Source organism: Mastigoproctus giganteus, chromosome 11 (assembly GCF_048544385.1).
Source record: "Mastigoproctus giganteus isolate SK-2022 chromosome 11, ASM4854438v1, whole genome shotgun sequence".
Taxonomy (NCBI): domain Eukaryota; kingdom Metazoa; phylum Arthropoda; class Arachnida; order Uropygi; family Thelyphonidae; genus Mastigoproctus; species Mastigoproctus giganteus.
The window spans coordinates 20,447,574-21,601,006 of NC_143585.1; the positions used below are offsets into that span (position 1 = coordinate 20,447,574).

Sequence of the window (1,153,433 nt, forward strand, 5' to 3'; positions counted from 1 at the left end):
CAATTTATTTGGTAATCTCTTCCCAAAGCGTGGTTAGAGATGCAGTAGCCAAAGCAGTATCTGCGATGGATAGCCAGATCTCTACTGCGAGCTTTTGGTAATTCTTTTCCTAAAGTGCATTTGGACTCTATCACAGGTTTGGAAAAGTCCGGGTTCAAATTCTGACGGAGTTATAATTCAAATTCTTGAAAGGAGTTATAATCTACCGATGCGAGGCGGAGTGAAAAAACAAATTATCAACAATAATAAACTAAACTGAAATCATAATTCTAATAAATAAGTAAATTTTATTCAGCAATAAGCACAGTATGTATAATCAAATAGAATATTCGTACTGTTCCCATTCCCACAAGGTAAGCGTCCAATTCCACTTCGAACTTAACCAGATTCACCGCCTCTGCTACTTGAGGCGGAAACTTATTGCAATGTTCGACAACCCACTGCCCATATGTGAAGTTCATCAGATTCCATCTCTGTTATTCCCAGATATTTTATATACACTGAGTGATCACCGAACTATGACCACTCCTATAAAAACTGAATGCGACCCGTTGACCACGTGAGGTACCAGAGTGCGCAGTTAGCGACCTACTTAGCACAGATAAGGTGTCAGTGTTTCAGTAGGTAGTAAAATTCCGAGCGTGATGGATAAAAGGAAGGATTTATCGGACTTTGATAAAGTACAGATTGTGGGAGTTCAACGAGCTGGTGCCTCGATTTCCCAAAATGACTGAACTCGTGGGGTGTTCGAGAGCCGCCGTTGTTAAAGTGTACCAGGACTGGCGTCAAAATGGTCACACAACGACCCGAAGGCAAAACTGCAAAGATCAACGAAAGGTTGATGTTAGAGGTGAGCGCCGGGTCCGACGACTCGTACAAGCGAACAGGCGCAGCACTGTTGAAGAGTTGACTACCCAATACAACATGGGCCAACCCGGAACAATATCTGGCATGATCATGCGTCGCACGCTCGCACGTATGGGCTATACGAGCAGACGACTCCTACGGCATCCTCTCCTGACCAAGGTTCATCGGCGTAAAAGACTCGCTGGTGCAAAGTTCATGCAAGTTGGACGTTAGAAGACTGGAAGAAGGTGTGCTGGTGAGATGAGTTACGTTATTTACTCCACACTGTGGATGGTCGTGTACGGATTTGGCATCAAAAACACGAGGCTCTTGATCCATCATTCAAGGTATCAAAAGTGCAGGCCGGTGGAGGCGGTTGTATAATGTGGGGTGGGGCATATTTCACTGGCAGGAACCTGGACCCCTGGTGCATGTACAACAACGTAACACTGGTCTCCGCTATCGTCAACTGCTTGCTGACTGTGTACACCCCGTTATGTTACACTTTTTCCCGAATGCCGATGGTGTCTTCCAAGATGATAATGCGCCGAGCCATCGGGCACTTGATTTGCAGGAATGGTTTGAGGAACATAGTTCTGACTTCCAGCATATCGAATTGCCTCCGAACTCTCCCGATATCAGTCCCATAGAGCACTTGTGGGACACTATGGAAAGGTATATCAGGCGTCTAGATACACCAATCACCTCCATACCTGCATTGCTGACCGCATTACACACAGCTTGGTTGGCCATGCCTCCCGAACGCTTCCGACATCTTGTTGAATCAATGCCAAGTCAGATAGCTACTGTACTGAGAACAAAAGGAGGAGCTACGAAGTATTAGGTAGGTGTTCATAATTCAGTGATCACTCAGTGTATGTGTCCCATGGTTCTTGTCTCACCTACGATGAATATTGTTTGTGTTGGTCTTAGGCGCATCAGCAACTTAGACCCTATTGCGCTGTATATATGTTTATAAATTGCGTGTGTTCTGTGGTCCGTTTGCTAGAATAAAAACCCTAGTTTCCAGGAGAAAAACGATTCGACCCTCACCTGAGACCGACTAACTCGCCACTTTGTCAATAAAAACATCAAAATTCCTCATGTCATTGGCGGTATTCGAACTCAGGTCATTCTCACCCGCTGTAGGGTAGGGCGGTGATTATACCAATTGTGCTAATTATGTAGGTCTGCTGGAATCTACTGTGAATACCATGATTGCTGAGATGGTTCTGAATCACATCCATAGACTCTACGATCTTTCCTACCACACTAGCCTATAGTTATCCAACTCCTCTTTACCACCTCCTTTGCGAATTGGGGAGACATTAGCCCTTCTCCAGTCGAACAGAATCCTCTTGGAGCCCAATAATACTCTCATTAGCATGCCCAGCAGTTTGATAATCAAATGCAGCCTTACAAATGAACATGTACCATCGTCCCCCGAAACTTTTCTCTTCTTTCACCTTGGCTTTTCTAACAAAAACTTCTCTGAGATCATTAATATCATTTAATTTAAAGCAATATGGCTCCTGAACTTTTTCAGAGGGGGAAAACACACACAATATATAACAATAATTATTATTATTAGTTTTATATCTTTATTATTTTAAATTCTATGAGAAGTCCCTTATTTCCGCACTGCGGAATTTACAAAGTGAGATATCATCTGTATTTATTTTGTAAAGTGAGTTATCAATGCCATTTTACGAATAATAATTACATAATCAGATTAGAATTCAATCATCAACTGATAATTGTTGCTCCATGGGGTGATGTGTTTGAGATAGAACAACAGATAAAGTACATGCGTTATATAAATTATACCACAAGGGGAAAGTAAATTAATATAAAAAAAAAAAAATAGTTGTCATCATTATAAACTAGGAATAAATACTTACCAGGGTCCCAGAATAATCTTCATCAACTGGTTTATGCACACGATGAATTTTATGATGCATTTGAATATGACAAAGTTCATCGATAAAATTAAGGATAGCTCAACTATTTTTCATCCAGTGTCACTCTCAGCTTATACCATGACGTCACAGCAAACTTTCAAGGTTTATTACGTCACTTTTACGTAATTAATATGTAATTCGAATACAGAGACCAAATTGATGTTTGGTAATACTGAAATTTGCTTTAATGGTAATTTAAACTGAAGTCTTATTTCACTGATAATATAAAATGCCTCTTGTGGTATTTTAAGTCAATAAACTTCGCGAACTTATCAAGTAAGTCATTTGATTTCCCTCAGACAAACATCATTTGACCTACACTTTATCGTACAACCTTATCCACGTGTGAATAAGTCATTCACGTTTTAAGTAAGCTACTGGAATTGCGAAGATAAGTTTGTGTTTCTAGCTTAGGTTGTCTGGTAATGCAGATAAGAAATATCTCGAAGATAAAATGCTATAGAAATGTATCTTCTCTTTTCAGGATTTCGTAGGAGTATTCTGAAGAAATTATTCGAATTTTCTTGAGGCAAAAAATGAACTATTCCAATAGTTGGCAACGTATGGGCAGGTGTTACTATGAGGCAGAATGATTCCTTATCAGTTCTGCTGTCCGTTGCCCTTGATGCTGAGGCGCAGGCGGTTCAAAGTTTCATCTGTTCTTCTTTGGTTTTAGGAGCATCAGCGTGTTCTGAGGTCGGTTTTTTGTTTACTGGATGAAAAACTGAAATTTCCAGCAGAAAAAAAAATCATGCTGCCCTCGCCTGAGACCGATTAACTCGGCCACAAAGTTTCAGCATACCAGCAAAAGATCATGGTGGTTGGAGAAAAAGGTTATCATAACTTTTTCCTGCAGAAATCAAATTTTTTTCGCCATTCTTGGAGATTTTTTCTCTACTTTCATATCCCTTAGCTGTTTTTGAGTAGCAACTTTCACCATGAATAGCCAATATTCTGTTAAGAATTTCTTTTTGATCTTGCCATTCAGCAGTAAAAATAATAAATATCATAAAAACTTTAAAAAAATCTCTTAAACGTATAAAAATCCGGTGTTACAGATAACGAATCAATTGATATTCATCGCTCATTATAAACATTAATTAACTTTTGAAGGAGATTTTAAGCATTGAGAAAACTAACAAAAAGGATCAGGCCCTTTCATGTCTAGAAGGTTTAACATAAACCTTCTAGACATAATCGAACATAATCGGGCTATATTTGTCATAAATTACCTACTAAGTAAGAATATTTAATAAAAACTTTTCTTCGTGAAATATTTGTCTCCAGTTACACAAACACACAGTAAAATCCAATGACACACAAAACCACTCAACGGCTAACTAAAATTAACCAAATAACCCCCAAGAACTAGCTAAGATTGAAGACTTTGGATTTCAATATTGGAATTGGTCTTCCCATTTGGAGCTTCGAGTAAGGACCACCTGATCATATCACTTGATCTAAATCCAACCATCTAAAGAAGGATTTCAATATAGAAATCTGACACCTACTGGTTAAATATTTCAAGGGGTAAAAGTGCCCTTTTATTAAATATTCTCACTATCATTTCGGATTTCTATGTTGAAATCCTTCTTCAGAGTTTTGAATTTTAATAGTGCCACATTAAACACGTTTAGACTTGTTTAATGTGGTACCAGTTATTGAGAAAGTCATGATCACTTTATGCACCCCTAGAGTATAGGTTTTAAAGCTTGGATTCCGCGGAAACCCAGGGTTCGGTGGGATTTTTAATTAGAGAGAGAGAGAGAGAGAGAGATGTGATATTACGAACTCCATGTTTTGTTTTGTTTTTTTTAATGAAAGAGGAGCTGATAATGTAGATAAAAGTCTGGGACGAACGTTGTTGAGAATGCGAGTTTCCTGGAGACAAACCACACAAACCTTTCTCGAGATTTCAAAGTAGAATACGAATATAAATTAAATTGGATTTGAATAAAACCCACGTGTCAAGAAATGTGTCAAGAACTTACATGGCACTCCCAGATATTTTGTTTCCCTTTTGTTCGTAAACCGGATCTCGATAATCACCAATTCTTTCCCTACTACGAATCACTAGTGAAATAATCAAGGCTATTATCCCGGTTTGGAGGGCAGAAGGGCAGGGCATTGTCTGATATTATTATTACAAGAAGTATACACTAATGAACCTTCTAAGAAAAAGATACGTTAGGTTTATTCACCTTCTATTAAAGAGTAAATGAAGGTTACAGACAAAAGAATTCTACAGAAACAACTTCGGGTGTCCATTAATGCTTGATGAATGATTTTTAGAATTCTAAAATGGTACAGTGGAAAATGAGTGCCTTCCTTATAAGCTGACCCCATATTATTTTAATTTTTAAACGAAATTTCGTAAAATTTTTACATCCAGTTTAACCTAATTTCCTAATCTAATAATGGATGATTAATTCAAAATGACAACAGAACACGATTTTAAGATCCGAAATATGAAAATCAGGATGGCTTTAAAAATATTCACTACAACATCACCATTCAGTTGTTATCGAAAGCGAAATGGAACGACTCTGGTTGGGTTTCCTCTTTCTGTAGAATTCAACGTGGATGTTTGGAAGATACGCAACGGTGGATAGCTATTGGAATGATGATTTCAGGGCAGCCACAAAGCTGAGATGACCAAAAGTGGCGTAATGGTATTTAAAGTCTATGCAACAACATCGAAAGACTTGTAATATTTTCAGGCGTGTCATTACACTGAATGGATTTTAACATAAAATAATGCTTCTCCATGTTCTGTTCAATTGGTTGATGAATTCTATCAATGCGAATATATTCTTCAGGTGGAGTGACCTGCTCTATTCGCTTGAACGTGTAATAGTAGTAGTAGAAGCATGCGATGCAAGAAAGCAAGCTTCACAAATACATATATAGTTATAGTTATAGAAAGCAAGCTTATGTAGCATCAGTCAAAAAAAAAAAAAAGCATTTCACACATCCATTTCCTCTAAACGTTTGTCCAGCTCCTCCTTGAATTTATTTAAGCTATCAAATTCCACAACGACAGATGGAAGTTGGTTCCAGCAATAAACTACCCGTTGGCTAAAGGCAAATTTCCGCACATTTATTCTACAACTGTCTTTCCTCAATTTGAATTTATGTCCCCTTAGGTTCGTAATCTAAGAAAGAGGAAGAATCCCATCAGAATTGAGCCTGCTCAAATCATTCAAGGCCTTATACTCCTCAATCAGATCACCTCGGAGATGCCTAGTCTCCAGACGCTGCAATTTGCAGAACTTAAGTCTTTCTTGGTAATACCACCCCCTCGTTTCCCCTCACCAATCTTGTTGCTCTTCTCTGTACTTCCTCAAGCAACTCAACATACTTTCTAAAATGAGGCCTCCAGACCTGTGTACAGTACTAGAACAAGTCTCTCAATGTTTAGATAAGAACACATCAATCAGACACTCCCATTAACAACTCAGATTTTTAAACATCACACCACTCTACTCCAACAAACAGTAAATATTAATCTCTTTTGGCATAAGCACATCATAAATATCATTCCCTCTAACTTTATTCTGTGGGTGATATTACTTCGCTTCTGGATAGCTCTTGGAAGCAATTAAATAAATCGGCCCTTAATGGAATACAAATGGAATTTTTGCATCTTGGAAGATATCTCTTAACCTCTCTAAAATTCCTCAACTCGATCCAAAAAGAGCAGTTCCATTAGTTGATGATCCTGTATTACAGACTCCCTCCACTACTAACGCATAGATATTTAGTTAATCTCTGCCTTTTCTACAGATATACCCGAAGGCACCGTTCATCTGAATCAGCATCTGTAATTCAAACCAATTTCTTCCAAACCATCCCCTCCTCACATCGGGTGGAAAAGACCAGAGTTTGAATCCCGTCAATGACGCCAGGAATTTTCATGGGCCTTTTTCACAACGTGGCTGAGTTAGTCGATCTCAGACGAGAATAGCATAGATTTCCCCGCCCCTGAAACTCGGGTTTTTCATCCAGAAAACAGCAAATCGACCACAGAACACACGCAGTTTACAGACATATACAGCACAGTATGACATAAGTTGCTGCTGTCCCTGAAACCTCGCAACAACTAACCAACCAACGAACTTGTGTATTAGTTGATAATAGTGAATAAGATCCAGAAGTGCAACGAATTGGATTGCCATTTCTTTTTCGAGCAATACTGTGCGTTATCAGAACCATTTCATGTATACACTAGTTTATTAAAAAAAAAAGAAACCACCATCAGTGTGCCTTCGACGTAGGTCATTTTTAACCACCTGTGACGTATCGCCCACTGAATTACCCTAGAAGCAAGACTTGTTCCAACAGCTGCATGATCACAGCGAAGTTTACCTACCACCAGCCACAGGAAGCTGTCTGGAGATCCACGTGTAAGATTACAAACGACAAAACGTGTTTTGAAAACAGATACAGGCAATTGGATGACCTAGAACCAGCGAACAGGGTCAGTCTATTTTGACGGTGAATTATTTGACGGAAGAGACTACGAAGGTCAAGCGTTCGCAGTCTTCAAAAAGAAAATTCATTTCAAATCCGTATTCTGATAGATGGCTGTTATGATTAAGAAAGAAGACATTCTTAAAGCAAACAGTAAATGTAAAAAAAAATATATTGCAATAATTTCGCTTGTCATTATTAGGTTGTTAAGTTAGGTGTGTTAAGCGCCAATGCAACTAAGGCTATGAGGCTCCAGTATTTTGTGTCTGTAATTGCATGTATTTTTCGATCGGTTTGCTTTGTCGAAACTTCTCGAATTTTCTTTTTCTGGACGAAATACTCCAGTTTTCGGGAGAAAAAACCATTCTTCCTTCGCCTGAGACCGACTAACTCAGCCACATGAAAAAAAAAAACAACAAAAATTCCTTCTGTCATCGACAGGACTCGAACTCAGGGCTTTTATTATCAGTTTAAGATCTACATAAATCATGAATGATTACTATTCGCTAATTATATTAATCGCAGCAGAAACGTGTATATTTCAATTGTAATTAAAATCCAGGGGGAAATAAGTAAACTACATTACGAAAACGTTGACAGCATACTAAGATTGTTTATTGAATCACAGAGCATGAATTACGTGTTGCATTTCACGCATTGCTAATTATAAAATATTAAAAAATGTGGAGTGGATATTACGTTGGGAAGTATGAGCAGCCAAGTGAAAATAACTAACTTGTTTCTAATTTTAGGTATTTCAAAGTTATAAAATTTTTAAATTTTGGTTAAATGCGTGCTCTAATGAACGTGCTCTAATTTTATCATCGAGTATAAATAAACACGCCGCATGCTTCAATATATTTTAGTTTAATAAAAAACTGATCAAGTTTAGGCATCATGTGAGGTCATGACCTGTAGAGCATTACAGTCACTGCTGTAATATCCTCCAATCGGAAAATGTATGCAGCAACAAATTTCCTAATAACGATAAATCATGAGGAAACAGCTATTGAGAAACCGTTATTTCACAGCTATTTGAAATAACGGTTCTCAGGAACAGTGATTCCAAGCCGATGTGAAAGATATCTCTATTTATAATTTTAGTTCTTTATTATTATAATATTTTCTGCATTATTATTTTTCAGAATTATTATATACACCACAAATTTTGAAGTACGAGGTCCCAGGATTCTTCTCTCTAAAAGAATTTGGAGAGTAGAATACTTAAGAGAATCTTTAAATAATCTCTTCTTTTTTTGTCTGTAAAAGAATCAAGTTGAAAACTAATGACACCATTGCGTAAAAATTTCATTGATCGTACCACAAAATTAATTCTTCCACAATTCCGCGACTTCTAAAAGCTCAAAATGAGTTGAAAATACCAGAATTGTGGTCAAAAAGAAGACGAATTCTCACGGCTACAGAATTATAATGCAATACGCAACTTGGAGGCACCACAAGACAATAATTGTTATTATAAAATCAAATCACGTTCTTGGTCCAATGTTACGGATCTGAGCATTTACAAATTCAGCTTAAAATGGCTGCCTGATAAGCATCAGTCTACCAACTGAAGAAAAAATATGTCGAAAAAGGTCCTCAGATGTCGGCACAAAAGAAGAGATGACAGCAGTTATCCCCATTATACCATTTGATTTATGACGTGTGCGAAAAGTTTTGATGTGAGTTATAGAAAACAAAGGTCCTCATGATGGAGGATGGCTAATAATAGATCATGTTCGTAAACTGTTTCGAGATTTTGAAATTTGTTGTCCATAAAAAATGAGAAAAGGCAAAATACTCAATCAACAAAAGCGAAAGTAACCGACAGACAGGAAGAATTACAAAATATGTTGTAATTCGTCCTGCTGTCGGCATCCGAAAAGTAGTGCAAGGGAACTAGTAATCCTTTCTTTCACTTTCTCATTATTTTCTTTTTTTTAATGCCTGATACCAGGGGCTATAAAAGGACCCGGTTAACTCTTGACAACACATAACAGCTGACTATGGAGTCCGTTTTATTTTTTGCTCTGTGTATGTTGCTGTCTTTGTCCACAGCAAAAGTGTATGAGAGATGCGAACTGGCCAGAGAACTCTTTCTTGTTCATGGGGTTCGGAGAGATGACATTGCCAATTGTAAGTATTTTATTTATTCGCTCTTCTGCTTATCTGTAAATCGTTGATTTGATACTGTTACATTCGAAATGTAAGTGGTTAATTCTTTGTGCAATGCCCAAAAGGCGTAATGAAAAAGTTCGGGGACTGAACTAATATTTGAGAATTGATGGAGCTTATCATCTATTCGGATGGAAGCTCCTGAAACTTCAAGAACTTTTCTTAGAGCCTTTGGAATTGCTAATAGTTCGCTTTCCTGAATTTCCTCAGTCGTTGCACATCTGTGACCTTTCAAGCTTCTCCCCGCAATGGGTAGCACAGTGAATATTATAATCGTCATTACCAGACCGGTTGGAAAAGGAGATTTCTTTGCTTGTTTTGAAAAGCCTTGGAGAAGATGGTGTTTTCCATTGAGAGGACTGGACCTTTTCTTGGGTCATAGCCGTAAGAGAATCTCTTAAGAATCTCTCTCTTAAGAGATTCTATCTATCTCGAAATATTCTATCTCTCAATACAATAATCAAAAGAGACGATATACATAAAAAAATCTTCTGTTCAACGCACCTTTCTAATTCATTAGCTAGGAGCTTAATTTTGTTTAATAAAATTATTTATTTACTGATAATAAATAAAATGATATTCTTTGTTTTCTGACAGGGATTTGCTTGGTTCAACATGAAAGTTGGTTTAACACTAATGCTTTAGGTAGAGGCAACTGGGATGGCAGTACTGATCATGGACTATTTCAGGTGAATCCTTAAGTATTTTAATAACTCAGCTATTCGTGCTTTCTGGCGTGTAGAATTTCATCCTTGATAACAACGAACCTTTTTGTTTTTATTTCAGATAAATGATAAATACTGGTGCTCTCCAGGTCCTCACAATGTTTGCCATATTTCCTGCGATGGTAAGAATCAGTTACTCGTTATAAGGATAATATTTTTCTGGAATTAAAACCAATTACAGTAGTAAGCGCTGCAAACAGCAAAATAAAAATTAATTAATGTAAGACAAGTGAGTTTTTTAAATTAAAGATTTTTGTCTTAATATTTGATGCTAAAATATATGCAGTTTTTAAATTTAAAAAATTCAAAACAATTTGCGCATGTACTATTAAAGTCTTGACATTCCTCTCGCACGAGACGATTTAATTGAATTTTAGCAGGAATAAATTACACCCATTGGCCAACAAATTATAAACCTTTATTCAATATCTAGCAGAGCAACCTTTGCCCAAATTACAACAAGTACACTTCGTGGCATGCATTCCATTAGGTGTCTGCAGGGTTCCAGCACCAGATTTGACTATTCTTCTATCATGATATTTGTAAGGTGTTATATTCTGCTAGTTCAATAACTGCGAAGTCGAGTTATCCTTTCCAACGTATCTCAGATATTCTCAACTAGTTTCAGATCTGGACAATTAGGCGGCCAGGATAGAAGTTGGAAATTTTGGGAATATTCCTCGAGCCATTCAGATACAATTTTTTGAACGGTGGGTAGCTGCGTTATTATCTTGAAAGAATCGATCACAATCTGGGTAAAAATGGAGAACTGCGGTGTGAAGTTGGCCCGATACGATAGAAAGATATTCATTGCAGATAACAGACAATCTAAAGGTATGAGTGGACCGAGTTCATACCAAGAGAACATATCCCATACCATACACCTCCAGCCGCTTGAAGGTTGGATACAAGACAGCCTGGACCCATTGGATGCTGATCTTTCTTTGCCAAAATTGGATTTTTCAGCCATTTTCTAAGCACTGAATCTTCTGTTCTGACGCACGGTTCTCTTTAAATTTCTGCAGTCTCGTTCATGGCGTTCCGATTTTCTGCACTTTTCAGATGTTTTTTTCGACACACCAGCGACTTCCTTTCTTTTCTCAATTGTGACTCCTGCTAAACGTGCTCCAGCAATAATACCTTTCTGAATATTGGAAAGATCACCTCTCTTCCCCACGACCCGATTGACTAAAAATCTCCAGGAAAATCTACAGTACTTATCATACCAATAATCATACCATTTGACAACTTGTGTTTGCATACAGCGCATTTAATTATCTTGAGGCAAAATGGTTCTAGTTTTTTTAGCCAGTGAAGTGTAGCTATCACTCATCAATTTTCCAACAGTTAAGTTTAAAGAGTGATGCAAATGGTCATCAGTCATTCTTGAGTGACTAATGACTATTTGCATTTTTTGATTTTGATTTTACAAATTTCATTTTTGAGATTGTCTGCTCACACATGTAAGTGATTCCAAAAACATTCAACTTTTTTCTGCAAGCCCTTCTATATTAAGAATTGAATCTGAGAGAAATTTGTAAAATTATTCCAGTGAGTAGAAAAAAATCCATAGTATCCGTCGTGAAAAAAACCTTGTATCCGAGACCGACTAACTCAGCCACAGAGTGAAAAAAGCCCAAAATTGACGAGATTCGAGCCCAAACATTTTTTCATTCGGTGTGGGATAATCTGTAGATATAAGCTGTACCAATAGATATAAAATAGCATGCAACTGTAATTTTTTGAAACACTCCTCTAATTTTGTACTTTTGTTTCTCCATTTAGCTCTGAGAGATGATAATATTTCTGACGACTTAAACTGTGTGAGGAAAATCTTCAGTGTCCATGGGTTTGAAGCATGGTAAGATTTTAAAAATTGAATAATAATCTTATTTATAATTTTATGATTTTAACTAATAAATTTATTTATAATTTTAAGGAATTTTTTTTAGAAATTCCTTAGAAACAGATTTCCAATATCATAAATTTCTGCTTTTCCAGTTCTACTTGAAATTAACCAAAACATTTATAAATTAACCAACGAGGATGGCTCATTAAGTACAATTTTCTATCTTTCACTATACTAAATACGCCAACCGAACGATCTACTTGTGATAATGAAAAGTATCAACATAACTAGGAAACTAATAGTGCATACACAGGAAGAGATGAGAAGTTCTGTTTTCAATTTTTCTTATTTTTTTAGATTAAAAGAAGTGCCGCACCTAAAATCCATTCCTAGTCAATAAGCATTTGTCCTTGCGAAAATGCCACCAAGCTTTTTGAAGGTCCCTATGACATATGTGTTCTGGGCTAAAAATTCTGAAAGATTTCGAAGTACAGTTAAAGCAGAAGAGCTGTTAAAGTTGCCTTATCTTTCCTTACTGTATTCAATAAAAAAATGTTTTCTTGTAGAATCGTAACCATATCGGTTGTTGGCACAACAGTACCTCCTTATCAATTGATATTGAGAAACAATATTTTATTCCCTTTAACCAACTCGAGTGATGTAATTGTTATCTAAGAGAATTCTGCCTAAAAATCTTCGCTGGATATTTCCACTCAGTTCATAATTGTTTTTCTCTCGTAGATCAATAGTCCTTTGGCCTTCGCTATCAACTTTACTAAAGACAAACACATAATAGAAGTGAAGTAAGGTTGTTTTTTCTTTGCCTCTGATAATTTCGTCCTTATTCCATTTCTGACGACCATTAAAACTTTGCTTCATATTTAAATAACGAATTTATCAAAGTCTTGGTCAATTTTATAGCGAAAGGAAGGAATTTTAGATTGTTGTTGTTGGGTTTTCTGGAGCATCGACGACTAAGGCATGTTGCTCCGTGTATACTGTCTCTAAATTGCTTGTGTTCTGAGGTCAATTTTCTGTTTGCTGAACGAAAAACCCAAGTTTCCGGGAGAAAAAACCATGCTACCCTCTCCTGAGACCGATTAACTCTGCCACCTTTTAAAAAAATACCCATAAAAATTCCTCCCATCATGGACGGTATTCAAACGCAGGTCTTTTCCACCGGTGTGGGGAGGATGGAGATCTTACCAACTATGGTACCTATGAGGGAGGAATTTTGGAAATGAACTATGACACCAAAGTTAAGCTATAGAAAATGCATCCTAACATCATCAGGATTATATGAAGAGCATTACCCTGATGATACTCGTAAGCGATATCCCTCAAAACCAGGTTAGGTCATATCAAAATTTATATCGTTACAAATGGTTAAGCTCCCCTAAAGTAGTTCTACCCAAAACCATTCTTTTCTTCTACGATTGGAAATATTTCTGGAACTCTACTGACATCGAGTTTAATTCTATCATCTTATTGGACTTCCCCTAAAGACCTAGAATGTGTCCCTTTCAGCAAAGCCTTGATGCTATGAATAAAAAAAAAAAAAAAAAAGTAATATTAGTGCCGCCCAAGAACGAACTCATCTCCCCATTATTTGAAAAACTACTTCGTGCGTAGCACAATTGGTAGACTCACCGTCCTCCCTAGACCGGGTGGAAAAACAAGATTTCGAGTCCCCTTCGTAACATGAGTAATTTTATGGGCCTTTTTTTTCAAAATGTAGCTGAGTTATTCGGTCTCAGGCGAAGATAGCATGGTTTTTCTTCCAGCAAACAGAAATCGACCTCAGAACATGCGCAATTTACAGACAGTATACACGGAGCAATACGGCTTTAGTTGCTGATGCTCCTAAAAACGCTATTACAACAACAACTTCATGTTTTATATTACGCAGTTTGAGCTATTGGCAAACAGTTCTATCTGATTGTTTTGACCTTGGATGACCTTCGTGTGTCCTTCATCAGATTTAAAGGACAAATGAGGGTCATACAAGGTCATTTTAATTTCTTTTTATAGTCTACTTTTCATTTTATACCATCAAAATAATAATGTATTATCTACCTCAATTTTCTTAATTTCTAAGCCGAAGCAGTGTGTGTGTGTCTTTGGAACATGCTGTTCATTTAAGACTAAGTGATGTTCGAGTTACAAAACAGCTGAACCTGCCACGTAAACATTTCGATCCATTAGCCATACCTATTAAGATAAAAACGAGTAGGTAGAACTCTCTTATTAAAGTCTTCACCAAATATTTCATTGAACACTGTTTCTCTTATTTTTAGGGTGGCGTGGAAGAATCACTGTAAAGGAAGAGACTTAAGCCATTATGTTGCAGGATGCTAATTTCTCATTAGCAAGGACAAGGTTACACCTTCATACAAAAAATGTTTACTAAAAATGTTTTATTTTATACTTTGGTAATACACAAGTATTTTAATATACTAATTGTAAGTGTACAGTTAAATCTGAGCTGCTCTGAAAATCTAAGGTGTGATAATCAATCGAAATATCATTCTAAAAAAAATGTAAAATAAACCGCACTTTTTATAAATATTTTTCCTCACTTTGACGCTGCAACCTATTCTCTCCTCCTTCTTTGGGTGGTGGGGTTCACCACTCTCTTCATTTTGAATATTATAAATTGTTCAAATAATTGATATCTTTAGTTAAGCTTTAAAATTGTATTGAATCCTTTAGAATACATAAACAGGATCAGTCAAACGCTTATGTATATAGATGATAATGCTTTTAAGTAATTATTTAAAACAATTGCTGTTGTATTCAACTAATGTTGCATGCCATAAGCAAGTATATCTCGTACTGAGAGGAATTTTTACCATTATAGGCCTACATTGAGTTTACTAAGTTCCTGTTGTTGAAACAGTTTGGATGGTGCCAAATTCATAGTGTGGAACACAGAAATATTTGTCATTTATGATATTTATATTGTTTACAAACAACTTTAACTTTTTTCAATGTATCAAAAGCATATATACTGCAATAAACACATTTAAATTTTAAAGTTAAATTCATTTTTCTTTTTCAAAAAAGAATCGGACACAACCAACGAAGTATTGCATTTATTTTATTTTGATATATCCCATAAAGTTTGAGTTCAAATTGATAATATGCATACGTATATAGAGCATATCACCCTCCACAACTAAGGGTATAAAGCTTTCTCCATCATTATTATACAAAAGATAATACTAAAAATATTTAAAAATTTATCTGCTTAGTTTGAATGCTCTGTTTCCTTTTCTTATCAGTAACGTCAAAAATACAATATTTTCTGTCTGGTGAAACAGAAAGTTGCACATTTAGTTCTGGTATTAGGTGATTTTTCTTAAGTAACTATTTCCTGCCTTCGGATTATAAAAGTAATCATCTGAGAAAACGCTAAATGGCTTGAGCGTGCATGAATTCCATTAGTGGTCACGCTTGTTAAATGACAGTCATGCTGGAGTCACGTATGAACGGCAATGTGAGTTGCGGTTTCTTGGAAGACATCTCACGATAACAATAATCCTACTCCACCTTTCTCTGAGGTATTCAAATTGCTTTGAACTATTTTGGTTTTACGCCTTTGTGATCTCATAAATTTAAATTTTACCTGAATTAAATATAATATGAAGCAAACAAAAAACTAGAACTACCAGGATAGATAGCAAATGCTGCATGACTATTGCAGGCAAGTTAAAAATCTTAATCACAATGGGACGCAGTTTATCCGAATTAATCAGAGTTGTCTAGGAGAAAAAAAATGAGAACTGACTTCTTACCTTTTCGTATTGTGTATCCGATAGCCAAATTGGTACCATATGATTTTGTTTGGAACAAAGAAGCCATCCCTTAAGAGGACCCAAATTACAAGAAACAAGTTAATTGAAGTAATAAACAGACTACGAAAACAATCAACAGTTACCCCTGATGGATCCTTTTATTCATATTAAGGATTTGTAACCCATGCTTAGCAACAAACACTAACCTACTCAACACCTTGTTTAGAATTCATAATGTCCTTTACAATTAAAAAAACAATACACGTTCTGTTTCTAGATGCGAAGTCTGTCTTCAATAGAATCTCCATTCCGGAAGGATCAACAGCTGTGCTTTGTTTCCTCTTATCATCATATCTCAATTAGAAGAACTCTAGATGTGGGGTTGGGAGAGCAGGATCTAATCAAGACTTTTAAATGTCTGGATGCTAACAAGGAGGTTCTGCCCCTCTTCTTTCCCAAACTGTTTATTTTGTCTCCCTTGAAACTTCCAGTTATGTATTTTGCATGCTTTTGTTATCGGGTCATCCAACTATGTCTTCTCTCCAATCCTACATTAGGAAGCTTCTTGCTTTGGAGCATTGGACATCGCTCTTGAGTACTGGATCCCAGTAGATTCCCAGAACGACTAAGAACACCTTAATCATTTCAAGTCAATCCCTGGCGCGTTTTTAGTGCTACTCATTTTTATATTCAAAATATTACTGAAATCTCGACAGGTGACGATGAGATATAGCCGAAACACCTGCAAAATATAACGCCACCTTAATTAAGGTGAATAATGACTTAAAAATAGTATTTTGCGTAAATTATACGTTAATTAGACCATAGTTACAAATTCATTAAACTCGTATAGCCGCAATGATTTTTAAAACGAATCAATACAAACGTTTCTTGATTTATCCGGTAATTTAAACATTTGTTATTTAAGTGATGGTTCGTGACGTCTGTTTTCATATTTTGTGGGCTACTGAAAGTAATATTATTGATGTTTCGTGGGCTAAGCACTACTTAAGTAGGACGTAAAAATCTTGTTTATAAACGAATGCTGGAGGTTAAATCTACGAACTTTAGACCCAGAAACGAGCACGCTCTCAACTGACGCTACCAGATCAAATAACCCTGAAATCGTGAGAGAGCTGAATAATTTAACAGAAACAAGTTTCCGGATTACGTGGTGTAGTATTAACTCTTTCTAAGAGTACGGAATGTTATATTAAAATTGTTTTCATAACAAGTTATCTGTAAAATGTTCCAAAACTGTATGCCTAAACCAGAACACAAAATGTATGCTAATTATTGCAATATAATCTTTTCAGAGTAGAAATCGATTAACCTTTCACATTTTTACTGAAGGTTTCTGTAGCTCTGGAAAATTTCTGGAAGCGGCCATTAATTCTCTCACAGCTGCTTGGATAATTAGTTTCCTACGAAGTGATGATACAAAAAATTAGTTCTAACTGTTGCCACCATGTAGCGCCACTCGACAAGTTAGGCATTCAATTTTATGTACCTTTTGGTTATCAAACTGGAATTATTAAGTACGTACTCGTATAATACAACTATGTACATCAATTTACTGAATTTTGTAGAATTATTCCACATACCACGAAGCCTCCCGTATTGTGGAATTGAAAAATTTTGTTCCATACTATTGTGTAAAAACAAAATGGAATCAAGACGTTTACTACTTAAAGAGCCCTGGTGGGTAGCATCGCTATCTCCACACCGGGTGGTTAAGACCTGAGTTCGAGTCCCGTCAATGACGTGGGGAATTTTTAAGGGTTATTTTCACAACACTGCTGAGTTAGTCGCTATCAGGCGAGTGTAGAATGGTTTTTTCTCCCGGAAACTCAGATTTTTTGTCCACAGAACACATGCAATTTACAGACAGTATATACGGAGAAATGTGGCCTTAGTCGCAAATGCTCCTAAAACCCTGATACAACAATAACAACAGAGGAGAGATAGCCATCTACTATCTGTTGCAGAGAATAGTTAGAGAGACGATTAGACACCCAGTTGCAAAATCAGTCGTGAATCTGTAAGGTGGAAACTTGTTAAGAAGACCTTTATGGTTCTTCTTAACAAACAGGTTCAAAAGCCTTAAAAATGTCAGGACCAATTGCTTGAGTTTCACCAAACTTTTCTATGCTTCTCCACCAAATTTACTCCTGTTCCATCCGGAACCAAACCAGAAACGATGACATCCATCATTAAAAATAAGATCAGGCAACTCGCAGACTACCTTAACAATTCTGGACTGAGGCTAAATCCAAATAAATTGGCAATGATACAGTTCTTGCTGAAAACAAATGCCAAATTAAGATCCTACCGGCTCTCCGAGATGATCTTGTTCCACTCGTAAGCAGCCACGGTAACTTGGGAGTCATTTTCGACCCCAGGTTTCGCTTCCCACATAGAAGTTTTATAAGTAAAATAAGAAGCCTCAGAGGGCATGCTAAACATCTTCTTTATGTTAATGACTTTCGAACCACAAAGAAGTATATTCGGACCTTTACTACCCCTCTGTGCTGTATGCAGCTGAAATTTGGGAGTCTTCTGTCACGACAATAAGGAAAAAAGTTTAGGCAAAGAGTAAATGCTCCTAAAATAGGTAACATACAAGCATCATCGACCGTCACAGATGGGACCTGCTCAAATAGCCACAGAAAAAGTAAATCTACCAAAGCTGTCAAGAACCATTAAGAGTATGAGTTCACGACTGCAAAGAGGCTATTGACAGATGTAATATCTTCTTCAGACCTCAGGGATATCTGCATACGTGGTTGCACCCATCATGGATTAAGAGCAACCGCCACACGGCATCCGAAGTTACAGACTGAAACTCTGCGACCGATTCGTACCAGTACAAGTCCTCTCGGTATTCCAATTGATGAAAGTTTACTCTAAATATGCATGGAATATTAAGTACAGGTGGAGAAAACTTCACGTCATAACCCACACAAGAGCCATTTTTACCATGATGATAGATGTATCAATCATCATGGTAAAAATTACTGCGTGTCTGAAGTGTGATCCCTGTGAACTATTCAGACTAGCGAAATGATCCCCTCTCATGTATATGCATCTACCAATTAATGAAAAATGCATCAGAATTAAAAGTTAATGTTAATTTTATATCCCATCTCAAGACCCCCTTACTTTACATACTGTGATGGGTCCCAATTGCTTCATTGTATTCTCTATTAAGCAATAAAAATTTCTTATTCATTTAACAGCTCCTCGCAGGTAGAACGGTGGATATAATCACTGCCCCCTCACATCGGGTGGAAAACACTTGAGTTCGAATCCCATCAATAACGCTTTTATATGCCATTTTCACATTTGGATTTGTTAGTTGATAAAGTGTGGGTAACATGATTTTTTCTCCCGAGTTTTTCGTCCAGAAAACAAGCATGTTGACCACAGAACGCACGCAATTTACAGACATAACATATATGGCACAATATGTTCCAAGTCACTGATGCCCCTAAAACCCCACAATAATCACAAATACTAAGAGCAATAAAAATTTGAACTTAAACAAAAACGTCATTGTTCAGTATAAATCTTCACTAAATTACAGAAAGTTTCTGATTAAGTTGAAACTTGTAACACCAGATTTACTTCATGATTACGTTGCAAGTAGCTCAGTGGATATAATAACCGTCCTCTCCAAAAAGGCTCTTGGTTCAAAACCTTTTCCTCTCACCAGGAATTTTTATCAGATCTTTTTACAACGTGGCTGAGTTAGACGATCAGTCTTAGTCTCCCGAAAACTCAGATTTTTTGTCCAACAATGAGGCAAATCAACCACAGAATACACGCAATCTATAGGCACAATACATTGACCCCTCATAGCCCTAGATGCTTTGGCGCTTAACCTCCTAACACCTGTAGCCAGATTTATTTATTATTATTATTATTTTGAAACTATATATTTCTTAACTGTAATACATTCATCATTGTATAATAATAGCAAATTTAAAAAAGCAAAAATTGAGCTTCCCCTTTTAGATTCATTTGGAAATAAATGAGTAACAAGGCGGAAATAAGTTCACTTCCAGGTCTCGAATATCGAATTTCTTGGAATGCATATTGGAATAAGGTTGATGAAATGTACAGTGGCTTCAATGTATAATTTTTAGGTTGAAACTGAAAATATTTGGGTCTCGTGCGAACACTGCTGTAATATCCTGCAGGGGTAAAATTTATGTACCCAATTTCCTCATTATTTACTTCCAAGAACTAAATTATGAGGAAATAACAGATGGATTCTAATGACCTGTGACACAACATTTGAATTTCAGATGGATATTACAATATCTTTCTACTTAGAATTTCTTTTCATTATCATTGTAATATTTTAGCATTACTCTTTTTCTGAATATATACGACATAAATTGTGAAGTATGAAGTGTAAGGATTCTCCTCTCTAAAAGGAAGAAATTTAGATAGAAGAATCCACATAGAATGAACCACGAAGACGGTCGTAAGTTTCACGCGCAAATATTGCAGTTGATGCATCGATAAATATGAAAACAAAAAGGCAAATCATAGAGAAACGTTAAAGAATATTTTTTCTCTTCTATAAAAGATTACCATTGAATCCGGCATTAGTATTAGGATTGGCTATAGAACAATGAAACCATGCCTTATCTTGCACGAGGCAAAACATAAATAGATAAACTGCCCAAATACTTCCATTCTCCCACAGCTACGGATCCAGATGGTTTCTGAAGATCCTCAAAACAGCCTCAAGTAACCATGGAGGCAACTTATTCCAATGATTGACAACTTAATAAGGAAAACTTCCTGCAGTTTATTCTGTAACTGTTCCGCGCTAATCTTGAATTTACGTCTCCTGGTTCTAGCATTTAATACTGTGTGTATAAGGCCTTGAATGGTTTTAGCAAGCTCAATGTTGATGGGATTCTTCCTCTAGCCCAGATTAATCGCCTGAGGGGACAAAAATTCAAATTGAAGAAAGACAGTTGTAGAAACTTTCATCTTCATTCATTTTGTTTCAGAGTCATATAAACCTCAATGGGATTGTCTCTGGTGTTGATGTTGTTATGGGGGTTTTAGGAGCATCGGCAACTGAGGCCATATTGCTCCGTATATACTGTCTTTAAATTCCGTGTGTTCTGTGGTCGATATTCTGTTTGCTATACAAAAAAGCCGAGTTTCCGGGACACTATGAGCTACTCTTGCAGACTTTTCTGAGTAATGCAGACAGTCTGCAAGAGTAGCTCATGGTGTCTTGTCAATGATATATACCAATTTTTCTAGTAGAGATAAGGAGGTGATTATCCCCTTGTATAAGGCAATGGTCAGGCCACAACTTGAGTACTGCGTACAGGTCTGGAAGCCTCATTTTAGGAAGGATGTAGAGCTGCTTGAACGAGTACAGAGAAGGACAACGAGATTGGTGAATGGAACAATGGGTTGCTGTTACAAAGATAGGCTTTTTTTCTGCGAATTGCAGTGTTTGGAGGCTAGGCACCTGCGAGGTGATCTGATTGAGGTGTATAAGGCCTTGAATGATTTGAGCAAGCTCAATGTTGGTGGGATTCTTCCTCTTCCCCAGATTAATCGCCTGAGGGTACAAAAATTCAAATTGAAGAAAGACAGTTACAGAATAGATGTGCCGAAAATTTGCCATCAGCCAGCAGGATCATTGATTGCTGGAACAAACTTACATCTGTCATTGTAAAAGCTGGCAGCTTAAATAAATTCAAGGCAGAACTGGACAAATATTTCGGGTTAATGATGGGTGAAATGGGAAGGTTTTTTTCTTTCCTTTCCATTTTTTTTTTTTTTTTTTTTTTTTTTGGCTGATGCTGTATAAGCTTGCTTTCTTGCATCATATGCTTATACTAATGCTAAAAAACAATGCTGCCCTCACCTGAGACCGATTAACTCAGCCACATTGTTAAAAATGCCAATAAAAATTATTCCCGTCATCAACGGACTCGAACTCACGTCTTTTCCTTCCGGTGTGTGGAGGACGGCGATTCTACTAACTGCACAGCCCACGAGACCCTGTGTGAGCTGCTTGGTTAGGTGTAGTGAAGGATATAAATATTGTGATCAAAAGTAGCAAAGATTTTGAGCAAAAATTTCGTTCGTTCTAATTAGTTTTACTTAACTCCCAAAAAATTTATTCTCTCACAGTTAAGGGTGTCACCCCCCCCCCCACCATTTCGTATAGCATATGAATATCGTCCTATCTGCATCTGCTGGAAAAGACCTGAGTTCGAATCCTGTCAGTGGCGCCAGGAATTTTTAGGAACTTCTTTTCATGCCTGGTTGTTAGTCGCTCTCAGGAATGGGTTCCATAGCTTTCTCCTTCCGGAAACTTGGGTTTTCCATTCGAGAAATAGGAAAATCGACCACAGAACACATGCAGTTTTCAAACATAATAACCTGACAGCTGTCATTTCTATTGTACCATTTTATTCCTGAAATGGGAAGAACAGTTTTGATATGATTTTCGAAAAACAAAGGATTTGATATGATGGAGGTTACATAACAATAAACCGTCTTCCTAAACTGTTTTCGGAATTTAAATGAGATTTGATGAAATGACTAAAGCAATAGATGTAAAGGTAGACAGGACGAATTACAACATAAAGCATCAGAAAATATAGTGCGAGATAACTACGTGGTCCTTTATTTCACATTCACATCCTGTTATTCATTTGTAATGCATGCATAATACGTATACCAAGGCCTATAAAGGCACCCCGTTAATAATTCTTGACAAAAGAGAACATCTGACAATGGAGACCGTTTTAATTTATACTTTCTGTATGTTGTTGTCTTTGTCAACAGCAAAAGTGTATGAGCAATGCGACTTGGCCACAGAACTCGTTAATGATTATGGATTTCGGAAAGATGACATTGCCGATTGTAAGTATTATATTTAAATGCTGCTCTCCTTATCTGACAATCTTTGGTTTGATAGTGTTACAGTCGGTATGCAAGCGGTTAAATTCTGTGCGATGCCACAACTAGAAATATTTGAAATTAATATCTCATTGAGTATCAACATACAGTTCTGAATCTGCTGATAGTTTTAAAACATTCAAAGGAAACTTAAAAAAGATTTCATACAATTAATATGATAGTCGTTTTAAGCTTGTAGTTGTCAACCTCTTATGAATATATATGTACATAGTAGGAGACGTGATCGAAACGTTTTGGGACTGATGTAGCATTTGGGAAATGATAAATTTACTAATTATTCACATCTCCTTTGAATTACTCACCTTGATACAGCCTATCCCAAAGACGACACTTGGGCAACTTCTGGGAGCATTCATGATAAATATTCTTATTCTTTATTGCAGAGAACATAATACAGCTGCAATATATCCTTCAAGGCTTTGGAGTTGCTAAAAGTGCTTGATAGTTTCGCAAGTACCACTTCTCAGAAGCCCAATTTTTCTGGCAGCTTTCTCCAAACAGCGTAATTTCCGAACTCGTATTTCCTGGTGCACTGTTTCCACTCGAGACAAATTCATAATGAATTTTTTAGTGAAAAAATATGACAAGCACGAGCTTCACATTTGATGAAGATTGTCTTGCTTTTTTGATAGGCCCAGGAAATGGAGTTTCCATTTGAGAGGACTGGATCTGTCCTCTCAAATTATTCACAAGAAGATACCCATGATTTGTCCCCAGTAATGATGGAAGAAACAAACCGTCGGCCAACTGCAGCACGTTGACTAACACGGAAGAACTCTCAGCTTTCTGTGATCATCAATGTGGATGCGAGACACGAACTTGACTGAAATACTTCGCATTCCCAAATGGATTCATGTTTTTAATATTAATATTAGCCGCATAGTACAAGAAAACACAGGCTTTTGCTGCAAAGTCAAAAAAAAAAAAAAAAAAAAAGTAGATAAGAAAATACAAATTCTGCAGTTCCCTCCTCAGGTAGGTAACTATCCAGTACACCCTTGAATTTTTTTTTTTCGAACTGTCACCCTGAACTACCTGAGGAAGCAACCTGTTCCAGTAATCAACAACTCGCTGGCTGAAAGAAAATTGCCTACAATTTAGTCTAAACCTCTTCTTCAGTAATTGAATCTATAACCCTTGTTCGAGAATTCTTTATAACAGAAAATTCGTCACTGAAACAGTGAAACAGCCTTGTGAATCTCAATTGACAAATATTTGGAGCGAGTGGATGGGTGATATAAGGGTTTTTTTGTTTTTTTTTTTTTTTTGGCTGATGCTATATAAGCTTGCTTTCTTGCATCATGTGCCTTTGCTAATGCAAATGCTAATTAGAATTTGTCTAAGGTGCCTGGTTACCAAGCTCTGTAGCCCACATAATCAGTCTTCCCTCGTACTGTCGTCCTTTTGCTGATCTCACCATGCTAGATGACCTTCGTTGAACCCTTTCAAGAAACTCAATGTCTTTTTACAAATATAGGTCTCCATACTTGGACACAGTATGCAAATGCAGTCTTGAAATTGTCGTTTAAAGTGGAATTATGACCTCCCTATCTTTACAGGATAATGTTCGATAAATCATCGAACACCATGGGCTTTCCTTGCGTATGTTGACACTGCTCAAAAAACGTCATTTCTGTCCGTATCGTAACCCAAAGATCACTTTCCTTCCCTTGTCTACTGTTTTTAATTCAACCCCCACCAAGTGTATAATTTATTTTGGGGTTGTTATTTCCAAAGTGTCAGGACTTGCATTTTACTGTATTAAAACAAAACTTTTCTGATCATTCTTGAAGCCTGTTAAAATCATTGTGAAGGAGCTAATGATCATTAGCGACGGTCCAAATCTTTATGTCCTCTGCAATTTTTTAAATCACGCCCTTTATCCCTTCGATGATGTTGCTTACTAAAATCAGAAACAACAGTGGTTCAAGAACCGATCCTAGGGGACCCAAAATTCTGACGTTACATCAATTTGAAGAATATCCATTGATCACAACCCTCTGCCTTGTGACCTGCATCCACCTTCCAACCAATCTTAGAATCTTTCCAGTAATCCCACCATGCTCAAGCTTATACAGTAACCTCGCATGAGGGACTGAGTCAAATGCATTGCTAAAATCCATGTTGAAATTGTTCCCTACATCCAGCTCGTGAGTAGCTATCTCAAAATAGCTTACTAGATTAGTCAAACATGGTTTCCCCTTAACAAAACCGTGTTGTGTGTCCTTCAGAATGCCATTTCTTTCTAAATATCCCTGGATAGCACTAGTAATAATTTCTCTGAAACTTTTCGCTGCCTGCCACTGAAATCAGACTACTGGTCTGTGGTTACCAACTTCACTATTAGCACCGCCTTTATGTGTATTGGCAATTTGTTAGCACTTCTCCAATCCAAAGGAATTTCTCCCGAGTCCAAAGATGCCCTCAAAAGTAACCTGAATGGTTTAATACACTCTTTGACCGCCTCCGTCAAAATTATTGGATATATATATGACATCAGCTCCATCAACTACTTGCCTTTAGGGTCGAAAGTTTTTTCAATAAACAGTGATCTGTAATTTCTAAATAACTAATATCTTGTGATTCAACCTCACTCGCATAGCTTCTCTTCAGAATAAAGGATCTTTCTTCAATAAAGACCGAAGTGAAGTATCTGTTCAATTCATTCGCAATACCAGTGGTTTATTTAAGACTTTCCCACACCCACTACACAAGGGTCCGACTTCATTCATTTTATTCTCCCTTGTATTCGTATACATAAAAAATTCTCTCTCTCTCTCTCTCTCTCTCTCTCTCTCTCTCTCTCTCTCTTAGCCAGAGCTTTCTCATACTTAACTTTTCGTGCCAACTCGATATTCAACTATTTTGGCATCCTCCTCGTGCGCTATTTTCTTAATGGTAAGTATGCATTCATGGCTTCTGCGATTTTTGCTTTTAAAGCATACCATAATTCGAATGTATTCGTCCTCTCTTTGCAATCCGCCCAATTAACAGATGCCATATAGCGCCTTAAACGGTCATAGTCCCCTCTTCTGAAATTAAAATCCCTTTGCTTTTACCTTTAAACATTCCAACGTCTCCATCTTTTAAATTTCTTCATCTTCCAACTAACGACTGATCACCACCACCTGCTCACTACCTGCCAATGCACTCGTGGAATAGCAAAGTTGGTAGAATCGCCGTCCTCTCCACACCGAGTGGAAAAGACCTACCTGGGTTCGAGTCCCGTTGATGACGAGAGGAATTTTATGGGCCTTTTCCACAACGTGACTGAGTTAATCGGTCTCAGGCGAGGGTAGCATGGTTTTTCTCCCGGAAACTCGGATTTTTCGTCAGGCAAACAGAAAGTCGACCTCAGAATACAAGCAATTTACAGACAGCATGTAAGGAGCCATATGACTCGCTAATGCTCTTAAAAAAAACAACTACCTGCCAATGGTTCCTGTACTTTAAGCCCTGTGATGTCATCTGGTTGGTGATTAATGATGAGGTCATGAGTATTGTCACCCTCTAGTATTTCTCTAGCATACTGGTTGAAATAATAATCATCTAGTTTACATTTAAAAATTTTGTTCCCATGGTATTTCCCTCCCACTTATTCCAATCAATTAGGGGTAGTTTGAAGTCACCCATTATAAGACATTCACGCTTGCTTGCCCATTCCATCTTCGTGTACAGACTCTCATCATACTCTTCAGAATCTTCTGATCTGTAGATTACTTCCAATCTCATTATTCTTTTGCTTCCAAAAACTAACACCACGCAGATTCTGTGTTGGCAGAAGTAACGTCTGAGTCAGTAAAGGCTCTTTTCGCGCTCAGGCCGCTTTTGATCAGAAGCATGACATTAACACCCCTTATCTCGTCCCTATCTTAAATACGTTATAGATAGCAAGCATGCTGGAACTCGTCATCTCCAATTTCTGGGTGGCACCACGCTTCTATTACCTTTATGTCAACATTAGTTATCCTAACCAGGAGTTCGAATTCAGCCATTTTATTGACAACATTCCTGACATTACTGCAGACACAATTAATACTAAGTATTCTTCTATAGTTTTCTGACATACCACTTGAAGTTATTTAGAGTTATTCCTGTAGCTTTATTGTCCCACGCATTTGAAATGTTGCTGCCCTCAGCGCATCTTGCCAACATCGAAAGTTGCGGCAACAAAAAAAATTCTTGAGGTGAGTGGAAGCATTACTTTGACCGATATCATCAGATACAAGCTTATTAATATTTCCCTTCTCTCCCCCTAACTAGCAGTTCCCCTAAACCCTTAAAGTATCTTCAATGATACTGGCAAGAATCTTTACACCACCTTTGTTCAAATAAATATCTTCTCTACAAAATAGTTTCCTTTTACCTAGAAGTGCGGACCACGCTGATAATAATCCCCCCTTCCCCGCTGGAGTCTTATAGATTCCTTCAAGTCTTGAGTTAATCGATAAAGTTTTCAGCATATAATCCCTACATGTCTGGGCAGAATTGCAGACCCATGCACATTGTGACCTAACTCGCAGAATTTTTTCAGCATGGTCCTGTATGAATTGTTGGTGTCTACATGAATCACACGTCGTATGTTTTATTAATAGCAAATATTTAAAATAGAAAAACCACAAAAAAATTAAATTCCATAGTTTAAAATAAGTTTAAAGGTAGCGCAAATTGTAAATACGTTGTTATAATAGGGTTTTAAAAGCATCAGCAACTAAAGCTATATCGCTCCGTATGTACTGTCTATCCGGGAGAAAAAACCACGCTACCCTCGCTTGAGATCGACTAACTCAGCCACGTTGTGAAAAAGGCTCATATTTCTATTGGAAAAAGTCCAAATCAAGGAAATAAAAAAGGTATTCTGACTGCATAAGTCCAGTGCCATCAGAAAAATCGCAGAGAGCAGGTAGCTGCAGGAGACATCATCACACACGCACGAATTGATGAGGACGTCTTAAACCTTGAATTCATCATCAACCATCCAACCTACTCCAAATAGTGCTGCGAAACACAAAAGTTAATAAAAATGATATTATTTATTGATAGGGAATGAAAATAACGTTACATACTCTGTGTTTTTCTGGTAGGGATCTGCTTGGTCCAGCATGAAAGTTTGTTTAATACTACTGCTGTGGGTAAACAAAGCCCTGATGGCAGCACTGATTATGGACTCTTTCAGGTGAGTCTCCTCCCTAACATTTTTAATACCTAAGTTATTCATTCTTTATATCGTTATGTACTAGTTCATCTTTGATAATAACGAACAGTTTTTTTTTTTTTTTCATTTTTGTTGCAGATTAACAATAAATACTGGTGCTCTCCCGGTCCGAACAATGTTTGCAATATTCCCTGCTCTGGTAAGAACAACTATTTCCTATAGGATGTTTCACAAAAATATTATCACACATTTGCATGCTTCGCTACTAGCAATTTTTGACGTTACAACCATAAATTACTCTATTTGAAAAGCTACAGTACGTTCATCAGTTTAGTTTCGGATTTCCTTCATCTGATGACACCTATCAAGAAATGCAAATGGCAAAAATTAACCATACATGCCAACTACGTGTCAGGAATAATCATAAAGATAACTGCCTTCAAGCTAGAAATAACCAGATGAAGAAATACAGTACATTAGTGAGGAATTGAACTTACCGACTTTTGACGTGGAGTTGCTAAGCATACGAGGTATCGTGCAATTACATACAAATCGGTCTGTTCGTGCCATTGCAACATCCTAACACAATAAGAGCAACGTATAGCCAGCGGGTGGTAGATTGCCAACCAATAGCGGCTGACATACTCAGAAAATGGATACGTCATGGTGCAACTCCGTTTGCTGCAAAAGCATTTGCTGGCTGCCCAAAGATTCGCTCTTCTAAGTTTGACCCGGGTCTGCCAAACGGTATCAACCGAGGAGGTGCAAGTGATAACAAGGAAGTTGCCAGTTGATTTGTTGGTGATACAAGCTAGGTTGAAGTATTGAATGTCAGGTCGTGTCCGGTGGGTGGGGCGGCTCGCAGTCGGCCTCAGTTTATTGGCAAAATAAACAGAATTTGTGACGAAATAAAAATATTGTGGCACATGAGATGGGAAACTTCGGAGAAGGGAAGGCAAACGTATGTTTTCCTGCCTTCTGTTACTATAGATGATGGAAAGGCGAGGTCTTGGTGAGGTTTGGCTTGTGGGCTGGTTTTCTGCTCATGGGACAGGATCTGATGTCCAGGCTTAGTGGGTTCAACTTGGTACAATCGGGTATGTGTCCATGAGGGTTAATGGAGACTGGTTCGCATATCATGTTCCAATGTTATTTGGATTTGAGAACTGCTTTAGAGTTGGCTACTCTGGAGTTTCAGGAAGATACAATTCATGAATTATTTAGAAATAGAAGTTACTTTATCCTGTTTGTGGAGTTCGTTGATAAAGGTTTTAGGAGGCGTGGGCGATTGTTGGCTTATTTGGCTGGATAGTAGAGCCTGTTTCCAGAGTGGAAGGGACGGTAACTGGAGCCACTGGACAGTAAAATTTGCTTTGCAGTGGTGACAGGCTAAGTGACACTAACATCCAATTCATGTTAATAATTTTCTTGATGTTTATTTTGTTTGAAGTTAGTTTGCAAGTTGCTCTTTTTTTCCTCCTACATATTTCTTTTTTGGAAATATATAGGAGGAAATTAGAATAAAATCATCTAAAATAAAAAGAATTCAGGCGCATTTGGTGCATATGGGTTTCGGCCCAGGAGGCGCCTACAAAATTATCAGATTTTATTAACATAAAAGCCTTCGTGGGTGGCACAGTTGATAAAATCGCCGTCCTCCCTACACCAAGTGGAAAGGACCTCCGTTCGAATCCCTTCAATAGCGCGAGGAATTTTTGGTGGCCTTTTTCATAACGTTAGTGGGTTTCATGGGAGGATAGCATGGTGTTTTCTCCAGAAAACTCGGGTATTCGTCCAGCAAACCGACCACAGAATTTACAGACATATTATATACTTCGTAATATAGCCTAAGTTGCTGATACAGTACGTACTCCTAAAACTCTACAACAACCAACCAAGCTAAATATCAGTACAGATATTCACTCACTTCTGCTAGTAAATGATTTTAACAGACTGCATTCTCAATTAAATTTAAATTACCATTATTTTAAACATTTTAATGGCGTGTATAATATTCTTTTATTTTAAATTTTGCTATCTGTAGATATAAGCAACTTACAACTCTTAACTGCTGAAATGAGTCTCTAATATTGTATTTTTATTTCTCCATTTAGACCTGATTGATGACAATATAGCTGATGATGTAGAATGTGTGAGGAAAATCTTCAGCGTCCATGGATTTGAAGCATGGTAAGATTTTAAAAATGATATAATTTATGGCTAATTTATAAATTATTTATAAATTCATTTATAATTTCAAGACATTCCTTAGAACTTCATCAAATGTCCTAGATTCCTGTTTCTCCAGTCTGTCACTGGTTCTGAAACTGTCTTTGATAACTGTCCTATTGCTGATGACGATACATTAAAAGGGAGGGAGTCATTAATTAAGTAGAATTTTGTCTTTGTTAAAATATTCGGTTATGTTTATGTGCAGCATCACTAGATGGTAACACTGATCAAGTTGTGGTTGCGTGCTTGACAGAAGTGTATAAATGGCAATCAACTAAGCTCTTCCTTCGTTCTGAGAATCATCTCCCTATACCAGTGTTTCTCAAAGGGTGTGCCGCGTCACATTAGTGTGCCGCAAAATTTTCCAAGTGTGCCGCGAAATTTAGAAATTTCTTCTTCTATGACTACGTAGGTGTACCGCGAAATTTTTCTTCTTTGGAAAATGTGCCATGAGAGTAAAAAAGATTGAGAAACACTGCCCTATACTACCCCGTCCTACACTAGATGTCTCAACACTTATTATCGCCAACCTGTTTGCCTTAAGAAATGTTCTCTGTACCACTCAGTCTTGCTCATTGTTCCCCCACCATTTATATATACACTGATGAGCTAAAACTTCATGACCACCTACCTAATATGATGTTGGTCCTCCACACGTGGAGCCAAAACGGCTCGCACGCGGCAAACAGCATGGACGCTACAAGATTTCTAAATGTGTATTTTGGTATCTGGTACCAACATAATCCTTTAACTCCTGTAAGGTCCGTGGTTGAGACGACGCAGATCGGAGTTGCTGTTCCAACACAAACCACAGATGCTCAGTGGGATTGATGTCTGGGGAATTTGTAGGACAGGGAAATACCTGGAAGTCTTCGTCATGTTCCGCGAACCAGTCTCGAACAATCCGGGCGGTGTGGCATGGCTCATTATCCTGCTGAAAGACAACACTGCCAGAGGGGAAGACCGTTGCTTGAAAGGGTCAGCAATGATGTTTAGGTAGACATGTATAGTATCTTATGTCGGACGGCACCTGAACGTCAGTTCAACTCCCCCTTTGTATACTGAAATGATTACAGAACACTGTAGAAGGTCAGAAATGTGTGTAATATTATATTATGTTTGTGCAGTGTGTGTGTTGTTTAGTTGTTTCTGGCCTCTTTGTCATCGGGTAGGAATCACCTGGAAAGCCTGCCCAATGTCCATCTCACCACGGAGAGGTGGGCCACAACTACGCATGTACTGTGGCAGACCTCGAGTAGCTCGTATTGAATGCCCAAAACGAGTTTGGGATCATTCAAAAAAGAAAAAAGAAAAGTAATAAAATAAATAATAATAAGTAAATAAACAAAAAAAATAAATAAATAACTAATTAAAATAACAAAATAAAAACATCCGAAGTCCACTGGTTAAGTGCAAGACTAGTAGTGGATGCTAGGGAGCTCAACCCCTGGCACAACAAAATCCCGCCTCGAGTGAATGGCAAGAGATTAGGAAAAAAGAAAATCCTGCACCCACAGACAGTAATGAAGTCCTTGGGTGACAGTAAAAAAAAAAAAAAAAAAAACAGAAAAAGTAAATTAAAATACGTATAGGATAAGAAAAAGAATTAGATAGATAAATTCGTAAAATAAAAAATAATAATAAAGGTGTATATAAGAAAAGGTAAAATAAGATAGATAAAAAATATAAATAAATAAAATAAAATAATAATAAAAGATATATATTTTTTTAAATAATAAAATAATTTAGGTAGGTGGTAGACGTCAGAGTGCTCGGCACATGGATGGCTGGACCCAGGGTATCCCAGCAGAACATCACCAAAAGCATGACCCGGCTTTTTTTTTTTTTGTCCCACGGTGCATCCAGGCGCCATCATTTCCCCAGGTAAACGATGCGCACGTACCCGGCCATCCAGGTACGTGTGCGTCGAGGTACGTGTGAACAGGAAACGTGATTCATCGGCCCAGGCGACCTTCTTCCAAGCACTCAACGTCTAGTTTCGATGCTCGCGTGCCCATTGTAGGCGCTGTCGCCGGTGAAGCGTTGTTAGCATGGGCACTCGGAGTTTGTTTGTTATTTGGTTTTTAGGAGCATTAGCAACTAAGGCCATATTGCTCCGGGGATATGCAGTGGTCATTCCCTGACCTTTTCGCATCCTCCGCATTTGGTGGTCACGGGATCGAACCCCGGTCTAATCAAGAAGCGTCTGCTACGCACTGCTGCTCCTGCCTACCTGGCTACGGAGACGCCGGGCACTCGGAGCGGCCTGCTGCTACGCAGCCCCATTTTCAGCAGGGTTCGATGTACTTTGTCTTGTGACACATTACTCCCGTCACCAGCATTCCAATTACCGGCGAGTTGCGCCACAGTCGCCCTTCTGTTACCACGTATCAATCGGGAGAGCCTTCGCTCACCTCGAGCATCGATGAGCCGTGGTCGTCCAACACTCGCCGGCGGTTCTTGGGTTCACCCTTCTCGGACCACTTTCGGTAAGTACTGACTGCGACTGACCGTGAGCATTCCACCAGCCGTGCCGTTTCGGATATGCTTTGACCAAGTCGTCTGGTCATTGCAATTTGGCCACTGTCAAATTCACTCAAAGTCTGCTGCCTTTCCCTGCCTTCCCATCTGAAGAACAAGAGTAACACTGATTAACGGAGCTCAGTATGAGGTGTTTTTTATACCGTGTCCCGACTGGCTCACGCGCCGTAGTTCACCTTCAGTTGGTTCGATTTGCATAACGACTCGCTGGTCATAATGTTTTGGCTCATCGGTGTATATATATGTATATCGTGGATGATATTTGTCCAATGTGTGTGCATATATATATGTACATATATACACACACACTGAAAAATCGCAGTCTCTCTCAGGCAAGTTTTGGGGGCTTCCGACAGAGCTGATTAATAGTCCGACTGTACGCTCCTGGAATGGATGCCGGAAGACGCGTTCCTGGTGATCGCTGCTTCTAATTATCTAAAGACCATTCATACAATATAATTCACACATACAACACATAACACTGCACACATTGACTGGCTTGCATCATCACAAAGACACCATGCTGAGCTGAAAGTGACTTCCGGCGCCGAGCAGACAATTGTCGTTATCACCCGGTTCTGATGCTCTGGAACTCTTTGTAGACGTTTCTTCCTGTTGTGTGTGTGTGGAAAGAGAGCGGGTGTAATGTGAGATCTTCTTGTAGCTCAGGCAGAAATGCTCGATGCATCGTGTGCATTCAAGCCTGTTTATCATTCGTATTGATTGAACTGGATTCAAATGTATCTGTTTCAGTCAAATTTTGACACTTAGGCTAGAAGTAAATCAGATGGACCACATCAAGAAAAAATAGGGTGGATGATATTTCATCTAAATTATCCGTCTTTACATCGGAAATTGCCTTATTGTGAGGCAGTGTAAGCAGGCGCGTGGTCGATGTGGCAGTTTCTCACGGTAAAACAGATCTTCATATGGAACATTTTCCCTGTCTGCCGGTTGGGTCCATCTGCAAAAATTCATCAAGCGTAAAAACTTTGCCTGACAACAGTATTCTGAATAATTAGAAATTAACTATAAGGGTCTTCACTAATATTGCATTGAAAACTGTGTTTCCTTTATCTTTAGGGTGGCTTGGAGGAATCAATGTCAAGGAAAAGACTTGAGCGGGTATATTGAAGGATGTTTCTAATCCACCAAGACAGGAATAAGCCCCTATAGAGAAAATATGCAAAAAAATATTCTTTGCATATCAAATATTTTCATTTATTTTAGAACCAAATAGATTTTTAGCATGTTGAGATTATTTCATTTGCTTGATTTTTCATTTCTTTGCTACAATTCCTGGTAAATAAAGTTAATTTGGGAAAATCGTTTATTATACCTTAATAAAATATTTCAATATGTATTGTTTGATATGCTAATTTTTGTTCTACAGTTAAAATTTAATTGCTATAAAAATCGATGAAACTGTTAACATACCTTGATAAAAAAAAATTGTAAAGTGAACCAACATTTTTATTTAAAAAATATTTTCATAAACTCTCTAATATTAGTATATACTGTTTATAAAACAATAACCTTTGTATTAACTTGCTGATTAAAACGGGGTAAAAAAAAAAGTTGACCTGTGAATTTAGAAACTTCGCATTGGGATGTTTTTCACCATTGAGTTCCTATAAGTAGTTTTCCTGAAACTTATAACATAGTCTTGCACTTCTTTAATGAGAAATGCTGCTTATTTAGTACAATCGGGGAGCTTATGGCTACTGTATCGCAACTTGGGATCCAATAATTCGCTAGAAAGACTTTGTTTAATGACATTTACATCTTACGCTTGGCAACCCACAATATAAAACAGGGCGTTTATCATACACCAGAAAGACCATTTTCTTAGCAGTTAGCCATCAATGTTCTAGAAATTAGATGAATGTTTATGTCTGCAAGAACTACCATGGCAATTGAAAGTTCTTTAATTTCGCTAACAGTATTACAATATAAATTACAGCGGGACTTCGATTATCCGAATTAATTAGAGTTGGCTAGGATCAGAAATTTGCTCCAGAAAAAATCAGGAGTCGATTTTAAAACTGATTCCTCATTTTTAAATTGCTGAATTTTCGTACTTTGCATTCAATAGCCAAACTGGCACAATGACCAACTTCCCTCAGTTTTTAAAGAACAAAGAGATCGTTCCTTAGCAGGATCCAAATTACTCGTAAGAACAATTTGAAATTCCCTGTTTTTTTCCGTCTGTAGGAGCATGTCCTACAGCCGAAATGTCGAAAAAGTCTTTATTATCAAGATATTAAACCTTAATCATGAATTACAAAACCGAACAAAACTGCAAAACATTTATGCGTTCAAATTCAAATTTATGTCATAAAACTATAACTGTGCAAGACACCAAAAAAAACAGTGATGCTCTACTACATGCCAATTACTCAGTTTTGAATAAAGAGTTTTTTCAAAGTAAGTACAAGCAGGCCCTCGTGGGTAGCACAGTTGATAGAATTGACATCCTCCCACACCTCAGTTCAAGTCCCATCAAAGCGTGAGGAATTTTCATGGACATTTTTTAAACGTGGCTGAGTTAGTCGGGCTCAAGCGAGGATAAATGGCTTTTTCTCCTTGAAACTCTTTTTTTTTTTTTATTGTTCAGCAAACAGCAAATCGACCTCAGAACACACGTAATTTATAGACTGTATACACGAAGCAATATGGCCTTATTCGCTAATGCACCTAAAACCCTACATCAACAACATACTAACAGTGTAACTGTAACTTGAGTTTCTGGTTACACGATGACTACCTTGTTGTTTACAGTACGGTATTTGTTAAAATGATATTATGGGAGACATTACAAAACTATTTACTTTTGCACAGTTAACTGATATGATTTTAATTTTTGGTGAGGTTCATAAGAATTCTGTAGTTGCCGTTAGCCTATTGCTAACTAAAAAGAAATCAATCTTTCTCATACTGTTGTAAATCTCAACTCAACCGTCATCAAGATGAATAAATTAAAAATAGTGGACTGCAAAACTCTAATAATTGAATTACTGCATAAATTATAGATTTCTAATTCATTAAACTACGTTATAGCTACAATGCACTTTTAAAACTATATCTTATTTCTATAACCGGTCATTCAACTTTGTTAATCATCAATAATGGAATAACCAAACAAGCAAGTTCTTTAACTATTAGTTCGTGATGTCTGTTTTCATATTTTGTGGGCTACTGAAAGTAATGTTATTGATGTTTTGTAGGCTAAGCACTACTTAAGTAGGACATAAAGATCTTGTTTATAATGAAATAGATGCTGGAGGTTAAACATACGAACTTTAGACCCAGAAACAAACACGCTCTCAACTGACTCGACCAGATCAAATAATCCTGGGAGCATACCTGAATTCATGGAAGAGCTGAATAATTTAAGAGAAATGAGTTTCCGGATAATGTGGTGTGTATTAATTCTTTATGAGCATTGGGAGATTATATAAAGAATTATTCCACCAATATGCAAATTATTTGTAAAAACTTCCCAACTGGCTGAAAAAAACAAAAAGAACACAAGATATTCACGAATTATCCAAACCTGTTTCCTTTAGAGTTCATCTCTATTGACGTACCTTTCATATTGCTGTTGAAGGTCACTAACGGTGCTCTGGAAAATTTTTGCAAGTCATCATCAGCTTTCTCACAGCTGCTTAAATAGCTTGCTGCCTACGTAATGATCCCCAACCCCATCCATGAACCTGGGAACATAATGAGGTTAATACTTTTCAGAGAAGAATAATGCAAAAAATTAGTTCTAACGGCTGCCACCAGGAAGCACTACATAATTAGTAAGACGTTCGGTTCTTCTAGGAGCCCTCGTGTATAGCACAGGTGGTATAATCACCTTTTTCGCTACACTGGGTAGAAAAGATTCGAACTCGAATCTTTTATGGGTCTTTTTCCACAACGTAGCTCAGTTAGTTAGTAGCTCAGTCTCAGGCAAAAAAAGCATCGTTTTTTCTCCCGAAAACTCAGCTTTCGTCCAGCAAACAGCAAATCGACAACAGAACATACGCAATTTACAGACATATTACATACTGCACAATATGACCTAAGTTGCTGATGTGCTTAAAACCTTACAGTAGAAACAGTTCTAGGTTTCTGTAGGTGCAGAAAATCCTGAAATTATGGAATGAAAGGCTGTGTAGCGTAATATATCAGAGGAAATGTTAAAACGATATTGCTAAATGGTATATATTCCAGTTCTGATGCGGCAATTAGTGTAAGTCTCTCTCTCTCTCTTTAAGAAAAGGTTTAAATGGGTGTGGTGTGAACTGTGTACTATTTTGCATGAATTGAGATTGCAGCGATAAAGACGTGACTTTTTTATAGTTATCTCGTAATGAAGAAGACAAGTTAGTGCGTATGGGAGAATATATTGAATTCTTTTCAAATCTTGTACCCTAAAACACGTTAGGCACCCAAATACAGAAACTATCTTGCACACTTGAGGACATTTACAACTATCCATGTCTCTGCCAGAAATTCCTATGATTGTCTTTGGGATCGCACAGATTTCATTCTTTGAAAATGAGATATCAGGGTCTCTCCATTGGATCTGGTTAGACCCAAATCCATCACAAAATCATCCAATCCTCGCTGATTAGGGAAATGGGGTGTCTTACTTGACAGGCTTCGGAGGTATAATCCCAATTATTCTGTTGACTAGGTTCGTCATCCAATTCTAAAGATAGTTCTCTGGAAGGTCGGTTGGGAATTGAGAGGTCTTCATTGCATGGCACCACCGGAGCAATAGAGGATGGTTTGTTGAGATACACCGCAGCTTATCGATACACTTTTTAAATTTCGATATATCCGCTTTACAAAGTAACAATCGCCATGATTTTCATATGCTTTATGAGTATGTGTGCTCTTTCCATATTCAAGGAACAGCAAAAGTCATACGCTTATAACTAACACGAAACTATTCCTGCAAATAACGTAGTAGAAATGCTTCATATTCACTGATAAACTTAGTGCCACCGATGGTGTTATGCTTCACCTCCTTCGGAGCTGTATAAATGTCCACAAACACATCAGAATTATGTTATTGTAATAGGGTTTTAGGAGCGTCAGCGACTATGGCCACATTGCTCCATGCATACTGTCTGTAAATTGCCTGTGTTCTGAGGTCGACTTTCTGTTTGATGGACAAAAAACCCGGGTTTGGGGGAGAAAAAATCATTCATCCTCGCCTGAGAACGCCTTTTGATAACCATAGCAAACTGTAAACTGAAAAACTCTCATAATATGAATACTACTCTTATATTGAAAACTTTTATTATACAGAGTACTTTTGTATATTATAATATTGATAAATACTTATTGTATGTAATACACATAAGTGTTACATCAGTATTATCAGCAACTGAAGTGTTACTTCAGTTGCTGCCAAAATATTGACACTAGAGAAAAATCAGTGATGCCAATGGATTCAGTACACAAAATGAGAAACTATTAAAACGATTTTTGTTACATTGTGTTATCATTAATGAAATAATTTTAAATTTAGTACTCATTAAAGATCATCTGTTAACGAAGTTGCAGTCCAACGTTTCCGCGGGTTCCCGTAGTAGTAGTAGTAGTCACATGTGATGCAAGAAAGCAAATGTATGAGCTTATGCAGCATCAGCCAAAAAAAAAAAAAAAAAAAAAAATCACACCATCCCCTCGAAATGCCTGTCCAGTTCCTCCTTAAATTTATTCAACCTATCAACTTCCACAACGACAGATGGAAGTTTGTTCCAGCAATTAAACACCCGCTGGCTAAAGGCAAATTTCCGCACATCCAATCTACATCTGTCTTTTCTTAATTTGAATTTATGCCCCCTTAGGCTCGTAATCTGAACGTGGAAGGATCCCATCAGAATTCAGCGTGCTCAACCCATTCAAGGCCTTATACACCTCAATCAGATCACCGCGCAGGTGCCTAGTCTCCAGCCACTGCAATGAACTTAAGCCTCTCTTGATAAGAGGATCCCTTCATTCCCCTCACCAATCTTGTTGCCCTTCTCTGTACACGCTCAAGCAAATCTACATCCTTCCTAAAATGAGGCCTCCAGACCTGTACGCAGTACTCAAGGCGTGGCCTGACCATTGCCTTATACAGAGGGATAATCACCTCCTTTTCCCTGCTAGCAAAATTCCTATATATCATTGACAAAACCCCATGACCTGCCCTGGCAGCCTGTCTACATTGCTCAGAAAACTTCATATCTGCCTGCACAATTACTCCCAGGTCTTTTTCATTTTCTACCACCTTAAGTGTAGTACCACACAGTTGGTACGTTTCTCTGGGGTTACTTCTACCCATATGCAGTACTTTGCATTTGTCAAGGTTAAACTTCAGTTGCCACTTCTTAGCCCATCTGCCCAAATTATCTAGATCCTGTTGCAGTAGCACACTGCCATTACTGTCATTAACAACCCTGCCAACCTTTGTATCATCTGCAAACTTCGACACTAAGCCTGATATACCTTCATCAATATCATTGATAAATATACAAAACAACAGTGGACCCAACACCGAACCCTGTGGGACTCCACTAATAACATTAGTCCAAGAAGAGCAGCACCCATTGATTACTACCCTCTGTCTTCTCTCACTTAACCATCCTTTTATCCATTGTAGCAACTTACCCTTAATACCATTCTGCTCCAATTTGTACAATAGTCTTCCATGCGCAACAGTGTCAAAAGCTTTCCTGAAATCCAAATATATGATATCAAAATTATTTTTTGCATCCAGTTCCTTTGTAACCACATCATAATATCCTATCAAATTTGTCAGACAAGACTTTCCCTTAACAAACCCATGCTGTGTCTGAATTATTGCTGCAGTCTTGTCTAGATGAAACCTGCAATGCATCTTTAACCAGCGACTCCATTATTTTACCCGGAACAGAAGTTAAACTAACTGGTCTGTAATTACCCGTGTCACCCTTCGATCCCCCTTTCTGAATTGGGGATACATTTGCACATCTCCAGTCCGTGGGAACCTCCCCTGAGTCCAAGGATGCTCTCATAATTATGGCTAATGGTTTGCTTAGTTGCTTTGCCGCCTCCTTTAATATAACTGGATAGATCCCATCCACCCCAGGTGCTTTTCTTACGTTTAACTTCAACAATTTCTCTTCCACTTTGCTCTCAGTTATTACAAAATCATTAAGTATCCTGCTACAATTTGATAACCTTCTGCCATTTTCAAACCTTAATAATTCCTCACGTGTGAATGTAGATGCAAAATACTCATTCAGTTTGTTTGCTATCTGAGCAGGATCATCAACAGTCGAACCATCGATGTCAAGTGGACCAATCAGATTCATCCCCTTCCTTTTAGAGTTTATATAAGTAAAGAAATCCTTGCTGTTTTTCTTAGCATCTTTTGCGAAGGATTTTTCGTAATCAGCCTTCGCCTGCCTAACCTCCTTTGTAACTTGGTTACAGATCAACTTGTAGCTATCATAGGCTTCTGTGTCACGTGTTAATTTGTATGCATCCCATGCATTTTTCTTCTCTGTTACGAGTCTCATTAGTTCATTTGACAACCATTTAGGCCTAAATCTTGAACAATATTTCTTAATAGGTATGAAACGTTTAGTAGCATCCACGATTAATTCCTTGAATGCTTCCCACTTAGAATTTACTGTTGGTAACATCATCATCAGTTGATTCCACTGTACAGAATTTAAAAACTGTCGGAGACCACTGTACTCGCCTTTACGGAAGCAAAAACCCTTTCCTTTACCCCTGATGGTAATTAAATCTTTAAGTAAATCCCACGTCAGTACACTGTGATCACTGCCACCTAGTGGTTCTTTTATCTGCAAATTCCTAATACACGAATGATCACTGCTGATAACCAGATATGTGATAACCGTGATATGTTTTGTTTTATAATTGCTTAAGTTCTGAAAATTAATGTTTATTTGTGTGGTATAACATATCGGCATTTTCAATGTTTTATTATCCAGTGTATGGTAGGTTCGGTTTCAATTTCGGTGAGGGGGGAGGCGTTGATTGTTCCTTATTTTGCTCTGTTTAAAAATACAGTTGAAATTACAATATTTTAAGTATCCAGGCAGGGCTCTGCTTGTAACAAATAATAATAAAATAACCACTATTTAGACATACTGATATTACCAATTGATACTTGATTGATATGATTATGAATTTTTTAGAGGATTGTTCCATTTTACAATAGTATTCCTAAAGTAGACGTTAGAACTTTAGGTTTCAGTTATGGCTTTAAATGGTGGCTTTAATCTGGCCTAAGTAGCCTCTGTCGGAAGCAAATAAAACTCTTTACACATGAAAACACAGGACTTTAATTTTTTTCCACAAGACAAAAGTCTAAAAAAAAAAAAAGTCTTCAAAGGGACTCATAGTCCACAGGACTTTGAACCCTTTCATGAAAGAGGATATCATAAAAAATCATTTAAAAGCGAGCGCATTGAGCAAACACATTATGAGTTCAGTCATCTATTATCTTACTAGAGTATTTAGTTCCTATCATCGGCCGAAATGGTACACTATCCGTTCAGGAGGGGAAGGAACCTTTATGGGCTATTTTCATTCCTTCTAAGATAATCGGTCTGTCTTTTTGTTTAGCTTTATAAGCAAACGGCAAACCTACCATAGAATAATATATACGGCATACAGACAAATATATTTTATGAGGTTATCCAACGTGTTCACTTATGTCATGAGTGTAAGATTTACCTTATTCATCAATATATGTGGTGAACACCTTATTCACCAAATATGACAGTATTAATTTGGGAGTACAATTAAATACAGTACGTTTCACCTAGTACTGTAATTAATCTGTTATTGTAGACAAAATTATTTTATACGGTAAAGAACATTTTCAATATAGTCTGCCGTTTTGAATTTTATCCAAGGCAACTAAGGCCATCAAGCATCATGTGTTTGTAACCGTGTGATTTAGTTAGTTTGCCTGTTTTCTAGGTTATGACCACTTCACTAATCGCAAGAGTATAAATCTTACTAACTCGGCTACAGTATAAAAAATCTCATATAAATTTTGTCATTATAGAAAGTATTTTTCAACTTCTGCAGGCGGTAGTATTGAATCCATGCCCTTCCCATACAATGTAAAAGATCAAGACGGGCTATCCACCTCTCTACCCTCGAGAGCATTTCTTAAAGCAGAGGCTTCAGTCACCATGGCTTCATTTCTCAACTGCTTCTACGGGAATGATTTAACTGGTGTCCACACGCACTCGAATTATATTAAAAATGCCATCAGTATGATAGCTGCTAAATAAATAACAAAAGACTTCAATTTGATAAAGTGCGGCTTAGTTAAAAATAACAAACAGCATTTTTCCAACAACTCTATAGAAACGTGGATTTGGTTTTGAGAGTAAGAACAAAAAAACCCCACACATTGAGAATAATTTTGTTTTTCAGTACAAACTTGAGTTGATAGGCCAGGACTAATAGACAATATAGCCCTAACTATTATGAAAGGACAATATTTCCAATCAATATAATTTTTAAGCTGTATATACAACGTTGTATTTGAATCGATTTAAAGTATAATTATTCTGAAATATAAGAATAAATGTCCGAATATCAACCACAGCAATATGTATTGTAACCGTATAATGAGACATACTTACTGATACATATTCGTACGAACGCTCGCTAGACATTTGTGTAACTATCAATAGCAAGTGGACATGAGTATTTTTCCTATTTCATGCTTAAAAAGTAATACTGTCCAAGTGGTACCAAAGGGAAGCCATTGGCTCGACAAAAGATCCCTAAACGTTCATTAAATTGTTAAGACACATTATAGCAAAAGGTTTGATAAGTTTTAGGCTCACCAGCGATTTAAATCACATATATTATTACGCCATATATTATGTCGGTAAATTACGTGTAGTGTATAGCCAATGGCAGAAGCCCCAAAACCAACGATGCTCCCTAATCCCAAGGTACCATTGCACAATACAGCTTGAAAAACAAGATTATTAATTACAAAATTAGAAAAAAAAAATAGTGAAAAGAAATTAGAAAGAATTTAGTCCATAGTATGTAATGCTCTCCACTTTACAAGAAATTCCCTCAGTATCCATTGAAATAGGAAAAGAACTGAAACCTATTGTAGGCTTATAAACAGTGGCGTAACCAGGTTTTGAAGTGAGGTGGAGCAAAATTACCATATGTCATTATTGAAATACCTTCAGATGTTAAGGATAAAAAATGGATTCATTGGGAACTTGGGAAGAAGGGGAGCATTTGCTCCCCCCTCCCTGGCTACGCCACTGTTCATAAACTAAAGATTGTATTAGAACGAAAAGTAGCTATTTCATTTCTGTAGTAGAGCAATTCTCTCGGATGCAGCTTGGAACATTGTAGAATGAGATCAAATGTTTTTTGCTCGTTCGAACTGATTCGCCATAAGAATAGCAAATGATACTAACATGCGAGGTGCACAGCTGCTTTAAGTAATTATTGGAATTCTAGCTAAGGGTAACACTAATTTTCTCAAAGTAAATAACATTGATTTTAATCATAAAAATCACCTATGCGGCAATTTAAATCAAGCCAAATGTCATATAAGTTAATTGTCGATTTGTAGTCAACACGATATTTTAAAGACACTGAATTATTAATTTTTATTATTATTACTATTTTTTTTTTCATTTTACAACACTACCTCCCCTCACACCCCCAATTTCTTTTCAAAGAAACCTAAATGGTTCCTATGTACTTGTCCAAATGTAGCCGAACCTGCCATACATTCGATTAAAACGCCGACTTTATGTCCTATTTTAACCAACTCGATTATACATCTGAAGTCATACTTGGCCAACAAACTTCCTTAAATTTGACCCAGAAGAAGAAGAAGAAGAAGTTTTGTTAAAGATGACCTGCCCTATTTCTGCGTGCTCACTGTGACATAAACTATAGCACCTGGCTGAAACGTTATGCTTCACCGAGTTCTACTTTAGACATGACCGTGAAACCTAGACTTGAGAATAGGTCATTTCCTGAGGCGATCACACGTGACGTCAGGTGGCGCTTCCTCTACAACAAGCACGTTTGTTGTTCACAGTCTCGACCATCAGTGACACGATAGTTTTGGTAGCAGGTAAGTTCCCCATTTGGGAACTTCCTTTGGATACAGCATAAAGTTCTTTCGTTATTATGTATAACGATACAGGAATTCTGTGTTTTCAACATTGTATGAAAGATGCGAAAATCTTTTGCTTCGAATTGCCTACTAGATGCGGACTTTGTTCGGGTGATTTGCAAACCACAGAATTCAGGATACCACCATTCCGAATCCCATCTCCCTTCAGCTGCGCAAAAAAAAAACCTTGCTGTGTTGTGATAAAACCTACTAAAGGAGACTTTCTACAGTAAGTATGAAATATAAACGCCTAGAAATATAATTTGGCTTGTCTTTTATAACTTACGAATGTTTTAACATTTTGTTATACCACAGTACTTGCTGTAAAATTTGACACTACGTTGGTTTGTGGAACTAGCTGAAAACCCACCATAAACCAAACACGTTAACGGAGATTTATCTAGTTCATATTTTATCACATTTATTATTCAAAGTATTTCTCGATAACTTAACGTTTTGTTGAATTTAAGACAATTTACACAGCACGTAATGGGATATTTTAAATTTTTTTAATCTCCACTAACAGTTTGCAACAATATCTTTAATTTCCCCTTTGACACCGTATGCAGGATCGTGTTAACATGGAAGCCTGACAGGGACTGCATCCAGCCGCCTGCTCTTGTGGGTAGCAACATGAATAACAATACTGGGACACTTTTTTTTGGGAGGAGGCAGCATTTTCTTGTTTGCGTCCACACATTTAAAACTTTTGTTGCCTCCCTGACCATGGCAAAAGTAGTCAGTAAACAAAAATTAATCACTTGGCTACTCAGCCCCTCCCCATTATTACATAACTTAATAACCTCAGTTCAAATTAATTATTTATTCATGTAATATTCATGCAGCCTTACCCACACCTACTGGAACATTTTGATCTTTCTCTGTGATCTGAGAATTAAACAAATTAAGACCAATTCATTCACATCCAAGAAAATAGCATTATTATATTTTTCACGGCTTAATGTAAGAGCATATCAGTTATTACTAGGGCTAAGTGACTTCACAAAGAGGTTGTTTTTTTTTCTCCAGGCCTTTACAATGTCGTGAACTACAGAATTCATATGTACTTTGGGGTTCATATGGAACTAGAAAGCCATATGTAAACTTTTTTAAGAGAATGTTAGATACCTAAATGAAATTGATTCCCCCTTTTAATTATGTTGATGAATAAGCTTAGCTTCCTTGAATCAGTTTATCTTTTATTAATACTGGTACAAATACTAATTTAAAGAAATAATATAATACAACTAATGGTAATTTTGCCAACGTTAAAATAGAAACACTGAACAGAATGATTGAATATTTTTAAGTGGTTAGGCTCAAGGATTCATAAGTATATTGGCTTTAGTGACTGGGGTTCAAGTCTATGACTGCTAAATATTGTGTTGTTTCTCATTCTCTATTTTATGAACTCCTCTGACTATGTGGTCATGGAGTATAAGCAGAAAATTTATTTATTTTATTTAAAGAAATTAGTACTGATTCATTTAAAATCCTGCAACAAACATAGAGCAGATATTTTCCTAAATCATAGTTCACTCTTATGTTTTTTTTTTTTTTTTTTTTCATTATGTATTCAATAATACTAATTATTCTAGTCTGATGGAATTAGTTTATTATATATAAGATAAAAATGAACTTAAGTATTATACCAGATGGAAGAATGCTCACAGGTAACAGCGATTATAATCACCCAGTGGGAAGAGGCCTCCATAGCCAAGTGGTCATAAATTCAGTGGGTGCATAAATATACGTGCCTTGAGTGACCAGGATTCAACCCCGTGACTGCTAAATACGGTGCTGTTTCTTATATTCTTTCTATCTTCTGAACTCCTCTGAACATGTAGTCATCCTGCAGTATAAACAGAAAATTTATTTATCAACCCTCTCCCACCTGGCACACCTAAAATGAGCAGCATTTTTAATCTTCTATTGATTTCAACACAAATTGGAAAACATTGATTGTATGGCATCAGTATGACTTGGTTTTTAATAAAATGTAATTTCATACATTTTTTGTTAATTTTAAAATTGTAATTTATTAAACTTAAATACAGGGCAATATTGGGAAAAAGTCACGAGTTAGGATTGAATCTGAAAGTGTCAGCAATTCTGCCCAGGTACGATAGGAGGGAGTGTATGTTGAGAGCCTTTTCAATCAATTGGTCGAGAGCTAGTGCAAGGCTCATAGGGTAGAATTTTTCTCAGCAATGTCTGTGCTTGTTAACAGGAGAGACTGTTTTTTTACAGGGATTGTAGACACTACTAGAAGGGGTGCAAGAATATTTACTGATGCTATCGAGGCAGTCATAAGTAGGTTGGAAAACTGCTAGCTTGGGTCAATATATAGACTAATTGCTTAACTAGAGCTGCAGGCAGAGGCAAAAGTGATTCTTGTACTACTACTATTAGTATATTTACCACCCTGGAAAGCATGGAGCCTGGAACTTAAGGCCCTGCTGTGGGTCAACATGGAAAAAATAAATACATGGGCTTTGTTAGGGTAACAAAGAGTAAGAACATGTGCATGTATACTTGCATGTACACTAATACTAGGAGCATTGAAAATAAATTTGATGAATTTAAAGTACTAATTAAGTCAATGTGGTGCAGACATTATAGTGATAGCGGAGAAATGGTGTTTCTCAGATATGAGTGATGCTAAATTTCAATATGGGGAGTCAACATATACAGGAAGGAGAGACAGGACAGCAGAGTTGGAGGGAGTTATGCTCTTAGGAAAGAAGCATATTAAATCTGAGGCAGTGCATCCAGTTGATGTAGGTGATGAGTGCAATGTTGAGTTAGTTTGGTGTGATATAAGCACTGGGAAAACAACTGAAACTAGGAGAGTATCATAGGCCTAATGACTGCGATGAGTATTCCAATAAAGAAGAAAATCAGAATGTCTCATAATGGCAGATTTTAACTTTCCAGATGATGACTGAATTTGTGGGTTGGTCACTCACACACCAGCAAGACATTGTGGATTTCTTAGATGACTGTTTTCTACAGCAGAATGTTGGACAAGCAACAAGGAGGAAGCAATACTCTTGATCTGGTTATCAACAGTGATTCTTCACGCATTCATAATCCGCAGGTAAAAGACCCACTGGGCAGCAGAAATCACAGTGTACTAATGTGGAATTTAATTAAAGACAACACTACTATCAAGGGTAAGGAGAAAGGTTTTTGCTTTCGTAAGAATGACTACAGTGGTCTTGAATAGTTTTTTTAATTTCTGTGCAGTGGGAGCAACTGACAATGTTACCAACAGCGAATTCTTAATGGGGAGTATTCAGGGAAGTAATCAAAGAAGCTACTAGGCTTTTCATACCAACAAAGAAATACTGTTCAAGGTTTAGACCTAAAGGAATGTCAGATGAACTATTGAGACATTATTATTAGCTGCATTAGTAGAGGCATACGATGCAAGAAAGCAAGCTTAAGCAGCATCAGCCAAAAAGAAAAAAAAAAAATGCTCCCATTTCACCCCTCCGTTCATTCATTCCAAATACCTGTCCAACTCAGCCTTAAATTTAATTAGGCTATCAACTTCCACAACAAAGGATGGAAGTCTGTTCCACCAACCAACTACCCACTGGCTACATGGTGCAATGAAGCCTAAGGCTTATGCTGCACCAGCCAAAAAAAAAAAAATAAATAAATAAAATTCCCCAAGTTATCCTGAGAGAGAGAGAGAAGGGAAGGGAATCACAATCACCAAGAAAGAAAAGAATGATGATATCCAGCTCAGGCCCCTGGCTGTGCCAAGCCCATACTCACCAGATGTGAGCCCCTGGACATGTGGCAGAGAAGAAAAATACATGGGATGCATATATATATTATCAGGTGATACAGAAGCCTATAGTAGATATAAATTAGTGTGTATTTAAGTCATAAATGAGGTTAGGCAAGCTAAGGCACATTATGAGAAGTGTGGCAAAGAATGCCAGAAAAAGCAACAAAGCCTTATTTACTTCTAATAACATTAGAACGAATGGGTTGAATCACATTGGTCGACTTAATGTCACTGATTTAACTTGTGATAATTCTGCTCAGTTGCTGATAGGCTGAATAGGATTTTTCCTCTATATTCACACATGATAATTTCTTTAGAGAGGGGGATGCCAGAAGTTTATCAAATTCTAGCAGGGAGCTAAATGATTTTGTGATAACTGAGAGGAATGTGGAAGGGAATTGTTGAAGGTTCAAAATAAAAATAGCACCTTGATGTGGATGGGATCTATCAAATTACATTAAGGAGGCAACAGAGAGGTAAGCAAACCCTTAGCAAGAATTATGAGAGCATCTTTGGATTCAAAGGAGGTCCCTGTGGACTGGAGATTGTATCTCCAATTCACTAGGGAATTAAAGGATGACATGAGTAATTACAGACTTAGCTTAACTTCTGTTCCAGGCAAAATAATGGAGTCACTGGTTAAAGAGAGATCTTGTCTGATCAATTTGATTGGTTACTATGATGCAGTGATAAAGCAACAGGATGATGGAAAAAAATAATTTTGATATCATATATACTTGGATTTCAGGAAAGATTTTGATACTGTTACATATAAAAGGCTGCTGTAGAAATTGGAGCCACGTGACATTATGGTAAAGTTATTGCTGTTGATAAAGAGATGGTTGATGGGAGAAGACAGAGTGGTTATCAGTGGACTAATGTTGTTAGGGAGTCCCACAATTTCATTGCTGCACCCATTGTTGTTTTCTGTATTTATTAATGACATTGATGAGGGTATACCTGGCTTAATGTTTGCATTTGATACAAAGGTTGGCAGGGTCGTTAATGACAGTAATGAAGTTATGCTTCTATAACAAGATCTAGAAAAAACTAGACAGATGAGGTGAGAAATCAGTTCAAGTTTAACATTGGCAAATGCAAGGTACTACATACTGGGATTGGCAAATGCAAGATACTACATCTGGGATTACTGCTATATATGGGTAGCAGTAATCCCAGAGTAACATATCAACAGTGTGGTGCTAAACTCTGAGTAGTGGAAAATGAAAGAACCTGAGGCTAATTGTGAAGTCAAATATTAAGTTTTCCAAGCTGTACAGATAGGCTTCCAGGACAGCTTGTGGGGTTTTGTCAGAGGTATACAGGAATTTTTAAGGTTGCAGAGCTGCTAGAATGGATACAGAGAAGGGCAGTGATATTAGTGAGAGAAATAAAGAAGTGCTATTACCAAGAAAGGCTTCATTTCAACATCTGGAGACTAGTCACCTGCGAGGTGACCTGATTCGAGGCATTTAAGGCTTTGAATGATTTTAGCAAATTCAATGCTGAAGGACTCTTTTCTTTTGCTTAATCTATTCACAGGAGAGCGCATAAATTCAAATTGATGAAGGTGGTTGCAGAATAGACATGGAGGTTTTTTTTTTTCCTTCAGCGAATGGGTGGTTGATTGCTGGAACAAGGTGCCATCCATTGTTAAAAGTGAATAGTTTGAATAAATTCAAAGAAGTTGACAACCTATTGGATAGGTGAAATGATTTTATTTATTTTATTTTTTTTTCTTGGCTGATGCTGTATAAGCTTGCTTTCTTACATCATTATATGATATTAAAATTAGTTTATGTATCCAGTTCCTTTGTGACCACATTGTAGTAAGTTGGTAACCATTTAAAATTTGTCAAACAATATTTTCCCTTAACTGGACTGAAGTTGTGCGTATGTATCCTCGATTCAAAAAGGGATCAAAGGGTGACAGGAGTAATTACATATCTGTTAGTTTAAGTTCTGCTCTGGAAAAAATAATGGAGTCACTGGTTAGAGAAGTAATGCAGCACCATCTAGACAGGAATGCAGTTATACCACAGTCACAGAATGGATTTTTTAAGAAGCAGTCTTGTCTAACCAATATGATTGGTACTATGATGCAATGACCAAGGAACTGGATGCAAAAAAAATAATTTTAATATCAGCTGCTTGGATTTCAGGAAGGTGTTTGATACTGTTGAATATAAGACTGCTGTAGCGATGTGTCCTGCATCTTTCAGCATTTTATCTGTTTTGTCCTCTAATCAAAGGTTGGATGGTTAGTGTTTGTGAAGATTACTTTCATGTTGAGCTAGTAGTGTAATGGTTAAAAGGATTTTCATTTGTATTTTTATTACTTTTTGTATACATGATCAAAACCAGACAAGCATTTTTTTTTTACCCCTATCAACTGTTCCTTGGTTCTTTTGAAGGTTTCAGTGTTAGTCCCATTGTTATTTTCAATATTTATTAATGATATCGATGAAAGCTTATCTCATCTTAATTTCTAAGATGTGGCAACTGAAGTTTAACACTGACAAATGTAAAGTAATACATATGGGTAGCAGTAACCCCAGAGTAACGTATCAACTGGGTGGTACTACACTCAGGATAGTGGAGAATGAAAATAACCTGGGGGTAATCGTGCAGTGAGATATGAAGTTTTCTCAGCAAACTTCATATCTCAGAGCTCATTGTGTCTTGTCAATAATATACAGGAATTTTGCTAGCAGGGATAAGGGGTGATTGTCCCCTTGTATAAGGCAATGGTCAGGCCACACCTTGAGTACTGTATCACAGGTCTGGAGGCTGTATTGTAGGAAAGATGTAGAGCTGCTGGAATGAGTACAGAGAAGGGCAACTAGATTGGTGAGTGGAACAAAAGGCTGGTGTTACCAAGAAAGCTTAAGTTCTGCAAATTGCAGCTTCTGGTGACTAGACACCTGTGAGGTGATCTAGTTGAGGTGTATAAGGCCTTGAATGGATTGAGCAAGTTCAATGCAAATGAGATTTTTTTTTTCTCTTGCTCAGATTACTCACCTGAGGGAGCATAAATTCAAATTGAGGAAAGACAATTGTAGAATAGATGTGTAGAAATTCACCTTTAGCCAGCAGGTGGTTGATAGTTGGAACAAACTTCCATCTGTTGTAGTGGAGGTCAGCAACTTAAATAAGTTCAAGGCAAAACTAAAACATTTGGAGTGAATGGATGGGTGAAATGGGAAGGGTGTTTTTTTTTTTTTTATATAGCATCATATGCTCTTCTAATGCTAAGCTTGTGGGTGATACAAAGGTTGGGCATGTGGTTAATGACAGTAATCAGTATGAGCTACTGCAACCAGGAAAATTAAGTTTATTGGCTGAAAATAGCTGTTGAAATTTAACATTGACAAATGTAAGGTACTGCATATGGGTAGCGGTAATGCCAGAGTAACAGTTTCAACTGTGGTACTGCACTCAAAGTATTTTAAAATGAAAAAGACCTGGGGAATAATTGTGCAGCGAGATATGAAATTCTCTGAGCAGTGCAGACTGGCTACCAGAACTCCATGGTGTTTTGTCACTGATATACAGAAACTTTACTATCAGGGATAAAGAGTTGATTATTCCTTTGTACAAGGCAATGGTTGGGCCACATCTTGGCTACTTTATACAGGCCTTGAGACCTCACTTTTGCAAGGATGTAGATCTTCTGGAACAGCTGCAGAGAGGGGCATCCAGATTGAAGAGAACAAAAGGGGATTCTTACTAAGAAAGGCTTCATTTCTGCAGATTACAGCATCTGAAGACTAGACACCTGCTGGGCAATATGATTGGGTTTAAGATCCTGAATGGATTGAGTAAGGTAATGATGGCATGTTTCCTCTTTCTGAGGCGACACACGAGGGAGTACAAATTCAAGTTGAGGAAGAATGGTTGCAGGATAGATTGTGTGGAAGTTTGCCTTCAGCTAGCAGTCGGTTGATTGTTGGTGGAGGTGAGTAGTTTGAATAAATTCAGAGAACAACTAGATAAATTCTTGGAAGCTATAGATGGATGAAGTGTGTAATTTTTTTTTTTTTTTTTTATATTCCTGATACTATACAGGTAGTTCTCGACTTTACGAGTTAATTCGTTCCCAGCGTGCGTTCAGAAAGCCAGAATTTATTTCCCATAGACCTAATGTTAAAAATAGGGGTTACATTATGAACAATGAAATTAGTTAGCTAATTAGTTTGTTTAAACAATTATTGATTTATCCAAAGAAATGAAAACATAGCCTGTAAAATCAAGCAAATTATAATAATAGAGAAATTATTTGACTTACAAATGTTAAAGAATGTTTATTCATCATCGACTAAATGCACACTCATTGATCACTCATTATTGGCTCGGAACTAGTCGGTTTGTTGCACAGTGTCGTCTTCAGAAATGCTTCAAGGGGTGTTTATTTCCAAGATAATCTTCTCTTTTCTTTATAAATTTCAATGGCATGCATACGCATTTTGTTTTAAACGTCGCACAAATTGCAACTAACACGATGTGCGCGGAGTAACAAGTTTACGAAGCAAAAAAAAGATGAAGAAGATTCCGAAAATTTGTTTTTTATACGATTGAATATCAGAAAATGGGAAACACATTTCAACATAATAACGTAAAAACCCACACTATTTTCACAAATGCAAGAAGATCTAGTTTACTGCCCGTTTATAATTGCTTGCAGTAACAGAAAAGCCTAATAACCCGGAAAGTGCAAATTGTTTTATGGTTGTGGCCTCCAGAAATGTGCTTTAGAAAAATGTCACAAAGGCGTTCAAAATTGGTTCTTATAACGAAACATATGATAAAGATGAAAGTGTAGTGCGTTTAATGATTTGAATTTGTAACTAATACAATTTACACTATAAAAACGACCTTTTAGGGAATTATATAGCGAAAATTTGAACTTCCGAGGTCGTGGATTGAATTACCAATGTGTTAATTGGTTCACATTACGATATTTTCGCAATACGATGGTAACGAATTAATATCGTAAAGCGGGGTACACTGTATTTTATAGCTATGCGCGTGGTTTGAAATGCGGTATTTATGAATGTTTAACATTCGTTTTTCGCAATTAATTTTCATATTTTCGATTTTGTTGATACTTAAAAAAAACACCTCGTAAAGCGAGAACTGCCTGTATAAGCTTGCTTCCATCATTTGCCAATACTACTACTGCCGTTAATACTATTACTAAAATGTCCCACCAAGAATTGTTGCTGATCTACATTTTGATGTACTTTAAAATAAAGACAAATATATTTGGTATATGTATACTAAAAACAGTCTCATGATGTGTTTAATCTGAATTATTTTTTCTGTTCACTGGAGAGAATTTTTTTCGTACTGAAAGTGAGTGAATGAATGAAATAATTTATATAGATTTTGATATTCTGCAAATTTCTTACCCATTCCATGGTGTTCTGTTAGTTTAAAGGTTGAAACACTGCAAAGGCACATGATGCAAGAAAGCAAGCTTTTATAGCATCAGCCGAAAAAAAAACAAACATCCTTCTCATTTCTCCCATCCTCACTCTAAATGTTTGTCTAGTTCTGCCTTGATATTATCATCATTCTTCTCTTTCTTTGTAATTACCTTCTACTTTTGACTTGTTTTCTCTCTCTCAGGGTAACTCTTTTTTTGGTTGTGCTTCATAAGTCTCAGGCTTTCTTGCACCATATGGCTAATAATAATGTAATGTCTGTTGCAAACAGAATTTGGTCTTCTACCCAGGGGATCACATCTTGTGAGTATGGACTTGGCACACCCAGAATCCTCAGCTGGATATCATCATTCTTCCCTTTCTTGGTAACTCCCTTCTACTTCACTCTCTCTCAGCCGGGGTTCAAGCCCGTCACCACCAAATACGGAGGATGCGGAAAGGTCAGGGAATGATCACCGCATATCCTGGAGCAATATGGCTTTGTTGCTAATGCTCCTAAAAACCAAATAACAAATCTCTGTCTCTCTCTCTCTCTCTCTCTCTCTCTCGCTCTCTCTCAGGGTAATTCAGAAATTTTTTTTGGCTGGTTCAGCATTAGTAGCCAATATGGTGCAAGGAAGTCTCAGGCCTCCTTACACCATATGGCTAATAATAATAATAATCTTTTCCTAGGTCACCCTACTTTTCTTTTATGTTTTGTTACCTGTTTTTATTGGTCTGTTCTTTCTCCTCTCAGCCTTTTATCTGTTTTGGCCTCTAGCCAAAAAAGGTTGGATGCTAGTGTTTGTGCGTATTACTTGCATGTTGAACCAAAAGTGTAATGGTTATAAAGGATTTTCATTTGTATTTTTATTACTTTGGGTACACATGATCAAGTCCAGACATAAGCATTTTTTCCCCTCCAAACTATTCCTTGATTCTTTTGACAGAAAAATCGAGTGAACTGATATAACTGAAAGATATAAATAAAAAAAAAAGCATGTCACCAGGAACGGAATTTACTAATTAATTAAACTAACCATTGAATGTGAAACTTGAACCATAATTTTGACCTTCCACCTTTCAACAAGCATTCAACAATGTTATTTTGTGATTTACTTGGATCACAGAATCTAGCATCCTCTTGAGTAAAAGTAAAATAACTAGTTAGACAATTCTCCAAAAGCGATATGATGGGGTAAGAATAGTGTCTAGTTTGCAAGTGATCAGAGCTCTGGCAAGAGGTGCTGTGATAAACAGCTGAATGAATAAAAATTTGAATTAATTATGGATAATTGATTGAAAATAAAACTTGTTTTCATTGGAGTTTTATTTTCATTCAACAAGCTTCTTTTTCAGTGGATAACATAAACAAAAAAGAAAGCTTGTTGAATGAAAGGCAAGATAAAATAACCATATGAGATTGTAAAGACAAATGAAAAAAAAAAAAAAAAAAAGTTGGCCCTGCTTTATTATATCAAATAATCTCAAAAATAGGATTGCATTTGCATTCACATCCTAAATTTACTCTGCATCTTTTTAAGTCCAGAGTGACTGAAAATAATATGTATTGAGAAATTAGCATATGGAACTTTTCATTTCGAAATGAGCATTCATGTGCAACTTTAAAAATTTTGAAAATTAAAAAAAATTAATCTATATCAGTATAATTTTTTCTAGCTACTAATGTACAGTATTTATAACTGATGGAATATATAATACTCTTCATTGTTGCAGCACTTATCAGAATTCCTCAGATTTGCACATTGGAGTCACAGACTCAAAAGGTAAATTTTCCTTTTCTTTATTAGAAGATAATTAATTTACCTAGCTTCTTTTTAAAATATATTTAAATGATTTTATTTTTATCCCAGTGATAAATGCTACTGCATTTTCCAGTTCTACAGTGTATTGTAAGAAGGATGTGTTATATTTTATGCAGAATTTAAATGGTATAGTAAAAAACACAAGACTGTGTAAATTATCATTTGTGAAATTTATTAGAGATTTAAAGCTGTGCAGAAAGAATAATGGGGAGGATGGAAATGCTTGACATTAGAGTTGTCTTATTGCCTTTTTCTGAGTCTGAAAGAAGTCTAAAAGAATGCCTACCAGCCAGAGTAACATAAAATACACGCAACTTGCTAAATTGAATAGACATAAAGGTTCAACTTTACATAAACTTTGGGAAAATAAAGACATTATTATTCAGAGAGCAGATAAAGGAGATACAGTTGTAATACTCGATAAACCGATTATATAAATAAGTTAGATTCAATTATATCACATACCTCCACTTATCTTGAAGTAGACCCAGTACTATTTACCAGTTTGGTCAATCGGTACAATAAAACATTAACCATGTATCGAAAAAATGAGTACATTACTATGTCTCAGTTAAAGGAATTGAAGGCCAGAACATACAACATTCCTGCACTTTTTGGTCAGGTATATAGTATTATAAAACCCTTTAGACAGGTGATACAATTTGGGATAAAAAACTACAACACATTACTTAATAACCTTAAGGACTGTGGATGCAGAGATAATGATAACTTATTCTTGCTGGATGTTACTTTGTTATATACAAATGTAAACATTGAATACACGTTAGATATTCTTTGGGATATGTTGAATAATAATTCTGTACCGATTAATTATACCAAGCTTCCTATTAAAGAAATTTTTCACTTAATTAAACTCTTAGTTGAAGCCAACTATATCACCTTTCGAGACAAAGTATACAAACAAATTTTTAGTTTGGCAATGGGATTGAGTCTGAGCTGCTTAATATCGGCTGTCTATCTCTCAACGATTGAGCATATCCATTTGATGCCTTTTCTACCCTATATCACATACTATGGGAGGTTTTTAGATGATGTTCTTGTTATTACTGATAGTAGCACTATTCAAGATATTTTACATTGAAAAGGGAAAAATACTGTCGTGTAATTTTCTAAATTTCACGCTTACTTGGGGCACGAATAAAATCCAATTTAACATCTATCGTAAACCAACAAACACCAGTATGCTTATACATTATAACAGCTATTACCCATTCACCTAAAAAAGGTATTTTATCTTTAATCCATTTCCCAATGCCTATAAATATTCAACGATGGAATCTGCTTTAGATTCAGAAATACAGATATTAATCAGCGGATTCTTAAATTCAATAAACTAAACTAGGGTACAAGCTAAGGATAGGATACAAAAAACTGCACCAATCAACAATAGTAACATCAAAAAATACCTTATTTGTGTCCCATATGTTGAACAGTGGCACAAACAGCTTAACAAATTCTTTAAAGATACTGAATTTAAGATTGTGGCCAGTACACGCTATACTGAACAATCACTCAATCCTTTCCTCTTTCGTGAAACAAAAAATGACTTGGTATACAACATTTCTTGCAGTGATTGCAACTTGTCTTACGAAGACTCAATGCGATTCCGTTGAATGTTTGGGTAAAGCAGCATGCATCCTCAGTTCGTGCTTCTCGTTCAGCAGCATCAGAATTAGCATTTCATGCCATTAACAAAAACCTACATTTTTATTTTATTAACAAAGCCAAAATACTTGGTGTCCAATGTAATTATATGAGACTATTAATTGCAGAAAGCATCAAAATTAAATTTCATAAGAATTCTATTAACATTTGCCATCCATAACTAATCTCTTATTTGTGGTCTTTTACCAATTAATTACCACGTAAACGTGCATGCATGAAGACAGTCTCTCTGTTTAAGATTCAAGCTTACATATACTCCGTAATTTCTATTCCTGTGATAACATACGGTCAAAGCTCTGTCAGCTTCAGAAAAGAAAATCGTTTTTCAAAATTTACGTTGAACTTTTTAAATTAATTTTTTTTTTTTTTTTTTTTTTTTTTGTTTTTAATTGATTTTTTACTATAATCATTTTGCCTTAATCTTTTATCCATTTTAATTTCTGGAGAGTATCATACAGAAGTGTTCTATGTATGATATTGAGGTAAATTTCTCTTATTCTTCTACAAAAAGCTAATTGGAATAGCATACATGAGAGGATGCCAAAATGTGCTAAAAAAAAAAAGCAAACTGATGAGAAACAACTGGACGACTGACAAAATCTTAGAAATGATGGAAGAGAGAAGGAAGTTTAAAAAACTTAAAAATAAAAAACTTACAAAAAATACTGATAGATGAGTTCATAAAGAAAATCAAAGAAGCAGAGAAAAATGGCTATAGAAAAAATATGCTAAACTTGAAGAATTATAGCATAAATATGATTTATCCCGCTTGCGTAGAAACAAGAAATCAAGAGTTATCGGAGATTCAAAATACCTTGTGTAATGAAAAAGGTAGATAACAAATGTCTGTTAGATGAAAAAGGTAGAAAAATAAATTAAAAATCATCTTTGATGATCAAAAATAGAAATCACCCAATGGCGAAACAAATTACGGTCTCTTTATTGAAATTTGGAGTGGAATATACCATCAGAACAACAGAAAAAAAGGCAAAGCCATAGTAACCCCAGATGAAATTCCAGTTGAGATATTAATATTACTTGATAATGACAGCATCACTACATTAGCATTAGTAGAGGCGTTTGATGCAAGAAAGCAAGCTTATGCAGCATCAGCCAAAAAAAAAAAATAATAATAATAATAAATAAATAAAAAATAACCACTTCCACTTCACCCCTCTGTTCGTTTGAAATACCTGTCCAGCTGAGCCTTAAACTTATTTAGGCTATCAGCTTCCACGATAAGGGATGGAAGTCTATTCCACCAACCAACCACCCGCTGGCTAAAGGCAAATTTCCTCACGTCTATCCTACATCTGTCTATTCTCAATTTGAATTTATGCCCTCTCAGGTGATTATTCTGAACAAAAGGAAGAATCCCATCAGCATTGAGACATTATTAACTACTCTGTTTAATGAAATATATGAATCATATCTGCAATGTGTTTAATTGTCAAAGATGTTCTTTTTATGGTTACAATGTTATTTATGCTGAAAGTTTGCTCAGCTTCAGCACTGCTAATTGGTTTGAAGGATATTTCTGGCTTTTTTAATTGTAAAGGGAATTTCACTCGATTTTAAAGATAAATTGTTTTTGACAAAATCTCTAAAGTCATTCATTTTTATTTCACATTTCATTATAAAACTTAAATTTCTTATTCATTTTTCATGCCATGGCCCTCATGCCTCTTGCCATGCAGACCAAAGTTCTCCCATATTCCACAATTTTGGGTAGCATGTGTTTAAAATTTCTTTCAGTTCCTCGTCGTCAATGATATCATTTTTTTTTATTTAAAATTATTCTGTTTCATTAATAACCGATCTGTTAAGGATAAAACAATGCAGTTTAATAACTTGTCACATGGTAATTTTTTAAATGTGTTCCTACTTTTGATTTTGATTCTTCAGCATGCTCTCAATTTTAGCTTCATGATTCGAACTATCAATGCTATTGCTAACTTTTCAAGTTAGCAATAGCATTTATAGTTTGAATAATTAATTTAACTGCTTTTACTATAGTGATGCTGTGACTTTGTAAAGCTGCTGAAAGGTAAGAGAGCTCCTGCAGGAAGTCGATCGTTAGTGCTAAATTGGAAAGAAATTCCAGATTTAAAAGTTGGTTTAATAATCCCGAATATTTAACTTCTGATTCAAAATGTTTGCACAGAGTGGGATAATTCCTCCAAACCACAAGCTACATCACAAGCTGTCCATCTTGACCCGAACACACGACCGACCTTTATAATTTCCACTTCAAGTTCTTTAGCAATCATCCTTAAATCACACAGACTTTTTTTGGACATTGGTAATATTAACCCCAGAGGCTCACATCTGGTATGGGCTTGGTACACCCAGGGTCCTGAGCTGGATATTTTTTTTTTGCTGGGGCAGCACAAGCCTCAGGCTTCCTTGCACTACACTTGGTCGTCGACTTACGACCTATGCGACTTACGACCACAAAAAATAGTAATAATAATAAATAAATTAATAAATCAGGAAGTCACTACTGAGGACACCCATAACCCAGGTGATGAGGCACATCGATGACGGGAGGCCTGAGGACAGCACCAGGTACATACACCCAGTCGCTTTCAAGCATCTGTTGCGTGTGGTGCATTAATTAAAATTCTACTGAAATACGCATAAAATGTTTAGTAAAAGGAAAATGCCTTCATCTACATATACGCCAGCTAAGAAGTCAAGGAAAACTATTGATTTAGAGTGTAAAATGAAAATTATCCAGCAGTATGAAGGCGAAAAGAAAGTGAATACGATAGCACGTGACTTGAAGTTATCACATTCCACGGTATCGACAATACTTAAGGACAAAGAAAGAATTCGGGAAGCTGTGAAAGGTTCTACACCTATTAAGTCTACAATTTTAACCAAAAAACGACAGGAACCCATCCATGAAATGGAGAATTGTTGTTTGTGTGGATGGAAGATTTAATACAAAAAAATACACCCATGAGTCTTCACACAGTGCAAGCAAAGGCTAGAAGTTTGTTTCAGAGTTTAAAATCACGCGCCGGAGACGATTACGCAGAAGATTTTCAGGCTAGTACTGGGTGGTTTAAGCGTTTTAAAAAAAGATTTGCTTTGCATAATGTCTCTTATAAATAAACAACTCCTACCTCAACCCAAGAACATGACCCTGACGATGCACAACCCAGCACAAGCAAAGATTAAAAATTTATTATGTAAATTTCATTTGTATTAATTTTTACATTAATTTTAGATTGTATTTTTGTGTTTACAGTACATTATATACAGTATTATTTTTCGCATTATGTACAATATAATTATAGATTGTAGTTTTGTTTTTTTATAAACAGTATGAATAATAAACCAATTAAAATGTAGAGAACATTTGAATTTATCCTCAGAGAGAGAGATAGCCTAGGCGTAGAAACGAAGGTATGTACAGTATCGCTAAGTAAAAGATGAAAACATTACTGTATTAAAAATGAAAAATAAAAGATGATAAAAATTTAAAAGATTATAAAAATAAATTATAAAGATGATAAAAAGATTAGAAAGGTTAAAAAATACTGTTAATAAATATATGGCCGACATACGACCAGATCGACTTACGACCTGTCAGTCAGAACAGAAGTCGGTCGTAAGTCGACGACCAACTGTATATGGATAATAATATAATACATACATTTTTTTTTAATGTATGCCATTATATTTTGGAACAAGGTTGTGTCGAACCATTTTAGTACCTGATTCAAGAATGAAAAATTGCACCCTCCCCTAAAATATATAAAAAAAAATTAAGAAAAATGACTTATTTAAAATATTTCTGGTACACAAAAAGATTGTCTTGCAAAAGCTAGATGATAAATGGATTGGAATAATCAAAACAAAATCGAAAACATTGGCAATTATTTAATCTTTTTTTGGTGCAGCTTTCAGCTTTTAATCTGAGGCACGAGCCTCATTCACCTTGACATCGGCATGGCTCTGTTTTGGAACATTTTCTTCACGGTTAAGGCCCTGACACAGTTTCAAAATCTGCCAATATTTCATCTTTGGACAGTTTATTTAATATCTTAGCCCCCCCCCCCCCATCACTACTGTCACTAGTTCTTTGAGTACTATCCACTATCAGAATCATTCTGATATTCAGCTACTGTGACCATGTGAACTTAGGAAAAATTTACTGAAAGGTGTGAATAACTCACTTGTCCTAAAAACAGATGACTGCATTCCAGAATAAAGTGGAAGGAAAAACACAGGTTGAAGTGAGGCTATTATCAGTGTCAGGAATATTCCTTAATCTTCTGACTGGTTGTGGAAAGCATATTAACTAGCTTCTTGGTAAGTGGGATAGATAGCTGCATAGGTTTTACGGGCATCACTAACATTACAGAATGGTAATCCCTTTAACCCTTAATTCGTGCTTTCTGACTGCTTAAATTGCCTAAAGGCCAGAGGTGAGAACAGTGTGTACAAAGACAAGTCTCTTGTAATCCGTTTGTTATATGGAAATTTTCTTTGTTCTACAGAAACTATTTTAAATGTAATTACCAAGAGGAATTTTAAAAAATTTGCTATAAAGAAGTTTGTTAAACAGAGATCCGACTGTAATTAAATCAAAAATGAAGAAATTTTAAAATGCATAACTGGTCGATTGCGTCATTAAAATGCTGATGATGGGGGCCCTGCTTACCCCCACGTTAGTTCTGGCTATGTACACTTAATAATTGAATTCGGGATTTCATTTGTAAAATAAATCTTTTCAACAATGGGCTCGCAAATTTTCAAAAATAATAATAATGGGCTCTCGTGAGCCCACTATAGCCCACCACTGCTTTTAGCTGTAGTAATAATGTTCCATTAATATTTCATTCATATGGACTGTATCAAAAGCTTCTCTAATGTTTGAGTAAGTGATATCAGAATCACTCTTTACTTTCTGTTCTTTGTGTTAATGTCATAGTATATAACTGTGGCACCTTGTAAAAGAAAGCGGTGGTTGCAATGCAAGTTTTTTTTTTTTTTTTTTAACTATTTAGTATTAACTATGTGGTGCAAGGAAACCCAAGGCTGTATCAGCCAAAAATATAAAAAAATTTAAAGTAATTAAAAGTACTAAAAAGAGGTTTAGCACTGAAAGCCTCAAACTTGTCTCAGTAATTAACAACTCCCTGGCTAAAAGAAAACTGAGCACGATCCAGTATAAACCTCTTCTCCTGTAATTTGAATTATTGCCCCCTAGAAAATAATAATAAATAATAATAAATCAATTTAGTAATTCTGGAATCCTTTAAAACAGTAAAAATTTCACCTTTATTCATTTTACCTCTCCTCCTCCTCAGAGCTTTATAGTACTCAATCAGGTCCCTTCTAAGGACCCTAGTTACCAAGTTCTGTAGCCTACATGGTCAAGGTCTTTGTTCATATGGGCATCCTTTTGCAGATCTTACCAAGCAGGTATATACCATCTTTGGACCTTTTCCAGCTAATTTTTTCAGGCAGTCTCCATCCTTGGACACAGAATTTCAAGTTCTGTTTTACGGTTACCTTTATACAGTGACATTGTGGCCTACTATGGGCAGTTCATGTCTGCCTGTTCCTTAATCCCAAAATCCCTCTCACTTCTACTGCTAATTCAGTCCCACCAAATGTATAAGTTATTTTGAGATTGTTATTCCCCAAGTATGAGGCCTTGCATTTTGTCCCATTAAAACAAAGCTGCCACTTTTTTTTTTACTATCCTTTCAGAATGACTGCTTTGCTGAAGCCATGCTGAAGGAAATTGCTTGGTACTGATTATTAATCACTTTCCCATTCTTAATACCATCTAGTTTCAGAAATCATTACTAATAACTGTTGTTTTAGGTACTTTTTTTTAATCTAAATATCTCTTGAAATTAAATTTTATGAATGGATTTCTCATCAGGATAATATGTGCAGAGGGCTATCAAGGTGTATACATGCCATTACTGAAGCATGTGACAAACTAGACTGGCATTCTGTCATCCACCCTGAGCCTTGAATTTAAACTGTATTCTTAAAAATGCTATAATCATGTAATAATTCTACACTTGTCTTCTGAGTGTGAAGGTACAACAAATTGTGAGTTGCTAACAATGCATTCACTGAACTACTGAGTTGCAAACTTTCTGTAATCCATCTGTATGACTGATATTGTATGCTTGGATTCCTGCATATTTATAGAAATACTATTGAATGTAAGCCTTGCTTAGTTTGCGGGCTGATCTAATAGTGTGATTTTGTGATCTTGCACTGTTGGTAACTGGCTATATGAACAGTGAGATCACAAAATTACATATTGGCATGTTATACATTGTGTAGTAGTAAATAATATTGGTTTATTGCAGATTATAGTGGAGCACTAAGTAATTCGATAATTGTAGATTTCTTAAAATACCATTTATAATTGACTTGATATGATAGCATAGCTTAATTTATTATGGTACTCACCTTTTTTTATAATCTGCAATTGATGTTTGAATAGGGTGGATGATAATTTTAATTTAAATTGGGAGTAAGTAAGTTTGGGTTTAAAACAGAAGTTAAAATGCGCAAGGAAGTAGAAGTGCACGTCTTCGTCCTTGGTTGTCAATATTAAAGTTGAAAATAAATGGTTAATACTGGAGGCCAATAGCCATAACAAGTGGCTTTCGTTATCTACGTCTTCAGTTGGCAATGATGGGTTGAGAGTGAACACGTGTATTTAAAAAGTAAAGTTCCCATGATTCTCCTGGTTACATGTGGAAATCTCAGGTGCATGAGATTCCATGCCGGTGCAATGTTGTAAGGTAATTTGGTATTTAATACTTGGAGATTGGAATGCCAGCGGAACCATTCTATGGGTAGGCCTTCATATTGGAAAATTTTAAAACTGGATTTTAATTTGATAATGGGAATGGCTGAGTAGTAGTAGTAGTAGTGGCATGTGATGCAAGAAAGCAAATGTATGAGCTTATGCAGCATCAGCCAAAAAAAAAAAAAAAAAAAAATCACACCATGCCCTCCAAATGCCTGTCCAGTGCCTCCTTAAATTTATTCAACCTATCAACTTCCACAACGACAGATGGAAGTTTGTTCCAGCAATTAACCACCCGCTGGCTAAAGGCAAATTTCCGCACATCTATTCTACATCTGTCCTTTCTTAATTTGAATTTATGCCCCCTTAGGTTCATAATCTGAACAAGTGGAAGGATCCCATCAGAATTCAGCGTGCTGAACCCATTCAAGGCCTTATACACTTCAATCAGATCACCGCGCAGGTGCCTAGTCTCCAGCCACTGCAATTTGGCAATTTGCAGAACTTAAGCCTCTCTTGATAAGAGGATCCCTTCATTCCCCTCACCAATCTTGTTGCCCTTCTCTGTACACGCTCAAGCAAATCTACATCCTTCCTAAAATGAGGCCTCCAGACCTGTACGCAGTACTCAAGGCGTGGCCTGACCATTGCCTTATACAGAGGGATAATCACCTCCTTTTCCCTGCTAGCAAAATTCCTATATATCATTGACAAAACCCCATGACCTGCCCTGGCAGCCTGTCTGCATTGCTCAGAAAACTTCATATCTGCCTGCACAATTACTCCCAGGTCTTTTTCATTTTCTACCACCTTAAGTGTAGTACCACACAGTTGGTACGTTTCTCTGGGGTTACTTCTACCCATATGCAGTACTTTGCATTTGTCAAGGTTAAACTTCAGTTGCCACTTCTTAGCCCATCTGCCCAAATTATCCAGATCCTGTTGCAGTAGCACACTGCCATTACTGTCATTAAAAACCCTGCCAACCTTTGTATCATCTGCAAACTTCGACATTAAGCCTGATATACCTTCATCAATATCATTGATAAATATACAAAACAACAGTGGACCTAACACCAAACCCTGTGGGACCCCACTAATAACATTAGTCTAAGAAGAGCAGCACCCATTGATTACCACCCTCTGTCTTCTCCCACTTAACCATCCTTTTATCCATTGTAGCAACTTGCCCTTAATACCATTCTGCTCCAATTTGAACAATAGTCTTCCATGCGCAACAGTGTCAAAAGCTTTCCTGAAATCCAAATATATGATATCAAAATTATTTTTTGCATCCAGTTCCTTTGTAACCACATCATAATATCCTATCCAATTTGTCAGACAAGACTTTCCCTTAACACACCCATGCTGTGTCTGAATTATTGCTGCAGTCTTGTCTAGATGATCCTGCAATGCATCTTTAACCAGTGACTCCATTATTTTACCAGGAACAGAAGTTAAACTAACTGGTCTGTAATTACTCGTGTCACCCTTCGATCCCCCTTTGTGAATTGGGGATACATTTGCACATCTCCAGTCAGTGGGAAACTCCCATGAGTCCAAGGACGCTCTCATAATTATGGCTAAGGGTTTGCTTAGTTGCTTTTCCGCCTCCTTTAATATAACTGGATAGATCCCATCCACCCCAGGTGCTTTTCTTATGTTTAACTTCAATTTCTCCTCCACTTTGCTTTCAGCTATTAGCATTAGCATTAATAGAGGCAAATGATGCAAGAAAGCAAGCTTATTCAGCATCAGCCAAAAAAAAAAGCACAACCACTACTCCCATTTCACCCCTCCGTTCGTTCGAAATACCTGTCCAGCTGAGCCTTAAATTTGTTTAGGCTATCAACTTCAACAAATGATGGAAGTCTATTCCACAAACCAACTGCCCGCTGGCTAAAGGCAAATTTTCGCACGTCTGTCCGACATCCGTCCTTCCTCAATTTGAATTTATGCCCTCTCAGGTGATTATTCCAAGCAAGAGGAAGAATCCCATCGGCATTGAGCATGCTCAAGCCATTCAAAGCCTTATACACCTCTATCAGATCACCTTGTAGGTGTCTAGTCTCCAGACACTGTAATTTGCAAAATTTAAGCCTTTCTTTGTAAGAGCAACGCTTTGTTCCATTCACTAATGTTGTTGCCCTTCTTTGTACTTGTTCCAACAGCTCAACATCCTTCTTAAAATGAAGCCTCCAGACCTGTATACAGTACTCAAGGTGTAGCCTGACCATTGCCTTATACAAGGATAATCACCTCCTTATCTCTGCTAGAAAAATTCCTGTGTATCATTGACAAGATACCGAGCTACTCTTGCAGACCATCTGCACTGCTCAGAAAACTTCATATCTGCCTGCACAATTACCCCCAGGTCCTTTTCGTTCTCTACCACTGTCAGTGTAGTACCACAAAGTTGATACATTACTCTGGGGTTACTGCTTCCCATATGTAGTACTTTACATTTGTCAACTTCATTTGCCACCTCTCAGCCCATCTGCTCAACTTTTCTATCTAGATCCTGTTGCAGCAGTGTAGTGTCATTAGTGTCCTTAACAACCCTGCCAACCTTCGTATCATCTGCAAACTTGGACATTAAGCTTGATATACCATCATCAATATCATTTATAAATACAGAAAACAACAATGGACCCAACACTGAACCCTGAGCGACTCCACTAATAACATTAGTCCACAATGAGCAGTGTCCATTGATTACCACTGTCTTCTCCCACTCAACCATCCCTTTATCCATAGCAGCAATTTGCCTCCAGTGCCACACTGCTCCAATTTGTTCGGCAGTCTTCCATGTGCAACAGTATCAAAAGCCTTTCTAAGATCCAAATATATGATATCAAAGTTATTCCCTGCATCCAGTTCCTTTGTGACCACATCATAGTATCTAATCAAATTGGTCGGACAAGACTTTCCCTTAACAAAACCATGCTGTGTCCCAGCTATAACTGAAGTCTTGTCTAGATGATCCTGCAGTGCTTCTTTAACGAGTGCCTTCATTAATTTTCCTGGAACAGAAGTTAAACTCACAGGTCTATAATTACTTGTGTCGGCCGTTGATCCTCATTTCTGAATTGGGGTAACATTTGCACATCTCCAGTCTGTGGGTACCTCCCCTGAGTCCAAGTAAGCGCTCATAATTATGGCTAAGGGTTTGCTTACTTCCTTTGCTGACTCCTTTAATATAGCTGGATAGATCCCATCCACCCTGGGTGTCTTTTTTATGTTTATCTTCAACAATTTTTCCTCCACTTTCCTCCAGTTATTACAAAATCATCTAGCTCACTGCTAGAGTTTAACTCACCTCTGGCATTCCCCTTCCTGAATAACTCCTCATGGGTGAATGTAGATGCAAAATACTCATTTAGTTTGTTACCCAGCTGAGCAGGATCATCAACAGTTGAACCATCAATATCCAGTGGACCAATTTGATTAATCCCTTTCCTTCTACAGTTTACATAGGTAGAGTTTACATAAAAAAACTCTGTTTTTCTTTACATCCTTTGCCAAGGATTTCTCATCTGCCTTTGCCTGCCTAATCACCCTGAGTAATTTCAGTGTAACTTGTATTAAACCTTTATAGCTAATAAACTGATTTGGTGATTAATTTTCAATTTATTTGATTTACATAATGATTCATTTAGGCATGGTTTATGAATTTGTTACTGAGGGTCAGAAGGTCACTCAAGGACAAGAATGGAATGAATGTTTAGTTATTCCAGTGTCATCAAAGGTGGATTTGATGTGGAAAGAGTTCTGGGATTATACTCTGGATATTGTCGTACAGCAAGAGAGGTTTCAGCCAGAAAAGTAAGTTATCACTTGCAATCTTTTATCCATTTATAAATGGATAGATAAAATTTCTTTAGTAATTTATAGCTATTTCTCATTTTGAATTAAACTTTGATTTTACATTTTCATATTAAATTCTGTCAATTTCTTTTCTCCTTCTAGTTGCTATTGTATTGCACTAACAGTTTTCATCTTCCTAGAAAAATCCAACCAGGAAAACCTTGGTTATTCAAACATTGGATAATATGAAGCACTTTGTATTTTGACATTGATCATTAGCTGCTTAGTTAGGTTTTTGTCACTGCAGGTACAACGTTTATAATGCACCATTTCTTATGGTGTGTTCATAGACTGATTTGCATGTTGTGTGGCTGAAAAAGATGGAGTGACTCATGAGAAGGTATCACTTTCCTGTGAGTTACTCCAGCTTTTTCATAATCCCCAGTTGTTGTGGAGAATGAAGTCAGTGGCATTGTCACTGTTAATTCAGTGCCATTGTTAAGGATAGCATGACAGATAATTAGAAAAGGTTAATTGACCTTTGTGAGATACATTGTTCGGTATAATCATAAAGAAGATAACTAGTGCCAAGATAAATAGGATTATTAAATTTGAAAGTGTCTGCAATTCTGCCAAGATATGTCAGGAAAGAATACATGATGTGAGAGTCTTTGGCCTGAAGAAACCGAGACAAGCTCGTGGGGTACAATATTTCTAAGCATATTCTGTGCTTATTAAAAGAGGGGGCTATTTTTACAGGGATGGGATACAATTAAATAGAAGGGTGGGTGCAAGAATATTTGATAATCTATCAAGGCAGTGTTAAATGGGTTAAAAAAGCTGCTAGTTTTGGGGGAGCAGGATGCTCAGACTAATATATTAACAGTACTTGCAATCAGATGTGAAAATGATTCTTGTGCTGCTTCTGTTGGGAATTACAAGGCATTCCAGGGGTTCTCATGGGACAAGCAAATATATAGGTTGTGTTACAGTTACTAAGAGCAGAAGCAGATGTATGTATATGTGCACGTACGTGAGTGATAGGAATATGGTAAGCAAATTTGATGAATTTGAAGTGTTGGTTAGGTAATCAAATGCATGCATTAGGGTTATTGGAGACATGGTGCCATGCAGGCATAAAGGATCCAGAATTTTAATATGGTGAGTACAAGGTGTATAGATAAGGGCAGGAGGGATTGCAGTTATGCTCTTGGTCAAGAAGCACATAGAATGTAAGACACTGTACTGAGTTAAAGAGTAATATTGAATCAATTAGTCATAAGCATTGGGAAAACAAAAATGAGAGTAGGAGTATGTTATAGGCCAAATAACTGATGAGTATAATGAAAAACTATACTGACAAACAGTGGCCTAGAAAATCAAAGCATGTCTTATAATGGAAGATTTTAATTTTACATATACTGATTGGAACTTGTGCATTGGTTACTTACACAGTAGCAAGGGTTTTCCGGATTTATTGGATGACTGTTTTCCACACCAGCATGTTAATGAAGCAGCAAGACAAAGCTATCTTGATCTGATTATCAGCAGTGACTCCCCATACATGAGTATCCTGATAAAGGAACCACTAAGTGTAAGTGATCATAATATATTGATGTGGGATCTACTTAAAGATAACTGTCAAGGAAGAAGGGAATGAATTTTGCTTTCATAATGGTGACTACAGTGGTTATAGACAATTTTTTGAATTCCTTTAGTAGGACTTGACTGATGTTATCAACTACAAATTCTGAGGGATGCATTGAAGGAGGTAATCATTGAAGCTACTAAGGTTTTTATACCTACAAAGAGATTTGTTTGAGATTTAGACCTAAATGGATGTCAGATGAACTGATGAGAGTAGTGACAGAGGAGAATAAGTTAATGTAAGCAATTGATTACATTTCAGATGCATTAACAAATGATAATGTGTGATTTATTAATAAAAAAAAAAAAAAAAGCAATGATTTAAGCACAAACTAAGAGCATTTTATTTCAGTGCATCCACTATATTGCCCATTCATTCCTCCAATCAGTGCATAGCAACAACTGTAATATCCAGTGCTTTGGCTACAATATATGCCATATGGATAGCCTATGGATATCCCCCCTCCTCCAGAGAACCATCCCTGCCTCAGTGACTGGTGCTATGACTACTGTTGTTTCTTAATTACATTAATAAATTAATAAAGGGCATGATGTTCAATCTGTATACAGAAATACTAAGAGAGTTGTTAATGAACAGTGCTCTTTCAGAACAACTTGAATAAGCTTTACAGATGGTCAAAATTATTTATGAGTGTAGAATTATTTTTGGGCAATAATAACCCAAAAATAATTATACACTCATTTAGAGTTTAAATGAAGCCTGAGAGAAGTTATTCCGTGACAGGATGGCTTTGCGATTTGTACAGAGTGAATAGCTGTTTAGGAGGAAAATAATGCCAAGAGTGAAAGAGAAAACCCAGTTTATTAGATGCAGAGGAAGCAATATTTATGATGTGCTTATGCCAGGAGAGATTTGAAGTCAGAGTCATCATTAATATAGATATGTGATCTTGTCTGTCAATCGAACGTTGTCAAACATAAGCAGAAGGATACTTTGCGTGACATTATGCACAAGTACCATCTTTGAAGTGAAAAGAATCATACAGCAAATAATTTGGATAACTGAGATGAGCAGTGGTTGAATCAACCAATAACTGGGATTCTGTCAGAAAAAGTATGTGTGGTATGACAGACTGTAAGTGGAAATGGACAACAATCGAGATATTGGATCTGAGACTGCATATATTTGTGAAACGAACGAGGAAGTGTTTGGACCTTACATATTTTTACAGATAATTTTGCGCTATTAGTTTAACTATGCATGATGTATTCAGTAATAAGAAAAGGTGAGGAGGACATGTTATAAGAAGTAATATAAACTTTGGATATGGCATATACACACAGCAAGAATATACCCTGCTCCTTGACGTAACATGACCTCAATGATACCCCCCCCCTCCCTGTGCATACACACTACTTGGACTCCCTCCAGTCACTATCTGACAGAATGGAGTCAGCAAGATTATACATTAGCTAATCTGGATGCCTTCTAGAGTTACCAATAAGTTCAGTTCAGCTCAGTGGATCATCTAGTGGCCAAATGCCATTTGGAGCTGTTCCCTCAGTGTAACATGACCTCAATGATACCCCCCCCCCTCCCTGTGCATACACACTACTTGGACTCCCTCCAGTCACTATCTGACAGAATGGAGTCAGCAAGATTATACATTAGCTAATCTGGATGCCTCTTAGAGTTACCAATAAGTTCAGTTCAGCTCAGTGGATCATCTAGTGGCCAAATGCCATTTGGAGCTGTTCCCTCAGTGTAAGGAAGATTAGATGTTGCTACAATGCTCCTTGTAACCTCAAAAGACATCAATCATTCCTGCGTGATCTAAGACGAGATTGGGGGTCCATAGCTTTGCTCTGGAGACTAAACATGTTTCGCCACTTCAAGCCTCCAATAAGCAAACTGGTGGTATTTCACTTGTTGATGAGAGTTATCTACCACCTAGTATTGCATGGTAACACAGAGGGGTGGCAGTTCCCAGTGTGGTGTAGATGTGGATTTGATTTTTTCTGAATGACTGAACTTCACCCAAGTTTGGCCCACTTGACTCAAGTTCAAGTGTCACCTGAATAGCAGTTATATCAGCCTTTTAGGCTCCCATGTGGGAAGCTCAGCTTGTCATACCTGAGAAATGTCTGTGACAGCATCAGGGACCAAGGTTTACAAAGTGAGGCATTGTTTCACAGGCAGACACTACTAGCAACAAATGGCTTGTTATCGTTGAGCCAAGCAGTAGGCATTTCCATTGAAGAGCTTTTTATTGCCTTTTTTTTTTTTTTTTTTTTGGAGTCGGAAAATTGGACCAATTTTGTTGTCATTGATATTTTGTCTATTTTTCTTTTATTTAACTTTAGCTTTGAATTTTTTCACATAAAACGTAAAGGTGAAATTTTTAAACACTGTTTTTCAAGGACTAGATATATTATCAAAATGAAGTGCATTAAAGCTCCCCCCCCACAACAGGGAAACCAATCTGAAATTAAAAAGTTTATTTATTATAGAGCTGTGGGGTTATATCGTATTGCAGTAGTTGAAAGCAAATAAAATTTTTAAGCTGTACTGTGTTAAATTTCAATCACAGGGGAAGGATCTTTGTTCCTACTGAAGACTGAGGGCAGAGTTTGACTACCAAAGTTTGGGTTCTTGTGTTCAAATACAGCAGGCCCCCGTTATAACGCGGTTCGCTTTATGCTGATTCGCTATAACGCTGTTCTTACATTATAACCCGTATCTGACTATAACGCTGTCAAAACTCACTGTAACGCTATTTTACTAGCATACAGATTGAATTTTTGGCAAATCCGTCTTCAGTCCAGTCTTGTTTTGAGCCTTTTTTTTTTTTTTTTTTGGCAAAAGGAGAAAATAGCCACCATGAAATTAACTACAGTAATTATTTTTATAATTTCTACTCTATGTACAAAATTGAAACTTTCAATATGCTCTTATTTTCTTGGTGTGGATAGTTTCAAGGGAGAAATTCTTTTTTAGTACACAAGTTGAAAAAATTTACCATCCAGTGTCATATGTTGTTATGAAGTCTGCATTTTCTGTTCTGACCTGTAATAGAAAGATACTAAAAATAGATTTACTCCCTATCTCTTCTTTTGTTTTACTGTGGGAACTATAACTTGCGAAATGTTTTTCACACAATCAATCCCATGAGTGCTAAATGCGGTGCTGTTTCTTGTACAGTATTCTCTGGTCTTCTGAACTCCTCTGACCTTGTGGTCACCCGAAGTACATAAAATTTGTTTGTTTTACTGTTTTGGAAATTCCATAAACATTCTCCATGAGTCACACCATAATTGATTTACAGTACTTTTCCGGCAATAAACAACCATTTGATTTTACTGCACGGTAAAATCGAACTTTTCAGATAAATAAAACATTTGTCACCGTCTTCAGCTCACTTGCCAGAGGAATTCTAGATATCATTCAGTGCATACAGTGCTAGACATACAGTTTACTGTACTCGAACATCGTATCACAATCAGTGCAACGCAGTTACATTTGCAGAGAGTTATGGCGGATAAGAATGAAAAAGCAACAATGTCTGGACACGGTGCAAAGATTGGAAAGGTAAGAAAAACATTGAGTTTGAAAATTAAATTAGACGTTTTGAAGAGAATTGATTCCAGTCAAAGACAAGTGGATGTGTGCAATAATTTAGGACTGGCAGGTTCAACTGTAAGAACAATCATAAAAAATAAAGAATCAATTTTAGCAGCTGGAAAAACAGCTGTTCCCCTGCAGGCAACTAAATTGACCAGGGCTAGGCCGGCTATTATGATTGAAATGGAGAAACTTCTACATAATTTTATTGAAGACAACATTCAATGTAGAATTCCGTTAAGTTCAATTATTATTAAAGAAAAAGCGAAGAGCCTATATGAAGATTTAAAGGGAGCTCACCCCGAAAAAAATGTGGAACCATTTAACGCTAGTAAGGGCTGGTTTGATAGATTTAGAAAGCGCTATAACCTGCACAACGTAGCAATACAGGGAGAAGCTGCAAGTGCAGATCAACAAGGAGCCGAAACTTTCAAAAAAGAATTTGTTAAAATTATTGAAGAGGGATGTTATACTGCTCAACAAGTTTTTAACATAGATGAAACAGGTCTTTTTTGGAAACGAATGCCTAAAAGAAGTTTCATATCGAAAGAAGAAAAAAACATGCCAGGCTTCAAAGCGGCGAAGGATCGGTTAACTTTGTTGTTGGGTGGTAATGCTGCGGGGGATTTTAAATTAAAACCCCTTTTAGTTTACCATTCCGAAAATCCAAGGGCTCTTAAAGGTTTAGCTAAATCAAACCTACCTGTAATCTGGAAGGCTAATAAAAAAGCTTGGGTAACCAGGCCGCTTTTCATTGATTGGTATGCTGAGTTCTTCTGTCCTGCAGTGGAAAAATACTGTGCAAAAAATAACATTGGTTATAAAGCTATTCTAATCATGGACAATGCGCCAGGACACCCAAGCAAAGAGAGCTTAGAAGACTTGAACAATCACATAAAAGTTTTTTACATGCCTCCAAACACTACGTCTCTGATCCAACCAATGGACCAAGGAGTAATTGCAACATTTAAAGCGTACTACATAAGGAACACCTTTTCCCAAGCTATTAAAGCCATCAACACTGAAAATGTACAGAGCTTAAAGGAGTTTTGGAAATCCTATAACATTAAAACCGCCATCTACAACATTTCAAGTGCCTGGGATGAAGTGACTCAGAAAACCATGAATGGAGTGTGGAGGAAAGTTTGGAAAAATTGCATAAAGCATTCCCAGGAACCTGATGATTCCGTTGAAAATGTTAAAACACAAATTGTTGAGCTCGGAAAAGAAGCAGGATTACACGAAATTAACGAAGACATCGTACAAGAGATGATCGACAACGACAGGGATGGCCTCTCTAATGAAGAACTAATGGAAATTACAAAAGAACAAGAGCTTGCTATTGAGGGAGATTATGATGAAGATACTATAGATGAAGAACCTATGAAGTCGCTGACTGCAAAAGGACTTAGTGAAGCTTTTGAACACTTCGAAAAAATGTGTGATTATTTCCGGGAGAACGACCCTGACATGGAACGAAGTGCCAAGGTAATAAGAAATTTGAAGAAAGAAATAAATCCCTACATGATGTTGTACAATGAGAGAAAGAGGGCCAAAGCACAACCCAAAATTGACACATTTTTCAGTCCAAAGATACGAAAACTCGAGAGCACAGGGCCATCAAATTAATAAATTCATGATTTTCGTTAGTTAATTACCTCATAATTATATGTGTGTATAAAGTAGAATATTTTATATGTACAAAATTTTGAATAATAAATATTTTTAATCGACATTGGTGCATATTTTCACTACCATTTATTATTGATTAGAAAATATCCTATGGAATAGACCGCAACTCACAAATACATATGTTACCTTATGGGAATATGGCGCTCGCTTAGCGCGGATTCACTTAGCGCTCTGTTTTCCCAGAACGAACTATCAGCGTTAAGTGGGGGTCACCTGTATACCATAGTTGAAGTCTCTAATATCTTCTTTTACAACATAACATCACCAGGACAGCTGTTCAGAGCCCACTGGCCTATCAGCTGGCAGTTGGTTTCATTGAACCAAATCAGTGTACAGAAGTAAAACTAAAATTCTATTTAAACACATAATAATCAGTATGTATACCTCCAACCTCTAGAAATGATGGTCAAAAACTCATTCCTTGGTCTTTAGTGGGAGAAAAGATCTCTCCATGGTCCCAATGAAAAATGAATGCACCAGCCAAGACATTTGCAGTATCAGTCAAGGCACATCAAAAGCAATATAATAATTATATGAATTATAAATTTTATTTGGTATCTGTTTTAAGAATTTTTATCATAAATGTTTAATTTATAAGAAATTAATATTCAGATTATAACATTACTAAAAAAATTTATGGAATTTTATTTATAGCTTAAATAATTTGTATATGTATTTTGTTTCTGACAGTTACAATGAAGAAGACAATAACTGCTATACCTTTGTTCTCTCATTTTTGAGAACACTTCAACTTTCCCAGTTGAAACCATCTCTTGTGAGCAAAATTCAGTTCTGTAAGGATTTTATTGTGCCTCAGACAAGGAGTGCAGCGAAATACATATCACTGTATCGCCAGTTAAGGAAAGAGGGTGTGAGCATTCAGAGATAAACTGGGGTTTTTTTTTTTTTTTGACATTTTCAGGATTTTAGAATACTTGTTTTTATAAGCATACATGTGGCATTTATTTGTAAAAATTTATTTTGAATTTTAATTTTGTTGTTGTTTTGTTGTACTATATAAAAAAAAAATGGCTTAATTTTAGAAAGGATGCCCTCCTTTAAAAACAAAGTATATATGTCATAAAATGTATGGACATAGTGATGCTTCTTTAAACAAACAACATATGTCACTCTATCTGGAAGTTGAAGAAGTTATGTTAATATATATTTAAATGTTTACAATCCGTGAAAATAGCTTGATGTTATTGCACATTCATTTGCTTAATGAAATATGTTTAGGATCTCAAACTTTTTCAGTCCACAGACCACTTCACCAAAGCAAAAGATCCTATAAACTAATGATGTGAATATTTATGGAACTCTGCAGGCTGGGTAAGGAAGGGGTTGTTCAACACCATACCATTTTTTTTTTTTTTTTTCTCTGTAGGAGCCAATGAAGATGTTTGGTATCTTTCTTGAAAAATAACTGTAGCATTTAAGCTTAATAAGAAAATTATATTTTTTAAATTTATATTTGGTTATGAATATTAATAAATAAAACTTTTTAGAAAGAAATTTCAACGTGGAATGGGGTGGCGACCTGACGAGATACCGTTTCACGTATATCGGCAATTACCTACATGTTTAAGATTATAATAGTAAAAATTTAAGTATAAGACAATAGTGGTAAGTAGAAGATTAATTATAAGATTATTACATATTTATATACATACAACTACTTACGGATACACATCTACTGTGTCCAGGGCCATTACTAGCACAGATTGGAAATGGTGCTCCCGGATAACCCAAGCACTAACTTTATATTCTTCAGTCATACACTGTTCACTTTCCTACAACTAAAATTTGCCATATTCTGGGCTATTGGTGTGTACGAGGGCAGGAGTGTCTATTTCTGTCCTAATTCCTTACCTAATTTTGCGTCCTGTTAGTTAAACTGCTATACAATTGCCTATAATCACAAAAATATAAATATATATATATATATATATATATATATATATATATGTTATACTTACAAGCTCTGTCTTTGCAGCCAGTCACAAGATAGGCCAGTAGATATAAACAAATACAGAAACTTCATTGTGTGTGTGTGTGTGTGTGTGTGTGTGTGTGTGTGTGTGTGTGTGTGTGTGTGTGCATTAAATAGAAAATGAATGTAGAAAAATGTGGAAGTAGTCTAGTGCAGTCCAAGGCAACAAATGCTAAACCTAGGTAGAGCAGGGAGAATAAAGTTATAAGGGGAGAGAAGGAATGAAAGAAGTAAAAAAAAAAAGAATAAAGTGAGAGAGTGAAGATAATAGATAACTAATAAAATGTGCATAATAAAAATACATAATTACATAATTGTTCGAATGAGGATGTTGCTACACAACTTACAAAACCGGCTTCTCATTAGGTACCAATGGCTGGAATTTGTGTGTGCGTGTGTGTGTTACTACAAATGGTTTTTCCTTTTTAGAGCAATCAGTGCATCACTCTTCTAGATGAAATGCAAACAAAAATTACTTATTTTTAGTGACACCATCAAAAACAAGTACAGATAACAACAATTTTTTTTCATACCATTACACAAACTACCTGAAGAGAAGAATGCCAAAAGCAAGCTTGTGACCATACTTTGAAACTTTAAACACAAAGTTAGTAATCACACTGAAGATTTTAAGTTGTAAAGATCATAATTTTTACAATGAATTAATAACTAATGTAGTTAAGCTGCTGTATCATTTGGTGCAAATAAACAGTACTTCTCATATGATAAGAATGATCAGATTTAATTAATGATATAATGCAGTGCTGCTATCAGTTGGTTATTATTTGATAGTTATGTAATTGATGAATGGCTGGACATTCCATTAGTCCTGTACTTCACAATGCAGTGAGTTAAATTTGAAAAAAATAAAGCATAAGCACCTCATTCCTATTTATTAATAAAAAGTAGACCTGTGTCTATAAAACTAACCTTTATTGAGGGTTTTTTTTTTTTGCCAAATTCAATTGCACATATCACTTGTCATTCCTCTTCTTATGAGTTAATCATAATATATTTATATTTTGTTGTTTTCACGAGATCTGAAAGTATATAATGCTTCATTTCATGATAATTTTGAATTAATTTATCAAACTGTACAGAATTTTCATTATCATCTAAATTAAAACACTGTGATAGCAAGTATTTTGCACCATGCTACAATATTAAAAATAAAAGTTGTTCTACATTAAGTAACCAAAACAAAAGGAAACTTTTGGTTACTTAATGATTCCATTTTACAGAAAAGATACTAGCTGAGAAAATTACTTGCTACTTGCATAAACTGTTGGTTATGTGGGCATTATATTGACAGGCAAGAGCATTCAGTAAGTTGCAGTTGATGGTGCTCTAAAAATGATAGCGCAGCTAATAGTATCTAGAAAAAAATGGAAAATTGTGAGATCTGAGATCTCTGTGAAATCTTCCATAACAATAAAATCCCACACATGCACATCACTGAAAAAGTTAGACTGCAACAACATGGAAAGAGACAGACTGCCATCTGTGTTAATTATTATTCTTCATAACAGTGCACATACCTAAACAAAACAATAGACATCCCTTCTACATAGTCTGAATCAAAGGTTCTGCCTTAACCAACGTACAACTTAGTCTAACAGCATACATATAGTCTAATTTACAGATACAAACTTCTGTTATACAGGCATTATAGTATCACTGCACAGGAAAAGACTGAAATATCAATAACTATGTCGAAAGTAATATAACTGTCACTGCGTACTCTGAGAGTTTTATTACAATTAAGAAATTAATTTATAAATGAATATATTGACTGGAGAGTGGCTTTGGTTTATTATATATTGTAATTGTAGTCAGTGTAAATTTTTAAAAGAATCCTTCCCACCAAAATGCTAAACAATTTCAGGTTACAATGATCCCTCCTCCTATATGATAATACACTATTCAACCTTTTTTGATGTGAAAACATCTGTGGTGGCAATTGAGTAAAACCAGTTAGTAACGAAATTTTCTTACGAAAATGATGCAATTTGATTGTTAATGAAATTTTTTATAGAAATGATGCAATTGACGTCACTTCCTATTAGGTGGCTGTTAGATTTTAAATGATGCAAATGATGTCACTTCCTAAATGACACTAACAATGCTAACTCAGTCACTAATGTTGATTTGGTAGAGTAAGCAGAGGGTAGTAATATTATTCTTCTTCTTTAATGCTGCCGAATGGCGTTTGCGACTTTGTTTTGATATTGTTCTCTGTCTAGCGCTGCGTGTAGAATTTGTGCTGTTGTCTGTGAAGCCAGGTGTTGATGTTATCTAGCCATGCCATTTTCGGTTTGCCTGGGCGTTTCTTGCCTTCGATCTTTCCCTCCAGGATGAGTGGTAGTAGGTGATATTTTTGTTGGTTCCTAGCGATGTGACCTAGGTATTTATATTTCCTGCTGATGATGGTTTTGAGCAGGTCCCGTTCCGTGTGCATGTCCTGCAGGACCTGTACGTTGGTTATTTTGGCTGTCCACGGGATTTTCAGCGTTCTTCGGTAGAGCCACATTTCGAAGGCCTGGAGCTTTTTTGTAGTGGCTGATGTTAGAGTCCAGGTTTCTACACCGTAGAGCAGTATTGGCCAGATGTAGCATTTCAATGTGCGTAATTTGAGCATGATATTCAAGCTTCTGTCGGTGAGGAGGGTTTTCCACTTGGTGAATGCCTGCCTGGCTTGTTCAGTTCTGCTTTTGATTTCGGCCTCATGGTTCAGCTGGTCATCAATGAGTACTCCGAGATACTTGAAGCGATGTATTTGCTCTAATTTTTCATTGTTTAGTTTGATCGTGATTTTGCTTGCAGTCCTGCTGACCTTAATCACCTTTGTTTTCTTTTTGTTAATTCGTAGCCCCCATACTTGGCTTTCTATGTCCACTTCGTTCAAGATGGTCTGTAAATCTTGTTCTGAATCCGCTATTAGTGCTGTGTCATCGGCATATCTTAAGTTATTGATGTAGTGTCCGTTAACTTTTATGCCGATGTTCTTGTCAGCCAGTGTTTGGTCGAAGATCATTTCCGAATAGATGTTAAAAAGAATGGGAGATAATGGGCAGCCTTGCTGGACGCCTTTTTTTATTGGAATTGGGTCTGTCAGGTCGTTGTCATAGCGAAGCCGGGCTGTTTGATTCCAGTAGAGAGTTGTAATAAAGTTGATATCGTTGTTTTCAAGCCCAAGTTTTCTCAGTCGGTCAATTAGACGGTCGTGGTCTACTGAATCGAAGGCTTTCTCGTAATCAATAAAACATATATACACGTCTTTTTGATGTTCATAGCACCTTTGTAGCAATATTTGTAAACAGAAAATTGCTTCTCTGGTGCCTAGTCCCCTGCAGAATCCGAACTGTGTGTTTCCTAGTGCACTTTCGCATTTACATCTTATCCTTTGCTGAATCACCTTGAGGAAGACTTTTAGCACCCGGCTCATTAGACTGATCAGCCTGAAGTCTTTGCATTTCCGGCTGGTAGCCTTTTTTGGTAGGGCCACGAAGATGGATTGGAGCCATTCGGATGGCATGTCGTTGTTGTTGTAGATTTGATTGAGCTATTTCGTTAGTTGTTGGATGTTGCTGTAGTCTAGTTGTTTCAGCAGTTCCACATGAATCTGATCAGTTCCACAGGCCTTGCCTGGCTTTGTTATTCGGATGGCATGTTCCACTTCAGGTGTTAATATGTGGAGATTGTCTTCCTGTGTTTGTTGTTGCGTTTCTGCCGGTTTTCTGTTGGTGCCGAACAGATTGTATATATAGCTCTTCCAGGTGTCGAGTTTGGCTTGTTTGCTTAGTATAGGTTGATTGTTGTCCGTATATAAGCTTGGGATAGGAGCCAGTTTGTAGATGTTTCCAGCTTCTTTAAGCTTCTTGTGCAGGTTAAAGTTGTCATTTTTCTTGATTAGGTCTTCGATTTCTGCACACTGATCTTCCATCCATTTTTCCTTCACCTTCTGGATTTCCTGTTTGATCTTTTGTTGTATTTCTTTGTATTTTTCCCGGTTGTTGCTTTTGAATGTTCTCCGTTCATCCGTTAGGTCTAGTATGTGCTGGGTCATCCACCGTTGTTTCTTTTTCGAAGCCTGATGTCCTAGCAGGGTTTCTGCTGTTTCATTGATGCACTGTTTGAGTGAACGCCCGAACGCTTGCACGTCTGTTGTTACTGCTTCGATCAATCTGATTGTAGTGTTGAGATGAAGCTGTACTTGTTGGCGTTGTTCTTCAGTTTCTCCAGGTCGATTCTTTTTGTTGTGCTTGTGCGTTTGACTGCTCGTAATTTGAGACGTAGTGTTGCTATTACTGGGTTATGGTCTGATGATATGTCAGCTCCAGGGTAAGTTTTTGCCTTGAGGACACTTGACTTATATCTGATGTTGATTAAGATGTAGTCAATTTGGTTCCTGACGATATTGTTGTCAGTCTTGTGGTGAGGTCCAGGTGTATAGTCGTCAAGGTGGTAGTTTAAACCAAGTGTTGGCAATGCTAAATTTTTCTTCTTGGCAGAACTGGACGAGTCTGTCGCCTCGTTCATTCCGTGTCCCCAAGCCATGTTCTCCAACTATGTTTTGTAGCTTTCCTTGACCGATTTTGGCATTAAAATCACCGAGGATGACCGTAATGTCGTGCTTCCTCAGTGACTTTAAAGTGTTGCTTAGCTTGTCGTAGAACAGTTCAATTTCTTGATCGTCTTTGTCCACTGTTGGTGCGTAGACCTGGAGCACATTCGGGTTGATCTTGTTGCCTGCTAACTGTAGTTGTGCGATTCGTTCCGATATTGGGGTGAAACTGGTGACTTTGTTGGCCAGTTGTTTGTGGACCACGAAAGTGATGCCGTACGTCTGCTTGGTGTTCTCTTCTCCTCCGGAACAGAAGACGTGGTGGTCATTTGATATAAACTTCTTTGTTCCAGGCCATTTGGTTTCACTTAGCCCAAGTATGTTGATGTTAATGCGTTCCATTTCTTGTAAAGCATTGGCTAGTAATATTATAAAATTATAATTATTTTATAATAATTATAAAAGCTTCAAAGCCACCGAAGAAGCCTCTTGTGTCGAAAAGGAACAAGTTCAAAAACATAGAGAATGAGAAACAGACTTTAATAAAATCTGCTTCAAGATTTTGATCAACATCAACCTAAGTAGTGTAAGTTAGTTTCAATCAAACTGTTCAAAAATTTAAACAGTTTTACTCTAGTGCCACCATTGATGTTTTCACATAAAATAAAACATCTTTTGTGCATACAGGGTACACACGCTGCTTTTTCTTGTTGTGCACCTCTTGCAGTTTTCTGAAAAAAAATTGTACTCCTCCATTGTATATTTTTTTCTCTGAACGTTATGCTCCTCACATTTCTGAGATAATACTGATGACAATTAAAAATTTATAGATGATTTTTCAACATAGTTAATTCCATATGTCAGTATATTCCCACGGGCAGTATGTGTACTGCCAGTGGTATGTGTACTACCACTGCTATAAATAATATGGTGGAAGTAACGAATGATGAATTAATAGTCTACATATATTAGGCATCTCAGGCAGTTTGCATTTGTTTATAAATAAATTGGAACAAACTGTTAACAGTGAAAGAGAACCACACATTGTGGTACACAATTCAGGTTGTGATGTTATACTTCACTACAGGCACTGAAATAATCTGAAACCTATATTCAGAAATTTGAACAATTTAAGTTATGATTTTTTTCTTTTCAAGCAATGTCAACTTGATTTTAAATTCAGTGTGATTTTTCAGTATGGTAATGCACAGTTTGAGTAATAATGTTTATAACAATAATAACATTGGATGTTCTTCAGTGATTTGTATCTGGGTAGTTGTTTTTATCTAAGCAGACAGGATAATGACAAGATGAGTTAATTCTGCTTCAGTTAATGTTGATTTAGACATTGTGAGTATATGAATGGCCATTCCGTTTCCATTTGAGTTTTATGATAAGGTTATTGATTTTAAGAGAGGCATAGTTAACCCATAGAGCAAATGCAATAATTTGGAGGATAAAAGATCTGGAAGAAGTTTCATTGTATGAGATAGCTGAAACTGACAGCTTGTAGGTGACATGACATCGCTAAAAAAAATCAAAGATGATAGATGGAAACATCTGCCTCCAAATATATCAACTGGAGGGGCTTTTGTTTATTATATGTTGCAATTGTAGTCAGTGGAAATTTTTAAAAGAATCCTCACCAAAATGCTAGACTTTGTAAGGAAGCTGGTGGGGAAAGAACTTGTGATATATTTTTATTGCTGTTAGACTGATTTGTGTAATTTATATGCATCAACATTTTTATATATATATAGTCTGGGATCAGATGTAAGTTATATTTTTGCTATTAAATATTTTTATAATGGAAAATGCATGTGTGTGTCACTTTGTAAGTAGTCATTCACTAAAAACTAGTTGCCTAAATTAAATCAGACTATAGGTTTGGTTCTCTTACAAAAATAATTTTTACTAAGATTTTGTTAAATTGAATTATAGTATCCATGATGAATTTCATTTATCATGGATCCTACATTGTAATCTCCTATTTTATGAATATCACCCATTACTTAGAATTGGTTGTCAATCTGGGCTGATTTTCCCAGATTGACAACTTTCACAAAAAAAAAATATGGTCTTTATTACAGTACTGTTGCATTGTAATGCCGTTTATTTACCATGTGTGGTTTAATACAAATACAGTTTTGTAGTTCCATTGAATAAAGCTCAAGCAGTACCTAAGTCTACTGTAACCCCCTCCCCCCAAAAAAAAAGTTAAATCCCTTAACAAAGAAAAGATCCATAGTAAGAATATTTTCATCCAGTTGTTATTATTGTGCATATTATGTAATAAACTTAAATGTATTATACAAATTGACCACAGAAACTAGCATGCTGAATTTTGTGATCAATTGTGTACCAAAATTTTTCACTTTCTTATATATGTTGCATTAAAAGTTAAACTTACTGCCAACTCTCAACATTCACCAGCACACTTTCTAAAATATCTTAATAATAAAATTATTAAATTAGATAGCAAATTAGTATTAACTGATGAGTGAAAATGAACAGTTAATTAAAAAATATAATAATAGCAATACCTTTTTATTATTCAATGATAAAATTAGAGAAAAAAAAATTTTTTTTTCTGTGTGTCCTTTGGTTGTATAGTATAGTTACAGTGAAAGATCACTACCACAGATTAAATAATAATTGCAATAATCAGTTTTGCTAACAAAGATGTGTATATTTATATTTTAAACTTTAATACCTGCATTTTGTTGAGAATTTGATGACGTAGCCGCGTGGTCAGGAGCGCGAGTGTAGCAGCACACATTCTTTGAGTGGACCCGGGTTCAAGCCCATGACTGCTAAATACAATTAATGTTTGTATTGATTTATTTATTATAAACTCCACTAACTTGGTGGTCGTGCTGGAGTATAAACAAGAACACATATAGAACAATATCATTATCAAGAAATACTACCACAATACCTAGTTCTCAAATTCTGCATCTTGAAAAATGATTATTCAGTCTATTGATTAGTAATCTATTTAATTCTAGTTAATGCTATAAACTTGATTGCTCATCGAAACCTTCGAATGATGCATGATTTGTCCTTGTAGAGGCAAATTCAAAAGTGAGAACATGGAAAAATGTACTGAAGGTGGTTTTTATAATGTATAATAGACGTTGCATTAATGAAAACTATGCAACACATCTATAAGGTTTCATTCTGAAACTTGCAAATTTCCAAAATCAGGTAGTAGTCAGTGGCCAAGGTTATCAAATTCAAGAATTTGTATTAGTTTATTTTAAAATTATACCTTATCTAAATTAGTATGGCTCGTAATGGTGATATTCTACATGATAAATATCAGGTTGCGCATTTTCTGTGCTACTTTTAATTTTAATATTTAACTAATTTCATATTAATAATTACAGTAAAATTTAATACATTGATAAATTATAAAATTTCCTTTCAAAATGCTGTTTTGTTTCATTAGGTCTGAAGGTAACAAAAGTTCATAAAATGTAGAGCTAAGGTCCTAAATCAAATTTATGGTGTCAGAATGCATCCACTAAATTTAAAATTTATATCTTTGGAGATTGCACTGTAAGCACAAAATTCATAGGATACCTGTTTCCTTGGAAATGCAATGGACTGTCACTCCTCTCACTAGTGGATGAATCCACAGCTTTGCAGGTATATAGGTTCCCTGCATTCATGTAACAGAAATTCATTGTCAGTATGGATAAACATCAGGAGTTAACTGACTGAAAGAGGGATGATAGTGGGTGCCTGACACATGTGTCACTCTATCGTGGGAGTGGTACAGAAATTGCACCATCCCTGTTCAACAGTATTGAGTGTATCAAGCATGCAGCATTTCTGGAATTGCATCTCATTATGGACAACTCTGTAAGCGGAGAAAGGTGGTGGATGTCGATGTCTCGCATTATTTGAGCCAACCAGAGATCGACAGTGGCACAAATCACTGACTTCAATGAGGGAGGTGCCAGAAATGTCTCCACCAAAGCAATCAGGTGCAAGAGGTTATGGGAACTGCCGCTCACCAGAGTCTGCTAACACCACGAGACAGGACTCTACGTATCCACTAAGCAAACGAACATCGGCTCTGGACCTTGGATGATTGGAGTCCAGAATAGCTGGAGTCCCGTTTCCAGCTATTTTGAGTGACGGGAGGGTGCACATCTGGCGGAAACTGCACGAATCTACGCACCTGTCAGCATTAACAGAGGCATACGATACAAGACAGCAAGCTAATGCAGCATCAGCCAAAAGAAAAGAAAATTCCATTTGTTCCAAATGCCTGTCCAGCTCAGCCTTAAATTTATTTAGGCTATCAACTTCCACAACAAAAGATGGAAGTCTGTTCCACCGATCAATCACCCACTGGCTAAAGGCAAATTTCTGCACATCTATTCTACAACTCTTCTCAATTTGAATCTATGCCCCCTCAGGTTCTTAATCTGAACAAGAGGAAGAATCCCATCAACATTTAGCTTGCTCAACCCATTCAAGGCTTTATACACCTCAATCAGATCACCTCGCAGGTGCCTACTCTCCGTGTCAACAAGGAACTGTTCGGGCAGGTGGACGATCAGTAATGGTCTGAAGCGTGTTCAACTGGCATATGTTGGGACCTCTGGTATGTTAACGCATCTCTGAATGGTCCAGGTTACGTGTCCATCCTTACAGACCTGCATCCCTTCATGGTTATCATGCACCCATAGGGCAATGGACTCTTCCAGCAAGACAATGCATCTTTCCACAGAACCGTGGTGACTAGTGAACATGGTTCAAAGAGTATTCCGCAGATTTTACCATCATGAAATGGCCTCCCGTTTGCTGTACATCAACCCTGTGGAAAGGTTCATTCACGCTTTTGGATCCTCCACCCGGGAATGCAACGCAATTATGGACAATAGTGCAGCAAGCATGATGGAAATACTGTGGAATGCTTTTGTGAACTAGTGGACTCAATGCCTCTCTATGATTTCCCTTATCCAGGAGAAAGGTAGGCTTACCCATTACTAGGTATCCCATGATTTTTGTACTGTATGTGATAGATCCTATTAAAGTTAGTATTAGGATGGTGCAAGGAAGCTTATGCTGCACTAGCCAAAATAAAATAAAAGTAGACAACCTATGAGTTTCTCTCCTCCCATAGGTAATTATTCAGCTGACCTTTGAATTTCCCCAAACTGTCAGCCTCTACCATCCACGTAGGTAACTTATTCCAATAATTTATAAATCGCTGGCTAAAATAAAGTTTCCTGCAATCCAGTCTAAACATCTCCCCCAGTAACTTGAAATTATGGACCCTAGTTATAGAATCATTTATAACCGTGAAAATTTTGACCTCATTAACTTTACTTATCCCTCTCAGAGCCTTGAACACCTCTATCAAGTCACCTCTAAGTTTCCAAGCTCTGCGCCCCGCATATTCGAAGTCTATCCTCGTACGGACGCCCTTTTGACGATTTCACCAGGCGAGTTAACCGTCTTTGAACCCTTTCAAGAAATACGTCTTTCTTTAGGTGTGGTCTCCATACTTGAACACAGTATTCCAAGTGTGGTGTAACAATAGTCATATAATGAGATTATAGCGTCATCTCTACTAGCAATTGATCGATAAATCATAGATAGGACACCATGGGCCTTCCGTGCAATCAGTCTACAATACTCGGAGAACTCCATGTCTGGCCATATAATATCAATGTCCCTTTCCTCCACTACTGGCTTTAGTTCAACTCTGTAGTGTATAAATTATTTTGGGGTTACTGTTCCCCAGGTGCTGGGTGCATAGCTACCATTTTTCTACCATTCAGATGCAAGGCAAGAGGAAGCACTGTTACAGTAGTCGCATGTGGCCCTAATTGAAGGCGACTCAGAAGAGAATTCTCTAAAAAAAAAAAAAAAGGTACAATTGTAACATTTTAAAAATCGCTACTTTAGGTAAGAAGACCAATTTTCATGTATAAAATGTACTTTTACTGTTAAGTCTATTGCTTTTGGTCGTGCTATAATCGGAATGCAAAAACCTAAAATATATTAGCATATTCATGGTGTTTTCACTCATCTCAAGCCTTTGAGTACAAATATATCATTATATTAATTTTGCTCAAAGGGTTAAAATAAGATCAGCTTTTGAAGTAGAATGTTCATTGTCGAGAAATTAATAGGTCTATTCATAAAGTATCCAGATTATGTTCCCCCAAGGTTCTAACAGCAGGGTGCACTATGACAAAGAATGTGTTTAGGCATGTCTCATCCTTACCATGCAGTACTTCTCTTGCTTATTGTGGCCTATTATTATCAGCCAATAATGACGATGTGTTTTCACAGTCATATTTCGAAATGTTAGATTCTACTCAACGTGTGTATGAACTTTTTTAAAATCAAAAAACCATAAGTAAAAATTCTGATCGTAATATAGCATATGAGGAGTACACAATTTTTTGACTGGCACCATTTTAAAAAGGTAAGGAGCCTGTTGAACGTGATCTGCAATCTGGAAAGTCCTCAAAAAATAAATCGTGTTGCAAGCTTAAACTTTAGTACAAAATGATTGAATATTAACTGTTCATGAAATCACTGAATAAATTTGTATCTCTCTCTCTCTCTCACACGCAGATCATATCATTCAATTTTAACAAAGTTTGCACAAAGTTCATGCTGTGATTGTTAACAGGAAAAACATGAATGCTGCCAGCAAGTTTCTTTTGTTTGAATGTGTGACTAACGATGAGACATTTCTGAAACATATCACCTATAAAAGTGTTATAGTATCATTTATACTTGAGTAATTTTTGAAAATGGTAAGGGTCTTGGTATTTATAATCACAATCTTCTCAACACTTAGTGAAGACCTGAGTCTGAGCTTCACCGATTATGAGGAATTTTTACGGCCTTTTTTACCAAATGTATCTGAGTTAGTCTTGGGTGCAGGTTGCTTGGTGTTTACTTCAGTAAACTTGAGAGTTTGTTGCCCAGCAAACCAACCAAAGAATTCACACAGTTTCAGACACAATGTACTGATGACCGATATCCATACTTGCTTTGGCACTTAACACACACACTTAGCATAATAAATCAGTTGATCTCCACAACGCGTTTAAGTTGTAGCAAATTTCTTACACAGATCATTGAATTCTTATGTATATGGGAATATATTTAATCTGGGTATGCAGTGTAATTAGAACTTTAAAATTTTAAAGCAGCTAATACCACTTAACTTTACGTTAAGCTCATTTACCCCATGTAGCCTAAATTCTGGAGGAGAAAAAATAGAGGGACAATTCAAATATGAACAAATTGTTTATTACTGATTTATTAAGAAACATATGTGGAGCTGTGATGTCAAAGAATGGAAGGATGACCATTAGCTATAGAGGGCATAGCACACAGTGACGAACTATGTGGGGAGGATAAGTGTCAGAAAGGGACCTGATGATTTGATTGGTGTGATTGTTGGTAAAAGTTGTTCATTAAGAATAAATATTGTCACAACCGACGAAATGGTGAAATAAAAATATAAAAGGAAATATATGGACACCTATTAAAATATACAGGTAAAGTAAAAAGTATAGAGACAAACGTATAGAGATAAATAATTACAAAGAAGCGACATGGTGTGCCTCATAAACTTATATTAAAAGGCATGACAACATACCAATATATCTGCAAAAGAGCGTACGCAAATCGTGGAGGGCAAAATCAGAGGAAACAAAAGAGAAAAAAAAACATTAACCATTAGACGCCTTGGAGGTAGGGTGACAAAAATAAACCTGCCATTTCTCGTCATGCTGCAAAATAACTGCTTTCATAATAGGGTGTATGCAGCTTCCACGTTGCAATCGTAATTGTACCACTCATTGGTAATACAGACCATGTTAAAAGTTCTGATTTCTTGCAAATTATTAGAGACTAACATTTTAGAGGATGACGTCATGGTTTCCTTTTATGCAGTCTCCCTGTTTACATCCATACCAATACAGCCAGCTATTGCTTTTGCTAGGTTTCTGTTAGACAGGGATGCTATGCTAAGGCATAGGAGCTCTCTCTCTCTGTAAGTGATATTTGTGATGCCTTATACATATGTTGATCTGGGTGTCGTGTTTGGCGATTCTTTATACAGGCAGATTCGGGCCCTGAATTTCAGGACATGACCATGGTATCCAGCTCTAGTAAGACATTTCAGTGGATAGTCTCTAAGGTTAAATCGATTATACCCCTACTGCAACATGTGAATGCGGTTTATCGAATTGCTTGCCCAGACTGTGGTGTTTCCACTTTGTGATCGTGTCTTGGAGAATGAAAGGGATACTCGCCAGCCCAACTACGCCTTCTCTGCCATTGCTGAATATCATTGGTGTGAGCAGTATAGAAATATTAGACCGAGCACACGATTTCCGTCTTCGTTGGAAGCGCTCAATATAGCTGTTGCGTGTTCCATAATTAAAAACAATCGTGGAACCCTCATACATTCTAAATGGAAGTACAGTACTCAATTTTTTTATGAAAGGTAGACCAAGTTTGCTGCAGAAGAGAAAGTACATTGTTATAAAGTTTTTGTCACATGAAATTGGGTGAACGTTTTGTGAAATTGAAATGGATTTTGTGATAACAGCTGATCATCTTTCTAGGTCAAAAGAACCAGCAGCTATTGACAAAGGCTGTTATAGCAGTATTTAATTTTTCAGAAAATAGGCAACGAACCGCGTAGTAGTGCCATTTATTTTAAAGTACTACAATATCAAGGCAACTCGTCAAAATAAAGTTTGTTCTGCTATGAGAAGCAAGACCAGCGAATTTATTGACAATTCAAACTGCTGTTCAGATAAAAAACAAGGTACATTAATTTTTACAGTGGTGAGTTCTAATGCGAATAATTGTTTTGCAATAATCCCAGAATAATACCAATCGTGTTGCACGACAGCCAAGGAGAATGAAAGAGCCTTAGGGGTAATTGTGCAGTCCGATATAAAGTTTCACAGATTAGTGGAGAGAGGTTGCTAGGAGAGATCATGGGTTTCTGTCAATGATATACACTATAAAGTTCCTCTATATCAATGATAACGAATAGAGACAGGTGATTATCCCGTTATATAAAGAAATGGTTAGGCCCCATCTTAAGTATTGCGTACAGGTTTGGAATCGTCCTTTCAGGAAAAACGTGAATCTGTAACAGCTACTGCGAAGAGCAATAAGATTATTCAGGGGAATAAAAGGATTCTCTTACCAAGAAAGACTTCATTTCTGTAAATTGCAGTATCTGGAAACTAGACACCTATGAGGAGACCCGTTTAAGGCTTTAAATGGATTGAATAAACTTAATGGTGATGGCGTCCTTACCCTTTCTTGGATAACACTCAAAAAGGGACATAATGAAATATCCCCACAGAAATTGTTAATTTTGTAATGGTGTATTAAACACTTTTATATCACATATAAGAACTTGCTAGCTAGCTGCAATAAGTTAATTAAAATGATCATTCCAGTTCAATTCATATTTTGATTTATTTTATGTTGGCTAGTTATTTTAATTGGATAACTGATTTGAAAATAATTTAAGGATAATCAAAACGATGAGTGATATCACCAGTTCGCTATTCTAGTACCAGCTGTTTTTCTAAGAACAGCTGCTATTTTTAGTTTATCTGATATGAAAACTTTAGCGAAATATACACTGAGTAATTGCTGAATTATGACCACCTACCAAATACCTTGTTGAGTCACCGTTTAAACGGATAACAGGGGCTATTCGCCAAGACACTGACTTCACCAGTTGTCTGAAGACGTTCGTAGAGATCTGCAGCCATGCTGTCTGGAAAACTTTCCATAGTGTCAGAATAGATAATGGTTGTGTGTCCATAAGCCTCACTTCCCATTCCAAAACATATCATACGTGTTCAATTGGGTGGAAGTCAGCGAATTTGGAGGCCAATCAAGATGAGTGATATCTTCACTGTGTTCCTCGAACCACTTTTGCACAATGTTGGCCCGATGACACGGAGCATTATCTCCTTGGAAGATAATGTTTCTATCTGGGAAAAAATGCAATATGGCAGGATGCATATGGTCTCCTAAGAAATTCTGGTAGACCATGTGGATATGTCTGCCCTGGTAGTACAGTGGTATCGTCACCGTCCTTCCCACACCGGGTGGAAAAGGTCCTGGTTCGAATTCCGTTGATGACACCAGAAATTTATGGGCCTGTTTTACTCCGTGGCTGAGTTAGTCGGTCTCAGGCGTAGCTAGCAAGGTTTTTCTCCAGGAAGCCGAGGTCTTTCGTCCAGAAAAGCAGGAAAATCGACCAGAGAGCACACGCAATGTACACACACACAATACACAGGGGTAGTTGAAGTGACTTTCTAGGTGACCATAATACAAATCACCTAGAAAGTCACTTCAACTACCCCTGTGTATTGTGTGTGTACATTGCGTGTGCTCTCTGGTCGATTTTCCTGCTTTTCTGGACGAAATACCTCGGCTTCCTGGAGAAAAACCTTGCTAGCTAAGCCTGAGACCGACTAACTCAGCCACGGAGTAAAACAGGCCCATAAATTTCTGGTGTCATCAACGGAATTCGAACCAGGACCTTTTCCACCCGGTGTGGGAAGGACGGTGACGATACCACTGTACTACCAGGGCAGACATATCCACATGGTCTACCAGAATTTCTTAGGAGACCATATGCATCCTGCCATATTGCATTTTTTGTATAATAGTTCAGTTTTTTTTTTTTTTTTTTTTTCCGCAGATATGGCAAGAACGGTGGGACAGCAGTGTCAAAAGACTGATGATAAAAAAAGTTTCTTCCATATGTCGCCAAGGCTGGCAGTGGTATATCTGCCTGGTTCAATCCAAATTTGCAGTCCACATTCTTTATTACTGGACATGGCTCGTGTTTGTTTGTTATTTAGTTTTTAGGAGCATTAGCAACTAAGGCCATATTGCTCCAGGGATATGCGGTGGTCATTCTCTGACCTTTCCGCATCCTCCGTATTTGGTGATCACGGGCTCGAACCTCGATGTAATCAAGAAGCGTGCTACGCACTGCTGCTCCTGCCCACCTGGCTACAAAGGCGGCGTCATGGCTCGTGTTTTGCTAAATTAAATGCCTTGGGGGTCAATTAGCGCACAGTATGTGTTTGTGGGACATGTCTTGTTTAATTTCCACGAGTATCAATACCTAAGAGAAGAGTTAGTAGGTAATATGCCTCATCTTCAGTCGTTGGCAACAAGATGTGAGGCATGTCTCGCAAAGAAAGAAACTTTTTAGCGTTCCAACCCTAAAGGTTTTTCGAAGAAGGAAAGTACTCCTACTATTGGAGCAGATCCAAGATGATCGGGCTACAGAAAAATGACTGACGTCAGTCTGATTACGCTAAGAACTACTTTGGAAGTCAATAGCGGAACATGTGCAAGTTGGCGTCTAGTTAGTGGAACGAAAACCATGATTAGGTATTAGGATGTGCGATACCGTTCCGATTAACAGCGGCTTGCTTACCCTTAAATAACATCATTCCTGACGTCTGGAAAAAGGAGGAAAGCTGTTATTGTATAAGCATATCCTTGTGGCGCTTAGTTGTTATCGTCTGGACTGGGCAGCTCCTTGTGCTATTCGTCTCAGCAGCCTCTCCTTGTGGTGCTAGATACGGTTCTTGCCAGGACTGGGCAACTCCTTGTGCTGTTCAGTTCTGGACCGCCAAAATTTGCCGGTGATGGACTGTAGGTCTTATTTTCAACGCCCGGTACAATAAATAAATAAATAAGACCCCACCAGTAAGAGGTTGGCCCATGTCTGGACAGGCACTATGCACGATGAGTCCATGGACTAGTGTTGCTTGCGCCACACACGAAGGCGCCCGTCGGTGTGTTGCACCAGGTATTTGGACTCATCCGACCAGCGCACTCGTTTTCAGTTTTCCAGTTTCCAACCAGCGTGTTGTTGACACCACAGCATTCGACGATGATCAGCCGTTAGGAAAGGGTGTCTCTTGGGTCATCTGATGTTGATCATCTGATGTTGAATCCATACGTCTGAGCGTGTGGCTCATCGTTATTTGGGATATTGTTCTCGCATTCCTCATATTGCATTGCAATGTCAACTGTCGCACAGTGATCTACCATTGAGCCTGTGCAACGCTCTGTACTCTTCACTCACTACAAATATCCACCTTGCGTAATCCTTTACAGTTCTGTCACTGGAGGTAGTTTGACCCATTCGACACCATTGTTTGTACACCTTAATGGTCATAATACAGTGATCACTGAGTGTAATATTCAGAGGGATATGACATCTAAATCAGCATTCAAATTTTTATGTAATTTAAAAAATTAAATCAAATCGACCGAGGTCAAATGGTGACGGTGGTTGTGACGTCACAACTGCATATTTCTTTCACATATTCCTGAACCAGGAATAAGGAAAAAGTTGCAGTCACGCTGAACACTTCATAAAACATCTTTGCAAAATTACGACTACATTACAGTAAAATATTTGAATATTTACTTAGAATCGAAATGAATTTCTAAAAACTAACCGAAATACGATTCGTGTATCAAATAATTTATACGATGGACCGACGCGTGGTGTCTTCTCTGCACCACCTATGTGTTCTGCAGAAAGACTAGTTTTCCAGGGTGAACTCTAAGACTTACAAAGTTAACGCCATCTACCGGATAAAATAATTCTTACCCTTAGTCCATTTAACTACGTCCATCCATGCGAAAGCTTTGTGCTTTGTCTAATAATCAGAAAACTTCATTAAAAATTATGGTTGGTATTTTCAATTCGTTGACAAGTACACTATTTTATCAAAAGTCTGATGACAAATATTTTATTATTTGTCATCAGAGGGTCGTCGGGGGTGTCAGGGTGTCACGAGGGTGTCAGGGGGTCGCCGTAGCCTAGTGGTCATGCGCGCGGGTGCATAAGTACACGTGCCTTGAGTGACCGGGGTTCAAGCCCGTGACTACTGAATACGGTGCTGTTTCTTGTATTCTGTCTATCTCGTGAACTCCTCTGATCATTTGGTCGTCCCGGAGTATAAACAGAAAATTTATTTATTTATTTATTACAAGAAAATTGCACGTGACCACGAAATATGCAAATATTTTGTCCTATAAAGGTTAGCCAGAAATTAATTTCAATCGTATACGGAAAGCGCGGTAGCACAGTGGTATCGTAACCGTCCTCCCCGGGTTGAAAAGGCCACGGTTCGAATCCCATCGATGACGCGAGGAACTTTAATGGACTTTTACGGGTGGCCTTAATATATATATATATATATTTTTTTTTCAGACTTGTGTTAGACAGTCTGAAGTGAAACATCAAAAGACAAAAATATTCGTCCCATTCCGGTAGGAAGTATTCTTCAACTTTCCCTGGCGCCAAAAATCTATCCTTCCTTTTCCACAAAGTGTGAGAGGGAAAACGATACCATTTACTGTTTTACCCTCAGGGGCAATCGTAAAAGCTAGTAGAACAAAATGCAATTTGAGTTAAGGTTCACAAGTATTGTTGTCTACTCCTTATTACGATTGACATTTTGTTAAATTTGTGGTAATTCTTCTTTCCTATCATCCGTAGAACACTTATTTTGTTCCAGATCTTCTGCAGTGATTTCAGCATCACATTACAAAGGTTCTTCAATGTAGCGCCAACAGTCTCTCACAGAAAGCAAATTCATCCCACATTTCTTAGTACCTGCATCATAAAAAACTATTTATTAGGATCACCCCGAATATTAATTCAACTACCCATGTGTATTGTGTCTGTAAATTGCGCGTGTTCTCTGGTCGATTTGCCTGTTTTTCCAGACGAGAAACACCAGTTTCTGCAGAGAAAACCTTGCTTTCTATGCCTAAGACCGACTAACTCAGCCACGAAATGAAAAAAAAAGCCCATTACAGTTCCTCGCGTCATCGACGTGATTCGAACCTGGGCCTTTTCCACCCGGGGTGGGAGGACAGTGACGATACTACTGTGCTACTCACGTAGCTGCATCATATTTTATTTTTCTTTTCCAATTGCAGAATCAGCTTTCCGAAAGCACTTTGGCACAGAAGATATTTTGACACGATACCATTTATTTCTCAGGAAATTCAATAGCCATCTTGGTATGACTCTTAGATTGTGAGTCTTTATCCACATTAATATCTGTCTTTGAAAACAGCACATTTAAAACATATCATTATGCCTCATTTGAAGTAGTGTGAGCAAAAGCATAAATTTCACTGTAGTTAACATAGGGAGTTGTTGCATTGGAGTTTAGAAGCATCAGCGACTAAGGCCATATTGCTCCGTGTATATTGTCTGTAAATTGCGCGTGTTCTACAGTCGATTTTCTGTTTTACTGGACGAAAAACCGGAGTTTCCGAGAGAGAAAACCCTGCTACCCTCGCCTGAGAACGACTAACTCAGCGACGTTGTGAAAAATGCCCAGAAAAATTCCTTACATCATCGACAGGACTCGAACTCAAGCTTTTTCCACCCAGTGTGGGGAGGATGGCAATTCTACTAACTGTGCTACCCACAAGAGCGAACGTAGAGGGCACACTACTCATAAAAACAAGTTCAGTGATGATGTCAGAAGCCTTCTACACTTGTGAAATCCAATTCCTTTCCAATTCATCCCAAAGATGTTCAGGTGGATTGAGGGCAGTGACCTGTACTGGCTATAGTATGTTCCGATGTTATTATCCTCAAAGCGCGCGTTCACAGCCCTTATTTTGTGATATGGGGCGTTGTGTTGGAAGGTGTTAGGGCCAGTTCCATAAAATTATTATATGCCTCATTTTAGGGAAGGTGGAAGCCTCATTTTAGGGAAGGTGGAAGCCTCATTTTAGGGAAGGTGTGGATCTGTTGGAACGAGTGCATAGAAGAGCAACAAGATTGATTTGGGGTCACAGAAGGATACTCTTACCAAGAAAGACTTCAGTGCTGAAAATTTCAGCACCTGAAAGCTAGACATTTGAGAAGAGATCTAACTGTAGTGTTTAAGGTTTTGAATGGATTGAGTAAGCTAAATGTTGATGACATCCTTTCTCAGACAACAAGGGGCATAAATTTAAATAATGGTTTGCAGGATAGATGTGTAGGAATTTGCTTCCAGCCAGAGAGTAATGGATTGCTGGAACAAACTTCTATCTTGTGTAGTGGAAGTGAGTAATTTAAATAAATTTAAGGATTATACACGTTTTTAGAGGGGATGTACAGATGAGGGATGTTTTTTTTTTTTTTGGCTGATGCTGAAAGTGATCATCTCGTCCATACGGTTGAGAATGTGAACAGCGAATTCCTCTCGTTGTAATCTGTCGTGAGGCTTAATTAGGCATAAAGTTTCACTCTCTTTCGAACCATCCTGTGCAATGTTGCTAGCGGTATTTGCATCTGCAGTCGTTCTCGGCAGATAGATTTTGTATGAATTCAGAATTTCCCAGAATTTCAGAAAACTTTATCTGCAGATACACTAAGCTCGCCTGCTCCTTTCTTGTGCAGCACACTACCGGTTTCTTGAAACTGTTTCATGCATCGCCTCACTGATTGTTCCTTTGGTGTCTCTTTCTGGAATTCCCGTTGAAAATGTCTCTTTACAGTCAATGGAGATTTGATATTCCACAGCCACAACATGCACATTGATTTCTTTTGCACTGTCGTCATTTTAATGCTGTACTGCCGCAATGTTTGCTGGGACCAAGATTGCCAACCAGAGAAAAAACTCATCGAGTTGCTTTGAAAATTGTAGCAAGCCATTTTAAGATATCTGTTACAACAAAATTTTAATCAATCTTCATATTCAGGTAAATAATATACATATATTAAAATAATTAAAGTAATTTTCCGTTTCTTGGACCCTGGGTAGCGCAGGTGTTAAATTCCCCACACCGGGTGGAAAAGATCTGAGTTCGAGTCCTGTCGATGACGTGAGGAATTTTTATGGGCTTTTTTACAACTTGGCTGAGTTAGTCGGTCTGAGGAGGGGGTAGCATGTTTCTTTCTCCAAGACACTCGGGTTTTTCGACCATCAAAGAGAAGCCTACCACAGAACGCACTTAATTTACAGACAGTGTACCCGGAGCAACATGGCCTTGGTCGCTAATTCTAGTAAAGCCCTACTACAACAACAAAATACATACCATTCTTGGACATTGGTACTTACCATCACTCATTCACTCTAGAAAGTTATTAATTTAGAGCAATAAATCGCATAGAGCCCCAAAGGGTCACTATGTGTATGAGTGTGGCATTTGCATGAAATGAATTTGAGTGTGGTAAGCATGAAAGCAATTTTAGAGATGGCACAACTCTTTGTTCCATTGACTTACGAAGAGAACAAAATAAATGCAGATCTCGGAGCAATATGGCCTTAGTTGCTAATGCTCCTAAAAACCAAATAACAAACAAACAATGCAGATCAATAATAAACAAAAAATATACATTAGTAACAAATACGAAGGTGTAAAAAATACCTATACAAAGGCATAAATAAAAAATAAATAATAACTTTATACAAAGGTATAAAAAAGGTATACAAGGGTATCAAAGATATTTGTACAAAATAAGAAAAGAAAAACAAACATGCATTTAAGAATGATTATTTAATAAAAACTGTTTATTTGGGTATTTACTTTTTTTTTTTTTTTTTCAGTTTTACTGGGTAGTACCAGCTCAATGGCACTTTATAGCTAACTGCCACTGGATGACAACAGTAGAGAGAAATTTCACCAGAAAAAAATTTAAATTGATATAACGTTGAAGACAAAACCAAGTTCTGCTGATTCCCATTTTCGAGGTTTAAAAATAAGGCAACACAATGTTTAGTTCGTCTCCTGTTTGTGGCGCCATCTAGTAGTCTTAGGTTAAAATTGTAATTTAATGATTCCTTTTGTAATTTATATTTTATTGTATTTTATTATATTGTAATTTATTGTATTGCAATTTATATAATCCTTTTGTTTCTATTGTTTTAACATCGATTCTTCCTGTGTGATCAACCATTGGCAAAATATAAATACATTGCAAATTGTGTCATAACAATTTCGTCTACTTAGCAGGATGAATTCTATGGACAGCATTAAATTATATTTATTTTAATAACAATGTTAATTTGTACCATTTGGCCTATATGAAGTGTCATAGTAATAGTAATGGCAAATGATGCAAGAAAGCAAACTAGCATCTGCCAAAAAAAAAAAAAAAACCCTACACAGTTCCATTCGTACTCTCCAAGAATTTGTCTAGTTCTCCCTTCAATTTATTCAGCCCATCCACTTCCACAACAACAGATGGATTCAACTTCAACTTCAGTCAAACTTCAACCAGCAGGTGGTTGAAGTTTGACTTCAACCACCTGCTGGTTGAAGTCAAACTTCCGCACATCCATCCTGCAACCATCCTTCCTCAACTTGAATATACTGTATGTCCTCTCATGTGTGTAGTCTCAGCAAGCGGAAGAATACTGTTAACATTGAGCTTAACGGTATTCTTCCACTTGCTGAGACTACCGTTAACATTCAGCTTACTCAATCCATTCAAAGCTTTAAACACCTCAATCAGATCTCCCAGCAGGTTCCTGCTCTCGAGACGCTGCAATTTGCAGAACTGAAGCCTTTCTTGGTAAGAACAACCCTTTGTTCCCTTCACCAATCTGGTTGCCGTTCTCTGCGCCCGTTCCAGCAGATCTACATCCTTCCTAAAGTGAAGCCTGAATGCAACTTGAGGTACCGAAGCAGTTATTTATAAGATAAAGAAATTTAACAATACAGTAATCACAAATTTTAATGAGTGTTAATTAGATCAACATTAGTAGGGTCAAGTGAAAACTTAAGTACCTGGATGCAAAACGAAAAGAACGGCCCGGGATCCATTTAAGTACTCTCGGAACCTGTGCCTGAGCACAAATTTGTGGTCAGAGATTGTTTAGAAATATTTTCATTTTAAGATTTATCATGCAATAAGTAAACATAAAGGCAAGGTTTATGAGAGTAGGAAGAGAAAGACGTCCGTTGAATATTGAAATAAAGAAGAGCGAGTATAGGTATCTGGGGAGCCTAATGGTGGCAGAAATAAAGATAACAAGAATAGCAGTGGGTAAAAAAAATTTGCGACATGTAGAAGAATATTATGTGGGAGATTAGGAATTGGTTTAAGGAAAAAATTAATACAATGTCTAATGCGGAGTGTGGTACTTTATGGCGCAGAGACATTGGGATTTGGCAATATTAGATTGGATGGGGAAGGATAGAAAAGATAAGATGGATTGATAAAATAAGAAACGAGGAAGTTTTGTAAAGGGTGGACGAGAAGAGATGTTTGACTGAAATAATCAGAAGGTGGAAGAGAAATTGGACTGGCCACGAGTTGCGAGGTGAGGATAATTGATGAAGGATGAGATGGAGGGAAAAGTTGAGGAGAAGAGGCCCAGAGGAAGATTGAGGAAAACAATAATAGATAAATTGAGAGAAGGAGGATGCAAGGAGGTGGATAAGAGGGCTGAAAATAGGATAAATATGGAAAAGTAGTTAAACATACTGTAATACTGTATAAGGTATTAATATACACTGCACGGCCATTACACACCTGGCTTTACACAAAAAAAAAGAAGCTTTTATTGTATCATTTAATATTTTGTGCTGAAACCTTTAGCTTTTATGACAGCCTTCAATCTTCGCGGCCTACTCTCAACCAGCTTTTTATAGATGTCAGGTGATATGTTCCTCCACTCGGCCTTTAACGCAGCCACCCAGTTCGGTCTTGTTCTTTGGGCCATCTCGACGTGTATGTACTCGACGATCTAATACATTCCAAGAGATGCTCGATAGGGTTCAGATCAGTACTCTGGGTTGGCCAATCCAACTTTTCCACACCTATGTCCTCAAACCCACCCTGTTACAACCACAGCAGTATGGCACGGCGCGTTGTCTTGCTGATACAGGATTGGACCTTCCCCGAAGTATTGCCATAATGTTGGAAGTGCAAAATTGTCCATATTGTCCTGGTATTGCACAGCATTCATGGTTTTGTCGATAACGACTAATGGGCCCAAGCCAAACTATGAAAGGAGCCCCATATCATGGCACTGCCTCCACCAAACTTCATTGTTGGGAGGATACAATCAGGAAGGAACTGTTCCCCTGGCATTCGCCACACCCAGGAACGGCCATCAGAATGGTAGAGTGCGAACCTCGACTCGTCTGGACATAGGACTGTTTTCCACTGCTCTACAGTCCAGGATTCGCGTTCCTTACAACATGTTAATCGGAGTCTATCATTTGTTGGGGTGATCAATTCTCTTAAACGTGTCGTCTTGCATTCCCACTTTTGCAGTTGTCTGTTCGAAGCCCAGTGTGCATATTTATAGCAGGTTCTGTGATGTGCTGCATGCACAAGACCTGTTTCCCCCATCCATGGAGGGTTGTCCGTATATTAATGGTATGGTAGTGTATATACGAGCAGTTTTTATTGTATATTATATTTTTACACTTAAGTTTTTTTTTTTTATTAACTTTATATTATCCCCCCGACCCTGTTCTATTTCAATTAACATAAAACGCCAATGCCTTACACAGAAATACTATTTATAACGTACAGTTTAAGTAATATTCAACAAACGTAAAATCTAAAAAAAAATTTAAATGTTTGTACAACAAAATAAGAAATTTAATAATCTAAAGCGTTATAATTAGGTTAATTTATAAATTTGGTTCATATTTAAAAGTTCATATTTTTTTTTATGTTTGCAAAATTGGTTCTTTAATGTTCATTTTTGGCCGCTTTTTTGTGTTCAATAGGCAGTAGATCGAGATCGTTTAATCTAGTTTGCCTATTGAATTTCTTTTGTAGTATTTTATTATTTTCCATTTATTAAACGACCTTTTAACACTAGCTGCCATTACCTCAAACAAAATAAATAATGTATGGTGACTGTTAACTATCAGATTATTATAATCATTATTTCATATAGTTTTCTTTTTTATAATAATTTTTAAAATGGAATCATTTATAGCAATGAAAATTCCACCCTTATTCACTGTCTGTCTGAGCGTTATACACCTCAATCAAATTTCCTCAAAGGTGCCAAGTTACTAAGGTGTACAACTCATACATTTCGAAGTCTTTCTTCATATGGTCGTCCTTTTGCCAATCGTACCAAACGCGTTACCCGCCTTTATATCCTCTCAAGCAGCGCGATTTCTTTTTTAGGTGGGGTCTTCATATTTGAACAGAGTATTCTTAAATGTGGTGTTATAATTGCGTTATACAGTGGGACTATGACTTTTCTATCTCTAAAAGTAAATGTTCGATAAATCATCGATAAGATATCATGGGGTCTTCCTTGCAGCCTGCCTACACATCTCGGGGAACTTTATGTCCAACCGTATCATAACTTCCAAATTCCTTTCATCCTCTATCGCTGTATGTTAAATCCCATCGACTATCTAAGTTATTTTGGAGGTGCCGTTCTCCAAGTATGAGGTATGTTGAGGGTCTAATGGCTCCTGGGATTTCTCCCATCTCCGCGAATGTTCTATGTATCGGTGACAGTACCATGTCAAAGCCAGAGATTTAGAAGTATATAGGTCATGGGTAGTGTTATATGCTGTGCCCATTGTTTATCCGGCTTATTGGCCACCAGGCCCCTAATCAATTAACACCCGGCTAGCCTCCACGTGGCAACGTTGCCCACACCTCGCCACGTGGAGGCTAGCCGGGTTTTACCAGTGAGTCAATTGTACTCTAGCAGGTCCTGCCACTTACTTTCCTGGAATTTTAGTGGCTAGAACCTAAAATAAAATTGGAACGAGCGCGGTTGATTTTAGTTCAGTTACATTAAAGCGCTGATATGGGGTTTGACGCTGGAGGCCTGTTTCTGAAGTGCCTAAAAGGTCGGGCGAAATTTTTTTTTTTTTTTTTTTTTCATAGCCTTACATGTCCTATTTTAAATTAGGACATGTAGGGCTATGCCCTGTGCAAGAGAAAGTGCTAGGAGGGGAGAGTGAAGGTTGGGGGGTGAAATAGGAAGAGGAAGATCGATAGGGTTGGTGACCCCCTATTATTCAGTGAGGCATGCCCATGCCCCACCAGAGGGAAGGAATGGTGTGGCAGGGGAGAGAGGAGACAGCGAGTCACCTCACCCACTGTCGGGTGTGGGAAAAAAAGGATTGCACGAGCCTTGAGCCAATATGGCTTCGTCCAGGCGGCAACTTGGAGTTTCTATGCAGTATAAAATCTTCGTCGGTCTTCTCTGTTATCAGTAGTCTTTAGTATCCAGATCTGTCCTCCTCAGCTATGAACACTGCTCAGGTCCATTGTCAGTCCGTTATCAATGGCTGTGGTTCTCTTCATTGTGGGAAGGTCCGCATCTGTCTCCATTGGGTTATTCTTCCGTTCGCTAGGTATTAGATATTATTAGTAGTGAGCAGATTTCTGAGGGAGGTTCTCTCTGAGTCCTTTCCACGCGTGTTCTATGTCTCATTTTTTTTTTTTAAATGTTTTCTTCTGTTGATGACTATCAGTGTTTCACGCCTAGCAAATGGTTTTTCTGAATATTCCTTTAGCGCCCTATATTCCTCTAGTGAGTCCAGTAGATGTGATTCCAGGTTCTTGGGGAGGTAGTGTATCACTGTGATCAGTCTGCACCTGAGGTTCTCATAATGTGTGCAATCGCACATAATGTGCTCCCAGCACTCAAGCTCCCCACAGGCGCAACTCAGATCCTCCTCAATTCCCAGCGCTGTCAGCTTGGCTTTAAAGGCCCCGTGTCCAGTCAGTTAATAGGTGGTGTATAAGCAGCCGGGTTGAAACCAAGTTGGAGGACTGGGGTACATCCTGTCGATGTTCGGAAGGAATTTCCTGGTGATATTTCCTTGTTTGAGTTGGCCCAGCGCTCCTGCCAAACTTGCATCAGGTGTTTTTGCAGTCTTATCTTTTCATTTTTGCGTGGTGCATTAATGTCCACAGTATAGCCATGGTACAGGGTATTCCTTTCTCTACGTGGTAGTTTATTCCCCTGCGCGTGATCTCTAAGTCAAGGGGGAAGCCCCAACCAAGACCTGCAGTGCGTGGGTACTGATTGTCCTACAAGCACGTGTAACTGTCAGTAGGATGGTTCTTTGTGTTGCATCAAGGATGCGTCGGTTTACTACAGTTGCTGTTTTTGGAAACCATATCGCTGAGGCATAAATAAATAAATAAATTTTCTGTTTGTACTCCGGCACGACAACCAAGTCAGTAGAGTTTACAATAAATCCTCAATACAAATATTTATCATATTTAGCAGTCACGGGCTTGAACCCGGGTCCACTCAAGGAACGTGTGCTATGCACTCTCGCTCCTGACCACTGGGCTACGTCAGGCCTAAAAGTGATGATCGGTAGAAAGATTGTTTTATTAGTATTAGTATTAGTAACGGCCGTATGGTACAAGAAAGCCTATGGCTTATGCTGCACCAGCCAAAAAAAAAAAAAAAAATCCGAACAAAACAATGATAAAAACAAAAATTAAATAAATAAATAAATAATAATAATTAATAAATAAATAAAAATAATAAAATGAAATAAAAAATAAATAAAAAGGAAATTAATCCTATCATCCTATGCGCTTCCCTTACCCGAAAGTACTATCCAGATGACCTTTGAATTTCCCCAAACTGTCGGCCTCCACCACCCATGAAGGCAACTTATTCCAGTAATTTATAACTCGCTGGCTAAAATAAAACTTCCTGCAGTCCAATCTAAACATTACCCCCCGTAACTTGAATTTATGTCCCCTAGTTCTAGCATCATTTATAATCTTGAAAATTTTGTCCTCATTCATTTTACTGATGCCTCTCAGAGCCTTAAACACCTCAATCAAATCTCCTCTAAGGTGTCTAGTTTCCAAACTCTGCAACCCACATATTCGAAGTCTTTCTTCATAAGGACGCCCTTTTGCCGATCTCACCAAGCGAGTTACCCTTCTTTGCACCCTTTCAAGAAGCTCGATGTCTTTCTTTAGGTGCGGTCTCCATACTTGAACACAGTATTCCAAGTGTGGTCTAACATAAGCCTTATATAATGGGATTATCACGTCCCTATCTCTACTTGCAAAAGTTCGATAGATCATCGATAGGACACCATGGGCCTTTCTTGCAACCTGTTTACAATGCTCAGAGAATTTCATGTCTGACCGTATCGTAACACCCAAGTCCCTTTCCTCCAGTACTGGGTTTAGTTGAACTCCACCAAGTGAATAAGTTATTTTGGGATTACTGTTTCCCAGGTGTAATACCTTACACTTTGTTGGATTAAAGCACAGCTGCCAATTTTCTGACCATTCTTGAAGTCTATCTAGGTCTCTCTGAAGAAGCTCAGCTTGACAGTGATCATTAACTACTCTACCAATTTTAACATCATCTGCAAATTTAGACAAAACGCCCTCTATCCCTTCATCAATGTCGTTTATGAAAATTAAAAACAACAGTGGTCCTAATACTGATCCTTGGGGAACCCCACTTCTTACATCAACCCAATCTGAGGAATAGCCATTTATCACAACCCTCTGCCTCCTGCCCTGAAGCCATCCTTCTATCCATCTAAGGATTTTCCCAGTGATTCCAACCTGTTCCAGCTTATAAAGCAACCGCTCATGTGGGACTGAGTCAAAAGCTTTGCTGAAATCTAAATAAACAATGTCGAAATTATTCCCTAAATCCAGCTCGTGAGTGACCCTTTCGAAATAGCGAACCAGATTTGTTAAACATGATTTTCCCTTTACAAAACCATGCTGAGTATCCTTGAGAATTTCAATTCGATCCAAATGATCCTGAATTCCACCCTTGATCATTGCCTCCATGATTTTCCCTACTACTGAAGTCAGACTGACAGGTCGATAATTTCCCACTTCACTTTTAGAGCCACCCTTATGTATGGGAGATACATTTGCACTTTTCCAATCCAAGGGAATCTCCCCAGAGTCTAGTGATGCTCGCATAATTAGCCTCAGTGGTTCAATGCACTCGCTTTCCGCCTCTCTTAAGATTATAGCGTATATTCCATCAACTCCAGGAGCCTTACTGGTCTGTAGGCTTGAAAGTTTTTTCATTAAATAATCTTGCGAAATTTCAATATCATTAATTACATATTTTTTAACTTCGCTCCCACAATTTCCCATTGCCACAAAAGGCTTTTCATTTGTAAATATCGATGCAAAATAACTGTTGAGTTCATCTGCAACGGCAGCTGGTGTATTTATTACTATCCCCTTTCCCTTACGTAAAGGTCCGATCTGGTTTGTCCTGCTCTTCTTGGCATTTACATATGTGAAGAATTCTTTATCCCCCCTCTTTGCTCTGTTTGCTAGTGATTTCTCATAAACTGCCTTTGCCTGTCGAACCTTTTCTGTGGCTCTATTACACATCACCTTGTAGCTGTTATAGGCTTCAGTACTTTTTATTGCTCTGTAACTTTTCCATGCCACCTTTTTCTGCTCAAGTAATGTGGCAACTTCACTATTCATCCAACTTGGAACCCTCCTCGTGGAGTATTTTTTTAATGGTATATACGCATTCAAGGCATCTGTGATTAATGTTTTAAAAGCGTACCACAGCGTTTTTTAAAAGCGTTTTATAAAACAATGACAGGGTGCGTTGGTTTAATCCTCAGTCCCGCCTGTCGATCCTAGCCACCAATCCAGAGAATCTTTTAATTTTGGCTCTGATTTAAGTTATATAGTGTTTAAAGGAAAGATCCATCCAGTATAACCCTTAAATATTTTAACTGGGTTACTAGTTTTATTGTGGTAGATCCCACCTTTATTTGTGGTGGCCTACGTATATCAAGCTTGCCTTTTAGCAGAATGGAGGACGTCCTTTTTGGTGATATCGTCAGGTTGTAGGTTATGGTCCATTCTCCAAGTGCAAGACATTGCATTTTGTTGAATTAAAACTTAAATGCTTTCTGACCATCATAGAGGTCATCAATCTAAGTCGTCCTTGAAGAAGCGCTAGCGTTGCACTGATCATTAACCTCTACCAATTTTCCATTTACTGTACTATGGTGCGTTTTCTTCAGAATTCCATTTCTATCCAAATGATCATGCACTGCGCTTCACTGGAAGAATGGAAAAGATTTGTTTGTGCTTATCAAATTGGCTGAAAATATTGCACAAATGCCATATGCCGTATAGGCCACTGTATGTCTTACACTGCATTAAAGTCGGATCAGGGGAAGATCTGAGAAATCCTCCCCTAATGCCTCAGTAAACAGGAGCAAATACTAAGGATTTTATCATATTAAGTTTGTTAGGTAACACGAATAAGTAACAGTTCAAATTATACATGTACACATAATGACTGGGTAAATATTAGATCTTAATTTTAAATTACTGCTAACCACGTATATTATCGTTATTCTTAATGAATAAGCAGAATTCGAGTCTGACTGATACAGAACCCCTGATAGGTTGTTCACTCCTGCAACGTATTATACTGTGGCAATAAAGTTTTAAACTTAGCATAAGGAGTATATTGTAGTTCACACTTCCTCCAACAGATGGTGTTACAGAGATTGTCCAATAGTCTGACAGGTCGCAGGTAACAATCAGTTTCGTTAGTAGCATTAACGTTCCGCGTCACGATTTTGCAATGGTGCAACGAATATCAAATTTTGCTTTAAACTGGGAAAATCTGCAATAGAAACATATGAAATGTTAAAAACTATTTATGGATATGAAACGTTAAATCGTACCAGTGTGTTTGAATGGTATAAGCAGTTCAGGGATGAACGTGCGGATGTTCACTATGACTCAAGAAGTGGGCGTCTGTCAACCTCTCGAATCAGGACAAAGTTGCAAAAGTTTGGGAAATTGTGGGAAGAAATCGTCATTTGACCCATGGATTGATGGCTGGAGAGCTGGATATGAATAAGCAGACGATTCGTCAAATTCTGCATGAATATTGATCCCTGGCAGCATGCTGTAATTAATTAATTGATTAATTATTTAGGAAAAAGGAAGTTCTGTGCGAATTTGTGCCACACAGATCAGCAGATGCAACGAAGAGTGTAACCATGCGACGAGTTCATACAGAACTGTAAAGCAATCCTAGTTTCCTCGACTATATTGCCATTGTAGATGAGTGTCGGGCGTTTCAGCATAACCCAGAGACCAAGAGTCAGATCATGCAGTGGACGTGGCCCACGAAGTTTCATTAACAGAAGTTCAGGATCAAGATGATCTGATTGATCAAGATGATGCTGGTTATGCTTTTCGACAAACAGGGCGTGTGTGATTCACAAGGAGTTTGTAACTGAAATGGAGAGAAACAATGCTGCATGTGCTATGTACATGTACTTCAAAGACTATTGAAAGGCATTTCCATGTAAGGCCGCAATTTCGAGAGAAAGGCAGCTGGTTCTTGCTGCACGACAATGTCTGCGCCAATTATTCCGCACTTGTTGTGAAGACAATTCTGACGAAACATGACACTGTTCAGATCTACCATCCACCCTACTCTTCCGATCTAACACCAGCAGACTTCTTCCTCTTTCCCAAGATGAAAACTGCCCTCAAAGTAAGGAGATTTCAGGATGTTGAGGACATAAGAAAATCACAACAGCCGAACTAAACATCATATCTTTGGACGTCTTCGCTAACTTTTCTCAGAAAGTTTTAGCACGGTGTAATAAGTGTATTCAATCAGGTTACTTTAAATAAAAATAAAACCATTTTTGAGCTCCTCCACTTGTGTTATTTTCATTGTACCACTCTAGAAATTTATTTCGACATTTCGTATTGGAATGCTCTGGCAGGTACAGCGATAATTTTCTTTCTTTTTATTATTATTATTTTTTCCAGTTACGAATTAGATGGTCTCTCGCGATAAAAAAATTGTGATATTAGATGAGATTGATTTCATCCGAGAATGATCTAATTTACTCTTGTATATCATGTGCATAAATTTCATGTTTACTGGTCGATTTGTCTATTTTGCTAGACAAAAATCCCAAATTTCTGAGGAGGAAAAACCTTGCTGCTCACATATGAGACCGAAGAACTCAGCCATGGAGTGAAAAAAAAAAAAAAAAAAAGCTCATAGAAGTTTCTCATGTCATTGATGGGAATCGAATCCAGGCCTTTTCCAAACAGTGTGGAGAGGAAGATAATCCATTGTGCTACCATGTCGAGGTACCACAATCCTTATAATCTGTCTGTTCACGTGTCGTTTTGTTTACCGAAAGTACTGCAACATATTTAGTTGCCTTAAGTGTCAATAGTAAAGTTCTAGAAAAAGTTAACAGAAATTAAAATTTCTGTTAACTTTGATTAGCATTAGTGGAAGAAAGAAAGTCTTTTCTGTTAGCAGTAGGGGAAGGAAGGAAGACATTTGAGAGTTACCATACAGCAGGACATGAAGTTCTCAGCTGGATAGATACGTCCTCAAGGAAGTATCTATTCAGCTGACAAATAGGCAAACCAGTTTATTATTATTATTGGCAGATGCATCAAATGCCCAGGGCTTCCTTACATCATGCGGAAAACCTTCTTCTCTGCGTGCCATCTCCTAACGGAGGTCGACGACCACCACCACAAATATCTCACTGTATCTAGTAGCTCTGAATAGCTTCTTGGTGTTTAGTCCTATCCAGTTCTTAATGTTATCAAGCTACAACGAACGTCTTCTCCCAAAAACCAAAACCAAACTATTATTTTTAGGCCACCCGAATAATTAAATTCATCTTCCGTGCATTGTATATTATGTCCGTAAATTGCGTGTGTGTGCTATGGTCGATTTGCCTGTTTTGCTGGAAGAAAAACCCGATTTGCCGGGGGAAAAAATTGCTATCTACGCCTGAGACCGACTAACTCTGGCACGGAGTGAAAAAAGCCCATTAAAGTTCCTCGCGTCATTGACGGGATTTGAACCCGGACCTTTTCCACCCGGTGTGAGGAGGACGGTGACGATACCACTGTGCTACATGCGCAGACACTTCTCCCAGACTTTCTTCATCCTTCCAATCTCCCCTCAATAAATAGTTGTTGCTCGTGAGATGTCCGAGATACGCCGTGTTTTACTTATAAATAAATAAATAAATTTTCTGTTTATACTCCGGGACGACCAAACGGTCAGAGGAGTTCACAAGATAGACAGAATACAAGAAACAGCACCGTATTCAGTAGTCACGGGCTTGAACCCCGGTCACTCAAGGCACGTGTACTTATGCACCCGCGCGCCTGACCACTAGGCTACGGCGGCCTATCTTTATGCCCTTCAGCAATTCCCGGGTTTTTCCAATTCTCTGCAGGACACTCTCATTGGTCACTCTTGCTGTCCATGGTATCTTTAGAATTCTTCTGTGTGTTCCCATTTCAAATGCTTCTAGTTTTTTCGAGGTATTAGTTTTCAGTGTCCATGTCTCGGCACCGCACAACAAAACTGACCAAACGTAACATCTCATCATCCGGATTCTAAGGTGGAGATCCAGATTTCCATTGCACAGTGCAGATTTCATTTTAAGAAAATACTGCCTGGCCATTTCAATCCTTGCTTTTATTTCCATGTCCGGTTCGTTTTTGTCATTGATCCAACAGCCTAGATGCGGCGAATACTGATACTAAAATGTGCAGAATTAAACTGGCGATGTCTAGCTTAAAAAGGAGTAGTTGAGCAAGAAGGAAATTCGAATCCGGTGCGTCCAAAGAAAAAGGTAAGGTAAAATAAAAATGAACTGAAAGAATCGGCATCGCTAAACCGAAACGTTAGTTCGTGACAGTGGTAAACAAAAACGAGACGTTGGTGCAAAACATCAGAATCTCATGGATGTCAGCAAAGTGAATCAGAAAGATGTTCCGACAGTGTTGATCCAGATCAGTGGATTATATTATTGAGTGATTCAAAGCGATGTAGTATAATACGCAAGGGACCTATAAGCAACTCTTCTGTGATTAATAAAAAAGAACGACAAAAACAGGTATTTTAGTACTTTCACTACAGTCGAATTTTGAAAAATGGTGTAAACGAGAATAGGAGGTGGCTGGTATGCTATGAATTGCGTTTATCGTTCAGTACAAGATCTTTGTTGTATCACATGGACGTTGTGACTGAACACAATTGAAAACAACTGACTGGAATTTTCAATTTGTTACCAAATGCCATTCCATATTGAGGAATTGTTTACAAAGAAACCAATTTACAGTAACGTATTTAACGGCAACAAGGAAGGGTTAAGTTACTTAATCAAAGTTGTTCTTGTAGTGTTTTAGAAGAATCGACGACTAAGTTCATACTGTTCCGTGTAAACTGTCCGTAACTTGCGTGTGTTCTGTGGTCGATTCTTTGTTTTTGTGACGAAAAACCTGAGTTTCCGGGAGAAAAAGAACCATGCTCCATTCGCTTGAGACCGACTAACTCAGCCACTTTGTGAAAAATACCCATAAAAATTCCCCACGTCGAGACTCGAACGTAGGTCTTTTCCACCTGGTATGGGGAGGAAGGCGATTCTATCCACTGTGCTACCCTGTATAGCCTATTAAAAGTATCTGATACACACATATGGTATCATAAGAGTGATGCGACTTCATCTCCTATTCTTGTACCCGTTGGTTTTCATGACTTACTGCATAAAGGAGTGCTGTATGTACTTACCGATTTTTCCCACGGTTTACTGTGCAGTAAAGAAAATGCCACTATGTAAACTTTTAAACAAAGATTATACAGTTCGACTTATACAGTACACTGGAGGTGGAGGGGGTGACTAATACGGCGAAATTATGATGAAGCGCGAATGTTTTTGGAAAATTCTTATAGTAGCATCATTTGGTGTTACACTTCTTCAGTAGATTTTGTCAGATTTTGTTATTTTCTCATTATTTATAATGAAAAATAACAAAATCATTATTTATTATTATAAATACCAGACGATACCATCGTCTGGCATTTATAATTGAAATTTTTTAAAACATTAAGGCCTTTATTAAACAAACATACGTAGTTTATTCAAATTGATGCTGATTTTTCCCCATATTTAGTTTGTGTTGGAGATTGTCTTTTTTTCACATTTAATTCCATTGCATTAAATGTGTTCTTCCTATGTATGATATTAGTGTATTGGTGCTCTTATCTATTGTTTACAGGCAGAACTACCACACCCATGACTACCATGAGTGGTAGGGCACCGCATCCGGCCCAGTGCTCGTAATGAAAGCACAAAGTCTAAGTTTTAGGTTAGAACATGAAGCACAGAACAGATAATTCTTCAACACACACACACACACACACACACACACACACACACACACACACACACACACACACACACACACACACACACACACACACACACACACACACACACACACACACCGGAAATAAATTGAATAAAGAATGTTGGTGATTTTTAAGAACAGTTCTTTCCAATCCATCCATGAATTGGAAAGAACCATCAGTTTCAACAGTTGCCTGTAAAAATTGTAACCTGCTTTACATACATTCTTTACGTCTGGTCTCTGTGTTAACCAAGTTTCTTAAGGTTTTCCAAACTTCAGACAAGAGAGGTCTTAACATGGTAACCTAGGTGGAAGGAGAGACAAAATAAACAGACTTCATTCATGTTTGTGAAGAATGATGATAAAGTGAACACAGAGACCGTATAATGTTTAACGAATCCCCCTTGACAGTTAGGGTCTATAAGTGAATGTTAGGTCTGAATGTGTTTTGTATATATTTTAAAAACAGGTTTCCAAAGCTCATTTTCTTAACTGTAAAAGTAGAGTAACGGTAAGAACAACCAGCTGTTATATTTCCTAAAAAAAAAAAAATTCCAAATGTCCAGACTGATGATCGGTTCCAATTACAAGTTCTAGCACATCCATCATAATCGTGGCATATGAATATCAGAAGCGATGAGAATTCAGCCATCTTTTCAGGAACCACCAATTGTTTAAATGCCGATCTCCAGTAATTCTGCAATGGGGCGAAAAAAAGCGCAGTTAATTTGAAATTCTTCTAAAACTCAGTCCTGTCTTATTTCTGACAAAAAAAAAAAAAAAAAAAAAAAAAAAAAAAAACAATGGAGGAAGAAAAGGAATGGAAGTTATGATACGGGCAGATATGAAGTTCTCTGAGCAGAGTAAACAGGCGGCAGGAAAGTCCATGGTGTCCTATCGATGAATTATCAACCAATATCCTGTTGAGGATAAGGTCATAATCCCACTATGCAAAGCAATTGTAAGACCGCATTTGGAATGCTTGGAATACTGTGTCCAAGTATGGATATCTCAACTGAAAAAAGACATTGACCTTGTTGAAAGGGTTCAAAGACAGCAACTCGCATGGTGAGATCGGCAGAAGGGCGACCGTACGAGGGAGACTCCGATTATGTGGGTTATAAAGCTTGGTAATCAGACACCTGAGAGGGGATCTAAGGTTTATAAGCCTCTGAGAAGAGTTAGTAAAATTGATAGGGAATTTTCATTGTTATAAAAATTTTCAGAACTAGGGGTCATAAATTCAAATTGCAGGGGAAGAGGTTTAGAATAGGTTGTAGGAAGTTTTCTTTCAACCAGAGAGTTGAGTTGTTGATTATTGGGACAGACTGCCTCCACAGGTAACTGAGGATAACACTTTGAAAGAAATTCAAGTGAACAGTTAACTACACGAGGAGGGAAGTACATAATTTGTAATTTCTTATCTACTTTTTGTCTTCTTTCATTTTTTTTTTTTATTTTGCCAGTGCATCAAAATCCTGTGGCTTCCTTGCACTATATGTACTGTATATGGCAAATACTTGTACTAAGGCGCCTCCGTAGCCAGGTGGGAAGGAGCAGCAGTGCGTAGCACACGCTTCTTGATTAGACCGGGGTTCGAGCCCGTCACCACCAAATACGGAGGATGCGGAAAGGTCATTCAGGGAATGACCACCGCATATCCCGGAGCAATATGGCCTTAGTTGCTAATGCTCCTAAAAACCAAATAACAAACAAACTTGTACTAATTCACGTTACAAATATTTCTTCCACTGCATGGAAAAAATGTTTTCGCTCTCGGCGATACTTTTTTCCTTAACAATTACTCACTCTATACAAATCCAAAATGCTACCATGGAACCAACAAAAAGCTGCGCGTTCCCTTGACATTGACTAACTGAAACTGAAATGCAGGGCCGGCGCTACCATTAGGCAAACCTATGCAGTCCCCTAGGGCGCAGACCTCAGAGGGGCGCAATACTGACCATTAAGGGTCACAGTTTAATACAAATTATACAATTTTTTGGGGGGGAGGTGCAAGTAGCCGGAGCCGGCACTGCTCAAGTGCAAAGGACTCAGAAATTCCTTCTGCCTGAGACAGAACGCGAGCGGAGATCTTCCAAAGTAGAGCCAATTAACCAAGCCGCTATGCTGACATACAGATGTAGGTTAATGTACACTCTTATGTATACTGATGGCAATTGTCATAACACTGCCAAGTAGACTTGTACTGATAATTTTACTGCGTGAAATTGTGTTCTGTTTAAACTCCACCGACCTCTCTGTTTATGCTTCTCTGACCACTGTCAGAGGAGCTTGCAGCTAATTACAGTACTTGTATTTTGATAATGAGTAGTAGGGCCGTGCAAAAAGTACTTGGGGGCTCGGCTGCAAAAGGTGTTAAGGGGGCCTCTCGTATTTACGTTGAGACTTTGATTGCTCCCTCTATTTGGGCCCCCCGATCGGGGCCCCTGGTACTGCGAATCCAATGCAGCTCCCCCTCCCCCCATTTGCACGGTCTTGAACTGAGTACAACCGTGACTGTACTCATTGTCAAATTGTGATTGTTAGTGATTGTACTCCTTGAATGAGTACTGATTGTTGTACAATGAGTACGAACTGACAATGAGTATTCAGTGTACTCACTGTCAGTGAGTACAATTACTAACCATATTTAGCAGTCACGTAGTTTGGAACCATGATCAGCTGAAAAGCTGTGCTACTGCATTCCCGGGCTATTTCACCTGGTACGTTTGAAATAACAAAATCACCATTTCCAATATTTTTTTATAAACGGTGTATTTTCAGCGGCACTATGAATTGCACTGTTTTCTATGACAACAATTTTATAGAAAACTGAGTAATGGAGAAAAAAAAATTAGTTTGCTGATTTATTCTGTAAGTAGCAACTCGCTTCATTGCTTCTATTAATTTTTTTTTTCCAAATAGACTAAATCACTTAAAATAATACAAATTTCGACGCTGATGTAACGTGTATGCAGCCTATGTATTCACTGCCTAGACTGTTCCTAAAAATTCTCAACTCGCTGGTGTGCACCGATGATGCAGCATCTCTGCAGAGCCAGCCATGTATGCTTTATATGTATATGTGTATAAAGTGGATGGCTACCGTCCCTGTCATAAGGAGGCGGGTCATCTAATCTAATCTGTTCGACGAAAACTGTGTACTGGGTTGCCTCTATCAACCGTATAGTTCTAGGAGGCTAGCCCTTGAAAATGAGAATGAAAATGAGTTGATAGGAGTAGGATGCAAGTCAGGGAATAGGTTACGGGAAGAGACGACAGAAAAAGCAACTCCTTTTTGGGAGAAGTCAATGCAAGGTTGGGGTTCTCCGTCAACCTCAGCGTGTGTCGTTTATCAACTTACGCAATCTCTAGCATAGCTTCTGTTTGGCAGACATGAATAAGGATAAACAGAGTGGAGTGGGATCGCAGCATTTAGTATTGTACACGCTACTCTATGGCGTCAGGGCAAGCTGCCATGATATACGAGTAACAAACACTTAGAGATTATTATCAGTTGTCTGCTTTTTAATTCAATTATTTCTACTCTTTTAAAAGTTTACATTGACATTTTATTACACTGCATAGGTAGTGACTTGGAATCACTCATACTGATACTATATGTGCAGGTAGGAGACTTTGATTGAGTAATCGATTCATTCCTTGTTGCCTGTTAATACTCTACTGCAAATGGTTTCGGCAAAGAATATTTCAATATGGACTCGCATTTGCTATAAGGAACTGTTTAAGCAGATAGAATTTAAAATAACTTTTATTAACAAAATATAGCAGATAATTAATATTTTCTTTCTATACATTAAAATAATTTTCCTCCTAATGATATTTATTCAGCCAATGAGAGAAGAGGGATGCGGGTTATTTGCTAATACGTAACAAATACTAAGAAGCGTAACAGAATCTTGCTTTACTGTTGTAAAACAAGCTTCTGTTTTAGCGACTACCTTCACAACGAATTACCATGTATTGCACTACCTCGAATAAGTAACCGTCACTAATAGAGAATAATAGATTCCACAATATGAGATGCTAAAAAGATTCTGTACACCTTTTGGCATCTCTCATATTGTGGAATCACTTTACAACTCGGTTGGCATGGTTGCCACACCAGGGTATCTGTTCACCTACTGACGATAGGCCAATAAACCTTGAAATGGTGCCGTCTGGGTGGTGATGCCCACTGAGAATAAGTAACAATAGTCTTCTCTATTAGTGAAGGTTACTTATTCGAGGTAGTGCAATACATGGTAACTCGTGAAGGTAGTCACAATATGAGATACAATTAAATCGATGCCTTTACACTACGAATGTAGTTCATTTTTATGAACAAACTATGGTGTATTTACACTGATATTTTATAGTTAATTCAAGCACATATTCTGTTATGCCTCGTGCATTTATATTTTTATTACAGTAGCGTATTTATGTATTCATGGCTGAGGAAGAGACACACACAGTGTCGAAAGCTTCCCAGGGGCTCACATCTGGTGAGTATGGGCTTGGCACACCCAGGGTCCTGAACTGGATATCATCATTCTTCTCTTTCTTAGTGATTTCTCCCTCTCTCTCTCTCAGGGTAGTTTGGAAATTTTTTTTGGCTTGTGCAGCATATTTTTTTTTTTTTTTTTTTGTTATTTGGTTTTTAGGAGCATTAGCAACTAAGGCCATATTTCTCCTAGGATATGCGGTGGTCATTCCCTGACCTTTCCGCATCCTCCGTATTTGGTGATCACGGGGTCGAACCCCGGTCTAATCAAAGAGCGTGTGATACGCACTGCAGCACTTGCCCACCTGGCTACAGAGGTGCCTGTGTTTGTGTGTGTGTGTGTGTGTGCAGCATAAGCCCCAGGTTTCTTTGCACCATATAGTTATAATAATAAGTATTTTATTTTATTTTATTTTATTAAAAGAAGCGAGCGCAGCGAGAAGGGCACGAAGTCCACTAGTATTACATTAAATTAATATACAGTATATGTTAATTTTGTAATATATTTTTTTTGTATTTTTATAAAAGATATTTATATTTATAATGAGATATTTCTAAATATGGATATAAATTTTTTGATTGAATATTTATTACTAAATGCAATGTGGCATTTCAAAATTATGTGGAGCCAAAGTTGTGCCTAGTTGAAAGCAAGCTTCCTTGGAAAATCCCATATTGCCCACCGCATGCATATATATATATATATATTCACTTCATAATATGAATATTCTAATTTTCATTAATTTTTGAAAATGTTTAGACTATTCCTTTAATGGATGTAAATAAAAAATGAAACGAACTTATAAACACATGCTGATGTAAAATTGTGCATGATGTTAGAGTGCATAATGCGCATGACAGTTACAATCTCCAATATTTTTCTGCTGCTTCCGGGTATCCCACGCACTGAGTATGATCCTGCAGATACTCAAACTGTGTGCCCGAACAAATATCAGAAAAGCTTTTTTTTTTGAAGAATTTGGTTATTATTTTGCCATTAAATGTATACTTTATTAACATTGTCTTTCTGAGCAGTGTCATTGTTATTCTTTTAGTAAAATTATTGAATTAAATTTTTTTTTTTTTTTTTTTTTTTTGGCTGCTCTGTATAAGTTTTCTTCCCTGCATTGTTTCCCACTATTAATACTAATACTAATAAAAATCAGTTTCATTTATTTTTAAATTACTAAAAAAATAATTTTTTTGTAATTAGTATCTCATATACTGATATATTATATTAGTATATGGGCAAATTCAGCGTGTGAAGACTAGCGAGGTGATCTGATTAAGGTGTACAAATTTTTATGAGGCCTTGAATGGGTTGAGCAGGCTCAATTCGATGGCATTCTTCCTCTTGCTCAGATTACGAGGGAACATAAATTCCCTGAGGGAACATAAATTCAAATTGAGGAAAGACAGTTGTAGAATATATGTGCGGAAATTTTCCTTTAGTCAGCGGGTAGTTGATTGCTGGAACAAACTTCCATCTGTCGTTGTGGAAGTTGATAAATTTAAGGAGGAAATGGATAAACTTTTAGAGGGAATGGATGGATGTGTGTTATGGTCTTTTTTTTTTTTTTTTTCTTTTTTGGCTGATGCTACATAAGCTTGCTTTCTTGCATTTCATGCCTCTACTACTACTATATAATATACACAGAGTGGAAAAAAAAAAAAAAAAAACGCACTGCTGCAATGGCCGTGGAGTATAAGCAAAAATTTATTTATATATTTAATTATTAGCGTTTCACTTGTTAATATTTTTCAATTCGAGCACTGACAATAATTATTATTAAATGAAATGTCTTAGTGCGATGCGAATCAGAAAATAAGAAGTTTCAGGAATAACATTAATGCATAACAATTTCATTTTTTGAGGAAAAAAAATTAAGTATAAATACAAAACGTTTAATTCAATTTGTTAGTCTTTGATTTTATGCAGTACTCGAACTGGGCTAAATATTCGTGCATAATGTTTTCGAATTTTGGAATGTTAATTAAATATATATATTTCATCGTGTGTTCGTTGCCAGTATTAGCATTTTCCGATGTGAGCACCGATTTTAATTCAGAGCACACTAGTCTTTCTCTTCTCTTCCTTTCTTTTAAAAAGGAAGGAGAAGGGGAGGGAGGAAGAGCCGGAAGACCACATCATTAACGGGGGATTTCCCGGGTAATCTGTATTGTTGGCATGCTTGAAGAAGGTCAAAGGCCGACGTGAACAACTCAGAGTATTTTATCAATAACATTTATGAACAGTATAATATAATATATACAATACTATCAAGTGATCAGGGATCACTATACAAAAGTTGAAGAAACCCCAGGGGTTTACATCTGGTGAGTATGCATAATAATAATAATAATAATACAATACAATACAATTTTATTTATCAAGAGAATTCGTTTACAATAAATGAACTTGTTAAGAAAAGTAAATTTCTTGACAACAAGTTGTAATTCTTCCTTTACAACAGTTTTGTACAAATTTGTTATCTTACAGAAAACACTATGAATAGAATAATAAGAGAATAATAAGAATATTATATTTATATTATATTTATTTTGAACTTGCCTAACTGTTTTACTATTATCATTATTATTAGTCAAATGGTGCAAGGAAGCCTGCGGCTTATGCTGCACCAGCCAAAAAAAAAAAAAAATTCTCGAGTTACACTGAGAGAGAGAGAGAGAGAGAGAGACAGAGAGAGAGAGAGAGAGAGAGAGAGAGAGAGAGAGAGAGAGAAGAAAAATGATATCCAACTCAGGACCCTGGGTGTGCTAAGCCCATACTCACCATAAGCGTGTACCCCAGGAGCTCACATCTGGTTTGGCACACCCAGGGTCCTGAGCTGGATATCATCATTTTTCTCTCTTTTGGTGATTCTCTCTCTCTCTCTCTCTCTCTCTCTCTCTCTCTCTCTCTCAGGGTACTCAAAATTTTTTGGACTGGTGCACCATATGGCTAATAATAATAATAATGGATCTTGAGAAGTTTTATGAATCTTGGGAAGGTCACGGGAAACTGTCCTGTGTCCACAGAGTAACTAAAGCCAAAATTTGATTTTTAACTCCTATAATAACAAATTAAGACTATTTATATGCTATACTGCATATATCTTCGAATAAATAATCGGAAACGAATGCATTAACCGGCAGGAGTAATATTTCAGCATAACAACCAGTGCACTAAAATTAGATACTGTGATTTTGGGGGATGGGGTTGCGGTGGTTTGGATAATTGACGTTTGGATAATCGACGTTCTACTGTGTATATATATTTCTCCTTATCTTCGTTGCCAATATTAGCATTCCGTTTATTAGCATTTTACAATGTCAGCACCGATTTTAATTCAGAGCACGCTAGTCTTTCTCTTCTCTTCCTTTCTATTAAAAAGGAAGGAGGAGGGGGAAGAGCCCGAAGATCACATCATTAACGGGGAATTTCCCGGGTGATCCGTATTGTTGCAAGTTTGAAGAAGGTCAAAGGTCGACGTTAACAAATCAGAGTATTTTATCAATAACATTTATGAACAGCATAATACAGTGCTATCATGGATCACTACAGAAAAGTTGAAGAAATTATAATAGGCCAGTTCGCAACTGTCCAACTTTTCCATAGCGAATTAAAAAAAAAAAGTTTGAAGAACATCATTAATGCGTAACAATTAATGCAAGAAAAAAAATAATAAGTATAATTACAAGACGCTTACATGATGATCATTATCGACACTGATTTTATGCAGTACTCGAACTGGGCCAAAACGCCCTTCTGGTTCTTTAAGTTCCCCAAAAACGTATTCCAGGATGTTAAGATGATCACTGCCAACAACAAGTACGAGCATATTCGTGAATAATGTTTTCGAATTTTGGAATGCCAATTAAATATATATATATATTACATCTTTATCTTTTTTGCCAATTGCATTCTTTATTAGCATTTTCGAATGACAGCACCGATTTTAATTCAGAACACTTTCTCTTCTCTTCTTTTCTTTTAAAAAAGAAGGAGGAGGAGGAGGAGGAGGTGGAGGAGGCGGGAGGGGGGAGACCACATCATTAATGGGGGATTTCCCGGAGAATCCGTATGGTTGGCAAGTTTAACTAAGAAGGTCAAAGGCCGACGTTAACAACTCAATTATTTTATCAATAACATTTATGAACAGTATAATATAGTATATACAATACTATCACGTGATCATGGACCACTACACAAAAGTTGAAGAAATAAAAGGACAGTTCGCAACCGTGCAACTTTTGCACAGCGAAAAGTGGTAGTGGTTTCCTCAAGATGCCGCTAACATCACGATACCGTTAATGGTAAAATGCGCTACCACGCAATAGCGATGGAACGATGGGAGGGGTGGTTCGCGGATAGGTACTGGCTGGCTCTCCGTCGTGCTAAAAGACCGCATCTTATGGCGGAAAAAGTGATGAAGTGATGCTGAGAACCAGTTATGTGGCACTTTATAAGTAGAGCCAGGAAGGCAGTGGTGTGTTTGGAAATCTGTGATTTAAAATAACCATTTCTGTTTCCATGTGGTCACAGCAAGTTTTGTTGATTGGTACAATCTGAAGGATTGGATATTTCGTAGAGGAACCACTGGCTCTCCAAGCGGTGTCTGGTTTATTCCGCCGGTGGAACAATATGGCTTCTATCGCTAGGCCTAATGTGGGCGGTAGGCCTAGCGACAATCCGAGCCCTACTACGGAGACATTACCGGATTTCGAGCATGGACATGGTCATTATTTCACGAAGAAAACATTTCATAAGCCTACTTACTGCCATCATTGTACGGATATGCTTTGGGGACTTATAGGACAGGGATACGTTTGTGAAGGTAGGTAGCTAATGGTGCTTTTGAAGGATTTATAAATCAGTATATATACGATTGTGTCAAATCGGAGGGTCAATCGCGCCTATGTATTCGCTCGTAAATAGGCTTCACTGCAATATTTATCTGCCTTCGACGATTCAAGAATTCTGTGGAGTACTGTGTCTCATCAAAATACTTGTGCAATTATTTCTGCTGTTTCGTTTGTTTAGTATTTGTTTAGCCACTGTGTGAAGTTAAATTTTTATAGGGATAATGGCGTCATGTGCATACATTTTGTATTGTATAAATTTTTTGACGTTGTCAAGTAGGAATGGTTTATTTTGAGACAGCAAATACTAGTAAAATTTTGTTGAAAGTTAAGAGAATAGATACTCAATAGAAACGTGAGAACAAAAATTAAATAAATAACACTAAACATCTGATATGAGATTCATAATAATATGAGGCAAAGAATAAATTGAGGGATATACAGTGAAATTTGATTTAAAAAGTATTACTAAATAAAAAATGAGTTCTTACATTTGCTTTCGGTCGATTTTCTTAATTGAACGAAAAAAAACAAAACAAAAAAAACCTGAAGATGATTATATTGAAGCCACAATTAGGCTGCCAGCGTCTTTAATTTTTACTCTTGCAGAATTAAGACTTCGGCGGAACTTTATGTACCCCACCATTATAATAATTTAATTGCAGCGGTTACTATGGAAACATTTCTAATATCAGCTGTTGTTTAAGCATAAATAGCGATTTTTAAATAACTGGCTGTGAGAACATACGAACCACCCTATAGATTACAAATCTTCAAGTATCAATTAGAAGAAGAATACACATATGAGCATATATGTTAAGGGAATGATGCTCCAGAATAAATAGAAATAATGCATTGCTATTTTGCATGTAATGAGTAACTAAGTTAGAGATAACTAGCTAAAAATGTTTTCTTATGAGTTTTAGTGCTGAACAATACTCATTTTATGATTATTTAAATTTTTGTTTCACAGTTTATTGAAAATTGCTCTGTTAAAATGATGAAGCTAAAATATTAAATACGAATATAATAGACAGTTAAGAAAAAACGAAAAGTTATTTGTTATTGCTTAGTTGTATATGTAGTATTACTAATACTAAATGTATATGTTTCACAGGACTGCACAATGGGATCTGGGGCCTGGGTGCAGGGCTGGTTTTGTCACTTCCTTGCTTTTGTTTAAACTATGTTAGCTCTGCTTTTATCAGAGCCTGGTGCATCACATCTAATGCACTATCCTGCCGCTCCATGTAGTTTTAGTGTTTTATGCTGTCAAATTACCACATTAAAATTTTAATTTATAGTCTGTGATATTGTATATTATGAGGATATATATAAAATATTATTATATTATTTTTAAAAATTTAATAGGAGTCATATGTTTAGGATACAGTCCATTTATTTAGAAAAATATTTAATTGTTAACGTTTGATCAACAGATTATTGTAATAAGAAATAAAGAAGCAGGACATTTTTAAAAGTCTAAATGTAATTATAAGACTTTGGCCTTGTTAACCCCATTATTTTCATCCTAAAAATAAAATTTGTTTCTAGGTTAATAATAAAATATCACTGGGCCAGTTGAAACATGATGTGGTACCATATTTTCACACAGATTGCAAACTACATTAGATAGCAATTAGGAATTGCTGCTCCTTGAACATGTTCTAGGGCAGCATTTCTCAAAAGCTGTGATCCATCCTTTATGAAGTTCTGTTTAGATATACTTATTATTTTGGCTTTTATCAATTTTTCCCATCCAAATTGTAAATATAATTAACAAAATAGTATATCTATTGATTTATATATGTTGTATTTTATTTAATCACTCCATTTTCCATATTAAAATTCTAAATATAATTTTTAAAAAGCATTTATCTGTTATTGCATATTATTTTTATTTAATTTTTAATGAGATCTGCCCAGATTTTTCTGCTGCCCACTGGTGGATTGCAGTTCAGAAACTCACATTACCTGTGTAATTTGCCTAAAGAAGAATAGTGCACAAAATAATTTCTTCTTGTTTTGGGGATAAATAAATTATTTTGGAGCAGCTATTATCATATCAGAAGAAATAAGTGATTTCTAAAACTGGAAGATAATTGACAATGGCAGGTTGGAGTTAATAGTTTTCAGAATCATATTTTCCCTTCTTGCCATATGTGTCATTAGTCTTTTCAGGTTATACATAGTGTTATTAATAATATGGAATGTAGGTTCCGTAAGTTTGGAAACTAAATGAGAATAACTTCAAGTGATGTAATACCTAAAGTTTAAAATATCATTTATATCCAAAACATCAACTGTTAATTTCCTTTTCACTTGAAGTTCTTATTTAGGAAATATGATTCATATGCCTGTTTAGTTGCTGAGTTTCTTTTGCAAAATTAGTTTCAGATCTCGTAGAAGTATAGAAAGCAAAACTTATCGAGTATCGGACAAAGGATAAAAACCAAATTCCCATAAGCATTTCCCTGTTTAGTATAATTATAAATGGCATTCTCAATTCAATAGTTGTATTTCTCAAATGCATTAAAATTACCTAAGCCATTGAGTTCCATGTGATTTAATGGGATTTTTTATCTGATGACAAAATTATTTTTTCAGTAAAAGCAAATTTTCTTATATCTAATTTGCTTATGTCTGACCAGGAATCCTTTCTTATTTTATGTTTTACTAGCAATCACTTGTTCCACTTGAACAGTGTATACATATTTATTCTATGAATCATATGTTTTTTGTTTTTTCCCTCATTTCTGGTATGATATGAATTGTTATTGACAGATAGGGATTATGGCAATAAAGGAAATCTAGCAATTTGACAATGTGCATTTCCTTTGCTTCTGTAATTAGTATTACTACTGGTAAAATGATGCAAGGAAGAAAGTTTTTTTTTTTTTGGCAGATGTATAAACTCTTCCCAATTCATTTGCCTGTTCATTCTAATAATTTATCCATTCCTCTTTTAAATATTTTGGGATGCCAGAGGTTTATCAAGCTCTAACAGAGAGATACATGATTTTGTTATAAATGAGAGGAAAGTGGAAGAGAAATTGCTGAAGTTAAAACATAAGAAAGGCACTTGGGGTGATAGGATCTATCCAGTTATATTAAGGGAGGTAGTGAAGGAACTAAGCAAACCCTTGGCATAATTATGAGAGCATTCTTGAATTCAGGGGAGGTCACCATAGAGGCCGATGTGTGAATGTATCCCCAGTTCACAAAGAGGATCAAAGGGTGACACGAGTAATTAAAGACTTGTTAGTTTAACTTCTGTTCCAGAAAAAATAATAGTTACTGGGAGCTGCTCGAGAATTCCTCAACCCAGACTGAGGTCAGCTCCCACCCTAATATACTACCCCTTAGCGACCATTTCTCCCCAGACAGATGCTCATCACAGTCCAAACAATTGACGTCGACCTCAAAAATTTGCAAAGGACCGGAAATACCAGAGACAGATCCTTGATGGCCTAACCTCAACCAGGCAAACTGCACAGTAATGTGGGCAGTATAATAAAGTCAAAAAGTATGTCTGTATAATATTGTAAATAATGTCAAAAGTAGGTCTGTACAAATATATTGTAAATAATTTCTGAAACTTATTCTGTTATTGGCTATGGGGGGGATGAACCCGAATCTTAATGTGGGCCCTGTTCCCCAAGGCCTTTGTCCCCCAGCCAATGTAAAGCCCCTGGCATTGCTGCTGTGAAGGGTACATTGTGTATATATATACTTTTGTAAAAGAAGTAATGTAGGATCATCTAGAAAAGGCCACAATTATACTTCAACAAAGCATGGGTTTGTTAATGGGAAGTCTTGTTTGACCAATTTGATTGGTTACTACAATGTGGTTACAAAGGAACTGAATTCAAAAAATAATAATTTTGATATCATTTACTTGGATTTCAGGAAATCTTTTGATACTGTTCCACATAAAAGACTGCTGTACAAATTGGAGCAGTGTTGGTATTAAGGGCAACTCTACATCCTTCTTAAAATCAGGCCTCCAGGCATGTAGACAGTACTCTGTGTGGCCTGACCATTGCCTTATATAACAGAATAATCACCTCACTGTCCCTGATAGCAAAATTCCTATATATGACCTGCCCTTCATGACCTGCCCTGGCAGCCCATCTACACTGCTCAGCGAACTTCATATTTGACTGCACATTTACCCCCAGGTCTTTTTCACTTTCCATTTCCCTGAGTGTAGTATCACAGAGTTGGTACGTTTCTACCCATATGCAGTACTTTGCATGTGTCAATGTTAAACTTCAGTTGCCACTTCTCAGCCCGTTTTCCCAACTTATCTAGATCCAGTTGGAGTAGCATACTGTCTTTACTGTCGTTAACAACCCTGCCAACCTTTGTATCATCTGCAAACTTGGACATTAAACCTGATATACCTTCATCAATATCATTGATAAATATGTAAAACAACAATGGGCCCAACACTGAACCTTGGGGAACTCCACTAACAACATTTGTCCACGAAGAGCAGTGTCCATTGATTACCACTTTCTGTCGTCTCCCACTCAACCATCCCTTTATCCATTGTAGCAACTTACACTTAATGCCATACCTCTCCAGTTTGTACAGCAGTCTTCCATGGGCAACAGTATCAAAAGCTGTCGTGAAATCCAAGTATACGATATCAAAATTATTTTTGGCATTCAGTTCCTTTGTGACCACATGATAGTATCCAATCAAATTGGTCAGACAAGACCCCTTTAACAAACCCATGCTGTGTCTTAACTATTAAGGGCCTCCGTAGCCTAGTGGTCAGGCGCATGTGTGCATAAGAACACATGCCTTTAGTGACCGGGGTTCAAGCCCGTGACTGCTGAATACGGTTCTGTTTCTTGTATTCTGTCTATCTTGTTAACTCCTCTGACTGTTTGGTCGTCCTGGAGTATAAACAGATTATTTATTACTGCAGTCTTGTCTAGATGATCCTGCAATGCTTCTTTAGCCAGTGGTTCCATTATTTTCTCCAGAACACAAGTTAAACTAACAGGTCTGTAGTTACTTGTGTCACCTTTTGAACCCCATTTGTGAATTGGTGATACATTTGCAAACCTCCAGTCCATGCAGTAGCGTAACTACCCTTTTTCGGGCCCTTACTTAATTAATGAAAATTGCATAAAGAGAAGACAGCCAAAGATGCTAGGCCCAGAGGCAATTGCCTTGCCTGCATACATGGTAGCTACGCTACTGAGTCCATGGGGACCTCCCCTGAGTCCAAGGAAGCTCCCATAATTATGGTTAAGGGTTTGCTTACTTCCTTTGCTGCCTCCTTTAATATAACTGGATAGATCCCATCCACCCCAGGTACCTTCCTTAGTTTATCTTCAACAATTTCTCCTCCACTTTGCTCTCAGTTATTACAAAATCACTTAGTTCCCTGTTAGCATTTGTTAAACTTCTGACCCTCCCCCTCATTAAATGACTCATGTGTGAATGTAGCTGCAAAATACTCATTCAGTTTATCAGATACCTGAGCATGATCATCAATAGTCAACTCATCTATGTTGAGTGCTCCAATATGATTCATCCCTTTCCTTCTAGAGTTTACATAAGTAAAGAACTCTTTACTGTTTTTCTTTGCATCCTTTGCCAAAGATTTCTTGTAATCTGCCTTCACCTGCCTAACTTCTTTTGTGACTTGATTACAGACTAGTTTATACCTGCCATAGGCTTCTATGTCACCGGACACTTTATATACATCCCATACATTCTTCTTCTCTGCCACGAGCCTCATTAATTTATCTGACATCAATTTAGGCCTAAACCTTGAACAGAATTTCTTAGTTGGAATGAAAAGCCTAGTAGCCTCCAAAATTAAGTCCCTGAAGGCTTCCCATTTAGAATTCAACGTTGGTAACATAATCATTTGATCCCCCTGTACAGAATTTAAAAACTGTTTGAGATCTCTGTAGTCACCTTTAGAAAAGCAAAAGCCCTTCCCTTTAGCCTCGATGGTAGTTACATCTTTAAGTAATTCCCACATCAGCACATTGTGATCACTGTCACCCAGTGGTTCCTTTATCTGCAAATTCTTAATGCATGAATAATTACTGCTGATAATCAGATCAAGAGTATTACTCCCTCTGGTTGCCTCTTGAACATGTTGCTGTAGAAAACAGTTATCCAATAAATCCACAAAAGTCTTGCTAGAGTGTGAGTGACCACCCCACAAGTTCCAGTCAATATGTGGAAAGTTAAAATGCGCCATTATAAGACATTCTGATTTACTGGCCTACTCTATTTCTCTGCACAACTGCTCATTATACTCATCAGATTCATTAGACCTATAACACACACTTATTCTCATTTTTCCTTTCCCAGTTCGTATTTCACACCAAACAGACTCAACGCTGCATTGTCCACCAACATCATTTGGATGCACTTCCTTAGATTTTATGTGTTTCTTAACTAACAGCATAACCACTCCTCCCTTCCTGTCCTTCTACCCTTTTTTGTACACATTGTACCCCCCCCAAATTCCAATTCTGCACTGCTTATATCTGTGTCTGATATCCCAACAATATCTGCCTTTGATGTATGTCACTTCAAACTCATCAAATGTTAATAAATTAAAAAATGTTAATAAATTTGATGTCGCTTCAAGCTCATCAAATTTATTAACTATACTCCTAAAATAGTCAAGCCCATTCCCAAAGTAAAGTAACCAAAAAAACGCCAAATATCCATAGCCATAAGTTGTACCATTTTGAAAATTTTTTAGAAGACCCTTCTCTCAGCACTTGCTCAACACTGCTTTGGGAATCATCCTCTGCACCTACACTCCATCTTATCTGGAAGATCAACTGTCACAAATTTCCTTGAGACCTTTTTTTTGGATGCAGAAAACTCTCAACAATAAGGAACAGCTTGATATTATCTTCCTAGACATATCTGCAGCTTTTGACAATATCTCGATAACGACTCGGGGGGAAAAAAAGTTATCTTTCTACTTCAAAATACAAGGCAATCTCCTGAAGATTTTATGTAACATTCTGAAGAAAAGATGCCTCGTAATCTGTAATGACAATTTTATTGCCCATTGACAAATGTCAAGTACTACATATGGGAAACAGCAACCGCAGAGCAATGTATCAGCTCTGTGGTACTACACTGACAGTGGTAGAGAATGAAGCAGTGCAGACGGGCTGCAAGAGTAGCTCATGGTGTCTTGTCAATGATATACAGGAATTTTTCTAGCAGGGATAAGGAGGTGATTATTCCCTTGTATAAGGCAATGGTCAGGCCACACCTTGAGTACTGTATACTGGACAGGAGGCCACATTTCAAGAAGGATGTAGAGCTGTTGGAACAAGTACAGAGAAGGGCAATGAGATTAGTGAATGGAACAAAGGGTTGCTTTTACGAAGAAAGGCTTAAGTTTTGCGAATTACAGTCTGGAGACTAGCAATGGTGAGGTGATCTGATAGGTGTATAAAGCCTTGAATGGTTTGAGCATGCGCAATGCCGATGGGATTCTTCCTCTTCCTCAGAATAATCACCTGAAAGGGCATAAATTTAGATTGAGGAAAGACAAATGTAGGATAGATGTGCGGAAATTTGCCTTTAGCCAGGGGGTAGTTTGTTGGTGGAACAGACTTCCATCCCTTGTGGAAGTTACAAGCAATAAGCCTTCCCTTTACCTAGGGGTAAAGGGAAGGGTTATTGCTTTCGTAAAGGCGACTACGATGGACTGAGACAGTATTTAAATTCTATACAGTGGGACCAACTGATGATGTTACCAACAGCAAATGCAAAATGGGAAGCATTCAAAGAAAGTATCTTGGAAGCTACTAGGCTTTACATACCAACTAAGAAATATTGTTCAAGGATTAGGCCTAAATGGATGTCAGATGAACTGAGGCATATGGCAGAGAAGAAACATGCATGGGATACATACAAATTAACACATGACACAGAAGCCTATGATAGATACAAGTTGATCTGTAACCAAGTTACAAAGGAGGTTAGGCAGGCGAAGGCAGAGTACGAGAAACCTTTGGCAAGAGATGCAAAGAAAAACAGCACAGAGTTCTTTACTTATGTAAACTCTAGAAGGAAGGGGATGAATCAGATTGGTCCACTTGATATAGATGGGTCAACTGTTGATGATCCTGCTCAGGTAACTAACAAACTAAATGAATATTTTGCATCGACATTCACACATGAGGAGTTATTTAGCGAGGGGAAAGCCAGGGATGTATTCAACTCTAGCAGTAAGCTAGAGAATCTTGTAATAACTGAGAGTAAAGTGGAGGAGAAACTGTTGAAGATAAACACAAGAAAGGCACCTGGGGGTGGATGGGATCTATCCAGTTATATTAAAGGAGGCAGCGGAGGAAGTAAGCAAACCCTTAGCCATAATTATGAGAGCTTCCTTGGACTCAGGGGAGGTACCCGCAGACTGGAGATGTGCAAATGTGACCCCAGTTCACAAAGGAGGATCAAAGGCTGACACAAGCAATTATAGACCTGCGAGTTTAACTTCTGTTCCAGGAAAATTAATGGAGGCACTAGTTAAAGAAGCACTGCAGGATCATTTAGACAAGACTTCAGTTATAGCTCGGACACAGCATGGTTTTGTTAAGGGGAAGTCTTGCCTGACCAATTTGATTGGATACTATGATGCAGTCACAAAGGAACTGGATGCAGGGAATAACTTTGATATTATATACTTGGATCTTAGAAAGGCTTTTGATACTGTTGCACATGGAAGACTGCTGCACAAATTGGAGCAGTATGACATTGGAGGCAAATTGCTGCTGTGGATAAAGGGGTGGCTGAGGGGGAGAAGACAGAGAGTGGTAATCAATGGACACTGCTCATCGTGGACTAATGTTATTAGTGGAGTCCCTCAGGGCTCAGTGTTGGGTCCATTATTGTTTTCTGTATTCATAAATGATATTGATGATGGTATATCAAGTTTAATGTTGAAGTTTGCAGACGATACAAAGGTAGGCAGGGTTGTCAAGGACACTACTGACACTATGCTGCTGCAACAGGATCTGGAAAGGTTGAGCAGATGGGCTGAGAGGTGGCAAATGAAGTTTAACATTGACAAATGTAAAGTACTACACATGGGGAAACAGCAACCCCAGAGCAACGTATCAACTCTGTGGTACTACACTGACAGTGGTAGAGAATGAAAGGGACCAGGGGGTGGTTGTGCAGGCAGATATGAAGTTCTCTGAGCAGTGCAGACGGGCTGCAAGAGTAGCTCATGGTGTATTGTCAATGATATATAGGAATTTTTCTAGCAGGGATAAGGAGGTGATTATTCCCTTGTATAAGGCAATGGTCAGGCCACACGTAGAGTACTGTATACAGGTCTGCAGGCCTCATTTCAAGAAGGATGTAGAGCTGCTGGAACGAGTACAGAGAAGGGCAACAAGATTAGTGAATGGAGCAAAGGGGTGCTGTTACGAAGAAAGGCTTAAGTTTTGTAAGTTACAGTGTCTGGAGACTAGGCACCAGCGAGGTGATCTGATAGAGGTGTATAAAGCATTGAATGGTTTGAGCATGCTCAATGCTGATGGGATTCTTCCTCTCGCTCAGAATAATCACCTGAGAGGGCATAAATTCAAATTGAGGAAAGACAGATGTAGGATAGACGTGCGGAAATTTGCCTTTAGCCAGCGAGTGGTTGGTTGGTGGAACAGACTTCCATCCCTTGTAGTGGAAGTTGATAGCCTAAATAAGTTTAAGGCTCAGCTGGACAGGTATTTTGAACGAACAGAGGGGTGAAGTGGAAGTGGTATTTTTAAATGCCTCTATTAATGCTAATGCTATGTAAACGCTAGAAGAAAGGAGATGAATCAGATTGGTTCACTTGATATCGATGGTTCAACTGTTGATGAACCTGCTAAGGTAGCTAACAAACTAAATGAAAGTTGATAGCCTAAATAAATGTAAGGCTGAGCCGGACAGGTATTTCGAAGAACGGAGGGGTGAAACGGAAGTGGTGTTTTTTTTTTTTTTTTTTTTTTTTCTTGGCTGATGCTGCATAAGCTTGCTTTCTTGCATCATATGCCTCTACTAATGCTAATTACTCCATTTCACAAGGAGTGTCACAGGGAGGCATTCTCTCATCACTTATTTGCTGCAGCTTTGGAACAATTTTTTGCGTCCCACAAAGACAACTTTATTATATGTGCTGATGACCTGAAATTCTTTGTCAAATCTAAAGATCTACAACAAGTTAAGCAAAAAAAAATCAACAAGCCAATAACACAATAAAAGAACTGGAGCGTTATCTCGACTGTATTGGACAACATTTAAACCCAAGCAAATCTGCCCAGATAACAATTACAAAGAAAAATTGCAGGAACAATATCTCTATGTTGTTAAGCGGATGTGAAGTTCTAATGGTTAAATCGCACGTAGGCCTTGGCCTAAAATGGGATGAGGGACTAACATTCTCCGACCACTTTGATTATATCAAAGCAAAAACATATGCAATGCTCTGGGCTGCCAAACAGGGGTTAATTGGCATTAGAAACCCAGATCTTGTCAAAAAGTATATCTTGAAATGTATGCTTCCTTTTCCACTGTATGTTTCACAGATTTGGTCCTCTGCCCACACCGTGCAACCTGAAAGCTTTCCCTAGTATTGAATACTGGCTCTTGAGATGGCTGAACAGGATCTCGAATCACCCATTTATTATCTCTAGAGTCATCCTACTTTCCAATCTCAGTATTCCTTCCTGGAAACAGACAATTAACACAAGACACATTTTCACATTAGTCGAACTGCTAACAAGACGATTAGATGCTCCCAGTATTGATGGCTTGTTTCACTCTCGTCGAGAAGCCACCAGGAATGCCGAAACAAGACATCCTCTTCAAAGCAACTTAAAAATTATGGACAGCCTAAGTTGCTTTTTTCCAGCAAACACAGTAGAACTCTTCAGTCAACTAAGAATTGAACCGGAAAAGCTCTGTAACGAAAAAGCCTACAGATTGAAAGTCTCTGCTCACTCCTATCTTTTTGTGCAACTGTATTGCACAGCCACTTGATATTATCTTCAAGTTAATTGATATTATCTTCATTTAATGTTGATTCCTTTTAACTATATAATCTCAGTATTCTAGATGTCAACCTAAGATTTTAAAATTTTAAACATTCTATGATGTCAAAGATGCCAAAATTTTAAATTATAAAATCATAATTACTTATGTATTTCAAAATTCTATATTCAACCTTTCAGGGTGAATGTCCCATGGACTTTGTAACCTTTTGCTCTTGGGTCTGCTTCACACCTTAGAAGTAACTTGCACCCTTCTAGTCAATGGCTGTCCCAGTGGTGTCTCCTCAACAGAGAAATAAACTGATAATATATTTGGAATGCTTTACAGTCCAGCCCGTCTCCATGGGGCAAGGAAGGAAACCAGTAGATGGTGTATTCTGTTACCTATTGGGCTAAGATGCCTATCATTCAACAGAAACAATACAATCACACTATTATACCATTTTTTTTTTTCTCTCTCTCTCTCTCTCTCTCTCTCTGACACACATTCATCACTACATTGATTGGCTTTGCTGGGTATAGTACAGTACTTTCACATACGTACATAGTGATTAGGGTCAGGCAGCACTAGTAATTTTCCACAATCAGTTCTCTTGTACTCAGTATAGTTCTCTGCAAAGGCCAGCTAGTGTGAATGGTATGTGGTTTATGTTAGTGTAATGTAGGGTATGTTGTTCATCTGGCCTTATAGCTTAGGGCCTGTGGAGCACCACTGACCCCTAGTTACCATCCTGGGCATGGAGAGCTGGGCCATGTAATAGGGATTAGATGCTTTGGTGGGGGAAAATACTGGCATTATCTGAGCTTACCAGTAGGGTAAAAAAAAAAAAAAAAACGAAGTTTTTGTTGTAAAAGAGTGCTGGTGACAGTTTGAGTTGGGATGATAGTTGAAGGTTGGTAGTGGATGATAGGAAGACTTTCAACAAGAATTAGAAGGATAGGGGACAAAAGTGCACCCCTGCATAGGCAGCCCACACTCCACGGTGGAGAGGGGAAGCAATATTTTATGCTGTTCTTGGTAAGAACAGCATCAAATATTTAAGGTGGTTAGTGCCCACCAGATTAAAGTTTGTAGGGGAGTTGGGCACACTGGAAGTATTTGGGGGAGTTAAAGTCAGAGGGGGCCTGACAATCCCACACTGGTCAGACCAGTTGCAATCAGCGTTAGCATCCCACACATGCCACAAAAGAAGAGAAATCAGCATGCAGGCAGTGGTGAGGAGGATGGGATGTTGCCAGGTAGGTTATGCCCCTTATGTGTTATCCTTCAATTGTTATTAAAATCTAAGAGGAAATAAGTGAAGTACATTACATTACAAAAATGTTGGCTTCACATTACCATCTGAGCTCTTTTTTAATTTATTAATTTATTTATTTTATGAAATTACAGAATACTACATTATGAGGTGTGTGCAGTGTATTGAAAACAATTACTTTTATTTATTATTAAGTTAATTAGTAATTCATTGGTAAAAAATTAACTGTTTACTTTTCACTTCTATTAATCACAAAAAAAAATAAAAAATTAATATAAGAAATAAAAATGTAATGCACCGCATGCGTTTTATAACATTTTAGTTTACACAACTCTTTTAAAGGCTTAAACACTTAAGTCACCACATGGATGCCTAGTTTCCAGATGCTGCAATTTACAGTACCTCAGTCTTTATTAGTAAGAGTACCTTTTGTGCTCCCAACTAATCTTATTGCTCTTCTGTGCACCTTTTCCAACAAATGTATGTCCTTCCTAAAATGAGATTTCTAAACTTATATTCAGTATCCAGTTGTCTTTGCTTTATCTCATTGTCATTTTCTTTATACAGCAATGGGATAGTCATCTCTATCTCTTCTGGCAAAGGTCCTGTTTATCATTGATAGAAGTCTGTGAGCTGTTCAAGTTTATCAACCACCCTGAGTTTGATGCTATTCAAATGGAATGTTATTCTAGGACTTCTGCTATTTGAATGCAGTACTTTGTATTTATCACTGTTAAACCTCAATTGCCATTTTTTTTTTTTTTTTTTTTTTTTTTTTTTAAATGCATCTACTTTATTTATTAAATCTTGAAGTAGCATACCCTTGTTAATGTCATTAACCGTCATGCCTGTTTTGTATCATCAGAAAACTTGGACATCAGACTTTAAATAATTTTGTCAGTATCATTAATGTAAGTTATTAATGTATGCAATGCATACATTAACTTGTTAATAATTATTAATACACAGTGCATTACTTCAAGTGCATTTGGTTTTTTCTTAAATAAAATTTTTTTTCATTTTCTGTGATTAATAGAAATGAAAAGTAAATATAGTTATCTCTTTATCAATTAATTAATAAGATAATATCTTTATAGAATACTTAATAAAAATCTATAGGTTTTCATTCTCAAAACTTAGCCATTTAATTCCAACTGTATAATATTTGTTACTTATTTATTTTTTTTAAGTATGTGTATCTCTTCACAAGTGACATGTTCATGAGTCTTGCATAACAGAAGCAAAGAAAAGCATGCATGGACTGGTTTAAATCTAGCAATACTGCATTAAAACTTCATTTAATCGATGAATTTCTATTTTCGATACAAATTGTATGGAGAAAAAAGGAATAATTGCTGGATTTCTATTTGTCTTATTTTAATGAAAATTGGTTTGGCTTGACAAATATTTTTAACAAGCCCAGATACAAAATTTCATGAAAATCTGTTCATTGGGAGTCCCTCTGTTACATGCAAATATCCATGGTGAAGACAGTAGGTGCTTATCATTGTGTGTGTGCGCGCGCGCGCGCACAAATGCACCTAAAAACAGTGAAAGGCTCAACACTGAACATTAGGACCTTACTCATAGCATTAGTCTATGAAGAGCAGCTGCCATTTATAACTAGTCTATCTCTTATCACTAAGCCATTGCTTTATTCATATTAGTAAGTTTTGCCTGATGCCACGCCACACACATGACTCTAATTTATGCAACAATCATTCTAAATAAAGTATATAAGAAAATACAAATTGTGTGCTTCTATCCTCATTTAATAACTATCCAATTGACCTTTGAATTTCTTCAAAGGTCAGCTACCTGTGGAGGTAACTTTTTTTTTTTTCAGTAAAATTTCCTAGAATTCATTCAAAACCTTTCTCTGTAATTTGAATTTATGGTCCCTAGTTCTGGAATTCTTTATAACAGTGAAAATTCTGCCTCATTCATTTTACTAATCCCTCTCAGAGCCTTATAAACCTCAGTGAGGTCCCCTCTAAGGTGCATGGTTGCCAAGCTCTGTAACCCACATAATCAGAGTCCTTTCCTTGTATGGTTGACTTTTTGCTGATCTTACCATCTTGAAAGGGTCCATTTTTGGACCTTTTCAAGAAGCTTGATGTCCTTTTGCTCAAAGAACAAACAGCTGTCTGGTGTTGCAGAGAGTGGGGGGTAGTTTGAATAAATTCAAGGTAGAACTAGATAAACTACTAGAGTATGGAGAGTTAAAATGGGAAGGGTAGGGGTGTTTTTTTTTTTTTTTTTTGATGCTGTATGAGCCTGTTTTCTTGTATTATTTGCCAATTCTACTACTGATATTAAGAGTAATACAGCATTGATACTTTTTTTTTTTTTTTATCTTGTGCTATTAATTGACTACTGTAGCAAGTGTATTTCTACAGGGATTGCTGTTGAGGACTTACTCTGATTTTAATCTTAATCACATTATTGAGGGAATGTAGTGAAAGCTCTCAAAGTGTGCTGATGAATTGGAGGAAAGAATGGTAGTTAATGACCAGAACTCAGCCATGTTGCTTCAAAATTACTTGGATAGGTTGCATATATGCAGCCTATCCAAGTCATTTTGAAGCAACATGGCTGAGTTAGCAGATGTTTCCAGATGATGCAATTATTATCTCCCTTGGTAAATTACTGCTATGGGTAAAGAAGATGGACAGTGGTTATCAACGGGCACTGCTCTTTGTGGACTAATGTTTTTAGTGGAGTTCCCCATTGTTGTTTTTAATATTTATCAATGATATTGATGAAGCTATATAAGGATTAATGTCTAAGTTAGCAGATAATACAAAGATTGGCAGGGTGGTTAAGAACAGTCATCAGGGTGAGCTACTGCAACAAGATCTATGAAAATTGAGTTGATGGGCTGAGAAATGGCAGTTGAAGTTTAACATTGACAAATGCAGAGCACTGTGTATGGCTAGCAGTAACCCCAGAGTAACTTATCAATTTTGTGGTATTACATTCAGGGTAGTGGAGAATGAAAAAGATCTTGGGATAATTATGTAGTCAGATATGAAATTCTCTGAGGAGTGCAAGGCACCTCTGGAGCTAGGTGGGAAGGAGCAGCAGTGTGTAGCACACACTTCTTGATTAGACTGGGGTTCAAGCTCGTCACCACCAAATACAGAGGATGCAGAAAGGTCAGGGAATGACCACCACATATCCCAGAGCAATATGGCCTTAGTTGCTAATGCTCCTAAAAACTAAATAACAAAAAAATGAGGAGTGCAGATATGCTGCCAGGACAGCTCATGGGGGTTTGGTCAATAATATAGAGAAACTTTGCTAGCAGGGATAAGGAAGTGGTTATCTCTTTGTTTAAGGCCATGGTTAGGCCACATCTTGAGTACTGTATATAGGTCTGCAGGCCTCACTTAAGGAAGGATGTAGATCTGCTGGAATGCATGCAGAGAAGGGCAACCAGACTGGTGAAGGGAACAAAAGAGCACTCTTACCCTCTAGAAAGGCTTCAGTTCTACAAATTGAAGTGTCTCAAGACTAGGCACCTGTGGAGACATGATTTGGGGTGTTTAAAGCCTTGAATGGATTGAGTATGCTGAATGTTAATGGCATTCTTCCACTTGCTGAAACTACTTATGTGAGGGGACATAAATTTGAGCTGAGAAAGGATGGTTACAGGATAGATATGTGGAAGCTTGCCTTCAGCAAGTGGGTGGTTGATTGTTGGAACAGTCTTCCATCTGTTGTTCTGGAAGTATATGGGTTAAATAAATTCAAGGGAGAACTAGACAAATTCTTGGAAGTTATGGGTGGGTGAACTGTACAGGTTTTTTTTTTTTTTTTTTTGCTGATGCTATATAAGCTTGCTTTCATGCATCCTTTACTACTACTGTTATAAAGCATCGACCAAAAAAAACCTTCCCACATCACCTTTCTATAATTTTTTTTTAATTCTTTGAATTTGTTAAACATACCTGCTTCCACAACAACAGTTGGAAGTTTTTTCCAATAGTAAATCACCCTCTGACTGAAAGCAAACCTCCACACATTTATCCTGCAACTATTCTTCCTCTATTTGAATTTACGTTCCCTCGTGTAATCTGAGGGAAATTAGATTATAGCATCGTGTAATCAATGCTATCAGCATTAAGCTTGCTCAAGCCATTCAATGCTTGAAATACCTCAATCATATCACCTAATAGGTACCAAGTCTTCAGACACAGCAATTTACATAACTGAAGCCTTTCTTGGTAAGATTACCCTTTTGTTCCCTTCACCAATCTCCTTGCCATTCTCTGCTTATGTTCCAGCAGATTTACATCCTTCCTAAAATGTGGCCTCCAAGCATGCAGTACTGAAGATGTGGCCTAATCATTGCCTTATACAACAGGATAATCACTTCCTTCTCTTTGCTTGCAAAGTTCCCATATAACATAGAAAAACTCCATGAGCTGTCCTGGCAGTCTGTTTGCATTGCTCAGAGAACTTCATATTTGACTGTACAATTATCCCCAGATCTTGTTTTCTGCTACTATGAGTGTAGTACCATACAGTTGGTATGTTAATCTGTGATTACCACTATCCATATGCAGTACCTTGCATTTATTAATGTTAAACTTTCACTATCATTTTGTGACTATCAGCCTAATTTGTTTAGATCTTGTTGCAGCAGTTTACACTCACTGTCATTAACCACCCTGCTAATGTTTGTATCATTTGCAAACTTGGACATTAAGCTTTACATATCTTCATCAGTATCATTAAGAAATACAGAAAACAACAATGGGCCCAACACTGAACCCCGGGGAACTCTGCTTATAACATTAGTCCAGGAAGAGCAGTGTTCATTAATAACTGCTCTCGCTGTCTTCTGACATCCGATTAGTCACGTCCCATACAGTAACTTGCCTTCAAAGCCACACTGCTCCAATTATACAGCTGTGATTTATGTGCAATGCTATCAGAAGCTTTTCCTGAAATTGAAATATATGATATCAAAATTGTTTTCTGCATTCATTCCTTTTGTTACTGCATCATAGTATCCAATCAGATTGGTCAGACAAAATTGCCCCTTAATAAATCCATGCTGTGACTTCAGTACAATTGCATTCCTGTCTGGATGGTCCTGCATTACTTCTTTTAATAGTAACTCCATTATTTTCCCTGGAACAGAAGTTAAGCTAACAAGTCTGTAATTATTCATGTGGCATCTTAATCTCCCTTTGTGAATTGGGGATACATTCACACATCTCCAGTCCATAGGGACCTCCACTGAATCCAAAGATACTCCCATAATTATGGCTAAGTGTTTGCTTACCTCTATTGCCGTCTCCCTTAATATAATTGGATAGATCCCCCTCCACCCCATGTGCCTTTTTTAAGTTGAGCTTCAACAATTACTCTTCCACTTTCTTCTCAGTAATCACAAAATCATTTAGCTCCCTGTTAGAATTTGATAAATTTCTGGCATCTCCTTCCCTAAAGAATTCTTTGTGTGACTATTGATGCAAAATACCTATTTAGTTTATTAGCAATCTGAGAAGGATTTACCAACAGTTAGACCAAGTGTACCAATGGTACACTTGATGTTGATTTCCTTCCTTCTACTGTTAAAAATGCAACAATGTTTTGCTCCTTTTCTTTGTGTTCTTTGCCAGCAACATTTTTTTTTAATCTGCATCAGCTTGCCTAACTTCTTTTGTGACTTGATTGCACACTACTTGATATCTATCATAGATTTCCGTATTATCTTCCACACTTTTCTTCTCTACCACAAATCTCATTAGTTCACCTAACATCAATGTATGTCTAAGCATTGAACAATATTTCTTTCAATAAAATTAGTGCATTGTGGCATAAAATGTGTACAAATTCTAGTGCATATTACTGGGCATAGCTTTAAATTAAGAAAGTATAACTACAGCTAGATCTGAAATATTTGATTTTAGTTAAGGAGTAGTTTTGCAGCTAGAGAACCTCATAATTTTGAAATTCTAAATATAGAGCATGTGAAGAAGAATAAATAAAAGCAGTCTGTCATTTTGTTAATACTAACCTGTTGCTTATGCCATTGATGGCAAAACTTTCTGCCCTGCATCCCAAAAAACACCCCAATTTTTTTCTTTTGTGCCATAGGGATTAAAAAAAAAAAAAAAAAACTACTTAGTAAGCAGTCTTAATTTTTAGTATAAAAAAATTAATATACTTGAAAGCTTCTAATGAGAACTCTGTTGCTATATAATTCTGCACACAATTATGGTTTTCATCTCTGAGTGTGACTGATGAACTGTTAAAAGGTTTGTCTTCAAATGAAAAAAAAAAACTTTTTTATAATATAATTTTTATTTTATGATTTTTTATAATTTTCTTATATATAGACTTCTTGGGTGACTGTGTCCCCATTCCTGTCCTTTCCATCCCTGCCCTATAAAAGTTTCATAGATTTAGAAGTAATTTTTTTCACATATAATTGCAAAACTGATACAGCTTGCTGATGGGGACATATTTAAACTGTTCAAGATTTTGTAAATTTGAAGGGTTGAATTTGAAAGTGTCTGCAATTCTGCCCAGATACAATAGGAGGGAGTATATGATGAGAGCCTTGTTGATCAATTTAACCCTGGAGAGATTGTGCAAGGCTCAAGGGGTAGAATTTTTCTCAGCGTGGTCTGTGCTTGTTAACAGGAGAGACTGCTTCTACAGGGATGGGATATGCTTAAATAGAAAGGGTGCAAAAATATTTGCTGATGCTATTGAGGCAGAGTTAGGTGGGTCAGAAAACTGCTAGCTTGAGGAGATGCATGGACTCTGCAAGAATATTTGCTGATGCTATCGAGGCAGTGTTAGGTGGGTCGGAAAACTGCTAGCTTGGGGGGAGACAAAGACCAATAGATTGACAGTAGCCACTGGCAGAGGTGAAAGAGATTCTTGCACTGCTTCTATTAGAATGAGCAGAAGCCTGAAAAACAAGATGCATGGTATTTCAGAGACTGCTGGGAGCCATTGCGGTACAAGTAAACACATGGGTTGTGTTAGGGTAGCTAAGAATAGAAACAGGTGCAGGTATACTTGCGTGTACACCAATGCTAGGAGTTTAGTAAATAAATTTGATGAATTTGAGGTATTGCTCAAAACATCGAAGGCAGATATTGTTGGGATATCAGAGACTTGGTGTCACACAGATATAAGGGATGCAGAACTGCAATTTGGGGAGTACAACGTCTACAGAAAGGATAGACAGGATAGGAAGGGGGAGGGGTTATGCTATTAGTTAAGAAACACATAAAAACCAAGGAAGTGAAGCCAGTCGACATCGCTGGACAGTGCAGTGTGGAGTCAGTTTGGTGTGACATAAACATTAGGAGATCAAAATTGAGAGTAGGAGTGTGCTATAGGCCTAATGACTCTGATGAGTATAATAAGGAACTGTACAGGGAAATAGAGTGGGCCAGTAAATCAGAGTGTCTTATAATGGGAGATTTTAATTTCCCAGATATTGACTGGAATTTGGGGGCTGGTTACTCACACACTAGCAGGGCTTTTGTGGATTTATTGGATGATTGTTTTCTACATCAGCATGTTTGGGAGGCAACTAGAGGGAGTAATACTCTTGATTTGATTATCAGCAGTGATTCTTCATGCATTAAGAATCTGCAGATAAATGAACCACTAGGTGGCAGTGATCACAGTGTGCTGAAGTGGGATTTACTCAAAGAGGTAACTACTATTAGGGGTAAAGGGAGGGGTTATTGCTTCCGTAAAGGCGACTACGATGGACTGAGACAGTATTTAAATTCTATACAGTGGGAGCAACTGATGATGTTACCAACAGCAAATTCAAAATGGGAAGCATTCAAAGAACTTATCTTGGAAGCTACTAAGCTTTACATACCAACTAAGAAATATTGTTCAAGGTTTAGGCCAAAATGGATGTCAGATGAACTAATGAGGCATTTGGCAGAGAAGAAAAATGCATGGGATACATACAAATTAACACATGACACAGAAGCCTCTGATAGATACAAGTTGATATGGAACCAAGTTACAAAGGAGGTTAGGCAGGCGAAGGCAGATTACGAGAAATCCTTGGCAAGGGATGCAAAGAAAAACAGCAAAGAGTTCTTTACTTATGTAAACTCTAGAAGGAAGGGGATGAATCAGATTGGTCCACTTGATATTGATGGGTCAAGTGTTGATGATCCTGCTCAGGTAGCTAACAAACTAAATGAATATTTTGCATCGACATTCACACATGAGGAGTTATTCAGCGAGGGGAATGCCAGAGGTGTATTCAACTCTAGCAGTAAGCTACAGAATCTTGAAATAACTGGGAGTAAAGTGGAGGAGAAACTGTTGAAGATAAACACAAGAAAGGCACCCGGGGTGGATGGGATCTATCCAGTTATATTAAAGGAGGCAGCAAAAGAAGTAAGCAAACCCTTAGCCATAATTATGAGAGCTTCCTTGGACTCAGGGGAGGTACCCATAGACTGGAAATGTGCAAATGTGACCCCAATTCACAAAGGAGGATCAAAGGCTGACACAAGTAATTATAGACCTGTGAGCTTAACTTCTGTTCCAGGAAAATTAATGGAGGCACTGGTTAAAGAAGCACTGCAGGATCATTTAGACAAGACTTCAGTTATAGCTCAGACACAGCATGGTTTTGTTAAGGGGAAGTCTTGCCTGACCAACTTGATTGGATACTATGATGCAGTCACAAAAGAACTGGATGCAGGGAATAACTTTGATATTATATACTTGGATCTTAGAAAGGCTTTTGATACTGTTGCACATGGAAGACTGCTACACAAATTGGAGCAGTGTGACATTGGAGGCAAATTGCTGCTATAGATAAAGGGGTGGTTGAGGGGGAGAAGACAGAGAGTGGTAATCAATGGACACTGCTCATCGTGGACTGATGTTATTAGTGGAGTCCCTCAGGGCTCAGTGTTGGGTCCATTATTGTTTTCTGTATTTATAAATAATATTGATGATGGTATATCGGGCTTAATGTCCAAGTTTGCAGACGATACAAAGGTAGGCAGGGTTGTCAAGGACACTACTGACACTATGCTGCTGCAACAGGATCTGGAAAAGTTGAGCAGATGGGCTGAGAGGTGGCAAATGAAGTTTAACATTGACAAATGTAAAGTACTACACATGGGAAACAGCAACCCCAGAGCAACGTATCAACACCGTACTACACTGACAGTGGTAGAGAATGAAAGGGACTTGGGGGTGGTTGTGCAGGCAGATATGAAGTTCTCTGAGCAGTGCAGACGGGCTGCAAGAGTAGCTCATGGAGTATTGTCAATGATATACAGGAATTTTTCCAGCAGGGATAAGGAGGTGATTATTCCATTGTATAAGGCGATGGTCAGGCCACACCTAGAGTACTGTATACAGGTCTGGAGGCCTCATTTCAAGAAGGATGTAGAGCTGCTGGAACGAGTACAGAGAAGGGCAACAAGATTAGTGAATGGAACAAAGGGGTGCTCTTACGAAGAAAGGCTTAAGTTTTGCAAATTACAGTGTCTGGAGACTAGGCACCAGCGAGGTGATCTGATAGAGGTGTATAAAGCCTTGAATGGTTTAAGCATGCTCAATGCTGATGGGATTCTTCCTCTATCTCAGAAAAATCACCTGAGAGGGCATAAATTCAAATTGAGGAAAGACAGATGTAGGATAGACGTGCGGAAATTTGCCTTTAGCCAGCGGGTGGTTGGTTGGTGGAACAGACTTCCATCCCTTGTGGTGGAGGTTGATAGCCTAAATAAGTTTAAGGCTCAGCTGGACAGGTATTTTGAACGAACAGAGGGGTGAAGTGGAAGTGGGTTTTTTTTTTGGCTGATGCTGCATAAGCTTGCTTTCTTGCATCAAATGCCTCTACTAATGCTAATATAAAACAACAGTGTACCCAACACCGAACCCTGTGGGAATCCACTAATAACATTAGTCCACGAAGAGCAGCACCCATTGATTACCACCCTTTGTCTTCTCCCACTTAACCATCATTTTATCCATTGTAGCAACTTACCCTTAATACCATTCTGCTCCTTGTACAATAGTCTTTCATGCAGAACAGTGTCAAAAGCTTTCCTGAAATCCAAATAAATGATATCAAAATATTTTTTGCATCCAGTTCCTTTGTAACCACATCATAGCTCGGACTAGGGCTTACAATACTGGGATCCCGGTATTGATACAAAAAATACCGGTTTTTCGGTACTAATTTAAAAAAAAAATAATTGTTAAAAATTTAATCACATTAAGGCTATAAAATCACCTTTATGTGATTATGACGTCGTTATCTCTACCTGCAAACGTTCGATAAATCATCGCTAGGACAGCCGACCGGGCTAGCCGAGTGGGTAAAGTACCTGCCCGGCAACCCAAAGGTCGCGGGTTCGATTCCCGCCTCGGGCTTGGATCAATGTACTGCAAAAACCTTGGGAGGTGCAATATGGCCACAGAAGCCGATGCGCCAACAACTACCAAATCAAAAAAAAAAAAAAAAAATCGCTAGGACACCATGCAACATTGCAACCTGTCCACAATTCTTGGACAACTTCATGTCTGACCGTATCGTAACTCCCAAGTCCTGTTCCTCCATACAGACTTTATTTCAACTCCACCAAGTGTATAAGTTATTTTAGGGTTGCTGTTCTCCAGGTGTAAGACCTTGCATTTTGCTGAATTAAAGAAACTTTTCTGACCATCCTGGAAGTCTATCTAGGTCAGTCTGAAGAAGCTCTGCTTGGTGGTGATCATTAACTATTCTACTAATCTTTACATCATCTGCAAGTTTTGACCTCATGCCCTCCATCCCTTCGTAGATGTCATTTAAGATAATCAGAAACAAGGTATCAGTGTTGGAACCACTCCTTCAGTGGTTCCAATAATGATTCTTGGGGAACCCCGCTTCTTACATTAACCCAATCCGGGAATAACCATTTATCACAACCCTCTGCCTGGTGCCCTCAAGCCATCGTGCTATCCATCTGATTTTCCCTATTATTCCAGCCTGCTCCAACTTATAAAGTAACCACTCATGTGGAACTGAGTCAAATGCTTTGCTGAAATCCAAATAAATAATGTCAAAATTATTCCCAAAGTCCAGCTCTTGAGTGACCCTGTAAAAATAACTAACCCAATTAATTAAACATGATTTTCCCTTTACAAAACCATGCTATGTATCCTACAGAATTACATTTCCATATAAATGAATATAATTCCACACTTGATCATTGCCTCCATTATTTTCCCTACTACTGAAGTTAGACTGGCCAGTCGGTAATTTCCCGAATGGGAAATTACCGAATGATCCAATTTACACCAATCCAATGGAATCTCTCTCCTGAGTCCAGTGGTGCTCTCATTACTAGCCTTAATGGTTCAATGCACTCACTTGCTGCCTCCTTTAAGATTATAGGGTATGTGCCATCAACCACAGGAGCATTACTCACCTGTAGGTGCAAAAGTTCTCATTAAATAATCATTTGAAATTTCAACATCATTAATTACATTTTTTTTCAACTTCACTTCCATAATATCTCATTGACACAAACGTTTTTTTTTTATGTAAATATCGATGCAAAGTAACTGTTGAGTTCATCTGCAACTTCAGCTGTGGTATCTAATACTGTCCTATGTCCATTACATAGGGGTTCAATATGATTTTTCCTTCTCTTTGCATGTATTTTCTTCACATTATATATGTGAAGAATTCCTTAACTGCACTCTTTGCTCTCTTCTTTATTTCTTATCCCCACTGTTTGCTCTCTCTTCCAGACTCAGTAAAGATACTATAAACTAAACTATTATATTTAGGCCACCTGAATAATTAAATTCATCTGCTGTGCTGTCTCTTGTGTACGTTAATTGCGTGTGTTCTATGGTCGATTTGTCTGTTTGCTGGATGAAAAATCCCGGTTTCTGGGGGAAAATTATACTTTGCTTAATAAAATGTCGGCGCCTCCGTAGCCAGTTGGGAAGGAGCAACAGTGCGTAGCACACGCTTCTTGATTAGACTGGGGTTCGAGCCCGTTACCACCAAATACGGAGGATGCGGAAAGGTCAGGGAATGACCACCGCATATTCCCGGAGCAATATGGCCTTAGTTGCTAATGCTCCTAAAAACCAAACAACAACAATAAAATGTCTTTCTCCTTCAGAAAATGATGAACATAATTCAACCATGGAAGACCAACATGGAACAGAACATCACTGTTTCGCAAATTCTTTCCAAAATAAGAAATTACCCGACTCCAATAAGATTTTAAAAGCTGAACTTGAGTCAGAAATTAATGAAATACTTTTAACTATTTTTACTAAAAAAAGTTCAAAGATTAGAAAATATCGACTGAGATCATCTATGATTATCTCAGTACCAGAATAGAATCTGAAAGGGCGTTTTCTGCCGTTAATCAAATACTGTATGTACCAAAATCAAATCCATTTTAAACAATCATACTATTGATTGCTTATGTTTCTTAAGAGCTCACTTTATTCGGACAGGTAGTGTGGATGCTTAAACATAACTAAACTTTGCAGTAACAATATGTATTTTTTTTGTTTTTAGAATAAATGTATTTTAATGATTTTTTTTCAGAATATTTATTATTGCAATGAGTTTATTTAAAACACGAATTCAAGTAATTATAGTACTTGTTTTTTTCCTTACTTTATTGCACCTAATTGCCATCAAAATTTATTGAGAAAAATGTTTGTTTTTGGAATACTGGTATCCTGGTTTCATAAATTAAAAATACCGAAATACTGGTATTAAGATTTTGACTGGTATTGTAAGCCCTAGCTCGGACACAGCATGGATTTGTTAAGGGGAAGTCTTGTCTGACCAATTTGATTGGATGCTATGATGTGGTCACAAAGGAACTGGATGCAAAGAATAATTTTGATATCATATATTTGGGCCTTAGGAAGGCTTTTGATACTGTTGCACATGGAAGACTGCTGCACAAATTGGAGCGCTGTGGCATTGGATGCAAATTGCTGCTATGGATAAAGGGATGACTGAGTGGTAATCAATGGACACTGCTCTTCGTAGACTAATGTTATTAGTGGAGTCCCCCAGGATACAGTGTTGGGTCCATTGTTGTTTTCTGTATTTATTAATGATATTGATGATGGTATATCAGGCTTAATGTTCATGTTTGCAGATGTTGTTAATGACAGTATGCTGCTGCAACAGGATATAGAAAAGTTGAGCTGGATGGGCTGAGAGTGGCAACTGAAGTTTAACATTGACAAATGTAAAGTACTGCATATGGGAAGCAGTAATCCCCAGAGTAACGTATCAACTCTGTGGTACTACACTGACAGTGGTAGAGAATGAAATGACCTGGGGGTAATTGTGCAGGCAGATATGAAGTTTTCTGAGGAGTGCAGATGGTCTGAAAGGGTAGCTCAAGGTGTCATGTCAATGATATACAGGAATGTTTTTAGCAGTGATAGGGAGGTGATTATCCTCTTGTATAAGGCAATGGTCACGCCACACCTTGAATACTGTATACAGGTCTGGAAGTCTCATTTTAAGAAAAATGCCGAGCAAAGCCTTGAATGGTTTGAGTATGCTCAATGCCGATGGGGGGGGGGGGAGAGAGAGAGAGAGAGAGAGAGAGAGAGAGATGATATTCAGCTCAAGACCCTGGGTTTCCCCTGGAGTAAATTTAAGGAAGGATAGATGTGTGGAAGTTTGCCTTCAGTCACCAAGTGGTTAATTATTGGAATAGCTTCCACCTGTTGTGGACTTGGATAGTTTGAATAAATTCAAGGAAGAACTGGACAAATTTTTGGTGGATATGGATGGATAAAGTGTGTAGCAGGTGTGTGTGTGTGTGTGTGTGTGTTATTTTGAAGTGAAAGTTCTTTTGGCACGTTCCAGGAAGTTTTCAGAGTAACTTGCATCCATGGATTGAAAAAAAAAAACAAATGCAATGAAAATGCAACTGTTACCATAAGTAAATGCATTACTGGCAATCTGAACAGCAAACTATTGTACTAGGCTTAATTTTCAGGTTTTCATGTGATCACTGAAGTTAAGTTGCATTAGGGTGGGTTAGTAATTGGGAAGGTGGCTGCCTGGGAATACATGGTATAGTTGCCTTACTTTTTTTTTTTTTTTTCTTTTGTTAAGCTGTGGAAAATATTTATTTAATTTTTAAGGTAATAAAGCATAAATCTGTGCTTTGTATCTTTATTTCTATAGCTTGTGGATACTGTTCCTCCTATTTTTGCTTATTAGAATTTAATAGAATTAAAATTCAATTTGTAAACATGATCACAATGACCGGCGCTTACTACATATCATATAGTGAATGGGATTTTGTTATGGAATGTCCATCATAAAGTGATTTTATCGTACCCTGAACCAATCATAAAGCAGGAATCCACTATAGCATTAGCAAAGGCACATGATGCAAGAAAGCAAGCTTATATAGCATCAGCCAAAAAAAAAAAAACCCTCATTTCACCCATCCACTTGCTCCAAATGTTTGTCAAGTTCTGCCTTGAATCTATATCTATACTGTGCATTGTAAGGCATATAGAGCACACCTACACGTGTAATGAGTCTGTGGATTCACAAAAATTGTCAAGACAATACAACATGAAATGATTATCCCCCACCATTGCAGCACTCTGTACCAGGCACGAGTGACGCATGACCCAATCAGCGTCCCTACTGATTGCATCATGCTGTTTCTTTCGTCATTCTCCACTGTATTTAATAAAAAATTTCAATGGAAAAAAGTTTTATAATTTAACATGTCAAAGACTAATAGCGAAAATTGTAAGGTGTATAGATGTGTGCAATGCGACCACCGAAACCACCTCCATCAAGTACAAAGGAGAGATCTAAGTTATTTCGATAGCAGAAGAAATTACAGCATGCAATGGAGTTGAACAAAGAAACTGGAGAAGGTCCATCCACATCTTCAGAGCCTTATATCTCCCCAGAAAAGTTTGAAGTGAATTTGGAAGGATTCAGGGAAGTTGATACTGCAAATGAAAACTATGAAGAGTCCTCAAAGCCCAGTCGTAAACAAAAAGCAAAGAAGCCAAAACAGACTACCAGAAGTACTCCATAAAATCGTTCAACATGTAGTGGGTGTAATACATGGCTGGAGCAGCAACAGGATTTTAAGAAACACTGAAGCATCCACACACATTTTAAATGTACATTCCTGGATAATGATTTCAGTTCAGTGTGTGATCAGAACGATGTGAAGATTGTAGCAGCTCGAGATCATCCTCTTCTTCAAACAGCATTTCCAATAAGGATGCAAGTCAAATGTTGGTCTGTAACAGCTGTTGTGGCTCTCTCGAACAAAATGATTCTGGCTATATCAAAGTCAAATGGTTTTAAATATCATCCAATGCCACAGCACTTTCCAAAACTAGATTTGGTAATGGAATGTCTCATATCTCCAAGCCTCCCATTCATGCAGATTCGTCACCTGCAGCATTTGTACGGTCACTACTGGATTCTCGTTCAAGTGATAATTATTCACCTAAAGAAGTTTCACTTAACTTCTATTTTTTTTTTTTTTTTTTTTTTTTTTTTAACTTTCTTTCTTGCATCATTTGACACCACTGCTACTACTACTCTTTGTTTCCAACCTCATTTTGGAGACAGCTATGTATGATTACTTTTCATATAGTCTTATGCAAGATAGTTTTAATTTGTTAATCATCATTACTATGTATGTAATAAGCATTGTCATGTTAAAAATAATTAGCAGCTTGGACACTTATTTGATGCAGAAAAAAAAAATTACCATTTGATATAACAAAAAAAAAAACAAGAAGTTTATAATTAATTTGTCTTAGTGGTCTATCAGAGCAGCCAAGAGACATCTCATATATGAGAAAATTAGGATGATATATAATCAAATCCACAAGCCCTTGATTAGTGATTATATTGAATAAACTCTAAAATAGACATTGCCTGTCAAGATTTTAATATTTTTATAGCCATCTTGCAAGAATAATATACATTTAACTTTGGTTAATGTGTTAGCCTAAACATTGTTTGTTGCATGTATACTATCTTTCAAAGTGAAAAGCTGCAAGCTGGTAGCCTCCATGAATAGTTGTTACTGAAACTGCAAGCAAGGCAAACTTTTTGAAACAATTTCTAACGTGGTTCAGACAGTTGCATTATCATGACTTACAAAAAAAGTGTTGCACTTTTAGTATTTTTAAAAGTTATTACTATTTTGGGATTGTTATGAAAGTAATGTTTAAATATATTGAATTGCAAGCTCTGGATTTTAGTTCTTTTGTGTTCATCACCTGTAATCATTCTATTCTTCCGTTCGGCACAGGTTGAGTTCCTATTTAGATATCGACCTCCATTGTTGTCAGTCTGTTGAATCTTTTATCATTTGTTGATAGCTCTGAAAGCCTGTGTTTTCTTTAGGCATTGGAGCCATTCTCTTTTGGGTCTTCCTGGTGGTCTTTTATCTCCAATTCTTCCTGTCAGTACATTAGGCAGCCTGTGTTGTTTCATCTGGTTCACATGTCCAAATCACTGAAGTTGTTTTTTGTAGATCTGCTCTATTATGCTGCATTCAAAATTTAGATCTTTTCTTACTTATTTGTTTTTTGTTCTCTCCAATTTGTTTTATTGATTTTCCTTAGACATCTCATTTCAAATGCCATTATTTTTTGCCTTTCTATCTTATTTATTCTCCATGTCTCTGATCCATAAGTTGCTGTGGGTATGATAACATTTTCTTATAGTTTAATTTTTAGACTAGTTTCATTTTTTGTGTTAGGTTTTTAAATGCAAGAATAAGGCACTTTTTAGCATGTGATAAACAGTTTTTTTATTCTCAAGGAATGCAAGACAAATACCAACAATAGTAAGAACTACCAAATTATATGCAAATAATGGCACTCCATAGGCATGAAATGGCCAACTCATATTTTCTGTACAGTATTTTTTGCCACAGCAAAAAAATTATGTAGAAAATGAGCACTTGCATTGTATTACAAAAATGCAGATCTATTGCATGGAACGAAAAGTTCACATAACAGTTACTAAACTACATAGTGAGCTAGTCACAAGCAGTAGATCCATAAGAGTTGCATATCACACGTTGCTTGGAGAAGCTGACATTACACGGACACCTGTTAGATGGTGTGAACCCAGAAGAGAGCTGGAATCAGATGTGCTGTTGAAGGGAGTCAGGTGTCTTTTATTGTTTTGGCTATGCAGTTAATAATCCTCTGAAATCTCAATCACATGAGTTTAACTAGGGAAAGAGGAATGAACTGGGGCGTGAGAATTAGTTGGAAGAACTGATGGTGAGAGTGTGATAGGTTGTCATCTCGTTAGCTTGCATAATCCGAGATTATGTAACTTATTTTCTATTAAAGTGATATAATCTGTTTTATATTGACATGAGAGAGACTCTCTGAATGGCTGACCTGATGTCGAAAGGACTGTTGATTACCATAATTCTTCCTTTTTTTTTTATTAATGATATCATCCATCCATCCCACTTTTCCTAGCTCTTTCTACTTTTATTTTTTATTAATTTCATTTGTAGTATATTCTGTTTTTAATTTGTTGCTCAACCTGTTCTTTGTCTTTCATTAGAACTGCTTTCAAATTTCCTTTAGCATATTTATTTCTAATGTTATCTTCACCATCATGCATCTAACTGAGCATCCTAATTTCTGCTGTAAAATTTTGCTCATTCATCTTTGTTAGTGGCTTGTATTCTGATATCTAAAGCATTTGGGGTTCACATAAAAAAAAAAAAAAAAAAATAATAGATCTTATTGCTATTTTTAAAAGAAATTTTTCAGTTATCCGATAACCAACTTTTTAAATAGGACTCTGCTCAATTCTCTTCTTAAATATCTGCAGTTGATCCTGTTTGTAGCCCACTATTCAAGCTGTTATTATCTCACTAATTAATTGTTTCTAAATATTTTAGGGAATGTTTAGTTCTGACAATAAATATTAGTTTTTATTAATGTATGGCTGTCCATGTTAACACATGTCTTACCTCATAATCCATTCTTACTTTCTTCACTAGAAATACATAAAATATTTAACTCTTCCTCCTGCTGATCCTCCCACTGTTTATGTTTTAAGCCTTTTTTGGAATGCTGCCTTTCAGTTTCTCTTCTTTTCCTAAATAATATTGTAAACATATATATTACAATAATATGATCCCCTGTTTTTTACAAAAAGCAGCAACAAAATTTATTCACCTTTTAAATTTAAATATGGTGCAAAGACAATGTTAACAAATGACAAATTTGCTTAACTATTTCCTTGATCTGTATTTAATTGGAATTGTGTATCAAATTTTGACTTTACTAGTGTACTTGTCTTTTATATAGGCATTTGCTTGGAAGATATCAGTAGAGGACCAGATGGCTTTCAAAGATAAAAAGTATATTTATTCATAGGGTTTTTTGAAGCAACTCTAGATATTCTAATGTGTATTGAAGTCAGGTTTGCTTTTGTTCATCAGGGAAAATTTTTGTGATACCCATTGGGTCTTCTCTTGATATCCTTCACATAAATGTTTGTATAAAAGAAAAGTAACATTGAAAAAAAAAAAAAAAAAAAAACAACCCTATAAAGATTGTGACACAATTCTAAAGATACCAATATTTTCTTAAAATTATAAGAACCACCATCTTAATACCTTTGTTGTCAAAAGGTAAACTGTTTTATGAACTCCTGTGTGTTTGTGTGTGTGTGTGTGGCATGAACTTGTTTTTGTTTCATGCTTATCTCTATGTATGATAAATTAGACTTAAGTGCCAGTTTTAGTTTATTTTAATAGATGATTAATTTCTTAGAAAGATAAATGATAGTAAATCTGGCTCTTCAACCTCATTTCAGTTATGTTAGATTATGAGATAATCCCTATGATACTTGTTGCTTCCTACCTGAGATATATGAAACAGATTTGTAATTTTCATGGATGTGCAAAGTAATTATTTCTTTATGTTACTGTGGAGTACAGAGGATTCTTTTGCTTTTTAAACTCCAGTGTGAAGTTAATTGTAGTTTAGTAAATGACATGTCGATAACCTTCATTTAGCAATAATCTGCAGACTGTTGTCATGGCATGATATTGCCATGTATCTATACTTGTTTTAAAATTCATTTTATTTATCTTACTTTAAAAATGCTAACTCTCAGTTCTTGAGCATTTTTTATACCCTCTGAAGATGTTGCCAGTGAGAATCGCAAAAAAGAAATGAGAAGTGTGAGAGGGTAATGTCTTCAGGTGTGAAGAGAACTTTATCTGAAGTCACCATATTGAGTACCATCATTTAAAAAAGCAAGATGAATTTTAAAAGAAAATGTGTGTAATTTCTTATGAGAGTTCTCTATTAAGAAGAATACTCCAAAGAATTGCTTTATTATTTCATGTGGAGCAAACTTTCATAAATTACAAAAGCATCCTGTTTTACAGCCTCAACCTGGTTGAAACATATCATTGCTGTTTGGGTGAAATGTGGGTCTATCCAACCATATATTTTTCATCAGAACTGGTCCATGTGTTTGTTAATTGAATGTAAGTGAATTAAAAGGTAGTCAACAGTTTCCCCTTCTAGTTTTTATTGATGGTGGTGGATATTTATTATTATGAGCAGGTCATTTCTCACACATTGATAAAATTATCTATGTTATTCTGAATCTGTAAATCATTCATATTTTAACTGATCATATAAATGATTTTCATTTTTGCTGTACTGCTTTCTTTGGATGAAGTTTCTTCCTTTGTTAATCACTTCAGGCCAATGAACTTTTATAGGCAGTGTGATTTAAAACTAGATTCAGTTGGGTTTTTTTCACTAATCATTATATATTTATAATAAATGTGAACAAGATAATGCAGTATTGTTATAGTAATAGCTTTATTTAGATAGTATGAACCAGAGCTGTAATGCTCAATACGTTCTACGTTGATATCAATATTTGTAAAATAATAAGAGAAGTTTAGTACGTAGAACAATTCCGTATGATACTCTCCGGAAATTTTTTCGTTTTAATTTTGGGAGAGTATCATATGAAAGTGGTCTACGTACTATATTGAGGTAAACTTCTCTTATTATTTTACAAATAGTAATAGCTTTATAGAATTCTAAGATTAGAAACTTATTGCACAAATTGACAGTATGTCAAAATCTTAAAACAAAAAAAAAATATTCAAATTCCATTCACCTTAAAAGTTGCATGATGATTCAATGAACCAAAACAATTTAATATTACAGGGCTGCATTACTGCAATGGGTATCCGCTCACAGCGAACATTCTGCTGCCTCAAAAGAGCTACACCAAAAATTTGTTACTAAGTCTTGGTCTGGTGTCCAACTTAGAGACAAAGATCATTATCTATGATTCTGCAGTGGTAATCTAAGATGCTAATATCTTTTTAAATTGTATAGCATCACCTGAACAAGTGAATTTACTATGCATTTAAAAATCGGAGATGCCTTCTTTTTTGGCAATTTTGATCTAATAGAAGCCATTCACCAGCTGATGAGGAGCCATAACAGCTGTCCTGGCAATCTCTGAGATTTTTAAATGCACTGTGGGTTCACTGGCTCAGGTGATGCTATTCAATTTAACCTGGCAGCAGCCCCATGGCAAATATTTAATCCTGGTGGCCCACTGATTGGGATTATTAGTTGTTACTTTTTATACCTTCTTATAGGTGCCTTTAGGCTTATATGTGCTGCCATTCACATTCTGTGAACTGTGGGTGCCTGAGAGACTACCTAATTTGGTTGACTGCATCCAGTTGGTCATGTAATGGAACACTTTTTCATCACAATGAGGGCTATATGTTTGTTTCATGTTTGAATTATTATATTAAAATGGTTTTCTTGTTATTATTATTAGTAATTGAATATTATAATACAAATACTGAAATTATTTGTAACTATTATTGTATTGTTATCATTAATCATCACACTTGAAAGTAAGTTATTAGTACGTTAGTGCTATTATTGTGTAAAAAAGAAAAAAAAATGTGTTCTACTCTTATTGCTAATAAGTAGCAGTCCCAGATTTTGAGAAAGGTGGGATGGGGTTCTAATGCAGTTTTCTAGGAAATCAGGATTTTCTGAGTGGGAGGGGGGGAGCTAATGCAGTTCTCCAAGATTGATTAAGTTTTAATCAACCTGCAGTGGAAATAAAATCTACATTATTTTGATCATTGGGGAGGGGGACCTTAGCCACACCTGTGACTGCCACAGTATTGTTATTGATTATCATTAATCATCACACTTGAAAGTAAGTTATTAGTATGTTAGTGCTATTATCATGTAAAAAAAATGTTCTACTCTTATTGCTTATAAGTAGAAGTCCCTGATTTTGATAAAGGTGAGATGGGGGACCTAAAGCAGTTCTCCAAGATTCATTAAGTTTTAATCACCCTGCAGCAGTAATAAAATCAACATTATTTTGATCATTCGGGAGGGGGTGATTTCTGTGTCTGAGTCATTCAGTGAATGCCATGTGCCTCAAAAAAATAGAAATAGTGTTATTATTTCATGTTTACATTATTTGTTACATCTATAGACAGGAATATGAATAATTTATCTTTTCATTAAAAAATGTGAATTTTAAAGTGCTATCTTAAATATTGTATAAATTTGTTGCTCTGGAATGATGCCAAAGTTTTGTGCAGTAAATGTCAGCATAAATTTAAATTTGGCATTTCTTGATAATTCCATGTTTCTAATTTGATACCAACACATTTTTAAAATTTTAATCATAATTTATAAATTTACCAATGACTATTCCTAATGCCTGAAAAATGTAGAATATACAGAATTTTTAAATACTGTTGCAAAATAAACTTAAGTATTACACTCGACTGGTAAAGGATCAATTATCAGTGTACAGGCATTAGATCAGTTTAATACATCAAATCACTTTTTTTTTTTTTTTTTTTTTTTAAATATCAAGATTAAAATTTTGGCTATGTCAGATTATGAAATACCACTTGTGTTATTTGGTTTTGGTTTTTTTTTTTAGAAGCATTAGCGACTAAGGCCATATTGCTCCGGGATATGCGGTGGTCATTCCCTGACCTTTCCGCATCCTCCGTATTTGGTGGTGATGGGCTCGAACCCCGGTCTAATCAAGAAGCGTGTGCTACGCACTGCTGCTCCTTCCCACCTGGCTACGGAGGTGCCATTCTACTTGTGTTATGAAACTGGGCAATACTACTGCTGGGTTAAAAAGATATTAGCAACTTAGGCAGAACTATGGATAATGGTATTTGTATCTAAACTGATATGAAATCAAGCCTTAGGGCTGAGTTCTAGATGTCATTTGTTTGAGGGAGCAGAATGTTCTCTGTAATAGAGTACCCAATGCAGTAATTTCTTATTTATTGAATTTCAACTTTTGCATTAAATCATTCCTCTGCAATCCTATAAATTATATTCATATGATTAACCTTACCCAGCTTTGAGGAGGGGTGGGAAAGCACGTAACGGTTATGTGTTTAAATGGAAGTTTTCTTTCATACGTCACTTTACTGTTCATCTAGTTGGTTGATATTTGGTTTTTTTTTATGGTGCAAAAATGACTACAGTTATGTGCCACATCACACTTTTCATCTAGACAAAATACATTATTCACATATTTCAGTGCATACATTTGCTAGTCGAGGTAACCTGCTGGCCACTGAGAAGGCAGTGAGCATCAAAACAGCTGCCCTTGTGGTTTTTCTGTAGATTTTTCAATGCATCACAGATTTGCCTGTTCAGGTGATACCACAGGGATATTAGCAGCTGAGGAAGAAACTTTTCAGGGATAATGGTATTTGTCACTATACTGGACATAACACTAAGCCTCAGAACCAAGTTCTTGGCATCAGTCTTTTGAAGGAGCAGAATGTTTCCTTTGATCAAATACCTAAACAGTAATGCTTTCCAAATTTATTTGAGCCCAATTAAGCTAGTTAAATTTAAATAGCTGGAAATTTTAATTTAGTGACAATTTGCATCATGAAATTGTTTTCCCATATATTTAAGGTAAGTGGAGCTTTTAATGCTTCCTAAGCTAGGATTATGCTGTTTATTATTTTTTTTTTCAAAAAATAGTGTACATACTCACAATATGTAAATTAATATTAAATTTTAGGCTTCTTGTTTTGCATTCAGTTAATATAGACTGAAAATAGGGAAAGATAATATGCATTCATTTGTTTATCATACTGAAATAAGCTACCTTTAGTTTCCTTTCTGTTTTTTTTATTTTTATTTATTTATTTATTATTATTATTATTCTTTTTTTTTGAGTTGGTGACACTTAGTAATGAGAAGAAATAATAGGATGGTAACACAAGTTGAGTTCAGCATAGAATTCATTGGAGAACAATAGAAGGTCTGTAGATTTTTTTTTTTTCACTCTAAAGACAATATTATTCTGAATCTTTTGAAATAGAATTTTTGCCACTTACATCACACTTCATTATGTTTTCATAATACTGTGTTGCACCTTAGTATTGCTTCATTTTTTTTTTCACGTCATGAGGTAATCTATCAGTTGCTGGGAGGCCACTATATGCAGATAATGTTACTTATACCATTATGTAATGAAATGTATGTATTATTGATAAGCACAAGGAAAAACATAAATATATTATTTTATATGCTTAGTTATAATGATAGCTTTATGGTAATTGTTGAAACAGAAATTATAGACACTTTATCTAGGTTATTGCATGTATATGCATTTTTGCATATTTACCAAACTTTAGTCTCTTGAATTCAGATTTTCACAGTATTAAATAAATACAGGTATTTGTAATGTATATTAATAATTACATATATACCATACTTATAAGCAAGATATGTAATAGGAATGGAAACTAAATTATGATAACGATAATATAGCTTAACATTGTACTTATAGCTGGTTTATTTCATCATCAACCCTTAATTGTGTTGGTGAGGTCTATCAGAATCCAGCAGTTGCTTCTTTGCTTGTAATTTTAACATTCTTAGGAGAAATAAAAAAAAAAAAGTGTGATATTTTTAATTCCAAGTAATTATGGCTAGTAATAAGTCTCTGTCTGATGGTAAAATTTTTCACCTGCTAGAAAGCCCTATCCAGATGATATTGGTGATAAAAGATTATTTTTGAAGAGTTGAAAGTTCTGCTAATGAAGATCACCATGATGTTGACCATTAGTCTCCTTAAGAAGGTGATGCTAACATCAAAGAAGAATCTTCTGTTTCAGCTGTCCAATCCAAATACAAAGATATCCATGAAAGTGGTATGGAAGGTGTGGAACCTCTATTTCACTCAAAATATTTTTTGATATATTGTGGACAATACAAATGTAAAAATAGGAGAAATGATGATACAAGGAGATAAAGCTGATACAAGGTACCATATCCTTCTTTATACAAAAGTAATTGACATAATTGAACTGAAAAGTTTGTTATACCTCTTGTGGATCTGGTAAGGAAGATGTAATTATCCTGTTTTCTTCAAATGGCAGAGGAAGGGATATTTTTGTGCCAATTTGAGTGTTATGAGATTTTATTCGAGGAGTTCATTCTTTGACTCAGATTTGATTGCACTTATAATAGAATTTTTTTTTCTAGCTTTGAGAATTTTTTTTTTTTCTCCACAGGAATTCAAGCCTCATTGTATCAAGTATTTGGTTTAACTCTCTATTTTTAATTTTTTAAAAATTTTTTTCACATTTCAGATAGTGAGAGTAATAAAATCTTTGTTGTGATCCCTTATAAAATTCGTGTGAAAGTTCTTCAAACATTTTTTTTCTGTTGTTTCTGATTTTTTATAAAAATATTTTTGAGAGAATACATGTACACTTGTTATAATACATGTGTACTATGCCCTACTTTTATGTTTATAAAATTAAATTATATGTTTCTTAGATAGTGTACTACCCGGAATGTGATAGATCCCACCAGCATAAGTACTATTTTTTTCCCATCAGCACGGTGAAGGGTTAAATACAATAATAGAATTAAACTTTGGAGTAAATAATTCAACCAAGATATAAAAATTAATAATTTGATTTATTTTAAGATAAATCTATAAAATTAAGCTAATATCTTAATTTTCTCACCAGCTTGTGCTAATAATAAATAATGTCCTTGTTCAGGTGCATGTTCATTTAGATTAATTAAATGGGAAAAAAATAAGAAAAGAACATTTTAATTATTTAAGTATTCCCCTTCAAGTGACTAACTAATGAACTTTATTAGCATTAGCATTAGCATTAGTAGAGGCATTTGATGCAAGAAAGCAAGCTTATGCAGCATCAGCCAAAAAAAAAAAAAAAAAAAAAAAAAGTAACATAAATAAATAAAAATAACCACTTCCACTTCACCCCTCTGTTCGTTCAAAATACCTGTCCAGCTGAGCCTTAAACTTATTTAGGCTATCAACTTCCACGACAAGGGATGGAAGTCTGTTCCACCCACCAACCACCCGCTGGCTAAAGGCAAATTTCCGCACATCTATCCTACATTAGTTAGTTCACACTTTCAAACAACTGATAGAATTAAGAAAACATCCTATTTACAAATTTTATATATATATATATATATATATATATATATATATATATATATAGGTGTATCTGAAACTTTGAGATGCTAACAGCTGACCCCTCCGGTCCGTTCCCTTCCTTTTCTTTAAATCTATTTACATATTAATTCAATGGTCTGATATTTAGTTTAGGCATACATTATCAGTTTAAAGCTGCTTATATGTTTCTACAGTTGAACTCTAGAAAAGCATATACTTGAAAAGTAACAGTAGGTCATCATCCTGTTAAGACCTTTTCTCTGTCATGTATTTGGGATCACTCAAAATATCCAGGAAAAAGAGAAAATGGTAAAATGGAATAACTAAAATTAATTTGCCCTTTTTCTCACTTATCAATAAACAGCTTTGATATGTAGGCTTCTTAGTTCTAATAGCTGAAATACTTCTAGTATTAAATAACAATAAAAAGTGCACTGCTTATAATTTCTGTAATTACAGAATTCTGAACTCAGAATGGGCAGAGTAGACTTTATCGTTAGCTAATATTAGAAAGCAGTTCAAATATTAAACTTTGATAGGTTTTTATATATCAAAGCAGTTTCATGATAATCCTTAACTGTACATTTTCTATACTTATTACCTGGTTCAGTTTCTTGTTTACTGTGATTTCCTTAATCAATACAAACTGATCTGTTAGTTTGATACCCAACTGTCTCTTTCTGTTTACTGGTGCAACAGAATACTCCTTTTTAAATAATTTCAGTCAAACACTATACCTTCTACTTTATAAGATAATTTGAACCAGAGATCATCCTCCTTTTTTTTTTAATCACTATATACATTTGTATTTGTTTCTACATTATACAGGGTGTTTCAGTTAAACATTTCAGAACTTCTAAGAGGGGTAGGGTACATCCTGACAACTCGAAATCATATAGCAATGTGGGGTCGGAAATGCTTTCCTGAAGCGGTGTTGTACACAGAAGCACCATAAGAAAAGAGACCGTAAGTGAGAAATCGTTTTAATAATACATGAAAAGAAGCAAAAGGTACATGGATTAAAGTAAGTGTTCGAAGTTTCTTCCACGGGCTACAATGCACGCCTCACATCTCCGACGCATGGACATCCGAACATTCTGGAATACTCCAGGCGAATTTCGAATTTCTTCGGCAGCTACTGTGATTCTTGCAACCAGCTCCTCAGCATTGTCAACAGGGGTGTCATAAACTAGCGATTTCATATGACCCCAGAAATAAAAATCAAGACATGATAGGTCGGGTGACCGAGCAGGCCAACGCACGGGACCACCACGTCCGATCCACTGTTGACCAAATGTGACATCCAGGTAGTTACGAACATCTCCGCTATAATGGGCAGGGGCTCCATCGTGTTGGAACCACATTGTCTGTTGCGTCGATGCAGAAATCTGTTCGTCTCTCAAAAGTTGTGGCAATACTTGCTGCAGAAAGATCAAGTAGATAGGTCCGGTTAGACGACACGGTAACAGGTAAGGTCCGATGAGGTGATCTCCCATAATACCGGCCCATACATTGACCGAAAATCGAATCTGTGCTGCACGACGTCATATTGCATGCGGGTTCTCGACCGCCCAGATATGGTCGTTATGCGTGTTGAAAATTCCTTCCCTTGTGAAGGATGCCTCATCGGAAAACAACACTTCAGCAGGAAAAAGGGGATTTGTAGCACATTTTCCAAGGTACCACTGTGCGAAAGCAATACGAGGTTGAAGAAACTTCGAACACTTACTTTAATCCATGTACCTTTTGCTTCTTTTCATGTATTATTAAAACGATTTCTCACTTACGGTCTCTTTTCTTTATGGTGCTTCTCTGTACAACACCGCTTCAGGAAAGCATTTCCGACCCCACATTGCTATATGATTTCGAGTTGTCAGGATGTACCCTACCCCTCTTAGAAGTTCTGAAACGTTTAACTGAAACACCCTGTATATATGCTTGTTTCTTGGATATCTGAATCTATATAAAAAAAAAAAAAAAAAAAAAAAAAAGTAAAGTGCAGCCATTATCAACCCACTGCAGGATTGGAAGCCTCCTCAACAATTCATGCTGAGGGAAATGGACCATAATCTGCCACGCTGAATCCAGTGCGGGTTGGCAGATCGACTGTATTCAGCAGTCAGGGGCTTGAACCCCGGTCTACTCAAAGAGCGTGTGCTACTGCACTCCCGCTCCTGCCCACTCGGCTACGGAGGCCTTCGAATCTATATACTAAATATTAAAAAGTTTTGAGATGCATATTGGAAAAAAGGAAATTAAAGTTAAAGGCTATAATAGGTATGAAAAATGTGGAAAAATCGCAGTCTACTGAGATTTTTTATGACAACTCAAAATGTGAAAGGTATCAGAACCTTTAGTACTTAGTACCATGCATAGATTGAAAGCTGAGGAGAGAACGGCACTTAGCATTAGCAGAGGCATACGATTCAAGAAAGCAAGTTTATACAGCATCAGAAATAAAAAAAAATAAAACACCTTCCCATTTCACCCATCCATTCGCTCTAAATGATTGTCCACTTCTTCCTTGAATTTATTTAAGCTATCAACTTTCACATTGACAGATAGAAGTTTTGTTCCAGCAATCAACTACCCACTGGTTAAAAGCAAATTTCTGCACATCTGTTCTACAACTGTCTTTCCTCAATTTGAGTTTATGCCTCCTCAGGTTTGTAACCTGAGCAAGAAATAGAATCTCATCAGCATTGAGCCTGCTCAAATCATTCAAGGCCTTATACACCTCAATCAGATCACCTCACATGTGCCTAGTCTCCACGTGGTGTAATTTGCAGAGCTTAAGCCTATCTTCCTATGAGCACCCTGTCTGTTCCCCTCACCAGTCTTGTTGCCCTTCTCTGTACTCGTTCTAGCAACTCTACACCTTTCCTAAAATGAGGCCTCCTGACCTGTATGCACTGCTCAAGGTATGGCCTGACAATTGCATTATACAAAGGGATAATCACCTCCCTTTTCCTATTAGCAAAATTCCTGTATATCATTGACAGCACCCCATGACCTGTTCTGTCAGCCTATCTGCACTGCTCAGAAAACTTCATATGTGACTGCACAATTACTCCCAGGTCTTTTTCATTTTCTACCACACAGTTGGTATGTTTCTCTGTGGTTACTTTTACCCATATGCAGTACTTTACATTTTTCAGTGTTAAATTTCAGTTGCCAATTCTCAGCCCATCTGCTTAACACTTCTAGCTACTGTTGCCGTAGTATACTGTCATTAACAACTCTGCCAACCATTGTATCATCTGCAAACTTTTACATTAAGCCTGATGTACCTTCATCAGTATCATTGATAAATATACAAAACAACAATGGGCCCAACCTCGAACCACGGGAGACTTCACTAATAACATTAGTCCATGAAGAGCAGTGTCCATTGATTATCACTCTCTGTCTTCTCCCACTCAACCATTCTTTTATCCATTGTAGCAACTTGCCCTTAATACCATACTTCTCCAATTTGTACAGTAGCCTTCCATGTGCAACAGTATCAAAAGCCTTCCCGAAATCCAAGTGTACGACATCAAAATTATTTTTTGCATTCAGTTCCTTTGTAAACACAACATAGTATCCAATCAAATTAGACAAGACTTCCCCTTGAGAAATACATGCTATGTCAGAATTATTACTGCAGTCTTGTCTAGATAGATGATCATGCTATTTTTCCTTAACTAATGACTCCATTAATTTCTCCGAAACAGAAGTTAAACTAACAGGTCTGTAATTACTCATCATCCTTTGAACCCCCTTAGTGAATTGGTGATGCATTTGCACATCTCCAATCTGTGGGGACCTCCCCTGAGTTAGCATTAGTAGAAGCATATGTTGCAAGAAAGCAAGATTATATAGCATCAGCCAAAAAAAAAAAAAAACTTTCCATTTCACCCATCTATTTGCTCCAAATGTTTGTCTAGTTCTGCCTTTAATTTATTTAAGTTGTAAACTTCTACAATGACAGATGGAAGTTTGTTCCAACAATCAACCATCCGCTGGCTAAAGACAAATTTCCCCACATCTATTCTACATTCTACAACGGTCTTTCCTTAATTTGAATTTATGTCCCCTGAGGTGATTGATCTGGGCAAGAGGAAGAATACCATCAGCATTGAGCATGCCCAAATCATTCAAAGCCTTATACACTTCAATCAGATCACCTCACAGGTGCCTAGTCTCCAGACACTCTAATTTGAAAAACTTAAACTAAAAACTTTAGCATTAGTAGAGGTATATGATGCAAGAAAGCAAGTTTATGCAGCATCAGGCAAAAAAAAAAAAAAACTCCCATTTCACCCATCCGTTCATTCGAAATACCTGTCCAGCTGAGCCTTAAATTTATTTAGGCTATCAACTTCCACAACAAGGGACGGAAGTCTGTTCCACAACCAACTACCCGCTGGCTAAAGGCAAATTTCCACACATCTATCCTATATCTATCTTTCCTCAATTTGAATTTATGCTTTCTCAGGTGATTATTCTGAGCAAGAGGAAGAATACCATCAGCATTGAGCATGCTGATGGTATTCTTCTTTAGGGTTGAATTTGAAAGTGTCTGCAATTCTGCCCAGAAACGATAGGAGGGAGTATATGATGAGAGCCCTGTCGATCAATTTGGCCTGGAAAGATTGTGCAAGGCTCAATGGGTAGAATTTTTTTTCAGCCTGGTCTGTACTTGTTAACAGGAGAGACTACTTCTACAGGGATGGGATACACTTAAATAGAAAGGGTGCAAGAATGTTTGCTGATGCTATCGAGGCAGTGTTAGGTGGGTCAGAAAACTGCTAGATTGGGGGTATACCAGGACTAATAGATTAACAGTAGCCACTGGCAGAGGTAAAAGTGATTCTTGCACTGCTTCTATTGGAATGAGCAGCAGCCTGGAAAATAAGATGCAGGATATTTCGGAGACTGCTGGGAGTCATTGGGGTACAAGTAAATACATGGGTTGAGTTAGGGTAGCTAAGAAAAAGAACAGGTGCTTGTATACTTGCGTGTATACCAATGCTAGGAGTTTAGTAAATAAATTTGATGAATTTGAGGTATTGCTCAAAACATCAAAGGCAGATATTGTTGGAATTTCAGAGACGTGGTGTCACACAGATATAAGGAGGGCAGAACTGGAATTTGGGGAGTACAATGTCTATAGACAGGATAGGAAGGGAGGAGGGGTTATGCTATTAGTTAAGAAATACATAAAATCCAAGGAAGTGAAGCCAGTCGACATCGCTGGACAGTGCAGTGTCGAGTCAGTTTGGTGTGACATAAGCATTGGGAGATCAAAATTGAGAGTAGACGTGTGCTATAGGCCTAATGAGTATAATAAGAAACTGTACAGGGAAATAGTGGGCCGGTAAATTAGAGAGTCTTATAATGAGGGATTTTAATTTCCCAGATATTGACTGGAATTTGGGGGCTGGTCACTCACACACTAGCAACGCTTTTGTGGATTTATTGGATGATTGTTTTCTACATCAGCATGTTCGGGAGGCAACTAGAGGGAGTAATACTCTTGATTTGATTATCAGTAGTGATTCTTTATGCATTAAGAATCTGCAGATAAATGAACCACTAGGTGGTAGTGATCACAGTGTGCTGAAGTGGGATTTACTCAGAGAGGTAACTACCATTAGGGGTAAAGGGAAGGGTTATTGCTTTCGTAAAGGCGACTACAATGGACTGAGACTGTATTTAAATTCTATACAGTGGGAACAACTGATGATGTTACCAACAGCAAATTCAAAATGGGAAGCATTCGAAGAGCTTATCTTGGAAGTTACTAGGCTTTACATACCAACTAAGAAATATTGTTCAAGGTTTAGGCCTAAATGGATGTCAGATGAACTAATGAGACATATGGCAGAGAAGAAAAATGCATGGGATACATTCAAATTAACACGTGACACAGAAGCCTATGATAGATACAAGTTGATCTGTAACCATGTTACAAAGGAAGTAAGGCAGGCGAAGACAGATTACGAGAAATCTTTGGCAAGGGATGCAAAGAAAAACAGCAAAGGGTTCTTTACTTATGTAGACTCTAGAAGGAAGGGGATGAATCAGATTGGTCCACTGGATATCGATGGGTCAACTGTTGATGATCCTGCTCAGGTAGCTAACAAACTAAATGAATATTTTTCATCGACATTCACACATGAGGAGTTATTCAGCGAGGGGAATGCCAGAGGTGTATTCAACTCTGGCAGTAAGGTAGAGAATCTTGTAAAACTGGGAGTAAAGTGGAGGAGAAATTGTTGAAGATAAACACAAGAAAGGCACCTGGGGTGGATGGGATCTATCCAGTTATATTAAAGGAGGCAGAAAAGGAAGTAAGCAAACCCTTAGCCATAATTATGAGAGCTTCCTTGGACTCAGGGGAGGTACCCATAGACTGGAAATGTGCAAATGTGACAACAATTCACAAAGGAGGATCAAAGGCCGACACAAGTAATTATAGACTTGTGAGGTTAACTTCTGTTCCTGGAAAATTAATGGAGGCACTGGTTAAAGAAGCACTGGAGGATCATCTAGACAAGACTTCAGTTATAGCTCGGACACAGCATGGTTTTGTTAAGGGGAAGTCTTGCCTGATCAATTTGATTGGATACTATGATGCAGTCACAAAAGAACTGGATGCAGGGAATAACTTTGATATTATATACGTGGATCTTAGAAAGGCTTTTGATACTGTTGCACATGGAAGACTGCTGCACAAATTGGAGCAGTGTAGCCTTGGAGGCAAATTGCTGCTATGGATAAAAGGGTGGTTGAGGGGGAGAAGACAGAGAGTGGTAATCAATGGACACTGCTCATCGTGGATTAAAGTTTTTAATGGAGTCCCTCAGGGTTCAGTATTGGGTCCATTATTGTTTTCTGTATTCAGAAATGATATTGATGATGGTATATCAAGCTTAATTTCCAAGTTTGCAGACAATACGAAGGTTGGCAGGGTTGTCAAGGACACTATTGACACTATGCTGCTGCAACATAGTGTCAGGTAGCAAATGAAGTTTAACATTGACAAATGTAAAGTACTACATATGGGAAACAGCAACCCCAGAGAAATGTATGAAATCTGTGGTACTACACTGACAGTGGTAGAGAATGAAAGGGACATGGGGGTGGTTGTGCAGGCAGATATGAAGTTCTCTGAGCAATGCAGACGGGCTGCAAGAGTAGCTCATGGTGTATTGTCAATGATATATAGGAATGTTTCTAGCAGGGATAAGGAGGTGATTATTCCCTTGTATAAGGCAATGGTCAGGCCACACCTAGAGTACTGTATACAGGTCTGGAGGCCTCATTTCAAGAAGGATGTAGAGCTGCTGGAACGAGTACAGAGAAGGGCAACAAGATTAGTGAATGGAACAAAGGGGTGCTCTTACGAAGAAAGGCTTAAGTTTTGCAAATTACAGTGTCTGTAGACTAGGCACCAGCGAGGTGATCTGATAGAGGTGTATAAAGCCTTGAATGGTTTGAGAATGCTCAATGCCGATGGGATTCTTCCTCTTGCGCAGAATAAACACCTGAGAGGGCATAAATTCAAATTGAGGAAAGACAGATGTGTAGGATAGATGTGCGGAAATTTGCCTTTAGCCAGTGGGTGGTTGGTGGGTGGAACAGACTTCCATCCCTTGTCGTGGAAGTTGATAGCCTTAAATAAATTTAAGGCTCAGATGGACACGTATTTCGAACGAACAGAGGGGCGAAGTGGAAGTGGTTATTTTTTATTTATTTTTTTTTATTTTTTTGGCTGATGCTGCATGGGCTTGCTTTCTTGCATCGAATGCCTCTACTACTGCTAATGCTAATGCATTCCTTGGACTCACGGAAGGTCCGTGCAGACTGGAGAAATGCAAATGTATCCTAAATTCACAGAGGGAGCAGACGGTTACACAAGTAATACAGAACTTTTAGTTTATCTTCTGTTCCGAGGAAAATAATGTAGTCACTGATAAAAGTAGGAATGCAGGATCATCTAGAGAAGGCCGCAATTATACTTCATACATAGCATATGTTTAAGATAATCTTGTCTGACCAATTTGATTGGATACTATGCTGTGGTCCCAAGGGAACTGGATGCAAAAAATAATCCTGATATCATAGTACAGCAGAATGTCATTTATCTGGAATAATTTGAAAGGCTGATCTTTCTTTTTTTTTTTTTTTTTTTTTTTTTTATTCACGGTAATAGAGTAAGCTCTGGTTATAGTGATAATGTTTACAAATTGAAAATTGATTATAAGCGAAAGATAGAGTTTACCCGATCTTTTGCTTATTAGTATTGGTAGGGGCATGCAATGTGGGAGATGGGGCTTATGCGGCGTCAGCCAGAAAAAAAAAAAAAAAAACCCTCATTTCACCCCTCCATTCGTTCCAAATGCCTTATAATCAATGTATACCTGATTATAATAACTGCTTATAACAGACTGAGTAATACCTGCTTATATTTAACCCAGGGGCTCACATCTTGTGAGTATGGCCTTGGCACACCCAGGGTCCTGAACTGGATATCATCATTCTTCTCTTTCTTGGTGATTCCTTTCTGATTCTGACCCTTGTTCTCTCTCTCTTTTTTTTTTTCTGTTTTTTTTTTTTTTGGCTGGTGCAGCATGAGCCTCAGGCTTCCTTGCACCATATGGTTAATAATAATGCTCAAACCATTCAAGGCCTTACACACTTCAATCAGATCACCTCGCTGGTGCCTTGTCTCCAGATAGTGTAATTTGCAAAACTTAAGCCTTTCTTCGTAAGAGCAACCCTTTATTCCATTGACTAATCTTGTTGCCCTTCTCTGTACTCGTTCCAGCAGCTCTACATTCTTCTTAAAATGAGGCAGTATGCAGTACTCAAGGTGTGGACAGCCTTACCATCGCTTTATACAAGGGGATAATCACCTCCTTATCCCTGCTAAAAAAATTCCTGTATATCATTGACAAGACACCATCTGCACTTCTCAGAAAACTTCATATCTGCTTGCACAGTTACCCCTAGGTCCTTTTCATTCTCTTACCACTGTCAGTGTAGTACTACAGAGTTGATAGGTTAGTCTGGGGTTACTGCTTCCCATATGTCGTACTTTACATTTGTCAATGTTAAACTTCATTTGCCACCTCTCAGCCCATCTGCTCAACCTTTCCAGATCCTGTTGCAGCAGCATAGCATCAGTAGTGGCCTTAACAACCCTGCCAACCTTTGTATCGTCTGAAACCTTGGACATTAAGCTTGATATACCATCATCAATAGCATTTATAAATACAGAAAACAGCAATGGCCCCAACACTGAACCCTGAGGGACTCCACTATTAACATTAGTCCACGATGAGCAGTGTCCATTGATTACCACTCTTTCTTCTCCCCCTCAACCATCCCTTTATGCATAGCAGCAATTTGCCTCCAGTGCCACACTGCTCCAATTTGTGTAGCAGTCTTCCATGTGCAACAGTATCAAAAGCCTTTCTAAGATCCAAGTATATAATATCAAAGCTATTCCCTGCATCCAGTTCTTTTGTGACTGCATCATAATATCCAATCAAATTGGTCAGGCAAGACTTCCCCTTAACAAAACCATGCTGTGTCCGAGCTATAACTAAAGTCTTGTCTAAATGATACTGCAGTGCTTCTTTAATCAGTGCCCCCATTAATTTTCCTGGAACAGAAATTAAGCTCACAGGTCTATAATTACTTGTGTCAGCCTTTGATCCTCCTTTGTGAATTGGGGTCACATTTGCACATTTCCAGTCTATGGGTACCTCCCCTGAGTCCAAGGAAGCTCTCATAATTATGGCTAAGGGTTTGCTTACTTCCTTTGCTGCCTCCTTTAATATAACTGGATAGATCTCATCCACACCAGGTGCCCTTTTTATGTTTATCCTCAACGATTTCTTCTCCACTTTCCTCTCAGTTATTACAAGATTCTTTAGCTTACTGCTAGAGTTGAATACACCTCTGGCATTCCCCTTGCTGAATAACTCCTCATGTGTGAATGTCGATGCAAAATACTCGTTCAGTTTGTTAGCCACCTGAGCAGGATCATCAACAGTTGAACCATCAATAACCAGTGGATCAATCTGATTCAACCCTTTCCTTCTAGAGTTTACATAGGTAAAGAACTCTTTTCTGGTTTTCTTTGCATCCTTTGCCAAGGATTTCTCATAATCTACCTTAGCCTGCCTAATCTCCTTTTGACTTGGTTACAGATCTCTTTTATCTGTCATAGGCTTCTCTGTCACATGTTAATTCATATGTATTCCATGCATTTTTCTTCTCTGCCATATGTCTCTTTAGTTCATCTGACATCCATTTAGGCCTCAACCTTGAACAAAATTTCTTAGTTGGTATGTAATGCCTAGTAGCTTCCAAGATAAGTTCTTTGAATGCTTCCCATTTTGAATTTGCTGTTGGTGACATCATCAGTTCGTCCCACTGTATAGAAATTAAATACTGTCTCAGACCATCGTAGTTGCCTTTACGAAAGCAAAACCTTTCCCTTTACCCCTGATGGTAGTTACCTCTGAGTAAATCCCACTTCAGCACACTGTGATCACTGCCACCTAGTGGTTCCTTTATATGCAGATTTTTAATGTATGAAGAATCACTACTGATAATCTGATCAAGAGTATTAATCCCTGTAGTTGCCTCCTGAACTTGCTGATGTAGAAAACAATCATCCAGTGAATCCACAAAAGCCTGTCTAGTGTGTGAGTGACCAACCCACAAATTCCAGTCAATATCTGGGAAATTGAAATCCCCCATTATAAGACTCTCTGATTTACTGGCCCACTCTCTTTCCCTGTACAGTTTCTTATTATACTCATCAGAGTCATTAGACCTATAGCACACTCCTACTCTCAATTTTGATCTCCCAATGCTTATGTCACACCAAACTGACTCGATACTGCACTGTCCAGCGATGTCGACTGGCTTCACTTCCTTGGATTTTATGTGTTTCTTAACTAATAGCATACTCTCCTCCTTTCCTATCCTGTCTATCCTTTCTATACACCAAATACGGAGGATGCGAAAGGTCAGGGAATGATCTCCGCATGTCCCCGGGGCAATATGGCCTTAGTTGCTAATGCTCCTAAAAACCAAATAACAACCAAACCTTTCTATACAAATTGTACTCACCAAATTCCAGTTCTGTATTCCTTATATCTGTGTGACACCACGTCTCTGATATTCCAACAATATCTGCCTTTGATGTGTTTAGCAATACCTCAAATTCATCAAATTTATTTACCAAACTCCTAGCATTGGTGTACATGCAAGTTTACTTGTACTGCAATGACTCCCAGTAGTCTCTGAAATACCCTGAATCTTGTTTTCCAGGCTGCTGCTCATTCCAATAGAAGCAGTGCAAGAATGACTTTCACCTCTGCCAATGGTTACTGTTAATCTGTTAGTCCTTCTTTTCCCCCAAGCTAGCAGTTTTCCAACCCACCTAACACTGCCTCAATAGCATGAGCAAATATTCTTGCACCCTTTCTATTTAAGAGTATTCCATCCCTGTTGAAGCAGTCTCTCCTGTTAACAAATACAGACTAGGCTGAAAAAAATTCTACCCTTTGAGCCTTGCACAATCTTTCCAGGGCCGAATTGATCGACAAGGCTCTCATCATATACTCCCTCCTATCGTGTCCTGCCAGAATTGCAGACACTTTCAAATTCAACCCTAATTCACGGCCTTTTTTTTTTCAACAGTGACCTGTACTTGTTAAGTAATTCTACCGGTCTCCTACTCATAATATCATTAGTGCCAACTTGTACAACTATATCACCTTTTGTGGCCTTAAAAGATGATATCCACTGTACAACGTCATCAACCTTTGCCCCTGGCAGACATACCGTGGTCCTGTTCCTCCTATCCTTTTTATATGCTTTGTTTCCCGTTTCCCTGACAATAGTCACCAACAACAACTTTGTAAGAGCAATTTTTTGTTCCGTTCACTAATCTTGCTGCCCTTCTCTGTACTTGTTCGAGCAACTCTACATTCTCCCTAAAATGAGACCTCCAGACCTGTATAAATTTTAAATTATAAGAGGAAACCTCATACCTTATTTCGTGGGACTGTAATTCTCTCGACACTCAATCGCAGATGAATGTATTATTATAGGAACTCGCAACATGTGCTTAGTCTGAAAGAAATCAAATTAAAAACTCTGCTAATTAAAATCATCATGCATTCAATTCTCATATCACAACAAACGTATCGAGAAGAGTTATGGAAAGTCAACAGCCACCAACTCCCAAAACACCAACCACTGTTGCATGCTACCATGAGAATTGAAAAACAGTTGTCGCAAAAAAAATCTTAAAACCACAACACAAATAAATATATATTTACACAAACAAGTTAAACTTTAACACCATTTAAAACTTCTTTTAAGTGACCAACTTATTTGGTTTGTTACTGTGTTCACAAGAAGTACAAAAGCCATTCGTGAATGATATTCCCCATTTTTATATAAAATTATGAAAACCTGACACGAGATTATTTATGAATTAATGTATGAATTACTGTTCATACATGCGCGTTAGTCCATGGATCTGAAATATTATAAGGTCTGCATATATTAATAGTCTGTATTTAATCTCATTTCAAATGTGTCAAATTAGTACACGTTGGCACTAATGATATCAAGAGTAGGAGACCAGCAGAATTACTTAACAAGTACAGGTCACTGTTGAAAAAAAAGCCATGAATTAGGGTTGAATTTGAAAGTGTCTGCAATTCTGCCCAGACACGATAGGAGGGAGTATATGATGAGAGCCTTGTCGATCAATTCGGCCCTGGAAAGATTGTGCAGGGCTCAAGGGGTAGAATTCTTTTTCAGCCTGGACTGTACTTGTTAACAGGAGAGACTGCTTCTACAGGGATGGGATACCCTTAAATAGAAAGGGTGCAAGAATATTTGCTGATGCTATTGAAGGCAGTGTTAGGTGGGTTGGAAAACTGCTAGGTTTGGGGGGATACAAAGACTAATAGATTAACAGTAGCCACTGGCAGAGGCTACGGCTGATGATGTTACCAACAGCAAATTCAAAATGGGAAGCATTCGAAGAACTTATCTTGGAAGCTACTAGGCTTTACATACCAACTTAGAAATATTCTTCAAGGTTTAGGCCTAAATGGATGTCAGATGAACTATCTGTACTTGATCTGTAACCAAGTTACAAAGGTGGTTAGGCAGGCAAAGGCAGATTACAAAAATCTTTGGCAAGGGATGCAAAGAAAAACAGCAAAGAGTTCTTTACTTATGTAAACTCTAGAAAGAAGGGGATGAATCAGATTGGTCCACTTGATATCGATGGGTCAACTGTTGATGATCCTGCTCAGGTAGCTAACAAACTAAATGAATATTTTGCATCAACATTCACACATGAGGAGTTATTCAGCAAGGGGAATGCCAAAGGTGTATTCAACTCTGGCAGTAAGTTAGAGAATCTTGTAATAACTGAGAGTAAAGTGGAGGAGAAATTGTTGAAGATAAACACAAGAAAGGCACCTGGAGTGGATGGGATCTATCCAGTTATATTAAAGGAGGCAGCAAAGGAAGTAAGCAAACCCTTAGCCATAATTATGAGAGCTTACTTGGACTCAGGGGAGGTACCCACAGACTAGAGATGTGCAAATGTGACCCCAATTCACAAATGAGGATCAACGGCTGACACAAGTAATTATAGACCTGTGAGTTTAACTTCTGTTCCAGGAAAATTAATGGAGGCACTAGTTAAAGAAGCACTGCAGGATCATCAAGTAACAAAGGAGGTTAGGCAGGCAAAGGCAGATTAAGAGAAATCTTTGGCAAAGGATTCTAAGAAAAACTGCATGGATTTCTTTAATTATATAAACTCTAAAAGGAAGGGGATGAATCTGATTGGTCCACTTGATATCGATGGTTTGACTGTTGATGATCCTGCTCAGATAGCAAACAAACTAAATGAGTATTTTGAATCTACATTCACACATGAGGAGTTTTTAAGGTTTCAAAATGCCACAAGGTTATCAAATTGTAACAGGGTGCTTAATGATTTTGTAATAACTGTGAACAAAGTGGAGGAGAAATTGTTGAAGTTAAACATAAGAAAGGCACCTAGGATGGATGGGATCTATACAGTTATATTAAAGAAGGCGGCAAAGGAAGTATACAAACCCTTAGCCATAATTATGAGAGCATCCTTGGACTCGGGGGGAGATCCCCACAGACTGGAGATGTGCAAATGTCTCCCCAATTCACAAAGGGGGATCAAAGGATGACAAGAGTAATTACAGACCAGTTAGTTTAACTTCTGTTCCGGTTAAAATAATGGAGTCACTGGTAAAAGATGCATTGCAGGATCATCTAGACAAGACTGTAGCAATAATTCGGACAGAGCATGGGTTTGTTAAGCGTAAGTCTTGTCTGGCGAATTTGATTGGTTATTATGATATGGTTACAAAGGAACTGGATGCAAAAAATAATTTTGATATCATATACTTCAATTTCAGCAAAGCTTTTGACACTGTTGCACATGGAAGACTACTGTACAAAAATTAGCAGAATGATATTAAGGGTAAGTTGCTACAATGGATAAAAGGATGGTTGAATGGGAGAAGACAGAGGGTGGTAATCAATGGCTACTCTTCGTGGACTAATGTTATTGGTGGAGTCGCACAGCATTCGGTGTTGTGTCCACTGTTGTTTGATATATTGATGAAGGTATTTCAGGCTTACTGTCGAAGTTTGCAGATGATACAAAGGTTGACAGGGTTGTTAATGACAGTAATGGCAGTGTGTTACTGTAACAGGATCTAGAAAATTTGGGCAGATGGGTTGAGAAGTGGCAACTGAAGTTTAACATTGAAAAATGCAAAGTACTGCATATGAGTAGAAGTAACCCCAGAGAAACGTACCAACTGTGTGGTACTACACTTAAGGTGTTAGAAAATGAAAAAGACCTGGGAGTAAATGAGCAGTCAGATATGAAGTTTTCTGAGCAATGCAGACAGGTTGCCAGGGCAGGTCATGAGGTGTTGTCAATGATATACAGGAATTTTGCTAGCTGGGAAAAGGAGGCGATTGTCACTCTGTATAAGGCAATTGTCATTCCATGCCTTTAGTACTGCATGCAGGTCAGCAAGCCTCATTTAAGGAAGGATGTAGATATGCTTAAGTGTGTACAGAAAAGGGCAACAAGATTGGTGAGGGGAATGAAAAGATCCTCTTACCAGGAGAGGCTTAAGTTCTGCAAATTAGCATTAGCAGAGGCATATGATGCAAGAAAGCAAGCTTATGCAGCATCAGCCAGAAAAAAACATTGAAAACCCTTTCACTTCACCCCTCCGTTCATTCGATATACCTGTCCAGCTGAACCTTAAATTTATTTAGGCTATCAACTTCCACAACAAGGGATGGAAGTCTGTTCCACCAACCAACTACCCCCTGGCTAAAGCCAAATTTCTGCACATCTATCCTACATCTCTCTTTCCTCAATTTGAACTTATGCCCTTTCAGGTGATTATTCTGAGCAAGAGGCAGTATCCCATCTGCATTGAGCATGCTCAATCCATTCAAGGCTTTGTACACCTCTATCAGATCACCTCGCCGATGCCTAGTCTCTAGACACTGTAATTTGCAAAACTTGAGCCTTTCTTCGAAAGAGCAACCCTTCTTTCCGTTGACTAACCTTGTTGCCCTTCTCTGTACTCGTTCCAGCAGCTCTACATCCTTTTTGAAATGAGGCCTCCAGACCTGTATACAGTACTCAAGGTGTGGCCTGACCATTGCCAAGGGAATAATCACCTATCTATCCCTGCTAGAAAAATTTCTGTATATCATTGATAAGACACCATGAGCTACTCTTGCAGCCCATCTGCCCTACTCAGAGAACTTCATATCTGCCTGCACAATTACCCCCAGGTCCTTTTCATTCTGTACCACTGTCAGTGTAGTACCAGAGTTGATACCTTGCCCTGAGATTGCTGTTTCCCATATGTAGCACTTTACATTTGTCAATGTTAAACTTTATTTGCCACATCTCAGCCCATCTTCTCAACCTCTCCAGATCCTGTTGCAGCAGCATAGCGTCAGTAGCATCCTTAACAACCCTGCCAACCTTTGTATCGTCTGGAAACTTGGACATTAAGCTTGATACACTATCATCAATATTATTTATAAATACAGAAAACAACAATGGACCCAACACTGAACCCCGAGGGACTCCACTTATAATATTAGTCTACGATGATCAGTGTCCATTAATTACCACTCTGTCTTCTGCCACTCAACCATCCCTTTATCCATAGCAACAATTTGCCACCAATGCAACACTGCTCCAATTTGTGCAGCAGTCTTCCATGTGCAACAGTATCAAAAGCATTTCTAAGATCCAAATATGTAATATCAAAGTTATTCCCTGCATCCAATTCTTTTGTGACTACATCATAGTATCCAATCAAATTGGTCAGGCAAGACATTTCCTTAACAAAACCATGCTGTGTCTGAGCTGTAACTGAATTCATGTCAAGATGAACCTGCAGTGCTTCTTTAACCAGTGCTTCCATTAATTTTCTGGAAAAGAAGTTAAACTCACAGATCTATAATTACTTGTGTCAGCCTTTGATCCTCCTTTGTGAATTGGGGTTACATTTGTACAACTCCAGTCTGTGGATTGCTTACTTCCTTTGCTGCCTCCTTTAATATAACTGGTTAGATCCCATCCACCCCAGGTGCCTTTCTTGTATTTATCTTCAACAATTTCTCCTCCACTTTACTCTCAATTATTACAAGATCATCTAGCTCACTGCCAGTGTTTACTTCATGTATGACATTCCCCTTCCTGAATAACTCCTCATGTGTGAATGTGGATGCAAAATATTCATTTAGTTTGTTAGCTACCTGAGCAGGATCATCAACATTTGAACCATCGATATCAAGTGGACCAATCTGATTCGTCCCCTTCCTTCTAGAGTTTACATAAGTAAAGAGCTCCTTGCTGTTTTTCTTTGTATCCTTTGCCAAAGATTTCTCATAATCTGCCTTTGCCTGCCTAACCTCCTTTGTGACTTGATTACAGACCAGCTTATATCTATTATAGGCTTCTGTGGCACGTGTTAATTTATATGTATCCCATGCATTTTTCTTCTCTGCCATGTGTCTGACATCCATTTATGCCTAAACCTTGAACAATATTTCTTATTTGGTAGGTAAAGCCTTGTAGCTTCCAAGATAAGTTCTTTGAATGCTTCCCATTTTGAGTTTGCTGTTGGTAACATCATCAGTTGGTCTCACTGTATAGAATTTAAATACTGTCTCAGACCATCATAGCCGCCTTTACGAAAGCAATAACCCTTCCCTTTACCCCTAATGGTAGTTACCTCCTTGAGTAAATCCCACTTCAGCACACTGTGATCACTGCCACCTAGTGGTTTCTGTATATGCAGATTCTTAATGCATGAAGAATCACTACTGATAATCAAATCAAGAGTATTGCTCCCTCTAGTTGCCTCCTGAACATGCTGATTTAGAAAGCAATCATCCAATAAATCCACAAAAATCATTCCAATAGAAGCTAGTGTGTGATTGACCAACCCAAAAATTCCAGTCAATATCTGGATAATTAAAATCCTCCAATATAAGACTCTCTGATTTACTGGCCCACTCTATTTCCTTGTACATTTTCTTATTATACTCATCAGAGTCATTAGGCCTATAGCCCACTCCTACTCTCAATTTTGATCTCCCAATGCTTATATCACACCAAACTGACTCGACACTGCACTGTCCAGCAATGTCGACTGGCTTCACTTCCTTGGATTTTATGTATTTCTTAATTAATAGTATAACTTCTCCTCCCTTCCTATCCTGTGTATCCTTTCTGTAGACGTTCTCCCCAAATTCCAGTTCTGCATTACTTATATCTGTGTGACACCACGTCTCTGATATCCCAACAATATCCACCTTTTGATGCTTTGAGCAATACCTCAAATTCATCAAATTTATTTACCAAACTCCTAGCATTGGTGTACATGCAAGTATACATGCACCTGTTCTTTTTCTTAGCTACCCTAACATAACCCATGTGTTTACTTGTACCCCAATGACTCCCAGCAGTCTCGGAAATATCCTGCATCTTATTTTCCAAGTTGCTGCTCATTCCAATAGAAGCAGTGCAAGAATCACTTTCACCTCTGCCAGTGGCTACTGTTAATCTATTAGTCTTTGTATCCCCCCAATCTAGCAGTTTTCCGACCCACCTAACACTGCCTCGATAGCATCAGCAAACATTCTTGCACTCTTTCTATTTAAGTGTATCCCATTCCTGTAGAAGCAGTCTCTTCTGTTAAGAAGTACAGACCAGGTTGAAAAAAATTCTTCGCCTTGAGCTTTGCTCAATCTTTCCAGGGCCGAATTGATTGACAGAGCTCTCATCATATACTCCCTCCTATTGTGTCTAGGCAGAATTGCAGACACTTTCAAATTCAACCCTAATTCAAGGCTTTTTTCAACAGTGATTGAAAAAAATGCTGCAGCTGGAGGCTGGGCACCTGCGAGGTGATCTAATTGAGGTGTATAAGGTCTTGAATGGGTTGAGCACGCTGAATTCTGTTGGGATTCTTCCAATTGTTTAGATTACGAACCTAGGTGGCATAAATTGAAATTGAGGAAGGAGAGATGTAGAAGAGATGTGTGGAAATTTATCTTTAGCCAGTGGGTATTTAATTGCTGAAATAAACTCCCCATCTATTGTTATGGAAGTTGATAGGTTAAATAAATTTAAGAAAGAACTGGACAAACATTTAGAGGGGATTGTTTTGTAATTTTTTTTTTTTTTTTTTTTTTTTTTGGCTGATGCTGCACAGGCTCGTACACTTGCTTTCTTGCATCACATGCCACTACTATTACTACCTCTCAGCCCATCTGCTCAACTTTTCTAGATCCTGAAGCGGTATTGTGCTGTCACTAATGTTATTAGCAACCTTCGTGTTGTCTGCAAACTTGGACATTAAGCCTGTTATTCCATCTTCAATATTATTAATAAATACAGAAAATAACAAGGGACCCAACTTGGAAGACTCCAATGATAACATTAGTCCACGAAGAGCAGTGACCATTGATTATAGATCTCTATGTTCTCCCACTCAACTATCCCTTTATCCTTGGCAGCAACTTGCCTCCAATGCCACACTGCTCTAATTTGTACAGCAGTCTTCCATGTGCAACAGAATCAAAAGCCTTCCTAAGATCCAACTATATGAAATCAGAATTATTCTTTGCATCCAGTTCCTTTGTGTGACCATATCATAATATCTAATCACATTGGTCAGTCAAGACTTCCCCCTAACAAACCCATGCTGTGTCTGAACTATAACCGAAGCCTTGTCTAGGTGATCCTGCAGTGCTTCTTTAACCAGCGGCACTATTAATTTCCCCGAAACAGAAGTTAAACTAAGAGGTCTGTAATTACTTCTCACTCTTTGATCCTCCCTTATGAATTGGAGTCACATTTGCACATCTCCAGTCCATGGGTACTTCTCCAGAGTCCAAGGAAGCTCTCAGAATTATGGCGAAGGGTTTGCTTACTTCCTTTGCTGCCTCCATTAATATAACTAGATAGATCCCATCCACTCAAGGTGCTTTCTTAAGTTCATCTTCAACAGATTCTCTTCCAATTTGCTCTGAGTTATTACAAAATCATTTAGCTCACTGTCAGAGTTTAATACACTTCTGCCATTCCTCTCCCTAATGATACCTCCATAGCCAGTTGGGCAGGAGCAGCAGTTCGTAGCATACGCTTCTTGATTAGATGGGGGTTCGAGTCCGTGCCCACCAAATATGGAGGTAGAAAAAAGGTCAGGGAATGACCACCGCACAAACCCCCTTAGCAATATGGCCTTAGTTGCTATTGCTACTAATAAAAAAAAAAAAAAAAAAAAACCCTCCTTAATCTGCTTTGATGTTCTGTCCAACACTTGAAATTCATCAAATTTATTTATCAAACTCCTAGCATTGATGTTCATGCAAGTATACATACCTCTGTTTTTATTCTTAGGTACCCTAACACAGCCCATGTTCCGTGATGACTTCCATCAGTCTCCGAAATCCCCCGCACCTTGTTTTCGAGCATGCTGCTGATTCTGATAGCAGTGCAAGAATCACTTTCACCTCTGCCAGTGGCTACTGTTAATCTATTAGTCCGTGTATTCCCCCCCCCCCAAGCTAGCAGTTTTCCGACCCACCTAAAACTTGCTCCATAGCATCAGCAAATATTCTTGCACCCTTTCTATTTAAGTGTATCCCATCCTTATAGAAGCAGTCTCTCCTGTTAACAAGCACAGACCAGGCTGAGAAAAAAATGCTACCCCAATGAGCCTTGCACAATCTCCCCAGGGCCGAATTGATTTGACAAGGCTCTCATCATATACTCCCTCCTATCGTGTCTGGGCAGAATTGCAGACACTTTCAAATTTAACCATAACTTGTAACCTTTTTTTCAACATTGACCTGTACTTGTTAAGTAAATTCGCAGATTTCCTACTCTTAATGTCATTAGTGCCAACATGTAACAATTGTGCCCTTAAAAGATGATATCTGCTCTACAACATCATCAACCTTTGCCCTTGGCAGACATACCCTGGTCCTGTTCCACCTATCTTTCTTGCACAGTATATTCCCCGTTTCCCTGACAGTAGAGTCACCGAAGATAATCACTTCCCAAGGGATCAGTGATTCTGCCTTTGGGGATTGCCCTTGTGTTTCCTAATGTTGCAGTGCAAACTCTGCCCTTGATGTGGGCAGCTGACAGCTTTATGGGCCCCTGAAATGAAATTCTTTGAGGGCATATACCATATCCTTCAAGCTCTCATATAGGCCAATAACACTGAGTCGACACCCGATTTCCTTACATCGAGCACACAAGATATTCTGTTTGGCAATATCATGTCCCGTTCCTGAATGCCTCACAAGCATCAAACAAGCAGTACATTTCAACACCCCCCGCGCGCACGCGCTCAGTTTCCCCTGAGCCACAGCACTAACACTATCTTGAACCATGTTCTTTGCTACTCTGGTCTGAGGGATGATTTGATTCAATTAAAATTTCAAATTCAATAAAATTAAAAATATAGCACTATACTTGTATTCCAATGCAGTTATAACACTGTGTGTGTGTGTGTGTGTGTGTGTGTGTGTGTGTGTGTGTGTGTGTGTGTGTGTGTGTGTGTGTGTGTTGAAGATTATAATAATGATATCTGGTAAAGTTTACAGTATTAAGTATTTGTCAGTTGTGCAATGTTAATGCTATTGTACATAGGGCAATTAGACATTATGTGTGTGAAATTATATTGGTCGATTTTATTTAATTAAATGGTATTTATCTGTAGGGAATTAGGTGTATATAGACCAAGCTACCAAGTTAGTAAAAGTAAACTAGCTTTAGCCTGGGTGGCCTATATAACTTTATATTAAAGAAATGGAAATAAAAATAAAATAAATATAAAATGATGCTAAAAAATGAAAATATCAATAAAAATGATAATAAACAATGAAAATTGCAAAAAAGCAAATAACATTCCCTCACTTGGCCATCTGTCTGCTACTTCATCGGGGGCTTTGCACAGATCGATAGTCAGACTAAAGGAATGTCTCATACCTACTCATTTCTGTAATCCCCATACCAGTTTCGCCAGTTATTAATTTTTATGTGATAGTATTAAAATTAATAGAAATTAAATGTGAATAGATATATTTCATTTTTAAAATTTTGCAAACGTAGTGTCAGAAACAGCAAACTGGGATAGGCGACACAGAGCCCAAGGGTATGTATCAGAATAAATGAGAAAGGTTCTTACTTCCTTCTTGTTCTATGGGGGTCAGACTGAAAAGGGGTAAATTCCCGCCTTCTGGTTGTTTTATGTGTTGATTAGATTATACTGTGCAGGCACACCTTTCATAGATTATGGAGTGATGATGAAATTGCATTAGGCAATATATCCTGTGTCAACGCAAGTGTTTTGAAAGCCATGAGAGAGTTTATATTTGTGCTTGTGGGGGGTGGGGGTTTGCTTCTGATGCCGGAAGGAACCTGTATAAATGAAATGATGTGTTAATACCATTGCAATATGTGTTGGTATGATTAAATACAACAAGTATGTTAATAAATGGGGTATGCTATCCCCTGGACAGGGCCAGTATAGCTTTTCTATGGCATAACAACCCATTTTTGTCCGGGGCGGGGGATAGCAATTTTCGCCGACCGGGCTAACCAGGTGGGTAAAGCGCCTGCCCGGCAACCCAAAGGTTGCGGGTTCGAATCCCGCCTCGGACTTGGATCAAAGTACTGCAAAAACCTTGGGAGGTGCATTATGGCCACAGAAGCCGATGCGCCAACAACTACCAAAAAATAAATAAAAATAAAAAATAGCAATTTTCAATAGCAAATTGCAAATAGCAATTAAAATTTTCACATTGAAGGAGGCTGTAAACATGTACATTGCTATCCCCCCGGACAAACACAAGTCGTTATGTTTATTTATTAACCCCATTTATTAACATACTTCTTGTATTTAATCATACCAACACATATTGGAATGGTATTAACATATCATCATTTCATTTATACAAGTTCCTTCCAACATCAGAAGCGAACTCCCCCCCCCCCGCCACACACACGCAAGCACAAATATAAACCCTCTCATGACTTTCAAAACACTTGCATTGACACAAGATATATTGCCTACAGCAATTTCACCATCACACCATAATCTATGAAAGGCGTGCCTGCGCAGTATAATCTAATCAACACATAAAACAACCAGAAGGTGGGAATTTACCTCTTTTCAGTCTGACAACCACAGAACAAGAAGGAAGTAAGAACCTTTCTCATTTATTCTGATACATGCCCACTGGGCTTTGTGTCGCCTATTCCAGTTTGCTGTTTCTGACACTGTTTGCAAAATTTAAATTTAAAAATTTTACGAAAATTAAATTAAACATTATCTATTCACATTTAATTTCTATTAATTTTAATTTTAATACTATCACTTAAAAATTAATAACTGGCAAAACTGGTATGGGACATTCCTTTAGTCTGGCTATCGATCTGCTCAAATCCCCCCGATGAAGTAGCAGACAGATGGCCAAGTGAGGGAATGTTATTTGCTTTTTTGCAATTTTCATTGTTTATTATCATTTTTATTGATATTTTCATTTTTTAGCATCATTTTATATTTATTTTATTTTTATTTCCATTTCTGTAATATAAGGTTATATAGGCCACCTAGGCTAAAGCTAGTTTACTTTTACTAACTTTGGTAGCTTGGTCCATATACACCTAATTCCCTACAGATAAATACCATTCAATTAAATAAAATCGACCTATAGTGTTTATAACCATTTTAACTTTAAGTTGTTACATTACGTTTGTAAAATCTAGTTGTTATATGTATTGAGTTAAAAAATTACATTCGTAAAATCTAAGTAAGTAGTTATAATAGATAATAAATTTAACTATCTATTAACACCCATATGGTTTGAACTCTCAAGCTAGCTATCTATGCCAAATCACCGATTCTAAAATCTCTATGAATATTACTGTCGTATGTTACGATCTACATAACAAATTAAATTACTAAATCATGTAAGTAATGCTATAATTCGTAATCCTTTGCTGATAATGATTACACTTCTACAGGTTTCATTGAACTACCAGTGTCTGCTATGTCAATAATAATGACAGCAGATTTGAATGCTATTGTCGATACAATGCCTGCAGTAATCGACTGTGGTTTCTATTTAATTAAAAGGCTGAGTAAAGAATAAATGAACCATTTAATCAGAAAGTCACAAAAAAATACTATCAGACTAAATTTTAAATCAAAAGTTATATAAAAACAATAATTTCAAATTAATAAATAAACAAAAGTCCGCTTAGCTGCTTTGAACACGTCTGGCTCCCACTAGCCTCATCAGCAGACTCCCATTCAAGGATGCTCTCATAATTATGGATAAGGGTTTGCTTACTTCCTTTGTCGCCTCCTTTAATATAACTGGATAGATCCCATCGGCCCCAGGTGCCTTTGTTTTGTTTAACTTCAACTATTTCTTCTCCACTTTGCTCTCAGTTATTGCAAAATCACTTAGCATTAGCAAGGGCACATGATGCAAGAAAACAAGCTTATACAGCATCAGCCAAAAAAAAAAAAAAAAAACCCCATCCCCTCACTCCAAATGTTTGTCAAGTTCTGCCTTGAATCTATTTAAGCTATCAACTTCTACAACGACAGATGGAAGTTTGTTCCAGCAATCAACCACCTGCTGGCTAAAGACAGATTTCCGCACATCTATCCTACAACCGTCTTTCCTCAATTTGAATTTATGCTCTCTCAGGTGATTATTCTGAGCAAGAGGAAGAATCCCATCAGTATTGAGCATGCTAAAACCATTCAAAGCTTTATACACCTCAATCAGATCACCTCGCAGGTGCCTAGTCCCCAGACACTGTAATTTGCAAAATTTTAAGCCTTTCTTCGTAAGAGCAACCCTTTGTTCTGTTCACTAATCTTGTTGCCCTTCTCTGTACTTGTTCCAACAGCTCTACATCCTTCTTAAAATGAGGCCTCCAGACTGTGTATACAGTACTCAAGGTGTGGCCTCACCATTGTATTGCCTGATACAAGGGGATAATCACCTCCTTATCCCTGCTAGAAAAATTCCTGTATATCATTGACAAGACACTATGAGCTACTCTTGAAGACCGTCTGCACTGCTCAGAAAACTTCATATCTGCCTGCACAATTACCCCCAGGTCCTTTTCATTCTCTACCACTGTCAGTGTGGTACCACAGAGTTGATATGTTACTCTGGGATTACTGCTTCCCATATGTAATACTTTACATTTGTCAATGTTAAACTTCATTTGCCATCTCTCAGCCCATCTGCTCAACTTTTCTAGATCCTGTTGCAGCAGTGTACTGTCATTAGTGTCATTAACAATCCTGCCAACTTTTGTATCATCTGCAAATTTGGACATTTAAGCCTGATATACCATCATCAATATCATTTATAAATACAGAAAACAACAATGGACCCAACACTAAATCCTGAGGGACTCCACTAATAACATAACATTAGTCCACGAAGAGCAGTGTCCATTGATTACCACTTTCTGTCTTCTCCCCCCCAACCATCCCTTTATCCATAGCAGCAATTTGACTCCAATGCCACGCTGCTCCAATTTGTGCAGCAGTCTTCCATGTGCAACAGTATCAAAGGCCTTTCTAAGATCCAAATATATGATATCAAAGTTATTCTTTGCATCCAGTTCCTTTTTGACCACATCATAGTATCCAATAAAATTGGTCAGGCAAGACTTTCCCTTAACTACACCATGCTGTGTCTGAGCTATAACTGAAGTCTTGTCTAGATGATCGTGCAATGCTTCTTTAACCAGTGCCTCCATTAATTTCCCTGGAACAGAAGTTAAACTAACAGGTCTCTAATTACCTGTATCTCCCTTTGATCCTCCTTTGTGGATTGGGGTCACATTTCCAGTCCATGGGTACCTCCTCTAAGTCCAGGGAAGCTGTCATAATTATGGCTAAGGGTTTGCTTACTTCCTTTGCCACCTCCTTTAATATAACTGGATAGATCCCATCCACCCTTATTCTAGTGGTTGCAGTTGAGATGTCAATCCTCCAGGTATTACCTCCAAGTATTCTAGATCTTCTTGAAGATCTGGAACAAGTTAGTTAATGTATGTGGTGCACTACCTTTCAGGAACATCAGCAAATGGCAATAATTCATGATTTATAACAAAATAAGCCAATCGACTGATATGAATTTGTTACAAAATTTCTGAAATATTCTAAGTGTGCATCGAAATTTTGGAATGGATCAGAGCTCCTGTTCCAAATTTATAATAATATTTCTGTTAGGGGTGACTGGATGTAGTGTGGGAGGGGCGTTTAGTTATTTAATTTTTTTACTAATGATAATAATTCTATAACTTTATAAATTTCTTAATATCCTTTATACCACCAGATTTTTTTCTTTTTTATACCCCCAGTTTTTACCCCTCCTACATTAACACCTGGCTCCTTAAATTTTTCAGAAAATTTCAGATTCAAGGGGGTCTAGTACTTCATGTAGGCCTCCTCCGGTTGGACTGGTATTCAGAAAGACGGACACAACTCAGGTGCATCATATATAATATTGTTTATTCACACTATTTACAAGACAAATTAACTGAGTACATCCTTATTAGGTAAAATTTGTTAAATTACTAGCATTAAACGTGTACAATGGTATAAAGACAATATAGTAATACCAACACATCACTATGTTTCTTCATGTCTCTTGACAATAGCTCAATCAGGTCCAAGTTAACATTTCACAAAACATTATTCATTATCCTTACAGTAGTGGACAAGGCATACACTTCTGAATATATATAATGTTCTTTCCAAAATTTTCCTTAATTCCAAAATAAGGTGTTTGGCATTCTTACATTTCAAGATAACACATATCTCTTATGTGTACATAGAACTAAGTTTACAGTCCTTATATCTTATCTATTTAATAAGTCCAATTTGCCTATCAGACTCCCTTTCTTCCCTTTATACTAGTACATGTTCTAACTCTCTGTTAATTTAAGAGTACTTCCTCTAAAGTCCTTTCCTTTCTTAACCTAGTATTGTGTACTTATCTAGTACTTACATGTGCTGCTAAGTGGATCTGTCTGTAGGCTTTTTCTTTGTTTCTGCTCAGGGCGGCCATCATCTTCTATATAGGGCATTGTCAGGATCCTCCTGGAAATTGTCGTCTGGCTAGTGGGGCAGTTATTCTTCTATTGGAATCTGCTTTCCTTCCGAAACTCTCACCTCTCTGTTCTGTAACTGTTAAATCTCGTCAGGGTACTCATTTGCTTCCCCCCCCCGTCTGCTCTGGGATGTCCGAATCATTCCACGACTCTAGGATGCTTGACAGAATCGTCAGGTTTCGCTTCTCTGCTCTATTGGGAAACTGGACCTTTCAAAGTTCTCTTTCTTTTCTTCTCCACTCTTTTTTTTTTTTTTTTTTTTTTTTATATCTCTCACTTATCTTTCAATGCAGAGACCTTCGGTTTCTGCCATACTGCTCAGGTCGGTTCGCTTTTTCATCCTTCTCCTGATTGGGTTATCCTTTTTTTCTTGCAGTCATTATTCTCTTCCAGGACTCGCCTTTCGAACTGCCCCTAAAACAGCGGCCCCAACTCCCACTACCACACTCCGATTCTCTCAACTCTTTCCCCCATTTTTTTCTCTCCGTCTCGAAACAACAATCCTCGTTCTCTTTCCCACATTGCCTTTTTGTTCCTTCCTACCCCCCCTAATTTTTAGCCAGTCATAGCCTGATCCCTATCTACCTCTTCATCCTCATTCGCTCGCCTTTACTACTTCCATGTCGAGGCCCTTATCTTTTCTAAGGGGACTTCCGACTTCTCGAATTTTCTAGAAGCTTCGCTGGAACTTCCGGGTGCTTAGAAGTTTTTAGATTCTTCCATATATCCATCCCGGTCCACTTACTCCTATAGTCATGCTTTGTTTCAAGCTACCACTCCTTGAAATTATTAAAGTGCTCCCAGAGTCGGCCTGTTGCATCTAGTGGCAAGCTATCCCATCTCGGTGTATGTTCAATCGTGGGTCTCCCCTTCCCTCTTAGTCTTAAAAGTCCAAACCTTCTTGGGTTAAAAGTGGTCCCTTTATTCCTTTCTATCAGAGAACTGCCCTCGTTTTGTTTATCGTAAACCAGGACTGCCTTTTACCGGTGCTCCTATTGTACTGTTGTGCTCCGAACGGCTCCCCCCCATTGCTACGTTAACCCTTCCTCTACCTAACCTTACTGGAGATAGCGAGCGCACGCAAATCTGGAAACCGTCTGATTTACTTTACTAAACTATCATTTATTTTATTTTTTTTACTCTATATTTTGTTTTCTCCGGGATATTTCTATTATCGTGGATACTTTTAAGAATAGGGTTCTTACAGTAGAATGCTATGAAATCGGAATTGAACTTAGAGTCATCACATTGGCAAACAGAATATATGCTGAAAATTTGGAAGCAATCTGTATTTTAGTATTAGTAATGGCCACATGGTGCAAGGAAGCCTATGATTTATACTGCACATTTTTCTTGTCAATATATGCGAAAACATAGTTTCATTAATGGCAATTTTGTAGAGGAGGCGTGGGATACGAAAGCCAGGAAATCATAACTAGAACTGAAATTTTCTCAAGGAACAACAGGGCATAGGTTGACAATTAGGCCTCAATCCCACTTTTCATTCTAGAGTAAAACATGAAATATACTTTTGTTTATATGAATAGATCTCTGTGGATGGGGGAAGGAGAGACAGGAGAGTCTCTGATTGATCTTAAAAACTTTCCAGGGACCAACAAAATATACACTAAGAGTGTAATATCGATTGAACTTTATTTTATTAAGTAATGTCCGAACAGCCAATAACAAAGTGAATTACATTTCAGTTATGTTCTAATTTTTATTAAGATTAACTGAATTTTTTCTTTTTCTATTATTAACTGAATTTTTTCTTTTTCTATTATTAACGGAAGTGATTCCCTTATCAAATAATTACTAAGATTATAACTTTATAGACCACTTGATAAAACTATAATTTTACGTTCTTGAAATTTACTCTTCAGTTTAATTATAACTGTATAATATTTATCACTCTTCTCCCATATACTTTTGTCTCTTTTCTCTTGCTCTTTATACACACACACACACACACACACACACACACACACACACACACACACACACACACACACAACTTGAGTGAATGCTAAATTTTGACCACCCCATCTGTAATGGACTATGCCACATAGCACGCAATATAGAAACCGAACAGCTTTGTATGCTAAAGCAGTGATAGTAGTAGTGGCATGTGATGCAAGAAAGCAAGTGTATAAGCTTATGCAGCATAAGCCAAAAAAAAAAAAAAATCACACCATTCCCTCCAAATGCCTGTCCATTTCCTCCTTAAATTTATTTAATCTATCAATTTCCACAACGACAGATGGAAGTTTGTTCCAGCAATTAACCACCTGCTGGCTAAAGGCAAATTTCTGCACATCTATTCTACATCTGTGTTTTCTTAATTTGAATTTATGCCCTCTTAGGTTCGTAATCTGAACAAGTGGAAGGATCCAATCAGAATTCAGCGTGCTCAACCCATAAGGCCTTATACACCTCAGTCAGATCACTGCGCAGGTGCCTAGTCTCTAGCCACTGCAATTTGCAGAACTTAAGCCTCTCTTGGTAAGAGAATCACTTCATTCCCCTCACCAATCTTGTTGCCCTTCTCTGTACATGCTCAAGCAAATCTACATCCTTCCTAAAATGAGGCTTCCAGACCTGTATGCAGTACTCAAGGCGTGGCCTGACCATTGCCTTATACAGAGGGACAATCACCTTCTCCCTGCTAGCAAAATTTCTATATATCATTGACAAAACCCCATGACCTGCCCTGGCAGCCTGTCTGCGTTACTCAGAAAACTTCATATCTGACTGCACAATTACTCCCAGGTCTTTTTCATTTTCTACCACCTTAAGTGTAGTACTACACAGTTGGTACGTTTCTCTGGGGTTACTTCTACCCATATGCAGTACTTTGCATTTGTCAAGGTTAAACTTCAGTTGCCACTTCTTAGCCCATCTGCCCAAATTATCTAGATCCTGTTGCAGTAGCACACTGCCATTACTGTCATTAACAACCCTGCCAAATTTTGTATCATCTGCAAACTTCGACACTAAGCCTGATATACCTTTATCAATATCATTGATAAATATACAAAACAACAGTGAACCCAAAACCGAACCCTGTGGGACTCCACTAATAACATTAGTCCATGAAGAGCAGCACCCATTGATTACCACCCTCTGTCTTCTCCCATTCAACCATCCTTTTATCCATTGTAGCAACTTACCCTTAATACCATTCTGCTCCAATTTGTACAATAGTCTTCCATGTGATAATTTGCATCTGGTTGTGCAAATTAAAGTGATAAAGTAGCAGTCATGGAATGTAGTAAAGATATCACAGAATTTCAAAAGATTATGGGAGCTCATGCGTTGGATGCTTCCATATTGGAATTGATATGTCTGGTCGGTTGTTCACAGGCCACTGTGGTTAAGGTGTACAAAGAATGTTGTTGAATGGGTCAAACCATCTTCCATTGACAGAACTTTATAGGATTACACAAAGGGATTTCATGGTGAGCAAAGAGTGCAGTGTTTTGTACCATTGAGCCTGTACAAAACACTGTACGTACAAAGAGTGCAGTGTTTTGTACAGGCCCAATGGTAGGTCACTCTGCTGTGCAACTGTTGATATCACAAGACAATATGGGGAATGCAAGAATAGTACCTCAAATGATGATGCAGTTCACACTCAGATGTATGGGGTTTCGCAGCAGACCACCCAAGAGACACCCTCTCCTCACTGCTGATCAACAGAAAATGCTGTGGTGTCACCAATGTGCTGGTTGGACACTGGAGGACTGGAAATGAGTGTGCTGGTTGGATGAGTCCAAATACCTGGTGCAACATGCCGATGGAAGCCTTTGTGTGTGGAACAAGCAAAACAAGTCCATGGACCCATCATGCACAGAGCCCACTATCCAGTCAGCTGGTGATTCTTTAATATGGGACATGTTTTGCTGGCAAGAACTTGGATCCCTGGTGCATATGGACAAACATTTCACAGGTGAGGTCTACTGGCAGCTCTTAGGAGACCACGTGCACTCTGCCTTGTTGAATTTTTCTTCGGACAGAAATAAGATCTTCCAACACAATAATGAGCCATGTCATTGGCCCAGCACTGTGCCTGAGTGGTTTGAAGAACACCGTGCAGATATCACCTATCTTGATTGATCTACAAATACACCTGACCTCAATCCAATTGAACACCTGTGGGATGTTTTGGAATGGTAAGTGAAGCATATGGACTTACAACCGTCATCTGTTCTGACACTGGAAAGTCTTGCAGGCAGTGAGACTGCAGACTTTCAACTTTTTTTTGGCGTTTTCAAAAGCTTTTCATCGTGTTTGGCCTAAAGGTCTTCTAATAAGCTTCCATCCAGTGTTTTGAAAATGATTTTTGTAATTGAGTATACGGTTTTCTCTTGACTGCTCACTGTGAGTGATAGTAGATGGCTCTCTCTCTTTTCTAATTTCTTCACCAATGCTGGTGTTTCTCAAGGTTCAGTTCTTTCTCCCACTCTTTTCCCCTTGTATATTAATGACCTTCTTTCATTGACAGGAAATCCTATTCATAGTTTTGCTGATGATAGCACATTATTCGAGAAGCTTCAACTTCTCGAATATTCACTATTAATTCCTTAAATGCTGATGTCCAGATTCTCCAGTGGTACAAAGGTAATTTAGTTGATTTCAATCTTCTAAAACTCAATCCTGTTTTATGTCTTGCAAAAAGGATTCTTCTGTTCCTGTGCAAAAGAATTCTTTGAACAGGCTAAGATTAGATGCTAAGAAAGCTCCAGGTCCTGATGGCATTTCTTCACTTATTTTTAAAACCTGCGCTCCTGAGTTTACCCCTCTTCTGTGTCACCTTTTTTCATTTTCTTATTCTACAGGTGTTTTCCTTTCTGCTTGGAAATTTTTTTTCATATCCAGCCAGCTCCTAAAAAGGGTGATAAATCCCTTCCATCCAGTTATGTCCCATTGCACTTACTTCTACTCTTTCTAAAGTAATGGAGAAATAAATTAACTGCCAACTCTTATTACACTATCTATAAACCTTCCATGTGATTAGTGATTGCTAGGATGAATTCCATTGGTGTTGATCGACTAAGGATAGACTCTCTTACATTACCCATCTATGAACAAATTCAAAGGAAAAGTTTGGTGAAACTCAAGCAGTTGCTCTTGACATTTCAAAGCCTTTTGATCGCGTTTGGTATAAAGGTCTTCTAAATAAGCTTATATCGTATGGCTTGCTAACTGGTTTTTGTAATTGGGTATCCAGTTTTCTCTTTGACTGCTCACTGCGGGTGATGGTAGATGGCTTTCTTGTCTTCTAACTTCTCCACTAATACTGGAGTACCCCAAGGTTCAGTTCTTTCTCCTACTCATTTCCTTTTGTGCAATAATAACCTTCTTCCATTGACCAGAAATCCTATCCATAGTTTTGCTGCTGATGATTTTTACCTTCCAGTTTGAGAAACCTTTCCCTGCACAAACAGCTTCAACTTCTTGAATATCCACTACCAATTCCTTAAATGCTGATCTCCAGATAATTCTTCAGTGGAGCAAAGATAACTTAGTTGATTTTAATCTTTCTAAAACTCAGTCCTGTCTTATATCTCACAAAAAGGATTCGTCTGCTTTTACACTTATCTTCGATGATAGTCTGATTTCTAGACAGGATCACATATCTCTATTGGGGATTACTCTGATTTCTAATCTCTTTGCATACGTTACAAATATTGCTTCCTCTGCATCTAAAAAACTGGGCTTTCTCATTTGCTCTAGATGTTACCTTTTTTTTTTTTTTTTTTTCAAATAGCTACTCACTCTGTACAAATCTCAAATTTGCCCCACTACAGAATAGTTTTACACATCTGGTGTGGTACCCCATAACTTTTCTCAGGCTTATAGATTTTTTTTTTTTTTTTTTTTTTTTTAAGGAGCATTAGCAACTAAGGCCATATTGCTCCGGGGATATGCTGTGGTCATTCCCTGACCTTTCCACATCCTCCGTATTTGGTGGGCATGGGCTCGAACCCCGGTCTAATCAAGAAGCGGGTGCTACACACTACTGCTGCTGCCCACCTGGCTAAGGAGGCACCCAGGCTTATAGATGCCATTCCAAAGAGGGTTAGGTTAATTAATGACCTGTCTGTAACAAAGTTTCTCCACTTTCTCATAAATGTTCTCTTTCTGTTGCATGCCTTTTCTGTAGATACTTTCATGCATTCTGTTCTTCTGAATTGGCTTCTGTAATTCCTGCTCTCTCTTCCAAACCACCTTGAATGTGTAGTACAATCAGTCAGCATCCTTTTACTGTTCAACTTCAAACTCACAGAATCAACTTTTCTTCTTCCTCATTTGTTCCTTCAACTTCTGTTTTTAGGGACGACCTCCCTCCATACATATTTCTTGAAAATTACAATCTACACAAATTCAAGTTGACAAGTCTTCTTTCAGCTCAACCTTCAACCCACGCACAGTACTAAGTACTATAGGTTCTAATACTTTTTGTTCTTAGTGTTTTCATTAAAATAAAAAAAAAAGGATCGCTACAGTTGTCTTCAGACATATTGTGGAGTCAGTGCCTAAGTGTATAAGTGACTGTTATTCATGCAAATGGTGGCCCAACACAGTATTGGGTAGGTGGTTGTGATTCAGTGATCACTGAGTGTATGCATCTCTTCACAAGTGGAACCATGTTCAGAAGTTCTTACATTAATAGTACAAGTGAAGCATGCATTTACTCTCTAAAGCTAACAATACTGCATTAACACTACCTTTAATCTATGAATTTGTTTTCTGTACAAATTTTATGGAAAAATAATAATAATAATTGCCATATTTCTGTTTGTTTGATTGTAATGATATTTGGAATGGCCTGAACATGTCTTTCTGTGTACAGGTAATCCTCAAGTAACAGGGTAGTTAGGTTCCTATAAAATCTTGTGTACTGCCAAACTGTGTTATATTGGACTAAGAACCAGTACAAAAAAGGGGGGTTATGTTCCAAAAGCTAATAAAAATACAACATTTTTTTTTTAAAAATAACTATCAGAAACTTATTTTTTATTAAAAATAGTAATAACTGAACAGCATGTCTTACAAACTGTGATGCATAGATGTCAGATAATGTACATTCTTTTAATTTTCTTCATCTTCATTGCTGCTAAGCACAATCAAACCAGAACGTTTTCTCCGTTACAGAATATCTTCACCTTCTGAACTTTCTTCTGCAGCATCTAGATTTTGTGTATCTTCTCTCTTGAAAAAATCAATAATCTAGGTTTGTTTGCTTTTGCTTGATAGATCTTTCTAAATTTCATGGTATAGAGTTAAGCATTTTTTAAGTTCCCTTTTGAACTTTTTGCTCTTTTCAGTCGAAGGATCTGTATTCAAAAAATAAGATTCTAATTGCTCAGCTAGGTTATGCCTTCCTGTATGCTTTTTAGTGTAACATTTGGAATTTTAGAATGTTCATCTGCACTACCATCCTCTGAATTGATTTGGTTTACCCCAATGCCATTTTCACCAAATCCATTTTGCCAGCCTCTTTTTCTACCAGTAATTCTTGAACTTCTTCAGTAGTCAGATCATTAAACCTTCCCTCCTACCTACTTAGGACTGGAATTTAATTCGTAACAAATAAATTATTCCACTACTGTTCTTAAGAACAAAGTTTAATACTGTACATACCTGGCAAAATATATAAACGATCAAATAAAAACCAAAATAACCTTACAAAAACCTTAAACGATCAAATAAAAACCAAAATAACCTTACAAAAACCTTAAAGGTCATGAACTGCGTGCTTCGAAGTCAATTTTTTATGGTCTCAAACAAGCACAAGTTCAATAGCACAGAACTTAATACAGGGATTTCCTAACCTTTTTTTTTTTTTTTTTTGCATGACGACTAGCAAGTCAACAGTGGGGATTCACAAAAAAATGGAAATGTTGAAAAATTACACCCAACATAATAGCAGGGTTTTCCCTGCACAAAAGTTCAAAAATACCATGTTATGTGAGTTTTGCCCCAATTCTCCTTATATAAGGACAGTGTTGTGCAAGGATTGCCGCAATTTATAATCGTGTTAGTGCAAAACAATGTTGTAGAAGTACTGTGTTATATGGAGGTTGCCCATAAACCAAATATAAAATTTCATGAAAATCCATTCCATAGGAGTTGAGTTGTTACATTGAGGACAGACATGGTGAAGACAATATGTGCTTATGTGTATATGTATGCTAAAACACCTAAAAATTAGGCAGATGGGCTGAAAAGTGGCAGTTGAAGTTTAACATTTAACATGAAGTTGAAGTTTAGCATGTGGGTGGCAGTAATCCCAGATTAATGTGCAACCTGTATGTTACCACACATGGTATGGTGTAAGATTTAACCTTATCCTACTACAGAAATGGAATATTCCTGGCACTTTGCCAGGAAGATGACTAACAAAAGTGGGTCTGCAGTAAATTCTTCTAGTTTCAGCTAATGCTAGAAGGATTGTGGAGAATAAATGGAAATTGAAGTTTTTCAAATAGTTTTCTATCATAAAAGAAGTCTTTGTAGTTATGATTTTTTTCTAATAAATAATATTTAACAAATGATATTTCCCATTGCAAAGTAATCTAAAAAATTTCTGTATCACTTTGTTTCATCCACTTCCCAGTTATGTTCCAATTAGATTTTTTTTCAGTGAAATATAATTGCTCCCCCCCCCCCATGCAGAAAACCAGGACTTTTATTTGTGGTGGTGCTGATTTCCGGTTCTTATGCAATTTGATCTCAAGTGGTGATGGGCATATTTCAGTAATCGAAATACTGGATTGTATCCAAATTGGTAGATACGGAAATCTATAATAACTCATTATGGCAATTTCATATTGAATTATATACAAATTAGTTGATTATGAAATTGACAACAATGTTGACCGAATGGACACTGCATGTCTCTAGGACGCCTCCATAGCCAGGTGGGCAGGAGCAGCAGTGCATAGCACACGCTTCTTGATAAGACCAGGGTTCAAGCCAGTGACCACCAAATATGGAGGATGCAGAAAGGTCAGGGAATGACCACCACATATCCCCGGAGCAATATGGCCTTAGTTGCTAATGCTCCTAAAAACCAAATAACATGTCTCTATAGCTATATGGTTTTTAAAGATTGGTCGGATCTCTCTCTACACACACACACACACACAAATGGTTTGTTATGGTTAGAAACAGCTTAAACACAGTTAAAAAATATTATTTCTTCAACCATTTCTTCAAAAAAAAAAACAACAAAAAAACACAATTATTGAGCACATGGAGCCCAGAATTTTTGGTTTTGTTTTAAGGGCAGTTTTTTTTCTTATTATTTTTTTTATCCCTTTTCTTGTCAATTTCGTTATCACCTAATTTTCATATAAATCAATTATGATTATGCCCAACTTACTTTAAATTGAAAAAAATAAAATGCGTTATTTTAGTTATCTCATTCCTCCAAATGAGACTAGATTAAAGATTCCATTCTACTTCTGACTCTTATTTTTTTTTTTTTTTTTCTCTCTCTCTCTCTCTCTCTCTCTCTCTCTCTCTCTTTCAGGGTAACTTCAAATTTTTTTTTGGGAAGCCTCAAGGAAGCTTCGGCTTCCTTGCACCATTATTATTAGCCATATGGTGCAAGGAAGCCTGAGGCTTATGTTGCACCAGCCAAAAAAAAAATTCCCAGTTACCCTGGGAGGGGGGGGGGGAGAGAAAGAGAGAGGAAGGAAGGAATCACCAAGAAAGAGAATAATGATGATATCTAGCTCAGAACCCTGGGTGTGTATCAAGCCCATACTCACCAGATGTGAGCCCCTGGAGCTAATAATAATAATAAAAACAAAACAGGAAAAACAAACAAAAAAAAAGAAACTCTGGTTAAATCAAAACATTGGTTCTGATTCTCTTACAACTCCAAAAGAAAAAATCTGGGTGCGCGTCTGCGATACTTACACATTGCTCGTATATTTTTCATTAGCCCTTGAGAAGAACGACAAAAACAGTCATTGCAAGATATGAATGTAGATGTAAACGTGTCCTTAATTTGTGTGACAGGTTATGTTTTGTGAAAGAGGTAAAAGTTTGTTGCTGAAACCTGCGAGCACCGATTGTAACCTAGGTTGAAGTACGTGGTTAGTAAGTGAATTCTACTTACCGCTGGGGATTGTCCTGAAGTGAAAAAAACTGTTCGTGCATGTATGTATTTTTTGGGGGGGGGGGGTCCTGATCCTGTCGTCTAGGAGACCTCCAGGAATTGGAATGTGACCAACTATATCTCAGTTTTAATCCCGTTCGAACGTAAACATCAATATTTTGTTGAAGTGTGCATGTTGCTTGATTGCCGATTCGAGTCCGTTGAGCCGTATTATGGAGAAATTTGAGGTATTTTTCGCCGTTTTAATTTAATAATAAAGTGCTAATTCTGAAGCTCATTATAAATTACTAAAAGCTTGCAGTGTTATGTAAAATCTTTTAATAAATGATATTTTAATTTATATGATTAAACGTTTTACAATGTTATAAGCAAACAAATATGCATTTAATTTCGCATGAATTTTTCACTGAAACCAGGAAAGGCCATATATTTGTCGCCGATGTAAAAAATACAGTATAGTTACATTTGGTTTCGATCATTTTCATTCTAGTTATATTTGCACTACCGAATTTACATTTGATTTTCTTTAGCAGCCATCTTCATTGCGTGGAGAGCCGGAATAGGTTTCAGTTTGGAATTCGCAGACAGGTGCGAATATTTTGTCGTATTTTAGGAAATGCGATGGATTAATGATTTCGAAGCATATATCATAACACCAAAGATATAGTATATTGTAATTTTGTATTTAGGTTCCTTGGCCTTTTGGTTGTTTCTGTTGCAGACAACAGGTATCGATTTTCATAAACGAGCTGCTCATGCCGCTGTTGCTTGTGGTTAGTCCGAGGTGCTCTCAGGAAGCTCGCTTCCAGTGCTGCAGTCGTATAAAGAGAATGCTGCGCGTAGGAAAATAATTGTTTCGTGTAGCCTTTACCGAAGCAGTCTCCGGCGTAAACTGCTGTTCATTATATGTCTTAATACAATATAGATGTTTCCTAGTTGTGCCCATTTGTGAGGGGAAACATTATATCAATGGATTAGTCGATTTATTTTTTCTTTTAATTTTTTTATGTCAACCCTTATCAGTTAATGCGTGAACCCTTAAATATCTACTTGTTTCTTCAAGAAACATGAAATTATTATTGCCCTCCTTTCTTTCAGAAAGTATTACAATAAATATGACTGGGAATTATCAGATCTGCAGTTAGTGAAAAGTGTACATTAGAAACACAAAGTAGCCTACATAGTTATGCGAGGATTTCAGAGTTTTATCATACAGCAAACCGAAGAATACACTGATGCTTCATAGCCTTAGTTCCTTTGGTGTTTACTACACACTTGCCTATGTAAGACATATTTTTTTTTTTTTTTTACATATTGAAAAAGAATAGCAGACCTAATGGCATGTTCTGCTATGGACAAAAGGATGGTTGAGTGGGAGAAGATAGACAATAGTTATCTGTGGCAGTGGACTTATTATTATTATTATTATTATTATTAGCCATATGGTTCAAGGAAGCCTAAGGCTTAAGCTGCACCAGCCAAAATATTTTTTCGAGTTACCTTGAGAGAGAGAGAGAGAGAGAGAGAGAGAGAGAGAGAGAGAGCATGAGTCAGAAGTAGAAGGGAATCGTCAAGAAAGAGAAGAATGATGATATCAAGCTCAGGGTGTGTCAAACCCATACCAGATGTGACCCCCTGGGGTTTTGTAGACTAATACTATTAGAAGACTCTTGCACCCGAGGTTTGGTGCTGGGCCCTTTATTGATTTCTATATTTATTAATGATATTGATGAAGTAATCATGTTTATATATCATGTTTAATATCATGTTTAATTTTGCAGATGATGCAAAGGTTGTCAGGGTGGTTATTGAGCATACACTATTGCAACAGGATCTACAAAATTCAAGTGGATGACCTGAGAAATAGCAATTGAAGTTTAACGTTGATAGTTGAAAACGAAAAAGCCCTGGGAGTAATTGTGCAGTCAAACATAAAATTCACTGACAGTGTAGACAGGCTGCCAGAACAGCTCATGGGGAGTTTTTAGATATATACAGGAGTTTTGTTGACAAGCAATAAGAAGTGAGCATTAGCAGTGGCATGTGATGCAAGAAAGCAAGATTATACATGTTTAAAGATGAAAATTATGGTATACTTGCCTGATATTGATAGACTTTTCAAGAAGTTTAGCAGCAAAAGTCACATTAATTAGTACCTAATTGGATGTTTGTTTTTTCGGTATTAATAAATAATATTTAAAAATATATATTATTTTTAATAAAACACCTTCCCACTCTATTCCATTTCTTAAAAAAACTCCCCATCTTTCAAGCTTCAGCTGAGGTGCAGCTCTTTGGATTTTCTCTTTTTTTTTTTTTTTTTTTTTAATTAGATCAAAAATGGCAAAATGGCTTTTCATTCAAAAAAGGTTGCTGACCCCTGTTCTGGAGATTACATAAGTGAAGAAGTCTTTGCTGTTTTTCTTTGCATCCTTGGCAAATTTTTCTTGGAATTTGCCTTTTCTTGGCTAACCTCCTTTGTGACTTAAAATCTGACTAGCTTACATCTACAGTATGCTTCTGTATCACCTGATAATTGATATGGTTTTCTTTGCAGTGGCGGATTAAAGAATGGGCTAACAGGGCAGTCGCCCGGGGCACCATAAGCTGAAGATCAAGGGAAGGATTTTTTTTTTTACAAAACCTTACACAGATTTCTAGGATATGCAAAGGGGTGCCAAAATAATCTTTCTGTCTGGGGTGGGAGAATACTTTAGTCTAGCCTTCTTCTCTTACATGAGTCTCATTAGTTCATCTGATATCCATTTAGGCCTAAACCTTGAACAGTATTTCTTAGTTAGTATGAAAAGCCTTGTAACTTCCAAGATTAATTACTTGAATGCTTTCCATTTAGAATTTGCTATTGGTTACATCATCAGTTGATTCCACTGAATAGAATTTAAAAACTGCCTAAGATGACCATAGTAGCCGGGTGGGTAAAGTGCCTGCCTGGCAACACAAAGGTTGCAGGTTCAAATCCTGCCTCGGGCTTGGATCCGAGTAGAAAAATGCAAAAATCTTGGGAGGTACAATATGGCCACAGAAGCCGATGCGCAAACAACTAACAAAAAAAAAAAAAAAAAATGACCATAGTCACCTTTATGAAAGCAAAAACCCTTCCCTTTTACCCCTGATGGTAGTTACATCCCATATCAGTACACTGATATGGGATCATGGTCACACAGATATAAGCAGTGCAGAATTGGAATTTGAGGAGTACAATGTGCACAGAAAGAACAGACAAGGTAGGAAGGAAGGAGGGCTTATGTTTTTAGTTAAGAAATACATAAAATCTAAAAGAAGTGCTTCCAATTAACATTGGTGGACAATCCAATGTTGAGTCTGTTTGGTGTGACATAAACACTGGGAAAGGGAAAATGAGAGTAAGAATATGTTATAGGCCTAATGACACTGATGAGTACAATGAACAGTTGTGCAGAGAAATAGAAGGGGCAAGTAAATCAGAATGTCTTATAATGGTTAATTTAACTTTCCAGATATTGACTGGAACTTGTGGGTTGGTCACTTGCACACTAGCAAGATTTTGTCGATTTATTGGATGATTGTTTTCTGAAGTAGTATGTTCGAGAGGCAGCCAGAGGGAGTAATACTCTTGATCTGATTATTACTCCCTCTGGTTGCCTCTCGAACATAATAGAGGGAGTAATACCCTTGATCTGATTATCAGTTCATTATTCATGCATTAGGAAATTGTAGATAAAGGAACCACTAGTTGACAGTGATCACAGTCTACTGCTATGGGATTTACTTAAAGATATAACTATCATCAAGGGTAGAAAGTAGGGTTTACCTTTTTGTAAAGGTGACTAGAGAGGCCTCAGACAGTTTTTAAACTCTATAGAGTGGGAACAACTAATGATGTTACCAACAGTGAATTCTAAATGGGAAGTCTTCAGGGACTTAATCTTGGAGGCTACTAGGCTTTTCATACCAACTAAGAAATACTGTTCAAGGTTCAGGCTTAAATGGAGATGAATTAATGAGGCTCGTGGCAGAAAATAAAAATGAATGGGATGCATATAAATTATCAGGCGACACAGAAGCCTATAACAGATATAAGCTAGTCTGTAATCAAGTCACAAAGGAGGTTGGGCAGGGGAAGGCAGATTATGAAAAATCTTTGGCAAAATATGCAAAGAAAAACAGCAAAGAGTTCTTTACTTATGTAAACTCTAGAAGGAAGAGGATGAATCAAATTGGTCCACTGAATATCCATGGTTCGACTGTTGATGATCCTGCTCAAGTAGCTGATAAACTAAATGAGTATTTTGAATCTACATTCACACATGAGGAGTTATTCAAGGAGGGGAATGCCAGAAGTTTATCAAACTATAAAAGGGAGCTAAGTGATTTTGTGATAACTGAGAACAAAGTGGAAGAGAAATTGTTGAAGTTAAACATAAAAAAGGCACTTGGGGCAGATCGATCCAGTTATAATGGAGGCAGCAAGGAAAGTAACCAACCCTTAGTCATAATTATGAGAGCATACTTAGAGTCAGGGGAGGTCTCCATGGACTGGAGATGTGCAAATGTATCCCAAATTCAAAAAAGGGGTTCAAAGGGTGACATAAATAATTATAGACCTGTTAGATTAACTTCTGTTCTGAGGAAAATAATGGAGTCTGATTTAAAGAGGTGATACAGGATCACCTAGAAAAGACAGCCGCAATGGTTCAGACACAGCATGAGTTTAAGGGGGGGGGATTTGTCTGACCAGTTTGATTGGATACTACCATGTGGTCAATAAGGAACTGAATGCAAAAAATAAGTTTGATATCATATACTTGGATTTCAGGTAAGCTTTTGATACTGTTGCGAATGGAAGACTGCTGTACAAATTGGAGCGGTATGGCATTAACGGCAATTTGCAGCAATGGATAAAGGGATTGTTGGGTGGGAGAAGTTAACACATGACACAGAAGCCTATGATAGATACAAGTTGATATGCAACCAAGTTACAAAGGAGGTTAGGCAGGCGAAGGCAGATTACGAGAAATCCTTGGCAAGGGATGCAAAGAAAAACAGCAAAGAGTTCTTTACTTATGTAAACTCTAGAAGGAAGGGGATGAATCAGATTGGTCCACTTGATATTGATGGGTCAACTGTTGATGATCCTGCTCAGGTAGCTAACAAACTAAATGAATATTTTGCATCGACATTCACACATGAGGAGTTATTCAGCAAGGGGAATGCCAGAGGTGTATTCAACTCTAGCAGTAAGCTACAGAATCTTGAAATAACTGCGAGTAAAGTGGAGGAGAAACTGTTGAAGATAAACACAAGAAAGGCACCCGGGGTGGATGGGATCTATTCAGTTATATTAAAGGAGGCAGCAAAGGAAGTAAGCAAACCCTTAGCCATAATTATGAGAGCTTCCTTGGACTCAGGGGAGGTACCCATAGACTGGAAATGTGCAAATGTGACCCCAATTCACAAAGGAGGATCAAAGGCTGACACAAGTAATTATAGACCTGTGAGCTTAACTTCTGTTCCAGGAAAATTAATGGAGGCACTGGTTAAAGAAGCACTGCAGGATCATTTAGACAAGACTTCAGTTATAGCTCAGACACAGCATGGTTTTGTTAAGGGGAAGTCTTGCCTGACCAACTTGATTGGATACTATGATGCAGTCACAAAAGAACTGGATGCAGGGAATAACTTTGATATTATATACTTGGATCTTAGAAAGGCTTTTGATACTGTTGCACATGGAAGACTGCTACACAAATTGGAGCAGTGTGACATTGGAGGCAAATTGCTGCTATGGATAAAGGGGTGGTTGAGGGGGAGAAGACAGAGAGTGGTAATCAATGGACACTGCTCATCGTGGACTAATGTTATTAGTGGAGTCCCTCAGGGCTCAGTGTTGGGTCCATTATTGTTTTCTGTATTTATAAATGATATTGATGATGGTATATCAAGCTTAATGTCCAAGTTTGCAGATGATACAAAGGTTGGCAGGGTTGTCAAGGACACTACTGACACTATGCTGCTGCAACAGGATCTGGAAAGGTTGAGCAGATGGGCTGAGAGGTGGCAAATGAAGTTTAACATTGACAAATGTAAAGTACTACACATGGGAAAAAGCAACCCCAGAGCAACGTATCAACTCTGTGGTACTACACTGACAGTGGTAGAGCATGAAAGGGACTTGGGGGTGATTGTGCAGGCAGATATGAAGTTCTCTGAGCAGTGCAGACGGGCTGCAAGAGTAGCTCATGGAGTATTGTCAATGATATACAGGAATTTTTCCAGCAGGGATAAGGAGGTGATTATTCCATTGTATAAGGCGATGGTCAGGCCACACCTTGAGTACTGTATACAGGTCTGGAGGCCTCATTTCAAGAAGGATGTAGAGCTGCTGGAACGAGTACAGAGAAGGGCAACAAGATTAGTGAATGGAACAAAGGGGTGCTCTTACGAAGAAAGGCTTAAGTTTTGCAAATTACAGTGTCTGGAGACTAGGCACCAGCGAGGTGATCTGATAGAGGTGTATAAAGCCTTGAATGGTTTAAGCATGCTCAATGCTGATGGGATTCTTCCTCTAGCTTAGAAAAATCACCTGAGAGGGCATAAATTCAAATTGAGGAAAGACAGATGTAGGATAGACGTGCGGAAATTTGCCTTTAGCCAGCAGGTGGTTGGTTGGTGGAACAGACTGCCATCCCTTGTGGTGGAGGTTGATAGCCTAAATAAGTTTAAGGCTCAGCTGGACAGGTATTTTGAACGAACAGAGGGGTGAAGTGGAAGTGGGTTTTTTTTTTTTTGGCTGATGCTGCATAAGCTTGCTTTCTTGCATCAAATGCCTCTACTAATGCTAATGCTAAGTCAGAGACTATGTGTACTAATGTTATTAATAGTGTCCCCCAGGGTTTTGTGCTGGGCCCATTGTTGTTTGTGTATTTATCAATGATATTGATGAAGGTATATCAGGCTTAATGTCCAAGTTTGCAGTTGATACAAAGGCTGACAGGGCTGTTAATGATACTAAAGATAGTATGCTACTGCAATAGGATCTAGAAAAGTTAGGCACATGGGCTGAGAGGTGGCAACTGAAGTTTAATATTGACAAATACAAAGTACTGCATATGGTTAGCAATAACCCAAGAGAAACGTACCAACTGTGTGGTACTACACTCAGGGAGGTAGAGAATCAAAAACACCTGGGAATAATTGTGCAGTCAGTTATGAAGTTCTCTGAGTAGTGCAGATGGGCTGCCAGAGCAGGTCATGAAGTTTTGTGAATGATTTATAGGAATTTTGCCAGCCGAGACAATTTGGTGATTATCCATTTATATAAGGCAATGGTTAGGCCACACCTTGAGTACTGCATACAGGTCTGGAGGCCTCATTTTAGGAAAGATGTAGAGTTGCTAGAATGAGTACAGAAAAGTGCTACAAGAATGGTGAGAGGAACAAAGGGACGTGCTTACAAAGAAAGGCTTAAGTTCTGCAAGTTGCAGCATTTGGATACTAGGCACCTGTGAGGTGATCTGATTGTGGTGTATAAGGCCTTGAATGTTTTGAGTAGGCTCAGTGCTGATGAGATACTTCCGCTGAAGGGGCATAGACTCAAATTGAGGAAAGTCAATTGTAGAATAGATGTGCAAAAGTTTGCCTTTAGCCAGAGGGTAGTTGATAGCTTGAACAAACTTCCATCTGAAATTGATAGCTTAAATATATTTAAGGCTGAACTAGACAAATATTTCGAGTGACCGGATGAGCGAAATGGGAAGTTTTTTTTGACTGATGCTGTCTAAGCTTGCTTTCTTGCATGATATACCCCAACTAATGCTAACTGTGTGGTGGTAGAAAATGAGAAAAATCTTGGAGTGATTGTGCAGTCAGATATCAAGTTTTCTGAGCAGTGCAGACAGGCTGCAGAGCAGGTCATGGAGTATTGTCAATGATATACAGCAATGTTGTTAGCAGGGAAAAGGCAGTGATTAACCTTTTGTATGAGGCAATGGTCGGGCCATGTCTTCAGTACTGTGTACAAGCTGGGAGGCATCATTTTAGGAAGGATGTAGACGTGCTCGAACAAGTACAGAGAAGGGCAACAAGGTTAGTGAGGGGAATGAAGGGGTACTTTTACCAAGAATGGCTTAAGCCATTCTTGGTAAAGCTGCTGGAGACTAGGCACTTGTGAGATGATCTGATTGAGGTGTAAGCCTTGAATGGGTTGAGCATGCTATAGTCTGATGGGATTCTTCCACTTGCTGATATTATGAACCTGAGGGGCCATAAATTAAAATTGAGGAAAGATGGTTGCAGAATAGATGTGTGGAAATTTGCCTTTAGCCAGCGGGTGTTTAATTGCTGGAACAAACTTCCATCTGTTATTTTGGAAGTTGATATCTTAAATAAATCCAAGGAGGACAAATGTTTAGAGGGATACATAAGCTCATATGCTTACTTTCTTGCATGACATGCCTCTACTACTACTGCTATGTCACGGAAATCTGATTTAACATTACACTGGCCATCCATTATAACTGGATGCACTGCCATAGATTTATGTGTTTCCTAACTAACAGCATATAACCCCTCCTCCCGGTCCTTTCTGTATAAATTGTTCTACCCAAATTCAAATCCTACATTCTTTATATGTGTGTGACACCAAATATCTGCTATCCCAACAATTTGATGTCTTAAGCAACTCTTGAAATTCTTCAAATTTATTTATTATAGTGCTATAGTCCCATTGGTGTACATGCAAGTATACATGCACCTGTTGTTACTCTTAGTTACCCTAACACAGCCCATGTATTTTCTTGTTCAATAATGATTCCCAGCAGTTCTTGAAATCCCCGGCACCTTGCTTTTCAGGCTGCTGCTCATTCCAGTAGGAGCAGTGTAAAAATCACTTTCACCTTTGCCTGTGGCTATTGTTAATCTATTAGTCTGTGTATTCCCCCAAGCCAGTAGTTTTCCAACCCACCTAATATGCCTCAATGGCATCAGCAAATATTTTTATACAAAATGCATATGTGGAATAGGACCAGAGTATGTCTGCCAGGGGCAAAAGTTGCTCACGATGTAGAGCAGATATTGTCTTATCAGATACCGGGAAACAGCAGATACCACAAGTTTTCTGACCCACCTAACACTGTCTTGGTGTCATCAGCAAATATTTTTGCACTCTTTTATTTAAGTGTATCCTGTAGAAGCAGTCTCTCATGTGAACAAGCACAGTCCACCCTGAGAAAAATTCAATTGATTGACAAGGCTCTCATCATGGCGCCTCCATAGCCAGGTGGGCAGGAGCAGCAGTGCGTAGCACACGCTTCTTAATTAGACCGAGGTTCGAGCCAGTGACCACCAAATACGGAGGATGCAGAAAGGTCAGGGAATGACCACCGCATATCCCCGGAGCAATATGGCCTTAGTTGCTAATGCTCCTAAAAACCAATTAACAAACAAGCTCTCATCATATACTCCCTCCTATCGTGTCTGGGCAGAATTGCAGACACTGTGAAATTTAACCATAACTTTTGACCTTTTTTTCAACATTGACCTGTACTTGTTAAGTGAATTTGCAGATCTCGTACTCTTAATGTCATAAGAGGTATTAGAACCTATAGTGCTTAGTACCATGCTTAGGTTGTAGATTGAGAAGACGAGCAAAGATATTTGTTGACATTAGACTTGAACTTCTCTAGACTGTAATTTTTAGGAAAGACATAAGAAGGAAGGCTGCTCCAGAAAACGGCAGTTGAATGAATAAATGAGGAAGATGAAAAGTTGGTTCTGTGAGTTTGAAGTTGGACGGTAAATGGATGTTGGTGGCATGTGTTTGGACTGTTTTGAAAGAGAGTGGGAATTATAAAAGCCAATTAAGAAGAACAGTGCCCATGGAAGTATCTGTAGAAAAGGTATGCACCAGAAACAGAACGTCTATGAGACAAGTGCTGAGACTCTGTTAGAGATGAGTCATTAATTAACTTAACTGCCCTCTTCTGAATGGAATCTAGAAGCCTAAGAGGTTTTTGGGGGCACCGTCCCAGATATGGGAACAGTATTCCATAGTAGGGGGGATTTGCGATTTGTACAGAGTGAACAGCTGTTTGGAAGAAAAGTAACGTCGAGAGCAAAAGAGAAAACCAAGTTTTTTTTAAATGCAGAGGAAGTAATATTTCTATGTTGCTTGTGCCAAGAGAGATTAGAAGTCAGGGTAATCCCCAAAAGAGATATATCAACTTGCCTTGAAATCGGAGTGTCACCAAAGATAAGCATAGGAGCAGAAGAATCCTTTTTGTGAGATATAAGACAAGACTGAGTTTTAGAAGGATTGAAATCAACTAAGTTGTCTTTGTCCCCTGGAGAATTACCTGGAGATCGGCATTTAAGGTAGTGGGTATTCGAGAAGTTGAAGCTGATTGAGCAGGTCAAGGTTTGTCAAAACGAAATGTCAAATGAAATGCAAGGTGCTATCATTGGCAAAACTGTGGATAGGATTTCCAGTCAATGGAAGATCATTAATATACAAGAGGAAAAGAGTGGAGGAAATAACTGAACCTTGGGGGATACCAGCATTAGTGGAGAAGTTAGAAGACAGAGTCATCTACCATCACCCCCAGTGATTGATATCAGAGAGAAAACTGGATAACCAATTACAAAAAACAGTTGGCAAACTATAAGATGGAAGCTTGTTTAGAAGACCTTTATGCCAAACACGATTGAAAGCCTTTGAGATGTCTAGAGCAACTACTTGTGTTGCACTGAACTTTTTCCATTGAATTTGTCCATAATTGGGCAACATAAGCCAGAATATCAGCAGTGGATCGACACTGATGGAATCCATACTGGCGATCGTTGATCAGACAGAAGGTTTCTAGGTATTTTTAATAGTTGGCGGTTCATTGATTTCTCCATTACTTTAGAAAGAGTAGAAGTGATTGCAATGGGACGATAATTGGATGGGAGGGATTTGTCACCCTTTTTAGGAACTGGCTTGATATGAGCAAATTTCCAAGCAGAAGGAAAAACCCCTTTTGAATAAGAAAGTGAAAAAAGGCTGCAAAAACATGATTAAGTTCAGGAGCACAGGTTTTGAGAACAACTGGGGAAATACCATCAGGACCTGGAGCTTTCCTAGCATCAAGATTCCTCAAAATCTTGATGTGGTTACAAAGGACCTGGATGCAAAAAATAATTTTGATATCATATATTTGGATTTCAGGAAAGCTTTTGACACTGTTGTGCATGGAAGACTATTGTACAAGTTGGAGCAGAATGGTATTAAGGGTAAGTTGCTACAATGGATAAAAGGATGGTTGAGTTGGAGAAGACAGAGGGTGGTAATTAATGGGTGCTGCTCTTCGTGGACTAAAGTTATTAGTAGAGTCCCACAGGGTTCGGTGTTGGGTCCTCTGTTGTTTTGTATATTTATCAATGATATTGATGAAGGTATATCAGGCTTGGTGTCGAAGTTTGCAGATGATACAAAGGTTGGCAGGGTTGTTAATGACAGTAATGGCAGTGTGCTACTGTAACAGGATCTAGATAATTTGTGCAGATGGGCTAAGAAGTGGCAACTGAAGTTTAACCTTGACAAATGCAAAGTACTGCATACGGGTAGAAGTAACCCCAGAGAAACGTACCAAATGTGTGGTACTACACTTAAGGTGGTCGGAAAACTGCTAGCTTGGGGGGAGACAAAGACCAATAGATTGACAGTAGCCATTGTCAAAGGTGAAAGAGATTCTTGCACTGCTTCTATTAGAATGAGCAGAAACCTGAAAAACAAGATGCATGGTATTTCAGAGACTGCTGGAAGCCATTGCGGTACAAGTAAACACATGGGTTGTGTTAGGGTAGCTAAGAATAGAAACAGGTGCAGGTATACTTGCGTGTACACCAATGCTAGGAGTTTAGTAAATAAATTTGATGATGAGGTATTGCTCAAAACATCAAAGGCAGATATTGTTGGGATATCAGAGACGTGGTGTCACACAGATATAAGGGATGCAGAACTGCAATTTGGAGAGTACAACGTCTACAGAAAGGATAGACAGGATAGGAAGGGGTGAGGGGTTATGCTATTAGTTAAGAAACACATAAAAACCAAGGAAGTGAAGCCAGTCGACATCGCTGGACAGTGCAGTGTTGAGTCAGTTTGGTGTGACATAAGCATTGGGAGATCAAAATTGAGAGTAGGAGTGTGCTATAGGCCTAATGACTCTGATGAGTATAATAAGGAACTGTACAGGGAAATAGAGTGGGCCAGTAAATCAGAGAGTCTTATAATGGGAGATTTTAATTTCCCAGATATTGACTGGAATTTGGGGGCTGGTTACTCACACACTAGCAGGGCTTTTGTGGATTTATTGGATGATTGTTTTCTACATCAGCATGTTCGGGAGGCAACTAGAGGGAGTAATACTCTTGATTTGATTATCAGCAGTGATTCTTCATGCATTAAGTATCTGCAGATAAATGAACCACTAGGTGGCAGTGAGCACAGTGTGCTGAAGTGGGATTTACTCAAAGAGGTAACTACCATTAGGGGTAAAGGGAAGGGTTATTGCTTCCGTAAAGGCAACTACGATGGACTGAGACAGTATTTAAATTCTATACAGTGGGACCAACTGATGATGTTACCAACAGCAAATTCAAAATGGGAAGCATTCAAAGAACTTATCTTGGAAGCTACTAGGCTTTACATACCAACTAAGAAATATTGTTCAAGGTTTAGGCCAAAATGGATGTCAGATGAACTAATGAGGCATATGGCAGAGAAGAAAAATGCATGGGATACATACAAATTAACACATGACACAGAAGCCTATGATAGATACAAGTTGATATGCAACCAAGTTACAAAGGAGGTTAGGCAGGCGAAGGCAGATTACGAGAAATCTTTGGCAAGGGATGCAAAGAAAAACAGCAAAGAGTTCTTTACTTATGTAAACTCTAGAAGGAAGGGGATATATCAAATTGGTCCACTTGATATTGATGGGTCAACTGTTGATGATCCTGCTCAGGTAGCTAACAAACTAAATGAATATTTTGCATCGACATTCACACAGGAGGAGTTATTCAGCAAGGGGAATGCCAGAGGTGTATTCAACTCTAGCAGTAAGCTACAGAATCTTGAAATAACTGGGAGTAAAGTGGAGGAGAAACTGTTGAAGATAAACACAAGAAAGGCACCCGGGGTGGATGGGATCTATCCACTTATATTAAAGGAGGCAGCAAAGGAAGTAAGCAAACCCTTAGCTATAATTATGAGAGCTTCCTTGGACTCAAGGGAGGTACCCATAGACTGGAAATGTGCAAATGTGACCCCAATTCACAAAGGAGGATCAAAGGCTGACACAAGTAATTATAGACCTGTGAGCTTAACTTCTGTTCCAGGAAAATTAATGGAGTCACTGGTTAAAGAAGCACTGCAGGATCATTTAGACAAGACTTCAATTATAGCTCAGACATGGCATGGTTTTGTTAATGGGAAGTCTTGCCTGACCAACTTGATTGGATACTATGATGCAGTCACAAAAGAACTGGATGCAGGGAATAACTTTGATATTATATACTTGGATCTTAGAAAGGGTTTTGATACTGTTGCACATGGAAGACTGCTACACAAATTGGAGCAGTGTGACATTGGAGGCAAATTGCTGCTATGGATAAAGGGGTTGTTGAGCGGGAGAAGACAGAGAGTGGTAATCAATGGACACTGCTCATCGTGGACTAATGTTATTAGTGGAGTCCCTCAGGACTCAGTGTTGGGTCCATTATTGTTTTCTGTATTTATAAATGATATTGATGTTGGTATATCAAGCTTAATGTCCAAGTTTGCAGATGATACAAAGGTTGGCAGAGTTGTCAAGGACACTACTGACACTATGCTGCTGCAACAGGATCTGGAAAGGTTGAGCAGATGGGCTGAGAGGTGGCAAATGAAGTTTAACATTGACAAATGTAAAGTACTACACATGGGAAACAGCAACCCCAGAGCAACGTATCAACTCTGTGGTACTACACTGACAGTGGTAGAGAATGAAAGGGACTTGGGGGTGGTTGTGCAGACAGATATGAAGTTCTCTGAGCAGTGCAGACGGGCTGCAAGTGTAGCTCATGGAGTATTGTCAATGATATACAGGAATTTTTCCAGCATGGATAAGGAGGTGATTATTCCATTGTATAAGGCAATGGTCAGGCCACACCTAGAGTACTGTATACAGGTCTGGAGGCCTCATTTCAAGAAGGATGTAGAGCTGCTGGAACGAGTACTGAGAAGGGCAACAAGATTAGTGAATGGAACAAAGGGGTGCTCTTACGAAGAAAGGCTTAAAGTTTGCAAATTACAGTGTCTGGAGACTAGGCACCTGCGAGGTGATCTGATAGAGGTGTATAAAGCCTTGAATGGTTTAAGCATGCTCAATGCTGATGGGATTCTTCCTCTAGCTCAGAAAAATCACCTGAGAGGGCATAAATTCAAATTGAGGAAAGACAGATATAGGATAGATGTGCGGAAATTTGCCTTTAGCCAGCGGATGGTTGGTTGGTGGAACAGACTCCCATCCCTTGTGGTGGAGGTTGATGGCCTAAATAAGTTTAAGGCTCAGCTGGACAGGTATTTTGAACGAACAGAGGGGTGAAGTGGAAGTGGGTGTTTTTTTTTTTTTTTTTGGCTGATGCTGCATAAGCTTGCTTTCTTGCATCAAATGCCTCTACTAATGCTAATGCTAAAATGAAAAAGACCTGGGAGTAATTGTGCAGTCTGATATGAAGTTTTCTGAGCAATGCAGACAGGCTGACAGGGCAGGTAATGGGGTTTTGTTAATGATATATAAGAATTTTGCCAGCAGGGAAAATGAGGTGATTGTCTCTCTGTATAAGGTAATGGTCTGGCCATCCCTTGAGTACTGCATACAGGTCTGGAGGTCTCATTTTAGGAAGGATGTAGATGTGTTTGAGCATGTACAGAGAGGCGCCTCCGTAGCCAGGTGGGAAGGAGCAGCAGTGCGTAGCACACGCTTCTTGATTAGACCGGGGTTCGAGCCCGTCACCACCAAATACGGAGGATGCGGAAAGGTCAGGGAATGACCACTGCATATTCCCGGAGCAATATGGCCATAGTTGCTAATGCTCCTAAAAACCAAAAAAAAAATAAAAAAAAATAAATAGCAGTCTGGAGACTAGGCATCGGCGAGGTGATCTGATAGAGGTGTATAAGGCTTTGAATGGCTTGAGCATGCTCAATGCCGATGGGATTCTTCCTCTTGCTCAGAATAATCACCTGAGAGGGCATAAATTCAAATTGAGGAAGGACGGATGTCGGATAGATGTGCGGAAATTTGCCTTTAGCCAGCGGGCAGTTGGTTTGTGGAATAGACTCCCATCGCTTGTTGTTGAAGTTGATAGCCTAAATAAATTTAAGGCTCAGCTGGACAGGTATTTCGAACGAACGGAGGGGTGAAATGGGAGTAGTGGTTTTTTTTTTTTTTTGGCTGATGCTGAATAAGCTTGGTTTCTTGCATCATATGCCTCTACTAATGCTAATGCTAAATTCTTTGCCACAGATGATCAAGGCCAGTGGTTACACAAACTTATACATCCTAAAAGTGCTTAATGACATATGTCAAATAGACATTATTTACATTGATGTTAGCTCTGCTTTTGATTCAGTTTACCCACCTTCTTTGCTCTCTCTTCTAAAAATTTCTTAATTTCTGGAGATATCCTCAATTTCCTTGCTAATCAATTCAACCTCTCCCTCTGTGAACTTTTTTAGTAGTTGACATTAAACAGCTTTAGAGAAAATTGGCATTCCTCAAGGTGGAATCCTGATAGTACTCTCTCTGCAGTTCTGTTCTGTTCTTTCTTCAGCCTTTTTTGGAAACCTCTAATGTTATTTCATGTGTTGATGATGTACAAATCTTACCTAAATCTAACTCTGTTGACTCCTCCCTTCTTTCAGAAAATTTATTGTTAAAGAATTCACAGATTATCTATCCTTGTTTAATATCTAAATAAGCTCTTTTAAATCTGAACATTTGCAAATTTCTTTCAAAAAGAGACCTTTTGATATTATCTTCTGTTTGAATGCTACCCTACCTTCATTACTAAAGTTAAAACTCACAAAGGCTTTGGAGTTCTCTTTGACTTCAGATTTAATTTTGCTCCTTGTATTGATTGCCTATGGATGAAATTCACAAAATCCATTGGAATCTTAAATTAATATTTTAATCTGATCGTAAACGTAAAACCAACTATTCTTTCTGCTTTTCCAGTTTGTGTTGGAATTGCCAAATTCAGTTTTAAGAGACTCTTCTCTTGAATATTGATTCCTCAAATGCATCATCTTTCAAAACCAACTTGAAGAAATCATCACTAAAATGATTGAGCTGAATGCCCAAGGTACTCTCTGTTTGATGTTGAATTTCCAAAGTCACGTTTATCCCTTCTCACAGTGGTGTTTTCATCCATTCTATATGAAGCTGAGATTTGGGACTCTATCTCCAACTATTGTTAAACCAGTGTGCACAGAGTATTGGCAGCTTCAATCTGTGTATAAACACAAAGGAGGGCGCTGACTCTTTAAAAATTACAGCTGTGAATTACAGGCTCCGAAAAAGCGATAAGTGTTTGCCTTTTTATTTACATAATTGTTATTTTATATTGTACTTTATACGTAGTCTTATAGTTATGCTGGTTATTTTTATTTTAATTTAGATAGAGTTTTTGTGGATTACTACTTAATATACGTAAAACCATTATTTCGTTCGAATCTTGCTGCCATTGTTTTTGTACATAGTGGTAGGGAATTCAAATTTTTAATTGAGGTAACTAGGTAGCTCTAACGTATAATTATATAGCGTAATATGCTTCACTGTTTCTATTAGATAGCGTAGTATTGACATTTAATTAATTTAATTTATTGATCTTATTAATTTAAAAATATCATGCCCCAAACTAGAGCAGCAGAGCAATGGGCACAAAGTGGCAGGAGTGCTGTGACTCGGGAGAACTGAGGGGGGCGATTCTCCAACGCATCACAGCCTAAAAAAATGTGCAACTTGTGAAATGTTTGCCGAACTCTCTGGAATGGAACATGATATTGCCATGGGAGGATGTTTTTGTGTGTGTGCGATGTAAGGAGTGTAGGGAAATCAAGCGACAACTCAGCGTTGTTATGGGCCTATATGAGAGCTTGAAGAACAGGGTGGATGCCCTCGAAGGATCTAAATTGGGGGGCCCATCAAGCTCTCAGCTGCCCACATCAACGCCAGAGCTTGCGTTTGGTCATCACACAACACAGTGGCAACCCCCAAGGCAGAATGCGCTGGTCCCACAGGAACTAGTAGTTGTTGGTGACTCTATTTCAGGGAAACGGGGAACATGCTTTGTAAAAAGGATAGGTGGAACAGGACCAGAGTATGTCTGCCAGGTGCAAAGGTTGATGACGTTGTAGAGCAGATATCATCTTTTAAGGGCACAAAACATGATATAGTTGTACACGTTAGCACTAATGATATTAAGAGTAGAAGACCGGCAGAATTACTTAACAAGTACAGGTAACTGTTGAAAAAAGCTGGGAATTAGGGTTGAATTTGAAAGTGTCTGCAATTCTGCCCAGACACGATAGAAGGGAGTATATGATGAGAGCCTTGTCGATCAATTCAGCCTTGGAAAGATTGTGCAAGGCTCAAGGGATAGAATTTTTTCAGCCTGGTCTGTACTTGTTAACAGGAGAGACTGCTTCTACAGGGATGGGATACCCTTAAATAGAAAGGGTGCAAGAATATTTGTTGATGCTATCGAGGCAGTGTTAGGTGGGTCGGAAAACTACTAGCTTGGGGGGGGGGGTGGAATACAAGGATTAATAGTTTAACAGTAGCCGCAGGCAGAGGTGAAGGTGATTCTTGCACAACTTCTATTAGAATAAGTAGCGACCTGGAGCGAGGGGTGTTGGGGGTTTCAGGGACGGATGGCAGTCATCGTGAAATAGGTGGGTATATGGGATGTGTTAGGGTAACTAGGAATAGGAGCATGTATGCTTGCATGTATACCAATGCTAGAAGTACAGTAAATGAATTTGAAGTGTTTGTCAAGACATCAAAGGCGGATATTGTTGGGTTAGCAGAGACGTGTTGTCACACAGATATAAGGAATGCAGAACTGGAATTTGGGGAGTACAATGTGTACAGAAAGGATAGACAGGATAGAAAGGGAGGAGGTGTTATGCTGTTAATTAAGAAAACATAAAATAAAAAGAAGTGCATAAAGTTGATATAGATGAACAGTGCACTGTTGAGTCAGTTTGGTATGACATAAGCACTGTGAAAGCAAAAGAGTAGGAGTGTGTTATAGGCCTAATGAGTACAATGAACAATTCAACAGAGAAATAGTGGACTAGTAAATCAGAATGTCTTATAATGGGAGATTTTAACTTCCCAGATATTGACTGGAACTTGTGGGTTGGTCACTCACACACTAACAGACTTTTGTGGATTTATTGGATGATTGTTTTCTGCAGAAGCATGTTCGAGAGGCAACCAGAGAGAGTAATACTCTCGATCTGGTTATCAGCAGTGAACATTCGTGTATTAAGAATTTGCAGATAAAGGAACCACTAGGTGGCAGTGATCAGTGTACTGATGTGGGATTTACTTAAAGATTTAATTATCATCAGGGGTAAAGGAAAGGGTTTTTGCTTCCGTAAAGGTGAGTACAGTTGTCTCAGAAAGTTTTTAAATTCTGTACAGTGGGATCAACTGACGACGTTAGCAACAGTAAATTCTAAGTGGGAAGCATTCAAGGAATTAATCGTGGATGCTACTAAAGGTTTCATACATATTAAGAAATTTTGTTCAAGGTTTATGCCTAAATGGTTATCAAATGAATTAATGAGACTCTTAACAGAAGAAAAATGCATGGGATGCATATAAATTATCAAGCGACTCAGAAGCCTATGGCAGATATAAGCTAGTCTGTAATCAGGTCACAAAGGAGGTTAGGCAGGCGAAGGCAGATTACAAGAAATCCTTGGCAAAAGATGCTAAGAAAAACAGCAAGGATTTCTTTTCTTATATAAACTCTAAAAGGAAGGGGATGAATCTGATTGGTCCACTTGACATCGATGGTTCGACTGTTGATGATCCTGCTCAGATAGCAAACAAACTGAATGAGTATTTTGCATCTACATTCACACATGAGGAATTATTAAGGTTTGAAAATGGCAGAAGGTTATCAAATTGTAGCAGGATACTTAATGATTGTAATAACTGAGAGCAAAGTGGAGGAAAAATTGTTGAAGTTAAACATAAGAAAAGCACCTGGGGTGGATGGGATCTATCCAGTTATATTAAAGGAGGCGGCAAAGCAACTAAGCAAACCATTAGCCATAATTATGAGAGCATCCTTGGACTCAGGGAGGTTCCCATGGACCGGAGATGTGCAAATGTATCCCCATTTCACAAAGGGGGAATCGAAGGGTGACACGAGTAATTATAGACCAGTTAGTTTAACTTCTGTTCCGGGTAAAATAATGGAGTCACTGGTTAAAGATGCATTGCAGGATCATCTAGACAAGACTGCAGCAATAATTCAGACACAGCATGGGTTTGTTTAGGCAAAGTCTTGTCTGTCAAATTTTATAAGATATTATGATGTGGTTACAACGGAACTGGATGCAAAAAATAATTTTGATATCATATATTTGGATTTCAGGAAAGCTTTTGACACTGTTGCGCATGGAAGACTATTGTACAAATTGGAGCAAAATGGTATTAAGGGTAAGTTTCTACAAAGGATAAAAGGATGGTTAAGTGGGAGAGGACAGAGGGTGGTAATCAGTGGGTGCTGCTCTTTGTGGACTAATGTTATTAGTGGAGTCCCACAGGGTTCGGTGTTGGGTCCACTGTTGTTTTGTATATTTATCAATGATATTGATGAAGGTTTATCAGGCTTAATGTCGAAGTTTGCAGATGATACAAAGACTGGCAGGGTTGTTAATGACAGCAATGGCAGTGTGCTACTGCAACAGGATTTAGATAATTTGGGCAGATGGGCTAAGAAGTGGCAACTGAAGTTTAACCTTGACAAATGCAAAGTACTGCATATGGGTAGAAGTAACCCCAGAGAAACGTACCAACTGTGGTACTACACTTCAGGTGGTAGAAAATGAAAAAGACCTGGGAGTAATTGTGCAGTCAGATATGAAGTTTTCTGAGCAATGCAGACAGGCTGCCAGGGCATGTCATGGGGTTTTGTCAATGATATATAGGAATTTTGTTAGCAGGGAAAAGGAGGTGATTGTCCCTCTGTATAAGGCAATGGTCAGGCCATGCCTTTAGTACTGCATACAGCTCTGGAGGCCTCATTTTAGGAAGGATGTAGATTTGCTTGAGCGTGTACAGAGAAGGGCAACAAGATTGGTAAGGGGAATGAAGGGATTCTCTTACTAAGAGAGGCTTAAGTTCTGCAAATTGTAGTAGCTGAAGACTAGGCACCTGTGCAGTGATCTGATTGAGGTGTATTAGGCCTTGAATGGGTTGAGCATGCTGAATTCTGATGGGATACTTCCACTTGTTCAGATTACGAACCTAAGGGGGCATAAATTCAAATTAAGAAAGGACAGATGTAGAATAGATGTGCGGAAATTTGCGTTTAGCCAACGGGTGGTTAATTGCTGGAACAACTTCCATCTGTCGTTGTGGAAGTTGATATGTTGAATAAATTTAAGGAGGAACTGGACAGGCATTTGCAGGGACTGGTGTGTGTTTTTTTTTTTTTTTGGCTGATGCTGCATAAGCTGATACACTTGCTTTCTTGCGTCACATGCCAATACTACTACTACAACTTTCTTGCAGCACAGTTGACCTGGCAGTGACCTTCACAGATTTTCATCTAGAATTGGTGAAATTAGGTTCATCACTACCATTAGAATGCTATGTAGCATCAGCTTCCCTTAATATTTTGACTCCTGCAGTTGGAGAGTCTCTGAATGAATGTGTAGATCCTCACCGTCACTCTTCTCAGTTTGTTCCAGACTGCATCTTGTGGACAAATTCATTCCTTATCAACAACTGATTAGCTTTTTTATAGATGCAAATTTTCTGAGGTTTTCGACTGATGATACTGAGAAGGCCTGGAAAAACTGAATCTGCAATATCCGAATGCACATTATTGCAGCATTGCTACAATAATGTGCATTCTGGTAAATATTTGAAGTAATGCAAATTATTATTTCTCATAGTCTATTTTTAATTTATGGCGACAGTTCATATTTTGTACCTTCATGTCCTTATATGTACACAGTGAAGATTTATTTATTAACGATTACTTTGAACTCTTTACTGTTGTATTATTAATGCTTAACTATTATTAACTGTTGCTTTTTTAATTTTAACTATTATTTCATTTTGTTTTCTTTATAATATGTTTGTTATTGATTCAGTAAATTTATATATCTACTATGTGCATCCCTGACCTGCCCGCTGTCATGGATTATTGTATCCTGTTCAGTATTACAATCAAGATTTTCTAAATTCTATAATTCAAAAGTATGTTGGCTTTTTTTATTTGGGAAGTAATTGGGTGGAAAATTCTCCACAGATCTCATAAATCACACCTAAATTAAATTCTCTACTATTGAATTGATATGTGCTTTCAGCCTTTCCTGATTTCAAGTATTAACTTCTTAAACATTGATTCTCTCCATCTTGCTTCTGATTGGAATTATATTAACCTGACACATTAAAGAATTGCAGAAATGTAATGTGTTAACCTAGTATTGATATACAAAATCACTTACACTATCTCCTAAAAGCAATCTCTTTCTTGATATTAACTGTTGAATAGATTACTGTATTAATTTAATCTTATACTTTTTTCCTCTCTATTTGCATTGAATTTATTGTTTGACAGTGGTCATCATTAGTCATTAATGCTTTTTTATATTGTTCTACATAATGTTTTTTGTCATTAATGTGTATTCTTATTATTATTATTTTACTGTTGTCTTTAATGTTGTAAGATGTTCTGCCATCTCAGCTGCTTTAGGGCATGCCTATAGTGCCGGTTGTAGTATTCATTAGTTATACTTGTGATCTGCTCTGAGAACACTTGCCTTGCCATGTTCTTGAACCCATCTCTGCTACTTGTGCAGTTATATGTGTTATTGTGACTGTTCTCAGTGTCATGCCAATAAATTGATATTGATTGATTGTATAAATGCTTTTTTGATAAGTGAGGTGAAAATGGAAGAGAAATTGCTTAACCTAAAAGTAAATAATGCACTTAGGGCTGATGGATCTATCCAGTTATATTAAAAGAAGCAGAAAAAGGTGTAATCAAACCTCTGGCCATAATTATGAAAGCAAATGTGGGGAGTTTCTGTAGATTCAAGGTGCAACTCTCTCTCTCTTGTTCACAGAGGAAGATCAAAGATTATTGTGAGCAGTGATAGACCTGTCAGCTTGACCTATGTTTCGAGAAAAATAATGGAGTGAGTGGTTAAAGAAGTATTGCAGGATTATCTTAACAGGAGTGGAATTATACAGAAATTACAGTGCTGGTTTGTTAAAGGGTAGGAGTGATCTTGTCTGATCAATATGATTAGCTACTATGGCACAATAATGAAGGAACTGGATGAAAACAATTTTGACATTGTAAATTTAGATTTCAGCAAAGCCTTTGACACTGTTCCACATGAAAGACTGCTCTACAAATTGGAGCAGTGTAGCATTAGAGACAAGATACAGCTATGGATAAAGGGCTTGTTCAGTGGCAGAAGACAAGGAGTCATTATAAATGTGAGGGGAAGGTGGTTTAACTTTCCAGATATTGATTGGAAATTGTGGATTGGGCACTCGCACACTAGCAAGATTTTTTTTTTTTTTTTTCGATTATTGGATGAAGTATGCTAGAGGGACAACAAGAGAAACAATAATTTTGATCTGATTATCAGCAATATTTCTTCATGCACTAAGAATCTGCAGATAAAAGAACCACTAGGTGGCAGTGATCAATGTATTGATGTGGAAGTTACTCAGAGATGCAACTACCATCAAGGGTAAAGGGAAGGGCTTTTACTTTTGTAATGGGTGACTACATTGGTTTCAGACAGTTTTTAAATTCTATACAATGGGACCAACTGTTAATGATGATACCAACACCAAATTCTAATGGGATGCATTCAAGGGAAATAATTTTAGAAGTTACTTAGACTTTTCGTACCAACTAAGAAATACTGTTCAAGGCTTAGACCTAAGTTGATGTCAGATGAATGAATATGACTTATGGCAGAGAAGAAAAATAAATGGATGCATATAAATTATCAGGTAGAACCCTATGGTGGATATAAACTAGTCTGCAATAAGGCCACAAAGGAGCTTAGGCAATGAATGTAGATAAAAACAGCAAAGGCTGAAAAACTGAATATGTATTTTGTATCTACATTCACACATGAGGAATTCTTTAGGGAAGGGAATGATGGAAGGTATATGAGGCTTAATGTCTAAGTTTGCAGTTGATACAAAGGTTTACATGGTGGTTAATGACACTAATCAGCGTAAGCAGCTGCAACAAGATCTAGAAAAATTAGGCTGATGGGTCGAGAAATGGCAGTTGAAGTTTAACACTGATAAATGCAAGGTACTGCATATGGATAGCAATAATCCCAGATTAGTGTACAAACACATTGTAGTGAAAAATGGTAGAGTATGAGACCACTGGCCAGTTTAGTTCTGAACTTTGTATTCCATAGTAATAGTATTCACCCTATAGTGCAAAGAAGCTACAGGCTTTTGCTACACAGGCAAAAAAAAAAAAAAAAAAACACAAGTAGATAAAAAAAAAAAAAAAAAATGCAAAATATGTACTTCCCTCCTCACGTAGTAGTAGAGGTTTGCGATGCAAGAAAGCAAGCTTATGTATCATCAGCCAAAAAAAAAAAAAAACATTTCACACATCCATTCCTTCTAAAAGTTTTTCTGTTTCCTCCTTGAATTTTTTTAAACCAACTTCTGCAATGGCAGATGGAAGTTTGTACCAGCAGTCAACTACCTGCTGGCTAAAGGCAAATTTATGCCCCCTCAGGTATGTAATCTGATCAAGGTAGGAAGAATCTCATCAGAATTGAGTCTGTTCAACCCATTCAAGGCCTTATACACCTCAATCACATCATCTCGCAGGTGCCTAGTCTCCAGATGATGCAATTTGCACAACTGAAGCCTTTCTTGGTGAGAGGTCCACTTCAATCCCTTAACCAATTTTGTTGCCCTTCTCTATACTCGTTTTATCAACTCTACATCCTTCCTAAAATGAGGCCTTCAGACCTGCAGGTCTGAGGCCTTCAGACCTGCACAAAGTATTCAAGGCATGGCCTAACAATTTCCTTATACAAAGGGATAACACCAACCTAAGTGTAGTACCTTGAGGTACTACACTTAGATTGGTCCTTGAGGTTGTCACAGACGTTCTCTCAGATATGCCAGACAAGCTGTACTTGCTACCTGGGAGTCTAAAATGCTGATGGAACTGATATTCGGGTGACATTCAAGTCAAGTGGACCCAATTTCGGTGAAGTCCGGATGGTTTGTGACAGCCAAATCCTCTGCTTGCACCTTCACGATGGTGGGACTGTTAGTAATATTGGGTATAACCTCCATGCACAAGCACACTGTGGGTGATCACCCAGGTGTGAACCAACATAAACAGGGGTTGAAGTGTGGCACTCACACCACATGGAGGAATGCCACCCCTCTGTGTTACCAGGCAATACTAGATGGTAGAAAACTCTCATCAACCAGAGCAATACCCCCACTTTGCTTATTGGAGACTTGAAGTGGTGGAACCCATGTTTAGTCTCCAGAGTTAAGTTCCGGTCAACCCTTCACGAACTCTTCCATCATGCAGTATGACAGATGACCTTTGAGGTTATGATGAACATCATGGCGAGATCCAATCTTTCTTACATTTCAGGGGTACAGCTTTAAAACAGTGTTCGCAGGCCGGCTGCTAGTACACTGGACCGAACCTATTGGTAACTCTTTAGGATGCTTCTGGATCAGCTAGTGTATAATCTTGTTATCTCTACTCTGTCAGACAGTAATTGGAGGAAATCTGAGTAGTGTGTATGTGGAGGGGGGCATTGTCGAGGCCACGTTATGTCAAGGATCTGGGCATATTCTTATCATGTGTATGCCATATCCAAAAATTTCATTACTTCATACAGCATGTCACCCCCCACTGTTTCTTACTAATAGACACTTTCTCTTCTTTCAGTGCACTCTCATCACCATTGTCATCATCATCATTCTCATCTGATTTGTTCTTATTAGCATTCATTACTATATCTACAGTTTCGTTATCAGTGAGTTGGAGCATCACCATCAATGTTTATACGCTCTTGTATAGCCCCTTCGTCAAGTAAGTTGGCTACTTCACATGACAAACCTTTTGCAAATTGCAATAAATTCTTCACTATTTCTTCCTCACCAGACATACAAAAACCACAAAGATCAGATTCATTATCACCGTCAAGAAATGTTGATGGCCATAGTTTATGCCAGCCATTTATCAAAGTATTCTTGGGTACATTGTCTCAGGACTTTGCTGCACTCCAAAGTGTGTCTTTAACATTAAATGCTTTCTGAAATTCTTTTATCCCTGTACTTGTGTTGCAAGTGTCTAGCATTCTCTGCAGAAATACATCCCTGTACCTCACTTGAACGCACGAAGAATGCCTTGGTCTAAAGGCTGAATTACAAAGTACAATTTGGATGCAAGTAAACAGTACATACTTTGTCTTTGACTAGAATTTCAGCAGGAGAGTGTGCAGAACAATTATCAAGCACTAAAATAATTTTGCAGTCATTAGGTAGTCCCACAGATTTACAATGAGCCCTAGCATCAAGCACAGAGTTCTTTAGCATTAGTAGAGGCATACAATGCAAGAAAGCAAGCTTATGCAGCATCAGCCAATAAAAAAAAAAAAAAAAAAACTGCTCTGATTTCACCCCTCTGTTTGTTCCAAATACCTGTCCAGCTCAGCCTTAAATTTATTTAGCCTATCAACTTCCACAACAAAAGATGGAAGTCTGTTTCACCAATCAACTACCCGCTGGCTAAAGGCAAACTTCCGCACATCTCTCCTACAACTGTCTTTCCTCAGTTTGAATTTATGCCCTCTCAGGATTATTCTGAGCAAGAGAAAGAATCCCATCAACATTGAGCATGCTGAAACCATTCAAGGCTTTATACACCTCAATCAGATCACCACGCAGGTGCCTAGTCTCCAAACACTGTAATCTGCAAAACTTAAGCCTTTCTTCGTAGAGCAATCTTTTGTTCCAATCACTAATCTTGTTGCCCTTCTCTGTACTCGTTCCAACAGCTCTACATTCTTCTTAAAATGAGGCTTCCAGACCTGTATACAGTACTCAAGGTGTGGACAACCTGACCATCCCTTTATACAAGGGGATAATCACTTCCTTATCCCTGCTAGAAAAATTCCTGTATATCATTGACAAGACACCATCTCTTGCAGACCGTTTGCACTGCTCAGAAAACTTCATATCTGCCTGTACAGTTACCCCTAGGTCCTTTTCATTCTCTTACCACTGTCAGTGTAGTACTACAGAGTTGATACGTTAGTCTGGGGTTACTGCTTCCCATATATAGTACTTTACATTTGTCAATGTTAAACTTTATTTGCCACCTCTCAGCCCATCTTCTCAACTTTTCTAGATCCTGTTGCAGCAGCATAGTGTCATTAACAACCCTGCCAACCTTCGTATCATCTGCAAACTTGGACATTAAATCTGATATACCATCATCAATATCATTTATAAATACAGAAAACAACAATGGACCCGACACTGAACCCCAAGGGTCTCCCTAATAACATTATTCCACGGATAGCATTAGCATTAGCATTAGCATTAGTAGAGGCATTTGATGCAAGAAAGCAAGCTTATGCAGCATCAGCCAAAAAAAAAAAAAAAAAAACCCACTTCCACTTCACCCCTCTGTTCGTTCAAAATACCTGTCCAGCTGAGCCTTAAACTTATTTAGGCTATCAACTTCCACGACAAGGGATGGAAGTCTGTTCCACCCACCAACCACCCGCTGGCTAAAGGCAAATTTCCGCACATCTATCCTACATCTGTCTTTCCTCAATTTGAATTTATGCCCTCTCAGGTGATTTTTCTGAGCTAGAGGAAGAATCCCATCAGCATTGAGCATGCTCAAACCATTCAAGGCTTTGTACACCTCTATCAGATCACCCCGCTGGTACCTAGTTTCCAGACACTGTAATTTGCAAAACTTAAGCCTTTCTTCGTAAGAGAACCCCTTTGTCCCATTCACCAATCTAGTTGCCCTTCTCTGTACTCGTTCCAGCAGCTCTACATCCTTCCTGAAATGAGGCCTCCAGGCCTGTATACAGTACTCTAGGTGTGGCCTGACCATTGCCTTATACAAGGGAATAATCACCTCCTTATCCCTGCTAGAAAAATTCCTATATATCATTGACAATACACCATGAGCTACTCTTGCAGCTCGTCTGCACTGCTCAGAGAACTTCATATCTGCCTGCACCACCACCCCCAGGTCCCTTTCATTCTCTACCACTGTCAGTGTAGTACCACAGAGTTGATACGTTGCTCTGGGGTTGCTGTTTCCCATATGTAGTACTTTACATTTGTCAATGTTAAACTTCATTTGCCACCTCGAAGCCCATCTGCTCAACCTTTCCAAATCCTGTTGCAGCAGCATAGTGTCAGTAGTGTCCTTGACAACCCTGCCAACCTTCGTATCGTCTGCAAACTTGGACATTAAGCCTGATATACCATCATCAATATCATTTATAAATACAGAAAACAATAAAGGCCCCAATACTGAACCCTGAGGGACTCCACTAATAACATTAGTCCACGATGAGCAGTGTCCATTGATTACCACTCTCTGTCTTCTCCCCCTCAACCACCCCTTTATCCATAGCAGCAACTTGCCTCCAATGCCACACTGCTCCAATTTGTGCAGCAGTCTTCCATGTGCAACAGTATCAAAAGCCTTTCTAAGATCCAAGTATATAATATCAAAGTTATTCCCTGCATCCAGTTCTTTTGTGACTGCATCATAGTATACAATCAAATTGGTCAGGCAAGACTTCCCCTTAACAAAACCATGCTGTGTCCTAGCTATAACTGAAGTCTTGTCTAGATGATCCTGCAGTGCTTCTTTCACCAGTGCCTCCATTAATTTTCCGGGAACAGAAGTTAAACTCACAGGTCTATAATTACTTGTGTCAGCCTTTGATCCCCCTTTGTGAATTGGGGTCACATTTGCACATCTCCAGTCAATGGGTACCTCCCCTGAGTCCAAGGAAGCTCTCATAATTATGGCTAAGGGTTTGCTTACCTCCTTTGCTGCCTCCTTTAATATAACTGGATAGATCCCATCCACCCCAGGTGCCTTTCTTGTGTTTATCTTCAACATTTTCTCCTCCACTTTGCTCTCAGTTATTACAAGATTCTCTAGCTTACTGCTAGAGTTGAATACACCTCTGGCATTCCCCTCGCTGAATAACTCCTCATGTGTGAATGTCGATGCAAAATATTCATTTAGTTTGTTAGCTACCCGAGCAGGGTCATCAACAGTTGACCCATCGATCTCAAGTGGACCAATCTGATTCATCCCCTTCCTTCTAGAGTTTACATAAGTAAAGAACTCTTTGCTGTTTTTCTTCGCATCCCTTGCCAAGGATCTCTCGTAATCTGCCTTCGCCTGCCTAACCTCCTTTGTAACTTGGTTACAGATCAACTTGTATCTATCATAGGCTTCCATGTCACCCATTAATTTATATGTATCCCATGCATTTTTCTTCTCTGCCACATGTCTCATTAGTTCATCTGACAACCATTTAGGCCTAAACCTTGAACAATATTTCTTAGTTGGTATGTAAAGCCTAGTAGCTTCCACAATAAGTTCTTTGAATGCTTCCCATTTTGAATTTGCTGTTGGCAATATCATCAGTTGATCCCACTGTATAGAATTTAAATACTGTCTCAGTCCATTGTAGTCGCCTTTACGAAAGCAATACCCCTTCCCTTTACCCCTAATGGTAGTTACCTCTTTGAGTAACTCCCACTTCAGCACACTGTGATCACTGCCACCAAGTGGTTCATTTATCTGCAGATTCTTAATGCATGAAGAATCACTACTGATAATCAAATCAAGAGTATTACTCCCTCTAGTTGCCTCCCGAACATGCTGATGTAGAAAACAATCATCCAATAAATCCACAAAAGCCTTGCTACTGTGTGAGTGACCAGCCCCCAAATTCCAGTCAATATCTGGGAAATTAAAATCCCCCATTATAAGACTCTCTGATTTACTGGCCCACTCTATTTCTCCGAACAGTTTCTTATTATACTCATCAGAGTCATTAGGCCTATAGCACACTCCTACTCTCAATTTTGATCTCCCAATGCTTATGTCACACCAAACTGACTCGACACTGCACTGTCCAGCGATGTCGACTGGCTTCACTTCCTTGGATTTTATGTGTTTTTTAACTAATAGCATAACCCCTCCTCCCTTCCTATCCTGTCTATCCTTTCTGTAGACATTGTACTCCCCAAATTCCAGTTCTGCATTTCTTATATCTGTGTGACACCACGTCTCTGAAATCCCCACAATATCTGCCTTTGATGTTTTGAGCAATACCTCAAATTCATCAAATTTATTTACTAAACTCCTAGCATTGGTGTACACACAAGTATACATGCACCTGTTCTTTTTCTTAGCTACCCTAACACAACCCATGTGTTTACTTGTACCCCAATGATTCCCAGCAGTCTCTGAAATATCCTGCATCTTATTTTCCAGGCTGCGGCTCATTCCAATAGAAGCAGTGCAAGAATCACTTTCACCTCTGCCAGTGGCTACTGTTAATCTATTAGTCCTTGTATCCCCCCAATCTAGCAGTTTTCCGACCCACCTAACATTGCCTCGATAGCATCAGCAAACATTCTTGCACCCTTTCTATTTAAGTGTATCCCATCCCTGTAGAAGCAGTCTCTCCTGTTAACAAGTACAGACCAGGCTGAAAAAAATTCTACCCGTGTCCATTGATTACCACTCTCTGTCTTCTCGCATTCAACCATCCCTTTATCCATATCAGCAATTTTCCTCCAATGCCGCACTGCTCAGATTCAGTCTTCCATGTGCAACAGTATCAGAAGCCTTTCTAAGATCCAAATATATGATATCAAAGTTATTCCCTGCATCCAGGTGCTTTGTGACCACTTCATAGTATCCAATCAAATTGGTCAGACAAGACTTCCCCTTAACAAACCCATCCTGTGTCTGAGCTATAACTGAAGTCTTGTCTAGATAATCCTGCAGTGAAGCTTTCATGATTATGGCTACGAGTTTGCTTACTTCCTTTGCTGCCTCCTTTAATATAACTGGATAGATCCCATCCACCCCAGGTGCCTTTCTTATATTTATCTTCAACAAATTCTCCACTTTCCTCTCGGTTATTACAAAATCATCTAGCTCACTGCCAGAGTTTAGTTCACATCTGGCATTCCTCTCCTAGCCTTAGTTGCTAATGCGCCAATAAAATCTAAACCAACCAACCAACCAAGCATTCCCCTCCCTGAATAACGCCTCATGTGTGAATGTAGATGCAAAATACTCATTTAGTTTGTTAGCCACCTGAGCAGAATCATCAACAGTTGAACCAACGATATCCATTGAACCAATCTGATTCATCCCCTTCCTTCTAGAGTAAAGAACTTTTTTTTTTTTTTTCTTTTTTTCTTTCTTTACGTCCTTTGCCAAAGATTTCTCATCTGTTTTTTTTTGCCTAACCTCCTTTGTGACTTGGTTACAGATCAGCTTATATCTATTATAGGCTTCCATGTGACCCATTAATTTATGTTTCCCATGCATTTTTCTTCTCTGCCACATGTCTCATTAGTTCATCTGACATCCATTTAGGCCTAAGCCTTTGAGAATATTTCTTAGTTGGTATGTAAAGCCTCGTCGCTTCCAAGATTAATTCTTTGAATATGCTGTTGGTAAAGTCATCAGTTGGTCGCACTGTATAGAATTTAAATACTGTCTCAGACCTCCATAGTCGCCTTTATGAAAGCAAAAACCGTTCTCTTTACCCCGATGGTAGTTACCTCTTTGAGTAAATCCCACTTCAGCACACTGTGATTACTGCCACCTAGTGGTTCCTTTATCTGCAGATTCTTAATGCATGAAGAAGTATTACTCCCTCTAGTTGCCTCCCAAACATGCTGATGTTGAAAACAATCATCCAATAAATCTACAAAATCCTTGCTAGTGTGTGAGTGACCAACCCACAAAATCTGTGTTGTAGTCCAAGCTTGCTTATTTGCCTTATAAATCATAAGAAATACCCTGACTCCTTTAAATGCTGTAGGATTCTGACTTTTCTCAACAGTGAGTAATTTGCACTTGTGGGTGCTAGCTGTGTTGGAACATGCAAGAATCGTAAGTTGTTCCCTGGAATCCTTACACCCTGCTGGTGCTGACTCATCTGGTGTTACATACGATTTCCTTATTATGTAACACCAGAATAAAGAAATTATACACCTGTTCAGCTGACAGTCCCTCATCAGAAACCAACTTGGAAAATCAATCTAAATACGCCTCTTCAGCATTGTGGTCTGCAGAGCCTTTTCTTCACAAACTTCGTCTTGTGAATGCCGTGCCTTTGTTTAAATCTGTTGAACCACCCAGATGAATATTCACATGGAGTTGTCAAATTTAATTCCTTGTGAAAAAGTTTAGCTTGGGCCATTATAATGGAATGATGAAGTGGAAACTTTTCACTCCGACACTGCCTAATCCATTCAGGCAACACCCTGTCCATGTCTACAATCTTCAACCGGTGTAAAGTTTTTTCACTTGTCCATTAATTTAGGCACATCACTGTCACCATAGAATTTTTAATTATCTGTTCCTTCTGTTTCTTGATATCATAGATAGTAGATCTACCAACACAACAAGTGCCATACTGAAGCACCTTTATTGAGTCTCATAAGTAACTCAACTTTCTTCAATATATTGAGTGCAAAATGTTTCCTTTTAGACATGGCATTAAATGAAAATTATAATATAGTGGGAAAAATAATCACATAAATGTAGAGGGGCAAGTGTACACAGCAGCTGTCATACTGAAACTGACGTGTGATTGATTGCAATGATTCACGCTTACTATATTCCGCACCGTTGTCAAAATAAAGTCCGCCAGATTCAAAACTTGCCAATTTCAAAAATAGCCGGTAAATCCAGTTTTCTGGAAGCTGGATAAATGGTCCAGTACCTGTATACAGCAAACTCTTTAAAATTTGGCACTCTCATGGATTGAGAAATGGAGCTAGATTTTAAAATTTTCCGAATTTTAGTGAAGTGCACCTAGTGGTTGAGTACTTTTAAAGGAGTACATGTCAGTAAATAGTAAGGGCAAACAACTGAACTTATTTACGCCTGTACAGTTTATAATGACTAGCTTGTCTTTTATGTTTGCTTTTGTAGTGAGAAGGTGTTAAACTGTATGGATATTGTAATAGACTTAATTATCACAGAAGAACAACATCAACTTGCCTTTGTAGTGAGTTGGCCTGGTATTGCATCACATTAAACAGATAGCATTAGCTGCATTACGACTCTGAAAACTGATTTCATACACTGCATTGCCACTCACATGGAACAACTTCCTTACAGCTATTTTGTCAGCATGTTACTAGAAACCAACTGCTATCTGATGAGGGACTAGTTTGTCCTGAACAAGGTTGTCACAGCAGTTAAATCTTTTAAAGAAATAGCCAGTTAATCTTTTGGAGAGGCCATTTGTCTGAAAGTAGTATAATACTAGGGCAACTTGTTGCAAATTTTTTCTGAGAATTAACAGTATTATCTGTGCAGTTTAAATCCTGCTTGCCATAAAAACAGATTAAAGGATAAGATAAGCAAGCATCATATAAAGAAAGAAATTTCACCCCTTTTACATGGATTCTTAAAGACAAGTGTTTTTTTTTTTTTTACACAGATTCTTAACCATGCAATGGTGGCACTATACCTGTGGGGTCCATCATTAAAATAATGAGCCCGCATTATTGGTTGGTGAATAAAATCTGTGATTTTTCTTTATCATCCTAAATATAGAAAAATCTTTATGGGATATGTTTTTTGAATAATAATTTTTTTATTGTTTTCCCAGAGTTATAGTGTAATTGCACCCAGCAGGTACAGCCCACCATATTTGATACTGTTTTTCACTGGTAGTAGCTTATCTCACTAGTTATGCCATGAAATATTTCTTGTGTTTGTTGCTAATCATTTGGTGCCTAGCTTTAGAGAAATGTTTTGAAGAGGTATATCGATGTTTATGTGAAATAAACTTTTTGCAACGTGATTTTCTCTTGAGGTGTTTTTTTACCCTAATTTTTCTATAAAATAACTTTTTTCTTTTTCACAGCACAGTTGGGTGTTTTATCTTGTTTGTTTCTGTTTCATGTTTGCTTCAGTCATTTCTATTCAGATGGCTAAATATTTTTCTAATGTAAGTTAGTTACCATGTTGCTGTCTTTTCTTTTTTTTTTTATTTATTTATTATTATTATTATTTGTGTATTTGACAAAATATGTACAGTTGAAGCTCTTTTTAGCAATACTCTTTTTAACATCCCAACACGTTATAACATACAATAATGTGGTTGGTCCTGGCCAATTCTCCTTAACCTAATGCTATTTTACATTCAGTATAACTACCTTGAAAATAAAACGATTTTTCTATAATGACCATAAATTTCCATCTCTTAATCTAAATTTTTATTTTTTTATTTACAATATTCACATAAAAATGACAGAACCCTTCAAATATATTAAAGTAATTGCAGCCTGACTGCCAGAAATTGTTTGTTAAGATTTCCCATGCTCTTTTCCCAGCAGTGTGGTAATGAATTGAACATTGGCTTGAAGTTTATTACATAGTTTGAGTATATGTTTATTGGTATGGCTCAAAGAAAGCAGATAGCTTCCTTGGAATATTGCAGTGGACAGAAATAGTTTTCCAAGAGTTGATTTTGAAAGATTCATTACTGTTTTATTCATTAGTAGTCAAGATTGCAGCTTGCTGTGCATACAATTTTTTTTCTGCTGTGAATATAAAGAATAGTAAAATAAAATGTCTGTGGTAAAGAACTGATCCAGGTGATCTATAGACATCAGTAGTCTTACAAGAGGTGTTTTTGAAAGTTTCTTTCTTCTTTTTTTTTTTTTTTTTTTTTTGGAAAAACCAAACATGAAACGTATTAGAACCTATAATATTTAGTACTTTGTATGGGTTAAAGGTTGAGAAAATGAAAGAAGATACTTAAAGAAGATACAATTCAAAAAGGAGGATCAAAGGGCGACAAGTAATTATAGACCTGTTAGTTTAACTTCTGTTTCAGGAAAATAAAAGGAGGCACCGGTAAAAGCACTGCAGGATCATCTAGACAAGACTTCAATTATAGCTTGAACACAGCATGGTTTTGTTAAGGGAAAGTTTTGCCTGACCAATTTGATTGGATACTATGATGTGGTCACAAACGAACTGGATGCAGGGAATAACTTTGTTATCATATATTTGGACCTTAGAAAGGCTTTTGATACTGATGCACAGGGAAGACTGCTGAACAAATTGGAGCACTGTGGCATTGGAGGCAAATTGCTGCTATGGATAAAGGGATGATTGAGTGGGAGAAGACAGAGAGTGGTAATCAATGGCCACTGCTCATCATGGACTAATGTTATTAGTGAAATCCTTCAGGGTTCAGTGTAGGATCCAATGTTGTCTTCTGTATTTAAAAATGATATTGATGATGGTATATCAAACTTAATGTCCAAGTTTGTAGACGATACGAAGGTTGGCAGGGTTGTTAAGGACGCTAATGACAGTACGCTGCTGCAACAGGATCTAGAAAAGTTGAGCAGATGGGCTGAGAGGTGGCAAATGAAGTTTAACATTGACAAATGTAAAGTACTACATATGGGAAGCAGTAGCCCCAGAATATTAGCATTAGCAAGGGCACATGATGCAAGAAAGCAAGCTTATATAGCTGCGGTTGCGGACCTCACGGACCACTAAACTCAAAATTTTGAATCCCGCGCACCATTACCATGATTTTTTTCCATAAAAGTAACATTCTAAATATGAAATGGTACTTACACTTGTTTTTGCACTCCAGGTTATTTGCAAAAAATTGGATATTATTAATGTTAATATAATTAATAATATAATGGCCTTATAATGATAAAAAAGTATAATAAATAAATGCAGATATATTCATTATGAAAAATGCAAAAAAAATTAAATTTTATTTTATTAAAAAAAGAATTAATAGAAATAATTAATATTAACAATTATCAGATATTGAATAGGCGCCTCCGTAGCCAGGTGGGAAGGAGCAGCAGTGCATAGCACACGCTTCTTGATTAAACCGGGGTTCGAGCCCGTCACCACCAAATATGGAGGATGCGGAAAGGTCAGGGAATGACCACCGCATATCCCGGAGCAATATGGCCTTAGTTGCTAATGCTCCTAAAAACCAAACAACAAACAAACAAACAGATATTGAATGCACCTCAACATAGAGGTGTATAAAGGATTAATTATAGCAAAATAATCAGTGTGACATTTGTTGCTGCTTGTTTGAAATAAGCTGTTGGATTTTTGGCTCCAATGATGTTACTGCAACATGGAGAGCTGTTTGTATTTCTAGCCGACGGCGGTACTTGTTTTTAATTGCTGTAACTAATGAAAATGTCTTTTCACACATATATGTAGTTGCGAATGGAATTAAAATTTTGATGGCCTTTTCACTCAGCACTCGGTACTCACTTTTTACGGAAAGCCAAAAATGAGATTTGTTAGGGACGAGTGGAATTTACCTTTGAGACTGTCATCGGATGATAGATCGATTAGGCTTTCTTTTTCTTTCATGTTCAAATTACTATCCTCGATTTTCGCCGAAAAGGGATCTATTATCCACGTATTTCTGTGTCTGCGGTCCTCTTCCTTTGGGTAATAATAGAATAGAATAGAATCCTTAATTGCAGCAATGATAGACATACAATTAGTCCCGTCACGGCATGGTGGTGCCAGGGGTTAACAAAACATATTTACAAAAGAGATACACATGAGAAAAAAAGATAAATCAGATTATTAACAAAGTGTAGTTTTACATTTTCAGTTCGACGAGGATACCCTTCCTGTATTTTTTATTATTGACTACTTCTTGGAGGTCCCCGTCGATGGCTTGCAGTGAGGGCAGCATTTGCTTTGGCAGGAATCTGTCGGTTAGTACTAGCCGGTTACGGTTTGCTAGCAGCTCTGCTGAAGACCGGAGATAAGGGGAAGGAATGCGCCAAGAGCAGTGATCCCAGAAGTTCGGCTCTGTAATTTTACCGGTGTCCATCTTGATGGTGAACAGCAGCCTTCTTTCTCCGATGTAGGACCGGAGCCTGCGTAGGTGAAGAGCTTCTGCTAACTGTGTTGATCTGAGAGCTGGGGGAAGGTGGAGTTTGCTGTTGGCCCATTTAGAAGCCAGAATTCGGCAGAGAATATTCTTTTAATGTTGGATTCAGCGGCCGATGCCCATATCTCTGAAGCATACAGTATTGTCGGGTAAAGGATTGATACAATGTATCTTTTTACCAGTTGTGGGTCGGTGGTGTGGAGCAGCTGTTGTTTGGCGACCCAGCGTAGTGAATTCAGCCTCGACTGTATGAGGTTTATGTGATCGTTGAAAGATAGTTTGGAGTCAAAGACGACCCCCAGATCTTTGTGTGTTTGAACACTTGGAACTGAGGAGCCGTTAAGCACAGGCTCCAACGTTGTTGGGCTGTCCTTTAGAGAATAAGTTATTTGTGCTGATTTTAGGGGGTTGATTTGGAGGTTGAAGGTATTGAGGTAGTCAGCCATGTCCTGCAGTTTACTAGTGATTTGCTGAGTGATTTCGGCTGCCGAGTTGGATGGCGATATTCTAGTAAGGAGCTTGACATCGTCAGCATATGTGATCCAATTGCGCTTATTGGTCACAAATGGCACCATGATTGCTGAGAAGAGAATGCCAGACAGGACCCCCCCCCCCTTGAGGTACACCGGCAGTTATGTGACGCGTGAAGGTCTTTGTTCCGATCTTTAGAACAAGGGTCCTCTTCGATAGGAGAGATTCTAGGAACCAGAGAACATCGCTGCGAAAATTGAAGTAGTTTTTTAAGAGACGTAGGAGATGAGGTATATAGATGGCATCAAATTCGGAATGGATGTCAAGATATATAACTGACAATTCCTGTCTTTGTTCAAAGGCATCTAAGATGTGCAGAGTGGTTGTTGCAAGGTTAGTTATAGTTGACCTTCCTGATATCCCATAGTGTATTTGCTGAGGACTGTCACGGAGAATTTGACGGGTGACAGACGGTAGCAATGCTTTCTCCAGAACCTCCAATGCCACACTGCTCCAATTTGTACAGCAGTCTTCCATAATGGAAGACTGCTGCACAAATACTGAAGACTGTATAAAAGGCTTTTCTAAGATCCAAATATATAATATCAATGTTATTCTTTGCATCTAGTTCTTTTGTAACTGCATCTTAGTATCCAATCAAATTAGTCAGACAAGACTTCTCCTTAACAAAACCATGCTGTGTTCGAGCTATAACTGAAGTCTTGTATAGATGATTGTGCAGTGCTTCTTTAACCAGTGACTTCATTAATTTTTCCTGGATGCCATGTTTCATCCCTCTTTATGAATTGGGGATTCATTTGCATATCTCCAGTCCACAGCGATCTCTTCTGAATCCATGGGTGTTCTCATATTCATGACTAAAGTTTTACTTACTAGGATTGTATTCTTTCTTGTACAAAAATTTTTCATGGGCTTCTTTTCTGACTTTTATAAAGTGATTCATGTTTCTTTTAAATGTTATGCCAATGTTTGAAAATCTGAAGACAGTTTTTCTGTCCAGTATTTCTCATATTCATGTACTATATGGTCAGTGCTCTTAGATATGTTGAAGCTTTTTTTGGAAAATTTGTTATACCAATGGTTTTTAAATATTCCACTTGCATTTTGGAAGTTTATTACCATAGCAGACTAAATGAATAGGATGATTCTGATTTAGTTATAGGCATTTTAACTGCCTACTATTTGCACCCATTTCTATTGCTTACACCATAGGTATTTCTACCGTCAGGGTGGTGGAGAATCTAAAACAAGAGAAAAAAGATTTTCTTTAGTCAGGAAGGAACTTTTTGCTGAACGTGACTGTAAGGTGCACACGTTCCCATTGAAAAATCGAGTTTTTATTAATGCTGAGGTAGCACAAATTCATCATTTGATAGTGAATAGTTTTTTATTTTGAAAAATTTTATGAACTTTTTTCTAGTACTTTTTGGTGTAATTAAAGATGGATGGATTAATGGATGTTTTGCAGCATCAGTTCTCTCAGTTTCAGTGTCAGAACCTATAAGATGAGATGAGATGAGATGTCAGGACTTATGCATCCTTAGTACAGGAACTGACAAGTGCATAAGGAAACATGAAATATAATTAATTATCCTAAGTCATTCTTATGATTTTAATAATTCCTCATTGCAATGCTGAATGTCAGAGAAAGTTTAACCAGGTGATAAACACATGCGCACGCATACACAGAAATTAGAACTTCTCCCTTTCTGGTGAAATTTTGGAAATTCTCTTGAAGGCCAAGTCTGAACAGCACTGCCATTGTGATAATCAAAATTTTGACTTAACATTTCTTAACAAGTGCAAAGTTTGTAACAGTATATTTCTCAAAACAGTCATAATAAGTTGATGTCTGAGATACAATCCAAACAGAAATCTGCAGACAGAAAAATATTAGGTAAGCTAATGTTTGCAAGTATACTGTACTAGTAAACAGTCATACTTTTTTTTTTTTTTTTTTGGAATATATGTATTTTTCAGTGAAATTTAATTTCTCATGCTGTGTTGAACTTCACATAAACCTACTTTTTTCAAAAGTTTTTTTTTTTTTTTTTTGCGATGAACTGCTTTTTGTCTGTTTTAGCTCAAAAATCTGTTTTCCTCCTGCTTACAGTTGCCTTGATGTTCAGATTTTTGCAAAACTGAAACTATGAAGTGTGTCAGTTTTGCAAAAATCTGAACATCAGGCAACTAATAACCTGAAATGACTTATTCGCTGGTAGATAGTGCTGAAGTCTGTAAATGAGGAAAGAGACTTGGATGTTTTGATACAGCATATATGATGACTAGTATACTATGTGAGTAAGTCATTAGAAAGGCATATAGTGTGATATGATTTACCATACTTTTGCATCTAGATAGGAGTGTACAGTTCTGTTTTACAAGACACATGCTGAGTCAGCATTTAGAACGTTGTGTTCACGTTTGGAAGTCACATTTAAGGAAAGGAATTTACTTTCTTGAAAGAATCAAATGACAGGTGACTTGTCTAATGCAAATAACAACAGGTCATCCATATGAGAAGAAATTTGCAGATATGATTGATGTTGTAGGTAATAACAAATTGAGAGGGGGGAGTCAGAGCAGATTGAATGACTGGAATAATTTTTGATTTGAATGGGATTCAGAAACCAGCATAAATATAAACTTTTGGAAAAAATTAATGGACTGAATCTCAGGAAATTTACGTTTATTCGGTGTGTTGTTGAACACTAAAATAATCTGCCTTGCTGGGTCTTTGAGGTTGACAGTGTGTGAGTTTTATGTAATTTTGGAACAACTGGGTCATTACTTTCTGGTGGTGGAAAGAATATGATAAGAGGGATATATGCCATGTAACTAAATTTTTTTTTTTTTTTTTTTTTTTTTTTTTGTCCGAGGCAGCAGAAGTCTAGCTTCCTTTCATCTTATAGCCCATATGGATACTGTATCATTGCTAAAATTGTGGACTGGGACCTGTTCAATTGCTAATATATTAAATATACTGTATATTTTCAGCAAAATCTTTACTTTAATATCAAAAAGATCTAACTACCTTGGTAGGTTATTAAATGAAGAAAAACTGATTTTTAAGTAATTTTTTAAAAATTCCAAAAAGTTTTTAACAACCATTTATACACAAAATATGATAAAAAAAAAAACTCGCACAGAATGGCAATTAAAGTTATGGCTTTGTATAAAAAAAAAAAAAAAATACACGATTACCAATATCCAAAAATTGTTTGATGCAATTAATTCGTACACTACTGTAAAGTTATTAACATCTAGGAACATATTTTAGTTTTAATTTTTATTTCAATAATAGTAAAAAAGAAGTTTTCTGCTATTAAAAATGCAATTGAGATTGATGTTATTCATTACAATTCATTTGTTATTATTCATTTATTACTGTTATTTGTTTTATTCTTTATTTTCTTTACTATGTCAGCCAAGAGAGTTGCTTACTTCAGTTATTATCTTTTGTGTATTTGCTAATAATAACTTGATTTCAATAATAATTTTGTTGGCAATGTAATTTAACTAAACTTTCTTTTCTAAATATTATAACATAAATTAATTTTAATGTTATTTTCTTCCTCCTCCTAGTTTGCAACTTTGTAGTCCATGACCGTTGCTTAAAAACGGTAGTGTCACCATGTTCAACTATAGCAACTCATGTAATTAAAGTAAGTAGTTTCAAAACTTTTCTTTTTATAATAGCTATCATAAAAAAGATATGCTTAAAAGCAATGCAAAAATGTTAGGCAAAAGGATTCAAAAGATTTATACAGTATTTGGTTACTGGCTTCAAATCATTTGTATCAGATAAAAGCTTCTCCAGGTGGTGAAGATTTTTTCTCTAACTGTTAGATGCTGAAATATGTTAGTGTGGTGGAAGAATTCAGGCAAAAGCATCTAATTTTTGGGAAAGTGAATAATCAAACAATTGTATCTGAAATTGAAGTCGATGCTTTCTGCTCACCTTATCATCATCATCAGCCATTTTCAATCCACTGCAGGATGAAGGCCTCTCCAGCAACTTTCCAGTTCCTTCTGTTTTGAGCACTGGCCATCCATTTACTACTCAAAAACTCATGAATTTCATCTATCCACCTCCGCCTTTGTCTTCCAGGTTTTCTTCTAGCTCCTCTTGGGTACCATTCTGTTATTTTCTTAGTCCATCTGTCATCATGTCTTCGAGCTATGTGTCCTGCCCAAGACCATTTTAGTTGTTTTAGTTTTGATAAGAATGTCCTTTACTTGAGTTTGCTGCCTAATCCATGTGTTTCTCTTCTTATCTAACAGTCTGATTCCCAATATAATTCGTTCCATTCTTCGCTGTGTAGTTCTTAGCTTCTCTTCCATTCTTTTGGTGAGTGCCCAAGTTTCACTTCCATAAGTCATGGTGGGGAGTATACATTGATTCATTATTTTACGTTTCAGACAAACTGGGATATTGCTCTTCAGTATGTGACTATATTTCCTGAATGCTATCCATCCAAAATTTATTCTTCTCTTGACTTCCAGCCATTTATCATTATTACAGCTAATAACTTGTCCCAGATAAGTATATGACTCCACCTTTTCAATTACTGCTCCTTCAATCATTATTTCCCTTTCCGTGGCATACTTGTTCATCATTACTTTTGTTTTAGCCATATTCATCTTTAGTCCCAAATCCTTACTAACTGTGCATAACTGATTAAGATTTTCCTCTAATTCTTTGGGATCGTGGCTTATGACCACAATGTCATCTGCAAATCGTAAATGGTTTAGGTACTCTCCGTTCACATTGACTCCTTTCTGCGACCAGTCTAATCTTCTGAAAGCTTCCTCAAGGGCAGCAGTAAACAGCTTCGGAGATATTGTGTCTCCTTGTCGAACTCCTTTCTCGATTTTAAATTTGCTATTGTCTTTGTCTAGTCTAATAAAGGAGGTAGCACTCTCATATATTTTCTTCATAATCATAATATATGGAGTATCTATGCCTTGTCTTTCCAGTGCCCGAAACATTGCCTTATGCTGTATGGAGTCAAATGCCTTTTCATAATCCACAAATGCTAGGCATAATGGTGTTTTATATTCATTTGCTTTCTCCATTAGCTGTGATATTACGTGAAGGTGATCCATAGTTGAGAATCCTGTTCTAAAGCCAGCTTGCTCTTTCGGTTGATTCTCATCAAGTATTCTTTCTAATCTGTTAGTAATGACCCTTGTGAACAACTTGTAGATATGGAATAACAAGCTAATTGGTCTATAATTTCCAATTTCTGATTTATCTCCTTTCTTATGCAGCAAAACTATGATTGCATTATTGCACTGCTTAGGCATCACACCTTTTCTAATGCACTTTGTGAAGAGCCTTGCCAGTTTTTGTGTTATGTCTCTTCCTCCCAATTTTAACAACTCTACAGTAACTTCATCTTCCCCCGGGGCTTTCCGATTCTTCATTTTCTTCAATGCATGTTCTACCTCATCAGGAAGAATATCGGGTATGTCGTGTGTGTTGCTACTTTGCAATCCATCTTCCTCACTGCTGGTATCATTCTCTCGCTCCTTGTATAATTCTCTATAGTAGTCTTCTGCTATTTGAATTATGCCTTCTCTGCTGTTTATAAGTACACCATCGCTATTCTTCAGTTTCAGTATCATTTGTCTTTCTGTATTACTGCTCATGGCTGCTGATTTAAATCCTTTGTTTTCCCTTAATGCTTGTTGTACTTTTCTTGTGTTAAATCTTCTTATGTCCTCTCTGAGTCTCTTTCTAATGGCTTTGCATAACTCAGTATACTCAATTTTCTCCCTGGCAGTGTTTTTCTTGCTCTTCATTTGTCGTCTTTGGTTCATCATGACAAGTGTTTCTTGACTAATTTTTTCTTCTTTGGATTTCTGTTTCCCTATAGGTTTCTTGGGCTTTATCACTTCCAGAAAGTTGTAATATTCCTCGTCGAAATCTTGGTCCTGAGCAGTCTGCAGAAGCTCAAACTTGTTCTTAAGTTCCAGTACATACTGCTTTTTCTCCTCCTCTGTTATTTCAAAGACCTTTGTATTATTTACTCGAGTCAGTTTTTTCCTTTCCTTTCCTTTCCTACATCTATATCAAGTGTACATCTTACCATTCTGTGATCACTTCCAACATTTACCTTATTCAGGACGGTAACATCATTCACAATATATCTTCTGTTAGTGAGGATGAAGTCGATTTCATTAGTTGTTAATCCATTTGGACTCTTCCATGTCCACTTTCTGTTCACCCTTTTCTTGAAAAAAGTGTTCATTACTGACATTCCTTGAGATTCTGCAAATTCCACAAGTCTTTCACCTCTTTTATTTCTTTCACCAATTCCAAAATTTCCTATAGTTCCTCTTTCTGCGCTTTTTTGCCTTTTTCCAACCTTAGCATTGAAGTCGCCCATAATAATACTGTAGTGGGTTTTCTGCTCATCTAGAAGGCTCTCAATTTCAGTGTACATTTCTTCAACCTCTTCATCATCATGGCTCGATGTTGGTGCATAAATCATTATAATCTTTAGCTTGTACCTCTTAGAAATCTTGAGTATTAGTCTTGACACCCTTGGTGATGTACTTTTGAATTCCAAAATGTTGTTTTTAAAATCTTTATGGACCAGAAACCCAACTCCACCTTCACTCCTTTCACTGTTTCCATTGGTGTACAGCAGATTTCCACTTGATAAACTTATAAGTGATTCATTTCTTCTTCTTGTTTCAGCCAAACCGATGATATTCCAATTCACATTTTCTAATTCCTTTTCCAGCTCTAATATCCTGTCTTCACCGATGAGTGATCGTACGTTATAACAGGCCAAGTTCAATTTCCGTGCATGGCAGCCTGGTCGTACCCAGAGATTCTCACCTTATAGTTGGGTGTTATTGAAAAACGAAAATATTTGATGTTGGGTTGGATTTAAAATAAAGAATTTGCATTATTAATAGTTACGTATTAGTAGTGGAAAATGGCTTCTCTGACTAATTTTGGACAAGTGTGCAAGCAAGAAAACTTATATATCATCAGTCAAAGAAAAAAAAAAATTCCCATTTCTTCTATAAACTCCAAGTAATTTGTCTAGTTCTTACTTGAATTTATTCAAACTATTTACCTCCACAACAGATTAAAATTTTTTCTAGCCATCAACCACCTGTTGGCTAAAGGCAAATTTCCTCATATCTGTTCTGCAACTATCCTTCTTCAATTTAAATTTATGCCCCCTTAAGTGTATAATCTGAGTAAGAGAAATGATTCAATCAGCACTGAGCTTGCTCAGTTCATACAAAGTCTTATATACCTCGATCAGATCACTTTGCAGGTGCCTAGTTTCCAGACACTGAAATTTGCAGAACTGAAGCCTTTCTTGGTAAGACCACCCTTTTGTTCCACTCAGCAACCTTGTTACCCTTCTCTGCTCCCATTCCAGCATATCTTCATTCTTCCGAAAATGAGGCAGCTAGACCTGTATTCAGTTCTCAAGATGAGGCCCAACTATTGCCTTGTTATAATCAGTTCCCAATGAGCTGTCTTTGTAGCCTGTATGCACTTTTCAGATAATTCATATTTGATTGCACGATTACCACCAGGTCTTTTCCATTTTTCACTATCCTGAGTGTAGTACCACATACTGGGTATGTTAATCTGAGATTACTGCTCCTCATATGAAGCACCTTGCATTTATCAAACATTAATTGCCATTTCTCAGTCCATCTGCCAAATTTTTCTAGATCTTATTGCGGTAGCATAGCATCACTACTGTCATTAACCTGCCAATCTTTGTATCATCTGCAAAATTAAGACATTAAGACTGTTATTCTTTCATCAATATCATTAATAAATACACAATGCAGTTTTCATATGTTCTATTGTATTTTATTGCAAAATAATTTAAAATTAGCATTAGTAGAGGCATATGATGCAAGAAATCAAGCTTATATAGCATCAACAAAAAAAAAAAAAAAAACTTCCCGTTTCACCCATTCATTCACTCCCAAGTTTCTCCAGCAATCAACCACCCACTGGCTAAAGGCAAATTTCTGCACATCTGTTCTACAACTGTCTTTCCTTGATTTGAATTTATGCCCCCTCAAGTGCGTATTCTGAGCAAGAGGAAGAATCCCATCAGTGTTCAGCTTTCTCCGTACTTGTTCCAGCAGATCTACATCTTTCCGAAAATACAGGCTCCAGACCTGTATGCAGTACTCAAGGTGGGGCCTAACCATTGCCTTATACAATGGAACAATCACCTTATCCCCTACTAGCAAAATTCCTGTATATCATTGACGAGGCCCCATGAGCTACGTTTGCAACCTTTTTGCACTTCCCCGGAAACTTCATATCTGACTGCACAATTACCCCCAGGTCTTTTTCATTCTCCACTATCCTGAGTGTAGTATCACACAGTTGGTATGTTACTGTACGGTTACTGCTACCCATATGCTGCACTTTGCATTTGTCAATGTTGAACTTCTGTTGCCACCTCTCAGCCCATCTGCTCAGCGTTTCGAGATCCTATTGCAGTAGAATCACTAACAACCCTACCAACTTTTGCATCTTCTGCAAACGTGTACATTAAGCCTGATATAACTTTATCAATATCATTGATAAATACAGAAAATAGCAATGGCCCAACTCAGACCCCAAGTGGACACTACTAATAACATTGGTCCAAGAAGAGCAGTGTCCATTGATTGCTGTTTTGTCTTCTCCCACTCAAGCATCCCTTTATCCATAGCAGAAAAGTGCCCTTAATGCCATACCTCTTCAACTTGTACAGTAGTCTTCCATGTGCAACAGTATCAAAAGCTTTCCTAAAATCCAAGTATTTGATATCAGAATTTTTTTGCATCCAATTACTTTGTGACCACATTGTAATATCCAATCAGATTGATCAGACAAGACTTCCCCTTAACAAACCCATGCTGTCTGAACTATAACTGCAGTCTTATATAGATGATCCTTCAGTGCTTCTTTAACTAATGACTCCATTATTTTCTCTGCAACAAAAATTAAACTAACAGGCCTGTAATTACTCGTGTTACCTTTCAATCCCCCTCTGTGAATTGGGGATACATTTGCACATCTCCAGTCTTTGGGGGAGTCCCCACGGACTGGAGATGTGCAAATCATAATCATGGCTAAGGGCTTGCTTAACTTCCTTTTCTGCTTCCTTTAATATAACTGGATAGACCGCATCCACCCCAGCTGACTTTATGTTTAACTTCAACAGTTTCTCCTCCATTTTTCTCTCAGTTATTACAAAATCCTTTAGCTCCTTCTTACAGTTTCATTCTGGCATTCTCCTTCCTTAATAGCTCCTCATGTGTGAATGTAGATGCAAAATACTCACTCATTCTGTCAGCTACCTCAGCAGAATCATCAATAATCGAACCAACGATATCAAGCGGACCAGTCTGATTCATCTCTTTCCTTCTAGCGTTTACATAAGTAAAGAAATTTTTACCGTTTTTCTTTGTGTCCTTTGCCAAAGATTTCTCATAATCTACCTTTGCTTGCCTAACCTCCTTTGTGACTTGATTACAGACTATCTTATGTCCAACATAGGCATCTGTGTTTTCTGATAATTTATATGCATCCCATGCATTTTTCTTCTCTGCAACGAGTCTCATTAGTTCGTCTGACATCCATTTAGACCTAAACCACGAACAGTATTTCTTAGTTGATATGAAAAGCTTAGTAGTTTCCAAGATTAAAATTCCTCTGTAGAAGCATTCACTCCTGTTAGCAAGCACAGAACATGCTAAAAAAAAAAATTCTACCCCATGAGCCTTGCCCGGTCACCCCAGGTCCGAATTGGTAGACAAATTTCTCATCATATACTCCCTCCTATCATGTCTGGGCAGAATTGCAGACAATTTCAAATTTAACCCTAACTCGTGACTTTTTTTCAACACTGACCTGTACTTGATAAGTAAATACGTAGATCTCCTACTCTTAGTGTAATTAATGCAAACGTGTACAACAGTATCACCATTTGTGCTCTTAAAAGAAGATATCTGCTCTAAAGTGTCATCAACCTTTTCCCCTGCAGACAAATCTGGTCCTATTCTACCTATCCTTTTTTTGCACAATATATTTCTCGTCTCCCTGACAGATAATTCATTTATTCAAATTAATCAATTGTGAAATGCTTCATTATTAGAATTATTATTATTAGAATTATTAATAGGAAAATAAAGATTCATGTGTAGAATTAACTGTTGCAGATTCTTAAGCCTTTAGTGGTAACACAAACCCTTTGTTCTGCTTACCAATCTCATTGACCTTCTCTGTACTTGTTCCAGCAGCAAGATGTGGCCTAATCATTGCCTTATACAAGGGTCAATTACCTCCTTATCCCTGGTAGCAAAATTTCTGTATATCATTGACAAGACACCATGAGCTACTAATGCAGCCTTTTTGCACTGCTGACAAAACTTCATATCTGCCTGCACAATAACCCAAGGTCCTTTTCATTCTCCATTACCCTAAGTGTAGTATGAACCAGTTGATACTTTAGTCTTGGGTTACTGCTATCCATATGCAGTAATTTACATTTGTCAATGTTAAACTCAGTTGCCACCTCTCAGCCCACCTGCTCAACTTTTCCAGATCCCGTTGCAGTAGCGTACTGTCATTAGCAACCCTGCCAATCTTCATATCGTCTGAAAACTTAGATATTAAGCCTGATACACCTTCATCAATATCATCGATAAATACCAAAAACAATACTGGACCCATCACCGAACGCTGGGAGACTCCACTAATAATATTAGTCCATTAAGAGCAGTGTCCATTAATAACTGCTCCTCCGTTGTAGCAACTTGCTCTTAATGCCACTGCTCCAATTTGTACGGTAGTCTTCCATCTGTCATAGTGTCAAAACTTTCCTAAAATCCAAGCATATGATATCAAAATTATTCTTTGCATCCAATTCCTTTGTGACCACATCATAGTATCCAATCAGATTTTTCAGAAAAGACTTCCCCTTAACAAATCCATGCTGTATCTGAACTATAACTGCAGTCTTGTCTAGATGATCCTGCATTGCTTCCTTAACCAGTGACTCCATTATTTTTCCTGGAATAGAAGTTAGACTAACAGGTCTGTAATTACTCATGGCCCCCTTTGATCCCACTTTGTGAATTGGGGATGCACATCTCCATTCCATGGGGATCTCCCCTGAGTCCAAGGAAACTTTCATAATTATGGGTAAGGGTTTGCTTACTTCCTTTGCCACCTCCTTTAATATAACTGGATAGATCCCATCCACCCCAGCTGCCTTCCTTATGTTTAACTTCAACAATTTCTCCTCCTCTTTGCTCTCAATTATTACAAAATCACTTAGAAGACAGAGGGTGGTAATCAATGGGTGCTGCTCTTCTTGGACTAATGTTATTAGTGGAGTCCCACAGGGTTCGGTGTTAGGTCCACTGTTGTTTTGTATATTTATCAGTGATATTGATGAAGGTATATCAGGCTTAATTTCGAAGTTTGCAGATAATACAAAGGTGGGCAGGGTTGTTAATGACAGTAATGGCAGTGTGCTACTGCAACAGGATCTAGATAATTTGGGCAGATGGGCTAAGAAGTGGCAACTGAAGTTTAACCTTGACAAATGCAAAGTACTGCATATGGGTAGAAGTAACCCCAGAGAAACGTACCAACTGTGTGGTACTACACTTAAGGTGGTAGAAAATGAAAAAGACCTGGGAGTAATTGTGCAGTCAGATATGAAGTTCTCTGAGTAATGTAGACAGGCTGCCAGGGCAGGTCATGGGGTTTTGTCAATGATATATAGGAATTTTGCTAGCAGGGAAAAGGAGGTGATTATCCCTCTGAATAAGGCAATGGTCAGGCCACGCCTTGAGTACTGCGTACAGGTTTGGAGGCCTCATTTTAGGAAGGATGTAGATTTGCTTGCGCGTGTACAGAGAAGGGCAACAAGATTGGTGAGGGTAATGAAGGGATCCTCTTACCAAGAGAGGCTTAAGTTCTGCAAATTGCAGTGGCTGGAGACTAGGCACCTGCGCGGTGATCTGATTGAGGTATATAAGGCCTTGAATGGGTTGAGCACGCTGAATTCTGATGGGATCCTTCCACTTGTTCAGATTACGAACCTAAGGGGGCATAAATTCAAATTAAGAAAAGACAGATGTAGAATAGATGTGCGGAAATTTGCCTTTAGCCAGCGGGTGGTTAATTGCTGGAACAAACTTCCATCTGTCCTTGTGGAAGTTGATAGGTTGAATAAATTTAAGGAGGAACTGGACAGGCATTTGGAGCGAATGGTGTGTGTTTTTTTTTTTTTTTTTTTGGCTGATGTTGCATAAGCTCATACATTTGCTTTCTTGCATCACATGCTACTATTACTACTACTACTATTTCCTTAGTTCTCTGTTAGGGTTTGATAAACTTCTGGCATTCCCCTCCTCAAATAATTCCTCATGTGTGAATGTAGATGCAGAATACTCATTCAGTTTATCAGCTACCTGAGCATGAATATCAATAGTCAGACCCACTATGTTAAGTGGACCAATCTGATTCATTTGTTTCCTTCTACAGTTTACATAAGTAAAATTTTTCTCAGCTGTTTTTCTTTGCAAAAATTTCAAAAATTTTCCAAAGATTGTCTGGATTGTCTGGACAGAATTGTAGAAACTTTCAAATTTTACCCCAACTCAACTTTTTTATCAACGTTGAACTGTACTTGGTAAGTATATCCATAGATTTCCTACTCTTAATGTCATTAGTGCTAACGTGTACAACGGTATCACCCTTTGTGCCCTTAAAAGATGATCTGCTCTGCAACATTATCAACTTTTGCCCCTGGTAGACATGCCCTGGTCCTATTCTACCTATCCTTTTTGCACAATATATTTCTTGTCTCCCTGATAGTAGAGTCACCAACAATAACTAGCACCTATGGGACCAACGCATTCTGCACTAAAGTTGACGCTGTGTTGCCTGATGATCAAGTGCAAGCTCTGGAATTGATGTGGGCAGCTGAGGGCTTGATGGGTCCTCCAGTTTAAAAAGACATCCCCCCCCCCTTGGAAATGTCATGTCCCGTCCCAGAAAGGTCTGCAAACATTTCTAGAGTTGCACATTTCTTTAGGCTGTGATGTGTTGCAGAATTTCTCCCTTTTGTTTTCCCCCAAGCCACAACACTCCGGCCAGTTTGTGCACATTGCTTTGCTGCTCTAGTCTGAGGCATGATTTCCATTTAAATAAGATTTAATTAATTAATTAATTAACAATGAAAATTAATAAGCTTAATAAATTTGATTAATTTACTTTACTATACATGACTATATAATACTGAGCTAATGCAGTAATACATATTTCGCTATATAGTTTTATGTTATACCTTAGCTATCAAATTCGAGATATACGTTATCAAGCAGCTTCTGAGACAAGGTACCCCAGAAGTGATCTAATTGAAGTGTATAAAGCCTTGAATGGATTGAGCAAGCTCAGTTCTAATGGGATTCTTCCTCTTGCTCAGATTACTCACCAGAGGGGGCATAAATTAAATTTGAGAAAAGACAATTGTAGAATAGATGTGCAGAAATTCACCTTTACCCAGTGGGTGGTTGACAGTTGGAACAAATTTCCATCTGTTGTAGTGGAGGTCAGCAATTAAATAAGTTCAGCGCAGAACTTAGACAAATATTTGGAGTGAATGATGGGTGAAATGGGAAGGATGCATGGTTTTTTTTTTTTTTTTTTTTTTTTTTGGTTGATGCTATATAAGCTGGCTTTCTTGCATAATATGCCTCTGCTAATGCTAATTCTATTGCTATATATTTAATTTTAAAAAGTCCCTCTTTTGTTTTTGTCTAGAGTAAATTTGAATAATTGAACAGGATGTATATTACTGATTGAAGTGTGTAAGTCCTTGAATGGTTTGAGCAAGCTCAGTGCTGATGAGATTCTTCCTCTTGCCCAGATTAATCACCTGAGGGGACATAAATTCAAATTGAGACAGTTGTAGAATAGACGTGCAGAAATTTGCCTTTAGTGGTTGATTGCTGGAACAAATTTCCATCTGTCATTGTAAAAGTTGACAGCTTAAATAAATTTAAGGCATAACTAGAGAAACATTTGGAGCGAATGGATGGGTGAAATGGGAAAGATTTTTGTGGTGCGTTTTTTTTTTTTTTTTTTTGACTGATGCTGTTATAAGCTTGCTTTCTTGCATCATATGCTTCTACTAATGCTAATTATGAATAATCCATAGTTGAGTTCATTAAAAATGCATCACCTCAAAATATTGATCTTTATTATCTTCAGAAATTTTAGTTGGGGGTTAGATTTTAATGCAGGTACTGAAATAATTAGCATATACATTTATATGTATGTACCTATCTCTGTATTCAGATCCCTCTTGAAAATACTAGTGGCCATCCATCGATGGAAGCAGACTTCAGGCCATCACAGTATGGGTTGACACCATTATCAATTGTTAACCTGAATTGTCGAAGGCTTTGACCATTGAAAGGCAGCCTCCTCACTGCCAATATCCAAGTGTCTCCCAAATGGAAACTGAATGCAGAGATTTGTACAATTTTCAAACTAAGAGCATTTTAGGGCAAAGGCCTCAAGCTATGTGGGAACTTACTAAAGCCCTAAAATGCTCCTAGTCTAAATTACTGCTCATTATCAAGCAATCTCTCATATTCTGGTTTAATTTTTTACTTATGAGTGGGGAAGTGGGAATAGTTTTTCTTGGAAAAGATGGCGACAGCTCAATTCCTTTATTTTTTTCTTTATGTGAATACTTCTGCAAAGCCTTCTGAGAAGGCCATTGAAAAGAATTCTTGTTTGCCCTCCTGACAAAATCATACAGACCACATCAGTGTAGTTAGGATGATCTTCTTTGATATTCTATTTTTATTGTTCGGACTGTACACTTTGATAGAATACAATGACTACCACTGCAATGAGAATTCTGCAGGTAAAGGAGGTGCCTCCGTAGCCCGGTGGGAAGGAGCAGCAGTGCGTAGCACACACACTTCTTGATTAGACTGGGGTTCGAACCCGTCACCACCAAATACGGAGGATGCGGAAAGGTCAGGGAATGACCACCGCATGTCCCGGAGCAATATGGCCTTAGTTGCTAATGCTCCTAAAAACCAAATAACAAACTAACAAACAAACAAACAAACAAATGCAGGTAAAGGGTTTTAATCAAAGGCTTGTTGGATAATTATGCAGCTGTCTGCCTGAGCAAATAAATAGCTGGATATCCACAACATTGATTTAAAATTATTATTATTTGCAATTGACTTTAAGAAGATTTAGTTCATGTGGAAAATGCCAAAAATATGGTGTCACGCATCTAAATTGCTGGACTGCCATTACATTGATAGTCAGTCTATCAGTAGTAGAAGTAGAAAGTTATATCTACTGAGATATTGTTAGCTAGCTTTGGAGGAAATTATATGTAACAATAATGATAACATGCTACTAGAATTTTGTGCAAAGCTGTGCATGATATTTCAATATATAGTCACAAGTTTAAGTAGAAGAAGTATAATTGACTATATCATTATAGAAAAGGATATTAAACAGTGTTTAAGATATGAGTATATAGAGGATTTGATATTGGAAATGACGTAATGTTGTATTGAGAAAATTTAAAGTAAAAAATGCCAAATATAAGTGTAAAAAAAATTGATAATGGACAAAGATTGAAAATCCCTCAGATTTGCTAAAACCATTAAATATAGAAACCTTTTTTATCAAAAGTTAAATGGCATGAAGAATAGCAAAAATATGAAAAGAATATTTGTGGAAGCTGCAAAATTGATATATATATATATATATATATATATATATTAGAACCTATAGTATTAGATTCTAATATATATAGAAGTATTAGAACCTATAGTACTTAGTACCGTGTTTGGGAAAACGAAAGAAAATATTTGTTGACATTGGACTTGAACTTCTGTAGACTGTAGTTTTCAGGAAATACGTATGAAGGAAGGTTGTTCCAGAAAACGGCAGTTGAATGAATAAACGAGGAAGATGAAAAGTTGATTCTGTGAGTTTGAATTTGGACAGTAAATGGATGTTGTCTGGTGGCAGCACATGTTTGGACTGTTTTGAGAGAGAGAGAGAGAGAGAGAGAGAGAGAGAGAACGGGAATTATAGAAGCCAATTCAGAAGAACAGTGCTGCCCATGGAAATATCTGTAGAAGAGGCATGCAGCAGAAACAGCACGTCTTTGACACAGAGTGGAGAGACTCAGTTAGAGATGAATCATTAATTAACCCAACTGCCCTCTTCTGAATGGAATCATGAAGCCTGAGAGAGGTTTTGGGGTCACCACACCAGTTGTGGGAACAATATTTCATGGTAGGGCGGATTTGCGAGTTGTACAGATTGAGCAGCTGTTTGGAAGAAAAGTAACACCAAGAGGGAAAGAGAAAACCAAGTTTTTTAGATGCAGAGGAAGCAATATTTATAATGTGCTTGTGCCAAGAGAGATTAGAAGTCAGGGTAATCCCCAAAAGAGATATATCATTTTGCCTAGAAATTGGAGTGTCGCCAAAGATAAGCATAGGAGTAGAAGAATCCTCTTTGTGAGATATATGACAAGACTGAGTTTTAGAAGGATTGAAATCAACTAAGTTGTCTTTGCCCCACTGGAGAATTACCTGAAGATTGGTATTAAGGAATTGGTGACAGATTTTCAAGAAGTTGAAGCTGATTGAGCAGGGCTAGGTTTCTCAAAGTTGAAAGTGGAATGCAATGTGCTATCATCAGCAAAACTATGGATAGGATTTCCAGTCAATGGAAGAAGACCATTAATATACAAGAGGAAAAGAGTGGGGGAAAGAACTGAACCTTGCGGGACACCACCGTTAGTGGAGAAGTTAGAAGACAGAGAGCCATCTACCATCACCCTCAGTGAGCGATCAGAAAGAAAACTGGATAACCAATTACAAAAAAACAGTTGGCAAACCATAAGATGAAAGCTTGTTTAGAAGACCTGTATGTCAAACACAATCAAAAGCCTTTGAGATTTCTAGAGCAACTACTTGTGTTTCACTGAACTTTTCCATTGAATTAGTCCATAAATGGATAACTTAAGCCAGAATATCACCAGTGAATCAACACTGCTGGAATCTATACTGGCGATCATTGATCAGACGGAAGGTTTCTAGGTAGTTTAAGAGTTGGCAGTTAATTGATTTCTCCATTACTTTAGAAAGAGCAGATGTAATTGCAATGGGACGATAATTGGATGGGAAGGATTTGTTACCCTTCTTAGGAACTGGCTGCATATGAGCAAATTTCCAAGCAGAAGAAAAAACACCTTTTGGAACAAGAGTAAATTCAGGAGCACAGGTTTTGAGAACAAGAGGAGAAATACCAATGGGACCTGGAGCTTTCTTAGCATCAAGATTCGTCAAAATCTTTCTGACATCCTTTTGACGGAAGACCACAGGAGGCGTTGAATGAGCATGTTGGGAATGGTGGGAGGTGTTTTACCAAGATCATTAATACATGAGTTGGAAGAAAAATGGGATACTAGCAGGTCAGCTTTATCCTTGGCTGAAGTGACAACAGAACCATCTGACTTGGACAGAGGTGGGAGCAGAGATGTGCAAAAGTTGCGGCCAATAGCTTTGGCAAGAGACCAGAATGCTCGGCTACCATTAGGGCAAGAAGCAAGTTTTCTACTCTTAGCCTGTTCAAACTCTAGTTTGGACTGATTAATAACTGCTTTACAATTGTTGCGAGCTTTGGTGTAGGCAGAAAATGAAACTGAACAATTAGAAACAAGCCAAGTACGATATGCAACATTCTCCTCTTGAACAGCCTTAGCACATTTATTGGAAAACCAAGGTTTAGATAAAGGACGAGATTTTAAAGTGGATTGTGAGATAAAGGATTCCATTCCTGCAAGAATAATTTCACTGACACGATCTGAGCAAACGTTGACATCAGAAGCTTTGAAACAGTAATCCGACCAAGGAAAAGAAATCTCGCAGGCCATCCCATTTTGCATTCTTGTAATGCCAAACAATACGAGGTTGGGAATACCTATCAGATAAAGGCTCCATTGTAGAAGAGACAATCACCAAGTTGTGAGCTTGAGGTGCCTAGAGGACCATTCACTTCGACCGTGTACTTAGAAGGGTTATTTGTGAGAAAAAGCTCAAGTGTGTTGGCTACATCGTTAGGATTGTCCAGTATTCTTGTAGGTAAATGAACAATCTGTGTAAGGTTATTAGTAATTGCAAAATCCTCAGCATCTCGACCAGCTGGGTCGGTGTGACTAGAAAACGGAAGCCAGCTGGAGTTGTGAATATTAAAATCATCAAGGAAAATTGTTAGGAAAGTTGGACTGGAGAAAATCAAGTTGCAAAGTGAGGACGTCAAAGAGCTTCAAGTGATTAGTGGGGTTGGGAGAACAGTAGAGACAACAGATGAATTTGACACAATGAGGTACAGAGATTTTAAGCCAGAGGAAATTCCAAATTACCAGGTCTTTGACAGGGAATGCACAAATACCACCTTTGAGGCGAAAGGAATCATACAGCAAATAATTTGTGCAACTGAGATGAGCAGTAGTTGAATCAACCGATAACTGAGATTCTGTCAGTAAAAGTACATGGGGTTTGGCAGACTGCATGTGGAAATGGACATAGTTGAGATTAGAATTGAGACCATGTATATTTGTGAAATGGATTAGGAAGTATTTGGGAGGTTTAGATCTTTTCAAAGATAAGCTTTATCTACTAGTTTGATGATTCATGCTGTATTCAATAGTAATAAAAAGTGGGTGGGACATGCTGTATGAAGTAATGAAATTTTTTTGGATATGTCATACTCATTAGCATTAGTAGAGGCATTTGATGCAAGAAAGCAAGCTTATGCAGCATCAGCCAAAGGGGGGGAAAAAAAAACCCACTTCCACTTCACCCCTCTGTTCGTTCAAAATACCTGTCCAGCTGAGCCTTAAACTTATTTAGGCTGTCAACCTCCACTACAAGGGATGGAAGTCTGTTCCACCCACCAACCACCCGCTGGCGAAAGGCAAATTTCCGCACGTCTATCCTACATCTGTCTTTCCTCAATTTGAATTTATGCCCTCTCAGGTGATTTTTCTGAGCTAGAGGAAGAATCCCATCAGCATTGAGCATGCTCAAACCATTCAAGGCTTTATACACCTCTATCAGATCACCTCGCTGGTGCCTAGTCACCAGACACTGTAATTTGCAAAACTTAAGTCTTTCTTCGTAAGAGCACCCCTTTGTTCCATTCACTAATCTTGTTGCCCTTCTCTGTACTCGTTTCAGCAGCTCTACATCCTTCTTGAAATGAGGCCTCCAGACCTCATTTCAAGACCTCTAGGTGTGGCCTGACCATTGCCTTATACAAGGGAATAATCACTTCCTTATCCCTGCTAGAAAAATTCCTATATATCATTGATAATACACAATGAGCTACTCTTGCAGCCCATCTGCACTGCTCAGAGAACTTCATATCTGCCTGCACAATCACCCCCAAGTCCCTTTCATTCTCTACCACTGTCAGTGTAGTACCACAGAGTTGATACGTTGCTCTGGGGTTGCTGTTTCCCATGTGTAGCACTTTACATTTGTCAATGTTAAACTTCATTTGCCACCTCTCAGCCCATCTGCTCAACCTTTTCCAGATCCTGTTGCAGTAGCATAGTGTCAGTAGTGCCCTTGACAACTCTGCCAACCTTTGTATCGTCTGCAAACTTGGACATTAAGCTTGATATACCATCATCAATATCATTTATAAATACAGAAAACAATAATGGACCCAACATTGAGCCCTGAGGGACTCCACTAATAAAATTAGTCCACGATGAGCAGTGTCCATTGATTACCACTCTCTGTCTTCTCCCCCTCAACCACCCCTTTATCCATAGCAGCTATTTGCCTCCAATGTCACACTGCTCCAATTTGTGTAGCAGTCTTCCATGTGCAACAGTATCAAAAGCCTTTCTAAGATCCAAGTATATAATATCAAAGCTATTCCCTGCATCCAGTTCTTTTGTGACTGCATCATAGTATCCAATCAAATTGGTCAGGCAAGACTTCCCCTTAACAAAACCATGCTGTGTATGAGCTATAACTGAAGTCTTGTCTAGATGATCCTCCAGTGCTTCTTTAACCAGTGCCTACATTAATTTTCCAGGATCAGAAGTTAAACTAACAGGTCTATAATTACTTGTGTCGGCCTTTGATCCTCCTTTGTGAATTGGGGTCACATTTGCACATCTCCAGTCTATGGGTACATCCCCTGAGTCCAAGGAAGCTCTCATAATTATGGCTAAGGGTTTGCTTACTTCCTTTGCTGCCTCCTTTAATATAACTGGATAGATCCCATCCATCCCAGGTGCCTTTCTTGTGTTTATCTTCAACAGTTTCTCCTCCACTTTACTCCCAGTTATTACAAGATTCTCTACCTTACTGCCAGAGTTGAATACACCTCTGGCATTCCCCTCGCTGAATAACTCCTCATGTGTGAATGTCGATGCAAAATATTCATTTAGTTTGTTCGCTACCTGAGCAGGATCATCAACAGTTGACCCATCGATATCCAGTGGACCAATCTGATTCATCCCCTTCCTTCTAGAGTCTACATAAGTAAAGAACCCTTTGCTATTTTTCTTTGCATCCCTTGCCAAAGATTTCTTGTAATCTGTCTTCGCCTGCCTTACTTCCTTTGTAACATGGTTACAGATCAACTTGTATCTATCATAGGCTTCTGTGTCATGTGTTAATTTGTATGTATCCCATGCATTTTTCTTCTCTGCCATATGCCTCATTAGTTCATCTGACATCCATTTTGGCCTAAACCTTGAACAATATTTCTTAGTTGGTATGTAAAGCCTAGTAGCTTCCAAGATTAATTCTTTGAATGCTTCCCATTTTGAATTTGCTGTTGGTAACATCATCAGTTTGTCCCACTGTATAGAACTTAAATACTGTCTCAGTCCATCGTAGTCGCCTTTACGGAAGCAATAACCCTTCCCTTTACCCCTAATGGTAGTTACCTCTTTGAGTAAATCCCACTTCAGCACACTGTGATAACTGCCACCTAGTGGTTCATTTATCTGCAGATTCTTAATGCATGAAGAATCACTGCTGATAATCAAATCAAGAGTATTACTCCCTCTAGATGCCTCCCGAACATGCTGATGTAGAAAACAATCATCCAATAAATCCACAAAAGCCTTGCTAGTGTGCGAGTGACCAACCCACAAATTCCAGTCAATATCTGGGAAATTAAAATCCCCCATTATAAGGCTCTCTGATTTACTGGCCCACTCTATTTCCCTGTACAGTTTCGTATTATACTCATTAGAGTCATTAGGCCTATAGCACACTCCTACTCTCAATTTTGATCTCCCAATGCTTATGTCACACCAAACTGACTCAACACTGCACTGTCCAGCGATGTCGACTGGCTTCACTTCCGTGGTTTTTATGTGTTTCTTAACTAATAGCATAACCCCTCCCCCCTTCCTATCCTGTCTATCCTTTCTGTAGACGTTGTACTCCCCAAATTGCAGTTCTGCATCCCTTATATCTGTGTGACACCACGTCTCTGATATCCCAACAATATCTGCCTTTGATGTTTTGAGCAATACCTCAAATTCATCAAATTTATTTACTAAACTCCTAGCATTGGTGTACACGCAAGTATACCTGCACCTGTTTCTATTCTTAGCTACCCTAACACAACCCATGTGTTTACTTGTACCGCAATGGCTCCCAGCAGTCTCTGAAATATCATGCATCTTGTTTTTCAGGCTTCTGCCCATTCTAATAGAAGCAGTGCAAGAATCTCTTTCACCTCTGCCAGTGGCTACTGTCAATCTATTGGTCTTTGTCTCCCCCCAAGCTAGCAGTTTTCCGACCCACCTAACACTGCCTCGATAGCATCAGCAAATATTCTTGCACCCTTTCTATTTAAGTGTATCCCATCCCTGTAGAAGCAATCTCTCCTGTTAACAAGTACAGTCCAGGCTGAAAAAAATTCTACCCCTTGAGCCTTGCACAGTCTTTCCAGGGCCGAATTGATCAACGAGGCTCTCATCATATACTCCCTCCTGTCGTGTCTGGGCAGAATTGCAGACACTTTCAAATTCAACCCTAATTCTCGGCTTTTGTTCAACAGTGACCAGTACTTGTTAAGTAATTCTGCCGGTCTCCTACACTTAATATTATTAGTGCCAACGTGTACAACTATATCACCTTTTGTGCCCTTAAAAGATGATATTCGCTCTACAACGTCATCAACCTTTGCCCCTGGCAGACATACCCTGGTCCTGTTCCACCTATCTCATGGTAAGAATATACCCAGATCCTTGATGTAACGTGGCCTCGACAATGCCCCCCCCATACACACTACTCAGACTCCCTCCAGTCACTATCTGGCAGAGTAGAGGTAGCAAGATTATACACTAGCTGATCCGGAAGCCTCCTAGAGAGATACCAATAGGTTCAGTCCAGTGTACTAACTAGCGACTGGCCTGAGAACACCGTTTTAGAGCTGTACCCTCGAAATGTAAGAAATATTGGCTGTCGCCACAATGTTCATCTTAACCTCAAAAGTCATCAATCGTACTGCATAATGGAAGTGATTGGGTAGGATTGACCAGAACTTAGCTCTGGAGACTAAACATGGATTCCACCACTTCAAGCCTCCAATAAGCAAAGTGGTGGTATTTCACTGGTTGATGAGAGTCATCTTCCACCAGGTACTGCCTGGTAACACAGAGGGGTGGCATTCCTCCATGTGGTGTGGTCGCCACACCTCGCCTCCTGCTTATGTTGGTTCACACCTGGGTGGTCACCCACCATGTACTTGTGCTTGGAGGTAGCAAGATTATACACTAGCTGATTCAGTAGGTGTAGATGAAATTATACCCAGTATTACTAACAGTCCCACCATCGTGAAGGTGCAAGCAGAGGATTTGTCTGTCACAGGCCATCCGGACTTCACCGAAATTGGGTCCACTTAGATTTGAGTGTCACCCAAATATCAGTTCCATTAGCATTTTAGACTTCCAGGTAGCAAGTACAGCTTGTCTGGCATATCTGAGAGAATGTCTGTGACAACCTGAAGGACCAAATATGTTGGGAAAAGATTTTTAAAGATAGAAAATTCAGAACACTGTGGTGGAAATAAGAAGTTAGAGAAGAAAAACAAAAAATATATTTTTGTCAAATAAAACTAAGCTTTATTGGTGTTGTTTTTTTTTTTTTTTTTTAATTTAATTTTTTTTTTATGTGTGTGAAAGAGCAAAAGAAAATTCTTTGAAAGATTTTGGTAAAAATATGGAAAACAAGCTGGGAAGATAAAAAAATGCTTTGACATTTAGTTTAAAAATTTCAGAAGTGGAAGAAATAACTATAACTAAAATAATCAAAAATGATAAAGTTGAAATTAAAATAGGAAAGAAGGATATTTTAAAAGAATGAATAAATATTTGCTAAATGAAGGGGTGAAGACATCACAGAAGAAGAGAAAAAGATTTAAAAAAAAAAAAAAAAATTGGAATCAAGGACATGTATACTGTTTTTGTTATTGAGCTAAAGCGATGAAAAATATCAAATACGGAAATTCAGTAGGTGTAGATGAAATTAGACCCAAAATGTCACAAGCTGCAGAAGAAAAAAATTTCGGCAGTTATTTGAAATGGTGATTGCATCATATTAGCTAGAAGATTGGAACTAGTCATTAATTGTACCAATATATAAAAGAGGAAATAAAGTTGAATGGGAAAATCACAGAGGAATTTCTTTCTTTTTGTAGCAGTTAAAATCATAGTGAAGAAGGTTAGCAGTATTGATGAATATAATCTTGGGAAAGAATAGTAAGATGTTAGACCAAGCAGAGGATAGCAGGATCAAATAATTTCACTAAGACAAATTATAGAAAAGTCATGGAAATATAACTTAAACCTTTATTTAGGATTTAATGATCTTGAAAAACCATATAGATGTAGTAGTAGTGGGAAATGATGCAAGAAGACAAGTTTAAACATCAGCAAAAAAAAAAAAAAAAAAACACTCTCCTTTAAACCTGTCCATCTGCTCTAAACTCATCTGGTTCTTCCTTGAATTTATTCCAACTGCCCACTTCTACAACACCAGAATTCAACCACCCTCTTGATGAAGACAAATTTCTGCACATCCAACCTGCAACTCATCATTATCAGCTATTTTCAATCCACTGCAGGATGAAGGCCTCTCCAGCAACTTTCCAGTTCCTTCTGTTTTGAGCACTGGCCATCCATTTACTACCCACAAACTCATGAATTTCATCTATCCATCTCCACCTTTGTCTTCCATGTTTTCTTCTAGCCCCTCTTGGATACCATTCTGTAATTTTCTTTGTCCATCTGTCATCATGTCTTCGAGCTATGTGTCCTGCCCAAGACCATTTTAGTTCTTTAGTTTTGATAAGAATGTCCTTTACTTGAGTTTGCTGCCTAATCCATGTGTTTCTCTTCTTATCTAACAGTCTGATTCCCAATATAATTCGTTCCATTCTTCGCTGTGTAGTTCTCAGCTTCTCTTCCATTCTTTTGGTGAGTGCCCAAGTTTCACTTCCATAAGTCATGGTGGGGAGTATACATTGGTTCATTATTTTACGTTTCAGACAAACTAGGATATTGCTCTTCAGTATATGACTATATTTCCTGAATGCTATCCATCCAAAATTTATTCTTCTCTTGACTTCCAGCCATTTATCATTATTACAGCTAATAACTTGTCCCAGATAAGTATATGACTCCACCTTTTCAATTACTGCTCCTCCAATCATTATTTCCCCTTCTGTGGCATACTTGTTCATCATTACTTTTGTTTTAGCCATATTCATCTTTAGTCCAAAATCCTTACTAACTGTGCATAACTGATTAAGGTTTTCCTCTAATTCTTTGGGATCGTGGCTTATGACCACAACGTCGTCTGCAAATCGTAAATGGTTTAGGTACTCTCCATTCACATAGACTGGTCGCAGAAAGGAGTCAAATCTTCTGAAAGCTTCCTCAAGGGCAGCAGTAAACAGCTTCGGAGATATTGTGTCTCCTTGTCGAACTCCTTTCTCGATTTTAAATTTCCTACTGTCTTTGTCTAGTCTAATAAAGGAGGTAGCACTCTCATATATTTTCTTCATAATCATAATATGTGGGGTATCTATACCTTGTCTTTCCAGTGCCCGAAACATTGCCTTGTGCCGTATGGAGTCAAATGCCTTTTCATAATCCACAAATGCGAGGCATAATGGTGTTTTATATTCATTTGCTTTCTCCATTAGCTGTGATATTACATGAAGGTGATCCATAGTTGAGAATCCTGTCCTAAAGCTAGCTTGCTCTTTCAGTTGATTCTCATCAAGTATTCTTTCTAATTTGTTAGTAATGACCCTTGTGAACAACTGGTAGATGTGGGATAACAAGCTAATTGGTCTATAATTTACAGTTTCTGATTTATCTCCTTTCTTATGCAGCAAAACTATGATTGCATTATTGCACTGCTTAGGCATCACACCTTTTCTAAAGCACTTTGTGAAGAGACTTGCCAGTTTTTGTGTTATGTCTCTTCCTCCCAATTTTAACAACTCTACAGTAACTTCATCTTCCCCCGGGGCTTTCTGATTCTTCATTTTCTTGAATGCATGTTCTACCTCATCAGGAAGAATATCTGGTATGTCATATGTGTTGCTAATTTGCAATCCAACTTCCCCACTGCTGGCATCATTCCCTCGCTCCTTGTATAATTCCCTATAGTAATCTTCTGCTATTTGAATTATGCCTTCTCTGCTGTTTATAAGTACACCATCGCTATTCTTCAGTTTCAGTATCATTTGTCTTTCTGTATTACTGCTCGTGGCTGCTGATTTAAATCCTTTGTTTTCCCTTAATGCTTGTTCTACCTTTCTTGTGTTAAATCTTCTTATGTCCTCTCTGAGTCTTTTTCTAATGGCTTTGCATAACTCAGTATACTCAATTTTTTCCTTGTCAGTGTTTATCTTGCTCTTCATTTTTCGTCTTCGGTTCATCATAACAAGTGTTTCTTGACTAATTTTTTCTTCTTTGGATTTCTTTTTCCCTATAGGTTTCTTGGGCTTTATCACTTTCAGAATGTTGTAATATTCCTCGTCGATATCTTGGTCCTGAGCAGTCTGCAGAAGCTCCAACTTGTTCTTAAGTTCCAGTACATACTGCTTTTTCTCCTCCTCTGTTATCTCAAAGACCTTTGTATTATTTACTCAAGTCAGTTTTTTCCTTTCCTTTCCTACATCTATATCAAGTGTACATCTTACCATTCTGTGATCACTTCCAACATTTACTTTATTCAGGACAGTAACATCATTCACAATATATCTTCTGTTAGTGAGGATGAAGTCGATTTCATAGTTGTTAATCCATTTGGACTCTTCCATGTCCACTTTCTGTTCACCCTTTCTTGAAAAAAAATGTTCATTACTGACAATTCTTGAGATTCTGAAAATTCCACAAGTCTTTCGCTTTCATTTCTTTCACCAATTCCAAAATTTCCTATAGTTCCTCTTTCTGCACTGTTTTGTCTTTTTCCAACCTTAGCATTGAAGTCCCCCATAATAATAGTGTAGTGGGTTTTCTGCCCATCTAGAAGACTCAATTTCAGTGTACATTTCTTCAACCTCTTCATCATCATGGCTCGATGTTGGTGCATAAATCATTATAACCTTTAGCTTGTACCTCATAGAAATCTTGAGTATTAGTCTTTGACACCCTTGGTGATGTACTTTTGAATTCCAAAATGTTGGTTTTTAAATCTTTATGGACCTGAAACCCAACTCCGCCTTCACTCCTTTCACTGTTTCCATTGGTGTATAGTAGATTTCCTCTTGATAAACTTATAAGTGATTCATTTCTTCTTGTTTCAGCCAAACAGATGATATTGCAATTCACATTTTCTAATTCCTTTTCCAGCTCTAATATCCTGTCTTCACCGATGAGTGATCTTATGTTATAACATGCCAAGTTCAGTTTCTGTGCATGGCAGCCTGATCGTACCCAGAGATTCTTAGCACCCTCTGCTTCTACTCTGATCCTCTCTCTGCTGTAAGAGGGGGACTGAGGGCCATTTGTTTCGTCGTGCTGTCATATGCTGGAGGGTTTGGTCTTTTCCTCTTCACGCTGACCAGGCATCTTGAAGAGAACCACTCTATACGTTCGTTGCCACCTAAGTGACGTAACAGGGCTTACCATTGAGAAGGTGTGCATTAGTGGATTTTAGGGAAGCAGGCTAACTGGACTTCTCCTAAATCTTCTGTAATAGAGAGATATTGGATCCATCAGTGTTTTAGGCTGAGTGTCTGATAACACACAGGATACCTGTTCCCCTCTAAGCCCCTTGCAACCTGCAACTATCCTTCCTCAATTTGAATTTATGCCCCCTCATGTGTAGTCTAAGAAGGAGTCCATCAGCATTGAGCTTACTGAACCCGTTCAAAGCTTTAAACACTTCAGATTTCCTTGCAAGGTACCTAGTCTCCAGACACTGTAATTTGCATAACTGAATCCTTTGCTGGTAAAGCACCCTTGTTTCTCCCCTCACTATCTTGTTGCTGTTCTCTGTACCAGTTCCAACAGATCCACATCATTCCTAAAATAAGGCTTCCAGACCTGTATACAGTTCTAAAGAAATGGCATAACCATTGCCTTATACAATAGGATAATTTCCTCCCTATCCCTGCTGCAAAATTCCTCTATGCCATTGATAAAATCCCATGAACTGGCCTCGTAGCCTGCATTGCTCAGAGAATTTGATATCTGACTACATATCCCCAGATATGTTTCATTTCCCACTGCCCTGAGTGTGGTACCACACACACACACGCACACACAGTTAGTGAATCACCCTGTATATATGAATATATGTAAACTGTGTGTATTAATAAATGGGGAAAAAAATGGAAAATGCTTATATCACACCAAATGCATTTGCATTTGGCCACCCATGCCCACTGGATTTCATATGCTTCTTAACTAAGAGCATAACCCCTCATCTCCTGTCTGTTCCTTCTGTCAATATTCCCCAGGCACTGTTGAGGCTCATTTAAAAGCCTGAAAAACCTCCTTTGGAACCCAAGTCTTATAGGCCTGTCGCCCTCCTTGCAAATTTAGACAAAATTCTAGAACAGTTAATAGCATTAAGAACTTCAATACATTTTCTTGTTAAAAATCTTATTTCTCCTATAAAATATGAGTTCAGTCCTGAACAGTCTTGTGAGGATGCCCTCTTTTATTTAATTCTTCATTTAGATAATTCTGCAGCAAAATACAAACTAGCTGTTTTTGTGGATTTCGAGGGTGCTGCCAACTTTCTCTGCTGGAATAGCACCCTGGAATGTCTTTGCTCCCCTGGGTGTCCCCATCAACTGTAACATTTTCTGATTATTTTATCACAGTCACATCTAAGCACCTGTATATTAACAGATAAATTTTTTGAGGTTGTCTGCAGGTCTCAGTTATTCGGCCTCTTGTCTGAAATGCAGTTCTACAAGACTGGGTTGTCCATTCATTTGAGAACTCTAAGGTTATTGCTTTTGCTGATGACCTAAATTTAATTTTTTCAGATAATTTTCAAGCCATTAAATTAAGGCCCTGCTTTTTGGCATTCTGCTTCTCTGTGTTTTGCTAATATGGCGGTTTTCAATTATATCCATGTTCATTATGTTCAGCACTTGTTCCGCTTTTTCGCCGTTTTTTGGCATGACGTGCTCATCAGCTGAGTCCGAGAAGGGCGTCCGGCATCATTTTATTGTTGGCGATTGAGTTTGTTTACAGTGTATGATAGTGTAAACATGTTATTAGGCTTTTATATGCATTCACAACTGGAAAAAAAAAAAAGAAAAAGGCTATCTTCCACTTTTCACTTTTCAGTGGGGGTCTAGAACCTAACCTGCCGTATGAGTGGGTCCCGCTGTATTGAAAGCAACACTACCGGCTGTTGTTGGATGTGTGTCTTTATCTCAAGTTAATAAATTTAAATTTAGGCCATCCAAGGTTAAGATGATGCTTTCAAATCTAAACTTCAACAATTATCACAAACCAAAATTTATGGACAACATTTACCCATTGTGACAGAAATTAAATATTTAGGTGTCATTATTAATCACAAACACACCTTCTTCCCTCATTTTCTTCATCTAAGTTACAAAATTGAAATGTTTTCAGGTTCTAACATTTGAATTTTTAGGTGTAAATGGGATCTATCAAGTAAACTGCATCTTTATTACCAGGCTGTCTTCCTCCCTGTGGTAACTAATGCTGTTGGGGCATGGTAGTACAGAATTCCAATTAAATTTAATTCCATTCAGCAGTCTATGTTATTATATATTGCTCTTTTATGCAGAATATTTCTGTTGTTACTGGCTGTGTCCCATTTGATCTTTTCTTTATCTATCAGGGTTTACATTTTCACATTACAAAGGTGATTCTTACACCTTGCAGAAATTAATCTGCAAGCTGATCCAAAGAACAAGCAAAGAAAATGCTTCAATAAATTGATAAATATCTGGAAGACTAGGTGGAACATTTCTCCTTTAGGGTCTGTTACACGAAACTTTCTTCCTGATTTTCTGTTCTTACTAAACAGAAATCAAGAGCTTGATTTTCTTTTAGTCTGAGGGCATCCTTCTAGATCACTGAGCATGATCGCTGAATAAGAAATGGTTTCTTCTTCCTCTGCATAACACTGATATCTATTTCTGCAGCAGCGAAGAAAACTTGAGTCATATTCTACGTGAACCACTAGGTAGCAGTGATCACAGTGTACTGATGTGAGATTTACTCACAGATGTTACTACCATCAGGGATAAAGAGAAGGGTTTTTCTTTTGTAAAGATAACTACAGTGGTCACGGACATTTTTTAAAACTCTATACAGTGCGACCAACTGTTGACGTTACCAAGACTATATGAGGCAACTGTAGAGCAAATTCCAAATGAGAGCATTCAAGAAATAAATCTTAGAAACTGTTAGGCGTTTCATACCAACTAAGAAATACTGTCCAAGGTTTAGGCCTAAATGGATGTCAGATGAAGTAATGAGACTTGTAGCAGAGGAGTAAAATGCATGGGATGCATATAAATTATCAGGAGACACAGATGCCTATTGAAGATATAAAATAGGCTGTAATCAAGTGACAAAGGTGGTTAGGCAAGCAGAGGCAGATTATGAGAAATCTTTGGCAAACGATGCTAAGAAAAATAGTAAAGACTTTTTTACTTATGAAAACTCTAGAAGGAAAGAGATGAATCAAATTGGTCCACTTGATATCGATGGTTCAATTGTTGATTCTCCTCAGGTAGCTGACAAACTGAATAAGTATTTTGCATCTACACTCACACATGAGGCATTATTCAGGGAGGGGAATGCCATAAGTTTATCAAACTCTGTCAGGGAGCTGAAGGATTTTGTAATAACTGAGTGCAAAGTGGAGGAGAAATTGCTGAAGTTAAACATAAGGAAAGCATCTGGGGTGAATGGAATCATTCCAGTTACATTAAAGAAGCCCTTAGCCATGATTATGAGGGCATGCGTGACTCAGGGAAGGTCTCCATGGACTGGAGATGTACAAATGTTTCCCCAATAATTCACAAAGGGGATTGATAGGTGACGCAAGTAATTGCAGACCTATTAGTTTAACTTCTATTCCGGGGAAAATAATTGAGTCACTAGTTAATAAAGCAGTGCAGGATCATCTAGACAAGACTGCAGTTATAGTTCAGACACAGCATCGGTTTGTTAACAGGCAGTCTTGTCTGACTAATTTGGATTGGATGCTATGATGTAGTTGCAAAGGAACTGGGTGCAAAAAATAATTTTGATATCATCTACTTGGATTTTAGAAAGCTTTCAATACTGTTGCACATGGAAGAGTACTGTACAAATTGGAGCAGTATGACATTAAGGGAAAGTTGCTACAATGGACAAAAGGATGGTTGAGTGGGGAAGACAGAGTAGTAATCAATGGACACTGCTCTTCATGGACTAATGTTATTAGTGGAGTCCCCAGGGTTCGGTGTTGGGCCCATTGTTGTTTTTTGTATTTATCAATGATATTGATGAAGGTATATCAGACCTCAGCATGAATTGTTGAGGAGGCTTCCATCCTGCAGTGGGTTGATAATGGCTGCACTTTTTTTTTTTTATATATATATTTTTTTATATCAGACCTAATGTTGAAGTTTGCAGATGATACAAAGGGTGACAGGGTTGTTAATGACAGTAATGATAGTACGCTACTGCAACTGGATCTGAAAAAGTTGGGCATATGTGCTGACAGGTGGCAACTGTAGTTCAACATTGACAAATGCAAAGTACTGCATATGGGTAACAGTACCCCCAGAGTAACATACCATAAGCCATATGCTTCCTTGCACCATGTGGCCATTCCTAATACTAACGCGCACCACCTGCTTACTAAAGGTAAATTTCCAAACATCTATTCTACAACTGTCTTTCCTTAATTTGAATTTTGCAACTTCAGGTGTGGAATCTGAGCAAGAGGAAGAATCCTATCAGCATTGAACTTACTCAAACCATTAGCATTAGCATTAGCATTAGTAGAGGCATATGATGCAAGAAAGCAAGCTTATTCAGCATCAGCCAAAAAAAAAAAAAAAAAAACCCTCTCCCATTTCACCCCTCCGTTCGTTCGAAATACCTGTCCAGTTGAGCTTTAAATTTGTTTAGGCTATCAACTTCAACAACAAGTGATGGAAGTCGGTTCCACCAACCAACCACCCACTGGCCAAAGGCAAATTTCCGCACATCTATCCGACATCCGTCCTTCCTCAATTTGAATTTATGCCCTCTGAGGTGATTATTCTGAGAAAGATGAAGAATCCCATTGGCATTGAGCATGCTCAAACCATTCAAAGCCTTATACACCTCTATCAGATCACCTCGCCGGTGCCTAGTCTCCAGACTCTGTAATTTGCAAAACTTAAGCCTTTCTTCGTAAGAGCAACCCTTTGTTCCATTTACTAATCTTGTTGCCCTTCTCTGTACCCGTTCCAGCAGCTCTACATCCTTCTTGAAATGAGGCCTCCAGACCTGTATACAGTACTCAAGATGTGGCCTAACCATTGCCTTATACAAGGGAATAATCACCTCCTTATCCCTGCTAGAAAAATTCCTGTATATCATTGACAAGACACCATGAGCTACTCTTGCAGCTCGTCTGCACTGCTCAGAGAACTTCATATCTGCCTGCACAATTACCCCCAGGTCCTTTTCATTCTCCACCACTGTCAGTGTAGTACCGCAGAGTTGATTACGCTGCTCTGGGGTTACTGTTTCCCATATGTAGTACTTTACATTTGTCAATGTTAAACTTCATTTGCCACCTCTCAGCCCATCTGTTCAACCTTTCCAGATCCTGTTGCAGCAGCATAGCGTCAGTAGTGGCCTTAACGACCCTGCCAACCTTTGTATCATCTGCAAACTTAGACATTAAACTTGATATCCCATTATCAATATCATTCATAAACACCGAAAACAACAATGGACCCAACACTGAACCTTGAGGAACTCCACTAATAACATTAGTCCACCTTGAGCAGTGTCCATTGATTACCACTCTGTCTTCTGCCACTCAACCATCCCCTTATCCATAGCAGCAATTTGCCTCCAATGCCACACTGCTCCAATTTGTGCAGCAGTCTTCCATGTGCAACAGTATCAAAAGCCTTTCTAAGATCCAAATATATAATATCAAAGTTATTCCCTGCATCCAGTTCTTTTGTGACTACATCATAGTATCCAATCAAATTGGTCAGGCAAGACCTGCCCTTAACAAAACCATGCTGCGTCTGAGCTATAACTGAATTCTTGTCTAGATGATCCTGCAGTGCTTCTTTAACCAGTGCCTCCATTAATTTACCTGGAACAGAAGTTAAACTAACAGGTCTATAATTACTTGTGTCAGCCTTTGATCCTCCTTTGTGAATTGGGGTTACATTTGCACATCTCCAGTCTATGGGTACCTCCCCTGAGTCCAAAGAAGCTCTCATAATTATGGCTAGGGGTTTGCATACTTCCTTTGCTGCCTCCTTTAATATAACTGGATAGATCCCATCCACCCCAGGTGCCTTTTTTATGTTTATCCTCACCAATCTCTCCTGAACTTTCCTCTCAGTTATTACAAAATCATCCAGCTCACTGCCAATGTTTACTTTACCTACATCATTCTCCTTCCTGAATAACTCCTCATGCGTGAATGTAGATGCAAAATACTCGTTTAGATTGTTAGCCACCTGAGCAGGATCCTCAACTGTTGAACCATCAATATCCAGTGGACCAATCTGATTCATCCCTTTCCTTCTCGAGTTCAAGTATGTAAAGAACTCCTTTCTGTTTTTCTTTGCATCCTTTGCCAAGGATTTTTCGTAGTCTGCCTTTGCCTGCCTAATCTCCTTTGTGACTTGGTTACAGACCAACTTATATCTATCATAGGCTTCCATGTCACCCATTAATTTGTATGTATCCCATGCATTTTTCTTCTCTGCCACATGTCTCATTAGTCCATCTGACAACCATTTAGGCCTAAACCTTGAACAATATTTCTTAGTTGGTATGTAAAGCCTGGTAGCCACCAAGATTAGTTCCTTGAATGCTTCCCATTTTGAGTTTGCTGTTGGTAACATCATCAGCTGGTCACACTGTATAGAATTTAAATACTGTCTCAGACCATCATAGTCGCCTTTACGAAAACAAAAACCTTTCCCTTTACCTCTGATGGTAGTTACCTCCTTGAGTAAATCCCACTTCAACACACTGTGATCACTGCCACCTAGTGGTTCATTTATCTGCAGGTTCTTAATGCATGAAGAATCACTACTGATAATCAGATCAAGAGTATTGCTCCCTCTTGTTGCCTCACGAACATGCTGATGTAGAAAACAATCATCCAATAAATCCACAAAAGCCTTGCTAGTGTGCGAGTGACCAACCCACAAATTCCAGTCAATATCTGGGAAATTAAAATCCCCCATTATAAGACTCTCTGATTTACTGGCCCACTCTATTTCCCTGTACAATATATTATTATACTCATCAGAGTCATTAGGCCTATAGCACACTCCTACTCTCAATTTTGATTTCCCTATGCTTATGTCACACCAAACTGACTCGACACTGCCTTGTCCATCGATTCAACTGGCTTCACTTCCTTTGACTTTGTGTTTCTTAATTAATAGCATAACCCCTCCTCCCCTCCTGTCCTGTCTATCCTTTCTATATACATTGTATTCCCCAAATTCCAGTTCCGCATTTCTTATATCTGTGTGACACCACGTCTCTGATATCCCAACAATATCTGCCTTTGATGTTTTGAGCAATACCTCAAATTCATCAAATTTATTTACCAAACTCCTAGCATTGGTGTACACGCAGGTATACATGCACCTGTTTCTATTCTTAGCTACCCTAACACAACCCATGTGTTTATTGTAACGCAATGACTACCAGCAGTCTCTGAAATATCCTGCATCTTGTTTTTCAGACTTCTGCTCATTTGAATAGAAGCAGTGCAAGAATCACTTCCACCTCTGCCAGTGGCTACTGTTAATCTATTAGTCCTTGTATCCCCCCCAACTAGCAGTTTTCCGACCCACCTAACACTGCCTCGACAGCATCAGCAAAAATTCTTGCACCCTTTCTATTTAAGTGTATCCCATCCCTGTAGAAGCAATCTCTCCTGTTAACAAGGTCTTACCACTGGGGATACTGATACCCATATGCAGTACTTTGCATTTGCCAATGTTAAACTTCATTCAAGGCCTTATACACCTCAAACAGAACACCTTGCAAATGCCTAGTCTCCAGATGCTGCAATTTAGTAGTAGTAGTAGTAGTAGTAGTGGCACTTGATGCAAGAAAGCAAGTGTAGGAGCTTATGCAGCATCAGCCAAAAAAAAAAAAAAAAAATCACACCATACCCTCCAAATGCCTGTCCAGTTCCTCCTTAAATTTATTTAACCTATCAACTTCCACAACGACAGATGGAAGTTTGTTCCAGCAATTAACCACCCGCTGGCTAAAGGCAAATTTCCGCACATCTATTCTACATCTGTCCTTTCTTAATTTGAACTTATGTCCCCGTAGGTTCGTATTCTGAACAAGTGGGAGGATCCCATCAGAATTCAGCGTGCTCAACCCATTCAAGGCCTTATAGACCTCAATCAGATCACCGCGCAGGTGCCTAGTCTCCAGCCACTGCAATTTGCAGAACTTAAGCCTCTCTTGGTAAGAGGATCCCTTCATTCCCCTCACCAATCGTGTTGCTCTTCTCTGTACACGCTCAAGCAAATCTACATCCTTCCTAAAATGAGGCCTCCAGACCTGTACGCAGTATTCAAGGCGTGGCCTGACCATTACCTTATACAGAGGGACAATCACCTCCTTTTCCCTGCTAGCAAAATTCCTATATATCATTGACAAAACCCCATGACCTGCCCTAGCAGCCTGTCTACATTGCTCAGAAAACTTCATATCTGACTGCACAATTACTCCCAGGTCTTTTTCATTTTCTACCACCTTAAGTGTAGTACCACACAGTTGGTACGTTTCTCTGGGGTTACTTCTACCCATATGCAGTACTTTGCATTTGTCAAGGTTAAACTTCAGTTGCCACTTCTTAGCCCATCTGCCCAAATTATCTAGATCCTGTTGCAGTAGCACACTGCCATTACTGTCTTTAACAACCCTGCCAACCTTTGTATCATCTGCAAACTTCGACATTAGGCCTGATATACCTTCATCAATATCATTGATAAATATACAAAACAACAGTGGACCCAACACCGAACCCTGTGGGACTCCACTAATAACATTAGTCCACGAAGAGCAGCACCCATTGATTACCACCCTCTGTCTTCTCCCACTTAACCATCCTTTTATCCATTGTAGCAACTTACCCTTAATACCATTCTGCTCCAATTTGTACAGTAGTCTTCCATGCGCAACAGTGTCAAAAGCTTTCCTGAAATCCAAGTATATGATATCAAAATTATTTTTTGCATCCAATTCCTTTGTGACCACATCATAATAACCAATCAAATTTGTCAGACAAGACTTTCCCTTAACAAACCCATGCTGTGTCTGAATTATTGCTGCAGTCTTGTCTAGATGATTTGCAGAACTTAAGCCTATCTTGGTAGCAACAGCCCTGTGTTCCACTCACTACTCTCGTTGTCCTTTCTAGGAACTCAACATCTTTCCTAAAATGAGGCCTCCAGTCCTGTATGTTGTATTCAAGGTGTGGCCTGATCACTGCCTTCCCAAGGGGATAATCACCTCCGTATCCCTGCTAATAAAATTCCTATATATCATTGACAAGATCCCATGGCTACTATTGCAGCCTGTCTGCACTGCTTGGTAAAACTAATATCTTACTGCACAATTACCGTAAGCTCTTTTTCATTCTCCACTACCCTACCACTGGGGATACTGATACCCATATGCAGTACTTTGCATTTGCCAATGTTAAACTTCAGTTGCCACCTCTCAACCCATCTGCTCAACTTTTCTAGTTCCTGTTGCAGCAGCGTACCATCCTTAGTGTTATTAACAAGCCTACCAACCTTTGTATCATCTGCATACTTGACATTAAGCCTGATAAACCTAATCAATATCATTTATAAACACAGAAAACAATAATGGGCAAAACACGGATCCCTGAGAAACCTCACTAATAACATTAGTCCATGAAGAGCAGTGTCCATTGATTACCACTCTGTCTTCTTCCACTCAACCATCCTTTTATCCATTGTAGCAACTTGCACTTAACCCCATATTGCTCCAATTTGTACAGTAGTCTTCCATGTGGAACACTTATCAAATGCTTTCCTAAAATCCAACTATATGATATCAAAATTATTTTTTTGCATCCAATTGCCCTGACTACATCATAGCATCCAATAAAATTGGTCAGATAGGATTTCCCCTTAACAAATCCATGCTGTTTCTGAACTATAACTGCAGTGCTGTTATAACTACACTATAAATACAGTGCTTCTTTAACCAGTTCTTTAGCTGAACTATAACTACAGTGCTTCTTTAACCAGTTCTTTAACTGAACTATAACTACAGTGCTTCTTTAACCAGTGACTCCATTATTTTCCCCGCAGCAGAAGTTCAACTAATAGGTCTGTAATTATCTGTGTCACCTTTTGATCCTCCTTCATGAATTGGGGATATATTTGTACATCTCCAGTCTGTGGGGACCTCTCCTCTCCTGAGTCCAAGGTTTCCCTCATAATCATGGCTAAGGGCCTGCTTGCATCCTTTAATATAACTGGATAAATCTTATCCACCCCAGGTGCCTTCCTTATGTTTAACTTTAGCAATTTGTCCTCCACTTTGCTCTCAATTATTACAAAATCAGTTAACTTCCTTTTAGTTTGATAAGCTTCTGGTATCCACTTCTCTACAGAATTTCTCATGTGTGAATGTAGATGCAAAATACTCATTCAGTTTGGCAGCTATCTGTGCTGAATCAACAGCAGTCGAAACGTCAATATCAAGTGGACCAACCTGATTCTTCAACCCTTTCCTTCTAGAGCTTACATAAGTAAAGATGTCTTTATTGTTTTTTTTTTTTTCATCTGCCAAAATTTTTCTTGCCTAATGTCCTTTGTCACTTGATTATAGACTATCTTATATCTACCATAGGCATCTGTCTCTCCTGATAATTTACATGCATCCCATGCATTTTTCTTCTCTGCCATGAGTCTCATTAGTTCATCTGTTTCATTTCAGCCTAAACCTTGCACAATATTTCTTAGTTGGTATGAAAAGCATAGTAGCTTCCAAGATTAATTCTTTGAATGCTTCCCATTTAGAATTTGCTATTGGTAACATCATCAATTGGTCCCACTGTGTAGAATTAAAAAATCTCTGAGACCACTGTAGTCACCTTTGTGAAAGCAAAAACCCTTCCCTTTACCCCTAATTCTAGTTATGTCTTTCAGTAAATCCCACATCAGTACACTGTGATCACTGCCACCTAGTGGTTTCTTTAGCTGAAGATTCTTAATGCATGAATAATCACTGCTGATAATCAGATCAAGAGTATTTCTACCTCTGGTTTCCTCTTGAACATGCTGCTTTAAAAAACAATCATCCGATAAATCCACAAAGGCTTGCTAGTCTGTAAGTAATAATAGTAACAGAGGCATGTGATGCAAGAAAGCAAGTGTATGAGCTCATGTAGCATCAGCCAAAAAAAAAAATAAATAAAAATTCACACAACCATTCCCTCTTAACGTTTGTCCAGTTCCTTCTTGAATTTATTTAAGCTATCAATTTCCACGACAGATGGATTTTTGTTCCAGCAATTATCCACTCGCTGGCTAAATGCTAATTTCTGCACATCTATTCTGCAACTGTCTTTCTTCAATTTGAATTTATGCCCCCATAGGTTCGTAATCTGAGCAAGTGGAAGAATCCCATCAGAAATCAGCATGCTGAACCCATTCGAGGCTATATACACCTCAATCAGATCATCTTGCAGGCGCCTAGTCTCCAGCCGCTGCAATTGTCAGAACTTAAGCCTCTCATGGTAAGAGGATCCCTTTATTCCACTCACGAATCGGGTTGCCCTTTTCTGTACATTCTCAGGCTCTCCTAAAATGAGGCCTCCAGACCTGTACACAGTTCTCAAGGCGTGGCCTGACCATTGCCTTATACAAAGGAATAATCACCTCCTTTTCCCTGCTAGCAAAATTCCTATATATCATTGACAAAAACCCATAACCTGCTCTAGCCGCCTGTCTGCATTGCTCAGAAAACTTCATATCTGACTACACAATTACTCCCAGGTCTTTTTCATTTTCTACCACCCCAAGTGTAGTACCACCCAGTTGGTACATTCCTCTGGGGTTACTTCTACCCATATGCAGTACTGAGACCTGACGTAGCCGAGTTGTCAGGAGCGAGAGTGCATAGCACGCATTCTTTGAGTACACCGGGGTTCAAGCTGGTGACTACTAAATACGATAAATATTTGTATTGACAATTTATTGTAAACTCTACTCACTTGGTTGTCGTGCCGGAGTATAAACAGAAAATTTATTTACTTTGCATTTGTCAATGTTAAACTTCAGTTGCCAATTCTCAGCCCATCCGCCCAAATTTTCTATATCCTGTTGCAGTAGCACACTGCCATTACTGTCATTAACAACCCTGCCAACGTTTGTATCATCTGCAAACTTTGACACTAAGCCTGATATACCTTCATCGATATCATTGATAAATAGACAAAACAATTGTGGGCCCAATACTGAGACCTGTGGGACTCCACTAATAACATTAGTCCATGCAGACCAGTGTCCATTGATTACCACTCTGTTTTCTCCCACTCAACCACTGTAGCAACTTATTCATAATGCCATACTGCTCCAATTTGTACAGTAGTCTTCCATGTTGAACAGTATGAAAAGCTTTCCTGAAATCTAAGTATGTGATATCAAAATTATTTTTTGCATCCACTTCCTTTGTAACCACATCATAGTATCCAATCAAATTTGTCAGACAAGACTTTCCCTTAATAAACCCATGCTGTGTCTGAATTATTGCTGCAGTCTTGTCTGGATGATCCTGCAATGCATCTTTAACCAGTGACTCCATTATTTTACCTGGAACAGAAGTTAAACTAACTGGTCTGTAATTACTCGTGTCACCCTTCAGTTTCCCTTTGTGAACTGTGGATACATTTGCACAGGTGACCAACCCAAAAGTTCCAGTCTGTATCTCAGAAATTTAAATCCCCCATTATAAGACAATCTGATTTACTGGCCCACTCTATTTTTCTGTACAGTTGTTCATTGTACTCATGAGTGTCATTAGGCATATAACACACTCCTACTTTCAACTTTGTTTTCCCAGTGCTTATGTAACACCAAACTGACTTAATACTGCACTGTCCACTCATGTCAACTGGATGCACTTTCCTAGATTTTGTGTTAACTATCAGCATCATCCCTCCTCCCCTTCTATCCTGTCTATCCTCTCTGTCCACATTGAAACAGTACTAACCAGACATGATGGGCAAGATTTTGCAGCTCTGGCTAATGCTAATTTTTTATTTATATTTAGTCACTTATTGATTTAATTGTTATATTAAATTATTTTCTATAAGTAGCTTTATAGTCCTAGTCGAGCTCATTTGGTTTATTTTGAATGTAGAAAGCGATTTTGAAAGTTAATACTTAAGTGTTCATAGATTTTATCATTTGTAACTTGCTGCCATTGTTATATGATATGGAATAGCGTAATGTGTATCCCAAACTTGATAGTGTAAGGTTTAACTTAAAACTAATGGCGAAATATAGCACTGTTAAGAAATCTTTTAGTATTTCTTCTTTTGTAGTTTAGTATTATTAATTAATCTGTTAAATTATTAATCTTATTAAATTTCATTGTTAATTAAATTGTACTTGAACAGAATCATGACCCAGACTAGAGCAGCAAAGCAATGAGAACAAAGTAGCTGTATCACTATGGCTTGGGGGGACAACCAAAGGGGATGATTCTCCAACTCATCACAATCTAAAAAAATGTGCGAAATGTGAAATGTGTGCACACACACCTGTCTAGAACAGAACATGATCTAGCCAAAGAAGATTACTTTGTGTGTGCTAGGTGCAGAGACTGTGAACAAATTGGGTATCTCTTCGAGAATTTGATGTGTACGGTAGATGTCCTCGAAGAAATTAATGAGAGCCCATCAAGATCTCAGCTGTGCAACTCAATGCCACAGCTCACTCCTGTGCATCAGGCAACACAGTGGTAATCTCCAGGACAGAATGTGCTGGTCCCACAGGAGCTAGTTATTATCAGTGACTGTATTGTCAGGAAGACGGTGATATATTATGCAAAAAGGATATGTGGAACAGGACCAGGGTATGTCTGCCAGGGGCAAAGTTGATTATGTTGTAGAGCCTATATCATCTGTTAAGGGCACAAAAGGTGATATTGTTGTACACATTGGCACTAATGACCTTAACAGTAAAAGATCTGCAGATTTACTTAACAAATACAGATCAATGTTGAAAAAACATTGCAAGTTAGGGTTAAATTTGAGTGTCTGCAATTCTGCCCAGACATGATAGGAGGGAGTATATGATGAGAGCCTTGTTGATCGTTTCGGCCCTGGAGAGATTGTGCAAGGCTCATGGGATAGAATTTTTTTCAGTGTGGTCTGTGCATGTAAACAGGAGAGACGGAGAGACTGCTTCTACAGGGATGGGATACACTTAAATAGAAAGGGTGCAAGTATATTTGCTGATGCTATCAGACCAGTGTTAGATGGGTCAGAGAACTGCTAGCTTGGGGGGGATTCACAGACTAAAAGATTAACATTAGCCACAAGCAGAGGCGAAAGTGATTCTTGCGTTGCTTCTGTTGTAATGAGCAGGTTGCAGGGGATTTCAAGAGCTGCTGGGAGTCATCATAGAACAAGTAAATACGTGGGCCGTGTTAGATAAACTAAGAGTAATAATAGGTACGTATATACTTGCATTTACACCAATGCTAAAGTATATTAAATAAATTGGATGAATTGGAAGTGTTGATCAAGACATCAATGTAAGATATTTTTGGGATATCAGAGACAAGTGTCACACAGATATAAGCAGTGCAGAATTGTAATTTGTGCAAAGTGTACAGAAATGGTAGGAAGGGAGGAGGGGTTATGCTGTTAGTTAAGATACATAAAATCTTAGTTAGTGCATCCAGTTGATATGGGTGGACAGTGCAATGTTGAGTCAGTTTGGTGTGACATAAGCACTGGTAAAGGGAAAATGAGAGTAGGAGAGTATTATAAGCCTAGTGACTCTGATTAGTACAATGAACAGTTGTACAGAGAAATAGTGGGCCAGGAAATCAGAATGTCTGGTAATGCAGGATTTTAACTTTCCAGATATTGATTGGAACTTGCGGGTTTGTCACTTTTACGCTAGCCAGAATTTTATGGATTTATTGGAGGATTGTTTTCTATAGCAACATGTTCAAAGGGCAACTAGAGGGAGTAAAGCTCTTGATCTGATTATCATCAATGATGATATATGCATTAAGAATTTGCAGATAAAGGAACCATTAGGTGACAGATATCACAGTGTACTGATGTGGGAGTTACTTTCTTTTTTGGGTTTTCATAAAAAAAAAAAGAGGCATTACAACCTATACTACTTAGTCCCGTGTATTAGTTGGAGGTTGAGAACACGAAAGAAGATATTTGTTGACATTAGACTTGAACTTCTTTAGACTAATTTTCAGGAAATATGTATGAAGGAAGGTTGTTCCAGGAAACAGCAGTTGAATGAATAAATGATGAAGATGAAAAGTTATTCTGTGAGTTTGAAATTGGACAGTAAATGAATGTTGGCTGGTGGCAGCATATATTCGAACTGTTTTGAAAGAGAGTGTGGGAATTATAGAAGCCACTTCAGAAGAACAGTGCCCATAGAAGTATCTGTAGAAAAGACATGCTGCAGACACGGTAAGTCTATGAGATAGAGAGTGGAGAGACTCTGTTAGAGACGAGTCATTAATTAACCTAACTGCCCTCTTCTTAATGGAATGTAGAAGCCTGAGAGTGGCTTTGGGTTACCGCCCCAGATGTGGGAAAAATATTCCATGGTAAGGCGGATTTGCAATTTATACAAAGTGACCAGCTGTTTGGAAGAAAAGTAAAAGAAAAGTTTCACCAAACTTTTCCATTGAATTGATCCATAAATGGGTAACATAAGCCAGAATATCGACACTGACTGAATCCATACTGGCAATCGTTGATCAGACAGAAGGTTTCTAGATAGTTTTGAGTTGTTGGTTAATTGATTTCTCCATTAATTTAGAAAGAGTAGAAGTAATGGCAATGGGATGATAATTGGTTGGGAGGGATTTTTCCCACTCAGGAACTTGCTGGATATGAGCAAATTTCCATGCAGAAGGAAAAACACCTTTGGTATAAGAAAGTGAAAAAAGGTGGCAAAGAACAGGAGTAAGTTCAGGCGCACAGGTTTTGAGAACAAGTGGAGAAATACCATCAGGACCTGGAGCTTTCTTAGCATCAAGATATATAAAAATTCTTCTGACCTCCTTTTGACAGAAGACCACAGGAGGCATTGAATGGAGTGTGTTGGGAATGGTGGGAGGTGTTTTACCAAGATCATTAATACATGAGTTGGAAGAAAAATGGGATGCTAGCAGGTCAGCTTTATACTTGGCTGAAGTGACAATAGAACCATCTGGTTTTGACAGAGGGGGGAAGTAGAGGTTGAGCAAAAGTTGCGACAATAGCTTTGGCAAGAGCCCAGAATACTTGGCTATGATTAGAGCAAGATGCAAGTTTTCTACTCTTAGCTTGTTCAAAATCTAGTATAGACTGATTAATAACTGCTTTACAATTGTTGCGAGCTTTGGTGTAGGCAGAAAATGAAACTGAAGAGTTGTAAACAAGCCATTTATGATACTTAAAGATGGAACTACCAGCAAGGGTAAAGGGAAGGGATTTTGTTTTCATAAAGGTGACTACAGTGGTCTTAGACAGTTTTTAAATTCTATACAGTGGAATGAACTGATGATGTTTAAAACAGTGAAATCTAAATGCGAAGCCTTCAAGGAATTAATCTAGGAAGCTACTAAGTATTTCTTACCAACTCAGAAACATGTTCAAGATTTAGACCTAAATGGACATCAGATGAAGTAATGAGGCTCATGGCAGAGAAGAAAAATGTGTGGTTCGCATATAAATGATCAGGTGACACAGAAGCCTATGGCAGATATAAGCTAGTCTAATCGAATCACAAAGGAGGTTAGTCAAGCAAAAGCTGATTACGAGAAATGCTTGGCAAAGAATGCATAGAAAAACAACAGAGATTTCTTTACTTATGTAAATTCTAGAAAGAAGGGGATGAACCAGATAGGTCCCCTTGATGTTGATGGTTCGACTGTTGATGATCCTGCTCAAATAGCTAACAAACTGAATGAGTATTTTACGTATAGATTCTCACACGTGAGGAATTCTGTAAGGAAGGGGAGGACAGATGTTTACTAAACTCTAACAGAGAGATAAATGATTTTGTAATAACGGAGAGCAAGGTGGAGGAGAAATTGTTGAAGTTAAACATAAAAAAGGCACCTGGGGTGAAGGGAATCTATCAAATTATAATTGAAGGAGGCAGCGAGGGAAGTAAGCAAACCCTTCTCCATAATTATGAGAGCATCCACAGGAGGTCCCCATGTACTGGAGATGTGCAAATGTATCCTCAATTCACAAAGGGGGTTGAATGGGTCACACAAATAATTATAGACTTGTTAGTTTAATTTCTGTTCCTGGGAAAATAATGAAGTCACTGGTTAAAGAAGTGATTCAGGATCACATAGACAAGATTTCAGTAATAGTTCAGACACAGCATGGATTCTATGATGTGGTCACAAAGGAACTGGATGCAAAAAATAATTTTGATATATATTTGGATTTCAGGATAGCTTTTGGTACTGTTGCACGTGGAAGACTACTTTATAAATTGGAGCAGTACCATTAAGGACAAGTTGCTACAATGGATAAAGGGATGGTTGAGTGGGAGATGGCACAGAGTTGTAATAAATGGACACTGCTGTATGTGGACTTAAATAATAAATAAATTTTCTGTTTATACTCCGGGACAACCACACGGTCAGAGGAGTTTACAAGATACACGAAACAGCACCGCATTCAGCAGTGACGGGCTAGAACCCCGGTCACTCAAGGTACGCGTACTTATGCACCCGTGCGCCTGACCACTAGGCTACGGCGGCCTTTCAATGTTATTACTGGAGTTCCCCAGGATTCAGTTCCGGACCCATTGTAGTTTTGTGTATTTATCAATGATATCGATGAAGGTATATCGGGCTTAATGTCCAAGTGTGCAGATGATAAAGGTTAGCAGGGTTGTAAGTGACACTAAAGACAGTATACTACTGCAACAGGATCTAGAAAAGTTAGGCAGATGTGCTGAGAAGTGGCAAATAAAGTTTTATATTGACAAATGCAGAGTACTGCATATGGGTAGCAGTAGCCCAAGAGAAACTGACCAACAGTGTGGTACTACAGTCAGTGAGGTGCAGAATTTTTCGAAAAAGACCTGGGAGTAATTATGAAGTTCTATGGGCCGTGCAGATGTTGTGCCAGAGCAGGTCATGAAATTTTGTCAATGATATATAGGAATTTTACTAGCAGAGAACTAGAAATTCCTTTTACTAGGAATTTTTTATCACAGACAAGATGTGATTATCCCCTGGTCACACCACAACTTGAGTACTATGTAGGGGTCTGGAGGCCTAATTTTAGGAATTATGTAGAGTTGCTAGAATGAGTACAGAGAAGGGCAACAGGATAGGTGAGAGGAACAAATAGGATAGGATAGGTGAGAGGAAAAAAAACCAGCACCTCAAATTCATCAAATTTATTTATTCTCCTAGCATTGCTGTAAATGCAAGTATACATGCACCTGTTCTTACTCTTAGTTACCTTAACATCACCCATACATTTACTTTTCCATGATGACTCGCAGCAGTCCTTGAAATCCCCTGTACCTTGCTTTTCAGGCTGCTGCTCATTCCAGTAGAAGCAGTGCAAGAATCACTTTCACTTCTGCCTGTGGCTATTGTTGATCTATTAGTCTGTGAATCCCCCCCCCAAGCTAGCAGCTTTCTGACCCACTTAGCACTGCCTTGATAGCATCAGCAAATATTTTTGCACCCTGTCTATTTAAGTGTATCCCATCTTCTTATCTTGTCTGGGCAGAATTGCAAACACTCAAATTTAACCCTAACTCGCAACTTTTTTTCAACACTGACCTGTACTTGTAAGTCTGTAGATCCCCTACTCTTAATGTCATTAGTGCCAACGTGTACAACAATATCACCCTTTTTGCCCTTAAAAGATGATATCTGCTCTACAATGTCATCAACTTTTGTTCATGGCAGACATACCGTGGTCCTATTCCACCTATCCTTTTTGCACAATATATTTCCTTGCCCCCCCTGACAATAGTCACCGACAATAACCAGCTCCTGTGAGACCAGCACATTCTGCCCTGATGGTTGCCACATTAGCATTAGTAGAGGCATACAATGCAAGAATGCAAACTTATGCAGCATCACCCAAAAAAAAAAAAAAAAAAAACCCTCCCATTTCATCCTTCCATTCGTTACAAATGCCTGTCCAGCTCAGCCTTAAATTTATTTAGGCAATCAACTTCCACAACAAAAGATGGAAGTCTGTTCCACCAATCAACTACCCACTGGCTAAAGGCAAATTTCTGCACATCTATTCTACAACTGTCTTTTCTCAATTTGAAACTTTGCTCCCCCTCAGGTTCTTAATCTAAGCAATAGGAAGAATCCCATTAGCATTCAGCTAACTCAACCCATTCAACTTCCACAACAAAAGATGGAAGTCTGTTCCACCAGTCAACTACCCACTGGCTAAAGGCAAATTTCCACACATCTATTCTACAACTGTCTTTTCTCAATTTGAAACTCTGCCCCCTCAGGTTCTTAATCCGCACAATAGGAAGGATCCCATTAGCATTCAGCTAACTTAACCCATTCAAGGTCTTATACATCTCAATCAGATCACCTTACAGGTGCCTACTCTCCAGATGCTGCATTTTGCAGAACTTAAGCCTTTCTTGGTATGAGCACCCCTTTGTTCCCTTTACCAATCTTGTTGCCCTTCTTTGTACTCGTTTTAGAACTCTAGAGCTTTCCTAAAATATGGCCTCTTGACATGTACACAGTACTCTAGGGCCGCCTCCGTAGCCAGGTGGGAAGGAGCAGCAGTGCGTAGCACACGCTTCTTGATTAGACCGGAGTTCGAGCCCGTCACCACCAAATACGAAGGATGCGGAAAGGTCAGGGAATGACCACCGCATATCAGGGAGCAATATGGCCTTAGTTGCTCATGCTCCTAAAAACCAAATAACAAATAACAGTACTCTAGGTGTGGCCTGACCATTGTCTTGTATAACGGTGCCTCCATAGCCAGATGGCCAGGAGCAGTAGTGCGTAGCACACGCTTCTTGATTAGACCGGGGTTCAAGCCCGTGACCACCAAATGCAGAAAGGCCAGGGAATGACCACCGCATATCCCCGGAGCAATATGGTCTTAGTTGCTAATGCTCCTAAAAACCCAACAACAACAACAGCCTTGTATAATGGGATAATCATCTCCCTGTCCCTACTAGCAAAATTCCTATATATCATTGCCAAGACTCGATGACCTGCCCTAGCAGACCGTCTGCACTGCTCAGCAAACTTCATATTTGACTGCACAATTACCCCCAGGTCTTTTTCACTTTCCACTTCCCTGAGTGTAGTACCACACAGTTGGTGTTTCTCTTCGGTTATTGCTAACCATATGCAGTACTGTGCATTTGTCAGTGTTGTCTGATGCAGAAGAGTGAGCTCTGTGTTTAAGTTGAGCAGCTGAGAGTTTGATGGGCTCCATTTAAATTCTTTCGAGGCCATCCACCCTACTCTTCAGACTCTCTTAAATGGCCATCAGAACACTGAATTTGTGTCTAATTTCTTGACACTCTGTGCATCTAGTATACACAAAGACATCCTTGTTTGATAGATTGTGTCCTGTTCCAGAAAGGTTGGCAAACATTTCACACATTTTTTTTTAGATTGTAATGTGTTGGAGAATTGCACCCTTGTTTCTTTCCTGAGTCACAGCACTCCTGCTATTTTTTGCATGTTGCTTGGGCGCCTCCATAGCCAGGTGGGAAGGAGCAGCAGTGCATAGCACACGCTTCTTGATTAAACCGGGGTTCGAGCCCGTCACCACCAAATATGGAGGATGCGGAAAGGTCAGGGAATGACCACCGCATATCCCCGAGCAATATGGCCTTAGTTGCTAATGCTCCTAAAAACCAAACAACAACAAAAGCATGTTGCTTAGATGGTCTATTCTGGGGCATGATTTCCATTTAAATGTGATGTAATTTATTAACAATTAAAATTAATAAAGTTAATAATTTAATTGATTTATTTACTATACCATACTATACTTGCCTATACAAACTATACTAAGCTAATTCAGTAATACGTATTTTATTATATAGTTTTACGTTATACCTTAGATACGAAGTTCGAGATATATGCTATCAAGTTACGATATACCGTTACGATCACAATGTTACAGTATAACATAGTTGGACTTTAAACCAAACAGAGAAAACAGGATTAAATATTTTCTCTAAGACAAATTATTGACAGATCATGGGAATATAAGGAGATCCTGTACTTAAGATTTCTTGACCTTGAAAAAGCATGTGACAAAGTGCACAAAAATTTGCTTTCTCAAATTTTAAAAAATATGAGCATTGTCAATATAGATAATCTTTTAAGGAAAATAAAAAGTTTATATAAAAGTGGGTAGTTTACAGTGAGGATTGAAGGAACCATTTTCTAATGGTTCCTTGATGTCAGTAGGGTTGCATGTTATCGCCACTTCTTTTTATAATTTTCATGAATCAGTTAATAAAAGAAAAAAAAAAAGTTCTTTTTATACTCTGTCATGATCACACTGTCAGGGAGTGTACAACCAATCAATTTGTTAAAAATACAATAATTTCCGTATTTAGCAATCATGTGGACTTGAACTACAGTCAACTCAAACACATGCTTTGCTTGTACCACTAGCCTATGTTAGACCTTCAAATTACTGGGAAAGTTTGGATTGTAATGTGTAAAAATTAGATCTTTTTATGCATGGGTAATGGCATGCTGTTAAATAGTAGCTAACGACTGTCTTCAACAATCTGAATAAATTAGATAAAGGTTGTAGATAATTTGGCATGAAAATTGGTTACTCAGAATTTTGTAGGCTAAATGACCAAAACTTAAAACAGGTTGGTAATTTTATCTATCTAGAAACAGCCTTAGTAATAGTAATCGTGGCATGTGATGCAAGAAAGCAAGCGCATGAGCTTATGTAGCATCAGCCAAAAAAAAAATTCACACAACCATTCCCTCTATATGTTTGTCCAGTTCCTCCTTAAATTTATTTTAGGAGGAACTGGACCTCGCTGGCTAAAGGCAAATTTCTGCACATCTATTCTACAGCTGTCTTTCCTCAATTTGAATTTATGCCCCCTTAGGTTCGTAATCTGAACAAGTGGAAGAATCCCATTAGAATTCAGCTTGCTCAACCCATTGAAGGCCTTATACACCTCAATCAGATCTCCTTGCAGGAGCATAATCTCCAGCCGCTTCACTTTGCAGAACTTAAGCCTCTCTTGGTAAGAGGATCCCTTCATTCCCCTCACCAATTTTGTTTCCCTTCTCTGTATACGTTCAAGCAAATCTACATCCTTCCTAAAATGAGGCCTCCAGACCTATATGCAGTATTTAAGGCTTGGCTTGACCATTGCCTTATACAGAGGAACAATCACCTCCTTTTCCCTGCTAGCAAAATTCCTGTGTATCATTGACAAAACTCCATGACCTGCTCTGACAGCCTGTCTGCATTGCTCAGAAAACTTCATATCTGACTGCACAATTACTCCCAGGTCTTTTTTCATTTTCTACCACCCTAAGTGTAGTACCACACAGTTGGTATGTTCCTCTGGGGTTACTTCTATCCATATGCAGTACTTTGCATTTGTCAATGTTAAACTTCAGTTGCCACTTCTCAGTCCATCTTCCCAAATTTTCTAGATCCTGTTGCAGTAGCACACTGTCATTACTGTCATTAACAACCCTGCCAACCTTTGTATCATCTGCAAACTTTGACACTTAGCCTGATATACCTTCATCAATATCATTGATAAATATACAAAACAACAGTGGACTCAACACCAAACCGTATGGGACTCCACTAATAACATTAGTCCACGAAGAGCAGTGCCCATTGATTACCGCCCTCTGTCTTCTCCCACTCAACCATCCTTTTATCCATTGTAGCAACTTACCCTTAATACCATTCTGCCCCAATTTGTACAGTAGTCTTCCATGTGCAACAGTGTCAGAAGCTTTCCTGAAATCCAAGTATATGATATCAAAATTATTTTTTGCATCGAGTTCCTTTGTAATCACATCATAATATCCAATCAAATTTGTCAGACAAGACTTTCCCTTAACGAACCCATGCTGTATCTGAATTATTGCTACAGTCTTGTCTAGATGATCCTGCAATTCATCTTTAACCAGTGACTCCATTATTTTACCCAGAACAGAAGTTAATCCAACTGGTCTGTGATTACTCGTGTCACCCTTCAATCCCCCTTTGTGAATTGGGGATACATTTGCACATCTCCAGTCGGTGGGAACCTCCCCTGAGTCCAAGGATGCTCTCATTATTATGGCTAAGGGTTTGCTTAGTTGCTTTGCCTCCTCCTTTAATATAACTGGATAGATCCCATTCACCCCAGGTGCTTTTCTTATGTTTAACTTCAACAATTTCTCCTCCACTTTGCTCTCAGTTATTACAAAATCATTAAGTATCCTGCTGCAATTTGATAACCTTCTGGCATTTTCAAACCTTAATAACTCCTCATGTGTGAATGTAGATGCAAAATACTCATTTAGTTTGTTTGCTATCTGAGCAGGATAATCAACAGTCGAACCATCGATATCAAGTAGACCAGTCTGATTCATCCCCTTCCTTTTAGGGTTTATAAGTAAAGAAATCCTTGCTGTTTTTCTTAGCATCCTTTGCCAAAGATTTCTCATAATCTGCCTTCGCCTGCCTAACATCCTTTAATGAAGATCGAAGATTAGACATAGAAATAAAAAATAGATTAAATAAAGCAGGAAATGTAGGAAGCCAGTTAACACATTTGCATTCTGGAATGCAGGCTTGCATCAAAACGAACTACAAATTTTGTGCCTTAATGCAAATATGTATCTCTTCAATTACAGTGAATAAATGAGCACTGTAAAAGAAAAGGCACATGAAATTAAAAAATTGAGCAATAGCTGCACACTGATTGAACAATGGGATATTGCATTATAGCAGGATTTTTCTTAGTGTCAATCATACTATCTAGTGAGTGCTATAAAAGATGTATACTTGGTTCATAGTTTCATATATTTTTTTGCATATGTTAAAGTTATTATCTAATTTAGTATTTCCCAAAAGAAGAAAAGGTAAAATTTTTTGAAGATTATGTTTGATGAATTTTAATTCTTGAGTTTGTGAGAAACAAAACACCATCCTTAGTGTGTGTCTACTGATAAAATTTTGCGTAAAAAATGTTTTCTTATAAAATTTTACCCTAAAGGGTTGTTATAATGAATCCACAGCCTGGGACATCAGGACTGAAAAGGAACAGGGATGGACAGTATGTTTGAAGCTGGATGACATTGAATGAGCTCTTTATAATATGTCATCTGATACTGAAATATAATTCTATTCAGTTGTTCAAATTCCAAATTCTCATTCAAATGCATATGTTGATGTTAGAATACGACAAACAACAGATTCCAGCATTACTTGGAGTAATGATTCTTCACAGATGAAATTCATTTACTGAAAAGCAGTGCCTACTTGTTCCATTTCCTAAAGGCACACATAAAGCAACCTCAGAAATATAAGCAGCAGCAAATTTGTTGAACAAATTAATTTGCAACAAAAGAGAAATTTGCCAAAAGACAAAATTAGCTGTTTATATATATTTGGTTTGGTTGTTTTTTTTTTTTTTTTTTTTTTTAGGAGCATTAGCAACTAAGGCCATATTGCTCCTGGGATATGCGGTGAGCATTAGCATTACTAAAGGTATTTGATGCAAGAAAGCAAGCTTATGCAGCATCAGCAACAAAAAAAAAAAAAAAAACCACTTCCACTTCACCCCTTTGTTCATTCGAAATACTTGTCCGGCTGAGTCTTAAACTTATTTAGGCTATCAACTTCCACGAAAAGGAATGGAAGTCTGTTCCACCAACCAACCAACCACCTGATGGCTAAAGGCAAATTTCCGCACGTCTATCCTACATCTGTCTTTCCTCAATTTGAATTTATGCCCTCTAAGGTGATTATTCTGAGCAAGAGGAAGGGTCCCATCAGCATTGAGCATGCTGAAACCATTCAAAGCTTTATACACCTCTATCAGATCACCTCGCTGGTGCCTAGTCTCCAGACACTGCAATTTGCAAAACGTAAGCCTTTCTTCGTAAGAGCTCCCCCTTGTTCCATTCACTAATCTTGTTGCCCTTCTCTGTACTTGTTCCAGCAGCTCTACGTCCTTCTTGAAATGAGGCCTCCAGGCCTGTATACAGTACTCTAGGTGTGGCCTGCCCATTGCGTTATACAAGGGAATAATCACCTCCTTATATTTCTGCTAGAAAAATTCCTATATATCATTGACAATACACAATGAGCTACTCTTGCAGCCCATCTGCACTGCTCAGAGAACTTCATATCTGCCTGCACAATCACCTCCAGGTCCCTTTCATTCTCTACCACTGTCAGTGTAGAACCACAGAGTTGATACGTTGCTCTGGGGTTGCTGTTTCCCATATGTAGTACTTTACATTTGTCAATGTTAAACTTCATTTGCCACCTCTCAGCCCATCTGCTCAACCTTTCCAGATCCTGTTGCAGCAGCATAGTGTCAGTAGTGTCCTTGACAGCCCTGCCAACCTTCGTATCGTCTGCAAACTTGGACATTAAGCTTGATATACCATCATCAATATCATTTATAAATACAGAATACAATAAAGGACCAAATACTGAACCCTGAGGGACTCCACTAATAACATTAGTCCACGATGAGCAGTGTCCATTGATTACCACTGTCTGTCTTCTCCCCCTCAACCACCCCTTTATCCATAGCAGCAATTTGCCTCCAATGCCACACTGCTCCAATTTGTGCAGCAGTCTTCCATGTGCAACAGTATCAAAAGCCTTTCTAAGATCCAAGTATATAATATCAAAGTTATTCCCTGCATTCAGTTCTTTTGTGACTGCATCATAGTATCCAATCAAATTGGTCAGGCAAGACTTCCCCTTAACAAAACCATGCTGTGTCCGGAGCTATAACTGAAATCTTGTCTAGATGATCCTGCAGTGCTGCTTTAACCAGTGCCTCCATTAATTTTCCTGGAACAGAAGTTAAACTCACAGGTGCATAATTACTTGTGTCAGAATTTGATCCTCCCTTGTGAATTGGGGTCACATTTGCACATCTTCAGTCCATAGGTATCTCCCCTGAGTCCAAGGAAGCTCTCATAATTATGGCTAAGGGTTTGCTTACTTCCTTTGCTGCCTCCTTTAATATAACTGGATAGATCCCATCCACCCCCCAGGTGCCTTTCTTGTGTTTATCTTCAACAATTTCTCCTCCACTTTACTCTCAGTTATTACAAGATTCTCTAGCTTACTGCTAGAGTTGAATACACCTCTGTCATTCCCCTCGCTGAATAACTCCTCATGTGTGAATGTCGATGCAGAATATTCATTTAGTTTGTTAGCAACCTGAGCAGGGTCATCAACAGTTGACCCATTGATATCAAGTGGACCAATCTGATTCATCCCCTTCCTTCTAGAGTTTACACAAATAAAGAACTCTTTGTTGTTTTTCTTCGCATCCCTTGCCAAGGATCTCTCGTAATCTGCCTTCGCCTGCCTAACCTCCTTTGTAACTTGGTTACAGATCAACTTGTATCTATCATAGGCTTCTGTGTCACGTGTTAATTTGTATGTATCCCATGCATTTTTCTTCTCTGCCATATGCCTCATTAGTTCATCTGACATCCATTTAGGCCTAAACCTTGAAAAATATTTCTTAGTTGGTATGTAAAGCCTAGTAGCTTCCAAGATAGGTTCTTTGAATGCTTCCCATTTTGAATTTGCTGTTGGTAACATCATTAGTTGATCCCACTGTATGAATTTAAATACTGTCTCAGTCCATCGTAGTCGCCTTTACGAAAGCAATACCCCTTCCCTTTACCCCTAATGGTAGTTACCTCTTTGAGTAAATCCCACTTCTGAACACTATGATCACTGGCACCTAGTGGTTCATTTATCTGCAGATTCTTAATGAATGAAGAATCACTGCTGATAATCAAATCAAGAGTATTACTCCCTCTAGTTGCCTCCCGAATGTGCTGATGTAGAAAACAATCATCCAATAAATCCACAAAAGCCTTGCTAGTGTGTGAGTGACCAGCCCCCAAATTCCAGTCAATATCTGGGAAATTAAAATCCCCCATTATAAGACTCTCTGATTTACTGGCCCACTCTATTTCTCTGTACAGTTTCTTATTATACTCATCAGAGTCATTAGGCCTATAGCACACTCCTACTCTCAATTTTGATCTCCCACTGCTTATGTCACACCAAACTGACTCGACACTGCGCTGTTCAGCGATGTCGACTGGCTTCACTTCCGTGGATTTTATGTGTTTCTTAACTAATAGCCTAACCCCTCCTCCCTTCCTATCCTGTTTATCCTTTCTATAGACATTGTACTCCCCAAATTCCAGTTCTGCATTCCTTATATCTGTGTGAAACCACGTCTCTGAAATCCCAACAATATCTGCCTTTGATGTTTTGAGCAATACTTCAAATTCATCAAATTTATTTACTAAACTCCTAGCATTGGTGTACACTCAAGTATACATGCACCTGCTCTTCCTCTTAGCCACCCTAACACAACCCATGTGTTCACTTGTACCCCCATGATTCCCAGCAGTCTCTGAAATATCCTGCATCTTATTTTCCAGGCTGCTGCTCATTCCAATAGAAGCAATGCAAGAATCACTTTCTCCTCTGCCAGTGGCTACTCTTAATCTATTAGTCCTTGTATCCCCCTAATCTAGCAGTTTTCCGATCCACCTAACACTGCCTCGATAGCATCAACAAACATTCTTGTACCCTTTCTATTTAAGTGTATCCCATCCCTGTAGAAGCAATCTCTCCTGTTAACAAGTACAGTCCAGGCTGAAAAAAATTCTACCCCTTGAGCCCTGCACAATCTTTCCAGGGCCGAATTGATCAACAGGACTCTCATCATATACTCCCACCTATCGTGTCTGGGCAGAATTGCAGACACTTTCAAATTCAACCCTAATTCACTGCTTTTTTTCATCAGTGACCTGTACTTGTTAAGTAATTCCGCCGGTCTCCTACTCTTAATATCATTAGTGATATTAAGAGTAGCATAAGCCTCAGGCTTCCTTGCACTATATGGCTAGTAATAATAATAATTAAGTGGAGTAAATATAAGATGGTATGAGTGTATAAAAAGGATGAAAGAAGGGAGTTTATATAAACATATATATTTGTAGCAAAAGTAAATGTTAATAGGTTCATAAGTAGATGAATTAATTTAGAAATAAGAACTTATTACTATGGCTAAAAGTCTTTCAGGAAATAATATAGCATGGAGGTGAATGGAAGGCTCATAATTCTAAAACAGAATGACCAGTTCGTGCTGTCATACTACTGGCCTTGTACACCCACTGGATATAAGAGATTTGGTTGGTGAAATTTCAGTTTCCAAATCCTTGAACTGAAAAATAATGATGTTTGAAGTGTCACAAGAAGGTACATTACTCTTTATACTTTATGTATAAAATTTCAGTGGCTTCTCTATCACTGTAGATGCCATTGAAATCTGTCTTTAATTGATATAGTATTATGACCAGTGTATTTGCCATCACATCTTTGCTTGACAGCTGTAAGGTAAAAATATTGAATTTGGGCATATTGTAGAAATGTTTAATTGGTTTATATTTTTAATGATGCCACTAATTTTATTACTGTAGGTGAATGACAATTTTATATTTCTCTTTGTAAATGTATGTCAACACTTTTTTTTTTTTTTAGCTTGTTGGGTAATTATTAGAATATGGTGCAAGGAAGCCTAAAGCTTATGCTGCAGCAGCTAAAAAAAATTTCTGAATTACCCAGAGAGAGAGAGAGAGAGAGAGAGAGAGAGAGAGAGAGAGAGAGAGAGAGAGAGAGAGAGAGAGAATGAGAACAAGAATCAGAATGGAATCACCAAGAAAGAGAAGAATGATGATATCCAATGCTAAGGGTCCTGAGCTGGATATCATCTTTCTTGGTGATTCCCTTCTGATTCTTGTTCTCTCTCTCTCAGGGTAATCCAGAAAATTTTTTTTAGCTGGTGCAGCATAAGCCTTGTCTTTCTTGCACCATATGCCAATAACAATAATAATAATGGTTGACAGATATAGTGGAGTACATTATTCTAATTTTACACTATGTGATACTATATTGTTTTTTACATTGACAAATGCAATTTAAAACTGAGACAATTTCCGAATTGCCTCTAAAAGATGAAATTATATATGCATTTTACACTGAGTTGTAAAGACAGATATATATATATATTTTTTTTCCACAGTAATGGATTATAACTAAGTTAAATGATAAATAAAAGTGTTCATGGTAAAAAAAAAAAAAATAGAAAAATGTTGAAAAACTCAGTTTTGTATGTATATAGAAACTGGATCTGATGAGATGATCATAATAGAGCTATGACTACTTTTAATATTTTTAACTATGGTTTAATCCTTGGTGGTGTTTGTGATTAGCTATAGGCTTTGGTGCAATGTATGTTTGAATCTGCATGACACCACAGAAATAATCAGCCTGTTATTAACTGAGGAGTGCATGTGGTTATCATATAGGAAAGATATTAACACTCCTCTTGATATGTGGCTGTATTGGCCTAAGGTGGTTGTATATAATATGCATATAGTGAGAGTTTATATACTGTAGAGCGTCAAATCTGATTGTCAATAATTTGATATGTCAATAATCTGAGCCAGTCAGCTTTTATTTTTTTTTTAATGCTGGTGCCTTGAAATAATGATCAAATTTGTGAATTGAAATTTGATTCTATTAAATGCCAATTCTAATTAAACAAAAATTGGAGGAATGTTATCCACAGACTATAAAAATGAAGATATAAAAGCACCAATTTAATTTATACTTTTATTACCTCACCAATTAACAAAATTAAATTTACACTTGTGTACATAGTTTAATTAATATAACAGTACTAATTAAACATAACACTTTCTGAACTGTTATTCAACACACTTTGTAATCTGATATTTCTGTTCACTGACGTTTTTTTTATGGGTTGTAAAATCTAAAACAGTAAAAAAAAAAAAACTGCACTCCTCCAACCAGTGGATCAGGGAATCATTGAAAAGTTGAAGAGACTCTACAAAAAACAAGTTTTGGATCATTTACTTTTAACGGAAAGCAAGAAGAAAGCATCATAGCTTTTTCGAAAAAGCTCAGTCTCAAGGACAGTTGCTACATGTTAGCTAACTTGTAGTAATCACTCACCGTGCAGAATTTAAAAAAATGCTTGGAAAAAACTGTAGGAGATGAACAGAATCGAACCAAAGATGAGCGACAAATACTGAATGAGATGATCAGCTTGTTTTAGTCAATCTCAGGGTTTGAAGATTGTGATGAAGGTGATGCAAGAGCTTGGCTAGAAAATGATATTGATGCTACAGGGTTTCCTGTTTTAAATGAAAATGTGAATGTAAAAGAAACTGGAGTTCCTGAAAATGATACAGACAAAGACAATGATGAAGATAATGATGTCAACACTGGGCCTACACATGCTGAGGCATGGTGTACTAGAGACTGTGATGGCTTGGTACGAGCAACTGAATGCCATCCAACTCACCTACTCTTATTGAAAAGAGTGAGAGATCTGGCAACAAAGAAACGAAGTTTGAAAATGGAGTACCAAAAAATAAGTAATTAATCTTGTTAAAGGCCTATACATATTAGCATTATGTTGCATTAGTTGAGGCATATGATGCAAGAAAGCAAACTTGTACAGCATCAGCCAAAAAAAAAAAAAAAAAAACCTTCCCATTTGGCAGCTATGCTTTAATGCAGCAAAGTGTAAGGTATTGCACCTGGGGAACAGTAACCCCAAAATAACTTGTACAGCAGAGTTGAACTAAAGCCGGTAGTGGAGGAAAGGGACTTGGGTATTATGATATGGTCAGATATGAAGTTCTTCAAGCATTGTGAACTGGTTGCAAGGAGGGCCCACGGTGTCCTATCGATGATTTATCAAACAATCACTAGTAGAGATAAGGATGTCATAATCCCATTATATAAGGCTATTGTTAGACCACACTTGGAATACTGTGTTAAAGTATGGAGACTGCACCTAAAGAAAGACATTGTTCTTCTTGAAAGGGTTCAAATACAGGTAACTCGCTTGGTGAGATTGGTAAAAGGATGTTCATATGAGGAAAGACTTCGAATATGTGGTTTGCAGAGCTTGGAAACTAGGTACCTTAGAGGAGACTTGTTTAAGACTCTGAGAGGCATAAGCAAACTGAATAAGGACGAAATTTTCAGGGTTATAAATGATTCTAGAACTATGGGCCATAATTTCAAGTTATGGGGGAAGTTGTTTAAACTGGATTGCAGGAAGTTTTATTTTAGCCAGCAAGTTATAAATTACTGGAATAAGTTACCTACATGGATGGTAGAGGCTGAGGAAATTAAAAACTCAGCTGGATAATTAACCTAAGGGAGGAGGGAAATGCATAGGTTGTCCATTTCCTTTTCTCTTATTAATTTTTATTATTATTATTTATTTTTTTTAAATTTTCTTCTTATGTTTACTGTAATTTGTTTTTATTCTTATTATTTTATTTTATATATTTTATTTTATTTTTATTTTATTTATTATTATTATTTTTTTTTTTTTTTGGCTGGTGCAGCATAAGCCATAGGCTTCCTTGCACCATGTGGCCATTACTAATACTAATTTCACCCTTACGGTCACTCCAAAGGTTTGTGTAGTTCAGCTTTAAATTTATTTAAACTATCAACTTCCACAACAACAGACGGAAGTCTGTTCCAGCAATCAACTACATACTGGCTAAAAGGAAACTTCCGGAAAGCTATTCTACAACTGTCTTTCCTCAGTTTAAATCTATGCCCCCTCAGGTTCTTAATCTGAGCAAGCAGAAGTATCTCATCAGCATTGAGCCTGTTCAAATCATTCAAGGCCTTACACACCTCAATAAGATCTCCTTGCAGGTGCCTAGTCTCCAGATGCTGCAACTTGCAGAACTAAAGCCTTTCTTTGTAAGCGCACTCGTTTGTTCCTGTCACCATTGTTGTTGCTCTTCTCTGTACTTGTTTTAGCAACTCTACATCCTTCCTGAAATGAGGCCTCCAGACTTGTACACAATACACAAGGTGTGGCTTAACCATTGTCTTATACAAAGGGATAATCACCTTGTCTCTGCTAGCAAAATTCCTATATTTAATTGACAAAACTCCATGACCTGCTCTGTCAGCCTGTCTGCACTGCTCAGAGAACTTCATATCTAACTACACAATTACTCCCAGGTCTTTTTCATTCTCCACCTCCCTGAGTGTAGTACCACACAGTTGGCATGTTTCTCTTGGGTTACTGTTACCCCTATGCAGTACTTTGCATTTGTCAATGTTAAACTTCAGTTGCCATTTCTCAGCCCATCTGCCCAACTTATCTAGATCCATTTGGGGTAGCATACTGTCTTTACTATCATTAACAATCCTGCTAACCTTTGTATCATCTGCAAACTTGGACATTAAGCCTGATATGCCTTCATCGATACCATTGATAAATACACAAAACAACAATGGGCCCAGCACCAAACCCTTGGGGACTCTGCTAACAAAATTAGTCCATGTAGAACAATGCCCATTTATTACCACTCTCTGCCATCTCCCACTCAACCATCTCTCTATCCATTGCAGCAACTTGCTCTTAATGCCATACCACTCCAATGTGTACAATAGTCTTTCGTGTGCAACAGTATCAAGTATCAAAAGCTTTTCTGAAATCCAAGTATATGATATCAAAATTATTTTTTGCATCCAGTTCCTTTGTGACCACATCATAGTATCCAATCAAATTGGTCAGACAAGACTTCCCCTTAAAAAACTCATGCTATGTCTGAACTATTACTGAAATCTTGTATAGGTGATCCAGTGACTCCATTATTTTCTCCGGAACAGAAGTTAAACTAACAGGTCTATAGTTATTTGTATCACCCTTTGAACCCCCTTTGTGAATTGGGGATACATTTGCACATCTCCAGTCCATGGAGACCTCCACTGAATATAAGGATGCTCTCATAATTACGGCTAAAGGTTTGCTAACTTTCCCGGCTGCTTTACCTTCAATATAACTGGATAGATTCCATCCGCCCCAAGTGCCTTTTTATTGTTTAACTTCAACAATTTCTCCTCCACTTTGCTCTCAGTTATTACAAATTTACTTATCTCTCTGTTAGAGTTTAATAAACATCTGGCATTCTTCTCCTTGAATAACTCCTCATGTGTGAATGTAGATGTAAAATACTCATTCAGTTTATCAGCAACTTGAGCAGGATCATCAGTAGTCGAACCATCTATGTTAAGTGTACCAATCTGATTCATCCCTTTCCTTCTAGAGTTTACATAAGGAAAAAGCCCTTTGCTGTTTTTCTTTGCGTCATTTGCCAAAGATTTCTCATAATCTGCCTTTTTTCTGCTTAACCTCATTTGTGACTTGATTACAGACTAGCTTATATCTGCCATAGGCTTCTGTATCAACTGATAATATTTAATGCATCTCGTGCATTTTTCTTCTCTGCCACGAGCCTCATTAATTCATGTGACATCCATTTAGGCCTGAACCTTGATCAGTATTTCTTAGTTGGTAAGAAAAGCCTAGTAGCCTCCAAGATGAATTCCCTGAAGACTTCCCATTTAGAATTCACCATTGGTAACATCAGTTGAACTCATTGTATAGAATTTAAAAACTGTCTGAGACCACTGTAGTCACCTTTACGAAAGCAAAAACCCTTCCCTTTACCCTTGATGGGAGTTACATCTTTAGGTTAATCCCATATCAGTACACTGTGATTGCTGTCACCTAGTGGTTCCTTTATCTGCGAATTCTTAATGCATGAATAATCTCTACTGGTAATCTGATCAAGAGTATTACTCCTTCTGGTTGCCCCTTGAACATGTTGCTGCAGAAAATAATCCTTCAATAAATTCCCAAAGTCTTGCTAGTGTGCAAGTGGCCAATCCACAATTTCCAGTCAATATCTGGAAAGTTAAAATCCCTCATTACAAGACATTGTGAGGTACTGGCCCATCCTATTTCTCTGCGAAACTGTTCATTGTACTCATCAGAGTCATTAGGCCTATAACACACTCCTACTCTCATTTTCCCTTTCCCACTGTTTATGTCACATCAAAAAGACTCAACATTGCACTGTCTGCCCATGTTAGCTTGATGAGCTTCTTTAGATTTTGTGTTTCTTAGCTAACAGCATAACCCCTCCTTCCTTCCTACCCTGTTTATCCTTTCTGTACACATTGTACTCCTCAAATTCCAATTCTGCATTACTTATATCTGTGTGACACCATGTTTCTGATATCCAAACAGTATCTGCCTTTGACACCTTGATCAGCACTTCAAATTCATCAAATTTATTTACTATACTTCTTGCATTGGTGTACATGCACCTGTTTCTACTCTTAGTTACCCTAACACAGCCCATGTATTTACTTGTTCAATGATGACTCCCAGCATATCTTGAAATACCCAGCAACTTGCTCTCTAGGCTGCTGCTCATTACAATAGAAGCAGTGCAAGAATCACTTTTGCCTCTGCCTGTGGCCACTGTTTTAGTCTGTGATTCTCCGAAGCTAGCAGTTTTACGGCACACCTAAGACTGCCTCGATGTGTTATTGTGGCTGATATTGATATGTGTTAATGTGGCTGAAAGTTCCAATTGTTTTGTTACCAAGGAATAAAAATATGGAAGTACCACTTAGTGTTTTTATTTCTAAACTTGCTAAACCTTTTTTTTTTTTTTTTTTTTTTTTAGTCTTCAGATCAGTATTTTTGATAAGTTTGAACATCATAACAACTCGGACATTGTGGTCATAAGCCACGATCCCAAAGAATTAGAGGAAAATCTTAATCAGTTAGTAAGGATTTTGGACTAAAGATGAATATGGCTAAAACAAAAGTAATGATGAACAAGTATGCCACGGAAAGGGAAATAATGATTGAAGGAGCAGTAATTGAAAAGGTGGAGTCATATACTTATCTGGGACAAGTTATTAGCTGTAATAATGATAAATGGCTGGAAGTCAAGAGAAGAATAAATTTTGGATGGATAGCATTCAGGAAATATAGTCACATACTGAAGAGCAATATCCCAGTTTGTCTGAAACGTAAAATAATGAACCAATGTATACTCCCCACCATGACTTATGGAAGTGAAACTTGGGCACTCACCAAAAGAATGGAAGAGAAGCTAAGAACTACACAGCGAAGAATGGAACGAATTATATTGGGAATCAGACTGTTAGATAAGAAGAGAAACACATGGATTAGGCAGCAAACTCAAGTAAAGGACATTCTTATCAAAACTAAAGAACTAAAATGGTCTTGGGCAGGACACATAGCTCGAAGACATGATGACAGATGGACTAAGAAAATAACAGAATGGTACCCAAGAGAAGCTAGAAGAAAACCTGGAAGACAAAGGCAGAGATGGATAGATGAAATTCATGAGTTTTTGAGTAGTAAATGGATGGCCGGTGCTCAAAACAGAAGGAACTGGAAAGTTGCTGGAGAGGCCTTCATCCTGCAGTGGATTGAAAATGGCTGATGATGATGATGAACAACTCGGAAGTCTGAACTACCCCACTCCCAGTTAGTTCAGATTATCGACACTCTACTGTATATAAATTATTGATGATAAAATTACTTAAATAATTTAATTATTAAAACAATTGCAGAAATATAATTATTTCTGCATATGATCAGTTTCAAAGCTTGTCACAAAAGCTTGGATATATTTCTTGTCTCCTGTGCAGTTAATTCTTTTAAAAGTTGTTGGATTTATAAATTTAAAAAAATATATAAAAGAATAAAAATATAATGAAGAATTTTATCTGCTAGAACTTTTTCTTATTAGGAATCACAAGACATGTATGGGAAGGGATGGAGGCAAAGATTAAGGGAAATAACATTTGAGTAACCCCTAAACCTGCCGTAAGGCTTTGTTGAAAGGCATGATTATGTGAAGAACTTAACAAGTTAAGAAAAGAACCAAACTAAGCTGAAAGAACTTTGCTAATAAATATCATTCTCCACCCCTTCCTTATCCCTTTAGCCTGTTCATGGGGAAATTAATCCACAGTTGGAGCAAACATTTTCATTGATAGGACAATTTATGCAGGGAAAGGGGTAATCAAACAGATAATGCTCAGACTTCTAAGTCTTTAAAACTTAAAACATTAAATCTGTTAGCTGGCTGGAGAATTGGAGCATAAAATAATTCTTTTAAATTTTTTTTTTTTTTTTTTTTTATGAAACCCCCAAACACAAAAGGTATCAAAACCTATAGTACTTAGTACCGTGCATGGGTTGAAGGAGAAGTATGGGGGGAGGGGGGATGCCGGGAACTTTGCTCTAGAGACTAAACATGGGTTTCACCACTTCAAGCCTCCAATAAGCAAAGTGGTGGTAAAATAAATTAAGAAATATTAAGAAGAATGATGAGCTATAAGAATGATGAAGAAAAATGAACTATGAAAATAAGATAAATAAGATAAAACAAGATAAACTTGTAATAAACTGCTTTTATTTAAATTGTTCTAGAATCCAGTTCCACACTGTTGGACAGAACCTGGTCACCTGAAAAGGAAGTTTTGCAGTGTTTGTAGGAAAAGGATTGAAGAAAGCTGTGCAGTAAGATGTGAAGGTATGTTTGACAATTTTTAAATTACAAATCAATAATAATCTCAGTGGTCATTATTTTCCTTTTTAATATATTTCTGCCCTTATGTTTGATTTAGTATTAGTGGTGGCAAATGATACACGGAAGCTAAAAGAAGCATTACCCAAAAACAAATAATAATAATAATAATAAACTTTGTATTATTTAAAGGATATCTCTCCAATTGTTTTTCTAGTTCTTCCTTGAATGCATTCAAACTACGTACTTCTACAACAAATGAAAATTTGTTCCATTTTCCTTCCAATTAACCAACTGGTTGAAGGCAAATTTCTGCACATCTGTCTTGTACCTATCTTTCCTCAGTTTGAATTATGCCCCCTCTTATGCATAATTTTAATAAGAGAAAGGATTGAATCACCATTGTGCTTGCTCAATACATTCAAAGCCTTAAACATCTCGAACAAATTATCTTGAGGTGCCTGTTCTCCAGACACTGCAGTTTTCAGAACTGAAGACTTTAGTAGCATTAGTAGAGGCATTTGATGCAAGAAAGCAAGCTTATGCAGCATCAACCAAAAAAAAAAAAAAAAAAACACACTCCCATTTCATCCACCCCCCATGATGGTGCATTGCCTTTACAGGGGTCCACGTTCTACACTGCTAGACAAAATTAACAGAACAAAATGTTTTTCACAAATATTTTATTTTGAACAGTGTTTCTGAAGGCAAATATCTGATATAATAGGCATCCTGGCATGCATATTCTGATATCCAATAGAAGTCGATCTACCACCTTACACTGCCGCACATTATGCAAATTATCCATGCTTATATAAACACAGGTTCAGACCACATCAGTACATTCCCATTTTTTGAATTGCTCAGTGAGATAGCCAGGATGGCGAGCCATCATAGTTTAGATGATTCATTGAGATGGTGGGCCACTGGACGACTTGAAGCCAGGCAGGTGGAGGTGACACATTGGCTTAATGTGTCCCTCAGTGTTGTTTCTGCACTATGAAAGCAGTTTCAGGAGACAGGAACCATTACAGGAAGAGCTGGACAAGGTTGCCCAAGGGCTACATCAACCAGAACAGACTGCTATCTGGTTCTAACAGCAAGATGGAATCTGAGACTCTCTCCTGTGGTTGTTGCGGCCAGAGGTGAAAACATTTCCAACTGGTCTGTGTTAAGCAGGCTCAATTCAAGTGGACTCTAAGCAAGGAAGCTAGTGGTTTGTATTCTATTAAGTCCAAACCACCACAGGGCTTGTTGAAACTGGTAACATGAACATGTGACTTGGAGTCCTGACATATGGTTGTTCTCTGAGTCTCATTTTAGCCTATGGATTCTAGGTGTTATTTCATCTAGATGAAACGATGGTACCATGATGAATGTCTAGGGCTTACAATACCGGGATCCTGGGATCTCGAATACTGGGATCCCAGTCATTTTTTTCCGATATTGAAATACCGGTATTGATACAAAAAGTACCGGTTCTTCAGTACTAATTTTAAAAAAATAATTGTTTATAATTTAATCACATAAAGGTTTCTAAAATCGCCTTTATGTGATTATGATGTTGTTATCTGTACTAGCAAAGGACACCATGCAACATTGCAACCTGTCCACAATTCTTGGACAACTTCATGTCTGACCGTATCATAACTCCCAAGTCCCGTTCCTCCACTATTGACTTTAGTTCAACTCCACCAAGTTTATAAGTTATTTTGGAGTTGCTGTTCTCCAGATGTTAAGACCTTGCATTTTGCTGAATTAAAGCATAGCTGCCACTTTTCTGACCATCCTGGAAGTCTATCTAGGTCACTCTGAAGAAGCTCTGCTTGGCAGCGATCATTAACTACTCCACTGATCTTTACATCATCTGCAAGTTTAGACCTCATGCCCTCCATCCCTTCATAGATGTCATTTAAGATAAAAAAAACAACAGTGGTTCCAATATTGATCCTTGGGGAACCCCACTTCTTACATTAACCCAATCTGAGGAATAACCATTTATCACAACCCTCTGCCTCCTGCTTTGAAGCCATCCAGCTATTCATCTAAGGATTTTCCTTGTGATTTCAACCTGTTCCACCTTATAAAGCAACCACTCATGTGGGACTGAGTCAAATGTTTTGCTGAAATCCAAATAAACGATGTCGAAATTATCCCCTACATCCACCTCTTGAGTGACCCTGTCAAAACAGCTAACCAGATTAGTTAAATATGATTTTCCCTTTACAAAACAATGCTGTGTATCCTACAGAATTCCATTTCCATCTAAATGATCCTGAATTTCACCCTTGATCATTGCCTCCATGATTTTCCCTACTACTGAAGTTAGACTGGTCAATTGGTAATTTCCCGTTACACTCCTAGAATGTTCCAATTTACACCAGTCCAACGGAATCTCTCCTTAGACTAGTGATGCTCTCATAACTAGCCTTAATGGTTCAATGCATTCACTTGCCACCTCCTTTAAGATTATAGGCTATATTCTATCAACTACAGGAGCCTTACTCACCTGTAGGCGCGAAAGTTCTCATTAAATAATCATTTGAATTTCGACATCATTAATTACATTTTTTTTCAACTTCACTTCCATAATATCTCATTGACACAAAGGGTTTTTTATGTAAATATTGATGCAAAGTAACTGTTGAGTTCATCTGTGATATCTAATACTGTCCCACATCCATTACATAAGGGTCCAATCTGCTTTGCATTTATATATGTGAAGAATTCCTTAACTGCACTCTTTGCTCTCTTCTTTATTCCTTATCCCCACCACTCTTTGCTCTCTCCCAGACTCAGTAAAGATACTATAGTGAAAATTATACTTTGCTGAATAAAACTTCTTTCTCCTTCAGAAAATGATTAACACAATTCAATCATGGAAGACCAACATGGAACAGAACATCAGTGTTCCTCAAATTCTTTCCAAAATAAGAAATGTCCTGACTCCAATGAGATTTTAAAAGATGAATTTGAATTGGAAATTAATGAAATACTTTTAACTGTTTTTGCTAAAAAATTTCAAAGCCTAGAAAATATGGACTGAGATCGTCTTCCATTATCTCAGTACAATAGTACCAGAATAGAATCCGAGAAGGCATTTTCTGCTGCTAATCAAATATGTACCAAGATTTGTTCCATTTTAAACGATCATACTATTGATTGCTTATGTTTCTTAAGAGTTCACTTAATTTGGACAGGTAGTCTGGATGCTGAAACATAACTAAACTTTGCAGTAACAATATGTATTTTTTGTTTTTAGAATAACTGTATTTTAATGATTTTTTTTCAGAATATTTATTATTGCAATAAAAGGTTTATTTAAAACATGAATTCAAGTAATTACACTACTTGTTTTTTTCCCTACTTTATTGCACCTAATTGTCATCAAAATCTATTGAGAAAAATGTTTGTTTTTGGAATGCCGGTATCCCGGTTTCATAAATTAAAAATACCGACATACTGGTATTAAAATTTTGACCGATATTGTAAGCCCTATGAATGTGGTACCATCCATCACACATCAGAGAAAGGGTTCTTGTGTGGGGTGGAATAATGATCAGTGGCCACACCCCTTTTCATGTTTTTGATAGGGGTACCATAACTGCACAGTAAAACCGAGAATAGATCTTTGAACCCTATGTGTGACTTTTAGGGGATACAATTGGTTCAGCATTTTCTCAAATGGTGGAGGAATATCTTGAAACTAAAGCTACCCAATGACCGCCAGCACACCACATGACTTAAATCCGATCAAACATGTGTGGGACACCCTTGGGCATTATATTGCATGCTGACAGCCAACTTTCTCAGTCCCTTGGTGAGCTAAGGTCTGTGCTGGTGGAAGAATGGGATTTGTTGCCATGGGATCTTATAGACATGCTTATATCAAGCATGGTTTATTGCTGTCAGGCCTGTTTAACTGTTATACAACCCCTTATGAATGTCCCTTATACCTGTCTGAAGTTTCTCACTGTCTCCTCATTTCATCATTATTTTATGGTACACCATAACAAATTTTGCCCAGCTTCATCACAAGCTGTGTGAGTTACACCACATTTTTCTGTGTGCCTATTAATTTTGTTGAGCAGTGTATTTCCGGTGGAAAGCCTTCCTAACATCCACTCCCTTTCTCTTCACCTTTCAGCCCAAATTCAAACTGTAATCCCCATCCTCATTTCAAATAAAAACTTTTTTTTTTTGGGCCTACCCTGGCAAACCCTCAGCGATGCTAGGGTTCCCTTGTTAGGGAATCATGAGGAGATGAATTATTCATGTAATCCATCTCCTCATGGTACTGGATGGGCAATGTTGGGGTCCATGGTTTCTCAGAGCCCAGTGGCTAAGCTTCCAGGTGAAAAACAGACCAGCATAACCCACCACCACACTATGCAAACTAAAAATTAACTTGCACAACCTGGCCTTTACAGAGTTGTATTGCATCACAAAAGCTATGAACGTGGAGTTGAGGTACACTCCCCAGTGCCACTTGACCTTCAACACTATATAGTATGTCTTTTCTGTACACATCGTACTGCCCATATTCAAATTCTGCATCCCTTATATCTGAGTGACAGCATATCTCTGAAATCCCAACAATTATTATTATTAGCCATATGGTGCAGAAAGCCTGAGGCTTATGCTGCGCCAGCCAAAAAAAAAAAAATTTTTCTGAATTACCGAGAGAGAGAGAGAGAGAGAGAGAGAGAGAGAGAGAGAGAGAGAGAGAGAGAGAGAGAGAGAGAGAGAGAGAGAGAGAGGGGAAGAGTAGAAGGGGATCACCAAGAAAAAGAAGAATGATGATGTCAGCATTTGTTGGGATTTCAGAGATTTCAGCGCCTCAATGTCAGCATTTCAAATTTATCAAATTTATTTACTGTGCTCCTAGCATTGGTGTATATGCAAGTGTTGCACCTGTTTTTATTCTTAGTTATCCTAATACTGCCCATGTATTTCTTTGTTCCATGATGACCCACGGCAGTCCCTGAAACGCCCATTACCTTGCATTCCAGATTGCTGTATGTTCCAATAGAAGCAGTGAAAGAACCACTTTCAACTCTGCCTCCAGCTATTGTTAATCTGTTAGATTGTGTATCTCCTCAAGATAGCAGTTTGCTACCCCCCCCCCCCATTTATTTATTTCGTATGGTGTGATCAATACATGAAGGAACCAGTTTTTTCTTGCTTCCCTTGTGTATTGTGTCCGGAATATCCAACTAACCAGTTAGTTCGGCATTTCGGCACCATCGTGATATCCAGCCCAAGGCAGGAATCAAAACCGCGACCTTTGGGCTGCTAGGCAGGCACTTTACCTACCCAACTAGCCCGGTCCCCCCCCCCCCATCATTTCCTTGGTAGCATTGGTAAATGCTTTGCTTGCCACCTATTTAAGTGTATCCCATTCCTGTAAAACCAGCATCTCCTGTTAGCAAGCACAGACCACATTGAGAAAAATTATTATTAGCCATATGGTGTGACTGAGGCTTTTGCTGCACCAGGCAAAAAAAAAAAAAAAAAAAATTCTGAGTTACCGAGAGAGAGAGAGAGAGAGAGAGAGAGAGAGAGAGAGAGAGAGAGAGAGAGAGAGAGAGAGAAATGATGATATCCAGCTCAGGACCCTGGGTGTGTCAATCCCATACTCACCAGATGTAAGCCCCTGGGGTGCTACAACATCGCCTTACACAATCTCTCCAGGACCGAAATGATTGACAAGACTCTCATCATATACTCCCTCCTGTCGTATCTGGACAGAATTGCAGTCATTTTCAAATTTAACCCTTGACTTTTTCTCAGCATTGCCCTGTACTTGTTCAGTAAATCTAGAAATCTTCAACTCTTAAGGTCATTGGTGCCAACATGTACAATAATATCACCTTTTGTGCCCTTAAAAGATTATATCTACTCTACAATGTCATGAACCCCCCCCCCTCCTCCCAGGCGGTGCCTCCGTAGCCAGGTGGGCAGGAGCAGCAGTGCGTAGCACATGCTTCTTTATTAGACCGGGGTTCGAGCCCGTGATCACCAAATACGGAGGATGCAGAAAGGTCAGGGAATGACCACCGCATATCCCCGGAGCAGTATGGCCTTAGTTGCTAATGCTCCTAAAAAACCAAATAACAACAACCCCCCCAGGCAGATACAACCTGGTCCTATTCCACCTATCCTTTTTGCACAACATGTTTCCCTGACAATGGAGTCACCATCAACAACTAGCTCCTGTGGGACCAACACAATGCAAGCTCTGGCATTGAGGTGGACTACTGAGAGCTTGATGTGCCCCAATTTAAATCCTTCAAGGGAGTCCACCTTGTTGTTCCAGCTCTTATAAAGGCTCATAGCAACACTGAGTTGGCACCTAATATCTTCACATTGTTTACATCAAACACAGACATACATCCCCCTTTGGAATATCTTGTCCCATTCCTGAAAATTCCACAAGTATCAAAAAAAAAGTAGCACATTTTGTTAAGCCATGATTTGTAAAACAGCCAGTCCCCTCATTTTTCCCCAAGCCACAGTATTTCTGCTACTTTGAGCCCTTTGCTTTTCTGCTCTAGTGTGAAGCATGATTTCCATTTAAATTCAGTTTAATTCATAATACTTGAATACTGAGTATTTCTCTATTTGTAATAAAAATATAAATTATTACACTTAACGCATGGTATTTTAAATTACTTTTAAATATTTTTTAATATTGCATTCTAAATTTTATTTCTTATGAAACAACTGAATTTTTTCTTCTTCAGTGTGTGAATATTGTGTACATGCCGAATGTCAAGATTTTAGTGTATCGGATTGCAAAGAATGTGCCACCTATGCTCCCAGTAGAGACCATGTAAGTTGAGGATTTTCTTAATAATACAAATGCTAATGCTTCACAGGTTTCTGAAATGTTGCAGTTATTCTCATGTTCTTTATTTTCTTTAATGCAACATTATTAATTTATTTTAAGTCAATATAATAATTTTTAATGTGTACATGCCGAATGTCAAGATTTTAGTGTATCGGATTGCAAAGAATGTTAGCATTAGCATTAGTAGAGGCATTTGATGCAAGAAAGCAAGCTTATGCAGCATCAGCCAAAAAAAAAAAAAAAAAAAACCACTTCCACTTCACCCCTCTGTTCGTTCAAAATACCTGTCCAGCTGAGCCTTAAACTTATTTAGGCTATCAACCTCCACCACAAGGGATGGAAGTCTGTTCCACCAACCAACCACCCGCTGGCTAAAGGCAAATTTCCGCACATCTATCCTACATCTGTCTTTCCTCAATTTGAATTTATGCCCTCTCAGGTGATTTTTCTGAGCTAGAGGAAGAATCCCATCAGCATTGAGCATGCTTAAACCATTCAAGGCTTTATACATCTCTATCAGATCACCTCGCTGGTGCCTAGTCTCCAGACACTGTAATTTGCAAAACTTAAGCCTTTCTTCGTAAGAGCACCCCTTTGTTCCATTCACTAATCTTGTTGCCCTTCTCTGTACTCGTTCCAGCAGCTCTACATCCTTCTTGAAATGAGGCCTCCAGACCTGTATACAGTACTCTAGGTGTGGCCTGACCATTGCCTTGTACAATGGAATAATCACCTCCTTATCCCTGCTGGAAAAATTCCTGTATATCATTGACAATACTCCATGAGCTACTCTTGCAGCCCGTCTGCACTGCTCAGAGAACTTCATATCTGCCTGCACAATCACCCCCAAGTCCCTTTCATTCTCTACCACTGTCAGTGTAGTACCACAGAGTTGATACGTTGCTCTGGGGTTGCTGTTTCCCATATGTAGTACTTTACATTTGTCAATGTTAAACTTCATTTGCCACCTCTCAGCCCATCTGCTCAACCTTTCCAGATCCTGTTGCAGCAGTGTAGTGTCAGTAGTGTCCTTGACAACCCTGCCAACCTTTGTATCATCTGCAAACTTGGACATTAAGCTTGATATACCATCATCAATATCATTTATAAATACAGAAAACAATAATGGACCCAACACTGAGCCCTGAGGGACTCCACTAATAACATTAGTCCACGATGAGCAGTGTCCATTGATTACCACTCTCTGTCTTCTCCCACTCAACCACCCCTTTATCCATAGCAGCAATTTGCCTCCAATGTCACACTGCTCCAATTTGTGTAGCAGTCTTCCATGTGCAACAGTATCAAAAGCCTTTCTAAGATCCAAGTATATAATATCAAAGTTATTACCTGCATCCAGTTCTTTTGTGACTGCATCATAGTATCCAATCAAGTTGGTCAGGCAAGACTTCCCCTTAACAAAACCATGCTGTGTCTGAGCTATAACTGAAGTCTTGTCTAAATGATCCTGCAGTGCTTCTTTAACCAGTGCCTCCATTAATTTTCCTGGAACAGAAGTTAAGCTCACAGGTCTATAGTTACTTGTGTCAGCCTTTGATCCTCCTTTGTGAATTGGGGTCACATTTGCACATTTCCAGTCTATGGGTACCTCCCCTGAGTCCAAGGAAGCTCTCATAATTATGGCTAAGGGTTTGCTTACTTCCCTTGCTGCCTCCTTTAATATAACTGGATAGATCCCATCCACCCCGGGTGCCTTTCTTGTGTTTATCTTCAACAGTTTCTCCTCCACTTTACTCCCAGTTATTTCAAGATTCTGTAGCTTACTGCTAGAGTTGAATACACCTCTGGCATTCCCCTTGCTGAATAACTCCTCATGTGTGAATGTCGATGCAAAATATTCATTTAGTTTGTTAGCTACCTGAGCAGGATCATCAACAGTTGACCCATCAATATCAAGTGGACCAATCTGATTCATCCCCTTCCTTCTAGGAAGGGGATGAATGTGCCACCTATGCTCCCAGTAGAGACCATGTAAGTTGAGGATTTTCTTAATAATACAAATGCTAATGCTTCACAGGTTTCTGAAATGTTGCAGTTATTCTCATGTTCTTTATTTTCTTTAATGCAACATTATTAATTTATTTTAAGTCAATATAATAATTTTTAATGCTAATACATGGTGATAATTCTATTTTCCATTAGTTATATGGTTTAACTAGATTAAAGAATTCTTGATGCATTTTCATACAGTGACACAGAGTGCCAACTGATCTGGTGACTTAAGAATGTATAATGAGATCTATGTAGAAATTTAATTCAATTTTTATTTGTTATTTTTTTTTTTTTTTTATCCCAAACACAAAAGGGATTAGAACCTGTGGTACTTAGTATCAGGCATTGAAGGCTGAAAAGACAAAAGAAACTTGTTCACATTACCTTTGAATTCCTATAGATTGTAACTTTTGAAAGATTAGCATTAGCAAATGATGCAAGAAACCAAGCTTATACAGAATCAACCAAAAAAAAAAAAAAAAAGGAAATAGTAGTAGTATTGGCAAATTATGTAAGAAAGCAAGCTTATATAGCATCAGCCAAAACACACACACACACACACACACACACGCACACCTTACCTTCCAAGAATTTATCTAGTTCTTCCTTGAATTTATTCAAACCATTCACTTCCACAACAACAGAGGGCAGCCTATTCCTATAATCAACCACTCATTGGCTGAAGGCAGATTTCTTCATATCTATCCTGCAGCCATTCTTCCTCAACTTAAATTTATGCCCCCTTATGTGTGTAGTCTTAGCAAGAGGAAGAATGCCATTAACATTCAGCTTTCTCAATCCATTCAAGGCCTTAAACACCTCAATCAAATCATGGCACAGGTGCCTAGTCTCCAGATGCTGAAATTTGCAGAACTCAAGCCTTTCTAGGTAAGAGGACCCTTTTGTTCCCTTCACCAATCTGTTTGCCCTTCTGCACTCATTACAGCAGATATACATCCTTCCTCAAGTGAGGCCTCCAAACCTGTATACAGTACTCTAGATTGGCTTAACCATGGCTTTTACAAAAGAGTAATCACCTCCTTATCTCTACTAGCAAAGTTTCTGCATATCATTGACAAAATCCCATGAGCTGTCTTGGCAGCACATCTGCACTGCTCAGAAAATTTCACATATGACTGCACAATTACCCCCAGGTATTTTTCATTTTCTACTAAGTGTAGTTCCAGAAAGTTGATAAGTTATTCTGAGATTACTGCTACCCATATGCCGGGCCTAACATGAGGATATGTGGACCCTAGGCAAAAGGTTTTTTGGGGCCCCTATAAAAATGTTTATTATGAAACCCTATTTTAATAGCAGGCACGCACTTGCTTCTTGATTTGAGTTCGAATCCGTGCCTACCAAATATGTAGGATGCGGAAAGGTCAGGGAATGACCACCACATATCCCCGGAGCAATATGGCCTTAGTTGCTAATGCTCCTAAAAACCAAATATAACAATAACTTTAATAATAAAAAAAAAAAAAAAAAAAGGCACAGATGGCCCTCGGAAAATTAGGATTACACAATCAATATAAAAATGTAACGCAAATAAATCTGCATATATCTCTAAAAGAAGATATCTGATCATATCGGCAGTATGCACATTTTGACTAGAAGCTACATTACAATTTGAAAGTATATTTTATTTGCAAATTTTATAAGAAACACAAGCACTTATACTTATCATTACACTACCGAATATCACTAATTTTGGCTGTGTCCATTGTCATTTACGGACCCCTCGGAGTACAGTCCCTAGGCACATGCCTAGTTTGCCTATGTCTAACTAGGCCCTGCCCATATGTATTACCTTGAATTTGTCAATGTTAAACTTCAATTGCCATTTCTTAGCACATCAATCTAATTTTTCTAAATTTTTTTTAGAAAAATTAGATTGATGTGCTAAGTAATGATTACTGTCATTAGTAATATAGAAAATGGGGATTCTAAGACACTTTTACAAACACAAAAAAAAAACGATCTAAAAACAACTCTTATTTTTCCCAAAAATGACATTTTACATATCACCTATGAATCATCTCTTCTTGTACGTAGACACAAGCTCTTACTTAATTATGCTGTAAAATTCATAGCTTCATCAGGTATCTAGAATGGGAATATCTTCATGTACCAAAATGGGAAACTTTATATATATCACAAACCAGCATTCAATAAACTAGCAGGTATATGTTTGCAAAACTTGCTTATGAAGTGACTGATTAATCTTGACAGTGCTACACAAGGTCATGCCATTCCCTTCCCCCGGATCTCTGGCCTCCATAGTGCAAGGACTGCTTACAGCCGTGGGAGGGAAAACCATTTCAAATCAGAACTACCAATAGTTACATGCTGCTTATGTAGCGAACTCTTCACATTATCAACACATCTATACAGATAGATCCAAGTCAGGTTCACTTGTTGGCACAGCAACAATTTGTTTGCATACCATTATTTCCCAAGAGCTTCCAGTTGAATTTAATATGTGTATTGCAGAGCTGGCTGCAATTCAAATATCATCAGAATATATTGTACAGTGCTCCTAGGCACCTGCCTCCGTAGCCAGGTGGAAAGGAGCAGCAGTGTGTAGCACACGCTTCTTGATTAGACCGGGGTTCGAGCCCGTCACCACCAAATACGGAGGATGCGGAAAGCTCAGGGAATGACCACTGCATATCCCGGAGCAATATGGCCTTAGTTGCTAATGCTCCTGAAAACCAAATAACAACAACAACAGTGCTTCTTCATGAAAAGGATTTATCTTTTCAGATTCCCTAAGTGAAATTATCCAATCCAGCACTCAGATACTATTAACTACTATTAACCATCTGCAGTTAAGTCAAATCGATACCTGGTTAGCATATCTCAGGGGAACAAAACTGACAGTAGAACTATATTGGATTCATGAACATGTAAGGATTTTAAACAATGAATGAGCAGGCTGAGTAGCAAAAAATCCAACATCAAGGTCACCACAACATCAGGTCCCATACCCCCAGGGGGGGCTCACATCTGATGAGTATGGGCTTGGCACACCCAGCGTCCTAAGCTGGATATTATCATTCTTCTCTTTCTTGGCGATTCTCTTCTACTTCTCTCTCTCTCTCTGAGGGCAATTCAAAATTTTTTTGCCTGGTGCACCATAAGCCTCAGGCTTTCTTGCACCATGTGGCTAATAATAATAATATCACATATTCCCCTTATTCAAAAAGCCAGTAAAGAAAAGTGAGCACATATCAAGTGGTTTATAAATTAATAATTTATTAACCATTTGATATGTTATTTGATAATCATATTTGCAGTAATTTATTAATAAGACAAGTAAGACAAGAACCACAGCCTTGGAAATCAAACTTCTAGAAAGACAGGTACAAAGAAGTCATTCCTATAAGATTGCTGGTCCTTGAGGTTGTCACAGACATTCTCTCAGATATGCCAGACAAGCTGTACTTGCTACCTGGGGGTCTAAAACGCTGATGGAACTGATATTTTGGTGACACTCAAGTCAAGTGGACCCAATTTCGGCAGAGTCCGGACGGTCTGTGGCAGCCAAATCCTCTGCTTGCACCTTCACGATGGTGGAACTATTAGTAATCCTGGGTATAACCGCAATGCACAAGTACATCGTGGGTGACCACACAGGTGTGAACCAACATAAGCAGGGGTCGGGGTGTGGTGCCCACACCACATGGAGGAACACTGCCCCTCTATGTTACCAGGCAGTACTAGGTGGTAGATGACTCTCATCAACTGGTGAAATACCACCACTTTGCTTATTGGAGGCTTGAAGTGGTGGAACCCATGTTTAGTCTCTAGAGCTAAGTTCCGGTCAACCCTTCCCTATCGCTTCCATCATGCAGTATGTTTGACTTTTGAGGTTATGATGAACGTCGTGGCGAGATCCAATATTCCTTACATTTCAAGGGTACAGCTCTAAAATGGTGTTCGCAGGCCGGCTGCTAGTTAGTACACTGGACCGAACGTATTGGTAACTCTTTAGGGGGCTTCCGGATCAGCTAGTGTATAATCTTACTACCTCTACTCTGCCAGATAGTGACTGGAGGGAGTCCGAGTAGTGTGTATGCGGGGAGCATTGTCGAGGCCACGTTATGTCAAGGATCTGGGTATATTCTTACCACGTGTACACCATATCCAAAAATTTCATTACTTCATACAGCATGTCCCACCCACTTTTTGTTACTATTGAATAGTATGAATCAGAGCTGTACTACTCAATATGTTCTACATTGATAATAATATTAGTAAAATAATAAGAGGAGTTTACCTCAATATAGTACGTAGAACACTTCCGTATGATACACTCCAGAAATTAAAAAGGAAAAAACGAAAAATTCAACAACTTACCGGTACATTAGAGTGAAATATAAATAATTAAATAATTAATTTAAAACAATTAAAAATCAATTTAACGCAATAAAAAGAATCTAACGAAAATATTCAAAACAATATTTCGATATTTGAGGAAAGAAATATCGTTTTGAATATTTTCGTTAGATTCTTTTAATTCCATTAATTTGATTTTTAATTGTTTTAAATTGATTATTTAATTATTTATATTTTACTCTAATGTACCGGTAAGTTGTCGAATTTTTGGTTTTTTCCATTTTAATTTCTGGAGGGTATCATATGGAAGTGTTCTACGTACTATATTGAGGTAAACTCCTCTTATTATTTTACTAATATTACTATTGAATACACCATGAATTGTCAAACTAATAGAGCAAGCTTATCTGCGAAAAGATCTAAACCTCCCAAGCACTTCCTAATTAATTTCACAAATATACGTGGTCTCAATTCTAATCTCAATGATGTCCATTTCCACTTGCAGTCTGCCAAACCCCATGTACATTTTCGGACAGAATCTCAGTTATCGGTTGATTCAACCACTGCTCATCTTAGATGCCCAAAATATTCGCTGTATGATTCCTTTCACCTCAAAGGTGGTACTTGTGCATATGTCTGTTCTGATATTCCCTGTCAGAGACTTGGCAATTTGGAATCTACTCTGATCTTCTCTGGCTTAAAATCTCTCTACCTCATTGTGTCAGATTCATCTGTTGTCTCTACCGTTCTCCCAACTCCACTAATCACTTGCAGCTCTTTGACTTCCTCTCTTTGCAACTTGCCTTTCTCCAGTCCAACTTTCCTAACAGTGAGGTAATTTTCCTTGGTGATTTTAATGTTCACAACTCCAGCTGGCTTCCATTTTCTAGTCACACCGACCCAGCAGGTCGAGATGCTGAGGCTTTTGCAACTACTAATGACCTTGCACAGATTGTTCATTTACCTACAAGAATACCAGACAATCCTAATCATACAGCCAATACGCTTGATCTTTTTCTCACAAACAACCCTTCTAAGTACACGGTCGAAGTGAGAGGTCCTTTAGGCACTTCAGATCACAACTTTGTGATTGTCTCTTCTCCAATGGAACCTTTATCTCATGGCTATTCCCAACCTCGTGTTTTTTGGCATTACAAGAATGCAAAATAGGATGACCTGCGAGACTTCTTTTCTTCTTTTCCTTGGTCGGATTACTGTTTCAAAAGTTCTCATGTCAACGTTTGCTCAGATCGTGTCAGTGAAATTATTCTTGCAGGAATGGAATCCTTTATCCCACACTCCACTTTAAAATCTCGTCCTTTATCTAAACCTTGGTTTTCCAATAAATGTGCTACAGCTGTTCAAGAGAAGAATGTTGCATATCGTAATTGGCTTGTTTCTAATTCTTCAGTTTCATTTTCTGCCTACACCAAAGCTCGCAACAATTGTAAAGCAGTTATTAATCAATCCAAACTAGAGTTTGAACAGGCTAAGAGTCGAAAACGTGCTTCTTGCCCTAATGGTAGCCGAGCATTCTGGTCTCTTGCCAAAGCTATTGGCCGCAACTTTTACCCATCTCTGCTCTCACCTCTGTCCAAACCAGAAGGTTGTATTGTCACTTCAACCAAGGATAAAGCTGACCTGCTAGCATCCAATTTTTCTTCCAACTCATGTATTGATGATCTTGGGAAAACAACTCCCACTATTCCCAACACGCTCCATTCAATGCCTCCTGTGGTCATCCGTCAAAAGGATATCAGAAGGATTTTGATGAATCTTGATGCTAAGAAAGCTCCAGGTCCTGATGGTATTTCTCCACTTTTTCTCAAAACGTGTGCTCCTGAACTTACTCCTATTCTTTGTCGCCTTTTTTCACTCTCTTATTCCAAAGGTGTTTTTCCTTCTGCTTGGAAATTTTCTCATATCCAGCAAGTTCCCAAAAAGGGTGACAAATCCCTCCCATCCAATTATCGTCCCATTGCAATTACCTCTACTCTTTCGGCACTTGACTATTTTGTTATGGAGCCTGAATAGGATGTTCTTCACCTGAAAGATGAAGCTCATTTGATTCGCTTGAGTACCTTATGAGTCCCCAGTTTTATTATTCTCTGAGTTAATTAGCCTTTTCTTCAGCGATTCAAATTCACCCAGTAATGCACCAAGTTTTAATTTGAGATCAGTATACTCCTTACATCGGCAGCAAAGAAAAGAATCGCCAGTTGAGCTAGGTCTAACTACTAGGCTGACTTTTGAATACATGATACAGGAGGCACGTCCGTAGCCAGGTGGGCAGGAGCGGCAGCGCGTAGCACACGCTTCTTGATTAGACCGGGGTTCGAGCCTGTGAGTACCGGATGCGGAAAGTTCAGGGAATGACCACCGCATATCCCCGGAGCAATATGGCTTTAGTTGCTAATGCTCCTAAAAACCAAACAACAACAACAACCTCTACTCTTTCTAAAGTAATGGAGAAATCCATTAATCGCCAACTCTTAAACTACCTAGAAACCTTCCATCTGATCAACGATTGCCAGTATGGATTCCGTCAGTGTCGATCCACTGGTGATATGGCGTCTCCGTAGCCAGGTGGGAAGGAGCAGCAGTGCGTAGCACACGCTTCTTGATTAGACGGGGGTTGGAGCCCGTCACCACCAAATACGGAGGATGCGGAAAGGTCAAGGGAATGACCACCGCATATTCCCGGAGCAATATGGCCTTAGTTGCTATTGCTCCTAAAAACCAAATAACAATAACAATCCACTGGTGATATTCTGGCTTATATTTCCCATTTATGGACTAATTCAATGGAAAGGTTCGGTGAAACAGAAGTAGTTGTTCTTGACATCTCAAAGGCTTTTGATCGTGTTTGGCATAAAGGTCTTCTAAACAAGCTTCCATCTTATGGTTTGCCAACTGTTTTTAGTAATTGGTTATCCGGTTTTCTCTCTGATCGTTCACTGAGGGTGATGGTAGATGGCTCTCTGTGTTGTAACTTCTCCACTAATGCCGGTGTCCCCCAAGGTTCAGTTCTATCCCCCACTCTTTTCCTGTTGTATATTAATGACCTTCTTCGATTGACTGGAAATCCTATCCATAGTTTTGCTGATGATAGCACATTGCATTCCACTTTCCATTTTGAGAAATTTTGTCCTGCTCAATCAGCTTCAACTTCTCGAAAATCTGCTACCAATTCCTTAAATGGCAATCTTCAGGTAATTCTCCAGTGGGGCAAAGACAACTTAGTTGATTTCAACCCTTCTAAAACTCAGTCTTGTCTTATATCTTGCAAAAAAGTACCCATAGACTGGAGATGTGCAAATGTAACCCCAATTCACAAAGGAGGATCAAAGGCTGACACAAGTAATTATAGACCTGTTAGTTTAACTTCTGTTCCAGGTAAATTAATGGAGGCACTGGTTAAAGAAGCACTGCAGGATCATCTAGACAAGAATTCAGTTATAGCTCAGACGCAGCATGGTTTTGTTAAGGGCAGGCCTTGCCTGACCAATTTGATTGGATACTATGATGTAGTCACAAAAGAACTGGATGCAGGGAATAACTTTGATATTATATATTTGGATCTTAGAAAGGCTTTTGATACTGTTGCACATGGAAGACTGCTGCACAAATTGGAGCAGTGTGGCATTGGAGGCAAATTGCTGCTATGGATAAGGGGATGGTTGAGTGGCAGAAGACAGAGAGTGGTAATCAATGGACACTGCTCAACGTGGACTAATGTTATTAGTGGAGTTCCTCAGGGTTCAGTGTTGGGTCCGTTGTTGTTTTCGGTGTTTATGAATGATATTGATGATGGGATATCAAGTTTAATGTCCAAGTTTGCAGATGATACAAAGGTTGTCAGGGTTGTTAAGGACACCACTGACGCTGTACTGCTGCAACAGGATCTGGAAAGGTTGAACTGATGGGCTGAGAGGTGGCAAATGAAGTTTAACATTGACAAATGTAAAGTACAGGAAACCCTTGATTAGTGCGGTTAATGAATCCTTGAAATATACCGCACATATTAAAACCGCACTAATCAAACTTAAGAAACAATGGGAATAATTATAATGAATCCTTGAAAATTATGAAATTGTGAAAATATATTTTTTCTTACTCAATACGTACCTATAATGCACTGCATAGTTCTTAAATTATTAAGGAATAAATTTAAAAAAAGATAGTATGATTTAATTTTTGCAAAAAAAGCTTATCTAACTTCAATTGAACAGTGGTAGCTTTCTTCCTTTCCTCCATGATTTTGCGATAACAATCAATTTGCTTATCTAACCCTCAACGAACGTTCATGCTTCTCTCTGCATCTGGATCAATCTCTAGTATGAGTTCTTTTGCTTTTTAAAGTGTATTAAATAGTTAAAGTTTTTTGAATGAAATTTCTTTGGGAGCAAATTGCTTTTCTTCTGCTTCATTTTCGTCTTCTTCCTCGTATGCATGTTGATACTCAATTTCAAGAAGATCGTCGTTACTTAAGTCTTTTGAATGCGATTCCAATAATTCTCTAACGTTTTCTGAATCTACTTCCTCAAAGCCGAGGTCTTTTCCAATTGTAGTAATTTCATCAATAACTTTGTTGACAGGATTAATGAAACCGCAAAAATCATTTGCGCATTCAGGCAAAAGATTCTGCCAGACAGCTCTCATGCAGCTGTTCGTCATTTCTTCGCACGATTTGTGTATGTTCTCAACTGCTTTTTTAATATCATAATATTAAAGAAGTTTAATATTAATAATAAAAGAATAAAAGAATATGAGTTACCAGAGCAAATTTCAATTTCAGAGTGGTATGGGGTGCTGCTGTCGAGCATTTTGGAGTCGATTCCCATTCATTTAAGTTAGAAGACCCTGGTGAGTGCGTATCACGTATTTGCCGCTTTAGGCGCTGTTGTGAGTTGCCAAGCACCGCAAGAAAAAAACAGCGCACTAATCAAATTTGATAATGCATATATTAAGGGGATAGTATCAAAAGAATTTTGCGCACTGATTAAAACCGCATTGTTCAAAACCGCATTAATCAAGGGTTTCCTGTACTACATATGGGAAACAGTAACCCCAGAGCAGCGTAATCAACTCTGCGGTACTACACTGACAGTGGTGGAGAATGAAAAGGACCTGGGGGTAATTGTGCAGGCAGATATGAAGTTCTCTGAGCAGTGCAGACGAGCTGCAAGAGTAGCTCATGGTGTCTTGTCAATGATATACAGGAATTTTTCTAGCAGGGATAAGGAGGTGATTATTCCCTTGTATAAGGCAATGGTTAGGCCACATCTTGAGTACTGTATACAGGTCTGGAGGCCTCATTTCAAGAAGGATGTAGAGCTGCTGGAACGGGTACAGAGAAGGGCAACAAGATTAGTGAATGGAACAAAGGGTTGCTCTTACGAAGAAAGGCTTAAGTTTTGCAAATTAGAAAGTCTGAAGACTAGGCACCGCCGAGGTGATATGATAGAGGTGTATAAGGCCTTGAATGGTTTGAGCATGCTCAATGCCAATGGGATTCTTCATCTTGCTCAGAATAATCAGCTCAGAGGGCATAAATTCAAATTGAGGAAGGACGGATGTCGGATAGATGTGCGGAAATTTGCCTTTGGCCAGCGGGTGGTTGGTTGGTGGAACCGACTTCCATCACTTGTTGTTGAAGTTGATAGCCAAAACAAATTTAAGGCTCAACTGGACAGGTATTTCGAGCGAACGGAGGGGTGAAATGGGAGTGGTGTGTTTTTTTTTTTTTTGGCTGATGCTGAATAAGCTTGCTTTCTTGCATCATATGCCTCTACTAATGCTAATGTGCAACAGTATCAAAAGTCTTTCTAAGATCCAAATATATAATATCAAAGTTATTCCTTGCATCCAGTTCTATTGTGACTGCATGATAGTATCCAATCAAATTGGTCAGGCAAGACTTTCCCTTAACAAAACCATGCTGTGTCTGAGTTATAACTGAAGTCTTGTCAAGATGATCCTTCAGTGCTGCTTTAACCAGTGCCTCCATTAATTTTCCTGGAACAGAAGTTAAACTCACAGGTCTATAATTACTTGTCTGCCTTTGATTCTCCTTTGTGAATTGGGGTCACATTTTCACATCTCCAGTCTATGGATACCTCCCCTGAGTCCAAAGAAGCTCTCATAATTATGGCTAGGGGTTTGCTTACTTCCTTTGCTGCCTCCTTCAATATAACTGTATAGATCTCATCCACCCCAGGTGCCTTTTTTATGTTTATCCTCAGCAATTTCTCCTCCACTTTCCTCTCAGTTATTACAAAATCATCCAGCTCACTGCCAAAGTTTAACTCACCTCTGGCATTCCCCTTCCTGAATAACTCCTCATGTGTGAATGTAGATGCAAAATACTCATTTAGTTTGTTAGCCACTGAGCAGGATCATCAGCAGTTGAACCATCAATATCCAATGGACCAATCTGATTCATCCCTTTCCTTCTATAGTTTACGTAGGTAAAGAACTCTTTTCTGTTTTTCTTTGCATCCTTTGCCAAGGATTTCTCAAAATCTGCCTTTGCCTGCCTAATATCCTTTGTGACTTGGTTACAGACCAGCTTATATGTCATAGGCTTCCATGTCACCCACTATTTTATATGTATTCCATGCATTTTTCTTCTCTGCCATAAGTCTCATTAGTTCATCTGACATCCATTTAACCCTAAACCTTGAGTTTTTTCTTTCAAATAGCTGCTCACTCTGTATAAATTGCTAATCTGCCCTGCCATGGAATATTGTTCCCACATCTGGGGTGGTGCCCCGAAAACCTCTCTCAGGCTTCTTGATTCCATTCAGAAGACGGCAGTTAGGTTAATTAATAGATGCAACTGTTTCCACTGCATGCCTCCTCTACAGATACTTCCATGGGCACTGTTCTTCTGAATTGGCTTCTATAATTCCCGACCTCTCTTTCAAAACAGTCCAAACACGTGCCGCCACCAGCCAACATCCATTTACTGTCCAACTTCAAACTCACAGAACCAACTTTTCATCTTCCTCCTTTATTCATTCAACTGCCATTTTCTGGAACCAACTTCCTTTATACGTATTTCTTGAAAATTACAGTCTACAGAAGTTCAAGTCCAATGTCAACAAATATCTTCTTTCGTCTTCTCAATCTCCAACCCAAGCATGGTACTAAGTACTATAAGTTCTAGTACCTCTTGTGTTTGGGGTTCGCATAAAAAAAAAAAAAAAAAAAAAATCAGTCAAGAGTGTTACTCCCTCTTGTTGCCTCTCTAACATGCTGCTGTAGAAAACAATTGTCCATTAAAAAGCACTTACTAATGTGCGAGTGACCAATCCACAAGTTCCAGTCAATATCTGGGAAGTTAAAATCCCCCATTATAAGACACTTTGATTTATTGGCTCACTCTATTTCTCTGTATAATTGTTCATTGTACTCATAAGAATCATTAGGCCTATGACAAACTCCGGCCCCGAGTGCCAAGCGTATTTCGAGGCCAAGCTATATTCTTGCGATTTATAAAGTTCTCTTGATAAGCGATTGAAATTATATTTTACGTTCACATTTCTTTAAACAGTTTTACTTTAAAAACAGTTCTATACTTGAAAAGTAACAAGTAGAACACAGGAAGGAAATACACCTTTCTTTACATTTTCCTCTATTTATATTTTTACTAATTAACTAACACTTCAACTGCTTGGCCTCCGAGCGGCACTGCTCCTGCCTCCCTGTGGCAGGGCCGGTAACCTGGGGGAAAAGTTATCCTCCAGGGCGAAAAGGAGTAACGATGGATATAAATGACTATCCACCACTAGAGCCTTCAAATTCAAGGCCAGACAAACCAAATGATGATGACCTAAACCAACCAAAGAGGCTCCGAAGAGAAGTGCAGAGCAATGAGATGCCAAACTTCCTTGTAATACATTCGCTCTCCAACCAGCCTGTCGGCAAATTATCACCATTTGTCATCCAAAGATTTTTGGAATCCATTGCTGGTACACCGAAAATGGTTAAACGACTGCAATCCGGAGACCTCCTAATCGAAACAGCCTCCTCAAAACATTCAGAATGGCTGCTTAAAACAACAACCTTTGCTGGGCTACCCGTATCTATCACTCCCCACAATACGTTAAACTCGTCAAAAGGTGTAATCACAGAGTGGGACCTGATTACAGTATCTGAAGAGGAATTAGTACAGGAACTGGGCAACCAAAAAGTAATTAGTACAAAATATATAAAGACCTAAAAAGATGGAAATCTTGTTCCAACCCTATCCGTAATTTTAACATTCAGCACCCCAGATTTGCCATCCTCAGTAAAAGCTGGCTATTTAAACTGCCGAATACGGCCTTACATACCTAATCCCCTACGTTGCTTTAAATGCCAAAAATATGGACACTCGCTTTGGTTTAGTTTTAGTTTTTACTGGCGCATCAGCAACTAAGGCTATAATGCACCGGACACTCGCAACAAGCATGTAGAGGTGATGCCATTTGTCCAATTTGTGGTTCCAAGGAGCATACACAAACAGACTGTTCAGCCTCAAGTCCCATTTGTTTCCCAACTGCAAAGAAAGTCACCCAGCCTTTTCCAAATCTTGTGAAATGTGGAAAACGGGGAAGAAAATCCAAAAATATAAAATAGAGCACAAAGTTGCGTACCCCGAGGCATGCAGACAGATTATGTCAACCATGCCCAGTCGTTCATACGCATCTCACACTCGAAGCTTTAATTCAACAGCAGCTCAAACAGATGTATCAATACCTCCCTGCACATCTCTAGCTAGCTGGGTTAAAAACACAGTATCAAACCCTGTAAAAGACACACATCAAATTAAAATCGGTGAATCGACCAACACTCCAATCAGTATCCCAGTTGAGACTCGGACAGTCCCGCATGACAAAGAAAAACTAAAAACTACTAAACGCAACAATAAATCTGAATCATCCACTGGTAGTATGGAAGTAGATGTAAACCCAGATCATGAAGAACCATTACCAGAACTACACGCAAACAATACTATGGATACCGGTCGCCCTACCTTCCCGAAAAGAGACCGAAAAAAATCCTCCTCAAACAAAAAACAGTCAGATGAATCATCCTCAACTAAACCAAAATGAACCACAACATCTTACAATGGAATTGCAGAGGCTTTCGTTCCAACACAGACGATATTCAATACCTAATTAATCAATATTCTCCGGTTGCCTTTTGTTTACAGGAAACTTACCTAACCACACAAATTTCTCCTTCTATAAAGAACTATTGGATTTATCGAAGAGATCGAAATACCGCTAGCGCTGCCCATGGTGGTGTGGCAATCCTAGTAAATTCAAAGATCCCAACTAAACATATCCCACTCCAAACTAAAATAGAAGTTGCTGTTCGTATAATTCTCCATAGTGCAATAACACTAGTCTCATAGTGTACTAGTGTACTCATAGTACACTAGGCAATATACCTACCGCCAAACTGTACTAACTCTTTAAAAGATCTTGAAGACCTCTTTATACAGATACCTCCACCTCTCTGTATATTAGGAGACTTTAACAGGCACCACCCATTATGGGGCTCTCCTAAATTGGATAGACGAGGCTGACTGATTGAAAGTTTTTTGGATGCACTAAATCTCACTATACTCAATACAGGTGCACCGACACACGTACAGCTTCCAACAGGACACACCTCAGCAATAGATCTCTCAATTTGTTCACCAGTACTAGTCCCAGCCATAGAGTGGTATGTAATAAACGATCCCATGGGCAGTGACCACTTCCCAATAGTATGCAACTTTCTGAAAGCAAAGACTCCTTCAATTCAACCCTGCAGAAAGTGGAAATTTGTCCGAGCAGACTGGGCAAAATTTCAATTATTAATTGACCTTGATGAGGAAAAAATCCGCCTCCAGCACATTGATGATGTGACAGATTACATCACGTCGCATCTTCTAAATGTGGCTAAAGACACAATACCACTATCAAATCCGCCGGGCCGAAAGCATTATAATTTCTGGTGGAATAACAAATGCACCACAGCAAAGAGAGAAAAAAATAAAGCCTCGAATTTGTTTCGGAAATGTCCGAGCACAGTCAATCTCATTAATTATAAGAAATTAAGGGCAAAAGCATGCTTCATACAAAAGCAAGCAAAGAAACAATCCTGGACCCGTTTTGCATCCAGTTTTCACAGAAATACCGATCCCAAAATAATATGGAAAAAAATTAGACAGCTGTCTAGTAAGTTTCCTACCATACCTTCTCCAATCCTCTCCTGGAATGGGAAAGATCTCTCTAATCCTGTAGATATAGCTAATGCTTTAGGCAATACTTTTGCAGAAATCTCAACAACGTCAGCCTATACTACCGCATTCCAAAGAATTAAAAACACTAAAGAAAAGCATGCTATTCATTTTCAAACTACCCGTCTTCTCCCATATAACAAACCTCTGCAATATTCTGAACTTTTACATGTCATTAGAACAGCTCGCAATGGTGCTGCTGGGCCAGATGGGATTTATTATGTCATGCTACAACATCTTGATGACAAAGCTTTGCACTTGCTGCTGATTTTTTACAATCGCATATTTTTAGAAAATGTTTTTCCAGCATCTTGGCATCACTCTACAATTTTGGCATTCCTGAAGCCTGGAAAAGATCCATCCAACCCAAATAGCTATAGACCCATATCTCTCTCAAGCTGCCTCAGTAAAATCCTTGATAAAATTATCCACAGAAGACTCGTCTGGATCATTGAGTCGGAACATCTAATGAGCCATAGTCAATATGGCTTTCGTCAAAACAGATCATGCTTAGATCTTATGGTCAAGGCCGAATTTGCCATCCGTAATGCTTTTGTCAAACATGAACATCTAGTAATGGTTTCAATAGACATAGAGAAGGCTTTTGATACCGCCTGGCAGTATGGTATACTTAGTGATCTTTACCTTCTCGGACTACAAGGCAATCTTCCTATATTCGTTCAGAACTTTCTACATACTAGATCATTTCAAGTTCGATATCAACATGCCCTTTCCCCAACTTTCATCCAGGAAGAAGGTGTTCCACAGGGATCAGTACTGAGTTTCACTCTTTTTGCTCTGAGAATAGATTCTATCACTAAGCAGCTTCCAAATACAATTGAGATTACCTTTATGCAGATGACCTTTCCATCTCCTGTCATTCTCAAAACATGAGGTCTATTGAAAGACAGCTTCAGATATCACTTAATAAAATTCAACAATGGGCGAGCCTCAACGGCTATCGGCTCTCGCAGCAGAAAACAGTTGCCATCCATTTCTGTAGACAATGCAAACTTCATCTAGATCCTGAACTTCAAATTTCTAACGTCTTTGTCCCGGTCACCAGCAACATCTGATTTCTAGGATTAACCCTTGACAATAAGTTAAATTTCCTAGATCATATTAAAAATGTACGGACTTCATGTCTAAAAAAGTTAAACATACTCAGAGCTTTATCTGCCCAAACATGGGGTGCAGATCGTACCTCCCTTCCTCGGTTATACAGGGCATTAATCAGATCCCGTCTCGATTATGATGCTCCAATCTGTGATTCTGCCAGAAAGAGTGCATTACGCTGGCTTGATCCCATTCAGCACAGTGCTTTGAGAATTGCAATTGGTGCATTCAGAACGTCGCCAGTACATAGTCTCTACATTGATGCTCATGAGCCCCCACTAACTTTACGCAGGAAAACACTGTTACTGAAATATGCTGTCAAGATACAAAGTTGTGCCTCTCATCCCGTTTGATCATACCTTTTTAACCCACCGTTAGAAATCCTATACAGAAACAAGCCTAGCATAGTAAAACCAGCTGGTCTTTGCCTTCTTGAACTGGTGCAAGTTTGGAATATTTCTATCCATTCCGTAAAGCAGGTAGCAACTTATACTCAACCTCCATGGACTCCTCCTCCTCTTCCAATCTGTGACACTTACCTCTGTCAATGGAGAAAGAATTCTTTGCAAGCATCAAATATCAACCAAATTCATGCAGTTCACATTCAAAGATATTCTGATTTCTCCCCAATTTATACAGATGGCTCTAAATCTAATTCAAATGTTGGAGCAGCAGCAGCGTTTCCAAATACAATTGTATCAGCTTCCCTTCCGTCAGAATTTAGTATATTTTCTGTTGAATTATACGCAATAAAACTAGCTTTAGAAAATCTCCATTCTAACTGTTCCTTAAAATCTGTTATTTACACTGATTCCCTCAGCTCAATCATGTCGTTATGTAATTCCTCAGATAAAGTTCACCCTGTTCTAGATGAAATCAGAAGCTTATTACTGCAAATTAAAAAACCCAATCAACAGGTCACTTTTTGCTGGATTCCAGCACATTCCGGTATTTTAGGCAATGAACTGGCCGATAAAGCTGCAAAAAATCCAACTACCTTAGATTTAACCAACATCCCTGTTCCAGCATCAGATTATGCACTAACCATTCATGCTGCTTGCCTATCACAATGGACAGCACCGTGGCACTCTCAGACTAATAATAAACTCTTTCAGTTTAAACAAGACCCGAAAATTTGGAGCTCCAGTGTCCGTACATCGAGACGAGAAGAAGTAGTCCTCTCAAGGGCAAGAATAGGACATACTCATCTGACCCAGATGAGTATGTCAGTAAATGAAGACATACCCAGATGAGTATGTCTTCATTTACTGACAGGAGATGATCCACCACAATGTACACATTGTTCTAACAATTTGACTGTAAAACATATTCTTATTGTCTGCTCCTATTATAAACAAGCCAGAACTTCATCCTTGATCTCACTGGTTAATCTATATAAACCAATAACTCTTGAAAACCTGATTGGTGATAAGGCAAATATTTCTGAATTTTTTAAATTTCTCAGGCAAACTGGGCTTTTTAATTATTTCTGATTTCAGATTTTCTTCTGATTTATGGAAAACTCATGTTTTAATATAATAAGTGAATAGGCACATTATAGCCTTAGTAGCTTATGTGCCATTAAGCCTCCATAACAACAACAACATAACAAACTCCTACCTTCATTTTTTCTTGCCCAATGCTTATGTCACACCAAACTGACTCAACATTGCACTGTCCATCTATGTCAACTGGATGCACTTCCTTAGATTTTATGTGTTTCTTAATTAACATCATAACCCCTCCTCCCTTCCTAACCTGTGTATCCTTTCTGTACACATTGTACTACCCAAATTCCAATTCTGCATCCCTTATATCTGAGTGGCACCAAGTCTCTGATATTCCAACAGTATCCACCTTGGTTGTTTTAACCAGCACTTAAAATTCATCAGATTTATTTACTATACACCTAGCATTCTGTACATGCAAGTATACATGCACCTATTCTTACTTTTAGTTACTCTAACACAACTCATGTATTTACTTGTTTCATGAACCCCAGCATTACATGAAATCCCCAGCAACTGGCTTTCTGGGTTGCTGCTCATTCCAATAGAAGCAGTGGAAGAAAAATTTCCACCTCTGCCTGCATCTACAGTTAATCTATTAGTCTGGGAATCCCCCCCCATGCTTTCAGTTTTCCCAACCACCTAACATTGCCTCAATAGCATCAGAAAATATTCTTGCACCCCTTCTGTTTAAGTGTATCCCATCCATGTAGACACAATCTCTCTTGTTAACAAGCACAGATCATGCTGTGAAAAATTCTATCTCATGATCCCTGCACAATCTCTCCAAGCTCAAATTGATTGGCAAGGCTCTCATCATACACTCCCTCCTATTGTATCTGTGCAGGATTGCAGACACTTTCAAATTTAATCCTAAATTGTGACTTTTTTTCAGCATTGACTTATACTTGCTTTGTAAATCTGCAGATTTACAGCTAATGTCATTAGTGCCATGTTCGACAATATCACCTTTTGTGCCCTTAAAAGATGATAGTGCTCTACAACATCATCAACTTTTGTCCCTGGCAGACATACCCTGGTCCTATTCCACCTAATCTTTTTGCACAATATATTTCTCAGTTCCCTGACAATTGAGTCACCAACAATAACTAGCTCCTTGTGGGACCAGTGCATTCTGACCTGAAGGTTGCTGCTGTGTTGCCTGGTGCACAAGTGTATGCTCTGGCATTGAGTTGAGCACCCGAGAACTTGATGCTTGATGGGCCCATCATTAATTTCTTCATGGGCATCTACCCTACACCTCAAACCTTCATAGAGTGCCATCAGAACACTTTGTTGGCGCCTAATTTTTTCACATTCTCTGCAGCTAGCACACACAAAGACATCCTCCATGGCTAGATCATGTCCTATTCGCAAACATGTTGCATTTTGCACATTTTTTTTAGATTCTGATGAGTTGGAGAATCGTCCACTGCGGTTCTCCTGCGAACCACAGCGCTTTCACCATTTTTGCGCAAGTTGCAAGTTTTTTTTTGCTACTTTGCTATTTTTTGGCTAATGCTGTAAGCTTGCTTTCTTACATCATATGCCTCTGCTAATGCTAAAGCCTAGTAGCTTCTAAAATTAAATCATTGTATTCTACCCATTTAGAATTTGCTTTTCGTAACATTGTCAGTTGGTCCCACTGTGTAAGATTTAAAAATTGCCTGAGACCACTGTAGTAACCTTTTACGAAAGTAAAAACCCTTCCCTTTATCCCTTACGGTTGTTATGTCTTTAAGTAAATCCCACATCAGTACACTGTGATCACGGCCACTTAGTGTTTCCTTTATCTGAAAATTCTTAATGCATGAATAATCACTGCTGAATGGATATTAGCGTTAGTTGGATATTAGCAAGCTTTTATATCATTAGGATATTAGCAAGCTTTTATATCATCAACCAGTAAAAAAAAAATAAACCGACCCTTCCCATTTTACCCATCCTTTCTCTCCAAATGCTTGTCTAGTTCTGGCTTGAAGTTATTTAATTTGCTGACCTCCACTACAACAGATGGAAGTTTGTTCCAACTGTCAACTGCTCACTGTCTGAAGGTGAATTTCCCCACATCTATTCTTCAAATTGTCTTTCCTTAATTCGAATTTAAGCCCCCTCAGGTGAGTACTCTGAGCAAGAAGAAGAATCCCATTAGCATTAAGCTTGCTCAATCCATTCAAGGCCTTATGCACCTCAATTAGATCACCTCACAGGTGCCTAGTTTCCAAAAGCTGCAATTTGCAGAACTTAAGCCTTTCTTTTTTTTTATGAAAACCCCAAGCATGAAAGGTATTAGAACCTATAGTACTTAGTACCGTGCTTGGGTTAACACTAGCCCTTTGTTTCCCTCACCAATCTCATTGCCCTTCTCTCTGTACCCATTCCAGCAGCTCTACATCATTTCCTAAAATTAGGCCTCCAGACCTTGTATACAGTTCCCAAGGTGTGGCCTGACCATTGCTTTATACAAGGAGACAATCACCCTCTTATCCCTGCTAGCAAAATTCCTGTATGTTATTGACAAGACTGTGACAAGAAGTTTAGATTGTGCAAGGCTCAAGGGGTAGAATTTTTTTCAGCCTGGACTGTACTTGTTAACAGGAGAGATTGCTTCTACAGGGATGGGATACACTTAAATAGAAAGGGTGCAAGAATATTTGCTGATGCTATCGAGGCAGTGTTAGGTGGGTCGGAAAACTGCTAGCTTGGGGGGAGACAAAGACCAATAGATTGACAGTAGCCACTGGCAGAGGTGAAAGAGATTTTTGCACTGCTTCTATTAGAATGAGCAGAAGCCTGAAAAACAAGATGCATGATATTTCAGAGACTGCTGGGAGCCATTGCGGTACAAGTAAACACATGGGTTGTGTTAGGGTAGCTAAGAATAGAAACAGGTGCAGGTATACTTGCATGTACACCAATGCTAGGAGTTTAGTAAATAAATTTGATGAATTTGAGGTATTGCTCAAAACATCAAAGGCAGATATTGTTGGGATATCAGAGACGTGGTGTCACACAGATATAAGGGATGCAGAACTGCAATTTGGGGAGTACAACGTCTACAGAAAGGATAGACAGGATAGGAAGGGGGGAGGGGTTATGCTATTAGTTAAGAAACACATAAAAACCAAGGAAGTGAAGCCAGTCGACATCGCTGGACAGTGCAGTGTTGAGTCAGTTTGGTGTGACATAAGCATTGGGAGATCAAAATTGAGAGTAGGAGTGTGCTATAGGCCTAATGACTCTGATGAGTATAATAAGAAACTGTACAGGGAAATAGTGGGCCAGTAAATCAGAGAGTCTTATAATGGGAGATTTTAATTTCCCAGATATTGACTGGAATTTGGGGGCTGGTCACTCACACACTAGCAGGGCTTTTGTGGATTTATTGGATGATTGTTTTCTACATCAGCATGTTCGGGAGGCAACAAGAGGGAGTAATACTCTTGATTTGATTATCAGCAGTGATTCTTCATGCAGTAAGAATCTGCAGATAAATGAACCACTAGGTGGCAGTGATCACAGTGTGCTAAAGTGGGATTTACTCAAAGAGGTAACTACCATTAGGGGTAAAGGGAAGGGTTATTGCTTCCGTAAAGGCGACTACGATGGACTGAGACAGTATTTAAATTCTATACAGTGGGACCAACTGATGATGTTACCAACAGCAAATTCAAAATGGGAAGCATTCAAAGAACTTATCTTGGAAGCTACTAGGCTTTACATACCAACTAAGAAATATTGTTCAAGGTTTAGGCCAAAATGGATGTCAGATGAATTAATGAGGCATATGGCAGAGAAGAAAAATGCATGGGATATTTACAAATTAACACATGACACAGAAGCCTATGATAGATACAAGTTGATATGCAACCAAGTTACAAAGTTGGTTAGGCAGGCGAAGGCAGATTACGAGAAATCCTTGGCAAGGGATGCAAAGATAAACAGCAAAGAGTTCTTTAATTATGTAAACTCTAGAAGGAAGGGGATGAATCAGATTGGTCCACTTGATATTGATGTGTCAACTGTTGATGATCCTGCTCAGGGAGCTAACAAACTAAATGAATATTTTGCATCGACATTCACACATGAGGAGTTATTCAGCGAGGGGAATGCCAGAGGTGTATTCAACTCTAGCAGTAAGCTACAGAATCTTGAAATAACTGGGAGTAAAGTGGAGGAGAAATTGTTGAAGATAAACACAAGAAAGGCACCCGGGGTGGATGGAATCTATCCAGTTATATTAAAGGAGGCAGCAAAGGAAGTAAGCAAACCCTTAGCCATAATTATGAGAGCTTCCTTGGACTCAGGGGAGAGGTACCCATAGACTGGAAATGTTCAAATGTGACCCCAATTCACAAAGGAGGATCAAAGGCTGACACAAGTAATTATAGACCTGTGAGCTTAACTTCGGTTCCAGGAAAATTAATGGAGGTACTGGTTAAAGAAGCACTGCAGGATCATTTAGACAAGACTTTAGTTATAGCTCGGACACAGCATGGTTTTGTTAAGGGGAAGTCTTGCCTAACCAATTTGATTGGATACTATGATGCAGTCACAACAGAACTGGATGCAGGGAATAGCTTTGATATTATATACTTGGATCTTAGAAAGGCTTTTGATACTGTTGCACATGGAAGACTGCTACACAAATTGTAGCAGTGTGACATTGGAATCAAATTGCTGCTATGGATAAAGGGGTGGTTGAGGGGGAGAAGACAGAGAGTGGTAATCAATGGACACTGCTCATCGTGGACTAATGTTATTAGTGGAGTCCCTCAGGGCTCAGTGTTGGGTCCATTATTGTTTTCTGTATTTATAAATGATATTGATGATGGTATATCAAGCTTAATGTCCAAGTTTGCAGACGATGCAAAGGTTGGCAGGGTTGTCAAGGACACTACTGACACTATGCTGCTGCAACAGGATCTGGAAAGGTTGAGCAGATGGGCTGAGAGGTGGCAAATGAAGTTTAACATTGACAAATGTAAAGTACTACACATGGGAAACAGCAACCCCAGAGCAACGTATCAACTCTGTGGTACTACACTGACAGTGGTAGAGAATGAAAGGGCCTTGGGGGTTGTTGTGCAGGCAGATATGAAGTTCTCCGAGCAGTGCAGACGGGCTGCAAGAGTAGCTCATGGAGTATTGTCAATGATATACAGGAATTTTTCTAGCAGGGATAAGGAGGTGATTATTCCCTTGTATAAAGCAATGGTCAGGCCACACCTAGAGTACTGTATACAGGTCTGGAGGCCTCATTTCAAGAAGGATGTAGAGCTGCTGGAATGAGTACAGAGAAGGGCAACAAGATTAGTGAATGGAACAAAGGGGTGATCTTACGAAGAAAGGCTTGAGGTTTGCAAATTACAGTGTCTGCAGACTAGGCACCAGCGAGGTGATCTGATAGAGGTGTATAAAGCCTTGAATGGTTTGAGCATGCTCAATGCTGATGGGATTCTTTCTCTAGCTCAGAATAACCACCTGAGAGGGCATAAATTCAATTTGAGGAAAGACAGATGTAGGATAGACGTGCGGAAATTTGCCTTTAGCCAGCGGGTGGTTGGTTGGTGGAACAGACCTCCATCCCTTGTCGTGGAGGTTGATAGCCTAAATAAGTTTAAGGCTCAGCTGGACAGGTATTTTGAACGAACAGAGGGGTGAAGTGAGGGTTTTTTTTTTTTTTTTTTTTTTTTTTGGCTGATGCTGCATAAGCTTGCTTTCTTGCATCAAATGCCTCTACTAATGCTAATGCTAAGACACCATGAACTACTCTTTCAGTCTTTTTTCACTGATCAGAAAAGTTCATATCTGACTGCACAATTACACCCAGGTATTTTTCATTCTCTACCACCCTGAGTGTAGTATCACCTAGTTGATACGTACTCTGGGGTTACTGCTACCGATATGCAGTACTTTACATTTGTCAACTTCGGTTTCCACCTCTCAGCCCATCTGCTCAACTTTTCCAATATAATAGAGTAATAATATAATAGAATTCCAGTGAAATAATAACAAATCTTAAAGTCATATTACTGGTTTTTTTCATATAAATCAGTTTCAAGATCTTTTCTTTATTTAATTTTATCTCCTGAGGGTAAATACTTTTAGGAGTATTTCTTAGGTCATAAATGACATTTGTTTGCTTTGTTCATAAAGATCTTTATAATAATGTAGAAAAAAAAGTTTGCAGAAAATTATGAAATTTTAGTCCCAATTAGAATACCAATATTTTGCTTGTACACATTGAGACCATCAGAAATGTGGTTGTTGAAAACACAAAATTCAATACTTGGTCCAAGTAGGTCAATTTATTTTATTAATGTTGTCACTAAACCTGTTATACAAGCTGTTGAATGCAGTTTTAAGAAAGTCAAGAGGAATGGAATTAAAGAAATTACCAAAGTCGTATGTTTCTGTGCTGTGGAATCTGAAGTGGTTTTTTAAATCTGCTAATCACTTTTTGGTTATTATTATCCACGTTGATGAATGGTATGATCATAAAAACTATAAATAAATTGGTCCTTGGGCCATAGCAGCCAGTGTTTTTACTACTGGCAAAAACTAAAATCCATCTGGTTGCTTATGGAGTTTAGTTATAAACTAGAAATATGGCAATGTGCTATAAGGATCTTTTATCGCTCAACTTTTTATAAAGTGAAATTGGTTCTTTTAATGGAATCATTTAAGCCAATTTTGTTTATGCTATAGGTAGTGTTATTTTCTATATTTGTTTTAAGTGTTGTAATAAACTTCTTTTACAAAATTACGCAGACTAAAAGGCGTAGCTTAATTTAATTTATTATGATACTCACCTTTTTATAATCTGCATTGATGTTGGAATAAATTGGATGAAAATTTTAAATTTAAGTTAGCATGAATAAGTTAGGATTTAAAAACAGAATTACAATGTGCACAAGGAAGTAGAAGTGCAAGTCTTTGTCCTTGGTTGTCAATGTTGAAATTTGAAACGATTTTAGTTATATGGTTGGAGACAGAAGGCCAATAGCCATAACAAGTGGCTTTCGTTTTACACGTCTTCAGTTGGCAATGGTAGAATGAGAGTAAACGCGTGTATTTAAGAAGACTAGGTTCCCGTGATGCTCCTGAATACACGTGGGAATCTCAGATGCATGAGATTCCAGACCGTTGCTATGTTATAGGGTAGTTTGGAATTTAATACTTGAAGAGTGGAATGGCGGCAAAACCATTCTATTACTAGGGCTTCATATTGGAAAATTTTAAAACTGGATTTTAATTTGATAATAGGAATGGCTGAATCTACTAAGGGGGTGTGGTTGTGGGATTGAACATGTGTTGCTAATTCGGTATTGGACTGTTCCATCCTAAAGCTATTGTAGTGGTAGTACGCATGTGTGTTTGATGTTTTGATAGAACCATATTTTGTGGTGGTGCTACCAATGTAGCAATCGTTACAGTTATCTTGAAATTTTATTAAGTAGATGACATTATTCATGTCACTAATGTGGTAATTTTGTGTATCTTTATATGAGTTGAATAATGACCCTAGTTTATTGTAAGATGAGAATGTAAGGGTGATATCAGTACTTTTGAATAAACTGTGGAATTGGTTGGCAAAATTACTATGGTAAGGGAGGATAATACATGGATTATTATTGGACACGAGTTTGGGTGGGTTGTTGATATTATTTTGGACTATGATAATAGCTTGTTTGATTAATTGAATAGGATATTTTTTAGACATGAATTTACTTGAAAGATATCGTAGTTCATAATTAAGGTTATAATGTGTGGAACTGTATTTTATAGCATTGTAAATTTGATTATAAAGGACTGCTTTTTTTTGTGTTGAGGGGGTGATGTGATTCAAAGTGTAAGTATTTGCCCGTGTGAGTATTTTTTCTGAAAATTCTTGTTCCTAGTTTGTGTATTCCAACATCAATGCAGATTATAAAAAGGTGAGTATCATAATAAATTAAATTAAGCTATGCTATTATATTGTGTCAGTTATAAATAGTACTTTAAGAGATCTACAATTTTCGAACAGACTAAAAGGTTAACAGTGGCCTCAGGCAGTTGCAAAAGCAATTTTTGCACTGCTTCTATTAGAATGAGCAGCAGCCTGGAAAGCAAGGTAATGGAGATTTCAAGGACTGCTGGGAGTCATAGAGGAACAAGTAAATACATGGGCTGTGTTAGGGTAAATAAGAGTAGGAACAAGTGCATGTATACTTGCATGTACATTGATTCTAGGAGTTAATAAATTTGATGAACTTGAAGTGCTAGTCAAGACATCAAAGGCAGATATTGTTGGGATATCAGAGACGTGGTGTCACACAGATATAAGCAGTGCAAAATTGGAATTTGGGGAGTACAATGTGTACAGGACAGGAAGAGAGGAGGGGTTATGCTGTTAGTTAAGAAACACATAAAATCTAAGGAAGTACATCCAGTTGATGTTAGTGGACAATTCAGTGTTGAGTCTATTTTGTGTGAAATAAGCACTGAGAAAGAAAAAACGAGAGTAGGTGTGTGTGTGTGTTATAGGCCTAATGAATTTGATGAGTATAGTGAGCAACTGTGCAGAGAAATAGTGGGCCAGTAAATCAGAATGACTTATAATGGGGGATTTTAACTTTCCAGATATTGACTGGAACTTGAGGTTCGTTATTCTCACACTAGCGAGGCTTTTGTGGGTTGATTGGATGACAGTTTTGTGCGGCAAGATGTTCGAGAGGCAACCAGAGGGAGTAATCCTCTTGATTTGATTATCAGCAGTGATTATTCATGCATTAAGAATTTGCATATAAAGGAACCACTGGGTGACAGTGATCACAATGTACTGATGTGGGAATTACTTAAAGATGGGAAGCCTTCAAGGACTTAATTTTGGAGGCTACTAGGCTTTTCATTCCAACTAAGAAATACTGTTCAAGGTTTACGCCTAAACGGATGTCAGATGAATTAATGAGGCTAGTGGCAGAGAAGAAGAATGTATGGGTGCATATAAATTATCAGGCGATATAGAAGCTTATGGCAGGTATAAACTAGTCTGTAATCAAGTCACAAAGGAGGTTATGCAGGTGAAGGCAGATTATGAGAAATCTTTGACAAAGGATGCAAAGAAAAACAGCAAGGAGTTCTTTCCTTATGTAAACTCTAGAAGGTAATGGATGAATCAGATGGGACCACTTAACATAGATGGGTTAACTATTGATGAATGTGCTCAAGTAGTTGATAAACTGAATGAGTATTTTGCATCTACATTCACACATGAGGAGTTATTCAATGAAGGGAGTGCCAGACATTTATCAAACTCAAACAGGGAGCTAAGTGATTTTGTAATAACTGAGAGCAAAGTGGAGGAGAAATTGTTGAAGTTAAACATAAGGAAGAAACCTGGGGTGGACGGGATCTATCCAATTATATTAAAGGAGGCAGCAAAGGAAGTAAGCAAACCCTTAGCCATAATTATGAGAGCTTCCTTGGACTCAGGGAAAGTCCCCATGGACTGGAGGTGTGCAATTGTATCACCAATTCACAAGGCAGGCTCAAAAGGTGACAAGTAACTACAGACCTATTAGTTTAACTTGTGTTCCGGGTAAAATAATGGAATCACTGGTTAAAGAAGCATTGCAGGATCATCTAGACAAGACTGCAGTAATAGTTAAGACACAGCATGGGTTTATCAAAGGGGAGGTCTTGTCTGATCAATTTGATTGCTTACTATGGTGTGGTCACAAGGGAACCAAATGCCAAAAATAATTTTGATATCATATACATGGATTTCAGGAAAGCTTTTGATACTGTTGCACATGGAAGACTGCTGCACAAATTGGAGAGGTATGGCATCAAGGGTAAGCTGCTACAATGGATAAAGGGATGGTTGAGTGGGAGACAACAGAGAGTGGTAATCAATGGACACTGCTCTTCGTGGACAAATGCTATTAGTGTAGTTCCCCAGGTTTCGGTGTTGGGCCCATTGTTGTTTTGTATATTTATCAGTGATATTGATGAAGGTATATCAGGTTTAATGTCCAGGTTTGCCAATGATACAAAGGTTGGCAGGGTTGTTAATGACAATAATGACAGTATGCTACTCCAACTGGATCTAGATAAGTTGGGAAAGTGGGCAGAGAAGTTGCAACTGGAGTTTAACATTGACAAATGCAAAGTATTGCATATGGGTTGCAATAACCGAAGCGAAACGTACCAACTGGGTTGTACTACTCGGGGAAGTGGAAAGTGAAAAAGACCTGGGGGTAATTGTTTAGTCAAATATAAAGTTTGCTGAGCAGTGAGATGGACTGCCAGGGCCAGGTCATCTAGTCTTATCAATGATATATAGGAATTTTGCTAGCAGGGACAGGGAGGTGATTATCCCATCATACAAGGCAATGATCAGGCCACATCTAGAGTACAGTGTACAGTTCTGGAGGCCTCATTTTAGGAAGGATGTAAAGTTTCTAGAATGAGTACAAAGAAGGGCAACAAGATTGGTGAGGGGAACAAAGGGGTGCTCTTATCAAGAAAGGCTTAAGTTCTGCAAATTGTAGTGCCTGGTGAGTGGGCACCTGTGAGGTGATCTGATTGAGGTGTATAAGGCCTTTAATGGGTTGAGCAAGCTGAATGCTGACCGGATTCGTCCTCTTGCTCAGATTAAGAATCTGAAGGGGTATAGATTCAAATTTAGGAAAGACAGTTGTAGAATAGATGTGCGGAATTATGCCTTTAGCCAGCGGGTGGTTGATTGGTGGAACAGACTTCCATCTTTTGTTGTGGAAGTTGATAGCCTAAATAAATTTAAGGCTGAGCTGGACAGGCATTTGGAATGAATGGAGGGGTGAAATGGGTGGGTTATTATTATTTTTTATTTTTTTGGCTGATGCTGCATAAGCTTGCTTTCTTGCATCATATGCCTATGCTAATGCTAAAAGACCCAGTATCCGTGTATTAATAAGTAAATTGAATAGGGCAGGCTATACAAAGAACAAGGCGACTGGAAATAGCTGCAGAAGATGGAGATGTTACATTTATGCATAGAAAGTATCTGCTAAAACTGGTGCAAGGCAAAATAATGTAAATGGTAGAGATGACATTCGTATGATTAACTGCGTGAATGGATTTACCTGCATGTAGAAATAGCACATAAACCTTTGAGGACCATTCTTTATGCTTAAGAAGAATGAAAATTAAACTTTAATTGTAAGTTACAATTTAAAGTATATCCAAGGATGGCATACTTACACATGCATTAAATTCTAATTTACAATTATAGTTTAAAGCACCAAGTATAGAATGTAATACAATGTAAATCCTCTTATACTTCTTATTTCATGCTTTTATTTCTTTCATTCCTTTTATTTATATCCTCCTTAGTTGGTATTTTCGAAATGGAAAAAGTGCATTTGTGGCTTCATTTCTGAAAGTCTTGAAAGGTGTCCATAATTCAACTGTGATTTCCCTCTTGTATATTTATTCAAATGTAACCCCAATTCACAAAGGAGGATCAAAGGCTGACACAAGTAATTATAGACCTGTTAGTTTAACTTCTGTTCCAGGTAAATTAATGGAGGCACTGGTTAAAGAAGCACTGCAGGATCATCTAGACAAGAATTCAGTTATAGCTCAGACGCAGCATGGTTTTGTTAAGGGCAGGTCTTGCCTGACCAATTTGATTGGATACTATGATGTAGTCACAAAAGAACTGGATGCAGGGAATAACTTTGATATTATATATTTGGATCTTAGAAAGGCTTTTGATACTGTTGCACATGGAAGACTGCTGCACAAATTGGAGCAGTGTGGCATTGGAGGCAAATTGCTGCTATGGATAAGGGGATGGTTGAGTGGCAGAAGACAGAGAGTGGTAATCAATGGACACTGCTCAACGTGGACTAATGTTATTAGTGGAGTTCCTCAAGGTTCAGTGTTGGGTCCATTGTTGTTTTCGGTGTTTATGAATGATATTGATGATGGGATATCAAGTTTAATGTCTAAGTTTGCAGATGATACAAAGGTTGGCAGGGTCGTTAGGGACACTACTGACGCTATGCTGCTGCAACAGGATCTGGAAAGGTTGAACAGATGGGCTGAGAGGTGGCAAATGAAGTTTAACATTGACAAATGTAAAGTACTACATATGGGTAACAGTAACCCCAGAGCAATGTATCAACTCTGCGGTACTACACTGACAGTGGTGGAGAATGAAAAGGACCTGGGGGTAATTGTGCAGGCAGATATGAAGTTCTCTGAGCAGTGCAGACGAGCTGCAAGAGTAGCTCATGGTGTCTTGTCAATGATATACAGGAATTTTTCTAGCAGGGATAAGGAGGTGATTATTCCCTTGTATAAGGCAATGGTTAGGCCACATCTTGAGTACTGTATACAGGTCTGGAGACCTCATTTCAAGAAGGATGTAGAGCTGCTGGAACGGGTACAGAGAAGGGCAACAAGATTAGTAAATGGAACAAAGGGTTGCTCTTACGAAGAAAGGCTTAAGTTTTGCAAATTACAGAGTCTGGAGACTAGGCACCGGCGAGGTGATCTGATAGAGGTGTATAAGGCTTTGAATGGTTTGAGCATGCTCAATGCCAATGGGATTCTTCTTCTTTCTCAGAATAATCACCTCAGAGGGCATAAATTCAAATTGAGGAAGGACGGATGTCGGATAGATGTGCGGAAATTTGCCTTTGGCCAGCGGGTGGTTGGTTGGTGGAACCGACTTCCATCACTTGTTATTGAAGTTGATAGCCTAAACAAATTTAAAGCTCAACTGGACAGGTATTTCGAACGAATGGAGGGGTGAAATGGGAGAGGGTTTTTTTTTTTTTTTTTTTTTTTTGGCTGATGCTGAATAAGCTTGCTTTCTTGCATCATATGCCTCTACTAATGCTAATGCTAAAGTGACAGCATCCAAATGTTCTTTGGTACATAATAATTCCATCTTGAAATTAAAATCCTTGATTACTGAAATCTCATTCATCATTATCCATTTTTAGACTCTACGGTCACTTACCACTAATGATTTCTGAATTCTCGTATTTGTGATATTAATTGGATTACTGAAGCAGTCATAATCAGTTGACCTATAAAAGACAATCCAAACAGAAATCTAGAAACATAGAAATGTTAATTTCTAGTGCAGTGTGGATTAAAAAAAAAAAACCCTCTTTTCCTTCTACCTGTAATATCTAATTCTAGTTTTTTGAAAGTCAAAAGTTGGTAGCTATGATACTGCCTCATGATATTCAAGGTTGCACACATCAGTCCTTGTCGTTGAGGAAGCATTACATGCATTAAGCATCAAAATTCCCCAACTTCCCTGTTGTTCAAATCACGCATCCCCCATGACTTTTACTATTTACAAGTTAAGATACTTATAAGAGCTTATTCAGAAATAAGCTCTTATAAGCTTAAGGGAGAAATAAAAGGTTGCCATTTTCCATTGGATGCTGAGATAATAAATGTAAATCATGGTATCTTAACTTGTCTTGCAAACAATAGCTTCTCTGAAATATTTAATGGCTAGAAAATGGGTGGAAAGATGGGATAAGTTTATTGAATTAGGTGGCATTTATTTAAAAAAAAAAAACAAACAAACATCAAAAATTTTATTTTGTAAGTTCCGTGAAGATTATATTTCAAAAAGCAAACTTTGTGTAACTCTTAGTGATTACATAAAACACAATATATCAGTATTGTAACCAAATTTTATTGCTGAGAATTCTATCACTATAAAGTTATTGATCATTTTAAATTACTTACCATAAACTATAGGTTATGACTAGAAACCACTTGAATAGTTTTCTGCTTAACAAATACTTAATTTTTTTAATAAAACTTATCTCTCTGCATTTATTGATTAATATATGCTTCAATTTTGTTTACAGCCCACAGTAACCCAGTACCATCATTGGAGGGAAGGCAATTTACCCGGTAATTCAAAGTGCCATCATTGTAAGAAGACTTGCTGGTCAGCAGAATGTTTGGCTGGCATGCGGTGTGAATGGTGTGGCATGACGGTAAATGCTTTACACAGTAATTTAAACATGAATTTATTCTTTTAGGTTTATACGAGTAAAATGTTATTTCTGTTCTTCATAACATCATTGGTATGGCTTATAGCAAAGAAGGCCAAAGAGTCATGAAAAAAAGCAGAAGCAGAAGCAAATGAAGTTTTTAACAATGTGGTAAAAAAAAATAGGAAGTTTGATAAATTTTCTGTTCTTTCCACCACATCATTATTTTCACTTTCAATGAACTTGGAAATGAATTGAATATTTCCTTTTAGAGAAAACGTCCTACAAAGAAAGATGCTCCTACTCCTAATGGTGAGCAAACACTTCACTGCTTAGTTAGTTTCTGGATGCATTTAATGGCTAACTATATACTTTATTTCAGCTATACATAGTACTTAGTACCGTGCATGGGTTGGAGGTTGAGAAGATAAAAGAAGATATTTATTGACATTAGAATTCAGCTTCTGGAGATTGTAATTTTCAGGAAATACATATCAAGGAAGGTTGTTCCAGAAAATGGAAGGTGAATGAATAAATGAGGAAGAAGAAAACTTGGTTCTGTGAGTTTGAAGTTGGACAGTAAAAGGATTTTGATTGCGGCATTTATTCAGACTGATTTGAAAGAGAGAGCAGGAATTATAAAAGCCAATTCAGAAGAACAGTGGCAACAGAACATCTGAGATAGAGGCTGGAGACACTCTATTAGAGATGGGTCATTAATTAACCTAACTACCCTCTTTTGAATGGAATCTAGAAGCCTGAGAGAGGTTTTGGGGGCACCACCCAGATGCGGGAACAATATTCCATGGTAGGGCTGATTTGCAATTTGTACAGAGTGAACAGCTGTTTGGAAGAAAAGTAATGCCGAGAGCTAAAGAGAAAACCCAGTTTTTTTAGATGCAGAGCAAGCAGTATTTGTAATGTGCTTATGCCAAGAGAAAGAGAGAGAAATTAGAAGTTAGGGTAATCCCCAATAAAGATGTATGATCTTGCCTAGAAATCTCCAGGTCATTGAAGATAAGCATAGGAGCAGAAGAATCCTTTTTGTGAGATATAAGACAGGTCTGAGTTTTAGAAGGATTGAAATCAACTCAGTTATCTTTGCCCCACTGGAGAATTACCTGGGGATCATAATTTAAAAAATTGGTAGTGGATATTCGAGTAATTGAAGCTGTTTGAGTAGGGCACGGTTTCTCAAACTAGGAGGTGGAATATAATGTGCTGTCATCGGAAAACTATAAATAGGATTTCCAGTCAGTGGAAGAAGGTCATTAATGTGCAAGGCAAAAAGAGTGGGAGAAAGAACTGAATCTTGGGGATCGCTGGCATTAGTGGAGAAGTTAAAACACAGAAAGCCATCTTTTATCACCTACAGTGAATGGTCAGTGGTCAGAGAGAGAACTAGATACGCAATTACAAAAACACTTGGCAAACCATGGAAGCTTATTTAGAATACCTTTATGTCAAACACGATCAAAAGCCTTTGAAATGTCAAGAGTTACTGCTTGAGTTTCACCAAGCTTTTCCATTGAATTTGTCCATAAATGCATAACATAAGCCAGAATATCACCAGTGGATTGACACTGACGCAGTCCATACTGACGATCGTTGATCAGACGGAAGGTTTCTAGGTAGTTTAAGAGTTGGCGGTTAATTGATTTCTCCATTACTTTAGAAAGAGCAGACGTAATTGCAATGGGATGATAATTGGATGGGAGGGATTTGTCACCCTTTTTAGGAACTGGCTGGATATGAGCAAATTTCCAAGCAGAAGAAAAAACACCTTTGGAATAAGAAAGTGAAATAAGGCAGCAAAGAACAGGATTTAGTTCAGTGGCACAGGTTTTCAGAACAAGTGTAGAGATACCATCAGGACTTGGAGCTTTCTTAGTGTCAAGATTCGTCAAAATCTTTCAGACATCCTTATGATGGAAGACTACAGGCGGCATTGAATGAAGAGTACTGGGAATGGTGGGAGGTCATTTACTAATATCATTAATACACAACTTGGAAGAAAAATAGGATGCTAGCAGGTGTTTTATCCTTGGCTGAAATGGTAATAGAACCATCTGATTTTGACAGAGGCGAGAACAGAGATGGAAAGAAGTTGTGGCCCATAGCTTTGGCAGAAGACCAGGATGCTCAGCTAACAATTGGACAAGAAACCAGTTTTCTACTCTTAGCCTGTTCAAAATCTAGTTTGGACTGATTAATAACTGCTTCACAATTGTTGAGAGCTTTGGTGTAGGCAGAAAATAAAACTGAAGGTTTGGAGACAACCCAGTTACGATATGCAACATTCTTTTCTTGAGCAGCCTTAGCATATTTATTGGAAAACCAACTTTTAGATAAAGGATGAGATTTTAAAGTGGACTGTAGAATAAAGGATTCCATCCCTACAAGAATAATTTCACTGACACAATGTATTGCGAACGTTGCCATCAGAAGTTTCGAAACAGTAATCTAATCAAGGTAAAGAAGAAAAGAAATCTCACGGATCGTTCCATTTTGCATTCCTGTAATGCCAAAAAACACTCAGTTCAAAATGGCCAGGAGAGAAAGGCTCCATTGTAGAAGAGACCATTACAAAGTTGTGATCTCTAGAGGAACACTCACCTCAACTGTGTACGACAGATGGAAGTTTGTTGCAGTAAACTCGCTGACTAAAGGAAAACTTCTGCACATCTATTCTACAACTGTCTTTCTTAAATTTGAGCTTATGCCCCCTCAGGTTTGTAATCTGAGCAAGAGGAAGAATCCCATCAGCATTGAATCTCCTCAAATCATTCGAGGCCTTATACACCTCGATCAGATCACCTCACAGGTGTCTAGTCTCCAGATCCTGCAATTTGCAGATCCTTTCTTCGTAAGAGCACCGCTTTGTTCCCTCACCAATCTTGTTACCCTTCTCTGTACTCAGTCTAGCAATGCTACATCCTTTGTAAACTGAGGCTTCCAGAACTGTACGCAGTACTGAAGGTGTGGCCTGACCATTGCCTTATACAAGGGAATAATCACCTCCATATCCCTGCCCACAAAATTCCTGTATATCATTGACAAGACCCCATGACCTACTCTGGCAGCCTGTCTGCACTGCTCAGAAAACTTCATATCTGACTGCACAATTACTCCCAGGTCTCTTTCATTCTCCACTACCCTGAGTGTAAAACCACCCAGTTGATATGTTACTCTGGGGTTACTGCTACCCATTTCCAGTACTTTGCAATTGTCAATGTTAAACTTCAGTTGCCAATTCTCAGCCCATCTGCCCAACTTTTCCAGATCCTGTTGCACACCATACTGTCATTGCTGTAATTAACAGCCCTGCCAACCTTTGTATCATTGGCAAACTTTGACATTAAGCTTGATATACCTTTATTGATATCATTGATAAATATACAAAACAATAATGGGCCCAACACCGAACCCTGGGGGACACACTAATAACATTAGTCCATGAAGAGCGGTGTCCATTGATTACCACTCTGCCTTCTCCCACTAAGTCATCCTTTTATCCATTGTAGCAACTTGCCCTTAATGCTGACTGCTCAAATTTGTAGTCTTCCATGTGTAACGTAAGACTCTCTTGGTAAGAGGATCCCTTCATTCCCCTCACAAATCTTATTGCCCTTCTCTGTACACGCTCAAGCAAATCTACATCCTTCCTAAAATGAGGCTTCCAGACCTGTATCCAGTACTCAAGGTGTGGCCTGACCATTGCCTTATATAGAGGGATAATCACCTCCTTTTCCCTGCTAGCAAAATTCCTATATATCATTGGCAAAACCACAAGACCTACCCTGGCAGCCTGTCTGCATTGCTCAGAAAACTTCATATCTGCCTGCACAATTAATCCCATGTCTTTTTCATTTTCTACCACCTTAAGTGTAGTACCACACAGTTGGTACGTTTCTCTGGGGTTACTTCTACCCACATACAGTACTTTGCATTTGTCAAGGTTAAACTTCAGTTGCCACTTCTTAGCCTATCTGCCCAAATTATCTAGATCCTGTTGCAATAGCACACTTCCATTACTTTCATTAACAACCCTGCCAACCTTTGTATCATCTGCAAACTTCGACATTAAGCCTGATATACCTTCATTAATATCATAGATAAATATACAAAACAACAGTGAACCCAACACCAAACTCTGTGGGACTCCACTAATAACATTAGTCCACGAACAGCAGCACCCATTGAGTACCACTCTCTGTCTTCTCCCACTTAACCATCCTTTTATCCATTGTAAAAACTTACCCTTAATACTCACTCACACACTAGCAAGGCTTTTGTGGATTTATTGGATGATTGTTTTCTATGTCAGCATGTTTGGGAGGCAACTAGAGGGAGCAGTACTCTTGATTTGATTATCAGTAGTGATTCTTCATGCATTAAGAATCTGCAGATAAAGGAACCACTAGGTGGCAGTGATCACAGTGTGCTGAAGTAGGATTTACTCAAGGAGATGACTACCATCAGAGGTAAATCGAAGGGTTATTGTATCATAAAGGCGACAACGATGGTCTGAGACAGTATTTAAATTCTATACAGTGGGACTAACTGATGATGTTACCAACAGCAAACTCAAAATGGGAAGCATACAAAGAACTTATCTTGGAAGGTACTAGGCTTTACATACCAACTAAGAAATATTGTTCAAGGTTCAGGCCTAAATGGATGTCAGATGAACTAATGAGACATATGGCAGAGAAGAAAAATGCATGGGATACATATAAATTAACACGTGACACAGAAGCCTATGATAGATACAAGTTGATCTGTAACCAAGTTACAAAGGAGGTTAGGCAGGCGAAGGCAGATTACGAGAGATCCTTGGCAAGGGATGCAAAGAAAAACAACAAAGAGTTCTTTATTTGTGTAAACTCTAGAAGGAAGGGGATGAATCAGATTGGTCCACTTGATATCGATGGGTCAACTGTTGATGACCCTGCTCAGGTTGCTAACAAACTAAATGAATATTTTGCATCGACATTCACACATGAGGAGTTATTCAGCGAGGGGAATGACAGAGGTGTATTCAAATCTAGCAGTAAGCTAGAGAATCTTGTAATAACTGAGAGTAAAGTGGAGGAGAAATTGTTGAAGATAAACACAAGAAAGGCACCTGGGGGTGGATGGGATCTATCCATTTATATTAAAGGAGGCAGCAAAGGAAGTAAGCAAACCCTTAGCCATAATTATGAGAGCTTCCTTGGACTCAGTGGAGGTACCCATAGACTTGAAATGTGCAAATGTGACCCCAATTCACAAAGGAGGATCAAAGGCTGACACAAGTAATTATAGACCTGTGAGCTTAACGTCTGTTCCAGGAAAATTAATGGAGGCACTGGTTAAAAAAGCACTGCAGGATCATTTAGACAAGACTTCAGTTATAGCTCGGACACAGCATGGTTTTGTTAAGGGGAAGTCTTGCCTAACCAATTTGATTGGATACTATGATGCAGTCACAAATGAACTGGATGCAGGGAATAGCTTTGATATTATATACTTGGATCTTAGAAAGGCTTTTGATACTGTTGCACATGGAAGACTGCTACACAAATTGGAGCAGTGTGACATTGGAGGCAAATAGCTGCTATGGATAAAGGGATGGTTTAGTGGGAGAAGACAGAGTGGTAATCAATGGACAATGCTCATTGTGTACTAATGTTATTAGTGGAGTCCCTCAGGATTCAGTGTTGGGTTCATTGTTGTTTTCTGTATTTATAAATGATATTGATGATGGTATATCAAGCTTTCCAAGTTTTCAGACAATTCAAAGGTTGGCAGGGTTGTTAAGGACACTACTGACAGTATGCTGTTGCAACAGGATATGGAAAGGTTGAGCAAATGGGCTGAGAGGTGGTAGTAGTAGTGGAATGTGATGCAAGAAAGCAAGTGTATGAGCTTATGCAGCATCAGCCAAAAAAAAAAAAAAAAATCACACCCATTCCCTCCAAATGCCTGTCCAGTTCCTCTTTAAATTTATTTAACCTATCAACTTCCACAACGACAGATGGAAGTTTGTTCCAGCAATTAACCACCCGCTGGCTAAAGTCAAATTTCCACACATCTATTCTACATCTGTCCTTTCTTAATTTGAATTTATGCCCCCTTAGGTTCGTAATCTGAACAAGTGGAAGGATCCCATCAGAATTCAACGTGCTCAATCCATTCAAGGCTTTATACACCTCAATTAGATCACCGCGCAGGTGCCTAGTCTCCAGCCACTGCAATTTGCAGAACTTAAGCCTCTCTTGGTAAGAGGATCCCTTCATTCCCCTCACCAATCTTGTTGCCTTTCTCTGTACTCGCTCAAGCAAATCTATATCCTTCCTAAAATGAGGCCTCCAGACCTGTACCCAGTACTCAAGGCGTGGCCTGACCATTGCCTTATATAGAGGGACAATCACCTCCTTTTCAGTGCTAGCAAAATTCCTATATATTATTGTCAAAACCCCATGGCCTGCCAGAGCAGGTCATGGGGTTTTGTTCAAGGAGTTTTGAACAAAACTTTGTTCAAATGCAGTACTTTGCATTTGTCAAGGTTAAACTCCAGTTGCCACTTCTTAACCCATCTGCCCAAATTGTCTAGATCCTGTTGAAGTAGCAAACTGCCATTATTGTCATTAACAACCTTGCCAACCTTTGTATCATCTGCAAACTTTGACACTAAGCCTGATATACCTTCATCAATATCATTGATAAATATACAAAACAACAGAGGACCCAACACCGGACCCTGTGGGTCTCCACTAATAACATTAGTCCACGAAGAGCAGCACCCATTAATTACCAACCTCTATCTTCTCCCACTGAACCATCCTTTTATCCATTGTAGCAACTTACCCTTAATACCATTCTGCTCCAATTTGTACAATAGTCTTCCATGTGCAACAGTGTCAAAATCTTTCCTGAAATCCAAATATATGATTTCAAAATTATTTTTTGCATCCAGTTCCTTTGTAACCACATCATAATATCCTATCAAATTTGTCAGGCAAGACTTTCCCTTAACAAACCCATGCTGTGTCTGAATTATTGCTGCAGTCTTGTCTAGATGATTCTGCAATGCATCTTTTACCAGTGACTCCATTATTTTACCCGGAACAGAAGTTAAACTAACTGGTCTGTAATTACTCGTGTCACCCTTCGATCCCCTCTTTGTGAATTGGGGATACATTTGCACATCTCCATTTCGTGGGGACCTCCCCTGAGTCCAAGGATGCTCTCATAATTATGGCTAAGGGTTTGCTTAGTTGCTTTGCCGCCGCCTTTAATATAACTGGATAGATCCCATCCACCCCAGGTGCCTTTCTTATGTTTAATTTAAACAATTTCTCCTCCACATTTCTCTCAGTTATTACAAAATCATTAAGCACCTTGCTACAATTTGATAACCTTCTGCCATTTTCAAACCTTAATAACTCCTCATGTCTGAATGTAGATGCAAAATACTCATTCAGTTTGTTTGCTATCTGAGCAGGATCATCAACAGTTGAACCATCGATATCAAGTGGACCAATCAGATTCATCCCCTTCCTTTTAGAGTTTATATAAGTAAAGAAATCCTTGCTGTTTTTCTTAGCATCTTTTGCCAAAGCAAAAACCCTTTCCTTTACCGCTGATGGTAATTATATTAGCATTAGCATTAGTAGAGGCATTTGATGCAAGAAAGCAAGCTTATGTAGCACCAGCCAAAAAAAAAAAAAAAAAAACCCACTTCCACTTCACCCCTCTGTTCGTTCAAAATACCTGTCCAGCTGAGCCTTAAACTTATTTAGGCTATCAACCTCCACCACAAGGGATGGAAGTCTGTTCCACCAACCAACCACCCGCTGGCTAAAGGCAAATTTCCGCACGTCAAAGGTAGCAAATGAAGTTTAACATTGACAAATGTAAAGTACTATATATGGGAAGCAGTAACCCCAGAGTAACGTATCAACTCTGTGGTACTACACTGACAGTGGTAGAGAATGAAAAGGATCTGGGGGTAATTGTGCAGGCAGATATGAAGTTTTCTGGGCAGTGCAGATGGGTTGCAAGAGTAGCTCATGGTCTCTTGTCAATGATATACAGGTATTTTTCTAGCAGAGATAAGGAGATCATTATTCCCTTGTATAAGGCAATGGTCAAGCCACACTTTGAGTACTGTATTCAGGTCTGGTGACCTTATTTCAAGAAGGATGTAGAGCTGCTATAATGAGTACAGAGAAGGGCAACAAGATTAGTGAATGGAACAAAGTGTTGCTCTTAAGAAGAAATGCTTAAGTTTTGAAAATTACAGTGTGTGGAGACTAGGCACCGGTGGGATGATCTGATAGAGGTGTATAAAGTCTTGAATTAGCATTAGCATTAGTAGAAGCATATGATGCAAGAAAGCAAGCTTATGGAGCATCAACCAAAAAAAAATAAAAAAAAAACACTCACTCCCATTTCACCCCTCCGTTCATTCAAAATACCTGTCCAGCTGAGCCTTAAATTTATTTAGGCTATCAACTTCCACAACAAGGGGTGGAAGTCTTCCACCAACCAACTACCCGCTGGCTAAAGGCAGATTTCTGCACATCTATCCTACATCTGTCTTTCCTCAATTTGAATTTATACCCTCTCAGGTGATTATTCTGAGCAAGAAGAAGAATCATATCAGCATTGAGTATGCTCAAACCATTCAAGGCTTTATACACTTCTATAAGATCATCTTGCCGATGATCTGATAGAGGTGTATAAAGGTGTCTAAATTTAAGGCTCAGCTGGACGTATTTCGAACGAATGGAGGGATGAAATTGGAGTTTTTTTTGGCTGATGTTGCATAAGCTTGCTTTCTTGCATCATATGCCTCTGCTAATGCTAAAATGATTTTACTCCTTTTAACAGTCTCCACCTCCTATGGAGGGCAGGGTGCCTTATCTGGAGAGTCCCCTTGGCCCTTTATCTTTCAATTTTCTGGTGGAAGTCTTTTTACCATCCACCAACGTGCCTTCACCTATTACCCAGGACTTAAAATTGTCACCTTGACCTTTTTTTGCAAGAAATGTTTTTTTTTAATTCATTTATTTTTTGATTTATTTGTTATTATTTTTAAGGGTCCTTCCCTGACAAGTTAAGGCGCTGCCAAGGTTACAAGCTGATACAAAAAAATAAAATTATCCCCAACCTTCTTCAACAAAGAAAACCAACAATTGCAGACATCAAAAATTATTATTGTGAAGAAACGAAATTAGCATTAGCAAGGGCACATGAGGCAAGAAAGCAAGCTTATATAGCATCAGCCAAAAAAAAGAAACACACACACACCCCTTCCCATTTCACTCATTCACCCACTCCAAATGTTTGTCTAGTTCTGACTTGAATCTGTTTAAGCTATCAACTACTACAACAGATGGAAGTCTGTTCCACCAACCAACTACCTGCTGGCTAAAGGCAAATTTCTGCACATCTATCGTACCTCTGTCTTTCCTCAATCTGAATTTTTGCCCTCTCAGGTGATTATTCTGAGCAAGAGGAAGGATCCAATCAGCATTGAGCATGCTCAAACCATTCAACGCTTTATACCCCTCAGTGAAATAAACTCGCAGGTGCCTAGTCTCCAGACACTGTAATTTTCAAAAATTAAGCCTTTCTTCGTAAGAGCATCCCTTTTTTCCATTCACTAATCTTGACCACATGACCACTCTTGTCACCGTGCAGCCGCTAGGCTTGTCTAGTGAAAATTCATGCAGTTACATTGTGGAGAGCATACCATATGTGTCTATTTCTTATTTAGTTTACTTAATATTAATAACTGGATGGTACTTGTACGTTAATTTAACACCCTTGGATTTAAAATGAATACTACGAAAAGAGTAAAACGTGTCATTTTCATCAAGAGTGGGAACTAGAATACTTTTTTGTAATGATAAAAGGAAAATGTTGTTATTTGATTTGCAATGCTTCTGTGGCTATACCCAAATAAGGAAATTTATAAAGGCACTTCAATGTACTCCATGGTAAATACCAATCGGATTTTCCACCTAATAGTGACTGCAGAAAAATATCAATTAAAAGAGCTTAAATCCTGATTATTCGCACAACAAAATTTCTTCGTGACAACTAATTTACAATCTAAAGCAGTAACTGTAGCATCATTTAAAGTGAGTAGTTTCTTGAAAAAAAAAAAAAAACTATTTTCTCATGGTCAATTCATCCAAGACACATGTTTAGAAATAACAGATTCTCTTTTTGAAAATTTTAAGAACAAAAATGAACAAAAACAAAATCCCTCGAAGGATTAAAAGTGAGGTGACCATCAAGCTCTCAGCTGCCCACACCAATGACAGCATGCAATTGGTCATCACGCAACACAGCGGCAGCCCCCAAGGCAGAATGCGCTGGTCCCAAAGGAACTAGTAGTTGTTGGTGACTCTATTGTCAGGGAAACGGGAAACATGCTTTGTAAAAAGGATAGATGGAACAGTACCAGGGTATGTCTGCCAGCGGCAAAGGTTGATGACGTTGTAGAGCGGATATCATCTTTTAAGGGCACAAAAGGTGATATAGTTGTACACGTTGGCACTAATGATATTAAAAGGAGGAGACTGGCAGAATTACTTAACAAGTACAGGTCACTGATGAAAATAAGCCGTGAATTAGGGTTGAATTTGAAAGTGTCTGCAATTCTGCCCAGACACGATAGGAGGGAGTATATGATGAGTACCCTGTCGATCAATTTGGCCCAGGAAAGATTGTGCAGGGCTCAAGGAGTAGAATTTTTTTCAGCCTGGTCTGTATTTGTTAACAGGAGAGACTGCTTCTACAGGGATGGGATACACTTAAATAGAAAGGGTGCAAGAATGTTTGCTGATGCTATCGAGGCAGTGTTAGGTGGGTCGGAAAACTGCTAGATTAGGGGGATACAAGGACTAATAGATTAACAGTAGCCACTGGCAGAGGAGAAAGTGATTCTTGCACTCCTTCTATTGGAATGAGCTGCAGACTGGAAAATAAGATGCAGGATATTTCAGAGACTGCTGGGAATCATGGGGATACAAGTGAACACATGGGTTGTGTTAGGGTGGCTAAGAGGAAGAGCAGGTGCATGTATACTTGCATATACACCAATGCTAGGAGTTTAGTAAATAAATTTGATGAATTTGAGGTATGGCTCAAAACATCAAAGGCAGATATTGTTGGGATTTCAGAGACGTGGTGTCACACAGATATAAGAAATGCTGAACTGGAATTTGGGGAGTACAATGTCTACAGAAAGGATAGACAGGATAAGAAGGGAGGAGGGGTTATGCTATTAGTGAAGAAATACATAAAATCCAAGGAAGTGAAGCCAGGCGACATCGCTGGACAGTGCAGTGTCCAGTCAGTTTGGTGTGACATAAGCATTGGGAGATCAAAATTGAGAGTAGGAGTGTGCTATAGGCCTAATGACTCTGATGAGTATAATAAGGAACTGTACAGAGAAATAGAGTGGGCCAGTAAATCAGAGTCTCTTATAATGAGGGATTTTAATTTCCCAGATATTGACTGGAATTTGGGGCCTGGTCACTCACACACTAGCAAGGCTTTTGTGGATTTATTGGATGATTGTTTTCTACATCAGCATGTTCGGGAGGCAACTAGAGGGAGTAATACTCTTGATTTGATTATCAGTAGTGATTCTTCATGCAATAAGAATCTGCAGATAAATGAACCACTAGGTGGCAGTGATCACAGTGTTCTGAAGTGGGAGTTACTCAAAGAGGTAACTACCATTAGGGGTAAAGGGAAGGGGTATTGCTTTCGTAAAAGCGACTACGATGGATTGAGACAGTATTTAAATTCTATACAGTGGGACCAACTGATGATGTTACCAACAGCAAATTCAAAATGGGAAGCATTCAAAGAACTTATCTTGGAAGCTACTAGTCTTTACATACCAACTAAGAAATATTGTTCAAGGTTTAGGCCTAAATGGATGTCAGATGAACTAATGGGGGCATATGGCAGAGAAGAAAAATGCATGGGATACATACAAATTAACATGTGACACAGAAGCCTATGATAGATACAAGTTGATCTGTAACCAAGATACAAAGGAGGTTAGGCAGGCGTAGGAAGATTACGAGAGATCCTTGGCAAGGTATGCGAAGAAAAACAGCAAAGAGTTCTATACTTATGTAAACTCTAGAAGGAAGGGGATGAATCAGATTGGTCAACTGTTGATGACCCTGCTCAGGTAGCTAACAAACTAAATGAATATTTTACATCGACATTCACACATGAGGAGTTATTCAGCGAGGGGAATGCCAGTGGTGTATTCAACTCTAGCAGTAAGCTAAAGAATCTTGTAATAACTGAGAGTAAAGTGGAGGAGAAATTGTTGAAGACAAGAAGGGCACCTGGGGTGGATGGGATCTATCCAGTTATATGAAAGGAGGCAGCAAAGGAAGTAAGCAAACCCTAAGCCATAATTATGAGAGCTTCCTTGGACTCAGGGGAGGTACCCATGGACTGGAGATTGTGCAAATGTGACCCCAATTCACAAGGGAGGATCATAGGCTGACGCAAGTAATTATAGACCTGTGAGTTTAACTTCTGTTCCTGGAAAATTAATGGAGGCACTGGTTAAAGAAGCACTGCAGGATCATCTAGACAAGACTTCAGTTATAGCTCGGACACAGCATGGTTTTGTTAAGGGGAAGTCTTGCCTGATCAATTTGATTGGATACTATGATGCAGTCACAAAAGAACTGGATTCAGGAAATGGATATTATATACTTGGATCTTAGAAAGGCTTTTGATACTGTTGCACATGGAAGACTGCTGCACAAATTGGAGCAGTATGGCATTGGAAGCAAATTGCTGCTATGGATAAAGGGGTGGTTGAGAGGGAGAAGACAGAGAGTGGTAATCAATGGACACTGCTCATCGTGGACTAATGTTATTAGTGGAGTCCCTCAGGATTCAGTATTGGGTCCATTATTGTTTTCTGTATTTATAAATGATATTGATGATGGTATATCAAGCTTAATGTCCAAGTTTGCAGAAGATACAAAGGTTGGCAGGGTTGCACTATGCTGCGGCAACAGGATCTGGAAGGGTTGAGCAGATGGGCTGAGAGGTTGCAAATGAAGTTTTAACATTGACAAATGTAAAGTACTACATATGGGAAACAGCAACCCCAGAGCAATGTATCAATCTGTGGTACTACACCGATAGTGGTAGAGAATGAAAGGGACCTGGGGGCGTTTGTGCAGACAGATACGAAGTTCTCTGAGCAGTGCAGACGGGCTGCAAGAGTAGCACATGGTGTATTGTCAATGATATATAGGAATCTTTCTAGCAGGGATAAGGAGGTGATTATTCCCTTGTAAAATACAAGGCAATGGTCAGGCCACACCTAGAGTTACTGTATGCAGGCCTGGAGACCGCATTTCAAGAAGGATGTAGAGCTGCTGGAACGAGTACAGAGAAGGGCAACAAGATTAGTGAATGGAACAAGGGGGTGCTCTTACGAAGAAAGGCTTACGTTTTACGAATTAGTGTCTGGAGACTAGGCACCTGCGAGGTGATCTGATTGAGGTGTACAAAGCCTTCAATGGTTTGAGCATGCTCAATGCTGATGTGATTCTTCCTCTTGCTCAGAATAATCACCTGAGAGGGCATAAATTCAAATTGAGGAAAGATAGATGTAAGATAGACGTGCGGAAGTTTGCCTTTAGCCAGCGGGTGGTTGGTTGGTGGAACAGACTTCCATCCCTTGTCATGGAAGTTGATAGCCTAAATAAGTTTAAGGCTCAGCTGGACAGTTATTTCGAACGAACAGAGGGGTGAAGTGGAAGTGGTTATTTTTTATTTATTTATTTATTGTTTTTTTTTTTGGCTGATGCTGCATAAGCTTGCTTTCTTGCATCCAATGCCTCTACTAATGCTAATGCTAAAATTAAAAGTGTTCTTTAAGTTCTACAATTCTGCAATTAATATCTCGAAATACTGTGATGCGACACATAGAAAAATGAGTAAAAATTAGCATTATCATTAGTAGAGACATATGATGCAAGAAAGCAAGCTTATGGAGCATCAGCCAAAAAAAACAAAACAAAAAAAAAACCTTCCTCTTCATCCCCCCGTTCGTTCGAAATATCTGTCCAGCTGAGCCTGAAATTTATTTAGGCTATCAACTTCCACGACAAGGAATGGAAGTCTATTCCACCAACCAACTACCCGCAGGCTAAAGGGAAATTTCCACACGTCTACCCTACATCTGTCTTTCCTCAATTTGAATTTATGCCCTGTCAGGTGATTATTCTGAGCAAGAGGCAGTATCCTATCAGCATTGAGCATGCTCAAGCTATTCAAAGCTTTGTACACCTCTATCAGATCACCTCGCCAGTGCCTAGTCTACAGACACTGTAATTTGCAAAACTTAAGCCTTTCTTCGTAAGAGCAATTCTTCGTTCCGTTCACTAACCTTGTTGCCGTTCTCTGTACTCGTTCCAGCAGCTCTACATCCTTCTTGAAATGAGGCCCTCAGACCTGTATACAGTACTCAAGGTGCGGCCTGACCATTGCCTTATACAAGGGAATAATCACCTCCTTATCCCTATTAGAAAAATTCCTATATATCGTTGATAAGACACCATGAGCTACTCTTGCAGCCCATCTGCACTACTCAGAAAACTTCATATCCGCCTGCACAATTACCCCCATGTCCTCTTCATTTTCTACCACTGTCAGTGTAGTACCACAGAGTTGATACGTTGCTCTGGGGTTGCTGTTTCCCATATGTAGTATTTTACACTTATCAATGTTAAACTTCATTTGCCACTTCTCAGCCCATCTGCTCAACCTTTTCAGATCCTGTTACAGCTGCATAGCATCAGTAGTGTCCTTAACAACCCTGCCAACCTTTGTATCTTCTGCAAACTTGGACATTAAGCTTGATATACCATCGTCAATATTATTTATAAATACAGAAAACAACAATGGACCCAACTGAACCCTGAGGGACTCCACTAATAACATTAGTCCACGATGAGCAGTGTCCATTGATCACCACTCTCTGTCTTCTGTCACTCAACCATTCCTTTATCCATAGCAACAATTTGCCACCAATGCCACACTGCTCCAACTTGTGCAGCAGTCTTCCATGTGCAACAGTATCAAAAGCCTTTCTAAGATCCAAATATATAATATCAAAGTTATTCCCTGCATCCAATTCTTTTGTGACTACATCATAGAATCCAATCAAATTGGTCAGGCAAGACCTTCCTTAATAAAACCATGCTGTGTCTGAGCTATAATTGAATTCTTGTCGAGATGATCCTGCAGTGTTTCTTTAACCAGTGCCTCCATTAATTTTCCTGAAAAAGAAGTTAAACTCACAGGTCTATAATTACTTGTGTCAGCCTTTGATCCTCCTTTGGTATACATGCAAGTATACATGCATCTGTTCTTTTTCTTTGCTACCTCAACACAACCCATGTTTTACTTGTACTGCAATGACTTCCAGCAGTCTCTGAAATATCCTGCATCTTGTTTTCCAGGCTTCTGCTCATTCGAATGGAAGCAGTGCAAGAATCACTTCCACCTCTGCCAGTGGCTAGTGTTAATCTATTAGTTCTTGTATCTGCACAACCTAGTAGTTTTCCGACCCATCTAACTCTGCCTCGATAGTATCAGCGAATATTCTTGCACCCTTTCTATTTAAGTGTATCCCATCCTTGTAAAAGCAGTCTCTTCTGTTAACAAGTACAGACAAGGCTGAAAAAAATTCTACCCATTGAGCTTTGCACAATCTTTACAGGTCCGAATTTATCGACAAGGCTCTCATTATATACTCCCTCCTATCGTGTTTGTGCAGACACTTTCAAATTCAACCCTAATTCATAGCTTTTTTTTGAACAGTGAACTGTACTTGTTAAGTAATTCTGCCAGTCTCCTCCTCTTAATATCATTAGTGCCAACGTGTACAACTATATCACCTTTGTGCCCTTAAAAGATGATATGCTCTCTACGTCATCAACCTTTGCCCCTGGCAGAGGGAGATGAAGAACATTTTCGGTGATGATAAATGGCAAAGAACAAGATTATTCTCTACCAGGTGCAAACGTTGACACTATAACAAATAATTTATCAGCTTAAATGGTATTAGTGAGCGCATAGTAGCACATGTGGGGACTAATAATTAAAACTTAAAGTTTGTGAGATAGGACAAAATGTACTTGTCTGCATTTCCATCCAGACATTAGCCAGGTGGGAAGGAGCAGCAGTGCGTAGCACACGCTTCTTGATTAGACCGGGGTTTGAGCCCATCACCATCAAATGCAGAGGATGCGAAAAGGTCAGGGAATGACCACCGCATATCCCGGAGCAATATGGCCTTAGTTGCTAATGCTCCTAAAAAAAAAAAAAAATAGCCAGCCCCTGGCAGACATACTCTGGTCCTGTTCCATCTATCCTTTTTACGAAGCATGTTCCCCTGACAATAGAGTCGCCAACAACTACTAGTTCCTCTGGATCCAGCGCATTCTTCCTTGGGGGTTGCTGTTGTGTTGTGTTGTGTGATAACCATGTGAAAGCTCTGGTATTGATGTGGGCAGCTGAGAGCTTGATGGGCACTCAATTTAGATCCTTCAAGGGCATGCACCCTTTCCTTCAAGCTCTCATATAGGCCCATAACAATGCTGAATTGTAGCCTGATTTCGTTACACTCCTTGCATCACGCACACACAGACATCCCCCATGGCAATATGATGTCTCAAACCCGATTGCTCCACAAACATCATGCAAGCAGTGCATTTTAAAAGGCTGTGATTCAGAGGGCAACTGCCCCCATATATAAACTGACGCTCTCCTGCAATGGACAAAGGCTGGACAAATTCCTGGCAAATTCAATCCTCACAGTCAAAAACCAACCGTTTAACCTGCCAACATTCTGCAATACTTTGTGTGAAGCCACGATTGATATCACCCTTACCCCAAGGAATAACCCCAAGGAATATTGAAGCCCACATGACAGATTGGACAGTGCAAAATGCCTGGACCACAGCGTATCAGACAACATGGAAACAGTTTTGCAATCCAAAAGGCAGACTGGGAACTCTTCAGAGTACAACTGACCAGCAAGGCTCAAAAAAACGCTGGAGGAACTGGCCAGACAGGCACTGGACAGTAAATGAAAAACCCAGATACACTCCAAGAGAAAATCACCATTATCATAACTGAAGAAGCAGAGACAGCAATGAAGAGGAAAACCCCCTCAGTCAGGAACATGCCCTGGTGGACTCCAGAATTCCAAAGATTGAGAAAACAGGTCCAGACAAAGCGGAAGGAATTCCAAAGAGTACGGAGAAAATGGCCACCAACAAAGGTAGCAGTACTATGGGAACAATACAAAGAGGTGCAAAACACCTATAAAATAAATTAAAAAGAATAAGCGAGTATCTTGGGAAAATCTGGTCTGCAAGACAGGGAACGAGAACCCCTGGGGCGTGGTGTAGAAAAATCACCACAAATGAGCTTCCCAGGGTAGAAGTATCCACTGTAATGAGGATGCCCAATGGAAGCCTGACTAAAACGTGGGAGGAATCGATCACAAATATACTTAGTGCTATCATCATCTGTGAACCACCAGATATCCTTAATGACCAACAAAAGTTAATATGCCAGGCAAACCAAAGGTATAGAACCGCCCTTCACAGTCGATGAATTACAGGGTGTGGCTTTGAAAATGCGCAACAGGAAATGTCCCAGCCTGGATCTCAAAGAACCAGAGGTGGTCAAAAAAGCTGTGGAATATATACCGAACCTGATACTTTATCTCCTCAACCGACGCCTAGAAACAGGGAAATTCCTGACAAGTTGGAAGACTGCACACCTAAAACTTAACTTAAAAAACCCAACAAAACCTCCGGACCAACCGGCCTCATATCACCGCATAGCCCTACTCTCTACCCTAAGCAAACTCTATGAAAGGCTGCTCCACAAAAGGATCATGAACCATTACAAAACTGCCAACCTGGAATCACCCAGGCAATATGGATTCAATCCGGCTTCTCGACCATTGAAGCAGTCCAAAACCTCATGACCAAGGCAATCCAAAGTAACAAGAAGAACTTTCTGGTAATAGCAGTGCATTTTGCTGGGGCCTTCGACACTGCGAAGATGCATTGCAGGATCATCTAGACAAGACTGCAGCAATAATTCAGACACAGCACGAGTTTGTTAAGGGAAAGTCTTGTCTGACAAATTTGATAGGATATTATGATGTAGTTACAAAGGAACTGAATGCAAAAAGTAATTATGATATCATATATTTGGATTTCAGGAAAGCTTTTGACACTGTTGCGCATTAGCATTAGCATTAGTAGAGGCATTTGATGCAAGAAAGCAAGCTTATGCAGCATCAGCCAAAAAAAAAAAAAAAAAAAACCTCACTTCCACTTCATCCCTCTGTTCATTCAAAATACCTGTCCAGCTGAGCCTTAAGCTTATTTAGGCTATCAACCTCCACGACAAGGGATGGAAGTCTGTTCCACCAACCAACCACCCGCTGGCTAAAGGCAAATTTCCGCACGTCTATCCTATATCTGTCTTTCCTCAATTTGAATTTATGCCCTCTCAGGTGATTATTCTGAGCTAGAGGAAGAATCCCATCAGCATTGAGCATGCTCAAACCATTCAAGGCTTTATACACCTCTATCAGATCACATCGCTGGTGCCTAGTCTCCAGACACTGTAATTTGCAAAACTTAAGCCTTTCTTCGTAAGAGCACCCCTTTGTTCCATTCACTAATCTTGTTGCCCTTCTCTGTACTCGTTCCAGCAGCTCTACATCCTTCTTGAAATGAGGCCTCCAGACCTGTATACAGTACTCTAGGTGTAGCCTGACCATTGCCTTACACAATGGAATAATCACCTCCTTATCCCTGCTGGAAAAATTCCAGTGTATCATTGACAATACTCCATGAGCTTCTCTTGCAGCCCGTCTGCACTGCTCAGAGAACTTCATATCTGCCTGCACAACCACCCCCAAGTCCCTTTCATTCTCTACCACTGTCAGTGTAGTACCACAGAGTTGAAACGTTGCTCTGGGGTTGCTGTTTCCCATGTGTAGTACTTTACATTTGTCAGTGTTAAACTTCATTTGCCACCTCTCAGCCCATCTGCTCAACCCTACCAGATCCTGTTGCAGCAGCATAGTGTCAGTAGTGTCCTTGCAAACTCTGCCAACCTTTGTATCGTCTGCAAACTTGGACATTAAGCTTGATATACCATCATCAATATCATTTATAAATACAGAAAACAATAATGGACCCAACACTGAACCCTGAGGGACTCCACTAATAACATTAGTCCACGATGAGCAGTGTCCATTGATTACCACTCTCTGTCTTCTCACCCTCAACCACCCCTTTATCCATAGCAGCTATTTGCCTCCAATGTCACACTGCTCCAATTTGTGTAGCAGTCTTCCATGTGCAACAGTATCAAAAGCCTTTCTAAGATCCAAGTATATAATATCAAAGCTATTCCCTGCATCCAGTTCTTTTGTGACTGCATCATAGTATCCAATCAAATTGGTTAGGCAAGACTTCCCCTTAACAAAACCATGCTGTGTCCGAGCTATAGCTGAAGTCTTGTCTAAATGATCCTGCAGTGCTTCTTTAACCAGTGTGTCCATTAATTTTCCTGGAACAGAAGTTAAGCTCACAGGTCTATAATTACTTGTGTCAGCCTTTGATCCTCCTTTGTGAATTGGGGTCACATTTGCACATTTCAAGTCTATGGGTACTTCCACTGAGTCCAAGGAAGCTCTCATAATTATGGCTAAGGGTTTGCTTACTTCCTTTGCTGTCTCCTTTAATATAACTGGATAGATCCCATCCACCCCGGGTGCCTTTCTTGTGTTTATCTTCAACAATTTCTCCTCCACTTTACTCCCAGTTATTTCAAGATTCTGTAGCTTACTGCTAGAGTTGAATACCCCTCTGGCATTCCCCTCGCTGAGTAACTCCTCATGTGTGAATGTCGATGCAAAATATTCATTTAGTTTGTCAGCTACCTGAGTAGGATCATCAACAGTTGACCCATCAATATCAAGTGGACCAATCTGATTCATCCCCTTCCTTCTAGAGTTTACATAAGTAAAGAACTCTTTGCTGTTTTTCTTTGCATCCCTTGCCAAGGATTTCTCGTAATCTGCCTTCGCCTGCTTAACCTCCTTTGTAACTTGGTTGCATATCAACTTGTATCTATCATAGGCTTCTGTGTCATGTGTTAATTTGTAAGTATCCCATGCATTTTTCTTCTCTGCCATATGCCTCATTAGTTCATCTGATATCCATTTTGGCCTAAACCTTGAACAATATTTCTTAGTCGGTATGTAAAGCCTAGTAGCTTCCAAGATAAGTTCTTTGAATGCTTCCCATTTTGAATTTGCTGTTGGTAACATCATCAGTTGGTCCCACTGTATAGAATTTAAATACTGTCTCAGTCCATCGTAGTAGCCTTTACGGAAGCAATAACCCTTCCCTTTACCCCTAATGGTAGTTACCTCTTTGAGTAAATCCCACTTTAGCACACTGTGATCACTGCCACCTAGTGGTTCATTTATCTGCAGATTCTTAATGCATGAAGAATCACTGCTGATAATCAAATCCAAGAGTATTACTCCCTCTAGTTGCCTCCCGAACATGCTGACGTAGAAAACAATCATCCAATAAATCCACAAAAGCCCTGCTAGTGTGTGAGTGACCAGCCCCCAAATTCCAGTCAATATCTGGGAAATTAAAATCTCCCATTATAAGACTCTCTGATTTACTGGCCCACTCTATTTCCCTGTACAGTTTCTTATTATACTCATCAGAGTCATTAGGCCTATAGCACACTCCTACTCTCAGTTTTGATCTCCCAATGCTTATGTCACACCAAACTGACTCGATACTGCACTGTCTAGCGATGTCGACTGGCGTCACTTCCTTGGTTTTTATGTGTTTCTTAACTAATAGCATAACCCCTCCCCCCTTCCTATCCTGTCTATCCTTTCTGTAGACGTTGTACTCCCCAAATTCCAGTTCTGCATCCCTTATATCTGTGTGACACCACGTCTCTGATATCCCAACAATATCTGCCTTTGATGTTTTGAGCAATACCTCAAATTCATCAAATTTGTTTACTAAACTCCTAGCATTGGTGTACACGCAAGTGTACCTGCACCTGTTTCTATTCTTAGCTACCCTAACACAACCCATGTGTTTACTTGTACCGCAATGGCTCCCAGCAGTCTCTGAAATATCATGCATCTTGTTTTTCAGGCTTCTGCTCATTCTAATAGAAGCAGTGCAAGAATCTCTTTCAGTAGCTACTGAATCTCTTTCAGTAGCTACTGGCAGAAGCCACTTTCAGTGGCTTCTGCCAGTGGCTACTGTCAATCTATTGGTCTTTGTCTCCCCCCAAGCTAGCAGTTTTCCGACCCACCTAACACTGCCTCGATAGCATCAGCAAATATTCTTGCAACCTTTCTATTTAAGTGTATCCCAACCCTGTAGAAGCAATCTCTCCTGTTAACAAGTACAGTCCAGGCTGAAAAAAATTCTACCTCTTGAGCCTTGCACAATCTTTCCAGGGCCGAATTGATCGACAAGGCTCTCATCATATACTCCCACAAAGCATGGAAGACTATTGTACAAATTGGAGCAGAATGGTATTAAGGGTAAGTTGCTACAATGGATTAAAGGATGGTTAAGTGGGAGAAGACAGAGGGTGGTAATCAATGGGTGCTGCTCTTCGTGAACTAATGTTATAAGTGGAGTCCCACAGGGTTCGGTGTTGGGTCCACTGTTGTTTTGTGTATTTATCAATGATATTGATGAAGGTATATCAGGCTTAATGTCGAAGTTTGCAGATGACACAAAGGTTGGCAGGGTTGTTAATGACAGTAATGGCAGTGTGCTACTGCAACAGGATCTAGATAATTTGGGCAGATGGGCTAAGAAGTGGCAACTGAAGTTCAACCTTGACAAATGCAAAGTACTGCATATGGGTAGAAGTAACCCCAGAGAAACGTACCAACTGTGTGGTACTACACTTAAGGTGGTAGAAAATTAAAAAGATCTGGGAGTAATTGTGCAGTCAGATATGATTTTTTCTGAGCAATGCAGACTGGCTGCCAGGGCAGGTCATGGGGTTTTGTCAATGATATATAGGAATTTTGCTAGCAGGGAGAAGGAGGTTATTGTCCCTCTGTATAAGGCAATGGTCAGGCCACGGCTTGAGTACTGCGTACAGGTCTGGAGGCCTCATTTTAGGAAGGATGTAGATTTACTTGAGCGTGTACAGAGAAGGGCAACAAGATTGGTGAATGGAATGAAGGGATCCTCTTACCAAGAGAGGCTTAAGTTCTGCAAATTGCAGCAGCTGGAGACTAGGCACCTGTGCGGTGATCTGATTTAGGTGTATAAGGCCTTGAATCGGTTGAGCATGCTGAATTCTGATGGGATCCTTCCACTTGTTCAGATTACAAACCTAAGGGGGCATAAATTCAAATTAACAAAGGACGGATGTAGAATAGATGTGCGGAAATTTGCCTTTAGCCAGCGGGTGGTTAATTGCTGGAACAAACTTCCATCTGTTGTTGTGGAAGTTGATAGATTGAATAAATTTAAGGAGGAACTGGACAGGCATTTGGAGAGAATGGTGTGTTTTTTTTTTTTGGCTGATGCTTCATAAGCTGATACACTTGCTTTCTTGCATCACATGCCACTACTACTGTCTGGTGGCAGAGCATCCTTGGCAGGCTCCGAAAAGCAGCACTACCAGAAAACTTGTATAACATTGTCCGGGTATATCTGTTGGATAGGAAAATTGAGGTTGTCACAACTTTCCGAAGTGTTGTTAAAAACGTCCAAAGGGTCTACCCATAGGGTAGCCCCTTTGGACGGGGCCCACTAATGTGGAACATGGTCTGGGGCCACTAATGTGGAACATGGTCTGGGGCCACTAATGTGGAACATGGTCTTTGATGACTTCTTGGCTCTGGACCTGGGAAATATGGCCAGTCATGCCTTTGCTGATGATCTCATTTTAATGGTGGAAGCAGACTCCAGAACCGAATTTGAAATATAGGCAAACCAAGCACTACAAACCCTACAGAATTGGGCAAAAACACATATGTTAATGATTTCACCAACCAAGACAAACTCAGTATTACTAAAAGGCCCTCCAAATATCAGACGACCACCACAAATAAAGATAGCGGGATCCACCATTAAACTAGCAAAGCAATTAAAGTATCTAGGTATTATCCTGGATGGAAACCTGTCCTTTACACCTCACCTACCTGAGAGAGAAACTAAGGAACTATGCAGCACTTGTAGCAAGAGTATCTCACAGGGACTGGGGACTCAACAGGAAGACTGTGTCCCTATATTATAAAACAATATTCATCCCATCGATCACCTACGGATTGCCAATCTGGTTCAGGAAGGCCGGAACCAAGGTCAACAGAAGACTGCTGGACACTATCCAAAGAAACCTACTTCTAACTATAACTAGGGCCTGCAAAACGGTGAACACCCCCACTCTGCAGGTCCTGGCAGGAGCTCTTTTGCTGGACCTCGAGGTGACTAGATGTGGACTCATGTATTTACTGTCCAAGGATATGCCTGCCTCCGTCTATGACTTTACTTTGGACCCAACCAACAGCCGGATGACATAAGAAACAACGAATAGTGGCTCACACGTTGAAGATTTGGCAGCATAGATGGGAGATGTCACCAGAGGGTCAAGTTACAAGAAGCTTCATACCGATAGTCACAAAAATGTACCCATAAGCCCCCTCATGGTTCTATCCTGGGCTAAATACAACCTTCCTCCTGATTGGCCACGGCCCATTTAAAGCAAAACTGAATGCACTCAGAATAATAGAAGAGTCCACATGCACCTGTGGAGAACCTGAAACCTGGCAGCATATTATGCACGACTGTGAATGCTACGAAGAACACAGAAGTAGACTTATAACTGAGATTCAATACTTGCCGAAAAATGAAGAGTACCACCTATTGGATTCAGAAGATGAATACAAAGCCCTTAGCCGATTTGCACTTGATTTCTTCAATAGACCACAAACAGAAATAGCCATCCACAACGAATAGATGACCACAAATAATAAATAAAGACAAACTGATAAAACATCAACACAGAGGAAAGGATTGCAAAATACTAAGGACAAACGGCGTAATATGCAGCAGAATAAATGAAACAGCATCGACTTAGGAACCAATGGGAGTGGCATCAGCCAGGATGTCGTCACTCCCAGGATAAACCCACACACCTAGAAAAAGACTAATCCCCACCAACTAGTCATCATCGGACTGCACTTGCTGGAGGGCACTGCAAATTGCCACTATGGCGAACTGGATGGGGTTCCCTTGCCCAGCCCACTTCCTCTCCCCATCCCTGGTGTGGTGAGGGGACAGTCTTTCTTCTCCCTCCCCACCCCACCACCCCCTCTTTTCCCTCTGGTGAGGCAAGGTCATGTCCCACTGATATACCTGGGGTCCCCTTCCCTATTGACCCCATATTTCTGTCTTTTCCCTCCAGCCTTCCATCTCTCCCCCCTACTCTACCTATATCGTCAGCGAAAAGCGAATGCCCACACAACGAAAAATTTTAAATGCCAAACTCAACACACTTGCAACCTCTTTCAGCCTAACTAGATTCAAGCATTTATCCCCCCCTGTTTTATTTTTATTTTTTTATTTTTTTTATATATAGGTCCTAGCTACTGAATCCTCAAGAAATTAGGTGGCAGGACCTGCCAGAGTACTTATCTAAAAATACTGATATACCTGGTCTGCCTCCACAGGGCCAAGTGTGGACAACGTTGGGACTCAGTAGGGGTCTAGCGGCTAAACGGCCAGATGAACAACAGAACACTACACATGTACAATATCCATACACTTTTAAATCTCTGGCCTTCCCAGCGAACTGGTACACCCACAATGAAAGCAACGTGAAGATGGGGGAAACCCCTGGTGCCGTTAGACACTAAATACACTTTACACTTTATCTAAATTCAAAATAAACCACAGAGCTTGACTAGGTCTGTAAGCTACTTATAGAAAAGAATTTAATCTAACAAATAAGTCAATAAAGCGGCCAAGTAGAATTAAAAACTTTTCGTTCACGGGAGTTGAAAAACCTGTCCACATGTGGATTTGATACCCTTACCAATACTAAGTAATAACCTACAAAATCTCTATCTAAATTCAATTTAAACTAAAGTATTGTTACTAAGAATATAAAGCAACTCTAAAAAATAAATTAATGTGCCAGTTTAAATCAATAAAAAAGCCTAAACTTCTCTATTTGCTGGAGCCCTAAGAACTTTGCCTGTTCATATGTACTCTCGCACTCACTCTCCAACATACATCTTTAAGTAACCAGAAAATTTTTAGTATTGAGAAATGAAATTCATGTTACCTACTTTTTCAGTCTTGCTACTGACCATTTATATTTTCCTGATTGTTTAAAAGATATAGTTACTAAATCTAATTTAATAATGCAGGTAAATTAACTGAACCTTTGTTCAGTTAATGTAATTGCATTGTTAGATTTCACTGCCTTTCAAGTCAAGTTTAAATTCTATTCAATTTTAACAGAACTTAACTGTTAGACTTGACTAGCAATTAAAATAAAAAGTATATTTATTTCCTAAACTAAATATGTACAATTTCAGGCTCATGCTATCTGCTACAAAAATCTCCCTGCAGAGTGCAACTTTGGTTGTTTAGAAAGCATTATGCTTCCACCTGGTTGTGTCAGCATTCCACGCACAGATGTTCCTTTAGAAACAATTATTGGGGTAGAAATGAGGCGGAGGGAAGTCTTATCAAGAATGTGTTTAGGTAAAGAAATCTTTTCTTGGTTTATTATCTTTAATGTATTACTTTTAAAACACAGTAAAATCCCATTACAATAAATATTTTTAATGAAAATTTTACTAAAATAGTCTTTCCCATTTCCAGACAATTTCACTTATCATTAATAATTTGTAAGTAAGTTGTGATAGTTTTGATAAAAAATATAGGACAGAAAGTTGTCTTCAAAGTCTGTTCATGCATAATATTTATTGGTAAAAAAAGATAGAAAAACTGTGAATATCATGAGTGATTAGTTCAGAACATATAAACACTAGTTTGATTTTTTTCAGTAATGTCAAAATCTCATACCTTGGATGGTTCTTTATAATGATTCTAAAATAATTTCAAGTAGTATTCATTAAAATTAAATTTCTGTACAGTGAAATGATTCATCTTTTGCTAAGAAATATACCATAACAGAATTTTACATTATAGAATAGCATTAATATATTTTGAAAATATTGTTTTACACAACTCCATTTATTTCATCAATTTTGCTTTAGAAAAATACAGTAAAATCTCTGTAAAGTGGACACCAGTGGATCAGAAGAAAGTATGGAGGTGTCTGCTTTGCAGAAGTTAGTATAGCCACTGTCAATAATTTGGAAAAATAAAATTCACTGTAACTGATTTCTTTCTCAGAGTTCTTTATTCATTATCATTGTACTTGTGTTTCATTTAATTAAGTTTTAGTAAACACATTAACTTTTAAGAAAAATGAATATATATATATATAGTAGTAGTAGTAATGGCAAATGATGCAAGAAAGCAAGCTTATATAGCATCAGCCAAAAATTAAAACCTATGCAGTTCCCCACCCATACCCTCCAAGGATTTGTCTAATTTTTTGAATTTATTCAACCCGTCCATCTCCACAACAACAGATGGAAGCCTGTTCAAACAATCAACCACATGCTGGCTGAAGGCAAACTTATGCACATCTATCCTACAACCATCCTTCCTAAACATGAATTTATGCCCTCTCATGTATAGTCTCAGCAAATGGAAGAATGCCAATAAAATTCAGCTTACTCAATCCAATCAAGGTTTAAACATAAATAGTCTTGAGATGCTACAGTATGCAGAACTGAAGCTCTAAGTAAGAGAGTACCCTTTTTTCCCCCCTCGCCAGTCTGGTTGCTCTTCTCTGCACCTGATCCAGCAAATCTACATCCTTCTTAAACTGACGTCTCCAGACCTGTATATGGTACTCAAAATGCAGCCTAACCGTGGCCTTATACAAAGGGATAATTACTTCCTTATCTCTGCTAGCAAAGTTTCTGTATATCATTAATAAAACCCCATGAGCTGTTCTGCCAGCATGTCTGCACTGCTCAGAAAATTTCATGTCTGACTAGAATTACTCCCAGGTCTTTCTCATTCTCCACTGCCCTAAGTGTAGTATCACACAGTTGATAAGTTACTTTGGAGTTACTGCTACCCATATGCATTGTTGTTGTTGTTATTTGGTTTTTAGGAGCATTAGCAACTAAGGCCATATTGCTCCGGGGATATGCGGTGGTCATTCCATGACTTTCCGCATCCTCCGTATTTGTTGGTCACGGGCTCGAACCCTGATCTAATCGTGTGCTAAGCACTGCTGCTCCTGCCCACCTGGCTACGGAGGTGCCCCCATATGCATTACCTTGCATTTGTCAATGTTAAACTTCAACTGCCATTTCTCAGCCCCTCGAACAAAGTTTCCCAGATTTTGTTGAATTGCTCACCCTGTTGACTGTCATTAAACACCCAGCCAAACTTTGTATCATCTGCAGACTTAGAAATTAAGCCTGGTATACCTTTACTTATATCAGTGAAAAATATTGAAAACAACAATGGGCCAAGTACTCAACCTTGGGGAACTTCGTGGACTTAAGTTATAATTTGAGTCCATGAAGAGCAACGCCCATTGATAACGACTCTCTGTCTTCCTCCACTTACCATCCCTTTTTCCATAACAGTAACTTGCCCCTAATGCCACATTGCTCTAGTTTATATAGCACTCTTTTATGTGCAACAGTATCAAAAGACTTCTTGAAATCCAAGTATGTGATGTAAAAATTATTTTTTGCATCCAGTTCCTTGGTCATTGCTTCATAGTAATGTTCTTTTTTATACTCCAGCACGACCGCCAGGTCAGTGGAGTTCACAATAAATCATTGATACATCGTATTTAGCAGTCACGGCTTGACTGATAAATACGATGGATAGGTGGAATAGGACCAGGTTATGATTGCCAGATGCAAAAGTAGATGATGTAGTGCAGATATCATCTTTTAGGGGCACAAAATGCAATATTGTTCTATACATTGGCACTAATGATATTAAGAGTAGGAGATCCGAGGACTTACTTAACGAGTAAAGGGCAATGTTTGTAAAAGTTAATGAGGCAATGGTTATAAGGCAATGGTAAGGCCACATCTTGAGTACTGTATACAGGTCTGGAGGCCTCATCTCAAGAAGGATGTAGAGCTGCTGGAACGGGTACAGAGAAGGGCAACAAGATTAGTAAATGGAACAAAGGGTTGCTCTTACGAAGAAAGGCTTAAGTTTTGCAAATTACAGAGTTTGGAGACTAGGCACCGGCGAGGTGATCTGATAGAGGTGTATAAGGCTTTGAATGGTTTGAGCATGCTCAATGCCAATGGGATTCTTCATCTTTCTCAGAATAATCACCTCAGAGGGCATAAATTCAAATTGAGGAAGGACGGATGTCGGATAGATGTGCGGAAATTTGCCTTTGGCCAGCGGGTGGTTGGTTGGTGGAACCGACTTCCATCACTTGTTGTTGAAGTTTATAGCCTAAACAAATTTAAAGCTCAACTGGACAGGTATTTCGAACGAACGGAGGGGTGAAATGGGAGTGGTGTGTTTTTTTTTTTTTTTTTTTTTTTTTTTTTTTGGCTGATGCTGAATAAGCTTGCTTTCTTGCATCATATGCCTCTGCTAATGCTAATGCTAAGTTGCAAGACAGGATTGAATTTGAAAGCGCCTGCATTTCTGCCCGGACACAATTGGAGAGAATATATGTTGAGAGCCTTTTCAGTCATTTCGGCCCTGGAGAGAATATGCAACATTCATGGGGTAAATTTTTCTCAGCATTGTCTGTGCTTGTTAACAGGAGAGACAGTTTTTACAGGGATAGGATACGCTTGAATAAGGTGGGTGCAAGAATATTTGCTGATACTATCGAGGCAGTGATTGGTGGGTTGGAAAACTGCTAGTTTTGGGGGGTATACAGGAGGTTAATAGCTTAACTAGAACCATATAGAGAAGTGAGAGTGATTCTTGCACTGCTACTATTGTAACATGCAGCAGCTTGGTGGAAAGCAAGGTGTCTGGGACTTCAGGCCCTGCTGTGGGCCATCATGGAATAAATAAATACATAGGGTAACTAAGAGTAAGATATGTGCATGTATACTTGCATGTACACTAATGCTAGGAGCATTGTAAATAAATTTAATGAATTTGAAGTACTGATTAAGTTATATGAAGACACAGTAGGAATGATGGAAACATGGTGTCACTCACACACCATGCTCAGACATTCGTGGTGTTGAATTTGAATATGGAAAGTACAATGTATACAGGAAAGACAGACAGGACAGGAGTGGTGAAGTGGTATGCTCTTAGTTAAGAAGCATATTAAATCGAAGGCAGTGCATCCAGTTGATGTGGGTGACATATGCAATGTTATTATTATTATTAGCTATATGGTGCAAGGAAGCCTGAGGCTTATGCTGCACCAAAAAAAAAATTCCTGAGTTACCCTGAGAGAGAGAGAGAGAGAGAGAGAGAGAGAGAGAGAGAGAGAGAGAGAGAGAGAGAAGAGAAGAGAAGTAAATGAGAATCACCAAGAAAGAGAAGAATGATGATATCCGGCTCAGGACCCTGGTGTTGAGCCAGTTTGGTTCAATATAAGCACTGGGAAAATAAAATTGATGGTAGGAGTGTGTTATAGACATAATGACTGTGATTAGTATACCAAACAGCTATATAGAGAAATAGTGGGCCAACAAATTAGAATGTCTCATATTGGATGTTTTAACTTTCCAGATGTTGACTGGAATTTGTTAGTTAGTCACTCTCACAAGCAAGCCTTTTTAGATTTCTTGGATGACTGTTTTCTACAGCAGTATGTTAGAGAGGTGACAAGAGAAATCAGTACTTTTGATGTGGTTATCAGCCATGAATCTTCATGCATTAAGAAACTGCAAATAAAAGATAATGTGGAATTTAATTAAAAACATAACTACTGTCAAGGGGTAAAGGGAAAGGCTTTTGGTTTTGTCAGGGTAACTGCTGTGGTCTTAGACAGTTTCTAAATTGTGCACAACAGGACCAACTGATGATGTTGCATTAGTAGAGGCATATGATCCAAGAAAGCAAGCTTATGCAGCATGAGCCAAAAAAAAAACCACTCCCGTTTCAACCCTCCGTTCGTTCGAAATACCTGTTCCAGCTGAGCCTTAAATTTATTTAGGTGCTATCAACTTCCACAACAAGGGATGGAAGTCTGTTCCACCAACCAACTGCCCGCTGGCTAAAGGCAAATTTCCGTACAACTATCCTACATCTGTCTTTCCTCAATTTGAATTTATGCCCTCTCAGGTGATTATTCTGAGCAAGAGGAAGAATCCCATCGGCATTGAGCATACTCAAACCATTCAAGGCTTTATACACCTCTATCAGATCACTTTGCAGGTGCCTAGTCTGTACTTGTTAACAGGAGAGACTGCTTCTACAGGGATGGGATACACTTAAATAGAAAGAGTGCAAGAATATTTGCTGATGCTATCGAGGCAGTGTTAGGTGCGTCGGAAAACTGCTAGCTTGGGGGGATACAAGGGCTAATAGTTTAACAGTAGCCGCAGGCAGAGGTGAAGGTGATTCTTGCACAACTTCTATTAGAATAAGTAGCGACCTGGAGCAAGGGGTGTTGGCAGTTTCAGGGACGGATGGCAGTCATCGTGAAATAGGTGGGAATATGGGATGTGTTAGGGTAACTAGGAATAGGAGCATGTACGCTTGCATGTATACCAAAGCAAGAAGTATAGTAAATAAATTTGATGAATTTGAAGTGATGGTCAAGACATCAAAGGCAGATATTGTTGGGATAGCAGAGACGTGGTGTCACACAGATATAAGGAATGCAGAACTGGAATTTGGGGAGAACAATGTGTGCAGAAAGGATAGACAGGATAGAAAGGGAGGAGGTGTTATGTGCTGTTAATTAAGAAAAACATAAAATCAAAAGAAGTGCATCCAGTTGATATAGATGAACAGTGCACTGTTGAGTCAGTTTGGTGTGACCTAAGCACTGTGAAAGCAAAAGAGTAGGCGTGTGTTACAGGCCTAATGAGTACAATGAACAATTGCACAGAGAAATAGTGGGCTAGTAAATCAGAATGTCTTATAATAGGGGATTTTAACTTCCCAGATATTGACTGAAACTTGTGGATTGGTCACTCACACGATAGTCAGATTTTGTGGATTTATTGGATGATTGTTTTCTGCAGAAGCATGTTCGAGAGGCAACCAGAGAGAGTAATACTCTTGATCTGGTTATCAGCAGTGATCATTTGTGTAATAAGAATTTGCAGATAAAGAAACCACTAGGTGGCAGTGATCACAGTGTACTGATGTGGGATTTACTTAAAGATTTAATTACCATCAGGGGTAAAGGAAAGGGTTTTTGCTTCCATAAAGGTGAGTACAGTGGTCTCAGAAAGTTTTTAAATTCTGTACGGTGGGATCAACTGACGACGTTAGCAACAGTAAATTCTAAGTGGGAAGCATTCAAGGAATTAATCGTGGATGCTACTAAAAGTTTCATACCTATTAAGAAATATTGTTCAAGGTTTATGCCTAAATGGTTATCAAATGAACTAATGAGACTCGTAACAGAGAAGAAAAATGCATGGGATGCATATAAATTATCAAGCGACTCAGAAGCCTATGGCAGATATAAGTTAGTCTGTAATCAGGTGACAAAGGAGGTTAGGCAGGCGAAGGCAGATTACGAGAAATCCTTGGCAAAAGATGCTAAGAAAAACAGCAAGGATTTCTTTATTTATATTAACTCGAAAAGGAACGGGATGAATCTGATTGGTCCACTTCACATCGATGGTTCGACTGATGATGATCCTGCTCAGATAGCAAACGAACTGAACGAGTATTTTGCATCTACATTCACACATGAGGAATTATTAAGGTTTGAAAATGGCAGAAGGTTATCAAATTGCAGCAGGATACTTAATGATTTTGTAATAACTGAGAGCAAAGTGGAGGAGAAATTGTTGAAGTTAAACATAAGAAAAGCACCTGGGGTGGATGTGATCTATCCAGTTATATTAAATGAGGCGGCAAAGCAACTAAGCAAACACTTAGCCATAATAATGAGAGCATCCTTGGACTCGGGAGGTTCCCACCGACTGGAGTTGCGCAAATGTATCCCCAATTCACAAAGGGGGATTGAAGGGTGACACTAGTAATTAGAGACCAGTTAGTTTAACTTCTGTTCCGGGTAAAATGATGGAGTCACTGGTTAAAGATGCATTGCAGGATCATCTAGACAAGACTGCAGCAATAATTCAAACACAGCATGGGTTTGTTAAGGGAAAGTCTTGTCTGACAAATTTGATAGGATATTATGATGTGGTTACAAAGAAACTGGATGCAAAATATAATTCTGATATCATATATTTGGATTTCAAAAAAGCTTTTGACACTGTTGCGCATGGAAGACTATTATACAAATTGGAGCAGAATGGTATTATGGGTAAGTTGCTACAATGGATAAAAGGATGGTTAAGTGTGAGAAGACAGGGTGGTAATCAATGGGTGCTGCTCTTCGTGGACTAATGTTATCAGTGGAGTCCCATCAATATTTATCAATGATATTGATGAAGGTATATGCTGAAGGCTTAATGTTGTAGTTTGCAGATGATACAAAGGTTGGCAGGGTTGTTAATGACAGCAATGGCAGTGTGCTACTGCAACAGGATCTAGATAATTTGGGCAGATGGGCTAAGAAGTGGCAACTAAAGTTTAACCTTGACAAATGCAAAGTACTGCATATGGGTAGAAGTAATCCCAGAGAAACGGTACCAACTGTGTGGTACTACACTTAAGGTGGTAGAAAATGAAAAAGACCTGGGAGTAATTGTGCAGTCAGATATGGAGTTTTCTGAGCAATGCAGTGAGGCTCCCAGGTCAGGTCATGGGGTTTTGTCAATGATATATAGGATTTTGCTAGCAGGGAAAAGGAGGGGATTGTTCCTCTATATAAGGCAATGGTCAGGCCACGCCTTGAATACTGCGTACAGGTCTGGAGGCCTCATTTCAGGAAGGATGTAGATTTGCTTGAGCATGTACAGAGAACAGCAACAAGATTGGTGAGGGGAATGAAGGGATCCTCTTACCAAGAGTGGCTTAAGTTCTGCAAATTGCAGTGGCTGGAGACTAGGCACCTGCACAATGATCTGATTGAGGTGTATTAGGCCTTGATGGGTTGAGCACGCTGAATTCTGATGGGATCCTTCCTCTTTTTCAGATTACGAACCTAAGGGGGCATAAATTCAAATTAAGAAAGGACAGATGTAGAATAGATTTGCGGAAATTTGCCTTTAGCCAGTGTGTGGGTGCAAGTTGATAGGATGAATAAATTTAAGGATGAACTGAACAGGCATTTGGAGGGAATGGTGTGTTTTTTTTTTTTTTTGGCTGATGCTGCATAAGCTCATACACTTGCTTTCTTGCATCACATGCCACCACCACTACTACTACTAGTCTCCAGACACTGTAATTTGCAAAACTTAAGCCTTTCTTCGTAAGACCAACCCTTTGCTCCATTCACTAATCTTGTTGCCCTTCTCTGTACTCATTCCAGCAGCTCTACATCCTTCTTGAAATGAGGCCTTCAGACCTGTACTTAAGGTGTGGCCGGACCATTGCCTTATACAAGGGAATAATCACCCCCTTATTCCTGTATATCATTGACAAGACACCATGAGTTACTCTTGCAGCCCATCTGCACTGCTCAGAAAACTTCATATCTGCCTGCACAATTACTGCCAGGTCCTTTTCATTCTCTACCACTGTCAGTGTAGTACCACAGAGTTGATACATTGCTCTGGAATTACTGTTTCCCATATGTAGTACATTGACAAATGTAATGTTAAACTTCATTTGCCACCTCTCAGCCCATTTGCTCAACCTTTCCAGATCCTGTTGCAGCAGTAGCATACTGTCAGTAGTGTCCTTAACAACCCTGCTAACCTTTGTATTGTCTGCAAACTTGGACATAAAACTTGATATACCATCATCAATATCATTTATAAATACAGAAAACAACAATGGACCCAACACTGAACCCTCAGGGACTCCGCTAATAACATTAGTCCATGATGAGCAGTGTCCATTGATTACCACTCTGTCTTCTCCCCCTCAAACATCCCTTTATCCATAGCAGCAATTTGCCTCCAGTGCTGCACTGCTCCAATTTGTGCAGCAGTCTTCCATGTGAAACAGTATCAAAAGTCTTTCTAAGATAAAAATATATAATATCAATGTTATTCCCTGCATACAGTTCTCTTGAGACTTAATCATAGTATCCAATCAAATTGGTCAGGCAAGACTTTCCCTTAACAAAACCATGCTGTATTCGAGCTATAACTGAAGTCTTGTCTAGTTTATCCTGCAGTGCTTCTTTAACCAGTGCCTCCATTAATTTTCCAGGAACAGAAGTTAAACTCACAAGTCTATAATTACTTGTGTCAGCCTTTGATCCTCCTTTGTGAATTGGCCTCAGATTTGCACATCGCCAGTCTAAGGGTACCTCCCCCGAGTCAAAAGAATCTCTCATAATTATGGCTAAAGGTTTGCTTACTTCCTTTGCTGCCTGTTTTAATATAACTGGATAGATCCCATCCACCCCTGGTGCCTTTCTTGTGTTTATCTTCAACAATTTCTCCTCCACCTTACTCTCAGTTATTACAAGATTATCTAGCTTACTGCCAGATTTGAATACACCTCTGGCATTCCCCTTGCTGAATAATTCTTCATGTGCGAATGTAGATGCAAAATACTCATTTAATTTGTTAGCCACCTGAAAAGGATCCTCAACTGTTTAACCATCAATATCCAGTGGACCAATCTGATTCATCCCTTTCCTTCTAGAGTTTACATAAGTAAAGAACTCTTTGCTGTTTTTCTTTGCATCCTTTGCCCAATATTTCTCGTAATCTGCCTTCACCTGCCTAATCTCCTTTGTAACTTGATTGCAGACCAGCTTATATCTATCATAGGCTTCCATGTCACCCATTAATTTGTATGTATCCCATGCATTTTTCTTCTCTGCCATATGTCTCATTAGTTCAACTGACCTCCATTTAGGCCTAAACCTTGAACAGTATTTTTTATTTAGTATTAAAGCCTTGTAGCTTCCAAGAAAAGTTCTTTGAATGCTTCTCATTTTGAATTTGCCGTTGGTAACGTCATCAGTTGGCCCACTGTGTAGAATTGAAATACTGTCTCAGACCATCGTAGTCACCTTTACGAAAGCAATAACCCTTCCCTTTACCCCTGATGGTAGTTACCTCTTTGAATAAATCCCACTTCAGCACACTGTGATCACTGCCACCTAGTGGTTTCTTTATCTGCAGATTCTTAATGCATGAAGAATCACTACTGATAATCAGATCAAGAGTATTACTGCCTCTAGTTGCCTCCTGAACATGATGATGTAGAAAACAATCATCCAATAAATTCACAAAAGTCTGCTAGTGTATGAGTGACCAACCCACAAATTTCAGTCAATATCTGTGAAATTAAAATTCCCCATTATAAGACATTCTGATTGGCCAGTAATACTGGTAAAATTTTACCAGTATTACTGTATTCTATATCCCTGTACAGTTCCTTATTATGCTCATCAGAGTCATCACACCTATAGCACACTCCTACTGTCAATTTTGATCTCCCAATGCTTATGTCACACCAAACTGACTCGACACTGCACTGTCCAGCAATGTCGACTGGCTTCGCTTCCTTCGATTTTATGTGTTTCTTAACTAATAGCATAGCCAGTCCTCCCTTCCTATCCTGTTTATCCTTGCTGTACACATTGTACCCCCCAAATTCCAGTTCTGCATTCCTTTTATCTGTGTGACACCACGTCTCTGATATCCCAACGGTATCTGCCTTTGATGTTTTGAGCAATACCTCAAATTCATCAGATTTATTTACCAAACTCCTAGCATTGGTGTACACACAAGTATACATGCACCTGTTCCAATTCTTAGCTACCCTAACACAACCCGTGTGTTTACTTGTACCGCAATGACTCCCAGCAGGCTCTGAAATATCCTGCATCTTGTTTTCCAGGTTGTTGCTTATTCCAGTAGAAGCAGTGCAAGAATCACTTTCTCCTCTGCCTGTGGCCACTGTTAATCTATTAGTCCTTGTATCCCCCAAACTATCAGTTTTCCAACCCACTAACACTGCTTCGATAGCATCAGCAAATATCCTTGCACCCTTTCTATTTAAGTGTATCCCATCCCTGTAGAAGCAGTCTCTCCTGTTAACAAGTTATCAGTTAACAAATTATATATAAGTTATGAGGTGATACAGAAGCTTATGGTAGATATGAATTTGTATTTAATCAAGTCACAATGGTGGTTAGGAAAGCTGATGCAGATTATGAGAAATCTTCTGGCAAAGAATGCAAAGAAATATAGTGAACGCTTCTATGCTTGTATTAACAGTAGAAGAAGGGTTGAATCACATTAGGCCACTTGATGTCTATGGGTTGTTGATGATTCTGCTCAAGTTGCAGGCAAATAGAATAGGTATTTTGCATCTACATTTACACATGAGCTATTCTTTAGGAAAAGGAATACCAGAAGTTTATCAAACCCTGACAGGGAGCTAAATGACTTTTTCTTAACTGAAAGGAAAGTCTAGGAGAAATTGTTGAAGATGGACATAAAATAGTCCCCTGGGGTGGATGGAATCTATCAATTTATATTAAGGGAAGTAGCAAAGGAATTAAGCAAACCCATAACATACCATAATTATGAGAGCATCCTTAGTTTCAGGGGAGGTCCCTGTGGACTGGAGATGTATGAATGTATCCCCAATTCATAAAGAGGGTGAAATTACAGCATGAGTAATTACAGATCTGTTAGCTTAACATCTGTTGCAGGTAAAATAATGATATCAGTGGTTAAAGAAGTAATGCAGGATCATCTTGACAGGCATGCAATTATACTGCAATCACATCATGAATTTGTTATAGGCTCATCTTGTAGAGCTTTTTTATATTTTATATATAGAGCTTTTCATTTTGGAAATTTTAATTTTCATTATGTATAATTAGATGACTTAGTAGTTTTAGTCTGTATTCATCATTTTTCTCACATAGAATCTTTTAATGTAATTGGATATTAATAAAGCCTCCTTTAATTGATCAAACCCTTCCCTTCAAAAATTTCTCAATACAGCTCTGCTGCAAACAGCAATATACTTCATTTATTAGCGGGTGGTTGGTTGGTGGAACAGACTCCCATCCGTTGTGGTGGAGGTTGATAGCCTAAATAAGTTTAAGGCTCAGCTGGACAGGTATTTTGAACGAACATAGGGGTGAAGTGGAAGTGGATTTTTTTTTTTTTTTTTGGCTGATGCTGCATAAACTTGCTTTCTTGCATCAAATGCCTCTACTAATGCTAATGCTAATTATTAAACTAGCCTGCAAATAATGTAATTCCTCCAAAAATTTTACCAGTATTTGAAAGAAAAAAATCCACATACATGAACAAATGATAGACAGGATAGGAAAGAAGGAGGGATTATGCTATTAGTTAAGAAACACATCAAATCTGAGGCAGTGCATCTGGTTGACATTGGTGGACACTGCAATGTTGAATCAGTTTGCTGTTTGTTTGTTATTTGGTTTTTAGGAGCATTAGCAACTAAGGCCATATTGCTCTGGGGATATGTGATGGTCATTCCGTGATCTTTCTGCATCCTCCGTATTTGGTGGTCATGGGCTCGAACCCCGGTCTAATCAAGAAGCATGTGCTATGCACTGCTGCTCCTGCCCACTTGGCTACGGTGGCACCTCAGTTTGGTGTAACTTGCTGTTACTATATTTATCAATGATATTGATGAGGGTATATCATGCTTAATGTCTAAGTTTGCAGACAATACAAAGGTTGGCAGAGTTTGTAATGACAGTATGCTACTGCAACAGGATCTAAAAAAGTTAGGCAGATGGGCTTGAGAGGTGGCAACTGAAGTTTAAGGGAATGTGATGGTCACCTTGTCTGTGTGTGTGTGGACTGAGCCAGTGAGACCATTCTAAGCTCAGTTAAATTGTTCATGACTGCTCATTTTTGCTTTGGCCCTGCTGTGAGAAGGTGGGGACCACCTAGTGACTTTCTTTACCCTGGTCTTTATTAAAAACAAATTGTCTTTAACAACACTATGAAGTTATAGAACTGTAACTTCATGTTATAGAATTTATGCAGAATAGAAAGGAAATACTTTCTCAATTATTTCACAGTGATGTCCATTTCCACCTACAGTCTGTCAAGCTGTATTTGCTTTTTGTGACATTCTCAATTATCAGTTGCCTCAGCCAGTACCCATCTCAGATATCCTAACTAATGTTGACAAAGTACTGCGTATGGGTAGCAGTAACCCCAGAGTATGGTACCAACTTAGCAGTATTACACTCAGGGTAGTGAAGAATGTAAAAGGCCTGGAGGTAATTGTGCAGTTAGATATGAAGTTTCAGAGCAGCCCATGGGATCTTGTCAGTAATATACAGAAACTTTGCTAGCAGGGATAAGGAGGTGATTATACCTTTGTATAAGGCAATGGTCAAGCCACACTTTGAGTACTGCATACAGGTCTGGAGGCTTCATTTTAGGAAGGATGTGGAGCTGCTGGAAAGAGTAGAGAGAAGGGCAGTGAGATTGGTTAGGGGAACAAATGGGTGCTCTTTCCAAGAAAGGCTTAAATTCTGCAGATTGCAGCATCTGGAAACTAGGCACCTTCTGGGTGATCTGATTGAGGTGTATAAGGCGTTGAATGGTTTGAACAAGCTCGGTGCTGATGTTTTTGGCTTGTGCCATATATGCTTGCTTCCTTGCATCGTATGCATCTAGTAATGCTAATTCTGATTTTTCTGGCCTACTCTGTTTCCCTGTATACTGTTTGACACACTCTTCATAGTCATTACGCTTATAACACACTCCTCTTCCTCTCGATTGGCACCTTCCTAGCCAGGTAGGCAGGAGCAGCAGTGCGTAGCACATGCTTCTTGATTAGACCGGGGTTCAAGCCCGTGACCACCAAATACGGAGGATGCGGAAAGGTCAGGGAATGACCCCTGCATATCCCCAGAGCAATATGAGCTTAGTTGCTAATGCTCCTAAAACCCAAATAACAGCAACAACATCCTCTCAAATTTATTTTCCCAATGCATATTTTACACCAACCTGACTCAACATTGCTCACTTGAGCCAACTGCATGCACTGCCTTAGATTTAATATCCTTCTTAACAAAGAGCATAACCTCTCCACCTCTCCTGTCCTATCTGTCCTTGGATATATTGTACTCCCCACACTCAAATTCAGCCTCACTTATGTCTGAGTGACACCATGTCTCTGCTATTTCTGCAGTGTCTGCATTTTATGGAATTGTTTGGTTCCATCATCAGACAAGAGATGGCCTCAATTAACAACCTTATTCTGGGCAGCGAATAAATGTATCAAATCTAAATGACCGGCCAAGTGGTGTTCGGAAGAAAAAGTTCCAATTGAAATGTAAATTTCATTACGTGATAATAAAACCCCTATTAGTACACAGCATAGTCTCAACACATTTATCAAGTAAAGAAGTAGGGCACTATTTAAATTCAGGAATTGAAATACTTTAAGAAGTAAGCTCACACTGTTCTGTTTTTCTGTCTGTAGTGCTGGTGAACTAATTGACAGTCAGTAATTGAAGCTATCAGTTGTTTGGTGATGGAACTAATTAGTTCCATAACCAGTCACAACTGTGCCTTGTGAGTGTTCTTTTTTTACTTTGGTTAACTTAGTGGAAAGCTCTGTTGTTTTCACAGGAGGAAAAACCATTGTTCCCCCCACAAGCAGTATAGACAGAAAACAGAATGCACTATAGCATTACTTTTCAAACTGTTTTAATTCCTATGTTAAAATAGTACTTTGCTTCTTTATTTGATTAAAAAATCTTTTATATTTCATAAAAAAAAATTCTCTCTATTTAATTTTACAGACACTTAATGTTATCAACTTTCTTGAACCCAATATAATCACATGAAGTGGCACCCACTGTAATTTTGCAGCCACTAAGTTTGCACCTTTATTTTAGGTTGTGAACCAGTGAACCTTTTGGTGAAATAAAGTTGAAAAGGAGCAGCAGTCCTAAAATAAAAAAAAAAGTTTATTTAGAAAGTGAAACAAAACAAACTGGCTTAGTGTTGTGATATAAGTGAAGTGCAGTTTATAATTCTAAACTTACTAGTATCAATTTGCAAAAACAAATTAATCATTTTACTCTATATAGTTTGCTGTTAATTTCCTCTAAGGAAGTTTTGCCATTAACACTGTTTAATGCTTTCAGTTTTTAACAGATTTTATGTTGCAAGTTGCTTTACTGTCCTAATTGGTAAGTTTTCTTCCAAATAGCAAGGAGCATATCTGAAGAGTTTACTACTGCGGGAGAATACAAAAGCAAGGAATTTGACGACTATCCTTCTCCAAAGGAGAAAGACAAAGATGATGGTAAGTACATATATTTTGCTTACTAGTTCAGCCGTTTGAATTTCATTTGCTATCTTTCTTCAAAACTATTAAACCACTTGAACATGTACTCAATGTTGTTTACACTGGCCTCTATAGAACTTAATAGAGAAAGGGAAGAAAGGATGAATAGGAGTTATTCAAAGATTTTTCAGTGTGCACAGTGTGCAGATTTACCTATGAACGCATGCATCATACAAACAAAATGCACATAATCCTACTACTACTGCCAGCGTGGCGCACCATAATTGGTAGACGGAGTTTATTTCACATGGATGGCATACATTTGAACAAAGGTGGCACAGTGGTCCTTGCAGCTGTTATTGATTTTTTTTTTTTTTAGAGAACTTTACTTAAGGTTAAACTTTACTCTCTTTGAGAGGTTCAAGTAAAAGGCTTTCGTACTTCAAGGGTGAACCATGCCCTCAAAGGTCCAGAATTGATATTCACTCACTGTGAATATCAATCCTGTTAATTTTGTGAAAGGATGTGAACAAAACTAATGTACATTGGCTATCAATAGCATGTAACAAACTTCACTAATTACAAGGCATATATTGGGGAATTAGATAACAAACAGATACAAAGTTTTATTTATTATATAATAATATTAAAGGTATTGTCAATAAAATGGATTTGAGGTACTGGTTAAGTATACAGATGCTGTTATAATAAGATTAAATGAGTCTTTGTGACACCCTTTTTTAAAGGGATGGAACTGATATAGGTATGTTCTGTTCTGATATATGTAACATGCACAGGAAGAATAGGCAGGAATGGAGGAGAGAGTGATTATGCTTCTGATCAAAAGCAACTTGATTCAAAACAACCAAAAGAGCTTGGAATCTGTAGGTATGAGGTGGTTAGTATCAAAGGAAAGTGACCACCGGGCCGAATATTCCGACTTCTTGCCTGTCTTCACTGATGGCTTGAAGTCGGAGTTGTCTATTGGATCTGCTGCTATCTTTCCAGGTCTTTCTATATCTGGAAAGATTTCCCAAGAATGCAGCATATATACAGCTGAGTTGTATGCTATAGAGTTAGCCTTGGACCTTATTAAAACCCATAGGTATCAAAGGTGTATGGTGTACACTGACTCTCTAAGTACACTGCAGGCTTTATCGGGTATGAGGTATAATCCTCATCCATTTGTGACCCGGATTCAGCAGATGCTCCACTCTCTGTCTGAGTGTTCTTTCGACATTCGTTTCTGCTGGATTCCAAGCCACATTGGGATCGTGGGAAATGAACTGGCAGATGCTGTGGCCAGGTCAGCAGAACCTCCCAACACTTATTGCCTGTTAGTCCCCTATACAGACTACAGGCAGTTAATACACGATAAATTACTGTCCCATTGGCAACAATCTTGGCATGAGCAAGTCACAAACAAGCTCCATCAGATAAAGCCTGTAATCCGACATTGGCAGTCTAGTCTGCACAGGAATCGCAGAGAGGAAGTTGTTTTAGCTCGCCTCTGCATAGGACACAGTCATCTTACACATGCATTTCTGCCGAGAGCAGATGACTGTCCTATGTGTGAGAACTGTGACACCTATTTAAGTATACATCACATTTTAGCCGAGTGTCCACGTTTTAGACACGAACGTGATTTTTATTTTACCGCTTTTAGTCATCTGACTGAGCCTTATACACTCAGTCAGATTTTATCCGAAAATGACAATGTGTCTGCTGTTTTTAGCTTTTTAAAATCAGTAAACCTTTTTACTCGTATTTAAAATTGAATTGTCATTCCATTGTTGATACATTTTTTTTTACTTTTATACCTTTTATATCTCAACATGGTGGCCTAACTAATTAGGTCACTGAATGTTTTAACTTTTGATATATGACCTGGATTTGGCGCATTATAGCCTTAGTTGCTGATGCGCCAATAAAATCCAAACCAAATCAAAGGAAAGCAAAGAATTAAGGTGTGCTATAAGCTGTACGATAATGATCAATAAGATAAGAATCTTTGTGCAACTTTATTCTGTGAATTTCGGTATCTTATATGCGTGGTTAACCTACAACTCCCTGACTGGAAGTCATGCCCTGATAATTCAACCTGTGGGATAAATTTTTTGAATCAACTTGATGACTGTTAATTGTATCAGGTATGAGGAGGATTCTGAAAATACTGGATCTGGTGATTCTTAGTGATTCAGGTAATACTCATGATGGTGCAGGAACCATTAACAGTGAGTGACCATAGCAACTAAGGTGGACAATGATAATTTAAGAACTTCTGAGGAAAACTAATCAACTGAATCTGATGAAGTTTGTTTAGTTAGCACATTGTCATCTGCTTGAGTAACCTCACTGGTTGGTCAAGGTTGACAGGTTGGTAAAATTTTAGGAGCAGTTAAATGAGTTCATTTACTGATCCAACTGCTGAAATTGATATAAATCGATGTTGAAATAGACAATTCTCTCTCCCTCCCTCCATATTGCATCTTTATTAGCCTGTATTAATTACTGCTACTAATTTTCATTTACTTTTTTCTTGTTAGTTCATTTCAAATAACTAATATTACAACCACCATAAGAACTAGTGCAATTGACCATTAACAGAGAGTATATCAAGTCGACCAGGCTAGCTGGGTGGGTAAGGTGGCTGTCTGGCAACCGAAAGGTCGCGGGTTCGAATCCCACCTCGGGCTTGGATCAGAGTAGTGCAAAAACCTTGGGAGGTGCATTGTGGTCACAGAAGCCGATGTGCCAACAACTAACAAATAAAAAAACAAAGAGTATATCAACATACTCTCTGTTAATGGTCAAAGTGAATACCATCAAGGTCCAAATACTTATTCGAAATTTGAGGCAGTGCTCCCTTCCCTCAAATAATGATCTAGGATTTTATATGCATTTTAGTATAGATAAAATATGTGTGCAATGAAGTTTGAAGTCTGACTTGGAGTTTGACTTATAGACACATTGTCTAGTTCAAAAAGTTTGATGAAAATAACTACAGTCAAACATTTTAACAAAAATTCACTACTGTACAACATACAGTAGTGAAAGAAATATCATCCTGTTGGCAAAATATACATTTGATTATGCATTTGGAAAATTTTACCTTAGTTATATGGAATTAAATATATATACAGCAGACTCTCGATTTTCCGGGATAGATGGTAAAAAACAAATCCCGGATAATTGATTTCCCGGTTAATCCGAAAATACAGAAGTCCCCGACATACGTAAGATATACGTTCCAGGACTTCTTACTTCATTGAATTTTACGTAACTCAGGAATGACTAATAACATATTGCTACTATATTATTATTGACAAATCTGAATTCAGCACGATACTTGTTAAGGTTTGACCATTTTCATACATCCTTATTTATTTTAATTTTCTGATCCAAATCGATCGCTCTCCTTTTGTTGGTAGATTTACTAGTACCACTGTTGCTTATTCTCTTAGTCGGCACCACGATAACGGTCAAAATGAAATTTTCTGTAAAGAACTTCACAGGGTTATGGCAAAAGTTCACTATTATCACCCTGTGCAAGCTCACATTTTACTAAAGAACATTTGTGTAGGTCACTACCATAAAACAATAAAAACAATTTGCACTTTACTGGGTTACCGGGTTACTGAGCTTTTCTGTTCGTGCATCTAATTATAAATGTGTAGTAAACTCGATCCTATTGCATTTGCGATAATACCAATAGCTGGAATTCTGTGGGTTTTTATGTTATTATGGTGAAATGTGTGTCAGCTTCACTGAAATGTTGATTTACATAAAAAAAAAAAAAAAAAAAACAATAAATAAATTGAAGAATCTTCTCTTCTTTCTTATTTTTTTGCTTGTTACTCCATATCTCACTTGTGTAATTTGTGTGCATGATTGTTATTGATTGCTTATTATTTTTTTTTGTCGTTGTTTTAAATTTTACAATCTTAAAAAAAAAAAAAAAAAAAAAAAAATTGAGTGAAAAAAAATTTACGTAAATCGTTAGTTGCATAAGTCTGGGATTTACTGTATCTAAAAATGTTCAGCAACCTAATTAAAAAATATGGCGATAGATAAAAAAAAAACTTGCCACGTACTACTCTTGTGTCCAATACGATGCTTCCCCTTATTTTTTGCGATGTTGATTTTCAATCTAATAGCTTCCCTTTATTTTTTACGTGTTGCATATGGTTTGGTCACCAACATTATAATGGTTCATTAAAAATTTAATGGATGCACCATTTTCAAACTTTTGAATAATTTCAAGTTTTTGTTTAACTGAAAGCGCAACTCTTTTGCAATTACCTCATTTTCATGATTTCTAAACAAAAAAAATATATATTTACTATAAAAAAATTTTTCGACATCCCTGACATAAATAACGAAACAAAATTTGTCTTTTTGTGGTGCAACAGAACACAACAATCAACACGACACACTAAAACATGCTAAAAATTTTTTTTTTTTTTTTCGAGTGACGGGGGTTGCATGATAATTGGTACACTAATCTCCCAATGACGACTTATAATGCCACTTCTTGTTGCTTATTTATGACTTGCAAAACGTCTGTTTATACCTATTCAGTTATTACTTGAATTTTATGATTTTTGGTTGATTTTTATTTTTTTTATTTGGAGTCTTGAAGTCTCCCGGTTAATCCGATCCCTGTAAATCTAGAGTCTGCTGTATATATATATATTTTTTGTCCATGGAAGTTGCTTCAGTTTGCCATTAAGATTAATTACTATTAATTAAGTTTAATGGAAAATTTATTACTATTAATTATTATAAACATTTAACTATTATTAATCAGTAGGTAAGGGATTAAGTCTGTTAGCCAATAGAATGATATAGCCATTCTGTTGGCTGATAGACTTAATCCCTCGCCTATAAATTAACTGTCGGAATCAGCAGGTAAGAATTTAATCTTTTTGTATTTTTGTATTTACTTAATTTAATATCTCTTCTGTTGGTAATTTGACCTATTTCTGTTGGTAACAGTAATTCAACCTAATACTTTAGGCTTAAAATTCACAATTAATAATTATTGTAATATAATTCAAATTTGTAACTCTTTCCATTTTTTATCCCTAACAGCATGGTCTGATGATGGGTATCAGTAAGATGCCTGAAATATTGCCTTAAATATATATAGTTTGGGTGATTAGCTTAATAAACTATATTATTAATTTTACATGGTATATGAGTGATTATTAAATATAATAATTAATCTTAATGGAAAACAGTGACGTAGCATCCTTTCCTAACTATATTGCTTCAGTTTTCCTCTCACTTTCAGTAACTACTCTGCAAGCCAAGTTAAAAAGTGAAAGATATAAAAATTTTATCATATACCACCAATTCTGAATTGGGCAGTTCTAACTTACCAAGCCAGTGTATTTCTTTTTTTTTTTTTTTTTTTTCCCCATTAAGATTTATTTCTGTTAGTTTATAGTTGTGTGTAATCTTCACCTTTCAGGCTGCTTGTGTCTTCTTACACACACACACACACACACACACACACACACACACACACACACGTGCATGAAAAAAAAAAAAAGAAGATTTAATTATGTACAACTATGGTAAAATATAATCAAATGTACATTTTTCCAGTTGTTGTTACCCGCTGTGCTGGAAATACTTGATAACAACAGCCAAAGTAGTGCCAAACGCGGTCAGTGGTACTGTTTTACACATGCACTCTAGGACCGACTTACATAACTGTAATTTGTAAGTGCAATATGTATTAAATTAACATTAGCTTTAAACCCTATGGTGCAAAGAAGCCCTGGGCTTTTTCGGCTTTCATAACAGTGACGACAGTGGCCTCAGACATTCTAAAATTCTATACAGTATGACAGTATAATGATGATGCTATCAGCAAATGCTAAATAAAAATTTAGCATTTGCTGATAGCATCAGTTGAAAAGCCTAATAAAACCTATTAGGCTTTTCATGCCAACTAAGAAACCATTTCAGGCTTAGACCTAAATAGATGTCACATGATCTGATCAGACTTGTGGCTGAGAAGAAAAATGCATGGGATGCATATAAATTATCTGGTGTTACAGAAGCATATCAGTAGATATAAACTAATTTTTAGTTAGGTTAGATTACAAGGCAGATTACAAGAAGTCTCTGGCAAAGAATGACAAGAAATGCAGCAAATACTTCTCTACTTATATTAACAGTAGAGGAAAGGGGTTGAATCACATTGGCCCACTTGATGACGATGATATAACTGTAATGTTGCTGCAAAGGTTACTGTCAAACCGAATGGGTATTTTCTATCTACATTCATCCCTGAGGAGCTCTTTATTGAGAGGAATTCCAGAAGTACATCAGAATATAACAAGGAGCTAAATGATTTTGTGATAACTGAGAGTAAAGTGGCAGAGGAATTGTTGAAGCTTAAGTTAAAAAAAGATGCCTGGGGTGGATGAGATTTATCCAATTTATTAAGGGAGGCAGTGAAGGAGGTAAGAAAACCCTTATCCATAATTATGAGAGCATCTTTGGATTCAGGAGAAGTCCCTATGGACTGGAGATATGCAAATATTATCCCCAAATCTCAAAGAGGGAGAACAAAGGATGACATGGGTAATTATATGTCTGTTAGTTTAACTTCTGTTGCAGGGAAAATAATGCAGTCTCTGGTTAAAGAAGTAATGCAGGCTCATCTAGATGGGAATGAATTTATACTGCAGTCACAGCACGTGTTTGTTAAGGGGAGAGCTTGTTGGATTAATGTGATTGGATTTTATAATGCAGTAACAAAGGAACTGGACAAAAAAAATTTCTTTGATATCATATACTTGTATTTCGGCGAAGCTTTTGATACTGTTTCCCTTTAAAGACTGCTGTAAAAATTGGAGCAGCATGGCATTAAGGGCAAGTTACAGCACTGGATAAAGGGTGATTGAGTGGGAGAAGACAGAGTGGTTATTAATGGATAGTGCTCTTTGTGGACTAATATTATGGAGTCTCCCCGAGTTCAGTGCTGAGCCCATTGTTGTTTTCTGTATTTTTTAATGATATTGATGAAGGCATATCAGGTTTAAGATTGCAGGTGATACAAAAATTGGCATGGTAGTTAATGACACTAATGAGGGTAGGCTGCTGCAACAAGTCTGTGCAACGTTTGGTCCTAGATGTTGTCACAGACATTCTCTCAGATATGCCAGACAAGCTGTACTCGCTACCTGGGAGTCTAAAACGCTGATGGAACTGATATTCAGATGAATTCAAGTGAAGTGGACCCAATTTCTGCAAAGTCCGGACAGTCTTTGACAGCCAAATCCTCTGCTTGCACCTTCACGATGGTGGGACTGTTAGTAATCCTGGGTATAACATCCATGCATATGCACACTGTGGGTCACCACCCAGATGTGAACCAACGTAAGCAGGGGTCGAGGTGCGGAACCCACACTACATGGAGGAATGCCACCTCTCTGTGTTACCAGGCTCCACTAGGTAGTAGATGACACTCATTAACCAGTGAAATACCACTACTTTGCTTATTGGAGACTTGAAGTGGTGGAACCCATGTTTAGTCTCCAGAGCTAAGTTCCGGTCAACCCTTCCCCCTCTCTTTTATCGTGCAGTATAACTGATGACTTTTGAGGTTATGATGAACATCATGGTGAGATCCAGTCTTCCTTACATTTCGAGGATACAGCTCTAAAACAGTATTCACAGGCTGGCCACTAGTTAGTACACCGGAACCCCCGTAGCCTAGTGGTCAGGCGCACGGGTGCATAAGTACATGTGCCTTGAGTGACCGGGGTTCAAGCCCGTGACTGCTGAATACGGTGCTATTTCTTGTATTCTTGTTATCTTGTTAACTCCTCTGACTGTTTGGTCGTCCTGGAGTATAAACAGAAAATTTATTTTTTATTTTATTGGTAACTCTTTAGGAGGCTTCCGGATCAGATAGTGTATAATCTTGCTACCTCTACTCTGCCAGATAGCGACTGGAGAGAGTCTGAGTAGTGTGTATTCAGGGGGGGGGACATTATCGAGGCCACATTATGTCAAGGATCTGGGTATATTCTTACCATGTGTATGCCATAACCAAAAATTTCATTACTTCATACAGCATTCCCCCCCCCACTTTTTCTTACTATTGAATACACTATGAATTGTCAAACTAATAGAGTAAGCTTATCTGCGAAAAGATCTAAACCTTCTAAACACTTCCTAGTTCATTTCACGAATATAAGTGGTCTCAATTCTAATCTCAACTATGTCCATTTTCATTTGCAGTCTGCCAAACCCTATGTACTTTTTCTGACAGAATCTCAGTTATTGGTTGAGTCAACCACTGCTCATCTCAGTTGCCCAAATTATTCTCTGTATGATTCCTTTCGCCTCAAAGGTGGTACTTGTGCATATGTCCGATCCGATATTCCCTGTCAGAGACTTGGTAATTTGGAATCTCCTCTTTTCGATCTTCTCTGGCTTAAAATCTCTCTACCTCATTGTGTCAGATTCATCTGTTGTCTCTACCATTCTCCCAACTCCACTAATCACTTGGACCTCTTTGACTTCCTCTCTTTGCCACTTGACTTTCTCCAGTCCAACTGTCTTAACAGTGAGGTAATTTTCCTTGGTGATTTTAGTGTTCACAACTCCAGCTGGGTTCCGTTTTCTAGTCACACAGACCCAGCTTGTCGAGATGCTGAGGCTTTTGCAATTACTTTGCAGACCTTGCAGAGATTGTTCATTTACTTGCAAGAATACCAGACAATCCTAACCATGCAGCCAACACACTTGGGCTTTTTCTCACAAGAACACAGTCGAAGTAAATGGTCCTTTAGGCACCTCAGATCACAACTTGGTGATTGTCTCTTCTCCAATGGAGCCTTTACCTGATAGTTATAACCAACTTCGTATTGTTTGCCATTACAAGAGTGCAAAATGGGATGACCTGCAAGATTTCTTTTCCTTGGTCGGATTACTGTTTCAAAACTTCTGATGTCAACCATATGCTCAAATCATGTCAGTGAAATTATTCTTGTAGGAACTGAATCCTTTATTTCACACTCCACTTTAAAATCTCGTCCTTTATCTAAACCTTGGTTTTCCAATAAATGTGCTAAGGCTGTTCAAGAGAAGAACGTTGCATATCGTAATTGGCTCATTTCTAAATCTTTAGTTTCATTTTCTGCCTACACCAAAGCTCGCAACAATTGTAAAGCAGTTATTAATCAGTCCAAACTAGATTTTGAACAGGCTAAGAGTAGAAAACTTGCTTCTTGCCCTAATGGTAGCTGAGCATTCTGGTCTCTTACAAAAGCTATTGGCCGCAACTTTTGCACATCTCTGCTCCCACCACTGTCAAAACCATTTGGTTCTGTTGTTACTTCATCCAAGGATAAAGCTGACCAGCTAGCATCCCATTTTTATTCTAACTCTTATATTAATGATCTTGTAAAACACCTCCCACCATTCCCAACACGCTCCATTCAATGCATCCTGTGGTCTTCCGTCAAAAGGATGTCAGAAGGATTTTGACAAATCTTGATTCTAAGAAAGCTCCAGGTCCTGATGGCATTTCTTCACTTGTTCTCAAAACCTGTGCTACTGAACTTACTCCTGTTCTTTGCCACCTTTTTTCACTTTCTTATTCCAAAGTTGTGTTTCCTTCTGCTTGGAAATTTGCTCATATCTAGCTAGTTCTTAAAAAGTTTGACAAATCCCTCCCATCCAATTATCGTCCCATTGCAATTACATCTGCTCTTTCTAAAGTAATGGAGAAATCAATTAACCGCCAACTCTTAAACTACCTAGAAACCTTCCGGCTGATCAACGATTGCCAGTATGGATTCCATCAGTGTCGTTCCACTGGTGATATTCTGGCTTGTGTTACCCATTTATGGAATAATTCAGTGGAAAAGTTTTGGTGAAACACAAGCAGTTGCTCTTGACATCTCAAAGGCTTTCGATTGTGTTTGGCATAAAGGTCTCCTAAACAAGCTTCCATCTTATGGTTTGCCAACTGTTTTTTGTAATTGGTTATCTAGTTTTCTCTCTGATTGCTCATTGAGGGTGATGGTAGATGGCTCTCTGACTTTTCGACTAATGCTGGTGTCCCCCAAGGTTCAGTTTTTTCCCCCACTCTTTTCCTCTTGTATATTAATAACCTTCTTCCATTGACAGGAAATCCTGTCCATAGTTTTTCTAATGATAGCACATTGCATTCCACCTTCCATTTTGAGAAACCTTGCCGTGCTCAATCAGCTTCAACTTCTCGAATATCTGCTAAAAATTCCTTAAATGCTGATCTCCAGGTAATTCTCCAGTGGGGAAAAGGCAACTTAGTTGATTTCAATCCTTCTAAAACTCAGTCTTGTCTTATATCTCACAAAAAGGATTCTTCTGCTCCTATGCTTATCTTTGGTGACACTCTAATTTCTAGGCAAATTGATATATCTCTTTTGGGGATTACCCTGACTTCTAATCTCTCTTGGCACAAGGACATTACAAATATCACTTCCTCTGCATCTAAAAAACTTGGTTTTCTCTTTCGCTGTCGGCGTTACTTTTCTTCCAAACAGCTTTTCATTCTGTAAAAATCGCAAATCTGCCCTACCATGGAATATTGTTCCCGCATCTCGGGCGTTGCCCCCAAAACCTCTCTCAGGCTTCGAGATTCCATTCAGAAGAGGGCAGTTAGGTTTATTAATGACTCATCTCTAACAGTGTCTCTCTCCCCTTCCTGTCTCATAGATGTACTGTTTCTGCTACATGCCTTTTTTACAGGTACTTCCACAGGCACTGTTCTTCTGAATTGGCTTCTATAATTCCCACTCTCTCTTTCAGAACAGTCCGAACATGTGCCTCCACCAGCCAACATCCATTTACTGTCCAACTTCGAACTCACAGAACCAACTTTTCATCTTCCTCGTTTATTCATTGAACTGCCGGTTTCTGGAACAACCTTGAAATGGCAGATGAATTGATAAATACAAGCTACTGCATATTATGGGTAGCAGAAATCCCAGATTAATTTACCAACTGTGTGTTAATTCACTCAGGATGGCAGAAAATGAAAAAGACTTGGGGTAATTGTGTAGTCAGATATGAAATATTCTGACAGTGCAAACAGGCTGCTAGGACAGCTCATGGAGTTTTGTCTATGATATACAGGAACTTTGCTAGCAGGTACAAGGTGATGATTATTTCATTTTATAAGTTAGGCCTCATCTTGAGAGCTGCATAGAGGTTTGGAGGTCTCATTTTAGGAAGGATGTGGAGCTGCTGAAATGGGTGCACAGAAGGGTAGTGAGATTGGTGAAAGGAATAAAAGGGTGGTCTTACCAAGACATGCTTTAGTTCTGCAAATTGCACTGTTTTGAGAATAGGCACCTATAAGGTGATCTGATTGAAATTTTTAAGGCTTTGAATGCACTGAGGAAGTTCATTGTTGATGGAATTCTCTTGATCAGTCTACATACAATTGGGGGGGCATAAATTCAAAATGATGAGCAATGGTTGCAGGATAGATGTGAGGGGTTAGCCTTCAGCCAGCAGGTGATTGACTGTTGCAACAAACTTCCATCTGGTGTTGTGGAAGTAGGCAGTTTGAATAAATTCAAATAAGAACTAGCTAAATTATTGGAGTGTGGCAAGTGATGTGGGAGGTGTTTTTTTTTTTTTTTTTTTTTTTTTGGATGATTATTTATAAGCATACTTCCTTGCATCATATGCCACTAATAATAATAAATAGCATTCTTTTAAATGTGATTTCATATACATCAAGCTGCATAATTGATATTGTTGTAAAAACAAAATTTGGTGATAGAAACTAAAAGATTTTTAACATTTTAAATGAAAGTGTTGATAAACTTCTATACACTATAATAAGAGTATCTGGCTAAACATCTTGATTGATTATGCTGACTTATACTTATCCTGTACCAGTACTTCAGATCTGTTTAAATCAAAGTGAACTTCAAATTAATGAGATTATACTCTTGCTGGATATGTTTCTATTTTCTGTAATGTCCCAGCATCAGAGTTGTAAAAAATGGAAAGCTTTATCTACACCAACAAACATGTTGATTTCAGGAAACCTAAATTGTTTAAAAAAAAAAAAAAAAAAAGTATCATTACTTTTTTATTTATTATTTTTGTTTTTATGCAGTAATATTCTGTGACAGTCTAAAATCCGACTCTTCCAGACTTTGATCCTGCCCATTCTCCTTTACGGATCGGAAACATGGATTTGTCTCAAGCTAGATTTAAACAAACTTGATGTATTCCAAATGAATGCCTGCAGCAGATCCTGGGCATCTCACTTCGTGACCACATCACTAATGATACCATCTGCGCCAGATGCCAACAGCAACCAACCATCGCCGACCAAATCCAGAAGCGAAGGCTTAGATGGTTTGGCCACGTATGTAGAATGGGCGCGAATAGAATACCATCCACGCTCCTTTGGAGACAACGAGCCACCCGAACATTCAACAGACTGCGCTTAGGAAAACGTTGGCCAAGCAAGTGGAAAATGACCTGAAGAGCCGATGTCTTGACCTTAATCAGGCCTGGACTGACGTTGTGGATCGTAAAGCATGGAAGAACATCACAGAGCAAGTCCGAAATGCAGCGGCACCTACAGCAGCGTACTGGTTGCGTGGCCAACTGCCTCCTCCAGCTGCCAGTTAAGGACCAAAGAAGAAGAAGAATATTCTGTACATCTATGTATTAGTTGATTCATTTTTCTGACATTTTGGAACTTTCCAGAGAATTTTTACTTTCATAAATCAGAATTGAACAACAAGTGGCTGATAAGTGTGATTTCCTCCTCCAGTTTCCAACACTGTTTCATGTTGCCATCTATTACAAACTGTATCTATGATAAAAACAAATTCAAATATCAACAAAAATGTTGTTTGAAATAGTCTTCAAAAATGTATATCTGCTTGTATGTTCTCCAAGCAGCCTACACATGAAAATCATATATTTACATATATACTTACAAAGGGGGTAATGAATCTCTTCAAGGTGCTAGTGGTGGTAGTAAGGTCTAAATTGTATGAAGGTGTAAGTTGGTGGTGATGGGAATGTAGAATCATTACCAACCTGAAGGGTCCACGAAGACCCTTCATGTAGTTATACACAGCTACATGGAAGTTGTTTTTCAACTCAAAGGCAAAATACTAATTGTTTATTTTTTAAAAATGAATATTGGAAGTGGTAGCTGCAGAATTTTAGACATTCACTAGAGAAGACAAAACCATCCACAGAACTTGGCAGCAGGAAAATTCCCTTGCAGTGGTGAACTGTAACAGTTAGTTTGTTAGTATTAGTAGAGGCCTACGACGCAAGAAAGCAAGCTTATGCAGCATTAGCCAAAAAAAAAACCCTCCCATTTCACCCCTTCATTTGTTCCAAATGCCTGTCCAGCTCAGCCTCAAATTTATTTCGGCTATCAACTTCTACAACCAACAAAAGATTGATGTCTGTTCCACCAATCGACCACCCACTGGCTAAAGGCAAATTTCGGCACATCTATTCTACAGCTGTCTTTCCTCAATTTGAATCTATGCCTCCTCAGGTTCTTAATCTGAGCAAGAGGAAGAATCCCATCAGCATTCAGCTTGCTCAACCCATTCAAGGCCTTATACACCTCAGTCAGATCACCTCACAGGTGCCTACTCTCCAGGTGCTGCAATTTGCAGAACTTAAGCCTTTCTTGGTAAGAGCATCCCTTTGTTCCTCTCATCCCTTTGTTCCTTTCTTCTTGATCTGGTTATCAGCAGTGATCATTCGTGTATTAAGAATTTGCAGATAAAGGAACCACTAGGTGGCAGTGATCACAGTGTGCTGAAGTGGGATTTACTCAAAGAGGTAACTACCGTCAGGGGTAAAGGAAAGGGTTTTTGCTTCCGTAAAGGGGAGTACAGTGGTCTCAGACAGTTTTTAAATTCTGTACAGTGGGATCAACTGACGATGTTACAAACAGTAAATTCTAAGTGGGAAGCATTCAAGGAATTAATCGTGGAAGCTACTAGACTTTATATACCGATTAAGAAATATCGTTCAAGGTTTAGGCCTAAATGGTTATCAAATGAACTAATGAGACTCGTGACAGAGAAGAAAAATGCATGGGATGCATATAAATTATCAGGTGACGCAGAAGCCTGTGGCAGATATAAGCTAGTCTGTAATCAGGTCACAAAGGAGGTTCGGCAGGCGAAGGCGGATTACGAGAAATCTTTGGCAAAAGATGCTAAGAAAAACAGCAAGGATTTCTTTACTTATATAAACTCTAAAAGGAAGGGGTTGAATATGATTGGTCCACTTGACATCGATGGTTCGACTGTTGATGATCCTGCTCAGATAGCAAACAAACTGAATGAGTATTTTGCATCTACATTCACACGTGAGGAATTATTACAATTTGAAAATGGAAGAAGGTTATCAAATTGTAGCAGTGTGCTTAATGATTTTGTAATAACTGAGAGCAAAGTGGAGGAGAAATTGTTGAAGTTAAACATAAGAAAGGCACCTGGGGTGGATGGGATCTATCCAGTTATTTTAAAGGAGGCGGCAAAGCAACTAAGCAAACCCTTAGCCATAATTATGAGAGCATCCTTGGACTCAGGGGAGGTTCCCACGGACTGGAGATGTGCAAATGTGTCCCCAATTCACAAAGGTGGATCGAAGGGTGACACGAGTAATTACAGACCAGTTAATTTAACTTCTGTTCCGGGTAAAATAATGGAGTCGCTGGTTAAAGATGCATTGCAGGATCATCTAGACAAGACTGCAGCAATAATTCAAACACAGCATGGGTTTGTTAAGGGAAAGTCTTGTCTGACAAATTTGATTGGTTATTATGATGTGGTCACAAAGGAACTGGATGCAAAAAATAATTTTGATATCATATACTTGGATTTCAGGAAAGCTTTTGACACTGTTGCGCATGGAAGACTACTGTACAAATTGGAGCAGAATGGTATTAAGGGTAAGTTGCTACAATGGATAAAAGGATGGTTAAGTGGGAGAAGACAGAGGGTGGTAATCAATGGGTGCTGCTCTTCGTGGACTAATGTTATTAGTGGAGTCCCACAGGGTTCGGTGTTGGGTCCACTGTTGTTTTGTGTATTTATCAATGATATTGATGAAGGTATATCAGGCTTAATGTCGAAGTTTGCAGATGACACAAAGGTTGGCAGGGTTGTTAATGACAGTAATGGCAGTGTGCTACTGCAACAGGATCTAGATAATTTGGGCAGATGGGCTAAGAAGTGGCAACTGAAGTTCAACCTTGACAAATGCAAAGTACTGCATATGGGTAGAAGTAACCCCAGAGAAACGTACCAACTGTGTGGTACTACACTTAAGGTGGTAGAAAATGAAAAAGACCTGGGAGTAATTGTGCAGTCAGATATGAAGTTTTCTGAGCAGTGCAGACAGGCTGCTAGGGCGGGTCATGGGGTTTTGTCAATGATATATAGGAATTTTGCTAGCAGGGAAAAGGAGGTGATTGTCCCTCTGTATAAGGCAATGGTCAGGCCACGCCTTGAGTACTGCGTACAGGTCTGGAGGCCTCATTTTAGGAAGGATGTAGATTTGCTTGAGCGTGTACAGAGAAGAGCAACACGATTGGTGAGGGGAATGAAGGGATTCTCTTACCAAGAGAGGCTTAAGTTCTGCAAATTGCAGTGGCTGGAGACTAGGCACCTGCGCGGTGATCTGATTGAGGTCTATAAGGCCTTGAATGGGTTGAGCACGCTGGATTCTGATGGGATCCTTCCACTTGTTCAGATTACCAACCTACGGGGACATAAATTCAAATTAAGAAAGGACAGATGTAGAATAGATGTGCGGAAATTTGCCTTTAGCCAGCGGGTGGTTAATTGCTGGAACAAACTTCCATCTGTCGTTGTAGAAGTTGATAGGTTAAATAAATTTAAGGAGGAACTGGACAGGCATTTGGAGGGAATGGTGTGATTTTTTTTTTTTTTTGGCTGATGCTGCATAAGCTCCTACACTTGCTTTCTTGCATCATGTGCCACTACTACTACTACTACTACTACTACTACTACCAATTTTGTTGCCCTTCTTTGTACTCATTCTAGAAACTCTACATCCTTCCTAAAATGAGGCTTCCAGACCTGTACACAGTACTCTAGGTGTGGCCTGACCATTGCCTTGTATAATGGGATAATCGCCTTCCTGTCCCTGCTAGCAAAATTCCTATACATCATTGACAAGATTCCATGACCTGCCCTGGCAGCCCGTCTTCACTGCTCAGCAAACTTCATATTTCACTGCACAATTACCCACAGGTTTTTTTCACTTTCTACTTCGCCAACTATGTAGTACCACACAGTTGGTACTTTTCTCTTGGGTTATTGCTTCCCATATGCAGTACTTTGCATTTGTCAATGTTAAACTTCAGTTGCCGCTTCTCAGTCCATTTGCCCAACTTGTCTAGGTCCAGTTGGAGAAGCATACTATCTTTACTGTCGTTAACAACCTTGCCAACCTTTTATCATCTGCAGACTTGGACATTAATCCTGATATAACTTACTAGAATTATATAACTATAATTATAGTAAATTTTATATATAAAACAATAATGGGACCAGCACCGAACCCTGGGGAACTCCACTAATAACATTTGTCCATGAAGAGCAGTGTCCATCGTTTACCGCTCTCTGTCATCTTCTACTCAACCATCCCTTTATCCAATGTAGAAACTTACCCTTAATGACATACCACTCCAATTTGTACAGCAGTCTTCCATGTGCAACAGTATCAAAAGCTTTCCTGAAATCCAAGTTTATATCAAAATTATTTTTGACATTCAGTTCCTTTGTGACCACATCATAGTATCCAATGAAATTGGTTAGAAAAGACCTCCCTTTAACAAACCCATACTGTATCCTAACTATTACTGCAGTCTTCTCTAGATGATGCAATGCTTCTGTTGTTGATGATGAACATCAGTCACTATGCCTTTACTCTCAGGTTTTTATTCATTGCATGAGACCTCCTGTTCGCTGTTAGGCAAGCATGTAAGACAATCACATGAGTATGTTTAGATATACAGAAAAGTAGACAGGAGTATGCAATATAGGTGTGAAAAGGGATTCTATCACGCATAAAATGCACAGGTAACATAATATTGATTTTTCCCCCCCCTTTTTTCAGGGTGATGTTTTTCTGATGTAGGAGTAAATTATTTCATCTCGATATACTACTTTGTCCAGCACTATATTTAATGTTACGATGTTCTTTGACCTTTATTGCAAAAGTTTTCCGATTCTCAGATTTTTCATTTTCCTGAATCATGCAGAGTGGTGTTTTCCTTTCAAAACAGTCAGGCTGGAGTACATTGATTCTGTATAATATGTATCATATAGCATGCATTAGCATTAGTTGAGGCATATGATGCAAGAAACAAGCTTATACAGCATCAGCCAAAAAAAAAAAAAAAAAAAAAAAAAACCTTCTCATTTCACCCATCCAGTAACTCCAAATTTGTTTGTCTAGTTCAGACTTAACTTTATTTAATCTGACAACTTCCACAAAAACAGATGGAAGTCTGTTCCAGCAATAAACTGCCTTCTGGCTAAAGGCAAACTTCTACGCATCAATTCTACAACTATCTTTCCTGAATCTGTCCCCTCAGATTTGTAATCTGAGTAAGTGGAAGAATATCATCAGCATTGAGCTTGCTCAAGCCATTCAAGTCCTTGTTCACCTCAATCAGATCACCTCACGGGGGCCTAGTGTCCAGATGCTGCAACTTGCAGAACATGTCTTACTTGGTTAGAGCACTCCTTTGTTCCTCTCACAAATCTTGTGAGAGGAACAAAGATGTAGAGTTCTGGCAACTCTACATCTTTCCTGAAATGAGGCCTCCAGACATGTATGTAGTACTCAAGGTGTGGCCTGACCATTGCCTTATACAAAGGGATAATCACTTCCTTGTCTCTGTTATCAAAATTCCTATATATCATTGACAAGACACCATGACATGCTCTGGCAGCCCATCTACACTGCTCAGAGAACTTTATATCTGACTGCACAATTACCCCCAGGTCTTTTTTACTTTCCATTTCCCTGAGTGTAGTACCACAGAGTTGGTACATTTCTCTTGGGTTAGTGCAACCCATATGTTACTTTGCGTTTGTCAATGTTAAACTTCAATTGCCACTTCTCATCCTATCTGCCAAACATTTCTTGATTTAATTGCAGTTGCATACTGTCATTAACAACCCTGCCAACCTTTATATCATCTACAAAAACAGACATTAAGCCTCATATACCTTCATCAATATCATTGATATAAAGCAGTGGTCAGGCCACGCCTTGAGTACTGTGTAGAAGTCTGGAGGCCTAATTTTAGAAAGGATGTAGATTTGCTTGAGCATGTACAGAGAAGGACAACAAGATTGGTGAGGAGAATGAAGGGATCCTCTTACCAAGAGAGGCTAAGTTCGGCAAATTGCAGTGGCTGGAGACTAGGCACCTGCGAGGTGATCTGATTGAGGTGTATAAGGCCTTCAATGGGTTGAGCACACTGAATTCTAATCAGATTCTTTCACTTGTTCAGATTATGAACCTAAGGGGGGCATAAATTTAAATTGAGCAAAGACAGCTGTAGAATAGATGTGCGGAAATTTTCCTTTATCCAGCGGGCGGTTAATTGCTAGAAAAAACTTCCATCTGTTGTTGTGAATGTTAACAGACTAAATAAATTTAAGGAGGAACTGAACAAACATTTAGAGAGAATGGTTGTGTGAATTTTTTTTTTTTTTTTCGTCTGATGCTACATAAGCTCATACGCTTGCTCTCTTGCATGACATACCATGATTACTATTACTATTGATAAATACAGAAAACAACGATGGGCCCAGCACTGAAGTGGGGAATTCCACTAATAACATTAGCCCACCTAGAGCAGTGTCCGTTTATTACCAATCTCTGCTGTCTCCCACTCAACCATCCCTTTATCCATTGCAGCAACTTTCCCTTAATGCTATACCATTCCAATCTATATGGCAGTCTTCCATGTCCTGAAATCCAACTATATGATATTAAAGTTTTTTTTATTTTTATTTTTTTTTTTTTGCATCCAGTTCTTTTGTGACCACATCATAGTATCCAATCAAATTTGTCAGACAAGACTTCTCCTTAACAAACCCATGCTGTGTCTGAACTATTACTGCAGACTTGTCTATGTGATCCTGCATCACTTCTTTAACCAGGGACTTCATTATTTTCCTTGGAACAGAAGTTAAACTAACTGGTCTAAAATTATTTGTGTCACCCTTCGAGAAACCCCTTTGTGAATTGGGGATACATTTACATATCTCCAGTCCATGGGGACTTTCCCTGAATCTAAGGATGCTCTCATAGTTATGGGTTTGGATACTTCCCTTGGTTCTTCCTTCAGTATAACCAGATAGATTCCATCTGCCCCAAGTGCCTTTTTTAAGTTTAACTTCAGCAATTTTTCCTCTGCTTTGCTCTCAGTTATTACAAAATCATTTAGCTCCCTGTTAGTTTAGTAAATTCCTGTCCTCCGCTTTCTTACAGAATTCCTCATGTGTGAATGTAGATGCAAAATACTCATTGTTTTTCAGCCATCTGAGAAGAATCATCAACAGTCGAACCATCAACATCAAGTGCACCAATCTGATTCATCCCCTTCCTTCTACAGTTTACATAATAAAGATGTTTTTGTTGTTTTTCTATGCATCCTTTGCCAAGTATTTTTCATAATCAGCCTTTGCTTGTCTAACCTCCTTTGTGACTTGATTACAGACTAGCTTATATCTGCCGTAGGCTTTTGTATCAGCTGATAATTTATATGCATCCCACTCATTTTTCTTCTCTGCCACAAGCCTCTTTAGTTAATCTGACATCTTTTTTTTTTTTTTTTTTTTGTTGGCTGGTGGCGACACGTGTTCAGACTGTTTTGAAAGAGAGCGGGAATTATAGAAGCCAATTCAGAGTAACAATGCCCATGGAAATATTTGTAGAAGAGGCATGCAGCAGAAACAATATGTCTATGAGATAGCGAGTAGAGAGACTCTGTTAGAGATGAATCATTAATTAACCTAACTGCCCTCTGCTGACTGAAATCAAGAAGCCTGAGAGAGGGTTTGGGGGCACTACCCCAGATGTGGGAACAGTATTCTATGGTAGGGAAAATTTGCGATTTGTACAGAGTGAACAGCTGTTTGGAAGAAAAGTAATGCTGTGAGTAAAAGAGAAAACCAAGTTTTTTAGATGCAGAGGCAGCAATATTTGTAATGTGCTTGTGCCAAGAGAGATTAGAAGTCAGGGTAATCCCCAAAAGAGATATATCATTTTGCCTAGAAATCGGAGTGTCACCAAAGATAAGCATAGGAGCAGAAGAATCCTTTTTGTGAGATATAAGACAAGACTGAGTTTTAGAAGGATTGAAATCAATAAGTTATCTTTGCCCCACTGGAGAATTACCTGGAGATCGGCATTTAAGGAATTGGTGGCAAATATTCGAGAAGTTGACACCGATTGAGCAGGGCAAGGTTTCTCAAAATGGAAAGTGGAATGCAATATGCTATCATCAGCAAAACTATGGATAGGATTTCCAGTCAATGGAAGAAGGTCATTAATATACAAGAGAAAAAGAACTGAACCTTGGGGGGACACCAGCATTAGTGGAGAAGTTAGAAGAGAGAGAGTCATCTACCATCACCTTCAGTGAGCGAATAGAGAGAAAACTGGATAACCAATTACAAAAAACAGTTGGGAAACCATAAGATGGAAGCTTGTTTAGAAGACTTATGCCAAACACAATCAGAAGCGTTTTTGAGATGTCAAGAGCAACTGCTTGTGTTTCACCGAACTTTTCCATTGAATTAGTCCATAAATGGGTAACATAAGCCAGAATATCACCAGTGGATCAACACTGACGGAATCTATACTGGTGATCGTTGATCAGACGGAAGGTTTCTAGGTAGTTTAAGAGTTGGGGGTTAATTGATTTCTCCATTACTGTAGCCAGGTGGGAAGGAGTAGCATTGCGTAGCACAGGCTTCTTGATTAGACCGGGGTTCGAGCCCGTCACCACCAAATACGGGGATGCGGAAAGGTCAGGGAATGACCACCGCATATCCCGGAGGGGTGGTTGTTGGCACATAAGCTTCTGTAGCCATAATGCACCTCCCAAGGTTTTTGGGTACTTTGATCCAAGCCCGAGGCGGGAATCGAACCCACGACCTCGCACTTTACACACCCGGCTAGCCCGGTCGGCCATATCCCTTAGGAATATGGCCTTAGTTGCCAATGCTCCTAAAAAACCAAATAACAAACTATAGAAAGAGTAGAAGTAATTGCAATGGGATGATAATTGGATGAGAGGTATTTGTCACCCTTTTTAGGAACTGGCTGGATATGAGCAAATTCCCAAGCAGAAGGAAAAACACCTTTGGAATAAGAAAGTGAAGAAAGGTGGCAAAGAACAAGAGTAACTTCAGGAGCATAGGTTTTGAGAACAATTGGAGAAATACCATCGGGACCTGGAGCTTTATTAGCATCAAGATTCATCAAAATCCTTCTGACATCCTTTTTACGGAAGACTACAGGAGGCACAGAATGGAGTGTGTTGGGAATGGTGGGAGGTGTTTTACCAAGATCATTAATACATGAGTTGGAAGAAAAATGGGATGCAAGTAGGTCAGCTTTATCGTTGGCTGAAGTAACAACAAAACCAACCGGTTTTGACAGTGGTGGAAGCAGAGATGGGCAAAGGTTGTGGCCAATAGCTCTGGCAAGAGACTAGAATGCTCAGCTACCATTAGGGCAAGAAGCAAGTTTTCTACCCTTAGCATGTTCAAACTCTAGTTTGGACTGATTAATAACTGCTTTACGATTTTTGCGAGCTTTGGTGTAGGCAGAAAATGAAACTGAAGAATTAGAAACAAGCCAATTACGCTATGCCATCTTCTTCTCTTGAAAAGTCTTAGAACGTTTATTGGAAAACCAAGGTTTAGATAAAGGATGAGATTGTCAAGTCGAGTGTGGGATAAAGGATTCCATTCCTGCAAGAATAATTTCACTGACACGATCTGAGCACACTCTGACAGAAATTTTGAAACAGTGATCTGACCGAAGAAAAGAAATCTTGCAGATCATCCCATTTTGAATTCCTGTAATGCCAAACAATACGAGGTTGGGAATAGCCATGAGATAAAGGCTCCATAGGAGAAGAGACAATCACCAAGTTGTGATCTGAGGTGCTTAAAGGACCTCTCACTTCGACTGTATTTAGAAGGTTATTTGTGAGAAAAAGATCAAACGTGTTGGCTTTATAGTTAGGATTGTCCGGTATTCTTGTAGGTAAATGAACAATTTGTTCAAGGTCATTAGTAATTTCAAAAGCCTTAGCATCTCAACCAGCTGGGTCGGTGTGACTAGAAAAGAGAAGCCAGCTGGAGTTGGAAACATTAAAATCACCAAGGAATATAACCTCACTGTTAGGAAAGTTGGACTGGAGAAAGTCAAGTGACAAAGAGAGGAAGTCAAAAAGCTCCAAGTGATTAGTGGAATTGAGAGAACGGTAGATACAACAGATGAATTTGACACAATGAGGTAGAGAGATTTTAAGCCAGAGAAGATCGAAAAGAGGAAATTCCAAATTACCAAGTCTCTGACAAGGAATATCGGATCGGGCATATGCACAAGTACCACCTTTGAGGTGAAAGGAATCATACAACAAATAATTTGGGCAACTGAGATGAGCAGTAGTTGAATCAGCCGATAACTGTGATTCTGTCAGAAAAAGTACATGTTGTTTGTTAGAATGCAAGTGGAAATGGATATCATTGAGATTAGAATTGAGACCACGTATATTTGTGAAATGAATTAGGAAGTGTTTGGGAGGTTTAGGTCTTTTCACAGATAAGCTTCTTCTATTAGTTTGACAATTCATGGTGTATTCAATAGTAAGAAAAAGTGGGTGGGACATGCTGTATTAAGTAATGAAATCTTTGGATATGGTGTATACATGGTAAGAATATATCCAGATCCTTGACATAACGTGGCCTCGACAATGCTCCCCGCATACACACTACTTGGACTCCCTCCAGTCACTATCTGGCAGAGTTGAGGTAGCAAGATTATACACTATCTGATCCGGAAGCCTCCTAGAGAGTTATCAATAGGTTCGGTCCGGTGTACTAACTAGCGCCTGGCCTGCAAACCTGCCGCTGGTTAGTACACCGAGCTGTTTTAGAGCTGTACCTTTGAAATGTAACGAAGATTGGATCTCGCCACGATGTTCATCCTAACCTCAAAAGTCATTAATTGTACTGCAAGATGGAAGAGATGGGGAAGGGTTGACCGGAACTTAGCTCTGGAGAATAATCATGGGTTCCACCACTTCAAGCCTCCAATAAGCAAAGTGGGTGGTATTGCACCAGTTGATGAGAGTCATCTACCACCTAGTACTGCCTGGTAACACAGAGGAACGCCACACCTCAACCCTGCTTACGTTGGTTCACACCTGGGTAGTCACCCACCATGTGCATGGGGGTTATACCCAGGATTACTAACAGTGCCACCATCGTGAAGGTGCAAGCAGACGATTTGGCTGTCATAGACCATCCGGACTTCGCCAAAATTGGGTCCATTTGACTTGAGTATCCCCCGAATATCAGTTCCATCAGCATTTTAGACTCCCAGGTAGCAAGTACAGCTTGTCTGGCCTATCTGAGAGAATGTCTGTGACAACCTCAAGGACCATTTAGGTCTAAATCTTGAACGATATTTTTTCGTTGGTATGAAAAGCCTAGTAGCTTTCAAGGTTAATTCCTTGAAGTGTTCCCATTTAGAATTTGCTGTTTTTAACATCATCCTACTGTATAGAATTTAAAAACTGTCTCAGACCACTATAGTCACCGTTTCAAAAACCCTTCCCTTTACCCTTGATGGTAATTACACCTTTAAGTACATCTTATATCAGTACACTTTGATCACCTGATGGTTCCTTTATCTGCAAATTCTTAATGCATGAATAATCACCGCTGATAATTAGATCAAGAGTATTACTCCCTCTGGTTGCCCTTGAACATGTTGCTGTAGAAAACAATCCTCCAATGATTCCACAAAAGTCTTGTTAGCATGTGAGACTTTAGTGGAATTATTTAACTTCTAGAGTTTACATAAGTAAAGAAGTCTTTGTTATTTTTCTTTGCATCCTTTGACAAGGAATTTTCATAATCAGCCTTTGCTTATCTAACCTCCTTTCTGACTTGATTACAGAATACCTTATATCTGCCATATCCAGCCAGTTCCTAAAAAGGGTGACAAATCCCTCCCATCCGATTATCGTCCCATTGCTATTACTTCTACTCTTTCTAAAGTAATGGAGAAATCAATTAACCGCCAACTCTTAAACTACCTAGAAACCTTCCGTCTGATCAACGATCGCCAGTATGGATTCCGTCAGTGTCGATCCACTGGAGATATTCTGGCTTATGTTACCCATTTATGGACTAATTCAATGGAAAGATTCGGTGAAACACAAGTAGTTGCTCTTGACATCTCAAAGGCTTTTGATCATGTTTGGCATAAGTCTTCTAAACAAGCTTTCATCTGTTTGCCAACTGTTTTTAGTAATTGGTTATCCAGTTTTCTCTCTGATCGCTCACTGAGGGTGATGGTAGATGGCTCTCTGTCTTCTAACTTCTCCACTAATGCCGGTGTCCCCCAAGGTTCAGTTCTTTCCCCCACTCTTTTCCTCTTGTATATCAATGACCTTCTTCCATTGACTGGAAATCCTATCCATAGTTTTGCCGATGATAGCACATTGCATTCAACTTTCCATTTTGAGAAACCTTGTCCTGCTCAATCAGCTTCAACTTCTCGAAAATCTGCTGCCAATTCCTTAAATGCCGATCTTCAGGTAATTCTCCAGTGGGGCAAAGACAACTTAGTTGATTTCAACCCTTCTAAAACTCAGTCTTGTCTTATATCTCGCAAAAAGAATTCTTCTACTCCTATGCTTATCTTTTGTGACACTCCGATTTCTAGGCAAAATGATATATCTCTTTTGGGGATTACCCTGTCTTCTAATCTCTCTTGGCACAAGCACATTACAAATATTGCTTCCTCTGCATCTAAAAAACTTGGTTTTCTCTTTCGCTCTCGGTGTTGCTTTTCTTCCAAACAGCTTCTCACTCTGTATAAATCGCAAATTCGCCCTGCCATGGAATATTGTTCCCATATCTGGGGTGGTGCCCCCAAAACCTCTCTCCGGCTTCTTGATTCCATTCAGAAGAGGGCAGTTAGGTTAATTAATGATTAATCTCTAACAGAGTCTCTCCACTCGCTTTCTCATAGACCCACTGTTTCTGCTGCATGCCTCTTCTACAGATACTTCCATGGGCACTGTTCTTCTGAATTGGCTTCTATAATTCCTGCTCTCTCTTTCAAAACAGTCCGAACACGTGTCGCCACCAGCCAACATCCATTTACTGTCCAACTTCAAACCCACAGAACCAACTTTTCATCTTCCTCATTTATTCATTCAACTGCCGTTTTCTGGAACAACCTCCCTTCATTCGTATTTCCTGAAAATTACAATCTACAGAAGTTCAAGTCCAATGTCAATAAATATCTTCTTTCGTCTTCTTAACCTCAAACCCAAGCACGGTACTAAGTTCCGTGCTTGGGTTTGAGGTTAAGTATAGGTTCTAATAACTCTCGTGTTTGGGGTTCTCATAAAAAAAAAAAAAAAAAAAAAAGGCTTCTATGTTGTCTGATAATTTATATGCATCCCATACATTTTCTTCTCTTCCACGAGCCTCATTAGTTCATCTCTCATCCATTTAGTCCAAAATCTTGAACACTGTTTCTTAGTTGGTAAAGCTTGGTAGCTTCCAAGATTAATTTCTTGACAGTTCCCAATTAGAATTCCCTGTTGTTAACATCATCAGTTGATCCCACTGCATAGAATTTAAAAACTGTCTGAGACCATTATAGTCACCTTTACGAAATCAAAAATCCTTCCCTTTAACCATGATGGTAATTACATCTTTAAGTAAATTCCACATCAGTATGCTGTGATCGCTGTCACCTAGAGTTTTCTTTATCTGAAACTTCTTAATGCATGAGTAATCACAGTTGATAATCAGATCAAGAGTATTATCCACTCTGTTTGCTCCTTGAACATGTTGCTTTAGTAAACAATCATCCAGTAAATCCACAAAAGTCTTGTTAGTGTACAAGGGCCAATCCATAAGTTCCAGTCAATATCTGGTAAGATAAAATTCCCCAATACAAGACATTCTGATTTACTGGCCCATTCTATTTCTCTGCACAATTGTTTGTTGAACTCATCAGAGTCAAATAGGTCTCTAACACACTCCTACTCTCATTTGCTTTTTCCCAGTGCTTATGTTACACCAAACTGACTCAACATTGCTGTCCACCAATGGAAACTGGATGCGCTTCCTTAGATTTTATGGGTTTCGTAACTAACGGCTAACCTTCTCTCATTTGGGGAAAACACATTGTATTCCCCAAATTCCAATTCTGCAATGCTTATATCTATGTGACACCAAGTCTCTGATATCCCAACAATATGTACCTTTGATGTTTTGACCAGCACTTTAAATTCATCAAATTTTTTTATTATACTTCTAGCATTAATGTACATGAACCTGTTCATACCCTTAATTACCCTAACACAGCCCACATATTTACTTATTCCATGATGACTCCCAGCACCTTGCTTTCCAGGCTGCTGCTCATTACATTAGAAGCAGTGCAAGAATCGCTTTTGCCTCTGCCTGCGACTATTGTTATTCTTTTAGTCTGTGAATCCCCCCCCCCCAAGCTAGCAGTTTTCCAACCAACCTAACACTGCCTCCATAGCTTCAGCAAATATTCTTGAAACACTTTCTATTTAAGTGTATCCCATCCCTGTAGAAGCAGTCTCTCCTGTTAGCAAACACAGACCATGCTGAAAAAATTCTACACCATGATGCTTTGCCAATGTCTCCAGGGCCTAATTGATTGACAAGGCTCTCATTATACACTCCCTCCTATCCTGTCTGGGCATAATTGCAGACACTTTCAAATTTAACCCTAATTTGCAATTTTTTTTCAACGTTGATGTATAAAGAAAAAAAAAAAAAAGGGTAAAGTGCAGCCATTATCAACCCACTGCAGGATGGAAGCCTCCTCAACAATTTATGCTGAGGGAAATGGACCATAATCTGCCACGCTGGTCCAGTGCAGGTTGGCAGATCGACCGTATTCAGCAGGCAGGGGCTTGAACCCCGGTCTACTCAAAGAGCGTGTACTACTGCACTCCCACTCCTGACCACTTGGCTATGATGTATACTTTTAAGTAAATGTACATTTACTTAAATTTAATTTACTTAAATTGCCACTGTGTTGCCTGATACACAGGAATGAGCTCTGGTATTGAGTTGGGCAGCTGAGACCTTGATGCTGCAGTGTGCAGCACACACTTCTTGATTAGACCGGTGTTCGAGCCCGTGCCCACCAAATACGGAGGATGCAGAAAAAGGCAGGGAATGACCACCCCATATCCTTGGAGCAGTATGGCCTTAGTTGCTAATGCTCCTAAAAACCAAATAACAAACAAACAAACCTTGATGGGCCCTCATTAATTTCTTCAAGGGCATCTACCCTATACCTCAAACTCTCATACACTCCCATCAGAATGCTGAGTTAGTTTCTAATTTCTTGACACTCTCTGCATCTAGCACACACAAAACATCATCCTTGGCTAGATCATGTCCTGTTCCAGAAAGCTCTGCAAACAATTCACATTTCGCACATTTTTTTAGACTGTGATGCATTGGCGAATCTCCCCTTTGGTTCTCCCTTGAGCCACATCACTCCTGCTACTTTGTGCTCATTGGTTTGCTGCTCTAGTCTTAGTCATGATTCTGTTTAATACAATTTAATTAACAATGAAATTTAATAAGATTAATAAATTTTATTGATTAATTGATAATATTATACTAAGCTCACAAATTCCTAATGTAGTGCTACATATTACGCTATCTAGCTTTATGTTATACCTTATGCTATGAAGTTATTATTATTATTATTAATAACCATATGATGCAAGGAAGCCTGAGGCTTATGCTGCACCAGGAAAAAAAAAGTTCCCGAGTTACCCTGAGAGAGAGAGAGAGAGAGAGAGAGAGAGAGAGAGAGAGAGAGAGAGAGAGAGAGAGAGAGAGAGAGAGAGAGTCAAAAGTAGAAGGGAATCACCAAGAAAGAGAAGAATGATGATATCCAGCTCAGGACCCTGGGTGTGCCAAGCCCATACTCACCAGATGTGAGCCCCCGGGGTTGTTTGGGATATATATTATGCTATTCCGCACTGATCTAATATACTGTAACAATGGCAACAAGTTTCGAATGGTACAAGGCTCTATGGATACTAAGTATTAACTTGCAAAATTGCTATCTAAATTGGCGCCTCTGTAGCCAGGTGGGAAGGAGCAGCAGTGCATAGCACACGCTTCTTGATTAGACCGGGGTTTGAGTCCGTCACTACCAAATACGGAGGATGCGGAAAGGTCAGGGAATGACCACCGCATATCCTGGAGCAATATGGCCTTAGTTGCTAATGCTCCTAAAAACCAAATAACAAACAAACAAGCTATCTAAATTCAAAATAAACTAAGGAGCATTGCTAGGACTATAAAGCTACTTCTAGAAAATAAATGAATATGAAAATTAAGTCAATAAAATGGCAAAGGTATAGCTAAGACTTACATGTTTGCTCTAGCTGTAAAATCTTCCCATTGCATATTTATGTCTATAATTTAAGTGATTGGATGTTGGATTTATTTATACAATTGGTAACATGGGTTAATTTAGCTGTGATTGTGTTTTACACATATAATAATTTAACAAGTGGTTATTTTTTTGCCATTCCAACTTCTAGGAGTTAGGGATTTTTTTTTTTTTTTTTTTTTTTTTTTTTAGGAAATTAATATAATTCCAGAGACCAATTTTCATGAGTGAAACATAGTAGTGCATTCATGCTAATCTGATTTTTCCCACGTAATTAATTTTCAATAATAAATGAATATATAATATTGAATTATTATTGAAACTTAATTCTTAGTAAAAATAAATTTGTATCTTACATACCAGTAGGTGGGAATTACGTCATTCTCTGCCCTAATCAGGTTAAATAAAATATGACAGCGTCCTGTAGTCATTGTTCAAATGAAATAATTGTGTGCTACATGTAAATGTTTTTGACTCTTAAGTATTTGAATGGTGTCTGCTTCACATTGAAACGTATATGTAAACATGGTTGTCTATCATAAATAATATATATAAGTTCCTTACTAAATATATGCACATCACATACTTTTATGTTCTTTAGAAATCGTGAAAGTTTATGATGGTAATGCCTCTATGAAGAGGCGAATGTTCAGGACAATCACTATATCGAGAAATGCCACAAGGGAACAGATGGTGGTATGTATATTTTCATATTCTGTTATTATATTACTGTATATAAACCTTAGCTAATTGTGATCTGTCTGCCTTTCTGGCAAACTCCAGTATTTATTTGATTTTAGTGAGTGTTGACTCATTCAGTTGCTCTTTGCCAAAAGATAAAAAAATGATTTTTAAAATTATAGGTTTTTAATGTATAAAATAGGTTTTAAATGTATAGATTATGTAGGGGTGACATCCAGGTAAACAAGAACAGTAGCGCAGGCTAGATTAATAGTCAATAATGCTTACACATTGATTATATCCTGATATCTGTCTCCTAGCTGAGATCTTTATTGTAGATTAAGAGGAAGCAGGACTGGAAAAAAACCCAATTAAGGCTCAAATTCTGGCTCATGGATGGATAGATAGATAGATAGATAGATATTTTTTTTTTTTTTTTTTTTTTATTAAAACGTGAACAGTAGATACATTTTCAACAACAACAACTACTGTATTTACATTCTATGTACAAAGCAAAAAGGAAAGATAAAGAAAAACTTTTTAGAAAGAAATACAAAGGTTTCAATATTTTAATTTCAGGAAATAAGAAAAAAAACAGTTTCTTGGGGTTGGGTCGTTCTCCTGTTAAGTGTCACACGTTGAAGGTGATGGACTGTTCAGTGATGGTGAAGAGGTGACCGCCACTGTTCCATTCGCTGTTAAGATGATCCACAGTTTCTGGTCTTTTGCAGTGGAATTCGAGTAGGAGTCTGCTTTGCAACTTCCTCCGTAGGCTCCACTTCAGATGTTGCGCCGATGTGTCGACAGGTGGCACGTCATCACTGCTTCTTGTGTGCTTCAAGTAGAAGCTGTAAATGACGGCCTTGGCCGCAATGAATAGGAAGTTGCAGGTGGTGTGTGCTGTCTGCTCAGAGTGAAGTAGGTACCAGTAGTCCTCCGGAGTGTGGGCGTGGTTGCAGGCAAGCTTTGCTGCATCCAAAGCGTATTTGACGAGTTCCTTGTTCACAGGGCATGCCAGGTATATGTGTTCCAGGGTACCTGGGGTGGCGCAGAAGAGGCAGTAGTTTGAGGAGCGTAACCCGAAGATTTGTAGCTTGACTGGGGTGGGAAGGATGTTGTGCCACAGTCTCCACTGGATGTCTGCGTCCGATTTGGAACATTTCGTCCTGTACGGAAGGTTCCACTGAAAGTTTGATGGTGGCTTGTGGTGAGTGGAGAGGGGTGCAGGGACAGCTTGGCAGGTGGATGACTGGAAAATCGTGGTTGCATGGCGAGACATGATTAGCTGATAGACTTTTTTGGAGGGTGCAGGAGACAGAGGTACCGTGTCTTCTGGTGATGTGATGACGAAGGTTGGTGTAAGCGAGGATCCAGTGACATTTCCAATCCCTTTAGTTGTAGTGATGTCTGGAAGAGCTTGTGTGATCGCTGATTTTCGATGTATGTGTTGCTGCTTTGCATTAATGGTTTTAATGGGCAAATCTTCTGATCCTTTCCATTCAAGGCTTGGTGTCAGGAGGTCGCCTATGGTTCTTATTCCTGCCCAGTTCCACGTAGGGAAGAAGAGAATATCATCATTTGCAGGGTCTATTATTCTTTTATTGTAGAAGAGCGGTTCTGAAAGTATTCCGGGAAGGGATGTTCTCTCAAGATTATGGTGAAGGTTTAGCTTTTTCCAGCGGTATAGTGCGTCTTTATAAAACGGCGGTAGTTTGAGTGGTACTGGTGCCATGTCCATTCTCAATATTGTTGAAAGGGATAGTCCTCTAGTGGCTGTGGCTAGTAGTTTATCCGTAGTGTTGGATTGTGCGTATTTTGTTTGCAGCGTCTTAAGAAGAAAGGTGATCCAGAATGCTGTGATTTTGTCGTCTAAAGAGACCAACCCTTGACCCCCGTGAGTAAGTGGTTGGCTAAGTTTGGAGCAGGACATCCAGTTGGTTTTGTTCCAAAGGAAGCTTCGGATAGATGCCTGGATTTGGTGGAGGAAGTCAGCAGGTGGAGTGAGAATTTTGAAGGTGTGCCAGAGAACGCTTGCCGCCATATGATTGACCACAAGCACTCTCCCTCTCAGCGAAGATGTGGCGCACACGCTTCTCCATCTTCCGAGTACTTTGTTGAAACGACTCAGCAATTCGGGCCAGTTCTTCTGGGAGAAAAGGAGGGTATTGCCGAGGTACACACCTAGGTATTTCTGTCCCTCGCTGGACCATGTGCCTTGGATGGGGGAGTCGGTTCTAGTTTTCCAGTTGCCAGCCCACAGGCCGCTGGTCTTACAGTGGTTGAGTTTTGCGCCTGATGCTTGAGCATAAAGATCATGAGCCTTTTGAATGACTTCAAATTCACTCTCGTGTCGTATTGCAATTGTGACGTCATCTGCGTATGCTGAGTAGGTTATATTTAGGTGGGGTTCTGGTAGCAGCGTTCGTCGGGATTGTATACTGGTGGCAATTTTATTAAGGAATGGTTCTATGGCAATTGCATAGAGTTGTCCAGAGAGTGGGCAGCCTTGTTTTATCCCTCTGGAATACGGAAAGTGGCAGGTGAGCTGGTTGTTGAGTTTCAGGCAGAATTTGGCTTCCTTATATAGCAGATGGATTGTTCCGATGATGTAAGGTCCATATCCAAAGGCTTTCAAGGTTTGAAATAGGTAGCTGTGTTCAACGCTGTCGAATGCCTTTTCCTGGTCAAGGCTAATTAGTGCTAGGAATTCTCTTTGGCTGTTTGCAGTGGAGAGGAGGTCTCGGATCAGATGTAGATTGTCGTGAATCGATCTTCCAGGTACAGAATATGTTTGTTGGTGATCGATGATATCAGGGAGAGTGGCTTTTAATCTATTGGCGATGGCTTTGGAAATGATTTTACAGTCCGTGTTCATTAAGGAAATCGGGCGCCAGTTTTGTAGATTGGCGCGATTTCCTTTCTTGGGAATCAGTCGAGCGACAGAGGTGGTGACCGAAGCTGGTAGTCCATGGAACTGAGCTTCTTCAAGCATTTCAAAGAGTAGCATTCCGAGTTGATCCCAAAACGTTTGGAAGAATTCAGAAGTCAGTCCGTCCAGACCTGGTGATTTATTTTTGGAAAGGGCTTTGCATGCTGCTGTTAGTTCTTGTAGGGTGATTTGTTTCCTCCATGCTGCAATGGGCCGTATGGGAGATTTTTTTAAGTCCTGAAAGGATTTCCTCCGTTGCCTTTGTAGAGGTTTCTTGAGAACTGTAAATTTCTCTATAAAATCTTGTTACTTCAGAGATTTCCTCTGGGTCTTCAGTGATGTTTCCGTTTTGCAGCTGAATGGCAGTGATGGTGGTTGATTTCTGATGTCTGCTTTCTAATGAGAAAAAGTATTTGGTCGGGGCATCAGATAGATTTATGTGGGTGTATCTTGATCGGAGCAGGGCGCCTTTTGCAGAGTGTTCTAAGTGCGTTTGTATGGCTTGTAGTGTTGACTGGTAGGTCTGACTTTCAGATGGGAGATTTTTCAGCCTTTGCTCAAGTTGATAGAGGTTATTACGCTTTTGTTGACTTTTCTGATGGCTGTAGGTTTGCGAGAATGATTTCAGTTTACTTTTAAATCTAGGCCACCATGTGTTCATGGGCTCCAATCTGTCTTTGGATTGGGCAAGGTTGGATATCAGGTCTTGCAGCTTAGAGATGTATTCCTTGTCTTCAAGAAGGCTATTGTTGAACATCCAATAAGCACCTCTACTTTTGTAGTGATTGGGTGAGAAAGAGAGCTGTAATTTGATAAAGGAGTGATCTGAGATATAAGATGGCAAATGTGTGATGCTTCTGACCAGGGGGATGGTGTGTTTTGGGATGTAGTATCTGTCCAGTCGGGCTTGGTAAGGTAGTCTTGCTGATGCTGTATTTGCTGATCTCCAGGTGTAGGACTTTTCTTCTGGGTGCTGGTGTCTAAATACGTCGACCAATTCATTGTTGTTTATCAAGGCTTGCAGGTTATTGATTAATGTTGTGCGGTGCTCAGTGCATCGTGCTCTGTCCATTTTTGGGTCAAGAGTGCAGTTGAAGTCGCCAGCAAGAATGATATGTTCTTGATCTATGGTAGAGAGGTGGCTTTGTATGAAGTTGGTTATTTGGATAGCGAGTCTGTCCTGCTGTGGCATGTAGATGTTAAAAAGGTGCAGGGTTTCCTTCTGGGGTGTATCCAGGAGGGCGTAAATTGCGTAGCCAGCGATCTCTGCTATCACATTGAGCTTGCAGGCTGACCTTTGATGAAGGCCGATACTCACTCCTGCCCCATGATGTTGTTGTGTTGGAGAATGATGAAATACATATGCCAATCTGCCCATTTCAAGGATGGCCTTGTGTCTGTTTTAATATTTGTTTCTTGTAGGAAGAGTAGGTCGGCATGATGTCGTTGGACCTGGTGAAGGATCAGCTTATTGCGCGATGCAGAGGAGCATCCTCTTGCATTAAGTGATAGCATGCTAAGAGTCAGCATTATCTGCAGGGATAAAGTAAGGGTTTTGCAAGTTTTGGGGCGGTTAACATCCTGATTGATGATATTGCTGTTCAAGCCCGTTAATCAAGTAGTACAGGCGTTTGGATCTATTCACATCTGCTCTGTCTTTCTTTCCTTTTAGTTTGGAACGCAGACCCGTAAGTTGTGAGATCAGCTCGGGTATGTTAGAGGTGAACTTCAGAGCTGTCACCAGCTTCTGTGGCGAGCCGCGTACTTCCCGTAGAAAGGATCGTAGTTTCTCCACAGTTAAAGGACCTTTAGTGTAGGGAAAATCGGTTTCCTCGTCCTCTGAAGCACTTGAATAGTGAGAATCACAGTTGGTCTCTTCTTCAGTGCCCAGAAATTCGGGTTCTTCTTCATTTGGATCGTCAGTAGTTTGTAGCTGTTTATTTATTTCCATACTCGGTGGTATGATGGACTTACTTGAGATCTGGCCGTTTATCTTCTGTGGTGTTCTGTATTTATTTTCATCGCCCCTGTTGTTTTTGTTTGCGGTTTGCTCTTTTCCTGCCGACGTGTGCGTTGTCTTCTTCTGTTTTGTGGCTTTGGACGTGGTCTGCCTTGGGGGTTGCTTTTGAGATAAAACTCTTCTTTCGGTTGGTCGGTCTCCTGAAGAGATTGCGTCCTGGCCTTCTGTGGTTTTTGAATTTTCTTTTTCTAAAGAGTTTGTTGTGGGGAGCATCTCAGACTGTTTGACAGTTTCTTCAGCATCCCCATTTTCTCTAACAGTCAGCTCGCTTTGTGCATCTGGCCTGACCCAGGTTGGTGCCGCCTGAATTTCGGTATTACTTTCAGAAGAGTTAGAGATATGCGGGCAGTTTTTCCTGATGTGACCCTCTTCGTGGCAGAAGAAACATTGTGAGGAAATGGAGGTATAGAAGGTGTAAGTTATTCCGTTTAGATCGGTGTTGACGAGTTTTGGGATGTTTGCTGCGTCATTGTTGGCGAAGTGCATAAGTGCTTGCCTGCGGAAGCTTTTTATATGCGAAAATTCCGGTTTCGTGGTTGCTGCAGAGAGTGTGCGTATTTTCCCTGTAACTGATCCGTATTTGGATAAAATCCCTCTCAGAAATTGATGAGGGATTTCAGGTGGGACTTTTGAAATTGTAACTTTCGTTGGTGCTAAGGCAATTGGGGCCGCTTCTAGGTGATGAAGACCGATGTCTATTCCATTTTGCAGGATAGTTTGCACCCATGAGGGGTGGCTGAAATACACCTGCACAGTTCCCGCCACACGGGATGCGTGGGTAATATTTTTCGGTGGTACTTTCTCCGCGATCGCTGTAAGGTACTGTTCTAAGGGAGTGTTTTCCTTGGTAGCGAAAATTACTATTCCATTTTCCCGGGAAGTAATAGCGGTTGCTTCATTTGTAAGAGCGTTGTTCGACCGCGTATGTACTATTGTTGGTCGCGAGAGAGAGGTTTTTGCTGGCGTCAAGCATAATCCATTAGATACGGTATTAGCATAAGTATTAACAGTTACTGACCTGTTGGACCTTGAAGTATTCACCTGTTGTCGCAGGGTGTGGTTTCCAGTGTCTTGGTCACTGCTGACAGTAGCTGTAGGTTCCGTTGTTGTGGTTGTTTGACCTTCGCTGGCCATAGCTGGAGGCAATAGATGGGGTGGATGGAGATAGATAGATAGATAGATAGATAGATAATTTTTTTGTTTTAACACTGGAATGGTCACATAGGATCAGAGAAGTTTTTTATAAAGTACAGAGAATACAAAAACAGCACCATATTTAGTAGTGACTTGGGTTAGGACCATGGTCAATTCAAACATACACTACTCTACCCTTAAAGTGACCACTTGGCAGTGGCAATCTTCATGTTGATGTTTTCTTGGTAGAAACACATGAGGTAGATCATCTAAATATTTGGTCATCCCCTAAGTAATGTAATTATTTCATATTGCAGAATGTTATTTATACTTATATCTGGACATGCAGCTTAGTTGAAGTATGCTTGGGTCAGCCTCTCAATTTGATAACGACATGGTAATAGTACACTTCAAGCAGATATTGCTCTAACTTTAGCATTAGCATTAATAAAGGCACATGATGAAGAAAGCAAGCTTATATAGCATCAGCCAAAAAAAAAAAAAAAAAAAAAAAACCTTTTCAGAAACTTGCCTACAAGCTGAGTTTGTGGGAAAGTTCCTGAAAAGTTATAGTTTGTTAACCCTCACGTACTTGGGAGAGTATTAAAATTTGGAAAGTGGATTATAATTTAAAACACTTTTTGAATACTCATTATTGATGAGGAGAAATAGGTGTTTATTATCACGATGTTAAATGAATTTTTTATGAATTTTTTTAGAAAAATAGTCTAACCACAGGATTTTAAAAAATAATATTAAAATAAATAAAAGAAATGTTTTCCATTGGCCAATTTTTATATGTGGGTTAGTACCAGAGAATCTACCACTTCCAAAAGGAAAGAAAATAAGAACTCCCAGTAGGTTTTTCTATGTGTCTAGTGGAATATTCAAAGAATGGTTTATTTTGAACTGTTGTAACCCACTAAAACCTAAAACCTGTCAGCAACTGCAAAGTTTGAGTACCCCATTGCAAAAAAAGCATCTTTGATCATATGCAAAAGCATTGCATTTAATCAAAGGCAGTATATAAAAAAAAATCACAGAGCAGAGCTTTGTTAGGAAAAATTCCACATATTTTTAATTTCCTAAACATTTACCCATCAACCCCATGGGCTCACATCTGGTGGGTATGGGTTTGACACACCCAGGGTCCTGAGCTGGATATCATCATTCTTCTCTTTCTTGGTGATTTCTTTCTACTGCTTGCTTGCTTGCTTGCTTGCTCTCTCTCTCTCTCTCTCTCTCCCTCTCTCTCCCTCTCTCTCTCTCTCTCTCTCTCTCTCTCTCTCTCTCTCTCTCTCTTAGGATAACTTGGGAATTTTTTTTTTTTTTTGGCTGGTGCAGCATAAGCCTCAGGCTTCCTTGCACTATACAGCTAATAATAATAATAACTTACTTCTTATTCAGAATTCTACACTGATTTCTCAATGCAAAAGAACTGAAAGTGTTGTCTATCAAAAATGTACCATCTGCATTCTTTCCCTCAGAAGAATAAAAATTTTATAAACATGGCATTGAAATGCTTGTAGGAAGTTGACAGAAAGTTAAAGAGAATGAAGAAACATACATACTTAATGAAAACGTGGCGTGTTTATGCTTTTACCACGAAAAGAAGGGGAAAATGATATTACTTATGAGATGATTGGATGGCTTCCAGATCACACGAATAGTCAATACTCTGCATTGAGTTTAAATTACATCGAGACGTTCTTGCGCCCAAAAATTCCCAGATTTGCCATGCCACTGTTTACAAAAGCTCATAGACATGGGATGAATAATGAATTTCCTTTTAAACCATCTCTACAAAATATAGAATCATAAAAAGCATAGCTCTCAGCATATTTTTGATATTTAAAAGCCCCAACTTTGATCAAGAAATCAGATATCCGAAGAAGTTTTGGCAAGAAGATTCACAGATAAAGCTATAAATTCCAAACAAGGGTTCAGTCCTCCTCTTCCTCCACCCAGCCAGTTCTCTTTGCCAGTTATCAGTTTATATGCACAGAGTTATTGTCTTTGGTAATGAAAACTTATATGATATGATAGGAAAATATCTATATTAGAAATATGGAAGATTTAGAGCCTGTCAATTATTATTGTTCTTTGGCTGATGTATTTATTTTAAATTAAAGCCTAACAAAATTATTTCACAAGGTACCTTTTTAAATTTCCTGAACTAGATATTATCATTCTTCCGGTTATTCCCTTTTACTTCTGGCACTTGTTCTCTCTCTCTGTCTGTCTCTCTCTCTCTCTCTCTCTCTCTCTCTCTCACACACAAACTCAAATTTTTTTTGGCTTGTGCAGCAAAAGCCTCAGGCTTCCTTGCACCATATGGCTAATAATAATAATAATAAGAGGCATTTATATAGCAACTCTGTTAAAGATATTCATTAAGAGAAATAGAATTTAACACTTCTTGGCTCTGTCTCTCTGAAAACAGGATAATGCACGTATGCCATTGATGTCACTCTCAGTCTAACCAGTCTGCTCCATGTTTCTGTCCCTGTCAACTTCAGCTACCATAGACCATCTAGAAAACTCATTTCTTCTCCTTTAAATGGCAATTGATCACTTTCCTACAGCTGCTGTGGATGACTATTTGATATATTTCTTTTAAAGCTTAACAAAAATTCTTTCACAGGATATCTCTTTAAAGAGGCATTTTGTATAGCAGCTCTGTTAAAGGTGTTCAGTAAGAGGAATAGAATTTAACACCTCTTTGTTCTGTCTCTCTGAAAACAGGATAGTGCACAATGCACTCATATCAGTGACATCACCCTCAGTCTAACCAGTTCATTCCATTTTTCTGTCCATGTCGACTTCAGCTACCACAGACCATCTATAGTAGCTAGAAAACTCAATTTCTTCTCCTTTAGACAGCATACGATAACTTGCCCACAGCTACTGTGGATGACTATTTTCTCTTCCCATACAAAGAGGAAACTCTGACCTCCAGCCAGTCTCCTAATGTAGCCATATCAAATAGGTTAAATGATTAACCTCAAAATCTACTTAAAACCCATCTCTGTTGTTGTTTCTGACTTGTTAATTTAAAAGGTGTTGACTTCTCCACTTCAGAAATATGGATTAGGTCCGAGTAAGTTTTAGCGTATGGTTGAGGACAGTGTACTCCAAGGGCACAAAAAGAGGTGTCACTCAGCACAAGTAACAAAATAACCATTTTGTTGTTATTTTATTCATAATATCAGATGGCTCAAAATTGTTGTTCTTTAAGGAGAATCTACAGGAATCCCTCGATTGGCACGAGACTCGAATTAGCACGGTTTGTATTTAGCTAACAATTTTCGATTAGCACAAATAAAAATTTCGATTAGCGTGGTATTTTGGCTTGGCCTAAAGAAACTGAAGCTGGTGATGCTGCAGAAGTCAGTACTAAGCTATGAATATAAATACACTGCTAAAGTATGCATAACATTACAGAACATTATAGAAACACATTGCTTGTTTTTTTAGTGAGTGTGCAGCTCTGTTCACAAAAGAGAGATACTGTTTATTTCGCGTCGCATCATACCTTCTCCATCGAAAAGCGTTATTGAGAAATAAACAAAAATGAATGCAAGATACAGTGTGGGGAGCTGTTTTTCTACCATAACAAAATAAAAAGAAGCGGATTATTTCAAACATGTATTATTAAAACAATTGAAATATTTTCTAACATTATGCTCTCTGAAGGACAACACCGGCCGCACTGCATTTATTACATACATCCAGATGAGTTGCTTTCAGTTGTTCTTGCATTGCGTGTTAACGTGCAGACTCCCATGTATCTCCCACCATTAATTACTGTGCATACTAATTAATTACATTAATTTCTATTAAATTTTTTTATATATTACGTAATTATTAACTATGGATAAAAGGAAAAGTGTATCTGATAGTGCCTCTGGTAAAAAGAAAAGTGATAACGTTCGATGAAAAAATCGAAGTCATAAAAAGATTTGAAGATGGTGATAATAAAATACAAATTTCTCGACATCTTGGAATGCCCGAATCAATGGTTCGGACAATTTTAAGTAAAGCCAGTGCATATAAGGAAAAATGTAAGCTTGCTTCATTGTCAGCGTGCACACAAACCACAAGAAATAGAAGTGTTACGATAATTCAGATGGAATGTGTTTTAACCATTTGGATAGAAGACTGCAATCAAAAAAGAATTCCAATCTGGGTTACAAAAGCTTTATTTGAAGAGTGGTTCGCTAGCTATTTTTGTCCAGAAGTTAAGGCTTACTGTGAAGAAAATAATCTTGTATTCAAAATTTATTAATTTTAGGCAATGCCCCGGGCCACCCACCAGCACTTTCTAATTTGTGTGAAAATGTGAAAGTTATTTTTTTACCTCCAAATACAACAAGTCTTTTACAGCCTATGGATCAAGACATAATCATTACTTTTAAGGCCTATTATTTATGCAAAACATTTGTGCAAGCAATCGAAGCAACAACTGGAGATGGTGCAGTTTCTTTAGTTGAATTTTGGAGAAATTACAACATCAGGAAAGCAATAGACAATATTCATGAGTTTTGGTCTGAAGTAACATCCAACAATATGAGAACAATTTGGAAGCCTATTTTGCCACCTTGCGCAAATGATTTCTGTAGTTTCACTCATGTCAACACTGTTATTGATAAAATAGCAAAAATTGGAAGAGATCTAGGCTTTGATGAAATCGACAACAGTGATGTTCGAATTGCTGGAATCACATTCAGAACAATTAAGTGATTTTGACCTCCTTAATATTGATGAACAACGAACATATGACGAGGTGGAAATTTGCGAGGAAGAAGATGTTCAAGAAAAGAAGTTGATATTAAAAGAACTTGAGGGAATATTTCACGCAGCTGAAAATTTGAAACAATTAATCATGGATGCAGATCCAGATATTGAGTGCAGTATGCAAATTCACAGGAATATTGAAAAAGATGTGTATCCATACAAGCGAATTTATGATAAAAGGAAGAAAGAAAAGTCTGCGCAAACCAGCCTTTTTTAATAAAGTGAGTTATATATGGTAATTTATTTAATTTCAATAAATGTTTGATTACTGTACTGCAAATATTTATAATTATCCTTTGCTTTTATACTGTTGTACATTAAATTGCCATAAAAAAATGCATTTTTAAAAATATTGATTGTTATATTGTAGGTCTTGGAATGAATTAGGCTACTTTGTATTGATTATTAACTTTGATTAGCGCGATTTCACATAGCGTGCCATTTTCGCAGAACCTACTAGCTTGGAGGGATACAAGGACTAATACAGTAACAGTAGCCACTGGCAGAGGTGAAAGTGATTCTTGCACTGCTTCTATTGGAATGAGCAGCAGCCTGGAAAACAAGATGCAGGGTACTTCAGAGACTGCTGGGAATCATCACAGTACAAGTTAAACACGTGGGTTGTGTTAAGGTAGCTAAGAATAGGAACAGGTGCATATATATTTGCGTGTACACCAGTGCTAGGAGTTTGGTAAATAAATTTGAATTTTAGGTATTTTTCAAAACATCAAAGGCAGATATTGTTGGGATATCAGAGACGTGGTGTCACACAGATATAAGGAATGCAGAACTGGAATTTAGGGAGTACAATGTCTACAGAAAGGATAGACAGGATAGGAAGGGAGGAGGGGTTATGCTATTAGTTAAGAAACACAAAATCCAAGGAAGCCAAGCCAGTCTACATCGTTGAACAGTGCAGTGTCGAGTCATTTTGGAGTGACATAAGCATTGGGAAATGAAAATTGAGAGTATAGGCCTAATGACTCTGATGAATATAATGAGAAACTGTACAGGGAAATAGAGTGCACCAGTAAATCAGAGAGTCTTATAATGGGAAATTTTAATTTCCCAGATATTGACTGGAATTTGTGGATTGGTCACTCACACACTAGCAAGGCTTTTGTGGATTTATTGGATGATTGTTTTCTACATGTGGTCTCCAACAGTTTTTAAATTCTGTACAGTGGGATCAACTGACAACGTTACCAACAGTAAATTCTAAGTGGGAAGCATTCAAGGTATTAATCGTGGAAGCTACTAAAAGTTTCATACCTATTAAGAAATATTGTTCAAGGTTTAGGCCTAAATGGTTATCTAATGAACTAATGAGACTCGTAATAGAGAAGAAAAATGCATGGGATGCATATAAATTATCAAGCAACTCAGAAGCCTATGGTAGGTAAAAGCTAGTCTGTAATCAGGTGACAAAGGAGGTTAGGCAGGCGAAGGCAGATTACGAGAAATCCTTGGCAAAAGATGCTAAGAAAAACAGCAACGATTTCTTTACTTATATAAACTCTAAAAGAAAGGGGATAAATCTGATTGGTCCACTTGACATCGATGGTTCGACTGTTGATGATCCTGCTCAGATAGCAAACAAACTGAATGAGTATTTTGCATCTACATTCACACATGAGGAATTATTAAGGTTTGAAAATGGCAGAAGGTTATCAAATTGTAGCAGGATACTTAATGATTTTGGAATAACTGAAAGAAAAGTGGAGGAAAAATTGTTGAAGTTAAACATAAGAAAAGCACCTGGGGTCGATGGGATCTATCCAGTTATATTAAAGGAGGCGGCAAAGCAACTAAGCAAACCCTTAGCCATAATTATGAGAGCATCCTTGGACTCAGGGGAGGTTCCCGCGGACTGGAGATGTGCAAATGTATCCCCAATTCACAAAGGGGGATCAAAGAGTGACACGAGTAATTACAGACCAGTTAGTTTAACTTCTGTTCCGGGTAAAATAATGGAGTCACTGGTTAAAGATGCATTGCAGGATCATCTAGACAAGACTGCAGCAATAATTCAGACACAGCATGGGTTTTTTAAGGGAAAGTCTTGTCTGACAAATGTGATAGGATATTATGATGTGGTTACAAAGGAACTGGATGCAAAAAATAATTTTGATATCATATAAGGGGCTTAGAGGGGAACAGGTATCCTGTGTGTTATCAGACACTCAGCCTAAAACACTGATGGATCCAATATCTCTCTATTACAGAAGATTTAGGAGAAGTCCGGTTGGCCTGCCTCCCTAAAATCCACTCATGCACACCTTCTCGATGGTAAGCCCTGTTACGTCACTTAGGTGGCAACGAACGTGTAGAGTGGTTCTCTTCAAGACGCCTGGTCAGCGTGAAGAGGAAAAGACCAAACCCTCCAGCAATGAGAGCACAACAGTACAAATGGCCCTCAGTCCCCAGCAGCTTTCACCCTCCCTCTTACGGCAGCGAGAGGATCAGAGTGGAAGCAGAGGGTGCTAAGAATCTCTGGGTACGACCAGGCTGCCATGTACGGAAATTGAACTTGGCCTGTTATAACGTACGATCACTCATCGGTGAAGACAGGATATTAGAGCTGGAAAAGGAATTAGAAAATGTGAATTGGAATATCATCGGTTTGGCTGAAACAAGAAGAAGAAATGAATCACTTATAAGTTTATCAAGTGGAAATCTGCTGTACACCAATGGAAACAGTGAAAGGAGTGAAGGTGGAGTTGGGTTTCTGGTCCATAAAGATTTTAAAAACAACATTTTGGAATTCAAAAGTACATCACCAATGGTGTCAAGACTAATATTCAAGATTTCTAAGAGGTACAAGCTAAAGATTATAATGATCTATGCACCAACATCGAGCCATGATGATGAAGAGGTTGAAGAAATGTACACTGAAATTGAGAGTCTTCTAGATGAGCAGAAAACCCACTACACTATTATTATGGGGGACTTCAATGCTAAGGTTGGAAAAAGGCAAAACAGCACAGAAAGAGGAACTAGAGGAAATTTTGGAATTGGTGAAAGAAATAAGAGGTGAAAGACTTGTGGAATTTGCAGAATCTCAAGGACTGTCAGTAATGAACACTTTTTTCAAGAAAAGGTTGAACAGAAAGTGGACATGGAAGAGTCCAAATGGATTAACAACTAATGAAATCGACTTCATCCTCACTAACAGAAGATATATTGTGAATGATGTTACCGTCCTGAATAAGGTAAATGTTGGAAGTGATCACAGAATGGTAAGATGTACACTTGATATAGATGTAGGAAAGGAAAGGAAAAAACTGACTCGAGTAAATAATACAAAGGTCTTTGAAATAACAGAAGAGGAGAAAAAGCAGTATGTACTGGAACTTAAGAACAAGTTTGAGCTTCTGCAGACTGCTCAGGACCAAGATATCGACGAGGAATATTACAACTTTCTGAAAGTGATAAAGCCCAAGAAACCTATAGGGAAACAGAAATCCAAAGAAGAAAAAATTAGTCAAGAAACACTTGTCATGATGAACCGAAGACGACAAATAAAGAGCAAGAAAAACACTGACAGGGAGAAAATTGAGTATACTGAGTTATGCAAAGCCATTAGAAAGAGACTCAGAGAGGACATAAGAAGATATAACACAAGAAAAGTAGAACAAGCATTAAGGGAAAACAAAGGATTTAAATCAGCAGCCATGAGCAGTAATACAGAAAGACAAATGATACTGAAACTGAAGAATAGCGATGGTGTACTTATAAACAGCAGAGAAGGCATAATTCAAATAGCAGAAGACTACTATAGAGAATTATACAAGGAGCGAGGGAATGATACCAGCAGTGGGGAAGATGGATTGCAAAGTAGCAACACATACGACATACCCGATATTCTTCCTGATGAGGTAGAACATGCATTGAAGAAAATGAAGAATCGGAAAGCTCCAGGGGAAGATGAAGTTACTGTAGAGTTGTTAAAATTGGGAGGAAGAGACATAACACTAAAACTGGCAAGGCTCTTCACAAAGTGCATTAGAAAAGGTGTGATGCCTAAGCAGTGGAATAATGCAATCATAATTTTGCTGCATAAGAAAGGAGATAAATCAGAAATTGGAAATTATAGACCAATTAGCTTGTTATTCCATATCTACAAGTTGTTCACAAGGGTCATTACTAACAGATTAGAAAGAATACTTGATGAGAATCAACCGAAAGAGCAAGCTGGCTTTAGGACAGGATTCTCAACTATGGATCACCTTCACGTAATATCACAGCTAATGGAGAAAGAAAATGAATATAAAACACCATTATGCCTGGCGTTTGTGGATTATGAAAAGGCGTTTGACTCCATACAGCATAAGGCAATGTTTCGGGCACTGCAAAGACAGGGCATAGATACTCCATATATTATGATTTTGAAGAAAATATATGAGAGTGCTACATCCTTTATTAGACTAGACAAAGACAGTAGCAAATTTAAAATCGAGAAAGGAGTTCGACAAGGAGACACAATATCTCCGAAGCTGTTTACTGCTGCCCTTGAGGAAGCTTTCAGAAGATTAGACTAGTCGCAGAAAGGAGTCAATGTGAATGGAGAGTACCTAAACCATTTACGATTTGCAGATGACATTGTGGTCATAAGCCACGATCCCAAAGAATTAGAGGAAAATCTTAATCAGTTATGCACAGTTAGTAAGGATTTTGGACTAAAGATGAATATGGTTAAAACAAAAGTAATGATGAACAAGTATGCCACGGAAAGGGAAATAATGATTGAAGGAGCAGTAATTGAAAAGGTGGAGTCATATACTTATTCTGGACAAGTTATTAGCTGTAATAATGATAAATGGCTGGAAGTCAAGAAAAGAATAAATTTTGGATGGATAGCATTCAGGAAATATAGTCACATACTGAAGAGCAATATCCCAGTTTGTCTGAAACGTAAAATAATGAATCAATGTATACTCCCCACCATCACTTATGGAAGTGAAACTTGGGCACTCACCAAAAGAATGGAAGAGAAGCTAAGAACTACACAGCGAAGAATGGAACGAATTATATTGGGAATCAGACTGTTAGATAAGAAGAGAAACACATGGATTAGGCAGCAAACTCAAGTAAAGGACATTGTTATCAAAACTAAAGAATTAAAATGGTCTTGGGCAGGACACATACCTTGAAGACATCATGACAGATGGACTAAGAAAATAACAGAATGGTACCCAAGAGGAGCTAGAAGAAAACCTGGAAGACAAAGGCGGAGATGGATAGATGAAATTCATGAGTTTTTGAGTAGTAAATGGATGGCCAGTGCTCAAAACAGAAGGAACTGGAAAGTTGCTGGAGAGGCCTTCATCCTGCAGTGGATTGAAAATGGCTGATGATGATTTGGATTTCAGGAAAGTTTTTGACACTGTTGTGCATTAGCATTAGCATTAGTATAGGCATATGATGCAAGAAAGCAAGCTTATTCGGCATCAGCCAAAAGAAAAAAAAAAAAACCACTACTCCCATTTCACCCCTCCATTCGTTCGAAATACCTGTCCAGCTGAGCCTTAAATTTGTTTAGGCTATCAACTTCAACAACAAGCGATGGGAGTCTATTCCACAAACCAACTGCCCGCTGGCTAAAGGCAAATTTCCGAACATCTATCCGACATCCGTCCTTCCTCAATTTGAATTTATGCCCTCTCAGGTGATTATTCTGAGCAAGAGGAAGAATCCCATTGGCATTGAGCATGCTCAAGCCATTCAAAGCCTTATACACCTCTATCAGATCACCTCGCCGATGCCTAGTCTCCAGGCTCTGTAATTTGCAAAACTTAAGCCTTTCTTCGTAAGAGCAACCCTTTGTTCCATTCACTAATCTTGTTGCCCTTCTCTGAACTCGTTCCAGCAGCTCTACATCCTTCTTGAAATGAGGCCTCCAGACCTGTATACAGTACTCAAGGTGTGGCCTGACCAATGCCTTATACAAGGGAATAATCACATCCCTGTCCCTGCTAGAAAAATTCCTGTATATCATTGACAAGACACCATGAGCTACTCTTGCAGCTCGTCTGCACTGCTCAGAGAACTTCATATCTGCCTGCACAATTACCCCCAGGTCCTTTTCATTCTCTACCACTGTCAACGTAGTACCACAGAGTTGATACGTTGATCTGGGGTTACTGTTTCCCATATGTAGTACTTTACATTTGTCAATGTTAAACTTCATTTGCCACCTCTCAGCCCATCTGCTCAACCTTTCCAAATGCTGTTGCAGCAGCATAGTATCAGTAGTGTCCTTAACAACCCTGGCAACCTTGGTATCGTCTGCAAACTTGGACATTAAGCCTGATACACCATCATCAATATCATTTATAAATACAGAAAACAACAATGGACCCAACACCGAACCCTGAGGAACTCCACTAATAACATTAGTCCACGTTGAGCAGTGTCCATTGATTACCACTCTCTGTCTTCTGCCACTCAACCATCCCTTTATCCATAGCAGCAATTTGCGTCCAATTCCAATACCACACTTCTCCAATTTGTGCAGCAGTCTTCCATGCGCAACAGTATCAAAAGCCTTTCTAAGATCCAAATATATAATATCAAAGTTATTGCCTGCATCCAGTTCTTTTGTGACTACATCATAGTATCCAATCAAATTGGTCAGACAAGACCTGCCCTTAACAAAACCATGCTGTGTCTGAGCTATAACTGAATTCTTGTCCAGCTGATCCTGCAGTGCTTCTTTAACCAGTGCCTCCATTAATTTTCCTGTAACCGAAGTTAAACTAACAGGTCTATAATTACTTGTGTCAGCCTTTGATCCTCCTTTGTGAATTGGGGTTACATTTGCACATCTCCAGTCCATGGGTACCTCCCCTGAGTCCAAAGAAGCTCTCATAATTATGGCTAGGGGTTTGCTTACTTCCTTTGCTGCCTCCTTTAATATAACTGGATAGATCCCATCCACCCCGGGTGCCTTTTTTATGTTTATCCTCAACAATTTCTCCTCCACTTTCCTCTCAGTTATTAGAAAATCATCTAGCTCACTGCCAATGTTTACTTCACCTACGACATTCCCCTTCCTGAATAACTCCTCATGTGTGAATGTAGATGCAAAATACTCGTTTAGATTGTTAGCCACCTGAGCTGGATCCTCAACTGTTGAACCATCAACATCCAGTGGACCAATCTGATTCATCCCTTTCCTTCTTGAGTTTAAATAGGTAAAGAACTCTTTTCTGTTTTTCTTTGCATCCTTTGCCAAGGATTTCTCATAATCTGCCTTTGCCTGCCTAATCTCCTTTGTGACTTGGTTACAGATCAACTTATATCTATCATAGGCTTCCATGTCACCCATTAATTTGTATGTATCCCATTCATTTTTCTTCTCTGCCATATGTCTCATTAGTTCATCTTACAACCATTTAGGTCTGAACCTTGAACAATATTTCTTGGTTGGTATGTAAAGCCTGGTAGCTTCCAAGATTAGTTCCTTGAATGCTTTCCATTTTGAATTTGCTGTTGGTAACATCATCAGTTGGTCCCACTGTATAGAATTTAAATACTGTCTCAGACCATCATAGTCGCCTTTACGAAAGCAAAAACCCTTCCCTTTACCTCTGATGGTAGTTACCTCCTTGAGTAAATCCCACTTCAGCACACTGTGATCACTGCCACCCAGTGGAAGACTATTGGAAGACTGGAAGACTATTGTACAAATTGGAGCAGAATGGTAATAAGGGTAAGTTGCTACAATGGATAAAAGGATGGCTAAGTGGGAGAAGACTGGGGGTGGTAATCAATGGGTGCTGCTCTTCTTGGACTAATGTTATTAGTGGAGTCCCACAGGGTTCGGTGTTAGGTCCACTGTTGTTTTGTATATTTATCAATGATATTGATGAAGGTTTAATGTCGAAGTTGGCAGGTGATGCAAAGGTTGGCAGGGTTGTTGATGACAGTAATGGCAGTGTGCTACTGCAACAGGATCTAGATAATTTGGGCAGATGGGCTAAGAAGTGCAACTGAAGTTTAACTTTGACAAATGCAAAGTACTGCATATGGGTAGAAGTAACCCCAGAGAAATGTACCAACTGTGTGGTACTACACTTAAGGTGGTAGAAAATGAAAAAGACCTGGGAGTAATTGTGCAGGCAGATATGAAATGTTCTGAGCAATGCAGACAGGCTGCCAGGGCAGGTCATAGGGTTTTGTCAATGATATATAGGAATTTTGCTAGTAGGGAAAAGGAAGTGATTATCCCTCTGTATAAGGCAATGGTCAGGCCACGCCTTGAGTACTGCGTACAGGTCTAGAGGCCTCATTTTAGGAAGGATGTAGATTTACTTGAGCGTGTACAGAGAAGGGCAACAAGATTGGTGAGGGGAATGAAGGGATCTTCTTACCAAGAGAGGCGTAAGTTCTGCAAATAGCAGTGGCTGGAGACTAGGCACCTGTGCTGTGATCTGATTGAGGTATATAAATCCTTGAATGGGTTGAGCACGCTGAATTCTGAAGGGATCCTTCCATTTGTTCAGATTATGAACCTAAGGGGGCATAAACTCAAATGAAGAAAAGACACGTGTAGAATAGATGTGCGGAAATTTGCCTTTAGCCAGCGGGTGGTTAATTGCTGGAACAAACTTCCATCTGTCGTTGTGGAAGTTGATAGGTTGAATAAATTTAAGGAGGAACTGGAGAGGCATTTGGAGGGAAAGGTGTGATATTTTTTTTGTTTTTTTTTTTTTTTTTGGCTGATGCTGCATAAGCTCATACACATGCTTTCTTGCATCACATGCCGCCACTACTACTACTACTACCCCCAGTGCCTTTTTTTTTAAGTTTATCTTCAACAATTTCTCCTCCACTTTCCTCTCAGTTATTACAAAATCAATCAGCTCACTGCCAGAGTTTAACTCACCTCTGGCATTCCCCTCCCTGAATAACTCCTCCTGGGTGAATGTCGATGCAAAATATTCATTTAGCTGCCTGAGCAGGATCATCAAGAGTTGAACCATCGATGTCAAGTGGACCAATCTGATTCATCCACTTCCTTCTAGAGTTTACATAAGTAAATAACTCTTTGTTGTATTTCTTTGCATCCTTTGCCAAGGATATCTCATAATCTGCCTTTGCCTGCCTAATCTCCTTTGTGACTTGGTTACAGACCAGACCATCTTATATATGTCATAGGCTTCCATGTCACCCATTAATTTAGATGTATCCCATGCATTTTTCTTCTCTACCACATGTCTCATTAGTTCAACTGACCTCCAATTAGGCCTAAACCCTGAACAATATTTCTTAGTTGGTATATGTAAAGCCTAGTACCTTCCAAGATAAATTCTTTGAATGCTTCCCATTTTGAATTTGCTGTTGGTAACATTATCAGTTGCTTCCATCGTATAGAATTTAAATACTGTCTCAAACCACCATAGTCACCTTTACGAAAGCAAAAACCCTTCCCTTTACCCCTGATGGTAGTTACCTCTTTGAGTAAATCCCACATCAGCACACTGTGATCACTGCCACCTTGTGGTTCCTTTATCTGCAGATTCTTAATGCATGAAGAATCACTACTGATAATCAGATCAAGAGTATTACTCCCTCTAGTTGCCTCCCAAACATGCTGATGTAGAAAACAATCATCCAATAAATCCCCAAAAAAACCTTGCTAGTATTATAAGACTTTCTGATTTACTGGCCCACTCTATTTCCCTGTATAGTTCCTTATTATACTCATCAGAGTCATTAGGCCTATAACACACTCCTACTCTCAATTTTGATCTCCCAATGTTTATGTTACACCAAACTGACTTGACACTGCACTGTCCATGATGTCGACTGGCTTCACTTCCTTGGATTTTATGTGTTTCTTAACTAATAGTATAACCCTCCTCCCTTCCTATCTTGTCTATCCTTCCTTTACACATTGTACTCCCCAAATTCCAGTTCTTCATTCCTTATATCTGTATAACACCACGTCTCTGATATCTCAACAATATCTGCCTTTGATGTTCTGAGCAATACCTCAAATCCATCAAATTTATTTACCAAACTCCTAGCATTGGTGACATGCAAGTATACATGCACCTGTTCCTATTCTTAGCTACTCTAACATAACCCATGTGTTTACTTGTACCGCAGTGACTCCCAGCAGTCTCTGAAATACCCCACAACCCTGCATCTTGTTTTCCAGGCTGCTGCTCATTCCATTCTTGCACTGCTTCTATTGGGATGAGTAGGCTGCTGCTCATTCCAATAGATGCAGTGCAAGAATCACTTTCACCTCTGCCAGTGTCTTCTGTTAATCTATTAGTCCTCATATCACCCCCAGCTAGCAGTTTTCCGACCCACCTAACTCTGCCTCGATAGCATCAGCATATATTCTTGCACCATTTCTATTTAAGTGTATCCCATCCCTGTGGAAGCAGTGTCTCCTGTTAACAAGTGTATATATATATATATATATATATATATATATACTTTTGCACTTTAAAAAGGATTAAGGATAAACTGGAGCTGAGTAAAGACACTTGATGATAGCTTAAAGTTGGTAGCTTAAATATATTCAAGGCAGAACTTGACAAACATTTGGAGCGAGTGGATGTGTGAAATAAAGGTTTTTTTTGTTTATTTTTGGCTGATGCTATATAAGCTTGCTTTCTTGTATCATGTGCCTATGCTAATGATATAAGGATTGATATTTGATAATTGAATATATATTTTAATCTCTGTATTCAATTTATTTCTAATTCTTTGTTCTGTGTAGATGTAGCTGGAAAATGTGCTTGGATTTGACCTTTCGTTCATTTATTTTGACTATATAATATCGGTGTAAATACACCATACACTAATTATCAAAACCCATAAGGATTATGCCTAGTGCATTTAATTTTTCAAAAAAAATTTATTTTGACATACGTTAGTGGCCATTAGCAGATAAGATTTGCAGGTGCAGGTGCTAAAGGTTTTAGAAAAACTTAAAATTGAGAAAGTATATCCATTTAATTTAATTTTTTCTGAAAATTTCGAAAAGATTGCCATTATATGATTTTAGCAGCAGAACATCTCACTTCTACTTGTGGAATGCTGGTTTTCTTTGTGAGCATACTTTGAAACCACTGGCATAGACGGAGAATATTTAAAATTAAATATTCTTCAGTCTATGCCAGTGGTTTCATTGCACCTGAAATGCTGCCTCAATAAAAAAAAAACAGAAGGGTACATAAAGGATGGCTAGCAATTCAGGAGTAGTTTGAAAAGAAACTGAAACATAAAATCTTGTCATTACCTGAAATTACTAAATTTGTTCATATTAGATTATATGTGAAGTTCTTGGGATCATTGTTAATGTCATTTAATATTTAAATATATATTTATTCCTCTTTTCTAGTGTGCAGCCCTCAGAGCATTCCATATTTCAGATGACCCAAAGCATTATTACCTCACTGATGTTTACGGTAAGTATTTCAGATGATTTTTATTTATTTTTTTCTAATAAATTTAATATATATTGGAAAACTTAGTGTTATGTCATTATCTGAAGGATGAAATTAATCTTATTTTAATGGAGTTCATTACCAGTTCTTTTTTGTTGAATTATTAAAATATACTTTTAATTTAATTATTAAACATCATTTTAATTGAATTATTTAAAATATTGAATTATTTAAAATATTGAATGATTCAAAATTATTTAATTTAGATTTCATTATTTTTTATTTTATATTATTATCATTATTTATTCATTGTGAAACCTATGTCACAGGGCAAGACCTACATTATAATGCATGCAATATAAAAATGCATGCGAGATAACAAAACTGTTTTCAAATATATATTTGTTCACAATCTTGTTCTTGAGTTTAGAGTTATATGTTATACCATATACAAAGGGTACTAGGAAAGTTTTGCAATACAGCTTTGTTTATTTAATTTTTTCAAAGTAATTTCCTCTACATTCAATACACCTCTCCATCCTCCGAAACCAATCTTTAAACCAGTTCTGCCAAGTTTCACTAGGGAGTAAAGCACACTCGTTGTCCCAAGCCCGTAGAAGGTCCTCATCACTGGAAAACCGCCTCCCTTTTAGCTTCATTTTCACATGCGGGAACAGTGCAAAGTCGCAGGGAGCAAGGTCTGGACAGTAGGGAGGGTGCTCGAGAAGTTTCAGTCCTGTCGTGGTCAAATATTCGGTGCAGGCTTTGGCGCGGTAAGCTGGAGCATTATCGTGATGGAGGTACCAGGTGTCCATTCTTGACTTTGGCCGCAGGTTCTTCATAGATCCAATGACTTTAGGCAGGCATTGTTCAGTATACCACTTAGCTGTGACTGTCTTCTGCGTGTCCAAAACGACACGTTCCACAATTCCACTCGATTTGAAAAATACAGCTATCATTTTCTTCTTTACAGATCGGGATTTTCTGACAATTACGGGTGTGTCGTCATCATCAAAGACCCAAACTTTGTTTTCAGCCTTGGTCGGCAGATCGTAATAGTACAGCCAAGTCTCGTCACCTGTCACGATGTTGTTCACATACCGAGATTGTCCCTTATCAAACTTTTTTTAACATCTCCCGGCACCAAGTCACACGTCGTGTCATCTGCTCTTCAGTCAGTTGATGCGGCACCCAGAGAGAACAAAGTTTCTTCACGTGCAAATGATCTTGCAGAATCGAACGAATTGCTGGTGCATTTAGGCCCAAAGTATCCTCTATCTGTTGGTTGGTCACTCGCCTGTTTTCGTCAAGCATTTTCCTCACAGCAGTAACGTTTTCCTCCGTAACTGACGTTCGTGGCCTTCCCGGCCTCTCAGAATCCTCCAGAGTGAAATTTCCCCTTTGGAATTCTCTATACCACCTGAATATCGTTGTACGATGTGGACAATCATCATCTAGTGCAAGAGTCATTTCTTCTAAGCACTGGTCTATGGTTAAACCACGCACAAAATTATACCACAAAACTGTCCTTATCTCATTTCGTGACCACGATGCCATCACAAGCACTTTACACTCTCACTACTAATGAATAACTGAGCCCATCGACTTGGCGCGGCGGCTACTATGCACGTATGAACATGTCTCAACATGCAGCAACAAGTTTCTTCATATTGCAAAACTTTCCTAGTACCCTTTGTATCATTTTAAAGGCCTTGATGAGGAATCATGTTAATCATATTAACTAGAATTAAATAGGGTAATATTTAATTACAAAGTTATGTTCTGGAGGGGGGGGGAGTCCTCATTATCCAAGGATAACAGGGACTAAGAAAAGGCTCCTTAAGGCAGGGATCAAGGTCATATACAAAATTTGTAATGAAAATAAGGTCTAATTGTAATACAAGAAATCACACTAAAATTAATTGTAAATAAAAACTTAAGTGCATACTTAACGAAGTGGACATAGAAAGCCAAGCATGGGGGCTACGAATCAACAAAAAGAAAACAAAGGTGATGAAGGTCAGCAGGACTGCAAGCAAAATCATGATCAAACTAAACAACGAAAAATTAGAGCAAATACACCGCTTCAAGTATCTCGGAGTGCTCATTGATGACCAGCTGAACCATGAGGCCGAAATCAAAAGCAGAATTGAACAAGCCAGGCAGGCATTCACCAAATGGAGAACCCTCCTCACCGACAGAAGCTTGAACATCGTGCTCAAATTACGCACATTGAAATGCTACATCTGGCCAATACTGCTCTACGGTGTAGAAACCTGGACTCTAACATCAGCCACTACAAAAAAGCTCCAGGCCTTCGAAATGTGGCTCTACCGAAGAATGCTGAAAATTCCGTGGACAGCCAAGATAACCAACGCACAGGTCCTGCAGGACATGCACACGGAACGGGACCTGCTCAAAACCATCATCAGCAGGAAATGCAAATACCTAGGTCACATCGCTAGGAACCAACAAAAATATCACCTACTACCACTCATCCTGGAGGGAAAGATCGAAGGCAAGAAACGCCCAGGCAGACCGTAAATGGCATGGCTAGATAACATCAACACCTGGCTTCACATGACAACAGCACAAATTCTACACGCAGCGCTAGACAGAGAACAATATCAAAACGAAGTCGCAAACGCCATTCGGCAGCATTAAAGAAGAAGAAGAAGTGCATACTATTTTTAACAACGTTTAATCATAGGTTAGGTTAGGCTAAAAGTTCCTTACTTTACCTAAAAATATTTAATATGAATGCATATTAAATATGCATTCATATTAAATGCCTTAATATGAATATACTAATGCCTTAAGACCATTAGTATGAACGAGACATTTTATTTTTCATTATGGTTAATGCCTCAACTGTGGTACAAGGGGCTCAGATAATGAGGATCCCTGTAATTGAATGTTTGCTTTTCTTTTTTGTTTTTTTTTTATATACTTATGCAATTTGGCTCCTTATGCTGTAGACATCAGTAGATTCCCATTGTGTGTGCCATTACTTCGAATAAGGGAACTATTTAAAATACTTATCTTACTACAAATTAGAGAAGTGGACATGACACTGATCTGCCATATTATCAGAAAAGAATAATGTTTGCATATGTTCATAGCTGTCAGTAATGTTGAGAGGGTTATATCCTAAAAAAAATAAAATTTATTACGAAAATGTTAAAATACACATCCTTTAGTATCATGTTCATGTGTTGCCCAAGTAGCATTGTTGTTGAGAAAGGAGGCGGATGCCCCCGAAAGCTACAATCATTGTTTTATCGTTTTTAATTTTCCTATTTTATTGTATTTTAACATTTTCGTAATAAATTTTATTTTATTTTATAGTAAATTAGTTTTGTAAATATTATTTTACAGGATCCACTGTGTATCGCTTGGTACATTTTATTATATTTATATTTTTATATTTTTACAGTATTAAAAAAACTATTTTAATCAAAACGGTTGGTGTATTTATTTAAATTTGTGATTTGAGAGGGTTAGTTCAAACTTGTCTGTTTGCCTCCCACTTTCTCTTTCAATAATGGAAAGACAGTTGTAGTGTGAGTATGTGTACAATTTATCTGCTGTCTATTGCTTATTGTTTTTTCTTCTGCATTTTTCTCAATATTGTGTTGTTAAAGTGTTTAACCAGATTCAAAGGAAACTGAATAACCTAGAATTTCTGCTATATGTTTGGAATTGTTTACAACAAAAATTCAGAATAAGAAAATTTGCAGCATTACTCAACATGCATACTCTGTAATTTGGTTGCAAGTTTGGTGAACAAGACAAAACTTGGGCTTCACATGTGCTATGTTATTTGCATCACAAATCTGAAGATGTGTCTAAGTAGAAAAATTAATAAAAGTATGCTCTTTGCTATACAAACAGGAAAGGATATATTTTTATTAATTTTTAATAAAAATTATTTAAAGGCAACTATAAATAGTTCCCTTTAAATAGTTCCCTATACAAATAGTTTTTTTTTCAATGAAAACCCCAAACACGAAAGGTATCAAAACCTATAGTACTTAGTACCGTGCATGGGTTGAAGGAGAAGTATGGGGGGAGGTGGATGCCGGAAACTTTGCTCTAGAAACTAAACATGGGTTTCACTACTTCAAGCCTCCAATAAGCAAAGTGGTGGTATTTCACTGGTTGATGAAAGTCATCTACCACCTATAATATATGGCAAGAACCACTCCACATTAATTGCTATTTCTGCATGACAAAAATATCAGGGATGTCCAGAAAAAGCAAGCATAGCATCATATGTTCTAATATATCATCTGCAGTAAGTCTGTACCACATATACCAGTCCCCAAAAATCATGTGATAAAGGAAGCAGTGATGCATGTGAGGATTCTTGTGTTGCAGAGTTTATTGGACCATCCACTTGAATAGATTTGCACTATCAACCAAAAAATTATAATGTGCCATACTTAGTTAAGCAGGAAGTTTATGATTTAAACTTATCTGAAGAAGAAGCAGAACTCCCTGGGGAGTTAGTTGAAGAAGGAACTAAAATTGCAGTATATCAAAAACATTGCAATGTTTTCAAAATATTTTCTTTGGGAAAATGTTTTTTCCAAATGAGCTGGGCGTTGAACACAATTCTAATGAATGACATATGCTTACTGGCGCTCAAAATTAAGTTGTTTTTTTTTTTTGTTTTGTTTTTTTTTAAATTCTGTAGATTTGCTGTATAATGGAAATGCATTTCCATTAGATCCAATACTTCATTTTGGCTTGAAAGAAACATTTGAAAGTAAGATCTTGAATGCAGTAAAGTATCATGAATTTTCTGGTAACATCTATGATCATTTCAAGATAATCAGATTAATCATCGGTCTACTGGGAGGGTTCACAAAATACTGTTTTTTTTTCTATAATTGTGACATTTGCCAGCAGAAAAACATTATATTGTGCAGCAGTGGGAAAACAGGAAGGAATTTTTACAAGGTGAAGTAATATAAAATGTGTTTGATTGGTTGAACCAAAAAAGGTTCCTCATCTGCCCTTGCATATAAATCTTGGATTAATGAAGAATTTTGTTAAAGTTCTGGATAAAGAAGGAAGAATTCATTAGCATTAGTAGATGCATATGATGCAAAAAAGCAAGGTTATACAGCATCATCCCAAAAAAAAAAACACCTTCCCATTTCACCCATCCATTCACTCCACATGTTTGTCTAGTTCTGCCTTGAATTTATTTAAGCTGTTAACTTCCACAATGACAGATGGAAGTTTGTTCCAATAATCAACCACCCACTGGCTAAAGGCAAATTTCCATACATCTATTCTACAACTGTCTTTCCTCAGTTTGAATTTATGTCCCCTCAGCTGATTAATCTGGGCAAGAGAGAGAATTTCATCAGCATTCAGCTTGCTCAAACCATTATGCACCCCCAATCAGATCAGCTCACAGGTGCCTAGTCTCCAGACACTGTAATTTGCAGAACTTAAGCCTTTCTTCATAAGAGCAACTCTTTATTCCATTCACCAATCTCATTGCCCTTCTCTGTACTCATTCTTGCAGCTCTATTCTGCTAAGGTAACCAACATTATCCTGAGGCCCCCAGACTTGTATACAGTACTCAAGGTGCGGCCTGACCATTGCCTTATACAAGGCAATAATCACCTCCTTATCCCTGCTAGAAAAATTCCTGTATATCATTGCCAAGACACCGTGAGCTACTCTTGAAGACTGTCTGCACGACTCAGGAAACTTCATATCTGACTGCACAATTACCCCCAGGTCTTCTCCACTTCTCTAGGGTTACTGCTACCCATATGCAGTACTTTGCATTTGCCCAGTATAAACTTCAGTTGCCACCTCTCAGCCCATCTGCTCGAATTATCTAGATCCTGTTGCAGTTGTGTACTGTCATTAGTGTCATTAACAACCCTGCTAACTTTTGTATTGTCTGCAAACTTGGATATACATTCATCAGTATCATCAATAAATACAGAAAACAACAACAGGCCCAACACCAAACCTTGGGGTCTCCACTAATAACATTAGTCCATGAAGCGCAGTGTCCATTGATTACCATTCTGTCTTCTCCCACTCAACCATCCCTTTATCCATTGTAGAAATTTGCACTTAATGCCAATCTGCTCAAATTTGTACTGTAGTCTTCCATGTGCAACAGTATCAAAAGCTTTCCTGAAATATAAGTATATGATATCAAAATTATTTTTTACATCCAGTTCCATTGTGACCATATCGTAGTATCCAATCAAATTGGTCAGACAAGACTTCCCCTTAACAAACCCATACTGCATCTGAACTATAACTGCAATCTTGTCTAGATCATCCTGCAGTGCTTCTTTAACCACTGCCTCCATTAATTTCCCTGAACAGAAGTTAAACTAACAAGTCTGTAATTACTCATATCACCCTTTGATCCCCCTTTAAACTTATCTGAAGAGCAAGCAGAACTCCCTGGTACTAGGTTACAACAGTGGGTGTTAGTTGAAGCAGGAACTAAAATTGCAGTATATCAAAAACATTGCAAAATGTTTTCAAAATGTTTTGTTCAATTTGAATTGTGTTCAATGCAAATTGAATTCTGCATCCAAATCTATCTGAATCTGACACAATCTGAATTCTGCTACCTATGAAATGTTTCCCAATTTAACATATGTGAAACTGAAAGAAGAAATTTTCATTTGGCTTCAAATGAAAAAATTCCTCAAAGATGACTTTATTTGAAAAAAGGTACAGGATACTGAACTAGCAGCTTTACAGTCACTTCAAGCCGTTATGTCTAGATTTCTTGGAAAAAAGCAGGAAAGGAATTATGAATCTCTAGTGTTAGCTTTACTGCAGTTTATAGAAATACATGCTAATAAATGCCTTTGAAAATTCATTTCTTCATTTCCATCTCAGTTTTTTTAAATCAAAATTTGAGAAATGTAAGCTATAAAAGTAGTACCAAGGTAGCTGGATTACTAGCATGGTATGGTAGTAATCCTAACTATGGTAGTAGTAATTACTAGCATGGTATGGTAGTAGTCCTAAGCAGAAGGACTAAGAAAAAGCTCCTAAGGAGCCTTTTCTTAGTCCCTGTTATCCTTGGATAATGACTCCCTTCCCTCCAGTACGTAACTTTGATGATTTCTTAAGCGGGAAAGTAAAATGGTTTATAAGAAACCTTTCTCAAGCGGAAACATTCGTAAGGTAATAGAATGTGTGTAGAACATTACAGGTTTGATTAACGTATTTGAAAATGAATAAGACTCATTTTTGTTGTTGTTGTTGTTTGGTTTTTAGGAGCATTAGCAAGTAAGGCCATATTGCTCCGGGGATATGCGGTGGCCATTCTCTGACCTTTCCGCATCCTCCGTATTTGATGGTCATGGACTCGAACCCCAGTCTAATCAAGAAGCGTGTGCTATGCGCTGCTGCTCCTGCCCACCTGGCTACAGAGGTGTCCTCATTTTTGTGATAGCATATGTGTTATTGTATAATATTTGAAATTAGTTGTTGCATTCGCTCAAAGTTTGTCGCGTTCTTTGAATATGTTTAAGCCATCAACTTGAACAATGACAGATGGAAGTTTGTTCCAGCAATCAACCACCTGCTAGCTGATGTATTCTACAACTGTATTTCCTAGATTGCATTTATACTCCCCCCCCCTCAAGTGTGTAATTTGAGCAAGAGGAAGAATCCCATCAACAGTAAGCTTGCATAAATCCTACAAGGCCTTGTACACCTCAATCAGATCATCTCACAGGTGCCTAGTCTCCAGACACAGCAATTTACAGAACTTAAGCCTTTCTTGGTAAGAGCAACCCTTTGTTCCCCTCAGAAATCTCGTTGCCCTTCTCTGTGCTTGTTGATACATTACCCTGGGGTTACTGCTACCCGTATGCAGTACTTTGCATTTGTCAGTGTTAAACTTCAGTTGCCACCTCTCAGCCTATTTGCCCAACATTTCTAGATCCTGTTGCAGTAGTGTACTGTCATTACTCACATTACCAACCCTGCCTAACTTTCTATTATCTGCTAACTTGGCTTGTGATATTAAGCTTGTGATATACATTCATCAATATCATTGATAAATACAGAAAACAACAATAGGCCTAACACCAGTGGACTCCACTAATAACATTACTCCATGAAGAGCAGAGTCCATTGTTTGCCACTCTGTCTTCTCCCACTCAACCATCCCTTTATCCATAGCAGCAGCTTGCCCTTAATGCCATACTGCTTCAATTTTTACAACAGTATTTCATGCGCAACAGTATCAGATGTGAGATTGGGCAATATTCAGTTGTAACCAATTACAAGATTGGATAGGGATGCAATATCCCTTCATGGCCAAAAAAGTCAGCCGTTTACAGATGAGCTGTGTATTGATTATACTGACACTTATTGACAATGTTTGCCAGAAACATTAAAGAATTAAAAAAAAAAAAACCATTAAATGACATCAGACATTAAAGAAGAAAACAAGATGACATTAACTGATATAAGATGACATACAACAACATACAATCTTTACATTGACATTCTGACAAGCTTTCCTGAAATTCCAATTATATGATATGAAAATTATTTTTTGCATCCAGTTCCTCTGTGACCGCATCATAGTATCCAATCACATTAGTCAGAAAAGATTTCCCCTTAACTAGGTGATCCAGTGCCTCCATTATTTTCACAAGAACAGAAGTTAAATTAACAGGTCTATAATTACTCTTGTCACCCTTTGATTTGCCATTGTGAATTGGGGATACGTTAGCTTATTCCAGTCAGTGGTGACCTCCCCTGAATCCAAGGATGCTTTCATAATTATAGCTAAGAATTTCCTAACTTCCTTTAATATTACTGGATGCCTGCCTACTGGGTAAATCCTATCCACCCAAGGTGCCTTTCTTATTGTTTAATTTCAACAATTTCTAATCCACTTTACTGTCAGTTATTATAAAATCATTTAGCTCCCTGTTAGAATTTGATAAGCTTCTGGCCTACACTTCCCTACAGAATTCCTCATGTGTGAATGTAGATGCAAAATACTAATTTAATTTGTCAGCTCTCTGAGCAGAATCATGAACAGTTGAATCATTGATATCAAGTGGACCAATCGTATTCATCATCTTTCTTTTGGAGTTTACATAAGTAAAGAAGTCTTTGCTGTATTTCTTTGCATCCTTTGCCAAAAGATTTCTTGTAATCTGCCTTCACTTGCCTAACCTCCTTTGTGACTTGATTACAGTTTCAATCTACCATAGCTTTCTGTGTCACCTGTTCATTTATATGCATTTCATGCATTTTTATTGTCTGCCATTATTCTCATTAGTTCACCTGACATCCATTTAGGCCTAAACCTAAATGGTTTGTATTATTTTTCTTAGTTGTAACAAAAAGCCTAGTAACTTCCAAGATGAATTACTTGAAGGCTTCCCATTTAGGATTCACTGTTGTTAACATCATCAGTTGATCCCACTGTATAGAATTCAAAATGTTCTGGACAGGCATTTGGAGGGAATGGTGTGATTTTTTTTTTTTTTTTTTTTTTTTTTTCTGGCTGATGCTGCATAAGCTTATACATTTGCTTTCTTGCATCACATGCCACTACTACTACCACTGTAGTCACCTTTACAAAAGAAAAATACTACCCCTCACCCCTGATGGTAGTTACATCTTTAAGTAAATCCCACATCAGTACACTGTGATCACTGTCAACTAGTGGTTCCTTTATCTGCAAATTATTAATGCAGGAATAATCACTGCTGATAATCATATCAAGAGTATTACTCCCTCTGGTTGCCTCTTGAAAATTCTTCTTCTTTAGAAAACAGTCATCCAATAAATCCACAAAAGTTTTGCTAATGTGGGAGTGACCAATTCACAAGTTTCAGTCAATATCTGGGAAGTTAAAATCCATCATTATAAGACATTGTGATTTACTGTCCCACTCTATTTCTCTGTACAGTTGTCGTTGTACTCATCAGAGTCATTAGGCCTATAACATGCTCCTCTCATTTTTGCTTTCCCAGTGATTATTTCACACCAAACTGACTCATCATTCTGGTGGCTACCCATGTCAACTGGATGCACTGCCTTAGATTTTGTGTTTCTTAACTAACAGCATAACCCCTCCTCCCGTCCTTTCTGTACACATTGTACTCCCCAAATTCCAATTCTGCACTGCTTATATCTGTGTGACACCATGTCTCTGATATCCCAACAATACTTGTTAAGTAAGTCTACAGATCTCCTACTCTTAATGTAATTAATGCCAATGTGTACAACAATAACCCCTTTTGTGTTCTTAAAAAATCTATCTGCTCTACAACATCAACTTTTGCCCCTGGAAGACATAACGTCCAGTTCCACTTATCCTTTTTACTCAATATCCTTTGTTTCCCTGAAAACTGATTAACCGACAATAACTAACCCTTGTGGTACCAGTGCATTCTGCCTCTGAAGATTGTTGCTGTGTAGCTTTATCACAAGATTGACATCTGGCATTGAGTTGAGCAGCTTAGAGCCCTCCATGGGCCCTCCATTTTAACTCCTTTGAGGGCATCTACCATCCTCTTCAAATTCTCATAGATGCCTATCAAAATGCTGAGCTGGTGCCTAATTTCTTCACGCTCTCTGCACCTAGCATACATAAAGGACATTCTCCATCTCCTGTTTCAGAAATGTCTGCAAACATTTCCTGAGTTACACATTTTCTTAGGCTGTGATGCGATAGAGAATCTTCCCCTTCTGTTCTCCTCCAAGCCACAGCACATTACTCCCTTGTGCCCATTTAAATTGTATTCCATTTAAATACAGTTTAATTGGCTAACAGTGAAGATTAATAAGTTTAATTGATTAATTTACAATACTTCACTAAGCTAATAGATCCCTAAAGGCAGTGGCACATATTATGCTCTCTAGTTTTACATTATACTTTACTCTGTCAAGTCCAAGATATATGTTACGCCATACCGTAAGATCTCAGTGTTAAATTAATTATATCCTTAGCTAAACACAAAAAAGATATATGCCCAATAAGTGATTAGAATCTTCGAGCTACTTATTTATCACAATTAAAACTGCATTATTCTTCTGCACTACTGGTTACATGCTGTGATTCGTGCCAAATCATTGATACAAAGGGTACTAGGAAAGTTTTGCAATACAGCTTTGTTTATTTAATTTTTTCAAAGTAATTTCCTCTACATTCAATACACCTCTCCATCCTCCGAAACCAATCTTTAAACCAGTTCTGCCAAGTTTCACTAGGGAGTAAAGCACACTCGTTGTCCCAAGCCCGTAGAAGGTCCTCATCACTGGAAAACCGCCTCCCTTTTAGCTTCATTTTCACATGCGGGAACAGTGCAAAGTCACAGGGAGCAAGGTCTGGACTGTAGGGAGGGTGCTCGAGAAGTTTCAGTCCTGTCGTGGTCAAATATTCGGTGCATGCTTTGGCGCGATGAGCTGGAGCATTATCGTGATGGAGGTACCAGGTGTCCATTCTTGACTGTGGTCGCAGGTTCTTCATAGATCCAATGACTTTAGGCAGGCATTGTTCAGTATACCACTTAGCTGTGACTGTCTTCTGCGTGTCCAAAACGACACGTTCCACAATTCCACTCGATTTGAAAAATACAGCTATCATTTTCTTCTTTACAGATCGGGATTTTCTGACAATTACGGGTGTGTCGTCATCATCAAAGACCCAAACTTTGTTTTGAGCCCTGGTCGGCAGATCGTAATAGTACAGCCAAGTCTCGTCACCTGTCACGATGTTGTTCACATACCGAGATTGTCCCTTATCAAACTTTTTTAACATCTCCCGGCACCAAGTCACACATCGTGTCATCTGCTCTTCAGTCAGTTGATGCGGCACCCAGAGAGAACAAACTTTCTTCACGTGCAAATGATCTTGCAGAATCGAACGAATTGCTGGTGCATGTAGGCCCAAAGTATCCTCTATCTGTTGGTAGGTCACTCGCCTGTTTTCGTCAAGCATTTTCCTCGCAGCAGTAACATTTTCCTCCGTAACTGACGTTCGTGGCCTTCCCGGCCTCTCAGAATCCTCCAGAGTGAAATTTCCCCTTTGGAATTCTCTATTCCACCTGAATATTGTTGTACGATGTGGACAATCATCAACTAGTGCAAGAGTCATTTCTTCTAAGCACTGGTCTATGGTTAAACCACGCACGAAATTATACCGCAAAACTGTCCTTATCTCATTTCGTGACCACGATGCCATTGCAAGCACTTTACACTCTCACTACTAATGAATAACTGAGCCCATCGACTTGGCGCGGCGGCTGCTATGCACGTATGAACATGTCTCAACATGCAGAAACAAGCAGCTTCCTGTGATTCATTGTTGCGTCATATTGGAAAACTTTCCTAGTACCCTTTGTACAATAGCATTATGAGTAGTGAGTTGTAACTTACAAAATCACTATTGTATTGGTGATTTGGTGCGAATATCACAGCACATGACCAAAACTATTTAATCTATTTACGAAACACAATTAATATCTTAATTAATCAAGAAAACTGTAAAATCTATATCTTTCTATAGTTCTCTCTCTTTCAACGGATATGTGATACAGGCATAATTTTGGTATATTTGGTATCAGCAGATCAGTGTCCTTTAGAATCTGCAACTGTTGATCTGTAGATATGAGAATTTTTTTTTTTTTTTGACCATTGTAATCAGTCTGTCTGGTAGAGTTGTCAATCTCTTAACCACATGGATTCCAAGTAAAAATCAGATCACAAAACCCATCATAACTCTGAGTAAGAGAAAAATTGCTGTTTTGCTTATATAGTGTGAGTCATAGCTTTTGAGCTTATTAGAGCATTATGGAAAAATCCAGTGTTTACATTTTGAGAGTATAGTATTCGTGGACCAGGCACTAGAAAGTACACTATGTTGCACCTATTGATAATTCTCTAATTGGAATCCAGATCAGCAAGTGTTTAATCTTGCATTCTCCATTCTGCCAGCAACGACTGGAAGAAATCTGAGTAATACCCACCTTGGATAAAGTGTACATATTGGGTATAATATTAGTATTAGTAATGGCCGCATGGTGCAAGAAAGCCTGTGGCTTATGCTGCACCAGCCAAAAAAAAAAAAAAAACTGAATAAAACAATGATAAAAAAAAAGAAAAAACTAATAATTAATAAAAGAAATGGAAATTAAACCTATCACCATATGTGTTTCCCTCACCCGAAGGTGCTATCCAGATGACCTTTGAATTTCCCCAAACTGTCAGCATCTACGACCCATGTAGGCAACTTATTCCAGTAATTTATAACTCACTGGATAAAATAAAACTCCCTGCAGTCCAATCTAAACATCTCCCCCCCGTAACTTGAATTTTTGTCCCCTAGTTCTAGCTTCATTTATAATCTTGAAAATTTCATCCTCAATCAAATCTCCTGTAAGGTGTCTAGTTTCCAAACTCTGCAACCCACATATTCAAAGTCTTTCTTCATAAGGATGCCCTTTTGCCGATTTTGCTAGGCGAGTTACCTGTCTTTGCACCCTTTCAAGAAGCTCGATGTCTTTCTTTAGGTGTGGGCTCTATTCTTGAACACAGTATTCCAAGTGTGGTCTAAAAAAGCCTTATATAATTGGATTATCACGTCCCTATCTCTACTTGCAAAAGTTCGATAGATCATCGATAGGACACCATGGGCCTTCCTTGCAACCTGTTTACAATGCTCAGAGAATTTCATGTCTGACTGTATCGTAATACCTAAGTCCTTTTCCTTCAGTACTGGGTTTAGTCGAACTCCACCAAGTGAATAAGTTATTTTGGGATTACTGTTTCCCAGGTGTAATACCTTACACTTTGTTGGAGGCCCCGAGTGCCAAGCGAGTGATCTAGCGATTTACAAAGTGAATTTGAAAGAGTTTTTTCTAAGGAGAATTTGTTAAAGAGATTTCCAAAAGCTTTACTTTCAAAGTTATTTATTTTCTGGCTCTTTGTAAATAAAGAAGGAAGCCTCCTACAAGAAAGGAAAGACACCTTTCTTTTGTATATATAATTACTTTTCTAACACACTAACCACTAACCTTTATCGCTTGGTCACTGGTGGCACCGCTCCTGCCTCTACGTGGCGGGGCCGGTAACCTAGGGGATAAATCAACCCTCGGGGCGAAAAGGAGCAGTAATGGAAACCAATGAATTTCCATGTCTAGAGCCCAAGAGTGCTCAATATGACAATCATGATCCCGACCATGACTTCTCCACCTCGAAGAGGATGAAAAAAGATGCAGGCAGACAGGAATCACCAGCCTTCCTAATTATCCATTCTCTGTCGGCACAGCCTGTTAGCAAGCTCTCCCCTTTCATAATCCAACGATGTCTGGAACATGCAGCAGCATCTCCAAAAATGGTTAAACGTCTCCAATCCGGGGACTTGCTAATAGAGACTTCTCTCCCAAGACATTCTGAACAACTATTGAAACTCACCACTTTAAGCGGAATTCCAATACAAGTCACTCCACATAACACCCTGAATTCGTCCAAGGGAGTGATTACTGAGTGGGATCTACTGAACGTGTCCGAAGAAGAAATAGTACAGGAACTAAAGACACAAAATGTAACTCAAGCAAAAAGAATCATGATACGAAAAGATGGTACCTTAGTCCCAACACGTAACATAATTCTAACTTTCAATTCACCGAATCTACCAGCATCAGTCAAAGCAGGTTACTTAAATTGCTGTGTTCGAGCCTTTATCCCAAATCCCCTAAGATGCTACAAATGCCAGAAATTTGGTCACTCCCAGACAGCATGCCGTGGCGTTTCAACATGTCCAAACTGTGGCTCCACAACTCATACCCAGTCAGAATGCAAAGCACAAGCTCCGCAGTGTCCTAACTGCAGGGGAAGCCATCCAGCATACTCTAAAGAATGTGATCTCTGGAAGATAGGCAAGAAAATACAAAAATATAAAACTGAAAATAAAGTCTCCTATCAAGAAGCTAGGAAACAAATCAAACTGATCATACCAAATTTGGGTCGGAAAACTGCTAGCTTTGGGTCGGAAAACTGCTAGCTTGGGGGGAGACAAAGGCTAATGGATTAACAGTAGCCACTGGCAGAGGTGAAAGAGATTCTTGCACTGCTTCTATTGGAATGAGCAGAAGCCTGAAAAACAAGATGCAGGATATTTCAGAGACTGCTGGAAGTCATTGCGGTACAAGTAAACACATGGGTTGTGTTAGGGTAGCTAAGAATAAACAGGTGCATGTATACTTGCGTGTACACTAATGCTAGGAGTTTAGTAAATAAATTTGATGAATTTGAGGTATTACTCAAAACATCAAAGGCAGATATTGTTGGGATATCAGAGACGTGGTGTCACACAGATATAAGGAATGCAGAACTGGAATTTGGGGAGTACAACGTCTACAGAAAGGATAGACAGGATAGGAAGGGAGGAGGGGTTATGCTATTAGTTAAAAAACACATAAAATCCAAGGAAGTGAAGCCAGTTGACATCGCTGGACAGTGCAGTGTTGAGTCAGTTTGGTGTGACATAAGCATAGGTAAATCAAAATTGAGAGTAGGAGTGTGCTATAGGCCTAATGACTCTGATGAGTATAATAAGACACTGTACAGGGAAATAGAATGGGCCAGTAAATCAGAGAGTCTTATAATGGGGGATTTTAATTTCCCAGATATTGACTGGAATTTGTGGGTTGGTCACTCACACACTAGCAAGGCTTTTGTGGATTTATTGGATGATTGTTTTCTACACCAGCATGTTCGTGAGGCAACAAGAGGGAGCAATACTCTTGATCTGATTATCAGTAGTGATTCTTCATGCATTAGGAATCTGCAGATAAATGAACCACTGGGTGGCAGTGATCACAGTGTGCTGAAGTGGGATTTACTCAAGGAGGTAACTACCATCAGAGGTAAAGGGAAGGGTTTTTGCTTTCGTAAAGGCGACTATGATGGTCTGAGACAGTATTTAAATTCTATACAGTGGGACCAACTGATGATGTTACCAACAGCAAATTCAAAATGGGAAGCATTCAAGGAACTAATCTTGGAAGCTACCAGGCTTTACATACCAACCAAGAAATATTGTTCAAGGTTCAGGCATAAATGGTTGTCAGATGAACTAATGAGACATATGGCAGAGAAGAAAAATGCATGGGATACATACAAATTAATGGGTGACGTGGAAGCCTATGATAGATATAAGTTGGTCTGTAACCAAGTCACAAAGGAGATTAGGCAGGCAAAGGCAGATTATGAGAAATCCTTGGCAAAGGATGCAAAGAAAAACAGAAAAGAGTTCTTTACCTATTTAAACTCAAGAAGGAAAGGGATGAATCAGATTGGTCCACTGGATGTTGATGGTTCAACAGTTGAGGATCCAGCTCAGGTGGCTAACAATCTAAACGAGTATTTTGCATCTACATTCACACATGAGGAGTTATTCAGGAAGGGGAATGTCGTAGGTGAAGTAAACATTGGCAGTGAGCTAGATGATTTTCTAATAACTGAGAGGAAAGTGGAGGAGAAATTGTTGAGGATAAACATAAAAAAGGCACCCGGGGTGGATGGGATCTATCCAGTTATATTAAAGGAGGCAGCAAAGGAAGTAAGCAAACCCCTAGCCATAATTATGAGAGCTTCTTTGGACTCAGGGGAGGTACCCATGGACTGGAGATGTGCAAATGTAACCCCAATTCACAAAGGAGGATCAAAGGCTGACACAAGTAATTATAGACCTGTTAGTTTAACTTCGGTTCCAGGAAAATTAATGGAGGCACTGGTTAAAGAAGCACTGCAGGATCATCTGGACAAGAATTCAGTTATAGCTCAGACACAGCATGGGTTTGTTAAGGGCAGGTCTTGTCTGACCAATTTGATTGGATACTATGATGTAGTCACAAAAGAACTGGATGCAGGGAATAACTTTGATATTATATATTTGGATCGTAGAAAGGCTTTTGATACTGTTGCGCATGGAAGACTGCTGCACAAATTGGAGAAGTGTGGCATTCGAGGCAAATTGCTGCTATGGATAAAGGGATGGTTGAGTGGAAGACAGAGAGTGGTAATCAATGGACACTGCTCAACGTGGACTAATGTTATTAGTGGAGTTCCTCAGGGTTCAGTGTTGGGTCCATTGTTGTTTTCTGTATTTATAAATGATATTGATGATGGTGTATCAGGCTTAATGTCCAAGTTTGCAGACGATACAAAGGTTGGCAGGGTTGTTAAGGACACTACTGATACTATGCTGCTGCAACAGGATCTGGAAAGGTTGAGCAGATGGGCTGAGCAAATGAAGTTTAACATTGACAAATGTAAAGTACTACATATGGGAAACAGTAACCCCAGATCAACGTATCAACTCTGTGGTACTACGCTGACAGTGGTAGAGAATGAAAAGGACCTGGGGGTAATTGTGCAGGCAGATATGAAGTTCTCTGAGCAGTGCAGACGAGCTGCAAGGGTAGCTCATGGTGTCTTGTCAATGATATACAGGAATTTTTCTAGCAGGGACAGGGATGTGATTATTCCCTTGTATAAGGCATTGGTCAGGCCACACCTTGAGTACTGTATACAGGTCTGGAGGCCTCATTTCAAGAAGGATGTAGAGCTGATGGAACGAGTACAGAGAAGGGCAACAAGATTAGTGAATGGAACAAAGGGTTGCTCTTACGAAGAAAGGCTTAAGTTTTGCAAATTACAGAGCCTGGAGACTAGGCATCGCCGAGGTGATCTGATAGAGGTGTACAAGGCTTTGAATGGCTTGAGCATGCTCAATGCCGATGGGATTCTTCCTCTTGCTCAGAATAATCACCTGAGAGGGCATAAATTCAAATTGAGGAAGGACGGATGTCGGATAGATGTGCGGAAATTCGCCTTTAGCCAGCGGGCAGTTGGTTTGTGGAATAGACTTCCATCGCTTGTTGTTGAAGTTGATAGCCTAAACAAATTTAAGGCTCAGCTGGACAGGTATTTCGAACGAATTGAGGAGTGAAATGGGAGTAGTGGTTTTTTTTTTTTTTTTTTTTGGCTGATGCTGAATAAGCTTGCTTTCTTGCATCATATGCCTCTACTAATGCTAAAATAGCTCTTATGCCTCGGTTATCCACTCTCACTAATCAGTAGCATGTCAAACGGAAGTGTCACTCTCTCCAGATAAATCGATTGCAGACTGGGCTCGATCAGTTCTATCGACCCAGCCTACATCAAAACCAAACACAGTAGATCAGAGTATGAATACACCTCTTACGGTTCCAAACCAGATCATAACCCAAGGTAAAGTTACAGAAAAACTGCAAAAATCGGATCCTGTTGAGGTTAATCAACCATCCTCAACAAGGATGGATACCGATGATATGACCACCCAAGACCTTCTTGAATTACATGCAGATGGTGAAATGGAAGATAACAATGATTCAACACGCCCCAACTTTCCCAGAAAAGAAAAACCTAAGCTAGATCGTCACAAACAACCCATTTATAAAAAACAGTCAGATTCATCTTCCTCTTACAAATCCAAGTAATGGAACAGATCATCCAGTGGAACTGTAGAGGCCTTCGCAGTAACATTGATGATGTCCATGAATTAATTCAACACTACAGACCTCTTGCAATGTGCTTGCAGGAAACAAATTTGACACTTCAGATATCAATCAAAATCAAAAATTATACCATGTTCAGACAAGACAGAGGTGGCCCTAACAGTGCTCATGGAGGAGTAGCTATACTCGTGGATTCAAGAATCCCCTCCAGACGCATCAGTTTACAAACCGCTTTAGAAGCTGTTGCCACTCGCGTTGTAAATGGTATTACACTGACACTAGTTTCAATCTATCTTCCGCCAAATCATCAATATACTATTCAGGAAATCGAAGATCTTGTTTTGCAGTTACCATCTCCATTTTGTATACTAGGAGACTTTAATGCTCACCACCCAATATGGGGTTCCCCTATATCAGACAGACGAGGGAAGCTTATAGAAATGTTGATAGACAGGCTGAATTTAACTTTACTAAATACTGGCACTCCCACGTATATTCATCTCCCTACAGGTTCAACATCTGCAATAGACCTTTCCATTTGTTCCCCAATCCTCTTTCCAAGTATAGACTGGATAACTCTAAGTGATCCTTATAGCAGTGACCATTATCCGATAATCTGCAAAATTCAAACATCTTGTTCCTTCCCAACAGAAAATACAATTAAATGGAAATTTTCAAGAGCTGATTGGACAAAATACAGAACGCACATATCATTTGACAACCGCATCATTCAGTCCTCTCCCATCGACAGTGTTACTGAGCACATCACCAATCAAATTCTGACAGCCGCATCCGCTACCATTCCACAATATCAAGTAAGAAATAGACGAAAAGCAAATTACTGGTGGAATGAAGACTGTAATCATTGCGAAAAAAGAGAAAAATAAAGCGTGGAACCTTTTCCGCAAACACCCAACCACCTCCAATCTCATTAGTTATAAACGTCTTAGAGCAAAAGCCTGTTTCATCAGACGTAAAGTGAAAAAAGAAAATTGGATTAAATTTGCTTCATCAGTAAATAAAAATACCGATACCAGATTAATCTGGAGAAAAATAAAATGTTTAAACAGCAAATTCCCTCCTTTATCCACCCCACTACTGAACTGGAATGGACAGGAGCTTACTACTCCTACAAAAATAGCAAATGCACTGGGGATCGTATTTTCTCAGTTGTCCTCTTCTACTGCCTATGATCAAACATTTCAAAAACTTAAAACAGTTGCAGAGAAATCCAGACTAAATTTCACTGGAAATTCTGCCTTATATTATAATAAACCATTTACCATGCTTGAGCTGCAACAATCCCTTAACAACTCAAGAAACAGTGCTGCTGGCCCAGATGGGATATATTATGTAATGCTGCGAAATTTGGATCAGAGCTCACTCTCCTTACTGCTCCTATATTAAAATGAAAATTGTTTTGTTACATTAATTTTATCTTATCTTGTTAGCTCTTTGCAGAAGGTAAGATAAAATTAATGTAACAAAACAATTTTCATTTTAATGAAATTAAAGGAATTTATACTCCTTAACTAAATTCAGGTTATGTAGATTGGCATTTTACTCCTAGTGGTGGTACCTCATTATTATTATTATTATTATTATTATTATGATGCAAGGAGGCCTGAGACTTATGCTGCACCAGCCAAAAAAAAAAAAAAAAAAACATTTCCTGCATTACCCTGAGAGAGAGAGAGAGAGAGAGAGGGGGAGGGAGGGAGTCAGTCAGAAGTAGAAAGGACTCACCAAGAAAGAGAATGATGATGATATCCAGCTCAGGACCCTGGGTGTGCCAAGCCCATACTCACCAGATGTGAGCCCCTGGGGTTATTTTTGATGAACATTAATTGTGGCATGGAAGAAAAAGTACCTTATGCATCACTTTTTATGTGTGAAGTGATGAAGATAGTAGTTATATGATCCTAAAGGATGATTTACATTTCTTAGACAGTTATATTTTAACATCATGAAAATGCTGGCAGAAATTCAAAAATAAAATATAAGTATGCGAATTTAAAACACTTCTTCATGGATTTATAAGTAAATTATGCTATTTCAAGCTGTAGTTTATCAGATAAACATTCACACAATATCACTAGGACTTTAAATGGTAAGTTTTAGCAATATTTAACATTGCAGACAACACTTAGCATCAGTGAGACTTTCATTATGAATTCATTTTGAAACACGTATACCCAGTGAGACAGCACCAATGAGACTTTCAGTTTTAATGGATTAAGGTATAGTATTTACATACCATTTTCTAACACCTTGTACACAATTTTGTTACTTCATGATGCTTAATCCCACTACACAATTTAGATCTTGACATTTTCTCTTTGGCAAAGTTTCAAATAACCTTTATTATGACCCCAGTGATAGTGTTGATTGTGGTGGAAAGCTTTTTAGGTGAATTTGTGATCTTGATTCAAGTCCAAAGCCAAGCATTTATGAAACATCCATCTTATTCCATTTGATTTCCAGTAACTTTTAAAATAATAGAAAATGTTAGGAAATTATATGCCAACCATAATGGTAGTATACGAGAATTTCTACTTTGAAACTTTTTATTGTAATTGTATTGTAATATAATGCTGTGTGCTCACACCAAAGCAATACTTTACCATTAGCATTAGTAAAGGCATATGATGCAAGAAAGCAAGCTTATATAGCATCAGCCAAAAAAAAAAAAAATCCCCATCTCATTTCACCCATTCACTTTCTCCAGATGTTTGTCTAGTTCTGTCTTGAATCTGTTTAAGCTATCAACTTCTACAACAACAGATGGAAGTTTGTTCCAGCAATTAACCACCCGCTGGCTAAAGGCAAACTTCCGCACATCTATCCTGCAACTGTTTTTCCCCAATTTGAATTTATGCCCTCTAAGGCAATTATTCTGAGCAAGAGGAAGAATCCCATCAGCATTGAGCATGCTCAAATCATTTAAGGCTTTATACAACTTAATCAGATCACCTCGCAGTTGCATAGTCTCCAGACACTGTAATTTTCAAAAATTTAGCCTTTCTTCGTAAGAGCAATCCTTTGTTCCATTCACTAATCTTGTTGCTCTTCTCTGTACTTGTTCCAGCAGCTCTACATCCTTTTTTAATTGATGCCTCCACACCTGTATATAGTACTCAAGGTGTTGTCTGACCATTACCTTATACAAGGGGATAATCACCTCCTTATTACTGCTAGAAAAATTCCTGTATATCATTGACAAGACACCATGAGCTACTCTTGCAGACTGTCTGCACTGCTCAGAAAACTTCATATCTGCCTGCACAATTGCCCCCATGTCCTTTTCATTCTCTACCACTGTCAGTGTAGTACCACACAGTTGATAATGTTTCTCTGGCGTTACTGCTTCCCATATGCAGTACTTTACATTTGCCAATGTTAAACTTCATTTGCCACTTCTCAGCACATCTGCTCAACTTATCTAGATTCTGTTACTGCAGCGTACTGTCAGTGTCATTAACAACCCTGCTGACCTTTGTATCATATGCAAACTTGGACATTAAGCATGATATACTGTCATCAATATCATTAATAAATACAGAAAACAATAATGGACCCAACACTGAATCCCATGGGACTCCACTAATAACATTAGTCCACGAAGAGCAGTGTCCATTGATTACTACTCTCTGTCTTCTCCCACTCAACCATCCCTTTATCCATAGCAGCAATGCCCCACTGCTTCAATTTGTTCCCTGGCCACAGTGGTATTCCAGGAAATGAATGTGCAGATGATGCTGCAAAGCATCCTTCCAATATAGCCTCAACAAATGATCTAGTCCCATATCCTGATTATAGACACAAAATACAGAGAACATGCATGGAACAATGGACACTTCTGTGGAAAATGCAAACAAATAACAAGCTATTTCAAATAAAACCCGAACCACAATTATGGACTTCTAGCCTTCGTAAAAATAGAAAAGAAATAACCTTAGCCAGAATCCGAATAGGTCACACTCACCTCACCCATCTATATCTGCTTACAGGGAATGATCCTCCTCAGTGTGCGCACTGCTCGCAACCACTTACAGTAAAACATATACTCCTCGAATGTAGCTTGTTTAACAACGCCCTACGAATGGCTTTTAGTTTCATCTCAGATCTGCAACAACCTATGTCTCTCAATAGCATCATAGGTAAAGAAGCAAATCTCTCTGAATTCTTTCTCTATTTAAAACAAATTCAAATGTATGATTGTTTATAACTGCTATACAAGCAGTTCCTGTATGTAAAGTTAATTGATTTGGGAGGTGCAATATGGCCTAAGTTGCCCTTGCACTGAAAACACCACCACAACAACAACAGCTCCAATTTATGTAGCAGTCTTCTATGTGCAAAAGTATCAAAAGCCTTTCTAAGATCTAAATATATGAAATCAAAATTATTCTTTGCATCCAATTCCTTTGTGACCACATCATAGTCCAATCAAATTGGCCAGAAAAGACTTCCCCTTAACAAATCCATGCTGTGTCCGAGCTATAACTCAAGTCTTGTCTATATGATCCTGCAGTGCTTTTTTAACCTGTGTCTCCATTAATTTCACTGGTACAGAAGTTAAACTAACAGGTCTGTAATTACTTGTAGCCCTTTGATCCTCCTTTGTGAACTGGGGACGCATTTGCACATCTCCAGTCCACGGGTACCTCCCCTGAGGCCAAAGTAGCTCTCATAATTATGGCTAAGGGTTTGCTTACCTTCCATCCTGCCTCCTTTAATATAACTGGATAGATCCTATCCACCCCAGGTGCCTTATGTTTATCTTCAACAATTTCTCCTCCACTTTGCTCTCAGTTATTACCAAATAATCTAGCTTACTGCCAGCGTTTAATTCACCTCTGGCACCCCCTCAAGGAATAACACCTCTTGTAAATGTAGAGGCAAAATACTCATTTAGTTTCTTAGCTACCTGATCAGGATCATCAACAGTTGAACCATCGATATGAAGTGGACCAATCTGATTCATTCCCTTCCTTCTAGAGTTTACATAAGTAAAGAACTTTTTGCTGTTTTTCTTTGCATCCTTTGCCAAAGATTTCTCGTAATCCCTATCCTCCTTTTGACTTTGTTACAGACTAGCTTATATCTGGTCTGTAACCAAGTCACAAAGGCGGTTAGGCAAGCATGCTGAAGGCATGTATTTTATGCAAAAGATTCCATGAAACTTGGCATACATTAAGAAAAATCTCTGTACAGGTCATAACCTCTTATAAGTGGTTATGACCGTCACATATAGGGAAGATGATGGTGGGGGAAAGATACTGAGAAAGACAAGAATAGAAATGTTTTATGGAATCTTTTATGCAAAAGATTCCATGAAGATTAATGTGGTGCATTACATTTTTCTCCCATGCCACCACTTCTAGATTAAGTTTTCTGTTTGTTTTTGCAAATTTAAATTTCCTGACTTGTGAAGAAATATTAATTTCACTATAATTAATTAAAAAAAAACATTTAAAAATTAAAAAAACATCATATGAGTTGCTGCAGTAACCAGCAATTTTACACAAAGCAAATTGCAGTTATGTTTTTTCAGTATTTTCAAAAATCAGAATTCATCTACGGCAACAAGTTGATAGCCTAAACAAATTTAAAGCTCAACTGGACAGGTATTTCGAACGAACGGAGGGGTAAAACGGAAGTGGTTTTTTTTTTTTTTTTTTTTGGCTGATGCTGAATAAGCTTGCTTTCTTGCATCATATGCCTCTACTAATGCTATATTTCAATCGAATTTTTTCCGAACATACCTTCCCAAGTTCCTGGGGTCATTCCTATGTACTAGCAATTGCAAAGCCTGGTAAAGATCATTCTGTTCCGCAAAATTACAGACCGATATCCCTTACCAGCTGTCTAAGCAAAACCCTAGAGAAAATGTTACATCGCCGTCTCACTTGGTTCCTGGAGTCCCAAAACTTGATTAAAAACAACCAATTTGGATTCCGGAAAATCGATCTTCATTGGATCTCATGATCAAAACCGCGACAAACATTAGAAATGCTTTCATCAAGAAGGAACATCTCGTCATGGGCTGTCTTGACGTTGAGAAAGCCTTTGACACTACTTGGCGATTCGGCCTCTTAAAAGATCTGCATTCCCTTGGCCTGAGAGGTAATTTACCATACTTTATTAAAAACTTTCTTCATCGGAGATCCTTTCAAGTTCGTTACCGGGGTACCCTCTCTAAGGTCTTTACCCAAGAAGAAGGAATTCCGCAAGGGTCGGTCCTCAGTGCCACTTTATTTTCAATGAGAATGAACCATATAATTGAACTCATTCCGAAAACTGTAGATTCGTACCTTTTCGCAGATGATCTCTCAATATCCTGCCATTCTCAAAACATGCATTATATTGAACGCCAGCTACAAATATCAATTAATCGCATCCTGACATGGATGACACAAAATGGTTATAGACTGTCCATCCAGAAATCCGCTGCCATACACTTCTGTAACAGACGCAATATGCATCCTGAGCCCGAGCTCCACTTGAATAACCATCCTCTTCCAATAGCTAATTGTGTTCGCCTACTAGGATTATTTTTCGACAGCAAGTTAAACTTCCAAAAACACGTTGAGTATCTCCGGACAAACTGTCAAAAGAAACTGAACATACTCAGAGTTTTATCAGCGACAACATGGGGAGCAGATCGTTACACCCTTCTTCACCTATACAGAACGATAATTAGATCACGCCTGGACTACGGGGCGCCTGTTTTTGATTCTGCTAGGGAGAGTGTTTTATCTCGCCTCAATCCAATTCAACATTCAGCTCTTAGAACAGCATTAGGTGTTTTCAGAACATCTCCAGTGCAAAGTTTATATATTGAAGCCCATGAACCTCCTCTAAATATCAGGAGAAAGATGTTGCTGTTAAACTATGCAATCAAGATCCAAAGCCAGGTTACCCATCCTAATTGGTCAATACTTCATGATCCGCTGTATATGACCCTGTATAGAAACAAACCACAGACAGTTCGGCCTGCTGGTATTAGGCTAAAACATCTAACAGAAGATTGGGATATACACTTCGATAAAATCTTGCGAGATCCTGTAGATCCTGACCCTCCATGGTCCGCCATCATGCCATGTTGTGACAAGTATTTCCATCAGTGGGGTAAACACTCTCTATCAGACCTTACCGTCCGACAGCTTCACATTGAACATACTCAACATTATCCCGACTTCGCAAAAATATATACAGATGGATCGAAGTCTGATAGTGGATCAGGTGCAGCAGTGGTACTCCCTGATATCATCATTTCTCAATCTCTTCCGACAGAGTGTAGCAGCTACACAACTGAACTGTATGCCATCAAGCTTGCATTAGAAAATATCTTCCATAAGTCAATTCAAAAGAGCATAATATACACAGACTCGCAAGGTTCCGTATTAGCATTACAAAACAATTCCCCGCCTACTCACCCGTTATTAAAGCTCATCAAAACACAGTTGATACGTCTTAGAGAGCATGATCAAAAGGTTATCTTCTGCTGGATCCCAGGCCATACCGGAATACCAGGGAATGAAATTGCAGATGACGCTGCCAAAAATCCATCCAGCCCAGCCCCAACAAATTCGCTAGTACCCGTCACAGATTATAAAATGAAAATACAAAGAATATGTAAAGATCAGTGGACTCTTCAGTGGCAAACACAATCCCATAATAAACTACACCAAATAAAACCCTCACCAAAATTATGGGCTTCCAGCTCTACTGAAAACAGACAAGAAGAAGTAATTTTAGCCAGAGCCAGAATCGGCCATACTCATTTAACCCATCTGTTTCTTTTGTCAGGAAATGATCCTCCCCAGTGTAATCATTGTCATACACCACTCACAGTCAAACACATACTTCTGGACTGTACTCTATATAATAATGCTCGACTAATGTCTTTCAATTCTCTGTCAAATTTAAAGGAACCTTTGTCACTTAGCCATATCATAGGCGAAAATTCAAATCTTGCAGAATTCTTCTCCTTCCTAAAACGAATAGGATTGTATAACCGTATTTAACTTCTTCTAAATCAACAAACACAGACAGTATGCACCACTTCCATAAGTGCAATATGGCCTAAGTAGCCATTGCACTTTAAACCCAAACAACAACAACAACTTTGTTGGATTAAAGCGTAGCTGCCATTTTTCTGACCATTCCTGAAGGCTATCTAGGTCTCTCTGAAGAAGCTCAGCTTGACAGTGATCATTAACTACTCTACCAATTTTAACATCATTTGCAAATTTAGGCATCACGTCCTCTATCCCTTCATCAATGTCATTTATGAAAATTAACAGGTTGTGTGACCTGCCAACCAGATAAAAATGCATTTCTCAAAAAGCACATTGTGAATATCATTGATAACAAAAATAAGAATAGGTATGCCTTACTTATAGCAGACCTCTGCTGACCAGAACATAATGATTAATTAGTTAAATATCTTCCCTGATGTCTGACTAAAACTTTATAAGCATATTGTTGTCAAGGACAATGACAGAAGCATGATTTTAAAACAGCACACATTTATCTATTTGTGGTCACACCAATTTCTCATCAGAGTGTAATTGAAATGCTACTTTCACATAAGCACACACAACTTTTAATACGAAAAAAATGAGTAGGAGACAGTTATAGAGTTTTTATTTATTCTTATGTGTAACCTTTCTGTGATTAATGATTTGCAATAATTAATTTGCTAATCTAATTTTGAAATTTGATCAAACTGGAAGGAATGTCAGAGGGAGGCAGTACACTGTGAGGTCCAAGGTACTGGTACACTCAGCATTTTATCAAGTAATGGGTCAACAGAATTGTACCTCCTTACATCACACTAACCCCAGATAAAAGGAAATGCAACCCAAGCTCCACATGATATACAACTGGGGTGGGCAGCCTTTTTAAATGGCAGGCCAAATTAAATATGCCGCTTCCATAGCCAGATGGGCAGGAGCAGCAGTGTAGTACACGCTTCTTTATTAGACCAGGGTTCAAGCCTTTGACCGCCAAATACGGAGGATGCGGAAAGGTCAAGGAATGACCACCGCATATCCCCGGAGCAATATGGCCTTAGTTGCTAATGCTCCTAAAAACCAAATAACAAACAAACAAATTAAATATCTTTGAGGCACATGTGGGCCAAATGTTTTTTTTTTAGATTTCCACGATTTTTAAGATTATTAAAATGGTGTGTAATGGAAAAAATCGTCATAAACAGTTTTATGTTATTTATTGAATTATTTATACATACTCGTACATATAATTAATTTTATTAATAACAAAAATGAAATAAAAAATTACAACAATACAATTATAATAGCAAATTAAAATACAATTCCAGTAACAAAAATTTTAATATTTTATTTTTATATTTAATAAGAGATCTGATACTGTTTATTTTTTATCAGTGAATTGATATTTGCCATAGCAATGCACAGAGTATTTTCAAAATTTATATCAGAAATTCAGGACATGTACTTGGATTTTATAAATTTCATTTTTGAAAAAAATTGCTCACATCTGTATGTGCATCCAATTAATGACAGAATTTTCTTTGTGTTATCTATCACCTGTGGAAATTCTTCTTGGTTCAAATTTTTATAAAATTTGTGTTGAGATAATTCCAAAAATTTAATTTTCTTTGGGTTGGCCGGCTATTATATACAGGGTGTCTCAAAAATATTGGTACAAACCTTTAGGGGAGGTAGGTAACATCTAAAGGAATGTGAATCGCATAGACATTAATTACTTAAAAGGGGTGTAATTCCTTACACCCCTTTCATAGACTGCGCAGTTCATCAGTTCGCGAGAGGGAAAATTTCTGTTTTTTTTTTTTTTTTTTTATGTGAACCCCAAACACGAGAGGTATTAGAACCTATAGTACTTAGTATCGTGCTTGGGTTGGAGGTTGAGAAGACGAAAGAAGATATTTGTTGACATTAGACTTGAACTTCTGTAGATTGTAATTTTCAGGAAATACGTATGAAGGAAGGTTGTTCCAGAAAACGACAGTTGAATGAATAAATGAGGAAGATGAAAAGTTGGTTTTGTGTGTTTTGAAGTTGGACAGTAAATGGATGTTGGCTGTTGGCGGCACGTGTTCGGACTGTTTTGAAAGAGAGAGCAGGAATTATAAAAGACAATTCAGAAGAACAGTGCCCATGGAAGTATTTGTAGAGGCATGCAGCAGAAACAGTGCGTCTATGAGAGAGCGAGTGGAGAGACTCTGTTAGAGATGAATCATTAATTAACCTAACTGCCCTCTTCTGAATGGAATCAAGAAGCCTGAGAGAGGTTTTGGGGGCACCACCCCAGATGTGGGAACAATATTCCATGGCAGGGCGGATTTGCGATTTATACAGAGTGAGCAGCTGTTTGGAAGAAAAGTAACGCCGAGAGCGAAAGAGAAAACCAAGTTTTTTAGATGCAGAGGAAGCAATATTTGTAATGTGCTTGTGCCAAGAGAGATTAGAAGTCAGGGTAATCCCCAAAAGAGATATATCCTTTTGCCTAGAAATCGGAGTGTCACTAAACATAAGCATAGGAGCAGAAGAATCCTTTTTGCGAGATATAAGACAAGACTGAGTTTTAGAAGGGTTGTAATCAACTAAGTTGTCTTTGCCCCACTGGAGAATTACCTGAAGATCGGCATTTAAGGAATTGGTAGCAGATTTTCGAGAAGTTGAAGTGGATTGAGCAGGACAAGGTTTCTCAAAATGGAAAGTTGAATGCAATGTGCTATCATCGGCAAAACTATGGATAGGATTTCCAGTCAATGGAAGAATGTCATTGATATACAAGAGGAAAAGAGTGGGGGAAAGAACTGAACCTCGGAGGGACACAGGCATTAGTGGAGAAGTTAGAAAACAGAGAACCATCTACCATCACCCTCAGTGAGCGATCAGAGAGAAAACTGGATAACCAATTACTAAAAACAGTTGGCAAACAGATGGAAGCTTGTTTAGAAGGCTTTCATGCCAAACACGATCAAAAGCCTTTGAGATGTCAAGAGCAACTACTTGTGTTTCACCGAATCTTTCCATTGAATTAGTCCATAAATGGGTAACATAAGCCACAATATCACCAGTGGATCGACACTGACAGAATCCATACTGGTGATCGTTGATCAGACAGAAGGTTTTTGGTAGTTTAAGAGTTGGCGGTTAATTGATTTCTCCATTACTTTAGAAAGAGTAGAAGTAATTGCAATGGGACGATAATTGGATGGGAGGGATTTGTCACCCTTTTCAGGAACTGGCTGGATATGAGCAAATTTCCAAGCAGAAGGAAAAACACCTTTGGAATAAGAAAGCGAAAAAAGGCAGCAAAGAATAGGAGTAAGTTCAGGAGCACAGGTTTTGAGAACAAGCGGAGAAATACCATCAGGACCTGGTGCTTTCTTAGCATCAAGATTCATCAAAATCCTTCTGATATCCTTTTGACAGAAGACCGCAGGAGGCATTGAATGGAGCGTGCTGGGAATGGTGGGAGGTGTTTTACCAAGATCATTAATACATGAGCTGTAAGAAAAATGGGATGCTAGCAGGTCAGCTTTATCCTTGGCTGAAGTGACAACAGAACCATCTGGTTTGGACAGAGGTGGGAGCAGAGATGGGCAAAAGTTGCGGCCAATAGCTTTGGCAAGGGACCAGAATGCTCGGCTACCATTAGGGCAAGAAGCAAGTTTTCTACTCTTAGCCTGTTCAAACTCTAGTTTGGACTGATTAATAACTGCTTTACAATTGTTGCGAGCTTTGGTGTAAGCAGAAAATGAAACTGAAGAATTAGAAACAAGCCAATTACGATATGCAACATTCTTCTCTTGCATAGCCTTAGCACATTTATTGGAAAACCAAGGTTTAGATAAAGGACGAGATTTTAAAGTGGAATGTTGGATAAAGGATTCCATTCCTGCAAGAATAATTTCACTGACACGATCTGAGTAAACGTTGACATCAGAAGTTTTGAAACAGTAATCTGATCAAGTAAAAGAAGAAAAGAAGTCTCGCGGGTCATTCCATTTTGAATTCTTGTTATGCCAAACAACACGAGTTTGGGAATAGCCATGAGATAATGGTTCCATTGGAGAAGAGACAATAACCAAGTTGTGATCTGAAGTGCCTAAAGGACCTCTCACTTCGACCGTGTACTTAGAAGGATTGTTTGTGAGAAAAAGATCAAGCGTATTGGCTGTATGATTAGGATTGTCTGGTATTCTTGTAGGTAAATGAACAATCTGTGCTTGGTCATTAGTAATTGCAAAAGCCTCAGCATCTCGACCTGCTGGGTCGGTGTGACTAGAAAACGGATGCCAGCTGGAGTTGTGAACATTAAAATCACCAAGGAAAATTACCTCACTGTTAGGAAAGTTGGACAGGTTTCTCCTGTCAAGTTGCAAAGAGAGGAAGTCAAAGAGCTCCAAGTGATTGGCGGAGTTGGGAGAATGGTAGAGACAACAGATGAATTTGACACAATGAGGTAGAGAGATTAAGCTAGAGAAGATCAAAGAGAGGAGATTCCAAAATGCCAAGTCTCTGACGGGGAATATCAGAACGGACGTATGCACAAGTACCACCTTTGAGGCGAAAGGAATCATACAGTGAATAATTTGGGCATCTGAGATGAGCAGCAGTTGAATCAACCGATAACTGAGATTCTGTCAGAAAAAGCACATCTGGTTTGGCAGACTGCAAGTGGAAATGGACATTGTTGAGATTAGAATTGAGACCATGTATATTTGAGAAATGAATTAGGAAGTCCTTGGGAGGTTTAAATCTTTTCGCAGATTAGCTTGCTCTATTAGTTTGACAATTCATGGTGTATTCAATAGTAAGAAAAAGTGGGTGGGACATGCTGTATGAAGTAATGAAATTTTTGGATATGGCGTACATGTGGTAAGAATATACCCAGATCCTTGACATAACGTGGCCTCGACAATGCTCCCCGCATACACACTACTTGGACTCCCTCCAGTCACTATCTGGCAGAGTAGAGGTAGCAAGATTATACACTAGCTGATCCGGAAGCCTTCTAGAGAGTTACCAATAGGTCCGGTCCGGTGTACTAACTAGCGGCCGGCCTGCGAACACCGTTTTAGAGCTGTACCCTCGAAATGTAAGGAATATTGGATCTCGCCACGACGTTCATCATAACCTCAAAAGTCATCAATCATACTGCATGATGGAAGAGATAAGGAAGGGTTGACCGGAACTTAGCTAAAGTTGGGTTCCACATGACTAAACATGGGTTTCACCACTTCAAGCCTCCAATAAGCAAAGTGATGGTATTTCACTGGTTGATGAGAGTCATCTACCACCTAGTACTGCCTGGTAACATAGAGGGGCGGTGTTCCTCCATGTGGTGTGGGCGCCACACCTCGACCCCTGCTTACGTTGATTCACACCTGGGTGGTCACCCACCATGTACTTGTGCATGGAGGTTATACCCAGGATTACTAACAGTCCAACCATCGTGAAGGTGCAAGCAGAGGATTTGGCTGTTACAGACCGTCCGGACTTCGCCGAAATTGGGTCCACTTGACTTGAGTGTCACCCAAATATCAGTTCCATCAGTGTTTTAGACTCCCAGGTAGCAAGTACAGCTTGTCTGGCATATCTGAGAGAATGTCTGTGACAGACTCAAGGACCAAGGTTTACTCATTCAAGCAGTAGTCGCCGCACGAAGAGCATGCATCCATATATGAACTGTGAACTGGCAGACATGCAGCAATGGACGAGCCGCTCAACGAATTTATGAAGAACGCTTCCCAGACAGACATGTACCGGACCACCAATTGTTTGCGCATGTGCATCAAAATTTGTGCGATTATGGTCATTTAGAGGTAACCGGAGTAGTGTGGGCAGACCACATTCGACGCGAACTCCCACCGTGGAAGAAAGTGTGTTGAATGCCATCCAGAATAATCCTACTACCAGCACATGTGCCATTGCCTCTGCCTTAGGAGTGTCTCGTTGCAGTGTACAGTGTGTCTGGCACAACAAATCCTCACACCCCTTTCATCTCCAAAGGGTTCAGTTACGGTTCCCCCAAGATCATCTGCACAAAAGCCACACTGCACGTGTGGCTTTTGTGCAGTGGTTTCTCCAAGGTGTTCAAGACTTGAATTTTCCAGCCTATGTTTTGGTCACGGATGAGGCTTATTTCACTCAGGAAGGCTTATTCAATCAGCACAATGCTCATGTGTGGGCTCACGACAACCCACACAGTGTGTGCCCCCATGCGGCACAACATCGCTTCGCAATAAATGTGTGGGTAGGTGTAGTCGGTGGCTGCTTAGTCAGCCCATACCTGTTACCATCCCGCATGAACTCCGCTAAATATCGGATCTTTCTTGAACAAGTTCTACCAGGTACTTGACGATGATCCAGCAAATTTGAAATGCAACATTTGGTTTCAACATGACAGGGCGCCTGCCCATTATGGAAGATGTGTTCATGACCATTTGAATAGGCATTTTGGGCATTGATGGATTGGCCGTGGTGGACCCGTTGCCTGACCCCTACACTCACCTGATTTATCTAGCCTTGATTTCTTTCTGTGGGGCCCTCAAATCTATCGTGTATGAATCGCCTGTGGAGACGGAAATGGATCTCGTGGCGAGAACGTCTACGCTGCTGCTACTGTCAAAGAAACTCCAGGTGTGTTCGACCGTGTCCACCAATCCATGCTGTGTCAGTGTCACGCATGCATCGCGTCTCATGCTGGAACCTTCAAGCATCTGTTGCAACATCATGAAATGCATCCATCTCGTACTCCATTGTTAATATTATGTAAAATAAATGTTTGCCACTAATTACTGTCTTGTGTCATTTCTGCTTCTTGTGCCTCTGCTACTGCTTTCCCGTGACGTTTCCGGTTATGGGTTCCTATCCGATTCACATTCCTTTAGATGTTACCTACCTCCATAAACATTTGTACCAATATTTTTGAGACACCCTGTATATTTTGAAAATGATTGCAGGCCAGATTATATATGTCCGCAGGCCAGAGTTGGCCCTTGGGCTGGGGATTCCCTATCCCTGATGTACAATACTGGACATAATTGTATTTCATACAAAGTGTATTTGCTGATGCTATCGAGGCAGAGTTAGGTGAGTTGGAAAACTGCTAGCTTGGGGGCATACACGGTCTAATAGATTAACAGTAGCTGCTGGTAGAGGTGAAAGTGATTCTTGCACTGCTTCTATTGAAATGCAATTGATCAGCAGCCTGGAAAGAAAGGCAATGGGGATTTCCAGAACTTCTGGGAGTCATAGTGGAACAGGCCTAAATGGATGTCAGATGAATTAATGAGGCTTGTGCCAGAGAAGAAAAATGTATGGGATGCATATAAAGTATCAGGTGATACAGAAGAATATGACAGATATAAACTAGTGTGTAATCAAGTCACAAAGGAGGTTAGGCAGGCGAAGGCAGATTATGAGAAATCTTTGGCAAAGGATGCAAAGAAAAAGAGCAAAGAGTTCTTTACTTATGTAAACTCTAGAAGGAAAGGGATGAATCAGATTGGACCACTTAATATAGATGGGTTGACTATTCATGATCATGCTCAGGTAGCTGATAAACCGAATGAGTATTTTGCATCTACATTCACACATGAGGAGTTATTCAATGAGAGGAGTGCAAGATGTTTATCAAAATCTAACAGGGAGCTAAGTAATTTTGTAATAACTGAGAGCAAAGAGGAGGAGAAATTATTGAAGTTAAACATAAAAAAGACACCTGGGGTGGATGGGATCTATCCTGTTATATTAAAGGAGGCAACAAAGGAATTAGCAAACCCTTAGCCATAACTTATCCCCGGGGGCTCACATCTGGTGAGTATGGGCTTGGAACACCCAGGGTCCTGAGCTGGATATCATCATTCTTCTCTTTCTTCGTGATTCCCTTCTACTTTTGACTCTCTCTCTCTCTCTCTCTCTCTCTCAGGGTTACTCGGGAACTTTTTTTTTTTTCCTGGTGCAGCATAAGCCTCAGGCTTCCTTGCATCATGTGGATATTAATAATAATAATAATAATTATAAGAGATTCCTTGTACTCCCGATGGACTGGAGGGGTGCAGATGTATCACCAATTCATGAAGGGTGTTCAAAAGGTGATACAGGTAGTAGTAGTAGTGGCATGTGATGCAAGAAAGCAAGTGTATAAGCTTATGCAACATCAGCCAAAAAAAAAAAAAAAATTTACAAAACAATTCCCTCTAAATGTTTGTCCAGTTCCTTCTTAAATTTATTTAACCTATCAACTTCCACAACGACAGATGGAAGTTTGTTCCAGCAGTTAACCAACTGTTGGCTCTTTAGCCAGCAGTTGGTTAATTGATGGGGCAAATCTCCACAAAGGCAAATTTCTGCACATCTATTCTACATCTGTCTTTTCTTAATTTGAATTTATGCCCCCTTAGGTTCGTAATCTGAACAAGTGGAAGAATCTCATCAGAATTCAGCATGCACAACCGATTCAAAGCCTTATACACCTCAATCAGATCACCTCACAGGTGCTTAGTCTACAGCCACTGCAATTTGCAGAATGTAAGCCTCTCTTGGTAAGAGAATCCCTTCATTCCCCTCACCAATTTTGTTGCCCTTCTCTGTACACACACAAGCAAATTTACATCCTTCCTAAAATGAGGCCTCCAGACCTGTATGCAGTACCCAAGGCATGGCCTGACCATTGCCTTATACAGAGGGACAACCACCTTTTCCCTGTTAGCAAAATTCTTGTTTATCATTGACAAAACCCCATGACCTACCCTGGCATCTTGTGTGCATTGCTCAGAAAACTTCATATCTGACTGCACAATTACTCCCAGGTCTTTCTCATTTTCTACCGCCTTAAGTGTAGTACCTCACAGTTAGTATGTTTCTCTGGGGTTACTTCCACTCATATGCAGTACTCTGCATTTGTCAATGTTAAACTTCAGTTGCCACTTCTCAGCCCATTTGCCCAAATTTTCTAGATCCTGTTGCAGTAGCACACTGCCATTATTGTCATTAACAACCCTGCCAACCTGTGTATCATCTGCAAACTTCGACGCTAAGCGTGATAAACCTTCATCAATATCATTGATAAATATACAAAACTACAATGTACCCAACACCGAACCCTGTGGGACTTCACTAATAACATTAGTCCACAAAGAGCAGCACCCATTGATTACCACCATCTGTCTTCTCCCACTCAACCATCCTTTTATCTGTTGTAGGAACCAGGTTCCTCTGTAGCCAGGTGGGAAGGAGCAGCAGTGCGTAACGCACGCTTCTTGATTAGAATGGGGTTCGAGCCCGTCACCACCAAATATACGGAGGATGCAGAAAGGTCAGGGAATGACCACCGCATATCCCGGAGCAATATGGCCTTAGTTGCTAATGCTCCTAAAAACCAAATGACAAAAAAACAAACTTGTAGCAACTTACCCTTAATACCATTCTGCTCCAATTTTTACAGCAGTCTTCCATGCGCAACAGTGTCAAAAGCTTTCCTGAAATCCAAGTATATGATATCAAAATTATTTTTTGCATCCAGTTCCTTTGTAACCACATAATACCCAATTAAATTTGTCAGACAAGACTTTCCTTTAACAAACCCATGCTGTGTCTGAATTATTGCTGCAGTTTTCTCTAGATGATCTTGCAGTGCATCTTTAACTATAGACCTGTTAGTTCAACTTGTTTTCCATGGAAAATAATGGAATCACTGGTTAAAGAAGCATTGCAGGATCATCTAGACAAGACTGCAGTAATAGTTAAGACACAGCATGGGTTTGTTAAAGGGAAGTCTTGTCTGACCAATTTGATTGGATACCATGATGTAGTCACAAATGAACTGAATGCCAAAAAATAGTTTGATATCATATACTTGGACTTCAGGAAAGCTTTTGATACTGTTGCACATGAAAGACTGCTGTACAAATTGGAGAGGTATGGCATTAAGGGTAAGTTGCTACCATGCATAAAGGGATGGTTGAGTGGGACATGACATAGAGTGGTAATCAATGGTCACTGTTCTTTGTGGACAAATGTTATTAGTGGAGTTCCCCATTGTTGTTTTGTATATTTATCAGTGATATTGATGAAGGTATATCAGGTTTAATGTCCAAGTTTGCAGATGATACAAAGGTTGGCAGGGTTGTTAACGACAGTAAAGACAGTATGATACTCCAACTGGATCTAGATAAGTTGGGCAAATGGACTGAGAAGTGGCAATTGAAGTTTAACATTGACAAATGCAAAGTATTGCATATGAGTAGCAATAACCAAAGAGAAACATCCAGATGGCTGCCAGAGCAGGTCATGGAGTCTTGTCAATGATATGTAGGAATTTTGCTAGCAGGGACAGGGTGGTGATTATCCCATTATACAAGGCAATGGTCAGGCCACACTTAGAGTACTGTGTACAGGTGTGGAAGCCTCATTTTAGAAAGGATGTAGAATTGCTAGAATGCATACAAATAAGGGCAACAAGATTTGTGAGGGGAACAATGATATGCTTTTACCAAAAAAGGCTTAAATGCTGCAAATTGCAGCACCTGGAGAGTAGGCACCTGCTAGGTGATCTGATTGAAGTGTATAAGGCCTTGAATGGGTAAGCCTTGAGTACTGCGTACAGGTCTGGAGTCTCATTTAGGAAGGATGTAGATTTGCTTGAGCGTGTACAGAGAAGGGCAACAAGATTGCTGAGGGGAATGAAAGGATCCTCTTACCAAGAGAGGCCTGAGTTCTGCAAATTGCAGTGGCTGGAGACTAGGCACCTGCATTGTGATCTGATTGAGGTGTATAAGGACTTTAATGGGTTGAGCACGCTGAATTCTGATGGGATCCTTCCACTTGTTCAGATTACGAACGTAAGGGGGCATAAATTCAAATTAAGAAAAGGCAGATGTAGAATAGATGTGCGGAAATTTGCGTTTAGCCAGCGGTTGGTTAATTGCTGGAACAAACTTCCATCTGTCATTGTTGGAAGTTGATAGGTTAAATAAATTTAAGGAGGAACTGGACAGGCATTTGGAGGGAATGGTGTGTTTTTTTTTTTTTGGCTGATGCTGCTTAAGCTCATTCATTTGCTTTCTTGCATCACATGTCACTACTACTCTACTACTAATATCAAGCTGAATGCTGATGGGATTCTTCCTGTTGCTCAGATTAAGAACCTGAGGAGGCACAGTTTCAAATTCAGGAAAGACAGTTTTAAATTAAATGTGCAGAACTTCCCGCTGCCTTTAGCCGGTGGGTATTTGATTGTTGGAACAAACTTCCATCTTTTGTTCTGGAAGTTGATAGCCTAAATAAATTTAAGGCTGAGCTGGACAGGCATTAGGAATGAATGTAAGGGTGAAAAGGGAGTATTTTTTTTTTTTTTTTGGCTAATGCCGTATAATCTTGCTTTCTTGCATCGTATGCCTCTACTAATGCTAATGTTTCACAATAATGCTCCCATTTTGCTTCTCAATAAATATCCAAACTGGAAAATATAAAAGGACACATTCAAACAATTATAGTTAAAATAACACATGCATTTGTATGTTACTGCTAACAAAGGAAGAAGAAGAAGAATAGTCTCACTACCATTATTGCTATAATAACTATAAGGGATCTTGCACACCTCATACTTTTAATGTGGTTTTGTTTGATAAAATATGTTTCTTTGAGGTCAATTTGTATCCATATGAAGGTTTTCTCAGTGGAGTGAGGATATTAAACATGCAACCTGTTGTTCTCTCTGACTCTCTGGGAATTATAGGATGATTATGCTTCATTGCCTATTAAATGTGTACAGAAGGAATATCAGTAGGTGGGGAATTGTTTGTCATGTGGGTATTTCCTGTGAGAAGCCTGTTATTTGTATGTGCATTTTCCCAGCACTCTGCTCTTGAAAACGTATACTTTGTTTCCTCTTCATTGTTTGAGATCTCTTTGAAACACAGAAAGCATACCTGTGTGTTCATTTTGTTGTCAATTTTATTTATTAAATATTATTCAACTTTCATAACTTCTTTAAAAGATAATAACAATAATTCTTCTGTTATAGGTGACCCAGCAGATAAAGAAATCGAAGAATTTATGCCTGTCCAAAGTTTAACAAGGAGAGAAGGAAAGAGGCCGGCAATATTGCTCAGGTTTAAACCCCCAAGTCTTGATGTAGGAACTGTCAAAGTCTATCCTGGAAAATTTAGGTATATATAAATAAAATACAGAATTTAGTGTGTTTAATTTGAAGGTATACATTTGGCAAAAAAAAATCTAGACATATTATTTGGAAATTTTTCTGATTAAATTTCTGGATTTCTAGCGGATCTAGAAATTTACAAGAAAATAAAAATAATTTGACAGTGAAAAATCTTTGTTAAGAAACAGGATATTTTTATGTCCTTCCACAGAGCTGCGGTGATAGCAAAACTTCAAGTATTGAAATAGTTTCAGAAAATAATGCTACTCTGTGTTTCTTTCATGTTATTCTGTTATTTCATTTCCGTCATTGCTTTCTAGGGACACTGTTGTCCCTCCAGTGATAAACTTCGGCAATGTTCACTTTAGAAATGGAGTTATCCATGAATCAGCCTAAGGTTATTAATATTGTTTTTAATCAAATAACATCATCAAAAACTATTTGATGATGCAAATCTATTATTCATTAAAAACTCAAAACATATATGCCATTCTTTAGTAAAATGTTGCACTGGGCCTGTGGAACCCAGTAATGGGGGTTATATTATACATAAAATGAAAGTTATGTTTTCAATCTGGAGTTTTTCTTTCACACACTGCTTTGCTGCTCACTTAGATTTGATACATTTATTTATTATTCAACAGAAGGCAGCTGATTCAGGCTACCTCTTGTCTGATGACTGAGCCAAATAATTTCAAAACCAGTCACAACAGCACCTTTTGAGTTTTTAGTAAACGATGGATTCACCTTCTTGGCACCATTAGTCAATGAAAAGCCATATTAGTAATTTAGGTTGACTCGTGGATAACATAGTGAGTGGTATGCCTAGGCTCTGTCACTGGAGGGACAAAATACTGTCCCCAGACAGTAATGACAGAAAAACATAATGCAGAGTAGCATTTTTTACCAAGTTTGAATAAATTAATGAATATTTAATGAATGTAGGTGGGTCTTTGGACACTTGCATTTAGGAACAATTTTGAAATATCATGAATACATATTGGCCATTTGGCTAATATAATATTGGCTTGTTCAGCCTTGCTCTAGCTGGCTGGGTAGTGTAGTGTATAATATTCCTGTTCAGCTTTTGCTACTTTTCCTTTTTTTTTTTTTTTTTTTTTTAAATCAGTTTCTCACCACTTTTTGTCTGTTCCAGTTTGCAATGCTATCAATCATCACTGTAGAGCTTTACCCCAAGGATAACTAGCATACTATTGAATTTCAGTTTGCATCTTAACCCCCCCCCCCCCCCCCCGAATCAAATTGAGAAATGACCACTTTACTGCCTGGTCATTTCTTAATAATTTTTTCAAAATATTGTCTAGCACCCATCCAAAACTAATCATCCATGGGTTATGTACACAGCAGTAAAATAAAACAGCAGTTTTCCTGTTTTTTCAACGTAGATTTGAATTGAAGTTGGATAAAGTGTTTTAATATGTTCCCTTAACTGATGCAACACTTCAGTTTTTTCCCCCTACCAATTCTGTGTGAAAAGTAGAATTATTTTTACATGGGATCACCTTATCTTTTACATGAGTACCACTGTCATCTTGTGCAGGCCTGCATTTCTCGTATAAGTTTATCAGATACTGTATATAAATTCTGTAACCAAAGTTGTCAACACTTTCTGAAAACCAGATAACCAAACTGTAAGTCTTCTTGTTCATTTAATTAGTGTGTATAATGCATCATGTGTTTGTAATGCTAGTCTTCACATGAATGTTTTATGTCCAATTCTGAAAGTGCTCATAGATTTATGCTTTTGTCTGAGTAGATAAAAAAATTAAAAAAAACACGTTTGCCATATTTTGCTGTCTTCCACCTTGTCAGGGAGCCGTGTTCTGTTGCTATTTTGAATTCTCTCTTTGGTGTTTGTATTAGCTTTTGGTGGGCCAAAACTCATATTTGAATGTATATTTTTGCACTCTTTGTGAGAACTCTTAAATATTTATTTGTCTAAGACAGTGGTTCTCAAACTTTAGTGACACAAGGATCCCTTTAATTTTAAAAATTTCTCATGGACCTTCAAGCTTAACAATTGTTTCTATGCTGTGAATTTTCTGAACTTTTAAAAATTTATAAGAAATTTTGTCCATTATTTCTAGAACTCTTTCCCCCCCCCCCCCCCAGGTGTCTTTGCACTAGTTTAAGAAATGTCAGTTGTCTTTGGAACCTCTTAGCATTCATTTTGTTGCAATGAATTATATATACAGTGAAACTCGTTTATGATGAACCTGGTTATAGCAATGTTTCTTAGATATTCTATTATGCAGTTATTTAATATGGTTTTAATGACAATGTTTCCCAGATTCAGTGATAAAAATAAACCGATATTAGACTCTTAGTTTGACTGTGATAATTTCTTTGGATTTGGTTGGTTCTCATAACAGTAAGTACCTAATTAATGCATTAAAAGAGATGAATTAAAACTCCTGTTTTACACTTTGTGTTTCTGCCTGACCAGCACCCGTGTAACATTATTTTTACTGGTCTTTCAAATCATGGAAATATATGTCACAGTACCACTTTTTGACCATTCTTTCCTTAAGTCTAATGGGATCATTACTGAAACTCTGGAAACTCTTTACACCTTATACAGCTGGAAGAAATTCACACAGAAGCTCCAAAATGATTTCACAAATAATAACAGGTTCTCCAGCCATACATGATTTTGCCACTCTGCCTGTAAGGTATAAAATATATAGTAATCTAGTGTAAATTGACTGTGTATGATTTGCATTTATTAAATTCTTTGACACATCACACATAAATTTTTTTCAGTGTCGGATATAACGATTGTTGGATTTTGAAATGGAAAATTGGTGGTCCAGGCGCCATCATAAGTGAGTTTCACTGTAATAGATATAATTTGCCCATATCATTTATATTAATAATGGGGCTGCTGCATGCAGAAGCAAGCATGTGTGTTTAGTGTTAAAACTTTCTTTTGCTGTGATGTTATTTGCTGCATTTAGATGTGCAATAATTTGCTGTTGCTGCTTGTAATTCAAACCTGGAAGAAAAAAAACAAACTAATCTGCACTTCTTAATATGCTACTCAGTCTTGGATGATTAGTTCTGTGTTAACTGGAACCCATCCACCTGAACTCCATTGCCTGTGTTATTAATCTGTTCCTATCCTTACTTCTCATGAGTTGTTATTCATGTCTGAGACAGTCTGGAATTCTTATGAATACTACTTAACACAGCATGTGCAAAACAATTTTTATTTTTCTGATATTTATGTTTCTTGTTTCCACTCACTTCCTAACTTCAAAACAAGAATCAACTCCATTATAAAGGTAAATCTCATGCTAGACTTGTTCCCAAACAAGTCTGTTTTTGAGAGGTGTTCTTTCTAAAGAGCCATCCCCACAAATATAAATTATATACATTTCATTTAAAATGCTTTGAATAAAATATATGAAATAAAATTAATTAAATGGCAAGGAATTTGTTTGTATTTGTTGGAATATTGTAAATTTTTTTAATTGTTCAATTCAAATACTGTATCTTTTTCACAATTACTATATATATAAAATTTAACTAACTTTAATCATATTTTGTATTGATTTGAAAATTACATAATTTTTTTTTTTTTTTTTATACTGCAGTATATACTACATTCAGCAGCTATATTATATCATGTTATACTGAAATTGAAATGTCAGTTTAACAATATAAAAGAACTTTTTAAGTATTAGTATTAAAATAGCAGAATGGTGTGAGTGAGCAAAGCTTATATGACATTTTCTATTAAAAAAAAGAATAATAGTAATAAATAAAATAAAATGCATCCTGAATTTTATATTTCATTCAGTTCTTTCCTCTTTAAATCTTTATAAATCCTTTGCTCTAGAAAGCTAGGTGGTAACTTGTTTCAATAATTGATTCATTTAACTAGAAGCAAATGTGCTTATATAGACAAACATTTGGAGCGAGTGGATGGGTGAAGTGAGAAGGTTTATTTTTTTTTTTTGGCTGATGCTATATAAGCTTGCTTTCTTGCATCATGTGCCTTTACTAATGCTAATATCCAATGTACAGTTATCTTTACTTATTTTTGTCAATGTCACTTTTGAGTTGGATGTAGAAAATAATTTTGACATTTATTTAGATTTTAATAAATCTTTTGACTGAGTCCAATATGAGAGGTTGCTGCATAAGCTGGAACATGTTGGGGTCATCAGTACAATCTTTAGGTGGATTGCAGGATGGCTGCAGAACAGGAGGCAGAGTGTTGTGATTATTGGCTAATTTCAGGTTGCATTAGCAATACAAGTGAAATTCCTTAGGGATAGGTGCTGGGACTATCACTTATAAAATGCATATCAGATAGAGGTTGCATTGCCAATTTACAAATGATGTGAAGACTGGAAGGGTGATGTTTGACCAGAAGACAGGCAGCAAGAGCCTATGCTGCATCAATGATCTATTTGACATAGATATGTTATTGAATATATTGGATATTGTGAAATAAAAGAACAGTGTTCTTTCTCTAGTGTCTCCATTAAAAATCCAGTTAGTTGATTGCTCTTACAACAGCAAACTGGAAATACTGCACTACTTGCAAGCAAAAGATGAATCACTGTTTACTGGGGGTGGGGGTTTGGAGAATTTCTCTACTTTAAATCCATTAAAACACCATTCTGTTGTATGTAATTGGATCTTGATAAATTTTGAAGTGAAGATATTTTGTAATAACCCTATATATATGTCCACTTTTGTGTATTAATTAAACAGTATTTTATTATTGCTATTTTCAGGATGTCTGACTCATACAGAGTTATTCCTGTAACAAACGATACAAGTGTTGAAGAGGTAATGATGGCAACATTAACAAAATTTGGTCTTGATACATCTGATATTAACAAGTATCGGTTAAGTGAAGTTACCCTAGACAAAGGATGTAAGTATTTCATTTATACTATTTTACAGAGAAAACATTAAGGATAATTCCTTAAATATTTATAATAAAGACTGACTCACTAACTTGCTCTAACCTACTTGAGATCTAAATATGTTTTTAAATTGGAATTTATACACAGATGGAAATTTAACATTTTAAGGCACATTTCCTACCATACCACTTCATCAGTGATTGCTGTCATTGCTACTTCATTGTTACAAAGATGAGAACAGTCAAAAGTTTTACATATGTAATCTCGACATCACTTGTGTAAAATCTTTGAGCATTCACTTATTTAAAAAGACAAAACAAAATTTTATAAAAATAGTGTACAAACTGGAGTCTATTCAAATTCTAATCCTTTCATAAAAAAGAAAATGCAAAAATCAGAAGCATAATTTAGTTTATAGTATTTCTTGCATATAATGCAATTCATCGTAAAAACGTTCCACATGATATCCTATAGAGCAAAGATTAAAATATAATGGAACTTCTATTAAATCAAATTATCTGGGAGCATCAGACCTCACATTAGTGTGTTAGTGTATTACAAACCTAATTAATTGATGAGTATAATGAGCAATTGTGCAGAGAAATAGAGTGGGCCAGTAAATCAGAATGTCTTATAATGGGGGATTTTAACATTCCAGATATTGACTGGAATTGTGGGTTGGTCACTCGCACACTAGCAAGACTTTTTTGGAATTATTGGATGACTTGTTTTCTACAGCAACATGTTCAACAGACAACCAGAGGAAGTAATAAAATTGATCTGATTATCAATAGTGATTTTTATGCATTAAGAATCTGCAGATAAAGGAACAACTAGATGGTAGAGATCACAGTGTACTGATGTGGGATTTACTTAAAGATCTAACTACCATCAGGGGAAAGGGGAAGGATTTTTGCTTTCGTCAAGGTGACTACAGAGGTCTCAGACAGTTTTTGAATTCTATGTACAGTGGGATCAACTGATGATGATATCAGTGGTGAATAGTAAATGGGGTAGCCTTCAGGGATATAATCTTGGATGGTACTAGGCTTTACATACCAAATAAGAAATACTGTTCAAGGTTTAGACCTAAATGGATGGACAGATGAATTGATGAGGCTCGTGGCAAAGAAGGGAAATGCATGGGATGCATATAAGTTATCAGGCGACACAGAAGCCTATGGCAGATAAAAACTAGTCTGTAATCAAGTCACAAAGGAGGTTAAGCACGCAAAGTCAGATTATGAGAAATTTTTGACAAAAGATGCAAAGAAAAACAGCAAACAGTTCTTATGTAAACTCTAGAAGGAAAGGGATGAATCAGATTGGTCCACTTAATATAGATGGTTTGATTATTTGATGATCATGCTCAGATAACTGATAAATGAATGAGTATTTTGCATCTACGTTCACACAAGAAGTTATTCAAGGAGGGGAATGCCAAAAGGTTAAAAAACTCTAACAGAGAGCTAAGTGATTTTGTAATAACTGATAGCAAAGTGGAGAAGAAATTGTTGAAGTTAAACGTAAGGAAGGCACCTAGGGTGGATGGGATCTATCCAGTTATAGTAAAGGAGGCAGCAGAGGAAGTAAGCAAACCCTTAGCTGTAGTTATGAAAGCCTCCTTTCATAATTTGTTTTCTACATCAGCATGTTCGGGAGGCAACTAGAGGGAGTAATACTCTTGATTTGATTATCAGTAGTGATTCTTCATGCATTAAGAATTTGCAAATAAAGGAACCACTAGGTGGCAGTGATCGAGTGTGCCAAAGTGGGATTTACACAAAGAGGTAACTACCATCAAGGGTAAAGTGAAGGGTTTTTGCTTTTGTAAAGGTGACTACGATGGTCTGAGACAGTATTCAAATTCTACACAGTGGGACCAACTGATGATGATACCAACAGCAAATTCAAAATGGGAAGCATTCAAAGAACTTATCTTGGAAGCTACTAGGCTTTACATACCAACTAAAAAATGTTGTTCAAGGTTTAAGCCTAAATGGATGTCAGATGAACTAATGAGACATATGGCAGAGAAGAAAAATACATGGGATACATATAAACTAACACATGACACAGAAGCCTATGATAGATATAAGTTGATCTGTAACCAAGACACAAAGGAGGTTCGTCAGGCGAAGGCAGATGACGAGAAATCTTTGGCAAAGGATGCAAAGAAAAACAGCAAAGAGTTCTTCACTTATGTAAACTCTAGAAGGAAGGGGATGAATCAGATTGGTCCACTCGATATAAATGGTTCAACTGTTGATGATCCTGCTCAGGCAGCTAACAAACTAAATGAATATTTTGCATCGACATTCACACATGAGGAGTGATTCAGCGATGGAAATGCCAGAGGTGTATTCAACTCTGGCAGTAAGCTAGATAATCTTGTAATAACTGAGAGTAAAGTGGAGAAGAAATTGTTGAACATAAACACAAGAAAGGCACTTGGGGTGGATGGGATCTATCCAGTTATATTAAAGGAGGCAGCAAAGGATGTAAGCAAACCCTTAGCCAAAATTATGAGAGCTTCCTTGGACTCAGGGGCCGGTACCCATAGAGTGGAGATGTTCAAATGTGACCACAATTCACAAAGGAGGATCAAAGGCGACACAAGTAATTATAGACCTGCAAGTTTAACTTCTGTTCCAGGAAAATTAATTGAGGCACTGGTTAAAGAAGCACTGCAGGATCATCTAGACAAGACTTCAGTTATAGCTTGGACACAGCATGGTTTTGTTAACGGAAAGTCTTGCCTGACCAATTTGATTGGATACTATGATGCAGTCACAAAAGAACTGGATGCAGAGAATAACTTTGATATATATACTTGGATCTTAGAAAGGCTTTTGATACTGTTGCACATGGAAGACTGCTGCACAAATTGGAGCAATGTGGCATTGGAGGCAAATTGCTGCTATGGATAAAGGGTGGTTGAGGGGGAGAAGACAGAGAGTGGTAATCAATGAACAGTGCTCATCGTGGACTAATGTTATTAGTGGAGTCGCTCAGGGTCCAGTGTTGGGTCCATTATTGTTTTCTGTATTTATAAATAATATTGATGATGGTATATCAAGCTTAATGTCCAAGTTTGCAGACGATACAAAGGTTGGCAGGGATGTTAAAGACACTACTGACGCTATGCTGCTGCAACAGGATCTGGAAATGTTGAGCAGATGGGCTGAGAGTTGGCAAATAAAGTTTAACATTGACAAATGTAAAGTACTACATATGGGAAATAGCAACCCCAGAGCAACATATCAACTCTGTGGTACTACACTGACAGTGGTAGAGAATGAAAAACACCTGGGGGTAATTGTGCAGGCAGATACGAAGTTCTCTGAGCAGTGCAGACGGGCTGCAAGAGTAGCTCATGGTGTTTTGTCAATGATTGACAGGAATTTGTCTAGCAGGGATAAGGAGGTGATTATTCCCTTGTATAAGGCAATGGTCAGGCCACACCTTGAGGACTATATACCGGTCTGGAGGCCTCATTTCAACAAGGATGTAGAGCTGCTGGAACGAGTACAGACAAGGGCAACAAGATTAGTGAATGGAACAAAGGATTGCTCTTATGAAGAAAGGCTTAAGTTTTGCAAATTACAGTGTCTGGTGACTAGGCACTGGCGAGGTGATCTGATAGAAGTGTATAAAGCCTTGAATGGTTTGAGCATGCTCAATGCCGATGGGATTCTTGCTCAGAATAATCACCTGAGAGGGCATAAATTCAAATTGAGGAAAGACTGATGTAGGATAGATGTGTGGAAATTTTCCTTTAGCCAGTGGGTGGGTGGTTGGTTGGTGTGAACAGACTTCCATCCTTTGTTGTGGAAGTTGATAGCCTAAATAAATTTAAGGCTCAGCTGGACAGGTATTTAGAACGAACAGAGGGGTGAAGTAAAGTGGTTTTTTTTTTTTTTTATGTAAACCCCAAACACGAGAGGTGTTACAACCTGTAGTACTTAGTACCGTGCTTTGGTTAGTGGGTGAGAAGACCAAAGAAGATATTTGTAGATATTGGACTTGAACTTCTGTAGACTGTAATTTTCAGGAAATATGTACGAAGGAAGGTTGTTCCAGAAAACAGCAGTTGAAACAAGAAAGATGAAAAGTTGGTTCTGTGAGTTTGAAGTTGGACAGTAAATGGATGTTGGCTGGTGGCTGCACGTGTTTGGACTGTTTTGAAAGAGAGAGCGGGAATTATAGAAGCCAATTCAGAAGAACAGTGCCCATGGAAGTATCTGTAGAAGAGGCATGCAGCAGAAACAGTACGTCTATGAGACAGTGAGTGGAGAGACTCTGTTAGAGATGAATCATTAATTAACCTAACTGCCCTCTTCTGAATGGAATCATGAAGCCTGAGAGAGGTTATGGGGGCACCACCCCAGGTCAGGAAACAATATTCCATGGTAGGGCGGTTGTGGGATTTATACAGAATGAGCAGCTGTTTGGAAGAAAAGTAACGCCGACAGCGAAAGAGAAAACCAAGTTTTTTAGATGCAGAGGAAGGAATATTTGTAATGTGCTTGTGCCAAGAGAGATTATAAGTCAGGGTAAACCCAAAACAGATATATCATTTTGCCTAGAAATCAGAGTGTTACCAATGATAAGCATAGGAGCAGAAGAATCCTTTTTGCGAGATATAAGACAAGACTGAGTTTTAGAAGGGTTGAAATCAACTAAGTTGTCTTTGCCCCACTGGAGAATTACCTGAAGATCGGCATTTAAGGAATTGGTAGCAGATTTTCGAGAATTTAAAGCTGATTGAGCAGGACAAGGTTTCTCAAAATGGAAAGTTGAATGCAATGTGCTATCATCGGCAAAACTATGGATAGGATTTCCAATCAATGGAAGAAATTCATTGATATACAAATGGAATAGAGTGGGGGAAAGAACTGAACCTTGGGGGACACCGGCATTAGTGGAGAAGTTAGAAGACAGAGAACCATCTACCATCACCCTCAGTGAGCGATCAGAGAGAAAACTGGATAACCAATTACTAAAAACAATAACCATGAGATGGAAGCTTGTTTAGAAGTCTTTATGCCAAATACAATCAAAAGCCTTTGAGATGTCAAGAGCAACTACTTGAGTTTCACCGAACCTTTCCATTGAATTAGTATATAAATGGGTAACATAAGCCAGATTATCACCAGTGGATCGACACTGATGGAATCCATACTGGCGATCGTTGATCAGACGGAAGGTTTCTAGGTAGTTTAAGAGTTGGAGGTTAATTGATTTCTCCATTACTTTAGAAAGAGTAGAAGTAATTGCAATGGGACGATAATTGGATGGGAGGGATTTGTCACCCTTTTTGGGAACTTGCTGGATATGAAAAAATTTCCAAGCAGAAGGAAAAACACCTTTGGAATAAGAGAGTGAAAAAAGGCGGCAAAAAATAGGAGTAAGTTCAGGAGCACAGGTTTTGAGAACAAGTGGAGAAATACCATTGGGACCTGGAGCTTCTTAGCATCAAGATTCGTTAAAATCCTGACATCCTTTTGACGGAAGACCACAGGAGGCATTGAATGGAGTGGGCTGGGAATGGTGGGAGGTGTTTTACCAAGATCATTAATACATGAGTTGGAAGAAAAATGGGATGCTAGCAGGTCAGGTCAACTTTATCCTTGGCTGAAGTGACAACAGAACCATCTGTGTGGACAGAGGTGGGAGCAGAGATGGGCAAAAGTTGCAGCCAATAGCTTTGGCAAGAGACTAGAATGCTCGGCTACCATTAGGGCAAGATGCAAGTTTTCTACCCTTAGACTGTTCAAACTCTAGTTTAGACTGATTAATAACTTCTTTACAATTGTTGCGAGCTTTGGTGTATGCAGAAAATGAAACTGAAGAATTAGAAACAAGCCAGTTACGATATGCAACATTCTTCTCTTGAACAGCCTTAGCACATTTATTGGAAAACCAAGGTTTAGATAAAGGATGAGATTTTTAAGTGAAGTGTGGGATAAAGGATTCCATTCCTGCAAGAATAATTTTACTGACATGATCTGAGCAAATTCTGAGCTCATCAGAAGTTTTGAAACAGTAATCCCACCAAAAAAAGAAGAAAAGAAATCTTGCAGGTCATCCCATTTTGCATTCTTGTAATGCCAAACAACACGAGGTTGGGAATAGCCATGAGATAAAGGCTCCATTGGAGAAGAGACATTCACCAAGTTGTGATCTGAAGTGCCTAAAGGACCTCTCACTTCGACCGTGTACTTAGAAGGGTTGTTTGTGAGAAAAAGATCAAGCGTTGTTGGCTGTATAATTAGGATTGTCTGGTATTCTTGTAAGTAAATGAACAATCTGTGCTTGGTCATTAGTAATTGCAAAAGCCTCAGCATCTCGACCTGCTGGGTCGGTGTGACTAGAAAACGGAAGCCAGCTGGAGTTGTGAACATTAAAATCTCCAAGGAAAATTACCTCACTGTTAGGAAAGTTGGACTGAAGAAAGTCAAGTTTCAAAGAAAGAAAATCAAAGAGCTCCAAGTGATTAGTGGAGTTGGGAGAACGGTAGAGACAACAGATGAATTTGACACAATGAGGTAGAGAGATTTTAAATCAGTGAAGATCGAAGAGAGGAGATTCCAAATTGCCAAGTCTCTGACAGGTAATATCAGAACGGGCATATGCACATGTACCACCTTTGAGGTGAAAGGAATCATAAAACAAATATTTTTGTCATCTGATATGAACAGGAGTTGAATCAACCAATAACTGAGATTCTGTCAGAAAAAGTACATGGGGTTTGGCAGACTGCAAGTGGAAATGGACATTACTGAGATTTGAATTGAGACCACATATATTTGTGAAATGAATTAGGAAGTGTTTGGGAGGTTTAGATCTTTTCACAGATTAGTTTGCTTTTTAGTTTGACAATTCATGGTGTATTTCATAGGCCACCGTAACCTGGTGGTCAGGCGTGCGGGTGCATAAGTACACATGCCTTGAATGACCAGGGTTCAAGCCCGTGACTGCTGAATACAGTGCTGTTTCTTGTATTCTGTCTGTCTTGTGAACTCCTCTGACCATTTGGTCGTCCTGGAGTATAAACAGAAAATTTATTTATTTATAATAAGAAAAAGTGGGTGGGACATGCTGTATGAAATAATTAAATTTTTGGGTATGGCGTTCACATTGTAAGAATATACCCAGATCCTTGACATAATGTGGCCTCGACAATGCCTCCCACATACACACTACTCGGACTCCCTCCAGTCACTATCTGGCAGAGTAGAGGTAGCAAGATTATACACTAGCTGATCCGGAAGCCTCGGGTACCTCCGTAGCCAGGCGGGAAGGAGCAGCAGTGCGTAGCACACGCTTCTTGATTAGACCGGGGTTCGAGCCCGTCACCACGAAATACAGATGATGCGGAAAGTTCAGGGAATGACCACCGCATATTTCCGGAGCAATATGACCTTAGTTGCTAATGCTCCCAAAAACCAAATAACAACAACAACCAGAAGCCTCCTAAAGAGTTACCAGTAGGTTCGGTCTGGTGTACTAACTTGCGGCTGGCCTGCGAACATTGTTTTAGAACTGTACCCTCGAAATGTAAGGAATATTGGATCTCGCCACGATGTTCATCATAACCTCAAAAGTCATCAATCATACTGCAATATGGAAGAGTTGACCAGAACTTAGCTCTAGAGACTAAACTTGGGTTCCACCACTTCACGCCTCCAATAAGCAAAGTGGTGGTATTGCACCAGTTGATGAGCGTCATCTACCACCTAGTAGTAGATATCAAAGGGTGACATGGGTAATTACAGACTTGTTAGTCTAACTTCTGTTCCAGGGTAAATAATGGAGTCACTGGTTAAGGAAGCGATGCAGGATCTTCTAGACAAGATTGCAGTTATAGTTCAGACACAGCATGGGTTTGTTAAGGAGAAGTCTTGTCTGACAAATTGGATTGGATACTATGTATGATGTCACAAAGAAACTAGATGCAAAGAATAATTTTGATATCATATATTTGGATTTTAGGAAAGCTTTTAATGCAGTGGCACATGGAAGGCTACTGTACAAATTGGAACAGTATGGCATTAAGGGCAAGTTGCTACAATGGATAAAAGGATGGTTGAGTGGGAGAAGACAGAGAGTGGTTATCAATGGACACTGCTCTTCATGGACTAATGTTATTAGTGAAGTTCCCCATGGTTCTGTGTTGGGCCCATTATTGTTTTTGATATTTGTCAATGATTTTGAAGAAGGTATATCTGGGTTAATGTCTACGTTTGCAGACAATATGAAAGTTGGGGTGTTGTTAATGACAGTAATGATTGTATGCTACTGCAACAGGATCTGGAAAAGTTGAGCGGATGGGCTGAGAGGTGGCAACTGAAGTTTCACATTAACAAATGTAAAGTACTGCATATGGGTAGCTGTAACCCCTAGAGTAACGTACCAAATAGATGGTACTACACTCTGGTTATTGGGGAGTGAAAAGGACCTGGAGGAAATTGTGCTGTCAGATATGATGTTCTCTGAGGAGTTCAGACGAGCTGTCAGAGCAGGTCATGGAGTTTTGTCAATGTTATACAGGTATTTGCTAGCACGGAACTAGGGGGGGGGATGTTGTCCCCTTGTATAAGGCAATGGTTAGGCCACACCTTGAGTACTTTATACAGGTCTGGAAGCCTCATTTTGAGAAAGATGTACAGCTTCTGGAACGAATACACAGAAGAGCAACGAGATTGGTGAGTGGAACAAAGCTTGGTGTTACCAAGAAAGGCTTATATTCTGCAGATTGCAGCTTCTGGAGACTAGGCACCTGTGAGGTGATCTAATTGAGGTGTCTAAGGCATTGAATGGATTGAGCAGGTTCAATGCTAATGGGATTCTTCCTCTTGCTCAGATTACTCACCTGAGCAGGCATAAAATTCAAATTGAGGAAAGGTAGTTGTAGAATAGATGTGTGGGAGTTTGCCTATAGCCAGCAAGTGGTTGATAGTTGGAACTAACTTCCATCTGTTGTAGTGAGATCAGCAGCTTAAATGAGTTCAATGCAAAACTAGACAAACATTTGGAGTGAATGGATGGGTGAAGTGGGAAGGGTTTTTTTTTTTTTTTGGGCTAATGAGATATAAGCTTGCTCTCTTTCATCATATGCCTCTACTAATGCTAGTGAATTTTGTTTCTTAAGTATAAACATAATTAGTATCCAATGTAATTTCATGCAGTTACTAATTTCAGAGCTATTACAAATGTGTTTACACCAGTATTCCATAACATTAGGCAATTGTATTTGATTTCCAACTGTTGAGAATTTGAATGCTTGCATGAAAATACTCCTTCACCTAATACAACATAATGCTTAAAATTCTTGTTTGTCACTGAGTGATTGCCAGTCCTTTAAAAATAGCCATGTCAAAAAGTTCCTACTGAACTTCATGATGACAAAATCTTTCTTTTCTCATTAGACTTGCCTTTTGGCAGTCTAATGAGAAAAGAAAAGGCACAAAGCATGAATTGCATGCTTTGTGCCTTTGATTTTTAGTCTGGATGGATTCCCAATCATTTTGTCAGTTTTTTTAAGAAAACTGGAGAATAACTGTTGGTTGAAGTGTTGAATTTTGTTAGAACTCCAAAATTCATGGATTTGTAAGGTATTCTAAAGTCTGAGACCTTTCACAGACATTCTCTCAGCTATATCAAACTAGGAGTTGCTACCTGGAAGTCTAAAACAGCGATAGAACCAGGTCACATGGTGAGTCAAGTGAAATCATTTACATTTCACCTTAAAATTATGTTCCACCTTAAAATCTCATCCTTAATCTACACTTTGGTTTTCCAATAAATGAAGTAAGGCTGTTTAAGATGAGAGTGTTGTATATCACAATTGGCTTTCATCCAAATCTCCATATTCATTTTCTACCTTGCCAAAGCTCTCAAAAATTTTAAAGCAGTTATTAGCATTAGCAGAGGCATATGTTGCAAGAAAGCAAATTTATACAGCACCAGCCAAAAAAAAAAAAAAACCATCATTTCACCGAAATGTTTGTCCACTTCTTCCTTGAATTTATTTAAGTTATCAACTTCCGCAACAACAGATAGAAGTTTGTTCCAGCAATTAACTACCCCCTGGTTAAAGGCAAATTTCCGCACATCTATTTGACAACTGCCTTTCCTCATTTTGAATTTACCTCCCCTCGGGCGATTAATCTGGGAAAGAGAAACAATCCCATCGGCATTGAGCTGCTCAAACTATTTATGACCTTATACACCTCAAACAGATCACCTTGCAGGTGCCTAGTCTCCGGACGCTGCAATTTACAGAAATTCAAGCCTTTCTTAGTAAGAGCACTCCTTTGTTCCCCTCATCAATCTTGTTGTTATTTCTGTTCTCTCTCAAGCAACTCTAGATCCTTCCTAATATGAGGCCTCCAGACCTGTACACAGTACTCAAGGAATGGCATGACATTTGCCTTATTCAAGGGGATAATCAACTTCTTATCCCTGCTAGCAAAATTCATTGACAAGACCCGATGACCTGCTCTTGTAGCCTGTCTGCACTTCTCAGGAAACTTCATATCTGACTGCACAATTACCCTCAGGACTTTTGCATTCTCTACTACCCTGAGTGTCATGGTGACTGTACCAACACACAGTTGGTAAATTTTTCTGGGGTTACTGTTTCCTGTATGCAGTACTTTGCATTTGTCAATGTTAAAACTTCAGTTGCCACTTCTCAACACATCTGCCCAAATTTTCTAGATCCTATTGCAGTAGCATACTGTCATTAACAATGCCAACCTTTGTATCATCTGCAAACTTTGACATTAAGCCTGATATACCTTCATCAGTATCACTGATAGATATGCAAAACAATAATGAGCCCAACACCGCAACCTGGGGAACTCCACTAATAACATTAATCGATGAAGAGTAGTGTCCATTGATTACTAGTCTCTGTCTTCTCCCATCCATTCAACCATCCCTTTATCCATTGGAGGATAAAGGGATACTTTAACCTGGGGGGGGGACTCCACTAATAATGTTAATCCATGAAGAGTAGTGTCCATTGATTACTAGCCTCTTTCTTCTCCCATTCAACAATCCCTTTATCCATTGTAGCCACTTGCCCTTAATGTCATTCTGTGCCACTTTGTATAGTAGTCTTCCATGTGCAACAGCATTAAAAGCTTTCCTGAAATTCAAGTATATGATATCAAAATTATTTTTTGCATCCAGTTCCTTTGTGACCACATCATAATAGTGAATCAGGTTGGTTAGACAAGACTTCCCCTTAACAAACCCATGCTCTATCAGAATTATAAGAACTGCAAGGTCATCTAGTCTTGTCTAGATGATCTTGACCAGTGACTCCATTATTTCCCTGGAGCAGAAGTTAAACTAACAGTTCTGTAATTACTCGTGTCACTCTTTGATCTCCCTTTGTGAATTAGGGGTACAAATGCACAACTCAAGTCTGTGGGGCACTCCCCTGAAACCAAGGATGTTCTCATAATTTTGGCCAATGGTTTGCTTACTTCCTTTGCTGCCTCTTTTAATATAACTGGATAGATTCCATCCAGCCCAGTGTCTTTTCTGTTTAACTTTAACACTTTCTCCTCCACTCTCCTCTCAGTTATTACAAAATCATTTAGCTCCCTGTTAGAGTTTAATAACCTTCCATCCTCCACTTCCCTATGGAATTTCTCATGTGTGAATGTAGATGCAAAAAAATGATCATTTTGATCATGTTTGGCAGAAAAGTCTTCTAAACAAGCTCCTATCTTATGGATTGCCAACTGTTTTTTGAATTTGAGTATCCAGATTTCTCTCTAACTGCTCTCTGCAAGAGATAGGCGATCTCTCTTAGGGATTACCCTGACTTCTGTTCTCTCTTGCCATAAGCATCATCTTTGATGCTTATGGCAAGAGGATAAAGGTGGGAAGTCAGGTGGGAAGGAGCAGCAGTGCATAGCACACGCTTCTTGATTAAACCGGGGTTCGAGCCCGTCACCACCAAATATGGAGGATGTGGAAAGGTCAGGGAATGACCACCGCATATCTCGAAGTGATATGGCCTTAGTTGCTAATGCTCCAAATAACAAACAAACAAACAAAGATTTATTTTATCAAGCCATAAGCATCACAAATATTACTTCCTCTGCATCTTAAAAAGCCGGGTTTTCTATTTTTCTGTCAGAATTAATTTACACTAACCAGCTACTCACTCACTTTGAATCTGAAATCTGCTTTACTGTGGAGCATTGTCCTTGTATCTTTGGTGGCCCTGAACCTCTCTCAGGCTTTCAGATTCCATTCAAAAGAGGGCAATCAGGTTAATTAATAATCCGTATTTTACACAGTCTCTCCACTCTGTATGTTGTAGACATTCTGTTTCTGCTGCATGCATAGATACTTCCATGGTTGCTATTCTTTTGAACTGGCATATATCATCCCCCCCCACTCTCTTTCAAACTATGGACTTGTCCTGAAATTGGTTAGCATTCGTTTATTTAGCATTCCTTTGTCTTTAGCATTAGCATTAGTAGAGGCATTTGATGCAAGAAAGCAAGCTTATGCAGCATCAGCCAAAAAAAAAAAAAAAACCCACTTCCACTTCACCCCTCTGTTCGTTCAAAATACCTGTCCAGCTGAGCCTTAAACTTATTTAGGCTATCAACCTCCACCACAAGGGATGGAAGTCTGTTCCACCAACCAACCACCCGCTGGCTAAAGGCAAATTTCCGCACATCTATCCTACATCTGTCTTTCCTCAAATTGAATTTATGCCCTCTCAGGTGATTTTTCTGAGCTAGAGGAAGAATCCCATCAGCATTGAGCATGCTTAAACCATTCAAGGCTTTATACACCTCTATCAGATCACCTCGCTGGTGCCTAGTCTCCAGACACTGTAATTTGCAAAACTTAAGCCTTTCTTCGTAAGAGCACCCCTTTGTTCCATTCACGAATCTTGTTGCCCTTCTCTGTACTCGTTCCAGCAGCTCTACATCCTTCTTGAAATGAGGCCTCCAGACCTGTATACAGTACTCTAGGTGTGGCCTGACCATCGCCTTATACAATGGAATAATCACCTCCTTATCCCTGCTGGAAAAATTCCTGTATATCATTGACAATACTCCATGAGCTACTCTTGCAGCCCGTCTGCACTGCTCAGAGAACTTCATATCTGCCTGCACAACCACCCCCAAGTCCCTTTCATTCTCTACCACTGTCAGTGTTGTACCACAGAGTTGATACGTTGCTCTGGGGTTGCTGTTTCCCATGTGTAGTACTTTACATTTGTCAATGTTAAACTTCATTTGCCACCTCTCAGCCCATCTGCTCAACCTTTCCAGATCCTGTTGCAGCAGCATAGTGTCAGTAGTGTCCTTGACAACCCTGCCAACCTTTGTATCGTCTGCAAACTTGGACATTAAGCCCGATATACCATCATCAATATCATTTATAAATACAGAAAACAATAATGGACCCAACACTGAGCCCTGAGGGACTCCACTAATAACATCAGTCCACGATGAGCAGTGTCCATTGATTACCACTCTCTGTCTTCTCCCCCTCAACCACCCCTTTATCCATAGCAGCAATTTGCCTCCAATGTCACACTGCTCCAATTTGTGTAGCAGTCTTCCATGTGCAACAGTATCAAAAGCCTTTCTAAGATCCAAGTATATAATATCAAAGTTATTCCCTGCATCCAGTTCTTTTGTGACTGCATCATAGTATCCAATCAGGTTGGTCAGGCAAGACTTCCCCTTAACAAAACCATGCTGTGTCTGAGCTATAACTGAAGTCTTGTCTAAATCTTGTCTTCATTTATCCCTTCAACTTCTGTTTTCTGAAACAACTTTTCTTCACATGTGGTTCCTGAAAATTGCAATCTACAGAAATTCAAGTCTAATATCAACAAGTATCTTTAGTCTTTTTCTCTACTTTTAACCATGCACAATACTAAGTACTGTTGGTTGTAAACCATTCATTTTTTGGGGTTTTCATAAAAAAAGTATGTGTTAGTTTTAATGGTAACATAGTACCTTTAAAAAAAAAACAAGAAAGTTATGCATTCAGCTGGTTTGGATTATACTGAAATTCAAGATACATTAGACTTTTGTTACAGTCCTTTGATTAATAATAATAATGTTGGCTTTTGATATCCCACCCTCCCCAGTTAACTTTTTTTATCACACCACATAAACTCAACTTTCACCTGTACCAGGAACCTTTGTTGTTTTTCTAAAGACACCCCCCCCAACAATTAGCAGTTTTCATGAACAGTTAAGGCCTCTGTAGCAATTCAGCAAATACTTTTAACCTTCTCTGTTCAGATGAATTCCTTCCTGAAGTGAACAAATTTCTCATACTTACTAAGGCATTCTGAGAAAAATTTATCCTCTGTTAATATTGCAAATTTCATCACTTAAGCTCTCATCATTAAATCTCTTCTGTTACATTTGGACAGAACTGAAAACACAATAGTATTTTGACATTTATCTTGCAGCATTTTTCCAGCATGATTTTATCTTTTGCAACCATATCCTCATTTTTTTTTTTTTGCTTTGTGTTGTTAGTCCCTGCATGGATAACACATGAATTAATTTAAACATAGGCTCTTCAGTTCCCTGTAGAACGGATAACTGGTTATTAACAACATTTTTTTTTTTTTTTTTTTTTTTTTTGTAAAAAAAGTAGGTGTTAGTTTTAATAGTAACATAGCATCTCTTAAAAACAAATAAAGTTATGCATTCGGATGGTTTGGATTATACTGAAATTCAAGGTACATTATATTCACGATACATGGGAAACATATTCTGGTTAGAGTCCATCTCTTATTATTAACAAAATGTTCTTAAATTTCCTGACAGTTTTTTACACTGAGATTACCTCACTTGAAATTAAAGGAGTTACTGCTTGATGATTCATCCCTTGAGGTGTCTTTTCTGAGAGCATCATTGGGTATGTTGCTGGACACTTGAATAACTGGTTAGCTTCCAGGTTTATACTTGTCAGGACATCTCTCTTTTCAAATACTCGGTCTTGTTCAGCAGTATATTAGGTTTCAATTTATGGTTGATGCCTTCCTTACTTTGCACAAACCCAAACACATCACCATTAGGTTGAACTCTGCATACTCTGTTCAATCAGTACAAGTAGTAAGACTGACTCATAGGTAAATCACCAGTTGCATTTCCTCCCTTGTATTTTGAATCTTAATTTCAGCATCTGTACATCACAGCATCTGTACGATGCTTGAGCTACAGAATGTTAAAATAAGAAATAATGGTTTAATACTTTTTCTTTCTTTTTTTTATTTTCTGGTTGTGATGAGCCATATGAACAGGATCAGTGGATCATGTGTTCCCCATCCTTGCTAACAGATATATAATGCATCAAGTTGAGTGTGCTAAAACCTTGAATATGTTACCAGAATTGTTGTTGATAATAATTTAAAGCCAGTTTTTAATAATAATAATAGTGGATAGTTCTACTCTCTTCTGATATATTCTGTTTAAAAATGAAATCTAATAAATTTTACAATTATGTTCTGCAGCATGAGTTAATTGCCCTAAATTTATTTGGTTGGCACAAAATTTAAAAAAAAGAAAGGAGTCAAGTTATTTTTTTTCTCAGAGCAAAATTTCACTAAAATGCTCTGTACACTATACATTTCACTGAATGTAATTACTTTTATCAGCTGACTAGTTTACTTATTTTTAAAAAGTAACTTAACCTGTGTCTGATCATTAGTATATGAACATGTGAAAAGCTGTTTTTTTTGTTTTATTTGTAATCCCATATCCAATGTGTTAGGCTTATAGGGTAGGGTGAAGGGTTTTTCTTAGCAGGGTTTCTCTTTCCTTGAAAGCATTTGATGTTAGATTAGTTATAGCATTTTCTGTACAACTTTTTGGAAGTCCTCTTTATTGTGGTCCCATAGTCTTGTAGACAGTTTGAACTTTGAGATTTGCAATGCTAAAAGCACCCCAATAGTCTATATACTTTTCATAATACTTTGCAAATTCTGCATTCTCCGACATATTGGTGTGAAATAGGGCAGGAATTGAATCTGCACATGCTTTTAGCCACAATAAAATTTCTGTTCTCTGTTTCCCCACACCTTCTGTTAACAAGTGAAAGCTTTGCTGAGAAAAATTTCGATCCTATCTCATTCTGTAGGCTGCTCCCTGTCATTTCCAGGTAATATTCCAGACACTTTCAACTTGGCCAGACAGCCAGTCACCTTGTCTTCAAGTTCCTTGTGGTTCCTTCAAGTTCCAAGGTGATCTGCATAAGCAAGAATGTCCATGCCATCCACATCATGACTTGTTAGATATTCATCTAGAAGAAAACACCCCTCGATGTGGGCACCTGTACGTGGTGAGGGGGACCTCCCAGTGACGCTGCTGGACTTCCAGACTAGCATCACTGGGATCCAACGCCCACAGCCCAGGTTCCAGGCTTACATCAATGGAATCCGGCATGTTTGCCGTGCGCTGCGACCCGTGGAAATTCGGAAAGGGGGATCCTGGTGGTTGAGGGGCCCAGCTTCAATACACCACTTTGGCCCCTGCTTCGACAAGACGGGTGGTCCTGGAAGGCCCGGCTAGGATCAATCGGCTAGTAGGCTCGCCTGCGAGGGTCAACCGTGTCAATGCCACGCCCCTACCCTCATGGTCCGAGGGACAGGATTCAGGCTGGCGGCGGTGCGGGTATAGTGTCTGGGTAGCCCTGGCGTTCCACTCCCGAGCGCATTTATTGCATGCCGGGTAGTGGGCGTCCCTTTGGGCTCCGTGGTGGGTGGGGAGCCCGGGCACTGAACAATATAAAAATCTCTATGAATCCTGATAAATATATTCCTTCAGGGGCCCCAACCTGGTCCCTATCTGAAAACAGAGACGGAGAGACAGATAGCATTATTGCTACAAAGGAGCAGCGAACCGAATTACCATCAGGGCCAGTCCCAAGGTTCTTAATCATGCATTCTACCAATGAGACACCGATTGGTAAAATGTCGCCTTTCTTTATTCAAAAAGGGCTAGATGGGTTAGCAGGTTCACCCAAATCATTTAAAAGGCTTCGTTCTGGAGACCTTTTAACTGAAACTAAAAAGGACAGGCAATCAGAACATCTACTCCGAACAACATCAATCGGAGGAATCCCTATAACTGTGACACCACACAGAACACTCAATTCATCGAGAGGTGTCATTTTGGAGTGGGACCTTCTCGACGTAACCGAGGAGGAAATCTGCTCCGAATTAAAACCACAGGGAGTCATTGCCGTCAAGAGAATCACTGCGCGAAGGGGTGGAAAAATTGTTAACACCAGGAGCGTTATCCTGACTTTTAACTCTCCTAAACCTCCTGATGAGATTAAAGCTGGATACATCAACTGTTCAGTGCGTCCATACATTCCGAACCCTTTACGGTGTTTTAAATGCCAGAAGTATGGACATTCTCAAATGGCCTGCCGTGGAGTCCTAGCATGTGCTCGATGCGGTGCAAAGGACCACGAAACAACAGCATGTTCAGCCGTAAAACCCACCTGTATTAACTGTGAAGGCGAACACCCGGCCTATTCACGAGCATGCCAGAGGTGGAAAGAAGAAAAAGAAATTCAACGGCTGAAGGCAGAGCTAAATATATCATACCAGGAGGCAAGGAAATCGGTCAAACCCCTGAATATCAACATGACCATTCCTCCAAAGGAGTCTTTCACTCCCATCGCGCGTTATCTCTTAAGTTCACAAAAACCTGCACAGAAGGACCAATCAGCTGCCACTCCTATATCGGTGCCTCCTAATGTTCCACAAGCAACAAAGATAATTATGAAAGATAAGAATAAACAAGGGGAAGTACCCCCTAGTACCCAAGAAAAGATGGATGTCGAGCAGAAGGAGGTACCCGAAGATTCAGTCTTGGAACTCTTTGTGGAGGAAGAAATGGACACGGGACAGCGTCCATTCTTCCCCAAAAAAGATAAATCCAAGACTGATAAAAGTAATCCCTCAGCACCTCGGAAGCCGCCTGATGGACCCACCAAGCCAAAATAATGGCTAAATTCCTACAGTGGAATTGTCGTGGATTCCGGCGAAATATTGATGACATCAAGGCCCTCCTGCAAAAGCATGAGCCAGTTTGCTTTTGCTTGCAGGAGACATACCTAAAGGCAAATGACGATCCCACGATGCATAACACCACAATTTTTCTTAAGGATAGAATTGCGGATGGCTCTGTACATGGGGGAGTGGTTATCCTTGTGTGTAACCAGACCCCAGTGCAGCCCTTACTAATTACAACTAGCATAGAGGCTGTTGCAATTCGCCTTACGGTGGGATTTTTATTATCTGTGTGCTCTATCTATTTGCCACCTGGGACTGACATCCCCCAGGCAGACCTTGATGATCTTCTAACGCAGTTGCCTCCCCCTTTCTTACTTCTCGGGGATATGAATGGACATAACACCCTGTGGGGTAGTGCTAACATCAACGGAAGGGGACGAGTCATAGAGCGTATGCTCAATGACAATGACCTTTCCCTTCTAAATACTGGAACAAACACCTTCTTCCACATGCCTACCCGTACTTTTTCTGCCATTGATCTCTCTATCTGCTCCCCTTCTGTACTCCCTTCACTCACTTGGGAGGTGGGGGAGAATCCATACGGAAGCGATCACTTCCCCTTGATAACCTTGTTGCACAGTGGGAGACCATGTCTTCCTTTTAGGTTACCACGGTGGAAGATTGATCAGGCTGACTGGACTGCCTTCCAACATCAGGCAAATTTTGATCTTAGCACAGTCAGTCAAGAGTCTATCAATGATGCAGTTAAGTACATCACAGAAAATATTGTCCAAGCAGCTGCGAATGCTGTTCCAAAAACATCTGCCCGGTTTCCACCATTTCCTAAACCTTGGTGGAATTCACAATGCACAGCAGCAAAAAAGGCTCAAAACAAAGCGTGGGGGATATTCCGCCAATATCCTACCACGACCAACCTTATAGCCTTTAAACGTGCACGAGCCAATGCACGATATATCCGCCGTCAGAGTCAAAAGGAATCGTGGATCCGTTTTACATCATCTATTAACCAGTCTACCAACTCTAAGGTAGTCTGGGATAAAATCCGGAAAATGAAGGGAAAATATACATCCCACCCTCCTTCAATCCTAGATTATAATGGATGCGCTATTGCAGATCCAACTGCAATAGCCAATGCTCTTGGGGAAACATTTTCTAACATCTCCGCAACATCCTCGTACTCCCCAGAGTTCCTGGTCCTGAAATATAAAATCGAAAAACAGGCACTTAACTTTAAATTTTGCAAGAATATTTGCTGATGCTATCGAGGCAGTGTTAGGTGGGTCGGAAAACTGCTAGCTTGGGGGGAGACAAAGACCAATAGATTGACAGTAGCCACTGGCAGAGGTCAAAGAGATTCTTGCACTGCTTCTATTAGAATGAGCAGAAGCCTGAAAAACAAGATGCATGGTATTTCAGAGACTGCTGGGAGCCATTGCGGCACAAGTAAACACATGGGTTGTGTTAGGGTAGCTAAGAATAGAAACAGGTGCAGGTATACTTGCGTGTACACCAATGCTAGGAGTTTAGTAAATAAATTTGATGAATTTGAGGTATTGCTCAGAACATCGAAGGCAGATATTGTTGGGATATCAGAGACGTGGTGTCACACAGATATAAGGGATGCGGAACTGCAATTTGGGGAGTACAATGTCTACAGAAAGGATAGACAGGATAGGAAGGGGGGAGGTGTTATGCTATTAGTTAAGAAACACATAAAAACCAAGGAAGTGAAGCCAGTCGACATCGCTGGACAGTGCAGTGTGGAGTCAGTTTGGTGTGACATAAACATTGGGAGATCAAAATTGAGAGTAGGAGTGTGCTATAGGCCTAATGACTCTGATGAGTATAATAAGGAACTGTACAGGGAAATAGAGTGGGCCAGTAAATCAGAGTGTCTTATAATGGGAGATTTTAATTTCCCAGATATTGACTGGATTTTGGGGGCTGGTTACTCACACACTAGCAGGGCTTTTGTGGATTTATTGGATGATTGTTTTCTACATCAGCATGTTCGGGAGGCAACTAGAGGGAGTAATACTCTTGATTTGATTATCAGCAGTGATTCTTCATGCATTAAGAATCTGCAGATAAATGAACCACTAGGTGGCAGTGATCACAGTGTGCTGAAGTGGGATTTACTCAAAGAGGTAACTACCATTAGGGGTAAAGGGAAGGGTTATTGCTTCCTTAAAGGCGACTACGATGGACTGAGACAGTATTTAAATTCTATACAGTGGGACCAACTGATGATGTTACCAACAGCAAATTCAAAATGGGAAGCATTCAAAGAACTTATCTTGGAAGCTACTAGGCTTTACATACCAACTAAGAAATATTGTTCAAGGTTTAGGCCAAAATGGATGTCAGATGAACTAATGAGGCATATGGCAGAGAAGAAAAATGCATGGGATACATACAAATTAACACATGACACAGAAGCCTATGATAGATACAAGTTGATATGCAACCAAGTTACAAAGGAGGTTAGGCAGGCGAAGGCAGATTACGAGAAATCCTTGGCAAGGGATGCAAAGAAAAACAGCAAAGAGTTCTTTACTTATGTAAACTCTAGAAGGAAGGGGATGAATCAGATTGGTCCACTTGATATTGATGGGTCAAGTGTTGATGATCCTGCTCAGGTAGCTAACAAACTAAATGAATATTTTGCATCGACATTCACACATGAGGAGTTATTCAGCGAGGGGAATGCCAGAGGTGTATTCAACTCTAGCAGTAAGCTACAGAATCTTGAAATAACTGGGAGTAAAGTGGAGGAGAAACTGTTGAAGATAAACACAAGAAAGGCACCCGGGGTGGATGGGATCTATCCAGTTATATTAAAGGAGGCAGCAAAGGAAGTAAGCAAACCCTTAGCCATAATTATGAGAGCTTCCTTGGACTCAGGGGAGGTACCCATAGACTGGAAATGTGCAAATGTGACCCCAATTCACAAAGGAGGATCAAAGGCTGACACAAGTAATTATAGACCTGTGAGCTTAACTTCTGTTCCAGGAAAATTAATGGAGGCACTGGTTAAAGAAGCACTGCAGGATCATTTAGACAAGACTTCAGTTATAGCTCAGACACAGCATGGTTTTGTTAAGGGGAAGTCTTGCCTGACCAACTTGATTGGATACTATGATGCAGTCACAAAAGAACTGGATGCAGGGAATAACTTTGATATTATATACTTGGATCTTAGAAAGGCTTTTGATACTGTTGCACATGGAAGACTGCTACACAAATTGGAGCAGTGTGACATTGGAGGCAAATTGCTGCTATGGATAAAGGGGTGGTTGAGGGGGAGAAGACAGAGAGTGGTAATCAATGGACACTGCTCATCGTGGACTGATGTTATTAGTGGAGTCCCTCAGGGCTCAGTGTTGGGTCCATTATTGTTTTCTGTATTTATAAATGATATTGATGATGGTATATCGGGCTTAATGTCCAAGTTTGCAGACGATACAAAGGTTGGCAGGGTTGTCAAGGACACTACTGACACTATGCTGCTGCAACAGGATCTGGAAAGGTTGAGCAGATGGGCTGAGAGGTGGCAAATGAAGTTTAACATTGACAAATGTAAAGTACTACACATGGGAAACAGCAACCCCAGAGCAACGTATCAACTCTGTGGTACAACAATGACAGTGGTAGAGAATGAAAGGGACTTGGGGGTGGTTGTGCAGGCAGATATGAAGTTCTCTGAGCAGTGCAGACGGGCTGCAAGAGTAGCTCATGGAGTATTGTCAATGATATACAGGAATTTTTCCAGCAGGGATAAGGAGGTGATTATTCCATTGTATAAGGCGATGGTCAGGCCACACCTAGAGTACTGTATACAGGTCTGGAGGCCTCATTTCAAGAAGGATGTAGAGCTGCTGGAACGAGTACAGAGAAGGGCAACAAGATTAGTGAATGGAACAAAGGGGTGCTCTTACGAAGAAAGGCTTAAGTTTTGCAAATTACAGTGTCTGGAGACCAGGCACCAGCGAGGTGATCTGATAGAGGTGTATAAAGCCTTGAATGGTTTAAGCATGCTCAATGCTGATGGGATTCTTCCTCTAGCTCAGAAAAATCACCTGAGAGGGCATAAATTCAAATTGAGGAAAGACAGATGTAGGATAGATGTGCGGAAATTTGCCTTTAGCCAGCGGGTGGTTGGTTGGTGGAACAGACTTCCATCCCTTGTGGTGGAGGTTGATATCCTAAATAAGTTTAAGGCTCAGCTGGACAGGTATTTTGAACGAACAGAGGGGTGAAGTGGAAGTGGTTTTTTTTTTTGGCTGATGCTGCATAAGCTTGCTTTCTTGCATCAAATGCCTCTGCTAATGCTAATGCTAACATACACTTGAAATCTAAGAGCATTTATCCCTACAACGGGGATTTCACTATTCAAGAACTGGAAAGAGCCCTCGCTCTTTCCAAAGCAAGTGCCGTTGGACCAGATGGCATCCATTATGAAATGATTAAAAATCTTTCACCAAAATCTATGGATTGTCTGCTCCTTCTGTATAACAGAATCTTTACTGAAGGGCAGTTTCCAGACTCCTGGCGAAAGGCAATCGTTCTTGCCTTCCCTAAGCCAGGAAAGGATCCAAAAGTCACCACCAACTATCGTCCTATTGCTCTGACTAGCTGTCTGCGCAAAATCCTGGAGAGAATGGTCAATTCTCGTTTAATATGGTATTTAGAATCAAATGACCTTCTCTCCAACATCCAGTGCGGCTTCCGAAGAAACCGGTCCACTTTGGACCATCTTATTAGATTGGAAGCATCCATCCGGGATGCTTTCCTAAAACGGGAACACTTGGTGTCGGTGTTCTTTGACATGGAGAAAGCATACGACACAACTTGGAGATTTGGCATTTTAAAAGATTTACATAGCCTAGGCCTTAGAGGGCATCTCCCTTTTTTTATTCAAAACTTTTTACCCAAACGATCGTTCGAAGTTCGTGTGGGATCCTCACTCTCTCGCTCCTTTAGCAAAGAGGAGGGAGTACCACAAGGATCAGTATTAAGTGTCACGCTTTTTGCCATAAAAATAAATTCCATCACAGAACAACTTCCTCCAACTGTAAATAGTGCCCTCTATGTTGATGACTTTAGCATTTTTTGTCAGTCGTGCAACATGAGGGTTATTGAAAGACAACTGCAGAAAGCCATTGATAGTCTGAATTCCTGGGCACTTGCTAATGGCTTCAGGTTCTTGCCGGAGAAGACCGTTTGCATACACTTTTTGTCGCAAGTGTAATCTTCATCCTGAACCTGAATTAAGGCTCGGACAAAATGCTATTCCAGTAGCAGCGAACATAAAATTCTTGGGACTCATATTCGATAAAAAATTGACCTTCTTGGATTATATTCGTCAACTCCGCACAAAGTGCACAATAGCCCTTAATATGCTCCGCTCGCTTTCCTCCTTATCTTGGGGTGCAGACCGATGCACCCTTCTATGGCTTTACCGTGCACTTGTGCGATCCAAATTAGATTATGGGTCCCAAGTATATTCTTTAGCCAGAGACAGTGCCCTTCGATGGCTGGACCCTGTCCATCATCAGGCTCTACGTATCGCTACTGGAGCATTTCGAACATCTCCTGTCCAGAGTTTATACGTCGAAGCAAACGAACCACCGTTATCGCTTCGACGTAAGCAGTTGTCTTTAAAGTACGCTTTAAAACTGAAATCCCTGCCAGACCATCCTGTGTGGCCATTCGTTTTTGAGCCACGATGGGAAAATTTATACAATACCCGTAAGACTGCCAATCGTCCTTTTGGTATTCGTCTCCAAGGGCTACTCAATGAACTTAATATCAAGGTAGACAAGGTTGCCCAAACATCAAAGCAACCCTTTCCACCCTGGCATGCGACTTGCCGCTTAGAAACTGGGGAAAGTCGGACACTCCATCATGTGTCTACCTGCAGCTTTATTCAGCACACCGAATTGAATATTCCGACTTCGCGCCAGTCTACACAGACGGTTCGAAGTCAGAATCATATGTGGGATCTGCTGCTGTCTTTACAGACAGCACTATATCAGAGCAGATTCCCTCTGAATGCAGCATATTTACTGCAGAGCTGCACGCTGTAGAGTTAGCCTTGGATCATATTAGCAAATGCCAATACCAACGGTTCATTTTATATTCCGACTCTCTTAGCATGTTACAGGCTTTAATATCTGTGAGATATAATCCTCATCCAGTTCTGTCTAGCATTCAGCAGAAGATTCACGTTCTCCATGAACGCGAATATGACATCCGCTTCTGCTGGATTCCCAGCCACATTGGGATTAGGGGAAATGATTTGGCTGACGCCGCAGCCAAATCAGCAATTCTCAATAATAACCGTTGCCTGTTAGTCCCCTATACAGACTACAGGCAAATAATACATCAAAAGATACATTCCCAATGGCAGGATTCGTGGAATAGACAGACTGCGAATAAATTATATCGTATAAAGCCTGTAATTGAACCGTGCCAGTCCAGTCTGCGCAGGAATCGTAAGGAGGAAGTTGTTCTAGCTCACCTCCGAATAGGACACAGTCATCTTACACATTCTTTTCTGCTGAGGGCAGATGACTGTCCTATGTGCGAGAACTGTGGCACCATTTTATCTATTCATCACATTTTAATTGAATGTCCAGATTTTAGCAATTTCCGTTTTACCGCTTTTAACCATCTGACTGAGCCATATACACTCAGTCAGATTTTATCTGACAATGACAATGTGTCTGTTGTTTTTAACTTTTTAAAATCAATAAATATTTTTACTCGGATATAAAATTTTTACATTTTTCTTTTATATATTTGCTATACCTTTTGACATAGTGGACAGTGGAAAATTACGATGGTAAATAATCATAACGCCTGCCCCTCTTCTTCCTGTATGATTATTAGTAGCTGCGTGATAAGATGAGTTTCGGAACAGCGTGTCGAGCTGTTTATTGGATGACATCCAGGTCTCTGTAAGGCAAATAATCCCAAATTCCTCAAGGGACAAGAGTGATTGTAGGAAGTGGAGTAGTAGGATTGTAGGATTTTTTACAAATGACCTGGTCTTGGCACATTATAGCCTTAGTAGCTAATGTGCCAATAAAACCAAAACCCAAACCCTAGAAGAAAACAGTCCCCAGGACTGATCCCTGAGAGCAGCCACTTTCTAACTTATGCCATTCTTCAGCATATGGGGGTCCTTACAATAACCTGCTTATCCTGGAAATAACTATTGACAAAATGGTACAGATTGCCTGGATAAAGGGATGCTCTAACACTGCAAAAGTTAGCATGTCTCATTGTAGTGTTTGTTCTTGTTTGGAGAGGATTAGGAATTGGCATATCATCAGAATGAGCTATGGGCAGCATTTTGAAAAGCAGATTGGGGTGTGTATCTGTCAGTGGTACCAGTGGTTCCCCACAAAACCAAAAGAAGATTAGGGCATTGGTGGTTTCCGTCAACTTCACAATCAGTTCTCTTATGTCGAATACAGAACCCTGTGAAGGCCGGATAGTGTGAATGATATGAGGTTTGTGTAGTGTATGGTTATGTTGTTTATCTGTCCTCTTAGCCTAGGGACACATGGAACACCACTGACTCCTAGTTACCATACCAATCGTGGGGAACCGGGCCAAGTAGTAGGGATCAAGTTCTCTTGCTGGGTGAACCCTGGCATTGCCTGAGCTTGCCAGGGAGGGGGGCCCTAAAAACACAGGTGTTTTTGTTGGAAAGAAGCACGTGAGTGTAGTGTAAGTGATGGCGAAGCATAGGTGAAGGTAAAAGAGGTGGATGATAGAAAGGCTTCTACCAGGAATTCAGAAGTTAAGGGGATAGAGGGGGTCACCCCTGTAGAGGCAACCCACCCTCCACATGGGGGAGACTGTTAAGAACAGTGAAAGTATTAGGGTGATAGGGCCCACCAAGCAAAAAGTTTGGGATAAGAGATCGGAAGAAGGTTGGGCAAACCCTGATACTGGTGGGGAGGGGAAGTACAGGCATAGGGTCAAAGCACCCTATTTGGGGAGTAATTGCTATGAGGTTATTTGTGTATCAAAAATCCCACACTGGCCAAACCAGCTAAAACTGTTCATTATCAGCAATCCCACACCATGCTGCCAAAAGGGGAACAGCAAGGCAGGAGGGAAGCTTCCTCTGGGTAGGTTACCCCTCTACAGTCAAGTTGCATGGGGGTGGGGGACCTGTCAGTGAACAAAGCGCATCACCTTGTACTTAGTGAGTCACATACATGTACATGCACACAAATATGCTTTTTTTTTTTTTTACATATATATTGGGGGGGGGGGGGGAAAGCAACAAACAAGAAAACAAGTTACATATTTTTCATACATTTTCCCTGTTTCATCTTGCACACAGACCAGATCACAAGAATTCGTTTGATCAATACACAGTTTACACACATGATCAACCATTCATTCCACTATTTGGTGATTCCCTTCTACTTTTGACTCTCTCTCTCTCTCTCCTCAGGAACCTTTTTTTTTTCCTGGTGCAGCATAAGCCTCAGGCTTCCTTGCATCATATGGATAATAATAATAATAATTTCACATCTTAACCTGTAGGTACAACATTTAAATTTAATGGGTTTTTTTTTTTTTTTGAGACGTATCCAGAGTGTACATATATTCTGACACTTAACATACATTGACATTCTCAGTCACACACATTCACATTTACTTGACACAGCAGCCTGAATATAGACTATGCACACACATTTTATTTTATTTATTATTATTTTTTTGTATAGGTTAAGTTTACTCACACAAACTCGTAACTACCATTGATTCTTTGTCATAATGGGACACATTTACTCACACTTATACATTCCTATATCATGCACTCTTGTACAATTTAGCATACATACAGACGGCGCCTCCGTAGCCAGGTGGGAAGGAGCAGCAGTGCGTAGCACACGCTTCTTGATTAGACCGGGGTTTGAGCCCGTCACCACCAAATACGCAGGATGCGGAAAGGTCAGGGAATGACCACCGCATATCCCGGAGCAATATGGCCTTAGTTGCAAATGCTCCTAAAAATCAGAATAACAAATAACAAGCATACATACAGACAACTCATGTGGGGCAAAAGCTAACAAGCATGCACATACACTCGCCACATGATCCACTTTCATACAAAACAAACATATGCATTTACTCACACATTTATACATCCCTAACATGCACATTTATACAGTTTAACATGCATAATGACAGCTTACATGTGGGGACAACAGACAAACAAGCACATGCACACATCACATTTCCAACTTACATCCACTCACTCAGTAATACTAACCATTTGCACAAAAGCAGGACAGGGAACCCAAACTTATAGGTTCTCATTTCAATTTCTGCAGTTATTTAATTCACATTTGAGTATTGAATCATCTTCCTTTTAGATGAAAAGCGAAATGGGCTTGATTATAGAAAAGTGGCATCCCTCAAAATAGTATTTTTTTGTTTCTGCAATATTACTGGTATGGAAACAGGCATTTAATTTTTCCATTCATTCATCCTCAAACTGTTACTCCACATTGTGCACAACAGATATGTGTAGTCCAAGGTTTATCTTCATCTCCTGTTTTGCAGCCAAAATAGATCATATGCTTTTTTGATCATAGCATTAGTAGAAGCATATGATGCAAGAAAGAAAGTTTATGCAGCATCAGTCAAAAAAAAAAAAAAAAACCTCCACTTCACCCCTCTGTTTGTTCGAAATACCTGTCCAGTTGAGTCTTAAATTTATTTAGGCTATCAACTTAAACAATAAGGGATGGAAGTCTGTTCAACCAACCAACTACCCGATGGCTAAAGGCAAATTTCCACACATCTATCCTACATCTGTCTTTCCTCAATCTAAATTTATGCCCTTTCAGGTGATTATTCTGAGCAAGAGGAAGAATCCCATCAGCATTGATCATGCTCAAACCATTCAAGGCTCTTTATACACCTCTATCAGATCACCTCGCCGGTGCCTAGTCTCCAGACACTGTAATTTGTAAAATTTAAGCCTTTCTACATAAGAGCAACCCTTTGTTCCATTCACTAATCTTGTTTCCCTTCTCTGTACTCGTTCCAGCAGCTCTACATCCTTCTTGAAATGATGCCTCCAGACCTGTATACAGTACTCAAGCTGTGGCCTGACCATTGCCTTATACAAGGGAATAATCACCTCCTTATCCCTGCTAGAAAAATTCCTCTATATCATTGACAAGACACCATGAGCTACTTTTGTAGACTGTCTGCACTGCTCAGAGAACTTCATATCTGCCTGCACGATTACCCCCAGGTCCTTTTCATTCTCTACCACTGCCAGTGTAGTACCACAGGGTTGATATGTTGCTCTGGGGTTGCTGTTTCCCATATGTAGTACTTTACATTTGTGAATGTTAAACTTCATTTGCCACCTCTCAGTCCATCTGCTCAACCTTTCTAGATCCTCTTGCAGCAGCATGTGTCAGTAGTGTCTTTAACAACCCTGCCAACCTTTGTATCATCTGCAAGCTTGGACATTAAGCTTGATATACCATCATCAGTATTATTTATAAATACAGAAAACAGTAATGGACCCAACAGTGAACCCTGAGAGACTCCACTAATAACATTAGTCTATGATGAGAAGTGTCCATTGATTACCACTCTTTGTCTTCTCCCCCTCGACCACCCCTTTATCTATAGCAGCAATTTGCCTCCAATGCCACACTGCTCCAATTTGTGCATCAGTCTTCCATGTCCAGCAATATCAAAAGCCTTTCTAAGATCCAAGTATATAATATCAAAGTTATTCCCTGCATCCAGTTCTTTTGTGACTGCATCATGGTATCCAATCAAATTGGTCAGGCAAGACTTTCCCTAAAAAAAAACCATGCTGTGTCCGAGCTGTAATTGAAGTTTTGTCTAGATGATCCTGCAGTGCTTCTTTAACCAGTGCCTCCATTAATTTTCCAGGAACAGAAATTAAACTAACAGGTCTATAATTATTTGTGTTGCCCTTTGATCCTCCTTTGTGAATTGGGGTCATATTTGCACATCTCCAGTCTATGGGTACTTCCCCTGAGTCCAAGGAAGCTCTCATAATTATGGCTAAGGGTTTGCTTACTTCCTTTGCTGCCTCCTTTAATATAACTGGATAGATCCCATCCACCCCAGGTGCCTTTCTTGTGTTTATCTTCAACAATTTCTCCTCCACTTTACTCTCAGTTATTACAAGATTATCTAGCTTATTGCCAGAGTTGAATACACCTCTGGCATTCCCCTCGCTGAATAACTCCTCATGTGTGAATGTCGATGCAAAATATTCATTCAGTTTGTTAGCTACCTGAGCAGGACCATCAACAGTTGACCCATCGATATCAAGTGGACCAATCTGATTCATCCCCTTCCTTCTAGAGTTTACATAACTAAAGAACTCATTGCTGTTTTTCTTTGCATCCCTTGCCAAAGATTTCTCGTAATCTGCCTTCGCCTGCTTAACCTCCTTTTTAACTTGGTTACAGATCAACTTGTATCTATCATAGGCTTCTGTGTCACATGTTAATTTATATGTATCCCATGCATTTTTATTCTCTGTCATATGTCTCATTAGTTCATCTGATATCCATTTAGACCTAAACCTTGAACAATATTTCTTAGTTGGTATGTAGGCGCGCCTCCGTAGCCAGGTGGGAAGGAGCAGCAGTGCATAGCACACGCTTCTTGATTAGATCGGAGTTCGAGCCCGTCACCACCAAATACGGAGGATGCGGAAAGGTCAGGGAATGACCAACACATATTCCCGGAGCAATATGGCCTTAGTTGCTAATGCTCCTAAAAAAAAAAACTAATAACAAACAAATTGGTATGTAAAGCCTAGTAGCATTCCAAGATAAGTTCTTTGAATGCTTTCCATTTTGAAGAAATTCTTTTGTGCTATTCTGCTACGTACTCACCACAAACAATGGAAACTCAAATTTATTAAGATATTGAGGTGTCATTTCAGTTCCACACAGTGAATATTTCATTTTACACTGTGGGTATTAAAACATGCAAAAATAATTGACCTGAAGTTGCATGTTAAATACAAATCATTAATTTTGCAAGTGGAATCTGGCATGGTATTGTGCCATGGTGTGACTTATCACTGTTTATATTGGTATCTAACCCAGTCATGACATATCATGACCTGTTACACAGTAACAATTATCACCCAAGCCATTAATAATTCTTAGTGTTTTAAAACCAACAGGTGTTGCCAGTCTTCAGAAAAACAAAATTTTCAAATGAGATCACAATTAATTTCCTGCTGTCACATACACTGTGCTGCCACTTTATTAGGTAAACCCCTGCTGTACACACAAATGGTTCGTCCCACAATGTTGCAAGTCACATGACCACAGTTGTGGATATAAATGCAGCAGAACAACCTTTCTAGTATCAGTTAAGCGTACAAACTAAAGCAAGAATGGGGAAAGGGAGTGTTCTAATGGACTTCGAACGTGGCATGGTAGTAGGTGCAAGACTTGCTGGACAAAGCATCTCTGAAACCGCAGTTCTCCTGAACTTTTCATGCACCACAGTTTCAAGGGTGTATCGAGAATGGTGCAACGAACAGAAAACATCCTCTCAACAGCCCTCCAGTGGAAGAAAATCACTTGTTGATGAGAGAGGTTAGAGGAGGATGGCTAGAATTGTGCAAGCAAACAAATAGGCCACAGTGTCACACATCACATCAGAATACAACCGTGGTGTGCAAAACAAAATGTAGCAACGGACCACTAGTTGCATTTTGTCACGAATGGGCTACAATAGCCGGCGGCCACATTGCGTACCTTTGTTATCAATGAAGAACAAGAGAGCACACCTCCTGTGGGCACACCAATGCCAGCACTGGACTATCGAGGATTGGAAAACAGTTGCTTGGTCTGACGAGTCAAAGTTCCTGGTGCATCATTTGATTGAAGGCTCAGAATTTGGCGAAAACAACATGAATCCATGGACCCATCATGTTTGACAACTACTATGCAAGGTAGTGGGGGCAGTGTTATGGTGTGGGGAATGTTTTCTTGGCACACGTTGGGTCCATTGATACCCATAGATTCATGTCTGAATGCCACATTGTTGCTTACCAAGTGCATCCATTCATGTTTAACAGTTTCTCCTCAGTCAGATGGTTACTTCCAGCAGGATAATGTGCCAGTGCACAAAGCCCGAATGACTATGGAATGGTTCCAGGAATATGACAATGACTTTTCTTAATGCCTGCTCAGTCCATGGATCTTAATCCTATTGAACATCTTTGGGATGAGCTGGAAAGGGCTGTTCGCTGCAAGCCTACACCTCCATCGAATCTCAAGGAACTGTGTAACACACTCATGTCTGCATGGTACTCCATTCCTGCACAACGTTTTCAGCATCTTGTTCAATCCATGCCTAGACAAATTCAGGCTGTTTTGAAGGCTAAAGGAGGCTCAACCCACTACTAAGTAGGTGTACCTAATAAAGTGGCTGCACAGTGTAAGTACTACTGTTAATATAAGATAATGAAAATTTTCAAATATCTGACATAATAGGAATATTTTGAAGTCATTCTCGTGGGCAGTGAGAAAAGATGCATTAAAAAAGACTACCTTAAAAAAATATATATTTAGCAGTATAATTAGAGGTAACAAGGTCAACTTGTTACAACATTGCACATGACATATTAATATATAGGTAAAAAGTATTTTTAAATATTACTAAAAAAACAACTGAAATAAACTGTAAAACTCTTATTGAAAAATGTATTATCTTCTAGCTGTCCATGAAAGGGCAATGGACAATCAAGAAGGTCCATGGGAGTTATTAAAAAATGTAGCAAGGGTAAGAAAGATGATTGTTTATATAATGAATTTGTAAAATCAGAGAGAAAAATGAATTTTTGGACTTAATCTGAACATGTGAATTTGAATGAAGTACTGTATGGTAATATATGTTATTATGTTATGTACAGGGTTGTTAAAATTAAAGTTTCCCAATGTAGAGGGTTCTGGAGCGAGTTTTAAGTCTTGTACTGAAGAGAAATTTGGACAACAGGTACGGTTAAGAATGCGCTCGCCATTTATTGGGATAAAAAAATGAGTTACAAATTTATGTCATTTTATTGTGCTGTGTCGCTTTATGGCACGTAACTATCTTAGTTACGATTATTAATAACTTATGATTATGCAAATAACTTAAGTTATTTGCATAATCATGTTATCGTCACAGCGCCACCACTCAGCTCTACTGTACTGTATAAAAGCAAAGCAGTCTCTTAAAAATTATACAGCAGATGTTTGCTTGCATTACAGCAGCAGTTAGCAATTAGTAGAGGCACATGATGTAAGAAAGCAAGCTTATGCAGCATCAGCCAAAAAAAAAAAAAAAAAAAACTCCCATTTCATCCCTCCATTCATTACAAATACCTGTCCAGCCCAGCCTTAATGCCAATTTAAGCAATGCCAACAATGTTGCAGGAAAAGGCGCTATTAGTGAAGCTGTACTATCAGAACAGCAACAATGCAGCTGCAGCTATCAGAGAATTCCGGTGTCAAAAGTGCATAAGGCGTGGACCTATGACTGTTTGTGCTGTCTGCAAAATGATTGTGAACTTTTAAGCGACAGGACCTCTTGGTGTTCGACCAGGCAGAGGTCGAAAACGACTGGACTCTCGTGTTAAAGATGTGGCTATGGCTGTCGTGGATTTATCAAGTCAATCTCCATGTGATAGCGCAAGTGTGCCAGCTGTTTCTCGTGAAGTGCACATGCCGTATTCCACTGTAAGGCTAGTAATGCATCAGGTATTGCGGTACTATCCTTACAAGATGCATATGCTACAGCAGCTAAAGCATTGTGATGTAGATTTTCGTTTCACATACGCACTTCAGTTTCTGGCACAAATGATTGGATATCACTTGGCCATGGAACATCCTTTGGATTGATGAAGCCCACCCCACTTCTGTTTAAATGGACAAGTGAATACGCACAACTGTTGCATTTGGGCAACAGAAAACCCTCCAGTTATCCAAGAGGTCCATTTGCATTCTCCAAAAGTGACCATGTGGTGTGGATTTACTGCCACATTCATGATTGGGCCATATTTTTTTGAACAGGTAACACCGACTGGACCCCGCACCTGTTCCTTCACCGGACAGCAACATTATGAAATGTTGGCAAATTTTGCAATACCAGAGCTGCAACAGCGTTGGTGCCTTCAGGATGCCATATTCATGCAAGATGGTGCGCCACCCCACATCCACCTTTGTATCCAAAGATTGTTAAGGCAACACTTTACAGACAAATGGGTCAGTCATCAGCCATTGTTTTCAAACATCTTGGTCACACCAATCACCGGACTTCCAATCAGATCGGAAAGAGAGCATTAGACGTCATGTGCTCGCTATTCCAGTTGACATGTTACTTTCTGCTGTAGAAAATGCTGTTCTTCGAATGGAAACTGTTGTTGACCAAAATGGAGGATACATTGAACAATTGTAGTGCTGTTCAAGTGATTTGTATTGCCACAGCACCATATAGTGACAAATTTTGTAACTATTTTTTTTTTCCGATAAATGGCGACCGCATTCTTTATTGTACCTGTTGTCCAAATTTCTCTTCAGTACAAGCCTTAGAACTTGTTCCAGAGTTCTCTACATAGGAATACTTTAATTTTAACAACCCTATATGTAGAAATAAAATATCATATTAATGTGATTTTTGGCTTGAACAATTTTCAAAAAATTTTCATTGTTTGGCAAAATATTCATTGTGAATATTTTTATGTTAAGTTATTTTAAAATTATTTTGGAAATGATGTCTGTCAGCATCAGTTTTGGAAAATGATTGCTCTCATTTATAGATACTTCCAGGTAGGGATATTTTAGAAATGGCTGATGGAATTACATGGAGGATTTGATCCTCTCCCAAATTCCGCAAAAGTCTGTTAGACTACACAAATCACAGAAAATTCAAATTTTATTGTGGAATAAGAAATAAAGGCTTAGCTCCAAATTTATTGCAGGTCACCACAGACTGCATGAATAGAGTCATTGAGCCAGGTCCAATTTCTGTGCCTTATATTATACATTCCTGATTTGTTTGTAAGAAATTTGCAAAATATGTGCCATGCTTAAATGGCATTAACAAATGCTGTTTTCCTGTGCCCTTTGTTATAGAACTTAAGAAATTATTGGTTTACAAAACCCTTAGTTTTGATACTAATATATGGTATACACAGCTTAGCACAATTAACAGAACACAGAGAAGACGTGGTGTAACTCGTGCACCATATGATGAAGCTGGACAAAATTTGGTATGGTGGTGTACCATAAAATAACAATGAAATGAAGAGACAGTGAGAAACTTCAGACAGGTATAAGAAACATTTATGGGTGTTATAAATAAAAGAATTATGAGAAAAGTCACATTACAGAAGTTGATATAAGATGCTCAAAAATGTGGTCACATGACATCAGTACAGCGTATGATCCTTTCCAGTGGCTAAAGAGGCCTGACAGTGGTTAACCATGCTCAACATAAGGGTGTCTATAAGATTTTTTGGCAACAAATTCCAAAATTCTAATCTTCCACCAGCACAAACCTCAGCTCATCAAGTGACTGAGGAGTTGCCTGTCAGCATGCAATGCAATGCCCAAGGGCATCCCACACATGTTCAGTCAGATTTAAGTCTGGTGATCGGGTTGCCCACAGCACTCATTGCATATCTTTAGTTTCAAGATATAATCCTCCACCACTTGAGATCTGTGTGTAGTGGCATTGTCATGCATGAAAAGAAAATCTGGGCCAACCGCACCCCTAAAAAGTTGCGACTAGGGTTTGAGGATTGGTTCTCAGTACCTGCACACAGTTATGGTACCCCTATCAAAAACATGGAGGGTTGTGGCCATTGATCATTATTCTGCCCCACACAAGAATATCGACTCTATTGTTAGCATCCCTTTTTCTGATATTGGAGGGGTGGTATCTAATTCCTTGTTGTCTCCAGATGAAATAATGACTAGAATCTGTGTGTATGCTAAAGCGGACTCATCAGAGAACAAAACTGTGCCACATTTGTCAGGGCTCCAAGTCACATGTTCATGGCACCAATTTCAATGAGCTCTGTGGTAGTTAATGTAATCTAAACCACTGACTTTCTTGCATAACGTCCACTTGAATTAAACCTTCTTAACACAGTTTCGATTGAAATTGTTTTCACCTGTGGCCACAGCAACCTCATGAGACAGTTGATGACAAGACATTGTAGGAGTCCATCTTGCTGTTAGAGCCAGATAGTGGTCTGTTCTGGTTGACATAATCCTCGGGTGACCTTGGCCAGCTCTTCATGTAACAGTTACTGTCTTCTGCTTCCATAGTGCCGAGATGACACTGAGTGATTCATTATGCCAAAGTGCCACCACTGCCTGTGACATTGTGTGTGCAGTGGCATTGTCATTCCCTAGAGTGACCTTGGCCAGATCTTTGCATAATGGTACTGTCTCCTGAACCTGCTTCCTTCCGTAGTGTGGAGTGGCAAAGGAAGTGATACATCATACCAAAGTGCCACCACTGCTTGCAACAAGTGTGCGTGTGCAGTGGCATTGTCATACATAACAATGCCACTGCAAGTTTGTTAAAGGGAAGTCTTACCTGGTTTCATCTTCCAATGGCCTGCCATCTCAAAGAATCATCTAAACTACTATACCTTGCCATCCTGAATACTCGAGATGTGACTATCCCACTTAGCAAGCCAAAATAAGGAAAATAAAGTGATGTGGTCGCATATAAATTATAAGATGACACAGAAGCCTATGGTAGATATAAACTAGTCTGTAATCAAGTCACAAAGGAGTTTAGGCAAGCAAAGGCAGATTACAAAAAATCTTTGGCAAAGGATGCAAAGAAAACCAGCAAAGACTTTACTTATATAAACTGTAGAAGGAAGGGGATTAATCAGATTAGACCACTTGATATTGATGGTTCAACTGTTGATGATCCTGCTCAGATAGCTGACAAACTGAATGAGTATTTTGCAACTACATTCACACATGGGGAATTCTACAGAAAAGTGGAGGACAGAAACTTATTAAACTCTAACAGGCAGCTAAATGATTTTGTAATTACTAAGAGCAAAGTGGTTGAGAAATTGTCGAAGTTCAAACATAAGAAAGGCACCAGGGATGGATGGGATCTATCCAGTTATATTAAACTGAAGTTTAACATTGACAAATGCAAATTACTGCATATGGGCAGCAGTAACCCCAAAGAAATGTACCACCTGTGTGGTACTACACTTAGGGTAGTGGAGAATGAAAAAGATCTGGGTGGAATTGTGCAGTCAGATATGAAGTTTTCTGATCAGTGCAGATAGGCTGCCAGGAGGTGGCAAAGGAAGTAAGCAAACCATTAGCCATAATTATAAGAGCATTCTGTGGGAGGTCACCACGGGCTGGAGATATGCAAATGTATAACCAATTCACAAAAGGGGATCAAAGGATGACACAAGTAATTACAGACCTGTTAGTTTAATTTATGTTCCTGGGCAAATAATGGAGTCACTGATTAAAGAAGCATTGCAGGATCATCAAGACAAGACTGAAGTAATAATTCAGACACAGCATGGATTTGTTAAGGAAATGTCTTGTCTGCTGATTTGATTGGATAGTATGATGTGGTCACAAAGGAACTGGATGCAAAAATATATTTTCAATATCATATACCTGGATTTCGGTAAAGCTTTTGATACTTTTGCACATGGAAGACTACAGTAAAAATTGGAGCATTATGGCATTAAGGGCAAGTTTTGTAAAAAGGATAGGTGGAATAGGACCAGGGTATGTCTGCCAGGGGCAAAAGTTGATGACGTTGTAGAGCGGATATCATCTTTTAAGGGCACAAAAGGTGATATAGTTGTACACGTTGGCACTAATGACATTAAGAGTAGGAGACCGGCGGAATTACTTGACAAGTACAGGTCACTGATGAAAAAAAGCCGTGAATTAGGGTTGAAATTGAAAGTGTCTGCAATTCTGCCCAGACACGATAGGAGGGAGTATATGATGAGAGCCCTGTCAATCAATTCGGCCCTGGAAAGATTGTGCAGGGCTCAAGGGGTAGAATTTTTTTCAGCCTGGTCTGTACTTGTTAACAGGAGAGACTGCTTCTACAGGGATGGGATACACTTAAATAGAAAGGGTGCAAGAATGTTTGCTGATGCTATCGAGGCAATGTTAGGTGGGTCGGAAAACTGCTAGATTGGGGGGATACAAGGACTAATAGATTAACAGTAGCCACTGGCAGAGGTGAAAGTGATTCTTGCACTGCTTCTATTGGAATGAGCCGCAGCCTGGAAAATAAGATGCAGGATATTTCAGAGACTGCTGGGAATCATTGGGGTACAAGTAAACACATGGGTTGTGTTAGGGTAGCTAAGAAAAAGAACAGGTGCATGTATACTTGTGTGTACACCAATGCTAGGAGTTTAGTAAATAAATTTGATGAATTTGAGGTATTGCTCAAAACATCAAAGGCAGATATTGTGGGGATTTCAGAGACGTGGTGTCACACAGATATAAGAAATGCAGAACTGGAATTTGGGGAGTACAATGTGTACAGAAAGGATAGACAGGATAGGAAGGGAGGAGGGGTTATGCTATTAATTAAGAAACACATAAAATCCAAGGAAGTGAAGCCAGTCGACATCGCTGGACAGTGCAGTGTCGAGTCAGTTTGGTGTGACATAAGCATTGGGAGATCAAAATTGAGAGTAGGAGTGTGCTATAGGCCTAATGACTCTGATGAGTATAATAAGAAACTGTTCGGAGAAATAGAGTGGGCCAGTAAATCAGAGAGTCTTATAATGGGGGATTTTAATTTCCCAGATATTGACTGGAATTTGGGGGCTGGTCACTCACACAGTAGCAAGGCTTTTGTGGATTTATTGGATGATTGTTTTCTACATCAGCATGTTCGGGAGGCAACTAGAGGGAGTAATACTCTTGATTTGATTATCAGTAGTGATTCTTCATGCATTAAGAATCTGCAGATAAATGAACCACTTGGTGGCAGTGATCACAGTGTGCTGAAGTGGGAGTTACTCAAAGAGGTAACTACCATTAGGGGTAAAGGGAAGGGGTATTGCTTTCGTAAAGGCGACTACAATGGACTGAGACAGTATTTAAATTCTATACAGTGGGATCAACTGATGATATTGCCAACAGCAAATTCAAAATGGGAAGCATTCAAAGAACTTATCGTGGAAGCTACTAGGCTTTACATACCAACTAAGAAATATTGTTCAAGGTTTAGGCCTAAATGGTTGTCAGATGAACTAATGAGGCATATGGCAGAGAAGAAAAATGCATGGGATACATACAAATTAACACGTGACACGGATGCCTATGATAGATACAAGTTGATCTGTAACCAAGTTACAAAGGAGGTTAGGCAGGCGAAGGCAGATTACGAGAGATCCTTGGCAAGGGATGCGAAGAAAAACAGCAAAGAGTTCTTTACTTATGTAAACTCTAGAAGGAAGGGGATGAATCAGATTGGTCCACTTGAGATCGATGGGTCAACTGTTGATGACCCTGCTCGGGTAGCTAACAAACTAAATGAATATTTTGCATCGACATTCACACACGAGGAGTTATTCAGCGAGGGGAATGCCAGAGGTGTATTCAACTCTAGCAGTAAGCTAGAGAATCTTGTAATAACTGAGAGCAAAGTGGAGGAGAAATTGTTGAAGATAAACACAAGAAAGGCACCTGGGGTGGATGGGATCTATCCAGTTATATTAAAGGAGGCAGCAAAGGAGGTAAGCAAACCCTTAGCCATAATTATGAGAGCTTCCTTGGACTCAGGGGAGGTACCCATTGACTGGAGATGTGCAAATGTGACCCCAATTCACAAAGGGGGATCAAAGGCTGACACAAGTAATTATAGACCTGTGAGTTTAACTTCTGTTCCCGGAAAATTAATGGAGGCACTGGTGAAAGAAGCACTGCAGGATCATCTAGACAAGACTTCAGTTATAGCTAGGACACAGCATGGTTTTGTTAAGGGGAAGTCTTGCCTGACCAATTTGATTGGATACTATGATGCAGTCACACAAGAACTGGATGCAGGGAATAACTTTGATATTATATACTTGGATCTTAGAAAGGCTTTTGATACTGTTGCACATGGAAGACTGCTGCACAAATTGGAGCAGTGTGGCATTGGAGGCAAGTTGCTGCTATGGATAAAGGGGTGGTTGAGGGGGAGAAGACAGAGAGTGGTAATCAATGGACACTGCTCATCGTGGACTAATGTTATTAGTGGAGTCCCTCAGGGTTCAGTATTGGGGCCTTTATTGTTTTCTGTATTTATAAATGATATTGATGATGGTATATCAGGCTTAATGTCCAAGTTTGCAGACGATACGAAGGTTGGCAGGGTTGTCAAGGACACTACTGACACTATGCTGCTGCAACAGGATTTGGAAAGGTTGAGCAGATGGGCTTCGAGGTGGCAAATGAAGTTTAACATTGACAAATGTAAAGTACTACATATGGGAAACAGCAACCCCAGAGCAACGTATCAACTCTGTGGTACTACACTGACAGTGGTAGAGAATGAAAGGGACCTGGGGGTGGTGGTGCAGGCAGATATGAAGTTCTCTGAGCAGTGCAGACGAGCTGCGAGAGTAGCTCATGGTGTATTGTCAATGATATATAGGAATTTTTCTAGCAGGGATAAGGAGGTGATTATTCCCTTGTATAAGGCAATGGTCAGGCCACACCTAGAGTACTGTATACAGGCCTGGAGGCCTCATTTCAGGAAGGATGTAGAGCTGCTGGAACGAGTACAGAGAAGGGCAACTAGATTGGTGAATGGGACAAAGGGGTTCTCTTACGAAGAAAGGCTTAAGTTTTGCAAATTACAGTGTCTGGAAACTAGGCACCAGCGGGGTGATCTGATAGAGGTGTACAAAGCCTTGAATGGTTTGAGCATGCTCAATGCTGATGGGATTCTTCCTCTAGCTCAGAAAAATCACCTGAGAGGGCATAAATTCAAATTGAGGAAAGACAGATGTAGGATAGATGTGCGGAAATTTGCCTTTAGCCAGCGGGTGGTTGGTGGGTGGAACAGACTTCCATCCCCTGTCGTGGAAGTTGATAGCTTAAATAAGTTTAAGGCTCAGCTGGACAGGTATTTCGAACGAACAGAGGGGTGAAGTGGAAGTGGTTATTTTTATTTATTTATGTTACTTTTTTTTTTTTTTTTTTTTTTTTTGGCTGATGCTGCATAAGCTTGCTTTCTTGCATCAAATGCCTCTACTAATGCTAATGCTAATGCTAAAGTTGCCACAATGGATAAAATATGGTTGAGTGGGAGAAGAGAGAAAGCGGTCATCAATGGACAATGCTCTTCATGGAGTAAACTTATTAGTGGGGTCCCCCGGCCGACCGGGCTAGCCGGGTGGGTAAAGTGCCTGCCTGCTAACCCAAAGGTATAAGGTATAAGGTATGTTAGTGTCTAACGGCTCCTGGGATTTCTCCCATCTCCGCGGGTGTACATTGTATCGGGGCCAGAGATTTGAAGTGTGTGGGGGTCATGTGCTGTGTATTGTGTTGTGCCCTTTGTTCCTCCGGTCTATTAGCCGCCGAGCCCCTAGTGGGACCCGACGTTACCACACCATGCCACGGGGAGGCTGACCGGGTGTACCACTGTAGCTAGAGTACTCTGGCGGGTCCTGCCACCTACTTTCCTGGGATTTCAGTGGCTAGGACCAGATTTAAGAATGAGATGATCGCTGTTTCTTAACCCAAAGGTTGCGGGTTCGAATCCCGCTTCGGGCTTGGATCAAAGTACTGCAAAAAAACCTTGGGAGGTGCATTATGGCCACAGAAGCCGATGCGCCAACAACTACCAAAAAAAAAAAAAGTGGGGTCCCCCACAGTTGGGTGCTCGATAATTGTTGTTTTCTATATTTATCAATGATATCGATGAAGGTATATCTGGCTTAATGTCCACGTTTGCAGGTGATACACAGGTTGGCAGGGTTGTTAATGACAGTATGCTACTGCAACATGATCTAGAAAAGTTGGGCAGATGGGCTGAGAGATAGGAACTGAAGTTTAACATTGACAAATGCAAATTACTGCATATGGGTAGCTGTAACCCCAGAGAAATGTACCAACTGTGTGGGACTACACTTATGGTAGTGGAGAATGAAAAAGATCTGGGTGTAATTTTGCAGTCAGATATGAAGTTTTCTGATCAGTGCAGACAGGCTGCCAGAGAAGATCGTGGGATTTTATCAATGATATACAGGAATTTTGCTATTAGGGAGAAGGATGGTATTATTCCTTTGTATAAGGCAATGGTCAGGTCACACCTTAAGTACTGCATACAGGTATAGCGTCCTCATTTTAGGAAGGATGTAGAGTTGCTAGAACGAGTACAGAGAGTGGCAACAAGATCGATGGGAACAAAAGGGTACTCTTACCAAGAAAGGCTTATGTTCTGCAAATTGCAGCATCTGAAGACTAGCACCTGCCAGGTGATCTGGTTGTGAGGTGTATAAGGTCTTGAATGGTTTGAGCAGGCTCAATGTGGTTGGGATTCTTCCTGTTGCTCAGTTTATGAACCGGAGGAGAGCATAAACTCAAATCGAGGAAAGACAGTTGTAGAATAGATGTGTGGAAATTTGCCTTTAGCCAGCAGGTAGGTGATTGCTGGAAAAAAACTTCCATCTGATGTTGTAGAAGTTGATAGGTTAAATAAATTCAAGGAAGAATGGGACAAACGTTTAGAGCAAATGGGTAGGTGAAAGGGGCAGGTTTTTTGTTTTTTTTTTCATTTGGCTGATGTTGCATAAGCTTGCTTTCTTTACATCATATGCCTCTTTTAATTCTAATGCTGATTTGCCATTAAGATGAATTCTGTAGCCACTCTCAACTTCCAACTAATAGCTAACTGTGCTGAAGCCATCATGATATGATACAGAAAACCTCCAACACAGATTGAACATGACGGAGTTGTGCCCTGCAAAGAATCATCCACTTAAAACACAGTTTGACATTACTGCTCATGCTCGTGCGCTCACTCACTCACTCACTCATTCACTCACTCACGATATGCCAGCACCAGTACAGTGTACAGGATGTTGCATGATTTGTGTTATCATAATCATCCACAAGCCACTAATCACCCTGACTAATGACAGACACCATCTAGCCTGGTGTAAGGCCTACCATTCTTGAACCGTAGACTAATGGAAAGTTGTTATTTAGAGTGATCGGACATGGTCTACCAGGCTGGCAGCCGTGCCTGTGTGTGATGGAGCCCAGAAAAACTACCTGCTGGACTGTATCATCCTGAGAATAAAGTTTGGCAGAAGTGTGTGATGCTCTGGGGCTGTTTATCATGGTTTGACCTGGCATCATTGGTTGTTTTGAACAACACCATGAATGGCATGATCTACCTACATGCCATGGACAATAATGTGTTAATGTACATTTTAGCAGAAAATTTCAGGAAAGGCCCGTACCTGCATCAGCAGGACAATACTCCAAATCATACTGCTGTTTTTGTGTTGGACTAGTTTGGGGACATGGGCATCAAAACGTTGTACTGGCCATCCAAAGACTCTGACCTGAATCTTTTAAAGCATTGGTTCTCAACCTTTTAGGACTTGTGGTACACTTTATCAAATATAATTATGTGGTCGTTATAACTAAAAAAATTACTATATATTCAATCAAGGAAGAGCCAATATCCTGTGTTAGGGCTTATTTTAGATAAGCTTGCTCTCATGTCATCACATAAATTTTTCCGTTTTATTGGATTTAATGTCTGTTAATGTCGAGAATCCCAACTCACAACAATTAGTAGTAGAAAACTGCAATGAAATTTTCAAGACTGGACTTGAAATTTCAGGATACTCATCTTTGATTGAAATCCAGAATGCATCTGGGGGGGGGGGGAGAAGGACTTCAGTATGTTTAATTTTAATAAACTTCAGTCATATAAAATTGATGCTAATTGTTCTTCTTCAATCAATGTGAATCCTAAGCCAGATAACACTGATATAAAGGGTTTCATACCCAATCAAAACACTCTCTATATTTAGAGTTTTGATTGGTATGAAAAAGTAAAGCATGAAAAAGTAATGACATTGTTTTCCAGTGCCTCAAAGTGATTAGTTAGGAGAACAGCAATATTTTTTTTATTAGTTTCGGGTATTAATGGAAACATATCAAATATGGAGTTTTCTGAGTAGTGCAGACAGGCTGCCAGATCACATTTCTTGTCAATGATATACAGGAATTTTGCAAACAGGGATAAGGAGGTGATTATCCGCTTGTATAAGGCAGTGGTCAGGCCACAACTTGAGTATATGTTACCCATTTATGGACTAATTCAATGGAAAAGTTCAGGGAAACACAAGCAGTTGCCCTTGACATCTCAAAGGCTTTCAATCGTGTTTGGCATAAAGGTCTTCTAAACAAGCTTCCATCTTATGGTTCCCCAACTGTTTTTAGTAATTGGTTATCCAGTTTTCTCTCTGATCGCTCACTGAGGGTGATGGTAGATGGCTCTCTGTGTTGTAACTTCTCCACTAATGCCGGTGTCCCCCAAGGTTCAGTTCTTTCCCCCACTCTTTTCCTGTTGTATATTAATGACCTTCCTCCATTGACTGGAAATCCTATCCATAGTTTTGCCAATGATAGCACATTGCATTCAACTTTCATTTTGAGAAACCTTGTCCTGCTCAATCAGCTTCAACATCTCGAATATCCGCTGCCAATTCCTTAAATGCCGATCTTCAGGTAATTCTCAAGTGGAGCAAAGACATCTTAGTTGACTTCTAAAACTCAGTCTTGTCTTATATCTCACAAAAAGGATTCTTCTGCTCCTATGCTTATCTTTGGTGGCACTCCAATTTCTAGGCAAGTTGATATATCTCTTTTGGGGATTACCCTAACTTCTAATCTCTTTGGCACAAGCACATTACAAATATTGTTTGCTCTGCATCTAAAAAACTTGATTTTCTCTTTCGCTCTCGGCGTTACTTTTCTTCCAAACAGCTTTTCACTCTGTACAAATCGCAAATCTGCCCTACTATAGAATATTGCTCTCACATCTGGGCGGTGCCCCCAAAACCTCTTTCAGGCTTCTAGATTCCATTCAGAAGAGGGCAGTTAGGTTAATTAATGACTCATCTCTAACAGAGTCTCTCCACTCGCTGTCTCATAGACGTACTGTTTCTGCTGCATGCCTTTTCTACAGATACTTCCATGGGTACTGTTCTTCAGAATTGGCTTCTATAATTCCCGCTCTCTCTTTCGAAACAGTCCAAACACAGTTCTGCCAACGACCAGCCAACATCGATTTACTGTCCAACTTCAAACTCAGAGAATCAACTTTTCATCTTTCTCATTTATTCATTCAACTGCCATTTTCTGGAACAACCTTCTTTCATATGTCTTTCCTGAAATTTACAGTCTACAGAAGTTCAAGTCTAATGTCAACAAATATTTTCTCTCGTCTTCTCAACCTCCAAACAAAGCAGGGTACTAAGCACTATAGGTTCTAATACCTCTAATGTTTGGGGTTTTCATAAAAAAAAAAAAAAAAAAAAAAAAAACACAATACAGGTCTGGAAGCCTCATTTTAGGAAGGATCGTAGAGTTGCTAGAACAAGTACAGAGAAGGGCAACAAGAATGGTGAAGGGAACAAAGGGGTGCTCTTATGAAGAAAGGCTTAAGTTCTGCAAATTGCAGCTTCTGGAGAGTAGGCACCTGCAAGATGATCTTATTGAGGTGTATAAGGCCTTGAATGGATTGAGCAGTCTCAGTGCTGATGGGATTCTTCCTCTTGCTCACATTACAAACCTGAGGGGCATAGATTCAAAGTAAGGAAAGACAGTTGTAGAACAGATATGTGGAAGTTTGCCTTTAGCCAGTGGGTAGTTGATTGCTAGAACAAACTTCCATCTGTTGTGGAAGTTGATAGCTTAAATGAATTCAAGGCAGAACTAGACAAACATTTGGAGCAAGTGGATTGGGAGAAATAAGGGTGTTTTTTGTGTTTTTTTTTTTTTTTTTTGGCTGATGCAATATAAGCTTGCTTTCTTGCATCATGTGCCTTTGCTAATGCTAAGTCTTTGAAGGGTATATTTAATGATTATCAAGTGCATGAATATTGAATAGTTTCAGCTTAATATTCACCATTGGATTCAACAGGTTAGGAGATACTGAATGAAAGTATTTTTCTTCTAATATAAAGGGATCTTATAGTATAAGCAGAAATAATCAGAATGTCTTGTAATGGGGGATTCTTACTTTCCAGATATTGACTGAAATTTGTGATTTGGTCACTAGCATGCTAGCAAGAATTTTGTGAATTTATTGGAGGATTGTTTTCTACAGCAACATGTTTGAGGGACAAACAGAGAGAGTAATACCCTTGATCTGATTTTCTGCAGTGATTATTCATGCATTAAGAATTTGCAGATAAAGGAACCACTAGGTGAACGTGATCACAGTGTACTGATGTGGGATTTACTTAAAGATGTAACTACCATCAAGGGTAAAGGGAAGGGATTTTGTTTTCGTAAAGGTGACTACAGTGGTCTCAAACAGTTTTTAAATTCTATACAGTGGGATCAACTGATGATGTTACGAACTGTGAATTCTAAATTGGAAGCCTTCAGGGATGTAATCTTGGAGGCTACTAAGCTTTTCATACCAACTAAGAAATACTGTTCAAGGTTCAGGCCTAAATGGATGTCAGATGAATTAATGAGGTTCGTGGAAGAGAAGAAAAATGCACGGGATGCATATAAATTATCAGGCGACACAGAAGCCTATGGCACATATAAGCTAGTCTGTAATCCAGTCACGAAGGAGGTTAGGCAGGTAAAGACAGATTATGAGAAATCTTTGGCAAATGATGCAAAGGAAAAAAGCAAAGAGTTTTTTACTTATGTAAACTCTAGAAGGAAGGGGATGAATCAGATTGGTCCACTTAACATAGATGGTTTGACTATTGATGATCATGCTAAGGTAGCTGATAAACTGAATGATTATTTTGCATCTACATTCACACATAAGGAGTTATTAAAGGAGCAGAATGCCAGAAGTTTATTAAACTGTAACATGGAGCTAAGTGATTTTGTAATAACAGAGAGCAAAGTGGATGAGAAATTGTTAAAGTTAAACATAAAAATGGGGCCTGGGGCAAATGGAATCTATCCAGTTATAATGAAGGAGGCAGCAAGGGAAGTAAGCAAACCCTTAGCCATAATTATGAGAGCATCAAGGAAGCATCAGAGCATCATTAGAGTCAGGGAAGGTCTCCATGGACTGGAGATGTGCAAATGTATCCCCAATTCACAAAGGGGATTCAAAGGGTGACACAAATAATTATAGACCTGTTAGTTTAACTTTTGTTCCAGGGAAAATAATGGAGTCACTAGTTAAAGAGGTAAGACAGGATCACCTAGTCAAGACAGTAGTAATAGTTCAGACAGAGCATGGGTGTGTTAAGGGGAAGTCTTGTCTGACTAATTTGATTGGATACTACGATGTGGTCACAAAGGAACTGGATGCAGAAAATAATTTTGATATCATATACTTGGATTTCAAGAAAGCTTTTGATGCTGTTGCACATGGAAGACTGCTGTACAGATTGGAACGTTATGGCATTAAGGACAAGTTACTGCAATGGATAAAGGTATGGTTGAGTGCAAGACATCAGAAAATGGTAATGTGTGGACACTGCTCTACTTGGACTAATGTTATTAGCAGAGTCCCCAGGTTCAGTGCTGGGGCCATTGTTGTTTTATGTATTTATTAATGATATTGATGAATGTATATTAGGCTTAATGCCCAAGTTTGCAGATGATACAAAGGTTGGCAGGGTTGTTAATGACAGTAAAGACAGTATGCTACTGCTACAGGATCTGGAAAAGTTAGGCAGATGGGCTGAGAAGTGGCAACTGAAGTTTAACATTGACAAATGCAAAGTACTCCATATGGGTAGCAGTAACCCAAGAGAAATGTGCCAACTGTGGGGTACTGCACTCAGGGAGATGGAGAATGAAAAAGATTGAGGGTAATTGTGCAGTCAGATATGAAGTTCTCTGAGCAGTGCAGACGGGCTGCCAGAGCAGGTCATGGAGTTTTGTCAATGAAATATAGGAATTTTGCTAGCAGTGATAAGGAAGTGATTATCCCCTTGTATAAGGCAATGGTGAGGCCAAACGTTGGGTATTGTGTACAGGTTTGGAGGCCTCATTTTAGGAAGGATGTAGAGTTGCTAAAACAAGTATAGAGAAGGGCAACAGGATTGGTGATAGGAACAAAGGGGTGCGCTTACAAATAAAGGCTTAAGTTCTGCAAATTGCAGCAGCTGGAGACTAGGCACATGCGATGTGATCTGATTGAGGTGTATAAGGCCTTGAATAGTTTGTGCAGGCTCAATGCTGATGGGATACTTACGCTTGCTCAGATTAAGAACCTGAGGGGTCATAGATTCAAATTGAGGAAAGACAGTTGTAGAATAGATGTGTGGAAGTTTGCCTTTAGCCAGCGGGTAGGTGATTGCTGGAACAGATTTCCATCTGTTGTTGTGGACGTTGATAAATTTAAAAAAATTAAGACTAAAGTAGACAAACATTTGGAGTGACCGCATGGGTGAAATGGGAAGGGTTTTTTTTTTTGCTGATGCTGTATAAGCTTGCATGATATGCATCAACTAATGCTATTTATAAATTTTTGCTACCTTTGGTACATTCTTTAAACTCTTAGCAACATAAGTATTGAGTTATAATTTCAGGTCCATGAATAAAATGAACAAAGGTTAGCTGTGCTTTACCACTAATATCAGTAGCCTCGTCTACTTGTAACACAATCTTATTTTTTTAGCCTTGTAGATACTTGTTCCTCGATGTTAGAAGGCATTTTGATTCTTCTTTGAATAGTGTCATCTGATAGGGGTATTTTAGTAATTTCTTTTTCAGCTTCAGCACCAAATGATATTCTGAAAATCAAATGACAAGTTGGCAAAATAAACAACTTGGATGTGATGTGTGGTTTATTTTGCAATGCTGTGATTTCTGCTACTTAATAAGAAGCAATCTGAGCTTTGTCAGAAATTTGTATTCTCTTCTCAAATTAGTTTGCTTGTTTTTTTTTTTTTTTTTTGTTGTTGTTATTGAACTAATCTTTTGAAAAAGCCCAAATCATTATTCACAAGATTTGCATAGTTAGTGATTAAATGTCTCTTCAATTTGCTAGGAACCGTGGCATCATTGGAAAGTTTTTCACCACAAAGAAAACCCAGAGATAGAGGGCAGTCCTTCACTTCACACGAAGAAAATCCAAAACTTAAATAACTGTCCATATACTTTCAGATAACTTTTCATCTCTTCAGTTGTGCATTATGAAAAAGTAGTGATTAAATTAAATGACAAAAATAGTGCTAAAATGCCTTGTGATTATATGAATATACTCACAACACTGAATATATCTGCAAATCACTAAGCAAAACTGCCTGAAAATTTTTTATTTCTCTATGAATTGGCCAATGGGCATAAGTTAGGATAGGAGGGAGTATATGATGAGAGCCTCGTCGATCAATTCGGCCCTGGAAAGACTGTGCAAGGCTCAAGGGGTAGAATTTTTTTCAGCCTGGACTGTACTTGTTAACAGGAGAGATTGCTTCTACAGGGATGGGATACACTTAAATAGAAAGGGTGCAAGAATATTTGCTGATGCTATCGAGGCAGTGTTAGGTGGGTCGGAAAACTGCTAGCTTGGGGAGAGACAAAGACCAATAGATTGACAGTAGCCACTGGCAGAGGTGAAAGAGATTCTTGCACTGCTTCTATTAGAATGAGCAGAAGCCTGGAAAACAAGATGCATGGTATTTCAGAGACTGCTGGGAGCCATTGCGGTACAAGTAAACACATGGGTTGTGTTAGGGTAGCTAAGAATAGAAACAGGTGCAGGTATACTTGCGTGTACACCAGTGCTAGGAGTTTAGTAAATAAATTTTATGAATTTGAGGTATTGCTCAAAACATCAAAGGCAGATATTGTTGGGATATCAGAGACGTGGTGTCACACAGATATAAGGGATGCAGAACTGAAATTTGGGGAGTACAACGTCTACAGAAAGTATAGACAGGATAGGAAGGGGGGAGGGGTTATGCTATTAGTTAAGAAACACATAAAAACCAAGGAAGTGAAGCCAGTCGACATCGCCGGGCAGTGCAGTGTTGAGTCAGATTGGTGTGACATAAGCATTGGGGAGATCAAAATTGAGAGTAGGAGTGTGCTATAGGCCTAATGACTCTGATGAGTATAATAAGGAACTGTACAGGGAAATAGAGTGGGCCAGTAAATCAGAGAGTCTTATAATGGGAGATTTTAATTTCCCAGATATTGACTGGAATTTGGGGGCTGGTTACTCACACACTAGCAGAGCTTTTTTGGATTTATTGGATGATTGTTTTCTACATCAGCATGTTCGGGAGGCAACTAGAGGGAGTAATACTCTTGATTTGATTATCAGCAGTGATTCTTCATGCATTAAGAATCTGCAGATAAATGAACCACTAGGTGGCAGTGATCACAGTGTGCTGAAGTGGGATTTACTCAAAGAGGTAACTACCATTAGGGGTAAAGGGAAGGGTTATTGCTTCCGTAAAGGCGACTACGATGGACTGAGACAGTATTTAAATTCTATACAGTGGGACCAACTGATGATGTTACCAACAGCAAATTCAAAATGGGAAGCATTCAAAGAACTTATCTTGGAAGCTACTAGGCTTTACATACCAACTAAGAAATATTGTTCAAGGTTTAGGCCAAAATGGATGTCAGATGAACTAATGAGGCATATGGCAGAGAAGAAAAATGCATGGGATACTTACAAATTAACACATGACACAGAAGCCTATGATAGATACAAGTTGATATGCAACCAAGTTACAAAGGAGGCAAAGACAGATTACGCAGGCAAAGGCAGACAAAGGCAGATTACGAGAAATCCGTGGCAAGGGATGCAAAGAAAAACAGCAAAGAGTTCTTTACTTATGTTAACTCTAGAAGGAAGGGGATGAATCAGATTGGTCCACTTGATATTGATGGGTCAACTGTTGATGATCCTGCTCAGGTAGCTAACAAACTAAATGAATATTATGCATTGACATTCACACATGAGGAGTTATTCAGCAAGGGGAATGCCAGAGGTGTATTCAACTCTAGCAGTAAGCTACAGAATCTTGAAATAACTGGGAGTAAAGTGGAGGAGAAACTGTTGAAGATAAACACAAGAAAGGCACCCGGGGTGGATGGGATCTATCCAGTTATATTAAAGGAGGCAGCAAAGGAAGTAAGCAAACCCTTAGCCATAATTATGAGAGCTTCCTTGGACTCAGGGGAGGTACCCATAGACTGGAAATGTGCAAATGTGACCCCAATTCACAAAGGAGGATCAAAGGCTGACACAAGTAATTATAGACCTGTGAGCTTAACTTCTGTTCCAGGAAAATTAATGGAGGCACTGGTTAAAGAAGCACTGCAGGATCATTTAGACAAGACTTCAGTTATAGCTCAGACACAGCATGGTTTTGTTAAGGGGAAGTCTTGCCTGACCAACTTGATTGGATATTATGATGCAGTCACAAAAGAACTGGATGCAGGGAATAACTTTGATATTATATACTTGGATCTTAGAAAGGCTTTTGATACTGTTGCACATGGAAGACTGCTACACAAATTGGAGCAGTGTGACATTGGAGGCAAATTGCTGCTATGGATAAAGGGGTGGTTGAGGGGGAGAAGACAGAGAGTGGTAATCAATGGACACTGCTCATCGTGGACTAATGTTATTAGTGGAGTCCCTCAGGGTTCAGTGTTGGGTCCATTGTTGTTTTCTGTATTTATAAATGATATTGATGATGGTATATCAAGCTTAATGTCCAAGTTTGCAGATGATACAAAGGTTGGCAGGGTTGTCAAGGACACTACTGACACTATACTGCTGCAACAGGACCTGGAAAGGTTGAGCAGATGGGCTGAGAGGTGGCAAAGTTTAACATTGACAAATGTAAAGTACTACACATGGGAAACAGCAACCCCAGAGCAACGTATAAACTCTGTGGTACTACACTGACAGTGGTAGAGAATGAAAGGGACTTGGGGGTGGTTGTGCAGGCAGATATGAAGTTCTCTGAGCAGTGCAGACGGGCTGCACGAGTAGCTCATGGTGTATTGTCAATGATATACAGGAATTTTTCCAGCAGGGATAAGGAGGTGATTATTCCATTGTATAAGGCAATGGTCAGGCCACACCTAGAGTACTGTATACAGGTCTGGAGGCCTCATTTCAAGAAGGATGTAGAGCTGCTGGAACGAGTACAGAGAAGGGCAACAAGATTAGTGAATGGAACAAAGGGGTGCTCTTACGAAGAAAGGCTTAAGTTTTGCAAATTACAATGTCTGGAGACTAGGAACCAGCGAGGTGATCTCATAGAGGTGTATAAAGCCTTGAATGGTTTGAGCATGCTCAATGCTGATGGGATTCTTCCTCTAGCTCAGAAAAATCACCTGAGAGGGCATAAATTCAAATTGAGGAAAGACAGATGTAGGATAGACGTGAGGAAATTTGCCTTTAGCCAGTGGGTGGTTGGTTGGTGGAACAGACTTCCATCCCTTGTGGTGGAGGTTGATAGCCTAAATAAGTTTAAGGCTCAGCTGGACAGGTATTTGGAACGAACAGAGGGGTGAAGTGGAAGTGTTTTTTTTTTTTTTTTTGGCTGATGCTGCATAAGCTTGCTTTCTTGCATCAAATGCCTCTACTAATGCTAATGCTAAAAGTTGCTAGATAGCACTTGCTCTCAGACAGCTGGCACCATAGAGAAAGTATTACAATGTAATGCCCATTGTAATAATTATATACAGGCACCATTGGGCTGTGTAGACTTAGTTTAGGTGTTTCCTAATGGATGTCACACTGTCTACAGAATTCCTGCCTTAATCACTATTTCTTTCCAGTGCTGATCTCTTGAGGTTAGAAATGCTGAAGCATTATGGCACAGTAAATTGAAAGCAAGGTAACAGCTAGAAAGAGGTTATAAACAAATCATAACCAATGCTACCAAAGGAGAATTCCAGTGGAAAATTCCCCAGACTCATGTTGGGACCATACATACAAGCCATCCATCTCCATGTTATAACTTCTCTATTATACCTGGCTGGCAGTAATTTCTGACAAACAGGTTATAGTGCATTGGAGTACATTTTTGCTATTTTTCTTTGTGAGTTTCTTTTTGTGGCACAGTAAGAACAGTTTTGTAGCACACTGGTTGAGAACCTTTGGGAATTAATCATATCATTTGGTGCATCTATGTAGAGACTGCCCAAAAAAACAGAGCTAAACTAGGCATTGTTTTGAAGACCAAGTGGCAGAAAATATTTGAGGACATTTACAAAAAACTGGTAGAGAGTGTTCCACAGAGACTAGGGGCTGTCCTAAAGATTTCAGCATATACTATTAGTTTCCTGTAAATAAAGCTTATTTGTAAATAAGCAGATGTGTGCACGTCAATGGTAGGACATTGAGTGTATTTATATTTATAGGGATTTCTTTCTCCTGATGGGGAGAGAGAAAGAGGGGGAAAAAGTCTCAAAACCCAAACAAATGTTCAGTTGCTAATATTACATAATTGGACAAATTAAAATTAAAATACTTATTAATTTCTATTAATTTCCAACTGAAAGATATGTATTAATCTTTTCTCGTGTGTGTGTGCGTGTGCGCACAGTGATATACAAAAAACTTCATGTGTGATTTTGCAAATAATGTGATTTGTGCTGCATTGTGGGTTGCAGAAATGTTTGAAATACATTGGTTAGATGGGATATATATCTCTGTGAATGAAATCCAATAAAAAGACTCCACCTGATATACCTAATTACCATAAATATCTTCCCAGAGGGTAAATTGCGTAATTAATGAAAATATGAGAAATCATGCAAATGGCAATCATGGCAACCAAACATTCATTTTATTGCATTTATGTGTACAAACTGAAATGGCAATATAATATGTACTGTAAATCAGCAAAATAAGGGTGTGGTATCAATTTCGTGGTACCACATCCTTACAATGCTCTCCTGCAGCTGAATCTTACTTGTTGGCTCCTTCTGAGCAATTTTAGATGACATTATGTACCAACAACTTTCACTAGAGTTCAAATCTGTACTGTTGCAGGGCCAGTCCAACACTGTAATGTTTCATTTCAGTGTTGGACTGGCCCAACACTGTAATACCAACATTTCTGAGGTATGACTCAACTTAAGGGAGAAAAACGTGTCGAAACATTAGTGTAAACATGTTTTAAGCCTTGTGAGACAACAAGACACTCATCATTAAATCTAAATAGAATCAAACTTACCAATTTTGCTGTGTGGCAAGTGTTGAGTCCTATTGAAAAATGTCGTTTTGGACATCTGTGTGGTGATCCCTAATAACAGGTTTCGGGCACTCCTCCAAAATAGCAGTGTGGGTTTCTGCATTCACCGTTCTGTTAATAAACTTACTTTGCCCCACCACTTTACTTGTTATGCATCCCCAGATCATCTCACTGGCAGGGAACTTTACAGTCGGTATTATGCAGTCAGGATGGCATGCCACCGATTTTCGTCTTCTGACATATCATTTCCCATCCAAGCCATGCAGGTTGACTTTCGATTTGTCAGAAAAGATGATGGTGTCCCATTGCTCTTTTATCCATGAAACATGCATTTTAGCCCAAGCAAGTCGTTTCTCCTCATTTCTTGGGGCCAATATGAATGCAGACCACATTTCAAAAGCCATCTTTGGATAGTTCATGCACTTGTTTCTATACCAGAGGCCATCTCAATGTCCAGTTTTAGATTAGAAGCACTAGCATGGCAATTAGAAAGGCATGGCAATTTCAAATATCGATCTTGGGTCACTCTCTTATGGCCTGATCCAAGTTTTCTCTTCACATCACTGGTATCACTATTAGTACTTCTATTAGTTAAGAAATACATAAAATCCAAGGAAGTGAAGCCAGTCGACGTTGCTGGACAGTGCAGTGTTGAGTCAGTTTGGTGTGACATAAGCATTGGGAGATCAAAATTGAGAGTAGGAGTGTGCTATAGGCCTAATGACTCTGATGAGTATAATAAGAAACTGTACGGGGAAATAGAGTGGGCCAGTAAATCAGAGAGTCTTATAATGGGAGATTTTAATTTCCCAGATATTGACTGGAATTTGGGGGCTGGTCACTCACACACTAGCAAGGCTTTTGTGGATTTATTGGACGATTGTTTTCTACATCAGCATGCTCGGGAGGCAACTAGAGGAAGTAATACTCTTGATTTGATTATCAGTAGTGATTCTTCATGCATTAAGAATCTGCAGGTAAATGAACCACTATGTGGCAGTGATCACAGTGTGCTGAAGTGGGATTTACTCAAAGAGGTAACTACCATTAGGGGTAAAGGGAAGGGTTATTGCTTTCGTAAAGGCGACTATGATGGACTGAGACAGTATTTAAATTCTATACAGTGGGACCAACTGATGATGTTACCAACAGCAAATTCAAAATGGGAAGCATTCAAAGAACTTATCTTGGAAGCTACTAGGCTTTACATACCAACTAAGAAATATTGTTCAAGGTTTAGGCCTAAGTGGATGTCAGATGAACTAATGAGACATATGGCAGAGAAGAAAAATGCATGGGATACATACAAATTAACACGTGACACAGAAGCCTATGATAGATACAAGTTGATCTGTAACCAAGTTACAAAGGAGGTTAGGCAGGCGAAGACAGATTACGAGAAATCTTTGGCAAGGGATGCAAAGAAAAACAGCAAAGAGTTCTTTACTTATGTAAACTTTAGAAGGAAGGGGATGAATCAGATTGGTCCACTTGATATCGATGGGTCAACTGTTGATGGTCCTGCTCAGGTAGCTAACAAACTGAATGAATATTTTGCATCGACATTCACACATTGGAGTTTTTCAGCGAGGGGAATGCCAGAGGTGTATTCAACTCTGGCAGTAAGCTAGAGAATCTTGTAATAACTGAGAGTAAAGTGGAGGAGAAACTGTTGAAGATAAATACAAGAAAAGCACCTGGGGTGGATGGGATCTATCCAGTTATATTAAAGGAGGCAGCAAAGGAAGTAAGCAAACCCTTAGCCATAATTATGAGAGCTTCCTTGGACTCAGGCGAAATACCCATGGACTGGAGATGTGCAAATATGACCCCAATTCACAAAGCAGGATCAAAGGGTGACACAAATAATTATAGACCTGTTAGTTTAACTTCTGTTCCTGTAAAATTAATGGAGGCACTGGTTAAAGAAGCACTGCAGGATCATCTAGACAAGACAGAGAGTGGTAATCAATGGACACTGCTCATCGTGGACTAATGTTATTAGTGGAGTCCCTCAGGGTTCAGTATTGGGTCCTTTATTGTTTTCTGTATTTATAAATGATATTGATGATGGTATATCAAGCTTAATGGCCAAGTTTGCAGACGATACGAAGGTTGGCAGGGTTGTCAAGGACACTACTGACACTATGCTACTGCAACAGGATCTGGAAAGGTTGAGCAGATGGGCTGAGAGGTGGCAAATGAAGTTTAACATTGACAAATGTAAAGTACTACATATGGGAAACAGCAACCCCAGAGCAACGTATCAACTCTGTGGTACTACACTGACAGTGGTAGAGAATGAAAGGGACCTGGGGTTGCTTGTGCAGGCAGATATGAAGTTTTCTGAGCAGTGCAGACGGGCTGCAAGAGTAGCTCATGGTGTATTGTCGATGATATATAGGAATTTTTCTAGCAGGGTTAAGGAGGTGATTATTTCCTTGTATAAGGCAATGGTCAGATCACACCTAGAGTACTGTATACAGGTCTGGAGGCCTCATTTCAAGAAGGATGTATAGATGATGGAACGTGTACAGAGAAGGGCAACAAGATTAGTGAATGGAACAAAGGGGTGCTCTTATGAAGAAAGGCTTAAGTTTTGCAAATTACAATGTCTGGACACTAGGCAGCGGCGAGGTGATCTGATAGAGGTGTATAAAGCCTTGAATGGTTTGAGCATGCTCAATGCTGATGGGATTCTTCCTCTTGCTCAGAATAATCACCTGAGAGGGCATAAATTCAAATTGAGGAAAGACAGATGTAGGATAGATGTGAGGAAATTTGCCTATAGCCAGCGGGTGGTTGGTTGGTGGAATAGACTTCCATCCCTTGTCGTGGAAGTTGATAGCCTAAATAAGTTTAAGGCTCAGCTAGACAGGTATTTCGAATGAACAGAGAGGTGAAGTGGAAGTGGTTATTTTTTATTTATTTTTTATTTATTTTTATTTATTTATTTTTTTTTGGCTGATGTTGCATAAGCTTGCTTTCTTGCATCAAATGCCTCTACTAATGCTACTGCAAATCACACTTTAATTTCAGAACCCTGGGATACTGTGGACTGGTGGAAACCTATTTTATCAGCAATAGCACATGTAGAAAGCCCTTCCTGACACAGAGCAACAGCTACACTTTTTTTTTCTTGGTGTCAACTGAACATATGGAGCCAAGCTTACCTCTGCAAAACAGGATACTAATGAGTGTCTATACCCTTCAAACACTGTATTTATAGAAACGGCTGAAGCAGTACCTTGCAATTACTGTCTCATGCAATAGCAGCATTCATCATCATCAGCCATTTTCAATCCACTGCAGGATGAAGGCCTCTCCAGCAACTTTCCAGTTCCTTCTGTTTTGAGCACTGGCCATCCATTTACTACTCAGAAACTCATGAATTTCATCTATCCATCTCCACCTTTGTCTTCCAGGTTTTCTTCTAGCTCCTCTTGGGTACCATTCTGTTATTTTCTTAGTCCATCTGTCATCATGTCTTCGAGCTATGTGTCCTGCCCAAGACCATTTTAGTTCTTTAGTTTTGATAAGAATGTCCTTTACTTGAGTTTGCTGCCTAATCCATGTGTTTCTCTTCTTATCTAACAGTCTGATTCCCAATATAATTCGTTCCATTCTTCGCTGTGTAGTTCTTAGCTTCTCTTCCATTCTTTTGGTGAGTGCCCAAGTTTCACTTCCATAAGTCATGGTGGGGAGTATACATTGGTTCATTATTTTACTTTTCAGACAAACTGGGATATTACTCTTCAGTATGTGACTATATTTCCTGAATGCTATCCATCCAAAATTTATTCTTCTCTTGACTACCAGCCATTTATCATTATTACAGCTAATAACTTGTCCCAGATAAGTATATGACTGCACCTTTTCAATTACTGCTCCTTCAATCATTATTTCCCTTTCTGTGGCATACTTGTTCATCATTACTTTTGTTTTAGCCATATTCATCTTTAGTCCAAAATCCTTACTAACTGTGCATAACTGATTAAGATTTTCCTCCAATTCTTTGGGATCGTGGCTTATGACCACAATGTCATCTGCAAATCGTAAATGGTTTAGGTACTCTCCATTCACATTGACTCCTTTCTGCGACCAGTCTAATCTTCTGAAAGCTTCCTCAAGGGCAGCAGTAAACAGCTTCGGAGATATTGTGTCTCCTTGTCGAACTCCTTTCTCGATTTTAAATTTGCCACTGTCTTTGTCTAGTCTAATAAAGGATGTAGCACTCTCATATATTTTCTTCAAAATCATAATATATGGAGTATCTATGCCTTGTCTTTCCAGTGCCCGAAACATTGCCTTATGCTGTATGGAGTCAAATGCCTTTTCATAATCCACAAATGCCAGGCATAATAGTGTTTTATATTCATTTGCTTTCTCCATTAGCTGTGATATTATGTGAAGGTGATCCATAGTTGAGAATTCTGACCTAAAGCCAGCTTGCTCTTTCGGTTGATTCTCATCAAGTATTCTTTCTAATCTGTTAGTAATGACCCTTGTGAACAACTTGTAGATATGGGATAACAAGCTAATTGGTCTATAATTTCCAATTTCTGATTTATCTCCTTTCTTATGCAGCAAAACTATGATTGCATTATTCCACTGCTTAGGCATCACACCTTTTCTAATGCACTTTGTGAAGAGCCTTGCCAGTTTTTGTGTTATGTCTCTTCCTCCCAATTTTAACAACTCTACAGTAACTTCATCTTCCCCTGGGGCTTTCCGATTCTTCATTTTCTTCAATGCATGTTCTACCTCATCAGGAAGAATATCGGGTATGTTGTATGTGTTGCTACTTTGCAATCCATGTTCCCCACTGCTGGTATCATTCCCTCCCTCGCTCCTTGTATAATTCTCTATAGTAGTCTTCTGCTATTTGAATTATGCCTTCTCTGCTGTTTATAAGTACACCATCGCTATTCTTCAGTTTCAGTATCATTTGTCTTTCTGTATTACTGCTCATGGCTGCTGATTTAAATCCTTTGTTTTCCCTTAATGCTTGTTCTACTTTTCTTGTGTTATATCTTCTTATGTCCTCTCTGAGTCTCTTTCTAATGGCTTTGCATAACTCAGTATACTCAATTTTCTCCCTGTCAGTGTTTTTCTTGCTCTTCATTTGTCGTCTTCGGTTCATCATGACAAGTGTTTCTTGACTAATTTTTTCTTCTTTGGATTTCTGTTTCCCTATAGGTTTCTTGGGCTTTATCACTTTCAGAAAGTTGTAATATTCCTCGTCGATATCTTGGTCCTGAGCAGTCTGCAGAAGCTCAAACTTGTTCTTAAGTTCCAGTACATACTGCTTTTTCTCCTCTTCTGTTATTTCAAAGACCTTTGTATTATTTACTCGAGTCAGTTTTTTCCTTTCCTTTCCTACATCTATATCAAGTGTACATCTTACCATTCTGTGATCACTTCCAACATTTACCTTATTCAGGACGGTAACATCATTCACAATATATCTTCTGTTAGTGAGGATGAAGTCGATTTCATTAGTTGTTAATCCATTTGGACTCTTCCATGTCCACTTTCTGTTCACCCTTTTCTTGAAAAAAGTGTTCATTACTGACAGTCCTTGAGATTCTGCAAATTCCACAAGTCTTTCACCTCTTATTTCTTTCACCAATTCCAAAATTTCCTATAGTTCCTCTTTCTGTGCTGTTTTGCCTTTTTCCAACCTTAGCATTGAAGTCCCCCATAATAATAGTGTAGTGGGTTTTCTGCTCATTAGAAGACTCTCAATTTCAGTGTACATTTCTTCAACCTCTTCATCATCATGGCTCGATGTTGGTGCATAGATCATTATAATCTTTAGCTTGTACCTCTTAGAAATCTTGAATATTAGTCTTGACACCATTGGTGATGTACTTTTGAATTCCAAAATGTTGTTTTTAAAATCTTTATGGACCAGAAACACAACTCCACCTTCACTCCTTTCACTGTTTCCATTGGTGTACAGCAGATTTCCACTTGATAAACTTATAAGTGATTCATTTCTTCTTCTTGTTTCAGCCAAACCGATGATATTCCAATTCACATTTTCTAATTCCTTTTCCAGCTCTAATATCCTGTCTTCACCGATGAGTGATCGTACGTTATAACAGGCCAAGTTCAATTTCCGTACATGGCAGCCTGGTCGTACCCAGAGATTCTTAGCACCCTCTGCTTCCACTCTGATCCTCTCGCTGCCGTAAGAGGGAGGGTGAAAGCTGCTGGGGACTGAGGGCCATTTGTATTGTTGTGCTCTCATTGCTGGAGGGTTTGGTCTTTTCCTCTTCACGCTGACCAGGCGTCTTGAAGAGAACCACTCTACACGTTCGTTGCCACCTAAGTGACGTAACAGGGCTTACCATCGAGAAGGTGTGCATGAGTGGATTTTAGGGAGGCAGGCCAACCGGACTTCTCCTAAATCTTCTGTAATAGAGAGATATTGGATCCATCAGTGTTTTAGGCTGAGTGTCTGATAACACACAGGATACCTGTTCCCCTCTAAGCAGCATTATCTAATGCAATAACTTTACTTTGTGACAAACAAAAAAGCTGTAATCAAACAATATCTTATATGTTTCATTACAAATGTTACTTTTTTTTAAGGTGATGCTGTTTTTTTTTTGTCTGCCACTGTATATATATATATATATATATATAGATAATGAACATAGACGGGGAGTATGGGGTATAATCTAGTCTGAGGAAGCAGCTTTCAAAACCATAGAAAAAAATGGAAATAAGTACCTGTAAAGAAAATATTATGAATTATGTTATGTGAATAGTACTTAGTGCTACAATTACAAAGATTTTGGCATTTTTTTTCAGGAGTCAGTCGCCAAAACCAAGGGAAATGCAGCAACAAAGCAAGGCCTCTGTTTCGAACACAAGATATACTCAGTACACGGTAAATTACAAAGTTTAAGAATTTAACAAATAATTCTTCGAAATACAGAGTATAATAGCTAACACATATCCTGTGGCTGACCCTACAGAGGCAGAGATAAAAAGTATCAACAAGCGTAAAAAGGGAATGTATAAGGAAATAAATTTCGAAGCAAGAATGAAATGAAATTAAATTTAATTAATTTCGAAGAAAGAATGAAATTAAATTAATTTCGAAGAAAGAATGAAATGAATTTAAATAAATCAGTGGACGAATTAACAATTTAATGATACGTGAAAATCGGAAGAATATTTTCGACGAGTTAGCAAAATAAAAATAAATTTACACTAATATACATAGCTAAATATGTACTGCAATATACATACTAACTAGTTAATATTATACATACTAACTAGTTGATATTTCTGTTCATTAACATTTTTGGGAGGGGATGGGTTGTAAAATTTAAAATAGTGTAAAATATAAACAATCAATAACAAAGAACATGGCATGCACAAATTGCAACCAACACGATATGAACTAGTGAGATATGGAGTAACAAGTTTACGAAACTTAAAAAATAGGAATGAAGAGAAGATTCTGAAAATTTATTTATGTTTTTTGTATGATTGAAGATTTCGTGGAAGGGGAAACACATTTCACCATAATAACGTAAAACCCCACAGAATTCCAGCTACTTGTATTATCAAATGCAATAAGATTGAATACTACCCGTTTATAATAGATTGCACTAACAGAAAAGCCCAATAAATCGGAAAGTGAAAATTGTTTTTATTGGTTTATGATACTGACCTTAAAATTGTTTTTATTGGTTTATGATTGGTTTATGATATCACAAATGTGTTCAAAATTGATTCTTATAACAGAACATATGATAACAATGAAAGTGTTGTGGATTTTAATGATTTGAATTGTTTTTTGAAATTAAAGCAGCTGATTCCACTAACCAGTGATCATGTTAACTGGCGCCTAGTTATTTCACTTTACGTGAGATGGGCTTGTGATTGTCTCCGACTGAACCACGTTGTCCTTCCTCTCGGCCAATTGCAGCATTTGTAAACATGTTGGCCACGTTTTTTGTTTTTGCATCCTTTAATTGAAGTTATTTTTTGTGTTGTGCTTTAATCAATATATTAGTTTTAATACATATGTACAATTTCCATTATAAAAATCACCTTTTAGAGAGAACTTAGTTATATAGCGAAAATTTTAACTTCTGAGGTCTTGGAAGGAATTAGCAAATATTGATGTGTTATTGGGTTCACATTACAATATTTTCACAATACAGTGGCATCTCTGGAACAGATTAATATCGTAAAGCCAGGATCCACTGTATTTGTTTTTGTTGTGTGGACCTGAGGAGTATATATAAATTGACATGAATTGTTCCAGTAAGTGCTGCCATCTCTTATTTGTATTCCTAAGTAATTGTAGATACAGTTTATAGTAAATGGTATTGTGAAAATAGCTTTTAAAATTGGGGGGTTCACTCCTGTCAGTTATTGTTTGAGATGGGCTTACAGGGATGAAATTCTCTGAAATCATATCAAGTGATCTAAAAGAGATTATTGCACAAAAAACTATGAGCTGGGTTTTTTTTTTTACATATTTTATATACAGTGAAACTTCTCCTAACGGACATCTCTCTCTACAACGGACATTTTCAAATTCCCCAACTCACCTCTATTGGTTTTAACGTGTTTGCAGATTCTGTCTAGCGGACATTCTCTGTAACGGACACGGACAGGCAATCTGCACTGTTTCGTTTAGATTAGCACTTAATTTGATCCCTCCATAACGGACAGCGGGCGAGCCTACGGCCCTTTTTCTAGGAACGTTTCTTCCACGTATTGCCTCAATCGTGTGTTTATTTTCTATTTCCGATTCTCTGAATTTTATCAAGGTTTACGTCACGGTTCTAAATCCTTTTTCAAGAATTTTAAGGTATGTGTAAAACTTCTGATGAATTCGGTGTGTGCAGGGAGGGGGGAATATGGTCGGCCTTTCGTCGTTTCAGTTTTCAGTTTTATTCAGTGTCATGTGAAGTGCACAATGTCTTCTCGTAAACGTTTAACTTTAAAAGATAAAGTCGAACTCATTAATGCGTATGATCGGCAAAAAAATAGTGTTCGCAATCTCGCTGCAAAATTCAAAATCAGGAAGACGCAGGTAAGCGACATCCTAAAGAAAAAAAAATGAACTGCTCAAACAATTTTGGCAACACGGAAATGATCAGGTTCAAAAATCATTCCCGAAAACTGTTGGACTTCAAATTGACAATGTTACGTATGAGTGGTTTTGTCGTGAACGTGCTAAAAAAATTCCCATTAATGGGCCTATTATTAGGGAAAAGGCTTTGGAGGTTGCGAAATCTATGGGAGTAAATGAGTTCAAAGCTTCTGTGGGATGGCTAGACAAAAAAGTTCAAAACTCGGCATAAAATTTCTTGGAAAATCGGAAGTGGTGAAGGTGGATCTGTTGATACTGGGGTTGTAACAGAGTGGACTGTCCAATTGGAAGATTTATGTCGTGATTTTGAAGCTAAAGATATTTACAACTGTGACGAGACAGGGTTGTTTTTTAAAGCTCTTCCTGAAAAAACAATGAGTCTAAAAAACGAAAAGTGCCAGGGCGGAAAAATTTCTAAGGAACGCTTGACTGTACTATTGTGTACAAATATGCTGGGAGACTTTGAACAACCTCTTGTTATAGGAAAACCACAAAATCCTCGTTGTTTCAAGGGCATAAAGTTGAATCTTTTGAATGTTGACTGGAAGTCTAATAAAAAAGCGTGGATGACACGAGATATCATGAGCGAATGGATAAGTCACTTTAACCAAAACATGATTCGTCAAAACAGAAAAATTATTCTTTTCATGGATAATGCTGCATCTCACCCGCACATTGAATTGTCTAACATTCAAATCGTTTTTCTGCCACCAAACAAATCTGCACAGTGTCAGCCCTTGGATCAAGGGATAATAAAAAATTTTAAACTTCACTACAGAAAACGCGTTTTAAGACATCTCATTGGAAACATGAACGATGTAACATGTGCGAGTGACCTTGCAAAGAAAATCAGCATCCTAGATGCAATTCAATGGATTTCCTCTTCAGTAAACACAATTAGAAAACAAACTGTCGTGAACTGTTTTGTAAAGTCTGGCTTCTCAAACGCAAAAATTGAAGTTGTGAACAGCAATGTGGAGTACCAAGAAGAACAAGAACTTCAACATCTATTGATGATGTACGATACTTCCGCTACAAGTGACCCTGGCTACAAAGATATAGACTCGAACCTCACTACAGAAGATGGTGCTCTAGATATAAACGACATTATCATTGATATATTTCAAGAAGTTCCTCATGAGGATGAAGAAATGGAAGGAGGTCATTCTGTCGAAGAACATATTAACGACAAACCACCGATGAAAACAGAAGAAGCGCTCATACAAATCAATCGTTTAAAAATGTTTTTCGCCGCTGGAGAAGATACTGAAGGACTTTCGATGGTTTCTTCACTCCAAACAAATGTTGAAAACAAAATTATCAGCCGGAAGAAGATGCAGAAGAAAATAAGTGATTACTGTATGTATTTTTCTTAAGATAAAGTCATAATATGCATAGCACAATTGTATGTATATTATTTACAAAAATATTGTGCAAAATCTGTATATAATTTAATTTAATTTTACATTAAATGTTTAACGATTTTTCTTTATCTCTTGTGTATGTAATTGTATATTATTTACAAAAATATTGTTCAAAATCTGTATATATTTTAATTTAATTTTACATTAAACGTTTAACGATTTTTCTTTCTTTTTTTTTCCTCCCTCAGACTTCTTGTTAGCGGACACTTCTCTCTAACGGACACATTTTCGTTCCCCATGGCTGTCCGTTAAAGGGAAGTTTCACTGTATATATTTTTTCAAATTTTGAATGAACTTTTTAAAGATTTTTAAAATTTTTACTTTATTTCTGACAATTTCACTCCAATTTTGGGCAGCCAAATCAAATTTATATTTAAAAGCATGTATGTACAAAGTTTTCATTTTTACAAAATTTCAAAACACCATGTAGAAACTCAATCTATATAGGGCTGCTATCAGAAAACTCATGGTCCGTGTGTGTTCCTTGAACTCACTTAAATAATTAAGAAAGCTTTCTGGATTCTGGCTACTGAAAGTTGGTAGTTATGGGATTGTTCTGTGAGAGATCATTCTGTATTGTCTAATTCACTTATTATATTTCATGTCTCACTCTTCTTGATGATATGCTTGTCAGGGCATTGAATTATTAACAATCTTTAATTATGTTATAAATGCCAATTTATTTAATTAAATACAGAATGTTATTAGCATACTTCATGTTTCTGTCTAAGTTTATTTAATGTAGTTTTATGGAACTAAATCAAGACAACCTTTGGCAGTTACTAAATACAGTAAGGTAGTAAACATCGATATTTTCAAATCTAATATAAACTCTCAGCACCAGTTTCTTCTTCTTCTTGTACTTAGTGGATTTTAGGCTTATGAAGCCTGTACCATTAAATCTCTTCAAAGAACAGTTTGATCCATCTTTTTGTGGGATGCCCTCTTTTTTTTTTTTCCAATAGGTTTGTATGTCATTGCCAACTTTTCCAGTTTCTTTAATTTCTTTAACCAGTTCCTTTAATCTGCATATTAATGTTTGTTATTATGTCACATGTTCTTTTAAATTTGAAATAAAAATAAAGTAACATAAAATGAAATTTAAAATAAATTGCAAGCAGTTTGTCAAGAATATTGTTGAATTGCTGTATTCATTGTTATATAATGTCTAGAAATGAGCTTAGTGTTTATTATATTTTTAATGAAAAGGTTACCAGAGGTAAAAGATGCAAATCACTTGGCTTTTTTTTTATATTTTTTATTATTTTAGGAATCCATTAGGCAAAAGGAAATGACCAGGTTCTATTTACAGAAAAAGGAAAATGTATCTAGTTCTAATGTTGCTCTTTTTGTGGGCAACCTTCCTCCAAATCTCTCTCAGCGCCAGTATGAAAAAATTCTAATAGATTTATTAGGGAAACGTGAGTTATAAATTCAGTTCTAAGTTCTTTATCTGTTTTACGTATAAGTTCATAAATTTGTAGCACTATCTTGTGAAAAGGAAGAACTGGATTATATTACATTTCTTTATAAATTTTGCCATTGTTTTCTTAATCCAGATGATGGCAGCTGTGGACATCTCTGGAGTACAAATTTATGATGCTCTTAAAGTATTTAATGCAGAAAGTATTAATAGTGGCAAATGAGGCAAGAAAGCAAGCTTTTACATCAGCACAGGCAGTGCCCCTTGTCCCATAATCCATACCATTTTTTTAATTATCATTCTTTTTAAGCTGTTTCTATTCACTATAACTACTTGTTATGAATACATTCATTGCAAGTAGTTTGAATGGAATTGCAGGACAAGTAGAAAAAGAATCCCAGATCAGATTAATGCCATCAGATTATTGACTAAACATTACATCAATCTTTAAAATAATTAAAATCGTGTGTAAGATAAGGATTTAAGATAAAGGATTTGAACAATGTATCATTCTTGCATCATTTGCCATTACTACTACTACTCCTACTAATTTGAACGAAAATCATGCCTCAAACTGGAGCAGCAAAGCAAAGGTCTCAAGCTTGCAGGAGGGCCGTGATTTTGGAAAGAATTGAGGGGGGCAGTTTTCCTCTGAGTTCCAACCTTTTGAATGTATGGCTTGTTTGATGATGTGAATCTATCTGGAACAAGACATGATATTGCCAAGAGGGATGTCTTTGTGTGTGTGCTCGATGTAAATAGTGTGAGGATATTAGGCACCAATTTGGCATTGTTATGGGCCTTTATGAGAGCTTGAAGAACAGGGTGGATGCCTTTGAAGAATTTCATATGGGGAGGTATCAAGATCTCAGCTGCCACAGCTTGCATTTTATCATCAGGCAACATGGTGGCAACCCCCAAGGCAGAATGCACTGGTCTCACAGGAGCTAGTTGTTGTTGGGGCAAACAGGAAGTATATTGTGCTAAAAGGATAGGTGGAATGGCACCAAGAATATTTTCTGATACTATTGAGGCAGTGTTAGGTGGATTGGAAAAATTTCTATGATTTTGGACATTCTATGATTTTGGACATAGCAGACTAGGAATAAGGGTTTATTCTAACTTAGTCATTGGCATTTCTACCGCCAAGGCCATGTAGAGGCTAAAACAAGAGAAGATTCTGTTCATTTGCTCAGTGAGAAAGTACTTTATGGCTTCTCATGACTACATGGTGCACATGCAGCCATGTAGTTACAAAATGATGTTCTTATAAGTGCTGAGTCATCACAAATTTGATCAATTGCCAATGCATCATTTCTAATTTGAAATTTTTTGTGGGCAGATTTTCAGTACTTTTTGGTGTTGCTTAAGAGATGGATGAAGTAGTAATGTTTTGCTACATAATTTCTGCCATTTTTCAATGTGAGAACCCAGATGCTATAAAAGAAGAACAAATTGACATATTGTTCCTTGATTGGAAAATTGACAAGTGCACAGGGAAGCTTGAAATATAACAGACTATCCCAAGTCAGAATTTTAACATTTATTATTTATTATTATTATTATTATTAGCCATATGGTGCAAGGAAGCCTGAGGTTTATGCTACACCAGCCAAAAAAAAAAAAATTTCTCGAGTTACCCTGAGAGAGAGAGAGTAGAAAGGAATCACCAAGAAAGAGAAGTTTGATGATATCTAGCTCAGGACCCTGGGTGTGCCAAGCCCATACTCACCAGATATGAGCTCCGTGGTTAAATTCCTTATAGCAGTGCTGAGTGTGAGAGAATGTTCTGTCAGGTTAGAAAAGCAAAAACTCTGTTCAGATTTTCTCTTTCTGGTGAAGCTTTGGAAATGCTCCTGACAACCAATTATAGACAGTGGGGGCCATTGTTATGGACAAAACTTTTACTCAACATTTGTGAAGAGGACAAAGTCTGCAACAATATCTTTGTTGAAGCAGTTAAAATCAGTTCATGTCTAATAATATAACTAAGAAAAAATCCATCAACAGAAAATGTTAGGTAAGCTGAATGTTTAAAAGTATATTGTACTGCTAAACAGTCTTATTGCTATTTTAATATAAAATATATATTATGCCAATGAAAAAGAGTGGTTGGGAGTGCAGTAGCACCCGCTCTTTGAGTAGACTGGGGTTTAAGCCCTCGACTGCTAAATATGGTCGATCTGCCAACCGCACTGGACCAGCATGGCAGATTGAGGAAGCTTCCATCCTGCAGTGGGTTGATAATGGCTGCAGTTGATTTATTATTTTTTTTTACAGTGTGGACTCCAAAAAGCTCCTGTGATTTCAAAAAAAACCCTCCTGTCTTCCTCCTTTTTTTTTTTTTTTTTTTTTTTAAGAGAAGCACCCCTGCTGTTTTCTATAAAATGTCCCTTTTTTGCCTGTTTTGGTCCAAGAGCTTCCTATTTCCCTCCTGCTTACAAATGCCTGATCTCCAGCTTTCTGAAAGTTGTCAGTTTGTTCATATAAGAACCACATGACTGAAAAACTATTCAGTTCCCTATTGCTATTTATCAGTGAGTCACTAATTTTGCCCACAAGTAGCAACAGACAATCCTATTACCTAACAAACTTCTCCCGTGTTCTAAATTAATTATAGAGTACAAAGATACATTCTTTAATTCTAAAACTACTGGATATATATTGCATGTTGCTATGTTTACTTCAGGAACTAATTCCCCTCGACGTGGTCACCTGTACGCGATGAGGGGACCTCCCAGTGATGCTGCTGGGCATCCAGATTAGCATCACTGGGATCTAACGCCCATACCTTGGTTCCAGGGTTGCATCTTTGGAATCCAGCATGTGCAGCCGTGCGCCGTGACCCATGGAATTCAGAAAGGAGGATCCTGGTGGTTGAGGGGCCCAGCCTTAATACACCACTTTGGCCCCTGCTTCGACAAGATGGGTGGTCCCGGACCGGCCCAACTGGGATCAATCGGCAGGTGGTTCTTACTGCTAGGGTCAACTGCGTTCCAATAAGTCTCCCTCCCTTTGGTCCTGGGATGGGATCAAGGCTTATTGGAAACGTAGGTATGGTGTCTCTAAGCTAACTTGGTGTCCCATTCGTGTACGCAGTATCTGCTAGTTCACGAGTGGGCATCCCCTCGTAGGGCTCCGTGGTGGGTGAGGTACTTAGGGCATCTGAAATTTTCATCTTACTCCTATGAGTAATTTAAATCCTTCTTCTTCTGGGGCCCCAACAAGGCCCCTACCTAATCAAGACGATGACATAGAAAACACCTCTGCAAAAAGAGCCAGGACTGAGGATACACCACCACCATCAGTGACACCGCTTTTCCTCATTCTCCATTCCACCGGGGCGCATTATAGCCTTAGTCACTAATGCGCCAATAAAACCCAACAACAAACAAACCATTCCACCGGAGAACAGTCAATTGGAAAGATGTCACTCTTCTTTATCCAGAAAGGATTAGAAGGGTTGGCAGGTTCACCAAAATCCGTTAAACGACTGCATTCTGGCGACCTTTTGGTTGAAGCTTCCAGCACAAAACAAGCTGAAAAAATCTTGAACTCTACATCCATAGGGGGAATACCTATCACCGTAACCCCCCACAAAACTCTGAATTCTTCACGAGGTGTTATATCAGAGTGGGACCTTCTTCGTGTTTCTGAAGAAGAGATCTGCTCTGAATTAAAAGACCAAGGAGTGACAGCTGTCAAGAGAATATCGATACGGAAGGATGGGAATCTCATCCCTACCCGAGTTCTTATCCTCACGTTTAACACCCCACGGCCTCCAAGTTCCATCAAGGCAGGCTATCTAAACTGCCCAGTGAGGATTTATATCCCAAACCCACTGCGGTGTTTTAGATGCCAAAAATATGGCCACTCACAAACATCTTGTCGTGGTAACCCTGCCTGTGCTCGATGTGGTGTTAAAGACTACGGGAGCAAGGAATGTTCAGCTCCAAAACCAACCTGCGTCAACTGCCAAGGAGAGCACCCCGTCTACTCTAGAGCATGCCAGCGGTGGAAGGATGAAAAAGAAATCCAAAAACTGAAAACAGAGCTGAATATCTCCTAACCAGAGGCCAGAAAACGTATCCAACCAATAAATAGCGGGAAACCTTCATATGCCCAGAAGGTTTCTGCTAAGTGCACTATCGGGACACAAACTGAGATGGCTGTACCACCAAGAGAGTCATTCACTCTGATTGCATGCTATTTATTGAGTTCACAAAAGCCCACCAAAAAAACAAAATCGGCTGCCACTCCTATATCCGTACCTCTTAGTGCTCCACCACTACCAAAACCAAGTGGTAAAGAAAAGCCAAAAAGTTCAGAAGAGTCACCTGTGATACCAGAAACAATGGATGTAGAGAATAAGGAGGTACCGGATGAATCAGTCTTGGAACTTTTGCGGAGGAAGGAAGAAATGGACACGGGACAGCTTCCATTCTTCCCCAAAAAAGATAAATCCAAGACTGACAAAAGTAAGCCCTCAGCACCTCGGAAGCTGCCTGATGGACCCACCAAGCCAAAATAATGGCTAAATTCCTAAAATGGAATTGCCGTGGATTCTGGCGAAATACTGATGACATCAAGGCCCTCCTGCAAAAGCATGAGCCAGTTTGCTTTTGCTTACAGGAGACTTATCTAAAGGCAAATGATGATCACACCATGCATAACATTACAATTTTTCGTAAGGATAGAATTGCAGATGGTCCTGCTCATGGAGGAGTAGCTATCCTTGTGGGCAACCAGACCCCAGTTCAGCCCTTGCTAGTTACAACCAGCGTAGAGGCTGTTGCAATTTGCCTTACAGTGGGATTTTTATTAACTGTGTGCTCTATTTATTTGCCACCTGGGACTCTGACATCTCCCAGGAAGACCTTGATGATCTTGTAACGCAGTTGCCTCCCCCTTTCTTACTTCTCGGGGATTTTAATGGACGTACTACCCTGTGAGGTGGTGCTAACATCAGTGGAAGGGGACGAGTCATAGAGCATATGCTAAATGACAATGACCTTTCCCTTCTAAATACTGGAACAAACACCTTCTTCCACATGCCTACCTGTACTTTTTCTGCCGTTGATCTCTCTATCTACTCCCCTTCTCTACTCCCTTCACTCACTTGGGAAGTGGAGGAGAACCCATATGGAAGTGATCACTTCCCTGTGATAACCTCGTTACACAGTGGGAGATCATGTCTTCCTTTCAGGTTACCACGGTGGAAGATTGATCAGGCTGACTGGACTGCCTTCCAACATCAGGCAAATTTTGACCTCAGTACCGTCAGTCAGAAGCCTATCAATGATGTAGTAACGTACATCACAGACATTATTGTCCAAGCAGCTGCAAATGCTGTTCCAAAAACATCTTCCCTGTTTCCACCATTTCCCAAACCTTGGTGGAATTCACAATGCACAGCAGCAAAAAAGGCTCAAAACAAAGCGTGGGGGATATTCCGCCGATATCCTACCACTGTCAATCTAATAGCCTTCAAGCGTTCATGAGCCAAAGCACGCTACATTCGCCGTCAGAGTCAAAAGGAATCATGGATCTGTTTTACATCATCTATTAAGCAGTCTACCAACTCTGAGGTAGTCTGGGATAAAATCCGAAAAATGAAGAGAAAATATACATCTCACCCTTCATCGATCCTAGACTATAATGGATGCACTATTGCAGAGCTCACTGCAATAGCCAAAGCTCTTGGGGAAACTTTTTCAAGCATCTCTGGGATATCATCCTATTCCCCAGAGTTCTTGGTCCTGAAACATAAAAGAGAAAAAGAGGCACTAAATTTAACATCGAAAGGCCTTTTTCCCTACAACGTGCCTTTCACTCTGCAGGAACTAAAAAGAGCTCTCTACCATTCCAAGGCAAGTGCTGTTGGACCAGATGGCATCCATTATGAAATGCTTAAACATCTGTCACCTACATCTATGGATCGCCTGCTTGTTCTGTATAACAGAATCTATATAAAAGAGCAATTTCCGGATTCCTGGCGCATGGCACTTGTGCTTGCCTTTGCAAAACCAGGAAAGGATCCTAAACTACCTACTAGTTACCGTCCTATAGCTCTGACTAGCTGTCTGTGCAAAATCCTGGAGAGAATGGTTAATTTTCGGTTAATGTGGTATTTATAATCGAATGATCTTCTCTCCAGCATCCAGTGCGGCTTCCGAAAAAACGGATCAACTCTTGATCACTTAATTAGATTGGAAACATCAATCTGGGATGCTTTCCTAAAATGTGAACATTTGGTGTCTGTGTTCTTTGACATGGAGAAAGCGTATGACACAACTTGGAGATTTGGCATCTTAAAAGATTTGCATAGTCTTGGTCTTAGTGGGCATCTCCCCATTTTTATTAAAAACTTTTTAACCAATCGATCTTTCCAAGTTCGTGTGGGATCCTCTCTCTCGTTCCTTTAGCCAAGAGGAGGGAGTACCGCAAGGATCAGTTTTAAGTGTCACACTTTTCGCCATCAAAGTAAATTCCATCACAGAACAACTTTCTCCAACTGTAAACAGTGCCCTCTATGTTGATGACTTTAGCATATTTTGTCAGTCATACAACATGAGGGTTATTGAAAGACAACTGCAACAAGCCATCAATCGCCTTAATTCCTGGGCACTTGCTAATGGCTTCAGGTTCTCGCCGGAGAAGACTGTTTGCGTACACTTTTGTCGTAAGTGTAATCTTCATCCTGAGCCTGAATTAAGGCTCGGACAAAATGCTATTCCAGTAATGTCAGACACAAAATTCTTGGGACTTGTGTTTGATAAAAAGTTGACCTTTCTGGAACACATTCATCAACTTTGTACAAAGTGCGTGAGGGGACTAAATATTCTTTGCTCTCTCTCCTCTACGTGTTGGGGAGCAGACAGGTGCACCCTACTATGTATTTATTGTGCACTTGTATGATCTAAATTAGACTACGGGGGCCCAGGTATACTCCTCAGCCAGAGACACTGTCCTTTGATGGCTGGACCCTGTCCACCATCCGGCTATCCGTATCGCTACTGGAGCATATCCATCAGACTGCGAACCGACCTTTTTGGTATTCGTGTCCAAGAGCTACTCAGAGAGTTTAGCATCAGGGTAGACAAGGTTGCACAAACACCAAAAGAAACTCTTCCACCCTGGCATGCTCATACCCCATCGTGCAACTTTTTCCTTAAGAAATGGGTAAAGTCTGAGACTCCATCATCTGTCTACCAGCAGCTCTATTCTGCACACCGAGCTGAGCACTCCAACTTCCTGCCCATTTACACAGACGGCTCAAAGTCTGAATTGTGCGTAGGATCTGCCGTTGTCTTTCCGGACACAATAATATCCCAGCAGATTCTTCCTGAATCCAGCATATACACTGCAGAGCTGCATGCTATAGAGTAAGCCTTGGATCACTTTCGAACTTGTCAATGCCAAAGGTCAATAATATATTCTGACTCTTTGACTGTATTACAGGCTTTATTATCTTTGAGACACAACTCTCTTCTCTGTCGGGTTCAGCAGAAGATACATTCTCTTCATGAATACAAGTTTGATATCCACTTCTGCTGGATTCTTAGCCACATTGGGATAAGGGGAAATGATTTGGCTGACATTGCAGTGAAATCAGCAGCTCCCACTAATAATCGTTGCCTGTTAGTCCCCTATACAGACTACAGGCAAATAATACGCAACAAGATATATTCCCAATGGCAAAAACTATGGCATTGCAATTCTGCCCAGACACAATAGGAGGGAGTATATGATGAGAGCCTTGTCGATCAATTCGGCCCTGGAAAGATTGTGCAAAGCTCAAGGAGTAGAATTTTTTTCAGCCTGGACTGTACTTGTTAACAGGAGAGATTGCTTCTACAGGGATGGGATACACTTAAATAGAAAGGGTGCAAGAATATTTGCTGATGCTATCAAGGCAGTGTTAGGTGGGTCGGAAAACTGCTAGCTTGGGGGTAGACAAAGACCAGTAGATTGACAGTAGCCACTGGCAGAGGTGAAAGAGATTCTTGCACTGCTTCTATTAGAATGAGCAGAAGCCTGAAAAACAAGATGCATGATATTTCAGAGACTGCTGGGAGCCATTGCGGTACAAGTAAACACATGGGTTGTGTTAGGGTAGCTAAGAATAGAAACAGGTGCAGGTATATTTGCGTGTACACCAATGCTAGGAGTTTAGTAAACAAATTTGATGAATTTGAGGTATTGCTCAAAACATCAAAGGCAGATATTGTTGGGATATCAGAGACGTGGTGTTACACAGATATAAGGGATGCAGAACTGGAATTTGGGGAGTACAACGTCTACAGAAAGGATAAACAGGATAGGAAGGGGGGAGGGGTTATGCTATTAGTTAGGAAACACATAAAAACCAAGGAAGTGAAGCCAGTCGACATCGCTGGACAGTGCAGTGTTGAGTCAGTTTGGTGTGACATAAGCATTAGGAGATCAAAATTGAGAGTAGGAGTGTGCTATAGGCCTAATGACTCTGATGAGTATAATAAGAAACTGTACAGGGAAATAGAGTGGGCCAGTAAATCAGAGAGTCTTATAATGGCAGATTTTAATTTCCCAGATATTGACTGGAATTTGGGTGCTGGTCACTCACACACTAGCAGGGCTTTTGTGGATTTATTGGATGATTGTTTTCTACATCAGCATGTTCGGGAGGCAACTAGAGGGAGTAATACTCTTGATTTGATTATCAGCAGTGATTCTTCATGCATTAAGAATCTGCAGATAAATGAACCACTAGGTGGCAGTGATCACAGTGTGCTGAAGTGGGATTTACTCAAAGAGGTAACTACCATTAGGGATAAAGGGAAGGGTTATTGCTTCCGTAAAGGCGACTACGGTGGACTGAGACAGTATTTAAATTCTATACAGTGGGACCAACTGATGATGTTACCAACAGCAAATTCAAAATGGGAAGCATTCAAAGAACTTATCTTGGAAGCTACTAGGCTTTACATACCAACTAAGAAATATTGTTCAAGGTTTAGGCCAAAATGGATGTCAGATGAACTAATGAGGCATATGGCAGAGAAGAAAAATGCATGGGATACTTACAAATTAACACATGACACAGAAGCCTATGATAGATACAAGTTGATATGCAACCAAGTTACAAAGGAGATTAGGCAGGCGAAGGCAGATTACGAGAAATCCTTGGCAAGGGATGCAAAGAAAAACAGCAAAAAGTTCTTTACTTATATAAACTCTAGACGGAAGGGGATGAATCAGATTGGTCCACTTGATATTGATGGGTCAACTGTTGATGATCCTGCTCAGGTAGCTAACAAACTAAATGAATATTTTGCATCGACATTCACACATGAGGAGTTATTCAGCGAGGGGAATGCCAGAGGTGTATTCAACTCTAGCAGTAAGCTACAGAATCTTGAAATAACTGGGAGTAAAGTGGAGGAGAAATTGTTGAAGATAAACACAAGAAAGGCAGCCGGGGTGGATGGGATCTATCCAGTTATATTAAAGGAGGCAGAAAAGGAAGTAACCAAACCCTTAGCCATAATTATGAGAGCTTCCTTGGACTCAGGGGAGGTACCCATAGACTGGAAATGTGCAAATGTGACCCCAATTCACAAAGGAGGATCAAAGGCTGACACAAGTAATTATAGACCTGTGAGCTTAACTTCTGTTCCAGGAAAATTAATGGAGGCACTGGTTAAAGAAGCACTGCAGGATCATTTAGACAAGACTTCAGTTATAGCTCAGACACAGCATGGTTTTGTTAAGGGGAAGTCTTGCCTGACCAATTTGATTGGATATTATGATGCAGTCACAAAAGAACTGGATGCAGGGAATAGCTTTGATATTATATACTTGGATCTTAGAAAGGCTTTTGATACTGTTGCACATGGAAGACTGCTACACAAATTCTAGCAGTGTGACATTGGAGGCAAATTGCTGCTATGGATAAAGGGGTGGTTGAGGGTGAGAAGACAGAGTGGTAATCAATGGACACTGCTCATCGTGGACTAATGTTATTAGTGGAGTCCCTCAGGGCTCAGTGTTGGGTCCAATATTGTTTTCTGTATTTATAAATGATATTGATGATCGTATATCAAGCTTAATGTCCAAGTTTGCAGACGATACAAAGGTTGGCAGGGTTGTCAAGGACACTACTGACACTATGCTGCTGCAACAGGATCTGGAAAGGTTGAGCAGATGGGCTGATAGGTGGCAAATGAAGTTTAACATTGACAAATGTAACGTACTACACATGGGAAACAGCAACCCCAGAGCAACGTATCAACTCTGTGGTACTACACTGACAGTGTAGAGAATGAAAGGGACTTGGGGGTGGTTGTGCAGGCAGATATGAAGTTCTCTGAGCAGTGCAGACGGTCTGCAAGAGTAGCTCATGGAGCATTGTCAATGATATACAGGAATTTTTCCAGCAGGGATAAGGAGGTGATTATTCCCTTGTATAAGGCAATGGTCAGGCCACACCTAGAGTACTGTATACAGGTCTGGAGGTCTCATTTCAAGAAGGATGTAGAGCTGCTGGAACGAGTACAGAGAAGGGCAACAAGATTAGTGAATGGAACAAAGGGGTGCTCTTACGAAGAAAGGCTTAAGTTTTGCAAATTACAGTGTCTGGAGACTAGGCACCAGCGAGGTGATCTGATAGAGGTGTATAAAGCCTTGAATGGTTTGAGAATGCTCACTGCTGATGGGATTCTTCCTCTAGCTCAGAATAATCACATGAGAGCTCATAAATTCAAATTGAGGAAAGACAGATGTAGGATAGACTTGCGGAAATTTGCCTTTAGCCAGCGGGTGGTTGGTTGGTGGAACAGACTTCCATCCCTTGTCGTGGAGGTTGGTAGCCTAAATAAGTTTAAGGCTCAGCTGGACAGGTATTTTGAACGAACAGAGGGGGTGAAGTGGATTTTTTTTTTTTTTTTTTGGCTGATGCTGCATAAGCTTGCTTTCTTGCATCAAATGCCTCTGCTAATGCATAGAGAGAGAACAAATAAATTATACCAGATAAAGCCAGTAATAGAAACATGGCAGTCCAGTCTGCGCAGGAATCGGAGCGAGGAAGTTGTTTTTGCTCAACTTCGCGTAGGACACAGGTCATCTGACACATTCGTTTCTGCTGCGGGCGGATGACCCTCCTATGTGCGAGTCTTGCGACACCATTTTATCATTAAAGCATATTTTAATAGATTGCGTTAACTTTACCCATGTTCGCAATATGTATTTTACCGCTTTTAGTCATCTGACTGAGCCTTATACACTCAGTCAGATTTTATCAGACAATGACCACGTGTTAGCAGCTAAGTTTTTACAAGCTATTAATATATATACACATATATAAATTGGATAATTTACTTTTAAACTTATACTGCCTGATATATATATATCAGGCATTATTTATATATATATATTTAATTAATGGCTTAAAGTTTAACATAAAATAATCGGAGGAGTAATGGGTGGTTGGGTTCTTCGATCTTTTCGCCTTTGCGACGATTTGTATGACGATTGAAATGCAGCGATTCCATGACCATTATTGGCCTCTTGGTCCTCTGTCGATATGGGGCATAATGGTCAGTCTATTATTTTGATATTTTGTTTTGCTTTTAGTAGTTCTTTTAACCCTTTTTTGGTGATATTTCAAGTTTTTTGAACTGGTACCTTCGAGTGGGGTACCGCTAAATCATATTATAATTGGCATTATTTTAAATTTGACATCGGTTTTATTAATTGGATTTAAAGTGCTAAATTATATAGGGTACAATCGGCTACTGTTTGTCTTATTACCTTTACTTTCCCTTTCCTGTTTGGTTTATTTTATTTTACGTTATTTTTATGTTAATTTTTTGCTCTACATTTTTGCCATACTACTGGCTTATGTTTTTATTTTGTTTTATTTTGAATTATCGGATATATATATATATAAATAACAATTTGACGAGGTATTTATCTCGTCAACAAAGAATTTATCTTTGTTGATATTTTAATCTTTTCTTGGTGCAGTATAACCGCAGTCATTTTGCCGCCAATAAAATCAAAATCAGTCAGGAACTAATTAATTATAAATTATGTATAATAAGAAGGTTTATGCCATGTGATGTGAAATCTTAATCCTGCACATCATCATTCTAGATAAAAAAAAAATAAATAAATAAAAATAAGTCACAATGAAATGTGTGCTGACTAGTCTGCTCAGATGTTGGATTGTTGCATTTTATTTTATTATATTTGGATTTTCAACACTCCATTCTTCTTTTTGAGACCCAATAAAATGAACCATTATTATTATTTTAGAGTGCTATAATATATTTTTGCATAGTAATATTTGTTTAATATTAACAGTGCCCTACATTTAGGTGAACTTGAATAATTTAGTGCATCTATATTATGTTAGTATCATTCATTAATTGCTTTTTTTTTTTTTTTTTTTCAGCATACAAGTTTAGGCAAATAGGCCCAATATATTATGAATATGGTTCTCTTATTATTACCTATGACAACGCAGACATTGCCGTTAAAGCTTTTTACATGTTGAGGGAAACAAGCTATGAAGATAAGAATTTATTAGTTTTATTGTTACCGAATCTCATTCCAGAAATGATTCCTGAGGGTATAAGGGTAAGTAAACATGAATATATACATAAGAAAAATGTACGTACCACTTTTGTTTGTGTGCTAAAAATTTGTTTTACATTCTCAAATTATATTTTATTTAAAAATACAAAAAGAAAAATGTTTTGCCTTTTCCATTTTTCCTGGCTAAAAAACAAGTTCAGTACAAGTTAATGACTAAAAATTTAAGTGAACTTGAATAATAATGGGATTCCTGTTATAAGAATGAATTAATATACACTGTAATTGTAGAGTTAATGCTAATTTATGGAAGTCTGTGTATGTTACAATAACAGTTTAAATGTAAATACTAGGTGGTAGACGACTCTCATCAACCATCGCAATACCACCACTTTGCTTATTAGAGGCTAAAATTTAGTGGTGAAACCTATGTTTCGTCTCCAGAACAAAGCTTCAGCAACCCCCGAATCTCTTCCATCATGCAGTATGATTGATGTCTTTTGAGATCATGATGAGCATCATAGCAAGGTCCAATCTTCCTTAAATTTCAAAGATGCAGCTCTAAAATGGTGTTCACAGGCTGGTTGCTAGATAGTCCACTAGACCCAAACATATTGGGATTGGTAACTCTTTTGTAAATAGGATAAGCTTCAAGATTTCTATTCTTCTTTTCTTTGGTTGGATTACTGTTTTCAATCTTCTGATGTCAATAATTACTCAAATCGTATCATTGATATATTCTTGTAGGGATGAAATCCTTTATTCCACAGTCCACCTTAAAATCTCCTCCTTTATCTAAGCTTTGATTTTCCAATATATGTGCTAAGACTGTTCAAGATAAGAATGTTGCATATCACAATTGGCTTGCATCTAAATTCTCCAGATTCATTTTTTGCCAACACCAATGCTCACAACAGTTGTAAGAGCAGTTATTAATCAGACCAAACTAGATTTTTAAACACGCTAAGAGTATAAAACTTGCTTCTTGTCCAAACAGTAAGTGTGCATTCTGGTCCCTTGCCAAAGCTACTGGATGCAACTCTTGCCCATCTCTACTCCCACCTCCATTAAAATCTGATAGTTTTATTGCCCTATTAGCTAAAGATAAAGTTGACTTGCTTGCATCCTACTTTTCTTCTATTTCTTCTATCTCTTGGACTGATGATGCTGGTAAACCACTACCATTCCCGGTATACTCCATTCAATACCTCCAGTGATCTCTTCCATTAAAAGGATGTTACAAAAACTTTGAACAGTCTTGATGCTAAGTAAGCTCCAAAAGCTCTGGGTCATGAAAGTATTTCAGCACTTGTTCACAAAATTTGTAGTAATAGTGGCAAATAATGCAAGACAGCAAGCTTATATAGCATCAGCCAAAAAAAAAAAAAAAAAAAACTTGCAAACATCACCCATCCATATCCTCCAAGAAATTGTCTGGTTCTTCCAGGAATTTATTGAAACCATCCACTTCCATAATAACAAATTTAAGCCTGTTCCCACAATCAACCATCCACTGGCTGAAGGCAAACTTCCACACATCTGTTCTACAACCATCCTCAATTTAAATTTATGCCCTCCCCTCGTGTGTAGTCTTAGCAAGAGAAAATGCCATTCACATTCAGCTTGCTCAATTGATTCAAGGTCTTTCAATACCTCAATCAGATCACCCTGATGTGCCTAGCCTACAGATGCTGCAAATTGCAGAGCTGAAGCCTTTGTAGGAAAGAGCACTTTTTTGTTCTGTTCGCCAATCTGATTGCCCTTCTCTGCACCCATTCCAGCAGATCTACATCACTTTCTAAAGTGAGGTCTCCAGACATGTATACAATACTCAAGATGCTGCCTAACTATGGCCTTGTACAAAAGGATAATCACCTCCTTATTGCTGCTTGAAAAGTACTCTATGAGATGTCCTGGTAGCATGTCTGCACTGTCCAGAGAATTTCATATCTTACTGTACAAATACCTCTCATGTCTTTTTCATTTTCCACTACTGTCAGTATAGTACCACACAGTTGATGAGTTACTCTGGGATTGCCACTACTACCCATATGCAGTATCCTGCATTTGTCAGTGTTACATTTCAACTGCCATTCCTCAGCCCATCGACCCAGTTTTCCTAGATCTTGTTGCAGTAGCTCACTCTGATTATTGTCATTTACCACCCTGCCGACTTTTGTATCATCTGCAAACTTAGACATTAAGCCTGATATACCTTCATCAATATCATTAATGAATATTGAAAACGAGGCCAGCACTGAACCCTGGGTGACGCCATTGATAGCCAGTCTCTATCTTCTTCCACTTAACCATCCCTTTATCCCCAGCAGTAACAGTATAATGCCATATTGCTCCAGTTTGTACATCAGTATTTTATGTATAACAGCATCAAAAGCTTTCCTGAAATCCAATTATATTGTATTAAAATTATTTTTTTATTCAGTTCCTTTGTTACTGCATTATAATATCTAGTTAGGTTGGTTACAGAAGACTGTGCATTAAAATATCCATGATGTTGACTGCAGTATAATTGCATTCCTGTCCAGATGGTCCTGTATTATTTCTTTAACCAGTGACTCCATTATTTTCCCAAGAACATATGCTAAGCTAACAAGTTCATAATTGCTCATGTCATCCTTTGATCCCCCCTATGAATTAGTGATACATTTGCACATCTTCTGTCCATATAGACCTCAACAATTTCTCTTTCCTTTCAGTTATCACAGTCATTTAGTGCCTTGTTAGAGTTTGATAAACTTCTGGCATAAACTCTCCTAAAGAATTCCTCGTATGTGAATGTAGATGCAAAACACCTATTCAATTTGTCAGCCACCTGAGCAGAGTCAACAGTTAACCCGAGGACATAAAGTGATTCAACCCTTTCCATCTGCAGTTAATAGGCATAGAAGTCTTTGCTACTTTTTTTTGCATTCTTTGTCAGAGACTTCTCATAATCTGCCTTAGCTTGCCTAACCTCCTTTGTGACTTGATTATGGACTAATATATCAAAGGCTTCTATATCACCTGATAATTTTTAAGCATCCCATGTACTTTTCTTCTCTGCCATGTGTCTCAATAGTTCACATGACATCCATTCACATTTAAGCCTTGAACAGTATTTCTTTGTTGGTATGAAAAACTAGTGGCATCTATGATTATTTCCCTGAATGCGTCTCATTTTGAATTTATACTTGGTAACATCATCAGTTAGTCCCACTGCATAGAATATAAAAACTGTCTGAGACCACTGTAGTCACCCTTATGAAATCAAAAGCCTTTCCCTTTACTCTTGACAGTAGTATCTATTTAATTGAATTCCACATTAGTACACTGTGATCACTGCCACCCAAGTTGGTCCATACCTACAGATTCTTAATGCATGAAGAATCAGTGCTTATAACCAGATCAAGAGTATTGCTTCCTCTTGTTTCCTCTCGAACATGCTGCTGTAGGAAACAGTCATCCAATAAATCTACATAACTCTTGCTACTATGGGAGTGACCAACCCAGAAAATCCACTCAGTTTCTCCCTATAAGTTTTTTGTTACACTCATCACAGTCATTAGGCCTATAATAACTTGGGGCCTGGTAGCAGAGTGTTTGGCTGTACTGATTGTGAGTGTTGGGTTCGACTCCAACTGCTGTCAGTTTGGCATTACACGTGAGTTATTCTGCTCAGTATCCTGAGTTAGTCAATCTCGGCCTGTAGTTATGAGGTTTTTCTTCCCCTCACAAACCAAAAACTGACCATAGAACACCCTCGGGGCACAGATGCCTACACACTTTTTCAAAATCTGTCACACGGTTTTTTTTTCCAGCCAACACAGAAGGCTATGGTAAATATAAGCTACTCTGTAATCAAATCACAAAGGAGGTTAGGCAAGCTAATGCAGATTATGATAAATCTTTGGCAAAGTATGCAAAGAAAAACAGCGAAGTCTTCTTTTGTTATGTAACCTCAGAGGAAAGGTGATGAATCAGATTGGTCCGATTGATATTGATCATTCAACTGTTGATTATTCTGATCAGGTAGCCGACAAACTGAGTATATTGCATCTACATGCATACATAAGGAATTCTGTAGGGAAGTGGAGACCAGAAGTTTATTAAACTCTAACAGGAGTGAAATGAGTTTGTAATAACTGAGAACAAAGTGGAGGAGAAATTGTTGAAGTTAAACATAAGAAAGGAACCTGGGGTGGATGGGTTCTATCCAGTTATATTAAAGGAGGCAGCAAAGGGAGAAAGCAAACCCTTAGCTATAATTATGAAAGCATCCTTAGATTCAGGGGGAAGTCTCTTCAAACTGGAGATGTGCAAATGTATCTCCAATTCACAAAGGGGAATCAAAGGGTGACACAAGTAATTACAGACCTATTAGTTTAACTTCTGTTCCAGGGAAATAATGGAGTCATTGGTTTAAGAAGCATTGCAGGATCATATAAACAAGACAGCAGTTATAGTTCAGGCAGCATGGATTTGTTAAGGGAAAGTCCTGTTTGGCCAATTTGATTGGATACTGCAATGCAGCCACAAAGGCACTGGATGCAAAAAATAATTTTGTTATACAGCCACTCCCCAATTTACGTAAGAGTTGCGTTCAGCAGAAGTCTATGTAAGTCAAATTTTGCGTGTCTAAATTTTCCTAAATGCTTATGCAGCACGCTCGCTGAATTTGATGGAAGCAAAAAAGAAATGTTCGTTGAACATGTAAATAGAATTATTTATTCAATTTTTTTATCTCATGCACAGGAAAAATTACAAAAGTGTGCAATTGCAAAAATTTCAAAATTATAAAATTACAAAAAAAAAGGGGGGGGGCATGCATAATGTCAGCAAGTTTAACCCCTCGAGTATCGTTGCCAGAATCAACATCTTCAACTTGATAAGTATGCCACTGAGGAGGTTGAAGGCTGTGGAGATTTAGAAGGGGTCGGCCACTCAACCTTATGAAAGAATGCATTAATGGATGACTGGCTGGATGGTGGCTTTTTTATTTTCTTCATAGGTTTCTTTGTTGCAAGCAAGCATATAAGTCCATCAGGTTTTGGTGTTGGGTCCATTGTTGTTTTGTATAATTATCAATGATATTGATGAAGATATATCAAGCTTAATGTCAAAGTTTGCAGATGATACAAAGGTCGGCAGGGTTGTTAATAACAGTAATGACAGTATGCTGCTGCAACAGGATCTGGAAAAGTTGGGCAGATGGGCTGAGAAGTGACAACTGAAGTTTTATATTTACAAATGCAAAGTACTGCATGCGGATAGTAACTCCAGAGAAATGTACCAATTGGGTGATGTTACACTCAGGTAGTGGAAAATGAAAGAGACCTGGGGGTAATTGTGCAGTCAGATATGAAGTTCTCTCGGACGTGTAGACAGGCTGCCAGAGTAGATCATGGAGTCTTGTCAATGATATACAGGAATTTTGCTATCAGGGATAAGGAGGTGATTATCTCCTTGTATAAGGCAATGGTCAGGCCACACCTTGAGTACTGCGACAGGTCTGGAAGCATCATTTTAGGAAGGATGTAGAGTTGCTAGAACAAGTAAAGAGAAGGGCAACAAGACTAGTGAGGGAAACAAAGGGGTGCTCTTATGAAGAAAGGCTTAAGTTCTGCAAATTGCAGCTTCTGGAAACTAGGCACCTGTGAGACTATCTGATTGAGGTGTATAAGGCGATTGAATGGATTGAGCAGTCTCAATGGTGATGGGATTCTTCCTGTTGCTCAGATTACAAACCTGAGGTGGCATAGATTCAAAGTGAGGAAAGACAGTTGTAGAATAGATGTGTGGAAGTTTTCCTTTAGCCAGTGGGTAGTTGATTGCTGGAACAAACTTCCATCTGTTGTTGTGGAAGTTGATAGCTTGAATAAATTCAAGGCAGAACTAGACAAATATTTGGAACGAATAGATAGCGAAGTGGTTTTTTTTTTTTTTTCTTTTTTGCTATTTCTGTATAACCTTGCTTTCTTGCATCATATGTCTCTGCTAATGCTAATATCATTTACCCCTCTTTTAACTTTTAAGAATCATTCGCTGTCAGGATCCATCTTCTCAAACCTCGCCATTGCTGTCTTTCTGGTGATGAAGCATCTCAGCTCCTCATTTGGTTCATCTTGAGTCTTGTCAGCATTTTCTTCTTTCACTATCACTGCTTGTATGTCAATAAGTTCTTTGTTAGATAACTCCTTTTCTTCTTCCTCTATTAACTCCTCAATGTCTTTGGCATCAACCTCCAACTGAAGTAGCTCTGCAAACGTTACAATCTTATCTGTAAGCTTTTCGTATGATTTGTCTTTTTCAAATCCTTCAAAGCCTTTTACGTGCCATGGGCATATTTTCTTCCATATGCCATTTAAACAAATTTTAGTAATTTCCGTCCAGGCCTTTTTAATGTTTAAGATAGCATGGGAAATATTGTAAGATTTCCAAAAGTGTCTTAACATCAAATTTTTCTCGCCATCTACTGCAGACAGTGCCTGAGCAAATGTTTTGCATAACTAGTTTGCACATGCCGCACAGTGTTATCGCTACCGTCCTCCCCACAGCAGGTGGAAAAGGCCTGGGTTCAAATCCCATCAATGACATGAGCACCTTTAATAGACTTTTTCACTCCATGGCTGAGTTAGTTGGTCTCAGATGTAGATAGCAAGGTTTTTTTCAGAAACTGGGGGTTTTTTCATCTAGCAAAACAGGCATTTTTTTTTTTTTGCTTGTATTCTTTTTTTGCATCTTTTTTGCTTGTATTCAGCTATGAACCTGGTCTGCTGGCGAGGCTAGTAGGAGCCAGACGTGTTCAAAGCCGCTAAGTGGATTTTTCTTATTTATTGATTTGAAATTATTATTTTTCTAAAATGTTTGATTTAAATTTAGTAGTATAGCATTAGTTTGTGATTTTCTGATTAATCTGGTGTATTTATTCTTTACTCGTAATTGCATAAAAGTATCGGTAAGGGTATCAAATTCACGTGTTACAAGTTGCAACTCCGCTGAACGAGAAGTTTTTTAGCCATATTTAGCTGCTTTATTGAATATTTTTTACATCAAATTATTTTTTGTAAGTAGCTTATAGATCTACTAAGAATCGTTAGTTTATTCTGAATTGAGACAGCGAGATTTGAAAGTTAATTAATACTTAAGCGTCCGTAGATTTCCCGTTCGTAACTTGTCGCCATTGTCATAGCTAGTGCTAGTATAGTATAGGTTATAATATTGTCAGTTGATCAGTAGAATCTATTAAACTTGTTGAACTTCGTTGTCAATTAAATTGTATTTTTAACTAAATACATATAACGACTTAGATTACAAACGTAACATAATTAATTAATAAATAAATAAATAAATTTTCTGTTTATACTCAGGGACGACTAAACGGTCAGAGGAGTTCACAAGATAGACAGATTATAAGAAACAGCACCGTATTCAGTAGTCACGGGCTTGAACCACGGTCACTCAAGGCACGTGTACTTATGCACCCGCGCGCCTGACCACTAGGCTACGGCGGCCTAATATATAACTGATACGGAAGTTATATAAAGGAAACTCGTAGATAATTAATACTTGACACTGAAAAATATATAAACCATTATAACTGTGTTGGGATACAAGTTTAGAGTTATAATTTTGAACTGAAATTGAAATTTTATTGAAATTAATAGAAATCATGACTCAGACCAGAGCAGCAAAGCAAAAGGCTCAAGCTAATGGAAGTACTGTGGCTCAGAGGAGAACTGAGGGGGGCAGTTGCCTTCTGAATCACAGCCTTTTAAAATGCACTGCTTGCACGATGTTTGTGGAGCATTCAGGTACGGGACATGATATTGCAATGGGGGATGTCTTTGTGTGTGCGCGATGCAAGGAGTGTATCGAACTCAGGCAACAACTCAGCATTGTTATGGGCCTATATGAGAGCTTGAAGGACAGCGTGGATGCCCTCGAAGGAACTAAATTGAGGACCCATCAAGCACTCAGCTGCCCACATCAATGCCAATGCTTGCACTTAGTCATCATGCAACACAGCGGCAACCCCCAAGGCAGAATGCACTGGTCCCACAGGAACTAGCAGTTGTTGGTGACACTATTGTCAGGGACACGGGGAACACTCTTTGTAAAAAGGATAGGTGGAACAGGACCAGAGTATGTCTGCCAGGGGCAAAGGTTGATGATGTAGAGCGGATATCATCTTTTAAGGGCACAAAAGGTGATATAGTTGTACACGTTGGCACTAATGATATCAAGAGTAGGAGAACGGCAGAATTACTTAACAAGTACAGGTCACTGTTGAAAAAAAGCCGTGAATTAGAGTCGAATTTGAAAGTGTCTGCAATTCTGCCCAGACACGATAGGAGGGAGTATATGATGAGAGCCTTGTCAATCAATTCGGCCCTGGAAAGATTGTGCAAGGCTCAAGGGGTAGAATTTTTTTCAGCCTCGACTGTACTTGTTAACAGGAGAGACTGCTTCTACAGGGATGGGATACACTTAAATAGAAAGGGTGCAAGAATATTTGCTGATACTATCGAGGCAGAGTTAGGTGGGTTGAAAAATTGCTAGCTTGGGGGGAGACAAAAACTAATAGATTAACAGTAGCCACTGGCAGAGGTGAAAGAGATTCTTGCACTGCTTCTATTGGAATGAGCAGAAGCCTGAAAAACAAGGTGCAGGATATTTCAGAGACTGCTGGGAGTCATTGCGGTACAAGTAAACACATGGGTTGTGTTAGGGTAGCTAAGAATAGAAACAGGTGCATGTATACCAATGCTAGGAGTTTAGTAAATAAATTTGATGAATTCGAGATATTGCTCAAAACATCAAAGGCAGATATTGTTGGGATTTCAGAGATGTGGTGTCACACAGATATAAGGAATGCAGAACTGGAATTTGGGGAGTACGTCTACAGAAAGGATAAACAGGGTAGGAAGGGAGGAGGGGTTATACTATTAGTTAAGAAACACATAAAATCCAAGGAAGTGAAGCCAGTCGACATCGCTGGACTGTGCAGTGTCGAGTCAGTTTGGTGTGACATAAGCATTGGGAGATCAAAAAATTGAGAGTAGGAGTGTACTATAGGCCTAATGACTCTGATGAGTATAATAAGAAACTGTACAGGGAAATAGAGTGGGCCAGTAAATCAGAGAGCCTTCTAATAGGGAAATTTTAATTTCCCAGATATTGACTGGAATTTTGGGGCTGGTCACTCACACACTAGCAAGGCTTTTGTGGATTTATTGGATGATTGTTTTCTACATCAGCATGTTCGAGAGGCAACTAGAGGGAGTAATACTCTTGATTTGATTATCAGTAGTGATTCTTCATGCATTAAGAATCTGCAGATAAATGAACCACTAAGTGGCAGTGATCACAGCGTGCAGAAGTGGGATTTACTCAGAGGTAACTACCATTAGGGATAAAGGGAAGGGTTATTGCTTTCGTAAAGGCGACTACGATGGACTGAGACAGTATTTAAATTCTATACAGTGGGACCAACTGATGATGTTACCAACATTAAATTCAAAATGGGAAGCATTCAAAGAACTTACCTTGGAAGCTACTAGGCTTTACATACCAACTAAGAAATATTGTTCAAGGTTTAGGCCTAAATGGAGCTCAGATGAACTAATGAGACATATGGCAGAGAAGAAAAATGCATGGGACACATATAAATTAACACGTAACACAGAGGCCTATGATGGATATAAGTTGATCCGTAACCAAGTTACAAAGGAGGTTAGGCAAGCGAAGGCAGATTACGAGAAATCCTTGGCAAGGGATGCAAAGAAAAATAGCAAAGAGTTCTTTACTTATGTAAACTCTAGAAGGAAGGGGATGAATCAGATTGGTCCACTTGATATCGATGGGTCAGCTGTTGATGATCCTGCTCAGGTAGCTAACAAACTAAATGAATATTTTGCATCGACATTCACACATGAAGAGTTATTCAGCGAGGGGAATGCCAGAGGTGTATTCAACTCTGGCAGTAAGCTAGAGAAACTTGTAATAACTGAGAGTAAAGTGAAGGAGAAATTGTTGAAGATAAACACAAGAAAGGCACCGGGGGTGGATGGGATCTATCCAGTTATATTAAAGGAGGCAGCAGAGGAAGTAAGCAAACCCTTGGCCATTATTATGAGAGCTTTCTTGGACTCATTGGAGGTACCCACAGACTGGTGATGTGCAAATGTGACCCCAATTCACGAAGGAGGATCAAAGGCTGACACAAATAATTATAGACCTGTGAGTTTAACTTCTGTTCCAGGAAAATTAATGGAGGCACTGGTTAAAGAAGCACTGCAGGATCATCTAGACAAGACTTCAATTATAGCTCGGACACAGCATGGTTTTGTTAAGGGGAAGTCTTGCCCGACCAATTTGATTGGATACTATGATGCAGTCACAAAAGAACTGGATGCAGGGAATAACTTTGATATTATATACTTGGATCTTAGAAAGGCTTTTGATACTGTTGCACATGGAAGACTGCTGCACAAATTGGAGCAGGGTGGCATTGGAGGCAAGTAGCTGCTATGGATAAAGGTATGGTTGAGGGGGAGAAGACAGAGAGTGGTAATCAATGGACACTGCTCATTAGCATTAGTAAAGGCATATGATGCAAGAAAGCAAGCTTATTCAGCATCAGCCAAAAAAAAAAACAAAGAAAAACACAACCACTACTCCCATTTAACCCTTTCGTTCGTTTGAAATACCTGTCCAGCTGAGCCTTAAATTTGTTTAGGCTATCAACTTCAACAACAAGTGATGGAAGTCTATTCCACAAACCAACTGCCCGCTGGCTAAAGGCAAATTTCCGTACATTTATCCGACATTCGTCCTTTCTCAATTTGAATTTATGCCCTCTCAGGTGATTATTCTGAGCAAGAGGAAGAATCCCATCGGCATTGAGCATGCCCAAGCCATTCAAAGCCTTATACACCACTATCAGATCACCTCGCCGATGCCTAGTCTTCAGACTCTGTAATTTGGACTAATGTTATTAGTGGAGTCCCTCAGGGTTCAGTGTTGGATCCATTATTGTTTTCTGTATTTATAAATGATATTGATGATGGTATATCAAGCTTAATGTCCAAGTTTGCAGACGATACGAAGGTTGGCAGGGTTGTCAAGGACCCTACTGACACTGTGCTGCTGCAACAGGATCTGGAAAGGTTGAGCTGATGGGCTGAGAGGTGGCAAATGAAGTTTAACATTGATAAATGTAAAGTACTACATATGGGAAACAGCAACCCCACAGCAACGTATCAACTCTGTGGTACTACACTGACAGTGGTAGAGAATGAAAGGGACTTGGGGGTGGTTGTGCAGGCAGATATGAAGTTCTCTGAGCAGTGCAGATGGGCTGCAAGAGTAGCTCATGGTGTATTGTCAATGATATATAGGAATTTTTCTAGCAGGGATAAGGAGGTGATTGTTCCCTTGTATATGGAAATGGTCAGGCCACACCTAGAGTACTGAATACAGGTCTGAAGGCCTCATTTCAAGAAGGATGTAGAGCTGCTGGAACGAGTACAGAGAAGGGCAACAAGATTGGTGAATGGAACAAAGGGGTGCTCTTACGAAGAAAGGCTTAAGTTTTGCAAATTACAGTGTCTGGAGACTAGGCACCAGCAAGGTGATCTGATAGAGGTGTATAAAGCCTTGAATGGTTTGAGCATGCTCAATGCTGATGGGATTCTTCCTCTAGCTCAGAATAATCACCTGAGAGGGCATAAATTCAAATTGAGGAAAGACAGATGTAGGATAGACGTGCGGAAATTTGCCTTTAGCCGGTGGGTGGTTGGTTGGTCGAACAGACTTCCATCCCTTGTCGTGGAGGTTGATAGCCTAAATAAGTTTAAGGCTCAGCTGGACAGTTATTTCGAACGAACAGAGGGGTGAAGTGGAAGTGGGTTTTTTTTTTTTTTTTTTTTTTTTTTTTTTTGGCTAATGCTGCATAAGCTTGCTTAATTGCATCAAATGCCTCTACTAATTCTAATGCTAATATAGAATTATGGATGATTCTAATAAAATAATTTGAATTTTTGCTTAAATAGTATGCTTTGAAATTCAAAATTATGCCCTGATTCATAGGTTGAATGAGTGAAGTTGTGTTTGGTGGTAGAAATATAACTCTCACATTCAAATTGAAATTATATAGGTGCATAGGATGTTCAGGAACATTATCTATTAGAAGCAAGATCTTGAAAGGAATGCCTTTGTCTTTACAATATTTTTAAACCTCGGGAATGAAGCAGCATTTAAACCAATCCTCAAAGAGAGAGAGAGAGATTGTTATCCATGCTCTCTGGTTCGATCCGAACTGTACGAGTAGGGTGGCTTTATTGTTGCCCTTAAATGCATGAGGGTTTCCAGAATGGTACGCAAGCAGTGGTTTCAATTTATAACCTCCCGCTGCATTAGCCCCAAGTAATAGCGTTGCCCTATCTTTTGAAGCCTTGAAACCTGGCATTGTCTTACCCTCTTTGGCAATGCATGTGCGATCCGGCATTTTTTTCCAATAGAGACCAGTCTTGTCAATGTTAAAAATTTGCTGTGTTGAATAGTCACCTTCATCAATAATTCTTTTTAACACATCACAAAATTTCTCTGCAGCTGTAGAATCAGCACCGGCAACTGCACCGCATACTTTAACACTGTGGAAACCAGCGCGATGCTTGAATCTATTAAATCACCCTGTTTCTTCCACGAACTTGGCTTGGGGTTTGCCGTACTTATCCTTAATATCTTCATAAATGCTTCTCGCTTTTGCTTGAATGGTAGTTAGACTGAGGGACACTCTTTTCTGAATCTGATTTTCCATCTATATTATTGATAGCTTTTCCATTTTCGATATAGCACCTGAACACTGTTTTGTGATCACTGTTGATCCTTTAACTTGTTCTTTTATACACTCACTGTCCTTTGAAATAGTATTAACAGTTGAAGCAGCAAGACTTAATTCCTGTGCAATCGATGACAAACTGTCCTGCTTCATACTTCTTAATCATTTTCATCTTCATTTCTAAATCAATTTTGTTTTGTTTCCTAGCACTGCCACTCTTGCACTTTCTGTTGGTCTCTTTCCCTTCATCATTGTAACAAGTAAATAGGAATGAAGAGAAGATTCTGAAAATGTATTTATGTTTTTTATATGATTAAAAATTTCAGTGAAGGGGAAACACATTTCACAATAATAACAAAAACCCACACAATTCCAGCTATCAGTAATATCACAAATGCAATAAGAACGAGTTTACTACCTGTTTATAATAGATTGCACTAATAGAAAAGCCCAGTAAACAGGAAAATGCAAATTGTTTTTATGGTCATGGCCTCCAGAAATGGGCTCACATTACGATATTTTCACAATACCTCCATTTATTCCCATGGGATGCAAAATACATTTCCATATTTGTTTTTCAGTTTGCACCGACTGGCAAAAACTTACATAGTAGTAAACAGCTCCAGGAGTTCTAAGTGTGTAAAAAGCATTTATCTTCAGCAAAATCCTATTTATTATTTTGTAACACAGGTCATACTGTATTATGACAACTACAGGGGTGTGGGGGGGGATTCTATTTATTCCCTTCTTGAATATGTAAAGTCAAATTTACGTAGTCGAGTATTACGTAAGTCAGGGAGTACTGTATACTTGCAATTCAAGAAAGCTTTTGATACTGCTGTACAAATTGGAGCAGCATGGCATTAAGGACAAGTTGTTGCTATGGATAAAGGAAAGGTTGAGTGGGAGAGGACAGAGTGGTAATCAATAGACACTACTCTTCATTTATTAATGTTATTAGTGGAGTTCTCCACCATTGGGTGCTGGACAATTGTTGTTTTCTATATTTATCAATGATATTGATGAAGGTTGGCAGGGTTGTTAATGATAGTAACGACAGTACACTACTGCAACAGGATCTAGAAAAATTGGGCAGATGGGCTGAGAAGTGGCAACTGAAGTTTTACATTGACAAATGCAAAGTACTGCATATGGGTAGCGGTAACCCCAGAGTAATGTACCAACTGTGCGGTACTATACTCAGAATAGTGGAGAATGAAAAAGATCTGGGAGTAATTGTGCAGTGCAAAAGTTCTGTCAGAGCTGCTCATGAGGTCTTGTCAATGATGTACATGAATTTTGCTAGCAGGGATAAGGAGGTGATTATTGCTTTATATTAGACAGTGGTTAGGCCACACCTTGTGTACTGATACAGGTCTGGAGGTCTCATTTTAGAAAGGATATAGAGCTGCTGGAATGAGTACAGAGAACGGCAACAAGATTATTAAAAGGAACAAAGAGTTGCTCTTTAAAAGGCTTCAGTTCTGCGAATTGCAGCATCTGGAGACTAGCCACCAGTGAAGTGATCTGATTGAGTGAACAGATTACACACTTTAGGGGCATAAATTCAATTGAGGAAAGACAGTTAGATGTGCGGAAACTTACCTTTAGCCAGTAGGTGGCTGATTGTTTGCTGGAACAAACTTCCATCTGTTGTTGTGGAAGTTGATAGCTTAAATAAATTTAAGGTAGAACTGGACAAACTTTTGGAGAGAATGGATGGATGGATGAAATGGGAAGTGTTGGTTTTTTTTTTTGGGCTGATGCTCTTTGTATAAACTTGTTTTCTTGCATCATATGCCTGTAATAATGCTAATGCTGTATCCCAATAGGAGGAGTACAAGAATCAGTTTCACCTCTGCCTATGGCTGCTGTAAAATTATTAGGAAGAAGAAAAAGAATCTTTATTGCAATGCTTAGAATGATAATTTACATAATATTAGTTGCAACAGCTCGTCACCGAACAGTGGCCAGTGGCTAACATTGTGCTACATGACATTATTGCCTCAAGAACCAAAATACATAAATAAATAATAGAAATGACAAATAAGTGCAAAAAAAGTACAGGAAAATGGAGAGATGACTTTAGTATACCAAAATATAGAAAATACATACTATAGTGGTCCTTGAGGTTGTCACAGACATTCTCTCAGATTTGCCAGACAAGCTGCACTTGCTACCTGGGAGTCTAAATCGCTGATGGAACTGATATTCGGGTGACACTCAAGTCAAGTGGACCCAATTTCGGCGAAGTCCGGATGGTCTGTGACAGCCAAATCCTCTGCTTGCACCTTCACGATGGTGGGACTGTTAGTAATCCTGGGTATAACCTCCTTGCACAAGTAAATGGTGGGTGACCACCCAGGTGTGAACCAATGTAAGCAGGGATCGAGGTGTGGCACCCACACCACATGGAGGAATGCCGCCCCTCTGTTACCAGGCAGTACTAGTTGGTAGATGACTCTCATCAACCAGTGCAATACCATCATTTTGCTTATTGCAGGCTTGAAGTGGTGGAACCCATGTTTAGTCTCTAGAGCTAAGGTCCGGTCAACCATTCCCTATCTCTTCCATCATGCAGTATGATTGATGACTTTTGAGGTTATGATGAACGTCGTGGCGAGATCCAATATTCCTTACATTTTGAGGGTACAGCTCTAAAACGGTGTTCGCAGGCCGGCCGCTAGTTAGTACACCGGACCGGACCTATTGGTAACTCTCTAGGAGGCTACCGGATCAGCTAGTGTATAATCTTGTTACCTCTACTCTGCCAGATAGTGACTGGAGGGAGTCCAAGTAGTGTATATGCGGGGAGCATTGTCGAGGCAACGTTATGTCAAGGATCTGGGTATATTCTTACCTTATGTACGCCATATCCAAAAATTTCATTACTTCATACAGCATGTCCCACCCACTTTTTCTTACTATTGAATACACCATGAATTTTCAAACTAATAGAGCAAACTTATCTGTGAAAATATGTGGTAGATGATTTTCATCAACCGGTGAAATACCACCACTTTGCTTATTGGAGGCTTGAAGTGGTGAAACCCATGTTTAGTCTCTAGAGCAAAGTTTCCGGCAACCCCCTCCCCCCATACTTCTCCTTCAACCCATGCATGGTACTAAGTACTATAGGTTTTGATACCTTTCATGTTTGGGGTTTTCATAAAAAAAAAAAAAAAAAAAAAACTTATCTGTGAAAAGATCTGAACCTCCCAAGCACTTCCTAACTCATTTCACAAATATATGTGGCCTCAATTCTAATCTCAACGATGTCCATTTCCACTTGCAGTCTGCCAAACCCCATGTACTTTTTCTGACAGAATTTCAGTTATCGGTTGATTCAACTACTGCTCATCTCAGATGCCCAAATTATTCGCTGTATGATTCCTTTTGCCTCAAAGGTGGTACTCGTGCATATGTCTATTCTGATATTCCCTGTCACAGACTTGGCAATTTGGAATCTCCTCTCTTCGATCTTCTCTGGCTTAAAATCTCTCTACCTCATTGTGTCAAATTCATCTGTTGTATATACCGTTCTCCCAATTCCACTAATCACTTGGATCTCTTTGCAACTTGACTTTCTCCAGTCCAACTTTCCTAACAGTGAGATAAATTTCCTTGGTGATTTTAATGTTCACAACTCCAGCTGGCTTCTGTTTTCTAGTCACACCGACCCAGCTGGTCTAGATGCTGAGGCTTTTGCAATTACTAATGACCTTGCACAGATTGTTCATTTACCTACAAGAATACCGGATAATCCTAATCATACAGCCAATACGCTTGATCTTTTTCTCACAAACAACCCTTCTAAGTACACGGTCGAAGTGAGAGGTCCTTTAGGCACTTCAGATCACAACTTGGTGATTGTCTCTTCTCCAATGGAACCTTTATCTCATGGCTATTCCCAACCTCGTGTTGTTTGGCATTACAAGAGTGCAAAATGGGATGACCTGCGAGACTTCTTTTCTTCTTTTCCTTGGTCAGATTACTGTTTCAAAACTTCTGATGTCAACGTTTGCTCAGATCGTGTCAGTGAAATTATTCTTATAGGAATGGAATCCTTTATTCCACACTCCACTTTAAATTCTCGTCCTTTATCTAAACCTTGGTTTTCCAATAAATGCGCTAGGGCTGTTCAAGAGAAGAATGTTGCATATCATAATTGGTTTGTTTCTAATTCTCCGGTTTCATTTTCTGCCTACACCAAAGCTCGCAACAATTGTAAAGCAGTTATTAATCAATCCAAACTAGAGTTTGAACAGGCTAAGAGTAGAAACCTTGCTTCTTGCCCTAATGGTAGCCGAGCATTCTGGTCTCTTGCCAAAGCTATTGGCCGCAACTTTTGCCCATCTCCGCTCCCACCTCTGTCCAAACCAGATGGTTCTGTTGCCACTTCAGCCAAGGATAAAGTTGACCTGCTAGCATCCCATTTTACTTCCAACTCATGTATTAATGATCTTGGTAAAACACCTCCCACCATTCCCAACATGCTCCATTCAATGCCTCCTGTGGTCTTCCGTCAAAAGGATGTCAGAAGGATTTTGACGAATCTTGATGCTAAGAAAGCTCCAGGTCCCGATGGTATTTCTCCACTTTTTCTCAAACCTGTGCTCCTGAACTTACTCCTATTCTTTGCTGCCTTTTTTCACTTTTTTATTCCAACGGTGTTTTTCCTTCTTGGAAATTTGCTCATATCCAGCCAGTTCCTGAAAAGGGTGACAAATCCCTCCCATCCAATTATCGTCCCATTGCAATTACTTCTACTCTTTCTAAAGTAATGGAGAAATCAATTAACCGCCAACTCTTAAACTACCTAGAAACCTTCCATCTGATCAATTATCGCCAGTATGGATTCCGTCAGTGTCGATCCACTGGTGATATTCTTGCTTTTGTTACCCATTTATGGACTAATTCAATGGAAAGGTTCGGTGAAACACAAGTATTTGCTCTTGACATCTCAAAAGCTTTCGATCGTGTTTGGCATAAAGGTCTTCTAAACAAACTTCCATCTTATGGTCTACCAACTGTTTTTAGTAATTGGTTATCCAGTTTTCTCTCTGATCGCTCACTGAGGGTGGTGGTAGATGGTTCTCTGTCTTCTAACTTCTCCACTAATGCCGGTATCCCCTAAGGTTCAGTTCTTTCCCCCACTCTTTTCCTCTTGTATATTGTTGAGATGTATCTCACCATGGTGGATTTGTCTGTTACATGGTTCAGATGTTGCTTACATATCCATATCAGTCTGGTGGCTTTTGTGAGCAGTATGTCTACACTCTGGCCGAAAAGAAGCTTCGGATCGAAACTTATTCGTAGGTGAATGTGATGTTGGACAAGAGGGATGGAGGCCATTGAGGGTTGGATAGATTTTTGTTGGCTGTTTCTTTAACGAGAAGACTATGATTTCTGACTTCTCAGGATTGATACGCAGACCAAATTGTTTGAGGTAGATACATATTGAGGGGAGTGGAGGTTAGCTCTTCTGAGACTTAGTGAGGGTTTTAGCTTGCCTTTATTGGTGTGATTACCTTTAGATCATCAGCATATACCAGGATATTTAGCTTTTGGATTTCCAGTGGAGCAATAAGGGCGGTGAAGAGGAGGCCAGATAGCACTGCCCCTTGTGGGACTCCAACTGAGATTACTTTGTGGTATCCTGAGTTATCTACATATAATTTGACTATTCGGTTATTTAGCAGAGATGTGAAGAAAGCTAAGATGTCACCTCCTATCTGACAGTGCTTTTCTAGTAGTTTTAGGAGAGAGATGGGATGTGCAAGGCATCAAATTCAGATTCAATGTCTATGTAGGTGGCTGCCAGCTCGTCTCTGTTCTCAAAGGCTGTGAGGATTCTGTTAGTTGTTGCTAGAAGGTTGGTTACAGTTGATCTGTGTGGGAGTGTATAGTGATTTATGGAGAATTCTCTAGCAGGATTTGCTTATTGACGATCGGTTGCAGTATTTTTTTCTAGCAGTTTCAATAGACAGGATAAATTTGAAATCGGTCTGTAGTGTTTCACAAGTGATGGAACTCGAATTTTTGGCCTTGGTTTGACTAGGTATTCCTTCCATTGATGTGGGAAACAGTGCTTTGAGAGCACTGAGTTAAAGATATGTAACAGAGGTTGAGGATGTAAGGACTCAGGCTGTTAAGCATAAATTTCGGAATCCCGTCAGGTCCAGTAGTAGAAGTTGATGGCATTAATTAATTCTTGTCTCGATATTATTATGGTTGTCAATGGGTCAAAGCTGGTGTCAGATATTGGTAGTGAGGGCTGGTCTTCTGGGTTGACAGTGGTGGTAAACCTGGTGATGTAGTCAAGCCAGCTTTGGGGATCAAGTTGAGGGGGAAAACTTTAATGGGGTAACCTTATATGGAACTTTCCCTATGTGTATAGTCCTGTCAAGGTACGATTTGATCACTGTGGATTTCTGGCGGTTAAACTCAGCTCAAGCTCTACAGTAGGTAATTCTGTCCGTAATGTTGTGACTGATTCCACAATTTATGTAGATGTTGCTTAAAGTCGAATCTCTTCTTCAGGTCGTGGGACCACTATGCTTTTGAGTAAAGGGAAATTGTGATCTTTCTGGTGGCCGCATAGCTTGTTACAGATATAGTCCAATTGATAAGAAGGGTGACAGCTAAATGGACATCACATGACTCTAGGGTTGACCAAGGTATTAACGACGCTGCCTCGATGCATCTCGGTATGTTCAGGAATGTAAGGCTGACATGTGACATGGTTTTGTTCTGCCGATTTGGAAGATGGTGATTAGTTGGTAATTGAAATAGCATTAAAGGTGCGTCATGGTCAGAGTTGAGTACCGTCTCTAGGGTTTTATCGATGATGCATGGTATGGAGGCTAGTATTAGATCAAGTTGGTTAGGCCCACGAGTTGGGAGTTCGCTCACAAGGCAGAGATCTGCGGTAAGAAGGTGAGAGAGGAACAGTTGCTTTAGGTTATTAAGTTGAGGGGGTAAATTGAAGTCTACCAAGGATAAGGTCTTGAGATGGTGATGGGGGCACGGTAGATTGGTACTTGAGTTTGACAGAGGTGATTTTCAAAATCTTGTGATTCACTTGAAATGGTAGAGACCAGTGTGAAGAGGCTTTGTCTATAAAAGATAATGGTACCCCCTCCCCTCCTGTTATCTCTCGATGTAAAGGCAGACCCGTATCCAGCTGAGACAGTGATCGCAATACATTCTTGACGGGGTTCTAGCCACGTTTCTATGATGCAGAGAAGATCCAAGTGTGCAGCTAGGAGTAACTGCCCTAAGGCGTCGATTTTATTTCTGATGCTACGCACGTTTAATAAAGTAGCTGTCAGGAATTCTTACCAAGGTTGCTGGCCTATAATATTTATTTATCAGTGGCTTATGGTAGGAGCGATTTGTGATCCTGGTTGAGATAGTCATGTCCATTTGAGGTAGCATGCATGCAGGAGATGAAGAAGATTGGTGTTTTCTAGGGGATACTAGATATGTGCGACCAAATGCACTATGATCATATTCTCTGCCTGGCAATTAAATAACAGGGTCCTGTAGGAGTCAGCTAGTTGGCATCTAGTGGTTCTTTGCTAAGGCTGAGGGGGTCTATTTCGGTGAGGGGTCTCATAGAATGGTCGGATTATCATTCCAATTGGCCACATAGATGGGTGGGAGATTTTATTGAAATCTCTTGGGTTGCATTCCAGTTTAAAAGCTGCATAGTTATTACTTCTGACTGGCAACTGCTTTACAGAAACACGTATTCGGATTTCTTCTTCAACTACAGCTGCAACTTGGGTGCGGGTTCTATGAGGATCTAGTTTTGAGACGAAGATACTTGTTCTTGCTTTTGTAGGCTGTTCTATTGCACAGAGCCTTGATGTGGCTGAGGTACCCATGACAAATAGGTCCTCTTGTACTGGTGGGCATCGTTGAGTGGATTCCGAGCAGGTAGCTGGAGGAGTCTTTTTGTGTGCAATGCGAGATCCACCTGCGACTTTTCCCCAGGTTGAAGAATTATCGTAATGGGTATGCTTCTCCTGTGGCTTGTTGGTATGGGAAGTAGTATTGGAAGAGCTGCAGACCTCCTTACCAAGGGAGTGCATAATGTCTACAGGTTTTGGGCAAGCATATGCCAATATGGAGTTGCCAGGGAAAGGTTGACTTCTTGTGTGATGCAATGATGTAGTAGGTGGTTGGGAGAATAATGAGTGATGCTGGAGCTGTCGAGACATCATATGATCAGGGTATTCACTTTGTTTGCTTAGCTGTATGTTGTGCAGACTTATATGGTCATTGAGTGCTGGCTGGTTACTTCCTCTGAGGATTGAGTTGGTCTGACTAATTTGCAGTGTGCTTTCATGGGATTCCATATTGTCACGCACCTCCGTAGCCAGGTGGGAAGGAGCAGCAGTGCGTAGCACACACTTCTTGATTAGACGGGGGTCCGAGCCTGTCACCACCAAATACGGAGGATGCGGAAAGGTCAGGGATTGATCACCGCATATTCCTGGAGCAATATGGCTTTAGTTGCTAATGCTCCTAAAAACCAAACAACAACAACATATTGTCACGGTCCTCCGTTGTGTGGGTGTATCTGGGGCATGCAATTCGTTTACTGTAAGGTTCATAATGCCATCTGTCTCGCCAGACACTCTTGACATTGAGAGTTTGGTGTCGGGTTGAATTGCAATATAGGTGAGCTCGTCTGATGGCTGGTCAGGTGGTTGAAGCATGAGGACTGGGTTTAGCTGAACTGCTGTCTCCTTTTTTCCTTTTTATTGCATCTAGCAGCGCTTGTTATGATTTTATGCTTTGTAACTAATGATGCAATAGCAACCCTTGATTAGTAAGTATGAGCTCTAGTTTGTTCTGCAAAGATGACAGTTGTTTTTGAAGATCCATCGTGTTGTCTCTCATCTCATTTTTTATTGTAATCTGTTCTGCATAAACTGGGTTTATTTTTTGGAAAATAGCATCATAGCTATCATTGTCCGTTTGATATACTATTTGTAGGTCCGATGTGGTTTTGTCAGATTTATCAGGTACGCACACGGATGTGGAGGTTTCATCAACGGTGTTTGCTACTATGCAACCCACTGGGTTCTCAGAACTCCTATTCATTTCAGCAGGGTCGGATGTGAGGCAGGGAGTGCATTGTCATGCATTTTGCGTCATCTTCTTGAAAGATTTATATGAAATTCCGGCACATCAGGGTATTCATATTAAGCAGTAATACGAATTGCAGGTAATACATTTGATATTATTTTAATCACTCTAGGGCACTGACTGCAGGCCGCCGAATTCTTCATTTTCGCAGAGGCTGACATAAGATTTTATTAAGTTATAGTAAATTATGCATGTGAGGGAAGCTGGTTCAATTAGTTGCTGTTTCACTCTTGTGAGCGTACTTCCTAGGCAGAAACATTCTGATTAAGGGTTGACTGTAAATGGTTTTAGATGGATTGCTCCATGCACACGTAAGCTTAGTAGTGGGGGTAGAGAGGCTTCAGACAGATATGTATCAGTTTTGTTCTTATTTAGCATAAAGGGTTGGAAGAAGATCCGTTGACTATATCTGGGTCATCACAGCTATATGAACACCTGCTCAGGGCTCGTAGCGTGTTACCCTTTAATGAGTGAGAGGGAGAAGAGCCCCTAGGGATTTAGGTCAATGGGCTTAACAGGAGTTGCATGCCACCTATCTAGTCACACAAACTACAGGAATAATAGAGCCACCAAATTAGGTGCCCTTGGACTTATACGTTCTGTCTAGAAGTATATCGTATACATTACTGTTGTTATTTTGGTGCTGATTATTTAAAATGCTAATAAATAGTTACCTGGTGACATTCAGTGGCTCCTGGTTTTATCTTCTTGTTGCTCTCCTCAAGAGGAGAGCAACAAGAAGATAAAACCATTGATAGTAAACAGTAGGTGTACTTTAAGTGGTACTAATATTTTTCTTGATTAAAGCGGGAGCTGTATCACTTAGTGACCATACCAACAAAAGCGAGGAGAGAAGTATGGGTGTCCCCTACCCAAACTAGTAGTTTTCTGACTCATCTAACACTGCTTTGATAACATCAACAGATATTTTTGCACCCTTTCTATTTAGGTGTATCCCATCCCTGTAAAAACAGTCTTTCCTCTTAATAGGCACAGACCTTGCACAATTTCTCCAGGACCAAATCGATTGACAAGGCTCTCGTCATGTACTCCCACCTATCTGAGTAGGATTGCAGACACTTTCAGTTTCATTCCTAACTCCCAACTATTTCTCAGCGTTGCTCTGCATTTGTTACTTAAATCCTGAGATCTCCTATCATTAGTAATATTAATGCCAACATGTACAACAGTATCACCTTTTGTGACTTAAAAGACAATAACTGTTCTACACAATCATCTTCTTTAGTCCCTGGCAGACATACCCTGATCCTATTCTACCTGTCCTTTTTGCACAATGTGTTTCTCGTTTCGCTAACAATCAAGTCACCAAATATAGCTACCTTGCATTTGTTAATATTAAACTTCAGTTGTCACTTCTCAGCCCATCTACCTAATTTTTCTAGATCTTGTTGTGCTATCATATCCTGATATCATATACTGTCATTAACCACCCTACTGTCCTCCCTTCTGCAAACTTAGGAAATTAAGCCTAATGTGCTTTCATTTATATCATTAATAAATATATAAAACAGCAGGGACCCAGCACAAAACCCTGCAGAACTCTGTTAATCACATAAGTTGAAGAAGAGCAGTGCTCATTGATAACCACTCTCTATCTTCTCCCACTCAATCATCCATTTATCCACAGCAGTAGCTTGTGCTTAATCCAACAGTATCAGAAACTTTTCCAAAATCCAAGTATATGATATCAAAATTATTTTTTGCATACAGTTTCTTTGTTACTACTTCACAGTATCCAATCAGATTGGTCAGGCAAGATCTACCATGGGGTCTTGTTCATTATTTACTACCCTTAGTTTTTATTGCTATTCAAATTATTGAACCCAGAAGAATACCAGAAGAGAATTGAACCCAGAAGCATTGAAATTACAAGCATTGCAGCCAAATTTCTTGTCTTTGGTAGGGACTGGGCTTCTAAAGGTCTTTGACTGAATTCACATTTTGGTTCTATGTATTATAAGTGAATCTGGCTTTGATAAAATGTAAATTGTTAAATCATTACACAGTTCTCTACTGATAGACAAAAATTTGAGTCACAGCATAAAGATAACTAATTAAAAAATAGAATAATTCACTTATGTGAATGATTTAAATACGTACTATACAGGAGTGATACAAATATCCAAACCTAGTAAGTGAAAGACAAACTAAATTGATAATAGGATAAATGATAACCTTGAAGATGCCATTCTTTATCTTTGACCTCATGATAGAACCTGTATGGTTTCAGAATCACTGCCTTTTATTTTGTTTGGTTTTTACTGTAGGTTTGAATCTTTGTATCCGCCCTTTTAGCATGTAATTTTTAATGTGAGTTGTTGTTTTGTTCTTTATAATCAATTAACACTCCATATCATAATGTCTCTCAGTGAATATGTATGAGGAAATATGTAGTGATGAAGTTCACTGCCAGATTTCACATTAAAGATTTTTTAAATAAAATGCAAACATCAAAATATTCTGTAAGAATATTTTTATGTTTAGACACATTTCATTTTTATATTTTGAAATTGTTAATAGATAAATTGCATGTTTTTTGTACCTTGAATTTTTGTTTGAAGTTGTGGAGTGGTCTAAAAAGGTTGAAGAGGCCTTTACCAGTCCTTAAACAGTTCCTCAGTTTCATATTTTAATGTAGAATTTCAAATGCCTTTACTAAAGATAAAAGAACATGTCTTAAGTCTTGATATCTGCATTTGAATTTACATCTGTAATGATTTATTATTATTCATTTCAGATTTCTCAGTTAATCATTTTTAAAAGAATGAAATTCTTTTATTAATAACCATATCTGTGAACAAATTGTCATACTATCATTTTAATTTATTCATCCTCTCTAGCCTCTTTTGGTGTTTGTTAATGTGAAAAGTGGTGGATGCCAAGGTTTAGAACTCGTAACCTCCTTCAGGAAATTACTGAATCCTTATCAAGTATATGACTTAGATAATGGTGGACCTTTGCCAGGGTATGATATTACTATTACCTCTTCCCCATCATCCTCCTCCTGTTATCACTTATTCAGCATTTCATAATTAAAGCAGTTAGAAATAATTTGCACATAGTTAAAAAAAAATGAAAATACAGGGAGCCTTGCTTAATATCTCTTCCATCCCAGTATAGTGATTTTTCTACTTTTCACTCATTTGGAGAGGTCTGGGTCTACAAGAGGACTAACCAAAAGAGAACTAAGAGAACTTTAGAAATTCCCTTAGGAATTTCTCAAGTTCTCTTAAATCAAGATATAAATAGGTGATCTCGGGCAAAAGGAGTAAAGTTCCCTATGAGTTATTCCAGATTTTTCAGAATGCAGATAAGGGTGTACCCAAACTAGTAAACAGATTTGTTTTAAAGATTCTGAAAGAACATGATGTAATACAAGACAAATTACTATGTTTGTTGAAAGTAAACACTTTGGAGATTTATGTATGAAATATTACATTAGGCAGATGCCTGTCTCTTTAATCTCTGTGTGCCATTGTACTTGGGTCAGTACACTCACCATCACTTTCTCAGGAAGTTCAACTGCCAATTCCTGAATTATGTTCTGAATGATTTCCTGGAGAGCCATAATGGTTCTAGGTTTGTTAAAGTATATTTTGTCCTTGAGAAAGCCCCAGAGGTAATAATCTGGGATTGGGAGAGCTTGAAGGCTAAACAAAATCTCCAAATCATGAGTTCAAATGATATAGAAACATTTTTCAAAGCAATGCCATTAAGATTTTTATATGAAAATTGGAGAATGGCTGTATAAATTGGAAAAGAGGACTTTCAGCCAGTTCTTGTCAGCAACTGGTTGCTGACAAGAACAAGCTGTTTCTACTTCTAGAATTTATTTTTAATGAATTAATTAAAAATAAATTAATTTATTTATTTAAATAAATAAATAAAATTAAATAATAATAAAATAAATTTTCTAAATCTCACTATATATAAAATCAGTACAATTTTAGGCACCAAAATATACAGGAAGAACACACATACAGGGAAGTTCTTACATTACTACTCACACCACCATCTTCTATACATCAAAAAAGCAGTTCTTTATAAGCAGATATATAATGCTATTAAATGTAGTCACACACAAGCAGATCTATCCACAGAATTGCAATACCTCACTAAAAAATTTATCAATAGGAAATATCCATTACAACTAATAAAAGAAACCATTACTGAAGACCATAATAGTATTAATAGCCCTGACAACATTAATAACCATTTGAATAAGAAACACAGACCCCCTTATCATCCTTCCATACCATCAACAATATGCTTAGACGGCTTTGACAGATTTTTAAGAATACAGATATTAAGTTAATATTTACATCTTATAATAAATTAGATTCTAAATTTAATTCATACTGGACAACATATGAGTATATGACACAGGATTATAATAACATTATATATATTTGATTAGATGTCAATCAGATTGTCGAGCATGTTACATTGGTAATACAACAGCTAAATTTGAGACTTCAAAAATTTCTAACACACATGCCTACTACCACTTTAATAGCTTCAAATCTAATTTATCGAGTACACAATTAACACAACATGTTTAATCTTGTGATCATAACCCACGCATCGATTCAGCTATTACAGTAGTTAAACTGAATTCTAGTTATAAAATTCTTCAAAATGATGCTCTCGTCATTGAGTGGTTTAAGTGCCACACATCGTTCAACATATTAAACATGAATTTTCCAATCAACTTCTCCCCTATTTGGAATAATAGGGGAGAATAATAAGAGAGTCTTATAATGGGAGATTTTAATTTCCCAGATATTGACTGGAATTTGGGGGCTGGTTACTCACACACTAGCAGGGCTTTTGTGGATTTATTGGATGATTGTTTTCAACATCAGCATGTTCGGGAGGCAACTAGAGGGAGTAATACTCTTGATTTGATTATCAGCAGTGATTCTTCATGCATTAAAAATCTGCAGATAAATGAACCACTAGGTGGCAGTGATCACAGTGTGCTGAAGTGGGATTTACCCAAAGAGGTAACTACCATTAGGGGTAAAGGGAAGGGTTATTGCTTCTGTAAAGGTGACTACGATGGACTGAGACAGTATTTAAATTCTATACAGTGGGACCAACTGATGATGTTACCAACAGCAAATTCAAAATGGGAAGCATTCAAAGAACTTATCTTGGAAGCTACTAGGCTTTACATACCAACTAAGAAATATTGTTCAAGGTTTAGGCCAAAATGGATGTCAGATGAACTAATGAGGCATATGGCAGAGAAGAAAAATGCATGGGATACTTACAAATTAACACATGACACAGAAGCCTATGATAGATACAAGTTGATATGCAACCAAGTTACAAAGGGGGTTAGGCAGGCGAAGGCAGATTACGAGAAATCCTTGGCAAGGGATGCAAAGAAAAACAGCAAAGAGTCCTTTACTTATGTAAACTCTAGAAGGAAGGGGATGAATCAGATTGGTCCACTTGATATTGATGGGTCAACTGTTGATGATCCTGCTCAGGTAGCTAACAAACTAAATGAATATTTTGCATCGACATTCACACATGCGGAGTTATTCAGCAAGGGGAATGCCAGAGGTGTATTCAACTCTAGCAGTAAGCTACAGAATCTTGAAATAACTGGGAGTAAAGTGGAGGAGAAACTGTTGAAGATAAACACAAGAAAGGCACCCGGGGTGGATGGGATCTATCCAGTTATATTAAAGGAGGCAGCAAAGGAAGTAAGCAAACCCTTAGCCATAATTATGAGAGCTTCCTTGGACTCAGGGTAGGTACCCATAGACTGGAAATTAATGGAATGAAAATTAATGGAGGCACTGGTTAAAGAAGCACTGCAGGAACATTTAGACAAGACTTCAGTTATAGCTCAGACACAGCATGGTTTTGTTAAGGGGAAGTCTTGCCTGACCAACTTGATTGGATACTATGATGTAGTCACAAAAGAACTGGATGCAGGGAATAACTTTGATATTATATACTTGGATCTTAGAAAGGCTTTTGATACTGTTGCGCATGGAAGACTGCTACACAAATTGGAGCAGTGTGACATTGGAGGCAAATTGCTGCTATGGATAAAGGGATGGTTGAGGGGGAGAAGACAGAGAGTGGTAATCAATGGACACTGCTCATCGTGGACTAATGTTATTAGTGGAGTCCCTCAGGGCTCAGTGTTGGGTCCATTATTGTTTTCTGTATTTATAAATGATATTGATGATGGTATATCAAGCTTAATGTCCAAGTTTGCAGACGATACAAAGGTTGGCAGGGTTGTCAAGGACACTACTGACACTATGCTGCTGCAACAGGATCTAGAAAGGTTGAGCAGATGGGCTGAGAGGTGGCAAATGAAGTTTAACATTGACAAATGTAAAGTACTACACATGGGAAACAGCAACCCCAGAGCAACGTATCAACTCTGTGGTACTACACTGACAGTGGTAGCGAATGAAAGGGACTTGGGGGTGGTTGTGCAGGCAGATATGAAGTTCTCTGAGCAGTGCAGACGGGCTGCAAGAGTAGCTCATGGAGTATTGTCAATGATATACAGGAATTTTTCCAGCAGGGATAAGGAGGTGATTATTCCATTGTATAAGGCAATGGTCAGGCCACACCTAGAGTACTGTATACAGGTCTGAGGCCTCATTTCAAGAAGGATGTAGAGCTGCTGGAACGAGTACAGAGAAGGGCAACAAGATTAGTGAATGGAACAAAGGGGTACGCTTACGAAGAAAGGCTTAAGTTTTGCAAATTACAGTGTCTGGAGACTAGGCACCAGCAAGGTGATCTGATAGAGGTGTATAAAGCCTTGAATGGTTTAAGCATGCTCAATGCTGATGGGATTCTTCCTCTAGCTCAGAAAAATCACCTGAGAGGGCATAAATTCAAATTGAGGAAAGACAGATGTAGGATAGACGTGCGGAAATTTGCCTTTAGCCAGCGGGTGGTTGGTTGGTGGAACAGACTTCCATCCCTTGTGGTGGAGGTTGATAGCCTAAATAAGTTTAAGGCTCAGCTGGACAGGTATTTTGAACGAACAGAGGGGTGAAGTGGAAGTGGGTTTTTTTTTTTTTTTTGGCTGATGCTGCATAAGCTTGCTTTCTTGCATCAAATGCCTCTACTAATGCTAATGCTAATAATGATGATATCCAGCTCAGGACCCTCGGTGTGCCAAGCCCATACTCACCAGATGTGAGCCCCTGAAGTTCGGGAACTTAACCAGTATATAACATACTTTGCATGTTCTTCTCTTTCCACTAAAGCTAACTGAGGTTTCGAAAATTGCTCATGCATGGCTATTAGCCATGCATGAGCAACTTTTTAATTTTTAATACATGAATTTAATAAGACAGCTATAGAATGGAATGTGCACTTTCCTTTCTTAGGCAAATTTTAAAACGCTTTAAAGCTCATAATTTTTAATTTTTAAAATTCATAATTACACTAAGTTATGAATAGCTATTAATCAGAATTTAAAAGTTGCATAACTACTCCGTCCCTGTTATAAGTTTCATCAAACCAAGCAGATTACTATGAGGTGAGTGCTGAAAATTAAGCTACGCTATACTTATGATCTAGTTGCTACATCACAGTACATAAGGAATCCTTAATATATCATCAGTCAAAGGGTATAAGAATATTTGCTGATGCTATCGAGGCAGTGTTAGGTAGGTAGGAAAGCTGCTAGCTTGGTGGGATTCACAGACTAAAAGATTAACAGTAGCTGCAGGAAGAGGTGAAAGTGATTCTTGCACTGCTTCTATTGTAATGAGCAGCAGCCTAGAGAGCAAGTTTCTGGGGATTTCAAATAGCTGCTGGGTGTCATCATGAAACAAGTAAATAACCCCAGGGACTCGCATCTGGTGAGTATACGCTTGGCACACCCAGGGTCCTGAGTTGGATATCATCATTCTTCTCTTTCTTGGTGATTCCCTTCTACTTCTGACTCTCTCTCTCTTTTCTCTCTGGGTAATTCAAATTTTTTTTTTCCCCCTCTGGATGTGTGACTCATTGGGAATGTCTCTGGAACCATATTTTCCTCCCTGTTTTCATCTTCCATCAGTGGCTGCAGAAAAGTTATTAATGTTAGGCAATATCATTTATCACTTGGACCTTTCAAAAAAGAAAGGTCCAAGTGCTCGATGAGTCTTAACACCACACCATATAGTCACCTGCACATCAAGAAGTGGCCTTGGTTTAACTTCTTTTGGTTGTTCTTGTCCCCAAAAAAAATTTTTTTTTTTTTTTTTTTTTTTATGTAAACCCCAAACACGAGAGGTATTAGAACCTATAGTACTTAGTACAAAGTACAATGCTTGGGTTGGAGGCTGAGAAGACGAAAGAAGATATTTGTTGACATTGGACTTGAACTTCTGTAGACTGTAATTTTCAGGAAATATGTATGAAGGAAGGTTGTTCCAGAAAATGGCAGTTCAATGAATAAACGAGGAAGATGAAAAGATGGTTCTGTGAATTTGAAGTTGGACAGTAAATGGATGTTGACTGGTGGCGGCATGTGTTCAGACTGTTTTAAAAGAGGAGTGGGAATTATAGAAGCTACAGAAAAACAGTGCCCATGGAAGTATCTGTAGAAGAGGCCTGCTGCAGAAACAGTATGTCTATGAGACAGCGAGTGGAGAGACTCTGTTAGAGATGAATCATTAATTAACCTAACTGCCCTCTTCTGAACAGAATCAAGAAGCCTGAGAAATGTTTTGGGAACACCACCCAAATGTGGGAACAATATTCCATGATAGGTCGGATTTGCGATTTGTACAGAGTGAACAGCTGTTTGGAAGAAAAGTAACGCTGAGAGCAAAAGAGAAAACAAGTTTTTTAGATGCAGAGGAAGCAATATTTGTAGTGTGCTCGTGCCAAGAGAGATTAGAAGTCAGGTAATCCCCAAAAGAAATATATCATTTTGCCTAGAAATCAGAGTGTCACCAAAGATAAGCATAGGAGCAGAAGAATCCTTTTTGCGAGATATAAGACAAGACTGAGTTTTAGAAGGATTGAAATCAACTAAGTTGTCTTTGCCCCTGGAGAATTACCTGGAGATCAGCATTTAAGGAATTGGTAGCAGATTTTTGAGAAGGAATTGGTAGCAGATTTTTGAGAAGTTGAAGCTGATTGAGCAGGGCAAGGTTTCTCAAAATGGAAAGTGGAATGCAATGTGCTATCATCGGCAAAACTATGGATAGGATTTCCAGTCAATGGAAGAAGGTCATTAATATACAAGAGGAAAAGGGTGGGGGAAAGAACTGAACCTTGGGAGACGCCAGCATTAGTGGAGAAGTTAGAAGACAGAGAGCCATCTACCATCACCCTCAGTGAGCGATCAGAGAGAAAACTGGATAACCAATTACAAAAAGCAGTTAGTAAACCATAAGATGGAAGCTTGTTTAGAAGACCTTTATGCCAAACACGATCAAAAGTCTTTGAGATGTCAAGAGCAACTGCTTGTGTTTCACCGAACTTTTATATTGAATTAGTTCATAAATGGGTAACATAAGCCAGACCATCACCCAAAAATGGCAGTTTTGTTTGTTTACAAAAACCCACTTAAGTGGAAGTATGCCTCCTCAGCCCTCAAAAGATTTTTGAAAAACTGTGGTCCTTTTGCTAGGGCCAGGAACTCATTTGCAAACTGTAACCTTTTTGTATGGTCAGTAGGCAATAATTGCTGGACTAATTGAACCTTGTAAGGATATGAGTGTATGTCCTTTGTTAACATTCTTTGCATAGATAGTAATAGTAATCGTGGCATGTGATGCAAGAAAGCAAGCATATGAACTTATGTAGCATCATCCAAAAAAAAAATAAATAATAATAATTCACACAACCATTCCCTCTAAATGTTTGTCCAGTTCCTACTTAAATTCATTTTAGCCTATCAACTTCCACAATGACAGATGAAAGTTTGTTCCTGCAATTAACCACCCGCTGGCTAAAGGCAAATTTCTACACATTTGTCCTACAGCTGTCTTTCCTCGATTTGAATTTATGCCCCCTTAGGCTCGTAATCTGAACAAGTGGAAGAATCCCATCAGAATTCACCATGCTCAACCCATTCAAGTCCTTATACACCTCAATCAGATCACCTTGCAGGTGCCTAGTCTCCAGGTGCTGCAATTTGCAGAACTTAAGCCTCTCTTGGTAAGAGGATCCCTTAGTTGCCCTTCTCTGTACATGCTCAAGCAAATCTACATCCTTCCTAAAATGAGGCCTCCAAACCTGTATGCAGTACTCAAGGCATGGCCTGACCATTGCCTTATACAGAGGGACAATTACCTCCTTTTCCCTGCTAGCAAAATTCCTGTATATCATTGTTCTTGCAGCCTGTCTGCATTGTACCACCCTAAGTGTAGTACCACACGGTTGGTACGTTCCAGATGATCTGGGTATGGCAATTTCTTGAGAACAACATCATATTGATTTCTGTGGACTTTTTAACATTGAACTACAGGCTTCTTCGATTTTTCTTTCATGATATGAGGATCATGGATATCCAGAGTGTGGTTTGTTGCCTACATTTCAACAAGCATGAAACTGGTCAACACATTGTTTTTCATGTTTTGAGGGAACTTTGCGTACATTAAATTTTTGCCTGTATGCATGCACCTTTCACATTGCTAAGCCCATTGATGAAATACAATTCAACAATGGCAGCACATTTTTTGTTATTCCATCTATTCATATTAAAACTCCAATTTCACACCAACAACATGAAACAAAAATAAAAGATTTATCACTATAATTTAAAGAAATATCTCAATCAAAAATGAGTTCACTACTTTTGGGACACCATGTACAAACACAGTACTCATACTGGCACAATATGGACTAAGTTGCTGATGCACCTAAAACTTTACAACAACCTACACATCATTGACTGAAAATTATCTAATTGTGTCGGTGGCATTCCTAGGGTGTGTGGCGCTTGGGTGCCAATTGCAATTTGGCACCCCCTTTAAAATTTTCTTCATGTGTGTATGTAAGTTTCAGGTGCCCCTTAAACATTGACACTCAGGGTGGCCCATCCCTGAATTATGTTTTCATCAGATATTTTTTTTGGAATCCAAATATAAAACAAATGGGAAATGTTTATGTCAGCTGAAGTATTACTATGCATACCATTATTAAATCAATGATTGTTTATGTGAAAAACGCCTCCTTTTAGTAAAGAAGTGGGGCACTATTTCGGTTCAGGTAAAGAAGTGGGGAACTATTTTTCTCTACTGACTGTCTGGGGACACTTTTTTTTTTTTTTTTTTCCTCCTCCCATGATTGGATAAATCTGGTTCTTTCCAAAGAGCTGTAGCTCTGTAACTGTCATGGAAGGGAAACCAAAAATATCTCCTAGGCAGTTACAACAGAAAAATGTAACACAGTGTTGCATTATTTTCTCAAGCTATTTCAGTACTTGCATTGAAATAGCATCACACTTCTTTACTGAAATGTTGCACTGGACCAGTGCAGCCTAGTAATAAGAGTTATGTTAAATCCATTTCATTCGGTTTTTCTTCTACACACCGATTAACACTCATTTAGAATCAATACATTTATTCACTGCTCAACACAAGTTTGCTAATTGAGGCTATTTGTTTGTCTGATGAGTATCCCAAATAGGTTTGAATTCTTAATGAAGAGCAGATTCACCTAATGGGTTATCTTATTCAATTAAAACCAATATTAGTTACTTTAGATCGATTTGTTTGTAAATATAGTTCTTTCTAATGAGTCCAAGCTCTATCACTGTCACGGGAAGGACAGAAATGTTCCCAGATAGTCATAACAGAAAAATATAATACATTGTTGTGTTATTTTCTCAAACACCTCCTTTCTACATATAAACATGAGAAACTTTAGCAAGAAGTTGTAGGTAGGAAACAGCCCTTGTGGTAATACTAAAATGAAGATGTGCCTATTGTGTCAATGGCACTGATCCCCAAATACTTTATAACAGTAGCTACCATACCTATTAAAGCTAATGAAGTTTTGTTATTTCTCAGTGATAATAATAGTTATTGGCCTAGATGTATATAAGGTGGATAGTGGCAGCCTGCAAGAAAACTAAGTTAGTAACTTGCTCTTAACTTAGGATAGGCCTACCTGATGACTAGCCATGGTTTTCTTGATCAAACAGCTTATAAGAATAAACAATGTTTATTCTTAAAAGTTAGCTCTTTGGTATAATAAAGTGATGTAATAAAGTGCTTTGAAATATTATTTAGTGTTTCTTTGCAATGGGGCATTAGTTAAATGTAAGAAAAGATAGTTAGTCTCAGATGGCATACCAAGGATCAAGGAATGTATTCCCTTTTTCCCATAAGTTTAACTCCAGTTAACATTGTTTTCAGGAATGAAATCACAGCATTTAGCAAGGACCTCTTGTATTTTCATCCAGGGCTGTAGTGGAGGATATATGGTGTATACCCTCTGGATTTTTTTTTAGGTGAATAGGGTATACCTTCTTGTTTTTGAAAGACTTGAAAAAACAATATTATTAAAATATTTACTGAAAGTTAAAAAATAAATTTATTAGAATTTGATTCTTGGGCAATACTTACAGTTTTATTATTTTTAATATATATATATATATATATATATATATATATTAGTAAAATAATAAGAGGAGTTTACCTCAATATAGTACGTAGAACACTTCCATATGATACCCTCCAGAAATTAAAACGAAAAAAACCGACAACTTACCGGTACATTAAAGTAAAATATAAATAATTGAATAATCAATTTAACACAATTCAAATCAATTTAAAACAATTAAAAATCAAATTAACGCAATTAAAAGAATCTAACGAAAATATTCAAAACGATTTTCCGTCCTCGGAAGTATATATATATATATAGGGTGTCTCAAAAACATTGGTACAAACGTTTAGGGGAGGTAGGTAACTTCTAAAGGAATGTCAATCGCATAGGAGCCCATAAACGGAAACGTCACGGGAAAGTAGTAGCAGAGGCACAAGAAGCAAAAATGACACAACACTAATTAGTGGCAAACATTTATTTGACATAATATTAACAATGGAGTACAAGATGGATGCATTTCATGATGTTACAATAGATTCTGGAAGGTTCCACCATGAGACGCGACGGATGCGTGACACCGACGCAGCATGGATTGGCGGACACAGTTGAACACACCCGGAGTTTATTTGACAGTAGCAGCAGCGCAGACGAGTCTCGCCACGAGATCCATTTCCGTCTCCACAGGCGATCCATACACAATAGGTTTGAGGCCCCCCCACAGAAAGAAATCAAGGCGCGATAAATCAGGTGAGCGTGGGGTCAGGCAACGGGTCCACCACGGCCAATCCATCGACGTCCAAAACGCCTGTTCAAATGGTCACGAACACACCTTCCATAATGGGCAGGTACCCTGTCATGTTGAAACCGAATGTTGCATCTCACATTTGCTGGAACTTCATCAAGTAACCCTGGTAGAACTTGTTCAAGAAAGATCCGATATTTAGCAGAGTTCATTCGGCATGGTAACAGGTATGGACCGACTAATTAGTCACCGACCATACCTGCCCACACATTTATTGCGAAGCGATGTTGTGTCGCTTGGAGGCACACACCTTGTGGGCCCTCTGCCAACCCATACACTAGGTGCATGTCTGCCAACTCACAGTTGGTATATGGATGCAAGCTCTTCGTGTGGCGACTACTGCTTGAATGAGTAAACTAGAAATTTTCCCTCTTGCGAACTGATGAACAGCGCCGTGTACCGACTTACGGTGATGTTTCCGGTTATGGGTTCCTATGTGATTCACATTCCTTGATGTTACCTACCTCCCCTAAACATTTGTACCAGTATTTTTGAGACACCCTGTATATAGGCAAATAGGTGAACCAGCTGCTGCTAGCACACCAAATTCCAAAGTAGCACCGTTAGGCCCCAATGCCTTCCATCCAAAATATAAATTGCACAACAAACACAAATCCAAAAATAAATAGGATCATGCCGTAGTTCAACCAATGTGTATATAATGTTTAATTAATAAGTACTACAATAGCATTAATGACACATATCCACAACACCAATCTAATAATTGACAGTTTATTTCTTTGTAATATATAAAACATAAAAATAACATTTAAGTATAAACAGAAACGAGTAAGTAAAAAATGCATTACATCGAGTGGGCCGTCAATCCACTCAAAGCCCCCGATGAAGTAGGGGATTGACGTCCACGTGATGTAATACAAAAATTTATAAAATTGTATAAATAATATCATATAGTTATAAAATAGTATTGATAATTACATTGCTATTGTTACAGATATATAAAAAAAATTTTCATCAATAATTATGAAAATTTCTTTAGCAATACGCAATAAGCTTCTAAATCCTAAATGTATAGGCCATGGGAAATTAAGATAACTGAGATAAGGCTAGCTTAAAGACCAGTATTGTATTAACAATAATACCTATATGTAAAAAACACCAGTATTTAAGAAAATCGAACTATTGGAAATGAGTATATAAATAGGTATATATGTATATATTGAGGTAAACTCCTCTTATTATTTTATTAATAGTATATGCCATATGCTCTCTGCTTTTCATAACGTTCATAGAGTATACCTTCTGCTAATTTTATGACTACAGCACTGTTTTCATCATTATTTATTTATCGTTGTTGTTTTTGTTGTAAAATGGAGAAAGTGGCATGAAAGAAATTGAAGATAATCCAAGTAAATACAGTTTTAAATTTTAGAACTAGAATCTTGTGGAATTTCTGAAGTAAGAAATTAACCTTTTTCTTTTGATACATTTTCTCAAGTTTCTCATTGTTCTATAGAAAAATCCTTTGTGATTGGGAAAACCATGATGAATAACTTAGATGTGTCACCATTCTGAAATTATAGAAAAACTATAATGCTTTCAGAGAAATTTATATCCTCCTTCAGATTTGCTGAAGAAAGAAAGAATAGCAGAAATTTTGTGAAAGCTTCATGATTATAGTTTTCTGTAATTTCCAGCATGCTAAATCTAGGTTGTTCATTATCACTCAAAATGATTCCCAAGAGGGTGTCTATGGAATATCTACAAATCTATATTTCTATAGAATACACAGAGCATGGCTACAGTATCACATGCCTTATGAATTTGCCGACGGATAATAACATGCTACCTTTTAGCCACAGATGTTGCCATTGTGTTCTGATATTGGTTTGTATTCGGGCAGAGCTTTGTTCAAAAATAGTCACCCTGGAAATTTGGCATGTGTAAGTTCTAAGTTAATATTTAATATGTTGAAGACTAAATGCACAAGGCATAATATGTTATGAATAGAAATTAGCTATATAATATTGGTGTAAAACACCATAGTTTACCCATAAGTTTAACTACATACGTAGTGTAATGGCATCGTTTAAATTTTATCTCATATTGTGGCTACCTTCACAACAAGATACCAGGTATTGCACTACTTAAAATAAATTATGCTTTTCTTACACCAATATTATATAGTTAATTTCTACCCATAACACTTTATTCCTTGTGCATTTAGTCTTCAACGTATTATTATTATCTTCACCATTTGACATCTCTCATATTGTGGAGTTAACTTCGCAACCGTGATGGCATGTCTGCATTATCAGGGTACCCGCCTGCCCACTGAGAATAAATAACAGTTGTCTCCTCTACTAGAGAAGCGTTATTTATTTGAAGTAGTACAATACCTAGTATCTCATTGTGAAGGTAGCCACAATGTGAGATAAAATCTAAATGATGCCTTTACACTACGTATGTAATTTGCACTAATATTATTAGTTAATATTTAATAAAAGGACTATGATGTCCAATGTACCTTGAAATTGATAACTTTACATATAAGAAGGAACTTCTCTTCATTATTTTTTTTTTTTTTCAAAGTACTGCTTGGGTGCAACACACATATGATAGAATTAGTTATAATGTTGAACTTTAGCTCTTAAAAAAACAAGTTACATTCCACTTCCTCAATCTAAACAATGAATGAGCACCCAATTGCTGCAAACCTCAGAATATTTAAATGTAGTTAGTATTAGTAATGGCCATATGGTGCAAGGAAGCCTAAGGCTTTTATTATTATTATTATTATTAGCTATATGGTGCAAGGAAGCCTGAGGCTTATGCTGCACTAACCAAAAAAAAAAAACATTTCCCGAGTTACCCTGAGAGAGATAAAAGTAGAAGGGAATCACCAAGAAAGAGAAGAAAGATGATATCCAGCTCAGGATCCTAGGTGTGTCAAGCCAATACTCACCAGATGTGAGCCCCCGGAGTTAATACTGCACCAGCCAAAAAAAAAAAAAAAAAACACAAGTAAAATAGTATATAAAATTAATAAAAGAAAAGGAAACAGACAACCTATGCGTTTCCCTCCTCCTGAAAGTTGCTATACAGCTGACCTTGAATTTTCCCAAACTGTCATCCTCAATCACCCATATAGGTAACTTATTCCAGTAATTTATAATGTGATGGCTAAAATAAAACTTCCTACAGTCCAGTCTGAACTTCTCCCATAACTTGAATTTGTGGCCCCTAGTTCTAGAATAATTTATAACCATGAAAATTTTGTCCTCGTTAATTTTACTTTTGCTGCTCAGGGCCTTAAACACCTCAATCAAGTCTCCTCTAAGGTGCCTAGTTTCCAAGCTGTGCAACCCACATATTCGAAGTTTTTCCTCATGCGGACACCCTTTTGCTGATCTCACTAGGCGAGTTACCTGTCATTGGACCCTTTCAAGAAGCTTGATGTCTTTTTTTTAGGTGCAGTCTCCATACACAGTATTTCAAGTGTGGTCTAACAATAGACTTATATAATGGGATTATGACATCTTTATCTCTACTAGCAAATGTTTGGTAACTCATGCAAGAAAGCAAACTTATACGGCATCAGAAAGAAAAAAAACCTCTTACTTCACTATCCATTCCCTCCGGTAGTTTGTCTAATTCTTCTTCGAATTTATTTAAGCTATCAACTTCCACAACAACAGATGGAAGTTTGTTCCAGCAATCAACCACTCACTAGCTAAAGGCAAACTTCCGCACATCTATTCTGCAACTATCCATTCTCAGCTTTAATTTATGGCTACCTCATGTAATGTGAGCAAGAGAAAGAATCCCACTAGCATTGAGTTTGCCCAAACCATTCAATGCCTTAAATACCTCACAGGTGCCTATCTCCAGAGTAGGAAAATAGGAAAGATGCTGCAATTTGCAGAACTGAAGCTCTTCTTGGTAAGAGCACCTCTTTATTCCCTTCACCAAGCTTGTTGTCCTTCCTTGCTACATCCTTCCTAAAATGAGACCTCCAGACCTCTTTGCAGTACTGAAGATGTGGCTTGACTATTGCTTTATGCAATAGTATAATCATCTTCTTATCCCTGCTAGCAAAATTCCTCTATATCATTGACAAAATCCCACGAGCTGTCCTGGCAGCCTGTCTGCACTGCTCGGAAAACTTCATATCTGACTGCACAATTACCCCATGTCTTTTTCATTTTCCACTATCCTGAGTGTAGTACTACATAGTTGGTAGGTTAATCTGGGGTTACTGCTACCCATACAGTTTTTAATTTTATGAACAAAGACATAATAGGACAGTTCAATTTGTTCGTAGAAAGGACCTTTTGAAATTTATTGCTTCAGTAAATAAAATAAAGCTGATTTGTATTACTGTTGTCGATTATAATTTCTTTAGAAAGGAAATTATGATCAGTATAAAATTGGCTCCGCATTGTTTTATTAACTTTGTTTCTTTTCTATAGGCTGTATGTGTTCAGATATGTTCGAGATTATAAAATCATGGTGTGTGGAGGAGATGGCACCGTTGGTTGGGTGCTACAGTGTTTAGACAATGTAGGACAAGATTCAGAATGTCAGTCCCCTGCTTGTGCTATAGTTCCTTTGGGAACAGGAAATGATTTGGCTAGGGTGCTACGCTGGGGACCAGGCTATACTGGGGGAGAAGATCCCTTAACCCTGCTCAAAGATGTCATTGATGCAGAGGAGATAAGACTAGATAGGTAAGAAACTATACAAAGATGAATTTATGAATAGAAATTATATTAAATACAGAAGTTTTATTATTTTATATCATTTCTGTATATAACTAAATCAAAGCAAACCAAAATTTGAATTGAAGAAAGACATTCTTACAGTAACTCATTGTGAAATTCATGAATTGCCTGGTCTTTTGCTTCTAATAAGCAACACTTCCTCCTTCCACCTTTTATGAAATCCCTAAACACAAAAGGTTTTAGAATCTATAGTACTTTTATTTTAATCCCTTCTAGAAGGAATAAATAAGGAAGAGAAAAAGTTGGTTCTTTGGTGCTAAAATTCAACAAACTGTTGAATTTTAGCTCTTAAAAAATTCTTGAAAGAAACCTTTTTGAATCTTCATCACACATTTGTAAATTTTCCTAACAAATTTTATCTCTGTACTACTTCTGAAATTGTGTGAGCATTCTTGGCACCCAGCAAGAACCAACATTTGACATGGCAAAGTGTTTGTGGAGGATGTTCAGTACCGACCCCTTAGAAATATTCCATTCTGTGGCAGTCGTAGACACTTTAATATGTCTCTCCTGTATAACCAGGCCTTCAAACTTAAAAACAAGAGATTCATTTTTATGGTACATTTCTGGAATTTTCGCCTTTAGAAATGTACCATAAAATAGGGCATCATTACATTATATAACTTTTGTGTATTTTTGAATAACTTCTATTTCCTTCTTTCAAAAATTTGATGATGGCCCGATGCTTCGATTTCTTGCCATTCATGTTATCCTTTTGGGTAGCTACTTTAAATTTGTTCTGTTCTTTGTACTTAATTGTATTCAGCTGGATCAGTGTAAATAAAATTACAAACATTTGTGTGATTGTGATAAAACTAGTTTTATATATATATATATATATATAAAACTAGAAATCATTAGTCACTTCAGTGACTTATACAAAGGGTACTAGGAAAGTTTTGCAATACATCTTTGTTTATTTAATTTTTTCAAAGTAATTTCCTCTACATTCAATACACCTCTCCATCCTCCGAAACCAATCTTTAAACCAATTCTGCCAAGTTTCACTAGGGAGTAAAGCACACTCGTTGTCCCAAGCCCATAGAAGGTCCTCATCACTGGAAAACCGCCTCCCTTTTAGCTTCATTTTCACATGCGGGAACAGTGCAAAGTCGCAGGGAGCAAGGTCTGGACTGTAGGGAGGGTGCTCGAGAAGTTTCAGTCCTGCCGTGGTCAAATATTCGGTGCAGGCTTTGGTGCGGTATGCTGGAGCATTATCGTGATGGAGGTACCAGGTGACCATTCTTGACTTTGGCCGCAGGTTTTCCATAGATCCAATGACTTTAGGCAGGCATTGTTCAGTATACCATTTAGCTGTGACTGTCTTCTGCGTGTCCAAAACGACACGTTCCACAATTTCACTCGATTTGAAAAATACAGCTATCATTTTCTTCTTTACAGATCAGGATTTTCTGACAATTACGGGTGTGTCGTCATCATCAAAGACCCAAACTTTGTTTTGAGCCTTGGTCGGCAGATCGTAATAGTACAGCCAAGTCTCATCACCTGTCACGATGTTGTTCACATACCAAAATTGTCCCTTATCAAACTTTTTTAACATCTCCCGGCACCAAGTCACACGTCGTGTCATCTGCTCTTCAGTCAGTTGATGCGGCACCCAGAGAGAACAAAGTTTCTTCACGTGCAAATGATCCTGCAGATTCGAACGAATTGCTGGTGCATTTAGGCCCAAAGTATCCTCTATCTGTTGGTAGGTCACTCGCCTGTTTTCGTCAAGCATTTTCCTCACAGCAGTAACGTTTTCCTCCGTAACTGACGTTCGTGGCCTTCCCGGCCTCTCAGAATCCTCCAGAGTGAAATTTCCTCTTTGGAATTCTCTATACCACCTGAATATCGTTGTACGATGTGGACAATCATCATCTAGTGCAAGAGTCATTTCTTCTAAGCACTGGTCTATGGTTAAACCACGCACAAAATTATACCGCAAAACTGTCCTTATCTCATTTCGTGACCACGATGCCATCGCAAGCACTTTACACTCTCACTACTAATGAATAACTGAGCCCATCGACTTGGCGCGGCGGCTGCTATGCACATATGAACATGTCTCAACATGCAGCAACAAGCAGCTTCCTGTGATTCATTGTTGCGTCATATTGCAAAACTTTCCTAGTACCCTTTGTACATATGTCTGCTCTGATATTCCCCCTCAGAAACTTAGTAATTTTGAATCTCCTCTTTTCAATCTTCTCTGGCATAAAATCTCTCTACCCCATTCTTTCAGGTTCCTCTGTTGCCTCTATCATTCAACCATTTTCACTAATCACTTGGAACTCTGACTTCCTTTTTCGAAACTTCACTTTCTCCAGTCCAACTTTCCTAACAGTAAAGTAATTTTCCTTGGCGATTTTAATGTCCACAGCTCCAGCTGGCTTCCATTTTCTAGTCACATGGACCCAGCTGTTTGAAATTCTGAGGCTTTTGCAGTTACTGTTCAGACTTTGCACAGGCTGTCATTTACCTGCCAGATACCTGACAATACCACACAACTGACATTATTGATCTTTTTCACAAAACAATCCTTCTAAGTATATGGTCGAGGTGAGCAGTCCTCTGAGCACCTCAGATCAAAATTTAGTGATGGACTCTTCTCCAGTGGCACCTTTCACTCATGGCCATTATCAGCCTCCTGTTGTTTGGCATTACAAGAATGCAAAATGGGACCAGCAAGATTTCTCTTCTTTTCCTTGGTTGGATTGCTGTTTTAAATCTTTTGATGTCAATGTTTCCTCAGATTGTGTCAGTGAAATTATTCTTATAGTAATGAAATCCTTTATTCTGCACTCCACCTTAAAATCTCATCCTTTATCTAAACATTGGTTTTCAATAAATGTGCTAAGGTATTCAAGCTAAGAATGTTGCATATGGAAGTTGGCATGTATACAAATCTTCAGGTTCATTTTCTGCCTACACTAAAGCTTGCAACAATTGTAAAATGGTTACTAATCAATCCAAACTAGAATTTGAACAGGCTAAGAATAGAAAACCTGCTTGTTCATTTGGCAGTTGAGCATCCTGGTCTCATGACAACGCTATTGGCCACAGCTTTTGCCCATCTGTACTTCCATCTCTGTTAAAATCTGATGGTTCTATTGCCACCTCAGCTAAAGATTAAGATGACCTGCTTGCATCCTATTTTCTTCTAACTCTTCCATTAACAATTTGGTAAATCATCTACTACAATTCACATTACACTCGACTCAGTACCACCTGTGATCTTCCCTCAAAAGGACGTCAGAAGAATTTTGAACAATCTTGATGCCAAGAAAGTTCCAGTCCAGATGGTATTTCTCCAGTTCTCAAAATCTGTACTCCTAAGCTTCTGTGTCACCATTTTGCACTTTGTTTTCCACTGTTTTTTCTTCTGCTTGGACATTGGCTCATGTCCAACCAGTTCCTAAAAATGGTGACAAATCCATCCCATCCGATTATCATCCCAATTGCACTTACTGCTATTGTTGATAAAATAATGGAAAAACACATTAACCATCTTCTAAACTAACTTGAAACTTTCTATATGATCAGTGATGTCCAAAATGGATTCCATCAGAACAATGAATGCCATTCACATTCAGCGTACTCAATCCATTCAAGGCCTTAAACACCTCAATCAGATCACCCTGCAGGTGCCTAGTCTCCAGGAGCTGCAGATTGCATAACTTTCTAGGTTATGAGCAGCCTTTTGTTCCCTTCACAAATCTGGTTGCCTTTCTCTGCACCCGTTCCAGCAGATCAACATATATTGACTTATGTTAATTATCTATGAACAAATTCAATGTCTAGCGAAAATTCAAAGTGTGATGAAACTCAAGCAGTTGCTCTTGACATTTCAAAGGCATTTGATTATGTTTGGCATAAAGGTCTTTTAGATTAGCTTCCATCTTATGGATTGCCAGCTGCTTATTGTAATTGGATATTCAGTTTTCTCTGTGAGTGATGATAGATGTGAGTGATGATAGGTGGTTCGATGTCTTCTAACTTTTCCACTAATGCTGGTGTTCCCCCATAGTTCATTCATTTTGCCCACTCTTTTCCTCTTCTATATTAATGACCTTCCATTGACAGGAAATCCTATCCATCTATAGTTTTTTTTTTTTTTTTAAATATCCACTACTGATTCCTTAAATGCTGATCTCCAGGTTCTCCACTGAGGCAAAGATAACATAGCTAATTTCAAACCTTCTAAAACGTAGTCCTGTCTTATGTCTTACAAAAAGGATTCTTTGCTTCTTTGCTTATCTTTGATGGCACTCAGATCTCTAGACAAGATCACATATCTCTATTAGGAATTACACTGGCTTCTAATCTCTGTATTGCTTTCTCTGTATATAAAATATTGTTTTCTCTTTTTCTCTTGGTATTACTTTTCTTCTGAACAGCTGCTCACTCTGTACAAATCCAAAATCTGCCCTACCATGGAATATTGTTCCTACATCTGTCAGAATGCCCCCATAACCTCACTCAAACTTTTAGACTTCATTCAGAAGAGAGCAGTTAGGTTAATTAATGCCCTGTCTCTCCAAAGTATCTCTCTCTCTCTCATAACCATTCTGTTTCTGCTGCATGCCTTTTCTATAGCTACTTCCTTGGGCACTGTTCTTCTGAATTGGCTTCTGTAATTCTCCCCCCCCCTTCAGACCTGTCTGAACACGTGCCACAACCCATCAGCATCCTTTTATTTTCCAACTTCAAACTCACAGAACCAACTAGAACAACCTCCCTTCACACTGTTTTCATAAAAATTACTATATTTTTTTTTTTAATCATGAAAACATACTCTTCCCAAAACAGATTATTTTAAAAACGACTCTTTCGTTACACAGAATACTCCTCACAAATGATAAAATTTCTCTCACGAAAATTGTTGGTAATGTATAAATGAGTATTTGTGAATGAATAAGGATTTGTTTCTTCTCTTACAAATCTATAGAAATTCAAGTCTAATGTCAACAAGTATCTTCTTTTTATCCCAACAAAACATCAGCCAAGGAGTTTAAGACATTAAAGGCAGTTGAGGTCTGGGAGAGCAGCATTGCATAATCCAAACTCAACTTCAATCAGCTATCTCATTTTGCATGCTGCAACAACCATTGTAATTGCTCCATAAAGCAATGGAAATCAGTTCTGTGGAGAGATGAATATCTCTACTTCCTCTTCTGATCAAATTGACAAGTGTGGAGGATACATGAAGAACATTTGCTGCCAGTCATTGTGGCAACAGTGAAATTCAGAGGAGTAGGGTTATGGTAAGGAGCTGTTTCTCATTGTGTGGGGGAAACAAACCAGGGCTGTCAATACTTTCCATTTTGGAAAATCCTTTGCTCCCTGTGATGTAATAGTTTTGGTGCAGACCCATGTTTGTTTCAACAGAATAATGTCCCCTGCCATATTGCTGGTGCTGTTATCTTTGCACAATGGATATAGTCACCATCCTCCCCACACTGGGTGGAAAAGGTCTGGGTTCAAATCCCATCAATGATGAGAGGAAATTTTATGGGTTTTTTTCACAATATGGCTAAGTTAGTTGGCATCAGGCAAGAGTTGCATAGTTTTGCTTCTTCAAAACTGATTTTTTTTTTTTATCCAGCAAACAGGCAAATTGACCACAGAATGCACAATGTGCAATATACTAACGTCTCATAGCCTTAGATGAAGAAAAGTTGCTTCAACTAAGTTAGTTGGCATCAGGCAAGAGTTGCATAGTTTTGCTTCTTCAAAACTGATTTTTTTTTTTTATCCAGCAAACAGGCAAATTGACCACAGAATGCACAATGTGCAATATACTAACGTCTCATAGCCTTAGATGAAGAAAAGTTGCTTCAACACTTAACTTAAAAACAAACAAACAGCTGGCATTGTTCAAAAATGGTAAATGTACAAAAAGAATGGACAGTTCAGAGTTTTGACTTGGCCCTTCTGGAACACCTATGGGATGAACTGGAAATAATGAAGGCAGGCCAAAATATTACTTATTGATAGCTCAAATTGACACTGGTCACTAGTCTACAATAAGGAATGGAGGCCCACCCAAGAGGGTGGCCTGTGTTATAGTGGCCAAAGGGTGAGTGGCAGTGGTGTCAATGTGAAACTGGTGTGCATCTAGCTACTTTCTGGAGGGAAGTGTATTGAGCTGTATATTAAATATCAGTATTTAATTTTAAATTTACCTTTACTTGCTTTTTTCTTGCAAAATGTTTTGCCTATTATACAGTATTCTGTGGTTCTTTTGTGCAACAGGTGGACTGTTGTGTTCCATTCAGATGACAAACCTGATGATAAAACTCCAGGAACTATTCCAAATAGTTCAGGTTCAACATCAGAAGACAGCACTGCTATCTTTGTTATGAATAACTACTTTGGAATTGGTATTGATGCAGATCTTTGTTTAGATTTTCATAATGCAAGGGAAGAAAATCCAAACAAGTTCAACAGTAGGTAAGTCTGTCAAAGAGAGTTATTCTGTATGGACAGTTTATTGCTTATCATTTATTGATTGTTAACCATTGGAATCCTCTTTAAAAACAAGAATCAAATCTTTTTAAAATACTGTGCAACTTATACTATGTACATTTACAGTATATAAGTTGTGGTGCGGGCTTAGAAAATTCCAGCTCATGTTTAGAGAGAAAGACCTGTGATAAAAGTGAGTTAGAAGAATATAATGGGTGGATGATATAAAGGAAAAGGCTTAGACTAGACTCAAAAATATAATAAAATAGAAAAAGGCAATATCTTCTAACTAAACCACTGTAATACAAAAAGAACTTGATTGGAATATACAGGGTATCTCAAAAATATTGGTACAAATGTTTAGGGGAGGTAGGTAACATCTAAAGGAATGTGAATCACATAGGAACCCATAACAGGAAAGTAGTAGCAGAGGCACAAGAAACAGAAATGTCACAAGACAGTAATTAGTGGCAAACATTTATTTGACATAATATTAACAACAGAGTACGAGATGGATGCATTTCATGATGTTACAACAGATGCTCGAAGGTTCCACTGTGAGACGCGATGCATGCGTGACACCGATGCAGCATGAATTGGTGGACACGGTCGAACACACCTGGAGTTTCTTTGACGGTAGCAGCAGCGCAAACGAGTCTCGCCACGAGATCCATTTCCGTCTCCACAGGCGATTCATACACGATAGATTTGAGGCCCCCCCACAGAAAGAAATCAAGGCTCTATAAATCAGGTGAGCGTGGGGGCCAGGCAACGGGTTCACCACGACCAATCATCAATGCCCAAAACGCCTGTTCAAATGGTCACAAACACACCTTCCATAATGGGCAGACGCCCCGTCATGTTGAAACCAAATGTTGCGTCTCACATTTGCTGGAACATCGTCAAGTAACCCTGGTAGAACTTGTTCAAGAAAGATCCGATATTTAGTAGAGTTCATGCAGGATGGTAACAGGTATGAGCCGACTAAGCAGTCACCGACCATACCAGCCGACACATTTATGTGTCGGCTGGTATGGTCGGTGACGGTATGAAGTGATGTTGTGCTGCATGGGGGCACACACCGTGTGGGTTGTCGTGAGCCCACAGATGAGCATTGTGCTGATTGAATAAGCCTTCCCGAGTGGAATAAGGCTCATCCATGAACAAAACATAAGCTGGAAAATTTACGGCTTGAACACTTTCTTGGAGAAACCACTGTGCAAAAGCTACACGTGCAGAATGATCTTGGGGGAGCAGTAACTGAACCCTTTGGAGATGAAAGGATGTACAAGGAATCATCGTGCCAGACACACTGTACACTGCAACGAGACACTCCTAAGGCAGAGGCATTGGCACGTGTGCTGGTAGTAGGATTATTCTGGACGGCATTCAACACACTTTCTTCCATGGTGGGAGTTCGCATCAAACGTGGTCTGTCCGCACTACTCCTGTTACCTCTAAATGACCTATAATCGCACAAATTTTGATGCACACATGCAAACAAATGGTGGTCCGGTACATGTCTGTCTGGGAAGCGTTCTCCATAAATTCGTTGAGCGGCTCGTCCATTGTCCTCTGCTAATCCATACACTAGGTGCATGTTTGCCAGCTCACAGTTCATATATCGATGCATGCTCTTCGTGCGGAAACTACTGCTTCAATTAATAAACCAGAAATGTTCCCTCTCATGAACTGATTAACAGTGCCGTCTATCGACTTACGGTGATGTTTCCAGTTATGGGTTCCTATGCAATTCACATTCCTTTAGATGTTACCTACCTCCCCTAAACGTTTGTATCAATATTTTTTAGACACCCTGTATATCCAGAGACTTTTTTTATTAATAGATTGTAATACTTATTAAGTGTAAATTTTTTAATGAAAAAAATTGAAAAGTTGTTTTTAACACATGGTATTTCCAAGGATGTTATTATTTCCTTTTGCAATGAGCAGGATTTTTTTTTATTATAGCTTTGTTTTGCTGCAAGCATTAAAACCAAAGCAGATTAAATCCTGCTGGCTACAAAAACATGAAAGGACAAACTAGTTCCACAAACTACTTATAAGAATGGATGCATTTAATAACTTTTACATCATTTTACTTAGATTGTTAACAGGCTTTTGATATAGTCCACATCTTGTGCAGAATTTGAAAACAAAATTGGTTGGTAGTTTGCTACAGTAGATAAGGGGATAGTTAACTGAAAGAATATAAAGAAGAGTTATAAATTGGCAGAGCTCAAGTTGGACTAATGGCTTGGGTACGGTTTTAATTTTCATTAATGATATTCATGATAGTATTAAAAGTGTTAAAATTGCTGATGTTATTAAGATGGGCAGTTTTATTAGCAGCAGAAAACCAAGATACATTGCTACATTAAGACTGATAAATCATTCATGGGATTAAAAAGTGACTATTAAACTTTAATGAATAAATACCAGATTCTGTATTAGAAAAACAGTAATCCCAGGTTGAATTATAGCTATGGGTATATACGCAGCATGGTTTTTGGTGGGAGAGGTTGTAGGAGTAATTTTGTAAAACAACATAATATGGGGACTAGTTTATGATTATGAGTATTGTTTTTAACCACGTGAGAAAATGTAGTTTATTGAACAAGTGACATTTCTGGATTCATCTCTGAAATGCTATCACCAGGCTAAAAAATAAGAGAGACATTACAATTGTCCGAAAATAGCAATTATTAATTTAATTAATTAATTAATCATAAAGCTCTCAGATTTACAAACAACCACTAAAAATTGAAACTTTCTTGCTCAAAAGTTAAATAGCGTTCCTGATGCTAATATGACTTCAAATGAAAAATGGCAAAAATTTAAGAACTTTAGTGGAAGCAACAAAGGAGACACATTGGAGAATATGTATGTAAAGATAGAAAATTCAGAATACCTTGGTTGGATTCAAGAAGTTAAGGATGCAGTTATTATTATTATTAGCCATATTGTGCAAGGAAGCCTGAGGCTTATACTGCACCAGCCAAAAAAAAAAAAAATTTGCATTAGTTACCCTGAGAGAGAGAGAGAGAGAGAGAGAGAGAGAGAGAGAGAGAGAGAGAGAGAGAGAGAGAGAGAGAGAGACAGAAGTAGAAGGGAATAAGCAAGAAAGAGAAGAATGATGATATCCAGCTCAAGACCCTGGCTTTAACAAGCCCATACTCAACAGATGTTAGCCCCTGGGGTTATTTAGTGAAAAGAAAAAATGTACGAAATATGTGGGCAATAAATCTAATAAATACTTATTGGAATATGAATAATATATAAAACAGAGCTACAAGTCTCAATAGATCCTGTGTTATATTGATATTTTAAAAATATAACACATTACCTCATTCATAGCATATCTTCAGTACAACACCCTCCAAATATAACCGACTAAAAATGATTAAATAATTTTAATGCATTCCTCCAATCATTGCTAATGAATAATTCAACACCCCAGGATCATCAATGAAGACCCAACCCAACACCAAACATATCAAACCCCCACGAAACTAAGTGAAAGAAGACATTGTGTCAAATTCATAAAAGCATAAGACTTGATCACGACAATGATATAACTTTAAAATCACAACAGTGAAATAAAACTATTTTACGAATAATTTCCTTCTCTTAAGTGGACCGGGCTTTTCAACTAACATCTTGTTCACAGGTTGGAAAATGACGTGTGGCATTAGTGTTAGTAGAGGGATATGATGCAAGAAAGCAAGCTTATGCAGCATCAGCAAAAAAAAAAAAAAAAAACCCCTCCCATTTCACCCCTCCATTCATTCCAAATGCCTGACCAGCTCGGCCTTAAATTTATTTAGGCTATTAACTTCCATAACAAAAGATGGAAGTCTGTTCCACCAATCAACTACCCGCTGGCAAAAGGCAAATTTCCGCACATCTATTCTACAACTGTCTTTCCTCAATTTGAATCTGTGCCCCCTGAGGTTCTTAATCTGAGCAAGAGGAAGAATCCCATCAGCATTTAGCTTGCTTAAGCAACTTGTCCTTAATGGCATACCATTCAAGGCCTTATACACCTCAATCAGATCACCTCGCAGGTGCCCACTCTCCAGGTGCTGCAGTTTGCGGAACTTAAGCCTTTCTTGGTAAGGGCACCCCTTTGTTCCCCTCACCAATCTTTTTGCCCTTCTTTGTACTCATTCTAGAAACTCTACATTATTCCTAAAATGAGGCCTCCAGACCTGTACACAGTACTCTAGGTGTGGCCTGACCATTGCCTTGTATAACGGGATAATCACCCCCCCCCCCGTCCCTGCTATCAAAATTCCTATATATCATTGACAAGATTCCATGACCTGCAGAAGCAGCCCGTCTGCACTGCTCAGCAAATTTCATATTTGACTGCACAATTACTCCCAAGTCTTTTTCACTTTCCACTTCCCTGAGTGTAGTACCACACAGTCGGTATGTTTCTCTTTTATATATCACTGACAAGACTCCATGACCTGTACTGGCAGCTCATCTGCACAGCTCAGCAAACTTCATATTTGACTGCACAATTACCCCCAGTTTTTTCAGTTTCTACTTCTTTGAGTGTAGTACCACACAGTCGGTATGTTCATCTTTGGTTATTGATACCCACATGCAGTACTTTGCATTTCTCAATGTTAAACTTCAGTTGCCTCTTCTCAGTCCATTTGCCCAACTTATCTAGACCCAGTTGGAGTGTTAATGGTCTTTACTGTCGTTAACAACCCTGCCAACCTTTGTATCATCTGGAACCTTGGACATTAAACCTGATATATACCTTCATCAATATCATTGATAAATTAGCATTAGCATTAGTAGAGGCATTTGATACAAGAAAGCAAGCTTATGCAGCATCAGCCAAAAAAAAAAAAACCCACTTCCACTTCACCCCTCTGTTTGTTCAAAATACCTGTCCAGCTGAGCCTTAAACTTATTTAGGTTATCAACCTCCACCACAAGGGATGGAAGTCTGTTCCACCAACCAACCACCCGCTGGCTAAAGGCAAATTTCCGCACGTCTATCCTACATCTGTCTTTCCTCAATTTGAATTTATGCCCTCTCAGGTGATTATTCTGAGCTAGAGGAAGAATCCCATCAGCATTGAGCATGCTTAAACCATTCAAGGCTTTATAAACCTCTATCAGATCACCTCGCTGGTGCCTAGTCTACAGACACTGTAATTTGCAAAACTTAAGCCTTTCTTCGTAAGAGCATCCCTTTGTTCCATTCACTAATCTTGTTGCCCTTCTGTGTACTCGTTCCAGCAGCTCTACATCCTTCTTGAAATGAGGCCTCCAGACCTGTATACAGTACTCTAGGTGTGGCCTGACCATTGCCTTATACAATGGAATAATCACCTCCTTATCCCTGCTGGAAAAATTCCTGTATATCATTGACAATACTCCATGAGCTACTCTTGCAGCCTGTCTGCACTGCTCAGAGAACTTCATATCTGCCTGCACAACGACCCCCAAGTTCCTTTCATTCTCTACCACTGTCAGTGTAGTACCACAGAGTTGATACGTTGCTCTGGGGTTGCTGTTTCCCATGTGTAGTACTTTACATTTGTCAATGTTAAACTTCATTTGCCACCTCTCAGCCCATCTGCTCAACCTTTCCAGATCCTGTTGCAGCAGCATAGTGTCAGTAGTGTCCTTTACAACCCTGCCAACCTTTGTATCATCTGCAAACTTGGACATTAAGCTTGATATACCATCATCAATATCATTTTTAAATACAGAAAACAATAATGGACCCAACACTGAGCCCTGAGGGACTCCACTAATAACATTAGTCCACGATGAGCAGTGTCCATTGATTACCACTCTCTGTCTTCTCCCCCTCAACCACCCCTTTATCCATAGCAGCAATTTGCCTCCAATGTCACACTGCTCCAATTTGTGTAGCAGTCTTCCATGTGCAACAGTATCAAAAGCCTTTCTAAGATCCAAGTATATAATATCAAAGTTATTCCCTGCATCCAGTTCTTTTGTGACTGCATCATAGTATCCAATCAAGTTGGTCAGGCAAGACTTCCCCTTAACAAAACCATGCTGTGTCTGAGCTATAACTGAAGTCTTGTCTAAATGATCCTGCAGTGCTTCTTTAACCAGTGCCTCCATTAATTTTCCTGGAACAGAAGTTAAGCTCACAGGTCTATAATTACTTGTTTCAGCCTTTGATCCTCCTTTGTGAATTGGGGTCACATTTGCACATTTCCAGTCTATGGGTACCTCCCCTGAGTCCAAGGAAGCTCTCATAATTATGGCTAAGGGTTTGCTTACTTCCTTTGCTGCCTCCTTTAATATAACTGGATAGATCCCATCCACCCCGGGTGCCTTTCTTGTGTTTTTCTTCAACAGTTTCTCCTCCACTTTACTCCCAGTTATTTCAAGATTCTGTAGCTTACTGCTAGAGTTGAATACACGTCTGGCATTCCCCTTGCTGAATAACTCCTCATGTGTGAATGTCGATGCAAAATATTCATTTAGTTTGTTAGCTACCTGAGCAGGATCATCAACAGTTGACCCATCAATATCAAGTGGACCAATCTGATTCATCCCCTTCCTTCTAGAGTTTACATAAGTAAAGAACTCTTTGCTGTTTTTCTTTGCATCCCTTGCCAAGGATTTCTCGTAATCTGCCTTCACCTGCCTAACCTCCTTTGTAACTTGGTTGCATATCAACTTGTATCTATCATAGGCTTCTGTGTCATGTGTTAATTTGTAAGTATCCCATGCATTTTTCTTCTCTGCCATATGCCTCATTAGTTCATCTGACATCCATTTTGGCCTAAACCTTGAACAATATTTCTTAGTTGGTATGTAAAGCCTAGTAGCTTCCAAGATTAATTCTTTGAATGCTTCCCATTTTGAATTTGCTGTTGGTAACATCATCAGTTGGTCCCACTGTATAGAATTTAAATACTGTCTCAGTCCATCGTAGTCGCCTTTACGGAAGCAATAACCCTTCCCTTTACCCCTAATGGTAGTTACCTCTTTGAGTAAATCCCACTTCAGCACACTGTGATCACTGCCACCTAGTGGTTCATTTATCTGCAGATTCTTAATGCATGAAGAATCACTGCTGATAATCAAATCAAGAGTATTACTCCCTCTAGTTGCCTCCCGAACATGCTGATGTAGAAAACAATCATCCAATAAATCCACAAAAGCCCTGCTAGTGTGTGAGTGACCAGCACCCAAATTCCAGTCAATATCTGGGAAATTAAAATCTCCCATTATAAGACTCTCTGATTTACTGGCCCACTCTATTTCTCTGGACAGTTTCTTATTATACTCATCAGAGTCATTAGGCCTATAGCACACTCCTACTCTCAATTTTGATCTCCCAATGCTTATGTCACACCAAACTGACTCAACACTGCACTGTCCAGCGATGTCGACTGGCTTCACTTCCTTGGTTTTTATGTGTTTCTTAACTAATATCATAACCCCTCCCCCCTTCCTATCGTGTCTATCCTTTCTGTAGACGTTGTACTCCCCAAATTGCAGTTCTGCATCCCTTATATCTGTGTGACACCACGTCTCTGATATCCCAACAATATCTGCCTTTGATGTTTTGAGCAATACCTCAAATTCATCAAATTTATTTACTAAACTCCTAGCATTGGTGTACACGCAAGTATACCTGCACCTGTTTCTATTCTTAGCTACCCTAACGCAACCCATGTGTTTACTTGTACCGCAATGGCTCCCAGCAGTCTCTGAAATATCATGTATCTTGTTTTTCAGGCTTCTGTTCATTCTAATAGAAGCAGTGCAAGAATCTCTTTCACCTCTGCCAGTGGCTACTGTCAATCTATTGGTCTTTGTCTCCCCCCAAGCTAGCAGTTTTCCGACCCACCTAACACTGCCTCGATAGCATCAGCAAATATTCTTGCACCCTTTCTATTTAAGTGTATCCCATCCCTGTAGAAGCAATCTCTCCTGTTAACAAGTACAGTCCAGGCTGAAAAAAATTCTACCCCTTGAGCCTTGCACAATCTTTCCAGGGCCGAATTGATAGACAAGGCTCTCATCATATCCTCCCTCCTATCGTGTCTGGGCAGAATTGCAGACACTTTCAAATTCAACCCTAATTCTCGGCTTTTGTTCAACAGTGACCTGTACTTGTTAAGTAATTCTGCCGGTCTCCTACTCTTAATATCATTAGTGCCAACTTGTACAACTATATCACCTTTTGTGCCCTTAAAAGATGATATTCGCTCTACAACGTCATCAACCTTTGCCCCTGGCAGACATACCCTGGTCCTGTTCCAATCACGATCATCAATAGTCAATGCATCTATGTTAAGTGGTATAATCTGATTCATCCCTTTCCTTCTAGAGTTTACATAAGTAAAGAAGTCTTTGCTGTTTGTCTTTGCATCCTTTGCCAAAGATTTCTCGTAATCTGCCTTCGCCTGCCTAACCTCCTTATTTAATTACAGACTAGTTTATATCTGCCATAGGCTTCTGTGTCACCTGATACTTTGTATGCATCCCATACATTTTTCTTCTCTGCCACGAGCCTCATTAGTTCATCTGACATCCATTTAGGCCTAAACCTTGAACAGTATTTCTTAGTTGGAATGAAAAGCCTAGTAGCCTCCAGAATTAAATCCCTGAAGGCTTCCCATTTAGATTTCAACATTGGTAACATCATCAGTTGATCCCACTGTACAGAATTTAAAACTGTCTGAGACCCCTGTAGTCACCTTTACGAAAGTAAGAGCCCTTCCCTCTAGCCTTGATGGTAGTTACATCTTTAAGTACTTCCCACATCAGTACATTTTGATCACTGTCATCCAGTGGTTTCTTTATCTGCAAATTCTTAATGCATGAATAATCATTGCTGATAATCAGATCAAGACTATTACTTCTTCTGGTTGCCTCTCGAACATGTTTCTATAGAAAACAGTCAGCCAATAAAACCGCAAAAATCTTGCTAGTATGCGAGTGACCAACCCACAAGTTCCAGTCAATATCTGGAAAGTTAAAATCCACCATTATAAGACATTCTGATTTAGCCCACTCTCTCAAACCAAACAGACTGAACATTGCATTGTCCACCAACATCAATTGGATGCACTTCCTTAGATTTTCTGTTTCTTAACTAACAGCATAACCCCTCCTCCCTTCCTGTCCTGTCTATCCTTTCTGTATACATTGTACTCTCCAAATTTCAGTTCTTCACTGCTTATGTCTGTGTGACACCACATCTCTGATATCCCAACAGTATCTGCCTTTGATGTCTTGACTAGCACTTCAAAGTCATCAAATTTATTAACTATAATCCTAGCATTGGTGTACATGCAAGTATATATGCACCTGTTTCTACTCTTAGTTACCCTAACACAGCCCATGTATTTATTTGTTCCACTATGACTCCCAGTAGTCCTGGAAATTTCCATTGCCTTGCTTTTCAGGCTGCTGCTCATTCTAATAGCAGCAGTGCAAGAATCACTTTTGCCTCTGCCTGTGGCCACTGTTAACCTTTTAGTCTGTGTACCTCCCTCCCCCAAGCTAGCAGTTTTCCTACCCATTTAACACTGCCTTGATAGCATCAGAAAATATTCTCATACCCTTTCTATTTAAGTGTACCTGATCCCTGTTGAAGCAGTCTCTCCTGTCAACAAGCACAGACCAGGCTGAAAAAAATTCTACCCCTTGAGCCTTGCCCAATCCCTCCAGGGCTGAATTGATCAACAAGGCTCTCATCATATACTCCTTCCTATTGTGTCTGGCCAGAATTGCAGACACTTTCACATTCAACCTTAACTTGCGACTTTTTTTCAACATTGAACTGTACTTGTTGAGTAAATCTGCCGATCTCTTACTCATGTGAGTGTTCAGTTATTAATAGGAGATTATTTGTCCTAGTGCATGCGTGTGAACGACCATTAATTGGAAATGAGGAAGGGACATCGAACTTTGATAGAATTACTGTGCAACTTCATTCCAAGGTTTCAGCGATTAATAATTTAGTAAAGTTGCACTGGATGTTTAGAAAATCTCAGGTCTAGAGAACAACTGGTCGAGCCTTGGTAAGTGGAGTCACATTTGGCACATGAAATGTTATATACAAGGTCATTTATTTGTACTGAATTGGAGGAAAGGATAGTCCAATTTCTTAGAAAGGAGTGTAATTTTTGCATAGGTTTTCTTATAATTTTAAATACCGTGGCCCTAAAGAGTCTACTAATTTGCTTATGCCATTGTTCTATGTATGGTATGGAAATAAAGTATTTTTTATTAATTTTATTGCTTAGCATGGTATTTTCTGACCTGTCCTTTGCCTGTAATTTTTGTCGATTAATAGTAGTGAGAGAATTAACCAACAGGTTTTTGAACAGAGGTTACCTTCTCACTACTATTAATCAAATAAAATTGCAGGCAAAGGACAGGTCAGAAAATACCACGCCAATAAAATTAATAAAAAATACTCTATTTCCATGCCGTACATAGAACAATGGCATAAGCAACTTAGTAGACTCTTTAGGAACACGGAATTTAAAATTGTAGTCCTCCACTTCTCTACAATTCTGTACAAGAGTGGAGGACAGAAGTTTATTAAACTCTAACAGGGAGCGTAATGATTTTGTAATAACTGAGAGCAAAGTGAAGGAGAAATTGTTGAAATTAAATGTAAGAAAGGCACCTGGGATTAATGGGATCTATCCAGTTATGTTAAAGGAGACTGCAAAGGAAGTAAGCAAACCCTTCGACATAATAATGAGAGCATCCTTGGACTCAGGGGAAGTCCTCATGGACTGGTGATGTGCAAATGTATCCTCAATTCACAAAGGGGATCAAATGATGACATGAGTAATTACAGACCTGCTAGCTTAACTTCTGTTCCAGGGAAAATAATGGAGTCACTGGTTAAAGAAGCATTGCAGGATCATCTAGACAAGACTGCAGTAATAATTTAGACACTGCATTATTATTATTATTGCTCTTTATATTATTTCTCCCCTGATTAGGGGTTCCACCTCATGATGGGTATTGCTACCAAGTCCACAGGGTGGTTGTTGTTATGTCTGGTATTGCTGTTGGTCGAGCAACTCTCTGCCTATCCTACAGGTGTTCAGGATTGCGACTTTCTGGAGTTCCTTGTAGGTGTTCGCTGGGAGACCTATTGCTGTTAGGCAGTTATGTAGAGTCTTTGGCACCATACCTGTGGTTGACACAATGATCGGGGTGTTCGTTATTTCTTGTATATGCCACATCTCTTTGATCTCTTGTCTTAGATTCGGGTACTTCCAGATTTTTTTCCCCATGGGTTTTCGGCAGCTTGCCAGTGTTGGGTACCGCTATGTCAATCAGATGGGTAGCCTTTTCTTTCTTGTCCACAAGGGTTATGTCCAGTCTGTTGTGTGGGATTGTCCTGTCTGTTTTTATTATTATTATTATTATTATTATTATTATGATTATTATTAGCCATATAGTGCAAGGAAGCCTGAAGCTTATGATGCTCCAGCCAAAAAAAATTTTCCCTGTGTGTGAGAGAGACAGAGAGAGAGACAGAAGTAGAAGGGAATCGCCAAGAAAGAGAAGAATGATGATATCCAGCTTGGCATGGGTTTGTTAAGGGGAACCCTTGTCTAACCAATTTGATTGGATGCTATGATGTGGTCACAAAGGAACTGGATGCAAAAAATAATTTTTATATCATATACTTGGATTTCAGGAAAGCTTTTGATACTGTTGCGCATGGAAGACTAATGTACAAATCGGAGCAGTATGGTATTAAGGGCAGTTTGCTACAATGGATAAAAGAGCAGTTGAGTGCGAGAAGATAGAGTGGTAATCAATGGACACTGCTCTTCGTGGACTAATGTTATTAGTGGAGTCTCCCAGGGTTCAGTGTCGAGTCTACTGTTTTGTATATTTATCAGTGATATTGATGAAGGTATATCAGGCTTAATATCCAAGTTTGCAGATGATACTAAGGTTGGTAGGGTTGTTAACAACAGTAATGGCAGTGTTCTACTGCAACGGATCTAGAAAATTTGGGGAGATGGGCTGAGAAGTGACAACTGAAGTTTAACATTGACAAATGCAAAGTACTGCATATGGGTAGAAGTAACCTCAGAGAAACATACCAACTGTGTGGTATTACACTTATGAAAATGAAAAAAAGCTGGGAGTAGGGCTTACAATACTTGTGAAAATCATACCTGTATTTCGGTAATTTTAATTTATAAAACTGGGATACCGGTATTCCGAAAACAAAAATTTTTCTCAATAAATTTTGATGAAAGTTAGGTGCAATAAAGTAAGGAAAAAACAAGTAATTACATGAATCCGTGTTTTAAATCAAAGTTTTATTAGAATAATAAATATTCTGACAAAAAATTATTAAAAATACAGTTATTCTTAAACAAAAATATATACCTATTGATACTGCAAATTTTAGTTAAGTTTAAGCATCTACACTACCTGTCCGAATAAAGTGAGCTCTTAAGAAACATAAGCAATCAATAGTATTAGCATTTAAACTGGATTTAATTTTGGTACATAATTTGATTAATTGCAGAAAACACCCTTTCGGATTCTATGCTGGATGATGCTATTGTACTGAGATAGTAGATGAGTCGCAAGTTTACCCCCTTTATTCCCTCATCTTCAGAAAATCTTGTTTCCTTTTTGACTATATTTTCTAGATTGAACTTTTTCAGCAGAAACAGTTAAAAGACTTTCATTAATTGCCAATTTAAGTTTATTTTTTAATGACTATCTCATTAGAGTCGGGCAGTTTCTAATTTTGGAAAGAATTTGCATGAAAGAGAACACTGATGTTCTGTCCATGTTGGTCTTCTAAGGTTGAATTCTGTTCATCATTTTCTGAAGTGGAAAGACATTTTATTAAGCAAAGTATAATTTTCACTATAGTATCTTTACTGAGTCTGAGAAATAATTCACTATCATCTTGTGTTCAGCTTTGCAAATACTGAAGAGCCTGTGATAAATTTGTACGCTTCTGTGAAATACGGAGTTTGAATGCCGTACAGTGTATGAAATTCTCTAACTAGTTCAGAATTTTGATTGCCAAGAGTTTGCATCATAAATTTTTGCTAGCATCTGCAGTTAAAAGATTGCTTCTTTGCGGCATAGCGCATCTACCATTAACTTTATAGGCATTAGTATAGATATAGCATCAGATATTAAATTAATAATAATCTAAATCAATTAAAGCTTTCTGCACACAATGTCATCTCAAAAAATTTTTCAAGCATGGACTGTTCCAACGAGTCTTGAAACCTAATTGCAGTACAATTTCTTTGCAAAATTCTGCTGCAATATACTTTTGTAAATATTTATCATTTTTGGTTGGTGAGCTTCTAAAACTTCTAACTACTTTTCTTATTTTTGTTTGTGATAAGTATGTCATGACTCACCATCACACACTGTTGTTATAAAACTATCTTGCTAACAGAAAAATATTTTTAGATTTTTAACTTTATAATCTTTGAAATTATTCCTGCAATATTTACTTTTTCTTTTGTGTGCAAAAAAGGTGTCTTGTAAACCAGATCAGTTTCATGATATTTTCAGGTTTCCATTACATTTGTATTGTGTATAATAATCGCCCAATTGCAAATTCAGTAATATCAATGATTTATTGTTGTCAATTTTATAACCTTTATGTGAATAAATCATAAACAATTATTTTTTGAATTAGTACCGAAAAACCGGTATTTTTGTATCAGTGCTGGTATTTGAATACCAGAAAAAATTATCGAAATCCCTGGATATCGGTATTGTAAGCCCTAGCTGGGAGTAATTGAACAGTCAAATATGAAGTTTTCTGAACAGTGCAGACAGGCTGCCAGAGCAGGGCATGGGGTGTTTTCAATGATATGAGGAATTTTGCTAGTAGGGAAAAGGAGGTGATTATCCCTTTGTGTAAGGCAATGGTCAGGCCACACCTTGAGTACTGTGTACAGGTCTGGAGGCCTCATTTTAGGAAGGATATAGAGTTGTTTGAGCGAGTACAGAGAAGGGCTACAAGATTGATGAGGGGAACAAAGGGTTCTCTTACCATTGTTGTTTTGTATATTTATCAGTGATATTGATGAAGGTATATCAGGCTTAATGTCGAAGTTTGCAGATGATACAAAGGTTAGCAGGGTTGTTAATGACAGTAATGGCAGTGTGCTACTGCAACAGGATCTAGATAATTTGAGCAGATGGGCTAAGAAGTGTCAACTGAAGTTTAACCTTGACAAATGCAAAGTACTGCATATGGGTAGAAGTAACCCCAGAGAAACGTACCAACTGTGTGGTACTACACTTAAGGTGGTAGAAAATGAAAAAGACCTGGGAGTAATTGTGCAGTCAGATATGAAGTTCTCTGAGCAATGCAGACAGGCTGCCAGGACAGGTCATGGGGTTTTGTCAATGATATATAGGAATTTTGCTAGCAGGGAAAAGGAGGTGATTATCCCTCTGTATAAGGCAATGGTCAGGCCATGCCTTGAGTACTGCGTACAGGTCTGGAGGCCTCATTTTAGGAAGGATGTAGATTTACTTGAGCGTGTACAGAGAAGGGCAACAAGATTGGTGAGGGGAATGAAGGGATCCTCTTACCAAGAGAGGCTTACATTCTGCAAATTGCAGTGGCTGGAGACTAGGCACCTGCGCAGTGATCTGATTGAGGTATATTAGGCCTTGAATGGGTTGAGCACCCTGAATTCTGATGGGATCCTTCCACTTGTTCAGATTACGAACCTAAGGGGGCATAAATTCAAATTAAGAAAAGACAGATGTAGAATAGATGTGCAGAAATTTGCCTTTAGCCAGCGGGTGGTTAATTGCTGGAACAAACTTCCATCTGTCGTTGTGGAAGTTGATAGGTTGAATAAATTTAAGGAGGAACTGGACAGGCATTTGGAGGGAATGGTGTGGTTTTTTTTTTTTTTTTTGGCTGATGCTGCATAAGCTCATACATTTGCTTTCTTGCATCACAGGCCACTACTACTACTACTACCAAGAAAGGCTCTGCAAATTGCAGCATTGGGAGACTAGACACCTGTGAGGAAATCTGATTGAGGTGTATAAGGTCTTGAATGGGTTGAACAGGCTCAATGCTGAGGGGGCATAAATTCAAATTGAGGAAAGACAATTGTAGAATAGATGTGGAATAGTTGTAGAATAGATGGAAATTTGCCTTTAGCTAGCAGGTAGTTGATTGCTGGAACAAACTTCTATCTGTTATTGTGGAAGTTAATAGCTTAAATAAATTCAAGGAGGAACTGGACAAACGTTTAGAGGGAATGGATGTGTGAAATTTTTTTTTTTTTTTTTTTTTTTTCTGATGCTACATAAGCTTGCTTTCTTGCATCACATGCCTCTACTACTACCTGTGCAGAAATTACACTCGATACTAAGAAATCATACTGTCCTTTCCTCCTTTTCGTTACATATAAATGACTTTGTATGTAACATTTTCGTGTGGTGAATGTGACTCCACTTGCCAAGGCTCGACCAGATGTACACTAGACCTGAGATTGAAGCAGCATGCTGTGTCGGTTCATGCTTCAAGCACTACAACATCAGAATTGGCTTTTCATGCAGTAAATGAAAATCATATATTCCTATTTAATGAAGCAAAATTTCTAAACATCCAGCACAACTAAATTATTAATCGCTGAAACCTTGGAAATGAACTTGCATGGTAATTCTATCACAATTCGATGTCCCTTCCTCATTTCCAATTCATGGTTGTTCACGCACATGCACCCGAACAATTATCTCTTATTAATAGCTGAACACACACATACCATGCATCTTTTTTCAATCTATGAAAAAAAACATTAGTCGAAAAGCCTGATCCACTTAAGGGAAGGAAATCATTCATAAAATAGTTTTATTTCACTGTTGTGATTTTAAAATTATATCATTGTCGCGATCAATTCTTATGCTTTTATGAATTTGACAGTCTTCTATCACTGAGTTTCGTGGGGGGTTTGATATGTTTTGAGTCGTGTTAGGGCCTTCATCTACGATCCTGGGGTGTTGAATCATTCATGAGCAATGAGTGGAAGAATGCATTAAAATTATTTAAGTTGTTTTTAGTCGGTTATATTTGGAGAGTGTCATATTGAAGATCCTTCAGAGCTGAATGAGGTAATCTCTTATATTTTGAAATATGAATAAAAATGCAGAGGACTGAAGATTTGTGAAAGAAGCTAAAAGAAGAATTTTGGGAAGACTTTAGGAAAAATATGGAAAGCAAATATCAGAAAGAAAAATATTTTTCCATTTAGTTCAGAATCGGAGTTGTAGTCACGGTTTTGAGGAATAAGAAACCAAATTAACTAAACAAAACAAGATTATTAAGATAAAAATGTATGAAAAAAATAAAATATATAATATGCATATATACTCACACATTGTCCAGTCAAAACATTCTGACCACCTACCTATTAGTGGGTATGTCCTCTTCTTGCTCCCAGTGCCTCCACCATCTGAACATTACAGAAAGAGTAGTAGTAGTGGCACATGATGCAAGAAAGCAAGTGTAGGAGCTTATGCAGCATCAGCCAAAAAAAAAAAAAAAAAAATCACACCATTCCCTCCAAATGCCTGTCCAGTTCCTCCTTAAATTTATTTAACCTATCAACTTCTACAACGACAGATGGAAGTTTGTTCCAGCAATTAACCACCCGCTGGCTAAAGGCAAATTTCCGCACATCTATTCTACATCTGTCCTTTCTTAATTTGAACTTATGTCCCCGTAGGTTGGTAATCTGAACAAGTGGAAGGATCCCATCAGAATTCAGCGTGCTCAACCCATTCAAGGCCTTATAGACCTCAATCAGATCACCGCGCAGGTGCCGCCTAGTCTCCAGCCACTGCAATTTGCAGAACTTAAGCCTCTCTTGGTAAGAGAATCCCTTCATTCCCCTCACCAATCGTGTTGCTCTTCTCTGTACACGCTCAAGCAAATCTACATCCTTCCTAAAATGAGGCCTCCAGACCTGTACGCAGTACTCAAGGCGTGGCCTGACCATTGCCTTATACAGAGGGACAATCACCTCCTTTTCCCTGCTAGCAAAATTCCTATATATCATTGACAAAACCCCATGACAAAACATGAGTGTTGTACCATGTTTTCAGAATTGCATCCCATAGACCTGCAGTAATTCACAGTGGAAGATCCAAACTGCAGATCTGTTGATCAATGTAATCCCAGAGATGTTCTGTGGTATTTTGATCAGGCAAATTTGATGGCTGAGGTAGCATCTGGGAGTCTCATGTTCAGCAAACCACTCTTGAACAATACCAGCAAAAAAGCAGGACACATTACCCTGCTGGAACATACCTCTGGCATCTGGGAAGACAGTTACCACGAAGGGATGTTCCTGATCAGCCACAATAGATAAGTAGTTTTTAGCTTTCAGGGTGCAGTCTAAGGGTATCAGGGCGCCAAGAGATTCCCAGGAAAACATCCACCATATCAAAACACTGCCACCAATTTCCAATTGGTCCAGGTCATCGGAGTGATTCCTCTCCACAGTTTATCGCTATTCCTTCCATCTACTTAGCATAGCAGGAAACATGTTGGAAAAGGCAACTTGTTTTCCAGTCTTGGTCCAATGGTGCCTTTCAGATGAAAACATTAGGCATCGTTGTTGATGGGTGGCTGCAATCATTGGTACCTTGACCAGCCACATACTCTGAAGGCCCATATGAAGGAGAGTTTGTTGGATCGTGGGCTTGGAAACACTGCTGGTTGTCCCCTGGTTAAAGTCCGTGGTCAGCCTTTCCACCATTTTCCATCAACTTGCACAAGCTGGGATAGCCTACATTTATCATGACCATCGATGAGATGGTCATGATAAATGTTCACAACTGTTTGTGAACAGTTGAATGCTAAAACATGGAGTTGCCATAATGTTTTGACTGGACAGTGTATGTTAAGACACTTCATACAACATAGATTGGAAAAACAAAAATAGGTGTTTATTGATACTTTTGTCATTTACAAATACAATATCAACACTAAATTGTTATTTGATGACATATGTCAGATATTCAATTCACCTTGGTGTGTGTGTGTGTGTGTGTGTGTGTGTGTGTGTGTGTGTGTGTGTGTGTGTGTGTGTGTGTGTGTTGGTATATATGGTTTAAATAAAGAAATTGTCTTGTGTAAAGTAAGAATTTGTTTAGACCTCACTAATCAGTTGTCCTCTTTGCGACTTTAAACTGTCCCAGATTTAACCCCTTCCCAGAACATTTTTTTTCCGGAAAATGTGCCGTAATGGATTGACTTTTTTTATTTTACAGATTAAAAGTATGCATCTTTCGAATACTCATTGTATAGTTTTTTGTTAATTTTTTCGTAGAAAATACATGGGAATAATTAACCCATTTGGCCTATCCCGAGTTATCTCGTGTATGCTAAAAAGTGTGCAAATTATACAGATTTTTTTAATAAATTAGTGCTTGAGCTAAAAGAAAGGCACAGAAAAAGTCTTCATTACTCATTATATAAATAAATTTAAAAAATCAAGTGGAACGCACAAGCAGTAATCACGAACTAACTACATTCTGACACACAGCTGCCACAAGTGGAGGGGTGAGGTAAGCGTCGCTTATGGGTGGCAGTTCAAGAGCGTGGCGAAATATTTTTCGATATTGTTTTTGTGAATTATTTTCGTGGGTTCGGTATTCTGCATTTAGGATGGCAAATTATATTTTTCTTACTGGTGGCACAGGAACGCGTGCTACTGTTGTGACATTGCTGTACAATATAAGTAAAACGAAAGCCAGTTGTTTGCTGCCAGGCTTAAGAAAATCCTGAGAAAACTTGGGATTTACCTGCCTAATGCAAAATTAGCCAGATAAATATGTTCCAAAATTTGAAGGTATTATTGTTTGCTTCGGGTATTATTGTATCCCGAGATATTTCGTGTAGTTCCAAATAACTTTTAAAACTAAAAACAGGATATCTCGGGATAATCCATGTAGGGGTTAAGTATTAAACTTAAATCTGAGACAGTGTAATGGTGTGGTCATTTCTAAGTTTAAACTATTAAGATTATTACTATAATTAGTACCACTCGTATACCATGTGAAATTAATAATAGACTTTATCAAGCTAATGGCCTAAATCACTATACAATTTAAGGTGATGTTTCAGGCATTTACCGATACCCATCATCAGGCCATGCTGCTGTCAGACTCCTTTTGCGAATGCTCCCAGAAACTGAAGCACATACCCTATTATAATAGTTTAATATTTAATAAACTATTAAACTTAGAAATGAGATGTAGAGCCAATAAAAGTTAAATATCTATGGGTCTTCTATGAAGCTACATGTATAAGATTGGAAGCTTGCCAATTTTTTCTCTTTCTGTTTTGAAGTTGATAGCTCAATGGAAGCAGGTAAAATTATTGAAAATCTGTAGAGGCCTTCAATTTTGCCACTCCAGATGATGATGACAGTGTCATCAACATATTTCCAAAATTTGGAATTTGAGATGATGATGATAATGACATGAAATTAGCAAACTTCAATATATAATAGGATTTTTCTGTGCATACATGTATTAAAGCAATTATAAAAAATATAATTGAAGCATATTTAGGCAAAAACAATGCAGTTTTCAGTGTAAAACTGAAGTTAATCGCTTATATTACAAATAATAAAATATTTTCTTTGTAGGCTTCATAATAAAGGAGTTTATGTGAAGATGGGCTTGCGAAAAATGGTGAGTAGAAAGACATGGAAAGATCTTCATAAAGAAATTCGACTAGAAGTTGATGGAAAAGTAATAGACTTGCCACAAGTTGAAGGAATAATTATTCTTAACATTCTCAGGTTAGTTGTAGAATATTTTCATTTTCGTTCCTAAAATTTTATAGTTCCTTTCTCTGTCTTTGGAATATAATATCAAATAGCTGGATTCGTTACTTATATAACTTGCTGATTTTCTTTTATAGCTGGGGCTCAGGTGCCAATCCTTGGGGACCAGAAAGGGAAGACCAGTTTGCAAAACCAACGCATTATGATGGAATGCTAGAAATAGTGGGTGTTACTGGTGTTGTTCACATGGGACAAATACAAAGCGGTCTAAGGAGTGCAATTCGAATTGCGCAAGGTGGACATGTAAGTATGCACTTAAGGAAGTTATATATAATATTTCTTAATAAAAAATTTTTGGAATACAGTAAAATCTGTAAAAAGTTTTTAATGCATCCAGATGATGAAAGTTCCTTAGAACTTCTCCACTTCCTCGAGAATCATTTTGACCCCCTACTTGTTTTTATAAAGCCCTGCAATCTGATACCACTTCATCCATTCAGAGATGCTCACAATACCTTTCAAGTAAAGTTTACTTTCCCCAGTTTTTTTTTATTCTGACACTCTCTTTTTCTTTCTCTCAGGGTAACTCAGAAAATTTTTTTGGCTGGTGCAGCATAAGCCTCAGGCTTCCTTGCAACATAGTAATAATAATTAAAATTTCTAGAAACACTTGTTTAATAGAATCAAAATAAACCACATTCATTAGTGAATTTTTGTGAATGCCAAAGGGTTAACTGAGAAAATCAAATTTATTTTCACTATAAATTTGAAAGTGAGTGATACTCTTTAGATAATTTTCCATGTAAATAATTTTTTGTGAAAATTTAAAAAATAATACGGAGACATTGTTGAGACCGTGTTATGTCAAGGAGCTAGGTATATTCTTGCTATGTGTACACCACATCCAAAAATTACATTAATTCATCAACATGTTCAATCCCTCTCCTCTTTTACCATATCTGCAAAAGATCTAAACCTCCTCAAAAACTTCCTCATTCGTTTTGCAAATATATGTTCTCAGTTCCAATCTCAGTGATGTCTATTTCCACCAATAATCTGCCACGCCTCACTTTATCTGACAGCACTTCAGTTATCTCTTGCCTCACCCACTACCCATCTCAATTGCCCTGACTATTTACTCTGTGATTCTCTTCACTTCAAAGGTAGTGTTTGTGCACATGCCTGCCATGATATTCCTAATTTTGAACCTTCTCCTTTTGGTCCTCTCTGGCTTAAAAATCTCTCTGCCCCATTCTCTCAAATTCATCTGTTGCCTTTTTGACTTCCTTTCTTTGAAACTCAACTTTCTGCAATCTTAACTTTGCTAATAGTGAGATAATTTTCCTTGGTGATTTTAAAGGTATATCAGGCTTAATGTCGAAGTTTGCAGATGATACAAAGGTTAGCAGGGTTGTTAATGACAGTAATGGCAGTGTGCTACTGCAACAGGATCTAGATAATTTGGGCAGATGGGCTAAGAAGTGGCAACTGAAGTTTAACCTTGACAAATGCAAAGTACTGCATATGGATAGAAGTAACCCAAGAGTAACATACCAACTGAGTGGTACTACACTTAGGGTGGTGGAAAATGAACAAGACCTGGGAGTAATTGTGCAGTCAGATATGAAGTTTTCTGAGCAGTGCCAGAACAGATTATGGGGTATTGTCAATGATATACAGGAATTTTGCGAGCAGGAATAAGGAGGTGATTATCCCCTTGTATAAGGCAATGGTCAGGCCACACCTTGAGTACTGCATAGAGGTCTGGAAGCATCATTTTAGATAGGATGTAGAGTTTCTAGAATGAGTACAGAGAAGGGCAACAAGATTGGTGAGGGGAACAAAGGATTTCTCTTACCAAGAAAGGCTTAAGTTCTGCAAATTGCAGCATCTGGAGACTAGATACCTGCGAGGTGATCTGATTGAGGTGTATAAGGCCTTGAATGGATTGAGCAGGCTCTATTCTAATGGGATTCTTCCTCTCGCTCTCAGATTGCTCTCACTTTCCTCAATTTGAATTTATGTCCCCCCCCCCCCCCGAAGGAGTATAAATTCAAATTGAGGAAAGGCAGTTATAGAATAGATGTATGGAAATTTGCCTTTAGCCAGCGGGTTGTTGATTGTTGGAGCAAACTTCTATCTGTCATTGTGGAAGTTGATAGCTTAAATAAATTCAAGGAGGAATTAAACAAAAATTTAGAGGGAATGGATACGTGAAATGGGAAGTTTTTTTTTTTTTGGCTGATGCTACATAACCTTGCATTCTTGCATCATATGCCAATGTTAATATTCACAACTCCACCTGGATTTAGTTTTCTAGTTACATCAAACATTAAAAACATCGTTGAAATACCGAGGCTTTTGCAATTAAAATAATCTCACACAGCTTGTTCATTTACCTGCCAGACAACCAACACTGTTAATCTTTTTTTCCATCAGCAACCTGTCAGAGTACATAATAAATGTTAGTGGTCCTCTAAATGCCTCAGATGGCAGCTTGATGATGGTCACTTCTCCAATGCATCTCTCTCTCATAGATATTTTCAGTCTTGTATTGTGTAGCATTTACAGAATTTAGAAATGGTTGAGGTTTATAAGGCCTTGAATGGATTGAGCAAGCTCATTGCTGATGGGATTCTTCCTCTTGCTCAGATTAAGAACCTGAGTGGGCATAGATTCAAACTGAGGAAAGACAGTTGTAGAATAGATATGCGGAAATTTGTCTTTAGCCAGCGGGTGGTTGATTGCTGGAATAGACTTCCATCTCTTGTTATAGAGGCTCATTACCACGTTGCTCTTGTGCCGTAAAGCCCACAAACAAATAAACAAAACAAAACTCTTGTTGTGGAAGTTTATAGTGCAAATAAATTTAAGGCTGAGCTGGATAAGCATTTGGAGTGAAATGGGAGGATTTTTTTTTTTTTTTTGGTTGATGCTGCATAAGCTTGCTTTCTTGCATCATATGCTAAATGTGAAATGGGATGATCTGCATGATTTTTATTCTTTGTTTCATTGGGTATATCACTGTCTTTTTAATCTTCTGACCCCAGTATTTGTTCAAATCATGTCAGTGAAATTATTCTTGTAGTGATGACATCCTCCTTTATTCCACTAAAATCTTGTCCCTTATACCTTGGTTTTCAAATATAATGTGCTAAGGCTGTTCAAGATAAGAATGTAGCATATCACAATGGCTTGTAACAAAATCTTCAGCTTCACTTTCTACTTACATTAAACTCTTCTTAATAACTCCAAACTTAATTTTGAACAGGCTAAGAGTAGAAAACTTTCTTGTCCAAATGGTAGTAGAGCATTCTGGTCTCCTCCCAAAACTATTGACCACAACTTTTGTCAATATGTGCTTATATCTTTGCTAAAACCTTATGGTTCTATTACATACCATAGAAAACGAAGCTGACTTATTACCATTGTACTTTTATTCTGTCTCTTGTATCAACAAGCTTAATAAACAACCTCTTATCATACACTCCACTCAGTGCCTCTTGTGGTCTTACAACAGACAGATTTTAGAAAAATTCTGAACAACGATACCAAGAAAGCTTCAGGTCTTGATGGCATTATTCCACTTGTTCTCAAAATATGTGATTCTGATCTTCCTCCTGTTTATGTTGCCTTTTTATACTTTCTGATTCCACTGGTGCTTTCTTCTGCTTGTAAATTTGGTTGTATCCAACCAGTACTATAAGTGGTGACATGTCTCTCTCTCTCTCTCTCTCTCTCTCTCTCTCTCTCTCTCTCCTGTTGCTCTTACCTATACTTACTAACTTATCTGTTGTCATTCCAGCTTCTTACCGGGTCGATAAAGAACTTAGCCCTCTCCATTTCACTCTATCTTCCCACCATTTCTCTCCAGTTCCTCCCAACAAATTCTTCTTCTTGCCATGTGCTTCTCAGCCTTCCTCTTGGTCTTTTGCCCTACATTTTCATTTATAATTTCCTCTTTGGCAGTGTTTTATTCTCCATTCTCTTTACATGTCCAAACCATCTTGGTCTTTTCCTCTCAATCACTTCTTGCAATCATTCTTCTCCCACTTTCTCCTGAATGGCCACATTTTTTATTCTATTTCTTCTGGTCTTTCCACGTACACCTCTCAGAAATTTCATTACTATCACTTGCATTCTGCTAATATTCTTGTCCCACATTACCCATGACTCTGATTCATCGGTTATTATTGGCACATAATAAGCTCTGCTCTTACCTCTACCCTATCCAAAATAATGGAAAAATTCATCAACTGCTTTCTGTTAAACTAACTTCAACTTTCCATTTAATCAGATGTCATCAATATGGATTCCATTGTTGTCAATTCAGTGGTGATATATTGACTTACCGTGTGATATATTTTGGTCCCACCGTATAGAATTTATCTACTGTGTCAGACCACCATAGTCACCTTTATGAAAGCAAAAACCCTTCCCTTTGCCCCTGATGGTAATTACCTCTTCATAGTAATAGTGGGAGTAAATCCCACTTCAGCACACTGTGATCACTGCCACCTAGTGGTTCCTTTATCTGCAGATTCTTAATGCATGAAGAATCACTATTGATAATCAGATAAAGAGAATTACTCTCTCTAGTTGCCTCCCAAACATGCTGCTGTAGAAAACAATCATCCCATATATCCACAAAAGCCTTGCTAGTGTGTGAGTCACCAACCCACAAATTCCAATCAATATCTGGGAAATTAAAATCCCCTATTATAAGACATTCTGATTTACTGACCCACTGTATTTCTCTGTACAGCTGTTTATTATACTTACCAGAGTCAATAACACATTCCTACTCTCAATTTTGCTTTCCCTTGTGCTTATGTCACACCAAACTGACTCGACACTGCACTGTCCAGCCCCGTCGACTGGCTGTACTTCCTTGGATTTTATGGCGCCTCCGTAGCCAGGTGGGAAGGAGCAACAGTGCGTAGCACACACTTCTTGATTAGACCAGGGTTCGAGCCCGTCACCACCAAATACGGAGGATGCGGAAAGGTCAGGGAATGACCAGCGCATATCCCCGAGCAATATGGCCTTAGTTGCTAATGCTCCTAAAAACCAAATAACTAACTAACTCACTCCTTGGATTTTATGTGTTTCTTAACTAATAGCATAACCCCTCCTTCCTTCCTATCCTGTCTATCCTTCCTACACACATTGTACTACCCAAATTCCATTTCTGCATTCCTTATATCTGTGTGACACTACATCTCTGATATCTCGACAGTATCTACCTTTGATGTTTTGACCAACACCTCCAATTCATCAAATTTATTTACCCAACTCTTAGCATTGGCACACACGCAAGTATATATGCACCTGTTCCTATTTTTAGGTAACCTTACACATCCCATGTGTTTACTTGTTCCGCACTGACTCCCAGCAGTTTCTCAAACCCCCTGCACCTTGTTTTCCCGGCTGCTGCTCATTCCAATAGACCAGTGCAAGAATCATTTTCGCCTCGGCCAGTGGCTACTGTTAATCTATTAGTATCCGCCCCCAAGCTAGCAGTTTTCTGACCCACCTAACACTGCCTTGATAGCATCATCATATATTCTGCACCCTTTCTATTTAAATGTATCCCATCCCTGTAGAACCAGTCTCCCCGTTATATAGTAATAGTAGTAGCAGTGGCATGTGATTGCAAGAAAGCAAGTGAATGAGCTTATGCAGCATTAGCCAAAAAAAAAAAAAAAAAAAATCACACCATTCCCTACAAATGCCTGTCCAGTTCCTCCTTAAATTTATTTAACCTATCAACTTCCACAACAACAGATGGAAGTTTGTTCCAACAATTAACCACCCACTGTCTAAAGGCAAATTTCCACACATCTATTCTACATCTGTCTTTCCTTAATTTGAATTTATGCCCCCTTAGGTTCGTAATCTGAACAAGTGGAAGGATCCCATCAGAATTCAGCGTGCTCAACCCATTCAAGGCCTTATATACCTTATTCAGATCACCGCGTGCCTTAGTCTCCAGCCATTGCAATTTGCAGAACTTGAGCCTCTCTTGATAAGAGGATCACTTCATTCCCCTCACCAATCTTGTTGCCCTTCTCTGTACATGCTCAAGCAAATCTACATCCTTCCTAAAATGAGACCTTCAGACCTGTACGCAGTACTCAAGGCGTGGCCTGACCATTGCCTTATACAGAGGGACAATCACCTCCTTTTCCCTACTAGCAAAATTCCTATATATCATTGACAAAACTCCATGACCTGCCCTGGCATCCTGTCTACATTGCTCAGAAAGCTTTATATCTGACTGCACAATTACTCCCAGGTCTTATTCATTTTTTTCCACCTTAAGTGTAGTACCACACAGTTGGTACGTTTCTCCGGTGTTACTTCTATCCATATGCAGTACTTTGCATTGTTAAACTTCAGTTGCCACTTCTTAGCCCATCTGCCCAAATTACCTAGATCCTGTTGCAGTAGCACTCTGCGATTACTGTCATTAACAACCCTGCCAACCTTTGTATCATCTGCAAACTTCGACACTAAGCCTTCCACAATATCAGTGATAAATATATAAAACAACAGAAGACTGAACACCGAACTCTGTGGGATTCCACTAATAACATTAGTCCACAAAGAGCAGCACCCATTAATTACCACCCTCTGTCTTCTCCCACTCACCCATCCTTTTATCCATTCTAGCAACTTACCCTTAATACCATTCTACTCCAATTTGTACAATAGCCTTCATTCGCAACAGTGTCGAAAGCTTTCCTGAAATCCAAATTTATGATATCAAAATTATTTTTTACATCCAGTTCCTTCGTAACCACATCATAATATCCTATCAAATTTGTCAGACAAGACTTTCCCTTAACAAACCCATGCTGTGTCTGAATTATTGCTGCAGTCTTGTCTAGATGATCCTGCAATGCATCTTTAACCAGTGACTCCATTATTTTACCCGGAACAGAAGTTAAACTAACTGGTCTGTAATTACTCATGTCACCGTTCGATCCCCCTTTGTGAAATGGGGATACATTTGCACATCTCCAGTCCGTGGGGACCTCCTCTGAGCCCAAAGATGCTCTCATAATTATGGCTAATGGTTTGCTTAGTTGCTTTGCCGCCTCCTTTAATATAACTGGATAGATCCCATCTACCCCAGGTGCTTTTCTTATGTTTAACTTCAACAATTTCTCCTCCACTTTGCTCTCAGTTATTACAAAATCATTAAGCACCCTGCTACAATTGGATAACCTTCTGCCATTTTCAAACCTTAATAACTCCTCATGTGTGAATGTAGATGCAAAATACTCATTCAGTTTGTTTGCTATCTGAGCAGGATCGTCAGCAGTGGAACAATCGATATCAAGTGGACCAATCAGATTCATCTCCTCCCTTTTAGAGTTTATATAAGTAAAGAAATCCTTGCTGTTTTGCTTAGCATGTTTTGCCAAAGATGTCTCGTAATCTGCCTTCGCCTGCCTAACCTCCTTTGTGACCTCATTACAGACTAGCTTATATCTGCCATAGACTTCTGAGTCATTTAATAATTTATATGCATCCCATGCATTTTTCTTCTCTGTCACAAGTCTCATTAGTTCATTTGATAACCATTTAGGCCTAAATCTTGAAAAAAAAATATTTCTTAATAGGTATGAAACTTTTAGTAGCATTCACGATTAATTCCTTGAATGCTTCCCACTTAGAATTTACTGTTGGTAACATTGTCAGTTGATTCCTCTGTACAGAATTTAAAAACTGTCTGAGACCACTGTACTCACCTTTACTGAAGCAAAAACCCTTTCCTTTACCCCTGATGGTAAATATATCTTTAAGTAAATCCTTTCCTTTACCCCTGATGGTAAATATATCTTTAAGTAAATCCCACATCAGTACACTGTGATCACTGCCACCTAGTGGTTCCTTTATCTGCAAATTTTTAATACAAGAATGATCACTGCTGATATATATATCAATAGTATTACCCTCTCTGGTTGCTTCTCAAACATGCTGCTGCAGAAAACAATCATCCAATAAATCCACACAAGTCTTACTAGTGTGTGAGTGACTAACCCACAAGTTCCAGTCAATATCTGGGAAGTTAAAATCCCCTATTATAAGACATTCTGATTTACTAGCCTACTCTATTTCTCTGTACAATTGTTCATTGTACTCATTCAAGTCATTAGGCCTCTAACACACTCTTACTCTTATTTTTGCTTTCACAGTGCTTATGTCACACCAAACTGACTCCACAGTGCACTGTTCATCTATATCAACTGGATGCACTTCTTTTGATTTTATGTTTTTCTTAATTAACAGCATAACACCTCCTCCCTTTTTATCCTGTCTGTCCTTTCTGTACACATTGTACTCCCTAAATTCCAGTTCTGCATTCCTTATATTTGTGTGACGCCACATCTCTACTATCCCAACAATAGTAGTCTACCAAAACCTAAAAAACAAATCAGAACTCCAAGAATTCATTATTTGCCTGTAATTCCATGAAATTTCTCCTGAGTACACACTAAAATTGATTCTGTGAATACCTATTATTATTATTATTATTATTATTATTATTATTATTATTATTAGCCATGTGGGGCAAGGAAGCCTGAGGCTAATGCTGCACCAGCCAAAAAAAAAATCTCAAGTTACCCTGAGAGAGAGAGAGAGAGAGAGAGAGAGAGAGAGAGAGAGAGAGAGAGAGGACTCACCAAGAAAGAGAAGAATGATGATATCCAGCTCAGGACCCTGGGTTTGCCAAGCCCATATTCACAAGATGTGAGCACTTCCTAAACAAAATCTGTCCTAATCAAGGGCTACATGTGGTCAATCAGATGAAGAAAGTTTCTGAAAGAGTATTTTATATATTCAAGGTCTGATCAAAAAGTTTTAAGACTATTTATTACAAAACAAGTGGTAGAGTTAGGTGGCTAAGGTGATGTGCCCATCAAGACATATGCACGAAGTTTTGTGTAATAAAGACAGATGTATGAGAAATCTTTGGCAAAGGATGCAAAGAAAAACAGCAAAGAGTTCTTTACTTATGTAAACTCTGGAAAGCAGGTGATGAATCAGATTGGTCCACTTGATATCGATGGTTCAACTGTTGATGATCCTGCTCAGGTAGCTAACAAACTAAATGAATATTTTGCATCGACATTCACACATGAGGAGTTATTCAGTGAGGGGAATGCCAGAGGTGTATTCAACTCTGGCAGTAAGCTAGATAATCTTTTAATAACTGAGAGTAAAGTGGAAGAGAAATTGTTGAAGATAAACACAAGAGAGGCACCTGGGGTGGATGGGATCTATCCAGTTATATTAAAGGAGGCAGCAAACCCTTAGCCATAATTATGAGAACTTCCTTGGACTCAGGGTAGATACCCATAGACTGAAGATGTGCAAATGTGACCCCAATTCACAAAGGAGGATCAAAGGCTGACACAAGTAATTATAGACCTGTGAGTTTAACTTCTGTTCCAAGAAAATTAATGGAGGCACTGGTTAAAGAAGCATTGCAGGATCATCTAGACAAGACTTCAGTTATAGCTTGGACACAGCATGGTTTTGTTAAGAGGAAGTCTTGCCTGACTAATTTGATTGGATGCTATGATGCAGTCACAAAAGAGCTGGATGGATGGAATAACTTTGATGTTATATACTTGGATTTTAGAAAGGCTTTTGATACTGTTGCACATGGAAGACTGCTGTACAAATTAGAGCAGTGTGGCATTGGAGGCAAATTGCTGCTATGGTTAAAGGGATGGTTGAGGGGGAGAAGACAAGTGGTAATCAATGGACACTGCTCATCGTGGACTAATTAGCATTAGCATTAGTAGAGGCATTTGATGCAAGAAAGCAAGCTTATGCAGCATCAGCCAAAAATAAAAAAAAAAAAAAAAAGTAACATAAATAAATAAAAATAACCACTTCCACTTCACCCCTCTGTTCGTTCGAAATACCTGTCCAGCTGAGCCTTAAACTTATTTAGGCTATCAACTTCCACGACAAGGGATGGAAGTCTGTTCCACCCACCAACCACCCGCTGGCTAAAGGCAAATTTCCGCACATCTATCCTACATCTGTCTTTCCTCAATTTGAATTTATGCCCTCTCAGGTGATTTTTCTGAGCTAGAGGAAGAATCCCATCAGCATTGAGCATGCTCAAACCATTCAAGGCTTTGTACACCTCTATCAGATCACCCCGCTGGTGCCTAGTTTCCAGACACTGTAATTTGCAAAACTTAAGCCTTTCTTCGTAAGAGAACCCCTTTGTCCCATTCACCAATCTAGTTGCCCTTCTCTGTACTCGTTCCAGCAGCTCTACATCCTTCCTGAAATGAGGCCTCCAGGCCTGTATACAGTACTCTAGGTGTGGCCTGACCATTGCCTTATACAAGGGAATAATCACCTCCTTATCCCTGCTAGAAAAATTCCTATATATCATTGACAATACACCATGAGCTACTCTTGCAGCTCGTCTGCACTGCTCAGAGAACTTCATATCTGCCTGCACCACCACCCCCAGGTCCCTTTCATTCTCTACCACTGTCAGTGTAGTACCACAGAGTTGATACGTTGCTCTGGGGTTGCTGTTTCCCATATGTAGTACTTTACATTTGTCAATGTTAAACTTCATTTGCCACCTCGAAGCCCATCTGCTCAACCTTTCCAAATCCTGTTGCAGCAGCACAGTGTCAGTAGTGTCCTTGACAACCCTGCCAACCTTCGTATCGTCTGCAAACTTGGACATTAAGCCTGATATACCATCATCAATATCATTTATAAATACAGAAAACAATAAAGGCCCCAATACTGAACCCTGAGGGACTCCACTAATAACATTAGTCCACGATGAGCAGTGTCCATTGATTACCACTCTCTGTCTTCTCCCCCTCAACCACCCCTTTATCCATAGCAGCAACTTGCCTCCAATGCCACACTGCTCCAATTTGTGCAGCAGTCTTCCATGTGCAACAGTATCAAAAGCCTTTCTAAGATCCAAGTATATAATATCAAAGTTATTCCCTGCATCCAGTTCTTTTGTGACTGCATCATAGTATCCAATCAAATTGGTCAGGCAAGACTTCCCCTTAACAAAACCATGCTGTGTCCTAGCTATAACTGAAGTCTTGTCTAGATGATCCTGCAGTGCTTCTTTCACCAGTGCCTCCATTAATTTTCCGGGAACAGAAGTTAAACTCACAGGTCTATAATTACTTGTGTCAGCCTTTGATCCCCCTTTGTGAATTGGGGTCACATTTGCACATCTCCAGTCAATGGGTACCTCCCCTGAGTCCAAGGAAGCTCTCATAATTATGGCTAAGGGTTTGCTTACCTCCTTTGCTGCCTCCTTTAATATAACTGGATAGATCCCATCCACCCCAGGTGCCTTTCTTGTGTTTATCTTCAACAATTTCTCCTCCACTTTGCTCTCAGTTATTACAAGATTCTCTAGCTTACTGCTAGAGTTGAATACACCTCTGGCATTCCCCTCGCTGAATAACTCCTCATGTGTGAATGTCGATGCAAAATATTCATTTAGTTTGTTAGCTACCCGAGCAGGGTCATCAACAGTTGACCCATCGATCTCAAGTGGACCAATCTGATTCAATGTTCCCTCAGGGTTCGGTGTTGGGTCCGTTATTGTTTTCTGTATTTATAAATAATATTGATGATGGTATATCAAGCTTAATGTCCGAGTTTGCAGATGATACAAAGGTTGGCAGGGTTGTTAAGGACACTACTGACACTATGCTGCTGCAGCAGGATCTGGAAAGGTTGAGCAGATGGGCTGAGAGGTGGCAAATAAAGTTTAACACTAACAAATTTAAAGTACTACATATGGGAATCAGCAACCCCACAGCAACATATCAACTCTATGGTACTACACTGACAGAGTGGTAGAGAATGAAAAGGACCTGGGGGTAATTGTGCAGGCAGATATGAAGTTCTCTGAGCAGTGCAGATGGGCTGCAAGAGTAGCTCATGGTGTCTTGTCAATGATATACAGGAATTTTTCTAGTAGGGACAAGGAGATGATTATTTCCTTGTGTAAGGCAATGGTCAGGCCACACCGTGTGTACAGGTCTGGAGGCCTCATTTCAAGAAGGATGTAGAGCTGCTGGAACGAGTACAGAGAAGAGCAACAAGATTAGTGAATGGAACAAAGGATTGCCCTTATGAAGAAAGGCTTAAGTTTTGCAAATTACAGTGTCTGGAGACTAGGCACTGGCGAGGTGATCTGATAGAAGTGTATAAAGCCTTGAATGGTTTGAGCATGCTCAATACTGATGGGATTCTTCCTCTTGCTCAGAATAATCACCTGAGAGGGCATAAATTCAAATTTAGGAAAGACAGATATAGGATAGATGTGCGGAAATTTGCCTTTAGCCAGCGGGTAGTTGGTTGTCGGAACAGACTTTCATCCCTTGTTGCGGAAGCTGATAGCCTAAATAAATTTAAGGCTCAGCTGGACAGGTATTTCGAATGAATGGATGGGTGAAGTGGAAGTGTTTTTTTTTTTTTTTTTTTTGGCTGATGCTACATAAGCTTGCTTTCTTGCATTTTAACATTTAGAGGATTTCTATTCCCTTTTTCCTGTTATTAGCATTCTAATAACAGCATTCTAATGCTAATAACAGGAAAAAGGGAATAGAAATCCTCTAAATGTTAAAAACTGCATTTGCAAAACTTGTTTAAGCAAGACTTTCATTTTAATGTTTGATTAGACCTTTAGCTTCAAGCAGTGATGAACAGCTACTAAAATGTATGAAAAAATTCCCTCTGATCAGGGATTAACCATCCAAGAAATTGCTGAACTGAGAATCTGCTTTGGATCAGGCGAGGCAATTTTGACTGAAAACCTTGATATATATGTCATCAAAATGTGTTCCAAGGTTGTTAAATGATGAACAAGATGACTTGCTGTCAATAACTGATTCACTGAAAAGAAGAGTGGAAATAGATCCTAATTTCACCAGTTGCATTGTTATTGATAATGAAATGTGGGTATATAGCTGTGACCTTGAATCGAAATTAGCTTGACTTATCTGATGTCACCAAACTCACTCAACTTTCCAAATTTTAACACAACAGATTCAGTCAAATGTGAAAGAAGAGTTGCCCCCCCCCCCCAAATTTTCAAGGTCAGAATGGTCAGACAGTAAACTAGGCCTATTATAAAGAGATTCTGATTTCGTCGAGGGACTAGGTTGGGACAGAACATAACTAAATGTTTGAAGATAGTTAATGGTTTTTCCATCATGACTTGGCCCCTGCACACTTATTCTCCATCAGCTTAATTTGGAATTTTGTCCAAATTCAAAATAAAGCTGAAGGATGAAGATATGATTACATTCCAAGCATTTAGCAGAATGGATAAAAGGAACTCAAGTCCTTTACATGGTTTGTGCAAATGCTTTTAACACAGGTATTTCTACAGATGGTTTTATTGTGACATGTAAGTATAGCTAATTTCAGTCTTACCTCTGAAGAAAGATTCAGAATAGGATCCATAGTGTGTGGTTTTGTAAATTTAAATGTGAATTCCGGTTAACCTAAATTTTAATAAATTTCTCATATTCACATGCATGAATGCTCTGATTGAGGTGTATAAGGCCTTGAATGGTTTGAGCAAGTTCAACATTGATGGAATTCTTCCTTTTGCTCATATTATGCACCTGAGGGGGCATAAATGAGGAAAGGCAGTTGTAGAATAGATGTGCAGAAATTTGCCTTTAGCCAAGGAGTGGTTGATAGCTTAAATAAATTCAAGGAAGCACGGGATCGGCTTTTGGAGAGAATGGATGGTTGAAATGGGAAGGTGGGTTTTTTTTTTTTTTTTGCCTGATGCTATATAAGTTTTTTTTTCTTGCTTCATGTGCCTCTATTAATACTAAGTATTATTTTTTCCATATCCCCAAGCCAGTGTGTAAATTTTAAAAAATTTAGGAGGCTTTATCACAATTCCTTCATTTATTGAGAGACCAATAGAAAAAAAATTGTCTTTGTCACCAGAAAATAATTAGATAAGAACTGAATGTTAAACTGATTCTTTACAAACATGAAAGAGCTACTTATTTATTTCTCCCCTTACAGCTACGAATACGTCTCAATACTGAAATGCCTGTACAGGTAGATGGGGAACCTTGGATTCAGAGTCCTTGTGAAGTAGTTGTACTCAGGTCGGCATTGAAGGTAATCATTCTTTTTACATTATTTGTACTTGATCATTCTGTGTTAGACAGAATAGATATCTGATAACTAAAAAATTTTCAAAAAAAAAAGTAATTAATCTTGTTTCTGATACAGTAAACAAAAGCAACTTATATTTTTTTTAATTAACAGAAACATGTTCAAAGTTTTTATAACAAAAGTTTAAAGGACTAAAAATGTTCTAAGTAACTGGAACACTTATGCACATCTTTTACTTGGCAGAAGTTGGTTAACTGGGTGGACATTTAATTTTCTTGAGGAGAAGATGGGAACTCAGGAACCTGTATTTGACAGTGTCTAAATTCATAAAAATTCCGAGCACAAGCAGAATACATCAGTCCAGTTTTTAATTGGAAAGCAAGAAAAATAAGAATATAAAAAAAAAAAAAAAAGAAATCAGATTCTGGCTATATGCCTAGTTTATAAGCAGCAAAAAAATTAATATAACATCACATAGTAAAAAGCCATTTTAGAAAAAAAAATTGTACTTCTGTTATAAGTTATAACAGAAGTACAATTTTCTGTACTTTTTACTTCTGTTATAGATGTATTTATACTTTTTTCTTACATGTACAAAACATTTCTGCCTATATCAATATTTAAAAAAGTGAACATAATTCTTCACGTGGCATCTGAATGGATTTATAGTTGAACAGGACTTTTGATGAATTTGCTGAGAATTTGCCTAGTCCTTGAAACACATTATTACTCCATTAACAATCAGAACAATGATTTAGTACCAGAGAATCAAACAGGTAGATAGGAAACTAATGAGCATGCTTGAAGCAAAAGAGAATTCTTCTTTTAGGACTACTTGTTTTAGGTTTACTTAATAAACCTTCACTTACTTTAGATTTACTTTAAAAAAAAGTGCAAGAATTTCCAGACTTGATAATATTGAAAATGCAAATTTTTCTTCCATTTGCTACTTTAAGGAATTATTTTCCTTCATTCTGTTTGTGAAGGATGGCAAAACATCAGAATATATCAGAAATATGGCTAAAGTTCTGAAGCAGTTTACATTTCAAATGAATAATACTTTAGTCATTCCTGTATTAGAAATTGTTTTGATGCAAAATAGTCTAGGATAACCAGTGTTTATAGAGTAGATTAAATTTTGAAGTATAATAGAATATCTAAAATTTGTTCTCCCTGATTGTTCTTTATAGTGATGCAGAATGCAAGTGTGTTTTCAGTCTTGTCAAAGTAGCAAAACAAAAGTTCTGATTATCCCTGTTAAATAAAATGTGAAGAGCAACTTAATTTTAAAATGCAGAAATTGGGTATTTGTCATGAACATACTTTTAGTTCAGACTGCTTGAATAAAAGAAAAAAGTGAAGAAACACATTTATTCCATCAATGAGTTGGGTGTAGCCATCAATGAGTTGATTGTAGGACTAATGTGTGCAGACACTGTTACACAATATTACAAAATTGAGCCTATAAAAATTGGCTATACACAAAAAGTGCATAACCTATTGTTAGTTCTTAATCAGTTGCAATAAAAATAAAGTTGCAAACTCTTCTTGCTTTGACCATCAAAATTATAATCAGATATTTTACAGTCTTTATTTTATTTATTTATTTATTTATTTATTATTATTATCTTTTTTGTATTAACTAATTAATTATTAAATTATTTAATTTTCTATTAACTCTAGATTTAAAAGATACTGCATGGCTCATGGGCTGGTGGGGGAGGGAAACCCCAGGAATAGATAACATCCACAACTACTCGTACAAGAAGTTTACTTGACACAACCTGAGTCTCTGACTTGAGGAATCTGATCTGGTATGATAATAATGTGTGATATCTTGATTAGCTGCATAACCAAGAAGATATTAGCCCACTTAGAGAGCCAGAACATCATGGCCAAACAGCAGAAGAGATGTAAACAGATGAGCAAAGGATGCAAGGAGCAATTGACCATTGACACAGCAGTCATGGAGCAAGCCTAAAGAAGCACTGCAACCTCTACACAGCCTATGTTGGCCTTTGATCCCATGCCACATAATTGGCTGATAGAGACACCAATGATCTACAAAGTCAACCCAACACTGAAACACTTATTGGAAGCAATTATGGCAAAATGGAGGACCATCATCAATGTCAAGAACATCACAACCAGATCAATTGACACCAGAAGGGTAATCTTCCAAGGAGACGTGCCCCACTGTAGTTCTGTCCGGCAATCCACCACTGTCCCCCATGCTAAACAACAGAGCATGTTGGATAGTGGGTTGAGCCACAACAGCAAGTATGGATATACCCTAAAAGAAGGGAGGAAGAACCTGTATGTCCTCTCTCTCACCTGATGTACATGGATGACATCAAATTCTATGCAGAATCAACTCCAACAACTACCCTGGATTACTGAAGACTTCAACACAGACATCAGGATACAATTTGGCCTAGAGAAATGCAAGACTCATGGACTGTATTGGGAAAATCCAGTTGGCAAAACTACCACCTGAAGACCAGTGAAGAGATTGAAGCCACGACCAAGGGAGAGACCTATAAAATTTTGTAGGTGGTAGATGACTTTCATCAACCGGTGAAATACCACCACTTTGCTTATTGGAGGCTTGAAGTGGTGAAACCTATGTTTAGTCTCTAGAGCAAAGTTTCCGGCATCCCTCTTCCCCCATACTTCTCCTTCAACCCATGCATGGTACTAAGTACTATAGGTTTTGATACCTTTTGTGTTTGGGGTTTTCATAAAAAAAAAAAAATTAAAAAAAGTCTGTTGATGATGCAGGCTCAATAGCTAGAACACAAGGAGATTAAGGCCTACCTCACTGAGAAATCTCATCAGAGACTGAGATGCCTTCTAAAATTGAAGTTGAATGGTGAGAACCTGGTCAACACCATGAATACCTATGCAGTCCCAGTACTAACCATATTCCTTTGGGATCATAGATGGACCACCACTAAGCTAGATGAGATTATGAGATTGACCCGAATAATAATGACCAAGACCTGCCAACATCACCAAATGCTGGCAATCAGTAGACTGACCATAGCCTGGAAAGGAGGAAGAAGGGGTTTGACAGACCTGATGAACAACAGAAGGCAATTAAGAACCTGAGGAAAACACAGCACCACTCTATCAATCCATAAGGAAGGTAAGCAGCACACTCTGCTCAACCTCAACAAAAGGGGGACTCCACTAGATAGATTAGATGCCTTCAAATGCATGGCTCACAAGTGGGAGGCTCTCTCCTGAGACCAAAGGATTCATGCTGGCTATCCAAGACTAGGTAATCAACACCAGGGACTACAGGAAGTACATCACCAAGGACCCCAGAGTGACAGATGCCACATGTCAACAATGTGACCTGTCCCCCATAAACAATCCAGCACATCATCACTGTATGTAGGATTATTACCCATTATTACAGAATACACTCATAGACATGACCAGGTCACCAGGATAAGCTTCGGCAAAAATACTAGTTTACGAAAGAAAGTGTACCATATTACAAGTACAAATTCCAGATCATACTAGAGAGAGAGAGAGAGAGAGAGACACCTACTCACAAAACTCTACTGGGACCATGCCATAATAATGGACAAGATGATCACACACAACAGACACCAGATATAACCTTTGTCTACAGGAAGGAAATGGCTACCTACTTGATCAACATAGCAGTGCCCAACACCAGCAACCTCCAGAAATTCTATGAGGAAAAAATCAGAAAGTACACAGACCTATGGCAAGAAGTCAAAAAAATGGCATATGGAACAATAATAACCGCAATTACAGTGTTGACCACCAGCATAGTGCCAAAGAGCCTTCATAAAAACTTAGCAGCACTAGGCCTCCTAGAGAACTCCAGAAATCCATGATCCTGAACACCTGTAGGATAGTCAGAGAGATCCTTAACCAGTAATAGTAACTGGACATAACAACCACACCATGCATTTGGTACCAGTACCCATCACAGGATGGTAAAAACCCATTAGGAGAATAAAAAATAAATAATAATAATCCTTTATTACAAAAATAATAATTACACAAAAAATTAACTTAAATATAAATGGGCATACTCTATTTAAGATGGGTGTTCTTCATTGATGACCTTTAAGATTAGCTAAAGTCAAAGAAAGTAGCTCTGCCAGAATATTAATATAACTTAGGCCAAATTTTCTTGGAAATGCCCCATTCATCCATAGTCAATTTTACTAACTATATTAATTCTAGTGCTGTTTGTTTGTTCTTGGCTTGGGATATCTGTAGATAAAACATGTAGTATTACCTGGCCACAGAAAAGACCATTCGGGAGCTAGCTAAAATTCTGTTATTTTATATATATATTAGATGTTTAAATAAGACTAAATGCAACTAGACATAATATTTTTAAGAGTTACAATTATCTATATAATATCAGTGTAAAAACACCATAGACAACTCTTAAAGGGAAAAAACTATGATAGTAGTGTAAAGGGCATCATTTCAACTGTATTTCATATTGTGCTCATCTTTCACAATGAGTTAGCATGTTTCGCACTACCTCAAATAAGTAACGCTTCACTAATAGAGAAGACTTGTTACTTATTCTCGGTGGGCACCACCACCCAGACGGCACTGTTTCAAGGCTTGTTGGCCTTTCATTAGTGGGTGGGCAGGCACCCTGGTATTGAAAACATGACAACCCAGTTGTGAAGATAATCCCACAATATAAGAGATGTCAAAAGGTGTAGATGATAATATTTAAGTAAGACTAAATGCAACTAGGCACAATAGTCTTCTCTGTTAGTGAAGCATTACTTATTTGAGGTAGTGCAAAACATGGTAACTCGTGAAGGATGAGCACAATATGAGATACAGTTGAAATGATGCCCTTTACACTGTTATTGTAATTTTTTCCTTTAAGAGTTGTCTATGGTGTTTTTACACCAATAATATATAGTATTAGATGTGCACAAATAAGCAGTAAGATAAGTGCAAGCATTAAACTTATTTCTTACTTGGCAGTTCTTCATTTATATACAGTGGCTATTCATGCGAAAATAAAGGGTTAACTTTATTACTCTTAATCTAATCTCTTTAATTATGAAAAGTAGGGCTTTCCTATTCATTCTTGGGTTTTTGTGGCTAGAAGGATTTAAGCTGCCTAACTTAACATTCACACAAGAATAAACTTTGTTAATGTGAGTTGCCTTGCTGTTGCATTACTTTTAAACAAGTTACATTGCCAGAAGAATACTCTGCCATTTTTAAGAGGCGAAACTGCTGTGACAACTTGTTTTGGAATTTACTGGACCCTTATCAGGTAACATGTGATCTTCATTGAAAACTCCTTAGCATAAACAGTGGCAATTGTGTGATGTGAAGTACTATTTGGCATCTCAAATTAGAACTCTGAAATTATAAAATAGCTAATGCCATTTGGCTTTGAAATTAAGAAAGGTAATAAGATTTTCTCATTCTTTCAGGTATTTTTGTGGTAATTAGGGTTTAGCCTGATTAGTGAGCTCATGCCCGGGCACCACATTAACGGTTGTATAATGAAACCATTGCATTCAGTAAATTAAAGGATATAAAATTTCAAAATTTACCTTCAGATAAGTTAAAATAAAATTTAACATGAGTATATTTATTTATTTTTTAGAAATTATAATTTTTCTTATGTATCAAATATGAAATTGTGGCTTTTTCTTTGTTTAGGCTACTATGCTGAAAAAAAGTAAAAGTAAGATCAAGCGGCGGAACACTGAACCTAGTATGGTGGTATCAAGTATGGAAGCAAGTACTCAAGCAGCAGCAGCCTCAGGCAGCTCCAGCCACACATCAGGTCCCTTTTAGGTTTTCATGCAGTTTTTACTTGTTAGCAACCTGACTTGCCCCATGTAGAAAGTAGGCTAGGCCTGTGACCCTTTGCTATTGTTAATGTCACAAACACTTAAATACACACACAAAATTTTTCTGAAAAGTCATTGGCTCTTTTTATCATCTTATCAAGCAATACTTAGTAAATCCTTTTGTTCTGGTCCTTCCCTCCTTGACATTCATCTACAAACCACATCTCTTCCTGTCCTGGTTAACTTCTACAAATAATGCTAGAAGTCTCTCCCTACTCTTGATTGCTGTCAAAGCAACATGTGTGCCAACTGTATGTAATTCTTTTAGAAAGGACATTGTTGTTATTGTTGCAAAGCTGGTAACAAAGCTTTGAAGCCCAACGAATGCAAACTGTGTCAGCTTTGTTGCACTTTTCACTGCCTGTAGTATTGACCTAACAATGTTTCTTTCCCTACTTTTTAATGCCAGTATCATGTGATATTCTATTTACAAGTATGGGCAGATGTAAATATTGGCAAGTCATCTAAAAGTAGAACAAATTTATGTGTTTAATGCACTAGCAGTGAGCATTAACTACTATGGTTCTTTTGATTTATTTTATTTTGTAAGTTATATCCTGTTGAAGTAATTTTGAAGTAAAGTTAAAAAAAGAAAGAAAGAAAAGAAAAGAAACGGGAAAAAATGTTGCTGCATTTTGTCATTTACACTGATGTACAGCACAGGATATTTTGTATCTTTTTATATAATTCCACAAAATATTATATTAACCTAAATCATAATTTTTTGTACATTTTTTATTATTGCCATATTTTTTATCTTAGATTATGTAGTATTATTTATTGAGATGAACTAATATACTGAAATTGCATCAGATTAATATTTGTTAAAAGTTCTTATTTTTATTATTGTATTCTGTTGATAAAAAGGAAACTGGTACAACTGGTTTTTTTTTTTTTTTTTAATATATATATATATATATATATATAACAAACAAACCAAAGATTTGTATAAATACAAGAAATAGTAATTATCATATATAGGCAAAATTTTGCCTTTTATTTAATCAAGATCTTTGTTATACTTTGTAATTGGGCCTCCTCCTCAAGTACAAATGTTGTTACTTTATTGTGTTTTGCAGATGTCATAGCAAATGTTCATTTAAGTAAAGATTAATTTATTTGTGCCATATTTATATGTGTTTGTATTGGATAAAACATGGTTAATTGATGAATCCCATGGGAAAGAATTTTTTTTGAACAGCAACATTTGGGAAATAGATAGTTGGTTAAGTGAGAGGACTAAATAATATGCTGTTCTAGAACTTAATATGATTAATAGGTTATTATATCAATATTTCTTGTATATAATAACAATTTGGGTATAATAGAATCCCCCCTCAATTTTTTTTTTAATTGCATCCAAAGCCGTTATACTTCGATAAAAGTGTGAATATCAGTATATACATTTCTGATTAATTTTTTTATTCCTGCAGTGAGTTTTTTTTCTGTATGATTTTCATTTGTCCATTCAGCTACAAGTATGTTGCTGAAAGGTGTAATGGTCTAGGTTCTCATTAACTTTCACAGCCATTTAAATATTCAGATTTTTACACTTGTAATAGTAATTTTTTTTTATTATTATTATTATTTTACTCTGTCTTTCTTTTTATTATTTTTCTTTATTTTATTATGCTTTACCAGTGGATTTCAATATATGATAATGTTTTTTTTTTTTTTTTTTCTTCTTCTTAGATTTTGTAATACATATGCAGTGCTGGGTAGGAAAAAAACACATGTAATGATTTCTTCATGTTATATATACATTCCTTTCAGCATCTGTAGACAGTTTTTCATATTTAAAATGAAAAATTTAGTTTATGCATTTTCTGTAAGATGAAGTTATTAGAAATGAATGTTCTCCACACTGTTTTTACTAGTAGTTGAATTTCAGAATGCTCCGGGTTTATGCATAAATATTATAAAATATTTTTAAAGTAAAATAAAAAAAAATGCATGTCACTGAAATTTTAATACTCCCACAGTCAGCATCATTAATTAAAAAAAAAGTGTCCATCAAAATTTATTTTAACTTTATGGTTTATCTTTACCCATGGGAGAACTTCAAGGATTCATAAAAATACTTATTATTAATTGTAAGTGTTAATTATACATAACTTAAACTTGCAGATATTTTAATAACCCTCATTCTAAATGTAGTAAAATATAGCACCTGTTAGATATCTTTATTTACATTTCTAGTCAATTATATAGATTTGCTAATTCTTAGATCTCATTTTAGGTATATTATGATTACTTTTGTTGTACATGTATCTAATTATTTAATTGAGGAATGAATGTTACTTACTAAAATTTTTAAATTGAATTACCTCAGAAAAGAGCATAAACAGTATTCAGATTATTTTTGGGTGAATTCCAAAAATAGAATTACTGAAGTTTTCATCTCCCTCATATTATAGCTGCTTAAGTTTATTTTTAGAAAAAATGCATAAGTTATTTCATATGAATTGCTCTAATTTATTTTTATGGTAAAATGTTATTACTATACTGTATATAATCAGTCCAAATTATATTGTTTACTTATATTTAATTGGGTGGTCTTTGTTCCATTTTATTATAAATGCCAAACATTGTCTAGTCAGCTACTCCCAAAGAATTGACTTTTTTGAAATATATAAAATCCTAATAATTATCTTGTTTCTTTCTCTGAAATTTTGTTTAACATAGTTTTCTTAACTATAGTTATAAAAGATCTGAATAATAACTTCACAATGTTTCAGTTCTGTTGTGACAGCTTTTTCTTGCTTCTGTAATGAAATCAGTTATTGATCTATTTGGATAAAGTTTATCCCGAATGTAACTAAGGTTACAAATTATTGGATTTGGAATTACAAATTAATTTTAATCATATCAGAAAAAGAAAATTATGATTGCGAATAAAAGTGACTGATATGTCTTTCAACCAAATTTTAAAATTAAATTTAATTCATTAACTTCCTTTCTGAATTGTTGAAATTGATCTCTGACTGTTTCTCTGGTTGAGCCTGTCAGTTCAAAAGTTAATTTTAATTTAAAAAAGTTATTTAGAAATTTAGTATATCATAATATTATAAAAAATTCATATATGACTTCATTATAGAATTTAATTCAAATGATTGGCTGCCATATTCTAGGGAGTTTTGATAAGCTTTAAGAGATCATCCCTTCATCCATAATTTAGGTAATTTCTGTAGCTTAGAATAGATTCCAAAATTCACTGTATAGAGATAGATTTTTATGAAATTAACATGTAGATTTGTATTAACAAAAATTTGCCATTTTTCCTACTGCAAAATGGCATATTTTTGAAACCACTTAATATATTAAATATTGTACAAACTTTGAAATAATTCTTCACTTTGATATTGGAGCCCTGCTTCTGAGCAAGCATGTGCTGATATTTCAATTTGTTTGTGTAACGTTTTCTCTTTAGTACATTAACTTGTCATCCATCTTTGAATATATATATATAATGTGGATATAGTTTCGAGTTATCAGATTTTCTTCTGAATTTGATAGCTAGTTAATATCCTCTTAAAGATCATTTTTGAAATTGAATGCAACATTTCTATACCAGTGAAGAAAATATAACTTAGTTGATTAAATACACAAGTTTTTTGCATAAGAAATTTTTATTTGTTATCAAAAATCCACCTAGTTGGATTAGCATGATAAAATAGGTCTTATACAATAGTGATATCTGAATTCAGTACACATTGGTATGTCAGTAAATTGAAACAATATTGTTTTTCTTGTGTGGTGAGAGATTTCAAAAAATTCCTTTATGCACACAGAAAGGTAGAATATAATATAGACTTTTAGTTTTCAAATGGTGCCACATTTACACAGTGACTTGGTTTTGTCAGAAATTTTCAACATGTAAAATTGTTCGTGTACTTCTTTACAAGATGTGCTGTGAGAAAGAAATGCTAAATACAATAACAAAATAAAACTTAACACATTAAAGAAGACAGTTTTATTTAAACCACATGTATCACCCCATCCCTTGGTGACTTTCCAGTGGATATTAACCACAGGACTAATAATGCAGTTAAATTACATCACAGAGTAAAAATTTTTTACAAAAGACAACAAAAAAAGAGATGGCTGAATTTACTGAATTTACTGAAGCCTTTTTTGTAAAAGGCTTAGTCTTATTGGAAGTCTGTGAGGCATAAGATATCTACTAGTCACAATAACTATCTGCAGGTCTTTGAAAATACTTGATCTGGATCTGTAAATGTCAAGCATTATCTTCCCCCCCCCCCAGTACAATTATTTTTATATTTTTACTTTCCATTTAATTAATACAGTTAGTGCCAAATTAGTTTATTTTAAAATAATTTAGTACATATCCACAGACCCACCCAAGATACACACACATATATATATATATATATATATATATAGCATTATATATCATTATTTTATATATTTCCTATTTCTTCTTAATGTTTTTTGCTTTGTGCATTTAAAATTGTAAAACAATTTTTACTAAGATGGGATATAATTTTTTATAAAATATCAATAAAGCAGTGAAATAAGTAAAGTGATTAATCATGAGGACAGGAACTGTGTGTGTGTGTGTGTGTGTGTGTGTGTGTGTGTGTGTGTGTGTGTGTGTGTGTGTGTGTGTGTGTGTCATTGCCTTTACTGTGTATTCTTAGTTTGATGTTTAACCACCTTGGCAACCATTATTAGTGTTGAAAAAGCACTTCTTAAATTTTCCCTTGTGATTTAGATGGGAATACTATAACTGCATTTTATATTAATGATTTTAAAAAAATTAATTTCTGCCACAAGAAAAAAAAAAAAATCATCTGTAAATATAATTTATTGTCAACTAACCCGCGCAGAAAATTTCTGTAAGCACTTTATAAAATATGGGGTTTTAATTTTGTTATGCAGTACAAAAAGTTTTCAGTTTACATATACATACTTTTCATTATATAATCATTGCTAATATTGTATTTCAGAATACCAACATAAAGGCTGACCACAAGTGTTCGTTAGTATTCAAAATTAGATTTCTGAACTGTCATACAGAATTAAGATAATTCAGATTTTTGAATTCCAATTGCAAATTAACAGAGAAAAAATAGTTTAATGGTCTGAGTGACTGTCAGTGTTGTTAATCATACTTCAATGAAACTGAATGCAATCTGTTTATGTGCAAGGTAAGAAGGCAGAATTTTTTACTTTGTTTAGGCTACACCTGATCTGAGAGAACAGTATATAATAAGGTATTTTTATTTTGTGACTATTTTGTTTTTTCACTTTTAAAGTGGTTCTAGTTTTATTGTAGCTGTTATTTTAAACTTTCTGTTTAATTCATGGGATGTGTTAGTGATAAAAACATTCAAAAAAGGGGAAATTTTTAATGGATATTCTGCACCCACTTGTTTCTGTTCTTAATTGGGCAGATGGGTTTTTATTTTGTGATTATTTTATTTATAAATCTCCAATTTCCTAATTTTCTCTTATCTTGCAATTGAACTTCCAGCACCAAATGATAAACTATTTTAATTACATATTCAGTACTGATTTAAATTCTTTGTATAAGAGAAAGCATTGTATACTAATATTGGTTTTCAGTTTTGTCACTAATGAATGATTTGGTTTTTGCATATTTGCATATTGTTCACTATATACATCTTGATTAATTTGCCTTCGAGTAAATTAAATTACATCACTGTTATGGTGCCTCCCTAGTTAGGTGGGCAGGAGCAGCAGTACGTAGCACACGCTTCTTGATTATACTGTTGTTCGAGCCCGTTCCCACCAAATACGGAGGATGCGGAAAGGTCAGGGAATGACCACCGCATATCCCTGGAGCAATATGACCTTAGTTGCTAATGCTCCTAAAAACCAAATAACAAACAAACAAACAACATCACTGTTATATTTTAAATTAAAAATTCAGGGCAGGGCTGTGTGCAACCTATGGCACTACTACCAATGGTGGCTTCTGAGACTACCCTGATTGGCACCACAAGACAAGATCATTTAATCATCCCAAAAAAAGCTATTAACACAGAAGTCAGCACTAAAACCCCAGTTAGGCCACAATAATTATACCATTTAATTTCAAAGTTAACCACCCTAATGTGTCTGAAAACTTTCCATTCACTCTGTGTGCATGCTCTCACAACTAGCATGATGACAATGATAGCTAACTTTTCACACTGTACAGAAGGCCTGTATTCAAGTTTCATGTAGGACAAGCTTTTATTTATTTTTATTTTTTGTTTTAATCCCAATTAGTTTTTCATCCATCGAACCAATGATAGAACACATGTAATTTACAGGAAAATATGCACTGATACCCCACGACCTTAGTTTCCGTGGTACACAATCAAAAACAGCAACATCACCCTAAGTGTAATCATTTTTGCAAAAGAATATCATGTGGTTTCCAGATATGCAGCCTCTCATTTTGAAAATTAATCACTGTCACCAGACTCCACATCAGCATGAATCCAGCACTCAAGTTCTTATTCCAAAGTGAGCATGCCACACTACTACTGAAAGGTTGTCATTTCCCCGACTTGGAAAAAGATCCCCCCCCCCACTTTCTCCAATTCTGAGAGCATTGTGGATTTATATATATATATTTTTTTTTTTTTCATCTCCTGTCGATTTCCTTCCATAACAATACATTTGAATTTTAATTAATCAAGTTTGTGAGTAGTAAATGAAGGTAAACAAAGATATTGAGGAGGACACATTTTAGCTATTAAGTGAAGAATTTCAAAAATTTAAAAATATTGGCATAGCAGTATAGTTTCTCTTTGTGAGATGTAGGATAATAATCTTTATTTTTGTAACTCAATTACATTCACCTTTTTTTTTTTTTTTTTTTTTCCATATATGCCATAGGCGCCTCCGTAGCCAGGTGGGCAGGAGCAGCAGTGCGTAGCACACACTTCTTGATTAGACTGGGGTTCGAGCCCGTGACCACCAAATACGGAGGATGCGGAAAGGTTAGGGAATGACCACCACATATCCCCGGAGCAATATGGTCTTAGTTGCTAATGCACCTAAAAACCAAATAACCAAATATATATGCCATTGTCTATTGTTAATTATATAATTCCATATGATTTTTTTTATGTAAACCCCAAACACGAGAGGTATTAGAACCTATAGTACTTAGTACCGTGCTTGGGTTGGAGGTTGAGAAGACAAAAGAAGATATTTGTTGATATTAGACTTGAACTTATGTAGACTGTAATTTTCAGGAAATATGTATGAAGGAAGGTTGTTCCAGAAAACAGCAGTTGGATGAATAAACGAGGAAGATGAAAAGTTGGTTCTGTGAGTTTGAAGTTTGACAGTAAATGGATGTTGGCTGGTGACTGCACATGTTTGGACTGTTTTGAAGGAGAGAGAGTGGGAATTATAAAAGCCAATTCAGAAGAACAGTGCCCATGAAAATATCTGTATAAGAGGCATGCAGCAGAAACAGTACGTCTATGAGACAGCAAGTGGAGAGACTCTGTTAGAAATTAATCATTAATTAACCTAACTGCCCTCTTCTGAATGGAATCGAGAAGCCTGAGAGATGTTTTGGGGGCACCACCCCAAATGTGGGAACAATATTCCATGGTAGGTTGGATTTGTGATTTATACAGAGTGAGCAGCTGTTTGGAAGAAACGTAATGCTGAGAGCGAAGAAAACCAAGTTTTTTAGATGCAGAGGAAGCAATATTTCTAATGTGCTTGTGCTAAGAGAGATTAGAAGTCAGGGTAATCCCCAAAAGAGATATATCATTTTGCCTAGAAATCGGAGTGTCATCAAAGATAAGCATAGGAGCAGAAGAATCCTTTTGCGAGATATAAGACAAGACTGAGTTTTAGAAGGATTGAAATCAACTAAATTGTCTTTGCCCCACTGGAGAATTACCTGAAGATCGGCATTTAAGGAATTGGTAGCAGATTTTCGAGAAGTTGCAGCTGATTGAGCAGGTCAAGGTTTCTCAAAATGGAAAGTGGAATGCAATGTGCTATCATCGGCAAAACTATGGATGGGATTTCCAGTCAATGGAAGAAGGTCATTAATATACAAGAGGAAAAGAACTGCACCTTGAGGGACACCAGCATTAGTAGAGAAGTGAGAAGACCATCTACCATCACTCTCAGTGAGCGATCAGAGAGAAAACTGGATAACCAATTACAAAAAACAGTTGGCAGATCATAAGATGGAAGTTTGTTTAGAAGACCTTTATGCCAAACACGATCGAAAGCCTTTGAGATGTCAAGAGCAACTACTTGTGTTTCACCGAACCTTTCCATTGAATTAGTCCATAAATGGGTAACATAAGCCAGAATATCACCAGTGGATCGACACTGACGGAATCCATACTGGTGATCATTGATCAGATGGAAGGTTTCTAGGTAGTTTAAGAGTTAGTGGTTAATTGATTTCTCCATTACTTTAGAAAGAGTAGAAGTAATTGCAATGGGACGATAATTGTATGGGAGGGATTTGTCACCCTTTTTAGGAACTGGCTGGATACGAGCAAATTTCCAAACAGAAGGAAAAACACCTTTGGAATAAAAAAGTAAAAAAAGGCAGCAAAGAATAGGAGTAAGTTCAGGAGCACAGGTTTTGAGAACAAGCGGAGAAATATCATCAGGACCTGGAGCTTTCTTGGCATCAAGATTCGTCAAATCCTTCTAACATCCTTTTGACGGACGACCACAGATGGTATTGAATGGAGTGTGTTGGGAATGGTGGGATGTGTTTTACCAAGATCATCAATACATGAGTTGGAAGAAAAATGGGATGCTAGCAGGTCAGCTTTATCCTTGGCTGAAGTGACAACAGAACCATCTGGTTTGGACAGAGGTGGGAGCAGAGATGCGCAAAAGTTGCAGCCAATAGCTCTGCTACCATTAGGGCAAGAAGCAAATTTTCTACTCTTAGCCTGTTCAAACTCCAATTTGGACTGATTAATAACTGCTTTACAATTGTTGCGAGCTTTGGTGTAGGCAGAAAATGAAACTGAAGAATTAGAAACAAGCCAATTATGATATGCAACGTTCTTCTCTTGAACAGCCTATTTATTGGAACATTTATTGGAAACCAAGATTTAGATAAAGGACGAGATTTTAAAGTGCAGTGTGGGCTGTATGATTAGGATTGTCCAGTATTCTTGTAGGTAAATGAACAGTCTGTGCGAGGTCATTAGTAATTGCCAAAAGCCTCAGCATCTGGAATAAAGGATTCCATTCCTGCAAGAATAAGTTCACTGACACGATCTGAGCAAACGTTGACATCAGAAGTTTTGAAACAGTAATCTGACCAAGGAAAAGAAATCTCGCAGGTCATCCCATTTTGCAATCTTGTAATGACAAACAATAAGAGGTTGGGAATGGCCATGAGATAAAGGCTCCATTGGAGAAGAGACAATCACCAAGTAGTGATCTGAAGTGCCTAAAGGACCTCCCACTTCGACCGTGTACTTAGAACGGTTGTTTGTGAGAAAAAGATCAAGCGTGTTGGCTGTATGATTAGGATTGTCCAATATTCTTGTAGGTAAATGAACAATCTGTGCAAGGTCATTAGTAATTGCAAAAACCTCTGCATCTCAACCAGCTGGGTCCGTGTGACTAGAAAACTGAAGCCAGCTGGAGTTGTGAACATTAAAATCACCAAGGAAAATTATCTCACTGTTAGGAAAGTTGGACTGGAGAAAGTAAAGTTGCAAAGAGAGAAAGTCAAAGAGCTCCAAGTGATTAGTGGAGTCGGGAGAATGGTAGAGACCACAGATGAATTTGACACAATGAGGTAGAGAGATTTTAAGCCAGAGAACATTGAAGAGAGGAGATTACAAATTACCAAGTCTCTAACAGGGAATATCAGAATGGACATATGCACAAGTACCACCTTTGAGGCGAAAGGAATAATACAGTGAATAATTTGGGCATCTCAGATGGGCAGTAGTTGAATCAACCGATAACTGAGATTCTGTCAGAAAAAGTACATGGGGTTTGGCAGACTGCAAGTGGAAATGGACATAATGTGGAAATGGATATAATGCAGTCTCCTCATCTAGAAGTTTTGATGATATGGAACAGCCAATTAATGATTTTTAATGACTACTTTAAATAGAGGAGTAAAACTTGATATCATCTATTTTACTAGGGGAAAAAAGCATTGTCACTTAACAATAGAATAGAGCATTACATTCTATTTTAATACTATTTTTTGCTATCGAACAAAAACATTGATGAAATTTAGCAGCTGAAAAAAATAATAATAATTTCTATTAAAGTGACGACTGCATGAATTTTATTATTCTTTCATTGTCATTTTGATTGTTTATTCTAAAAATCTTTCTCATTATCGGTGTACTGCATGCACCAGTGCACCCCACCCCTTTGCAAAACTTTCTCAACACAAACAACTTTAAAATTTTTATTAAAAATTGAAAACTTAAATGGTAAGGTTTACCATTAAAATATGTAATGCACTGTAGCAGTTTAAAAATAAAAATTATACATTAATAAAATTTTAATGATTGTATTCTTTATATTTTTAAAATAATGGATTGCATTTTAAATTACAGAACTTTATACCTAAATTACAGAACTTTTAGCTCTTTTTCAAAAAAATTGAATGTTGAAATTTTTACTCCAGTGCCCTTCTTTTATAACCTTTTTTTTTTTTTTTTTCTTCTATGCTTGCTATTAGATAAATGCTTCTCTGAATTATATTTTCTATTTTCCTGTTGCTTTATTCCCTTCAGTGACAAGTTTGGGTTATGCTCACTTTTAGAAATTACATTGTTATATAGAAATAAACCTAAAATTACTAATATCAGTTTTAATTGAATAATATCTAATGGTGACATAACTAGTTTTTCTCCTACACATCACTTGGCTGCTTCTTTAGATTCATTATTAACCATTTGGCACAAAGTTGCTAATTGAAGATTAGCAACTTTGTGTAATGTCATGTCAGGTTGACCAGAAGTGCTCACGTACTGTTTAATTGAATAAAAAAATTAGCAAATCTGTTATTGCTGAAGGCTGTTTGAAGGCTGTCTTCTCAGCCTTCAAACCAGGCACAGTACTAAGTACTATAGGTTCTAATGCCTTTTATGTTTGGCATTTTCATTAAAAAAAAAAACCCAGAGTTGAATCTATTAGTCATTGAAAACTCTGTGGCATGTTGTGATCAGTTTCAGAGATTATTAGCTCTCATCAGACAGCAGGTAGCCTCAGTTAGCATTCTTGTGTTAAACAGTGAATAATGTATCAAGCTTAAACAAACATCTGAGCAGTGCATGAAAGGAAAACTTTTAGTTAAACATGCACCAAAAAAGTTACATGTATATATAATTCAAGTACTTTTCTGTACTTATCTACTGCAAACTAGTAAGGGTGCAGGGTTTTTATTTCAATGTAAGCATTAAAATGGTTAGATAATAAATGCTTCTTTGAATTATATTTTTCTGTCTTGGGAATGCCTTGTTTCCTCCAGTAACACTGGTAGACTTGGATTTATGCTCACTTTAGAAATGACATTGTTCTACACGTTCACATAAAATCATTTTTAATTAAATAACCATATTTTATTAAACCAAAAACATAACTAGTTTTTCTCCCACACATCACTTGACTGCTTCTTTATATTCATTATTAATCATTTGGCACAAAGTTGCTAATTGAAGCCACCTACTGTTTAATTTAATAAAAAAGAAGCAAATCTGTTATTGCACTGCACTGCTCTAACCAATTTTAGAGCTTACTGGCTTCTCAAGTACAGTGCCCTCTAGTTTATAATAAATAACAGATTCACCTCTTCTTGGTGAGCTTATTCAATTAAAATGATATTAGTAACTGTAGGCCAAGTTGCAGATAATAATGTCATTTTTAAAGTTAGCATAAGCCTGAGCCTGTCCCTGAAGACAAAACAGTAGCAAGATGGAAAAATATAATGCGAAGAAGCATCTATTATATAAATATTTAAATGCTTGCCCTGAAATAAAAACTTCTCTCCTTTTATTAATATCATTTAAGATAATATGTAGAAAAAAAATGCACAGTTGAATCTGAATCTGGCAAGTTAGTTATACACCAAATTACATTTCTTTTAACCTTTTCATTATATTTAAACTAATCTAAAGTAAAACTACCTTTATAAATTTAATCTTATTGTCATTATGTGAAAATTATGTTTACTCTTTTACGGTACTACTAACTGAAAAAGTAACAAAATCCATGTTACATTGAATACACGTAATTTTATATAGGTAAAGGGCCTGTGTGCTCTGGATTCATTATGGTAAGTTATTATATAGCACAGAGTGAAATGGAAGTTAAATAAAATAAATGACAAGTTTAATGTTAAATTGTAAAACACTATGTTAAATACATACAGTACAAAAAGCTTTCGGTTATTATGGTAACCTTCATCAGTCAAACTGACAGTTTAGGAACATAGAACATATGGGCCTGTAGTGCCAGTCATGCACAGTAAACTCTGTGATGTAATAGTTAACTGTTTGATGTTGAAGCCTGTGGTTGTGATGTATGCGAACATTACCAACACTTGTCAGTCATGAGGATGGTTGCTTCGATAGTAGGGTGGACATGACATCCACTGGTTCTATTGACTGAAGTATTAGAGCACGTGATGTGCAACGACTCCAACCAGGCACGGCGTCGGCAGTGGCAGGACCAATCGATAACCATAACATCACGATGTGGGTCAATGTTGTTGGGTTGACCAGAAGTGCTCAGCAATGGCCGAGTGTTCTATGTCTGCTAAGCAGATGGCTCTGTCATGTTCTGAGGTACGTTTACCGAGCCTCCTCCCAGTTTCTCCGATGTAGCAGTCATGGCAAGAAATGCGGTAGATTAGTCCACTTTGTAGTAAAGTGGGAACCAGTGTTTTCACTCTACAGATGAGGGATCACAATTTCCTGCCTGGGAGCTGTATGCACTTTATCCCATGAGATTTCAGGACCCTAGAAACCTGCTGTGATAAGGTTTGGGTAGTATGGGATAAAGGCGCTCGCGGTGGAGTCATTACCTTGAATGTTCATGTTGGTCGTTACGTGGCCATGTGCCTGCAGGTCACACCTGTCTAGGGTACTGGTGGGATAACCACACCTCACAAGATCTGTCTTGATCCTAGCAATCTTGGTGTGCCTCTCATCTGTAGAACTAGCGTGGGTAAAGGCACGAGTTAACAAGGTCCGTGCAGTGCCAAGAAGATGGCTGTGCATGTGTGCTGACTGATAGTTGGAAAATTGGCCAGCACACAATGGCTTGCAGTAGACTTGTTGTCTTGAAGACAAACTTTGCCAACTCATAACTTGGTGAGCCACAACAGGAGACAGTGGGTCTTAATGGTATACCTTCTTTGTGGACTTTCAGTAGCCCATAGAATTGTGGAATGTGGTAGACAGAGGCAACTGTGTGGATTCTGTTATTTTCTCCTTGTCATCCTTCCAGCAGATAAAGGGTGTCGAACAGTCATATCGAATCGTACAGATTATGAGACGAAAACCCTGTTGCTCCTACAGGACACTTCTGTCTTCTACCAACCTTTAACTGTTCCTCCCATCAAAGCCTTGGAATGATGGGAGTCGAAAGTAAACATCCTCATCAACAATTAGTTTAAACAGCAGAAAATAACAGAATCCATACATAATCAGCTCTGTGCCTCTGGCTGCCAGATTTTGCAATTCTGCGGGCTACCGAAAGTCCACAAAGAAGGTATATCGTTAAGACCTATTGTCTCCTGTTGTAGCGCACAGAGTTATGAGTTGGCGAAGTTTGTCTCAGGGCTCCTTTCTCTCCTAGTAGGCAAGACCATCAACACCATTTCCAACAGTGGTGAATTTATAGAACGGATCTGAACCCTATCCATCTGAGATCAAATCATGCATCATTTGATGTAGTGTCCCTTTTTACCTCCATCCCAGTCGAGCTTGCCATCACATGTGCCAAGGATAGTGACCAGACCCTTGGCAGCAGGACCAAACTAACATTAGATGATATTTCCACCACCTTAGACTGTGCTTAACTGGTGGTGCAATTATGTTCAATGACTCCATTTACCAACAGGTGCACGGCACAGCCATGGGTTTCCCTGTTAGTTCAGTCATGGCAAACATCGTGATGGAAGAATTGGAGGGTGGTGCATTTACGAGTGTACCAGATCCCATTGCCTTTTGGTGTTGCTACATGTATGGTGTGTTTGTAGTTATCCCCAGAGATTCAGGCGACTGACTCTTAGACCACCTCGACTCTGTCGCCTTTCATAAAATTCGCCATCGAACTAGAGTTAGACAATATCCTACCATATTTAGACACCCTTGTCCGACGTGAGGGCATGCGCTTGAAGACAACAGTCTACCACAAGCTAATGTGTGCTGGCCAATTTACCAACTATCTGTCAGCATACACATGCAGCCATCTTCTTGGCACTGCGCGGACCTTGTTAACTCATGCCTGGACCCACTCTAGTTCTATAGATGAGAGGCGCACTGAGATTGCTAGGGTCAAGACAGATCTTGTGGCTGTGTGGCTATCCCACCAGTACCCTAGACAGATGTGACCTGCAGGCACATGACCAAGTAATGACCAACATGACCATTCAAGGTAATCACTTGAGGTTGTCATAGTGTTGAGCCCTAATTGCTCGATTAAGTCCTACAGTGGAATTTTGTGGTTAATGAAATGAAAGGCTGCGTGCTTTGAATTTTTTAATTCACTGATGATCTGATTCCTGGCAAGATGGAATCTCCATTAAAATTTGTTATTTATACAATTAGTCTCCAATTTATGTTGGAGATAGGTTCTTATGAATGCTAACGTATGTACAGGTTAAATCAGTCATTTTTTACATATGTATATTTTACAATAAAATCTGTTCTCACATTCATCAATATTTTTGGATTTACCAAGTTAGTTTAAACTTAATTATTCATTTAAAATATATACTGTATTATTCATACCAAATTATTCCATTTTAAGAAGCCAAGGGTAAACATCTGAGCAGAATTTTGCTGTTTCTTATTCTCTTGATACAGTTCATTATAGCATCACAAAAGATTTGACTTAACTTTGCTTTGCACTCTTCCGTGTTTAGGTCTTCAGTGCTTGGTTTTGGAAAAAAACTGAGGGCTTGTGACATTCTTTTCTTGAAAACTGTTTTACTTGTGTTTTTTGGCTGCATTTCCTCTTCTTCCTACACCCTTTTCTTTGATTGTTTATGGCTGCATTTTCCCTTCTTCCTACACGCTTATCCTTTATTGTTCCAATTAATTAGATCCCTTTTGGTAAATTAGCATCTTACAAATACAGTATGTATATTTTTCAAGGCCTTTTGAAATAAAGTTTCAAAGTACATTGCTTCCAGTAAGTGCTGCCTTCTCTTATCTCTGTTTCTAAGTAATTGTTGACACAGTTTATGATCATTGTTAGCACAAAAATTGATTCTAAAATAATATGAGGAGATTGCACTTTTGTGTCCAATTTTAATGTACAAAAGCTGAAATTCTCTAATTCAGATTTAGACTTGATGAAACAGAATCAAGTGATAGATAAATAGATATTGAAGATAGAGTTACAACAAAAAATAAATAAATAAAAATAAAAAGTGTTTTACAGTTTAAATTTAATTCTGATTTGATTTTTGTAATAATTTCACTGATATTGAGCAACCAAGCCAAAAAAAAATATATATATCAATATTTAAAAGGATTTATGTACAGTTTTAATTTTTATGATTTTTCAAAATTTCGAAAAAAATTATTCCTCGGGGCCCACACAGCAGTGCTTATAAACCCACTCCTGAAAAGATTAAAATGATGCCAACCAGGCTAGCCAGGTGGGTCAAGTGCCTGCCTGGCAACCCAAGGTCACGGATTCGAATCCCGCCTCAGGCTTGGATCAGAGTAAAATGCAAAAACCTTGGGAGGTACGTTATGGCCACAGAAGCCTATGCGCCAACAACTAACAAAAAATAAATAAATAAATAAAATAAAATGACTTGCATATTGTCATACAAGTCTTCATATTAACAGGATGGTCAGGTGTGTTATCAGAAACAAACAAGACTCTGTTATTAAGATTTTGCTTAAAAGCAAAAGTTGTAAATTTAAAATTTTAAAATTAAATACAACCTTTCGTTGAAATAATATATATTTGGGATAATGTAAATTAGGGACTGCCTGTATAATTTCTGTACTGTTTTATTTGATGTTTTAGTATTTTATTTTTATAAGATACCAAATAATTTGCACCTATTGAAAGTGCTAGCTGCAGAAGAGAAAGTCTCAGCGAGCAATGTGTGCTCATAAGCAGAAAATGTTAAATGAATGAATTTTAAATATTCACAGAATTTGATTCAGTCATTTTCTTCAATATAATTATCTGAATCACTTAAATTATTTTGGACAATAATTTGATGATTATTTTATTTTATAACTTAATTAACTTTTATTATTTAATCTTTTATTAAATAACAATTTAATGAAAATTTATGAAAAGCAGCAGTACAATTTTGATATTTGGCCATAGATGCCTCTTAGTTGTGCTTATCTAGCAAAGAGAAAGTCTCAACAAGCATTCTGCAACTTTCAATGGTGCATTTTTTTTTTTTTTTTTTTTTAATTTCTAATCAACCATAAGGAATATGGTGCACAAGGGCAGATAAACCCTTCATGTTTTGAATGGCAGAGGGTAACAACATAGAAAAATGGATATCTAGACTTTGGATGAGGGGTGGGGATAAAAGCTTATAAAAATTGTTCAGTTTGCAGATAATTCAGAAGCATAAAATGCAAGAACATTCATTTTGGAATAAACTTTGTGGGGGAAGGTTAACTCTAGTTACTGCTTAGCAGTGTAAGTGTAAACACAGAGAGCATAGGTGATTTTTTTTTTTTTTTTTTTTTTCCCCTCTCAAATGAGAATGAAATTATGAAAATATAATATAAATTTTAGCATGTCTTCTTATTGAGCAACCACCTTTTATTTATTTTGTATATGTGTTGCACCTCTAATGTACAGAGTTTGGTGGTTACTGATACTTATACTAAACTCTTTTGTTTCTGAAATTGTTAATTGTATGCCAGCAGCTTCTCAGATTTGTAAATTAAACATATTTTCTTTTCTTTTTCATTTTTGTTGGTGCTTTTATTTATACTGTGCCATTTTTCATTTTGAATTTTTATAGTTTCATTTACCTTAAGCAGAGTGAAATTTTTAAGAGAAATCCTGAAATCTTTCAAAACTGTTTATAATTCAACTTATATTGTATAGCACACTTAATTATATTTGCCAATTTAAAATTTTTGTATTATATTTAGTAAAATTTATGTAAGACTCATCCAAATTGAAATTTTTAAGAGCACAAAAATGAAAAATCAAGCATTGTATACAGTAAATGTTAATTAAAAGCCTTTTAACGAAGCACTTACCCTTGTGATGTTGATTGTGTGACTTGAAGTGATACTTATTGTCTTATGCAATCTGTGTAAAGTCATAAGAAGTTGATTTATTTGGTCTTGTTGGAAGCGTTAAATTTTTATAACATGTATAATTAAAAGGTTTAATTTGATATTGTTGTAATCATTAAAATTATAACTATAAACAGAATATATATTTTCTGGCAAGACCAGTTCTTATCACTTATCTTCATGTACAGTGTATGTTGTTATGTGTGATGTGTTCTGTAAAAATTCTCAAATCCGGGTGCAATGATCAATATTTCAAACTGTAGAACAGTTTGCATTTTTATTATGTTGTTGGAGAGAATTTTTGATAGTACAGAATCTTGTATGTGCAATATGTTATCACGATTGCCATTATGTAAAAAAAAAAAAAAAAAAAGAAAAAAAAACATGAAAATAAGAGGAAAGAAAAATAAGCAGTTTATATAGTTGGCAACACAATGTGTGCTGTTGTTAGTATGTATTCACACCTGCATATCTCACAATTACTGTACTTCGTTTGCAGGAATTGTTCAAAACTTGACATTCCTGTACCATTCTTTGTGCATAGAAAGGAGCAGTTTGCACAAAGAAGTTTTATTTTTGTTCCTGTCTGTGTAAATTTTTTGCTATATATCAGGGTCAGTTGTAGTAGATTAAATGTTTAATTCCATTATAACTCTTTCCAAAGCACATTTGTTAATTTTTTTTAAGCACTAAAGATTGCCTAGATTTACCCCTGTCCAGTTCATATGGCATTTCTAGATGTGTGGCCACTTTGGAGACAGGTCGGAAGCCCAAGTGTAGTGTTAAAACTTGTCAAAAGGTTGGTTATTAATATCATAAGGACTACAAAACAACCGTGATAGGTGCAAGATGAATACTAATAGTGTATCTTCAGGCAAGAACAAGCATCTTGGTGTATAGACTTAGTAGAATTTCATAATATTGTAAGGGGAACATTGCCTCTCCACGTGCTCCTAAAGGTGCTTAACTGTGTAATGTGTTACTCTGTTCCTGTTGTTGACCAGTCTCAGCAACTGGTAAGGTAAAGATTCATGATTTTCACGTAGGGTATATTTCTACCCAGGACTGAACTCTGTAATTCTACTGTACATTGGAAACTACTTGTTGATTCTTTTTCATCACTAGATGTGCGTGTATGTTCTCTGTAATGTGATGAAGCCACCACCATGTATCACTACCTGCAGCATGAACTAGTGTACGTATCTAAATGAAAGGCATCCTTCCAACGCCATTTCTCAGTATTAGCCATACAACATATGTAACTATATATATATATATATATACACACACATATATATATATATATATATATATATATACACACACGCGCACACACACACACACACACACACACATATATATATATATTCACATACATACACACACACACATACATTATATATATATATGAGGTAAACCTAGTCATGGTGGCTTATAATTCAAGTTAATATTTAGAAGAATAAAGTCCATTCTTCATGTGATGTGTTGCTGTTTTGATTGTAAATTATAAATATCAGGACAAAGTTTATACTTGAACATATAACTGTTAATAAATAAGGGGAAAAAATAATAAAATAGCTTGCAGTACATTTATAGTCATTACTGTCTACAAAAAACAAATTAATCAGTGATAATCCATAAAATAACTGATATTTCAATCCCGTACTCTAAAGGTAAATTTACATTTAAAATATTAACCCTCCATTGAAATCAGGACAGTTTAACTAATCATCTAAAATTCTAATACAACTGATAATGATACATTAAAGAATATATTTTGGTTATGAAATTTCTCCAGATATTGATCATAAGACATTCTTAACCACATGACGTATTTATTTGCTAATTTAACCAGTATAAATTTTAGTATTGCTAATTTAATATTATTATTAATTACTATTTCATAATCCAGAGAGTGTTTTTATAGTTAGAGGCCATGCCCTTTTTGCAGAGCAGTCATTTATATGGAACCGTCTCTAGATGTGTGTATTTTATGATTAGTTTGCTTTTTTGTGGAATAGAAAAGCTATGCATTTGTACTTGAGACTAATTCATCCTTACTTGAAATGACATTTAAACTAGTAGACTATATATACAAATAGCGAAGAGCTGAGAAATTCGAAAGTAGATCATTTCCATCGTTTGAAACATTACTTGTTTAAAAAAAGGATATTTTGTAATTGTCACAATCCCAATCATTACATGGTCACTTTTTTTTTTTTTATAGTTCCAATCTTTTAATATTCATGAATACAGAAATTGTTCAAGTCTAATAATAAAAAGGATTATTGTGGGATGTTGTTCAGCAACATGCATTTAATGATGATTTTAATGCTATGTTCTTTCCCTCTGAAGGCATGGTTTTGCCTTTCCACTTATTTCTAGAATAATTGAATATATTAAGTAATAACCATAATATTGGCTAACAATTGGTAAATCTTTCTGCTGCCTAATAATCAGATGAAGGGAGCACATAGATAAACAGTAATGTTTTATTGCAAATTTTATAACTGATTGTTCTCAAAACAAGCAAAGCAGTTATAACTGCTGTCCTTCCATGCCTTATAACAGGGGCTTGGAATATACCAGAGCCAAATTAGCTTGTCTCAGATGGTGAGTGTATTGTGCACTCAGAAATTTGTACATTTCATCTTTAAAAACACCCTTGCATGTAGTATAGTGCCTTGTGCTACCCTGTAGTTCTGTTTTTAAAGATGGCTGTATAATGGCCATCTGTCCACTCCATGTAGAAAAGCCTGGATTTGAATCTCATCTTGGCAAAAACTTTTATAGGCTTTTTTTTTTTTTTTCCATTACTGCCAAGTTAATTAGTTATGGTTGAGGATATGTGGTACCTTTTTGCATTAAATCAAGTTTTTTGTTCCATAATACTGCGAACTAACCATATAATGCTACAGTTTACAGGCAAAATTCAAAAAAAAAAAAAAAGGAAAAAAAAAACGAATATCTTGCGAAACTGGATAGACTGGCCATAGAATATATATAATATACCAATGTCTATGCCCCTGGTTGCCTCAGAACAAATCCACCAGCATAACCAATAGAATATTGGTTATGCTGCTGGATTTGTTCTGAGGCAACCAAAATTGAGAGTAGGAGTGTGCTATAGGCCTAATGACTCTGATGAGTATAATAAGATATTGTACAGGGAAATAGAGTGGGCCAGTAAATCAGAGAGTCTTATAATGGGGGATTTTAATTTCCCAGATATTGACTGGAATTTGTGGGTTGGTCACTCACACACTAGCAGGGCTTTTGTGGATTTATTGGATGATTGTTTTCTACATCAGCATGTTCGTGAGGCAACAAAAGGGAGCAATACTCTTGATCTAATTATCAGTAGTGATTCTTCAAGCATTAAGAATCTGCAGATAAATGAACCACTAGGTGGCAGTGATCACAGTGTGTTGAAGTGGGATTTACTCAAGGAAGTAACTACCATCAGAGGTAAAGGGAAGGGTTTTTGTTTTCGCAAAGGCGACTGATGGTCTGAGACAGTATTTAAATTCTGTACAGTGGGACCAACTGATGATGTTACCAACAGCAAACTCAAAATGGGAAGCATTCAAGGAACTAATCTTGGAGGCTACCAGGCTTTACATACCAACTAAGAAATATTGTTCAGGGTTTAGGCCTAAATGGTTGTCAGATGAACTAATGAGGCATGTGGCAGAGAAGAAAAATGCATGGGATACATACAAATTAATGGGTGACATGGAAGCCTATGATAGATATAAGTTGGTCTGTAACCAAGTCACAAAGGAGATTGGGCGCCTCCGTAGCCAGGTGGGAAGGAGCAGCAGTGCGTAGCACATGCTTCTTGATTAGACCGGGGTTCGAGCCCGTCACCACCAAATACGGAGTATGCGGAAAGGTCAAGGAATGACCACCGCATATCCCGGAGCAATATGGCCTTAGTTGCTAATGCTCCTAAAAAAAAACCAAAAAAAAAAAAAAAAAAAAAAAACACAAAGGAGATTAGGCAGGCAAAGGCAGACTACGAAAAATCCTTGGCAAAGGATGCAAAGAAAAACAGAAAGGAGTTCTTTACCTATTTAAACTCAAGAAGGAAAGGGATGAATCAGATTGGTCCACTGGATATTGATGGTTCAACAGTTGAGGATCCTGCTCAGGTGGCTAACAATCTAAACGAGTATTTTGCATCTACATTCACGCATGAGGAGTTATTCAGGAAGGAGAATGATGTAGGTAAAGTAAACATTGGCAGTGAGCTGGATGATTTTGTAATAACTGAGAGGAAAGTGGAGGAGAGATTGTTGAGGATAAACATAAAAAAGGCACTGGGGTGGATGGGATCTATCCAGTTATATTAAAGGAGGCAGCAAAGGAAGTAAGCGAACCCCTAGCCATAATTATGAGAGCTTCTTTGGACTCAGGGGAGGTACCCATAGACTGGAGATGTGCAAATGTAACCCCAATTCACAAAGGGGGATCAAAGGCTGACACAAGTAATTATAGACCTGTTAGTTTAACTTCTATTCCAGGTAAATTAATGGAGGCACTGGTTAAAGAAGCACTGCAGGATCATCTAGACAAGAATTCAGTTATAGCTCAGACGCAGCATGGTTTTGTTAAGGGCAGGTCTTGCCTGACCAGTTTGATTGGATACTTTGATGTAGTCACAAAAGAACTGGATGCAGGGAATAACTTTGATATTATATATTTGGATCTTAGAAAGGCTTTTGATACTGTTGCACATGGAAGACTGCTGCACAAATTGGAGCAGTGTGGCATTGGAGGCAAATTGCTGCTATGGATAAGGGGATGGTTGAGTGGCAGAAGACAGAGAGTGGTAATCAATGGACACTGCTCAACGTGGACTAATGTTATTAGTGGAGTTCCTCAGGGTTCAATGTTGGGTCTGTTGGTGTTTTCGGTGTTTATGAATGATATTGATGATGGGATATCAAGTTTAATGTCCAAGTTTGCAGATGATACAAAGGTTGGCAGGGTTGTTAAGGACACCACTGACACTATGCTGCTGCAACAGGATCTGGAAAGGTTGAACAGATGGGCTGAGAGGTGGCAAATGAAGTTTAACATTGACAAATGTAAAGTACTACATATGGGAAACAGTAACCCCAGAGCAATGTATCAACTCTGCGGTACTACACTGACAGTGGTGGTGAATGAAAAGGACCTGGGGGTAATTGTGCAGGCAGATATGAAGTTCTCTGAGCAGTGCAGATGAGCTGCAAGAGTAGCTCATGGTGTCATGTCAATGATATACAGGAATTTTTCTAGCAGAGATAAGGAGGTGATTATTCCCTTGTATAAGGCAATGGTTAGGCCACATCTTGAGTACTGTATACAGGTCTGGAGGCCTCATTTCAAGAAGGATGTAGAGCTGCTGGAACGGGTACAGAGAAGGGCAACAAGATTAGTGAATGGAACAAAGGGTTGCTCTTACGAAGAAAGGCTTAAGTTTTGCAAATTACAGAGTCTGGAGACTAGGCACCGGCGAGGTGATCTAATAGAGGTGTATAAGGCTTTGAATGGTTTGAGCATGCTCAATGCCAATGGGATTCTTCATCTTGCTCAGAATAATCAGCTCAGAGGGCATAAATTCAAATTGAGGAAGGATGGATGTCGGATAGATGTGCGGAAATTTGCCTTTGGCCAGCGGGTGGTTGGTTGGTGGAACCGACTTCCATCACTTGTTGTTGAAGTTGATAGCCTAAACAAATTTAAGGCTCAACTGGACAGGTATTTCGAGCGAACGGAGGGGTGAAATGGGAGTGGTGTGTTTTTTTTTTTTTTTTTTGGCTGATGCTGAATAAGCTTGCTTTCTTGCATCATATGCCTCTACTAATGCTAATGCTAATATTTGTTGCAGTGAATTTTTATATTCTTCACTTCTAAGTGGCTTTAGAGCAAATATTTCCATTTGTAAGATAAGTTCTTGTTAAATTTCATGTCATATCACATAATATCAGAGATAATGGAGAAAGCAAATGAATATAAAGTGCCATTATGCCTGTCATTTGTGGATTATATAAAGGCATTTGACTCCATATAGCATAAGGCAATGTTTCGAGCACTGGAAAGACAAGACAGATATCTCATACATTATGATTTTAAAGAAATTATATGAGAATGCTACCTCCTTTATTAGATTGGACAAAGACAATAGCAAATATAAAATTGAGAAAGGAGTTATTGTTAGCCATATGGTGCAAGGAAGCCTGAGGCTTATGCTGCACCAGCCAAAAAAAAAATTTAAGAATTACCCTGAGAGAGAGAGAGAGAGAGAGAGTAGAAGGAAATCACCAACAAAGAGAAGAATGATAACATCCAGCTCAAGACTCTGGATGTGCCAAGCCCATACTCACCAGATGTGAGCCCGTGGGGTGAGACAATATCTCCACAGTTGTTTACTGCTGCCCTTGAAAAAGCTTTCAGAAGATTGGACTAGTCACAGAAAGGATTCACTTTGACTCCTTTTACGATTTGCAGCGAATGGAGAGTACCTAACTCATTTACGATTTGCAGAAGACATTGTGATAATAAGCTGTGATCTTGAAGAATTAGAGGAAAATCTTAATCAGTTATGTAGAGTTTGTAAGAATTTCGGACTAAAGATGAATATGGTTAAAACAAAAGTAATGATGAACAAGTATGCCACAGGAAGGGAATCATTGAAGAAGCATATTTAAGATGACTAAAATATGATTAGACAAGATAAAATGTCTAAAACCTCTGACATTTTCTTTATTTTATTATTATAATTGTTTTTATGATAAATTTAACCATACTTTCTCTTTTATAAACATTTCTTTTTCATTTTTAGAGCACATATTACCTAAACGTGAAGTTTTCATTATCCCCCTTCCCGAAATTCTTAGTGGAACTAAAAGTTCTGATAATAATAAAAAAAAAAAGAGGGCGCTGTCTAAACGGTGCAGCTGAAATCTCATTACCAACAATTCATTGTTTTTGGTATAGTAACATAGTTCAGTTCTGCAGAAAAATATTCTCTAAAGGTTACTGTCTGCCCTCAGGTCTGGAGTTCGCTAGTCACAGGTAAATGTTTAGTCGTTTCTTATAAAAACTTGGTTTTTCCTTCAATGTGCCAACTGACCTAGAATACATAAAAATTAGAGATGAAGCAATATGTTATACTGCATCTGTATATCATATTAACCTAGCACTTAAAACCAATCAGTGATCACAGCAAAGTGGTGGTGCATTAAGAATCATTAGGTGGCAGTAATTATAGCATATTGATATGGGATTTGTTTAAAGATATAACATGTCAAATGTAACTGGAAGAGATTTTTCTTTTGCAAAGGGGACTACAATAGTCATAGATAGTTTTTAAATTCTTTTCAGTACAAACACCTGATGTTAACAACTACGAATTCTAAATGGGAAGTATGCAGGGAAGTAACTTTAGAAGCAACTAAGAATTTTATACCAATTAAGATATTCTTCAAAAGTTTAGATTTTGAACAATCTCAGATATCAGCTGAGAATAGCAGCGGACAAGAAAAATGCGTAGAATGATTATAAATTATCAGGGGACATAAAAGTCTACAGTAAATATAAACTGGTCTATGATCAAGTTGACTGAGATAGGTGATGTTGGACAGGTGATTCCAAATACCTGTCCAACCCCTTTAATAATTTGCCTAGTTCTCAAACATTTCAAGGAAGCTACTAGGCTTCTCATACCAACTAAGAAACACTTCAAGATATAGGCCTAAATGAATATCAGATGAACTAATGAGACTCGTGGCAGAGAAGAAAAATGCATGGGATGTATATAAATTATCAGGCGACACAGAAGGTATAATGGTAGATATAAGCTAGTCTGTAATCAAGTCCCAAAGAAGATCAGGCAAGCAAAGGCAGATTAAGAGAAATCTTTAGCAAAGGATGCAAAGACTTCTTTACTTATGTAAACTCTAGAAGGAAGGGGATGAATTATTTTGGTCCACTTGATACCAATGGTTCGATTGTTGATGATCCTGCTCTGGTAGCTGACAAACTGAATGAGTATCTTGCATGTACATTCACACACAAGGAATGCTGTGGTGAAGTGGAGGCCAGACGTTTATCAAAGTCTAACGGAACTAAATAATTTCGTAATAACAGTGTAAAGTAGAGGAGAAATTTTTTAAGTTAAACACAAGAAAGGCACCAGAGGTGGATGAGATATATTAAGGGAGGTAGCAAAGGAAGAAAACAAACCCTTAGCCATAATTATGAGAGCCTCTTTCAATTCAGGGGAGGTCCACACGGACTGGAGATGTGCAAATGTATCCCCAATTCACAAAGGGTGACAACTGTAATAACAAACCCCAGGGGTTCACATGTGGTGAGTATGGGCTTGGCACACCCAGGTTCCTGAGCTGGATATCATCATTCTTCTCTTGGTGATTTCTTTCTACTATTCTCTCTCTCTCAGGGTAACTCAGAAATTTTTTTTGACCGGTGCAGCATAAGCCTCAGGCTTCCTTGCACCATACGACATAAGCATTGGAAGATCAAAATTGAGAGTAGGAGTGTGCTATAGGCCTAATGACTCTGATGAGTGTAATTAAGAAACTGTACAGGGAAATAGAGAGGCAGTAAATCAGAGAGCCTTATAATGGGGGATTTTAATTTCCCAGATTTTAACTGGAATTTGTGAGTTGGTCACTCACACACTAGCAAGGCTTTTGTGGATTTATTGGATGATTGTTTTCTAAATCAGCATGTTCGGGAGGCAACTAGAGGGAGCAATACTCTTGACTTGATTATCAGTAGTGATTCTTCATGCATTAAGAATCTGCAGATACAGGAACCACTAGGTGGCAGTGATCACAGTGCGCTGAAGTGGGATTTACTCAAGGAGGTAACTACCATTAGGGGTAAAGGGAAGGGTTATTGCTTTCATATAGGTGACTATGATAGTCTGAGACAGTATTTAAATTCTATACAGTGGGACCAACTAATGATGTTACCAACAGCAAACTCAAAATGGGAAGCATTCAAAGAACTTAACTTGGAAGCTATTAGGCTTTACATACTAACTAAGAAATATTGTTCAAGGTTCAGGCCTAAATGGATGTCAGATGAACTAATGAGACATATGGCAGAGAAGAAAAATGCATGGGATACATATAAATTAACATGTGACACAGATGCCTATGATAGATATAAGTTGATCTGTAACCAAGTTACAAAGGGGGTTAGGCAGGTGAAGGCAGATTACGAGAAATCTTTGGCAAGGGATGCAAAGAAAAACAGCAAAGAGTTCTTTACTTATGTAAACTCTAGAAGGAAGGGGATGAATCTGATTGGTCCATTTGATATCGATGGTTCAACTGTTCATGATCCTGCTCAGGTAGCTAACAAACTAAATCAATATTTTGCATCTACATTCACACATGAGGAGTTAATTCAGCAAAGGGAATGCCACTGATGAAGTAAACACTGGCAGTGAGCTAGATGATCTTGTAATAATTGAGAGTAAGGTAGAGGTGAAATTGTTGAAGATAAATACAAGAAAGGCACCTGGGGTGGATGGAATCTATCTTGGAGGCAGCAAAGAAAGTAAGCAAACCGTTAGCCATAATTATGAGAGCTTCCTTGGACTCAGGGGAGGTACCCACAGACTAGATATGTGCAAATGTAACCCCAGTTCACAAAGGAGGATCAAAGGCTGACACAAGTAATTACAGACCTGTGAGTTTAACTTCTGTTCCAGGAAAATTAATGGAAGCACTGGTTAAAGAAGCACTGCAGGATCATTTTGATAAGAATTCAGTTATAGCTCAGACACAGCATGGTTTTGTTAAGGGAAGATCTTGCCTGACCAATTTGATTGGATACTATGATGTAGTCACAAAAGAATTGGATGCAGGGAATAACTTTGATATTATATATTTGGATCTTAGAAAGGCTTTTGATACTGTTGCACATGGAAGACTGCTGCACAAATTGGAGCAGTGTGGCAGTGGTGGCAAATTGTTGCTAGGGATAAAGGGATGGTTGAGTGGCAGAAGACAGAGAGTGGTAATTAATGGACACTGCTCATCGTGGACTAATGTTATTAGTGGAGTCCCTCAGGGTTCAGAGTTGGGTCCATTGTTGTTTTCTGTATTTATAAATAATATTGATGATGGTATATCAAGCTTAATGTCCAAGTTTGCAGACGATACAAAGGTTGGCAAGGTTGTTAAGGACACTACTGATGCATGCTGCTGCAACAGGATCTGGAAAGGTTGAGCAGATGGGCTGAGGGGTGGCAAATGAAGTTTAACATTGACAAATGTAAAGTACTACATGTGGGAAACAGCAACCCCAGTGCAACGTATCAACTCTGTGGTACTGCACTGACAGTGGTAGAGAATGAAAAGGACCTGGGGTAATTGTGCAGGCAACTGTGAAGTTCTCTGACAGTGCAGACAGGCTGCAAGAGTAGCTCATGGTGTCTTTTCAATGATATACAGGAATTTTTCTAGCAGGGATAAGGAGGTGATTATTCCCTTTTATAAGGCAATGGTTAGGCCACATCTTGAGTACTGTATACAGGTCTAGAGGCCTCATTTTAAGAAGGATGTAGAGCTGCTGGAATGAGTACAGAGAAGGGCAACAAGGTTAGTGAACGGAACGAAGGGTTGCTCTTACAAAGAATAATCACCTGAATGGGCATAAATTCAAATTGAGGAAAGACAGATGTAGGATAGATGTGCGGAAATTTGCCTTTAGCCAGTGGGTAGTTGGTTTGTGGAACAGACTTCCATCCCTTGTTGTGGAAGTTGATAGCCTAAATAAATTTAAGGCTGAGCTGGACAGGTATTTCGAATGAACGGAGGGGTGAAGTGGAAGGGTTTTTTTTTTTTTTTTTTTGGCTGATGCTGTATAAGCTTGCTTTCTTGCATCATATGCCTCTACTAATGCTAATATGGCTAATAATGATAATAATAATACGTGATAATAGGCCTGTAGTTATAGTTCAGACACAGCATGGGTTTGTTAAGAGGAAGTCTTGTCTGACCAATTTGATTGGATACTACAATATGGTCATAAACGAACTGGATGCAAAAAATAGTTTTGATATCATATACTTGGATTTCGGGAAAGATTTTGATACTGTAGCACATGGAAGACTGCTGTACAAATTGAAGCGGTATGTCATTAAGGGCAAATTGCTGCTATATATAAAGGGATGGTTGAGTGGGAGAAGACAGTGGTAATCACTGAACACTGCTCTTCGTGGACTAATGTTATTAGTGGAGTCCCCTAGGGTTCAGTGTTGGGTTTATTGTTGTTTACAATATTTATCAGTGATATTGAAGGTATATCAGGCTTAATGTCCAAGTTTGCAGATGATACGAAGGTTGGAAGGGTTGTTAATTACAGTATACTATTACAACAGGTTCTAGAAAAGTTGAGTAGATGGGCTGAGAGGTGGCAACTGCAGTTTAATATTGACAAATGCAAAATGGGTTGCAGTAACCCCAGAGTAATGTAGCAACTGGGTGATACTACACTCAGAATAGTGGAATGAAAAAGACCTATGGGTAATATTCAGTCAGATATGAAGTTTTCTGAGCAATGCAAACAAGCTGCCAGAGCAGCTCATGGGAAAGACAGTTGTAGAATAGGTGTGTGGAAGTTTGCCTTTAGCCAGTGGGTGGTTGATTGCTGGAACAAACTTCCATCTGTCGTAGAAGTTTATAGCTTAAATAGATTCAAGGCAGAACTTGACAAACATTTGGAGCGAGGGGATGCGAGAATGCAATTTTTTTGGCTGATGCATGATAAGCTTGCTTTCTTGCATCATGTGCCCTTGCTAATGATATACATTAATTTTGCTATCAGGGATAAGGAGGTGATTATCCCCTTGTATAAGGCAATGGTCAGACCACATCTTGAGTACTACGTACAGGTCTGGAGGCCTCGTTTTAGGAGAGATGTAGAGTTTCTGGGTCAAGTACAGGAAGGGCAATCAGATTAGTGAGGGAAACAAAGGATTTCTCTTACCAAGAAAAGCTTAAGTTCTGCAAATTGCAGTGTCTGAAGACTAAGCAACTGTGAGGTGATCTGATTGAGGTGTATAAGGCCTTGGATGGTTTGAACAAGCTCAATGCTGATGTAATCCTTCCTCTTGCTCATATTACGCACCTGAGGCGACATAAATTCAAATTGAGGAAAGACAGTTGTAGAATAGATGTGCATAAATTTGCCTTTAGCCAGAAGGTGGTTGATTGCTGAAACAAGCTTCCATCAGTTGTATAAATTCATGGAAGAACTAGACAAACTTTTGGAGCGAATCGATGGGGGAAATGGGAAAGTGTTTGTTTTTTTTTTCTGGATGATGCTGTGTAAGTTTTCTTTCTTACATCCTATGTCTCTACTAATGCTAATTTATTCCAACTACCTGCTAGCTGAAAGTAGATTTCTGCAAATCTATCCTACAACTATCCTTCATCAATTTAATTTATACCCTCTCATGTGTTACCTGAATAAGAAGAAGAAGAAAGCAATCAGCTTATCCAAAACCTTAAACACCCTCAGTCAGGTATCCTTGCAGGTGCCTAGTTTCCAGATGCTGCAAATTGATCATGCTTTTCTTGATACCAATACCCTCTTTTTCCTCACTACAATCCAATGGACACACAATCCAAGAAAAGCAGTAGTTCCCATTATCTAGCAATGAATGCAAAGAATTCTTTGTTTATGTCTGCAGATAAAGGAACCACTAGGTGGCAGTGATCACAGTGTGCTCAAGTGGGATTTACTCAAAGTGGTAACTACCATCAGGGGTAAAGGGAAGGGTGTTTGCTTTCATAAAGGCGACTACGATGGTCAGAGACAGTATTTAAATTCTATACAGTGGGACCAACTGATGATGTTACCAACAGCAAATTCAAAATGGGAAGCATTCAAAGAACTTATCTTGGAAGCTACTAGACTTTACATACCAACTAAGAAATATTGTTCAAGGTTTAGGCCTAAATGGATGTCAGATGAACTAATGAGACATATGGCAGAGAAGAAAAGTGCATGGGATACATATAAATTAACATGTGACACAAAAGCCCATGATAGATATAAGCTGATCTGTAACCAAGTTACAAAGTAGGCTATGCAGGCAAAGGCAGATTACGAGAAATCTTTGGCAAAGGATGCAAAGAAACACAGCAAAGAGTCTTTACTTATGTAAACTCTAGAAGGTTGTTATTTGGTTTTTAGGTGAATTAGCAACTAAGGGCATATTGCTCCCGGGATATGTGGTGGTCATTCCCTGACCTTTCCGCATCCTCCGTATTTGGTGGTCACAGGCTCGAACCCCGGTCTAATCAAGAAGCGTGTGCTACGCACTGCTGCTCCTGCCCACCTGGCTATGGACGCGCCACTCTAGAAGGAAGGGGATGAATCAGATTGGTCCACTTGATATCGATGGTTCAACTGTTGATGATCCTACTCAGGTAGCTAACAAACTAAATGAATATTTTGCATCGACATTCACACGTGAGGAGTTCTTCAGCGAGGGGAATGCCAGAGGCATATTCAACTGTGGCAGTAAGCTAGATAATCTTGTAATAACTGAGAGTAAAGTGGTGGAGAAATTGTTCAAGATAAACACAAGAAAGGCACCTGGGGTGGATGGGATCTATCCAGTTATATTAAAGGAGGCAGCAAAGGAAGTAAGCATACCCTTAGCCATAATTATGAGAGCTTCCTTGGACTCAGGGGAGGTATCCATAGACTGGAGATGTGCAAATATGACGCCAATTCACAAAGGAGGATCAAAGGCTGATACAGGTAATTATAGCCCTGCGAGTTTAACTTCCGTTCCAGGAAAATTAATGGAGGCACTGGTTGAAGAAGCACTGCAGGATCATCTAGACAAGACTTCAATTATAGCTCGGACACAGCATGGTTTTGTTAAGGGAAAATCTTGCCTGACCAATTTGATTGGATACTATGATGCAATCACAAAAGAACTGGATGCAGGGAATAACTTTGATATTATATATTTGGATCTTAGAAAGGCTTTTGATACTGTTGGACATGGAAGACTGCTGCACAAATTGGAGCAGTGTGGCATTGGAGGCAAATTGCTGCTATGGATAAAGGGATGGTTGAGGGGGAGAAGACAGAGAGTGGTAATCAATGGACACTGCTCATCTTGAACTAATGTTATTAGTGGAGTCCCTCAGGGTTCAGTGTTGGGTCCGTTATTGTTTTCTGTATTTATAAATGATATTGATGATAGTATATCAGGCTTAATGTCCAAGTTTGCAGATGACACAAAGGTTGGCAGGGTTGTTAAGGACACTACTGATGCTATGCTGCTGCTACAGGATCTAGAAAGGTTGAGCTGTTATTTTTTTTTAGGAGCATTAGCAACTAAGGCCATATTGCTCCGGAGACATGCGGTGGTCATTTCCTGACCTTTCCGTATCCTCCGTATTTGTTGGTCACGGGCTTGAGCCCCGGTCTGATCAAGAAGCGTGTGCTACATACTGCTGCTCCTGCCCACCTGGCTACAGAGGTGCCCGGGAAAGGTTGAGCAGATGGGTTGAGAGGTAGCAAATGAAGTTTAACATTGACAAATGTGAAGTACTATATATGGGAAACAGCAACCCCAGAGCAACGTATCAACTCTGTGGTACTGCACTGACAGTGGTAGAGAATGAAAAGGACCTGGGGTAATTGTGCAGGCAACTGTGAAGTTCTCTGACAGTGCAGACAGGCTGCAAGAGTAGCTCATGGTGTCTTGTCAATGATATACAGAAATTTTTCTAGCAGGGATAAGGAGGTGATTATTCCCTTATATAAGGCAATGGTCAGGCCACACCTTGAGCAAGAAGGATGTAGAGCTGCTGGAATGACTACAGAGAAGGGCAACAAGATTAGAATGGAACAAAGGTTGCTCTTACGAAGAAAGGCCTTAAGTTTTGCAAATTACAGTGTCTGGAGACTAGGCACCGGCGAGGTGATCTGATAGAGGTGTATAATGGTGTATAAGAATCCCATCGGCATTGAGCGTGCTCAAACCTTGAATGGTTTGAGCATGCTCAATGCCGATGGGATTCATCCTCTTGCTCAGAATAATCACTTGAGAGGGCATAAATTCAGATTGAGGAAAGACAGATGTAGGATAGATGTGCAGAAATTTGCCTTTAGCCAGCGGATAGTTGGTTAGTGGAACAGACTTCCATCCCTTGTTGTGGAAGTTGATAGCCTAAATAAATTTAAGGCTGAGCTGGACAGGTATTTCGAAGAACGGAGGAGTGAAATGGAAGTGTTTTTTTTTTTTTTTTTTTGCTGATGCTGCATAAGCTTGCTTTCTTGCATCATATGCCTCTACTAATGCTAATACTATATGAAATGGGCAAACCCACAATGGTCCACTAGATATGGGTGACATCTGTCGATAATCCTATTTAGATTGCTGATGATAAATATTTTGTGTGACAGAATGGGGATACCAGATATATACCTAATTCTGACTGAGAGAAAAATGATTTTGTGATAACTGAGCAGAAAGTAGAATGGACCAAACATTAATGAAGCTAAAAGTATATATTCCACATAATATAATCTGGTAGACAAGAATCTACCAGATTATATTAAGAGAATCAGCAAAAGAGGTAAGAAATGCTTGGCCATAATGAGAGCATCCTTGTATTCAGAGAAGGTTCCTACAAATTTGGAGATGTGCAAATATCTCTTCTATTCACAAAGGGGGAGGGAACAAATGGGAAAGTGATAATTACTTGTAAGCTTGATTTCCGTTCCCGGAAATTAATGGAGTCAGTTTTTAAAGAGATAACAGGAGCATCTTGACAAGAATACAGTTATAATGCAATCACAATATGGATTTGTTAATAGAGAGATATTGTCTGACAATCTGAACAGGATGTAAAGGAACTTAAGGCATAAAAACATTTATCATATAGATTTCAGTAAAATGTTTGATAATATTCCACAGGAAAGACTGCTGTCATTAGGGTTGGTTTACTGCTATGGATAAAAAGATGTTGAATAGCAGAAGATATTGTTAATCAATCAGCACTGGTCCTCTTTGACCTAATGTTATTAGTAGAGTTGCTCAAGGCTTAATGCTGGGTGTTTTCAGTATTAAGAATATCATTGAAGCTTAATGTCTAAGTTTTCAGATGATACAATAGTTGACAGAGTAGTTATTAACAGAATCATGCAGACAGGCTATAAGTACAGTTCATGGTATTCTATCACTGACACATTTATTTTGCCACAAGAACAAGAAACTGATTGTCCCATTAGGTATAGCAATAGTTAGGTCATCACATCTTAAGGGCATTCTTACAAAGCAAGATGGTCTATAAATTTGAGTATCTAGACTAGGCACTACTGAGGGAATTCAGTAGTGCCCGTTACAGTCCGCAGCTCCATACGCGAGGTGCATGTCGGCCAGTTCAACGTTTGAATACTCGTCCATCGTACTGCCTCGGGAACCAGTTCGCAAATGCTGACTTCCAGCGGGATCGCTGTTCACGTGACCTCCCGTTCAACGTCCTCTACCGCATGACGAAGGCATTTTGGACCAAGTTTGCCGCACTGGTAGTGAATTACCCTGTATATATTCACACAGGTAACCTCCATATAACACGGTACTTCTACAACACGGTTTTGCTCTAACACAATTGATAAATTGTGGCAATCCTCGCACAACACGGTACTTGCACAACAAGGTTTCACTCTAACACAGTTTGAGAATTGCTGGAAATCTCGCATTTTTTGAGCTTTTGTGCTGGAAAAATCCTGCTATTATGTTAAGATGTAAATTTCAACATTTCCATTCCTTTTTGTGAATCCCTGCTGTTGACTCGCTAGTTGTTATTGCCTTCTTAATATTTTTCTAAAGCACATTTCTGGAGGTCACTACCATAAAACAATTTGCAGTTTCCTGTTTATTGGACTTCTCTGTTAGTGTAATCATTTATAAATAGATAGTAAACCTGATCTTGCATTTGCTATAGTACCAATAGATGGAATTCTGTGGGTTTTCATGTTATTATGGTGAAATGTGTTTCCCCTTCCATGAAAAATTCAATCATATAAAAAACATAAATTTTCAGAAACTCATTACAATACTCCGTATCTCACTTGTGCATATCTTGTTTGTTGCAACTTGTGTGTACCATGTTCTTTGTTATTAATTGCTTATCATTTTTGCTGTTTTAAATTTTATAACCAAAAAAAAAAAAAGTCAGTGAACAGAAATATCAATTAGTATGTACATACCACAGTACATATTAATTAAGCTATGTATGTAAGCGTAAATTTATTTTTCTTTTGCTAATTGGAAAATATTCTTCAGACTTTCATGTATCATTTAAAGCGGGGTCCACTGTATTTTGTTGGGAGATCCCTCGGTTCTGTGCTATCGAACTTGTGCTTGTTTGAGACCCAGGAGTTAGGTTCTGCGCTATTGAACTTGTACTTGTTTGAGACCATAAAAAATAATTGTGACTTTTAAAGAGCACAAGGTACACGAAATCTAGGTGCTGCAGAAGAGATTGTGCTTAGCAGCGATGAAAAGAAAGAAAATTAAATGAACATACATTATCTCACATATAAGTATTATATCACAGTTTGTAAGGTAAGACATTTGTTCAGTTATTACTATTTAAGTTACTGTTATAAAAATAAAGTTAAAATATTAAGTTATTACTACTATAAAAATTTAGTTTCCGATAGTTATTTTTTAAAAAAAATGGCGTATTTTTGTTAGCTTTTGGAACGTAACCCCCCTTTATGTACTGGTTATTAGTCCCGTATAACTCGGTCTTGCATTACATGAGATTTTGTAGGAACCAAACTACCGTGTTATACGAGGGTTACCTGTACATATATACAGTGTTTCAAAAATGATGGTCAATAATTTAATGGTGAAAAGTACAAACTAAAATAAGCAAAAAAAAAAAAAAGTCCCAGTGAACATCGGGCCGCAAATGAACCGTTTTCGAGATAATGCACATTTTCTGTTAAGATCTGCACAGACTATGGGAGTACTAGTTGAGCAAAAAGCTGTGAATCCTTTGCTAAGGGTGGCCTTATTTTTATTATTATTATTATTATTATTATTATTAGCCATATGGTACAAGGAAGCCTGAGGCTTATGCTGCACCAGCCAAAAAAAAAAAAAAAAAAATTCCCGAGTTAGCCCCCCTGTGTGTGTGTGTGTGTGTGAGAGAGAGTGAGAAAAAGGTATCACCAAGAAAGAGAAGAATGATGATATCCAGCTCAGGTCCCTGGGTTTGCCAAGCCCATACTCACCAGATGTGAGCCCCCGGGGTTTATTAAGCATAAGATAATACATTTTTAATTTTTGGTTTCAGCACCACAGAAGATCTTAAAGATGTTACAAGACCTGTGTGTGAATCCTGCCGATGACGTGAGGAATTTTTATGGGTATTTTTCATAACATGGCCAAGTTAGTTGCTCTCTGGGGATAGCCTGAGAGCAACTACCTGGATTAAGTGTCTGTGGTTGAATTTTCTCGGCCGAAAATTCCTAGAAAATATCTACTTTATTAGGATGGTGCCACCCATTATTTCTTAATGGTAAGAAGTTTTCTGGATGAAAAATTCCTGAACATATAGATCGTAAGACGTGGCCCAATTGAGTGACTTGCACGACCTTCAGATTTAATGCCCATGGATTACTTTTTGTGAGGACATTTAAAGATAGAAAGATAGGGTCTGTGTCCGGAAACTTAACTCGACAAAAATGATGAAAACAATAATTGCACAAGAATTTGGGGCAACTGATGGACAATTATGTTTGAAAGTATGTCAAAAAAAAAAAAAAATTGCTCCTTGTTCCGAGACACACGGACAGATGTAAAATAAAATAGTTTAAAAAACTTGAGTCTTTTATTAATATGTTTACATTATTGTTTTTCTAGCATATTTAAAACCATAGACTGCTTTTTTTAAAAAACAAAATGGCAAACTGACTTTTGACTCAACCTTTATATACATACACTGCTGCCACTTTAATAGGTACACCCCTGCTGTGCACGCACACAAATGGTTTGTCACACAACGTTGCAAGTCACATGACCACAGTTGTGGATATAAATGCAGCAGAACAACCTTTCTAGTATCAATTAAGCATACAAACCATAGCAAGAATGGGGAAAAGGAGTGATCTAACAGACTTCGAACGTGGCATGGCAGTAGGTGCAAGACGTGCTGGACAAAGCATCTCTGAAATGACAGTTCTGAACTTTTAACGCACCGGTTTCAAGGGTGTATCGAGAATAGTGCAACAAACAGAAAACATCCTCTCAATGGCACTCCTGTGGAAGAAAATCGCTTGCTGATGAGAGAGGTCAGAGGAGGATGGCTAGAATTATGCAAGCAAACAGATGGACTACAATGTCGCACATCACATCAGAACAAAATATCGCAACGGACCACGTCGCACTTTGTCGCGAATGGGCTACAACAGCGACGGCCACATCGCGTACCTTTGTTATCAATGAAGAACAAGAGAGAACGCCTCATGTGGGCACAGCAACACTAGCACTGGACTATCGAGGATTGCAAAACAGGTGGTTGGTCTGACGAGTCGAAGTTCCTGGTACATCATGCTGACGGAAGGCTCAGAATTTTACAAAAAGAACAACAGGAATCCATGAACCCGTCAGGTCTGACGACTACTGTGCAAGGTGGTGGCAGTGTTATCTGTGGGGAATGTTTCTTGGCACACGTTGGATCCATTGATACCCATACATTCACATCTGAATGCCACATTGTTGCTGACCAAGTGCATCCGTTCATGTTGACAGTTTATCCTTAGTCAGATGGTTACTTCCAGCAGGATTGCGCCGGTGCACAAAGCCCGAATTACTATGGAATGGTTCCAGGAACATGACAATGACTTTTCTTTGTTGCAGTGGCCCACTCAGTCCGCAGATCTCAATCCCATTGAACATCTTTGAGATGAGCTAGAAAGGGCTGTTCGCTGCATGTCTGCATGGCGCTCCATTCCTGCACAAGGTTTTCAGCATCTTGTTCAATCCATGCCTAGACGAATTCAGGCTGTTTTGAAGGCTATAGGAGGCTCAACATGCTACTAGGTAGGTGTACCTAATAAAGTGGCAGCACAGTGTATATTTCCCAGCCAAATACAACAAAACTTTTCTGATAGTGTCAGGTATTTATTTTTTTATGATTCGGCCTCCTTTCCTTATAAAGCATTGATGCCCGCGGAATACAAAACATTTTACCTCGTGTTGCATGAAAAATTCAATAGCACACATTGCACAAGCTAGGGGAGAAACCATAATAATAACAAGGAGTAGTGCAAGAATATTAAACCCTACTGGCCAACCTTTAATAATATTTCCACCATTTATAATTGATCCCCGAAAATTATCATTATGTGATATGAATAAAACTTCAGTATTTACAATCTAGATTAGAAAACAAGAAATGTACATAGGAATTTTACTTTCCGTTCTTTCAGTTTAGGTATAAAAACAAGTTTCTTTGCGTTAGAACTTTGTCCTAGTTCGTGTTCTGTTAAGAAGGTAGCTGTCCAACAAGTTTTCCTTGCTCTACTCAGAAACGAATATATTTTATTTCGTAAAGAGTTCATTTATTTTGTTTTATCCCCCCCCCCCTTTGTTTCTTGCTTTTCTTTCTAGGATGTCGCCTAGTCAGGCACAGTTACAGTTATTCGAACAGTACAGGTTTTGCCTTACATTTCTAGGGTCCAGTTCTCTATACTCATTCAAAACCAGCCTGTAACGTTTTGGTAAACATTTTGTTAATGTGCTCCTTGTCAGAGTTTTTTAACCCACAGAATGTGCAGTTTTAAAATTTTAATTTTATTTGAGCGTATTCAGTATATCCTGTGTAGTTCCAAAAATTCTTAACGTTTGGACTAACTCTCCCTGATATAAACCTTCTTTTGTCAAGGGCTAGCCTACACTCTCACCTAGGCAAGAACTTTACGAAACATCTGACTGATGGACGAGTCAGATATTTCACTGACCAGAACAGTCCCAAAGGGCTTGTCTTCCAAAACTCTATTTTAGTGGAATGCAGCATAAAGAGAGTGGATGACCTGATTCATCAAGGCAAAGATGGGAACTGATTAAGCTGTATAAGGCCTTGAATAGTTTGAGCAGGCTCAATGCTAATGGGATACTTCGGTTTGCTAATGGGATACTTCAGCAAACCGAAGTGTCCCATTAGCATTGGGATACTTAGCAAACCGAAGTATCCCAATGCTAATGGGATACTTCGGTTTGCTGAGATTAAGCACCTGAGGGGGCATTGATTCAAATTGAGGAAAGACAGTTACATCGGTGTATTCTACATACACCGATGTAACTGTCAAGCTGTTACATCATGAGCCAAAACATCATGACCGGCGAGTTGTTATGCAAATCGATGCAACTACAGGTGAACTACGGCGTGTGCGCGGGTTGGGACATGGTGTAAAAACCACCTGATCTGAGCACCGTTAATCTGTCTCACTTTTGTTCTTCAGATGGGAAAGGCAGCGAACTTAAGTGAGTCTGACAAAGGATAAATTGTAATAGCCAGACGACTGGGTTAGAGCATATCCAAAAGAGCACGGCTGGTGGGATGCTCACGGTCAGCTGCGGTTAGTACCTACCGAAAGTGGTCCGAGGAGAGAAAACCCACGAACTGCCAGCGTGGTGGGGGGGGGGGGGGCCCGGGTGCCAAGCGTTATAGTGATCAAGCAATTTCCTGAGTGATTATTAGAGCGTTTTCTCAAAGATATAGTTCTGTTTCAGTTATAAAAGTTTTCTTACTTTCCTATTATTAGGCAACTTAGTCTTACAAATCGTAAGCTAGTTTAAGAAAGGAAAAACACCTTTCTTTTTTTCTTTAAATTAACGTACTAACTTTTATACCGCTTGGTCACTCTAACGGCACTGCTCCTGCCTCCCCGTGGCGGGGCCGGTAACCTGGGAGGAGAAATTCACTCTCCCAGGGCTGAAAGGAGCAAAGATGGATAAAAATATATATCCACCTATAGAGCCATTGAGCTCAAGACGAGACAATATAAATGACAATGATAATGACTTCTCTCAACCCAAGAGGCTGAGAACAACCCCTCAAGAGGAGATACCATCATTCCTCATTCTACACTCTCTCTCAGAGCAGCCTCTGAGTAAGTTATCGCCATTCCTTATCCAAAAATGTATTGAGTCTGTTGCAGGTTCACCGAAAATGGTAAGGCGACTTCAGTCCGGGGATATTCTTGTAGAGACCAGTAAAGCGCAACACTCTGCAAAGTTATTAAAGCAGACTACCTTTGGTGGACAACCAATAAAAGTCACTCCCCATGCCACCCTAAACTCCTCGAAGGGTGTAATTGCAGAATGGGACTTAGTAAATGTATCAGAAGAGGAAATAGTCCAAGAGCTTCAAGAACAAAAAGTAATCCAAGCAAGGAGAATCCTGACTCGGAAAGATGGTATTCTTGTTCCTACAAGGAGTATAATACTCACTTTTAGTTCTCCTATCCTACCAACATCTGTCAAAGCTGGCTATCTTCATTGCCGTGTGCGTCCTTACATCCCGAATCCAATCAGGTGCTATAAGTGCCAAAAATATGGACACTCCCAAACTGCATGTAGAGGTGAGGCAATATGTCCAAATTGTGGATCAAAGGAACATAATCAATCTGAATGCACTGCTACTCCTCATTGCCCAAACTGTAAAGGTAATCACCCAGCTTTTTCCAAAATATGCGAACTATGGAAACAAGGGAAAAAAATCCAAAAATATAAAGTCGAGAATAAAGTCACATACTCAGAGGCAAGAAGACAAATACTCATAACAGAACCAAAGCGTACATATGCCACTGCTGCTAAACAATGTCAGTCAGTAGGTATTCAAACAGATGTTACAGTTCCTCCAAATATATCCATCGCCGATTGGGCACGTTCCTTGCTCTCTGCTTCCAAACAGTGTCCTTCACAGCAAAAAGCTGAACAAGCCAGTAACACCCCAATTACCATTCCAACCGACGTGCCTCAAACAGCAAAACCAAAAGTGGCAGAAACTAAAGTTCTGAACCCACCAGTAGCTACGGGCATGGATGTTGACCAACGCAATGAATCAGATGATGGTATATTAGAACTGCATGCGACTGATGAGATGGATGTCACACGTCCCTACTTTCCAAAAAAAGAGAAAGGGAAATTGGATCGATCTAAGCAAGTTTCAACTAAAAAGCAGTCAGAAACAAAAATAAACAATAAAACCACTTAATGGAAAGATTCCTCCAATGGAATTGTAGAGGCTTTCGCAATACAAAAGACGATTTATATGATCTCATCGACCGGTATGATCTAGCAGGCATAGCCCTACAGGAAACCTACTTAAATGCACGAGTGTGTCCCACCATTAAAAATTACACCATCTTCAGACGAGATAGGAGAATAGACTCGCCAGCCTGTGGAGGAGTGGCAATTCTTGTTAGAAACAACGTTCCATCGAAACATATTGCTCTTCAGACCCCTTTTGAAGCAGTGGCAGTGCGTATTGAAATTGGCATCACTCTTACAATAGCGTCAATATATATCCATCCTAATTTCTTATTCACTTCAGACGACCTAGAAAATCTAATAGACCAGCTACCATCTCCGTTCTGCTTGCTCGGAGATTTCAATGCACATCATTCGCTGTGGGGATCTCCAACAATTGACAAGAGAGGTAAGCTAATAGAATCCTTTCTTGATGCTTATCAACTCACCATTTTAAATACTGGCGAGCCAACCTACATTCATTTTTCGACTGGATCCATGAGTTCAATAGACCTCTTGATCTGTTCTCCCTCCTTATATACTATTAGTCACATGATGTAGTAGTAGTAGTAGTAGTAGTGGCATGTGATGCAAGAAAGCAAGTATATGAGCTTATGCAGCATCAGCCAAAAAAAATTAAAAATAAAACCTCTTCCCATTTCACCAATCCATTTGCTCCAAATGTTTGTCTAGTTCTGCCTTGAATTTATTTAAGCTGTCAACTTTTACTATGACAGATGGAAGTTTGTTCCAGCAATCAACCACATGCTGGCTAAAGGCAAATTTCTGTACATCTATTCAACAACTGTCTTTTCTCAATATGAATTTATGTCCCCTCAGCCAATTAATCTGGGCAAAGGAAGAATCCCATCAGCATTGAGCTTGCTCAAACCATTCGAGGTTTTATACACTTCAATCAGATCACCTCACAGGTGCCTAATCACCAGATACTGTAATTTGCAAATCTTAAGCCTTTCTTTATAAGAGCAACCCCTTATTTCATTCGCTAATCTTGTTGCCCTTCTCTGTTACAGCAGCTCTACGTCCTTCCTAAAATGAGGCCTCCAGACCTGTATACAGTACTCAAGGTGTGACCTGACCATTGCCTTATACAAGAGGATAATCACCTCCTTATCCCTTCTGGAAAAATTCCTGTATATCATTGACAAGACACCATTGCAGACTGCAAAAGTAGCTCATGGTGAAAATGTTGTATCTGACTGCATAATAATCCCCAGGTCCTTTTCATTCTCTACTACCTTGAATGTAGTACCACACAGTTAGCATTAGCATTAGCATTAGTAGAGGCATTTGATGCAAGAAAGCAAGCTTATGCAGCATCAGCCAAAAAAAAAAAAAAAAAAAAGAAAAAAAAAAAAATAAATAAATAAAAATAACCACTTCCACTTCACCCCTCTGTTCGTTCGAAATACCTGTCCAGCTGAGCCTTAAACTTATTTAGGCTATCAACTTCCACGACAAGGGATGGAAGTCTGTTCCACCCACCAACCACCCGCTGGCTAAAGGCAAATTTCCGCACATCTATCCTACATCTGTCTTTCCTCAATTTGAATTTATGCCCTCTCAGGTGATTTTTCTGAGCTAGAGGAAGAATCCCATCAGCATTGAGCATGCTCAAACCATTCAAGGCTTTGTACACCTCTATCAGATCACCCCGCTGGTGCCTAGTTTCCAGACACTGTAATTTGCAAAACTTAAGCCTTTCTTCGTAAGAGAACCCCTTTGTCCCATTCACCAATCTAGTTGCCCTTCTCTGTACTCGTTCCAGCAGCTCTACATCCTTCCTGAAATGAGGCCTCCAGGCCTGTATACAGTACTCTAGGTGTGGCCTGACCATTGCCTTATACAAGGGAATAATCACCTCCTTATCCCTGCTAGAAAAATTCCTATATATCATTGACAATACACCATGAGCTACTCTTGCAGCTCGTCTGCACTGCTCAGAGAACTTCATATCTGCCTGCACCACCACCCCCAGGTCCCTTTCATTCTCTACCACTGTCAGTGTAGTACCACAGAGTTGATACGTTGCTCTGGGGTTGCTGTTTCCCATATGTAGTACTTTACATTTGTCAATGTTAAACTTCATTTGCCACCTCGAAGCCCATCTGCTCAACCTTTCCAAATCCTGTTGCAGCAGCATAGTGTCAGTAGTGTCCTTGACAACCCTGCCAACCTTCGTATCGTCTGCAAACTTGGACATTAAGCCTGATATACCATCATCAATATCATTTATAAATACAGAAAACAATAAAGGCCCCAATACTGAACCCTGAGGGACTCCACTAATAACATTAGTCCACGATGAGCAGTGTCCATTGATTACCACTCTCTGTCTTCTCCCCCTCAACCACCCCTTTATCCATAGCAGCAACTTGCCTCCAATGCCACACTGCTCCAATTTGTGCAGCAGTCTTCCATGTGCAACAGTATCAAAAGCCTTTCTAAGATCCAAGTATATAATATCAAAGTTATTCCCTGCATCCAGTTCTTTTGTGACTGCATCATAGTATCCAATCAAATTGGTCAGGCAAGACTTCCCCTTAACAAAACCATGCTGTGTCCTAGCTATAACTGAAGTCTTGTCTAGATGATCCTGCAGTGCTTCTTTCACCATTTATTATGGAGTGGTCTGTTCTTAACAATCCAATGAACAGTGATCACCTGCCAATCCTCTGCAAACTCCAAACACGAGCAAACTCCCCTTCCCCACGTCGCTCCATTTGGATATTCCGTAGGGCACACTGGAGTGAATATGCCTCTCATGTTCAATTAGATGATAAAATTATACAATCTCAGACCATAGAAAATGTCACGGAACACATTACTACTCAAATGTTACTAGCTGCCACCATTGCAATACCAAAATCTTTACCAGGGAAACGGAAACACAGTAACTACTGGTGGAACCAAGATTGTACGCATGCGAAACGGGAAAAAAACAGATCTTGGAATTTATTTCGTAAATTCCCCACAACTAGTAACCTAATTAACTTCAAAAGACTAAGAGCCAAGTTCCGCAAAATAAGAAGAAATGCAAAGAAAGAAGCCTGGATCAGCTTCTCCTCAAGTATAAATAAGGACACAGATAGTAGAATCATTTGGAGGAAAATTCAAACGCTCAATGGCAAATATGTCCAGTCCCCAGCTACAATACTAAATTGGGAAGGGAAGGAGTTGTCATCACCAGCAGATATAGCAAATGCCTTAGCTGAATCATTTGCCAGCATATCAGCAATATCCACCTTTAACCCAACCTTTCAAAGAATTAAAGAATCTGCAGAAAAGCGTAAGATTAATTTTTCTACGGCAGTTTCACATCCATACAACCATCCATTCACATTCGCAGAATTAGTAGGGGCACTCAATAAAACACCAAATAGTGCTGCTGGTCCAGATGGGGTCTATTATATAATGTTAAAGCAACTTGACAACAGAGCAAAAACAACATTGTTAAAATATTACAACCGTATTTTCTTAGAAAATACCTACCCACTCTCCTGGCGTCACTCAATTGTTCTAGCCTTCCCGAAGCCAGGAAAGGATCGTACCTTTCCGCATAACTACAGGCCAATATCACTGACTAGTTGTCTAGGAAAAGTCCTTGAAAAAATGGTTCACAGGCGGCTAACGTGGTTCCTGGAAGCAAACAACTGACTAAACAGCAGCCAGTATGGATTTCGAAAGAACCGGTCCACGCTAGATGTGATGATAAAAGCTGAGGCAAACATCCGAAATGCCTTTATAAGGAGAGAACATCTAGTCATGATCAATCTCGATATTGAGAAAGCCTTCGATACCACCTGGCGATATGGTGTACTAAAAGATCTCCATTCTTTCGGCTTGAGAGGTCAGTTACCTCAATTCATACAAAATTTTCTATGCAACAGAACGTTTCAGGTAAGGTATATGAACAATTTATCCAAATCATTTGAACAAGAGGAGGGTGTACCGCAGGGTTCTATTCTAAGTCCAACATTATTTGCAGTAAGAATTACAAACATGACACGGGAAGTACCAAATACAGTAGAATCCTATATGTTTGCCGATGACCTCATTATCTCCTGTCAATCCCAAACTATGAACATCATTGAAAGACAACTTCAAATTTCCATAGCTAAAATAGAATCATGGGCACTGCGGAATGGTTATTCTTTAGCCGAAAAAAAATCCACTGCAATTCACTTTTGTAAAAAACGAAAACTCCACCCGGATCCAGAAATATTTTTAAAAAACAGCCTGATACCTGTCACTAACAATTTTCGTCTGTTGGGGCTACATTTAGATAATAAACTTAATTTTGCCTCCCATATATCTTACCTTCGAACCACGTGTCTTAAAAAAACTGAACATCCTAAGAGCCGTTTCCGCCATGTCCTGGGGTGCTGACAGAAGCTCTCTTCTCCATCTCTATAGAGCTTTAATAAGATCACGCTTAGATTATGGATCACCTGTCTATGACTCCGCTAGGAACAGTTCCCTATTACGACTGAACACCATACAGCATAGTGCCCTTAGGATAGCTGTGGGAGCCTTTAGAACATCTCCGATCCACAGCCTGTATATTGAGGCAAATGAACCTCCACTGCACCTAAGGAGAAAATCCTTATTATGTAACTATGCACTAAAGATTAAGAGTATTCCATCACATCCTAGCTGGCAGCACTTGTTCGACCCTAAATACACCATGCTATATCAAAATAAACCTAATGAGAATCGCCCAGCAGGGCTTCGACTGCAAGAGCTCATGATCAGTTGGAACATTAATTTTCATAATGTCTTCCAAGACCTTGGTACTCCCGAACCTCCCTGGACTGAATTCGTACCTCTCTGTGACAATTTCTTTTTAAGATGGGTGAAGACATCCCTGGCTAATACAAATTTTCAACAGCTCCATAAATCGCATTCCTTGGAAAACTCAGCAAAAGTACATATCTATACTGATGGCTCCAAAACGGATACAGCCGTAGGTGCTGCAGCAGTCTCCTCCAACTTCTCAGTAGCTGTTTCTCTTCCCACTGAATGCAGTATTTATACTGCAGAATTATTCGCAATAAAACTGGCTCTAGATAATATAAACAAGTACCATATCAAGGAATCCTTGATATATTCAGACTCCTTAAGCGCTATCACTGCCATTCAATCTACTTTTTGTCCCTCTCACCCCATTCTTAAAGAGATCCGATCTAAGTTATTTCACTATCAAACAGTCAATCAGAAGGTTACCTTCTGCTGGATCCCTGGTCATGTTGGCATCTCAGGCAATGAACATGCGGATGCTGCTGCAAAGCATCCCGACGCTGGATCTTCCAGACAAATAAAAGTTCCCTACACCGATCACAAATCTGTCATTAAAACAACATGCAGGAAACAATGGTCTCTCCTTTGGAAAACTCAAACCAATAATAAATTACTGCAGATAAAAAAAGAGCCACAACTGTGGACATCTAGTTGCAGGAGAAGCAGGCGACAAGAAGTGATTCTAGCAAGGCTCCGCATCGGCCATTCGCACCCAACTCACCTGTTTTTGCTTATGGGAGAGAATCCTCCTCAGTGTTTCTTCTGTCAGTCGCAGCTCACAATAAAACACATCCTCATAGAATGTCCCCAACTTTCAACAGTCAGAAAATCAAGCTTTAGCTCCCTGTCCAACTTAAAGGAACCATTAACGTTATTTGATATTCTTGGCAATGAAGCAAATTTCGAGGAACTGTTTAATTATTTGAAGCACATAAATCTGTATGATAGACTGTGATCAAAGTGACAAACAAATCCTGAATAGGCACAATATGGCCCAAGAGGCCCTTGTGCCAAAAAACCCCAATACAACAACAACAACAACAAGCCAGCGTGGTGTTGGACAACCATGGCTCATCAATGCTCGAGGTGAGCGAAGGTTCTCCCGGATGGTACATGGCAACAGAAGGGCGACTGTGGCGCAACGCGCCGGTAATTGGAAGACTAGTGATGGGAGTAATGTGTCACATCATACAGTACATCGAACCCTGCTGAAAATGGGGCTGCATAGCAGCAGGCCGTTCTGAGTGCCCATGCTAGCCACGGTTCAACAGCGACAGCGCCTACAACGGGCACGCGAGCATCGAAACTGGACCGTAAGTGATTGAAAGAAGGTCGTCTGATCCGATGAATCACGTTTCCTGTTGCACTGTGTGGACGGCCGGGTACGTGTGCATCGTTTACCTGGGGAAGTGATGGTGCCTGGATGCACCATAGGACGAACTCAAGCCGGTGGCGGCGGTGTCATGCTTTGGGCGATGTTCGGCTGGGAAGCCCTAGGTTCAGTCATCCATGTGCCGGGCACTCTGACATCTACATACCATAAGAACCTCAGAATTTTGACCAACTCAACAAATTGGGACATTGGCATCTGAAAAATTTCTTTTGGAACAGGACAGACTTTACCTTGGGTATCAAGCCCATAAGTACCGTCGGTTCACAATAGTGAACAAATGCTTTTGGTCTTTCATCCCACAATTGAACTGTAATCAAAACGTATTGTCGCATGGTCATTGTGCCATGGGAGGACATTTGTATATGCAGAATATCCTCGAAAACAGGACAAACCAAAAGGCATCAACTGAAAGAGGCGTCATAAGGATTACGATCACTCTGTAAAGGACACTTCATGTCCAGAATACATTAGAGCACTCGAACAGGCTAAAACAAGAACCACTAGTAAGTAACATCGAACAGACATCTGCCCTTAATGCAACTTTCCCTAACCATGGAGATATTACCATACTGCAACTGAATGCTCATTGCTCCAGGAATGTCACAGATGAAGTCCGAGCTGCCATCACTGAGAATTCCTATGACTTGCTCTGCTTACAAGAACCCTATTTTTCCAGAAGTCTCCATGGGCACAACTAAAAATTAATGGGTTTCCCAATTTGAAGTCTGAGGACGAGTGTAGCCTGTGCGGACGACCATTTTTGCCGCTCCTGGAACAGAGAAGTTTTTTCTAATTTATTTTTTGTTTTATTAGCTTAAATTGCCATATTAACTTATTTTCTAGAGTAGTTTTATATTCTTATTTACGATACTTATATTAAAGTAACTTAGATAGAGATTTTGTAGGTATTACTTAGTATTGGAAAGGGTATCAAATCCACGTGTTTACCGTTCGTAAATAGCCGCCATTGTTACGCGATACAAAATATAGTGTCTGGAGTTATAGTGTCTAGACACGCGATACAGCGTCTGGAGACTAGGCACCAGCGAGGTGATCTGATAGAGGTATATAAAGCCTTGAATGGTTTAAGCATGCTCAATGCTGATGGGATTCTTCCTCTAGCTCGAAAAATCACCTGAGAGGGCATAAATTCAAATTGAGGAAAGACAGATGTAGGATAGACGTGAAGAAATTTGCCTTTAGCCAGCGGGTGGTTGGTTGGTGGAACAGACTTCCATCCCTTGTGGTGGAGGTTGATAGCCTAAATAAGTTTAAGGCTCAGCTGGACAGGTATTTTGAACGAACAGAGGGGTGAAGTGGCAGTGGGTTTTTTTTTTTTTTGGCTGATGCTGCATAAGCTTGCTTTCTTGCATCAAATGCCTCTACTAATGCTAATGCTAATGCTAATATCTCAAAATAGATAGCATAAGCTGAATATAATATAGTATAGTACATAATATTGTCAATTAATCAGATAATTAATCTTGTTGAACTTCATTGTCAATTAAATTGTACTTTTAACTATACCTATAACGACTTGGGTTACGTAACATAAATAATTAGTTAAAAAATAAATAATTAATATTTAACTTGATACGGAAGTTATATAAAGGGATTTTGTAGATAACACTCGATACTGAAACATAAATATAGCATTATAACTGTGTTGGGATATAAGTTTAGGGTCTTAATTTTGTACTGAAATTGAAATTTTATTGAAATTAAATCGAAATCATGACTCAGACCAGAGCAGCAAAGCAGAAGGCTCAAGCTAATGGGAGTGCTGTGGCTCAGGGGAGAACTGAAGAGGGGCAGTTGTCCTCTGAATCACAGCCTTTGAAAATGCACTACTTGCTTGATGTTTGTGGAGCAGTCGGGTACGGGACATGATACTGCTTTGGGGGATGTCTTTGTGTGTGCGCGATGCAAGGAGTGTGAGGAAATCAGGCGACAACTCAGCGTTGTTATGGGCCTGTATGAGAGCTTGAAGGACAGGGTGGATGCCCTCGAAGGATTAAAGTAAGGGGCCCATCAAGCTCTCAGCTGCCCACACCAATGCCAGAGCTTGCACTTGGTCATCACGCAACACGGCGGCAGCCCCCAGGGCAGAATGCGCTGGTCCCCAAGGAACAAGTAGTTGTTGGTGACTATTGTCAGGGAAACGAGAAACATACTTTGTAAAAAGGATAGGTGGAACAGGACCAGGGTATGTCTGCCAGGGGCAAAGGTTGATGACGTTGTAGAGGAGATATCATCTTTTAAGGGCACAAAAGGTGATATAGTTGTACACGTTGGCACTAATGATATTAAGAGTAAGAAACCGGCGGAATTACAAAGTACAGGGCACTGTTGAAAAAAAGCCGTGAATTAGGGTTGAATTTGAAATTGTCTGCAATTCTGCTCAGACAAGATAGCAGGGAGTATATGATGAGAGCCCTGTCGATCAATTCGGCCCTGGAAAGATTGTGCAAGGCTCAAGGGGTAGAATTTTTTTCAGCCTGGTCTGTACTTGTTAACAGGAGAGACTGCTTCTACACGGATGGGATACACTTAAATAGAAAGGGTTCAAGAATGTTTGCTGATGCTATCGAGGCAGTGTTAGTGGGTCGGAAAACTGATAGATTGGGGGGATACAAGGACTAATAGATTAACAGTAGCCACTGCCAGAGGTGAAAGTGATTCTTGCACTGCTTCTATTGGAATGAGCAGAAGCCCTGAAAATACGATGCAGGATATTTCAGAGACTGCTGGGAATCATTGGGGTACAAGTAAACACATGGGTTGTGATAGGGTAGCTAAGAAAAAGAACAGGTGCATGTATACTTGCGTGTACACTAATGCTAGGAGTTTAGTAAATAAATTTGATGAATTTGAGGTATTGCTCAAAACAACAAAGGCAGATATTGTGGGGATTTCAGAGACGTGGTATCACACAGAAATAAGGAATGCAGAACTGGAATTTGGGGAGTACAATGTCTACAGAAGGGATAGACAGGATAGGAAGGGAGGAGGGGTTATGCAATTAATTAAGAAATACATAAAATCCAAGGAAGTGAAGCCAGTCGACATTGCTGGACAGTGCAGTGTCGAGTCAGCTTGGTGTGACATAAGCATTGGGAGATAAAAATTGAGAGTAGATGTGTGCTATGCTATTGGCCTAATGACTTTGATGAGTATAATAAGAAACTGTACAGGGAAATAGAGTGTGCCAGTAAATCAGAGAGCCTTATAATGGGGGATTTTAATTTCCCAGATATTGACTGGAATTTGGGGGACTGGTCACTCACACACTAGCAAGGCTTTTATGGATTTATTGGAAGATTGTTTTCGATATCAGCATGTTCGGGAGGCAACTAGAGGGAGTAATACACTTTATTTGATTATCAGTAGTGATTCTTCATGCATTAAGAATCTGCAGATAAATGAACCACTAGGTGGCAGTGATTACAGTGTGCTGAAGTGGGATTTACTCAAAGAGGTAACTACCATTAGGGGTAAAGGGAAGGGTTATTGCTTTCGTAAAGGCGACTACGATGGACTGAGACAGACAGAGGTGTATTCAAGTACTGTATACTTGGATTCTATACAGTGGGACCAACTGATGATGTTACCAACAGGAAATGCAAAATGGGAAGCAATCAAAGAACTTATCTTGGAAGCTACTAGACTTTACATACCAACTAAGAAATATTGTTCAAGGTTTAGGCGTAAATGGATGTCAGATGAACTAATGAGACATATGGCAGAGAAGAAAAATGCATGGGATACATATAAATTAACACGTGACACAGAAGCCTATGATAGATACAAGTTGTTCTGTAACCAAGTTACAAAGTCAGGCGAAGGCAGATTACGAGAAATCTTTGGCAACGGATGCAAAGAAAAACAGCGAAGAGTTCTTTACTTATGTAAACTCTAGAAGGAAGGGGATGAATCATATTGGTCCACTTGATATCGCTGGGTCAACTGTTGATGATCCTGCTCAGGTAGCTAACAAACTAATTGAATATTTTGCATCGACATTCACACATGAGGAGTTATTCAGCGAAGGGAATGTCAGAGGTGTATTCAACTCTGGCAATAAGCTAGAGAATCTTGCAATAACTGAGAGTAAAGTGGAGGAGAAATTGTTGAAGATAAATACAAGAAAGGCACCTGGGGTGGATGGGATCTATCCAGTTATATTAAAGGAGGCAGCAAAGGAAGTAAGGAAACCCTTAGCTATAATTATGAGAGATTCCTTGGACTCAGGGGAAGTACCCATGGACTGGAGATGTGCAAATGTGACCCCAATTCACAAAGGAGGATCAAAGGGCGACACAAGTAATTATAGACCTGTGAGTTTTGAGTTTAACTTCTGTTCCCGGAAAAAGAATGGAGGCACTGGTTAAAGAAGCACTGCAGGATCATCTAGACAAGACTTCAGTTATACCTCAGAAACAGCATTGTTTTGTTAAGGGGAAGTCTTGCCTGACCAATTTGATTGGATACTATGATGCAGTCATAAAAGAACTGAATGCAGGGAATAACTTTGATATTATATACTTGGATCTTAGAAAGGCTTTTGATACTGTTGCACATGGAAGACTGCTGCACAAATTGGAGCAGTGTGGCATTGGAGGCAAATTGCTGCTATGGATAATTGGGTGGTTGAGTGGGAAAAGACAGAGAGTGGTAATCAATGGACACTGCTCATCGTGGACTAATGTTATTAGTGGAGTCCCTCAGGGTTCAGTATTGGGTCCATTATTGTTTTCTGTATTTATAAATGATATTGATGATGGTATATCAAGCTTAATGTCCAAGTTTGCAGACGATACAAAGGTTGGCAGGGTTGTTAAGGACACTACTGACGCATGCTGCTGCAACAGGATCTGGAAAGGTTGAGCAGATGGGCTGAGGGGTGGCAAATGAAGTTTAACATTGATAAATGTAAAGTACTACATATGGGGAACAGCAACCCCAGAGCAACGTATCCACTCTGTGGTACTACACTGACAGTGGTAGAGACTGAAAGGGACCTCGGGGTGGTTGTGCAGGCAGATATGAAATTTTCTCAGCAGTGCAGACGAGCTGCAAGAGTAGCTCATGGTGTATTGTCGATGATATATAGGAATATTTCTAGCAGGGATTAGGAGGTGATTATTCCCTTGTATAAGGCAATGGTCAGGCCACACCTAGAGTACTGTATACAGGTCGGAGGCCTCATTTTCCAACAAAGACAAATTTTCCCCTATTTAAGGACCTTTGAACTCATAGTTATAATGACTCCCAAGACTGAGCACACTGGTAGTGCAACTATTCTTGCCTATCTCTTTGGATTAAAAGCAAATATGCTAGATGCTTTTATAGAGAGTTCTACTGTGACACCTCTTATGGTTATTGAGATGACCAAAAATTGGAACAATATGGAAAGATTAGTGATCGATCTAATTATAGAAAATGAAAAGTTGAGAAGAAAATTAAATGAACTCAATGTTGAGAGGAAGCAACAAAATGTCTTGCCCACCGTTTCGGTTGCCACCTATACGGGTGTGGCTGCCTTTGGCGCTGACAAACAATCTCAGAGTGATGTTAACTTACCGGATGTTCAAACAAAGTACTCATTATTATTATTATTATTATTATTCATACGGTGCAAGGAAGCCTGACGCCTATGCTGTCTCAGGCTTCTTTGAAGTAGAAGGGAATCACCCAGAAAGAGGAGAATGATGATATCCAGCTCAAGACTCTGGGTGTGTGCCAAGCCCATACTCACCAGATGTGAGCCCCTGGGGTTGATAGTTAAAGCAAATGCAGATAATAATTGTAAAATTAGTGAGGAAGTTAAAGTTGAAATTTCTAAACACCTTAAACTTGAATTTAAAAAAAATTAAGGATTAAATCAATGCGAAAAATAAGAGATAAGGGAATTTTAATTGAAATTGATAACGGTAAGGATCTTAATAAACTTAAATCATGCCCCAAGTTCAAGGAGCTAAAATTTTCTGTGAATTCCCCTAAAAAATTAAACCCAACAGTCATAATTTATGACAAATATAAAAATATCGATGACCCTGATTTTCTGGAGGATTTCTTCAATAAAAACCTTGTGGATAATGAGATTTCCTAGGAAGATTTCGAGTCTGTTAAGGTTCCTTTTAAAATCAGATCCCGGAACAAAATCTATCAACATTGGATCTTTGAGATTCCAAACAAAATTAGGAAAGTGTTTTTAGCATTAAATTACAGAGTTTTTATCGAATGGTCCGTCCATGGTATGAAGGATTTTTACACAGCATCACGCTGTTTCAAATGTCTTAGCTATGGACACTCGGCTAAAAACTGCCACCAGTCCAAGTTTACCTGCGGACATTGCGGTGACCCAGGTCACCGCAATGTCCGCAAGTTGTCCTAAAATGGAGGAACCTGTTGTTTTCCCAAACTGTCGGTATAAGAAGAGGAATACGTACTATTTCTTCAAGGATGTTAAGTGTCCTGGATTTGTCAAAGCCTAAGAGCTAATAAAAATTCGGACCGACTTTACTTAACTCTGAAGTGCCTTGTGTTTATACTTTACAGTTAAACTGTCAACGATCTTTGTCGGTTCTAAACGACCTTTCTAAGTTTATGGTCGAACACAAACTTCAACTTTTAGGGTTACAAGAATTATATTCCTATAAAGGTGTGTTCAAGGGCCTCCCTCTCAGCTGTTGCATTATTTCCTCAAACCCTGTTACGGTCGGTGATTGGGGAAACGCGACTACCAGGGCCTGGGCTGCCCTGGATTGCTGACCCCCTCATTACTGTAAAAAAAATTTCGAGTCTTTGTTCCACTCATACTACATGTGCATGCTTGGAAGGCTGTTTCTAAAAAATTTATGTGATCTCATTGTATGGTCAATGCAGTCAGGGCAGACAGGCCATTAAGCCGTTTCCAAATTATATCGAAGACGTTCTGATCCGTCTGTCTGGTTTTCCCGTCATTTTTATGATGGATGTTAATTCCCCCTCTCGGCTTTGGAATAAAAAAAAACTATTATATTAGGGCCACCCATTATTTTAATATATGCCCATATATGTAATTTGTCTGTAAATTGCGTGTGTTTTCTGGTCGATTTGCCCGTTTTGCTGGACGAAAAAACCCCAGTTTCTGGGGGGGGAAAACCTTGCTATCTACGCCTGAGACCGACTAACCGGTCACGTAGTGAAAACAGCCCATTAAAGTTTCTTGCATCATTGACGGGATTAGAACCCGGGCCTTTTCCACCCAGTGTGTGGAGGACGGTGACTATACCACTGTGCTACCCACGCAGACTTCGGCTTTGGAATAGCCCTACTACATATTCTAAGGGGAAGCTCTTCGAAGAGCTTATCCAGTCCAATAATCTCACTCTATGGAACACCCAAGGACATCCGCCAACTTTCGTTTGGTCTCTTGGTCAATCCTATAATGACATTACCCTTTCAAACTCTGCTCTTGGTAATAGCATTTCCAGTTGGCTTAGCCATACATCGTGGTGCTCGAGTGACCACAATGTCATCACCTTTAACATCAATCACAGCAACAATTCTAGGGCTATTAGGTGCTGCTTTGACTTCCCGCAGTTTAAATTTGGAAGGACAATAATAATTGTCCTACCAAATTTAAAGTATAGGTGTAAATTGGTAAGTGACAAATTCCCTTCACGCCAGGAAGTCTGTGCGCGTAGCACGGTGGTATCGTCACCGTCCTCCCCACACCGACTGGAAAAGGCTCAGGTTCGAATCCTAATGTCCGTTCCTGCTAATGTCAAATTTCATTAAAATCGAACAACTAGAAATCCATAAGAATAAGGAGATAATTATATTTAATTTTCGCTCTTAATCACAGAAGAAGAACAAAAATTCAATTAATTTAAGAAAAAAATTGAACGCGCCTGAAATATTGCACTGCATACATGAATTAATTTGTTTTTTTTTTTTTTATGAAAAAGAAAACATTAACTGTTTCTAACGTCCACTGCTATATATATTTTGTGCTATTCTTCTTCAAGAACTAGTAGTGTAACAGTATAATCCGGTTTAAGGACAGATACCTATCTTTCTCCATGTGACAGAAACTCTCGGAAGCCATTTGACATTCTAAGAAACTGGCCAAACAACATATCCTGTGAAACAAGAAATAAATTAAGACACCCTGCATATGAGACTTTATGACCTTGACGAAAGTCTTACCTTGGGTGAGAGAAGGTAGTAGATTTTTTCCGTTAGTGGGCAGTACAAGGAAGTGCAAGTGGTTTTGTAGGTTGCACTCTGCCTACCTTTTTATCTCTTTAAATCTGTAGGTTGTGTCAAGTGTAATAGAGCAATGATATCGAAAAACAGCTACTTGTTTGCGACCCTTTTAATCATGGGTAAGATTAAAATACTACCTTACAAGTGGACTTTTTTAAAAACCCAGTGAACTTTTAACTAGAGTACTTATATTCAACATTTATTATTACATATTCTCAAATATCATACAATAAATTCAAAAATTCAAACTGTTTTATTATCAAAATTAAATTAAATATATAAGTAATATGAATCTATGAAAAATTACATTGAAGTTTAGAGTTTTTTTTTATGAAAACTCAAAACAATGACAGGCATTAGAACCTATAGTACGAAGCATGGGTTGAAGTCTGAAGATACTTGTGGACATTAGACTTGAATTTCTATCAATCATAATTTCAGGAAATTCATACGGAAAACAATGTTTCAGAAAACAGAATTAGAAGGGATAAATGAGGAACATGGAAAAGTTGGTTGTTCAACTTTTGGTTCAAGCAACTTTTGGAGTTGGTAAGTTTGGAGTTGCTACAGCGGAAGAATGCTGGTTGCTTGCGGCACGGATTCGGACTGGTTTGGAAGAAAACGGGGTGTTAAACTGGGAGAACTGATGATGCCAGTTCAAGAGAATGATGCCTTGGATGTATCTAGAAAAGGCAAGCAGTAGACATTGAACGTATCTGAGACGTAATGTTGGAAGTGCATAATTGTCCAGGGTGTCATGGTATTGCACAGCATTCATGATTTTGTCGATAACGACTAATGGGCACAAGCCAAACCACGAAAGCAGCCCTGTACTATAACACTGCTTCCACCAAACTTCATTGTTGGGAGGATACAATCAGAAAGGAACTGTTCCCCTGGCATTAGCCATACCTAGGAACGACCATCAGACTGGTAGAGTGCGAACCTCAACTCGTCTGTTCATGGACTTTTCTACACTGCTCTGCAATCCAGGATTTGGGCTCCTTACACCATGTTAATCGGCGTCTAGCATTTGTTGAGGTTATCAATTCTGTTGAACGTGTCATCTTGCTGTCCACTTTTGCAATTGTCTGTTCAAAGCCCAGTGGGCATATTTATAGCAGGTTCTGTGATGTGTTGCATCCATACGCGTGGTACGTATAATGTATTTAGGTAATACATTATACATATCATACGTATATAGAAATATCTCCAATGTGGTGGCACCATGTTTCTGTTGGCCCTATTATATCATGATTAGTTTTTCTAACCAAGAGTTTAAATTCAGCCATTTTATTGGCAAAGCTCCTGACACTACTGCAGACGCAATAGGACTATGTATTCTTCTACAGATAGTATGAATCAGAGCTGTAATAGTATTACAGCTCTGATTCATACTAGTATTCTTCTACAGTAAAATAATAAATTGGACAAATTATTTGAAGGGAAGACTAAACGAAGTGGGTATTTTTTTATGGGTGGTGTTTTATAAGCTTAAAATGCGTATTATTTTCGTGTCCTTCCGAATATAACGAGACTCTCAGTGAATGAACCAAGCTGAATTTCATTAAAACCAGAGAAACAGAAATCTGGCAATTATTTTCTTCATACATATCACATAGGTTATTGCTGCATGGCAAGAAATATATTCCTCGCCATGCCCCAATTCCAGAAACAAAATGTTTTATTTGTGCAGGAAAGTCACTTATTTTTGTTATCAGTTTACTAAATATATATACCCATGAATTATTACTATTTGTTTATTATATTAACCGTAGCAGAAATGAAAAATAGTGTTATATTTCAATTATTAAAATCCAGGAAGAAATAAGTAAAGTGCATTACAAAAAAGGTGAGTGAATATGACAATGCGTCTGCAATGAGGCAAAAATAATTACTTTTATATAATAGTTAATTACTTATTCCCTTTTCACTTCTAATAATCAGAGAAAATAAATTCAATCGAAAAAATTCAAAAATGGCTGAAATGGACTGGGAACATTGCCTAACTTTATTTTTTCTTAGAAATTTGGGAATGAAGTTATTGCTTTTCACTACTCTAAGCAATGACCACACTTATTATTGGGTGTTATAATTCATCTTGTGACTGTATAGATGTTAATTAACGTTCTTACATTACTGTTAATTCCAGTGGCGGCTCATGACTCTGATGTTTAGGGGTGCTACATCTTAAAGTAAAATTAAATTGCCTTGGTTATAAGCCATGTAGACATACACAGTAATAATTAATGGGCGACATGGAAGCCTATGATAGATATAAGTTGGTCTGGTAAGTCACAAAGGAGATTAGGCAGGCAAAGGCAGATTATGAGAAGTCTTTGGCAAAGGATGCAAAGAAAAACAGCAAAGAGTTCTTTACCTATGAAAACCCTAGAAGGAAAGGGATGAATCAGATTGGTCCACTGGATATTGATAGTTCATCTGTTAATGATACTGCTCAGGTGGCCAACAAACTAAATGAGTATTTTGCATCTACATTCACACATGAGGAGTTATTCAGGGAGAGGGGGGGAATGCCAAAGGTGAATTAAACTCTGGCAGTGAGCTAGATTATTTTGTAATAACTGAGAGGAAAGTGGAGAAGAAATTGTTGAGGATAAACATAAAAAAGGCACCCGGGGTGGATGGGATTTATCCAATTATATTAAAGGAGGCAGCAAAGGAAGTAAGCAAACTCTTAGCCATAATTATGAGTGCTTCCTTGGACTCAGGGGAGGTACCAATGGACTGGGGATGTGCAAATGTGATCTCAATTCACAAAGGAGGATCGAAGGACAACACAAATAATTATAGACCTGTTAGTTTAACTTCTGTTCCAGGGAAATTAATGGAGGCACTAGTTAAAGAAGCATGGCAAGGTCATCTAGACCAGACATCAGTTATAGCTCGGACACAGCATGGTTTTGTTAAGGGAAAGTCTTGACTGACCAATTTGATTGGATACTATGATGCAGTCACAAAGGAACTGGATACAGGGAATAACTTTGATATCATATATTTGGATCATAAAAAGGCTTTTGATACTGTTGCACATGGAAGACTGCTGCACAAATTGGAGCAGTGTGGCATTAGAGGCAAATTGCTGCTATGGATAAAGGGATGGTTTTTCACGAATGAAAAACTCTGCTGCAACAGGATCTAGAAAAGTTGAGCAGATGGGCTGAGAGGTGGCAAATGAGTGAGAGAAGACAAAGAGTGGTCATCAATGGACACTGCTCATCGTGGACTAATGTTGGTCCATTGTTGTTTTCTGTATTTATAAATGATATTGATGATGGTATATCAAGCTTAATGTTCAAGTTTGCAGACGATACGAAGGTTTGCAGGGTTGTTAAGGACACTAATGAAAAATTAGTGTCCTTAACACTAATATCTTAAAATTAGTGTTGTTAAGGACACTAATGAAAAATTAGTGTCCTTAATAAAATTAAGAGCACTAATGAAAACCTCTGCTGCAACAGGATCTAGAAAAGTTGAGCAGATGCGCTGAGAGGTAGCAAATGAAGTTTAACGTTGACAAATGTAAAGTATTACATATGGGAAGCAGTAATCACAGAGTGACATATTAACTCTGTGGTACTACACTGACAGTGGTAGAGAATGAAAAGGACCTGGGGATAATTGTGCAGGCAAATATGAAGTTCTCTGAGCAGTGCAGACGGGCTGCAAGAGTAGCTCATGGTGTCTTGTCAATGATATACAGGAATTTTTCTAGCAGGGATAAGGAGGTGATTATTCCCTTATATAAGGCAATGGTCAGGCCACATCTTGAGTACTGTATACAGGTCTGGAGGCCTCATTTTAATAAGGATGTAGAGCTGTTGGAACGAGTACAGAGAAGGGCAACAAGATTAGTGAATGGAACAAAGGGTTGCTCTTACGAAGAAAGGCTTACGTTTTGCAGATTACAGTGTCAGGAGACTAGGCACCTGCAAGGTGATCTGATTGAGGTGTTAGTAGTAGTAGTGGCATGTGATGCAAGAAATCAAGTGTTTGAGCTTATGCAGCATCAGCCAACAAAAAAAAAAAAAAAAAAAAATCACACCATTCCCTCCAAATGCCTGTCCAGTTCCTCCTTAAATTTATTCAACCTATCAACTTCCACAACGACAGATGGAAGTCTGTTCCAGAAATTAACCAGCCTCTGGCTAAAGGCAAATTTCCGCACATCTATTCTACATCTGTCTTTTCTTAATTTGAATTTATGCCCCCTTAGGTTCGTAATCTGAACAAGTGGAAGGATCCCATCAGAATTCAGCGTGCTCAACCAATTCAAGGCCTTATGCACCTCAATCAGATTACCGCGCAGGTGCTCAGTCTCCAACCATTGCAATTTGCATAACTTAAGCCTCTCTTGGTAAGAGGATCCCTTCATTCCCCTCACCAATCTTGTTGCCCTTCTCTGTACATGCTCAAGTAAATCTACATCCTTCCTAAAATGAAACCTCCAGACCTGCACACAGTACTCAAGGTGCGGCCTCACCATTGCCTTATACAGAGGGACAATCAACTCCTTCTCCCTGCTAGCAAAATTCCTATATATCATTGACAAAACCCTCATGACCTGCCTCGAATGGTTTGAGCATGCTCAATGCTGATTGAATTCTTCCTCTTGCTCAGAATAATCACCTGAGAGGACATAAATTCAAGTTGAGGACAGTTGTAGGATAGATGTGAGGAAGTTTGCCTTTAGCCAGCAGGTAGTTGATTGGTGGAACAGACTTCCATCTTTTGTTGTGGAAGTTGATAGCCTAAATAAATTTAAGGCTAAGCTGGACAGGTATTTGGAACGAACGGAGGGGTGAAATGGGGGTGGTTTTTTTTTTTTTTGGGCTGGGCTGATGCATGCTGCATAAGCCTTTTTTCTTGCATCATATGCCTCTACTAATGCTAATGTTTGTAAAGACACATTTGTTCACGTTGTCACCTCCGAACAGTAAAACTGGAAAACCAAAAAAAAAAAAAAAAATGCATTTTTAACTTCACAACCACAAAGTCAACTTTTCCTTTGGTACCATTCAGTTTTAAAACTGCGAATATATTTCTTATTACTTACTCCCTGCTGAGAAATTTGAATCTTTGGTGTGGGGTGGGCTTCTTTTTTAACCACATTCTTTTCTTGGAGAGATAATTGTGAAAAACTAAGTTTTTGAAGTTTATTCGTCACGCAATTTACTTCATGGGGGCCATGATTGAATCAAATTTCACAAAATTGTGTCGTAGAAATAATGTGTTTCTTACACACCACCTCATAATATAACTTAAACTTACCAAGTTCAAGCTCAATTTGCAATTAAGCTGTAATCACATATACTGTTGAATGTTGAGTATTGACTTAACACTGATATTATTTAGTTACGTAATGGGAATTCAGGCGAATAACAAAAAGAAACCGACATTGTGGCTACATACCCATCATGGTCAACGATGAAACATGCACTGCGCACTTTACAGTAACTTTGATTCGTTTCACCTATAAAAAATGTATATTGGCAAGTTGCCAATATGCTGGTTGCAATGGCAACCAACTACCAGACCATCCAGCTACAAATGCCAAATGCAAAACTCATTGTAGGGACTGATGTTAACTGCAGGTCCCCAGTCTGGCGCAGCCCAACTCAAAATCACAGAAGAAATAGAAATGGCCAACCTCTTGAGGACTATCTGTCTAACAGCAACCTGGTCATTTTAAACAAACCTAACTGCCTGACAACTTTCTCCAGTATCCTGTGGGAAGCTACCTTAGATGTGACCTTAGCCTCAAGCTCCGTTGCCCAGCACCTTGCTGCCTGGACAGTCCGCGAGGACTGGACCACCTCTGACCACAGGGCACTAACCTTCCAACTACACCGTTCACTAGTCACTCAGCCAACCAACCGAACTCAACAAAGAAGATATGCCTTGAATAAGGCTGACTGGAACTTTTGTAAGGAGGAATTGACAGCGCAGCCAGCCGCTTCAATCCTAGCGGCCTCAGCCCAGACCAGCATTAATGCGCAATTACACAGCTCGTCACCAATGACGAGCTGTGTAATTGCAAACAAGGCTATCAAAAAGAAAAGATTCACACCTGTCTCCTGGTGGTCTCCAGAACACCACCAGGCCCTTAGACGCGAAATCATTTACTGACGAAAACGCTATTAACGTGCAAGAAGAACATGGCCTCCAGAAAAAACAGAGGCTTTACTGCAGCAATATCGTGTGACCAAGAACCAGTACACCACAACAATAAAACAGCGCAAAAGGCGCTCATGGGAAGCCTTGGCAAGCACTGAAGGGAATGCTGACCCTTGGGGGATTGTGTACAAAGTGACCACTAACAAGCTGCCCAGAGGTGAGGTCGTATCAACCACAAAATTACCGAACGGTCTTTACACCAGATCGTGGTAAGACACTGTCAATAATATTCTAGACGCTGCATTCCAGCAGCCTGTTGACCCACACACAACGGAACAGCTACAGCTCTGCACGGAGAATGAAACATATTGCACAACTGCAATTGAAGAACTCTTCACTCCAAACGAGCTCAACTTAGCTGCATCTAGAATCAGAAACAAGAAGGCTCCGGGCAGAGACATGCTCGATCCAGAAATCGTCCAGAAAGCCACTGAACTTATTCCCACCACCATACTCAACCTGTTAAACCACTGTCTCCACCAAGGATTCTTCCCCACACAGTGGAGGACTGCAACCGTTAGACTTATATTGAAGAATGCAACCAAGCCACATGATCTGCCACAATCTTACTGGCCCATTGCACTGCTGACACTTTTCAGCAAACTTCTTGAACGGATGATCTCCCATAGAATAGAAGCCCACTACAATGATACTGGTCTTTCCTCGCCTAACAAGTACGGTTTCCGGAAAGGATGCTCCATGGTAGATGCACTGGAAACAATCATTGAAGCTGCTACCAAATGCAACTCCAAATACTTTCTACTAATCTCCTTCGACTTTGCTGGTGCCTTCGATTCCCTGTGGTGGCCGTGTTCTGGGCAGGCTCAGGAGGGTGCAAGTCCCAGAAAACTTATATAAATGCATCAAGACCTATCTCCAGGACCAGCGAGTTGTCGTGTCGGCTCCTCACTGCAGTGTCTCCAGATCAGTCTTCAGGGGATGCCCTCAGGGATCTGTCCTGGGGCCTCTCCTCTGGAATCTGATGCTGGATGATTTCTTGAACACAAACTCAACAATGTACAGACCGAGGCCTATGCAGATGACCTGGTCATGCTATTTTCTGCCAATAAAAGAGCCAAACTGGAAGCGACTGCCAACTAAGCCATCTCTACCCTTCAAGCTTGGGCAGATCACAACAATCTAAAGATCTCCTGGAGAAAACCAATTCGATCCTACTAAAAGGTACCCTTGATCTGAGAAGACCACCCCAAATCAAGGTCAATGGTGTTACGGTCAAACTAAAAACAGAGCTTAAATATCAAGGTTTGATCTTAGACAAAAACCTTTCCTTCACCCCTCATCTAGACCAACTCAGGATTAAGATCAGGAAGTATGCTGCCCAAGTCTCAAAAGTTGCCCGGAAGGACTGGAGCTTGAAGAAGAGAACGCTCTCCCTCTTCTATAAGGCAGTCTTCATCCTGGTTATCGCTTATGCCTCTGGAGTCTGGTACAAGAAGGCCAGTACAGTTGTAAACAGATTGCACCTAGGAACTATCCAGCACTCTTCTCCTTCTGTCCTTGCATGCCTGTCATACTGTTAGCATCTATGTGATCCAGGTCCTCACTGGACCTGGAGATTGTTAGTCATGGACTGCTCTAACCAATTAGCCAAAGGAAAAACAGTTACCTGTGCCAGTTTTACCACTGACCTAGAAAATAATAGAAACACTGAAAAGAAGAGACTTAATGAACATCTAACAGACACCTGACAAGAAAGATGGCAGACCTCAACTAAAGATGCTGTCACCAAGATTTCTCCCGGACATCAGGGCCTCCTACCCCCTCACCTGGCTGGTTTTCACTGGGACTCTATGATACCTACCTCCTCACTGGACATGGCTCCTTCCAGAAAAAACTACATGCCATTGGAATTTCAGACTCACCCTGCTGCCACTGTGGAGAGGATCAGATGTGGGAGCAACTTGGCCACAGCTGTGAAATCTATGAGGACTTCAGGAGGAACCTAATAACGAAACTATGCTTCAACTACCAAAACCAAGAACACCCCACCTTACAGAATGAAGAAACTTACCGAGCCCTGACTTTTTGCAATGAACCTATTAACCAGGCAGAAAGCGCTACCACCACCATAGTATTCGAATCAATAGGTCAAAACAACCATGGCTGCCAATTGTTGCTGTGCATCACTGAGCCATGGATGCTAATGCCTTGGATCAACTTACACAAGACTCGATCAACAAACCATCCAGAGTACAGAACCCAACTTGCTCCCTCACATCTCGAGTAGTCAACTTCTCCCCACTTGTTTGTGACAATACTAGCGGTGCAATCAAAGACAGGGTCCTCCCATACCTTGATAAATTCATCGACTCCTGGACCAACTTCTCCCCACCGGATGTGACAAATCTCATCAAGAAGAGACCTAACATCGGTCCCTGGACTTGACCATCCTATCTTGGACTCCTGGTTTTGACCTACCCACTATTTGCTATCATGGAACACTGCACCAGCCTTCAGTCTGGATGTGACACAGACTCACCAACTGGATTCTCAATGACGACAACTGGACTAGACCTTCTGAAACACAATCCATCCACCATAGCAGCACTCATGCTGCTGGATTTCCACCAAGTTGTCGGCCTCTTTTGGGGGAGGGTTAAACTCCCCCACCAAACCACTCTTCCCTCTGGTGAGGCATTGGGGATGCCACACTGTCAGCAGGGGCCATTTTCCCTATCGGCCTTTTGTTTCCTACCATCCGGCCTTTTGTTTCCTACCATCCGGCCTTTTACCACCCTCCCCTTTATTTTTCTTACACAATTTTTTTTTTCTTTTGTGTGTGGGGGATGGTTTTTCATCCGCCTCACAGGTCTCAATCTAAATACATCAGAATTATTGCCCAACCTATTTGTCCCTAGAACAAGTTATCAGTGAACAACCATTGCTCAAGAAATAGCGATCATCTCATTCCCAAATCTTGTCCTAGCCACTGAAATCCCAGGAAAGGTGGCAGGAGCTGCCAGAGTACTGTAATATCAGTGGTACACCCCGTCAGCCTCCCCGTGGCACAGTGTGGTAGTGTCGGGTCCCACTAGGGGCTTGGCAGCTAATAGACCAGAGGAACAAAGGGCACAACACAATATACAGCACATGACCCCCACACCTTAAAATCTCTGGCCCGATACAATGTAAACCCACGAAGATGGGAGAAATCCCAGGAGTCGTTAGACACAAACATACGTTACCAGATATTCACTGGAATGCAAAATGTGTCACTACCTGGCAGATAGTGAAGCCTATATTTAATTAAACTTCAAAGTTGCAAACGGTTTCGTGTTTTTATTGAAATGATTACTGGAAATAGAGGATGCGCAGAGCGCGTCCTGTTAATAAAAATATTCATTCCATTGCATTGTTCTTCACAAAATTTCATATAACTCCGTTCACTGTATATCTAATTTAAATAGCTATGGACGAGCCCCCCCCCCCCCCCATGGTTAATTCCATTAACAATAATGGAAGGTTGATTACCATGGTGGTAACTTACATGTTTTTTTAAGTTATTACTTACTGATATGTTTGTTTGGCCTACTGAACGGTGGAGCAACATGTGTACGGAACAATTGGAAGCCATAACAATATAGAGTACTTTGGCTTGGCACAGCTAACCTCTTCATCCTCCCCATTCAAAATTCCTGGCAAAACTTTGATTTAGACAAAGCTGGGCGCTTAAAAAACGGCAGTTATAAACTTTAAAACTTTTGACATTTCCTACTTCATCACTTAACTCACTATTGCAGTTTGCATGATGATTAATAAGAATGTCATTAGTGTTCTGCAATAATTATAAGATTTAATGTAAAAAAAAATCTATAAATATGAATGCCTTTCATTAACATTAAATTGTATTTCAAAAAATTGTGCAATTAGTGGCAACGAAGTGTTCATGCAGCTTGCACCCACATAGTACATGATCTTAGCATTTTATGTTTCGGCCCCCTAGCCAAAAAAATGCTGACACCCCTAGTATATCACAGTGGTCTTTTAGGGTCATCTCATTAGGATCCCTTCCTTCTGCTAACACCCGGATGGCCATACCTATGACTGTTACAAGACATTATACTGCTTGCAAATGAAGAGTATAACGAATTGAAAGAAAGGCTTTTTGTTTTTGTTCGAAACTCATTTTGACTTGTGTAAATGTAATCACAAAGAAAACTGTAAGGAAATAAATCAAATTATACTTGATTTTATAATACTTGGAAAATTTATTAATTTCTTTATTAATTTCACTCAACCAACTTTTCATCTTGTAAAATTTCTCAAATTTTAAAATCACATCTTATTATTACACTATTTTATGAAAAACATTTAAGGCATTTAAGTGCTACAAAATTGAACTGGCTTTGTGAACTGTAATAATTTGAAAAATAACACTTTTGATTTACTAGCCAGATTTTATTTTTAAAATATTTTCTCATTACAAGAAATGCCAACTCCCAAATAACCAGCTTAGGATGTATATTAATGAATACTATAATACAAACATTTCAAATTTTTATAAAATTATATGGATGTGCATCTTATATAAATAAAATTTTGAAGTATTAGACACCGCATAACACCAAAACAGTTAAAATTCTTCTTCCAAACTTTCGTCTACAAGAAAGAGTCAAATTTCCCTGAATTACATCCTTTTCAGCGTGGATGTAAAGATGGTAGATATGATGTAAAAATAATGGACGTAAAAATTATTGAAGAATTTGATTAAAAAAGCTTATTATGGATATAAAAAATAACTTCTTCCAGAGGCATACAAGTTTGGATATCTGTAGAGTAGCTACAAAAGTTTTCTATTGCTTAAATTTTTGGTAACATTTTAACATATTTTTCAATAAACTTCTCACTGAATAATATTAAATAAACAAAAAAAAAATTAATTAAAAAATGCAAACCACTATGTATCATTAAAATTTCACATGATTTTTTTTGAAATTAACAGCTGCTTCTGTACATAGGAATATTTAAAAATTTTTTATTTTATATACAAATATGGCTGTTTTCCAAAGGTCAAAGAAATTTTTAATCCATCTCTCCACTTGCTTTGTTTGATTACACACGGATTATCACTGGCAAAACTACCATATCGCCAAGTCGGTCCACCACCACCATGGGGTGGGTAAGGAGTCAGGTGGTCTGATGGCTCGTTTGATATGGTCATTTAAGATTATGCAGAAGCCATTCAGTTAACAAGGGTGGTGGGGGGATAATTTATTATCCCCCCACCTCGCCACTATTATCCTCGCCACTCTGGCGAATATTCACTACACATATGATTGTCGCAGCATGGTTGAGAGCTCACTTGAAATTTTCCATTGACTCTCAAAGAATTTTATATCAAAAATTAGGAAAATTCCAAAGAGGACTAAAATTTTTTTTATTATTAATTTTTAATTTTGTACACACGAAATCCAGTATTAGATGTATATCTTTTTGAACCAATTATAGAGACACATGCTTCCTGTTTGGCAGTTACCTATCGCTCATATATCAGAAAAATACCAAGGTAGAATACATGGCAGTTGGCATTAGAATTCCATGATTAAAAAACAACAACAGCAAAAAACTATACTGACAAGATAATTCAAACTCTTTGCAAAATTAGTAAAATGTTAAAAGGAAAAGAAACAAAAAAAAAAAAAAAAAAACAAAAACAGAACTCCTCAAATTTTCAATCAATTGTTATTATCGTTTAGTTTTATCTATTCAAAACTTATCATATAAATTTAAAACAGAAAAACAAACAAAGAATAAACAGATTATTCAAAACTGTTGATAAAAGGTTTCTACTTAGTAGAAATTTGTTATCACAACCGAGCAGAACAAGAATAGATGTAATCTATGATTTGTATAAGACAAAAATAATCCTTTAGACACTCATTTTCACTATCAGTCAGGCCATTACTTATGCTTTGATAAGCTACTCTAGCACACAAGAACAAAACTGTTAAACATTAAATACTAGTCAACTTTAAAAGAAAGCTTTCTAACTACTCAACAACAGAAACCACCAAATTAACTATAAAATATAAAACATTAATTACAGAAATATATTAATCACACTTTTGAAGAACTATTACATCTGAACATAACATTAAAATTTTTTTTCATTAATTAGAAAGTCCAACTAAATTTTGTGCTTCATAGGAGCAATATAAACACAAATCCAGATCTAGTTCAGAAACTAAATATACATCTATATACACATTTTTCACAGATGACATAATTACTACACACGAACATCGGTATTATTTGCTTTTCTGCCTAAAAGAAGTGAATATTTTTGTGGATTCTTTAAAATAACACTTGGGGCAAGGAAAGGATCCATTGGGGATATTTCTTTACTGATGCTTATGGAATGATCGAGCCAAATGCCCTGTATCATATGCATATCAATGATTATTGTCTTGTTTTTTGCAAATTCCTTCCGAATTATCACATCCATATTATTTAATAACCATGGATGGAGTTTTATGACTTCTTTTATTTTATCTCTTGTTAAACACCATCTGCAGTACCAGCCTGCTGGATGCATTTCAGTTCCTGCTGTCCACTGCCCTACTTTCCAGAAGTTAGTTTCAAACTTTTTCTGGGCTTCACTTGGAAGACAAAAACTGGTTTGTAATTCAAGAATATCATATTTGCAGAAGGTGCTGAAATATTGAAAAGTACACAGCAGCCTCTGAACTGGTTTGGATTTGTTTTCTGAATCATCCGTTAGCTGAACAAAATTATATAACAGTGGTCGAAGATTTAAAAGAACAGGCTCTGGAAAACCCGCATATAACTTTAAGAATAATAATAAGTCTTTTGACGGAATTGCTGCCACTTCTGACATTAGCAGAATATCCTCTGGACGAAAATCTGAAACTCTCTGCCACATCTCTTTCCATAGACCTTTATACATCCAGTAGAGCCACAACATCTCGCTAGTGATTTTATCTCTGTTGGAGAGTTGAACAGGAATGTGTATTATCTTATGTTGAAATTCTGAGAGAAAAGCTGATTGTAACTCTGATAACAATGGCAATGATTGAAGAGTATCATTTTTAACAGGATAGAATTCTTCGGCAATCACAAACACGTCAATGATGTTAAACAACTCATGTATCCACACTTCTAGCAACTCGAATTCGTTATTAAATATAAGTGTACTAATTATTCGTCTTGGATAAATATGCCTCTGTAGTTGCACTCCTTCTGCTTTTCCAGCTTTCAGAAATGGTGAATTCCACACTGATGATGGAATACCACAGTCAAGACCATACCAGTCCTTTTTACAATTGCACTTTTGATTTTCCTTAGATAGTTGGACATTAATTCCATCTTGAAAGCACCAGGTATCAGATTTCACCTCTAGGTAAAAAGGAAACATATCTTTGGGCTCAGTCAATGGGAGATGATAAATATTATTTCCATTAATGGCATTAGTATATTTGGAAAAAGATGAAGATGAATCCCATAGATATGATAGCACATTGCTACTCTTTTCAAAAACAAACCACAGAACAATGATCTGGATGGTAACAAGAACCAGCAGGACTCTCCTTCTGAAACCTTTGCAACATGAGGACAAACAGTCAGAAAAAGCTTTTTCTGTACCCTGTGAAATAAACAGAAGAAAGGTCAAAAGTGATTTTAGCAATGAAATAAAAAATAACTTTTATAACAATTAATACAATGAGATAACATTTATCTCACATCAAACTATCTCAATATACAGTTTAGAAATACAATTGTTAACATGATTTTGGAGTTTAATCTCAACCCTTTGTTTTATAGTCTGGTAGCTACCTATATTTAAAAATGAGAATATTAACCTCCCTGCATGGGTTGAAAGTAAGAGTTAAAAACTCCTCTAAGAAGTCAACTCCACCAAGACGTGCTGTCTCATAAATAAAAAAAAAAATGGAATAATTTCTATTCTTTATTTATAACAATAAATAAACATAACAAATAAATATTTGAAGAACATTCATTTCCGAATTTATGAACATTCATGATTAGGGTTATGGAGCTAAATTCATGACAGTCATAAACTGAGTGTTCATAACTTGGGAGTGAACCAATAATTTAATATCTCTTGTGGTTTTTGGATTTGTGTTGCTTCATTATACTGGCAAAAAAATTTAACATACAGATAAAAGTTATCCATGTAAATAAATTTAAAAGCTTTTAATTTTCTCAGAATTTAATTATCAACAGACCCTCATAAGTTTGATGCCATCATTATATAAATTTAAAAATAAGGTAAGTACAAGTATTTTCACCTTAACAAAGACACGAGAATATGAGTTTCTGTGTGATGGCTGTTCCAGAGGGCTACTACTGTTTAACCTCTCCATCACCTAGCAACACAGGGGGCCCAAACCTTGAAAAAATTTAAGTTCTAGATATTATATTACATTATGCTCACTTGTGATCGGCATTTTAAATTCCAAATGCACTTGTTATTCTACTTATTATATTTGTCTACAGTTTTGTTGCTATGATATTTTATAGCAATCACTTTTAGTTTTAACTAAATTAATAAATGGTACAACAATGGTAAATGGTAAAACAATTTAGGTTGAAGATAATTTTTAATATATGTCTGAAATCAGATGAACACTCTGCACCTCTTCACTGCGGACATATCGACCAGAACATCTGTCTCTCACAGATGCCATTTCTTTTGGCTTGTTATAATTTTGCAGTTCTTGGAGACAAATCTTGCATTTTATCTTCCATCTATATTGAAAAAAAAAAAAAAAAAAAAAAAGTTATTTAGCTATCTATATATATTATAATTTAATATTCTACATATAATTAATTATTAATAAACATACATTTAAAAATAATATAAATAAGCAACTGAATAATATTTAATATAATTAGTAATTTAATTTAAAAGTAATTGGTATAATACATAATATGATTATGATATGTCTTTAAAAACTTAGATTTATGGCTGTCCTTCCAACTATTTGGCTAGGGAGGAGGGAATTTACACAATGACGCATCAAAAATATGCCAGCAATAATTTAACATACAGATAAAAGATATTCAAGTACACAAATTTAAAAGCTTTTATTTTTACAGAATTTAATTATCAACAAACCATCATGGATTTCACTAGTGCTGACATACTATGCAATACTCAGTGGTATATATAACACAGTGCAGAGTGGTATACTTGTGAGTAGATTTTTAGTTTCAATCACTAAAAATTTAAATACTGTACTAATAAACAATTTTTAGGCTCTACTTTACACAAAAGTCAAGCCATATATCAAAAAGAATATGGTTGTAAGAATGCATTAATCAAGACATTGATATATGTTAGTTCAAAATTATGCATCAATTTTTTCTCTCTCTCTCTCTCAAAGCCATTTTCAGATATCAATCCATGGCACAGACCAATATGTCCCAATATGTCCTCTGCTCAGCTACATTTAATGTTCTGTTAGGCAAATGGTGTGCCACACTGCTGAAATTCTCTATGCACATCAAAGTAATCCCAAAAATTCAAACACTTAAAATCAAAATTAGAATAAAACATATTCTAATTTTAGTCCATTTATATCAAATGAGGCCTGTGTATGTTTTATTCTTCCTCTCTCTTTTCTCAACTGATGAAACTATAAAGATAGTGGTACAGACATTAACATACAAGAGTAGTTATATTAAAGTGCAACAATTTGGGCACCTGCTGTGGTCAAAATGTTGAGGGCAGGGTGGGGGAAGATTTCAGTTTCTCCAGGGACCCAGATCATGGTCCCAGACCCAAGGAGGTTAGACAAGCAAAGGCTGATTACGAGAAATCCTTAGCAAAAGATGCAAAGAAAAACAACAAAGGCTTCTTTACTTATGTAAACACTAGAAGGAAGGGGATGAATCAAATTGGTTCACTTCATGACGGTGGTTCAACTGTTAATGAACCTGCTCAGATATCTGACAAACTGAATGAGTATTTTGCATCTACATTCACACATGAGGAATTATTCAGGGAGAGGAATGCCAGAGGTGAACTAACTCTGGCAGTGAGCTAGATGATTTTGTAATAAGGGAGAGCAAAGTGGAGGAGAAATTGTTGAAGTTAAACATAAAAAAGGCATCTGGGGCAGATGGAATCTATCCAGTTATATTGAAGGAGGCAGCGAGGGAAGTAAGCAAACCCTTAGCCATAATTATGAGAGCATCCTTAGAACGAGGGGAGGTCCCCATGGACTGGGATGTGCAAATGTTTCCCCATTCATAAAGGGTGATGCAAATAATTATAGACCTGTTAGTTTAACTTCTATTCGGGGGAAAATAATGGAGTCACTGGTTAAAGAAGTGATGCAAAATCACCTAGACAAGACTGCAGTAATAGTTCAGACACAGCATGAGTTTGTTAAGGGGAAGTCTTGTCTGACCAATTTGATTGGATACTATGATGTGGTCACAAAGAAACTGGATGCAAAAAATAATTTTGATATCATATACTTCGATTCCAAGAAAGCTTTTGATACTGTTGCACATGGATGACTACTATACAAGTTGGAATGGTATGGCATTATGGGCAAGTTGCTGCAATGGATAAAGGATGGTTGAGTGGGAGACAGCAGAGTGGTAATAAATGGACATCACTCTACATGGACTAATGTTATTAGTGGAGTCCCTCAGAGTTCGGTACTGGGCCCAATGTTGTTTTGTGTATTTATCAATGATATCGATGAAGGTATATCAGGCTTAATGTCCAAGTTTGCAGATGATACAAAGGTTGGCAGAGTTGTTACTGATAATAAAGACATTCTACTGCAACAGGATCTAGAAAAGTTAGGCAGATGGGCTGAGAAGTGGCAACTGAAGTTTAATATTGACAAATGCAAAGTACTGCATATGGGTAACAGTAACTCAAGAGAAACGTACCAATTTTGTGGTACACTCAGGAAGGTGGAGAATGTAAAAGACCTGGGGGTAATTGTGCAGTTGGATATGAAGTTCTCTGTGCAGTTCAGATGGGCTGCCAGATCAGGTCATATGGAGTTTTGTCAATGATATATAGGAATTTTGCTAGCAGAGACAAGAAGGTGATTACATCTTTGTATAAGGCGATAGTCAGGCCACACCTTGAATACTGTGTACAGGTCTGGAGGCCTCATTTTAGAAGGAATGTAGAGTTGCTAGAACAAGTACAGAGAAGGGTAACAAGATTCATGAGAGGAACAAAGGGATTCTCTTACCAAGAGTGGTTTAAATTCTGAAAGTTGCAGCATCTGGAGACTAGGCATGGGCAAGGTTATCTGATTGAGGTGTATAAGGTTTGAGCAGGCTCAATGCTGATGGGATATTTCCGCTTGCTCAGATTAAGAACCTGAGGGGGCATAGATTCAAATTGAGGAAAGACAGTTCTAGATGTGTGGAAGTTTGCCTTTAGCAAGTGGGTAGTTGATTGTTGAAACAGACTTCCATTTGTTGTTGTGGAAATTGATTGCTTAAATAAATTTAAGGCTGAACTAGACAAAAATTTGGAAAGACTGAATGGGTGGGAATGGGAAGTTTTTTTTTTTTTTTTTGGCTGATGCTTTATAAGCTTGCTTTCTTGCATCATATTCCTCAACTAATGCTAATGTTAATGTCACACTCATGCAGTACAGCCAAAGCAATGACATACTTGTGAGTAGGCTCATTTTCCTGGTGGAACAAGACTGCTTTCTAAGTTTTTCTAAGCATTTGCCTTTAATTTTCAAAAAGCAAACATCTCACAAGGTCTGTGTAATATTTTTTTTTTTGGCTGATGCTGCATAAGCTTGCTTTATTGCATCATATGCCTCTACTAATGCTAATATGCCTCTGTGGCTGTACGGCCTTTCTGATGTTAATCCACTAGCAACACTCCATCAGCACCCCAATAAAACTTATTTGACTTCAGGACTTGTAATTAAAATATGATATTATTGAAACTGCACAAAACTTTGTGGATTACTATTTGAAGTGTACACTGAGTACAGAAATTTTTAACACTTTACCACTACCCTTTCCTGCACAGGCCACGAACTTTCCAAAACGCCCCTTGTACCAGCAGAAATGTTCTGTGACATTTATATCTGGGGAATTTGGCAACCAAGGTAGCACTTGGAAATCACTTATGCGTTCAGTGAATCACTCTTGAACAATACCAGCAACGTGGCAGGCCTCTTTTGATAACTTCTAGGTTGAGTGGCAGTGCCCCTGCCAAGACCTGCAAAGCAGGTGTACTGACAGTGCAGCATGCCCTTGTAATGGTAAGTGGTATAATTCTATAATTTGCTGTATGGACTCTATTTTCTTTTTATTTCTGTCTGGAGTAGCTCTGTAATACTACATGCCTATGCCATAGGTGATAACTGGGGGGAAGATTAAAACTATTTTCTTGGAACATAAAAAAATCAGCACTGGAAAATTCAATGTGGAAAATCTTACCATAAAATGTATTTATACATTATTTGAAGGATCACATACAAGAATTAGAATATTACATGTGTGTTTGTAAGATATGTTATGTTATTATTTGGTTTTTAGGAGCATTAGCAACTAAGGCCATATTGCTCCAGGAATATGCGGTGGTCATTCCCTGACCTTTCCGCATCCTCTGTATTTGGTGGTGACGGGCTCGAACCCCGGTCTAATCAAGAAGCATGTGCTACGCACTGTTGCTCCTTCCCACCTGGCTACGGAGGCGCCAATTTGTAAGATAAGTCATGACTTATCCATGGATAAGTCGTGAAGTCCCAATGAACAATCATAGACTCAATTCAGGCAGCCAAAAGTGGTTTTTTTTTTTTTTTTTTCATGTATTCATTTTAATAAATTTACACAGATGTCAACATAGTATATATCATAATCAAATATTAAATAAAATGCAACCACTTATGTGTACAAACAAATCACCCAATCTTACTGAGAAAAATCAGAAATCTTACTTGAAGACATTCCTAGGAACTCATTTTGTTCTTGGCTTAATTAAGTTTGTTTTCCTTGGAAAAAAAAAAAAAAAAAAAAGCATTAATTCTGCATTGTAATTGCTAGTAATACAGTGTTTCAATTATTGGTAATTGATATCAGCTCTTCTGTGAATGAGAATAGCAGGAAACTACTTATTTTTAGAATCTCAGTAATTTAAAAAAAGAATTATTTTAAAATGCCAGTTAGCTATAGTAACTTTGAGGTGTTTCTTTAATATACAATATCAAGAAACTGCAAACTTACTTATATAAAGGTGAGTCAATTAGACGGCACTAGCATCTATTTGATTTATTTTAGGTTTAGTTGCAATGACCATTTTTGTTATACCTGGTGTGAAATTTTTGAATTTGGTGTTAAAATTAGATTAAATATTGTTGTAAGGCAGGGGTGCCAAAGTGGCAGCTCTTGGGGCACGTGCAGCCTGCGGAGTTTTTTTTTTTTTTTGCAGCCCACGCCGCCTCCATGGATAATAATAACGTTTTTAAAATGCGTTTCTACTGCTTTCTGTGATCACGCAATTTCCAGAATTTTTCATTGCCTATTTATCAAGGCTAACTGATGCCAATCTTTTTTCCACAACGAAGGTTGTGTTTTTCTCAATCTTTTACTTCAAAACTCGCAAGGCTGGTTGCAAGCACACGGAGTCAAGTGTCTGGCAAAAAGGACTAGATTACCTAATTTCGTGTCTATTCCCTCATTGAAATATTGTATTATCTGGAATAAACTTGCTTTTCATTATTCATTCTGTTGTTTATTCAGACTTTTTATTTCATTTCAATTAGTTATTAGTGCATTCTGAGCTGCAAGTATCAATCAGTAACAAGCAATAAGGCTTAGCAATGGCAAGGTTTGTAGGTCGTGTACGGCCTGTGTGAGGTACACTAATACGGGAAATGGCCAGAGGCCCAAATGAGTTTGACACCCCTGCTGTAAGGTTTTATTATTTGTAAATTAAAATTTTAAAATTTGTCTGATTGATGCTCTTTTCTCAATAGTAAAGTTATTCCCCGTCCTCATTTTAGTTTAAAAATGTCAGGTGTACTTAGAAGAAATTAATGTAAATCAAATTTATTTGAAGGGGGTAGGAACCACAGTGATTTTAGCATGAACTGTAATATGCCCATAGACACATGTGTCTATGGGCATATTATACAGGGTGTTTCAGTTAAACGTTTCAGAACTTCTAAGAGGGGTAGGGTACATCCTGACAACTCGAAATCATATAGCAATGTGGGGTCGGAAATGCTTTCCTGAAGCGGTGTTGTACACAGAAGCACCATAAAGAAAAGAGACCGTAAGTGAGAAATCGTTTTAATAATACATGAAAAGAAGCAAAAGGTACATGGATTAAAGTAAGTGTTCGAAGTTTCTTCCACGGGCTATAATGCACGCCTCACATCTCCGACGCATGGACATCCGAACATTCTGGAATACTCCAGGCGAATTTCGAATTTCTTCGGCAGCTACTGCGATTCTTGCAACCAGCTCCTCAGTATTGTCAACAGGGGTGTCATAAACTAGCGATTTCATATGACCCCAGAAATAAAAATCAAGACATGATAGGTCGGGTGACCGAGCAGGCCAACGCATGGGACCACCACGTCCGATCCACTGTTGACCAAATGTGACATCCAGGTAGTTACGAACATCTCCGCTATAATGGGCAGGGGCTCCATTTCTGTTGCGTCGATGCAGAAATCTGTTCATCTCTCAAAAGTTGTGGCAATACTTGCTGCAGAAAGATCAAGTAGATAGGTCCGGTTAGACGACACGGTAACAGGTAAGGTCCGATGAGGTGATCTCCCATAATACCGGCCCATACATTGACCGAAAATCGAATCTGTGCTGCACGACGTCGCACGACAAGTTCTGTGTACAATACCGCTTCAGGAAAGCATTTCCGACCCCACATTGCTATATGATTTCGAGTTGTCAGGATGTACCCTACCCCTCTTAGAAGTTCTGAAACGTTTAACTGAAACACCCTGTATAGTTATAGAGGTTATGCAAAAAGCATAACCATCTTGTACAGCAGCTAAACAGCTAACTGTATGTACCAAAGAGTGAACATTTTATATAACTCATGTCCCCCCCCCCCCGCCAAATTAAATAAAATTGGTTTATGTTTGTTTCAGAAGTATACAAATGTGATTACCTAAAGATGGGAAACAACTTTTCCACTGAGAAACAAAAAACAGTTTGCACAAAATTTAAACGTAAAAATCATACAACTTAAACAATAATACTTTGTTTAATTTTAACATCAAATTCAAAATTTCAGCCCAAATATGACAAAAAAGGTGCAGATGACAAATAGCCCAAACCTAAAAATAAGTAAAATAGACATCTTGATGTCTTTTAATTAAAATGACCTGTATATTGTTTTGGAACTCTTTTACCATACTTGCTTTGCTGTCACAGGCTGCTTACTGAACCGAACACTAAAATGTTGGCAGAGTGCAAGTCCCAAATCATGTGTAAAGTTATAAAAAATGCAAAACAAGTTCATAAAATTGAGTAAAGGCTCTGTGAATTAGAATTACAAACTAGCAATATTGACATGTTACAGTATTGAGATTGAGAAGTTCCTTCCATGCCGAAGGAATAGTCTATGTTATGACTACCCTCAGTGACAGTATAGTGGTTTGCCACTTGACACTCATTTAGAGAGGTCTATGTCTAAAGGTTTCCTATGTTTTCATTTGAAGGAGGGAGTAGAGTTTCCTATGAGTTATGATAAGTTTTTCAGCCTATGAACACACACACACACACACGTCTATGGGCATATTACACAATGGCACAATATGAACTAAGCTGTTGATATATCTAAAATCTGACAACAAAAATAAAATGATCAACAATGAGCATTGACGGTTGTCATTTGTCATGTGGTAATTATTGTGTAGCATTAAAACAGAGTTTGGTTGCTTTGGAAGTTCTTAGACACATCAATTACTTTGGTCATAGTGCACCAGTTCATATTGTATGCTTCAAATCATTTTCAGTGTGTATTATGTCTGTGCAAGCGTGTTGCATGATGATTTAGTAGGTTTAAAAGTAGTTCAGTCCAAATAACTTAAAAAATAAAACACTACTCTTTCTTTCTGAGATCAGTTAATTACAGCTTCCACAGAAGAATTCCACCATTCTCTGAGGGGATTTGAAATCAGCAGCATCAATAATTCACAATTGAAAAGTTTCCTCCACACATTCTTAGACAACGTGTGGAAGGGACCTTTCAATCTCACTACTATAGTTTTCTGAAATATTATTCTGTTCAGTTCAGTTCAGATATGCTATATACTGGAAAACAGAATTTATGTCATGAAATTAGTATCAAAAGCACAGAAAATCAAGAAAAAGTTAAGCTCATATTTTATGGGCTTACTTGATAAAAGTGAAAATAGCTACCAGATTTTTGCAATCTAAAGTAATATGTGCATATGAGGTAAATACCTGCTTGTCATACAAGTATTGAGGGGAAAACACTTTCACTATGTAAGAAATAAAAGGAAAATACTACATATACTGAATTTTGAACTAACTCCTTGGAATGAGAATTAAACTTTTCTTGAGCTTCAAGGCATATAAGAGATGGCATTATTTTTGTTTTATTTTATTCTTAAAAATGAGTTTGAACTGTATACTCATGCACCTTTCCTCACAATTTTTGTTAAAATAATATGTAGCAGTTTTAGTCACTATGGATTACAAGAGTTTCACTCTTCCATGTCAAATAATACTAATGTTAATACTATCTTGTATGCCATCACTCACATGGCTTATGGCATGTGAGTGATGGCACCTTTCTTTATGGAATTAGAGTGGAAAAACATTCCTCAGCCACAGGACAAACATTCATCCATCCACCCATCCTACAAGGTACATGCATGGACGAGAATAACAGCAGTACCTCTGTACACCTGGAAACCCCAGGGGCTCACATCTGGTGAGGCTTGGTGCACCCAGGGTCTTGAGCTGGCTATTATCATTTTTCTCTTTCTTGGTGATTCCCTTCTTCTGACTCTCACTCTCACTCTCTCTCTCTCTCTCTCTCTCTCTCTCTCTCTCTCAGGGTAATTGGAAATTTTTTTTGGCTGGTGCAAAATAATCCTCAGGCTTCCTTGCACTATATGGCTAGTAATAATAATAATTCTATAAACTAGCTCACTGTATCCACTATATATATTTTTCTACAAACTGCATTCTGTTATGTGCACTTGCCAGAAGAAAAACTGGAAAAAAAAAAAAAATCGAAAAAAGAGGAATATACAAGAAAATGAATGAAAACTGCACACAACAAAAGGAATTTCCAGCAATTAAAAAATGGGATTATGTAAATCATAATTAATAAACTAAAAATTTATTTTTATAATAAAAACAGATGTCATGCAGGCACCTGTGTTACATTTATGGACACAACTTACCTAGGGCTAAAATTCCAGATATATGTTCTAGAAACAGGTCCAAAGAAATATAAAATACAACACATCTTGTGCCAGGTAATGCATAACTTAAAGATAGTAGCACCTACTCTAATAATTGATTTTGTTATTTGTTATTTTGATTTTTTAGGAGGAGCATTAGCAACTAAGGCCATATTGCTCCAGGAATATGCGGTGGTCATTCCCTGACCTTTTCCACATCCTCTGTATTTGGTGGTGACGGGCTCGAACCCCGGTCTAATCAAGAAGCATGTGCTACGCACTGCTGCTCCTTCCCACCTGGCTACGGAGGTGCCTCTAATAATTGAGACCTGTCAGTATAGGACTTGTTTTATTAGAGCACATATTCAACCTGTTTAAGTTCTATTTTTTCCAAGGACACTAATAAAGAATTAAGCGATGGGTTTAAATAGTGTAAAGTATATAGCGTACCCCACTCTCCCTTATGAAAGTGCATAGAAAAGTTCCACTATTTTCTCTAATATGAATTCATATCTTTATCATAACGTGAATTTATATCTTTCAACAGCATCATCCTCTTATTTTATATTTTTGTAAGAATAAACAAACCACATTCCTAATTTCTACATGTATAAAAGAAACAAATTTCCTTTACTTTGATAAAAAAAATAATAATAAAAAAAAAATAAAAATGCATATATCATGATGAGCAAGTCATATGCTAAAATACTTAATACGTAAAGTAAATATGGCATATTCACTTTGATATGAAATGATATGTAAATATGAAGCATCTTTTTTATTTAATCATTACTATTATTTTCTTTACTTTTCAGTTTTCTCATATGGTATTAGTAGTAGCAGATGATGCAAGGAAGTAAACTTATATAGCATCAGGCAAATGAGGGGAAAAATAAGAAAAAAAAAAAAAAAAAAAAACTTACGTCACTGCCCATCCTCTAATAATTTTACTAATCCTTTCTTAAATTTATTTCAGGTAACCATTTACACAACCCCCGATGGAAGTTAGTTACAACAATCAATATTCGCTGACTGAAAGCAAATTTCTGCACATTATCTTGTAACCATTTTTTTCAATTTAAATCAGGTCTCCTCAAAAGGTCTAGTTTCCAGAAAATTTTCTGTGTTGCTTTACAGATCAACATGAACCTCATTAATGGAATCATAATACAATTTAATAGTAATGAATTCAAAGATTTAAAAACTTGCAAGGTAGACTTTATTAGGGGAATGTAGGACATCTTCCATGACAACATTCTAATTTCACTGTTTATTTATAAAGGTTCAAATCCCTTGAAAAATGTAGGAATTTTTTAAAACCTTTTTGTTTGAAGGTAAAGTAGTCAATTTAATGTAGTGGGTTTTTGTCCATTAGGAATTCCAGGTTTTTCATCCCAAACTATGTTCAAAACTAGCCCATGGACAAATTATACAAATATGATATTACACCCTTATTTATTCTAATTGTGGAGTAGATATAATTCATTTCCTAATTCATCTCACAAATATACGTGGTCTCAATTCTAATCTCAACGATGTCCATTTCCACTTGCAGTCAGCCAAACCCCATGTACTTTTTCTGACAGAATCTCAGTTATCGGTTGATTCAACTACTGCTCATCTGATGCCCAAATTATTCGCTGTACAATTCCTTTCGCCTCAAAGGTGGTACTTGTGCATATGTCTGTTCTGATATTCCCTGTCAGAGACTTGGCCATTTGGAATCTCCTCTGGCTTAAAATCTCTCTACCTTATTGTGTTAAATTCATCTGTTGTCTCTACAATTCTCCCTACTCCACTAATCACTTGGAGCTCTTTGACTTCCTCTCTTTGCAATTTGACATTCGCCAGTGCAAATTTCCTAACAGTGAGGTAATTTTCTTTGGTGACTTTAATGTTCACAACTCCAGCTAGCTTCTGTTTTCTAATCATACCGACCCAGCTGGTTGAGATGCTGAGGCTTTTGCAATTACTAATGACCTTGCACAGATTGTTCATTTACCTACAACAATACCGGACAATCCTAATCATACAGCCAACACGCTTGATCTTTTTTTCACAAACAACCCTTCTAAGTACACGGTCAAAGTGGGAGGTCCTTTAGGCACTTCAGATCACAACTTGGTGATTATTGTCTCTTCTCCGATGGAGCCTTTATCTCAAGGCTATTCCCAACCTCGTGTTGTTTGGCATTACAAGAATGCAAAAAGGATGACCTGCGAATTTTTCTTTTCTTCTTTTCCTTGGTCAGATTACTGTTTCAAAGCTTCTGATGTCAACGTTTGCTCAGATCGTGTCAGTGAAGTTATTCGTGCAGGAATGGAATCCTTTATCCCGCACTCCACTTTAAAGTCTCATCCTTTATCTAAGCCTCGGTTTTCCAATAAATGTGTTAAGGCTGTTCAAGAGAAGAATATCGCATATTGGCTTGTTTTTAATTCTTCAGTTTCATTTTCTGCCTACACCAAAGCTCGCAACAATTGTAAAGCAGTTATTAATCAGTCCAAACTAGAGTTTGAACGGGCTAAGAGTAGAAAACTTGCTTCTTGCCCTAGTGGTAGCCGAGCATTCTGGTCTTTTGCCAAAGCTATTCGCCGCAACTTTTGCCCATCTCTGCTCCCAACTCTGTCCAAACCAGATGGTTCTGTTGTCACTTCAGCCAAGGATAAAGCTGACCTGCTAGCATACCATTCTTCTTCCAAATCATGTATTGATGATCTCGGTAAAATACCTCCCACCATTCCCAACACGCTCCATTCAATGCCTCCTGTGGCCTTCCGTCAAAAGGATGTCAGAAGGATTTTGAAGAATCATGATGCTAAGAAGGCTCCAGGTCCCGATGGTATTTCTCCACTTGTTCTCAAAGCCTGTGCTCCTGAACTTACTCCTATTCTTTGCTGCCTTTTTTCACTTTCTTATTCCAAAGGTGTTTTTCCTTTTGCTTGGAAATTTGTTCATATCCAGCCAGTTCCTAAAAAGAGTGAAAAATCCCACCCATCCAATTATCATCCCATTGCAATTACTTCTACTCTTTCTAAAGTAATGGAGAAATCAATTAACCGCCAACTCTTAAACTACTTCGAAACCTTCCGTCTGATCAACAATCGCCAGTATGGATTCAGTCAGTGTCAATCCACTGATGATATTCTGGCTTATGTTACCCATTTATGGACTGATTCAATGGAAAGGTTCAGTGAAACAAAAGTAGTTGCTCTTAACATCGCAAAGGCTTTCGATCGTGTTTGGCATAAAGGTCTTCTAAACAAGCTTCCATCTTATGGTTGGCCAACTGTTTTTTGTAATTGGTTATCCAGTTTTCTCTCTGATTGCTCACTGAGGGTGATGGTAGATGGTCTTCTAACTTCTCTACTGCTGGTGTCCCCCCAACGTTCAGTTCTTTCCCCCACTCTTTTCTTCTTGTATATTAATGACCTTCTTCCATTGACTGGAAATCCTATCCATAGTTTTGCTGATGATAGCACATTGCATTCCAATTTCCATTTTGAGAAACCTTGCCCTGCTCAATCAGCTTCAACTTCTCAAAAATCTGCTACCAATTCCTTAAATTCTGATCTTCATGTAATTCTCCAGTGGGGGCAAAGACAACTTAGTTGATTTCAACCCTTCTAAAACTCATTCTTGTCTTATATCCCGCAAAAAGGATTCTTCTGCTCCTATGCTTATCTTTGGTGACACTCCGATTTCTAGGCAAAATGATATCTCTTTTGGGGATTACCCTGACTTCTAATCTCTCTTGGCACAAGCACATTACAAATATTGCTTCCTCTGCATCTAAAAAACTTGGTTTTCTCTTTCGCTCTCGACATTACTTTTCTTCCAAACAGCTGCTCACTCTGTATAAATCTCAGATCCGCCCTACCATGGAATATTGTTCCCACACCTGGGGTGGTACCCCCAAAACCTCTCTCAGGCTTCTTGATTCCATTCAGAAGAGGGCAGTTAGGTTAATTAATGATTCATCTCTAACAGAGTCTCTCCACTTGCTGTCTCATAGACGTACTGTTTCTGCTGCATGCCTCTTCTATAGATATTCCATGGGCACTGTTCTTCTGAATTGTCTTCTATAATTCCCGCTCTCTCTTTCAAAACAGTCCGAACATGTGCAGCCACCAGCCAACATCCATTTACTGTCCAAGTTCAAACTCACAGAACCAACTTTTCATCTTCCTCGTTTGTTCATTCAACTGCAGTTTTCTGGAACAACCTTCCATCATACGCATTTCCTGAAAATTACAGTCTACAGAAGTTCAAGTCCAATGTCAAAAAATATCTTCTTTCGTCTTCTCAACCTCCAATCCAAGCACAGTACTAAGTACTATAGGTTCTAATACCTCTTGTGTTTGGGGTTAACATAAAAAAAAAAAAAAAAAAAGAATAAATTCTTAAATTCATGGGCCAATCTGTATGTTGTGGCTAGAAAATTCATGGTGGAAGGAGGAGGGTGGATTAGCTACAAATTCTACAGCCTCAATTTAAGAGACATTTAAGAATTTCTCCAAACTATGACCTCTCTGACTTCATCTGCAAAGGCCAGGCTTTCCACGGGACCCAGATCCAAGGCCAGAAATTCGTCCAGAACAATGTTCCAAAAGAAAGGGCCAAGGATTGAACCCTGTGTGCAGCCTTTATTCACAGGGAGTGTCAATTCCTGGAACCCTTTGCGTACTGAGACACTTCTGTCTGTAAGGTAGCTGTTTATTACCTTATAGAGGTTTTGTGGGGCATTTGCCTGGCGAAGTCTCCTAAGGACACTAGGCCACCAGAGTGAGTCAAATGCCCCAGCAAAGTCAATGGAGATTGCCAGCATACATTTCTCCTCTGTGTTTTTAACTGTTGTCAGTAGGTGGTGCATGGCATCCTCCGTAGAATTGCCCTGCTTAAAACCGTACTGATTGTTGGAATGCAAACCTGCTTCTGTATAATATTGAGCTAATCTGCTATTTTTAGTCTTTCATATATTTTTCCTAGTACAGGGAGTAGGGCTATTGGTCTATATGATTTGGGATCAGTAGGGAGTTTTTCAGGTTTTTTGAGGATTAATCTTAACACAGCTTGTTTCCATATTTTTGGGAATATACCTTCTGTCATACAGTTATTATATAGTGCTATTAATTTATGTGGTGCTATTTCCACTAATTTTTTGATAATCTCAACCTCTAAGAGGACAAAACCTGGGTATTTATTGTTTTTGGTTTTAGATAGTGCTATTTCTAAGTCTTGTAGTACACACTGTACTACACTGACAGTGGTAGAGAATGAAAAGGCCCCGGGGGTAATTGTGCAGGCAGATATGAAGTTTTCTGAGTAGTGCAGACGGGCTGCAACAGTAGCCCATGGTGTATTGTCAATGATATATAGGAATTTTTCTAGCAGGGATAAGGAGGTGATTATTCCCTTGTATAAGGCAATGGTCAGGCCACACCTTGAGTACTGTATACAGGTCTGGAGGCCTCATTTCAAGAAGGATGTAGAGCTGCTGGAACGAGTACAGAGAAGGGCAACAAGATTAGTGAATGGAACAAAGGGGGTGCTCTTACGAAGAAAGGTTTAAGTTTCCAAATTACAGTGTCTGTAGACTAGGTGATCTGATAGAGGTGTATGAAGCCTTGAATGGTTTGAGCTGATGGGATTCTTCCTCTTGCTCAGAATAATCACCTGAGAGGGCATAAATTCAAATTTAGGAAAGACAGTTGTAGGATTGACGTGTGGAAATTTGCCTTTAGCCAGTGGGTGGTTGGTTGGTTGGTGGAACAGACTTTCATCCCTTGTCGTGGAAGTTGATAGCCTAAATAAGTTTAAGGCTCAGCTGGACAGGTATTTCGAATGAACAGAACAGAGGGGTGAAGTGGAAGTGGGTTTTTTTTTTTTTTTTTTTGGCTGATGCTGCATAAGCTTGCTTTCTTGCATCAAATGCCTCTACTAATGCTAAAATGCTAATGCTCTCCATATGGTTAATCCTCAATACTGTTATGGAAGAAATGGACCAATTATATATAGAGCACTATATTTCCATATAATAAGTCAATGGGTCCTGTACCTACTATAAGCAGTGCATATAAGGTAAGGACCCATTTAAACACTCTAGGGACCCAAGACACAATACTGTGAATCTAGATTATTTCAAGTTATTTTAATTCTGAGATCCAGCATGCTGTAGGTAAATCTAATACTGTATTTCATAATTAATATACAAGGTGTGGCAATAAAAAGAACACAACATGAAGGAATTCAAAAATGTTTTATTTTTATTCAAAGTAATCACCACCTGATTGAATGCACTTATTACACAGTTCTAAAAGTTTCTGAAAAGAATCAGTCAAGGCATCCAAGAAGATGATGTTCAGTTCAGAAGTTACTTTTCTCTTTATGTTCTCAATGTCCTGAAATCTCTTTCTTTGAGAGTAGTTTTCACTTTGGGAAAGAGGAAGTAGTCCACTGGTGCTAGATCAGGTGAGTAGAGTGGATGGCTGATCTGTACATCATGTACATATTTCATCAAAAATGTCTTCATAACAAGTGCAGAATGGGTAGGAGCATTGTTGTACATGAGAACCAGCTTCCTTTCTCTCGAAATTACAGCCTCACTCAGGAAATGAGCTTCAATAGTCCTTGAAGCACCTGTATGTAAAATTCTGCTTTGACTCTGTCCTCTCCAGGTATAAATTCCTTATGAATCACACTGTTTGTCGAAAAACATGATCAGCATCATCTTGACTTCTGTAAATGAAGCATTTTGGGCCTTGGTGATGATTTTTAAGTCCACTGCATGTTCTGACACTGTCTCTGAGTTGTACTGAAACACCTAAAGTCAAGGAAAGGACTGTCTTAACAAGTCTGGATGAAGTCTTTGCATGATGACACTTTCACTGCTTCTGTTCATCTGTAAAGCTGGGCAGCACAAAATTTGCACACATTTCCCTAAATTGTCATCCTGAATTTGAAGAATCATCTCCTTATTCATATCCAATTAATCATTCTGAGGGTCAAATGACAATTTTATGCCACAATTTCTCAAACCCTTGCAACTCTGTCCTCATTTCGAGAGGTTGACAGATGCCTATTTCTTGGGTCATCGTGAACATTGTCACATTCATCTTTGAACCACTTATATCACTGAAACAACACTATTATTACTTAACTTTTCATTACCATAAACAATTTTAACATTTCATACAATTTCTGTTGCAGATTTTCCCAGTTGAAAGCAAAATTTTATATTTGTTCATTACTCCATTGCAAAATAATGACGTGCACGTTAATGCTACTAATAAAACTGGTTGTTACTGCAACCTATCACAGCCCTCTATACCATCATCTGATGGAGAAAGTTTGAACTGCAACATACCACTTTGAACAGCAACAGCACCAGTCCAGCACTTTATTTTCACACCTCACATATGATCAGGTTTCACTGTATATTAATCATTTTGATTCAGGTTTTTAATTTTTAAGATTTATGAAAAACCATGTAAAAAACACAACAGATTCCTAGTGCAGTTAAAGCTGAACTTGGCAAGATCCAATTCAGCTCCAAAGCCAACTAATATTCAAAATTTTATTTTGAATATTACCCTGCCAGTGCGAGCACTACACCTGTGAGGTACATCTCAAAAATAATGAGTCAAAGTTAATTGTTAGTTGGCGATAAAAATCTATGATTTTCTGTGGCTTCCGAATTTTTAGTGAGTATGACTTTTGAATTTTTTTTTTTTTTCTTCAAATAGGCCTCTGGGGTTGGGTATACTCATACTATGATTTTTAGTGTTTCTCACCAACCATGGAATAAAACGAAAGACGAAAAACCCAAATTTTTAAAATATTTAATATTTACAATAAATTTATTTACAAACAAAATACCATATTACTGATAGTAATTTTAAAATAAGACAACTGTGATATACAGGATAACAAAATACCGAATTTAAAATGCAATAAAATATACTAGGTTAAAAGCGCTAAAATACTAACTGAAGCTTTCAAAGGCAGAAGCCTTTGAAAGCTTCAGTTAGTATTTTAGCTGAAAGGCAGAAGCCTTTGAAAGCTTCAGTTAGTATTTTAGCGCTTTTAACCTAGTATATTTTATTGCATTTTAAATTCGGTATTTTGTTATCCTGTATATCACAGTTGTCTTATTTTAAAATTACTATCAGTAATATGGTATTTTGTTTGTAAATAAATTTATTGTAAATATTAAATATTTTAAAAATTTGGGTTTTTCGTCTTTCGTTTTATTCCATGGTTGGTGAGAAACACTAAAAATCATAGTATGACTTTTGAATGTTTTCTTTATTTTTTTTTATTTTCCCAGTTATAGATTTTTTACACTCAGTAGGTACAGTGCCACCATTCTTGTTACAGTTGTTCACTGGGCAATAGTGTACCTCATTAGTTCTGCTACGAAAAGTTTTTGTTTATTGCTGGCTATTTGTGTTATTTTCTGTCTAGCTTCAGAACTGTCACACTGATATAATGTTGTTTATACAAAATAATCATTTCTCAACAAGTGATGTACTTTTGAGGCATTTTTTTTTAAAAGAACAACTTTCTATTTCACACAGTGTTGGATGTTTTATCTTGTTACTTTCAGTTTCATATTTGCCTCAGTCATCCAATTGAGATGGCTAGATGCTTTTATAATGTAAGCTAGAGCCTATGCTTTCTTTTCTCCTTCATGATTATTTTTATTTATGTATTTGAAAAAAATATATGTACTACTTTTGGATGATCACTGGGCAATAGTGTACCTTATTAGTTCTGCTACGAAAATTTTGACAGAAAAAGAATCTGGTTATCCAAGTAATAATCACAAATCCAATACAGTTCCTTTACAAAGTAAAGTAGATCCTTTGTAATTTATGACTGTTTTCCAGAAATTAATAATTTCTGGAAATTATTAATTTCTATCCATATAGCCAGGCCATTTGGTTCAAAGTAGTTCAATACTAGTACAATTCATTGTGCAGGCACAGTTTTCTGCAATGAGCATAAAGTCTTAGTACAATAAACTGTCTATGGTAAAGAACTGTCCCAAGTATTCCATAGGCAACAATATATATTACCTAGGGTTCTGAGCTGGATATCATTATTCTTCTCTTTCTTGATGATTCCCTTCTCTGACTCTTGTTTTCTCTCACTCTCTCTGGGTAATTCAGATTTTTTTTTTTTTTTTTGGCTCGTGCAGCATAAGCTTCAGGCTTCCTTGAACCATATGGATAATAATAATAATTGTATTATGACTACCATCACCATAATCACATCCTCCTCCTCTGGGAATCGTGCTACATATGCTCCAAAAACAATTAATGGAATTGGCAGTTTAAATTCCCTTAATTTTCGTTCTTAACAAATAGTATATATTATAGTTCAAACTGATAATCAAGAAGGGCAAATTAAACAGCAGTATTGCAAGCAAAATTTATTATAATGCTCATATTTGTTTTGTACTGATATCAATTTATCTTTAAAAGAGAAACTGATATTCTCTATATGCAGCATTTGACAGATACCCAAATTTAGCCACAAAACATGAATTATTAATTAGGATACTACTACTAAGAGCCGGAAATAAGCGAATAACATACCAGCTAAGTTAGACACTGTTTAATCAAAAGTATATTATTGAATCTATCTAGATATTTGAGAATGACTGACGATGATAAAAGCTTTCATCACCCTAACAACTCCCATCCCTTTCCGTTTCACATAAATTTAAAGGCAACTTACCAAATGGGAGTACAATGACATTCTTTTCGCTTACGCTTGGACATGATCCAATCTATATTATAAAACATACTTTCTTGTTGCTTTGCTAGATATTATTTTAACTTATTAATTACATTTAAGGTGCAAATAAGCTACACTACATAATAAGCTAAACTTCATTTTACCCAAGCTGACATTTAACCGATCGCATGCTTAGCAATTGAAGATTTCGATTTCAAATCATTGATAGAAAAATTAAACGACAGATGGCAGCACGATGGTTGTTGTGATTAATTACTATAAACAAACAAAATATCAGTAAAATATGGCTTATCAGTACGTATCATTTACGAATTGCCTTTAATTGGGTGGTAAATATTTTAAAAAAAGTAAATAATAAATAAACATTTATTAGTAAAATGAGTTAACTTGGTTATACTTTTGATAATGCACGTTCTTTCTGCTGGTAGCAAAGCGGTCTATTGCAGTAAAAAAAAAAAAAAAAAACAGGTAATCCACTGCATGATGGAAGACTCCTCAGTGATTCATGCTGTTGAGCGAAATGGACCATAATCTTCCACGCTGGTCCAGTGTGGTTGGCAGATCGACTGTCTTTAGCGTCAGGAGGCTCGAATCCAGGTGTGCTCAAAGAGCGTGTGCTACTGCACTCCCTCTCCTGGCCACTCGGCGTTCACTCAGTGGCTGAGTTAGTCGGTCTCAGGGGGTAGACAGCAAAGTTTTTCCCCCCAGACACTACGGTTTTCTTCCAGCAAAACAGACAAATGGACCACATAACACACGCAATTAACAGACATAAGACACACAGCACGGCAGATGAATTTAATTATTCGGGTGGCCTAATAATAATTTTTTTTTTTTTTTTTTTGTTACCACTCGGCTAGGGAGACCTCCTTATTGCAGTAGTAACACTTTAATTACCTCTTAATATTGTCAGGGTGGGAGGAAGACTACGTTTCCCAACTTTCTTGAACTTCATTTCTTTAAACTTCACCCAGCGAATAAGCGAATAGTTAATTTACAAAGTCGATTTAATATTTCCTCACACAGATTTCTGTGTGAAGGCATAGAGGAAGGGTTAGCAGTTTATCTGTTTAAATAATATATGTCCCCTCTCCACAAACTTAGATATGGACTTTCTTATGGAAACGAGGCTTGCCCCTACACAGCTTGAAAGCAAAGAGGGCTTAATACAAGTTATAGTGCAGGTAAATAGTATTGCGATTTACAATTCAGGTAAAAAGTATTTATACGACCTTGGTAACATATTTTCACAACTTAATCTATCACTATCCTTAGAATAACATGTAAACTTATTTACAATTACAAATTCAACTAGGAATTACATACAGTTTTACAAAATGTTTATATGGCATTTTCACTAACACTTCTGAAAGCGCAATGGAAGCTCCATCATGCGATTAACATTGGTAGTCTGCCTGAAGTATTCGAAGCTTTTTATGAAAACCTGGCCCTCACAATTAAGTGGAACCTGTCCGAAATTATAGATAGATGCCGTGCCATATATCAGTGAACTGGCAAGTATTGCTGATTGCGTGATTCCTGTAGCTTGTGAAAGTTGTGGTTTTGTCATCATAAAATTTGAAGGATTTATGTCGAGAGCATTAGAGAGACCTATTGTGTAAGATGAGGACATATTCTTGAGATACACTAAATTGTTGGCGGAAGGCCGCACTGAAAATCCCACGCGATTGCGTGCCGTTTCTCCAAGTTTTAGTAGCTGATGAGGTTTGAAATCGATGGGGCGTCTACCTTTCCTGCGTAAGTTTTGCTAGCAGCTGGATATTTGTGTTTGCGACCTGTATTTTCCACGGGGTTAGGCAGAGGTTGTTATGGAGGTCTGATCATGAGATCGTGAACGGTCATCCGGCTAGCCTTGAACCATCTCAGGATTCAACACTCTGTCCTATAGAGTCTGCTGATCTGTGCTTGACTAGCTGAGGACCAAATAATAGAGCGGTATCGGAAAGAGTTTTGATGTACTGTGTCATTAGGGCAAAGTCCCTTACACCCATTATTTCCAGTCTAATCGCCCACATAACTGATATATCTCGGTCTGATAGTGTTAAAGTGCCGCCATTCATTCCTCCTGATGAGAATGCCACGTGGATATTCGCATATCAATTTGTGTTTGCGACCTGTATTTTCCATGGAGTTAGGCAGAGGGTGTTATGGAGGTCTGATCATGAGAAAGTGAACGGTCATCCAGCTGATTTGATCGCGTTAACCTCAAAACCAATTGACATTAAGAAATTTTGAAACATCTGTATTTTACAGGGTGATTTCCCCTTTCTGTAAGTATGGAATTTGCTCAGCAGCTTTTGAGGTTATGAAGAATTTCATATCGTCTACATAGGAAGCGAAGTTTGGAGATATCGCCAAGAAAGGTTCTAACGCAGTGGCAAATAGTACCCCTCTCTGGGATACGCCTATAGTAACTGCATATGATACTCAAAGATTTTTGTGGGTGACTAAGAGGTGCCTACTCCCAATAACTGCCTTAACGACGTCCAGTAGCTTCCCATCTATGTGAAATTATCTCTGAATATTTAATACAACAGAAGGTATTGCCAAATTACCATAAGCAGCTTTCATATCCAGGTGTGATTTACTGTTGAGTACACGTTGAATTCGCAGTAAAGTAACCAGCAAGTTGGTGGATCTGCCTCCAACAACTGTGTGCAAGTAGGGAGGTCTGTTCTGGAAACAGTGTTGAGCTTGACAGGATTGTATCGCTTTCTCAAATATTTTTAGGAGGATGCAGCATATGGATATGGGCCTGAAGTCTTTAGATGCCTTTGGATTCTTCAATTTGGACACTGGTCTCACATAGTAGCGATTTAATATCTTTGGTATGGTTGCCACTTCCATGATCTAGTTAAAGAGATGCATGAGGGTCAAGGATAAGTGCTGCATAACTTTATCAGAAATTGTGACTCTATCAGGTCTCACCGTGGCCTTATTTATTGATGATTTTTCTCAGAGAGCCACGAGTAATGCGTATAATTTGTAAGAGGATTTTTCCGACTTACCAACGTTCGGAAGATCAGGTTCATTTAGAGGAAGACTACACTGTTCAAAAGTCTCCCTAGCCCATTTCTGGAAAGTTTGTTCATTCATTTGGAAGTTGTAATGCTGCTTCTTGTAAATTCTCTTCCCATGACGCAATTTCTCATAAACCTTCATTGCCTTCCTTTTGCTCCTTAGGAATTGTGCCACTTATTTTTGTACGATATATGGTCTATGGTTTTCCAGTCTAGAGATGCGCTTCCATCTTCGGTATACCTTTTGCTTTTTGAGAAAGTCTCCTTTCACACTAGAATCGAACCACGCGGGATTAAGGGGAGACACTCAGCCAAGCTTGGCTGCTCCATCAATAGTCACCTGCCTTAGTTTTTCTGCAAGGCAGTGGGAGGCTTCCTCTACCGATTTCGTTTTTAGCCCTTCCCAATCATAGCTCATTAGGTGTCTAAGAATTGTGGCCGGTTTTATGAATTTAAGGGAAAAGATTAGGCTTGTTCCCTTTATTCCATTTCACGAAGTGCCATCTGTTTTAACGTTGGTCACCGAGTGGAATACACATGCAAACAGCGAATGATCAGATTGAAACTTATTAACAGTGGGCCTTAATATTATCTCCTGAAGGTTGGGAAAGATTAGGTCAAGTGACTGGCAACCACTGGAAGGAGGAGTTCTGAGCTGATGCAAGCCATATGCGAGAATGGTTTCAGCTAGCGCCTTATAAGGCCCTAGTCAAGGGTAAATTGAAATCACTTAAAGTCTGAGACCTAAGTGCATAAAGCAGTTAGGTCTCAGACTGTTCCCCATCCACGTAAGTAATCCTATTCTGCCCTCTTCACTGTGGTCGGGTGGTACGAGTACTAAACAAATTTGAACGAGAACGGTGATCCTTTTGAAACACAGCACATATCGCTTCGTACTTTTCAGATTTGCTGTGGCATGTCGCAATAAGTTTCATGCCATTCAGATAGAAAATTTCTACTCCTTCCCCTTTCCTGTCTGCTCTGCATCTGCTTACGAACTTGTAGTAGATCGGCAGTTGGAAAAGATCAAGCTGCCTGTCCTTCGAGAGCCACGTTTCAGTCAGGCATATAAATCATGATCCATCGCTAAGAGCATAGTTTGTAAGGGATAGAGTTTATTAACCACATTGCGGACATTTTGGTAGAAAAAGGTGAAGAGTGATTCTTGCCAGTCTAGACCTTTTGATAGCTATCCTCGGTGGAACCTTTTAGGTGGCTCATTTGTCATAGACTATGTAACGTTTGGCCGTTGAATACTTTGTCTTTTCTCGCAGCAATCCACTTCGAAACCCTTGCGGATCTCGAAGTGGAAAGTATGGGAAAAGAGCTTTGCTCTTTTCCCATACTTTGGAAAGGAGCAAAAGAAATGGCCTTGGTTTGGCTCCCGTCGCCATCCGAAGTTTATACATATTGTCGGGACGGTAAAGCCTGTATGGACTAATTTGACTCTGTGGTCGAATTAGTCTGGTTATAGGTTGACTAATTCGGCCAAAAGTTAGGCATAGAACCAAGCGTGTTAGGCATCAAGGCAACTAAGACTACAAGGAATCAGTATACTGTGTCTGTAACAGTGTGTACTCTTCGGTTAGTGCAGTGGTTTTCAACTTTTTTTTAATAGCGGCACCCTTACTCAATATTCTGCCTGTTAGATCCGATTCTCTCTATCTCTGTGTGTGTGTATATGGACAGCGCAATGTGATACAAGTATGAATAACAAAAGAAACAATAACTGCCGGATTTGCATTTGTCCGATTTTAATGAAATTTGGGACCGCTCGAAAAGTATTTTTAAAGGAGATAAATATAAAATTTCATGAAATTCGCTCAATTGGGTGTTGAGATGTAACATGTGGACGGACAGACATAGTGGAAACAATAGGAGTTTTATGCATATGCAAACACGCCTAAATTGCATATATTATTACTGTTACAATGTGACGTTATTTTTCTGCCTTAAATAACTTTTTCGTTTTATTAACTAGTTCTGCAGCTTCTCAACAACAGGTTCTACCAATCTAAACAAACCGGCTTAACAACAAATGTGGTAAATTACCATAAAGAATATTTTCAGTTGCTGCCAGATCTCCATTTTTGTAAAAATATACTGTTTCATGATAACATTTCCGATAAAGAACATCAGTTTCATTAATTCTTTTCTCTGAATGTAACTCCTCCAAAATATAATAAAAACACTAATATATAAGGAATAAAACCCTCAAAAGATAAGAAATAATTGCCTCCTTACCAGTTAATTAATAATTAAATAATAATATATAAACGTAATTTTTTTCACTTCTCTGAACATACCTCACGTAATATTCACTCAATGTTTTTTTTTTAATTTATAATTATAGCGCGTGAAATGCAACAATGTATTTCATGCTCTGTGATTGAAATTAAGAAATATCAACACGCTAATATCGTAGTATGCTATCAACACTTTCGTAATGCACTTTACTTATTTATTTCTCAATTTTATTAAAAATTGAAATATATCACATATTTCAGGTTTATACTGTGATAAGTATAAAAATACAATATGTCAACTGTAATATATAAGTAAAATATATAAGTAATAATCATGACTTATATATTTTGTAAACTGTAAACAAGAAAACGAGATTCTCAAACAGCAACGGCTTTTGTGCGCTACCTTTTCAGTGCATTTTGCATCCAAGCATCCGCCATGTTGCCCATTCAATCCACCAATTAGCGGACAGCAACTAACGTTGATTTATATTTTTATTGATCAAAATACAATTATTTATTAGTGCATAAAAATTTAGGACATTTATTTCTTCACTAGCTCTGGGAACGTCCGTTATGTTTGAAAACTAATAAGTAAGGTATCTTGTTGACATGTTTTTGGCCCAAAACAAAAGAAGTCAGTACTGTTGCATTTACCCTCAACTTAAAGATAAGAAACAAGAGGGGTTTGTTGTCAAATAATTACAAAATTCTTGGTGGGGGGGGGGTTGATTATCAGATTTCTATTTGTCCCATTTCAATGAAATTTATAAGGGCTATACAAATCTTTCTAACAGACTCAATTATAAAATTTCATGGAAATTTGTCCACCGAGAGTCAAGTTATTACATGTGAATGAACGTGGAGAAGATCACCTTTTTATGCAATGAAAAGGGTAAGTATACCTAATGACATGGTATGTGACGCTACTATAAATGTTCCTTCAATAGTAGCATCATGTATTTGCACTGTGAGATATGAATCAGGTGGACAGATAAGTATGGACGATGTATGTGTGCAACTCAAAGAGTGATGGGAAAGGCGAAAGATTTTAAGTGACTGAAAATGGCATTGTAGTCTGCGCCAGATTCGCCGGGCATCAAACTGCAACTCCGTTGGAGCTTTCATGAATGACGTGTGGTGTATTGAGATTGATCCAGTAATCAAAAAACATCCATTTGATGCAAGAGGCTGATGGAAGCTAAAAGACTTTTGCGGAGTAACAAACAAAAAGGCTACTACAATCAGTAAAATAACAACTCAGCACATTGTGGTAATCAAAGACGCATTTCAGCACCTAACTGGTTTCCGCTACTATCAGCATAGTATTAGTAGCAGGAAAATGATGCAAGAAAGCAAGATAATTAAATGCCCATCCATATCCTCTAAGAATTATTTGTCTAATTCTACCTTGAATTTGATAAATTCTTAGAGAGTACGGATGGGTGAAGTGTGTATTTTTTGTTCCTACTTCAATAAGGAAAGAATAATTAAAAGAACACCAACGTTGGACAGTGCAGGATTGGAAAAACTTGCCTATTCAGAAGAATCACGGTTCCAGCTATTTCAAGATGATGGGAGGACCAGGATATGTTGAATATAGGGTGGTCAATAGATCCATACTGGCAGGTGTTAAAAATGGCGGTTGGTGGCGGTGTGAATGACTTCTTCGGGGTAAAGTTCTGCAACTGCCCAATTTTTAGCAACTGTAGGGAACAATTGAGTCAACATGTACAGTACAGCATCCAGACATCCCTGTAGAACGCTTTCGATACATCGTTGACTCAACGATACCACGAATCCAGGCTGTCTGGTGGCTAACGGGGATCTTATTCGCTATTAGGTAGCTGTACTTAATAAAGTGCCTTCGTGGATAGCATAGCTGGTAGGATCAATAATAGAAATAATTCAGGCGAAAAAGATCTGAGTTCGAGTCCTGTCGATAATGTGAGGGATTTTTATGGGCCTTTTTCAAAACGTTGGCGAATTAGTCGGTCTCAGGAGAAGACAGCATGGTTCTTTCTTCGGTAAACTCGTGTTTTTCGTCCAGCAAACAGAAAATCGACCTCAGGACATACGCCAATATACACGGAGCAATATGGTCTTAGTCACTGGTGTTCCTAAAACCCTACAGCAACAATCTAATAAAGTGGCTACTCAGTTTATAATTAGAAGGTACCACGCATACGTTAGACAAGATTTAAAGGTAAGTGTATTTTCTTAAAATAATTTCTTAAAGCAATACTGTAACTATGACTTTTTCCAAGTACTTATGACCACAAAGTACTAACGCTGTACACAAAGTACTAATGCTCATCATGCTTTCTTGCTCTCTCCGTTTGTAAACAAATAGGTCACGTTTTTGGATATAAGGTTTAAAATATCTGAAAAATTAAAAATTTGTAAACAAATAGGCCATCATGTTTCGGGATACAACGTTTAAAATATTTGAAAATCAAAAATTTGTAAACAAACAGGTCATCGCTTTAGGGAAAACAAGGTTTAAAATATCTGACGTACTCCCATATGCTGTTTTTATTTCCCAGTTAAGTGGAGCACAAACTCTGAAAAATAATTTGTTTGGCTTAAGAGCTTTGTAACGACTTACTTTTAAATGTGTTTCTAAAAATATATTATTTTCTAAAGTTCACACTTTCTTGTTTACAAATATGTAATTTTAATTTATTACAGTTGTAAAAGGATACAAGTCTTAATAATATTTTCAATCAAAGCATTAGTGAAATAATTCAAATATTAATAGCTGAAATATGTCCTGACTTTGGATTTATACGGTATCAAAATAACTCATTTTAGTAATATAAAAAATGAACCTCCTTAATAAACAGGTTAAAATATTTTCAATTTCAAACCAAATCTGTGCTTACCTTCATAATGAAGCATCCACCACTAAAAATAATTCTTCGAGTACCCAACAGAAATCATGAATAAAAAATATGCCATAGTATCAAAGTTTACAGAATTCCTTTGGCAGTTTATTAAAACGTGTACTTTCTAATTGGTCTTTAGACTTTGCATATCAAATTTAATATGGACTTCACTGTGGTGTAATATTGCAATATGAAAAGTAACATTTGTTTGAAATTATTTATGTAATGTTTAGATCCAAAGTCACCTGGTGGACGTGTTATCAACATTGCAGATCTCGATCATTTTTTTTTCTTCAAAATCTTAAATGATTATTCTATAGGCTATTTATTTAATGAACCATTAAGACAAAATTTAATTACTTTACCGTCATTTGAACCAATTAGGAAAAGAAAAAGTTCTATTTCGTTTGGCAAGAGCAATATTTGATTGTATCTGGTGTCACCTGGTGGACGTGTTATAGACATCGCATAATTCGATAATTTTTTTCCATAATTTTAAATGTTTATTCAATTGGCCGCTTTCTTTAATAAACCACGAAAAGAAAAAAAAATCTAATACTGTACCTTTCTTTGAATCGATTATGAAAATAATTTTTTCTATTCATATAGTAATACTGGATTACTTCTGGATGAATATATTTTACAGTAAAAATAAGTCGACTTTCTTGGCAAGAACAATATTTGTTTGCAACGATTTATGTAGCATTTAGATCCAAAGCCACCTGGTGGCCTTCTTATAAACATCGCAAAACTCGATTTTTTCTCCCATGATCTGAAATGATTAAAAAAAAAAAAAAAAAACTAATTACTTTACCTTCCTTTGAATCGATTAGAAAAGCAATTTTTCTATTCATAAACCGGATTCTTCTTTCTGGATGAATATATTTTACAGCAAAAGTAAGCCGACTCTTTCAGTACTTTCTATAATGCTTAGAAACTTGGAGTAAGTCACGTGCGAACGTCCCGGCTGTTTCGTGTCTTAGCCAATTCCCCAAAGCACCGATAATCGTTATTTCAAGAACTGCGCCGTCCTCACATTCCAGGAAATCATGAAGTTGTAACCGAAAACTCGAACACGCATGCCCTTCAACATAAATCAATTTCTCCTGCGTACTAAGGAACTACCTTGACAATATGCATGAAGGATACTTATCACGAGACATGGTCAATGAACTCGTACAATGGCTATGAAACTACCTGTCTTTCAGCTGTCATTTATAATTATACATAGAGGTTGTTTAGTATTTTATTTCATATGTACTAAATGCTAGTATAGTATAAGAAGGAAAGCTTCTAATAATTTATCTTAGAAATATGATACAGCAATGAAATGCATATTTTTCAATAAGTTTGTATCTTACAGGCAAGAGGACAAAAAGAAAAAAAAAAAAAAATTCATATCCCATTTCGCTACTCCGAAATCAGTATAGTCAATATTGTATTTAATTATACAACAGCTGTTCAACTAACACACATTCTGCGCACGACACGGTCGGGCTGGTGGAAACTTGTATGTTTAAACGAGGGGTGGGCAACCGTTATTAAACTGCAACGGTCCGATGCCCTAGTTATACACTACCTAACCAAAAATATTGTATGTAGGCCACTGTTAATCCCAATAACTGCATCGATCTATTATGCAGCACTTTCGACCCTATATCAGACAGTAGGAATCTGTGCCCCTTTCTCCTTCAGTGCATTTGCCAGTTCAGGTGTAGAAGAGAGTTGTATTGACTTCGCTCTGATCCAGCACTGCAGATTACACAAAAAGTTTTCGATAGAATTCAGTGTGCATTCTGAGCTGGTTTGATTTCCTCAAACTAAGTTTTCACATTACTTGCTATATAGTATGGCGCGTTGCCATGCTGGAATAAGGTGGGGCCCATTTCCATAGAGTTGACAGAGCTTGGCAGTTCTATGGAAATATCATAAAAGTTTCAGCGTACTACTCAGCATTAATGATTTATGACAGTACAAGTGACAATGAGTTACGATGTCAACCGGACCATGAGATGTTGCCCTTTACAACGAATCCGCTTCCTGTGAACTTCACCGTGGGTAATTAAACTGTAGCGGAAACATTCCTTACGTTACTGTTCCAGTTTCGTCTTGTGTCACGATTTTGCAATGGAGCAAATAATATCAAAATTTGCTGTAAACTGAGAAAATGTGCAACAGAAACATATGAAATGTTAAAAACGTTTATGGCAATGAATTAAATCGTACCAATGTATCTGAATGGTATGAGTGGTTCAAAAACGGACGTGAGGATGTTGGCGATGACCCAAGAAGTGGGCGTCTGTCAACTTCTCGAAATGAGGATAGAATTGCAAAGGTTCCTGAAATTGTGGCAAGAGATCTGCGTTTGACACTCAGAATGATGGCTGTGAGTTGGATACGAATAACGAAACTCGTCAAATTCTACATGAAGATTTAGGGGAGAGGAGGGACTAAGAAAAATTTGTGCCGCATAGCCTCACAGATAACCAGAAGCAACGAAGAGTCACGAGCTTGTTAAGACAACCTAATTTCCTCGACTGTATTTTCATTCGAGATGAGTGTTGGATGTTTCACTACGACCCAGAGACGAAGCGGCCGAAATGTGGTGGACTTCAAAATTATCACTAAGACCCAAAAAGTTTCGTTAAAGAAGTCCGGGATCAAGACGATGCTGATCATCTTTTTCGAGAAACAGGACGTAATTCACAAAGAATTCGTATTTAAAGAGTAGAGTGTCAATGCTGCGTTCTCCTTACAGGTGCTTAAAAGATTATTGAAGCGCACATTTCGGGTGAGGCCTTACTTTCGAGAGAAAGGCAGCTGTTTCTTGTTGCACGACAATGTCCCCTCCCCCCGCACATTCTGGACTTGTTGTGAAGTCATTTTTCAGGAAACAAATCACTGTACAGATCAACCTTGGACTTGGCGCATCATGGCCTTAGTCGCCAATGCGCCATAAGAACCAAAATCAACCAGTCAATCAAACAGATCGACCTTACTTTCGCGATCTGGCACCAGCGGGCTTCTTTCTCTTTCCCAAGGTGAAAACTGCCCTCCAAGAAAAGAGATTTTAGGATGTTGAGGGCATAAAGAAAAGCATAACCGGACGGCTACAAGGCCAATAATGGTCAGGGAATCACTGTATTTTGAACATGACAAACCCATGCATCACTGAACCGATACATCGATCGACTTGGAAATGCAATGGATATGAATAATGGTGGCCTTTATGCAGTGAAAAATTATAATAGAACAGAAAATTATTTTAGGAGCGTTCCTTCTGCAATGCCCTTTATCTTGATTCTCCCCCCCCTCCTTTTTATTTTATTATGTATATAATATATATATATATTAGTTTAGTTTTGTTTTTTCGCTCTACTGGTTTGCCATGTTACTGGCATCTGTTTCATTTACTTTTATTTTTACCTAAACTTAATAAATATGTATATATACATTACCCTTCATTCGTTTTTATTAGCACAGTTCTCCTTCTCTCTTTCTCTTATACTGTTAACCTATAGTTCTGATCACGGTTCTAATAACGCTATCCACCAATTTGTCTATTTTTGACGTTTCTAAAACTACACTTTATAGAATGGGATTTATGTACATTTTCACTTTCGTTCCACTGACCTGCATGTTTCGTTTTACTGTGGGTGGAGACGGCATTTTGAGGTAGCATGTGATGGTCCCGTTTGCTGGTAACATATTCCTTCTGGAGACCACTTTTGTCACGTAAAACGCACATTTTCTCCACTGTTATTAATAAAACGGAAATAGAGAGCTCGCACAGATACAAATCAGGTGAGGCTTTAAACAGCAGGCTGAGATCGTAAAGCAGCTTCCTCCCTCCCGATTTCCGTACCCGTTTACGTTCGGCAAGAGCTTCGTAAATCTTGGAAAATCACCACGAACCAATCAAAATGTCAAACTTAAAATCTATCAATTCGAATTACCCATGAACTTTTACTAGCATGCATATACGAAGTTTACCAGATATTCGGATGGATCACCTTCAGAGTAGCCTCCTTCATATTTCATAAACCGATTCCTAGGAAACTCTTGGAAGCATCCCGATAGGTTTCTTTTGGAATTGCTAATAATTCCTGTGTCATGTTATAAATAATTTACTCGGTCATTACAAAATTGTGTCGTTGCAAAACTTGCTCTGCAATTTTGCCATTTCTTTTTGAACAGCATCGTTCGATCGCTGAAGAACTCTTCTGTAGTATTCGTGGTTTATTGATTGACCATACCAGGCCTTAAAGAAGGCGGAGTCTTCCATTGAAAGGGTTCGAAATTAAATTTAGTAGAAGCATATAATGCAAAAAAGAAAGCTTATACAGCATCAGCAAAAAAAAAAATATATATATATATAAATTTTTTAAAAATATATTTAAGCTGTCCACTTCTACAACGACGGATATAAGTTTATTGCTGTTGTTTGTTATTTTGGAGCATTAGCAACTAAGGCCATATTGCTCCGGGGATATGCGGTGGTCATTCCCTGACCTTTCCGTATTTGGTAGTCACGGGCTCGAACCCCAGTCTAATCAAGAAGCGTGTGCTGCTCCTGCCCACCTGGCTACAGAGGCGCCATAAGTTTGTTGCAGAAATCAACCACCGGCTGGCTAAAGGCAAATTTTAGCACATCTATTTTACAACTGTCTTTCCACAATTTGAATTTATGCAGCATCAATTTGCAGCATCCTTATACACCCCACCTTATACGTTGAGGTGTATAAGGATGCTTCAATTTGCAGAAATTAAGCCTTTTTTGGTAAGAAGGGAGCAACCCATTGTTCCCCTCACCAATCTCGTTTCTCTTCTCTGTACTCGTTCCAGCAGTTCTACATTCTTATCTAAAATGAGGCCTCCAGAACTGTATTCAGTACTCAAGGTATGGCCTGACCACTGCCTTATACAAAGGGATAATCACCTCCTTATCCCTACTATAAAAATTCCTGTATATCATTGACAAGACCCCAGGAGCTGCTCTGCCGTCCTGTCTGCACTGCTCAAAAAAAAAAAAAAAAATTGATTACCACTCTCTGTCTTTTCCCACTCACCCATCCATTTATCCATTGCAGCAAGTTGCCTGTAATGCGATACTGCTTCAATTTGTACAGCATTCTTCAAGTTCAACAATATCGACAGTTTTCCTGAAATCCAAGTATATGATATCAAAGTTATTTTTTGCTTCCAGTTCCTTTGTGACCACATCATAATATACAGTCAAATTGGTCAGACAAGACTTCTCTTTAACAAACCCATGCTATGTCTGAACTATAACTGCAGTCTTGTCTAGATGATCCTACAGTGCTTCTTTAATCAGCAACTCCATTATTTTCCATGGAACAGAAGTTAAACTAAACATATTTGTAATTAACTACTCGTGACACCTTTGATCGCCCTTTGTGAATTGGGGGAAATTTGCACATCTTCAGTTCATGGGGACCTCTCTCTCGAGTCCAAGGAACCTTTCATAATTATGGCTAAGGGTTTGCTTACTTGCTTTGCTGCCTCCTTTAATATAACTGGATAGAGCCCATTCATACCAGTTGCCTTTCTTATGTTCAACTGCCACAATTTCTTCTCCATCTTGTTCTTTTTTTTTTTTTTTTTTTTTTTTTGATTTGGTAGTTGTTGGCGCATCGGCTTCTGTGGCCATATTGCACTTCCCAAGGTTTTTGCAGTACTTTGATCCAAGCCCGAGGCGGGAATCGAACCCGCGACCTTTGGGTTGCCAGGCAGGTACTTTACCCACTCGGCTAGCCCGGTCGGCCCATCTTGTTCTAAGTTATTATAAAATCATTTAGTCTCTGCTAGACTTTGATAAGCTTATGGTCTCCACTTTCCTCTAGACTTCCTCATGTGTGAATGTAGATACAAAATACTCATTCCGTTTGTCAGCTACCTCAGCAGGATCATCAACAATTGAACCATCGGTATCAAGTGGACAAGAATGATTCATCCCCTTCTTTCTACAATTTGCGTAAGTAAAGCAGTCTTTGCATCCTTTGACAAAGATTTCTCATAATTTGCCTTCGCTTGCCTAACTTCCATTTTGACTTTATTGCAGCCTAGCTTATATCTATCATAGTCTTCGGTGTCACGTGATAATTTATATGTATCCCATGCATTTTTGTTCTCTGTTACAAGTCTCATTAGTTTATGTGCCATCTATTTAAGTCTAAGCCTGAACAGTATTTCTAAGTTGGGAAAAAAAACCTACTAGTTTCCAAGATTACTTCTTTGAATGTTTCCCGTTTAGAATTTACTGTTGGTAACATCATCAGTTAGTCCCGTTGTATAAAATTTAAATACTGTCTGACACCACTGTAGTCACCTTCAAGAAAGCCAAAAACCCTTCCCTTTACCTCTGATGGTAGTTATATCTTTAAGTAAATCCCACATCAGCACATTGTGATCACTGCTGCCCAGTGCTTGGACCCAGTGCATAGATTGTACAATAGTAGTTCCTTTATCTGCAGATTTTTAATGCATAAAGAATCACTGCTGATAATCAGATCACAAGTATTATTCCCTCTAGTTGCCTCTCGAACATTCTGGTGTAGAAAACAATCATCAAATAAATTCACAAAAGTCTTGCCAGTGTGCGAGTTACCAACCCAGAAGGTGGAAATTCTGGTTTACTGGTTCACTGTATTTCTCTGTTCAGTTGTTTATTATACTCATTAGAATCATTAGATCTATAACGCACTCCTTCTCCCAATTTTGCTCTCCCAGATACTTCTGTGATCCAAGGAAACAGCATTTAAATTGCAAGAGAGGGGACCACAGTGGATTGGACTCTATTAAGTGGAGAGATAACTATATTTTGTTTTATACGAATTGGTTATGGGAAGTATTTAAGAGATTTAGTCTGGAAGCTAAAATTGAATTTGTTCCAGTTGAGAATTCGCGAAAGAACATGCCCAAGCGGATAACAAAAGAGGTTAACTGTTTGATACAGAAAAAGTAAAAAATCATTGGAGAGTTTCCGACTGTCACGAGATACTGATTTATGAGGTGTGGCAATCACATTCTCAGACTGGTGCTGTTGCGGTTATGTTCAACGAGTTTGAAAATAAACGGAAGTAGTATGTTTTAATTCAAACTTCCTGCAAAAGATGGTGGTACAGAGATTGTACAGAAAGCTGACAGGTTGCAAGTAACAACCAACTTCATCAGTAGCGTTAAAATTCCGTGTCACGATTCGATTTTGTAATGCAGCAACGAACGAATATCAAATTTTCTTTAAACTAGAAAAATCTGCAATTGAAATGTAAGAAATGTTAAAAACTGCTTATAGTGATGAAACGCTAAGTGGTACTAGTGTGTTTGAATGGTATAAGCAGTTCAAAAACGAACGTGAGAATGTTTGCAATGCTGAAGTGGGCGTCCGTAAGCATCTTGAAATGAGGACGGATTTGCAAAGGTTCGGGAAATTGTGGCAAGAGATCGTCGTTTGACCCTCAGAATGGTGGCTGATGAGTTGGATACGAATAAGGAAACGATTCTTCAAAGTCTGGTTGAAGATTTCAGAAAAACGAATCGAATGCATTAAGGAACATTAAGGAACATAAATTTAGGAATCGACTGCTATAAATTAAGTAATATAACTATCTCAGAAAAAAGGCATTGGGAAAAATTACTGAAACTGACCAATGGTTAGGCTCCAGGAATGATTACATTTATCTTACGAGGGTAATTCAAAAAATAAGTTACACTTGACCATTGTAGCCCAAGACACATTTATTGAAGCATGTAACATTATGCAATAGAAAGCACATACCATACCTTGCACTACTTTTCCGCATACAGTGGTGTGCAAAACTTAAGGACCAACACTATTTATTAAGGTTACAACCACCAAATCTTTAGTTAAGGTACTCTTTACTGACGAGAATAGATTCAGTCTCAGCAGCAATTCTGGACGTCAGCTAATCTGGCGAGAGATTGGGACACAGTATCACCCCGCAAATATCACTGAATATGGCAGTCGAGATGCTCTCGTCTGGGGACGCGTTATCTATGACGGACGTACACAACTCTAGATACTGGAAGGCGGTACTGTAACCGGTGCACGCTACTGTACTGAGGTAATCCTTCCCCATGTGCGTCTGTTCCGAGGTGCCATTGGCCCCGAGTTCGTGTTTATGGATGATAAACCCACACCACATCGCACTGCAGCTGTTGATATGCTTTTGGAAAGTGAGGATATTGTTCGTATGGATTGTCCTACCTGTTCCGTCTATCTAAATCCCATCAAACAATATGGGATGCTCTGGAGAGACGCCTAGCGGCACGTCTCCTCCCACCAGAAAATGTTCACCATCTGAAAATGGCGCCGACAGAGGAATGGACGATGTTACCGCAAGAACTTATCAACAACATTGTTCTAAATATGGACAGGCGGTGCAAAGCTTTCCCCCACATTACGGATGGCCATATATCCTACTGAGGACCACCTCTTCCCTTTGTTCCATCTTTGGCAGTGATGCATCTGTATCATGGCAGCCAGTGCTATGTTGCCATTTTTGAATAAAGTCCATCAGTACCATTTGTGTCGGTGTTGTTTCCTTCATCATTTCTGTACCTCACGAGGTTCTTTGGCATGCTTTTCCCATATCCAGGCCACTCCTATAAGAAGCTACAAGTGAAAACCTGACTGGTCCTTAAATTTTGCACACCAATGTAGTCACTGAGTTGGTGTAAACACTTCTCGGAACGTGTGACTAAACATTCGATTCCCTGATGATAGAAATCCACTCCTTGGTCATTCAGCCATCGTCGAACTGCTGTTTGCACCTGCTCGTTGTTTGCAAATCGTTGTTCCCCTAGATGTTCTTTCATCTTGTCGAAGATGTGATAGTCACAAGGCGAAAGATCGGGACTGTAAGGCGGATGTTGCTATATCTCCCACCCAAAAATTTGGAGCAAGTGTCGTGCTGTGCTTGCATTGTGTGGCGTGGGGTTCTTCTATATGATAACTACACCTTTGCTTAACTTTCCAGGCCTCTTGTTTTTCATGGCTCTTCGCAAAGACCGTAATGTTTGGCAGTATGAGGCAGCATTAATTGTTGTGCCTTTCGCCATAAATTCCGTGTAAACAACTCCTTCACAGTCGAAAAACACAGTGGCTGATCTTTCCTGCTGGTGGTGCAATTTTCAATTTCTTCTGCACAGGCGATGTTGTGTGTCTCCATTCCATAGACGTTCTCTTCAGATGAAATGGTGCACTCACGTTTCATTGCCAGTGATGATGCGAAGTAAGAAGTCATGGCCTTCCACAGAATAGCGTTGAAGGAAAGCTAGAGAAGACAAAAAACTTTGACCTTTGTGTTCGTCCGTCAGTGAACGAGGAACCCGTTGTGCACACAATTTGCGATAGTCAAGATATTCATGGACGATGGAATGAACACTGTCTATCGAAATATTCTACTCCTTTGCCATTTCTGCGACTGCCAGTCTTCGATTATTGCAAATCATTGCATCACTTTGTCTGCAGTGGTCGACGTTGATGGCGTTTCTTTTCGATCAGCATCCGTCAATTCTGTGTGACCACTTTCAAACTGCTGGCACCATTTCACTATGGCTAGATGCGACATTGCATTTTCCCCATACACCACCGTTATTTCACGATGAATCTCGGAACAATTCAAACGTTTCGCCCACAAAAATCGTACTGTTCCGCTTACCTCGAACTTGGAGTAACATTCTAGCTGATGTGCCCTTATGAACGTTTGCTCCTACACAACTGTTACGGCTACGTCAACAAAACTCACCTACCAGGGGGCACACGATATGAACTCCATTCCGCGCAGGCGCCACATTTGTTGGACAATTATACCAAGAGATGGTGGCAGGTGTAACTTATTTTTTGAATTCCCCTCGTATTATATTAAAAGAAGATGAATATCAGTGCATCGTCATGTTGTGGGGTGTTAAGAAGATTATCATTAGATTCCGAGACACTTTGAACTAAAGATGAACTCTAATATTTCTCCAATAAACACCGGAAATGCGAAAGGCTTGATGGACAACTATAGACCAGTGATATTAATTTCAGTGCCTGTGGTTATAGGAATAGTATTCTTAGCAGATTACAGACCATGAAGGGAGTTTGTCTGATCGTTCTAATTAATTATTATGATGAAGTCATAAAGCAGTTGAATTATTTACCTTTTGACACCGTTTCCTATGAAAGCCTATTATATAAACCGCAGAAAATTGGGGTTACTGGTAAGGTCCTTCATTGAATCAAAGGATAGGAGATAGAGACTAGTCATAAATGAACGCTTTTCAAGGTGGACTAAAAATGATCAATGAAGAAAGCAAGGCTCTCAAGGTGAATCAATGTAGAACACGGAGGTACTCTTGCATCAGCTTTGGGGCCGCTGCCAGGGGAATCAAGGTTCTTGTGGACCCAGTGCTGGCGTTCTTAGTGGACCTTTTAAGGTATTAGTATAATGTGCATGACACAATCAGTTAAATCAATGTGGTCGCTTTCTGAATAATATAACCAGTTAGTTAAGAAGAACTATCAGCCCTCGTGTGTATCAGCCCACGGTTGGTAGGCTCGCCATTCTCCCCACACCTAAGTTCGATTCCCGTTAATCACATGAACAATTTGTATGGGCTTTTTTTACAACGTGGCCGACTTGGTCGGTCTCAGATGAGGGTGCCATGGTGTTTCCTCCAGAAATTCTGGATTTTCTTTGCTCCTATAACCCTATTACAACAACAACTAATAATAATCCATTAGTTACTGTTAGTAAAGAAAATAATGGCGGTGTTGATATATAATGTTTTAGGATCATATTTTAGAACGTTGCTCAAACCTTTTTAGACTATAAAAAGTGGGCGCTTAGTTCCAAGGGTCGTATCAGAGAAAGTGCAGTATCCACTACGGCTAACATTATCCTCGCGATTTTTAGAGGATTTTGGTTGACGAGCTGTTGTGTCTCTCATCATCATCATCAGCCATTTTCAATCCACTGCAGGATGAAGGCCTCTATGTTGTGTCCCTATGTACCATGAATAATAAATAAAAAACCTTTTACAATTTAATAATAGAACTGTAACGCAGAAAAAAAATAGGTATTTTGGGTGCGCCCCTGGACTCGAGAGGACCATAGGCTCAAGTCCTATTAGCTGTGCCTGGATCAGCCCCTGTTCACTCCTCTTTCTTAATGACAATCATGAGAAAGCGCAGGATAGCTTCTCAAATTTTGCTGATGATTTAAAAGTAGGAAAGGTGGTTAATGTCTAGAACCAGGCCATTTTAACTTAGAGAGAACAGATATCTAGTACTTATTTATAAGTTAAGGGGATTGGAATGAAAAGTGGTTCAGGATGAAAGTTTTGGGATTATTTTCCACGGAATATAAACCCGGTTGGAACGCAGCACATAATAAATTTAAATAATTAAGTTAATATAAATAATAACATATAAATAAATTGTTAATTTTATTTATTTGTTGTTTTACTTTTAATTTGCGCATTAACATTCTTGATAGTAAACAATTGTTTTTAATTTAGTTCAATCCCACTCCTTCCATCATCTCAAAGTTAGCTAGCCATCATGGAAAAACTAATAATTATCTCGCTTTTTTGTCTGTAGATGGCGCCATTATACAAAATACTTGACACTGCACCTGTCAGAGGATTGATCGACATGAAGCCCCAAGAGATGGTAGTATATCTTCTTGGAATGTCTTTGGTGCCAAGATAAATCCACAGAAATTGGAATGTATGATCTTCTCTCAAGCAATGCTCTCCAAAGTCCTTTCCCAAACTTCGCTTTCATCATCTTGAAATATTGTTCACTCGGGCTAACTGCCTCAGATGGCTTTTAAAGCAACATTAGGGCCACTCGAGAATTACCTCATCTGTTCCTGTTATTGGGTGTAAAGTGTAAAGTATATTGACGAAGGGCACAGGGGGAAACAGCAGAGCCGTCCCCCACGGCCAGGAGAAGGGAAGATAGACCATGCAAGGGAGCGCGGGTTGAGAATTGCCATATGGCACCAGCAGCATAGGTGCATGAAGTCATAATAAGTAAAAGTGTCCAAGCCGATAGTTGTCATTCTTGAGACAGTCCAGTCCCATCTAGTTGACATGTCCTGGCAGCATATCTGCATGTAGTACCAGTAGATGGAGTATCCAGGCTGTGAAATTTTGTCATTCTTGGGGCTGTCCAGTCCCGTCCAGATTGTTGGCATATCCTTTTGCGTCAGTCGTATTTCCTTGTCTCCATCGTGTAGGTTGTGGAGTCTAGGTGTTCGTCAGGTCTCAGTTCACTAATTGTTGTTAACAGGTAACCTGTTAACAACAATTTGTGTTCTGCGCCGGGTGAACAACTCCTGCGCAAATTTTGTTAATGCCTTATATTCCTCACATGAGTCTAGCAGGTGTGATTCTAGATGTCTTTGGAAGTACATGATTTTTGTCATAAGCCTGCGGCGTAAGTCTTCATAATTGGTGCATTCGTACATTACGTGTGTCCAGGTTTCTGGCTTTCCATAGGAGCAGCGTGGGTCCTCTAAGATTCTGCAGGAGGCTAATTTAGCGTTGAATGTTCCGTGGCCTGTCAGCAAATAGGTCGTGAAGAGGCTAGGTTGGAACCAGTTTGGAGACTTTGGGTACACCCTGTCAATGGTATTTCCTTGGTAATTTTCTTAGTAATTTCATCTTCGGAATTACTAAGTAGGAATGGCAAGACCGATGGACAGCTTCAACCTGATAACAGGTTGAAGCTGTCCATCGGTCTTGCCATACCTGCTATAGGTGTCTCTGTAATCTGTTTTTTTCTTCTTAGTGATTCGCTGCTACGTTAACTGTAAAGCCGAGGAAAATGCAGGGTTGTCCTTTTGCAATGTTGTAAGTGATACGACAGCGGATTGCCTCTAAGCCCAGGGGGAGGGCCCCTGTCAGTACTTGTAGAGCGGAAGTACTGGTGGTACAGCAGGCGTGAGTGATGGTCAACAATATTGTCCGTTGGGTGGCATCCAGTGTCCGTCGATTTACAGCTGTTATGGCTTTTGGGAACCAGGCTGGAGAAGTGTAGGTTATTGCGAGTAGGAAGGTTGTTTTATAATACAAGGTTGTTTTTTGAGTCCCCAATCCCGTCTTGTGATTCTGGCAACTTAATCTTCGCCCTAACATACATCAGATGGTGTTTAAATGATAGGTTGGAGTCAAGTATAAGGCCAAGGTACTTTTGTTGGCTCATTAGCTTAATGGTCTTGTTTTCAACTTTTATTTGAGGTGGCCTGCGTAGGTCTAGTGTTCCTTTGAGAAAATCGAGGACGTCTTAGTTGGTGAAATCTTCAGCATGTGAGTCTGGGTCCACTGCTGAAGCGTTCTGAGAGCCTGGTTTGCCTTATTCTCGAGCTGGGCCCTGCTGTCTGCAGCGACCGTCAAGATTAGGTCATCCGCGAAGGCCTGAGCGTGGCTTCGCCCAAATCCATGGCTAGAAACTCATCAAGGACCATGTTCCACAGGAGCGGCCGAGTACAGAGCCCTGGGGGCAGCTCCTGTGGACCGGTCGATTTAGTTTTCCATAAAATGCGATTACGCTGATTGTCCTCTGTGAGAGATATGATTTGATCGTCTGGTAGAGGTTATTTGGCGTATGGGCCTGTCGTAGTCTCGCCAGGACGCTCGGCCACCAAATGATGTCGAACGCCCTGGCAAAGTCAATTGATATGGTAAGAAAGTATTTCCACCCGGTGTGGAAAGGATATCGATTATAATCACTGTGCTATCCCCGAAGAGGCCTACGATGGATTGTTCGTCAATACCTTCAGTATGTCAACGCCCGATAAAATAATGAATAATAATATACATCCATACAGATGTTACTCTCTCGAGATATGTTTCTCAAGGTGTTTCTTGAGAAACAGTAAACGAACCCAAAAGCGTACCTTGGTACGCTTTTGTTTATTGTTTACATTGATGATCTGTTAATGTTGCGTGGCAACTCCATGAGTATGATATTAAACTTTATAGAGTTGTCCGTTCTTCAACTGACAGCGATGAACTCATTGTGTTCTCTACAGTTACTTTGAACATTTCCGATGGAATGTTCACTACCTCTCAACGGGTTGCGTACTTCAAATCCGAAGGAGTTGTTGCACCTAATCAATCGCTTTTTTGAATCACTTCTTGTGATGCTGACTGACTACCACTTTAGAGTTAGGCAGCTTTCTTCTAAACGCCTTATAACACCTTTCTTCTTAAACAATGAGTCCTTGAGACATTTTTCTGTCTTTGAGATTCGCTGAGGTCTACAATAACATTATCACCGTTTTTGTAATAAACTTTAATCAAAAGTGCTTTGTCTTTAAGCAACATTTTAAAATGAACTTCAGTGGACTTGGTTACTTAAGCTGGAGTTATTACAGCTTCAAGAATAAGACCACAACAAGAAAACACTCGAATTCTCCGATCCCAGAGTTATTCCTTTTTATAAAAAAAGAAAAATTCAATTTGTTTATTGAAGTGAATAAATATTATCTGTTGTTTTCAATTTTGTATTAATCGATGTCTATACAGCTTGACTTCTTAGGGGGAGAGGATCTGAGAGAAAGGTATATATAAGACTTTGAAGGATATCTTTAAAACGAAAGATGGTATATTTATCTGGCAGAAGAGAGAAGAACCACGGCGCGCGCAAATATAAAATTTTGGTGATAAACAGAAGCCTGATCGCATGAAGTTTACTTTTGGGAAGAATGTTGCAGGTCATTGGATAATTTGCCTTCCATGGTGGTTGAGGCGGAGAGTTTGGAAAAGTTCAAAGCGGAATTGGTCAGGCACTTTTGGCAACAGGGTAGACATGAATAATGCAATTTTTTCCCTTATAATAGAATGCAAAATTTCAATAAAATCTAGTAACCATATAAATGCAAGTTAGAAGATCAATAAACTGACACATTTAATAAATGTCTATCATCAATAAGACACTAGGGTGCGCTGTATACATATTAATGCCTTCTACATTCTGAATTTTAAACACCTGAGAGCGAAATCTTCTTTCTAAACCTTACTGGCTAGAAAGAAAGCATCTGATGGTTTCCTTTTGAAATTTCAACTGGCATATGGTTATAAAAATGTTGTTTTTATTATCTACACTGACACACCAAAGTATTAGAAACACCATGCCACTGTAAAACATAAACAATTACGAAATAGCAAAAAAAATGTATATTTGATATTATATAAATAGTCCAAACATTTCAGTCTTCGAGGGATATTTGCTTAGGAAATGAAACCCCGGTCATGCATACGCACATGCGTCCAACGAACACTTCACTGTCAGTCAGCGCAGCTGGCAACAGGAGCTTACTTCCTTCTCTAACCCAAAGAGATGGATGTTCTTTGAAATTTCTATCGCGCAATAGAGGGCGCTTGTGGCTGTTTCCCCTAAAACGATCAACAGACGCTGGCTGCTTTAGCCGTAACGGTGAATACGATGTCGCGGGAAACGGACGCAACGGATATGGCTGGAAGGTGTCGTTAATGAAAACGAATTAAGAAGACATCGGTGGTTCCTCTTGAAAAACATTGGAAAGGTTTTGGTTGAACGTATGCGAAGACAACACGCAGATACTCTTTAAGACTGAGTCACGCAGGTAAGCCTAACAGATGAAGGGGAAGCAGAAGACTCGCGCCGTATCTACCTTTGATGCCGATGATGGAAGAGGCTCATGAAGAGAGTCGGAGGATGTCTCTGTCGTCAGAGGACACTTCCGATGTACATCTGTGCTTCAGACCAGCTTTTCGTGACCGGATAAACTCATTACAATGACTGGAGATGAAAGAACTGTCCTACCTGCCCTCCGTGCAATCGCGCGGCCCCGATGTCCACCTGCTGTGGTCATCACTCACGACACGGATAGCTTCTCCGTGTCTGATGGCATTAATCCGTCAGTGACGGACACCCTCGCTTCTCTCATACCAAAGAACAGCAATCTGTCTTTAGCCACCACAACCAGTACGGTTTCTTTAGCTGCAATCGCTGATGGAAGAAATACTGCGGCTACCAGTAGTCCCCGACCCAATTCTCCAAGGCACAGCAAGGTTCATCCCAGCGACGGTCATTTACCTAGGTCATGTTCAACTGTCACCATGGTTTCGTCGGAAAGTCATCAAGCCCAACAGTCAAGTAGGTAGATCTCTATATTGTCTCAAATGAATCTTCTTATGAACCCATCTAACAACTGAAAAGTAAATCATTATTCAAGATTTCCCAATCTTTAACACCCGGACCCATTAAACAAAAAGTTATAAATAAATCAACATTATTCACCACTTAGAAATATGAATTATTATATTCGATTACGCACGCGCTTTTCCGTGACCCTTTTTTTTTTATTTTTGTTTTTTCTGTTACTGCTCTTCCATTTTGTTTCAGGAACATTTCCCTTTCTGGGGATGTTTGACAGTCACGCTAGAAGGAGGTGTTAGACCATTGCGTTTTGCATTAATTTGAATTCACGATGTATATTTGGAGTAATTGAAAAAGGAGCCAATAAAGCGCTCTGCAATGATTTAAATTTTATTACTCATTCTTCTACGAAAAGAACGAAGGTAGAATATTTTTATAAATATAAAAATTTCCTATTGTATGATTTTTTTTTTGTCTTCGAGCTGGTTAAAAATATTCAGGTCCTGGAGTTTCAACTTTACGATCATCTTTGTTTGTCCCAGAAAAAGGAATTTTTGAATTAAGAATTTTTAGGTCTTGCACTTTTATAACTGGCAGAAGGGTCCTCAAGTACACTTCACCTAATCTTGTTACTAAATATAGCTCGCAAGAGACGTGAGATACAAGAAAGAGAGTTGAAGCATATTGCATACACCTGTGCAGATCGTTGAATATTTAACATTTTCCATCGATAGAATTTCTGCTTCTTTTCGGATTTCGTGTATTATGAATGGGTTGAAGTCGTGTTTTCTTTGCGGATGTAATCTAAATTTATGAGTGGTGATATAATATGGTTGCCAACCGTTCTTGGAGGTTATTCCACACGAAAAAGCAGCGTATTGTTAAAGCAGAAATTGTGCAATAGTATTGAAAAATAGGGGAATATTTTAAACGTTATCAATTCCAACGAGCCATCCACCTTCACCAAGATATATCTTTGGTTCTGACATAAGTTGCAATGGAAGCAAAGCCTCGCTGTATCTTTAAGATAAATTTCGCTTCCAGATCTCTGTCGACCCAGACCAATAGAGTGTGTACCATTGAACTCAACAAATATTTTTCCTTCTTTTGGTAAATAAATTTTTAGTCAGATTCAACCAAAAGAAGGAGCAAACTGTTTTGAGAATCTCAATTTCTTGTAAGATTTATTTTTTATTTGGTCAAAATGGATGACGAAGGAGTGGTTATATGTGAAGGTTCTTCCTGGGATCTCTAAACGATAATACCTTACATCTCTTGGTATTTATCAAAATAGTTGCCCACGCCCGAATGTTAGACATCCTAAAAGATTTCTGTGGGCTTATGAAGTGGAGTTGTATAGTGCAAGACAAAATTAATTAGCGTATTATTATTAGTAGTGGAAACTGATCTGCCAAAAGAGGGCAAAACACGACTTCCCACATCACTTATCGAACTCCTCTAATAAGTTGTCATGGTCTTCCTTAAATTTATTTAAACTAGTTCCTTCTACAACACCAGATGGAAGTTTGTCCGTACCAGCTATCCGCTGGCTGAAAACACTTAAGCCACTTAAGCTTACTTAAGATATTCAAAGCCTTAAACACCTCAATCAGATCTCCTCGCAGGTGCCTAATCTCGAGACGCTGCAATTTGCAAACCTGGTAAGAACACCCTTTTGTTCCCCTCACTAATCTCGTTGCTCTTTTCATTTTGTGATGTTGATTTGTTGGAATGGGTGCACCCGTTCCAGATCAACATCCTAAAATGAAAGTTCCAGACTTGCATGAGATACTCAAGATGTAGCCTAACCTTTGTCTTGTACAATGGGATAATCATCTCCTTATCCCTACTGGCAAAATTCCTATATAAAACTCGTTGAGCTCTCTCCTGGCAGGTTGGGATTACTGCTACGTATATGCAGTACCTTACATTTGTCAATGTTAAATTTAAGTTGCCACTTCTCAACCCATGCGTATCCTGATCTATCTTTAACCACCCTGCCAACCTCCGTATCATCTGAAATTTTATATCTTTTGTATAGAATAACTTTCTGGCAAATTAATAAGAGCCAGATCATTAACGCAGGTATTAAATAGTGATGGTCCCAAAGGAGATCCCTGTATCATTCCCAATGGAGTAATAATCTGTCCATGTATTTCCCAAACAAGTTACCTGATATGGCCTGTGCGTGAGGTACAGTTAGTAATCCAGTCTAATAGGGGAAGTTCATCTATTATTAGTATTGAGTAGACCAGTATAAACGGCATCCACCCATCAGAAGAAAAGAAATGCCACAGGAAGATCAGGTTCGTCAGTACTGAGTCCCCAGGGTGACATCTGTAGGAAAACCGTGATAAGTTTTTGCTGAACAGTTGTATCTATAACCATCATCAAACTGTTAATGGAGAGAAATTTCATTGGACTCTCTGGAGAGAGAGAGAGAGAGAGAGAGAGAGAGAGAGAGAGAGAGAGAGAGAGAGAGAGAGAGAGAGAGAGAGAGAGAGAGAGAGAGAGAGAATTAGTCAGTGTTCATAGTTTGGATTATAATTTGTTGCTATGATAAACTATCACTTAATGGAGTGGCTTATTTTATTTTATTTTTTCTCGACAAAGGGATAATAGCTGCTTTACAATTATGAAATATTAAAAATCCAATCCAGGATCGATCAACCATCTCCTTTGTCTCTAAGATTGTTCAAAAAGAAGGCACATTTCTGTCCTTATAAGATGCCAGCAGGACTATCTTGTCCTTTGATTTGTTTTTTCGGCCAGCAGTATTGAAAGTAATGAGGTGGTCTTTATTCTCACAGAAAAACAAACTTGCCTTTCCAATGAGTTGCCATAGTTTTACACTATTTTCAAACAATTGGCCAATTAACCTTATGGAGAGGCCAAATGGCCTCGCCGTGGGCCACTTCGGGTGCGGCTCTAATGCAAAATTTAATATTCGTAATAATAATTCCTAATATTGCACAACCAATATTTCTAATAGTTACAGCCACTGCAGCCATTGCTGGTCATTCAACCATGGTGGATTCATATGCTTCATGACTTGAGATATGTCGCTATCCATGAGTTGTGAGCCAGTCGAGTGGGATTGAGAAAGAACTTGGTATGCATATTCCAAAAGGGTCGAACTTGATGTCTGGTAGATATCGCAGACATGCTAATAAGTTGTCTAGAGAGGCATTCGTCCTGGATGAGTGTGAAGACCACAGTCATGAAACGAGATTTAAGAAAAAGCCAAAACGGAAACTTCAGCGCAAGTGTAAAGGATGACAACTACGTTAGGACCATTGTGCAAGTGACTGAGACATCCCATGAGCCAGTTGCTGACATCTAGAAAGGATTGGAAGGATCCTGCGCTTGGTGTTGCATTAGAAGACAGTCCGCTATCCATATATGATAACGTTCAGGAGGATGAACTATTCTGCATTAATGTTAACTAGGAATGATCAAAAAGGTACAGACTGTGACAATGTTACTGAGACTCCAGACTCACTGGTGGTCAAATCATCCAGGGACGTGCATCTTAGAGATATGCGAAACACGCGAAGGAAACTCTGTAAATCGCAGGAAGAGCAAGTAGCTCTTGACAGCGTTATCAGAAATATTAGACGGATCTTTCTCTTATGGAGGATGGTCGACATGGTAAAAATGACAGATATGGATGATTTAAGTAGAGCTCAATGCTCTGATTCTGTGCGGGAGATTTGTCCCGCTGTTAAAGAAGTGAATGTGAAGTTACAGCCCAACTTCGAACCGGGTGAGATGGTTAGAGAATCTGAGGATGATCACAGTGTTACCAGTGGTAGTGATAGTCGTGGCAGGCCATACCTGTGCACGATAATTAAGATGATTAACATGTTACGGTCAAATATACATGACTTTCTTTTCGATAAAGAAAATGGTACCAGTAGACTTTCAAAAAGAAAAATCCTGTCGCGGTGGGGGATTCTAGAAAGTGCTGCAATTGAGTTAGCAGTCCAAAATTTTGTGTCTCAATAGAATGATTAAAACGTACCAAACGCAAATAAGAGACTTACCGAATATGACCTTCAATACTAGGAAGGGAGACGCTGTACAGTGATGTTGTCAGGAATTCAGATTCTGCAGGAGTAGTGACTGATGAGAAAAAGACAGGACCAGTGCAGACTAACAGGCTACTGGTGAAAATCATTGCATTATTATCAAAGTTATAGATAATTTGGCCTTGAAGACCAGTAAAGATGTTCGAGATGAAGTGGAGTAGGTGAAAGGAATGTTAAAAAAGGTAAGACAGATAGCGGAAAGAGGAAAGAGTATTGGAAATGGAGAGCGAGAACATGATGTGGAACAGGTAAAGATTAATGAAGGAATCCTACTCTAAACTTAATCAAGAAATCCTACGCTTAGGCGTGACTTTCTCGAAACCGAAGGGCCCTGGACCCAAAGATATTATTTATGATGTGGATACTGAGGTAGACAAGGAAGAATTCTTTAGAGAACTTTATGATAGGAACTTAATCATATGGGCATAAGCAGATTGGAGATGGACAGTGAGGTGGTATTATGGTTTGAAAGCACGAACAAGGCGAAGATGGTCAGAAAGTAGATATTAGAAGTTTTTGGGCGCATCTACAAATATCTATTGAATCAGGGCCGGGCGTTCTTAGGCTTGGTGTCTTACAGGCTGCATGGGTTTCATATAGTCACAATTTGTTATCATTTTTAAATTGCGTATAGTGAAAATAAATGGACAACGTTCTCGGGTGGTGACTGATGAATTTGAATGTAGATGTTGCTTGTATTTAGGAGCCATATGAGTTGGAGTGACAAGTGATGGAGTTCTCGTTGGTAACCAGAATAATATTATGCAACCAGCGTCATCTACAGACTTTGTTGGTTATATTTAATGACAACTTAACTGTGACAGTATTGGATTCTTTCTTCACTGTTTGCAGTGTCTGTGTGGAGTTTAAAAATCAAAAATTGTTTGGCGTCTGTGTATTGTAGGCACAATGAAGACATTGCACCACGTCTTGATTACATTGAGAGTTTATTGGAACATCTGGGAGGAGAACGGGTCATTCTGTATATGGATAGCAACTGAAAAAACAAGCTTTGGTACAACCACTTTATTGATGACAGAGGACGTGCACTGGAGGAGGTGATAATTCACTGGGAACTGGGGCTTCACAATAGACCATGAAAACATACCACCTTCTGGACAGTCAATGGAGAGTCAAATATATATTGGCATCACCCTCAGTACATCGCAGAGGTCAAATTGGCTTCAGAAATGGTCTGTATAACCTGACTGGATGTCGAATGACCACAGAATAATCAAGTTTTGTGTTAAGAAATCTAGTAACAATGAGGGAGGTTTTGTACCAGACTAGTTGCGAAGTTTTTACATGTATTCAACTGACTGGCATAAATTTGGTGATGACCTTCGTCGACCTAGTTCTTAGTTTAGTCACCATGCAGTCATCCAATATTTGGTTAAAAAAATGGACTAACTCCAAAAGCAATTCATGAGGATATGGTTACAACACGGGGTAAGATACGCCTTTCCTGTTCCATGGTTAAGAAGTAAGAAGCAGAATTTAAAGGAGGGAGGAAGAGCCTGGAAGATAACCCACGCTGTGGAGGACCTGCAACGTCGGTCACTCCACAAGTTGTTTAGTTTGCATGACCTGTTGATTAGAGATCGATTAGTCACAGTTCGATACTTTGCCAGCATCTTTGGGCATCTCATCTGAACTTATGTACCACATAATAATAGACGTTCTTACTATGAAAAAGGTGTCAGCGCGATGAGGCCCATAGTTTTTGACAGCAGATCAAAAACTCACAAGAGTTGTGAAGTCAAGGAAATATTTGCATCGTTTTCAAGCAGATCCAGGAAAGTTCCTTGCAAGGTTTGTGTACACATGTCCTCGTAAATAGCACAGTTGGTATAAATCACTGTCCACCCCACGTCGGGTGGAAAAGACTTCAGTTCCAATTCGGTCAATGCGGTGAGGAATTTTTATGAGCCTTTTGGTAACATATCTGATTAGTCGGTCTCAGGCAAAGGTAGCTTGGCTTTTTCTCCCGAAAATTGAAACAGCGCAGACCACAGAACACACTAAATTTACACATTACATGCGGCACAATATGGCTTAAGTTGATGATGCTCCAAAAACCCTGCAACAACCAGCCAACCTTGTGACGATAGATGAGATGTGGGTCCATCACTTTCAGCCACAGACAAAGGAGCTGTTCTCTCCTCCAGAGAAAGCCAAGTTGATTCCTTCTGCTGACAAGGTGATGGCATCGGTTTTTTAGCTGCTGATGGAGTGTTGCTAATGGATTATCTTCAGGAAGGCCAGACAATCAGATGGGTATTCTTTGAAAACATCTAAAACAAACGCCGAGGAAAACTCACCAAAGGAGTGTTAATCTACAAGGACTACGAGTCTGCTCACAAGTCTGTCACTGGCAAACAACACGTCACCCAAATTTTTTTCAAAAAATTTGGGAGACATGTTGTTTGTGATAGTACAGTGCCGAGACAACTCGTTATGAAGATTGTTTGGAAGTCTTTAATTATAAATTGATAGATAAAGTCACAGAATTATCATTCTAGAGTCACGGGAATCACATAATTATCTGTGATCACGTCATTGTTTTCGTTGATTTCTCATTAGGCATGCAGGCTTCAAGCTTCAAATCAGATGCGAACCAGATCTCTGGAACCTTCTTAGTTCAGAATAGTGAAGATTACTGTATGCAGTTTGCAGTGCAATGTCATTGGATTAGGCGATTTAGCCTTAGTTGATTCCTGCACCACAAAATATAGTGATTTGTGTAAACACTGACGTCACCCAGAAACTAACTATATGCCCATTTAGAAGGGAACTAAATCCACTCGTACATTGATTTAAGAAAGGCCATCAACGGGTTCAGGCCAATCCAGTTCGCTCGCTCGATTCTCTTTACTGCTTTCTCAAGAAATAGTTCGTTACGGAGTCTTATGTTTTTTCCTCTACAGTTGTTTATCTCTTCTCTCTTTCTATCGTACGTTTTTGTAGCGTGTGCAACTATGGCACGTAACAGCGATCGGTATTAAACGAATTCTTGTCTTTGAGTGCTTTCCATCGTAAAAACGAATATTTTTCATTCACGCGCGGTTTCTGTGGTAACAGAAAACGGAGGTCACATTAGCGAAGTAGCGAATCGGATGGTTGGACCCCCTGCCAGAAGCAAAACGCATAACTGAATGCGCTAATGCGTTTCAATAATAAAACTGCGCTCGGCCTTGCTCCTCTGAACGCAGAAATGGGCGCGCATTTGGCACCACTTATCCCGTCATTATGAAGTCGGCCTTGCCCGCTGAAACGCCACTCAGATCGATTCTTATCGAGCCTCGCTGATATTCTGATCAGCTCAATTGCCTTCTCTGTGCACTCTTCCTCTCCACGTACCTATGTCTCTCTCTCTCTCTTCTGTTATTTATTCTTCTTTAAGCTCATTAATCCTCTCTTTTTTCCTCTTTTTTTTCTCTCTCTCTCTCTATTAGTCATTCTTCTCATTCGTTATCTCTTCCTTTCTCTCTCTCTGCTTTCTCTCCTCCATTTTTCTCTCTCTTTATTTCGTTCTTTTTCTTTTTATCTCCCTCACTCTATTAGTCATTCTTCTTTGTTATTATCGGTTCTTTTTTCTCTTTCTCTTTCTCCCTGTTTTCGCTCCTTCATTTTTCTCTCTCTTTATCTCCTTCAGTTTTCTGTCTTTTTATCTCGTTATTTTTCTCCTTCTCTCTGTTTTCACTCCTTCATTTTTCTCTCTCTTTATCTCGTAATTTTTTTCCTTCTCTCTTTATCTCATTCTCTATCTCTCTTTTTCTCTTTCTCTCTGTTTTCTCTCCTTCAGTTTTCTCTCTTTTTATCTCGGTATTTTTCTCCTTCTCTCTGTTTTCTCTCCTTCAGTTTTCTGCACATCATTCTCTATTCTCTCTTTATCTCGTTATTTTTCTCCTTCTCTCTGTTTTCTCTCCTTCAGTTTTCTCTCTTTATCCCGTTCTTTTTCTCTTTCTCTCTCTCTCTTCGTTTTGTTCTTTTTTTCTTTCTCTCTCTTCGTTTTCCTCTTTTCCCTCATCTTCTTTTCCTTTTCCTCTTCCTGTTCTTTTTCTCTTTCTCTCTCTTCGTTTTCCTCTTTTCCCTCATCTTCTTTTCCTTTTCCCCTTCCTGTCCTTTTCCTCTTTTCCCTCATCTTCCTCTATATTCTTTGTTCTCTTTATTTATTTTCTCTCTCTCTCTTTCTGTCTACTTAACTCCTCCTTTTCCCCTTTCTCTCTCCATTCTCTCGAGTTATTTCTTTGTTTCCTTTCTTTCTGTCTATTTATCACTTTCTTTCCTTTCTCTCTATTTATCTCTTCCTTTCCTTTTCTCTCTTTCTCTTTAGTTATCTCTTCCTTTTTTCCTTTCTTTCTCTATCTCTTTTTCTCTATTCTATTGCTCCCCCTCCGTTTATCTACTTCTCTTTCGCTTCCTTTTTTAAATTTTTCTCGCGCTCTCTCTCTCTCTCTCTTTCTCTCTTTCCGCCTTTCTTCCTCTCTTTCTCTTCGTGGAATGGTCAAACGCAAAGGTGCACAAGTACGCGCGTTTCAGCTGACAGTGGGTCACGCTCACGTGACTGCTAATATTGTTCTTCTTGCATTCTCTTTGTTTTTAAACTTTCTTTTCCCCTGCATTATTCTTTCTGTTTTTTCTCCCCTCTTTCTCTCCCTCCCTGTCTAATTTTCGTTCTAATTTTCTCTGCATTTTCATATCCTCTCTTCCTCTCTCTCTCTCTTTCTTTCTTTCTTTCTCTCTCTTTATTTATCCTTTTTCCATTTTTATTTTGCTTTTTTCTTCCTTGTCTTTTGTTTTGTGTTTCTTTCTCTCTCTCTCTCTTTTTTTTTTTTTTTTTTTTTCGCCGTAGCCGAGTGGTCAGGCAAGAGGGCGCATAAGTACACGTGCCTTGAGTGACCGGGGTTCAAACCTGTGACTGCTAAATACGCTACTATTTCTTGTATTCTCTCTTTCTATCTTGTAAACTCCTCTGACCATGTGGTCGTCCCGGAGTATAAACAGAAAATTGATTTATTCTTTTAGTTTATTGTTTTATCTCTCTCTCTCTCTCTCTCTCTCTCTCTCTCTCTCTTGTAAATGCTTTCTGTGGCATCTTCAAAGACCTCAGATTCAACAAGCATTTAATTTGAGCACTGTAACAAATAATATTTCTTCAACAGATTCCTTCACGTGATATCTGAGTGACCCAATCGCGGTATCAAATTCCACACACGCATCAACACCAGCCAGGTGTTCATTGACGCAACCTTCAAATTACTTTGCACATGAAACAAAGACTATCGATTTGTTACTCCAAAAATATGAAAGTGCACATCACTCTGGTTGCCGCTAAGGTATATTTTCCCGTCATACACCGATCCTTACAGAACGCGGGGCACAAATAGACAGAAAGGGTGGAAAAGGTACGGCCAATCGATTGACTAACAGAACGCGGGTTAAGCTAAAAGCAGACTTACTGGTACATAGATCTGGAGAATTTGGACATTGCAGAATCTCTCTCTATTTTACGAGTATGACCAAGAATTAAACCAATTATCCAAGAAGACAAGCAAGATTACAATTCATTTGCAATAACCAAAGTATTTTAAAGAGAGGAAATTTGCGACGAGTTAATTACCATCATGAATCTGCAATTGCATTATTTGATGAAGTGTGCGATTATTAAGATGGTAATGAAGGGACATTAGCATCTCGGTTAGTCATCATTTTCTGTAATATTCGGAGAAGCTGGAATGCCTAATGGATTTTCGCTTGTATGATAGAGGCACAGCCATATTCCGGTGATGTGTTTACTGCCAAAGATTCTCGGTAACAAACGATCTCTGGAGTTGTCATGACAACGGAAAGAAAAGATTTTCATCTTTGTGCGCGCTGTTGTGTCCAATTAGGGTTTATGCAAAGTTCTTCTCATTAACTAAGCAAGAAAAAGAATTTAAAAGAATTGGTAATTACTCAAGAAGAATAAGACGATTGTGAGATGTTAAAGATAATTATTTATTTAAAGAAAAAAATTTGAAAAGAGAGTGTTTTCTGCCATGGACTTCTTTTTAAGAATCAACAACAAATCGCAGATGGTAAAAGCACTGATAAAAATCGGCCCTAAATCAGTCCCGTTTTTAATTTGCAGAATCTGCTTGTGTGTTGTCGATTCCTTGAACTCCATTAACATTAGCATTAGCATTAGTAGAGGCATTTGATGCAAGAAAGCAAGCTTATGCAGCATCAGCCAAAAAAAAAAAATAAAATAAAATAAACAAAGTAAAATAAAATAAATAAATAAAAAATAACCACTTCCACTTCACCCCTCTGTTCGTTCGAAATACCTGTCCAGCTGAGCCTTAAATTTATTTAGACTATCAACTTCCACGACAAGGGACGGAAGTCTGTTCCACCAACCAACCACCCGCTGGCTAAAGGCAAATTTCCGTACGTCTATCCTACATCTGTCTTTCCTCAATTTGAACTTATGCCCTCTCAGGTGATTATTCTGAACAAGAGGAAGAATCCCATCAGCATTGAGCATGCTTAAACCATTCAAGGCTTTGTACACCTCTATCAGATCACCTCGCTGGTGCCTAGTCTCCAGACACTGTAATTCGCAAAACTTAAGCCTTTCTTCGTAAGAGCACCCCTTTGTTCCATTCACTAATCTTGTTACCCCTCTCTGTACTCGTTCCAGCAGCTCTACATCCTTCTTGAAATGAGGCCTCCAGGCCTGTATACAGTACTCTAGGTGTGGCCTGACCATTGCCTTATACAAGGGAATAATCACCTCCTTATCCCTGCTAGAAAAATTCCTATATATCATTGACAATACACCATGAGCTACTCTTGCAGCCCGTCTGCACTGCTCAGAGAACTTCATATCTGCCTGCACAACCACCCCCAGGTCCCTTTCATTCTCTACCACTGTCAGTGTAGTACCACAGAGTTGATACGTTGCTCTGGGGTTGCTGTTTCCCATGTGTAGTACTTTACATTTGTCAATGTTAAACTTCATTTGCCACCTGTCAGCCCATCTGCTCAACCTTTCCAGATCCTATTGCAGTAGCATAGTGTCCTTGACAACCCTGCCAACCTTCGTATCGTCTGCAGACTTGGACATCAAGCTTGATATACCATCATCAATATCATTTATAAATACAGAAAACAATAATGGACCCAATACTGAACCCTGAGGGACTCCACTAATAACATTAGTCCACGATGAGCAGTGTCCATTAATTACCACTCTCTGTCTTCTCCCCCTCAACCACCCCTTTATCCATAGCAGCAATTTGCCTCCAATGTCACACTGCTCCAATTTGTGTAGCAGTCTTCCATGTGCAACAGTATCAAAAGCCTTTCTAAGATCCAAGTATATAATATCAAATTTATTCCCTGCATCCAGTTCTTTTGTGACTGCATCATAGTATCCAATCAAATTGGTCAGGCAAGACTTCCCCTTAATAAAACCATGCTGTGTCCGAGCTATGACTGAAGTCTTGTCTAGATGATCCTGCAGTGCTTCTTTAACCAGTGCCTCCATTAATTTTCCATGAACAGAAGTTAAACTCACAGGTCTATAATTACTTGTGTCAGCCTTTGATCCTCCTTTGTGAATTGGGGTCACATTTACACATTTCCAGTCCATGGGTACCTCCCTGTGTCCAAGGAAACTCTCATAATTATGGCTAAGGGTTTGCTTACTTCCTTTGCTGCCTCCTTTAATATAACTGGATAGATCCCATCCACCCCAGGTGCCTTTCTTGTGTTTATCTTCAACAGTTTCTCCTCCACTTTACTCCCAGTTATTTCAAGATTCTGTAGCTTACTGCTAGAGTTGAATACACCTCTGGCATTCCCCTCGCTGAATAACTCCTCATGTGTGAATGTCGATGCAAAATATTCATTTAGTTTGTTAGCTACCTGAGCAGGTCATCAACAGTTGACCCATCGATATCAAGTGGACCAATCTGATTCATCCCCTTCCTTCTAGAGTTTACATAAGTAAAGAACTCTTTTCTGTTTTTCTTTGCATCCCTTGCCAAAGATTTCTCGTAATCTGCCTTCGCCTGCCTAACCTCCTTTGTAACTTGGTTACAGATCAACTTGTATCTATCATAGGCTTCTGTGTCACGTGTTAAATTGTATGTATCCCATGCATTTTTCTTCTCTGCCATATACCTCATTAGTTCGTCTGACATCCATTTAGGCCTAAACCTTGAACAATATTTCTTAGTTGGTATGTAAAGCCTAGTAGCTTCCAAGATAAGTTCTTTGAATGCTTCCCATTTTGAATTTGCTGTTGGTAACATCATCAGTTGGTCCCACTGTATAGAATTTAAATACTGTCTCAGTCCATCGTAGTCGCCTTTACGAAAGCAATACCCCTTCCCTTTACCCCTAATGGTAGTTACCTCTTTGAGTAAATCCCACTTCAACACGCTGATCACTGCCACCTAGTGGTTCATTTATCTGCAGATTCTTAATGCATGAAGAATCACTGCTGATAATCAAATCAAGAGTATTACTCCCTCTAGTTGCCTCCCGAACATGCTGATGTAGAAAACAATCATCCAATAAATCCACAAAAGCCCTGCTAGTGTGTGAGTAACCAGCCCCCAAATTCCAGTCAATATCTGGGAAATTAAAATCTCCCATTATAAGACTCTCTGATTTACTGGCCCACTCTATTTCCCTGTACAGTTTCTTATTATACTCATCAGAGTCATTAGGCCTATAGCACACTCCTACTCTCAATTTTGATCTCCCAATGTTTATGTCACACCAAACTGACTCGACACTGCACTGTCCAGCGATGTCGACTGGCTTCACTTCCTTGGATTTTATGTGTTTCTTAACTAATAGCATAACCCCTCCTCCCTTCCTATACTGTCTATCCTTTCTGTAGACATTGTACTCCCCGAATTCCAGTTCTGCATTCCTTATTTCTGTGTGACACCACGTCTCTGAAATCCCCACAATATCTGCCTTTGATGTTTTGAGCAATACCTCAAATTCATCAAATTTATTTACTAAACTCCTAGGATTGGTGTACACGCAAGTATACATGCACCTGCTCTTCCTCTTAGCCACGCTAACACAACCCGTGTGTTCACTTGTACCCCCATGATTCACAGCAGTCTCTGAAATATCCTGCATCTTATTTTCCAGGCTGCTGCTCATTCCAATAGAAGCAGTGCAAGAATCACTTTCACCTCTGCCAGTGGCTACTGTTAATCTATTAGTCCTTGTATCCTTCCAATCTACCAGTTTTCCGACCCACCTAACACTGCCTAGATAGCATCAGCAAACATTCTTGCACCCTTTCTATTTAAGTGTATCCCATCCCTGTAGAAGGCGCCTCCGTAGCCAGGTGGCAAGAGCAGCAGGGCGTAGCACACGCTTCTTGATTAGACCGGGGTTCGAGCCCGTGACCACCAAATACGGAGGATGCGGAAAGGTCAGGGAATGACCACCGCATATCCTCGGAGCAATATGGCCTTAGTTGCTAATGCTCCTAAAAAAAAAACCAAACAACAACATCCCTGTAGAAGCAGTCTCTCCTGTTAACAAGTACAGACCAGGCTGAAAAATATTCTACCCCTTGAGCCTTGCACAATCTTTCCAGGGCCGAATTGATCGACAAGGCTCTCTTCATATACTCCTTCCTATCGTGTCTGGGCAGAATTGCAGACACTTTCAAATTCAACCCTAATTCATGGCTTTTTTTCATCAGTGACCTGTACTTGTTAAGTAATTCCGCCGGTCTCCTACTCTTAATATCATTAGTGCCAACTTGTACAACTATATCACCTTTTGTGCCCTTAAAAGATGATATCTGCTCTACAACGTCATCAACCTTTGGCCCTGGCGGACATACCCTGGTCCTGTTCCACCTATCCTTTTTACAAAGCATGTTACCCGTTTCCCTGACAATAGAGTCACCAACAACTACTAGTTCCTTTGGGACCAGCGCATTCTGCCTTGAGGGCTGCCGCTGTGTTGCGCGATGACCAAGTGCAAGCTCTGGCATTGGTGTGGGCAGCTGAGAGCTTGATGGGCCCCTCACTGGTAATCCTTCGAGGGCATCCACCCTGTCCTTCAAGCTCTCATATAGGCCCATAACAACGCTGAGTTGTCGCCTGATTTCCTTACACTCCTTGCATCGCGCACATACAAAGACATCCCCCATGGCAGTATCATGTCCCATACCTGATGCTCCGCAAACATCAAGCAAATAGTGCATCTTAAAAGGCTGTGATTCAGAGGGCAACTTCCCCCCCTCAGTTCTCCCCTGAGCCACAGCATTCCCATTAGCTTGAGCCTTTTGCTTTGCTGCTCTGGTTTGAATCATGATTTCGATTTACTTTCAATAAAATTTCAATTGCAGTACAAAATTAAATCCTAAACTTGTATCCCAACACAGTTATAACGCTATATTTATGTTTCAGTAACGAGTGTTATCTACGAAATCCCTTTATATAACTTCCGTATCGTTATGTATAAATTATTTATTGTTACTAATTATTTATGTTACGTAACCTAAGTGGTTATATGTATAGTTAAAATTATAATTTAATTGCCAATGAAGTTCGATTAATAGATTTTACTGATTAATTTTCCCGTAACAATGGCGGCTACTTACGAACGGTAAACACGTGGATTTGATACCCTTTCCGATACTAAGTAATACCTACAAAATCTCTATCTAAGTTACTTTAAACTTAAGTACCGTAAATAGGAATATAAAGCTACTCTAGAAAATAAGTTAATATGTCAATTTAAACTAATAAAGCAGAAAATAAATCAGAAAAAACTTCTCTGTTCCAAGAGCAGCAGAAAGGCACGTCCGCACCGTCAACCCTCCATTAGAAGCCCTTGCAACCAAACTTTGCTTGCACTCTTCTTTTACCCAGAAGAAGATAGAAATTCATTTAGATCTAAAATTTTCAACAGCTGGAGGCAAAAGTTTGAAGATCCAAGTATAAGGCTGGGATTTATGAACTGGATCCTTATACTTCCATCTGAATATAAGGTTCCAATACATAATTCTTGGTGGTATTTCTGTAGAGTCTTTTTTAACGTTCTCTAGAAAATGTAGCTCACTTTGTGCATGAAGGTTGCTTTTTTGCTTGTTTTTCGAATTATAAAGCATGATAACAAGCATGATATAAAGCATGATAACAGTTAACATATTACTTAACATGATATAAAGCATGATAACAGTTAATCTCCAGAATTCAACGCCTTACACAGACGTTGAATTCTGGAGATTTTATAATAGTGTCTTGACTAATATTATTCCAAGCGATCTGCAAGGTTTCCCATAAATTTTGTGAAGATTGGCAGACTTGATGATTCCATAAAAGCTCTATTGGTTTTGCGTCAGGCGATTGGGAGTGGCCACACTATAATATCAATATCCTTCCTGTTGTTTAGTTGCTAGAATGTCCCTGAGCAGCTTAGAGCTGTGCTTCGGGTCATCTTGTTCTAATATGAAATTTCTTCCACAAAGTCGAAGTCCAGAGGATACTGTATTATAAATATTAGAATTAGTATTGGAAAATGATGCAAGAAGGCAAGCTTATATAACATCAGTCAAAAAAAAAAAAAAAAAAGAGCCAACAATACCCATTTCACCTGTTCATTCCTTCTAAGAGTTTGTATAGTGCTCCCTTGAATTTATCCAATCTGCCCACTTCAAATACACCAGATGACAATTTCTTCCAACAACTGAGCACTTATTGGCTGGAAGCAAATTTTCTCACATATACCCTGAAACCATCCTTTTGCAGATTGAATTTATGTCCCCTCATATGTGTGCGCTGAGTAAGGGAAAACAAAAAACAACAAAATTGAGCTTACTCAATCCATTCAAAGCTTTAAACACCTCAATCAGGTCTCCAGACACTGCAATTTACAGAACTGAAGACTTTCCTGGTAAGAATATCCCTTTGTTTCTCTCGATAATCTCACTGCTCATCTCTGCACCCATTCCAACAGACCCATGTCCTTCCTAAAATTAGGCCTCCAGTATTGAAAATGTAGGCAAAATTCCTGCATATCATTGACGAAACTACATGAGCTATTCTGTTGACAAAATTCCCGTATATCATTGATAGAACTTCATGAGTTGTCTTCACAGCTTGTCTGCAGTCATTAGAGCACTTCACATCCAACTGCACAATTACCACACCACTGCTCTTTTTTATTCTTCACTGTCCTGAGTGTGAGCCACACAGTTTGGTACATTGGCATGGGATTACTGCTCCCCATATCAAGTACCTTACATTTGTCATGTGATCAATTACCCTACCAACATTAGTATCATCTTCAAAATTAAGACGTATTAAGTCTGATATGCCTTCATCAGTACCTAGAAAATAGTGGAAATAATCAAGAAAGTTAGCTTATACAAGGTATGTAAATAAGCTTGACGTATCCGAGTGGTCAGAGGCGAGAGTGCAATAGCACGCGCTCTTTAAGTGAACCGCGGTTCAAGCCCGTGACTGCTGAATACGATTAATGTTTATATTGATGATTCATTGTAAACTGCAGTGACTTGGTGGTCCTGCTGGAGTATAAACAAGAAATAAAGTTCCCGGACTGGTGCAATAAAAAGTACACAAAGTGAAGGAGCCCAAAATTTGGTATTATTTTTATTCAAAGTAATCACCGCCTGACTGAATGCGCGTGTTAAACTGTACTAAACGTTTCTGAAAAGAGCCAACAAAGGTGTCCAAAGAGATGCTGTTCTATTCAGCGGTTATGTTTTCCGTTGTATCCTTAGCATCCTGAAATCTCTTTCCTTTAATTGCAGTTCTCATTCTTGGGAAAGAGGAAGAAGTCTGCTGGTGCTAGATTGCGAGGGTAGGATGGATGGTTGATCTGTACAATGCCATACTTCTTTAGAAATATCTTCGTAACGAATGCAGAATGGGTGGGGGTGTTTTTTAGCACGAGTACCAGTTACCTTTCTCTCGAAATTGCAGCCTCACCAGGGAAATGAGCTTCAATAGTCTTTAAAGCACCTGTATGTAGAACTCAACGTTGATATTATCCCCTTTAAGGAGAAATTCCTTATGAATTCCCTGTTTGTCGAAAAACTGCATCGTCTTGATCCTGGACTTATGTAAGCGAAACCTTTTGGGATTAGATGGTGACTTTGAAGTCCACTGCATGCTCCGACACTTCGCCTCTTGGTCGTACTTCAATTCTGATGATGTTACCTACTCCATAAAATCAGAAGCAACCCGAGATAATGATGGAACCACCACCGTGCTTGACTGCAGGTACTAAACAATGTAGCAAAATTTTTTCTTCAGTTGATCACTTCACGTAAACTCCACGCTTGGTCCAAAATTTTCAAATTTGGATTCATCCGACCACAGTACGTACGTTTTTTCACTCTTCAATTATCCAATGTTGATGGCTCTTAGGTCAAGCCAACGGTTTCTTTCGATGTTACACTTTTAATAAGTTTTTTTGGATCGTTACACGACCATGAAGTCCTTGTTTAAGACAAAGTTTTACAATGGATGTAGACACGGAAGTTTCTCTGTTCCTATTGAACTCTAATTGGATTTCAGGTGCAGTAATTCGTCGATTGCGTTTAGAAATCAGAGTTAAGGTCTTATCTAATGCTTTGTTACTCACGGTCGTCCTGATTGTGGTTTGCCCCTTAACCTGAAAAGTTAGTCTTCTTGAATCATCCAATGGTAGTTTGTATTTCTTTAAATGAACCCATAGTATTTTGTCAATAATTCTCATGAAATAACTTTCTTTATACATAATTATAATAGCGCTGCTTCTTTCAACGCTCAGTTCCTTATTTCTTGCCATGTTTATCACGAAACACACAAAGCTTACACCAAACAAACACTCTCTTTAAATGATGGGTATTCAATTTTATAAGTTACAGCTCTTATTCCTCAATTTTTATTATTGCAAAACACTCTAGAATCATCTACAATCTTCTATAACATTAAAACAATACTCCCACTTCGTAAATATTCTAGAATCTTCTACAATATTCTGCCATACACAGGAGTCATTTACACCTTACTGGAATATTTTCGAATATTCTAGAAATTTCTTAAAAATGTCTTAAATATTATTTCAGTATTTTTTTATTTTTATGAACTGTAACAAAAACGAAACATGATTCCAGTCTTTTAGGAAGGATATTTCTATTTCTGAATTACTGTAATGTATTTAAATCTAAACTCTGTTCATTGAGTTGAAAATCGCCAGATGGGTAGAAAAAAAAATAATCTACATTCTTTGGCATTCTGCCATCTCTAAATCAAAATTATTTTTAACACCTCAACTAGGAAAAAAATAGATTTTTTTTCCACTAAAGGATGTAGTCATCTATAGCTAACTCCTGGTGAACAATAATGACATAAATATACTAAATCTTAAAAAAATACATGCAAATTTATTCTGGTTATCTCAGCGAGGTGGAGAATTCGCGAGCAGTGGCAAATTCGCGCGTCCTCTAGCGGTAATTAGCGTAAACTTTCTTTATAGTTTTAATGCATCTCGATGTTTATCGGCCTTAGGGTTACAACGATAAGATCAGCGAAAAGCCAGTTACTGCAGATCACATTGCAGGAATGGTTGAGTCTTATCTTCTGTCCTGTCTGGGCTCATCTCACCCAAGGCCTGGCTACCATCACTTACATGACAGAGGAGCTCTTTATCTCAGCGAAAACTGACAGCCGATCAATAAGAAATGTGGTACCTCCGTTTTCTTTATTCCCTTGTTTTCCAGAGTCTTAGAAGCTTTCTTTCGATAACAAGGATGGTGGGAGTTTTCTTATCTATCCCGATTGGCTGACACAGTCTGTAGAAGGATGCAGTTTGGTCGAAATGTGGGCAACGTCGCATATTTAATCGGTTGTTCAGAGAAGAAGAGGATACTCGAATTGTTTTTCATCCCATGAAATTAATACAAAAATTATTGAAAGAATTACTTTCATTGAACCAAAAATAATATTTTCAAGGGTAATGGCATTCTATCATTGTTAAATGCTTTATGGAATTTATCGGTATATGACATATTTGGTATAATTGTTTGCCAAATAATATTTATTTCTAGCGCCTTTTATTTCTTGAGTAAATCTCCAGATATTTATTATTATTTGTAGGAAAATCTCATTTATTTTGGTCCTGGTTAACGGATTTCTTTGTTGTTTACATTAATGCTCTGTCCACTTTAGTTGTGTCTTGATTTCCTCTCACTCTAACTCAATAACTTGTTTATAAATCCATTAAAATGTAAATTATGTCGTTTTTGCTTGAATCTTGGATTTAGACCTTCCATCTTTACTGATTATTATATTGGAAACTCTCTAATTGCCAGTACTGATACATTCAAGGATTTAGGTGTCCTATTTCGATCTGACCATCTTCCCTCTTCCCACGTTGTTCACGTAATATCTGAGACTTCAAAACTTCTTAGATTAATCAAGCGTTCTTCCTCTGTTTTCAAGAGTCACAAAGTTATAATTCTTCTCTACAAGCCCCTTATACTTTCCATTTTTGATTATTGTGATATTATCTGGTCCCCACAACAGGAATATCTTTCTCACAGACTTGAGAGAATTCAAATTAAATTCCTATGCTATCGAAATCACATTGCCTTTCACCGTCGAAATTATGGAGCTCTTTGTGGTCGCTTCAGAATCATTCCTCTTCACTCTAAACGACATCTCCATGGGTCTCTTTTTGTCTGCAATATCCTAAACTCTGTTATCAATTCTCCATCTCTTGTTGAACAAATAACTTTCACTGTACCCTGATTGAATTCTCATTATAAAATTTATTTCTCACAGCTGTCCTTTGTACAGTTACGAGTATCTGGAATTGGTCTATGATTGACATCACTAAACATCCCTCAGCGAAGATTGGCGTTGCGATGTGCAAATAGAAGCGTAATGGTGCTGAAATCGTCATGAAAATACCAAGAAAACCTCAGAAGCGGAAGCAACATGACTGCAGAGAATCTTGCGCTCAGAAGGGAGATCGACGTGGTTCTTCAGTGAAACGATTAGGACACATCTCAGCACCAGCGCAGCGTGCAGTACGCTGCATGATATAAGTTACCATGATCGTGCAGCTGTCCAAAAGCCACTAACCACCACAACTAACGCCAGACGCCGTCTAGTCTTTCTACCATTCTCACGGTCGTGTCTGTGAGTGGCGTATTCCTGGAGAAAGCTTCCTACCAGACTGTATCGTCCCAACAATGAGGTTTAGCGGAAGCAGTTTAATGGTTTAGGGCTGTTTTTCATAGTTTGGTCTCGGGTCATTAGTTGTTTTGGACAAAACCATGAATGCTGACATCTAGACTCTAGACGTTCTGGACAATAACCGCGCTACTTAACTTGTGGCAGCACGTCAGGAAAGGCCCATACCTATATCGGCAAGGACAACGTTCATGTCATATTGCTTGCGTTGTGGCAAGACTGATTTGAGGACATGAGCTTGAAAAGCTGGTCTGACCAGTCTTAAGTTCTGACTTCAAACTTATAATGAGCCTCTGGGATGGATTGAATCGTCAAGCGTGTGAGAGGAGAGAATGGCCAACAAACAAAGTTGAACTGGTCGCCGCTTTGAAGTCCTTATGGAGAAAAATATCGGTGGATATTTAAAAAAAATTGGTGGACAATGTATAAAGGCTAAATGATTCAGCACACGTTATTAATTTTACTCTAAATAAAGGTTATTTGTAGATATGCAGGTGCCCGGTATTAATGATAGGGCAGTGTACATTAGTTTAATGTAAAGTCTGCATACTGAATTTACACACTTCTAGCAGAATGGTTGTCAATGTGTCAATGTGGAAATAAGCAACGAGACAATACTGTTTTCCCAGTGGGAAAGGATGGTTCCGTTGTATTGAAGCTGGGATTGCACACGCCTCATAGAGTATCGATTTGCTCCACTTTAAGCAACAGCTTGCAATATCCCAAGAAGAGAAATACGAGGTGTCTCCAGTAAAGTTCGGACACTGACTTTGTATTTTGAAATTTGGGTGTCGTAACAAGCTGCATCAAATTTTGCTCCAAATTAGGGAAAAGTACAATAGAAGCCTTAGAAATATTATAAAATAGATTTTGGAGAAGATACTGAGTGTAAGCCACTTTACATTTCGAAGAATTTTCAATATCTCCAACTTCAAAAAGCGATAAGTCAATCGTTCGTGTTGTTTGTGACCTGATCAGAAACAATTAACGTTTAACTATCTGCGAGTGATATTCGTATTTCCCTCGCAAAATATCAATCAATTTTAATATTGATATGTCCTGCATCCTGACTGATGATCACAAAAAAGCAGTCAGTTCTCCACGTTGGGATCTTCGTCAACGTGATGCCGCTGCTCAACCACACTTTTTGGTGACGAATGGTGGCTCTATGGCTATGGTCTGGAAACAAAGGCCCAGTCCTCTCAATAGACGATTCCAATGTCCAAAACAGCAAGACAATCTCGATCAAATGTGTCAAAATCATACGTATCGTATTTTTGATTCACAGGGTTGCTGATAAAGAATTTTTCCTTCATGATCAGCGTTCCAAATATTAGTTTAGTACCAAATTTACTGATCACACCTTGTATGTATGCGTCACTGTCATGGCCGTTCCGGTGCGTGAGCTGAAATCAGCCTTGGGTCTTTATGAAATAATTTTTCTGTAAGATAGTCGCCGATAGTGTGTGCCGTGTGTAATTGGCAGCAATCAGAAAAGGCTAATTCTTGGTTCTCGAGGTAAAAAAAAAGCAACCTAACCACCAGGAAACTAAATTCCAACCCTGTCCAACGAGGACTAGTACGGCAAGATCCCGTACTCAGAGCGAGACACATACTGAAATCATTGCATTAGTAGCACCCCCTTGTGTAGGAATGGACTAGTCTATGTTGCTAGTGAAGGTGCAAAGTCGGGAACGGCTGATATAAGATACCTTTCAATCGTCACCGACCAAGTACACCCTCATCGTGATGACAGTGTCTCCAGACAACTCGGACGTTTATCAACAAGACAACGTGCCATGTTGCACGGTCAAGCAGGTTACTTACTAGTTTCAGGAAAGTGACTGAGCACGTTTGGAACCTACAGGAAAAGAACAGTCGATGCCACGACCATCTACATGTGCTCGAATTACTAGACACATTATGCAATGCATGGGTAAAACTACTACAGGACACCCTGCAAAACCTTGTGGAGTCCACGACAAGACCTGTACTGGCTGTATTATCAGACAGGTGTTGCTAATGCAATGCCAACTGAGTGTATGCAATGCAAGTAATAAACTGTAAGACGGTTCACCATCCTGGTTGAATGGTAAGAGGGTGTATAGGGTGAATACAATATTTAGTGGCTCAATAAACTGATCTTAATAATAACAATACTAAAAATGAAACGAAATATATAAAACACTTTCTGTCCAACGCACGATAATTCAGACTAACGGTTTATTCATGCAGTACTCTATCTAGATGAGTTGCTGAACATGTTGCGACAAGTCTCAACGCTCTACGATGCCATAGTTTAAAGTTAGTACGTAAGTCTCGGAACTTTTTCATCACACCTCATATATACGTAGTAATAGATAGAAACATTTGAATATACTTCTGTTTGCCTCTATTTTACACCTTTCTCTTTCGCAATATTCTTAAGATTATTATATTCAAATATATTTTTAAAAGTTATCTTAAACGACAGTTTTGTTATGCAAATTTTGTTTTCACAAAAGGTTTCAATAGACAAAGAAGAGAAATGAAAAACTACCTTAATTCATCGGCATCCAGTTCACACTAACAATCTTTACAAAGGTAAAGTTCGAAGTCTGTAATTCGATACCTCTACAGTACCTCTCTGCGTACAATATTCTCTCCACATTTCACCCAAACTATAAACGAATTCTGCTGTTAGCCAAAATTTGCCCATGATTAGACAAAGTAGTACCGTGTAAGTAGCTATTTGGATAGTTGACAGGTTTAAAAATCCATTTTTCTATTTCCTTCAGTCAAAGAATTCAGAATGTATTCCTCCAGAGCCCATTGGGATTGAAATTTACTTCTCATCACCTAATTCCATTTTCCTTTCGAGGCTGTGGAAGATTTCCAAGGATGCCGTTTTTGTATCCACGCCAGTTTTCGAGTACCTGTGCGATTTTTCTGTGGTTATTGATTTTTGTAAACTCTTTTGTAGCTGCTTCTTTCTTTACTGGATAAATCTCTCATTTATTTCGTCTTCTTTTTTTTTTTTTTTTGCTTCTTTTAACCAGGAACAGTTTTATTTCTCCACTCTGCAAGCTACGATATAAAGATTATGGCTAAAGGCAGTCACTAGTGACTAATACTGTTTTATCCAGTTTGTGTCCATCCATGACAAAATATTTCTCCAAAATCCAATAAAACACCAAATAACAATTTTTATTTTTTTGAAATTTCCGTTTTAATCTGATCTATTCTGTAGCAGAAGAATCGACACTGACCCCTTTAAAACCCGGGTTACTTTGAGGAAAAGTATAAATGGATAGAACGGAAGCAATTTATTTTACAAGAGAATCTTTGGAAGTAACGCAAGATTATATAAAGTGTTTGCGATGAATGCTTAAAAGATTCATCATCAAGAGATCAATTTTCGCTTCCTCATGGAAGGAAGCTTTTCGAACGAAAAATAGAGCCATTAGAAATTATTTTAATTTTAATAAGATTAAAAGATTAAGGTTTACAAGCAGCATTGGATTGTTGGAGTATCTCTGCCTTGTCAAGAGAACCTTCCAACTTTCCTTTGAAAATGAGACTATAGCCGACAGATAGTTCGCACACCACAACGAAAAATCCTTTCTGGTATCCTTTTCACAGCCATTATAAACCAGTAGTAAGCAATACGAACTTGAATAATAATAATAATAAATATCTTATAATTTGTGGGACTGCCGTAGACTGGAAGCACTACTCCATCACATTCCCTTGAGGGTAGCAGAATGCATATAAACACCACCCTCTGTACACAGGGTGGGAAGACCTCAGCTTCGAATTCCATTAATGAAGTGAGGAATTTTATCGGCTCTTTTCGCAATGTGGCCAAGTTAGTCGGTGCCAAGCAAGGCCATGGTTTTCTTCCTGGAACTGCAGTTTTTTATCCAGCAAACAAATCGACTGCAGGCATATTACCTACACCGCAATATGATCTAAGTCTCTGATGCGCTTAAAATTCCTACAACAACAACCACAACTAACAACATATGCCATGGATTCACTAAGTTGAAAAGTTACACAAAGAATATAAGGTCATTCGTATTACTAGACTGTCCTCAATCCCTGGAGTCACCATGGGTAGAACACTGTACTAACGAATGCGTCTCTCTGCTTCATTCCATAAGGTTAAGCGATATTGAGATCCCAAGATTATTCTGGCCAGAACAGATGCGTAGGGTCGTCTTTCAGTTTCTCAAACCATTCTTCAGACATTTAGCGAGATGGATTATTGAACTGTCATTGGTAAACTACTCTTGTCCATAGGAGTAACATGCAACGTTGCGGATTGCACCTTTGGGCTCTTCGCAGTGGAGGACCTAGCAATATGGTAACTTGGTCCCTGAGCATGGTGAGTCTGCGAATTACAAAGTGCTATGAAGGGTCTTTGTATAGTCTATCTACCATCTATGGTAGAATAGAGGATTAGAAAATCCTCCTATTTTGAACAATATATATATAGTTATTTTTAAATAATTCTTTGATTAAATGTATTTCCCAAATGTTCTGGAAGAGACAGTCATCTGAAAACTTCTTTAAATACATTATCTCAAATCTTAGAGAAGTTTATTTTTTGATTGAATAGAAACAAACTAAAACAAATGTTCCCTAGGAGAAATGATGTTTTAAAAGATATGTAGAAGATGATATTCGATTTCTTGTAATGGACTTTCATTTCTTTGAAAATGAAGTGTCTTAAGTGCTTGTACTTTCATTTGCAAAACGTCTTCATGATAAATGATCTGCCCATTATTTGGGGAATTCATCTGCTTATGTCCTTCGCAAACTATCAGAAAAGCGGATTTTAAATGTAAAAGACTTCGAATATCATAAAAATGCAAATTTTCATGATTTATCTTTATAGTTTGCAGGTTTAAACTCTCTTTTGCTAAGAGGATTAGTTAAAGTATTACAGTACCTTCTTTATCTATTAAATACTTTCGTACTTCAAGAGAAACATATTTTAAATCGGGTTGGAAAATATTATTATAATCACACAAAAATACTATCACAATAAAATCCATTTTGTAAGCTTCTAAAGATTCAAAACAAAAAAAACAAACTCCCAGAAACTCAACTCGAACACGAAGAATCCCTGAAGACTTAGCGCCAAAGTGTAAAGAAAAAATAAATATAAAATTTATTTGCCACATCTTCAGCGAAGAAATTATACGCTTACTCAGTTTGTTCCAGGCATGTTCGTGTTGCGTGATAAGAAGCTATCTAAGTAACGCAAGAGAAACCGAATGTCTCGCAAGAAGAGCATTAATAAACCGATACTTTTTTTCTTTTTAAGCAAGGAGCCCATTATCATTCTGTAGGCAGAAGCAGCACACTCTATCTGCTTGTACGATAGGTGACAGATTCGTGTTTCTAAAAGTCGTAATCAGAAGATTTCTGCTGAAAGGGTGGCCGAGACTAGTTCTTGAGTTAATCTCTAGTGAGCTTCGTAAAATTTATATTTTTATCGATTGCTTTGTTCTTTGTCGCCAGAAGAGATTTGTAAAGAGGCAAGAAAGAAAGGGACTTTGAAAAGATCGAGCCCGAAGGTTAATATTAAGAAGGTAGCGACAGCAGTAAGTGGATGCAGAGAAGGAGACAATAGATAGATGGGAGGAGGGATATAGAATAGACAGAGAGAAAGAAAAAGGGAGTAAGGCACAAGGAATGATACAAGTAATGAAAATTATAAAATGAAGGTCTTTCGAGGTCTTTTAAACGAGATTCCATCTTTGGGTCTACTATAAACAATACAACTATAAACAATTTAAAACATGATAAGAGTAGCCAAGGGACAAAATGCTCTCTCAGGCTATATACCAAGATTCTGGTCGACTCCAAAGTTAGCAATGCACTAGCATCCATAGTTCAGCAATGCCTTAACATATACAAATTCCATTTCAATACACAACACTTAATTATGTTCATTAGAAAAATCACTTTGTGCGTTCTATAAGAACAAGTTTCTTCTTGAAAATCAGTTCCCAGAATCTCTGTAGAGCCATAAAATTATTGGAGTCTTCAAGAAGCGCACTAACACTCCTTGAACAGAGATGAACAATTCCATTCTTTCTTCCCTGTCTCCACAAAAACACAGGGGGGAGAGGTTTAAAGGCCTAGTTTGTAGAATTTGTCTTTTACAGATCCATGACCAGTTAAGATGAAAAAAGTGGTCATGGAAGGGTAGAACCCGGCTTTATTCTTCTTGTTATGTGCGAAGAGTACATCTCCAATGAAGTGTCTGGTTGTCTCTCCCGTTTCACTACTGAACCACCTTTCTTGCCAAATGGACGTAAATTGTGTCCAAAAGTTTTGTTTTTCTTGCTTAAGGTCTATAATTGGGTTACTCGCAATATTTATTAATCTAGTAGACAGACCTTTTTTAAGATTATATACCATACTCATGTATGCGATGTATAAGTTCCGGGGAAGCAAACCTGGGATGAACTAAAGTGCATTTGTTGACGTGGTTCTACAACATCTATACGTGGTTGTAGATCCAAAAAATAATAGGTCAAAAAATTGGGTTTCAGACCCCCCCTTCTGCTCTAGTCAGTCGTATAACATTAGTTGTGAAATGTTTGATTGATTCATTAAGTTTTTTCACATGAGGGAGGAAGTTGGGTTGAATTTATCATCAATTACAACCCCTAAATATTTATTCTGAAGCATGTAGGGGATTTGAACTCCATTTATTTTTAAAATAGGCGGTCGGTAATTTGTGGTTAAAAATCATGAGTTTTTATTATTATTATTAATTATTATTGTTTTAGTGTCAGAAATCCTTAACTTATTAATAATGGACCATTTTTGCAAATTTGCCCTTATGTTCCAAAGCTCTGCATACGTAAATTTGAAACAATCTAGAGTATCCTTAATCAGCCACTGGTCGAGGACAGAGTTCTAGAAGAGAGGCCCCAGCACAGAACTCTGCGGACATCATCTGGAAACAAATTTTAAATATTCTAAATGCTGAGATATTTATTTGTCTGTGTTTGAAATATGACCTAAGGACCTGATATATATATATCTGTTGCAATTTGCAAGATGAAGGGACCTGAAGGCGCTCTCCAACCATAGTGAGTCAAAAACGCCCTCAAAGTCAATGAAAATAGCCATTTCATATTTGACTATTGTAGCCTGACAGTAGTTAATAAAAGCTTTAATTGTATCCTCTCCTTGAACAGAGATGAAACCAGGGAAAATCAAGGATTCTGTGACCTAATTATTGGGATTATCCAGTAGAATTTTAACGTTGTGCAGAGTGAGGCCAGAACATCTCTTAACAGTTTTATTCTGTGCTGGACATTGTAACTTGGATATATGTTCTGTTACAATGGTCATTGTAACAGAACATACATCCAAGACTCCTCTTCACCGCAAGTGCAGAAGGATTCAGGTTCAAGTCCACGCTCGTAAAGTTTCGCTCTCAAGGAGCCACGTCCGTCAAAAAAAATGTGATAAACTTTGATGGAACAAACCACTGATTGGCTCGCTTGATTGCTGCAAAGTTAGCTCGTTGAATGTATTTTTTTTTGTTATTTGTCCGAATTCACTTTGAGTCGAACGATTTTACCAAACAATATATTGTTCCCATAGTCTAGTTTTTTCACGTTTCAAGTCATTTAAAGGATCGTTAATTATACCAAAAAGATCAGTTTGAAGTCCTTTTTCCAATCTGTGTATAAGTTACATAAAGGTCCAGAGGAACAGTGTCAGCTAGTAATTGTAGTGATCATTCGAAAACGTGCGAGGAACTCTAAGGAGCCTATGGTAGATACAAGCTAGTTGGTAGATACAAGCTAATCTAAGCCTATGGTAGAAACAAGCTAGTCTGTAATCAAGTCACAAAGGAGGTTAGGCAGGCGAAGGTAGATTACGAGAAATCCTTGGCAAAGGATGCAAAAACTTCTTTACTTATGTAAACACTTGAAGGAATGGTTGAATTGAATCACATCGGTCCACTTGATATCGATGGTTTAACTATTGATGAATCTGCTCGGGTTGCTGACAGGCTGAATCGGTATTTTGCATCTACATTCACAAATGAGGAATTCTTTGGGGAAGGGAATGCCAGAAGTTTATCAAACTCTAACAGTGAACTGAATTATTTTGTGATAAGTGAGAGGAAAGTGGAAGAGAAATTGTTGAAGTTAAACATAAGAATGACACCTAGGGTGGATGGGATCTATCTAATTATATTAAGAGAAGCAGCAAAGGAAGTAAGCAAACCTTTAGGCATAATTATGAGAGCATCCTTGGATTCAGGAGAGGAAGGTCCCCACGGAATGGAGAAGTGCGAATGTATCTCCAATTCACAAGGGGAGGATCTTAGAGTAACATAAGTAATTACATACCAGTTAGCTTGAGTTCTGTAATAGAGAAAGTAATGGAGTCACTGGTTAATGAGGTAATGCAGAATCGCCTAGACAGGAGTGCAGTTATACTTCAGTCGCAGCATACGTTCGTTAAGGGGAGAGCTAGTCTGACCAATTTGATTGGATTCTATTATGCAGTAACAAAGGTATTGGATGCAAAAATAATTTTGATATCATATACTTGGATTTTAGGGAAGCCCTTGATACTGTTGCACATAAAAAGCAGTCTTTTATACGTAAGAAATGAATGCTGATACTGATTGCAAGCTTATTCAAACTAAAAAAAACCGTCCACTTCAACTGTCCATCCCCTCTAATACATTGTCGAGTTCTTCTTTTAATTTATTCAAGCTACCCACTTTCAATACAGCAGATGTAAGTTTGTTCCAACAATCAAACAACCACACATCATCCTATAATATCAGCATTGAGCTTGCTCAATTCATTCAACGCCTTAAAGATCTTAATCCGATCACCTCGCAGAGTGGCTATTCTCAACACACTGCAATTTGCAGAATGGAAGCCTATCTAGGTAAGACCACTCCGTTCCCTTCACCAATCTCATTATCCTTCTCTGCACTCGTTCCAGAAGATCTACATTCTTGGAAAAATAAGGTTTCCGGGCCTGTATGCATACTCAAGATGCTCTGCCTTTCTTTTCTAGTAATATAAACCAAGCGTGATGCGATCTGCATACATAGTTCATTCCTGTTTGGTATTTGAAAGTTTTCCCAGTTTTCACTACAAATGGTTTCATCAGGTATCACATCCCTTCCCCAAATCGGTCTGTAACAACCAAATCCTCTGCTTGCACTTTCACGATGATGAACCGTTAGTAACCCTGGGTATAACCCGCATTAGAAGTCCTGAAATACGGCACCTAGTATACCGGAGGTGACCATCCAGGTGCGAACCAATGTAAGCAGGGGTCGAGGTGTGGCGCACACAGCACACGAAGGTATGTGACCCCTTTGTGTTACCAGGCAATACTAGATAGTAGATGACTCTCATCGATTGGTGCAATACCATCTTAGTGGAGGCTTAAATGGTGGAACCCATGTTTAGTCTTCAGAGCAAAGCTCCAGCATCTCTTCCAACGTGCAGTATGATTGATGTCTTTTGAGGCTATGATGGACATTCTGGCGATATCCAATCTTTCCTATATTTGGAGGGTACAGCTTTAAAATGGTGTTCGCAGGTTGGAAGCTAGTTAGTACACCAGACGGAACCTATTGGTAACTCTCTAGGAGGCTTCCGGTTCAGCTAGCGCATATGTCGCTGCCTGTACTCTGCCAGATAGTGACTGGAGGGAGCCCGAGTAGTGTGTATGCGGAGAGCATTGTCGAGGTTACGTTATGTCAAGGATCTGGGTATATTGTTGCTATGTATACGCCATATCCAAAAATTTCATTACTTCATACAGTATGTCCCCCCCACCTTTCCTTACTACTGAAAACACCATGAACTGAACTGAATACACCAAGAATACATCAATACCTTGAGTACTGTATATAGGTCTGAAGGCCTCATTTTAGGAAGGATCGGAGAGTTGCTGGAACGAGTACAGAGAAGGGCAACGAGATTGGTGAATGGAACAAAAGGTTGCTCCTACCAAAAATGGCTTAAGTTCTGCAAATTGCAGCGTCTGGAGACTAGGCACCTGCAGGGTGATCTGATTGAGGTGTATAAGGCCTTCAATGGTTTCAGCAAGCTCAATGCTGATGGGATTCTTTCTTTTGCTCAGATTACTCACCTGAGGGGACATACATTCAAATTTAAGAAAGACAATTGTAGAATAGATGTGCGGAAATTTGCCTTTAGCCAGCGGGTAGTTGATTGCTGGAACAGACGTCCATCTGTTGCAGTGGAGGTCAGCAACTTAAATAAGTTCAAGGCAGAACTTGACAAACACTTGTAGTGAATGGATGGGTGAAATGGAAAGGGTTTTTGTTTTTTTGGTTTTTTGGCTGACATATAAGCTTGCTTTCTTGCATCTTATGCCTCTACTAATACTAATGCCATTGCTAAAATGCTAATTGTCAAACTAATAGAAAAAACTTATCTGCAAAAGGATCTAAACTTTTCAAACACTTCCTCATTCATATGTGGTCTCCGTTCTAATCTCAACGATTTTCATTTCCACTTACACTCTGCCAAACCGCATGTACGTTTTCTGACAGAATCCTTATCAGTTGATTGAACCACTGCTCATCTCAGTTGTCTAAATTATTCGCTGTATGATTCCTTTCGCTTCAAAGATGGTACTTGTGCATATGTCCGTTCTAATATTCCCTGTGAGAGACTTAGTAATTTGGAATCTTCTCTTCAATCTTCTCTAGCTTAAAATCTCTCTACCACATTCATCTTACGTTTTCTGGAACATCGTCCCTTAATACGTATTTCCTGAAAATTACAATGTACAGAATTTCCAGTCTAATGTCAACAAGTGTTTTCATCTTCTCAATCCTCAGCCCATGAAAGGTACTAAGTACTATTGGTTCTAATATCTGTCGTGTTTGGGTTTTTAATAAAAAAATATAGAAAATCTATATTCTATGATTATTTGGTTTCCACTTTAGGGAACAACATAATACACTGTTGTGCAAAATTTAAGGACCAGTCAGGTTTTCACCTGTAGGTTCTCATAGGAGTGGCCTGGATATGGGAAAAGCATACCAAAGGAACCTCGTGAGGTACAGAAATGATGAAGGAAACAACACCGACACAAACGGTACAGAGGGACTTTATTCAAAAATGGCAACATAGCACTGGCTGCAATGATACAGATGCATCACTGCCAACGATGGAACAAAGGGAAGAGGTGGTCCTCGGTAGGCAATATGGCCACCCCTAATGTCGATGCAGACTTTGCACCGCTTGTCCATACTTAGAACAATGTTGTTGATAAGTTCTTGCGGTAACATCGTCCATTCCTCTCTCAACGCCATCTTCAGCTGGTGAATATTTTGTGGTGGGTGTGGACGTGCCGCTAGGCGTCTCCCCAGAGCGTACCATATGTGTTCGATGGGATTTAGATCGATGGAACGGGCAGACTAAACCACGCGAACAATGTCCTCACTTTCCAAAAGCATATCAACAGCTGCAGTGCGATGGGGTGTGGCGTTATCATTCATAAACACAAACTTGGGGCCAATGGCACCTCGGAACAGACGCACATGGGGAAGGATTACCTCAAAACAGTAGCGTGCACCAGTTACAGTACCGCCTTCCGGTATCTGGAGTTGTGTACGTCCATCCAAGATAACGCCTCCCCAGACGAGAACACCTCAACCGCTATATCGATCCCTTTCAGTAATGATTGCGGGGTGATACCGTGTGCCAACCTCTCGCCAGATTAGCTGAGTCCCGAATCGCTGCTGAGACTGAATCTACTCTGATCAGTAAAGAGTACTTTTAGTAAAGATTTTGTGATTGTAACCTTTAGAAATAGTACTGGTTGTTAAGTTTTGCACACCAGTGTAGTTCTATATTTAGACAATGGAACTCTCTTCCACTGCAGTCGTATCTTTGAGACAAATTGCTCAACCCAACTGATTGCTTGATACAGTGATTTTTATACTGTTCTACTTTTCTTCTTCTTCTTTCACCGCTTTCTTCTTCCCCTCTGTCCCTATCCTGTGTTTTGTGCTGTCACCGGGGATTGTAAGTAGCACAATACGCCCGCAGGATTGATGTGGTCGTTGCCATGACTACGATCGCTATCGGAAACTTGAGGGCCTATTGATAGCGTTACACTTATCCGCTGAATCTTCAAATGTGTGTATCCTAAGTGTGATTACGGGTTCTTGCGCTTTCTACAGAAACCTAAAATACCCCAAAGGGAGAAGAATTGGAGAACTAAAGTTGGAAACACGTGCAGCAAATAAAAAAAAAAAACAACTTATACAAAAAAATGAATAAAAAAATAGAGCAGACTTATAAAAAACCTTCTCCTGGACATTTTCTTAGGATCTCAGAGGAAAACTTTTCTCGTAAAGGCACATAGAGAGAAAATTCATCTCCCCAAGTACACACCAGAGGACGTTGCACCTTGTAAATAACAGTGTTGCTTTGGTGGATACCTGTTCTAAGTTACACCCAAGGCAGTCATGTTTTGTTATGTTCATTAAATGGTACCGGGGATGGAAAGACCTTGATTTTATTTTGAATAACCTTCACTGTTTGAGAGCAGCATTGTCTGTCAGATGTACAGAGTATTATTATTTGGAGCTGCGAATCCTGCCACGAGTTTTCGTTTAAAATAAACAAGCAAATCCAATTAGACCCAGTCCAAGAGTTGTTCTTCACCCGCTTGCAAGGTGCCATGCATTAGTGATATTATTCTAAAAGTATAGTTTTTAGCGACGTCTTTATTATGAGGAAGGTTTAACTTCATAATTGTTGTCTCTTTTTAAGAGTAGGACCAGCTGATTGAGTATGAAATGTGTTGCTCACCATGGATATTGAAATCCTGTCCTCTCGCTAAAATATTCACAAAAAAATTAGCCTCCTGAAGTAACTGTTAATTGTTTAAGGAGCCTTCAGCTTCAGGAGAATTCCAAATGGACTAGTCTAACTGGGTCAACTCTCAACAGAAAATAACGTGGAAGTCTAAATCAACAAGGTCTAACCATTCTTCTATAACCAAATCCTCTACCTGCACCTTTGGTTGAAGGAACTGTTAGTAATCTTGCTTAATTCCCTCATATATGATTTAAAAATACTATGAATGCATATTATACTGAAGGTTGTAAGCAAGAGTCGAGGTGTGACATCCACATCAAGAGAAATGGCCAACCATGTAACTAAGCAGTCATAAGTGGAAGATACCCACATCATTAGCAGCAATGCCATCACTTTGCTTATTGGAGGCTTGAAGTAGTGAGAACCGTATTTAGACTCCAGAGCAAGCTCCGGAAATCCTCTTTTACCATACAATATGGATCATGTCTTTTGAGGTTATAACAAGTATCATAGTGAGATCCCACATTCCTCACACAATTCGAGAGTACTCCTTTAAAAAGGTTTTCAGCTAGGTAGCTCACTGGACTGAACATTCTAGTAATGGTCTGGGTAGTAATCTCTTACTGCCCCTACCTTGCCAGCTGTGATTGGATCGACTCCGAGTAGTACGTTGCAAGAGGCACCGAAGAAGGCAAATGTGTTAAGGAATTAGTATAGATTGCCATTATACTTATGGCATATCTAAAAACTTCATAATTTGATACATGTTCACCCCCCCTCCCAACACTACATCAACATATCATGAATAGTTAAACTAATGAAACAATTGAAAAAGTATTCAACGTAACAGAAAACTTCCTCATTCATTTCACAAATCCACGTGGCCTTAGTTCCAAACTCAACGATTTCCATTTCAATCTTCAATATACCCAGTAAATTTGATGGTGGAAGCCAGAGAGTGTATTGGATCATTGAGGTTAATTATGAGGGTATCATTGGACTCAGGAAAGGTTCCTTTGGATTGCAGAAGTGCCAACCTGTTGCTAATACATAAAGGCAGTTGTAAAAGTGAAGTCGGTAACGTAACTACAGACTGGTTACTCTGACTTCAGTGGTAGGAAAAATCTTGCCCGCAATGGTTGAGTGCAATCCAGGGACATTTAGATATAAATGATATTCTGAAGGACACATAACATGATTTTGTTAAGGAAAAATCAAATACCCAAGAACTAGATTTAGGTAAAAATCGAAATAGTTTATTTGGATTTTATCAAGGCCTTTGACTCAGTCTTTCATGAGACGTTATTGTATATTCTGAAACACGTTGAGATTACTGGAAAGATTATAAGATGGATTGCAGAGTGACTGCTGAGCAGAAGGCACAGGGTTGTGATTAATGAATATTCTTCAGATTGATGTAACATCAGGAGTGGGGTCCTCAAGGATCAATTCTTGGACCAATGGACATTTTCATAAACGATATCTACGAAGGGGAGAGGGCGTGATGTCAACATTTGAAGATCATCTAAAGATGGTAAGAGTCGTTAATGATCAGTCCCAAGCAGTGCATCTTCAGGATGACTTGAAAAGGCTTCAAAAATGGTCAGAAAAATTACAGCTATGTTTTTATGCCGGAAAATGCAAGCTCTTGCACTTGGAGAATAGCTAACCCATAATAACTTGTACACTTTGTGGGGTTGAATTAAACACAGCAGAGGCAGAAAGGGATCTGGGGATTACGATACGAGCAGATATTAAATTTTCTGAGCAGTGTAAACAGGCGACTAGGAAAGCCCATGGTGTCCTATCGATGATTTATCAAACAATATCCTGTGGAGACAGGGAGGTAATAATCGTATTGTACAAGGCAATTATAAAACCATATTTGGAATACTGTGTTCATATATGGAGACCTCATCTGGAAAAAAGACATTGACCTGCAAAGACGGGCAACCCGAATGGTGAGATCGGTAAAAAGAGCGACAGTATGAGGAAAGACTTCGATTATGGGCACCTTAGAAGGATTCTGATTGTGGTTTAGGGCTCTGAGAGGCGTTAGTAAAATGAATGAAGGTGGAATTTTCACTGTTATAAAGAATTCCAGAACTAGTGGTGATAAATTCAAATTGCAGTGGAAGAGGTTTAGACTAGATTGTCAGAAGTTTTCTTTTAGCCAGGGAGTCGTTGATTAATGGAACAAGTTATCTTCGCAAGTGTTTGGAGGCTGACACTTAGAAGGAATGCAAAGGTTAACTGGACAGTTACCTTATCTTCTTTTGCATTTTTTTGGCCAGTGCAGCAAAAGCCTGTGCTTTCCTTGCACTCAATGGCCAATACTAATAATATCTATCAAGTTCCACTTACTTTTTCTTTGAGAATCTCGGTTATCGTTCACCTCAACCACTGTCCATCTCAGTTCTCTAATTATTTGCTCTACGATTTTTTTCCGCTTCAAAGTTGGTACTTGCACATATGTCCCCTCCGATATTCCTTGCCACACACTTCCTGATTTAGAAATTTAACTTTTTGTTGATTTTCTCTGGCTTAAAACCTCTCGACACCATTCTGTCAAATTTGTCTGTCGCTTCTATCCTTCTCCCAACTTTACGAAGCACTCAGAACTTTTGGACTTTCTCTTTTTGAAACACTTGCTTCCTCCAATTGAAATTTCCAGTAATTCTCCTTGGCGATTTTGAAGTTTACAACTCCAGTTGGCTTCATTTGTTCCGATTATATGGACTCAGATATTCGACATGCTGAGCCTGTTGCTATTACGAGTAACAACGGGCACTCATTTATTTATTTACCAGAGTACCAATCATTCATTTACTTACCAGAGTACCAGACAATATTAACCACATATACACACCAAACATTTTTGATCTTTTTGTACAGGTTCAATGTTAGTGGGACATGGTCATCTGGGTACCTCAGATCACAATCTGGTGATGGTCTCTTCTCCAATGGAGCCTCTCTCTCTCTCTCTCTCTCTCTCTCTCTCTCTCTCTCTCTCTCTCTCTCTCTCTCTCTCTCTCTCTCTCATGGCCATTCTAATCATCGTGCTGTTTGGCATTATAAATATGCGAAATGGGATGATCTGCATGAATTCAATTCCTCCTTTCCTTTGGGCTACTCTTTTGAATCTTTTGATTCTGATATTGGTGGGATCCTACAAGTGTGAATTCGTGAAACGCAAATATGCAACATAAACAAAAAACGAGTGGAGTCCTCCAAGATTATAATGTCAGAAGAGTTGAAAGTTTAGAATTAATACTGTCCTCTAACGGTAGAACAGGGAAACAAAGATGGGAGTTGGAAAATCGCAACCAAGCCTGCCATTTTGAGAGTCTAGGGCAATTTTCAAAATCAATCCAATTGTAGGACAGATCCAGACAAATTAGAGAAGCACAGGTTAAGTTTTTAAAAAGTTAAAGAACTTCAATTACAAATTGAATGAAGTAGTTCTTAGCAGGTAACAAATATCTTACTTTAAATTAATTCTTGATAAGTGGCAATTATGTGTAGGAGAAATCATCTGGTTTAAAACGAAGAAAGCACAAGAAACAGATGGTATTTATGTGGTTATATCGAAAGAAGCGAATATCGCAAACTTTCAATGAGGACGGACATCCTCAAATTCAGGTGAACTCCAGAAGATTGAAAATGTTCGCATATAATCCCTATATACAAATGGGGACTTAAAGTCTGCAATTGCCCAGATCATTCCACGAGTCAATGTTGTGGATTTCCTCGAGATGACGATCTAGGGCCCCTTGTTTTTCTAATTTTCGTTAATAATATTGACGACAGTATTATATCACGTGAAAACTTACTGGTGGTTTCAGGTGGTCTCTGGAGGGGGAAGAGTAGTGCCCTAGAAAGAACTACTGCTCTAATATGCACTCCTCTGTGCGCAACCTTATAAAGATGAGATTATCGGACCAATCCTTCTAGGTGATATTGATTGCTCAGTAAAGACTGAGCAATCAATATCACCTACAGTATTTGCACTTCTCTGTTCCACCCTGTGTTCTCTGGTCGATATAATACAGTTGTCGTGGCAAATCACCGACAAGAGTGTTGCACGAGATGAAACTTTGGCAACTACTACTTGATGGTCAGCTAACTAATATAAAAGTATTAATAGTTATTATTTATTTACTTAATTAATTTTTTGTGGATCATATAATTTCAGAAAATTAGAAACCTTTATTCAGTATCTAGTAGAGTCACCTTTTGCCCGAATTACAGTACATACACGTCTTGGCAGGCTGAATTCATGATCGCATGAGATTCACACCACAATTTCACCATAACACTGTTCCACAGTCCAGTCTTTTGCGTTGGTGATACCACTCCAGTTGAATCTTTCTATATTTTTACTGAAAGAAGTAGCTTTCGTGTAGGCACACAACTACTAAATCCCAGATGCTTCAACTGCTTTCGGTTGGAAATCTTTCTTTGCTTAAATGGAATTTTTCAGTCAATTGCTGCACATTGGACCTTTGACGCACTTAAATTGCTGTTGTCCCGTTCTTCTTGTAATACGAATCCCGTTCTTGGATTCGTGTTACAAGAAGTGATAAAATAAAAGCTGTATTTTTTTAAATGATATTCATTAGAATTCATTTAAAATCTACCAGAAGAAGAAATCTAAGGGAGGTATGGCAGGTGAACGAGGGGGCTATGATATCGGTCCACCACGTCCACTCCAACCGTCTGGGACTGTGTCATTCAGAGCAGTGGGCATCTGCAAGTTCCAATGAAGCGGTGCTCCACCTTGTTGAAAAAATATGTTGGGCTGTAGGCTTGCAATCTGAGAAAATGCGTATTGTTCCAGCATGTCCATGTATGTGCCTGTAACGGTATCCTCCAAGAAGTAGAATGGTTCGATAATCACATCCTTCATAAGATTATACCACGCATTCACTTTTTGAGCTGTCTCGAATGTTCTCTTGGATGCAGTGCGGGTTTTCAGACCCTCGCATTCAAAGTTGCAATTTATAGGCGCACAACTCAGCCTCTTGTGTACGTTCCTGTGCAGAGTTGCACGGGGCATGTTCAATTCCCTTGATGCACGCCTAATTGATTTTCGTGGGCTACGAACAAAGGCAGCAGGTACCTTTTTAACTCAGTCTTCTGAAACCCGTTGACAACCTCCTCCATGTTGCTTCTGCACGCTACCTGTTTTCGAAAATGTCCTGTACCATCTCCGTATAGACCTTGGGTCAGGCGCATCTTTGCCTGTGCTTTCTCTTGCACTGACGCCATTTTTACCAAACAACAGCAGCGCCGCACCTTGGTCCCAAACGCGTTTAAAAACACCAACAAGGAAACTTGACCATATATCCCTCTACTGGCTCCCACTACGTTTCCATATGAACAACACATGAATTTTAACCACCTTTTAAAATCTGGTACGTTCAAAAGGGACACCTGTACTTTATTTCTATAGCAGGTCCACAATTAAAGTTGGTTGAATTTTTTTTACTGATATTTAAACAGATTTTAATAATAATAATAAAAAAAAAAACGAAAAGTTGGAGGACTGTCTTGTCCTCTTTGACGTTTTTATAATCGACAAGATTAGTTAGTTCAATGAATTTCATGTTCACAACAAAAAAAAAATTGTGCCTTGGTGGATGAATGATACGGTTGCCAAACAGCAACTTCTAAAAATTCTAAAGTTAGATGAATTGGAGATGAAATAATCTAAAATCGTATTGGTTACTATTAAACGGTCTTCGGATTATCGAGACTCTAAATTAATTCAAATACGATTTCTTCCCTTTCAAATTCAAGTCGAGTTTTGGTCTACCAAAGCGGATTCTTCTGCGAATACCATTCTGAATTACACTTAAGTCCATTTTCATAAGGATGAGAGAAAGTTTTCATTCGAGAGCCTCCATCCATCACCTTTTGTCATCAATGTCACATTGGTAATAAATCTTACCTTTTATCATTGGTCGTCCAAAAATTAAACTCGAAATGGTCGCGATCCTCCTATAATTTAAATAGCTTTTAATTTTGTGCTTGTTCCAGACAACATTGTCTGGCCTCTGCATTAATTATTAAATCCCGTTACCATAGTGACCGCAGTAAAATTCGTTTCATCGCTTATTCCGATATAGATGTAAGCATCATTAGTTGGCAGCCGAGGTGGAAGAAGCACTTTCTCTCCATTATGGAACTGCTGGATCCAAATGAATGTCGCAAAAATCAATGAGAAATTCTCCATTTTTTGGCAGATTGATTTTTCTCTCAATGCTTCCAAGAACTTCCAGTGTGACACTTTTTACTTTCGCTGACGCAATTGTCAAACTGAGTGCGATTGTTCACCACAGAATGCATTGAAGTGTCAGGAAACGAGTCTTTGCACTTCCTTTTCAAAAAAAGAAAGAAAAGCGTATTAAATGTAAAAGGTTTCCTCGTCTTTCTTACATTTGACACTCTTTGTCAGCTGGACTTTTAAGGGTAGTGGCAGGAGTTTGTGTCATCCCTAAAAGATCGAGCGTGAAGTGTAACCGAAAGTTAAAGCTTTGGTGGCGTTTGCCATACAGCAAAGCATACATGTCGTTAGTTAAGATAGCCTCTATAACTACATAAAGAATTAATACGATTTAAGAGAAAACATTTAATATTTAACTTTGTAATGTAATACATCCGGAGTCTGGTGTTTGTTTACTGTTGATCCAGCAGACGCCATAACTGGCGCGTCTGCGTGGACAAATAAACGCAGCCTGGCTTGATGAACGCCGAATTGTTCAGAGGTTTTCGTCTGCTCACTTCTCTCAGCGTGCGTACAGCTGTACTCACGATGAATGCTTTTAAATTTATGACCGGAAGTTGCCAGATTTTTTCTTCTAAGTATGCGCGTTGAGTTTTAAAGACAGACCACATCCTTTTGTCGATATTTAGGTGGAAGGGACACAGAACGACTGATGACATCTGGAAAATTCTAATTCAACCTTCGTATTGTTTAGGTTGTGGTATTTTTAGCATATTTGAGTGTAAATTTAAAGTGAACGGTACCTATGATGAAAATGAAAATACAGTGGCGGCCAAAAAAAAGTGCATCACTTGTGAATTTTGCAAATAATGTTTTTCGTTGCATTGTGGGTTGCAGAAATGTTCGAAATGCATTTGTTAGATAGGATATAACTCTGAATGGTAGCATTTGCCTTGTGTTGACGTGTTTTCAGAGTCTCCTGGATTTTATTTTTAAAAATGTGTTTTCAGGCCACCCCCCAAGTTAAAAGTATGTCCTCTGTTAGAAGAAGTTGTGGTGAGTTTGTTGACACCTTCAGTTTGTCTGTCAGCACAGGGGTAGCGCTCTGCTAACTGTCCTTGTATTTCTTAAAATTAGCGTTACTGGAACAGGTTTTAACATGGTAAAATGGCTGCTAATTAACATTGTCTCCTCTGCTGTCAGATTACTTTTCTTGCGTTTGGCCTTTGACCCTCTGTGGTAGGGGTGTTAAGGGTTTTTGCGCAATTTTGGAACTTTAGGGTGGCTGATGGTGACACTGGGGATATGGTGATAACTTTTTTATGTGTCAATAGCCAGCCATAAAAGAGAACTGTATTTACTTGGCTTTGCCCTCAGATTTTTAGTTTTGGTTTCGACTTGACGCCATTGCTTCTTCTTCGTTCGGTCAGCCAATGACCGATCACTACCGGTTATTTTGGAGGGAACTTTTATTATGCAGGCTGACATCTTGTTTAGTTTAATGGCTGCCTACAGTGGAGGTTGCCATTTTAAAGTGTGAATATAGATTTCTATGGTATCCGCCATTTTGAGTGTTTATGGTTATGGTTTTGGTAAGGCCTAACGGTATCTTTGCGAAAAATATTAGTAGCACCATTTCTCGATGCAGCATGGGTACTTTCTTAGAGTAGATACTGCCTTGCACTAAGTTTTCTATATACACTGGGGTGCAAGAAATCATAGTGACTTGTCTAATTGCATTTATAACTATACTAAGGTGCATATTATTAGAAACCCACTTTGCTTTTCTAATTTTAAGATGTTTTTATTTTTTATGTATACTGAGGTGAAAAAAGTTTAGGTGAGACTTGAGTTAACTTTACCTCAGAAACAGGTAAGAAGTGTTCCAACATTCGTGTGACTTATATATTGATGACATAGCTCAACCCTCATCTGCTTAGGCCTAAGTATTGACTTTGGGCTATTTTGGGCTGTTTATCAAAACTGGATATTTCTCAGCTCCTATGGACCCTACCATCCTGGTTTTTCTTTCAATGACAAATTTAGACTGTCCTCTTTCTTCTGGAGTGATCGCCAGCGCCCTCTGGTGGCCAGCTCACGAGATCTAAAATATCTCCTCAACTAGTGACTATTCCTCTGGAAACTGCATATATGTAATGAAGACAGACATTTCTTACTACCCACGAAGTTTCATCTCTATAGACTAATAATTACCGGAGATATTACCAGTTCACCAAAACCCTATTTTCATCCCGGGAAATTGTCATTTTTATGTGAAATCGTTTAGGAGGCATATCTCAGCCCCTATTTAACCGATTTAAGTGAAATTTAGTATACAGCCTTTTCCCAGCCTGTTATTCGGTTTGACACCGCCACCTGGTGGCCAGTTCTGGGAACTAAAGGATTACTTTCATTTTAGTGCGATTTCTTCTCCTGATTTTTTACTGAGATCAAACAAAATTTTCCTGCTGCATTTTTCTAAATAAAGCTCATTCTTTGGGAGAATACTTAAAATTCAATTACTTAATTTCTGGAATTTTTACAGCGCCCTCTAGTGGTAACGTTTAGAGTTGTCCATAATACCTGTTCTATTGGGCGTTTCTGACTGATTTTGGTGTGAGGACTGTTCCCTACCATATCTTTCAGTGTGCCAGCTTTGGTTATTATAGTGTTGTTCGTCATTGAGTTATTAAAATGGACTCTTCAAGTGCACAAGAATTTGACTCTACCTATACTTTGTCCTCTCCTCCTAACCTGTCTATTGGCCCTGTGGAATTGAGAGCTGATATGAATCCCATACTTATGGTTAGTGACATTGGTAAAGATTTCCCTGATATGTTTTGTAATGAGAGGGGTTCTACTTCTTCTACTCCCTCTCACCCTACTGTGAAGGCTTCTGTGGACACGGTTTTTGGTTTGCGGGACCTGCTGACTCGCGTCTTGGAGTCAGATCCTAATATTTCTGCAACCACTGTGATTGAAGTTACTAAGATCTTTAACGTTTTGGAACACAAGTACCTGGATGTTTGTGCCTTAAGGTCAGCTCCTTCTGTCAGTGCACCTTTGGCTTCTCTCCCATTGCCTTCCAATACCTATGCCAGCATGGCATCTACGGCACCGGCCCAATCTTCTCAGCATCCAATTCAGCCGCAACACATAATCATCGTTCGAGCTTCTGAATCTTCGGATTTAAAAACTAGTGAGGAAGTAAAGAAAGAAATTACTACTCAATTCAGGGACGAATTTAGAAAGATTAAAATTAAGGCGGTCCGCAAGGTCCGGGACCGTGGTATTGTGATCGAAACAGCTTCTAAAGCCGACCTTGTTTCCCTGCAATCGTGTCAGAAGTTCAAAGACTTAAAATTTTCTCTTGACACTCCAAAGAAATTAAATCCTACGGTAGTTATCTACGACATTGGTAAAGACACTTCTGAAGATGATTTCATCCAGGATCTTCATGATAAGAACTTCATTGGCACTGATTATTCCCTTGAGGATCTTAAGAAATTAGTTAAATTTCGATTTAAGATGAATTCCAAGCAAAAGGACTGCCAGCACTGGGTGATTGAGGTCCCTGGCCCTATCAGGCATATTTTGTTACAAAATAATAATAGAATTTATATTGGGTGGTCAGTCCACGGTATTAAGGATTTCATAATATCTTCTAGATGTTTCAAATGCCTGGGCTATGGCCACTCATCTAAAAATTGTAGGTCACCTGAACACACCTGTGGGCACTGCGGTTGTCAGGGCCATCAAATTTCTGATTGCCCCAGTAAATCTTCCCCCATAGTTTGTCCCAACTGTAAAATTAGGAAACGCAAAGCTGACCATTCTTACAAGGACATTTCCTGTCCCGAATATCTCAGGGCCCAAGACCAGGTGAGGTTCAGGACATCTTATGAATAGTACCCATACTACAGTTGTAAATATGAGTGTAAAATTCCTTCAATTAAATTGTCAGCGAAGTTTATCTGTTATTAATGATGTATCTAGTTTAATTTCTTTACATAAATTTTCTGTTTTGGCTCTCCAGGAGCCATACTCCTATAAAGGTGTGATTAAGGGCTTGCCCTGTCAATCTCAGTTAGTTCAATCTATCCCTGATACGTCTGGGGTTGGAGGCAACGCGGTGACTAGGGTTTGGGCTGCTCTGGTTATCGTGGACCCTCTGATCACGGTTACTAAGATCAATAGTCTCTGCTCCAAGTTTGCTGCTTGTGCCTGTCTTGAGGGTTCCTTCGGTAGGATTTATGCCGTCTCTTTGTACATGCGATGTTCGCAGTATGCACAGCCTATTGAGCCGTTCTTAAATTACCTGGAACTGTTGTTAACCAGACTTTCTGGTCTTCCGTTAATCATTATGACGGATTCTAATGCTTCTTCTCCCCTTTGGGGAAGCCCTACTTCTAACCCCAAGGGTGATCTCCTTGAGGATTTCATCGTTGCAAAAAACTTAATTGTCCATAATGTCCAGGGTCATCCCCCAACTTTTTCCAGTTCGCAGGGTCAATCTTACATTGACATCACACTTTCAAATCGTGCTTTTTCTTTCGGTATAAATAATTGGTCGGTTCGTACTTCTTGGTCGAGCAGTGACCATCACCCTATCACTTTTGACCTGGTCACCACTGTTAGGCCTTCTTCCTCTCGAGTTAATCATGATTTCCCTCGCTATAAAACTAAGGGTTCTGACTGGAGCATTTTCGACTCTAATCTTTTGAGTTTGGTTAATGAGGATTTCATCTCTAATCTTTCTGAATTGGATCCAAATTCCCTGGAAGAAAAGATAACTGGAATTATTACTGAGGTCTCTGACCTTAGTTTTCTTAAAAAATCTCGTCGAATCAATTCTGTTCCCTGGTGGTCTGATGGTCTTTCCTCTCTTAGAAGAGATCTTAGGACTACCAGGCGAAACCTTAATAGAGCTAGAAGGAATAACAGGCCACCAATTGAAGTAAATAGGCTTGCTGACTTGTATAAGGCAGCTCGCAACAGATATTTTAACAGTATTAGAGAGGAGAAGGCCCAGGCTTGGGCTCGTCTCGTGGAAAGAACTATTAAATCAGATCCTTGGGGTTTACCCTATAAAGTCATTGCCTCTAAACTCCACCCACATATTCCTCAGACCTCGATCCATGTTCCAAATTCCACTGAAACTTTAACTTGGTCGGCATCTGTTGATGCCATCTTGGATGAATTGCTTCTCAGGGACATCTCTGTTCCTGAGAGCAATGAACAAACTCTTTTTAGATTACAGCATCTTGTGTTTGAAGGCTCTTCTTCTGAGGATCCCTTCACTAATATAGAAATTGATTCTGCCATTAATACCCTTACTATTGGCAAAAGTCCAGGTCTGGACCTCATGGAGGTTTCTGTGATTAAAAGAATCTGGAAAATCAAACCTATCCTTATTTCTATCCTAATGAATTCTTGCCTTCGGTTTGGTGTTTTCCCTGATCGCTGGAAAATTGCCAACTTAAAAATCCTTCCCAAGAGTCCTGGCAATCCAGTTGCCTCTCCTTCTTCTTATCGTCCAATTTCCCTTCTTCCTTTTCTTGGCAAGTTGTTGGAAAAACTTCTGGTTTTACGTTTCAAGGGTTACTATAACTCAAAAAATCTTTGTTCTTCTTCCCAGTTTGGTTTCACGCAAGGTAAATCAACTACAGATGCAATTAATCTTCTCCTGAGCACTGTTCGAGCATCTCCTTCTAAATACGTTCTCGGTCTCTTTGTAGACTTCAAAGGGGCCTTTGACACCTTATGGTGGCAGAGTGTCCTGGCGAGGTTTCGGGAGGCCGAGGTCTCCTGTCCTATCTACAAACTAATTTCTAGTTATTTCGATAATAGAAGCCTTGTGGTCTCCTCCGGTTTTTGCTCGGTTACGAGGCCGGTTTCTAGGGGTTGTCCTCAGGGATCCGTTCTTGGCCCTGTTTGCTGGAACGTGGTCCTTGATGGATGGCTAAATGCCCCTCATGATGATATTGTCAACATTGCCTACGCCGACGATCTTGCCTTGCTTGTACCTGGGAATTCTCGTCTTGAATTGGAAATTAAAGCAAACCACATCTTGGATGATCTTCACATGTGGTGTTCCCTCCATAAACTCTCCATTTCAGTCCCTAAAACTAAACAGGTTCTTCTGAAAGGCCTACTGAATCGTAATCGTCCCCCTGTGGTTAAAATTCTTGACCAGGCTGTTAAATTGGTAAGTGAATATAAATACCTTGGGGTGGTGATTGATGATCGTTTATCTTTCATTCCCCATTGTAAGTACCTTCGGCAGAAAATCCGTTCTCTTACCGGCTGGCTGTTGCGTCTTGCCCGTTCCCTCTGGAATCTTAAGTCGTCTTCTCTTGGTCTTTACTACAAGTGTATCTTCATCCCCATCGTCTGCTATGGTGCTGGCGCTTGGGGCTTCAGAATTCTTAATTCACTGGTCCAAAAATACCTTCTGCAGGCGCAGCGGTCCTTCCTTCTCTATACTTGCAGGGCATGTAGAACTGTTTCTACTGATGCCCTGCTTGTTATTAATGGTCGTCTCCCTATCTACCTGGAAATTATATTGCATTTCTTGTCTTACCATAGGAAATCTCTCTCTCCTGCCTCTGTGGGAGATTTTGCTAATAATTATGAGAACTCTACAAATGTTGATCTGGCCAGACTTTCCAATCTTGCTTTGGAAGAGTGGCAACACTCTTGGGATGATTCCTCTCTCGGCAGAATCACATACGCTTTCTTTCCTCGTGTTTTTATTAAAGATAAAAATTTTAACTGGCTTCAACTTGGGTTATTTCCCACTTTCTTAATCACGGGACATGGAATTAATTCTCGTTTGTATAGATTTGGACTCGTCCCCTCTCCTCTCTGCTCTTGTGGCTCTGAGGAGACGGTTGAACATATTGTCCTACATTGTAATTTATATGTGGATTTAAGACAACAATTGTCTATCTGTACAAATGTATATAATTTAGATGATTTTTGGCGCCTGGTTGGGTCGGCGGACTCTCTTTCTGCCTTCTCTTCTTTTGCTAATAGTGTCTTCCGGAGAAGAGCGGCTTTATCAAGGAATAACCCTTGATTTCGTTATTTGTTCTTAATATTTATATATATTACTGTACTGATTTTTTTTTTTTTTTTTTTTTTTTGAGAGGAGTTTCTTCCTTGCCTAAATTGTCTTGTGTTTTGGACGCAGAGTTTTTGCGTCTTTTTCTGGAGACTTGTTTCAGGTTTTTGCCTGGCCGAGTGGGAGAGATGGACCTCCCCTCTCCCACTTCGAACTCTGTCTGGGTTGCCTGAAATGATTTTCTGTGTTAAATTGTATGTATTTTGTAAATACTGTAATTATCTTGTTAATATCATGCTGCTTTTGTTTGATTTGTTGTTTGCTCTCAGAATTGAGAGTAACTGATTTTATTGTGTTTTAAATCAGCAGTTAATCTTAAATGTTTATATTGTACATTACTTGTGTAGTTAGCTCATTATTATGTTGAAGAGACAGTTTTCTCTTCTTGCGTTGTCTGTTTGGCTCTGAGGAGTGGGATGGACCTCTCCCTGCTCCCTCAGATCCAACCTTCAGTTGGCTATTCTGGTTGAGTGAGATGATTTTCCTCTCTAGCCTGTCTTACTGCTGGCTGCTTCTCTTGCTGCTTGTGTTTTGATTTAATTTTGTTTTCCTGCGGGGCTGATTATTTGTTGTATTTTTCTTTCCTGCCTGATTGCAGCTGCAATCAGTTGGGTTTTTGCTAGTACCATATAGTTCTTAGTCTAGCATTTTTTTTTTTTTTTTTTTTTTAGTTGTAAATGGGTTTTGGTTCTGAGGGGTGGGATGGACCTCTCCCCGCCCTCTCAGATCCAATTGCTTTGTTGGCAATTGCCATCCATTTTTTTTTTTTTTTTTTTTTTTTTTTTTTGTTTAATGCTTACCTATGCATTATTGTTAATTCTACGTGTCTTGTTATTTGAAACAAGTTTTGTTTTTCGCAGCTTGTGGTAGCAGCTTTGCACTTGCTGGTTATGTACATATGTTTATAGATTAGATTACTTGTGCAGAGACATTTTCTCTGCATATTAATTAATTATTGTTTAATACTTAACTTATTATTTTGATCTGTTATACTTAGATTTAAATTTAGAATTGCTTTGATTCGGTTAACTAATTTATTTGTACAGTATTTATTGGTTTTGCCTTTGGCATATCTTTGCCTTGGGTGAGTTCTGTTTGTCTCTTTGTGTTTTGTATATAAGTTTCTGCATTTCTTCTGGTTGACTATTTCTGTTAATTTCTTGGTTGACTAATTTTTCAGCCAAGATTTTAATTACTTATTTTGTAAATATTGTATATTTTACTCTCTGCTTATGCAGTGTAATTTGTTAATATGTTTACTGCTATGTTTCATATCGGTGACATAAGTATTTATTTTTTATCTTAATTTATTCTTTTAAGTGGCTATCTAATAGCCACTTGTACATTACCTATGTTCTTTCCTTGAGACTTTTCTTTTTCCCCTTGTCGGTGCAAGTTGGGCTTCCTTCCCGGCTAGGGGAATCTTTCTTTCAAATGTACAAGCCTTCAGGCTTCAAAATTTTACCTCTTCAAGCTCTCTCGCTTGTTAGATTTTCCAACTAGTGTTTTCCTCTTTCCTGTTTCTTCTTTTTCCTGAGAGAGTGTTTTGCTCCCATTTCTTCTTCTACTTTCTTTTCTCCTACTTTATCCTCCCTATTCATTATTTACTATAACCGGGATTCCACTTGTTGGAATCCCACTAAGTGTAATTTAGATAGTTCCTGGAGCGCCTCCACGTGGCTAGGGACGGGAGTCGGGACGCAGGTAGCTTGCTCCCTGCCTCCCGGCTGCTAAGACTCCAGGGCCGGCAAACAACAACCATCACAACACACATATATACTTACACACACACACACTTACACACACTTGCCGGCTATAAATAACCTACAGATGCTACAGCGGTATATAGGGGTAACCCTGGAGGCCGCAATCAATACAAGAATACCTTGTACCTTGTCCCTTGTTAGATAGGATATATATCTCTGTGAATGAAATCCAATAAAAAGACTCCACCGGATATACTTAATTGCCATTAATATCATCCCAAAAGGTAAAATGCGTAATTAATGAAATATGAGCAATCATGACAACCAAACATACATTTTATTGCATTTACGTGTACAAACTGAAATGACAAATTAACCTAATAGTATTATGTACTGTAAATTAGCAAAATAAGTCCTCAATATTTTGTTGTTCCTCCTTGAGCTGCAATTACAGCCTTGCAACGATCTGGCATAGTGTTAATCAACATCTGGATATACGGTTGCCCAATTTCGTAGTACCACACCCGTACAATGCTCTCCTGCAGCAGAATCTTACTTGTTGGCTTCTTCTCAGCAATTTTAGACGACATTATGTACCAGAAATTTTGGCCTCTTCAAATCAGGGCTAGTCCAATACTGTAATGCAAGCATTAGTGTTGGACTGATCCTGATTGGGAAAACATTGGTGGAAGTATGTTCTAAGCATTGTGAGATAAGAAGACAAACTCATCATTAAATCTAAATAGCATAAAACTTATCAGTTTTGCTGTATGGTAATGTGCTGAGTCCTGTTGAAAGATGCAATTTTTGACGTCTGTGTGGTGATCCCTAGTAATGGGTTTCAGGCACTCCTCCAAGATTGAAGTGTAAGTTTCTGCGTTAACCATTTCGTTAAAAACTTAATTCGCCCACCCCTTTGCTTGTTATGCATCCTCAGACCATCTGACCGGTGGGGAACTTTACAGTCGGTGTTATGCAGTCAGGATGGTATGCCTCCAATTTTCGTCTTCTGGCATATCGCTTACCATCCGAGCCATGCAGGTTGAATTTCGATTCGTCAGAAAAGATGACGGTGCCCCATTGCTCTTTTGTCCATGAAACATGCGTTTTAGCCCAAGCAAGTCGCTTCTTTCTCATTTGTTGGGTCAATAAAGGCTTCTTCTTGGGCCGATAGGCATGCAGACCACATTCGGAAAGCCGTCTTTGGATAGTTCGTGCACTTGTTTCAACACCAGAGGCCATCTCAAAGTCCAGTTTTAGATCAGGAGCACGATTACGAAGGCATAGCCTTCGATTACGGATTTGCAATTACGAAGGCATAGCCGTTTCAAATATCGATCTTGGGAAGGCGTAGTCACTCTCTTACGGCCTGATCCAGGTATTCTCTTTGCATCATGCTTTAATTTCAGCACCCGGGATAATGTTGACTGGTGGCAGCCTATTTTATCAGCGATAGCACTCGTAGAAAGCCCTTCCTGGGACAGAGCAACATCTACACTTTTTTTTCTTGTTGTCAACTGAACATATGGAGCCACGCTTACACCTCCACAAAACAGGATACTAATGAGTGTGTATACACTTCTAACGCCATATTTATAGAAACGGCTGGTGCAATACCATGCAATTCTGTCTGATGCAATAGAAGCGTTATCTGACGCAATACCTTTGCTTCGCGACAAACAAAATGACTATAATCAAACAATATCTTATACGTTTCACTACAAATATTACTTTTTTTTTAAGGTGATGCAGTTTTTTTGTTCGCCACTGTATCTTATTGAGATTTGAGTTTTAAGAGAGTAAAGGAGTGTGATAGGCAAATTAATTTCTCTAATTGGTTCTAACTAATTCGAATAAGCCAATTTCGGGACCCGAATCTAAGTTTCATGGCCGATAAGTTAATTAAATTCCTTAAGTTTCATGACTGAAGGAACTTAAAATTCTTAAAGCATGGTTAGTGTCCTCCCGAGATTAGCTAACTAGTGTCAGGAGGAGGTGCATGGCTTTTTTTATTCACGCAAACGGATTAAATCTGCCTTGGAACCCAAGCAGTTTTCAGACACCACGAACGCAATAGACTTTTTCTTTTGGGACCCCCAAAATACGAAAGGCTAATGGAACCTACAGTGTTCTAGTACTTTATGTGAGTTGGAGGTAGAGAAGGTAGAAGATATTTGGTGATATTGGACTTTGAATTTTTGCAGATTGCAATATTCGGAAACACATGTGAAGGAAGGTTATTCCAAATAACAGAAATAGAATGGGTAAAGGAGGAATAGGAAAAGTTGGTTTGAGCTTGGAGTTGGACAGTGAATAAATGTTAACTGGATTCAGGTACGTGTTCGGACTGGTTTCACTTTTATAATGATTTTTATGATGAAACTATAACATTTATGGTTTCATCCTCAGAGGGAAACGATTATAACGTATTGCATACTATTCAACTGGCATGTCATACTACTCAACTGTGATGCATTACATCACAGTACTTTATACTGTGGCATGACGTAGGCATACGTCATACCACACTGTTTTTAAATATAAAAAACCCTTGCATTATAAGTTAGTTATAAAAAAAAAGATTTGTATTTTTAAATATTTTTTGATTATTAGTTAAAAATCTAAAATTATTAAAACACCTTTTGATTATTTAAAGAACTAATTTATAAGAAAGAAGGAGAGGCCCTTCTCGGTTGTTTAAATGTGGTATGAGTTTCATTGGAAATTCATTATATAGGCGCATCTGCTGTTCCAAGGGTTTGAAATACACTGCCCTACCATAGTATCAGACGTACCAAAAAATAAAGGTGTGCTGCCAGGGGGCCCAAAATATCGGAGGACATTTATAAAAATCTGGTTCCATGGTGACGAGAGGTTGTCATGAAGATTTCAGCACAGGTCTGAAAATTAAGACTATTTGTAGATATGCTGCTGTCCAGATATTAATAGTAGGGTAATATTTAGCTTGTATAGCCTCCTTAACTCTCTTGGGCATTGTTTCTATCAACTTCAAGTAGGTGTCAGCTAGAAGGGGATTTATCTTGAGTCGCCATTTTAAAATGAACTTGATTGGGATTTGGTTACTTAAGTTAGGATTACAGCATCTGCCATCGAAGAATAACACCACGACGAGCAAATACACGAATTTCTCCAATCTGACTCGTTCCTTTTTATAAAGAATGAAAAAAGCTAATTTGTTTATAGGTGAATGAATCGCTTAGCCCCTGTTGGCGAAACTTTGAACTTTTTACGACGCCAGACAGTCAATATCATGGACCCAGGTTCGAAACCCACTGCTCAGATAAAGTAATAATAAAATGCAAAAGTCGCTTCATCGGACCTGCCTACCGAAGGTCTAAGTGACGGCTGAAGCAGAGAGTGGCACCATCTGCTGTCGCTTCCATAACTACCACTCACCACTGGATGCCAAAGCTAAAACCATCTCCAGAGCTGGATGAGGATCACAAGTAGAAATATTGGACATTCTGCATCGAGTGTAGCGCAGGTTAAAGTCACTCACGTTCAGGCCTTAGGCAGAGGGATCGATTCAAAAAGTTGGAGACAGTCTTCCGTGGACGACAGTGGAGCGAGTGGCGCTGTCTCCCGTATGGTTATCTCAACTGAAGGGCAAGACCATCCAGCCCAACCATCTGAAAGTGCTTCCTGTGCAACTGTGCTTGTGACCACCCAGGAAGGAAGAAGCCAACGCATGAAGTGGAGCATCGAAATGAATACATTCATAATACGAAGTAACGAAGCTAGAGACAGACATGACAATGTACAGAAAGAAGCTACACACCAAGAGGCGGGAACGGTTCCCAACTGTTCTATTCAACGGAACAGCCAATAGCAGACTAGAGACGGACCATCGTCACGAAGAACCTGATAGCACCTGCAACCTTGGAAAAAATCCAGCAGGATGTGAGAGACCAATTACAAACAACAACGAATACGGACACAACGGAACCAGAACTGGAGGAGGAACAGCAAGTGCAAGAACTACAATGCGGAGTAGACGAAATGGTAACAGACAAGATCGTGATATCCAGAATAGAAGAAGAGTGGAAGAAAGCCCTAGCAGAATTCGAAGAAAAGGACCCCCACAAAGACCCACATCATACCGAAGTAGAGACCCAACAGAATCCTGTGGCAAGTCAGAGACCACCTCAATAGGCGAATAATACCGGATTATCTCAACAACAACTAGACACCATCTGGACAGCCATTTACTATGCCCCTGCAGCAGCCACCAGGACGAAGGGAAGGAAAACCAGAAAACGACATAACACAAAATGCAAAGGCAAGAAACCACCAGCCTGGGAAAGATTGATTGATTTATGAGTTCTTGGCGCAAGAGCTACTGAGGCTAAAATTCTCCACCTGGGAAAGAAGGTTACAGCAGAAGATAGAAAAGATAAGAGTGAAGATATACCAACTGACCCAGTACCAATGGGGTAACACAAGTAAAAAGCTGATAAGAAAAGTGAAGGCCATCCTCAAGAAAGACAATATCCACAGCAAACACAAGACCTGTAATCACAGGATTGAAGAATACCTTTACACCCTGAAGAAGAAACTCCTGGCATTCAGCGAGAGGATTCACAGTTATAGGGAGAGTGTTCAGAGGAAAACAGAGAACAGGATGAAAACCAGAGAGCCTTCTACAGGAAAATCGGACAAGAGGAGAAGGAAGGCGACAGACCCACCAACCAGAGGGCACTCAAGGAATTCTCAGGGCAACCTGTAGAGCACCGAAGTTAGTCATAACGGCAATGTTCCCTGGATAGATCTAGAAAGGAAGAAAACCAAGAACCTACAAGAGATAACAGTAATGGGAGATTCGGGCAGAAGTACAACAGTCAATCAGGAAGTCCCACAACTGGCGAACCCCAAGATGCAGATAACATCCACAACTTCTGGCACAAGAAATTCAACTGCCCATACAGGCATGTAGCAGAACAGTACACCCAGATGATAATGAACCCTGACACAAAAGTCTCTGACTCAAGGAACTACCTACCTGAAAGCTAAGGACAAAGACACCACAACCCTGAAAAGTACAAACCAATCACCAATTAAGTAATGTCTAAACATCGGATAACATATTTCAATTACAAATTAGGTGAGGTACTCACGGCGTTACGTTTCAAGCGCATTTTTATTTTTCTAACTATTAATTGATTTTTTTTCTTTTTCTTTGCAGCGAAGTGAAAAGTAAATTTAGCTGTTACATTTAATTACAGCTGTATAATATTTATTACTCTTCTCCCATAGACTTTTAAGTTTCTTTTCTCTCTATATATGTATCTCTTCACAATCAACATCATGTTCACGAGCTTACATAGCAATAAACGCATGGACTGGCTAAAGTTAACAATAATGCATTAAAACTACGTTTAACCTCTGAAAAAGAAAATAAAAGAAATAATACTTTCCAGGTTTATATTTGTCCAATTTTCATGAAATTTGGAAAGGCTCGACAAATCTTTCTATGTGAACTAAATATAAAATTTCATGAAAATTCGACCACTGGGAGTTATATGGGGATAGATGGACAGACAGACGGACATGGTGAAGACAATAGTTGCTTTTGTAATAGGATTTTAGGAACATCAGCGACTAAGGCCATATTGTTCCGTGTGTACTGTTTGTAAATAGTGTTCTATGGCCGATTTTCTTTTGCTGGACGAAAAACCGGAGTTTCCGGGAGAAAATGCTACTCTCGCTTGAGACCGACTAACTCAGCCACGGTGTGAAAAAGGCCCATAAATTTTACTCCCGCAATCGATGGGACTCGAACTCAGATCTTTTCAAGGGCAGCAACCTAGGGTCAAGAGATGAATGGATTTATCGTGCAGACCATATGATGGAACCATAGTTTCGAAATTTGTTACAGCAGTGCCTTGAGTCTTCAGTAGATGACGAATTCCCCTAATGGTGACGTAATGTGAAATCTAAAGAGCCTAAGCCCAAGTGCTGTTACTGGAGGACAACAGCGCCCCCAAACGGTGCAAACGGTCTATGTTAAGTTTTGAAGAGACGACTGAAAAGTAAATTTTTTCTTTCAATGTCATTCATAATTGAGGAATTTATTGTAGCTTAAACACAGAGCGTACAGATAAAGCAGAAATATATGAGCTTTCGGCTATATGGTAGCCTTCATCAGAATTAAAATACATGAATGGCAGTTGGAATGAAGATGTGCACTGCCAGGTGCGTGAGACGCGAGGTTTAATTGTTTGTTGACGTCTGTGGCTGTGACGCATGATGACGTGGCCAGCGCTTGTCCAATGACAGAACTACTGACTCTGTGATCGGGTTGACTTGGCAACCACTGTTCCTGTTTAAGGATTTATCCGAAGATTTTATATTTAACGATTCCAACCAGGTACGCTTTAGGTAATGGTGGGATCTGTCTACCACCACGACATCGCGGTGTGGGTCGATGTCGTGGTGGGTTGTCCAGACATGTTCGGCGATAGCTGAGTGTTCTATATCCGCTAAACGGATCGCTCTTTTGTGCTCCTAGAGACGTTTCTCGAGTCGACGTCCAGTCTCTCCGAAGTAGCAGCTGGTGCAGTCACGGCAAGAGATGCGGTAGACTAAACCGCTCTGCAGAAGGGTGGGGACAGGTGTTTTCACGTTGGAAATGAAAGAACGCAGTTTCCTGCCTGGGAGCTGGATGCACTTTATTCCGTGCGTTCTCAGGATTCTGCCGATCTGTTGTGACAGGTTGGGGTAGTATGGGATGAATGCCCTTGTGGATGGCTCGTCACTGTTGGTGTTGTAGCTGGTCGTCACGATGTCACGTGTCTGTAGATCACACCTGTCGAGGACGTCAATGGGGTAGCCACACCTCGTAAGGTCTACTTTGACCCTAGTGACCTCTTTGCGTCTTTCATCAGCGGAGCTGGAGTGTGTCCAGGCGCGAGTAAGCAAGGTTCGGGCCGTGGAGAGGAGGTGGCCTCGCGCGTGTGCTGACCGGAAGTTGGTAAACTGGCCAGCACACATGGGCTTACGATAAACTGTAGTCCTCAGGTATGTGCCTTCACGTCGGACAAGTGTGTCTAAGTATGGTAAAGAGTTGTTCGACTCCAGCTCAATCGTGAATTTTATGAAGGGCGATAGTGAGTTGAGGTATGATAGAAGTCGCTGACCTGAGTCTCTAGGGATGACCACGAACACATCGTCAACATAGCGACACCAAAAGGCGATGTGATCAGGTGCGTGTGCAAACGCACGTCCCTCTAACTCCTCCATCACGATGTTTGCTGTGACTGAGCTGACCGGGGAACCCATGGCCGTGCCATGTATCTGCTGGTAGACTGAGTCATTAAATATGATCGCACCCCCTGTTAAGCACAGTCTGAGGGCGGTGGAAATGTCATCGGGTGTGAGACCAGTTCTTTCGTTGAGGGTTCTATCATTGTCCAAGAGTTGTTTTGCACAAGAAATGGCAAGTTCCACAGGGATGGAGGTAAAGAGCGATATGACGTCGAACGATGCCATAACTTGATTCTGCGAGATGGATACAGTGCGAATCCTCTTTATGAATTCAACACTGTTGGAAACGGTGTGGGTGGTCTTGCCAACCAGAGGAGAAAGAAGTCTCGAGACAAATTTAGACAGCTCGTAAGTCGGTGATCCACAGCAGGATACAATTGGTCTCAGTGGTGTGTCTCCTTTGTGCACTTTCGGTAGGCCGTAAAACCGTGGGATCTGACATCCGGAAGCACGGAGGTGATTACGGGTTGACTGTGTGATCTTCCCTTGTTTCAGCCAACTGTTGACGAGGATATTCACCTCTGATTGAGCTGGAGTCGAACAACTCTTTACCATACTTAGACACACTTGTCCGACGTGAAGGCACATACCTGAGGACTACAGTTTATCGTAAGCCCATGTGTGCTGGCCAGTTTACCAACTTCCGGTCAGCACACGCGCGAGGCCACCTCCTCTCCACGGCCCGAACCTTGCTTACTCGCGCCTGGACACACTCCAGCTCCGCTGATGAAAGACGCAAAGAGGTCACTAGGGTCAAAGTAGACCTTACGAGGTGTGGCTACCCCATTGACGTTCTCGACAGGTGTGATCTACAGACACGTGACATCGTGACGACCAGCTACAACACCAACAGTGACGAGCCATCCACAAGGGCATTCATCCCATACTACCCCAACCTGTCACAACAGATCGGCAGAATCCTGAGAACGCACGGAATAAAGTGCATCCAGCTCCCAGGCAGGAAACTGCGTTCTTTCATTTCCAACGTGAAAACACCTGTCCCCACCCTTCTGCAGAGCGGTTTAGTCTACCGCATCTCTTGCCGTGACTGCACTAGCTGCTACTTCGGAGAGACTGGACGTCGACTCGAGAAACGTCTCTCGGAGCACAAAAGAGCGATCCGTTTAGCGGATATAGAACACTCAGCTATCGCCGAACATGTCTGGACAACCCACCACGACATCGACCCACACCGCGATGTCGTGGTGGTAGACAGATCCCACCATTACCTAAAGCGTACCTGGTTGGAATCGTTAAATATAAAATCTTCGGATAAATCCTTAAACAGGAACAGTGGTTGCCAAGTCAACCCGATCACAGAGTCAGTAGTTCTGTCATTGGACAAGCGCTGGCCACGTCATCATGCGTCACAGCCACAGACGTCAACAAACAATTAAACCTCGCGTCTCACGCACCTGGCAGTGCACATCTTCATTCCAACTGCCATTCATGTATTTTTAATTCTGACGAAGGCTACCATATAGCCGAAAGCTCATATATTTCTGCTTTATCTGTACGCTCTGTGTTTAAGCTACAATAAATTCCTCAATGAATCCAGAGCGCGTAGGCCTGTTTCGTTATGTCATTCATAATTATTTCTAATGCTAAATAAATCTTGGTGTTTTAGTAATCTTTTAAGATATTAACATAATTCAAGCATTAATCTTTAAGATGCCAACTATTTAATGTTAAATTAAACTTTTCCAAAAGTTCTTTACAAATTAAGTAGTCAATACATTTTGAAGAATAGTATAATCGCACAAAACCTTTTCCAATTTATCATTTCATCACTGCTGCCATTTTTTTCGTCAAAAAGACAACCAAATGGGCCAATTAATGTGATCAGTGTTGTTCGCAGCAAGTGAGCAGTAATCGATAGGCCGAGTCCGAGTTTAGAAGCAATTTTATCAAACTGACACAGCCTAAAACTCCCACGCGATATGTCCCCTCAAGCAAATTAGCTCATCCTTACTTTACACCACAAACTATCGATTTTTCTCCTGAAAAAAAAAAAAAAAAACAAACAAACAACGTTCCGATAACTTATTATCATACATCGCTGACTCCATTTTAAACAGCCCTCGGTGTTTTCGAATGCCCACCTTGGTTTTTGATGGAGACTGCATTTACCAGCTGAACACAACCCTTCCTCTCAATCGATCGTCACAAGTTTATTCCAGCTTTTAGAGTCGATCGCCGGCGGTAGATGCCAAAACACGAGCTCGCCCGCTGTGTAGATTACACTTTACGAAAGAAGGCGTGAAACGTATTGCTCGGGCGATGACGTCAGAGTGCGATGTCTCTGGGGGAAAACAAAATTGTGATCGTGCTGCGATGTTTAATTGCTCTCAAATTAAGGTAACATCGAATTCTAAACGCAGGTGGGAGGGTATTTTTGGCATCCCTCACTTTAATTTTGCATCGCTAGGTTAGGCGTAAAGTTAATTAACTTCGGCTTTGTTTAAAAGATTTTTTTTTTTTTTTTTTGGCTTACGTTCGAAAAATGAAAACGAGGCTCATGCCTCTGTTGCAGGTGGACATGGCCCACAGTTGGTAGAATCGCTGTCCTCCCCAGGAGAAAAAACTTGAGTTCGATGACGGGAGGAACTCTTATGGGCCCTTTTCAAAATGCGGCTCAGTTATTCAGTCTCAGGCGAGGATAGAACGGTTTGTGCTCTCGGAAGCCGGGGTTTTTCATCCAGCAAATAGAAAATCGACCTCAGAATCGACCTTAGTCGCCGATGCTAGTAAAACAACAACAACAAGTTTCTTGGTATCAGATAGTTAATTATTATTGATGAAGTAGACGGTGATCACAGTCTTCTGATGTGTGGAATTTACTTAAAGATGTAACCACCATCAAGGGTAAAGGGAAGGGCTTCTGCTTTTGTAAAGGTGACTACAGTGGTCTCAGTTTTTAAATTCTATACAATGAGATCAACCGATGGTGTTACCAACGGTGGATTCTAAATGGGAAGCCTTCAGGGACTTAATCTTGGAGGCTACTAGGCTTTTCATGTCAACTAAGTCTCAAGGTTTAGACCTAAATGGATGTCGGATGAATCAATGAGGCTTGTGGCAGAGAAGAAAAATGCACGGGATGCATATAAATTATCAGGCGACACAAAAGTCTATGGAAGGTATAAACTAGTCCGTAATCAAATCACAAAGGAGGTTAGGCAGGTGAAGGCAGATTATGAGAAATCTTTGGCAAAGGATGCTAAGGAAAACAGCAAGGATTTCATTACTTATATAAACTGTAAAAGGAAGAGGATGAATCAGATTGGTCTACTTAACATAGATCGTTCGACTATTGATGATTCAGTTCAAGTAGCTGATAAACTGAATGAGCATTTTGCATCTACATTCACCCATGAGGAGTTATTCAATGGGGGGAGTGCCAGAAGTTTATTAAAGGTTAACAGGGAGCTAAGTGATTTTGTGATAACTGAGAGCAAAGTGGAGGAGAAATTGTTGAAGATAAATACAAGAAAGGCACCTGGGGTGGACGGGATCTATCCAGTTATATTAAAGGAGGCAGCAAAGGAAATAAGCAAACCCTTAGCCATAATTATGAGAGCTTCCTTGGACTCGGGGGAGGTCCCCATGGGTTGGAGGTGTGCAAACGTATCACCAATTCACAAAGGGGGGGTTCAAAATGTTGATGCTACAAGCACTTTAAGATTTCCTGGGGTTTCTGAGTCGATCCAGTTCTTTTCGATTCTCAGAAAGGTGTCATTGTTGGAGCACGTTTAGCAGGAGCCACAACTGAGAAAACAAAGGTTATCACTGGTGTGGGGAAAGCAACCATCTTAAAAATATACAACGAGTGGAAGACGAAAGGAGAATGCAATTTAAGAAAAAAAAAAAAAAAAAAACAATCACATTAGGGTCACCCTGTAAGTTAATGTACATACCCAAAAATGTATTGTGTCTGTAAATTGCGCGTGTTCTCTGATCGATTTTCCTGTATTGCTGGACGAAAATAACCCCGAGGAAAAAACCTTGCTATCTACACTTGAGACTGGCTAATTCAGCCACGGGGTGAAAAAAAAGCCCATTAAAGTTCCTCGTGTCATCGACGGGATTCGAACCAGGACCTTTTCCATCCGGTCATAATCTGACTCTTGCCTCTCAAGCGGCTGGAGATAGCATATTGGTATGGGGAGTGTTTCTGTTGGTACGGACTGGGTTTGCTCATACCGTTAGAAGGGCGTTACTTCCAATGAATATCTTTCTATAATAATATGACCAATATCAATCCTGTAATGATTCATTTTCACCCGGATTGTAATGGGCTCTTTCAAGACGTCAACGCAACTATCTGTAGAGTAATTGTAATAATTGTATCTAAAAGGCTCAAGGAACATTTCCATGATTTCCAACATCTTCCCTGACCGCCAAATTCTTCAGATTTGAATCCAATTTGGAATGTCTGTGGTATATTGGAAAGGGCAATTTGGCTTCCCAGTTCTCTACCAACCACAATACAGCAGCTAACAACAGCTGACAAATATTCTGATAGAAGAACAGTCAAATCTGGAGCTAAAGCCTCTATGACACTCAAAAGAATCCATGCCAGCTTAGACGCGGAAATCCAACTACCTTCCAGGATCACACCACAGACCCAACTGCAAATCGGACAGTGGAGAAGAAAAGGCTCCATATCTATTTGCGATCAATATGGCAGCAGCGCTGGACGACCTCCACAAAAGGGGAAGTCACGCCAAGGGTGCCTCCCCGATCTACAACAAATATACCCACAGTATCCGGTATGGCTTTGCCCTGGATTGTACAGCACGTATCTCCTAACAGGACATGGAGCGATCCGCCACAAATTACACCTTCTCGGACTCGAAAACAACCCAATGTGTGCATGTGGCTCTGTGGAGACCTGGGGACACCAGATGTATGACTGCGAATTTTATGAAGATCTTCGTGTTGAATTAATCATCCAAGTGCGCCTTAATCCCAAAAACCGGGAACACTACTTACTGGAAGATGAAGCCTCATATATAGCATTCACCAAGTTTGCCCAGAACCTGTATGCTAGACGCTTGACCATTCCTCTGCCTGCAAACTTCGAATAGATGTGTCAAACAAAGCTTCTCAGAGACCCCCAACCAGATGTCAGGTTTCACTGCTTGATCCTTCATGCAAGACAAAACTGGAACTCTTATGAGAAGTGACAAAACTCCACTACCCAGAACATTGACTACCGTACGGGACAACAGTCCCATGAATGACTCCCAACTGTGACATTTTGCACAACCTGTTCAGCCAAACCAACATTGGATCGCCTCTGCTGGGCCTCAAGTTTTTCTGGATGGTGTGGACCTGACCCTACGGTATGGTTTGCTCCCACCCATGCACACAGGCCACATTGGCAACCTGAGCCAGCTCCCTTGTTTGGCTCACTGTCTTACCTGTTCCTGGCAGAGCGGGGAGGGGACAGTTTGCTGTCCCCTTCCCCCCTGCCACCCTATTTCTTCCCTCTGGTGGGGCATGGGCATGCCCCACTGTAAACTGGAGTTGCCTTCCTTTCGGCTCCATATTTCTGTCTATCTGCCCCCCAGTCTTCAGCCTTCACCCCACTCTATCTGACAGCAACGTGAACATGCCCCAAACAATCTAAAATCACCAATCTAAATTAATTTTGCCCAACATTTTGGACTTCTAGCGCTCCCCGCTCCGCGTACGCGATATTTTTTTTTTTTTTTTTTTTTTTAGGTCCTAGCCACTGAAATCTCAGGAAATTAGGTGGCAGGACCTGCCAGAGTGAACTATATACTAGTGAGTACCTGGTCTGCCTCCACGGGGCGAAAGTGGGGCAACGTCGGGCCTCAGTAGAGGTCTGGCGGCTAAATGACCAGATGAACAACGGTACAAGGCATCACACATATACAAAGTCCATACACTTTTGAATCTCTGGCTTTTCCAGTCAACTGGTTCACCCACAATGTAAACTACGCGGAGATGGGGGAAACCCCTGGTGCCGCTTGACCCTAAACACACTTTACACTTTACGTGAACTGGCTGTAATTGCTGCACGTGGCTCTACTAGATGTTGAATAATGGTTACTAATTTTTTAGCAAATGAATGTACACTGCCCTACCATTAATATCCGGACACTTAACTTTAGATAAAAAAAAAGTTTTTATTGAGTCATTTAATATTTTGTGCTGAAACCTTTTGCTTTTATGACGGCCTTCAATCTTCGCGGCATACCTCTCAACCAGCTTTTTATAAATGTCAGGTGATATGTTTCGCAATTCGGTCTTTAACGCAGCCACCATTTCGGCCTTATTTTTCGGGCGATCTCGAAATGCACATACTCGACGATCCAATGCATCCCAAAGATGCTCGATAGGGTTAGATCAGTACTCTGCGCTGGCCAATCCAACTTTTCCACACCCATATCCTAACACCACTCTGTTACGACCCGAGCAGTATGGCATGGCGCATTGTCTTGATAATACAGGTATGGGCTTTCCCCGAAGTATTGCCATTATGTTGGAAGTGCATAGCTGTACAGGACGCCCTGGTATTGCACAGCATTCATGGTTTTGTCGATAACGACTAATGGGCCAAACCAAACCATGAAAGGAACTCCATACCATGACACTCCTATTGGGAGGATACAATCAGGAAGGAACTGTTCCCCTGGCATTCGCCACACCCACGAACGGCCATCAGAGTGATATAATGCGAACCGCGACTCGTCCGTCCGTAGGAAGGTTTTCTACTGCTCTACAGTCCAGGATTCGCGCTCCTTACACCATGTTAATCGGCGTCTTGCATTTGTTGAGGTGATCAATGGCTTGTGACCAGCTGCCCGACCATTGTAACCGATATCAAAGAGTGTCTTTCGTATTGGACTAGTGCTGATATTAGTCCTAATACTCTCACAGAAGGTTTTTGTGACTTGAGACAATGGCAAATTACGATTTGGCGCACAGTTCTTCGCAGAATTCTCTTGTCCCGTTCTGTTAGTTTTCGGGGTTTACCAGGCCGTTTTTGGAAGATTCAGTCCCATTCCTCTGCCCTTTGCATATGACGTCACTAGCCGTTGACCTAGGGATCCCCGGAGTAACTGCGATGTCAATTCGGTTTCCTGGTCTATTAATTCTGATGAACGTGTCATCTTGCATGTCCACTCCGTTCGAAGCCCAGTGTGCATATTTATAGCAGGTTCTGTGACGTGTTTGCATGCATGCATAGTACCTGTTTCCCAATCCATGGAGGGGTGTCCAGATATTAATGGTGGGGCAGTGCATATCAAATTACGTATATTATATGTTAAGAAAATCCACATTTTTTAGGATGAAAAATCCAATCCTTTGGGGAGGGAGGAACAATAACATAAATGTGCATTTCGTCGACACAGAGTACAATTTCATCTTTTTTACTATGGGAACTTTTTACTATGCTCTTATAACCATGGAAGAATAGCTCTTATGACTATGGTGACCTTGAGGGCGGTCAGCAAACAAGCATCCTGACAATAGAATACACATGATTCGCCCTGGTTGAAAAATAGTCTCCTCCATTAGTTGTTGTTATGTTTTTATTTATTTATTTTAAATGCACGTGTGTTCGCGTATGGATAAAATATCCAATTCTCGTCACCATGTACGTCCATCTGTCCATCCGCGTAGCAATTCTTATTCTTTACGAATTTTATATTTGAATCTGTTGGAAAAGTTTATTAAGCTATCTGAAATTTCATTCGAATAAGAGAAATAAAAATAAGATAATTATTTTATTTAATTAAATTTAGAAATAATATTTTTATTTATTTTCCAAAATATTGCATTAGCTCTATGCTGTATTAGTATCAGTAGTGGAGAAATTGATGCAGGAAAGCAAGATTATAAAGCATCACCCAAAAAAAAAAAAAACCTTTCCCACTTCACTTATCCATCCCCTCCAATAATGTGCCCCGTTCGTCCTCGAATTTATATTTCCCACTTCTACAACAACAGATAAAAGCTTGTTTCTACAATCAACCAGCTTTTTATAAATTTGAGGTGATATGTTCCTCCACTGGACTTTAACGCAGCCACCAGTTCGGCCTTGTTCTTTGGGCGATCTCGATCTGCACGTACCAACGATCCAATACATCTCACAGATGCTCGATAGGGTTCTGATCACGACTTTGGGCTGGCCATCCAACTTTTCCACACCCATGTCCTCAAACCACTCTGTTACGACCCGAGCAGTATGGCATGGCGCGTTCTCTTGCTGATACAGGTATGGGCCTTCACCGAAGTATTATCATAATGTTGGAAGTGCATAACTGTCCAGGATGCCCTGGTATTGCACAGCATTCATGGTTTTGTCGATAACGACTAATGGGCCCAAGTCAAACCATGAAAGGAGCCCCATATCATAACACTGCAACTTCATTGTTGGGGAGATACAATCAGGAAGGAACTGTTCCTCCCCCTAACATTCGCCACACCCAGGAACGGCGATCAGACTGGTAGATTGCGAACTTCGACTTGTTTGTCCAAAGGACTGCTTTCCACTGCTCTACAGTCTAGGGTTCGCGCTCCTTTCGCCATGTTAATCGGCGTCTAGCATTTGTTGAGGTCATCAATTCTGTTTAACTGTTCAAGTAATTCTCTTAATTCTGTTGAACATGTCATCTTGCATGCCCAATTTTTCGATTGTCTGTTCGTAGCCTAGTGTGCATATTTATAGCAGGTTCTGTGACGTGTTGCATGCATAGGACCTGTTTCCCCATCCATGGAGGGGTGTCCGGATATTAATGGTAGGGCAGTGTACATCCTTCCTAAAATAAGACCTCCAGACAGTACTCAAAATGCAGCCTAACCGCGGCTTTGTGCATGGGATTAATCACTTCCTTATCCCTGCTAGCAAAATTTCATGAGCTCTCCTGACAGCCTGTCTCCACTGCTCAATTTCTCAATGTCAAACTTCATCTGCCATTTTTAAGCCCATCTGCTAACGTTTCTAGATCCTGGTGCAGTAACATACTGTTATTACTGTCATTAGCCACCCTACCAACCTTTGTATCATCTGCAAACTTAGACAATAAGCCTGATATACCTTCATCAACATCATAAATAAATATGGAAAATAACAATGGGCCCAGCACTGAACTCTGTAGGAATCCACCAATAACATTAGTCCAAGAAGAGCAGTGTCCATTAATAACCACTCTGTCTTCTCCAACTGAATCATCATTTTATTCAAAGCAGCAACTTGCCTTAATGCACACTGCTCCAATTTGTGCAGTAGTCTTTTATGAAACAGTATTAAAGGCTTTCCTAAAATCAAAGTATATGGTATGAAAATTATTTGTTGCATCGACTTGCTTCGCTACTACATCAAAGTATCGAATGAGATTGGTCAGACGAAATAGCCCCTTAACTGTATTCCTGTCTAGATGGTCCTGCATTTCTTCTTTAACCTGTGACTCCATTTTATTTTTCTCTGGAACATAAGTTAAGCAAACAGAAGTTAAAGTCTGTAATTACTCATGTCAGTTTTTCATCCCTCCTTTGAAGTGGATATACATTAACGCATCTCGAGTCCTTAGGGACCTCCTCCCAATCCCAAGATACTTTCATAATTACGGCCAAGGCTTTTCTTGCCTCCTTTGCTGCTTTCCTCAAGAGAATTGAATACATTCCATCCATCCCAGGTGCCTTTTTTATGTTTAGCTTAAATAATTTCTCTTCCACTTTCTTCTCAGTTATTACAAAATCATTTAGCTCCCTGTTAGACTTTGATAAACTTCAGCCATCCCTTCCAATATATAAGATATACTACTTTCCAAAAAAATAATTGGACACCCCTCTTTTCATACTCCATTGGGTATTTGCGAATAAAGAGCTGACTCAGAGAAATATATAAAGAAGGGTAGGAACTTGTGTGGCCACATAAGTTCCTACTGATTTTGAGAAGTGTGTTATTGCCAGACGTTACACTGCTGGCTTGTCGATTCGTGAAATTGGTAACAGCCTGCACCACACAAAATCAATTGGCAGTGATTGATCACCAAGTCGAAGTGTGATGGTACTAGCATCGTCCAGAACAGAGCAGTCCTAAGCAATTTGGAAGCTCTCTGGGCTAATAACGTAACGTTCCTTCTTTATAGTTATTGGAATACAATAACTATACTTCATTGACCAGCCCACAGCACTAACCTTAACCCCAAAGAAAACCTTTGTGACGAATCGGACCAACGTGCTCTCAATCAGTGGCTGAATTGACGCTGTGTTAAAGGAGGACCAAAATACTGCCTTCTTGTTATCCAAAATTAGTTCGGTCTTTATCGACGATGACACATAGGCCAAAGGTGAGCTGGCAGGTCATTAAATATCGCATCAATAGGTTTGTCGAAACATACGATATGGTTATTTTTGGAAATGCAAATTTGTTTTCATATGATTGGATATAAAGTCACACTAATCCTTTTTCCAGGAGGTTTTAGGATCAGTTGTTTATATTACCATGCTTCTGTTGTGTGGTTTTAATGAGGTTAGCTTTATCTTTGGTTGGCCTTATTTCAGTCATATCATTAGCAGTTTTATAATCTTGACTCTGCCAGCCATGCCATGCATGACTTCTCTACAAATTACGTTTACTTTAATCAGCAACTATGATGGTTAAGCCTCACAAAAATTTTCATTAGCGTTTACAGTGGAATTGCAAACGCATCGCGTGTCCTCAAATGATGAAGTTTGTTGTTGGAACCCACCTGAGGGCAAGCAACCATTACGAATAACTTTACACTATTCAATATTGACACCTCACACGTGAGAACATGGTTAGCGTTCCCGCGAGCCAGCTGAACTGGTTCACATCCCAAAAGGTAACCCCGAACGATAAATTACCTTTAATTCCGAGTTACAAATATCGAATAAATGACAAGCAAATACCAACCATGAATAAGCGTGCAACAGCTAACCATATTGGATTTTTATTCAACTGCTAGACGCCTCAATCAATGTCAAAACTCTCCCAGAAAGAATCTGTTCTAAAAGCATTGAATGCCTTTATGATTCCCCCCACCCCTCGCTGCGGATCTTCCTCCTTAATGGTTGTTCCCATTGTTGCTGGTCGTCAATCAATACGACTGTTTCGACAAACACCGTGATAGTTGAAATTTAATACCCGGTTACGTCATCGCTTACGTCAGCACTGTCATTAAAATTCCGAGCTACCGCTCGAATTCTCATGGCGCTGTTTGACAGAATGGAAAGTGAAATACGTTGCGTGCTTTTGAAACAATAGTTAGGAAAATATGGGGGACATATCTAGGCCATCTTATGAATCCAATAATTTTATTTAAGACAAGAATTTAAATCTCCAGAGAAAAGAGTTTTGATTGGTGCGAGTGGAATTCCTACCACGATAATTAAGATGGTTATTTCATTAGTGGAAAGAGGGGAGAAAGTATCTGCAAATGGTGCATTTGAACAATGGAATTTGGTCGCGTGAACTTTGCCATAATTAGACATGCGGAGAGTTTCTGTTTAAATATGGGAAGCGCCTTTCTGATACAAGGTTCAGCTTACTATAATCGATTTTTCTGCTGGTTTGTATCTTCTCGGTATTCAATAACCTTTATTGAGTTACTAAGTGTCATTGTCTTTGAATATCCATAGGACTAATTTTTATTATTGTTTTTAATTGCAGCAGACAACAATCCCGACAACCAAGATCCACAGCCACGTCCTCCCAAAAAGAAGTGTTGCACGAGTCGTGCCAAACACACCGTAGTCGGATTCTTTTTGACGATCACCGTCGCTTCCACATGGGTTGCAGCCGCCCATCTGCTCAAGTCCACGTACGTAACAAACATTCGACCTCTCTCTGAAGGGCTTCCCAACTCAACGTTTCAGTCATCAGGGGTCACCACGCTACGTCCGCCAAGCGTCAGTTCTGTAACGTACAACGCGCCATTTTTCACCACTTGGTTTTGCACAACTTGGAACAGTTTTTTCTTTCCCATCTACCTTTGCGGTCGGCTGTGCAAAAGATTCAGGAAGACCAACGCCAGGAGGGTGTTTCTGTGAGTACAGAAATCTTATTTCTTTTTTAATAATTATTTAAAAATGACATACTCTTTAATTATGAATATGGTATTCAGTTTGGTAAACCATCACTACACATCTAAAAATTTCATACACCAAAGTACTTTTCGGAAAGAGTTGGGGTTCGAAAAATTGATGATACTGAATTCACTATCCAGTAATTATGTCATATAATTAAATGAAATGAAATTATATGTATTTCAAAAATGCACATACACTGAGTTCGCTTCGCATTAGCAAGATCTACCTAATACCTCGTGGGGCCATCTTTTGCCCTTAATACAGCCGTAAACGTCTTGGCATGGACTCCACAAGTTGTTGCATGGTGTCCAGTGTTAACTCTATATTATCACGTGAATGGTCATAGCATCGAATATCCTTTTCTAATTGGTTCCAAAAATGCTTAACTGGGTTGAGATCGGATGAGTTGCCAGCCTTGGATGCCACAGAATTCATTGTTATTTCCTGAAACCAGTAACCTGCTGGGCCTTGTGGTATGGCGCATTGTCTTGCTAATATACACCGGAGTTGCTTGGATACACTGTCAACATTAACCTATATGAGCTTCAGGCACATAGTCCATGGTGAAAACGTGAAGTGGTGCCACCTTCTCTTCCAGTGTGATTTATACAGTGACTTCAAATCTAGTCTTCTGTTCAAATCTTTTCCCGGGTCAGGAGCCGCTTCTTCTCCAGGACCAACATAAATTCTCTGTTCTACAAACTTTTGCTGTTGAGTTTTTAAATGCAGGAAAGTACAATAATGTGCCATGATATAAATATTAATGTGAATGCCAATACTGTCCTCAATGATGGTGCAAAAAATAATGTTACCACTATTAATAATTAATTTTCATTTGCTATCTTTAAACCTATCTTGCTGTCTTTAAGCTCTATTGATGAGTTTTAAGTTTTGTAAATAGTGCTTCTTAGATGTATGAGAAAAGGATGTGAAGTTCTGTTGACGGGGCCCTTTAGAAGATAAGTTTTTTTTTGTTTGTTTGTTTGTTTTATATAATACACCATGGATTTCCCCCCTCTCTGTATGGGTCCCCTAGAGAATATTTCTTCGCCTGGTATAGCACTATTTTTCTATGGGTAGGGTTTGTCTCAAAAATTAGACCCAGAGAGTTCAGCCCACCTTCTCGTAGTATGGACGAATACTCAGAAGCTTCCAGGTGGTAACTGAGTTCATCAATCTTTCTTGAGACGTATTCTAACTTTATAGGAACTAATTATAATTCTGCTATGCGGGAAAAGAGACAGGACTATCAGCAGCAGCAGTTTAAGGGTAGGTGAATGGGAAAGTTGGATCGCTGGACAGAGAAGAATAAGTGCGTGCTGTAGGCGTTCTGAACTATGTTTATGGAACAGGATTAGCGCTCTTAGATAAATATGGAGTGTTAAATAAGTTATGACGTCATATGGTTAAAAATGAGATTTTTATTTATACAGTGTTGCATTAGATTTTGAAAAATTCTCCAAATTTTATTGCTGGATATTCTGTCTTATATCTTAGCTTTATCTTATATGTTTCAGGAGATTAAATTGTTTTAAAGTCGTCTTAAGTCGGGCTTAAAATCGTTCGTGTACTATAGCAAGTTTGTAAATAGGAACGAATGATCACGAAAAGGGTAACAGATAGAACACCTCCAAGTGGTATATTTCTTGGTATGATGGTCGTGAGAAACGAGTGTACAAATTCTGCTTGAGGATTGACAGTATACACTGTCCTATCATTAATACCCAGACATCGGAATTTTTATGGGCCGTTTTCACAACGTGGCCGAGTTAGTCGGTCTCAGGCGAGGACAGCGTGGATTTTTCTCTTGGAAACTCGGGTTTTTCGTCCAGACAAACGTGTAAAAAGAAAGATAACTTGAGGTGGAAATGTAATACTAATGTGATTTCAATTACTTATGGACTTCAACTAGCAAAATGTCCATCTACTCTCCAAAGACGGTCTTAGATGCACACTCGGATGCGCTCCTGCATCCGAAAGTGCCTTTTTGAGGGGGGCATCAAAACACAAAAATCTTCGTCTGACACGTGCTTGGGTGGGACATGACCATCAATGGAGGGGTGTCTGGATATTAATGGTAGGGCAGTTTACTTCTTGCAATCCTTGTGTGATTTGTAATGACGGCTAGTAAAGTCAAGATTTCTGCTATTTTCTCTCTTTATTGAATTTCTCTGTCTCTATTTGTTCTCCTGTTCCCCCTCCCCCTTCAGTTTGTGTTTGTTGCTACCAGAGAAACTTCCATTATTTCTTTTCTCTGTGAGAGAAGAATGCACACGCTCTTTTCTGATATATGAAATTTGCTGTTTGCAAACTTGATTTCCCGTTCCTTGTATTCTGCGAGTGGACAGTGAGTTGAGCATAAATCCTATTAGTCTGCAGTTCCTCTACTGGTCTATTCTATTTGCGTGAGAGCGCCCTCTTCTATTAACTCAAGAGCGTTCGTCGCATAGTTTCTTCAGCGCTCTTCCAAGCCTTTCTTCTGGAATTTGTCTACTTTATCACTGTCAAATTCAGCTGTGCAGTTGACACCTACTGCGTTTGGTCTGGATGTTTCTGCTAATCCTCCTTTTTAAAGTAACTCAATAAGCTCTGTGTTTGCTGTTAAGAATATGAGCTCCTGGATACGTAGGAGAATTTTCATTTCTACACGGATATTGTATAATTACCATATAATATGCTATATTTATAAAAAGAATGTACAGAATGGTTATAAAGTCCTCCCCCACTTTTAAAAATTAATAATTTGAAAATAATATCGAAAAATGGTCTTTTGCATTGTAATCAGCACATGAGGGAGTTGTTTAAACTATAAAAAAAAATCATCGGGGGGGGGGACGAACGATTTGCCCATTGCAATAAACAAATCAAACTTTGCGTTCGTTAAGAATGAGGGGTCGTAGAATTGTAGTGTTTGATGGCCATGATCTTATTCTTCATCATTAACATACACTGCTTGACAAAATTAACAGAACGTGTAGAAAACGTGGTGTAACAATTGCAGCTTGCGATGAAGCCGGACAAAATTTGGTATGGTGGTGTAGCGTAGAATAACGATGAAATGAGGAGACAGCGAGAAACTTCAGACAGGTATAAGGGACATTTATAGAGGTTGTATACAAATTACCAAAAGGTCACATTACAGAAGTCGATACAAGATGCTCGAAAATATGGTCACATGCTGCCTATAAGGCGTTCCAGAGTGTCGAAACAGATCACGGTTGTTGAGTGTTCATACGCCTCACTTTCCGTTCCAAAACATCCCTCAATACAATCAATTTTATTGGATTAAAGTCAGGCGAATTTGGAGGCCAATCAAGATAGCATACCTGTGTTCCTCCAATCACTCGGTCACAGTGCAGGCGCGATGACATGGCTCATTATCGCACTAGAAGATCCCGTTTCTCTAGGAGAAAAAATGCAACATGGAGGGTGCACATGGTCTCCTAAGAGCAGCCAGTAGACTCACCAGTGAAACGTTCGTCCATACGCACCAGGGGTTCTAGTTCTTACCGGTTCCCCTCCATTTGCCTGGACAGCGGGCATCATGCACGATGGGTAAATGGGCTCGTGTTGCTTGCGTCACACACGCAGGCGTCCTTCGGCGTGTTGCACCACATATTTGGACTCGTCTGACCAGCATACTTGTTTCCAATCCTCCAGTGTCTAACCAGCGTGTTGTTGATACCACAGCATTCGCCAACGACGATGATCAGCAGGTATCTCTTGGGTCGTTTGCTGTGGAACTCCATACGTCTGAGTGTGTGGGGGTGCATCGTCATCATTGTTCTTACATTCCCAATATTGTATTGCGATGTCATCTGTCGAAGAGCGATCAGTCGTTGAGCCAGTACAACGCGCTACACCCTTCGCTTACCACGAACTACCTTGCGTAATCCTTTACAGTTCTATCGGTAAAGGTGGTTTGACCCGTTCGTCACCATCCTTAACCATAGTGGACCCTGAGCAACCGACGAGATTTTGGGCGTTAGCAGAAAGAGGCAAGGGGCAGAAAGAGTTGGAAGGTCGAAATCTGAATGTTATTTGGATACATTCTAGGTAAATTCTTGAAGAAGATAGACGGGTGAGCTGGGTAGTTTTTTTTTTTTTGGTTGATGTTCTATAAGCTTGCTTTCTTGCATTTATTCTTCCAACCAGCGCATGGCTATGAACCGAACATCATAACGAATGCTTCATCTACAGTATATTGAATATTGATAGTCTATGTGATATGGTTTAAAAAATAAATAAATAAAATAATAACTGCCGGATTTCTATCAGTCCGATTTTAATAAAATTTCGAAAGGCTCAGCTTCCAGTCTACTGGAAGTCCAGTTATTACATGCGGACAGACGAACAGACAATGAAATAATAATTATCGGATTATATTGGTCCAATTTTAATGGCACTTGGGATGGCTCTACAAATCTTTGTGAAAGGCAAAAATACAAAATTTAATAACTTAAATAATTTTATTTAAAATAAAAAGTATTAAAATCATTAAAATACAAAATTACAGGCATACCTCGAATAACGAATAGGATGCGTTCCACGAAATTACTTCGTTAAGCGAAACTTCGTTTTCAGAGGTAAAAATACTATGGCCAGAATAGGGATACGTTCCTACGTAAAGAAAATGAAAAGCTTTTTTTTCGAACAAAGAAAAGTTTTATTAAATAAACATTCAACTTACATACAAAGTGAAATCACATTTTAAAATATGAGTCTAAAGTTGATTGCTTATGCTTTTTTTCTCTTTGATTTAACAATTGCCTATACGGAGTTATTGCATTTAACACTGATCGCTTAACAATAAAACTTCTTCCTAAATCAGGATCATTTTCACTAAAAAAATTTAAACGTTTTCAATGTCATTTAAGCAGCTTTTTAAATCTTTGTTTGTTAACACTTTTTCGGCAGGAACTTCTTTAACTTCGTCTTCATTATCTTTGTCTACGTTGCTAACAAGGTTTTCTAAATCTTCCACTGAAAAACCATCATCTTCTGCATTCAATAAATTTCTAACATCCTCTTCATCGACATTTTCGAAACCTATTGATTGAGCCATCTGGATAACTTCATTTCTAATTTCTTGGATGCTATTTTCTTCTTCTAGTACAACTTCTGGCCATATTTTGCGCCAAACTCCATTTAAGCATTTCTTAGTGACTTCTTTCCAAGAACTATCAATGTTTTCAATTGCCTTTTTAATGGTGTAGTTTTTCCAAAAAGTTTTAACTGTCATTTCCTCTTTATCCTCTAGTTCAGTTAAACTGCTTAATGTTCGACGCAGATAATAAGCTTTAAATGATGCTATCACACCCTGATCCAATGGTTGAATCAGAGAAGTTGTGTTTGCTGGAAGAAACACAACTTTGACAGGAATGCATGTGTCCAACGTGTTAAGATCAGTAGGATGTCCCGGAGCATTGTCTAACAACAAAAGAGCTTTTTCTTCAAAGTTGTTTTTTTTGACAATACCGTTTTACTCCAGGACAAAAGTGGTTAACAAACCAATCAGTAAATAACTCCTTGGTAACCCACGCTTTTCTATTTGCTTTCCATATTACAGGTAAATTCATTTTTATGTTACCTTTTAACGCCCTCGGATTTTCTGAATGGTAAACTAATAACAATTTTAATTTATAATCGCCAGAGGTATTTGATCGAAAGAGTAACATCAAACGGTCTTTGGCTGCTTTGAACCCAGCAGCTGGTTTTTCTTCAATAGAAATGAAACTTTTTGTTGGTAGCCGTTTCCAGAACATACCGCTTTCGTCAACACTGAACACCAAATTTGGTGGAAAATTTTCACGTTCAATTATTTCCTTTAGTTTTTCTGAAAACTTATTTGCGGCTTCTCCTGTTAATTTTACACTATGAACCCTGGCCCGTTTTTTAAATTTCTCGAACCAACCACGAGAAGCCCAAAAGGTTTCCGTAATTTCGTCAGTTTGTTTAGATTTCAGGTGATTAAACTGGAATATTTTTTTTATGTTAAATGGGGCTTGAAATTGCGGACTTCGTTATATCGAAGCTTCGTTATCAGAGGTAACGTTAACCGAGGTATGCCTGTATTAATAAAAAGTTATTATATAAGGGAGAAAAAAAAAGAAGAAGAAAATAAAAGAAATAATAAATTTAGGCTTTCTATTAGTTCGATTTTAATGAAATTTGTACTGGCTTTAAAATTCCTTTTAAAAGGCCCAAATATAAAATTTCATGAAAATCCTAATAATCCCTCCGCCTAAATCCTAAGATATGTATGCTGTTCACTCTATAATAAATAGATGATGTAATATTGACAATATAAAACGCCCTCTATCGGTCATTTATCAGAATTATTATTGTAATAATTACTTTGTACTTATGCTCGATTGGGGCCCAACTAGAATATAAGCACAACCACGTACAGTATCTTTAAAGATACTCTAATAACATTATTTGGTTGTAGTTATGCTGGTGGTAGTGCACGAACGTTTAGAGAATTCAAAACCAGTTAATTATTGCACGATTTAATATTTATGTTTATTTATTAATGCAACACAGAATAACTCTAAATTAGACAGCACAAATACAGATAGCTACTTGCAAAACTGCAGTAATTCTATCACCTTACATTGTAAAATAGTATTTTGAAAATCTTACCTCACTGAACTGTTAAATGGTATTCTCTAGGAGGAGTCTTAAACTAACTCTGTTATATTTAAAAATATTATAAAACTTACTCGTAAAAACGTTTCTATTTAAGTATAATTCAACAAAAATACAATAATTAATTTGAAATCGAAAAAACTGGATGATCAATGCGAAATACTGTGTCAGCATCAACTGCTGTTGGACTACAGACTGATCTTGTTGACAAAGTTGACACCGACAGTTATATGACCAGCTGAGTGCGATTAAATCTGTACAATTAAATTTAGACTATGCATAAATATGCGTAACATAATCCCCTTTCACCTTTTATTTTCGCAAATAACGGACACCTACTGCTGGCGCAGTAATGCAGGTGTTCTGATTGCGAGGCCACCGATGCTGCAATGCGATGATTCCATCTGCGAAGAAAGTTTTCACCTGGGCCTCCAGGAAAGCATCCACTACGGAAATGACGTCACTGTTCTTGGGAAAAATGAACTCCAGCCAGGTATTTTTTTCAAATTAGGAAATAGATGAAATGTCCGATGATGAAATGTCAAATGGGGAATAGTTCCAATATTTCAAAGCTTTGTTCATGCAGTGCAGCTGTGGCAATGGCACACTTGTGAGCAGGTACAGTGTCCTGGTGGAACAATACACCTTTGTTGAGTTTTCCTCCGCGTTTGTCTTTGACATTTTCGAGCCAATGCCCTACAAGATCTATCGTAATATGTCCCTGTAATTGTTTGGCCTTTTTGAAGGTAATTCGCTAATAATACTCCATCAACATCTCAAAAAACCGCGATGCTATCATCTTGCTAGAAGAAGGAATCGACAATTGCTTTGGAGAAGAAGAGCTGCGTTTCCACAATAAAATTTGGTAGATGTGCTTGAAAACTATACAAATGTTCACTTGACTTGACAACTCTTGTGCGTTTTTGATCTACTGTCAGAAACTTTGGGACCCATCCTGCTGACATCTTTTTCGTAGCGAGAACCTCTGTTATTATGTGGTGCGTACATTCAGATGAGATGCCCAAGATGCTCGCGATATACCGAATTATCTCTCATCCATCACCAGATAATGCACTGTGTCAACAACTGTTAACACCGTGTCAACAATTGTTAACAGGAGAGACTGCTTCTAGAGGGATGGGATACACTTAAATAGAAAGGGTGCAAGAATATTTGCTGATGCTATCGAGGCAGTGTTAGGTGGGTCGGAAAACTGATAGCTTGGGGGAATACAAGGACTAATAGTTTAACAGTAGCCGTAGGCAGAGGTGAAGGTGATTCTTGCATAACTTCTATTAGAATAAGTAGCGACCTGGAGCGAGGGGTGTTGGGGGTTTCAGGGACGGATGGCAGTCATGCTGAAATAGGTGGGTATATGGGATGTGTTAGGGTAACTAGGAATAGGAATAGGAGCATGTATGCTTGCATGTATACCAATGCTAGAAGTATAGTAAATAAATTTGATGAATTTGAAGTGTTGGTCAAGACATCAAAGGCGGATATTGTTGGGATAGCAGAGATGTGACACAGATATAAGGAATGCAGAACTGGAATTTGGGGAGTACAGTGTGTACAGAAAGGATAGACAGGATAGAAAGGCAGGAGGTGTTATGCTATTAATTAAGAAAAACATAAAATCAAAAGAAGTGCATCCAGTTGATATAGATGAACAGTGCACTGTTGAGTCAGTTTGGTGTGGCATAAGCACTGCGAAAGCAAAAATAAGAGTAGGAGTGTGTTATAGGCCTAATGACTCAAATGAGTACAATGAACAATTATACAGAGAAATAGAGTGGGCCAGTAAATCAGAATGTCTTACAATGGGGGATTTTAACTTCCCAGATATTGACTGGAATTTGTGGGTTGGTCACTCACACACTAGTCAGACTTTTGTGGATTTATTGGATGATTGTTTTCTGCAGCAGCATGTTCGAGAGGCAACCAGAGAAAGTAATACTCTTGATCTGGTTATCAGCAGTGATCATTCGTGTATTAAGAATTTGCAGATAAAGGAACCACTAGGTGGCAGTGATCACAGTGTGCTGAAGTGGGATTTACTCAAAGAGGTAACTACCGTCAGGGGTAAAGAAAAGGGTTTTTGCTTCCGTAAAGGGGAGTACAGTGGTCTCCGACAGTTTTTAAATTCTGTACAGTGGGATCAATTGACGATGTTACCAAGAGTAAATTCTAAGTGGGAAGCATTCAAGGAATTAATCGTGGATGCTACTAAAAGTTTCATACCTATTAAGAAATATTATTCAAGATTTAGAAGATTTAGAGACTCGTAATAGAGAAGAAAAATGCATGGGATGCATATAAATTATCAGGTGACGCAGAAGCCTGTGGCAGATATAAGCTAGTCTGTAATCAGGTCACAAAAGAGGTTAGGCAGGCGAAGGCAGATTACGAGAACTCCTTGGCAAAAGATGCTAAGAAAAACAGCAAGGATTTCTTTACTTATATAAACTCTAAAAGGAAGGGGATAAATCTGATTGGTCCACTTGACATCGATGGTTCGACTGTTGATGATCCTGCTCAGATAGCAAACAAACTGAATGAGTATTTTGCATCTACATTCACACAAGAGGAGTTATTAAGGTATGAAAATGGCAGAAGGTTACCAAATTGTAGCAGGATACTTAATGATTTTGTAATAACTGAGAGCAAAGTGGAGGAGAAATTGTTGAAGTTAAACATAAGAAAAGCACCTGGGGTGGATGGGATCTATCCAGTTATATTAAAGGAGGCGGCAAAGCAACTAAGCAAACCCTTAGCCATAATTATGAGAGCATCCTTGGACTCGGGAGGTTCCCACGGACTGGAGATGTGCAAATGTATCCCCAATTCCCAAAAGGGGATCGAAGGGTGACACGAGTAATTACAGACCAGTTAGTTTAACTTCTGTTCCAGGTAAAATAATGGAGTCACTGGTTAAAGATGCATTGCAGGATCATTTAGACAAGACTGCAGCAATAATTGAGACACAGCATGGGTTTGATAAGGGAAAGTCTTGTCTGACAAATTTGATAGGATATTATGATGTGGTTACAAAGGATGCAAAAAATAAATTTTAATATCATATATTTGGATTTCAGGAAAGCTTTTGACACTGTTGCGCATGAAAGACTATTGTACAAATTGGAGCAGAATGGTATTAAGGGTAAGTTGCTACAATGGATAAAAGGATTGTTAAATGGGAGAAGACAGAGGGTGGTAATCATGCTCTTCGTGGACTAATGTTATTAGTGGAGTCCCACAGGGTTCGGTGTTAGGTCCACTGTTGTTTTGTATATTTATCAATGATATTGATGAAGGTATATCAGGCTTAATGTCGAAGTTTGCAGATGATACAAAGGTTGGCAGGGTTGTTAATGACAGTAATGGCAGTGTGCTACTGCAACAGGATCTAGATAATTTGGGCTAAGAAATGGCAACTGAAGTTTAACCTTGACAAATGCAAAGTACTGCATATGGGTAGAAGTAACCCCAGAGAAACGTACCAACTGTGTGGTACTACACTTAAGGCGGTAGAAAATGAAAAAGATCTGGGAGTAATTGTGGAGGCAGATATGAAGTTTTCTGAGCAATGCAGACAGGCTGCCAGGGCAGGTAATGGGGTTTTGTCAATGATATATAGGAATTTTGCTAGCAGGGAGAAGGAGGTGATTGTCCCTCTGTATAAGGCAATGGTCACGCCTTGAGTACTGCCTTGAGTACTGTGTACAGGTCTGGAGGCCTCATTTTAGGAAGGATGTCGATTTACTTGAGCTTGTACAGAGAAGGGCAACAAGGTTGGTGAGGGGAATGAAGGGATCCTCTTACCAAGAGAGGCTTAAGTTCTGCAAATTGCAGTGGCTGGAGACTAGGCACCTGCGCGGTGATCTGATTGAGGTGTATAAGGCCTTGAATGGGTTGAGCACGCTGAATTCTGATGGGATCCTTCCACTTGTTCAGATTACGAACCTAAGGGGGCATAAATTCAAATTAAGGAAAGACAGATGTAGAATAGATGTGCGGAAATTTGCCTTTAGCCAGCGGGTGGTTAATTGCTGGAACAAACTTCCATCTGTCGTTGTGGAAGTTGATAGGTTGAATAAATTTAAGGAGGAACTGGACAGGCATTTGGAGGGAATGGTGTGATTTTTTTTTTTTTTTTTTTTGGCTGATGCTGCATAAGCTCATACACATGCTTTCTTGCATCACATGCCACTACTACTACTACTACTACTTCTGGGGTGATGGATATTGCAGGTTTTTCACAGTATGGGCATCATCCAGGCCCTCCCTTTCTCGTTTAAATTCTGCTGCCCGCTTCTTAACCATGGAATAGAAAGGGATATCCTCCTTTAGGATATCCTCCCCCAGTGAAGGGTTATCTTCCCCAATCATATCCCCATGATTTGTCTTTGGCGTTAGTTCTTTTTTTCCTGAATATTGGAAGAGGGCCATGTTCCTTCAATGGCATAACTTTGTTGAATTCAGGATTTGTAAAAAGATGTTATTGAAACTTGATGGGTTGCCTTTTGAAGTGTTATACATTTAAGTACAGAAATTTTTTACACTGTACCGCTATCCTTTCATACTCAGGCCACGAACATTTCAAATGTACCCATTTAAGCATATATATTAGAACTCAATACATTGTTTCAGTTATAATTAATAAATGATACTTTTATTTGTTGTTTTTTACATGAACAAATAAATTTATTATTTAATATTTCGTTTTGTAATTAGAATAATTAGCCCCAATAAAAAAATTTAAAAAAAAATTGATTCAAACTTCAGATTTTAATGTTGGATGGTCGGTTTAGATGGTTAATTTTTATTCCTACCATAGAAGAGAATATTTTCTTCAAACAGATCGGATGATGTGAGTAAAAAGAGACTGCCCATAACCTTATTTCCAATATCTGTCTATCCAACATAAATCTCTCAAGTTCAAATACTGTAGAATCTTCAGTTGTTCTCTGTAGCATCTAGAGAGATTCTACAGTTGGTAGAATCTCTGTCCTCCCTGCACCGGGTAGAAAAGACCTGGGTTCGAGTCCCTTCGATGAGGTGAGGAATTTTCATGAATCTTTTTCACAACCTAGTTGAGTTAGTCAGTCTTAGGCGATGGTAGCATGTTTTTTCTCCCGGAAACTTGGGTTTTTCGTCAGCAAACAGAAAATCGATCACAGAACCCATGCTCCTAAAACCCCACTACAACGACAACTATGAAATATTCCGATGAGGGAACTCTGAAACTGTTGGTCAACTTTCTAATGCACTACCTGAATTCAATAGTAATGCATCCTAATGGCAGTCCAATGTTTAAATAATATAAAATAGTGCAGTAATTTTAATCTGAATGACACCTATAAAATATTATTAACTCTTCGTATTAATTTCTTATTTTGCAGGGACAGTGTTCAGAGGTTCCAAGAAAAGGGATTTTCGCCCCTTCAGTTCTTTTCAAGATGTGTGTTCTTCAGTTTTTTGTGGGTTGTTTCCAATTATATGCTTGTCCATTCCCTCAGAATCTTGGACACAACAGATGTCGTTGCTCTACACTCTTCTAGCGTATCATTTGTTTATCTCCTTTCGTGGGTGGTGCTGCACGACCAGTTTGTTGGAATTAGGGTTAGTATGAACCCTTTTTTGCCTTCCTCTTCTAAATACTCTAAATGATATTTCTCTGTCAAACAGTGATTTTAAAAACCGGTGTTGAAAAATATTTATTTAATGAAATGATCCAATGGTCTCCATGGAACACAGAGACTATAGACTATTATTTTATTTACAATAGTGCACCGAGGCAACTCGTTGTGAATTGCCTCAATAATATGATATCGCTGCATTAACTATCTTTAACTGTGTTTCCTTTTATAGATTGTTGCTGTCATTCTCTGCAATACTGGGATTGCGCTGTTGGCTTATATGGATGGTGTGTCACGCACTTCGACACTAGGTGGCGTTGTTCTGGCTGCTTCCGCCGCAGCTGGTTCTGCTGTACACAAGGTGTGCCCTTTTTCAGTAAACAATCATTTCATCACTAAAATAGGACACAAAAACAATATTATTCACCATAAATAAATACTGGCACATTACTCAAACTTTTTATGTGGAAATTTGGATGATAAAACATTATAATTTAACTATTTTGCAGGTACTGTTCAAAAAGTTCATCGGAGATGTCACGTTTGGACAACTGTCTCTTTTCTTCACCTTGGTAGGACTCATGAATGTGCTGCTCCTCTGGCCAATTGGTATCACTTTATACTTCACCAGCGCCGAAACCATTATTTGGAGAAAGTTGCCATGGTTACCATTAGGTGGAGCTGCCATGCTTCTTCTAGGTGAGCTAAATGGACGTGCTGAATCAAATGCCTAGTGATTTTTATAAGGTTTAGTTAAAGAACTCGATATATTAAGGTGCATTCGAACAATCAGGATATTGTGTATACATGCACACACGTTCATGGGTACCAATAAACGCGAAGGTACACTACGCACCAAAATAAAGTTCCCTGAAACATAGGTTGTTATGCAATCAACATTGTTCAGTCGCGTTACTATTTTGTCTTTGTTATTGTTTAGGGGTTTCTTCTCGCATCAACTATCTTCGAGAGAACTTAAAATGCCACTGGAACATTATGAGCAACGAATGGAGTATATGTACTGCCCAGCCAAATCATTATGACCACCTTCTAATAGTGGGTATGTCCTCCCATTTCCGTCAGCACCACCACCATGTACCCTATAAGGCCTCAACGTTGCATGAAGTGTGTTGTACCATGCCGATAGGATTGCGTCCCATAAATCTACAATAGTCGGTGAGGAGGATCCAATGACGGATTGCAATCCCATACTGGGATTGCGATCTGTCAGTCCACGTAATCCTAGAGATTTCCTATGGGATTCATAGCTGGAGAATTCGGTCGTCTAGGTAGCACTTAGAAGTCACTTTCATGCTCGGTGAACCACTCTCGAACAATAACGGCAACGTGGCAGGCCTCAATATCCTGCTGGAGACACCTGTGCCATATGGGAAGACTGCCATGAATGGGTGTACTTGAATAGCCACAATGGACAGGTAGTTTTAAGCATTCAGAGTGCGGTCAAGGTGCAAGATTCCCAGCAAAACATCCCCCATACCAAAACACTGCCGCCACCTGCCTGATTCTGTTGGACCAAGACATCGGAGTTTGTCTTCTCAGTTTGTCGCCATACCCTCCATCTATCGACTATGTGGCATAGCAGGAAAAGCGATTCATCGAAAAGGCAATTTTTTTTTTCCAGTCGTCAAATCCAATGACTCCGTTCAGATACAAACTATAGGCGTCATTGGTTATGTGTATCAGTAAGCATGGATATCTTGATTGAGCATCTACTCTGGCGACCCATACGGAGGATGGCTCTTTGGATCGTGGTCTTGGAAATACAGCTGGTTGTCTCCTATACTTCATATGGACTACATATGGAATACTTCATATGGACTACATGCCATGAACCTGTAGTATTCACATTAATCAGTTCTCACCACGACACATGTGCCAGCAGGAGGAGAGGTAGCAGCCGATTGCTAAAACAACACGGAGGGTGGTTATAATGATTTGACTGGAATAATTGATTGGAATTTAACTGGAAGTCTAATTCAACATTAACAGGTTCTTTCTGTTTCAAAAATAAATATAAAATTTTCTGTTTATACTTAGGGACGACCACTTGTATTCTCTCTATCCTGTGTACTCCTCTGACCGGACAACGGGTCAGAGGAATACACAGGATAGAGAGAATACAAGAAATAGCACCATATTTAGCAGACACTGGCTTGAACTCCTGTTACTCAAGAACACGTGTACTCATACATGCTCGAGCCAGACCATTCGGCTATGGCGAATGGTCTGGCTCGAGTCATTGAATTTTTTATAAACTTTAAAAGAGGGTCTCAAACAAACATAAATTCAAAAAAGAATGCAAAAAGTACCAAATGGAATATCACTGATAAAAGCAAACTTAGATGCTAAATAACTTTAATTTAATAATAATTTAGTACGCATAAATAATTATTTAATTCTCTATTACCAGAAATCTTACTACAATCATCAAGAAGTAATCCATCTGGACTGTTCCATTTGGAAAATCCAACAGAAATCAGTAAGAAGTTCTGTTAAGCGTATAGCTAGTTTATTAATGTACAGGATGAAAAGGGCCTGCCAATGGCAAAGAAGGCTGAACACTAGATAGCGATAAATAGGAGAAATAAATCATTGAGTTCCATTCACAATGTACATGACACGTCAATCAAATTGCACAATGAATGGCCATCAGCGTCAATAACATGCTGTGAGAAAAAACTAGGTTTATTGCATAAATTTATAACATCCTATTCAAAATTCCATTTCGTCCTCATTGTCATTAAATGGCATTTACGTTAAGGGAGTTAAAAAAAAATATTTGTACACCCAGGATAGAAGGTTGAAACAAACACCATGTATTAAACTTTTTCAACATTGTGGGCAGACAAAATTATATCCTTTTGCCATCTCTCAATACACTTCCCAATGTCGGTTTTGTAGAAATCCTCTGACCGTCCTTCAAACCACTACTCGGCAGCAGAAATTACCTCATCATCATCATCAGCAGCAGCTGCAGTGTTTCCCACGAAGAAAGGAATTCAGGCAGGAAAGAGGAAGAAATCTGAAGGTCTGTCGAGGGAAATCTGTCGAGGGAATAAGTAGGATGCGCAATATTCTAATCTTTTAGAATTACACAATGCCAAAAAAACTGACAGCATCGCCTTGCAGCACTTGGTTGCACCTTTGCCTTCTTTTGGGGTGGGGTGGGGGTGATTCTGGATGCTTTCTTTGTTTTGATATCAGTTTAGTTTTGGGATTATAACGATGGATCCACGTTTCATCCATGGTTGTTAGCCGTAAAAGAAACTCCTCTTGCTTTTCCTGGCACATCGACAACGTTATATGTGCACATTGTGTCCCTTTCCTTCTTCTGGTAAGTAGTCAGAAGTCTGGTAACCCATCTAGTGGACATTTTATTCATAAGCAACTGTTGATGGATCATATCCTTCCACATTTGAATCGTTCATACAACACTGTAACCTGGCCAGTTTTCTCCATAAACAGCGACCATTTTTTCGTGGATTGTTTTGGGTGTTCTCTCTTGCAGAGTCAGAATCATTGATCTGTATTCCACTTTAATCATTGTGACACTTCACTTCATTAAATGCTGCAAAGAAAAAATGAATTGTCAGATTGAAACCAAAAATTTGTGCGGTAGCCATTGATTTCACGGTATCAAACAAAAAAAAATTATCTTTCTATCACAACTACTTCTGGTCTTTGTTCCTCGTACCGCAGGAACAAAGTTTCTGGTTTTTGAAACAAACGTTGAAGGACAAAGTATCTGTACTGATTACTGAACATCTACAGGAACATATAAAAATAAACAGCCAATGATTGGCCCTCAGTCAATTTGTCAAGACTGTAAAACGTTGAGATATCTGAGTTTTAGTTGTTGCGAGTCTCTGATAAAATTATGGTGTCTCTGTTCTTCTACAACCTGTCTATTCAGTGATACAGTGGTTATAATCACCATCCACAGAGACACCGGGTGGAAGAAGCAGCGGTTCAAATTCCCATCAATAACGCGAGCACTTTTATGGGCTGTTTTCACTGGGTGGCTGTCGGTCTCAAGCGTGGGGCAAGGTTTTCTGTCTGAAAACTTGGGTTTTTCATCCAGAAAAAACACACACTCAATTTACAAACATAATACAAATTGGCATATAAGTTACTTCTTGGATACCCTAATGATGTTCCAACAATGATATTTACACTAGAAAAGGTAGTTAATATTGGAAAGAAACTACTTCGAAGGTAGCCTGTGGTAAAACTTTCCACCAAAGCAATAACATGATCCTCTAGGACATTTAATAAGCTTTAATGTAGAATTTTTAAGTCTCATCACAATGCAATGTTGCACCGGTACAAATTCTGTAACTTTTTGATTCTACTGCGTGCAGTGTTTATTAAATATATCGGACGCTATTGTCGACAATGTACATATGAAATTATTTTGGAGTATTTAAGGCTATTCATTTAAAAAAATCTTTTCAAGTTTCATTTCAGTATCGCCACTAGAAAGAAAGATGCCCTCTTCAGCAGCGCAGAAAACCTTCCTCTCACACCGCCTGCAAGAGGTGCGGGTTCGAGTCCCAACTTTCACTGAAGTTTAAACGTGTTCCTTGTTAGTAATAATGCCCTCGCGGTAGCGGTTATAATCACTGTCTTCCCAAACCAAACGAAAAGCGCCTGAGTCCGAATCCTGTCATTGACGCCAGGAATATTTTTATACACGTTTTTCACAACGTAGCTGAGTTTGTCGGTCTTAACAAGAGTTGTACGTTTCCTTTATCTGGGAAACTCGGGTTTTTCGCACAGCAAACTGCAAAATGAGCTAAGAATACATTCAAGTATAGATAGATACAATAAACTAACGCCCATAGCTCTTAGTTACTTTGGTTCTTAGCACCTAACTGCAGTCGGGGCGAAATGGTCTTTAGTCAGTTTCGGGAGAGGGGTGAACTGTTTCTATTTCAGAAATTGTGATTTTTCATCCATGAACCAGCCAAGGTCAGGAAGAAAGAAGTAACGTTCAGAAAGTTACGTCAGGGTGTAAGATCACTTCTAAAACAAATTCAAAGACGTCGTGCACATCCAGCCAAGTGGGGAACGCCTAACAAGAGATTGCAAATCATGTTAAGAATTTGTCGGAACCAGACGGTGGTTTAGATGAATCCTCTTCTTAAAAACAGTGACGCAAAATTCATTGAAGAATCTAAAATTTTTCTTTTGTTGAAATGAGGTCTTCGATACAAGATTCATTCTTTCAGTTTAGTGGAATGGACAAAAATTAAGTATATACCTCGATCTTCTACCTCCCCACAATGACAACGGTCAGTTGAAAAAGCACTCCTATCCATGAGTTTCTAATTTAAAGACCCATGTCTGTAAGAAAAAAAAGTGGATTGAAGATCTAGATGAAATCACTTTACAGCATTCTTAGAAACAAAAGTCAAAACCGGCAAGATATGTCTGTTATAAAACCTTTGCGCTGGCGATCCACTTATTTTCCCAAATCTCGGTTAAGAATGTACTGATTCTCTTTTTTCTGACTTTCGGGGGATAAAACACACGAGTTTCCGGGAGAAAATCTTGCTGTCCTCGCTTGAGTCCGACTAACTCAGCCACAGAGTGAAAAAAGAGCCTATACGTTCGTGACATCATTGATGGAATTAGAACCGAGGACTTTTACAACCGGTGAGGGGGGAGAGTAGTGATTATAGTCACTGTGATTCCAGAGAAAACAAAGTCTCAGAATTGTCGTCTATATCGTAAATCCCCATGCAGCACATAAAACTCCCTTACACTTTGTGAAGAGTGGAGTGTGCTATGCACAAAGCGCCGCAGGATTGTTGAGCCCATCTATTTCACAGAAAAGCGTGGTTTCAGAAAGCAGCGAAACAAATCATCTGTGGCACAGTCATCCCTCTTCTTTTGTGATTGCATAATGTCAAAAGGAATGTTACCAGATAGCTGCCATTAGACTTCTTTTTGATGGCTGTTCAAAGAAATGCCCAATAAGCTACACAAGCTAGAAGAAATGAAGAGTAACGTATCCAACATCACTCCCAGAATGCCGTGGATAGCGTTTATGAACATGCTTCATGTCCGTTATGATTGGAACCATTTTCAACATTTCTTTCGAAAATTAAGTAACGTCATAGAATAAAGAATTTTAGTTGTAAATTTTTTGTCTCTAGCACTGTTTTACTCGAAGTCATTCATATTTTCATGGGGTCTCTTTTAAAGTGATAACCCTGTACTACCGAATGCTGTACGCATTGGACACTGTCTGTTATAGTGAATTCACAACATCAGAAGACAGTGTGTATACACTGGTAAAAGGAATGAGTGTACAATTTTGTGGGCTCCCATCTGCAAATCATTATTGTATTTATTAACGATGTTGATGAATGCATATCAAGCTTAATGCCTAAATTTGCAGATGATATGGAGGTTGGTAGGGTGGTTAATGACAGTAATCATGGTACGCTACTGCAACAAGATCTAGAAAAATTAAGCAGATGGGCTGAGAAGTGACAACTGAGATTTAATACTGACAAATGCAAGATACTGCATATGGGCAGCAGTAATCCCAGAAATCAATTGGGTGGTACCCACTCAGAGTAGTGAAGAACGAAAAAGACCTGGAGTAATTGTGTAGTCAGATACGAAGTTCTCTGAGCACAGCTGACGCCTCTGCTAGGACAGCTCATGGGGTTTTGCCAATGATATACAGGGATTTTGCCAGCAGGGATAAGGAGGAGCGGTGATTATCCCGTATAAGGCAACAGTTAGGCAACATCTTGAGTACTGCATACAGACCTGGAAGCCTCATATTAAGAAGGACATGGATCTTTTTGAGCGATGCAGAGAAGAAAGGTTTCAGCCCTGCAAATTGCAGCGTCTGGAGACTTGTTGTCTAGGAGGAGACCTGTTTGAAGTGTTTAAGACTTTAAATCGATTGAGTAAACTTAATTATGATGATATTATTACGCTTTCTCGGACAATGCACACAAGAGAACATAAATTAAAAGAGGGTGGCTGCAGGATATGTGTGTGAAAGTTTATCTTCAGCGAGCAGATAGTTGATTGTTGGAACAGACTTCCATCTGGTATTGTAGAGGTGGGTAATTTGAATAAATTTAAGGAAAGATTAGAGGATGGATTGACAAATTATTAGAGAGGATGGACTTGCCATTACCAATACTAATAATCTAAATATTTTAGTTATAGTGGCGTTTTAGTTTTATCTTAAAAAATTCATTTTAATGGATTTAATTTTATTGGAAGACCTTGCTTTGGTTGTAATCAATATCATTTGTTTATTCCTTCCAGTGGTCAATTTTCTACGTAATATTAATAATGTGCCATCATACGAACTTTTTCTCACTGTGGGTTTAGTGTGTGCTGTTCCCCTATCCGCAGGTAAGAAATTTTCCTTTATATTCTCATGGCAACAAAAGATATTTAATTGCTGTTGGGAATAATAAAAATAAGAAACTTTAATGAGGTTCTGTTTGTACTACGGTAGGACCACTAGGTTAGAGGAGCTTACAACTAATCATTTTGTCAATGAACACAATCGCTAATCGTATTTAGAAGTCACACAGCCTGGAACTATGGTCAACTCGAATGGGTGTCTTACTGTACTTGCGTTAAGATACAAATTTCCTTAGGAATTTCTACCTTAACAGTACAAGTTAGTACCTTAAGGTACAAACGTCTTTTCAAATTGCATAATGCAAGAAGGGATTCATGTTAAATGCGTTATGAATGGAGCGAGGAGGTTGTATGAATGTTACGTAACAGGATTTTCACAAAAAATAAAAAAATATAAAGTAATTACTTATTTTTTAAACAAAAGTCTTAAGAAGTCGTGTTATATAATTGCTCCTTATGACGATGTATTTTGAGTTTTAACTAAATATCTTCTTGGAAACTATTTCTTAATGCTTTGGTTCTTTTGTTATTCATTTTATTAATGTATTTTCTGCTTCTTTACCAGTTATAGATGTCCACCGTTATAAGGTTATTTTTGAAGGCATGAAGTTGGCTGGCATCTTGCTAATAGTCATTGGATTTCTTCTGGTTCTTTTGCCAGATAATTGGCCTGATTATATAACTCGTTTATTGAGATGGAGGTGGCGAAGAGGAAAGGCAAATATCAAGAGAAAAAAGCAAGAACCGCCAACAGGTGGCACCCACTGTTCTAGACTGAGGACACCTAGCGGTCACGTGAAGTAATTGGGAAGTCCACAGCACAACGAATAGAACTTCCGAGTAAAAAATCCGGGCGTTAACCAACATATCAGCCACTTTCAGAACGTTTTTAGAGATTTGATTACTAGTAAAGTTTTTACTTCTATAGAAAACAAGATATTAGAAATAAGAGTTATTTACTTTCTGCGAAAATGGTCAAAGTAGATTTGTTTATATAGAAAAGCCAATTTGTTGGCAGTTTCTTGTGTGATCCTTCTTATAAAATTTTGGAATTTACAAGGAATAATATCTGCATTATTTAATGCAGAATTCCTTTTTCTTTCTTTTTGGTTAGGGGAACACAAAAAACATACAGAATTTTTGTGTCTAGTCTTAAGAAATAACAAACAAAACCAAAAAGCAAGGGACTTTTACAAAACTCCTTGCTATATTTTCGTAAACATTGCAAAGAACTTACTAAAGTATGCCAAATCGTAGTTGGAGATTAATTCATAAGGAAGCATCTATGATCGTTAAAAACTCCCTCTCTCTCTCTTTCTCTCTCTCTTTCAGTCTTTAGATTACTGAGTGCCTTTTGCAAGCTCTTAAGAGAAATTATAGAGAACCATATGAAAATTATTACAAACTGACGATTTGTATTAAAGCTTGTTCACTGTAGACGTAACCAACAAGTGAAAAGAATGTGTGCCAGAATTTTATTCATAACGAGCTTAAAACTACATCCCTGAATACGAAATATTCTCTAATATCTGCTATTTAAAATACACTTAAAAGTGGGAACGTCTTCCAACATTGGATTTTCTGTATTTTACTATTTCAGATGTAATTAAATAGAAAATTTGGTGTTTAAGGCAAATCATCTTAAAAAATGGTGGAAAAGAAAATCGACGCGAAGTCGAAACAGAGAGAGATTGGGATGAGTAATACTGTAATTTAAGGACAAATAATTTCCCTCTTTCTAATAAAATACTCTAAAAGAGATGGATTCTTTCGAGAAAAAAATGCTATTTGTGATCATCTTGGTGTGCCAAATATGTAAAGATTGAAATATGTTATGTTCTTGTGTTTATTGTCCACCAGATGGTTTATAATCGGTGGTTTATTGTCCACCAGATGGTTTATACATTTCCTGTATAACTGGGCCAAAACATAGTTTGAAAGTTTATATTATTTAGGTTGAACATCAGACTTCGTATAAGTGTTTATGTGAGTATAAAAGAATAGAGTTTGTGTACCATCTGTGGACATTTCTTTTCTCTGTATATAGTTTAAATTTTTTGAAATGTGTATGAATTTCTATCTGTGATGTTGTAATAAGTTTACTGTGGAATGCGAATAGGTTTTTCTAATTAACTGTATTGCATTTAAAAAAATATTGCAGACTGCCTTTCATTTTAAATTAATTCGAAAACTGTCCTTAATTTATTTTGCACGTCTGTGATTTATTAACGATTTTGTTCAAAAGAGGGCGCATAAATCACAGTTTTAATATTTCACACTACGAATTTTTTTTGTCAAAAGAGGGCGCATAAATCACATATAAATCATACGAGTTTTTTTTACAAAATGTAACATTTAAGTTATTGGCAATGAACCGTGCTGAGGAAAGGCTAAATGAATGCTAAAATTAAAACCGACACGCAAATGAAGAGTCAATTTATGACTTTAATATAAATGGAGGTTCTTTATTTTATTTTTATTATGCATTAACGCTAAAAGCACTAAAGCGTAATAATTCTATCCATCTGCTGTTAAGGACAACAAAATTAAGAAAGGCATTCGGCAAAGTGTATAACATGTTATTTTTCATGTCTTTGTCATTCTAGCTTAAGTTGTGGCAAAAAAGAGAACATAGCAAAAGATGTATAAATTTAAATAAAGATTCTATTAATCAAATAAAGTGTACCAGACATTTTTGGAAATTATTATTATTGATTTTTTGTCAGCGACGAGTGCTTTTAAGTTATTCTTATGCTAATTAAAAAGGATCCTGCTTTTTTTTTTTTTTCAAATAATTAACTACAACAGTTTATTGCAGGTATAGTTTGTCTGTAGAAATGAAATATTTTCAAAGATTCATTCACCCATCGTCAAGATTAAATCAAAAAAAATCATGAACATTCTTTCTCTCTCTACAAAGCGCCAACAATTTTTTTATACTAGATGTCCACTTTAGCCATAATGGCCGGGTCTGTGGTTGAGATGGGTCTTCCTTCTATTGGGTGATCGTGCACACTACTTCGCCCACACCTGAACTGTCCTTTCCAATTTTTTAATCTCATATAAAGGCCAATCCTCCCCATGTACAATTCTCATCTCCTCATGGATTTGTTTTGCTTCTATGCCTTGCAAATGAATAAATTTTATAATGGATCGGACCTCAACATTCTCCAACATATCATCTCTCGTAGCAATCATAGCTCGAGTGCAGTGCAGTAACCGATGGAGCTAGAAAAACATATAAATATACTTTAACTTATATACGATAAAATCAAATCTCTAGCTCAAATATTTATATAGTTCTCCCTTCGTAGGTATTCTTGCACCCGGGGCAATATAAATATTTTGCACCCCATAGCCCCTTTTGGTTTTGATGCTTAAGGAAAATGCCACGCCGAACCAAGTTATCTTCAAATTTTTAAGTGAATTTCCACTCAAAAATGTAGAAGGAAATGAGGGGATATTTCATGAAGTTATGTTTGGCTTGACACTTCGGTGCTTTTTACAGATTAGCCTCATGTTTAGATATACAAAAATTAATGATCAAAATTCACACCTCCAGAACTGAAATAACAATAGCCATTCAATTTAGGTTAAATTGTGGCAATCATATAAATATAAAGAAACCGAAAAGAATCAAGAAGACATTACGTGTCAGACATGGAAACAAGTGGCATAAAATAGATAAATGACCAAATATTATCAGATATATAAGAGTATGAAGAGTGTCTATAAAAGCTAGAAGCTGTGTCCTGTTGACATAAAGGCTATTACATTATATATAGTACGCCGTTATTCACAAAAAAAGGAAGTGAATGGTATTCCCCAGTGTACTGTATCGAAATAAAACAGGAAACAACCAATGGTTTATTATTATTATTCTTATTGCTATCATTTACTACCAACTATACAAAGACAGAAAAACATAAAGATACAAATAAATATTAACGAATATACCGGAGAATAGAATAAAGACATTGAGTACATATGTTCAGTTTTTGATCCATTATGGCTCGTTTTGGAATATAGTTTATTATCAAACAGAAATTTATTTTACCGATTTCTTTACAAATTTGAAAACATGATGGCTCATACCTATATAAAGATTTTATTACGTATTATTTCATACGAAATTTTACTTTCTATCAGCCCTTAATTTAATCGAACTTGAGGTCACCTGTGCTGTTACAATCTCTTATATATTGGGCAATATTTACATTTCTTTCACAATATTTAGACCATACTGACCTGGAAAAGTAAAACGAGAACATTATAATCATGTACGGTTGAATAAAAATTCAATACAGTTAGCTTTAAAAAGAGATTTAAAACAAACAAATATCCTCAATGTTTATCGTGATAAAAACAAAATTATTTCAATATTTTTTTCGAAATATTTCTATATTGATACATTTTTACTTTCTCTTTGGCTGATGAACTTTGATAAATTTATATTTTAATAATTCTTTGATAAATAACAATTCATTGATAAATTCTACCAAAAGAGGGCGTTTCACTCATTACTGATATCATAAGCAAAAGTATTCTGGTAGGTTGAGAAAAGAAAAATAGCATAATACAGAATTTTATTTCTTTTAATTATCTTTAAAAAATAATAATAATTCACTTACCAACCATTGTAACCCTGAAAATTATAAATACGTTTTACACATTCAACGTCATCAGTGATGTCATCATCACGTAAATCTAAAAATAAATTAAAACTGTGATCGGTATAATTTCGCTAGTTGGATCACAACAAAATCATCACAATAATTAATTTTAAAAAATTACCAAGTAAACTTATAATTTGCTTGAAGCAATTAACCTTTACAAGAAATATTGCAGGATTTTCCAGGATCAGAAACAGAGCACCACCATTTATCGTTGATCTGAAAGAAAATCAATAAATACTTTCAAGAAGCTAAAAGTTCATGAATATTTAAAAATTAGATAGTTATGTACAAAAACGGCAATAGATGGCAGTCATGTCATTGAAAATATTTTCAAAACAAAATATGCAGATTGATAATAAGATAATAATACGATTAAGAAGTTATTAAAACCGATAATCAGTTTTAATAATTCTTTAGTTGTAATATAAAATAAATAAAATAAAAGTCAAAAGTTGTTGCGGCTTAATTTAATAATAATGTAATTTAATAACATAAAAATAACCATTATTTTAATTATGGACTGTCATAGCCCCAGGGGTTCACATCTGGCGAGTATGGGCTTGACATACCCAGGGTCCTGAGCTGGATATCATTATTCTTCTTTTTCTTGGTGATTCCTTTCTACCTCTCTCTCTCTCTCTCTCTCTCTCTCTCTCTCTCGCTCACATGGTAACTCAGAAATTTTTTTTGCCCAGTGCAACATAAGCCTCCGGCTTCCTTGCACCATATGGCTAATACTACTACTACTAATAATAATGTGAATAATAAAGATAATGGTTTCTGTAATCCATTAAGACAACTACTGTACTTCAATGACGTCATAAAGAAGTTAAGCTACTTGAAATAATACCATGCAGCTAATACGCACATACACTAAACGTGTTGGGTTTTCCCAGCTGCTGGAACTAATCGTTACAATGTAAAGGATCATAAACTTCAAAGGTGTCAACTTTTTATCTTTCTCTGTCAATCTTATATTCACAGAAAACTAGAGAACGTTCGATTTTTTACTAAAGAAACAAAATGATCGTTTTAAAATTGTTTAAAAATAAGACAAAAAAGATTTTTCTACGCAAAACAAACTAACTGTAAGAGAAATAAAAATTTCGATTATTATTTACGTGCGCCCTTGTGGGTGACATAGTTAGTAGAATCACCGTCCTCCCCACACCGGGTGGAAAAGACTCGAGTTCGAGTTCCGTCTTTGATGTGAGGTTTTTATGGGCCTTTATCACAACCTGGCTAAGTTAGTCGATCTCAGGCGAGGGTATCATGGTTTTTTCTCCCGGAAACTCGGGTTTTTCGTCCAGAAAATTAAACAGAAAATCGACGAAAGAGCAATACTGCCTCAGTCCATGATGCTCCTAAAAACCCTACTACAACGACAATTTAGGATGTAACCTAAAAAAAAACTATTATATTAGGGTCTCCTAGAAATTTACTTTAAACTGTCCATGTGTATTGTGTCTATAAATTGTGTGTGTTCTCTGGTCGATTTGCCTGCTTTTCTAGACGAAAAACCCCAGTTTTTCCGGGGAGAAAACCTGAAACCGACAAACTCAGCCATAGCTAGCAAGGTTTTTTACCCGGAAAAGCTGGGTTTTTTTCGTCCAGCAAAATAGACAACTCGACCAGAGGACACACGCAATTTACAGACACAATACAGATGGGTAGTTGAAAGTAAATTTTCAGGTATGCAACCAAAATCTATAAAATATATATACAGTATTACAACTCACCTGGAAAAGTCCATGATCATAACTTCCATCTTTGTTAGGTCCTCCCAATGCTGCAGTGTTAAACTGACTTTCATGAAGCACGATACAGATCCCTGAAATCCATTGGGATTAAATTACTAACACAACGCCATTTTAAATTCAAATATAAGATTAATTTTTAATTTGAAACGCAACGTACGCACCTATATCGATTTTTGTCTCTGTTTACCACCTAACAAACGTAGCAGCTTACAAATAAAGCTAAAGAATTAATTTTCAAGGACATTCGTTTATTATGTAATTCTTCAGTGACACGGAACTCCTTATTTCGATCTACATTAATTATGGAAGTAATGATGGTAATTTAATAACTGGAAAATTACTCACATGTGGGAATCGTGTAAGGTCGGAATTGATAATCGACTACCAGCTCGGCTGCCAATTTGCATCTGTCAATTTTTTTCCCTTCGGGTGTCTTCAGAAGAAATAGATAACAGAACAGCTGACACGGTTGCCATGGAGAATCTATAAACAGAGAAACTGCTAGAACGGGAATGAAACCCTGGATTTCGAGCATTCATTCAAAAATTAAAAATGGAATCGCGTAGAGAGATAATTCACATTATATTTATTACAGAGATTACACTAGAAACCAGTTTTATCTCTTTTCTCTTCTATAAATAGCTTTTTAAATCCCGTCCTAATTCATTTACCAAATGTATCATTGGTTTCGATCAATGGAGTCCAATTAAACACGCAACCTAATTATTGCCTAACTTTTACCTGAAACCTTCATATTCAGAAACACCTTTCGGAAGTCTTTGGGCAGCTTTGCCGACACTACTTATCAGACATACTCACGCAACGTACGAATCCTCGGGAGGCGGGTGTGACGTCATAATGAAAGGGTGTGTTGGCCAATAATGCACTATCAATCTTCTCGCGAAAACGTTGCAAAAGTTCAAGGTTCAGGACGAGGACAGCACCAAAGAACCTTTAAGACAAACGGGGCGGCACTTTGTCTGAACACCTTTTGTTAGGTACTACTTGGAAAGAGTCCTGCGTAATAAATTATTTAAAATTAAATTGAGATATGTGAGATCATTACGGTAAGCATGCAGACAAACAAGTATACATGTGAGCAGGAGCGTACTCAGATAGGGGGATCAGGAAGATACTCTTCTCCATCCCTCACTTTGAGGGACAGAAATGTCAAAAGAATAACAGCATTTCTCTTAATTAAAATTAAATACCTTTTTCAGAAGCTTGTAAAAGATATTTTTATTGACAGCGTTCTCGGTTCATTTACAGTACGCGGCCCTTGATCAAGGTTGGTGTGCTGTGAATGAACTGTGTTTATATCAAGAATTTTCTTTGTTTACGGATGTAAGCATTTCCACTTAGATCAGTTTTACCACCTAAGTCAAAAGGGTCATGATCTGGACGTGCTGTTGGCAGGGGCTCGTTTCCACCCTAATAGGATTTTGCAGGGCCGTCTTTTTTTCAATTGGCACTTTATGCACTGTGCCTAGGAAGTATGAAAAAACAGGAACCTAAAAATATACATTTAGATTAAGTTAGTGTTCAAATAAATGTGAAAATACTTCAAATTTACAGAAAGGCTTTCGAAACAAAAAAGTAGATTTAATGCAAGGGCATCTTAATGTTTGTTTAAACGTAGTGAGGCTTCGAAATGGCGTCTAGGGAATACAAACACCAAAAATATTAGCGGGTTTTTGTTAGGGGAAAAAAATTATAACATTGAGAAAGGATTTAGTTCTGAAAAAGTAAAAATTATTTTATTTATATTGTTTATTATGAAATGTAATTTCAGGATCGATTCGAGACCTGAAAAGAATAAAAAAGTTTATATCCATAAGTCCAAACTGCTATGTCCACCTACCTGTCAGTGTTTTGCGGGAGGTGCCCTCAGTTATTCTGGACCAGCTGGACAGAAGAAACAAGTGGAGATTGGTAATGGGGCAAGGCACTGGCGTGGGCTGACGAATGCTTCGTTCCAACGCATCTCCCAAATGTTCGAGGGGATTGATGTTTGGGGAATTTGGCTGCCAAAGGAGCACAGGAAATGCTTCGACATCAGCCTCGAACCATTCCTGCACAGTGTGAGCATAGTGACAAGGGGCGTTTTTTGTTGAAAGAATTCAGTGTCATCTGGATATGCGGTCGATAGGTAGGAAAAAACTTGATCTGAAACAAAGCCGAGGTAGGATCTGGCGGTGAAGGTGTGTTCAATGGGGATGAAGGGACTCAGTGATATCCGATGTCCATAAAAATTCCCAAATTATGATGCTACCGCTGCCATCCTGTTTTCGTCCGACCGTGCAGTTTGGTCGTAAATCACTCGATCACCATCGCATTTGCACTCTTCGATAGATTGATTGGTCAGTTGTTGTAGGTAGTCATATCAGCAACTTAGGTCATATTGCGCCGTATGTAATTTTTAAATTACTTGTGCTCTGTGGTTGATTTTCTGGACGAAAAACCAGAGTTTCTGGGAAGAATTTTTATGGTTCTTTTTCACAACATGGCTAAGATGGTGATTATAGCAACTGTATTATCCACGAGGGCCCATCGATCGGAATGATGGAGCTGATTCATCAGACCATGCGACTCTTTTCCAGTCGTCCAATATCCAGGAACGGTGCTCCCGTGCCCACTGCAGGGGAAGTATCGATGACAGTTGGTCAATATGGACACATGAATAGGTCACATCCATAGTAGGCGACCTATTCATATGGACACATGAATAGGTCGCCTACTATGGATGTGGCTAGGGCCTATGTAAAAAAAAGGGGGAGGGGGCGCTAGAATTGGAAAGCCAAATATCGTTGATCTCAATTCAGTTTTGCGTGATTAAATTTAGACATGTGGGACGTACGCTGGTGTACAGATAGAGTAGGGGGGAGACTGAAGGCTGGGGGGGAAAGACAGAAGTATGGGGATGACAGAGAAGATGCTCTCAGGTGGTCAGTGAGGCATGCCCATGCCTCACCATGAGAAAAGAGGAGCAGCAGGGAGGGGGAGACAGAGAGTTGTCTCTTCCCCCTGCCAGGGAGTGTGAATTAAAGCGAGCCAGGCTAGGGCCCGGTTCGGATTGCCTATTGGCGCGTTGTCAACAAGGTTCATTGTCCTATGTTGGTAGTTGGTCTGAATCTTGTGGTTGTCACTTCAGGTCGAATTTCATACTTCACGCAATGGTCTCGTTTTTGTGCTTGGTCTCTTCCGAGTTGTTGGTCACATTCAGGAGTTGTCATATCCACTATTGTTATCGGTCCACCTAGTTGGGATACGGCATTGGGTTTTCTTTTCATTGTTGTCTATTTCTTGTTACTGCTACGGCTCTTCTTCTCGTGAAGAGGTCTTGCGCATACTTTGTGAAGATCTTGTACTCCTCACAGGAGTCCAGGCGGTGGTTTCCGCGGTCCTGGGATATGTAAGCAAGCTGCGTGATGAAGTTCCTCCGCAGGTCCTCATAAATTGGGCATTGGTTCATCAGGTGATACCATATCTCTCTTTCTCCACATGAGCATTGGGGTCCTCAAGCGGTCCGAGTGCTACAAGTTGGTCGTTGAAGAGTCCTTAGCCCGTTAGAAAACATGTTGAGTATAGTCCTTGTTGGAACCAGGGTGGTGATCTCGGATAGAATTTGTCCACATTGGGTAGGAACTTTCACGTTATCTCTCCTTTGGTTGAGGTTGTCTAACAGTTTTGCCATTCCTGTTTCAGATGACTCGCCAGTCGATTCTTTTCTGCTGTCTTCCCGCTTGCCGGTACCATGATGAAACCCATGAATGTCATTGAAACTCCTTTTGACAAGTGATAGAGCAGGCTGCATCTTACAATTTCCAAGGCCGTTGGATAATGGACCCGGAAACGTTTCTTTGTGTTCTTCCGTTAATTGAGGGATCGTGAGCTATCTGTTGTCTCGAACACCAGGTGCCAACCGCTATTCACCACTGGTTGACAGTCGAACGGTTATGCATGTTGTGTGGTTGTGTGTTCCTCTTCGGACCATTCTCGCCACACCTTCATTACGGCAGCCTTGGAACAGCCGACAACGTCTGCGGTTGTTGAGCTGCCAGCCCCATCTTCCTAGTGCCGCAATTCAATGCCCGTCCAAATCCCGTCATGTCCTTCCCTTTCTCCATTCTACTGCTTGGTACTGACAAACTGACAGGCACCATCCGTGTCATTATTATATATGCTGTGTCATTCGGTTACTTCGCTCCTAGGTGCTGTGAGACGCGTTCACTCTTAGAGATAGGGGTCGGCATAATGTTTTGGCTCTTGAGTGTAAACTTGTGCCCAATTGTTGAGTTACGGAGATATGGCTGGGTTCCTACCCAGCCATTTAAAAAAATGCGTATGGAGTTTTTTAATAATAAAAATAATAAAATAATATCAATGTAAATTATTTATAGAAAAGCTTAAAGTACTGATTATTTTCATTATTAATTATATTTCAGCAGGAGCTTATGTTTTTTACTGTACTCGCCTCTCACACCTTGCTAAAATTTAATGAATGATAAAATAATATCATAATGAGCAGATAGCAAGTAAGATAGTAAGAAATTTATCTAGTAAGCTAGCAAGATAATTTTTATTCGTTACTGGTCCTGAATCAATCCTGAAAGTATGACCCACTTGTTATGAAACATGTGGGTCATACTGCGTTATAATATTGTGCCCTCGTGGGTAGCACACAACCTCCCCAAAACCGTGTAAAAGACCTGATTTCGAGTCCCATCGAAGACGAGAGGAATTTTTATGGGTCTTTTTCACAATGTGGCTGAGTTAGTGGGTAGGTCAGCATGAGTTTTTCTCCCGGAAACCAGGGTTTTTCATCCAATAAACTGAAAAAAAGACCTCAGAACACACACAATGTACACGGAGCAATATGACCTTACTGATGCTCCTACAACTCTACAACAACAACAACATCATAATATTGCATTTTATTCTTGCATACGTATGCTGCAGTACATTCTTGTACTTCAGAAAGTAGTCGAAAAAGACCGAACGACACTGTATACCCTTTAAGGTTATCTAACCGGATGATACTGCATAATTTATGTGGATTGCTTAATCAGCAAAAACTGAGGGCGACTGTATTCGCCCATATATCCTCTCAATTTCAAACTCTAAATACTTTATTTTTCTCAGTTACACTGAGTAGACAGAAATAATGGGATACATACTTAGTAACGGGTAGCCCGCCTATCGCCCGGATAAGGGCAGTCACTCGACGAGACATTGAGTCCACTAGTTCACGAACGCGTTCCACAGGTATTTCCATCCACGTTTGTTGCACCTTGAATAATTAGAGACGGCTCTCCTGGTCCGATGAGTCCCGTTTCCAGTTATCTCGAGCGGACGGGAGGGTGCGTATCTGACAGAAACCGCACGACGCTGTGAACCTGTCATGTCAACAAGAACTGTTCAGGCAGGTGGACAGACGGTAATGGTCTGGGACGTGTTCAACTGGCACACGTTGGGACCTCCGGTACGTCTAGATGCATCTCTAAACTGTCCAAGTTACGTGTCCATCCTTGCAGGCCATCTGCATCCCTTCATGGTCGTCGTATACTCACAAGGCAATGGACTCTTTCAGCATGACAATAAGCCTACCCAAAGAGCCGTGATGACTAGAACATGGCTCGAAGAGCATTTTGCAGATTTTACCACCAGGGAATGGCTTCCCCGTTCACTGGACATGAACTTTGTGGAGCATCTTTGGGATGCTGTGGAAAGGTCCATTTGAGCTTTGGATCCTCCACCCAGGAATGAGACGGAATTATGGACAGCGGTGTAACAAACGTGGCACGTTTGTTACACCGCTGTCCATAATTCCGTCTGCTCGAGATAACTGGAAACGGAACTCATCGGACCAGGAGACCCGTCTCTAATTATTCAAGGTCCAGTGCCAATGTGCTTTCTCGCAGTTGAGGTGTAGAATCCTGTGTCACTGTGTTATCAATGGGACTCTGGTGGGTCGGCGGCTCCCATAACCTATTACGGCTAATGATTGCCTGATGGTCTTTGTGGAGACATTTCTGGTACCTCCCTCGTTTAAGTCGGTGGTGATTTGTGTCACTGTCACTCTCCGGTTGGCTGAAACAATACGAGTCAGACGTCGACGGCTACGTTCATCCATCACCTTTCTCCGGCCACAGCGCTGTCCATGGCGAGATGTTATTCCGGAAATGGCGTATTCCCGATACACTCTTGATATTGTCGAACAGGGATAGTGCAATTTCTGTACCACCTCCGTAATAGAGTGACCCATGCGTTGGGTACCCACTATCATCCCACTTTCAAAGTCGGTTAACTCACGACGTTTATCTGTACTGACATCGAATTACCATCTAATGAATGCAGTGATGCAGTGTACCTATATACCTGCCAAGCGGTGGATTCGTCCACTAGCGAGAGTAGTGAGAGCGTCGCGTTGCCCAGGAACCAGGTATCCCATGGATTCTGTGTATATACTCCATTATTTTTTCTAAATTAGATATTCCCTTATTTTTTTCTTAATTAATTAATCTATTATTATCTTCATATACTTCACTTACACTTTCTTTATATGCTTGGATTAGGCACATTTAAGTGAGAGTTGGCCATGCGTCATAAAAATTCAAATCTAATCTTTATACCTTTAGCAAATTCTGTTTTTTTAGTCCAGCAAACAACAAACACACACAATAACCTAACCAAACACATGAAAGAAAGAGTGAAATAAGTAAATAACTGCCAATAGTAAGAGGGAAAGATAATCAATAAATTTATTTTTTGGCCTTCAACCATTAGGGACATGAGACAAGACAAGACTCTAGAATTGACCAGTGTAGCAAGCAGGGGTTCTTAGAAATCGGTGCTTGAGCACCTCTTATTTCTAATTTCCCTTAATGACAAGTGCAGAGGAAGTTACAAAGTTTGTTGATTATTATATATATATATATATTATATATTAATATTATTATTAGCTATATGGTGCAAGAAAGCCTGATGCTAATGCTGCACCGGCCAAAAAAAAATTCCTAAGTTATCCTGTGAGAGAGAGGGGGAGGGGAGAGAGAGAGACAGAGAGAGAGAGAGAGAGAGAGAGAGAGAGAGAGAGAGAGAGAGAGAAGAAAGGAATCACCAAGAAAGAGAAGAATGATGGTATCCAGCTCAAGCCCATACTCACCAGATGTAAGCCCCTGTAATTATTTGAAACTTCTGTGAATGTTTAACAAAAAAAGAGTGACTATGGCAAAAATAAGTTTAAAAAATTCCCAAAGAATATAAGTAATGTTACAGTTCGATAATGACTTCTTCCATTGATTTAGAGAGATGCTGATATATATTGACCCAACTACTTCTTACAGTTGTTGCAAGTTGGATAGTTGTGAGTCGTCACTCCAAAAAGCTCGTTCTGACTCATTATACAAGTGCTCAATTGGATTGAGATCATGTGATTGAGAAGGCTACCGCAGTAGCCTAAACTCACTCCCATGCTCTGCTCCTGGAATAAGTTCTATACAGTTCTAGTCTTGTGTATGGTGCATTATCCAGTTGGAAGAACCATTCTCAGATGGATATATTGCAGCCATAAATGGACGTGTCTGGCTGGGCACAGTTTACAGCTAACGTGGGACATCCAGACGTTGCTCCACTGGCATCAAGGAGACACAATTTCCACCAAAAAACGCTTCCACACCGACACCACCAGCCTGTATTGTTGACATCTGGCAGGATGGTTTCATGAACTCCTGCTTTTTCAACATATTCTGGTCTGCCCAACAGTGCGAAACCTCAGGAACCCGGATTCTTCAGATCTGACAATTATTTTTCCAATCCTCTGCTGTCAAGTGTTGGTATTTTTGATTACAGTGTAAACATACTTTCTTGTTTTTTTTTTTTTTTTTTTTGGTAACAGGAGTGAATCCGGTTTAGGTTTAGCTGAGATACCCAATACGTGAGATGGTACGACGTGTTATGTCTAAAATTCCTCTTTCGTTACCACTATTTTAATGGGTTATAATTCGACTGTAGCCTTTCTGTAACCCAATTCATATCAGCTTCCATTTGCTTCTCCCATTAACGAACTGATACTGTCGTGTCGTATTTGCTCATTCTTCGAAATTGCACAATTACAACATTCCTACGTATCTGACCAAGCTTTATATCGCGTAGTACAAACACGATGCTATACTAAAAGGGCGTTCAATTTCACGCAAAGAACGTTTTATTTTATTAGGAGTGTGCATCTAATAAAGTGGCCACTCAGAATATTCTGCTCATGCTTTACAAGTTGTTGTAGTAGGGTTTTAGAAGCATCAGCGACTAAGGCCATAATTGTTTCCTGTATACTGTCTGCAAATTGCGTGTGTTCTAAGATCTATTTGCTGGAAGAAAAACCCGGGTTTCCGGGAGAAAAACCATATTACCCTCGGCTGAGACCGATTACTTCAGCCATGTCGTGAGAACATGACCCATAAAAATTCCTCTCGCGATTGGCGGGACTCGAACTCGGGTCTTTTCAACCCGGTGTGTGGAGGACGGCGGGTTCTACCAACTGTGCTACCCACGAAGGCTGCTTTACAGGAATTTCCTGTATCCAATGGCGTATTGAAAGATAAGCGTTAAACCTCTGTCTGTGTCTCTGTTAAACCTCTGTGGAGAATGAAAAAGACGTGGGGGTAATTGTGCAGTCAGATATAAAGTTCTCTGAGCAGTGCAGACGGGCTGCCAGAGCAAGTCATGGAGTTTTGTCAATGATGTATAGGAATTTTGCTAGCAGAGACAACGAGGTGATTATCCCTTTGTATAAGGCAATGGTCAGGCCACACCTTGAGTTCTGCGTGCAGGTCTGGAGGCTTCAGTTTAGGAAGGATGTAGAGTTGCTAGAATGAGTACAGAGAGGGACAAAGGGAAGAAAGGCTTAGTTCTGCAAGTTGCAGCATCTGGAGACTAGGCACCTGCGAGGTGATCTGATTGAGGTGTATAAGGCATTATTGAATGGCTTGAGTAGGCTCAATGCTGGCGGGATATAATTTGAATCTATGCCTCATCAGGTTCTTAATCTCAGCAAGCTTCCGCTTGCTGAGATTAAGAACCTGATGAGGCATAGATTCAAATTGAGGAAAGACAGTTGTAAAATAGATGTGCGGAAATTTGCCTTTGGCCAGCGGGTAGTTGCTGGAACAGACTTTCATTTCACACATCCGGAGTGACCGGATGTGCGAAATGGGAAGGTTTTTTTTTTTTTTTTTTTTTTTTGGCTGGTGCTGTATAAGCTTGCTTTCTTGCATCATATGCCTCAACTAATGCTAATGTTAATGTTAATGCTAAAATGCGCCTTTCGATTTTCGAAATGCTAGTTAAAGCTATTAATATATTATTTAAAATTGTATGCAATAACGGAATAAAACGAATGTGTCCACAGACATCCAAATTTTTGCTATCCGGTCATTAATCTGAACATCTTTTCAAGATCTACTCATGGCTCGACCCTTTTTCTGATTTTTAAATTATCTGATAAGACAGTTTCAGATAATTTAAAGTTACTAGATATCACGTGACGATGAAAGCTTTGTTTTCTTGTATGTAAAGAAATTGTAATAGAAAATTGTCCAAAATGTAGTTGTAGAATAATTTGCTCGCGTACATTATTATTTTAAAACAAAAACGCAAATTATTCATATATTTATTATTATTATTTTGAAATGAGAAAAAATAAGTCTATAATTGAACCATTATAGACGGTCACTACTTCCGCTACCTATTTAAAGTAATATTTCAAAGGTATTTTCAATTCAGTTAGAATTGTTTTAGTATTTAGCTATTCTTTTCTTTCCTTATTTTATTTTGTTTTTCTTCAAGAATTAAAATTCAGTTATAGAAATATGAGAGCCTAAAATATAGTGTTGATGTGAGAAATCAATTTGTATTCCTGCTGCCATCTCCTGAGTAATTCTTCTACTATAATTTATTTTTTAAAATCAAAACGAAGGTTGCTTAACTGAAATATTTAATTAATTATTTATTATTATTATTTTAAAATTCCCATAGTTTTATTATTATTTTAAAATTCCCATAGTTTTAGATCGTATTAGTAAAATTTTAAAATCTCTCACTCAGTTTTAAAGTAATAAATTCATAATTTGACACATGCAGACTTGGAAACATATTTGACATAATACTGTATTAGGAAACTTAATCAAAATCCCTAGGGCAGGGCCCGATTTAAACTTGTTGTGGCCCTAAGCTATAACATGTATGAGGCCCTTCTCTCTTACATTTCACCTGTGACAATATTAAAAAAAAGGATTAAGATGGAGTGAGGCCTCTTGTAATGTGAGGTCCTAAGCTATAACGTGTTTAGCTTATATGCAAATAAGGCCCTGCCCAAGGGTCTTCAATACATATCAGATATCACTAGACGAAAGAGCAAGAATCATCGGACTACCAAGTTGTGATTTCTTAGAGGTTTTGTGGCCTGTATTTGTGCAGCAAATTCACGATCGACCCCAAGAACTCGGCATTAAGGTTGTTGGTCGTATATACTTAGAGACAAAAGTTGGACCTAAGACCAAGCTGAACACCACACCCAGATGTTAGCGTAATACAGTTCCTTTCAACGATATACCCCCAAGAACTCGGAGTTAAGCCTGGTTTTTGGTCCAGTTTTTGTCTCTAAATACATATGACCAGGTTCGACATAAGACTCGATGTTAACCTAATGCAGTAATGGACTTTAGAATCTGTTTGAATTTTAATTTCTACTTTAATATCCTTCCAATCCTGTGTTATTTTGATGATAATATTCATTTATTCATCAAACATTAATATATCTCACAGATGAAAAAAAAAAATGACATCAGTAAAAGCAAAACAGGAGGTCTGAACGATACTGTTTGGTCAGACAGTAAACAGGAACAAGAGTGAATAGAAAATCAGACAGTAAACAGGCAGGAGATCTGATAGTACTCCTCTCAAGAAGCTGTCAGACCTCCTGTTCACTGCTGTAATACACTCCAGTTGTTGTTAGCAGAGAGGATACCTTCAATTATTCAGATGATAGATGATATACATCTGTCACTTAAGTTCTATTTCAGTTCTCAGTATGGATATAGACCGATCCATCTGCCATTGTCTACAGAACTACAGTCGGAAGTTCTGCAGCTCCATTTACTTTACACACCAACACTAATGATTATTGTATTATTCACTAGCTGCCATTCAAATACAAACGCAAGAGAGGATTATACACCTCTGACATGATTTCATATTTTTAACAACTGCAAAACTTAAACAAAGAAAGTAACCATGAAATTTTTGATAGTCACCAAAAAGATCGATGGGTAATAGACTTCGTCAAACGCCTGTAATAAATAACATTGGAGATCACTCTAAGAGAGCACCACCCTACACCACCGTGTATATATGTATATACACTGGTGTTCAAAGAAAGTGCTTTACCTAGGAATTTCACATTTCTAACCCTTTTTCGCGATGGTATGTTATATTAATGACTAGCATAACAAATAGAATATAAACAAACGATATTTATTAATAGTTAAGGCAAAGCTAAATGACTGTGTACACCCCGCTATGTTACACTTTTTCCCGAATGACGATGGTGTCTTTCAAGATGACAATGCGCCGATCCATCGGGCACTTGTTGTGCAGGAATGGTTTGAGGAACACAATTCTGACTTCCAGCATATTGATTGGCCTTCGAACTCCGCCGATATCAATCGCATAGAGCACTTGTGGGACACTATGGAAAGGTATATCAGGCGTCTGGATACACTAATCACCTCCATACCTGCATCGCTGACCGCATTACACACAGCTTGGTTGGCCATACCTCCCGAAAGCTTCCGACACCTTGTTGAATCAATGCCATGTCGGATAGCTGCTGTGATGAGGGAAAAAGGAGGACCTACGAAGTATTGGGTAGATGGTCATAATTCAATGATCACTCAGTGTATATATAGAAAAAAAAAATTTGCTCAACACCAGACTCTGGGGATTTCCGCTAATAACATTAGTCAATGAAGAGCAATGTCCATTGATTACTGCTCTTTGCCCTCTTCCACTCAATCATCCCCTTATCCATAGCAGCAACTTGCCCATAATACCACGATGTTCCAATTTGTACAGCAGTATTTTATGTGCAACTGTATCAAAATGCAGTGTATAATGAACACTGAATTCATTAGAAGTGTATAAGAAGATTCATTATCAGTGTATAATGAAGACTGGATTTATATCATCAGTGTCATTTTTTTTTCACATAGGATATGTGATATTTTCATTTTCTCCATCTTTATAATACTGCCGATACAGCTGATGATTTGAAATATTTATTTTACTTTTAAATAATTAATTGGCTTAAATTAAATTAAATTATCATATTAGGTCACCCGAATATTTTTATTAATCTGCCGTGCATTGTGTATTATGTCTCTAAATTGCATGTGTTCTATGGTCGATTTGCCAGTTTTGCTGGACGAACCCGAGTTGAGGGTGGGGAGAACCTTGCCATCTATGCCTGAGACCAACTAACTCAGCCATAAAAATTCTTCAAGTCAGTTCCAGATATTTTCTAAAGCAGACAACAGAACCATTACTTGAGATCGAGATCCGCTACTCTCAAAAGAATTTCTGCAGCAGCAATAGTATTAGTTTTAGCATTAGTAGTGGCAAATGACGCATGGAAAAAAGCTTATACATCAACCAAAAAAACCTTCCTTCCTCAATTTAAATGTGTCATCTCACGTGTGTTGCCTGAGCTAGGAGAAGAATCTAGCATACTGAATCTATTCAAAGCCTTGACACTTCAATCAGATCTCCTAATTTTCAGAACTCGTCTTTCTCGATAAGTGAAAGATCTCAGTTATTTATTTTATATATGCTACATTTTATATTCAATATATTTATTGAATTCCATGCTATACTTTATATTTCAACAAACGCACAAATTTTAGTAATATAAAAATAAAAGAAACAATATTTTATATCAAGATAGAGGCGCCAAAAGAAAGAGTAAATAATTGCCATTGCCATCATTAACAGTAGGGCACAATTTTTTATTCTTGCCTCAGGTACTAAAATGGTTCAGCACGGCCCTGATGGGAAGGTCACATATCGAGAACTGACGAAAGACGGCCCAAATGAATTTTAGAATGGATACTGCTTGACTCTAAATGCCCAACAAAAAGATCAAAGACTAAGTAGACTGATGAAATTTGCTAGTATACAATCGTATCAGAAAGCACAAGACTGCAGTTGCTGGAAACATGTTGAGAACTTCATCCTGCAATGTATCGACAATGGTTGATATATGTATATGAATATACTAGTGTTCAAAGAAAGTGCATCACCCAGGAATTTCACATTTCTAAACCTTTTCGCGATGGTCTGTTACATTAATGACTAGCATCACAAATAGAAATATAAACAAAAGATATTTATTAATAGTTAAGGCAAAGCTAAGTAATATTTGACAGGTGCTCTCAAAATACAGTATTCCAAAATGAGCATTTGCAACCTTTATACAAGTTTTCGTAAACACGATAATTATAGTTGAAACAGTGGCGTAGCTACCATGAAGGCAGGTAAGGCAATTGCCTGGGTGCCCGGGCCCTTTAGGAGTCCGGCATCTTTGGCTGTCTCCTGTTTTTGCAATTTTCATTAATTAAGTAGGGGCCCGAACATATTCTTTTCCTCCGGACCCGAAAAAGGGTAGCTACGCTACTGGGCTGAAATGTTATCAGAAGCCCTCTATTTGCTTGTTTATCATTTTAAATGGAAAACAAAATGAAAAGTTCACAAGGTGCAAACTAATATTTAGTTGAACGGCCTCTAGTCCTGATGACAGCAGCACAGCATCGAGGCATTCACAAAATCAATTTCTGAAGATAATCAACTGATAGTTTGTGGTTCCAAACACCAATTATGGCTTCCTGAAATTCACAAAGGGTCTTTGGTTTCTTTCTGGCAACTGCAGATTCCACACGATGCCAACAGTTCTCTATAGGATTCAGGTCCGGCCGGGCTGTTTCCTGGCCAACTAACAGTTGTAATGGACCGTTCTTCCAACCATTTTTCACCTGTAACAAATGTAAACACATTACTGTCAACTCTAATGCAGAAATGAAGCTAAAGTAACTACAGAAGTGCCTACTTACACTTTTCGTCCGATGACAAGGAGAAGAGTCGTCCTGAAAGATGCAGTTACTTGGCAGGTTGAAATGGTCTGTAATGGTTGGCAGCAATTTGCCTTCCAATATATCCAGATATCCATTGGCATTTACAGAACCTTTTATAAACTGCAGGTGACCTACTCCGTGATACGAAATGCACCCCCATATCATTTGGCTGGTAGGGAATTTCACTGTACACACCATACAGTCTGGATGGTATTCTTCACTTCTACAGTGAATCGTTTATCTCCCATCAGAGCCATGCAGGTTGAATTTTTTTTCATCCGAGAAAATAACTGACTTCCACTGCTCGGGGGTCCATTTGACATGCTTCTCACACCAAATTAATCGAGCCCTTTTCATTTTTTGTGAGGAGCTTCTTCTTGGGACTACGGGCTACAATACATTTATGAAGAGGCATCTTCTGACTGTTACTGCACTTTCTACCACTTCTGTATGTTCTTCCCATTCTCTTTTCAGCTCAGAAGCTTTAAGGTTTTTAAGGCATAAGCACTTCAAAACGCGGTCCTGTTTTGGCATAGAGACTCGTTTGCATCTGGTTCCTTTTTTCCTATCAGCAGAACCAGTTTCTTAAGTTTGGAAAGATATCTACTCACTGTCGACTGATTACAAGACACGCTATAAGCAATTACCCCGGGACTCACATCTGGTATGGGCTTGGCACACCCAGGGTCCTGAGCTGGACATCATCATTCTTCTCTTTCTTGGTGATTCTCTTCTACTTTTCTCTCTCTGGGTAATTCAGAATTTTTTTTTTGCCTGGTGCAGCATAAGCCTCAGGCTTCCTTGCACGATATGGCTATTAATAATATGACAGGAAGAATAACCTTCCTCATGTAAAGCAAAAATAGCAGTTTGTTTGTGAGGTCAACCTCACGCAAGTTGCCATCCTGAAACAAGCAAGGAATGACTACAACTCTTGCAGAATGTGCTCATATAGCTGAAAGTAACAGCTGATGCTATATTATGTCATCACCTATGCTTGTCAATCTTATCTAATGCAATCTGTAAGAAATATTGCCATATACTCATGTTATTTGGACAACAATTACAATTTTAAGGGGTAATGCACTATCTTTGAACGTCAGTGTATATACTTATTGTCCTTTCCATGTCTGTTTGTCTGCATTTGTGCCCTCATGCATAGCAGTTGTTAGGATTGCCATCCTCCCCATACAGGATGAAAAGATTCGATTTCGAATCCCGTCGATAACAGAAGAAATTTTTATGGAGTCTTTTCCACAATGTGGCTGAATAAGTCAGTCTCTGGCGAGGGTAGCATGGTGTTTTCTCTGAAAAACTCAGATTTTTTTGTCCAGCAAACAGAAAATTGCCCACAGAACACTCATGGCCTTAGTTGCTGATGCTGCTTAAAAAACCCAACAACTGTCTGCATGTAACAGAAGGGAACAACAAAGTGATGATTATAATTACATTTCATTTCTGTTAATCACAGGAAAAAAAATGAAAAAATTCAACTAAGAAAAAATATCAAACACTCGTGAAATAGTAGCCATACAGTATCAGCTAAAAAACAAGGTCATTCATGTGTACTCACCAAGAATGTCTAGTTCTGCCTTAAATTTATTCAACCCATCCACTTCCAAAACAACAGCTGCAAGTCTGTTCCAACAATCAAGCACGCTGGCTGAAAGCAAACTTCCACACATCTATCTTGCAACCATCCTTCATCAACTTGAATTTATGATCCCTCGTGTGTGTAGTCTGAGCCAGCGAAAGAATACCCAAAACATTTGGATTCTCAATCTACTCAAGGCTTTAGACCTGCTCACAAGTCCCTGATCTCAAGGTGCTGCAGTTTGCAGAACTGGACTTTCTCGGTAAGAGTACCCTTTTGTTCCCTTCACAAATGTTATTTGCCTTCTCTGCATCCATTCTAGCAAATCTACATCCTTCCTGAAGTGAGGTCTCCAAACCTGTATACAGTACTCAAAATGCAACTTAACCATGGCCTTATACAAAGGGATAACCACCTCCTTATCCCTGCTATCAAAGTTTCTGTATGTTATTGACAAATCCCATGAGCTCTCCTGGCAGCATGTGTGCTGATCAGAGCATTTCATGTCTGACTGCACAATTATTCCATTTTTTTTTCATTCTCCAATACTCTGAGTGTAATATCACGCAGTTGATGTTACTGTTACCCATGTGTAGCACATCGCATTGTCAATGTTAAACTTAACTGCCATTTCCCAGCCGATCTGCTCAACTATCCTAGTTCCTGTTGCAGTAGCATATTGTTATCAATCATCCTGCAAACCTTTGTATCATCTGCAAACTTAGATATTAAGCCTGATATACCTTCATCATTATCACTGATAAATATTTAAAAAAATATGTAAAAAAAAAAAAAGGTAAAGTGCAGCCATTATCAACCCACTGTAGGATGGAAGCCTCCTCAACAAATCATGCTGAGGGAAATGGACCATAATCTGCCACATGGTCCAGTGCAGGTTGGCAGATCAACCATATTCAGCAGTCAGGGTCTTGAACCCCGGTCTACTCAAAGAGTGTGTGCTACTGCACTCCCGCTCATGACCACTCGGCTATGGAGGCCCCATCACCAAACCCTGGGGAACTCCACTAATAATATTAGCCCACAAAGGGCAGTGCCCATTGATAACCACTGTCTTTTTCCACTTAACCATCCCTTTATCCATAGAAATAACTTGCCTTTTATGCCACTTTGTACAGTTGTTTATGAGCAACAGTAAATCCAATTATGTCAAAACCATTTTTTGCCTATCAGATTAGTTAGACAGCCCCTTAACAAATCCATGCTGTGATTGCAATATAATTGCATGGCTTTCCAAATGGTCCTGCATTACTTTAACCAGTGATTCCATTATTTTCCCTGGAACAGATGTTAAGCTAACAAGTCTAATTATTCATGTCACCTTTTGATCCTCCTTTATGAATTGGGGTTATATTTGCATTTCTCCAGTCCATAGGGATCTCCCTTGAATCCAATGATGCCCTCATAATTATGGCTAAGGTTTTGCTGCCTCCCTGAATATAACCGGATATTCTATCTACCTCTTTATGTCCATCCTCAATTTCTCCTCCACTTTCCTTTCAGTTATTAGTCATTTTACCTCCTTGTTACAGTTTGATAAACTTCTGGCATCCTCTTCCCTAAAGAATTTATCCTGTGTGAATGTAGAGGCAAAATATCTTTTCAATTTGACTACAACCTGAGCAGTATCATCAACAGTTAACCCATAGACATCATGCACCCCAACATGATTCAACCCCTTCCCTCTACTGTTAATATAAGAATAGAAGTCTTTGCTGTTTTTCTTTGCCAGACTTCTCATAGTCTCATAACGGAGGTTAGGCAAGCTAAGGCATCTGCCTTAGCTTGCCTAACCTCCTTTGTGACTTAGACTGATTTATATCTACTTGGCATTCATTTAGGTCTAAGCTTTGAACAGTATTTCTTTGATATGAAATGCCTAGTTGCTTCTTTGATTACTTCCCATTTGCTGTTGGTAATATCATCAGTTCCCACTGAACACAGTTTAAAGCCTGTCTGAGACCTCTGTACATACCCTTACAAAAGCAAAGCCTTTCCCTTTACAGCAGTTATACCTTTAATTAAATTCCACATTAATACATTGTGATCGCTGCCGCCCAGTGGGTCTCTTTCCTGCAGATTCTTAATGCATGAATAATCACTGCTGATAAACAGATCAAGAGCACTGTTTCCTCTTGTTGCCCCTCTAATATGCTGCTATAGAAAACAGTCATCCCAAGAAATCAACAAAAGTCTTGTTAGTGTGCAAGTGACCAACTGACAAACTCCATCTGGAAGGTTTAAAATCCCACATTATAAAGCATTCCGATTTGCTGGCTCTCTCCATTTCCCTGTATAGATGTTCTGGTATACTCATCATGGTCTAATGACCTATAAGACATTCCTAATCTCAGTTTTGTTTTCCCAATGCTTATATCACACCAAACTGAATGAACACTACACTCATCACCCTGTCAACTGGATGCACTAGCTTAGATTTAATATTCTTGTTAACTTAGAGCATAATCCCTCCACCTCTCCTGTCCTTCCTGTATACATTGTACTCCCTATATTCAAATTCAGCATCACTTGTCTAAGTGACACCACATTTCTGCAATCTCTGCATTCAATGACTTAATCTTTACTTCAAATTTATTTACAATGCTCCTAGCATTAGTGTACATGCATGTGTTCTTACTCTTAGTTACCCTATCACATCCCATACTATTACTAATTACCAAATACCATTATTATTTCTAAATACATAGGACTAAATATGGTCAGAATGTGCTAAATTTTTTAACTTAATTTTTGTTTCTCTCAATTTCTGTTATTCAAATTAATTTTAATATATTACGTTCTTAGCGTTTTTTCACCAACCTTTCATGGAGTAAAATAAAATAAAACAAATCTTGATAACTATATTTACAATAACCTGTATTTACAAAATTAATATACGTATTACAATATTAAAAGTATTAAAACACAAGATTAAAATCATTATATACTAAGTTAAAAGCGATAAAATCCCGTAGCTTTCAAAGGCTCCAGCCTTCTTCTTCAGCAGTACTCTCTATTATTCAGTACACCTTTAAATATCAGCAGGGTAATGGTAGGCATCACATGTTTCCATTCTCACGTGTTCCGCTCTCTTGCATTGTGGAACCGGAAGTGGCTCGAACGGAAGTCGTACGGAACCGTTCATCCTTTTTTAGGATAATAGTCTCTAAAAGGGGGTGAATCCGTACACCCCTATCCCTATTAATGTTGGTTGTAGAGCTGATCCGCAAACTCTCGAGCCACTTACGGTCCCAGAACCTATGCGCCCGATCGGTGATAGTGGTGATTTTGGGAGAAGCAGCACCAGATCTCCCCAGACGATGCCACTATCACCGATCGGGCGCATAGGTTCTGGGACCGTAAGTGGCTCGAGAGTTTGCGGATCAGCTCTACAACCAACATTAATAGGGATAGGGGTGTACGGATTCACCCCCTTTTAGAGACTTATCCTAAAAAAGGATGAACGGTTCCGTACGACTTCCGTTCGAGCCACTTCCGGTTCCACAATGCAAGAGAGCGGAACACGTGAGAATGGAAACATGTGATGCCTACCATTACCCTGCTGATATTTAAAGGTGTACTGAATAATAGAGAGTACTGCTGAAGAAGAAGGCTGGAGCCTTTGAAAGCTACGGGATTTTATCGCTTTTAACTTAGTATATTTTAATGCATTTTAATCTTGTGTTTTAATACTTTTAATATTGTAATACGTATATTAATTTTGTAAATACAGGTTATTGTAAATATAGTTATCAAGATTTGTTTTGTTTTATTTTTCTCCATGAAAGGTTGGTGAAAAAACGCTAAGAACGTAATATGAATATACCCAACCTCAGAGGCCTATTTGAGGAGTAATTTTAATAGTGAACTCAGTCTGATCCTCCTGCCATGAAGGGTGTATTGCAACATCAGTCTGTATATGTTTTTGTTTGTAATGAAATTCACCATGTCTTTCTCTCTAATGCTATTGACAGCGGTGGTCCCAGGAGTTTCTATAGAAGTGGGCTAAAGCAGTATTCTGGTGAACCTTTAAGAGCTTTAATTATCATGCAGCAGTAAAAAATCCAGATTATTTTAATCATGGGAGATTGCTATAGTCCTAACATGGGACCACCACTGCTGGTGATTAAACTAGCTGTGTCACTAAAACATCAGTCTGCATGTGGCTTGTCCAGATTTTCTCCTGGTTCTGAATAAGCTGTCTGAAAAATCAGATATCTGGATATATTGGTGGGTCTATAAAACTGAGGGCTCTATATATTCATGACAGCACACTATTTTGAATTAGATAACTATTTTATACTTATACAATATACTTTTTAAAGTTAGTGTTATTAAAAAAAAAAAAAAAATGCTTAATAAGTAACATGAGTCGAAACCCTTCTTTTCTTACTTCACTTAGCATTTCCAGTTATAGTTCAAGGTCATGTTATTCCCACAGTTCCTGTGAGGATAAATACACTTTCTTGGGACATGGAGAGCATGCAGTTCATTTATAATTCATCTCTGGAATGGTCAACAAGTGAAGTATGATCCAGCTGTTCTCTGTAATATTCAATATCCTGATAGGCAGGTTAAGATAGTAATATGTAAATAATACAAGCATATAAAAATCTTATGTAATCTTAAATGCTCATAAGTAATAACATTAGTTAACATTAATTGGGACATAAATACACCGGAGAGATTTATGACACAGAAAGTAAGGGTGTAAAAAGTAAGGGTGTAAAAAGTATGGATGGAAGCTTTCTTTGTATTTACTTGTAAATATCCTTTTAAATTAATAAAGTAAGGTTTGCAAAAACAAAAAACTTCTTTCTTTGATTCTGAAGTCTCAAATTTCACCAGTGAATCTACTACCTTGATTTACGAAATTTTATTTTTATGGTTCATACTGTAACCTCGAATTTAAGTAGATGTTTCATTCTTCAATTTAGGGTTGTATTTATTATCTAACACATCACATCCTTTATTTGAACAATCTCCTGACAATGTTTTATTCTGAAATATTATTTTATTTTAGTATTTTATCCACCAACTTTACCCACATTAACAATAGTATACTAAAACAAGGTAAAATGTATATGAAGACTACAAAGTACATAGATGCAATGAATGTGTAAAAAATCTAAAATAAAAAATAAAACTACTAAAAATGGAATTTTTTTTTATTCAATAAAGGGGTAGAGAGAATGGTGAAATCAATAAATGATAATGTTCCATTTAATGGCATAATCTATGAGTGAACATTTCTTCAGTTTGAATTAAAATCAAGGAAGAACCATTTTTAAATGTTTTAAAACAAACAATACAGGAAAATGTTAAAACATTAAGGAATGAGAAAAAGAAAGTGTTCACATTTACTGTACACACACATATATATATATATTTATTTATATTTTTATTTTGCTTTTATTTATATTCTTGCATAAATATCAACAACTTTGTTCAGAGAAAATAAATGATACAAATATGGCTTGAAACATTTCAGTAATGGACTGATTGTTAGTCAAGTACTTATGGCTTTTACTTATAAATAATGTACAGGTCATCTTCCACATCTTCTTGTACACAGAAGTCAGAAATTAATGAAAGTGAAGAACAGAAAGAAGTGCATAATAGCACTAAATTGCCAATATTTCATAATTTTTTAAGAGTAGATAATAAAACAGTCCTAAGGATTGAGCAAGAAGCTCACAACAATCTAGTACTATACTGGCTTGGTTTAGTAATTTTTTTGCCAACACTAAATTGTATTACTAATTAGGTTAATTACAACTGGATTTAATTTTAATTATGAAATTATATTATTAAATTACTAACAATGATTTTTTTTAAATATTTGCAATAATTCAAGATAAATATATGATGCAACCCCTTAAAAACATTTTAAACCTACCATAAATTTTAAATAACTACAGTTAATTTCATTTTGGGTGATGTGGTCACTTGATCGCTGCAAACACCTGACATGTGAATAAGTAATGAAATTGTATATTCATAATGAGTTGTTTATTCTCAACTATATTTAGAATGAATTCCTTCTTCTCCAGATCAACTAAAATTCAACATTTATAAAGGTTTCTTACAAATCACCAAAAATAAACATTTTGCCACTCTAAATAGTAACATGAAATACATTGAGCTGTAAAGTAACAACTGGATGCTGCTTTCTCTTGCAAAAATCTTGTACCGCATGATCACATGGTCCAAATATTGCTCCAGCATATTTGCACTTAACTTACTCAACTAGCAACTAACTCAGCAAGCTCAATGTCACTATTTTATACTACATCCATCTTCAAAACAACTTTTGTAAGTCAAAGAACCAAGTGTATTAAAGTAAAAGATACAAAGAATTAGTATGAATTATATATTGCTTACAAGGCCATTAATTTAGGGACAGCCAATCATTTTTAGCTGGAAACAAAAGAGATAAAATGGTGAAGGTTATGGACTGCACAGGTTCTTGCAGTTAGCAAGAACAGTGTTACCACTAATAAGGCATTTTTCAAAATCAAATTTTTATTTAAAAATTTAGAAACTAAAAACCAGACACTTGCATGCAGATCTGACTGAGATGTTTAAGGTCTTAAAAGAATTAAGCACACTTAATGTCAGCTCGCTCTGGGCATGGTCACAGATTTAAGTACAGGAAAGACAATGGTAGACTAGATGTAAGAAAATTTGTTTTTAGTCAAAGAGCAATCAGCTGTTGGGAAAAGTTACTCTGAATCAAGAGAACTTATATACAGGACTTGTCACTTTTATTTTGAAATGCTTATTCCCCCCCCCCCCCAAAGGCAGATGTTATATAAACTTTTGCATTCTGCCAGTTATATACTAATACTATATATATATATATTTTTTTAATTCTGGGATGAATATCCACCTCAAGCAGAGTGTGGCAACTTAATAAATACAAACAACATGTTCAAAACACAGGCATACAGAAAACTGACAGACTAAGACAGATTCTGAAGTCCAATGAGCGAAAAATTATCAAAACAAGCATAATTCTACTAGATGTACCAACAAAAATGACACAAATTATGGAGGGGATGTGCCATAGGGATCATGCAACATATCTTGGAACCAGAACATGAAATTCTCTTGAGAAACACCGATCTTTTAACGTATAATTTTATAAATATTAGTTCATAAAAAGAATATATCATAAGAGGCTCACTGAAAGGTGCAACCCTCAAATGGAAACAAATGTCAGTCATAAGATTAAGGATAAATGCAGGCCTTTTTCAGTGGCATTCTATTTGCAATGGTAAATACTAATCACATCAGGGTTAAACAGTTGGTTCATAATTGACCAAAAATTTTCTGAAGTAATGTCACATCTTACAAAAGCTCAAAAAACATACTTGCAAGTAAAAAACAGTATAGAATTATAGTACTTTAAAGTTTAGCATATGTATTTCATATCAATGTTCACATGTTTGATATATTGCATATTGCCTTTATAGATGAGTTTTTGTTAATCCAAAGGAACATTTCTACACACTGTAGTTTTGGAATAATATAATGTGCTCATTATATCAGCATGTATAATGTCATTATTTATTTACATATGAGGTTTTGAATATCTATTTCTAAAGTGCAGGTTATACAATTCTTAAGGATGCCTAGTAAAGTCTTCCACTACTCAGCATAAAAAAATAAAACATCTAACTACAAAAAATGGCTACACATTAAGTACATATTTACTAATAAATAATACACAAAGAAAGCAATGCAATTAATAGAGTTATGTAAACATTTACTACTGGTCCACAGACTTAAAAAAAAACATTACTAACTTAAAGAGAAAGAAAAATTAACTATATTTAATAAAATTATAAATAATGTAGACAAATCATATATCTACATAAATTTAAATAAGTAGAAAAATTTATAAAAGAAAACATCATTAACAGTGATTATGATAACATGATAACTGAGTTCTCAAAAGATTTCTATTGTCCTATAGAGATTTTCATGCCATCTCTCTAATCACATTTCTGCAGATAAATTAAAACATTGACTACATAGATGTCTATATGACAGACAATTTGAAGAGCAGTAAGAAATTCTGAGTAATAACTTTTTTTAGGTTCTAAAACCAATTGCACACTGACATATCTGAAGAATAATCACAGTTTATATATCAAAATAGAACTTTTATCCTCAAGCATGTGTTATAAATTAAACCACTATGTCACCAATGGCAGGCACTAGATTTAAAATTATCTTGTGTGTCACTTAAAATTTTCATTGGTGCACATACAAAGAAGTTTTAGTTTCTAAACTAAGTTACATTTTCTTAAATTATAATCTGAACTTTTCTACGGACAAAACACATTCTCATGTCTGTTGTGTGCCCATTAGAACCCTTACCATCTCTCTAATTTTGAACAGCTATTGCTCTAAGATATGTAAATTATATAAATAGAATACAGGCACTATTAAAGATTTCAAAACTGGACAAAGATAAATCAGCCACTAAAGTTTATGAAGAAAGTATTATGGGAATTTATCTACAATAAAGGAGGTTGGCAGTTTAGTTATTTTCTGGAGGGCTAGCTGGCCATCAGGTGAGCAACATATGTATGTACACTCAATCTCTGGGCTAAATATTCGGAGCAATTTGATGCACTAAATCCACAGTAATGACATTTATATGATGCACGAAAATCGAAGGAGGAAATGGAATAAGGAGATTTGCTATAGGTCATTAAACAGCATGAAGAATAAGGCAAATGCAACATTGCCTACAGGGTACTGAAATGGCTTTATAAATTATTCATTCAATGAAACTATGTACTATGTTGTAGTAGCACTGGTACATAGAATCTTGAGGGAATCAATGATAAAGATATATTCCAAGGATATTCCAGATGGAAAATTTGAAGTTTTTTAAACCATTTATAGTTACTTCTATTATGTGCTCAAGTAAAATTATGGCTAACATTAAAAGTGGCACCACAATTCATAGAAACCAAAATCCATTTCATAAACAAGTTGCACATTAATACAGATCTCCCCTGGGTTCTGTTGAATTTGCCACCAGCACATTAAGGAAGTTTTAAAAATGCACAAGCTATCTGATTTTTTTTTTTTTTTTTTTTTTTTTTTGTAGCCATTAGGCCTGCATAAAATAATCTGCATAAACATAAAATAATGATCACATCACACATATGCTAATACAATATTATTCCATGTAACATTAGGACAGTTTGCTTCTGCTATGTTCATGCATCACAGATATTTTTATTTCTTCATTTAATTATTAATTTCCATTGAGAACTTTATATTAAATATGAGTTTTAATCATTGTAAAAGTTCTAAATATTCAAATAATTTTTGTTGAAAATACAACTATTATTTTGATGCAATCAGTAAGAACTGATTGTGTCAAAATATTGATACATACATATATACCAGGTATCAGCAATAATAACTGATTGGTATGACATTCCCATCTTATGCATTAATTTCCAGGAATACATTAAACAGATAACTCAAAGGATGCCTGTATGCAAAAAGTGTGAAGAGCTAACAGTTCTCCAAGTTATTTTTGTCAGCAAGATCAAATTTAATGTTTCGACGAATATGTCCCAGGATTGAGCCTAGGACAGTTGTACAGGATCATATTGCATACAAATTTCTCACAGTATTCACTAATCATGCACATTTCTTTCTCCATTTAAATATATTGTGAAACTTGAGATAAACTTGAGAATAGCTAAAGTAGTATCTTTTCTCATAAAAGCAAAAAAAATCCATAAAATAAAAATGGCTTGCCCTGTGAATTATCATAATATTTAGATGATGGAGGAGGGGGGGAAACCATGTTCCCGACAGCAATTCTCCAAGTGGGAAAACAGCACAGCTGCAAGGGCAATGGAATCTCCTTATGAAGAAAATATTAAGAAACTTTAAGAGCAAAATATACAAAGGACAAGATGAGAAGTTATTTTCAGAATTTGTCCTGAATTATCAGTGAATGAGTAGGAGTATAGTACTGATAAAATACATATTTTTTTATTTAACAGAATAATAATAAAAAAAGCTTTTGACTTTCATCTAGAAATAAAAAAGGTGCACAAAGTTTAATGGAAAAATAGTTTACAAGGTTCCTATAGCAGGAATTTCATCTCTATGGTTGCAATACAATGCAACTGCCAGTTGTCCAGCTGTTGCACTTTAAAAAAAAAATCACTTTTTTTTCAGAGAAATGTAACTGCCATTTACGGGTAATGCACTGCCACTTCTCTAGAGGTAGCATTTATTATCTGGATAAAGGTGGTAGGGGACTCCGGTTGCATTCTATTGTTTTGAGAGATAAAATGTCTATCTAGATACTTGTAGAGAAAATGTTATTTATAATTAGCAAAGTAAATTGACACAGCAACTCACTAACTTACAAATGGTTCAAATCCTGCTATTGAACACATACATAATTTGATATAAAATTGTCAAACCTTTTTGGTGCATTCAAATGTTTCTTTAGTGGCTGCTTTTGAAATCTAGCCCTCATCTATTAACTCTTAATTGGAACAAAGTAATGTAGTATATAAATACATGGAGGAAAATGATACATACATATTTTTGAAAGTGAGAAATTTTGCAGAAATTATTATATTAAATCAAAAATTAAGACCCAAAAAATGTTAAAATCAATCACTAAACAGGAAGAATGTAATTATGAAATTATCCTTAAATATAATAACTACACTACACTACCCACACTTTAATTATTAGTAAGGTACAATATTCAGATATTTACACCACCTTTATTTTATGTATAAATACCTATAAAAGGTTCTGCTTTAGAACCTATATACCTGATTAAGATGTTATTCAGTTAGCATAAGGTACTGCAATTGCCTGTACTGGGAAAAGGGAGTGGTAAAAAAAAACAAAAAACACTGTACGTTAGTAGTAATTAAAGTGTTTTGTTAACATACCATAAGAATTTTATGAGTGATCACCCATGTAGCACATCATCGATGAAGAAGTTATCACCCTATCATCCTGGCCAATTAACTTGCTTTTTCTTTCTGTTAGATATTGTTAAAATAAAAAAAAAAAAAAAAAAAGGAATAATAATAAATAAAATATTATACTTCTACATCAATAGATGATGCAACTACTCAATTTTAAATGCAAAGCGATTGTCACAAATGCAAAATAAGATAAATACTTTGTTTTGAATTTCTGCCCAGCTTTAGGCATCTTATATTATAAAATAGCTGCAGACAGAGGGCCATATGATCTTGCACAAAAAAAAAAAAAAAAAAAAAAAAAATATATATATATAGTTACAAAAAAAAAAAAAGTTAAAATCTTTTAGCTCATAAAATTATATATTAATAAACTAATTTTGTTTTTGCAAGTCTGAGAACGATTTAATATACTGTGATTTTTTGTTATTGGTTTACTTTCGTATCTTAGGAAGTGCAAGTGGTTAAAATGATTGAGTTTGATGGCTAACTAATTTATCATTTCATTACGTTCTACTAATTCCAACATGAAGAATTTTATAATTTCTTCAAGCAATGCTTAACTAGTTTACAACATGGAATAAATATTATTCGATCAGATGGCATTAACCTAATCTTTAATTGTAATTACTATAATTAAATAATCACAATCCTAGTTTAGTGAGAAATAGTAAATGTCTGAATTTGTAGGGGTTAGAGCTCATTCAGAAAATGAAATGACTGCAATTTAGCAATGTTTTATTTGTTAATTGTACTGCTAATCAATTAAGAAAACAGGTATAGAAAAAAATAACAATATGACCAGAGAAATAGATGCATCTTGGAAACTAACTTTTAGTAAAGTATCATTCCAACAAACATCAATTGTTTTTTTTTTTTTTTTTAAACTTAAGATAAAATAATGTCCATTATGGAATGTAGAGATAGCTCTATTCTACAAACTGTAGAAAGTATTTTTGCATGGAAGTTTTAAACTAAATCTTGGTACAATAATACTAATCTATTTATTGTGTTTTCTACTGTTCACATAGGAGACCCGACACTTTCAAGCCACAAAAGTGGTGGAAGCATAATTCAAACAACTATGAAGCATTTTTTTGGGCAGCAATTAGATGGTTTTTTTGAACTTTATATTCCTTTTGGAATAGAGGTGAAAAGAAACTTTTTTTTTTTTTTTTTTTAATCACAGTTTGTTTTTGTGGAAGGACATAAAAAAATATATATCTAAAAAATCCTGTTTCTGGAATGTTGTTTTGGTCATATTATTATTTTTTCTGTAATTATTTTGTTAAATTAATGTATTAAAAGTTTTTTTTTTCTTTTAATTGCCTACTAAATATGCACAAAGGTATGTGCATTTTTTTTATATTATGACTTGGAAAGGCTGGATTAAAAGAAAGAGATTCTTGGAGGTTAGACCTATACTGACTATAAGGACTTTTAGAACTACAATGATTGTTAATGTTTGAATTCAAGCTGACAAGGAAAAAAAATCTACATGCCTAAAGAAATTTCTAGTAATTCCAGGAAAAAAAAAATTCCCCATGTAATCTTTTCCACAGCTTAAAGCAGCCATCCTGATAGTATTTATCCAATAATATTGGATACACAGAGTCCCTGCATTGCTTTTAACCAGGCGTCAATTGGGTAAAGTCATGCCAACAGATATAAAATGGGTGATCATGTAATAATGAGACCTTTCTTCCTTAACAGATTCTGTTGAGGAAAAAAAAAAAAAAAAAAAGAGGGGGGGGGGTCTCGCAAAATTTTTAAATGAACACATGCTGAGAAATTCTGGAAAAATAACTGAATTTTTTTTATAAATTCATAATTATTTCTGCAAAATTTCAATAAATGCACCCAGAAGAACATAGGCCTCATACTGCCAAATAAAAATGAACCACTGAAAAGTGGGGATTTTTCAAAGCCATCTAACAAAAAAATAACTATGAATTTTTTTAATATTATCACAAACTGAAGTAAATGCATAGAATAATTCCTAAAAACCTATCAGAGCGAGATTGTGACTGTTGCTTTATCTGAGAAATATAGAATGCAGACACACTGGTACATCAAAGATCAGAAAAAAAAGTATATAAATTCTTCTTAGGAAGATTAAAAAAATTCAAGGTTAGCATCATCTCCAATGATGTGCTGCAGTGTCAAGTTCCTGTAAATTTGAGAGAAAGATAAGAAAGTTGAATCTTGCCGATAATGTTTGCAGTCAATGAGTATATGCTTAACTGTAAGAGCCAAAGTACAGTGTAGGCACTGAGGTGGAGCATTTATCACTTAGTAAGTATAGATATATACCTGATATATATTTATATTCACTTAATAGATATATTGCAGTTCTGGCAATAGCATTCAATGTATGCTATTGCCAGAACTGCATCTTCCTACCAGTTTGAGCAGGAGCTAGAGGTCCAAAATCATGGATCACATGTGACCTGTATCACTATTATTTGTATGAATGTGTAATAATTTGCTCTTGGAAAATTTTAGTGCACTGGCAGCTAACCTACTGTGGTATCAAATATTTTAGAGAAGCAGTAGCATCCTTTCATTTTCAGGAAATCTGCAATGAAGTCTGTTTATAGCAAAGGCTTAATTTTTTTCATTTCAAACCTGAAATGGGTTCTAATTTTGTACATGAGATGGATGAAGAATATCTGAATTCCATTCTTGATAATATTTCTTGCTTTTTTTTTTAACCTGGCACTGTTTGTATTAAAAGTTACTTGACCGAGAACACAGTGAAAAATAAATACCACTATCTTTACATATGATATGGAAGGTTTTTTTTTTTTTTTTAATTTTTATTAGTAAGCCACAAAATTTTATGCCTAATTGCTAGAATTTTTTAATTCTAGCAATTAGGCATATGTCATCCAGTCTATATGAAAAAGAGAACAGTCACAGAATTATTTTCTGGGAGTTTTTCCCAATCTTAAAAAAAAAAAAAAAAAATCTTTTTTAAAGAAAAAAAAAACAATTAGAAAAATGCTAGATAAGAATAAAAGGACACAAATGAAGCAGAAAAAAAAAAAATTTTACTATGCCCTAACAGACAAAACAAAACCAAATTATGGTGTGCAATCAACATGTGATCTTAGTACCAGACTGACATACATTGTTCTCCACACAAAATATAAACAAATTGAATAGTCTACAGAAATAAATTTGGTAGGTCCATCTTTGAAAATTTTAATGTTTAGTATTAGTAATTGCTATATGGTGCAAGGAAGCCTAAGGCTTATGCTGCACAAACTAAAAAAAAAAAAATAAATAAAAATACAAAAAAAATTATAAAATTAATCAAAATAAATAATGATAAGAGAAAAGGAAATAGACAACCTATGCATTTCCCTCTTCCAGTGGGTAACTGGAAGAGGGAAAGTAACTATCCAGCTGACCTTTGAATTTCCCCAAACTGTCAGCCTCTACTATCCATGCAGGTAACTTATTCCAGTAATTTATAACCTGCTGACTAAAATAAAAAAACTTCCTGTAATCCAGTCTAAACATCTCTCTAACTAGAATTTATGGCCCCTAGTTCTATAATCATTTATAACCTTGAAAATTTCATCATCATTCATTTTACTATTGCCTATCAGAGCCTTAAACACCTCAATCAAGTTGCTTCTAACGTGTCTAGTTTCAAAGTTGTGCAACTCACATATTTGAAATCGTTCACATAAGGCACTCTTTTGGCAAACTCACCAGGCGAGTTACCCATCTTTGGATCCTTTCAAGAAGCTTGATGTATTTTTTTTTTTAGGTGTGGTCCCCACACTTGAACACAGTATTCCAAGTGTGGTCTAACAATAGCCTTATATAATGGGATTATGACATCCTTATCTCTACTAGCAAATGTTTGATAAATCATTGATAGGACACCATGGGCCTTCCTTGCAACCTGTCTACAATGCTGGGAGAACTTCATGTCTGACCATATTGTAACTCCTAAGTCCCTTTCTTCCAGTACTGACTTTGGTTCAACTCCACCAAATGTATAAGTTATTTTCAGGTTACTTGCTATTTTAGAAGTCAGTTGAAAAATATTATAGAAACTTAACCAAAATCTGAATGAAAAAAAGTACATTTTTTATAAAAACTATAAAAGATGTAAAATTTCCAGATATAACCCACATACATACACAACAAAAAAGCTAGCATGCATCTGGAGTTGCGATGGCAGGTAGGGGTAAGTCACTAATAATTTATCACTTATTTTTTTAAGTATGCTTGCCTCCTGACAAATATTTACATTGAGAATAGCAAATTCCCATTCAAACTTAGACTTAATATAGCCTGTGGATAATTTTTATTTTATATTAGATAACAATAAAGGACTGGTGCTAGGTGATAAAATTATAGTAGCTATTCAGATTGGTAAGACAAGATTTCCATTTAACAAATCCACTGGATTCAAAAAATAATTCACATATTTAGATTTCAGTAAAGCTTTTGATACTATTCATCATGAAAGACTAGTGTACAAATTCAAGCAGTGTAGCATTAGGAGCAAGTTATTGTCATGGGATGGTTGAATGGCAGGAGGCAGCATGGTCATTAATGGTCAACTTCTCTTCATGGATTGATGTTACTGGGGTTCCCCAGGGTTCTGTGCTGGTCTTCTTATTGTTTTTAATGTTTATTAATGATATTAAAAACTGATATTATTAAATATTAAGGGCATATCAGGCTTAATGTCTTAAGTTTTCAGATGATACAAGTTGGTAGGGTGGTTAATGACAGTAATCAGGATATGCTACTGCATTAAAATCTAGAAAAATTAGGCAGATGGACTGAAAAGTGGCAACTGAAGTTTAACATTGACAAATGCAAGATACTGCACATGAGTAGCAGTAATCCCAGAATAATGTACCAACTGTGTGGTACCACACTGAAGGTAGGGGAGGACAAAAAAGAACTGGGCAGTAACTGTGCAGCCAGACACTATGTTCTCTGAACAGTGCAGATAGACTGCTAGGGCAGTTCATGGGATACTTTCAATGATATACAGCAACTTTTCCAGCAGGGGCAAGGAGGCAAAAATTATTGTTGTAAAAGGGAATGGATAGGCTGCACCTTGAACACTACATGCAGATTTGGAATCCTTGTTTTAGGAAGGATATGGAGCTTGGAATGGGTTCGAAGAGAAACAAGATTAGTCAGGGCCACAAAAGGGTACTCTTACTAAATTCTTCTTTCTGTATATTACAGCACCTGGAAACCAGACAACTGTGAGGAGATGGAGACTTGACTGAAGTTTTTAAGGCTTTAAATGGATTGAGTAAACTAAATGCTGATGATATCCTTACTCTTTCTCAGACAACAAACACAAGGAGAAAAATTTAAACTGGAAAAGGTAGTTTCAGAATAAATGTGCAAACATTTGCTTTCAGCCAAAGAGTGACTGGCAGAACAAACTTCTGCCTGGTGTTGTGGAAGTGGATTGCCTGAATAAATTTGAAGGATGATCAGACAAATTATTAAAAGCAGTGGACAAATGATCTAGATAGTTTTTATTTTTTTACTGATGTGTAAGCTTGCTTACATAATTTGATATTACTAATAAGTAATACCAATTTCTGAGTTCAAAATCTGTGCAGTATCAAAGAAACATTTGCCACCAATTTTATATTAACAGTTGAATAAAGTATACTGTATTATAGTCAAAGTGATTTGAATACTGCATTTAACCTCTGCCAGTTTAGAAAAAGAACTTCAGTCCTTATTTTTAATAACCCAGTTTATCAACTGGGATGGTAAGTTACTTTCAACTTTCTTGTGCTAGTTTGATAAGAGAAGTCAGAAAATCACAAGAAACAAAACAGAAATTCTGTCCACTGCATGAATAACCTGTGTGTTAAAAGTTCATAGAAACATGTTTTGAGATAAGGGAGCTCAAAAAAGTTAAAGCACCACTGGTTTTAGCATCCAGAAATATCTGAATTGCTACTCTCCTACGAATAAAAGGGCAGTGTGAGTGCTGTGGTAAAGATAAATGGTGCTCTGAAAAGGTTTTCAATGGCAATTTCTTAAAAGTTTTCTGTACAAAAAGAATGTGTACAGAACTCGGTTTTTTTTTTCAAAAACTTGGGTATACTAAGATTATAAAATATTTTGGCAAACATTTCTTTTATAAAAAATCACCATATTCTGAAAGACACACATATGCAAGTCCTCAATAAGTTGACTGCAGGAGATTTTGTTTTAAGAAAGTATTTTTCCACTCTAGCAGGGAGCTAATGCCGTCTCTTGTTTGATTTTTGTACTAAAAGGAACTATCAATGCAAGAGACTGCTTTGAATCATACAGACTGGTACTGATATATCCATCATACCCATTCAACTAGTTAAATGCACAAAGTCTCTCTCTCTCTCTCATACACTAGATTGACTGGAATGCATCCAATACAAAGTTATTCTAAAATCTCTCACTAAAATTAAACTTTTCTCAGTACATGATGGGTATATCATATATAGGAAAAGTTTTTCCTGAAGAGTTAACTGGTGTAGGAAGAGCACCAGTCAGTGAACTGTTCTAAGTCTGCAAAGCCAGCTGGCAGTGAATAATCAAAAACCATTTGCATAAATTATATAAATTACCATATAAGAAAGAACAAAGCTAATAAATGTTTTTCTAGGAACCAAAATTTTACAGTTTTGATAAAACTGAAGAGTAAGGATGACCAAGACAAAAACAACTCTTTTTAAACAAAAATATCTAAAAATATTTCTTGGCAGATGCCACCACCCAGACAGCACCATTTCGAAGCTTGTTGGCTTACTAATCAGTGGGTGGGTAGGTACCCTGTTGCAATAGTGACAACCCAGTTATGAAGTATAACTCCACAATATGAGAGATGCCTGATGGTGTGCATGGTTTAATCTAAAAATATTTCTTGGCTAAATGCCCATGAGTATGAAGGAGTTGGTCTGTGCATGGCTATTGCACATACATTATTTCTACTACCAAGGTAGTATTGAATGCATCATTTAATTAGCATTAGTAGAGGCATTTGATGTAAGAAAGCAAGCTTATGCATATAATTATATCTCATATTGTAAATACCTTCTCATATCGTGGAGTTCACAGGGTACCTGCCTACCCACCGATTAGTAAGCCAACACGCTTTGAAACGGTGCCGTCTGGGTGGTGGTATCCACTGAGAATAAGTAACATTAGTCTTCTCCACTGGTGAAGTATTACTTATTCAAATCAGTGCAATACCTCGGCCACTCATTGTGAAAGTATTCACAATATGAGATATAATTAAACGATGCATTCATACTACCCTGGCAGTAAAAATGATGTATGTGCAGTAACCATGCCTAAACCAACTCCACTGTAAAAATATGATTTAGAAAACAGCAAGAGCATAGAGCTCTTATGAAATGGGTGAAAAAAACAACTTTACAATAGAGTTTTCTTCTTAAACTGCAATTACAGAATAATTATTTAAAAGATATGAAGAAATATGAGGTGATAAAAATTACCAGTTATAAAAAAAAACCTATGACAAAAGTGAAAAATTATTAAAATGCGAAAGTGTTGTATACCATTTTACCAATGAAATGTTTTCTTTTCTTTAAACCAGAGGTCTATGCTTTTCAGAAATAGAACTGCTAAGAGAATTTATCTTACTAGAATAGAGGTATCAAAAGTCTAAGTATAAAATTAATTAAAGTGACACACAATGTTTCAATTTTTTCCCTTCAATAGCTTGTTACTTCTAGCAAGAAGATGGGAAAGCTGTTGCTGTACAAATTATCTTAAACCACAATCAAACACAGCAGTTTTAGTAACATATTACTAGAAAGTCTTAAAGCTACAATAAAAATTATGGACATGTATCACATCTGGCTGTTTTAAAATGCAAAAAACCTAGCCTATATTGTTTCTGTGGGGGGGGGGCATCAATTTGGAAATAGGTGATGAGGTCTAATTCTTGTTTTTCCTTATTTTTTATAGTTTCATTATGTTTTAGCTTGATAGGCATCACTGTGTACTGTGATGCAGTCTTGGACAATTGAAATTTTATAAATGACGACTACAAAAATTAAAAAAAAAAAAATTTTCTTAATAAAAACATCAATTTAAATATTACAGATTCACTTAATGTTGCACAAATCATTTACAACCATTTCTTTCTCACAGAGGTAGTAAAATAAACATTCTGCTTCAGGATGTCAAGTGGGCCTGGATTACGACGAGGATGATCTCTTCTCTAATAAGTTGTGGCAAGTTATAAATGGTTTAACTAGCTTTGTCTCCTAGTGTCTTTATAGCATCTGGATTACTTTTTGTTCTCCTTCTACTATGAGCATGACCATCAGAAGGTTGCTTACTAAACAAAGTAAAAATAAAAAAATAATAAAAAAGGAAACAGAACATAATCCCCTCAGGATTAACCTCAACACTAGGATCACATATATCTAAAATAATTACTAAAACCTTACATAAAACGAGTATTTAAAGCATGATCTCAATGTTGAACAGAAGTATAAAAAAAAAAAAAAAACTAGCAAATTGCAGTATAAACTAGAAAAGTTTATCAATTCAGAGATATTTAGTGACTACATACCGAATTAAAAATGTTAATTCTTAAAAAAATTTAAATGCCCAAATTATATTACAAATACATTTCTATCAGAGCAAAGATCCAGCCAATGACTAAGTACCCATTGTGTAAGTATCTATGTTTGTTAGGACAGTCAATGTTTAACCTGCTTTACTAAATACCAGATGTACTTACTCACTAAATAGAAATCCCAAAATAAAACTACTTGCAATTTACAGTGAAGTATATATTACCTTTAACCTCATATACAGCTCTAAATAACCTCCTAGAAATATGTATACTTACAATTAAAATACAGTTTAAAATGTATGGCAGGACTTCTAAATTTCTGGACTTGCTGATACAAAAGAAGTTGACAAGAATTGTTCCGTCAATATGATTTCATCTCTAAGTTGGGAAGGATCCATTTATTTTAAGTTATTTTAAGCATATAAAGTTTATACATGTGTAAACAGTTCTTTTTTCAATTACTTAAAAATAATGGAATAGTGATAATTAATATGGAAGTCTATAAAGTAAACATTAATGGTTTCCAAAATGGAGGTGGGGATCTCAAAATGGGATAATTTGAAATGGGAGAACAGAAAATCTCATTAATCCAGAATTCTGAATTTTTCAGAAGCCAAAATTAAACCATCACTAGCTATTAAACTAACATTCCAATTTTATGGAAATGGTATTTACATTATCCCCTTCAATTTTAAAAAAATAAAATTCTGCTAATCAAGAAGTTCAGAAGTCCAACTGTACAAAGCTATATAAACAAGTTATATATTTTCATCCTAAAAAGACTAAATCTCAGAACCTGCTGAGATTTCTTTGTTCTTGATCGACATCTTCATCTGTTCCTCGTTCCAGTGGTTGTGTGTCTTCAGTAGTGCGATCTTTTTCATCTGAAAAACCTATTGCTGAGAGACGATCCAGAGAGATAATGGAAGACATTATTTCCCTTACACCAACTGCAGGGTCTTTATTCTCTTTTCTCCTTTTATGACATATCAATAACCAGTCCAGAAAAAACAGCAACCCTGATGCTACCTTTAGACCTGAGCACACAGCAATATACCTGTAAAAGAAAACTCTTCATTATTTATATTATTGGAAATTTAGAAAGCATTTATATTTCTAAAAATTGCAGTAAATATGGGAGACTGTAAAGGATTCTTAGCACACATTCTGATTTCTCTATATTACACAATTCTCGAAGTCTGAATAGAAGTTGAAGTTTCTCTAATAACTTACTCAAGATTTTTTTTTTTTTTTTTTAAAGGAAAACAAAATGATCTTTATTGTAAGGTGTAAAGGTATATGCAGACACCCAGACTTTTCAAAACCCTTCACAGCACTAAGCCAGGGGTTAAATGTCTCATGAATGCACCAAACTCTATAGTCTACTGATTATGGAAATTCATAATGTGCAAGCTTCAAGAGCAATAAGACACTGCAACTACAGTAGTTGAAAGATATGGAATATTGTCAATTAAAGAAAAAAGTAATTATGATTTTTTTTTTCATATACCAAATAGAACGACAAAATGTTCTTATTATTCGAGATCATCAGGGGGAGGAGGAAAGGATATCACATGGGACTACCTGATAGCCTCAGGATTTTAAACAGAGTACAGTGAACCATATCATACAAGTTTCTAGTGACGACCGACTAACTGGTTAAAATAAATTAATGATATATATATATATAAAACAAAACAGAGATAAAATAAGATAAAATCATTAAAATTCTCGGTTTTTAGCTAATAAGATTAGCAAGAACATTCGCTGGAAGCTTCATGCGACAGGTTGACTCCCGCAGAGACAGAACCTCGCTCTCTTGTACCTCTCTCAATCAGTGTTTAACGGGGGGGGGGGGGGGGGGAGCACAATCATGTTCAATGACTCTATAGTCTACTGATTATGGAAATTCATAATGTGCAAGCTTCAAGAGCAATAAGACACTGCAACTACAGTAGTTGAAAGATATGGAATATTGTCAAAGGGGGCAGTTATGGGTTACCCTGTTAGTCCTATTGTGGCCAACATCACCATGAAGGAATTTGAGTCAGATTTTCTTGAACTTGCTTGTTTCTATCACTCTCTGGTGTCATTACGTTGACGATATATTTGCCATTGTCCCTCGGGGATCGGAATCTTGACTGCTGCAATATCTCAATTCCCTGTCGCTTGTCATTCAGTTTACAATACTTTTCCTTTTTTTGGATGTGTTAGTCTAATGTGTGGATTCGCGTTTAGTAACTTCTGTTTTTAGGAAACCAATGTGTGCAGACAAATTTACCAATTATGGGTTTGCGCAGGGCCCTGGTCATTTGCGTAGCACTGCTTGCACTTTATTCTCCCATGCTTGGATGCACTCTAGTTCGACTGGTGTCAGGCAATTGGAGATTTCCAAAATTAGGGTAGAGCTTTCAAATTGCGGTTATCCACCTCAGGTTCTAGATACATGTGCACTTCAGGCTCATGAATTTGTTACACAATCTAACCCTCCTTGCGTCAATGAATTTATCTCTACCACCTACGTCCTCTATTATCTGGGTGTATCGGAACATCTTGTTCGGATTTTGTGTCTCTATCATATACAATGTGTGTAACTTCCGGTGAGAAAATTACAGTCTATTTCTAAGGTGAAAACACCTGTTCCTCCTTTCCTATGGAGTGGTTCCATGTACCGCATTACGTGTCCACATTGTGGGGGGTATTATGTAGGTGAGTCTGGCAGAAGATTGAAAGACTAGGTTTCTGAATATGAGGTGGCTTTGTGAACTGCTAATTTTGAACGCTCTGCAATAGCCGAGCAGCACAATCTTGATCCCTGACGGGATATTGAAATCGTCAACTATTCACGTGATTACCACCAGCACTCATGGCTTGAAGCACTGCACATAACTACCAATAATAGTACTGTGAATCATATAAGGGGAGTGCACTTGCACCCTATTATGGAATGTACTGTATTGCAGTGCAATGAGTGCTGGCAACATGTAATTCTGTTCTACCGACACCAGACTCATGATACATGATCATGCTCAGCTGACTTTTACTGTTGTAACCAACAATACACACTGCAGTACACCATTCACTGACTGGCTCATGAAGAGGCACTTCGTCTCGAAAGCTTCTGTATATTTTAGCGCTTTTATCTTATTGTATTTTAATGCTTTTATCTTATTTTATATCCGTTTTATTTTATGTATATATAATTTATTTTAACCAGTTAGTCGGTCATCGCTAGAAACTTGTACGATATGTAACCTGAAGTGCAGGGCCTGTTTTCCCACAGTACAGTGGATGTTTAATATTCCTTGCTAACTTTTTTTTTTTTTTACTTCTGGTTGATAAACTTTGACCATGTATAAAAATACCATTTTCATATTCACAGTGGTTATTTTAAAAAAAATATAAATATCAGGTCTAAAAGGTACTTTTTGGAATGATAAGAAGCATCTCTACAAAAGATTCCTTCTCTCCTAAACATCTTGGAGAGTCCAAGTTTTCATTTAATCCACATGGTTTTCAGCATATAATCTTTCCTATATAACCTAACTCACAGTACTTTTTCAGCATGCCCCTATACTTATCCAACAGGTTATCAGTTCATCTACAGTTAATATCATTAGTCTCCACATATATAATAATGCTCTTTATCCTCCCCTCATTCCTTGAAATTGACAGCCTGTTGGTAACGTTATTAATTTTAGCTCTCAGCAGACATACCCTGATTCTAGAACACCTACCTTTATTACAAAAACTATTACCCATTTCCTTATAAATAAATTGTATCACAGGCAATATCATACAGATACAAATTTAGAGTATTATACAGAGACCTCAAGAAAGATTTATAGTTGCCAACACTTGGCAACTACAAATATTTCACCACTATGATGTAAGTATACATGGAAAAATCCTGGAGATTCTTGTAGATATCAAGTTAGACTGCATTCTGGTGAAAAAAAAGATACCCCAATCAGGTAAAAAATGTCATGTCTTTTCAGGAGCAGATGTGGACAGTGACCATTCAATGGTGAAAATGATAACAGAACTGAAGCTAAAGAAAATTAACGGAAAAAAAAATAATAAATGGGACCTAGAAAAACTAAAGAATAAGAAAACTGTTCCAGAATACTACAAATAACTATAATGAGGTAAATAAGGAAAGTATGATTGACCAAATGTGGAATAACATTAAAGGCAGCTCATAAATTTCTGGGAAATGGAAACAAGGCAAAAAGAAAACCCATAGATAACAAAAAACATCCTTCAAATGACAGATCAAAGAATCTTCAAAAATATGAAAACAAAAGATGGAAAAAATAATTATCATGCTTTCAAAAATGAAATTAATAGAGAATGCAGAAAAGCAAAAGATAAATGGTGGACAGAACAATGCCAAGAAATTGAAACTTTAATGTAGTATGGATGAACAGATAGTGCCTACAAGAAAATTAAAGAAATAACAAAATGTAATGGAATTCGCTCCAGAGCAATCAGAAATTAAAAAGGCAATGCCATTCTAGATGCAAAAGAACAACAAGAGACAGAGAAAGTACATAGATCTATACAAGGAACCATATAGCTACACTTGGAAATATGATAAGGAGAACAACAAAACTTAAAAGATCAAATATTAAAAGAAGAATTTGATTTAGCTTTAAAGTTACTTCTTAAAGCTCCTGGTATAGATAATATTACAGCAGAATTAATAAAGAACAGTGGAGACAAAGTCAAGCAATCACTATTTGGATTGATTTCGAAAGCATATAGTGAAGGAAAATGGCCAGAAGAACATTGTACAACTGTCATAGTACCAATATCAAAAAAATCTGCACTAATCAAATGCAAAGACTACAGAACAATCAGCCTCATATCATGTGCATCAAAAATTCTGTTAAAAATCATAAAAATATGAATAGAATCTTACATCAACCACTTTTTAGAGGATACATAATGTGGGTTCAGAAAGAACTTATCGACAAGAGAAGCAATAGGAACTTTAAGATTCTTAGGTGAAAGAATGATAAACAATGGCAGGAATCTGTATGTGTACTTTACTGACTATGCAAAAGCATTTGACAAGGTAATTTGGAACAAATTTTTTCCTCTACTAGAAAACACAGGATGTCCACAAAGATTAATTAGGTTAATATTTGACTTGTATAAAAGACAAAAGGCCATCATCAAGTTAAATGGAGAATTGACAGAAAAAGCAAAAATAGGGAGAGGAGTGAGACAAGGATGCCTGCTTTCCCCAGGTTTATTTAATATATTTGCAATCAAATTTGCAGATGATCAGGTAATGCTTGCAGGTAGCCCAAGAATGTTATCCAATATGCGAAAACAGTTAACCAAGAAAGTGAAGAAATATGGAATGAAGATTAACACTAATAAAACAAAGAGTATGATAAGTAAAAAGCCAAAACAATTTCACATTGAAACTGATGCCGAAAAATAGAACACTCAACAAAATTCAAATTCAAATATCTAGGACAGATTATAACACAAGATGCATCTTGCCACAGTGAAATCAGTTCAAGAATTGCCATGGCAAAACAAGTATTCAGAGGTAAAATCTCTTTATTAAGCCAAAGAAATGTAACTAGATCTAAGAAAAATAATTATGAAAACATACATTTGGTTAATTGCACTGTATTCAGCAGAAACATGGGCATTAAACAAAACCAACTTGAAAAAAACTACAAGGGTTTGAAATGTGGTACTGGTGGAGAATGGAAAAGATTAGATGGACAGAAAAAAATGAGTAATAACATGGTTTTACAATAGGTAGGAGAAGAAAGGGAATTGCTAAGAAGAATCAGAAGACAGTGGCTACAATGGATCAGACATACAAGGCACAGAGGGATGTTACTGGACATGCTGGAAGGCAAACCAGGAAAAAGAAAACAAGATCAAGGAAACACCATCATAAATACAATTCTGAAGGAAACTGGGCTTCGGAGCTATGTAGAAGTGAAACACCTAGCACAAGACCACAAGAAATGGAGCCAGCTCATCAAAAGGGTAAACCAGTTGAAAGACTGATACACTGAAGAAGAAGATACAGAGAACGAGGCATACAACAATAATATACTGAGCAAGTCCATTTCGAAGCCTGGAGGCCCCCGGCAGTCAAATTACTCCCTCTTAAACAACAGTGTCCACAGTGGGGTTTGGCCAAACCTTCAGGTTCCAATGATTCAACAGACATACTTCCTGAAGGTAATATCACCCTGGTTGTTCAAGAGCTATTCTGCCTTCATTCCTGTCATTCCAGCTGACTCTCAGTTCTTATCTTCGATAGATTGAGCAGTCCATATTATTAGAATTTAGCATTAGTGGCAAATGATTAAAAAAAAAAGCAGCATCAGCCAAAAAAAATAAAAATAAAATAATACACATCCTATTTCATCTACTTATTCCCTCCAATAGTTTGTCTAGTTCTTCCGTGAATTTATTTAAGCTATCAACTTCCACAAAAACAGATGGAAGTTTGTTCCAGCAATCACCCACTTGCTGGCTAACAAACTCCCACACATCTATTTTGCAACTATCCTTCCTCAAACTGAATTTGTGTTCCCTCCTTCCTGTGTAGTCTGAGCAAGAAGAACCTTGTCAACGTTCAGCTTGCTCAATCCATTCAAAGCCTTAAACACCTCAATCAGATCACCTCGCAGGAACCTAGTCTCCAGATACTGCAATTTGCAGAACTGAAACCTTTTAAGGTAAGAGCATCCCTTTCTGCTCCTCACCAATCTCATTCTCTGTACTTGTTCCAGCAGCTCTGCATACTTCCTAAAATGAGACCTCCAGACCTGTATGGAGTACTCAAGATGTTGCCTGACCATTGCCTTATACAATGGGATAATCGTCTTCTTATTCCTGCTAGCCAAATTCCTGTATATCATTGACAAAACCCCATGAGCTGCTTTGGCAGACTGTTTGCAATGCTCAGAGAACTTCATATATGACTACACAATTGTCCCTAGTTCTTTTTCATTTTCCACCACCCTGAGCATAGTACCACACAGTTGGTACTGTTACTCTGAGGTTATTGCTATTTTGCATTTGTCAGTATTTAAACTTCAATTGTTATTTCTCAGCCCAACTGCCCAACTTTTCTAGATCCTCTTGCAGTAGCATACTGTCATATCAAGCAATACACTTTACAATTAATCTTTAGCCAGTTCAAGAAGTTGCTTTACATTAAATACCTAGAAGTAGACATACTCTGAGTCTAGTTCACCTATCTTATTACAAAAATCTCTTAATCATTTCCTTATATATAAGCTAAATCCTTCTAAACCAGAATAGTCTGCACTTCACTTGCTCCCAAGGCCTATACTGGGAGCACATCAACTGTAATAAAGACTCCAAGCTCAACTTGTTTACCATCTCATTTGTGCCCTATTCTGCTGCACTTGACCAGCAGAATCTGCTTGGATTAGGATTGATACTGATTCTCATGTTTTCAGGACTGCAAGGATTCCTATATGAGAGAATAGTGTTTTTGAGTGGAAGGCAATATCAGGGTATTGCTTTGTAATGGGGTCTGAATTTTACCAATGTGGTGGGGTGGGTGGTTGTAAAGTTGGGATGGCAGATAGTTTATGGAAGATATGGCATGGATGGATGGTATGTATGGTGCAAAGTATATGGACAGATGGTGGAAATTTTATATCAAGTCATTTGATGGAAGCACAGACTGTCACATAATTAGTCTGTGTTCCACACAAAATTGCCAAGGTTTGAATTCTGTTAATTATGGCAGAAATTTTTATGGGCGTTTTTCACTCAATGGCTGAGTGAGTTGGTCTCTGTGAGGGCAACTCTTTTTTTTTTTTTTTTTTTTTTGTCCAGCAGCAACAGGCAAGTTGACTAGAGAATACAAGCAATTAACAAACATTGTACACTATAGTCCTCGAGGGCTGCATTTTTGTTGTAATCAATGTGTCCCACAATGTATGGAAAAGATCTAGATTCAAATCCCATTCATAAAAGTGCACAAGGCAGTTTTATAGATCTTTCTCATATTGTGGCTGAGTTAGTTGGTCTGAGGCAAGGATAGCAAGTTCTTTTCTCCCAGGAGCTCAGATTTTTTTTTTTATCAGGCAAACTGACCAGAGTACACATGCAATTTACAGACATAATACATATGGGTAGATAAGATGCTCTTTCTGGTAATCTTAATATGAAATATTTTTACACAAAAAAAAAAAAAAAAACACATGCATTACTACATCCAGTTTGCCAATGGCTTCCTAAACTTTGGAATTTGGGTAAATCATACTGAGAAGGAATCATCCAACAATAAAATTTATCAACTGGCTGTTTCTAAGTTTATTTGAAAGAATAAGGTGAACTAAAGGTGAACTGTTTTAGTCCCCAGTGATCACATGGTTGTTATTACAAAGAAAATATGATGTTGTTATGCAGAATTCTTGCACTTATTCTTCATTGCAAATGTTTCAGCAAAAAACACAAAAGAAAAAATATATATTTTCTCAAAATATATTTTGGGGAGTGATAAAATAGCTAAAGCTATTTGGTCTAGTTGATACCAGAAAAATGTTAGAGATCAATTTCTACCAGATGAGAGAAAGGTGGACCAGTTCCATTGTGAGTTAAGACAATACCATATTTCTTTATATGCATTTTAAATTGTTCAGGCTGAATAACAAAGACACACACAAAGGACAAGATAACCTGGTGCTTTTTATTAATAGATTTTGATTTTACAGTGAAATCTCTCTCTCTCTCTCTCTCTCTCTCTCTCTCTCTCTCTCTCTCTCTCTCTCTCTCTCTCTCTCAATGAACACCTCCTGACGTGTATACTCAGGCTTTGGTCTCAGCCAGAAGTATTAGAAATTACATGTTAAATGACCTCTCCGAAAAGAACATTTTCTAATACAGACACTTTAATAGGTGTCCTTTTCATATTTTCAACCTCCCCTGACTGCACATTTTCAATGGTAATTGACATAGATATGTGCTATCATAGGTCAATGGAATTTGCAATGAAGGCAAATTAAATGTTAAGGTCATTACAATAACACTAATTAGATTTTTGATTGCCATGGTTACTTATGCAACATATGGCACAATATGTCATTAATACGCTCACTGCTGCTGGTAAAGAATGTTTAGAAATTTATCTGGACTGTCTGCAGTTTCACTGGCATGAATAGCTTAGGCAATAAAATTACTAAACTGAGAGACACACACACTGGTTGTGAGCATCTCTCTCACAACCAACCAGTTCTAGTGAATTTTATTTTTCTGAGAAAACTGCAATAGATATATTGCCAGAACTGCAATATATCTATTAAGTAAGTATAAATATATATCAGGTATATATCTATACTTACTAAGTGATAAATGCTCCACCTCACGCTGTTGCTACAATAAAAAACAAGAACTGCAGCAAATCTAAATACAGGATTCAGTTTGTAGTACTGTATATATAGTATTAGAAAAAAAAAGTATTAAAAAAATTAACATGCTGCCAACAAGACTGCATAGATAATTTTGACCAATAGTCTATAAGGATTTTCCACATTTACAAATATACTTTTATAAGAATGCTATGTGATGCTCGACATCGAAACATACAAAAGAGGAGTGCACTGGATGCGATTTAACTGAGCCTGGACACAGAAGGGGGAGCCCATAAATGTTTCTTACATGACAAAATAATAACGTAGCTTAACAAAAGGATTCCCCCACAACCAAAGTCAACTATGCACCTGGACCTCCAGATACAAAATGCATGGTTCTGCTTAACGTTGCTTGCATAATTGCATTATTAACAGCAGTGTCCAGCTTTCTGATTGAGGGATAATGGCAAATTTCTCACACCAACACATACCACTTTCACACTGCAGAGATGGAAGTCAATTAAGTAGTTATGTACAAAATTTTTATTGAAGTTTGCTCATTTATGCAGGTTTTCCCTCTGGAATACTGGTCAATTTTTTTTGCACATTTGATTCATCATCAGCCATTTTCAATCCAGTGCAGGTTGAAGGCCTCTCCAGCAACTTTCCAGTTCCTTCTGTTTTGTGCAATGGCCATTCATTTACTACTCACAAACTCGTGAATTTTGTCTGTCCACCTCCATTGCTGTCTTCCAGGTTTTATTTTAGCTCCTCTTGGGTACTATTCTGTTATTTTCTTAGTCCATCTGTCACGTCTTTGAGCTGTGTCCTGCCCAAGTCCATTTCAGTTCTTTAGTTTTGATAAGAATGTCCTTTATTTGTGTTTCCTGCCTAATCCATGTGTTTTTCTTCTTATCTGATAGTCTGATTCTAATATAATTCATTCCATTCTTCACTGTGTAGTTTCGGCTTCTCTTCCATATGGAGTTAAATGATTTTGTAATAACTGAGAGCAAAGTGGAGGAGAAATTGTTGAAGTTAAACATAAAGGCACCTGAGGTAGATGGGATCTATCCAGTTCTATTAAAGGAGGTGTCAAAGGAAGTAAGCAACCCTTAGCCATAATTATGGCTAAGGGATAATTATGCCATAATTATGACCTCCCCCTTGGACTCGGGGGAGGTCCCCTTGGACTGGAGATGTGCAAATGTATCTCCAATTCAAAAAGGGGGATCAAAGGGTGACATGAGTAATTACAGACCTGTTATCTTGACTTCTGTTTCAGGGAAAATAATGGAGTCATTATTTTCCCTGGAACAGAATGGAGTTAAAGAATCATTGCAGGATCATCTAGACAAGACAGCAGTAATAATCCAGACACAGCATGGTTTTGTCAAGGGGAAGTCTTGTCTGACCAATTTGATTGGATACTACTATGATGTAGACACAAAGGAACTGGATGCAAAAAATAATTTTGATATCATATACTTGGATTTCAGGAAAGCTTTTAATATTGTTGCACATGGAAGACTACTGTACACATTGGGGCCATATGGCATTAAGGGCAAGCTGCTACAATGGATAAAAGGATGGTTGAGTGGGAGAAGACAGAGTGGTAATAATGGATACTGCTCTACATGGACTAATGTTATTAGTGGTGTCTCTCAGGGTTCGGTGTTGGGCCCATTGTTGTTTTGTATATTTATCAATGATATTGATTAAGGTATATCAAGCTTAATGTCAAAGTTGGCAGATGACACAAAGGTTTGCAGGGTTAGTAATGACAGTATGCTGCTGCAACAGGATCTGGAAAAGTTGAGTAGATGGGCGGAGAAGTGGCAACTGAAGTTTAACATTGACAAATGCAAAGTAACTGCATATGGGTAGAAGAACTCCAGAGAAATGTACCAACTGGGCGGTGTTACACTTATGGTAGTGGAGAATGAAAGAGACCTGAGGGTAATTGTGCAGTCAGATATGAAGTTTTCTGAACAGTGTAGACAGGCTGCCAGAGTAGGTCATGGGGTCTTGCCAATGATATACAGAAATTTTACAAGCAGGGATAAGGAGGTGATTATCCCCTTGTATAAGGCATTGGTCAGGCCACACCTTGAGTACTGCATACAGGCCTGGAAGCCTAACTTTACACTCTTCTAAAATGAGGCTTCCAGACCTGTTTGTATTTCCTGAGCAAGAGGAAGAAAGGTTTAAGTTAAGCAAGTTTCAGCTTCTGGAGACTAGGCACCTGGGAGGTGATCTGATTGAGGTGTACAAGGCCTTGAATGGATTGAGCAGGCTGATGGGATTCTTCCTCTTGCTCAGATTACAAACCGGAGGGGGCATAGATTCAAACTGAGAAATGACAGTTGTAGAATAGATGTGCAGAACTAGGCAAACATTTGGAACAAATGGATCAGTGAAATTGGAAGGGTTTTTTTTTTTTTTTTTTGGCTGATGCTGTATAAGCTTGCTTTCTTGTATCATATGCTTGTATCGCTGCTGTAAGAGGGGGAGTGAAAGCCACCGGAAACTGAAGGCCACTTGTTCCATAATGTTGTAACATGCTGGAGGGTTAGATCCTTTCCTCTTCATGCTGACCAGGTATCTTGAAGAGAACCACTCTATATGTTTGTTGCCACCAAAGTGACGTAACAGGGCTTACCATCGAGAAGGCGTGCATGAGTGGATTTTAGGGAGGCAGGCCAACCGGGCTTCTCCTAAATCTTCTAAAATAGAAAGATATTGGATCCAGTGTTTTAGACAGTGTCTGATAACACACAGAATGCCTGTTCCCTTCTGGCGTCACTTCCTCGGCACATAAAGTCCAAGGAAGTGACGCCAGTCGACATCGATGGACAGGGCAGTGTCGAGTCAGTTTGGTGTGACATAAGCATAGGGAAATCAAAATTGAGAGTAGGAGTGTGCTATAGGCCTAATGACTCTGATGAGTATAATAAGATATTGTACAGGGAAATAGAATGGGCCAGTAAATCAGAGAGTCTTATAATGGGGGATTTTAATTTCCCAGATATTGACTGGAATTTGTGGGTTGGTCACTCGCACACTAGCAAGGCTTTTGTGGATTTATTGGATGATTGTTTTCTACATCAGCATGTTCGTGAGGCAACAAGAGGGAGCAATACTCTTGATCTGATTATCAGTAGTGATTCTTCATGCATTAAGAACCTGCAGATAAATGAACCACTAGGTGGCAGTGATCACAGTGTGTTGAAGTGGGATTTACTCAAGGAGGTAACTACCATCAGAGGTAAAGGGAAGGGTTTTTGTTTTCGTAAAGGAGACTATGATGGTCTGAGACAGTATTTAAATTCTGTACAGTGGGACCAACTGATGATGTTACGAACAGCAAACTCAAAATGGGAAGCATTCAAGGAACTAATCTTGGAGGCTACCAGGCTTTACATACCAACTAAGAAATATTGTTCAAGGTTTAGGCCTAAATGGTTGTCAGATGAACTAATGAGACATGTGGCAGAGAAGAAAAATGCATGGGATACATACAAATTAATGGGTGACATGGAAGCCTATGATAGATATAAGTTGGTCTGTAACCAAGTCACAAAGGAGATTAGGCAGGCAAAGGCAGACTACGAAAAATCCTTGGCAAAGGATGCAAAGAAAAATAGAAAAGAGTTCTTTACATACTTGAACTTGAGAAGGAAAGGGATGAATCAGATTGGTACACTGGATATTGATGGTTCAACAGTTGAGGATCCTGCTCAGGTGGCTAACAATCTAAACGAGTATTTTGCATCTACATTCACGCATGAGGAGTTATTCAGGAAGGAGAATGATGTAGGTAAAGTAAACATTGGCAATGAGCTGGATGATTTTGTAATAACTGAGAGGAAAGTGGAGGAGAGATTGTTGAGGATAAACATAAAAAAGGCACCTGGGGTGGATGGGATCTATCCAGTTATATTAAAGGAGGCAGCAAAGGAAGTATGCAAACCCCTAGCCATAATTATGAGAGCTTCTTTGGACTCAGGGGAGGTACCCATAGACTGGAGATGTGCAAATGTAACCTCAATTCACAAAGGAGGATCAAAGGCTGACACAAGTAATTATAGACCTGTTAGTTTAACTTCTGTTCCAGGTAAATTAATGGAGGCACTGGTTAAAGAAGCACTGCAGGATCATCTAGACAAGAATTCCGTTATAGCTCAGACGCAGCATGGTTTTGTTAAGGGCAGGTCTTGCCTGACCAATTTGATTGGATACTATGATGTAGTCACAAAAGAACTGGATGCAGGGAATAACTTTGATATTATATATTTGGATCTTAGAAAGGCTTTCGATACTGTTGCACATGGAAGACTGCTGCACAAATTGGAGCAGTGTGGCATTGGAGGCAAATTGCAGCTATGGATAAGGGGATGGTTGAGTGGCAGAAGACAGAGAGTGGTAATCAATGGACACTGCTCAACGTGGACTAATGTTATTAGTGGAGTTCCTCAAGGTTCAGTGTTGGGTCCGTTGTTGTTTTCGGTGTTTATGAATGATATTGATGATGGGATATCAAGTTTAATGTCCAAGTTTGCAGATGATACAAAGGTTGGCAGGGTCGTTAAGGACACTACTGACGCTATGCTGCTGCAACAGGATCTGGAAAGGTTGAACAGATGGGCTGAGAGGTGGCAAATGAAGTTTAACATTGACAAATGTAAAGTACTACATATGGGAAACAGTAACCCCAGAGCAACGTATCAACTCTGCGGTACTACACTGACAGTGGTGGAGAATGAAAAGGACCTGGGGGTAATTGTGCAGGCAGATATGAAGTTCTCTGAGCAGTGCAGACGAGCTGCAAGAGTAGCTCATGGTGTCTTGTCAATGATATATAGGAATTTTTCTAGCAGGGTTAAGGAGGTGATTATTCCCTTGTATAAGGCAATGGTTAGGCCACATCTTGAGTACTATATACAGGTCTGGAGGCCTCATTTCAAGAAGGATGTAGAGCTGCTGGAACAGGTACAGAGAAGGGCAACAAGATTAGTAAATGGAACAAAGGGTTGCTCTTACGAAGAAAGGCTCAAGTTTTGCAAATTGCAGAGTCTGGAGACTAGGCACCGGCGAGGTGATCTGATAGAGGTGTATAAGGCTTTGAATGGTTTGAGCATGCTCAATGCCAATGGGATTCTTCATCTTGCTCAGAATAATCACCTGAGAGGGCATAAATTCAAATTGAGGAAGGACGGATGTCGGATAGATGTGCGGAAATTTGCCTTTGGCCAGCGGGTGGTTGGTTGGTGGAACCGACTTCCATCACTTGTTGTTGAAGTTGATAGCCTAAACAAATTTAAAGCTCAACTGGACAGGTATTTCGAACAAACGGAGGGGTGAAATGGGAGTGGGTTTTTTTTTTTTTTTTGGCTGATGCTGAATAAGCTTGCTTTCTTGCATCATATGCCTCTACTAATGCTAAGTGCATTACATTGATTATTAATTTTTTAAAAAAATTACATTTTTTGGTGGTGATGGTGGAGATGTGAGCAAAAAATGAATATGGGCTAAAGCCAGTAGGTGATCTAGTTATCCATAATGAAAATGAAATGTTGTAAGCAAAGTGATTTATATTCATTTTTTAAAGTTGACTGTGTTTACTAAAAGTTATTTATTAAAAAGTTAATTTAAACACAAATACATACAATGATAATTAATGAAAAAATTGAGTTCACTTTAGAATTGTACAGGCTGGGAAAAAAAAAAGATAGGGTAGTCAGGGCTTGTTTTACTAACAGATTCTGGTAGTATATACTTTTTTTTTTCTCATTAGAAAGGAGTAGAGTGATCTAAAGTTATTATTTCCACGAGAGACTGTGACACCAAATAAGAGCATTACTTGCTACTCAATCTCTACTATTTTAAAACAGTTTTGGAATAATAAACAGTTATTTCTCTTTTTCATACAAGTATGAAACATTATAGAGCATTATAGTGTTACACTATAATGAAATACTATAGAGCAGTGATTTTCAACAGGGGTGCCACGTAATTTGGGTTTAAGTTACTTAAACTTATTATTATTTTTTAATTTATATGTTTATTTCATTATAAAAAGGTGTACAGTATCTTTTTAATTTTGTGGTGATCTATAATTGATGTTTACTTAGTACCTCTATATAAAGAATAAAATTATATATTGTATATATATACACACATATATGGATATATACAGAGAGAATCAGATCTAACTTGCAGAAAATTGAGTAGGGGTGCCACAAAATAAAATGAATTACTTAGGGGTGCCTTTATTAAAAAAAGGTTGAAAACCACTGCTGTAGAGTGAACACACATTCAGAATAAGCAATGGTTAAAAGAAATTTCAAATCATGACAAGATTAAAAATTCAGGTAAAAAATTCTGAAATACCTAAGACGGAACTGTTCTATATTGTAGATTAAACAGAAACCACCAGGTCTTCCACAAAGAGCTTTCCATAATATACACGTGGAATCTATTACATTTCCAAATATAATTGGAGATGGTATATAACCTGGAATCAAAAAACACATATCTAATAATCATTTCTTGTGTAGATTTCAAAATTAGCAATTGCAATTAAACACTCTTTGAAACTAATTATAAAAATGAAAACAGCATAGTAAAGAGGTTATATTTATATTAACAGGGGGGAATTTGAGCATTATGCACTTACAGAATCCAGAGTAAAAAGTATTTCCAAGCAGGTTGAAGACCATATCTTTTTCACATAGTGGAAATCAATTTCCAGGATTTAGATTTTAGTAGATAATATCAATGACCTCTCAACTAGTCACATGATTCTCACGATCTTAAAAAACCTCAGTTAGTTTACCCGAATTTCCAAAAAGGAATTTTCACTTTCTTTACTCCACAGTAAATAGCACTATAACTGTGCAGTATATAACTAATAAAAAAAATAATAAAAAAAAACTGATTTTCTGTACTTTCTTAAATTATAGGCAAATTTTTTACTATGAATGTTCCCCCCCTCCCCCAGTTATAGCATGAGAATGCCTGTGAGGTCAGTTTTTTTGTAACTATTCTTGTTTCAGAGTACTTTGAATATATTTCATTGAATTTGTTAAGGTGATTTCAATTCAGATGGCTCGATATTTTTCTCTGCTAAGTTATATACTGTAAGCAGCTGAAGAGAGCACATACATTTTAAGTTATTAAAGCATGCTAACTGAAGGGGATTAATATTAGGTATCTGTTAGACAAATTTTTTTAAAAAAAAATTGTTTTAAGTTTATCTCTGTAACTTTTAAATTTTATTCCAGTAATTAAATAAATTCTATTTCATTAATTTTGTGAAATTAATTTTGATAATATTCTGGAAATTTAATCCTTAGCTTTTCTAAAGTGGTTCTGATAATGTCAACCTTAACACAGCCAATGTACAGTGGGGACTCAACTTACGATGACATCAACATCCGATATTCTCAGGAACCGTACCTTCCATACGATTGTTTATTTTAAGGACCGATGATATTTGCAAGTACCGATAGCTTTTCGATATAGCTGGAACAATACATGGGTGGAAATTTTCAGGCATGTGCTGCACAGAACATCACTCGTACGATTATTCTCAACCAATTAGAGTCTTTTTTATTGTTCAATGCATGGCATGCGAAACATCTCTCGTATGATTGTTTCAGATCCATGACAATCTGAAACTTAAAGTTCCATTAACCAGTGACAGTACTGTGTGCTTTGAAGACTTTAAAGCCAGCAGAGGCTGGTTTGAGTGCTTCAAAAAAAAGGCGAATATCAAAAGTGGGAAGGCATCCAGTGCTGATAAAAAAGCAGCCAAGACCTTTAAAATTGAATCCCAAGAGTTTTTTGATCAAAAGGGTTATCTTCCCCGGCAGGTTTTTAACATTGATGAAACCGCCCTCTTCTGGAAGTGAATGCCCAGGAGAATGTACATCACTAAGGGTGAGGCTAGTTTACCCGGGCATAAGCCTATGAAAGACTTAACTCTTAACACCACCAGAATATATAAACAACAAAAGGTCGACAAAGGCATGATGGGGGTGTTTTGGCACAGTAACAAGAAGGCCTGGGTACAGGATAAGTTTTCAATGAAGGGGAGCTTGAAGTTTCTGTCACTTAATGAAGAATTATCTTGAGAAAAATAAGCTTCCTGTGAAGGCACTGTTCCTGCTGGATAATGTGCCAGGTCAATGATCCCAACCTTGTTCAATCTCTTGAGGCACAATTTGACGTTGTTCAAGTCAAATTTTTGCCACCCAACAACTCCTCTTCTTCAACCACTGGACCAGTAAGTGATTGCAAACTTCAAGAAAATCTACACCACGAAAATGTTTGCATGTTGCTTTGCAGTGACCTCTGGTGAAAATGCTGTCACCCTCAAAGATTTTTGGAGGTTGCAGTTCAACATGCTGGATTGTGTGAGGCTGACTGTAAGTTCTTGGAATGATGTTTCCACCAGGTGCTTAAATTCAGCCTTGAAAAACATCTGGCCTTTAATTATCCATAACATTGTCGGATTTGAAGGTGATGGTGCTTTGACAAATGATATTGTCATTCTTGGTAAATCAATGGGTCTGGAGGTTAGCAAAGAGGATGTGGAGAACCTTATTGATGCTCATGGGCGTGAGCTATCAACAGAGGAGCTACAAGTGTTGGAGAAAATTATGGAGAGTGACACTCAAGAGGAAGAAAAAGTGTCAGCTGAAGACTGTCATTTCTTGTTGGGAGCATTTTAGTGAAGTGGTAAAAAAAAAAAAACACCGACACTGAACTCATGATGTGCAAAATGGAAAACGAAGTTATTTCATACTTCAGGAAGCTACAAAAAAGTTGTAAAAAAAAAACAGTCCACTTTGGACAGTTTCTTTACCAGTAGCAACAAAAGACTGAAAAGACACCTGATGCTTGATATAGTCCCACCACCACTGATTTCATCAGCTCTGCACTTCAAGTCTAAGTTAAATGCTAATTTATTGTTTGTTTTTTATTTTAAGATATTTTATGACTATTTATTATATAATCTTTATAAAACATAAATTTTAATGTAAAAATGAAGTATAACATGTAAGAAATACCTATTTTATGTGTTGTTGGGTTTTTTTTTGGCGCAAGAGCTACTTTGGCCATATTGTGCCGTGTTGGGGAAGGAATTACAGGAAATCAGTGTATTATTGGTTTAAGCAATATTTTCAACATACATGGGTTTTGTGGAACGAATTACCATCGGATGTTGGGGCCCACTGTATTTGGTTGTTACATGAGGACCCCCCCCCCATGAAATCCTGACACCTTGATTTCCAGATGCCAGGATTTCAATTCTTGCATACATTCTGTTTAAGTGTATCCCCATTCTGTGAAAAAAACTGTTGCTCCTGTTAACAAGAACAAGGAACTTGCATGCAAAAGTGTATATATTTAAAACAGGCCAGAGACTTTTTTTTTTTTTTTTTTTTTTTTTGTAGTTGTTGGCGCATAGGCTTCTGTGGCCATAATGCACCTCCCACGGTTTTTGCAGTACTTTGATCCAAGCCCGAGGCGGGAATCGAACCCGCGACCTTTGGGTTGCCAGGCAGGCACTTTACCACCCGGTTAGCCCGGTCGGCCGGCCAGAGACATGAATATCTCCACCATGTCAAATTTTTATGTTTATATAGTGATTTCCAACTTCTTGAGACCTCAGTTTTTTCCATGTATTTTTAGGTTCTGTTAATTAATATTAACAGCCATTTCCAGCAACCTCAAAAACATCAACTTACATGGCGAAATCCATCTGGCAAGGACTCAGCAATCCTGGACTACATTTTGATCAATGCCAAATTTTGCTCATCACTCATGGACGTTCGTGCCATGAGGGGACCTGATTGCGGATCTGATCACTACCTCACACGGGCTAAGGTGCAGCTCAAATTACGGCATGCAAAAAGATCATCTCGGTCAGCCAAGCTGGACTGGAGGCAGCTAATGAATGCTGCCAACAAACAGGCATATCAGATCGCCCTATCCAACCGCTTCGAGATGCTGGCCGTGCCCGAAGATATAAATGAAGAAGAAAAGCAGATCTCTGATGCCATCCTGGAATGTGCCAAGCCCCTATGTCCACCTGCCCGACGTCGAACGCAACCATGGATATCAGACAAGTGCCTCGACCTCGTGGACAAACGGAAACAGGCAAAGTTGGTCGACTTTGAACAGTACCGGCAGCTAAACCGAGAAGTCCGACAAAGAATGACAGCAGAAAGAGAAGCATACTGGAACCAAGTGGCAGACGATCTTGAAGTGGCGGCATCCAAGAACGAGTACCGCACTCTCTACCGCACCCTCAGATGTCTGAGTGGAAAGACCAAATTGACTAGTGACAACATCAAGAATGCTGATGGGACCTTCGTGCGATCACCATCCGAACGCCTGCAACGGTGGAGTGAATTCTTCAAAGCTTTGTATAATCACGACCCACCTCAGGGACCGCCAGCAACAGCACTCTCGATCGACCCCCCTGAGGTCTCCATGGTCGATGTTGAGCCTACAGTAGAAGAAGTGAAAGCAGCCATACAATCCCTGAAGAATGGTAGGGCACCAGGAGTGGACCAAGTCACCACAGAAGCGATCAAAGCCGGGGGAGATGTACTGCTTCGCCGACTACACTCGCTCCTCAAAACCATCTGGTGCACTGAACAAATTCCGCTAACATGGAGGAAAGCCATTATCATACCGATCCACAAGAAAGGTGATAACCGGGACTGCAAGAACTACCGTGGCATCAGCCTCCTTTCCATCATTGGAAAGGTCTTTATGAAGATCATCCAGTCAAGACTGCAGAAACATCGCGAGCAAACCAGTCGAGAAGAACAGGCAGGATTTAGACCCGGGCGAGGATGCTGTGATCAAATCTTTGCCATTCGTCAGCTGATGGAGGAGAGGATCCGGTGTGGACAGCGAACCGTCATTGTTTTCATTGACTTTAAGTCTGCTTTCGACTGTGTCCACCGGCCTGCCTTATGGAAACTACTAGAGGTTGAACATGTACCTCGAAAAGTCATCACACTCCTCCAAACTGCATACAACGGTTTAACCAGCCAGGTGCGCATCCAGAACGATTTATCTGAGGAATTTACCATCCAAACTGGAGTCCGCCAAGGGGATGTAGCCTCCCCATTGCTTTTCAACATCGTGGTCGACGCCATTATGAGGCAAGCATTCAGAAACAGACAGGGCATACAATATGACAAGGATCACTATGTGACTGACCTGATGTTTGCTGATGATAGTGCTATCCTTGCCAGTAACGACGCTGAAGCCACGGTCATCCTCTACGACATTGCCCGCATTGCCCGGCCATACGGTTTGAAGATCAATGCTGGTAAGACAAAGGCCCTGACAACAGATGGGTCGCAAGCCACCATCTATCTCGAAGGTGTCCAGATCGAGCAAGTGCAGGACTTTAAATACCTTGGGTCGCTGGTCCAGGAGAAGAAAGTTGCATCCACCATGGAAATCCACAGCAGAATTGGACAGGCGGCCACTGCGTTCGCCTCGCTCAAATGGTGTCTGTGGAAGAGGACCAACATTTCTACAAAGACTAAAATCCGACTCTTCCGGACTTTGATCCTGCCCATTCTTCTTTACGGATCGGAAACATGGATTTGTCTCAAGTTAGATTTGAACAAACTTGAGGTATTCCAAATGCGATGCCTGCGGCAGATCTTGGGCATCTCTCTTCGCGACCGCATCACTAATGATACCATCCGCACCCGATGCCAACAGCAACCAACCATTGCCGACCAAATCCAGAAGCGAAGGCTTAGATGGTTTGGCCACATATGTAGAATGGGCACGAACAGAATACCATCCAGGCTCCTTTGGAGACAACGACCCACCCAATGGAGCATCCAACGGACCGCGCCTAGGAAAACGTGGGCCAAGAAAGTGGAAAATGACTTGAAGAGCCGACATCTCGACCTTAACCAGGCCAGGACTGACGCCATTGATCGTAAGGTATGGAAGAACATCACAGAGCAAGTCCGAAACCCTGCGGCACCTACAGCAGCATACTGGTTGCGTGGCCAACCGCCTCCCCCAGCTGCCAGCTAAGGACCAAAGAAGAAGAAGAAGAATTAATATTAACTATTAATTAACTTTTTCCTCTAAAAAACTGAATTTCACAAGCAGTTATAAAGTTAAAAGAAAGAAATTGAAAAATCATGCATGGATGATCCATAATCCATGTAGTTTGCTGTAAACTACATGGTTTATGTAGTTTCCAGGGGAATTCTCTGGGGGAATTGACCACATGTTTGGAACCAATGGTTTTAAACTTTTATTTATTAACCTATTTTACTCATTTTTACTGGAAAATTGGTAGAATTAAAAAAAAAAAAAAAAAAAAATATATATATATATATATATATATAAAATAAACTATATGAAATTAAATTTAAAAGAAATCAAAGGGGAATGATATCTGTGTCTTCTATTAGTGTAAGCATTCTATATATTTCAAATGCAAGTATGGCAGAAAAAACAGCAAGGGAAAAAAAAAAAAAAAAAACAGTATTTTTGCAAGTAAATTATACAAAAAAATTACATTCATTTAAAATTTCGAATTTTGTCTCTCTTATATTTTTCATGCAAAGGTTCCTGAATAATGCCAATACAGCCTGAATGGACTAAGTTTGCGTCACTAAGCATTTTCATCCACTTCTGTTCCCACATTGAGTTCTCAGAATAAATTCAAAAGCCTGTTTAACAGCAGAATTCCTTTTTTTTTTTTTTATATATTGCATGATAACATGAAATATCTTTTTACACCCACTGCCATAGTTTTATTGCTGAATCAATTGTCTGTGTACTACTCAATGTTAATCCTGACGCATATTCATTATCCAGTAATATGAGGAAATCATGCTTTAATTTTTTTTCTGTATAGAAAGCTGGGAATTTCATTTAAGAATAAAATTAAAAGGTAACTAAAACAGTATTTCATATTTTACTAGCAAAATTTTTACAAGCATTTTTCATGCTGCTTGAGATGCTTCGTGAGTGTTTTGTAGGTCACTGGCGTTCTGCAAGCATTGCCAAGTGTTAAATGAAATGTTCTACCAAAAATCATCACTTTTTTTTTTTTTTAAGTCATCAAAATCTCTGTATACCCTATTCTAAAAACAAATTTGTATAATTTTAATTATTTTGTTTCCAATTATTTTTTTTTATACTGAAAGTGAATAAACAAAATAAAGTATGTAGATTTTATATTTCACCAATATATGGAATATCATGTATAGCATTCTGCAATTTGTTGCAATTCCAAAGTATTCCATTACTCAAAAGAGACTGAAAAACACTAATTAAAAAATGAACTGTCCTTACTTTCAAGCATGTTTGTAAGGAAGCATCACCAAAGACTAGCACTGAGTGAGGAGCAGACAGTATGTATTTTCTAATAATTAGTACTTTTTAATTTTTGTACCCTACTTCACCTATATGAAGGTAAAAAAATTTTTTGCTCTAGCCACTACACAATAGAAATTTGAAACTCTGGGCTCACAACTAAAACCATAAAGTGCGTCATTACAATACTCTTATATGCTTTGCATATTTGGTCCTTGGCTCCTAGTTGTCACCTTAAAGCCTTTCTCAGGGTTGAATTTCCTGGGATGTCTCAATATGGGTGGCTGGGAATCCCTTCATTTCACAAGCCACAAAGTACTTGAACCTCAACATCAACTCCTGGAAGGAAGCTACAATACACCACAAGGAATTTGCTGATGCTTGCCCAACTTCTCACCATGAGGCTAGTTGTGCCAAAGGTTGACAACATAATTTCATGCCCACAGCTCAATGCAAAACTCTTTGTTGGCCCAAGCCCACCTTTCAGCTCTTCACTTAATGTGCTGGATAGCCTTTAGTGATGCTTCCCTAAAATATACTTTAAATATTTAATGTACTGAAGACTGATGCCAAAGGGTTTTGTGAATATACCAGATACAGACAAAAAGTATTTGGGAACTCTTTTCTCCTCACCTGATTATAAAAAGAAAACTTCCATATTATTGTCTCTTGGTATTGCTTTCGGTGTCTCTATGTACTCAACCACAACAGGCATATGTCCCTGCAGGACAGGGCATCTTTCAAGATTTCCCCAATCCTAAATTCCAGGCATAATTGAGGAGCAGATCTTCTACTGTAACAGATTCAGAATGGACACAGACTATTATACAATGTAGACAGCCTTGTAATACATCATCAGGATTATTCTGCTTGCTCCACCCAAGAAGGACACGCTTCTTGATTAGACCGGGGTTCGAGCCTGTCACGACCAAATACGGAGGATGCGGAAAGGTCAGGAAATGACCACCGCATATCCTGGAGCAATATGGCCTTAGTTGCTAATGCTCCTAAAAACCAAATAACAACAACAGCTTCACCCAAGATTTGTAGTAAATACTTTCTCACTGGTATAATTCAAGATTACAAAGTAATATAGACAGTTATAAGATTTTGTAAATATTTCAGAAGGGCAAGTCCACATGTAATGCAATGTTACCGCAGGTTCATGTGGTAACTTACATCTAAGTATTTAGTTAACACCCTGCTAGCCTATGGTTATCCAGAGGCAAATCTTATCAGATTAACAAACTTATAGTAATAATAATAATAATAATAATAATAATAATAATTATTATGCCTGCTAAAAATATATCACAACAGGGAGTAGCAGCAAGATGTGAGCAAAAAAAAAACACACCAAATAAGGTAATGTAGAACCCCCTCGGGGGAATGTTCGACATCACCTTATTTAGTGTCTATATGAGGGTAGTTAATTCGATAGCCATCATTGTACCCAAACATCTTTTTTGCAAGTTTGGCGAGAGTGGTTTTGCAAGCAATTTTCTGTTACAATACATTTACACTGGTAATGAAGTTTGGCAGTCATTAATGGCCAACAACAAGACTTTGGTTGAATGGTAGTGCTGTAGGACCAACGGACATATCTGAAATGTGGCTCTACAGGAAATGCTTTTGCTAGCTCAGGATAATAGCATGTATTGTACGGCATGTGACATGTCATTCTTTAAGATGCTCAAATTTCAAAGCTTCATACTATGAGATATTTTTCATATCTCCTATCATAAATGTCAAAGTCTTTGCAAGTAGTACAGTGGTTATAATCATGTTCTCTGCACACCAGCTGGAAAAGGTCTAGATTCAAATCCTGTTAATGATTTGACTTCCAGAGACCATGCCATACCATAACATGGCTACTACCTTACTCCTTAGATGGAGTAATCCTGTTAGGGTTGCTTTTTTTTTTTTTTGGTTAATGCATTAACCTCTCCCAATAGACAGGAAATTTGTCTCATAGCAAATGCAATTGTTCTGAAACCAGGACTGATCAAGATGCAGCGAATACTGAATTTTGACACCCCTATTTCTGTAGTCATATAACAAAGAGATTTGTTCAGGCTTAGTGCAAACCTTCTAACACTGATCCCATCAACTTGAATTTTGGAAACAACTTATGCGGATAAGAATGACCAATTGGGAGGTCTATTCTGAATAATGTGCATTGAACATTTTTGCAGCTTCTCACTGACAACTTCCACAAAGCAGAATTACTTCCATATGTTTGTCTTTATTACCATCAGCCGCACTGCAACAAAAAGAAAAAAATGATACACAAACTGAGAAGCCTATGGTTCCAGACTTATGGGATACTCTGTACAATAAAAACCTATTTTAAAGAGTAATTCTAATTACTTGGAGAATGGGAAATGTGATTATTTTTCAAACTGCTAAGTAATAACAAAATATTGCTTATTAAAAAGCGTATCGTAAGTATTGTTTCAAATCTGTCAGATCTTTTACTTTACAATGATTCTTATCCCAGGCTATCCAATATCCATTCACTGTCCAACACAAAACTTAGAACCACCTTTTCCTCTTCATTTATTCTTTACTTCTGTTTTCTAGCATAATCTTCCTTTACATGTATTTCCTGAGAACTACAATCTACAGAAATTGAAGTCTAATGTCAACAAGTATCTTCTATCTTCACAGCCTTTAAAATCCATGCATGGCACTAAATACTAACTATAAGTTCTAATAACTCTTGTGTTTGGGTTTTCATTAAAAAAAAGTTATTGAATTGGTGTTGTTGTTATGGAGCATTGGTATCTCAGGCTAGATTGTGTCAGCAAATGCTGTCTGTACTTGAAATGAAAGCACTTCAGCTGTATAAAGTTTAGAATCTATTTATTACCAGTAGAATTTAGAAACATTTTCTTCAGATGTTTTCTCCTCGCTTTTTAGTGATTGTAATCCCACTGTTGTATGATCACAAAAAACACCAAAAGACCAAGCTGGCAAACAGTTTTTCAGTTTTGTCTTTTGGAGGAGAAAAGATCTGCAAAACATATGAAGTTTTTTTAGAGATTTTACAAAAGTGAAGTGTTTCATTTCAAGTATTTAGATAAAGACAACCTGTATAACATGCCATTCAAACATTATATTAGTTTGTACAGATGTGTTTAGAGACTGATCTGCATGAAGTGTGGTAGAAAAAATTCATACAAGAAAAACTCTATTCTCTCCACCTGAGACTGGCCAAGTGAAGAGTACAGGAAGAATTCCTCCGCTCTCGCCAATGGGATTCAAACTCGACCCTCTTTGAACCAGTCACAAATGACTGAATTCTCAGAATAGTTTGATTTTTTGTAAGTAGAAAAACTAACTTTTGGGTAGTATCCAGCAACCTACATAGTAGACTGATAACTCAGCCATGGAAAAAGACTATGGGCAAAAAAAAAAAAAAAAAAAAACACACCTCTTCCTGATAATATTTATATTGACTGATTTAAACCCTACTCTAGATACTCTTCCAAATGGGTGGCAAGCAACAGCCTTACTGTACCTTTAAGTAACAGATATGTCATTATGGATGCAGCAATTTTCAGCTGCTTCCAGTTGAAAGCTACTATATTTTTTACAAATTCTTTCCTGCAATAAAGTTCTGAATGCTTAATTTAGTACAATGAAGATTAAATAATCAAATTTACCACATGAAAAAATACTAAGCAAAAGAAGCAAACAAACCATGAACTTACTAAACAAACGAAATATAACAAACTGCATTCCCAAGGCAAAAGACCTTTCCTCTTCTGAAACAGACCTGCAAAATTGATGTTTACAACCTTATAGGAAGTTCACATTGCTATAAAAGTAATGATGTACAGCTTAACAAAAAAATATTCATTATATAAAAATCTAAAGTGACTTAAATTTATATTTTAAAAAAATACTTGACTGATTATAGTAACCTAATAATGAAATCATTCTGCTTTTATAGAAGGCAGGGAGGGCTCCAAAATGTTTCTTAAATAGTCAAAATAAAGGTATGATCCTCCAAATCCATCAAAGTAGCAAGGATTTAGGATACTACTGCACAGTCTTACAGTAGATATCCTAGGAAAGGGGAGAATGAACATGGATGGCTCTGGGCAGGTATTTAGCTACCCTCTATCTGAGGGTAGTTAATTTGATAGCTATCATTGTACCCTAATATATATCTTTTTTGCAAGTTCAGCAAGGGTGGCCTTTCAAGAAAAATCATGTTACAACACATTTCCACTGAATACAAAGTTTGGCAGTCATTAATGGCCAACAAGACTGGTTGAATGGTAGTATAAAACTATCTTTTCGTTGGATGAGCCAAATAGTAATTGGTGTTTAATTACTATTGTTTTACTATGAATTCTACAAAGAGTTCTGTAAACTTCATGTTTTCTTTAGTACACAGTTCCATGAATTTTCAGTATGCAAATGTTTGACATACTTTACTAGTTTTAGGTAATGAGAGTTCTCCCACTCTTTTCTCTCTACTTAGTCTTGCTCATATGCAAAGCCGGGCCTCCATAGCAGAGTGGTCAGGAGCGGGAGTGCAGTAGCACAAGCTCTTTGAGTAGACCGGGGTTCAAGCCCCTGACTGCTAAATACGGTTGATCTGCCAACCTGCACTGGACCAATGTGGCAGATTGGTCCATTTCCCTCAGCATGAATTGTTGAAGAGGCTTCCATCCTGCAGCGGGTTGATAATGGCTGCAGTTTTACTTTTTTTTTTTTTTATTCCAAAAATAAAGTCCTTTCATGCATAGCTGCAAGAATGCCTTTTCTTTGCCCAATTTAGCACACCATGTTATCCAGTCTTCAGTGAATAATCCTATTACAACATTAGTTCAATAATTCCCCCCCCCCCCCCAATTTTTCATATCCTTTCAACTTAGTGTTCAAGATAATAATACACTGCCTTCTGAATGCAAATACATATGCAGCTAACATCAAAACACAACTCTATGACCATGTGAAAAATTTGTGAAAGTACTCTCTACTCTACTTCACTGTCCAAGCAAGTAATGGGATCAGTCAAAGTTGCCAAACAGTAAAATACTTGGCATACATTTTCTTTTTCTTTTTACGAGGATGACTCAATTTTGGTAAATAATTGGCACTACATTAAAAATTTTCCAGGACATTTCAGGAGCTTATCCCATCCGTACACCAGGTTTTTAATACCATGTTCATAAGTCTTCCGGTTACTACTGCTACAGGATGTTGATTCCACACAGATGTGTGGAATCAACATCCTATCAGCTGATTTTACAGTTTTCCAAAAAAACATGAAAATAAGATGAAATCCATGTGTAAGGAAGACACTCAATCACTTCACAGCATAGATTTTGGATGGTTACCAAGGTAGGTTGTGTGTAGTCAAGCCCTATGATGTAACAAAATGACACTTCAGTCAAATATCCAAGTCTCTTGTTTCCGATGGCATATCACAGAGGAACTTCAAGGATTAGTGCATAATTTTGTCAATTAACTACTTCTACTCTAAATGTAAGATGTCATAACAGCATAAGCACAAGTGGTATGCAGGCAAAAGGCATGCAGATTGTCTGCCATTTGGTTGACAAGAATTCCATCATAAAGAGATATTAAGTGAATTTTTGTTCACTCTCAGCACTCCTATGAGAAACTGTTAAAATGCAAAGCATGACAAGATATTTTGGCAATTCTTATATACTCTGCATTTGTTAGCTACAACCAAAAGATAACTGTAAACCAATTGCTCCTCCTTTCATATTAGTTTCTGATGGGTCCTCACAATGAAATGCAGAGCTGATACTGAAAACCATCTATTGCTTGATTTATTCCTTCACATTCAATAAAAATAAGAAGATATACAAGAATTATAAGGATTTTGAAATTTTTGAAATTGACTTGTTTGTAGGCAGCTCTGCTGCCTATGAATAATTCAGAATTGCTACTCTGATTTAGCATGCTGCAATCAACTTCCAAAATGGAAGTGGAAGTTTTAACAACTGTTGGTCTAACAAATTAATACATCGCATTCTTTAATATATCAAGGAGCAATAACCTCAGTAAATGAATGCAAGATACATTTAGCTGAAAAAAATGTTTAAATTTTCAAAAGTTCATATCACATTTAAAAGGAATAAGCAAATTTCTTTACTCTATCTCCAGAAGAGAAGAACATGAACAGATTTTCAGTACTGAGAGGATAACCTGCCCAGAGTTATTAGCTCATTGCTTGCACCAGAAGTTTGCAATTCAAAAGTTCTCTCAATTGAGAAATTTATTCATTTGTCTTCTTTCAAAACTTATTTTGGATAATGAACTTGACTTGGACATAATTCGGTGCAAATAGTGACTGGACATTGTATTTGGTAACTTTGAAAAATTGTTCATATGGTTTTCTCACACTTTAACCTCTTCTTTAGAAAGGATTGTCAGTTTAGTTAAACATTTTAAAAGACAGTCAACATGTACATATATTTAAGTAAAGGAATGGGACTGTATTTCAATGGAAGTATTGAAATTATTTGATACAAATGCTTCACTGTATTGCACATAATTGAAAATTACTAATATTGTTTTTATAACTGAATAATATCATTTAAAAAAAGGAGAATCTGTTATTTATTGAAAACTGAATGCCCTGTTTTGGCTCTTACTGAATTCTTAGTGTGAATGGCTTCAATTCAGTCTTGTTAACTTGGACAACAATAATAAGCTTAACTCTGTGCTCATTTCAGAAACATCTTTTTCTACAAGAAAAAGATCACCAAGGGGGGCAAATCTGTTCTTCATTAAAACTCAAGGCACCACTATTATAATTGTTTTGGTTGTGATGAGATCCTCATCAGATAGTGAGCTGGCTCAATTAGCAACCCTGAATAACTGCATGACTTTATTAAAATAGTTCCCAGTTTTATATTCATTTTATAGATAAATAATCGGCAAGCTGTGAGAATATACACTAAATTTATTAATACTTCAACAGTTAGACATAACTTAAAACTTACCTGAGTGTTATCATTAGGAGAGGCATTTGTGTAATTGAAACAACCAAAGTCATGATAAACAGAAGAACCATAAAAGGTATCATTGCCTTGCACACCTGAGGACAAGGGCCACTAGTGGCTAATGGTATAGCAGTCACTTCCCGATTAGAGTGGTTATTTGGAATGCAGGCACAATTGGTGAAACCCTATCAAAAATAATAAATATATATAATAAAAATAAATTTAAAAAAATTCAAAGTCTATTTGAGGAAGAGGCCTGCAAACAAACAATATATATATATAAAATGTATTAATAATAGAGGTAGTAGAGAAAGGTTACAGTGATATTAAGAATGGCATTTAATATATTAAAATGGATTATGGACAAGGAGCACTACTAGATGTAGCAGAAAGAACCCAACGACCATAATGGTAAGTAGGTAAGTTTGGTCCTTGAGGTTGTCACAGATGTTCGCTCAGATATGCCAGATTTGTTATTTGGTTTTTAGGAGCATTAGCAACTAAAGCCATATTGCTCCGGGGATATGCAGTGGTCATTCCCTGACCTTTCCGCATCCTCTGTATTTGGTGGTGACGGGCTCGAACCCCGGTCTAATCAAGAAGCGTGTTCTACGCACTGCTGCTCCTTCCCACCTGCTCAGATATGCCAGACAAGCTGTACTTGCTACTTGGGATTCTAAAATGCTGATGAACTGATATTCGGGTGACACTCAAGTCAAGTGGAACCAAGTTTGGCGAAGTCCGGACAGTCTGTGACAGCCAAATCCTCTGCTTGCACCTTCACGATGATTGGACTGTTAATAATACTGGGTATAACCAGTGGTGAGCTATAGTGGGCTCGCGAGAGCTCACTGTTATATTTTTTTGAAAATATGCAAGCCCATTGTTGAGACGATAATTTATTTTACAAATGAAATCCTGAATGCAATTATTGAGTATCCAGAGCCAAAACTACGGTGGGGTGAGCGAGGCCCCGTTCCCAGCATTTTAATGGTGCAATCGATCTGTTCATTTTTTGATTTAATTACAGTCGGACCTCTGTTTAATGAATTTCTTTATAGCAAATGTACAAACCTGTTAAAATTGTTTCCGTAGAACCAAGAAAATTTCCATGTAACAAACGGATTAGGAAAGAACTTTGTATGCATTGTTCACACCTCTGGCCTTTAGGCAATTTAGGTAATTAGAAAGTGCAAATTAAGGGTGAAAGGAATTACCATTTCACAATGTTAGTGGTGTCCGTGAAACCTCTGCTGTCGCATACCGAGAAGTCACGCTAGTCAATATGCTTTCCATAGCCAGTCAGAGGATTAAGAAGATTCTCGACACGGATTATAGCCTCTAGTCAACCTATGTTGTGATTCCCCTTTACTCTGACAAACAGCCGTATATTTTTCAGAGAAGTGAGTGATCCTTGCCTTCCAGTAAATTTCTTCTGTGTATGTTTACATGGTCACAGTAGCAGAATATCTGTGTGATTCCTTCCGACATTTTGCACTGTATTCAAAGAACTAGAGAGAGTAGCAACGTAGAGGGAGGGGGGATTGAGGCAACTTAGATATTACATAAACTTTACGAAGATGAAATGTTGGCAGATTTTGAAACTTTGTCGAGTCAGTCACTATGTACAAAAAATGTTCTAAAATATAATGGCATACAGACAATAATTAAAAAAAAAAAAAAAAAATCACCAATCTCCAAAAGTGCGAATTAAGGATGATTGCTAAAGGACTTGATGTGGAAACTATAAAGATCGGTCGTGTGTTCAGGCCACGATGAGCAGCTTGTAGCTTGCGGATGGCAATTGTGGGTTGGAGGAATTATCCTGCTTTGTACAAACATTTTGAATCAGAAGTTAAATAATCCAGGATTATTAAATCGACTTTTAAATCTGGAATTTCTTAACCATTTAGCACTAATGATCAACATCCTGTGGAAGCTCTCCTACCTTTCAGAAGCTTTACAGAATCACAATGGTAAAAGAATATAAATTAATTATTTGAACTATCAATACTATTACTAATTTGAAAAATTATGAAGCTAAAATTGAGAGCATGTTTAAGTTGAAAGAATTGATAGGGAACTGCCACTATTTAATTTGAGAGGATAAAAAAAAAAAAAGTAAAGTGCAGCCATTATCAACCCACTGCAGGATGGAAGCCTCCTCAACAATTCATGCTGAGGGAAAATGGACCATAATCTGCCACGCTGGTCCAGTGCGGGTTGGCAGATCGACCGTATTCAGCAGTCAGGGGCTTGAACCCCGGTCTACTCAAAGAGCGTGTGCTACTGCACTCTCGCTCCTGCCCACTTGGCTACGGAGAGGATAAGCTAGGTTAAACTTAATGGAAATGTTTGATTTAATATCAGAGCAATACTTAGTACAAATATGTTCTTAATCACAAAAGAGGATGCACAGTTTCTGCAGTGTTTATGAATTGTCTGTCTTATCTTTAACGATATGCAGGATGTGTCAAAAGTATAGGCACAAAAAAAAAAAAAAAAAAGATTTATTAGTAGCAGTGGCAAATGATGCAAGAAAGCAAGCTTATACCAGCACGAGCCACGCACACACTACCCATCCATACCCTCTAAGAATTTGTCTAGTTCTTCCTTAAATTTATTCTAATTTCTTAAAAAAAAGTCTTCTGAATAATTATGGAGATTTGGCTATTTGAATTACAAACAAGGTTACAGAGATTTAAGTGGAAAAAATAATAAAAAAAAAATAAATAAGTAGCCATATACCGAATGGGATCACACAGTATTTCATACTGGGTTCTTCATTGTTTCTTATACAGTGGACTTCTAATTTTCTGGAGTGATTGGGAAATAAGTCTTTTTGGATAATCAAAACAATGCATAATCCACAAAATGAAAGAAAACTTAACTTTATTAACAGACATCATATTAATATTTATAAAAGTACGCTACTTGAAAAGCTTTGAAATAAAATTTAATATGTACATACTTTTTTGCCTTCCTATGAAATTTCAGAACATCATCTTATCATAATGAGCAGAGTTTCCTTGTTGTTCCATGTAGTCAAATGAAATCTCATTAAAGTTGATCCTTTCTATATATTGATCAATTGAAATCAATTGATGTTCAATTGAAAGAATAATCTTTTTCCATTTTAATATGGATGCAAAAAAAGAAAAGGAAAAAAAAAAAAAAAAAAACCTCTGAGAAGACTTAAAATTAACCATACAGTAAAACTGAAGGATTACTGAAATATGACTGAGATATGTGAGCTAGTAGAGAGAAAGCAAAGGTGGGGATGAAGTTCTGAGAAATTCAAGGACCTTACAAATGTAAACAAGAATCCATATGTTGATTATGTTATCTGACTTAGACATTCATAAGCTGTAGAGATCCCCAGTTAACCTGATCTGTATAATCAAAGTCCATTGTATTTGTTAATGACTGATTTTGTTTATTTGTTCAAGTGACAATATGAGTGATGCAAAAGTAAGCTAATGATACAAATGTTGAGAGGATGATAAATAACATTTTAGTTACACTATTTCAACAACCTCCACACAAATTATTCAACTGTTAATGTTACTTATTCAGCAGTTACTGATATAAGTTTAGAGAAAAAGAGAGAAAGAGTTGCAAGACTAAACATATATGTGAGGATTTGATCAAGGTATTTTAGGCTTGAAAAGCTTAAAGCTAACATGTGGCACAAACTAGGGGACAAATACTTAAATTAAGGAAAGATACCTGTTGACTTGATATGAAAATTCTATTAGCCAAAGGATATATATAAACAGTCAGGAAAAATTACCACCTAATCTCGCAGAACTACAGAACTTATGCAATTCAGGCAAGGATTGGATAAAACTTAAAGAGCATTAGATGAAATTAAATGACAATTTTTTTGTAAGGCTGCTGCTGAATAATCCTGGTCTAGTTTCCGCACGAATTTTCCTTTATTAATATTGGATAATAAGAAAACTTTAAATAATCAAGTTTCCTGGCAATCAAACCTTGTTAGCTTTCCATGTAATGGACAAAAATGAAAAACATTTTTGTAGCCCTGAACTTTAATAGCTTCTTCTTCTCTTTGCTTGAGTTGGAGTTTGGGCAGCCTCTTCCAGAATAATGCTGTTTCATCATCAGTCTTGATATACATTTGAAATGTATTCTGGAAAGATGTTCCTCTGCCTTGATATGTGTTCTTCTAGCAACCCTAAAGCTGCTAAGGAACTGACTTCAACTTCACATGTGGTGCCTCCGTAGCCAGGTGGGAAGGAGCAGCAGTGCGTAGCACACGTTTCTTGATTAGACCAGGGTTCGAGCCTGTCACCACCAAATACGGAGGATGTGGAAAGATCAAGGGAATGACCACCGCATATTCCCTGAGCAATATGGCCTTAGTTGCTAATGCAACTAAAAAAAAAAAAAAAATTTCACATATCAGTTTAATCTTACATTGCGCTTTACTAGCTGGCAATGACAGCCACAGCAGATGATAATCAATCTCTCACCACAACAGTCTCAAAATAATTCTTGACCTTAGCTTGAATAATCTGAAGGTTAATGAATATCAATAGCCGATTTTGGTGCCCCATCCAAACTGCTAATCATTGTCTCATATTTCCATTGTGATATAACAAGTTCTGAAAACCCTTAAAGCAGCAAATGGGGTCACAGATTCTGAACTTGAACAATTTTCTCCTCCTTTATTTTTATAGATTTAACAATTGATAAGTAGCTGAATACATACAATGAGAAACAGCTCTATAGTGAATGAAACTGTTTTTGTAATGAGAATTCCATCCATTTCACTATACGGGAGAACTGTTTAAAAGCAACACTTATCAAACTCAGTGTTGCTTTTATACGGGAGAACTGTTTAAAAGCAACACTGAGTTTGATAAACAAGCAAGGTAATCAACTGTATGTTTATTTGGACTAAATGGAACATTTATCAATCAGTGTAAAATATATGTAATTAAAAACCCAGAACATTCTTTTCTCTCTCACTTTTATTTAGAGTAAAACCAAACAAAAAATAATTTCAGGGGAAAAAAAAAAAAAAAAAAAAAAAAAATTTTGAATGATTTGATCACAATTTTTTTTTTTTTGTCAAAAAGCTGCACCACAAATTAAGTAAAAAAACCTGTACCTATCTTGCTCTATGTAAAATAGCAAACTCACATCGTCTGGACGGGGTTCCATTTCAGCACGGCATCCAGCATGACATGGAGAAAAATAAGTAATGCCATTCCTCCCACATACAGGCTGAATGTCATTAGGATTACAGCGGCAACCCATGTTGCAGTCTGCAGTCAAGTTTACTTGGAAGGCCTCCCGTTTATTCAGAGTCCTTAAAAGAAAGAAAATAAAATTACAAAATTTTCTAAATACCTGTAGTGTTTTGCACGAGAGATAAATCTATGCAATCATTTCAATATGTTCATAATAAGAGCAAAATAGATATCTGAAATGTTGTTTGTTTGTTTGTTGTTTGGTTTTTAGGAGCATTAGCAAACTAAGGCCATATTGCTCCGGAGAATATGCGGTTGTCATTCCCTGACCTTTCCGCATCCTCCATATTTGGTGGTCACAGGCTCGAACCCCGGTCTAAATCTGAAATGTTAACTGTATAATAATCCTTTTTCGATACATATTCTTGTTATGTGTATAAAAAGTAGAAAAAAATTGTTACTATTAAACCTGTTAGCAATCCTGAAATCACTGTAAGATTAGTAAACAAATAGGTATTTGGTAGGTTCCCAAATGTAGAAGCTTATGGCACCAACATATAGGAATATTTCTCCATTACATTTCTTCTTATATATTATATTCATAACAGCATTACACATTTCAGCTGAATAATGTTCAACATCCAACAAATGTTTGTTAAATACTATATACTTCCATATCCTACTACAAAGATTTCTATGGTTTTATGTATGGTTTGTGATACCCAATACCTCAAAATACTAATTATCCAAAGTCCCAATATTTTGGATAACATTTTTAAAATTATTATTCACTTAAAACAGGGATTACTGCAATTACACTGTATAAATAAATTTGAAATATTTGAGATTCTCTTACAAAAGCTATGAAGATAAAGATGTTTAAAAATTGCAATAAATTTATAAGCTACTAGGGTGTCAAATACTTTCACCAAACAATTCAACAAAATAACTGGAGATGATCTCCAGCTCTTTTTATAAATAGAAAATATATAATCATTCTAAAAGTGAAAAGGTAAATTAGTAATAGTATTCACCATATAGTGCAAGGAAGCCACTGGCTTTTGCTGCACTGAAAAAAAAAAAAAAAAAAAGCAAAAGAAAAAGCAAATTATATGCTTCCTCTTCACAAAGGTAACTATCCAGTTGGTCTTTGAATTTATTCAAACTGTCAACCTCAACTACCTGCAAGGACAACTTGTTCCAGCAATTAATGACTCACTGGCTAAAAGAAAACCTCTTACAATCTAATCTAAACCTCAACCCCTGTAATTTGAAGTTACGACCCTCTAGTTCTGGAATTTTTTTTTACAAGAGTAAGAATTTTACCTTCATTTATTTTACTAATCCCTCTCAGAGCCTTATAACCCTCAATCGGGTCACCTCTGACTTGGTGACCTGATTGAGGATTGCCTCAATAATTGGAGTCTTTCCTCATACGGTTGTCCTTCTGCTGATCTCACCATTTGAGTTGCCCATCTTTGAACCCTTTCAAGAAGCTCAATAACTTTTTTCAGGTCTCCACACTTGAACACAGTATTCCAAATGTGGTCTTACAACTACCTTGTACAGAGGGATTATGACCTCCCTATCTCTACAGGATTACATTCAATAAATCATCAATAGGACACCATGGGCTTTCTGGCTGCCTGTTTATATCAGAAAACTTCATATCTGCTCATATTGTAACTCCCAGACTCCTTTCCTTCTCCACTGTTTTTAATTCAACCCCACCAAGTGTATAATTTATTTGGGGGTTGCTATTCCCCAAGCATAAGACCTTGCATTTAGCAGCATTAAAACATAGCTGCCACTTCTCTGACCATCTTTCAAGTCTGTTCAAGTCATTCTGAAAGAGCTCTGCTTGGCTCTGATTCATTAATGACTCCACCAATCCTTACACCATCTGCAAATTTTGACATCACGTCTTCTATCCCTTTGTCGATCTCATTTATGAAAATGAGAAACAACAGTAGTCCAAGAACCAATCCTCGAGGGTCTCCACTCCTGACGTTACACCAAGCTTAGGAATATCCATTAATCGCAACCCTCTGCCTTCTGCCCTGCATCCACCCAGAAATCCATCTCAGAATCTTACAAGTGATTCCAACCTGTTAAAGTCTATATGGTAAGCTCTCACGAGGGATTAAGTCAAATGCTTTGTTAAATCCAAATAAACTATGTCGAAATTGTTTCCTAAATCCAGCTCATGAGTAACTGTGTCAAAATAGCCTACTAATTCAATTAAGCATGATTTGCATCCTTCAGAATACTATATCTATCTAAATGTCCCTGGATTGCACTCTTAATCATTACCTCTAAGATATTTCCTACCACTGTAGTCAGACAAACCGATCTGTAGTTAACAATTTCACTCTTAGAACTGCTTTTATGTACTGACAATACACTAGCATTTCTCCAATCCAAAGGAATCTCCTCTGAGTCCAAACATGCCCTCATAATTAGCCTCAGTACACTTCATCAAAACTACATATGCCTAGGCTTAAAGACAGCTGCAGATGGCATTTGGATAACATCAGAATAGGAAAAGCAACAGAATAAGGCTCTTGCAGGCAAACAAGATCTTGTTAATATAAATACAAATTTGTCAACTAAGTCATCTCATTCAGACAGTCTTAAACAGAATAGGTAACACACCTTGAACCATGTTCTTTTACCTATGTAATCAATATGCCACTTGCATCAATGTTACAGGTTCTAGAGGGTCAACTGACATCATTTCAGTAAATGATGAATATAGCTAAATTTTTAATATATATCAACCTCACTAGAGCAGCTAACCTGATTATCACTTTGGATGCCAATAGTAATTCTACCCTGTGACACTATGTTTGCATGGACTCTAGAAGCAGAAAACTTTTCTGCAAAAAAAATATAATAAAATAAATAAATAATAAATAAAAAAGGTGATGAGACATAACTTAATAACAAACCAAATACCTTCACTTGTGCCACAATGAAAAGGACAACAGTTTGAATCCCATAAAGAGGGGAGGATTTATGGGCTTTTTTCATATTGCAGCTGCCAGTTAGTCATGGATAAGGGTAACACCAATTTGTAGTAAGAGTAATGAAAACCAAACTTGTATACCAATTAAATTGTTTGAGAACAATAGTCTTGCTCTTGGTTTTTATGATTAAGGATTATTTTTCAAAACAGAAAAAAATCAGCAGTTTCCCTTAAACTAATATTTTAATGCTATTTTATCAACTTAAAGCTTAACTTATCAAGCAAATGGAATTATTTTCATGTGCTTAATAAAAATAGGAGAAAAAGCATTACTTACACATTGGCGTAAGGAAGGGTGGCACCAGCCATTCTGATATTATCACAGCCCAGAAAATAAAGCAGAGTGTACAATCCCATACAAACCAAGTTGAAGAATAACACAAACTGGATTGCTCCTATGGGAGGAAAAAATGAAATGATACACTGGCTAACTGACTTACATTTTGATCAGAAAAAACAAATTTTAGCATGTTAAACAATGTTTCAAAGATATGTTAAAACTCACATATCTCACAAATATTGCCTCCTCTTCAAGGAAAAAAAACAAAACAAGGCTTGTTTTTTTGCTCTCACTGTTACTTTTTTAAAACAGATGACTGTACAAATTCCAAATCTGCCCTGCCATAGAATGCTATTCCTATATCTGGGGTGATGCCCCAAAACCTTTCTTAAGATCAGATTCTATTCAAAAGAGAGCAATCAGGTTAATTAGTGATATACCTCTTACAAACACTGTCTACTAGGCGAATTATAGCCAAAGAAGCTTATGCACCATCAAAACCCCACAACAACAACAACTGAAAGATTGTGCAAGGCCTAAGGGGTAGAATTTTTTTCAGCCTGGTCTGTGCTTGTTGACAGGAGAGACTGCTTCAACAGGGATCAGGTACACTTAAATAGAAAGGGTGTGAGAATATTTTCTGATGCTACCAAGGCAGTGTTAGATGGGTCGGAAAACTGCTAGCTTGGGGGGGGGGATACACAGACTAAAAGGTTAACAGTGGCCATAGGCAGAGGCAAAAGTGATTCTTGCACTGCTGCTATTAGAATGGGCAGCAGCCTGCAAAGAAAGGTAATGGAGATTTCCAGGATTGTTGGGAGTCAGTGGAACAAGTAAATACATGGGCTGCGTTAGGGTAACTAAGAGTAGGAACAGGTGCATGTATACTTGCATGTACACCAATGCTAAGAGTATAGTTAATAAATATGAGTTTGAAGTGCAAGTCAAGGCATCATTGATATCGCTGGGATATCAGAGATGTGCTGTCACACAGATATAAGCAGTGCAGAATTTGAATTGGGGAGTACAATGTGTACAGGAAGGAAGGGAGGAGGTGTTATGCTATTAGTTAAGGAACACAAAATCTAAGGAAGTGCATCCAACTGATGTTGGAGCACAATGCAGTGCTGAGTCTGATTGGTGTGAAATAAGCATTGGGAAAGGAAAAATGAGAGTAGGTGTGTGTTATAGGCCTAATGAATCTGATGAGTATAATGAGCAATTGTGCAGAGAAATAGAGTGGACCAGTAAATCAGAATGTCTTATAAATGGGGGATTTTAATCTTCCAAAGATTGACTGGAATTTGTGGTTGGTCACTCTCACACCTAGCAAGACTTATGGATTTATTTTATGAATGGGCAGCAGCATGTTTGATAGGCAACCAGAAGGAGTAATACTCTTGATTGATTATCAGCAGTGATTATTCATGCAGATAAAGGAACAACAGGGTGACAGTGATCACAATGTACTGAGGTGGGAATTACTTAAAGATATAACTACCATCAAGGTTAAATGGAAGGGCTTTTGTTTTCGTAAAGGAGACAACAGAGGTCTCAGACAGCTTTTAAATTCTGTACAGCGGAATCAACTGATGATGTTACCTAAGTTGAATTCTAAATGGGAAGCCTTCAGGGACTTATTTTGGAAGCTACTAGGCTTTTCATTCCAACTAAGAAATACTGTTCAAGGTTTAGGCCTAAATGGATGTCAGATGAATTAATGAGGCTTGTGGCAGAGAAGAAGAATGTGTGGGATGCATATAAAGTATCAGGTGACACGGAAGCCTAATCAAGTCACAAAGGAGGGTTAGGTAGATTATGAGAAATCATTGGCAAAGGATGCAAAGAAAAACAGCAAAGAGTTCTTTACTTATGTAAACTCTAGAAGGAAAGGGATGAATCAGATTGGACCACTTAACATAGATGGGTTGACTATTTCAGATGATCATGCTCAGATAGCTGATAAACTGAATGAGTATTTTGTATCTACATTCACAGGAGGAGTTATTCAATGAAGGGAGTGCCACAAGTTAATCAAATGCTAACAAGGAGCTAAGTGATTTTGTAATAACTGAAAGCAAAGTGGAGGAGAACTTGAAGTTAAACATAAGGAAGGCACTTGGGGTGGACGGGATCTATCCAGTTATATTAAAGGATGCAGCAAAAGAAGCAAACCCTTAGCCATAATTATGAGAGCATCCTTGGACTCAGGGGAGGTCCCCCATGGACTGGAGGTGTGCAAATGTATCACCAATTCACAAAGGGGGTTCAAAAGGTGATACAAGTAACAACACACCTGTTAGTTTAGCTTGTGTTCCAGAGAAAATAATGAAGTCACTGGTTAAAGAAGCATTGAAGGATCATCTAGACAAGACTACAGTAATAGTTAAAACACAGCATGGGTTTGTTAACAGAGGACTTTAACAGATCAGATAGGGCCTTATACACTTCAATCAGATAGGACCGACGAACATTAAGAGAATTTTCATGTAATATAATTTCTATGGTTTCTGCAAAATTAATAGTCGCATATAATTACGTTGGATACTAAGTGTTTTGGCCTCGTGAAATAAAAAAGTATGTTTTTCGTTAACGATATGAAAGGCTAATTCTGATGCTGCTGAACGAGAAGCACAAACTGAGGCCGCATGTTGATTAACATAAATATTCAAAGGAAAACACGTGGAACCTTGGTAAGATGAGTCGCAATCACCGCAAAAAATGTTGTATACCAGGTCATTAATTTGTGTGATGAATGAGGAAAGGATTGAGTGATTGTTCAGTATAGTGTGTAATTTCCATATTGGCCTGGCCACAATTTTAAATTCAGTCTCTTTAAAGAATCTGTTAAGCTGTTTGTGCCACTGTTCAACATATGGGACAGAAATAAAGTATTTTTTGATATTACTATTGTTGGTTGGTGTAGTATTTTGTATCCTATCCTTAACTTGTACCCTAATTCGGTTTATTGTAGCAAGGGGATCACCCCTGTTTAAGAATCAGCTGGTTAATATTTGTATTTATGAGCCCAAAGCAGATTCCGTTGTTGAATATGTGTAGGCATTTAGAAATTGATTAAAGATAATCGATCTTTTGTAGGTGAATGGATGATAGCTGTTATAATGTAGAATCATACTGGTGTTTTTACGTTTTCGATAGATGTTAAATTAGATTTTGTGAGTCCCAAGTAAGCGTGAAATTTAGAAAATTTAATGACTTTGTACCCGTATCCTCCCTTTCCAATGCAAATTTGAGTCTAGAATGAATATTATTAAACGAATGTAAAATGTCTTGGACAGTACTACTATCAGTAATAACTAGAACATTGTCTAAATACCTCCCATAGCATGTGATATTGGGTTGAAAAGGTGTCAAATGTATAAGCTCAATTGTTGAGAGACAGATTTCCGATATTAAGCCACTCAGGCTCAATCCCATTGGCAAACCAAAAGTTTGTTTGTACACGTTGTCTCGAAAGGTGATATAGTTGGCCTCAACTAACAGTTTAATTAAGTGAAAAATTTCCTTAATAGGAAGCTTCGTATAATTAATCGGTATCGAGTTATTATTTAACATATCCCAAATAATATCTAATGTATATTCAACATTTACATTCATATATAATGAGGTAACATCTAGTGAGAATAAATTGTCATTGTCGCCAAGTCTACAGTCCTTAAGGTTATTAAATAATGTATCATAGAGTTCTTAATCCCAAACTGTATCACCTGTCTAAAGGGTTTTATAATGCTATATACATGTGCCCAAGGATGAAAATGCTGAGTTTCTGTAGGAAACAATAAGCCGAATAGGAAATCCAGTCTTGTGTAAATTTACCTGACCGAAAGGTGCAGGAATATTGTATGTTCTGGCCTTCAATTCCTTTAACTGAGCCATAGTAATGTAGTCATTTTTTCGATACATGGTTAACGTTTTATTGTATTGACTGACTAAATTGGTAAATAGTGCCGGGTCTACTTCAAGATAAGTGGAGGTATCTGAAACAACTGATTCTAACTTATTAATATAATCAGGTTTATGGAGTATTACTACTGTATCTCCTTTATCTGCCCTCTGTATAATAATGTCTTTATTTTCATGAAGTTCCCGTAAAGCTGAACTGTCATGTGTATTCAATTTAGGAAGTCTGGTTTCTTTTATATTATTCACCATTTGGTTAACTTGTTGAATAAATAAATCTTTTTGTGGAACATTACGAAGTCCAAATTCAATATCAATTACGCACTGTTTTTTTAGGTAGTTTTCGAGGTGGTAAATTATAATTCAATCCTTTGGATAAAAGTGAAATCTGGTCCTGTGATAGCGTATACGAGGAAAGATTTGTAACCTGTTGATATGTCAGTTCGTTGAATGCTGGGCGAGGGAGTATTTGCGAACTAGCTGATGTATTCTGTGGTAGCATGTTGTGTGCATGTGGGGGAGTCGTCACCCAACTTGTATACACTTGGTCGCAAGCTTGCGACATGTTAGAATTCGTATGAACGTGTCTTGATCCTCTCAATAATGTTTGTAATTTGTTAATGTGTCTGTTTTTTTACATATGAAGCTTGTGCTGTTGTTGTTATTTGGTTTTTAGGAGCATTAGCAACTAAGGCCATATTGCTCCGGGAATATGCGGTGGTCATTCCCTGACCTTTCCGCATCCTCCGTATTTGGTGGTGACGGGCTCGAACTATGAAGCTTGTGCTTCCCGTCGCAAATCTATGGAGGTCTTCAATACAGACCAATCGTTAGAATGTAGATAATTTTTTAATTCATCGCGAAGCTTCCTAACCTGGGAAAGGTATTTTTGTTTATTAGAATATTGAGATTTTAAAGCAAGTTTAACGATATTACACGATGTTTCCGAAGTTTGCTAGGGTCAATTTAAATCAAAAAAATTTTGGGCATAAAACACCTAGCACTTGCCACATTGTGTAATATCGTTAAACTTGCCTCTTCACCCATCCATTCGCTCCAAATGTTTGTTTAGTTCTGCCTTGAATTTATTTAAGCTATCAACTTCAACAATGACAGATGGAAGTTTGTTCCAGCAATCAACCACCCACTGGCTAAAGGCAAATTTCTGCACATCTATTGTACAACTGTCTTTCTTCAATTTGAATTTATGTTTCCTCAGGTGATTAATCTGGGCAAGAGGAAGAATCCCATCAGCATTGAGCATGCTCAAACCATTCAAGGCCTTATACACTTCAATCAGATCACCTCACGGGTGCCTAGTCTCCAGACATTGTATTTCGCAAAACTTAAGTCTTTGATTTAATAATAATTTCTGAAACCGTCCTTCCTTAACTTGAATTTATGCCCCTCATGTGTGTAGTCTCAGCAAGTGGAAGATGCTATCAATATTCAGCTTACTCAATCCATTCAAGGCTTTAAACACCTATCACCTGCAGATATCCCTGCAGGCACATAGTCTTGAGATGCTGCAATTTCTGTATATGAGCACTCTTTTGTTCCTTTCACCAGTCTGGTTGCTCTTCTCTGCACCTGTTCCAGTAGATTTATATCCTTTCTAAAGTGAGGTCTCTAGACTTGAATATAGTATTCAAGATGTGGCCTAACTATGGCCTTATACCTCCTTATCCCTGCTAGCAAAGTTTCTGTATATATCACTGGCAACATGTCTGCACTGCTCACAGAATTTCATGTCTGAGTGCACAATTACTGCCAGGTCTTTTTCATTCTTCACTACCCTGCAAGCAGTGAAGTGAACTTACCACACATGTGATGTTACTCTGCAGTTACTGCTACCCATATGCAGTACCTTGCATTGCCAATGTTAAACTACAACTGCCATTTCTCAGCCCATTGATCCAATTTCATAGATCTTATTGCAGTAGCTCATCCTGATAACTGTCATTAATTACTCTGGAAACCTTTGTATCATCTGCAAACTTAGACATTAACTTGATATCACTGACAAATACTGAAAAGAATGAGCCCAGCACTGAACGCTGAAAAACTCCACTAATGGCACACTGCTCCATTTTTACACCAGTCTTTAATGTGCAACAGTATCAAAAGTCATCCTGTAATCCAAGTATATGATGTAAAAATTATTTTTTGCATCCATTCCTTGGTCACTGCATCACAGTAACCTATGGGATCGATTAAACAAGACCAGGCCATAACAAATCCATGCTGCGATCGCGGTATAATTACATGACTGTCCAGATGTCCTGCATTAGCGGAGCTATGATGCAAGAATGCAAGTTTACAGAGAAACATTTAGCAGCACAATATTAAATAGGCAATAAGGAATGGCTCGACTACATCAAATATTTGAAGGTATACAAACAACATGAATAAAAATGATGCCATGCTGTCATCTATGCCTCCAGATTTTATTTTGTGACCTGCTACATAAAGGTTTACTATAGGAATCATACCATGCTCTTTATGGTTTACTGTGCAGTGTAATAAAATGTCACAATATGAACTTAAAAAAAAGAGAGCAAAAATAATTGGTTTAAAAAGTAGGCAGTGGTTCTTAATGAAGTGCAAAAGATGATTCTAAAAAGGGGGGGGGGGTTGTCAATTTAAGACAAAACCTAGAGGTCAACTATTGAGATATTCAAATAATTCTGGTAGAATTATTTGAATATCTCAATAAAAATCAGTAAGGTTGTTGGTTGGTTTTTAGGAGCATTAGCAACTAGGGCCATATTGCTCTGGGAATATGCAGTGGTCCTTCCCTGATCTTTCCGCATCCTCCGTATTTGGTGGTGACGGGCTTGAACCCCGGTCTAATCAAGAAGCGTGCGCTACGTACTGTTTCTCCTTCCCACCTGGCTACGGAGGCGCCGCAATCAGTAAGGTACTGCCAGGTAGTATAAAAGAGAAAGGTTTCTATATACTATATCCATTTAAGATGGCATACTTTAAATCAACTTGTCCTCATAAACACTAAATTTATCAGTGATAGAGTATTTTTGTGATGTTTAAAATCCTGCTGAAATTTCTGGGGTGAGTAGTGGCATAATTTTGTTATCAAAACAGTGGTGTTAATGACATTTTTCCTACAATTTTTTTAAAAAACATCTAATCAGTCTTTTTACTAGATGTATAATTAGAGTCTATAAGAAAATAATTAAGATGACTGCTAGCATAAGATGAATACATTTAATAAGAATTTAGAACTTTATTATTGTTGTGAACCACATCACAGGGTATTCTTTAGTAGGAAATTAATTAGTTATTTACCAAATTGTGTCTAAATATTCACAGTTGTATTTTAACACGGTGGTAAGAGAATCACTTATACTTACAATTTTTCTAGATGACATTGATATGTAGTTCCTCATCAATGCAAGCTTTTAATCCTTTTATCTCACATCTTGTATGTTAATATGATTGCAGGTGACAGTCTCCTGCTACTTTAGAAAATGTGGACACAAATTTTGTAAATAACTAATTTATATTTTCTACCAAAGGAGCCTCCAAGATAAGAGTTGTAGAGAATTTTTTTTTGAGTATTAAGTATTGCAATTAATTTACAGGCTTTTGCTACACTAAACAAAAAATAAAAAAAATAATAAATAATAAAAATATATATAAAAAATAAAGAAAAACAGCCTATGTGTTTTGCCTCCTCACATAGGTAACTCCAGCTGACCCCTGAATTTCCCTAAGCTGTCAGCATAAACTACTGACAGAGGTAGCGGTAACATATTCCAGAAATTTTACAACTAACTGATTAAAAAAAATCCTTTCTACAAACCAGTCCATTTGGCATTTATATTTTTTAATAACATCAGTTGGTCCCACTGAAAGTTAATCCAAGCCCATTACATATAACCAGCTTTGTAAAAACAAAATCCCTAGATATTGAAAGGGATATAAAACTTTTGAAAAATAACTCAGTTTTATATTTAGTGAAGTGGCATAGCAAGAACATTGTAAATGTAAGAATGTAATAATCCCCCCCCCCCCAATACTGGTTATTTCCAATATGTCTACTTATATAAGGCTTGAGGATCGTGAATTTCCCATTTGAATTTTGATACCTTATAACTAAATAAAGCAATATATTTTCTTTTATATACTATTAAACAATGGTATTATTAATGGAGAAGGTTCTAAGTTTTATACATAAAATAATTACAGAACAAATAGTAAAACTATTTTAAGTATAGACTTTCAGTTTTACTAACTGGTTTAGATGTTTTCTTGAAAAATACAATAATAAAAATAATTCTGACCTACCTTTTGATGTCAACTGAAACCTTTTTAATAAATATCCTCCCATGAATATCCCAACACAAGCACCTGGTATAGCAATGCCACCTAATGGAAGATAAACAAAGTTTTAAATTGCAGGTATAATACAATTAAAATTATTTTTGGTTTATACTCCCAAGAAAGCCATACAAGCTGAGGAATGGCATTCCCAGATAAAAATTCCTGATCTGTTATTGTTGCAAACACAAAAACATTGAAACTAACTGCATAAAAATCAATACATAAGCTTCATACATTCCTTCAACTCATTCTTTAGAAGACAGGCTAAACAAATCATAATGCAATACTGTTTGTTAATATCATTACAGTGCTAATTGAAATTGACAAAATACATCTAATTTTCCTTTCAAAAGTTTAACAGAAATTTACAGAATAAGAAAGCAATGCATCACAGGCATGGCTAATGTAGTACAGGCACTCCTCGACTTACATACTTAATTGGATTTTTCAAGTATGGAAGTCCAACTTCGGTCTTGTAAGTACTAAAATACATGTACAGTACTGTAGAGTATAAAACACTGAGATCATAACCCCAACAAACTACACCAGGCCATATGTACAGTATTGTTTACTGTATTTTATGATTCGTAACAGTAAAAAAAATGAGCAATCAATATCAAAGAACATGGCACAGACAAATTGAAACTAACATGATAAGCACAAATGAGATAGGGAGTAACAAGTTTACAAAACTTAAAAAATAGGAATGAAGAGAAGATTCTGAAAATTTATGTTCTTATATGATAAGTGAAGGGGAAACACATTTCATCTTAATAACATTAAAACCCACAGAATTCCAGTTATCAGTATTATCGCAAATGCAATAAGATTGAGTTTACTACCCATTTATATTAGATTGCACTAACAGAAAAGCCCAAAAAACCGGAAACTGCAAATTGTTTTTATTGTTTTATGTTAATGACCTCCAGCAAATGTGCTTTAGAAAAATATCACAAAGGAGTTCAAAAGCGATTCTTATAACTGAACATAGCAATAAACAGGGAAAGTGTAGAGCATCTTAATGGTTTGGATTGGTTTTTTTGAATTCTGAAATTCTATAAAGCGGCTGATTCTAGTGATTATGTTGACCAGAACTTACTTATTTCACTTTATGACGGGCTTACGATTGCCAATGACTGAACCACATAGTGCTTCCTCTCAGGAAGTAGCAGCATTCGTAAACATGTTGGCCATGTGTTTTGTTTTTGTATCCTTTAATGAAAAGTGATTTGTGTGTTGTGCTTTTTTGACATAAATTTATATAAAACTAAATACAATTTCCATTATAAAAATGACCTTATATAGAGAAAATTTCAACTTCTGAGGTCTTGGAATGAATTACCAAAAAACAATGTGTTATTGGGTTCACATTATATTTTCAAGATACAATGGTGCCTCTGAAACAGATTAATATTGTAAAGCCAGGGTCCAACCATACACGGCAGTTGATTTTGGTACTTGCGCACTATTCAAAACAGTTGATATATTTTTGATATACATTATTTTTATTAATTTTGAGAAGTTGTGCTTTGTATGTATCTAAGAGTTATACGTAAATAGTTTGTACATAAGTAGAGAAGTGCTTGTACATTCCTGTGTTCTAGCTGTCTCTCTAAAAAACAGATATTTTTGTGGGAAATAAGACCACAATTACTCTGCTTACCAGAGATGAATACAAAAGTCTATCCCCAATACTACTCAACATCACTTAGAAGAACATTTGCATATTTACCCAACATCGGTAATGCTATTGACATTGTTAAAAGCTTTTGCTTTCACATGGGCAGACTGACAAACCTGTTAAAAAGAACTGTGTAACTATTAAAGGATAGTATATGGGATTTGTATTAAGAAGTTTAAGCTAAGATACTACGACCATACATGTGATAAATCTGGTTTACTGAATTTCTGACAGAATTACAAACCCTTCTATCCAGTAATAATCAATTACTAAAACATTTTTCAGGCAAAATTCCAAGTTCACTGTGGGAACAAGTCTTCAGACTAAAGGGACAGGGGGGAATAAAAGTTTGTGCAGTAACATACATCAATTCAGCAAATTGAACTGTTATGCACAATAAAGTAAAAACTAACTCCTACACATACAGCGGAATATAATAAAATATAACCGAACATAGAAAACAGACATAAGCCTTTCAGTTCTTCCCCCTACTTTTGGCCCAAAGACTGATTTTCACAAACTACCCAAAGAGTAGCCTGGAAAAAAAAAAAAAAAAAAAAAAGTTTAATAATTAACTATATTGAATAGAAGGGCTTCGCAACTTTTCCAGAAATTAAATTAACTAAATTTATTAATCAAGTGGGTAATGTAAAAAAAAATTGTAAACATACAACTTAATTACAACTTTAAACATCTTAAATCAGCCTTTTATATACATTAACCTGCAACTCATTCTAGACTGCTTAAATTATTACAAAATGATATTAATCTGAAAAACAACAAAACAGAGTCAATCAAAAATTTTTGTTCTTCCAATCTTCATTTCTGCAGGGTGCTTGAAATGTCATTGGCTGTTATTAATTTTTGGAACCACAGAATTAGCATTTAGTTTTGCATTCTTTGATTTAAGTTCAAGAAGTTCTTTTATAGAAAAAAAAAATTACTATGCAATTTGAATAAATCAACCACATTATCCCTCCCCACACAAAGTAAAGTAAGATAAATTTAAGTTGAAAAGGAATGGTTGTAGGATAAGTGCAGAAAAATTTGCTTTCAGCCAGAGAGAGACTGATTGTTGGAACAAACTTAGATCTGTGTTGTGAAAATAGGTAGATTGAAGACAAAAAAATTAAATGGGATGGAGAGATGAGGTGGTGTAATGAGGTTTTTTTTTTTTCCTGATGCTGTATAAGCTAGCTTCCTTGCATCATTTGCCACTTCTAATACTAAACATGTTGATGTCAAACTGAAATGTTTTGTGTGTGGTGTTCCATGTCACATAAGTTTTCTGCCAGTGATAAGCTGACTGGTTTAAAAACAAAAAATGAGGTAACTAAGATCATAAGGCATCAATATACTGAGTGCCTGTTGTAAGTATTCTTTAGTCAGTTTGACTGTTTTGTAGGATAAAAATCAAGTTTCCAAGGAGGGAGGGGGAAGCCCATTAAAAAAAAAAAAACTCTTTCCATTCAGAAAAAAAAAAAAAAAAACCCAGGCTGTTTTCACATGGTATGCAAGAACAGCAGGAGTGTCACCACTCTACCAACTGCAACTGCACTTTCTGTCATCTATTATATTCAGTGCATCCTAGCATGACTCAGGATGCACTAAATATAAAAGATGTAAACCTGTGCACTAAAAATCCTAGAAATATTTGGCACTTCATATTAGGATAACTGTTATTTTGGCTTATTTTCATCAGCTTCCACAAAAATCCATAGTACTGGTACTTATTAGAGGCATTGTACTTCCGCGGGAAATACAAATATCTACATGTAATACCACAAATTACTAATGCAAGTTAGCATTACTGTTTTGAGATTTATGCAGTGCTCAGCCTCTATGGCTACTGCAAGTTAGCATCATCCTATGAAATTTTCTACCACAAAAGTACCAATAAAACATTTTTTTCTTTTTTTCAACCACACTGGAATAAGCATTCATTTATAATTTTTTCTCATTTCCTTTTTTGATTTTCAGACAAACATTATGTAGTCTATGCAGAATTAGACATTAGTTATAGCCCAGTATGCAGAATAGCATACTGGGCTATAACTAATGTCTAAAATGTTTTTCAACCCATCCACATGCTCTGATTGTCCTTCAAAATTCCTTGTGTTTCAAAAGGTCCCTATGCACTAATAAAATAACAAAACTTAGTATTAATGTTAAAAATGCTGAAACTGGCCTTAAGCAATTTTTCAAAAATATGAATTCGACAATCACTTCAGCCGGTATCACTTAATTCTTTTATCGAACATGATCAAGTTGATCATGTTCGATAAAAGAATTTTGAATAAGCACTTTCCAAGCACGTGCATCCCTACAAAATGGTATTAGTACAGGAACTCCCTGACTTACGTAATGCTTGACTTAGGGAAATTCGACTTTACGCAAGTTTTTGCCAGCCAGTGCATCTGTAGGGAGGTATTGTGTACTTTGCATCTGTAGGGAGGTATTGTGAAAATATCGTAATGTGAACCCAATAACATTTTTTTCTTTTTTTTTGGAATTCGTTCCAAGTCCTTGGAAATTGAAAATTTCACTATATTACTAAGCTATTTATCTCTCTAAAAGGTCATATTTATAATGGAAATTGCACTACACTTTCAGCGTTATCATATATTCCCGTTATAAGAATCAGTTTTGAACGCCTTTGTGATATTTTTCTAAAGCACATTTCTAGAGGTCATGACCAAAAAACAATAAAAACAATTTGCATTTTCTGGTTTATTGGGCTTTTCTGTCAGTGCAATCTATTATAAATGGGCAGTAAACCTGATCTTATTGCATTTATGATAATACTGATAACTGGAATTCTGTGGGTTTTTACGTTACGATATTATGGTGAAATGTGTTCCCCTTCACTGAATTCTTCAATCATATAAAAAAACAAATTTTCAGAAACTTCTCTTCATTCCTATTTATGTATTACAATGATGAAGGGAAAGGGACCAATGTAAAGTGCCAGGAAATGAAACAAAATTGATTTAGAAATGAAGATGAAGATGTAAATGATTAAGAAGTACGAAGCAGGACAAAGTTTGTCTCTATTGCAAGGGAATTAGGTCTTGCTGCTTCAACAGTGCGCATATAAAAGAACATGTCAAAGGATCAGCACACTTAAGATCAACAGTGGTCACAAAACTGTGTTCAGGTGCTATATCGAAGATGGAACCGCTATTAATAATATGGATGAAAAATCAAATTCAGAAGAAAGTGCCCCTGAGTCCAATGACCATTCAAGCAAAAGCAAGAAGCATTTATGAAGAGTACGGCAAACCCGAAGCCAAGTTCATGACAAGCAACGGGTGGTTTATTAGGTTCAAGCATTGCACTTGTTTCCAAAACATTAAAGTATGCGGTGAAGTTGCCAGTGCTGATTCTGCAGCTGCAGAAAAATTTTGTGATGTGTTGGAAAAAATATTGATGAAGGCGGCTATTCAACGCAGCAAAATTTTAACGTTGATGAGACTGCTCTGTATTGGAAAAAAATGCCAGATTGAACATACACTGCCAGGTTTCAAGGCTTCAAAAGATAGGGCCACACTCTTGCTAGGGGCTAATATGCAGTGGGAGATTACAGATTAAAATTGCTGCTTGTGTACAATTCTGGAAATCCTCATGCATTTAAGGGAATCAATGAAGCCACCCTACCCGTGCATTTCCGATCGAACCAGAAAGCATGGATAACAATCTCTCTCTTTGATGATTGGTTTAAATGCTGCTTCATTCCAAAGGTTGAAAAATATTGTAAAGACAACAACGTTCCTTTCAAGATTTTACTTCAATTAAATAATGCTCTGGGATATCCTACGCATCTAGATGATTTCAATTCAAACGTGAGAGTCATATTTCTACCACCAAACACGACTTAACTCATCCAACCGATGGATCAGGGTGTTATTTCGAATTTAAAAGCATACTATTTACACACATTTGCTCAGGCATTGTCTGCAGTACACAGTGAGAAAAATTTTGCGTTAAGAGACCTTTGGAAATCTTACAATATTTACCACGGCATCTTAAACATTAATAAGGCCTGGGTGGAAATCACTAAAAGTTGTTTAAATGGCGTATGGAAGAAAATATGCCCACAGCACATAAAAGGGTTCGAAAAAGATGAATCATACGAAGAGGTTACAGATAAGATTGTAAAGATTGCAGAGCTACTTCAGTTGGAGGTTGTTGCCAAAGATGTAGAGGAGTTAATAGAGGAAGAAGAGAAGGAATTATCTAACGAAGAACTTATTTACTTGCAGGCAGCAATAGTGAAAGAAGAAAATGCTGATGAAGCTCAAGGTGAACCAAATGAAGAGCCGAGATGCTTCATCACCAGAGAGATGGCAACGGCATTTTGTGAAATTGCATCGGCAATGGCAAGGTTTGAGAAGATGGATCCTGACAGCGAATGGTTCTTGAAAGTTAACAGATGGGTGAATGATATACTTGCTTGCTACAAAGAAATCTACGATGAAAAGAAAAAAGTCATTATTCAGTCATTCATTAATATGTTCTTTTGTAAGGTTGAGCGGCCAACCCCTTCTAAATCTCCACAGCTCTCAACCTCTGCAGCGGCATACTTAGCAGCTGAAGACGTTGATTCTGGCAAAGATGCTCCAGAGGTAAAACTTACTGACAATTATGCCTGTCTCCTCTCTTTTTTTGTAATTTTATAATTTTGAAATTTTTTAAATTGCACACTTTTGTAATTTTATCTGCGTATAAGATAAAAAAATTGAAAAAATAAAAATTCTATTCACATGTTCGAACGTTTCTTTTTTGACTCAATCAATTCAGCAAGCACAAGCACAGGGGAAATTACGACTTATGTAGAATTCCACAGAACACAACACTTACGTTAATTGGGGAGTGGCTGTACATGAATTCAGAGAGAGTATTAACAGTGGCAAATGATGCAAGAAAGCAAGATTTTGGCATCGCAAAAAAAAAAAAAAAAAAAAAAAAGCTTCCTATTTCACCTTCTATTGGAAGGAAGTCTATTCCTTCCAATAGAGTTTAATTTATTTAAGTTATCAATTTCCACAACAACAGACAGAAGTTTGTTCCAGCAATCAACCACCCACTGGCTAAAGACAACCTTCTGTACAGCTATTCTATCACTGTCCTTCCTCAACTTGAATTTGTATCCCCTCGTGTGCATAATCTGAGCAAGGCGAACAATCCCATCAGCACTGAGCTTGCTCAATCCATTCAAAGCTTTAAACATCTCAATCAGATCACCTCACAGGTGCTTAGTCACCAGACACTGCAATTTGCAGAACTGAAGCCATTCTTGGTAAGAACATCCCCTTGTTCCACTCACGAATCTCACTGCCCTTCAGTGTACTCATTCCAGAAGTTCTACATCCCTACTAAAATGAAGCCTCCAGATCTGTATGCAGTACTCAAGATGTGGCCTGACCATTGCCTTATATAACGAGATAATTACCTCCTTATCCCGGCTAAAAAAAATTTTTGTATACATCAACCAAACCACATGAGCTGTCCAGGCAGCCTGTCTGCACTGCTCAGAAAACTTACATCTCTCACTGCACCACAATTACCTACAGGTCTTTTTCATATTCCACTTCCCTGAAGTGGAATATGAAAAAGACCTGTAGGTAATTGTGCTACCCTTATGCAGTACAGGCAACCCCCCATATAACATGGTACTTCTACAACACGGTTTTGCTCTAACAGGATTGATAAAGTGCGGCAATCCTTACACAACACTGTACTTATATAACACGGTTTCACTCTAACACAGTTATAGAATTGTGGCAAACCTTGTATAACACAGTATTTTTTAGCTTCAGTGTATGGGAAACTCTGCTATTACGTTGGATGTAATTTTTCAACATTTCCATTCTTTTTTGTGAATCCTCGCTTTTGGCTCACTAATCATTATGCCAAAAAAAAAAAAAAAAGTTGGGAAATCCCCGTGCTAGGTTCTGTGCTATTGGACTTGTGGAAAAGTCTAGATTTTGAAGTTTTATTACTATTGCATAACATGCCAGGCCATCCAAAAGTTGAAGTAACGTTCCTACCACAACTTCTTTAATTAGATCAAGGCATTACATCTACCTTTGAAACTCATTATATCAGAAAATCATTACAATGGATTTTGGAAAAAATTGATTCCAAATTGAATTGATGGAAAATTGAAGTGATGGAGGCATTGAAACATTTTTCAATTGTGGACTGTATCGGAATCATAGCTTTATCACTCAAAGAAGTAAAACTGTCAACATTAAATGCATGTTCGAAAAATGTATGGCCAGGTCAGTTCAGTCAGGAAATATAGTCGAACCCACAGAAAATGGAATCCATGCAGAAGTAGAACTTGCTAAGTCGGTGGGGAGGTTTTGATGACAACTACTGGAGCCCTCATGGGTAGCACAGTTGGTAGAATTGCTGTCATCCCCACAACGAGTGGAAAAGACCCAGGTTCGAATCCTGTCAATGGCAGGAGGAATTTTTATGGGTCTTTTTCACAATATGGCTGAGTTAGTCACCTCTCAGGCGAGGGTATCGTGGTTTTTTTTTCTCCCAGAAACTCAGGTTTTTCGCCCAGAAAAATAGAAAATTGACCTCAAAACACAGAGCAACATAGCTTTAGTCGCCGATGCTCCTAAAAGGGAAAAAAAAAAAGATTAATGAAGACATTCAAAAAATTATGGTAGAAAAGAGGCTGGTAAAGCAGATTTGGTGGAAATGGCATTGGAGGAAAATCAAATCAATTCAGAGGATGATAGCGCAGATAAATTCTGAACTCCCAAATTTTACCCTATAAAGTATATAGAAAGACAAAGTTAGCCGAACAATTAGAATCTTAGTTTTTGAATTCAGATTCTTTGACTGAAAGGAGCCCAAAGTTCAAAAGGGAGCTTCAAAAATGCTTAATTCCATACAATGAAATTACAAAGATCTATCAAGCAAAGCAAACAAACCCAGATTAATGATTTTTTAAAGAGAGCAGAAGATACACGAAATCTAGAATGGTGTATTTTTGTCAGATTTGTTACCATTTTGTTAATGAAATAGTGTATTTTTGTTAGCTCTTGGACCGTAACCCCTCTATTTGTACTGGTTCTTAGTCCCATATAACACGGTTTCGCACTACACGAGATTTTACAGGAACCTAACTACCGTGTTATAAGAGGGTTACCCGTACTTTGCATTTGTCAATGTTAACCTTCGTTTGTCTTTCTCAGCATATCTGCCTAACTTTTCTAGATCCTGTTGCAGTACCATTATCATTCCTCTGATTAACCATCCTGACAACCTTTGTATCATCTGAAAACTTGAATATCAAGCCTCATATGCCTTCATCAATATCACTGATAAATATAGAAAACAACAATGGCCCAACTCCAAACCCTGGAGGACTCACTAATAACATTAGTCTACAAAGAGCAGTGTCCACTGATCATCACTTTGTCTTCTCCCACTCAACCATCCCTTTATCCATAGCAGCAACTTGCCCATTAATGCTACACTGTTCCAATTTGTACAACAGTCTTTTATGTGTAACAGTATAAAAAGTTGTCCTGAAATCCAAATATTATACATCAAAATTATTTTTTGCATCTAGTTCCAATGTGATCACATTGTAGTTACCAATCAATCAAATAGAATAATATAACAGAAATGCCATTATATAATAGAAATTAATAATAGAAATGCTAAACATCTACAATATTCACTTCAATTAACACTTTGAATGAGTAAATTTCTATATGGGTGTTATACATAAAGATTATAAATAATTATTATCACTTTATGCACCATAATGAAATCATTTATTGTTCAGCAATATGTTAAAGCACTTTCACTGAAGCCTCAATCACTTGCAGATGGATTAAAGCCAGGTAAACACAAATACAAATTCTCCAAGAGACCAATGATGTGTAAGAATAGTCTCAAAATAAGTAACCAATTTTCCAACTGCTTTTTAACCAGTTAAAATTACCCAAACTTCAATTAACTATGTCATTGAGTAATCCATTCTAAAGGTCAGATATAATGTCTACTATTGTTTCTGTTGAAAGTGATTTGTTAAATTTTCTTATAAAAATGCTTTTTAAAATTTTTCTTTTAATAAAATTTCTCTCTCTCTCTCTCTCTCCCACCAATAATATTTTAAAGTTACTTTCAATATAAGTGAATATGTACTCATTTGCATGTTTTCTTTTGAAACATGCTTTGTATGTTTGCTTATGAGAGTTTCCCATCTGTGCTCCATCTCGTCAAAGTATATCATTCTGCATTCACAAGTATTCTGGCAAACTGTGTCCTCTTTTTACTAAAGGTGTCTGATCTTTTAACTGATTTTGCATCTTATTTATAGATTTGAAAATTACTCTTAAATCACATATTTTTAAAAATTCCTTTTCAAAAAATATAGTTTAGAAGTAATTTTTATCAATAGTTATAACTATCAGTTTGTCTGCAAAACCATTCTTTAAATCTTCCCATATTTTTGTGTTATTTCAAATGTGCAAAATTGCTGATAGTTTAGGGGCTTCATCGCCACCAATGGAGAAGATATTCAGATCAGTACATTTTTTACCAATATGGCATGGTTTCATTTGTCTGGTCATATCAGCAGCCATAGCAACTACACTTAGTGATACACCACTATATGATCAGCAGTATAGCATGCCACATCATGAAATTGGATAGAACGCCTCATATTTTTCAAGGACAATGTCAACACAGAACAATTTTGAACCGATTACCTATCCTTTCAACAAGTTCATTTTCATGTGACATAGCAGTATGTGTTCTGTAACAGAATAATTTCAAAAAATAATTTGTTACTGTAGTCGCCTTGTCTTTTTAAAATTTTTTTTTTAATTGGTGGGAACAATGAGAGAAATATAAAAAGAATGCTCACAGTCTCTCTCTTTCAACTTATGGCTACCAAACAAATTTCTTCAGAAACATTCCTTCAGCTGAACTTCCAAATAAGGTATGTGTGCATAGGGATTTCTGGCTTAGAGCATGGTAAAAAAAACATACCTGATTCAAATTTAAATACCGATCAATGAGATCACTGTTTTCTGTATCATTGAGGTCATTGTTTACTGTAAAAGATGGCCATTTTATCTTATAAAATGAAGTTAGAGGCTCAAAGATTTTATGATAGCTTATCACATGCTAAGAGTAAATTATATAGTACCTCTCACCTGTGAAAATATTTGCTTGAGATTTGCCAATGGTGAATTGTGTTTCCAAATATTTAGGCAGAAAAACAACAAAACCACTGACAATTGTCAATTCCATACAAGAACCAAGGCAGGTTACTATATATATTGGATTGGTCACCAGCCTCCACATGGAAGATGGAATATCTAAATAAAAAAAAAATAATAATAAAAAAATAAATGAAAAGAAGTTTCAAACAGTTTCCCCAGTATAAATAATACGTACATGCACAATAATAAAACAAAACATGCATATGTGTATCCATTTAAACAGATATTAACTTAGTTAAAGAAACTGTTAATATTACCACATCTGTCAACTTCTCAAAATTTTTTACAGGTTGTGTGTATTGCATTCTTTATGATGTTCTGAAAAATTTACTTTTCTGCTAGAAGTTTGTAGGTATACAGGATGTTTAAAATTAATATAAACATCTATAAACATTTCTCAAAAATCTATTTCTGGGATATCAAACATTAATCATAACCTGTGCCAATTTAAGGGATACGTCTTCCAATAGTTCCCACAAAGTGTTCTGCAGAAAAAGTTAGCCATTCCTGAAAGCATTGTGGGTAAAAGAAATAGGAGCCATAACATTGATCCCAAGCACCAATACCAAATATTAAAGGAAAAGCTACATTGTTAATGAGTACTGACAATTGTACGGGGATTTTCTTCAATCGAAGTATGATGTTTCAAGAATTGTGAATTCCATTTCTTGTAAAAACATGATTCATCTGTAACCACAACACAGCTAAGAAATTGAGGATAATACACATGTTGCAAAATGAGCTACTAACAAAAGTTTCTGCATTTATTCACATCTTGCAGCAACAATTCTTGTACAGATGTAATGCAAAATTAATACAACTGTATGTTCATGTAACGACATCCATATGCTTATATATAAAACTTTTATTATTTGACAGCCATCTGGTACTTGTGGTTAGAGATACATCAACAGGATAAAATATTTGCTTTTCACAGTTTGAAATTCTTCAAAATCTCCCTCTAGCAGCATTTACTCATAGTGGTTTCGCAGCACACCTATTTTTTTTTTTTTTTCATTTCTACACAGCAGCAAATGTTTTATGATTTTGTACTCAGAGTCAAAAATTTTTCAGCATAAAATTTCCATGTTATGACTCATATCTGCAAACCGCAGCTACAAAATTCTTATAAACCTTACCATAAATTAAAATCCCATCATCAGTTAACTCAGCAAAAGTAAATAGATATTTAGTCTCCCATAATATCAACTTAGCAAATGCTATTCTGTAAACAATGAGACAAGCATTGCAGAAACCGAAGCTTGAGTAATAGACATATTGACACTGCTCAAGTGTATTCTGGTGCATTGGTTCCTTGCAAGTAAGTGACTGTTATGACTCATGCAGTTGAACAACACTATTAATGTTGGCCATGGGTATGTTTAATACTAAAAGTCCAATTTATTTATTTGCAATTTATGATTAATGTTAAAAATTAATATCTTGGAAATAAGGAATATTGGGACATGTTCACTGGAGCTTTTTTCCTTAATTTTAGCTGTGAAATATGCTTCTACATTTGTTCTATATGATTTTGGAATGCCCTGTGTGTGTGTGTGTTCATTACTTTTTTTTTAGATATTTTTCAAACATTAAAATATACATGTACTGTTTAATTTATCAATATAATATCAAAACTGCTGTTAAGCAGCTCTGCTCATGTTTAGCATAGAGAATATCAATCATGTATTCATTATACAGTGTTCTACAGTAATATTAAAAGTACTATCAATAAAATAAATGAATCTGAACTTCTAGTCCACTACCCCACTGCTTTATCTCAGTTGCTAATCTGTCAACTTGCATTGTGGGTTCTTGTTAGTAGGGTTTCTTTTTATCAGTTTTGACTGTAGTTAGCAAAGAAAAGTATTCCAAAACTGAGTCTACTAGCCCAATTACAATATACCAGGGGTGGCCAACAAGTTGATCGCCATCTACCAGTCAATTGCAGCTTTAATTTCGGTCGATCACCTCATGACGAATTTTAAATATATATAAAAAATAGATTAGTCAAAATCTAAATGTTATTGTTATTATTATGCGCCCAACTGCATACGCTTATTACAAATCCCGTTGAACTATGTGACTACTCTTGTAATCATGCATCCACTATGTTTGTCTAGTGAAAATCCACGCAGTTACGTTGCGGAGAGCATAGTGTATGTGTCGAATTCTTATTTAGCTTACTAATACCCTTATTTTAATATCCTTTGATTTAAAATGAATACTGCAAAAAAAAAAAAAAAGTAAAACATATCATTTCTTCAAGGGTGGGAACTAGAATACTTTTTTGTAATGATAAAAGAAAAAATGTTGTTGTTGTTTGATTTGCAATGTTTCCGTGGCTATACCCAAAAAAGGAAATTTAGAAAGGCACTTCAACACACTCCATGGTAAATACCAATCGATTTTCCACCTAATACTGACCTTAGAAAAAATAAATTAAAAGAACTTAAAATCAGATTATTCACACAACAAAATTTCTTCATGACACCTAATTTACAATCTAAAGCAGTAATTGCAGCATCATTTAAAGTGAGTCATCTTGAAAAAAAAAAAAAAAAAGCAAACCATTTTATGATGGTCAATTCATCAAAGACTCATTTTTAGAAATAATAGATTCTAATACAGATATATACAGTTATACCCAGTTATTTATTAACAAATAAAGTACAAATAAAATAAAAGTACAAAAACCAGTAGCTTTCGGAACGCGTGTCCCTTTATTAACTGATAAGTTAATATAAAATTTGAATACAGTACAAGCAAATGTGGCATGTTAATCATGCGTCATTGTTGTAGCACGGACGTGTGCTGCTTTACGCCAGTGATCATCCATCAATAAAACAGTTGTTTCTAGGATGGGATGTAGACGCATGCCTTTCTGGCGATTTAATGCCTTAGGATTGTTTATTATGTTTAGTGACTCTAGCCATAGGCGGTGGCGAAAGTGTCGCGCGTGGTCCACTATCTCAAAGTCGCGCTTGGGGTCAAGAGCGTGGTTGGTAGCCCAAAAATGTTCTGCGACCGCGGACTGGTCAGTTTCGGCAAGCCGGATTGCTCTGTCGTGTTCCGTGAGGCGATCTTGGAGACGTCTCGATGTCTCACCTACGTAGCAACTGTTACAGGCCCTACAGGTGATACGGTACACTACATTGCTGCGTAAGACAGGTGTGATAGGGGTCTTCACGCTGGAGACAAGTGAACGTAGGTTCCTACCGGGTAATTGCACACATTTGATGTTGTAACTTCTAAGGACCTTCGAGATATGTCCTGACACTCCTGGATAGTACGGAATGTAGGCGGACGATATGCCGACTTGCTTCGGAGGTCTTGGGTTGGATGCAAGTTCTTCTGCCTGTAACAGGCATCTGTTTAGTACATGGGGATGGATAACCGCATCTGGTTAGGTCCGCCTTCACACGGGAGATCTCGTTACGTCTAATTATGTCGGTGCTGGAATGGCTCCAGGCCCTGGAGAATAGGGTGCGGGCAGTGCTATTGAGATGGCTTGGAGCGTGGCCGGACCTGTAGTTGGTGAATTGACCGCACTACATGGGTTTGCGGTATACTGAGGTCTCTAGACGTGGGCCTACGCGATGCACTAGCACGTCCAGAAACGGGAGCGAACCGTTCACCTCCAGGGCCTGGAGCCATTCCAGCACCGACACAATTAGACGTAACGAGATCTCCCGTGTTAAGGCGGACCTAACCAGATGCGGTTATCCATCCCATGTACTAAACAGATGCCTGTTACAGGCAGAAGAACTTACATCCAACCCAAGACATCCGAAGCAAGTCGGCATATCGTCCGCCTACATTCCGTACTATCCAGGAGTGTCAGGACGTATCTCGAAGGTCCTTAGAAGTTACAACATCAAATGTGTGCAATTACTCGGTAGGAACCTACGTTCACTTGTCTCCAGCGTGAAGACCCCTATCACACCTGTCTTACGCAGCAATGTAGTGTACCGTATCACCTGTAGGGCCTGTAACAGTTGCTACGTAGGTGAGACATCGAGACATCTCCAGGATCGCCTCATGGAACACGACAGAGCAATCCGGCTTGCCGAAACTGACCAGTCCGCGGTCGCAGAACATTTCTGGGCTACCAACCACGCTCTTGACCCCAAGCGCGACTTTGAGATAGTGGACCACGCGCGACACTTTCGCCACCGCCTATGGCTAGAGTCACTAAACATAATAAACAATCCTAAGGCATTAAATCGCCAGAAAGGCATGCGTCTACATCCCATCCTAGAAACAACCGTTTTATTGATGGATGATCACTGGCGTAAAGCAGCACACGTCCGTGCTACAACAATGACGCATGATTAACGTGCCACATTTGCTTGTAATGTATTCAAATTTTATATTAACTTATCAGTTGATAAAGGGACACGCGTTCCGAAAGCTACTGGTTTTTGTACTTTTATTTTATTTGTACTTTATTTGTTAATAAATAACTGGGTATAACTGTATATATCTGTATTTGAACTATGGACCCCAGTACTCCAGGCCCATTCGTTACTAATAATAGATTCTCTTTTTGAAAATTTTAAGAACAAAAATTAAAAGTGCTCTTCAAGATCTGCAATTATCTCAAAATATTGTGATGCAACACATTGTGATGTGAGCGAACAACTGTATGCTCATATACTAATTGTGTGTCCTTTTCTTTACAACTGGATGAATCTACAGACGTCAGTGTTACAGCTCAATTGCTCGTTTTCATTCGTATGGTTTTTGATGATTCTGCCACTAGAGAAGAACTGCTGGGTATGGTTTCGTTAAAATAAAGAACTAGAGGTCTTGATATATTTAACGCATTCAAAAATTTTATTGAAAAAAATTAAATTACCACTATTTAAGCTTGTATCAATAACAACAGATAGAGCTAAAGCAATGAGGGGTATCTTAATGGATTCATCGCATTGTGCCAAAAGGATGATGAATTCCCAGATTTTTTTAGTTACCACTATCATCCACCAACAAGCAGTTAGCCAGCAAAAGCAATTTGCTTACTGGAGGCTTAAAGTGATGAAACCTGAAGTGTTTAGTTTCTAGAGCCAAGTTTCTGGCAACCCTCCCGCCCCCATACTTCTCCTTCAACCCGTGCATGGTACTAAGTACTATAGGTTTTGATACCTTTCGTGTTTGGGGTTTTTATTAAAAAAAAAAAAAAAAAAAAAAGGTTAAATACTAAATGCATTATGGACATAGCTTTCGAAATCGTGAATTCCATCAGAGAACAATTTCTTCAAAGGAGACATTTCAAAATGCAACTCGATGAAAATGAACCAGATCTGATATTACACACAGATGTGAAGTGGCTGAGTCGGAGTAAGTTTCTACAGAGATTTCAAAATTTGCTGAATTGTTGATCAAAGGGAAGATGATTATCAGTATCTACAAGATACAGAGTGGTTGTGTGATCTGGCTTTTTTGTCAGATTTTACCAGTAAATTAAAGTGATCTGAATTTGGAATTACAAGGCAAAAATAAAGTGGGTGGCATGATTAGTAGTATTTCTGCATATAAATAAATTTTTGGCAATGGCTAAGGATCTCAAAGAAAAAAAAAAAAAAAAAAAATATTCTCATTTTGCAAATATGCAAGATCATCTGCAAAAATATTTTTTATTATTATCATTATTAGCCGTAAGGAAGCCTGAGGCTTATGATGCACAAGCCAAAAAAATTTTCTGAGTTACCCTGAGAGTGAGAAGGAATTCACCAAGAAAGAGAAGAATGAAGATATCCAGCTCAGGACCCTGGGTGTGCCAAGCCCATACTCACCAGATATGAAATCCTGTTTTTGAATTTAATAGTGACCAAATATGTTTCTGAAATTGAGAAAGTTGTGGATGATTTTGAAACCAGATTCGGTGATTTTAAACAATTGAAGACTGTTCAATATATTTCTTATCTATTTAATGTCGACTTAGATACGAAAAAAATTTCAGAAAAATCACTGCGATTTTTCACATTGAGAAAATATTAGTATTAGTAATGGCCGCATGGTGCAAGAAAGCCTATGGCTTATGCTGCACCAGCCGAAAAAAAAAAAAAAAAAAAAAAAAAAACCTGAATAAAACAATGATAAAAAAAAATAAAATAATAATAATTAATAAAAGAAAAGGAAATTAAACCTCTCATCCTATGCGCTTCCCTCACCCAAAGGTACTATCCAAATGACCTTTGAATTTCCCCAAACTGTCAGCCTCCAACACCCATGTAGGCAACTTATTCCAGTAATTTATAACTCACTGGCTAAAATAAAACTTCCTGCAGTCCAATCTAATCATTTCCTCCCCGTAACTTGAATTTATGTCCCCTAGTTCTAGCATCATTTATAATCCTGAAAATTTCGTCCTCATTCATTTTACTGATGTCTCCCAGAGCCTTAAACACCTCAATCAAATCTCCTTCTAAGGTGTCTAGTTTCCAAACTCTGCAACCCACATATTCAAAGTCTTTCTTCATAAGGACACCCTTTTGCCGATCTCACCAGGCGAGCTACCCGTCTTTGCGCCCTTTCAAGAAGATCGATGTCTTTCTTTAGGTGCAGTCTCCATTTTTTGTCACTTTCATCAACAAATACAGAAACCTAGCACTGAACCCTGGGGAACTTCATTGATAACATTAGTCCATTATGAGCACCGTCCATTGATAACAATTGTCTTCTCCCACACAACCATTCCTTTATCCATAGCAGCAACTTTCCCTTAATGCAAAACTACTCCAATTTGTACAGCGGTCCATTATGTGCAACATTATCAAAAGCTTTTCTGAAATCCAAGTATATGATATCAAAATTATTTTTTACATCAAGTTTCTTTGTTACTGCATCATAGTACACTGAAAGGACAAAATTCATGGCATACCTGGTTCCTGGGCAACGCAATGTCATCACCCGTCTCACTAGTGGTTGTTGTTGTTATTTGGTTTTTAGGAGCATTAGCCTTTCCTTTCCTTTGGTAGTTATTGGCGCATCGGCTTCCGTGGCCATAATGCACCTCCCAAGGTTTTTTGCAGTACTTTGATCCAAGCCCGAGGCGGGATTCGAACCCACGACCTTTGGGTTGCCAGGCAGGCGCTTTACCCACCCGGCTAGTCCGGTTGGCTGGAGCATTAGCAACTAAGGCCATATTGCTCTGGGAATATGTGGTGGTCATTCCCTGACCTTTCCGCAACCTCCGTATTTGGTGGTGACGGGCTCGAACCCCAGTCTAATCAAGAAGCGTGTGCTGCGCACTGCTGCTCCTTCCCACCTGGCTACGGAGGCGCCCTCTCACTAGTGGATGACCCACCGTTGAGTAGGTATGTAGGTACACCACATCACTGCATTCATGTCGTGAGTTAACCGACTTTGAAAGAGGGATGATAGTGGGTGCCCAATGCATGGGTCACTATTGTGGAAGTATTACACAAATTCGCACTATCCCCATTTGACAGTATCAAGAGTATCGGGAATATGCCATTTCTGGAATAACATCTCCTTGTGGAAGATAGGTGGTGGACGAACATGGCTGTTGACATCTGTCTCTCATTGTTTCAGCCAACCGGAGAGCGACAGTGGCACAAATCACAGCCGACTTCAATGAGGGAGGTGCCAGAAACGCTGCCACCAAGACCCTCAGGTGATTATTAGCCACAATAGGTTATGGCAGCCACCGATCCACCAGTCCCATTGCTAACACCATGACACAGGACTCTACATCTCAACTGGGCAAGAGAACATTGGTACTGGATCTTGGATGATTGTAGACAGGTCCTGTGGTCTGAGAAGTCCGATTTCCAGTTATTTTGAGCAGGTTGGAGGATGCAGTGCGTATCTGGTGGAAACCGCATAAGCTATGCACTTGTCATTTCAACAAGGAACTGTTCAGGCAGGTGGATGGTCAGTAATGATCTGGGGCGTGTTCACATGTTGGGACCTCTGGTACATCTAGACGCATCTCTGAATGGTCCAGGTTACGTGTCCATCCTTGCAGGCCATCTGCATCCCTTCATTGTCATCCTGCACCCACAGGGTAATGGACTCTTCCAGTAGGACAATACGCCTCCCCACAGACCTGTGGTGACTAGAACATGGTTCAAAGCAGATTTTACTCCCATGGAATGGCCTCTCCGTTAACGGAGACAAACCATGTGGAGCATCTTTGGTATGCTGTGGAAAGGTCCATTCGAGCTTGGATCCTCCACCCAGGAATGCAATGGAATAATGGACTGAGGTGTAGCAAGCATGGATGGAAATACCTGTGGAACGCTTTCATGGAAGAGTGGACTCGATGCCTCACTGAGTGACTGCCCTTATCCGAGCGAAAGGTGGGCCTACCCATTACTAGGTAGGCATCCCATTATTTCTGTCAACTCAGTGTATACAATCAAATTAGTCAGACATGATCACTTGTTGACAAACCCATGCTGTGCCTGAAGTATAAATGCAATCCTGACTAGATAGTCCTACATTACTTCTTTAACCAGTGACTCCATTATTTTCTCTGAAACAGAAGTTAAGCTAAGAGGTCTGTAATTACTCTTCACTCTTTGATCACCCCTTTTTGAAGTGGGGATACATTCTAAGGAGACTTCCCCTAAATCCAAAGATACACCATAATTATGGCTAAGGGTCTGCTTACCTCATTTGCTGTCTTCCTTAATATAATTGTATAGATTCCATCCACCTCAGATGCCTACTTTACATTTGACTTCAGCAATTTCTCTTCCACTTTTCTTTCATTTATTACAAAATCCATTAGCTCGCTGGTAGATTTTGATAAACTTCTGGCATCCACTCGTTTAAAGAATTCCTCATGTGTGAATGTGGACAAAAAGTACTTATTCAGCTTGTCAGTAACCACCTGAGCAGTATCATCAACAGTTGAAACATCAATATCAAGCAGACCTATGTTATTTATCCCCTTCCTTTAGTGTTTACATAAGAAAAGAGGTCTCCACTATTTTTTGCATCCGTTGCCAAATATTTCTCAAAGTCTGTCATAGCTTGCCTAATATCCTTTGTGATTTGATTGCAGACTAGTTGATATCTAACTAAGGCTTGCATTTTTCTGTGCCACATGTCTCAATAGATTATCTGATCGGTTTAACTCTAATCCTTGAATTGTATTTCTTAGCTGGTATAAAAAACCTAGCAGCTTTTATGATTATTTCCTTGAATGCTTCCCATTTAGAATTTGCTGATGGTAATATCATCAGTTGGCCCCACTGCATAGAATTAAAAGCTGTCTGAGACCACTGTAGTTGCCTTTACAAAAAGCCTTCCCTTTACCTTTGATGATTGTTAAATCATCAACTAAATCCCACATCAATACACTGTGATCACTGCCCACCCATGTCAACTGGATGCACTGCCTTAGATTTTGTGCTTCTTAACTAAGAGAATATCCCACCCCCACTTCTGGAGTTGAGGGTTGATTGTCAAGTGATCTCTGGTGCCACTTGACAATCAACACTATACACTTTGTCCTTTTTGTGCACACTGCACTCCCCATATTCAAATTCTGCATCCCTTTTATTTGAGTGACACTATTTTTTGATATCACACCATGTCTGGATTTGTTGACTTGATCAGAACTTCAAATTCCTTAAATATATTAACTGCACTCCTAGCATTGGCATACATGCACCCACAAGTATACATACATCCACAACCATGTCAAGACTCAAACTGAAAGCCTTTTGTATGTCTTAATCCAGTGGTCTCCAAACTTTTTTGGTCATGCACCCTTATTTTACTTAAAAGGACTAGTGCGCACCCCAGAATAAAAAATTAAATATACAAGTTTAATATATTTTTTAAGTGTATAAATCATTTACATGGAAGGCATATCTAAAATCACATTTATAAAATAATCATTTGTTTGATTGATCTACATTTGTTCAGCAAGTTAAACAAGGATGGAAGATATACTCCAAGCCCGAAGCTCCTTCGTTTCAGACATGGGTGAAACAGATGGCATGATCAAATAAATCTGCACAATCAAACAAAGCCGCGCAATCAAACAAAGCCGCATGTTGAAGTATTAAAAAAAAAACAATTTTTATTTAAGTTTCAAAAAACTTAGTTTTCATAATTAATAAATACTGATTTATTGCGGATTATCTTGTGCCCCCAACTTTGGAGACCACTGTCTTAATCAACTACAATGGCCAGAAAAAGAGGAACCTAAGCATTAAACATCATTTTAACAGACAGAAGCTCAGTTCTGCAATAATATGAATAAAAACCTACTTTTTAATAATATACCGACCTTTAATGCTCTTGCCATATTTGCTCTTTCTGTCATCCTCTGTAATCTGACCATGCAAGAATTCTTTATGTGTATCCTGTATAGGTGGACCTTCAAGTGAACCTTTCCCTTTATTTTTCATATGCTCCTGCTCTTCTTTCAATTCCAGCTCTAACCTCTTCTTTTCTCTTTTCAAAGTTTTAGGGAAGGCAAAATATGGAACAGCCACCTGTAATAACATAAATCTTCAAGAACAGATGAAATAATAAAATATTAATACATGTTCTTATCTTAAGCAATCTGGCTACTGAACTGCAATTTGCAACGTTCTGAAAGGCATTATGATGGTAGCACTAAAATTAAGTATAGGAGGACTGATAAAGTTTTCAGTGATGGTCAACTGAAAATAATACTTTACAACATGTACTTATTTGCAAAATTTTTCAGATATCCAGATGGTGAACCAATTTTAGGCACTAAAGTTTGAAATGAATGCAGGCCATGCATTTGTTAGATGTAGTTAATGGCATGAAATCATTAAAAGTGGCACCAATGGTGCTGCCACTACCAATGACTAATCAAGATAAATACAACATAACACAAAAGAGAAAGAGTACAGTAAATGAGCTATCACATTAATATCAGTCAAACAGCGCAAGGAACCCACAGGCTTTTGATGATCCAGTATACCTTTGAATTTTTTCGAACTGTCAGCCTCAGCTACCTGCAAAGACAACTTTTTCCAGTAATCAACAACTTGCTGGTTACAAAAAAACTTCCTATCGTCTAATCTAAAACTTGTAATTTGAATTTATGGACCCTGGATCTGGAATTCTTTATAACAGGAAAAATTGCAACCTTCATTCATTTTACTAACCCTCTCAGAGCCTCATAAAGCTCAATCATGTCTCCTCTCAGGTGCTTGGTTGCCAAGCTCTGTGGCCCACATAAGTCTTTGCTCGTACAGTCACCCTTTTGCCAATCTCACCATCCTATATTTATTATAACGATAAAAGATGTGTTATGCCAATTATGTCAACATTATTATGGAAACAAAAGAAATGCCAGTATTACAACAGATTTTCTTGCAGAAATCTATCACAATAAAGGCAACACAATTTACAATATTATTCTAAATCAGCCTGTGTTTGAAAGTATCCCTGACAGACATTTCTGCTTATTGGATCCAGCCACAATCAAAGATCAAGGAATAAGGCAAGAATTTAGAAAATTGTGCAATCTCACCTGCATTTAACAATTCAGATCTTACTTTTCCTTTTTAAAAACTAATTTTTAAACAGATTTTTCAAAATTTTTTTTTTTTTTTTGTAAGCATATTTCTATTGGCATTCCACATAGTTCTTTGCTTTCTGTATTAAGCTTGGCTGCACTGTTTACATTAACAAGAAAATGATGCAAGGAAACTTGCATCATTTTCAAGAAATTTTCGGCAAAAGATGCAAAGAAAAACAACGAAGACTTCTTTATTTATATAAACTCTAGAAGGAAGGGGATGAATCAGGTTGAACGCACCTGATATTAATGGTTCGACTCTTGATGATCATGCTCAGATAGCTGACAAACTGAACGAGTATTTTACATCTATATTCACATATGTTATTATTTGGTTTTTAGGAGCATTAGCAACTAAGGCCATATTGCTCCGGGATATGCGGTGGTCATTCCCTGACCTTTCCACATCCTCCGTATTTGGTGGTGACGGGCTCGAACCCCGGTCTAATCAAGAAGCGTGTGCTACGCACTGCTGCTCCTTCCCACCTGGCTACGGAGGCAACATATATTCACATATGAAGAATTCTGTAGGGAAGTGGAGGACAGAAGCTTATTAAACTCTAACAGGGAGCTTAATGATTTTGTAATAACAGAGCAATATGGAGGAGAAATTGTTGAAGTTACACATAAGAAAGGCACCTGGGGTGGATGGAATCTATCCATTTATATTAAAGGAGGCAGAAAAGGAAGTAAGCAAACTCTTAGCCATAATTATGAGAGCATCCTTGGACTTGCGGGAGATCCTCATGGACTGGAGATGTGCAAATGTGTCCACGATTCATAAAGGGGATCAAAGGGTGACACAAATAATTAGAGACATGTTAGATTAACTTCTGTTCTGGGAAAAATAATGGAGTCACTGGTTAAGAAAACATTGCAGGATCATTTAGACAAGATGCAGTAATAATTCAGACACAGCATGGGTTTGTTAAAAGGAAGTCTTGTCCGACTAATTTGATTGGATACTATGATCTGGTCACAAAAGAACTGCAAAAAATAATTTTGATATCATACTTGAATTTCAGGAAAGCTTTTGATATTGTTGCACATAGAAGACTACTGTACAAATTGGAGCATTATGGCATTAAAGGCAAGTTGCTACAAGGGATAAAAGAGCAGTTGAGTGGCAGAAGACAGTGATAATCAATGGACACCGCTCTTTGTAGACTAATGTTATTAGTGGAGTTCCCCAGGGTTTGGTGTTGGGCCCATTGCTGTTTTGTATATTTAGCAATGATATTGATGAAGGTATATCAGGCTTAATGTCAAAGTTTGCAGACAACATAGAGGTTGGCAGGGTTGTTAATAACAGTAATGACAGTATACTATTACAACAGGATCTAGAAAAGTTGGCAGATGGGCTCAGGTATATATACACCTGAGTATTTTGCATCTACATTCACACATGAGGAATTATTAAGGTTTGAAATGGCAGAAGGTTATCAAATTGTAGCAGGATACTTAATGATTTTGTAATAACTGAAAGCAAAGTGGAGGAGAAATTGAAGTTAAACATAAGAAAAGCACCTGGGGTGGATGGGATCTATCCAGTTATATTAAAGGCGGCAGCAAAGCAACTAAGCAAACCCTTAGCCATAATTATGAGAGCATCCTTGGACTCAGGGGAGGTTCCCACGGACTGGAGATGTGCAAATGTATCCCCAATTCACAAAGGGGGATCGAAGGGTGACACGAGTAATTACAGACCAGTTAGTTTAACTTCTGTTCCGGGTAAAATAATGGAGTCACTGGTTAAAGATGCATTGCAGGCTCATCTAGACAAGACTGCAGCAATAATTCAGACACAGCATGGGTTTGTTAAGGGAAAGTCTTGTCTGATAAATTTGATAGGATATTATGATGTGATTACAAAGGAACTGGATGCAAAAAATAATTTTGATATCATATATTCGGATTTCAGGAAGGCTTTTGACACTGTTGCGCACAAATTGGAGCAGAATGGTATTAAGGGTAAGTTGCTACAATGGATAAAAGGATGGTTAAGTGGGAGAAGACAGAGGGTGGTAATCAATGGGTGCTGCTCTTCGTGGACAAATGTTATTAGTGGAGTCCCACAGGGTTCGGTGTTAAGTCCACTGTTGTTTTGTATATTTATCAATGATAGTGATGAAGGTATATCAGGCTTAATGTCGAAGTTTGCAGATGATACAAAGGTTGTCAGGGTTGTTAATGACAGTAATGGCAGTGTGTTACTGCAACAGGATCTAGATAATTTGGACAGATGGGCTAAGAAGTGGCAACTGAAGTTTAACCTTGACAAATGCAAAGTACTGCATATGGGTAGAAGTAACCCCAGAGAAACGTACCAACTGTGTGGTACTACACTTAAGGTGGTAGAAAATGAAAAAGACCTGGGAGTAATTGTGCTTGTTTGTTATTGTTTGTTATTTGGTTTTTAGGAGCATTAGCAACTAAGGCCATATTGCTCCGGGATATGCGGTGGTCATTCCTTGACCTTTCCGCATCCTCCGTATTTGGTGGTGACGGGCTCGAACCCCGGTCTAATCAAGAAGCGTGTGCTACGCACTGCTGCTCCTTCCCACCTGGCTACGGAGGCGCCTGAGTAATTGTGCAGTCAGATATGAAGTTTTCTGAGCAATGCAGACAGGCTGCCAGGGCAGGTCATGGGGTTTTGTCAATGATATATAGGAATTTTGCTAGCAGGGAGAAGGAGGTGATTGTCCCTCTGTATAAGGCAATTGTCAAGCCATGCCTTGAGTACTGCGTACAGGTCTGGAGGCCTCATTTTAGGAAGGATGTAGATTTACTTGAGCGTGCACAGAGAAGGGCAACAAGATTGGTGAGGGGAATGAAGGGATCCTCTTACCAAGAGAGGCTTAAGTTCTGCAAATTGCAGTGGCTGGAGACTAGACACCTGCGTGGTGCTCTGATTGAGGTGTATAAGGCCTTGAATGGGTTGAGCACGCTGAATTCTGATGGGATCCTTCCACTTGTTCAGATTACGTACCTAAGGGGGCACAAATTCAAATTAAGAAAAGACAGATGTAGAATAGATGTGCGGAAATTTACCTTTAGCCAGCAGGTGGTTAATTGCTGGAACAAACTTCTATCTGTTGTTGTGGAAGTTGACAGGTTAAATAAATTTAAGGAGGAACTGGACAGGCATTTGGAGGGAATGGTGTGATTTTTTTTTTTTTTTTTTTTTGGCTGATGCTGCATAAGCTCATACTTGCTTTCTTGCATCACATGCCACTACTACTACTACCTGATCACATATTGATATTTACTTTTAGCTAAAATCAGATTTTAATTTTATATTTGCTCTAACCCTTTTTTGGAATTAACCAAAATTACCCACCTATATCTGATGCTGGCTATTACGCCTTATATTAATTTAATCATTTTTTACTTTAGAGTTCCCTTCTCTCTAATTGGCTTTTCAATTCAGCCTATAATTTTGCTTAATTCATTATAACACATATGATATTCACATTCTTTCTCTTTTTCATGCCTACAATATCTCCTATTTCTACTATCCTTCTCCTATACCAACCATAGGACGAGACTGCTCATGTATGACCTTGCGACTGGCATTTGACTCCTACATTGAAAAACATCACCAAAGAAGATCCAGTTCAGATCGCTTGGACTCTCACATGCTCTCAACTGTCAATGTCTGATGGCGATCTGTACCAGGCTACCTTGCGTGGTACCTTTACTCCCTTTCCCCTGGTGGGGAGGAGACAGTCTTGTTTCCTCTCTTCCCCTGCCAACCCTTATTCTTCTTCTGGTAGGGCACGGGCATGCCTCACTGAAAATCCTGGGGTCGCCTTCTCTATCGTCCCCATACTTCTGTCTTTTTCCCCCAGTCTTCAGTCTCCCCCCTACTCTGCCTAATAACCCCACAAAAACTTAACTTCGTCCAAATTAAACTGCATAAACCTCATTGGCTTTTATAATTCTACTGCTCACCCCTACAGAGGGTTTTTTTAATTTTTTTTTAGGCCCTAGTGACTGAAATCTCAGGAAACTAGGTGGCAGGGCCTGCCAGAAGAAAATTCCATTCTGTGTACCTGGTCTGCCTCCACGAGGCCAAGTGTGGGCAATGTTGGGCCTCAGTAAGGGTCCAGTGGCTAAACAGCCAGATGAACAATGATACACAACACTACACATATACAAAATCCACATACTTAAATCTCTGGCCTTCCCAGTGAACTGGTACACCTACAATGAAAGCAACGCGGAGATGGGGGAACCCCTGGTGCTGTTAGACATCAATACACTTTACACTTATCCTTCTCCTATTAATTATGGCATTTTGTGTAATTTACGCATCCATCTTCACATGTTTCAACAGATGTATTAATTCCACCTTGCATATATAAACTTTTGTATCCTTGCACTTGGGTGCATTTGTTATATCTTTATCTCTCCATTACCACTTTACTTTTTAACCCATTATTATACTTATTTCACACACTATATATATATATATATATATATATATATATATATATATATATATATAGGTTGGTGGAACAGACTTCCATCCCTTGTGGTGGAGGTTGATAGCCTAAATAAGTTTAAGGCTCAGCTGGACAGGTATTTTGAACGAACAGAGGGGTGAAGTGGAAGTGGGTTTTTTTTTTTTGGCTGATGCTGCATAAGCTTGCTTTCTTGCATCAAATGCCTCTACTAATGCTAATGCTAGGTTAGTGTACTTATTACAGTTACTATGAGTGATTATTTTCCCAACCACTAAGGTCTATTTGAAGAATATAAAAAAAAAAGCTTCTCACAACATTGATTCTGCGAGAGACAGACATTTATTCATAAATTGATATTAAATTTATTTTGTAATGTAAAACTGGTTAAATTTTTTTAAATTACAAGAAATTAGCATAAAATTCCTTTACATAGTTAGCAAAAACATCTTATAGCATCAAATGCAGATCATTTGGGGGGGGGGGGGGATTGGCAGTAGCTTCTGGACCTTCCCTAAGTAGAATGAAAGGCATTTTCAACATAACATGGCATATTGCAGGAAAAGGTCAGCCACACCTGGTATAGATGAAGACTAAACTATTGCTGAAGTGAGAAAGAGGCTCTAGGAGACTGAAAACTTCTGAAGACAAGGAATATTTAGTCAGTATACAGGCAAATTAAAATTAAAGGCAGATAAGAAAAATGATGTATATACGCTTATGAGCCAAAATATTATGACTACCTACCTAATATCATGTTGAACTTCCTTTTGGGAGTGATAACCACTTGCACCCAGAGTGGCATCAACTCCTTGAGACTACATAAGGTGTCTTTGGGTATCCTGGACCAGTCAGACAGAAGGACATCTTGGAGTTCAGCAGCAGAGCAAAGCACTGCATCCTACAATATTCGATAGGACTGATGTTGTGGTAATTTGGTGACCAGGACAACACACAAGATGATTGGACATCATCCTCAAACCATTCCTGCATAATGCATTGTCTTGTTGAAAGAGTTCAGTGCCATCTGGTTACATGGGCACCATGTAGGGCAAACCTTGGTCTGAAACAATGCTGAGGTAGGATCTGGTGGTTGACATTTGTTTAATGGGGACCAAGAGACCCAGTAATGTCCATGAAAACATCTCCAAAACCATGATCCCACTTCCACCATCATGTTTTCATCCAACTGTGCAGTCTGGTTGCAGCTGTTTGCCTGCTTGCTGTTGAATATGCATCCATCAACTGGCGATGAGGATGGAACCTTAATTCATTGGACCAGGCGACTCTTTTTCCAGTCATCCAATGTCCTGGAATGGTGCTGCCCACTACAGGCAGATGTGTTGATGACTGTCAGTTAACATGGGCACACAAACAGGTTACCTACTCTGTAGGCCTATCCACAAGAACGTCGGCTGGATGGTGTGCTTGAAAACATTGACCAGGACAGGAAACATTTTTCTGTCCTGGTCAGCATGTGCCAACTGCTGTTCACCCTGACTATCAACTAGTGGTGGTCTCCCAATCCTGGTACATTGGATGGTTGCATGTTCCTCTCAAACCATTCCTGCCATGCCTTCACTACAGTGTCCCTTGAACAGCTATCAATGCTGGCCCAACCTTCCTAGCACCACAAATCATTCCCCGTTCAAAAACTTTTGTGTTCTTCGCTTTCCTCATTGCATGGGCAATACTGACAAACTGACAGGTACTACTCATGCTGCACCAATGGTAAAGTCACTCCTAGGTGCTGTGAGATGCATCCACTCAAGGAGACAAGGGTGGTCAAAATGTTTTGGCTCATGAGTGTAGACAAGATATGCAAAAATCACCAATTTTCAGTTTTTTCGATAAGTTTTCTTAGGGGGAAAAAAAAGGGGACAAAACTTGAGTGACATCTATGTATTCAATGTTCTGAAATATAATTCAAACAAGAACAGAAAGGAATTAACTGAAATAACAATAAAATTAAAGACTACTTACCAATATCATTAAAATTGCAAATATTACAAAACCTGCCCACCATGCACCCACCCAATGTGGATCACCAGGAATTTCAGTTATAGATATTGAGCCATGCAGGAAATCCTCATTTATAGAGAGCAAATACCCTCCAAGTAGAAATCCACATACCAAACCAAATGCAACCATGCTGTACATACAACCTATTAAACAAAAAGAAAAATTTCTACATTAATCCTACTGTTATCAAACTGCAGTTCACTGTCATAAAACAATTCATAAATAAATGATTAATACTACAACTATTACAATTGATATTGAATTATGATGTATACCATACAAAAATAAGGCATGCCATAACACGAATGAGAAAGGACAGTTGGGTATAAACTACAGCCCAGAAGACTTAAAGTATGGATGTGAGTTTTGATTTGCAGATTTCAATTTTTTCTTGTGCAAGCAAGAGAAAGTGCCTTGTTATGGGCAATTTCAATTTGTCTGTTACTGACGGGAACAAATGTTGCTATAGAGAACAACATCTTTAAATCAATCAGATGATTTTTGGAGTTTCGCTTCTGAAATTTCTTCTAGGCATTCCTTATACTGTAGTATTTTATATGCATTGTCTCAAAAAGGTGTACACACATTTCAGAAATTAAAATTCCTTATGGAATGCAGAAACTATTATTAGTGGATGAACACCTAAGCAATAGTCTATACCACACAGTGTACTAGCATAGATGTTCAAATCATCCATCATTATTTGCATCTAGGTACTGTTCAGTGCCAAAAAACTAAATAACAAACATTGAACAGCATAACTGGTAGGACAGCTTCACATGCAGCTTTAATTTCATACTTTTAAAGTTTGGTCATTTTCTACCATACATTACGCCCATTGAGAAGCTCCACAAGTATAAGTTGAGTGTGGTGAAATCAGGTAATCTTGAGGTATACCCAACACATCCATCGGTTTGTGAAATAATAATAATCCTGGCATCATGGTGATAATGTGGGAGGGTGCTCTACCCAGCTGACAGTAATAAATCATTTTATCCCCATACATCTCATAAATGGCAGTCACAATGGATATATTAAGCATATGGAAGTACACATTACCAATAAGCGTGCCAGTCAAAATAATATGGTCCAACAGTTCTCCCGGATGAGATACAGCACACTCCTGGAAAATCCACTGCCTTCTCTACTTGAATGCTGGGATTATCAGAGGACCAATATATACACAATTTTTGAGTTCACTGTACCACTGAGCTTGAATATGGTGTCATCTAACAAAACAACACTAGTCTGAAAATCTTCATCCATCTTCAGTTTAAACATTTACAAAACTCAACTTGGTGATGAGTATCATCTTCATTCATATTGTGTGCATAAAATTTACACTTAGCTCTTCAGAATGTAACATACATTTGTTCTGCTGATTCCAGTCTCAAGTAGATTGCCTTACAAATTTTCATGATGAACATCATCATGGTGCCTCCGTAGCCAGGTGGGCAGGAGCAGCAGTGGGTAGCACACGCTTCTTGATTAGACCGGGGTTCGAGCCCGTGACCACCAAATACGGAGGATGCGGAAAGGTCAGGGAATGACCACCGCATATCCCCGGAGCAATATGGCCTTAGTTGTTAATGCTCCTAAAAACCAAATAACAACAACAACAAACATATGATGATCATGCAAATCACTGAAGACTTTCTCAATAGCATACATCTCAAATTCACATTTTGACTGTCATTAAAAACTTCACGCTCATTGTCATGTTTCTAGAAATGAAGACTTCTAGTTTAAACTAGGAGTTCACCTTACTTCATTTTAAAATAGCTTTGCATTATTCAAACAACAAATGTCCAGCCGTCACATGTACACTTTACATTACAGGTATCATTTCACAACTAACACCATCTTTTGCCAACAAAACACTAATCAAAGACAAAAATATATATATATATTAAGTTCCACAATAAATACATTAAATATTTATGGTGAAAAAGTATGCACATCTTTATTAGACACTATATACACAGACTTTATTTTATTTCCTTAATTTAACATTACTGTTGTCAAAATGAGCAAACAAATAGACACCATCTCAGTTAACTTTTTCAAGTTTCATTTTGCTGTCTGGTCAGTATAAGCAAGAATTTTATATGTAACTAGAGAAGTGTTACTATACTAGCATGTCAGGGAAAGAGCTACATGAGGGAAATATTCGGGACTTGATCATCATCTGGGATCTTGATAGTGTCATAAGGCTCACAGCACAAGTACCCTTAGTTACTTCTGGTGGTTGAAGCTGATGGTCTGGAAACATTCAGAGGTCAGCTGGATTGTACCCACATGAGGAGAAAAAATATAGACAGTTTAATTTTATTTACTTCATTAATTTTTTGGCTAGTGCAGCAAATGCCTAACACTTCCTTGCACCCTGGTTAATACTAATAGCAGGGAATGGTCATGGAGTGCTAAAATAGAGGATTATGAATGAAGTCTCGGATATTAAAAACAGAAAAGTGAGGGTATATAATCTTTAATTTAAGAGAGAAACAATGTATAGGTATTAGTAAAAAGGCCTAGTACACTGGAGATTACTGGAAGGAACATCGTGCTAATTTATCCGTATCCTCACACTGAGATCTTGGCCTGCACGCATAGATGCTATCTTCATTCCTAGTTGGAAGCAATCCAATTATATGTAATAGATACCAATGGAAGATCCACATATACTGTGTTAAGGAGGAAGTTATCCTAGAACACAATGAGTGTTGGCAATCAGCTTATGCAGTGGCTAATTTAGGATGTTCTGTTTCTCTGAATACTGATGTGTGCGTATGTGTTTAGTACCATTAGTGGTTGCCAAGGGTTGCATCTATTACATTCTGATCATGTGTTATCCTGTTATATAGTCATTTGCTTGTCAGAAAAATCAGTCTTTGATAGGCAACTTGAAAAATTGTCTATCAAAGACTGATTGCTTAGAGTAGTCTTTCTACTTCAATCGTTAATAATAAGAATAAACTTGGAAAGGATGCCTAATCAGATTCTCAACCAACCGCTGCTATGAAGTTTGGAGCTGATGCATATACAAGCCCCATCCCTTTTCTAACCTGCACAAGGTGGAAAGCTAGGGTGGTCACTACAGTTTGTAGAGCCATAGTGACCACCTTAGCTTTAAAATTAATTTATTCTGAACTGATGTGCTGTATTCCCTTGAATTCATTCTCATGGTTTTGGCAAAATCAGTTCTTCTAACATCATAATTCCATTTCTTGGCCATTTAAACCTCTAACATGTTTGGTAATTTTCTGACACTCATAGGAATCTGGTTGACCTCGATAGACCCTGTCCCTAGTCTTGACACAGCCTCAGATCCCGTGAGTCTTGACTTGACTGAACTGTTAATATTTTACTATATAATAAATAATCCTCTCCCTCACCCTGACTGACATACAATTCAGCTGTACTCTGGATATTTGGTTCTGGTACTAGCAATGATTTGTGGTAAGACTCAAACGAAGTACACTGCCTGTGTACTTTTTTTTAACGTTTAAGTACATCCATTCTTTAGGATACATAGGAAAATACACTACTATAGTGCTATATATATAAATTATGTTTAATGATCATCATCAGATGCAATTTATACATAGCAGTATATAAGTTATCTTTAAATTTTAAGATCATTATTCATCTAAAATGTGACACTAAAGTGTGTTTAGCACAACCTCATTGCCTGTGCAAGAATACCATTTAGAAAAGAATATGATTAATAACCAAATAATCATTTCTATTACATTCATGTGCAGTTCACTGTGTTCTATTTTAATCACAATTTAAGTTCTTTAGTCAAAGAATTTAAAAAAAATTTCACCAAAAATAAGTCCCCTTTATTTGCCAAGCTCATAAAGCTGTTTATCTGTCTATCACCGTGGCAAAAACTCAGTAAAAGCCCTTGTGCTACTAAGCATAAATACAATAATAAAAATATATCGATTACAAAATTTAAATAAATAGCATTATTTTCAATATGCTAAATAATTACACAAAGCAGGAAAAATATTCTTAGATCAAGAATCCTTTAAATAATTAGGACCTGTGTATATTTAGTATTTGGATAATCTAACTATAACTACTATGAGTAAAGGAAGAGACTTACCTATGTACATTGCAGAACTTTCTTTTTTTACATGATCATCAATATATGTAGTTCCTAATGTAAACACGGGAGATCCTCCACAGCCAATTAATACCTGAGATAACATAAAAATCATAATATAGAGGGTGTTGGAAGAAGTTCCCTCATTACACGTTTCATCATCAACTGAAGCAGTAGCTGCATTTATGAATCTAAAGGGGGAAAAAAAGGAAACAAACAGTATTATAGAAAGCTATATTTCTAAAAACTAATTACTAAATCAAATTAGCATGGTTTAAAGCGAGTCAGTTGGGGTTCCTCAATAGAGTAACTACTTTGATCACAGTGCACTAGTTCATGGTACTAGATGCAATTTTTTACTTATTTTTGTGTACATGATTGCTCGTTTGAGTTGATTCTGAAAGTTGTTCTGACTGAAAAACTAGGAATAATTCATAGGAGAGAAATTTTACTCCATCCCATTTGGAATCAGCTAACTACAACCCCAATTAAAAAGGTCTTTAAGAATTCTTTCAATCTCTGATATTCTTTGAAGTCAAAGAATTATTTCAATCTGAATCTGGCCCTTTCTAAGAAGAACAGCTGGTGAACCCAATAAACCACTGCAGAGGAGAAGCTCACACAGTATTTCTTTAAATGAAACTAGTGCGAGAAACATCAATATGACTCTAAAGACAAGTTCCTCAATAAATATTACCATAATATTCAAATTTCTTTGAACGTCACTTACTTTCTTACCTTTTCTTAGTTAATGTCTGAATAAGGTCTTGTCAATCCTGCTTTCAGGGAGGAGTCTTTTTAATCTAAGTTAAGCACAAAACCTATAAAACAGACTTCCACTAAACTATTCACTGCAACTTTGTTTAATTTCTACCTATGATTTTTTCCAGACTTACAGTTCAGGATTGATTTGTGTACATAGTAGTATACACCCATAGTACAAAATATGTTGATAATGAACCCATATTTTTTTTGCATACTTTTCCAAGTTATCCTCTACATCATAATAGCCTTCCCCTATAGGATTCCATTTCAATGCCTTCTGGCAACTAATTTAGCCAAATTTCGGATGGTGTACAATTAATTTCTTACATTTTCCTTGTCGTTCTAATACAAAGTAATTCTCTGCTGATTTTATTCAGCCATTATATTACATCTAATACAAAAGCTTTTGCAATGACCAACTAAAGAGCAATAAAAAATAAAACTGAAAAAGAACAGTATAAAAGCACTAAAATGTATAAAAAAAAAGTAGCTTTTGGAACAGAATATTCCTTCATCAGCTGAGAAGGATCACATTAGATATAATCATTTAAAGAGAATGGGTAGACGTGTGCAGTAAATAATTGTCTGGATGCAAACTAGTATGTGTGGCTGGAAGGTGGGGAGAAAAAAAAAAAAATGCACATGTGTGCAAAGAAGGATTTTTTTTTAGACTCTGGGTTAGCACATCACAATGGCTGTGTTATAATAAATTCACCATCACTCATCAGAGAGAGAGAGAGAGAGAGAGAGAGAGAGAGAGAGAGAGAGAATATCTTTATTTGAACTAAATGAATACAATGTACATAGATTTAAGTGAAGTTGCAATTGTCCCGTCACAGTCAACAGCCAGGGGCTCGCATCAGAACAGATAATTAGTTATGTGCATACTGTAAAATTAAAAATGTAAACAGGTTATTACACTTCCTCACATTACGCAGTATTAACTATATTTACAAGCTATATCATACAGTTATATTTACAATAAAAATATCTAATATACATGAATGGCACTTCTCTGTCAAACAAATTTTGTCATGGCACAGGAGAGCTTGGCAGATGGCATGGAGGGTGCATGAACTTGTTTTTATTCGATTTTGGGATTGGAGCGAGCTGCTAACACTTCTTTTCTGTAGGTTTTATTGCTGCAAAACCTATGAAAGTCAGAGTCGAGGAACTGTGCTTCCGTTAGCATTTGGTTTGGAAGGAAGCGGTCTGAGATATGAAGCCTCCAATTACTCGAGCAGAGCATTGGGGTTGACCAAAGTTCTGGCTTTGGTATTTGCCAGTAACACGAATCCCAAATGGACGGTGTTGAGATCTGGCCCGTGATTATTTTAACTGTAGCTATCAGTCGTCGTATTTTGATGATATCAGGCAGTCGCTGCATCCCCAGTGAAGTAGCTAAGGCTGTAGTTCTGTCCTGTGATGGGAAACAATCTTTCCAGTTAGCCCATTTAAGTAACCAGAATTCTGCAGAGAGGATTGGTTTCTTCATTGTAGTAGCTGCTGATGCCCACTTCAGTAGCATAGAGGAGTGGAGAATAGATTTACTGATAAATTTCTTAATTATACAAGGCTTCTCGACATAAATTAGTTTTTTTTTTTTTTTTTTTGATTTGGTAGTTGTTGGCACATCGGCTTCTGTGGCCATATTGCACCCCCCAAGGTTTTTGCAGTACTTTGATCCAAGCCCGAGGCGGGAATCGAACCCGCGACCTTTGGGTTGCCGGGCAGGTACTTTACATAAATTAGTTGTTTAGCTACCCACTGGAGAGAGAGGCTGCTCTGGTCATGAGCTTGTCTACATGAGCACGAAACCGAAGTTTTGGGTCAAATACTATTCCCAAATCTGCATAGGTAGAAGTGGCAGATATTATAATTCCATTGAGTGTTGGGGCTGGTGAACCCAATAAACCACTGCAGAGGAGAAGCTCACACAGTATTTCTTTAAATGAAACTCTAGTGCCAGAAACATCAATATGACTCTAAAGACAACTCCCTCAATAAATATTACCATAATATCCAAATTTTTTTGAGCTGACGTTCAAAGAAATTTGGATATTATGGTAATCTGAGAGGGTTGGTCTGAGAGAACACCATTAGTTTTGCTTTTTGTGGATTGATCAAATCCATACTGTTTGAGGTAAGAGGCGACATTGATGAGACTATTATTAATGCTTGCTGAAGCTTTCAAGGTAACTGTTGGAATTGGCATTAGAATTTTTATATCGTCTGCATATGTGATGATTTTCACATTGTTACGGACAAGAGGCGCAATGATAGCTGTAAATAATAAACCAGATAGAACTCCTCCTTGCAGAACACCAGCAGAGATCGCCTTCTTGTGCAATTGTCCATAGGCATCGATCTGTAGTACCCTATCATAGAGGAGTGATGCTATGAACCAGAAGATATTACCTTGGATTAGATAGCGGTCGTCCAGTAAGCGGAGGAGCACCAACACATTGATGGCATCTTCAATATCCAGGTACGTGATTATTGTGAGTTCCTCTTGCTGTTCAAAGGCGGACAATATATTACATATGTTTGCAAGGAGGTTCGTCACTGTGGATTGGTTTCAGATGGCATAGTGGATCTGTGGTGGCTTATCCCCAAGAATCTGATTCGTTAAGGTGGGCAGCATAGTTTTTTTCAGGAACGTTGAGGAGTTAGATATCGACCGAAAGTGCCTGGGTAGAGTGGCGTTTCGAACTTTTGGACATGTTCTGACAAGGTAGCTATTCCAGGCTTTAGGAAAAATTCTTGTGGTTAGAATTCCATTGAAGATGGACCTGAGCGGTTGGAGGATGAACAGACTGAGGCATTTCACCATGAATTGTGGCACTTTGTCGGCCCCCGCGGTTGGTGTCAGCTGGTGTGTAGAGATGGCGATGGAATGCAAGGTATCTTGTTGTAATTCATGTAAATCAATGTAATATTGACTCCATAATATGATGGATGTGCCTCCCCATTTTGGTTAATAATGGTATCTGCCATGTATATGGAGTACCTCTATGTCTGATGGCAGATATCATGGGAACAGTCTAAAATCTCAATGTTAAAGTGGAAATAAAGATTTATGAGCTACTTACACCAATAATGCTCTACAACAGTGGAACATGCACAGTTGACCTCAGCAAGAACCCTCTGGTAATCCAAGAGATGATCTACAAATCTCCTGTTACACTCATCAACATAACAAATGCCACAATCTGTTCAGTTTATCATTTAGCACAATGAACTGAACCACTTCATTAAAAAAAAAAAAAAGGAAAAACAGATATAGAAGTTGCAATCTATAATAACTTTTGTAATTATAGATTGCAACTTCTGCCAGAGAGTTGAACAATGCTCAATTTAATAGAACACATGTAGATTTGTAAATGACAAACTGACTTGCAAACACAGGCTTCTCTATCTACTGAGGTTACAAAATAGGATCCTGCTCATCATACCAAGACATCCAAAAAGGGAGAGCCCAACCAGCTTCCAGCTCCATGGTAAATTAGATAACATGTGATACGGACTTGAGATATTGGAGGAGCAGCACCTCTGACCGAAAGCATAATCTTTCTGCAGTCATCCCTCATGAGTTAGAGGTGCAGCTCCTCCAGTATCTAAATTTCCTATCACATTTTATCTAATTTACCATGGAGCTGGAAGCCAATTATGTTCTTCCTTTTTGGATGTCTTGGTGCAATAAGTAGGACCCCACATTTAATTTCAGTATACAGAAAGCCTATGTGTTCAGGTTAATTACAAGTCATCACATGTCACAGAGTACCTATATAGCACTGCATATGCAGTGCTAAATTGAATTCAGTCACACTCAAACTCAATTATGGACAGGGACGTTGAGATCCAGAGTTAGATCAGACTTCACAAAATGAGAGCACTCACCTCAATCTGTGCAGCCTGGAACGATGCATGTTACACTGGCCTACCTCCACACACTATCTCAACATTTCATAATGTCTTCTATTATTATCATATTTGGTTGTGTGTACAGCTCCCTGGCAAGAAATTGCAATCTATAATTACTGAAGTGAAGTGTGTTATTCCATTTGTTTTACAAAGTGACTCTGTTTATTAAGTATCCACATCATGGGATTTATAACTTGAGCTAGTCTGGCAGGAGACTTACTGATTATATCTCAGAGCATGGAGGAAAGTTAGTAATGAGGTGAACTTTACACGCTCTGCTGTTGTGGAATGTTGGCACAAGCAGCATGATGATCTTGATTTTTTCTCTAATACTGAGATTTTAGACGGCACCCATAATTTTTACTACTGCTTGTGGTCAACCTGTCGCAAGGAAATCACACACTCTGAAAGTTTGTTTGTTTGTTATTTGGTTTTTAGGAGCATTAGCAACTAAGGCCATATTTCTCCGCACACACCCTGAAAGAACCAGGATGGAATAACAAAAGTGCAAACCAACCAATCATTACGTCATCATCACCACAAAGAACAGGACATCAGTCCCAAGAGTGACCACCAAAACTGGACCAGACTCACTGAATGGACCCTCTACATTTTAAGTGACAATTGGACGGGACAGGCATCCCAAGTGCGACCAGATTCAGACCATAACTAGGACAAACTGGAAGATGGGACACCGTTCCTATAAGTGACATTTCTTAGACCAAATTGGACTCACTGAATGGGAATTCCTAAGAAGACTTGCCACAGCTTTGATATTCAAGGCCATCTTGGCTCTCAAAACCATGCTCCCTTGCATGGTCCTTTCTTCCCCTTTCCTCCTATCGGGGGGGGGGGGGAGCTTACGGTCTCTGTCTCCTCCTTCCTTCCCTCCGGTGGGGCATGGGCCTGCCCCACTGACACCTTGGGGCTGCCTTCTCTATTGACCCCATATTTCTGTCTGTTTCCCCCCAGACTTCAGTCTCTCCCCTGCTCTCTTAAAAATTTACATGACTAGTGTTCAAACCAACCCCTAGTAATCGTACCCCACACCCAAACTTAATTAACACAATTTTTAATTACCTCAGCTAACCCTATTTATCCCCCCCCCCTTTTTATTGGTCCTTGCTACTGAAATCTCAGGAAATTAGGTGGCAGGACTTGCCAGAGTACTTATTTAAAAATACTGGTGTACCTGGTCTGCCTCCACGAGGCAGATTGTGGATAACATTGGGTACCATTAGGGGCCCAACGGCTAAATGACCAGAGGAACAAAGGCACATGACACTAAATATATACAAAATCCATACACTTTTAAACCTCTGGCATTGACAGTGTTCTGTTTCGCACCCACAATGTATACTATGCGGAGATGGGGGGGAACCCCTGGTGCCGTTTGACATTAAACACACTCTACACTCTTGCTTGTGGTTATAAGAACTCTTGTTTGTGGCAGGTTCTAATATTAACCCAATGGGAACACATACACCCTATTATGGAGTTAGTACTCTTATGCTGTGATGAGCAATGGTGATTTTATTATAATGCAGCCACTGCATAACATTGTGCTTCCCCCCCCCAGCTGCATATGATCCAGACCAATTTGGATCTGGATACATGTTTGATGCACATATACCAGCCATCCTATTTAAATGAGTGTATGCTACACCATTCTTCTAAAGTGATGAAGCCCCCCCCCCAGCTGCATATGATCCAGACCAATTTGGATCTGGATACATGTTTGATGCACATATAATGAGTGTATGCTACACCATTCTTCTAAAGTGATGAAGGAATTTATTACAAAAGTAATTTATTTATATATTTTAGTGCTTTCATATTATTTTAAAATTTTCAGTTTTTAACTATTTTTAATTTTTTTATTGCTTTCTTGGTTTTAGTTGAAATTTTATATCTCATTTTATTTATGTATTTAATTGCTACTTGTTCTTTTAATTAAAAATGTTTGTGTTTAGTGAGTTGTTGCAAGAACTTTCATATTATGTCAATGCTCAAGGCCTCTTTTCTAATTTTAACATACACCTATTATTGTGTTACGGATTTTCTAATGAACACTTATACATACAGAGCTGAAAGTTTCGAAATAACGACCAAAGGATGCTGTACACAGCATGTCTGTGTACAGCATCCATGTAATTTCTCTGCACATGCAGAGAAATTACAGATATTAATCAAAAGGGCATGCATGCTCAGTAATAAATTTATTAAGACCAGAAATAGATGTACAAGTATATATACTACTAAAAAATATACTTGTATGTAATCTCTGTGAAAGTATTGTTTTCATAGGGAAATTTTAAAAACAAGCAAACCAAGTTGTGCATACATCTGAGAAAGATTTTCATACAAAGCTTTCAGACATACAGAAAACTTAATTTGCTCATTTTATCTTCTGAATGACACTTGAGTATTTTAACAAACCTTAACTACCACTTTCCTCCAAAGTTGCAGGATAGATGTGCCTTCAACCAGCAAGTTGTTGATTGTTGGAACAGGTTTCCACCTGTTGTTGTGGAATGGATGGGATATGCTTAAACAGAATGGGTGAAAGAATATTTGCTGATGGTATTGAGGCAGTGTTAGGTGGGTCGGAAAACTGCTAGTTTGTGAGGATACACACACTAATAGATCAACAGTAGCTGGAAGTGATTCTTGCACTGCTTCTATCGGAATGAGCAGCAGCCTGGAAAAAAAATTGATGGGGATCTCAAGAACCACTGGGAGTCATCATTAACACAGGCATGTGTTTGTTTGTTTGTTTGAGAATTTTTTAGGCACATGGGCATCTATGGACATAGTGCACCAACAGTCATATGATGCAAGAAAGCAAGCTTATACAGCATTAGCCAAAAAAAAAAAAAAAAAAAAACCACCAATCTTTCCATTTTGCCCATCTGGTCACTCCATATGTTTGTCTAGTTCGGGCTTAAATTTATTTAAGCTATCAACTTCCACGACAACAGACGGAAGTCTGTTTCAGCAATCAACTACCGACTAGCTAAGGGCAAACTTCTGCACATCTATCCTACAACTGTCTTGCCTCAATTTGAATCTATGCCCTGCCCCCTCAGGTTCTTAATCTGAGCAAGAAGTATCCTATCAGCATTGAGCCTCCTCAACCCATTCAAGGCCTTATACACCTCAATAAGATCACCTTGCAGGTGCCTAGTCTCCAGACACTGCAATTTGCAAAACCTAAGCCTTTCTTCATAAGAGCAACCCTTTGTTCCTACCACCAATCTTGCTGCCCTTCTCTGTACTCATTCTAGCAAATCTACATCCTTCCTAAAATGAGGCCTCCAGACCTGTATGCAATTTGAATTTATGCCCTCTCAGGCAATTATTTTGAGGAAGAGAAAGAATCCCATCAGCATTGAGCATGCTCAAACAATTCAAGGCTTTATACACCTCAATCAGATCATCTTGCAGGTGCCTAGTCCCCAGACACTGCAATTTGCAAAACCTAAGCCTTTCTTCATAAGAGCAACCCTTTGTTCCATTCACTAATCTTGCTGCCCTTCTCTGTACTCATTCCAGCAGCTCTACATCCTTCTTAAAACGAATGATGATGAATTCACCAGAGCTTACCTGAAGCAATTTATAATCAAATAATTAAATTCGAAATAACAAGGACACAGATATAGTCAAATAATTACACAAATATAAACATATAAATAATAATTATAATAACTATAATAATAATTATAGTCATGTAGGTTGGCTGAACAGGTGCGCAAATTATATACCTATTTCATCACATTCGTGTAATTGGTCTCATCATAAAAAAGTAGACATGACAGAAGAAAATAGAAAACAATGTAGAATTACCATCCAAAGATCTATCAGGTCCACATTTTTTTCCAATAAAAAAATGTTCTTGTTGACCTGAGTTAGCTTTTTAGGTTAGAATTACATAAGCTATATTTAAAAGTATTTTAGTACATTAGTATAGTATATAAAAAGGTAATAAGGCTTTTAAAAAAATTCTTTGAATGGAATCATGATAATTTAATTAATAAATTACTTTTATATAAATAATTCTTACCCTGGTGCTGCTGAAAGTGTCTGTACTCGGGCAGGCAAGCGACAAGTGTACTGCTCTATATGGCTATAATTGTGAATCACTTCCCTGTGTGATGAAATGCTGATATCCAGAAAATACGGTACAGCAAATACAAAGGACCCAACAGCCATCACAATTATACCTGAATATGTTAAAAGTTGCTTTATACAAATCAATAAAACAATTATACAATGGTAAAAGCAACAAAGAAAAATTTTTTAAATAAAATTTCCATTAATCACTTTCATCATCATCTTTTTGTATAGTTAGTATCACATAAAGCAATTCTATTTTAATATTTTAGATTCAAATCTTGATTAACTCATTATCTTCATGCACCAGTCTTCAACACTGAATTCTGTACATATTTCATTTGAACATTTAACAAAATTACCTAAGCACATAATGAGAGAATTGTAAATCATGTGTGTAGAACCTTGAGACTTCATACATCATTAATTAGATGATAACTTTTAAAAGTAACTAATGATAAAATAGAATAGTTAAAAAAAAAAAAAAATTTAAATAAAGAGAATCTTTCATTGCATCACCTTCAATTGTGACAGTTACATGAATGGATCATGTTGCAATGTCCCTTCACGGCTAAAAGGCCAGTGGTTAACACTTATACAGATGATAACAAGCAGATATATTACAGAAATAAATAAATTGTCATTAAGTGATATAGGACATAAAACAAATTAAATGAAATAATATCAAGTGACATAAGACATTAATAAGACGATAACAATAACTTCCATAATGGCATTAGGTTACACAAAAATTACATTAAATAATACTGGTGTAAAGTAACATTTAAATTAATTAACAAAAGGACACTTGAAAGTCCCGATTTTTGTCTTTGTATCTCGTGGGAGAGAACAGCATGAACAGAGGCAGTTGATGCACACACTGCTGGCTCCTTTCCCGGTATGCCTGGTAATTAATCAGAGCATCAAAGTGGCAAGTGCCGGGCAGGTTGGCTTGGATGCGATGAAGAGAAGGCTTTTCATTTTTCAGACTGTCGTTGACTATTCCTTACTGGAGGAAACATGTGTTGTGAATTTACATGTCACTAGATTGCTTCGAGGACACCCTCTGTCCATGCTGAATGATTGGAGGGAATGAGATGTGTGGGACCCAGAATCCTCGTCCTATAGTGTCAGTTAACAGCAAAATTCTCTAAGTTGGCATCGATGCCCTGGATTCTTCCGAGTATCTGGTATATAGGAAGCGATCTGATAAGTGGAGGCACGAGTGCAGTGGGCAAATTTTTTGGGGTGGCTCGGAGTTGGACAGGTGGAATCCTCCAGCCACAGAGATCTCAGAATGAAGGAGATGTGATGAGACAGGTCAGATTCTTTATCGTGATTACCAGACTCCTTTCTTGAATGAGAGAGGGCAGCCTGGGAATTCCCAGGGCCATTTCAGTCATATGGGCTTGGGGTGGTATCCTGTGTTTGTAGGTTATCCACTTGAGGAGCCAGTACTCTGCTGCCCAGATGGGTTTTGTGTTCGTGGGTGCTGCAGACACCAAGTCCTTGATAGTCCTGACATTTTGTTGCAGTAACCTTGTCTGAGACATAATGCAGGTGCTGCTTTTCTCTCCATTTCAGTGGGCCTCTTGCCTGATGAGTTTTTCGATGTGATGGTTAAATGTCAGCTTTGTGTCAAAAACAACCCCCAAATCTAAAGATATGAAACAGGAAGTATGGATACTGCATTCATCTTTGGCAAGATGGTTGTGGGCTCTTTCTTCAATGAGTAGAACATACATTCAGACTTTGCTGGGTTGATATTAAGGCCAAATTGTTTGAGGTAGCCTACTAGTGCGAGGAGCACACTGTTAATTTCCTCTGTGATCATATTGGTCACAACCCTTTGTTCCATTCACTAATCTTGTTGCTCTTCTCCATACTTGTTCCAGTAGCTCTACATCCTTCTTAAAATGAGGCCTCCAGACCTGTATACAGTACTCAAGGTGTGGCCTGACCAGTGCCTTATACAAGGGGATAATTATCTCCTTATCCCTGCTAGAAAAATTCCTGTATATCATTGACAAGACACCATGAGCTACTCTTGCAGACCGTCTGCATTGCTCAGAAAATTGACATAAAAATAATGATAACAAAAATGGTACCTAATACAGTAGGTCCTAGGACTTTAACTACTTCTTCTAAAGGTTGGCAGCCAAAACTGTAGGATCCACCGCAATAAGCAGGGTCTCTGTTTCTGTTATGATTTATATGTATGAAACATATACGTCCCGACAGATACCAAAAGGAAGGAATAAAATTCAAACAAATAAAAACTAAATAAAGTTAAAAAGCTAAAATAATGCGATTAAATCCTGTTAAAGAAAAATTGAATGAAAGTTTGAATTAAAAAATGAAGGCAAAAAGCCCAGTATGAAATTTAAACAAAGTACCTTAAGATAAAGGAATATAGTCAGGTTTTTGACAACTTACTGTATGCTTGGACCGGAATCGGTGAAATTAGCTGAGTGTGGTGAATACAGACTACATTGGAGACTAAAGATGGAAGCAATTTACACTCCCCCCCAGAGTGAGGGGGGGAGGTGTGAATTGGTCAAAGTGAACCATACCCGTGTGATGGGAAAGTAAGCAATTAAACAAAAAGTAAGTAATTAAAAATAAATATATTATATTTTTTAAACTTACCTTTCCCTATCCACACAGGCATATGTCTGTGACTGCCTAAATAACTGACAAAAATGATGGTCAGTAGATTACCCACTTCAAATGTACTAGCTATGGCTCCTGACATTCGACTAGGTATATCAAACCTCTTCTCTATTGTTGTTATCACACTATTATGGGAAAATTTTAAATATGACCAGCTTAAGATATTTTACTAATATCTAAACTTTTTATTTAAATAAGCATACAATAAATAAAAATAATCTGATTATGACATGGGTAAGAGAGAAATATCTGATATCAATGACTTCTTAAAAACCTACTATCGTTAATTTTTCTAGGAGAAAGTGAAAATTATAGGAAGCTATCAATATCTCAAACTCTGAAAATCTCCTGCAAAAACTGCCAGAGAAAGAACATTTTAAAATTCTGGTCAACTCTAACTGTATGCTGTTAATACTGTTCTTAATAACTCTATACTGTTTCCATTCCAGAAAACTAGGTTAACAAAATGTTTCTATGCAAGCTAATAAGCATAAACTAGGGGACCATATCAGCTATATATTCATTATATCAATTCACAAGAGGTTCACATGCTCTCTCAATAAATCACTTTCACAAAGTAATATGATTTTCTGTCCATAAGTCTGACATGAAATATGCCTCCAGTTTCCATTATTCTGGTTTCAGAACAAAATCTTTTGATAATTTCTAGGTGTTATTAAAATCTGAATGTTGTAGTACTTAAGTAAATAACTTTGTATGATTGCATCATATGAATTAGCACTGCCAGAACGTTTTCTGTTTAGTCTGGTTTGGTTCTGATTTCATTTTTAGAGTCAGAAAACAGAAAAAGGCAACATAAAACAGGGGCAATTTCAGAATCACAATTTTGAGAACAAGTGGAGAAATGCCATCAGGATTTGAAGCTTTCTTGGTATCAGGGTTGTTTAGAATTTGTGTCATAAGACCATAGGAGGAACTGAGCAGAGTGTGTTGGATATAAGAGGGTGTTTATTAAGCTTGTAGATAAGAGATGGAAGAAAAGTACAATGGTAATAAGTCAGCTTTGTTTTCTGTGGAAAATGTAATAGAACCATAAGGTTTTAGCAACAATATGAGCACAAGGCTGACAAAAGCTGTGGTCAATAGCTTTGAAAGGAGACCAGAATTCTCTACTACCATTTGGACAAGAAATTTTCTACTCTTAGATTGTTCAAAATTGAGTTTAGAGTGATTCAGAACAGTTTAAGGTAAATAAAAAGGAAAGCTGCAGATTATGTTATAGGCCATTGTGATATGCTACATTCTTATCTTGAACAGTACAATGTGTACAGAAGGACAGACAGGGCAGAAAGGGAGGGGGGTTATGCTGTAAGTTAAGAAACAAAATCTAAGGAAGTGCATCCAGTTGACAAGGGGTGGACAGTGCAAAGTTCAGTCTGTTTGGCATGACAAACACTGGTAAATGAAAAAGAGAGTAGGAGTATGTTAAGTTTGTTTGTTATTTGATTTTTAGGAGCATTATCAACTAAGGCCATATTGCTCCGGGGATATGCAGTGGTCATTCCCTGACCTTTCCGCATCCTTCGCATTTGGTGGTCACGGGCTCGAACCCTGGTCTAATCAAGAAGAGTGTGCTATGCACTGCTGCTCCTACCCACCTGGCTACAGAGGTGCCAGGAATATGTTATAGACCTAGTGAAAATGAACAGTTGTGCAGAGAAATAGAATGGGCCAATAAATCAGAATGTCTTGTAATGGGGGATTTTAACTTAACAGTGATTGACTGGAACTTGTGGGTTGGTCACTCACATGATAGCAAGACTTTTGTGGATTTATTGGAGGATTGTTTTCTACAGCAACATTTTCAAGAGGCAACCAGAGGGAGTAATACCCTTGATCTGATTATCAGCAGTGATAACGCATGCATTAGGAATCTGCAGATAAAGGAGCCACTAGGTGACAGTGATCAACAGTGTACTGATGTGGGATTTACTTAAAGATGTAATTACAATCACAGGTAAGGGGAAGGGTTTCTGTTTTCGTAAAGATGGCTACAGAGGTCTCAGACAGTTTTTAAATTCTATAGAGTGGGATCAACTAATGATGTTACCAACGGTGAATACTAAATGGGAAACCATCAGTGACAATCTTGGAAGCTACTAGACTTTTCATACCAACTAAGAAATACTGTTCAAGGTTCAGGCATAAATGGATATCGCATGAATTAATGAGGCTCGTGGCAGAGAAGAAAAATGCATAGGATGCATATAAACTATCAGGCAACACAGAAGCCTATGACAGATATAAGCTAGTTGGAATCAAGTCACAAAGGAGGTTAGGCAGGCGAAGGCAGATTACAAATCTGTAGCAAAGGATGCAAAGAAAACAGCAAAGAGTTCTTTACTTATGTAAACACTAGAAGGAAGAGGATAAATCCAATTGGTCCACTTAACATAAATGGTTTGACTATTGATGATCCTGCTTAAGTAGCTGATAAACTGAATGAGTATTTTGCATCTACATTCACACATGAGGAGTTATTCAAGGAGGGGAATGCCAGAAGTTTATCAAACTCTAACAGGGAGCTAAATGATTTTGTGATAACTGAGAGGAAAATGGAGGAGAAATTGTTGAAGTTAAACATAAAAAAGGCACACCTGGGGCAGATGAAATCTATCCAGTTATAATGAACCAGTTATATAAAGAATCCAGTTATATAAAGCAAGGGAAGTAAATAAGCAAACACTTAGCCATAATTATAAGAGCATCCTTAGAGTCAGGGGAGGTTCCCATGGACTGGAGATGTGCAAATGTATCCCCAATTCACAATGGGGGTTCAAAGGGTGACACAAATAATTATAGACCTGTTAGTATAACTTCTGTTCCGGAGAAAATAATGGAGTCGCTAGTTAAAGAGGTGATACAGAATCACCCAGACAAGACAGCAGCAATAGTTCAGACACAACACGGGTTTGTTAAGGGGAAGTCTTGTCTGACCAATCTGATTGGATACTACGATGTGGTCACAAAGGAACTGGATGCTAAAAATAATTTTGAAATCATATACTTGGATTTCAGGAAAGCTTTTGATACTGTTGCACATGGAAGACTGCTGTACAAATTGGAGCAGTTTGGTATTAAGGGTAAGTTGATACAATGGATAACAGGGTGGTTGAGTGACAGAAGACAGAGTGGTAATCAATGGACACTGCTCTTAGTAGACTAATGTTATTAATGGAGTCCCCCAGGGTTCGGTGTTGGGTCCACTGATCTTTTCTGTATTTATCAATGATATTGATGAAGGTATATCAGGTTTAATGTCCAAGTTTGCAGATGATACAAAAGGTTGGCAGAGTTGTAAATGACACTAAAGACAATATGCTACTGGAACAGGATCTAGAAAAGTTAGGCAGATGGGCTGAGAAGTGGTAACTGAAGTTTAACATTGACAAATGCAAAGTACTGCATATGGTTAGCAGTAACCCAAGAGAAACGTACCAACTCTGTGGTACTACACTCAGGGAGGTGGAGAATGAAAAAGACCTGGGTGTAATTGTGCAGTCAGATATGAAGTTCTGAGCAGTGCAGGTGGGCTGCAAGAGCAGGTCATGGAGTTTTGTCAATGATATATAGGAATTTTGCTAGCAGAGGCAAGGAGGTGATTATCCCTTTGTATAAGGCAATGGTCAGGCAACATCTTGAGTACTGTATACAGGTCTGGAGGCCTCATTTTAGGAAGGATGTAGAGTTGCTAGAATGAGTACAGTGAAAGGTAACAAGATTGTTGAGAGGAACAAAGGGGTGCACTTATGAAGAAAGGCTTAAGTTCTGCAAGTTGCAGCATCCCCAGACTAGGCACCTGCAAGATGATCTGATTGAGGTGGATAAGTGCTTGAATGGTTTGAACAGGCTCAGTGCTGACGGGATACTTCCGCTTGCTCAGACTAAGAACCTGAGTGGGCATAGATTCAAATTGAGGAAAGACAGTTGTAGAATAGATGTGTGAAAATTTACCTTTAGCCAGTGGGTAGTTGATTGCTGGAACAGACTTCCAACTGTTGTTGTGGACGTTGACAGCTTAAATAAATTTAGGCTGAACTAGAGAAACATTTGGGGTTCAGTGCTGGACCTATTGCTGTTTTCAACATTTATCAATGATATTGATGAAGGTATATCAGGCTTAATGTCTAAGTTTACAGATGATACAAAGGTTGGCAGGGTGGTAATCAAGGTCTAGAAAACTTGGGCCAATAAACTAAGGAATGGCAGCTGAAGTTTAACATTGACAAATGCATGGGTAACAATAACCCCAGAGTGGTGGAGAATGAAAAAGACCTGGGGGTATGTGTGAAGTCAGACTTGAAATTATCTGAGCAGTGCAGACATGCTGCCAGGACAGCTCATGGGGTTTTGTCAATGATATACAGAAACTTTGGTAGCAAGGATAAGGAAGTGGTTATCCCACTGTATAATGCCATGTCTTGAGTACTGTATACAGGTTTGGCTTCACTTTAGGAAGGATGTAGATCTGCTGGAATGGATGCAGAGAAGGGCAACCAGATTGGTGAAGGAAACAAAAGGATGCACTTACCTAGAAAGGCTTCAGTTCTGCAAATTACAGTGTCTTGAGACCAGGAACCTGAGGAGGAGATCTCATTTAAGTGTTTAAATGCCTCGAATGGAATGAATAAGCTAAATGTTAATGGTATTCTTCCACTTGCTGAGACTACATACAAGAAGGGGCAAAAATTGAGCCGGCAAGTGGTTGATTGTTGGAACAGGCTTCCACCTGGTGCTGTGGAAGTACAGGTCGAATAAATTAAACCTGTCTAAATTCAACGTAGAACTAGACAAATTCTAGGAGGGTATAGATGGGAGAACTATGGAGGTGGGCTTTTTTTTTTTTTTTTTGGTTGATGCTATGTAAGTTTGCTTTCTTGCATCATTTGTCATTACTACTGCTATATGATTATGAATGAATTTAAGGCAGAAAAAAAAAAAAAAAAGGAAAAAGAGAGATCAGCTTATATGCTAGAATATAAAGCAATTATATATTAACTTTGCTAAAATGACAGTCCTGGGATATAATATGAAATTTAAATTTATTTGCTTATTTAATTAGTGCAAATTTTGAAGTTTATAGTATTTATGGCTAATATTTATGTTATGTGTTACAATTAAAAAGCTTTATTTTGTAATAGTTGGGTTAAAATGAATTTACAGAAATTTAATCAAACATTTCCATTTATAAGCCAAAGGTTTTGGCTACCAGTTTTTAATGACCTTATATCTAAAGTTGTTAGACTGTACAAGAAATGAGAAATAAGATAGAGAAAGTATAACAAAATAATCCTGCACAATCTAACTAACCGTCATGTTCATGGTATCCAATAAACAGAGGAAAAATCCTAAATGACACGTACATAATGCACACATTTATATATAAAATCACGTAAGGGATTTAACCTTTGAAATGCTCTAGTCTTGACATCCTAATGCAACAGTAAATTCAAAAAAAAAGGAATAATAAACAAACAATATAACTTGTTAATAAGTCTTTTACACATTTTAATCAACTAAAATAATAAAATGCAACTGTGGAGTAATGATCATTCTCATAAAAAAGAAAAACGATAATAATATTTGCTTACATAATGTAGGCAAATATCATTATCGTTTTTCTTGCCTTGCTGTGAAAGGAAATGCACACTAAAACATTGATTATCCAACACAAAATAACACATATTAGCAAAAAGTATAATTAGGCACACTAAAACATTGACCATCCAACACAATATAACTTATATTAGCAACAAGTATGATTTGGTCATGAGAGAAATCAAAATTGATAAATACATAATAAATGAAAAAAAAAATGAAATAATTACCCACCTATTAAAATAACCTGAAGATAAAGCCTGTTGTAGTGTTACCAGCACACATGATAGGAAAACAAAGACTCTAATCCTGGCAAAGCGCTGCATGCAGCGTGGACGGAAAGATAAAATACCACATTCTCTATCTTCTTCATCTTCAGATTCTAAAAGTTCAACATAAATTTTCAAAATTATATACAGAAATTAAACATGTATAAAAAATAATACACAGTGGAACCTATATATGCGAGGCAAACTGAATATATTTTTTGCACCACTTAGACAGGTTCCACTGTTTATTGAAGAAACTTTCATGGGCGTCCACAAAAATTCTGAAGGATGGCATTTCCTTGTATAAAAAGGCAAGTCTGTTGAGTCAGCATCAGGCTAATAATAATTTCTTTTATTGTTAAGTGAAGGTATTACTTCATCCAATACATGTTACAAATAATCCAAAAAAAAAAAAAAATTCTTCTCAAGATGAGTTTTTTACATTACTCTTCTCACCAAGTTTAAGGATAGGAATACACACAGACATATTTTTATTTATTATTATTTTTTTTTAAATTTTATATTAGTGAATCGAGTACTTTATACACTCTACAACAAACTCATTTATCCAATGTCCAAATGTCACATGTTCTATTAAGCATATTCATAAAAAAATGTTTGTCTGCTGCTCTAAAATTTTTTGCAAACTTGGAAGCCTTGCAGGAAATGAAAACATGACAGGTTTTAATCGCAAATATTCTATAAGCAAATAACCAATGGGCAGATATACTTCATTATCTTGTTCTTGTTAAAGATTGTCCAAGTTAATTACAAGATGTTTCCATATTTCTACTTATTCAGAAATTAATTGAAAAACTCACTAATGCTGATGAAATAAATACAGGAAACCTTTCAAGCAGCTTCTCTGGGGCAAAAAACAAAAGAGGATAGCTGAACAAGCAATCATGGCAAACTTATGTACTGAAACTGATAAATAAAAATGCATGCTTGGGAAGGGTAGAGGGATAAAAAAACTAAAAAAGCAATCTATAAATAATTTAAAAGCATAAGCGTGGAGAACTTATGGTCTTGTAGTGACAACTGAACGTGAAAGAGAATGTTTCTTCCTACTTTATCTGATACCTAAAATATGGTCTTTAAATGACAGGAAATTGGATTTAACAAACTCATTTTAATCATATAATGCGGACGCCCATGATTGATTTGTTCATTTATCAACAGAAGAAAGAGTAATGGCCCCAATGTAGAGAGGTTCCACTGTATAAAAGAAATTTTGTTCACTTACAGGCTGAAAAGGTGAGAGATTTAATAGCCCTATTATACCTTTATAAGCAGAATGCATTTTGTCACACATATCATTTGTAGGCAATCTGCCCATCATGTCATTAACATGCCGCTTGCCCACTGTGACACTAACACGTCGTTTGCCTGTCATGTCATTCGCATGCATTTTTCCAATCCCGCCAGTTGATTTTGAAGCTTTTGCCCCATGATGTTCAACTTTATCTGGCAAAAGAAAAATTCATGTTGCAATAGATAAAAAGTCAAGACATAACAAAGAAGCAATGTAAACACTAAAAGTACTGTTACAAAGCTTAATACATATATATACACACACACACACACACACACATATATATATATATCAAATAAAGAAAGTGCTATTTTTGCTTCACTCCCAACATTCAGCTATTAGAACATTCTGCATTTTAATTTACAATTTGTAAATTAAAATGTAGAATTAATGTCCACTTGCAGTGTAATGGGATACTACTCACCCTCTGGTGTGATCTGCTACAGGAGGGAAGGTCTGTAATCCAGGTGAAACACCCAAGTTGTCTAGGAAAATTAGAGGTTTATGATGGTGTTTTTATGTTGCCCCTTTCACACCCATACTCCCTTTAAATGGATTGAGTAAACTTATTAAAAATTTAATAAATATGTTATTCTTACTATTTCTTGGACAACACACATATGGAGGCGAACTTAAATTAAAAAAAAGGATGGCTACAGAACAGATGTGTGAAAATTTGCTTTCGACCAGAGAGACAGCGATTGCCAGAACGAACTACCATCAGATGTTTTGGAAGTGAAATCCTTTATTCCACACTCCACCTTAAAATCTCATCTTTTATCTAAACCTTGATTTTCCAATATGTGTGCTAAGGCTGTTCAAGGTGAGAATGTTTCATATCACAATTGGCTTGCATCAAAATCTCCAGGTTCATTTTCTGCTAACACCAAAGCTCACTACAATTGTAAAGCAGTTATTAATCAGTCCAAACTAGATTTTCAACAGGCTAAGAGTAGAAAACTTGATTCTTGTCCAAATGGTAGTTGAGCATTCTGGTCTCTTGCTTAAGCTATTGACTGCAACTTTTGCCTATCTCTACTCCCACCTCTGTTAAAACCTGATGCTTCTATTGCTACCTGAGCTAAAGATAAAGCCAGCTTGCTAGCATCCTACGTTTTTCTTCACTTGTATTTACGATATTGATAAACATTCCATTCAATGCTTAATCTGGTCATCTGTCAAAAGGATATCAGAAAAATTTTGAACAGTCTTGATGCCAAAAAAGCATCCAGTCCTGATATTATTTCTCCACTTGTTCTCAAAACCTGTTCCCCTGAGCTTACTCCTGTTCTGTGTTGCCTTTTTTACATTTTCTTATTCCACCAGTGTTTTCTCTTCTGCTTGGAAATTCTCATATCCAGTCAGTTCCTGAAAAAGGGTGACAAATCCCTCCCATCCAATTATTCTCCTATTGCGCTTACTTCTACTCTTTCTAAAGTAATGGAGAAATTTATTAACTGCCAACTCCTAAACTACCTATAACCTTCCATCTGATCAATAATTGCCAGTATGGATTCAGTCAGTTTCGAACCACTGGTGATATACCAGCTTATGTTACTCATCAATGGACAAATTCAACGGAAAAATTTGGTGAAACTCAAGCAATTGCTCTTGACACTTGAAGGGTTTTTGATCATATTTGGCATAAAGGTCTTCTAAACAAGTTTCCATCTTATGATTTGTTAACTGTTTTTTGTAATTAAGTATTCAGTTTTCTCTCTGACTGCTCACTGGTAGATGGCTATTTACCAGTGAGCAGTAGACTGGTAGATGGCTCTGTCTTCTAACTTCTCCATTAATGCAGGTGTTCCCAAAGGTTCAATTCTTTCTCCCACTCTTTTCCTCTTGCATATTAACAAACCGCATTAAGCACTTATAATCCTGAAGACATTTTTAATACAGATGAAATAGGGTTGTGCTATAGGGCTATCCCAGACCATTGAGTTATTTTAAAAAATTCCTCTGCATCTGCAGTAAAGATCAAGGACAGGATAACAGTTCTTTTAACATGCAACATGATGGGAACAATCAAGATGAAGCCACTAGTTATAGGCGAGAGTAAACTGTCTAGACGTTTTTAAGGAGTAAAACGGCTGCCTGTTGAATATGCCAACACTTGGATGACAGCTTCTTTATTTGAAGATTATCTTCATAAATGGGATTGATTTTGGACAACTGCCCAGCTATTCCAAAGGTGACTCAAAAACACTAAATTAGTTTTCAACCTCTCAACCAGGGAATAATAAAAACCTTTAACACCTTTTATGGATCGGATATGAGGCAAAGAATCATCCAGTTCATAGATGAAGGTTTGGAAACATCATCCAATATCGCAAAGCAGATAACTGTTCTAGTTCAGGTTTTGGAAACTTCATTCCAGGCACTCATTTTCATATGAAGTGCATCTAGATGTACTTCATATGAAAATAAGTATGAGCACTGAAAAACCTTCATTTCAGTGCCTGAAATGAAGTTTCCAAAACCTGCATTAGCAACTGTTTCAAAAAATGTGGATTAATTATTCATGGTGATCAACTGAGTCACAATACTGATCACATTGAAAAGCTTGAAGACAGGGTTGAACAGGAGTTTAATGATTGGGTGGACATAGATGATGATACAAGTTACTACAGCTTTAACAGATGAAGAAATTGCCCAGTCTGTTACTGATAATTTCACCAAGGAGGACGAGGAGGAGGAAAATGAAGATGAACCCGAACGAATTCCAGTTACAAAACTGGCAAACTCGTGAAGCTATAGCTGTCCTGAGGAGAGTGTTGGAAGAAACTAGTACAAGTGATCGTGAATATAGACTGTCATAAAATATTGAAAAAGCTATAAATAGACTTTGTAGTGATAATTTAAAGCAATCTAAAATAAGTGACTATTTTAAATTATAATCATATTACAAAGTGTTATTTAATACGTTGTTGTTGTTATTTGGTTTTTAGGAGCATTAACAACTAAGGCCATATTGCTCCAGGGATACGCGGTGGTCATTCCCTGACCTTTCCACATCCTCCGTATTTGGTGGTCATGGGCTCGAACCCCGGTCTAATCAAGAAGCGTGTGCTATGCAATGCTGCTCCTGCCTGCCTGGCTACGGAGGTGCCTATTTAATATGTACAGGGTTGTTAAAATTAAAGTAATCCTATGTAGAGGGCTCTCTGGAGGCAAGTTCTAAGGCTCGTACTGAAGATAAATTTGGACAACAGGTACAATAAAGAATGCGCTTACCATTTATTGGAAAAAAAAAAAATTACAAAATTTGTCACTATATGGCACTGTGGCAATACAAATCACTTGAACAGCACTACAATTGTTCAATGTGTTCTCCATTTTGGTCAACAACAGTTTCCATTCAAAGAACAGCATTTTCTACAGCAGAACATAACATGTCAACTATAATAGTCAGCACATGACGTCTAATGCTGTCCTTCAGATCTGCCAGAGTTTGACATCCTTCCTTATATATCTGGTTCTTCAAACCCCACAACCAGAAGTCGCATGGGGTGAGGTCCGGTGATAGGTGGTAGCCAAGATGTCTGGAAACAATGGCTAATGACCCGTTTGTCTGTAAAGTGTTGCCTTAATCTCTGGACACAACAGTGGATGTGGGGTGGTGCACCTTCTTGCATGAATATGGTATCCTGAAGGCACCTACATTGTTGCAGCTCTGGTATCTGTCCAGTCTGGTTGCTGTCCAGTGATGGAACAGGTGCAGGGTCCAGTCGGTTTTATCTGTTAAAAAAAAAAAAAAAAATGGCCCAATCATGAATGTGGCTGTAAATCCACACTACACTGCCACTTTTGGAGAATACAACGGGACCTCTTGGATAACTTGAGGGTTTTCTGTTGCCCAAATGCAACAGTCATGCGTATTCACTTGTCCATTTAAGCAGAAGTGGGCTTCATCACTCCAAAGGATGTTCCATGGCCAAGTGATATCCACTGTCATTCATGCCAGAAACTGAAGTGCGTACTTGAAACAAATATCTGCAACACCATGCTTTAGCTGCTTACATGTGCATCTTGTAAGGATAGTACCACAACATCTGACGCATTACTAACCTTACGGTGAAATATGGCATGTCCACTTCACAAGAAACAGCTGGCACACTTGCGCTACCACATGGAGATTGACTTGATAAATCCACGTCAGCCATAGCCACATCTTCAACATGAGAGAAGTCCACTTGTTTTCGACCTACCTAGTTGAACACCAAGATGTCCTGTTGCTTCAAATTTCACAATCATTTTGCAGACAGCACAACAGTCATAGGTCCATGCCTTATGTGCTTCTGATGCCAGAATTCTCTGATAGCTGCAGCTGCTGTCCTGATAGTACAGCTTCACTAATAGCACCTTTTCCTGCAACGTTGTTTCCATTGCTGCTGTAGTGCAGGCAAACGTTTTGAAGAGACTGCTTTGCTTTTATATAGCACAGTAGAGCTGAGTAGTGGCTCTGTGGCAATAACTTACAATTATGCAAATAACGTAAGTTATTTGCATAATCGTAACTAAGATAGTTACACACCATACAGTGACAAATTTTTTCCAATAAATGACGAGCGCATACTTTATTGTACGTGCTGTCCAAATTTCTCTCAGTCGAGACTTAGAACTTGCTCCGGAGCCCTCTATATAGGGATACTTTTAACAACCCTGTATATTAAACATAACACTTTGCTATACATGCAAGTATAAATTCATTTTTATTTTGCTAACCTGTGAATAACATTCTTTCGATTTTCATGTATAATTTATTTGGTAATAAACCTTTGGTAATAAAGCAGAAAAATATTTTGTGCTTTATATCTTTATTTTTATAGCCTCTTGATAATATTTTTTGATTTTTGCTTATTAGAATACCACCATTTATTAAAATCAAAATTCAACTTGCAAACACAATCACTATAACCAGAGTTTACTGTATACATAGCTACGGGAGCAACCAGCCAACTTGGTGAGTAATAAACCTTGCATAAGACAGGTTAGAAGAAAAACAGCAAATTGTTTCTTTTGTACCAGTGAATTAGAGTAAAAAATATGCATATATTCAAAAACAGCTCACTTAAGGCACCCCCACATACTACATTATACAACTGAAGTGTTCAACAAAACTATTTCAATTTTAAAAGCAAAATTACGAAAACAACCTAATCACACATACTGAAAAAGATTTGTCAAATATTTTCTTTATAATCCCCCTTGGGAGAGAGGATTGTTTCTTATTTGAAGTGATTAAGATTTTAAGCTATAGCTACCTTTCCACCAAAACCAAGGTAAAAGAAACAGAGAATAAGGTAAAAAAAAAAAGTAGAGAACGAGGGTAGCCTTATGCAGGCAAAGTTTTTACTGCTCCTGGAATAGAGAAGTTTTTTCTGTTTTATTAGCTTAAATTGGCATATTAACTTATTTTCTAGAGTAGCTTTATATTCCTAGCTATGATACTTAGTTTAAAGTTTAACTTAAATAGAGATTTTGTAGGTATTACTTAGTATCAGTAAGGGTATCAAATCCACGTGTTACAAGTTGCAGCTCTGCTGAAAGAGAAGTTTTTTAGCCATATTTAGCTGCTTTATTGACCAACTGTTATATTAAATTATTTTCTATAAGTAGCTTATAGACCTATTCAGGATCCTTAGTTTATTCTGAATTGAGACAGGGAGATTTGGAAGTAAATTAATACTTAAGTGCCTGTAGATTTATGGTTCGTAACTTGCTGCCAATGTTATACGATACGTTATATCCTGAACTAGATAGCGTTAGTATAGTATAGTATATAATATAATATTGTCAATTAATCAGTAAAATCTATTAATCTTGTTAAATCTTCACTGTCAATTAAATTGTACTTTTTAACTAAATACATATAATGACTTAGATTACAAACATAACATAATTAATACATAACTTGATACGGAAGTTATATAAATGGAACTCTTAGATAATACTCGATACTGAAAAATATATATAGCGGTTATAACTGTGTTGGGATACAAGTTCAGGGTTATAATTTTGTACTTAGATTGAAATCATGACTCAGACCAGCAAAGCAAAAGGGTCAAGCTAATGGGAGTGCTGTGGCTCAGGGGAGAACTGAGGGGGGGCAGTTGCCTCTGAATCACAGCCTTTTAAAATGCACTGCTTGCTCGATGTTTGTGGAGCAATCGGGTACGGGACATGATATTGCCATGGAGGGTCTGTGTGTGTGTGTGTGTGTGTGTGTGTGTGTGCGCGCGCGCGCGATGTAAGGAAATCAGGCGACAACTCAGCGTTGTTATGGGCCTATATGAAAGCTCGAAGGACAGGGTGGATGCCCTCAAAAGATCTAAATTGAGGGGCCCATCAAGCTCTCAGCTGCCCACATCAACGCCAGAGCTTGTACTTAGTCATCACGCAACACAGCGGCAACCCCCTAGGCAGAATGCGCTGGTCCCGCAGGAACTAGTAGTTGCTGGTGACTATTGTCAGGGAAATGGGGAACATGCTTTGTAAAAAGGATAGGTGGAACAGGACCAGGGTATATCTGCCAGAGGCAAAGGTTGATGATGTTGTACACGTTGGCACTAATGATATTAAGAGTAGGAGACCGGTGGAATTACTTAACAAGTACAGTTCACAGTTGAAAAAAAGTCGTGAATTAGGGATGAATTTGAAAGTGTCTGCAATTCTGCCCAGACACAACAGGAGGGAGTATATGATGAGAGCCTTGTCGATCAATTCGGCCCTGGAAAGATTGTGCAAGGCTCAAGGGGTAGAATTTTTTTCAGCCTGGTCTGTACTTGTTAACAGGAGAGACTGCTTCTACAGGGATGGGATACACTTAAATAGAAAGAGTGCAAGAATATTTGCTGATGCTATCGAGGCGGTGTTAGGTGGGTCGGAAACTGCTAGCTTGGGGGGATACAAGGACTAATAGATTAACCGTAGCCACTGGCAGAGGTGAAAGTGATTCTTGCACTGCTTCAATTGGAATGAGCAGCAGCCTGGAAAACAAGATGCAGGATATTTCAGAGACTGCTGGGAGTCATTGCGGTACAAGTAAACACATGGGTTATGTTAGGGTAGCTAAGAATAGGAACAGGTGCATGTATACTTGCGTGTACACCAATGCCAGGAGTTTGGTAAATAAATTTGATGAATTTGAGGTATTGCTCAAAACATCAAAGGCAGATATTGTTGGGATATCGGAGACGTGGTGTCACACAGACATAAGGAATGCAGAACTGGAATTTTGGGGAATACAATGTGTACAGAAAGGACAGACAGGATAGAAAGGGCTATGCTATTAGTTAAGAAACACATAAAATCCAAGGAAGTGAAGCCAGTCGACATCGATGGACAGTGCAGTGTCGAGTCAGTTTAGTGTGACTTAAGCATTGGGAGATCAAAATTGAGAGTAGGAGAGTGCTATAGGCCTATTGACTCTGATGAGTATAATAAGAAACTGTACAGGGAAATAGAGTGGGCCAGTAAATCAGTCTTATAATGGGGGATTTTAATTTCCCAGATATTGACTGGAATTTGTGGGTTGGTCACTCACACACTAGCAAAGCTTCTGGGGATTTATTGGATGATTGTTTTCTACATCAGCATGTTCGGGAGGCAACTAGATGGAGTAATACTCTTTATCTGATTATCAGTAGTGATTCTTCATGCATTAAAAATCTGCAGATAAAGGAACCACTAGGTGGCAGTGATCACAGTGTGCTGAAGTGGGATTTACTCAAAGAGGTAACTACCATCAGGGGTAAAGGGAAAGGTTTTTGCTTTCGTAAAGGCGACTACGATGGTCTGAGACAGTATTCAAATTCTATACAGTGGGACCAACTGATGATGTTACCAACAGCAAATTCAAAATGGGAAGCATTCGAAGAACTTAAAACCTACTAGGTTTTACATACCAACTAAGAAATATTGTTCAAGGTTTAGGCCTAAATGGATGTTAGATGAACTAATGAGACATATGGCAGAGAAGAAAAATGTTGTTGTTGTTTGGTTTTTAGGGGCATTAGCAACTAAGGCCATATTGCTCCAGGATATGCGGTGGTCATTCCTGACCTTTCAGCATCCTCCGTATTTGGTGATGACGGTCTCGAACCCCGGTCTAATCAAGAAGCGTGTGCTACGCACTGCTGCTCCTGCCCGCCTGGCTACGGAGGCGCCTGAAGAAAAATGCATGGGATACATATAAATTAATGGATGACATGGAAACCTATGATAGATATAAGCTGGTCTGTAACCAAGTCACAAATGAGATTAGGCAGGCAAAGGCAGATTACGAGAAATCCTTGGAAAAGAATGCAAAGAAAAACAGAAAAGAGTTCTTTACCTATGTAAACTCTATAAGGAAAGGGATGAATCAGATTGGTCCACTGGATATTGATGATTCAACAGTTGAGGATCCTGCTCAGGTGGCTAACAAACTAAACGAGTATTTTTCATCTACATTCACACAAGAGGAGTTCATGTGTGAACGTAGGAAGGGGAATGCCAGATGTGAAGTAAACTCTGGCAGTGAGCTAGATGATTTTGTAATAACTGAGAGGAAAGTGGAGGAGAAATTGTTGAGGATAAACAAAAAAGGCATCCGGGGTGGATGGGATCTATCCAGTTATATTAAAGGAGGCAGCAAAGGAAGTAAGCGAACCCTTAGCCATAATTATGAGAGCTTCTTTGGACTCATGGGAGGTACCCATAGACTGGAGATGTACAAATGTAACACCAATTCACAAAGGAGGATCAAAGGCTGACACAAGTAATTATAGACCTGTGAGTTTAACTTCTGTTCCAGGAAAATTAATGGAGGCACTGGTTAAAGAAGCACTGCAGGATCATCTAGACAAGACTTCAGTTATAGCTCGGACACAGCATGGTTTTGTTAAGGGAAAGTCCTGCCTCACCAATTTGATTGGATACTATGATGCAGTCACAAAAGAACTGGATGCAGGGAATAACTTTGATATTATACATTTGGATCTTAGAAATGCTTTTGATACTGTTGCACATGGAAGACTGCTGCACAAATTGGAGCAGTGTGGCATTGGAGGCAAATTGCTGCTATGGATAAAGGGATGGTTGAGGAGGAGAAGACAGTAGTAATCAATGGACACTGCTCATCGTGGACTAATGTTATTAGTGGAGTCCCTCAGGTTTCCGTGTTGTTTTCTGTATTTATAAATGATATTGATGATGGTATATCAAGCTTAATGTCCAAGTTTACAGACGATACAAAGGTTGGCAGGGTTGTTAAGCACACTACTGACACTATGCTGCTGCAACAGGACCTGGAAAGGTTGAGCAGATGGGCTGAGAGGTGGCAAATGAAGTTTAACATTGACAAATGTAAAGTACTAAGAATGGGAAACAGTAACCCCATAGCAACGTATCAACTCTGTGGTACTACACTGACAGTGGTAGAGAATGAAAAGGACCTAGGGGTAATTGTGCAGGCAGATATGAAGTTCTCTGAGCAGTGCAGACGGGCTGCAAGAGTAGCTCATGGTGTCTTGTCAATGATATACAGGAATTTTTCTAGCAGGGATAAAGAGTGATTATTCCCTTGTATAAGGCAATGGTCAGGCCACACCTTGAGTAATGTATGCAGGTCTGGAGGCCTCATTTCAATAAGGATGTAAAGCTGCTGAAACGAGTACAGAGAAGGGCAACAAGATTATTGAATGGAACAAAGGGTTGCTCTTATGAAGAAAGGCTTAAGTTTTGCAAATTACAGTGTCTGGCGACTAGGCACTGGAGAGGTGATCCTTGAATGCTTTGAGCATGCTCAATGCCAATGGGATTCTTCCTCTTGCTCAGAATAATCACCTGAGAGGGCATAAATTCAAATTGAGGAAAGACAGATGTAGGATAGATGTGCAGAAATTTGCCTTTAACCAGTGGGTAGTTGGTTGGTGGAACAGGCTTCCATCCCTTGTTGTGGAAGTTGATAGCCTAAATAAATTTAAGGCTCAGCTGGACAGGTATTTCGAACAAACGGAGGGATGAAATGGGGGTGGTTTTTTTTTTTTTTTTTTTGGCCAATGCTGCATAAGCTTGCTTTCTTTCATCATATGCCTCTACTAATGCTAATTCTAAATCTTTTCTTAAGAGAAACAAGATTCTCTTCTTTATGATGGCAATGCTATCATATTTATTTCATCAAAATTCTACATACTGATTACAATAAATGAACTATAACATGCATTCTAGAATGTAACAGAGCAGCATCAAGCTACTTCCGCAGATCTGATTCTTAACATGTAGTATGTTACGCTGCCTTTCCTAACTTTTATTTGATACTTATATTCGTTAATTATTATTCTTATTTTCATATTTCTTTAAATTTGTGATTCATACTCTCAGAACTCCAATCAAGGTTCTATCTATAAGAATGGGATTTGAGAACGTAAACTGCCGAAACATTCATATTTTTTCTATGAATCCTTTACATTTTACCTTTCTGTATTATGAACATGTAGCAAGAAACTATATTCTTCATATATCACCTTCTTTCTCATTCAAAGTTTTAGCACATTTTTCTTTCTATTTTATTTGTTACTTTCTTTTCTATTTTGAGTTGTATTTCTCATGAATTTAACTATACATTTTAACAACACTTATCTGCTTGAAGTCACTCATCCAAGCTATGTATATATTTCAGTGTTCTGTGGTTTCGTTTTCTCTTGTAATGCTAAATGTTGAATTTTGTGGTGAGTATGCCTTCTCTCCTCTTCTGTAGGTGCTTTCTCTATTGAGTCAACTACAAACCACATGCCTACTACTCTAATACATTCTATTTTTGGTTTACCTCTATTTTTATTATATATTTTTCTAAGAGAACCTCAAGCAAAAGAGGTATTAGAACCTATAGTACTTAGCACCATGCATGGGTTGAAGGTTGAGAAGATGAAAGAAACTACTTGTTGATATCAGACATGAATTTCTATAGATGGTAATTTTCAGGAAATACATATGAAGCGAGGTTGTTCCAGAAAAAGGAATTTGAATGAATAAACGAGTAAGAAAAGTTGGTTCTGTGAGTCTGAAGTTCAACAGTAAAAGGATGTTGACTGGTTGTGGCACATGTTTGGAATGGCTTGGAAGAGACAGAGGGAATTATAGAAGACAATTCAGAAAAAGTGCCGACGAAAGTATTAGCATTAGTAGAGGCATTTGATGCAAGAAAGCAAGCTTATGCAGCATCAGCCAAAAAAAAAAAAAAACCCCACTTCCACTTCACCCCTCTGTTCGTTCAAAATACCTGTCCAGCTGAGCCTTAAACTTATTTAGGCTATCAACCTCCACCACAAGGGATGGAAGTCTGTTCCACCAACCAACCACCCGCTGGCTAAAGGCAAATTTCCGCACGTCTATCCTACATCTGTCTTTCCCCAATTTGAATTTATGCCCTCTCAGGTGATTTTTCTGAGCTAGAGGAAGAATCCCATCAGCATTGAGCATGCTTAAACCATTCAAGGCTTTATACACCTCTATCAAATCACCTCGCTGGTGCCTAGTCTCCAGACACTGTAATTTGCAAAACTTAAACCTTTCTTCGTAAGAGCACCCCTTTGTTCCATTCACTAATCTTGTTGCCCTTCTCAGTACTCGTATCAGCAGCTCTACATCCTTCTTGAAATGAGGCCTCCAGACCTGTATATAGTACTCTAGGTGTGGCCTGACCATTGCCTTATACAATGGAATAATCACCTCCTTATCCCTGCTGGAAAAATTCCTGTATATCATTGACAATACTCCATGAGCTACTCTTGCAGCCCGTCTGCACTGCTCAGAGAACTTCATATCTGCCTGCACAACCACCCCCAAGTCCCTTTCATTCTCTACCACTGTCAGTGTAGTACCACAGAGTTGATACGTTGCTCTGGGGTTGCTGTTTCCCATGTGTAGTACTTTACATTTGTCAATGTTAAACTTCATTTGCCACCTCTCAGCCCATCTGCTCAAACTTTCCAGATCCTGTTGCAGCAGCATAGTGTCAGTAGTGTCCTTGACAACCCTGCCAACCTTTGTATCGTCTGCAAACTTGGACATTAAGCTTGATATACCATCATCAATATCATTTATAAATACAGAAAACAATAATGGACCCAACACTGAGCCCTGAGGGACTCCACTAATAACATTAGTCCACGATGAGCAGTGTCCATTGATTACCACTCTGTCTTCTCCCCCTCAACCACCCCTTTATCCATAGCAGAAATTTGCCTCCAATGTCACACTGCTCCAATTTGTATAGCAGTCTTCCATGTGCAACAGTATCAAAAGCCTTTCTAAGATCCAAGTATATAATATCAAAGTTATTCCCTGCATCCAGTTCTTTTGTGACTGCATCATAGTATCCAATCAAGTTGGTCAGGCAAGACTTCCCCTTAACAAAACCATGCTTTGTCTGAGCTATAACTGAAGTCTTGTCTAAATGATCCTGCAGTGCTTCTTTAACCAGTGCCTCCATTAATTTTCCTGGAACAGAAGTTAAGCTCACAGGTCTTTAATTACTTGTGTCAGCCTTTGATCCTCCTTTGTGAATTGGGGTCACATTTGCACATTTCCAGTCTATGGGTACCTCCCCTGAGTCCAAGGAAGCTCTCATAATTATGGCTAAGGGTTTGCTTACTTCCTTTGCTGCCTCCTTTAATATAACTGGATAGATCCCATCCACCCCGGGTGCCTTTCTTGTGTTTATCTTCAACAGTTTCTCCTCCACTTTACTCCCAGTTATTTCAAGATTCTGTAGCTTACTGCTAGAGTTGAATACACCTCTGGCATTCCCCTTGCTGAATAACTCCTCATGTGTGAATGTCGATGCAAAATATTCATTTAGTTTGTTAGCTACCTGAGCAGGATCATCAACAGTTGACCCATCAATATCAAGTGGACCAATCTTATTCATCCCCTTCCTTCTAGAGTTTACATAAGTAAAGAACTCTTTGCTGTTTTTCTTTGCATCCCTTGCCAAGGATTTCTCGTAATCTGCCTTCGCCTGCCTAACCTCCTTTGTAACTTGGTTGCATATCAACTTGTATCTATCATAGGCTTCTGTGTCATGTGTTAATTTGTAAGTATCCCATGCATTTTTCTTCTCTGCCATATGCCTCATTAGTTCATCTGACATCCATTTTGGCCTAAACCTTGAACAATATTTCTTAGTTGGTATGTAAAGCCTAGTAGCTTCCAAGATAAGTTCTTTGAATGCTTCCCATTTTGAATTTGCTGTTGGTAACATCATCAGTTGGTCCCACTGTATAGAATTTAAATACTGTCTCAGTCCATCGTAGTCGCCTTTACGGAAGCAATAACCCTTCCCTTTACCCCTAATGGTAGTTACCTCTTTGAGTAAATCCCACTTCAGCACACTGTGATCACTGCCACCTAGTGGTTCATTTATCTGCAGATTCTTAATGCATGAAGAATCACTGCTGATAATCAAATCAAGAGTATTACTCCCTCTAGTTGCCACCCGAACATGCTGATGTAGAAAACAATCATCCAATAAATCCACAAAAGCCCTGCTAGTGCGTGAGTAACCAGCCCCCAAATTCCAGTCAATATCTGGGAAATTAAAATCTCCCATTATAAGACTCTCTGATTTACTGGCCCACTCTATTTCCCTGTACAGTTCCTTATTATACTCATCAGAGTCATTAGGCCTAAAGCACACTCCTACTCTCAATTCTGATCTCCCAATGCTTATGTCACACCAAATTGACTCAACACTGCACTGTCCAGCGATGTCGACTGGCTTCACTTCCTTGGTTTTTATGTGTTTCTTAACTAATAGCATAACCCCCCCCTTCCTATCCTGTCTATCCTTTCTGTAGACGTTGTACTCCCCAAATTGCAGTTCTGCATCCCTTATATCTGTGTGACACCACGTCTCTGATATCCCAACAATATCTGCCTTTGATGTTTTGAGCAATATCTCAAATTCATCAAATTTATTTACTAAACTCCTAGCATTGGTGTACACGCAAGTATACCTGCACCTGTTTCTATTCTTAGCTACCCTAACACAACCCATGTGTTTAATTGTACCGCAATGGCTCCCAGCAGTCTCTGAAATACCATGCATCTTGTTTTTCAGGCTTCTGCTCATTCTAATAGAAGCAGTGCAAGAATCTCTTTCACCTCTGCCAGTGGCTACTGTCAATCTATTGGTCTTTGTCTCCTCCCAAGCTAGCAGTTTTCCGACCCACCTAACACTGCCTCGATAGCATCAGCAAATATTCTTGCACCCTTTCTATTTAAGTGTATCCCATCCCTGTAGAAGCAATCTCTCCTGTTACAGTATCTATATAAAAGTATCTATATAAAAGGCATGCAGCCGAAATAGAATGTCTATGAGAGAGAGAGAATGGAGAGACTTTGTTAGAGATGAATCTTTAATTAACCTTGCCGCCCTCTTTCAAATGAAATCTGAAAGCCTGAGAGAGGTTTTTGGGGTCAAAGTCCCCAGATTTGGGAACAATATTTCATGTTAGGATGGATTTGTGACTTATACAGAATGAACAGCTGTTTGGAAGAAAAGAAACAGCCAAGAGCAAATGAGAAAACCATGTTTTTTAGATGCAGAGGAAGAAATATTTGTAATGTGCTTATGCAGAGTTGTTGTTTGGTTTTTAGGAGAATTAGCAACTAAGGCCATATCGCTCCGAGGATATGCGGTGGTCATTCCCTGACCTTTCCGGATCCTCTGTATTTGGTGGTCACGGGCTCGAACCCCGGTCTAATCAAGAAGCGTGTGCTGCGCACTGCTGTTCCTGCCCACCTGGCTATGGTGATGCTCTTATGCAGAGAAAGAGATTAGAAGTCAGTGTAACTCCCAATCGAGATATATTATCTTGCATAGAAATCAGTGTGATCGAAGTTAAGCACAGGAGCAGGAGAATCCCTTTTTGTGAGATATAAGAATCAGTTTTAGAAGGATTGAAATCAACTAAGTTATCTTTTCCCCCACTGGAGAATTACCTGAGATCACTATTTAAAGAATTGGTAGTGGATATTCAAAAAGTGAAGCTGTTTTCAAAGGGTAAGGTGGAATGCAATGTACTATCATCAGAAAAATTATGGAAAGGATTTATAGTCAATGGAAAAAGGTTAATATATAACAGGAAAAGGGTGGGAAAAGAACTGAACTTTGGGGAATGCCAGCATTAGTGGAGAAGTTAGAAAATAGAGAGCCATCTACAGTTACCCACAGTGAGCAGTCAGAGAAAAAACTGGATACCCAATTATTAAAAAAAAAAACAGTTGGCAAACCATAAGATAGAAGGTTATTTAGACCTTTATGCCAAACAAGATCAAAATCCTTTGAAATGTCTAGAGCAACTGATTCAGTTTCAGAAAACTTTTCCATCAAGTTTGCCCATAGATGGATAACGGAAGACAGAATATCACCAATGGATTGACACTGACAGAATCCATAGTGGCAATCATTGATCAGATGGAAGGCATTTAAAAAGTTTTAAGAGTTTCCAGTTAATTGATTTCTCCATTACTTTAGAAAGAGTAGAAGTGCAATGGGAAGATAGCTGGATGGGAGAAATTTTTCACCCTTTTAAGGAACTGGCTGGATATGAGCAAATTTCCAAGCAGAAGGGAAAACACCTTTGGAAAGTGAAACAAGCAACAAAAAACAGAAGTTCAGGAGCAGAAGTTTTGAGAACAAGTGGAGAAATACCATCAGGACTTGAAGCTTTCTTAGCAATGAGATTATTCAAAATCCTTCTGACATCCTTTTAGTAGTGGTAGTGGCAAATGATGCAAGATTGCAAGCTTATATAGCATTAGAAAAAAAAAACAAAACCGAACAGTTCACCATTCATACTCCAAGAATTTATTCAACCCATCCACATCTACAACAGGAGATGGAAGTCTGTTCCAACAATCAACCACCCACTGGCTGAAGACAAATTTCTGCACATCTTTCCCACAACTATCCTTCTTAAACTTGAATTTATTCCCCTCATGGCTGTAGTCTCAGAAAGTGCAGCAAGAATGCCATTAACAGTAAGCCATTCAGCTTACGCAAACCATCCAAAGCTTTAAACACTTCAGTGAAATCTCCTGGCAGGTGCCTAGTCTCAAGACTCTGCAATTTTCAGAACTGAAGCCTTTCTAGATAAGAGCACACTTTGTTCACTTCACAAGTCTGGTTGACCTTCTCTACACCCATTCCAACACATCTACATTAATCCTAAAGTGAGGCTGCCACATCTGCATACAGTACCCAAGATGTGTCCTAACCATGGCCTTATACAAAGGGATAATCATCTTCTTATCGCTACTAGCAAAGTTTCTGTATATCATTGAAAAAAAACCTGTAAACTGTCTTGGCAGCATGTCTGCACTTCTCAGAGAATTTCATGTCTGTCTGCACAATTATCCCCACAATCTTTTTCATTCTACACTATCCTGAATATAGTACCACAAAGTTGATAAGTTCCTCTGGGGTTACTGCTACCCATATGCAATACCTTGAATTTGTCAATGTGAAACTTCAACTGACATTTCTAAACTCATCGACCCAATTTTCCTAGATCTTGTTCAGCCTGATGACTGTTGTTAACCAGCATGCCAACCTTTGTATCACCTGCAAACTTAAACATTAAGCCTGATATACCTTCGTCAATACCACTGATAAATATTTAAAACAACAATTTACCCAGCATTGAACCCTGGGGAATGCAACTAATAACATGAAGAGCAGTGCCCATTGATAACTACATTGTATTTTTCCACTTAACTATCCCTTTATCCATAGCAGTAACTTGCTCCTAATGCCAGATTACTCCAGTTTACACAGAAGTCTTTTATGTGCAACAGTATCAAAAGCCTTCCTGAAATCTAAGTATACACAGTGTGCCAATTAAATAAAGGGATTGATGCTACTACAAAAAAAAAAATAAAATAATGGCAAAGTAAGGTTATATATTTTTGAAGTAATCACCTCCGATGTGTACACTACCACCCATGTAGGTAATTTATTCCAGCAATTTATAACTTGCTGGCTAAAATAAAACTTCCTGCAATCCACTCTAAACATATGACCCCTTGGTTCTAATCGTGAAAATTTCATCCTCATTCATTTTGAATATGCCTCTAAAAGCCTTAAACACCTCAATCAAGTCTCCTCTAAGGTGTTCAGTTTCCAAGCTGTGCAATCCACTATATCCAGGGTTACTAACAGTCCCCCCCATCATAAAGGTCCACTTGACTTGTGTGTCACCCAAATATCAGTTCCATCATTGTTTTAGACTACCAGGTAGTAAAGCACAGCTTGACATACCTGAGAGAACGTCTGTGACAGCCTCAATGATCATTGCTTAATTCATTAAATTCACCATTTTATTTTCATTAGTTTTATGCTTTGCATCAGAAAGACTCAGTACTGTCATCTTCTCGTGCAATCTTTGTGGTTGACACTAGAAAAAGACACCAGGGCTGTGTGTTATGCAAGAATATTCTTCTATATTTGTGTACACACACACGCCCTGATTTCTTTACTCTTTCTCTCCTTAATTTCTTTATATCTTCTATTCCTCTTGTATTCATCATGGTTGTTGGATTTTCTCTCCATCAGTGGCCCTAGTCCACAAAACTCTTTTCATTGCAAATTCATTTTCCATTTATTTTTGTTATATATAATTCATATTGCTAAATACCATCAATCCTAATGATTTTGTCAAGGATTACCCATGAAACTGAAACAAACAAACAAACAAACAAACAAACAAACAAACAAACCTCTATTTCTGTAATAATTTGTATGAAAGCAATAATACAAATTGCATTAAATTTTCAAATAGAAATAAAATAATATTTTTGAGATATCAGACATTTTTAACTCAAATTGCAAAAAGCTGAAGAATGAATTTTAGGTCAGATTAATTTGCTATGCATAATGATTAAATTTTAGTTTATCATTACAGTTTGAAAATGAATAACTTCTGTGCCCAAAGTAAATCTACCAGTGGACTAATGAAACCTACAATGACAAAATTAAATTTGGAGCCAGCTGGCGGTGATAACCTCTGTATTTGACATAGCAGAGCCATGTCAGAAATCCAAATCAAGAAAGCCTAATATCTACTCGTCATCTATAATGGAACTTGGATATAGGACAGAAAAAATAGATCAGAGCAATGACTAACATGAACTTAATAGAAATAATATAATTTTTAAAAAAAATTAACTAGAAATACAATGCATTTTTCTAGAATATGACACACCCAAATGACAAAGTGTATGCTATCTAAAATATTTACATGAAAACATTTAAGATTGATGATATGTACAGCTTTATTAAAATGATACAGTTATGAAGCTGAGATTTATTAGTAATGCATTTATTGTACAGACGTTTATATCAAAGATAACAGAAGTAATTTCATTATGTATGAAAACCACTGGGAAAACATTGGCACAAACATTATATTAAATACACAAACTTGAAAATGTTGAATAACCAGTGAAAAAAGCTAGCCACCTGAAAATAAAATGCATTAATCAGCACTGAGAAGAGATGAATTTGTCTTTTCTAGAATGGATTGTTTTTGATACAACGTACCAAATTCCTAAGATGAAATATAAACCAATAAATCATCCACAAAGCAAAAAGAAAGAGTTTCTTTGGAAAAGATTTTTCTGACAAGTACAGGTTAATTACAATGCAGGAAAAGGGCTACCCACCAAAGTGGTTCTTTTGGTACATCCATTAAAAATATACTTCTGAAAGGTAGACACAATAATAACAATCCAGTAGGTTAAGCTACCATTTATAATTCTGTTTGTAGTTGTTAAAAACCAAATTTTTGATTATTATAGTGAATACTATCTAAGCAGGCTTAGAAAATCAAAGGTTATTATGTTGTCATTTTGTGAGGGGATGTTATCGAGTTTAGATTTTAACAGAATTTCAGAGGTCTTTCCTGGCACTTGACATGTTATAAACCTGAACACTATTGAAGATTTGTGAAATTTAGGAATGAAGCATAATACAAAAGGATCTCTGTAATCAGTATTCCCTAAAGATTCCCATATTCGTTGAATTAGGGACCAAAGTGGCTAGACCTTTTAGTAACTGAAATCCCACTAGTGGGCCAGATCCTACAGACAGTAAGGTTTCAGTCCATCAGTATATAAGACTCCCTTACTATATGCAGGTAGCCATATTGGGAAAAGGTATGAATGAGAAATACCAATAAATGAATTAAAAATAACTTACCGTGATGTTCTTGCTCTGATCGAAAACGTTCAGATCTGTCAGCAGTAGGTCTCAAAAACTCATAAGTACTACTCTCTGTTATGTGTGACAACTCACTGGCAGCTGTATCTGAGGCAGGCATAACTCCTTGGTGGGCATATAATCCCATGGAAGTATAGAGAGAGAGATCTTTGGAAGTGTTGCTACCAGCACTTTTTGACCTCTTATGGGTTTTGGATACGCCATCATCTTTTAAAGATGCCCCCCCGTTGAGATCAAAGCAACTCGTTGACATGATTTATCAGCTTTAAGTAAGCTTCCTTTCCTTTCCTTTCCTTGTCTGCCGATGGCGAGATCCTTCAACCTGGAGGGTGTGTTGGAAAATACTATCCTGGAAAGCTTATATCCTTTCCAGTCAGCCTTTCAACCTTCTTAGCCATCCTGTAAAAACAGGCATACAGTTAAAGAATGAACAAACTTACTCAAGAATAATAAATAATAAAAATGTAATTGTGAAACAGAGTAAAGCATTATTTTAATTAAACCTCTGGGGACCAAAACAATACACAGAGTCTAGAATAAATAAATCTGGTTTTAAATTAAATAAAAATAATTTAAAAAAATTTGGTCAACTAGTTATATCTTTAACTAAAACCATAAAACCTAACTTCAACTAAAAATGAATTAAAGAGAGAAAAAAAAAAACTTACTATCCAGCTGGCTATTAATGAAGCTTTTACTTAAAACAAATTTTTGATTTCCCTCTTGTAACATACCTATATACTGTACTCCTAACCTCCATACTATATATGAATTGGCCATCTCATGGCATTCAGTCATGTTACCAATTTTTAAGTATGTGCACATAACAGTGGCAGTGTTATGTGTACATATTTGATAATATAACCTAACAAACTGCTTACTATTACTGCTATATGGAATAAAGATTTGAGTAATATAATCATATACAATATCGAAGCTTACTATTATCTATTTTTAAAACAAGAATGTGTAGATGTGACAAAATCCAAAATTTTACATGACAAGTTACTTTTATTTGCTTGTAAAATATTTAGTGCCTATTCAAATTATAGCCAGAAAGAGACAGATCTAAGTAGAAGAATATTTTTTAACTAATACCATTCTCCAACATACTCACTCAAGCATTATACCCTTTTCTATACCAGTTAAATATAATAATCCTTTAAATGCACATGCTGCTGAATGAAGTGGAGACCTACTTTTCTTTTAGTTTACAGTAAATGCAACAATTTAATTTGAAAACTAGACTTCACAAAGGCATGTAAGAGTCTGTATTTAAACACAGAACAAAAGTTTAAAACTGTACTAAAAAAATATCCATAAAAAAATATAAAGCACCCTCAAATTATCTAGAAAAGATATGGTGCATGCCTGAGATTATATTTTATGTTTAAATTTAGATTATTGCTTAGTTTAAATTTCTTTATGAAGGAAATTTAAACTAATTAATTATATGTTATACAAAACATCTTCTAAAATGAGTCACAGAATAACATGACAGAGTACATTAGGTAGTTAAATTTATGAAATCCCATGTTAAATATAGTTTATGGATAGTAAACCATTAGATAGAGGTTACTGATTTTAAACAGAGATATGAAGTACCAAATTAATAAAAATATAATATACCATCATAACCTTTGTTATGATGGTGATGTAAGTAGTAGCATATGAAGCAAGTTTATACAGCATGAGGCAAAAAAAAAAAAAAAATCCACTAATCCCATCTAATAATTTGTTAAAACTATAGGGGTCGGGAAGAGGAGAGAAGTGTCAGAAAATTGTCATTTGCAAGTTCACTGGACATACTGAAGGTAGAGCAAACCACAAAAATTTATTGAGAAAGTGTATGTCAAGGGACTGGGAAGGATATATGTATAGAAAACAATTAAGTTTTGTAAAAGTTTCACAGACATTATGGAATAATAGTAACTGTATATAATGTACAAAACAAGATGGAATAGTATGCAGAATTTTACACACACACTGGTTTGAATGCCTGTTTAGTTTGATGTAAATATGCTGGCATTTAGTTTCATTTACATGTGAGACAAGGGAATTTATTATAAACAGAAACATATGATTCGAGATCTGTGTATCCAAGACTATTTGCAGATATCAATTGAAGTTTACTACAACTGCAACCACTGTTTCTTCAGAGATGCTTTCCATGGTAGCCATGATTTCACCTTTCAATTCTTTAATGAGATGCAAATTATTCCTGTAGACAGTCTTTCAGGAACCTGACAGGAAACAGAGGGATTCAAATCCAGTAAGTATGATGGCCAAAGCAAGTGTATATCATCCAAGATATCAATTAGAAATGGTCCTATCATTACAATGTCCCTTCAAGAAATGAAAAACTGCATTTCTATATGCAGTTTTGCCCCATCTTGTTAGTAACATGTTTCTTCTTTATTAACCTTGGAAGTGTTGATGTTTCTGGACCTTTTCTACAAAAACTAAGTCTACTTTAAACTCTCACTGCATATAAAAAAAAAAAAAACCTTCCAGTTAAATAAAAACATTTTTGTACACACACAAAATATATAAAATATGCTCAGCAAAGTACCCCCCCCCGTCTTGCTTATAAAATTTTCCCACTCAGGTGCAACTGATAATATATAAAGTCCCACAGATTTAACTTTACTATGGGGAACAAGATGGTAATATCACCAAGATTTAAGAAAACAGAAGAAAAAACTAACTTAACCACATAACAAACACAGCAAATTCTCACTGCAGTTAAGGTAGAACTTGTTTTCTTCTTTTTTCATAAGTGTCACTGATTACATGTTTAACAATGCCAGCCTAGCACATCAAAAAATATAGGCACTCAGAACTATCTTATCTTGATGACAAGATCAGAGGCCAATTTCTGAGGGAATTTTGAGTAAAAAAAAGTTCATATGAACATAGATCAGATTCTGAACAATGAATATGGCAGTGTGTTCAGCACCTCAAATCTGAGGATTCGATTTGCGATTCCTCTAGATTTGAATCTAGAGGAATTTTGTGATTGCTCAATGACTATCACAACTTACCTTATTACATTCTATTCAATAAAGACGCTCTATTCACTTGAGACAGTGTCAACAACAACAACAACAAAACACTATTCCCATGTTTTGTCAGAAATGAGTCCCCATGCCACTGTGCAGAGTAATTTTCAACACCAGTCATTGTTAACATGTGTGTGGAATCCTCTACTCTGCAAAATGCATTGCTGTAACTGTTAGATATACTTTTGGCTACACAATATCAAATGTACTTCCAACATGGCAGTACCTTTGACAATGACCAGTTCCCTGGGTGATGTATCATTGCAATAGTCCACAAAATTGACCACCTACATCACTAGATCTAAAATCTTTAGAGCCTAAATCAAAATTGAAAGATCTTGTATACAAAAATGCAAACACAAATTGAATTGCTTGATCACACAGTGAACGTTGCAACCTGCATAAAAGCCATGATGAGCTTATGTCAGCAGTAAGTGATTGTCATATGAGAGGTGAAATGCATTGAAGTTGAAGGTAGTGTTCTAGAGAATCTACTCTAACCATGTGTATGTATCTGTAAACACAGACTGTAACTTCCCTAAATAAAAACCCAATCACTCAACACTTTCAGTTATGTTAAAGTGTCTATTGTTGTTATTTTTATTTCATATCACAGTCAAATTTTCCCCCCTCTAAAATTCAAACTAATTTTTCAGAATAGGACCCATGTTTATACGCACTTTAAGTCAAAACTGTCTCAGAAATAAACTCCTCCAGTTGTGGCATATCTTTGCAAATGACTCTGTATAAACACGGTCGTTTGCAAAGTGTGTGTAATACTTTATTAAAAAAACAAAGCTATAGCAAGAAGCAACATACAAGGACAGTTCAAACGAAAACAACAAAAAGGTAAAACTTGAAGTGGTCCCGAAGAATATTATGTAACCAGTCTGCCTGAGTCTAGATGACCCATAAAAGGAGACCGAAAGGAAAACTCAACAGTACGGCAACATTTATGAAACGTTCTTAGTGTTCTATTTTTTTTTTTTTTTTTTCTGGTTAGTGATATCTATTTTACAAATCCTAAATTTCTTATTAATAATCATGGCAGCTATTAAAAAAAAAAAAAAAAACTATTTTTCAATATTGTGCTTTTCTTTCTTCGATTTGCTGCTGTTTTTGGAAGTTTATAACAGAGCTTCCAATGAAAAACTTTTCTCGAAATTTTGTTATTAAGTCAAATACATAGAAGAACTGTTCAATAAAGAATGCTAAATTTTTCATGAACAACTGTACTGCTTGCTATTTCTAGTTGAGCTATGTAATTTAAGACCAAACCAAGCTACGTCACATAACTGCACAGTTGGCTCATGTGCATTGCACGTCCTTGGCAGGCAGTCAAGTTTACGTCTGTTCAATTTCATCTACGTAACAATAGACGTGACACGAGGAACAGTATGCTGTTTTCAAATTTTGTTTTTGTCTCAAGAAAACACCAGCTGAAGCACATGAAATGTTAAATGCTTATGGTGAATCTACATTTCCATATAGCACAGCTTGCAGGTGGTTTAAAATGTTTAAAGACAGATGTGATTCAATCACAAAAATCAGTGGTCCTGGAGCTCCAACCACTGCTGTCACCACAGAAAAGGAACATTGCTTCTATAATCACAAGAGAAGATTGTTGTATAACAGTAAGGCAACTGGCAGAGATACTGAGAATATCAGTAAGAAACATGCACTATTCTCCATGAAAGTTTGTACATGATGTGCTTGTTTGAACTCCATGAAGTCATTTAGTTCCCTGTTACAGTTTGATAAACTTCTGGCATCCCTTTCCCAAAAGAATTCCTCATATGTGAATGTAGATGCAAAATATTCAATTTTGTCCACAATCAGAACAGGGTCATCAACATTTAACCCATAGACATCAAATGGCCCAATGTGATTAATAATCATTGCTTCTGATTATTAATCAGAAGCAATGATTACAGACTAATTTATATCTACCATAGGCTTCTGTATCACCCGATAATTTATATGCATCTGATGCACTTTTCTTCTCTGCCAAGTGTCTCAACAGTTCATCTGACATCCATTTAGGTCAATGCCTTGAACGGTATTTCTTCATTGGTATGAAAAGCTAATAGCTTCTTTGATTACTTCTTTTTGGTAATATCATCAGTTGGTCCTACCGCACACAATTTAAAAACTGTGAGACCTCTATAGTCACCCTTACGAAAGCAAAAGCCTTTCCCTTTATTCTTGATAGTAGTTATGTCTTTAATTAAATTGCTGCTCTTTATTTTTGTATATTGCAGCAATCATACACTATGATTGCTGCCACCCAGTGGGTCTTTTACATGTAGATTTTTAATGCATGAAGAATCACTGCTAATAACCAGATCAAGAGTACTGCTTTCTCTTGTTGCCTCTCTAACATGCTGCTGTAGAAAACAGGTAAAGAAATTGTGTATTTGCACTATCCTATATTTAAGTTAGTCAGAGCACTATTTATATGCCACACAAATTATACAGATGCAAAGTCCTAAAATGTGCTTATTTGAACGAACACACACACACACACACACACACACACACACACACACACACACACACACACACACACACACACACACACACACACACACACACAATAGAGTGAAACTGAAAAACCTGCAATTAGTTGTTCAGCTACAATCACTGCAAAGCAGACAGCAGAAAGATGTAAAGTGGATGAATATCTGGGCCTTGACACAGATAGCAAAAAAAAGGGCTCCCATAAAAAAAAAAAGTTAAATTACAGCAGTTATAACAGAAAGGCATGGTGCTTCCAAACCAGTCATACATACAGGCCCAAAGATGATGTTGTTTTGGTTTTTAGGAGCATTAGCAACTAAGGCCATATTGCTCCGGGATATGCGGTGGTCATTCCCTGACCTTTCTGCATCCTCCGTATTTGGTGGTGACGGGCAGGCCCAAAGATACCACAGCACAGCCCTAACTATTATTGCCTTTTATATGCATCCTTCATTTGCATGAAGTTTTCCCATGTAGTTAACAGGAAATGGCATTATGAGCTATAAATGTTTCTTACAATAATTATTTTCTATGTAGCATACATACAAAAATTTCTGAGAATCGGCTATCTTTATAGCAGCTTTGAAGTAGGCAAACTATTTTGTTATTTGCTTATAAAGCTTGTTTTCAATAATATGTTTAAAAAATGTGTCTAATGTATACAAGTAGTCATTAATAAAATGAAAATATTTACGTACTAATTTCCATTCTGATACTTCCTAGTAATATCATGAGCTGTAGTAGAAAAATATTAATTTGGATAATCTCCTCATTATTTTAATTTATATTAGATCTAGCAGCGGTACTGTTTCCTTCTTATTACTCTGGAGTATGCATGCATTAAAGCTGCTGTTGATTTCTTTACCAGACCTCTAAGACAGACAAAATGAAGAGTTAATGGTTCTTAAATGTAAGAGTTGTTTTCTCAAAATTTAAACAGTTTAAAAAGAAATATATATGTTAAATGTGATAAAAAAAATTCATTAAAATAAAAGTGAACCCCAAATATAAATTTTATTTTGCATCATAAAATCCATTTTCCCATTCACATCCAAAATCCATATGACCAACAAAAAACTGTTGAATTCTAATGCTATACTAAATTATTCATGAGGTGTATAACAGGACTGAGCAATGTTTGAAAACTAAGAAAGAAAAATACTTCACTGAAAGTAATAACAAGGTGTTTATTGAAGACTGAAGTCAAACACTGGGACACAGACTACAAGATCATATGATATGATTTCCCTTGGGCATTTACCAAACAGATTTCAAAAAAAAACCAACCTGTTTAACAACTAAATTTCATGTTTTTAGACCACAAAATTATGAAATGTTTTTGTGGTCTAAAAATCATTCTATTGCATATGGACAGAATGATGAATGTGCCAGAATGCAATGGAATGAATCCCACTATGCTTTACAGTGACAGTGCACAAAATGTTGAATATCTGCATCATCAGTTAAAATTGAATTATTAGTTGAATTTGTTTAAAGTTGGTAGCAGCTCCTGGAAAATTCACTAGAGAGCAGCAATAAGTCATAACACTTTACATGACAGAATATCATGTGTTTCTATAAGTTGAATGGCAGTGAAGTCACATTTCACTAGTGGACCTGCAAGAAATGTGATACTTCATTTATCTCAACAGTTTGAATGGGAAGGCAATGTAAAAGGAATTATAACAAGCTTATATAGCCAACATTGTTTCTACACAAAATGTCAAAGCTCTCTTAAGTTGCACTGCAACATACTCCAGGAGAGCCAACAAGAAAATCAGTTCATGAGCTTGCCATTCTATTCAACAAATGCTTCTAACTGGTTTTGAAAATGTTCTCATGATAGATTGTAGTGCTGTATAAACTTTCCAAAAATGATAAGCTTTCAATTCACTGAAAGGACTGATAACAGAAATGCAGTGTTATGCACCATCTGGTTCTCAAATGAAGCTTATTTTCACTTGGATGGGATTGTGAACAAGCAGAATATAGTTCTAAACTAGTCCCATCAGTTCGCCTGACATCCATTTAAGTTTATACCTTAAAAACATCTCCCAGTCTGTAAAAAAAAAAAAAAAAAAAAAATAAATAAATAATCTTATTAGCTTCTTTGATAATCTGCAGTTAACATCAGTTAGTTTCACTGAAAAGAATTTAACAACTGAATAAGAAAATTATAGTCACCATAATTCAGAACAAAATCCCTTTTCTTTACCATTGAAACTAGTTATATCTTTAATATATAATAATGAAAATTTTCAGTTTATTCTTAATATGGCCAAGGGCATTGTATAAAAAACATCATGGGAATTCTATTGTCTCTAAACTTTACTAGACATGTTGGACAGAAAACTTGTGTAATCGAGATCCGCTAATATTCGTAAAATCAGATAAGTGCTAATTTGTGATTTTCTCTTGTACAGAATCTGTATCCTTGTTTTGAATTTAACCAAATAAAAATAGAATAATAAGTATAATAAATAGGATATTAAGAAAATTTTGAAATAATATATTTTTTAAATCAGGAAATCTCTTACCTGAGATATTTTTCATGAATAACTGCATCCTCGTAAGATGTAATCAGAATAGATTGAAATTATTTCAAAGACCTGCTTAAAGATGGAAGAACCTTGCAACAAGACGAAGGAAAAATTTAGGGTTAAATCTTGTTTTTATTCTTTCGTCTTGTTGTAAGGTTCTTCCATCTTTAAGCAGGTCTTTGAAATAATTTCAATCTATTCTGATTACATCTTACATGGATGCAGTTATTCATGAAAAATATCTCAGGTAAGATTACCTGACTTCAAAGATATATTTCAAAATTTTCATATATTTATTAATATCCTATTTATTGTACTTATTATTCTATTTTTATTTGGTTAAATTCAAAACACTGATTTATATTCAAAATAAAGACAGATTCTGTACAGGAGAAAATCACAATAATTTAGTATGTCCAATTTTACAAATATTAGCGGTTCTCTATCACACAAGTTGTCTGTCCAATATGGCCAAGGAATGAAAAAATAGGTAGTTGAACTGCATACATACGTACTGAATTAATTATTGAGGGAAGCCAGATTTTCTGGCACCACAGTCCAAAATCAGCCTTTTCATGGCAGCATAAGGGCTCTAACTCACAACCTCGTTACTTATGGTCATGCACACTAACCACTGGATCATGGCTAGCTAAAATATATCCCACATCAATATACTGTGATTACTGCTAGCTAATGCTTCCTTTATCTGAAGAGTCACTGCTGATAATCAGATCAAGGGTACTGTTTTCTCTTGTTGCTTCTCCAACATGCTGGTGTAGAACACAGTCGGCCAATAAATCCAGAAGTGTTCTGCTACTATATAAGTGACCATCCCACATGTTCCAATCAATATCTGGTAAGTTAAAATCCCCCATAACACATTCAGATTTACTTGACAATGCAAAGCTGTTGTTCATTATATTCACCACAGTCATTTGGACTATATATAACATATGACCACACTAACTTAACATTACCATGCTGTTGGTTAATGAGTCAAATGTGCTCAATAACCAACCCCACCCAATCTCTCCACACACTGCAATTACCATATTATATTTTGCATCCCCTATGTCTGAGCAGCACTATATTTCTGATATACGACATAGCTGAGTGGTCAGGAGTGAGGTGCAGTGACACTCATTCTTTGAGTGGACAGGGGTTCAAGCCCAGGACTACTAAATACAATAAACATTTACATTGATGTTGGGTGAAGGAAACACCAAAATAAAACCAATAGCATCAGGCCTGGCCAGCTGGCTTATAAAAATATCAACATGGAGGAACAACAAGCATTCCATCCATGTTGCTGATCCCTAACTGGGACAAAAATAGCTCAGATCTCATTTTAGGAAGGACGTGAGATGAGAGCTAGAAGAATGAATAAAAGTGTAAGCATGTGAGAAAAAGAACACAAACCATAAATGCTACAGTTAAGTACACACTAATCCTAGTTTTTTTAGTATTTAAATTTACACTACACATCATTGCATCCCCTCCTGGTGTGTGAGAAAAAGATAAATGAGTTGAGTGAAAAAAAAATAAAATATATATACTGTATATAAAAAACTTGGAAAAAAAAATTATAAAATAAGAAAAAAGTATTAAAAAAATAATAAAAAAATAAATAAATAAAAAAAAAAAATGCAAGTAGAGTGAGAATGCATATAATGAATGAAGTAAATGTGTCTCTCCCACCCCCTCGCCTGTTGGGTTCCCCACTGCCAGCTAACATATCCCACCCCTGGAGCGGGATGGGCAGCTTGACCTTCATACCAGATTCGACACTGTTTGGACATGACACCGACGAAGACATTCTGCAGCTTTGCTGCCAACACGCCATTGGCATTCTGAACTGGGTACTCTAACCTGGTTCCCTTTAAAACCCCATCCCCAGGCAGGGGAGGGAGGAGACGGATCTGTCTCCTCTCCTCCCTGCCTATCCCCCATACTTTGCCTGGTGGGGCTCGTCTCCACTGACCTCTTTGGATACCTACTCTGTCGTCCCTATTCTTCTATCTGTTTTCCCCCAAGTCTTCAGTCTCCCCCCCTCACTAAATCGACCGAGTACACCCTTAACAATGCTGCCAAATTATAATCAACGTCTAAATTCTACTGGTTTCGTGTAAATCTCTAAGACAACTAACACTATTAGCTTTTATCTAGCGTACAGCCTCACATGTCTAAATTTAATAACATCAAAATTTTGCCCGACCTATTAGGCCTTTAACACATCTCTTTAGCGTTCAACCCCAACCAGCAATCCCATTAAGCAATAATGTCAAATGCATAATGTTTTTTTTTTATAGGTCCTAGCCACTGAAATCCTAGGAAATTAGGTGGCAGGACCTGCCAGGGCAATTTGTTGTGATACTGGATACAACTGGCTAGCCTCCACGTGACAAGGTATGAGCAACGTCGGGCCCCACTAGGGGCCTGGTGGCCAATAAGTCAGACAAACAATGAGCACAGCATATCACACTGCACAGACACGGCCCACACACTTTCAAGTCTCTGGCTTGACAGTGTACTATCCTCGATACAGTGAAATACACGCGGAGATGGGAGAAATCCCAGGTGCCGTCTGACACGAACATACCCTATACCTTTAGGAAGGACGTAGAATTGTTAGATTGAGTACAGAGAAAGGCAACAAAATTGGTGAGAGGAACAAAGGAGTGCTCTTACCAAGAAAGGCTTAAGTTCTGCAAACTGCAGCATCTGGAGACTAGGCACCTGCAAAGTGATTTGATTGAGGTGTATAAGGCCTTGAAGGGTTTGAGCAGGCTCAATGCTGATGGGATTCTTCCTCTTGCTCAGATTATAAACCTGAGGTGGCATAAACTCAAATTGAGGAAAGGCAGTTTCAAAATAGATGTGCAGAAGTTTGCCTTTAGTCAGTGAGTGGTTGATCGCTGGAACAGACTCCCATCTGTCGTTGTGGAAGTTGATAGCTTAAATAAATTCAAAGAAGAACTGGACAAACTTTTGAAGTGAATGGATGGGCGAAATGGAAAGTTTGTGCATGTGTTCTTTTTTAGCTGATGCTGTATAAGCTTGCTTTCTTGCAACATACGCTTCTACTAATGCTAATCTGCAGCAATATAAGAAGCCTTAAGCATCACTCCTCCTCCTTTCTTTAAGCATTATGCATCTCTTCCCCCTCCCTAAGTTTAAACTATCACATCACAAAGTATAGTTTCACATTGACTTTTCAAAACATACATTTTTAATAATATTCAATTTTTCTGAATTGCTTTCATACGATATTTTATGTATCTTTCTCAGTGTCAGCATTTAGCAACATTATTAGTTATTTTTTAATAATTGACAGATTTTCATATTTAATTTTTAAATGTAAAATAAAAATAAACAAATATAAGTGCTTATAACAATTTTTTTTTTTGTCTTCACCTTTTTACCATTATATATGAGGTCAGCGTTTTCACTGTTTTGGCATAAAATTTTTACAGCCGGATGCCCTTCCTGATGCCAACCCTCACCCTTTATCTGGGCTGGGAATATGCGGCGGTCATTCCCTGACCTTCCGCATCCTCCGTATTTGGTGGTCACAGGCTCGAACCCCGGTCTAATCAGGAAGCGTGTGCTACGCACTGCTGCTCCTACCCACGGAGGCGCCTAAATGCTTATAACAAATATTAAGTTATATTTCAAAAATCTGCTCCATGAACCAAAAGAATCCATGTGGTATGCAATTTTTAGCAGTTCTGTTTTGGCACTAAGCCAAAAAAAAAAAAAAAAAAAATCCTTGACTACAATATTCTGAATTTAAGGTTTATTTACTCTGCTCCTAGCATAGTAAATAAACCTGAGGATTTTTATCCCTGAGCCCTACCTGAGGCTTTTTAGCCCTAAATCTTACACATATTAAACTAGACCTCACTTGGCAGATCTCTCATATTGTGAAATTAATTCACAACTGGGCTGCAAGCTGTTATACCATCGGGGTACTATCCCACTGACCGATGAAATATCCCAGAAACTGAAAATAGGTAACAACGGTCTTCTCTACTGGGCAAGCATTATTTATGTGAGCAATAATGAGATAGACAACTCATGAAGGAATTCACAATATGAGATGTTATGTAATGATGCCACTACACAACTTTGGTAGGTTTTACTGCATACAGAAATGATGCTAATGTACTAATTTATATGACAGTATGCTCCTAGCATTAGTGCATAATACAGGTAAGTGTGCCCGTTTTTTGCTCTTATTAACCCATAACCCACGTCTGCTTGTCCCATGAGGACCCCAACAAACCGTGCAATTCCAAACACCCTCCCCATTCCCCAACCTTGTAATTCCTCCACACCCAGTCTAGAATGACTGCTGCATGTCACAACAGAAGCACTATGAGAATGTATATTGCCACTGTCTGAAATTGCTCAAATTGTATTTCCCCAGTCAAACTAGAAGTTTTATAGCCCACCTAACACCACCTTGATAGCACTAGAAAATGTTGTACCACTTCTATTAGTCTATCATTCCCCAAGTATAATACATTAATGAAGAATATTTCAAATAATTCTACACAGAAAGTATTTGAAACTAGTTACATTTCTTAAGAAATTTACAATAAAGAATAAAAAAAAAAAAAAAAAATTATTTTTAACACTACAGGTTAGTTCTGACAGTTATATACCATCAGTCTAAATCATGACTGATGCCATAAAAGAAAACATTTTTTAATAAAATATGTACATGCACTGGTTATACTCATCATGAAACTCAATGCTTTTAAAAGCTCAGTAATTAGTGAACAATACATATTTGAAATCTTATGGAAAAAAACACATTTTCAATCAAAGGTTTCAACATATATTTTTGACTGAATTATCCACCACTACACATTTCTTTAATTCCAAGTATTGAAACAACTTAAGTCCAATTATCGTTCGCATCACAACAAATGTACTTCATAAGTTTGTTAATGTCTGATAATGACAATAAAAGCAGAATATGAACTAGAAACCATTTCAGGAAATAAGAATTTTAGAAATAAAACTTTTCTGCTCAGCTATAAACTAAGAAAGTGGGTAAAGGATAGCAGGACAGTGCACTGGTATTATTTTATCCAATGCACACTGAGCAAACCAAGAAGTGGCCCATTAACCCAGTTGCAGCATGGTCAATAAACCATAGATAATACATGAAAGAATTAAAATTACAATACTGAATACACTGAAAATACAAACAGAAGAAAAACAAATTGAGATTATTTAATTTTTTTTATATAAAAATTATAATATAAGCACCTTTTAAAATTTATATAAGAAATATTGTTTGGCAAAACTAGATTTTTTAAACTGAAAAAAAAAAAAAAAAATATATACATCCTTGGTTGTTTTAAATGCCTTCACCTCTTTTTCTAAGAAAAATATTGCTTCAATCTATCTTCTTGATGTAAATAGCATCAATTGAGTTTTGGCATGCTAAAATTAGTGAAATTTTGAAAAGGAAGAAATAACTGTTTAAGTATAACATGAAGGATAATAAAATTCATACTCATCACTTGTTTCCTTGGATCACATTTGACAAAGGAATAAAGACTAGGAGAGCAGGAAGGGAAGAAATTAACAAGGTACTAATGGTGTAATACAAAGCCTCTTGTCACTGATCCAATGGAACCACAATCTTCTAGATATACATACAGACAAATACAAGACAAAAACTTCCCTGCAACTTTATTTCCTAAATGAGCCTGACCAAAGAAAGTATTTTCACTCATACATCATTTTACCATAATCTGAGATTGCATATCCTTTACACCACTAGTAGGTCAGATGGAATTACACTATTTTAAATCAACTACATCATAAAAAAAATTAATGCTTACACAAAATAAAATGTGAATAGTAGCATTAGCATTAGTAGAGGCATATGATGCAAGAAAGCAAGCTTATTCAGCATCAGCCAAAAAAAAAAAAAAAAAAAAAACCTCTCCCATTTCACCCCTCCGTTCGGTCGAAATACCTGTCCAGTTGAGCTTTAAATTTGTTTAGGCTATCAACTTCAACAACAAGTGATGGAAGTCGGTTCGACCAACCAGCCAAAGGCAAATTTCCGCACATCTATCCGACATCCGTCCTTCCTCAATTTGAATTTATGCCCTCTGAGGTGATTATTCTGAGAAAGATGAAGAATCCCATTGGCATTGAGCATGCTCAAACCATTCAAAGCCTTATACACCTCTATCAGATCACCTCGCCGGTGCCTAGTCTCCAGACTCTGTAATTTGCAAAACTTAAGCCTTTCTTCGTAAGAGCAACCCTTTGTTCCATTTACTAATCTTGTTGCCCTTCTCTGTACCCGTTCCAGCAGCTCTACATCCTTCTTGAAATGAGGCCTCCAGACCTGTATACAGTACTCAAGATGTGGCCTAACCATTGCCTTATACAAGGGAATAATCACCTCCTTATCCCTGCTAGAAAAATTCCTGTATATCATTGACAAGACACCATGAGCTACTCTTGCAGCTCGTCTGCACTGCTCAGAGAACTTCATATCTGCCTGCACAATTACCCCCAGGTCCTTTTCATTCTCCACCACTGTCAGTGTAGTACCGCAGAGTTGATACATTGCTCTGGGGTTACTGTTACCCATATGTAGTACTTTACATTTGTCAATGTTAAACTTCATTTGCCACCTCTCAGCCCATCTGTTCAACCTTTCCAGATCCTGTTGCAGCAGCATAGCGTCAGTAGTGTCCTTAACGACCCTGCCAACCTTTGTATCATCTGCAAACTTAGACATTAAACTTGATATCCCATCATCAATATCATTCATAAACACCGAAAACAACAATGGACCCAACACTGAACCTTGAGGAACTCCACTAATAACATTAGTCCACGTTGAGCAGTGTCCATTGATTACCACTCTCTGTCTTCTGCCACTCAACCATCCCCTTATCCATAGCAGCAATTTGCCTCCAATGCCACACTGCTCCAATTTGTGCAGCAGTCTTCCATGTGCAACAGTATCAAAAGCCTTTCTGAGATCCAAATATATAATATCAAAGTTATTCCCTGCATCCAGTTCTTTTGTGACTACATCATAGTATCCAATCAAATTGGTCAGGCAAGACCTGCCCTTAACAAAACCATGCTGCGTCTGAGCTATAACTGAATTCTTGTCTAGATGATCCTGCAGTGCTTCTTTAACCAGTGCCTCCATTAATTTACCTGGAACAGAAGTTAAACTAACAGGTCTATAATTACTTGTGTCAGCCTTTGATCCTCCTTTGTGAATTGGGGTTACATTTGCACATCTCCAGTCTATGGGTACCTCCCCTGAGTCCAAAGAAGTTCTCATAATTATGGCTAGGGGTTTGCATACTTCCTTTGCTGCCTCCTTTAATATAACTGGATAGATCCCATCCACCCCAGGTGCCTTTTTTATGTTTATCCTCAACAATCTCTCCTCCACTTTCCTCTCGGTTATTACAAAATCATCCAGCTCACTGCCAATGTTTACTTTACCTACATCATTCTCCTTCCTGAATAACTCCTCATGCGTGAATGTAGATGCAAAATACTCGTTTAGATTGTTAGCCACCTGAGCAGGATCCTCAACTGTTGAACCATCAATATCCAGTGGACCAATCTGATTCATCCCTTTCCTTCTCGAGTTCAAGTATGTAAAGAACTCCTTTCTGTTTTTCTTTGCATCCTTTGCCAAGGATTTTTCGTAGTCTGCCTTTGCCTGCCTAATCTCCTTTGTGACTTGGTTACAGACCAACTTATATCTATCATAGGCTTCCATGTCACCCATTAATTTGTATGTATCCCATGCATTTTTCTTCTCTGCCACATGTCTCATTAGTCCATCTGACAACCATTTAGGCCTAAACCTTGAACAATATTTCTTAGTTGGTATGTAAAGCCTGGTAGCCACCAAGATTAGTTCCTTGAATGCTTCCCATTTTGAGTTTGCTGTTGGTAACATCATCAGTTGGTCCCACTGTATAGAATTTAAATACTGTCTCAGACCATCATAGTCGCCTTTACGAAAACAAAAGCCCTTCCCTTTACCTCTGATGGTAGTTACCTCCTTGAGTAAATCCCACTTCAACACACTGTGATCACTGCCACCTAGTGGTTCATTTATCTGCAGGTTCTTAATGCATGAAGAATCACTACTGATAATCAGATCAAGAGTATTGCTCCCTCTTGTTGCCTCACGAACATGCTGATGTAGAAAACAATCATCCAATAAATCCACAAAAGCCTTGCTAGTGTGCGAGTGACCAACCCACAAATTCCAGTCAATATCTGGGAAATTAAAATCCCCCATTATAAGACTCTCTGATTTACTGGCCCACTCTATTTCCCTGTACAATATATTATTATACTCATCAGAGTCATTAGGCCTATAGCACACTCCTACTCTCAATTTTGATTTCCCTATGCTTATGTCACACCAAACTGACTCGACACTGCCCTGTCCATCGATGTCAACTGGCTTCACTTCCTTTGACTTTATGTGTTTCTTAATTAATATCATAACCCCTCCTCCCCTCCTGTCCTGTCTATCCTTTCTATATACATTGTATTCCCCAAATTCCAGTTCCGCATTACTTATATCTGTGTGACACCACGTCTCTGATATCCCAACAATATCTGCCTTTGATGTTTTGAGCAATACCTCAAATTCATCAAATTTATTTACCAAACTCCTAGCATTGGTGTACACGCAGGTATACATGCACCTGTTTCTATTCTTAGCTACCCTAACACAACCCATGTGTTTACTTGTAACGCAATGACTACCAGCAGTCTCTGAAATATCCTGCATCTTGTTTTTCAGACTTCTGCTCATTTGAATAGAAGCAGTGCAAGAATCACTTCCACCTCTGCCAGTGGCTACTGTTAATCTATTAGTCCTTGTATCCCCCCCAACTAGCAGTTATTAGAAGAAAGTTGGGATCCTGTTTATAAATCATAATATAATTTGTCCCTTGATCTGTATTAGATGGGGGAGGGGGGGTTTAGCCTGGAAGACTCAGGCACAAGTCATAATGACACCATAATGGAAATTTCTAATATCAAAACCAATGAAAAAAATTTTTTTTTTTTTTTTTTTTTAAAAAGAAAAAGAGGTGGCTGAATAGAGTAGTTCTATAGCACAAAATACATTTATTTTAAAAAATATGGGCATCAGAATGATCTGTACAAAGTTTTTTGCACTTGGAACTTTCTGGTTCACTAATATCATTAAATGCAATTGAAGTAAGCTTTATGCATGTACTTGATATTATTAATATTAGTAATGGCAAATGATGATGCAAGAAAAATCTTATTAAGCATCAGCTGAAAAACGAAAAAATTCCCACATCACCTGTTTATCCTCTCCAATAGTTTGTCGAGTTATTTTTTGAATTCATTCAAACAACCCAATTCCACAATAACAGATGGAAGTTTATTCTAATGATCAACCACATCCAGACATCCTCTGCATTCATCCTATTTTAATTTATGTCCCCTCATGTGTGTAGTCTGAAGAAGAGGAAGGATGCCATCAGAACTGAGCTTACTCAATCTATTCAAAGCCTTAAACCTCTCAATCAGAAATCCTTGCAGGTACCCAGTCTTCAGATGCAGTAATTTGCTGAAATGAAGCCTTTCTAGCTAAGAGCACCACTTTGTTCCCTTTAACAATCTGGTTGCTCTTCTCTGCACCCATTCCAGCAGTTCTACATCCCTCCTAAAGTGAGGCCTCCAGACCTGTATACAATATTCAAGATGCAACTTAACCATGGCCTTGTATAAGGGGGTAATGTAATCACCTCCATATCCTTGCTAGAAAAGTTTCTGTATATCATTGACAAAACCCTGTGAGCTGTCCTGGCCAAGGGTCTATACACTGCTCAGAGAATTTCATATCTGACTGCACAATTACCCAGATGTCTTTTTCATTTTCCACTACTCTCAGTGTAGTACCACACATTGATCAGTTATTCTAGGATTGCCATAATGACTACAGATCAAAGATGAAGTTTAGCATACAGTTTGCATGGTTTACTATCCATGATTTATTTGACAAGGAGGGGGAAATATGTCATTATCCCTTTATATAAGATTATGGAGTGCAGTTGTAATACTCTATTTCAATCTGGGAGACATACCTAGAAAGGCACAGAACTGGAGACTAAGTACCTAAGAGGTGATCTGATTGAGGTGTTTAAGGCTCTGAACGGATTGAGCAAGCTCAATGCTAATGGCATTCTTTCTCTTACTCAAACTAAATGAAGGGGTCATAAATTCAAATTGGGGAAGGATGTTTACAGGATAGATGTGCAGGGGGCTTTCCTTCATCCAGCAGGTGATTGATTATTGGAACAAACTTCAATCTGTTGCTATGGAGGTGCATAGTTTGAATAAATTTAATGAAGAACTAGACAAATTATTAGAGGGATGGACAGGTGATTGGGGGGTTGACAGAAGCTTTACAAGCTTGCTTTCTTGCATCATATGCCACTACTAACAATTACAATGTTTAAAAAAGCGTGATCAGTGCTAACTGTTCTGGTGTGATTTGTAATTAGATAGTGCAGATCACAAACAGCTTGGCAAGTAAACATTGGGGGTTGGAGAACCTTACAGAGGAATATAAAGTCCTAACAGGGGTCAGAAAATGCATGAAGTTACATTCTTACTAGTAGAAGAGAGAAGAATGTGGGGGGAAGCAAAGTCTTAGGGTGTAACAAATGGCCTGGATGTTATTACATTCGACATTCAGAAGGTGTTATAAATCACTAGAATAGTTTACTTGCCAAATATGGTTCAGGTGGGAAGTGTTATAAAGTTAAAAGTAGAAGTGGATGATTAGTAACACCACTGGTAAAACAAAATATCAGTGTGGTAAAGATAATTAACAACATCAAGTGGAAACAATTCAAATATAAAAGATCAAAATATTTAATACTACTTTTATTTTTGAAGTCCTATTAAGTACTTAACAAAAAAAAAAGTTACAAATTAATGTCTAAAGTGTTTAAAAGATGAAAAACTAAAATTTTTAGATCATACACCATTTAGATGGACTCCAATAATTAACATAAAGTTGCAAGAAAAGTAACAATTTAAGTTCAATAGTGTAACTGCTATTATTAATAATTTTCTTAACTTGTAAGCTATAAATATCATGCTCCTTCACTTTCAACAATAAACTGAAATGCATTCTCTTTATAAAATGGGGAGGTGATATTATTCAAGTCCAAATATGCAAGGTATTTTTATATTTATAGACTTGGCAGTTTCCACAAATGTCTGGGAATCCCAAGGGACAAGCTAGTGAAAGTAAACACATTTCCCAAGATACAATACTTGCAAAATTAACCTATTTTATAGATGAAACAATGGAGCATATTCAATTACAAATTTACTTTGTAATTATAATTATGCTTTATGTTTGATGAAAACATATGGCAAATGAATGTAATCAGAACTGTGAATGAAGTATATTAAATTTGCATAGACATCTTGCATATAATAAATTTATGAGGATGCTTTTTTTTTTTTTGGCATCTTTCCAGCATCATACAGGGCTGCACGACTTGGAATGCTATTTTTCTGATGCCTAACCACTAATAAATTAAAATAAGATCCTCTTTTGGATAAATTTTCTTCTAACTGTTATGGTCTTCAATTCTGTTACTCATTATGAGAAGTGTTCATTTAATGAATAATTACAGAAAACTGCATCACCCCAACATAAGAATTCGCAAACTCAACAAAATTACACTAGTATCAGATTTTAAAAATTTCATATGAGAAAAAAAAAAAAAAGCTTTTAATTTTCTTAATTTATTGCCAATTCCTTTTTCCCTTCTTCTTAGGATTTATTCTGTTATTACAATGGTTCTCCTCAACCTAACATTGAAAAGTCATTCCTTTATTCTTTTTTTCCATTTTCTTCTATCTTCCCAATCTCCGTCTACCAGTCCTCTTCTATTCGTGGCTGCTTTCACACCCTCTATTCACGTCCTTCTTGGTCTTCCTCTTTTTCCTTCTCCATGGCTCCTCTGAGCAATCTGTCATCCTCCATTCTCTTCACATGGCCAAACCACTCCAATCTTTTCTCCTCTATTTTATTACTGATGGTTTTTTGGACATTCATTGTATTCTTTATCACATCATTTCTAACTTTTTCAGTCCTAGACTTTCTTGCTGATTTTTGCCAAAAATCCATCTCAACAGCCAGTAGTTTATTTTTTTGTCTTTCAGTTAAGGTCCAAGTCTCACATCCATATAATAAAACACTTTGTAATATTGCATTATATATTTGATGTTTAGTTTTGTTAATAATATTTTTATTCCATAGCACAGAATTAAGCATTCCTATGACCTTTCTACCCTATCTTCTCTCAATTTCCTGTGCAGATGATCCATCAGCCTGAATAACTGCACCCAGGTATTTAAATTGCCATACAGTTTTCACCTGTATTTAATCTAAATCCAGAACCTCCTCACTTCGATTCAATTCCTTTAATTACAAATTATAACCATCTAAATTTATATAGTACTAATATACCACACTTTATATGGCCAGCAGTATATTTTTTCTATGGAAGGCTGATTTATTTTATAGGGTAGCAAATAAGAATTGTCATTCAGCTCAGTTAAAAATATAAGGTACATCTGAAACTAGGTGTGGTTTTTTGAATGCATCCAAATGCAGTGCTTCCATGATTTAATTAGCTTCTGTGTGCATTCCAGTATTTCACTATCCTAGAGAATATGAGAATTTCCCTTTTGTATACAGAAATTGAGATTTTATGTGACAAAATACAGAGCCTATATAGTATCCAAACTTCATTTTAATGTTTCATTACTGTCCTTCTTTTTTTTTTTTTTTTTTGATTTGGTAGTTGTTGGCGCATCGGCTTCTGTGGCCATATTGCACCTCCCAAGGTTTTTGCAGTACTTTGATCCAAGCCCGAGGCGGGAATCGAACCCGCGACCTTTGGGTTGCCGGGCAGGTACTTTACCCACTCGGCTAGCCCGGTCGGCCCACTGTCCTTCAAAATACGTAGTACTTTGCAAGACATCAATGAGATCAGAGTAGTACCATCACTCAATTATTAGCCCACTTCTTAGACTGAAGGAAAAAATCAGCCAATTTTGAATTTTATTGGTAGCAGGGAGGGGTCCATACCTCTTCTTCATAAAACTAAAATCAGAACATCATGCAGACTCAAGTAAATTCTGAATATCGTGTTGAAATACAAAACCTATATTTTTCTTGTGAAAATATAGTAAAATTTTAATTACATTCATGAATAAAATTTATTTACAAATATGAGGTCCTCTCTGCAATACAAAAGAAATTTCCTTTAGTACAAATAAAGGAGCCTGTAGTTACTAACTTATTTTCAAGATGGTATAAACATTTCAAACAAAAATAACTATTTTATTTTTCTAATAAGTTATGTGAACAGATAACACAGCAATGCATTTACATAACCTAATTTTATAAAATTGTGCCCTAACAGCCGACTCCACATGTGGAGTATGTGTAATGAAATTACAGAAGTATAATTTATAGCTATTTACACACTTTCTGATGCTACATGAACTGGGCTTCTTTGCATTGCTTTGCCCTTTATTAATTAATACTGTCCCTAATACTAACTACTGTGCTTTAGGCACAATATAACACACATGATGGTATTATCCCAAAAGGCATTGCATTTCATCCATAAAAAAATTTATCTTAATATGCTGTTCATATATATATAAACAAACAATATTATTTACAATATATATACTTGAATAACAGAAATTTTTATCATGAGAAAAAATTACTTGTGTAATACATAAACATTCAACAAAATTGATGCAACCAAATTAAATTAACAATTTAAACATGCTTTGCATTATGTATTTAATTGCAAAGTAAGAGGGGATTATTTGACTTGAAAGAACAAAAGTGCATGAAATGAACTAAGATGGCTCTTGTAAGTGTCCTTGTACAGAACCTTGACAGTAAGGTGAGCTCTGAATTGCTCCTAGCATTTATTGGGAAGATGCCAAAATAGAAAGTTCTATAACTCTTTAGCCTGCAGAGTGAGTGGCTTAAAAAAAAAAAAAAAAGTAATAATAAAATAAGCTGTTAAACGTGTAAACTTGGCACATGCTTTGGATCAAGCCAGTATCATCCAGATTAATCAAAATACTATACGGGGAAAATTTCAATATAGAAAATTTAACCCAGATTAATCAAAAAACTGGGAAAATTTAAGAAAAACAATACTATGCAGTTAAGAAATTAACATTTACTTTTTAATGTTAATATCATCTAATGATTTTTAATAAGATCCAGTTGATGCACAAGATAAGGAATTAAAAACAGATTTTTTTTTTTTTTTTTTTTTATGTTAAAGTCTGTGAATATGCATTATAACTGAGTTTTATTTGAATGGTATAAGCCAGGAATATTCCTGTAAATAAAACTCTTCAGAGACAGTCAATCAATGGAGGTGATTGGATCTGATATGCAATGTATATTTGGTAGCCTTCTATATATACTTAAAAAAGAAATAAAAAAGTGCCTGTTAATGGTGATCAATACGTTCCAAAACTATTGTTTAAAGTAATAAAATGCAGAAGTTCCAAAAAAACGATAAAAAAGTTATTTAGAATTTTAAAATCAATGAATAAATACAAATTTTTTTATGGCATTGGCTAAACTAAAATGATTCCCATCAATGATTTATATATATATATATATATATATTATGTGAGGTAAAAGTTAAGTAAAAGTAATAAAAATAAATAAATATGGCTATGTAGCTATCATTAGAGGCAGCAATTGCACATCCTCCACATGATGCCTAATTATATCTGATAATTAAAATAAATATGATATTTAAATAAAATCATCAGCCAGTAGTACGGCAATAATGCAGAGCGAAATGAAACCCAAAATAATATAACTAAACAAACAGGGAAGGGAAAGTAGAGATAATAGGACAAAAAGGTAGTCGATGATCCCCTATATAATTTAGTCAATTAAGTCATTAAACCCAATTAATAAAAAACGATATAAATTTAAATAATGCCAATTATAAATAATTTAGCGGTACCGCCCTTGAAGGTACCAGTTCCAAAAGACGTGAAATATCACCAAAAAAGGGTTAAAGAAACTACCAAAAAACTAAAATATCAAAATAATAGACTGACCATCATGCCCCATATCGACAGAGGACCACGAGGCCAATAATGGTCATGGAATCGCTGCATTTCAATCGTCATACAAATCATCGCAAAGGCAGAAATATCGAAGAACCAAACCACCCCTCCATTCTCCGATAGATCAACCAATGCAGAGGATTTGCATGGCGGTGGTCCTTATGCAGCGAAAAATAATCTATAGAACAGACAGCACTCTTGATCAGAGCCACACCACTGACATAATGCAAGCTTAACCAGCTTATATAATAGAAAGGAAAAGAATAGATGACCATTATTGGCCTCGGAAAAGAATTCCATGACCATTATTGGCCTCGTGGTCCTCTGTCGATATGGGGCATGATGGTCAGTCTATTATTTTGATATTTTAGTTTTTTGGTAGTTTCTTTAACCCTTTTTTGGTGATATTTCACGTCTTTTGGAACTGGTACCTTCAAGGGCGGTACCGCTAAATTATTTATAATTGGCATTATTTAAATTTATATCGTTTTTTATTAATTGGGTTTAATAAATTATATAGGGGATCATCGACTACCTTTTTGTCCTATTATCTCTACTTTCCCTTCCCTGTTTGTTTAGTTATATTATTTTGGGTTTCATTTCGCTCTGCATTATTGCCGTACTACTGGCTGATGATTTTATTTAAATATCATATTTATTTTAATTATCATATATATATATATATATATATATATATATATATATATATATTGCTCACAACTGGTGAGTATGGGTTTGGCACATCTAGGGTCCTGAAATATCATCATTCTTCTCTTTCTTAGTGATTCCCTTCTACTACACACACACACACAGTAATTCAAAATTTTTTTTCTAGCTGGTGCAGCATAAGCCTCAGGCTTCCTTGCACCTTATGGCTAATAATAATAAGAGTCACATTATTAGATTTTATCTTAATATGCTGAAATTGATAAGAATAAATTAAAGCATAATATCAGGATAAAAACTAATGTATTATTTTCAAAATTTTCTCCCATAAACTCTTTATACATTTTATTTTAGCCAAGTATAATAAAAAAAAAAAAAAAAAAAAAATTTCAATTTATTCTTTTTTTTGCATGATGACAGGCTTGCTCTATTACATGCTTCGACCTTACCCATGTTTGTTGGTGACATTAAGAAATATTCCATCTCATAGATACTCAGTAAACATCATAAAATTAAAATTAATTGAAAGAGAAATAAATTTAGTCATATCACTAAATAACATTTGAGAAAGATAAAACTGTGAGAATGGACAAGTGTCCACATCACAAAATAATTTCAAAAACAGTTTCCAACAGGAAAACCTACATAATATTAAACATAACTTCTTATTCCTGCTACTTTTCACCGCATGTTCTAGAACACATCCTTTTATTTTTATACAGTGCAATACTTATTCACTACAAGCAATCAACTCCCAATCCTTATAAATATACATTCCAAATCACTATCCATTCGGGATAAAGGTTACAGAAAAATATACATATAATAACATAAAAATAGGTTAAATTGTAAGCACAACCAAAAAATAGGGTCATCTAGTAAATGCCAATAATTTCTGTAAAGTAACAATAGTCAATTTAGCCACCAATTATTAAATAATCAAAATATCATTCTATATGATCAGAAAATACCTTTATACTTTCATTACAAAGATTCATGCTAAAGAAATCTAACTCTGTTGGCACATATTGAGGTCATTTTGACTTTTTTTTTGCTAATCTTTTATACTGAAACTATTGTTTATTCATCCGCAACTTACAGCGCTTCTTTAATGAAAGTTATATTCCATAGTTTTTCTATTAAAAATTTGAGAATGAAAATAATTCCTCCACAGTAAGTTTTAGCACAATTTTTTTTAATAGAAGATTCTAAATAAGCTTTACTTCCTTGCATTATTCTTCCATGTTAATACTCAATGCTAACTAATGACAAGTAAATAAAATTATAACAAGGATAAAGTAAAACATTACTGATGAAGGAAAAACTAGTACTATATTTAATCAGAGCAGTTGAGTAAGCTGAAATGGAAAACTATATAACACAGGAACTATATAATTATGGAACAAGGAATTGGTTATGGATTGAACCCCAAAGTACTGCAAAAAAAATCTAAATCAAGATAAGGAAACAAATAACATATTGAAGAAATGTGTAATGACAAGGATAGAAACAGGAATTAAATGTAGACAATATGAGCATAAGCGGGAAAGAGCCAATATCAACATTAAGCACCATGAGATATAGTATTTGTGTTTCACAGTGTTTAGAATGTTAAATAAAGTAGTATTAGTAGTTTTTTTTTAGTCTTTGTATTGATATTTCCTACCCAGGATATACATTGTTAAATTCTTCACTAATACAAGAATATGATTTCAGTGCAAGGTACAGTTCAAGAATGAACACATTCTGCTCATAATTACAACATGCACACCTGTACAAACTCTTGTACTACAGAGTGAGCAGTGGCTTGGCAATCAGGGTGATCTTGACTTGGTGTCATGGAGAGAGTCTACCGGATCAGCTTCTGCTTTCATTTTTGTACCACTGTGTTCATCCATAGTATGAGATTGTTGTTGGGCTTCAGTTTTATTATTACCCTGTAAAATAAACTAAAAGAACTGTTTTAATAGTCCATTAAATTTGCCCAGATAAACAAGTGACTCCAACTAGTATATAAGGTAGCCTATGAGCCATGCATATCAGTTGTACTCATCCTGGCATGCAAAGCAGAACTGATTGGTTGTGAAAGGGATGATACTGTCAGATACCACATGGCTGGGCTTGTCAGTTCATGCAGCTAATGCCAGCCTACACTATCCAAAGCCAACAGTTAGTTATGTTATCATCAACAAAGCACTGTGAGATTTTGGGACCCATACTGATAGGAAATTCAGTGTATTTAAAGTTTAAGTAATAAATAAAAATATATACACTGGTGTTCAAAGAAAGTGCATCACTCCTTAATTTTAATTATCATCTGAATAATATAAGTATATGCCAATATTTCATACAGATTGCATAAGATAACATTGACACACGTAGGTGATGATGTAATATTGCATCAGCTGTTACTTTCAGCTACATAAGCACGCTCTGCAAGAGTTGCAGTCATTCCTGCTTGTGTCAGGATGGCGAGTTATGTGCAGTTGATGCCACAGCACCTCCGTAGCCAAGTGGGCAGGAGCAGCAGTGCGTAGCACACGTTTCTTGATTAGACCAGGGTTCGAGCCTGTGACCACCAAATACGAAGGATGCGGAAAGGTCAGGGAATGACCACCGCATATCCCCGGAGCAATATGGCCTTAGTTGCTAATGCTCCTAAAAACCAAATAAAAAACAAACAGTTTACACCACAAAGAAAGAATGCTATTGTTGCTTTACGCGAGGTAGGATGTTCTACCCATTATATTGCTTATAGAGTGTCTTGTAATCAGTCGACAGTAACTTTTTACTTGTAATCAGTTCGACAGTAATTTATTTACATTTGTTACAGGTGAAAAAAAATGGTTAAAAGAACGGTCCATTATAACTCTTAGCTGGCCAGGAAACAGCCTAGATCTGAATTCTATAGAGAACTGTTGGCATCATGTGGAATCTGCAGTTGCCAGAAAGAAACCAAAAGACCCTTGGTGAATTTCAGGAAACCATAATTCATGTTTGAAATCGCAAACTATCAGTTGATTATCTTAAGAAATTGATCTTGTCAATGACTCAACAGTGTGCCGCTGTCATCAGGGCCAGAGACGGTTCAACTAAATATTAGTTTGCACCTGGTGAACGGTTCATTTTGTTTTCCATTTAAAATGATAAACTGAAGCAAATTGAGGGCTTCTGATACCATTTCAGCCATAATTGTCATGTTTCAGCCAAAACTGTTGTATAAAGGTTGCAAATGCTCATTTTGGAATATTTTGAGGGCACTTGTCAAATATTACTTAGCTTTGCCTTAACTATTAATAAATATATCTTTTGTTTATATTTCTATTTGTGATGCTAGTCATTAATGTAACATACCATCGCAAAAAGAGGGTTAGAAACGTGAAATTCGTAGGTGATGAACTTTCTTTCAGATAGCCTGGCCGATCCAAATATAATTTGGTTTTAATTTTTTTGAAATAGGTAATGGTTTAAATATATTTTTGGAAAAAAATATAAAAAAAATTGGAGGGCACATGGAATCCACAAATGGACTATTAAAGGAAAAAATGTCTCAACATGGAGAAAAGCAGATGGAAAAAGGGAGAAAATAAAGGTGTCTCACATAGAATTCCACTGAAATCTAACAAAAGGCACCTGATGGGAGACATAACCTATTTTACTTCAGAATATGGCACAAATCAGCATACCCTCAGTGCATTATTTGAGGCCCAAAAGCATGAAAATCACAGGAGGAATCCAGAATATAAGACAGACAGACAGGATGTTCAGTTATTTCCATCACATTCCTTTGAGCATGTGTGCATGCTCATTCTTAAGGGCTATAAATATTTTATTACTATGTTTTTCCATAGAACCACATTCTGATGGAAACTCTAGGTTCCTTATAATCCAAAAGAAAGAAATAGTATGAGTTGGGACTTTTCTTTGCTCTGTTATTTCCAACACATGATGGAAGGGCTGGGTTAATTTTGGAGTGGTCACATCCAGATTTTAGTTCTAAAGGCAAATAAAATTAATACTACTATTTTCATATTTCAGAAGGGCAGCATTTTATTATTTGCATCCAGGTACTAAAGCCCTACATACTGGTTATCTTTGACTCTGGGTAAGTGGGGTACTGCAATTCATCACAGCCATAATCTTTATGGCAAAAATAATTGCACGTATGGTTCCATATTAAATCATTTTTGCTGCTCATTAAATAAATAGCACAAATAGTGGCAACTCCAAAACTAAACTTGAAACCTTCCCTCTGACCAACAATTGCCAATATGAATTCTGTCAGTGCTGATCCACTGGTGACACATCGACTTATGTTACCCATCTATGAGGAAATTCAATAAAAAGTTTGGCAAAACTCAAGCAGTTGCTCTTGCCATATGCAGTACCCTATATTTATTGATGTTAAACCTGAACTGCCACGTCTTAGTCCATCTGCATAATTTTTCTATATCTTCTTGCACCACCCTGCCAATCTTTGGGTCATCTACAAACTCAGACATTAAGCTTGATATGCATTCACCAATATTGTTAATAAATACTGAAAACAGTAAGGGGCCCAGCACCAAACACCAAGGGACTGGACAAATAACACTGGTCCATGAATACACACATTCTGTCTTCTGCCACTTACATGTCCCTTTATTTTCAGCAGTAACTTTTTTGAGCCACATCACTCAAAGTTGTACGGCAGTCTTCGATTAGCATCACAGTAACCAATCAGTTAGACAAGATCTTTCCTTATCAAATCCATGCTGTGGTTACCATATGTGTACATTACTATCAAGATGATCCTGCATTACTTCTTTAACTGACTCCATTATTCTTCCTGGTACTGAAGGAGAGCTACTGCAGAATTGCAAAGTTATCTAAAAATTTGGAAAAACTACCATCTACACCTAAAAATTGTATAGGGCATTTCTGTTCTGTGTGGATAATATAATCTAGCACACCAAAATTTATCACTTCCCATAGCTCATGCAGTTAGCTAGCTATTCTAAAACATATCACATTACTAAGACTCTAGCTATTTATAAATGCTTTATTCTGAATAACAATATTCTTGAATGCAGAGCTCTGAATGGATTTCCATTAAACCTGCCTCATGCATTTTTAATTATTCAGGGTATCCAGGATACCAAATGACACTATAGACAAAAAAATAAATAAATAAATAAAACAACAGCTTAATGAGTTTTGGTTCCAGAATGTAAAGGCAGGGGTTCAGTAGCAATGAGAATTTCACAAAATCAGAAAATACTAAATAAAACTCCTCATTAAATAACTTATGTCTCACCTTGTCTACAGCATATACCTTCCAGCCTAAAGCATATACCTAAACCAAACCCATTTTATTTTGAGTTACATGTTGGTTTCTTTACCTTTTCTTTTGTATACAATATAATTTATTGCTACCAAGTCTACAGGTCCATTGCTACATATCAGGACAACAATAAAGTTCTATGGGTACCACATTTGCATGAATTAAATACACAATTATTTCCTAAATAAACATGTCATTCTTTCTTATTTACACAACTAGTCTTCCAATATATTTCCTGTTTTCAAGATAATTTTAAAATGCACTAGGATTTTCTGTACCATGCTGCTTTCCTGAAAATTCTCATTACTTTTCCTTCATCAATTGTATGCATAGGAGGAACTTGCAAGTTAACATATGCCATACAGATATTTGAATAAATATCTCAAAACAGAACCATAAAATTACTTTCCTTGAAGGGTATTCACTTCATACATCATTTGGTCTTCATTCAATCAAGTATAATATTCTGAAACTATCCTCTTTCTACTAGTGATATCAAAGATATTTACCTATTATACAGATTGAATTCTTTTGCTCCTTTTGTTTCCTGTCAACATTTCCAAGATTAATAAACACAACCACAGGAGCTGGATGTGGTCGTGGTAACTTACACAGACACTAGTATGCACATTATGAGATCAAGCCCCATATGTTCAGACAGAAGCTAATTTATTATTATAAATAAATTCGAATATCCCTTGACAGTTTTAATTTATTTTTATTCATCTGATTATTAAAACAATTGACTATTAAAATAAGATTGCTTCATAATTAATCTTCTCCCTACCCTTTTTGAGTAAAAAGATGCTAAAAGTGCTTAATCACACTCAGTCAAAAGATCAATTTTCATTTGACAACATTCATCTGAAGAGTATTTCTCTCCTTTGCTTGGGCTTCGTAAAACTTTTTCAGGAAACCTTTCAAAATCTCTTATATCTTTAATGTTTTTTTGTTATAGATATGAAATTTTAAATGTTTCACTAGTATCTATAACTAGTCTTTTTTTTTTTAAAGAACAACACGACCATAAAAATTTAAATTAGCTACTCTGTGCGAAGGGCATCATTCCCGGCTGTAAACTATATAGAAATTAAACTTCAATGAAATATGATATATGAATTTTTGGGAAACTGTTTGGAGGCATAAATGCACTGAAGCGATGTCTATATTTATAAAAACAAATGTCAAAACAAGATCCGGTTTTGCTTTAGAAATTAGTATACCGAAACTATACTGTTTACTTCTCGCTGGGCTATTTTAATTCTTAAGTTTAAATACTAATACACCTGTTTGTGAGTAAACAAGACCTCAATCGAGGAGGAAAATTTATACCAAGTCCCCAATCATTCAGCAAATATCGTTAAGTTTTATTAACTCATACCACGACTAAATGCGCACACCATAAAAACTGCAAAAGGGAAGAAACTGTGCATCATAGTTATTCAAACATCTAACAGAAAATCTCACTGAATTCCTATACCTTTTTTTTTTTTTTTCCTCTTTTACACCAGTCCTAGTTATTTCGCTTATGAATTGTTTTTCTGAAATGTGATATTCCGCAAGTTATTGAGAAGCCTATTATCTTCTTATCTGCGAAATGCTCAAAAAACCATGTGTGTGAAGATAACCAAATTCTTAGCAGAGTTAAAGTGTGTCATAAAAACTTCAACTGAGGCGCCAAGAGCTTGATCATAAAACAAAGGTAAATAAAAGAAACAAGCTAACTAACGTGGCATATTGTAGCATGTCTAACTTAACACTCCACATTCTAAAACATGATAGTGGCAAATTTCAGAAATGACACCGATATTATTTAATTTTAATAAATCCAAATGTCCAGTGCACGTCAACTGAGAAGAGCAGAAGCCAATGTCAATATACTGTATTATTCTATTGTGCAATGCACGCAAGACGATTGACCTAGCAACTGGTAAGTCAGTCATTCTAATTTAGCGTATTTTTATCCGTGTATATACACTTATACGTCGTGTTACACCTCAGAATAATGAATAAAATGCAATTACCTTGTTTCTTGTATTAAACGGCGTATTCCACGCAATAAGTCATCATAACAAACAACGGCATTCCAGATTCCAACTACTCGCACTCAGCTCCCATTACACTCCACGTACACTACTCTTCCTTATTTACGAGCTGTCAGCTGTTGCGAGGTTCTCGCAAATACAAACGTGATTTTGCGATACTTAATGTATTAAAGCGCCATCTTTAAATTTGGCTATATTTTGAACTAAAGTTCATTAAAAAAATGCAGCTTTCGCAATTTGTTTATTAAATTGTTTGTTATGGTTGTATAAATTGTTCATTGACATATAATCATACTTTTTAAAACATTTACTTACAATTCTTTAAGAGTTTAGAGTTAAAATGTGCATGATCACGAGATAGAATTACGAATGTTTAATATCTTGACAGACAGAAAAGTAGTGATAGTTTAAAATAGAGATATATATTGCTTTCATAGAATTATGCAATTCACCAATTTGTTGGTAATAAAACTAGAATTGTAATATTAAAAAACAAAAAAAGGCATTAAATGAATTAGCACTGAAAAGTTAAAGAATAAAGACAAAATTTAACTAAATACGAAACATTTTATTAGACTATGAAAATGTTATGGATGCATTTGATTTAATATGACTAAATACTGCATAAACTTATAGGTATTTTGTTCTGATATTATAGAATTATACGAATGAGCTTGGAGTAGTCCAAAATCGTACATCGATATATACGCATAATCAAAATGCATAAGAAACATACCTAATAAAAATATGTGACTCTACTGCTCATGCTGAGATTAAGATCCTTAATCACTACTATTAATTAAGACTATTATTAAGATTATTAATCTTAATAATAGTCTCAATTAATTAAAATTATTAATCCCATCAATTTAAGGCCCATTCTCTTGAATTGGGACTCAAGCAAGTTCACTTAAGTCCTGGTAAAAAAAAAAAGGGCTAGGGGCAGGATGGAAGCCTCCTCAACAATTCATGCGGAAGAAAATGGACCATAATCTGCCACGCTAGTCCAGTGCGGGTTGGCAGATAGACCGTATTTAGCAGTCAGGGGCTGGAACCCCTGTCTACATAAAGGGCGTGTGCTACTGCACTCCCGCTCGGCTACGGAGGCCGTTCTGGTAGGGGGACTGTAACTCGCAACCCTCCTGCCTAAAGCATTTCAGGTATGCTCTCAGGCGTTAGGAAAGTTACAACACGTATGTTAGTAAGTTTCAGTAAATTCATTTAGCTAAACTCTCTCTAAAGGTTCACTAGGAGACATTTTTGTCAATTTGAAGGCAATCTGGAATAATTGCACGTGAAATAACGGTGAGCATATTAGCATTAGTAAAGGCATATGATGCAAGAAAGGAAGCTTATACAGCATCAGTCAAAAAAAAAAAAAAAAAACTCATTTCACACATTCATTCCATTCGCTCTAAACGTTTGTTCAGTTCTTCCTTGAATTCATTTAAACTATCAACTTCCACAACAATAGATTGAAATTTGTTTCGCAATCAATTACCTCCCCCCGACTAAAGGCAAATTTTCGCACATCTATTCTACAACTGTCGTTCCTCAAATTCAATTTATGCCTCCTCAGGTTCGTAATCTGAACAAAAGGGAAGAATGCCATCAGCATTGAGCCTGCTCAACCCATTCAAGGCTTTATACGTCTCAATCAGCTCACTTCGCAGGTGCCTGGTCTCCAGACGCTGCAGTTTGAAGAACTTAAGCCTTTCTTGGTAAGAGAACCCTTTCTTTCCCTTCACCAAACTTGATGCCGTTCTCTGTACTTGTTCTATAAACTCTGCTTCCTACCTGAAATGAGGCCTCCAGACCTGTATGCAGTACTCAAAGTGTAGCCGAGACCATTGCCTTATACAAAAGGATAATCGCCTCCTTTTCCCTACTAGCAAAATTCTTGTATATTTGTATCTTGTGATGTCTGTGGTAAGTTTGTTGTCAGATACAGAAAGGATAAAATGCCAAAATGTATTTAGGTTTCATGGCACTCTCCAGTATTTCCCCCAATTAGCCACTGTACATCTGTATGAGACATGTGCCAATGCTGGCAGTGTGGTAAGTGTGGGTGCATAGGGTGGTATGTTTGTTATATTGAGTACTGTTTCTCGACTCCTGGTGTGTTCGCATACATGGCGCTTAGAACAAGTTTGTTTACTGCCCCTGCCTCCCAATTTTCACCCCAGGGGCTCACATCTGGTGGGTCATCAGCTCGATATCATCATTCTTCCCTTTTTTAGTGATTCTCTCTCTCTCTCTCTCTCTCTCTCTCTCTCTCTCTCTCTCTCTCTCTCTCTCTCTCTCTCTCTCTCTCTCTCTCTCTCTCTCTCTCTCTCTCTCTCTCTCTCTCTCTCTCTCTCTCTCTCTCTCTTTCTTTCTTCTCTATCAATGGACACTGCTCATCGTGTACTAATGTTATTAGTGGAGTCCCTCAGGGTTCAGTATTGGGTCCTTTATTGTTTTCTGTATTTATAAATGATATTGATGGTATATATCAAGCTTAATGTCCAAGTTTGCACATGATACGAAGGTTGGCAGGGGTGTCAAGGACACTACTGACACTATGCTACTGCAACAGGATCTGGAAAGGTTGAGCAGATGGGCTGAGAGGTGGCAAATGAAGTTTAACATTGACAAATGTAAAGAACTACATATGGGAAACAGCAACCCCAGAGCAAAGTATCAACTCTGTGGTACTACACTGACAGTGGTAGAGAATGAAAGGGACCTGGGGGTGGTTGTGCAGGCAGATATGAAGTTCTCTGAGCAGTGCAGACGGGCTGCAAGAGTAGCTCATGGTGTATTGTCAATGATATATAGGAATTTTTCTAGCAGGGATAAGGAGGTGATTATTCCCTTGTATAAGGCAATGGTCAGGCCACACCTAGAGTACTGTATACAGGCCTGGAGGCCTCATTTCAAGAAGGATGTAGAGCTGCTGGAACGAGTACAGAGAAGGGCAACAAGATTAGTGAATGGAACAAAGGGGTGCTCTCACGAAGAAAGGCTTAAGTTTTGCAAATTACAGTGTCTGGAGACTAGGCACCAGCGAGGTGATCTGATAGAGGTGTACAAAGCCTTGAATGGTTTGAGCATGCTCAATGCTGATGGGATTCTTCCTCTTGCTCAGAATAATCACCTGAGAGGGCACAAACTCAAATTGAGGAAAGACAGATGTAGGATAGATGTGCGGAAATTTGCCTTTAGCCAGCGGGTGGTTGGTAGGTGAAACAGACTTCCATCCATTGTCGTGGAAGTTGATAGCCTAAATAAGTTTAAGGCTCAGCTGGACAGGTATTTCGAACGAACAGAGGGGTGAAGTGGAAGTGGTTATTTTTTATTTATTTATTTTACTTTATTTTTTTTGGCTGATGCTGCATAAGCTTGCTTTGTTGCATCAAATGCCTCTACTAATGCTCTACAACGACAGATGAAAGTTTGTTCTAGCAATCAGCCACCCACTGTCAAAGGGCAAATTTTTGCACATTCTACAACTGTCTTTCCTCAATTTCAATTTATTACACCCTCAGGTGGATAATCTGAGCAAAATGGAGAATTCCCTCAGCATTCAGTCTGTTCAAACTAATTAAAGCCGTATACACCTCAATCAGATCACCTCCCAGGTGCTTACTCTCCAGACATTGCAATTTGCAGAAATTAAGCCTTTCTTGTTAAGACCAACTCTTTGTGTCCTCACCAAACTCCTTGCCCTTCTCTGTACTCGTCCCAGCAGTTCTGTATCCCTAAAATGTGGCCTCCAGACGAGTATCAAGGCGTGACCTGACCATTGCCTTACACAAGGAGATAATCACTTCCTTCTCCCTGCTAGTAAATTTCCTGTATAACACTGACAAGATCCCTTGAGCTGCTCTAGCAGCCGTCTGCACTGCTCAAAAAACCTCAAATCTGACTGTACAATTACCCCAGGTCTTTTTAATTTCCACTGCCCTGAGTGTGGTACCACATAGTTGGTACATTACTTTAAGGTTACTGCTACCCATACACATACGTCTTGATACCAGCCCATCCGTTTATCTAGCCAGTTCTGAAGCAAGCTTCAGTGATGGCAGCAACTTGCTTCAGAGATCATGATTAAGACTAAGTGATGGACATCGTCACACCCAGATGTTTTGTTTTTGGCGTCTCAATAAAAAAAGAAATATATACGGTATATGCTTACAACCGCAAGTGTATAGATACTGTAAAAAGTTCACCCAATAAGTAAACAAATCGAGTTAACAAATACTGTCAACCATTGACCAAGACAAGAATAAGGTATTCCCGGGAAGAAAGATTATTTCTGGCCCCTTTGATGGCCTCTCCTTGGCACAAGACGCTATCTTGACTGAACATGCTTTATCTCTCCTGAACAAAGGCGAACGTCTCTTCTAATCTAATATGTCGACGGAAGTTCGACATTGCAACAGGATCTAGATAATTTGGGCAGATGGGCTAAGAAGTGGCAACTGAAGTTTAACCTTGACAAATGCAAAGTACTGCATATGGGTAGAAGTAACCCCAGAGAAACGTACCAACTGTGTGGTACTACACTTAAAGTGGTAGAAAATGAAAAAGACCTGGGAGTAATTGTGCAGGCAGATATGAAGTTTTCTGAGCAATGCAGACAGGCTGCCAGGGCAGGTCATGAGGTTTTGTCAATGATATAGAGGAATTTTGCTAGCAGGGAAAAGGAGGTGATCATCCCTCTGTATAAGGCAATGGTCAGGCCACGCCTTGAGTACTGCGTACAGGTCTGGAGGCCTCATTTTAGGAAGGATGTAGATTTACTTGAGCGTGTACAGAGAAGGGCAACAAGATTGGTGAGGGGAATGAAGGGATCCTCTTACCAAGAGAGGCTTAAGTTCTGCAAATTGCAGTGGCTGGAGACTAGGCACCTGCGTGGTGATCTGATTGAGGTATATAAGGCCTTGAGTGGGTTGAGCACGCTGATTCTGATGGGATCCTTCCACTTGTTCAGATTACGAACCTAAGGGGGCATAAATTCAAATTAATAAAAGACAGATGTAGAATAGATGTGCAGAAATTTGCCTTTAGCCAGCGGGTGGTTAATTGCTGGAACAAACTTCCATCCGTTGTTGTGGAAGTTGATAGGTTGAATAAATTTAAGGAGGAACTGGACAGGCATTTGGAGGGAATGGTGTGATTTTTTTTTTTTTTTTTTTTTTGTTGGCTGATGCTGCATAAGCTCATACATTTGCTTTCTTGCATCACATGCCACTACTTCTACTACTACTACTATTGTGAGTTTGAAATAGAAAAAAAAAAAGTTTAGAGGCAATAATTGCAACATCTCCAAGGAACATAATGGAATATTTCAGATGCCGTAACTTTATTCTATGGCCGCAAGTTGTGTTAGGCTTAGAATTTGTAAAATCCTTCCTTTGCTATTCAGCTTCCAGCGCTCCTGTAAGAATGGCGCCCCGGGTGGCTGCCCTATTAGCTCGTGCATTGTACTAATATTAATTCCTAATTATTTCCATTGTACTAATATTAATTCCTAATATCAATACATGGCCTTAGGAATTAATATTAGTATGTACGCTCATGAGCCAAAATATTATGACTACCCAATAGCGTGCTGGTCCGCCTTTCGCTTGGATACCTGCTTGCACGCTGTGTGGCACCGACTACAAGAGACTGTAAGTGTCCTCAGGTGTAGGTCTCCTCCAGAATGTCCTTCTGTCCTGAACCAGCTGGACAGATGGACGTCCCGGAATTCGACAACGGAGAGAAACCCTAACAGGAACTGGCGAATCTCCCTCCACCGCATCCCACAAATGTTCGATGGGATTGATGTCTTTGGAATTTGTCGGCTAGAGGAGCACGGAGCACAATAAATGCTTTGAGATTAATCATTTCAGCACAATGTGGACCTTGTGACACGTAGCGTTGTCTTCTTGAGAGAGTCCAGTGCCATCTGGATATATGGTCACCATGTATGAGAAAACTTAGTCCGAAACAATGGTAGAATCTGAAGGTGAGGTTGTTGAGCGTTGGATCATTCAGTGATATCAACGGGCCTAGTGACATCAATGAAAACATCCCCCAAACCAGTAGCAGTGATACCACTGCTCCTGACCTGGATGGTTTTCGTTCAACCGTACAGTCTGATTGCAGATATTCACCTACTTCCCATCTAATACGCACCTGTAAATTGGCATGACAAAGCTATAACATCCAATGTCCAGAGATGTTATTGCTGTGCTCATTGCAGGTGGAGGTGTTGATGAGTCGGTCAACGTGGGCACGTAAACGAGTCGCATACTCAATAGGTCTATCAGCAAGAACATCCAGTGGATGGTGAGCTCGGAATATTTCTCTGTTAACCCCGGTTGTAGTCTGTCGTTAATTGAGGGATCATGAGTAGTCTGTTGTGCCAGACAGCACGTGCCAACCGCCGTTCACGTCTACTGTTATTCATTGATGGTCTGCCCTCTTGGGTAGCACAGTTGGTAGAATTGCCGTCCTTCACTCACCGGGCGGAAAACACTTGAGGTCGAGTCCCGTCAATGGCGTGAGTAATTTTTATGGTCTCTTTTCACAATGTGGCTGAATTGGTTGGTCTCAGGCGAAGATAGCATGGTTTTTCTTGAAACTGAGGTTTTCGTCCAGTAAACAGAAAATTAGAGAACATACGCAATTTAGAGACAGTATGTACAGAGCAATGTGACCTTAGTGATGCCCCTAAAAACCGCATTATAACAACAACAGATTTTCCATGAAATTTGTCCAGAAATAAGAAGCTATGAGGTCGCATGCGAATACAATGTATATCGAAATCTCACATCAAAGTAATGATCATCATTGCTTTGATGTGAGATTTCAAGTTTGAGTAATATTTGCCTATAAGTGTAACATTATTTCAGCGTGCTAATTAAGGACAACAGGCAGAAAAATTTGTGCCAGAGAGGTGTCAGCATTCCAATGAATCAAAGGGATGTTGAAAATTTCCGCACATCAGGGAAATACACATGGAACAAGACAGTGAAAAAAGGAGACGCAAAACTTGAATTAACTCCACAGGACTGGTTTTGAGAAACTAGTTTCTCAAAACTTGTTATAATTACCGTCCTCCACACACTAGGTGAAAAACATCTGCTTTTGGATTCTGTCAATGACGCGAGAATTTTATGGGCGTTTTCCGACAACGTGGCTTATTATCCACGTCAGAAAACGCCAATAAAATTCCTGCTATGCAGTCCTCGCCTGAGACCGACTAACTTAGTTGGTGTCTGTGCGTCTGTAGCAGAGTGGTATCGTCACTTTCCTCCGCACGCCGGGTGGAAAATGTCCAGATTCGAATCCAGCCAAATTGACCATAGAACACATGCAATTTACAGAAATTGCGTGTGTTCTATGGTCAACTCAGCTGTTTATCTCTACGACAACATTAGTACTAGCAACCAATAAAAAAGAAACTAATAAATATATATAATAGATATCTCATTAGGACCACCCAAAATGTGAGTTCATCCGCCCCACTATATTATGTCCGTGAATTGCATGTGCCGCTGGTCAATTTACCTGTTTTCTGGACGAAAAACCAGAGTTTCCATGAGCGCAGGAAGGGGATCTTGCCATCTACACCTGAGACTGACTAACCCAGCAATGGAGTGAAAAAGACAATGAACATTCTGTGCGGGATTAGAATCCGGGCATTTTTAACCAGGTGTGGTAGGGACGGTGACAATAAAAAAAAAAATAAAAAGAACTGCATTGTTTAAACAGGGTATATTCGGTGTGATAAGAAGGGATTTACCATGACATTTCTCCAGGACAGTGACCTCGCCAAGAGTGTTTTTAAACCCTGATGCAAAATAAATAAAAGAAAAGAAAAGAATATATACTTGTTTTTTACACTTAACTCAATTTCATGGCCAGCACATTAAAGGTCGGCTCATGACAAGAAGTTATGATCAAAGATATGGAAATCAGATTGAGAGAAATCTGGATTTAGCAAGGTATCAGAAAACCCAAAAAATCATTTAGATAATAAGCAAGTTTTCTGTTTTTGTTTATAAATTCAACTTTTGGTTTCTTGACTTTTTGGAAGTTGAGTGGGCCGATTGACCATAGGGAAGCTCTGAGCGTTGTTACGACAAATTTGTAATGCACTTCATTCTTATCCAGAAATTTTTTAGAGGTCTACATAATGGCCTAGAGGAAAATAGTGATTTCAGGAGGAAATCAGAACAAAATTAGGATCAGGAGATTTAAAGCAAAAGTCCAACCATTGGGAAAATAAATACATTCACTAGCCAAAAAATTAAAAACCTTTATTCAATGTTTTGTAAGGACACTTTTTACCCCCAATTACAGCCTGCATCCGTCGTATCGTGAATTGCACTAGGTGTCTGTAGGAGTCTAGCTCTAAGGAGGGATAAATATACCTGCTGGAACGGGCACAGAGAAAGGCAACAAATTTGGTGAGGAGAACTTACTGGTGCTCGTAACAAGAAAGGCTTAAGTTCCGCAAATTGCAGCGTCTGGAGACTAAGCACCTGCTATCTGATTGAGGTGTTTAAGGCTTTAAATGGCTTGAGCAATCTCAATGCTGATTTGAATTTTCTTCTTGCTCAGACTATGAGCATCGGGGGGGGGGGTATAATTCAAATTGAAGAAGGAAGGTTGCAGAATCGACGTGCGGAAGTTTGCCCTCAGCCAAATGGGTGGTTGTTGCTGGAACAAATTTCAATTGTTGATGTGCATGTCAGTAGTTTGAAGAAATTCTAGGAAGAACTAGACAAACTATTGGAATAGATGGATAGGTGAAATAGGATTTTGTTTTGGCTGATGCTGCAATTTTTGCACAGTGATTAGCTGCCTTATCGTTCTGAAAGAATCCTATACTTCCTTTATAACTGAAGTCCAGGTAAAAGTTGGTTCGATACGAAAGAAAGCTATTCATTAGCCATGACCTTCTAATGGTATGAGCACACCTAGCCTTACAAACAGAACATACCCCATACAATGATACCACCTCCAGTTGCTTGAATGGTGGACGGGAGGCAGTCTAAATTCATGGGGTTCACGCCACACTTTCAAACTACCATTCGTGGAAGAAAGTGTAAATCGATACTCGTCAGACCACATGATCTTTTTCCAAGACCGGACCGCGCCACATTCAGTCGTGACACCTCTTCAGCTTAATCTTGCGATCTTTTACAGAAAGAAGTAACTTTCATATTGGGCACATGACTATTGAATCCCAGATTATTCAACTACTGACTCATACTTCGGTAGGAAATGAATATTTATTTGCCTAAATTGAATTTTTCAGTCATTTGTTACACACCCTGAATTTCTGTTCTAATGCACAATTCGCATGAAATTCCTGTAGTCTCGATTTTGGAGAACCGACTTTGTGCCGCATTTCTGACTTTTAGATCTTCATTCTTCTTCTTTCACTAGTCTTCCATTCATTGTACACGCTTTTGAGATGGTTCCTTTCCATTTATCCCAATAATTTCCTGTTTTTTTTCAATTGTGGCTCTTGCTAAGCGTTCTCTAACAGTAACACCTTTCTGAAAATCGGAAAACAACACTCCTGTTCCCTACTTCCGGATCGACTAAGAAGCAGCAAGAAAACGCACAATATTTATAGAATAAAAAGAAACTTGTGATCGTACCATGTGACAACCCACATTTGCATACGTTGCGTTCAATTATCTATGGACGCCAATTACAAAAGGTTTCTAATTTTTTGGGTAATCAGTATACAAAGTTAAAGCGTATATGTGAGCAATCATAAAGGGATATGAATAATCGGTATAAGCTCTAGTAGTGGGTACGAAATTGAAGCTATCTAAAATTTCTTCAGCTAAAATGAAAGCTGACTTATTCATAGAGTGAGAAAATCACGAATTTTCGCTCAGTTATGTAGGGAGATGGTCAGGTGATGTCCACCGGAAATCCGCTCACGTTGTACACAACGCAGAGAATTAAATGGGTCAACAAAGGACAGCTGCATGCCAAAACGATCTACGTGTACAGTATAGAGTATGAGAAGAACAAAAACTCCTAGAAATAATTGTGTTTTGGTCCCAAGTGAAGCAAACGGATTAGTAGAGCGAATTAAAACCAGAAGAGTAAACAGCACCAATCCCCAGCAGGACGAAAATAGCAACATGAATATTTCTTTTTGAAGTATGATACTACAAACTTGAACTTAACAACCATTCCAACACTAAGGTTTAATTGTGTAAAAACTCATGTCATGTTTTCCTAACATCTCCACCAGCTGGATCAGGACAGCTGAAAATTGTAGCTGACTTATTATACGACCAGTGATGTAACCAATGAAAATGACTTCACTAATAATGAACCTGGACTGATAGAAGCCAAGATTAAAAGAAAGTGAACATGATCTGGGTAATTTACTGAAATGGGTTAAGGATAAAGACAATAAATGAATTCGGAAGACTTGTAAAATCTCTTTTTTTATTCGAGGGGGGTAGTCAACAAAAGCGATGCTACACCTTCTTAAGTCTTTCTGGCAAGCAATACCGGAGTAGAAGAATGACACCTTTTAAACGGGTATAATCACAGAATAAGTAATTTGGGCTAATGAAATAAATGATAAATTTTTGTCATATCCCAACCCAAAAGGATAATTTATATTCCATTGGGGATTCAGTTAATACGAATTTCCACAGAAGCAGAGAAGCGGTATACTGTGTCTGTAATCTGGGCTCTAGCAGGTAGCACAGTGGTTATAATCACAGTCCTCCCATATCAGATGGAAAAGGTCTGAGGTCGAATCTCTTCAATGACGCCAGAAATTATTGACTTTTTACAACGTGGTCGAGTTTCTTGTTTCGAGCAAGATTTTATGGTTTTTTCTCCCAGAAATTGAGGATGTTTTGTACAGCACACAGAAAACCAACCGAAGAATATATCCAATTACAGATATAATGTACTGACCGCTCATAGCCTTAGTTTCTTTGGCGCTTAACACCGATCTAACCTAAGTTAATATTTTGTGGTTGGTTTGTTCGTTTTGTGGATACAGACCTGAGTTTTTGAAAGAAAAATGTACTATTTTTATTATTGTATGATTTTTAGCGCATCAGCAAATTAGACCGCATTGCGAACATGTTGAACAGTGTATATACGACGCAATATGTTCCCGGACTGTCTGTCCGGGAACATATTGTGTCGTATATACACTGAATGATCACTGAATTAAGACAATTTATCTAATAGCGTATTCGACCACCCTTCTCACGAATAATAGCCACTCTTCACCTAGTCATTGACTCCACTAGATGCTTGAAGGCATCCGTAAGGATCTGCAGCCACCCATGATACCTGCAAGGCTACCTACACAGTCGGAATATATGACGGTTGCTTGTCCATCCGCCGCACTTTCCATTCCAAAACATCCCACAGGCGTTCCATTGGAATGAGGTCAGGCGAATTTGGAGGCCAATCAAGATGGCTGATATCTTTACTGTGTTCTCGAACTACTTGTGCATGGTGCGGGTCGATGACACGGCGCATTTTCATCTTCGACAATCCAGTTTCTGTCCAGTAAAAAATGCAACATTGCAAGGTACACATGGTCTCCTAAGAGCTGCCGGTAAACTTCACAAGTGAAATGTTGATCCACACCCACAAGAGTTCCTAGTACTTGCCAAAAAACATGTACCATACTAAGCGACCACCACCCACGATGGGTCCATCGACTGGTGTTGCTTGCTCCACACACGAAGGCATCCATCGGCATATTGAATCAGGTATTTGGACTCATCCGACCAGCACACTCGTTTCCATTCCTTCAGTGCTTAACCAGCTTGTTGTTGACACTACAGAATTCAATGTCGACTATGAACAGCAGTGAGGAGAGGGTGTTTCTTGTGTCGTCTGCTGTGGAACCCCATACGTCTGAGTGTGCGGCGCGTCGTCATTTGGTATACTCTTCTTTCATTCCCCATATTGTATTGCGATGTCAGCTGTCGCACAGTGACCTGCCGTTGAGCCCGTACAACGCGCCGCACTCTTCGCTTATCACGGACATTCCCACCTTGCGTAATCTTTCACTGTCCTGTCGGCGGAAAGTGGTTTGACCTGTTCGACACCATTCTTTGTACATCATAAACACAGTCGGCCGGCCGTGAGCAACAAACAAGATATGTCGTTTCCGTTATGGAAGCATCTGACGCATGAGCTCATACAATCGTGCCCTTTTGAAATTTCGTGATATCTTTGCTACGTCCAATAACTGTTAATTTATGACTTTGACTTGCACGACCAGATGAAAATCGCCACTGCTTTATCGTACGAAGCTATTCGGTTTCTTATTCTGCGAGTTATTTGGCATTGTCCATTACAGATTGGTCAGCCATAATTCAGTGATCGTGTTGTCTTGTCGATTTGTTTGTTTTGCTGGAAGGAAGAAAACCAACATTTTTGTCTCCTGAGATTCTGGGAAGAAAAATCCTTGCTGTCCACACCTAAAACAGTATTTTCAACAATACCTTCGACTTATTTTTAGCAATATATTCGTTACTGAGCCACAAGTGAAGAAAGCCAATAGAAGTTTCCAGTGTTCATTGAACTGGATAGTGGGCATCGGCCACGATGGATCAATCGACTGGTGTTGCTTTGCCGGCCTTTTCCACCCAATGTAGGCAGAATGGTGATTATAACCACTGTGGTACCTGCACAGACAATAAAAGCGATAAGAAATCTTACTAAAAAAAATCATAATAATAATTATCCTTTATGACAATTATCGCAGGGGATAATTATTATTTATACATTAAATAAATCATATTTCATGTATAAAAAAAAAACTAATAAAAATATTTTCTTCATGACAGGCTCTCTGCATATACAAGTACCCTCTTGCATGACACATGAATAGCAACTGAACCCATAAGATCTGAACATAATTGAGTGTATAATCATACTGACTTAAACATCTCGATCCATAATATTAAATATTCTAGGTTAGCAATGAACCTAACTCACAAATATTGAATTATGCTTTTGGGATGCAACTACTGTATAAAGTACGCTTTGTGTTTCATGTCAACCATTGTCATTTGAGAAATGTTTTTCCCAAAATAAGATGTGACGTCTCGTATTTAACAGCTGCGTAGGAAATTTGATCCCTTTACCGTCGTGTGGGTCATCCGCTTTAATTTCCTATTCTTTTTTTCATGACCTCGTTTACAGTTAGAAAACAACCGTAGACAAAATCAAAAATTAAATCCATCATAAAAGAACGTGTTATAAGTGTTATAAATAATGAAATTTATTTGAAATGATGCTTAAGTGGAAGCAATATGTTAAACAAAATAAATTAAATGCTGTGTAACAGTGGAGTAACTTCGGTATGTGAAGGTTCCAGACATAGGCTCCAATTCACTATAGGAATCAAAATGTAATTAAAGGAAAAAAATGAAAATAACTGAATTTGTAATTCCTGAAGGGTAGTAGAGTGGTTGTAATGATCGTCTTCTCCACACCGGCTGGAAGAGGACCAGGTTTGAATTCCGTTATTGAAGTTAGGAATTTTTATGGGCTTTTTATTCACTCCTTGGCTGAGTTAGGAAAGTAAAATTTTTATTCTTGTAAACTCGTGGGTTTTGTCCAGCAAAATATTCAAACCGACGCAATTTATGGACATAATAAACATTAAAGGTTGTTCTTGTATAATATGACAATATATATATGAACTGAATTTATAATTCATTTTAGAAATATGACCACAATTTTTATTATCTAAATCGATTATAATAAAGCCAGTAACCTTTATATAAAAGTTATTGGATAATAATTAGTATTAGTTAGGTACATGTTAAGTGTCAAAGCAACTAAGGCTATGAGGCTCAGTATACTGTGTCTGTAACTTCGTATCCTTTGGTCAGTTTGGTTGGGCTAAAACTGGAGTTTCTGGGACAAAAAAAAAGACCATGCAACCCTCACCAGAGTCAGAATAACTCAGTCACGATTGTAAAAAACCAATAAAAATTATTCATATCATTGAGGCAGTTCAAACTCCGAAATTTTAACACCCATATGAGAAGACGGTGATTATAAACACTTTGATATATGCAATTGGTATCAATTAGCCAACTGTGGAAGGCACTTTGGAAATTTGGAATGGATGAACCTGTCATCCAGCTGATAAAGAAGGTCTATGATAGTGTCCGGACAACAGTCAAAGTTGATAGAAAGATATCGGAAGAATTTAGAACAACAAATGGACTAAATCAGGTATATAGAATGTTTCCAACCCTTTTTAAAGTTTATTTGGAGAATGTGCTTAGGGACTGGAACACATCCTGTAGAGGAATAGGTGTTCCAATCGGGTTGCAAGTAATACATTCTTTACTCTTTGCCGATGATCAGGTGATAATAGTTCAAGACAGAGAGGATGTAAATTATATGAATAAAAAGTTAGTAGAGCCATATGTATTGCGTGTACCTAAGATAAGTCTTCAGAAAACGGAATATTTGGTGATAAGAGAAGAGTATGATTTGGATATGCCAAGAGTTTGAAAAATAAAATCGGTTGAGTACTATAAATATCTAGGGACAATACTGCGTAAATCAGGAAATCGTGAGAAATACATGGATTACCCCATAAGTCAAGCAGAGCACTGCGTATGATAAATGCAGTCCTACGAAGTCGAGAAATACATGAAAGAAAGACAATTATTATGATGGCTATCATTGAAAGTATTTTGATATATGGAAGTGAAGGATGGTCACTAACACAGCGCCAGAAACAAAGGCTATGTGCAGTGGAGATGGATGGCTTAAGAAGGAGCTGCCTTATATCCAGAATCCAGTGAGTGCAGAATGAAATCATTAGAGAATGGATGTACCATCTACAATGGTAGAAAGAGTGGAAGAAAAATTTTACAATGATACGTTCACGTCAGAAGAATGTCAAATACGAGATGGCCAAAAAAAAAGCATTTGATTGGTTTCCTCCAGTAGAGGAGGAGTTTTAATTTAGGAAAGGGGACTAACACAAAACAAACATTTTCAATTTTAGATTTGCCAAAACTGAATCTCATACACCCGCGATGTGTTTTGTCTGTAAATTGTCCGTGTTTTTTTGCCGGTATGCCTGCATTAACTGACCCCCTCGTGGGTAGCACAGTTGGTAGAATAGCCGTCCTCCCTACAACGGGTGGAAAAGACCTGAGTTCTAGTCCTATCGTGAGGAATTTTTATGGACATTTTTCACAGATCAGTTAGTTGGACTCAGGCTAGGATAGCATGGTTTTATCTCCTGGAAACTCGGACTTTCGTCCATCAAACAGAAAAATCGACAACAGAACACATAGCAATTTACAGGCAGCATATACGGAGCAATATGGCCTTAGTTGCTGATGCTTCTAAAACCGTACAACAAGGACAACAACATTAACTAACGAAAACACCTGGAATTCTGGGATATAAAGATCATGCATCTTCACCCGACAACTAGGCCATGGTGTGATTAAAGCCCATAAAAGTTGCTTGCTTCGTTGACGGGATTCCACAGAATGTGAAGAACACTGGTTATAATTATTGTGTTACTGATGAGAGCAGAGGGTTCTATGAGATTATGCAATGCTACATGGCCTGTACAACCAGATGGCAACGGGGGGAAGAAAGCACAGAAAAACGGCAAGTTCGAATCGTTCATGAAACGAAACCCCGACACTTTAGGGGAGCCTAAGAGCTCCATTCAATAATAATAAAAATAACCAAGAATTGCTATTACATATTTTGTAAATTTTATACTGTATTGCGTAACGCGAGAATCCGAAGTGGTCTTGCGGACGTTCGCAGTAGCGTATACAATTCCCAGTTATTTTGGAGACAGCGTAGTGTCTACTCTGCACCACCACACACTATCTCTGCCAAGCCGTTCATGATAAAGTCTGGCAAAAGTGAAGTGTTGGGAGCGATACGGATGTTTACTTAAATTACTAAGCTCTCCTGTAGCACGTTGTTATTTTGTGTTTTTTTAACACACCTTCGTGTCTAGTAATTTTTTATTAAAAAATTATTTTTTACGAGTATTTTAAAGGGTCGAATAGAAAATATTGGATGGGGTTTCCAAATTTCTGGATCGGGCACTGGTGAGGAGAGAGAATACAGATGAATTATGGGAAGAACTTTAACGCAATAAGAGACACTACATGAATGCATTAAACGTAATATAATACGAGATAATCATTAAAAAAGATATAACACTAGAATGCCGAGGTGGGGTGAATAAAGAAGTTGCTAGTTTAATAGTGCAAAAAGATAGCATGAGACAATTATAGGAGTCTAAAAAGTTCTCATGGTGTGCTTATTAAGCACTGAAGCAACTAAGGCTGTGAGGCGTCAGTACTTTGTGTCTGTGACTGCGCGTATTTTTCAGTCGGTTTGCTGTTTGCTGCTCAAAAAAGCTGTTTCTCGGAGGAATAAACCATGCAGCTCTCACCTGATACCGATAACAGCCGTGTTGTAAAAAAAAAAAATCCCATTCAAGTTCCTCGCATCATTGACGGGATTCTAACTTAGACCTTTTCTATCCAGTAAGACTCTTCACAAAGTGCATTAGAAAAGGTGTGACACCTAAGCAGTGGAATAATGCAATCATAGTTTTGCTGCATAAGAAAGGAGATAAATCAGAAATTGGAAATTACAGACCTTAGCTTGGAAATTAGCTTGCTGTCCCACATCTACAAGTTGTTCACAAGGGTCATTACTAACAGATTAGACAGAATACTTGATGAGAATCAACCGAAAGAGCAAGCTGGCTTTAGGACAGGATTCTCAACTATGGATCACCTTCATGTAATATCACAGCTAATGGAGAAAGCAAATGAATATAAAACACCATTATGCCTGGCATTTGTGGATTATGAAAAGGCATTTGACTCCATACAGCATAAGGCAATGTTTCGGGCACTGGAAAGACAAGGCATTGATACCCCATATATCATGATTTTGAAGAAAATATATGAGAGTGCTACCTCCTTTATTAGACTAGATAAAGACAGTAGGAAATTTAAAATTGAGAAAGGAGTTCGACAAGGAGACACAATATCTCCGAAGCTGTTTACTGCTGCCCTTGAGGAAGCTTTCAGAAGATTAGACTGGTCGCAGAAAGGAGTCAATGTGAACGGAGAGTACCTAAACCATTTACGATTTGCAGATGACATTGTGGTCATTAGCCACGATCCCAACGAATTAGAGGAAAATCTTAATCAGTTATGCACAGCTAGTAAGGATTTTGGACTAAAGATGAATATGGCTAAAACAAAAGTAATGATGAACAAGTATGCCACAGAAAGGGAAATAAAGATTGAAGGAGCAGTAATTGAAAAGGTGGAGTCATATACTTATCTGGGACAAGTTATTAGTTGTAATAATGATAAATGGCTGGAAGTCAAGAGAAGAATAAATTTTGGATGGATAGCATTCAGGAAATATAGTCACATACTGAAGAGCAATATCCCAGTTTGTCTGAAACGTAAAATAATGAACCAATGTATACTCCCCACCATGACTTATGGAAGTGAAACTTGGGCACTCACCAAAAGAATGAAAGAGAAGCTGAGAACTACACAGCGAAGAATGGAACGAATCATATTGGGAATCAGACTGTTAGATAAGAAGAGAAACACATGGATTAGGCAACAAACTCAAGTAAAGGACATTCTTATCAAAACTAAAGAACTAAAATGGGCCTGGGCAGGACACATAGCTCGAAGACATGATGACAGATGGACTAAGAAAATAACAGAATGGTATCCAAGAGGAGCTAGAAGAAAACCTGGAAGACAAAGGCGGAGATGGATAGATGAAATTCATGAGTTTGTGGGTAGTAAATGGATGGCCAGTGCTCAAAACAGAAGGAACTGGAAAGTGGCTGGAGAGGCCTTCATCCTGCAGTGGATTGAAAATGGCTGATGATGATGATGATGATCCAGTCTGGGAGGATGATGATCACAACTACTGTTCTGCCCGTGATGGTTGAAAGTTCTGAAGAATATAATAGCTATAATTGGACTTAAAGTGGAGTCCTTTCTGATTGACCGGTGTCTTCGGGTTTAATAATACTACCCCGTTGTAATTTCTCCGCATCTTAGAATGGTGGGAAAAACTTTTTTATTCCCTTAAGAGCCGAGTTAGTATGGCTAGGACGATGTAGTATGGTTTTCCTCCCCAAAACACTTTTTTTTTTCTCGGCAGAAACAAGGAATCTGACTAGAGAACACAAGCAATTTACAAGCATAATATTTTTCAGGTGAACAAGCTTCTGTTCAGATAACCATAATGTGATAACGTTATTATTGCCATAGGACCGTAGAGATGGTTATGTTGCAAATGAGATATCGCTATGAGAAATCGCTAGCTAAATGAACAAAGAGGATAAAAATGATCCGGTTGCACATGAAGTTTCCTATGCAGTGTAGAACAGGCGAGAAGAAAGATCATCACATTGGCGCATGCATAATGGTTGCAAGAAACCATTGACAACCCAGCTGATGAATTGAACTGGTACTTCGCATCGACCTTAACGCCTCTTCGTAGGAAGGGAGAGGAGAGGACTGTGCTGATGAAGCTAAGCACTGTGAAATCGACGTCGTGCAATTTATTAGAAACTTCTGAATTTCGTGGCAAGTTTATCCCTCAGGGCCATGGAGTAGACGGTATATTTTGTTTTGGTTTTGCACTAAAGTAAAATGAGATTGCGATGAATTAGTGTATCGGTTTTCCTGAGATAAACGAACTCGGATATGGAGTGAAAAAAAAGCCCACAAAATTCCTTCCGTCTTGATGGGATTCAACAATTTTTTTCAATACCGTATACAAGGACAGCCGTAACCACTGTGCTACTGCGAGAGTTGGGCAGAGATAGTATATATCAGTTGTTTTGAGCGAGCGAACGAGGTAGTGAATCAGACGACTAAAATCAATTATGAAGAGTCATTAGACTCTGAAGTCTTGGATTGGAGAGCAGCCATTGTATCGCCAATCTATTAAGGTGGTTAAGAGAATGACTTTTAGCATTAGCATTAACATTAGTAGAGGCATATGATGCAAGAAAGCAAGCTTATGCAGCATCATCAAAAAAAACTCCCATCCATTGGCTCCAAACGTTTGTCCAGTTCTTCCTTGAATTTATTTAAGCTATCAACTTCCACAACGACAGATGGGAATTCGTTCCAGCAATCAACCACCCACTGGCTAAAGGCAAACTTCCGCACATCTATTCTACAACTGTCTTTCCAGAATATGTATTTATGCCTCCTCAGGTTCGTAATCTAAGCAAGAAGAAGAATCCCATCAGTATTGAGCCTGCTCAAACCATTCAAGACCTTATACACCTCAATCAGATCATCTCATAGGTACTTAGACTTCATTTTGTTTCCCATAACAAAATCGTGTAGTGTGTCATTCAGTTGTTGGTGTAGTAGGGGTAGGGTTTTAAGAGCATCAGTGACTTAGGCCATATTGCTCCGTAAATATCCTCTGCAAATTGCATTCATTGTATTCTATAGGCAATTTCTGTTTGCTGGACGAAAAATCCAAGTTTTCGAGACAAAAACCACGTTACTTTCGCCTGAGACCGACTAACTCAGCCACGTTGTGAGAAAGGCCCATAAAAATTCCTTACGTCATTGACGGGACTCAGACTCAGGTGTTTTTCACCCAACGTTGGGAAGACAGTGATTCTATCAATTGTGCTACCCACGAGGGCTGTATGCCTCAGAGTTCCATTGCTGTGTAAATGTCCCTGTATTGTACTCTTGATTATCGCCTCCATTTTTCCCCACCACAAAAGTCAGACTAACCATTCTGTAGTTACCTCTTTGCTCTTAGAACCTCCTTTATGTATTGACGATACATTGACACTTCTCCAATCCAAATTATTATTTTTATTTTTAAAATTTAATTTGATAATTAATTAATTCAACATTAATTATTGTAATATATTTTATTATTTTTAAATAATTATTTAATAATTAATTATTATTAATTTGCAAAGGAAAATGAACTTTGGATAGCTTTTATTCCAATGTTTTTATCGAGACTTTTTTATTTTAAATAATAAATCCATATAACATATATTAACGCATAGAGAAGTTGAATTATATTATATTATATTAGATAGTATGAATCAGAGCTGTAATACTCAATATGTTCTACGTTGATAATAATATTAGTAAATTAATAAGAGAAGTTTACCTCAATATAGTACGTGGAACACTTCCGTATGATACCCCTCCAGAAATTAAAACGGAAAAAACGAAAAAATCGACAACTTACCGGTCCATTAAAGTAAAATATAAATAATTAAAGTAAAATATAAATAATTAAATAATCAATTTAACACAATTCAAAATCAATTCAAAACAATTAAAATTCAAATTAACGCAATTAAAAAAATATTCTCGTTATTTTTTTAATTGCGTTAATTTGAATTTTAATTGTTTTGAATTGATTTTGAATTGTGTTAAATTGATTATTTAATTATTTATATTTTACTTTAATTATTTATATTTTACTTTAATGGACCGGTAAGTTGTCGATTTTTTCGTTTTTTCCGTTTTAATTTCTGGAGGGTATCATACGGAAGTGTTCCACGTACTATATTGAGGTAAACTTCTCTTATTAATTTACTAATTATATTATATTATAATTTCTCTATCAAACAAAGAGCCTTAGAATGGAGGGCGCTGCTAGTCATTATATAACGACATAAAAGCACTTTAGGTAAGAATTGCGTTATTACGATTATTCTTTTTTTAGCGTTAGAAAACGAGTTGAATAAATTATTACAATCCCTCAGTTAAAATGTTGTTATTAATTCAGTTGCGATTAAGTATAAATGGCCATTTTGTTAACATTTCCATTTTAAACAATAACTTAGCAGTCACGAAACGTCACATTGCTAGCACTAAACATTCACTTGGTAATTCATTTGGATAGTTGTTTAAGTCGTAAGAGGCTAGCCATTTTTTGCTATTTTACGATTAATATACACAGCATTATTTCCCTATTTATTAAGACTGAGAGATGGAGGATATATTTATCGCAATACATGAATTGTGCAATTATATATTGCGGTTACATACAGTTGATATGAGGTCTAAATTTTTAACTACATTATAAAGATACAAAGGTTGGCAGGGTTGTTAATGACAATGTGCTACTGCAACAGGATCCAGAAAAGTTGGGCAGATGGGCTGAGAAGTGGCAACTGAAGTTTAACATTGATAAATGGAAAGTACTGTATATGGGTTGCAGTAACCCCAGAGGAACGTACCAACTGTGTGGTGCTACCCTTCGGGTGGTAGAAAATGAAAAAGACCTGGGAGTAATTGTGCAGTCAGATATGAAGTTTTCTGAGCAGTGCAGTCAGATATGAAGTTTTCTGAGCAGTGCAGACAGGCAGATCAAGGGGTAATGTCAGTGATATACAGGAATTTTGCTAGTAGGGAAAAGAAGGTGATTATCCCTTTGTATGAGGCAATAATCAGGCTACACCTTGAGTACTGCGTACAGGTTTGAAGGCCTCATTTTAGGAAGGATGTCGAGTTGCTTGACCGAGTACAGAGAAGGGGAACTAAGGGGTGGTCTTACCAAGAAAGGCTTAAATTCTGCAAATTGCAGCTTCTGGAGACGGCACCTGCGAGGTGATCTGATCGAGGGATATAAAGCTTTGAATGGGTTGAGCAGGCTCAATTATGATGGGATTCTTCCTCTTGCTCAGATTACGAACCCGAGGGGGCATAAATTCAAATTGAGTAAAGACGTGCCAATATATGAGCGAAAATTTTCCTTTAGCCAACGGGTTGTTGAACTTCCATCTGTCGTTGTGGAAGTTGATAGCTTAAATAAATTCACGGAGGAACTGGAATGTTTAGAGGGAATGAACGTGTGAAATATTTTTTTTTTTTTTTTTTTTTGGCTGATTCTACATAAGCTTGTCATTCACGATTTCATGGCTTCTCAATTTCACAGTCATTCTCAAGGAACACAATTACCTTCACAAATATTTCTCCAACTTAAAATTCAATTCCTATATAACTATACCCCCAGGGGCTCACATCTGGTGCGTACGGGCTTAGCACACCCAGGGTCATGAGCTGAATATCATTATTCTTCTCTTTCTTGGTGATTCCTTCTACTTTTGACTCTCTCTCTCTCTCTCTCTCTCTCAGGGTAACTCGGGGAATTTTTTTTTTTTTGGCTGGTGCAGCATAAGCCTCAGGCTTCATTGCACCATGTAGCTAATAATAATCTTGCCAATATAATTTTTTCTAAATCATGCTCTCTAACCAATATACTGCCTTCGAAATGTAAAGGATATTTCATTTAATTCTTGACTGTTAACCAAGGAGAAAACTAATCTCAAATCCGGTTCCGTTACTATATCTAGAAGTTTTGGTTTATCATGAAGAGTAGTTTAAAATTCCTGTTCAGTCCAATAAATTTGCTTTGAAAAAAAAAAAGAGGGAGGCTATGTTGGAAATAAACCACTCAATGAACTGAATATTATATTTATTTGACTGTTCCAAAGATATTTTACATAAATCAATCTGTGCCATTTATTCATGTTCGACCAAGAAAAGATCCTTGTATTATAGTCATCATTCTTGTGTTTAAAAATGTTATTTCGCTTAATCAATGGGTAGCGCTCTATTACAATGTGCTTATCAGTAGGCTCCTATTGAACGAAAAATGAAGTGCCCTATTGAAATGGAGCACTTTATTTTTCTTATTTATACTTTCCTATTGTTTTTATATCTTCTACTCTCCTCTAGATAACCAACCAGAAGATAAAAGCAGGTGTCCTTATGGGCATCGTCAATTATGGATGCTTATTCTCCCTCTCTCGCTTGTTGATTTTGGAACATTACTTTTCTGCAGTACAGTATTCATATCTTTTACTAGATTGTGGGCAGTCACTGAACTTAACGTGCACTCCCTTCTCCTACCCACAGAAGAATGCCTGCAATGTTCATCAGTACGTCATGCGCACTCACTGTCCAAAAAATCAGAAGTCTTTTGCATTTGATGTCAACAGATAATGAAACGTATGGTACGCAAAACAATCTTTGCATACCATAGAAGACCAGAAAAGTGTATGGTATCAGATAAATACCGTACACTTTCCTGATCTTCCTAGTCGATCCAGTCATCGGGAAAACAAGTGATTTTTCTATTTTTCGAAAGGTTGAAGCACGTTTAGCAGGAGCCACAACTGAACAAACAAATAAAATTACTGGTGTGTCCAAAGCGGCCACATCAAAGTATATATTGAGTGGAAGACGAAAGTATGCATCTCTAAAGAGAAGAAATTGGCAGAAAAGCACTAACCACAAGCATACTCCAAGAATGCTTGTGGTTAGTGCTTTTAAATATTTGATTTATTTAGATATTGTTGGATTATTTTGTTATAGGCTTTCCTGTAACAGTTTGATTTTTATAATATTATAGATATAATTTTTAAAGTTAATTTTCATTGATATTAGCCAATTTTATAATGGTAATTACGAGATCTGCCTTAGACACGTCACAGGGTATCGTGACTCACACGGAAATAGCCGATGGCGATTTACGGGTGAGTCATGATTTAATCCGTTGCGGAACCTGTGGAAGGTTTTCCAAGGTCGACCTGGTGACTAATCATAGCTCACCTGGGGATTCTTTTCTTTGTGATCGATGTAAGGAGTGCACCGATCTTAAATTACAATTTGGTGCACTGATGGAACAATTTGAGTCACTGAAAAAACGAGTGCTTGCCCTCGAGAATAATGCATCTGGATATGGGAGCTCGTCAGGGACTCTAGCAATCTACCAAGTGATGCACATTCGATTCGGGCCTCAAAACAGAAAAACTAAGTGAAAACTACTCTGGTTAAAAAGGACATTGTTTTATTAGGAGACTCCATTGTCAGGGAAACGGGGAATATTGTTTGTAATAAGGATAGGTGGAGTAGAACCAGGGTATATCTGCCGGGAGCAACTATTGATGATGTCACCAACAGACTGTCAGATTTTAAGGGGATAAAGAGAATATTATTATTCATGTGGGGACTAATGACAATAAACGTACACGATCTGACGATTTGTTGGAAAAATACAGGACCATGCTGAAGAAATTCCGCGAGCTAGGCCACAATGTCTATGTGTCTGCAATTCTGCCCAGACACGATAGGAGGGATTATATGTTAAAAGCCTTGTGGATTAACTCAAGATTTGAAGGACTCTGCAAGGCTTTAGGGGGGAAATTTCTATCAGCATGGCCCACACTTGTAGGTAAAAGGAATTTGTTTTGTAGAGACGGGATACACTTAAACAAAGGTGGTGCAAAAGTTTTTGCCAGTATTATTGAGGATACCTTAAAGGTTCGGGGAAACTGCTGGTTAGAGGGGATGTGGGTAATACTCACACGCGTTTATTATTATTATCATCAGTTTATCTGATAATATTGGTCAAAGTAACTCTTGCACATACCTCAAGAGTTCTTATCTGTTACCCCAACTGGACATATTATCTAGGTGTTCTGGGGGCAGAAACGTTTCAAGTGAGCGGGTAGCTAATGCCAGGGAAGAGAGCCTAAAAAATTTCAAGGGTTGTGTTAGGATAGTTAAATATACAAGAACAGTAAGTCTTAATTGTTTATATAGTAATGTTAGAAGTGTCGTCAATAAAATGAGCGAATTCGAACTCTTGGTTAAAACAAGTTACGCGGACATCATAGGGCTTACGGAGACGTGGTGCCACCCAGAAATTGGGGATGATGAGTTTCAGTACGGCTTGTATAATGTATTTAGGAAGGATAGGGTAGATAGAAGGGGTGTGGGGTATTGCTTCTTATCAGAAGCAGCCTGAGTGCGACGATAGCTTTCCCGGATTCAGACGTTTCACATGCTAGTATAGAATCTGTATGGTGTGAGATAGTTGGAAACAAAGGTATAATGCGAGTAGGAGTAATCTACAGACCAGGTGATTGTGAAGATTATGACGAAAGCCTCTACATGCAAATGAAATGGGCAAGTAAGCGTCAATGTCTTATTATGGGTGATTTAAATTTGCCTCTAATTGATTTGAGTAAATGAGAAGGAAACTCGACATGGGGAACAAAATTTTTAAATCAACTAGATGACTGTTATTTGTATCAACATATCAGAGAAAGTACTAGAGAAAAGAATATCCTAGACCTCATCATCACACATGAATCAGATGACATAACAGGGCTGACAGTAGAGGAACCAGTAGCAGGAAGTGATCACGGAGTTCTACGGTGGATGATGATGATAGAGGTAGCAGCAGTAAAAGGCAAAGGAATCGGTTTTAATTTCATAAAAGGAAATTACGATGCCTTAAGGTACTACATAGCCTCTATTAACTGGGTAGATATCGCGCAGAGAATCAATACATTTGAACTGTGGTATGCTTTTAAAACATTAATCACAGATGCCTTAAATGCGTATTTACCATTAAAAAAATACTCCACGAGGAGGGTTCCAAGTTGGATGAATAGTGAAGTTGCCACATTACTTGAGCAGAAAAAGGTGGCATGGAAAGGTTACAGAGCAATAAAAAGTACTGAAGCCTATAACAGCTACAAGATGATCTGTAATAGAGCCACAGAAAAGGTTCGACAGGCAAAGGCACTTAATGAGAAATCACTAGCAAACAGAGCAAAGAGGGGGGGGATAAGGAATTCTTCACATATATAAATGCCAAGAAGAGCAGGACAAACCAGATCGGACCTTTACGTAAGGGAAAGGGGATAGTATTAAATACACGAGCTGCCGTTGCAGATGAACTCAACAGTTATTTTGCATCGATATTTACAAATGAAAACCCTTTTGTGGCAATGGGAAATTGGGGGAGCGAAGTTGAAAAATATGTAATTAATATTGAAATTTCGCAAGATTATTTAATGAAAAAACTTTCGAGCCTACAGGCCAGTAAGGCTCCTGCAGTTGATGGAATATACCCTATAATCTTAAGGGAGGCGGCAAGTGAGTGCATTGAACCATTGAGGCAAATTATGCGAGTATCACTAGACTCTGGGGAGATTCCCTTGGATTGGAAAAGTGCCAATGTATCTTCCATACATAAGGGTGGCTCTAAAAGTGAAGTTGGAAATTATCGACCTGTCAGTCTGACTTCAGTGGTAGGAAAAATGATGGAGGCAATGATCAAGGGTGGAATTCAGGATCATTTGGATCGAATTGAAATTCTCAAGGATACTCAGCATGGTTTTGTAAAGGGAAAATCATGTTTAACAAATCTGGTTCGCTATTTCGAAAGGGTCACTCACGAGCTGGATTTAGGGAATAATCTCGACATTGTTTATTTAGATTTCAGCAAAGCTTTTGACTCAGTCCCACATGAGCGGTTGCTTTATAAGCTGGAACAGGTTGGAATCACTGGGAAAATCCTTAGATGGATAGCAGGATGGCTTCAGGGCAGGAGGCAGAATGTTGTGATAAATGGCTATTCCTCAGATTGGGTTAATGTAAGAAGCGGGGTTCCCCAAGGATCAGTATTAGGACCACTGTTGTTTTTAATTTTCATAAACGACATCGATGAAGGGATGGAGGGCATGATGTATAAATTTGCAGACGATGTTAAATCGGTAGAGTAGTTAATGATCACTGTCAAGCTGAGCTTCTTCAGAGAGACCTAGATAGGCTTCAGGAATGGTCAGAAAAATGGCAGTTATGCTTTAAAATGTAAGGTATTACACCTGGGAAACAGTAATCCCAAAATAACTTATTCACTTGGTGGAGTTCAACTAAACCCAGTACTGGAGGAAAGGGACTTGGGTGTTACGATACGGTCAGACATGAAATTCTCTGAGCATTGTAAACAGGTTGCAAGGAAGGCCCATGGTGTCCTATCGATGATCTATCGAACTTTTGCAAGTAGAGATAGGGACGTGATAATCTCATTATATAAGACTTTTGTTAGACCACACTTGGAATACTGTGTTCAAGTATGGAGACCGCACCTAAAGAAAGACATCGAGCTTCTTGAAAGGGTGCAAAGACGGGTAACTCGCCTGGTGAGATCGGCAAAAGGGCGTCCTTATGAAGAAAGACTTTTCGAATATGTGGGTTGCAGAGTTTGGAAACTAGACACCTTAGAGGAGTTTTGATTGAGGTGTTTAAGGCTCTGAGAGGCATCAGTAAAATGAATGAGGACGAAATTTTCAAGATTATAAATGATGCTAGAACTAGGGGACATAAATTCAAGTTACGGGGGGAAATATTTAGATTGGACTGCAGGAAGTTTTATTTTAGCCAGCGAGTTATAAATTACTGGAATAAGTTGCCTACATGGGTGGTAGAGGCTGACAGTTTGGGGAAATTCAAAGGTCATCTGGATAGTACCTTCAGGTGAGGGAAGCGCATAGGATGATAGGTAAAAGAAAAGGAAACTTTTCTTTTATTAATTATTTATTTATTATTTTTTTTATCATTGTTTTATTCGGGTTTTTTTTTTTTTTTTTTTTGGTTGGTGCAGCATAAGCCATAGGCTTTCAACATGCGGCCATTACTAATACTAATACTAATGAGACTGCAGGAATTTGAAGTAAATGATTAAAATTTAAATTTAGGCAAAGAAATACCCATTTCCAACTGTGCAATGTTAATTGAAAACTAGGATTTGACAGTCGAGGGATTCTGCTCGAGTAGTGCCGCCAACGCCAAGTTTTGGAGCAGTTAAAAAGATCGTGCATTTAGACAAGTCTCGATTTACACTTTTTTTTGCACCAATGGTAGGGTAAAAGTGTGGCATGAAGCCATGCAACCAGAATGTCTCTTGTTCAACACAAGTGACTGGAGGCAGTATCATGGTGTAGGGTACGTTTTTTGGTACGGTTTGGGTCCGTTACAAGGTCGTGTTACCTTCAATGAATATCTTTCTGTCGTATCGGACGAACTAAACCCTGCAGTGGTTCATTTTAATCCGGATGGCGATGGATTCTTTAAAAGTTACAACGCAACTATCCACCGTGCAAAAATTGTATCTGAATAACTCGAGGAACGTTCCCAAGAGTCTAACGTCTACCCTGACCACCTGATTCTATAGATCTGAATCCAATTGAATATATCTGAGATATCTTATAAAGGGTAGTTTGGCTTTGCAGTTCCTGCTGACTACAATACAGCAGCGGACAAATATCCTGATGGAAGAGTTTTCAAATATAGAGCTAGACCCCTCCCCCAGGCACCTAGTGGGGTGTATACCACGACGTGCACGGTTTGTAATTTGGGCAAACGGTGGCCCTACTACATGTTGAATAAAGGTGTCTAAATTTTTTCCCATTGAGTATATAAATTAAAATATTTATTAATAAGAGTAATTCCCACATAGAACAGTACGGAAATTATTCTTATAAGATTATCATAAAAAAATAAAAAGGTTATCATAATAAAATATAATAAAGACGTATTTAGTCCTGTTGTGTAAAATTTTAATATATCAATAAAAATAATTTTTTTCTCGAGAAGTAGTCAGTTATCAAGAAAAACTATTAGAATCAGTCAAAAGGTGAACGATTAAAAGGGAAGATTTCGTCAGCAATAAAATTAAGCGAATACTGTTTGACTGTATCTCATCAAGTTATCATTTTGAAAAATAATGAATGGATATCCGACCTATCCAGAAACAATTGATGAAAAGATCTCTGTTCTGCAGACAATAAACCGACCTAAATCCCCTGGCTATCCTAATTCTCACGCAGAAGTAGGTGGTGGGGGCGTGTTTAAAACAACTTCGTTATCGATTAGAGATAAAGAAAAAAATTATTTTGCGACACAAAAGAGTTGCGAGTATGTTGTCATTAAGGCAATCTGATAGTAAAAATATCTCAGAACTGGAATTCGGAGGGACAAAAACTATCTAAACAGCTATTCGCAAAACGCGAAATACGGGAGTAATTATAGAAACAGCCACAAAAGAGGATGCTGAACTGATTGTTAAGAATCCTAAATTACCATCTCTGGGACTCCTGGCCGAGCCCCCTAGACAAAAGGGCCCTTGCATACTGGTACTAGATGTGGACAAGGATCTCCTTCCAGAGGAATTGCAAAGCGAAATTTTCCACAGAAACTTGAAACAGGAACTCCCAGATGAAGAACCAACTTCTCACATAATCCCTAAATTCCAAACAAAACCCAGAGCTGGGCACACCATTAACTGGGTCTTTGAGCTATCACCCAAGGCCTGGAAGATCCTCTCCCAACAAACAAGAATTTACATCAACTGGGGCAGCCACCGCTTTAGGGAGCATGTAGCCGTCCCCAAATGTTTCAGGTGCTGCCGTTTCGGCCACACCACGCACACGTGCAGGCAAAATCTGCCCACCTGTGGCCACTGTGCCGAAATGGGGCATGAATACGCTACATGTCCCAAAAAGTCTCAACCTCCCACATGTGCCAATTGCAAGGCCCTAAAGGTGCCAGCCAACCATTCGCTCCGTGACAGCAGTTGCCCAGTTTATCTCAAAGCCAGAAGTGCTCAACAATCAAGAATAGAATATGGGGAGTAACAGACCAAACCTAAATACCCACACCGTGAAAATAGCACAACATAACGCTCAGAGGGCCAAGGCTGTTGCTGCACAACTGGTCAAAAAGGCAGATGAAGAGAACTTAGATGTGCTGCTACTTCAGGAGCCATACACTCATAACAAGGAGGTAAAAGGCTACCCCTTGAGATTTAAAGTGGTCCAGGTTGATGGTGACACACCCTGGGCCGCGATCGTCGTTCGCAATCCCGAACTGACTGTCACCAAAATCACTGATCTGTGTACTAGCTGGGCTGTGTGCGCCCATGTAATTTCACCACTGGGGCAATTCTACTTAGTTTCGATATACTGTCGACCGGGGGAAGATATTCTTCCTGCCACCCGATATCTACAGACCATCCAGCTACAAATGACAAATGCAAAACTCATTATAGGGGCTGATGTTAACTGCAGGTCCCCAGCCTGGCACAGCCGAACTCAAAATCACAGAGGAAATAGAAATGGCCAACGTCTTGAGGACTACTTGTCTAACAGCAACCTGGTCATTCTAAACAAACCTAACTGCCTGCCAACTTTCTCCAGTACCCTGTGGGAAGCTACAATAGATATCACCTTAGCCTCAAGCTCCATTGCTCAGCACCTTGCTTCCTGGACAGTCCGTGAGGACTGGACCACCTCTGACCACAGGGTACTAACCTTCCAACTACACCGTTCACTAGTCACTCAACCAACCAACCGAACTCAACAAAGAAGATATGCCCTGAATAAGGCTGACTGGAACCTTTTTAAGGAGGAATTGACCAGTGCAGCCAGCCGCTTCAATCCTAGCGGCCTCAGCCCAGACCAGCATCAATGCGCAATTACACAGCTCGTCAGTAATGCTGCAAACAAGGCTATCAAAAAGAAGAGATTCAGACCTGGTGCTGTCCCCTGGTGGTCACCTGAACTCCAGACTCTTAGACGCGAAGTCATTTACCGACGAAAACGCTATCAACGTGCAAGAAGAACATGGCCTCCAGAAGAAACAGAGGCTTTACTGCAGCAATATCGAGTGGCCAGGAACCAGTATACCACAACAATAAAACAGCGCAAAAGGCGCTCATGGGAAGCCCTGGTAAGCACTGAAGGGAACGCCGATCCCTGGGGGATTGTGTACAAAGTGACCACTAACAAGCTCCCCAGAGGTGAGGTCGTATCAACCACAAAATTACCGAACGGACTGTACACCAGATCGTGGCAAGATACTATCAATAATATTCTAGACGCTACATTCCAGCAGCCTGCTGACCCACACACACCGGAACAGCTACAGCTCTGCACGGAAAATGAAACATATCACACAACTGCAATTGAAGAACCCTTCACCACAACCGAGCTCAACTTAGCTGCATCTAGAATCAGAAACAAGAAGGCTCCGGGCAGAGACATGCTCGATCCAGAAATCGTCCAGAAGGTCATTGAACTTATTCCCACTACAATACTCAACCTGTTAAACCACTGTCTCCACCAAGGATTCTTCCCCACACAATGGAGGACTGCAATCCTTAGACTTATATTGAAGAATGCAACCAAACCACATGATCTGCCACAATCTTACCGGCCCATTGCACTGCTGCCAGTCTTCAGCAAACTTCTCGAACGGATGATCTCCCATAGAATAGAAGCCCACTACAATGACGCTGGTCTCTCCTCACCTAAGCAGTACGGTTTCCGGAAAGGACGCTCCACGATTGATGCACTGGAAACAATCATTGAAGCTGCTACCAACTGCAACTCCAAATACTTTCTACTAATCTCCTTTGACTTTGCTGGTGCCTTCGATTCCCTCTGGTGGCCCAGCGTCCTGGGCAGGCTCCGAAGAGCGCATGTCCCAGAAAACTTATATAGATGCATCAAGACCTATCTCCAGGACCGGCGAGTTGTCGTGTCTGCTCCCCACTGCAGTGTCTCCAGACCAGTCTTCAGGGGATGCCCTCAGGGATCTGTCCTGGGGCCTCTCCTCTGGAATCTGGTGCTGGATGATTTCCTGAACACCAAACTCAACAATGTACAAACCCAGGCCTATGCAGATGACCTGGTCATGCTCTTTTCTGCCAATAACAGAACCCAACTAGAAGCAACTGCCAACCAGGCCATCTCCACCCTTCAAGCTTGGGCAGAGCATAACAACCTAAAGATCTCCCCAGAGAAAACCAATTCGATCCTACTAAAAGGCACCCTTGATTTGAGAAGACCTCCCCAAATCAAGGTCAATGGTGTTACAGTAAAACTAAAAACAGAGCTTAAATATCTAGGTTTGATCTTAGACAAAAACCTTTCCTTCACTCCTCATCTAGACCAACTCAGGATTAAGATCAGGAAGTATGCTGCCCAAGTCTCAAGAGTTGCCCGGAAGGACTGGGGCTTAAAGAAGAGAACGCTGTCACTCTTCTATAAGGCAGTTTTCATCCCGGTTATCACCTATGCTTCTGGAGTCTGGTACAAGAAGGCCAATACCGTAGTAAACAGATCGCGCCTAGGAACTATCCAGCGCTCTCTTCTCCTTCTGTCCTCGCGTGCCTGTCGCACTGTCAGCACCCATGCGCTCCAGGTCCTCACTGGATCTCTTCCACTGGACCTGGAGATTGTTCGTCATGGGTTGCTCTACCAAATAGCCAAAGGAAGAGCAGTTACTTGTGCAGGTTTCACCACTGACCCAGCAAATAATAGAAACGCTGAAAAGAAGAGACTTAATGAACATCTAACAGACACCTGGCAAGAAAGATGGCAGGCATCAACTAAAGGCGCTGTCACCAAAAGATTCCTCCCTGATGTCAGGGCCTCCTACCCCCTCACACCTGTCTGGTTTTCACCAGGACTCTATGCTACCTACCTCCTCACTGGACATGGCTCCTTCCAGAAAAAACTACATGACTTCAGAATTTCAGACTCACCCCGCTGCCACTGTGGAGAGGATCAGACGTGGGAGCACCTTGCCCACAGCTGTGAAATCTACGAGGACTTCAGGAGGATCCTAATAACAAAACTACGCTTCAACTACCAAAATCAAGAACACCTCACCCTACAGAATGAAGAAACTTACCGAGCTCTGACTCAATTTGCAATGGACTTATTTACCAGGCAGAAAGCGCTACCACCACCTTAGTATCCGAATCAATAGGTCATAACAACCATGACTGCCAATTGTTGCTACGCATCATTGAGCCATGGATGCTAACGCCTTGGACCAACTTGCACAAGACTTGACTAGCAGTGCAATAAAAGACAGGGTCCGCACATACCTTGACAAATTCCTCATCATTGATTTCTGGACAAACTTCTCTCGCCCAGATGTGACACATTTCATCAAGAAGAGGCCTAGCATCGATCCCTGGACTTGACCATCAATCTTGGACTCCCGGTTTTGACCCCCCCCCCACTGTTCGTTCTGATGGACTACTGGACCAGCCTTCAGTCTGGATGCGACACAGACTCACCAAATGGAGCCCCAATGACGGCACCTGAACTAGACCTTACTGAACATGACCCATCCACCATAGCAGCACTCACACTGCTGGATTTCCAGCAAGTTGTCGGCTCCAACTGACTGGCCGTGCTAGCTGTACCTACCCTGAACTGGCGGAGTATATCTCTCTCTCCTTTTTTTTTTTTTTTTTTTCGGCTTCTTTCTTCTGTTTCCTGCCATCCGTTCTTTTATCCCCCCCCCTATTTTTCTCTTACAGAATGATTTTTTTTTTTTTTTTTTTATATTTATTTATTTATTTATTTTATTTTATTTTATTTTTTTTTTTTGTGGGGTGGTGGTTTTCGTCCACCCGCCACCCCACTCCTCTCTCTGGTGAGGCACTGGGCATGCCACACTGTCATCAGGGGCCATCTTCCCTATTGGCCCCTTTCTTCTGTTTCCTACCCTCCAGTCTTCTGCCTTCCTCCCTTACTTTTCTCTTGCACAACGTTTTTTTTTTTTTTTTTTTTTTTTATTTAGTTTATATATATATATATATATATATATATATATATGTGTGCGTGTGTGTGTGTATATACATATATTTATATATACACATACACGCATTCCCCACAGGTCTAAATCTAAAAACATCAAAATTACTGCCCGACCTATTTGGCCCTAGAACAAGTTATCAGCGAACAACCCTACGCTCTGTTAAAATTACAACCGTTGCTCAAGAAACAGCGATCAGCTCATTCTCAAATCTGGTCCTAGCCACTGAAATCCCAGGAAAGTAGGTGGCAGGACCCGCCAGAGTACTCTAGCTACAGTGGTACACCCGGTCAGCCTCCCCGTGGCATGGTGTGGTAACGTCGGGTCCCACTAGGGGCTCGGCGGCTAATAGACCGGAGGAACAAAGGGCACAACACAATATACAGCACATGACCCCCACACACTTCAAATCTCTGGCCCCGATACAATGTACACCCGCGGAGATGGGAGAAATCCCAGGAGCCGTTAGACACTAACATACCTTATACCTTATACCTTATATCTAAACAGCTATAATAATTGGACTAGATGGAAGTTCAATTATTGTTGAATGTATACATGGCAACTCAAAAAATTTATGGAATGATTATTTAAAAAAATTAGTGAATAATGACACCTTTAAACATTTCTTAGAAACAGTGCCCTTAAGCATCAACACATTTTTGCAAGTGAGTGTAAAGTCTTGGAAACAATCCAGAAGCCATTTTTTTCTTTTTTTTTACCACCGCCATTAGTCCTTTCATTGCAGTAACTTGTGCTTTATCAGCCGTTCTGAAACGATAACCTTTCAACGATTGGACCTGTATGAAGATGTACTTTGGTCGTATTTCCGTGCGTTAAAATCCATTTCTCCTATCTTTTCTTTCTGAAAGCATATCTCAAGTAACGAAGTGTATTATTTAAAATTTTATTTAATTATTATTATGGCTGTCGGCGTGCAGCGCGATGTCCAAGGGCGTCCCACCAATGTTCCATTCGGATTTAAGTCTAGTGATCGTGCTGGTTACGGCAGTCGTTGGATATCTTCATTTTCAAGCTATTCCTCCACCACTTCAGCTCTATCTGGAGTAGCGTTGTTGTGCATCGGCAAAAACATGATATTGAAGAGATGGTTAGAGCCAAATAGCACTCTTTTCTGGTTGATGTAGTCCTCGGGCGACCTTGGCCAGCTCTTCTTGTAATGGTTCCTATCTCTTGAAACTGCTTCCATAGTGGCGAGACGACACTGCGTGACACATCAAGCCAACGTGCCACCTCCGCCTGCGACTGCCCTGCTTCAAGTGGTCCAACGGCCCTCCATCTTAAAGAATCGTGTAAACAATGGTGACTTGCCATCCTGAGTACTGGAGATGCGACTATCCGACTGAGCATGGTAGATCGATTTCTATTGGATGCTCGGAATTTGCATGCTAGGATGCCTGTTATATCGAATATTCGCCTTCGACTATACTGTTCAAAATAAAATATTCATTTAAAACATTTTCTTCTGTTAATTTTGTCGGGCAGAGTATTATGGTACATCCTATTTGTACCGTAAATAACCAAAGCTCAATTGTTAAATATAAATCATGCTGAAACAAAGATTTATAATTAATTTGAAAAACATCCTAATTTTTATGAACATTACATTTGTCTTTAAAAGTCTCTAACAATAAAGTTCCATTTCAGTTGATAATACAAATCCTTTCCTTTTTCGGTACAATATACCACTTCCAAAGTATTTAATTTATTTTATTGTTTTTTTCGTTTAACTAGAAATCTCGTGTGAAGTATTAGCTTACTAAACTTATAGCACATCAAACAAAAAAAAAAATAACCTTGACGGATCCAACCATTATGATTTAGCAGCTTTAACTTTTCAAGTGCTGGTTTCGTCATATGGTGAGTATTACGTTTTTATGATACATTTATTAGTGACCTCTCTTTGAAGACAAAAGACGTCATTTCCTGTTGCCCATATCGTAGTGTCTGAATAAAATGAGGTCAATGTTCGTCAACCAAACACGAATTTCTTAAAAAAAACATGGTAGTCATAATAAAAATGATCATACATATTAACATTACATTCAATATAAAATTCGCAAGGACACAATTTGCCATACATAAGCCAAAAATTAATAACTTCAATTTTATATTGTTTAAAATTTATTTGAAAGATTCGAATAGAGAGCCACCTGGTTTCATCATCTGTTCCAACGTCATAGCTTTCCTTGCAATTTTCATAGATTTACTTTCAATAGTTACTGAACGTTTAGAGGTCATTATAAAGGATAAAATAAAATACGATCATGGGTGGTACCAGGATTTTCTAAAGGGAGGGCAAAAACAGTTAAAAGGGAGGGCAAAAACAGTTAAAAGGAGAGCAGTGTTACAGGGAATCATTGGGATTTTATCATCATGAAGCAGTAAAAAATTATGTATGTAAATTGCTTGTGTTCTTTGGTCGATTTGCTGCTTGCTGGACAAAAAACTTAGCATGGTTTTTTCTCCCAAGTATCTGGGAAGCAAAACCATACAATCTTCGCTTGAAACCGACTAACTCAGCGAAAAGGCCATAAAAATTCCTCACGTCATTGATGGGATTCGAATTAAGATCTTTTACATTCAGTGTGGGGAGGACGGTGATTATATTAACTATGCTACCCACGAGCATTGCTACCAGTAAACAACAAGCAACAGGAAGGTGCTTCCTGGTACCCGTCTACGCCTCGATGAGCCGGGCCACAACCAAATGCAAACTGCGGCTAACTTCAAGTGTCATATACTGTCCAAACTATCCAAAAAAAATGAGTAAATAAAATAATAAATAAGAAAATAATCAAAAATAAAAAAAATAAAAATTTTAAAATAATAAAGAATTGATAGAAAACTACCAACAAATTTCGCACGAGTACAAGGCTAGTTCCAGAAAGGACAAAAATAATAGAAGAAAAAAATGACAGAAAAAGCAGGAAGAAGAATAAAAAGTAAATACCTAATAGACAGATGTAGAGGAAAAGACCAGAATTAAAAGAAAACAGAGGGGAGTGACATATTCCACACAGGATAGCCTGTGCCAGCAGATGATCCTCCCCTTAGGACAAGCTTAGCAAGCAGAGCAGAGTCGATGAAAAAATACAGTGGTCATTCAGCATTCTATGACGGTATGATTAGGAACTATCCATATCGAAGGTGATGGTGAAGATGGTTATTTGAACTAAATACGAGTAGTGAGGATGGTGGCGATATCACTAACTGGAGACGATGAAGGTAAAGCCGGAATATAAGTACTCCCAGGAACTGAAATATTAGTGATCAGTTGTCCATGTTTGGTGTAGGCTTTATGAACGAATTCTTGCAAAAGATTAAAAATTTTCTCGCAGTCCAAAAGGGATTATTCGTTGGCATAGTGTTTAGGGTAAGGCGCCACCTGTTGTTTCCCACAACTGCACATTATTCGTTGTCAGGAGAAACTGGTTGATACAGCAGAGAGGCTGACGAAGAAGGTTCAGGACAGACAAAAACGACCAAAGAAGTTGTGGGGGGGGGGGTATGCGGCTTATTAAAAAGCACTTCATATTGTGGTGAAACTACCATACCTCCAGGTTCGTCACTGCTGGGATCCCTGCGATCTTTAACAACTATACAAATCACAGCCTGTGATTTGATATGATTGTTAATGGTCAAGCGTCGAAATCCAAGAAATTTGGGCAATCTGGCGTGGTGACCCAGAATTTATAATTTCACCTTCCGCTTGTAAGGAAAACATGACCGTGTCCTAAAGCCTGATCAAGTCCAGACAGATATTGAGTCCATGTGGAAAGGAAAGGTGATAGTGGGGGTCGTGTTACATTCCAATCGATTGTGAAGAGTAAAAATAGTCTTAGGCGACTTGAGTGAACAATTAAGAGTGATTGCATCATTATGGTTGACTTTGATTTCTCTGTTATAGATTGGAAATCGTGACCTGCAGTACACATAGAGGTAGTAATTTTCTTCATCAACTAGATGACCGCTATTTTTTTCCAAAAGTTAGAGAAAGCACAGGGGGAACCAAATATCCTTGCCTTAGTTCTCAACAATGACCCAGTCTCAAAAATATGACAGTTAAGTAGCAGATAGAGGTCATAAAATGGGACAGGAATTGCGATGGTCTAAGGGGAAAGAGCGGGACTTTAATTATAGGATGGGGTACCATAATGGGCTGAGATATTTCTTTAGCTCTGTAAACTGAATTTATTACTATACACTGTTTGATACTAAAGCATTATGGAAAGTATTTAAGGGAACTTGGAGGACAAAAATATTCGTTTCATTTGAAAAGTACTGCAGAAATTAAAATGCCAAAATAGATGAGAAGAGAGCTGAAAGACTTAAATGAAATCACTGGCGGAGAAAGAGTTTAAAAGCTGGGTATGAAAAATTGCTGGCGAAGCGAGCTGTTAGGCCCCCTTGCAAGGTAACAATACTAGTATAATTGACAATCCATCCGAAATGGTGGCCGGGTTAAGCAGGTATTTTGTAACTGGCTTTACTATCGAAACATTTGTGCCAAGGCGGAATAATGAAGCCAAGTTGAACCATTATAAAACAAATGACAGAATGATAGAGAAGAATTTATCTGGCAAGCTATTGAGGCTGAAATAGTAAAACCCCAAGAGGGAACAGTGCACATTCAAACTATACAGAAAAAGGCAGTTGGGTGCAAGCAACCATTATTGGTATTAACGAGATTCCAGTTCAGGGACCCTTGGGCCGGAAAAGTGATGGTCTTCCCAATTCATAAGGGAAGGACGACCGAAATAAATAATGTCCATTTATAAACCAATAATAACTTATTGAAGAAGTGCCACTCTGTGGTGAGTAAGATTATGGTAACTATTATGGTAAAGATTATGGTATCAATCTTCCTCCTCAGCTAGCTAACCTTCAGCAAATGCTCCTATCAAACTTATCTTGTACAGGGTTACAAATGATCAACGATCTCCCGACAAGAGGTAACAACCAATTAGATCTCATCCTTGCTTCTTTTCCCTGCACACCTGATTACCTGCCAGAGACTTATTTCAATTCGGACCACAAGCCAATTGCAGTTCTTTTACACATACCTGCTCCAAACTTCAATATTGTGAATTCGACTAATACCAAAGTAATAGTAAGTCCCAGGTTTTTGAGTATTTCTAAATGTGTTGAGGCTGCCTCTGTCATCCAATGGACAGTCTTATAGGGTGGATGCCCTCGAAGGATTACAAGTGAGGGGCCCATCAAGCTCTCAGCTGCCCACACCAATGCCAGAGCTTGCACTTGGTCATCGCGGAACACAGCGGCAACCCCCAAGGCAGAATGCGCTGGTCCCAAAGGAACTAGTAGTTGTTGGTGACTCTATTGTCAGGGAAACGGGAAACATGCTTTGTAAAAAGGATAGGTGGAATAGGACCAGGGTATGTCTGCCAGGGGCAAAAGTTGAAGACGTTGTAGAGCGGATATCATCTTTTAAGGGCACAAAAGGTGATATAGTTGTACACGTTGGCACTAATGACATTAAGAGTAGGAGACCGGCGGAATTACTTGACAAGTACAGGTCACTGATGAAAAAAAGCCGTGAATTAGGGTTGAAATTGAAAGTGTCTGCAATTCTGCCCAGACACGATAGGAGGGAGTATATGATGAGAGCCCTGTCAATCAATTCGGCCCTGGAAAGATTGTGCAGGGCTCAAGGGGTAGAATTTTTTTCAGCCTGGTCTGTACTTGTTAACAGGAGAGACTGCTTCTACAGGGATGGGATACACTTAAATAGAAAGGGTGCAAGAATGTTTGCTGATGCTATCGAGGCAATGTTAGGTGGGTCGGAAAACTGCTAGATTGGGGGGATACAAGGACTAATAGATTAACAGTAGCCACTGGCAGAGGTGAAAGTGATTCTTGCACTGCTTCTATTGGAATGAGCCGCAGCCTGGAAAATAAGATGCAGGATATTTCAGAGACTGCTGGGAATCATTGGGGTACAAGTAAACACATGGGTTGTGTTAGGGTAGCTAAGAAAAAGAACAGGTGCATGTATACTTGTGTGTACACCAATGCTAGGAGTTTAGTAAATAAATTTGATGAATTTGAGGTATTGCTCAAAACATCAAAGGCAGATATTGTGGGGATTTCAGAGACGTGGTGTCACACAGATATAAGAAATGCAGAACTGGAATTTGGGGAGTACAATGTCTACAGAAAGGATAGACAGGATAGGAAGGGAGGAGGGGTTATGCTATTAGTTAAAAAACACATAAAATCCAAGGAAGTGAAGCCAGTCGACATCGCTGGACAGTGCAGTGTCGAGTCAGTTTGGTGTGACATAAGCATTGGGAGATCAAAATTGAGAGTAGGAGTGTGCTATAGGCCTAATGACTCTGATGAGTATAATAAGAAACTGTTCGGAGAAATAGAGTGGGCCAGTAAATCAGAGAGTCTTATAATGGGGGATTTTAATTTCCCAGATATTGACTGGAATTTGGGGGCTGGTCACTCACACAGTAGCAAGGCTTTTGTGGATTTATTGGATGATTGTTTTCTATATCAGCATGTTCGGGAGGCAACTAGAGGGAGTAATACTCTTGATTTGATTATCAGTAGTGATTCTTCATGCATTAAGAATCTGCAGATAAATGAACCACTTGGTGGCAGTGATCACAGTGTGCTGAAGTGGGAGTTACTGAAAGAGGTAACTACCATTAGGGGTAAAGGGAAGGGGTATTGCTTTCGTAAAGGCGACTACAATGGACTGAGACAGTATTTAAATTCTATACAGTGGGATCAACTGATGATATTGCCAACAGCAAATTCAAAATGGGAAGCATTCAAAGAACTTATCGTGGAAGCTACTAGGCTTTACATACCAACTAAGAAATATTGTTCAAGGTTTAGGCCTAAATGGTTGTCAGATGAACTAATGAGGCATATGGCAGAGAAGAAAAATGCATGGGATACATACAAATTAACACGTGACACGGACGCCTATGATAGATACAAGTTGATCTGTAACCAAGTTACAAAGGAGGTTAGGCAGGCGAAGGCAGATTACGAGAGATCCTTGGCAAGGGATGCGAAGAAAAACAGCAAAGAGTTCTTTACTTATGTAAACTCTAGAAGGAAGGGGATGAATCAGATTGGTCCACTTGAGATCGATGGGTCAACTGTTGATGACCCTGCTCGGGTAGCTAACAAACTAAATGAATATTTTGCATCGACATTCACACATGAGGAGTTATTCAGCGAGGGGAATGCCAGAGGTGTATTCAACTCTAGCAGTAAGCTAGAGAATCTTGTAATAACTGAGAGCAAAGTGGAGGAGAAATTGTTGAAGATAAACACAAGAAAGGCACCTGGGGTGGATGGGATCTATCCAGTTATATTAAAGGAGGCAGCAAAGGAGGTAAGCAAACCCTTAGCCATAATTATGAGAGCTTCCTTGGACTCAGGGGAGGTACCCATTGACTGGAGATGTGCAAATGTGACCCCAATTCACAAAGGGGGATCAAAGGCTGACACAAGTAATTATAGACCTGTGAGTTTAACTTCTGTTCCCGGAAAATTAATGGAGGCACTGGTGAAAGAAGCACTGCAGGATCATCTAGACAAGACTTCAGTTATAGCTAGGACACAGCATGGTTTTGTTAAGGGGAAGTCTTGCCTGACCAATTTGATTGGATACTATGATGCAGTCACAAAAGAACTGGATGCAGGGAATAACTTTGATATTATATACTTGGATCTTAGAAAGGCTTTTGATACTGTTGCACATGGAAGACTGCTGCACAAATTGGAGCAGTGTGGCATTGGAGGCAAGTTGCTGCTATGGATAAAGGGGTGGTTGAGGGGGAGAAGACAGAGAGTGGTAATCAATGGACACTGCTCATCGTGGACTAATGTTATTAGTGGAGTCCCTCAGGGTTCAGTATTGGGGCCTTTATTGTTTTCTGTATTTATAAATGATATTGATGATGGTATATCAGGCTTAATGTCCAAGTTTGCGGACGATACGAAGGTTGGCAGGGTTGTCAAGGACACTACTGACACTATGCTTCTGCAACAGGATTTGGAAAGGTTGAGCAGATGGGCTTCGAGGTGGCAAATGAAGTTTAACATTGACAAATGTAAAGTACTACATATGGGAAACAGCAACCCCAGAGCAACGTATCAACTCTGTGGTACTACACTGACAGTGGTAGAGAATGAAAGGGACCTGGGGGTGGTGGTGCAGGCAGATATGAAGTTCTCTGAGCAGTGCAGACGAGCTGCAAGAGTAGCTCATGGTGTATTGTCAATGATATATAGGAATTTTTCTAGCAGGGATAAGGAGGTGATTATTCCCTTGTATAAGGCAATGGTCAGGCCACACCTAGAGTACTGTATACAGGCCTGGAGGCCTCATTTCAGGAAGGATGTAGAGTTGCTGGAACGAGTACAGAGAAGGGCAACTAGATTGGTGAATGGGACAAAGGGGTTCTCTTACGAAGAAAGGCTTAAGTTTTGCAAATTACAGTGTCTGGAAACTAGGCACCAGCGGGGTGATCTGATAGAGGTGTACAAAGCCTTGAATGGTTTGAGCATGCTCAATGCTGATGGGATTCTTCCTCTAGCTCAGAAAAATCACCTGAGAGGGCATAAATTCAAATTGAGGAAAGACAGATGTAGGATAGATGTGCGGAAATTTGCCTTTAGCCAGCGGGTGGTTGGTGGGTGGAACAGACTTCCATCCCTTGTCGTGGAAGTTGATAGCCTAAATAAGTTTAAGGCTCAGCTGGACAGGTATTTCGAACGAACAGAGGGGTGAAGTGGAAGTGGTTATTTTTATTTATTTATGTTACTTTTTTTTTTTTTTTTTTTTTTTGGCTGATGCTGCATAAGCTTGCTTTCTTGCATCAAATGCCTCTACTAATGCTAATGCTAATGCTAATGCTAATGCTAAAGACTATTGCGACATTTGCAGCATCAAAAAAAATTTCCATCATGCCTCGATCCAGAGCATGGTGGACTCCCCATCTTAACATGAGCTTCAAGTTAAAGCAGCATCTGCACAAAATGTGGAAGCAGTCCCACAGTATCCATGACAGGATAGCCTACTCCAAAGCTCGCGCAACATTTAATAAGCAGAAGTCAAAAGCAATTAAGCATTATATGGATAGAACCCTTCGTAGCGGAAAATGTCCCTACTCTGAGCGGCCTTCTGATTTCCCCCAAAATCTTGAACCTGACCAGTGGCTTGACTTCATATCTAGATTTGCTTCGAACACAGAACAATGTCCTGATCTTCATACTCCAACAACCAGAATCCCGCCTGACACTCTGTCGGCAGTATCAATCTCCAGGGAACAGCTTATTGCTGCCATTAATTCTACATCAGCTTCTACGACAGCAGGTGCTGATGGAATCCCCCAATTCATTATTAAATGTCTCAGCCCATATATTTTGGATCCCCTTCTAACTATTTTTAATGCTGTTTTGTCAACCCACTTCTTTCCCCAGCAGTGGAATATCTACCTTGTGAAGCCTGTCCCCAAAACTCAATCTCCTTCACTTCTTAAGCATTACCGGCCAATCTCCAATGCCTCAAGTCTTCTAAAGCTCCTTGAGAAGGTACTTCTCCCCGTTCTAACTAAACAACATCTTCCACATCAGCCTCCTCAAATCCATTACTCCCTTCCTCATAGATCCACTGTGACTAACCTCTTAGCCACCACCAGCTCTATCCTCTCTGCATTTGAATCCCAAGCAGAGCTTGCAGTCACCTATGTAGACCTTGAAGCAGCTTTCGACTCTATAAACGTTCCTGCAATGCTGAAGCTACTTTCTGACCACTACCAGATCAAGGGAGACACTCTACAGTTCCTCACGTCACTCCTTCGAAACAGAATAATCCAGCTTATTGTCCATGGGCACATATATGAACGAAGTATCTCTTCAGGCGTGCCACAGGGTGGTGTCTTATCTGGGCTCTTGTTCACAGCACTTCTCTCTCCACTTGTTGAGTCCAGGTACGATATCTTATGTTATGCAGATGATATAAAGCTCCTCACACCGATGTCTCCATACGATGATCTTCTCATGATAACAGGATCAATTAATAATACACTGACGGAAATTGAAAACTACCTCAACCAGTTCGGATTAAAAATAAACCCAGAGAAATCTGAATTTATGATATTCTCTTTAAAGAAAACGCCTTCTTATATTCAGCCCATTCTGTGTAATTCTCCAATTCCCATCGTCAATAAGCATACTGATCTCGGGGTTGTGTTTGATCCTAAGCTCTGCTTCAGTTACCATATAGACAAGCTCCTCACCCTGGCAGCTCGACTCCGATGGATTGCCAAACAGCATCTACATTATATAAATGAAGTCACAACTACTAGAAAATATATAAAAACCACTGTATACTCTCCGCTTTTATATGCTGCAGAGATATGGGCATCAGCTGCCACTAGCACAATCAGGCCACTTTTTTCTGCTGAGTACTGGCTCTTAAAATGGGCCATAAACAAACACAAACTTCCCCCACAGCTAAGGACAACTGAAATGGCCAGCTTGATTCAGATTCACAGGCTCCCCACGCTGATTTGGGTGAAACATCTTACCACGACTATCAAAATGATGGTTGGCGAGATTTCGGCACCATCATTCTGGGACCTGTGCTCATGGAGAATCCCTCAGTCCTCCCTCAGAGCGACTCCAACTCTATGCCCACATCACAGCCGTCTCCACCTATCTGATAGGTTTCTGCCTTCTCAGCTACTTTCGTGTGCCCAGTCCTTGGATGCTGACCTTAACAAGTTCGCTTCTGACAGGGAATACAGATGTCGCATCCTTGAATTGTACTTCCCTGTCCCTGATCCTTCTCCTCGAAGCTCGTCTTAATGCTGAAAGCCATCAATACCACCTGATATATGAAGACGGCATACTAACTCTTCAGTATGACAGTTAGTAATGATGGACTAACTACTTCTGTTCAGTGCCAAGAACGTTGCCTGTTTATACTACTATATGTATATGAAATTATCTGTTTCCGCCAATATCTTCTTTATATATTGTATTGTAAATAACTGTATGATACTTGGAGTTTGGAATTGTACTTCCGCATATGCATTTCCTATGTTTTATATATCAATGTTCCCTATTTATATTGTATTAATACTGTTAACCCCTGGTCTGGTGGCCGTGAAGGGCAACATTGCAATCTATCGAATTGTATCATTATTATTATCATTATTATTGCAATAAAGATTTCTTTATTATTAAAGATGCAACACAATACAGGACCATCTCTAAACGAATATTATCTTAAATTGGTCTTACCATGGTATCGTGAAGGGAAGATCTTGCCTGAAAAATCTTATAAATTTCTAGGACGAAGTTGTAAAGCAGGTTAGATGCAAGGAACAACTTTGACTTTATATAACAGGATCTTAATAAGGTTTTTGATACAGTTCATCATAGCAGGTTATTGATTATTGTATAAATTAAAATAGGTCGGGATAACAAGGAAGATCCATTAGTGGACTCGAGGATGAAGGAGAGGAGACGGAACGTGGCCATAAATGGATATTCTTCAGAATGGACTGGAGTAGCAAGTGGGATTCCCCCGGGATCAGTGCTCGAATTGCTCTTGTTTCTTATCTTCCAAATTAATATTTATGATATAATACAAGGTTATCTATCAAATTTCCTGATGACTTAAGAGATTAATGACTTTATAGATTAATGTAGAGGATTTAAAGGATATCCAGAATGAGAAAGACTTGGGAGTTACAATAAAAAGACATGAAGTTCTTGCCTTTTTATATGAAGTTCATATAAAACATGAAGTTGTAAAGAACAGAGACTAGATTAGCGGAGGTAAGTAAGCGTTACAGCTTGGAAGACGTTTTTAGAGTTTAGAGGAGTTAGGGCACTCAGGGGGATTAGTAAAATGAATCAGGAAGGAACAGTCTCGCGAGTGAGACAAGAGATCACAACTATAAAATCATAGAAAAGAGTAGTGAACTAGAGTTTATGAAGTTTACTATCGGCCTGTGTGTTGTGAAACGTTGGAATATGTTGCTTGCACATGTGCCTGAGGCGGAGAGTTTGGGAAAATTCAAGGAACAACTGGATTAAAGGAAGTGGGAAAGATAGAGGGGATTCTTTTTCTACAGATGAAGAATAAGTTCCGCCTTACATCGTTATGTCATTTTAATAGTAACACGCTCGAACCTCTCTGTAAATTTTGTGTTTTTAAAAACACGAAAATCTACAAAGAGCCCTTGAAACATCCGCTCGCAACGCTGTAATTGGGAGAGTAAATAGAGCGTAAAAAAAAATTCCGTCCTTTTGTACTATCTATAATTCCCCTTTACTCCCCCCCCCATGAGGCTACAGAAATAATTGCGTTCTTTTGTTCAAGAGATGTACAAAACGTGGATTGTATATATATATATATATATTTTTATTTGCATACAAATACAAAACCGACTTCTCGGTTGGCAACCCTCGGTTTTCGAGGGATTATTGTATGTTATGTATGTTTTCATATTGCGATTTATCATCTGTTATGTACTACTATCGTTCTGTGACCTGATCCCACCCCCAAGATGACCTTCACTCGTGCATCTGTAGTGGAGTTCATAACTTATCCAAATTGCGAAAACTTGTGAATGCATTAAGGTATGAATTAATTTTTTTTACATAAAATAGTCAAAAGCATTCCCTGTATATTATAACTGATCGATGCATTGCAATAAGTCAGGAAGGGTGAACAGTTTAGGCGTAACTGCATAATTTGCAAAGAAGTCTCCAGAATATCCATCCTTCAAGCTTTAAAGCGGAATATAATTGTGTCGCTTACAGAAATGCAATTGCCGATTCTACATTCTCCAGGCTCTTCTTTTGCATAAAGCGTAACTCTGAAGGACCCTCGACAACAAGTAGTGGAAGGATTGGATAGGAACATAATTCATATATGGGCCAGGAAGATAAGCAAGTCTATCTCATCCCATCTTCATCGAGTAAGCCTATTTTAATGATCTGCTCATTAATTGTGATGCAAGATTGCAACTTAGCGTGTCAATATATACGAATAGGTCTGTACGAATAAGTACTAATGCAACTATGAAGGACATCAGTTTATTTTGTATGTAAATTTGTGTATTCTGTTGCCAATTTGCCTTTTTTTTTCTGGACGAAAAACCTTCCGGGAGTTAAAACCATGCAGCCCTCACTTGAGACCGGCTAACTCAGCGATCTTGTGATGTGGTGGATGTCTCTCCCGATGGGCTGCCATGTAGGAATGCTTATTAAGATCATAGGCTTGATTTCGCTGCCGGTTCCAGTTGGGCCTTTTGTCTACCAGGACTATCTGCGTTGGCTGGTCGTCGATGGTATTGTCCCTCTTGACTTACTTTAAATATATCCCATCTTCAGACATAATGTATTTTTCCTGTAGTACTTATTAGCTATAATACATTCAATAAAGATTTATTTAGATTATTTAAGATTTAGGAGTATTTAAGACTATGTAAGATTTATTTATTTATTATATTGACTGTGCTACCGCTAGGACACTTAATGTACCTTATGTTACTGTAGTATAGTGCAGTGCATTTTTAATTACTAGCCAGCTTGCACAATCCTGTTTATAGGTTCATTCAAATTGGCTTTCTATGCTTGTTTTGTGACATCAGGAAGTAGGTGAAGGTTCCAGCTTGAATGAATAATATTTGTTTTATTCATAACCTTAAAATATAAGGTGTACGCGCATCTATGCTAATTGCAATATCACTACAACTAAGGCTTTCGGATTTCATCCATGTTTTTAGAAAATAAATCCCTCACCTCAATGGATTTTGTGTTGCAAGATAGTGATTTGTATGGTACTCCCTTACACATACAACTTTCTTATAACACATGCCTTTTCAGTGTAAGGACATTTAAAGTTCTTAGCCCACATCTTTGTTCACTGTCCTTATTTGTGTACATTATATGTATTATAATTATTATTTTTTATTAGTACCACATCCTGCGATGTGGTACTTGTGGTAAATAAATAAATATTCCCATTTATTTATTTTAGGCGAGTTAGCATATTTGTAAAGCGCCTGTTGTCTTAGCCACGCTTGTCCAACCTCATGTAATCGACTTCTAGATGAATTTTCATAAAATTTCATATTTTACTTTTTTAGAAAAATTTGTTGAGCCCACCCAGATTTTATTAAAATCAGACCAATATGTCCATTATTTGTTCGTATTCTTCCATCTATCCATGAGAGTCATTATTTGCAATGACTCTCATGGATAGATTTTCACGAAATTTTATATTTTAGTACATCCTTCCCACATTTCATTAAAAACAGACCAATAGAAATCCGGCAATTATTATTTCTTTTTCTTCATACATATCACATAGGCTGTCCACATATAGTATAGTATTTTAGCTGAAGCGCTAGATATGTTTGTTGTCATGCGCTTATTGGAGGAATAAAGGGGCAATATGGCGGGTGCGAAAAACAATACAGTATACAATCTCGGTTCGTGCATATAAGCGATTTTTTTTAATAATCTCCCTAACTTCAAGAAAGATACTATTTTATGTGGGATTGTGCATAACGAGATTATGAAGCTTGGATATTGTCAGAATATTAAGTAGGTGGAAGTTGCATTCATGTCCCATTTCAAGTAAGAAAACATATGAAATTTATAAAGCTAGATATGGCCATTTAGGTTGTCACCAAGGAAAGTTCCAAATGAAAAGTAGAAAATATAAAATCATGACCGTGTATTTTGTAGTGAAACTTTCCATAACCAAATGATTTAAAGTACAATATACCCTAGTGCAATTTGAATGAAGGGACTCTATTTATATGCACATATTTATTTACATTTAGTTATATTTCAGAATACTGTATATAATTAGAATTTTTCATCCAGCATTTGGAAAAGGGATTTAAAAATTAATAAAGCTTAAGCAACTTTATTAATTTTCATCGTAGCATGCTATTGAAATAGGTTATTTAAATAGGCCATTGAGTAAAGTTGCAGTAGAAGGTAGTTATCAAGAAAGCCTTAAATTTCTGTTGTAATATCACCTAAACTCCAGGAAAGACGCCATTTTATGTGGGATGGTAAATAATGGGGTTATGAGGATATTGTGCAGGTGGAAGTTGCATTCGTGTTCTACTTCAAGTAGGAAGAGGCAGGCAATGTTGAAAGCTAGATATGTCCCTTTAGGTTGTTGCCATGGAAACTTCCAATGAAAAATCTAAAATATGATATCATGACCTTTCTAGCAAAGGTTTCTGTAACCAAATGATTCCGAAGATGATATACATGTATTGGTATGTCATTTGGATTAAAGTACGTTATTTACATTTTGGTACCAGTTGAGCTTTAATAAGTTTAGCCAATATGCCTTATTATTTCCAAAATAAATATTCCCATTTCAGATTAAAGTGTTTTTCATGACAGAAATAATAGCCAAGTCTTAAATGTGATGCTTATGGTTGTATGGAAATTTGGCGTCATCTGTCTGTAAATACTTTTGTTCTTAGCTGTATGTGCCTGGAGGTATCAAATTGAACCTCTGGGCAAAATAACTACCTTTAATGTTACGACATAGCAGGAAAGTGGCGAAAACTACACCGTTATCGATCGCACTTTGAACTTTTGTTAGATGAGCGGGTTCCCTCGTTGCGAGAGATTAATATGCCTTAAGCAAACATCTGCAGGTGATAGTCTGTGAGCTTTCAAATTACCGGATCTGTAATTCGCTCTCGTAAATTGTAGTGCTGCTCCCATAAACGGAAATTCTCGTACATTGGCGAAGTAGAGTGGTAAACATAACAAACTAGTTGCGTTTATTATCATAAGAAAATTGATATTTATAGTTAAAATAATTATTAAATTAATTTAGAAAAGTAACCTTAAATTGGTGATTAAATTTTAACAAAAAGTCACAGTTAATTAAGTAAGAATTCAACTTTGATTTATTCCAGGATTTCAGAGTATATAAATGGCGAAGAAAGAAAATAAAACATAATTTATTAACATATATCAAAATAAGTTAAATAAAAAAATAACGTAATAATCATAGACATAAAAAGTAGATTTACAGTACATCATACATTACTCATCATTTACAAAGACTGGAAAGTCTGAATTCAATTCCCATAGTAAATTGCTAAACTTCGTCAGGAGTTTTTTTTCCCCCTCTTGAGCCTTCACTTGTGAGTCTGACACAGTATGGGATTTCCCCATGAGTTATTCCGTATTTTTCCAGCAAATATTTAAGGGATCCGTTTAGAGCCTTAAAACTCTGCAATCAAATCTCCTCGCCGATGCCTAATTTTCAAGCGCTACAATATGTAGAACTGAAGTGTTGGATTTGTAGAACTGAACTGATGGATTGAACCACTCGAAGCCAAGTAGAACCACCCTGGAACGAGCGAGAAACATAAGAGAGCTGGACCACGTAAGCCAATTAAACTGCTGGAAAAATTGAGAACTACCTTCCTAATATCTGTAACAAACTGTTGGAAAGTATTCCAATTGATGGAATATAATTTGTAATTCTCTGTCTCTTAGCGATGCAGTAATTTTGATAACACAGTATACATAAATAAATGCTGTATCATGGCAACCTTGCATTTCATTAGTTTTTGTTAACCTCATCGTGAAGAGGTAGCGCTTTCGCCACTATGATAAACAACTCAAATTTTTTTCTCTGAGCCTACAGCATAGGTTTCCAAAGCATTATCAGTTTATTGATCACATAGAATCTAACATTAAGGTGTAACAAAACAATGCTGTAGATTTTTAATAGTAAAACATGATTGGCACGAATGTCTTCTTTAATGGCTTCTTCCAGAGGAACAATGTTTTGTTCCCTACTGAATGCCTTATCGCATGGTTGAGTGATTGTAGCGGAAGTAAAGTACAGGTTATGTCCTTGCTCTGAGCCATTTGTAATTCTTATGACAAAGGGAATGTGTAATAGTTGGACAACTCCATTCCAAACCCTCAACTACTTATACATATATTGAGGTAACAGGAAAGGGATGAGACGATCTGCTACGCTGAATCGTCATCCATCCGCGCTGTGTTACAGGTGGTCTATTTTGCTTGTTTACCTTGATACGGAGTGATACGGTGAATAGGTTAAATGTACACTTTTTTTTGGTAAGAATTTCCGTTAAGTATCAAAGTGTACGATTTTGTTAAATTGAGATCTTTTTCGTACGGTGTCAAGGCCAGATTTATGAAGACGCAGTTGTTCCAGGGATCCCTATGGTTGCGGGGGTTACTAGGAACAGTGCAATTAGGGTTGCTCCAAAGCGCGTATGACGTTATACACTACCTGGTCAAAATATATGATGATGCACGTTGATCCACCGCCTCATGCGATTGATAAATCAGAATTCGGCAACCGTAATATTTGTTTCCACCGTTCTTAAGTCCAATCGCATTGACTCAAACATAGCTCGAGTCTTTGTTTCCAATTTTTGGATAGAACGAGTGGCTTATAGATAGGATGACAGCTGCCGATCCCAAGATTTCACAATATGAATATTATTCAAGAAGATATGGATTGATTTCTGCCCAGTACAAAAGTACTCTTCAATAATACCCAACAGTAAATCGGCGATTTAGTCTCACAGCTATGTGGGACTTGAGCTATGTGGTGATTCTACCTACCGGAGCATTCTATATTTGTCACAGATAATCCTTCTGCAAGCCCTTCTTCCAGAAGTAACAGTGATACGATAGCCATGAGTACCGTGTATCAAACACATAGGTACAAAATTCTTTTTTTTTTTTTTTAAGTATTTTTCAATATATTCATCCCGAAGTTCAATAGTTCAATAACTTATCGATAAATCTCTTTGCAGACTAAATGCCTGCAAAGAGATTGATCCTTCAAAAAAATTCTTCAGGTTGGGAATCAAACCAGACTTCCACAGCTGTTTTTTTTTCTCTTCATCACCTTTAAAGTGAGTTCCCCAATTTAAGATTTCTGAAAGAGAAATAGTCACTCGGAGCCAGATGAGTCCTGTACAACTGGTGGTTTAATTTTACAGATCAACGTCCATGCATTTTTATCTGTTCAACCTAAGCTTCGTGCATTGTCATGGAGAAGCAAAACCATGAGACAACTTTCCTCGCGTTTTTTCACTGTTTTCATTATTTTAATAATATTTCACTGTTGCGGTTTTAGATGCAAAGTAATCAGTTAACAACGAAACTTTTGTGTCCCAGAAAATTGAGGCCAACACTTCTCCAGTTGATGATTGAGTTCGAAACCTATTCATGGTTGGAGTCCCTTGTGCTTCACACTGCATGCTTTCTACGAGGGCTTTCCGAAAAGTAAGGTAACACTTTTTTTTCCTTAATAATAGTGAAAGGGAATGAGATGAAACACGGTGGACAGATAGACCCGTTAATAACGTTCAAAAAGACTGCCAGTGCAGTGTTGCGGTACTGTCTACTCACAGCAAATCCCAGTTGCAAAATGGCGGCTACCGTGCGAGTGTGGTCCAAAACAGGTGTTCGTGAAGTTGTTCGCTTTTTGCAAGCAAAAGGGTCTTCACCAAGTGACATTCACCGTGAACTGGTTGCTGTGTATGGCGAAAAGGTGATTACAAAGAAGCAGGTGTGTTTTTGGTGCAATGAATTTAAAGCGGGCTGTGTTGACATTGAAGATCGACATCGGGCGGGCAGGCTTTCATCAAGCAAGAAAGAAGATAACATTTCGCGCATTAAGGACATCGTTCTTGAAAACAGGCGAGTGAAACTGCGTGAAATTTCACAAATAATGAACGTGAGTAAGTTGATTGTTCACGAAATTGTCCACAAGGCCCTTGGCTTTCGAAAGGTGTGCTGCCACTGGGTGCCCCGACAATTGTCAGAGGAGGACAAAGCAAAACGCGTGGGGATGGGCTTGGTGAACCTGTTGCGATACAGCAACGAATGAGAGGATTTTCTCGCGCGCAGAGTCACAGCAGACGAAACGTGGGTTCATCACTTTACCCCGGAGAGCAAACAAGACTCCATGACCTGGAAATATCCACAATCTCCTGTGCGTAAAAAATTCAAAACTGTTCCCAGTGTCCGAAAAGTCATGGCCGCAGTATTCTGGAATTGCCAAGGCGTTCTCTTGTGGATTCCTTGCCGAAGGGAGGAACACTCAATGCGCAGCTTTACTGTGCAACGTTGGAAAAACTGAAAGCCAACATTCGACGCAAACGACCAGGACTTCTGACAAGTGGCGTGATTTTGTTGCAAGACAACGCAACTCCACACACTGCCCACACCACTCGTGAGTAGTTGCACCGTAATCGTTGAGAAACTCTGTCACTCCCCTCCCCCACTACAGCTCAGACTTAGCGCCTTCAGACTTCCATTTGTTCGGCCCTCTAAAAAAACACCTTTCAGGAAAGCATTTCACCACGGATGAGGAAGTTCATCAGGCGGTGCGATGTTGGTTACTGACTTCTTCGGGACTGGTATTGATAAACTGATCCATCGTTGAGACAAGTGCATCCATCAATAAAACTAGAGACTTTGTGGAGAAGAAGTAGTGCATGTTCACTATTTCTTGGTGTATAATTTCACTTCGTAATATTAAACATCATCAAGATAAAAAATGTGTTACCTTACTCTTCGGAACGTAATTTGAATTCAGGATCATAAAAACTTAGCCATGTTTCATAAACAGTCCCAAACGGGATAAAAGTATATCTGATTAACAAAAATAAATTTTAAATCTTTCGATGATTCCACCCTATGATTTTTTTTTAAGAATAAGGTTTCTGGAAATCCACCTTGCACAAACTTTGGACATTCCCAAATGTTCATGTATTATTGTGCTTCACAATGGAAATGCTTCCATTTTAACAATACAGTACTTAAGATTTCCATGGGAAATCTTAAGTACTGCTTTCAAGTTCAGACACCTTAATTCTTCTGTTTTCTAAAATTTCTTCTTCTTCGATAGAAATTATTTCAGAATTGACAGCTTCGGATGGCCGACTAGACCTTGGATAATCCTCAACTGACTCTGCCGACGTTAGCATAATTCGGTGCTACTTATGGAAACACTAATCATTCTTTCATGGATTTCTTTCGAATTTCTTCCCTTTTCGGTGAATGATATTCGATTTATTGAATATCTTCTTTCATCTGCAAACATCAAAAATTAAATTTCATGTTATTTTATAAGACATTAAGCTATCAAAACAACCTATTAATGCATTTTATATACCCTGTTCTCATTTTATATACCCTGTTCTGTATTTCTGTTGCACTGTGCCAGTGCAAAGTAGAGTTTCTTATATTTTAGAAGGGAAATATATGGTACGTACTGAGTATAAATTCTCAAATAAACATTAAAACCTATTTTGTTTTGAGAACGGCACCAATGTGTTTGGCATATCCGTCGTTCACAAATTAAAATTTTTCCATTGATACAAAATATGGGTTTAAATAAATCAGAATTACAGTATACTTTTTTCAGCAGCTATTGGAATGTATGCTGCAAGTGATTGCCTGTCGGAAAGTAAAGGGGTTCCTTAATAGAACGGGAAAGGAAAAATTCATGTAAACTAGCACAACCGGATTAAGGTTCCCGACTTCAGCCATGCATGAAGGCAATTTAACTTGTTGGAACTCAAAACTCATTAGAAAGTTCTCTGTCTTCCTCCTAACCAAGAAAATTCACCATGCGTGCTTTTTATTTGTTTGTTTCTCTCCATTTAACGTCTTATCTTCCCTCCAGCTAAGTTTTGCGAGTGTTCTCTCTTTGAAGTTCGCAGCCGATTTTATGAGCACTTTGCAACGCCCCCTTGAGGAATTGCTGGTATTTATGCCCTGGCGTTATTCTCTGCTCGACTAAAACGAGCCATTTACTTAGCCATTGCACAACACGCGCTCTACAGAACTGATGACGTCATTTGATAGGGTTCGCTAAGCAAAAGTGAAAATCAATAATTTATTTTCGTCATAACCTTTGAGTGCGGACATTATGCTTAGCTAAGACAGTGCGCTTCTACTTAGGGAAGGAAAGAAAATTATGGTGGAGGGGAAACGAATAAACTGAGAAAGAAAAAGCTCAGAAATACAGACAGATGTACACCACTTATATCATTGAACGTACTGCCATTAAGAAATAATGGATGGCATTGTACGACGCCACCAAGTAATTGTATGTGTCTGATAGATAAATTATAGCGTGAAGTTTCCTTCCCACCCAAAGAATAGAACGAAGAAATCTTTTCCCCGCTAAGACAAACAGAGCAAAATAATTTCTGTACCGTATCTGAATAAACTAGTTACACGCATTTGTGTGAGCAGTGTCGCGTCTAATAATACGCACTGCCACCTACTCCAACGGGTACACGTGCACTCGAGCAACCAGAGAAGCGGATGATAAGGAAAAAAGTAAACTTCTCCAGATGTTGGACTTCGAAATGGCTCACGGTGTTAAGTGCATGCACATTTTGTTGTGTTGTTCGTTTAACGTTTACGTCACATTTTACTTGCGAAGGGTTGTCACCTTCACAAAAGGCTTGACCTGGAGGCGTTCTATGTTTGCACTTTGTAAGCACATTCCAATATGCAGCTTGGTACTGCATATTTTTAGATCTGGAGCTTTCAGCATGCATTCAAGGATGATAAATGAATGATCCCGTGTGTGTTACAATATAAATAATCACATGTCAAACTTTAATAGGCTAGTTGGTTCTTTCTAGTAAGTTTTATGTTTAATAACGGTACTTAACAGTACCGGTACTGCAACAGCATTAATGGTGTACATTCAGTGAATTCTAGATATGCATTGCATGCTCTGAATAGAAAATTAAATTGATGGTGTTTCATATCGTTGAAAGAGTCAGAGCTTGTTGGTGCTGCAGCAGAAGGCTCTATCATTTAGTTTCTGGTAATGACTCAAGAGCAACGAGTTTGCTGTTATCATGCAGAATTGGATTTCTTTGCTTTCAATCCCGATCAAGGTTCAAATTTTACGATGTTTACAATTAGTTGTTTTGAAGTGTGTGCGTGATTGTGGTAAAAAATGTGAATGAAAATGGAAATTTGAGCTTAGATGTTCACATAAAGTGTTCACCAGTTACTTATTGTCAACCAATTTCGTGAGAGATTGAATATCAATCTCAAATACAGTAAGTTTTGTTGGAAATGACGCTGACCAAGAAGAATAAACAACATTCAAAATTGAATTCTTTTTGTGGAGGTCATTAATTAATTGTTTATACTCCAGGACAACCACATAAGGTCAGAGGAGTTCACAAGATAGAAGAAATACAGAAATTACATCATATTTAGTATTCACTGGGCTTGAATCATGGTTGCTCAAAGTGACTGCAGTCTTGTACCTATGAAAACGGTAAAGTATACCTAATAAAGTGGCCGCTCAGTATAAAAGAATTAAACTGACTAAATATAAAACAGTTACATTGGCTAACTAAAAACCATCTAACAATAGTGAACTGTTTGCTAAACCAAACCATAGAGTGTCCGTCCATTGGAACTCCTGCTCTTCTTGAATGTTTCTTGAGCTCAGGCTCTCACGTTGGGAAATCACCGTTTATAGAACGCCGTAACGCTCTCACGTTGGGAAATCACCGTCCCTCCCACTCCGAGTGGGAAAAACCTCAGTTCGAATCCTGTCGATGATCTGAGGAATTATTACGGGTCTTTTTCACAACATGGCTGAGTTGATCTGTCTCGGGCGAAAGTAGCAAAGTTTTTTCTCCCGGAAACTCTAGTTTTTTATCCAGCAAACAGGGAAATCGACCAGGCAATTTACAGACATAAGCGCAATTTGGCCCAAGTCGCTAAAAAACTAGTTACAAAAACAACAACATCGTCAACTAAGACGAAAGCTTTTTACTTATGATCGGTCTGTGGAGGCCAATAGAAGCCTCCTTTGCCCAAAGAATGGCTGAGGATTGTCATCTGCCATTGTCCATAATGGAAATCCTAATGTAAAGGTTAGGCCCACTACTTTTTCAGCTTTTAAGATGTGTTTCATGAATACCTACTGAAATATTTAATTCAAATGAAATTTCACTAAAAAAAATTTCATTATCTCATTGTAACATTGCAAATTCCAAACCATTATCTAACAGGGAAATATCATTCAATGATTTTTACTGTCTGAAGGCGTTAAATTTTCTGTAGAATCCATAAAAAGTATGGCAATACTTTCTTGAATAAATTGTTCGTCAAAATCTTTGAAATTTTGTGATAAACTGACAGTTAGATTTAATCTAACAGTCATTCGGTCGAAAATACTTCCCAAACAACAGCAATTATCCTCTAGCAAAACGATTTATGTTCCACCCCTCCAGTGTTTAAAATTTGAGACCCTACTCCCATCCGCCGTAACGCTTGATCTTGCACCTTTTGACTTTCACGTGAATAGACTATTAAAGAAACAATTCGAGAGGAAGTTCAAGGACGATGTTTTTTTGTTGGTGATGGGGAAAGAGATTGCATGTTTTTGTTCTGCCAGAAACCCGTAAGTTTGCTGACCAGTTTGGCGCAAAGAAAAAATAAAACACACTTGTCAGTGTTTTCTTCAAGTCAGTTTGCTTTTTGGAAGAAAGCAAACTGACTCGAAGAATACACACTTGCAGGCACAATGTAAAGACGCCTCACTGCTTTTGTTCCTTTTCCATTTAACACACACACACACCGAGATATTTTTCGATTATTACTGTATCAGAAAATTTTATACTTCGGAGTCCATAGCTCCAAACGTAATAGGTAACTGAGAACTACACTCAGCGATCGCTGAATTATGATTATCCCATCCTTAATGGACCATGCCGCATAGATAGTATAAAAAGCCAAATAGCTACATACACTAGAACAGTGGTAATTTGCACCTGGTCGTGCAAGTCAAAGTGATAAAGCAGCAGTTATGCGACGTAATAAAGATATGATGGAGTTTCAGGAGGGCATGATTATGTGAGCTCGTGCTTCGGGCGTTTCCATATCGGAAACGACACGCCACGCTTGTCGGTTGCTCACAGTCCATTGTGGTTAAGGTGCACAAAGAATGGTGTCGAACGGGTCAAACCACCTCCACGGACAGAACTGTAAAGGATTAAGCAAAGTGGACGTTCGTAACGAGCGAAGGGCGCAGCGCGTTGTACTGGTTCAATATCAGGTCACTGTGTGACAGTTTACATCGCAATACAATGCGGGGAATACAAGGACAATGTCTCAAATGACGATGCTCCACAGCAGACTACCCAAGGGACACCTTCTCCTCACAGCTGATCATCGTCTATGGAGAATGCTGTGGTTTCAACAACACACTGGTCGTACTCTGGAAACGAATGTGCTGGTCGGATGAGTTCAAATACCTGGTGCAACACGCTATGAACGCCTTCATGAGTGGCGCAAGCAACACGAGTCCATGAAACCATCATGCATGGTGCCCACTATCCATAGAGATGGTGGTGGATGCTTAACATGGGGCATGTTTTTCTAGCAAGGACTAGGACCCCTGGTGCGTATGGACCAACGTTTCACTAGTGAGATCTACCGGCAGCTCTTAGGTGACCATGTGCACCCTGCCATGTTGCATTTTTTCCCTGACAGAAACGAGATCTTCCAAGACGTGTCATCAGGCCTGTAATGTGCACGAGTGGTTCGAGGAACAGAGTGAACATATCACCCATCCTGATCGGGCTGCAAATTCGCCTGACTTCAATCGAATTGAAACACCAGTGAGTTGTTTTGGAACAGGAAGTGATGCATATGGATAGGTGGTCATAATTTAGTGATCACTGAGTATATATCGCTGTAAATATGGGTGATGTGAATGAACATCTAACCATGGAACTCAGTTTCAATCATCAGTGACCAAACAGAGCATAATCCACATCATTAAAATATGCAAATAGGATTTCTTCACATACAATATAAATTTCAAAACATTAACATGACCTTGATAACGTTTAGTCTCCTTCCCGCTCACTCCATTAGTTTCCTTGAAGTGTCTGGACTCTGTCCAACATGTGCTCGTTCAACGCATTTACAATATTGGCTAACCTTCACATTCTAACCAGCAAGTGGATTTTGTAATAAAAAAGGGGGGAAAAAGATGACGCAGTACCACATTAATAAAATAATAATAAATAAATAATAAAACTTTTTTTTTCTCCAACATATAAATTGCTGTTAACAGCAGTAGTTGTTGCATCTGATCGAATTTTATAGATTTCTGTATTTCCGAATCTGGCGGATTGCGTGTTACGAATCATAAAAATAGAGGGGTAGGAGAAAAAGAAAGAATAAGTAACCAAGCATATGAAAAATCATTAACCTGATAGCAGTGCTACTTCTAAGAAAGAGAAAAAACACATTTTGCAGTGCAAGTCCAGCTCAACAAGAATAGTTTACAGAATAGTCTTCTAAAGCAATAACCAATTAGCCCTTCTAATTGGTTATTGGTTTAGAAGATCTAAAATACCAGGATAACGAAGAGCCCTTGTAACAATTTTAAATTGCTCATTTTGGGCCTTCTCATAATTATCTAAATAATCGAATTAATACTTTTAAATTGCAAATTTTCTGCACTCACTGCTAAAAATATCTGTTTATTTTTAATTGAAAAAATGAATTAACCTTAAAAGCTGCATTCATGACTGTGACATAAATGAAAGTAAACGATTAGGTGCCAAGCTTAATGGCCCAGTAGAACATTCAATAACGTGTATGATATTACCCTGAGTTTGCAAGAGTCCTATAAATCATGGACAGAATGCCGTGTCTCTTTGCAACTGGGTGTTTACTCATGGGAAAATTTTCGGACTGAATCGTAACACCCAAGTATTTTTCGTCTTGATTCACTTTTTTAGTTCCTCTTATATGTGACTGCAGGATTCTTTTATCCAAAATACTTTGAGAGCTTCAATTGGATACTATCATTGACATTTATGGAAAACACTGGTGGCAAAAAAAACAAAAAAAACCCATTTTTTTTCGCTATCTGTTAAAATTCAAAGAGATTCTTGTAGAATTGATGGTGCTGAATTCAAATATAGCAACGGATCTTGGATGAATCAATGAAAAGCCTCCACTGCTCGGGGTCGTGCTTTCATTAATTCCTGGACATTGTTGCAATAAACCAAAGCACCATATACATGGAGTGATAGGCCGTTATGATAGATTGCCTCTTCCTATAAAAAGACACCTTGACACCCTTTTCAAGAAAATTCCACTGCTGAAGCCGTGATCCTAGTAATTGAGCCTACCAGTAAATCCAGTATCTTCTAATTTATATGGGAGACTCCGATAAGCGACAGTGGTAAAAGCTTTATTAAAGTCCAGATATTAGGTGTAGCCAGTTAACATTTCTCATTCCACTTATTTTGATCTAAAAACATGCACTCCTTTTTGGAGAGGCAATTTTATTGACGAGCATGTGTATTGTTCATGGACAAGCCGACTTATTTTCTAATAAGCTCTCCTACAATCGGGGACGAATTGAATCGTCTTGTAGAGTAAGGAGAGGCTGGCCAAAAAACAGCTGAACTCGTCGCGGCTTTGAAGCCAAAAAACGGAAAATATCTGAAGACATTTACCAAAAACTGGTGAAGACTGTTCCAAGTAGACTAGAGGCTAATGGCTGAAGCTTTCAGCACACATTATTGTCCATATTACAGTTCTCAACAGAGGAGAAGAAAGAAAATTAATGCCTAAACCAATGTGTCAACACACTAGGCCATAAAAAGATCTTTTTTGTTACGGTTGTGTGTGCAATTTTTAGGATACCATTTGAAAAAGGGCAAGATGAAAATGGACCTGATGTAGTGATTAATTTTTTTTTTTAAACTGTTAAAGGACAAGAAACACGTGATCAGTTGGATGTTTCGTGGAGGGCGCTTTTAACTTTTATGTTTAACTTTTGGAAATTACTCTTTACAGTAAAAAATTGCTCTTTGTAGAACTTTCACAACTCCATTATTTATGACCTTGGTTACCGTAAAGTTGCACTTCAGTGGATTCCACTGAAGTGCAACTTTACGAATGGATTCCAAAAAATGGATTCCAAGGTTACTTGGAATCCATTTTTTTTTTTTTTTTGCCCATCGAGATGGTCTCTGACTTGCCACAGGATTCTGTTGGATCTCTGCTTCGGTATGGTGTTGGTATTTGTGAGGTACATTCATTCGAATTTTGCTAGGGCCTTCTTCCACTCTTCTTATGTTCTGGATATTGTAATCTCATCTATTTCCACTTCAGTTACTCGGGGTTGTAGTTCTTGTACTTGCTATTCCTCCTCCTCCAGTTCTGGTTCCCTTTTGTTTGTATTCGTTGTTGTTTGTTATCCTATTTCATTTTTTCCAATGTTGAAGGAGCTATTACGTACTTCTTGACGATAGTTCTTCTCTGGTCTGCTATTCGCACTTCGGTGCCCTAAACATTCGGGAACCGTTCCTACCTCTTGGTGTGTAGTTTCTCCTGTACATTGTCATGTCTGTCTCCAGCTTCGTTACTTCGTAGTATACTCACATGATGATTGTATTCATTTCGATACTTCACTTTATGCGCTGGCTCTTTCTTACTTTTTGGGTGGTCAACAGCGCCGTTTCGCAGGAAGCACTTCCAGATAGATGGACTTGGTGGTCTTACCTTTCACTTATGGTAGCCATAAAGGAGAGAGAGCGCCCTCGTTCCATTGTCCTCGTTGTTGTTGTTGGGTTTTAGGGGCATTAGCGACTAAGGCTATATTGCTCCATTTGTATATTGTCTGTAAATGGTGTGTGTTCGGTTTTCTGTTTGTTGTACAAAAACCTGAGTTTCCGGGAGAAAAATTCATGTTATCCTGGCCTGTGAAAAAGGCCCTTAAAATTGCTCACGTCATCGTCGGACTCAAACTCAGGTCTTTTCCATTTGATGTGGGGAAGACGGCGATTCTACCAAGTGTGCTACTCAAGAGAGCTTCCACTCTCGTCCGGGGGGGGGAGACTTTCTTCGACTTTTCCAGCCGACCCCTCTGCCTAAGGCTTCAACGCGAATGACTTTATCCTGCGCCACACGCGATGTAGTAGTATGTTCAATATTTCTACTTATCATCTATTCTATCTAGCTATGGAGGTGGATCTGTTTTAGCTTTGGCTTTTTGCATCGAGTGATTAGTGGTAGTTACAGGAGCGACACAAGAAGGAGTTATTCTCTGCGTCACCCGTCATTTGGTCCTTGGGAAGGGTAGGTCCGATGAAGTGACTTTCGTTATTTCCTCCCTTGGATTTTTTCCCCTCGGTGCAATTCGAATCCGGGTCCATGATATTGGCGAGCGTATGTCGTAACCACTAAGCTAACCGTGCCCATGTTCTCGTTGTTATATTATGTCTCCCTGATGGGGAATTCCACTCCGTGACGGGTACTGCTACCAGTGCACTGGGTATTTGTTATGTCTGATGTTACTGTTGGTCGAGAAATTTTCTACTATGTTACAGGTGTTCAGGATTCCGACTTTCTGGAGTTCCTTGTAGGTGTTCGCTGAGAGTCCTATTTCTGCTAGGCTGTTATGTAAGGTCTTTGGCACCATACCGATGATTGACACGATTATTGAGGTGGTCGTTACTTGTTGCATATGCCACATCTCTTTGATCTCCTATCCTAGGTTTGTGTACTTCCTGATTTTCTCCTCATGGGTTTACTGGAGATGGCCAGTGTTGGGTACCGCTATGTCGATCAGATAGATAGGTTTTTCCTGCTTGTCGACAAGGGTTAAGTCATATCTGTTGTGTGGGTTTGTCTCGTTGTTGGCGCAATCCCAGTGCAGCTTGCGGGTTGGAGTCTCAAGTAGGAGTCTCAAGTACTGCCTGAGGTTCGTACTTGTAGTACTGTACACTTTCTTTGCTCAACTGGTATTTCCTCGCTAGCTTCTGCTGTATTATGGTCATGTCTATGGATGTACTTAGTCTGGGTGATCACCTTGCATCCCGCGGTGATGTGTTGGATCGTTTCTGAGGTCAGGTGGCATCGTGGACATGTGTCATCGGACACCCCGGGCTCCTTGGCGATGTATTTTCTATAGTTTCTGGTGTTGATTACCTGTTCTTGGATGGCGAGCATGAATCCTTCAGTCTCGGGGAAGAGCGCCCCGCTCGTGAGCCATGCATTGGAAGCAGTTTTATTTATGTGATCTTGGTGGAGATCATTGTAGTGTCTAACATGGAATGTCTTCTCTGCCCATCTTTCTAGCTTCGTTTGTGCCTCCTGGTTGGGGAGGGACTATTCGCTTAGGTTGAGTGGGATATAGCGCTTGTCTATCTTCCTTATGGCCTAGTGGAGTGCTGCTGGTGTTTCTGGAAGTAATCCTTCAGGTTAGCAATCGCTGTTTTCTGTTGCTCGATGAGGTCTATCAGGCCCCTTCCTCCTTCTTTCTGAGCAATTGTCAGTCTCTCCACGGCTGACTTCGGGTGGTACTGGCAGCTCTTGGTTATGATTGTCCTTGTTTTTCTCATGACACCCTCCAGCTCGGTGTTAGTCCAATCTATTACATCGAAGGAGTATGTTAGCACTGGGACTGCATAGGTGTTTATGGCTTTAACTGTGTTCCCTCCGTTCAGCTTTGCTTAGAGCAGGCTTCTGAGTCTCTGATGATATCTTTCGGTCAGGCAGGCCTTAATTTCATTGTACTGTAACTGCTGAGCCTGCGTCATCCCCAAGTATTTATAAACCTCTCCCTTTGCCATGGCTTCGATCTCTTTACTAGTCTGCGGCTGGTAGTTTCGGTTGATAATTTTCCCTGGTGCAATCCATGGTCTTGCGTTTGTCTAGACCAAATTCCATCCTAATATCATTGCTGAATTCTTCGGTGATCCGGAGTAGTTGCTGGAGTTGCTTTTTGGTTCCCGCGTAGAGCTTGATGTCATCCATGTACATCAGGTGGGTGAGGGTGTATAGGTTCTTTCTTCCTTCTTTGAGGTTATATCTGTACTTGCTGCTGTTGAGCATGGTGGATAGCGGATTAGGTGCTAGACAGAACCACAGTGTGCTCAGGGAATCTCCCTGAAGGACTCCTCTGCTGATGGGGATTGGCCTGGTTGTGATGATCTCGACCTTAATGGTGGTACCCCATTTCACCATCGTTTCTCCTAGGAAGTTTGTCACTATCGGATTGACTTTGTAGATGTTTAGCACCTCCATTAGCAAGCTATGAGGCACGGAGTCGATGGCCTTGCGGTAATCGATGTAGGTTTTGTACATATTGCTGCGTTTCTTGTAGGCTTGCTCTGTAACCGCTGTATCTACGGTTAATTGCTTATTGCATTCTTTGCTCAGCCACTTGCATCCTTTCTGCTGTTCGGCCATTATGTTCTGGCTTTCCAGGTGGCCTGATATCTTCCTGGTTATGCAGCCGGTCAGAATCTTGTACATTATTGGGAGGCAGGTGATTGTCCTGTATTTTGCCTGTATTATTATTATTATTTTATTCGTTCATTTTTTGAATGGTTTCGACATTCAGTACTTGACACTTGATGTGTGCTACGGTTCTTACTCTATGATCCGCCTCCTCGTGACGTAGACGGGTTCCAGGACGCACCTTCTCGCTTGTTGCTTTCTGGTAGCAAAGTGACCAGAAACAGCTCATCAACATAACAACACATGCACAGCACAAATAGCACTACACGCATTTCTGCTCTTTCTGCAGAGTTTCTGTATCATCACAGTGTACCACGGCGGGATTGAGCTAGAGTTTGGGAGCCGCCCTGCATAAGATACTATACACGTCTACTTCGCTATTGTTTGTGAACAAGTTATTTCCTACATGTGTATTTAGATGGCACTGGACTCTTTCAACAAGACTCACAAAGCTAGTCTCACAAAGCTCACATTGTGCAGGAATGGTTCGATAATCATGTCCAAGCATTTCGTTGCTTCCCTATCCGCCAAATTGTTTCGACATTAATTCCATCCATCTTATGGGATCCTGTGAAACGCAGGATTCGCCAGTCCTTGCTAGATGCCTTGTCCGATGCCGAACTCTGGGACGTCCATCTGTCCAGCTGGTCCAGCACACTTCAGGACACCTGTCGCGGTCTGGTGGAGTCGACGCCATGGCTGGTGCAACCTGTTATCACTGCGAGAGGTGGCCCAATTCGTTTTCAGGTAGGTGGTCGTAATGTTTTGGTTCATGAGTGCACGTCCTGTAACGTTCAAAGGCCTAATAGTGCTATGCTTCTCTGCGTGGCGGTAGAACTAGGGGCAAGAGGAGGACATACACACCCACTGATAGGTAAGTGATCATAAAAGGCAGCTTTTTTTTTGTTTTTTTTTTTGATATCGTGGCAAAAATTATAAATCTCAGGTAGCACATGTGTATGCTGTTTTGAAATAAAGCTAATTGCGACATGAAAGAAACAAATATTTTAGCTAAAAGTACACTGCTCGACAAAATTAACAGAACATGTAGAAAACATGGTATTACTCGAGCAGCTTGCGATGAAGGGGGAAAATATTTGGTATGGTGGTGCACCATAGAATAACGATGAAATGAGGAGAGAGCGAGTAACTTCGGACAAACAACTATAGTGGGACATTTATAGGGGTTGTATAAGAATTACCAAAACGGTCACGTTACAAAGAAGCCGATACAAGATGCTCGAAAATACGGTCACATGACATCAATCCAGCGTATGATCCCCTCCAACTGCTAAACAGGCTTGACAGCTGTGAACCATGCTCGATATAATGGTGTCTATAAGATTCTGTGGCAGCAAATCCCATTCTTCTTCCAGCAGCGCAGACCTTAGCTCACCAAGTGATCGAGGAGTTGGCTGTCGGAGTGCAATGCAACATCCAAAGGTTTCCCACGCAAGTTCGATCCGATTTAAGTGTGTAGTCGTGCTGGCCACGACAGTCGTTCAAAATCTTCAGTTTCAAGGTGTTCCCTCAACACTTGAGTTCTACGTGCAGTGGCGTTGTCGTGCATATAATCTGTAATTCTATAATCTGTTCTCGATACCGCTATCAAAACATGAAAAAGGGTGCAGCCGTTGATAATTATTCGCGGTCACAGGAGAACACTGCACGCATCCCTTTCTCTGATGTTGGAGGGATGGTACCGCATGCCTCGTTATCTCCAGGTGACATGACATCAAGAATCTGTTTGTAGGCTAAAACAGGACTCATCAGGAAACTGTGCCCAATTTTTCCGCTTCATTGAAAGCTACACGAGTTACACCACGTTTTCAACATGTTCTGTGAATTTTGTCGACCAGTGTAGTTTGGAAACAACAGAAATCCAAGCATAAAGATTAATGGAATGTCCACAGATACTTTTTATTCGATGTATGTTAATATAAATTGGGTCGTTTGTCTGCATTTATTTTCATGGTAGTGTTTTCCCTGTCTCCTATCTGACAAAATCCAATTGTAACTAACCGATGTATTTAACCGTACATCAACAACTTAATTAACGTTTCGGCGAACTTTATTTATTTTCTTAACGGTCCCAAAACATAACACCCAACATGTTCTTCTCCCATATTATTCCATTATGAGAATTATGTAGGAGTTGTTGCTAATTGATGCCCATTCATAAATGTCGCCAGTTTGGCAACAGCGCCATTCCTTACAAACAAGTTAATTATCAGAGAGTGTAAAACTGACAAAGATAAATGTGTGTCAGAGAGAGAGCATTCACCCTGTTTGTGTGTATTTTAAGCCAACTTCCTAGTAATCTAATGTGATTACGAGCGCGATGAAAGGCACTTTTGTGAATCTTACAGGAAACCCCAGATTTTTATAAAAGCTCAGCTCATCCACAACGAGAAAGTGCTGGTTGAGTGAACACGATGTATAATCCAAACTGTGTCGAACTCGAACAGCTAGTTTAGAACGCCCTCTACGATCAGTTGGGTTTTTCCTGAATTAGAGCTCCGTTTACTAAGGCCACTAGGCGTCACTAATTGTTGCCATTGTAGGGTTTTTGGAGCATTAGCGACTAAGGCCATATTACTCCGTGTATATTGTCAATTAATTGCTGCGTTCTGTGGTCGATTTTCTGTTTGCTTGACGAAAAACCTCAGTTTTTGTAAGAAAAACCATGCTACCCTTCCTGAGGCCGACTAACTCGGCCACGTTGTGAAAAAGGCCCATGAAAATTCTTAACATCATTGGCAGAACTCGAACTCAGGTCTTTCCCACCAAGTGTCGGAAGGACAGCGATCCTACCAGCTGTGTTACCCACGAGGGAAAGCATCATTGAATGATGTCTGTAAATGGCATGTACTCAAAAGTTTCCGGGTAGTCCTGTTTTCATAGTCTGTTGGACCTTCAAGATAAACATACACTCACACATAAGAAAGGTGAGCAACTATACAAGCCAGCAACTGTACAAAAAATTTTCGTCGTGGTAGGTTTAAAAAAATGGAAATTTACGTCTGCCTTCAATTTGATCCTCTTATGTGAATTATCCATAAATTTCTTTTGTTCCTGGTTGGTATACCTTTTTGCTGGACGAACCCAGGCCTTTTCCATCTGGTGTGGGTAAGATGGTGATTATAACCACTGTTATAATCATCATGATAAACAGGACTCAGTGCGTGTAGAGCTGAGCTGACTGATTTCCATAGGGGGTGTTATTGTCCAATATCACTCTTCTGGCTTGTTGATTCGTACAATTCCGACAGACCACGCTGTCTAAAATCGACTGTCGGTGGTATTATCATGAAATGGAAGTTAGACGGTACCATTGACGTCCAACAACACACAAAACGACCATGGAATTTCACTCCACGGTATTCGGAAGGATAGTACATCTTGTACATTCCTGAAAAACATGAAGTATGAGTTTAAATCATAAACGCCGGTTGAGGGCTGTACGAACACAGATCTCAATCCCCGTTGACGGCAGAGCAGTGACGAATGAGCCAACCATCACTAATCGCAATCAGCAGTCTCTCCTTGTATGCTGCAAAGAACGCCGTAGTTTATTCCTGGGGTAATGGAAATCGGTTCTTTTGGGTGACGAATCTCTTTACACCCAATTCCAGATGGGCGGGTGTGGACGATGTCCGAAGAACGTCTTCTGCAGGAGTGCATTGTGCCAGCAATGAAATTCAGAGAAGATGTTAGGTGTTGAGCTGTTTCTTATGGTATAGCCTTGGACCTTTCGTTGTTGTGCTTGAATACCATGAATGTTGATGCTTACCTTAACAATATTGACAGTTCTATGCTCCTTACGGTGTGCCAGTTCTTTGGTATAAAGCCATATATTTTTTTTTTTAAACAGGGTGATGCTCCATGCTATGCGACGAGCGCTATTCGAGAATTCTTCGTGGACGTGAATATACAAAAGTTGAAATAGCCTGGAGTTATGATTTGAACTACATGGAACACCTATGGGATGAACTGGACCGTCGTTTGAGGGCCAGATCAACACGTCCCACTTCGGCAGCAGCTCAAGTGGTCACTGTTCTGCAGGATAATGGAGGACTATATCTGCTACAGTCTATTATTTGTTGGTGGAAAGACTGCCAAGGGGAAGGTAAAATGTTTTAGGGACCAAAGAAGGCGGATATGCTATTGAAGTGAGTGGCAGTAATGTCAACATAAAGCCGACGTTTGTCCAGATACTGTTTGGAGGGAAACGTATTCTGTGACCTGTTTGCTTATTTTATGTAATGAAAAACACAAGCTAATAAGAGAGAAATTTTCTACGTCTCAGTAGAGATTAACATATTTTTCTCCCTTTTGTAGTTAGACAGTAACAGAGATAGAAAGGTTGGCTTCATTGCCCTGTCCAGAGTGCAAACAGGACACTACAACTCCGTCTCCTTTCTTTTCTCCACTTAAGTTTAAAAAAAGAAACTCAAGTACACATCTACACTGTCAAGATCATAACAATTGTACCTGGGATGGAGAGGGCTGGTCTTTATAAATTATTGTCCTAACGAATATTGTGCCAATTTCTTCTTCAGGACACGTGGAGCTATTTCTGAGAGAGAGATGTCAAGGTGAACTTGATTGCAACATGCTGATCCTACCTAGCAACGCCCCTGCGTTCAAAGCCAAGGTTACCCAGGATGGTATTAGTAAATGTGACCACAAAACAAAAAACAAAATTCCTCTACCTGTTCTGTAGACGTGGTCCCGTACTTTCTCCTACTTCATTCATAGAAGAACAAGGAATCCGAAGAACATGGATGAACCAGAATAATTGAAGGAAAAACATAAGAAAGAAGTTTGACTGAAAATGAAATCTTTAGCTTAAAAATACGGGAAGTGATGTGGCAATTTGAACAATTATCTTTCCATCTATAGAAAAAGCAAAATTTTTGACTAGGGCTATTAATAATCCCATCAAAGAACTTACAATACTTCCTATGACCCACCTGGTGCTATAAACTATTAATTTTTTAAGCTGCTTCTTGCGAGACTAACTGCAAGGTGCTGTGCATTAATGAAGACCACCCACTACGAATTGGCTTACGAGAGTGTTCACCTACCGAGATTGTCAACAACCAGTGATGCGTGATATTCAAATTTTGCCTAATAAACCAAGGATTTCACATTTCCAAACAGTTAACGAGAAAAGTAATTTAAATGCAATACCTCATCAAAAAATCCAGAATATGATGTACAATACCCATGTGGCAAAGCATCATGGGATTAGAATTAATGAATGAGAATGTAGCTGTAAGATTCTCCCCGGTGTAGACGCATGAACCCTGTAGAGGGGAGGGTCGCCTGTTTCTACACGCCTGGTTGAGTTTGATGACTTTGACAACTTTCTTACATTCACTCCTAACGTTCCGCGCTTGAAGGAAAAAAGAAAGAAAGAAAAATGAGGACGCTTTCGCAACTGATGGTTAACAAATTCCTTGGGTCGTTCACGCTACTTTGAACATCCATATACACTTTTTACTCCAAAATTCTTCTTTGCAATGAAGTGTAAAACCTCATAACGGTACAAGCTTCATTAAACAACACTTGCTATTTCCAGAACAAAAAACTGTTGTGGATTATTCAGTTCCCATCACAACATTTTCCTTTAACAGTTAGATGAAACTGTTTCCCCTTTCCAATTTGAGTGACATAGTGTGTGTGCGCGTTAAACGTCAAAGTATATAAGGCTGTGAGGCTCAGTATAAGCAGAGTGACCGTAATTTTACCATTTGTGGATATAGACATCTATTAAAACTACATATCACGACAGAAATATAAACTTTCACTGCCATCTACGTTTCGGAGATATTGTAAATCCTTCTTCACACAGTGAAGGATTAAGAGTGTTACGAACTCTGCAGACAATAATTTTAGATATCTCAATGCTTCTGTGATAAAATTTATCCTGAAGAATACAATTGATGAAGAGACTCTATTATTTCAATGGTTGCGTACTAGTAATATTATACACTGACTGGTCACTTTATTAGTCGTTGTTGTTGTAGTGTTAGGGTTTTAGGAGCATCAGCGACTAAGGCCATATCGCCCCGTGTATATTTATTGTAAATTGCGTGTGTTCTGAGGTTGATTTTCTGTTGCTGGACGAAAATCCCCAGTTTCCGGGAGTAAAAACCATGCTCCCCTCGCATGAGATCGACTAACTGAGCCACGCTGTGAAAAAAGCCCATAAAATTTCCTCCCGTCATCTACGGGGACAAGAACTCAGATGTTTTCCACCCAGTGTGGGGTGGATGACGATGCTACCACCTGTGCTACCCATGAAGGCCACTTTATTGGGGACATGTGAGTTTTGGTGGGTGCATTGAAGGTCTCAGGATTTTCTGAGCGGTGTGCTCAAGCAGCGTTTAGGGGAGCTTTAATAGTGAGGATTGAACTTAATCGTGTAGCATTAAAAAGATCCACAGAGTTTTTATCAAAATGTAGATCGCAAAGGTCACAGTACACTTTTCAGAATTAATGGAAGAGTACTCATATGAAAGAGACCACACAAGACACTGGAACCATTCTGTTATGTAACAACAGTGCAAGATGCTGGAGGAGGTATAATGGTATGATTTCGTGGCATATTCTTCATAGATGATTCAATTGCAGTATACTGCGAAGCCTGGAGCATTGCTATGGACAGAGGAACTTTTGAAACGACAATACCACCATCCACCCACACCAAATGTATGAAAGAGTAGTTGGAGAAACACACGGAAGATTTCAAGCATCTGCCCTGGCCAGCCCAATCTACGAATCTCGACCACAGAATGTTTGCTCACGTCACCCCAGAAAATGAGGCAGTTTTGTTAAATGAAAAACTGATCCAATATTCCTAAGACGCTCCAACAATACACTGTTAGCTCATGATCCTAATATTATGGCGAAGCAATGTATGTTTATAAATTTCACTATATTATTCTTTTTAAACGTGTGACCAAAGCTTAATATATTCTAAAAGCTGTTCTTTCCGAAGACAGAATCTATTGACTTATTTCGTATTCAATATTTGAAGGTAGATCAATTTAAAAAAACAAAGAGTTATATAAATAATTCAGAAAAAGGAAATAAATCAAGAGACTATAAATTGCTAGATATACTTTTGTGTTCAATAAGAACGTAAAGGCAGCAAATATTTCGTTGGAATCACTTGAGACTGACTTCCCATTACAACCGTTATCTTAATCTCTTGAAGCTATGGTTCATAGCAGATATCCAATCTAGCATAACTCTCCCCCCTCCCCCAGTAGTTCCTCTACTTCTGCCTTCTTCGTTTCTTGATTTTAAGCACGAAACAGTGTAACTTGGTATCTGTTACAGGAAAGTATGCGACCTTGTTACTCTCCAGAGCGAAGAAAGACAAGCTTCCAGCTTCGTTTCATATCCACCTTTTAAATAATAGAACAGACTGGTGAGGAATTTAAGTGGTTTGGACTAGACGGCAGCCTTGGAAACTGTCCTACGAATCAATGATAAATTGTTCCTACAGGAAGAAGTCCGTGCACGCAATTGTGTCTTTATCTCAAATAAATGGACCGGTGTGGGAGAAACGAATTGCGAGTTAGCGAGTGTTAGAAAGGATACTGTTACCAAACTTTTTGTAATAAAGCCGGTGCCATAGAAACAGATGTTAAAACCCGGGGTGATATGGAATTGGACAAAACCACCGAGGAAGATATTTATGGTTAATGTTAATACCTTTCCTATATGGATTTGAACAGAGATAATTCAAAAAAGAATTCGTGTCCTGGTGTGAAAAATGTCAACAACCTCTATCACCTAAAACATTAGAGACTGAATCAAAATTATTTTGTTTCTTTTCAGTTTTAACCAAAACAAATCTGTTGCGATATTTATCACCATGGAAACAGTTTGCTTTTTTAGTATTTTGGCATGTTGTCAACTAAAGTCGTAAAGTACCAGACTTTTCAAAGCTCCACCCTCACGAAAATAGCACGCTGAACACTATAGACATACAGTAATAATTGGTATTGGCAGTTAGCAAAAGACCCACGTCTAGACCATGTTTATATTTTTATTATTTTTGTTATCAAAAGAAATATTTATTTTTTACAGATACTGTAAATATAGGGAAGGAAAAGCAAAGTTTATTATGCACCAGCTTTTTAAAAAAATTCTCTGATTTTATCCAATCAGCTCGCCCTCGTGGGTAGCACAGTTGATAGAATCGCTGTTCTCTCCAAACTGGGTGGAAAAGAACTGAGCTCAAGTCCCGTCGATGAGGTGAGGAATTTTTATGGACCTTTATCCCAACGTGGCTGAGTTAGTCGGTCTCTGGCGAGGGTAGCATGGTTTTTCCTCCTGGAAACTCGAGTTTTTCGTCCAGCAAACAGAAAATCGACCATAGAACACACGCAATTTGCAGTCGATATATTCTGAGCAATATGGCTTTAGTCTCTGATACTCCTAGAATCCTGTTACAACAACAACCAATCTGCTCAACACCCTTCTTTAAATTTATAGTCTTGTAATCTAGAGAGTTTTATGATATTATAGGCGCGCAATTTGTTTGAACAGTTAATGACCCTTTGTCTAAAAGAAAATTTTTTTATTTCCAGTGTACAATTACCCTTCCTTCAAGTCTTTCAAAGCTTTAAATACCCTGGAGACTTTGTAGCTCACAAAATTGAACCTTTTCTCAAACTCAATAGGTCTATCTTCCTCCCCAGCCTTTCACACTTGGAGTAGCCTCAGTTCGTCGCATGGACTCAACAAAATGTCGAAAGCTGTCCCAAGAATGTTGTCCCGCACCTCGTGGGTAGCACAGTTGGTAAGATTGCCGTCCACCCCTCACCGTGTGGAAAATACCTGAGTTCAAGTCCTATCGATGACGGAATGAATTTTTATGGGCCTTTTCGCAACGTGGCTGAGTTAGTTGGTCTCAGGCGAGGGTAGCATGTTTTTTTTTTCCGGAAACTTGGGTGTTTCATCCAGCAAACAGAAAATCGACAACAGAACACACGCAATTTACAGACTGTATACACTAATCCATATGGCCTTTGTTACTGATGCTCCTAAAACCTTACAACAACAACAACAACAACAACAACAACAACAACAACAACAATGCCGTCCCTTGTTAACTCAGTTGCTTCCAACGCAGTTATTGCAAATTGGATGGTTGCGGATCGAAGAGCTCATTTCACCTCATCTCACAGATGCTCAAATGGATTGAGATTTGGTAACTGGAGAGGCCACTACAACTGCACAAAGCTGAATTCAGTCTCGTGTTCCTGGAATATGAGTCAGCGTTCCTGAGCCTGGTATGATGACTATATTTATTTATTATATAATGAACCGAGCTGCTTTTTCTCCCTCACTCGTAGCATAGTTCATATAATCACCGTTCCCCCACCCCGTCCTCCTCATAAAAGACCTGTATTCGAATCCAGTGAAATAATGAGAGGAATTTTATAAGCTTTTTTTCACAACATGGTTGAGGGACATCTCAAGCGAGGGTAGCATGGTTTTTCTTTTTTTTTTCTACTGAGAACTCTGGCTTTTCGTCCAGCAAATCACAAAACGACCACAGAATACACGCACGCAATTTACGGACATTATATACTGATGCCTCATAATCTTAGTTGCTTTGGTGCTTAACACTCATTCGTAAGTACCTTCTTTATGTAACATGGTAGAAATAGTATAAACGTTTGCTCCACTATCTTCTTGGAAGGCTGTCTTCGACGTTTTGAACCGATCCCTCCTTCGGTTTAAAAAGTCGGTTCCACCTTTGGGGAACAGGTCCGCTGAATCGACTTTCTCGATATTTTTTATTATTATACTTATTATTATAATTTATTGTTATTATTATGCCGGTCTCCCAGAGTGATAAAGATGTGTTCGCCTTCCCCTGGACCCAGGTCCATCAGGCTGGTAGTACAAGTGTGATAACCAGTGAGCCATCGCACCCCCTTTATTATTTCCATGCTTGTCTGCACTCAAATATAAAGAGTAATCGTTCTTGTGAATTAGCTGAAATATTATCACAAATATTTTAGGATTGATCATGCATTGCCTTGGATTACGTACATTAATTATTTAATTGGTAGATTGAGTTTTTCTCAATGGCGTAATTGAATTATATTACTCAAATGGTATAATCGAATTATATCATTCAAATGTAAGAACTGTAAATTCTTTTCCTTGGTTATACACAGTAAATGAGTCAACTATTGTGTATACATTGATTGAAATACACTGAGGGATCACTGAATGTGACAACCCTTATGAAAAGTGAATGCGACTCGTTGACCACGTGAGGTACGAGAGTGCGGAGTTAGTCGACCTACGCAGCACAAATAAGGTGTCAGTGGTTCAGTGGGTAGTAAAATTCCGAGCGTGATGGGTAAGAGGAAGGATTTATCGGACTTTGATAAAGGACAGATTGTGGGTGCTTGACGAGCTGCTGTCTCGATTTCCCAAATGGCTGAACTCGTGGAGCGTTCGAGAGGCGCCATAGTTAAAGTGTACTGGACTGGCGTCAAAATGGTCAAACAACGAACCGACGGAAAAACTAAAAGGTCAGCGAAAGGTTGAAGTTACAGGTGAGCGCCGGGTCCGACAACTCGTACAGGCGAACAGGCGCAGCACTGTTGAAGAGTTGACTATCCAATACAACATGGGCCAACCTGGAACAATATCTGCCATGACCATGGGTCACATGCTCGCACGTATGGACTATACTAGCAGACGACCCCTACAGCATCCTCTCCTAACTAAGGTTCATCGGCGTAAAAGACTCGCCAGTGCAAAGAGCATGCAAGTTAGACGTTAGAAGACTGGAAGGTGTGCTGGTCGGATGAGTCACGTTATTTACTCCACACCGTGGATGGTCGTGTACGGATTTGGCGTCAACAACATGAGGCTCTTCATCCACCATGCATGGTATCAAAGTGCAAGCCAGTGGAGGCGGTTGTATGGTTTGGGGCATGTTTCACTGAGAGTAACTTGGACTTCTGGTGCATGTGGAACAACGTATCAGTGGTCTCCGCAATTGTCAACTGCTTGCTGACCGTGTACACCCCACTATGTTACACTTTTGGGACACTATGGAAAGGCATATCAGGCGTCTGGATACACCAATCACCTCCATATCCGCATTGCTGATCGCATTACACACAGCTTGAAGTATTGAAATTATTATTCTACTAAAAACACAGTTGACTAACAATTTCAATACCCTCGCAAGTGGGTGGAGCTAGACCTGCCTATCGATGTAGCTGCTGCAAAGATTCATGGGATTGCGCCTCATATTCTAAAGATTAACCAAAATAAATAAATAAATTATTTCATTCGATTATATGGCTCGATTGTTGTAATCGAATTACATCATTGGATTATTTTATTCTATTAAATCACTCGAATGGTGTAACAGGATTGTATCGTTCGATTATTTGATTCCCTCATTGCATTCGAATGATTAGCAATCATTCGCTTATTTCGATTATTGAAATCTCTGGATTACACGGCATTAAAAATAAATAAAAGGAAATAACTGTAAGTGAGTTTTAAGAGCGATATAATTATGTTTGGCAGTTTAGTTACGCCTATGAAGTTTCGATCGTGATAACAGTCCAGAGTTAAGAGCGCCTTATATGGTGTTTGTCACATAAAGTGGAAGGATGGTGCCTGAATCATCTGCTACGTATCGATTAATCGGAAGTGTCTTGCCAAGTTAAATATCCGTGGACGTGTTAAGAATAATAAGTTTACTTAAGGAAACTTTAGCGCTTGAAGATGTGTAGAAATATTCAGTGTGACCTTTCATAGATACGCAAACAACGGCAAGGTTACTGCTTCCATGGTAACTTCGGGAGTCAATCGATCACTGAAGTATTGTATGAGACCCTGAGTGTTTACTGGTTTGTGTTTAATGCAAAGTGAAGTTGGGGCGGTCAGCCAGCTTGCGCATCTTTGCTCACCTTTAACATTTAGAGACGGTTCAGAGAACGAAAAGTAAGTCCCCGATCAATTCTTAATCTTCGTAAAAAACGAAGTGGTAGCAATCACGCAAATTGCTGCATTCCATTATCAGTTGATTCAACCCTGTCTCCTTGGAAACTGCGTGTACCATTTGCTATGGAGAGCCGCCCTGTAACTTTTAATGGTGGTTTTTTGGACATTTGTAATGACTAATTCTGCAAATATAACTAAATACTTTTCCAGATCGCGTGTAGGCGCTTTGGATCCATGACCTGTTACAAATCTTTTCTCTACTGTGTTGGATTCGGGAGTTACAGATATAGGTCGAGGGCGTCACCCAGTTATTAATGAAAGGTGGAGTAGCATTGAGAACTGACCTTGGGTCAGTTGCTTTAATCGTCCGTGCATGGATTTGTCTACTGCACCCTCGGTTTAATGATAACGAAATACACACTCTCTCTCTCTCTCTCTTTTGGAAGGAAAGGAGACCCAGAAAGTAGAAGTAGACAGCTATGACACTTAAAATGTTACGTAACAGGCTCTCCTTTGATTCAACCTTAATATACACATTTCAAGCGTCAAGCAAAAGCTGTTTTTCTCTAAGGAGATAACAGCTGTTCTGTTCTCGAGGTTAACTTAGGAGAGGCGCCACAGAGACAGCGATAAGAGAGAGAGAGATGGTTCAACGCTCAGTCTAAAATCAGGGCGATGCATATTAGATACCTTGTAAGAAGTTCTTTGTAGTTCATCGTGTAAAATAACCGCCTTCATGCCTGTGGTCCTTCTATTGCTATTAATATTGGGACCAGCTGACCCTTGCGACATCAACTGGTTTATGATTATATTTAGGATTTATCCCATTATAATTCTTAAGATGCCGGAATTAAGAAACTGGTTTTGCATGGTTTAGAAGGAAATTTGTAAATCTGTGCAGTGGAAACTTCAATGCGACTGCATACGAGCTTCCCCAGTTCTACGGTTTCCAAAAAAACACGAAGACATTCTTTTAGAGTCCTATGGTTGTATGATGTGGCACCCCGATTTACTTTCCAAGAATATTACTAAGTTCCTTTGCCACTCGTTGATAAAATCTATTAATGATATTGATGAATATGTATCGGGCTTAATGTCTAAGTTTGCCGATGGTACAAAGGTTGGCAGGGTGGTTAATGACAGTAATGATGGGAGGCTACTGCAACAAGATGTAGAAAAAATAGGCAGATGGGCTGAGAAATGGTAGTTGAAATTTAACATTGAAAAATGCAAGGTACCACTATGGGTAGCAGTAATCTCAGATTAAAGTACTAATTGTGTGGTACCACAATCAGCGTAGTAGAAAATGAAAAAAATCTTGGGATAATTTTACATTCAGATATGTAGTTTAATGAGCAGTGCATACAAGCTGTCAGGACAGCTCGTGGGGTTTCGTCGTGATATACATGAACTTTATTAGAAAAGATAACGAGGTTATTAACCCTTTGTCCAAGGTAATGATTAAGCTGCATCTTGAGTACTGCTTACAAGTCTTGAGGCGTCATTTTAGGAGGAATGTAGATCTCCTGGAACGGGTGCAGAGAAGGGCAACGAGATCAGTGAGGGGAACAAAAGGGTGGTCTTACCAAGAAAGGCTTCAGGACTAGCAAATTGAGGCGTCTGGTGACTAGGCACCTGAAGGTGATCTGATTGAGGTGTTTAAGGCTCTGAATGAATTGGGCAAGCTCAATGTTGATGGAATCTTTCCGCTTGTTCAGACTACATCATGAAGAACATTCAAATTAAGGAAGGATAGTTGCAGAACAGATTTGCAGAATTTGCTTTCAGCCAGCGGATAGTTGATTGATGGAACACACTTTCATCTGTTATCGTCGAAGTGGGTAGTTTGAATAAATTCATGGAAGAACTAAACAAACTATGGAGTGGTGGATAGGTTATGCGGAAAGTTTTTTTTTTTGGATGATGGTCTATAAGCTTGTTTTCTTACATAATTTGCCTCTACTAATACTAAAATAAACCAGTGTGAATAGCACAGATCATTAAAGATTTTATCATTCTGGAGGACGAGTTCATGGTTTCCATTGACGTAATTTCCCTGTTTACTTCCATTTTAGTACAGTCCGCGGCTGCTTTCGCTAGACTGCTGTTAGATAAGGATTTCACGAAAGACAGAACCTTGCTCCCTGTAGATGATTTTTGTAATGCTTTGAATATTTGTTTATTCGGTTGTGCAATCATGCAACTGTACTCAAGTTTTGGGTAGATTCCAATTGCACAGGAGTAATTTATTTAGCCATACCGATCGCTATAATATACACTGTGGCCTAGTGCCACAGCGTATATTCTTCACTGTCCCGATGTTTGTGTGTGGAAGATGTTGCAGTTAATGGTTTCCAGGCGCTAAAGCTGTCGCTATCTTGTTGCGCTTACAGAGTTACCATAACCTTTCCTGGATAAATCTGGGACTGACTTTTTTCTGTCTTGGATCATTTAATCTCTCTTTCTGATTTGGAATTATTAATCTTTCTTCAGATTAGTCCTAACTTTCCATTACAATTATTCTTAACCTGTCAGACGCCTAGTTCTATAAGCCATGTGGACCCTGGGTTACCGTTATATTCGGTCGCGTACGATAAAGATTATTTATTTATTGATCGATATTTCTCCTTCGATCAGATGAACCCTGCTGATCCAGAGTTCTTTTATTCCTAGAACTAAATTTCCCTGCAAGTGAAGTTAATACGAACGGTTAATCAGTTGAGGAAGTGTCGATAAACAGGTACGCTCGCCTGGAAGTCTCCAAGTAATTAGGACCATGGTATTTGATCACTGAATAAACAGAAGGGTCAGTGACTTCACATACAAGATGAACTCTAATTTAAACTAAGAGCACTTCTAAGAAGAAAATTGCTCTGATTAATTTTGTCGCAATCGATAATTCATCAATATTCAAAAGGTGAATTCCAAATTAAGACGTCCTAAAAAAACCTGTCCTAAAATTGCTCGATTTTTTTATAATCACCGTTATAAGTTGCCTGTCGAGGCTCTGGCTGTGTTCTTTGGTAGAATACGTGCTCCCCTGTACGCATGTTATATATCTGAATCCGTATACTGGCATAAAAATTACCCTGATTATTATCAATAATTTAACGCACTTTATGATCATTGAATCAAAAGAGAGGAGCCAATAATCTCACACCTGGAAACGAAAATGTCATCAGCGAGGCACTCGTCCCACAAGTAGAGTGTTCATACCACCGCTATATTTAAAACTGGAACTATTGGAATGGTTTATTAAGGCCAAAGATAAAGAGGGGAACTGTTTTTGGTACGTGGTTTCAAAGTTTTCTCAGATAAGTGATATGGTGGACTCTATTTGTAGGTCTCGAAAACAAGTTGGTGTTTTCGCCGACCACAGATCAAAAAGATATTGATAATTTCACGACTTTTACATCTCAGAAAGAACTGGGAGACTTAATTAGCATTCACCAGTGTTATGAACGCTTTTAGGAGTTTAAAAATCAAAGGACTGCAAAAAAATTGTCAATGTGCAGACTAGTTGCAAAAAACAACATTGGTATCTATAAATAAAGTATTAGTCTAGTGAGGTTTTTCTTTATTGTTAAAATGTTGATTGATTAGTATTAGCATTAGTACAGGCATACGATGCAAGAAAGCAAGCTCATGCAGCATCGGCCAAAAAAAAAAAAAAAAAAAAAAACATCCCATTTCACCCCTCCATTCGTTCCAAATGCCCGTCCAGCTCAGCCTTAAATTTATTTAGGTTATCAAATTCCACAACAAAAGATGGAAGTCTGTTCCACCAATCAACTGTCGGCTGGCTAAAGGCAAACTTCCCCACATCTATCCTACATCTATCTTTCCTCAATTTGAATTTATGCCCCCTCACGCGATTATTCTGAACAAGGGGAAGAATCCCAGCTTGCTCAAGTCAGTCAAGGCCTTATACACCTCAATCAGATCACCTGCGAGGTGATCTGATTGAGGTGTATAAGGCCTACTCTCCAGGCGGTGAATTTGCAGAACTTAAGCCTTTCTTGGTAAGAGCACCCCTTTGTTCCCCTCGCCAATCTTATTGCCCTTCTTTGTACTAGTTCTAGCATCTCCACATCTTTCCTAAAATGAGGCCTCCAGACCTGTACACAGTACTTAAGGTGTGGCCTGACCATTACCTTGTATAAAGGGATAATCACCTTCCTGTCCCAGCTAGCAAAATTGCTATATATCATTGACAAAACTCCATGACCGGCCGTGGCAGCCCGTCTGCACTGCTCAGCGAACTTCATATTCGACTGCACAATTACCCCAGGTCATTTTCACTTTCCACTTCCCTGAGTGTAGTACCACACAGTTGGTACGTTTCTCTTCGGTTACTTCTATCCATATGCAGTACTTTGCATTTGTCAATGTTAAATTTCATTTGCCACTTCTCAGCCCATTTTCTTAACTTACCTAGATCCAGTTGGAGTAGCACACTCCTATTACTGTCATTAACAACCCTACTAACCTTTGTATCATCTGCAAACTTTGACGTTAAACGTGATATACCTTCAATGATATCATTGATAAATATACAAAATAACTAACGGGCCCAACACCGAACCCTGGGGAACTCCACTAATAACATTTGTCCACGAAGAGCAGTGTCCATTGATTACCACTCTCTTTCGTCTCCCACTCAACCATCCCTTTATCCATTGTAGCAACTTACCCTTAATGCCATTCTGCTCCAATTTGTACAGCAGTCTTCCATGTGAAACAGTGTCAAAAGCTTTCCTGAAATTCAAGTATATGATGTCAAAATTATTTTTGACATTGATTTCCGTTCTGACCACATCATAGTATCCAATAAAATTGGTTAGACAAGCCCGCCCTTTAACAAACCCATGCTGTGTCTTATCTATTAGTGCAGTTTTGTCCAGATGATCCTGCAATGATTCTTTAACCAGTGATTCCATTATTTTCCCAGGAACACAAGTTAAACTAGCAGGTCTATTTTCACTTCTGTCACTTTTTGAACCCCCTTTGTGAATTGATGATACATTTACACACCTCCAGTCCATGAGGACCTGCCGTGAGGTTTTTTTTTTTTTTTTTTTTTTTTAAACCCCAAACACGAGAGGTATTAGAACCCATAGTACTTAGTACCGTGCTTGGGTTGGAGGTTGAGAAGACGAAAGAAGATATTTGTTGACATTGGACTTGAACTTCTGTAGATTGTACTTTTCAGGAAATACGTATGAAGGAAGGTTGTTCCAGAAAACGGCAGTTGAATGAATAAATGAGGAAGATGAAGAGTTGGTTCTGTGAGTTTGCAGTTGGACAGTAAATGGGTGTTGGCTGGTTGCAGCACGTGTTCGGACTGTTTTGAAAGAGAGAGCGGGAATTATAGAAGCCAATTCAGAAGAACTGTGCCCATGGAAGTATCTGTAGAAGAGGCATGCAGCAGAAACAGTACGTCTATGAGACGGCAAGTGAAGAGACTCTGTTAGAGATGAATCACTAATTAACCTAACTACCATTTCTGAATGGAATCAAGAAGCCTGAGAGCGGTTTTGGGGGCACCACCCCAGATGTGGGAACAATATTCCATGGCTGAGCGGATTTGCGAGTGAGCAGCTGTTTGGAAGAAAAGAAACGCAGAGAGCGAAAGAGAAAACCAAGTTTTTTAGATCCAGAGGAAGCAATATTTGTAATGTGCTTGTGCCAAGAGAGATTAGAAGTCAGGGTAATCCCCAAAAGAGATATATCATTTTGCCTAGAAATCGGAGTGTCACCAAAGATAAGCATAGGAGCAGAAGAATCCTTTTTGCGAGATATAAGACAAGACTGAGTTTTAGAAGGATTGAAATCAACTAAGTTGTCTTCTCCCCACTATAGAATTACCTGAAGATCGGCATTTAAGGAACTGGTAGCAGATTTTCTAAAAGTTGAAGCTGATTGAGCAGGACAAGGTTTCTCAAAATGGAAAGTGGAATGCAATGTGCTATCATCAGCAAAACTATGGATAGGATTTCCAGTCAATGGAAGAAGGTCATTGATATACAAGAGGAAAAGAGTGGGGGAAAGTACTGAGCCTTTGGGGACACCAGCATTAGTGGAGAAGTTAGAAGACAGAGAGCCATCTACTATCACCCTTAGTGAGCGATCAGAGAGAAAACTGGATAACCAATTACAAAAAACAGTTGGCAAATCGTAAAATGGAAGCTTGTTTAGAAGACCTTTATGCCAAACACGATGGAAAGCCTTTGAGATGTCAAGAGCAACTACTTCTGTTTCACCGAACCTTTCCATTGAATTAGTCCATAAATGGGTAACCTTAGCCGGAATATCACCAGTGGATCAACACTGATGGAATCCATACTGGCGATCGTTGATCAGACGGAAAGTTTCTAGGTAGTTTAAGAGTTGGCAGTTAATTGATTTCTCCATTACTTTAGAAAGAGTAGAAGTAATTACAATGGGACGATAATTGGATGGGAGAAATTTGTCACCCTTTTTGGGAACTGTTGTCTGGATATGAGCAAATTTCCAAGCAGAAGGAAAAACACCTTTGGAATAAGAAAGTGAAAAAAGGCGGCAAAGAACAGGGGTAAGTTCAGGAGCACACGTTTTGAGAACAAGTAGATGCCATTGGGACCTGGAGCTTTCTTAGCATCAAGATTCGTCAAAATTCTTCTGACATCCTTTTGACGGAAGACCACAGGAGGAATTGAATAGAGCGTGTTGTCAATGGTGGGAGGTATTTTACCAAGATCATTAATACACGAGTTGGAAGAAAAATGGTATGCTAGCAGGTCAGTTTTTTCCTTGGCTGTAGTGACAACAGAACCATCTTGTTTGGACAGAGTTGGGAGCAGAGATGAGCAAAAGTTGCGGCCAATAGCTTTGGCAAGAGACCATTGCTCGGCTACCATTAGGGCAGGCAAGAAGCAAGAAGGAAGATTTCTACTTTTAGTCTGTTCAAACTCTGGTTTGGACTTATTAATAACTGTTTTACAATTGTTGTGAGCTTTGGTGTAGGCAGAAAATGAAACTGAAGAATTGGAAACAAGCCGATTACGATATGCAACGTTCTTCTCTTGAACAGCCTTAGCACATTTATTGGAAAAGCTAGGTTTAGATAAAGGACGAGATTTTAAAGTGGAGTGTGGGATAAAGGATTGCATTCCTGCAAGAATAAGTCCAATGAAACTCTCATAATTATGGCTAAGGGTTTGCTTACTTCCTTTGCTGCCTCCTTTAATATAACTGGATAGATCCCATCTACCCCAGGTGCCTTCCTTAGATCTAACTTGAACAATTTCTCCTCCACTTTGCTCTCAGTTATTACAAAATCACTTAGCTCTTCGTTAGAGTTTGATCAATGTCTTGCGCTCCCCTCATCGAATAACTGCTCATGTGTGAATGTAGATGCAAAATACTCATTCAGTTTATCAGCTACCTGAGCAGGATCATCAATAGTCAACCCATCTATGTTATGTGGTCCAATCTGATTCATTCCTTTCCTTCCACAGTTTACATAAGTAAAGAACTCTTTAGTGCTTTTCTTTGCTTCCTTTTCCAAGGATTTCTCGTAATCTGTCTTCTCTTGTCTAACCTCCTTTGTGACTTGATTACAGACTATTTTATATATGCCGTAAGCTTCTGTGTCACCCGATGCTTTATATGCATCCCATATATTTTTCTTCTCTGCCATGAGCCTCATTAATTCATGTGACATCCATTACCATTTACCTAAACCTTGAAAAGTATTTCTCAGTTGGAATGAAAAGCCTGGTAGACTCCAAGATTAAGTCCCTGAAGGCTTCCCATTTAAAATTCAACGTTGGTAACATCATCAGTTTATCCCATTGTATAGAATTTAAAAACTGTCTAAGATCCCTGTAGTCACCTTTACGAAAGCAATAGCCCTTCCCTTTAGCCTTGATGGTAGTTACATCTTTAACTAATTCCCACTTCAGTACATTGTGATCACTGTCACCCAGTGGTTCCTTTATCTGCAAATTCCTAATGCATGAGTAATCACTGCTGATAATCAGATCAAGAGTATTACTCCCTCTAGTTGCTTCTCGAACATGCTGGTGTAGAAAACAATCATCCAATAAATCCACAAAAGTCTTGCTAGTATGCGAGTGACCAATCCGCAACTTCCAGTCGACATCTGGAAAGTTAAAATCCCCCATTATAAGACATTCTGATTTACTGTTCTACTCTATTTCTCTGCACATTATACTCATCAGATTCATTAGGCCTATAACACACACCTACTTTCATTTTTCCTTTCCCAGTGGTTATGTCACACCAAACAGACTCGACATTGCATTGTCCACCATCATCAATTGGACGCCCTTTCTTACATTTTATGTGTATCTTAACTAACAGCATAGCCCCCCTCCCTTCCTAACCTTTCTCTACACATTGTACTCCTCAAATTCCAGTTCTGCATTCCTTATATCTGTGTGACACCACGTCTCTGATATCCCAACAATATCTGCCTTTGATGTTTTGAGCAATACCTCAAATTCATCAAATTTATTTACCAAACTCCTAGTATTGGTGTACATGCAAGTATACATGCACCTGTATCATTTTTGCCTCTGCCTGAGGCCACTGTTAACCTTTTATTCTGTGTATCCTCACAAGCTAGCAGTTTTCCGACCCACATAACACTGCCTCGATGGCATCATCAAATATTCTTGCACCCTTTCTATTTAAGTGTACCCCAGCCCCGTAGAAGCAGTCTCTTCTGTCAACAAGCACAGACCAGGCTGAAAAAAATTCTATCCCTTGAGCCTTGCACAATCTTTCCAGGGCCGAATTGATCAACAAGGCTCTCATCGTATACTCCCTCCTATCGTGTCTGGGCAGAATTGCAGACACTTTCATATTCAACCCTAACTCGAAACTTTTTTTTCAACATTGACCTGTACTTGTTGAGTACTGATATAATATAAAATGAAATTATTTTGCCTTAATTCGGATAATCGAGTCTTATGCAATTGGCGACCCAAAGATTTATTTATGCCCATGTTTTAAGAAATAATCAGCTTCCAAGTGTGCAAATAGGTAATGTGGTGGGTGTTTTGATTACAAAAACCCTAGGTCCTTCTGTCATAACTCTGAACTTGTCTTGCCACTGCGATCAGCTGTTGCGTATTGAACGAAAACAAAGATGATCTATAAGGTCACTCGGCTTTCTTGTTGCTATGGCGTAATTGAAATGCTCTTTTGCTACCACGTTAAAGTTTAATCGAATCCGCTGCCTAAATTGCAATAGCGGGTAGTCGTAACTAGCCAATAAACTCAATCTATCATGTTTATCTCCATATGTCAGAGTTATCATTGGCTTACAGATATTGTAAGGTCAAAATGTTATGTAGCAGCTAATTATTAATGATGAAAAGTAAAATCGGTGCGAAAAGTGGATGTTTATTTACCATTTTTACTACCCCAAAGTGGTGATAGGGTGCGTAGGTTTGTCTCTAAGACCCAATAATCTCCTTTTGGTAGGTCAAACATCTCAAGGATCTCCCAATAAATTTTAAGTGACCTTGTTTTACAAGAAAAGCATTCATATCTGCATTACATTAGATAATGGTTTAAATTGGTTTTAACGTTGTGTGTGTAATGAAATGTAAAACTAGAGATCTGAATTGGCTCATTTTAATTCTCATTAAAAGTGAACTTTATATAGTGTTTGTACACTCAAAGGCCAAAAAAATTGGAAGCTTTTATTCATTATCTATCATGGCCTGAATTGCATCTATTTCACCATTCTTCCATCAGGATATTTGTCGGTCACTGGTGTATTGTGGTTGGTAGACATCTGCAAAGCCCAACTGCCCTTTCAGCATATCTCAGACATTATCAAGTGGATTGAGATCTGGAGAATTCGGCAACTAGGGTAGATGTTGCAAATCTCTGGAGTGTTCCTCGAACCATTCAGATGCAATTTTTGCACGGTGGATAGTTGCGTTGTCGTCTTGAGAGAATTCATCGCAATCCGTTTAAAAATGAAGGAGGGTAAATTTGGTCCGATACAACAGAAAGACATTCACTGTAACATGACTATGAGCGGACTCAGTCCTTAGAAACAGACCCCATGTAGATAACCATCTCCATCTACTTGAGTGTTGGAAACGAGAGAGAGAGTAGATGAATGGCTTCATGAGGTTCACTCCACACTTTCACTCTACCATTGGTGCAAAAAAGGGTAAAATGATGAAGTGTAAACCTCACCTAAGGAGAACTATTTTTTCTTAGCGTACAGAAAAAGCGGGAAAGTGTGTGTTTTGTGATAATCAAGATAAGAACTTTTGAATGACTCGTATTTCAAGCTTTGGCAGATTTAAACAACAAGTTTACCTTCTAGAATATAGCACACTTCAATTGTTCTACATCGGCCAGTAGTAATTATCTTCTGCAAATGTGGCTTTCACACTAGTTTTCCTCTTTCTTTATTTCATCGATAAAACTTTTGCTGACCTACCCCAAGCGCGCGGCAACGCCACGAATTCCAGCTAGCTGTAATTACACCCATAGATGACATACTTGGGCCAGAAGTACTACGTTGATCGAGTAATAAACACTTAGAAAAACAAGTTTGGAGAACTCAAAACAAGCTTGTTTAACACGCTTAACGATTTCCCTCTAGTGGACAGGACAAGAACTACTCATAGGTCACGCACATCAACGTTTACCGACTTCAGGAAATTGAATAAACTGTAGAAAGCCTGCAGTTGGAGTTGAGTACACACTGCGAGAAGTCTTTTTAAGGTACTCTTAACATTTTTTGAGTTACGAAGAAAGTGATCACCGAAAGGCCTCATGCTTTACACGTGTTCAAGAAAAATTCTGGAGGGATTGACGCTTAATGTGTGCAATGTCTGACTTTTGCCCTAAGCAATTCAGGTTCTTGACCCAGACATTAAATCTTATTTAATCAATTAAAATATAATTCCACCTGCAAATTGCTGTTAGTTAGTCTAAGAGTCAATTTGCATTCATTGCGTGGCCAATTTGAGGAAGATGAACTCCTGGAGGTCAATTATGTCTTGTATTTCGTCATACAGTTCACATTTAGTTAGCCCCACCTGGCGTCACTTAATGAAAACTCAAGGCCATTGGCAGTTGTCACCATGATGGGTTATGAAAAGGAGTCGCTTTCAAGGTTAGCGTGTAGGATAGCATCAAAACAAGAAATATGAATAATTTTGTCAGATACCACATGTGTAAGGCTTTCTCTAAATTCTGTAAAAAGTGGCCTTGATGATGTCTTTCTTTAGGTAAAGCGGATACACTTTGTAATGATTGCTTTCAGCTTGTTTCAAGTGGCAGAAAAATTTTCTGATGACAATGCCAACCTTCAACCAAATACTTGCGCAACTCTTCTTAAATTCTCAGAAATATCGTTTCAAAATCTCTGCATTTACATCCGTTGCTAAGGGCAACGGACAAGCAAATTTATTGAACCAGATATTGCAGAAGGTCAGTGAATTTGTCGAGCTTTTTAGAAATTACCCGGATAGACAATAGCTGCTACCAGTTTGGTTCTTTAGTTTAAAGTGGAGACTAGCGTGGCTATCTATCAGAGAAAGTTGGTGTTATTTTGGATTCGACTTTATATTAGATTGGTTTGAAAAATAATTACTCATTATACCCTTTATTACACTTTGTTCTGGAATAAATTGTAATTCCTTATCAGAAATTATACATAATTTCCGAAAATAGAAATACGATGGGGATTCAAAAGAGTTTTGTATTCAACCATAGTTTTGATAGAAAGATGACTTTTAAAAGTTTGTTTGATACTTTGAAATCTCTATAGCAACAACACAGATTTTGATCTGAGAATTCATTTATTTTCTTTGCATCGCTGAATAAGTGTCACGGTGGAGAGATTGGAATACAGATCAGTGATCTGACTGCTCTTTCTGCAAGGGAAAACACCAAAGCAATCCACGAAGAAATGGTCGCTGTTTATGGAAAGGACTATCCAGGTTACAATGTTGTTGTATATTTGTATAAACAATTCAAATGTAGGAGAACCTCAGTGCACGATGGTGAAATCCCAGGACACCCAGAGGAGACTGTTGGAAAAACTGAGACATTAATCCTGGAAGAACGCATATAGCATCAAAGAACTGGTTTCAGAGATCCAAATTAGCGTAGGGTCTGTGGAGAACGAACATCCATCAACGGTTGTATATGCGTAAAATGTCTGCTAGATGGATTCCTAGGCTTGTGATCCACTTTCCAGAAGAAGGAACGGGTACAATGTGCACATGAAATATTGTCTATGTGCAAAGAAAAGCAAAAGGAGTTTTTTTCATGAATAGTCACCATGGATAAAACTTGGATCCATCACTATGATCCTAAAACTAAACAAATTTTAAAACAATTGAAGCATGCAAAATCACCAAAATACGGGGAAAGCTGTCAAAAGGTGCGCGCCTGCTCCATGATAATCCTCCTGCACATTCCTTGCATGTTGAAATGAGGTGTACGTTTGAAATATTGCCGCTTTCTGCTTATTTCCCTTCCCTTACATCCTTTGATTTCTTTCTCTTTCCTGTCCTGATGTCCTCTCTTCGTTGAAACTCTTTGCTGCTGATGATGAGGTGATTTCTGCTGCCAATAGTGATTTGAAGGACAGTCAGAAGACTTTTATAAAACTGGACTGCGGAACTGGTGACTGTGTTGAAAAGTCATGAGACCATATTTTCGAGCATCTAGTGTCGACTTCTCTAATGTGGCCTTTTTGGTAATTCTTATACAATCCCCAATAAATGTCCTTTATACCTGTCCGAAGTTTCTCGTTGTCTCTCTGGATTAACTCTGGACCTTGTGGATTAAATTTGTTTGCTCTTCTCTGCTCTCGTTTTAAGTTCTAATTCGGGCCGACATGAAATTCGTTGAGTAGTGCAAACAAGATACTAGAACAATCCACGAGGTTCTCTCAATGATATACAAGAAGGGACAAAAATGTGATTGCCCCATTATTTAAAGCAATGGTTAGGCTGCAGTTGGAATACTGCATGCAACCTTGGAAGTCTCATTTTAGGAAGGACATAAATCTCTATGATTTATGTCCTTCCTAAACATGCAGAGAAGAGCAACAGGATTAGTTGGAGACCCAGTAGGACATTCTTATGAATTGACTATTAATTTCAGTCTCAAAAATTAGGCATCTGTGACCTAACTGAAGTGTTAAAAAAAAAAAGATAAACTGCAGCCATTATCAATCCACTGCAAGATGGAAGCATCCTCAAGGATTCATGTTGATGGAAATTGACCATAATATGCCACGCTGATCCAGTGCGGGTTGGCAGATCGACCGTATTTAGCAGTCAGGGGCTTGAATCCCAGTCTGCTCAAAGAGCATGTGCTACTGTACTCCTACTCCTGACCACTCGGCTCCGAAGTGTATAAGGCTTTAAAAGGGTTAAGAAATATTGCATGTCTGTGTTTGATAAGCTTTTCTACACTGTTACCAGATGGCAGCACAATAAAGTTATTAATTTTATTTTTATAATTTTGTTTTTGATAATGATTACTCTTCAAATACACGAACTTGTTGGATGTCTTCAATGTAGGAAAATTATTTAACAACCATTTCTTTAATCTCTTAGGATTTACATGATGGGTGCCTGGAGGGGTGTTATTTGCTAATTTCTCTTCGAGTCGTTGCAATGGTTCAATGTATGGTCTTGGCAGCTTTGCGAGTAATTTTATTTAAGTTATTAAATAATATTTATTTATTTATTTATTCTAATTTTATTTATATTTAAGTAAGCAAAATTTTGTTATTCTAAAATCGTGTTTATCAGAGAGGGAGAGTGAACCTCGTCCTAATTTTTGAAATACTGTCTTTGGAGATTACCCACACCGATATAAGATGGCAGCACTACCTGGTAGGAGAAAATACAACTCTCGTGACAGAACTAAACTTTATGGGAAGTATTAACGTCTATAAATCTGTAGCAATCATCGTCAATCCACTGCAGGTTGGAGGCCTCTTCAACAACTCATGAAGGAATGGACCATAACCTGCTAGGCTGATCTAGTGCGGTTTGGCAGATAAACCGTCTTCAGCAGACCGGGGCTTGAACCCCGGTATACTCAAAGAGCATGTGCTATTGCACTCCCGCTCCTGACTATATACACTGTGCTGCCACTTTATTTGGTACACCCCTGCTGTGCACACAAATGGTTTGTCCCGCTACATTGCAAGTCACATGACCACAGTTGTGGATATAAATGCAGCAGAACAACCTTTCTAGTATCAGTTAAGCGTACAAACCGTAGCCAGAATGGGGAAAAGGAGTAATCTAACGGAATTCGAACGTGGCATGGTAGTAGGTGCAAGACTTGCTGGACAAAGCATCTCTGAAACGGCAGTTCTCCTGAACTTTTCACGCACCTCAGTTTCAAGGGTATATTGAGAATGGTGCTACTTACACAAAACATCCTCTCGGCGGCACTCCTCTGGAAGAAAATCGCTTGTTGATGAGAGAGGTCACAGGAGGATGGCTAGAATTGTGAAAACAGACGGGCCACAATGTCACAATACAACCTTGTGCAAAGAACAAAATATCGCAACGGACCACTAGTCGCACTTTTTTTCGCGAATGGGCAAAAACAGCCGAGGGCCACATCGCGTACCTTTGTTATCAACGAAGAACAAGAGAGCACGCCTCCTGTGGGAACAGCAACACCAGGACTGGACTATCAAGGATTGAAAAACAGTTGCTTGGTTTGGCGAGTCCATGGAAACAACATGAATCCATGGACCCATCGTGTGTGATGTCTACTGTTCAAGGTGGTGGGGGCAGTGTTATGGTGTTGGAAATGTTTTCTTGGCACACGTTGAGTCCATTGATACCCATAGATTCGCGTCTGAATGCCACATCGTACCTAAACATTGTTGCTGACCAAGTGCACCCGTTCATGTTGACAGTTTATCCTCAATCAGATGGCTATTTCCAGCAGAATAATGCACCGGCGCACAAAGCTCGGATCACTATGGATTGGTTCCAGGAACATAACAATGACTTTCCTTTGCTGCAGTGGCCTGCTCAGTCCACGGATCTCAATCCTATTGAACACTTTTGAGATGAGCTGGAAATGGCTGTTCGCTGCAGGCCTACACCTCCGTCAAATCTCAAGGGACTGCGTGACACACTCATGTCTGCATGGAACTCCATTCCTTCACAACATTTTCAGGATCTTGTTCAATCCATGCATAGACGAATTCAGGCTGTTTTGAAGTCTAAAGGAGGCTTAACACCCTACTAGGTAGGTGTATATTTTGTGCTGAAATCTTTTGCTTTTATGACCACCTTCAATCTTCTCGGCATGCTCTCAACCAGCTTTTTATAAATGCCAGGTGATATGTTCCTCCACTCGGCCTTAAATGCAGCCACCAGTCCAGCCTGGTCCTTTTAGCGATCTCGACGTGCACGTACCCGACGTTCTAATACATCCCAAAAATATTCGGGTTCAGATCAGCATCTTGGCTGACCAATCCAACTTTTCCACACCCATGTCCTCAAACCACTCTGTTACGACCCAAGCAGTGTGCCATGGAGCATTGTCTTGGTGATACAGGTATGGGCCTTACCCGAAGTATTGCCATAACGTTGGAAGTGCATAATCCTCCGGTCTTCTTTATCTTCGTCTTCTTCCCACGTTTTTTATGGGGTCAGCATTTCCATCCTTAATTCTTTTCCTCCATTCCTTCCTATCCTGGGCTTCTCCCCTCTATCCTCTCTCTTTTAAATCCTCTGCACCTTTTCCTTCCACCTCTCAGCTTAGGTCTCCCCCTCTTCCTCTTCCCTATCACCTCCAACTTTTCGCACCTCTTCCCCACATACACCTCACTTCTTCGTTCCACAGGTCCATAATTGTCCAGTACGTTCTGATATTGTACAGCATTCATGGTTTTGTCGATTATGACTAATGGACCCAAGCCAAACCATGAAAGGAGCCCCATACCATGACACTGCCTCCAATAAGGAAGCAACTGTTCCCCTGGCATTCGCCACACCCAGGAACGGCCATCAGACTGGTAGAGTGAGAACCTCCACTGTGTTCATAGGACTGTTTGCCACTGCTCAACAGTCCAGGATTCGCGCTCCTTACACCATGTTAATCGGCGTGTAGCATTTGTTGAGGTGATCAATGGCTTGTGAACAGCTGCACGACCATTGTAACCCATATCGTGGGGGTGTCCTTTGTATTGTACTAGTACTGACATTAGTCCCAATACTCTCACAGAGGGTTTGTGTGACTTGAGACAGTGGAAATTACGATTTAGCGCACAGTTCTTCGCAGAATTCCTTTGTCCCGTTCTGTTTGTTTTCGGGGTTTACCAGGCCGTTTTTTGGCAGATTCAGTCCCATTCCTCTACCTTTTGCATATGACGTCACTAACCGTTGACCTAGGGGTCCCCGGAGTGTCTGAGATGTCTCGTACAGAACCCTTGCTTCTGTACATCCTCATATCATTCCACGTTGGAGGTCTGTTAATTCTTTTGAATGTGCCCACTTTTGCAATTGTCTATTCGAAGCCCAGCGTGCATATTTATAGCAGGTTTTGTGACTTGTTGCATGCATAGGACCTGTTTCCCCATTCATGGAGGGGTATCCGGATGTTAATAGTATGGCAGTGTATATATATATATATATATATATATATATATATATGAAATATGAAAACGAAGAAGTGGAAAAAAAGGAAAAACAGGAAAAACAGTACGTGTACCTGAATGCGCAAAGCAGCAAAACAGGATACATGTATATAAATAAGTGTCATCGATGAAAGTAAAATAAAATAAAATAAAAATAAAAATAAATATAGATGGAGAAGTTATTAAACACAAAATGCCGAGCCTAGTTGAAGAAAAAAAGAAAAAAAGAATGTTAAGAACCTATATAAAATTAAGTAGAATTACATCTGAATTAATGCCGAATTAACAGGCCAATCATATGTACAAAAGCTGAAAGAAAAAGAGGGGAGGGTAATAGAGATAAAAATTATAAAATAAAAATAAAAATTAAAATTATAAAATAAAAATTAAAGAATTAAAAATTAAAAATTGGTACATAGATCAGGTATTTCATCAGGGGGCTACACCTGATCATGTACCAAACACTGTTTCTATGCAAACTAATGCTGATGGAGAAGCTGTAGAAATGAAATGGATATAAAAAATGAAATAGATAAAAATTAAATGGATATAAAAATAATTTTTAAAAATTTTTTAAATTTTTTAAAACTCCACAAACATGAGTGAGGTAGCCCCAACGCAGTGTATTTAGATTAATAAATTATGTAACGTAGTGTATTTAGAAATAAATTGAGTCGATAGTATGTAAGAACGCAAACGCAGTGTGTTTAGTAAATTAAGTGTGTAAGAACGTAAGTTTAAATCAAAAGTATGTAAGTTAAATAATAATGAATAACAAGATAGCGGTATAGAAAAAGGAAGCAATGCAAGGTAGGGGAGGGAAAAGAAGTTAAAAATATAGAGGCGAAGATAGTGAGAATGAGAAAAGTGAGAATGTCCGAATCACCCTCGTATTACACTAATAGTTCAACGGACGGAAAAACGAAGATCAGAAAGTAGAAAGATGTAAAGAGAAGGAAAAGAGTTTAAAGCATACTAGGCAAGCTGGGTGTGTAAGTACCCAACCTCATAGAGAGGGCCTTGGCTATGAGAGTGTTAGTAGAAGTGGAAATTAATACCGCTAGCTTGTAGTGTATATTTTGAGTGATAGACATGAAATATAATAAAAAATATGAAGAGGAGAAAAATTAAATACCTATGATATTTGGCAGAAATAAGTTGAATGAAATATAATCAAGAAATGAAGTTACAAATTTGCGATCATGATTAATAAGATACAATTATGCGAATATGATTAATAAGAATGGAATGTACACAGAGGGAAAACTATGACAACGATGGTGGAGTTGCTCAGAAGAGAAGAACTGTGGGAGCCCTCTGTGGTTAAAATAGAGAAAATAAGATTGGACATAAATAAATATTGATATTAAATTACGAAAAATGAAAAGAAAAACTTAGGAAGTGAAAGAACACGAACATCGTTCTAATAGAAGTCATAATGTGTGATCACTTTCCAAGCAGTGGAAATACCACCATTCAAATGTACAACTATACAGGTATCGAATTAACCCTAATCAAGGTGGAGCAAGGTGAAACCGAATTTTTCTTTAATGAAATCAGAGAGATTTTTTATAATAAAATTTAAAAAAATTAATGGGAATGTCATTATTGCGAAGTTTGGTATAAAGATTATTTAAAGCACCAGCGAAAAGTGATTGATTGCTAATAATATTAGCCAAACGGATAATTTGTGTGTAGATTATATTTTTATGAACCTTAATCGAAATGTTCGAGTTCCAATTTGTTAAATAGATAATATTAAAATTAAATTCGCTTCTTTTGTCGAATAGTTCCAAATTGTGACGAAGAGGAGGACTATTTAGAGTAATACTTAAATCTAGAAAATTTGCATGTTGGTTGCCAAGGTTTTCTTTATTGAGAGTGAGTTCAGTTGGATATATGGATTTAGCAATATTTTCAGAATGAATGTTGAGAATAAGAATGTCATCAACATAGCGGAATGCATAAAAATTAAGGTTCGGATTGTTATGCATATATAGATGTTCGTAATAATGAAGAAATAGATTAGCTACTATGCTAGAAATTTGTGAACCCATGGGAACTCCTATGGATTGTTTATAAGCATATTTACCATCGTAGATAAAATTGTTTAGAATACAGAGGTTGATATAGTTATTCCAAGTAACCTCATCTGTTGGTATAACGTTTTTGTATTTGAGGAACAATTGATGAAGTACATTAACAATCAAGTGATGCGGTAAGGAGGTAAATAAGTTGGTGAAGGCATATGTTTCAATACTAAATATGCTGGAATATGTATTGGAATTGGAATTAAAAATTTTGATGATACTGTGGTTATTGTTAATGATCCAAGTGGAAGGGGTATTGATAAGAATGGTAATTAATAATTTGAAAAATTGTTTACCTGGATGATAACAGCCACTTTTTTTGGCACTAGTGATGAATCTGAAGCCAACTGGATGTTTATGGAATTTGGCTATCATATACAAGAAAGGCAAAGTAGAATTGCGAATTTTGGTATGCAATTTTTTATGCAAGGCTATAATTTTTTTGATGATTGTATTGATGCCGAGATTACAGCGTAAAAAGGTGGAGCTACTTTCTACTTCCTTTTTGAGGGTGGTGTAATAAAATTGCTTGCAAAAGAAAGCAAAGTTATTAGAAGCCTTATCTACCGGAGTGATAATAAATTTTTGTTGTAAATCTGAGATGGCTTTTTTCAGGTTAAAGTACTTGATATGCGAATTATTGTAAAGGTAGTAAGTTTTAGAAATAATTTTTTTAATGTCCTGAAATGTAACATTTATCCAATTATAAAAAGCTTCGTGGGGTATTGTATATTTATATGCTAACTTGTTGCAAAAGTTCAAGATATTCAGATAAATATATATTATTGAGGTTGGCCTTATGGACTGGTCTGAATTTAAAACCTTTTTCCATAGCGGACTTGAGTGGAATGTTGTTAATAATGTCCAGGTTACCAGTAATAATATGTTTATGATGTTGATCAACGTAAGGAGCATATATGGGATCATCACAATGACATGGAAGAGCTAAAGCTTGCAACGTGCCTAAATTAGTAGCTAGAGTTTTATAATTACAAATTTTGAGTCCAATAGGAGATTCATATTTGAAGCAGTGATGGATCTTGAACTTGAAATTATTATAAAATGGGAGAAAATTATTACGATTATTAAGTAAATAATGCCAAGGAATTTTATCGCACCAACTGTGAATAAATTTAATAGTACAGTATTCATTACTGTATGTAGTAATGCGACCTAGTCTAAAGAGAGAGATATCTAAAATAATATGCTTAAGTTGAATATTTTTACATTTAAAATTGCTAATAAATAAAGTTAAGGCTTTTAGTATAGAGTTTTTGATATTAAAGAGAAAAAGAGAAATGTTGTGTACATCGAGTATGGTATTGTCCCAGGAGTTAATAATATTACGAAAATTGTGCCGAATATGCCTATGATGACGATTTGATTTATTTCCACGTTTGTATCTACGCTTATTGTTATTGAAGAAATGACTGAGATGGAATAAATTGTAAATGCAGTGGCTGGTGTTTAAACAACCATTGCTTAAAAGAGTTTTGTTAAAAAATCTATTGTTTAGGCCGTAGGGATATAAAGATTTATGAGTGCACATAAATAGATACTCATAATAATCACGAAGAACGTTGTCATTGATAATGGCAAGTATTTTAATTTTAACGTTGTTGAAGCCATGGTGGTGAAAATGGAAAAGTTCTATTTCAGTATCTAAAATAGTATCAAGTAAAAGATTTTTACTTTTAGATCTGTGCCCATTAATTCTGATGTTAAGAGAATTTGTGGTTTGGCCTACGTATTTAACATTGCAAATATTGCATATGAGCAAATATATGACGTTTTTAGTTTTACAAAAAGGAGGATAAATAGAGTTAGATTTGGATTCGGAGTTATCCATCATGGGACAAGTGAGGCATCGTTTATCTAAACATTTTTGAAAAAATAAATTTTGGTTTAAAATATGTGTATTGTACTCAGGTTGGTTAGGGTTAAGGGAATAATTCTCCTGTTTAATATTTAACACTACATCCTCAGGAGTGGGATGTAGCGCAACACGTTTTCTAGCTGAACTAGGGGCAACACAGTGCTGACTCGCCGTATTATTTAAAGAGACGTAGTGCATGACAAGTGGGGTAAAAATTAAATAGGGCAAATTGTGTTAGAAACGAATCCATCTAAAGGGAAGGAGTGGGGGTTGCATTTAAAGGTAGCCACGCGCAAAGCTGCAGATAGCTAAAATTAAATGAAATACATGAAATATGAAAACGAAGAAGTGGAAAAAAAGGAAAAACAGGAAAAACAGTACGTGTACCTGAATGCGCAAAGCAGCAAAACAGGATACATGTATATAAATAAGTGTCATCGATGAAAGTAAAATAAAATAAAATAAAAATAAAAATAAATATAGATGGAGAAGTTATTAAACACAAAATGCTGAGCCTAGTTGAAGAAAAAAAGAATGTTAAGAACCTATATAAAATTAAGTAGAATTAAATCTGAATTAATGCCGAATTAACAGGCCAATCATATGTACAAAAGCTGAAAGAAAAAGAGGGGAGGGTAATAGAGATAAAAATTATAAAATAAAAATTAAAGAATTAAAAATTAAAAATTGGTACATAGATCAGGTATTTCATCAGGGGGCTACACCTGATCATGTACCAAACACTGTGTTTCTATGCAAACTCATGCTGATGGAGAAGCTGTAGAAATGAATATAAAAAATGAAATAGATATAAAAATTAAATGGATATAAAATTTTTTAAATTTTTTAAGACTCCACAAACATGAGTGAGGTAGCCCCAACGCAGTGTATTTAGATTAATAAATTATGTAACGTAGTGTATTTAGAAATAAATTGAGTCGATAGTATGTAAGAACGCAAACGCAGTGTGTTTAGTAAATTAAGTGTGTAAGAACGTAAGTTAAATAATAATGAATAACAATATAACAAGATAGAGGTATAGAAAAAGGAAGTAATGCAAGGTAGGGGAGGGAAAAGAAGTTAAAAATTTCATTAAAGAAAAATTTCATTAAAGAAAAATTCGGTTTCACCTTGCTCCACCTTGATTAGGGTTAATTCGATACCTGTATAGTTGTACATTTGAATGGTGGTATTTCCACTGCTTGGAAAGTGATCACACATTATGACTTCTATTAGAACGATGTTCGTGTTCTTTCACTTCCTAAGTTTTTCTTTTCATTTTTCGTAATTTAATATCAATATTTATTTATGTCCAATCTTATTTTCTCTATTTTAACCACAGAGGGCTCCCACAGTTCTTCTCTTCTGAGCAACTCCACCATCGTTGTCATAGTTTTCCCTCTGTGTACATTCCATTCTTATTAATCATATTCGCATAATTGTATCTTATTAATCATGATCGCAAATTTGTAACTTCATTTCTTGATTATATTTCATTCAACTTATTTCTGCCAAATATCATAGGTATTTAATTTTTCTCCTCTTCATATTTTTTATTATATTTCATGTCTATCACTCAAAATATACACTACAAGCTAGCGGTATTAATTTCCACTTCTACTAACACTCTCATAGCCAAGGCCCTCTCTATGAGGTTGGGTACTTACACACCCAGCTTGCCTAGTATGCTTTAAACTCTTTTCCTTCTCTTTACATCTTTCTACTTTCTGATCTTCGTTTTTCCGTCCGTTGAACTATTAGTGTAATACGAGGGTGATTCGGACATTCTCACTTTTCTCATTCTCACTATCTTCGCCTCTATATTTTTAATTTCTTTTCCCTCCCCTACCTTGCATTGCTTCCTTTTTCTATACCGCTATCTTGTCATTCATTATTATTTAACTTACATACTTTTGATTTAAACTTACGTTCTTACACACTTAATTTACTAAACACACTGCGTTTGCGTTCTTACATACTATCGACTCAATTTATTTCTAAATACACTACGTTACATAATTTATTAATCTAAATACACTGCGTTGGGGCTACCTCACTCATGTTTGTGGAGTCTTAAAAAATTTTAAAAATTTTTAAAAATTATTTTTATATCCATTTAATTTTTATATCTATTTCACTTTTTATATTCATTTCTACAGCTTCTCCATCAGCATGAGTTTGCATAGAAACACAGTGTTTGGTACATGATCAGGTGTAGCCCCCTGATGAAATACCTGATCTATGTACCAATTTTTAATTTTTAATTCTTTAATTTTTATTTTATAATTTTTATCTCTATTACTCTCCCCTCTTTTTCTTTCAGGTTTTGTACATATGATTGGCCTGTTAATTCGGCATTAATTCAGATGTAATTCTACTTAATTTTATATAGGTTCTTAACATTATTTTTTTCTTTTTTTCTTCAACTAGGCTCGACATTTTGTGTTTAATAACTTCTCCATCTATATTTATTTTTATTTTTATTTTATTTTATTTTACTTTCATCGATGACACTTATATATATATATATATATATATATATATATATATATATATATATATATATATATAGATCTTCACAGCGAGTTGACAGAAGCCATTAATGAGGGACATGAAGTTCTAACACCCTTGTCGAATAGAATAAACCGAGCACAGCTGTTATGTGATTCCACAGCAGACGACTCAAGAGACAGCGTCTCCTTACTACTGATCACGTTGACAACTAATCATGCGGTGTCAGCAACACGGTAGTTGGACACTGGAGGTCTGAAAACAAATGTGTTGGTTGGATGAGTCCAAATACCTGATACAATGCGCCTTCATGGGTGGCGCAAGCGACACGAGTCCAAGGACCCATAGTGAAAATGCGCGGTATTCAGGCAGGTGGCGGTGGCTGCTTAATATGAGACATGTTTTGCTAGTAAGAACTATGACCCCTGGGGCGTGTGGACCAAAGTTTTATTGGTGACTTGTACCGGCAGCACTCAGTAGTCAGTAAATTATACGAGCGGCTGCTCCACATGCGGATACAGAACCACTACAAAAGGGCAGACGTGGCAGCTAAAAATCAGTTTGGCTTTAAACCAGGATCCTCTACGGTGGATGCCCTTGGAGATATGCTTAGGAAAGCACAAGAGTGCAGGAAAAAATATCTATTGGTCATTTCAGTCGATTTTGCCGGGGCGTTCGACTCACTTTGGTGGCCGAGCGTCCTGAACAGACTGAGAGAAGCTGCAGTACCAATCAACTTATACAAAGCAATGGAAGACTACCTTTTCAGGCAGAAGAGTGGAAATAAATACAAATTATCAAAATATCACAAGAAACATACATAGGGGATGTCCACAGGGGTCTGTCTTGGGTCCTCTCATTTGGAACATGGTCTTGGACGATTTCCTGTGCCAGGACTTGGGGCTGGCTGAGGTCTAGGCCTTTGCGGACGATCTCACTGTTACTATTGAGGCAGATTCCAGAGTCCAACTGGAAAACATCGGTAATCAGGCAATGCAGAAATTACAATACTGAGTCACGAAAAACCAGCTAAAAATTGCACCGACGAAAACCATATCCATCTTGCTGAAAGGAACTGTTTAGGTACAGCGTCCGCCCCAAATAAAAATAAATGGCCTAACCATCAAACTCACCAATCAAATGAAGTACTTAGGAGTTATCTTAGATAATAACCTATCCTTCATACCCCACCTAAAACACATAAGAATGAAAATAAGAAGATACTCAGCCCTAGTGGCTCGGATTACGAGGAAGGACCGGGCAATAACCTACGCAGCTGCAGTATGGTACACCAAAACATCACTGGTACCCAACAAGAAAATCCTGGACACGACGCATAGGACCATCCTACTGACAACCACACGAGCTTGCCCCACGGTAAGCACACCTACACTGCAGGTGCTTGCTGGAGCGCTACCCCTGGATTTAGAAGCTGTGAAAGCAGGACTATACCTGTACTCAAAGGGAGTGGCCGCAAATCATCAGGACTTCACAATCAACCCAGCAAGCAGTCAGAAAACGGAAAGAGCACGGCTACAGACATACCTCCTTCAGGAGTGGCAACAAAGATGGACAGAGACGACAAAGGGCGAGATCATTCGTAAATTCTTTCCAGAACTGAACAAAATATAACCAAGGCAACCGGGCTGATTCTTCCCGGGCTTGCACCTGACCTCGAGGACCTTACTCACAGGACATGGATCCTTCAACCAGAAACTGTTCGGCTTCGGCCTCGCCGATGACCCAAATTGCCCGTGAGGGGAGGTCAAAAGCTGAGACCACCTGCTTTACGACTGCCCATAATACGAAGACCTCAGATGCACCCTCATCACGAAAATCCATTTCCTCCCCAAAGGAATGTCGCTAGTGTCATTGTTAGTACGGTTGACGTTTTAGTATGCTGCACTTCATTTAATATCCTAATGTATTCATTGTGCTTTATTAATTCAGTTGTTGTCCAGAAATTGTCAGTAAGTGATTCCCTAACTGGCTATAAATTTTAATAGTTTTGTAAACTGTTAAATATTAGTTTATTACCTTTGTAATATTGTTAGGCCTAACTCAGGAATCGCTGACTGTCTCGTTTAACCCTAGTTAGTTGTTGGCGCATTGGCTTCTGTGGCTATAATACACCTCCCAAGGTTTTTGCAGTACTCTGATCCAAGTCCGAGGCGGGATTTGAGCCCACGACCTTTGGGTTTCCAGGCAGGCACTTTACTCACCTGGCTAGCCCAATCGGCTATTTAAACTAGGGCGCTGAATACCCTGACCAGTGTAATCACGCGAATAGTGAGCTCCGTGGAAAAGGTTATTTTTATTGTGAAAAACATCGAATTTCTGATTACAAATGGTGTTGGAAGAAAGAGGAAATTGGACTGGATATACAGGTGACCTTTTGTGACTTTTCGTTAACTATATTTAGAGATATGAACGTTTTTAAGAAATTTTCCTATGTAAACCAGTACAGCAATATGCTGGCAGCATGTTTAGAATAATCGTTTTGATTAGAGCTGACCAAACTTTGGAAGCCCTAAAAACCTACAAAATAATCTCTCTTTGCCCTATATGCGTGTAGCAGGCATTGTTCACCAGCAGATTACAGCCACAAACTGATAAAAAGATTGACAAATTCGATAATCCGCACATCCGATTATCCGGAACCTTTGCTGATATGGATAGCAAAAATCACAAACTTAAAGAAACTCAGCCAAAGAGGCAGGACGACGAGATAATCCCCCTAGAACAACAGGAGGACACAGAAGACGCCTGTCCAGGGACCCCCCCCCCCAAACACAAAGCAAGCGTGAAAACAAAAAGTTGTTAACAGCGAAAATAGAGCTTGGAACGCGCTCCCAAACTGAGAATAATGACACTCAGGAAAATGTCAATGCGAACAAAGAAACAAACAACGAAAAGCAGCAGGAAACTCCCCCCATGGATCCCTCCCTACCGGTGGGCACTGTCTATGAAAAGTCACTGGCACTCAAAACAGCACTGGAATCAATATTTAAAGAACCGAATAACCACCCTTGTGAGGTCGCAAATCGTCACAATCTTTAACAAGATGGAGACTATCCTTTTCAAGACATATGTTGAAAATGAAAAGGTCACCGCGAGGCTGCAGGCCTATAAGGACTGTGGGGCAAATAAAATGCAACAGCGTGCTCCCACATATGCTGAAACGCTGAGGAGTAACCAAAATCAGGGAAAACAAACTCAAAAAGGAAGCAACCTCTCTTGATGACACCCAACTTGGTTGTGCTCAGACCTGTGGCCACAGATGGCCCCCAGGAAAAGAGAACTAGTGAAGAAATAAAGACAACTGTGATGAAGGAACTAAAGGATGACCTCAAAGCTACTAAGATAAAGTCCATCCGGAAAACGAGGAATGTAGGACTCGTTATTGAAACGGAGGGAAACGAAGACATACAGACGATAATGGATAACCCAAAAATTGCCACCTTGGGTTTGACTGCAGAATTGCCAAAAAAGAGAGGACCTGCTATCATTGTCTTTGACATTGACAAAGACCTAACCCCGGAACAGTTAGCCACAGAGATCATAAACAGAAATCTGAGACCGACCCCCCAGCAACTACAGGAACAGCGAACTCTGGCGCAGCCCAGGTACTCCACCAGATCTAGGGCAGGACCAAACAGAAACTGGGTTCTAGAGCTGGCCCCGACTGTCTGACAGCAACTAAAGAATCAAGAGAGAATCTACATTGAATGGGGATCCCACCGATTCCGGGAGCATGTGGCAGTCCCGAAATACTTCCGGTGTTGTAAATACGGCCACACAACCCATACGTGTACACAAACAGAATCAACCTGCGGTCACTGCTCTGGCAGGGGACATGAATATAAAACATGTACAAACAAGGAGCAAGATCCAATCTGTACAAACTGCAAGGCAGGGAAAATGGACCATTCGCATTCTATCAGAGACCCGAACTGTCCAGTTTATCTTAAAGTAAAAGGGTTATACCAGTCACGAATCGACTATGGAGAGACGCCCTAAAGAGTACAATAGATCCAAAATTGCAATAATACAGCATAACGCGCAGAGAGCTAGAGCAGTGGCCCTGCAACTTAGGGTCATAGCGGACGAGGAAGCAGCTGACGTCCTACTACTACAGGAAACATATACCCACTCAAAACTAGTGTGCGGATATCCGGCTGCATACAAATTAGTCCATGACGAGAGTGACACCCCTTGGGCTGCGGCTGTGATCCGCAATCCCAATTATACTGTGACTAAAGTAACACAGCTTTGTGCACCCTGGGCGGCGTATGCCCATATCTTAACGCCATTGGGCCAAATCTATGCTGTTGTCCACGGGAAACTTTGCAGGTTACGTTGATGAGTGGATCGTCAGAGACTCGTGGACGACTTCCGACCACAGGGTTATTACCTGCCAAATCAGAAGATCATTAAACAGGCTACTGATACCTAAACAAACACTAAATCGCTTCGCCATCCACTGGGCGAACTGGGAAAGGTTCAGAGAGGTCTTAATGCCTGCTGCGGCCCAACACATGGACACAACAAACCAGAATGGGGACCCAGACGAGAATCAAAAGAGGGTAACGGAAATAATACTTGCGGCGAGTGAAGCATCAATGAAGAGGAGAAATCCCAAACCGGGAGCAGTCCCGTGGTGGACTCACGAGATCCAGCAACTCAAAGGGGAGACCATGAGAAGAAGAAAATTCTTTCAACGGGCAAGACGCACATGGCCTGCTGCTGAGGTCCAGATACTAAAGGAACGCTATAGAGAAGCAAGAAACAGATATACGGATGCGATAAACAAGAGCAAACAAAGAGCCTGGGAAAACTTGGCAGGCATAACAGGAAATAATGAGCCATGGGGGGTAGTCTGTAGGATAATCACAAACAAACTCCCCAGGGGGGAAGTTATTTCTACCACATTGACACCACAGGGGAGCCAAACCACCACATGGCAACAGTCAATCACAAATATTCTGGGCACTATTTTCCCGGAGACTGCCATGCCTACTTCACCTGAACAGCATAGAATATGCCAAGAAAATGACATATACACCACTGACTCCCGTGAACCACCGTTCACGCTAGATGACATCAAATCCGCGGAAAATCACGTAAGAAATAATAAGTGCCCCGGCCTCGATTATCTCGAACCGGAAATTATCAAAAATGTAACGGATCTGACCCCCGAACTCTTCCTAAATCTGTTTAACAACTGTTTGCATCAAGGCATCTTCCCAAGAAACTGGAAGACTGCTGACTGAAGCTGATCCCAAAAACACCCACGAAGCCTCCACAACAGCCAACCACCTACAGACCGATAGCTTTGCTACCAGTGATCAGCAAACTATTTGAGAGAATGCTGTATTCCCGAATTGACACACATTACAAGAGTGCTGAACTGCACATGTCTACCCAGTTCGGCTTTAAGCCCGAGTCTTCGACAGTAGAGGCACTTAGACATCTGCTGTACGGTGTGGCCAGTTCCAACAGTAAATACTACCTAATCATCTCCATAGATTTTGCCGGGGCTTTCGACACCATTTGGTGGCCAAGTGTCCTGGCAAGGCTAAGGCGGGGCAACCTTCCCTGCAATTTGTATCTCACTATCAAGTCTTACCTTACCGACAGGAGTACTAGTGTCGTGGCACCCTATGGTAGGGTAAACCGCCGTGTCTGCAGGGGTTGCCCCCAGGGTTCTGTCCTGGGGCCGCTGTTGTGGAACATTGTCTTGGATGAGTTCCTGGCCATGGACCTTGGTGACGTCCGTTTGGACGTCACCAAGGTCCAAGCTTTTGCCGACGACTTAATCTTGAAAATTGCTGCCGACAGTAGAACCCAGTTGGAGGTAAAAGCAAGCCATGCCATCAAGATACTACAGGACTGGACCACCTTACACTGCCTAAAAATCTCACCAACTAAGACATCCTCAATCTTACTGAAAGGCACCCTTGACCTGCACAGGCCGCCTCAAATAAAGGTGAACAACACCACAATGAAACTCCAAAGCCAGCTTAAGTACCTGGGGGTGATATTAGATTGTAATCTTTCCTTTAAGCAGCATCTCACACATCTAAGAACAAAGATAAGGAAGTACTCTGCACTGTTAGCACGTGTGGTCCGTCGTGACTGGGGACTTAAACGTCGCGTACTCTCCTTATATTATAAAACGACATTCCTACAAGCTACAATATACGCCTCTGCGGTTTGGTATCACAAGGCATCAACCTCGGTTTATTTATTTATTATAATTATTTATTTTTATTTTATTTATTTATTTTTTTTTTTTTTGGTCCTAGCCACTGAAATCTCAGGAAATTAGGTGGCAGGACCTGCCAGAGTAACTTAAGCCTACTGGGTTCCTGGTCTGCCTCCACGGGGCTAAGGTGGGGCAACTTGGGCCTCAGCAGGGGTCCAGCGGCTAAACGACCAGTGAACAACGGTACACAGCACTACACATATACAATATCCATACACTTTTAAATCTCTGGCATTTCCAGTGAACTGGTACACCCACAATGAAAACTACGCGGAGATGGGGGAAACCCCTGGTGCCGTCTGACACTAAATACACCTTACACCTTACCGGCAGCTCTTAAGAGACCATTTGCACCTTGCTATGGTCTTCCGGACAGAAAGAGGATCTTCCAAAATGATAATGCACCGTGTCATCAGGCCCAAACTGTGCACGAGTGGTTAGAGGAACACAGTGAACATCTTTATTGGCCTCGAAATTCACCGTGAGATATTTCGGAACCGGAAGTTGCGCAACCGCCATCTATTCCAACACTGTGGTATGCCAGGCAGGCAGCATTCTTGCAGATACCTAAGGACGTCTTCAGGCATCTAGTTGAGTCAGCGACTAGCCGAATAGTGGCTGTTTTCCATCCGAATGGTGGCCAACACGATATTAGGTAGGTGGTCATAATTCAGTGATCATTCAATGTATATGGAAGCAACTTGACTTTGCAACGAGTTGACCCGGGATTACAGTTATTTCAAGTGGAAGGCTAACGGCCATTTATTTAAATGATATAGATTGAGTTATCTTTAAATTATATAGATGAAGCTATCTTTAAATGATATTGATAAAGCTATCTGTTTTGTCTCAGTGTTGTCACTAGAGGTCGCCTGCTATCTGATGAGGGACCAGTTAGTTCTGAAACAGCTTCTCATAATAGTCTTTTAATTGTATATGATTTTTGTTGAGTCTGTCTGTTTAAAAGTAATGCATTACCAGGGTAACTCGTTACAAAAGCAAGTTTGTTCTGGTATAAGAATTAAGACCTGCATTATCAATGTAATCTAAATCCTGTTGACCACAATAGATGATGAAAGGACAAAGGTTCCTGCATAAACATATTTTCTCTGAATCTCTCTTTTTTAGTGCCATCTCTTATTTGGCTGGTCACATAACTAGCGTAATCTGGTGACTTCGACGTCATTCCAGGACAGCTGAGAACAAAAGGAGAAAATGTCCAGTGCGACTTAAAAATATGCTTTATTAAATCTGTGGTTAATTCCTTCCATGAATAGATATTTAATGATGCGCACAAAAATAGACTCAATACAACCAAGGTTTTTGGGTCACCATTATAATTAGCCATACTGATCGCCAATGAATGATTAAGGTAAGGAGATAAACAACAGGAGGTTCAGGTTCACTCAGTTGGCAATCCACTACTCCTTACTGAAGCTGTGGAAAAGATGGTCAAAGGATTCCTCCAACGTCCCCTCTAGCCATTGGAGGAATCATATGCTGTACTGAAGTCATGTGACCATACTGGCCGTATTTTCGAGTACCTTGTATCGATTTCTGTAATGTGATCTTTTTGGCAATTCTCTTTCAAGTTCATCCTATGTATATTCAATTGGATTGAGATTCAAGGATTGGGCTAGCCAAGGCCGATTCTGAGGTTATTTTTGTTCTTTAAACCATGCTTCTTTCACATTTTTGGGGCTGTGGATGGCTTCATTGGCATCTTGATATTACTTCTCTCCATAGGGGTAAAAATTCCTCACTGATGCTCGGATATGGCCTAGCATTTACATTGTACTCCAATGAGATCAGGATGCCAAAAATATGTTACAAAAATCTCCCATTCCATTACCTCTTTATCAGAGCCTGTATTGTCTATACAAACCGGATGGTTCAAATGTCTCGTTCTTTCCTGGAAATAGCATAGCCATATTTTCCGGTTGGTGTCCTCCGAACGTCTTCTTCTCCTCTATTGCATTCCGTGTAGGGTTTTTCCGAGTGGTTCGAGTACTAATACCGTGTAATATTCCTGCATTAAGTTCAAATGTTCATGGTTCCGTCATTTAGTGATGATCACACTTAGTAATAAACTCCAGACGTCGAGCACCTCGGTTTACAATCTTACATTTTCAGATGGAGTTGTGTCTGTTCATCGATGTTTCCGATTGTTTTTGCATTCGCTAAAGACTCGAATGACATCAGTCTCTGACTACTCGACAGATGCAGCTGTGCTTTCTGCTGTAGATATGCTAAACGTGCACCAACAATCTCACCTCTTTGGAAGTCTGTGAACTTCTATCCCTTCTTCTTCTTAATAGGTGTACTGATTTGGACGCCTACGAAGAAGTAGGTGTCCAAACCAGTATACATACTAAGAAGTCCTAATCGCAGAGAGGTCACCTACCCATATGCCCTCTTCGAATTACATCTTTTTAAATAGATTGTTAAATATAGCCATGGTCCTTATAAAGTGGCCAGTAGAGTAGAAATAAATACCATTGTACAGATTTCTAAAGCTTTATATATATAAACTGTGATATTAGGGTTACCCAAGAACAACCCATCCATCGGTGTAAACGTGTCCGTAAATTGTTTGTGTTCCCTGATTGGTTTGCCTATTTTGCTGGATGAAAAACTCGAGTTTCTGGAAGAAAAGCTGAGGCCGACTGAGCTTTTCGCAAAGTTAGGTGTCAGATTACCTCTCCAACTCGGGACCGCTATTCCGAGGCTCTCATGCGTACTGAAGAAAGGAGACGCCTGTTAATTTCTGGCTAGCCGCGTCTACTCTACCACCTTCTGGGACAGCTGCACCTGGAGGATTCCCGTATATCATCTCTGGTCATCTCTACAGCTGTTCCTTCTTTATGCACGCCTTCACCTTGCCGACTGTTTTCTCCCTAGCAGACTATTGCGCACCCAGGACCTGAATGTCGATCCGAAGAAGTTTTGTCACGATAGCGTATACAGACGAGAATATTCGGCCGAGGCTGCTGATACCAGAGGACCTAGTAGAGGTAGGCTTAGGAAACCAACCATGAGGGAAAATCACCACACACCTAAGACTTCTTGGTAGCTATCTGGAGATGAACCATTATCTGTGATATGACCAGCACGATCTGCTGACCTGGATCCTATAGAAAGTTCTTAGGAAACATAATGCTGGACTCGAACTTCCTGTCCAATCTTTCTTTAGTGAGAAGTGCTCCTCTTGCGGACTAGTAGACCAGACCTTTCTCCTTAGAAGTCTTAATCCTCATCGACAACATACAGCATCGTTATGAATTCTGTATCTCAGCGAGGAATGTCCCGGAATTAAATGCTTAGGCATTCTCTTACTGGAAACCACCTTAAGATCTCAACTCGCTATAGTCTTACGGTAGTTTCAATAATGTCTTTACCTCACCATTCTATCAATAGATGATGGCGTCCCACATCATGCTTTCGAATGTTGGCCATCACTGAATCTCAAAGAGAAAAAACGTAGTTCTTCGCTAAAGACAATACTACATTATTCTTGTATCTATGCAACTCTTTTCTCCTGCTCCACTGCACAAGCTAACGACAATGGGACTGCATCAGAACCAGAAGGGGAAATGGACAGAGAATGCGTCCATTTCCTGACACAGACGCAGACAGGAAATGCTTTGCGGTGTTGAAAGTACGTTAGATTCATTAGGTGGTAAATGTGCCAAAGTACCTTTCACTACACATTGTTGCCAAGCGTTCAACCATTCAGGCTTCATGATTCACACGAACGACAATTGCCACGGTGACCGTCCAGCTTCTGACATCTCAATGATCCGATTATTTGAAAGGGATCGGATCATTTGGTTCCTTAGCATATTGAAGGCATTGCACACTCTTAGACGGTCATTCGCTTACATGTTTACTTTCATACACATCTTTATAGTATCTTCATAATCTTACGTCAGGGCGGTTACTGGGTCTATCAGTTTGATATACTAATCATTTAGGTCCATATATGTTTCAGAGAAATCCATCCATTCTTTGTAGTTTAATGATCAGCTTAGTCCACGAAGAGGTGTGTTCCTGAGGGCACGAAAGTCCTAGAGATAAAGTGAAAGAGTGGTATCTGAGGATGGTAAGGGTAGAACAAATACCAATCATACAGTTCCACAGACCAAGCAATGCTGATGAGAGATTGACTATTTCTGGAAGTGAACTTACACGAGCTTAGTGTAAGTTCGCTCGTGAAGTAAGTTCAGTCTAAATGGTAGTAAGTTGGACTGAAGTAAGTTCAGTCCAAGTCTTGGTAAATATAGCTCCCCCACATTTGACGTTAGACATGTATGTAAGTTCAGTCTCGTGAAGTGATAGTAGTGTGTTTCCGCACTTAGGGAGGAAACACACTTCTGTCACTCCACGAGATTACACTTGTATGCATCATCATCATCAGCCATTTTCAATCCACTGCAGGATGAAGGCCGCTACAGCAACTCTCCAGTTCCTTCTGTTTTGAGCACTGGCCATCCATTTACTACCCACAAACTCATGAATTTCATCTGTCCATCTCCGTCGTTGTCTTCCAGGTTTTCTTCTAGCTCCTCTTGGGTACCATTCTGTTATTTTCTTAGTCCATATGTCATCATGTCTTCGAGCTATGTGTCCTGCCCAAGACCATTTTAGTTCTTTAGTTTTGATAAGAATGTCCTTTAGTTTTGATAAGAATGTCCTTTACTTGAGTTTGCTGCCTAATCCATGTGTTTCTCTTCTTATCTAACAGTCTGATTCCCAATATAATTCGTTCCATTCTTCGCTGTGTAGTTCTTAGCTTCTCTTCCATTCTTTTGGTGAGTGCCCAAGTTTCACTTCCATAAGTCCTGGTGGGGAGTATACATTGATTCATTATTTTACGTTTCAGACAAACTGGGATATTGCTCTTCAGTATGTGACTATATTTCCTGAATGCTATCCATCCAAAATTTATTCTTCTCTTGACTTCCAGCCATTTATCATTATTACAGCTAATAACTTGTCCCAGATAAGTATATGACTCCACCCTTTCAATTACTGTTTCTTCAATCATTATTTCCCTTTCCGTGGCATACTTGTTGATCATTACTTTTGTTTTAGCCATATTCATCTTTAGTCCAAAATCCTTACTAACTGTGCATAACTGATTAAGATTTTCCTCTAATTCTTTGGGATCGTGGCTTATGACCACAATGTCATCTGCAAATCGTAAATGGTTTAGGTACTCTCCGTTCACATTGACTCCTTTCTGCGACCAGTCTAATCTTCTGAAAGCTTCCTCAAGGGCAGCAGTAAACAGCTTCGGAGATATTGTGTCTCCTTGTCGAACTCCTTTCTCGATTTTAAATTTCCTACTGTTTTTGTCTAGTATAATAAAGGAGGTAGCACTCTCGTATATTTTCTTCAAAATCATAATATATGGGGTATCTATGCCTTGTCTTTCCAGTGCCCGAAACATTGCCTTATGCTGTATGGAGTCAAATGCCTTTTCATAATCCACAAATGCCAGGCATAATGGTGTTTTATATTCATTTGCTTTCTCCATTAGCTGTGATATTACATGAAGGTGATCCATAGTTGAGAATCCTGTCCTAAAGCCAGCTTGCTCTTTTGGTTGATTCTCATCAAGTATTCTTTCTAATCTGTTAGTAATGATCTTTGTGAACAACTTGTAGATGTGGGATAACAAGCTAATTGGTCTATAATTTCCAATTTCTGATTTATCTCCTTTCTTATGTAGCAAAACTATGATTGCATTATCCCACCCCTTAGGTCACTCCAATATGATTCCACTACAATATTATTCCATTCCAATGCTGTCACAACTTTTATAATGCATTTTGTGAAGAGTCTTACCTGTTTTTGTGTTATGTCTCTTAATCCCAATTTTAACAACTCTACAGTAACTTCATCTTCCCCCGGGGCTTTCTGATACTTCATTTTCATCAATGCATGTTCTACCTCATCAGGAAGGATATCAGGTAGGTTGTATGTGTTACTAATTTTCGGTCCATCTTCCCCACTGCTGGCGTCATTCCCTCGCTCCTTGTTTAACTCTCTATAGTAGTCTTCTGCTATTTGAATTATGCCTTCTCTGCTATTTACAAGTACACCATCGGTATTTTTCCGTTTCAATATCATTTGTCTTTCTGTATTACTGCTCATGGCTGCTGATTTAAATCCTTTGTTTTCTCTTAATGCTTGTTCTACTTTTCTTCTGTCAAATCTTCTTATGTCCTCTCTGAGTCTCTTTCTAATGGCTTTGCATAACTCATTATATTCTCAATTTTCTCCCTGTCAAGTGTTTTTCTTGCTCTTCATTTGTCGTCTTCGATTCATCCTAACAAGTGTTACTTGACTAATTTTTTCTTCTTTGGATTTCTCTTTCCCTATAGGTTTCTTGGGCTTTATCACTTTCAGAAAGTTGTGATATTCCTCGTCGATATCTTGGTCCTGAGCAGTCTGCAGAAGCTCAAACGTGTTCTTAAGTTCCAGTACATACTGCTTTTTCTCCTCTTCTGTTATCTCAAAGACCTTTGTGTTATTTACTCGAGTCAGTTTTTTCCTTTCTTTTCTTACGTCTATATCAAGAGTGCATATTAGCATTCTGTGATCACTTCCAACATTTACCTTGGTCAGGACAGTAACATCATTCACGATATATCTTCTGTTAGTGAGGATTAAGTCGAATTCATTAGTTGTTAATCCATTTGGGCTCTTCCATGTCCGCTTTCTGTTCACCCTTTTCTTGAAAAAAGGGTTCATTACTGACAGTCCTTGAGATTCTGCAAATTCCACAAGTCTTTCACCTCTTTTATTTCTTTCACCAATTCCAAAATTTCCTATAGTTCCTCTTTCTGCGCTGTTTTGCCTTTTTCCAACCTTAGCATTGAAGTCCCCCATAATAATAGTGTAGTGGGTTTTCTGCTCATCTAGAAGACTCTCAATTTCGGTGTACATTCTTCCCCTTTTGGAAGTATAATAAAATTTCCAAAGATACCTCTTTTTTAACATTTGAAATGGGGAATTTGAAAAAAGCAGAAATCATGAAACAACCTGTTGAGATGATTATTTAGGAAGAAAGAACTTTACAGTGAAACAGCGACATGACGAGAGTCCCGTGACGTGATGATAGTGTGTTTCCGCCTAATATTCATGCAGCTTCATCAGGTGATGCAACATTCCCACGAAATCACTCATGATGCTTAACTTTACCTATAAAAAAAGATAACCGCACACTAACCTTTAATCTTTCTACTCTCATTATCACGAGATTTGGCTATGTAATCTGAAACATGTGCGATCTGGGGTATTTAAACAACCCTTTTAACATCTATCTTTCTTTCTAACTGGTGATATTAAATGCGCAATTCATACCTTGAGTCCAAACCCGGGATAAACACGTATTATATTTAATCACTTTTGATGGCGAGCTCAACCTAATTTGTGTTTTAGCACAGACGGTATCAGGTAAGTTTTTCTTTCTTTTTTGATAACTAGGGTGTCTTGCAGCTCAACTGTCTGCCTACGTACTTCAAGTGGTAATATAGTGAACCTAGACACCCTTGCATTGATAAGGGACGCACTCACCGTAGGATATAAAACTCAAAGCTGTTTGAAAATTTGATGGGATTACCAAAAGTTGCTGTCGTGATCAATGCTGCCAATTATTTTTAGAGTTGGGATGACTCTAAAAGACTACAAGGCTGCATTGTACGTGACACGGTTTGGATGATGTGATGGAAGAACTGAATACAGAGGGAAATGGAGCCTCTGAATTTAGACTTGTTCACTCATTTACTTCCAGCACTGGTTGCAAATTGTATGGTTGTGGATTTGTGCTCAGAACAGCTAGTTTAAACCGAGCCTCCCCCTGTCCAATTGAGCATCTGTGGGATGCTCAATTGGATTGAGATCTGGTGATTGGGGAATCCACCGCAGTCGGCTAAATTCGTGTCGTGTTCCTGAACCAGTTCTGTACAATTGAGGCCCTGTAACATGGAGCATTATCCCGTTGGAAGAACAGGAAACAATTTCTAGTAAGCTGTGTCATCGAAATAAGGCTCTGCTAGTATGAAAAGCCTCATTGTACGCCACTAAAACAGTTACCACAATCACCAGTCCTGTTCTCACCACCTTCTTGTCCTCCCATCAACGTGAAACAGGATGAACAAGGATCTGTCAGATCAGTCAATGTTTTTTCAATCCTCCACTGTCCAATGTTGGTGCTTCCTGAACTCACTTCATCGTACCTTCTTGTGCTTCATGAAATGAGTAGGTGTACCTAATGAAGTGGCCACTCAGTGTATTTTGTTCTACCGAAAAGGTTCCGCAAAGAATGAACTGATAATTGTTCTAAACTCAGGATATATATATATATAGCCTCTTGAGCGTGTGTTACTTAGGAAGAGATAAGTATATATATATATAGAGAGAGAAAAGAGACTTATAAAAAAAAGAGTATAGGAGAGAAGAGTAATAAACATTACACAATTGTAAGGTAAACGAATAAGTTTAGACAACTTAAAAGTATACAGTTTTATTAAGTGTTCTATAAAGTTATAATTTAAATATAAGGAGATAATTGTTAACTTTTAATATAAATTTTAAGTATTAATTGATAAGGAGATAACTATATTTACTTTTTACTTAAATTAAACATAGAAATTGCGCACAACTGTCAAATTCAAAGTTTTGCCATCACAATTTCTGAATTTTAAGAATGATTCCCGGTTATTAACACTGGCAATAGTTATCAGTTGCAACAGATGTATTTGACATTTGTACTTCTCGGTTGTCTACGAGTTTGCTTTATCTACGAGACAAGAATATTTATAAAATGACCTTCAGAGATCTCAGATAAGGCAACGCTCGTAGACAACCAAGACGCGTTCATCCAGTTATGTGGATACGAAGTTGCGTTCCTTGCCTGTCAATAATGTCTAATAGTTATGGTGTTAATGTATAATAATGCTTTGACTATTTTATTGTCAGTTGACACAAGATGCAGCAATATACTCCATCCAAGTGCCATAAATTGATAGAATACATAGCTTTCCGATTGACGACCATGTTTTGATCTGGTGGATGCTGAAAGAACGTTGCTTTACCAGAGTGTGCCATGCCAACTCTGAAGTGTGGCAGACGTGCTGTCTGGGTTGTTTCTCGTGGTTTGGGAGTGGACCATTGGTCGTCTTTCCAAAAACAATGAATGCCAGCGATACATGATATCCTAGACCATGGCTGGCCAACCTTTTCCTGCAGCGGACTACATATTATGTTGAAATTTCGCTGCATACCACAGTGGCAGATCCAGAAGCCAACGGAATCAATACGCTCTCTCTCTCAGCCAGGATTTGCCCTGCCGTAGCATTGATCCTACTACCCGGGTTGGCTCCCGATCCCAGTACGATAACTAGGAGTCACCGGTATTGCACTGGGTCACTCGGCTAAGAGGCCAGATGAACGACATAACCCTACATTACACTATATAAATCACATATCACTCACCCTCTCTGACCTTTAGCATTAGTAGAGGCATATGATGCAAGAACGCTAAAGGTCAGAGAGGGTGAATGATATGACATTTAGCATTAGTAGGGGCATATGATGAAAAAATGCTAAAGGTCAGAGAGGGTGAGTGATATGACCTTTAGAGGATACCGTATTCAACAAGGGAACTGATCACATGATGTGGGAACCACCGGTGCCACTATACCCTAAATATTATGTACTATATAATGTGGCATTGAAATATTGTTCCACTGGTATCAAGGGGCCTAATGTGTATTACGAGAACACTCCTCACACCATTACACCGCCATCAACAGATTGCACGTTTGAGATCTGGAAGGATGGATCCATGCACTCATGCTATTTTCGCCATATTCTTCTCCTTTGATCAACATAAAATAGCAGAAACCACGATTTATCAAACCATACAACGTTTTTCCCATCTTCCACTGTCCAGTATTCCTAAATACACTGAAAACGTACCATTTTGATTTTTTCTGACAAGAGTGGCTGGATATTATTCATGGCTAATCTCCATATACCCAGATGTAGATACTCGATAACCCCAGCAGGGTTGCAGATTCCGAGATATTCATACCAGCGAGTCCGGTATCGACTACCTGCCATGGTCACAGTCACTTAAATCTTTCTTCTTCTTCCCATTCTCGCGCAGAATTTCACACATACAGCATACCTAAGTAGTGCCACCAGCGAGAACCTTGAATATATTGCTTCCTCTGACGACACAACTTTCCTACTTTTCCAACAGTATCTTCCAGTATCGCAGCCTACTGTATCACATCAGTTATTCCTTTCCATTTCACACAAGAGGGCACTATCATCGCATACATCTACCAACTATCTCTAAGTTTATATTTAACTTACAGAAGATTTAAAATGCAAACTTTTATCAGGAAAAAATAATTTATTTTTTACCAAGTTAGAGATTTAAAATTACACACTCCTGACCCGGAACAGTCCCATTTACTATAAAAAGGCTAAGTTTGAACTAGCATTTGTAGTTCTGTGTTCGAGCCAGAATAGGACGCTTCTAAGACTGTAGTACACCGGTCTTAAAAATTTTATTTAGTTAAGAGATTATTGAGTTAAGAAATCAGTTATGCAGAGTTAGTAAGGATTTTGAACTAAAGATGAATATGGCTAAAACAAAAGTAATGATGAACAAGTATGCCACAGAAAGGGAAATAATGATTGAAAGAGCAGTAATTGAAAAGGTGGAGTCATATACTTATCTGGGACAAGTTATTAGCTGTAATAATGATAAATGGCTCGAAGTCAAGAGAAGAATAAATTTTGGATGGATAGCATTCAGGAAATATAGTCACATACTGAAGAGCAATATCCCAGTTTGTCTGAAACGTAAAATAATGAACTCCCCACCATGAATTATGGAAGTGAAACTTGGGCACTCACCAAAAGAATGGAAGAGAAGCTGAGAACTACACAGCGAAGAATGGAACGAACTATATTGGGAATCAGACTGTTAGATAAGAAGAGAAACACATGGATTAGGCAGCAAACTCAAATAATGGACATTTCATGGGTAGGACATCTTTCATGATGACAGATGGACTAAGAAAATAACAGAATGGTACCTACGATGAGCTAAAAGAAAACATGGAAGACAACAACGGAGATGGACAGATGAAATTCAAGAATTCATGGACAGTAGTAGTAGTAGTAGTAGTAGTAGTGGCACTTGATGCAAGAAAGCAAGTGTAGGAGCTTATGCAGCATCAGCCAAAAAAAAAAAAAAAAAAAATCACACCATTCCCTCCAAATGCCTGTCCAGTTCCTCCTTAAATTTATTTAACCTATCAACTTCCACAACGACAGATGGAAGTTTGTTCCAGCAATTAACCACCCGCTGGCTAAAGGCAAATTTCCGCACATCTATTCTACATCTATCCTTTCTTAATTTGAACTTATGTCCCCGTAGGTTCGTATTCTGAACAAGTGGGAGGATCCCATCAGAATTCAGCGTGCTCAACCCATTCAAGGCCTTATAGACCTCAATCAGATCACCGCGCAGGTGCCGAGTCTCCAGCCACTACAATTTGCAGAACTTAAGCCTCTCTTGGTAAGAGGATCCCTTCATTCCCCTCACCAATCGTGTTGCTCTTCTCTGTACACGCTCAAGCAAATCTACATCCTTCCTAAAATGAGGCCTCCAGACCTGTACGCAGTACTCAAGGCGTGGCCTGACCATTGCCTTATACAGAGGGACAATCACCTCCTTTTCCCTGCTAGCAAAATTCCTATATATCATTGACAAAACCCCATGACCTGCCCTAGCAGCCTGTCTACATTGCTCAGAAAACTTCATATCTGACTGCACAATTACTCCCAGGTCTTTTTCATTTTCTACCACCTTAAGTGTAGTACCACACAGTTGGTACGTTTCTCTGGGGTTACTTCTACCCATATGCAGTACTTTGCATTTGTCAAGGTTAAACTTCAGTTGCCACTTCTTAGCCCATCTGCCCAAATTATCTAGATCCTGTTGCAGTAGCACACTGCCATTACTGTCATTAACAACCCTGCCAACCTTCGAGTCATCTGCAAACTTCGACATTAAGCCTGATATACCTTCATCAATATCATTGATAAATATACAAAACAACAGTGGACCCAACACCGAACCCTGTGGGACTCCACTAATAACATTAGTCCACGAAGAGCAGCACCCATTGATTACCACCCTCTGTCTTCCTTTTATCCATTGTAGCAACTTACCCTTAATACCATTCTGCTCCAATTTGTACAGTAGTCTTCCATGCGCAACAGTGTCAAAACCTTTCCTGAAATCCAAGTATATGATATCAAAATTATTTTTTGCATCCAGTTCCTTTGTAACCACATCATAATAACCAATCAAATTTGTCAGACAAGACTTTCCCTTAACAAACCCATGCTGTGTCTGAATTATTGCTGCAGTCTTGTCTAGATGATCCTGCAATGCATCTTTAACCAGTGACTCCATTATTTTACCCGGAACAGAAGTTAAACTAACTGGTCTGTAATTACTCGTGTCACCCTTCGAACCTCCTTTGTGAATTGGGGATACATTTGCACATCTCCAGTCCGTGGAAACCTCCCCTGAATCCAAGGATGCTCTCATAAATATGGCTAAGGGTTTGCTTAGTTGCTTTGCCGCCTCCTTTAATATAACTGGATAGATCCCATCCACCCCAGGTGCCTTTCTTATGTTTAACTTCAACAATTTCTCCTCCACTTTGCTCTCAGTTATTACAAAATCATTAAGCACACTGCTACAATTTGATAACCTTCTTCCATTTTCAAATTGTAATAATTCCTCATGTGTGAATGTAGAGGCAAAATACTCATTCAGTTTGTTTGCTATCTGAGCAGGATCATCAACAGTCGAACCATCGATGTCAAGTGGACCAATCATATTCATCCCCTTCCTTTTAGAGTTTATATAAGTAAAGAAATCCTTGCTGTTTTTCTTAGCATCTTTTGCCAAAGATTTCTCGTAATCCGCCTTTGCCTGCCGAATCTCCTTTGTGACCTGATTACAGACTAGCTTATATCTGCTACAGGCTTCTGCGTCGCCTGATAATTTATATGCATCCCATGCATTTTTCTTCTCTGTCACGAGTCTCATTAGTTCATTTGATAACCATTTAGGCCTAAACCTTGAACAATATTTCTTCATCGGTATGAAAAGTCTAGTAGCTTCCACGATTAATTCCTTGAATGCTTCCCACTTAGAATTTACTGTTTGTAACATCGTCAGTTGATCCCACTGTACAGAATTTAAAAACTGTCTGAGACCACTGTACTCCCCTTTACGGAAGCAAAAACCCTTTCCTTTACCCCTGATGGTAATTAAACCTTTAAATAAATCCCACGTCAGTACACTGTGATCACTGCCACCTAGTGGTTCTTTTATCTGCAAATTCCTAATACATGAATGATCACTGCTGATAACCAGATCAAGAGTATTACTTTCTCTGGTTGCCTCTCGAACATGCTGCTGCAGAAAACAATCATCCAATAAATCCACAAAAGTCTGACTAGTGTGTGAGTGACCAACCCACAAGTTCCAGTCAATATCTGGGAAGTTAAAATCCCCCATTATAAGACATTCTGATTTACTGACCCACTCTTTTTCTCTGTACAATTGTTAATTGTACTCATTCGAGTCATTAGGCCTATAACACACTCCTACTCTTATTTTTGCTTTCGCAGTGCTTATGTCACACCAAACTGACTCAACAGTGCACTGTCCATCTATATCAACTGGATGCACTTCTTTTGATTTTATGTTTTTCTTAATTAACAGCATAACACCCCCTCCCTTTCTGTCCTGTCTATCCTTTCTGTGCACATTGTACTCCCCAAATTCCAGTTCTGCATTCCTTATATCTTTGTGACACCACGTCTCTGCTATCCCAACAATATCCGCCTTTGATGTCTTGACCAACACTTCAAATTCATCAAATTTATTTACTATACTTCTAGCATTGGTATACATGCAAGCATACATGCTCCTATGCCTATTCCTTGTTACCCTAACACATCCCATATACCCAACTATTCCAGGATGACTGTCATCCGTCCCTGAAACCCCCAACACCCCTCGCTCCAGGTCGCTTCTTATTCTAATAGAAGTTGTGCAAGAATCACCTTCACCTCTGCCTGCGGTTACTGTTAAACTATTAGTCCTTGTATCCCCCCAAGCTAGCAGTTTTCCGACCCACCTAACACTGCCTCGATAGCATCAGCAAATATTCTTGCACCCTTTCTATTTAAGTGTATCCCATCCCTGTAGAAGCAGTCTCTCCTGTTAACAAATGGATGAGCATTGTAGAAAACAGAAGGAAGTGGAAAGTTGTTGGAGAGGCCTTCATCCTGCAGTTGATTGAAAACGGCTAATGATTAGCAGCTAACATACCAAACAAATTGATAATTTTTCATGTGGAAGGTTGTGTTCTTTAAATTTGAATTAAATATTTTAGTTACATAATGTCCTGTTCAAATCGGTAGATAAGATTCAGCTGTGGTTTTGAACATCTTTAGCTTTTAAGTCTACTTCAAATTATGGCACTGTTATCTGAATTTATGTAAGCTATATCGGAATTTCAACCGATACTGCGTAGCTGTTGGAAAGGTTATCAAATATTAACAGAGTTTATCTTTCCATGCAGTGAGTCATCCTTTGATGTAATGTTCAGTTTTAATGATGTAATGCCAAAGAAACAAAAATAATAATTTGACAAATTTTACCGTCCTCTGGATCATGCTAACTAGAATTAGTTAAACAAAATTAATGATTCAAATTCATGATTATCATATGAATATATGAATTATTTTCCAAGGCATTTCAACGTATTTCCAGTTACTATCACGGATCTAAAGTTTTTGTTTTTATTATTAAAACCACAAAAAAAAAGGTATTAGAACCTATGGTACTGTGCTTGGGTTGAAAGTTGAGCAGATGAAAGATGACACCTCTTGACATTATATTTGAATTTCGGTAGATTATAATTTTTAGAATATACGTGCTCTGGAAAATAGAGAAGATTTTTCTGTTTTATTAAATGAAATTGGCATATTAACTTATTTTCTAGAGTAGTTTTATATCCTAGTTACGATATTTAGTTTAATTTTTAACTTCGACTTGTTATACAATATTGTTATACGTATAACAATACGTATAACAATATCGTATTGTTATACGCCATTGTTATACGATATTGTTATACGAATAACAATGGCGCCATTGTTATACGATACAACGTTATATCCCATACTAGATAGCGTTAGTAGAGTATATAATATTATCAATTAATCAGTAAAATTTATAAATCTTCTTAAACTTCATTGTCAATTAAATTGTACTTTTTTAACTAAATACATATAACGAATTAGATTTACAAACGTAACATTATTAATTAATACATAACGTGATGCGGAAATTGAATCGAAACCATGACTCAGACCAGAACAGCAAAGCAAAAGACTCAAGCTAATGGGAATTCTGTGGCTCAGGGGAGAACTGAGGGGGCAGTTTCCCTCTGAATCACAGCCTTTTAAAATGCACTGCTTGCTTGATGTTTGTGGAGCATTCATGTACGGTACATGTTATTACCAAGGGGAATGTCTTTGTGTGTGCACGATGTAAGGAGTGTGAGGAAATCAGTGTTGTTATGGGCCTATATGAGAGCTTGAAGGACAGGGTGGATGCCCTCGAAGGACCTAAATTGAGGGGCCCATCAAGCTCTCAGCTGCCCACATCAACGCCAGAGCTTACACTTGATCATCACGCAACACAGCGGCAACCCCCAAGGCAGAATGCACAGGGAAACGGGGAACTTGGTATGAAAAAAGGATAGGTGGGACAGGACCAGGGTATATTTGCCAGGGGCAGAGATTGATGACGTTGTAGAGCGGATATCATCTTTTAAGGGCACAAAAGGTGATATTGTTGTACACGTTGGCACTAATGATACTAAGAGTAGGAGACCGGTGGAATTACTTAACAAGTACTGGTCGCTGTTGAAAAAAAGCCGTGAATTAGGATTGAATTTGAAAGTGTCTGCAATTCTGCCCAGACACGATAGGAGGGAGTATATGATGAGAGCCCTATCGATCAATTCGGCCCTGGAAAGATTGTGCAAGGCTCAAGGGGTAGAATCTTTTTCAGCCTGGACTGTACTTGTTAACAGGAGAGATTGCTTCTACAGGGATGAGATACACTTAAATAGAAAGGGTGCAAGAATTTTTGCTGATGCTGTCGAGGCAATGTTAGGTGGGTCGGAAAACTCCTAGATTGGGGGGAAACAAGGACTAATAGATTAACAGTAGCTAGCCGTTGGCAAAGGTGAAAGTGATTCTTGCACTGCTTCTATTGGAATGAGCAGAAGCCTGGAAAACAAGACGCAGGATATTTCAGAGACTGCTGGGAGTCATTGCGGTACAAGTAAACACATGGGTCGTGTTAGGGTAGCCAACAATAGGAACAGATGCATGTATACTTGCATGTACACCAATGCTAGGAGTTTGGTAAATAAATTTGATGAATTTGAGGTATTGCTCAAAACATCAAAGGCAGATGTTGTTGGGATATCAGAGACTTGGTGTCACACAGATATAAGGAATGCAGAACTGGAATTTGGGGAGTACAACGTCTACAGAAAGGATAGACTGGATAAGAAGGGAGGAGGAGTTATGCTATTAGTTAAGAAATACATAAAATCCAAGGAAGTACAGCCAGTCAACATTGCTGGACAGGGCAGTGTCGAGTCAGTTTGGTGTGACATAAGCATTGGGAGATCAAAATTGAGAGTAGGAGTGTGTTGTAGGCCTAATGACTCTGATGAGTATAATAAGAAACTGTACAGGGAAATAGAGTGGGCCAGTAAATCAGAGAGTCTTATAATGGGGGATTTTAATTTCCCAGATATTGACTGGAATTTGTGGGTTGGTCACTCACACACTAGCAAGGCTTTTGTGGATTTATTGGATGATTGGTTTCTACATCAGCATGTTCGGGAGTCAACTAGATGGAGTAATACTCTTGATTTGATTATCAGTAGTGATTCTTCATGCATTAAGAATCTGCAGATAAATGAACCACTTGGTGGCAGTGATCACAGTGTACTGAAGTGGGATTTACTCAAAGAGGTAACTCCCACTAGGGGTAAAGGGAAGGGTTATTGCTTTCGTAAAGGCGACTACAATGGACTGAGACAGTATTTAAATTCTATACAGTGGGACCAACTGATGATGTTACCAACAGCAAATTCAAAATGGGAAGCATTCAAAGAATTAATCTTGAAAGGTACTAGGCTTTACATACCAACTAAGAAATATTGTTCAAGGTTTAGGCCTAAATGGATGTCGGATGAACTAATGAGACATGTGGCAGAGAAGAAAAATGCATGGGATACATACAAATTAACACGTGACACAGAAGCCTATGATAGATACAAGTTGATCTGTAACCAAGTTACAAAGGAGGTTAGGCAGGCGAAGGCAGATTACGAGAAATCCTTGGCAAAGGATGCGAAGAAAAACAGCAAAGAGTTCTTTTACCTATGAAAGAGTTCTTTTACCTCTAGAAGGATATTAATGGTTCAACTGTTGATGATCCTGCTCAGATGGCTAACAAACTAAATGAGTATTTTGCATCTACATTCACACATGAGGAGTTATTCAGGAAGGAGAATGCCAGAGGTGAGTTAAACTCTGGCAGTGAGTTGGATGATTTTGTAATAACTGAGAGGAAAGTGGAGGAGAAATGGTTGAAGATAAACACAAGAAAGGCATATGGGGTGGATGGGATCTATCCAGTTATATTAAAGGAGGCAGCAAAGGAAATAAGCAAACCCTTAGCCATAATTATGAGAGCTTCCTTGGACTCAAGGGAAGTACCCATGGACTGGAGATGTTCAAATGTGACCCCAATTCACAAAGGAGGATCAACGGCTGACACAAGCAATTATAGACCTGTGAGTTTAACTTCTGTTCCAGGAAAATTAATGGAGGCACTATTTAAAGAAGCACTGCAGGATCATCTAGATAAAACTTCAGTTATAGCTCGGACACAGCACGGTTTTGTTAAGGGAAAGCCTTGTCTGACTAATTTGATTGGATACTATGATGAGGTCACAAAGGAACTGGTTGCAAAAAATAATTTTGATATCATATACTTGGATCTTAGAAAGGCTTTTGATACTGTTGCACATGGAAGACTGCTGCAGAAATTGGAGCAGTGTGGCATTGGAGGCAAATTGCTGCTGTGGATAAAGGGATGGTTGAGGGGGAGAAGACAGAGAGTAGTAATCAATGGACACTGCTCTTCGTGGACTAATGTTATTAGTAGAGTCCCTCGGGGTTCAGTGTTTGGTCCATTGTTGTTTTCTGTATTTGTAAATGATATTGATGATGGTATATCAGGCTTAATGTCCAAGTTTGCAGACAATACGAAGGTCGGCAGAGTTGTTAAAGACACTAATGACAGTACGCTGCTGCAACAGGATCTAGAAAAGTTGAGCAGATGGGCTGAGAGGTGGCAAATGAAGTTTAACATTGACAAATGTAAAGGACTGCACATGGGAAACAGTAACCCCAGAGCAACCCCATAATTGTGCAGGCAGATATGAAGTTTTCTGAGCAATGCAGACGGTCCGCAAAAGTAGCTCATGGTGTTTTGTCAATGATATACAGAAATTTTGCTAGCAGGGATAAGGAGATGATTATCCACTTGTATAAGGCAACAGTCAGGCCACACCGTGAGTAATGTATACAGGTCGGGAGGCCTCATTTTAAGAAGGATGTAGAGCTGTTCGAAGGAGACAGAGAAGGGCAACAAGATTAGTGAACGGAACGAAGGGTTGGTCTTACGAAGGAAGGCTTAAGTTTTGGAGATTACAGTGTATGGAGACTAGGCACCTGAGAGGTGATCTGATTGAGGTGGATAAAGCCTTGAATGGTCTGAGCATGCTCAATGCTGATGGGATTCTTCCTCTTGCTCAGAATAATGTCATGAGGGGGCATAAATTCAAATTGAGGAAAGACAGTTGTAGGGTAGATGTGCGGAAGTTTGCCTTTAGCCAGAGGGTAGCTTGCTCAGATTTCCATCTTTTGTTGTGGAAGTTGATAGCCTCAATAAATTTAAGGCTGAGCTGGACAGGTGTTTGGAATGAACGACGGGGTGGAATGGGGGCGTTTTTTTTTTTTTTTTGTCTGATTCTGCATAAGTTTGCTTTCTTGTATCATATGCCTATGGTAATGCTAATGCAATAAACGGAAGTCGAAGGGATAAATTAAGAAAAGACAAGTTGGTTATGTGAATTCGAAGTTGAACGATTACTGACATGGACGTTGACTGGATGAGGTATGTGTAAGTACTTGTTCGAAAGAAAGAGGCGGAAGAATTATAGAATCGAATTCAGAAGAACGGTGCCCGTTGAAGTATCTATAGAAAAGGCATGCAGCAGAAACGGAACGTCTATGAGAGAGAGAGAGAGAGGACAGCCTCTGTTAGAGATGAGTCATTAATTAGCCTAACTAACCTCTTTTAAATGGAATCTAGAGGACTGGGAGAGGTGTTTGGGGCACCATCCCAGATGTGGGTAGAATATTCCATGGTAGGGCGGGCGGATTTTTGATTTGTTAAGGGTGAACAGCTGTTTGGAAAAAAAGAAACGCCGAGAACGAAAGAGAAAATCCATTTTTTTAGATTTTTTTTTTTTTTTTTTTTTTTTATGAAAACCCCAAAACCTATAGTACTTAGTACCGTGCATGGGTTGAAGGTGAAGTATGGGGGATGCCGGAAACGTTGCTCTAGCGACTAAACATGGGTTTCACCACTTCAAGCCTCCAATAAGCAAAGTGGTGGTATTTCACCGGTTGATGAAAGTCATCTACCACCTTATGGAAGCAATATTTTGATGTGTTTATGCCAAAAGAGATTAAAAGGCAGGGTAATCCCTATTAAAAACACGTGATCTTGTTGAGAAATCTGAGTGTCGTCGAAAATAAGCATAGGAGTAGAAACCCTTTTTGCGAGATATAAG

At 38.3% G+C, this 1,153,433-nt stretch overlaps 8 protein-coding genes across 10 annotated transcripts; 5 read left to right on the plus strand and 3 right to left on the minus strand.

Annotated features, from left to right (window-relative positions):
• The first annotated feature begins 9,286 nt into the window (after window positions 1-9,286).
• On the plus strand, window positions 9,287-14,387 carry LOC150077758 (lysozyme C-like). The gene is made up of 5 exons (XM_090384354.1): window positions 9,287-9,416; window positions 10,053-10,144; window positions 10,242-10,302; window positions 11,966-12,041; window positions 14,327-14,387. Exons 1-5 carry the CDS (start codon window positions 9,287-9,289, stop codon window positions 14,385-14,387), a joined length of 420 nt encoding a protein of 139 aa, XP_090240480.1.
• An 8,206-nt stretch (window positions 14,388-22,593) lies between these two features.
• LOC150077759 (lysozyme C-like) lies at window positions 22,594-33,947 on the plus strand. The gene is made up of 5 exons (XM_090384830.1): window positions 22,594-22,741; window positions 27,883-27,974; window positions 28,092-28,152; window positions 30,068-30,143; window positions 33,810-33,947. Exons 1-5 carry the CDS (start codon window positions 22,612-22,614, stop codon window positions 33,871-33,873), a joined length of 423 nt encoding a protein of 140 aa, XP_090240956.1. The 5' UTR covers window positions 22,594-22,611; the 3' UTR covers window positions 33,874-33,947.
• A 9,911-nt stretch (window positions 33,948-43,858) lies between these two features.
• Window positions 43,859-75,068, plus strand: LOC150077760 (MKRN2 opposite strand protein-like). The gene is made up of 4 exons (XM_090384946.1): window positions 43,859-44,140; window positions 54,877-54,926; window positions 67,110-67,275; window positions 74,870-75,068. The coding sequence occupies exons 1-4, from the start codon at window positions 43,926-43,928 to the stop codon at window positions 75,066-75,068; spliced, it is 630 nt and encodes a 209-aa protein (XP_090241072.1). The 5' UTR covers window positions 43,859-43,925.
• A 44,753-nt stretch (window positions 75,069-119,821) lies between these two features.
• On the plus strand, window positions 119,822-637,261 carry LOC150077761 (diacylglycerol kinase theta-like). The gene is made up of 21 exons (XM_090385344.1): window positions 119,822-120,304; window positions 235,769-235,848; window positions 295,920-296,022; window positions 302,763-302,851; window positions 336,004-336,135; window positions 361,850-362,018; window positions 376,752-376,847; window positions 406,234-406,328; window positions 428,559-428,625; window positions 467,206-467,350; window positions 472,113-472,255; window positions 504,092-504,156; window positions 537,615-537,765; window positions 550,204-550,388; window positions 575,208-575,332; window positions 590,149-590,406; window positions 596,719-596,916; window positions 616,614-616,769; window positions 616,892-617,057; window positions 630,840-630,938; window positions 636,633-637,261. Exons 1-21 carry the CDS (start codon window positions 120,112-120,114, stop codon window positions 636,768-636,770), a joined length of 2,853 nt encoding a protein of 950 aa, XP_090241470.1. The 5' UTR covers window positions 119,822-120,111; the 3' UTR covers window positions 636,771-637,261.
• Window positions 637,262-704,559: 67,298 nt separating this feature from the next.
• Window positions 704,560-725,514, minus strand: LOC150077762 (beta-1,4-mannosyl-glycoprotein 4-beta-N-acetylglucosaminyltransferase-like). Its single transcript, XM_090384355.1, has 3 exons — window positions 725,471-725,514; window positions 706,949-707,060; window positions 704,560-705,933 (listed from the first exon to the last, which is right to left on the minus strand). The coding sequence occupies exons 2-3, from the start codon at window positions 706,997-706,999 to the stop codon at window positions 704,560-704,562; spliced, it is 1,425 nt and encodes a 474-aa protein (XP_090240481.1). The 5' UTR covers window positions 707,000-707,060; window positions 725,471-725,514.
• A 23,632-nt stretch (window positions 725,515-749,146) lies between these two features.
• Window positions 749,147-838,066, plus strand: LOC150077763 (solute carrier family 35 member F3-like). Its single transcript, XM_090384729.1, has 7 exons — window positions 749,147-749,843; window positions 817,058-817,433; window positions 829,530-829,749; window positions 829,999-830,127; window positions 830,276-830,465; window positions 837,087-837,176; window positions 837,757-838,066. Exons 1-7 carry the CDS (start codon window positions 749,483-749,485, stop codon window positions 837,993-837,995), a joined length of 1,605 nt encoding a protein of 534 aa, XP_090240855.1. The 5' UTR covers window positions 749,147-749,482; the 3' UTR covers window positions 837,996-838,066.
• A 3,260-nt stretch (window positions 838,067-841,326) lies between these two features.
• On the minus strand, window positions 841,327-844,065 carry LOC150077764 (uncharacterized). Its single transcript, XM_090384276.1, has 5 exons — window positions 843,973-844,065; window positions 843,607-843,698; window positions 841,986-842,083; window positions 841,823-841,898; window positions 841,327-841,439 (listed from the first exon to the last, which is right to left on the minus strand). Exons 2-5 carry the CDS (start codon window positions 843,678-843,680, stop codon window positions 841,349-841,351), a joined length of 339 nt encoding a protein of 112 aa, XP_090240402.1. The 5' UTR covers window positions 843,681-843,698; window positions 843,973-844,065; the 3' UTR covers window positions 841,327-841,348.
• Window positions 844,066-870,085: 26,020 nt separating this feature from the next.
• On the minus strand, window positions 870,086-1,028,074 carry Oatp30B (Organic anion transporting polypeptide 30B). Of its 3 annotated transcripts, none has more exons than XM_090385245.1 (18): window positions 1,027,962-1,028,074; window positions 996,587-997,006; window positions 977,307-977,489; window positions 975,988-976,135; window positions 970,111-970,259; window positions 967,412-967,571; window positions 958,660-958,850; window positions 954,507-954,688; window positions 946,786-946,993; window positions 936,441-936,605; window positions 925,530-925,610; window positions 917,298-917,415; window positions 913,943-914,111; window positions 908,774-908,958; window positions 905,495-905,559; window positions 894,786-894,909; window positions 879,815-880,075; window positions 870,086-870,473 (listed from the first exon to the last, which is right to left on the minus strand). In XM_090385245.1, exons 2-18 carry the CDS (start codon window positions 996,858-996,860, stop codon window positions 870,443-870,445), a joined length of 2,694 nt encoding a protein of 897 aa, XP_090241371.1. In that variant the 5' UTR covers window positions 996,861-997,006; window positions 1,027,962-1,028,074; the 3' UTR covers window positions 870,086-870,442. The 3 variants fall into 3 exon arrangements, with proteins under 3 accessions (XP_090241371.1, XP_090241370.1, XP_090241372.1); XM_090385244.1 differs by lacking the exon at window positions 870,086-870,473 and adding an exon at window positions 878,589-878,775; XM_090385246.1 differs by lacking the exons at window positions 870,086-870,473; window positions 977,307-977,489 and adding an exon at window positions 878,589-878,775.
• Window positions 1,028,075-1,153,433: the final 125,359 nt, after the last annotated feature.

Excerpts from the sequence above, each read along its gene's own strand:
- LOC150077764 (XM_090384276.1), bottom strand. The coding sequence starts at position 843,680 with ATGAAAGTCAGTTTAACACTGCAGCATTGGGAGGACCTAACAAAGATG. Across the intron at positions 841,899-841,985 it reads GCAAATTATAAGTTTACTTG|ATTTACGTGATGATGACATC; the intron begins GTAATTTTTTAA and ends ATTTATTTTTAG. Across the intron at positions 841,440-841,822 it reads TTTCAGGGTTACAATGGTTG|GTCAGTATGGTCTAAATATT; the intron begins GTAAGTGAATTA and ends TTACTTTTCCAG.
- LOC150077758 (XM_090384354.1), top strand. The coding sequence starts at position 9,287 with ATGGAGTCCGTTTTATTTTTTGCTCTGTGTATGTTGCTGTCTTTGTCC. Across the intron at positions 10,145-10,241 it reads CTGATCATGGACTATTTCAG|ATAAATGATAAATACTGGTG; the intron begins GTGAATCCTTAA and ends TTTTTATTTCAG. Across the intron at positions 10,303-11,965 it reads TTGCCATATTTCCTGCGATG|CTCTGAGAGATGATAATATT; the intron begins GTAAGAATCAGT and ends TTCTCCATTTAG.
- LOC150077760 (XM_090384946.1), top strand. The coding sequence starts at position 43,926 with ATGTATAACGATACAGGAATTCTGTGTTTTCAACATTGTATGAAAGAT. Across the intron at positions 44,141-54,876 it reads ACTAAAGGAGACTTTCTACA|CACTTATCAGAATTCCTCAG; the intron begins GTAAGTATGAAA and ends TCATTGTTGCAG. Across the intron at positions 54,927-67,109 it reads TGGAGTCACAGACTCAAAAG|GCATGGTTTATGAATTTGTT; the intron begins GTAAATTTTCCT and ends TGATTCATTTAG.
- LOC150077759 (XM_090384830.1), top strand. The coding sequence starts at position 22,612 with ATGGAGACCGTTTTAATTTATACTTTCTGTATGTTGTTGTCTTTGTCA. Across the intron at positions 27,975-28,091 it reads CTGATTATGGACTCTTTCAG|ATTAACAATAAATACTGGTG; the intron begins GTGAGTCTCCTC and ends TTTTTGTTGCAG. Across the intron at positions 30,144-33,809 it reads GTCCATGGATTTGAAGCATG|GGTGGCTTGGAGGAATCAAT; the intron begins GTAAGATTTTAA and ends CTTTATCTTTAG.
- LOC150077762 (XM_090384355.1), bottom strand. The coding sequence starts at position 706,999 with ATGGCATCTGTGAGAGACAGATGTTCTGGTCGATATGTCCGCAGTGAA. Across the intron at positions 705,934-706,948 it reads GATATGTCCGCAGTGAAGAG|GGTACAGAAAAAGCTTTTTC; the intron begins GTGCAGAGTGTT and ends TTTATTTCACAG.
- LOC150077763 (XM_090384729.1), top strand. The coding sequence starts at position 749,483 with ATGACTGGAGATGAAAGAACTGTCCTACCTGCCCTCCGTGCAATCGCG. Across the intron at positions 830,466-837,086 it reads AGCTGCCATGCTTCTTCTAG|TGGTCAATTTTCTACGTAAT; the intron begins GTGAGCTAAATG and ends TATTCCTTCCAG. Across the intron at positions 837,177-837,756 it reads TGCTGTTCCCCTATCCGCAG|TTATAGATGTCCACCGTTAT; the intron begins GTAAGAAATTTT and ends CTTCTTTACCAG.
- Oatp30B (XM_090385244.1), bottom strand. The coding sequence starts at position 996,860 with ATGTCAACGAGTTGCTTTGATCTCAACGGGGGGGCATCTTTAAAAGAT. Across the intron at positions 946,994-954,506 it reads TTGCAATTTTAATGATATTG|GTGGCTGTTCCATATTTTGC; the intron begins GTAAGTAGTCTT and ends ATGTTATTACAG. Across the intron at positions 905,560-908,773 it reads CTCCTAATGATAACACTCAG|GTCTGTTTCAGAAGAGGAAA; the intron begins GTAAGTTTTAAG and ends TCAATTTTGCAG.
- LOC150077761 (XM_090385344.1), top strand. The coding sequence starts at position 120,112 with ATGGCTTCTATCGCTAGGCCTAATGTGGGCGGTAGGCCTAGCGACAAT. Across the intron at positions 296,023-302,762 it reads CTGTGCAGTAAGATGTGAAG|TGTGTGAATATTGTGTACAT; the intron begins GTATGTTTGACA and ends TTTCTTCTTCAG. Across the intron at positions 428,626-467,205 it reads TTACCTCACTGATGTTTACG|GTGACCCAGCAGATAAAGAA; the intron begins GTAAGTATTTCA and ends CTTCTGTTATAG.